The sequence below is a fragment of the Columba livia genome, chromosome 4, assembly GCF_036013475.1.
Source record: "Columba livia isolate bColLiv1 breed racing homer chromosome 4, bColLiv1.pat.W.v2, whole genome shotgun sequence".
Lineage (NCBI taxonomy): Eukaryota > Metazoa > Chordata > Aves > Columbiformes > Columbidae > Columba > Columba livia.
Genome location: NC_088605.1, coordinates 11816044 through 12955368, shown reverse-complemented (window position 1 = coordinate 12955368; position 1139325 = coordinate 11816044). Strand labels below are relative to the sequence as shown.

The following is a 1139325-nucleotide window of genomic DNA, read 5'->3' as shown; positions in this document are numbered from 1 at the left end:
GAGGGAGGCTGCAGCCTAAACCCAGGCGTGTGCCCCCAGGGCTGGAGGACACGGGTCTCACCCGGGCTGCCTGTGTGCCTGTTTGGTACCCCAGATGACGGTTGTTGCAGGGCTGCCATGTAGGCTCCTTCTTGGTTAAACAAAACAAACAAACAAACACAAACAAACAAACAAAAAAACATTAACCCAAACACTTTTTATTTCCCCCAAAACATGATAAGGCTTTTGCATCAATATAATATTACTATACCATTGGCAATGTAGGTAGGGTTGCACACTATAAGCATTTTATTTTAAATAAATGTAAATACCCCCACAAATAGCATGCCATAATATTTCTGCATGGAGCAACACTAATGACAGCAGTTCTTGGTTTTTACCTGAAAAAGTCTGTACAGAGAAGTGGGAGTTTGCTTTCAGCAGACATCAGCTGTGACTCTGCAGCTGGAGCAAGACTGAATCGTATTTCAGAGCACTTTGCAGGTGAGCATCACAGTGCAAACTGCAAAAAAAATAAATCAATTGTAGGTCCATTATCTGCAGAACAGCCCTGTTTGTTGCTATTCCCATCTTACGCCAAGAGTCAGGTCATTCCCTGCCCTGCTGCATGTGCAGAGGTGCTGTGCAGGTACAGATGCTGCCACTCCATGTGCAGCTGCACGTTCCGTCTCCAGCTGGAGACCACACTGCACAGCACACATAGGAACAGGATGCTGCTTTAACTGCAAAAACATTTTCTTCTTCCTGCTGAAGCCTGGTACAATGAGCTAACTGGTCAAGTTGCGTATGTGGAGCTGGACCAAGAACTTGGTTTTGCTGCATTCCCCAAGTTTGAAGTTAAGCCACAGGTTCAACCCATTCATAACCATGTATAAGCATACATAGGTTTAAGTGTATTTATCTTTTTCAAGATAAGTTTTCATCTTTTGGGGCCTATTTGATTATTTCATCCTGTTTTAACCACTACAGCTGTCCTTTCAACTAGCTGCATTTTGTTCCTCAACTTGGCTGTACTGACCAAATGGACTAAACACCACATAAATCCTAATAGCCAGGGTGCAGTGTCCCAAAACCCCTTAACAGATGTGACTTCCCACCAGAGCCTCATGTCCCCCCCACACCAGACGTGGCTGCTGTGCAGACCAGCACTGTACCCGGCACAGATACCCGCAGAGGGGTCCCCAAACCCAGGCACTGTTACAGCTGTGACTGGAAGAAGTTTGCTGGTGCATCTGCAAATGGTGCTGCAACGGGTGCTGTTAGCCTATGGTCGTGGTTAAATCAGACAGAGAACATACTTACTATGCAACCAAAAACTACCGAGTGGTGCCCACATTCACACCTTCTCCCCGGCACCTTGCTGAGAACAGATACCCAGCTTAGCATAGACATACAGCAAAAAGCTAATGAGCAGTTATTCTGCATTCTCCAACAGACTTCATGACGAGTATCTGCATGCAAGAGGGTGCTCGAGAAAGCGTATGCCTGTGTGTCTGCCTCTGTGTGTGTGTCCGTCCCCTGCTGAAAGGGACAGCAATGGTGTGTCCCCGCTCCAGCGCTGCTACAGACTGAGCTCCTGTAACAGACCATTCTGAGCACGGGTCTGCCTTCTGTCCCCAAATTCTTGTGACACCACAGTGTGGCACAAAATCATGCTGAACAACATTCAGAGGGTTGCTGAGTTCCTGGATGGCTGGAAATTCATTGTGTCACATATATGACACGTGCAGAAATAACATTACTTGCTTTATTGGCAACAGTAATACTTCTCTGTGCTACCTGAGCAAGAAAACTACTAACTACAAAAAATGTGCAAAAATCTCTCCAATCCAGGCATCCCAAATTAGCCTTTCTTTTTTTTTTTTTTTATTCCAGATAATACTCCATATAATTTCAGTCATTTGATTTATCTTTACAGCTCTAATCCCAGGTGTCCCTGCCTGTGATTGCTATGCAGCTCCTCACCTGCAAGGGCTGTCAGATTCCAGTATCACATCCCTCACTGTTTTGTCAAGATTATAAATGAGCGAAGCACTCTCCTTATTGTGAAGGAAGATGATTATAAATTGCAGAAGTAAATTTCATGTATTGCATATCTAGCTAGCTAGTGGTATAAACCATCCTCGGGTGAGGAAACTTAGGTGATACCTGTCACTAATTAATTGGTGTATCCTGATTTTTTTAAAATGTATATTTCCAAGTTTAGCATTACCATCCAAAAGGTTTCCTCTATGTTGCTGCATTATATCCATTCTCCTTGAATTATTTTTTTTACCACTGGGTGGCACTAAATGCAACCTTTTTATTACCCGCTGAGCCCAAGATTCTAGGTCTCATTGAGACAGAATGTGAAGAATTTTTGTTAAGATTAAAAAACCACACACACGCACACAAAACCACCACACGAAAGTGTTCTTAACATCCTGGTAATTTTTTCTAAACAAACATTGCGTGTTCCACCCAGAGTAGGGATCGCAAGGGAAGGAGCAGGAGCTGAGAGCCACACAAAGACTCCATCTCTTGGGCTTTCAGTGTGGCTTAGCTGCAGCATCCCGGTTTCATCCTTATGAAAGTTCTTTCCCCTTGTTTGCAAATTGAAAATCTCTTGTGCAATTTATTACAGTTTTGTTCTACATCCCATTGAGATCGCTTTTAAAACACGTATTTTAAAGAGAGTATTGGTGAAAAACTCCTGTCTTATCAGCCCAGAGATTCACCTTACTGGTCTATTTTATCTATCGGATGTTTAAACCACGCTGTTGAGCAGTGAGAGCTGTATATCATTGTGAGCGATACTGTGATTTATCTCGTATTTCACTCTTTTTTTCTGAAGTTCCTGGTCCTGGTGTCCAATATCCACACAATTTCACTCACTCCCTAATGCCATTTTGCCCGTTTCCCTGATTTTGTGCAGCTTTCATCTGTGCTCGCAGGGCATTTGAACACTTGGTTTACTCTGCTTATCTGCACTTCTGCTCGCAGCATCGTGAAGACACTTTGTAGCTGCTCCACCTCCACCTGCCATGAGCTCCAGCACCGTCACTTCTGCAAAGGATAACCTGAGCTATCCCTCAACCAGCTCAAGTGCGCTGTGAAACGAGCGGGATATTATTTTTCTCATTGCTCCCGCAAACTCTTACCCTTGTGTTTAACTCTCCTTAGGCCCCCTGGTCCCACCAGTACCCACAAGGGCACCCAAAGTCCATGCCCAGGGGCACAGGGATGCTGTGTGCTGCTTTGCTAACCAGAGGGAGCTCTGCATGCTCAGAGCTGCAGAAAGAGGGGGAAGAAGAGGAGTTCGGGTTTGGTTTTCTTTGTAAATTTTTCCCTGCAGATCTTTCAAAAGCTGTAACTCAGTGATAAATATTCATTTCAATGTAGTACTGAAAATTCAAATAATGACACCTCAGAGAGAAAACGATCCAGGAATAAAAGAAATTAACATACAGCTCCCACCTTATCATAGAAAAAAAGTGATATTTCAGAATGTATTATTTAACTTAAAAGCATCTCAGCAGAATCCCTTTAATATCTTCCAATCCAGTAATTTTCTTCCCCAGTATTATTTATTTTTGCTATGAGCCCACAGTTTCCCCTGAACATACTGTGTATTTCCTTCCCTGAGTAAACTTTTGTCATTCAAGGTTCAAGTTGCCGAGATGCTAGGCCTGGTTTTATACCAGCTCTTAGACCTAAGAGTATTGAGCTGAATTAGATAGTTTAAGAAACAGTATAAGGCAGATGTAAGTGAAAGGAAAAGACAACAAGAGCAGCTCAGCAAATTTGAGCAGGACATGTTTGACTTAGGTTAACAGAAAATAAGGCATGGGAAAAGATGACAACATGGGAAATCATCATCTGTGAAGAGTTTCAAATTAGGCAAGGCTGAAAGGAAGAGGTCAAAAAGTCAGCTAAGCAGCAAGCCAGCCAATAGGTATTTTTATTATCTTACACAGAAAAAATATAAATTTATATTAACAGCAGATACCTCCTATAGATGAAGATACTCCAGTATATATAGTTGCCATTTTAAAATTTGGTGGGGTACTGTCAAGGCTCTTCAGTGCTTAAAATGACATATTGAAATATTTTCTCTGAGTGTATATACAGGCATAACGTTACCTAACCCTAAAGCCACATGTAGTCACGCTGTGTGTTAACCTAGGAAGGTTCCTCATTATTTTACCTTCAAGTTCACTGGGGCTCACGCAAAAAATAATTCACCCAGTCAAGCATCATATTTGTCTCCCCAGTAAACCCAGTTCAGGGGCAGAAATTGAACATTTCCCTCCCCAGGCCCTTTGGCTATCCCACACTAGCAACATGCACCTTCAACACTTGACGTACAGTGTCAAGATCAAGCTCTTCACAAAATACATTTTAGCTGCTGGTTTCCTTATAAAAGGTGGGTAGAGGAGGAGGAGGAGATGCTACCTGCCTTTTATGCGGCAGTCTCACAGTGAAATGCTCCCGTAGGAGCTGGGAATTTGCATTCAAACCTTTCCTCAGCTGAAACCCACACACGCCAGCTGAGCGCATTAAATAGCAGGACCAGGGTGGCAGGAGGCCCAGGGTACCTGCCACCTGCTCCCTCCATCACATCAGAGACCAGCGAGGACAAGGAGGCCTGAAAAAGGGAGCAGGAGAAGCAGCACACCTCTGTAGCCTGGTAAATGCAGTCTGTAGCCAGCAGTGCAGGTGTCTGTGTCCCAGATACTTTATACAGGCAAATTCTGTATTTTAATCCATATGTACTCAATTCAAAATGCACAGCCAGCATGACTGAAAAGACACTCTTTGCTAGGTAAATTCCCAAGCTATCGAGCAATTGAGCTGTGGTTGTTGCTCTGGTGCTTTCGCATGGACTATGTTCTCCACAACAGGCTGAAAAGTTCACAACAGAAGGGAGGAAGCATCTCAACCTCCTCCTCCTTATCCTCATCTTCATCCCGCTTCAGGAAAACAGTGAACCCTGTAAAACAGTATAAAACAGCGGGTGACTCCCAGCCCACCACCAGCAGAGTGAAAGTCCTTCTGGCCTGTCCCCCATACGAGCCACTCAGCAGCACTTGGGGAAGTTCTGAAATGAAAAAAACCCAGCTGACTCCTGCTCAGTCACCTGGAAGGAAGAGGACAGACCAAGATACCTGCTTTGCTAAAGGGGGTTCATGACTGCAGCGTTTGGAGGCAAGGTTTGGATCCTGCCCGGTGTCCTCTGGGACACGACCTGCTGCTGTCTGTGTGCACGCAGCTCCCCCACAGATGTGCTTTCGGGTCCCTTTCTGCAATACCTTTCTCACATGCTGGGGGCAGAGCCTCGGGGTTTAACACAGGTTTCTGTAGTCTGCTCAGATCCACCCACCTGGAAATTAGTCATTCCAGCAGCTAATTGACTATGCTTTTGTACAGCTTTTTCAGGCCATCTTCTTCCCCAGACTCATTCCTTTTATTTTCCCCTAGTCAATAATTTTTTTACTCCTGTACTAACCTGAAAACCTCTGGGTGACAGCTCCATTCTGGAAACTGCTCGTTGTCTAAAAGAAGAGAAAACTTTCAATTTTTTTAAAGGCACAGTTCTGCCACTCTCCAGCAGGTGATCAGTAGGTGCATACACGACATTATTCTTCAGGACTGGGCATCAGAATATTATATAAATAGGTTTGGTTTTGCCTAGTAAACCTCTCCATTATATCCAAATAAATGCACTGATTTTTTTTCTCCTTGTGCTTTTATAGCTTCCTATTTAGATGTAACTGCCAATAACATTTTCTTTAGTCTTATGACAGGCAGAAGTAGGTCTCTAAAGTATTAGGTAGTGTTGCATTCAGAAAGAACAAAATGTTCCTGAAAAGAAATGGATAAGAACGCTGAGCAGAGATGTGCTGCAAGAGCCAGGAATTTCCTCTCCAGGATGTAAGTACAAGCACAGAGAGACCGAACGGACATTCAGGCCACTGCCACAGTTTTAGCCTTGCTACTTGAAAGGGTTTCAGTCTGATGAAGGCTTGAAATCCCAGGACTGTGGGTTTGCTTTGGAAGCAGTTTAATGTTCAAATATTTCTTTTCCCTTACTGCCTCTAAATTCTTGTTATCGTGATTATAGCTCCCTTCTTCCTCCTCATTTCCAAGTGCTACTCTGTAATTTAAGTCTGTGACACTTTGACCAAGTAGTTTCAAATGAAGATGTTCTGAAAGCCACTGATACACCACGAAAGTCAATTTTGTGTTTCTGAATTAACTTCCTCACCTGCTTTGACCTCAGATAGTTGTCTCCCCATACTTTTGTGTAAGTTAATAGGTTTAAAAGGCTGAACAGTAAAACCTGCAGACCAAGTAAAAGGCCGAAGACCCTGTGACCTCTGTTGCTCTTTCTGCGGGTACTAAGAGGACTGTCTGAAATAAATATTCAATCTCCCATGACAAAAATAACTTCTTCTTCCCTATCACCGACTTTCCAGATGAAATAGCGGGGAGAAAGAGAAAGCCCAGAGCTGCAGCTGTAGGGGAGCTGGAAAGGATCTGAAGTAAGTAATAAATCTCAAGTAAATCAGGGATGATGCTAGGTTTGTGCTCTGAGGGCTCTGTAGTTGGAGGCAAAGACACGTGCCTTGCCTGGAGCTCAACCTGGGGGTAGAGCTGGGAGAAAGGGAAAGCCCAAAGCTGCAGTTTTGGAGTGCTGGAAAGCATATTGCAGAGCGAACTCAAGGCTGCTGCTTGATTTCACTACTGCAGAATACGTGGCCTGAACACAGAGCTGGGTGCCCAGCCACATGCCACCGTACTGAAAGCCCCATGCCTTAGGCTGGGATCATTCTCAGGCATCATTTCCGAGGCAGGAGGATTTTAGTCTGGTTCTGGCAGGGACAAGTGCAATTCCTGCAAATGCAGCTACTGCCCTACCAGGCTTTTGATAGGGAAACTGTCGTCTTTCTCACATCTAAAGGCAGCAGCAGCTCCTCGCTGACGGCTTGCCCTTGCTCATAGACTCTGCAGGCACATCACCTTGTGAGAAGATAACAGAGAAGATGACAAAGGGCAGGATGAAGCCAAGGCAGTGGGGTGAGGCAGACCTGCAGGAAAGGACACTTTTCTCCAGCTGAATTTGAGCTCTACCCTTGTTTTCCCCTACTCCCCACGTTTTCCTCCTTCTTTTCCTTCCTGTTTTTTTCCTACCCAAATATGAACGAGCTTTTCAGCAGAAAGCCGCTCTGTGGTTTATTTTGTAAATAACAAACTGAAGCATTTGTCTCCTGCTAAGTCCCCAAAAATCAAGCAAAAGAACTGCCCTCCCCTTGACAGAGGCGGCTGCTATTTTGGCTCGCAGTTCAGCCAGCACAACGTCGTCCTTTCTAGTGAGACTCAAACTGCTGCATGGCAGCTCAGTCCTTCAGCCCTCAGAGAATGAGCACATTAGGAGCTGAATATAAGCAATGTTTGCTTCCAATTTGCTCGGGCTATATCCAATTACTTTATTAATGGACTGATTTGCAGCAGGGTTCAGATAAAACAAAGCTGTGCTTCAGATTCGGTTTTGCAGTTCTCCCAGTTTTAGAGCAATGAAAACGAATAAATGTTCATGTGGGATATAGTCTAGAGAAGCATGAGCTAAGGATCTCTCTATGGGCAGCCTGTACTCTGCAGAGCCCAGTGCTAAGGAAAGCAGAGAGACAAATAATGTTATTTTCCTGATACCTTTGATTAGGACAGGATGGCTGTTCAAGAGACAGTTCAACAGCTTTAAATATCTGTTTAATAGTTCTTTTTGGAATAAGGAGCATGGTGCTTCCCTCTACCAAGCAAGTCCGGGTTCTTCCTGCAATCCCACTTCTGGATAAAATTCTCCTCCATAGGAATCTTTCATGCACTCAGGAAAGGTGCGAGAGGGCTTTTTAAAGAGATCCAGGAGACCTCCAGACCAGCTTTCTGGGGGATCAAGAATGCAGCTGCTGACAGCAGCGTTCAGGTAGCAATAACTCTGCTTCAGAAAATAGAGAGTGAGGCTTCTAACCCCTTAATGGGAAGGGGAGACAAGTATCACTCCCACCACCCACCTCGCAGACGAGGCTTTGAGACTCTGGACAAGATGACAGAGAGAGGAGATAGCTTTATATAGGTTTCTACTATTGCAAAGCATAATTTTGATGACATCAATACTTTGTCTCTCCGAGATGAAAACATCCAATATATGTGCTTGGAAATGCTTTCTGTAAAAGCACAGGCAGAACCATCTCCCCAGTGCAGTGCAAAACATGTTGGAAGGCGGCTGTCTTGTGAGATGATGTTTGGAGCCTGCTATGACCTGACCCCACGCCTGGGCTGAGACCCAGCAGTGCTGCATGCTCTGCCATCCACAGGCTTCTCTGTAACTCGAGGAGGTCAGCTTTAAACCAAAGGGTTTAGCGGTAGCTATTTGCTGCTGGGCTTTTCACTGCTGGTGTGACCTCTGCCATTTTTCAAATCTACCTGTTCTTTGAAAGAGTCTTCTTCAAAGAAATGGAAATAAATCTTTAGTATATTTACTCTTCTGTGGTACCTATTACTGTATTTGGCTTTTTTTTTTTAAAAAAAAAGACTTGGGCTTCATTTAGCATTCTAAAAATAAACCAGAAAATTGTTTTTTATACTGCCCAAGGAAGGCTAATAGGTTTAGAAGTTTTGCAATAAATACCCATCTCCCCTTGAAATTTTTATTTCAGTCTTTGAAAAGGTACATAGTACTGAAGCACAGCTGGAAAATAATATAAGAAGAAAAGGAAAATGTACAGACCTGGGGAGCATCACACTTTAAAACCACACAATCTCTTCAAATGTCATCATATGCCAGCTATACTTGGGACCAGAAGCAGTCTCCCTCCTCCTGCCAGGCTACAAGAATGCTAATACATTGTCATCAGACAAGATGTGGACCTTGACAGAAAGATATGGAGATTAAGATTCTTGCCTGGAAAAGCCCTCAAAGAGATTTGGAAAAAGTGCTGGGTCCTCAATTGCAGTTGATAGCAAAGAGTACTAAGTTTCACAACTGGTCAACAATATGGGGTGATAGAAGATGATTCATGATAACACACAAAAGAGCCTCAGATGCTTTGCTATAGGGTATCATTTGTTCTCTATTTACATAGTGCCTTTGTTTCAAAGTACAAGTGAAGGATCACAGCAGTGAAACGGAAAGCAATACTTGACAATGAAAGCAAACAAGCCACCAGCCCTGGATCACAAGTGAGAACAATAGATGCGGCTTACAGAGGAAAAGAAAATATCAAGACAGTGGGAGAAGCAGCATAAAAGAAAGAAAATAGATTCCTGTGGCTATATTTAGAGCTGAAATTGTGAATGATAAGGAACTACTTTTTTTGCTGCATTACTTTGAGGTAAGATGCTGGAACCATGTCCACTTTTGGTTTAGACCCTTTCTCATGTTCTCCTTTGCTGGTGATGGTGCCTCAGTCTGCAATAAGCCATCGCAATGGACACCGCAAGTTTTAAATCAACAGAGTGTGTCTACATTGCACTGATAAGCCTGACCTTATGAGAAGCACTGCAGTACCTAGCAAAATAATTTTAGCTTTGGTTCTGTCCCTCAGATATCTGCATCACACATGCCCTTTGCCCCCTTTCTCCCCAAAGAGATTCTGCCTCAGCCTTGTCATCATCTACTCTCCACCAGCAGAAATAGCACCCCTTCTCTCCCCTTCTTACTCTCCTATGTGCTCTCTGCCCCTGCTCCGGGAGCACTCTGCATCTGGGCTAGGAATCACTGCAGCACCCTGCAAGACAGAAGATGACTTTTTTTTAAAAAAAAAAAAGAACTCTTCTAGACATCATGGAGATGAGATGGACATGGCGAGGATCACCTTTCAGGGCATTGAACCAAGACAGCAGTTACCCTTTCTGCAGAGGAAGAATCAAACCCCTTCATTGTTGGCCAAATAAAGCCAAATGTATTCATTTCCATAGGCGAAGAAGTGTTATGCACAACCAGCAGCTGAAGGACTGAAGGTGGTGGCCTTGTTGTCCTGCAATCAGTTCCAGCCTGACACACCAGACAGGAATAGACTCTGTCTTCCCAGTCCACCCTGGAAAATCCTGAAAGCAAACGCCTCAGGACATGTGGTAAGGTGGAGCATCAAGATAAGTGAGAGATTCTGTAAAAGTCAGGCAAAGTTAGCAGACACATCCCCAGCTTTAGCCCTCTAAAAGCGCAGGAATTAAAATTATAATTAATAGCTATGCCAACAGGTTTTAGTTCCACTTAACAAAAGCCCTCCCACAAAGTTCTCGAGCCTTTGTTTTCTTTCCAGGCTGGCTTCTGCAAGATCAAGGACTGTTTGCTCCAACAGGCTGGCCACTGACCTACATAGAGCGGCAAAGCTCAATGCAATAAAGGGCAAAGCTGAACTGCCTTTTTAAAAATAATCTAAGTTTAGAAACAATTTAGATGCTGGTGTAGCCGTGTGACTCCAGAAGCTGCAGAGCCTAAAGCCAGTGGTTTAATCTGTACCTGACTCTTGGCAGACCATGTGCTGATGATGATTTTGCATCTGAAAAATCACTGTTTAAGTTGTTACTAGTTCTGAATGGCAGAGGCATGGATGGAGGCACAAAGAAACCATACTTCTTGACATGGAACGGTCTCTAAACACAGTATATTTTATTAATTTAAAGAGGTCTGCTCTAATTTATGCATACTGCCCAAATGAGGTTCATATTACTGACCTAAGCCTCCAGGCAGTATGGCAAGATAAGTAAAAAATGTTAATAATATCTCTCATTATATGTCTCTAGTTGCTCACACGTCTTTTAAAAGTTTTCAGGGCTGGGATTTTCCAAACTGTTCAGTGTTGGTCTAACTCTGACTTTGTTGCTTACAGTGACTGAGGCATTCATTCAAAAGAGATCCCAACATGAATATACAATTTCTTTTCTACTCTTATGGATTAATATTTGGCTTGTTATATCACATTAACTCAGTCTTCTGCCAGCCCTGAAATCATTTATCCCAGCAGATCCTATATTCATCTTGCTGTTATTCAAAGTGGTTGATGTTTGGTGACCAGAGTACATAATCAACCTTACAATTTCTTGATTTCTATCAGAAGATGTTAGAAGTGCAACTTACGTCATATCTAAGCAAAAACCCCTTACATGTGAGAAATTACTGGCCATCCATTTTGTGATCGAACACATACAGCAAGATTAGTGATCATCTGTAGCTCAGCTGTTATTTTTACTGGGTTATCAAAGCCCTGAGGAGGATTTTGTAAAGCTATTTAGCCTGAAGGAAGGGATTAAAGAGGTTTCTCCCCATGAAACATCTGTTGCAAATGTACACTCTAATATTCGGAGCAGAATGTTAAAAATAATCAGAAAGGAGAAGAGTCTCTTCCCTGTTTAGCAGCCGCACTCTCTGCTCAGCCACCCCGCGGAACAACCCACTGGTTCTTGCCCAGCCCAATCCAGAAGCTGCCCCCACCACTAGAGAACAGAGGACTCCTTTGGATGCTCCGCCCCTCAGCACCCTGATGGGACACTTCAACTTTTTCCTCAGCCATCTTCCCTTTTGTCAATGAATGAGAAACTAGGACTTGAATTGACTGTTAGAGACAGGAAGGCCAACCGTCCATGATCTCCTTCTCTTCTTGCCCTGATTCCCAGACCCTAAACTCATGCTTTTCTGGTGTATGCACTTGCACACTTTTATTTTTTCCCAAACAGGTACTTGCTGGAATAGTGCATAATCGTGCCTACTTAGAGCAATAAGTGATTATTTTCCCAAATGGAGCCCATTACCTACAATCCCTCTATTTGTGCAATGTGAAAAAAAAAAAATTCCATGCTCACCCAAAAAAAAAACCAAACCAAACCAACAAAACAGACAAAAAAAACCACATCACCACAAATAACCAAAAAATAATAATATAACATTAAAGAAACTTGGATACCAGCAGTTCTGATACTGATGCGGCCCAAGAGCTGTTTTCTGTTCCTTTCTCCTCCTCTCACAGGGCTCTCTCAAGCCCACTTATCCCAGCCCTAAGATAAAGCTTATATTCTAGGGGCAAGGATAACTTTTTTCCTCCAGTAGCAGACAGGACTAGCTTGTGCTATGCTTTTACTGCTTACAGTATTGCATTCGATAGTATTTGGGGAGAAAGGAGATAACTAGTAATAACCAAGTACATCCACTACAGAGTAATATATATACCAAGCAAATTTAAGGGCTAGAAGAAGTTGGATAAAAAAATAATTCTCAGTTTATTCTCTTGCTTCATGCATGGGAGATTTTCAGAGAAACTGAGGAGACTAGACTTGATGTTCCTCATTCTCAGTGCTTTTTTAAATTACTGAGTTTTTTAAAAAGTCAGATTTTTTTTTTTTTTCAAAGCAAAAGGAGAAGTTATTGAATTCTTCTTCTCTATATGAGAAGGGGAAGAATTATACACTCACACTTATATATGCTGGCCTTAGGAAACTGAAGCTTCAGGAGGATGGAGGAACAGCTTACCAGTAGCATGACAGTAGTATCCTAATAAAAGCCATAAGTGACACTGAGCACACTGCATTTCTGTCCTCAGCTCAGCCACGGGCAAGTGACAGATCCCTTAAAAACACATCATCGTCGCTGCTGCTAGTGAGATCCCATCAAACACAAGAAGAGAGGTAGCACAACTAGTGCCTGCTGAGGGCTTAGTAGGACATACCTGTCCTTGTCACTCTGTGCTCCCAACTCAGAGGAAAGGGACTGATGTGTCTCACTCCTTTGGGCCAAATTCACCTTCTCTAGGTGAGCACAGAAGCAGTGGCACAGCAACTATGCACCTACTATGCACATGTTAAGAAATGAAAGTCAAAAACCCCTAAAGCTGGATATTTGGGGAGGTCTCAGAAGGCCCGGGACTTACACCCTGTAGTCATCCAGGAATAGAAGAGGTTTCTTCTTGCAGACCCAAGTTCTGGTAACAGAAAGTAGAACAGAAAGTTTTAAAAGACTGTTTCAGGCTGATATATAGAAGAGTTCAAGATTCAATTTCTAGTGCTGAGTATGAGGACAAGGTCATAAATAAGAAGGCAGACAGTAAAACAGCAGCAAATGCCTGTGCTTGCTGCTGTAATCTCAAAGATTAACTGTTAGAGGCATACCAGCCAAGCTTGTCCACTATGGCATGAGCATTAAAAAGTCCTCAAGCACTTCACTTGGTTAGAGTTGTACCAGAATTCCTGGGGAATACATCCTAAAACCTGACAGTGGATACAGTGGCCAAATGACCAAGACTTCTTTCCAAGGCAATGAGAAAGGGGAGACGAGGCTTCTCCCATCACTGGTATGCACAGGCTACGCCGCAGTGATCTGGGAGTCCACCCCCAGTGCCTTTCCAGACCTTTTGGTTGAGAACAACAAAACAGTGAAGCATGTGAGCTCTTGTCTACTAAAACTGGAGTAAATCCAGAGTAATGTCACCAGGGTCACAAAACAGCCTCTAAATAACCACTGAAAACCTGGCTACATTAAAACTGGTGATATGTGATTAAAAAAAACTATAATTCCTCTCAGCCTCTGTGCCCACATCCAGGTGACAGGCTGCCCCCTCCGTGGGGATGGCTGGGACACAGCGGTTGGCTTGGCAACTGCTGCTGTAATAAAATATTTTCCCTCCAAATCAGAAAGTATTAAAAACATACTGACAAACTGCACCCTGCATTTTTCTCATGTAATAAATCTGCTTTTATATTTAAAGACCATACTTCTTCCCCTGGCAGGACATAACTGTGGAATATTTCTTTCCTCAGAAGACACTATACCAGCCTGATTTCTGGAGGGCTTGTGAAGGCGTGACGCAGAAGCTCAGAAGAGGAGCCTTGTGCAGGTTGCTGCTGGTAGAGGCACAGGGGAAGTTCAAGGGACATCCAGAGGCCTTGTTGAAGACACTGCAAGGAGCAAGTCATTATACAGCTCGCAGACTCAGGTGGCTAATGAGGAACAGAGGTCTGCCAAAGCCCTCCCTATCCTGGGAAAAGGATTGTCACTTGGTCACATCAAAAATTTCCTGCATTCCCCACAGTGCATGAACTCCCACTCCAATGCACTTCTGAGCACGGCCCAAGGCAAGTGGAAGCATTTACTCATGCTGTAAGACCCCAACAGAATATGTACAGGTTGTTGTGACCTGTTCTTAAAGCCATTTTCACTCAAGCTATTCAGATAATAACTTCTGTTGAGGGGTGGGTGTATGAGAAAGAAGCTAAGACTATTTCCAAGTACACTCTGCCTTTAGGGGCTGCTGCCTGGCTTTAGAGGACACAGAGCTGTTCCCTGAAAGGAGTAACCAGAAATAACTGCAGCCTTACATGACCTCTCAAACACAGGTGACAAATATATTGCCTTGAATATAATCTTGGCCATTCTATTTGATAAAGGCAGCTAGTAACTAATTATTGGCTGGTGGTTATAGAGCACTCCCAAGTACAGGAGATTTGGGATTCATGGTGTGAATAGTAGTTGCCTTTTTTTCCTACATTTTTTGCAAAATAACTCTGAGGAGGCACACAGAGAAGCAAAGCCTCTGAAACACATTTAATTAGATAAGCTAAATCTGCAATGTAGAATTTGGAAACTGTCCAGGTTTGGATGGATAATTCATTAATCTTGCTGGGTGATAGTGGACTCTGCTGATTTATGTGCGAATCAACTGCTGCTCTTCTGGGTTCCCCTTTCACCTCCAGCCCAGTAATTCATTTGTCTACCCCTTCTCTTATCTGAAGCTTCTGAGGTTTTTCACATTGCCATCCCTGAAACACACACGAATGATTGCTTTTTCAGGACCGGTTTTGCAGGGGTAGCGAAATGGAGGTGCACAGATTAGCACTCAATGGGTAATGGGGCCGTGGAGGAGGTGACTTCCCAGGTACCCAGTCCTGTGGGATTTCTGATGTATCTTCTTATTAACCAAGAGACTCCCTCTTTAAGGGAGGGAAGAGGGCTCTGTATATCTCCTGCTGTGGCCCTCACTGATATTTATTTCCCTGGAAGCAGGCTGTAGAAATAAAGAAATCAAAAGGATTTCAAACTTGCACAAGGGTTGAGAAGCTTCTCAAAGAAGCTCCAGGGCCAACCACAGTAATTGAGATCTTCTGAATTAGCAGTGCTGTGTGTGTGTCAAAGGGTACACTGATGAAGAAACACAGATTATCCTTCATATTGGCAAAGTACTATCTGGGACAAGCTTGCACAATATTATAATCTAGAACTCACGGTGTCTTTGGCACTTGCCCAGGTAACTGCACCCAAACCATAGACTGCTCACAGGTTGAGGTTAATTCACTAGAATCAGTCACCACCTTTTACTATTGTCTGAAAAGTGCTGGAAGTGTGTCCCAGCGCCTGCACGCTCATATGTGGAGGCCAGGGACAAAACCCAAGCTGGTCCATTGAGCTGCAGCCAGCAGGGAAGGGGCAGGGCTCTTGGTGAGCACAGGGATGGCTTCTGCTGCTGGAGGAAAAAGGGAGATGGGAAGCTGGGGGTGATGTCTTCAGTGGAGGACAGAAACAGAGAGTCCTCAATTCTTGAAGCTGCACAGCAGATTAAAAGGAGGAGTCGCTGCCTGGCATTCTCCCTCTCAACAGCAAACTGCTGGCCAGCTGCTGTGGAAGGAAGCTCATCAGTTTGCTTACAGTGTCACTTGGAACTCCAAAACAATTCTTCTGTAGCTAGAAAATATTTGGGCTTAACTGACACTGATAGCGCTGCGACCCCAGGGAAAGATATGATGAGGGAGGGGAAGACAGGGCTGGAAATGCCAGAGACGTGCTGTGTTTGCAGAGCAGGTGCCGGTCCCCGAGCAGCCTCCCATCACAGAGCAGGTACTCGACGTGTGCGTGCAGAACACGGCTGGTAACACATCTGTGCTCCAGAGATCACTTCGACTTCATCAGCCTGTAAGCAAGAATCAAGGCATGTCTTCCAAATAAATAATTCTTGACTGACAGCACATGTGAAGGCTGATTCCAGAAGGCTTTGTGTGCTGGGCTGGCTTATTCTGTGTGTAATAAGGTGCAGGCAGTGACTGAAGCATTTTCTGCCGCTCTCTCCTCCTTTGTGCGAGTTCCCTGCTACTCGCTTACACATTTGCTTTCACAGTGTCATCTGCCTTTCTGCAAGGGGGGCTTGTTTTTGTCTGTCCTCCCGCCTAAGTTTTGCAAACCTGTGAAAGCAGACTATCTTTGAGATCTAACACTCGATTCCTTTCGGTTGAAAACCGTGTTTCCATTTTGGTAAAACAGTTGTGGTGTAGCTCCATTGCAGAAACACTCTTCCAAAGCCTGATGTCTCTTCAATTAATCATACTTTCAAAAGAAAATTATTTGATATGTCAGAGCTGAACAAAAGTGCAAATAAGTCATGCACATGCAATATCAATTACCCATTCAACACTAAAATCATTCAAGCCTCATAAAATTCCTTTGCTGGTAGCTGGACCTATTAGCTGAGAAAGTTCTGCCTGAATCTATTCTCTTCAAATCAGAACTGAAACAATTTATTTTGTGTGTGTGTGACAGAGCAGGGAAGGGTGCCAGTGCTTTTATTTTTAATAACGGAACAAGAAATAAGAGTTTTATTTTTTCCAGGATTCTCCAGTAAGTTTTCTTTCACAATCAATATATATTTTTTTCAAGGTAAATATATTGCTCTCTTGCTGGTTGAAATATCCCATAATTTTAAGCTGAAAAAACCACCTGTTCTCTAAGAAGCTAACAGGCACAGATAGCTGACCAGCATCTACGTTTCCAATGTGGTTCGGGTCTTGCTGTCCAGACAATTCTTTGAATACAAAGGCCAGAGTGAAAGTGTTGTGTTTATACTGTATATGTGCACTTCAGCTCAAGTGAATTTAGCTGTGGACACATACTGCCTTCATTTCTTCTAACAAATATCTCACTATTGGTCTCAACAGCACATACCAGCATCTTTTCTGCAGAATAGTCACTACCATTGCTTGTTCCGCTTGCCATGTGTGCATGCATACAACCCAAAAAAATCAGCACCCCAAAGGAAAAAACTGATGAATTAGTAAGCAAAACCAAATGGCATAAAACCAGGTACTGCAGGAATATGGTGAGATTAGAATAATCTAATTTACAGTTAACAAGCCAGTTTTCCATGAGAGCAAGAAGCTGTGCTGGAACCACACCAACAACTTTTATTCTTTCTAACAAGTCTATTGCCACCTCAATTGTACATCAGAGGATTGTCCTGGCCACAGATGCAACCCAGATGTAAAGGTCAGCCTAGAAGAGGTCCAACAACAACCATAGCAAAATCAAAGAGGTATATGGACTTCAGAGGAGTGAAGAACTTTGTTAATATAAAAAAATAAGGCAAATTCTATCCTGATACCATGAATAAAAGTATATTAAGAAAATCAAAAGTTCTCTGTTAAGAAGTACAAAGTCACCTTAGTCTAAGGAGCCCCAAACCAATATATGTTAATAGTAGTTGAATGGTTACTATGTGCTTCCACAACAGGATAAAATGAAGCTGAAAAGTTTCCAACACTGTTTACTGATGTACTAGGATGTGTTTTAGAAAGAGTCATTAATTTTTTAAAGTAAGCAATGGAGAGGCAGAACTGCAAGACAAGTTGACAATCAGCCATCACCTGTCTCATTCTTTTGGTACCCTACCAATACAGTCTTAAGATTACAGCCTTTCCTCTCTGCTTAAAGATGGACTGATGGACTGTCAGATTAGTCCTACCCTTGAGAAGATTTTGCTTTTCCCTTTTATCTCCCAGCTTTCACTGCCTTCTGCCTTTTTCCATCTGATTAGGTGAACTATCAAGGCATATTTTTGTGATGAGCAGAATACCCTATCCCAGTGAAACATGGATGGATTTTCAAAAGAACCTCATCTTGGTTTCGGTCAGGTTTTTGATGAACAGAGAAGCAGCAGCCTGTTAGTCCCTGCAATGAATCTACCAGGCACTCCTGGAGGTTAACCGATGGGTGCTCATGGCTCCAAAAGGCCTCAAAAAATGTTGCTTTCTAAACCCAGGCTCCATTGCTATCAGCTCTCTGTCTTCACTATATCTTCTGCACCTTCCTGCTGCACCCTCACCCTGAGCCTCCCTCCACCTGTCACCACCACCCTGCTCCACATCTCTCCTGCTCCTGCCTGGATCTCCTGCACTCAGGGTTGGAGCCATGCCAAGTGGCCTTGGTGGGGTTTATCAGCTCAAGATCTGCCAGCAATAAGTCTTGGTTTCCGCCAGGACCAGCGTAACTTGCCACCTAGGTGTGCCTCTGCTGTTTGAGGCCATGTGGGCATTGAGGAGCCTCCATGTCAACCAAAGCCAACAGGGACCTGTGCTGCCATTCCTTCCAGCAGGCCATGCTGCGTCAGGAGCCTCTGCACAAATTACTATGTCTACATATCACTGTGACCTCCCTGTCAAAAATAGTAGCTTTGGTTTTGAAGTCGGTATGAGGATGATGCTGCACCCAGATTAATGAGCACACTTGCTCTCAGCAGGGCCAATTAGCCAGGGTAGGCAGCTGGGTTAATTCAGTTCCAGAGCTGGCTTGTTTTCTACTTGTGACCTTGTTTGCCTCTAATTTGGGTATCTTTACACGCTGTCACACTACATCTTGAGACCTGGCAGCATCTATGCCACTTCTGAAACGCCGCTTAGTCATTTAGCTCATATAAGCCTTGTTACACTCAGCAGAGCTATACATGAATATGTTTTAAATATCTAAGCACCAGCACACTTCTCAGGTGGTTTCTGGAATGCAGCCCACACAGTCATTTAATGCCAACCTGAGAGTGGCTGATTGCTGCTTCATGCAAAACCAGGACTGACACAGTGATTGATACATCTATCACAAAAGTAAATCAAATTGAAGCAAAAAATACAAGAATCAACTTAAAAAACTAGTCATCACCATACTATTAGTTCACATGAAAAGGGGATCGCTGGAATGGGCATGTAGAAGACTGAAAATGTAAGTTCAGTAATAAGCCCTGATAACTGCTTACATTTATTTGAAGAATAAAATCCTGCCTGTCTCCCTTGTTCCCTCTTGGGGGAAGAAACACATAAAAGATGTACATAAAGTCTTCAATAAACAGTTTAAATAAGGTGATTTTCTTCAGATTTAGTTACAAAATAAATTCCTTTACACTGGTCTCATAGTCACAAGGCTCAAGGCAGTGGTAGCAAAAAATCGAGTAGGCCTTTACCATAAAACATAGCTTTAGCAAATAAAAAAAGTCAAAATTTTTAAAAGTCAGGAGAAAATTGTTCATTATATCAGCAATAATCTGAATTACTGTTCCATATCCATATTTTAGTATTACCTAGTCATCAAGGTAAAAATATTGTGTTATTGTCATAATTCCCCAAAAAGCAAATACTAAAAATATTATGAAAAAAAATGAATTTTACTGATTAGTAGGAACAATGTAGCAGATCCAAAATAAATGTTTCTACTCAGTATATTTGAGGGATAGACAGAACCAAATTTCTGAAAAATTGTCTCTTTCATCTCTCAGAATATCTTGGTAGAGACTTAGTATCTACATCGTTATGCACTTCTTTATATGTACGTTAACGTGCCATTTTTTAAGTTTTCATATTTTTATGCATACATGATTCACTTTGAGCAGCAGTAATCTTGAAAATTTTTATCCTTTTTTCCACACGTTTTCACAAATACGGTCACAGCTTTGCAGAGATGTGAGCTCATAACTGAGCCTCTTCAGTCTATGTATTTACAGAAACAGTGCTGAGTTAATGAGAAACGACCACGGAAAGCTGCCACAGCCTTCCTACTCCAGCAGAACTGTAAGGAGACACTGAAGATGAGCTGCTTTTAGGAACAACTGCGTCAAATAGCAAATGCAGATGTCGCGGTGGCGCAGGGCAGGTTTGGTGGCTGTGGGACACGGGGGCAGGGTGGGGAGGCGCGATTAGCCGGGGCCCAGGGCTGGGACGGGGTTATCGCCAGCAGGGACTCCTGCCAGGTCACAGGGCTGTATTTCTCTGAAGCGGACAATCTGCAGGAGTTTAGTCACAATAAAACAGGATAAAGTGTGTTTTCGTAAACACAGAAAGGACGCGGGCCCACGCTGCGAAAACAGCTGTGAAAACTGTCGGTGTTTTGGAGTCTCAGCTTCTCAGCTTCAGCTCTACAGATATTTAATTCCACGTAGAATATTTAAACAGGAAACAGTGATTATAAGTACAAATTTAAGTGGGGTAAAAAAAGTATTTTCAAGGGCATATAGTGTTTGGGATTTTGCTTTTGCAAAACCTCGTAAAAACAGAGGGAAGAAGTGAGGCGGGGAAAAAAGGAAGGAAACTTTTTAATCAGACATATAATATTTTCCCACAAAATGATCAGTGTAGCAGAGACACTCAGTTCAATTTGTGCAAATCTCCAGTTTAGGGAAGTAAGTGAACATCACGGGGGGAGTTCCAGAAGTGAATGCCTGGATCTCTCAGACACAGATTCTGCACACAGAAACCAAAAATAAAACCTCAGGCACTGCGGGTGCTTCCAGGATTACACCAATAACTGCACTGCTTCGCTCACCTTATACTCACTGTAGGGTGGCTGGTTTTGTCTGCAGTTATAACGCCACAGCACAGTGATAACTCACTATGAAAGTGTGTGGGGCTTCACTGTGCAGTTTCATTTATGCTTGGACTAATCGTTCAGCCCGAGTCCCACAGCTGCCTTGGCAGGACTCCGGGTAGCAATGCGGCACATTCACTTTCAAAGCTTTTTTGGGAGAAGCACGGGTTTTCTTTGTGACCGCATTATAATACAGCTGTATTTCATACTGTGTCGATGACTTATTTTTTCCTTATAGAAGCATTTCCATTTTTAATGCCTTAATTCTTTCTCAGATTTTAAAGATTTGTCAACAGATAAAAAAATGCAGGGCTTCTAAACGCTTAACACAGCTCCATGCCTGCTATTAGATGACTTAGTCATTACTCCTGCACTCTTGTAGAGATGAGGAAGCTTGCGCTTGCAGATCCCTTGCAGGACTAGGACCACACTTCATGAGTTAAGAACAGCTCTCCAAGCTCAGCCGTGTTTGGCTTTGGCATGTCGCATATGACAAGGCCAGCTGTACTAGCAGGGGCCTGGGTGCCTAATCAACCAGGAAGAGCGAGCAGCTATCTCTGGCATCCTCCCCCGTCCCCCAGCAGAGCACATTTTTCCGGAGCCACTGATATTCTTGCAGCACAGACCTGATTTATGACTGCTGCCTTCAGGAGCTACTGCAATGCACACACTTAATTCGATAGTTACAGTAGCCCAAACTGATAAAATTTACAGAGGATCTTTCTGTAAATGACTTGTATTTACAGAAATAAATGCCATTAGTATTTCCTATTTTCAAATAGTCATATCTGTGAATATGAATGTTCCTGCATTTGTATAAAAATTTCCTCAAGGTGCTTAAACTAATACATTATCGACACATGCACAAATATATATAGAGAGATATATGAGTGAAACACAGTATGAGAATTAAAGAAAATAAACACACTAAGTATAATATATCAGAGAAACACACTAAATACCAGGTTTTAAATCACCAGTTCAGCCCATATAACAGTTCAACAACTATGTTGCTCAGGCAAATGGTCCCCTCCGCTACTTTCAGCTGGGGCAGGCAAAGCTGAACTTAGCAATTAGATAACAAAGTTGAACTACTTTCTAATTTCTCCACGTTCAAGTACATTAAGCAATTAGCAGGCACACTTTGTGGATTAACTTTTGCAAGCCCTGCTAGAGGGGCCTCCTGTCCTCAGCCTGGCTGGAGCTCCACACCGACAAGCTAATAAACAGGTTAAACCTGCACAGCCCCATGCAATTCACTGCAAAACACTTTGCATGTGGTAACAGGGTCGCTTCTATTACCTCTGAATGTTTTTAACATCTATAAGTTATTTGTTTTGATAGGGAACAATAAATAAAGGTGAAAAGGGCTGTCCCTTTGACCCACAGTGTGGAGTTCTGCAGCAGCACACAGTAGCCTCGGGTGGTTTTTATGCCCAGGATTAACAGGGATTGGGAATGATGCAAAAGCAGCAGCTGAATCAAGGGTCGGAAATCACTTTGTGAGGCAATTTCTACAGAAAGATTCAAAACCAACGTGATTTCCAAGTATAAACAAACACCCTAATGTCCTATATTCAGAATTTGTTTATTTAATCTCAATTTTTTTTCAGTAAATGGTGCAGCTCAAAGCTTGTTTGGATGAGCTGACAACACTGTGTTTCATGGCATGAAGGTTTGGCTGCAAGTGACAAAGCTATCAGAAAATTTGGGAGAAGTGAAGGCAAGTAAGTTTGTTGAACTTCCACAGCAAACGAGAAAAAGGAGAACTTGTTTTCAATCAGACATCGTGTGATGCCCTTTTTCCCTTACTAGGGAAGGCAATCAAGCATTTCTATTCATGCTGAACTTACTTGTGGTAGTTGTGGATACAAATAGTTTCAAATATGTATCATTTTAAAAAATCTTTATCTCCCAACTACATATTGAACTTTGATGAAAAAAGGATTATCTTGTGTCCATTTCCAATCAGATGGATTTCTACCTCTGGATTTATTTTTTGCCTCATGTTCATTTAGGCCTTATGAAGAATTCAGTGTTAAGGAAAGTGAAACATTTATTTTCCTGCTAAGTCTTCTCCTTATAAAAGCAGCATGCCTCTTTTTTCCCCTCATGCTTGATTTTCTGTCCCCTGGGTCCATTTCTTCTCTGTGGTCTCCAAGTATCACAAAAGCTGCAATTCTCTTTTCCCTAGGTTTCTAATAATTATCTCTTACTTGTTTCTACAGTGTCTCTCCTATACCCTTTAAGAAAATTGCAAACACTCTACAAACTGTATAATGAATAATAATGAAGTATTTCATTGCATACTTAGCTGTAAGTACACTCATGACTTATCTAAGTTTGATTGTCAATGAAGACTTATACTTAACCTTGCCTCAGATACATAGGTGCATTAAGAATATCAGTAGTATCTGTGACAGACAGAAATGTCTTCAAGTCTTCTGCAATAAGCAAGAAAATCCTGCCTCAGTTTGCTCGTCAGCAGTCTCAAGAATAAGTCTGTGGCATAAAAGTTTCTCTTCTCTCAGCTGAAGGACAGAGCTGCATAGTTCATCATGCCCAGCTAATGTATTTATGGTCCAAAGGGCTCGCCTCACCCCCAGACTTCAGGCTTACATTGGAATCCAAGGTATGTAATGATGATATGAACATGATATACTTTACTGTAACCTGTGCTTCAGGCAGCTGTTAATGCCAGTCTAGCTTTCTGCAGTCTGCAGCCAAAGGAAAGTTGTCTACAGCGTATGTATATCTTCAGTCCCCAGCGTACTTACTGTGAGGTCAATGGCGTGCTGAAGTGGATGCCACAGAAGCAAAGAGCCATTTGTTAAAATTCAAGTCTCAGATGTTAATGTATATTTGGGATCAATTCTCTGCCTAAGAATGAAATTAATTTCTTCCCTGCTAAATTACTATTGCGGTAGCATCTAAGTCTCTCTCTAAGATCGAGAGACACATTGTACTGAACTTTACAGAAATAGTGGGAAAGATGGTCTGGCTCCAAAGAGATAAAAGTCAAAGGTATAAAAAGGTCAAAATACATAAAGGAGAAACCAAGAAGTACAGTGGGAAGGGAAACAAGAGAGATACGCTGGCCTCCCACAACGGCTGAGCAGATCAAGAACTCAGCCTGTTGGCTCCTAATCTAATCTTCTATTGTATGCTGCTGCTTCGCACAATCTTGCCCAGGAGAGAGATGCCTTACTATTTCAATATTGCCCCAAATCCTCTCTTGTAAAGTTGCTCTTGTTATGCAGATCCTTCCATTTTCAGTCCCAGTTTATGCAAGTTATGCTTTGTTAACCAGTAGATCAGTACACTTTTCACCAAGTGTAAATCCTTTTAGTGGTATGCCTACTCCTTGCTCAGTTGATGAACATGCAACACTTACACACAATGTAGATGCAAAAATCTGCACAGTGAGTTTCTCTGCAGCATCTCAGTTAAGGGTTCTGGTCATGAACAGTCAGGGAAGGGAATCAATCAGTTGTATTGCTTTTCCTTGGACTCTTGCTCTCATTGATCTGCAAAAAATAACATGAGTAATTTTTAAGTTCAGACCTTGAAAAAGCTATGTAGTGTGGAAAGATTGCTTGGTTTTATTTATGTGCAGCACTCCTCCTAAGACATCCCACAGGATGTTTACTTTTGTGCAGCAGCATGAAATTGTTGATTCACATGTGCTTTTTTTCTTCTATAATCTTCAAATATTTTTCTACTCAACTGCTGCTGGTAAACAGATCCAACTTTAAAATTATTAATTTTAATTTGTTAACATTAAATGATGTTCATCGGTACCTAAATGTCCCTCAACTATGAAAATACCAAGTGAAGTATTGTCAAAGGCTTCATTAACCTCATCACATATAGTTATAGCTTCTCCCTATACTCATGTTTATGTGCATACATTAGTGAAAACAATAGCAACATGTATTGATCGTACTGTGGATTAGATGATTACAGGATGTAGAACAAAGAACAATAAGTTCATGCAATATAGAACTGCTGCAGGATAAATGTACCTTATTTGCAACATCTTCTAGAAAACCAGTTCTGGTTTTAATCACACTGACTAAATATGAAACTGCATTCATAATTCAGGTGCTATGCATCAAGTAAATCTTCAGCATGGAGGTCTTAAGACCTTTTTGGAGTGCAGGGGCATCAGCCAGGCTTACAGAGGTGGAGCTCAGGTATGGACCCAGCTATCAGCTACAACTGAATTCCTCATCTGCAGAGCCAGCTATCAGGTGCCAGGCTGAACGTGCAAGTGCACAGTGGCAGGCAGGCTTTGTGGACGAGGGAAGATAAGAAGCAGGTGCAAAGTATGCAGCAGATCAATGTGGACAGCACAGACATGCTATTTATCTTCCCAGAGCTCCCTGGAAAGGGCTCAAGACACCTTCAAGGGCATTTCCTCTCACAAGAAAGAAAGTGAGAACCTCCGTGGCTTAACTCCTTAGCGATCTATAAAGGATTAAGCATTAGAGGGAAACAAGAAGAGCCAAAGTTCTGTAATCCATTTTTGGCAGAGAGGAGCACTCAACAAACCCCACAGATTTGGTAGCAGCAGGCAAAACTGACTTCATGCATCTAGTGCTGCACACAAGTATGAGAAGGGTGTAGACAGGAAAAGATGACAGCAAGACCGCAGGGCAAACACAGAGAGTAGGAGCTGTCTGCATGTTAAGAGGAGAGGGAAAAGGAAAAAAAAAAAAAAAAAAAAAGAAGAATACTAACATCAATTTTCTTTCCATAAAAGCCCTATTTTCTCCTCAATTTTTTTCCCATTTTACCTTAGCCTTTGACGTCAGTGAACAGCATCTCCTCATTCTAGCAATAAATCTAACCCACAGTTTCTAGATCTCACTATTTAACAAGATTTTGGAACTTTGTCATTTGATTATTTGCTCATTTCTATCTGATTATTTCTACCTTTCTACTGAAGTATTTTTCTGTGTGACATTCTGACAATGTCACAAATACCCCTGGAGTAAGTTTAACAGTGGGGTTTGCTTGCATGAGCTGTTTTAAAATCGAAATGCAATTCCAAAAGAGGAGCTAACCTGCACACGTAGAATCACGAGACTACTTTAGCATCCTGCAAACATGTTTGGAGAGAGTAAAATGAAACATTTAAGCATGCTGATTAAGGCATTGATTCTGCAAGTACTTACTACAAGGCATAATCCCTTTGAAATCAGGGGGACTATTCATGGTCAGAAAAGCTGTGCCTGTGAGTAAACATTTGCCTCCCTCAGCCCTTGAAAGCGATTGCAGGCAATATTCTTCTTCTAAATGGACAGTGCTCACTCATTGGCAGTCCACAGCTATGAAATCACATATAGTGTAATCGTGAAAATCACATAGGACTGCCCCTAATAACAGCTTGTAGTCAGTAATTGGCTCGGTGGTGAGATGAGAAGCGCTTAGTCATTCCGCGAGAGGCACACAGGAAATGCCGAGATGAACTGTCGTAATTAGACACATATTATTAGTATTTATTAAAACACAACTAGTTACACTGGTTGTGCATATTCTGTAGGCAGACCTTCTGAAAAACTGAGTAAGCTAGCCTCAGCCTTGCAATATAGGCCTTGTTTACAATAGAAAGTTGTGCTGACCTAACTACATTACTATAGTTAAAGCTATATTACTAAATATATTACTATACATATATTGCTATATATATATTACTATAGACAAATCTCCCATTTAGGAGTAGCTGTGTCAGAATATCTTCTTTTTCCTTAGCAGAAGGAAAAACAGTGGCAGTATAAGACACCTTCATATCAGTACAAGCATGCACCTACTGAAAGTGTACAATTAAACGGGTTGTAAAAATTCACAGAGCTCAGATAACACAGTTAAATTGGTATGTGATGTATGAAGAGACCAGACTCTTTTATTTCACAGATAAATGTGCATCCGTGAATCTCACCCCTCTTGCATGCGAGGAGAAGAGAGAAGTGAAAACGCCCAGTGTTTAGGATAGAGCCTTTTATGCCTGAGCATCTTGTGACTTAACCAGCATTTGCAATTCAGTGAAATGCAATGTATTCATTTGGCGGCTGCCTGTAAAAGTACTTGAATCAGTCTGAAAAAAAGGAGAGAAGCTGCCCATTTAAGAAAACAATAAAAGGTCACAGAGGGATAAATGTTTCTGCCAGCATTAATGTCACTATAATGTTCCAGTTTCTCATCTTGAAAATTGAAGGGATTTTTCCTTGTTCTTCCAGTCAGAGAAAGTAATGCATATATATAAATAAGAAACACGCTGCGTTATGGTGGAAGCTGGTTAATACTCTCTGAAGAATGTTTTTGTTTCCCAGTGATCACTGATGAGCACCACGGGGCGGGCGGACAGACGGCAGGACCAGGTGGCAGAGACTGGGCTTCCGCCTGGGACCTGCCTCTGGCCCACTGCAAAACCGCTGGCAAATCACCTTCTCTCTTTGCATCTTAATTTCCTCCTTTACAAAATCAGAGGAGGTCAATTTGCAAAGTACTTTGAGCAGTAACAATGATGAACAAGTTGGGTGGAATTGCTACCAGCTCCTATACCTTCTTTTCTTGTGCTATAGCCACCATTAAAGGCAGAAATTTCAGCTTTGGTTGCTTATTAGATAATTTACTAATTTTGGATCCAAATCTGAATTCAGATACCAAATGAAGTTCAAAGCTTCAAATTACTGAATGTGACTTTCCAGTTTGAGGTATTAATTTCTTAAAAATCCATGTTATAGAAAATGAAAATTTTCATATGGAATACTTCCATAAAACACATTTTGTTCCTATTTTATCCAAATGGACACAATCAATCTCCTTAGTAAAGTTACCTGGTTTTGAAGAGTCCCTCATAATGTATTTACAGAGCAATCGCTACAAGCAATTCCATTACCAGTTGCTACCATTAGGCTGAATCACCAAGTAACCTTGTTTCTGACACTATAACCAGATATATCACATGAAGTAATGGATGAATGCATCATGTGCTGGGTGGCTGATGAGAAGGATATACCAAAAGTTAGGAAATGAGAAAATAGTACACAGATGTGGGATTGAACAAATCAAGCCACAATTTGGAACCCATTATTCCTTGCTGTCCCTTACTAGTAAATTTACTACGATTAAACTGCAAAAAGAAAAACAGAAATAAAAGTTTTGATTTGCCTAGTTACTTGACATGTGGCTTGTCTTTTATGAAAGGTCTCAACTACAGAAATAGAACTATTCACATGTGAAAATATTTTCAAGATCAGAATTGATATTTTGAGACGTTCCCATATGCAAGTTCCAGACAGTGTGTTCTGTCACTGCAAGGTCACATTTGGTCTCAGTTTTACTGCTTTAGTTCTGTAAAGGATCAAATATAAGTAGAGTTGAACCGGAGTAAAGGAAACATAAGCTAGTCCCAGCCGTTTGTATACTAGGTGTAGGAGAATAGCTACTCTTGCTTAATTCAAATTGTCTCTGTTTCTGTTTTACAGTTGCCTCTATTTTGTAGACACTAACTGAATTTATGCATATTAATTAGACATATACATTTTATATTTGAAATGTTTACATTATGGTATTTTTGTTGATATAGCACATATTTCAATAATATTATGTGTCAAATTATTTAATCTATTTCATAATTAATTACTCCTTTACTTTTTTGGTAATTCCTGCATTCTTGGTATACATAAGAAATTATCTTTATATGGTACTGAATATTTGATTTATAATAATACATTATTTTCTGTGAGACAGAAACTTCCTAGGTATGAAAATGGTTCAGTCCACAAGTCCTGATAAATTTTTCCAATATTTAAAGGTATAGTCTTGAATACTGGTGACCCAGGCCCCACTGGCGTTATCAATATCAATTTTACTGAGCTGTTTGCCAAGATGCATGTAATGAAATACATGAATAGCTTTTGTTTTATTAACTGTCTTTTGGATATCATCCCGGCATCTTCTGGCCATTCCAAATTATGTTTGCTGTAGAGATGGGTTTGAATTAATTCTCCAAATTCAATGACTTCTCAGTTCAAGGAAGTTCAGAGGGAGGCTCTGATGTACTCCTTTCTCTTACAAATTTTCTGCCTGTGTCCGTCCTTAGTCTTGTCCCATGCTGTTATTTGAAAACCTTATGCAAATTATGAATGCTTGTTAAAAAGCTCTAATTTTTCCCAGACTTAAATGAAAATGATTTTGTAAACGTGTATATATGGATGAGGAGCACAGACTGGGATCTTAACAGGCTGGGTTCTTTCTGGTCAATTAGTTGTAAATTGTATATCTTTCTGGCCTTAATTTAGGAAACCACTTTAACCTGTTATTAAATCCTAGTGAAATCAAGGAGATCTCAGCACATATTTAAGGCTTAGCCTACACTTCAGTGTTTAAAGGAGAAACTTAACAACATGCATTCCTGAGGAATATTTACCATGGTAAACAAGTATTTCCCTGTGACTGGTACACAGTCTCCAGGCAATCCACCAACAGAGACATAAGTAACCATGAGATGCTGAAAAACTTACTAAGCAACACTGAGACAACTCAAATATTCAACTTTTGTGAAGTCTGACATAGTAAGTTTGGTAGCTCCACCCTTTCCGTACCCTGCAGGTGACTCTTGGCATTATCTCCGTGCTCCACAACCCACACTCCCTTATCATTCACCTTCAAGAATTCAGTCAATCTCTTGAAACACGCACGGAAAAGAGGTACTCTTGTACTGAGAAATGCAGAGACGTACTATTCAGCACTCCTATCTGAAAAAAACAGTATAATTTGAAGACATGAATATATATTATCTTACACATGTCCATTTTTGGGTTGCTGCTTTTATTTTTAGGGACCTGTGCAACAAACTTTGCAACACCAGTATTTTTTTTTCCCAGGGGAGTAAGAGGTTTTTGTATATTAACCAGGTAAACACAGATTCATCTCTGTATAGTGTTTTCTCTGACATTTTTCTAAACTGAAAAATCAGCTGCATCATTGTTATTCTGTGCTTTCTAGAAGTCCACAACTGAAATGTCGGCATGCTGGAGGTGGGAAATTATTAGAACTTTATATAGCTGCTATACCCTGGCAAAGTGCGGCAAAGCTTGTATGGTCCTTCCAGACGTTGGGGCTTACAGGGTATTTTCCCTTCTGGAAGACTAAATGTACCCCATATTTTTTGCCAAACACTTTATCTTCAGAAGCAGGTTTTCCAATACAGTATAAATGTTCTGCTGTGACTTCTTGTGGACTCAGTTATACTGTAGTGTACAAATGTCTTTTTTTATTATCTGATGTCACATGGAAAAGGGATCTAAAGTGAAAGAAACAACCCTTACGCAAGACGAAAAGAGTATTCACAGTGGTAAAACTTTCCCAAAGACATTACTTAAATTATGAAGCTTATTTCTTTCATTGGCATTAATCTCTTACTGAGACATTTGGCCACCGTAAACAGTAACTGATATTGTCTGCAAATATGATATACTACTGTGGGTGTTATGCAAGCCAAATTCAGCCCACAGGACAATTCTTCTCGTACCATCATTACCATCTTGTACAATCTTGGAGTGGAGAAGAAAGGAAATTACTAACTGAAGAAGTGCATGAATCTCAGCAGAAGTTGCTGGTTCCACGTGAGGGAGCGGTTTGCCATTGCTTGGCAAGCAAAGGCTGGCGTTATTTGTACAGCAGCTGCTCCGAGGTTAAAAAAAGTGGAGAATGCAGGTGTGTGAACCTCTGATAAACCTTCTCAGCAATTTCGGAGGATGGGTTGCTGCTGCAGTAATATGATCACAAGAGCCTGTCTGTAGAGAGTTCTTCCGCTGCTGTGAGTGCAGAAATGTGTGGGTACAACCTCTCTACTCAGCCCTGGGAAGGCTGAAAGCCTGGTGAGACCAGTGGAAAGACTGAGCTTCCACTCAACGAAGCAGCACCATGCTGTCCACTATGCCTATGATCATGTACTCTTGACAGGTGATAAATCATCTCAACCTCCCTGGCTGCCACAACGCTTCCATTGCAATTATATCTATGTATCTACTTATTGTGATGTTTTATCTTGCAGATTTTAAATATGATGTATTAAAACACGGTGCAGTGTAATCCAAATGCAATGAGGCAAGTAACTGTAAAAGCCAAAATTAGGATTCAGAGAACAATGTGTTTCAAATCCAGTGGGAACAAGATTACTTGTTATCTGAAAATAATGAGCACCTTCAGTGCCTTATGTGCATGCAAATGATAGGTGTGCCAAAGGAATATAATATCAGCTGACATTACAAAGCCTACCACCATGGAAAATAAGAGAAGTGCACTGAAGAACCTAATCATTACAGAATTAGCAGAAAATTGCCCCAAAATCAACATCACAAGCAAACAAGTATGCTGATTTAATCTGCCACTGCATAAACAAAAAACCTGTCTGAATCCGATGAGATATGCCTCAGGCAAACACCTGAAGTGGGATGGTGAGCCAGAACAAGGCATGCAGTTAAAATGTTCTCTGCATCTATGGCTAAAATAAATAAATAAATCAATCAATCATGAAATCGTGGAAGGTTGTTATCATCTCACATAACTAAAGAAAGCAGAATAGTTGATGCAAACAATCACATGCTCAAAATCTGAGACCAGTCACAGAAAAATGTAAGCACTTGTCATTGGCTTTGGATGAGAGCACTAACAGCAGTGAAACCAGGCAGATATCAAATTTCAGCTGAGCTATTGCTAAGGTTTTCTTTGTAAAACAAATGGAGCAGTACTTTTAATGTACTTTGGAAGTACTTCTTTCTACCACTAGCTCGTGTAACAGTTTTGAAAAACTCCCTTGTCACAAATAATGACAAGCAGTGATTGTCTAGAAAAGTCAGCTAATGAGTTGGCTGAAAAGAAGGTGCAGTTGAATGCCTCACCTTCTCTGCACGATACATTACCAGACAGTTGGTGGTAAATCTATGAAGCAAGGAACACGAAGACTAAAAGAGCTAAATCCAAACCATGAGAATCCAAACTCCCTCATTCAGAAGTTGGGTGGCTGTAAGCAGGGAAGCTGCCTTCTTTACTTTTCCAAATGGGCATGTCTTTCAGTTCTAAGAGCCTATTCGCACTCATTGGTCTTCCTACCAGCTTTATACTATCGCCAGTCTGCATGGTGCCTAAAATCCGGGGGCGCTATTCAGGTCACCTATTATCCATGCATGGAAAAGCTTAAAATTTACTAGAGTTTCCGTGTCGGATTGCAAAATTTTCTACAAAGACTGCCCCACGTGTTTAAAAGTATCTCAAACTGAACTCTTTAAGCTGTAATTGAGAAAGAAGTGCCTAAACTCAACCCCAGAGAGCCCATTCCCACACCTAGCACCCACGAATAGCACAGAATTTACCTCAAAATCCATTTAGTACTCCCAGCTGACATCAGCACTCTTATCCCGCCTGTGGAGCAAGCTCTTCCAGAAGACCGCTCTAACCAGCAGCCTAGGGAACAGTTTAGGATGAGGTCCATATCCTCCCCACTCTTAACTCTTAGTAACTCACTCATGAGATCTAGTGTTTACATTTTGCATTACAGAGTTGGCTAAACTGCAGACATATAAATGGAAATAGAGTCTGAATTCCAAGACTTTTAGACTTTTCATTTCAAAGGGGTATCTTCAGCAATAAGAGATAGGAAGTTTGGGTCTGGTTTTATTTCTTTCTGGTTCTGCCTTTCCTTTCTGACCAATAACCTAGTTCCAACAAGAGGGATGGAGAGTGGCCTGTACCCTAGGGCACTCTGCCATTTGCTCATTCATTTGGAAAATCAGAATCAGTGGCTTCAGCTTACTCAAGACTGAAAAGGTCCTAGAATAAATGTTTTTGTCTTCCAAGACAGATGCACAAATCAACAGATTACTGTGCATGGAGCCACCACAGCTACATCCTCCGCTGCCTGCTCTGAACACACAGAATGCTATGTTAAACTTTGAAGTTATGTTCACAGTGGCATATAAAGCAAGACCAGGGTATGGACTTGAACACAGGACTCTGTAGTACTTGACCGTTAGCACAGTTGGCCAATAACCACTGCCTATCATCACCTGGAGATAGCACATGCCAAAAACCATCCCTGATAGGAAACCTGGGTGCAGCCCCACTGGTTTTGGGGAGTGAGGAGAAAGTGCAGTCACATGGATGTGAAGCAGGGAGCCACTATGGGGCCTGCTTACTTGTAAAAATGTCTTGGTGGCTGGAAATACTGCTGGCAAAGCCAAACCTGCTGACTCTTCAGATGGTTTTCAGCAGTGTTATCCACTGCTGAGCTCTAAGTGCTTCTCCATCACAGCATACAGGAGTCCTGGACCAGCTGGCAGCCCCAGGCAGTCGGGGCAGAGAAGCTGATGCCTTATAGAGGTGCCCTGATACCCTTTTACAGGGCCTAAGAGCTTTTCATTGACTGCGGAACAAATATTGCCATGATATTTTTTGGCACAGCAATGCTTCAATTTCAGATATGGAAATCACTTCTATACGCTACAGTGAAGGATGGAGTTTTCAGCTTGTTTCTTACAGATTTCATTTCCCACCTGAAAAACTTTGCAGTGAAGTACTGCTCAATGTACAGAAGCACATGTGCCTGGGAAAGTGCACTCTCAGGTATAAAAATCTGTAAAATCAAAATATTGCCACAACCCAGAAAGCAATGCCCTTAGCTGCCGATTCTTATTCATGGCTGTGTAAACTGACATTGGCATTTAGGAAGATAATGTTTGTTCCGTGAAATAAACTATTATTTAATTATACTGTTTTCATTTTACCCCTTTAACAAATGAAGTCCAAGCGATCCATCTCATAGGATGATACTCCCATCTGTGATCTGTAGCTGTGGCTCAAAGCTGGCATCCAATATTCTCCTCTGATACACCATCGCTGCATTAGCTCGGTCTTTAGTGCCTTCACCTTGTGTCATCAGATCACAGTAGGTTCTGATTTAGCTCAATCTGGGCCTACAATCAGCCTCAGAAAAAAAAAATATACATTGCTTTCTTAGGGGAAATTACCTCTGTCTTCCCTACACCTTAAAAAGCTGGCTGGGTCTAAAAATGTAACCATTCCTTTATTTCATGACCTCTTCAACTGCTGAAATATGCGGTGTTTTTAACATCAAGACAGCAATTTTCACCCAGCCTATTAAAACTATGCCTGCTTTTTTGTCTCTTGTGAGTTGATACTGAAATAATATCAAACACAAAAGATGCCAATTTCGACACAAAATTCCAATGAAACTAGAAAACAAGCAGTTTTCATCTCAATAGTGACAGCTTTCTGGTACCAAACACCTTTATAATGTATATATATAAACTGTCCATGTAAAGTCAAATACTCTTGTTCCCATTAACAAGTTCCTATGAGTAACTCTTTAAATGAGTGTCTAGATAACATTTAGTTAGAATTACAAGACAAAATATCATGAAAGATACTTCAGAGAGCATGTTGGCATAGTTGCAAAATATTGAAATGTTAGCTACCTCCTGACAGAAAAATACCCTTTCCTTCTCTTGTGCTGCTCAATTTTTTCTCTTTCAGGCTGACAGACCTGTAGTCAGTCACACCAGCTAGAAATCTCAGTGCAGTGACAGCTTTAGAAAGGCAGGTACTAGGTCCCAGAGTTTATTTCAAAACAATATTTTTTTAAGATGAAAATGGTAATATTCTTGTTGGAATTCAATACCCTTTTTCAAATGCTGCATTTGTCACACTTAACTTTTTTTCCTGTTCTATATGAACTCCTTATAATGGCTACTGGCATTAATCAGCCACTCTTAATGGTTCTTTAATATCTGTGGAATCACTTATTTTTAATGGCACCACGTCCTCAGTTATCAGCTCTATCAGAAAGCATCGATGGCCATTTTCTCTTCTGTTTCCACACAGATAAAACAGTTAGTTCACAAACTAAAAAATACACTGAATAAACACAAGTTTATTATAGCCTATAAGTTATGCATACAGATTCACTTACATGCCAGTTTTCAACACACGCATTTCTTTTAAGCATCTGTAAACATGCACTACTTTTGATTTGCAGTTTTTACAATGGGATCAGATAAGAAAGCTTTTTGATCAGTCAAAACCTAATGTCAAAGTGCCAGGACAATAAGCCATTAATACACAAAAGATCTTTCCTTTTACTAGGATATGCAGCAGAATATCATGTTAAGAAAATGCTGATGCATTGTACAAAAATACCTTTGATGCAATTACTTTAAGAACTTGATACATTTTCATGTGTTTCTTTTACTTTTCATTTCATATAGATCATTAATAAACGTCGAATTACTCTTTTAGTAGGTTCATTCCAAAATCTGTGGCCAGATCATCAGCTCGTATAATGCGATCCACTCTGTTTTCAGCATTTTCACATGGCTGCGAATATGGTCAATATCTGAAAAAAAAAATGTTTGCTGGAATTAGTGTGGAACAATAACTGTATTTCTGACAAGCAAGGCAAGGATTTGATGCTGATGCTGCAGGCTACTCAAGGATGGTTAATTGTATTCATGAACTATTTGTAAGACAGCAAGCTGCCAAAACCTCAGACATTTCCAACATGGTAATTCTGGAATGCTGCAGTAAATAGGAAAAAACAGATGTCATAATGTGTTTCATCTACTTTAAATCTTAACATGTAATTAACTTAATGGCTTGACAATAGCTGATGTAGCAACAAATATAATGCAATTAAATTAGTACCTCATTATGATATCAAATTCTTCTCTATATGCATTACCAAAAAAAGTATCAGATTTTGAGACCATGGTGTATTTTACAGTGACTAAGTGCCCTTAGAGTGCAATCACATGTAATACTTGCTTTGTATTTCAACACTTGTGGAAATAATTTCATTTTTAGAATGCTGTATTTTCTGTAGTCTTTTCATTACACCAGTAGTGAAAGCTGTTCCTTGGTTTATTGTTTCAAATGCTATATCTAGGTACCTGGACTTTTTGCGTTCATTATGCAGTGTAAGTCTTTCATTTTCTTTATCTTTTGTACTGTTTGTCTGTTTGTCCAAAGTGGTGTAGGCAATTATTGCGGTTCTTTCACATAATATCTGAATATTTCTAACAGTAGGCTTCAGGTGGTCTGTGTTATACACACAGCAGCATGTTGAGGCACAGTCCTCTTCATGCATTATTTTTGGCTTCCCAGAGGTTTCTCAAGGTATTATTAGAGTTTCCCAATTGTTAGTGCTTCAGGATGAAACAGAGCAAGACCACACTGAAGCAGATTCATTTTAAATAAAATTTAAGGTCCCAAAGGAATGCCAACCCCATGCCCAGACATTCTTGTTACAGAACAGCACTGCCTGACCTGCAATTTCTCTGACAGTTTCCTATGTGCAGTTTGTGTTCAAATAAAGCAAAAACACATTTTGAGGTTATGGTGATATAGTTGTATTAAACAGAAAATCATTTCACTTTGAATTAGGTAATTGATTTTTCAAGTAACTCAGATCTTCCAAACTCACCATGCCAGTGAGTTCCTATTGACGACACTAAAACCTGTTACAGAACAGTCTGAAAGGAAAAAGGTCAAACTGTGGCCTAATGCAGACCCTACTAAAATTTAATGTTACTTGCCATCCACTGTGGTAGAGGAGGTCCTCAATGCTGACAACACAGTGGCTCTCTGATGCTGTGGGTATCTCCAGCTCGCTCTTCACCGTGCAGGGGTATTATTAGGAAAGAGGGGTCAGTAAAAAGGAATCTGAAACCTGATTTAGCGCTGAGGAATGCCTTTTGAATGTGTCACTTGAACCTAGTTATTACTTCTGGGAGGTGTGAATGTTTTGCATGAGTCTTTGCTCAAAACCTGAAATGGACCGTGAAAAGTAGTAAAAAAGCTGCACAAGCTTTCATGCAATTAAGCAAAGTAGTTTCAAACAGATAATTATATACTTCTGCAGCTATACATCAAGATATCCAATAAAATGCATCATGTATCTGTTGTATATTCCTTGTTTCACCTTGCACTAAGGCCTATCCATTTTCTGAATTGAAAAAAAAAAAATCCATGAAGTTATGTATATATTTAGATTCTGCACACTTAGACGATTTTTTTGTTCCTAAACTACATTTATTCCCTCATGAATGTCGGTCTATCTCCATTTCTAAACCACTGAATGGGCAGATTGTTACTATCTAGCATTTCATACGAACAGTTTATGAAGTGCGAACAATAAAGGACGGTCTAATGATTGGTTATCATGACTTTCGAAGTTAACAGATACAGAAGCCCTCTCCGGCAAAAATCAGTTGTTTGTTGTTTTTTTTCTTCTTCTTTTATTGCACCCACCAGGAAATTTTAGGGAATATTATAAACCGCCCAGTTTTCAGGAAGTAAGATGGATGGCTGACAGTAAAACGCTTACAAGGTGTGACTATGTGAAACTCAACTGCTGTGCAATTCCTCCTTCAGTGTGCTCCCTAATAGGAAAAAACATTATATGGTGAAATTGATACATTTTTTAGAACTTTATTGGAGACCCTTTCCAGCAGGGGTCAGAATGAAAGAGGGAAATAGCAGTACTTGCTGAGGCTGACAGCTAAAAGCACAAATCCATCAGTCACTCAGATGTGGTTTCGCATTCTTTTCAACGCAGATCATTTAGCCTTGATTTTTCAAACAAGTGCTGTCACCTACGATCCACACCCACCTACTTGTTCTTGCTGTGTGTAGGTTGTCACACAGGGGCAACAAACAGAGCTCCCAGAGAGAACGCCCGTCTTTGATAGCAGTTCAGAAAGGAAAAGCCACTGATCCGAGTTAGCCTGTGCTATCCCTATGGCTTTTTGGAGGAAAAGTTCATTAGCTGCTTTGCATGCCAAGGGACCAGCTGTCCTTCAGCACATGGAGCAGCTCTGATTGACCAGGAGGACAAGTGGGAAATAAGCTCACAGCAGCGCCAGCGCGGCATATGGTTATGGACCAGCTGTTTCCGAAATGCTTGCCAAAGAGAGACCAGAATTGGCTTGGCTGTTAGGGAAACAAAACCCAACAAAAACCAACAAGCAAACAAAAAATTCCGCTGTCAGGATTCCTGAGATCTGACCACAAAACCAGAACTGTCAATTTGAAATGTCACACAGCAACTACGTGAATATTCAGAATAATGCGCCGTTGGCTTGCACGCTCTGACTTGCTCCATTCGGAGAACACCTATGTTCTGAGCATCTGTCCCATCTACAGAGAGGAGAAAAAAACCCCAAAACCAAAACATAGAAAGGGTCATATAAGGTAAGTGGATTCATATTAGTGATGTACATTGCTAATACACTGCGAATACATTCAGAAGACTGAATGGAGATTGATTTAAATTGGTACCTATTGTTATCAGAGACAAATCCCAGGTGTCCTGCATTTTACTGTATTTTATTTCTACCTTGAAAAGAGGAATTCAGATTCTGAACTCTCGAACAAAAGGAGATTTGATTGCAATTGGCGCAAGTCGTATTACAGTGTTGGTGAAATGTTTCTGATAAACCAGTGGAATGACTCAGCAGTAAACAGTCAGCAAGATTTTCCCTCCAAAGCTTTCAGTTTCAGCTTTTCGTAACAAGAAAATAACTTGAACGGTAATTAAATGGTTGAGAGAACAACGCTGTCCTTCTGTCACGGGGTTTAAAGCACCACTTTCTCTTTAGAGCTTTCCCATAATACTCCTTCAAGGCTTGAAGAAAGCCAAACTGATTAACTGCACGTTCATATGACACCAATTACTGCCTTGGCAGCGTTTAAGCGAACATTGGTAGCTCACGTAGCTACAAAATCCTGCGTACTTAACATGAAAAACTTAGGCTTTTTGTCCAGTCTACATCAAATTTATGACGAAATAAGGTGCTAAGGATAATCAAAAAAGGCGAACTCTAGCTAAAACAAAGATAAGAGCAGTGCTGCTCCTGTATCAGGAAATGACTATACAGGCTGGGAAGCAGTGGTTACTCCCTCGGTTTCTTATGGGATGTATTTTTATACACAGGTTTAACTCGTCAAAGGCCTAAACAGGACCACCTCCAGGGTGGGGGATCATTTTGTCAAAGATGAGACTGATTCCAGTGACTGAAGATGTTTGCACAAAAGGAACAGCATTAGCCAACCCAGATGACATACCCTGTTTTGGAACTCTAGGAGCCACACATACAGCAATGAAAGGAAGAAAACCCTTGTGATTACACGCAGACGGAAGACTGACTTTGACATCTTACATAATATTGACTTTCCTTACACCACAGTGTGTTCATACATTTGAGAAATGTGAGGTCCTACTGTACACCTGAAAAGGGCATTATTATTTTCCCAATTAAGAAGCTTAACTAGCACTTTGGTGTGTCGTCTTTGTCATATTTTCAGTCTTACCGTGGCCCATTTTCACCCATCTACTATGCTAAAAATGTTGCTCTTTCATTACGCTTGTGTAAACAGTTGTGATTAAGCTGGTATTTAATCAATTGGAATGAAATTTCCCTGGCTTCTGAGGAGCTCACCTACTAAAACCGACTTTCAACGGCATCAGTCTTCTAAAAGACAACTTCATTTCCAGACGGACCCTCATTTAGCAGCGAAATAAACTTTTATTTGCTAACCTTGCCCTCAAAAGTCGCCAAGGATTTCAAAACGACCTCGCATTACAAACACCGCCACGCTCCGTCATTATCCCCTATTTCCTCCTTCGCATTCCCGCCCCGGCCCTGGGTGTTTCCCTCTCCATCGTTACAGCGCAGCCAGCGCTCCCGGGGGGGCAGGCACCGCCGCCCGCCTCACGGCCGCCCGAGGCCCGAGCGCCGGCGCAGCTTCTCCCTCCGCGCCAGCCCGTGACTTTCAAACGCCTCGCCCGCCCCCGTCTCCTCAGGCGCCCGGCGGACAGCGCGGCGTTCCGGCGGCGGGCGGGGCCGGGCCGAGGCTGTACAACCAGGGCAAAGGGACACTTCCCCTCCTCCCCCACGCCCTTCCTGCGCGGCGGCCCCGCCATGGAGCCGGCTGCCTGGCGCCCCGGCGCTACCAGACGGGGACGGAGGGGCCCGGCTCCCCTCGCCGGCGCGGCGGGGAGCTCAGCGCGGCGCTCGCTGCACAGTCACCCGCGCGCGGGCCCACAGCCCAGCCCGCTCGCCTGGGCGGCGGGATCCGGGCCGCCCTCTGGGCGGAAGGATACGGGGAGGAGCCTGCGGCGCGGTCCGCCGGGGCGCTGAGTCCTGTTGCCGGGTGACGGAGCGGCCGGCCCCCTCCCTCCCCGTGGCGCTGGGAGCCGCCGCTGCCGCCGCCGGTTTACGTAACGCCTCCCAGGGCAGGTCCCGGCTCCGTCCCGCCCGCCTCACTCGGGGACGGCAGCAGCGGGACGGGGTCCGCCGCCTCCTCCGGCTGCCAGAGGCCCCAGGGCCCCGCTCTACGCCGCCACGGCAGGTAAATACCCGCCGCGGGTCCGGGGAGCAGAGGGAGGGGCAGGGCTGGAGGGAGGGCGGCTGCCGCCCTCCCCGTGGCAACGGGAGGACGGAGCCGGGAGGCGGCTGCGGGCGCCCTCCCCCCGCTCCTTCCTTCCCGCCGCTGCACTGAGGGACGGGCGGGCTCGGCCCCCGGCGAACGCCGGGCCGGCGGCTTGAGGCCCGCCGAGGAGGCCCGCGCCGGCCCGCTCTCCCCTCCCCTCTCCGCTAAGAGCCCTAGAAGAGGAGGAGTTGCAGGGCCGGGTCTGGCCGGCGCTGGGAGGACGCTTTTTGAGAACGGCGCGTCCCGCTTACCGCTGTGCCTGCCGCAGCGCGGCGGGAACGTGCCGGGGAGGCCGGGGGGAAAGGGGAGGAAGCGCGGCCACGGGAGGAGAGGGGCCGGGGAGGGGGTGACAGGAGCGCGAGGGGCCGGGCGGGGGGCGGCTGCGGGGCTGGCTGCGGGCCGGCGGAGAGGCAGCGCTGGGGGCGGGGCCGGGGGCCCGGCCGGGGTGCCCCGGTCCGAGCGCCTGCCGGGAGTGGAGCCCTTCCTGCCCCCCCGCGCTCTTGCATCCCAGCCTGGCCCCTGGGGTCCCAGCGGCAGGTGAGCGGCTTGCGCTGGGGGCCCGGGGGGAGGCGCCGGCTTCGAGCGGGAGTGGGGGCTCCTCTGCCTTAGAGCCGGGGTCGTGCTCGGGAGGAGGGAGAGGAAGGCGGCACCCAGCGCCCACCCCCCGTGGGTGCCGGCCTGCGCCGATGTCACCCTGCGCAGTGGACGGGGAAGCCGGAGGATGCGGCGCTTCGGGTCCGGGTAGCAAGACCCTGAACCGAGCAGTCCCTTCCCTGCCCGGCCTGACCGTGGAGTTGCGGTGACCGGGCTTTCCGCACCGGCCCCGGGCTGCTGCCGAGCCCGGCCGGTGCGCGGAGATGGCTCCCGCCGTGACCTTTCATCCTGCGCGTAATTGTACAAAGCGCAGGCAGCGGCCGCTGACCGGCTGGGAGGAGCCGGGTCTAAACGCCCCGGGTTGGGGTAGAGGGAAACCACCGCTGGCCCAGCTGCGGCGTTACAGGGTTACCCCCGGGGCCGAGCTGGTGGGGCGCCGTCCCCTCCTTTTAATTTTTTTTTCGTTCCGAGAGCATTGTCCTTTAGGGGCCTATTGAAGGCAAAGGCGGATAGCAGGGCTAGGGCTGCTGCTGTTGAGGAGGAGGAGCTGGGCTGATCGGAGACTGATGGGAGCCGCGTCCTATGGCCGCTCGGAGCTCCGCGCCGCCGGGGCGGGCCCGGCAGGGCCGCAGCCGCTCGCAGGCAGTGGGCGGGGTGGGGGGGGACAAGGTTTGGCGAAGGTTACAGCTGAATGCAGAAGTGACATGAACTGGCGCTTCATTCCTGCAAACTCATTTCCATCTTCGCGGCGTGTCGTCTCGATTAAAAGTGTGCGTGTATTAAGTCGTGTTACGAAACTTTGGGAAAAGCGAAAAACCCCAAACAAACAGTTAGTTTTTTTTTTTTTTCCTGTTTTGTCTTTGTTTTAATTACTCATTGCAGTACCTGATACTGATCCGAAGGGTGAAAACAGTACGATTTGCTTGTCCTTTCAAAGAAAAGACATTCCTATCTTCCGATGTTTTCCGTATATAAGTAATTTGTGTTGTAATTCATAGGTCTGGGATCAGAGGACACTGTGATACGGGTTGTTGATTTTCCTTATGCAAATCCTTTTAAATGTTTAGGCTTTTACCCGTCTGTGGCACACCATATATTACCTCTGTGTTCCTGGGATGAGGTCAGAATTGCAGATCAAATTTAGTTTCTTAGCTGTCAAAAGCGAGCTCGTGATGATTCAGTAGATAATTGTGTAAAACAAACTACTTCACTGCAGTGCCTAAAACCCAAGTATTGCAGACTTCTCACAATCCATGGGAGTCTGAAATTGACAGTTTTCTTTATTGTTTAAGACAAAAATATGCTTTATAAAAGTAAATGACATGGAACTTGATTGTTACTTGACATGTAACTATACAGATTTTATTTTGTACTAATCCTCCATCTGCTGTTTCTTGTCAGTATGGATATACTAAAATGGTACTTTATAACCCTTCTCAATCAATAAAGCATATCACATAGGTATCAAAACCTTCTATTTTGATCATTGAGATATAAGAAGGGATGTAGGTAACTTGAATAAAATGAGTAGCACACTATGTATAATCTTAGTTTTCAAAGTCTAAGAATTACAGGGGAAATCCTGATTTGTACACTCCACTGAAAGCATCAGCAGTTTATAACCCCACCATATTCTACTAGCAGATATTCCCACATGTACAGTCACAGAACTTGATCAGTTCATTTATTTTGTGCACCGTGGGGGTAACGATTTCTTGAGACCATAGATTCTGCAAATTGAGATTGGATACGTGACCCTCTAGCTTTTCTGCTCATCGGCAAGGGAATCAGAAGGAAAGGAAGGAACAGATAGATTTATATGTGACTCAAGAGAAAAAAATAGAGGCCTTGAACTTCTCTTGCTAGCTTAATATGTGCATATCATAGACTGCATTCCCCACTGCATTTGTTGTTACTGCTATTCGTTATTTTTCCAAGTAAGAGAAATTCCATAGGGGTAAAATGATGTCAGCATTTTCTTTTGCTTGTTTGCTGTGCATTCTAGCAGGAATAGGGACAGGGGAACATCTAGATGCTCATAACTTCATTATTTGTCTTTCTTGAGCATCTTGTTTCTAGATGAATAGGAGGAATGAAGGAAGCCAAGAGGCTGGTTGTATACTTAGTATGGGTGAATTTTCTGTGGAATTTTATTGTTTTTTTTTAGCCATAGTGCTGTAGAGTCAGAATAGACTTTCTACCTACTTAGCTAGAATCCTAGCAAAATCTATTAGTTTCCATGTTCTTTAAGCTTTGCCTAAAGAAGCATACAAAAGTCATAATGATGGATGTTGGAAGCAGTATGTGTGAAATATTTCCTTTAAAACCATCTAAATGTGTTCAAAATAAGAAATTTGAGATTTTATCTTTTTTTCATCTGGAGTTTTCTGTAGTTTTTGAGAATAAAAGACCCTCATTCCTTTATAGTCAATTGCAGCTTGTTTTCCTTCTCTTCCTTCTTAAGACATGCATTCGTAGCGTAGGTATCATACGTATCTGATGGACCCGTAATGTGAAGCCACGAAAATTGTATAATGGTAATAACAACTGATAGCAGATAACTAAAAATAATAACTTATTACTATAATAAGATGAGTAACAGTGTCTGACAATGTCTGGTAAAGCAGAATGTAAGGAAGACAGCAAGGCTTAGAATTCCTGCAGGCTAAGAGAGGTAATAGGGAACGATTCTAGTTGTCTGCACTGCTAGTGGAGCTTGGAATACAAATGATCTTCTAGAAGCTATTTAATATGCTCTGTTTATTGGAATAGGTTCTTCTGTGTTGTGGAACAGAGATTGGAATCCTTCAATTTAGTCCAAGAACAGTAACAGGCTGGTTAGGTAATTTGTAAATGTGATCATAGAAACAAGTTGTGTCTGTCCCTCCCAACCCCACCCTAAGAATTTTTTCTGAGTAAAGTCAATTTCATGATACAAAATAAAAATGTTCAAATGAATGTTTGAATGTTCAGTTGCATTTCAATGTACAGACACAAATAAAATTGGCTGATAGGAGGGAAATGTGTGTATTTTCAGAATTTTGAAATAATTTACCAACTTTTTCTAGGCAAATACCAGGACTGCCAGAGTGTTTTAGTAGAAAAAGATCTCGATGAGCTAGCTATAATATTTTTACTAAAAAGCATCTTGTTCTACTTTCCTGAAAGTTGCTTTGGTATGTTTATAATGCATGCTGGGGGATTGAATGTGTATTTTATTCAGCCATGGTGGTGGTTGTGGGGTGGCAGGAAAGGTTGAGTAGTTTGAACATTTGGTACAACAATTATTCTTTCACAGACTTCTTACCAGAAGTTATTTCACTAGCTTTATATTTTTTAATTTGCTATTTCCTTTATAATTTCACATGCAAATGTTTGGATTTACCTGCATAAAACTATTCATGGATTATTTCTGCACCATCTAGATTCTGTTCATAACTTAGCTTCTGTATGTCTGCTTTGGTATCTGTCTTTCCAAGAGATTTATTTCTAGGGCAGTAATGTGGAAATTTCAATTACAAAGGATTTAAATTAATGTTTCACTCTTGTGATATGTATATATGTAATAGAGAAATTGTATCCTGTAAAGTTTGTGCATAGTCTGTGCTCAAGCTTGCTGTAACAATTTTAATTTTTAATATAATTTGGGGAATGTTTAAGTTTATCTTTTTTACTGTATTGAGGAGGAAGTTTCAAATATGTGGGCCATGCTAATTTTACTTTTCTCTGTAACTTTCTAGGACTTGTTCAAGAAAGTATAGCATGTGAAAATTTATACTCTGTGCAAAAAGCTTGTCATCCCTGTTACAGTTCATGTATTCACATCTGAAGAGTATTGTGATCTTCTTGTAACTTTTAAAAATCTTCCCAGGGTTACTATTAAATTTATATAAGGAACGAGGTCTGCTGGATAGAGCTCTGGACTAGGATTGAAGAGACCTGCAGTTTTCTGTCAGCTCTGCCACTGAGTGAATTAAAGCAAATTGTTTCATCATAATGTGCCTGTGTTTAACATGCTGTATGGAAAGGAGGAGCTGTCACACGTTTTACATGTTATTAGATTGTGTGAGTGTGGGGTTTTTGTTGTTTTTATGGTTTGGCTAGATGAACTAGAAGAATTCCGAAGGGAGCTGTAGTTGCATTGCAGAAGAGGTTTTGCATATATAGACTGTGGAAGAAAGTAGAGAGAGAGATTTAAGAGACTATAGGTAGCTGAAGGTCAGAAAAAATAAAGCCCATTTTCACAAGACTGTAGTTTTAACATCAGAACAGCAGACCTGAATTGCAAGGTATAGTCTGCAAGTTTATTCCAGGTAGTATTAGTTTAATCAGGACTAAGATTAAGACAGTCTTCAACAGCGAAGTGGGAAACTGCTAAGACACACACAGAGTGATTAAGGAAATTATTTGGTTATTTAGCATGTGTCATATGTGCTTTTTAAGAAAATAAAGTGTTCTATTAGCCTAAAGAAAAAAGGTTGCTTGAAGCATCACTAATGAAGAAATCGGTAATGCGTTTTTCTGCATTGGACAGGTAATTAATTCTCACTAAGTCCTTGTGACACTGTAATCTGTTATTACAAATGTGAAGCAAGTTTGAAGACTCTGCGGCTGACTGGGAGTGCAACATTAAAACACTGCATTTAATTTAGGACACTGGAGTGTCTTGAAAGAAACAGCCAGCTTCCAGTGATTTCTCTGAGTGATAAGTTTACTTACAAAACTTTAGGAAAAACTGACTGTTTCATGATATTTAAATTCTGCTGGCGGAAGATTTTGAGCTCATGACTGTTACTAATTAGCTGAAGGTTGCTGTTGAGTGACTTCCCATTCTCCTGGTTCTGTGTTCTCCGGTAGAAGTTCACTCTTCTGCTTATTTGACTGTTGCACTTAACAGTGAAACTAAACTACCTGTAGGATTTTTTTTTTTAACTCTTTATAGCTAGTTTGCTGGAAGTCATATTGAATTGTGTGAGGTGACACAAGTTTTCAAGTGTTTCTGTAAGTCCAGATTTAGTGTAATTTTCATATTTATGTAGATGATTTTTTTCACCAGCTTCTCTGAACAGGGTATCTTATCAGCTTGAGAGAAACCTCAGAGTTCTAGTTTTTAGTAACTTTGTTCTTGAGTTGTGAAAGAAGTGCCTTGGTTAGCAGTACAGTAATTTCCTTGAAGAGAAGTAATGTAATGCCGACCTGCTGGTTTTGTAAGAGGTTTTCTGGTGGTGATAGTTAAATATTTCGTATTTTTAATAAAATAAGATTTCCAGCTGTCAGCTGAAGTAGCAAACAGCAAATTTACTATTTTTAAGAGCAGTATTAACCTGTTCTACCTGTTTGGTGTCTAAACTCATCTTTTTTTTAAAGTAAGCAATACCATTTTAAGCAACATACTTTAACATAAAAATGCACACAAGATATGACAACAAATATCATCACTGTTTTTATAGAAAAGGAAGAAAAAGTTGTTTTCCTGACAGTCTTACAACATAAACTGAACAAAAAAAATGCCTACACAAATGCTCTCAAATGCCAAAATACAGATTCTTTCACGCGAATTGTTGCTCTGTTCAAAGTTGCAGAGTCTTCTACCTCTGATTTCAATTTCAGGAATATATAGAATTTAATTTACTAACATGTTGGATTAAAATTAGAGGTAGTAGAAGTGCAGGAGAAAAGCATTTGAAATAATTTACTTTGTAGATCTGCCATATTTTCATTGCTGCAAAGTCGATATCTTCTCCACTGGTTAAGTCATAGAGCTTGAAAACTCAACTGGTCATAACAATCTGCAATTACTGAACCTCTCGTGGCTGACACATGTTGTACACTTTTACACAGTTATTATAGAAAACATGGTCTATATGTGATTTCCAACTTAATTTATGATAACATCTTTTTAATGAAAAGAACTGTTGAAAAGACTGTATAGTTAGGCAATAGTTATTAGATTTTAAACCCTTCATGAGGCTATTTTAAGCTTTTCAGAATGCGGTAATTAACTCAGAGAATACCTTCACACAAATTAAATAAGCTAATAAAGCAAAATGTGTAGTGTGGTCATTAACTAGTTAAATGTTTACATACAGCTGGATTTTTAACTTTGGAATTATAAACAACTGGAGAAATACCATAGCTTTTAAATGAGCAGGGGTAATTGGATCATTGAAATTCATAATTCATTCTCCTTTTCCCTCCCCAACTGAAAGATGCAGTGTATGCCTTAGAATAAATTGCGTATTAATTGAAATAAATCCTATGTGGTTGCACTGAAAGAGCGGCCCCTGGGCTGCTTGGTGCTGCAGTAGTGCTTCAGATGGCAGGAAGAGCACTGAATATTTTGTCGGGTAGCCCCACTGGTGGCTGGGGGGTCATTCCTTCTGGTGGCTGCTTGTGCCCAGGAGGCAGCTGGCAACGGCTCTCGGGCACACTGGGGCTGTGTCTGGGCACCCAGATGGTAGGAAACTGGAGGCAGGTCTGGTTTAATGGATGCACACTAGCGTGGTGCTCAGGCCTCCAAGCCATTACTGTCCCACTTGGGAAGGGAGTTCAAACACAGGCAATAACTATTAGTAACAGTTTGAACTGTTCTACAAGTTGAGTAAATTTAAGACATCAGGAAAGTAGGAAGCAGAGTGATCAAAATAGTCAAGAGCATGTGTCAGATCTTTCCATTACTTGACTACATCCTCAATTGTGTTGTTAAGCCCCACATATATTCTAGTTGATGGGTAGGCCAGTAAATATAGTGAGACACAAGAAGTAGAAAGCTTACAGATTTTACATGCTGAAAGTCCTGAAGATAAGTGTCTCAGTGATCTTAAAATGTGTGCATCCTTTGTGATCTTAGTTATTTTGGGGGTTGTTTTTTATTAACCCCATTTATGTTTCCTTAAATCCAATAAGCAGTTAGTGAGGTATGATGATGGTAATCAGTGCAGTGATGTGTGGTCTGTTGCTTGTGTACACAGTAAAAGCCGCAGTGTTTCGTAAATAGCATCCCTGTGAAGATTTGCATGGGACTGAACAAAAAAGAGTGTCTCCTCCTTGAAGTTACAGCTAGACAGGTATTTCTCCCCAGGACCTCCCAGGCCCTGTGGCAGTCCAACCAGGCAGTCCCGCTGTGTGACGGAATTGAGGTGAATAGGAGAGAGCGAGATATTTGTCACTGGCTTTGCTCTGGTATGCCGATAAGATCTGCAATTTTAAATCGAAAAATTGAAATTATACCAGTGACTTCAGTGGTAAAAAGAAAGGTAATAGAACAGTCTGAGACCTGATGTCAGTGGTACTGAAATTACACTGATGGTTGGAGAATACTGAGTATGAACTGAGGCAGCGTCTACGTTCCTGAGGTGAACACTTGCCGCCCTCTGCATTTGCACTTACACTTTCTCTTGGGTTCTTCAAACTCTGGTGATCCATAGTATTCTAGGCTGGTTACAGCACCTGCCTCTCTCTTAACAAACTTAGAAGCAAGCAGAAATTTCTTTATTACCAGGCTGCTGTGGGATTCTGTTTGTTTTGAGGCTGAATCTGCTGAATGATGTAAGTACAGGATACAATTGCATGGGTCTGTAAGGAATCTCTGTAAAAATATTGGAAGTACATCTCATATCTATTGAAGTACCTGGATTGGCTTCTATGCTTCATGCTCCAAAGAGTAGTAGTGGTCTGAAAGACTCGCATCTGAATTGGCTAAAATGTAGTTTCTGAACTCTGCCTTCCTGATGTTTTCCTGTTATACTTCAGTGGATCCAACAGTGGGCTGCTGCTGAAGGGGGCGGCCCCGCTTCCTCTCTTATGCCAGATGTAGAAATTTTCTGTCGATGGGAAGACTTAATTGCTTATTTGTATTTTTTGAAGACTGGCCCACCAAAAACTATTTCTTTCTATTTAGAAGAAACTGATCCAGTTCGTCCCTGCAGCTACGCAGTGGATGAGTTAAATACAAGGACAAAAGGTGGAGAAGGCCAGGAAGGGACCACGGGAGAAACAGCAGAACATCCTCTTGGTGGCAGCATGTGGTTGTGGTGCAGTTTGTGTTACACTGACTGGTCTTTGAGTCAGCCACACAGCGTTCTCTGTCAAGATGCTGCTGCTGGTGTTCTCTTGGAAGTCAGTTAATGCTGGTTTAAAAAACAGCACTTCTGGTTTTTACACACTGGTACTTGTGCTGGCAATAGTAGTAATTACTTCAAATATTCTCAGTCACATGCAGCATTGTTTTAAGTTCATTTTTAACATGAAAAATATTTACTTAAATTCCGTGTCATTAGATACCAATCTATATTTTTTAACTTGTAAATATTATCATATTTCTAGGTTATGCAATATTTGTACTTTTTTCTTTCTTTCAGATACAATTTTAAAAAGTAGTCTTATTTAAACAAAGGAGTAAAATTTAGTTCAAACATCCGTTTTAAGCAAGCTTGAAATTTAGTTCAAAGTCCAGACTGGACAGTAACAAACTAAACTAGAAAAAAATTTTCTTGTGGCAGTTTATGTTCATAGTTTTTAAATAATTGAATGGAATTATTAGGACTGTATTGGTAGCTGGATAACATTGTTTGGACAAATCCTTACTAAAATAGTGTAGATGTTGCCATTGTTAGTGACAGCTAGGCATTTGAAATTTGTGAAGCAGTATTTTATTCCTTTGGATTCAGGCAGTCTATAAATACATTTCAGTATATTAAATCTGTTTGAAGGTGTTTTTAACAGTTGTAAGCCTTTCTTAAAATGAATACTGAAATTTTTAGAGACATAATGCCTTGGGTTGGGGGGGAAGGGCACAAGCTGCAGATACATGGTACTTATACTTATGTGGTACAACTGCACAGTAAACTGTGGTACTAGAAACTGCTTGATTTGTCACATTTTATTTTGTCAGAAATGCTCGGGGCTCACCTGTGTTTATTGAAATGGAAGCAGTAGCTGTGTGCTGCGTAGTGAAGTCCCTGGTTTGGACTTTTTTTTAAAATGCATCTTTAATTTTGAGTCTTGACCTCTTGAAACAGTTTCCTGTGTGTTGCTATGAAATAACAATACTTCCCTCTTGAAGATAAAATTTCCTGCCTAAATTATCAAGACACCTATTGACCCATGATTGCAAAATTTGTCAACTATTAGGGCTTATTAATTAAATTTTTAAGTCGTATTACATGTAGTGGAGAACCACTTCCTCAGTCTTCACTATGTAGAGATGCTCCTTACAAGTCTGTTGTATGTAATAGGAACCCTTTCAAAAGACTGTTCATGAAGCCACTTTCAGACCATCTTACTATTTTCTAAAGTAATGAAGTTTTGGTATACGGTGGGCATAGTGTGCTGTGACTGTTTTTCACAGTGTTTGTAGGTTTTACTGCTAGGTCATACTTTTTCCTCTTTCCATCTTGTTTGTTTGGTTTTGTTTTTTGGTTCCCCTCCGCCCCCCCTGCTTACAAATTGTACATTTTCCAGCTTATATTACATGCTTGTTTTGAGAAAGTGGAGAATATTTAGATTACCAAGAATTCGGGGTCTTGAAAATGTAGCTGAACCCCTATTGCAGGTGCCTCACCTGATAATTCAGTCCAGTGACAGCTGTTTCCCATAGCTCAGTTTTTGCTCTCTGGCAGGACTGATACTTTGACATCTTGTAGAAGAGTACATATATGTTAATAATGTGCAGCCCTGTGAATGGAACAGCTAATTGAACTGCTCCAGCTACTTTTTTGGAAGTATAATATTATGGTGAACATGAATGTTTTATAAGAACAGCTGTACTGGTTCAAACAGAGGCTTTGTCAAATCCAGTACTTGTCTGCAACAGCATCTATAAGTGAGCCTGTTAGGGATGAGAAAGAGCAGGGACAGTATATGTGATACCTCTCCTGAAAACTCCCTTAGACTCACACTGTTCTCAGTCTAGGAAATTTCCTGAGCCTGATGCGGTTTGTCTAGTTGGGAGCTTGCAAGTAATCTCCCTTGTTCAATTTCCTTTGAAGCCATCTAGATTTTTTTTTTTTTTTGAGTCCTCAGTATCTTTTGTCAAGGGATTCCCAACACCTGTTGGGTGAAGTTTTGTACATAGTTCTTACTAACTTGTTGTTAAAAAAATACATTGAGCAGTCAATCTCTATCTATGGAGGGCCATGTCGTCTTTGATATTACAGGACCGAGGTTGTATGTTATGTATAATATGTGTGCAAAACGCTGATTTGGTTACACAAATATGACTTCTGTTTTGTTTTGTGATTTGCTCTTCTGGCTACTGCTGGGTTTGAGCTTATGGTTATATGAAATAAACATACTACCTAGGAAACAGATCCTGGGGTTTATAGTCAGCTCACAACTCATTGTTTTACGTATTAACAGCATGAGGATATTATTCCTTCTCTTTTTCATTTTGAGTTTATCTATGCTTAATTTTGTTTGCCTTTCTACTGCCCAGTCCGGTTTCATAATGTCCTTCTGCATTTTTCTAGTTATCTTGCATTTGCTATCCCGGATAGCTTGCTTTTGTTAAGTAGCTGGTTAACTGTATCACTCACCAGGTCACTCTTTCAGGTCGCTTATGAGTTTGTTAAGCAATGCAGGTCCCAGTGCAGAATCCTACAGAACGCTGCTGGTGACTCTCCTGGTGTCATCTTGGTCATATCTCTGTTCTGTGCTAACCCAAGTAAATGAGGCTTACATGGTAGCTCTTGAATCCTTTGAGTAATTCCATTAAGCTTTTATACGGGATTAACGGCTTCAGATTTTAATTTGGATAAGTGTTATGAAAATAAGCTTGCAGATTTACAAGAAAAAAGAATCCCATGGTAACACACAGGCTCCTTTCTGTCCCCTGTGTGGGTTTTCTGACTTGACTGAGTTACGCTATAAGCACAGCATAAGCCCATCCTCGTTAGCCTTCAGTCAACTGTCAAACATATATCCATTACAAATGAGACTGTACTCTTGCACTTGCTCATACTACTTCTTAAAAAAGGAAACACTTTAAGTGTTCCTTGCTTTGATTCCAGCCAGGTGTTTCTCATGACATGACAATGCTTCTGAAGCTTTATGGCAGAAATAGTCTGAACTGGGATGGAGGGAGAGCTTGTTTATAACACAGGCATTATCAGTTTTTTTGGTTTATTACAGTGTTTCAGTGACAGTCATGAATCAAGTCCCTGCTTTGCTGTTTATTGTACAAAAGCACCAAACATCACTAGTGCATAAAAAAGCTGTCCTTGCTCTGAAGGCCATGCAGCCAAATTTTGTAGACTATCGAGGAATGTGATTAAAAAATAACAACAACTTTTAGTTCCTAATTCACATGTCTTTTAAATGCCATGTGAAATTTATTAAGGACACAAATTCTATTGTTTAGTAGATTTTAAATAGGCTTTTTTTCTGGCCTTTGACAGTGCCCTTCCAGTGTGTGGCTGTTTGGTTTGTATGTTAAGGGTTTATATGGATTTTTCACTGAAAGTAACAAAATACATTATGGTGAAGTTACTGAGTCCTCTGTAATATGTAAGAACAATTTTGGACTTCTGTTACCATTGTATGATATGACTGTACTTTTGATAATCAGTCTTCTGGAGGGGACTGAAATTTACTGAAGTGAATATGTGGTTTTAGTATCTTATTGACCAAACTTGCTGAAATTTTCACTTTGATTTATACTAATTAGGATTTGCATTTTTGCAATGTGTAGTTGTCAGGGAGAACGATTGTTTAACCATTCCAGGAAAAAATGCTACTAAAAAAAATGTGTCTTGGTTAGAAAATATGGACGCTTACATCCACATTAAAAAAAAAAGAAAAGGAATTCTATACTATTTTCTTTTCCTCTGTGCATTGGAGAATTGTTTTAAATTGTCAAAAACTATAGCGGGGAAAAAACACTTTTGACAATGAGGGCTGTTGATTGTAAACTATGTAATGTACTGGCATATTTCACAGAATAATAGAGGAAACTGTAAAACAGCATTTCTGACTTAACTGTTGTGTGAGAATGCGTTTGGTCTGATTGTTAACATACAACGGGGGCAGAATGAAGCACTGGAAACACAGGTGCTACCCCTTTTGGGAGTGGAAGGAAAAGGATGACATCTGTGGCTTTATCTAAGAGATCACTTATCTGTAGTAGATGTATCAAAAATGTGTAAAAAGTAACTTCGAGGCTTGAGACTTTTTTTGCAGATTATATAAATAAATGTGAGTTTTCAACTTTCCTCAGTGTGTAGCTTCTGTAATTTTTCTTTTTCCACTGAGAGTGTAGAGCCCAGTGTAGTGAATTTGAGCCTGCAGACAATTGGCTTCCTTTTTAAGTTACCTTTTCATGATCTCCAAGAGATAGTCTATGGACCTTTAGTTTACCTGAAAGGTCAGTAATAAGGTGTACATTTTTTACTATCCTGTTCCAAAATTTTCTGTTACTGTAGGAGTTGATGGTAGGTATATCTTTAAGAAAGCTTGTTAAAGCATTATGTCTATATATTTTTTTCATTGACAAAAACTGTTTGACCAGAACCTTGCTATGTGGATATGTTATTTTCAGAGACCTCTTGGTGCTGTTAAAATACATTTAGGTTACTTTAGATTCATTCATTGGGTTTGTGATTTGACTTTTGTCACTGTTTTCTGAGATGAGAAACAATTGGAAAAAAAGGGCCTTTTAAGCCCCTTAAAATAACCTGGTTTTTTGTTTGTTGTAGTGTTTTTTTGTTTTATTTTGTTTTATTTTTTGTATGTAAGGGAATTATAGAGAAAAAAAAAGCTGCTGAAGACATGGGCATGTCTTGCCTGGCGTGCGCTTTTAGCCAATCAACTCCTCCTGCTGGTAGTCTGATAAGGGCAGTTATATATGCCAGCACGTTCTTGGTGGGCTTGTATCAAGCTTCATTGAAGAGCGATTTCATTACACCTTTCTTTTACTGCACTCTTTGATAACCTTAGTGTAATTTTACGTTACCATGCTATATTCCTATAGATACAACTATCGGAAGAAGGTGTTTGTGTGGCTCTCATTATTGTGGTACCATGACAATTTTAATTTTTTTTAATTATTATTTTACGCTTTTGTTATGACAATACCTATATGCTCTTTCACTTAAGGGGTAGACTAAGATTATTTAGTTGTCAAAAAAGGTTATTGACCGTGCAAGAACAACTCTGTTCTAGGGAATGGACCTGGAGTGTTCCAGCTTCAGTTTCTGTAGCATTGATCCTCCTTCCTGTCTCTTGCTACAGATTATTTAAAGGTGTTGCTTTTCATAACTAGATTTCAGGACACTAAAACTCGGTTATTGTCTTCTGCTGTCTTTTTTAGGTTTAAAGAATGTTTAGTGACTATCACACTGACTGAGTAGAATTTTGAGAAAGAGTATCTATTCCAAGATGGTGTACATTTTAAAATCCAAGTGTTTACACAATATTGTATTCTCATTCCTTTACAAGACACCTCATAAATTGACTCTAGTGCCCATAGTTGTGTGAGCTGGTGACAGCTTATCTAACAGTGACCTTGCTAAGGTCGTTGATTATTATTACAAAAACTGAAGATTACTTAAGAGGAAATATTCAACTAGGAAGTGGAGTAAGTAGAAATTCTTTTGAAAGAATTTCATAATATATTTTTGACTTTAGGATTTGTAAGTAATCAGTAGTTTTCAAAAACTGTTATAGAGATGTGTAAATTTTTATTTGGTGATTCTTGTTATACGACATCTCCCTCCATCACATTCTGTAGCTGGAAATGGGGAGTTCTTTCCAACTTGATAGTTAAAATAACTAGCCTTGCACTAATTACTTAGACGATATTGTCGTCTCCCTGTTCACATTAGCTGTGGTCATTGGTAGGATGGAGAAAGTTATTTTTAACCAGACAGTGTGAAAAATATTAAAGAGGGAAGATAACTTCTTTGTCAGAAAATGCTATATCTAAAATCTATTAGCAGAAATGTTGGCTCTTTGAATGACTTGTATTAATTTGATATAGAAAGCTTCTTTTTAGTACTGGGATGGGAAAATACTTGGTTTGCATGAAAATTTATTAATTCTAAACCACAATGGAAATATGTTTAAGAGTTTCTGTAAAACAAAGTACTTGAGACAGTTGTAAAATGAGAACTGTCAAAATGATTTCAGAATTTTATTCAGATTTACAGTTTTTATATCATGTATATATTTTAAAACTTAATTTCAAAATATGTGATTGAATATGATATTCAAAAAAAGTCGACTAAAGTATTTGAACATCATAGAAATCTTGTTGTCTCATTTCTTAATTCCCGTGATAACCTGTCTCTCTCTTGCTGTCTCTGCCTTTTCCTTCCCATCTAAAAAAAGCCAAGATATGCTTTAACTGGTCAGCCAAAGTAGATCAGATTTTGTTAACCTGAATCTCAAGAACTGAATATCTCAAATGTCTCATGAAAATAAATGCATGCTATCATATGATATGGATTATCCCTTGGGTCAGTTGGGTCACCTGTCCTGGCCTTGTCCCCTCCCAATGCCTTGTGCATCCCCGGCCTGCTCATCAGTGGGGTGGGATGAGAAGCAGAAAAGGCCTTGAGTCTGTCTAAGCACTGCTCAGCAGTAGCTAAAACATAACACGTGTTGTGTTATCAACATTATTCTCATCTTAAATCCAAACCACAGCACTATACCAGCAGCCAAGAGGGCCAACCATGTCCTGGGGTGCATCTAGCATAGCATGGCCAGCCAGGCGAGGGGAGTGATTGTCCCGCTCTGCTCTGCACTGGTGCGGCCTCACCTGGAGCACTGTGTGCAGTGCTGGGCACCACAGGATAAAAAAGATATTAAGCTACTGGTAAGTGTCCAGAAGATGGCTATGAAGTTGCTGAAGGGTTTAGAGGGAAAGCTGTATGAGGAGCATCTGAAGTAACTGGGTTTGTTCAGCCTGGAGAAGAGGAGACCTCATTGCCATCTACAGCTTCCTCACAAAGAGAGGAGGAAGGGTAGGTCCTGATTTCTTCTCTCTGATCACCAATGGCAGAACCTGAGGGAATGGCAGGAAGATGTGCCAGGGGAGGTTTAGGTTGGACATGAGGAAAAGGTTCTTCACCCACAGGGTGCTGGACACTGGAACAGGCTCCCCAGGGAGGTGTCACGGCCCCAAGCCTGACAGTGTTCAAGAAGAGACTGGACAGTGTCCTCAGACACATGGTCTGAATTTGAGAGTTGTCATATGCAGGGACAGGAGTTGGACTCAATGATCCTTGTGGGTTCCTTCCAACTGAGGACATTCTGTGATTCTATACTAGGAAGAAAATTAACTCTATCCCAGATGAAACCAGTACAACAGAAAAGAAAGGCCATATAATCACCTCATGTAGAGAAAAGCTGAAGCATAAATTCAGTCCTTACTCGGTGCTGAGGATCTAAACCATGTGTCTAAGTAAGTCTTGATTGAAGTGCCTCAGTACCCAGAAGCCCTTTGCTTTGTCATAAAATCATAGAATGGTTTGGTTTGGAATGAAACTTTAAAGATCATCTAGTCCAACCCCTACTGTGGGCAGGGACATCTTTCATTAGATCAGGTTGCTCAAATTCCTGTCCAGCCTGACCTTGAACATTTCAAAAAGGTCATCCATAACTTCTCTGAACAAGCTGTTCCAGTGTCTCATTGCCCTCATCATAAAAAATGTCTTCCTTATGTCCAATCTAAATCTATCCTCTTTCGGTTTAAAAAAATTGCCCCTTGCCGTGTCACTACAGGCCCTCCCAGAAAGTCTGTCCCCAGCTTTCTTATAAGCCCCCTTTAAGTACTGAAAGGCTGCAATAAACTGTCCCTGGAGCTTTCTCATCTCCAGGCTGAACAATCCAATCCCTCTGAAGATTTTCATGGCCCTCTTCTGAATCTGCTCAAACAAGTCCATGTCTTTCTTGTACTGGGGACCCCAGAGCTGGATACAGTGCTCCAGGTAGGATCTCACAAGAGTGGAGTAAAAGGGGAAGATCTCCTCTCTCAACCTGCTAGATGTGCTTCTTTTTATGCGGCCCAGGATATGGTTGGCTTTCTGGTCTGCAAGCACTGGCTCATGTCCAATTTTTCAACTACCAGTATTCCCAAGTCCTCTACTGGGCTGCTCTCAATCCATTCACCCCTCAATCTGAATTGACACTGGGGATTGCTCTGATCCAGGTGCAGGACCTTGCACTTGGCCTCATTGAATTTAATGATGTTCGCATAGGCCCACTCCTCAAGCCTGTCAAGGTCCCCTGGGATGACATCCCTGCCCTCCAGCATGTCAACCCCACCACACAACTTCGTGTCACCTCCTGTGAACTTGCTGAGTGTGCACTCAGTCCCACTGTGTCTCTGTCACTGATGAAGATACGAAATAGTGTTGTTCTCAGTATGGACTTTAGAGGGACACCACTCGTTACTGGTTTCCAATTGGACATTGAGCCATTGACTGTAACTTGTTGGACGTGACCATCCAGCTGATTCTTTATCCATCCGTGGAATCCATTTCTCCCAATTGAGCAGCAAGGATGTTGTGCGGGACTGTGTCAGAGGCCTTAAAGAAGTCTATGTAGGTGACATTTATAGCTCTTCTGTTGCCCACTGATGCAGTTGCTTTTGATTGAAGTAACTCAATTTCCAGAAGGCTGTTGCTTTGCTAAATGGATATTCAAAACCTTCAATGAAAAATGTGATCACCTTAACCGAGCCCTCTCCATCCCATCTCTCTTGACTGATTTTGACAGTATCTTGACAGTATCTTTGCAAATGAAAGACTACTTGGAACGTGTGTTTGCTGTCCCTCTCCATTCCCTGTACATTTGGTAAAAGAAAAGATTACTGGTAGATACCTGGGTAGAGACCTGCTGAATTAGAATAAATGAATTTATTTGGTCACTTTCTCACTTTCTTTTTCTGGTTTTTCTCCCCATCCACCCTTTCATAATTCCCCTTTCCAGTGGAACTTTCTGTCAACTCTATCAAAAAGTTGATTTCTTGAACACTCAGGTAGTTCTGCTCCGTGTCTCAAAAAAGACAAATCAAGAGCATCGGTTTTCCCAGATCTTTGAAACATGGGATTTGGGGGGCTCACTGGGATTGTGGCATTGACTTAGGGAGAGTGTTAATCACATGCTGTGATGTGGAACACCAACAGAAGGATGAAAGAGCTTGGACTTGCTGCTCTTGATTTGGGGTATCTTGGTTACAATGTTAGACTTTTCTCATACTGTCCATTCTCTGATTATGTGATGAAGCAGTAACTCCAGGCTCTATGAAGAGCATTTCTTCCTACTGTTATTTGTGCTTACTTGTGAAATTCTGACCAATACAAACATGTTACTGACAAAGACTGAATACTCTTGGGTTACCTGCTTTCTCAAAATGAACATTGCCATCAGAGAATTAAGGGGATTTTAGTGTAGTGACTGCAGCAACTGATTATAATGGATTTCTTTTTGATGATGTCTCCATTGACTCAGTAAAGATCTGGAATATACAGTTGTCCCTGGGTGGTGATGCGAAGAAACCTCCTAAAAACTATGATCTTTTGTTGTTTGAACATAAGTATCAACTCTAAGGTCACCCTTCAATTTTATTTGGCCACAAAACAACTGCTGCCTGCATGAAATGCTGCACACAGTATATAGTTTAGATAGTTTAGATGATGTCTGTTTTGAGTGTGTTGGTTATCTTGCAGTGGGGTTGAAACAAACCAGTAGATTTTGCTTAGATCTTTTAGTATTTGTTTCCTTTCAGTGAAGGGATATTTCCTGCTAGGATTTGAGCTTTGTTTTCTCTTGCTGAAAAGCTGGAGAGAGAAGGTCTACACAAATGACTGATTGGCATGTGGTTGATTGGCAGACTGGTCCAAAAATGCCTTTTTTGGACTGGATTCTTCAGGGTTAGAGGTCAGGATGCCTTTGTGTGTGATGCTCGCACCTTCTGCTCCTTACTTACCAAGACTATTTGGGATTGTGAGTGGTCTTAAGTCTTAGGCTGGTTTGTCTGCTTTAGGATATGGTTTAAAGTTTAAGCTCTCAGGTAAGACTGGTGTATGCTTTCTGTACAGAAGAGAGTTCTGCATTAATTCTGGCACTGGTAAATGATGTTTTGCTTGAATTTTTTAAGTTATTCTAGAAATTTTTATTTTTATGGGGGCAGATTTTGGATGATAAAATGTGTAGCTGTACTGATGCAATGCAAATATTGAAACTAAAAGAAAAAAAAACACCAAAAATATGCAAGCCTGAAGATAGCATCTATTTAGTGGTAGGATTGATGAAACTCCTGGCCAGATGAATTTAATGAATTTAGTATTTTATGAACAAGGCATTTTTTTCTATTCCAGAAATGGAAATCAGTGCAAACCAATAGGATGGTATTGTCTTCTAGTGATGCAAAATATACAGTCAGTCTTCATGCAAGCTAGCGTAGGTTTTTTTTTAATCAAAGTGGTGGTTTTTTAGCTGATAGTGAAAGTAATAAAATCTCAACTTTCCCATACAGCTAGGTCAAACTTGTATTTGAGTCAGCAGATTAGTTGTGAAGTCTTTTATCAGGGTCTCCCTTCTTGCCTTAAAAAGTACTTTTTCTAAAAGTCACCTTTAAACTCGGAATGCTTCCTGTTGCTCTTCAAAATGACACTGCATAGGTGTACTGTATACGTGGATTAAGCAGCATGTAAATGACTGCTTTCTAAATTGGGTGGTTTTTTTCATTGTTTACTATAATTCATGTATGGATACATATTATCACAACTTATCATTTTTTCCTCTTTATAGGTCCTGCTGGGGACTTGCATCTGGCCTCAATGTGAAATTAAGGTAGAAAAACACATCTACATATGTGTTTGCTATTAGGAGTTAGTTTATTCATACCTGAAGAGTGATGTTCGTCTCTAGACGGCTAACTGCCAGGAAATATAAATGATTGTCCTAGAAGTCAAGCCTCTCTCCTATTTACTGGAGTGAAAATCACCTCCAGATACCGACGGAATATCAACTACAGAAAATGCTTCACGTTATAAGGATGCCAACCACCTAGATTCATGCGCCCTATCTGTACAGTTGTTGTGGATGGTTTGCCATCTGAAAGCTCCTCAAGCTCTTATCCAGGCCCTGAATCTGTTTCTGAAATGTCTCTGCTACATGCTTTGGGTCCAGTGCAGACCTGGCTGGGACAAGAGCTAGAGAAGTGTGGCATTGATGCCATGATTTATACTCGGTATGTCCTCAGTCTTCTGCTGCATGATAGCTATGACTACGACCTGCAGGAACAGGTATTTACATATTTTAGATGTTGTCCAGTGAAAGTGAGTTTTTGTATCAGTTATGTTTTGTGTATCATACATGGGCATGGCTCAGATGGGGGGACGGTTGTCTTTCCGTGTGTGGGTGGAAGGGGGGCTTTAAACCACACGGGAATCAAATCTGATGGGTGAAGTGAGATTAACGTAGCTAGTTTGCTGTATGAAAAATTACATTAAACAAAATTTTCACATTGCAACAATTGATATCAGAATGGTTGTATCATAAATGCAGATCTGCAATACTCATGATTATGAGGTTAATGTAATATTGGAACATTAGCAGCTAATAAAATTACTGTAAATTGTGTGTCAAATTGGCCTGCCTCACAGTAGTTTGTAGACTCTCCATCACTTCTCCTCATGGATTTAATCTTGTGCTATTTTCAGTAAAGGACAAAAAAACCCACCCCTTTTTATCATTCAAGTATTCAAGATACATTATTGCACATACATTATTAATGTCTTTTTAAAAAAGAATGTTAATGCTGAATCCTGATAAAAGGCATGCAAAAGAGTTGTGGAACTGAGTTGCTACACATGGCTGTAATACAGAAAAGGTGAGGGAAGAAAAGTGAAGCTGTGTATCACATAGGCACAACTCTATTACTGTTCCCATGTGCCTTTATTGCTATGGATTTTATGTGTTCCTAGAACATATTTTTCAGTCCTGATTTCACCTCTTTTTTTCTTTCTTTCTTTCTTTTTTTTTTTTTTTTAAATAAATTTTAATTTCTTTGCATTGTCAGTGTATATCAAAATACTTTTAATGGTGGAGTTTTCTGGGTGTAGGACTTGGGGAAGTCCCGGTGTTTTCAAGAAGGAATGAGGATGCTGTTGATCATAAGGTGGCTGTGATTACAGTGGGAAAGAAAGGAAGCAAATCCATTTTATTTGGTGGTTTAATTATTAGTTCTTTTTGTTGCTGTTGGTTTTGGTTATACTTCACACAGTGCTACCTAACTGCTTCAGAACTTTCATTGTTTTCCAGTTTGCCTTTTAAAATTCATCAAGAGCATGGCAGGGTATTACGGAATAGATGTAGATGTAGCTGAAGCAGAAAAAAAGTCATGTCAGATGTTGCCAGTTTCTAAACTCTTACCAGCCATTACTGTGCATAAAGCCTTCATGTTTCTCTTCTGCAAAACAGAAAACTTCATGTGCAAAAGTAATTTTTATTCAAAAGTTTATTTGGCAGCAGTGGAAGTCACCACAAACAACCTCATGACTAATAATAGTAATAATACCACTGTAAACACTCTTTGTAATGTACCTTAACAGTGAAGTTGTTTAGGACTTGGTCAGGTGTGAATAGCTGTATTTTAGAAGGGGACAGAATAAATTTCCAAAACCTGTTTGACAGGAGGATGTGGGGTGAGGACAGAAAGAAGAAGCCAAGTGAAACTGCCGCGATTGAGAGACGGGGACGCAGCTTGATGCAAGCAAGGTGTCCGCTTTATTGTATGGCAAACATACATTTATATAGTCTAAGGCACACATGTTTCATGCTGATTGGCTAATCACTTTAACAGACATTAAGCTAGCTAAGGCGGGAATCTTAGTCAGGCAGTGTTCGCATGGTAACAAGATCGTTATCTCGTAGTCACAAGCTGTCCCCCGCTCCAGGGCTCCAGGGCGCAGGCACCCCCACCGACCACAAGCTCCCCGCCTCCAAGTCGCCTCACAACTACCGCAACACTTAACTTTATTCACACAACAAACTAGCCTATTAACTCCAAATACAGAAAACTAACTCATCAACTCTAAATTCAGACAACCCACATCTCCCCCTTTTTGTTTTAATTAACTGACCCTCCCAAGGTCGGCAAACGACCAACTCGAGGACATCTTACTAACAGCTCCGTACTGGGGGTTTTCGTAATTTCTTTCTGATCTTGGTCCGCTCCTTGCTGCACGAGGAAAATCTTGTTCATTGAAGCAGTTATTGATTTTGGAAGCATTGTAACACACATGGGATTACTATTAATAATGCTCATTTGAATGTCTTTGGCGCATTCAATCTTAGAATATAAAATGTCCACAGACCTTTGTGCTACAATTTTCCCCCAATCGTCAGAATAATAATCATACCGGGGAGAATATTCTGTCTCTCTACCTGTTATCAATAACACCTGAACTGTATTCCACTCAATTGTTAGGCAGTTATCACACCAGCGTCCTACTGTATGGCGATTTAGCCACTGTGATTTTCCACAATTAGCACAAATTCTACAAATCCACGGATTACATTTTTCACATTGGGGACACTTAAGCTCCCATTTGTTAACCTCTGGAACAGAGTTCATTCAATTATTGATCGGTAGTGTCTTCTATGTCAGTCGCAGGATCAGGACCAGGAATGTCTTCAGGAGGCTGCTGCAGTGTCTCTCGAAAAGGTCTCACATTTTTAGCTGGGATCCAGCGGGGACCTCTTTCTGTGGAAACACAAGCATAGCCTCTTCCCCACGTGACAAGGGGATAGGGTCCCATTATCTTACCTGTTTCGGGGTCCCGGATCAATACTGGCGGCTTAATCTTGGGTTCAAAAAGGGTGTTTGTGCTAAAATGACGAACTACTGGAGGATTGCTGTCTAACAGGGAACAATTCAAAAAATTAAAAACATACAAGGCTTTCTGTATTCGCTCCTCTGGTGTAGCAGCCCCTATTCCCCCTTTTTGTTTTAATAACAGGCGTTTTAAGGTTTGGTGAGATCGTTCTATCAAAGCTTGTCCCGTAGGAGAATGAGGGATACCTGTAATGTGTGATATACCCCAAGAGGCAAAAAAGGTAGTTAAGGTTTTAGATACATATGCGGGGCCATTGTCAGTTTTAATTTGAGAGGGTACCCCTAAAGTAGCAAAAGCGCGCATTAGATGTTTTTGCACATCACGTGCTTTTTCTCCTATATGACAGGAAGCAAATAACATTCCTGAAAATGTATCAATAGAGCAATGAACAAACTTTAAGCGACCAAATTCAGCAAAATGAGTGACATCTGTTTGCCAGAGTTGAAGGCTCTGTAGCCCTCTGGGGTTGACTCCTTCTGCTATAGAAGGGAAAGAGTGCCTTTGACAATCAGGACACACCGCAATGATATTATGGGCTTGTTGTATAGTGAGGTCAAATTGACGCTTAAGGCCTGCAGCATTTTGATGAAAAAAGGAGTGGCTGAGTCTAGCTTGCGCTAATCGATCTGGTAACACCTGCACCGGTAGCGTAAGCAAATCCGCTTGTCGGTTCCCTTCTGCAATAAAACCAGGTAGAGAAGTGTGAGATCGAACATGCATAATAAAATAAGGGTGAAGACGGGAATTTAACAGAAAGATGAGTTCTTGTAACAAATTAAACAGTGCCGTATGAGAAACATCTCGTAGCACAGAAGCTTCTGCTCGGCTAACAATTCCTGCAACATAAGCAGAATCAGTGATTATATTGAGAGGAATAGACCATTTTCGAAACACTCGAACAACTGCAGACAATTCTACTATTTGAGGAGAACCCTGCACAGTCTCAACATCTGAGCTCCACCGTTCCCGATGGTCATCCCACCAAAGGATAACAGATTTGTGAGATTTGCCAGACCCATCCGTGAATACAGTGAGGGCTTGTAAAGGCCAGTATCAATTGAGCGATACGACTTCCCTCTGGTACTGTACAAGGAGGAAACGGGGTCCAGGCCATAATTTTGATTTCTGAATTACTGTCAGGATCAATTACTCCGGGCAATACAAAAAGTCCTGACAGAGTGGTGGACGATCTTCCTAATAATAAAGCTTGCGTTCGGGGGGGCAAAGGACCTGCAATTTTGGTAGGCAGTAAGTGAACAGAGGAATCAAGTAGCGTTACTGTGTGGGCGGTTGCCAGGTCCAGGCCGGTGCTCCCTGCTGTTGCTGGGCGGAGACTGGAAACACTCCTGTTTCCCCCCCCGGCGTTTGTGGGGGCGCCGGTCGCGGAACTTGTGTCTGTGCGCGCCGCGGTCCCGCGCTCTGCGATCGGTTTCCCTGTATGGGGCGCCCTTGAGAGTCGTATTTAGATCGACACTGGTTAGCATAGTGGCGCCCTTTTTGGCACTTAGGACAAACTCCAGGTATTTGGGGTCGTTTCCCAGCATTGGCACTAAAGCAATCTTTTTTAAGGTGTCCCGGTTTTCCACACCCATAGCAGTTTCGCTGTGGGTCGGCGCCCATCGGGCTGTGCATGGCCGCAAAAGCAGCAGCCATGGCCTCATATTTATGATCCATAGTGCCAATTCTATTACAGGCTTCCACCATTTCAATTAAGGTAGGGTTTTGATTTGGGAGAGACTTCAAGAGCTTTTTACAATCGGCGTTAGCGTTTTCCACAGCCAGTTTAAGGAGTAGAATCTCCCGAGCCTGTACGTTATCAACTTGCCGCTCTAAGGCTTGTTTTAATCTATCTATAAACTGCATATACGGCTCACGGGGTTCCTGAGTGATACTAGTGAATGCTTTTTGGGGTCTGCCAGAGTCAGGAACTCTCAACAAGGCCCTTTTCGCTTCTTCTCTGCCTGCTTCCAAAGCCTCCCGAGGAATGTCCCTAGCTTGGGCCGCGGGATCCGAAAACTGCCCTGTTCCTGTGAGGTGCTCTATAGTCAATGCAGCTAAGGCGGCATTAGCATGTCCTGCATAACCCAGCAAAACTGTCTGCAATCCCGTTCTCCATTGAGACTCCCACATTGTATATTGTGTTGGGGTTAATAACAATCGCGCGAGAGATTTTAAATCATGTGGGGTCATGACATATGTATCGAATACAGAAGATAAAAGGCTTGCAAAATAAGGGGAAGACAACCCATGCTCGGTAACTGTACGGCGCAACTCCTTAATTACCGAAAAAGAAAGAGCTTCCCACTGAGCTTGAGCCCTCCCCCGTCCTTGGTATATAACGGGGGCTACTATAGTTCTGGCTATTTCCAACTCCCCCTCGTTTATCGCTTGGCGCTTAATCTTTCCCCAAACCTCATGAGGATCAGGGGGAAAAAGATCAGGTTCCTTTTCAGGGTCAATCGGACCCGGGTCAAAGGGATCACCCTCCGGGGGATATCCAGCAGCACAAGCTAACGGTGGCGCAGAGGGTTCCGCCCCACCAGCGATTTTAGAAGGGCAGGAGGGAGGTGACTGAGCTCCCTCCTCGGAGCCTCGCTGATTTTGCTCTTGTGCCTTTATGGTTTCAAAGATTTTTCTCCAACTGGGGAGCATATACTGCGCTTCCTCATCTCCTGAGGTAGCTGCGTCCCATAACTTTACCCCCACATCGTCCCAAAGTTCACGCGTAAAAATAGAAGAAGCAGTCACCGCGGGGATCTTAACCTGCACCCATTTAAGGATTAACTTAAGATCTTGTTCCGAAAGAGTCTTTTTCCCATGCTTCTTAAGTAGAGCTTTCATAAGCTCATAAACGTCTCTCTCAGGGGAAGACTCCTGATTCCCCATTTTGCTAGTTTCCCGCAGCTCACCTCTCGTTCCAGACGGAGGGATTGTTTGGCCGGCCGGCTTATCCTGCTTCCTTTCAGCAGCTCATTCCACGTTCTGCGGGACTCGCGACATGCCACCAGGTAGGCGGTTTTTCAATCCTCGGCGGTTTCGTCGCTGACGATCACGTCGGAGGTCACCAATTTGCCGCGATTGAGAGACGGGGACGCAGCTTGATGCAAGCAAGGTGTCCGCTTTATTGTATGGCAAACATACATTTATATAGTCTAAGGCACACATGTTTCATGCTGATTGGCTAATCACTTTAACAGACATTAAGCTAGCTAAGGCGGGAATCTTAGTCAGGCAGTGTTCGCATGGTAACAAGATCGTTATCTCGTAGTCACAAGCTGTCCCCCGCTCCAGGGCTCCAGGGCGCAGGCACCCCCACCGACCACAAGCTCCCCGCCTCCAAGTCGCCTCACAACTACCGCAACACTTAACTTTATTCACACAACAAACTAGCCTATTAACTCCAAATACAGAAAACTAACTCATCAACTCTAAATTCAGACAACCCACATGAAACCACACCAGAATTTGAGGAGCTTTATAGATACCCTGTGGTGTTGCGGAAAAATGAAGGCCTGTTTCTTTTTAGTCCGTTTTAGAACGTAGTCGTAACTGTGTAGTCACTACTGTGATAATTTGAAATGACTGAAGTGCCAAAACTAGTTTTCTTTTTATCAGGCTTTGTAAGAAGCAGCGTAACTATATTATGAAAAGCTCATTCACTTCATTTCTTGTTTCAATACCTTAACTGTGTGATTTGTGGGTTGATAGCAGAGCTTTAAGAGTGTGTCTTCTTTATCCAAGTTGATTATCTGAACCTAATGAGCCAAAGAGGGAAGGATGCCCCATGCTGACAGCGTAGCCAGAACCTGTGTTGCTGAGCAGGTGCTGTAGTACAAATGTACAGGATGTCTTCCGAATGACATCAAGACGTGAAGAAGCTGGAAGTTTCTTTTTCCACCTCCTGCAATTAGATCCTACTTATAACGTACTTTTATTGCATATGTTCCCTCTACTTCAGGTAACAGTTTTCTAAGTTTTGAGACCTCATACTAACTTAGTTTTGGGATGCTATTCTGTAATAATGATTGGATGCATATGTTGTGAACTGTACTGCTACCTAATTCCTTTCTCAAATACCTTAGTCTTTGAAGATTGCAAACACAAATTTCTTATGTGGAGAACTGAGGAAATCTTGAAACACACATGCTTGTTCTTTTATTTGTTTATTTTACTTATTGCCTACTTATTATTTGTATGACTTGGCATTTTAAAATTAATTTTAGTTAAGTCATTCAGAAACAAGAAAATCTGTGCAGTTTTAATCCAGTTTTGGCAATGGGTACAACACTGAGACAAAGGGCAAAAATAAATACTAGTGTTGTATACAAATAGAAATTGGGGATGACTGCAACAATTAAACATTTAAATGAGAAACAATTTAGGAGTAAAATATTGAGAGTTGCTGAGCTCTTTTAATTCTGATAAATTCCAAAGAAGAGTTGGTTCTTGACATCTCAGGAATTTTTTCTCCCATGCAATACTTTTGATTTTTGAGAAAGATGACAGAATTTCCACAGAAAGAACTGTTCTCAGTAGTAGATTTATTGCAGTGATTTCTCACCAACTTAGGGGGCAGCTACAAAGAGGACAGAGGCTCTCTCTTCACAAGGAGCTACATGGAGAAGACAAGGGACGATGGGTTCACGTTGTGCTGGGTGAGGTTTCATCCTGAGAAATAATTTTTTTTAATGGTGATAACTGTCATTCACTGCAACAACCTCCTGAGGAACGTGAGTCCACGTTGCTGGAGGTTTTCAAGATGCAATAGAACAGGGTGCTGGATAATCTTATCTAGGCTCTCTTTCCCTCAAAAGGTTGGACCATGATCTTTTGAGGCCCCTTCCAACCTTGGCTGTTCCATGATTCAGTGATTGTTTGCATAGAAGCACAGAATAATTTTGGTTGGAAGAGACCCTTAAGATCACTGAGTCCAACCATAACCTAGATCTAACACTAAACCATGTCCCTAAGAAACTCAACTGTATGTCTTTTGAACAGCTCCAGGGTTGGTGACTCCACCACTTCTCTGGGCAGCCTGTTCCAATGCCTGACAACCCTTTCCATGAAGAAATGTTTCCTAATATCCAATCTGAACCTTCCCTGGTGGAACTTAGGGCCATTTCCTCTCATCCTATCACTTGCTACTTGGGAGAAGAGACCAACACCCCCCATGCTCCAGCCTCCTTTCAGGTAGTTGCAGACAGCTATAAGGTCTCCCCTCAGCCTCCTTTTCTCCAGGATAAACAGCCCCAGCTCACTCAGACGCTCCTCATCACACTTGTGCTCCAGACCCCTCACCAGCTTTGTTGCCTCATCTGCATTCTCTCCAGCACCCCAGTGTCTTTCTTATGATGAGGGACCCAAAACTGAACACAGGATTCAAGGTGGGACCTTACCAGCACTGAGTACAGTGGCATGATTTCTGCCCTTATCTTGCTGGCCACACTATTTCTGATACAAGCCAGGATGCTGTTGGCCTTTTTGGCCACCTGGGCACACTGCTGGCTCATGTTCAGCCGGTTGTCAGTCAACACCTCCAGATCCCTCTCTGCCAGGCACTTTCCAGCCACTCTTCCCCAAGCCTTTAGCGCTGCCTGGGGTTGTTGTGACCCAAGTGCAGGACTTCACTGTGTTGAAGCTCATACAGCTGGCATCAGCCCAACAATCCAGCTGCTCCAGATCCCTCTGTAGAGTCTTCCTACCCTTGAGCAGATCAACACTGCCACTCAACTTGGTGTCATCTGCAGATTTACTAAGGATGCACTCAATCCCCTTGCCCAGATCGTTGACAGAGAGATTAAACAGAACAAGCCCCAGTACTGATAGAGCAATGGCTTCTTTTTTGAACAGGTTAAAAGGAATGTGTGGTCTCTGAACCTGTAGGATGGGACTACACTTATAAACAGTCCATCACAATGTGCTTTGTGGGGGTGTGGTGGGGAGGACAAATTTATGAAGTCTTAATCTTACAGATACTCTATAGATCATCTTCATTAGAAATGTTGCCAACTGATGGTCGTTAAGATCTTTCCAGCTCAGAATGTTGATGACATCATTAGCACTGTTTTAGTCGCTTCAGGGAGCCTCCTCCCATGCTTGCTGTATAGTGTTTTGGTGTCACCAGCTGTAGCAGGGAGATGGAACTCTGAGTCCTGGACAGAAGTTCTGTCAGGTAAATACAGAAAGATTTAAAATAAAAAATAAATGAAAAAACATCTCCAACCTTACTAGGCATACCCAGCTGTTTAAGATACCAGTGTTATTGTATTCTCAGTCACTTCTGCTTATATTTAAAATAGGTATTTCAAAAGAATGTGGGAGTCTTGATTGACTAGGTCGTCAGGGTTATTTTGGAGAATAAACAGGATGTTCCCTTCTGGTTTGTTAGTAATATAGAGTATGTGGTTTCTAGTGTTGATTCTGCTACAAACTTCTGTAGCTTTGGTCATTTGACCTCTTTTCCTGCAATATTGTCTGTCTCTGTATGGTGGGGTAGTTTGAAATGTGGATAGAAGATAAGATGTGTTTAAGGGTTTGGTGTGTGGGGTTAGTTTTTGGATTGGGTTCTTTTTTTTTGAGGGGTGAATGTGAGTCTGGTTTGGGGAGTGCTTTGTTTTGGTTTTGTTTGGTTGGTTTTGTTTGTTTGTTTTTATTATTACAGTTTATTTCATACCTTGCCCAATTAGAGTGGTCTCTGTGAGTATCATTATATGGCCACAGGCTCAGTATCGCAACACAATAATAGGTCGTGAGTTTTGAGAGAGTTGATGGGGGCTTTTTACAGGTACTTGTGTGTGGGGCTGTGGACGGAGGCACAGTACGAAAAATGGGTGAAAGTGAAACCCTAAACAACTGCAACCAAATTTTACTAGAATGTTTGCAATTTTTATTCTGACTCACTGGCTTGAACTGAAATAGCTATTAAAATATTGTGAAAATCGATAAGCAGGTATTATGTTTTGCGCAGCTGTGTTGCAAAGCACTAGAAAGCTTTTAAGAAAGGAATCTTGGTTATGGTAAATTACACTATGGTAGCAAGATCTTCCAGAGCTGCCGTGGTTATACATATGTTATACATACCTATGAAGAATTACGGTAACACCTCCTAAATACACACCTTTATATATATTTTTTTTAAATCTGTTTGGAAACCACTGGTATTAAGGAAAACCTCATAAATTGTTATGAATTTAAAGCCCCTGATGATAGCTAAAGTGCAGAGTGTTTCTGTTAAGTATATATGCTTTCATCATTTGCATTTTATTACTGATTTTTCTCATTTGGAAATAAAGGATAAATTAAGGAGGGTCCTTTGGGGACCCAGAAAATTGCTGTTGGGGAGATCCGGATATTGTGAGACAGCATCTTGACTTCAGACTACACTGATTTTTAATCAGAATGGCTTGCTCTTATGTTAAACCAACCAGGTGCCTTAAAGATTTCTGATTGTTATTTAAAGTATATTTGTAGATATGTGTGTTCTCAAAGCAGTTTGTGATACAGTAAATATTGCATTAAGATAGTATAATCTCTGTGAAGTGGAAGGCATTGCCTTAAAATAGATTTTTGTGTGAAACATTATTACATTTATCTTTATTTGTACAATATTAAAATCAGTGCTCTGTGTTGTATCCTTTATATACTATTTGTAAGTGTAGCTGTTTCCAAATATAACAAGTTCATGGGGTTTTTTTGCCTGCAGACTGTTCTCCCTTTTGAAGGGATGGAGCATTTATTAAAAATGACCCACAACCCCAAAACCCAAACCCAACAGCCAGACAGTCTGAGAGATAAAGGCTTTGTTTAGAAGCCTTTAGTCATGCAGCATGAAGGTATAAATGCATTTGTTATGCGTATTTTCTGAATCAAGTGGCTTCTGTTGCTTTTGATCTGCTCCTTTCAACTCATTTTTGGAAAATGACTTTTTTTCTGACCCTGAAAAGTAAAAATCCTAAAAAAGTTTCATTTTTTTTTTTTTTTAAGATAATGTTTTATGAACTCACAAAATTAAGTAGCTGTTGTGTTGGAAACTCTGCTCTTCTGTGACCAGCATGAGGCTTTTTCTTTTTGTTTTTTCGCCCTGTAAAAGAGAGGATTTAATTCTGGAAACCTAATTACTTGTAGACCGATTTGAAATAATTCCATTCAGGTAATCTTTTATGTGGACAGATAGAAAAAGGCTGCAGAATGGTAGCTACACTTCTGCTGACTGTCTGATCATAGTTTTTATTCTTGCTTCTTCATCATTAGTGGATACATATTTGAAGTCCAAAATATGGTTTTCTTTTTTGTATTAAGAACAGAGCAGTAGAAAAGAGATCTTAGCCCACATATGATAATTTTTAGGTCTTTATTCTGTGGTTGTATCTCTGCTTCTGGCCTGTCACTCTGAACTGGGCTGGGGATGTCATTGCCAACCCCTCTGCATTTGGCGAGCGTGTGCTGGTGACAGGGGACACTTCGCTTGCTGCTCACAGCACTCGGTGCACCTGCTGGCTTCCAAGATCCAGCTGAACGCTGGCCACTTGCTCTCCCTGCCATCCCATGCTAACCCAGTAGAGGGACCTGATGTCTGATTTATATTCTGGTAATGGATATTTCATTTTTCACATGTATATTTTAGAGGGAAGAGGATGTGTTTTGCAACTGCTTTTTTATCATCCCAGAGAAATGACTGTGGGTCATGTAAACCCTGGTTTTTGTTTTAAAAGCATTAAACTATGCAGAGTATAGTTCAGTTGTAGCAGGGTAATGCTGCGTGACTGCTGCACACAAGTGTCATTAAGTTTCAAAGTTCACCAGCAACATGTAGAAGTAAATTTCTTGAATACAAAACATTTTCCGTTTAGTTTGTATTTGTGGTACTGGTTATTCTATTAAGCTATGCAACATTCTGGTAGGAACCTTTTTTTAAAAATTTTCTGACATTAGTTTTTTAGTCATTATCCAAACTAAGTACATAAAATTCAAGTTGTGGAAATTTCCCCTTTTCCCACCTTTTCCCACTTTGTTAATTTTTAGTTAGCTTTATCTTGTTAATTATGAGAACTGCTCTGTTCTGTATTTCTGTCTTGGTGACTGTCAGGTGTGGGGTAAATCTGAGGTATCATGGGCTATGCCTTTGTATTCTTTATTCTGTTTTGGGGATAAGAATCACAGTGGCAGTGGTTGAAGTTCAGTTCTAGGTTTTCGGGGTCATTTTATTTGTGCAAGCTGTACAGTTTTCAGAGTGCTCAGCTTCAGCTGATCTGTTGGTGGAAAAGAAAAACATTTGGTCTCAAGGTCTCTGGTTATCTGAGGAATTTTTCTTTCATACTCTCTTCTGCCTTTTGTACTCGTGTGAGTGATCATGTTGAAATGCTGATTCCTTTGCAAACACGTCTGTTCCAATATGTGAAACATCCATTTCAAGACAACAAACTTACATAGTGTCTGTGGTGCCTATCTCATGTGCTGTCCCGTTGAAATAGACACCTCTGTGTAATATAGTTACATGTTATCATTAGCTTCTGCTCTGAGTAATCAAAGCTGTCCTTTAAAACAGTTCTACATTACCTCTTGTGATTTTCTAAGTAGCATCTAGTGCTTAGTTATGATGTGTCTCTCACAGCTACACAAAAAGAATAGCAGAATCACTTTTTTATTGTTATGACTACTAACGAATTCTCACAAAGGCTCACATAATGCAAAGCAGAGATACAAGGTCAAGTGCCAAGTTGGTTAGCTGCCCTAACAGTCAGGATTTATTTGCAGCCGTCTCTGTGCTGATACAATTGTATTGTTTCAGATTCCAGGAGTAGCTGAGATACCTCCTTAGTGTTATTGGCATGGTAGATCATTGCATGATGGTACATTCAACACAGGTCTCCAAGAATAGGTGTGCTCTGCCTATATTCTCTGAAATCAGATAATAACAGTGGTCTGTGATGCTTACCACACAACTTTTTCCCCAAAGGCCAAGAGGTCTACCATAAAGAATGTGAAATAGCTTCTCCAGTCATAACATGTCCCTTTCAGGTCTCTGGAGCCTGTAGTAGCAGTTTCTGTTGAGTTCTTGTCTTTCTTTTCTGCCATGTAGGCAAGATGTACAAGTAAAATGATGTTGCCGTAGCTATGGTCTTGCTAAATTTTCTTCTTTTCTGCTTTTACTTTAATGGAAAAAAACTCTGAAGGCAGCCTGCTCAACATAGGATTTCAACAGATGCAGCATTTGCATGTTCTCTTGCTCTTGGGAGTGGGTGTGATCAAATTTCTTCTGCTTGGTTTCAGCCTAGAGTAACTTCTAATTAGTGAGCAACACATAGACTGCCCTTTCAAGTTGGTAGGGTTATAAACAAGAGTTTATAATTGACAGAAACTTGGATTACAGGATTCTATACTCAGATGGATTGGTTTTGATAGGTAGAGTTCTTCCCTGCCTGCAGATAGTGGAATTATCAGTCCCGAATGCCTGGAGGACCTGGACGTTGTAGCAGTGCTTGATGTAGTCTGATATATTGTCAGCTCTTCTGTTGCAGTCCAGCTGCCTGGGATTGTCATGTCCCAGTTACAGCAACTGGGAAGGAGGTGACTGTAGCAGCCAGATGGTTCTCTGGCTTTTCACAAAAAGTCTAAGATTATTTTTTCTTCCTCTGCTAATACCTGGATTTGGAGTAATCATCTAACATTAAATAACATTTTCCAGTCTTCTCCATTCATGGTAGCATAGTTTTTGACATGGAGGAGACTTGTGCTGCTCTCTGAAAGTGTATTTATCTGGTGGTTGACTGCAGAACCTCTTGTTGAGTGTCTTTTGGAGAATATAAGCTGAGCTTGTGCCACCGTTCTTGTGCTTGCTTCTGAATTGTCTTGCATATGTATTATCTCATTATCTTTGTCTCAGTCTGAGGCAGCCCGTGAGGAATGTCTGAGCCGATCCTGGCCCTTTATAGACCTTTCTCATTAATTATAATGAGATGCAATGTTTAGGGGAAGTATGTTTTCAGGGGAGATCATTAAAGATATTTACACAATCTTCTTCTGTATAATCTTAAAGGTGAAATAGATGTGATCTGTTGCAGTTTTCTCCAGTTCTCCATTGTGAGATCCTCCTAGAGGTAGTGAAGACCTATTCCATTTTGGCTAAACTTATGGCTATTTTTTTCCCATTCCCTATTTATCGAAATATCTGAAGAGTTGGTTTTTCGAGTTCTTTGAATAACTTTTTGGAAAAACTTTCTTGTAGTGCACAGTGGTTCATACTTGTCGATGTGAACACTGCATTTAATCAAGCATCAATGCTGTAAACTGCTCTTGCCAGAAGAGACCAGGACTGCTGGACTCCTTATGGCAGATTATAGAGTCTTCGTTTTCTTTTATTCATTAAAAACCTAGATAGCTGACACGTAAGGTAACTGATGATAGACTTCAGCAGGGAAATTTTCTGGAGTGTGTGTTGGTATTCAGGGATTATTTGGGGTGTGTTTGTGGAGAGAATGTGAATGCCTTTGGAGAATGCTGCTGTCTTGAGTTGAGACTATTCTGCCTCCTAGGCAAAGATCTGCAAATTCTGTAGTTCTAGAAAACATTTTGGGGTTTTTGGTGTATTCCGCAATCCATGACCATGGTATAGCAGTTGGCTTGGGTGATCTGTCTTTCTGGTTTTGAGCTTTTTTCTAAGAAATGACAGCATATTCATTCACTGTTCACTCTGTCTGTATGAACATTCATGCTGTTTCCCCCTTTGGCCTGTCCCGTAATTTTATGATCTCTTTTAATGGCATTTGAGCATCTTCAAAAAAGTTTTGTAAGAAAGGTTTCTCATACAGCTTGGTAGAAGAGTCTGCAGACTAATGCCCAGTTTGGAGCAAACAGACAAAACTTAATCTTTATGTTCTGCACTGGGCAGGAACTGGTCTATAAACTGGCAGGAACTATTGTCTGTAGACATACAGCTCCAAGCTGTTAATGGCAAAAATACTGATCAACTGCTCTACTGAGTCTTTGGCAAATATTTATTCTCTTTTAAAAAAAACTGTGGGTAAATTTTATGCCCTTCCTTGGAGATATCTCTTAATCTGTTGACTGAGGATTATAAGAAGGAAAAATTGTTAGTGTTTGTTACTGATTCTTGCAGGACTTGCATACCTTAATTTTGGGGAATTCTTTTTCATTGTAGGTTATAGTGTCTGGATGTTTGGGTTGCTTATTGCGATGGCATTCCTTGAGTTGGATTCTTAAAGGTAGAGACTCTGTGTGGGTGATTATTTTGTATTTGAGAAATTATGACATGGAATACTTATTTTTTTTGTATGAACTTGTTACTAGAACTTGCTTTTTGAAGCAGCACATTTTGGCTGGCCAGCAATGACTTACTTGAGAGCAAGAAATGTCAAGATGGCAATACGCTTGAATGGCAACTGGTTTATGCTGAAATTGAAATGCACAAAAAAGAGGAGTTTTTCAAAATTCTCTGATTCAGAATTCTTTTTAACTCATTTTTTTTAATTATCTTCTTTGAGAGAATGGAAATTCTTGCCCTAAAGTCTCTTGTATATAATTTTTAATAGAAATGTTGACCGCGTAGGTAATTAAGGCTGTTCAATACATTATCTGAAAACTTGATATATGTTTGTTCATCATTCCAGTGTGTAACTAATTCAGTCTGTAGTGCATTTACACAGGTAGAATCTTAGATAATTAGTTTTCATGAACTTACTTTAAGGGAAAACAAACAAACAAAAAATAAAACGTTTTTCTGTGGATTTGATTTCCTACTTGGGGAGTTTTTTGATTGGGTTATTAAGTCTGATTACTTTCCTGTGTGTTCTGCGAATAAGGCAAAATTGAAGCCTGTTTGCTTACCTGGGTCGAAACTGGGACCTTGAGTCATCAAGTGTTTTTGCATCAGTGAACTTGACTCCAGCTTTTATGAAACATGGGTAGTTCCTGGAAGATTCTTGAAGTAGGTTTTAACACTGATTTTCTATCTATTTAGACTGTGAGCTTCAAAACAATTTTCGCTCTTATCACAAGGTACCATATTTGTTCCCTTACTGATAGTAGATATTTCTCTATTTCTAGCAAATCAGTACCAAACTTGCTTTTCTTTCGCTTCTCCAATTTCTTGGTAGTGTGGAGAGAAGTGGTGGAATTGCTGGTTTTGCATAGTTAAGCAGAAGAAACAACTTAGAAATCTCTTTTAAAAATTTACACCGATATATTAATTCAGGATTGAATTAAGCACTCCAAATACTGGATTTCTTGAGGCAGCATTAGCATGAAGAGTACAGATACCTCATCAACATTTTTTAGCCACATTTTTGGTTCTGAAGTTTTTCTTGTCGCGAAACTTTGAATTTCAGTGTTCTTACAGTTAATTTCTAATATGAAATTATCTAGTTACATAGTAGGTAGGTACAGTTTGACTCTGAAGAGTAGATGTTGAAATAGCGGTTTAGGTATTCAAACTCAAATTTTTCCAGTATTCAGATGGCCTAGGCTTCCTATTGATGTTTATGTAATATTGGGTGGTCATCTCTTAAAAAATTAACTACTGGTAGTTTGGTTTAAATATAAGAATCTTGTAAGCCAAATTCCATCTTTTTTTTCCATGCTTTTAAAATCGGTACATTTGGAATGACATCGCTTTTATGAAATATTAAATGACCACGGAACAGAATTGTGAAAATTCAAAGTTATCATAGAGCTCTTGTACTAAAATGAGCGTTATCATACAATCTCCAGTTCTGTTAGGTAACAAAGATAAACAAAGGCATCTAGCAGCTGAAGAGAACAGAAGTCCCTAGTGGTTCTTTCCATGTGAAGTAACTAGTTTACTTACCTTTGTGCATACTGGATGTTTTGTTGAACCACTTTCATGTTTGGCATGGAATTAATATTTTACAGTCTACGGAGTAAACCTATTAACAAGCTCCTGACCACTGGAGACAAAGGAAAAAAAAAGTGTGACAGAAAGGAAGAGATTAATTTAAACCATTTAAAGCCACTGGATTGACTTTTTTATTATCAATTTAGTCATCATAAAAGCAGAATTCCACTTGGTTTGTGTGTCACATCAAGTTCTACGAATTCACTTTTTAGGGTATATGACATTTTCTTTTTTCTTGGCTGTTTACTGTGGTGTGTTTTTTAGTGGGGTGGGGTGTGTTTGGTTTTGTGTTTCTTTTTTTTTGTTCCTTCTAATTGATTTGGTGTGGTTCTGATGAAATGCTTTATACATTTCTCTAAGTGCGAAGGTTCTCACTGCTCTGCTGCCAGACTGCCAGCTTATGAGGCCGGTGAAGCTCCTCTTGCAGAGATTAGCTTCAGCGTACCAGTGCAAATCAAGGCTTTGTTGGCTGAGATAAAACAAAGTACTGTAATATATAGCATCTTGGTAACGTTATTTTATAGTATAGATGTTGTCTGAGTCAACTTTCCACCTGAGAGTAGAATACATGAGATTAACCTGGTGCGCATTTGCTGGTGTGCCTGGATTCTCATTTTGAGTAACATATTGCAATTGGGTCTGGATTTCTTCATTTATAATTGTGCCATGTGGGTGAGCAGGACGGGCTTTGGAAACTGCTGGGCCATAGGTGGGTCTCATCAGTTTGTAAACTTTCATATGGATATTGGGAAGAGTTAGAGTGCTCTACAGCCTTGTTGTATATAAAGAAAGATATAAACTACAATTTTAGAAAATACTTACAGATTTTTTTAAAAACTGAGTGTAGATGTGCACTGTCCATTGATCAATTTTTCTGTGTTTTTTTTTTTTTTCCTATTTTTTTCTTTCTGTTAGTCCTTGAATTAGCAGAACCAGTACCATGTTCAAATGTCTTGTTTTAAATGAACCGCTGGCATCTTGCACACACGTAAGGAAAAACAGAGTGACTGGTAGCTTTTTGTTCTTCCGGAACCAAATCAATTTCTTCAGTTTTGGTGATCAAATAAGACTTTTAGAAATAAAGAGATTTCTCTACTCTTTCCTGAAGGACTTGGTCATGTAAAATCATGAACAGAAGCCATTTCAGTGGCTACTTCTGAAGGCTGATTAGTCCATCTCCACCCTCTTTTTTTCCATCATCTTTGATTGCAGAGACAACTTCTTTCTCTGACTACTTGTTTTTACTTCGTTTTGAAGCTATGAGGAATCAGGAGTTGTTTTAAAGGAGGGCGGGCCTTAGCCTGCGTTTCATTAGAAGCAGTAACAGATCTATTGAAAAGGCTGAAAGGGTTATGTTGAAAAACTGATTTAGATTAGTGTACATTAAAACATGTTAAAGATTATTTTCCTGGTAGCTAAAATATTTATTTGAGATGAAGACAGGAAATAGTGTATATATGTGAACAGATAGCAAAGAATAAGCAAGTTGGATAAAAAGTTTGTAAGTTCTGAAAAGCCATATAAAACAGATGTGATGTATCTTTAGATGATTATACATAATACAATAGCGTTCTGCTTTGATTTTATTTTTCTTAATTAAATGTTCTTACATGTATGGGAACACAGCACCCCCCACCCCCCAATGTTTAATTTTCTTTTGAAATTAGTTCAGATTCTTTTTAAAATAGGCACTGCTGTCTCTAATTGTAATGATGTTCCTAGTTAGACTGAGTTGAAGACTTTGGGGTTTAACATTGCATTTTCTTCTTTTTGCTTGCTTAGCTTTCTCTCTAGTTTGATCCTAGCTCTGACTTACTTGGTTCTCATCATTAATTCAGAGATCAATGAAACTGACATATTTTGTGTAAATTATAGTAATACATTTAATCATAAATTTGCCCTAAGATTGTGTTTAAGGACATGCTTTGCGATTGGAAAATAGTGCAGTGAAGTGTGAGTAGCCTCTGTGTCCCGTGAAAAATATGTGTCCTTTTCTGAATAGTAAGTGCAAGTTTTCAGTAATCACATTGATCTTTAATTTGGCAAAAAGTAGTTTTTAGTAGATAGGATGAGGTTGTTTTTATTTTGAGCAGTGTGGTATTTGTCATCCTGTCTGTTCTGCTCTACTATGGAGATATTAACGTATTTTAAGTAATGTAATTTCTTTATTTTGATTTTAGGAGAATGACATCTTCCTGGGCTGGGAAAAGGGAGCTTACAAGAAATGGGGAAAGAGTAAGAAAAAGTGCTCTGATCTAACACTAGAGGAAATGAAAAAACAGGCTGCTGTCCAGTGTCTTCGCTCTGCTTCTGATGAAGTAAGTTTGGACTATTTAATAGATTCTTAAGACTGTATGCCCTTCTTTGTGTTAGATATATTTAGCTTGTGATGCTTATAATTTAATTTAATGGCTTCTTAAAATGCAAGTTCCACAAGAGTTCTCTGAGAGTTCTTTATTTTTCTTTAGGAAATTATGAAATCTGTGTATGGCAGCAGGATTTCACAAAAGAAATGTACTGCGTAGTGTCATGCTTTCCTTTCTGTAACCCCTTACCTGTTCTTGTCAGGGACAGTTGCAATGCACCACTTAGTGTTGAAATTACCACAAAGCTTTGCCTAAACATATGTCTTAAAATTTACTTTGCATTGTGTATGAGCAGCAAGGTATGGAATGTTTGGGCAGAAAACCATCTTGCTTTGTGCCTGCTCTATGTGCAATCCAGAATTGCTAAATAAAATGCAATGTGTAGTAGTAGCCAGTGTTCACTTTGCACGTTATATCATTGAGTGGAAGTGGAGTTGGAAGTGCATTGAGTGGAGAAGGTGAGGAGAGGTGAAGGCAGCAGGCTGAAGGGAAAGTGCCAGAGGCAGCAGATACCAGGTAGCTCAAAAGAAAAGTGGAGAAAGGGAGAGGCCATCCAAGGAAATATTTAAGAAGAAAAAATAATCTGTAGCACAGGTCAATGAAAGTTTTCCAAAGAGATTATTCAGGCTGCAGAAATGAAAGTCTGTCTTCTAGTTTACAGAACTACAGAGACTCTGATCTGTCACTAGTGTAAGAAGAAACTCTACCCCGCCTGTGCAGTCTGGTTGTGTTATTGCTCCATATGGCTTCCTAGCCACAGTTTGTGCTTGCGCAAACAGTCGTGTGGTTGTGTGGAAAACTGGATTGGGAAAGTGAATCAGTTTGTGAGATGAACCTGGCTGAGGTGCAGGAAATGTTAACACAGAGAGGTTTCCTGGTCAGATTTGTAGCAGAGGCACTAGTACCAGCCAGAGCAAGGAAGGGATTTGGCCACCAATAACGAAGGAAGCGGGGCTGATTTGTGTGCTTGTTGCCACCACCACCACCTGCCACGGCATTGCCACCCTACACTGCCTGACTGTGAAGCTACTTGACCATTCGTTCAGTTACTAAAGTGCTAATTGACTAATAGGGAGATTTCTGAAGTCCCATTTTCCCATTACTTATCCTAACAACGTGATGCAAAATATAATTTTGTTGGTCATTTGCTCTGTTCTCCTAGTTACAGAACATTGAAGTCAGCACTCTGACTACTGTAAAAGTTAATTTAAATATGAAGAAAATATGAAGAAATAATTGTAAGAAGTAATGTCTTTTTTGAGGAAATGGCAATCTTTGTATGCTCATTTTATGAACAACAGAAAGTAGTAGTCTAGTGCATAAACCACAGTAATACTGATGATTGATTTTTTTAGCTTTAGAAATCACTCTATTGGTGCATCTTCACGTAGCTGAAAATCAAGGAGGCATCACTTAGAGCTAAATTTATATTCTATAGAAAAATTGTTTAGAATTCTATAGAAAGAATTGTTTAGATTTTACAGAGCTTGTTAATACTGACCTTGAGTAGAGATTTTATCTTAGTTCTTATCCCACTGAATTGTAGAAGAAATTTTAAAACATTGATGTGCAATTAACTCATAAAGTAGGAGTATCCTTTCTAATGAAATGTTGGGTAAAAAAACCCAAAACTGTTTATGTCTGGGGAGTACTTATATAAAGTCCTTTGAAGAAAATAGGAAATTTTATCCTGAAATTACTGCCTCAAGTTTTAAGTAAAAACAGCTGTTTCTGTCATCATTAAATGTTTTTTTTTTTCAGTTAGTTTTTGTTGTTTTCTAATTCCTGTCTGGTACACCTAAAATTGAGAAGGTCAGTTTGTTCGTGTATAGTTTCTGAGATTTTTTTTTTCCTTAAAGCCTCTTAATTTTGAAAGTCTGTAAAATACTTTGGATTTGCATATTGAAACTTGTCAGTAACATGACAGCAATATCTTTGAGACTCAGAAGTTTAGTAAAAAAGTAAGAGTTGAGAAATTCGCCTGTGTTGTGTTTTTACAAGGTGGATACTCTTTGTGCAAGACTGGAATTAGAGGTTACTTGTTGAGCCTGATAAGTGTGAAACTTTTCGGTAGGTATATTTCATAGTAGTATTGAAATTACTCATGTTGCCTGCCTACTACTTAATGCAGACTTAGGTACCTTTTAACTGACTAGTTTTCAGCTAAAAGTTGCATTGCTCGATAGAGTAAGCAGGTTTTCAGCTGTGTTGTTGCATTTCCTGTATTATTTAGTTCACTCGTGGAACACTTGTAGTACTACATGTGAAATTCTACCCCAAGATGGTGCTAGAGTCTCAGTTAAAGCAGTTGATGTCTGTCTATTCTGCTGAACCGTATGAGGGCATTTTAAGAATGAGCAAAGGAGACTCCTTTGTGTGTATAATATCTTATTTTATGCACTGATGAAAACACATCTCCCAGACTTTTCCCAAAATTCTCTGCTTATAGGTGGACACTTCATGTAAACCGTTCCGCAGCACATCAGTGACCTCGTGCCCGTGTCTGATGCTGCTGACCTCTCAGGCATGTCCTAAGGTCCCTTTCTGAGCTAACCAGGCTCTCAAAATCTGCCGACTGCCATATGAAACAGCGTACAACGTGTTAAAGTTAGAATTAGTGTTGGTTAATAGACTCCATAATGAATTTTGAAAGAGCACTGCTGTAATGTATTGACAGAAGCAAACAGTGCCTTCCATCCCGCTGTTCTAAGAAGTTACTGCTTGGAGGCAACACTGAAACATAATTGGTGAAACTTCATGACAGTAATTTCTTTGAAATGTAATCGTGTGTGGGCATGCTGTTATCTGGAGCATTGGCTTTGCTTACTTTGAATTATGAGGGGGAAATGTGGCTCTTCTGATATCAAATGGGAGTGCTTAGGGGAACCAGTGTGGCCCTACTGAAACAGTAATCTTAATCTCAAATGTACCTTACTTTCAGCACAAATATGAGATGTGTCTAAGCTAAGATTCTGTTGAAGTTTTCTTAGCATTTGTCATCTTTCTTTAAGTACAGAACTGTCAATCTTTCCATGCAGCTACTACAGCTCTGCACATAAATCTTACTTGAATAAATAAGCTCCTAATCAGGCCAGATTAATCAATTAGTTATGATTCTTCGTATAACTAGAAGCGACATGAACAAAAGATTTGGAAAGACAGTGCCCAATATTCTTTTGACTTGTAAAAATGAGTGAAGAATGTTAGTGAAAAGCGCTGTTAGGAGGGTAACCAAGTGCTGGGATGAACACGGCTGATGTGAAGGTAAAGGACAGTACAAGAGTGAAGCAAGTTTTGTAAAAGTTGTCTTAACAAATCAGAAAGATGAAATGCTGAAGTTCTGTTGAAAGGTCTGAATTTATTAAAGCAAAAACATGAAAAAAAAAAACAGTTCACAAAACCAGTGAATATTCTCTTTCTTCTAGGCTGCACCCAACTGACCTTCTTCAAAGGGGTGTACTAGCTGTTCCTACAACACACGGCATTATTTAGGAAAGGATTTTAAAATTTTTCAGGAGCTGAGAAGAATTTTAGACAAGATGTATGTTTTGCAAAATAGAATCAAGCCAGGACTGCTGGCACTTGTCTGCCTCTGTGAGAAGGCACCATCAGGTTTGATTATTTCCAACCAGTCATGGCTTTTCTGTGCTAATTTAATTTGTAATGGTTTGAGAGAATTTGTATTGGCTCTGTATTATCCAGTCCATTGGCTTCAAAGGTTTTCCTTCTTTCTCTATTCATATACTAAGTAAGCTATGTGGTATTGAATTTGGCAAACTGTATTAGCCTGTGTTTTATAACTTCAGATACCATATAGAAAGCTGAAGTGAATTCGTCTTGCCAAGGTAACCATCATAGAATAAAATAATTACAATAAATCAATTCATTTTTCCTTATGACTTTGGCATTTAAATAGATATTCATAGTGCCACATATCCGTTTTGTCAGGTCACTGAAGCTGCTACCCTGAGCATAATAGTCACTTTAATGGACGTTGACAAAAGTTTTATTTTTTTTCAAATTTTTATATGAGTTTTCTTGCTATAGAAGTATATATCAAACTGGAGAAGTTCTTTTTGAGACCTTAATCTACACAAAAGTTGCTTCCTAAATTTATATCAAGCCAGCAAAAGTAAATTAATGTCTATCTTGTATTTCAATATCTCCTATAGTATAGATTGTTTTGTCTTGGAGGCTGAAAGTCGGTGTTCGGTGTGACTGAAAGTTATTTCACCCTGCATGGGCTCCCAGAGGTACTGGGAGCAAACAGGGGCCAGGCAGTTCTCTTGGCAGCAGCTTGTCTGGTGAGTCTGGGGCACAAAGTCAGTTTGCATGTACACGTCTTGGAGGAAGAAGGAGGCCCGGTTTTTCAGACAGATAAACAACCATGGCCATGAAAAGGGCAGAGAAGTTAGTTACAGAGGTCTCCTAAATAATGCCTTGTGTTTCATCATGGAAAAATGTTATTTGATTATAATTTTCCTTAATGTACTACAATCATTTTCATCAAAAATTTGAATTGGGATCCATTATGAATTCTGACCATAAGCACCAGCAGATTTCAGTGAACATGTCAACCTACCTACTGAGGAAATTTCAAGCATCCTTTCTGCGTTTCACTTGATGCAGAACATAAATTTTGCATAATTGGTTGGAACACACTTTAAAAAGTTTCTGCTCTTTTGTTGGCAATACAGATATGAACATTTCATCATCCTCAAGCTGAAATACTGTGATTAAGTGGAATCTTGCAGCAGCCTTGCTTACAAGGATAGTAAAGTCGTTTCTGGCTTTGAAGTCAGGGTGTTTGTTTATAAGCGATGAATAATAATCAAGAAGGATAGTTTCTAGAGAGGAATTATCCTTTCTTGGGGGGATAACTTTTTACTCAGTGTAGCCTGCTATGGGAGCTACAAGAATGAAGTTTTTAATAACAGAAATCAGATTAGCTGCTCTAGTAACCTACATTTAGGGACAGGTGTTTGTTTTAAGTTAATTTGAGCTAGTAGTTGACCTTTTTTATCTACAATTAGTAAATAATGTGCTTTTATCTCTCTCTGTGAGAATGTGTGGTGTGAAGCAGTAAAGAACAGCTCTGAAATCTGAGCCTTATCCTAGATAAGTGATTTACCTTTCCTAATGCTGCTTTAGTACAGAACACAGGACTAAGAGAGTTGCAAGAAGTATTTTAATTCCTTATGGGAAAGCTAGTGCTCTTGTATTGCTTGAAATTTTTTTGAAATTACATCGGTTTGTCTGCTTGGATATCGGTATTCTGAGGTCACCCATCTCTTGAAGATTACATGGATCAAGCACTCGTGAACTCCAAAGGAGAAGTTAGTAGATAGAATTTGTTTTTCTGACTGGTCCAATGCCTTTGTTGTAAATCATTATATATTCAAGTCAAAAGAGAGAGATTTAATTGTGTTCTCACTACTGAAGGGTCAAAAAGGTGTTGTACAATTACATACTCTTAAATGGTTTGTAGCGTCACAGTATCACAGTATGTTTGGGATTGGAAGGGACCTCAAAAGATCATCCAGTCCAATCCCCCTGCTGGAGCAGGAACGCCTAGGTGAGGTCGCACAGGAACATGTCCAGGCGGGTTTTGAATGTCTCCAGAGATGGAGACTCCACAACCTCCCTGGGCAGCCTGTTCCAGTGTCTGTCACCCTTACTGAGAAGAAGTTTTTTCTCAAATTTAAGCAGAACCTCTTGTGTTCCAGCTTGGTCCCATTACCCCTTGTCCTATCATTGTTTGCTACCGAGAAGAGCCTGGCTTCATCCTCATGGCACTCACCCTTTATATATTTGTAAACATTAATAAGGTCCCCCCTTAGTCTCCTCTTCTCCAAACTAAAGAGACCCAGCTCCCTCAGCCTTTCTTCATAAGGGAGATGCTCCACTCCCTTCATCATCTTCGTTGCCCTGTGCTGGACTCTCTCCAGCAGTTCCCTGTCCTTCTTGAACTGAGGGGCCCAGAACTGGACACAATATTCCAGGTGTGGTCTCACCAGGGCAGAGCAGAGGGGAAGGAGAACCTCTCTCGATCTACTAGCCACCCCCCTTCTAATACACCCCAGGATGCCATTGGCCTTCCTGGCCACAAGGGCACAGTGCTGGCTCATGGTCATCCTGTTGTCCACCAGGACCCCCAGGTCCCTTTCCCCTACACCGCTCTCTAATATGTAATTTCCCAACCTATACTGGAACCTGGGGTTGTTCCTGCCCAGATGCAGGACTCTACACTTTCCCTTGTTAAATTTCATTAGGTTATTCCCCGCCCAACTCTCCAGCCTGTCCAGGTCTCACTGGATGGCAGCACAGCCTTCTGGCGTGTCAGCCACTCCTCCCAGCTTAGTGTCATCAGCAAACTTGCTGATAGTACACTCAATTTCCTCGTCCAAATCGTTAATGAATATATTGAATAATATTGGCCCCAGTACTGACCCCTGAGGCACTCCACTAGATACTGGTCACCACCTTATTATACTGGAGGAAAACCCCATAATGCGAACTGGAACCTTGTTTTATTCCTTTGAACTTGACCTTGATTGAACATCCCAAGGAGGCTGCTGTTTTCATTGATTTGTTTATTTATGCATTATGTAGTCATCTTGGGGTTAGGGATTTATGGTTTTTTTAGTCCCTCTCTTGAGCACTTCTTCTGTGAGTACTTGTAATCAGATGAGTTATACTGCATCACAATGTTAGAAAAGGAAAACCTAGACTTTTATCTAGCTCTCATCATCCTACAAAGTACAGAAATAGACGTGTGGTTGCAATGAATCACATTTTGTGCCTTATTCAGTTAATGTGGTTTAACAGCTGATTCATGTAGAACAGCTACCTGATCCTGCTCTTGGTGACGGGCTCCGGGCCAAGAAAACAGGCCTGGTACACTGCAGCCAGGTTGCCATCTCTGTCAGAGAGTCCTGTGACCTGTTAAAAGAGTGAGTTGAAACTATGAATATATTGATTTATTTTAAGTTCTTTATTGTTTAAACTCGTATTCTGCAAAAAGAGTGTCTGTATTCTGCTCTAGCTGATCCTGCTTCAGCAGGTGTCTGGACTGGATGATCTCCGGATGTTCTTTCCAGTCGAAACAATTCTGTGCATCTGGGAAAGTGAAATGAGGATTTGTTTTAAAAGTGCAAGCTAAAAAGCTCTCAAAACCCAAAAAGCAAATGAGTTGTTATTTTAATTGTTGAAGTAAAATGAAGTATAATGCTTGTGTCTTCTCAAAATGCTGAAAAGAGGAACAAGGGACTTTCCTCATACCTTACAGGCCTGAAGTAACAAGCCATATTTAATAAATATTTACAGTACACAGTTCAAAGCTTCTGGAGGAAGCTGTTGGCTAGAAGAAAAAAGAAAAAAAACAAACCCCTCAAAACAAAACACCAAAAAACAGCCCTTCCCTTTAAGGTGTATAATCTGATGGAATTTTTCGGTTTCTGTATATATATTTTTGGTAGGTCAGATGTGGAAAGCTCATTCTTAAATACTGGCTATCACAACTTTGTTTTCCTTTTTTTGGTCCAGAATTTTTGGCTATTGCATATGTGCAGATCTGCAGAACAAAGTACACATTTGCATGGCGGTTCTTGGATGGAATACAAGAGCCATAACCAGACATCATTGCTGGGTGACAGGAAGGGGTAAAAGCTCTGAAAATGAAAAATTGTGCTGACTAATGATGTCCTGAGTTCCATAGAATAAGTACGTGAGATAATAGTGCTGCATGAATGTTTGTGACCAAACTCAGGAAAAACTTGTTGAATCTCCTGGGTGGTGGCTGCGCAGTGCTTGTTTCCAGCGTTCAGAAGTAAAGTGCTAGCAGAGGTGAATGTCAACGAGAATTAAAGTGGTTGGTCAAAAATCTGAGGGCAGCTGATGTTCCACAGCTGCTCGCTGAAAACTCTCAGAACATGCAAGTCAGTGCCCACTGTTAACATAAGCAACGGCTTTTAGTGGATTTGAATTTGATGTATGTCACATTTTGTTTCCATGGTTAACGATTAATTAAACTGATTATTTTAAATTTATAAAAATATTTCAGAAGTAGTTAAATTTATAGATTTAGTATACTCTGAGAACATTTTCTGCAGCTATACAGGGGTGTGAACATACAGCAAAAGCAATCGCATTGCTTTAAGCTAATGAGTTACCACTTGTCATCTCTGAGTGCTCTGCTTCCAAAGAAGAGCATGTTAAAGATCTTTTATTTAACATTTTACACTACATATATATGTGTGTAAAAAAATTTACATATATATATATATATATACACACAAATGTGCATGACGTTTGCTAGTTTTTAGTTTTTTTTAATTGCCCTCATTCCTCGTTATGCAAAACTACATTAATTTGGCTCTGAATGGAGTCGTGTTGGTCAGTAAGCCAGACACCGGCTGTTAGAGTCCTGTAACTCCAGCAGTCAGATTGGCTGTTCTGTTCATGCTGGGTGACTTCAGGAGCTTAATTTATCTGTTAGCACCATCACTCCTGTGCCAGTAACATAACACCTATCCTTTATGTAATCCTTCCCTTGCTTCAGCCAGCTGATGAAAAGCCAAAAAGAACGACTTTTGATGGAACTGGTTGTAAGTTAAAGCAGGAGAAGGCAACAGAAATACGTTGGCAACAGTAGAACAGAATAAAACGTGGTTGGTATAGAGGAAGTTTTGTTGTGCAAAATAAAGAATATAAATTAAAACAATGATGTGCTGCCCTTTGTAGTTTGAACAAGAGAAAAGGGTTAGTAGAAATCTGGGTCAGTAGTTTAAATGGCCTTACAGATAATCATGAGATATAAGCCTTTTGTGTTGGAATTACAAAAGCAATCATAATTAGGCACTTCCATGTGGAAAAATGTTTTTAAGGTACTCCAGTATTTGTACTATTTGGTTACTGTTTTTAAATTTGAACATAAGCAAAGAGGGTCAGGCAGATCACCTCATTTTGTTAACCGTCTGTGTCCTAGTGAACCAAGCCAGCGCCTGCAATATCTTACTTTCTGGCAATGGGGTTGCTGCGACTACAACACATTAACTAAAACAACGAAAAAACACAGTAACTGAATCTCGTCGAGGCGTTAAGTCTGCAGCTTGTTTTTATATACTGCAGTAAGAGGTTGAGCAAGTGGTCCCTGGAGACTTGGCATTCTGAACAGTGCCCCCCCAGCCCTTTTATTTGTTTTTCATTTTTTCTGAAGCCAGTGCCAGGGCGATGAGCGGGCCGGGCCGGCCAGCGTGCAGCCCGTCAGCTGACTCCAGTATTAGTTTCATGGTACGGGAGGAAATGAAGCCTTAGTTTCCAAAAGTTTTCACTTCTTCGGTGTAATGGTGAGCATATTGTTCCTGGTTTGGGGGATGATTTTTATATTTTTACATCATGTTATAATTAAGTTAAGGAAGTGGATCTATATTGAGCGTTTGCTGCAGGTGTCGGTTGGATTAGACAGTTGGGAGAGCGAGGCAAAAACAAGGCCAGCTCCTCCTCTGCTGCCCTTTTGGGAGGAGGAGGAGGAGGGGGAGTCAGGAGCCCTATAGGCATAAAGTGACAATTGTTACAACTACATAGCTTTGTCTATATTGCTGTGATGCTCGGTTCTTTCCAAACAATTTAATTTCTGTTGGTAAGTTTGCTGATAGAGAAGATGCCTTCTAAAGTTTAATATTGCTAAGTCATCCTCCGTTAAGTATGTGCATAAAGGTTTATATTTAGCACGTCAGTGCAGCAATGCAGATAGGAGTAGAAAACTGCTTTCTCACTTGACTGCAGGTAATTAAAATTTAGAAGTTAGCATGTAAGTCATTGCTTCAGTATATTATTTTTCAAGTGTATGTTTGTGACAGAGTTAAACAAGCTGGTTTTGCTGTATAAATTAGTATTCCCTTTTCCATAATATTTTCTTGTGCTTTAGCAACACATATTAACATTTTTCTGCAATTTCTATTCAGTAGTGAAGAGACAGGAGAAACACTTAGATCTTGGAAAAATTAAATCTTTATACCACCATGTCACACAGCAAATCAAACTTCTCTTTTATACATTTCTGTAACTTGATACTTGGTCCGCGTTATCTTTGGAGAGAATGCATATTCCATTACTATATGCACACAAGATCATGTCAAATTCCGGTGAGACAATTTTTTGGGAGGTTTATACAAGTCTCAGAATCTCCCAAGTGTGATAGGATCAAGGTGTTGGTGTCGATATTGAGGAAAGCAGGATACAAGAAGCCGCGCAGTTCTCCCCGTCACTGGTCCCAGCTGTATGGTAATGTGCAGGGACTTGGTGCACCCTCCCTTGTTTGGGATCGCTGCCTTGTGTTTGTACTTACGGAAATTGCAAAGTCTTATCTCCAAACATGATCCCTGAGCATCGAAATACTAAGAACACAAATATCTACACAGTACTCACCTCACCTAGTTTTCCTTCCAACAGGAATGGTCATTTCAGGCTGTAGGTTGGTATGTAGTATTTTGCTGACTGGAATTCAACTTCTACTCCATTAGAACAGCACAGGGTTTTCTCCTATGGAATGGCTGGTCGTATATTGTATCACTTTATTTGTATCTTTATTTTTCAGTAATTTGCTGTTCTGCTGCTGTTGCTTTGTCCAGAATTGCTTGCAGGTCTAGGCAGATGGTAAAAGCAGCAGCATGTGAGAATAACACTGAAATGGGATTTAAAAGGAAGCTTGAGTGTACGGAAAGTTTATGTGGAAGAATAAAGAAGGGAAATAAAGACTTACAGATGAATAAGCTGTTTATTTCCCCCTCTGCTCTCCTGAGCAAACAGTACAATGTTTAGAAAATAAAAATCTGGGCACTGTAAACTTGCAAAACTATGGGATAAGTTTTGCATGAAGATGCGGTGGAAGCTTTTCCTCTCCCTCCGTGCCACCCCTGTGTATATGACTCCATTCTGTTCTCTTCACCTTCACTCCTGATTTTCAGAACCCTTTTAATGGTCCTGTTACCAGAGGCATAAACTGCGACGGAAAGGGTCAGGCTTAGCTTTTTAAAATGCATCTTAGTGATCCCTTGATTCTTGAACTTTTCTCATGAGGCTCTTGGCTAAATTCTAAGTGATATACTGCAGTAAATGTGACAGTTTTTGCAGAGTTTGCGAAATCTTGAATATACAATAATGCAACAATGTGACTCGTCGTTTGAAACCTCTGGGTGAATGAATGTATCTACATGTTTCATGGAATCATTTTGACCTCTAATTAATGTATTTATAGGAATGGATTTATACCTAGTAATATTTTTTGCTGCTTTTTAACCTGTAGTTACCATACAAAAAAAAAATACATCTCTGACAAGATATGTTTACAGTATTGATTTTTGCTTTTTCTTTCCTCCCCACCCGCTCTTTGTTTTTGTTGTGCAGAGCTCTGGGATTGAAACGCTAGTGGAGGAGCTTTGCTCCAGACTGAAAGACCTTCAGAGTAAGCAAGGTGAGGAAATCATCTTAAACTCTCAGGCCATATATTGTATATTTCAGCGGTGTAACATTCTGAGACGTAGGAGTGGGGGAGCAGGCTGTTAATTCATTAGCTTTTAATACACACCATGCAATTTTGAATAATTTCATTCAAGTAGCTGAAGCAATTCTGTACTAGTATGCTTTGTTTACCTAAGAAATAGCTGTTCACAAATGGAATTTCCCTCATGGAAAGCTGTAACTGTTCATATCCAGCTGTGTCTGCCTTTTTAGTGAATATTCCATATTCAGCATCCCCCCTCCCCACCAAAATAAATCAAAATAAAGTATTTATTCCGTTCCTTTTCTGTACTGATATTTGCAAAGAGTAGATGGGCCTCGAAACTGTTATATGGTATTAACAACTATTCCTGTGAGAAGCATCTAGGTAGCCACCATGGAGTGCTGTGCTTAAAATTTGCAGGCTTTAGGGGAATGATAATTAGGACGTTATGTTGTCAAGTTTAGGGCGGGGAGCATAAGATAAAATTGTGATGTCTCCAGTGACAGTTCATTCGCACATAAATGTTCAAGCACATAGCAGCCACCTTTGACAATAGCAATAAAATTAATATGCTTATTATGTGATATAAATAGCAATAAATAAGGGATAAATATTTACATGCTTAAAACATGTTTGTTTCCATTATCTTTTTCTGTTTTTAAACAGTAATTCTAGTTGTCTCTTAATATTGCATAGTGATATGCTTTGACACTTACTTACTGAGCCAAGGTGATGCTGACTATTTATTATGAAAAAAAGTAAAATGAATGTGTATCTCACTGCATTTTTTTTAATATATTTTACAGATTTTAATATAAAGAATTAGGAATCCTTAGAGTCACCTTTCATGCAGGAAATTTGCCTTTACCTCCACACAAAGCACAGCAGCTACTGCAGGGTTACTTCCTTTCAGTGGGCAACTGTTCCTCAAAATATTTAGTTAAATAGTTGCTTTTGGTTTAAATCTTTTCTTGTATGTAGCAATGCAAGGAGATTAGAATTTGGGTGTGAAGTAAGTAAAAATTTAATAGGAAGTCTCCTATTGGAGGAATTGCCAACCGTGAAATTGCACGCAGCTGCTGGCCAGTCACATTTGGTGACATTTGCAGGGCTTAACAAGACAACTGTGAAAAACTTGAATCTTGGGTGATAACTTGTAATTTCTTTATGTATAATAACCAGACTATAAATTGTTCTGTTATTTACAGTTTTTATGGAAATTTATTACTATTACAGGTATACATCCTTGTGCTTTTTGTTAAACACTGTTATAAAGTACACCGGCTTTCTGAATTTTTCTATTAAGTATTTGGAATTTTCTTCCAAAACAGAGGAGAAGATTCACAAAAAGTTAGAAGGCTCTTTGTCTCCTGAGACTGATTTATCTCCTACAGCAAAGGATCAAGTAGAAATGTATGCATTTTTTTTATTATTATTACTATCTAAGATGCTTTTCTCCTTTTATTCCTGTATTCTAACACAGTGAAGTTAACCTGGGGGGAATCTGGAGTTTTCTGGGTATTAAGGATTACATTTTTTTCCTGCTGTCTTCTTTTGTTAATCTTGTATGTTCAAATACAGATATTTGGTACCACGGGCTAGTTTAATTTCTGGCAAAGTCCTGACTGCTTTGTTTTGACTGTTGCAGAACTTAAACCATACTGTATTTTAGTTTCCTTCAGATGAAGTCAACGAGACAAATGAAAAGCCTTTAAAACAGCATTAATTGACACATTAGACTTGCAGGGAGAGAATCAGTTTCCTGGGTTCATAGAATAGTTTGTGTTGGAAGGGACCTTCAAAGGTCATCTAGTCCAACCCCCCTGTCATAAGCAGGGACATCTGCAACCAGATCAGGTTGCTCAGAGCCTCTTCTAACCTGGCCTGGAATGTCTCCAGGGGTGTAGCATCCACCACCTCTCTGGGCAACCTGGGCCGAGGATTCACCACCCTCACTGTAAAAGAATTTCTTCTTCATCTCTAGGCTCAATCTCCCCTCATTTAGTTTAAAACCATCACCCCTTGTTCTGTCTTGTTCAGAACTTTTTGTCTTCTGTTCCAGAAATGGGAGACTGAAACTTATAACCTTTAAACTCTTTATAACCAGAGTAGTCTACTAGTTACCAAGAACCAGAGTCCGGTGTTACTGAAGTACCCAGGAGTTTTATCACTGACTTTTCTTGGAGATATGACTGCTTCTGTATCTCTTAATAATAACCATGGGTAGCAACAGTCTGGTAGATGTGTTGCTAAATGGATGATACTTACTCAGGGAGCTGTTTGTGCTAATGTGCATTTAACTTAATTTACTTCTGAATGCTTTTTAATAGATTTTCATTGACATATATGTGATTCAGTATAAATCTCTTTATTCTTAAACACCTACTATTTCAGACGTTGCCGAATGTATTTTAATCTTGTCCCTGTTGCACGAAGCTGTTAAGGATGACTCTTTTTTTGCAATAGCTTTTTTTTAAAACAACTGGACAATCAAACTGTGTAGAACTTAACAGGTAGTGTCCCATTTCACAAAGGAGAGTTTAAAAAACTGAACGGACTGAACTGACTGCAATTCAGATCTTCCTCATTTTTACTCTAAATCAAACATGTTTAAGATGACCGTAGTGAATTGCTACAATATCTACTAAATCTGGAGTCAGGCCTTCACTGCTTTAAGCATCCATAATTTCTGTCTACAGTGAAGTTTAGTGCTCCTTAAAAATGGAATTATTTTACATAGCAGTATGTTTTTAAACATATATTAATATAAGCACTTTTAAATATTATCTTAATCTGCCCTTTTTATCATTCACATAAACTGGCATGTGCATGTGTAGAACAAACTAGATTTTTTTTTTTACGATTGGTAGTATTTTGATGTGCTTTAATAATACTTCTTAACGCCTGTCTGAAGTTCTACCAACTGAGTGTGACCTTTTTGTTTTGCTTTCAGGTACTATGAAGCATTTCCTCCTCTTTCTGAAAAGCCAGTTTGCCTGCAGGAAATTATGACTGTATGGAATAAATCCAAAGTATGCTCTTACTCTAGCTCCTCATCTTCATCCACTGCTCCACCAACTAGCACGGATACATCTTCTCCAAAGGACTGCAATAGTGAAAGTGAAGTAACTAAAGACAGAAGTAATAAAGCATCTGCCACTGTACAGGAAAGAACCCAGCAGAAGAAAAGTAAAATTGAGAAAGAAAACAAGTTTAGTAACAACACTGTTGAAGAGAAGCCTGTTCTGTACAAAAAGCAAGTCCGACATAAGTCTGAGGGAAAGATGCGTCCTCGCTCCTGGTCATCTGGATCCAGTGAGGCTGGCTCAAGTTCTAGTGGTAATCAAGGTGAATACAAGGCATCAATGAAATGCATTAAAGTAAGGCACAAAACAAGAGAGGTTCGAAACAAAAAAGGGCGTAATGGGCAAAGCAGGCTTGCAGTGAAATCTGGTGAAAAGGCCGATAGAAAAGTCCACAGCGGAAGCAGTAGCAGCAGTAGCAGCGGGTCCGTCAAACAGCTGTGCAAAAGAGGTAAAAGGCCATTAAAAGAAATCGGAAGAAAAGAAGCTGGTGGTAGCGATGGAAAAGATTTGTATTTAGACAGCAGAAATGAAAAGGAATATAAAGAAGAACCCTTGTGGTACACTGAGCCGATCACAGAGTACTTCGTTCCTCTTAGCAGGAAAAGCAAGCTGGAGACTACGTACCGCAACAGAGAAGATATATGTGGCGTAACATCAGAGGCTGTAGAAGAGCTGTCTGAATCAGTGCATGGTCTTTGTATTAGCAACAATAATATTCATAAAACATACCTCGCAGCAGGTACTTTCATCGATGGTCACTTTGTAGAAATGCCTGCAGTTCTAAATGAGGATATTGACCTCGCTGGGACCTCAATATGTTCTCAACCAGAGGACGACAAATATTTAGATGATGTTCATCTGTCAGAACTAACACACTTCTATGAAGTGGATATTGATCAATCCATGTTGGATCCTGGTGCCTCAGAAACGATGCAAGGGGAGAGTCGGATTTTAAATATGATTCGACAAAAGAGTAAAGAAAAAACTGATTTTGAGGCAGAATGTTGCATAGTGTTAGATGGAATGGAGTTGCAAGGGGAAAGTGCAATATGGACAGATTCGACCAGCTCTGTTGGTGCTGAAGGGTGGTTCTTGCAAGACCTTAGTAATTTAGCTCAATTTTGGGAGTGCTGTTCATCTTCTAGTTCTGGTGATGCAGATGGGGAAAGTTTTGGAGGAGATTCTCCGATCAGATTCTCCCCCATCCTAGACAGCACAATGCTTAATTCACACATGCTTGCTGGCAATCAAGAGCTCTTTTCAGATATTAATGAAGGGTCTGGTATAAACTCTTGTTTTTCAGTGTTTGAAGTGCAATGCAGTAACTCTGTTTTACCATTTTCTTTTGAAACACTCAACTTGGGAAATGAAAATGCAGATTCTAGTAGCACTGCTAATATTCTTGGGAAAACACAGTCTAGATTGCTAATATGGACCAAAAATAGTGCCTTTGATGAAAATGAACACTGTTCCAATCTTTCAACGAGAACCTGTAGTCCATGGTCACACTCAGAAGAAACACGTTCAGACAATGAGACTTTAAATATTCCATATGAAGAATCCACGCAATTTAATGCAGAAGATATGAATTATGTAGTTCCTAGAGTGTCTTCAAGTTATATAGATGAAGAAATTCTAGATTTTTTGCCAGAAGAAACCTGCCAGCAACAAGCTAGAACATTAGGAGAAATGCCCACTTTGATTTTCAAAAAGAAATCTAAGCTAGAATCTGTCTGTGGTATTCAGCTAGAACAAAAAGCAGAAAGTAAAGACTATGAAACTACACAAGGGTGTAGTGAAAGCAGTCCACATGGAGATGGCTACAGCTCAGGGGTTATTAAAGATATTTGGACAAATATGACAGACAGAAATTCTGCAGCCATGGTAGAAATAGAAGGAATAGAAGATGAATTGTTTTCAACTGATGTAAATAACTATTGCTGCTGTTTGGATACAGAAGCAAAAGTTGAAACCCTGCAGGAGCCCAATAAAGCAGTGCAGAGATCAGAATATCACCTTTGGGAAGGTCAAAAGGAGAATTTAGAGAAGAGAGCGTTTGTCTCCAATGATTTGTCGAAAGTAGATGGTGGTGACTATACCACACCATCAAAACCATGGGATGTTAACCAGGATAAAGAAAACTCCTTTATACTTGGTGGTGTTTATGGGGAGCTCAAAACATTTAACAGTGATGGAGAATGGGCAGTGGTGCCACCTGGTCACTCAAAAGGGAGCTTATTACAATGTGCAGCTTCTGATGTAGTGACAATAGCTGGTACAGATGTTTTTATGACTCCAGGTAATAGCTTTGCCCCTGGTCATAGGCAATTATGGAGGCCATTTGTATCATTTGAACAGAATGAGCAATCAAAGAGTGGAGATAACGGATTAAATAAGGGGTTTTCTTTTATCTTCCATGAAGACTTACTGGGAGCTTGTGGTAACTTTCAAGTTGAAGAACCAGGGCTTGAATACTCATTCTCTTCCTTTGACCTGAACAATCCATTTTCACAAGTTCTTCATGTAGAGTGTTCGTTTGAGCCAGAAGGAATTGCGTCTTTCAGCCCTAGTTTTAAACCTAAGTCAATTCTGTGCTCTGATTCAGACAGTGAGGTTTTACACCCCAGGATATGTGGTGTTGATCGAACGCAGTACAGGGCTATACGGATTTCTCCAAGGACTCACTTTCGCCCCATTTCTGCATCTGAACTTTCTCCAGGTGGTGGAAGCGAGTCAGAATTTGAGTCAGAAAAAGATGAGGGAGGTATTGCTGTGTCTTCTCAAGTAGATGTATTTGAGGATCCACAAGCAGATCTCAAACCTCTGGAAGAAGATGCAGAAAAAGAAGGGCATTATTATGGAAAATCAGAGCTCGAATCTGGAAAATTTCTTCCCAGATTAAAAAAGTCTGGAATGGAGAAGAGTGCGCAAACATCACTGGATTCCCAAGAAGAGTCGGCGGGGATGTTGCCAGTAGGAAACCAAGATCCCTGTTTAGAATGCAGTATGAAAGAATCTCTAGATGGGAGGGCGATGGAGAGCTCTAAAGTCAACTGCAGAATAGTGGAGCCACGTGAGGAGACTGCCAGGTTTTGCAGTTGTAAAGCAGGGTGCCATTTCCCCACGTACGAGGATAATCCTGTTTCTTCAGGAGAGCTTGAAGAGGTATGTGGATATATAAAATTACAGAATTTGCAGCTGGTGGCTGATAACCAGCAATTTGTCATGTGACAGTTCAATTTAAACATTTGTAATTGTATAGTTCTCTAGAAAAATAGAGTTTTGTAGAAACACTGGAGGTACCATCTGAACATAAGGAAAAATTTTTTCACTGTAAGGGTGACCTAGCTCTGGCACAGGTTGCTCAGGAGGCTTGTGGAGTCTCCATCCATGGAGGTACTCAAAAGACATCTGGGCAAGATCCTGGGCAACATGCTCTAGGTGGCCCAGCTTGAGCAGGAGGAGCTGGACATGATGACCTCCAGAGGTACTTTTGAACCTCAGTCATTCTGTGATTCTGTGAAAAATTAACCATCTTTAGGCGTTACAGTGTCATCTTGCATACCTTTAAAAATATATGCATGTGTACACTCATGTGGCTTTAAAATCTGTTTATCTTAGGTTTTTGGCTTATCTGATTTACCTTCAATATGTTAAAATGTGCATAAAGTTTGAGTAATAAGATATTACTGATTTTGATTCCAACCTATTTTAAAATTTTGAAGAGGAAGATCTGAAGTCAGTCTTTGCAATATGAGTTATAGTTACTTCAAAGTAGAAGAGTTTGAATTGTTGGATGTAAACTTCAGGAAAGAAAGATTTGTAGAAAGGCTTAATTGTCTGGAAACTAAAATGTTCCTTGTCAGCATAGAAACAAAAAGAAATAAAACATGAATGTAAAATATCCATCGCTACCACAGTACTGTAAGGAGGCCTCGCTACAACTACGCGTTAAGCTCTAAGTTTTCTTCCAGGTCATTGTAGCCATAGACTAAATAATGTTGAATAGCAAAAATCCCTTCCAACCAAATATATCCAAGTTCTTCTTGCTGTGAGCTCCCTCTGCTCTTGACAAGAAATATTTGACCAGCACAATGAAGGTCCTTGAATGCTTCCGGGGGAGGGCACCAAAACTGGTGGCAGGGCTGGAAGGAATGCCCCATGAGGGGTGGCTGAGGTCTCTGGGTTTGTGTGGAGAAAAGGAGGCTGAGGGGTGACCGCATTGCTCTCTACAACCTCCTGAGGAGGGACTGTGGGGAGGGACGTGCTGAGCTTTTCCATCTGGCATCCAGTGGACATGAGGAAGCATTTCTTTACCAAGAGGGTGGTCAGACTCTGGAACAGGCTTCCCAGGGAGGTGGTTGATGCCCCAAGCCTGTCAGTGTTTCAGAGGCATTTGGACAATGCCCTTAACATGCTTGAACTTTTTCTCAGCCCTGAAGTGGTCAAGCAGTTGGACTAGATGGTTGTTCTTGGTCTCTATTCTAAAATTATTTCTGCAGCCAGCCCAGAGATGATGTCTGGATAGTTAATAAGTTGCATCTTATATTTTCTTTTCCTCATCAGCCTCTGCTTCCACATACTCAGCAGTGTGGTATCTACATTAGGAGGAATTTTTTCTGTTTTCAACTGAAGAGTTGTACCCAGCTTGCGTTGGGTAACTGTATGCTCCTCAGTTACAAGTTTGAAACGCTAATGCGTGTATGGGAAAGCTAACCTTTTTCTTGCTGAAACTAAAGCTACCTGCCTTTTTGTTGAAGGGAATCAGAGTTCCTCATTTTCCTTCTTCTTCATTTATCCTCTGATCCTCCTTTAAATTAGTTGCTATTGCAGCTTCTTTTCCCAATGTCAATAAGTTGATGTCTCCTGCTTGCACAGGAGAATCAAATTGGACTTTTTCAGGCCTTTTCTAGCCATCTTTTGACTCCTGCTGCTCTGTTAAGTTAATGGTGATGAAGTGGCTCAGAATAATTTCTGAAGTTTGGGAGTTTCTGGGTTTGTGCCAGGCCTTGACAAAACAGCCACCAAAAAATGAATAAACTTAGTCTGTAAGTCAGAATAGATTTGGGAATTGCCTTTTACCCAGAGTAAGCAGAACTGAAGTTCATCATGCAGTAGGGCATAACAAATGAACAAATGGTATAATACAGTTATTTGTGATAGCATGGGTCCAAAGTTCCTTCCAGCCCTTTTCAGATCTCCTTTCTGGATGTTTAGTTCTCCATGAGGATGTTTATTCTCATCATCAACCAGTTACCCATTCAAGAAAGTACCAAATGTCTAGTATAAGTTTACAGTCGTTCCATAGTTTGTTTTAGCTATGAGGCTTGAAAAAAACCTTTGGTACTGAATAGTGCTCATAAAGCTCTGGTGTTTTATTGCTTTAAGTTCCTTAGTACAGCTAACGGCTTCACTTGCTCAGGTTACGTGATCTTGTAGGCATTTTCACAAGTTCAGAATTATAAGCCAGTAAGAAGTACAAAGGGCCAACAACCATCTCCACAGTCTAGACTCCAATTTGGTTTGCAATTAAGCTCTTCCTAGGGGGCTTCAGGAGCCTGATTACAACCTGAAATCCGAAAACGGGGTTAACTGGCCTCCTGTGTCTGGTGTGTCTCAAGATGATGTGGGCACACTAACAGGCTTTTTGGCTTGAGAACAGTTACCTTAATTTGTTATTGTAGTTAAGACTGTCTGTAAAATAAGAGGTTTTTTATGCATTAAAACAATTTTAATACGTTGATTGTGAAGTAAACTTTAATCAGTAAAGATTACTATACTGTGTGCAGGAAGGAGTGCAAATGTCATGCAAATATGCCTTCTGTATATGAACTTTTTTCTTTTTAGGAGTTATATTAATTATTTTCATGAGCATAAACAACATCGATATAAAATACCTGTTCTAGAATGGTTTAGGAGAAACATTCTTCCCAGATACTCCACATATACCTGCATGGGAAAAAGAGTTTTAACTTGAGCAGAGGCTGTGGAATTGACTGATCAGTATAGATCAATATTTGTAAAGGATTTTTTAAATGAAACTTCTGTGCTTGCTTCTGTTGACTTAGCATAAAAATTACTGTTTAACTCACTGTTACCTGACATAAAGTTTGAGCTGTGTTCTGAGGTACCTCTGGCATTTTTGCTTGAGTAATGGATGTGAAAATACTAATGTAGACCACAGTATAATAGTAAAACATTCTGTTTTGCGTCACATAAGCTTGAATTATATTTGTGCCGTGCAAACATCTTTGAATAACTCTAGTTTATAAGACTGTAGAAGAATCTGGTTCAGTTTCTTCCCACTTAGCTTCTATATGAGCACACTTCTTTTGGAATTATAGCGTATTTCGCAACAGGAATTTGCCAATAACTCCTTCAAAAGTGAATGCTAACTGTATACCTAGCTTTAAGAATAAAAACAAACAAAAACCAAAAAGCCACCACTAGAACAAAACCCAACACACCCACTCCCAACAACAACAACATAACCTACAAAAAATACTTGCTGAAGTACAGTCCTTTTTCTTCCAAGTAGATGTTCTTACCATTTAGCTGTGAAGTCGTGGGTAAGTACAGTCTGGTCCAGGTAATGGTCTCTCAATATAAGAACACTCAGTCTCTGACCAACAAATTTTAAATGGGCTCTGATCTAGTAGGTGTGCCCTAAGAATGCCTATATTCTTGAGTCCTTGACATGGATAAAGAGGCTCGTGGGTTTTGTTGGGATTGGTATCACACTTTTGAGGTCTGAACATGCCTAGGATAAACTTCACTGGTAAAAACCTTAAGTGTTTATGATCTCATTACTTATTTGGCCTGTTAGATTTGTTGAAGTACTTTGCCTGACTGGAGTAGTGCCATGTAAGTGTATAAATCCTTCAGGAGAGGCTGGCAAGAGAGGAAGGGAAGAGAGGTGATCGATGTACATTGATGCTGAGGTCAGTAGTGTAGGAGGTACCTGCCATAAACCAGGGTAGTGATAAGAGACAAAATTCAGAGGGGTCTGCTTTATGCTTTAAAATGAGGAGAATCAAGTGGGAAAAACATTCAAGAGCACGTGAAGTTGTCCACATACAAAGCAAAGGACTTGACTGTAAAAGACAGAGTCATTTGGGGCTGAGAAGGGATTGGTCCAGGTACTTCTTGCTAAGTGCTGATCACGGCAGATGATAAAAACACCTACAAAGACTTTGAGCTCTTTCTGATTAATAAGACATTAATTTGCTGAGATTTTAAAGGGTGAAAGTATCTTGTAGAGTTCACAATAACAGCATAAAAATAATGAGGAAAAAAAACAAGGTTTAAAATAAGCCAGTAAAATAAAAATCTGGTACAACTGAAAGTCCTAGAAGTAAGTCAGAAACAGGAAAATGACTAAAGGATATTTCTGAGACAGAACTAACAAACTTGAAAAGCCGTGAAAAGATTATGTCAAAAAGGTATTGTGTAGTGCATTTTTTGTCACTGTTTGAATTGTTGGTGGAGAGACAACTAAGCAAAGGAGTAGTATAGATAAATTACACTGCTTCAGCTAGTCACAGGAATATTTAGCTGAATATCATGAGCTGCAACTAATTTGAAAAAAGCTTAGTAGAATACTTGTTTGAAAGCACACAGGAGATAGAAAACATAGAAAAGGCAAACACATTTCCATCTTAAAAAGGAGAGTGGAACTTGGGGTATTATGGATGGCTCTCTTAATTCCCTAAATAAGTGTTTTAAACTGTACATGGCACAGATGCCTGAGAAACGGAGAAAGTTTTTAAGTATCGGTTTGGCAGAGAGATTGCACTCTCAAAATAACAGTCAGTGGCTTATTAGAGGACAAGGGAGATGATTAATTTTTTCTGGTCTGGGGTGTAAAATACATGTTTATGAAAATCCCTGATGATGTCAAACTGGAAAGTTCTGCAGTTACACTGGAAGACAGGATTAGAATCAAAAGGCCGTTACATTGGAGAAATGGTCTGAAAAATAAAATGCAATCCAGGTGGAAAATCGTGTGAAACACGAAAGCATCTTCCAGTAAATCATGAGCTGAGCATGAATTAGCAATTACACACCGTAAAAGCCAGCATTGTGGTATATAAATAGGAAAGCCCTTCTGTAAAGAGGAGCAGTAATCATTCCTCTGAAGCTGGAGAGTCTTCTGCTGGAGTATTGGGCTGAGCTCTGATCACCCTATATCAGGAAAGGTGTCCTGAGGAGAGCAGCACAGAGATCACTAGTTTTGAAAACAGAGACCTGAAGAAGGACCCAACATTTTTACAGAAGCCATGTTCACAGTTACAGGAGATATAGAAAAAGCTGCATTGTGGTGTAGGCTCCGGTAAACTCAAAGAAAGTGCATGTGATGACCTTAAATCACAGCAAGGGAAATGGAAGAAAACTAATTCTAACCAGAAGATGAGCTTACTGTAAGGCTCAATAATTGTTAGGGAAGCAGTGGGAAGTGTCTTGAAGAGATGCAGGGTGTAGGAATAGTGCATTGCAGGTGATTCTGACTGTGTGCAAGAGTAGAGACTAGATGATCTGGTGGGGTCCCTTACACATTATTTTCAGTTAAATTTGAGAATTAGGTGACTGCCAAATCGGTTTGAAGAACGAGAAGTCTAGACCAGGCTCCCTTCATTCATTTGTGACTAGCTTCTTGAGCCAGATGTAACTTCCCTGGGTAGCTGATGAACTAAAATTAGGATCTGATCTTTTGGAATGGGACTCAAGGGTTTAATTGCTGCTTTGACTTCTAAATTATTCATGTGTTTCCTGTATTCTTTCTGATAGTGAGGGGAGGCAGAGGAAGTTCAAGGAAATTGGTATTTACAGATTAATAGGACTTCTGTGGTTGGTCATGAATCTGTCAGTCCTAACTCTTCAGATAATATTCAGATCATGAGGCTTTAGTGCTTATTCTGTTCAGATTCTGCAAAACTCTTGTCACTGCTCAGTCGCTGTCAGTGTGCATTCTGAAAGAGCAGAAATATTTAATGTGGGTGGTTGCAAATGAGCATCTAAAGCCCAAGTAGTCTCTCCTGAAAGGCATATCAATTTAGATGAAAAATAATAGCTATTTAGATGGGTGGCTGGAAAGTTTGATGAAACTGTTTGTAAAATACTGGAAGTGTGCTTTTTTCAAGACCTGCAGGCAGGTGGTCCTTCAGACTGTAGACTCCAGCTCTGAGAAGATGAAGTTCTGACCAATGTAACTTTTCTAACTAGCAAGTGATTGATCTGCCATCTGATTTTGCTGTAGGCTTTTATCTGCGACTGTAGGGAAAAACTTGTGATGGAAGCAAGGAAATCAACAAAAATGTTTGCTACTTCATACAAAATTGTTAGTTAAGGAACAGCCAAAACCATCATACTAAGATTTCCCCCTATGCAGATTGTTGATAAAATAAGATTTAAGTTGTTAAGTACATCCTATATCTGTTCTTGTTGGAGAAGAAAAAATGTGTTGCATATTCATAAATGCTCTCTAAGAAACATATCTGAGGTTGCGAAAAAAGATCTGTTTTATTCTGCCTAGAAGAAAGAATAAAGTAAATTCCTAATGAACTACTTGTATGAACAATCAAGCTCTTACCCAAGGAGAAATAGATTTATATTTATATTTATATATATATCTTATATATATATATGTATGTATGTATAACAAAATACATATATTTTTTAAAATGTAATAACATGAACTTCCCTTTGAATACATGTGTATGCATAAGGAGAATGGGAAGGAACCTCACCTCTCTGCCCCCTCCACATTTCTCCTGCCTTTTGTTTTGTGATTTTTCCAGCTGCAACTCAGGCAATAAAACCTCATACCGCAGATGTGACAGTACCAGGTTTATAATTTTATCATGTTATTTGGTCTTTTTACCTTGAATTCTGCTTTCATACCTCTATACGTGGTCTTTCCCAGCTTTGGTACTCGTTATTTCCTTGCCTGCCTAAATGCCTTTGTCAGAGATATTCCTAACAGTTGGCTTAGTGTCCTGTTGTACAGAACGTCATGTTAAATTTCAGCTCCGTCAGCAACACAACAGCACCATGCAAATGTGCTGTTCATCAGGCTGCTTGCTGGTCACAGCCGAAAACCCTGGTGCTGGGTACGGCCCTTGCTGTAGTGAGTATGGAACAGTTCACATGAGCAAACTGAGCAGAAGCGTGAAACGCTCCTCCTGGGCACTGGCTCTGGCAGGCCCAGCTTCGCAGGCTCAAGTGTCCTCACCAGAGCAGCTTGTTATTTTCCCCAGATCAATATAACATGATATTTTGCTGCATACTCACGATACAACTTCATCAGCTAATGAATTACATACTGCTTTCCGTAGTAGTCCTGTGGGTAAAGCAGCAATACAATAAAGCTGTGTAGAACTGTAGTCTTCATGAGCTGCTTTATTTCAAACATGCATGTGAGTGAAGAGGTGAAGAAAAATCCCACGGATTGCAGGGAGCGGCTCATGCTGCAGGAAACAATCTTTGACTTCTCTGCTTGTTTTCCATTTTATTCAATTGTATCCTTAAAATACTGAATTGCTTTTCCATTGTGATGCTGGAGCTCAAAGTGGGGGTTGGTCTAGATGACCTTTGAAGGTCCCTTCCAACCCAAACTATTCAATGATTCTATGAAATACAAGTAGTTGTTACCAACTTTAACTTAGAAAATCTCTCCTGCGTTATCTGCTTTACACCAGCTAGATTACAGTCATTTCACTCTGGTTTGATCTTTGAAGCAGCACTAGGTTTTGGGGTTTTTTAGTTGAAAAAAATGTAATACTTGCTTTTATTCCTTGGGAAAATATGTGTTGATGTTTGTGAAGAATGGTTGTTCTTTTGTCTACCAGAGGTTTCATTTGAAATTTTGGATGAAAGACCTAAGTGGACAGTCCTGCAGTTACATGAAGTTCTTAGGAAGGTTCATTTGAGAAAAAAAGACATAAAATGAGGTTGGAAGGAACAAATGCAAGCTAGATGCCAATGGAAGTCTTACAAGTGCTTTTTAAAGTTTTGAAACTTATTTTTCTCTTTCAAACTCTTGTACAAGCATTAGCAAAGCAAACATTAAAATTATTTTTTCTGCTGTTGGCTTAACTCTCGGTATGGGAGAGGTAACAGGGGCACAGAAGCAGAATTGGACTTGTAGTTTCTGCATGTAACCATACAATTCTGACCCAAATCTATTTCAAATTCATAGACCATTGTGGCTGAAATCCAGGACTCGGGGCAGGAGGATCTTGTGTAACTGTAACTTTACAGTAGTGTTTGTGCTTGGGAATGCTGACGTCCTCGAGTGATTTTTACCTCACATCAGGCTCTAAGAGAAGCCTCTGTTACCCTATGTCCGGCTGTGAAAAAAGAAAGAAACCCCATCAGCCTTCTGTCAGACCTGCAGCAAGACAGAGTGCAGCAGCATTGCGGTTGGGTTTGCCTTATTGTCTTTGAGCTCTGCTTAAGAATAAAGCAAAACAATTATGAGTGGTTTGAGAGAGGAAGGGCTTCCGCTGGCTCTTTCTAATACCAGTATCATTGAGAAGAATAGCTATTTGGATGGGTAGCTGGAAAATTCAGTAAAACTTTTCATATATGAAAATTTAGTAAAACTTTTCATATTTCATACTGAAAGTGTATGTGAGTATGTGTGAGAGAGGAGGAGGGGGCATAAATTGAAAATGCCATTTTAGAAGGGGAAGAATGCCAATGAAGGAAGGTAGAGTCACGGTACTACACAGGAGTTGGCATTTTGTATATACTAATTGGGAATATTTCTTTAATTCACAGAAATTTCCATGATGATAGACCATGCAATTGTAGTAAACATTGAATGTATAAAATTGACATCAGCTCGTGCCCCCCATCACCTCCCAAACAAAACTCCCAAATAGCGGGTCTGTCTACCTCTGTCCGTTTGCTTTGTACGCCTGATCTTAATGCTGGTTTAGAAATGAAGCCAAGTCATTCCACGAGGGTCAGTGTGGGGGCAAGAGGGCCAGGTCTGAGCTCAAACTGAAGTCTTGCTGGGCTGCTGCTGCGCTCAGCTCAGTGTCTGGCTGTCACTGCTCTGGTCCCCGGGCAGGGCTGGGAGGACACAGGGGCTGAAGCAGCTGCAGTCGACACCAGCTCAGTCCCTGGCCCAGCATGAAGCAGGCGCGCAGGCTCTGATGGTGACTTAGCCCTGGAATCAGGGCTGCTGGAGCTTCTTACACCTGCCCGACTTGAGATGGCTTTGCTTGTGACCCACAGTGGTTCATCCAGCTTCTCACGACACCAGCGATGGGGGAAACTTGGAACTTAATAAAGCTTTGTGCCTGTGGAGCTGGGCTCCCTCTGTCTATAGTCAGCAGCAGAGTGAAGCTTCCATGATTGAATTTATTTGCAAATGCACGTATTTCTTACTAAATCCTGCTTCAAATACCCTAGAGCTTTTTTTAAACTATGATTTAATTTTCTAAGAACTCCCTTTTCTGGAGTTGGGGTTTGAGCTTTTGGAGGGTCGTTCCAAAAGGACCGTTCTTCAGTGTTATGAGAAGAAAACAGCATGGATAATTTCAGTATTCGTTATAGCAGAATTTTACAGAGAAAAGGGTTTAATCTGGCACGCATTTCAGAATAGAGTATTCTTGAGTTGCTTATTTGAGTTGAGAGGGATTTCTCTTATATTAAATCAGAGGTGTTTTTGAGTTTAGGTTCTACAGGTTTGTAGGTCTGGAGTAGCTTTAGGAGGAACAAAAGGAGATTCATTCAATTTCCATGCTTAAATGTTCTCAGATTTACAGAAAAGGAAGCTGGATAGAAACTTAGTGTTGAAGCTCCTTTGTTACTGTTTGTAGTAGCTAGTTGTGCTATAGTTTTTGAATCATTCTGTTTAATATCTATAAGGGATGTTACAAGCCGGCATCATCTTTTCCGAGCTGATGAGGTTACCACAGATGCAGTTACAAAGCAGGGACATGTCTGTTGTGACAAGCCTTTGGTATTTTAGCCATGTCCATTAATTTCCTAAGGACAGGGCTCTGGTAAACTTAAAGTAGCATTAAAAGATGGGGAAAGAGTATGTAGGCATTTTTAGTGAGTAGATTTAGATTATTTTTAGCATAAAGTCAAATTATTAATCAACCTCATAACCAGTTTTCCCTCATGTTGACACATTCTCTAATTTTATGTTACCCCATTGATGGTAATACTTTAAACATTAAATTTTGCTGCATTTTGTTTGCTTTTCTGTTTTGTTTTAAACTGAACCATTTGTCATGTTGACTGATGTTGCTTCATTGTATTTTCATCTCTTGGGTAGCTCATCTGTTTTGTCTTTTTGTACTTAGATTATGAAGCATAGGGCTGGCATTCATCTTTTTGTTCTGGTTTTGTACAACTCTGTATCAATGAAGTCTGAGCCCCTGCATGGAGTTCATATTGATTATAGGAGCTCAGATAATGGATGTTCTACTGTAGTTTGACAGTCCTTTCCTGTTAGTGTTAGAAATCAGTGTGACCTTTAAGACCTAGCAAATTGGTTGTAATACCAGAGTTTCCTCTTATACATGTAAGTATATTATTTATGGCATAATGAAGTGTGATTATTGTCTAAACACTTTCCTGTATTGAATACTAATCTGCAGAGAATGAGTGGCAGCCAGGAAAAGCAATGTTGGTGGGAAAAGGCGCTCTATTCTCCCCTTTTTCCTGCATCACAGTGTGAAGGTAAGAAGCTGTGCCTGTTTGACCTAACTTGCTCTTGCACCTGTGTTAGAATGAAATGCTCTTTCTTACGGATTGCAATTGCTGCAGATGAATTGGAACTTCCATCTGTATTGAAAACAAACAAAACCTTTCATAATAAATTCTCGTATCTGAGAGAGAACTGGGATGGTTCAGTTGCATTTGCAATAAGTCTCTAGCATGTTTCTAAATAGTTTTGAAATTGAAGTACTTTAAAAATATTTTTAAATTTTGCAAACTTATTCTATTCCAGAGCCAGAATATTAATCTCTGACTCTGAAAATACTTTATTCCATTTCTTGAATGTTTCAACCTGAATAATCCTTATTAGGTAGCTAATTTTTTAAGGATGTGAAAACACGGTAATTACCTTTCATGGGTTCACGTAAATGACATGCCAGTTATTCAGTGAATGTGTGGTATTTCCATCCAGCTGGGAAGGAGAGGGATTTGCCTCTTGGCGACTGGTTTCACAGTGGCAATCTGGGAATGTTTCTGTCCCGCACAGAGCAAGCGCAGCCCCGCAGGGCGGCTGCTCACCCGCCTCCCAAGAATTCATAGCATCTGACAGCTGGCCCAAGCCCAGCCCGTCAGTGGACAGGCAAGAATCCAGACAGTTTTAGTTTTGGGGTTCTTTTGCCTTCAAACCAATTTACCTTTTCTGGAGAGAAGGCAAGAAGCTAAATAAGAACATTTTGTATACCAAATGGACAGACTTTCTGCTAGTAGAGGCTCAGTGCAAAAGAGTTTTGACCAGAAACCTGCCTCCTTAATAATCTGGAAGTAGATTAGCTGGTAATTATTACTGAACTATTTTTGGAGTGCACCTTAAAGTGCAACCAACTAAAAGGCGTTCTCGGTGCCACAGTAAATGCTCTTTACTATGGTGTTTAGAACAGTTTGGGTTACTTTCAAGAGCATCTTCACATACTTCACTCCCAACTATAGAAGTGTGTTTGCACAGTGAAAGAGAATAGATTGAGGCCTGCAGGACTTTGATTTCCCTCTGGGACTGGTCACAGAACCTCCCATATTAGAAAAAGCCCTCAGTATTTACAAAGTAGAGATATTTAGTGTCCTTTTGTAAAGTTTCATTTTTTCCCCACAGTGATAACTGCAGAGGCGTTATTGGTGTATTAGCAAATGTAGCGACTCACATTCTTTGAGGATGTATTTAACACGGTAATCCTTGCATTCCTGTGAGTGAATTGTGTCATCCTTTTGCTGACATCCACTGGTGATCCTGCAGAACTGTCTCAGTGTTCACCACCTTATTTCATCAGAGGAAGACAGAATGTACAGTACGGAATACTGTGAACTCCAGAACCTGCTCAGTCCAGTGGCAGAATTTCTGTGAAGTACAATAGTTGCACAATTTCCTCTTTCAGACTAAGTTTAAGAAAACAGAGCTTTATCCTCAGAACTAATGTTATTCTTTCACAAATCTTTAGCTGTATCCAGTTTTCTGTAGGGGTATTTTTATATGTGGATGTTGATGCATGTGATCCATATATATTTCTGTGATATATGTTGGTATTATCTCTGGAAATTTACTCTGGTAAGTAGAAACCACAGCCATTCATGTTAACGTTTTTTGAGCTGAAGTCAGGATCAGGCTGCTGTTGCAGTGTATTTTGTGTGGGTATAAAACCAGGAATGATCTGGAAAACTGTGCAGTATCAGAATTAAAAAATACACTGAACCATTTATAATAAAAAGGTAATTATTGGTCTTTGTACCTTACTATTTTAGATGTTTCCATTAACTAAGTAGCTGCTTTTTTTTTTCTTTCAAATTTGGTTATCTAGGTAAGATTTGATGATGCTTCATTAAGATATTAAGCTCTTCTCTTTAAGGATATCAAACTAAAACACTCATGTTTACATGACTTAGAGTGTGAATTTCAACAATACTTCTCTAGATGATTTCATTTTGGCTAAATGTAAATAACAATGTTCCTCAATTGTTTTTTCTTCCTTTTTCCTCTGAAACACCCCCACAAACACAATCTAAGAGTGTTACACAAATGCCAAGGGAGAGAATGGTGTAGGAGAATTTGCAGATGCAAAGGAAATATCCAATGATGATGAACATCTTTTAGATTTTAATATGGTAAGTTTGTCATTGGTTTGGGGGAGGAGGTTTTTGGTTTATTCTCTGGGGGTGTGCTATCACACCTTTCCTTTCATCGCAGTTTCCAGTCTGGCCTCAAATGCAATTTCCGCAAGAACCTTCTAAAGCTTTGCTTCCCTTCCTTTGTATTTTTTTCCTTGCCTCTGTGTCCTGAGCGTTCTTCTGAAAACTCCTCGGTGTTGTATTAGTACTTGGGGGAATTACAGCCCCAGTTGTACTTCTAGTAGTTAAGCAAATTCAGTTTCCTTTGGGAACATTTGACTTTAGGTTGTTGTCTATGTTAAACATGAGTCTTTTTTCCCTCAGCTTCTAATTTCAGTAGGCATAGAGTGGGCTGATGTGCACTACGAAGGCAGAAAGGACTGGTAACTATAGGAGTAAACATAATGTATGCTGAAATCTGTCTTATTTACAAGCAAAAAAACACCTTTTTTTTTTTCCATAGAGAATTTTTTTGGTTTCTCTGTGAACTTACTGATGTACTTTTAAACTTTATAGTGATGGTAGCAGGTAAATTTACACCATGACATGCTTGCTATAGCTTTACTGATTCAGCTGAAAAGATACTGGGTTTGCATTGTTAGTCAGATCTGTGCTGTGTTTTCTTCATATTTAACACTTACTACCACATTTTGGAGGTAACTTTTACAGTCGTTTTCTAACATGAACTGTGATAATGGTGCATTCTAAGTTCACTTTTGATTCTCTTGCTGTTTTGTGCAAATCCTAAAATTAAGGAGTAGGAAAAACTAATAAGAGCCCCACCTCTTCCCCCGATGTTCAGCATTCCTTCCTACACAGTGGACTAAGTCAGGAAAGAGGACTTGCCCTGTAATTGTGACATCTCTCTTGAACAGCTACACAATTCTAAAGCCTCCCAGCCCAGACAAAAGCAAGCATGTTCTTTATTGTTCCCCATCAACACTGTCAGTTTAAATCCTTAGGTTTCTTCTGTTTATGAAGCGAGATGTGCAGATGATATAAATGCTGAGGCAAAACCAAATGGCTTCAGGAAGAAGATCTACTCCAGCGATAGCTCCGGCTCTGCAGACACAGCTTCAGAAGGTGGAAGCGAATGGGCTGATCCGTGTGAGGAGGAGCTTTTTTCTCGAACTCAACTATAAAAACTGCAGAGTAGAAAAGATGATTTAAAAGGAACATGAGATGGAAAACTATCTTTCTTGAGGGTCTGTAGCTCTAAAACAACAACTTGAGTTTCCTCTTCAGTTAATGGATTCAGATGTGTATTTATCTTTCTCTTCTTGCTGATTTTATAGATGAGGACACAGCTGTCCTATTGAAGATTTTTTTTTCTCCAAAAAAACTGTTAAATTCTTGGCTATTTGAACTAGACTAGATTGTGTTGTCAAATCAAGAATGGATGTGCATGTGCTTGTCTTAGTAGTACCACTGCTTTTTTGCATCTTAATTGCAGTTATTTTCATTCGTAACTGTAGCCCTACCACTATTACAACCTTCTTAGCATCGCAGTGTCTACAACTACTTCTGCTATTCTGAGACTTCAGCTTTCTGCACATTAGGCTTTGTTCTTTAAGAACTGGGAGATAAATACTTAACACTGTAATCTATCAGTGCCTTTCTGAGCGCAGGAGAAAAGCATGAATGACTTGTCCAGTCTTCATTCAGTAAATCTCATAATTTTGAAGTAGGAACAACAGGGTTGTGCTTTAGAGACTTACAGAAACTGTGTTTTCTATCCTATGATTCCCCCCTCCCGCAAACCAACACTGAGGATACCATGGTTTGTATTTTTGCTAACTGGAGAAGCCAAGGATTTTTTTTGTAGGTATGGAGGCAATGTGGGTGATTTTTTTCCTTTTTTTTTTCTTTTTTTTTTTCTTTTTTGTCCTTTTTAGCAACTTGCCAATGTGGGGCAGACATTTAAAAAGTAACACCAAAAATAAGAAACCACTGGGGTGGTGAGTGGATTGTTGTGCATTTTGTACCGAGTAATGAGAGTGTTGTCTTGTTGCAGATGATGGCATTCATGTAACCTGCAAAAGCATCCTGTACTGAACTTGAGCCTGAATGACTGAAACTCTCTAAAATGCTCAGAGTGTTCAATGTTTGAAATGCAAAGGGTCAGTGCTTCACTTGAAAGAAATCCTGTGGCTGCTGCAGTTAGCTGCTGTTGTGGCTGTAATTTAGTAAATCTCGTAGTTCATTTTGTGTTCCTGAGAGAATGTGTGGGGCAAGTTATGTGTGTGGTGGGTGGGGGCAGGGAAAGCGACGACTTACAACATACATGTGTGATTGCAGTAGTGATTGTTGCTTTATGTGACTTGCTTTTAAATTTTATTTTCTTAACTTAGAAAGTCAATACATTGTCAAGTTGCATCTGTACAAGACTATCAACTCCTTGTGCTTGTAAGACATTATGCAAAATGTATAAGCCAGGAGGAGCAATATTTGCAAAACGAAACATTCTAAGTTTTCACCAACTCATAGTTTAAAAAACAACAACAACTAACTAGTCTATACAATAGCAGCATGTCTATAACATCAGGAAGTGCAGGAAGTCCAATACCAACTTGAAAAGCTTAACCATTAATTTTGACAGGCAATAAACCTCCTGAAAACTATAGCTGTGTGAAATGTGAGCTGAACTGCCTTTGAAATATGTTCTGTGCTGGTAAGGGTTTCTGAGTAACTGGGTTTTGTTGCCTTTATTCAGTTGACAATGTAAGAATTGAAATCCGTGGTTGGAGAACCATGCCGCTCTTTGCGCATCGCTTACGTTGAGATCCTTACTGAAAACTGGCTTGGTTTGTCCTTACCTGGGGACTTTCTTTTGGTCCTCCTCTTAGACTATGTTTTAGGGTTTGTATTCATACAACAGATCTTTTGACACGTTACACTTTCTTTCCTTAATTTATTTGCAGACTTTGGGTAGATTTTTATATATTTTACTCTCTTCTGGAGCTTCCTTGAGAGGTTGTTTAGCACCTGCACTGAGAACTAGTTAACTGTAACATGAAAGTAAAAAAGAACTTAACACACAAATTCTTCAAATCACTGCAGTGAAGAATGGAATAGAACTTCATTCGAGAACAAGAAATGACCAAATGGACATATTTCAAACACAAACTTCAGCTCAGTTAATTTTGGCTAGAGCTGCTTCTTTGGTAAGAAAGGGCTCAAAAATGACAAAGGTGTTGCTTATAATTACATTGTGGCATGTAATAATTCCAGCACCTTTGGGGAAAATAAAATCGTATCTTGAGCTTGGGCAATAACAAATTGTCTTTACTTGTTTTCATAGTTTAATGGCTAAAGCTCTAAAGCTTTCAGTGAGAGTTGAAGTGTGGTTTTTAGTTTTTCTGTATGGATAGAAACACACACAACAACAACCAACAAAACACCAACAACAGAAGCATTACAGGTTGGCATACGCTGAACCGCACTGTGGTATGAAGCGCATTGCATATCCATAGCACTGAAGTATCAGTTTTCCATTCCTGGGCTGAAATTTGTTTCTACTTTTTGCTTCAAGTGGTTGTATTGTTCTGATTTCACGTACACCAGAGTAACTGATTTTGTTTTCTTGTGGAGTTACTTAACACCGAATAAAAATATAAAAAGGACAATTGGATGGTGTGTGTGCGTGCGTGTGTTCATTTTCTTTGGCTAATGTATATAACTTAGATACAAGATGGTTAACTAAGCATTAAACATTCTGGAGAGAGAGCTTGAGGTATCTGATTTGGGAGTCCTTTTCATTGCTGTATTTTTTTAAACTTTTTTTTTTCAGCACAATGCAGGATAATGAAAAACACTGCATATGTTCTTTAAATATATATATATATATATATATATATAAACAGACATAATAAGCTTAGTTCCCAGGTCCTTTCTCACATAACAGTCGAAGAACTTTTATAAAATAGCGGACTTCATTTCTGCTCTCAACTTGTGTTCAGCCATCAATGGTCAGTATCTCACTGTATCTTTAGAAGAACTGCACCCGTACACAAGAACATGCTCACTCTTAACCCCACGGCCAGACCTCTTTTTCTAAAAAGGAAAAAAGAAAGACCCTGTTTTGAACAGCTCACATGCAGCTTGGTGGAGACAAGTACATGATCTCGCTGTAAGTTCACAGCAACAGTGACCTGGTATTGTATGCAGAATGATTTGCCATTCCCCTGAACTAGAGTGCAGTGAAAATACCACATAAATACACACAGGAAATAATGGAAAATAGTTGTTCTGCATGGTTCTTGGGTAAATACTTTTGTTCATTAACATCGAACATGCTTTAAATTTTGTAGTTAAAACTTTGAAAGGCATAAATTATTTTTAGTTATTTCTTAAATACAGCAGGAGTATATTTTCACTGCGTTTACAGAAGATGCTTGATAAAAGAATTACATCTGATCAGCCAGGCCTTTCAGTTGTGAATTATTAACTGAATTATTAACTCCGCATATGCTAAAGAATTAGTTTCCAATGTAAAGAATGCTGCTGTCATGCAAGCCCCTCTGCGTTGTCCTTGGCAGCATTTGCGCCGGTCAGTGGCAGCACCGGCGGTAGGTGCGCGTGGAGCTGTGACTTAGGGGAGTGCCGTGCGCAGTGAGCACACACAGAAAGGTACCGCAGCTCCTGCACAGCCAGTCTGCCCGGGATTCCTGGCTGGTAACTCATTCTTTCCCTGCCAGGACCAGCATATTTAAGCATTATCCCCAACAAATTTGTCATCTGCCTTTCATACGTTATTTTATCACCTGTGAAACTAGTAGCAATGAGAGTCCAGAGGTTTAAGACAAATTAAATTTAACGGATACGTTTTAGGCTTATGCAATATCCCTTTTCCCGTTATTCAAGCTGCTCTTATAATATGCAAGTGCTTGTAAGTTTTATGAGCTACCTCTGTGTTCTAATACGATGATAATGGGATTAAAAGGAAAAGCAAAGCCAACAGAGCTGGCAGTGGGTCAGCACGCTGCCCAGACAAAGGGACTGGGTGGCAAAACAGGGGTTTCCCTGCCCTCCTTCCCTGGTGTGCGGAGCTTCACCTGTAAAGAATGCACCGAGGACAGGGACTGAGACGAGAGACTTCCACGTACGCTGCCTTCTTGTACCCGACTGCCGACCCGCAGGGCAAGTGCTTCTGGAAGAACCGCGTCTGTTACTATAATGGATTTGCAGCTGTAGAACCCAGTTAATCCAAGACCATGAGACGGTGCAAAAGCAGCAGTGAGTCCCTGTCCCCACAAGGCATGGTTGCTTTTATGAACAGCAGTAACAACTATATAATATTGTTGCAATTGCTTTGCACATAGAGATTTTATAAATTGTTACTGAAGAAGGCCTAAATGCCCATCATTTCTTATTTTACTGACCACAAGGCAATGGAGCACAGTGAGATGTAGCAACTCTCCTTGTATCATGGAACTAGGCAGTCTCAAATTCTTTAATTTCTTCTACAATCAATCTAAACATTCAAGCCTGTTAAAAAGTGTCAATGAGGGTGTGTTCATTTCAGTGTTTTTCTTGTTCATAGCCATGGAAGTCCCTGAGGAAATGGCACCATGGTACAGGAGCAGTTCTGAACGCAAATACGTAAGCACTAGAATAGACTGCCTAAAAAAGGGATGCCACCTCCACCATGGGACATTTTTAGGAACACATTAGACAAATGTGTTTTTTCCTCGGGGGGAAAAAAGAGGAATTAAGTGATCTCCAGGTTTCTCTGAATCCTGTTTTCCATACAGGAACAGCTTACATCCAGAAGGGCTATTAAATTGATTCACAGTTTACAAAGGAAAAAAAGAACTATTAGATTGCCTATGGGACATTAAAACGTGCAGTTTTTCCTTTATTGATCCCAAACTTGTGTTTGAAAGGAGTACAGCTTGTGTGAGGTTTAAGCCCATTATCCAAAGGATAATTTGCCTCATCAATCCCTACCTGCCATTAACATCTGCCATCCTGATCCCTCCCAGATACAGGACAGAAACTGGTATTGAATTTTTCTTTTTTTGCACAGTTGCTTCACGCAATAATGAACGTTACGGACTGTGAGCATCCTCTTTCCACATACCCTTTCGGTAGGATTTTTTCCCCCTTTTCTCTTACAATTTTGTAATATTATGTAACTTCTAATTTTTATATTCATGTTTGGCTTTTAATTGTCTTCACTTTGAGATGGCGTTTTAGCCCATAGTCTTTTGACCCTGGAACATTTATTCATTTGACAACAAAGTCTCCTTCAAGAAGTTTCAATTGTGATTCATGCTTTTAAGATGTTTCCTATAATTTTATTCAAGACAAAAATATTTTTTGAATCACTGCAGATCCATAGAGACATAATAATTGGATCTGTTATCTGCCCAAGTTGAATGCTACCTGGTTTCATTCATTATTACTAGTTCTAGACAACAAATAATTTTTAGTCTAGTACTTTTTTCCTAGCAAGTCCCAACAGAAAGTTACCACATTGGGTGCAATGCCTCTTGTGTTACAGAATGAATGTTTGCTTTTGGAAATGTAATTTAAATTGTGCTCGCTTAAGAGAATCTGCTGCAGCATTCCAACTTCTCGTTATTCAGTTGTGCATTAAAAAACAACACCCTGTTTTCTTCTCTGGTGTGATAGAGTGATGAATTAAGATTCAAAAAAGAAGTACCATGGAGGCTTTGTTAGCAGTTATTTATGGGCACTTAAGATTCTGCAATTCTGAGATATTTAAAAGTAGCAATATTTTTAGTTTGTACAGTCTTACTCCTTTAAGCCTTATTACTCACATTGTCTTTCGTAAACAGCTTGTAGACAGCAATAGAAACATTCCAGTCACACGCATCACGGTTCAGTAAAATCAATTTGATGTGCTGGAAAGTCTCGCACCACCTTCCCTGCCTTTGCTGCTCTTTATTTTCTTGCTGTCTCATGGAGGGGAACTTTAAACCATATAAGTGTATTCTTACCCAGTGGTTACAGAAGGGTTAACAGTAATGATAGTTACACACCTGGCTTCGTTTTCCTCCTCCTTTATCAGGTTTAAACTCTATAGGAGGCGGCAGGCTTTTCTCCAGCTGTTCCTGACTCAGACCAAACCTATTAAAACGGTTCGGTGCGCAGACCTTCCCCTGCTCGCGGGAACGCCCGCGCAGGCGGCGGCTGCACTGGAAATGAACTACTATCCAACACGGACGTGCAAAAGACAGATGTTAGTTTTGTGTGAGCACAATTAATTTGAGATGAATTTGAAGAGCGTGGTATTCTCCATTTGTCAAAAACATCACCATCTTCTTGTGAGGTATTGATATTTTTGATCAAATCATCCTGCTCATTGCTACAAGTCAGTAGAAACCTGAATTTATTCATTGTTCCCTTTCCTGTGTCATAAAACATGCATTAGTTACTTTACCATGCATACACAGATCAATACCTCATCACTGTTCTACCACCTTCAGGAGTGAACTTTTCTGTCTCTTAGCAGGCTGGACGATAACAGATTATCCATCACCTGCTACACTGCACTCCTGCTTGCGTGAGCTAAAACTGCCTTAAATGACCGCGATGGGAAATGGAGCCAAGAGCTGCTGACCAGCTATTATTCAATGATGTGCAATTTTTTTATCTTCTCAATATGCAAATCTCTGGTTAGAGAAAAAAGATATTGAGATGTCTTCTACTTTATGACAGAATTACTGACCTTGAGGTAGGCAAGGAGCTGCACAGCCACGCTGCACAGCTCAGTTTGGCTGTCTCTGAAAGCTGCTTGTGTCACACTTGGCTTCTGATGAATGGAAATTCAATCTAGATGTTCCCATCTAGTTCTTAAAAAAATTAAAAGTTGTATCAATTGCAAAACTGCTGAAGCTTAGCCTAAGCAGAGAATGATTTCCTACACCTACAGGCATAAGATGCATGAGGGAAGCTTGTGTTTCTGCTCCTGAACTCAACCTTGTCCCACAGGAACAAAGGAAGGACTGTTACTCTGCATTCCTTTGTCATATGTAGTATATTTTGGACAAATCTGCGAGACAGAACAGAGCACAAACCCTTCAAGCTTTTTTTACAGAGTAACCATAAAATTGGCCTATATAATTCTGCTGGTATGAGTTTGTATGACAAGGCTTTTGAATTGGAAGTTTTCAGAAAATTAAAATCTCTAGCACTGATCTGTTCTTAGACCACTTCCATGTTTTTGTCCACTAGGTGAACACTGGTTGCCAATTTGAGGCCACTCTGTGTGGTGCTTCATTTCTGCACAACAGCCACGGGCAAGACACTGCTGAGCAAAACATCAGGATTTTCTCCCAAGAATTTTTAGGAAATTAAGTATTTTACAGGTTTAGCTGACTCTGAATCGGTGGCAGAGCACTGATGATAACCATGCTCAGCAAGTGCCACAACTAACTTCTTATGCTTTTGAAGATTTACTTACAAGACGACTTGGTTTTTCAGCGTGCCCTCCCGGATGAACTTTGTATTTTGCACAGCTGAAAAACAAAGGCGCCGAAGGTCCCCCTTGCACTTAGTTACACATTTATACTTCCTGTGCCTGGTAGTACCTGTTCTGTTTCCTTTCAGTAATTGGGACATGCCACGCTTCCCTGAGAGCTAATGGTGTGATGCTGCACTTAGTCACATAATGTCAGCCCTTCAGCTTTTCCCAGTCTGGAGGAACAGTAATACACAATACTTGCAGACAGGAACTATGTTATCTTGGATGGAGGTGGCTTTCACTGACCTAACACTAACTGTTAATGCAAAAAGTCAGATTTTGCTAATACCTCGCAACAAGCAGAAGTGCTATGTACCCTTTTCCACGAGTTATAGAGTCATTTACATGCAATAAAAAGTATTTTTTTTAATATTACTAGGCTGGGACCCTGGTTGTTCTGTGTTTGTTCAGTGCAAAGAACAGTAAGAATTTTGTTGTGAGGGGCTATCAAGAAATCTACCAGATGAATAGGAAGAGTCATCTGTGGGTTGGAAATGGAAAATATCCACTAAAATAAATCACTTGGAAGGGGATCTCAAAGGTATTCTGGTTGTTAGGCAAAATTCTGTCCTTAAATAAGTACTGACTCAAAAAGTATTTGAGCACCTAAGTCCTTGCGTGATTTGAAACTTCCAGCTGTGCTCTACACTCTGCCGCTGCTGAAAGATTTCCTGCGGCAGATTTTTCTAACAGTTCCTTCAGCCTAAATAATATTATGAAGATGAGATTATAATTGTTGCCTTTGGAGTCAATCTGCAGACTTACAGGATACATGACCGTCTATTTTTGTTCTGCTCTTTACCCTGGGAACTCAACAACTTTGACCCAGGTTTGAGGATACCATTATGACAATACACTGTTCTGGTTGCTCCAATAGAAGAATTGATCCCCTCTCAAAATCAGAAGGAAAATGTTAATACTGAAAAAGGAATTAGTGACAGCATATGCTTCAAAATAGTATACCTCTTGCATATAAGTAAGTTTATAGTGCTTCAAAGCTGTTTTGCTTTTATTTACCTTCTATTGGTAGTAATATGCAAGCTGCCTCGAAAAGGCAGCACTGGTTTTCAAATAAAGAGATGGAGAAATTAGTGCCAATCTTGTGTTGATACCCATCTTAGAAAATAAGCACTGAAGTTCATCAGTCTCCGACCCAGTCACAGAGAGTATCTGCAGAGGTATCATTCTGGGTTCACCATAGGTTTTCTTTGCCTACTTCTCATGTTGATAACATGAAACTGGGGTCACGGCGGCAAGTACTTCTGTACAAGTTCACCTCAGCCTCTCACAGTTTATCCAGGTGCAACCTGCACACATCAAAGCTTGAACAATTACAGCTTTCTCTTGTTGATATTGAGCTCATTACATTAACAGAAGTTCAGATATTTCTGCATTTGCTGCACTCAGTTCCAGCTTCAGGGCAGACATAAAAGGAGTGAGGTGATGAGAGCCTGGTACTTACATCCTTATTTAAGATAGGAGACAAGTTTATCTTACTACCATTGTAGAGATACAATCATCAGATGCACAATGTACATGAGCTTCGCAACAAAACAACACACACACATACAAACAAACAAAAACAACAAAACCCACCCAACCAACGAAAACCCAAACAACAAAAAGAACCCCAACCACAAGAAGACAGAGTTCAAAGATGTCAGGGACACATGAGGTCTCTGCTCCCAACCCTGTCAGTGTGGGGGCGGAGGGGTGTGCACAACAGGCTGACTCCGCCGACATCCAAAGGGACGGAGGGTGAAGAAAACGGGAAGATAAATCAAACATGTTGGAATAGCAATTACCATCCTGAAGCCTTCACTTTTGGCATTACAGTTCAGTTTCACAGAGCTATGGATACACCTCCACGTATGCCCCCGACTAAAACGTCCCACAGCCCAAACCTGCAAAACCGACCAGATTTTGCTTTATTACTAAATGCAGCCGGGAGCACAAGAAGACCCTTGTGCAGCCCGAACCGGCCCGTGCCCCCGCCGCCGGTACCGGCGGGGCGGCCCCGCTCCCGCGCGGGCGGAACCGCTCTGAGCAAGGGGCCTCAGTTACAGCCCCCGCTGCTCAATCCGCTCCGCTCCGCTCCCGGTACCCGCCTCCGAGCTGGGGCTCGCAACGCACCCCCGCATTAACCCCTAACCTGGGACGCGCTGAGGCGAGTCAAAATGGCGGCCGCGCCCAACGGCCGCCTCCCCGCCCCCCACCGCGCAGGCGTTTCGCTCCTCGGCGGGCGGTGCTTCTCCGCGCCGCGCTGGGGAGGGGGAGCGGCGGCGGGGCGGGAGGAGCTCGGGCCGCGGGGAGCGGAGCGGAGCGTCCCGGGCAGAGCCCGGCACCTGTCCCGCCGGCAGAGCCCGCAGCCAGGTGCGCGCCGCACCGCCCGTGCCCGCCGCGGGGGCGGGCGCTATGGGAGGCTCCGCGCCGTGCGGGGAGAGCGCCCGGCGGGCGGGGGCTGCGCCCCCTCACCTGCGCTGAACCCGCCGTTCCTCCGCGGCGACCGCACAGTGACATGGACCGTCCGCCGCAGCCGCCGGCCGCCTCCTAGTCCCGCAGCAGCTGTGAGGCGGGTCGGGCATGGCCCAGCATGAGGAGAGCGGCGGAGGGCAGCGCTACCCCGGTGAGGCGTCAAAGTTTCTGCGCGGCTGTTCCTCCGCGGGCGGCGGCGGGCAGCGCCGCTCGGGGCCCGGGGCGTGCGGGGCACCTGTTGGGGTGAGGGGCAGAGCCCGGGGGGGAGCGGGCCAGGGCTGGGCCGGGCCGTGCGGAGCCGCCGCCACCTGCGCGCCGGGCGGACGGGAGCAGGAGCAGCCCGGCGGTGCGGGGTCCGTGGGCCGGGCGGGAGCAGGAGCAGCCCGGCGGTGCGGGGTCTCTGGGCCGGGCGGGAGCAGGAGCAGCCCGGCGGTGCGGGGTCCGTGGGCTGGGCGGGAGCAGGAGCAGCCCGGCGGTGCGGGGTCCGTGGGCCGGGCGGGAGCAGGAGCAGCCCGGCGGTGCGGGGTCCGTGGGCTGGACGGGAGCAGGAGCAGCCCGGCGGTGCGGGGTCTCTGGGCCGGGCGGGAGCAGGAGCAGCCCGGCGGTGCGGGGTCTCTGGGCCGGGCGGGAGCGGGAGCAGGAGCAGCCCGGCGGTGCGGGGTCTCTGGGCCGGGCGGGCCACGGTCGGTCTCTCCGCGGCCACCTTAAAAAGTTGGAGGAGCTGCTCGGCACCGCCGGAGTCTTCGCCGAGTGGTTTAAAGACCGAAAGACCGCAGGGGAGGGTGAGCGTTGCTTCCTCAAGTCTTTGGGGAAACGCATCGACTGGGTGCTTTTTTTGTCTTCTTTTTTTTTTTTTTAAATTTTTTTTTAAGGCCACCAGCCAGGAAACCTTCGCGGTGTCAGGTCAGCGCCGTGTAAAGGAAGCGACTTTAATCTGTTTCGCTTTCTAATCGAAGTCTTTAGGTGATTCCCAGACACCAAACAAAACTACTGACATCAGCTGAAGTTCTTACGACGCCGCTGATAGTTTAATGTTGCCTCAGATTTTTTTCTTCAGTGATATTGATGTGGGGAGGAAAAAAAAATCCCGGTAAACTGCTTCTGGAACACAGGCTTTAGAAGAACACTGTGACTCATTTATGTTACCTGCCTGACATAGCAAAAAAGTGGAAAAGCGGTGAATGGTTTACTTATAATCATTCTCCAAGCAATTCGCTCGGAAGCCAGGTTTATAAAGCTCACACTCTGTGAAGGACGCCAGCTGGGAGTTACATAAAAGACTTCTTAATAAAAAAAAAAAATCCCATTTCTTTTTGCCATTAAAGTTTTGGCAGTGCTTGCACATGTAGCCTCAGTCACTGTATTTCATGCTCGTGCTTTGTCAAAAGCTGTTTTGTAGGCTCAGGAATTCTTCAGCAATGCTGTGGCTGTTAGAACATGAACAATCTGAACCAAGGTTTAATAAACAAAACTGGTTCTGATGCTCTTGTGCACTGAGGTCACCTGCTGTTGGTAGCAGCAATGTGTTGTTACATTCAACAAATGTGGTTACATTCAACAAATATACCGTCAAATGCATGGAGATTTGAAACCTTTCACTTTTAAAAATGTTTTTTCTTTGAGAAGGAAAAAAACAAAACAAACAAAACAACCAGTTGAAACTTTGTAATTGAAACAATTCCTTGCTCTTAAAACCTTGTTTTAAAAGCTGCCACAGATAAGTGTTGAAGAAACGAGGTGATAAAAACTGAGATGTTAACTCTTTGAGAACTGAGCAGTATTCATAGGCTACTCTTGTCATTCCTGTGAGGCAAGAAGATAAAAAGCCTGTTCTGTAGATAGTTTTCTTACCCATATCTCTAAGCAAGTTCATTGCCTAAATTCCATTGCAAGTCACAGCAAACTTGGAACAACATGTCTCAAGCTGGCATCTTTCTGATCTTTGTTTTACCCTAATGGTTTGGCATTGCTATTAACTTTCTTTAAATTTTACATCAAAGTGAATTAAAAAGCCATTTTACACTAGATCTTAGAAATTATAAACAGATATGACTTGTTCCCTCTGTGTTGTTAGGCGATATGTAAAGTCAAAGTCTGGTTTAAAGCCTCTGGTTATTGTCAGAGCCTTCTTACATGTTGCCATCAGAATCTGGGGAATGTAAGAGGAATGTATGGACAGCCATACTGGGACAGACCAGAACTCTACCTGCCAGACAGAAGAATTCACCTGGGAGAGAGCCTAAAAGCAGCACTCATGTATACTGGTATTTCCCTGAAGTTCTGACACTTACAGTTCAGAGATCTCCTGAGTTTCTCTTTGTTCAGGAATCCTCAGTGATTTTTTTTCTTCCCTGAGCCTACATGTGAACTTCCAGCATCCTCAGTGTCCTGTGGCAAGGAGTTATGCAGTTCAGCTACTTTTGCATGAATAGCTATGTCCTGTTGGTTAATTCTGAACGTGGCTACAAAACTATGTTTATTTGGTGCCCCTTAGCATTTATGTTGAAAGAGTTACCCCATCTGGAGTATTGTGTCCAGTTCTGGGCCCCTCAGTTCCAGAAGGACAGGGAGCTGCTGGAGAGGGTCCAGCACAGGGCAACAAAGATGATTAAGGGAGTGGAGCATCTCCCTTATGAGGAAAGGCTGAGGGAGCTGGGTCTCTTTAGTTTGGAGAAGAGGAGACTGAGGGGTGACCTTATTAATGTTTATAAATATATAAAGGGTGAGTGCCATGAGGGTGGAGCCAGGCTCTTCTCGGTGGCAAACAATGATAGGACAAGGGGTAATGGGATCAACCTGGAACACAAGAGGTTCCACTTAAATTTGAGAAGAAACTTCTTCTCAGTGAGGGTGACAGACACTGGAACAGGCTGCCCAGGGAGGTTGTGGAGTCTCCTTCTCTGGAGACATTCAAAACCCACCTGGACACCTTCCTGTGTAACCTCATCTGGGTGTTCCTGCTCCGGCAGGGGGATTGGACTGGATGATCTTTTGAGGTCCCTTCCAATCCCAAACATTCTGTGATACTGTGTGATACTGTGAAGAGTTAATGAGTAAATAATGCCTTCCTTCCCTCTCCTTGCCACTTGTGACCTCTGCTGTGTTTTCCTATCTCCCTTTCCCTCTTCAGCTCTCTTATGGGACACTCACACTCATAAGGTCATGGTTCCTGTAAGACATAGGTTATTTACAAATACAAGTTTTATTTAAATATATGAGCATCTAAATAAACCATGGGAATTATGAATGTTATGCAGAAAAAAATTCCTTATTCTTTCTCAATAGTTTATTACACTGCTAATACTTTAATAACGTTATGTTTATTGTTGCCATAATGTTATGTTATTAAATTATTTATGGAAAGAAGTTAGCGTTGGAGCACAGAACACTTAAAATGTTTGAAATCAGTTGTTAGATTTTGCACTTACCAGTGAGGCAACTAAAATACAGACTGTAAATATCACTTCACTACATCCTTAAAAACAATCCTACAACAACCTAATGCAAAATTAATCAAGGAGTTCTCATGTATGTTTTTGACAGCTGATTACATCTCAAGTTTCCATTTAAAGCCCTTGATGGGTATACTTCAAAGCTTCCAACAGTTTCGCTGAACTATGTAAAACCTTTGGAGCTTGTTATTGCATAATTTGCTCCAGCAAGCTGTAGCTGTTATATATTTCTGTTTTTGCTGGTTGCCTGTTTAAAGGATCTCTTCCTGTTAAATTTCTTGCTTAAAAAAAATACCAAGACACGTTAAAATAGCTTCAGTACCCCACATGGAAATTTATTTTCACTTCTCTTTGAACTCTCTCCTTTAAAGAATTGTTTGGTCTCTTGAGGTGCTGTGTTTACTGGCTCTTCCAAGGCCACTTGAGCACTTTCCATTTGTAAGCTTAGTCGAGAAGAGCTGTGCAATTAAACCAAGGACTGACTCTTACTTGGGAAAGTCATTGGGCAGAAGAGAAGGCGGTCACTCACAGTCTTTGTTATTGGAACATGCTGGTGCTGTTTACCCAAACAGCATCAAAGTTGTCCCTGGCTGAATACATTTCTGAACTACATTGTCTGGATGCATTAATAAGTACAAATTGTGGTAAAGCAAACACCTGTACCCTTGCAGACACAGTTCTGCAGCGTGTGTGATACGCTTTGGAGAAACAGTGGGGCTGGGTAAGCTGTTGAGTTAAAGAGCAATTTGATGTATATGAAAGGGTGGGTGAGCATGGACAAGAGAAAATAGCCAGACTTATATCAGAAAAATGAAAGAATCCAAGCAAGAAGGCCTGAGAGCAGGAGATCCAAGTGCATGCAACAGTAGTTATATCTAATGCTCCATGTTACATTATATTTGTACACTTTGATTATCACAGTTGACTTCATGAAGTGGAACAGTTTGTTGACTGTATTCGCGGATTGTTGTTCAGGGTTTTCTGTGTGTGTGTTTGTTTTGTTTTGTTTTGCTTTCTCTTCTATGGCTGTTGCAGTTTAATTTAGTGAGCAGAGAGGTTTGTAATGTACACAGTTGGTATGCTAGCTATCTCAAGACATCACTTCTTTAATTTGCAGGGGATGTAAACTTTTCAAACTGTGGTAATGTGCAAAAAAGTTGCTATAGCAACTCTATATGAAAAGTGTGTATCTTTCACAAGCTTTTTGGTCAAAACAGTAATTGGAAGCCTTGCTTATCCAAAGGATTAGGCAATTGATGCATTGATTGATTGATTTGCATGGGTAGTACATAGCTGGCAGTTAGAAAGTTCTGAAAAGGTCTAAAAGATGAAATGTCCAAAGTTGTTTCTACTTGACTTTTCCCTGCACGAAGGAGTGCATTGAACTGGAGTGTTGTGTCAGCGAGTGAATAGCATTTGTGCCCTTCCTAAGCTAAGGAGTCGGTATAGCACATGAAGTACATTTGGATTCATGAACTTTTCATGTGACTGAAAGCTTGTGGCAAAAACTGTTACCATTTGGACCAGCAGAATATGTTTGAAATGTGTTTTCTGTCACTTACTCCCTGTCAGTATCGCAAAGTCAAAATATTGATGGGTTCAGAACTAAGAATGAAGTGTGTCAAACCCTGGTGTTTGTCTGGGCTTGGGTGCCAGTAGCCAGTGGTTTGGAACTGCTGGGAGGAACCAGTTTTCCTAAATCAGATTTTTGATTTTTTTTTTTTAATTTTGATTTTGTTGTTGTTGTTGTTGTTTTTTAATGGTGTTTTTGTTTTTTTTTTTTGGGGGGGGGAAGTCTTGTTTGTTTTTTAAAAGCTGAATGCGGGGAGTACCCTTTAGGGGCCAACTGGCACCTTTAATTAAGTGCTACACTTGAGAGAGCGTAGAAGGCCAGAAGCAGGAGACTCAGCTTCAGGAACCAGAGAAAAATCTGTCTAGAAAGCAAGCTGTTTGCGAGATGGGAAGAGTATTCTTCACTCCTTCACACTTAGCCCAGAGTGTTTCAGAGTGAAGAAACTGATGCAATACGTGCATATTTGTTCTGCCAGCTGCTGCAGAATAATTACATTGCAAACTTCAGCAGAGCTGCAGATAATTTAACTATTCATATAGAAAGAGAATATCATGGTGTAGTGTGTTCAAGGGTCAGCAGCAGTTCTGGGAGCCAGGGCAGTGTCCTGATGGTGTCCAGGCTTTATGAAAGGCTGCAGTTGCCCATGAGGACAGTGCATCTAACCTGCAGCTCATGCTGGGCTGCCCTCTCTTTGAGCCACTTGGATTTAGGCTGGAAGTGGGGCACTGACTGGATTAACTGCCCCGCTGGCAGCTCCTAGGGAGACAGTGTGCGTGTGTATCACAGATATGAAGAACAGCAGTCTCGGAGTGCGAGAAATACTATATATTCACAAATGTCAATTTTGTTGGACGTGCGCTGATGAAGTGCATCGTGTGTGTTGTCCAAACGTTGACTACAAGGATAGCTTTATAGCTGTTCAGATTTTGCATCTCTTGATTAATGCAAAACTGATATATTATGCATTCTGTTTCAGTGACAAATTTATTACTATTTTTGTGTTTTCCAGAAGAATGCTAAGAAATTCTGTTCAAATGAACACTTCAGAATTTTGGTTGAAGTGTATGAAAATAAGTTTTGTAGCCCCCCAACATCAGTAAATATGCATTTATGACTGTATAAAATTTTTTTTAAATATTTGTCTCAATACTGACATGAAATGTTAAAGTACTGCAGCTTTTATAATATGTAATTTCACTCTCAGGAGATGTATATGAAACAAACACTGGCACACAAACTGCTTATGCAAAACTTTTCATGCTTGACATTTTCTAGAAGCCTAATTTAAGTTGCCATTGTCCTGCTTGTTCAAGCAGGGAGAAGGAACAGTAATCATGTGCAAGAGAAGATTAATAACTTTTAATTAAAAGCCTAAATTATGACAGGACTGAGTGTGTATGTATATATATATATACATATATACATATATACATATATACATATATATATATATAAACAACCAAGCAAACCACAACCTTCCTGCAAACTCATAATCTTGTCTTTTCTTTCTTTTTAACCAGTTACCAGTTGGGCCAAGACAACTGATGTGAATTTATCCAACTCCTTAAATGGTTTGAGCTTCATGGGAATTCTGGACGCAAGAGTGGGTGGTATCCAGGGCCTTCAAAACTTGAACTCCGGGACCCCAAGATCTCTCTCATTGCCTGAGTATGGGCCTGACCAGCTGTCCGGTGCTTTAGAAGATTGTCATAGCCTTAAATCAGTGGATTCTGGTATTCCAACTCTAGAAATAGGAAATCCAGAGCCTGTTCACTGCAATGTGTTAAATGTGAAGAGAAAGCAGTCAGAAGCTGAAGTTGTGCCTGACAAGGCTTTTCAGAGTGCGTGCACGCTGCCGTCCTATGTGCCTCCACATTCTCTGACTTCTGAACATGACCATGCTGTGCGAAAATCCTCTACTTTCCCCAGAACTGGGTATGACACTGTCAAACTTTATAGTCCAACTTCAAAAACTCTGAATCGAAGTGATGATATCTCTGTCTGTAGCGTTTCTAGTCTTAGCACAGAACTGTCAACAACTTTATCAGTTAGCAATGAAGACATTTTGGACTTTGTGGTCACAAGCAGTTCAAGTGCAATTGTTAATCTGGAGACTGATGAGACACACTTCTCGGATGTTACCCTGAATTCCACTAAAGAGACCAATGATGAGAGCCAGCAAGAGATCAATGATGAGTGTTGTCAAGAGACAGATGTGGACAGTAAACGAAAAATATTGGGACCTTTTACGAACTTCTTTGCCAGGTAGTATTTCCATATAGTATATTTGTATTTTAACAGGGAGATTAGGTAAGATCATAGGACAAAGTTCTTTTGTGATATTTTACTTTGAAAGAGATAATAGCTTGCTATTTGAATTTAAATTGGTGTTAACAACATATTTTTTCTGTTCTGACTAAGTTGACAAATATTGCTAGGGACCAAGGCTCTGAATCCTACTCTGTATTATCTTTATGGTATATGGAAGCATCTTAAATCTACTTAAAATATACCTTCTATATTACAGTGAAAGGAGTTCTGAACAAGGCTTTTTTCCTCTGAACACGGGTTTTTCTTTCTGGCTTCTCTAGTGATGCCTTTTGTGATTTTGGCCATAGTTCTTAACCTCACGTTCTGTAATTAGGTTAATATTGGTAGAGTCCATACCTGTATTGAAGAGCTTTGACATTTAAGGATTCATAAGTGGTCTAGTAGTAATGGAATATTTTATTGATCGATACAAGTGTATGTAGCTTAAAATACAAATAATGACTACTATGATTTTCCCAAATCTGAATTATAGTTTTGTTAATACATTTTTTTCCTTCATTTTTGTATGGAATGAGAACATCCAACATTTTGTCACTCAGTTGTTGAAATGAAAGCATTTGCTACTTAAAGCAGTTACGTGACCTCTTTTAAACACGGCCCTTGTATGAATGATAAGGTGTTCTAAATGCAGATACCCAGTTAAAGCAGTGAATGAGGAAGAGGACTAGTCTACTTTTTGGTGTTTGGGTTGTTTGGTATTTTTTTATTTATTTAAGGCCTTAATAATGTCTCTCATTTTTTGTCGTATAATGTCTGAAGTATGATATATTTTGAATAAATGGTTCTAGAAGTAAACCAGACATCAAGCAGAGTTGGCTGTATCTAACATGTTTTGAACACATGATAGCTTCAGCTAATCTTTCTCCTCATGTAAACTTATTTTTTTGCATGAGATGAATAGGGTGATAAAATACTTAAATAATTATATAGATACATAGATAATAATAACATCATTCTTTGAAAGCCTGCTGCTTTTTGAAGCAGTTTCTTTAGATTTACTAATTTGGCTGAAACCTTCATTGATTTTTGCTCTTAGGTTAAAGTTAACGTAGAGTACAGTGCAGCAGAACTGCAGTCATCAGTCATGTTTGAGGTGCTGAAGCTTTTGTGGACCTCTGTTTGTTGCCATGGGACCAGACTTAATTCTGAAGCAGGAGGCTTCTCAGCACTTCAAAGCGTGAACTTTTGTTACCCATTCTGGTAGCACAACTGCTGCCTCAAACAAATGCTGTCCTTCTGCCCAGAGGAAGCACAGTGGAACGGGCACATTTAGACCCTGCTCAAAGTATATTTAACTGCTGCTCAGCTTTTCTCATCCAACAAAATAGAGCCATCTGTCCAAATTCTGTTCTAGTGTAGCCTCTAGTGGTTTTGCCAGTGTTACAGAATTGGTGATACTCAGTAAACTGAGTTTTTTAACCTGAATCTTTTCAAGTACGTTGAATTCCAGAGAGCAAAGGCTGTCCTTACTACCTTTTAAAGGAGGAACATGTAATCTTGGTCACCATGCGATGACATCATGAGCATCTGAGGATTAAGTTCAAAGAGGCTTTGAAGTTCCAGGTGCTCTGTCTGTAACCTGGCCTTTAATATCCTTCCCTTTAGCATCCACTTCTGCTTGGTTTTGAAAACAAGAGCTGCTCACTTTTTGTTTGTACTTGCACTCCACACACCAATATTTTATGCGTCTGTTCTTTTCTGTCCTGCGACCTGTTGGTGAATTTCACAGGTATTGAACAAGCAGGGAGCTTCTGAGGGTCCTTTTGTCCCACGGGGAATGCTGTCTACATTTATGCTGTCCACATTGTTAAGGATCAAAATATGCTGTTGCTAGTTTTTGTTAATATTTGCAGTCTGCTGTCCATGTGGTTGTAATTGCTTCCTCTAATGATCCCATACAGTGTCTGTTCCCTGGGATTCCTTTGTGCTTCTTGGATTCCCAGGGCTTAAACAAGTACTTCAGCAAATGAACGGGGGCCCTGCAGTGTTTGGTTTGGAGTGACTGACTTGTGTGCACCTGGCTGCCTGCTAGTGCTGTGTGCCGGGGTTTGTGTGCAGGGTTAGACAAGGAGGAGACATTTGGAATAGGATCTTTGAAGACCAGCTTGCAGAGAAGGGAGCTTCTTAAAGACGTTTGTAAAAAATATTGCTGTGATAGTTATAAACAAAGTCCCGAGAGGAGCGTGTTCTTAGTACTCCACTCTGTGCTGAAAGAGTTTTCACTTGATATTCACGGTCTTGCAGGTTAGAATGTTCTGAGTTGGAAGGTACCCACAAGGATCATTGAGTCCAACTCCTGTCCCTGCACAGGACAACCCCACAGTTCACACCATGTGTCTGAGGGCATTGTCCAGTCTCTTCTTGAACACTGTCAGGCTTGGGGCCGTGACACCTCCCCGGGGAGCCTGTTCCAGTGTCCAGCACCCTCTGGGTGAAGAACCTTTTCCTAATGTCCAACCTAAACCTCTCCTGGCACATCTCCCTGACATTCCCTCAGGTTCTGTCACTGGTCACTAAAGAGAAGAGTTTGGCACCTCCTCCTCCTCCCCTTGTGAGGAAGCTGTAGCTGTGATGAGGTCTCCCCTCAGTCTCCTCCAAGCTGAACAAAGTGACTTCAGCTGCTCCTCATATGGCTTCCTCTCCAAACCCTTCACCAACTTCATAGTCTCTTCTGGACGCTTTCTAGTAGCTTAATATCTTTCTTATCCTGTGATGCCCAGAACTGCACACAGTGCTCCAGGTGAGGCCGCACCAGTGCAGAGCGGGAGGTTGAGTGCATAAACCTTACTTTGAAAACAAAGGATGAGCTATGGCAAGAGAAAGCCAAATTGTTTTGGCTTTGGTCAGTGGCTGACACACTTGTATACAATGTGGAAGAACAGGCACCTGAGTGGTTTGTACGTGGCCTTTGTGCCTTCAGCAGCCTGACGGTCCGGGAAGGCTGCAGTGGGGCTCTCAGCCTGTGCCTGCAGGTCTTGCTCTTTGAGGGCTCCTCTAGGTAGCAGGATTGAACCACTGAGAGCAAAGATGAATCACCTTAGTTTTTCTTCAAGTTGTGGACATTTGGTAAAAGAACCCTTGCTTCTTGAAACGGCAGCTGTACTTGCATTGAAACCCATTTGTTATCTGAGAAGGTGTTAGTTTTGCTGAACTTGTCAAGATGGAGTTTGCTCTGGTTATGTCAATTAAGATTTACAGATGTCTGTAGGCATAATACTGACAAAACTTAGATGTATCCAGTGCTTGATCACATGCACCTAAGCAGCTTATGTATCAATTAATGGTAAATCTTATATAGTATCAAGAAGATGCTTAGAGAAGCACCTGCTTTGGAAAGTAAAATTATTTCTTAGCACTCTGACAATTTCTTTTTCTTTGCAAGACTGTGTGCATGTGTGCACATGCACTGTGCATGAGGTTGTGTGTTACATATCAGTTGTGGCAATATCTGTGGTGTGTTATGAAGTGTTGGTTTTGGCTTGGGGTTGCAGTTGAAAATTGTGTTACAGAGGAGATGAAAGGAGAACTCGTTGGCTCATTATCTGTCAGTCCTGGCACCTTCCAGGGCACCTGAGCATGGAGTGCGCCTGCCCTGCCCTTCCGAGAACTGTGGTGAAAAAAGTTTCCTGAACTGCTCCTGTCTCAGTTGTTGCCTTTTCAGTGGTTTGAGACTATGAAAGATCTGGTTGTTTCCTCAAGCTCTTCATTGCCTTTTGGGTGTGGCAGGAAGATCCAAAGTGAGAAAGAGAGGCTGCTTTCCTGCTTGTTTGCACATGGCTTTCCCCTTGAAAGAGCTTGAGGCATCGCAGGGACCGTGCTAGGTGGAGTACTGGTGCTCTCATTAGGCTCCAGGTTAGCACATGAAAATGCTGCTGGCAAACAAACTTGGCATGTTGGTTGTTTTCTAGTGTCACACATATCAGCTCTAAAAGGCTGGAGGTGTTTCATATAAAGCATGAGTTTGAATTGTTTTTCTTTGTTTGAATATGTGCAGGAACTTGGTTTGAGAAATAGTGTGAGCAAATAATTGGCTTTGAGACTAAGGAGTTGGTGACTTGTTTGTCCCTTTGCCCTAGTGACCCAGAGTAGTGCAGGATAATGAGTGTTACCTTTGGACTTCGCTTCTGTACAGTACTGCTGAAGCACACAGACTTTTTAAATGCTCAGGTTTTTAAACAGCTTTGCTGAATCAGGACAGTTGTGATCTTACTGTAGAAGTTGTACTTTTCATTTATTGTTTTCATTTATCATTTTGGAGAGTGAGGCTGAGGCTTTTAATGTTTACACACAGAGTGACGTAAAAAGCACTAGGACTTTGTTCACTTAAATAATAAGCAATGCAGTTCCCTCCCTTTTGAGTGGACTGCAAAAATCCTGTTTTTACTTAGTCCACTGCTGTGGATTTTGTCCATATCTCCAGGAATCTGGATCTTCTTTCTCTTCAGGCTGCTCCTAGAAGTTTTTGATTTGAATGTTCTAAGTAGCGGGATCTTGGGAAACCTCTACAGAGAATAGGGACTAAACATGAAATAAAGGGCTTTAAGAAGAATGTTATGTTTTACTGTGTCCAAAGAATCTCTGTGTTTTTGAGAGAAAGCTTCTGAAGCGGGGTTGGCATCCTACACCATCCACAGAAGCGCAGACTTAGGCCGGGCTGTGGTCTTATTGTAGCCTGAGAAGAAAAAGGGGTTAAGTTTCACAGTAATAACTACTGATTTCAGCAGTAAGTCTGAAATAATGTAACTTGTGCATCTATATCACACACACACTCATACACTGGTCACACTTACTTTGGAGTTCTGAACTTGGAATTATGTCCATGAATACTGTAGATAAAGCACCTGTGTGAATGAATAGGATCCTTTCATAATGCTGTTTGTTGCTTTTAATGAGAGAGCAGCTTATTGTACTTCTCTAATTTTGGTGTTAAAAGGAAGGTAGAATAACAAAGAGCATTTTACCGTTGATTTCCCACTTTCCTCTCTCCAAAAAGTGAATTCACTGACCAGAGAGTGGAAGAGCAAGGGTTAAAATGATTATGATTGAGTAATCTGAGATATTAAACTTTAGATATGATGTTGTTTCCTCTTCTGTGCATGTTTGATATTAAATGAAGCCTATTATGGGTTGTTAAGGAGGAAACAGACTGAGAACAGGACTGAAGTGCATTTTGAGCTAATTGTTGTCAATAACAGGCATTTGAAAGGGTTGTAGAGAGGAAGGCAGACAAGCTGATGTTTGAGTGGTGTGAGAAGCTGCATGGGCACTGACTATCTGTATCAACAGATGATGCTGGAAACAATATTTGAGCAGCACCAGAGGCATTCCGGTATACTCATCTGACAGCTGCTTTCATCTTCACAGTATGGTTTTGAATAGTACTTATTTGAAAGCCACTTTCTGTCTACTTGAAACAAGACTAGTGGTCTCCCTTTATCTATATTTAATATCATGTCTCTGTGTGGAATAAAAGAAAAGTTGCGGAATTTTTCTGAAATAAACGTTATCTATCAAAGCAAATCTTCCATAGGTGTGAAGTTGGAATTCTACAAAGACAACAGCCTTTTCTTTTGAAAAAGGTTGAAAATTGAATGATACAATTTTCGGAATTCTTTATCCTCTAATTCAGTGTGTCAAGTTTTGAACTTTGTCATGTGGCTTGTTCTCCACTAGGTGTTGAACTGAAACTGTCTACATTTGTTTTAATCCCTATTTTCCCTTTATGTGTGGAATAATATAACTTCTGCTTAGAATTATTATTTTATTAGTTCTTCCTTAAATTTTGCACTTAATCTTACTTGATATGCAGCTCTTTAAAATAAAGGGAAGTTGCTTTTGCAGATAAAACTGGCTTTATTTAAACTCCTGTTTGCGCAAAACTGTTTTAAGTTGCTCAACAGCAAAACTAAGAGGCTTGTTGAAGTTATTTGTTCATCATGGAAGTTAAATGAAAATCTGCTCAGCAGTGCTTTGAATTCTGGGATTTTGTTTCAGTAATGCTACAGAACTATGCAGTAAATGAGGACTTAATGTGATCCTGTTATTATTTCAAATAGAATTAAATGTGTATGTTTCTTTTCTAGTGGCTGTTGGGAAGCATTACAAGGTCTCCCGCTGGCTAGTGAAGGAGATTTGTAGCGTACGTGGGTGTTGTGCGTGACTTGCAGCATTCAGCTGTAATGCTTTTTCACCCCACTCCTTCTCGTTCGTCCCCCATGTGAGGCTGCCTTTTGGAGAGCTTGTGGTGGTTTGGTTCTGCATGCTTGTTTTTGCATAGGAAGAGTGTGAATTACATATATTTTGATAGACGTACACAAGACTTGAGAAACTAATTCAGATGAATGAAATGGAAGTCTGTTTTAATTCTGATTCATTGTCTATATGAAGGGTTAGTGAATTAATGGGTTAGATGTACCTTGTATCTTTAGTTAACTCCCAAGGACTTTCCTGATGTCTCCCTGTGTTGAAAGGAACTGTGAGAAGTGAACAGGCACTGGGGAACAGGGAGAATATCAACACCATCACTGCCATGTGGCACTCTGTCTCTCTCTCTCTCATCAAAATACCATTTAATGTTCAGCTGACCTTTTGTTTGCTCCCTTCCTTATCAGCAATATCAACTATTTTAAGTTTTTGCAAGTACAGAAATTATTAAAAAACACCCACTTCTGACTGTAAAGAATACCTAATTCAGGGTCAACTTTGTGAGGGTATGTTATATATGGTGAGAGATTCTGAAAAATGAAGTAGGCAAGGTGAAATTAGACAGAATAAATCTGCTCATTGATTATTATTGTTTTTAATAGTGTCTCCCTTCTTTTCCCAGTTTTACATAATCTGTGGGGAACTTGGCGTCAACGCTAACTTTTGTTTTTAAATATCTTTATGAAGGCTCAAACAAGAAATGATCTGTTGATAGAATTCTATGTATGGATGAATACTTGTTCAACAGAAATAGTGTATGGAGACCACAGGTGTTGTGGAGCAAGAATATGTGGTTTTATGCATTTCCCTGGGTATTCGGAGTTCTGTTAAATACTGAGTTTGCTTTAAGGAAAAAATCGAACTTCTTTTTTATGAACTGTTAATCTCAATTTGAGCATTATTTACGTTGCTGTTTTGAGGAGCTATCCACTCTTCATAGCCTTTAAGTGCCTCAGAGGTTTTTGAACCATACTGTCAGAATAATAAAGAAAAAAACCCCTACAGTAAATGAGGAGTCATTCACACCTTACACTGACAACTGACAGAATAAGCGCAAGAATTTGGTTACAATTATGAGATAAGATTTTTACTTAGGGCTTGGACTCCCCTTTTGTGAGTATATCCCAGGACAGAGTCCCCACGACCTCTCCAGGCTACACAGGCCAGGATTTAGCCACTACTACTGGGATTTTTTTTTTCTCCTCCGTTTTTTCCAGGTGGGATTTACCTTGCAGCGGCTTGCTGCTTTGCCTCTTGGTTTTTTTCTGTTTGCTTCTCTGAGAATGGTCGCACAGGCTAAATGAAACCCCCTCTCAGCATCCCCAGTTCTGTGTTGTGGGCCTCAGCACCCAGCCACCGTTGTGGCCAGACACTGCACTGCCTTCAGGTTTTGATCTCTCTTCATTTTAGTCCAGGGCACCCAAATTGGATGCAGATATATTTTAATCATTTTTTCCTCTTGATCTTGCTAATACAACCCTGTCCATGTTTAATCTTTCTTGCTGCAAGGTCTTCACTGCTGACACAGGTTCAGCTTTTTGCTTAGGATGACATTTCATGTATTCATTCAGTTTTTTATTTGTGTGATAATAGTGCTTCAGATCAATGAAGAAATCTGCTTTCCGACTCTGGGAAGAGAATTTTGGGTTATTCTGATAGCATTGGGATAACTAGGAATTTTGCCAGCTAGAAAAGAACCATTATGTATAGTTGGTGACTCTAATCCTTTAAACTTGGATACAGATGTTGATTTTGTGTGAGAGCCCTAACTTGCTGAAACTCCCGTTTCTGAGAATTCTGCAGCATTAGCGTGGTGGGCTAGTGCTCGGCATCACCAACATGCAAAATAGTTCTTGGTTTGCTCCAACTGGTCCTAACTGCTAAACATGCAGGATTAGTGTCTGACTTATCTTTTCGCGTCTTTGACACTTCACTGTAGGCAGCTCTGCTTTGTTCTCCTCTGAAATGAGGGCTACCCTCTAGGAAAAAAGGCAGAACATTGTAGTTTTGATAAGTAGTTTATCGAACCCTGCTTTTTTGTTTTGTTTTGTTTTTTTTCCCTCAGAAATCTAAGGAGAGATTTCAAAGTTACCCAATTGCAAGCCGTTAGAAATCCTGTGCTGCTAACTTCTATTGTATTACTGTCTCCTGCAACTGTGAAAATCTTTTTTCAGACAGAATCTGTTACATTGTAAAGTGTCGTTATTCTTTATTCTTACTGAACACACTGGAATGCCAGTGGTCGGAAAACTTTGTTTATGAAGTGCGATGGGGATTTATAAAACACTGTTTGTCATTCGTTAACCTCTTTCATAGGTAGGTCAACTTCTTGGCTCTCTGGCTGTACCTCTGTTGGGTTTGTTTATCCATAAACCAAGCATTGTTCTTCCTTTACCTTGACCTTTGGCAATCTCTCAGAGGTAAAACTCTGCAAACCCTGCCTTTGTATGTGATTTTGGAATCTTGTTCAAAGCATAACTTTTGACTTGTTGAGGAAGGTTCTTCACCGGAGCCAAAGCACTTGGACTTTTGTGTGTGTGTGGAGAGGGGTTGTTTGGGGTGTTGTGGTTGGTGATTGTTTCTTGGTTTTGTTTTTAATAAAGGTGTAGGTTGACTGAGAGGTGATCTGGAGTTGGGAGAGGGAACTGGCAATCACTGCATCTAGAAACCAATGTTATCTGGTCCTGGGTACCAGCTGTTGGCTTTCATCTGTGGAGAATGTAGATTTAAGGCTTTTCACAGATTTTTGGTAGGTCTTCTGACAAGTATTTCTTCTCAAGTCTTGTCAGTTCCCTAGCCATCATGATTATGTGTCAATGTTGTTTCCTCCACAGGTAACCAAAGTTCTGTGACAGAATACATTGCTGATTTTTCAGGGTTTATTTTCTGTTCCTCTGGAAATTGTTTAGGTGGCCAGCATGCAAATTTGGAACATCTACGGTGAGATCTTTCTTCTGTTTGTTGAGGGTAAGTTGTGAAGGTTATGGTTAGTACAGAATACAAAAGGTCATTGAAGGATGAAGATTAAATGGTGGTGTTATACCTTTTGCCTGAATTCCATAATAGCTTGAGAATGTTTCCTAGATAGTGTTAATTGAACTTGTACCATGCCGGCTAAGGTGTGGCTGGACACTTTTGTGCACAATACAGCAAACGCTTAATGTAATTTCTCTTTTCTTTTTTCTCTATATGTGCAATATGTTACTTAAAATGGTCCTTCTTCAATGTAGGTTTCTGCATGGCTGTCTTTGCATAGGCCAAGGGGCTCAAGACCCGAGTGCTCTCTCCACATGTAGAATTATCAGAGAATTTCAGGATCTTCTCCCAGAAGCTGCTAAAATGAACTTTAACTTGACTTGTTTCTTTCCTGCTTCTTAAGAATACATGTGAGCCTGATACTCATTTAAAATTTCAATATAATTTTGTTCTGCAAAAATTGAATCTTTTGAGCTTTCCCCACTGTCCTTATTTTTTGCCTGCTCTACTTATGAGACTGGTGAGTCCTTCCAGTTGTTAAATTGTATGACTATTCCAACTGTTTTATGTTCTGAAAATAACCTTCTTAATAGAAAGAGTAATTAAAATTTGAATGTAAGCATGCATCTTGAGAGCTGGAAATGTTGTACGTGATTTTAATGCTTGCAATGAAAATCTACTTGCAATTGCAAATTTGTTTTGGGTAAATGCAGATGAAAAATTGCATCAGTCTGCACATGGGTCAGTTCTTAGTTAATTCTCATGCGTGTTTCTTTACAGCAATTGTTTTTCTTAAGACTTTTTAAGTCAAGGAACCCATTTATTTTGCAAATATAATCTCCTTGCGAAGTTGGTGTTAAAGTAGTCTATGACAGAGCAGCATATGCCATCTCCCTTTTGCTCATGACTCTCATTCTGTGCTTCATGCCAGTAGCTCATGTAATGTTGAAATTCATCTAAGGAGCCATGGCAAAATAGTTAAAAATAATGAACTTCAGAATTTCTGAAGAACCCAAATACTCTGATGATGAAAACTTCTAAGTCCTGAGCTCCTGTACCCTTTATTTCAGGCAGCTGGTGTGTGTTGAGAGTTGTGGGGAAACCCCAGGCTTTGTGTTGCGTGCAGCCCGGGTGCAGCCCCTGGCAGCGGCTCTGTGGGAGCCCAGCTGGCTCCTGCTGTTCCGTGACGTGGGCCCGAGAAACGGTTCTTGACTCGCCTGGTGCCGAACTTCAGAGGTATCTCAAGGGGCGCAGCGCTGAGCCTGCCTGGCTGGAGAGGACTTTTGAGAGCTTTCAGGGGAGAGGTTCACCTCTGACTTTTAAGATCCGGACTAAATTGGCAGCAGAAGCCCTGGCAGCACTGTCTCTGCTCCCTGTAGTGGACAGGGTTGTGTGCTGAACCAGGGGGTGGTGGGGAGGGGTGACCCTTTGAGAGGTGACTTCATGTAGGTGGGTGACCTTGTGTGGGACAAGCCACAGCTGAAATGTGGGAGAAGTGAATACTTGAAAGCTTGTGGAGCGGTGCAATGAGCATGTCGTGTGGCAATAGCTGCCAGTAGTTGTATTACAGACTTGTTGGCTTTTTAGAAAGAGAATTGGACTGAACTAGATAAGCTTTCTGTTTAAAAGCATAAACTGGAAAAAACTGTAATAGGTGCTATATGGATAGGTTTGGCTTGATTACTTCTAGGTGATGTGATTCCAATATATATATATATTATTTTTTTTTTATTTGATCAAGGCTACAGCCTGGCCGTGGCAGCCCACAGGGCTACATAAATACTGGCAATATATGAATGTGTAGTATGTGTATACGGCAACTATTCAGTAAGTTTATCTTAGCAATGCTTATAGAACTAAAATGAAGTGGTTCTTAAGTTTCATAAAAGGATAAGGTTTTCTTGACACTGCTGAATTTACCTGTTAGTCTTAACTTCTCCCCTTCCCACTAAGAGGCAGTTGAACAGGTCAGTACAGGGTCATGGTGCAGCATGTGTGTGTTCAAGCAAAAGATTGTTTGGTCTCTCTCCTGTATCACAGGATGCTATTTGTACATGTATGAACATTAACTCTGGAGTTAGAATTAAATTCTATTCATGCAGGTAATTCCTTTCCATAGCTCAATTAAAATAACAAAGTTAAACAGCTGTTCGGTGCTAAATACTATTTTAGGGGACTGTGCAAAAGTAATTATCTGTGGAAACGTGATCTCAATTTAACTTCTGTGCTTGGTTTTCCTAAAAAAAAGCAGCTTCATACACTTAGTGTAAAACAGTTAACATGTTCAATAGGAATGCAAGTGTAACCCATGACACTTTTAATGGCTCCACATTAAGAATACTGCAGACATGATGTATCATGTCAGATATTCCTGTTAATATCTCTGTTATAAATCAGCATGGTTGTGAAGAGGACAATGAGACTGAGCTAATGATCAGCATGTGATCTTTTCTTTCCAGGCATGTCAACCCTTTTTAGGTTCAAGATCTCTAATTAATTTTTTGTAATTTAGAACATTTGGAAGTAAACTTTGAGATCTTTTACTCTAGGATTTCTGAGTTCATATTTGGATGGAAATCTGGTTGTTTTTTCAAATAGCGAACTCTTGCTCCTTGTTAACCTGCATTTTTTATTAGGTAAGATCTCCTTAAGTTACCTTTAGAGTGGAATATTTTGGTGGATTATATTTGCTCAGAAGCGAGACTGCTTAGTACTGGTTTTGAAAATCCTGGGAGCTGTGTAAGCATGGCAAAAAAGGAATGCCTTTTTGTGCTGCGGCAGCAGAAAAATGAAAAGCTTGTGCTATGAATTATTTGCTCTGATATACACGGCAGAAATCATTACTTGCCTCTAAGGGAGCTCTAAGGGAGCTGCATATTTTAAGGGTCTGCTTTCAGTCCAGAAGTCTCAAGTAGCAGTTTTATCAGGACCCTGCGGTGTTGTCCTGATTTATTGCAAAGCTCTGCAGAAATTGGACCAGAGGACATTCCACAGTTTGTGGGTTTTTTTTCCTTAAGTTTTCTAAAATTAGGTGCAAAAGCTGCTCCTCCCACGCCAGCCCAGCTGTCATGTGCTTTACCTTTGGCTTGTTCCAGCCTGGGGCAGGTCAGGGTTTAATGGTGTTGTGTGTCCTCAGTCAAAGCCAGAACAGGTTGTGTTTTGTGGTTCTACATCTGATTGTGCCAATTTGCGGCCTCAGATGATGTTATGCCTTTTGGGACATTTGAGACTTTCTGGTGTGCATAAGGAGTGCAGACACCAGCAAAACACCAGGAGTTAGGCCTAGACAGAGGGCATGGAAAAAGAGGAAAGGAGAGTAAGTTGCTCTGTACAGAATGGGAATTGTAAATGCCTGGTGCTTTCAGTTCAATATTTTAAGTTAAAAAAAAAGTCCCTGACATAGCACAAAGAGAGGAAGAGATGCCTGGTGCCCTAGAACATACAGTGGAAATCACAGAGAGAGCGAAAAGTGAGCTGAGCAAGTCCTGTGCCATCTGCTAGATAAGCTGTACAACAGATTACTTATTATGACGCTCCCCCTAAAGGGAAAACAGTTAGGATTGCAGAATTGAATTGAAAGCGAGTATGTGAGGTTGACTTTTCAGATTTAGTTCATTTTGTGCAGGCACTTACAGCAGAGAGCTTTAATGCTTTATCATTCCAATTCATCTGTGTTTTGCTCTGAGGATAAAGACCTGCTGCTCTTAAAATCCCTCGGAGGAGGTGAGGGCGTTTGTTGCTTGTATATACCTGTGCTAGCAACCTCTGATGTGGATGGACAGGGAGAGAATATCACCTGATAGTCCTTCAGTTTTCATGCTTTTGCAGCGCTAATGATCTGTGACGAAAGCCCTTGACTTGCAGGAGAGGACTGGAATGCACAGGGGTCTGTCACACAGCTGTGCCACCTCGTGGGGCTCCTCCAGGTGACCCTGCTGCTACAAGTTCTTGTTTCTCTGAAGACAGTGTGTAGTCCGGAATTGCGTTTGCTTGCATCTGAAGCACTAACAACCTGAAAGAAAACGTTTTGCAAGAACAGGCAGCCTGTCTTGCATTGTGTATTCTATTTACCTGCAGTGACTTTGATGTTTCTGTCATGTTTCACTTTTTATTCTTAGACATATTTTAGAACTTGCTTGATATTTCTCCATTTAAAATTAACACACACACACATATATATAAAAAACATAATCTCATGTCTGTCTCTTTTTACATTTTATTTCCCTGTTAGCTGTCTCAATTGACCCTATAAATCCATCATTTCAGGCTCCCTTACATACATGTATGAACCTGGGCAGAGGTAAGGAGATAATTACATGTATAATCCCTTCAGGTTACCGAACGCTCAAGCAGAACGGATTCTTTACATTGCCAAGGTGAAGGAATTGCTGGTGAAAATAAAGCAAATTCAGCTGAGTTACCTTTATTGGAAGTTGGTTTTGATGGTCTCTTTTTCCCAGCACTAGCAGGTGTAGTGGTAACGGGGTGTTCAAACTTGTTGATTAATTCTCTACTTAGCTTATAAATCTCTAAGTACCATTACAACTGTAATGATGAACTACAAGAGAGTCTCATAACACTGAAATGGAGTATGCTAATTAAGACAAAGCAAATATTTGGGTTTGATCCAGTGGTTTACCTGTATAATATAATTTCATTGTTTGAAAAAAGTGGAAAGAGGCAAACCATGGCAGTGTATTTCCATGTTTTCCATGGTGTTCTTCTTTAGTGCTTTCCCCACAGTTGTTTCCCCTATACCTTGATACTATTTTTTGTGTGGGGTGGAGTAGGGGAAAGCTGAAAGGGGTTTGATAGAATTACAGTAACTGCTTAGCTTTGATATCAGTTGTTAGTCTCTTGTGTGATTTCTGTACCTAAACACTTTGTTCTTATCTTTTCATATGATAATCTGTTCCTGGTTTGGGTTTCAAGGTAACTGTACCCTTGTGATGTAGAAGCATGTGATCATTTGTGTAAATGTATGCATATTTAAGGATGGCAGTGCATCCTATTAACTTTGTAATACATTCCAGCACACTGATGTTTGTGCGATTGTTTTGCTTATGTGAAACATTTCTCCTGTATTCCAAGCAATATTATTTCTGTTGGTGTATTTATGATATTGTTCATGTTAGCTGATGTGGAGTGGCCAAGAAGACCTTTTTAGCATCCAGGTTGTATTCAGCCCTTTTAGAACATGAAGCTCAATGTAATTTTATTTCCCAAACTGCCACGCTTTATGAATAAGAAACAATCTGGGCATTAAGGTAGTAACTGAAGATAAGGAAAAGCAGTAATGCCAGACTGGAAGTGTCTGTGGTAACAAGCTGCTATAGCTGCCTGCTCATTGAGGTAGCAGAAGTGCTTTAGTCTCAGTGTAATTGTGGGGTTTTGTGTGTGTGTGTGTTTGTTTGTTTGAATTTCCTCTGTTAAATGAGAGAGCAAAAGCCACTAGTCAAGTTCCCAGAAAAACCTATCAGAATGTGTGTAAAATAACTGAGCTAACCTGGACATACTTGAGTACTAGGTGAACTAGACAGCAGGACGAAAGAAGATCTGTTATTGTAATAATCCAGACATGCTGTGGGTGTAGAATGTATGTTGTGCTCTTGGTGGAGCTGAGAGCTACCAAAAGCATGAACACTGATCTTCAGTCCAGTTTTAGAAGAAACTGTTCACATAGTTGTGCTGAGAAGACACAAAATAAGTTGACTCAGTAGCTTTATATCTAGCTTTATGACTTACTACAGTGTTTAAACTGATTAATTTGAGATGGTTTAGAGCGACCTCAGAATTAATGTGTTTTGATAGCTGCTTTTAAGGTTATTCAGGAAAAATAATCTTTTATGAAAGCATATCGATTACAGTAAAAGGCTGCTATGTCTGCAACTTTTCGTGATTTTTGGTAGCAGTGTGTTGTAAGAGGTGGGTGAACAATGTTTATGCAGCAAGAGATTTCAGTGTCTTAGTCTTATTTTAAAAGAGTGAGGCTGAATGATCTAAAAAAGAAGGCTGCTTTTTTAGAAAGTTACAGATGATTTTTTTTTTATCTACTAAAAATTCTTATTTAACCAAGTCCATTGCCTAGTATGGTGATATTGCTGCATAATGTACCTCTGGAGGATGGGAAACAGTGGCTACCAGCACAACCACAAAAAGGAGTTGGAATGTGTGAATGGGGCACATAAGGTTAGCAAATTGTCTGTCCCCCTGTTTTTTGTGATGAATCAACTCTCTTAATCAGACCTTGTTGTTTGTGGTTTTTTTTGTAGGAATTTGTTTACCAGAAAGCAAAGTGCAAGATTTGAAAAACAAAATGATGTGGGATGGAAGTTGTTTGGAAAAGTGCCTCTCAGAGAAAACTCACAGAAAGATCCAAAGAAAACACAAAAGGTATTTGTTTAACTCTGTGTTAGGATTAGTGGTGAAAGTTAAGTTTATGATCTGTGTAATGACTGTGAAGCTTGTTTCTTTGATGAGTTGTGCACAATTTCTTGGGCAGTATCAAAGAAGGTTCTTCATTGAAGTTCTACTTCCATTATAGTAGTGCCTTTCAAAAGAATATGTTCTACGTGGTCATTACATTGAGTACTCCATGAAAATGCCACTTTGATATAAAGCTTTGCATGTGAAGATTCGAAGTATATTAATGTGTCTTTGTGTTTTTTAATAAAGCTTAGCAGAGATTTTGAAAATCTTTCAATTGTCTTTATCTCATTGTAGTTTTCACTGTTTTGTGGCCTTTGTGTCATAGACCCATCTATAACATGCTGTTGAAAGGGAAATGGTGTTCTGCTGGGCATTGGCTTATCTGTGCTTAAATAGTAATTAAAAAATGCATAAATTCAAGATAGAGCGAATGTGATGGAGTGCCTGAAACTTATGCAGGAACACTGGTTTCACCCATTCCTTGTTTTCTGAAGTATTTGCTGTTTGGAGTTGAAATTTTCCATGTGTGGTCCTTGATGAAAATTTGGTTACTGACTTGAAATGTTGGAACAACAGAGTACAGTTCAGAATAAGTACACGGAATAAAATTGTGTGGGTTTTTTTGTTGGTGGTGGTTTTGTTGTTGTTGTTTTTCCTTGTACAGTGTAGTTCAAAAGGGAATTGAAAGGGTTTACTGAGGTGGTTCCTTGAATTAAGAAAAAATTTAAAAGCATCAGAAACATGAAAGAATTTGGGTTTCTCCCTGTCTTCATTGCTGCTTAACTAGTTTTGACATTGGTTTTTATGTGTGTGTCTCTTGCTTACATTTGCTGGTAGTTAGATCCATGATTTGTCAAATTTTAGCAGCTGTTTTTTGGGATGCAGGGGAAGGGGCTGAAGAGGCTATACAAAATCCTCTTCAGGCCTTACCTTACTGTGTCATAAGGTAATAAAAACACAGTGAAAACCCTTTTTCTCCTTCTTTGCATATTTCTTCAGAACCTATAGCATTATAAGTTTATTGAAAAACGTAACATTTCAGAGTACTGGTTCTACTGCAGATAAATCCAAGTACATTGCTAGTGAATCAAAGAACCTGCCTTCCCTAGGGGGAAAAAAATCTTGTGAAATCCAAATATGTGGCCAGTAGTTTATGAGCTGCTCTTTCAGTGAGAAGGGAACAACCTCTTTCAATCTGTCTTGCTTGATCTGGGATTTTTGCGTTGCATTATATAGGCATTTTATGTGTTTGACCCTTTTGTTGTATTTCATTCAGTTCTTACTTAGTTGGGACTGTGGGACTAGTAAGGTTTGTATGGAAAGAGACCGTGCAGTTAGAACTTCAAAACCAGTCTCTGTGTGTGAAATGAGATTGCTGATTTGAAGGACTGAGCTGCTTAATTTAGGGTAAAGTGCTCTGCAAATCCAGGTATCTCATGTGACTGTTCTTAGCTGTAGCTAGGCTGTGAATGTAAGTGAACTTCAAGCAGCTTTTTGCAGTTGTCGTTATGATCAACTGTTCAGACTTTATCTACAGCTTATCTTGATACAATTAACAGTTCTGAAGTGCTCACTGAAGATTTTTGATGACACAATTGAAGGGGCTTAATCATCGCAGTACTCTGACAGTGTATTTTATTGTAGTTATCTGTTGTATTATAAGTGTGTAAGTAATTTATTAACATGTTGTGTTTGTTACTGGTACTGTGAAGATTTGTCCTTTAGATCCAAACATTGTGAGTATTCAGTATTTCTAGAACATTACAACTTTGAATGGTTATATTAAATTTGTTAGAAAAAAAGTAGCTATTAAAAAATTACGTGGTATGGCATCCAACCATTAGTGAGTTTCTGGCAAGATTGCAAGTCTGAAACAATTGTCTCCAATGCCTCTTGTATAACAATAATTAGAGCTTCCTAATTTATTTGGTGCCTTCCTGAAGTTATTTTTGACATGTAAAATTTCTGAGACGGGGCTGTAAATAACTAATCCAGTCTCACCAGCACGCAAAGGCACATCCCAATTTAGGCCACCCCTCACGGGTTGTTTTGACAATGACAGGGTAGCACTTGTGTTGCAGAGTTTTTAGCTTTTAGCCCTTTGATTTGTGCCTAAAGAGCTTGCATATGTTTAAGTGGAGAAGTTGACAGTACATGGCTATTGGGTGATGCCTGTTGGCCAGCACCAGTTCCTTCTGCTTTCTGGAGAAAAAAACAAAGGCGGGGGGGAGGTAATAGGCCAGAAGAATGGATGTTCTGTCTCTTTGTACCAGGAGGTATTTGATTTCCAAGACCAAGAGAGTCTGTGATCAAGGTAAATAGTCAGTGTCCTAGTAGGTGATTTCAGTGTGTGCACTTTTTCCTGTGGGGCATGAAACAAGGTGGCTGTTAATTGTCTGTGCTTTGTGTATGCTTTACTGACAATCAGGCTTTTTTTTTTTTCTTCCAGAATTGCTGGGGCCTTCCTTAAAGCTCAGTGCAATGGGAGTTACACTTGCATTATATGAAATCAACTATAAATGTTAGGTGCCTGAGAAGCCAATTGTTTGGGGATACAGAGTTGGTGACTGTTTTGGAGCTCAAGACTCCATATCCTGGTCACCAGTGTTTTATGACTTGACTTCCACACTGTCTTATGCAAAGAGATGTGGAAAATATCGTGGAACACTCTTACCTGAATTTGTTAGTTATGGGATCTGGGTCTTGAAGACAGTGTGGGAGCTCTGAGGCTTTGAGCAGTGGTGGCAACATGGTGGTTGCTAATTGAACCTATGGAGAGAAGTGGGTAGGACACACAGTCTGAGTGGAAAGTACCACCTGGACACAAGGGACTAATTCAAACTCTAAGGATTCTCTTAACATAGCATTGTGTGTAACTTCCTATACACTTCAAGAAAATCAAACTGGAGGGAGAAAAGGGAGAGTCCGTTTTTCTGATGTCAGGAGGGTTTTGAACCCTGCTGTCTCATCTCTTGAGCTAATGTCATGATTTGTAGCAGCAGTCACCTGTCACTCCATGCTGTGATTTTCTGATTATATTACACAACTCAGCTTGTGCAGACTTGATGAGAAATAGTTAGGCATTGCCCATGTGCTGCTGGCCACAGTTTCATGGGTGTTGCTTCCTTCCCATAGTACATTTTATTCCTTCCGTCTTGTGTATGTGCAGGATTATCTGACTTCATTCATAGGATTCAGTGCTCTGACAGGCTTAGTCCTAATGTTTTGTGCTGCTGACAAGATGAACAAAAGAATTGTGCGTTGGCGTGCCCTTGTAACTAACTTTTCATCACTCTGCCTCTTGGGTGTTCATCTGGATTTGTTCTGGAGAGACACTGGTAAAGGGTTTCATGCCTGTTTGCTGGTGACACAAAACTGACAAGCTTCTGAGAGTCTCTTACTTGAGATGCCTCAGGTTTGGGAAAGGGTGGATGTACAGGCTGTGCTGCCTGCTTGAGCTCGACACTGCCCTTCCTCTTCCAGTTCCCACCTCTTGCTGATGCTGGACATTACTGGGGTACTTGAAACAGGGCTTGTTTATTGAGCAAGAGCCTTTCCATTCTCTGGCTGCTTAGGCTTGGCTTACTGATCCTTTTCAAGTCAAAAAAACCCAAACGTATTCCTACCTTTCTTCCTGCAAATTGTCTGTTCGCAGTGATGTTACTGTCTACCTGGTAAAATGCTCATTAGCCCACAGGTAGTAGACTCGGTCTGCCTGGCTACAGAGGCTCTTGAGTCGTGTTTCTGTTAGCAAAATCTTGGTCTAAGTTAATTCGGGAAGGCAACTTAGAGGAGAGGTGATCAATTCTTTGTCATGATTTTTACTTGACCGTGGTTTCCCATCTTGGGCAATGTAACTTGTTTAGACTGTTAAAAATCCTTTGGATTTTCTAAGATGCTACAAAATAGCCTGACTGTAGTACTAGCTACCGTTATCAATTTCTGTTTGTATCTGTCCTCAAGTTTCACATCTGACCATTAGTGCTTGTTATGAAGCTCTTGGTGCACAGGAATAAGGTGACTGAGCCACCAAGTAATCCTTTCTCAAGTCAACTTCTTTGACTTCTGGACAGACATCAAAGAAATCTATTGTGCAGGTCGCTAATTAGAGCCCTGTGACTATGCAGTTAATTTGGCTGTAGACTCCCATAGTGAGTTAATTGGTATATTCGTGGTTCCATATTTTGATACCTTTATATTTTTTTTCACAGAATGAGATGAACAAAGTTAAATGCAAACTTAATATTCTAAAAAATAAGGATGTTTGTGTGCAGAATTAAAAAAAAAAAAAGAAGTAGGGAATTAAAACTATATGAAGGGAAAAATCTTTAAATACATTCACATTCTATATTATTCTGGTACTTCCCCTGTTATAAAATTTGTAAGAAATAATGCAATAGTAAGGTGTGTGTTTATGTAAAGCACAAAAGAGAGGGGGGAGGAAAAGTAATTGAACTCTGAACTGGTTTAAGATTGTTCATATAAATACCAGTTCTTATTTCCTTCTGGCTGCCTACTTAATAAATAAATGCTGAAAACTGCAGACCCTCAGACTTCAGTTGCCATTAACAAACTGAATATAATTATAGCCCAGCTGAAGATGGTTGTACATACACAGCTGAGGCCAGACGCACTATGTAAGGAGCAGTTGCATTGTTTTCTGTCTGACCTCCCACCAAAAGAATGGTCAAACAGGTTTTTGAGCGCATAAACCTTTTCTCAAGTCCCATAAAAACTTCTAAATAGCTCTCACTTGTTCAACTGGTATGTGTAAGACATGGCATCATACTCTGTTTTAACAATATGGGATTAAAGTCACTCCGGCTAAGTTGGTGTTTGGCCGGCTTTTACTGCTGACAGGATACGTGATAAAGAATCAGTATTGGCATACGCTAAGGCTGGGCTGCTTGTGTGATCACCAAGAGATTTTATACGGTTTTTATCCAGTTGAATGTTTTAAAGCTTAAAAGCTGTCAGCAGAAGTAACTCCTCTGAGAAGCTACAAGTGCATTTGCAGTGGAGGTTTGCATGGTTACTTTTTTGTATCAATTATCTTCAGGAATCCTGCTTAAATAGAACTGGTTACGCCAGTTGCTTTTGTAATTGATGTGTGAAAATGCATTAGAAGTCAGATGATAGTACCTCACTGAGAGCAGTAACTGAAGTTAGATTATCTTCCTTTCTCGATAGACTGTAGAGCTGAGCTGGGTTCTGCAGCCGCTGTTGCTTTCAGGAAGTCTTTCCAGGATTGCCAGGAACAGCAGGTGTAAATACCATGTGTTTGCAACTTCTTTTTTATTCCTTTCAGTGGTTTTGTTAGTGAATGCCCTTGAAAAAGAAATTCCTTTAAAAATTCAAGAAGAGTTACTATTGTTCTCAGGACATCCTTTGGTTGTCTCCTCTCATGTGATCAGTCTTCACAGAACTTATTTGCAGCTGCCCAGTCAAGATCTTGTGTACTAAGAGACTAATGTGTATAGAGGAAAGTCACATTTTAGGTATATCCTGCAGATGCATTACAGCTATCTTCCCTAAAGGAGCAGCTTAAATTAAAATACTTTATGGTGTATTTATCTTCCTTTTTTTTTCTGTAATGTGAAAATCCATTTTTTAAAAACATTGCATATTTTTTTCCCTTCCAAATGCTCTATGACCCTATGAAGACTGCTCAATTTAACTTCAACTGTATAAATTCCATTAAGAGCACAATGGGATATGTTCATTTTCCTTGAGTTTCAATACCAGTAAAATTCAGCATATATAACAGTTGAGGCCTTTCAATAACAATCTTAACTCAAAAATTCTAAACTCTAAAACTCTAAAAAAAAAACTCTAAATATTATATTATTTTGTTTGCTGACATTCCATATCAGAATATTTAGAATTCCTAATGGTGGTTCCTTAATAATAAAAAGTAACTATGAGTTTTAACCTAGGGCTTTTCACTTTTCCAAACTTAAAAAGATCTCAGACTGTTTTAGGGTTTATTTGATCCTTTCCCCCCCAGTCATTCCTGTATTTGTTTCCTTTGAGGAGGGAGGGAGGTGGAATAGTCTAATTTCTTTTTTGGTACCAATGATAACATTTCCCAGCTGGGCTGTCTTCAGATGGAGACACAACAGGCTTGCTTTTAGGAAATGAATCAATATGATTTACCAGTTATGTTTTTCTGTAATAATTAGATCATGACAATATGTGGGTTCAGTTAAATTCAATTGTACTTAAGCTTACTTTGTAGCATGCGATATGGTGAAAATGAGCCCTTGAAAGAGCTAAATACATTGCTTGGCTCATAGGTAATCCTTTTTTGTGGGATGAATGGTTAAGTTTTTAATAGCACTCAATGAAAAACCTGTGTAAGTTGATTTGGATCAGTTATCATTCAAGTCAATCTTCACTTGATTTTGTTTTCCATTAAGCTATTACCCCAGTTGATTAAAAAAAAAATCACTTTACTCAACACCTAGTGTTTGGTTCAAATCTATTATGTGGAAAAGAGTTGCAGAGCAGCAGCACCCAGCAAGAATTACTGAAAGAAATTACTACAACTCATGCTTCAGGCAGACAGTGATAAGTGCTGAGAGCAGTGTGTTCTATCCAGTTAAAAAACAAAGAGAGAAGTCCAGCGTCTGCTGCCGTGTGGAGGTTCTGGTGCAGGCCCATGAGCAGCAGCACGGCTGTGCCGCCACGTGTGCTGCTTCCCCTGGCCCTCTGCTGAGGGGCGGCCGGTGTCTGGAAACACCCAGCTTTGGTGAGCATTTGCGTTGAGCACACGCTGTGCTGTGTTCAGATGGTCCGTTCGGGGCCTCGTGAAGGGGAAGTGCTTGGTTCAAGCTGGCTGCAGATTCTGAAAGGAGCTAGATCTCTCCAATTTTGGATAGAGCATTGTCTTCTGCTCATACTGACTTTGCTTCGGATAGATCACTGGTAAAATTGTTGTGTCTAATAATGTAGCTGATAATGGCGAGGGGGCTGTTTACGTGTAGAGTTCATTCACAGTTTAAAGCATTCTAGGTATTAAACTGTCTAGTGCATTTTTTCTGTTCTGCAGTAGAAGTCCAGGGGTGTTAATGAGTAATTTCCTGGTTTTTTCCTCCTCTGGGTTCCTTTCTACTTGTCGGCCATCAAAAACACAGGATTTCAATCTGTTGTGCTGTGCCCGAGTTCCTTTTTCTTCCCAAGAATAAAGAAACAAAAGCTCATTTGCAGTGCAAGAAGACATAGTTACTGTGGTTACTCTAAAACTAACCTATGCTTATTCTTGTTGCGGTCTCTAGAAATAAAGGTGTAACTCTTATTTTGCCACTTAAGAGTTATAACCCTAAACTTGCAAGTTGCCTTAATGCACTGCTATCTCACGTCTTTCCTTCTCATCCAGTTATAAATATTTTATCATAATAATTTGTAAAAGGCATCTATTTTTTCATAAATAAAAACAAGTAAAGAAAAGAAATGTTTTGCAACTGAAGTCCTAAAACATCTCTTGTTCTCCAATATCCAGAAATGTACTAAACAGATTATTCAGCAATTCCAGTTGGCTGTATTACTCTACAGAGCGTGTGTTGCAGTTGTCCTGACTTGAAAATTACCTGCCTCAAACAAATCTGCTATCATATTTAAAGAGATAAAGCAAGCTTCTATCCACAGTAAATGAAAGGGTAATTGAATACTATGGCAAAAGGATTGTTCTTGAGTATTTTAATAATAAAAGAATGTAATGAGACCCACCCTGGTGTTATAATCTAGCAGAGTCTAGCTGTCAAAGTGCTGCTTTTGATGCTCTTGGAACTTCTTCCCTTATGTTATGAACATGTGAAAGCACAGAATATGTTACGAACATTAAGGTAATAGGAAATAATAGGCTTTGAGTATCAGTTTTAACAGTTATGGCAAGCTACGAAGTATTTTTTTAAAGTGAGAGGGTTCCCCCCAACCCTTTCCAGTTTTAAAGCTTTTATTTGAGTTTTATCACTCTTTAACACTCCTCATAAATTGTCTTGGTCAAAAGCCCTGGAAGCTGGAGGGATCCTAAATAGGTATAACAGGCAGGTTTTAAGGATGAGTATCTCCTTTCTGGAATAAAGATACTAAATAGTTATAAGTATAAGCTTTGTTAGTTGTTATTGAAGTTAAGATGTCAGCTGCTGGTCTCTACTGAAGGGTCTGTTTCAGTGCTAGTAGTATGTTTTAGAGGAGATGCAGTAAGTTTAAAGTTGTCCATTGAGATGGTAAAATTTCTCTGTCTTAATTGAATTAGTTACTTTGTAGCCCTAGTTGATGCTTACCATTAGAAGGAGTATAAATTGGCATGGCACAAGATTATTTTTAAATGCAGGAAAGCACAAATTCATTGAAAAATACTTGACTTGTTAGAATGACATAAACAGCTCTTCCTGCCCCACAGTTTCAAGGCCAGGGAAGGCAACTTTTCAGAAGACCTGACACATCGGTTTAAGTTCCTTCTCATTTGCTGTTAAATGAGGATCCAAGATGCAGGTGGGATCTATGTGTCTGATAGTCCTTTTAGGTAGATACTGGAACACTCACATCTTGGTGTCAGTGTAGAAACCTTCCACCATGCGTGCTGAACAGCAACACACAGAAGGCGTTTGGATTTTTTGTTTCCACATGTGTTTTAAAATGAAAATAGAAGTCTGTAGAGAGCAAGCCTGGAAGTACTGGCGCGTAATTTTGAACACTTAGAAAAACATTGCTGTGAAGCAAAGCTGGAGAGAAATCATTAAAGGCAGGTGTGTTAGTTTCTGAATACTGTGGTGGAACTGTCTATCCTAACAGGAGACTAGAACTTGCATCAGTAAATGTAAAATTGATGAAGTTTTGCTAGACTTCAGTATGTTATTTCTGTGTTAAACAGCAGTAAGCTCACAAGAAACCTGACCCAGAGGTTTTCTTTGTCTGTCTTCCAGTTTATACATCTCCATCTAAATTAAAGAATAGGGAGGAGGTGGAGGTTTTGAAAGGCCAACTCTTACCATGCTCACTAGCAACAACAAACAAAGCTGATGTTCTTTGGCTCTGCAAAATGAATGGAGTTACCATATGTGTGTTAGTGGAAAGCCTGAGGATCTGGATGTATGGATTTTAAAACACCCAGACTGGTACTTTTTCATTAAATATCTTTCTGAAAAAAAAAACTGGGAAAATATTTCTTCAAATTTAATATTCTCATTCTCACTCTCTGTCTCTTAGAGGACACTCGATCTCATTTTTCACATGATTTTATTACACATTTTTTGTGCCTATTAGTAATTTTCACATAATGCTGCACCTTATATTGTAAAGAAGGTTGTATTCTGGAAGATTTCCATGTTGATACAATTTTTTGTAAAATACAGAATGCACACCACCAAATGATGAGAGATAATATGAAGCACAGCATCAGTGTGAGTACAAAAGAAACTTTTATTTGGATGTCTAAGAAATTGGCTTCAGTAACTGCTTCAAGGGTAATTTCAGGGATCAGAGAAGCAAACATGGATGTAGGAAAACACTGAGTGGCTTTAGTGCAATAGACTGGTCACGTTGTTTTTCCGTAATTTCTAAGGGCAGACAAGTGTCCACCTTGGAAAAGTCAGAGATCCTTAGAAATGCACGAATTTTGATGAGGAAGCAGATTAGAAATTGGCAGAGGGGTCTGAAAAGGGGGGGGGGAAGTGAATTGTGGTTAAAAGTATCATGTGAAGTACCTTTTCTCACACTAGTTTGATGTACGTACTGAAGTCATGTAGCTAAATACAAGCCTGCACATACTTATCTATAAGACAGCTGTTTGCAAACAAAAATAGTAACTGTGTGCTGCTGTGAGTGTAAACGGCATAATGCTACGAGTTGCTGTGCATTGCAAAGTAGATGGCATTCCTGGGTGGCTTGTACGCTGTCTTGAAGACTGCGAGTATTCTACATCATATTTGCAACTGATTTGAGAACTTGGAAGATAAAATGCCTTACTTCTGTGACTCCTTTTCTCTATCCCAGAGTTTACCTGGTGCATTGGCCATTTCAGCAGCTGATGTGACATGGAGAGTGCTTGTATTTCTGTGTCAGGTGAGCGGGACAGCTCTGACACGCTCTTCAGCCAGACTGAAGAGCGTGTTATTTGAGAATAGATCAGAAAGATAAGTTTTCTTTTGCAACATCAGCACTGATGTGAAATGTCAGAAGAAAAAGTTGCTGAGAGACGATTTGGAAGGGTATGGTGCTGAAGCTATATAGAAGACTGAGGTGGACAGATCAGTGACCAGACATGTAGTTTATGTGAAATTGTTTATATGTGAAGCTCACATCCAGTGCTACCTTGGTCTCTGAAAGTGACATTTAAGGGGTATGCTGAAACCAGATGTTGATAGTATTTTATTCTGGCAGATATTAAAAAAAAAAAAAACACAAACAAAAAACAACAACAAAAAAAAAAAAAACAAAAAAAAAAAAAAAACAACAAAAAACCCACAGCATTTAGCTCGTATTCTCTTGCTCAAGCACTTATCAGATGCTTGCTGTGCTGGAAGACTTTCTTACAGATGTTTCCACTTGTTTGATACTGCAGTGTATCAGATACTATCAGTATATAGGGAAACTGTGCACATGTTTGTATATGCAGATTAAATTACATCCTTTTCAGTGTTCTAAGCAGCAGGGAGGTTTTTTTGTGACTGTGACTCATGCTGGAGTCACTGGTAGCAGTATGCTGGTTACAATAAAGAGCTGTTTGTAAGCCACACAGTTCATAGGTATGCTTTGTCTCGGAGTACTTCCAATATAGGGAACTATTCTAGCTTCCTTTTTAAAAAATAAAGCGTGCCACTCTACATGAACCAAAAAGCACTTAAATTATTAACATATAGCACAAATGAAACATGAACCCTGAGGGTGAGAACCATCTGATACGTAGCGTGTTACGTGACAGACTCCGAAACGGCAAACTGTTATTCTTTCTTGGAAGACCTACCTTGGCCTTACCTAGTGTTAGGTTTTAAGTGTTTCTTAATTTGATGCCTCCATTGCTCAAAATACAATTGTATAAAATACAAATATGTGCTTTTTTAAAAATAATCCAGTGGCTGGAGCACAGGGCTTCAAAGCAGAGGATGTGGCTTCTACATCTTTCTCTGCTGTTACCCTTTTTGAAGATGTGTGTGTTGTTTTATTCTTTTTGCTTCAGTGCAATTGTGTGGGACCAAAGTTGCAAGCCCAAGTTCTGTCTCACCTCTAATCAGAAGAGAAAAGTAGATACTTTTCAGGGCAAAAGAGGGAAATTTCAGAGCACTAGATGCCTAGAAGCAGGTAGTGTGGGGTTTTCCTCGTCTGAACTGGATGTAGTCTTTTACCCTTAATTGCTTAAGCATTCCTAATTTGTTAAGTATGGAACAGAAGAATACTGTGCTACTACAGACAAGAAGGTTGTCCTGGTGGAAGATAAAACTTTACGTCCATAACATTACGTCAGTCAAGTTGTGTCATCATGTTGCTATTTTCTGCTCTAGTGTCCTTTCTATAGCATAAGAGGTTTACATATATATATATATATGTGTGTGTGTGTGTGTATGTATATATATATGTATGTGTATATTGTGTGTATATATATGTATGTATGTGTGTATGTATGTATGTGTGCATGTATATATATGGGTAAAGCAAGTAGGGGCGATGGATCTTGAACCATTAATTAACTATGGAACTTGTCAGATCACTTTGGCAAAGCGTGCAGGTTGAGTGCACAACTCTGATTTCTCAGGTTGTCAGATCACTAACTAATAAACTAAACACATTTCAGAATAGTTCTGTATTGGTTTTGGAGTTTAAAAAAGCCTCCATATATGTTTGCAAGTTTAATATCTGAGCTCAGCAGTTTGTATTCTCTTTCTGTTGAGTTTTGAAGGATATTTTCGTAATTCAACAGTTGCCAGTTTCAATTAAGCTTCTGAAAGAACAGTCCTGCTGCTTACTCCTTTTCCTTCCATTTACTTCCACATTCACGTTGCCCCGCAGCAGGCATTGCCAGAGTAACCGCACTAATCCAACAAAACCAAAGGTACTACTTTTAGCAGTATCATTTCCCCAATCTAGTGTGTTGTGCAGTCACACAACTACGTATGGTAATACAAAAAACTGGTGTGAGGGGCCAGAAAGGCAGGGGAGGGCACTGAAGTGCTGAGTGTGTACCAACCTAAGTTTATCTGGTAAACCACTTTATAAAGAAAAGGCAAGAGGTTGCAGATGGACATGCAGTTAGAAAACTATGAAGCAAGAGAAGGGAACGTTGAAGCAAAATTTAGGTAGCAGTGAGACTCAAAAAAACAGGAAAAACCAATTTTCAGTTTGCTTGTGCAATCCTGGTCCAGTTCCTATCTTGTATGCTGAATTGAGGCGAGGATTCCAGTGGAAAAAATATGTAATTAAAGCATGTGCGCAGATTGTTCAGGTAGCCTCAGGTGCTCTTATAATTGAAGCAGCCTAAAAATAGTGACTGTTACTGTCTGTGTAACGTGTGGCTGGGTACGGCTTGAGTTGCAGATCTTCCCATGTCACCAGAAATCACTCTCCAAATCAGTGTTTTGCAGAGTTAGTTGTTTGAGCTCCTCTTAATGTGAATTGATACACGACTATTTCCTACATCCAGAAGAGCTGCAGTTTCCTTCTGTTTTCATCATGTGAAACCAGAGAGATTTACCACAGGATTACTATTGTCCACCTAAGGTTGCTCTTCCTCATGATCTGAAGGGGGTTTTTGTGTTAGTAGCGATAATTTTACATAAATGTATTTTAATATGTGCGATAATTTACTGCTTCAGATAAGTTATGAGGAAAAGTGTTATCAGTGGAGGCTGGAGTGCTTTCCATTAACTATATTGACTTGCCATCATGGTAATTATTAGTGCTCTGACACTAGATGCTTGGATGGCAGATGTCTGTAATTAATTGGTGATGGCGGGAATGAAGCCAAAATACTTTTAAACAGTGAGCTCTTCCTCATTTGGTATAATAGCGCTCCATCTGTGAATTAGATGAGAAGTTGTGAGTTGAACACATTAGCTAACTCAACAGTTAGAAATTTTGAGAAAATAAGTTATCTCAGCTCTTGCAAAGCCACCTCTTGAGAGCAGAATGCTGAGGTGACTTTGGTTGTTTTCGAGTCCATCTTTGCTGCTCGTCTTGTGGTTCACGATCAGGCCTCGAGCAGGGCAGCCTGGCAGCTGCAAACTGCAGTCAGTGAGACGAAGGACTGTGAAATCCTGAGGAAGGGACAACTGACGGCTGCAGGTTAACGGTGAACAGCTTAAAAAGTGGGTCTGCCAACGATGGTGCCACTGCAAGTTGGCTACCTCCCCGGAGTTAGATATTGGGGTTCTGGACGAAGGAAAAGTCGCAAACCTAATTCGTCTAGATTGGGGCAAACTATTTAACGAGATGTGATGTGGAATTTGTCCGAACTGTGGAAGAAAGATTTGTATCTCTTATATTTTAGCGCTGTCTGGAGAGGACAGGGTGGGAGTTGTGGTGATAAGATGCTTGTGCTGTAGGGGTATTTCAGCGTGACACCGCTGCTGTTCCCTCTGGACGGGTTTGAGCGCGGGTGAGCTGTGGCTGCCCCTGCCCGCAGAGCCGGGCCGGGCTGTCCGGGGGTCGGTACCGCTGCCCTTGGCCGCAGGGTTGTGACGGGCCAGCCGGGGGTCGGTACCGCTGCCCGTGCCCGCAGGGTTGACGGGCCAGCCGGGGGTCGGTACCGCTGCCCGTGCCCGCAGGGTTGACGGGCCAGCCGGGGGTCGGTACCGCTGCCCTTGGCTGCAGGGCCGGGCCGGGCTGTCCGGGGGTCGGTACCGCTGCCCGTGCCCGCAGGGTTGACGGGCCAGCCGGGGGTCGGTACCGCTGCCCTTGGCCGCCGGGCCGGGCTGTCCGGAGGTCGGTACCGCCGCCACCGGGCGCGCCGTGCGTGCTCAGGCAGCGCTGGCCGAGGCGGAGAGAACCGATCGGCTGCGCCGGCTCCGCGGGTGATTACGGAGGCTGGCGGGGCGGGGCGGGCGGAGGCGCCGCGGTGGGCGGCCCGGGCAGGGCAGGGTCGGGGCGGGCGGCCCGCGAGGCCGTGCGGGCCCGGGCGGCGCCGCGGCGGGAGCCAGGCCCGCGGTGCGGGGCGGGCATGGGGCTCCGGGGCCGCCGCCTGTGACAGGCCGCAGCTTTCATGGTGAGTGAGGGGCAGCTGGGTGCGCGCAGCCGTGCCGCCGGGCAGGGCAGGGCAGGACGGGCGGCTGCTGGGCGCTTGGGTTCGGGGAGACGGGATGGGTGGGCGCGGACTCTAAAGCTTATCGGTAAAACCGGCCTTGTCTTCTCCTAACTCGCCTTGCCGGGTCCGGTAGCAAATCCCTTCCCGGGAAGGGGCTCCCTTTGTGTGAGGCGTCAGGGCGGCGGGACCCTACTGTGGGAGGCGGTGGCTCGGAGCGGCCCCCTGGGCTGGGGCCGCTCCCGCCGGGGCCGCTGGCGGAACCGAGAGCTGTGCCGGCCCCGCCGCCTCCGTCCCGAGCGGCGCTGCCGGCGCTGGAGCGCTCTGGCGCCTGCCGCTCTGTCCCCGGGCAGGAATATTTCATCTTCGGCTGCCTCGGAGGGTGGTTACCTCCAAATACACAGGGCCAAGGCGAGATGACCTTGGTAGAGCAGTCGGTGTGTTGCAGGTTCGGTTGTTCCCGGTCCCCGGAGGCTCGGTGGGTGTGTGGAGGCACACAGCCGCCTCCCGCCCGGTGCCCTGGGTCCTGTGGCACTTGCCCTGCTTTCTGGTGGGTTATTTGTGTTTCTCCTTAAAGATGGCTTAGGATCCCTTTGCAGATTAGCGTCTCTTTAAGAACTACAGGGGGTCACCACAGCTTGAGCTTTTTGCATCTCAACTGCAAAGCTGTCAGGTTCCACCTACAGTTAAACTTGGTTTCGGGGGTGTGTGCTTCTGTGGAGTTTTTTGTTTGTTTGCTTTGGGTTTTTTAAATCCGTGCTTTGATCTACAGCACACTATCATAGAACATCTTCAAACCCTAGTTCAGCTGTTGTGCCTGAATGCTGAATAGCTTAAGACAGAAACCTGGAAGACAGCCTAAGTGATCTCAGTGATAACAATGTATTTTAAATTGTAAACGATCAGCTCATCCTAAATTGATCCTAAAATTAATTTGCAACCATATCAGGTTGGTAACCCCTAATCACAGTATAGAATTATTTGTACCCGTGAGAGATTTGAGTGTGAATTAAAAAAAAAGAAAGCTTAAAATGAGCTATTGTGTGGCTCAGCCTATCGCAGTGTGCCTGGATGTGCAAATACTTCCACTTGCTCAGTCAGCACATACTCTTTAACATGAGTTTGTGGAGGCTTCATTGTCCTTCACTGCTGTATCATACGTTGTTCTCGGTTCAAACTGCATTCTTTTCTTACTGGAATAAAATATCATTTTCATGAGCTTTTGTCATCTGTGAATTTTGGTGGCTTTTTGTTAGGGTTTTTTTGGCGGTGGAGTGTGGTTTTATTGTTGTCAGGTTTTTCTGTTTGTTTGTTTTTTCCCTAATTAAAACCAGCCTTGTGGATAACAACTGTCACCAACAGACATTTTTATTCTGTTTTTTTGGCTACTGGTGAAAAGGATGATATTGCTACAAAAGACTCATACTTGTAATCGGATAAAATGTGCCACTCCCATTTTTGTGCTGCTCTGGCTTCTTTACCATAGGTAGTGCTGAGTGGAACACGTCAGTGAATACTTGCTGAGGTACAGGGTGGGCTTTTGCTCTTTAAGAGGTCTCAATAACTGTACTAATCTGCCAGTACTGTAACTAGCCATCCGTATTTGAAAATGAAGCATTCCTTAACCAAGAAATTCTTGGAAGAATGATATCCATCTGTAGTGCTGGTCTGGAAAACATTGTGCTTGGCCGAATGAGCTATCCAAGATAATCCTACTGTAAGGAATAACATCCCCATTGCAGCCGGGTGTGTACAGTTTTTCTCGTCTTCCAAAAGCAATTTTGCTCACTAGTTGGCTTTCAGTGAAAGAAGGCCCAGAAAAGAATTTTCATAAGCAAAATTAAGCAGCTTTTCTGGAACTTCTACTGTAATAGGCATTGGGTACATGTCTTTTAATGTCAAGTTCTGTGATGCTTCAGGGAGATCGATATATGAGGATTTCTGCATATTGGCAGTTGGATGCTGGATGGTTTTTCATTCACCAGCAGTCTCTCAAAGGAGTAAAAACGTTAGATTTAGGGACAAAGTTCACTTTGTCCGTTGAAGCAGCAATGGAGGTTAATATTTGACTGTGTTAATTTGTGAAAAATAGCTAATAAAAAAGTCAGTCTCCTCATTGAAACTGGGAAAAAGAAAAACCATTAGCCTCATTCCTGCCCACACTGTATTTCTTTCCTTATTTTCTCAATAGAGGTTTTTTTAGTGAACATCTTTGTCAGCACGAGCACTAGCCCTTCATTAAACAAAGCTAAGTATTATTCAGTAGTCGCAATGCGTTTTTCTTGGTTCTTTTCCTTGTTTTCAAACTGATGTCATGCATAGCAGCATTAACTGGTATTAATGAGCCAGACATTCCCAATTTGTGACAGTGTTTCCTGTCACAGCAATGCAGGCATCACAGGATTGATTATTGAGGCAGTGCCCAGTTAACACACAAGGAGAAGGAGGGTTTTTCTGTGTCCCAGGAGCTTTGCAGACCTGCCCCTGTGAGTCCCACAAAACCTAGCGTGAACTAGAATTGAATTGTATGACTTAGAGTAGAAAACCACGGCTGTGTTGCTTGGCATTTGTATGTATTTTTCACCTATCCCCTTTTTTCTAAGGTGGGGTTGGAGGAGAAGACCTTTCTGGAAGTGGTAGGGAGCCTGTTTTAGTTTCTGAATGATCCAGGCTGTTCTGACTGTGTTGGAAAGGCTGGATCTGTTGCCCAAGGAAGTTTTGACCTGATTGACAGGTTAGGTCGAGAGAAAGAGATCAGAACCATTTGAGGAGCTGTTTGTGCTAATGGGACACCGTCCATGGCTGGAACACTGTTCGTAGGGCTCATTTATAATGATTAGTTCTCACAGTATTGTTTCTTTTATTTTAATAGAAATTGCATAAACAAGCTACACATGAGAACAGGTGGGTCTGGGAAGTGGCAAAATTCATTATGAAGTAGGTTGTAGAAGTATATATAATATGGATTTTTTTTCCTGTATTACTGTTTGACTGTGCTGTTTTTTTATACATCACACTTTGAATACTTTATGTTTGCTCTAGTATTTCAAGCATTGGAGTAGATGGTAGTTGTGTAAAGTTGTTTTGTCCTGCTAGGCTATGTTTTTGATACATTTTGTTCCAAAATGATGTTTGTAGGAAAAATAATAATAGCATGGTACATGTAACGCCAAGTCCTCTAATGTAGATTGTGGTGATACAGTAACTAAGGGTGAAAGGACCTCTGAGTCTCAGGGTTCATCCACTTGGATTTTGAATGCCTTCGAGGTCAGAGGTTCCACCACTTCTCAGAAACTTGTCCCAGTGTTTGACTACCTTCCTAGTGTTTGTTGTTTTGTTGTCTTTTTGGTTTTTTTCCCTAAGAGCAGAATTCTCCTTGTAGCAGTTTGTGCCTGTTGTCTTCACGTTCTTTACGCAAGCTCCTCAGAGACTCATGCTCAGCCTTCACTGTCCCATTCCTGCTGCCTACCAAAGATCCTGCGCAGCCTCGTCCTCCGAAGGCTGAACAAGCCCAGTTCTCTCAGCCTCTCCTCGTGTGTCACTTGCCCCAGACCCCAGTCATCTTGGTGCCTCTTCACTCATCCTGCTCTGCTGTGTCAGCATCTGTATTACAAACACAGTACCTTGTGCTCTGTTAGGCTTTGGGATTGTCGTACTTCAAGACGTCATAACAAGTGTGGGGTTTGTGTCTAACTGTGATTTTAACCTCCCCCTCCAGTCCTTGAAAGGTTGCATCCTAAAATAGCTCAAGTTGGAGAAATCTTACCATGAGATTTTAAGATAAGGAGCTTATGGCTGGTTTTGGCTTCAATTTCAAAATCATGTAAATGAAAACAATAATATTTTAAATAGGTCTCAGTTTATACCTCAGATAGTATGTGCTGTTTGTAAGCTCATTCAGTACTGCTAAGTCAGAGGAACTTTAGATGTTGCTACAAACAGAAGGAATGGAAAAAAACATCAAATCTCACTCCTGAACATAAACTGAAAAGCTTTAAGTGGACTGCAGTTGGGAAGAGATGTGAAAGCACTATCTTGAAGAATTTTGTAGGCCCTGTTTAAATTTTTATGTGCATTATATTGGTGTTCTCCACTCTTGTAACCTGCCCTGTCTTTTGCTTCTCTAGGAATATGAAGAAAAAACTGGACGAGCTCACAGACCACTCTCTCCTAAACAGAATGTGAGGAAGAATCTTGATTTTGAACCCCTCTCCACTACAGCACTCATTCTAGAGGACAGACCAGCGTAAGTTTTGGGAAATACCACAGTGAAGGTGCCTTTAAAACTAGACGAGCAAAGCTTTTCTTACCGTGTGTATTTACTTAGCTTAAACAGATGATTTAAAATTTAAAATAGATTTTTTCTTTTTCAGGCTAGTGAATATGAAAGTGTGCTGATTATGAGAAAAAAATATTCCAACAAAAGTACCCTTATTTTATAATAAAAGCATCAGATTTGTATGAAAGGAGGAAATTAGGAGAGCAGAGCTCTAGATTTGAGTAATTCTAACTTCTAAACATGAATAAGGGGTTTTTATTTTCTCTGAGAGAACATAAGCATAGACGCGAAGCTGGTATATGCTAAAGAAATTGAGAAGCCAGGGTACAGTGTCCTGTTTACACAGAGAAAGACCACACTTCCATAAATAATGAAACAACATAATGATTGTTCTGCAGTGGGTTCAGCATTGCATTTTAGAGGTTGTCCAGTACTTGCTAAGTTGTTTCATGCTGTTACTGTAAGGAGATTCTTGCAAACACAGATGAACTCCATAGCGATTTACTGGCAGCTGTTCTACCACGGTTTGCTGCTGAAGCACACAAAGTCATGTTTAGTCCATTTATGAATGGTACCCAGCCTTAAAGGCATGGCATCTGCGTTTTTAATAGAGCTGTGCATTGCTGTAAAGAACTGACATAAGTCTGTATTTTCATCAACAAGCTGGATGAAGAATGCTCATCAAAGTAGGGTCATTTAGAACAGTTTTTTACTTGACTGGTGGCTGTGACAAGAGTTCTTGGTATATCTAGAGCAATATAAGAGTCATTATTTGTTATAGCAGGTTTTATTGTATGCAGCTGCAAGCAATACGTACTAGCTTATTTGTTGTATTTAAAACGTGTCTGTTAAAAATAATTTTTTATGTGAGATGGTCTGAGAAGTACAGTGCTCGGGTTGAGTTAGTGATACATTAGAGGATAACATTCAGATTTTGCTTTCTTATTTTTCTACTGTTGATAGACTGAGGAACTCCCAGCACAAAAAGTACTTTTTAAGATTCTGTAAAATTGAATTTTCATTTCTTCTGTCTAGTAGGGAAAAGTGCTCTGGACAACAGTGCTGTCCTTTGACCTATCTTTCTAAATAATCTTTTTTAATTGTTTACTTACAGTTACTGTACACTTTTTTAACATATTAGGCTTTAATTATTTTTTTTTTTAAATTTCCTATGGCAAAAATATTTAAAACTTCTGTATGAAAAATGTAGTGAGATTTTTTTCACTTGTAGGGTTTGGGTAAAACTGTATAGAAAAAAAATCAATAGATACTCCATAATCACTCTAGCTTTAACTGGAAAAAGTGTTAGGTGAATCTTAATAGATAGTAAACACCATCTCGTGTGTATGGTGTTGTCTGTAAGAGACAGGACAAATCATTGAAGTGGTGGGATTTAATTTAGCAGAACTTGCGTTGTTTCATCTGTTTTTCCTTTCCAAAGTTTCCCTAACTTACACCACTTCTAAAGACTTGGATTTAAATAAGATGTTGGTCAATTTACATAAATGAAACTGCGAAAGAATAGGTTGTTCTCCATGGTTGACAATGACGCTCATGTGAAAATCCACTTGTTCTTGTCACAATCTTGATACATGCCTACGAATATTTTTAAAAATCGCCTGGCTATGCATACTTTACTGATAATATGATTATGTAAATAGTGAAGGATGCTACCACTAGTGGTGACTTATGTTGATGGGTAGCAGCTGCCTGATGTGTGACACCTTACAGGAATGTGACAGTGAATTTTTGCATAGCTTTGTTATTAACCAAAGATATAAACTGTCCCAGGAATACAATACAGTGTTCTGTCATACAGAAGGGCAGAATACTTAGTTGTTTCCTGTGTTGATGTTTTGGTGATCCTGTAGTTGTGTGAGATACATAGCGGTTATGTTAATTACAGATATGATTAGTTTAAAGTTAATGTGGTCTGAGATATGAGCATGTGTATTTGTATGGCAGATACGTTACCGGTTCAGGCTTTAATCACAGATCAAAAAGGCTGTGCTAGTGTTGAGAAATGGAGAATATAGAGGATGACTCCAGTGCCACTTGTTGCTGTAGAAGCGAGGGGGAGGAGATAAGCCTTTAAAATAGAAATGGGATCTCAGAGGGTGGAGGAGAAAAGGAAGCTGGTGTATGGGGTCCTTACTGTGTGGGGAAATATTGTGAATGTAACTCTTAAATGAGGTACGTGGTAAAAGAGAATATGTTCTTGCATCTTATCTGTACAAATCAGTTTAAATAAAAAACTACCAGCTCGGTATATACCAGTATACTCTCTTTATTTATGAAGATCAGCCTGTGGGTTCAGTTGGTTTAATAATAAAAATGCTGAAATTGCCAAGCATAAGGAAATTACTCAGCATATTTTGTATATAAACGTAGTCGTAGCTGGTCAGTGTTCTTTCCGTCTCTTCTGCTGACTCTGGGGAAAAAAATCTTTCCAAGGATCCATTGCTCTACTCTTTGATCATGTATTTTGACAAGAAGCAGTATATGCTTTTCTTTTAGAAGCGTGCAGAAATTTCTTTAGACAGGCTTGCCAACTTCTAAGACTGATTATTATTATTTTTTATATTTAAGGAACCTCCCTGCAAAACCAGCTGAAGAAGCTCAGAAACACAGGCAACAGTACGAAGAAATGGTGGTTCAAGCAAAAAAAAGAGGTGATGGAATTTCTTGTCTTCAGAGGAGAAAAGTAAAGTTTAAGGGGTGTTTCTAAACCTGAAATATACTTGTGTCAGTCTGCTGCTCTGTGCCATGAGGGACCTGTACCTCCCCTCGAGAAGAATCAATCCAGAGAAGAGAGAGGGATGGTGGCAGTTTAATTTAAAAGCCCTATGCCAAGCTAAAAAAGGAAACAATCCAAGAATCCAGCAGGAATGCTGGAATACTTAAACAATTGAGTGGCATCTGTTTGTGTGTTTGAAAAGTTATTAATATATTGAAATAGATTATCAGTCAAATCAGTGAAGACTAGACTTACGTAGATAACTACAGCGTATTTGATAGTTTCATGTGGGGAACAACCTGCTGAGGCTGTAGTACATAAATACATAATTTTCCACATAGGAAAATTAATGTAGTTATGTTCACTTGATAATCTGTCTCCCACTTAAAATTTACAGCTTTCCCAAGGTTTTGCTAATCACTTCTGTCTGACGTTGTTCACAGAAGGCTCTCAGCAGCACTGTCCTGTGCACATCAGGTGGAGCTGAGAGTTGTGGTTTCCTTCTGCTGACATTTTTGACCATCTGGCTTTTCTAATAAAAAGCGTTGCAATAATAGGAAATCTGGACTCATAGAAGTTTCGTGTCCAGTGAGAGCTACTGGAAATTCTTCTTTTTCCAGATGGCCAGACCTCTGAGCCATATGAAACAGTGGAAAGGTGATACGAACACAACACTTGCTTTCTGCAGTTGACATATTAATAAACCTGTCCTCTCGTGGTTTGAACATCATGCAGCTACCAGTGAAGTTCTAATTTCATGCGACTCCTGTGTTAGCACCGCACTTAATGTGTAGTAGTCCAAAGGGGCTTCTCTGTTCTTTCTTTGAACATAGGGTAGATGGTTTGGGAGAAATGGGCTGATGCTGAGTTTAGGCAGTGGGCCAGCCCCTTGTGCTGTCTTCACTGGACTGGAGTATGTCATTCAGTCTGGATAAATATCTTGAGAAAGTCCCTTTTCCCAAAAGCCACTCCAGAACAACAGCTTTGCAGAGTGATGTGTAGAGGTCAGGAACTCAGAGTATAAACACCCAGTTTTTTGTTTAGAGAATAATTCAAAGCCTGTATTTAGGCAGACTTACAATGAGCTCCTATCACAGCTGAAACTATTAGCAGGCAGTTGGTACAGTTCTGCTCAGGCACAGCTTCTGTTGGGCTTTGAAGTGGACCCATCAGGTTGTGTGTGTTCCTTCCAAAGACCTTGTTCACGGTACTGCTGTCCTTCAGTTAATTTCCTCACCAGGTCAGAACCTTCACACGTCCTGTATTTCCACATTGCTGCTCTAAAGAGCGTCTGCCTGCATTTGTTAAATTGCATGTCTAGCAAATTTGCCTGTAGAAAAAAGAATAGTTGATGATTCAAGAAGAAATACTGAGTGGTGATGCAAAAGTGTAAAATATGTTTAAACTAATCTTGAAAACTTTTCTTTTTAAGGGACTGGAGGTTTCTGGTATATATATATATATATACTTGTGATGTATGACATGTAGATTAAGCATGTGCTAAGTAGTATCAAAAATGTGGCTTTTTTGATTTCCTGACAGTATATATAATTCATGATTTACAAAGACTGACACGTAAGAGTGATGAAAACAAAATGCAAAATCTGTATTATTTTGGCCAGTCTTTTTGAGTGCCATAAAACAAGGGGTGGGGCTTTACTGGGAAGCGCTCTGACCTGTCCTACCAGGTGGGGCTGTTGGCTGTCAGAGATGTTAATTCAAAGGTACTTCCGTGGTTAGATTTGAAGGGTGAAGGGAGCAGTATATTATCCGACTCCCTTTGCCCCATCCATCAGAAATGAGCCTTATGCATAGTTCCACTTTTTTCTTTATTCGCATTTGGCCTCATTGCTCAGCTTGCTGTATGACTGGGAAATCTTTAGAATTTGAACAGTCCACTGTATATTTAGGTGAATATAGTGTGCTTTTATATGGCCATATAGCCATGAATAGCTAACTGTGAATACTTGGTTTCTGTTTTTATTAACTTAAAGTGGAAATTGGTTTTCTGCAGAGCTTAAAGAAGCCCAGAGGAGAAAGAAGCAACTGGAAGAACGGTGTAAACTGGAAGACAGCATCGGCAATGCTGTTTTAACTTGGAATAATGAAATCTTGCCCAACTGGGAAACTATGTAAGACAGTATGTTATACTGAGTTTTAATTACAATTGCCGAGTCTGTGTCCTGAAAATAAGTTACAAAGTTAGCAAGTATAATTTTAAGTGGTCTTGGAAGCTTTTGTTTGAAAGTCGCTTTTGGACAGCTGCAGAAAAAATGAGCGACATGTTATTTCTACAAGGTTGCTGGAAGTTATGCTCTTGTTATTTGTCTTTAATGGAGGTTCAGAATATTTAGAACCTGTGAAACACTTGAGAAGTAATCTGTGGTAAAGAATGTAAAAGCGCAAAACGTAATATTGTTGATGTTATAGTATCAGATGCAGACTGAAGTGTGTCTATGGTATCATGTAGGTTCTTTAATGACAGAGTGCTTTACCTGCTGGGATAATCAAGTGATGGAAAAGAGAAGTAGGGAAAAAGTTATTTTTTAAAAATATGCCAAGTGCTAAAAGATTTCCTGCAAAGATACAGCACAGGCAATTGGTAAGCTGCTTTCACTGTCTAGTTTTTCATGGACTTCACTAGTAATCTTAAAAAAAACCAGCCTCCCCTCAGCGAATATAACCACCACAGCAACCAGCCTCCACAGCGCTACAATTGCAATTTGCCCGATCATGGAATTCGGTTGTCATGAGAATATATGTTAAAAATATGGATGGAATTTGTTGGAAAATGCATTTCTGGAGAACTGAAGTAATAAATTCAGTATATGGAATCACAGTTTTACCTGTCTGCTTTTAGCATTTGAAGGTGCATTTGTTATAGCTGCTATTAAAACAAGGACACCTTTTCCTATATTGGTTTATAAATCCAGAAGTCCCCAATGTATTCACTATTCTACATTTAATTCAGAATCTGCTTTTAGATAAGTACATTGTTGTGGTTTTTGTCACCACCACAAACTTTCATTGGTGCTTGGGTGGTATTTGGTTCCTCCTCCTGAGCTCTCAAGTCGCTGAACATCAGCTGCAGCCATTTCAAAGCCTGTCTTTTGTTAAAATGTTTTTCATGCTCCCACCTGAAAGTTGGTACTTTTTACATCTTCATGCATTTTTCTGGAGGGTTAGAGCTGCACAGCTGGGTGGGAAATGGCCTATCACACTTGCACAGCAGGGTGATGACAGAGCAGGGAGGGTAGGCTTCTGTAAATTGGTCCTGTGTTTAATTTTACCTGGAGATTTAAGTCTGTTCAGTCTTCAGCATAGGCAGTGGCATAGATGTGAATTTCAGTTCCATTTGTTTATTTCTGTTCCTGTGACTTTTGCCCGGTTAAGTGTGGTTGCAGATTACAGATATTGTGATTGCAGAGTTGCTGTCAGAAGAAACCATTATCTTGGAAGAAAGTTAGGCTTTCCTTACAGTTCAAAGCAAAGGTAGTACTGAAGGATGGGTATACACAAACCATGTTTCACTTCTGGCCTGTTGATGTTCCCTTTGGTTTGGATCCCTTCAGCAGTGGTAGGAGGACACATTCGCAATTCAACTGGCAATGAAATGTTTCTTAGAAGAATCTGTTTTATTTTGAACAGGTGCTGTTCCCGTAAAGTTCGAGAGCTCTGGTGGCAGGGCATCCCTCCGAGTGTGAGAGGCAAAGTCTGGAGCTTGGCAATTGGCAACGAATTAAACATCACCCACGGTGAGACTGTTTTGTCTTCATTGTCTTACAAAGACAAAGAGCAAGGGGACAGTCCTGTATTTATTATGATGTATCAGAATGTGAGGTGTGAGTGTTGAGAAGATGTTATCTAGCTACGCTTGGTGGTGCTTTGACGTGTTTTGTTCAAAAATAGTGTCTTTTAATCTTGTAACTGCTCTAGGACTGCTGCTGTGAATTGTTTCTGATGATTGCTGTCACTGTCTTGCCTTGTTAGATGGAGATGGTCAGAATTTTTTAAACTAAGAGTTGTTAATATTGGAATGCCTATGAGGATGCATACAGCATGCTTCCTTTGGTTTCGAGCAAGACATTAGGTTTGTGAGAGCTTGAAAGACTCTGGGAAAACTTGTACTTTTGTGCGTGTTTGTGAAAGTAGAAATAGTGTGCTCCTTCAGAGTACAGAAAAACACAGCTCCAAAAGGCTAATGTGTGATTCATTCCAACAAGGGAGTGTGGTAGGCTGGCTGTATTCCTGCTGTATTATGCTGCATTTCTGTGCTGGGCTTAGTTACCTTGGGTGTAGTTCTTACATGGAATTTTCTAGACTTCTACCCATTCAGACTATAATTTTGAACCCCAGTCCTCTGTAAGAAGAGCAAATCCTTGAACATGAAATGCAACTTGTGCCTAGATTGCCTTTCCTTATCACTTAATCTTCAGTTATAGGTCAGTGGAACAAGTCTTTCAGAACCATAACCTACTTAGAAATTCAGCCACTGTGGTAGAGATACTGTACTTGTAATGACTGGAACAGCATTTCTCAAGTGGTTGGTAGGTAGTACCTGACAGTGGGAACAAGTGTGTACAAATAGTGGTCTTGATGTTCTGTGTTTTTTGTTTTCCAGAACTGTACGATATTTGCCTGGCTCGTGCCAAAGAGAAGTGGCGATCACTTAGCACAGGAGGGTCTGAAGTAGAATGTGAAGGTACGTTGTTCATGAAGCATTTATGCTGTATTATAAAACGAGAGATTTTGGAAAATCATTCCTTAAAATGAAATCACAGATTTAAAAGAAAAAAAATCAGCTATGAAGATGCCACTGGTAAAAAGAAAGCTGCTTTTTGCGGAAGCAAGAAATAGCTGTGTTCTTTCTCTCAATGAAACTATAGTCTGTTATAAAACACACTTGTTCATTTTTCTTTAGAAACTATGTGTAGGTACACTTCTTCTTGATGCTGATTTGCAGAAAAACTAGGAAAGTTTGGGGGTTATAATTTGAATGGCAACACAAAAATACTTTTCTGCATCTGTAGTTTTGGAATTGAAACTCAAATTATAGCAGAAAATAGCTTTTTAGTCCCTTATTACAGCTTTGAGCTCGTCTCTCGGGTGGATTTCAGAGAGCAGCAATTTATTTTTGCAGATGAAGTGGTTTGAAATTTACTAATTGATTGGAAGAGTTGTCTGGTTTTGAGAAGGTATAAAACTACATGCAGATACTTGAAATTGCCTTTGGTAAGGAGTTACGCTGAGCAAAAAATGGTGACATACATACTGGCATTTATCAACAGAAAAATACATTTAATTGGAAATTCCATACTTAGTTTTCTCATGATTGTCTGCACCTTACCTAAGTTGACATTTAGTACACTTCCAGCTTCCTTTTCTGGAGCGTATATGTTCATGTGGTTAGTGGGAGCATTGATTAGTGACAACGCTTGTTTTTTGATTACTCAATAAGTAGCAGTAGGTAATTCCCAACTGTACTTAGCAGAGCAGACAAAATACAAGTAAAACTTCTTCATATCGGAAAGAAAACTAATTCTTCAGGAATGTACTTTGGATGAGATCTGTTTCAGTTACACAGAGTATATTGCAATGTCCATTTTGATGTGTTTGACAACACATACAAAGAGTAAATAAACAGAATTTTGGAAGGGGAGCTGACAGTAGTAGAGGTAGGTGGCATCCATCGAATGCTTCTGCTTTGGGACTTATCCCTTCCACCACAACCTTTCAAGAGAGGCAGCTACTTCAGGAGCCACTAGGAAGCCTTGTTGAGAGCGAGGGGTCACAGGTTACCAGGCTTGTGTGTCTGTCTGATGTTTGGTCAGCAGATACCAGCAAAGTGCCTGGCCTGCCTTGCCTGGCATCTTTTCCCTGTCGCTTTGAAACATATTGAGGGTCATTGTGCACTGTAGAGTTGCTGTGAGTCACGACATATTTGCTGCTTAGCTTGTGTGCTGAATTCAGGGAATTGTCCTGTCTGTACCCTTATTCCTTAGCATTCACATTGAAATACATGAACTATGCAAAAGCTAACCCTTACCAGGGGAAAACAAACAACAGAAACTTACTTGTGTAATAAATGCAGTAACTTTGGCTTTTTAGATGCTGGATTTTCTGCAGCTGACAGAGAAGCAAGCTTGGAGTTAATAAAACTGGATATCTCAAGGACGTTTCCTAACCTCTGTATATTCCAGCAAGTAAGCAATGATAACTTTTGTCTTGACTTCTCAGAGAAATTAACTTTATGTAATCTTGTCTGTCCCCTGGTTGAAACAGCCTGTTGAGTTCAAATATGAAGGACTAGACATCTTGAGAGTAAGAAGTTCCTAAAGATTTTGGAAAACTATAACTAATCTAGAAGAAGAGTAACTTCAAGGTACTATACATTTGTGAGAGGAAAAAAACAAAACCAACCAAACAAAAATCTGTTGACTAATAGATGTGATTGATCCAATCCAGTTCATGCTGGCTTCTGTCTGATGAAGTGATGCTGGTGAGTGTTTCTGGGTCAGTGAATCAACACTGGTGGGTTACAAATACATGGTAAGTGAGAGAGAGCACAGCTCAAGCAGGGTTTGGTGGCCTTTTTTTGGTTCCATGCAAGACCAATTTAACTTGTATGTTTTAGGTGCACTTTAATGACTCGTTTAACCAGATATTTTGTCCTTCTATACAAAATTTCAGAAGCCATGTAAAAAGTTGAGATAGTGATAAATCAACATCTTTGCTTGAAAAACTTCCCTTTGGAAATTCTCGGCCAGTTACAGTACTTAGTGTAAGATATGGCAGCTACTAATAGTCAACAATGCGGAATTCTTTCTAGCTGTACCTGTCATACTTGATATGCTTCCTGTGTGTTACAGCATATCATTGTTTTAACTATTTTCATTGTGGCTGAATTCAGCCTCTAGTCTAACAGCCAATTAAGTAGTTCTCATTAGTGTTCTGCTTTCTTGGCACCATTGTCTAAGTGTTGCTAAGCTATAAGGTATCTCTTGGGCTGACATTCCTCTTGTATAAGGATTTAAAATGTAATCGATGTATTGAATGAACTGTATGCGTTTGTAATAAATGTGGTATGAAGGGCTGTTTCATACTTTCAAAATCAAAATTATTTTGAAAGACTTGGGGCTGTCAAAGCTGCACAGAGAAATAATGTCATCGGAAGCCATAGATACTGTCTGTGGCACTGAAGGGTTTTTAGCATTTGTTATATACTCAGATGTCTCATTTTTGTTTAATTACAGGGTGGTCCCTACCATGACACATTGCACAGTATTTTAGGAGCCTATACTTGTTACAGACCTGATGTAGGCTATGTAAGTGAAGAATTTTTTTGGGGGGGTGGGGGCAGAGGGGGAGAATTGTGTTAATCAGTCCTTTGTAAACCAGTATTAAGTGTTTTTTTGGTGAATATTTGTGAGATTTCTGTTTGCTCTCTTCTATTCCAGTACAAGCTTGAGAAGTGTATCTAATGGTTTTCTAGATTTAAGCTTTTTAACAGGTTAAGTAATTGGAAAACTGAAAAGTACATATTTGTGGTGCTTGAAAAAGAGAAGATGGAGTGAAGTTGGTCGTTTGAAGTACGTAGTGTTCTTAGTGGCAGTCTTATTGAGACTGTTGTGTAGAGTATCTTACTCCTGGTTATATATTTCTGTGCCTCAGCACTGTGAGCTTCTGGAACAGTCTTTAAAGCAATGCCCATCAGGGCTACGTGCGCTCCTCAAGGTATTTGAAGCAGTGATTTGGAGAGGACTGAGTGGGTTTCAGATACTCCGTTTAGTCTTTTTTCCCCTGAGCAGGGATATATATAGGAGCTTATTCTTTATTCAGGAGCAGTGGTTTTAGAGAAGACAAATGTAGAAAGATAACATTCCTATTCTGTGAGAAGCATGTGATGCTTGGCAAAAACTGCTGGATGTGTCTGCCGGGAAACCAGAAGAGAGGAGATGAGGTGGTGTACTCTGCTTGGCACGGAACCTGCTGTTGTGTTGGGAAGCAGCTTGTTCCTCAGGCTTGCAGGAAGGATTGTCACACATTGGTCTGTGCGAGTGCACAGCAACGCTGCACCCCCTGAGTGAGCTTTGCCTAGATCCAGCATCGATCCTGTAGCATACTGTGTAGAAAAATGCAACAACATTGTGAGCTTATGGTAAATGAAACATGAGCTTAATCTCAAAATGGTGCTGCTTGTCAAATGACTCATTGCAGTTGTCTGTAACTGCTGGTAATTGATTGAAAAAGAACAATCATTGTCCCTAGTGTCCAGCTTTCTAGAAATAAGGGTATATATGATCCTTTCCTAGGAGAGGAGTGATTACTTAGAAACAGATTGTTCTTCAAAAAAATCTTTATTCTGCATATTTGAAAGTGCTGTCATCCTAACCTGCCTTTGGAATCCTACTTAGCCCTTGAAAGGAGGCAGTGTGGGGATCATTAGCGTCCGTGCTTGGAACATGCAATTCCAAAGGGTCAAGCGGGTTAAAACCCTGCCTTTCTGAATGTTGCGCAGAAGCTCCGCAAGCGCTTTAATTCAGCAGCTCAGCAAGTACATTAAACATGAGTGATTGCAAGGACAAAACGAAGCAACGTTCTTGGAAGGATACAGTTATTACTGAATGGTAACTCTTCTCCTTTCTTCAGGTACAGGGCATGTCATTCATAGCAGCAGTATTGATCTTGAACTTGGATACTGCAGATGCCTTCATTGCTTTTTCTAACCTTTTAAATAAACCCTGTCAGATGGCGTTTTTCCGTGTGGACCATGGCCTTGTAAGTATGCAAAAAAACAGTGATCTACATGTGGTAGATATGTGTAGGGAAAGTTTAAAAAATAGCTTTCAAAATAAGTCAGAATTTATTTTAAAGCAACGTGGTTGATAAAAAAAACCCAACACATGCACCTGCACCCCCTGAAAAACACAAACAAAACCAAAGCAAAACCACCCCACTAACCTTTTTGAATAAGCAGGTGAATTAAATTGTTCAGCTGCTATTTTATGATGCTTGGAGAATAGTTATGAGACTATTACTGTAGGTGTTTTTCAGTTGAGCATTGTAGTTGAAGGCTGAAAACACCTTAATATTAGAAGAAGTGTCTTGAAGGTGCTTTTTACCCTGAACTAATAAGTTGCTAAAAATAGACTGTTGCAGCGAGAACGAGGTTTCCCAGCTCTTGCTGTAGCTGCTGTGTTTGAAAATGTGCCCAGGCGAAGCAGATAATGAGATCACTTCAGTTTTCAGTGGGAGCCGGTCACCTGGTTCTCTCTGGAGGATCTAAAAGTCCTTGTTAGCATGTACACTGGCCTACTTGTGTACCGTAGCAAAATAAGACATATCTCCTGAAATGTGTTCTTAATTTACTTCAGAAGTTTGGGGTTTTTTTGTAAAATGTATGGCATTCTGCATTTCTTACTCACTTATTTACTTTTTTTAACACTATGAAGATAGGATCTGTTTCTCGAGAGTTCACATGGAAGAGAGTTCAGAAGCAAAGGAGTGGATGACGTCAACAACAATCACTTTTGTTGCCTGAACAGCGGGGCACTGGGGATGCTGTAGGAGCAGCGTGAAATTCCCTATTGCAGCCCCTGAATCTCCTCAGTTGTAAATGCCCATGGGGCGATGTACCACAGCACAGACAGCATTGCTGGAAGCAGTGTCAGTCACCTCCATTAATGTACTTGGAAGAACAGGGCATGTTCATCCATTCAGTGTGTGAATATGATCCTTGCGAATAATGTTTTGGAATTAAACTTGCTAGAATAAGATTTTTTGCTCTTTTTAGCTGAAATAGTGGGGGTTTGGTATATTCTTGGATAGTGCATTTAGTTCTGTAAGCCTGGCTAAATAGAGGCTACGTGATAAATGAATGCTTATGGAGAGTAGAGGTGGTGATACATGAAGAATATTAACATATGAAATTACAAAGCCATGATTCACAGCACAAGGAAAACTTTGTACCTAATATTTCAAACAGAGAAGCGAGACAATTTTGGCTTCCTGTGGTTAATATACTGATCTCCTGTCTACCCTTATCTTTTTTGTGTCAGTTTTACAGTTTAATAAGTAAACTAAATGCTTATTTGTCTTAATGTGTAATAAAATAAAAAACCAAAACAAAACCACAAGCGAACAAACAAACCACATAAGTTAGTTGTGGAAATAAGGTAATCTATGCTGATTGATCTTGATTTCTTTTGTTGGTTGCAGCTTTATTAAACTAGGATGTTTTTAATTACTACTGAGTAGCTGTCTTGTTTAATGTTTTTGATTAAGATACCTAAAACTGCTATTGCATTTCTAACAGAGCTGCCTGCATTACTATCAGTAGATGTGACTGTAGCAGTTGTGTGTGAGATCTCTTCTCTAAAGTACCTTTGAAAAGCGTTAGTAGATAGATCTCTCTTGCTGTGGTGCTAGCAGGTAAACACATAATTTTGGAAGTAGGAATATCTGCTGTGTTGCCTGCCTCCTTCTTTATACTCAGATCTCACCTGATGCTTGGATTTCATGCATTTAAAAGTCTATACTAGGAAGCTGGTTTAGTTGTACAATTCCCTTAAGTGGGTTTCTAAATTTCTGGCTTCATATTTGCCATGAAACTGCTTCTCTGTAGCTGATGGTTCAGAGATTTTATGTGACTGCTTTATGCTCTTACTGACTACCTGGCCAATTTTTCACTTGCCGCTGTTACTGAAGGTAGTCCACCATCTGCCAGTTCATGCAGATGAAACAGGAAAATTTCCTGTAAGAACATCAAAAGACCCTGGGAAACAAACCTGTCATCTTTTAAAAGGTTTTCAGACAAAAGGGTCTGGAAGGCTCCTCTTTTTCTTTATTGTTGTGGTGTTTTGAGGGGAAGCATGCTGATACAACTCAAACTTGGAAGAAATCACAGCCATTCTTTATTGCTTTTATTGGGATATTGTAATTAAAATGACTGAAACATTCAAGGACTTTGCTTAACTTTTCTCCCTCTAGTATTGAGAGGAGAGGGTAGGGGGAGGAGGAGGGAGCTAAGAAGCTCCTGTTAGGAAATTTGACTTAAATATTCAAATTTTAAAATAACATGGAAGTCTTTGTATTAAAAGCAGTACAATTCAGGAGTTAGGATATCAGATGGGAGTTATCTGTTTCTCTTGCATAGTTATTTTATCTTGATCTTTGGCTTTTACGTGTGAACTTTGTCTGTCCCTCTTTGCAATAGAAATGCTCTTATTTTACAATGTATGATACAGAAGCAGCTTTGGGATTAGAATATGATTTATGACTGGAGTCAACTGGACACTTCACTCATGCATTGAACTATTAAATTATTTTAGTTGCGTATTTCATTTTATAATCTATTGGGCCTTGGATTTTATTCAGTGTAATATTAAATTACTGCCTCAAGCATAAAGCACCATTCTATTATCATAATAATTTTGAGAAATCAGCAAATAACTTCTCTCCTGCTGGTATTTTTATTTCCAAAGGAAACTGGCCAAGACGCAAAAAAAATAATTACATTGTTTAGAATGAGAACAGTATATAGGGTGGATCTTAAACTCTCTGTGCTTGCAAATGCTGTCCTTTATGTAAATGTTTAGCTCCTTATTGTATCATGTAATTCATATGATCCTGGCTTTGAAGAGCATTAATCCAACAACAGACAATACATCTAAGCCTATTAATACAGCTAACTGCTTTTTTTTCCCCATTGTATTTTCCCAGATGTTGACTTACTTTGCTGCGTTTGAGGTGTTCTTTGAAGAAAATCTGCCAAAGTTATTTGCTCACTTCAAAAAAAATAACTTAACTCCAGACATCTACCTTATTGATTGGTAAGACACTGAAGGCATAATTGATGTGCATACTAGCGTTTAGCTCCGTGTCAGTATTCAAGACAGAAGCTGGAGTGCTCTTACCTGATTTATAGTGTTCTTTTAAGATAAAGACTTTATCTTTTGTTCAATACTTGAGTTTGTCAATCCAAATAGTTCACACTTAGTTCTGTGGTGTTTAACCTTTGCCTAACCATCGTTGTACTTCCATTGAGTTTGAAGCTTGTTTTGAAGTTCAGCTTTTCTACTTCGTGTGCCAGGGTGTATATCCAGACAGTATTGCTAGTCTTGCATTTGAAATTTATAGTTTGTCCTCTTGCACAGAACAGGGAAAGAGTAGTTAAAACATAGTCTTTCTGTCCATACAACAAAAAGCTAGAAGCTACAGAAAAGCGAACACCTGGGCTTTTGGCAGGGTGAACTGAGACTCTGAGGCAGTATCCCACTCAATGTAAGGTGGTCCCAGATCCTATTTGGCGGATCCCAGTACAGGTTGTTTAAAAACCATACTGGCATCTCCCAATCACCTTCTTGCCCATCATATGTTTTGAAATGATCTCCAGGAGTCTTTCTTCCATTACTTTCCCAGGGACAGCGGTGAGGCTGACCAGCCTGTAGTTCCCTGGATCCTACTTCTTGAAGACAGGAGTGACATTTGTTTCTTCAAGTTTTCAGGAACCTCCCCTGATTACTGGGACCTTTCAGAGATGATTGAGAGTGGCCTCACAGTGACACCAGACAGTCTCCTCAGCACTCATATGTGTATCTCACCAGGTCCCGTGCACTTGCATGTACTTATTTGTATAAATGTTCCCTCATGTGATCCTCCTCCACCTCAGGCAGCCTTGCACTAGGCTTTCACAATGGTCTGGAGGACCTGGGATTTCTGAAGGCAAGTCTTCTCAGTAAAGGCTGAGATAAAGAGGGCAGTGAGTACCACGGTCTTCTGCCTGTGCTTTGTCACCAGGTTCCCTGCCCTGTTCAGCAGTGGGCTCGTGTCTTCTCAAGTCTTTTTTTCTGCTGATGTGTCTTTAAACAGCCCTTCTCATTGACCTTAACATCCACTGCCAGATTCAACTCCAGGTGGGCTTTGGCTTTCTTAGCCCCTTCCCTGCATACTCAGTGTCTCCTGTTTATCCAGGGTCATCTGTCCCTCCTTCAGCCTCTTTTTTGCTTCCTTTTTAGGAGGTCCTTGTTCATCCATACAGGCCTCATGCTGGTTTTGTTTGAGTTCCTTGATTTTCATATGCCTCTTGCACAGAGGACAGTATAATGTGGGCTTTGTTTGACTTGGCTTTTGCACTGGGATTAAATTTTAATGCAACATGAGCAAGAGAATGAAGAGATGTGTAATGGATAGGCTCATTTCTCCCAGCATTTGGTGGGAGAAATACTATCGGAAAGGTTTTTGTCACTGAAGGCTGAGAATATATTAAACTGAACTAGATCTACTCACAGAGCAAGAAGATGCTAAAAATAATACTGGAATAGGATAGAAGGGAAGCAAGAGGGCAGAGGCTGGTATGTTCAGTGGTAAGAGGAAAGATTTTGAAATTGTATAGCCTCAGACAATGTTGTGAAAAGCCTGTGTGTGGAAGAAGCAATTGAATAAAAGGGATGTCAGGGTAGGAAGTCTGTAGACATGATGGAGAATAACGGAATAAACAGCATTAAAATCACCAGGTTATAATCTTTTTTATGGATTACTAGTTTAACATGATGTTGTCATGTCATGTTGATCTTTTTGTGTAGGAGAGTCTAAAAATGTGTGTCTTCATGCTGCAGTCATGTTAATATCACTCCTTTGTCTAACCTTGAGCTTCATGTTGTAAAGAAGAAATCCTGAGGAACAGCACCACAAATTGGAGATGTAGGAAAAGACTTTTGATGAAAGGTTGAAGGTTTACATCCCCCTCAGCAATTGTGCTTTGATAGATTAGTCTTTGCTGTATTTCCTTGGGTAAACATTTATGTGATCAGTTGCTCTGATTTATAGGTTTAAAAAACCAGACTTACCAGCAGAGAACTGAAGTGCTGAGGTGTGAGCGTGTGGGGCACACCAGACCCCCTTTCGTTCCTTCTGTGGGTGTTGTTAAAAGCACTTGAAAGACACTTCTCTCAGGAGTGCTTGTGGATGGTACTTCTCAAGGTCTTTGTATGAGTGGACTGACAAACGTTAGCATTTCTTGCTGCCTACCTGCATCCATGTTAAAGCTGTTTGTTTTAATCCCAAGGACAATTTATTGTGTTCCTCCCCATCCGTAGAGAGTCACACGCTGGTTTTGCACAGGAATGCAGGCTAGTTGAGGCTGTCTTGCCCAATCCTGTATTAGACTTTTTTCACACTTGTCTTGAGCTAGACAGCTTGTCCCGCTCTGTCTTTAATTTTGTTAGACAGCAGAGTTGGTGTTTAACTGTTTAAGAGTTAGGTATGATAATTAAATATGTGTTTATGTGTATATAAGTATATATATATATACCATGTGCACACGTATACTTTCTACTTTAAGGTACTTCGATCATGTAGGAAGCAGATTTAGATTTTTTAATCTTATTTATTCTGAATGGCCACTGGAAACTGAACGAATTGGACTTTATATGTGCTGTCCTTCCATTACTTCCAGGAATTAGTATAGAGAAGTTGTAAGGAAAAATCAGGTGGGTCTGTGTTCACACAAGTGAGTAACTATTAAAGGACTTTGGAAAATGTTTATAAGGGTACCAGTGGCTCATGGCTGACAAGGAATTTGCTGTAGTACAGATATTGCTCCATTAAAAACAGAACCACTTCTGCAGAGATAAGGATGTGGTTTCCGTGTGTTAAAGTCAGGGAAGAACATGGTACAGTGTCGCTCTGAATAGGGAGGCAGGTAAAAATCTTTGTGAAACAGCCTTGCTCTGACAAGGTGACTTGTATGTCAATGTGCGTTAGTTCCGAGCTCCGCGGGGATGCCGGCTGCTGCGGCGGTGGCCGGCGCGGTTGCTCTGTAGCCGTGTGTGCCGCCCGTGTCCCTGGTGCCTGCGCTGCACAGGCCAGTTGCTGGGAAACCCTTCTGCTCCTGCCGCAATCACAGCGCGATCAGCGCGTCTCCTTTGTGCTGCAGGGAACGGCAGTAAAATGTATATGCTTAAATCATTTTTGGAAGAGATATGTTCCAAGAAGAAGAAATGCTGTGCATGTAGGTGGCTCAGCTAGGCGGGTGATGCAATGCAGCTTTGGGTTTTCTTGGGGCCGGTAGAGGATTTAGGGAGGGGAACCCCCCTGCCAGTTCAGTTCCACCACTGCCTTCTGTGCTTGGAAAACACCAAGGACTTAGGAATTTAATGAAAAGGTACAGTGGCATGATTATCAATGGATACTTGCCAGAAATAAGGCATCTCTTAAAAAAGACCAGCGTGTCCCAACCCCAAACTCCAGCTGATAAATCTCATGGAAAGAAGTCAAAAGCTAGACAGGTTTTTACTTTTTTTGAAGAATATAAAGGGAATCCAGTGTGAGTGGGTGTAAAGAGCAACATGCAGTCAGGTTCCCCTAGATGGGAAATAGCATGTCTGAACAGCCCAGCTTTGGCCTCCCAGCTCTGTCAGCTGATGAACCACAGGCTCTTCCGAGCAGAGCAGAATGCGGATTTGCGAAGGACACGTGCTGTCTATTTCTGGCCTGCTGCTGCTGCACAAACACCTCTTTATCCCTACCCAGAAAAATGATTTGGGCAATTATTATAGCCAGGGGCTTTGTTTGTACTGATGGATTGATCAGTGGTTCTTTAGTATTGCATTGACTGTGATTGTGCCCTGTGAACACTGACTTTCTGTTGACAACGTTTACTCGTTGTGAGAAAGTTCTGAAGCACTTTGGATGTTTGAAATGGGCACTTCCAGTGAAGTATTATAAGCTGGCTATCTGTTTCATTAAGAAAAACATAGTCCATATCATGCCAGTAACTCTCCACCCCCCCAAAAAAATGAAGCTTAAGGTGGTGCTTTGAGTGCATGCCTCCTTTGCAAGGGAAAAATGGACTGTAATTCTGTCCAAAGGTTTCTTGTGACTTTCTGATTTTTTTGAATTTGAGTTGTTACTGGAGTCCAAAAGATCAGAGTCTTCAGTGCAGTTTACAGTGTGCTCATCCTTATGTCACTGCAGGTTAGGGTGAAATCAAGTGAAATACTGCATTGATGTGTAGTACTTCTGGGTGAGAGAACAGGGCTTTTGCGATGCTTCTGACTGGTTGGAAATTTCTCAGAAACTCACATTGTATTGTAATATATTGATACATTTTACAATGCAGTCAGATTTGCTGAGTGCTAAGAACTAGCTCTGTTGCAGTCAGTATTGTGTAGTACTTAATATGTAAGATTTTGTCTTCCTAATGAAAATACTTCCACTTTCTTTTTCAACTGTGATGATTTAAAATTGTACTAAATAAACTGTTACCAACAAGCTTATTGCAATAACTCTGAAAGTGCTAATGAGATGCCACTATACAATGAGGTGATACGCAAACACTTAGATGCAGTCTTTGTATCAAAGGAGATATAGTTGAAATTGATGCAAAATGTAACAACTGAAAATTAGTACTAGGATTAAGGGGGGAGGATGCAAGAATAAGTTTAAAAGGTAGTTTGGTTCATCCGTTCCCACAACTGAACTCTGACATTGCAGAAATATTTTTTTGCTGTTACTGGTGTGGGAAATGTATAGTGCAAGAATTGATCTGAACCAAGGTCTGAAGTGCAAGATCTGATTTGCATCAGTCGATTTGTATGAGTTGTCAATCCAAACTCTGGCATACCTGTCTTCATTGCTGTTGCTAACAGTATCTTGTGAAGACATTTTAATTAGAAAGGAAAGAGCGGGGGGAAAAGGAAAAACAAAGCAAAGACAACACTAGGCCTATGGTTATCATGGTAACAGTGCTTTGCTTTCTTGGTAACATTATGGTCACACGACTTCCCTGCGAGCCAGGATTTCATGCCTCCACCTCAGAGTCCACTTGCATCATGAGCAGGAGCAGGTACTTTTTCTTCTCTTCCCCTGCTTCCAAGCAGATAGTGGCCGGCAGCCACTGCCATCTCTGTGCTAGTTGACCTGCAATCTGTGCCGGGGACTTGTAGCGTGCTGGGAGCGAGCTGCAGACACATCATCCCGCGGCACAGCAGCCTGAGCAGGTCCTGAGCAAGTAGTGCTGGTGCTCCCTAGAGCCAATGCTGCTGCTGTTCTCCAGCAGCGGCTTTATTACTATAACCGATTTCAGCTGGGTTTCAGACCACTAGCTCAGATGTCTGCTAAAATATGTCTTTCAGTAGGAAACGTTTGAAGAGAGCAAGTTCTGTATCAGTTCTTAGCAGTAACGGTTACTGCTGTTGTTCCATTGCTTATTCTAGGGGACCCCTTCATTCTTAGGGCTTGATGCATTTAATTCCATGCTAGTGTTAATGAAAGTTAATTGCCTTACGAATTTCCTGCAAATTGCACTTCATTCCAAATTATGAAGAGATCAGTATCAATTACCTTATTTGATATGACAGCTTTTTTGCTGCAAGTAAATCTTTTCCTGCAAAAAGTAGTGTTCTAATAAATAGCTCTGTCTATTTCTTCTGACAGTTAATTTTCTGCATAGTTGCAGATTTAATACATGTGGGTTATTCAGGTTAGGTCTGAATCATGACAGAATAATAGCTTTTGTGAGTAAAAACAGATTAAAAAAATAGACATTATTACTTATCCTTAACCAGGACTAGTTTCAGGCTGTTTGCTTGCTACTTGGTGACCAGGAAAGGACTCACTGAATTGCTTCCTATTACACTGTTATTTTTAAATGGAAAAGCTGTTGCTGTTTCCATTGCGTGTGTCCATATAGACAAAAAGCCTTAGTTCTGCTGTGTCAGTGTTCTGTAGCAAGACGTTTTTACATGGCGTGTGACTGTACAAAAATGCTGGAAGAGTACACAAAGTCTGCCAGGCAGGATAAGCCAATAACCCAGAGAAGGGGTTTGTATTGTGCTATTCTTGTACAGTCATGTATGTATGTAAAAGACATATATGAACAATAGTGTTTTTTTTCATCCCAGACTCTCCCTCACATTTGCTTATTTTAATACTTCTAATTTAGCTTTTTGGAGAACAGAATGTAAAGGATTTCTACTTGTTATAAAGACATTGCAATGAGAATTAAAAATAGAAAATCCTATAAATCCTAAACCTGCAATTTACTTGTCACCTGTATTTGTGCAAATGGTTTAGTTTCATGTTGCTGCTTGTAAAATGAACGTATTTTCCCATTTTCCTGAAGTGTGCTGATTCACAGAGAAGTCAGATACTTGATGACACATCATTCAAATAATCTTACATAGTAAAAAGCAGATACTGCAGAAAACCTTCGTTAGAATTTGCTATGAAAATCATTCATATTCTATACCACTCTATATGTGTGTGTATATCCTGTTCCATTGTAGTATTTTAATGCAACCCAAATTTCCTAAGTAAGAAATTGGAGGGGATGAGGGGAGTCTTAAACACAAGAGAACTACTGCTCAATTCAGCATATTTAAGAAGAGATTTTGTGTTAAAAGATGTGGAAAGCTTGTATATAAGTGTGGGCCTTTGCTGACCTCTGCCGGACAAAGAATTGTTTGCAGTTTTAGAGAGCTCTTGTGCAGTGCATCTCTGGAGAAGTGTTCTCTCTCTAAATTCTGAAGGAAAAAATCACTGAAACTCTTTTTCCTTAAATACTATAACCTGATTCCAGGTAACTCAATTCTTTTCACTTGCTGTTATGACGTTATCAGTGAAAAAGAAAACTGCTCTGCCTGATAGCAAGGTGTTGGGTCAGGTGAGAGTAGGGAGCATTTTGCGTTTCTGGCTGCAAGGCATTTTGATGAAGGAAGAAATGTGCTCTTGGCAGTTAACGAAAATGCGGCTTTAGCACCTGGGAGGAAGTTCTTGTTCTGCTGTTGTCTTTACTCGTTGGGGATCATACCTGCTGAAGCACTCTGAGCATATTGCAGCTGTCCCAGCGTTCTCTCTGGACGTCTTACATGTTTTTCTCAACAAATTTCCACAAATTTCCACAATCTCCACAAATTTCCCTTGGCAGTATGTCTTAAGATGCATCTTTTTGTGTTCTCACAGCTAAAACTGCATCAATCCTCAACTTCGAAGTGATAAGTTTAAGTATGCCTTTGATTATACTTGTGGCCAGTACATGTCTGTCATTAAACCATATATATTGATTCTCCTGGTGTGATCTGAGAAAATTGAACTTGGAGACCCAGATTGATAGCAAGATGCTGTAACTGTTGTACAATTTGATGTTGTTTCATTTATTGCTTTGCAACAACTCATAGAAGCACTTTCGAAATGAGAAAGTATTCAGGTGCAAATATTTGAGAAGCCTCAAACTTAACTAAAAACCAGTTTGTGTACTTCTGAGAGTATCCAAAATGTTTTTTCTTGTGCTGTAACTCTGAAAATTTTAATCTGTTTTTCAGGATATTCACATTGTACAGCAAATCTTTGCCACTAGACTTGGCATGTCGTGTCTGGGATGTGTTTTGCCGTGATGGAGAAGAGTTCTTATTCCGTACAGCTCTGGGAATATTAAAACTTTTTGAAGATATTTTGACCAAAATGGACTTCATTCATATAGCTCAGTTTTTAACAAAGCTACCAGAGGACTTGCCTTCGGAAGAATTCTTCACGTCTATCGCGGCCATTCAGATGCAAAGTAGAAACAAAAAGTGGGCTCAGGTAAGGAGGATGTTGACTCTTTGATAACACGTGACTACTGTCCTAATGGAAACGAGGTTTGGCAACATCTGGAAGAAAGCTTTAACAGAGCTAGTGTTTGATTTTACGGGTAGGTAGGACTATATAGCACACTCAGTGGTTTTAGTATACATTCAGATGAGTGGGTTCCTTGAGCTTTTCTGGAAGTAGAGACATCAGGCAACATTCAAAATTGAAACGTTTGGTGGAGTTGATGATAGGACTTTTAAAATTTATTAATTACAAAGGCTACTAGCAGCGTTACAAATTTATATTTAAAAGCATAAATTCAGTCTTTGGGAGATGCTGACAATTCGTCAGGACACATCATCATACAGTCATTGTCTTAATATCCTTGAGGATCCAGTCTGCCTGATTTCGGGCTGTAGAGAATTGACTACTCTGATTTCTTCCTTGGATTTTTGCACTGAAGCCTTTACTTCAAAAATTGTAGTTTCATCACTGTAAGTTGAACGAAATCCCAGCTTTAAAGAACTTACCTTCTGGTTTTGGTCATAAGTTGCTAGTACCGATTCAGCTTTGTTTCTGTCCCTAAGAACATTTTTCAGCCAGCAGTGTCTCTACAAGTAATCTCCTAGTCTTGTTCCTCATTCAGGTGGCTCACTTGCTTTGAACATGTCTTGTGTGGACGAGGATCACATACCAAATTAATTCTCAGTCTACCGCTGCTTCCTTTGCAGAGAAGGGGAGACAGTGGTCCTGTTCTGCCAGGTACCCCAAGTAATGGTCTTGCTTAGCCAGTGGTTTTCAGTCTGTGACACCTGTGGAGGTTTAGTGGTAATTATCGTACCAGGAGGACTCCTTCAAAGTACTCTAGCCCAAATCGTCTTCCGCAATATCATCAGCTTCATTCAGACTGCTCTGGAAGGTCTGATTGTTTTCACTTGTGGTGAAATGAAGAAAAAAATGCGGTTGAACTATGGTGCAGATAGATTTGGTCACATTCAGCTGCACATCTCAGCAGTAGGTGCATTTGGTACTCAGGAAAACACCTGCTTACTGAACCTTTCATCTTGCTGTACCATGGTAATTATGGCCTTGGTATCCTGTGAGTCACATTCTGGCATCATGAGTATATAGGTAGGGCCTGGTCTAAAATGTTACGGGCTCCTTATGAATCTGAATCCCATGGTCCTGGTTCCCTCCTCAGGCAGGCTGGTGTATATTTTCCATCTTACTCCATTTTGCATCATTGACAATGTGATCAGGAAACTAAAGACTGAAGGGAGTCCTAGTAAATCACAGACATGGCACTTCTGATAAGAATTACTCTGGTTATCAGTAGGAAACCTGCAAGCCCTATTTTCCATCTGGAATTACCTTCAAAGAACTCCAGGGTACTGTGCCAATACAGCCTTAGTCTGAAATGTGAGTGGCTGTCATTACACTTTGTCATCAACAGCAGAGAAATAGAGATGGTAGAACAGACCGGACTGTGAGCTTAGCGTTTCTGTCATCTGCGCACTCCAAATCTTAGCTCCATAAAGTTTTCCAAATAACTAAAGAATCTGAGCTCTATTAGTTGGCTTAATGTCTATGCTTTTCTGCATCCGTATTTTTGTGTAATTGTCCGAATCTTTAAAGAGGTTAATTTTATTTCTACCAAGGACATTGTTATTATGGCACTTGAAACTCTCATAACCCCATGTGATTGAGTGGCTGCTGATTTACCCTGAATCTCTGTGAACAGGACCTTACTGAAATCTCTGCAGTTCTAGAAACTGTGAGCTGTGGCTCTGTTCAGAGCCATGGTGGACTCTTTCATTGCAACAGCCATGGATGCTTTTGCATTAAAGCAATTAAAGCATAGTCAGTGTTGTGTGATTGCCCTGTGAGTGATGTAGCCCCAGCTGCTGTTAACTCAGATGGCACAGAGGTTGCTTTGAAATCAGAGAGAATCCAGCAGGCTTACTTGTAACTGCAGTTATTTGAGATGGAGTGGCCCTCAGTATGTTCCATTCCAGCGTGATTCTTGCGGATGCTGCTGGACTTCTTCAGCAAACTATAGGGCAGGGAGCGTGTTAAGCAGCACGAGAAATTGGCGATCATTGTGCCCTCTACATGAGGGCTAATGAAACGAAATTGTGCGTTGGATAATAGGAAATAAAAATTTTCAGTGTGGATGCAAATGCGGACTTTTTGCTTCAGAAAAGGATCTAAGCAGATCTGGAGACAGTGATGTGCTCTAGACAAGCACCAGTCAGTGCTAAGGTACTTCTGGCCTGAACTCTTAGATGATATCACACAGCTCAGGCTGCTCACTTGCTGTGTTTTCAGACAGACCATTTATCTTGAGAATTATACCTTCTCCTCAGGCACCATCACTTAATAGTACTAGACTTGTGTAATCTGGGTAAGAATCTCATCTCCGGGCTTCATAAGTGTGTGTTGGGGGAGAGTGAGTTTAAACCTTTGTTAAATCCATTTATATCCATGCCACAAGGACTCACGGGAATGGTCTCCATCAGTGGAGAGATTTTGTAAATTAATAATAATAAATTTAATATTTAACAGTTAAAATAGTGCTGCTCAGAGATAATTAAATTAAAAACTCTTCAGACAATGACTTATTGAATAGCTTTTTAAATCTAATACTTTTTTTCTTTCTCATTCCTTGAAATGTCTAGATACTGGCTGCTCTGCAGAAAGATAACCGGGAAATGGAAAAAGGAAGTCCTTCGCTTAAACGTTAAATTATGGTTGCCTCCAGTGACTCGCGGACAAAGAGCTAAAGTGGCAGAAGTATTGAGTACGGTTTGACATGTAGGAGCCTACAAATCAAAGTGTGATTTCAGAGTTTGTTTGGTAGTAGGATAGCCTTAAAGGGGAGAGAGGAAAAAAGAGGAGGGGGCAAATCGGGGGATAAAACCCTTGTAAGTGAAACCTAGGCTTAGCCTTAAACTTTTAGTGGAATGAGCATTTGCTGTGGACAGTGTTACACATTCTGTACTTCTGATGAGGGCAGTGAAACTAAACAATATTAAGGTGGTTTTTTAAGGTTTTTCTTTGATCTTTTGAAATACTGGACAGACATTCAGCAATGTCAGTTGCTTTGAGAGCTATTGCCCAGTTTTGTTCTTAGACAGGATCTACTTTCCATACCCGTAACAGAACCTGGGTTTTAGATACCTGGTGCTGGAATTTGTGGTTAAATGATGTAAGGACCATTTCTTTAGAAATGCTTCTTGTTTTATAGGTTGTGGGTCCCATTTGCCAAAGAAATCATGTAGACATAGAATCACATTCCATTCTTTCAAAAATTAAGTAGAAAGTAAACGCAGAAGTCACGCTAGCAGTACAAAACCAGTTCTTCTTCAAGATGCCTTGAAGATCTGTGTTTCCAATCTGGATGCATGTGGAAGACATTCCATTAATCAGATTAGATTTCAAACTCACTGGGGGGTTTCTAGTGTTGAGCTGGCATCATTTCTCAATTGTACTCTCTTTCCTTTGTTAAAAGCCAGGGTGACATACCGCTAAAAGTATGTTTCCATGCCTCCCTCTTCTGGGCCAGTGCTGTTTTGCTTACCAGCTACTTACTCCTGTGCCGTCTCTCCAGTCATGCTGACAAAACTGTGGGCTGAGCGGATGAATTGAGAAATGGTTAAAAGCATTTTTTATAGTTACTTTAAACCCAGCTCTGCTCACTGGCAAAACTAAGGAGGAAGGGTGTAGGGGAGAAGTTTGGTGAGCCAGCCTTGCTGCTGAAAATAAAAGGTTGTGTGGGATCTCATGAAGCCGCTGCTGCCACAGCGGGAAAGCATGACGTGGAGCTGATCTGTACGTAGTGACAAGTGAAAGAAGTTTATTGGGAAATGCACCAGATAAATACTACCAAAGCTGTTGTTTCCTAGTGTTTTATCCAGCCTCTAATACGTGGGAGCAAGTTACAGAGGGGGCAAACTGTGGCTCTGTAATTCTGTTATACAGCTTAGATCCCCTCTGTGCTCAGATCAATGTTGAACTGTAAATCATGAGTGCCTCTGATTTACAAGAATGTTTATTGCATAATGTATAGTGTAAAATCTATTTTATAAATAATGAGGATCATTGAAAAGGGAAACTAACTGAAGCAATATTTGTGTTAACTGTAAAGAGGCGTTACTAAATCCTCTAGCTGTATGGTCAGCTGTTGCCCAATGCTCTTCAGTCTGGTTTATGCTGATTAATTTGGCATTGTCTGAATTTAAAAAATGAGAAGAATAGTTGTACACTGCTCAACTCAACATACAATATAAAGGACTGTAGGACTCAATCAAAATGCTGTCCTTCAGTACAAACACTGTTTCTGCGAGGGGCAGTTTGACTGTACTGTTAAAAGAGTGAGATCAAGATTCCCTGCTGAGGACTCGTGATCACTTTGGAAGATGAGTACTGCAGATGCAGCGTGCAGGTCTGATACCTCCTTGGCCTCTTTTCCTGTCCGCTTTGTCTGCCTGGCGTAGTGGATGGGCTTTTTTGGTGGCCGTCTTAATTCCTCCGTATGACTTCTAGGTCATCACTTACTGAAAACAGACATCAAGATGCTGATATGAAACAAATGTTAGTTCTCCCAGAACTTGTAAATCTTTGTTCCTTCAATGACCGGTACTTGTATTGCTACACTGCTGTGAGGTGCAATAGAAAGCTGGAAGGTCAGTAAGTGTTTTTTAATATTACCTTTTCTATTACTACAACAAATATGCCTTTCCATGAAGGTTATGAGAGGCCTACAATCTGAAACATTTGCACTATGCTTTTAAATGATTTATTAAACACATAGACAGCTTTCCCTCAGTACAGTTTCATGTGGTACTGTAACTGGCTTTGTGATTTAAGTCTTCATTGCACCGAGATCTGTATTTCCTTTTAAACCAAGTCTGCAAGTGTGGCTCATTTGTCTGGCTAAAATGCATTATTTTGCTACTAGGTATCTTTGCAGCCATCCACAGCCTCTTCTCCTTTCTCTCTGCTCAATAAGATGTTGAATGTAACAGTGAAAATGGGCATAGCTGGGGGAAGAAGGCCTGCTGCAACACTTGTGCACTGTTTGTTACTTGCAAATGTAATTATTTTGTTCTGTGATTTGATCTTTCTGTTCTTAGAAGATGTATATATTTTCTAAATGATTTCTTTGTGTATATAAGGTATGTTCTTTAATGACGAAAAGCAATGCAATAAGGAGCTTTGCACAGTTTGTTTTCAAACTAAATACATTTGAAAAAAAAAAAATCACCTGCCTAAAGATGCAATTGTTCCAACTTCTCTGTAACTGGATTTGAAGGTAACGCTTGAATTCTGATAAAAAGAGAGATGAGTTGTAAGGGCATAGAATTACTTGGCACTGAGCTTTTTAAGTTTGTTGCAGCATACCAAATCTCTTAATTAGCCATTAAGGAAGATTTCTGTAAAAAATTCAGGGATTGCATAAAAATTTCGACAATTTTATTGTTCAGGTGCTTGAGAGTATCTGTAACAAGATGCATGAGATTTTCTTTTATTGAGCAAGTGTCCCCATCAAACAAACTTTATTTTCTTCATGGGTTTAAGGAAAAATAAACACGCTGCAATACATCTTAAGTCTGCAACTACCTACCCGTGTACATCCAGCAGATCAGAGAAGCCAGGAAACTTCAGCCAGGTTTGGAATTCTGTACGACCTGCACTTTATAATAAAGCCGTTTTGCAACTTCAATCAGCAATCAGTCATTAACGTTATTTCATTTAGTAAAGAATTTCATCTGGGAAAAAAAAAGGTACCTTGTAACAGCTTATTTTCCAAAAAAATTAGAGTGACATACAGACAACTGTCGATACATCCCCAGTACATCATGTTTAAATTGGTTTTATGTAGGTATCAAGTTTGTTTTGTTTAGATATGTGTATCAAACTGGAACTTTTTTCGACTGTAAATATATGGTTTTGTTAAATAAAGTCATGTAAAGTTATCTTAATCACGTATCATCAGTGTGTTTCGGAAATTAAAAACTCAAGTACCTGTCTGTCTCTTCACAGGCTTCTGTAGCAGTTTTTGTCTGTCCGAAATCTGGACTTCAGGACATTTAAATATTGCGGGTGGAAGATTTTTTCATGCTGCTTTCCAGGTTCTCATGGTAAAATACTTGTTATAGTACACATGACATTTAGAAGTTTCGCTACTTAATGGTGTCCATGGTTTAATCGATTTCATACGCCTTTCTCAGAACTAGGTCTAAGATCTGATAAATTTCTTATTAAAAACAGACGTGAATACATCTTTGTGAGATGCACAGAACTTGGAAATGCTTGACTATCTTATCCTTTCTATGTTTTTATGTAAGAAATCTTGGTTTATTGCAGGTTTCATAGTCACAAGGCATTTTTGTGCTCAACTTAAGGCAGTATTTTTTTAATTCTTACATAGGCATAACTTCTGAGAGTAAAGTGGAGAAGTTTCTAGTTGCTTACTTAACTGACAAAAGGTTAAAGCACCAAGTAAAGGATAAATAAAAGCAGAGAGAAGACAGCACCTGTGCAACAGGACTACGTGGGGAACGTAGTCAAAGGCTTGGCTGCCACGGTTCTAGTTCCTCTGGTAAACATGTCTCTCCCTTCCTTGCACCAAAGTATTTTACTTTTTGATTTGCTGGATTAGAATGTAAAATCAGAATTGCTTTCAATAAGCCTATACCAATTTGATACCGATAGAGTTTTATATTGTATACATTACAGGAGTTGCATGAAATTGTTCAAAACTAGATTTGCTTTTCCTTACCTGTTTTCCCAGTGCTAATTCCGATCTGTTGGAAGAGAAGTGAAATACTTTCCTGCCTGCAGGCACATGCGATTAGGAAATAAAGAGACTTTTGTCTTTACTGCTTCCTGACATAATGTCTGCCTATATTTATAGGACAAAACCAGAATAATCTTTGACCTTCATCCCCATGGTGCTTTGGAAAGCCAGGGTAGCAGTGGGCAGTGTCAACAGCTCAGCGCTGTCCTGGAGACAGTGTGTGAAGTTTAAGCAAATACATTAGTAGTATTTGTTTCCAGTAGAAATCATTCAGTTCAGGGAATACATGATCACATATCCTTATTTGCTGTCTAAATTCTTGCCTTTTCCAGATGTCAAACATGCATCAATCAAAAGCATCTGAGACTTGGTTTCCCTCCTCCTCCTCCCTTTGCCTGTATTTGTTGCTTGATGGTATTGAAGAAGCTAAAGGAAGGTTTATTTGCCTTAAGCCAAAAGCAGCAAGAAGTGTAAGAATTTTCCTGGCAGGAATTTGCAAGAAGTTAAAACAGGTAAAAGTAACTGCTCTTAGGGAGATGATTGCTGATCAGCCTTAATTATTTACTGAAAACAGTTTGGTGGAGCACCAGGAGGCTACTCAGCTTGTGCGATAGCTACTCTTGCAGCAGGAGAAGAGCTTGCGTTTGGTAACGGCTTACGATGAAAGGTACTGATTTTGGTGTCTTTTTAAAGAAAGTGGTTGGCAGTTACGCTTGTAACTGCAAAAAGTCTTTGAGTGTTAGTTGTGTAATGTCTCTTCATGAGTAGAGCGTGTGAGCTGCTGGAGATACAGAGTACTCGAGCTGTGGGCAGAACAAGAGCCTGCGCTGTTCCACTGTGTTTATGCAATAGTTCCGCAGAACTGGAAGGACCTTAGAGAATATACCCAAACTGCTCCTGCGTGACTGCAGAGAGAAATTACTCTGCTCTCGTTTCCCTGTCACACAAGAACAAGATTTAAACCTTCAGTAGTGTAATAACCACTTCAAGTATGTTTGTCTTTTAAACATCCAGGCAATTCAGAAAACCTAGTTCAGAGATGATTTAAAAGATGCAGCAAATTCCTAGAGATGCCTTTTTGTAAGTTTATCTACTTTTTATCCCTATATAAGTGTATTCAGTGACTTGCATACTTCATTTAAATGCATGTGCAACTTAGTTTGGAACTAGAACCAGCAGCTCAGATAAATACTGGTCCCACGGGGTGTAATTCCAGCCTGTTGTAGAAAACTACAGATGCCACTCGTGCTCTTTCCCACGGGGATGTGACTTCTTTCCTGAAAAATTCACAGCCTTTGAACACTTAAGTCTGAGCTTTTAAAACCCAGCTCTGACTACCAAAAATGGGACTAAAGGTTGCTGGTCTCTAGGCAAAGTAGCGGTATGACAGACAGAGGTTAACAATTAACTGAAGTAGGGCTGATTAAATGACTGGGTCCATCAGCTGGTGGTGGTCTGTAAGGCACCTATGAAGGCTGCGATTCCTTCAGTGATGAGAACATACCCTATGGTGAGCTCCAAAATTTTACTGGCCTAAAATGTTTCTATATTCTTGACATCCATCCCACCTTTGAGGGAATAGAGTGCACTGTCAGCAAGTTTGCTGATGACACCAAGCTGGAAGGGGTGGCTGACACACCAGAAGGCTGTGCTGCCATCCAGAGACCTGGACAGGCTGGAGAGTTGGGCGGGGAATAACCTAATGAGATATAACAAGGGAAAGTGTAGAGTCTCGCATCTAGGCAAGAACAACCCCGGGTTTCAGTATAATATGGGGAATGACCTGTTAGAGAGCCGTGTAGGGAAAAGGGACCTGGGGGTCCTGGTGGACAGCAGGATGACCATGAGCCAGCACTGTGCCCTTGTGGCCAGGAAGGCCAATGGCATCCTGGGGTGTATTAGAAGGGGGGTGGTTAGTAGGTCCAGAGAGGTTCTCCTGCCCCTCTACTCTGCCCTGGTGAGACCACACCTGGAATATTGTGTCCAGTTCTGGGCCCCTCAGTTCCAGAAGGACAGGGAACTGCTGGAGAGAGTCCAGCGCAGCCACCAAGATGATTAAGGGAGTGGAGCATTTCCCTTATGAGGAAAGGCTGAGGGAGCTGGGTCTCTTTAGTTTGGAGGAGACTGAGGGGTGACCTCATTAATGTTTATAAATATGTAAAGGGTGAGTGTCACGAGGACAGAGCCAGGCTCTTCTCGGTGACAACCAACGGTAGGATAAGAAGCAATGGGTACAAACTGGAACATAGGAGGTTCCACTTAAATATGAGAAGAAACTTCTTCTCAGTGAGGGTGACAGACACTGGAACAGGCTGCCCAGGGGGGTTGTGGAGTCTCCTACTCTGGAGACATTCAAAACCCACCTGGACACCCTCCTGTGTAACCTCATCTGGGTGTTCCTGCTCCAGCAGGGGGATTGGACTGGATGATCTTTAGAGGTCCCTTCCGATCCCTGACATTCTGTGATTCTTTGACCTTAAAAATAGTGCTACAATAGCAACAACAAGAGCTGCAGGGTATGGATCAGTCACACAGTTGCTGGTTGCCATGGGGAATGGGAGTTTAAAGAATGTATCATTTTGAAAGGGGAATCTGATTCCTGGAAGTAAAGCTCTGTGAGCAAGGGGTAATGATTTTAAACTAAAATAGGATAGGTTTAGACTAGACACAAGAAATAAATTTTTTTATGGTAAGAGTGGAGAAACACTGTCCCAGGTTGCCCAGGGAGGTGGTAGATGCCCCATCTCTGGAAGCATTCAAGGCCAGGCTGGATGGGGCTCTAAGCAACCTGATCTGGTTGCAGATGTCCCTACTCATTGCAGGGGGGCTGGACTAGATGAACTTTGAAGGTCCCTTCCAACCCAAACTATTCCCTCCCTTTTCTCTTCAACTTTTTTTTTCTGAAATTCTGATACACTATGGTAGAGCAGTGCAGAGGGGGCCGAAAGAGTGATGGGCTCGCACTGGTCTTTACATCATCACACACCATGAATACAGAGGACAAGGAAGAGCGCCCTCTAGAACTGTAGAAGCTGAAAGACCAAAAAGCTTAAAACTATAGTTTTGAGTAATAAGATTTATATATATATTTATATTATGAAAATAGTTCTTTAAGTAATTAACCTTTCTTCTTGTGCACCACCAAGGCAAACTTGGGCGAGTGGTTCCGTGCTTCTGTAGCAGTGGCTGTGAGTCATGTCAGGTGTTGACACTAAGCTGCTCTCCACTTCTCATCCACATCTCTGAAAATCCCCCTCCCTGTGTACCCAGAGGCAGGTGTCTTTATTGTATACATGAAGTTGATATATTCTGAAATTCGCAGAGAGGGTGGACTTAGGGTGTGGTGAGTGCTCTGCTTAAACAGTATTGCCATGATCTTAAGGAACTGAATGCTAAGATGGTTTTCTAACAGGGTAGGCTTTTGGCTGTAGCTTTTTGTTTGTTTAAGTTAGGCATATGTATATGGCTTCATCCAAAATAAGTAACTACTGTAATCTCTTCATTGAATGCATTGAATACCGACACATCATGTAGAAAAGGTTTTTTCAGGAGTGTGGTGTAGTATATTCCCCAGGTGTTACCAAAGAGAAGCATGTTAAAAATGGGAATGATAGAAAACTCCTTTGTTTATTTCTTTTCCATATGTTCTTCAGTTGTCCTCAGCAAGAACAGAGTAATTGGCTTTCTTAATCTTTTTCTGAATTCCCCTACAAGTAACAATTAGCCCAGCATGGTGACGTTTCAGTGTTTCTAATTGCTGACGTAGCAGCTCTTCAGCATCCACCTTCTCCTCAAAGTCCCGAAGCAATATCTCATTTCCAAGCAACCCACATTGCTGCTGCAATTTCAAATTGAGTTTCCGCAGTCTGTCTCTGGCCTGTTTGCTTTTGGTCAGAACGTCTCTCTTCTGTGCCAAGTCGGTCTCGATGTCCATCAGTTCAGCCTTTCTGCCTGCATTATCGGCTTCCACAAACTGTAGTTTTTCCCTGAACTGGCTGAGAATATGTACTGCATTTGCTACCTTCTTTTTGAGCTTCAGGATTTCATCACTGAGGTCATCAACCCTTTTGCTGTGTTTCTGATTCTCTTTCTTCATTTGCTCTAAGTCCACAAAAGGCTGACCCTCCGCCTCTTCTGCCTGAGCTTTCAAGGTGGCTTCAAGGTTTTGGATTTCATGCTTCAGCTTGATGTTTTCCACACGGGCCTAGAGGAGTAGAAATAAAGGATTAATTACTCTATTTCTTTAATATTTGCCTTGCCAGAGAAGAAGTGCCTCCATTTCAAATAAGCCATGACAATAATAAAACTGCAAGGGGAGAAAAGCATCACACATCTTCTGTTGTTTAATACTGAAAAGGTGCTTTTCGTGGAAGAAATTACCCTGTCTTTAACAAGAGGAAAATGCCGGACTTGCAGCAATCCTTTTGACAAGAGAAGGCAGAGAAGGGACAGACACGCCTGCAGCCACAGCTCCACCGGGGTCGGGCCCTCACCTCCCGCACTCGCTGTTCCTTGTCCCACTCCCTGTCCTGGATGTGTGCCGCTGCCTTCGCCGCCGCCTCGCCGCCCAGCTGCCGGCAGAGGCTGGACACGGTCACCGCCTTCTTGCGGGCCTGGAAGACGGTCCACTCGGCCTGGGCCCGGGTCTGCCGCTCTTCGCCGGCCCTCTCCCGGATCTCCAGCCGGCCTCGGCACTCAGCGGCCACCAGCTCCCGCTGCTGCCGCAGCTCCTGCAGCCGTCGCAGGAGCTGCCCGTACAGCTGCGCCGAGCCCCGCTCCGCCCGGGGCCGCCGCGCTCCCTGCCGCAGCCGCAGCAGCTGCGCCAGCCGCATCTGCAGGCGGGAGCTGGCCTGCCGCAGCCGGTCCCGCTCGCCCGACAGCTGCCCGTACTGCTCCAGCAGCTCGTCCCGCTCCTGCCGCTCCTCCTCGTTCTCCTCCGCGGAGTCCTCCTGACCGCCCCCCTGCTCGGCTCCGCCGGGGACGGCCGGGGCCGGGGGAGCCAGGGGTTCCTCAGCCGGCGCGGCGGGAGGCGCTGCGCCCGCCGACTCGTCCTCGCTGCTCGACTCCTCCGCCCCGACACCGCCGGCTGATGGCTCGGCCACCGACAGCCCCGGCGGTCCCGCCGCGACCTCTGGCTCTGACGGTTCCGAGGGCCCCGACGGCTCCTTCTCCTCCAGCCCCAGCTTCTCTGGCTCGCAGGGCTGCGGTTCCGCGGGCTCCCCGGGCCCGTCGAGCACCTCGGGCCCTGGCGGCTCCCCTGGGGCACCCGGGCTCAGCTCCTCCGGCTTTGCCGCTGCCTCCATGGCCGGGCTCCTCCCCGCTTCCCCCGTTGCCCGGGCAACGGGACTCGGCTCTGGCGGGTGGCCCCGCCCTTCTCCCCGGGCATCGGCTCGGCCCCGCCCCCTCTCCTCTGACCACCACTCAGCAGCGGGGTCGCTTGGGGTTCCCTGTCCGATTGGCTGCAGGAAAGCGCAGAGGGATACGTGTCGGCCAATCGTAGCTTTTCATTTGTTTCAATACCCCCCGCGCCCAGGCGCCTTGGCCCCATTGGCCAGGGATGGGAGAGGAGGGCCGAGCCCTCCACGTCCATTGGCTGTCCGTCGCGGGGCTCCGCCCGCCGGGCGCGCAGCCATTGGCGCTGCCCGTGCCTGGGCGTGCCGGCGCGTGCGCGCGGGCGGCGGGCGGGCGGGGTAAGATGGCGGAACTGGGGAAGAAGTACTGCGTGTACTGCCTGGCCGAGGTGAGCTCCCTGCGCTTCCGCTGCACCGACTGCGCCGACATCGAGCTCTGCCCCGACTGCTTCTCGGCGGGCGCCGAGATCGGCCCGCACCGCCGATGGCACGGCTACCAGCTCGTCGACGGCGGCCGCTTCACCCTGTGGGGCGCCGAGGCCGAGGGCGGCTGGAGCAGCCGGGAGGAGCAGCTGCTGCTGGACGCCATCGAGCAGTTCGGCTTCGGCAACTGGGTAAGGGCCGCCGGGGCGGCGGGCGGGGGAGCGGCCCGTCGGGGAGCGTCCGGCCTTCACCTGTCCCCTCAGCCCCGGCTGCGCCGCCCTCCGGCCTGGCTGCGTGACGGGGCTGGTGCCCCTTGTGCTTCGTGCTCCTCCTTTCCCGGCGGCGTGTCACCGCTCCGGACCGGCCGCCTGCCTTCCGTGTCAGTGTACGGCAGGCTCGCTTGAAAACATAGCAGCGGAGACCGTCATCACTTGAGTCATTAGTTGTTACTTGATTAAGTTTTGCTTCATTAAATGTAAAGAACGAAATTCTTTACGGAGAGGGTGGTCAGGCGTTGGAATGGCTGCCCAGGGAGGTGGTGGACTCGCCGTCCCTGCAGGTTTCTAAACTGGGATTGGATTGATCTAGTCAGTGGAGCTGGAGCTGGACCAGGGGTTGGACTCGATGACCCCTGAGGGCTTTTCCAACCCAGTCCATTCTGTGATTCTGTGACTTTTTCAAAATCTTAAGGCTTATGATAATCGCAGCTTGGTTTAGTTCTTAAATAACTAGAAAAGCATAAATACCATATTTCATACTGTAAATACTACCTTTATTTCTATATTGCTTTAAAAGTACTTCAGCGATGCAGTGAAAGCGAGCAAAATCCAAACAGCGTGGTGATCTCAGTGCTGGCGTGGGACTTAGGAAGCTTTCTGGTGATGCTAAGTGGACATTTTGAGCAAGCGATGGATGCTCAGGGGTCCCCACGTGTATCCTGTGTCTCAGTGGCGTTCCTGTACCAGAGGATCTGACACGGCTCACCTCAGTGGGGTTTCTGGTGCTGTGTTCATGGCTTACATGACCCTGTGCACCTGTCAGTACTTATCTGGACCTAAAAATGCAGATCTGGTGGAAAGCTGGCTCATTGCAGTATTGCCAGAAAAGTTTAGGTATTGCAAGGGTTGGCTTTTGAGGGGCAGGGAACAAGACCGTGCTCTTACCTGAGTGAACGTTATGCGGGAGGTGTAACGGGGATCACTTCATGACTCGCCCTTATTTTCCATTTAGGAGGACATGGCTGCTCACGTGGGGGCATCCCGGACGCCTCAGGAGGTGATGGAACATTACGTGAGCATGTACATCCACGGCAACCTGGGCAAAGCCTGCATCCCTGACACCATTCCCAACAGAGTGACGGACCACACGTGTCCCAGCGGCGGCCCGCTTTCCCCCAGCCTCACCACGCCGCTCCCGCCCTTGGACATCTCGGTGGCCGAGCAGCAGCAGCTGGGTTACATGCCGCTGCGGGACGACTACGAGATCGAATACGATCAAGACGCGGAGACTCTGATCAGCGGCCTTTCGGTGAACTATGACGATGATGACGTGGAAATAGAGTTAAAAAGGGCTCACGTGGACATGTACGTCAGGAAACTCAAGGAGAGGCAACGGCGGAAGAACATTGCACGAGACTATAACTTGGTGCCAGCCTTTCTGGGGAAGGATAAAAAGGACAAGGAGAAAGCTCCCAAACGAAAGATCACAAAAGAAGAGAAGGAGCTGAGGCTGAAACTGAGGCCTCTCTACCAGTTCATGTCTTGTAAGGAGTTTGAAGACTTCTTTGAGAACATGCACAAGGAGAGGATACTTCGAGCAAAGATTCGGGAGCTGCAGCGGTATCGTCGAAACGGAATCACCAAAATGGAAGAGTCGGCAGAATACGAGGCAGCCAGGCACAAACGGGAAAAGAGGAAGGAGAACAAAAACATTGCTAGTTCCAAGAGGGGGAAGGAAGATGGTAAAGAAGGTGAATTTGCTGCCATTGAAAACCTGCCAGGCTTTGAACTCTTATCGGACAGGGAAAAGGTGCTGTGCAGCTCTCTAAATTTGAGTCCTGCACGTTACGTGACTGTAAAAACTATAATCATTAAAGACCATCTCCAAAAAAGACAAGGAATTCCTTCCAAGAGTCGCCTTCCCAGTTACTTAGATAAGGTACTGAAGAAAAGGATTTTAAACTTTCTAACAGAAAGTGGTTGGATATCCAGGGATGCTTCATGAAGCAGCTGATCTGAAAAAAACACAGCAGAGGCACATTATGGCCTCAAGGACTCCGTTATTTTTTCCTTCCCTCCCCAAAGATACGGAAATTATGTCACTTAAAAACAACAACAACAACAAGCAAATACATAAACCCCCACAGTATTCATGATCCATGGTTCAAATAGACTTTAGCTTTGGATCATGGAAAATACTTAATTTGTGAAACTTCTGCATTGGATTTCACTGCTTTTGGTACATAATCAGAACAGATTTCTTTCATGTGAACTTAATCAATCCAGTAGTCTCGGAGTAGTTACTTTACTCTGTGCTATTGGACAAATGAATATCAGCGTAATCCTTGCTTTTCTTTGAAGGTGGGAGATAGTTTCATTTCTTGGAAACTTTCCTCACCCTTTGTGTTTTGGCATAATACTGGCAGCAAAGTGAAGCTTACAGAAGTCCTGAGCTCAGGAGCACGGTGAGCGGGGGTTTTCGTGACCGTTGCTAAGCTTTCAGAACATTCTCCTTAGTAAGTACAGCCAAGGCGCTGGGACAGTGGGGTGAGAGCTTCTGCCGAGCGTCCAGCGCGGCGAGCCGTGGCAGGGAGTGGAGGGAAAGAAGTGCGGCAGGTGAGATGTCTTCGGGTACTTGTGCTGCGGAAAGGGCTCTTGAAGAGCTGCCCTTGCATCCAGCTGATCCAGACATAGCTTTGACTTGAGTTTGTGCGGAAACAGACCCACTGAAGCTTTGGTGTTAACTGTTAGTAGTGAAGTTGCAGGAGTACGGGGGAGCTGTGGCGCTGTGTGCCAGAGGAGGGGCCAGCACTACTGTGAAGTGGCTGATTTGGGCCAGAAATGGGGTTTGGGTGAGTAGGCAGCGAGTTGTCTTGTAGCGGTTCAGAGCCTCAGGCAGCAAAATTGTCATTTCTTCTTGCTGGGGCAACCTGCTGCTCCTTTGGTATGTACTGCTGAGCTTGTGTGGGCTGCCTCCTTCTGAATTTAGTTGGGAGGGACAGGGAAAGGCAGCGAGATTCTCAGATGGGGAGTGATTGCTGAGATTGGTTTTTAAAAACAAAAATGAGAAGTGATATGCATTAGGTCAAAACGCACAGCTAATGTGCTCCTCAGTACGGAGCTGTGAATCAAACCATTACGGGGTTCTAATTGCACGTTCCTTGAAACATGCCGGACTAAATGTGCTGCATTGTGGATGCGGCCCAGGGCGGTGAGCAGAGCGCAGCTCCGAGTCCAGCCCGAGCGGGGTGCTCGTGACGGGCGGCAGCTGGTGACATAATGCAGCACTGACAGGAGTGCCTGATCCACAGTCCTCTTTTAGTACGATCTGCTGATTAAGGGAAAGACATCGAGGGAGGACTAGAAAAGGATTTTTATACTTATTTCATCCTTAAATTCTTGTGCTGGTATTTAACCAAATGAATGAGTGGTGGTTGGCATGCAGAAGACGGCACAGCGTTACTGTGCCTGAGCCTCTCTCCGGTTCGTGTCCAGAGCAGGAAGCTGTGAGTGGAGCCAGCTGGGCAGGTCTGGTGTGCCAAAGCAGGGAACCCCACTGGCTGCGGAACAAGTGTGAGCACTGGAAATGTCATCTTGGTTTGATGCTTTGGGCTGTAGTCAGTGAGGATACCACAAAATCTTAGAACAGTATTAATTCTGCAACTTGGCAGAGATAAACTGCTCAGAACTGGGTTCTAGTTAACGTATCCAGAGTTACCAAAAGAGTGTTACCGGTGAGTTTAGAATAAACGGGGTACAATTGCAAAGCCAGCATTTCTAAGGAAGAAGAAACCAAAACTCTAGTGCCTTTTTCTTTTGAGCTTGTGATGTTATGTCCCTTCAGAAAAGGTAAGGGCTATGTCCTCTCGGAGGCAATACTTTGGTTGGCTTACCTGTAAGTGGCTTGTTGTGGAATTCCGTGAGACAAAACTGTCTCTCCTTGGCAGCAGTGGAACTAACTGCGATGTGCTGAGTAGCTTTAAGAACCACATCCACCCCATGTGCGTGTACAAATGGCACACGAGTTCATCAGGTGTAACCCCTTGGTTATTTTCTCTGTCCTGCTCCTGTGGGAAGGAAGCTCAGCCTTTCTTTCTAGTATTCTAGTTATGCAATTTGGTTCTTCCTGTACCTTCCTACCTACCTGCCATAATGCACCATTACTGAGAGTGTTCTGGAGCTCAGCTCTGCATGGAGCTGGGAGTTTAAAAGAATTTATTTTTTATTATTTTCTTTCTCAAAATTTTTTTTTATATATATTTCTACCTGTTTTAGCACATCTAAGTCTAACTGAAGCAATAGTCTAAAGCCCATTGGAACAATAACTTAAAAAAAATCTAGGCACCAATGAGTCATTTAAATGTTGAAGTGAATTCTGCATTTATACTTCGTAGTTTCTTAATTCCTCAGCCCCTCCAAAATGTTTCTTTGGTGCTAGACGTAACTTATTGAACATCAAAATGAATGTAAAATAAAGTATTTTTAATGTATGAAATATGGATATCAATATTTATTTTATACTTTCAAGCACATTCAAGGTGGTAAATGTTTGCTTTAGCAAATACTAGTCCCTTGGAAAGGGCTTCCCTAGAAGCAATGTCTCACTGTCAGCTGTGCTTTTGATTTCAACGTGACTTGCACTAGAGGATGCTGTTGTTCCGTATTTTCCCATGGAACTGATTTAGTCCAAGCATTCCTTTGTTATGAGCTGCTGTTTGTTTGTTTGTTTTAAAGTTGAGATGCAGTTATGTTAATGCAGCAACTTACTAGAGCTACACTGCTTCTCTTTGGTGGTGAAGGGGCTGAGAAAAAACATGGCAAAGAGCTCTTCAACTTGTATCTTGTGTTGATCTGAAGTGCTTCCTGTGCTGTACCAATAAGCTAGCCTTCATGTTGCTAATGAAAGTGTTTTATATGCTTAATGCTCTTTTCTAATTAAAGACATTACTAATGATAGTATCTGTTCTAACAGCATTGATGTAAGCCTATGAAAAAGTGACACTCTCTAAGCTGTTCAAAATACTGACCTTCTGCTACTGATAGAGGCAGCAATGTCTGTTTTAATGCTGTATCAGTCCAGTCCCAGTGATGTTCTACAGTAATATTTGCCCGCTAGGAAACACGGGAGCATTCATCTCCATTCTGCGTGTACCACCCAGTGCAGCAGGGCTTTGTAACAGAGCGTTCTGGATACACACCCTCCCGCTTTACATTCCATTGCGGTCCCAGCACGCATCAAGAACAGCATTAGTAGGTTTGCACGAGTCTTTGACCATAAGCTGCCTTTTAAGTCACACGAGCTAAGCACTCTGCCATTATTCTCTTGTGCAGCGGCTGCATCAAATTTCTTTGCAACTGTAACGGACTTCTTTAGCCTTTCAGTTTACTATTTCTTCTTGCAAAATGTTTTTGCATGTGCCCCAGTTGCTCTTAAGTGATGACACATTGAAATACTGTGAAGGAAGGTACCTGCTGAGCGCATTCAGCTCATCAGCTTCTTCCTTAAAGGGAATGTTGCACTCATTTGAGCCGTGTACTGGTGTAGTGGTGCCAGACACACAAATGCCTGTGCTGAAATAATGGAAAACCTAACTGATGTTGTGCACACTCAGTATTTTACTAGGTTTTTGCATTGTACAGTGGTAAATAAACTTGTATTAAAGTTTCTTTCCATTACTGACTTAGTGGTAATGTAGCTTGTGTAATGAGGAACACGGTTTAAGCCTTTCCATTAACAAATGGAGATGCATTTTAGTTACATGACGATGGGTGGAGAAGTGGTTTCTATGAAACAGCTAAACCAGAGGTACTGCTGGAGGCTGCTTTGCCTGCTCTTACGCATCAATTTCAGGACCACCTTCCTCTGCTTTCTTCCGCGTGTCTTATTGTTGTATCGCAGAGGGCACAGGTGGTTTGGCTCTCAGCAGACACGTTCTCCAAGCTGAAAGCCTCTCTATTCAGAGGGCAAGCTGAGGAAAAGGAACCGCTTAAATGAGATGCTCAGTGTTAAAGATACTAGTTTGAATCTTGTGCTGAAACTTTAACAATAACTTGTGTTTACAACCACCCTCAATGAAGTCATGTAGTCCAAAAAAGACAGTTTATGTGAGGTGCTGGGAAGCTCATTAACAAAATCTTGATCTGCTTGGGAAGATGATGTCCCTTTGTTTAGTGCCCTACTGGAAAAACTTCTATACTAGTGAAGTTATTAGATTTAGATCCAGGTGGGCTGGGGGGAGTGGGCAGAATGACACATGACAGTTCAACAAAAGAGGTATATAAATTGACCCTGGTCCCTTTATGGCATCAGTTCAGTGTGGGTTCCAATAAAAAAAAAAACAGAAAAAACAAACCCCTTTCTTCAGCCATACTTCACACAGCTCCAGTGTGCTCCAACCCAGATGGGAAGATGTTACCTTCAAATTCACAGAATCACAGAATCGACTGGGTTGGAAAAGACCTCAGAGATCATCGAGTCCAACCCTTGGTCCAACTCTAGTCCGTTTACTAGATCATGGCACTAAGTGCCATGTCCAATCTCAGTTTAAAAACCTCTAGGGACGGCGAGTCCATCACCTCCCTCGGCAGCCATTCCAACACCTGACCACTCTCTCTGTAAAGAATTTCTTTCTAATATCCAGCCTAAATTTCCCCTGGCAGAGTTTAAGCCCATGCCCCCTTGTCCTATTGCTGACTGCCTGGGAGAAGAGACCAATCCCCACCTGGCTAGAACTTCCCTTCAGGTAGTTATAGAGAGTGATGAGCTCACCTCTAAGCCTCCTCTTCTCCAGACTAAACAACCCCAGCTCCCTCAGCCTCTCCCCATAGGTCTTATGTTCAAGTTACCTAAGTATATGTAATGTGCCCCTCCTTATTTTTCTCCTGTAGTTTTACACTCAGTGTTTGCATTTTGATCCCTGTACTTGTTTAGTTTAAAATAAATTCATTCTGTAGTTATCTTCCCTCACACACTGAAGATTATTCTCCCTCTCCTACTCAGTTAAGGCACTGATTTTCTTTCTTAAAGAAAGAATGAATCCTTAGACAGGATTAACCCCCAAGCAGCAGTATGCCCTTCCGTTGTTCCTTGTTAACTGTCTGATTGCCATGTGGGAAAAGAAGTCTTAAAGAACAAGTAATCACTTTCCAGCATGAGTGAGTCTAGTGTTCAGCAAGCTGTTGGCAACTCTGCACATGAACCGAACCAAACCAAATCAGTAGCTCACCTTAAAGTAAAAAGGCCGGTAATCCAAGACAACCAGAAACAAGGGTGAAAAATTCACAAGTGCTTACTGTTTACCAGATGCTAACAACACACATAGGTTTGAAGTTTCTGTCCTGTGTGTTAAATGTGTGGCCTTTAAGGATGTGAGAGGACAGATGCTGTGTCAGTTGTGTAATTTGCCAAGTTCCATCCACTCCCATCCCAGTGGCCAGAAAAATGTAGGACAAAACATTCGGTTAATCACGTATTTTAGCCTGATTCTGCAGGACTGAGAGCAGCAGGTGGGGTTTGACAAGGCAATAGCTACACAGGGAAAAAGTTCTGTTGCAACTCAAGATTCAAGCTGAGTAAATGCAAGAAATGGAGATAAAAACTAAGTTCACAGGGGTTTTTTGAGCCACTTATACGCAATTATTTATGTAATTTAAAAGACAGTATTTACCAAACTCTCAGCTTCTCACTTCTTTGGGTATTGTGGCTTTCAGCAGGGTTGTAACTACAGTTTGCATAAGAAACTGATTGTAAAGCTTGGAAATTACAAGACTATCAAAATTGTTTAAACCAATTTATACAATATTAAATTAAAAATCCAGAGATAGGATAAATTCCATTGGTTCTTCAATGCCATACAAGTATTAGATGGTTTTCTTGCAGCAACATTACTATAGAACACAAAGGGTTGAACAATTACAAAATATATCTACTCTCCATTGCCTTTTATTTACAGGTCAGAATTCACAAAGGTTTTAATTTCAGTTGTTGAGACTGTTTCTGAAGAGACAGAGGGCATTTACCACGAGTGTGTAAAAGCTGATGGACACTTGCAGAAAATGGGTTATTTCTATTACTTCACCCACTTCTGCAATGTTAGATTCTAAAAAACAAAAGGACATGTTTGAACCACTATTTGGATTTTCAATCTACACACAGTGATAAACGGAGGATTGCAAAATTCTTGTGAGCATTTCATTCCTTTCAATTTTGCGCACCTTCAGTAGCAATAGTTGTAAAAACTGTTATCTAAGCTGGAGCATGAGAGGGCGTAATAGCTTTTGTATTTCACACTTAGGAAGGGAACTTACAGAACAGTGATGGTGAAGGCCACTAAGCAGGAGAATTTCACCAACTGCATCATTTTCACTGGGAGACCTCAACCAGTTCATTTAAACCTCTCAGGCAGGGGGCAGAGGAATGAGGAAAGCACGGTGTATGAGGAAAACCATCCAGCTGTTTAATAGTTGTATGGCATTTTCAACTCTGGGATTAAGCAGCTAAGCTTCCTTCACAACACCCACCAGGGCAGGCCGCAGCGTACGCCCGTGCAGCTTATAGCCGATCTTGGATACTAATGCAATAGTGCCCGGCTCCTGCCCTTCCACAGGGGCGTGGAACAACGCCTCGTGTTCATAGGGATCAAACTTGGCTCCGACAGGATTCAGTCTGAGCAGGCCATGTTTTTTGAACACTTTTTGAATCTGTACTTCTGTCATAACGAGACCTTCGTATAAGCTCTTCAGGTGAGGATTTTCATCCTTAATTTCTTCTTTTGGAACACTTTCTGTTGCTTTCTCCAAAATGTCTGCGACTTCTAGTAAGTCCTTACAGAAGCTTTGAATCCCTAAAAATAAACAAAAGAGAAGGGACTGGAATTAGTCTACTGAGTGGAAGAAACATTAAAACAAAACAACCCCAAAACCTACGGCAATAATCTGTACCCTGTTAGATTTTTAACAAGATATGTGATACTGTCAATCTTTGGGCTAAAATGTTCTTCCGCATTTTACTTGATGATAGAGAACTATTACAGATACCTTGAAATACACACCACCCCCTCTAGTTTTATGGAAAAAATGTATTTAAACTTCATACTTGAAAGAGTCAACGCTATGCTGATGACCTGACATTAACAGTTAGAATTCTAACCAAAGGTACCAAAACCTTCAGATGATTTAATGTCATTTCCTCACGTGTCTCTCATCCTGGGATTCACCTAAAGTTCAAAGCATTATGTTGCCCTATTCCGACCCTTTCATCTGATGTGCTAAAAATACTTGCAAAAGAAAAAGCATCTAGTCAGACTGATGAGGAGTCCAAGAGATGAACAGGGATTCTTCCATGAATGACAAGAACTCTCACCTCTCCCTCCCACTGCAAATCACTTTTACACAGCACAGAAGCTGTGCCTTGTAAACACCAAGCAATTCTGAAGCTCACAATAGTCTGTGTCCTGAAGCTGTTTGCTGGTCCACACTAAAAGAATCTGCACTAATATCGCTGAAGGCAAACTGTCTCTAGAAATCATGAAAAACTCACAATGATTCAGTAGAATAACACATTTCTACATAGAGGTGAGGCAGTGACAAACTGCACTGCATTTTGGTACCCTGGGGTTCTTTTTGAGGGGAAGGGCGCTCTTGGTGGTTGTTTTGTTTTGTAGCCACAGACAGTCTTTTTAATTCTAGCTCACATTTTAGATGGGTTTTTTGTTTTTATTTTTTCTTACCAAGAAGGAATATGAACATCAGCAGAGGCCAAGGCTTTGGTTTGAACAAAAAGAGCTATGAAAGCACCTTGCAGGATCTACAGGGATCAGCTAGTTGTCAGGAAAGGGTCACTGTAACAACTGCACAACTTCAAGGAGACTCGAGCTCTTTACAGAACAACAACTAACCATGTCTAAGTAGTTCCAAAAATAGGAACAAATGAATTCAAGTTTTAAATTCAAACTAAATCTGGTGTTAGGGCTGAAGTGTCCCAAATATAGATTTGTTGTCTTGTGATCTGGATCAAACCAAATAACCAAGCTCTTCAGAAGGTGGTTTATTTTGGCTTGTGGAGGTATATATATGTATATATTTTTTTTCTTTTTTTGTTTATGTTTCCTCTGTGGGTGTCTGACCGCATCTTTCTGAATTTACGCACGTACCAGAAATAAGTTCCTCTTCCTTCAACAGAAAAAGTAGTCATATACAGATGATAAAACTTACAATCATGCAGATTATCTGTAATTTAGTTTTCACGAGAAATTTTATTTGCATATTTATTTCTGTTGTAGCATCTCTGAGCTCAGACACGACTCAAAGTCCTTCTGCAATAAGCAGCATATTAGTGAAACAATGCTTATTGCAAATCACCTTCAGGATGAAGCATTCAAACATCCATGAAAATTATACAAGAACAGTATATAACGGAGAAATGCTTTTTCTGACAGTATGCAATAACTGAAGATCCTGTGTTAAAAATTCGGTATTCAGAATTAAACTTTACAGCTATCTATAGTGTGTGGCAAAAAGGGCAACTCGTGTTTCAAGCTGGAGTGACAAACCCTAAGATGATCGAGCACTCTTCTGCTGCAATATCTGCATACCATTTCTGTTTGACAGATCTGTGTTTTACTTGTAAATCAGATGTCAGCAGCCTGGCTCCTGAAGAAGGGTGTGTTTTCTAGCACGCCTCATAACCAGTGATTGTGCCTTCCTACCACTGAAAAGAAACCACTCACCTAAACGTATTACTTCTACTTAAAAGCTATGGCCTTCAACAGACCAGAAAAGTTATTCAAATATAAAAGGCTAAGAAAGTAAAAAACATCCCTAAAAACCCAACCCCATAATAAACAACAAGAACAAAAAAAACCCAAACCAGAAGAAAAGCTAGTATGCCATACTCTTGGTTCTGTTTTTGCAGTCAGTTTTGAGATCGAAGTGGGTGAAAAACGCAAACTTCAGGCTGCAGACCTTATTGAAAAATCTACTAGTGCAGTACATATTGTACGAAATCAGATACCAAAGTTAAAGAAAATTCCAAGTTGTTGACTTTAGCAGTTTAAGTCTTGCCCTTGTCTAGCGAGATGATTACAGTTCTGATGCAAAGCGAGGAACTGTTCAAACCTCTCTGCCTCAAATACATTTTCTAACCAAGTAAACCAAGTCAGAATCACTGTAAAGTACAGCTTGTCAAAACTGCAGGCCAGGCAGCTCTGTTGTTCAGGCTTTGCATTTCACGCTGGTATTCCTGGGTCTTATGAGTACACACAAAAAAGAGCCTCCACTGACCGTATAACTTTGCCTCTTCTACCAGTTTCTGGCTTCTTTGCCTCACGTTTTCTGCATCTGCCAAGGCACGCTTGTACTTCTCCTAAAGAAGAAAAACCAGCAACAGATTTCATTCCTGGTGGTTGGGTAGTTGACAATAATTCAAATCAGTACATTCAGTATAAAACAGCATTTTAAAGAGCTACATAACCTAAACCTACCATCTAAAGAGTAAGCTAAAGACAACATGCCAATTATCACAGCATCCTTCCTACCAAGGGAGATATTTGCTCCACTTCAGTGCAGACGGAAGAGAGGGAAAGGAAATAAGGTGGATTTCCAGATACTCGCTATTTGTCAACAGATTAGCTGGAAGAAATTTTTAACTCTATGCATATATAATGCTTTATAAATCAAAGATTTCTGCTTTTTTTCTGGTGTGTGTTCACAGAAAGCCTTCATCAGTCAAAAGGTATTTTGAGACTATGAAAAATGAGACTTAACCAGCCATGACTTTCAAACCGTCCCTTCCCTCTCCATACACAGCACGGAGTGTCCTGCAGTTTTTTCAAACTTCACTAACTATGAAGTCTAACTCCTCTATTGATCAGGTTAAGTTTTGGACCGTTCCTAGCAAAACAGCTATCTAGCAGATGTACGAAGAATGAAATTCAATAAATTTAGGCACTTCAGGTTGAGCCCTTCACATCCAGCCCCAAACTCTACATTGGGCTTCCACTCTCAGTATGTTTGATCTTCACATTCTAGTGAACAATCTCAAACCAGCGTAAAAATAGTTAACAAGTTGACTGAAAAGCCACATTTGGTAGCCAACAGCAAATGCTTTCAACAGAGATGTTAAATGATGTCTCAGTTTTGTCCTTCAGGGCTTTGGGAAGGGCAGCAGAAACAAAACGCAATCCACTTATGAGCCATAGGTGCTGCTTCTACAAAAGTTTCTGGGCTACCTCTCAAAGTCCCAGATGCTCTAGAAAGACATTTTATATAAAACATTCATCCAGAACAGCAACACCTTTGCTTAATCCTCATCTCCCACCTCTCAGGGCATTCTTCACCCTCTGCTGAAGTCACGCAAGGGAATGTGATGTTTCAGCCTTGTGTTGGAAGGGCTCTCCAACAGAGAAGGTTTGAAACTCCCACTTCCTCAGCACGCAATAAGTACAGTATTATATAAAAGCTAACCATCATTAACCTCGACCTTTGGAAAAGTCAGCAGCTGTTTTCAGAAAGCCTACTCTCAGCACACACAAACACGCACAAAGACACACACAAACTTCAATGGGCTTCCAAAAATTTCTCCACTAAGCAACACCTAAGTGAACTGAAGCGAGCAAAACCAAGAAACAAATTTTCAGGCTGGAAGAGAAACAATTCTATGCAGAAACTGGAATTAAAACTATCAAAAAAATCTTAATTTTGGACCAGGACTACATCTCAGGTCTTCTAGCACATCTACTCTTAAGTTTAAAGAAATTATCACATCACAGGTTTTTATTCAGCAGCTAAACAGGAGTGACAGAAACCCATCCAGATTGTGTGTTGCAAACCCGTAATGTATGCTCTTAGGAATGCAGTTTGTAAGATATTTAACCTGATGACCAAAAGATACTTACAGTAACTTCTTTTAGTTGTTCTTCCAGTTTAGTCTTTTCTTCATGTAACATCTTTTCAGCAGAGCTGGGTTCAACCTTCTGCTCATTTTGGCTCTGACTCTGGTCCTCTTCCAAGTTCTGGCCAGTATTTTTCTGTTGTGTTGCTACACAAAGCAGTCGCGGAGAAGTCCTACAGCAAAAACATGTGGACGATATTAATCAGTGGCTTATTTTGTATGCTGCATTTTCTGGATATACTGGACACTTTGACATATCAATGTCTATAAAATCCTCACATTGAAGCTCAAATTAATACAACAACTTTAGGTCTATGAAACTGCAGAATGTCTCACCAGAAGTAACTGATCTTGGCTTATTTAAACTGTTGCAAAAAAATAACTCTGCTGCAAGGTACCAACCTTACAAGGCAGCAGCTTCTAAGTGCCTGTTATATTCATTTTATAAAGTCGCAGCAACTTTAAGGAGAATATGAGCTTGTTTTCAGCGTAGAACTCCATGAGGAAGCAAACCTAGCGTATGTGATGCAATCACCTGCAACAGTCCCCAGCAGGCACACTGTCGACAGCAGCGGTTGCCGCCGCTGCCGAAGAGCAGTGAAAGGCGCCTTCAGTGCCCCCGCTGTACCGCTAATGTCACGACAAGAACTGACCAGTCTCCACGAAGGGGCCTACTGATCCTTTCCTCACGTTCCTCAGGCTGAACCGCCGGACCTGCCTGAGCAAACCTGTCCACGACGAGGCGGGCGGGTCGGGGCCACACGGACTGAAGGCCTGCCCGCCACCTCCACCCTCGGGCCCGGCGGCGTTCGGGCTCCAGACCGGGCCGCTGCCCCGGGGGAAGGGAAGGGGCAACCTGGCACACGGCGGCAGGGGTTGAGAGGCCGGCACCAGCCCGCCCCGGCTGTAGGAAGGAGCTCCCCGGCGCGGAGCCGGAGGGCCGGGGCTCGGGGGGTGAAGCATCGCGGCGGGGCTGGGCCCCGCTCTGCTCCCGGCTCGGCCGGGCGAGGCGGTGAGTGACTGCGGACCCGGACCCGTCCCGCCGCGCCCGATCCAGCCCAGGCGGCGCGACCCTCACCTCAGGGAGAAGCTCAGCAGCGGGTACCGCGGGCGCAGCGCGGCCCGCACGCACTGGGCTACCGCCGCCATAGCGCCTGCCTGCCCACCGACCGCCTCGGCCCGGGCTCCGCGGGACCGCCGCCAATCAGTCAGCGGGGCTGCTAGGAGTGACGCGGCCGACGACCAATCCACAAGGCGGATGCACACCTCAGGCCAAACAGGCGAGGCAGGAGGCGGAGCCCGCAGCTCTTCCGGGGCGCTCCTGTGAGGAGCGCTCTGCCCGACTCCTTTCGCACCCCTCGTGGCGGAAGGTGACGCGCGGATGGGCGTGGCCGCGGGCGGGGCGGGGCTCGCGCTGGGGCTCGTGAGCCGCGTGAGGGCGGGACGGGTCGAGTGGAGTCGAGGGTGTCGCTGTCCTGAGCTGCGGTGTCGTTGTGTCCCGCCGGGTCCAGTCGCCCCTCCCGCCCCTCCGCGGGGTGGTGGAGCGTCATGCGGGGAGCGAGAGGCTGCGGGAGTTGGCAGGGCACGGGCTGAGGCCGAGCGGCGGGATTTTCCTGTCACAGCTGGCCAACGCAAGCAGTGAGCAGTTTGGTGGCTGCGGGTGGAACTGTCCCTAATGGTTCACATCTTTCCTGTGCAAATTGTGACTGGAAAAGCTTGAAGATTGCAGCTCATTTCAACTGCTGAGTAACCCCGTTATCAGTAATACCTCATAGCATCTGTCAGTAGTTTGTCTGCAAAGCTCCACGTAGATGTTTTCATCACTATAGCTGCTGTACAGACTCCCCCTGGATAACCGTGATCTAAAATCTTGAGCTTTCTTTAAAAGGGATAATGTTGCTCATCCGCTGCTTCCACACATGGCCACCTGCTTGTGCAGTGTCCTGTGTACCTGATGCTCTGGGAACCCAGGGGACGCCTGGGTGACTTCTCAACTTCTAACAGCAGTGGTGTTGATTAGTTTGTCGTTATCCTGTTAAAAAGGGGGAAAAAAACAAGGTCATGAGTTTATCGTACAGTCCCAAAGTGAGTTCTAGATTATCCATGAATGCCTGAACACCAGCTGTTAACCTGATTTTTGCATGCATTTATGCACTTTGCAAACAAAATGTGAAGGATGCAGGAGATGCAGATTCCATAATGCAAATTAAGTAAATGTTATATTCAAGGGTATAATTAAAGTATTACTAGAAAAAGCTGCAGAAGATGTTTCTGGCTGGCCACATGGGAATCTTGCAGAAGTTAGGACTGTGCTAAGTTCAATCAAACTTCAGCAGAGTGCACTAAGTTTTCAGCATGGCCTTTATTTGGCAGGTTTGCTTGTCTGGGTGTGTTATTTCACAGCCTCTGCAGAAATCAGGATAAATGGTATAACGAGCCCAGTGGCCTCATACTATGACAACTGCTAGATGCCAAGCAGTCTTGCTGTCTCTTACTGTTGCATAGATGTGGATTACTCCTCTCATAAGAAGGTTTGGAAGTGCTAGAAGCGTACCAGTAAATGCTCTTGGGTGACAACAGACAATAGCTCTAAAATAAGAACCAAATGATTTTGCAGTCCATGGTTTTTATATTTTGATGATTGCTGCTTTGTGATGTAACACTGGTACAGTCCAACTGCTTGCCTGTACAGAACACAGCAAAGAAAAAGGGGGGTTGCCATGTGCCGTCCGTACACCGAGTGGCTGTAGTGCTGTCAGTATCTGCTTTCTGGAACATAGGTAAGCCACAAATTCGAAACTGCATCCTCAGAAATACTGAAATAGGAAGTCGAAATCTGTTAAAGATGCTGATAATTCTGAGGAAGGATCAGAGAGACCAAGGAGAAAAATAGGAAAAGCCACCAAGGATGATACCTGTGGAAGCCATGAAGAAATGAGACAGAAGATAAGTGGATCTTTAGGTCTGATGTTTTTAAATGTTTCCTGGAAAGATTATTGGTTCCTTACAAAACCCAGACAACCAGTTGGCTCGTCTCGTCTGTTGTTTTTCCCTGACACACTCGGCATACAGCTTCCTACTTCAGCCATTCTTCATTCTCTGCTGCCTACCATTTGTGGAAGTTGAGCTTGGTTAATGATTGATCACCAAATCACAGATTTGATAACAAAAGGTCGAGAAAGGCCCATTGCCAGCATGTCTCGTTAATAACCAATTAAAGTATATTGGACTCGAGATTTCTGAAACAAATTCCTTCTTGTATATAGGACCCATTTACCCCAAATGATGGTTCATAGGCTTTTTGCAAGTAAATTTTCAAGCTTCTCTGCAATGAAAATTAGTTTTGTTGTGATTTTCTGAACTTGAACAGTAGTGAAGAAAAACCACAGCTAGTACAAATAGTGATGGCTCAAGACTAAACAGCATATGCAGCATAAAAGAAGAGGATGCAAGTTTATGTGGAGCCTGTTTGGATAATGAATGATGTTGGCTGTAAGTACTGTCTCACTTTGACAAGTTTTTCATGCTTTGTTCTGACTTACAATATTGCAGTCTGTTCTGTTCTAATTGTAGTGCCACCTAGTGGGTTGGGTTTTTGTTTTTAGCTAATGAGTTTTCAGCGTCCGTTGCTTGACCTGGTTGGCAGTCACAGATGTTCAGTAACAAGCACAGTTTTGTTCTTGAGCAGTTCTATCCATATCAAATAGTCTTTTGCTCTTCACATAAATACCAGGTTTGAATATGATTTGATGATAAATAATGCTTATCCTGAATTCTGAAACATTAAGGAGCTGCTGCATTTCAGCTTGTGGTTAAAGGTGACTCTGTCCTTTAATTTCGGTGGACTAGTGATAGAACCACTAGTCTGGATATAATTCGGGGTTCCTCTAGTGATGCACTTTGTGGTCTTGTGTAGTTATTTAACTTCATTTCCACATTTCTACAACTACAAATTAAGGGCAGTAATCTTTCAGTACCTTACAAGAAAGTCGTTTAGAGAGCACAAGGGAATTTCTGCGATATTTTGAAAATTCAGAATGTCAACTGAAAGATAAGTCTTTTTATTATTATTAACATGGCACTTGAAGTAACGAGACTTGTAATCCTTTGAGATGAAAAATGCCATAAATGCAAGATTTGTGCTTCAAAAGTTTCATTTGTATCTCTTAAAAAAGAAAAAAAGTCTAGTTCTGTCTCTTAGTGCTAAGATGTAGTCTATTGATATTCAACCAGCAAATAGAATGTCATTACATTTGTGCTTCAAATATGAATGGTATTATTAATGATTTGAAGGTAAAAGCAAAAGGATATTGTACCTCTCCAATCAGATGTGTTATATGTCATCCTAATCAGAACCAAATATTGAGCTATGATGGGAGTAAGTAGAAAAAATATAATAAAAAAAAAATCTTTGTAAATATTGTAGCAGTGACCTTTCAGGCCAGTTGCCAGGAAATACCTAAATGAAATTTAAAAATGTTAATTTAGCTGTAAGACTATTACTAAACTATATAGCAGTGAGGACAAACTTGTTATTTGTACCTGTGCCCTTTAGAAAAGATCACAGATAAGGCCACCTAACCATGGAATTCCCTAGTCCATTGTGGGAAGATGTCTAGTGTAAAATTGAGGGAGTGATCCTCATGTATAAAATACTGAAAAAGGAATGTTGACGCTGAGGATCAGCTACACCTGAATCCATTTCAGACAGAGGACAATAGAGATTAGATCATTACTTGAATCCAGAAACTTTAAATCCTGAAATGCAGGTTTGGGTGGTGGGGCAGAGATGACCTTACTTTCTTTTAATTAGAGCAGTACTAAAATGGTTAATTTGTACATTTAGAATTTATAATTTTTAATGCAAACACTTAAAAAAATCTTTCCCAAGAGAAAATGTGTAATACCTAGTTTCTGCCTAGTTTCTCCTCGGGCTGAAAATGCAGAATCATACGTCTTTCTCTGATTATAAGAGTACTCTTTGAGTTCCCATAGCTTTTTGCTAACTAGTTTGAAAGGTACATTTTGGAAGTATCTTATTGCCTGCAGAATGTTGTCCCTGTGTTGGAAATGTAATAGCTATAGCCACAGGGCTCTGAAGAGAGCTAATTAGAGCAATTTAGAATAACAAAAGTTCCGTTCCTGGGAGGACACAGAAGAGATCCTTCCCTAAAGCAGCCTGCCGCAATTTCAGAGACAATTTATTGTAATATTCCTGCATAAGTCATCTGGTATCCCAAGGATTTACAAATCTGGCTCTCTATTGCAGTTTGTTCTCTTAGGCCTCACATTATCAGGGCCACTCGTGTATGTCTTGTAACATTCCTGGAGATATAAAAATGGAAAAACTGTCAATCAAGCGTTGTCTGTCTTACTTTTGCACCACAGTGGGAAGGGAGGGAGAATGGAAAAAAAAAAAAAAGTAAAACTCCTGGACTGAGATAAAGGCAGTTTAATAGGACAACAAAGGAAGAGAAAGCAATAAAAATAATAATGATAAAAGAATATACAAAACTAGTGAGGCACAACGCAATTGCTCAGCACCCGGTGATCAATGCTCTGCTGGTTTCCCTGGTCAGCTTCCCACAAAATATACACTGAGCATGACGTGTGGAATATCTATTTGGCCAGCTGGGGTCAGCTGTCCTGGCCCTGTCCCCTTCCAGCTCCTTGTGTACTTGGCACAGAGTGAGAAGCTGAAAAGTCCTTGACTGCTTAAGAACAACAAAAACATCAGTGTTTTATCACCATTATTCTAAATCCAAAACACAGCACCATACCAGCTACTAGGAAGGAAATTAACTCCATTCCAGCCAAAACCAGGACTTCTAGTTACCAGTCAGAACCAAACTGTTCAAATGCACAGAAACAGTCTTCTGTCATGCTGGTGTGGCTTTCCACCTTGGGAAAAATTCATTGAGCTTTGGGAGAAGAGTTTCGAAATAAATTGTGATTCTTTTTAGTGTGGTGTCATGGATATTTTTAATATTCTTAAAAATAAATTGTTGACTTTCAACTTGCCAGAACAAGTCGATAGAAGAGGAGGTGAGCTCTCTTCTGTCACATTCAGATTTGCCAGGAAGAAAGCAGTTGTTGGCATCCGTTTCTGTACAAAGCTAACAATGGAAGTGCTGTTATTGGAATGGTATTTTGACATTTCGATCTATTTATTTTTTTCTTTCTTAATTTTATTTTAAGATTTGATTAATTAGTTGCTGTGGGGCTGTTTCCACTGCCCTTGTGTCCAAGTGATTTGTTTTAGTCAAAGGGAATGTTCTACGTGAAGGACTGCCCAGGCAAGCTTGAGGCAAATAGCCTGCTAGTAGTGCTGTAAAAGCCAGAGGTCTGGCTACTTATTGCTAAACTGTGACTTGTGCAGATGTTTCTCCCTTGCTTTTTACATATTTTTGCTGATGACTGACAGCATGTTGAACCACGTGGTTGATTGGGTTGGTGCACAGAGCTCTGTTTCAGCATGATGTTTTGGTGCCATGGTTCACAGTCCAGTCTCAGGCAGGCTGTTCTTCGTGCACCCAGGTGGCTGACAAAGGAGTGATGCTCATTCTGCTGACATTGTGCAAGTGTATTGAAAAGCTATGGATACAAGAAGCATAAAGCAAAATTTAAAAGGATCATCATCTGCTTTTATTCAACTCCTGTAGAATGCCAGAGCTTTTAGTTGTGTTCCTGTGTGTAATTAATGAGTGCGTGAACGCTCCCATGGGACCATTGCTGTCCTTCATTCTATCCTACTGTGGCTAAATGAGTCTGGCCAGAATGGGGACAAAGAGTTCAGCTAAAAATAGCTGAAGTGAGAGGGAATAAAAAGCTTCAAAAAATCTGATTGCCACATAAATAAGATCTACCTAACAACTTTTTGTTTTTTTATGTAGAGGTCACAATCTCTGAACCTGGACTTAAACCTGTCCCTAAAATGAGTGCTTCACACTTTGTTCCGTTTCCACAAGCATCTGTAAAGGCACAACTTCAACCCTGTTACAGGAGTTCATAATATCATTAAATTTAGACTGCTGAAATTGTTTGTCAGATCTTCCTCAAAATCAGTTTGGTTCTGCTGCTGATATCTGTGGTGTGTGTAACTCCAGGTTTTGGAGTTTATTTGAATGTAAAACCTGTGCCAGGCAGAACTGAATGAAAGCTCTTGTTTTGCATCCACAGCACCTGCAGCTTGTTCAGAAAGCAAGAGCATGTCTGCCTTCACATTTTCTAACGGTTGTCACCCAAGGTACTTTCACTGCTGTTTTAAAGGTCACTGTAGATTCATGAATCACCTCAGGTTAATGTTATTAATCAATCAGAAACCAGTTGAAAATTATTGGTTCAGCACTGTCAATGCTCTTACACTAGATATTTATCGAATAAAATCCAGGAAGGAAATCTGTGCTTCCATACAATGTGTTAAATAGGATTTCTGCTGCTGTAGCTGAAACCAAGTTGCCTTTCCCTCTGAGTTCATTAGCAGCTCCTGGTCTCTGTACTGTTCCCTGGTCTGACTAGGCAAGCTGCTTCTCTTCACCTTTACAGCCTGTGTTGGTCCTTTGATTTTGCCAAGGCTTATGCTGTCCGTTCTCCTTTTTCCACTTTTACCTTCTGCTCTGCACTTTCCATCACCATGTCTGCAGTGTTTGAAGTGGAAGAGCCTCCATCTCTGCTTACTCACTTGATCATAGGTTTTGCTAAAGCTATCCTTGCCCAAGATTTCATAATGATTTGTGATCAAGAACACTTTCACCTTTTTGATATTAAAGACTACTTCAACAGCACTGTGTTCATTTCTAGACATATGTGATCGATATCCCCTGCTCCTGTTCATGATACAAGTGGTGCTTGATGATTATGCTTGTGCTAAGGTAAAACATCAGGGTGGGGAAGCCCTGCCCCCTGTGGCTTCTCTTTTAATTCATCTTTATTACTGAACAAAGCAGACTCTTCCATTTCAAAGAGCTTATAGTTTTTTTATGACTAATGCTGTCTTTACTTTATTAGACCACCTTTTTCTGCTGGCTTAATAAGTCTGTTTTCAAAATGGTATTTCTATTGTGTCTTTTTAAATATGTGTTTATTACTTTTATATTGCTCCCCAAGTGCCATGCCTGGCAAAGTCTTAATGAATAAAATTACTGTCATGTTATAGCTATAAAAATCTGCTCCCTCCTTGGAGTGGGGTGTGCAAGTTTGAAGAAGTCGAGGAAAATGAGAAGTATAATTATCTTTGAGTTATTTTAAGTAAAATGGGATAAATACAGAAGAAAAATCTTTGTTAAATTATTTTGCAGTTATGAAGAGTTAATGTGTCTATCCTTCTAATTCTACGTTATGTACGTAAATTAAAGGGTCCGTCTGTGCTATTATTACAATCATGTTTGTGGACAGATCCACTCTGGCTAACTTTGTAGATGTCGAATGCTGACAGTCATCTGGAAGAACCAAAGAATTCTGGATGTGCTTGAAAACATGCTTGAATGTCACAGTACGTCATCAGGCTAATCAGCTCTGAGCTGGCTGTGCTTCTGGAAAGCAACTAGTATCTGAGGCAGCTGGTATCTCATACAGCTCTGTACTATTCTCCAGACATATTAGCAACTGTCTACATGGTGATTTCACAGCTTTCCTGTTATTTGGAACAGAAGGAGCAGCTTTGGACTGCTGGCTTGTGTTTCTCAATACCTTAGTACAACACTAAGTGCATAAAAGATTTACAAACAAGAAGCTGAGGCTTCAGAAATAACTCTGAGAGCTGTAAAGTAGATGCTGTACTCTTCTGCCAGAAGACGGCATGACAGAGGGTCTGTTCTCATGATTCTCCATGTTGCAAATAACCGTGTTTCAGAGCCAGCTTTTTAGTAAACTCCAGCCAAACTATGTAGATGATGTAAGCAGTTGGCCAGCGCAGCTACAAGCAGGGTCAAGCAGGAGCATAACACAGGAAATATTTATGAATTAATGGCAGTTTCATTGGTACAGCTCATGGTTTGTAGGCAATAAATTCCCAGTTGGGGGCAATCCTGGGGTGGCAAGCAAATTGCCCAGCTTTTTGCCTTTCAGCTATTACCTGCTTTTGTAAGGGCTCTACAGATCACTAGGTAAGTGCAAAATGCTGATAAAGTAGGTGATGACTTAAGGCAGTCTCAGCTTTTCAGGCAGAGTCACGGAATGGGCAACACAGGATACATTTGTCTTCCCCTATTTGCTCAATGTGAAGGGTTGACCCTGGTCAGCAACAAAGCACCACCAGCTACTTGCTTAAGTCCCACCCCCAGCAGCAAGGGGGGAAGAGAATCAGAAGGGCAGAAGCAAGAAGGACTCTTGGGCTGAGATAAAGACAGTTTGAAGGAAAACATGAAAAAACCCCAACAAGTGATGCAAAGGCAATCACCACCCTCACCAACAGACTCATGCCCATTCAGCCTCTGAGGAATGACTGCTTGGGAAAGACTCCTTCCCTGTTTGTATTGCTGAACATGACACAGGGCATAGAGTGACCCTTTGGTCAGTTTGGGTCAGCTGTCCCAGCCGTGTCCCCTCCCAACCTCCTGTTCACCCCCAGGCTCTTTGCTGGGGCAGGGGGGGCAGAGTGAAAACCAGAGAAAGCTTTGGTGCTCTGCAAGAACTGTTCAGCAATAGCTGAAACACTGGTGTGTTAATAACACAGTTTTAGTCATAAATTGAAAACACAGCATCATACAGGTTGCTGTAAATAAAATTAACTCCATCCCAGCCAGACCCAGTACATGCAATAACAGATGGGTCTGACTCTATGGTGGGATGAACACTGTGCTAACCATAGATACAACTTGACTGCATTTGCATCTTCTCATTTTCTGTAGTTAGTGTTAAGGACATATATCCAGTTGACATAGAGAAATACCTGTATCTTAAACTCCAAATAAATTTTATGGAAGCTATAAGCAAAAATTTTGAAATGGAATGGCTGAAATTATGGATCTGATCTCTGTTCATGCACATAAATATTGTGGTCTTCAGACACATACTTCCCTTGCAGTTGCAGAAAATTTGTAGTAGTCTGATCAGTCTAAAACTGCATTTTATAGAGGTTGTATATGAATCATTTTTTGCTTGCATTTCATGATATATTTTCACTGTATATTTAGGTGTAATTCTAGTTTAGATAAATCTGCAATCTAGATAAATCTAAGCCTCTGGTTTAGAGAAACTTATTCCTGTAGAAACCTCTCTGGTTTCTTCTAGAAAAGTCTGTGCTCTGTGGGGCTTTCCAAATTTCTCCCTTTGTCCTGTAAGTGCTCCTACTTTAACTGTTTTGATGTGAAATTTGTTACATTTCTTTTTGGAAGAGAAGATCATTTGGAGCAGAGAACCTGAGATGGCCTGTGACGTGGGGTGGAAACAGTAATACGTTGTTAAAACCAAGGGGTGTTTTGGCCTACAAAGGCTCAAGGGATAAGCTGAATATCACACTTCATTTTGTGTGACCAGTGATACCACTGTGGAACTTTTGCATCTGTCGTTTGTGCTGTCAGAGGAGTCCTCTGTTTTTTCCACTGTGTAAGTTAGAAAGCGAGTGTTCAGGTGTTAAGTATGTGTAGTCCCATTGTAGGTACCCCATGTACCCCACCTGGCCCCCATCAGCTGTTCCAGAAGTGCACAAGACCAGCACCATGCTGATGTCTCATTTAAAACATTTTAAAATATCTATTTTAGGTGCCTTAATCACTTTTCAGACACTGGTTCTAGCAAACAGGTCTACAAAAATCCTGGAAGCCACGGTCCTACACCTAGTTCATCAGCTGTACCATTGCAGCTGATGTTGCAGCATGGGAGCTGGTGCTCTTCTGTGCATGTCAAAACAAGGTCATATGACAGATATTTAAGGCCCAGCAAGTTGTTCTCTATTTTGCAGTTAGTGGGCAGCTTTATATCATTGGGGCTTGTCTGCCTGTGCATCCCCATGTTTGTGTTGTCTGCTTGGCTCTTGGCAAAATTATTTATGCCCTTTCCAGTCTGCCTTCCGGAATCATCCTGAGGCCTTTGTTTGGCTCAGTTGTCTGGCCATCAGTCTGTTTCCCCTGCCTCCGCTCTCCTCTGCTTCACCCAGTGTTTCTTATAACTGTGACTTTTGCCAGTGGTTTACCCAGCTATTTCAGGAGATACCCTGTCTTTTGGCTTTTGTGTTTTCTGCTGTCTTGTGAGCTGGTCAGAAATGTGAAGGTCACCATAACTTTGATTTGAGTCATCTGAATGCATCCCAATGTCTCCTGTTGATTTCCTAACTATGTGTTGAATTCCTAACTATTTACCAGCATGTTCTTCTTGCTTTGAACCCAAAAGCAACCTCAGGAGACAGGCTTATAAACCAAACCCTTGGCCTAAGAACACTTGGACTTCTCCTTAAGAGCCTCCTTCTGTAGCTTTGGATAACTAGGTCCTTCTAAGTGAACCGGAAGGAAGGTCAAATGTTTGGGGTGAGTGAGAAAGTAGTTTAACCTCACAAAGGACTTCATAAACCTTAGTGAAAGCCGAGTTTACTGTTTCCATATCAGATCTTCGTTCTTCAGCAAGATTTGTGATGAACCAAATGTTCATTGCTTATCCTTGATGTTTCTTAGTTTCTCTGACACACGCTGGTGCCAGGGACGAAGTGTGCATATAGTACATACAGAAATGTGTGTAATGGTCAGGTTAACATAGTGTCAGAATACTACCATGTCTGTTTGATGGGCATGTTGATGTGTATCACAGACTGAACCAAACACTTAAAATGTGTTTCCTTGTTTAGAAAGCAAGCAGTACTAATAATGACATTACAAAGATCTCTTTTCATTCATGTCAAGTTGGTGGATTTGTTCTTACTTGTTAAAAAAAGATGTTGATTTATATGATTTAACCATAAATACTTACCTGGTGTTTGGATCATATTGAAAATAAACCCCAGTGTGTTTAACAAGAAATGCTGCCCCGTATGCCACACGGAAGTGGCAGGGAGCATTCAGCAGATTGGAAAGATCTGTTATTTTTCTAAAGTTCTGAAGTGAAAAGAACATACCTGTGAAAATATTTAAGTAATATATTCTTCTTACACTGTACCTTGTGTTCTGTAAATGCCTCTGAAAGTCAATACAAACAAATTGTACCTAGTGTAGTCTGTGTTTTGCAAGGATGGCAAGGCTTTCCCCCTGATTTATTAATGTTTGGAAAAAAGTAATTGCACATAAAAATCCTATATTATAAATAGTGATTCATGATGTTTTAATATGTTTTTCCCCTAGTTAAACAAACATAGGAAGTATAGGAGTGATTTTATTTACTATGAAAATATTTCTATTTTTGACAGTAACTGGCATCAAGAATAACAATAAAAAAAATTTAAGCCATACTGAATATTCCTCCTCTGATGTTTTATGTCTACTCAGAGAAGATACAGTACAGACAATTGTTCAGCCGCAATAAAGTTCTCATTTTTATTGTGCAGAGCTAAATTTATCCCTGCTGCAGTATTTCTGAAATCATCAGAGTTACTTCTGCGAGGCATGAGACTGACCTGCTCTGATCGTATTGCTGTTCTAAAGAGACTACACTTGAGTGGAGTTTCCTCCCTTCACTTGAATACACTCATACACATAAATGATGTTCACCGTGCAACTGTTTGTATGATTCCAGCCAGCACAGATAGAAAAGCGCTGTAACTTCAATCTGTGGCTTTCAGGGGGATGTGATAAGCTTCTGTCATTTCAGAGGAAGGATGCTGTTCCATATCACGTACTTCATCTGAAATGCTTCACCACATACCTGATTAGGTAGAAGCCTTCTTTAAAAACAAATTTGGGTTAGTACCCATGAGATGTTCAGGCTCGATATTTTCTACAGAGTATCCAGAAATCAAGGTGGAAGGGAAGGCAGGGCAAGGGCAAGAGTTTGATTTTTTTACTAAATAAGTTTCTAATGTTATATCAGAATATTTTGTGGTTATAAAAGAAACAGGTGGTGCAAAAGAAAATGGGCTGATGAGAGGTTTTTTCCAAAGCTTCTATTTTAATGAAACAAATGTGTCACAAAGGTATTAAGAAATACAAGGTTTATACAGAAGTAGGACCAAACTGAGATTTGACATACAGTTTCTATTTTGAGATTGCTCATTTTCTCTGTATTAGGCTGTACAGACCCAAATTGAGCAAGTTCTCTGTAAACTGAACATTAATAATTCACTCCCAACATTTAATGTTCCAGACTTCTTTGTATTGATGTGAAAATATGGATTTTTAGTAGAGCTGATTCATTTTTTTTCTTCTCCTTTGGAACTATTATGTGTCCAGAAAAGTTTATGGCTTATTTCCATGCTTGCTTATTTTTATGTTTTTTTTAAATGGATTCACTCTCATCAGTAGCATATGTATGATACATGTTGCGATGGTAAATATTAATTTATTAACATTATAAATAATAACTGAAGATATGAGAAGCTAGTAACTGAGATGTTAACACTTCTTTGGAGATTTTCCTGCTCCTGAGGTGATAGAAATTATATATGGGGTTAAAAATATGGAAAGCAACATGTCTTGAGAAGGAGGTTCTATAGTGACAGTACAGCAGCCTCAGGGCACAGCAATGTAGGCTGTTGGACTGTGATGCAAAGACAATAGGTGGTCAGACATAAGCTGCTGAAAGTTAATAGTAGAGATGACATGGAACCAAGGTTCGTGTTTTAAACTTCTTCCTTGCATTTCTGGACCATTTGTAGCCAGGCCTGTGCATCAGAGTATGACCAGTGGGCTCAGCTGAATCCAGTGTAAGAGAGAGTCCATGAAGGTACAGGCTCAGCTCTGAGGCAGGGGGTGACACAGGGCAGGCCTCCTGCACCTTCATTTCTGACTTCACATCTAAATGTGATAAGCAAGTAACTTCAGGCAGATTTTTGTCAACTCCCAGTTATCCAAATTTAATTGAGCTCAATGGAAGTTACCTGCCAGGAAGTTCTTGAACGTTCACCTTTCTAGACATATCACATATCTAAAAGTAATGTCATTCAGTCTCTGTTAGGTTGTGGAATGAGTCTGATGCTGCTTTCTTTCTTGGGAGATGAGGAAACAGAAGTATTTTGAGTGGTAGTTTTGTCCAATGGATTTTTGTTTTTTTTCTACATAACCTGTGATTTCTGATAAATTTCTATTCATGAAGTCCTGGGTGTTATGACCAAGAGTTCATTTTTCACTGTGGATTCACTTCTGGAGCAGAAAGTTATGAGGTTCTGGTCTGGCCCTGGGACTTTGACTCTTATTTGATGCTGTCACTGAAGAGTGATTTTAGAAGAAACTACATGATGAGACGTACTATCTTTCAGCTGATAGGTTAAATTGAGGTTGCTTCTGTCAATGGCCCTCTTAAAAATCACCTCTGTGTCTTGTCAGACATTCCATTTCCCTGTGAAATTAATTCTAAAAATCAAGGACTGTGTCTGAGATATTACAGTGCCCATAATGGCAGCTCTGTTTGCCCTGTCTTTATGGCACTCTAGTATTTCACTTGCTATTTTCGTCAGGACTTATATTATAAAACTCAATTTTACTCCGTTCTATATCACAAAGCAGCATGTGTCACACCAACTCTATTGAGCAGAGTAAGATTACTACATGAAATCTTATATCATCTTGTGATATATATACACAAAAGATTACTCAGGAAATAACTTGTCACCACTGTAGACACTTCATGGTTGCTGGAAAAAACACTCCATACTGAAGGTCACATGTATATATACATAGATTTAACAGCTCTATTCCCCCCTTGCTGGAACAGTGCTGCTAAGAATGACAGGAGACTGGTAAGGCTTCATACTTCCAAGGAAAGGTTTCTGATCCCTTCTGTTTAAAGGACTGAAGTTCTTTGTGTTAAAAGGAAACAGATCTTTGTAACTAAATTATTTTGTGAAAATAAAAGCCCTCTCAACTCCATTTCACATTGGACACTATCAAGATTCCAAATGTGTCACAAATGCTGCCTTATAGCACACACCATAGTGACTGCAGCATTAAATTTGACTTTCAGATTGTTAATTCCTTGGTTTGAATCATGATCATGGTGTGTTGGTGGTTTTGTTTGTGTGTTTGTTTGTTTTCATAAAGATAAACATGTCAAATAGTTGTGTCTCCGTTTCTTCCAGCTGAGATGTTAAAAACTGTAGTCCTCTTGCATTCTTTGCCAACTGAAATCTTTAAATTCATTCAGAAGAGGAGGACTTGGGAAAGCTCATTTTGGTTGCATGTCTCTCCTCCATTATCCTGTTCACTGTACTGTCCTGTTTTCTGCTTGACACGTTTCAGTAGTGATCTCAAAGGCAGGAAGGCTTCCTTTCCTCATGAAAAACCACTTAGATTTTGCCGCTCTGTAACCTACTGAAGTATAATCTTGACTATTAGTGTCCTGTGCCTTTGAGGTGGCTCCCAGAAGCCCGGGTCTTTGTGTTGGTTCTGTGCGTTCCCAACTGAGATGGTTACTTTTGCAGACTCACCTTTTATGTGTTCTGACTGTATATCTAGAACTAAAGTTTGTTTTGGCTGTGTGACCCTGGCGGATGTCTTGTCTTAAAAAACATTTCAGAAAACAAGTAAGTTTCCTTTCTTTCCATGGGATGTATTTGATAAGAAGTGACAGCATTGCACATTCTTCTTTTGTCAGTACACAAAAATGATGCCCTAAGTTCTAACAGACCCACATTCAGTTTTTCACAAGGTTCTGATCTGGCTTTTTGTTAATTGATTTCTTTAATGGTTCCAGCGATATCTTAGAACAGAACAATGTTATGTGTGACCCAGTAGTGTTGTGCTCTTCGTAGTCCACAAATCAATAGATGCACTTAAAAAACTAAACTCTAAAAACATTAATTATGGATATCAGCAAAGGTCACTCTCTCTGTCAAATTCCTCTCCCTATCCCATTTCTAAACAAAGAAATTATAAAGCAGCATGCAATTTGTGAAGTGTAGTCACAATGCTTATTTTATATATAAATTAGATGGTAAGGGTTCCATTTTGGAGATGGAATGGAAAAATTGAAGTGATTTCAGAATTCCCTACACGCTCAATAAAAATGGAGGTCTCTCCTAGCGTATCCTGTAACAACAATGACAACAAAATCCAGAAACATTGTTGTGCTCACTGTCATGTCTCCATGCAGAATTACTTCTTGATTGTAAAACGGCAGCAGAGTCTCTCAGCACTTTTACAGGAACCAATTTGGGACCTAAATTGGTATTCAACCACTTTCATTTAAATTCTAGCAATTATATAAAATAAATAGATAGACACCCTTTGATATTTTTTCAAGCCCTGAATGTTGAATTAAAATGTGGAACTTCCTAATTATGTCAAATGCTGTCATGAAGAGTTCACTTGAAAGCAATTCAAACATTACAAAGAAGGGTACGGCTTAGTCAGCTTATTATTTCTTTCACTTAACCTGAGTTCTAATGTGAAATTGCTTTAATAGCTTTGTTGCTGTTTTAAATGTTTTATGGGCTTTCCTTCTCCACACATATGGTTTAGTCACCATGTTTAATTTAAGAATATTTCCTTAATGAAATTGGTATTTGTAAAAGTTTGCAACCTTGGAGGCAAAATTCTGTGTTTATTCTCAGGACAGCTCCGGCATAGACAAGAATGTAGTGCTGCTGCTAGACAACAATTGTCGTCTGGATCAGCCTCCATCAATTGCCATCATGGCCACAGCCCCTGGCAATGGCCACGCTGTGTCCTGTGCTCTGCACAGTGCAGATGCTCTCAAACCACGTCCAGGCGAAGTCAGTGGAGACAGCAGCTTTGCATTGGAGGGGAGCGGAGGCATTTACTCATTTCTCCTACTAGCAAAGGTTCAGTGGCAGTCACCTATGGCAAGGGATAGTAACAAGCCACTGTAAATTATCAATACCTGTCCTGGCATGCTTCCTTGCAACATGAATGTGAATGATGATGTGAATTTCCATGTCACTTGTTTAGTTATACTTTGGTCTTATTTTGGAATAGAACAACTGCTAGCATTAAAAATATGCTCGTTTTTCCTGCTGGTTTGTACGTTGATGAAATGTGGGCAGAGCTGCTATCCAGAAGGTGAGTAGGGGGACAGATCTACTCTTCAGCTAGAGGTTAACACGCCTGATGCAGAGTATCAGATTGGTAAATGTGTGACGTGGTGCAGAATCAGGCAGTGTATCTCCAGCCATGACTGGCATGGTTTAAGGTGAGCTTTGACCTTGCCCTGAAGAAACAAGAAGGACTTAGACATTCTGGCTTGTTGGTTCTGATGCAAGGGAGTACCTTCCAGCTGAGAAAGAGCAACATGCAGCTTTAGGGCAGTGGCACTGCCTAAGGCAATGTTGGGGCAGTAACTGCTCCAGACAGCTGCTAAAAATCTAGTCAATATTTTTTAGTTTTATACCATGAAAATGTAGGTGTAAACTCAAAAACCTCAAAGAAGCAGATGCAAATCACACAGGTGTAGGCCAGATTAGATGTAACACAAGAATGTCATAATATTCAGGCATAATACTTCAAAATATTGTTCATTAAGCCCATGCAAGTCAGAGAGAGAGCTGGGGGGGAGAAGAGGTTCTATGTTAAAAAATTGCCAAGCTCCACTGTCTAAATCAGCTCAGGCACTGGAAAGAATAAATGTCATGGAAAGTCAATAAGACTTGGCTCCTGGGTAACCCATGTTATTTTAAATGCCATGCTCTGTACTGAATAGTGACTTATTTTGCACATGTTACTGAGTCTTCTTGGGAAATGATGTAGATTAAACTAAAGCCTGTAAAAGGAGCAGTTACTCCCTGGCCATCCACTTCTAATTTTTTGTTTCTTTAAATATTGATACCCCTGCAAAGCATCTAAGAGAAAAAATGGCTCATAAACTAAAGTTGACCCAAATGCCTAGTAAATATCCATGGCAAGGAAACCACAGGTGTCAAATGCTGTATGAATTCTGAGGCAGGAATGTTACATACAGAGGCAGATGCACTTGCAGCTCTTAAGTATAGTTTGGGTCTGAAAGAGGGCTTCGTATGTTTTACAGTTTTCCAGGAAATATTTCACAGAAGTTGTATTTATGCTAAAATAAGCATATTTAATTTGTTGAGCTGAATACTTAGCATTTTCCAGTTTTTCCTGTCTGCAAACTGATTAAGTGTCCTCAAAGTAACACAGATAGTTTTGATTGTCAAATATTTAGTTGTTAACTTTGAATTCCAGGTTGTTGTCTAGAAGAAAGTTGTTTTCCTGGTTCTATCAGAACAAACAACATCAGATTGTATATGTGCTGGTCTCTTCCTTCATGTTGGTCTTGTACTCAGTGCAATCAGTGGCTCAGTCTAACACTTATTGAAAGCAGTAGGAGGTATTCTATTAATTAACAGAAGCTGGAGTTCTCAAAGAAAAAAAAATCCTTTGAGATCAGAATTTGGGATTCAGTTTCCTTTCTACAATTTTAAGTATCTTTCCTGACTTCTTTTGTGAACATGAGAGACATTTTAGAGAGAACCATCTCTAAGTCTACAACAGGAGTTGAAGCAGAAATATTTTGTCTTGTTTCTGTTCTAACCAGATATGTGCTTGATTATAGTGTTCTCTGTGTGACACCATAGAAAAGATCTGGCAGTTAATAACTCTGTTTTGAAAGCTGTGTACTTTGGCTGTAAATAGCATTCCACGTGGAAAATTGGCATAGCAGGTGTCAGCTCAGGATACTCAGAATTCTTCCTCCCTCTGCTACTGAATCAGGCACAGGAAACATTGTAAGGATTTTGCGATTTCCTGTTCCACTATGCTGTTTTTCATTCTCGTTACTCCTGTTTTACCTCCTATCCAGCCTTCTGCAAGTTTCTTAAATTAATGAGGTTCTACAAAAATGCAAGAAGGAGGACTATATGAACTGCAGGCTTGTTAGCATCACCTCAGTCCCTGAAGAGATTATGAGCAAGTAATGTTGGAAGCTACTTCCCAGACATTTGAAGAGTGAGAAGATAATTGAGAACAGCACAGATTTCTCAGGATAAATGATGCCTGACCAATTCATTACATTCTAGAATGAAATTAGTTATCTGTAGTTGAAGGAGTACCTGTGGATTTTGTTTACCTTCGTAAAGGTTCTAACATGGTCTCCCATACCATCTTTGTAGCTAAACTGGTGAGGCATGGATCAGGTAGTGGATGAAAAATTGGACTGCTGGCTCAAAGAGGAGCGGTCAGTGGTTTGGAATAAAACTGGCAGGTAACTACAAGTGATCTTCCTCAGGGATCAGTACTGGGGCTGGTACTGCTGAACACCTTCATCAGCATGAAAGGGCAACATGCGCCCTCAGCAAATTCATGAATGATGCCAAATTGTGCGTGTGGGGGGAGCAGTTGATATGCTAGACTGGAGCAGAGCTTCCACACAGAAAGACCTCAGCAAGTGGGAGGAATGAACTGCTAGAAGCCTCATAATGTTCACAATGCAAACACACTGTTCTGCCAAGACAGATTAGTACAGGCTGGGGGCCAACTGGCTAGAAAGCAACTCTGCAGAAAGACCTGAGGGGTCCTGGTGGGCAAGGGGATAGTCATGAGACATCAGGAACACCCTCAGAGCAATGAAAGCCAATTGCATACTGGGCTGCCCTGTCAAGATTGTGGCCAGCAGGTCAAGTGGTTATTCCTCTCTATTCATTGCTTACAAGACCCCATGTAGAGAAGTGTGTTCAGTTTTGACCTCCTGTGCAAGAAAGAGATGAATAAACTGGAGCAAGTCCAGCAGGGAGTGAATAAGATTATTAAGGAGCTGCAGCATAGGAAAATTAAGGAAAGTTAAGGCAGTGCAAGGAAAAGTTGAGAGTGCTGTGCTTTGTTTACCCTGGATGAGTTAAAGCTAAGGGAGGATCTAACTGCAGCCTTCCACTACCTCGAGGAGGGATGTAGTGAGGATGGAACCAGAACTGCACAGCAAAAGGACAAGGCACAGGGAATACACATTGCTGCAGAGAAAATTCAGAAAGCTTCTTAGATATAAGGTAGTTTAATTTCACAGGGAGGGTGCTTAAACACTGGAATAGGTTGCCCAGAGAGGCTGTGGAGTCTTCATCCTTGTGCAACTGATTTTACTTTGGAACTGACCATGTTTTGAAGAGGAGATTGGGCTTGACAATCTTCAGAGGTCTTTTCCAACCTAAACTATTCTATAATTACCCTATTCTATAATGAGTCATCACCTCTGGACATGGCATCCTTCTGAAATGTAGGAGAGGTATAGCAAGGAGATGGGAAAGAAGCATGAAGTTTGGGAGTTATTCTGTGGGCTTTCATAGAAGATTTTTTAGACCTTATATAAGTCCTTGAGTCAGCTCTCCGGATTTCCATGGGTGTATTGATTCTTTATGGCAGAGCCCTGTCCAATGTGTGGGACACAAGACTGCCACCCTGAGCTTGGCTTCTGGACTTGACCATCCTGCTGAGCTGATAATGATGCTGAGTCACCAGTTTGTTTTCCCCTCCTATTCCTTCCCTATTTAGACCGCAAATTTTTTGGATCAGGAAGTGAATTTTTAGGACGTGTTTAGCATACAGCATACTGGGACCTCATGTTGGGTAGGTTTGTATGTGCTAATTTTTGTAGAACACCATCTGAGGTGAACAATGCTGTAAAAATGCGAAGTGCTACAGGTGGAATTTTCCTCAGACTACATTTGTCATGTAACACTGAGAGAAAATGAAAGTCCTCAATGCTGTACTGCTCCCAGTAAGAGACTTTAAAACCCTCATATTATGAATGGAAATATTAGCGACAGTGACTGGAGATGGGGATGGAATTAGATTACTGGGAGGAGAGAGGCTGAAGATGCTTCTTGCAGTTAATGGGGCAAGACACGGGAGAAGATTCTACATTTGCTTGTAAGACACTGCTTGTCCCCTGGCTCCCTTCCCTTCCCTCCTCCCAAAATAAAAATAAAGCCACAGGGCTTTATCTGGGGCTGAAATCCATATGTGACTTGGTGGAAGACTTTGTGTTGATTCTGTAGTGTTAATTCCTGCAGGGTACTGTGAACCCTTGGTTTCCAATTAATGTTGATGTAAAGTGCTCACAGGACTTATGAGCTAGAATGAAGAAAAATAATTCATGTGGACTGTTGCCAAAGGCTCTTGAAGGTCTCTTGTAGCCAGCTTTGCTGCCACTAGACCTGTTTCTGGCAAAGCATTGCACCTTCCTTTCTTTCCTTTTCCAAAATGGAAGGAAATGTCCGGTCATGCCATGTGCACGTGTTCCATGTAGCTTCTTACAAAGACAACTGGGACAACTGTTGAAATGAAAAGTTCAGAGACCCGGTGAATAGCTCTAGTTACGTTGCCACCCATGAGGCTACAGAAGAGTAACTGTAAAGCCCACTCCATGGCCAGGGGCAGATTAACTCACTTTTGGAAGAGAATCTCCAGCTGCCACACAGCTGATTTAGTAGCTCTATTATTACTTGCTCATGGGCTATGCAGCTGTGGGTACAACCGGGACATGATGCAGTGCTTCAGCAGTGGCAAATGCTTGAATAGCCCCCTTGGCTCCTACGCACAATGGCTGCTGAGCGAATTCCTGAACGCTGGGTAATGGAATTATGAACCATGTTTACTGATTTCCTTACCTTTCCCAAACTGAAGCTTTTAAAAGTATTTGTTCCTAGTAATTCTTTGCCAGAATTCACCTTTTCTTTACCGAAAAAAAAAAAAAAAAAAAGCAAAAGGATTCTTACCTACTGGGAGTATAAAGCTGTGATTTTAATTACTCTGGAGATAGTATTTCTAAAAAAATTACTAGTCGCAGGTTTATATTAACTTGTCCTCTGCTCGGTTTTGCTCTGAGTTACTATGAACATAGAGCAGGTGACTCAGAAGCTTTGAATTTTGTTACTGCCTCTGCTTGTCTCGTTATTCCACGTGAAATTCCAGGACGTGGTCTATGAGTAATTTGTAATTATATGCAACTGGAAAGGTAATGTTGGTCTTGCAGATAAATCACTTGGACGGCAGGAGGACTTGATAGCAGGAGGTGTAGATTTTTTCAGCTTCATTACCTTTGTGGCCTCCAGCAAGTCACTGGATTTTGGTGTCTCACAGTATCTGTCTGCTTAAGCGGGCTCAGAAACCCTGTCAAGCACAGCAGAGACTCAATATTTATACAGATTTGGTGGACTTTTAATGGACCATTATGTGAAAGTTAATGATATGATTTTGTGAGTTTAAACCCAAAATTTAGAGCTTACCCAGGTAGCATGTTTCTGGCGAAAACATGATTCTGTACGGCATAATGCAGCTTCTGCCTTTATGATGTAGCAACATTGCTACCTGTAGTAACAATAACTGTTTCTACGATGGTCGGTATTATAGTGTGGCTTCAGAAGAGGAACTTAATCCTTCTGAAATTAATAGGCTATAATCTGAGTACCTTGACTAAATGCATAGTTGAGGTCATTTCCAGTGGCAAATTTTCTGATAGAAAATGCTTGACCTGTGATAATCCTGGGAAAACTGACCTACAGCTTAATCCCACACACAAAATAGATTGATAGATGGCCAGAAGTAACCTGATGTCTTTATCCAAGACAGCATGCCTATTGATTAAGGATTTTTTTGGTTGCTTCATCTGTTTTACACTATGATAACTGTTGTGCATGGTGACACCTGGGAAGCAGCTAAGTAAAGAGAGACTTTTATAAAGCCTAATCTATCATTTTTCCTTTTTTGTTGAAACACTTTTGTGGTAACATAACTTATTGTTATGTTGGCTAAAAAAGAAATATCTGTGCACATAGTTCTGTAAAATGTAGTTGGACTTTTATGAGTAGTATATTTTACGTGATAAAGGGAGATAAAGAGAGCCAGAAAGATCAGTTGAACTACACTGATCTCAAACTCCATGCTGGAATCACAAGTCCATTTAACCACAGTATGGAGAATTCTGATTCCTGAATACATTTTGTTTGGTATAATGATTTCTAAATAAGCCTTTAAAGCTTTTGTATTTTTAAAGATTTTGTAGTGTCACAGAGGCACCCCGAGGTTAGTTTAAGGGACAACAGGGTCCAAAACAACTTTTATTAAACCGGTGAGAAACAGTGTTTTAGCACTCCAAAAGTGACTTAAATACAGGTTTGGATATCAGTTGAGGAAGATTATTAAGGGGCAGCAACTAATACAACAGGCGGTCCACAGAGTGCATGCACATGGCCTCACCAAAACAATGCCGGAGCCGTCTCTGAGTCCCGGAGGAGCACACGCTTGCCTAAACACGGTGTGGGATTGTTTTTAAAGAGATACACGTACTCACAGTGAGTACAGAAAGTGTACACTCGTGATTGTGCGAGGGTAAATTTATAATACACTCGCAATCCTGCGAGGGTTAATTTACTTACACGTGCAAATGTGCACGGAATATTACATGTGCTTATATGGAAGCACGGGAGGAAAATACACTCGCGATTATGCGAGGAAATAATTTATACACGTGCTCATATTGAGCACGGAAAGTTACACGTGCAAACGTGCATGGAAAGTACATGTGCTTGTATTAAGCACGGAAAGTATGCGTGCAAATGTGCATGGAAAGTTACACGTGCTTATGTGGAAGCACGGGAGGAAAACACACGCGCGGTTATGCAAGGATTAATTTTACATGTGCTCATATTGAGCACGGAAAGTTACACGTGCATATGTGCACAGAAAGTATAAATATACTCACAATCCTGCGAGAGTTTTACTCACACCTGTGGTGGCAAGGCAAGCGGAGTCCCCATCCCAGCGAGGGCTTTTGGTGGCAGCATCTCGCTCGTGCTCCGAGAGACCCGCAACAATGGGCAAAGTCTCGACGAGAGTCCCGTTTTTTATATTGGCTGATCAGATCTGACTGTAGGCACTCTAGAAGCTTCTGTGCACTCCCACACTGGCTGTGGGTGCCCCTGAAGCCTCCAAACATCCCCCACACTGGCCTCAGGTGCTCAGCGGCTCACTGGCACCTCAGCACTCCCTTCTCCTAATGGCCCTGGAGCCAGGGTGCTCTGGGGCCAAACAAAAGAAGCTGTTAGCCTCAAACAGCAGAGAGAGAGGGAGATGTGCCCACTCCTTCCATGCTGAAGGAGAGAGGGGGGGTTTGCATCCTGCCACATGTAGTTTTCTTAAAAGTATATACCTCCACGTGTCTGCTTGTGATTCCTGTGTCTCACTTTAATTGTTCAATTAACTAATGGGAGGTGTTATTGGTGTTTGTCAAGTGCTTTGAAATCCACATATGAATGGTGTCGTAGAAGTGAAAAACTGTTCTTTGGCAATGCCAGGAAAAACAGGCATTGCTTTGAATGTGGCCCACGGAGTTGTCCTCAGTCACTCCCTTATCATTACTTGGCCTTATGAAAAATATAAATGAAACAGCGGGGTATGACTGGGCTCATTAAAAACATATTTTTTTATTAAGCATCATATAAAGAACATATTATAATATCAATTACTGGTTTCAGCAGTTTTGGGAAATGGGAATATCAAAGTACATGAAAGCCAACATGCACCAATGGCAGAGTCATTGATTTTTCATAGGACTATGAGAGTCAAAAATGGAAATTGATATTGCAGTAATGTCCTGGGTAACTGAGCATTTAAGTGATGCAGTATTAGTCCTGTAGGTAAGCAAAGAGGTGCCCTTATTTGGTACCTGTTCCATATTAATGAGTTTTGTACTTAGTCTTTTATGCTTGTTTTGTTTAAAGTGGAGCTCTAAATACCTGATCTTGACTTGAGAGCTGGACTTGGCATCTTGCAGGATCAGGAATTGTGCCTGCCCAAGCTTGCTGCATTTGATTTCATTGTATTCTTTTATTCACTGTTACTCACTCCATCTGTCCCAAGGGGAACATAAAGGAAAAGAGAAGGGAGAGAGTGCCAGTAAACTATAATAGCAGAAAGAAGGAACTAATTCTGAACCACTTTGAAACATGCTTTCTGTAAGCAGTGTTGTCCACCCAAGTAGCAAAGAGCTTATCTATTGAGAAGAACTACAATAATCCTAGGTTTATTTCCAATGGCATAACAGTGTATTGAATACACCTACTTACAAGCACAGTCTAAAATGGGTTTTCTAACCTGGTCAAATTGTCAAGTGGACAGGACCCAAAAAAGCAGAAATCCTTATGATCAGAATTTATAATGAGGGTTGTACAGAGGGTTAATAAAAGACTTAATAGGTATTTGAGTAGAAGGCAAATTAGCAATTACAGTCCAATAGGTTGCTTATGATTATTGCCTGTAACTATCCATTAAGCCTTCTAATATTGTCAGCTGTAGTATGTAAATCTTATAACTATACCATCTTTACAACATGTTATAGTAATTTAACCTTTATAAAATATTTATAAATAGAATCTTATAAGTGTAGTCCATATTTTGTCTTTGGCTTCTACTCTGCAGCGTGCTGCTTATTGTGCAGATCAATATTGTCTTATTGCTTCCTTGTATTCCCCCATCTGCCTGTATGTAAGAAAAGATGATTTTCTTTAGATTAGTATCCCCGTGCTACTGTGGAATTGTGCAAATGTGTTTAATTACACACACAAATATTATGGATGGCTTCCAAAAGATCTGTTCAGGAAATGCCAGAATGAATGTTGCGTGTCCCAAAAGAGGCACGTGCAAACCCTGATGTGAAGGGCTCCCATCTCCTAGCATAGGAATGTGGGAGTCAAGCCCTTCTGTGATGTTGTACATGAAGTAGTGTTTCTCCAGCATGACGGTAGCGGTGGAAGGAAGATCCAGGCTCAGTTTTGTGCCATTTGGTGGACTCCCTGTCAGCCCATATCACAGCAGGAGAGGCTTTTCAAAGCAGATCTCCCAGTTATCAACACTTACAGTGCATTTTTTTGCATCATAGAGCAGTTGCAGTTTGGGTGAGCTAGATTCCTTTCAGAGGAAACTAAACCAGCAGATCCACTGTGGGTGTGTACCAAATATGCCTCAATCCCTGATAATGAGGACTGAAACCATGAATTGCCCTCAGCACCATGAAGTTCTCCAGCATGAACTGAATATACACCAAAAAAAGGCTCTTGGACATTTGAGAGTTTGTGCAGCACCCAGAAAGTACTTCTAGTGCTATATAAAGGCCCATATGGCAACTATGCCTTGATATTTGCTGCTGTTGGCCACCTTGAAATATGCTCCTTTTTTCTTTTCTGGGACAAATACTACCTCAATATTATCTACTTTCTTTAGAATCCCTATCTTGTATTGCAGTCTGTCTTTGCTGAAACTAGTTCTGAATAGACACTTTTTTTTTTGTTCCCCAGCTGGTTATTATTTCAGCCCACTCCCCATGTCTTCCCAGGTGGAAATGTCTTGCTGCTTCAGTCTGCCAGAAGATCCAACAAGGCACATGCTGCAGCCCCAGGACTATAATAAGGTTTATTATCTTGTACTGTGATGAAGCTGAAAACTTCTCTGGTGGCAGAATAAACCAGTGGCAGAACAAAAAGCTCGGTAACCTCGGGAGAGCTACTGGGTGCAAGAGGGCTGGCAGTCAGTGGTGTACAAAGCACTGAGTGATGATGTCTTGATAACAATAACTACACTTTTGGGGAGACACAGTGGATGTACTGCTGCTAAGGGGATCTGAACAGCTTGTCAGGTGGGACCACACCTCTGAGGCTGCTATCCACTTGGATGTTCATGTCCTGCATCATGGGACCATCATGCAGGGGTCATGGAGGAGAACTCAAACTCTAATACCACTCCAGGAAAAGCTGAACTGGACAAATTACTTCCACAAAAAACTGTCACTTTCAAGGGATATTTCTTTTATCCAATCTCTGCTATGGCCAGTATCAACAGACCTCTGTGTCAGATTTAGTGTTTTCATTTTAGGTGCGCACAGGTCTAAGATCCCACCTTCTCCCCACAAAAACAAGGCTGAGTGCAGGTGGGGTTTGTTTCAGAAATCAAGCCAAAGGTTTATCTTGATCTGCTGTTACATTAAAAAACTGCAAAGTTTACCGTGTCAATATTTTACCCTTAATTTCAATTCATTCTAATGAAGGCAAACCATGAGAACAGTATGAACCTTAAAGTTAGTTCATAAGCTATGTGTGTATTTTAGGTGACTAGCCATAATTAAGACTTTGCTTGTTGTCTTTCTCTTTCTTGGCCTGTGTGATAAAGAACAAACAATTCTGATAAAACGTATTTGTCAAACTTTCTTGTAATAATAAATTAGAATAAAACCAGGTAATTTAAAATTATCTTTGAAATGAAACATATTTTCTTTAGAAAATACATTGTTAAAAAAAAATTAAAACATGAGCATATGCTAAGCTCTAACTTTAGTAAAAAACCCTTTTCGTTATTTTCATCCAATAAAAGTTTATTATTTTATCATCAATATTTTTAATAGTCAAACCACTACAGTCACTGAGTGTTTGAAACAATAGGTTACTGAGGCTGTAATACAGGATTGTTTTTTCTGCAGACACAAAAAAACGCTCCCTTATTTTGGCCTTTTCAAATAGTTCAGTTCAATCATTATTTAACTCCAAGCTGAGAAACTGAGCTGTGCTGAAAAAGCAGAAAAGCTTGTTTTTCTCTCCTAAAGTGTTGATAGGATTAGATCTACTAATTACACACTTGGAGACAAGAGCTATAAGAGACAATCAGATTAGTTTGCTAATTTTAGATTAGTAAAGCCTTCTTTATCAATTAGAAAATTTTGAAAAGAAAATGTGAGTTGACAAACATTTTTCTTCAGATATACAGCAGACTGAAGGTTTTTACTTACAAAATAGCTTCAAATGGTGTGTTATGCATTTGGGGTGAATTAGAATTTTTAATCTTAATTCAGTTTGACAGAAGTTACACAGAAGCAGACATTTAATAAGCAGGACAGATGCTATTCACAGGAGTCTAACTGTTAAGACCCTGAAGAGTCAAAATAATTGTGTATTACCCAAATAAGGTCTTAATTTATTTTTGTTAGCAAAGAGAAAATAACAATGCGTGCCGTCCATGAAAATTAACTATGTGAAGAATACAGTTGCAAACAAAAGTAATGATTATTTAAGGTTTTTTTACTTGGTAATTCAAATGATCATTAAAATCTGTGAGTCTCAGCATAGCTACAAATTATCAGTCATTCAAAGGCAGCAGCAGAACTTTCTTTACTCTTCAGACTCTCAGTATTTGAAGAGAGAAATTTCTGTGGCAAGATGGGAAATAGAAGAAAGATTCCATGCAAGGAGACTGACGATTATGTTTTCAGTAATTCCTTAGTGGTAAAATGCTTACTCAGGAGTTAAAGCTGAATTGAAATATTCTTACATATATTGAAATATTAACTTACTCTACAGGAAATCACATTCATTGCAGCAACTTGCTCAGTAACGTGGTGGTCAGTCAGTCTGAGAGTACGGATGTTCTTTTGCTTTTTTAGTTTATTTGTTCTTACTCCTGGTAACACTTTCTCTGTATTTTTAACTATAAGTAGATAAAAATAAACTAACCACCATAAGGAAACTGAGCCAACAAAAGCAGGTTACCTTTGGATGTGAACTTAACGGAGAAACAACACCAAAAGCCCTCAGAAGGCCGTTAATTTGAACAGAAAAAGAAGAGCTATATTTGTAATTGTAACACTTCTACATTCTGTGCTGTTACTTCAGGTTGTTTCTCAATGGATTTAAATAGCATGTGATGAATAAAATATTGATTGGTGGTTTTTGGATGACAGATGCTTCTAAATCTGAACAAACATAACTAATATGAAATTCAAATTCTGATCAAACAAAAAATTAATATGAATTTCATATTTTCTTGCTTTTAATAAGCACAGATGTCTTGCCAGTGGCTCAGGCTCTGTCAAGCATCACTGCATCACTTTTTGTGGGCTCAGACATAAAGGTATCTCGTTCTTTCTATGTATGTGCCTTGCATGCAGAAGCAAACTGGTTGATATTCAGGCACAACTGATGTTGATTTTCTTGAATGGTGATCGTGGTTCTAATGTAAAAATCCTGAAACTCTTTTCTCATCCAGCAAAATATGCATTTAGTAAATCAGGACCTAATTAGGATCCCAGCTTGTCAGTGAATCATGTCCCCAGGTCTTGCAGGCAATTTGATCATATCATCCCTTTAAGAGGCTGATGCAGTTCTGTGCCTCTTACTGCTTGTCAATGGGTAAAAAAGATAAAATTGCTGATAATTATTTCATCTTCTACCAGGTTACTGAAGGTAAATAATGCCCTAGCCTAAATAATGTATCCGTTCAGTGAACAATGGAGTATATGAACATAAGAATTGCCGTGTAAATCAAAATACTGTGTGTCTAGTCCTGTATCCTGGGTTTGACAATGTCCTGTCCAGAGTGAGGTTTAAGAAACTCTTTTCTGAATCATCACGCAGTGACTTTCTTCTGGGAAGGACTTTTGTAATGACTGTCAGTGAGAAATCCAACCAAACATGAGGTTTAATTTTTCTTCACTCCTGCTATGTAACATGTGTGTTCATCCTGTTTATATAAATATTTAGGGTTTGCTTTTAATGCCTTATAGCGATGAATTTCAGAAGTTAGCCTGACAATTTTTATATTTTAATTACTTCTGCCTTTTACCTTCACTATTTAGCTGAGCGAAGGTATATACCAAATCCCGACTGACTGTGACCATACCATTGATTATTTTATATATCTCCATCTTATAGCTTCTTGTTGGCATCTTGCTGAAGCACTTAGTTTCCTCCATTATCTTTGAAAATAAGTTGCCCAGAACTAAATGCACTATTTTGGCTGAATGACTAGAATAAAATGGCATGCTAATATTATTTTTATTCTTTTCTGTATCACTCCATTACAGAAAATAAGGCTGCGAATCTCAAGAAATAGTCTTTTCCTCTCCTCCCATCATGCTAACACATTGTTTGCCTCTTTATTTGCAGTTGTGTGTGGATTAGAAGCTTTTGTATTCAATCTGTTTACAGTAGTGCTCCTGTCTCCTTCCTGAAAGGTTGTAATTAATTTAGAATTTTTCAGTGTTTAGGTTATTCAGACAGGATAATGTATAGTCAACCGTGTCTGGATTAAAATCCTCATGTGTTGGATTGCTGAGTGGACTGGTGAAAGCATGCAATGCCTTGCAGTTCTATAGCAGTTTGATACGGTAATGACAAAAAATTTTCACCAATGGGAATGGAGTTTGTGGTGGTTTCATTTTGGCACTTTTCTCATAATTGGTGTGTTTTCAGGAAATTTTCACTGGGAGGCCAGGGCTGGCATGAAGTAGAGCATGCACAGGTGTCTCTGAGAGCTGGGCTGGGGTGAAGAAGGCGACACTGCTGCTTGCTCTGCATTATTAATTCTAAAAAGGCCCTGGGGAAGGGCAGGGAGGTGTGTGGGTTTTTTTGTCAAGTTGAGGACTTAAACGATATTTCTGCCCTCCCCACAGTGATGTTCTGAGTGTCTTTTGGTCCTTGGCTCAATGGGTCAGACAACTGTATTATATCATTCCTTTAATAACCTAACCAAACTCAGCCTAAAGCTGTGCTGGTGACTGAGGCCATGGCCAAATGATCCAGCAGTAATAATACATTCTGATTAGGAGGCGCCTATGCCTGAGGATTGTAGATTCATTAGCTGCAATTAGCATGAATATGCCCCAGGCTGAAATATGCCCAAGAGTGCAGGATGAGAAAAATCTGAAGAAAATTACCATTTACATCCCATTGCCTCAAAACACTTAGAATGGACAATAAATATATGTCTCTACGGGAGCAATACAGTGTATGGCCTGTTATCTGGTTGAGTCCTGACATGCATATAAATAATATGAAAAACTCACGCAAGAATGTAAACAGTGATTTCAGAGAGTGGAACAGACACAACACACTGGGTACATGAAATATCAATATATGAGTAGATTTATATATATATGAAAAAAATATATATTTAGATTGATATATATAGTAGATTGATATATCTAGTATGTGTACATATGTATTAGATGCAAGAATAAAATAAAAAATATCTTTGCCTGGTATTTGTCTGAAATCTTAGTAATTGCAGAAATTTTCTCCAGACAGCACTATGTGTGATGGAAAAAATAATTTGTTCCTTCCGGAAGTTACAAGTGCAAAGCAATAAAAAATTCTGGGGGTTTATTACATACTTTCTGTGATTATAAAAGAATCCTCACCCATTGCATGGGTCAACCTGTCATGAGATCAGCAACTGTTACAAGTTGAGCATTCATCCCCAGGGTTCCCTCCTCATGGTAACAGTCCATTCAGCAGTCAAAAGACATTTCTCTGTCTGGGTACTGGAGTTGTTCAGATCTCAGCCACTGATCACCGTCATTAATAATGTCTGTCTCATTCAGAGGACCTGAAGAGGACCAGGGTTTTTCTGTGATTAATGTGGTGTAAGACTTATAGGAAAGTACCTGGTTCCTATGGTCTAAGGTTGAAGTTGCCAAGTGAGAAATGGAGAAGCATATAAATATTCAAAACAAACGACCATTAGATGTGTAGAGTACACACACGCATGTATAAGCGCACACGTTTTTGCTAGTTTAAGCAGAGAAACCAAACATTTAGTTTAGTTATGTGTTAGCTCATTTCTTGTAAGCATCATGGCAGAGGTGGGTGGTGATAAAAAAGGGATGATCCATTTGCTGTTGCTCCAACCTGATGGGAGTTTAAATCTCTGTGCCAGATAGGCAGATCCTAGAATCAAAACCACTCACGTTGAAACAGACCTCCAGAGGTTATCGGTGTCATTCCCTTCTCCCAGTCTTCTCTGGGTTTGAATCCACAGAGGAACCTGGCTATACTGACAGTCCTCATACAAATTGACATTCATTCTTTCATTGCTCTTAACTTCATGTACTCTGTTCATCTTAATTATGTGAAGCGTAGGTGCCCAAACTGGTAATTTTTCATTCTGCTGAAAGATTGATTTAGCATACTGAATAAGAAAAATGCAGCTTGCTCTCCGTTTCTTCTGCTCCTTGCATTGCTTCTGTAGCTAATGTTCTATCAGCCAGCTATTGCGGTTTTGTTTGTCTTGGTTTTTATTAATTCATTGTCAGATTGGCTCACTACACAGCAAATGCTGTAGCCACAGTTCCTAGTGATATATTTAAAAACTCTAATTCAGTCTTGCTACTGCTCAATGTGTCTGCAAACTGTCAAATTGATCAGAGCATTGTCATCACTCAGGGTCTTCTGTGTAAGGCCAACATGTTGCAGCACTTGAGCAGCTTTCATCTTTTCAAACTACTTGTTTCTGCTTATATACATTCTGCATGAAACTCGGGATTTATCAATGTTTTTATAAGAAGGAAATAAAATCTCAGGAGAAATCTATTTTTATTTCTATTTTGTTTGTTATGTCTTCTGTTGTGATTATAAAACACAGAATCTACTATTCCTTATATTGTTGGAAGTTTATAGGAGAAGTTTTTAATGACTTTTCCTTTTCAAATGCATTTTCAATTTTTCTATGGGGTATGAGTTATTTATTACGCTCCTCTTTTCCTTATCGTGGAGTGTGAGGTTCTCAAGGTGTTGCAGACCTGCATTTCCATTTTTTTTCCTACATGGACCTATTGAATGTCCAATTAAGTTGCTTTTGATTTCAGTAGGTACCATTGCAATGAGAATTGTCTCTCTGATTTTGAAGCTGCTGAATACACTTTTTTTTTCCCCTGAGATATGAAAGGACAACAGAATGTTGTAAATAGATCTAAGAAGAAGGCCAGTACCAGATGCAACCATAATGTGAAGGAAGGGATGTTGCTGGATGAGTGCTGGTGTGTCAGCTGACTGATGCATATGCTCCTCTTGGTCCACCTCTTTTCCCATACCCACAGTAGAAGATCTATGGAATCTTTGTGAAGTGTAGGGAGAGAGAAAGGATTCAAGGACCATGCCTTGACTTTTCCCCACAATCAGTCTCACATTGACAAGAAGCTCCTTACTTCAGGATCAGATGCTGAGGAATATATAACAACGGCAAGTGTAGAGTCTTACATCTGGGTAGAAACAATCCCAGGTTCCAGTATAAGTTGGGGAATGACCTGTTAGAGAGCAGCGTAGGGAAAAGGGACCTGGGGGTCCTGGTGGACAGCAGGATGACCATGAGCCAGCACTGTGCCCTTGTGGCCAGGAAGGCCAATGGCATCCTGGGGTGTATTAGAAGGGGGGTGGTTAGTAGGTCAAGAGAGGTTCTCCTTCCCCTCTACTCTGCCCTGGTGAGACCACACCTGGAATATTGTGTCCAGTTCTGGGCCCCTCAGTTCAAGAAGGACAGGGAACTGCTGGAGAGAGTCCAGCGTAGGGCAACAAAGATGATTAAGGGAGCGGAGCATCTCCCTTATAAGGAGAGGCTGAGGGAGCTGGGTCTCTTTAGTTTGGAGGAGACTGAGGAGTGACCTCATTAGTGTTTATAAATACGTAAAGGGTGAGCGTCATGAGGATGGAGCCAGGCTCTTCTCAGTGACAATCAACAGTAGAACAAGGAGCAATGGGTACAAACTGGAACACAGGAGGTTCCACTTAAATTTGAGAAGAAACTTCTCAGTGAGGGTGACAGACACTGGAACAGGCTGCCCAGGGAGGTTGTGGAGTCTCCTACTCTGCAGACATTCAAAACCCGCCTGGACATGTTCCTGTGTAACCTCATCTGGGTGTTCCTGCTCCAGCAGGGGGATTGGACTGGATGATCTTTAGAGGTCCCTTCCGATCCCTGACATTCTGTGATTCTGTGTGAATCTGTGATTCTACCCTCTCCCCCTTTTTTTGTTCTGCAGCTATGTCTATTCTATTTTTTCTAAAGAATGATTTTTTTTTCTTTTTTTGCAGATGGATGTACCACTTGTGGTTTAAGCTTCCTGTGTTCTCAGAGCGGCATCAAGAAATTTGTTGGAGTCATTAGTGACAATAATAATAACAGCCTGCTTTCCTAGGGAAATGACACAGCAAGGTCTGCTTTCATCAATAGTAATGTTTAAATCACCTGAAAAGGGAATAAAGCAATCAGAGGTATTACATGCCTGCACGTTTTGTGAGAACAGGTTGGCTGGTGAAGGAGGAGTAACCTGTTAGTGTTGGAATACCTCTGATTCAAATGTGTTCAGGCATCAGTGTCAATCAGTCTTGAGTAATCAGGTTTTCTTAATGCTAGTAATTGTAGAAGTGCATATGTTAAAACAGGGAGACTCACTAAATGGTGGTTTATTTTCATTGTAATTTATCATTGGAAGGCTGTGTCTGCAAATAACTGGGTTCTCTGTCACTTTTTCCTTAATTACTTCTGGACAGCAATTTGAATATAGCTTCTAAATACAGCACAAAAAATAATTGGTGAAATTGTAGAGGACCTTAATGGCCTTAATAACTATTGAAAATTATAATTCTGATTTATTTATTTGTAAAGAAGAATTTCTATTTCAGGAGCTCAAAGCATTTATCTCAGGCTCTCTAGGAATCCTGTGCTTATCACCTCTCATACTTTAAGAGCAGATGTAGCACTCAGATCCTTACGTTTGATCCATTTTTCAAACTCACAGAAATCAGGTACATCATAATGCTTTCAGAATGTAAATACTTAATACAGACTTCTTCCAGGAGATGGAACCATATTGATCTAGTGTTCTTAATCTTTACAACTTTATCATTTGTTTGACTGAAATTTGAAAGCTATCCGTTGTGTTTTTTGGAGTTCTCTTGGCATTTGTGCTGAACAACTTGACTAAACTCCAGACCACTAGGACTGTGATTTATGTAACTCAGTTTCTCAGCCTCTTTCTGTGTCCTCATTGAAACCCTGTGTGGTTTGTTTCATTTCTGAACCAGACTGCACTCTGTAACTTGCTGCTCAGTCTTTCATTAGGTGAGCTCAGGGTCTAAGTGTGAATGAAGGGAAAAATTCATACACAGAAGCTTTAATTCAAACAACAAAGCAGAACATTTTCAGAACATTTAATAAGGACTAGTCATTAAATAGAGTAAAAGCAAAGCTTCCAACACTTTCTCTGTGTTGAGATTGTAAGTTAGGATAATAAAAGCCTCAGTAATGAGGATCAATTAAATGAAGTGATATGCAGACCATAAGTAACAGAACATTCACCACCACTCTAATGAGGGAGCATTTGATTTTAGTAGGATATGCTTTCTTTCTGTGAAATGAATTATACATGTTTTTCATGTTTTAGATCTAGGATTTTTAACAAGTAGCAACTACACCTTACTTCTCTTCAGGCGGCTATTAATTATATGGCAGAGACAATAATTTCTGGTATTAGCAGTTGGTGATAAGACTTTGCCCAAATCAATCTGGAACAGACTTTGCACCCTGTTATAAAGCAAAGGACCAGGTAGGGCCATGTTATAGAACAGGAGGTAATGTAGAGAAGATTGGTGTATAGCAAAAACTCTAAAACTGAAGTTATCACCCAGCATGGGGCTGGGACTGATTGTTCAGAAAGGTAAAAATTTGCAGGTCCTTTTCCCGGTGAGCATTACTAGAAGTTTACCATCACTGCACTAGGAAGAGTTCAATACATTTTAACCAAAACTGTTACTGAAAATGTCCAGTAACTAATAGTAATCTATCCAACAGATACAGACTTTCTTTCTGCACTTCTGTTTTTGCCATTATGTCTTTAATCCTGTTTGTTCAGAACACATACTCCACTCCACCCTCGCAATTTCTGAGACACTGAATCATTTCATTTCCCTAAATCCCTCTGTGACTAGATGATGAATTCTTGCAACTCAGTAATCTTGCACCGGTTCCCTCACTGAAGCAACATATTCAATAAGAGGGAGAGTTTCACGAAGTGGGTGACTTGCTTAATGTCTTGCAAAAGTGAATTCTATTTCATGAAATTAATGGGACTAAGACATAATTCTGGTAGTTGTCTGGGTGGTTTGATAATGCCATCTGAAAGTAGTGGAAAATTACATGTAAAAAATTGAATTTCACATGCCTGTGTTATTATTTTGTTACTGCTCCATATCTTCATGTAGCTTCATAGAGACAGGAAGGTGCAGCTTGCTGCTGCTTTCTCCTTTCATAGATAAGTTGCTTTGCATTGAAAAAGTTAAAATGGTGATACAAACAGAGCAAAGAGACAAAGCACTGTCTCTCAATATGAAGTAACAGGTGTTTGGGGAAAAATAGCATGAACAGGGCAAATACTGAATAATCTTTCCCTGGTGCCATCCAGCCTTTCTGTAAATGGCAACTTAGGAACTTTCAGACCTGGATATTTCATCTGTACCATGATACTTTTGCTGGTTTTGGCTGGAATAGAATTAAATTTCTTCATAGTAGCTAGTATGGGACTATGTTTTGGATTTGTGCTGGAAACAGTGTGGATAAAACAGGGATGTTTTAGTTACTGCTGACCATTTCTTGCACATCAAGGCCTTTTTGGCTCCTCTCACCACCCCACCAGAGAGTAGGCTGGGGGTGCACAAGGAGCTGGGAGGGGACACAGCCAGGACAGCTGACCCCAACTGACCAAAGGGATGTTCCACACCATATGATGTCATGCTCTGTATATAATGCTGGGGAAAGCAGAAGGAACAGGGGGATGTTCAGAGTGATGTCATTTGTCTTCCCAAGTAACTGTTCCACGTGACAGAGCCCTGCTGTCCTGGACATGGCTGAACAGCCGCCTGTCTATGGGATGCAGGGAATGAATTCCTTGTTTTGCCTTGCTTATGTGTGCAGCTTTGGCTTTACCTATTAAGCTGTCTTTATCTCAACACTCGAGTTTTCTCACTTTTACCTTTCAAATTCTCTCCCCCATCCCACCACGGGGGAGTGAGCGAGTGGCTGTGGGGCTTAGTTGCTGGCTGGGATTGAACCATGACAATGCTCAAAAGCCTTGATGTGCCACAACCTCTCTCTAATGTCTCTTTATACTTCTGGCCTACATGACATCTCATGTAGAATTTAATTATGTTAAGAAGAGTTTCATTTTGTATGTTTTAGACCTGCTGAATGTTGAATTCACAAGCTACTTTCCCCCTACCAATTATTTCATAGAACTATACTGTACTCCTCTTCAGTCATCCCTCATCCAAGCCCCAGTCTGACTAGCCTCTTCTCATATAGATGTTGCTCATACTTCCAGTCATCATTGTTGCACATTTCCTTCTGAGATGGGATGATCAGCACTCCACACGGTATTTAAAGTGCGTGTATACCATATACATAAATATAATAATGAAAACTGTCTTTGCATCTGTTCTCAATTTCATTTTAAAAAATGTGGCCTTCCTAGGGGAAAGAGAATGTTCAAATACCTCATCATGCCATTTACAAGGTCTTTACAGGGCATTTACATTACAATGAGCTGTGCAGCTCATCCAGGAGGATGAGACCTTACCCCTTTGGTCTCTTCTAATGCACCCTTTTTTGGTCTTTCAGAGTTTGAGAGCTCCCAAATGGCCAGATCCTCTTCACTGGCCATGAGTGGCTCTGGAGCAGATACCTCTTTGCCCAGTACTTCCTTTAGCCCTTTAACTTCTGAGTCTCACAAACAATTCTTTCTCGCTGCTTGCCTGGTGAAACCGCTGCTCCTCATGTTAAGTGTGCAAAGGTGCTTCCCAGCCCATACATGCCAGTAGTCTCTCCTTCTCCGTTGCTTTGTTTGCCTGGCTTCTCCTTCTGCTTTCACACGCTTGGAGTGCCACGTTCATGCTTCACTATCTGCTCCCCTTTCAGGGTCTTCTACATTTCTTTGCTTCTATTATTTTTCCTCTTCACATCTTTTTTAGAAATGAATAGTGAAACATTTAATGTGATGGGAAACTGGAGGTGTGTGGCCCGTTTTGTCAAGCAGCATACAAACTCGATAGAAAAGGTAATCTTATTTCACACGAGCTTACTATATAAGTTAAAGGTAATGGGGGGCTATGACAAAGGAAATGAAGCAGAGGAGTGAACTGTAAAAAGTAGAGGTAGTCACAATGGCACTAAAAGTAGACATAGGTCCAAGTCTAACCCGGAGACCTATAGTACTGAAATGTGGTGTGGAAGATATAGTCTTTATGTTTATAATAGGCAGAATTAAATCTGTGATACAGATACTACTAAACACTATAGTAAAAGAGTACTAAAATTGAGACAGTATTTTCTTGTGCTTGAAACCCCTGTTCAAGTGAAGACTTAAAAAAACCTCTCTGCAGCTACAGCAATAATAATACTAAATAGAAACACTAAATAAAAACACTAAATACACTGTAAGGTTAATAACAAGCACTCCCTATCATAGCCTTGTATTCATGGTTTTATGCACAGGAGTTCTTTTGTACCCATGACAAGATAAGAAGTTATCATTGAAAGATGAATCATCTGCTTAACAAAAGCTATAAAATATTCCACTACTAACAAACTTCTACCTAAAATATACTTTTCTCCTCATAATTTTTTATGGTGTCTTAACATAAGGTGCTATCTGGAACCTGTATGTACAATGCGTAAGGGGTTTTGAGAATAATAAATGAAAGTTGCTATAGAAAGAATAGAAGAGTGCTTAAGAATGACTTTTAAATGGTTCGGTGAAGTAGATACTGGAACAGCAATCTAAATTCTATCAGACAAGGTAATGGAGGGTAAAGAAGCTGGCAAGCAGAGTGACTGGAAAACTAAATGATAATATAAGCCTGAAGTGCAGAAGAGCTCTGAAAAACTCTACACAAATGGGCCAGGAAACTAACATATACATGAAGGACTGTAGCTTGAATGGAGTAGAAGGGATATCTGGTTGAAAAGGGGTGAAGCAAGAGTGGAGCCAAAGGTGCTACTGAGTGCTTTTGCTCTGGATGCAGGGCATCCATGCAGCTGAGGACTAAACTCCCATCTGTGATGTTTTGATTTAAAATAAGGCCCATACACATTAAAAATATGGCTGGTAATAGTCATCTAGTAAGGCTCCAAACCACAATCAGCCTTTCTTACAAAGCCTGGTTCTTAAACACGTGCATGGGGATCTGCAGTCACCAGACGCATTCTCGTCCAAGCATTGGCAATTCACCTTAGGGGACTTTGCCTGATACCTCACCTTAATGTTTCTTTCTGCACTCTGGACCCTTTACTTCTAGCCATAGCCTCAGCTCACAAGAATAAGATCTTGCTGCTGTAATAGCTTGAGTCTCAGGCTTCACTGCTCTGCTCCCACAGTCATTCCTAGTGTCTGTGTGATACCCTGGGGCTCTAGTCTGCAGTGACGCCCTCACCTCTGTAGACAGGGAGCTCAGGTCATCGACAGAATGGCACAGGTGCCATATTTCTCTCAAAGGTATTTTACACAGAAATATTTGCACACTGGCCTGATAGCTACTAGTAGCTACTGATTTGGCTGATACCCTGGGTACCTAGCAGTCAGTCATAAATGTATGAATCCTCCATATTAAGCCTGGAAGAAAATACTGACTTGAAAAGGAGAATGCATCGTAAGAGAAATCCATGGGAATACAACCTGGGGGGAAACATTGATAGCTAGGGAATTCTAGTTTGAATGTGTTTAGTCTAAAGTGTTCTGACAACAGAGTGCTTACTAGTTATTTGAGAAATACATAATAAAAAGAGCAGAGAGGCAATTTCAGTTCTCATATGGAACAATCACTGAGAAAGTTATTCTCAGTGCTTTTCTAGAAACAGGCGAGTGTTCACAGGTTTCTTTAGCAATAAAAAGTGCTCTAAAAAGAAAGCACCACAGTCCAGACATGTGACAAAATATCCTGAGTGCATCAGGATATCACATGCATATCACAGAGGAATCCTGTGGTGGTTTTATAGATTTGGTGTGTATTGATGTTGTGGCTGCTGTTGAATACAATAAACAGCAGATGCTATGCTGAAATTTTGACTGAGGAGGAGAATTTTTAAGTACCTCATCCAATATGGTTCCTTGAAGATCGGGAAGGATGTTCAGACACTGTGGCAGATGAATGCCTTTTCTGTACTGGTCAGGGCTGCAGCTGGTCTTGGTCTATAACCAAGCCTAAGCTTCTCAACACATGCGGTGTTTGGAACAATTAACTCTGTTGACTTCAAAAGGGATAAGAATTTGATATAATTTGCTGATTTTAGCCAGTTGGACAGTGCTGCACATTATTTAGTTTTGATTAGCTTAGTCAATGCAGAGGGCTAGTAAATGTTAAACATTAATATCAATCATACAGCAGTGCCACTTACAGGCTCTCAGCATTCTGATCTTTAGCCAGAAGTGCAGGTGTGAGGAGTGTTTTGGCTTTAAGAGACAAACCTTTCTGCCTCTCACACCTGCACATTTGCAAAATAAATATAGCCAACAAAAGCTCTTCTAAAATATTGTTGTCCAAGGATTCCCTACCCAAACACTTGCCAGACATGCACCCATATATAAAAGAAGCAGATGCTATTCAGAGAAGTGTAAAGCATACAAATTTTACAGAAGTTGATGTGATCTACTCATGCTGTTCAGAACAGCAACTTGTAGGAGGTATTTGATTACCTGTGGAGTCTGGCCCTGGCTCAGTAGAATGGTATATGATGACTGACAAAGCCTCATCTTGCTCCAGCTGAAGTCAACAACAATGTTCTCATCTTGTTGTCTTTGATGGGTCATCCCTTGGCCATATTTTGTTAGTTCACATAAATGAACTTCCAGTTAAAATATTTGCAAATATTTCCTTTGTTGTGTTTGTGTGAAGGGAGACATTTAATAATTTCTACCTTTCTTCTGCATTTTTTTGTTATCTTATTGTAGGTTCGTGTTCTTTTTAACACTAAAAATTACTACAGGAAATGACTACAGGAGTAAGTGGTATGTTACTGTACTGATTTCAGTGAAGTTACAAATGCATAGTTTCCAATCTGCATGGCTTTGTGTCTTCAAATGCAAAATCTGGCATTAATAATCTCAGGTCTTGTAGGAGAACCTACTTTGAACGCAGCTTGTTGCACTATATTTTTGAAGATGTCAGTTCAGAATGAAATAGGAATTTTGTAAAGTGTGTTTTTGCAAAGTATCAGTCACATGGGGTTAACAGTCCCTGAAAGTTGCACAGACCCTCGTGAAAGCTCTGCTGGTGAAAAGCAAGGTCCTCTTTTAGTGCAGGAGACACAGATGCCTAGTATGTATCTTCTGGAGGTCAGGGAGGAGATAAGAAGAACAAAAGTGGTACTGAACTTTCGTAATCAATAAAGCTTTTATGAAGAGAAGTCTTGTGCCTGCAGGGAGCTCCCAAAGGAATAAGTGTGGGTGTGAATCTCTTGTGGTGCACAGTGAGAAAAATGATTCAGGGAGGAGTTAGTGCAGTTACTCTTAGAGTTCCAGCTGTGTAAGTCGGCATAAGCATGACAACCTTGGTAACATAACTGGGGAAGGCACGACTGAATTTGTTTAGAGCTACTTAGGTTATCTCTTCTAACAATAGATATCAATCTGACTTAATGTGTAAAACTGAGGGAAAACACAATTAGAAAATTATGATGGGGAATATTGGCAGAACTAATTAAAGTGTGTATACATCACAGTGAGAGAGAATTAAACTTTTTGGAGAGATTCAAAGGATATTGAACTAACTGGAAATAATGGATCAGAGCCAAAGCAAAACTGTTAGGAAACCATTCATTTGCATTGTGGCTCTAATGGATTTGCATTTTCTTACACCTGAACTGATTTAAGGTGTACATCCACCTGCAAAGATCACTGCAGGCTTGTTTTGTATGCTAGTAAGTCTATCCAAGGTTCAGAAACAACATTTACAGTAGGAGAAGAAGTAAGTTGTCGAGGGTTAAGATTGCGGGGTGACAATAAAACCCTGGCAGATGTATCGTTAACCCCCTCTCCCCCCCCACTTCCCCTTTTTGCCCCTCCCTCTCCACCCTTCCCACTCAGGACAGGCGATCGGGAGGGAAAGAAGGACAGAGAGAAGAGAGTTGGAAAAATTAACAATGTTTTACTAATGCTACTAATAAGAATAGAGAAAATAATACAAAATATACAAAACCAATCTTGAAAGTCTCAGCAACTGCAGAGCCGGCAACCAAAGTCCTGGATTAGACTCTGCAGCCAACCGGAGCTGGATTCAGTCTCTCACTAGGCCTCAGTTCGCAGGGATGACTAGCAAGGTCCTCTCCTAATATCGGCCATAAGGGAAAAGGGACGAGATCCTCGTGATCTCGCACTTTTATATGAAGTATTCACATGAATGGAATGTTATGCACAGTTGGTCAGTTTCTTGGTCACTTGTTTCTCGTCGCCCCTCTCGCGAGATGTCCATCCATGCTTATCAATAAGTTTGCATTCCATTGCTAGGTTTACCAAAACTTGTGTCTGGTTCTCCAGGCAAATGCAGTTAATATGAAGGCTTTAGCTGACAGGCAAATTCACTAAAAGAGAAACTTGTTTTTAGCAAAACCAGGACATAAGTGAATGGCAGTAGCTGTTAAGACATTATTAAATTTGACGTACGTGTCAGAGGTGGTTAACTTCTGAATGGCTAGAGGTGTTTGGTGGCATAAACTAGCAGCCATATTTCTGTGGCTTTGCATGACCTGTCCTAGATTAGCATCCTCTGTATAACCCCCACACAGAAATGCCCTTTAATTTGGCTGGCCTGTTGCCCTGATGGCATTCCTGGAAGCCAGTTATCTCTAAGGTTTCAGCCCTGCAAGACCTACAAGCCTCAAATGACTAAGTGCCTACCCCTCTCAACTGTGCTGCAAATGGGTTTCCAACCTGGGTTAGGGTCACAGCATGAATAAGGCTTTAGGGTAAGATGGAAATAAAAAGACCAGATGACAAATATGACAACTTATATTGGAGCATCATTAGTAGGGGAAATAATTCTATGAAGTCAGTCCTTCTCCGTTGAAATGCTAATGCTTAGTGAATGCAATGGACACGCTTACCTTTAGTGACCAATGACAGAACCCAAGGGAATGGCAGGGAGATGTGCCAGGGGAGGTTTAGGTTTGACATGAGGAAAAGGTTCTTCACCCAGAGGGTGCTGGACACTGGAACAGGCTCCCCGGGGAGGTGTCACGGCCCCAAGCCTGACAGTGTTCAAGAAGAGACTGGACAGTGTCCTCAGACACATGGTGTGAACTGTGGGGTTGTCCTGTGCAGGGACAGGAGTTGGACTCAATGATCCTTGTGGGTCCCTTGCAACCCAGGACGGTCTATGAAAGTCAGGATTTTCTCCATATTTAACCCTTTTTAAAAACAAACAAAATGTTTTCTTTCAAGGGATGTAAAGGAAGATTCCTGGTGAAATCAGTGGATCCAGTTGCACGACTGAAGTTAAATGTGAGCTCAAAGTCTCTGCTGATTTGTGCACCTTTTTTTTTTTTTTTTTGGTCATTGCAAAGTCAGTAATGTATTCAACATATTTTCCATAATTTATAACCCAACAGTGACAAGCACTGTATCAAATGCTGTTGTGGTGACTGATTGAACTAATGAAGTCCAGAGGCCATGTGCAATATACCACAGCTTGACAAAGAATTAGACTGGTCTTGGAGATATATGCAGCCAATATAAGAAAGAGATAAAGCCTGCACCCTATTCACAATAATACATATATCCCTGGGCATAACTACTAAAGCAGCTAAGTTGGAAAACCTAGAAAATGAAGGTGCTTTGAAAATAAAGTGGTGGAAATAAACTGAGGATGAGAAAAATTCTGCATCAAGCCAGCTACAGCCGAGTATCTTTACTGTTCTTTTTTTCTGCTGACAACAGAGACCTCATGAAAAGTATTTTTTTTCTTCCCAAAACAGAAGATTTGTGTCCTCTGATGCAGTTCTGTGCAGGCTAGAACTACAACAGCACTGCTGGAAAATTGCAGGAACAATGATTTATTCCTGGGTTGAAAGCTGAACAAGGGAAAACACATAAACACTGCACTATGGGCACAAAGGGTGATTATTTTTGCCACATGAAACAGTTTTAAAATTCATGGGAAAAAGTAATTTTTGACAGTATGGTGTAGGTGGTTGAGGTCTTATAAAAATAGCAATGGATGGTATGTTTGCTTTTCAGACTGCTGTCTTTGCTCTACCATTCAGGTATTTTTAATGGCTTTTCTTGAATAAGGCTTAGAGTGGTTATGTTTATTGATGGATGAATTTATGTGATTACAGCAGACTAAAATTGCAGAATCTTTACAATAGCAGAAACAATTCTGCAGCCTTACTGGATTTTTCCTGAGTAAGTTGTCTTGGGAGAAAAGCTCCGATCATTGTATTTGATTGATTTTTTTTCCAGTTATATTTATTTTAAATATTTTGGTGGATAAATGTGCTACTTTTCTGGGTGCTACACTCTGAATGAAGTATGGGAATTTAGCAGCAGGTTTGTGACTAAAATGTATCTAAAAGTCATTCTCTGTTTCTTTGTCAATTTTTACAGTTTAGGTGATGTGAATTCAGATTTCATATTCTCTTTCATGAGCCCTGAGCAGATTTGTGTTGTTAGGTGTGTCCAATGTCAATCTTTCCCAGATTTCTGGTTCCATCTTATGTAGATCAGGGGTACAGAATTACCACCTAAAGATGAAAAACCAAATCCTAGTTAAGGCCCTTTTTTCTTAAAAATTATTTCCAAAGTATCATTTCAAAAGCAGAAGAAAACAGCTCATGTCGTGTAATGTAATAACCAGTAAAAGCTTTTGCAATTTTAGTCAGGCAGAAGAAGAAGATGGTGAGAAAATCACGCTAGACCTTTCTGCCACTGCACTGCAAAAAAACCCACCTAAAATGCTGAGAAATCATGAGAATTTCTCAAGGAATGTGACATTAAAATGAAATTGTTCTCTTCACTTTCTTTGTTTTCCAATATCTTGAGTCGAAGGGATAAATTTATTCTGTGTTTTCAGTCTTTCTTTGAAAACATGAGGACTATCACACTCCTAAATGCCAACACTGAGATTTTTATGCCGTCTCCTGATTCAAACAGCTGGACCTTTAAGAAATATACTGTGAATCTATAAGGTGCTGTATAAGCTTTACATATTGTTTCCTACGGATACACATTTGCTCTTACTTACCTCTGACACAGTACTTATTCCCAGTTGCCAGGTGAATGATACAGCAGGCATATGGAAAAACATGCAAGTTTCTCAGGCTTCCCTGCTTCTTGTCAATCCCAAAGAAAACTGAAACGCCTCTCATGCCACATTTCTAAAGGCAAATTTGCTTTCTAAAGCATTTGGGCTCTTAGCTCCCATTGATCTTTGTACAAGTTAGGAGCCAAAAGCATTGAAAACGCCTACCTGCATCTTTAGAGATTTAGGCTCTTTCAAGATTCTGGATCAAAGGGAACTTCAGGGTAGGCTGCAATTGCTTGGGAATGCAGAGAAAATATTGCATAGGAAAGAAAAAATTATAGAGAAATGCTTTTATTTTGTGGTTATGAGAGGTACTGATACTGGAATTTAGAGAGGGCTGTTCAAAACAGTTTTATATTTATTTTCCAGTTTGTTTTTTTTTTCCGATCATTTAGGTCATCCTGTTTCCATAGGACAATATTAAAAGATACCTTTTATTTGGGAAAAGTAGTATATTGTCTTGATATAAGTAATGTGGCTTGGTACATAAAACAAGACTTTAAGGTGTTACAAAATTTGCGCAAGACTTCTCTTCATAAAAGGTTTTGTTGTTTTACTAGCTCAAATGCAGAAATTAATGTTTAAATGTAGAAATAGAACCGATAAGGGGAGCCTTGGAAAGTGTAAAGTCCTTTTATTTTCCTCCAGCTTGTGATTCCAGTGCCCTCCAGCCTTTTACTTAGACAAAACATCTGCCTTCAGCTGTTCCATTTTTCAGGAAAAATAGCTGGCATTGGTGCCAGTTGTCTTTTATATTTCTATTACTTTAATTTTCACTATTGCCCATATGGCCTTTTGAACATGGTTTTCTCCAAAATGTGCGATAGTCAGGTTTCCTGGCATCTGATAGTACACATTTTTCACAGTGCTACCTTACTTTCAGTAACTTGCTTTTTTGGCCAAAGGGGAGGAAGACTTATATTTATATATATATCTAGACCATGCAAATCTATATTGCCAAAAAAACACACAAAAAAAAAAAGACATGAAAAAGAATAACCCAGTTCAGAAAAAAAAGTACCAACTAAACAAAATTCATGTACTATTCTGTTAATTATTTAAAGCATCTATTCCTGAAGACTGTTACTTTAAGTAAATCTCTTTCACAGATTGAAACTAGTGTGGTCTTCTATGATTTTTTTAATTGCGCATGTCTTCTACACAAAACGTTCATTTTTGTTGGTTTGGCTTTGAACCAGCCGCTGCTCTATGTGCTATATGTGCAGATCTCAGCCGTGAGACAAAATATACCAAACTCCCTGGGAAACTTATAGAAAAATCCTTCCCCACCCCTTCAAACAGGCACACAGACCACACAGTACCTGGTCCCACACCAACGTAAATTTGTGTGCTTGCAATAGAAAGGATTTGCTCTGTTGGTCAAACCCTATTAACTATAAATTGGAGCCTACTCACATCTGTGTTCCTCGCTAAGCTCTCTCCATGAAGAGTTCGAAAGGATCGAGGTAGCTGTAAACACGTCAATCTGACTTCCCACTGAACGTTCACCAGATGGGAAGATCTCCTATTAGAAAAATGGTGCCTCAGGAATCCTCTGCTAAAGACCAGAAGACAGATTTAGAATGGATTTGGTTTAGCTGATCTTTTTCTGATACCATTTTCTCAGAAATGCATTCATATTAGCATCTGTTTAACAAAATGACACTAGTAAAAATGCTGGTAATATTAGTTCAGAATGTGTTGTAAGACATTAACAGTATTTTTCAAATAAAAGGAACTGCGTATCTGTACCTATATGAAGCTGAATGTAAACCTGAGAATTACATCCTTCATACCACTTTACTTACTGAAATACCCAAGTCTTTCCCAGCTTTACATGTTTTCTCAAATAAGCTTCATGAAATTTTAGGACAGAAGCAGCATGAATGCAAAGCTATTCTGTGAAAAACAAACTCCCACGGTCTGGCTAGCCACATAAAAGAAAAAGCTCTTCTTGTTCTTTTGCGAGCTCTTAAGGTGTAGACAATTAATCCAACTCTCTCATGTTTGCAGAACTCTCCCCATTAATTGCTGGGGAGAAATTATGAAGGCTGAAGACAGATAAACTTACAATAGCCACCGCAATATTATGCTTCAGCACATATTTTCTATTTCGGACTAAGCCACTGTTTCAGGCTCTGTGGCATAATAAATTTATGCAGGCTAGGTGGTTTTGTTTGTTTGTTTTCTTATTGATCGAAGATAAAACTTTAGGGTTTCCAGGCAGCTTGTATTCACTGTCAGCCTGTTTGGTAAATGACAGTAATTTTACAACTTTTTTCCCTTTTATTTTATGAGCCAGAACAGGAAAAAATTATAGTGTATATTTACCTACATACTAGTAAAAATCCGGCCAGGTGCTGAGCTCTTCAGTTACTTTAATTGAATTAGATGAGAGCTGAAGATGCTCAAAGGATGAGGTTTCTAGACAACTGCAGTGACTTCTTGTTTATGGGCTCCTGGCCTATATAAAGGTGGGTGGTTGTGTCAGTTTTCTCTGTATACCTGCTGTTTGCTAACTTGATAAAATTAGAAGCTAATTAGCTTTCCCTCAAATAATTTACAACTCTTCCAATTTTTTCTCATAGGTATATATCAGTTAGTGTGCTTATACATGAGCATAGCTCTCCATAATAATTAGAGATAATACACTATACTGAAATCCATTCTCTTTCATATTGTTCAAATTTGAATAGGATAATGGAACGTGTACCTTGTAGCTTAGTCAGTCCTCTACAGAACAAAGGCAGAATTTCATTTTTTAAACTTCAGAACTGCCCAAAGAAGTAGAATTTTGTTTTTCCAGTGACAAGTATTGCTTCCTATTAATTAGGCTTTCTTCTGTGGGCATCTGGGCCAGCTGCTGACAGCAACGTAACGGTCCATTAGCGTGAACAAAACAATCTGACATCTGCTTGATTTTTTATTCTGTCAAATGGAACAACTATTGAGAAAAGTGTTATGAAACCTAGAAATTTTGACTATGGAAAGATATACTTTTTTGTAACTGTACTAATACAAATAGAAAATATTTTGGATCCCGAGAGGCCTGGCTAAATAAAAACTCTGCTGTTTGGCGTAAGGGAAATCAGGGTATGGCATTATGTGTTATAATTTGCATTTAGCACAGAAGAAAGCATTTGTTTTTTGTTAATTGGGTAACAAGGCAATAAAGCTTTGCCATTTATTAATTTGTTAGCTTAGAATGTGGTCAGAGTGAGTAATAAGGCTATTTTGGAGTCAGGCGTTTTGATAAGACGTGTGAGATTAAGCTGTTTTCATGCACAAGCGTTTTGTCTAAAACCCTGCAGGTCACTGTGTTCTTAATGATGTTGTTAACATAAATGCAATGTAAATGGAAATTTTTTTTGATCTAATGAATAGAATAAGGTATCCTAAATGCAACTTGATATACTAATTTAAATCAACCTTTTGAAGAGCTAAACAATCTATAAGAAACATGCTTAAATGGCTAATTCTTTTGTGATTTGCTACAATGTTGTGCATCTGTGGTCATCTCCCATTATCGGCCTAAGAAGGCTGTGAGTATGAAACACATAACAAACTGTTATCAATATTTTTATTTGCAAAAGTACTTCTTAGGTCCAGTAATATTAGCATTGCACCTTAGTTTCTGCTCACGCAGAACTTGAGGGTTTCTGTAATACTTTCAGTATTTGATCAGAAATGAACCTGGTAAAAATAAAATGGGTTAATTGAAACCTTTTTAATCTTAATCTAATCCGACAGTCCGTAAAAATGTGAGTAGACTTTATTAGTATAGCACTAATAATTCTGCCATTAACAGGAAGAAACTTGCCTTGGATTTACAACGCACTAATTCTTTTTCAAGCTTTTTCTATTTCTATTCTGGGACTAGAGGAGCCCAGAGGTGTTTGATATGAGGTTATTTGTCTTTTTATCTGCCTGTGTGTATGTGCTGAGCCAGAGTTTATAGGAGACATAAAAGGTGCTAGAAATTTAGGGAAGCCTCTTTGTTTTAGGAATCCTTGAGCTCACTCTAAACTAGCTCTTTGGCAATCCTTAAGAAGTTCCAGTTAAACAAGCTTTGAAACTGGGAAAGCTCTTCACCTCTCAGACTTGGTCGCTTATATTGCTTCGCTTGTTTGGGCTTTCTAGACAAAATGATACTCACTGGTCTGTAAATTAGCTTCCCTCCTTCGTTAACATACTTGATGTTAACAAACCTAGAAAAATCAGTAGCAATTATTTTCTCTTCTGTTTGCATTTCAGCTGGAATAGTGACAACAGAGTAAGAAATAATTAAATATTTTGCTCATGCTTTGGACTAGAAGTATGTTATTTTTATCATCCTTTGCATAACTGAACATTTCTGTGAAGCCAGATCAACCTTTGTTTTCTCTATTTGTGCAGTACCTACCTAATGCAATTGGACCTTGATCTGTGATGTGATCCCCTGACTCTGGACAAAACAAACGTATGGTTTTACTTCTTAGGTGATTTAGCTACAGGACTTCGAATGACATTATTGAGAGTTACACAATGAAACTTCCATTCCAGTTTTGCAGACCTCAGCCTTCTCATCCAATCTTCTTGATACTCTGTCCTGGTCTTGTTAAAAACAAGTTTCTCTTTTAGTGAATATGCCTGTTAGCTGCATTTTCCTGGAACACCAGATACATGTTTTGGTAAACATAGCAATGGAATGTGAGATTATTGATAAGGATTTATGCACATCTCATGAGAGGAGCAACAAGAAACAGGTGACCAAGAAACCAACCAACGGAGTATAACATTCCATTCACGTGAATACTTCATATAAAAGTGGGAGATCATGAGGATCTCGTCCCTTTTCCTTATGGCCGACATTAGGAGAGGACCTTGCTAGTCATCCCTGTGAACTGAGGCCTAGTGAGAGACTGAATCCAACTCCGATTGGCTGCAGAGTCCAATCCAGGACTTCAGGTGCCAGCTCTGCAGTTGCTGGGACTTTCAAGATTGGTTTTGTATATTTTGTATTATTTTCTCTATTCTTATCAGTAGCATCAGTAAAACATTTTTAATTTTTCCAAGTCTCTTTTCTCTGTCCTTTCCCTCCGGATTGCCTGTCCTGAGTGGGAAGGGGGGAGAGGGAGGGGCTGAAAGGGGAAGCGGGGGGAGAGGGGGCTAACAGTACATCTGCCATGGTTTTATTGTCACCCCACAATCAAACCTCGACATACTCATATTTTGAAACTATACTGTCATTAAGTGCACACAGTTGTGATGTAAAGCAATACAGGTCTTATTGCTACTATATCCCTAGTCTAGAGATACAACATTTCATTATTATGAATTACTGATATATTAAATATGCACTATTTATTAGATTGGAAGATTCAGTAAGTGCGTATTAATCTGCTTCAACAACCATTGAAGAAGTCACCAGGTAAAAGCCTTTCACTTAGTGGCAGAAGGTCTCTTTATCTACCCTGAGAATGTCTATTGCAGTGACTTGAGATGGTGCAAATACTTCATAGCATTGCCCACATATCTGTCTTGGTTATGATAATCTCTAAAGCAGGAAAACAGGGAAGTTTGTTTCCATTTAATCCTTGACCTCTTAAGAGCCTGATACTAAGGCATTCAATCAGCGACAAGTTCAGTGGTAGGTTGAGCGATTCATCTCCATGTACTCCAGTCTCACAATTCATACAGAGAAATAAGAATTACATCATTTTCTCTCTGCTTTAGCATCCTTCAGGTGAGATTTTTAATGCACTTCCCCAGGAAGAAAAGGCCTGTGCAATTATTCTTTGTCAGTGACTAATCAGTTGGGCTGTGTGTCTGTCCATCCACATTGGTCAATACCTTCAGAACCTATAGGACAATTTCAACAAAATTGGCAAACAGGAGGAGGTCACAAAAATAATGTTGAGTTTTGTGACTGGGCAGACAAGGAGGACTTTAATAGTGGATTTGTTAGGTTCCCATGAAGATACATGGGAAAGAATTCTGACAGTGTGAAAAGATTCAAGCAGACCCTGCAGTTGTCTGTAAGATGCAAGGCTGGAGGAAACCAGGCTTCATTAGTTCTAGAACTACGGCTTGGTTTTCTTTCACTTTTTGAGTCTCTTTGTGGGAAATGTCAGTTCCTGGCAGATATAAAGAGCCTGACTCGTAAGAATGTGGGTGTTATCATCTCTTATGTGCTGCTCCCTGGGAGCCCAACCTATGGAACACAGTGGTGAATGCAAAATGGATAAACATGACAAAGTCCAACTATATTAATTCAGATGAAGTATTAACTATATTCATTCAGATGAAGTATTAGGTTTGGTGTGCCAGTTTTAACATGTAGGGACTCAGGTTCTTCCATCTATTCTGAGTATTTTTAGGTTATTCTACCAATGTTGAGTAATCTTCATGATTTCACACGAGATAGGCCATGATGTCAGAATCAAAGTTACTGAATTCATACGAATGGACAAATCACCCCTTCATGTTGGTTGATACGATTGTGGTCTTTAACAATTCAGTGTTGCATTTTTTCCAGTGTTCCTTCTGTGCAGAGGTGCAAAAAATGGAAGGTGACACACTCAACATGCAAGTGTTACCCCAGCAGAAATGATCTTCCCACTTGTGTGTTTTCTGTAAGCGGTTGAATTACTGCCTAATTCCTGTGTCCCCAAAGAACATGTCCAAACAGCAATGATTCAAACAAGTGTTTGACCACCAGCTGTCACTGAGACGAGTTTGCAAGAGTCAAAGGGGTTTTTACTGGAAAACTAACTTTCTGCCCACCTAAATCCAGATTTTGCCACCCCCCACCCCACCCCTTACAAAGGCAGTACTTCAGAGGGATAACACACAGTGAGGAAACGAACTGCATTCAAAGATCATTCTCATGCTCATGTTTCATTTCCTTTAGACAGCTTCTATAGCTTCTCCTAGGCTGCCTGAGCTTCCAGTATTGTCTCCAGAAATCAAGATTTGGGAAAAAAAAGAAAAAAAATGACTTGTTTTTTATACAAGATGAAAAGTGCTTCAGGAATGAATCCAATATACAGCTCTTGAAGTGTCCCAAGCCAGGTGGTGCTGCCTCCCTGAGCTCCTGCCAGCTGCCCCGGCTCCTGCTGGCAGGGAGTTCGGGGCAGAACCACAGAAACTGGCAGCTGGAGGTTTCCACGGGAGGCGCAATTTCGTCTGGTAATTCAGACATCGTGCCGGAGGAATGAGGGGAAGGGCTGCGCAGAGGCTGTTCTGAGGCTGTGGGGCTGCACTTGGGACTCTGAAAAAGGACTTTATTTGGAATTGTGAAAAAATGGAATTTTTAAAATATAATTATTTTTATTTTTAATCTTTGTTCCTTTTGAAATGTGACTGTCATCCTGAATTTGAAGCTGCCTGATAGTTTGAGCCACTACAGTAATAACAGGGCATGTTATTATACGTTTCCTAGGACTGAAGGCATACAGCCAATGTGTTACCATATAGCTTGCTGAAAGTCATTTCCATGTGAATTTGGGGTGACCAGGTTACTTTAGGTCATTATGGTAGTCATCCCAGGCCTGCAAACAGTGTAGCTGAACCAGTGGATACTATTTTTTCTATTAATCTTCCTAGAAAAACCTTTGTAATCCTAATTTTCTAGGCCATTAGGGTAAAGGCAGATTACAACTAAAGCTGGTTTACTAACTTTACTCACCTTGCTTTTACCCAGCCCCAGAGCTCTTCTATGCAGTGTCATCTAATGGAGTCATTACTTCCTCCCGTGGTCTTTCAAACATTTTCTGCCTCTTAAGCCTGAGCAACCTTATCTTACCGTGAAGTTACATTCAGCTTCAGAGCTGGTCCTGGACTGTGCAGCAGGTTGGACCAGGAATCCTCCAGAGGTCCCTGCCAACCTCAGTTACCCCGTGATTCTAACCTGCTCCCTCTTATGGCATCAGACTACTTCACAAGCACTGATATATTCACAGATACACATCACACTGCAGGGGAGCAGGAAGAGCATCCAATCTGTGATGCCCAAATCTTCTTCACCTGTTTTGAGTTGGGCCGCACTGCACAGACCAGCCAAAGCCCCGCCTGGCCCTGACCACAATGCCCTGGGCTTCCCTGGTGGTTCCATGGACCAGTCCCAAGTCATATGTCCCCACAGCAGGAAATACTGGATCAGTGATAGGCTCTGGGTAATGCAGATGACCAGCCTTGAGCCTCCCAGGAGCTGAGGGGCTGAAGACAGGATGGGGTCCCATTCTCCACAGACGCACTTCTTGTCTTAATCACAAGAATCATACTTTTTGCACCTGCTTCATGTGTTCCTCAGCATCTGGCTGCTGACAACAGCCCCCTTCTGACTTCTTCCCTGCAGCCGCTGGGGACTCATGGCCAAACCAGGGCCATGCCCTGTGCCGGCAGCGCCGGGGTTGTGTACTCGCCTCCTGCGCCCCTTCCCCAGTAGCGCACCCGTCCCAAGGGGCTGCGTGAATTTTGCTCAGGGCGCTCTCGAAAAGCGTCTGTCCCTGGAGCTCACCATAAAACTTCACCAGCGGCGGGCTCTGCCGGTGCCGGCTCGTTCCTGCCTCGTCGGGAGAGCCCTGTGGCCGCCGCTGCTCACCTGCGCGCAAGCGGGTGCGCCCCTGACCCCGCCTGTGTCCGTCTGTCCGTCTGTGCCAGATCCGCCCCCCCCCCGCCCGGCGTTTCGGCGCGGGCCAGCAGATGGCGGCGCCGCCCCGGCTGGGCGCGCAGCCCCGCGCACGCCGCTGAACGCGAGCCCCGCTCCGGTTACAACCCTCCCCCGCCCCCGCCCTCCGCGGCGGTGTCTCCCTCCCCGCCACCTCCCCGCCTGTCACTACCACGCCAGAGAGCCACCATGGCGCACGGCGGGACACGCGTGTCCGCCGCTGCCGCTCCGCGCGGGGCCGCCCGCCTGCCACTGCTGCTGCTACTGCTGCTGCTGCCGCTGCTGCCGGGCGCCGCCACCGCGCTGCGCTGCGCGGAGCCCTGCGGCCGCCCGCGCCCCGGAGCGCTGACCCGCGGAGCGCGCAGCCCGCTGGAGCCACGGCGCGTTGGCGGAACGGCGGCGGGGGACAGCCGCCCCAGGAGAGCATCCTCAGCAGCGGGCCGGGAGCAGGTCTCCCTTATCAGCACCTCCTTCGTGCTCAAAGGGGACGCGTCTCACAACCAGGCGATGGTGCACTGGACGGGCGAAAACAGCAGCGTGAGTGCGAGGGGCAGTGCGGGCGGGATGGGGGGGTCCTTGCCGTTACCCCTGCCCTCACCTTTGCTTTGCTCCCCCAACTTGCGGGGCGCACATTGCCGCTGCCGCCTGCACTCCGCCGGGCTCGGTGCGGACGGAACGCACCGCTCCCGCTGCCGGGCCAGGGGGTCCCCGCGGGCCGCGCTCAGGGCAAGCAGCGCCCCGACGGCCGGGGAGGTGAAGCCGGGAGAAGAAGCGCTGCCGGGGTCGGGCGGCCCCGCTCAGCCTCCGCTACTTCCCCAGAAGTTTGGAAAGTTTGCGAGCGCGCATCTTGCAAAGGGGCCGGGGGCGCGGGGTGCGCCGCGCTGCGTGGAGGAGGGGAGGGATTGGCCCCGGGGCGGCGAGGAGGTGTCCGTGTGCGATCGGCGTGTCTCCGGGTAAAGGAGAGGCAAGGGGCGAGGTGCGGCGCGGGGATTATCTCCTTCAGCCCCGCATAAAGTCCCAGATTAAATTGTCGAGGCTTAATCGATTCTCCTCGATTCAATCATCCCCGTGTAATCTTCCCCGCGCCGCGCTCTGCCTCCTCAAGCGCCGGAGAAAGAAAAATAACCCAAACCAAAAATAAAATAAAACCCAGCCCCGGGTTTGAAGTGGATGTGACCGGCAGGAGCTGGCGAGCGGAGCGGCCCGCGGGGGATCGGCCGGGCGGGCGCGGAGCTTCCGCCACGGCGCGGGCGGTGCGTGGGGAGAGCCGCGGCTTCCCTCCCGCACGGCTCCGGGCTTCCCCCCAGCACGGCCCGGGGCTTCCCTCCCCGCACGGCTCCGGGCTTCGCTGTATTTTCGCAAAGGTCCGGAACCCGCAAAGGTCCGGGATTAGCAGCAACTCTCCGAAAATCTTTACGGCTTCGTTAATAGATAAAAAACGTGCGCTGGGACCAATGTTACTGCATTAAAGCATCATGGTTCGGAACTTTCCACGGTTAAAGCGTTGTGCCTTAGCTTTACTATTTAATTATCTGTTCTGGACAGCAGCTCTCACAGTGAGCACCCATAATCTGTTTTAAACTAATTTTCAGTTTCAGCTAGTCTTAATTTCTTTGTGTATCGGCGCATTAATGGTTATGTATTTGCATGGGTGGTTTCAGGGATTTGCTGCTTCTAATTTATCCTTGACTGAAACATTATAGCATAACAGTGGTCGTCATAGGTAAATATTACACAGCACCTTGCACTGTCTGTGTAACTTCATGGGCAGGAAAATATTGTTATGAAGGCTCAAGATCAACTTTCTCCTAGAGGATTTTAGTGTTTCTGGAAAACTCTTGAGTGTTTTTATTACAGTTCAGCTAAGCTCCGACTCTGCTTGAACTTTGTGAATTTAGCATAAAGTTTTCTTAAACTTGGCTCAGTTCAGAGCGCTTGTGTTGTACTTCTCATGCGTATGTGAATTATCATCCTTTCTCTAGGATCTCAAGTACTGGTTTTTGCCTGTTTTGCTGGGGAGTTACCCAGGATGTGGAGCTGCTGAGACTCTGTGCGTGAGGATGCAGCAATTTCCCTGAGCGCTGAGCGCTTGTATTAATGCTCTTGTATAATCAGGTGTCAGAGTTGGAGTCAGCATCACAAGGCTTGACATTGTCAAATACAGTTTTTGATTTGCTCAGGAAGGAAGCATAAGATGATGGCCATTTTCTCTGAAAAGAAAACGTTGCAAATCAGCAGCATCAGCTCTTCTGATTCTGTCCTTCCTCCATTTCTCTGCTGTTAAACTGCTGCTGTTTTTTTGTGGGCAGTGCTTGCAGGCTGTTAGGACTACTTCCTTGAATTCAGTATTACAAAGTTGGCATAAGTTCATTTTTTGACATAAAAGGCAAGTAACAGCTTTCATGCAAAGCACTCTGCACTTTAAAATGAATATAGTAGAACCCTGCTAATCCGCATTTATGACTAGTGGTCTCTCCTCGACTCTCTGTAAAGATTTAATAACAGATGCTGCAGTGAGGGTTTGTATTGCTGAAATGCTATTATTTTTTCACAGTATGCTACTGTTCACTTACTAGAATACTACCAAGTAGTCTTTTCAAGAGCAAAGATAAATGGCAACTGTCAGAATAAATGAAAGTGGTTACAGTGTTGACTGCAACTTAGGGTTTTTTTTTTGTTTGCCTAGTTACTATCTACTAATTCAGTCTCACAGGATGGTGCTCTCATCATGAATTCCTGCAGACATTCTCTACAATATTTACACATTCAATAAAAATACTTCTGCAGAGTTACTTTAAAAGTATGTTGCTTACTCTGCCTGCCATGAGGTGATTACCATCAAGCAGGACTGGATCTGAATGAGTGACCAGGTAATGAAAGACTCTTTGCTGCCTTAGCCCAAATGAGAGCAGCTGGTCTTTTTGCACTGGATGTTTTACAGTATGACTGTCAGCATTTTTTTGCAGCTTATTCTCTTGTTAGCATTGTTTTATTGCATGCTTCCAGTAGAAGAGCTGATTTTAACAAAGGCTTCCAGAGAAAATGATTTGTAAAGACAGTTTGTAGAATCTTTTTCTTTTTTTTTTTTTTTTAAGAACTAGAAGAAATACATGAAGGCAAATAGAAGCAGGATGGGCTTGAGGGTTTGGTGAGAATGTTGCTACCTATGTGAGATAAAACCAGTTGAATATAAGTACCTGAATCAAAACATATTTAAAGTTGTCTTGAATGTTTGTTTATATGGGTATGTATGTATGCCTGTATTTATTGATGTTACCCTGGCTTGTTTTGGAGGTAGGAATGCTAACATCCAGTGCTTCTCAAACCTGGCACCTTACCCTGTGTTCTTAAATCTGTGGCAAGTCTTGCCTTGCCTGTGAAGCAGAGGCTTGAGCCGTCAAGCGCTTTCTGTCCCGAGTGCATTGCAGTCACTGGGAGGACTGTCATTCATAACAGTGGGGTTTTGGATCAGGCCCTGCGAACCTCGGGAGACGCTAAGCAATCTTTAAGTGTCACCACGCACATTTGGCACCTCATTGGAGGCACTCAGCACTTTGTAAACCAAGGAGCTTAACTAGTCCCTTTACCCTTTACAGCTGCGTGGATTAAAGTTTGACAGTGATGAGCTCCAGATGACCATATATCCTCTTAAACACCTCACCTAGTAAAATAAATGAAGAAGAAATACACAGTAGGGTTATTCCTTTGAGCTCTGTGATGGAGAGACAAATAACCATAAAATCAGAGGGGGTGGCTGTTTTTCTGAAGGATGTTCACCTGCATGAATAGTTCATTGGATGTGCTACCATGGAGTACTCATGTGTGTGGATCAAGGGCAGATAAATAAATTTGAAAGGGCCAGAGGTTGGGTTGATGTACACAGCTTTAAAAAAATAATTTGCATCTTGTAAATCCTCCTGTGCCACAATAACAGAAGCATGTGATTTTTGTTTGCATGAGATGTCTTGAAAGAAACTAGGGAGGCTATAAATTAAATTGGTCCTCTCTTCTCCCCCTTATTTTCTGTACTGTAGAAGTCTGACGTGCGCTTTATTATCCTCTTGTAATGCTGTTAATTTTGTGAATGAGGGTAACGGTGGATTTGATAGCACAGCAGCGTATATAGTTGCGCTGATTGTAAAGTGAGCTTGTGTGACTGGGAAGATCCCTGTACGCTTCCTTGCCTTGTCAAGAGAGAGCTGTGCGGGGAGGTATGCAAATTGCTCCGTTTTCTGTCCTCATTACCTTTATTTTGTACTCTAATAATTAATTATTTATTAATGCCAGAAATGATAAGCCTGTCCCTGACCTTTCTTGACAGTGTGATAGATAAAACCATCACTAGTGATGCAAGTCTTGCAAAGCCAGTCCTTGTGGTATCAAGCGTGTATCTAGTTAGTGAATTCCTGCAATTAGTATTTCTGCTCTCTGTCCCCTATGCCCGCAGAAATCTGTTGTGCACTATAACTTTCAAACAAAGGCTCATGCAAGTGGAACTAATTTTCTTTCCAGTCTTAAAATACCATAAACTGAAGACACGACAGGTGGGTAGTGCAGCGCATCATTTGCTCTGGTAAGGGCTGGTGACTGACATTTGTGTAACTGATAAATAACACGGAGTCGTGCATCGGAAATATATATACTGGTAGTGTGCTTACAGAATAGCCTCTTACTGTGTTAAGCTGAATGTGTATGTTCCCAGATTTACTAAAAATACACAACCCTTTCTGATTTTGTGAAAAACAGTCAATTAATGACAGCTTTTAAAAATCCTGCTTTTCTTTAGAAGGGACCTTATAGTCATCTCAGGAGCTTATTTGGTGCTAGGTAAACAACTTTCTTCGCAAAACCATATTCTTTTTGACCCTCCTGCAGAATTCCCATTGTGCAGTAGTATGAGCTGATCTAAAAAAATCAAAGCCAAACCAGAAATACGGTGAGAATGAGACTCGTATTCACAATTGATTTTGATTCATGGGCTGCTCTTCATGCTGTGTACAGACTGCTAAAGTGCTACGAACAGGACTTCGGCCAACTAGTTCTAAGTCTGCAGTTTAGTGGTGCCAGTGTTTCCTTTTCTTGTTTGTTGTCAAAATATTAAGTCCATGCAGGCACTTATTTGTCCAGTAAGTTGATGTCGTGATCCCTCGTAAACATGTAACTCTTTGTTATGGAAAATAAACATAAATATACACATTTCTTTTCTCAGACCTAATATTTAGCAGCACCTTATCAGAAAGGAAGGTTTATTGCGCATCTACAGAAATTGCTACATAAAACTTCAGCTGATGGAGACTTTTCTGTATTTGGTCTACAGATACTTTGTTTAATTTAAAAAATATTACTTTGCGATACGGTTTCACCATATATGATTTATACAGTTCAGTGATCGCTGAATGTATTCTTCTGGCAGATATTTTATATAATTGGTTTTCTGTTTTGTTCAGTTTGAAATAAATTTTACCAAGGGGATCTATAAAAAGCATTGACTTCAGTATTACTGTAGCAGTATCTGTAACAGTAAATGTAATCATCTATCCACACTGGGCAAAAGTCCATTCGTGGTAAGGTTTTGGTGCTGTTTCTCCAGCATAGCCAGGCTACTTTTTATGAAACTAAAGGGAGCATGAGGTCAAAAATCCTGACGACTCAGACTTTTGATAAATGGCAGATACATTGCAAAGTGAAAGGCAGATTTCCCATAGGGAGTTATTTAAAAAAAAATATCCTTGAATGATAGTGTGATTAAAAACCAAACAGAAACCAAACCAAGTAATAGTATTTGAATGGAACAGCAGAATCCCACACAGAAAGCAGAATGATTTTAAACTGACATAAGTTACTTTTTTTTAATGATGTAAAGTTTATGGATTAAGTCATTTATTTGCTTCTACCAGCCTCTGTTTTCCTCTCTTCCAGCCCTAGAGCTTGCTTGTCATGTCGCTGCCTGCTGAGCTCTCTCCACATTTCAGCGAATTCCAGCTGCTAAAGAAAAGAGAAAAAGCACCTCTTCTCATCCCCTAAGTAGACACTTAAAATTGATACATACTTTAATTAGTAAGTGTGTATTTCAAACATGCTTGAAAGTCCTCCATGCACAGCCCTCCATGCCTGCAGCCATACCTGGTTTTACCTGGTTCGCTGGTTTAACTGGCGTTGCCTGATTTGCTTAGGAGCAAGTTACTGACAGCTTTAGTGCGAGTAGGTACTCCTGTGCCATCATTGGGAGAGTTTAAATCCAGGAGGGAAATTTAGCAATGAACACTAAAGACAGTCACTGGATTGAAATCCTATCTTTGGTACTGCTCATGTATTACACACGCACAACAAACCAAATTTGGCTTAACACTAGTCATTAGATATGTGTTTAAGCTGTTGGTAGCAGGTTCACATATCACAGTGGGAATGTAATGCATTCTTCCCAAGCCTGACAGTGCTAGGAATCTACTGGTACAGATCTTTGGAGAAAGAAATGAGGACTTTCCTTTTGATTTTATTAAAATTCAACGACTAATAGATTCTATGTGGAAGAACAGAAAGGGAAAATGATGAGCTTTTCAGAAAAGGAGTAATTGTTCTGCTAAAATGGGAGGTTCTGTAAGGTGTGTACTGATTTATGAATTGAAAACATGAAACTGCCCAGATTATAGGAGTTTTTATGCTAAGCTCTTTGTATGTTCAAATAAAATATTTTATGGTCAGTCAATTAAGACCAAAGGATGCTAGCATAAGGAGAGAGAATCTGCAGTACAATGCAAGTGAGATCCTTCTAGTTCCTGAAAGCACAAATTAATTTAAGCGAAGCTGAAAGTGTGGGTTGAAAGTAGTCTGCAGTATATGACTGTTCACCGTAGCTCAGGATGAAACTTGATGACCTGCAACATTCCTTCAGCATTTTTATTCCCATAGTCTCACATTCTTTACCAAATATTCCCATTCCCAACCCCCTGCTCCAGTAATAATGATTTAAAACCCTAACAAATCATCAATGACAAAACCACTTTTGAAATAAATAATGGATGGGGTCCTGTGTCGTGCCTTCAGCCTTCGAGTCTAAGCTTGGACTTCTGCAGCTGGAACGAAGTGGAGATGGTCTCTGGACTGATCCCTTCCCTGACGATGTTAGCATCTGTACTTGAGAAAGCCTGGATTAGTTGACTTCTGAAGGCATGTATCTCTCTTGCCTTACTGTAGAGTGGCCTAAATGACAAACTTCAATGAAACACAGAATTTATTTAGTGTTATCCCTAACTCAGATATCTGGAGTTTATTTCTGATGCAAGTATTTCCTTCTTTACTTATTGTAGCTTGGCTGTTGGAGTTTCAGTTATGGATTAAGGCCGTCTCAGGATGGGTATTGCACAATGCCAATGTAAAAATACAGGTGCAGTTCTAAAGATTTTATAATTACAGTTTTACCAACATACAACCCGGAGAAGCAGAATTATATGTTTAAAGGTTGTACATTGACAGCGATTACAAAAAGGTCAAAGTTTCAGTCCAGTGGCTGCTCCAACAGCTGTTTAAGTATTTTTTTCCTAGTGAGTTGGAATATTCGTACAGAAGCAGTCATTGAATCTCACAGAATCACAGAGTGTCAGGGATTGGAAGGGACCTCGAAAGCTCATCCAGTCCAATCCCCCTGCTGGAGCAGGAACACCCAGATGAGGTTACACAGGAAGGCGTCCAGGCGGGTTTTGAATGTCTCCAGACATGGGGCAAAGCCTAAAATTCCCCCTCTGAGTTGACAGTTAATCAGGCGTTCAGAAACGTGCCCGCTCTGTGTGTATGTATGTAGGTATGTTTTTCTGTTTCTCTTTTCCAAACCAGTAGATCTGCAGTGAGCCAAGAAAAAGTGGAACAGTTTCAGCAATAAGGGTTGTGAATCTCCGTTCTGGCAGGAGATGTGGATTTCAACTCTTCATGCGGAAGGGGAATTCTCCCACAAGAAGCCGTCTCTCGAAGGGAGTTGCCGCTCTGAGATGCTCAGTGTCGTAGGTGTGTGCTGGCACATCTGCTGGACTCCCTGGCTTTGGTAAGAGGAGTGGAGAAGTGCTGTGCTTATGGATCTGATTGAGTTTTGTCAGCCTTGGGTGACAGCGCTGTGGAAAGAGGAGCGATGCCGAGGTGCTGCTGTCTTAGGGGACTGAGAGCGCACGTGCCGTGCTGGGCAGAGCCGGTGCTGCTCCACACGCACCGTCAGCGCGTCTGCGAGCTCTGGAGCAGTTCTGCAGTGTTCACGGGGATACCGTGGGGAAATCGGAGACCTGGCCAGAGATAGAGCACGAGGTTCCTAATGAATGGCTATTGGGTTAGACTGAAGCTGAACAGCAGTACGCAGGAACTTTGCCAGTTACCTCATCAGTATCCTGTGAGACAGCACTTGCATTACACAGCTGATTTTGTGCCTCATTTCCTACCTGCAATGTGAGAATAACGGTACTTGTCTATCTCTTGGGGTTGCTGTTGTTCTAAATAAGCTGGGCACTTTTATATTACAGTAATGGTTATCATATAAACACCTAAAAGAGGGAGGACCACAGAGAATCAAATCTGTGGTTTCAATTTTCCTTTGATTGTTTCACAGTACAGTGTAGGAATTAGAGAACAAAAGGCTTTCACAGGTCATGCAAACGTCTCTGCTCTGATGTTTGCTTGGATCCAGGCTCCTTTTAATTTGGAGTCCAGTTTAATTTAAGTACCTAGACTTTGGCGCTTCAAGATCTTTGAACCGACTTAAGATTATGTGGCCAGAACATTTTCAGTGAAACTTAACCTGTATTTAACATAATTTTTTTTCTGCCCTCATTTACTGGTATACTGAAATACTAATAACTGTGCTTCTTTCTTGCTGTTTGTACCTTTGCTCCTCTTGTAGACTAGTAATTATTTATCTGAATACTTTTATTTTGTCTTTTAAAATTTTCTTTTACAAGTTACTTTTGATAGCACTTTAATTGCACCATCTGGATAGGACAGTACCTACATATAATAGTACCTACCTAATGTGTTTTTGACAGGCACATTTTTTAGAAATGTACATACACACAGACATTATTGTTCATTTCTGATTTACCTATAATCTCTCTAATGTCCTTATGATTATCTGTGTTTTCTAAAAAGAAAACCACAAAACAGTAAGTTTTTTTCTTTTTTTTTTTTTTCCCCCCAAAATCATAAAACCACTTAAATAATTTGGTCATTAGGGAAAAAGCTAATTTCTGTGGTATCTGTGCAGTAACACTGTTAAAAGTTTGTTTCAGTAGATGAAGTAAATGTATTTAATGTTTGTTTTTTCCCCATTCACTTTATGAAATCCATTTCTTTCACAGTCTTTGGAAGCTCATTGGAGCAACAGTGAAACTGCATGAAGTGTTGTAGAAGAGTATTTACAAGCACCAACTACCGGGATATGTCCTTATTCCTACTGAGCAGCAGGCCCGTGTTTACTGGCCAGTGTGTTCAGTGTTAGCAGATGGCAAGCTACACTCTGTGAAAACACATTTTTTATTACTGTCTCTGCTCCCCAGCCTGCGAGTGCCCCAGGAACAGAGCGGCCTCCCCCCCACACGTATAGGAGCAAAACATGGTGCACTGGGGCTCTGCTCTGAGTTGGTGGCAATTAAGTGCTTCTCTAATACCAATAAATGATCATGATGATGACTGAGGGTTGAGCTGTTCCACCTGTAAATTGTAGCAGTGCGTAGCCTGACCTCCCTAATTCAAGAGCTACAGTAAAGTTGCTTTTTTCAGGCTTTGAAGAACAGCCTGTTTGTGGTTAATGCATTCCCACGCTTGCCTCCCCCAGCAATTGTCACTGCAAGACAGATGCCCAAGGGGATGGGGCTGGAGGGTGACTGGAATATGTTGGAATCACTCTGTGAGCTTTGGGCAGTGTTTCCAGTGTTAAATGTGACTGATTCTGAAGAAATAGTTGTTTCTTCATTGAAAACACAATTGTATCAGGGGATAGTAGTTGCTATAAAATCCTCTGGGGTCTAAGTTCAATAAGATATTTTTCTTGTGTTTGCTAGCAGAAAAATACCTTGTGACTTGCTCTTTTCAGAGAACTGGAACCACCTGTGAGTCTAAGGCATCTAAATTTGCAGCAGTACTCATTAAATCTTCCCATTTATGGAAAGCATTGTATTAATTTATTGGTTCTTCATTTATGCTCCTAGATATTATGTTGGGTGTTCAGCATAAGCAGGCATCACTGTTAGCATAGACAGAGATAAGAGTATAACCCTGAGGGAACTCGTGAACCCCTTCTGTATGGACACCTCTTATTTATGCATGGTTTTTGAGGGGCTCCATGGATAATGCATAAAAACAAATAAAACAAAAGCAACACATGCCAACGACAGGTGGATTACCTTCTGTGAGCACAGAGCTACGTTTGCCTATCAGTTACTGCCAGGAGGCAGCGGGGGCCTATGGTGATGTAGTGAACATACACATCGTTCCAGCATTCAGCCTGTTAAAGAGCTCAGGGGCTGAACTCTGGGCAGATCTGTAGCAATAAATGCCTGGAGACGCCCCAGGAGACAGGTGCTGGAGATCCGTAACCACGTGCAGCTGGGTGGCACAGGAACACTGAGGCTCTTCTGCCCAACTCTCCTTGACCTGCAGTGATCTTCCGAGTGGGAAGCCAGAATTGAATTATTTGGATGCTCTGTGTATGTGTTTGTACTTACAGGCCCTACTCTTGATGATTCTTAAGCCCAGTATCCCATTCCACGGCAGGCTGGTATTAACCTACCTCTGTATCTGGGTTCCCAGGTGGTTCTGAGAGTGATCCCACTCTGCTCTTTCAGAGCACTTTATGGATCCCTGTTGAGGCTTATAGGGTTCACATTAGATTTGACTGCTGCGTGTTGGTTTGTGGCCATGCTACGTGAACATCCTTCCTTCTGGCCTCTTTCATTTCAGTCTTGTAAACCGCACAAGTTTAATTGACGTGTATAGGACTCTGGAGTCTTAGGTATTGTAGAATTTCATGTGGTTAGAGCACAGAAGCAAACAGGCTCATGAACTAAAAGCTTTCCTCTCGTAGGCTGAGATGCCCCCACACAGGCAGTTCATCAGAACTGCAGCTTTTGATTTAGAGGGCCATTTCTTATTTTGTTAATTTGTTTAGCTTTTAATCAGTGGTTTTCCATGCTTCCCTGCCCATTATCCAGCCACATAATGGCAAGCATGTCAAAAGCTCTCAGCTGCCTTGAGAGCAGTCTTGAAACACGTTCTTTGCCCTGAATGAGAAGTACAAAATAAACAGAAACTATGCAAAACATCCATATTGGGAGTCCAGTGGCTTTGGAGTGGGAGCTGTGTCCTGACTGCAGAGGCTGAGTGAGCTCCCTGGTTGCCCTTGGCTGTGCCGCTGCTGGGGGCAGAGAGTTGGGAAGCTGTTACTATTGGTGCTTCTGAGCTTTTCTTTCCCCCTGGATGAGGGAGGGAAATACTGGCAGAGTCAGCTGAGACCCAATTCTGTTCTTTTTGAGGTTTCACAGCCTGATAGGAAAAACAAATGTGAAAGAATGCAGAGTTATTTTTCCTCTCTTGTATGTGACATCCAGCGAGGTGCTGCTGAGCACATGCAGGAGGGAGGAGGATGTGTGAATGGAGCAGAAGTGCCCATATTTTTGGAGAAAGCAGCCCACTCTAAATGCTTGGGTCACAGATATTATTATTAAACTCTGTCTAAAACTGCTGTAAAGAAGTAAGAAAGTATCTTGCTCATAAGCCAAACAGCATTTTTGTAGCTCCGTGAAACCCACTTAGTGATTCACTGATTAAGCTGTTGGCTCCTACCAGCTTCTGTGAAGGAAGATGTAGAAGGAATGCACTCCCCTGCACCCAGGCTCAGTCAGGCACCTCTGCTTAAAAACTGCAAGATGTAGCTCTGCAAACACATTTTCAGTTCACAATGAAATACATATGTTCATCTTCATGCAGCGTCTCTGCGTGTCTCAAGGGCTACTATGCAGAGAACTGAAGACTACTAATAAGGTATTTTCCTTTCCCTTTTCCTTTCCTTTCCTTTCCTTTCCTTTCCTTTCCTTTCCTTTCCTTTCCTTTCCTTTCCTTTCCTTTCCTTTCCTTTCCTTTCCTTTCCTTTCCTTTCCTTTCCTTTCCTTTCCTTTCCTTTCCTTTCCTTTCCTTTCCTTTCCTTTCCTTTCCTTTCCTTTCCATTCCTTTCCATTCCTTTCCATTCCTTTCCTCTGCTTTACAACATGGTTTTTGTAAGGTGGGCTACATTTAGAGGGCATTGAATCTTGGTATTCCTTTTAACAATCTCATTGCTCCTGAAGACGTCTAAAAGGCTGTATTTCCTAAATTCATTGTATAAGCACGTTGTGCCCTATGTTACATTTCTTTATTTAAAAAAACCCGTGGGGTGAGGATGGTGATGATTGATATCAGGCTACCATATAATCGGTATGAGAGTTAGGTTGTTAGCTGATAACTTATCAACTTATTTTTTTGTTTTTTAGTTTAGCTAACTGCAGAAAAGCCACTTTTAAACTGGCACGAACTGGCGTAACATACGAGCTGAGTGGAAGGCAAGCTTCTTCATCAGTGGGTGGACTTGGTTCGGCCTGGTCAGTCTGTAAGCACGCAGGAATGTTTGAACTGCTTTTGTGTGTGCTACTGAGGCAAGAGATGTTTCACCACCACTGCAGCTGCATGAAAATAAGACCTTCTGCTTTCTGTTGGAATCACAATAATAATTATTGTGAGGAATTACATCTTGTCTCTAATGTTCGTGACTGCAAAGAGAGTGCTCCTGAAGATGGGAATGTGAAGGTAGAGAAGGATATGATGATATGATCTTTATCTTGGTTGCATAAAGTGCCAGCAAGCCTGGTTCTTGCATTGCTGTATTTTGTGAAGTACAGGGGGGCTCCCTGAGGGAGCAGGATTCAGTCCAGCCTGATGTTTCACAGGGTCGGCAGCTCAGAAGTCAAGCCCATTGAGATGAGAGCACTGAAATTCACATTTAGGCATAGACTGCGTGCCAGGAAATAATATAAAGACTTCATAGTCTTTGATCCACAGTCTGTTGTATGTGGATGGTTTGCACAAAATATGCTTTTTATTTTTTGTAGCAACTAAATAGACTTGTATTAATTAACTGAACCTGATTGTCACAGTCACTGTCACTCAGTGAGAAACTCTGCTCCCCTTTAGGCAACTTTGGCAGCTGTCCTTTGTTTCTGTTACTTTTCTGTCTGCTTTTTTGTATGTATCTCATTCCTCCTCTTGTCCTTTCTTTTTTCTGTCTCTGTGTGTCTCCTTTGTTATTTTCCCTTCATTTCCTTCTCTGTATTAAATCACCTTTCTCACCCCTGAGGGCTTAAATAGCATCATCTTCCCAGTTCCATCTGGAAAAAACGATCTTCAAAGGCATGGTTAGTAATGACACAGACATGTCATCAGTTTGGGAGCTGCCATTCCAGTGAATATAGATGTTCACACTCGGTCACATGTTGTCTGCAGGCTGGGACAGACATTGCTTGAGGAAATCTTGCGTTCATGGCCGTATCTGTAGCTCTAGAGGATAGCAATAGCAGATGTTTTAAAAAAAACATTGTCCCCAAAATACATCATCTACATTGAAACTAGCCCAGGAGCAGTGTATTTCACCTCATGCCCCCAGCCTAAAGCTGTGAAGTGATCTCTTAAACTCACCTAAGGTTAGTTTTGGACTGGGGACATGAAGTGAAATACACTGCTGCTGTGTCAAGCTTCTGGGTGAATTTAATTGAGCATAATTAGAAATGAAAGACTCAAACCCCCATTTCCAGTCATCCAGTTCTGTAATCTGCACATGCCATCTGATAAGAATTTGTACACTACCCATCACTGGAACGACTCTGCTTCACATCCAGGCTTAATTGAAAAATAATCATAATCTATTCAGTGTTAGATTTAATGCATAAATGAGGTATTGTGAGCAAAACACAACTTCTGAAATGTCTATTACACTGAATTTTATTGTCTGGCTTAAGTTCAGTTATTGTCTGTCATTCTGATATTTGGGTGATGTCATTTTCATATGTGACTTTGCCAAGTATGCCTCATTATTACTTTTTGCAACCTATAGGCAATGAATTCTTTTACCTTTAAATGAAATGAAATATTTACAAGCTGTTACTTATTGCAGGAATTTAAATGAATGAAGCTTCTTTTGAAAACAAACGCAAGCTGAGGAAAGCGAAGACAGTGGATGAGCCTGAAGCTGTTGTAGGAGGGAACCTCTGCAGCTCATACATCCAAGCTCTGTGGCTTTAGCTGAGCTTTGAAAACATGGGAGTCAAAAGCAAGAAAGTGCTGAGGTCTTGGTTTCTGGCATAGGTTGTTTCTCTGATGCAAGTGCACTTGCTGTGCAGTCACTACAGTTCCTGGACTGAAAGAATAGGAACAGATTTAGAGTGCTTTTATCTAACATGAAATTGATACCGTCTTATGGGAATGACTTCTCAGAAGAACACAGGAATGTCTGTACTAGGCTAGACCCGTGGAGATCTAGGGAAGAGCATCAGACTCAGGTAAATATTTTGTGATCCTTCACCAGACAGCTTTTCTGGCCAACAGCGATTTGTAGCTCAGGGGCAACTGTAAGAGCTTTTCAGGTGCAAGTAACACACCTTGTTTATAAACATGAAAATGAGAGGGAAGATGAGCTTGTGTACTTATTGCAGCAGCTTGCCAAAATTGCTAGTACTGACTTTCTGTTGTTTACATCATCCTTTCCCCAATGCATTCAAATTTTGGGGTATGTTCTCTGAGGGATTTAAATTTTGTGGCTCTGCAGCTACATTTTAGAATTTCAAAAGCATTTTTATTATATTGATTTAAATAGTATTTAAAATCCAACAAATTATTTAAGATAACGAGTAGACCTATCAACACATGATTTACAAAGTACTTATTTTCTGCTCTAAGTTTCTAACCAATCTGAGAAGTATAAAGGATACTATTTCTCTTGAGTGAATGTTTCTAGAAAGAAAGATGCATGACAACAGTAGTTTTTAGATGTCTGTTGTTTTATGGAATATTTATTAAAACATCTTTTTAGAAGTGTTGGATGATGGTACTATGATATGGAAAAAGTGCTAAGTATCCTGAATGTTTTCCTTGGTTATTTAAAATCGAATAAATGTTCAGTAAATGGACAACCTCATCTGAACCAGGATTAACTTTAAATTCAAGCCATTATTCTCTTGGTACATAACCAATACAGTGTGTGTTCTTATCAACAAGTGCGTCTCATTTTTAATTTATGAGAGTTTACCTGAGAGTATTCAAATGTCTCGCCCTTTCCAAGTATTAAAAAATGCCTTTGATGTCTCAGCGTTTGACTTTAAAACAGCTGATCTTCTGGTGTGCTGCATAATAAAGTTGTTTTGATACATACAAGAAATGCTGCTAGTTCGTTCCAAGTTTGCATGGCATAATTAAGCGAGGGTTTTGTTCAGTCAAAATTGGTGATACTGTGAAAACAAAAATCAATCCATTCCTCTTAAGTTACTTTAAGACAAATTATTAAACAGGCGTGATCAAGTCTCTTGTATTTTAAGAAGTGCTGAAGCTGAATTTTGAAAATCTTCGTGCTCATTCTTATTTACAAATAGTTCATGATTTTTAAATAAGGATTTCCAGTACTCTCTTTTCATTTTTAATATTGGATTGAGGGATATCAATAAAAACATTCAATTATACTGGGCTGTGTGTAGGCTCCACAGGAACCCGAGCTGTGATTAGATTTCTCAGCTAGAGTAGAACAGCACCATTTCATTGATTTAAATTTCCCCCATTATGGAAGGATTCTTTGCTTTGATTAGTCTCACAGTTAGTGGGGCGTTCACAGTAATGGAAGAGGTGCAGGAGCCTACAAATTGGGGAAAAGCAAACAGAAACAGGTAATATCACAAGAATTATATTTTAAATGTTGAATTCCACATTGTCCTTTCTTACCGTTTTTCCTTTTCATTTTTTTTCCCTAAACATTTCTGTATTATTGAGTTTATCTAGAAAAAACAAACTTGTTAGCTTGAGCAGAGGTTTGTGGTTTTTTTGCCTTTCTTTGTCTCTTAGTCCTCTACCTTCCTTTCTGTGGGCTGGTTAATTTAATCTTTCTAGCTGCTGTATTGGTTTGTTCAGCATCGCTTGCGTCAGCGTGTTACATATGAAAGGCACATCAGCTGAAGGGAACTAATATCCCGATCAACTTACCATTGCTGCAGATAGAGGGAAACCAGCTGGCACGAGTGAATTGATTTCTGCATCAATCTCCTTGCACAGGCAATCAATTCACTGGAGAGAAACGAGACCTGAGTCCTCATCACTTTCCTGTTGCCGAAGGCTCCTTGTGTCGGAGTTGCATTCTTCCGAATTTACTGGTGCACCCTGCTAACCAGCTCTGAGCCCTGGGAACCCAGAGCCTGTAAAAGGCAACAGCAGGTGTCAGTGTGCTGTGGGTCACATCCTTGGGCTGGTGCTGCAACCACACTGGTCACCATGTTAGTCAAGAGATATTTAAGCCCCAAAAGCATTATAGGAGGCATCTCTCGTTGCCAACATCATGAGGGTCATCCTGATAACAAAGCAGAATGAATTTTGTAATTTTTTAGTAAAACCGGCTGCTTTTTGTAGTTTCTGAACCACATGCATGCTAAGAATTCTGAGGAATGACACATAGTTTCAGTAGGCATCATTGTTATATCTTTGTGTGGAAAAAAACATGGTGCTTTCGCTCTTCTCCCTCACTTTTTTTTGGCAAAGAAGCAGTAGTGCAGCAAAGCGGGTCTGCTCTATAATAAAATTTTTTCAGGGCACTATAATGTGTAACTTAGGTAATGGCTTAAATAGTTGAGTTAAAGAGAAAATAATTAGAAGGCTAATTTGGATTCACCCTTCCCTATTACCGCTTAAATATGTTGACTGTAGACTTCTGTTGCTGCTTCATTTAGCTTGACTATTGCAATGACCCAACTCCTTGCGCCTCAGACTGTTCTTGTTCAGATATGAAGGAGTTTTTGTGTCACTGGACCACAGCACCTTGCACTTGTGGCTTTTCTGGTGCTGAAGAGTTAGAAGCAAATAAGCTGACATGGGCTTATGTAAGGGAACTGACTTGCCCTAATTTGATCCCCAAAGTGTCATTGATCCTATTTGCATTACACAGTCAAATATTTGTATATGGTATCATTGAGGCTAACAAAACATTGTTATAGGGCAGTGTTTATGTCACAAATTATGACATTTACTTGTTGATGGGATAGTATAATGTCAGCACATAATGGCACAAATGTCATCATTCTGTGATATGACAAATTGTCCCTAAGGACAGATTTTTAAAGAGACCTTAACGGATGTTGAAAAGATGAATTGATTTAGACTGATTTTATTTGTGTCATATTTAGGAACAATCAGAAGTTTAGAAAGCAAAGCTTGTGGCAATTTGTATCACTTTTCATTCTTGAAGGGTCCTTGCTAATGTCACAAACTTTAGTCATTATACACATGATGCTTCCTTAGCAGACAAATTTGTTGACTCATGGTGCTTCAAGGCAACTCCAGAGATGACAATTCTTGAGCAGCTAACATGTTTAATTGGACTGTTCTCCATGTGTAGCAGCCTGGATTTTCCTATTTTAACCACAAAATAGTAGGAGAATTTGGAAAGTTTCCAGTCTATCAAAACTCAAGTGCAATAGGAAGTAAGATAATTTTGTTTGTGTTTGTTCTGTCCTTCATTCAAACCTTGTTAGAGGCAGTTGTGAAGCAGACTGAGCAGTGCTGCTTATACCGTATCTACAAGGCAAATTCAGCTGGGATGGCTGTGCTTTGGTAACACAACTAAACCACTAAACCGCAGAAGTATATTTGGTATTGCCATGTGTTCCTGGGCGGTTCCCTGTGTATGCCTGAGATACACTGTAAGAAATCAAAGGAGAGATTGTCTCCAGAAGACATTTTTAATAAAATTAAGACATGCAACTTGCGCTGAAATCAGAGCCTTTGAGAATATTGATCAGATTTCTTAAATATGAAGGGAATATTCTGGTGAGAACTGAAGGCTGCAGCTTTTTTTGTGGCAATAGTAGATTGCTGTAGAAACAGACTCAATGGAAAATTTGTTTGTCCAAGCAGAGAATAATTAAATTATGGATTTGCTCTTCAGGTGAGGTGTTTCTGGATTTAATGATGAAATTTGGTCTTAGACAGGCCTAGTCGTACTTCAGGTGGAGGTGGCGTGCAGGCTTGTTCTGTCACACGTGGGTCCGTTCACACATAAATTTGGTTTTGTGTATGTGCTGTATGTGAGACTATATATGCAGATGGTTTCAGGCACTTATTCTGCTTGTATAGTTTATAGATTTAATGCAGAAGTTTGAGCTGCTCTTCTTTGCAAACACAGGTAAATATTAATAAAATACAGTGTGTTCGTTTGTCCAGTTTTCTAAGTGAGGCTGGATGGACAGTCCCAGGACAGCTGCCCCTGGGAGCCGGGGGAACCCGTCCACGTGTGTGAGCTGTGCCTGCGGCTGAGAACCCTGCCCGTGTGGACTCTGCTTGCTGTACTTGGCCAGTGTTGAGTTGATGCTCCGTGATTACACCAGGCTGTAACTCGCTGTTAAGGAAGAGAAACTGAATAAAGAAAAAACATAGTGTTTGATGGAAATGAACAGTGTTGAACAAACTTTTAACAGCTTTCTAATCAAGATATTTGGACATGGGATACTTTTTTCAAAACATTTGGTCTGGAACTGATCCAAAGCCAGTCTTCCTCCGAGCAAATTCCTCAAGCAGGACATTCTTCCTCAGGTTGCCAGCAGAGTAAGCCTCCATTTCCGTAATTTCTGTGTCAGTTCAAAGACAGATTCCAGGTGAGTTGTTATTTTTCTACAGAGAACTGTCAGTGGTTCCTGCAGAAATGGAAAATGAGGCAGGTCCGGTTGTTTTTGCATCTCTTGGGTTTCAGGAGAACCACTTCTGGATTGTGGGGCTGCCAGAGACTCTCTGTTCGACCTTGAGCAGGTAACTTGAATCTTTCTATATCTAAATGGCACGTACAGAAGTCTCGTTCTGCCTCTTCGGTTATAAGGGCAACTTCAAAGATCATGAAGTGTTTGGATACTTTGGAAGTTAGTGTGATCATGTTACCATAAGTAAACAGAAGGGAAAGGAAAGGCAGGCTACACAGGAAAGTTATTTTTCTGATGTTAGTCTGATATAAGGGAATCTCATTTTACAGTCACTTATTCAGAGCTTTCATGTGGCCTTACATCCTACATGATATTGCTCTTTAAATGCTGTCATGTACAAACAGTAGAGCATTGTGAATGATTTTTCATTTACATATATTTTTAATGCTTGATACTTACATTAGTGAAATATGCTCTTACCAAGCCACTTTTTATTTTGATATATGTTATTTTCTTTCCTAACAACATCTACTTAAAAAATCACTTGGAAATTTTACCCTTAAAAATGTTTGAGATTTTAAAAATTATTTTTCTGAACTATATGTGTTTTTGTTTTGTTTAATTTTAATTTGGTAAGAGTTATAAATTTCTTAGAATCATTGCATACATAGTAATTTGAAATGTGTCTGGCATTAGGTCTGTAAAAACAATCTGGATGTTCTCTGATCTGGATCTACAGAGCCATAAAATATATATGGCACTGTATTAAGTTTTATAATGCTCATTACTTCAATGTTGTACCTGTTGAGTAGAAAATCACTGAAGCGGATGAAGAGTATTGCTCTTTGAGCAGCAGAAATATTAGAAGTGCTTTTACATGGCCCCTTCCAGAGATGAGTTTCACTGCAGGGTTCAGCAAAGAAATAATTAGTATTTAAACTGTTTGCGAAGGAATAGGACTATTCCTCCGGAGCAGAAGGATTACAAACCAGTGGAGCGCTGCAGAATTTTTCTTTGGGCTAAAATAATTGCCATATGAAGTCTTCAGGATATAATGAGGGATATCTGTGGTCTAGCAAAGTGAGCTTAAAACTCGATATAGTAGGACCCTGTTTTAATTCCTGTATCTTTCACATGACTGTCATTGCAATTTGGGGCAATGCTGTTTGTTCCTGTTCCAGTTGTTAGAGCAGTATTAGCAATGTAATCTGTGTGTCTTTAAAATTAACTGTGCCTTCATATTTAGTTACTTTCAGGGTCAATTGCTAAGCTACTTAGACAACAGATTTAACCTACCTGCTTTGTAATCTCTGTAATCAGTCCTCTGGAAGGCCTGGGATCTACATGCATGTTGAACAACATCAACCATTGTACTCCAGCAATGAGCTCCAAATGGTTCAATATTTAGATAGTGTTAGCTGACCTTCTTCTTATAATTATAGCCCTAATGAGCCTCAGTATTTGTCTTGATGTCTTTGTATTTTTGAAAGGGATTTTTATTTATGATCTCTAGAAAATGCCTTTATTTAATGGGCGTTGCATTAGCATTGCTAATGGTAATAATGTGTTTAGTTTCAAAGGCTGCCTGCTTTGAAATTTACTGCAGAATAGTGGAAGTGCCACGATTCACTTGGGAGCGTCTGGGAGAAAGTCATGTTGATGTTTTACTTTTAGAATATGTCATTGTAGCGTTCCACTTCCATTACCGAAGTGCCAGTTGTTTGGTCTCAGTAGAGATGTACAGGAGATGAAACAGCCCTGGAAGTGTCATGGTATAAAGCCATAAGAAAACATGGAAGTTTGCAGTGGATGTATAATCCCCAGCTCAGTTTTGCATGATGAGAGCTTGTTGTCTACATGTTGGATGTAAGCAACTCCTGAGTGTAAAAAGTGGTATGTGTGCCCCATTTATGTTCACCTGTCTATTGGGTGGGTTTAGATGCTTTGCGGTGCTAATTTTGCATTCTCCCAGGCTCTAGCCCTCTCAGAACAAATCCTCCAAAACCAGGGTTGTTTTCAATTTGACTCGTGTCACTGTGCTACTGCATGGTGCAGCTCTGCAACCATGGCACTGACACAACTGAAAGGGCATTGGACACGGGCAGCGGTGGGAGAACAAGTGGCCGGAGCAGTAGGCAATGGGAACTTTGAGAAGTAGCTTCAGTGCTGAATCAGTGCATTGTGAAACAGGTTCCTTACCGTGTAGTTTCTCTGGGTAGCAGTGCTGTCTTAAGCAGCCACAGAGTATTTCCAGGCCCGTACAAACCCTCTCAGTTGGCATCAGGGTATTGTTTGTATTGATCATGAGAAGAAGAACCTGATCAGCTGGGTTACAATATTTTCTTTAATGTTTGGTTTCAATCTGCCCTGCTTCAGTTTACTTTTTTCCCTATCCACTAGGGATACGGAGGAGAGTTTATTCCCCGTCTCTTTTCATCAAACTTCAATATTTCTGAAAGCCTTTATTTTTCTTCTCCTATGTCTTGCTTTCTTTGGATTTAATCACCTCAGCTGTGTCATCCTTTCCACATTGCTCACTTGGTGCTGCTTTTCTAGACCTCTCATCATTTTTATTGCATTCTTCCAGGCTCTCTCCAATTAATCCACATTAGTCCTGTGATGCTTTGGCATGAACACACTCTTCCAACTGAGGTCTTCAGGCTTTCTTACAGTCTGCATGTGTCTTGTAGCCTCGTTATGCATTACCTTACAGTGCCATGGTGCTATGGAAAAGGCAGACAGTGCTGCCTTATGGTTCATTAACGCTCCTGGCTCTTCTTTAGCCGAGTGTACTTTGCTCTTGCCTATTCTGATTATGTGCACTTTACTATTTATGCTCATTGACTGCCATCATTCTTGCTGAATGGCACTCAGCCATTTTTTGATAATTTTTCCAATTTGTGAAGATCACTTTGAAGTTCTTATCTTGTACCACAGTCTGTACGTTTCAGATGGTGTCATCTTCAGATTTTATAAGCATAACCACTTCACGCAGATGTTAAATAATACCAGAGTAAGGATGTGTTCCCTTGCAATCTCACTTGATGGAGCAGGTATCTGTTATCTCACTGTTATCCCTAAGACCTGTTAGTCTGCTGTATGAGAGAATTAGGAAATTTTGATAGTATTTGCTTTTGAAAATTTCAAATTGGACTTCACTCATTGCTTGTACACAGTTTATTTGGTGATATCTTCTAGAATTTTTCTGGGAATTTAAGCTACATTGACTACTTGGTGCTTTCCAGACTCTTCCTACCTCTTCTTGTCTTTTTATTAAAATAAGTTCTGTGTGGTCATCTGATATGCACTGTAATTTCCGTTAGTTCTTTAAAAAGCAAGTGAAATGATCTAAAAACTTACGACAGTGTTCGACAATCTGAGGATGATGTTCATCCCCACCTCATCTACTAGTATGCTTTTGTTGCCTCATTCTTTGTTAAAATACCACCTAAGTTCTTCTTTCACCTTTCTCTGTGTCCAGGTACCTGTTACTTTTCAATGCATTTCAGTTGGCTTTGCCACCATAGCTCTTTGTGCGACCTCGTGGTAAAGCAGATGAGTGAACTGATTGGGGTAAAAATAACTCTGGAGACATTCTCCACAATGTTGTTCCTTCCCGTGTTTTGCATGACACCCCTTTCCCCCCATCCCTTAACCCCCACTCCCACATTGAGGGAATCACATGTGGAGAAATCCGTATCCAGAAGTGGTGAGCAGGAAATTCTGGCAGAGACTGCATCTTGCTGTGTTATTTTCCAAAACATGTCTTCTGGGTAGCTTTGTTCACTTTATTGCTAAACTCTATGAGTTGTATTATTTTTCTTCCTGATCAAAATAGTGTACAAAGACAGGAATCTTTTAGGAAAATATTAATTTCTATAGATCTGTGGCTTTTACTTTCCATGGCAAACGCTGCTTTGAATTAATGCATCTGGTTCAAGGCCTTCATAGTGTCTTGGCTTTTGCATACCGTTGCCAGGGTGTTCTTCCACGCTGGCATATGGGCACACAGTGAATGTCCTCCCACCTCTGCTGCACCACACTTGTACTGCTGGCAATCTCTTAGTTTTCTGTAATTCGTTTTTCTTTATTTCTTCTTTTTATTCTTCTGACACTGCTGGCATTCTCTTTCTCTCTCCCTCTGCATCCTTAATTCTTCAACCTGCATGAGCTTCTTAACACATTGCTGGATTGTAGACATTTATAGGTAAATTTTTTATGAGCAAAATACATAGCTGGTAAAAATAAGTTCTGTTAAAATCAGAAAAGGATCAGAAGCTCTGCGTGCATGGATATACACTTAGTTAAGTCTCACTTGAAGTACTTTGTAGGTTAACCTCTATTTTCTTCCCAGAAAATCTTTGAAATGTTTAAAAATAACGACCTCTGTTGCCTTGATTGTCTGTTTACTTTTCCCTGTCCCTTTGCCCATGTGGCCAATGTGAAACTTATGCTTCTGGAACAGTCAGTGTAATTCTGATTTCGATCTTGGAGTAGGGCATATAGGTGCAGTGGTACAGCAGGTAATAATATTCAGCAGATGTTAATGCATTAAGCATGGGAATTCAGAGGCAGGCTTCTCACTTTTATTATTATTACCACACAGTTTTTAAGTGTCCCTGCGTTTTCCTAGGCAGTTATCTGGAATTTATTGAGTGGAGTAAATTCATTTTGGGTGTTTACAGGCAGAAGTGACAAATGTGATCTGGTGCCATTGACAATTACTTGATTTCCTTCCTGCTGATGAATCCAAAACAACTTTTGAGAGCAATATGAAATTAAGTTATGACCAAGGCCAGCCACTGTGAGTTACACTAAAACCAAGCATTTGCTTAAACCCTCAGAGCTGCAGAATTTCTTACAGAGACATTCTGACAACAGAAAAAAACCCCACCAGAATGTTACTGAGCTTTATGCCTGCAAGAACTTAAATGATTTTTCAGATAAGCAGAAGTGCATAGCTTGCTGAACAGAACAAAGAAGAAACGTGGCTGGTGCTCATATTGAGATGTCGCTTCTTAGCATACCAGAAAAGAGAGTTCTTGGGTCATCCTAAAATATTTGGCATAAGGGGGTTTCACTGAATATTAAAGAAGGCTCTGGATTTGACATTGGTATTGCTTGGACTGTTTTTTTTTAATATGGTCAGTGAGTTTGTGGAGCTCGTTGTGTTCTTGCTGTAGGAAGAAGGAAGGTGAAGTTTGTAAATATGTAACAAAGGCTCTGAAAACAATTTTGGAGGACTTTGGAGACAAAGAACAGAGGAGGTTGTGCCAGCGGGAGTTGCAATTGCAGCTTTAAGCCTGTCACCTCCCTGAGAGCCAGGAAGTTGCGCTCTGAGATAGTGTGGGGTCATGTTGAAAGTGTGAGTATATTCAGAGATACGGGAATTTTGAGATGGGGAAAAGTGATACTGTGTTATGGCCATCAGGCTCATTTTTTCACTTTGCTTCACTGGAGCCAGATTTGACGTTTGAACAACTCCTGTAATCTGTCACTTTATTGACCTTAATAATCAAACTTTTATTTTCTTTTTGATCCTTTTTGTCTATTCAGATAAAACTTCAGGGAAAAGGCAGTTTTGCCATGCATTGCTACAGCACGAAGCACAGAGGAATCCTAAATTTGAACACAGTTTGGAAGTTCTGTATTGAAAGAGAGGAGTTCACCAAAAATAGAGTTGATGCAAATTATTTTGCCTGCTGAGCTGTAGCAGATCTTTAGGAAAAGTTTACAGAGAGAGCATTGGCTCTACTTGTGTAATATTCTGTGCTTCAGTAGTTTGTGACCCCACATATGTTCTGCTTCAGGCTTGATAATTAGTGTTGCCAGTGGCTATCACTTTCTGGGTAATAACTCACGTCTGTCATGGACTAGAGGATGACAAGCTTTTGTTCCATCTGAGGGCTGCTGTGCATCCTCATACCACTGTATATATGCTACTTAAATAATAATCATCTCTCCCTGGTTTTCTTGCTTTTACTTTTCCATGCCAGCGAGTGTCTTTCAGGGTTTAAGAGAGTGAGTGGGTGATACACTTCACTGGGGAATGAGGACTGTTAAGAGGAGGTCATGCTGTATTGTGCTACAGTATTTCTTTATCTAACTTGGGCAGACAAGACTTCCTGTCACCTAGGGAACATATTTTGAACTCCTGGAGTGGGAAAAAAATGCCTCTGTGCCTTCAGAGTCATGTCATCTGGCACAATGCAACATGTAGAGCTTAACGGGAGTATTGGCCATTGGTCCACGTCAGCACACAGACCAGCCTGTAGAGTTTCGGGTACCTTGCAGGGAGCTTGTTTGCAGATGGTGCTCTCTGCGTTTGTGCAGCACCAGTGGCTGGGAGTGGGCACACAGGTGGCTCCACGCTCCTGGTTTTCTTGGGGGAAATATTTACTGTCACCAAATCCAGTTGTGACTGGCTAAAGAGTAGAGGGCATAAAATGGAGAGGAGGAGGATGCCATTATCATAAACTCTAATTGTAAATACTCCGTCAGCTTGTGTTTACCCTTTTCTGAAGCCCAGTCAATAAGGAACAAGCAATGAAGAATAAGCAGAAGTTATGAGTAAGACGTACAGTGTAACCGAGCCCTAAAGTGTTTACAAGATCACACTTTGATTCTTAAACAACTGCTTAAACAGATCGTTTGTTGATATAAGGACATTTCTTGAGTTTGAAAATGATTTACAATTTGTACAGTAATTGAAGTGGCAGTTGCTTCATCACACTTAAATTTATTGATTCCATCAGTACATTGACCTCCTTTCTGCTGAACCACCAGTTTGAATGTCTGTGCTGTGTGGGATAAATTAAAATATGCCATTTACCTAACTGTGCAGGACCCAGTTTTCTGCAATAAATAAATAAATGAAAGCAAACAAACTAGTGGAAAAAGAGAAATCACAGGATAAGTGATGCTTTGGGTCTCTTTAAATTTGATGGATTTTTCAAGCACCTTTGTGTTTATCAGAGGATGCTTTTTCTGCAGGTCAGTGATAGGTGCTGAGTTTACTTGCTCTGTAACAGTGGTCACCATCCGTATTCCAGCAGTTTGAATAAGCAGAAATCCAGAAGAATATGAAAACTATTATATGAATGAGAGAACAAGTCCAGCTGGAAAGTTATTTCTGTATGATTCCACTTTCTATATTCTGCATTTTAAATAATAGTTTCTGCACTTTTATTTCCCCTCAGAAAGATCGCTTATAGTTGGGTGATGCTCAAAGCTGCAAAATAAAAATGTGAAGCATTGGCACGTAAACTCAGTGGAACTGAAGGAGAGAAATGGCAGAAAACCAGAAATCTCCCTTTGCTTCTGTTCTGCTGGGCCAGCAGCTCCCTCTTTCTGTGGCCTCTCCAGTGCGAGCTGTGCTCTACTGCAGTTTGCTCAGGCTTGTCTCACCTCGGGGAAGTTAGTGGCTTTCTGCACCAAACTGCCTGGAAGAGCAGGAGCTGCTGCCTTGCCAGGAGCAAGAGATCCTCCGTCTCTGTCTGCTCCCTGGATTCCTGGCGCGGTTCAGCTGGTGGCAGTTCCCCTGGACAGTGCGGGATGAGAGCTGGTGATCTGCCATGGCACAGGGCGCTCTTCTGGCTTGAGCATGGCACTAAGGAACGAACATTTTGGCTTTTGCTGCGTGTCCCTTAGATTTGATAGGTTTTCTGCTTTCTCTCCTTAATCACTGATGAAAGTCAGCCAAACTGAAAGGACATGTTTTGCTCTTTGTAGCTGGGAAACAGAACAAAACAAAGTAAAGATTTGGCCCTTGGGATGACTGAAATGAGAATAACCTATCATTTTGTGTCTGGTGGCAGGATAGTTAATATTTTTACCATTGATAGCATATCCTGGGCTAATGGATGTAAAGCTTCAGCAGCACCTGTAGGATATTCTGACCATTTAATCATACAGTTATGAAAAATAAAGGTCTTCGATTACAACCAAGGCTCCATTTAATGGTACTGAGCTAACATTCAAGGTCTCTTAGCAGTACTTAGATACTAGTAGGTGAAGTATTTTAAAAAGTCATCTTAGGAGCACCATATTTTTTACAGCATGATTTGTGCCTGGATTAGCACAAAGTGAGTTTTGACATGATTCCAGGAGCACCTTTTCATGGGCTTTGGCCCAGGCATGCCGTGCTTTCACTGGAGTGAGCCTGGACGAGCTGAATGGGAGAAATAGAGGTTGGGAACCGTCATGCTCTTTCCAAAAGGTTTTTCAAGCAGGTTTATTTTCATCCTATTGCAAGATGGAAACTTTTGGACACAGAACCTGATTCAGAGACCAAAGGGATCGCCTAGCTCTCATTTATTAAACTGTGATGTGAGTTGGGCCATATGGCACAGAAGCAGAACAGGGGGGTTGTGAAGGTTTTTCTCTGGGGATCCAGCTCCTGTTCTGTGATTACGGTGGAGTTATTACCATTTTATAGTGCAGACATGCTCAGATGCTGTACTGAGAAGTGCGCTATAGTATTCTGAAGTGGACTGCATTAATTTCTTCTATAGGACAACAAAGTCTTTGGCCATAGTATAAGCTTGGCCTCTTGTCATCTTTTTTGATTGTGCTACTCTAAATTTGGACCATCTGTGTGGCGTTCTATTAGTGTTGTTGCTCAGAAGTTTACAAGCTTTCTAACAGCCAAGTGGAAAGGGCATTTCTCATTATTGTACCGATGGTTGAGACATTACATGCTTGTTGTTATGTTCACAAATGAGTGTACAGATTTTTGGCAAAACCAAGGAGTCAGATTCACTCATGCAGATTAAGGTCTTATTACAATATGTCCAAGGGGGTTGTGTACACCCAGGCTGAACCACTGGGTCTTTCATGTGAAACGAGGAGTAGGTTTTAGTTAAATTATAGAATTGGCATAATATTTTATCAGCCCTTTCTTCTTTTCATGTTTTCATCGGTTTGATTAAAGAAGAAAACAGGATCTAATTTAATTTCCCTTCCTCCTCCCTGTAAAAATCTGTTTTACTGGCAAATTAGAGTGATGAGAATTTCTGAAAATTTTATCAAGCAAATACTTTCCATCTGACAAGGCTGAAACTCCAAAGTTGCCAGGAAACTAGGAAGCCAGTGTGACGTTAATTAGAGGAGATGGTCTGGCTCTTGCTTTTGCCATCTAACTCCATTTTTCTATCCTTGCATCATTTCACAGAGAAAGCCCAATAACTATTTCAGGTTCAGTAGCTAGCTGATTGTCTTGTCTTTTATATTGCATAGCATGGATTAAAAAAGAGTTTATTTTTAGAAGTATAATGAAATATTTGTCTGTGCTACCTATGAAAATGCAATAAACTTTCTAGATTTTCTGTGGCCTAAGCTTAAATGAGAGAAGGGGGAATGGTGACCAGAAGAGTGGCTGAGCACATAAAAACTGCAAGAAATACCTTCCATAAGCTCATTGTTATAATTTTATTAGAACGATGATTAGGAACCAGTATGAATACTTTGAATACAGTAAAGGCTATCCTTCCCACCTCTTTAATCCTTACGCATCTCCTTAAATCAAGTAAATATGCCTGTAATTTACTGTATTGAGTGCATTCAGCATAGTTGCTCTTTGACAAGTATCCAGCTCCATTCAGTGCCAGCTACTTCCTAACCAAGTAATAGATGAGGCTGGAAGGAGGCTGCTCAGCATCCTCTGCTTGACGTTTTGCTGCTGGGTAAAGAGGTGTAAGGGGGACAGATGCAGAATAAGCAAGAGGAGGAAGGATGCTATAGGAGTGTGGATGCTGGGAGGTTGAAGGGCACTTCAGCCGCTTGGTGTAGGTGTTATTTATACCTTTTTCCTTAAAGGATCATTGCTTACAGTGCATAAATGGTGATTAAAGCAGTGGATTTAGTGTCGGCAGTTGCAGTGTTGATACTTGTTTCAGATAAAGTGATCCACTATCTCCCTGGTTACTGATTGTAGGACAGAATTTTTAAAAGAGGTGGTTTTGGATGCATCCATGTTGTCTTTGTTACTAGCCTGAATATTAGTTACTTTTTTTTTTGACATTTAGCTGTCATTGCAGTGACCTTGTGAGGTTTATAAACACCTGCTCTCAAAAAAACCCAAACAATGAATTAAGTATGAATTTAAGCTGAAGCTTCTTTAGTCTTGGGATCACAGGGAGCAACTACATTCATTGATCCACAATGTGGGTGTATTAGGACTGCATCTTCTACAAGGAGAATTAAACCGGATATTAGGGATGAGTTTAACCATCCTGTAGAAAAACTGCAAAATAGTCTAAGTTTAGACTGTGCCATGAAGTGTATCCATTTTTCCTGAAGTATTTTTATGGAATGTCTTGAGAATTTTGGTTAGAAATTTGACTTAAATGGAATCCTTTAAGTCATAGTAATAGCGATCCTTTGTGTTTAATGATAGATGGTTTAGTTTTAGATCAACAGAAGCCAGATCAAAATGGTCAATCTCTGGAATCTTGAGCTTCTGCTTTGAATCTGTAAAATGGGAGTAACGATGGTTCCTTACGCTCATATAGTTAACCTGAAAATAAATTCATCAACATCCAGTTGCTGGTGATGAGAGGCCTACAGGTAGGTGGTGGGAGTGTTGGTATTTGGTAGGGTTACATACATACTATATCCAATTGGATTCCCCGGAGTACATAGTGGTATTTTTGAGGTTTTCTAAAGTTTGGTACTATGGACTACACTGAGGTGAAGGCAAAAGTGAGATCTGAAGTTCCTGTTTTTCTTCAAGACTATCAGTTCATGTGACTCTTCCTTTGGAACTTGAGACTTTTTCTTTCCAACCACAGTCCAAGTTTAAACAAAAGTGAAATAATGTTTTCCGTTGTCTCCCAGTAGGCACTGGGCATGCATTAGATATGTGCCTGCACCTTGATTATGTTGTATGTAATGGCAATAGCTCTGATTTGTGTTAGCGAGCTCAGCTGTGCAGCGTGCAGCACACTCCCGCTGTTCGCAGTGCCCTGACCACAGCTCAGAGCATTCCGTGTGGCCTTAGGATTGTGTGACAAAGCTGAAATGCATTGCTGTGCTCAATACTTAACTTTTCATTATACTGTTTTTTTCTTTCCATCTCTCTTCTTGGTTAACTTTTTGTCTGGCTTTGGACTCTGAATATTATCAGGTCCATAACTAATTCTACGTTGCTAATGAAGTTTTCCATTACCTGTCTACTGTGTATTCCCTAATGGGAAGCCTTCTAGGAGTAGAAAGTTTCAATCTCTGAAGATCTGGTGGGACAAGAAGACTTTTTGCAGCCAAATTAATTTTTAATGGCGCATTGATTCAGTGTCTAGAAGCTCACATGTCAGACTGTGAGACTTACCCTTTGACCCATCCCTAATGCATTTCTCTTTAATTTCTCTTTAGCAGTCACTGATTTTTATTTTTATTTTTATTTTTATTTTTATTTTTATTTTTATTTTTATTTTTGTTTTTGTTTTTGTTTTTTTCTTATTTATTTATAGCCTTGAATGTTGCTGCTTTGCTAAGTTTTGTTTAGTGAGAGTGGATGTTGTTGCTGATCAGTAAAACTGGTGAATGCTGACAGTTCAGTGAAACTCCATCCGTCCCTGGTGTGCCCTCACATGCATGATGCTGCTGTTGTGTCTGCTGACATACTCCAAAGCAGAACTGGTTTTAAGAAAGTGCCATACCTAATTTAACTTCCACATTTAGTGTGGAATAGCATAAAGCGCTCTACTACGGAGCAGGAGCTGGCACTGGTTTGGTTTTCCAGGCAGGCTTAAAAGATGCTGGGAGTGCAGACTTTGGGATGCTGGTGCTGGCTGACCTGCTGAGTTGTTGTTGCTGTTTCTTATTGTGCTACCACAGTGTCTGAGCATCCCAGGAAGGGAACAGAACATCTTTGTTCTATGTGCTCTGTACACACAACAAAAACATGGTTTGAGGCAACACTTTACAAACTTGTATGAATCAAATTAATTTTCTAAAATTTATGTGTATTTAGATGAACCTGGCTGCCTTTTTCTTTTTTTTTTTGATGCCCCAAATTGATATGCTGCTTTTTCACCCTTTCATAGACCAAGGGCCTCATAAATTAAGATAGCAAACCAAAGAGTTAATTATAATAATATATCAACACCTATTTAATTATTACAAATATTTAATATTTTTGGATACCCACTTTGAGGGTCTTTTAAAACGGATCATTTGAAAGGACTAAGAACACAGTACTTTCTAAAAATTAGGTCTAGTTAAAATTGCTTCAAATGGAAATAAGTACAAGTCAGCTTATCAGCCATGGCTAACGAGATGTATCTCATCATGTTGCTGTCAAAGTTAATACTTTTGAAAGAATCCCAATAGTTTACAAATTACACCCCTAAAGCATTAATTTATTTATTATTGTGGCCCCTGGTAGAGACATACTTTGCCTTTCTGCAGCTTTATCTCTCTAAAATGAGCACAATGGTATTATTTGGTATTAAACTATATGTTTCCTGTGGGGAATGGAAACCAGTCGATTGGTGGTAGGAAATTCTGATGGGCTCCCCCTTTGCACGTTCTGTGTCTTAAAAGAGTCCCTCTGCCACATTGCTTTTCCCATAAGCTGAAATGTTAAGCTGTTTCCCTGTCTCGTTTTGATGCCTACTTTGTAAAATATTCCTGTTAACATCACATTTGTGTCCTGGATTGTATCTAGGGCTGCTGTGTAGCTGAGAGGTACAGGCATTTCAACCCAGAGTGAGTTTGTGGCTTGTATTCATATTCAAATTTTAGTATCATCTATCTATGAAATTATTCATCAGATTTCTCTGTGAATGCTTTTAATGGTTTAATGTGTTCAGCTGATAACAAACTGCATGCCGAAACGCAATGTTGCTCTTTTTAGACTTGATTAGACTCTATCCTTGATTGTGATTTAATGGCTGTTCACAAGCTTGTTCGCTCTTGCTGTTGCATATTAAGTACCAAAGTATCCAACCAGGTCTGCCAAAGTCTTTCAAGAGACCATGGTTTCTCAAGGGAGATGAAAAGCCCTAAGTAGGCTAGCGTTTTGATTCAGGACTTGGATTGTATTTGATTGTTCTTGGTCATGAAAGATTTTGTCTGTAAATCCCTCTGGAAATATGTAAGTGCTCAAAGACCTGTCTCAGTGCTGGATTTTACTCTGCTAAAATGCTATCATCTAAACAATCAAACAAAAGCAATTAGCACAAGCAACAGCAGTCAAAACAATTCCAAATATGTTTTATTCACCTTCACCTTTTCATTTCCCAAACGCCTGTCTGAGCTATTGTGCCAGAAAGAGCAATGTGTGATTAGAAGTCAGCTATTTCTCATATGCTTTGTGCATCATCTCTAACATCTTGTATTTGTGTATGATGGGTGCTTGCATGGCCCATATTACTATAATCTCTGCTTTTTAGCACAGGCTGTTTTTCACTGTGCCCTCACAGAAGTACTGATAGACCCAGCTCTCTAACAGGCAGATGTGGGGATTTCCACAAGAAGTCTACAGAGCAAGGGCTTGATCTGAGGTCCTACGCTAATGCCATTGCCAAAGAATCACTTTTCCCATACGTCTCTAGTCTCCTCTGTTTAAATTAGGAGAGGATTAATAAAAGTGTGATAGTGATACACTAGTTAGAGGATTGTTTAAGCTAGGCTTGAAGTTATACCATATGCTTGAAGAGCACAGTGAAGGATGAAATGTCTTCAGTGGTTTTCTAGGCAAAGGGTCAGATGAGGGGAGATTCCAACTGGGCAGTGGGAATGTGGGACCACAGAAGTATGTTGATGTCTTCTACTGATGTCCTTCTCTCCTTTGGCTAATGTGTCTTTTATGAGCCATAGTGAACCTATGTTTTCTAAGGAAATATCTGTAAGAATAAATTAGCTTTTAAGCTGTGGTTGATGGCACCTGAACCTCAGGTGCCATTGAGAGCAGCCTGTCAGCAGTGGCATGTTTTAAACCAGAGCTGATGTCCACATTCTGCGTTAACTGTTGCTTTTCTAAAGAAAGAACTAGTCCAAGGGTTTGCCAGTGCTTTTTTATACCAGTGAGTCTGTATTGGCTTTGGTGGAATTATTTCTGCTTTACTCTTGCTAGCTGAGAGTTTAGTTGCCTGTGCTTCTCTTTTCTGTTCTCATGTCTGGCTGTAGTTAATGTATCTGCCATGAGATTATTGCAAGATGATGGTTTCTTTTTACTTGAAATATGAACATCAAGTGAGTGCTTTTGAACTGCATTTTATGTGTTTATTAAGCAAAATATGCTTATTATTTAAAAAAGAGCAAAAGAGACATAACACCTAGAATAGAATTAACTATTTCAGCTGGAAGGGACCTACAATGACCATCTAGTCCAACTGCCTGACCAATTCAGTGCTGACCAGGTTAAATCATGCTATTAAGGGTGTTGTCCAAATACCTTTTAAACACTGACAGGCTTGGGGCATTAATCACCTCTCTGGGAAGCCCATTCCAGTGTCTGACCACCCTCTTGGTAAGTAAATGCTTCCTGATGTCCAGTCTGAACGTCCCCTGGCGCATCTTTGAACCATTCCCTTGCATCCTGTCACTAGATCCCAGGGAGAAGAGCTCAGCACCTCCCTCTCCGCATCCCCCCTTCAGGAGGCTGTAGAAAGCAATGGGGTCACCCATTAGCCTCCTTTTCTCCGAACTAGGCAAGACCAAAGTCCCCAGCCTCTCCTCATAGGACATTCCCACCAGCTCTGTCACCAGCTTTGTTGCGCTGCTCTGGACACATCCAAGGACCTGAATATCCTTCTTAAATTGTGGGGCTCAGAACAGCACACAATACTCGGGGTGAGGTCGCACCAATGCAGAATACAGCGGGACAATCACCTCCTTTGACTGGCTGGTCATGCTGTGGTTGATGCACCCCAGGATGTGATTTGCCCCCATATTGAGCTGCTGGCCACCAGCGCCCCAGATCCCTTTCTGCAGGGCTGCTCTCCCAATTTATACTTGTGCCCAGAGTTACTCCATCCTAGGTGCAGAATCCAGCATTTGGACTTGTTAAATTTCATCCCATTAATCATAGCCTGATGTTCCAATCTATCTAGACCTCTCCATAAAGCATCTTGTCCCGCAAGAGAGTCAACAGCGTCTCCCAGTTTGATATGGTCAGCAAACTTACGAATGGTGCCTTAAAGTCCTGCATCTGAATAATTGATAAATATATTGAACAGGAAACAGGACTGGCCCTAGAGCTGAACTCAGAGGAGCATCGCTGCTGACTGCCTGCTAGCCACGTGTAGTCCCATTCACTACAATTTTTCTTTTTTTCTTTTCATATATCAGAAACTTTATTTTGAGGTAAGTTTCAGCCAGAGAAGCTGGGTGTCATAGAGCTCCCCTTGGCCATGGCTGTGGGGAGCTTCCAGCTGTCTGTGAGAGCGTGGTGTGATGCAGGCTGGGGCTGTCTGCTTCCTTGGCATCAGGCCAAGGGCTTTGCAGAAAACTGCAGAAATCTCCAGCTGAGGGGCTGAGGAGGGAGGGGACCAGAGTGCGCCAGGACTAGTTGTGTCCTTGTCTGGGCCTGAGGCTGCGAGAAACAGGACAACATGTACAAATAATGGGACCAGCCACCCTTGGTCACTATGGGCAATGCCTGTCCAGGGTCTCCTAGACTCAGGCCAACATGACAGCCCACTGTTCCTCTTGGCTGTGTGGGGGACAGGCTCTCTCCTGGGGCTGTGGTCACATCACAGCCCCTCATTGTCCCATCCCATCATAGAATCACAGAATAGTTTGGGTTGGAAGGGACCTGCAAAGGTCAGCTACTCCAGCCCCCTGCCATGAGCAGGGTCATCTTCACCCAGATCAGGTTGCTCAGAGCCCCATCCAGCCTGGCCTTGAATGTCTACAGGGATGGGGCATCTACCACCTGCCCAGGCAACCTGTGCCAGTGTTTTAGCACCCTTATTGTAAAAAATTTCTTCCTCATGTCTAGCCTGAATCTCTCCTCTTTTAGCTTAAAACCATTACCCCTTGTCTTCTTGTAACAGACCCTGCTAAAAAGTCCATCCCCATCTTTCTTCTAGGCCCCTTTTAAGTACTGAAAGGCCACAGTAAGGTCTCCCTGGGGCCTTCTCCAGGCTGAACAACCCCAACTCTCTCCCATCCCATCCCATCCCATCCCATCCCATCCCACCCCACCTCATCTCACCTCCCCTTGGGCTCCTCCTTGCTGTTGGGGCTGGGGCAGAGGGAGGCAGAGCCCAGCATGAGGGTGCAGACAAATAAATATGGTGTCTAAACATTGGGGAGCAATTCAGGTGTTTAACTTAGTGACCCAGTGCCACTTCGGCTGTCTGAAAGCCCAATGTCCTATGAATATACATGAAATTGACAGAATAAAGTAAATGCCTTTTTTAGATCAGCCAGGTGGGGCACACTAAGGCATCTGAAATTGCACTGAATACTTTAATTCCAGTTGTAATGCCTGGAACTCCGCTGGCTCCATCTATGGACAGTTAGCTCGCACCTGGCTGCACACCTGTGCTTGGGAAAGGTACCAAGCTAACCAGCCTTTTATTAAGCATATTTAGAGATTAAATACAGAAAGTTGTGCATGAAGGAATGATTTTGTTGTAATAAGTAATATGATAAATACCAGTTATCAGGGAAAAGCCATAGGAAAGATGCAATTTCGACCCCTGCTGAGGAGGTGCAATTGACTTGTTTTGAAAGTAGTCTTACAAGGAGGCAGGTTCTTGTACCCTGATTTGAAACACTTGCAAAGATTAAGATCTCCAACATACGCTTTTCCATCCAAGTGGCTCTTCTGTGCTTGTATTCAACCCCATGCCTTCATCACTGCCTGCTAAAAGTCCTTCATTTTTCCATGGGGAAATAATCACCAGCTGAAGTGGATCAAGAATTACTTTTACGTGGATCGTACTCAGCAACAAGTTTAATTACAGCTGAAGTGGCAGATATTCCCCTTGTGACACATCCTCCCTTTATTGGCACCAGAAGAAACGTTTAGCAGTGGAGCAACTCTCCACTTCCAGAAGAATATTCTGCTTTTCTGCTGCTCTGACCAGGTGACTTACGTTAGCCCAGCTGCACCTTTCATCTGCCTTTCAGGAGAGGAGCAATAAATATCTTGTGATTTAATGCATACCCAGCACAAGGACTGGGTGTGGGATTTTAAAATCACCAAAATATTCTGCAAGCTTACATTACGTGATAGTATTTTATTAAGGCAGCAACTCTGGATTTTGTTAAGATTGAATGTAGACATTTTTATTACTTATTAATCAAATTCCAGATATGTCAAGAACATGATTTAATTCCTACTTAATAATCCTCTAAATGCAAATATTGGAACTCTTTAAAACAAGCTAAATATTTTTTCACTTGAGCTTGATGAAGCTGATTAAGAATTACCTGCAGTAAGTTGTTTTAGTTCCAGAGTAGACTATCTGTTTAGTAAAATAAATTACCGCCTCAGGGGAGTATGAAGAGAAACACTGGAACATACTAAGGGCAAGATTTTCAGAAGCATTTTGCAGTGGCTTAACTCTGCCCTGAATTTTACCCTTCACTTCAAATGGAGGAAGGTGAGGCAAACAGCCAGTGTCCATCTTGGATCAATGGTGCACAGAGAATGCAGAAATATTTATTCTGGATGTTCTCTATACAATGCTTGTTCAGCATTGCTATGAATTCCTAGCTGTCTTCTGCCAAAGGTAAGGACAGGTTAAACTAAGTGAGCTGAAAAACAGCTGTTACACTCACTGGCGGTACTTTATTGTCTGTGTCTTGTTAGCTTTTTGTTGGATTTGGCTTAGCTCCTTGAGAAACAATCCCATCTCTAGAAGAAATAAACCTCATGTTACCACCTTAAAATAATATGAGAAGTACTTGATTCTTCTTGCTACATTCTTCTCATCATCTTCTCTCTTTAAGCTGTGTTGTTTGGCCCTTTCTATGTCAGCTGCTTTCTATACTGAACCTGATACCTGCAATATTTTTCATTGCCATATCCCCCTAATAACTCGAGCATATCACAGTGCTTGCCAGAAGCCATTCAAGCAAAACATTACCAGTTTATGAAATATCTTTAATTAATAAACTCATGAGGAACAAGCAGTGTTAAAGACTGTTCAGCCAAACTAAGCATTGTGCCGCTGTTTTTATCCACAGAACTCCCCTCCTTCGTTTGCCCGAATCTCTGTTGAATCATAACATCAAGCTGCGAGTCCTTCTGAGGGTGGGAGATTCGGGTAGTTTGCCAGGGGGCTTGGCCCCACCCCGCCTTCTGGAGCCTGGGAAATAATAAACCATGCTGGGGAAACAATGTGGATCCAATTTGAAGTCCGAGAAGCGAGGACGTTGTGTGGCGTATCAGAAATGCATGGCTTTTTAACCCACTTTCTCATGCCTTGCTGTTGCTGATGTCCTTGAGAGCTCAGTGATCAAACATGACACACAACACGCACTACCTCAGCTAAGCACGATGTTGCAGGCCTTAAATTTGAATTTTCCACGGTTTTGTGATAGACAGAGCGTAACTGTGTTGGTCCTGCCTCACATGTGCATATTGTGTGTCCGGGAAGGGAAGGCACTGGGGCTTCCCCAATGTCCCGCGGCTCCAGCCTCCCAGAGAGCAGTGCAGGGCTGGCAAACAGCCACGCTTTGCAAGCTTGTGTTCCAGCAGCTATTCACGGCCACCTCTTCTGCAGAGTGCCCAGACCGCAGATTTATTAGTTTTTGTTAACTGTCTTTCTGGATATTGATAAAATACAGAGTGAAAAATATACTGAACAGTAACTGTGGTTTCTTTTCTTTTGGGTGCTGGAGTTGGGTGCATCTCCTAATATGTTGCTGCTGTGGAGGCTTGGAGCAAGTAAAGCGTTCTCTGGAAGCTCACTGCTGGAGAAACTAATTGTCATTACCTTGAGAAGTGAATATATTCATTTCAGGACCCTGCTTATTCAGTGTCCATATGGAAGAAAAGAGAGCTTTCCATGCAAGATCTTTTTCATGCAGATCGAAAAACCTCTCTCCACAGCTGTCTTTTCTGACTCTTAGTTCTGTGCTAGAAGCTCACAGATAACTCTGCATTTGCACGCTGAGAAGGCTTTCGTTAGGCAGAGGCACGATAAGTGAGGTCATCTGGTTTCGTGTCCAGTCCTTAACCCTGAATGTCTTTGCAGCCTTAAATAAATCACTAAGGCCAACATTTTTTGAATGTCAATGTCTGAAGTTAGACATCCAATTTTGTAGTTAAGCACGTAAGTAGGACTGCTCTGATTTATATAGACAGTGACTCCCACGGTGTCTTGATGTGTTATATTGTGTGGGGGTTTGTAGCATTACTGAAAACTAAATGTGGATTTAGGAGTATAATGTAAGACAGCCAAGTTTGAGAATGACAGCCTTGACCTACACAAACTTGATTTATTGCCCGTCTGTTAAGCGAACTGAATAAGGTTTAACTGGCTGAAGAGGATGCTGAGAGGACTGATGGACAGTGAGTTTTCTGATCACTGAAGTGTTTTGATCAACCAGTAGCTGGTATTTTCTGGTTTATGAATAAAGACAGTTATTGTTACAATAGAAGGAGGAAGATTGCTTCAGATGTGTTGCCCAAACGCAGTGCAGTTGACATGTGCAAATGTAGCAATCTAATACATTTCTGACTATCAAGCCTGTGCTGTTAAAAACAGCCTGGTTTGATCCACTCTCCACCAAAAGAGATGAACTGCAGTTTCTTAATGAGCAGTTAGATAGCTTCTTAGAGACTTGCGCAATATCATACTGATGAGATAAGGGCTCCTTTGTGGTATGCTGGAGTCATAAGCCTGCTGGCTCCATGGGCTGGAGCAGAATGTTTGAGCATTTTATTAAAAAAAACCCTACTGTTTTCATAAAGTTTTGGGGACAGATTCCAATCTTATTTTCATCACATTTTTCTGGCATAGAGAACAGAGGAGCTTACAGCTATGCTGGGGCTAACTTCCTTTTCATCACATAGGGACCAAAGCCTAGAGCTCTCCTTTTAAATTCCTCTGCTCCAGGTTTACAGTGGCAAGGACACGTTAATCTTGCTTCATAATATAAAGGGAGTAGGTTCCACGACGTACTTCAAAGGACTAGATTTGATGGCAGTAAGTACAATTGCAGCTTTCAGCTTGTTACAGAGTTAAGCTCCAGAGCGTACGTGTTAAAAAGGAAGTTCCCACTGAATGTAATATTGTTTGTAGGGAGAAGCGTCTTCGAGTCTAGTGTCCCGCTCCCTTCCGTTTCGTGAGTGCTGTGACAACTCTGCCCCTTTTGGGGCAGACCAAAGTCTGCTGCAACTTTGTGCGGAACATGTATCAAAGCCTACTTTTGTCTTGCTGAATTCAATGGCAATTTAGTCTTTGGATGCAGCAGCAGCCCCACTGGATTCCTTGTTATAATTTATTCTTTAAGGGGTTTATGTCCAGAAGTACTGACTGCCCCTTGCTTTCAATGACTTAAACATGAGCTGCCTGCTTATCACCCTTGGAAGGTGGGGTGCTTCCCTGCAGAAGATTCCAGTTTAAACAGACAGACATAATTGCTCAGAAAAAAAGTGTCCCTTGGCTTCTGATGAGACTGGGTTAAGTCAGGCTTGGTTTGGTTTGGTGTGCTTTGATACAGGGGTGTGACAGTGCTTTTCACATAATTGGGTTAACACTGAAAGCGTCTATTTTGATTAAGATGGTGCAGTTTAACAGGTAGAAAACCAGGACAGACAAGGAATCAGTCTGACGGCCAGAAAAACATTCTTCAAGCAAATGGGTTTATCAGGTACTTGATCAATCTTTCAAAGTCCAGCTCTTGAGCAGAATCAGCGCAGGCAATTGTATTTTCTGAGGTTTTAAATAATGTATCAGAAAGAATCTTGACTTTTAAGAAATGCACTGCTTGTGTTGTTTTCCCCTCTGAAGCCACGAAGCTGCTTTGCTCCAGTTTGGATTTAGGCATCTTGTGCAGCACAGGGCTGTGTGCGGTACACAACTGCTGGAATTGTTTCTTTTTTTAACTAAGAGATTGGCAGCCACTTGGATGAGTCACAATCACGAGCCTAATTTTAGCTGGTATGTATGTATTGGGAGAATCTACCAGAGACAGTTGCATCTCAAGTGTTGAGAGACGTAAAGTGAGTTTAGTTTTGGGGCTTCTTAGAAATTGGCTTTTGTGTCTGAATTCTGTGTCTTCTCTTGTGGTTTTGTACAGTCATATTATGTGACCTTTCAGTTGGAATTCAAGTAATTCCTTCACCTTCAAAGAGTTTATCAGGAGACGATCTAGAGTGACAACATCAATACCTTGATTGATGCTTGTTGGGTATGTGCTTGACTTATGTTTGTGTTTTGACCATAATGAAGTTCAGAGTTTAAGCTGTCTGAAGTGTCCCAGTTCATTTGTTGATTTATCCAGGAGCCTCTGCTGGTTTCTTGTAGCTGACATGGGAAAGAGTGTCCAGGAAGATGTGTGAGTGTGTAGTTTGAGAGGAGCAGAGTATATGCTGTGAGAGCCCTATGGTTATTCAGGCTGTGTAACCTGGCTGCCAGCGCTCATGCCCCTATTTAGTGGCTGTTGCTGTTATTTTAGGGCAGTAAAGGTTGAATGCTGCATTTTGCTGCGTTGGTCCACCTGTATCAATGTAATGCAACCTCTGGCAGGAGCTGGTTCCTACTTCTGGCAGCCCCTTAGGAAAGCAGCGTGAGCAGCGGTGCCTGCCTTTAAATGCTGTGTATATGAGAAAGAAAAGGTGTACGCTTTTTATGGCATCTTGCTGTTCCCTAATGCATTATTCCTCTTTCCTCTGAGGCGAAGGTGTCAGACTGGATTGTGCAAGGAGATGGAGGCCAAGCTGTCATTTACTGCTCGTGTTCAGAAAACAGCCATTAGCAGTACCCGAGTCCCTCCTCTGCTTTGTGTTCTGCTCAGCCTCTGTGTGCACCTAGGTAGTAAACTACCATATGTTGTTTATAGAGAATGCAAAGGCAGTGTATCATTTTCCACTTAATCAGGATGTTCCTAATCGGGAAATTGCCCAGAGAACTAATTAAAGCCAAATGTACTCAATAACTACTGTTTAAGAGACACAGTAATTCTGCTTAGCACAAACATCCTCAAGTGATTTACAGGTACCTGGGCCATGTCCCATTTTTAAACTGAACGTGGCCTGGTTTCTCCTAGGAGAGCTCTTACTTTTGTCTGAGTTATGGTGCTGGGAATGTCTGTACAAACTTCTCTCCCTGTCTGATCTGTGTCGAAGCTCTGTGTTTTCTAGACCAGGTAGGCAGTGTCCTCCCTGTCCCAGCAAGCCCTACTCCGGGCAGAGCCGCTTCTTCCATTACCCCGAGGAGTCTCAGGCTGTGGGCTGGTGGTGGTGATGGTGACAATCCCACTTAAACTTTGCTTATGCTGAGCATAAACACCTCCTGGCCCTGGACACGTGTTCCTGATTTGTGCTGTTTCTTGTGTTGTCCTGGCAAACTATTTGTTCAGCTGTGCAGCAGCTAAATCTGGATACTGATCTGGCTGAAAAATAACCCAGAGAAAGGGGGGGAAAAAGAAAAGAAGAGAGGTGTCTCATCCAAATCGGTTTTGTAGCCTGGTTCACGATGTGGCTACAGAAACAGCTGTACAAGCACAAAGGAGGGAGTGGTGGGAATAAATGGGTGAGGTCAGGGAGAAGGGAGGCTATTGAAGCCAGCACTGCTGCCAAAACGTTACTTGCCGATTACTTCTCAGCTCCTCTGTTTTCTTGAACATTTCCTCACATCTGCTCTGTCACAGCAAACTCTTATGGATGTTACCACTTCTGCATCATAACATAACAGCTGTACTGGTTCAGACAAAGACTTCAGTATCTTGAAATATCCTGTCTCCAACAGTGGCCATAATAAGCAGACCCAGGGGGTAAGGAGGGGACAAGCATGTCTGATACTTCCTCGACTGTTCTCTCAGCCTCAAACAATGTTTAGCTCAGGGGATTTCCTGAACCCAATATGGTTCATTTACACAGTAACTCTCATTGGATCTCTTAAGTACTTGTCCAAGTCAAGTACTCCCCTGAAGACCATGTAAAGTCATGGTGTTCATGACATCTTTTGGCAAGGTGTCTCACATGTGGTTTTCCTACTTGGGATAACCACAAAGTTCATAGGCAGGACAGACCTATAGTACCAACCTGGACAGGCCTGGGACCGTGCTGGCTTGGAGGGTGACATTTGTGGGAACAGCCCAGGATTGTCACACCTCTGCCCAACCAGTGCGCCCTTCAAACCAGGGCAGCTCCAACTGCTTCTCCAGTTGGGACTGGTCATGGCTCACAATGGCTCTCGGGCCGTGTCTAGGGATTGTTGGCTGTGTTGGCGTGAGCCAAATAAGTGTGGGGCCCCTCAATGGCTCCCAGCTCAGGCAGATGAGTTCCAGTGCTCCGTTCCCTGGTACTCTTTAATTCACAGAAGGAGGTGCAGCCATGATGTCTTCCATGAAACGCGTGGACTAATATAATTGGGATATTCCTAGATCAGCATTTTTAACGTCGGAGGGTTTCAGGAAGATAGTAATTACCTAGAGGAGAAGATAGCGCTTATTTAGTGTGCTTAAATGGATAATTGCATGGAGCCAGGTTCACTGCCCAGTCCAGTCATCTGTGACCTATTGTCATTATTTTTACTATTATATCTTTTCACCTAATGTTGACTCACAGACAACAATATTGGATAAAAGGTTTCTCTAAAGAATTGGAAGTATCATGGACTTGGCAACACCTGCTGACTACTGCTCAGCAAAAACAAAATGTTTTGGTTGTCTTAGTCCAGTGTAAGAAAGAAAGATGTGAAAGGACCTTTTCCATAAGGCAGTTAAGTTCTCAGTTGGTGTGCTCAGCTGAAGCGACCAGGGAGGAGCATGAGGCTACACATTACGTGTTCTCCTCAGATGTGGATGGGTTGAGTTTATATCTGAAAGCACACCAGCCAATTGAAAAGCTTGCAGCCTGCATCAGTTTTGTGGGCAAATGAAAGTTTTTTACATCCTAATGCTTGTCTAATTCCATTGGGATTCACGCTCGATTATAAACTGTGTAACTCTGAATACTGTCATTTTCTGTGTTCTTCTGTGCTGTGTGACCAAGTCATTGAGTCGCAGTTCTGCTTCAGAAAGGTGAATCTGCTGAGATAAGGCCAAGAGGACAAACTAGGGCAAATGTTACATGTTTGTTTATTGGTGTGTTTGGTGGAGTTTATAGTTGTTGCTAGAATGCACATACCTGCTTACTGGGATGAGAGGGAAAACTCTCAGTCTCTTTTCATCTGATGTTCATCATGTTTCTTACGATAATCCGTGCTTAGGCCCGTGAGACAGTCCTGGTTCGTGTGGTGCTGCCAGAGCCACCTGAGTTGCTTCGTCAATGAGAAACACAAAGGGAGAAAATAAAATTACCTGGTATTTATTTGCACATGAAAACCTTTGTATGAATAGGCTGTACATCCCTTTCTCCTGCCCCCTTGGGATGTGATTCCCCCTTTGTAAGATATGAACAATTTATGTAAATGATTGTGATTGCCAAACTAATCAAACCAAGGACAAAAGCAATCACAGGCACTCATCTGGCATCCAGCTTCCTGACTTCAGCCCCCGCATTAACTTCTACTTCATTAAAATATATATGACCCAATTCAAGAGCTAATTTGGACAAAACCATTAGGCTTCTGTCCTCATCACTGGTAGAAGTTTGAGGTTCATTTTCACACACGAGTGAGCAGTTGCAGCTTTAAGATGCATGAAGGTTATTGCTGTGTATGTGCATATGAAAGGGAGAGGGAAAGTGGCAGTGGACCTACTATTTCTGTAACGGCATCCTTTTATAACATCTTATTTGTGCTCCACCTGTGGAATGCTGGGCAGGATGTGAAAATATGTGGGCAAGTTAAACACATGAAAGGAAAACTGAGCCTGTGAGAAGGGAGAGTGGCAGGATGCTGGTGTTGCATTATAACTGTTGAGTGGCTAATACAAAAGCTGGTGGTGGTCTCAGTGGAGTCCCACTGAGTGGAGGATGTCTTGTCAGATCTCCAGAGGTGTTTGGATCAAGCCCAGAGAATCTCTTATTGGGTAGCTATTTTAAATGCCTTAACTTCAAAAGAAGCCCTTAGCAGGCAGAGTTTGCAAAAATACTCAGAAGATCTACAGGTTCAGAATCTCAAGATATTTTTTAATTCAGCAAATCCCGGTAATTTATCCCAGTAACTCCCCGGTCTCAGGAAGGATGCCACAGCTAGATTGTGTCAGTAATATCTACCAGCATGTGTGGCTGGCAGGGGTTTGTCCCCTGGAGCCACTATCTGGGGTATCAAGTCAGTCTCTGGACTGATGGATGAGTCGCTAGAATCTCTGTTTTGTTTGTGCGTTTTATCAGAGATCATCAGGCAGCCGTCAGTGTGATTGACTAACTCCGCGCCAAATGTCAGGCAAAAGGAGCTCAAGAGAAGTAGCACAAGTGACAGCTAAAGAATAAGCAACAATCTGTCTTTTCAAATGAGTTGTTCTGCTGGCAATTTGACAAATTGTATGGTGTAACTGAAAGTTCTAGTTAATGTGTTACATTACTTTATTTCAAAATATTCTGTTATGAATTGCTTACATTTAAATTCTGCCAGATAGAATGCTTAATGATATCGGTACAAATACAATAAAATTGACATAGAAATGCTGAGACAGTGCAAGTCTTCTGAGATTTATTCCTAAATATTCTTGCAAAGTCCTGTTTCAGCATTTTTAAAAATAATTGGACATCTTTGTTTTCTACAAAATAGAATGTAATAGGAGAGTTCTTCATATAAATGGACAAGAAGGAGAAAGGGTGGGATTGGAGACAATTTGTTTGCCCATAGAAAACCCCCTGCAAACTTTTGCTCAGCATATTTATTTGGGTGCCATACCACCTGATTGATCTGATTTGTCTGCCTTGCATGGGTAATTCATGTTTTTCCCATCCTAAGAAAATGTGACTTCTTTTTTCTTTGAGTTTGATCAAAATGACTCTGGTTCCATGATATAAGGATGACATTTTAATGGGACACGTGAATAAAGAGAATTTCCATGAACTCCAGGTTTGTTGCACAAACATACACCAGGAATATGGGAAGAATTTTCTTCCAAACTTTTGTTTTTCCTGGCTGGTTAATGCCTTGGAAGTGCTCACAGCTCTTAGGATTGCCAGTGTTTCCCCATGTTTTCTGAAATTACTCTAATTATATAAGAAAATGTGAATCGTGGTTAATTGAGCAGTGGCTGTATTAATTCATTATGACCATATTTCAAGGTCTTGTAATTTGTTTCTCACAGTCTGGCCAGTCAGTGACTTGTCCATGGCTAGCTAATGATAATAGCTTGTAAAAAGCTTTACTGGAAAAATCAAAGTGTGGTTTTAAGCATTTTAAGCAATTGCAGTTTTACTGGTATATGTCCCTATGGGGATATCCTTATTCTACAATGATTTTTTTTTTTTTCCCCCAAACTGACAAATCAAATTTGTGACTAATTTGAAATACCGGGTGTTTCAAAAATATGGACCCTATCAAGGACTCAGACTTGCTTCAAATTGGGTCCTTCTTTTTGAAACACCCTGTATTCTCTGATTCCAGAGTAAGTGTCCCCAATTGAAGAGCTCTTTCCAAGCACTCAAGTGGTCATATTTTTAAAACCTGCTCTGAAGGTGCTTTAAATGTCCTTGTTTTATTCTGCATTGCAAAGGACTAGGAGCTTACATTGTCAGCTACTGCGCTCGACTGAGAGTGCTACGTCAATCACATGTGATCGTTAAAAATGTCCATTGTCCATTAAATTGCTAATATTCTACCCTGGGCTAAGATTGTTTGGATGTTTGCAGCAGCTTACAGTATCTTCATGGTTTTGGTTTCCTGTCATGCTTGTTAGTCTGATACAGTGTGAAGACACACTGTGTTGGCAGATACCGATGGCAGTGCATCTCCTGTTTGTCCTCGTCACTGCTTCCTGCTCATGCTGGGGGGAAGGTTTGTCCAGGTGTCTCTGTGAGAACAAGAGCAGACAGCAGGAACAAATTTTCCTATCACTTCTAAAAGAGACCTTGCAGACAGCAAAGGTCTTTTTTTGCACATGACATTCCTCAAGTTTTAATCTCATCCCCCATCATGATAACTGCATGGTTGTTGGGAAGAAGCACAAACTGCAGTTATCATCCTTATGTTGAGGCTTGGGGCCAACACAGAAGATAGGGAAAGCTCCTTGCTAGTTGCTCTGCTGAAAGCAATGCAGCATCTTCTGAGCGTCACTCTGCTGGGGCTGGAACGCTTCCTGCTGTCACAAAGGCTCTCCCTCATGTTTTGTTCTGATTTAAGCATCATTGGCACAAAGACATGTGATTTCCTTCAATAGCGCAACTGATGTGACCAAGTTTCTTCCTCAAAATGACTGATACTGGAGTTCAGATGGGCCTAGGTGACTATGGCCTAATATAGGTGAAAACGAGCAGAGACCATTTAAATAGAAGATTACCAGCAAGTTATTGCAGAGAATATAACCACTGCTTGCCCGGGAGGTATTTATCTGTTCTCTAATAGCTGGATTTGCAATGACATCTTAGTGCCTGTGGCAACTAGCGCCATATGAACGTTTTCTTTCAGGTGCAGGCTTTATATGTAAACCTCTGAAAGGCTGCGGTTCCCGCAGAAGCTCGCGTGTGCGTGCTGGAGGTGATGGGGCTGTGCTGGCTTCAGCAGCCACAGCTGCAGCGGGGCCGGTCAGACCCTGCACGGCCAGTGGCCCCTCGTGCATCGGCCACCTGGGGACAACCTGCTCTGCTGCTGGGGAGGCATCTTCAGAGGGGAGGGGAAGGGAAGAGAGGGCTCCAAAACCCTTCCCTCCTCCCTGCCCTCCAGTCAACCCATTTCTGTGTGGGGTTCTCCACTGATGAGAAGCTGGCGTGTTTTTTGGAGGACGTAGCTGCTGGCATAATTCCAGAAAGTGTTAGACCTGTCAGTGCTTTTGAGATCCGTCGTGGAGAGCTGTAGGTGGAATCTCATGGCAAATGTTTAAAAAAGGAAGAAAAAGACAACTGCACTGACCTTGCTTCTCCTCCTCAATTTAAACAATTTGGATGTTGACATTTTCTGTTCCATTTTCAGAAGGAGGGACACTAATCCAGAGGTGGTGATGATAACAGTTGATGTGTTTACTTTTGTTATGTAGTGAGTGTTGTATTGTCCTTTTGTTCTGTGATTGATGGTTAAAAATAAAACTGTAGATAGTTCTGAGAATGCAGGGGAGTCTTGGCTAACATACATGTTGAAATAAAAATATAGATAGGCAAAAAAATTACATTCTTTTTTAGTGACTATGTTTCTTTCAGGCTAATTTTTCTAAGGCAGATGATAAAATTATGTTATCTAAATTCAAAGAACTATATTTAAAATATTTTATTACTTTGTTGGTTACTCCCGTGTTACTATGTGTCCCCAGACTTTTGAAACACAGAGGTCATCTTAATCCCACCATTGCCTTAGTTTGCAAATTAGCTCCTTGAAATATCAGCTGTATGTGTTTTGCATTTAATAAATTAATTTATTAAGGAACAAGAAATTGATTATTCAATTACTGTGGATCAGGCACCAAACATCCTAGTATGTTAGATGAAGCATGAAGCTGATCAATAAAAATCTATTCCATCAGCATTTCTTAGCGGCGAACTAGCTGCTTGGGAACAAACAAAAGCACACACATGCAAACCCCTCTCTCATCTAAATGTTTTCAGATGCTGTGACTGAAACACAAATGTCCTGTGTGATAGATCTGTGTATAATCAGGGAATTTGTTATGTATGAAATGCAACTTGAATTTCATTCCTGGGAAAAAAGTTATATACATCTTTGTTTGTATTATGTATATCTGAGTGAGATATATGGATCCCATGGGTAAGAAACACATTATAAAATCTACATGTAGAAAATTTTTTTGTCTTAACATTAAAGCTGTTTTGAACACTGGCAACAGTCCAGAATCAAAACTGTCATGGTTTGTATGTGTCTGCCTGTTTCCTTCTTCGTAAAGATCCTTTAAATCTTTGCTTGAGAGCAGGCTCTTGCAGATAGTTTATAGGGAGTGCTGCCAAGCTCTTCTCATAGTGGACATCCTAGAGGCCACGAAAAACAAAACAAGTCTGTTAAGTTGGAATTTATGTGTGGGGTGGTTGCTCAACACTTTGCCCACTTTTCCGAGGGAAAGTGTCAAAAATGTTCCAGTTGCAGTTGATGGAATGGATTATGTCTGACTATGTACTGCCTAAGAATGACAACATATATCTGTTTTGGGATGCAGGCAATAGAATATAATGACCCTGTCACCTTAACATTCATTTTCTTAACGTTGGTCCATTTGGATTCTAAACGTGAAGACATCAGGCCATTGCTCACTGTTGTGACTGTCTACAAAATAATGATTGTGCTGAGCGGTAGTGTAATGATTGCACTTTTGTTTGCATATTTGTTCAGTAATCTTCATTTTGCATTCTCCAGGCCAGGTTCTGCACTCTTCAAGATAAATCTCAGACCTTGGTTCTTTGAAAAATATTGAATATGGTTTGCATAGTGTATTAAGGAGATGACAGTGCTCTTATTCTAGTGGCTTCAGTGGAGTTCCTTTCCGTTTACACCTGAAAACTAAGATCAGAGTCAAATCATTGGTGTTTGGAGCCCTATTTTTATTTTTTTCTTTACTAGAATCTACCTAATGATATTCAGCTGCTTGAAAACTTTGACGGCAGCCAAAGTAAGTATTGCTTGGTGGTTTGGGAGTCTTTCCTATCTTCCATCAGTTTTATTTTGAAAATAAAATTGTGCAAGCTAATTTTAATGCATTTTGCAAAACTCTGCTGATGATTTATGGTTTGTGTTACTGGTACAATCTCTTCCAGCCTCAGAGCTCCCAGCTAGTCCTGGGAGATGTTATAACAGTAGAAGACTCTTTATCCCTCTGTCTATGAACCTGTAAAAACTACTACCACCACAAATCTACACAGATGGAAGAAGTAAAGCATGTTAAACTCAAGGCAGATTTATGTTCCTGTTCAGCCAAACACTTCAGCATACATTTGTCTACAGACATGGGTTTAATCCATTTTTAGTCAACAAGTCACTTAAGCGCATGACTAAGTCCCGCTGCATTACCACGGGAGGTGAGCGTGGGCTGACTTGGAGTGCTTCGCTGAATTGGAGTCTGTTCCACACAGAAGTGCAAGAGTCTGATGGTGTCATGTGTGTGACGTTTGTGCCACTGTAGCTAGGTATAAAGCCACAGACTACGGGTGAATCATCAACATCACCACAGCAACAAATTTCTTAACACTCCAAACCTTTTTCTCTTGTGAGACAGAATCGCTCATTACATGACCTTGGTGGAGCAGTAAGGCTGTTTTTATTGGAATGAACCAAGCAGGGAGGCTCACAGGTAGAATCACAGAATGGCTGGGATTGGAAGGGGCCTCTGGAGATTATCTAGTCCAACCCACCAGCTAAAGCAGGTTCACCTCAAATAGATTGCACAGGAATGTGTCCAGGCGGGTTTTGAATGTCTCCAGAGAAGACCTCCATAACCTCTCTGGGCAGCCTGTTCCAGGGCTCTGGCACCTCAAAGTAAAGAAGTTTCTCCTCATATTCACATGAAACCTCCTACACTTCAGCCTCTGCCCATTGCCCCTCATCCTATCTTTGGGCACCACTGAAAGGAGTCTGGTCCCATCCTCTTGACCTCCAACCTTGGATGTTGAAGTTCAACTAGCAACTCTTCTTTGCACAGGAGATCTTGGTTTGAACTTCGCATCCTGTAGTTGCCTCCTGGCCATTGCCCTGGTGCTCTCCCACACTTGCGGGCAGCCACAGCCGTCCCCATGTGATGGACGCGCGAGGAGAGGGGCACCGAGCTCCCTGCTGCTCCCGGGCACTCGCCTGCCATCCAGAAAGGAGCAGACTTCATTAAACCCACAAACAGCTGTTTATCAGCGGCAGCTACATCTAACTGCAGCATGTAGGGCCAGCCATGAAATTAAATTATTTGATATACCAGATTCTCAACTGGTGAGATTCAGAACCTGAATTAATTACAACAATGTAAACCAGCCAAGGGGAGGACCCATCTTCCTGTGAGTGTTTTCCATTTGGAGAGTTTGCTCACTGAAGCAGACATTTGAAGTGCCTTTTTTTTTTTTTTTTTTATTAATAGCGACATAAATTGATTATTTTGAGAGAATGCAAATGTTCAGAAGGAACCCTTTTTTACCTATTTTGGGATGTGAATGATTGTACCAGAAACCAAGGCTGTTACTCCTTCCAGTCTCCTGCAGGGTGATGAACTCTCTGGAATGACTCTTGTGTTGTCCCATTCTCCTCACCAGCATGAGGGAACACTAGCATGTTTCTGTGAGGACTCTAAAAAGAAAAGATACTTTTTGATTCTTTGTGCAGTGATCCTTAGTCAATATGAGATTCCTTATGGGCTATAGTTTGTTAAACACCTGTCAGACATGTAATATTCTCTGCTTTGTTGAATTCTCAAAAAAGGCATAAGATTCTGTTTTCAAATTGGTCCTTTGATATTATTTAATAACCATGATGAGTCAAAGGTTTTATGAGGCTTTTTGGCTTCAATACGCGTTTCTTGATGTGGATGAAGGCACTTGAAGCTGAACTCAGAGCAAGGGTCAGAAGAGGGGTTGCGATGAGTCGACCATCATGGGAGGCCTTTTTTCCCCCCTAGTATTTATTTTGGTAATAGAGTTCTTGGCAGCGGCAGAGAAGAGATTCATGGCTGCTTGTGAGCATGAAGGCATCACAGGCGTGGCAAGGTGGGCTCCCATATGAAGAGTTGGCCAATATTATTTCATTTGCTGTGATAATGATGGTTTAAGGTTTTTTCTATTCTCGAAAAACAGCAGGAGGAAGAGAATATTAATAATTCCACTGAGAAGGTACTGCAGTGATTATTTCTCAGTTGATGGCTCTTGCAACTGTACACCTTATGTTATTCTCCACCTCAACAATTTTATTTGGAAGTAGTAGAGACACCTCTAAATTAAAAAACAAAAAACAAACAAACCAACCCCCCCAAAAAACAAACCAAACAACAAACCAACCCTGAAATAATTTGTTCTTGAATGGGAGAGAGAGACCACAAATGTCTGGCCACCTCATATTTGTCTTTGCTTAATGACAGTCTTTGTCCTGGTGGTTATCTTGTGGATCTGACTAGGCTCATTTCCCCAAATTTATATGCATCTATAATTGGAAATTAATGTGGTAGAGTAATTCTAGTCCTGTTTCTGTGCTCTCTCTCTTAATTAAATTACTTGAGACGGTTTGAGGTGAGTAGGGGCAGTGCTATCCAGAAGTTGTAACCTTCTGTCCATCTTGCAGGAAATAAGTGCTGTTCTGTGGGTATCCCCATAAAGAGTAAGAAGCTTCCTTCAGTTTAATGGTTTATGTTTACATCAGTCTCTGTTAAACTCAGATTCTGTGCCAGAAGAACGCCAGCTAGTACTGAGAAGCCTTTTCAAATGCTCTGCCCAGCTCCTCCAAAATACACATTTTCTACTATGATACAGTCTTTGGTGTTTACTGACTTAACAGGCTTCAGCTGGCTTTGGCCTGCCAGTACTTCTGCAATAGAAGTGTTAAGCACATTGGCTCTGCATTTTAGTTCTGGGAATGAGATTTTATCCAACTTGCAAATTCTTCGGTTTTGCATACCGACTATATTTATTGTTGATATTTTGAATTTTTAAGTGCTGGATATGTTATACAATGACTAAATATTTGTAAAATTTGCTATCTGTCATACCTATTTTTTAATTGGTTAAAAAAAGAGACCACTTTCATTCCTGAGAACACTCTCTTCTTTGTTAATGGATGTGAAATAAAGAGTGGAAAAAGCTGTATGGTACAAATCTCTCAATACAAAAATGCACAGGAGAATTAGAGTACCTGTAAGAGGACGTTTTCCCCAGGTAATATAGCCCGTAGCTTGTTACTCTGCAAATCTGTTAACTGTACAGCTCCAGGGACACAGTTCCATTGTAGTTTTTGATCATTTGAAACAGTCAAGGCCTTTATGACTGCTGGGTCTTGAAGAATTAGAAGACTTTTTTTGTCTTGAATTAGCCATTACATATGTAGTTCAGCAATATTTAAATACTACATAAACTCTCAGAGCTTTCATTCCCCTTTTCATGTACACATTATAGTCATTTTTTGAAGCAGAGTAGGCCTTTCCAGTCAGAATATAAAGGTTTCTCAATAGTTCATGTTTAATTCCTGGAACGTAGATTTCTAGGTATATTCCTGGAGATAAGCCAAATGTAATATAACATTAAGGTTTTATTTTCACTCCATATGATTAATTTTTTCTCATGATATGGATACAACTCAAAATTTACCAGTTTCAATTCATCAGGTTGATAGTGGCCTTTTCTCCAGATGTGATATATTGAGCTCTACATGCAGCCGCCTTTTAACATTTCTGTCTTCTAAATTGCTATTTATGTGGAGACGACGAGTCAGTAGAATCAGCTGGATTCACATTTTCCCAGGTCTTCAGCATGGAAGACACTGGAGGGAAATAAACTTGTGAGTGTCTTCTGGGTCTAACCAGCAGAAGTCGGTTATTCTCTGCCTACACTAATATATCATAAGATATTCTTTGCTGTCCACAAGCTAATAAATTGTACTGTGTGCTATCAGGGGAGTGTAAAATATGACCTCGCGAATTTGATATCCTTTTATACTGAAGGCTAGATAAGACATGGGTTCTTTATTTACCATGAGGATTCAGAAATAGTTTAATATTTAATGGCAGCTATTGATTTACTAGGGCTTTTATTCTATCCTCAGGGGTTGGAAAGAGGAGTGCTTTTGCTCATACATGAAGTAACAGCAAACAAAATTTTCAAATCCCAGGCACATCTAAAAAGTACATCCCTAAATCAGCATAATCTGATTGGTAGTCTTTGGACTACTTCTGCTGCTTGCTCTTGGTTTTCCCAAGAGGAATCAAGGGAGATGGGATTAGCTCCTTCTGCACATGGAAAAGCACTAAGATGTGTCACTCCTGAGTCATCCTGGCCCATGAGAAGACCCCCCCCCCCCCCCACCAAATCTGGGACATGTAGGACCTCTTAGATAGGAGGTTTTATCACTCCCTCTTAAATAGCCAAGTGGCCCGATCTGTGCTGGTGCTAAACACCTGTAGCCTCTTTCGTAAGTTTCACCATGTTCATAGCTGGGAAACAAGTTACTCAAGATAAATGTTTTCCTGCTTTAGGAGGAAGGTTTCAGTATTTAGCCTTTTTTTCAATGACTTGATCATAGGCTTCAGTGCGGTTTTCTGGAATAGTCTTTTAGATGTGTAATCTCTTCAGCTGCTCTTATTAATAATAATTATTATAATACCTTCCTTCCCTCCTTCTCATATCCCTCTCATTTGCAATCCCCTGAGCAGTTAGGGCTGCTGTTTCCTGCACACTTCTGAGTCAGCCATAGCCAGTCCTGCCGAATGAACACGATTCCCCTCCACGCTGGTACTTTACTCTGTTGTCCAGAGCTGCCTCGAAGCGCAGGGATGACCTGACCAGCCGTGTGCAGGCGCAGTTCGAAGCACGTATCACTGTTCGGGTCCCAGAGTCTCAGCAGCTCCACGCTGTTGTGTCTCTGCCTGTCTTTAGGGTCCAAGGCTGTTCCATTGAAGCAGGGTTCATTTTTAAGCTTCGGAATACGGTGATGTTGCTGTTGTGTGGTTTTGCTCCTTAGTACGAAGATGGCTCGTGTGACTAACAGTACTTTTGATAATATGGGAATTTCTGTTTGCAGGGACACCTTTCCATAGACAACCTAGCAGGTTCAGTTTTTTAAAGCAGAGAGCACCTTTTTTGTATGCAAGTTTGCTAATGCAGCATTTGTGTTGTAAAAGCAATAGTGCAGGCCTGGCCCAATTCATTGAAGTAGCAGATTTCATGTATTCTTTGTATGTGCTAATGCTAAATATTGTCTACTTCTTTATCTTCTTATATGTCTATACAAAAGGTGACAACGTAAGTTTAAAAAATTGAACTGATATAAAATGTTAATTATTTGAACAAATAATTTAGAGGACTAACTCTTCCATGCTCATTACCAAAAGAGGAATATTTAAAATATATTCATCAAATGCTTTGTAAACTTTGCAAAACAAATAGTTGTATTTCTTTCATGGTGTGGTGATGGTTTTCTGTAGCTTGACTTAGCTCATTGGGAGGATCTGCTTTGTGATGTACACAAACTCTATAAGCCTCACTGGGAATTTGGTCCATTCATGGAAGATGCTTTTAATTTATTAGGCAGCCTGGTGTATTCTTAGAAAGAAAACTTCAAGATGTCTGTGAAGGATTTGGTGTGTATTGAATGAGCACGTGATTTGTGTACTGCAGAAAGAGAGGAACTGATTTGTCTTGAGATCTTTTGCCTATACAAAAGCTTGCAATATGTTAACAAATGTGAGATATTGTTGCTGCCACGTATTGGAGGAAAGACAAACTCTGCACATATTTGGCTTCAATTCTAGTAAGTGATTTTTATTATTTCAATTAAATTATTTGGTTTATGTAATTCCATAATGGTTTGATAATGCAGAGGCCTGTGCTGCACACCTGCAATGTCAGCTTCATGTAATAGCTATTATTTGGGAGGAATATAATAGAAAATAGTAGAATAAAAAAGAGAATATAAACTTGCTAGTTTCACCTGGTTGTTACACTGAGAGTTTTACAGTGTGCCTGTTCTCTAATACATTCCTGTCTTATGCGTTTTGCCAACGCATTCAAATAAACATCATTTTGGAAGAAAAAATGATCAGTTTCTACCAAAATAGCTTTTCAGGGCACCTCATGTTGCTCGGTCCCATGCTGGGAGTGCTGGCTGCACTTGAGGCAAACCTGCAGCTGTTCCCCACACCTTTTCAGGTCTGTGCTTTGTGGCATTTGTGATCTGCTGCCATCCAGATGCAAAGGTGTATGGATGAACGTGAAGCAATATTTAAAATACCAGTTTTAGAGCATGAGTGTGAGTTCCCTCTTTTCATTTTTTTTTTTTTGTAACATTAAGGTATTTCAGTGGTGCCTGTCCATTCAAAATAGCCGTTCTCTTCTTCAAGGGACAGAATTACACAACTGCCACAGTGCTCGTGCTGGGTTTGCTGACGGGGCACTGATGTGTCTGTGAGGATTGTGGCTGGAAATGCAGGTTCTTCTGTCTTGGGTGGAGAAGCAAGAAATTGTGCTTCTTAGTGGAGATACTGCATAGCTGTCCAGAATGGAAATTTTTAAAGAGGGGAATTTTCTAGTGAGTCATAGATATTAATGTAGATACTGATTTTTTTTTATTTATTTATTATTTTTTTTCTGCCTGTCTCTACTAATTATCTGATAGAGAACTACCCAACCAGAAGGCCAGGCTGTTGCTTTCTAAGCTTAAGATGCTTGCATTGTTGGAATCTAAATATAAAGCTGCAATCAATAGGACGATCAGTTTTCTGCGAGCAAAGGGAGCACAGTGTAAGTAATAATCACTTTGTGTATATGTAGCTTGTTGAAGTGATTAGAAAAATGATGGCATCAGCCTTTTTGTTATAGTAGTTGAATTAGTTAGGGCTTCAGCTTGCAATGTTATCTCAGAGACAGCAGATAAAGCAGCTGTTAGGGAAGCTTTGCTTGTTCTTATTTACAAGGAGCAGGCACCTGTACTTGTTTATTTTCCAGTGTGGGGAAAAGGCTGAGAGCATAAAGCCACTAACTGCCCAGAAGTGATATTGGTCCGTTACAGTTTTCACGGTTCATATTTTTTTTTAACGTGCTATAAGTAGTTAATCTGAGCCATCCATGGAAACGCAAACAAACCGTGTGCTACAGTGGATGCTACTGTTTGCCTTCATCTTCCCCCAGTGATACACTGGTCCTGATCCCCTGCCCTTCTGCCATGCAGAACAGACCTTCCTGGTGTGTAATCCTGGCTCAGCAGGACCCTCTCTGGAAGGACAGCTTTAGGGCGGGGAGACCTGAAGGGTCAGGTTGTGATTTCTGTTTTAACTTTCCAGGTGCATGGATTTCTGCTGCGTATTGATCAAAGGCAGTAGAAATAAATACGCACATGCCAGGATTAAGACACATAGACACCATGTGACTCTTCTTTTCTTTGGACATATATGATTTGAAGGGTAGATTTTCAGGTTTCTTTGGCTTTTGGAGTGGGTATTGTGTACCCCCCCTCTCCCCTCCCTTGCCTTCTTAAATTGTCTTTGGGCTTTGAAATATACATAGTTTCATTTTCAAATGCACTGAATAGTGGATGTCCTGACATCAGGCACTGAATATTTTCACAGATTTATAGGTAGAGATCTAGAAACTCAATTTAGTTTCCAAATAAGTATGAAGCTCAAGGTGTTGATTAATTTTGCTTTAAAAAAAGGTAAGAATATCGGTGTGTATTCTCATCAAGATCATTATTTCTTTGCATTCATAAGCACGTGAATGGAACATTCATTTTTCCGCTTGTGGTGATGAGTTTTGATGCTTCACCTAGAAAAACTTGTCCTCAAAATGTAGTTTGTGTTTGGAGTTAAACCGCAGGCTTTGGCAAATTTCTTTTGACAAGGACTTTAATATTTGGCATCCAGCCATTGAAAATACACAATCCTTGCTGCTCCACTCCAAACTGCATTGTTCCTCGAGAGCAGAGCTATCAGGCAGCATCATGGAAAATGAGGGGACTGTAGTGGCAGCTTGGTTAAAGGCTTTGCAAATCTAAGACGAAGCTTTAAAATATTTCTGAATCTAAAAAGAAGCATTCGTGTACTGGTGCGATATGTTTGTGTAGACTCCTGTTTGCCATATGTATCTTCATAGTCATATACATTGTGCTACATGTAGATAGATAGGGCTGTATCAGATCTGTGTGGGAGCAGGAGTCCACTGACAAATTTGCTTCAATAAAAATGTCCTGCTGTTTGCATTATTAATTAAAACTAGGAGGCTTCCCTTAACAGTTATGGCATTTGGAAGAAGAAAGGTGATCTTAAAAATAGCTTGGACATAACCCATAGAAAGACTTTCACAGCTCAGCATCAACATCTTGAGCTGTATTAGGGCTAACAGGGCAGTCATATGGTCTGAAAAATTGTGTTCCTTGTGGATAGCTGCTTTCTCCATTGCTTGCAACTCCTAAGTGATCCACAGCTGCTCCGTGGGAAAATCAATACAGTAATCCAGTCCGAAGGTCCTAAGGTGTAGCAGCAGTGGCAATTATGTTTTGACAATAGACTTCTAAAGCGTGTGGTATGGCTTCATTACAGTGAATAACTTCAAACATCCTGCCAGTTTTCTCAGGCTCCTCTGATCAGGGCTGAGCTGGAGCGGAGATCTTAAATCAAGGCAGCTGCTCTATCTGAGCAGTCCACGCAAATGGGTCTTAATAGCGGCAGCTAGTGTGGTAATGAAAATCTGTTACACCCATTGCTTGGTGTAACAGAGCTTTGGGTACCACAAAAGGTTGTCCTCAGATGAGATAGGGGATTAGGATTAGTGTAAAGGGGACAGAGCAGATGGTTAAAGAAAATTAGCCACTCTGGATTTCAGGGCAATAGCAAAGATTTCAGATGTATTTGTGCTGCCTTTGTTGCCTTTTTTTTTTTTAATTGCATAAATTTGCAAAGATTGCCTTGGATGTGTGCATACCAAAACAGAAACTTGTGGTTTATGCATACAGGGAGTCTATCTTGCACATTTATTTGAGATTAAAAAAATATTTAAGCTGTTAAGGAAATGAAAACATAATGATAGAAATAAGCCCATATAGATATGGCATTATAGTGTTTGGTCTTCTGTCAGATACAGCTCTTGGAGTTGTAGTATTTTGCTGTCTTTAATATAGAGATGTGGCCACTGAGACAGAGTTGGAAGTTACCTAAATCAGAATGCAGTATTGCCTGTTGAGGCTTGCAGTAGTAGGGGACTCTACCCTGATCGATCAGATCAAGACAGATGGCTGTGAAATTGGTTCTCCAGCCTCGCTGAGCCACACTGGGGTGTAAGGGATGCAGGCAGAGGAATTATGCTCTGGTTTGGCCATACGGCTCCAGCTGTAGCCCCAGGGCCGCTGCCGCCATCCCAGCAGTTTCTCTTTTGGCCTGACTGCCTCGCCCTTGAAGAATCGAAGATAAAGGAATGTGTGTTCCAGGCTGAAGAAAAAAGCTTCTAGCTGGTGATGCAGTGTGTATAGCCGTCCTTTTCTGGTCTGAATTAGCTGCAGGTTCTTATGGGAATTGAAAAGGTCAGTCTCTTGCAAAGTAACCGAGAAGATGACGATAAGTTGCTCAAACAGACATCCCTCTGTTTCTCTGAAGCGTAATCTATCAATCATTTCTCAGCCTTTTTCTTTGCTGTCATGAGATGATAGCAAATTAATTGTAGGTCTGTACATCAAACTTTTAAGTGCATGTGTGTGCTCCTCTGCAAAATAGGTTTCAAATGGCTTGGAAATTGTAATCTTAGTGAGCGCTCTCCTTCACCCATAATGATTTGTGTCTTTCTAAAGTCATGAACACGAATTAAACTTGCTATTAAAAACTGTTTTAAAAAATGAATGATTATTAACAGATAAGGATGGCTCTTAAGTGGGCTTCTCTGCAAAAAATGTGACCACCCCATTAAGACCCCAAACCTCTTTGCTGCCCAGGTTTTTCTAGCAAACTGTCCTTATCAATCGGAATAAAGTTTCTGTGGAATTGATTCACTCCGCAGTGTCGCAGAGGTGTCCAAGAGAGGTCAAAACACACTATTGTTTGCCATTTTTGAAAGGGCAATGGGCTCCTGTGAGTTTGTGTGTTGCTGCAGCAAACCGAGATCTTGCCTGCCTGTGCGCTTGCTGTAGGATTGACCTACAGAGCCACATAAAAGGGCATGATTGTAGTGTCCTGGCAAAGTGAGCCTTAAAAATCCCATTTTTTTATTGCTTAAACTGATTAGAAGACCAGCACCTTTTGCGGGGATTTTTATAAATCCGGTTCTGTAAAGATAATCATCTGGGTCAGAAGCTGGAGGTGCTGTCACCTATTTTTTTCAAAGCTACAGTATGTTTGGAAACTCTTTAATAAGGTTGGATTGCTATAAGGAATCCAGTGGATTTCTGAAACACTCATTGAATTTAACCTATAAAACTCAAGTTCCCACAGGTAAACTGAGGCTTGTCAGCCGGTGCCTTCATCTCGATGTAAGCTGACATGAACATTTTGAGAAAAAGCAAAGAAAAAATTCTGTGTTCTCTTTATCCCATTCACTTGCCTTCTGAGCTCTTCTCATTTAACTCACTTCCTTTGTGACATTGCAAAATCGAGGTTGACCGTCTGTCATTTAGCAGTGCAGGGCACCCGGCTGCGTGGCCTCGTTCTGCTGCTAATGAGGGTAACGACTACGGGGCTGATGAGACTGGGGCTGGTTCTGCATTGCCCACGTTGGACCTGTCCAGCTGTGCAGGAGCTGCCAGGAGCGAGGGATGGAGCGAGGTGGTGGGGCCAGAAGTGAGGTTACCTCCAGGTGTGGTTAACTCCAGGTGTGGTTAACAACTCCAGGTGTGGTTAACAACTCCAGGTGTGGTTAACTCCAGGTGTGGTTAACTCCATGGAGCTGAGCCCTGGGCACTGTGGCTTTGCCCAGGTTGTGCAGAAACAAAAGAGTAAGTACATGCTTGCCAGGACAGAAAACCTGTCCCCCTGGCAGGGGCACCTTTGCACAGAAAGGCTCTCTGGGTGTACATACGCTTTGCTGCTGACAGTAGCTCCTTTTTCTGTCATGAAGTGATAACTTGTTGCTCTGGAAGTCAGTTAATGGAATCGGCTGTCTCTAGGACTCTTCGGAAGATGCATCCTGCTGATATCAAAACACATGAATTCTCGTTCTTGTTCAGATATTTTTTCTCTCACTTCAAGAAAATAAGGTTTTTAAAGGGTGTGTAGGTACTTAAATATTCAAACAGAGACTTTGTGAAATTTTAAAAAGCAACCTGCTGTGAACTTGCAGTTACTGTGGGTGCCTAAATGCCTTTAAAATCTGCCCTACTGCTTCTCTACTCTAGATATTCCTCCAGGAAAATGAAAAGGTAATCAAGATTAATCCACTAATGGAAAATGTGTGCTCATTGGGCAGTGGACAGTGTGCTGAGGACAAAAAGTAACTTTTGAGAAGTCTAAGAACTGTGAAATTCTCCTAATGCCTTTGTAAGAGCAATATGAAATATGTAGGTCTGACATGATGCAGGTAGTAACGAAGAAGAGAGAAACAACATCCCGTTAATGGCAGAACTCTGGAGTCCTTCTTTGCAGAAAGCGGACTGACAGCATTTGTACGTTAAATGAAATGAATTAGCAAACAAGTAATTAAATTTGCATGTAACCTTGTTAAGATAATATCCTGTCCATCTTAAACCTGCCATATTAGACATATTTAATCTTTGTGACGCATGGAGCGGTATATTGTGTTTGACAGCTTCTAAAGGAAGAAGGATGAGAGACTGTAATTGGAATGCTGCTGTTGGATAATAATGATGAGCACTTCTCATCTTCAAAGGGTTTTCAGCCTCTCTAGCTAATCCACACATCTGCTGAGTGGGAAAGGTAAGGTTTATCCCTGTTTTACAGGTGGGAAAACTGAGATGGAAGAAGAATCACCAGGTTAGAACTTGAAGTGCCTAGATGCTACTAGTGCTGTGTAAACACAAAATTAAATTAATTTGCTCACACAAAATGAAGTAAATGTATTGTTTTGGTTTAGATTACACACATTACATCATTTGTCCTGGTGCTTGACCCTTCAAATACAAAGTCTAAGCGCTACCAATATAACAAGTGTTCTCTAGTAATCATGTTACTGTTGAGTTCAAGAATCTTTGCAAGTAAAATGTGCAGAGTTTCTGAATTTTTGCACTTGGAAGTGAAGATCTGATCCTGAAAGCCTTCTGGGTATAGAATCTGTTTTGTAATTAGTGGAACTTCAGACTCAGAAACTGGGAGAGTATCACCCATTGCTCTGGCAAAACTCTCTGGAGTGTGCAGCGTTGCTTGCTGGATTGGCATGTTAAGGCAATTAGAGTTTATTGGTTAATAAAATGGTAAAACTAAATTAGTTGCTGAAGTGGACATCTTTCTCTCCCATTCTTCACCCGCCATTTTATTAGAAGTGATTGCTTAAACAGATTCAAGATGGTTTAAAAATAAGATTTTCTTTTGTTTTGAAGTGTTTAACTTATGCTATTAAACTGGAAAATGTTTTAAAATTTAAGTTTGCCTACTACTGATCATACGTCAGACTAGAATTCCTTGTATATAAACAGCAATTGTGGGTCAATTATTGCACATATTATTCATCCTTGTGTGTTTCTATTGTCCTAATGGTTAGTGAACAGCAAATACATTAGAGATTTTTACAAAAAGTCTTTATTTCAGGAATAAATAAATACTAAATTATTTTATCCTCATTTTAGATTTAGTAAAGCTTTGCTGATGTCACTAAATTTTAGTGTACAGATGAGCCATAAACCGAACCATTCTATAACCCCTATTGGAAGCCAGTGGATGAACATTATGCAGCTGGCGGACAGACCTGATAATATTCTGACTGATGACATTTCGGATTACTATCTGAAGAATGCTTCATATAATTAAAAAAACAGAAGCAAAATTAGCAACATTTAAAACCCTCATTAATAATAAAAAAATATTAGTTTTTCACTGATAATCTTGCTCCTTCACTTATGTTTTCATTGCAGCGCTGCCCAGTCATTTTGCAAGTAGACACCCCTTTTGTGTTTTTTTCCCTTTTGTATTTTCTGGGGGAATTCCTACATGCACTTGTTAGTTTTCCAATAAAAGAAAATGTTTTCACTTAGTCTTTACCTGAGTTCTATTGGCTGAAATGACAATGCTGTTAAAAATCAATGTGCAGAAAGCCAGATCATTACTGAGTTTTTCCCTTGAACAGTTCATAGAGACAGCAAGCTCAGGAAAACAGCCTGAGTAAACTGCGTCGTGATTGATTTAAAGTGCATCTGATGGAGTATAATTGTCTACTCATTCTTTTCTTTTCATTCTCCTCTCTATATGCTTCCTCTTTTGGGATCAGATAATCAGGAGTAATAATCAAAAGCATCAAGAATAAAAAAAGAAAATACACAGAAATGATCCCTCCTCAGTTTTGGCATCAAAGCCAAACAGCAGTAACTTTATATTTCATTTATGAATTCCTATATTCCACTGTAGTATCAGCAGAATCTTTGGCAGAGCCCTGACTCCACTTTATATTAGCTTAATAAAAATGCACACTTTGGTGGATATTGGCGGTTTTGCTGTTAGTGGCACTGAGACTAGATTTTCAAGTGTGTCAACATCATCATCATCAATATCTTAATCTCTTTTAAAATGTGGCAAAAGGATCAATACTGTGAGGACGCAGGTTCCCAACATTTCTAGTTTGTGTGGTGTGGGTTGCCCCCCGCCACACCTTGGTTTTTTAATTGACATTTATGGCACTCAAAATAGAGACTTTCCAGTTCAGAAAATATGTCTCTAACTGGTCTTGTAGAACAGAGCATTAATTGGGGAATGTGGTCTGATACCTACTCCATATAAATGCAGACTATTAAATTGATCTTAAAAAATTCCTTCAATAGGAGTTCCAATTAAAATAAATCTAGATTTTGCTCATATCCTTTACCTTGTAAATTTACATCAATGCAAACTCTGCTGCAAACTCTTAATATGAGAAGAAATTGTTCTTCTGTGATTATCTGCCGCGGGACATAAACCTGTTTTATCTAAAATCATACTCTGCTTAAAATATTATCCAAACAACTATTTAATACATCGGTGTTTTTGTTTTCAGGCATGAACAAGTAGCATAAGGCTACCTAAGCAAATGGTTTTGGAATGGTTTTTGGAAAAGCGTATACAATAATACTATCATGTTACCAATGTGTAATTGTAGGGTGCCTGTGAACTGCTGTTACTGTGCTGAAAGGAACGGTTGTCATGCATGCAGCCTTTTTTTTAGGTTTATTGTATGCTCCTTGCTGTAAGTGTTTTCATACCATTGAGGATATTATCCAAGCACTGTTATTTCTTAGGAATGTTTGCTCTGACATGGTAAGTTACTGTTGAGTTTTGTTTAGTCCTAAATTCCTCTCTCCAGTAAGCCTTTATCGGTACGTCCTGGGGTTCTATACTTGCAACTTCTCGATGTTTTAAGTATTAAATTTACTAGTGAAAAAGTCTGGCTTTTTTTTTTTTTTCTGCTGGACACATAAACTCAAGTTGAAATATGAGAATTAAGTTATCTTCCTTCTTTTTCTCTCACTGTGTGTGTGCATAAATCAATCTCCAGTCAGAGAGAACTTCTCCAGGCAGAAGGTTCATTGACTGCCATCAGCATAAAAAACCAAAACCAACAGATTATGCCTTCAGTGACTTTACCCGCTGAAGGCAGTGGGAGTGTGCAGTGAGAACAAGGCTCTGAGGAAAGAAAGCAGCGATATTTTGTTTTGTTCAGGTATGTCTGCAAGGAGCAGAAGTCATGGAAAAGAAGATGTCATTTTATTTTGAAGCTCTTCAGAACAGAACAATACTTTTGAGTATCATGTCTGCTGTCAGTTTTATAGGGGCATCATTAAACACGTTCTAGCCATTCAGTTTCTCCTTTTGCACTCAATTTTAGGTGAACTAAATCGTTCCCTTCTTTCCTTTTTACTTTTCACATAGTTAATCATCAGCTACATTCATGTTTCCATCTCTTCAGCTCAACCCTCATAGGTTTAGCTTCCTCTATTATTTCGCTGTAGGCAAGTCACTCCAGCTCTGATCATGTTTCATAACCCTCTGTTGGAGCTCTCCAGTTTATCTACATCTTTCAAATAATGCTATGCATAGAAGTGCTGCTTTGCCAGATACATCTGTGTTCACAGTGCCTGTTAGTATGTGATTTAAATGTGTTTATTTGTGTTACTCTATTAATACAGATAAATTTGGCCAGTAGTATATTGGCAGATCCATTTATGTATTACACAAATGTTTGTATATTCTCTTCCTATTTCAGCTGTGACTTTGCAGGAGTGCTATTTACCTCTGCCATTCTGCATGAATTCTTGTATCTGTTTCAAAAGAGCGTAGTGGGACTTCATTGTAGAGAAGGCTCTATCTGCATTGAGACCTTCACAGATAGTGAAGTTTCCCGTAGTTGCTGATGGGAGTAATACTTGCGTTAATTTCTTAATTGTATTAATTTTTTAATGCAAACTGGTATTGTGGGTCTTTTCATTGTCTCAAAATGTGTTTTCATTAATTAAGCAAGATGGCATAGGGCATAACTCATCTCTGGCTTAAAACAAAGGAAAACACTTGAATCCAATGTGTGGACCGGAGACTGATATATACAGTCTCCTTGTATTCCCTCTTGTATTTCATGGAAGTTCAGATGTTTTGGTATAGTCCATGAAACTGTACAGCAAGGAAATACTGTGCAATTTGACTCTGATTTAATAATAAAATTCCACAAACATTTCTATCTCTATACTTAGTGAGCCTGCAGCCATTTTTTTTCTTATATTTTATTCATTATTACTAAAGTATTTCTACAAGTAAGTCTCCCAGGATTAACTTCTTGGTTTTTTTAAAAGCTGTCAGTATGTCAGAAATAAACCTTCTGGCATTGGAGAAGCGGAGGCTTTGAGGTGTGATTCTCAAAGTCAAGATTTTGGGCTATGATAAAGCCCTTTAGTTACATATCCATAATCAAATAGCCAGTTAAATTCCTGAGAGAAAAGCTAGATAAATGTAACAGCTGATGTTGTACTGTGTGTGACTAACTCATAGGTCTGTTCCAATTGCACGTTAAAGCACAGAGACACACTTCTGATTTCATCTGCTTCCAAGCACAAAATTACATGTTGTTCCTCATTAATAACATTCTTTTAAAAATAGTACAAGGATGAAAACGAAGCCTGGACTTTCTCTCATAATGATACCCTGGAGCATCAGAGATACTGAAAGCTTCTGATCTCTGTGTGAAAATAGCAAATGGAAGATGTCTGTGTATCAAGAAGGCAGTGAAGTCTTCCTGAATATTCTCATGCACACTTCATTTTGGTAGATTTGGGTTTATATCACTGTGTTTTAACTCCTGTCCAACATAATACATTAATTTCTATTATAATTACAGTGCTCTTCAAACCAATGAAGGTCTCCAGGCTGTTTTTAGGGGTGATGGCTTAATGTACTAACACAGACTATCAATCACAGTATTTGTTTGTTGCTGAAAATACAGAAGCAGAGGGCAGGCTTTGGCTGTTTAGGGGCCTGGTTGACAGAGTCCCTTGGGCTGCAGTCCTGAGGGACCAAGGGGTCCAGGAAGGCTGGACATTCTTCAAGAAGGAAATCCGAGAGACACAGGAGCAGGTTGTCTCTGTGTGCCAAAAGATGAGCCAACAGGGAAGAAAACCAGCCTCACTGAACTGGGTGCTTTGGCTGGAACTCAGGAATAAAAGGAGAGTTTATAACCTTTGGAAGAAGGAGCAGGCAACTCAGGAGGACTACAAGGATGCTGTGAAGTTATGTAGGGAGAAAATTCAAAGGGCCAAGGCCCAGCTAGAGCTGAATCTGGCTACTGCTGTAAAAGGCAATAAGAAATGTTTCTATAAATACATTAACAACAAAAGGAGGACTAAGGAGAATCTCTGTCGTTTGTTGGATGTGGGGGGGAACATAGTGGCAGACAACACCAAACTGAGTGGGAGTGTTGATCTGCTGGAGGGCAGGAAGGCCACACAGAGGGATATAGAGCAGCTGGATCGTTGGGCTGAGGCCAGTTGTATGAGGTTCAACAAGGCCAAGTGACGGGTCCTGCACTTGGGTCACAACAACCCCAGGCAGCGCTACAGGCATGGGGAAGAGTGGCTGGAAAGTGCCTGGCAGAGAGGGATCTGGAGGTGCTGATTGACAGCCGGCTGAATTATGAGCTAGTAGTGTGCCCAGGTGGCCAAAAAGGCCAACAGCATCCTGACTTGTATCAGGAATAGTGTGGCCAGCAGGGCTAGGGAAGCGATTGTGCCTCTCTACTGGGTGCTGGTGAGGCCCCACTTTGAATCCTGTGTTCAGTTTTGGGCCCCTCACTACAAGGAACACATTGAGGTGCTGGAGTGAGTTCAGATGAGGGCAACAAAGCGGGTGAGGGGTCTGGAGCACAAGTGTGATGAGAAGCAGCTGAGAGAGCTGGGGCTGTTCAGTCTGGAGAAAAGGAGGCTGAGGGGAGACCTTATAACTGTCTGCAACTACCTGAAAGGTTGTAGCATGGGGGGTGTTGGTCTCTTCTCTGAAGTAGCAAGTGATAGGACAAGAGGTAATGGCCTCAAGTTGTGCCAAGGGGTGGTTTAGATTGGATATTGGAGAAAAACTTCACAGAAAGGTTTGCCAAGCATTGGAACAGGCTGCCCAGGGAAGTGGTTGAGTCACCATCCCTGGGGGTGTTTAAAAGATGTGTAGATGAGGTGCTTAGGGACGTGGTTTAGTGGTGGACTGTGCAGTGTGAGTTTTACGGTTGAACTCAATGATCTGAAGGGTCTTTTCCAACCTAAATGATTCTATGCCTCTAAGCTGTGCTGTTTGTAGAAAGGGAAGACTGTGCCTATGAAACCTGCGACATTAAGGATGTCTTTCTCTTACATATGTTTTCTTTGTAACTGTGGGCAAGTCTTCTAAGCTCATAAAAGGACTTGGATCCTAGTACTTGTGCCATTTATTCCCTCCCCCCCCTTAATATTTTTTTTCAAATTGTAAAATACCTAAATAGTCCTTTTCATGGGCAGTAGAAGTGTTGGAGAATATCTCTGTTCCATACCTATTAATGACCTGGTGGTTAGAGGACCTTCTACCAAAGGAAGATGTCGGGGATTGGCTCAAGGAGCACGGACATGAGTCCACCAAGCAACTGTACGAGCAGAGCCCATTTTAGTTGACATAAGTAGGCCTTAGTTAGCTTGTCTATTAGGCCATGGGAAAGGGGGGAACGGAAAAGTACTAACTAAGGCAGGGTCAGGATATTTTTGAAGAGATAAGAGTCAGAAGAATGTGGGATGCGCATAGCTAGCTAAACCCAAGTAGGTGGAGTAAGTAAATGTGCTTAGCCTATTAGATAGAGACAAGTATGCATAATTATGGTATTTGGTATAAATGCACGCTATCTCGGGCAATAAAGTTGAAGTATGCTTTATCACTCACATTGAGTCGGCTGCATTTCTTCCTCCGTCCGCTCGGGTCTGGAACTCTGATGGGACTTTTCTCTGCAGGAAGAGATGCAGATTTGACTGTGGGACCAGTATGTACCAGATAAATGTTTTCTCCATTGTATTAATACACAGAATTGTGAATGATTGAGAGCAATAATTGACAAAAAAGATGAGAATAATGAGTATTAGTGCGTAACTGAATGAAGAATTAAATGTTCTGCCAGGAAGGTTTGCATTTTCCTTGTTGCTTTCAGGGATTTAAGTTTTAAATAAAACTTCTTCTGTACAACTTCTAGTGAACTGTTCTGAATGGGATCATTTCCCATTGGGATGGAGTGCTCTCCAGAGAGTCCTTTGGAAAATGCTTTTGGGAGATCTTCCTATTGATAGAGCCAAAAAGAAACCACAGAGGGGCCATAACAACACCAGTAATGTTGGATGCAAACAGAAAGACATTTCCAAGGTAATGCAGGAGGACCGATGCACAAAATACTGGGGCAACCTGTCAGAAGAATTGTTCTCCCGTTGGGCTGGGACCGGCAGGAGAGATCTTTGCAGGGGGAGTATGTGTGTTCTTCATACTTGGGAAACTACCGCTTTGAAAACTGCCTCCAAAAAAGAGGCATCCCCACTCCAAAGCCACCATCCTTGTCGCCAGTTTTGAAGACTCTACTCAGAACTCGCAGATTTCCTCTTCAGTTCCTTTTTCGGTGCTTTGTTTTTTTCCCTTCTCTGCCAAGGCTGCTTACATTTCATTGCTGTGCATTGCTTGTAGGCTATTTAGTCTCTATAAAGGATCTGTAGCAGAAAAAGCTCTAATAATGTGAGATGCTCAGTTCTTGTTAGTGCACCTGCCATCTGTGGGAAGGGAATTCTGCATGGGTGGCTGTAGGTGCAAATTGAAAAAAGTGGGGAGGTGATGAAGAAATCGAAGAATGTGAATGTGAATGGAGGAATTGGGTTGTTGAACATTTCTTGCCCTGCAGCATAAAATAATTATTGATGAAAGTTTTACTCCTGAAAAAATCTGTTTTGAGCTTGGTGCACATGGGCTTTTCCATTTGGCATGTAGATTTAACGGCTGTGGAGAAATGCAGCCTCTTTTAGAAAGGGGCCATTGACAATAATGGTGCTAATCTGGAATTTATTTCTATTTCCTGTGAGTTTGGCAGAATAGGCTAGAAAAGCACTGAGCATCCTTTGCTTTTCTCATGATGAGGAGGACTGATGTACACTGCACTTTGGGTTCCTTTGACTCCGCAGAATGGATTATCTGTTGCATTTTCAGGGAGAAGTTACAATAATTGTATTGATTGTCTTTCATTTGACTCTTGATTGAGAGGAATAAAAAGCTTCAGGATTATTGATTTAGTTTTGCACTCAAGTATTTTACTTTTGTTTTCACTTCCCATAGGACCTAATCCCAGGGCCATTTAGGCAGTTATGTGAGGCCTTAATGCAGTCGAGATAATGCAGTTTTGCTCTACAGAAGCCTGAGTCAGCAGAGTCCATGCACCTGTCTCCTTGCTCAGGCATTGATAACTATATCATCTGAGAATAAACCTAAAATGAATTAAGAAAAGTTTAAGCAAATGGATTTGTTTATTCTGCCTTTTTAGGAACTATTATCTTATGCACCTAGATGAATCCTACATAGATCCTTGCTGTATCAATCCCTGTCAGTGACCAGCACCAGAGGGGCAGAAATTTAGGAGATTTTCAAGTGCCAAGCACACCTTGATCTTGTTGCTACTGAAATACCGTATCTCGTGTAGCAGAAATAGTCAGTGCATTGTGCTTTGGAACATCCATGAGTAGGAATTAAACAAAGTTGTCATATTCAGAACTTAAATTTCAGTGTTTAAATGTTATTTTTCTCATCCTTACGCCCTGTTCTGCATGCCTAAATAAAGTGAAGCTTAGACAACACTGACCCAAGCAATTCTGTAGGACAGGCGGTTGAATTGCAGGCTAACTACAGAGGTGATGCCCAGCTTAGAGGATGGAACCAAGAATCCTTTTTCAGTGTCTCAGTGCTTCAGTGTTTGTGTAAAATAGTCTCCTGTAAATGCCAGATTTTATGTTTAATACTGATTTCTCCAATTCCTTTACTCGAAAAAATAATTAAATTAACCTGCAAATATAAACAAAATTTGATTGGGCAGAAATATTTAGGCACAAAACACAGTAAAGCAAACATGTGGTACAAGATAAGCACAGAAATGTGCCATTAAATAAAGCAAGTAAAACTTATTTCATAGATTAGGGTCTGTTGAGCTTATAGACCCCACATAGTATCAATACTACTTCTATATCTGGCAGCTTATGCACTGTGCCTATGTATTAATATGTAATGCTGGTGTGTGCAGGAGGAAAGGAGCAGAGCACATGGATCGTTCGTTTGTATAACACAGTTCCTATGTTTGCTGTAGCATTATTAAAATCACACAATCCTCTAATAATGTAAGTTTGTCTTAGACTTCTTGGCTACATTTTTTCCATCACTTTCAAACATTTTTTGCAGGAGTTACATGGTGCTATTTCCCTTTGCCACCTCATTTTCTTGATGTTGTAGGTAAGGTGTATTCAAAATTATAACAGGAGATTCTTTGGGATAAAGAAGAGACATGTGCATTTAGAATTGTTTTCCGATATTAAATTCAGCTTCCCCTCCACTCTGAAATAGCGCCTTATGCACACCAGAATTTTAGGAAGGCAATTAAATATACTTAAGTCCAGGTCAGGTTTGTTTTCTCAGACAAAGTTGTTTCTCCTGGGATGGTTGGTAGCTAATAACTGAGTCTGGTTCTCCAGTCTTGGCTTTGACTTACTGGATGACCTTGGCAAATCTTTTCTGTATCTTGTCCTCATTTGTAAGATAAAGATAGAGGCAGAGATCCATTGCACAGTGCTTTGACATCTCTTGCTGAAAAATGCTGTGCCATTTCCAAGGTTTTGTTATCATCCAAGTGTGGTCTCGCCAGTGTACTGTTTCCTTGAAAACAATATGCCCTTCTTCAACCTGTTCTCCTTTATTTCCTCCAAAAAAATATTAAGTATATATGCCTTACATCGAGGAACCTTCTAGCACTTTATAAAGATCAGGGGGTTAACATTCTCTCAGTTTTACAGATGTAGCAGTGGAGAATCTGTAAAGACTAAGATCCTTTTTGAAGGTTGTACATCTTCCTCAGTGGTCCAGGTTCCTGTCTCCCAGCAGCTTTAAGCGCCAGACAACTTTGCTACCCTTTGTAAGAGAGAGACAGATGAAAAAGCCATCTGCTGCTTGTGTTTGCTGGGGAGTCGCACGCTGCCCTCAGGTTAGGCTGGATCCACTTTCTCTCACGTTTTCATTTGTTTGGACCACTGCTCTGTGCTGAGCTCAAGTTGATTTAGCTCTTGCTTTTTTGCTCCCCCTCCCAGCAGTATGGCAACCGGACAATTCCAGGTGGGCTGCATGAATTTAAACATATAATCTCTTAATACATACATGCAGAAAGGGAGAGTAAATGTAGATTTTGTAAAGCGTTACTCTTCTACTTGCTTGTTGTCTAAAGCTTGCAACATAGATGAGGAAGAAAACTGCTTTTAGTGAAGAGTACTCACACCTGAGCCACTGGCAGAATGCTGAGGTTTATATAAATCTGTTCATTATGACTCTGTGGGGAATTTCCAAATGTATTAGCATTTTTAGGTCCTCTTATCAGCACTTCAAAGATAAAGCGGTGTGCGAGGAATGCTTCTCCCTTAGCGCGCAGGGTTTTACATACGCTGCGCACCCAAAATAGGTAGGAAAGTCTAAAAGGGGATTTGTAAGCAGATGTTAAAAAATGCAGAGAATGATTTTTCGTATGGTTTTTAATTATGGTTTGTCAGGTGGCTTCTCATAGGAGCGTAATCACAAGCCAGGTAATCACCGATGGTTTATTTAAAGAAAAAAGGAAAGAAGAAAAGGCAGGCTGGGAGGTGTTTTTGTGAGGTGCTGCCGGTGGGGGCTCAGTGTGTCTCTGTCATGTTTATCTCCCTGCTCACCGTCGTCATGGAAGCTTGGAGCCAACTGGGAGATCCTGCTCTGCACGGGACTGGATTACTGACCCTAATGCATGGAAAATTGAATGTATTAAGTGGCAGCCGCATTTTCAACCCTGCGGATTTCACAAGGAATTTGAAACAAAAGGCCAGAGCCCTCTGAGGAGATTTTCATCCCAGGGGGGAGTCTCATTTTTAGAAAACAAATTAGCATCACCATAGAGAAGCAACTTCCAATGACCAAAAATTAGAATATAAAATGAAAGATTTTTTCATTCTCCTGGGTGCTGCTTTCCATCTCTTTTTGCTAGTCGAAGGAGCGCTCTTGTCTTAGATGTAGCTGAGGTGAGCTAAGCTCTGACCTCAATGCACTCGGTTGCACTCGCATTGGAAGTGGGAAAACTAGTGCCAGCAGAATGTCTTGCCAGTCCATGGGTGAGAGATGAAAGAGACTCATTCTTTTATACAGGGCTAACAACAGCAGTCTCTTGATTTATATGTATATAAATTCATTAAAGATCCATGAAAGGAGAAATCTGCAGGAGTTTATCTAGCAGGGACAGATTTTTTTTCCCCCCCTCCTTTTCCTCCTGGTGGTAGATAAAGTATTTCACAGACTTCTAATAAAAGACCTGTGAAAGAAAGCTCAACACCTAAAAAAGCTTGGCTTGCATGTACTTACATGTGGAAAACATGGAAGTCGTGTCCCTCAGAAGCCAGCCAGGAGCTGCGGGGAGAGGGCTCAAAGCTTTGCATTTGGAAATGTAAAGGATGGAACTGCCAGATGTAAGGCATGGACAACCTGCACTGCTCTTCCTAACGCCAGCTCGTGGCCTTTGTCCCACAGACTGGGGTTGCAGCAACGGAGCGTTGTCGCAGGGTGAGGTTGGTGGCAGGTGTGTGTCTGCGGGAGGGATGCACAGGACAAGCCCGGGAGGCTCGTTTTGCCGTTTTGCCCCCAGGGGCGATGGCAGAATAGCTCCTGCCAGGGAATTCTGTGGGGACTGTGTGCTGAATTCATGCAAAATGTCTTTCCCCTACCTTTTCCTGTGATAGATGCTGTCCCCTGAGTTCAGTGTACATCTTTTGAACTTCTCTAAGGAGCTGTTTTAGCCTCGTTGCAAACGGTAGCAGATTTATAAACTAACAAACCTATACTGATGAGTGTGTTCTCCTTAAGCCTAGCTATCCAAACATAATAATACTCTGCAGATTTTTCCCTGAAGGACGCCTGTATAGCCTGTCACTTCAGAAGATATGCACTAAGACTGAAGCAACACTTCATTATAAAGAATAAGCAGATTTTAATGATAGCTGTTGTCTTACGAGCTTTTGCAAGTGAAGCATGCATTTTGATGCAACCAAACCAAGAACGGACCCAGTACTGTCACTGCTTTTTGAATTTTTGGTGTGGAAAAATACAAAAAATATGTACAGTTACGGGGTTTTATACACAAATCACTTTATAAATATTAAATAATTAGTCTTTATGAAATCTATACTCAAAGCTAAACTTGTCCCAGGGCCTCTCCTCACCGTTCAGATTGTTTCTTAGTTTCTGTCATACCAAAGTAAATAATGCAGTGCTCTATATTGATTTATTTTTGATGGTATAGTACCTGGTAAGATTACAGTATGGGAATCAAATAGGTAACTACTTAATTTATTTTAGAGGATTAAATGCTACAGGATCATTCAGTACATTTTTGTGTAAGTCTATGTGTGGGCATGTGTCTCTTTGTACAATTTACAATACTGACACAGCAGTTTACCCACCAAAAGCTCTAGTTTTGGATACTCTGTAGGACATAATAGGAATCTTTTATTGCAAAGGTGGTGGAAAAATACCCTTTTTGTGCTCTGTAGACTGTACACTCAAAGGTCACGCTTGTCAAGAACAGCAGCTTTATTTTTGCAGCACAAGTGAAGTGTTTCATCCTGGTTTATGCATTTTACTCTGAGGAGTGAGTTGTGATGTGACTTTGCACCGTTTCAATTTGGGAAGCGTTGGGTGACACACGCTGCAGCCCACGGGGGCGCAGGCAGAGGGGAACAAAACACCCTGGCGTGGTTTTGGTAAAGAAAGATGCTGAATCACTGTCTGCCCTGACTAAATCTCCTCCAGCAACACAGTTATGATTAAGAGATGGTAACTTCTCAACTGCTCACTAGCATGAGCTTACACTAATAATGGAAAGTAGGATAGGCAAAACACTGCACATGGTAAGATAATAATGGGAAATTATGACAGGAGAGAAAATGAAACAGAGCTCTTTTCTCCAGTGCCAAAGCTATAAGGGAACATTGGAGAAAAAAAGAAACAAAAAGCGCCAACAAAAATGTGCACTGTGATTACCATGGCAAAAAAGCAGAGATGCTGGCGCTCCTGTGTGTGGACCGGGAGAAGACAGTGGTGACAAATGGACTCGCGACAGCCCCCCAGACATTTGCAGCTGATTAGAACCACCACAGATGAGCAGCTGTCATGCCGATGAAATATCACAGAACTGAAATGAATTTACAGCTGGTTGGGGTGCCACCCCTCCTACTTCACTTTTATCACTGCTGCTCCAGGCTCCTTCTCTTTACCTAGTCAATGAGTCTCTCTATCTCCCTGCATGCATCCCATTTAATTAGGTTCGCTTTAAACCGAAACAGGGCTCAGATTCTGTAAGCCTGTGTTTTGTATGGTGGCGAGGTGTGGAGCAGACTCAAACTGTTCTTCCCCAAGCACAGCTGGGTAGGTTATCACTGATACAAATGAGATGATCAGCTAATAGCTACAAAAGTTTGGAGAACACTAGCTTTCAAAAAATTGTGGTATCTCTCTGCTTTCTGCTTTTCATTTGTCTCACCCTTCTTTTCCACGCTCTTTTTCCTCTTGTCCTGTATAGGAAGCTTGTTAATATTTTGTTCAGCTACCAGAATGAGGTTGCAAATAAGGGATATACTTCTCCTGAAGTAGCTGTATACTTAAAAAATATATACCTATGTACACAAAATTCCGAGCCTTGGTATAACATGTGTAAAATATATTTGCAGATCATTTAGCTCAAGCCGTGGTGTGAAAGGTAATTCTAGTTGACTGCTGGTAAATAGGAAGCGTAGTCTCTCATTTTCTGCTTTCAATGCTGAGCTATTAATGGAATCTGCAACTTCTTTTTTTTTTTTCCTTTCCGGTCTCTATTTTTTCCATTATTCTCTAGTTTTAGCTGCTTCTAAATCCAAACCAATACTCTGGATTTAAAATATTGCCTCCAGGAGCAGAAAGTCTTTTCCTGTAGGATGGATGTTTTGCTCTTGAGTCTATTAATTATGGCCTTTTCTTTCAACGGGAATAATTGTGTTATTAATAGTCTTTTCATGAACAGAAGAAAGGCCTCTTTGGAAGGAGAATGCTCTTGCTTCACAAAAGGTTTCTGATAGCCTTAAGGTGGATTTATCTGTTGGAGCCTTGGCTAACCTTCATATTAAACAGACAGAAACAGTTTAGGGAATTTGGGGATGTGAAGCAAATTAGAAAATAAATTAAAAGCATTATAGCTCAATAGTACAAATTAATGCAGCTGCCGTAAGCTTCATCCTGAGAGAGTTGTCAATATCTGCAAAGCTCCTGCTACGGGGAAGAAAATTAATGTGTATTTTAACATTTGTGTTTTGCCCCACAAGAAGCAATTTGGAGGAGTCCCCTGTAGCTTTGATGGCTTTCCTTATCTTAACTCCTTCCACACCAGTGCCCTGGGTGTCCCCTGGGGGCTGCAGAGCCAAGGGGCCGACAGCCCATCCTGGGCAAAGCCTGTTGTGAGGCAGCCTGCTGGAACAGCTGCTGGTGACAGTGCTCATGTCCTGGCTTCCCTCTGCAGCCACTTCCCCGGCTCCCGGCTGTGCAGGTTGTGGCAGGCTCGGTCCAGCGATTTCTCTGTCTTGCAGATGAATAGTTTGGGGATACAGGCAGCAGCTGAGTCTGCGTCTACAGAACAAAAGTCTCTTCTGTTCTGCTGTGGTTTTGTTAGTGTTGGTGGGAGAAGAGCACTAACCTGCTCCCCTCTGCGGGGCCCTTCCCGCGGCTGCAGCGCTTGGTGCCAGCTCCTGTCAGCGGAGGTTTTGGTGTTGGCTCTCTCCTGCCTGACACCTGGCTGGAGGCTCTACCCAGAGATCAGAGAAGGCACTGGCAGGTCTCTTCTTAGTTACAGAACAGAGAGAGGAGTGCTGCTCATCCTCAACCAAGAGGAGACAAACCTTCCAAAGCAGAAAAGAGTAATGCAGCAGGAATTCTGTCTTTGGCATGAACAGAGTCATGTGGAGTGGTTACATGAGAATTGAGGATAATAGAAAAAAACATATTAAATTGCTGATTAAAATTAGATTCTGTGTTCTCTGGTACTCTTTAATATAAACAGGAATTGAAAACTCTTGTTGCTGTTGTATTTATATTCTAGTTGCAGTGGGCACTCTTAGTCAGATCTAGTCCATGGTGTTCTGAGAACTGTGCGAACACATGGTAAATGAGGAATTATCTTCTGTGGAGTTTGTGATTTTGATCAAAATAAGATGTTTCAAAGCGTATGAAGGGATGGAAAGTGGTGAGGGCAACCATGATATGGCCCATAGCTGGCTAGGCAGAAATTGGTCCCTGCAACAGTACGCAGGAGATGGTGTCTGGCCACAGTTAAGTGTTAACCTCTAAAAATATAGATTTTATAGAGGAACCTTTTCAGCTACTCCTGAGACAGCGTTCCTAGGGCTACATGTGTGAGAGGAGAGCCTGAGGTGCCAGAGGACAAATGGCTATTTGAGGTTGCCCTTATTGGTAGGCTGGAGCACACAAGACAAGTAGTGGAAACACAGGCTATGCAGATGTCCTTGAATGAGAGACAATGGAGAGCCTTCAAGGATAAGAGTGATGTGTCATGGCTTTATGATGGTCCTCATGGAGATGAGCTGGGTGTTATGACAATGGCAAGAATGCGTGCTGGGTGCGTGCTCCTCCTCCCTGAGGAGGAGGATGCATTCTGTGGCAGAGTATGGCAGCAGAAGATCTGGAGAAAATTTGGTAAGTTTAACTCATTTTCTGAAATCTATGAGGAGACGTCTCAGAGACCTTGTTCCACGGTTGTACATAAGATGGATGCTTTTCTAAATTTTAGCTTTCTGGCTCTTTTTAGGGATTTTTGTGTGGTAATTTTTAATAAATATAACTACTTCCTGTCTTTAATGCATTCTGCTACTCTTTAAACCTGAGTTCTAGTTCTCACACTGTGAAACAGATGACAGGATGCTTCTGGCAGAACATGACTTGCCTCCAGAGCGAACAAGGAAACTCACAATCTTGAAAATCTTCCCTTTGCCTAATTTGTTCTTCCTTGTTCTCAGTACATGTTTCTCCTGTAGTCTTCTCTTTATCCAAACCATGAGAGAGGAAGAACGTTAGCTTTGTCTTTCTGCCTTCTTCAAGGTACTCAGTGAACTTTGGATGCCTTGTAATTTGGATGCCTGTGTGAGGAGTAGCGTATGGGCAAGGAAGATGAGGAATTGCATGTATGGGGAGAAAGATGGAACAGAGGATCTGCAACAAAGTTGGACTGAAAAATTCTTATCAAGTGAAAGCTCATTTAGGCATAACTCTGCACCTGGTATGTGACCTAAACTTCTTGCAACCTCTGCTACAAAACTAGAAAAATACCATCTGGGCAATATGTTTGAGCTCCAAACATATTAATGGAGTAAGGATGCCTAACATGTGACAGCGGGTGCTAATATCTTTATTCTGCTGCACCTGAGACCCTGACATTCCCCTTCTAGGGCTGCTGAAAATGCAGGTCAATTAAAAGGAGCAGAGTTCTCATTTTTGATCCTGTATTTAATTCCCTGCAGCTATTATTGCCTTGAGGGAGTGGGGGAAAAGTGGAGAAGATAATTAGACTTGACCTTGTGCTGTGGACTTGTGCAAACTGTTGAATTACCGATGAACACTGTCAAAGCTTGGTTAGAAAGTGGGGGGAGGTGGGGTGGGATGACACAACCCATTGTAAAGCATGTTGCTGAATATGCAAGAGAAGAAAAATTGAAATGGAAAGGACAAGAGGGAAGCTGAAAACAAATACTGAGGCCAGCTCTGTAAGTGCGATGCTGTCAGGAGTTAATGCCTTTTTCTTTTTTGTTGTCAGAACATCAGCGATAATAGGACAAAATGGTACTTACTGCAGAGAAACAATTAAGTTGGGCCTTCACAGACTAAATGAATAAAAAAAAGAGGGAAAAAGATAGGAATTACAGTAAGGGAACATGTTATAACAGAACTTGTGGTGGCTGAGCAGCAGCCGTACATCAAATAGACGGAGCAGAGCAACTGATTCTGATCAGCTTTGCTGTTTCTTTCCCGTTTCTCACTGCACATTCTCTCACATTATCCCACTATTAGCATTACCGGCTTCCATTTTGGTGTGGATTACAATGGCTTGAATAAGTCTTTTTTGGAAACCATCTGGCCTTAGACATCAAAGAACAGCTGAGGATAGAGCTGGCTTTTAGTGTAGCTAAAGTTCACGTCTGTATAAAATAAAATGGAGCAATGCCCACATTGATGCTGACACGGCGACACTGAGCCTTGGGGAATTCAATTTCTCATTTTTGGTTTCTTTGCCTTCAGCCTCTCCCCCTATTAGGGATTCTGGGCCAAATGCTGTTCACCTTGCTTGTGTGAAAGTAGTTTTTGATATCAGGAGGATTCTTTGCTTGCATCGTTAGACCATGCAGTCTGTGTCCTAAATGTACGCATTGTTCAGCAACTAGGGGTGAAAGGAAAAGAAGACGATATGAAACCCACTATAATTAGAAATTTTGCTATGATGTAATTGTTACTAGATGTTTTTTGTTGTTGTTGTTTGTCTGAGTCTTTGTGGCACTGGAAATCCAAAATCAAAAGCAGTTCAGCAAAAGGAAACATTCCAGAAAACACTTCAAAGGCTGAAACCACAGAGCTGGATTCTGCTTTTGATTCTAGAGGTGTAAATCTAGAGCACTGTGGGCATCTTCCAGATTTATGTGGCTGACACAAACAACTGTACTCAACCTGTGAAATGGTACTGATCATTGTTTTCAAGACCAGGCTGTGTGCAAGAGGGAGAATTTGAAAACCTGACATGATTTATGAAAATGTATTAATTTCCTGAATTCCTAGGACTTAGCAGTAGCATTACAGCTCAGCTGGAGCTGTAACGTGAAGTTATAAAATTTCAAAGGCGGCATTAACAGGCAGAGTGCTTCCAAGAACCAACATACGGTGGTTGTATTCCCTGTGCATTGGTCCATGGAAAGAGCAGTGCCATGACTCCTTTCCCCTTCCCCTTCCCCTTGCCCTTCCCCTTCCCCTTCCCCTTCCCCTTCCCCTTCCCCTTCCCCTTCCCCTTCCCCTTCCCCTTCCCCTTCCCCTTCCCCTTCCCCTTCCCCTTCTCCTTCCCCTTCCCCTTCCCCTTCTTTCCTGCTCTCCTCTCCTGGGATTTTGGTGCGCTAGGCATTGCTGGTCTGGCCCAGCCCTGCTGTGCAGAGGACATAGAAAGATCTGTCATGGTCATACCCTCTTCTGGCTTTGGAAGATGCAAACAGAAGCTGGGAATGCCCTGGCTTGCTGATCATCCCTTTCTGCTTCAGTTTCTGGAAGTGCGAGTAGCTGTGGCCTCTGTGTACTGTGAAGCAAACAGAATTGTATTTGTGTTTCTGCTTTAGTAACGAGCTGTGCTGTCAAAACAGAGCAAATGGGGAGTGAGCAATGAGAGAGGAAACTAATCCCCTGTTTATACCAAATCAACTTCCATAGCTCTCTCAGAGGACAAAGTGAAGGCAAGGGAAGAGGGTCCTGCAAAAACGTTTCAATTACTTTATGAAGTAACTGTAAACGTTCCTCTTTAAAATTTGCTAAGCTTCATTGATTTAACATTGCGCTCAACATGGGAATTTTCCTCCTGAGCAGCTAGGTTACATTACACCTGACCTCTTTCGTCTCTTTCCTTTATTTTTCAAGAGTGACTTTTTAATAATGATATGCAAAACAAAATGAGATTCACTTTTGTAAGTGCTCTCTCTACATTCCTGTATTCTTTGGCCATTGAAGTAATTGCTTGTAGGAGACAAATATGTTAAAGTTATTAAAAAAAACCCTTTAAGTACAGTGTATTCAAACTCATGTCCTTATCCTGAACAAATCTATTTTTAAGATAAAGTGCTGTTGCATACAGTCTCACATTTAACAAAATGCCATGACCTATAAATATTCCAGTGAATATTAAATGAAATAGGGATCGGGTTGGATGAGCTCTAGTATTTTGTACTTCCTCCATGGACTCTCTGAAAGTTAATCCAAACCCTGCTTCCCTTGGGCTGCCAAGGTAATGAGGAGCAGGAAAAAGACAAAAAAGGAAAAAAATAAGAAAAAAATCTGCAGCAAACTGCATGGTGAAAGATTATTACAGAAGGGAACGAAGTGCTAAAAGGAGAGGTTAAAGTCACTGCCCAGCTACAATGCAGGTTTATATTAACACCTGGATTATCTAATGAAAGTGGGATGAGAGAAATATGTGTGAGACATGTAAGTGTGATGTAAATATAAATCGTATGAATATCATCCTACATCTAAGGAGGTAGCAGTGCTTTAGATACATTAAAGATTATATACAAGATATATTGTGGTATTAGAAGTATTGCATGGGTGAATTATCTAAATCCCAGATGTGCCGTGGCTACTGGGCCAGTGGTGGAGCTGGGATCGACTGCCAGTAACCTCAGCATGAGGGGCCGGAGGGTCTGTCTGTGCTGAGGGCAGAGCTGGCAATGGGCTCCCTGCACGCAACCTTCACCAGGGTGAAGTTGCAGATTGTATACAATCAATTAAGATAGAAAATAACCTTCTGAATGCTGAAGATTTTTTCACTCTCTTGTGTTTGAGTTGTTCTGGCATGTGTCTGGAGTGTGCGCTGCCTGAAGGGGGAATTTTCTCTGATCTCCTGGCTGGGAGTGACACTGTTGCTGTGACATTTCTCTGCATGTCTGTGGCCCTGTGGTTAGATGGCTGTCAGCAAATGGTATGAAAGGGGTATTCATCAGCTTGGCGCTGAGGAACCAGATTTCATACTTGTCTACCTCTTTCAAAAAGAAACAGGTTGTGATTCTGAATCAGCTTGTGGAGGCTTCGTTTCTTTTCTGGAGACTTCACCACCTGTGGATGTGTTCAAAGTTGACTTGTCTCCCCAGGCCATAATTTACTTTCTGAATGCTCCCCGGGAGTTGTGCCTCTGAAGGTGAGGGAAGGATAGATACCTGCTCTAGTTATTCCAGACTGTTTTGCTGTTGTTTAATGGATGACCTTCCAGATTTGGCCTTTCTGGGAACTGACTCCCATTTTTCCTTGCACCTTGAGCCCTTCAGAGCACTCCAACACACCATAGATACTGTTGCTTGACCTGTTACTGTAAATCAGCTGGGCCCTGGTGACTTTCTGTGAGTGCTTCATCATGAGTCTCAGCCCTCAAGTTATCCCCTAATTGCATCACAGACATCTCCAGGCAGATCTCTGATTCAACTGACTGCACCAGCTTGCTATCTGCTTTGTTTTTCAATGATGCATTAGTATGCCCAAACCAGAAATACGCTTGAAGTTTTAAATTGGTTGCTAGTCCTGGAGAAAGCTTGGGTTTTGTTCATCTTAAGATGTCATTTACTGTCTGTCTTTTTTTTTTTTTTTTCAAATCAGAATATATTTTACTTGATAATTTGATCAACGCTGCAGCAGCAAAGGCCAGCCAGTGCCTCATTGCCTGTTGTGCCCTCTGGTTTGAATAGTAACAGCACATTTTCATGCTGAGTTTAGATGAATTGGCTCCTGCCTGTGTGCGCTGGGTAATGTCCTTTCATATTCTTGGCAGTGGTAATGAATACGATTTTGAACACAGCTTGCAGATGTTAAGGCTTATTGTAGGAAAAACCCTCACAAAAACTTTAAGCTCCTAATATGTGCCTAAAAGCCAAAGAGGGTATCAGAATTAAGGTACTAATTCAGTTGCTATTGGTTGCTCGGTAGATCTGTAATTGCCTGTACAAGCACTTAAATGTGTTTGGTGATAGGTGACTTAACTTTATAGTTCCCAGATTGCTATTTTCCTGGCCTTTTGTCCATACATAAGAGAACTTTGTCAGTCTGCTTGCTTTTAGACCTGCATTCATCTTCTAAATCCTGCATATCTTCTTGAACTTTGGTGGTGTTCTTGCATCTTAATTAAGGGAAAGTTTGACCTGGTTGGGTTTTTTTTTTCCTTTTTTCCCTGAAGTAGCAAAACAGTTGTTCCTGATACCATGATTTACTCTACAGGAAATCCTAAAAAAACATACCAAACAACCCAAACAACAAAAAAATCCAAGTCCCCAGGACCCTACTAAAATGTCTGTTGCCGAAAGACAAAGTATTTTCCGCCTTGTGATTTATTATTTGTTTGCAAAACCAGAAACTGAAAAACCCTTTGCAGTGTAAAAACTGTCGACTTCTTATTTTAGCAGATGTATTTCTGAAGAGTAACACAAATTACAAACAAATAACAAGTCTCCCTTTTTGAGGAATTACTGCGATTTGCAGATCCTGTTTGATTTTACAGCAGAGTAATGCTATTGAAAAGCCGGATTTAACACAGACATTTAAGAGGGATTCTGTGTGTTGGGTTTTTTTGGCCTTTTTTTTTTTTTCTTCAAGAGAGATGTTTATTTCAGCTGTGGATTTAATCCTTCCTTCAAAGAGATCTGGGGGATAAAGTAAACGCCAGAGCAGCACAGCGGGTTTCTACTGTACTTTACTCTTTGTTGCTGCAGCGCTAAACAAGGTTCTGTTAATGTGGTGGTGCAGGTGAAAATGCTGGGACTTCATTAACAGTCCTGCTGATGAAGTGTGAACCAGAATAAAATCCAGTTCCTCCTCTGTTTGCTGAGTTGGATTTGCAGGACCAGCAGAAGCAGAAAGCAGCATGCCCTGCTCATGTTATTCCACTGAACAGATTTCATTCACTGAGCAGATTTCACTCAGGCTCTACAAGGGCAGTAGAATACAAGAAAAATAGCAATAAAATGTGAAATCTTTATGTAGTCACATTTCTGAGCAAAACCAAACATCTGAGACCTTCAAAGTGAGACTTCACAGGCAAATTACAATGGGTCATCTGTGCTGTAGCCAAAATATACGGAGAAAAATAACTTGAGAACGACACATTAACAAGGAAAAGGCAAGGAAATGAACACATGGTTTTACCTTGTAGCCTGTGTAATTTAGCACAGTGTCAGAGAAGGGGGTCAGACCCTGACACAGGTGTGTGTGCTTGTGCTGGTGCCTGGTTTGCTGCCTCCTTAACGCCAGCATGTGTAAGACGGATGGTCTTGTGGCCAAAGACCTCATCACAGTATCACACAGTATGCTTGGGATTGGAAGGGACCTCAGAAGATCATCCAGTCCAATCCCCCTGCCAGAGCATGATCGCCTAGATGAGGTTGCACAGGAACATGTCCAGGCAGGTTTTGAATGTCTCTAGGGAAGGAGACTCCACAACCTCCCTGGGCAGCCTGTTCCAGTGTCTGTCACCCTCACTGAGAAGAAGTTTCTTCTTATTTAGGTGGAACCTCTTGTTTTCCAGCTTGAACCCATTACCCCTTGTCCTGTCATTGTTTGCCACCGAGAAGAGCCTGGCTCCATCCTCATGGCATTCACCTTTTATATACTTATAGACATTAATAAGGTCCTTCCTTAGCCTCCTCTTCTCCAAACTAAAGAGACCCAGCTCCCTCAGCCTTTCCTCATAAGGGAGATGCTCCATTCCCTTCATCATCTTTGTTGCCCTACGCTGGACTCTCTCCAGCGGTTCCCTGTCCTTCTGGAACTGAGGGGCCCAGAACTGGACACAATATTCCAGATGTGGTCTCACCAGGGCAGAGTAGAGGGGAAGGAGAACCTCTCTTGACCTATTAACCACCCCCCTTCTAATACACCCCAGGATGCCATTGGCCTTCCTGGCCACAAGGGCACAGTGCTGGCTCATCTAGGTCTTACGAGTAAATCTGAGTGAATAATAATGATTTTTCCAATTTCCTGGCTAAAATGAATTTTAAAAAATGGAGACCAAAGAAAATGTTTTAAACCAGGTTAAAGCCATTGATTTTTTTTCCTGCCCCTTGGTCCCTGCTCTTACTGAGAGTGAATTACGTGATGTGTGGGTGCTGTTGCAGTGGGATGGTATAGACAGGCAGTGACAAGAAAGTCCCATCTGATTAAAATAGTAGCCAGCTCACTGAAGAATTACAGTAGATGCCAAAGAAAATCCTGATTTTGTTCTGCCTTTCAGAATATCTCTGGTATAACTCTTTTCTAAACAGTGTTTTACGTAAAACAATTTAACACATGTTAAAAAGGGTGCTGCAATATGTTTTTTAAGAGAGATGAAGAAATAAAACCCTTTTTAGCAACGGGAAGTACATCTAACACTTCACTGTTGTTAAGTATCACAACACATAAGAAAATGAAAACCAGAAGAAAATCAGAGTCAGACGAAGATGATAACAAAAGAAGCTCTTTAAAAGCTGGTGTTCCTTGTCTCTTGGTAATGCAATCAATATGTTCTCTAAAATCTTTAAGGCAAAAAGAGTTTCTTTAAACAGTGGTGTAGCTTTGAAATTCCCTTTCATACCTGAGTAGAGCCAACATTAAATCAAGAAGCAGCAGCATCAAACTTCCTTTGACCGATGACAGAAAAGGGCCAGTTGGCTATGCCCAATCCTTTTTTTTCTCCAAGAGACTTGCTAGCTGCAAATCATTTGAAAAAAAAAATCAGTTTCTGCATCCCTATTACCTTCCTAGAGTGGTCTTTGCAGATCTGACCAGCTCTTTCCCTTTTTCTCCACGAGTTACCCAAATCCTTACTGTTTTTCACTCAATCGTGTGTACTGGAAGCTTTACTTATTTCCCAGGGCTGACTTCAGATGATGCATAAAACTTAGATTTTGAATGCTGGTGGTAATTAAAGATCCATGATATGTATGTTCTAGGTTGTTAACTTGGGTATCTGGGCAAAATTCCAGCTTGGCTAATTATGTGCTGTCTCACTGACTTGTGTCGGCAGCTTCCGCTGGGTAAGGTGCTGTATTCGTCTTCTCCTACATGAGTGTGTAATGTTAGTTGCTCGGTCTCCTGGGCCTGTGATTCTAGGAGCTGATTGCTGATTTATCCTTTGAAAAATCACTGATGATTTTACATGTCTATCTTGTCACCTGATGAAAACATCCAGTTCTGAGAGAGTAGATCCTCAAGTCCTTTCAGTATTTCTTGCTAAATTAAGCATGTGAATTCACAATCTGTTTTGGAAAATCTAAGCTTTCAGCAGAAATTCAATGATTTCTGAGTAGGTTTTGTTCAATGGTAAGTTTCAATGCATTTACCAAAAAAAAAACCCTAAAAAGAAAAAAAAAATACTCTCTTTTTTACAAAATACACCACCCCACCCCCCCCCCAGTAATGCTGAATTTGCCTGAGAATACATGTATCTCTCTGTCAGAGAAGAATCAGGGAGAACTGTAATTCATGCAAAGTCTTTATTGGAAAGGAGTCAATTAGTAGGAGAGAATTCTCTTTGCTATTATCTTAATGTATTCATATATTTATAAATATTGACATGATGTTCCACTGTGTTGCCTGAGTGTTAGTTGAAAGCTTTTGAATATCTAAATCATTAATACTGTGACATATTCTAGTTTGAGTGAAGTGGTGCTACTTTTTATTCCATCACATGCTTTGTGAGAACTGTGTTTTGTCATGTGCATGCTCCGCTCTGTGTTACCTGAAGACACTGGAGACGCAGTTCTAACAGCCTCTTCAGCTGGAACGAAAGACTAAATATAGCTCTGGTCATTTTTATTTTAAAAACTGAATTTTATAGTAAGAAGAACCTCCAGTAATGTATCCCAAGGGACTACCATGATGAAGTTAATATAGCTGAGATTTTATGCCTTATAACATCACCTGCAGCAAACTGTGTTACCACCAAAACCATGCTGCCGTTGTGGAAATAACCTCCTCAGGCATGATTTCTGTGGTTTCTTGAATAACAGGAGTGGAACTTCAGAATGAAAATGTCCCAGAACATAGGATAGATATTAATGGAATCAGATATATATATATATATATATCTCGTGCCTCTGAGAAGAGGATACCTAGGGACAGCTTCACCATCTGTAAAACTGATGCTGGTACCGTTGACTGCTCACACAGACTTTGTTTTCTGGTGTAGGGAAGAATCACAGCAGTTAATGTCATGGATTCTGAGGTGCCAAATAAGCAGATTTCCACCCCCCCCCCCCCCCCCCCCTTCACCCTTTCAGCTGCATTTTTTCTTGTTAAAGAGGAAAAAAAAGAGGAGAGGATGCAGTATATCATCAGATCTGATTGGGAAACCTCTGTGCTATCAGGGTGGGACTAGCAACAATTCAGGGACATGCTTGATCTGTTGCCACTAACAAGAACATAAACATTTTGTTAGACATTAGTAAAAACTTTTTCGACCATGAAAACCATTGGTGGTTAGATTAGTACAGGTGCCCCCACACAAGCTGTAGGATCCCCATCCTTGGAGATACTCAGAGTTTGGGTACAACCCTCCATAGCCTGCTCTAACTTGGAAGCTGACCCTGCTTCCATGAGGGCGCTGGAGCAGATGACCTCCAGAATACTTTCCCTTGTATTCCATGATTCTAAACACTCACCCAGATAATTGGAAATGAATTTATCACTGTTATTCCACTACCTTCACTAAATTCTCACTTGTTATTCCACTAACTTGACTAAATTCTATCTAAAAGATCTGTCCTCAAGCCATTACAGCAGGTGATCTTAATTTTTGCTTTGTTGGCATTAGTACAAGTTCTGAGTCTCTGTAGTCCTGTTCCAGTGCCCATTAAATCAGACCTTTTATGACTCTAATTCATTTCTCTAATTTCCCTAATCCATTTATACATCTGACATCTGTAACAGTGTGTGGGAGGCAGTTACACAGTATCACTGTATGAAAAAAATACTATTCCGTAGCCTTAAAGTTTATCTACTTTTAAATTTGCATTCCTTGCCATTGCCTTTCCTCTGTGGTTTGACACGAGTTTGTCAGACCATTTATATGAAGCAAAAACAGTAAAAACCCCATCTTGAATAAAAGAGCTTAGTAGTAACACTGGATTTGGAACCATCAACCGTGACAGAAGATGAAAGTTGAAATTTAAATGAGCATCCTGGGCAGTGCATTTCTACCTCATCCTCAACACTAATATGCCTCAGTTGTAACTGCAAGGCATTCTGCCTGCAGAACTTACAGCCCCTTCCTAGAGCAGGACTGGCGAGCAAGGGATTATTTCTCAAACTTGCTGACAGGCAGCAGGCCCTGGGCTGGTTTAAGAGCATCCTTGTACCCCAGCTGAGGAGCCTGCCCGGCAGCCTCATCGCTCTCAGAGAAGCCAGATTTGAGCCAGTGACCCGGGGGTGAAAAGCTCTGTATCCTATTAGCTTTTCTTTGGGGGATGTTCAGTCCTTCCAGTTTTAACTGTTTAAGAATTGCTGCATTTTCTGATGGCTGCACTTGGCAGAAGTGAACCGCTGACAAGAAATGAGATCAGACGCATTCCCCCAAGGTTTCCTCTCTCGCCTTCTCCACTTGCAGCTCAACAGTTTGGATAGTGAAGATATCAGTTATTTACTAACATTTTACAGTAATTGAGCAGAAAAATGTCACAACATCTCTCTAACATGGTCTTTAGCTCCAAATCATGCAAGACAGTGCTTTGAAAAGGCTGGCAGTATGCATGACTGCAGCAAGCAGAAATATTGTAGCCAACAGCTTTGCAATGAAGTCGAGGTGACTAGATATGAATATTGCCCCGTATTTGCACCTCCTCTATTTTGAGAACAGTATCTTTGCTACTTGTCCGCTGGATTCTTCTTGTAGATTTCATTAGTGTGAAGAAGAAAATGTGGCCATTCAGGTCTACCCTTTGTGGTTGCCACCATTTTACAATCTCTAGTTGTAAACTATATTACTGGCAGGTGCTGCTGAGGTTTGTTAGTGCAGAGCTGAGCCGTACTAACCTCTGAACTGTCTGTAACACCTAGAAACCCAATCAGTTATGGAAAGCAGAGTAATTCTCTTTATCTTAGCACTTTTTGCTCCCAGCCAGTGTTTATGGTCCCAGTGCATCGCTAGAGACATCCCAGACGCTGCCTTTAAAACCAACTGTGTAGGCAGGACCAGCAGTGAGGTGGCCTGTGGAAGTACCGCTCTCATCAGAGCAGATCTTCTTGAGCCTGTTGGGCTATGGAGCCTGCGCTGACTTTCTGCAAGGCAGTTTGCAAGTGGAAACGGGGTGCGTTGTGTTTGTAGCTACTTCTCAGCCTGCTCTTCAGAGGACCTGGCCAATGACATGACCTCCCTGGGAGATGGGGAGTGTGGCATCTCTAAGTCTATGCAAGAGACAATTTGTTTCGATAAAAGTAATGTTGGCTGTAATAAGCAAACAGTTGACTTTCCCATAAGCTTAATTGTTTTTCCCTGGAGGGTATATAGTATAGGAAATTACTTTTATTCCAGGCGTTTCTGCCTTAAATGAGTGAGAATGGGTGATTCTACTTGAAAGAGCATAAGATAAAACATGAACAGTGGTATTGAGATAGATATATATATATATATATAAACAAACCAGCTGAATTAATTCTGTTCAGGTGCGCCTAAGTATGGCCATATACAGCAGCCTGTTAGAAGGAAACGAAGCGAGACATCTCTTACTATGTATGGAGAATTGATTTGAGCCGATAGCCTGGAATGTGGGGTCTGCCCCTGCCGCCGTGATGCCCCCAGCGGCGCCGGGTGCCGCTCCACACAGAGCCCGGCAGGACGCCTCGGCGCGGCTCTGCCAGCTGCCTCCCTTCCGTGCACTGTAACACACTCCATTTAGATTCAATTTTGGTTTTATTCTTTGATGAGTGTTTAATAACCATTTCCAAATCTCTGCACAGTTGGAAAGTGACATTGTCAAGAACAGGTGCAGCCGGCTGAAATTATGCGGCAATGCTTGTTGTAACAGCACTGGGAAGAAGTAAAGCGGAAAAGTTTTATTTCCTTCGGGGCAGAGTTGGCTAAATGGAATAATTGCCCTCTTGGTTTTGACTCGCTTTCCATCATGAGAGAAATGGGATGGCCTATTCGGCTAGGAATAAAAAGTCATGTATTCTTATCCTAGCCTTGATATCAGCTTACTGCCTGATATTTGAAAAGTCACATGGACAAAATTTTGAGTTTACTTGTTCTACAACCAGATGCTTATAGAAGCCATCTAGTTTGTTAAGGTAAACCCACAACTCTGCTTTTCATTCTGGACACCCAACATTCCCAGCACTTGCTATTTAGGTAATTAACTGTATATTGATACAGGTGTTCTGGACTGAATGTTTCAGCTTTATTTTTGCCATATTCTCTGGATTGCAAGGAAGATTAGTGGAAATTGGAGGCATGCAGCATCTTCTGAAATAATTTCTTTTATTTTGTAGCTTCTTCCTGGTTAAATTGGAGGCCATAATTCATATCTCATCATGTTGTTTTGAGGCTTTTAATCAATTAGAGTTGGGTACTGTGAGATATTGAACATCACCAACTCTGATGGATATTAATAATGAGCATGCAAAGCACCTGGTACAAGCAGGGATCTTCATATCTGTGATTGCTTTGAGATCTTTGCTTTGAGATGCTGTTCAAGTGCTAAGGCTTATTAAGCTCTGTCTTACTGCTAGCAAGCCACTGCACTGCCAGTGGGGACCAGCTGTTTGTGGCAATGCTTTTTTATTCATGATAGGTTTTACTGCTTTTTCTCTGATGTTTTCCACTGGCTTCTGCATATAAATGTTTTGATGAACTCTGTTCTTGCAAGTCTCCACTCTCGTTTTCTGATTTCTTTTTCTGATACTCCACCTTTTTGCTTCGCTTCTTTGGTGCGGCAAAACAGCAGGCACAGCCCTTGCTGTATTTCCGAGCAAAAGGATTACAGGGGTTAGATGTTGTAAAAGTATATATTGAATGAATATTTCCCATTAGAAAACCAGTTTGTTGACTAAGGGAAAGTAGCTGGGGAGGAGGGAAGAGAAGAAAATAGCTTGATTAGGATTGTTGTTCCCCGTTGAATCCCTGTTAGTGGGAACAGCTGATGTATGTGGAAACTCTCTCACCTCTTTGCCTGAACCATGAAGCTCTTCTTCATTGCTTGTGCTCCGTTTTTGCCGGTAGAGCGGTTAACTCAGCAGATGGCAGTCTCTTTCCTCCCAGGCAGGTGCAGACAGGCAGCGGCTCTGCAGGTCCCTCCTTGAAGAGCTGGAGCCCAGAGCCTGGTGAGCTGGGGCACTCAGGGCTGCTGCGTGGGTGTCATGAAAGTAGGTGTGCTCCACCCCAGCAGGCTACATCTCTCATAATTACATCTTGTCTTTCTAAGTTAACAGTTGTTATTTTTATCATACCATAAAGTCTGGAAACAATAAAGACGTGAGATTGAAGCTTTGTCTCGCTGAAGGTGGCTTTACATGCCCGTTGAGCAGCGGAGCTGCTCTGCAGTCGCGTATGGAAGTGGAATGGGGGTCAATCCCAACATCTTGTCTTTAGCTAGGTGTTTGGCCAAAAATATGAGGAAAGGCCCATGAGGGTCAGTAGTATGGGTAAAATCCTAGTGATAATGTATGAGTAGGTATGCTACTCCTGAGTGCAGCTTCTCACACAGGCACAGATGTCGTCATGGAAGAGAAACTCATTTTGTTTTCATTCATATTGCAATAGTTGCAGGAAAAACCTGCACTGTGTTTAGTATAACTCCAAAAATAATTTACTGCATATTTTGTTACTAATATTTAATTTAATGGCTAATACTTTATTAAAATATTTTAGGAAGAAATGAAATGTGGTGTGCATTGCTAGATTTCTTTTTAAAATATTGAAAACTTTCAGTCCTAAATTCATGAATTAGACTTAAAAAGTCATTCATGAGACTTAAAAAGAATCCAAAAAATACTTTGAAGCTGGGTTTTTTTGGCTTCTGAGTGAGATTCTGCATGGTTTGACTTCCTCCAAGAGGAACCGGGGTGCCTTTAAACACTGCTTTGTGTTGTCTGCATGTTAGCTTGAGGGGGCAAGTCAACTTCCAGCCCCAGACACCATCATACAATGGCAGAAACTCAATGCTGGAGTTCCCACTTAAGGGTCAAATAATAGGCTACATTTGAAGATAATATAGTAGCCAATATAGTGACCAGAGCATCAATGTGTCTGTGGGACAGGGAATCCATTACTAATTGGGTGGCTGCCTGTTACACCAGCTGGAGTTTGTTTAGAGCTCTGGCTGTCAGTCCCACGCACTGTGCGCTGCAGCAGTCAGGCTTGCAGGTCATATATAAATGGATGAACCTTGTCTCTCTTCCAGTAGTGCAGAAGAACATACAGGCCTGAATGGATTAGTTATCAAGTTCACTCTAAAGTGTCCTTGCTTATTGTAATTTTTGACCTCTGAGCTTACGTAATAATAATAATACTAATAAAGCTATTAATACCTCTCATTTTAGAGCCTCTGAATACATTTTGGTTAAGTATTATGCATGCTGGATTTTGACATACTGTACGCTGCCGTAGTATTACTACAACATCTGCTTTGAATTCTTCTCTCTCCTACCTGTCAGGGCATCATTTCATGCTCCACTAAGTGGTGCGAATAGCAAAACCATCTGTTCATTACTCATTTAGCCATTGTGTGAAATATGAATGAAACATCTCATGTCTGAAAGAGTCATTGTCAGCTGAGTCCAGCTGGCATGGCCGTATTCTGCCCAGAACCCGGAGTCCGGTTGCTTCCTTCAGTTGTTGTGCTCAGTCTCAGCTCAGTACTTGTTCAAGCAAATGGCTGATCTGTGATTTGAAATCTTCTGTTCATTCACTTTCTCCCCCTTGAAGTGCACTCTGGGGTTGAGATCCTTACTAGGACATTAACTGTGCCATGAGGTCATTCTTTGATTTTTATCCCTGTAGGCAGAGATGAGTAAATAGTGTATGCCTGTATACCTACAAATGAGGGAGATGTATGATTTTTTTATGTATTACAGGAACTTAATGAATGTTTTAAAGAGCTCTATTTTTTTTTTTTCCCAAATACTGTCTTTACTAAAATAACTTCCATCAAAAGTTTTCTTTACCAGGTCTAGAGTTCCATGTCTGTCAAAGCTATTTGCACCATTTTTTCTTTTGGCAGAAAGAATTGTTCCTTGGGAAGCCATCGTTGTCACTACTGCACCGATCAGATGGCAATGGCTTCTAAAATAGCAGGTTAATATCCCTGTCTGACAGGATTAACTGCTTAACAGTGATTCTTGCTTTTACAGCTATCAGGGTAAGTGATGCCATATGCAATGATAAAGATGTGACATTGTTCAGCTTGCCTTTTGGAGAATGATTAAATGACATGCTTAAATCCTCTGTGGCCTCACAAGTTTGATGGTACTGAGTGATACAGTGGAACAGAACAGCTATACCTAAAGTGAGGAACGATGCTTAAGTTATGTATCTATAATTTAGTTTATACTTATAAGTTGCAGGCAGAAGAAACAGCACACACTATTTTATTCATAAATAACAAACTGATACATTGTAAAATCTGTATCTGGTATAAACTTTCCCACACTCCTTGTCAAAGCACTCGTTGTTTTGGGGTGCAAAAGACTGGATGAGAACACATTCAGTAAAACCTGAACCTGCACCATCTCTTTAGACTTCAGGGTAAGATTCTGTGTGTGAATTTAAATATCTGAATAGAGTTGTCTACCTGTGAAACTGGAGTCTAAGCTTCTATTATAAAGTCAGTACAGGTCTTTTTATAAGGGTCTAAAGCTATTAATTTTCTAAAGCGACGCAGTCTAGGGCTGTTGAGCTAACCAAATGTAAGTGCCTGTGTTAGGATGAGCTGAGCAGCTGTATTGGACTCCATTGATTGTAAGGAGTGCTCAGGTGAATTCTCACAGTGTCTGCACCTGTGTGTGGCACCTACACTTAGGTGTCCATCTCTGAGCTGGACGCAAGCCTCTCTTCGTGCAGTTTACAGCGAGATGACCATTCCTTCTCATAATCCATGGCATGGAGTGGAACATTGCAGCACAACAGATGAGAAAGGTTTGGCTTGTTGGGGTAGACCCATTGACATCTGGTGGGCCCAGGGCTGAAGGTGAGTTGTTTTCTGTGTACAGACTTGCGTAGGCTTTAATGTATGTATACCTGAGGGACTGAAGGAACAGCTGAGTTGTAGGATTTTGAGGCTGTCACAGGACCTCAACAATAAATGTAGGTACTGAAACAGAGGTTGATGTCTATATATCTTTGAGGATTTGGGCCTTGGCATTGTTCACTGGTTGCTGACATATTTAAAAATAGTGTTTGGTGAGGTGGTTTGGTCTTCTTCCATATTCTTTATTACTAGCATAGAATTTAATAGTTATTTTGTATGACATTAACCATCCATACCAGGGATACAACAGAAGGTGGTGCTGGGGGAGATCTTAAGTGCTAGAATGGCCACCCCATCTCCAAAGTCTGGATCAGCTGTACCAGTATATTTGGAGAAAGCCTTGGAAGGGTGAGCTTGGCTGGCAGGCACTTGGGGGCCTCATCCAACACTGTCATGCTGATAGTCCCATTGATCTGGGTTCTGTTACAGGTGTTAAAGGAGCTTCTTTTCATGCTTAAGTTTTTCTCCACTATTGAGGTAGAAAAAGAGTGCTTACTCTAACTTGGGTATTTGCAGTCTTTTGGCTATCTTTAGTCCCTTAGTGTTTTTCTTTTGAGTATCATGTTTTATTTCACATATAGAAATGACCTCATTAACAAAAATATTAGGAATATGAGAATTCTTAGGCTAGATTTTAATATAAGATCATATGTTACTTTTAAATGAGAAGATGTAGCTGTCTGGCAAAAGTCTTGTGCCATCAAGTGCAAAACCCGTGGTTCTTTAGTCTCTCTGTTGTGTAGGTTTAAGAGATCCCCATAATGGGAAATTAACCCTTGTATAATCAGACGTCTAACACTTTACAGTAGGATAAAATATAACCTGCAGGTTTTGTACTATGTGCAGTTTCCAGGCTTGTAGGATGTGAACAGGTTTGGGTTAGCCCTAATGCTAAAAAGTGACGCAAAGTTCAGAAATCTGGAAAGCTGCCGGTGTTTGCTTTGCTTAATAAAGCAAACTGTAAGTCAAACATTTAATCACAGCATTCTGGTAACAGGGGACCTGTTTTAATACAGCTCTTTTATTGGCCTCTTTGTAGTTCAGAAATAATAAAGGCGATCTTGGTGGATAAGGTGTTTTCAATGCAGGTCTCATGTGGAACCTTTATTTTCAGACACAGGCCTTGTATAACAATATGAATCACCAACATGAGAGCCGTTCTGATCTACGGTGGTTTTTCCAGTAGGGAAATAACCTGCTGAGTTTATTAATGTTTGTCTAATTTACATCATTAGGGTCATTTTTTAAATAGCCCTGTCTGTTTGCTTTATTGCCTGGGTGGGTGTTGGGAGGAGGGACGCAGGAGTGTGAGGGCCGCTCGGTTCTGAGCGGAGCCTGAGGAAAGCTGAGCCTTGTGTCCTCCCAGGTGCTCCCTGAGCAGAGGAGAAAAGCTTCAAGGCCTCGAGCTCTGGAGGCCTGTGCACCACCGCAGCTGGGTGTGCGCCAGCGTGGCTCTTCTGGCTCCTCAAAAGCCCTTTGTGACAGCAGGAGCAGAGCGGGGCAAGGGAGGCGGGAGAACACGGCACCCATTTTAAGATGTTAAAGATCTGTGCTGTCCCTCTTCTACAGGTGTTGCACATACCAATTAGTGAAGGGGGTTTTTGCAGCTGTGTGCTGGCCATTCAGCAGCACCTGCAGAATTTGGTGGGGTTGTCTTTGTGCTCCTCACGGCGGGAGGAAGCTCAGCAGTGGTGCTGGGAATGTGATGGTGTTTCTGAAAGGCTTGTCCAGCTCCTCTGAAGCACTCTCTCCTCGGAGGACTGGCAGGTGTTTTTCCATTGCAGGAGACAGTATCGTGTCTGTTAGTACCACTGCTAGCAGAAATACAGGTGAGGCTGGTTAGTTGAAAAGGCCTGTCTGCAGGTCAGACCAAAATTCTTTTTTGTTTTTTCTCCTTTTTTTTTTCTTTTTTTTTCTTCTTGTTCATTCTTGAAGGGAAATAGATGAAAGGAAGAAGTAATACTGCAGTTGAAATCTAGCAGACCAAGTTCTGATATTTGTCTTCCAGTGAAAACGTGGAATCTCTCTTTGTGTTGCTATTTATTCTGGGTTTGCTATGACAGCTGCTATAATTTTTGTGAACTGTTTTCAGTTGATATCTGTCTACACATACATAAGCGATATGTAGACAGTTGCTTGTACTTGATTAAAATTATCCTTCATTGTAGTAGTGGCAGAACTAATTTAGTTCCACAGTTGCCATGACTAAATCCTTTTTAGCTGAGTGGGAAAAATTTAAGGAGTTGTCTAGTCTGATCCATGGTGCCTGTTGAGTTTGCCAGCAAGAAGCTGGGAAGTGCTCTGTCCTGTAGTGCTTCCAAGGCAGGTAAAGCAGCAGCACAGATTTGGAAAAATCCCGATCTTTGTTGTTTCTGCTTATAATATTTAAACTTAAGTCTCTCACTAGTAGAGCATTATACAGCTTCCTTGGAAAAGAGTGTTTGAATGACTGATTTTCCATGTGTAAATGTATTGCAGAATTTAAGATTTTGAGATTATTTGGATTTTGGATAGAAGGGAACTCTGAAAGAGTTGTTTAACCTGGTACACCAACTGTACTTGGTTCTGTGTTAGACAGTAAGGAAGACGTTACATGCAACACATTTTCTTCTTTTTCCTGGGTAGGAATGTTTTTTTATTTTCTTTGTGTGGACAGCTGCTCGGCTTCAGGTAGAAAACCTTGTAGTTTATGGGACTGCCAGCTGGAGCCAATTAAAATCTAATGGACCAGAAATGACACTAAAATATCTTTTTCTGCTCCAGCAATGTAGAGTTTTTGTTCTGCTGCTTATATGTGATTTAAAAGGTTTACGTTGTTGTTAAGAAACTGTTTTGTAAACCAAGACATGTTTGAATTTAAAATCTCATGCAGAAATATCATGCTTTGGGTCCTGTAATGAAGTCCCAGTTCCACCGAAAGTGAACAGTTGTGGTGCAGGGTCTTTCCCTGCCTGATGTTCTCCTCTAAATAAATGAAACAGAAACAGAGTGCTAAATGACTTGCTTTGGTCACTCCAAGGATCTGCTTTATCTCTAGGAAAAAGTGTGGGTCTTAAACCAGATGATCTATCTTTTAGTTCCAACTGCCTTGAGCAAAAGAAACTGAAGACAAGACTAGGAGCTTGAGATGCAGTATTGGAGAGCGAAAATCATTATTGAGAGTAACATGGGCAGAGGGAGATATGGATGAGGTGCGCTAGAAGGACAGATCGGAGAGTAAGAGCTCAGCAGAAAGAATTGATTTTTGGAAAAAGAGTTCAGTTCATTTGAACTGGAAGGAGCTGTTGTTTGTTCTTGAGAGATATGATTCAGACTGGTCTCTTCGTGTAATCCCAAAGGCTTAAAAGATGTTTTTTGCCTCTCCAAAATGATGTATATTCAAAGATTGAATTGAGACTTTTGGCCTTAGTTTTGAAGGTTGGGAGAAGTTTTTTTTTCCAAAACATACAAATTTCACCAACACTGCATGAAGCGTGGGTGGTTCAGGCAATCTTTCTCTCTAGGAAACCTTTCTATTTCTTTACTTCTTGGTAGTTTAAGTGCATTTCACTTCCTGCTCTCAGTTAAAAAAAAAAAAAGAAAAAAGTTTGATCGCTTAGCGACCAAGGTTTATCTGATAAACAGGAACTCAACTGCTTGTGATTGTTTCTCCACATTCTTAAAGGTTGCTAAGGGTACACAAGATACTCCGATAACAAGTAGAAAAGTCATCCTGTAGATGGATGAAAAAGGAAAGAGATTATTCTAAAGGCATAAACCTGGAGTGTATTATCCTGTGGTTTTCACAAACAAGCAGGCTGTACATTTGGGAGAGTGAGAAATGGGAATAGTGGGCATCTGAAAGTGTGATAAACTTAGGCCTGATTGAGAATCATAGAATCCTAGAATGGTTTGGGTTGGAAGGGACCTCAAAGATCATCTAGTTCCAACCCCCCTGCCATGGGCAGGGACACCTTCCACTGGACCAGGTTGCTCAAAGTTCTTTCCAACCTGACCTTCAAAAGTTCCAGGGATGAGGCATCCACAGCTTCTCTGGGCAGCCTGTTCCAGGGCCTCGCCACCCTCCTGGTGAAGAATTTCTTCCTTATATCTAATCTAAATCTACCCTCTTTCAGTTTAAAGCTGTTACTGCATGGCCTTGTAAAAAGTCCCTCTGCAGCTTTCCTGTAGGTCACTGCCTTTGCCTTTTGTGACTTGGGCCTGGGTGACCAGTCTTCTTGTGAGTGAAGATCAGTTTGTGTTGAGGAGCATTTACTGTTAGACCATTCAGAGGTGAAGATGCAGAACTTGGAGAGAACTGTCCTTATAGAAAGACTGGGCCCAGGCCTAATTTTCATTTTTCCATAATTTTCCTTTTCTGAAGCCTTTGGGAACCATTTCTATCTGTTTTTGTGAAAATAAGTTAATGAAACAGCAAGTAATTTCTTAGAGCTTTACACATTTAAAACTATGTTATTCCCTTTCTTATGGCATATTCATCTCCTCTATATACTGAAACCAAGGATTCAAACAGAACTGGAGATCATACAGCTGTAGGGTGGTCCTCAGGTGTAGGACTGAGATACATTCCAAGGAGACGATTTGAAATACCATGTAGGTGGTGTTATTATGCCTGTATCACAGCTGGAGCGGTTCCCTTCTGAACTTGTCACTTATAATGGGCATTAAATTTAGTATTTGGAGAGACACACAACTTCATAATATTAATGACAACTTCATGATGTTAAAGAGAAAGATGTAACCTAATTGGAGAATGAATGTAGACTTTTTGGCTGCTCTTCAGACAGGAGATTTATTAGAAGCACTGTAGTACTCTAATTCCTAATCTATCTGCTTTCCCCCAGTTTACAGTAAGTTACTTCATTTGCCTCTCTCTTAGGAGTACTCTTGAAATGGCATCTTTTTATGTACCTGGTTTTTAGAGAACATTGTGGAGGAAAAGGGAAAAGAAACCAATGCAAACCAGAACATGGATGATTCATAGTAAGAATGACTGAGGTTGTAAAAACCTGTGGTAGTGATTCTGACGAGTTGGCATATCTCCTTCCACATCGATAAATTCATCACTAGTGCAAGTGTTTATTCCTTCACAATTGTATGATGGATGCTGGACCTTTTGTATTGCATATGTGGACCTATAGCTCATCCTCAAACAGCAGAAGATGAACACTGACTAATAGATCTCAGTGACTATCCTGCAATTTATGCAGGATTAGTATTTTAAAAGAGTAGTGTGCATGATTTAAGTAGGATTTGAGTATATAGCTATGGTTTGTCCTTTGCTGTCAGCAAAGGCATCCTAAGTTCATTTCTTTAAAGAAGCTCCAGGCCAAACGTCAGGAAAAATTAAATCAAGCAGTCATGTAGTCCTGTAGGGAAAATGTACTTCAATTGTGAGGTATTCATGGATATAATATGTCATCCTGTAGCCTGTGACTGTTGGCTGTACTTACAGGCAACATGGCTTGGTAATTGCTACTTGTTAAGAAATTTGGCTATGATAAAAAATGACCTGCCAGGGAGAGAGGCAGTTTTGTTAATTTTATTTATGAGACTTTCATCAAAATTGGATGTGTGTATGTGGTGGCAAATCCTCCATGATACAGCATCTTTAGTAAACCAATATTGGTTTTGTCTTCCAGCAAGGAGATAACATAATCTTTTAGAGCTTTGGCTTCTGTGATCTGAGAAACGAGTTGGACACAAGCCCCTTATTTTGCTTAGCCACCAAAATTTTGCTACCCAAGTCGCCCTTCCTGAGGGCAACTGCAAGCAAATTTTCCGTCTTTCCAACAGTTGAGGGCCGAATCCAGGCTTGTCAGATCAGCCTGGATCCAAACCTGGAAAGAATGAACTCCACCCTCTGTAGTTTTGTTTTCAGAAAGAGTTTCTCATCTTTTTTTTTCATGGCATGTTCTAAATAAAGCCAACTAGACCCTTACAGTTCAGATTATTCTTTAGTGTGGACACCTGACCCAGGAGCAAGATTGTGTAGTTCATGCTTAGAGGCAAGCTGAGATGGAACCACAAACTGCCTTTCTATGAGACACCTCCCTGCCCATGCTTTTGTATGAAGTTATTCTCTAAGCTTTTCTGGGGGCATAGAGGCTTGCAGTGGTTTTCTTTATTGTCCTTAACCACAGATGGGTTAACTTTGTGGTATCAGTAGCCATAAGCACTGATGTATAGAATTCAAACATCCATGTCATTCATAGCCCTGTTCTTTGATTACTGTGAAGCATGACATGTGGAGCACACACAGAATACAGGAAGAATATATTTTCAGATGCAAATGGATGTTTAAATCAGAAGAAGCCGATGCACTTTTGATAGCAGCATCCTTCCAGAGTGAAAAGGTTTATCACCTATTGAATCATTAAGGTACAATAGACCTGCTCCCACAGCTGGCCAAAATCATTGTATTGCTTTGGGCTTTAGCGACCCTCTGACATTAATGATCTAACCCATTATTATTCCTATATCTGAGGAAGAGAGCAATGAAGCCACATTTCATGGATTTATTTTAACGACATGAGAAATAGGAGGGGCCAGATTCTTCTTCAGCTTGTGCCACGCTAAGTCTGGAAGAGATGAATTAAAAACCCCAGCTAATTTTAAGCGGAGCTCTTGTGTTATTCCACAGTAACACTTCCCTAGCCAGAAGCTTAAAACCAATGACAGAAAAGACTGAATCATAAGAATTTCTGAATAGTTTCATTGTGTGCTAGCACAATGCACAAGATGTTCTGGGTAAGGAAATAGGTTGCACGGAGTTTTGAATAGGAAAAACCCCTCATGTGGTTAACCCTTTGGAGTCTGCAGACACGGGAAGTGTCGCACCAGCTGTAGGCAGGAAAATGAAGGATGGGCTGTCACCAGACGGGTTCATCTGGCCCTTGCACATCTGGCAAGCCAGTCGTTTTGCAGAATGTTTTATTGTTGATGGTCTATCTGCAAAACAGTTATTTTCACATCAGATTCACCTTTATAATTTTTTGTGTGGATTTGTTGACTTAAAAGACCCATCTAAAGGAATATAAAGTATTTGTTGTATCCTTTAGTATTCATTCTTCTTGCCTGTCTTAGACAAATAATGAATTACTTGGGGTCTGTTGGAACTAAAGTACTTTGGGAGACAGTTAACCAATGCCTCTTCACTGGAAAGGAGCCTGTTTGACAGATGGAAGTGTGTATTTCCCATAATAGTGAGCAAAGGATTTTAATCGAGCTGCCCCTATGACCACAAAGAAATGATCTCTTTTCCTGGGGAGTCAAGGCTGATTTTAGAATTGATTGAATCTTTCCACAGTGCATTTCATTATGGTGGTTTTCCTTTGTTGTATTGCTCAAACACTTTGCTTGGTTTTAGTAGTTCTCCTCAGGTTCCTAAATGATACTGTGTCACCCATGGCATTTATTTTAACTAGTTAGATTTCTAATGAAGATGTTACCTATACCCAAAGTTAGGAAGAGCATGGAAGCATGTCTGTTGATTAATTTCTTACAGAAATGCTTTATATATTTCTTATAAATGCTTTTCCAAACATCAGTACTCTCTGTTTAGACCACTACCTAGGGTTCACAGCTCTTGGGTGAACAAACACCTATTGCTATCCCTTCTTCCACAGGTTCTCCTTTGTTTCCTACCAGTTTTTCTGTCTTTGATATTACTGCCTGCAATATTTTTCTCTTTTGGCTTGTCTCCTTTCCAGTGATTTCCTCCTTCCTTCATTAGAACCAGGAATTACTGAGACTTTCCTAGACAGATAGTTAGTTTCCTTAGCTTTTTACCTTGTTCCTTGTGTGTGCTCTCTCTCTTTTTGCTTATTGAGACATTCTTTCCTCCATCTCAGTTATATTTTATGCCAGTAGTTCAAAAATATATTTCCCCATACCTGCTTGATTATATTTGACCTCTTGTGCAGTTATTTGGCAATACCTGCAGGTATTTCCTTACTTTTCAGGGACTCATTCATTGCCTCTTGGCCCTGGCTGAGGCTCTGAGAGATGGGAACTCTCACTGAAGCTGTTAAAAAAGGTTTGTTAAGAGGCAAAGAAAAGAGTATTGTACAATTGGTAAATGACGCAATCTTTGCTGAAGAAGACCCAAGACAGTACAGTCGCTGGCAGTTGTGATTCCCACCCACTCTTCTTTGGCAAAGCAATTTATATAGATGTTATGAAATGGTGTTCTAGGTACTCTGGTCTTTGTGGAGTGATGGAGATCTCCCGTGCACGTACCGGCTGCTCCTGGCCTGGATGTGCTTGTGGGAGGTGGAGGGAGGCCAGAGCCGCCCTGTGCCATGGGAACTGAACCAGCTCTCCTTGGATCAGGCAGACCTGGCTGTCCAGGCCTGCAGCATCCCATTTCTTTGCATTTGTCCTTTGAAAAGTGTGGTGAAGGTTTTCACACTCGTTTATGTAGTTTGGTGCATAATGATAAATACGCTTTTTTACAGAAGCCATTTGTAGCACAATGGTTATGTTGCACTTTTATTTCTGAAGACTTCAGGAATTCTTTCCGGGCCATATGACTCACAACTTCGAAGTCACTGAACAAAGGGTCATGCCCTTCTTCGCTCAATAGATGCTTTCAGCTCCAAGTGCTACTAGTACATTCAGGGCTAGAAATCTTGTCTATTGAAACAGCTGTAGCTTCAAAATGTCGTGAAGCTGCATTAACGCTTCATTTCCTGCAGTGAATCGTTTGCTTAAGAGCTGGGGACATTTGGAAAAAAAAAAAATGGAGAAATAGGAAGAAATAAACGCTCTGTGCTCTGGAATGGATTTATTTTTCTCCTCTTCCCCATTGGATAACTTTATCCCATCACAGCAGTAAGAAGCAATGATATGGAATAATTATGTGTTCCTAAGCCTTTCCAATTGATCTACTGTTATGAAAATATATTCAGTAAATTCACCTGAGTGACTTTGGACAGCAGAACACAAGGACATTATGAATAAAAGAAATATTTATTTGCCCGACATAACAGTGTGTTGTGACCACAGGAACATCATTGTCAACCTCTATTCTAGATTAGAGTAGGTTTGTTGTCAGGAAAATGGGTGTGTGGTTCAGAGGTGACTGAAAAAAATGATGTGTGGGACTTCATATTTATTCCCTCCTTCTACTCTCTGCTCTTAAAACTGATTTTTGTATTGGAAAATAAAACTCTTTTCTTCCTTTTACTGTAAACAGGCAGCCAATTTTTTTTTTTTCCTGAGAGAAACCAAATGGCGGTTTTGCTGGGTGAGGAAACAGGAAAAATAAAGCCTAGATGTCTTTTCTTAATTGGCTTTCTGGTACCACTCTTATTTAAAATATAATTTAGTTTTTAAAATATTCTGATTTAAGGGAGCAGATACTTGCAAAAAAGTAGGTGCCATTATTAATGATTATCTTCTATCAGTAGCTGCATTTTGAAGCAGGACTGTCTTCCCTGGGCTGTGTTAGTACTGCAAACAATGGAAACAGAAAAATGTAGTGTCATAGATAAAAAGTATACTCATTAGTAGTCCCCTATTTTCCTGCAAGTATTCATCTTCTGCATTTGTCAGCCATACTTCAAAAAATACAAGGTAAAAATTGTTTAAATGTTTGTCAGATAGGGATGTAGGAGTTAGGAAATGCTGTAATGAGGAGTTATTTCAATAGAAGGGATAATATATATGCTATGTATTACACTATTTGATATTATTACGACATTGCGGAATTAACAGATTTCAGAAAGACACTATGTAACAGCCAACCAATATGATTTACTGCAAATAAGGTCATCTGATTATACAGCTAGAAGTAATAAATTTATAGTGCTCATGATTGTTCTTCTATATACATTTATCCTTCAGAGGCATTTGAATTTTTTCTTTGTGTCTTAAAACAACAAAAGAACTTACTGTGCAAGCTCAGAAACAATGAAAATGGAAGAAAAGAGAGGAGGCAAAGAGCATTGTTGAGGACAGGTGGCAGAGGAGAATGCTGCTTCAAAAATACGCTTTCATGTATTTTAATGTCAACAATATATTTTTAATGGGAGACTGTAACCCGACAAGATACAAAGATGCTTAAACATAGAGAGAAAGAAACCATTTGGGCTTTCAGTTTCTACACAATTTGAAAATTTCAACAGAAATGTTTAAATTTTCTGGATTTACAATTGTTTGCATTTTAAATGTCATTTCCATCTAGCTGCCTCCCTCTTTTTGATTTCACTACTGGGAAATGAGAGGATGGGGAAAGATTGGGAAAAGGAGGGGAAAAAACACAACTGTGGAGAAAGTCATAGTAATTGAACAAAATCTCCAAACCTCTCTTTCAATATCATTTTTTTTTTTGCCCCCTCCATGTTTTATATTACAGAGAAGTCATTTTTTTTTCTCCAGACACCTACTTGGAAAAAAAATGACTAGTTCTACTTGTTGAATTATTATGGTAGAAGTGAGAACATCTATCATGTTTCTGAATGGCACAACAACTATATTTACTCACACAGGGAATAATTTTTGAGAGTAGAGGGATCTTCAGGTGTAAAAGACAAGGTGGGAACAAGTGGCTGGAAACCAAAGCAAGACAAATTCCAGCAGAGGTAAAAGCACAGGTTTTTAACAGAGGAGTGTGTTGTCTATAGGAACGTCTCGCCAGGGATGCTGCTCTATCTCCATCACTTGGTGTCCAGGTTCATAGGATGGCTTTCTAAAAGATGTACTGGAAGGAACTGGAAGATTTCTGGGATTTAGACACTCCATTCTGTCGGAGGCAAAGTCAGATGAGATGTTGCAGCAGTCCTTCTGGTCTTAAATTCAGAGTATATGAAACATATTTTGGGGCAGCTTTGTGAGTCTCTCCTCTGTGGCTGTGAGATTCATCCTACGTGCTGAGCTGGAGGAACCAGAAGCGTTGCAGAGAAAGGCTCATCTGTCCACTTCAAGGGGACAGTTCAGAAGAGCCGCATGATCCGGTACAGCATGTGGTACAGTCAGGGCTGCCATGTCATCTTCTGCAAACCATTTGACAGCTGCATGTGTTGGCTGGTAAATGCATCCAGCTGGGACAGCCTCATTGCTCCTCTGCATGTGCTTCTCTCCTCTCTGTTCTGATTCCTGCCTCGTCCCCGACCAGCCGGCAAATGCGCAGCAGTGTCTTGATGCCCCCTCTGTTGCTCGAAGAACATATTGCTCATACTGCTGCAACCCACTTCTTGACAAAACCTTCATTTGGGAAAATGAATTTTTGAGCCCAAGGGTACTTGCTTTCTTCTGTAGCTTTTACCAAGGATGCTAATTGCAAACCCAGGGAGAGGAGAAGACTCATTTTAGTGAGGCAGGCAGCTCTTTTCTGATGAATGAAGGGTGTCCTGCTCAGTCCTGAGGTCAGCACTGGAGGAGGTACATTTTTCACCTGGTTTTAATGTTATGTGGAGTTAATGTGGTGTTGCTGGCATTTCTGTCCCTGCAGAAATGTGATGTGCAGGCCACATCCTTGAGTGGCAGGCAAAGAATAGGTGGAAGAGTCACATGTAGCTGCTGTAACTCATTAGTTAATGAGTTGTCAGCAGCATGAAAATAAAAGGTACTGAGAGGGTGAACATCCTCTAAGCAGAAGAGGCTGTTGTGTGTGAGCAGGAAGGTTTCACTTCAATCATATGCAGATGACTGAAGAGTTGGAATAAAGTTATTTAGGGATATGCACAGCTAATATTCATAGTAGCTGAAGGAATGCAAAGGGGAGAAGAATTTTGCTCATTTTTTCTTAGTTCTCTGTCGCTTTGAATACAGTGACAAGAACCAGGGTAGTATTACAGATTTGTTGGCTAGGATATGCAGTTCCCATTCGTTAAATAACACGGCTTCGTAGTTGTCCAGTGGATAAAGAAAAGTAATTTAAGGTTCACATTGTAAAAGGGGGAGATTGAGACAACTGAAATATATCTGAGTTTTTCTCAGTACAATGTTTGACCAAGAATAGCAGCCTGGCTTATGCTAGGGTCAGCTGCAGATGGCTTCAGCTCCTGGTTTGCCCAAACTTGTGCCCATGTGGAGCAGCAGCGTGATGGAGCAGCCAGGGTGATGTGCTGTCTGCCAGGGTCCGGGTCTTCCCAAGGACAGGGGAAGGGACGTTGGGTAGAGCTGAGATGGTGACACTGGGCCTGCTCAAGGCTCCCTCCTGGCAGGAGACAGGACACCTTTTAGTGGCTGATATTTGCTGTTGCAGTGGACGAGAGGAAGGTAGCATCACGTTAAATTGCATGCTACAAAAGAGCTCATTAATTAAATCTTGCTATATCAGAGGGTTTGTGCAGGGTTAGTCAGCATTAATACTGGCCCATAAGGAGTTAAATGATTTTCCCAGAGTCTCAGAAAGGAGTGTAATCATAGCCAGGATTCAAAGCCAGGTCCTGCGGCTGGATGATGAGGCTCAGCTCTCTTTTCATGGGGTACGGAGCGACTGGGAGAAAATATATTATTTTTGTAATATTCATATTCAGAATATCTGCACATTTAAATTGGAGCACTGATCTTTGAGCAGGTGCATTTGAGACTTCTGTGGACTAGAGGATTCAGACCATAGTAGATTTTATGTTGCCTAAATTGGTTTTGTAATTATGTTTTCACTATTTCAAATTTTCCCCCTGAAATGCCAACATTTGATATACTTTCTCCATCTGTCTCTGTCCAGATTTGAATGGTTTCTGAGGTAAATTTAATCTCTCTATTGCATTGTTAGATTCAACAGCTTGTCAGCATTTCCGTCCTGAACCATGTTATGGTGGTCTTTGTAACTCATCTGTGTACTAGTGAAATTTGGGCTTAAATGACTAAGATGTGAGTGGTTTTCTCCCCGTTGCTTATGCGTAATTAAAATAAATTGGTATGGAATGCATTTTTAACTTTGAGAAAGACCTAATGTTTAGACAGGGAATTGCTTAGGAGGTTGTTTTTTGCTGCTTACGTTAGATGAAGCCCGCTTCATTAGTGCGGTTTGCAGTTATTGTTAATTAGTCCATGCAAAACAAAGCAAGGAGATTGTTTGCCTAATTCTCTTCTAAATCTTACCTTTTCTAAACTGGTGTTATTCCAGCATCTCTAGTAGAATTACTCTAGGTTTACACGTAATGAGTACTATGACATGCTGAATAACACTGTCCAAGTCAATGTGTTCCTTGCTTGGGGAAAGTGGAACTCTGTGATCTTCAGTTGCACTGAGTAGTGTCTCAGGTCAAACACGGGTATAGCTCATTCCTCATGTGTACTTCGGTCACGTGTATTTTATTCCAGGTGTTTACTGCTGTAAGCACTGTATGCCCAGAGGATGCAGACTTACACAGCTGTGTGTCCTCTTACATGCAGTTCATTTAACTGTTCGGTCCATCAACACATAGTGAGGCAAAGTGTTGCCCCCGGGCTTGTGGCAGCCTGAGGTCTGAACCTTGCACTTGCACCTAACTCAAAATATCCCGACTTGGAATAATTCCCGGTTTTTGCTATGATTGACCTTATTTGTGCCATCTCATTCCTCTTTTCAAATCTAGGTTTGTGCACTGTGCGTGTGTGAGTTAAGGAAATTAAATCAGCTGTTGAAGTCACAGCTTAACAACCTTGCCTTGTGTGTGTAGTTCCATGCGTGCCCAAAGAATCAGGCATATGGTTACTCAGTGTGAGATTAATTCGCCAGGAATGAGTAGGACAGAGGTAAAGGTCATGAAGACAAACAAGCAAATCATCACTTAACTCGTTTTGAAATAAATTGCTGCCCCCACTATGTATGTCTGTGAGAGATCTGTGCTGTGCTGAGTTGGGCAGAGCCTTGGCACCTTACGCAGATTGCATGTTACCTTTTACTAAGACTGACATGCAACTGGCAATGTAGAACCATTAGAAATTAAAAGTATAAGTAAAACTTTTTATATGCTTCCATTCACAGTGCAGAAGGTGGAGACCTACAGGGAAATCTACTTCTTTTTCCCAGAGGGATTTTAAGTGAGAATAGCATGGATGAGGATTAAAACCCCAAACATTTGCTGTCTAGGAAGCGGTGGCCAGCCTGTAACATTCGCACCGTTCTGCTGCAGCCAGAGCCTTTGTTTTCCCACTGCTGTGCATTGTGCAGCAGGTTATACTGGTGTAGCTGATAACAGTCTTAACTCTGCTGGCTGATGGTGCCCAACTTAGAATCCCTTTTTGGTTGGCTCTGACTGTTGAGTTTATAGTGCTTCTGGCAATTAACTGGGCCGTTTCTCACTGAGAAGTGACCTGTGTTACACCAGTGCTCTATGTAGGGCAGTCTAGCCCTCCTCTAGGCATTAGGCGCTGGATGATCTAGGCCAATGAAGCACCTTTGGACCCTGGAGAGTCATCCAGACTCACGAGGTTGAATGTCAGCAACCACATTCTGAAACTGCTTTTCTTGACTTGCTTTGCCCTGGCCCTTCCTAATGTTTGCTTATAAAAGAAATCTTCCATATTCAGTGCCAGACAGATGAAATGTCGGCTCATTCGAAATCATAGGGGCCGGGATTTGACTTCACATCTTTTTGGTCCTCATGCTTTCCTCTGCCCTGGGAAGGATTAGGGACAGCTACTACCCTCTGTACAAGAGCTGACTATGAACTCTCTTTTCTACTCCAATTCCATGAGATGCTTGTTCAGGAATAGTCCTGATCTTGTCAGAAATGTTTACTGTATACAATTTTGGTCTTACTCAAGCATAAATAATACCTTTTTTTTCCTCCCCGTAGTTGTCAGCGTCAGTTGCATGCACATAGCATAATCCAGTATTCAGAAGAGCAGGAACACTCTCCAAAGTGCTCTTGGCTTGTCAAGAATCTTAAGCTTTGAAAATTAACTTTTGGCAGAAGCCCTAGTATGAAGAGTCTGAGTAGAAAATAACAATTATTGCATATCTACTGTCATTTTTCCTGTGTTTGTTCAGTGTTAGTTTGGCAGTAAATAACATCCTTGGGTTTTCTTAGTGTTTTTAAAATTGTGGTACACAGAACAGTTGCAAAAGTACACTTGTTAGTTTTCCATTTTAGAGGAGAATTTCTTGTGTTATTGCTAAGATGGGGTACTTGTCAAAACAAAGAACTAAAAATGTGTACAGGCTGGGACTGTGACCACAATCCTCATCTTGCTTACAGCCATCCAGCCACTGCCTTGTGTCGCTCTTAAGCTTATGCACATCAATGGCATTGCACTTACGTACGAAACTGGTGAAGAAAAGGGGGTGCTGGCTTCAGTGGTGCTCTTCCAGATTTGCTGAGGTATCGGTAGGTTGGATTGCCGCAGTCTTTTTATCGAATTCACAGAGTTTACAGATAATAATACATGAAGAGCACAGGGTGCTTTGTGCTTGACTCTTTCACTCCCTCATGAAACAGAATACTAGTGGCTAAATTAAACCAACCAAATCTCTGAAGAGATCTTCCGTAACTGAAACTGAAATTAGTAAACCAGTAGCACAGGTCTGCCTTATGCAGCGTATTTTTTCAGTCAAATGAGTGGTATCTTCACATGATATTTAACATGTAAACTGTGTGAAAGATGATGCCTCCTTAAAGTATGAAAGAGAGAAGCAGAAAACTGTGTTGGTGCTGTTGTCTCAGTTCAGCTGCAGTCTCTCCCTATGGACTGAGAAACGTTATTGCATGACCTCCTGGTAAAGGCACTTACCATTAAAGTAGCTAAATTCAGTATGGCTCAAATAAAGATAGCTATTATATCCAATAATCAGACAAAGGGTCTCTGGTGCTGCTATAAGTATTTATGACTAAATACCTTTATGTTTCAGATTATGACAAATCCAACTATTCTGACCAAACAAGCTTCTAGAAATACAAAAACTATAGATATGACATATTAAAAGTGACTGATGTCTTGTATTTAAGTAACTAAAAGACAACTTGTAGGTGTGTGGAACAGACTGGTGCCAAAAAAAACCCAAAGCTGCACAAACCTTGTCCTAGATTCTTAATGTGAATTGTTTTCCTTTTTTATCTTGAAAGCTGCCATATTTTTGTCATTAATACCCATGTAATACTGAATTCACTGTTTTCTTTTTGACCCCCTCCATTAGGTTTTTTTTAGTGGTTTGAGTGCTGTCCTTGCCATTTTTCAGTGTGCATATGGGGTGAGTGATGCTGAGAGGTGAGAATGAACTTTTCCATCCTCCCTCCTGCACACTTTATTCTATCTCTATATTCTTTCTTATCTATTTTACTTCTATTAATTCATCTATTTTCCTTTTACTAATTCTCATTTCATTGCTGTATGACACCAACAAATGGCATTTACATTCAAGGCATTTGGGAATTCGGTTAAAGAGGCAGGGAGTCTGACATGGTGAATATGCAGACAGAAGATGCGTGTGGCAGATATTTCTTCTTCGGCTGTTGACCCCAGCTCCTGAGCTTTTGTATAGATCAGAAATCCAAACTGCGATTGACTTGGCAGAGAGCCCCTGTCTCTGGAGTAGCCTGACTTCAAACCTCAGGACAGAAATCTTCCTGGTTTCCTACCAGCTACAGCTTTGAAATATCAATAAAAAGTGTTGATTTTGTGCGTGTATGTGATTGTGTGCGTACCTCCATGCTTCTTTCCCCCACCAACCAAATATTTTCGAGTTCTCTTTCCTGTAATTTTTCTTTCCTCCTATTTTGTCCAAGGCCTTTCTGCCATTTCCAACACATACAGGATGCTGGAATAAAAATTAATGGAATAAAAATCCGTGTAGAGGTAAGAACCTTAAACCAGTGGTCTGCTCTTTCCCTGCTGTGTAGTCAGGCACACAGAACATTTGAAGGCACTCTAGTTTGAGGAGAAAGGCACCTTCAGAGGAAAGACGGTATTTGAGAAATAAAACACTTTCAAGGATTGGGGCAGAGGTTGGATGCCATTTGGATTTTTCTTCAGCTTGTCCTTTCTGAAATTTCAAAATTTAGGTCAAAACCATGTTTCTCATAGATCTCCCGCTACTTCAAAGTCATTCTGTCTGCAAAAGTTTCACAGCTTGGGCTGAAGTTACTGATGTGATGGAAAAGCTGCTGTGGGCTTTGAGATCTAGTGGGGTGTTCAAGCCAACAGGCTCTTGTTCATTAAAAATTGAAGAGGACAGTTAAAAGCAAGTCATGGGAAAGAATGTGCAATGTTTTTTAAAAGTCTGGGCATTTCACGCTTCCTAAATTTAGAATTAGTGCATCTCATTGTGTTTTTGCAATGTTAGAAAATGCCAACCAGCATTCAGAAGAACCTGTTTTACTGTTTTTGTGATTAGTTATTTTTATACTGGTGGCATCTACCTATTCCCCCATAAATTAGTGCCTTGCCTGTTACAGATACTGTTGTGATTGAATAGGTTTGCAGCCTAAATATACACAGATTAGCAGTAGGCGAAGGAACTGTTAGTATCTCCCTTTGCAAATAGGGGATATAGGCATGGGGAAATTCATTGATTTGGACTTATATATTCTGTATTTGCTAAAGATCTTGATCCCCAGGAGCAGAACCCACCTTTTGCAACATTTCTGAAAATATGAGTCTTTTGTACGACTGGGTCTGCAATTGAACAGGTTGGAGTTATTTAAAAATCATGCAGAAGTTGGTCTCCCCAAATACCTGCAATGTGAGTTAACCATTGGTATTCTGACCCCCATTTTACTCGAAGAAGACCTGATAGGGAAGTGGATCAGGCTTTCTGTGGCATTCCCAAGCCAGACATCCCAAAGAGGGTAGTCCAAGGCTACTTGTTTATGCAGCAGTTCCCTGTTCAGTTTACACCACTGGGGTACAATCAGAATCACAGTCTTCAGTATTTAATGTCACTGCTTAGTTAGATGGCAGGCATGTGAAAGGCTGCAAGCTGCTGTATGCTTATACATGCTAAAAGCAGCTATAGTATTCCACCACTATTCTAAATAAAAGAATTAAGTTTTATCTGTTAGTGTTGAGTTTGTCCAGGTACAGACTGTAAAAACATTGGAGTTTAGGTCCTGCTTAGCCTTAGAACTAAACCGCATAGTGTTGTAATCTGATAAATAGTATGTTTTTTTATTACAGTTTTTCTTTCTGTTTTATTGTTTGTATTTATTCCTATCCATATGTAAAAATCAATCCATTTTTATTGTTAGCTTTGCTAATACTTTAATTGATCTCAAAGTCAGATTTTTGTGCTTGATTGTTAAGATTTCCCTGAGTTGGTTTTAAGGCAAATTAAATCTACTTTGAGAGAGGTTCTCCTTGTTAGTTAATCACCTTTTACTGCATACCAGGAATTGTGTGAATGCTGCTTCTTGCACTAAACATTTAGTTGATTTCCTTCCTTATTATAAAACCACTTTCTGTAACAGGATTGCCATTTATTTCAGCAGTACCAAAATGCTCTATGTCATTATCAAAGTAACCACCTGGAGTGCTATAAGTAATGCACATGCATGGAATAAAACTCTTCTCTTTATTACAGAATTTCAAATGAAAGTAGCTGCATATCAATTTAAAATAACTATTGACTTCAGTAGAGTTGCTCAAGATTTACACTTGTGTAATCATTTAGTACAGCTTCATGCGTACATCTCCTGATAATGCAGCAGTATTGCATGAGAAGTAGTTCTAAACTTTATTGCTGTCTAATAAATTATCTGGTAAGCACTATAATTAAACTACAAACCAGTTCATTAGATGCAGGCAGTATGACTAGATTCATTCTAATACAAGCCAGGTAGTTGCAGAATGTGAGTGGCTGATTGTGAATATTATTGCTGTGACAGCAACAGTTAATTCAAATAATGGTGGAAGTGTAATAAATGAGGTTGTGTGACAGAATTAGCGAAAGCAGATTTGCGGAATGATTGGTTCTTTCTTGGTACACTAAGTCATTGATTTCTGTTCTCTTCCTTCTCCTCGGTCCTCTTGCAGTTGTAATCAATAATCTGATTGTAAGTGCTTAGTGCCCTGAGACTTCAACTACAGCTGTAGCAAAAGTTCAGTGCCTATCAGAACAGCACAAGTGTGGTGAAGAAATGTCAAACCAAGTCCACCCCAAGGCCACAGGCGTTTGGCCCAGGAGGTGCAGATTGTGAAATGAAGGAGGGAAATTGCAACCTAATGTAGTGCTTTCCTAGTGTAAATTGTTGTGCCTGCACTGGGGATTTGATGTAGTTCTTCGTTCACTTTTCCTTGACTTGATCTGTTGCTAAAATAATCATAGTCAAGCTGTTTTACTCACAGATCAAACGCTGTTTCGTGCTGTCCTTTGCTCTTACAGTGTGAATACATTATTACATACATGTGCCATTGCAAAGTGCATGCATATGCTCATGAATGTCTGTGTCTGAAAATGCATGTGCTACAGTGTTTTCAAAGTTATAAGGCCATAGTTCCTCAGGGTGTATAGAGTGATATAGTATATAATCCTGTTTAATGTATTTTTTTTAATAGCACCAGACTATGGGTTGTGCTGCCAGATTCAAATTGACAGTAGTTGTTGTAATAGCCATTTTAAGGAGAAATGAAAGACATGAACTAAAACACTGGAGGCAATTGGTTAAAATGTGGCCAAAGATGTAGCTCCACACTCTGTATTAGGATAAATCAATTTTCTCATACAGTTACATTTCTCAGAAAGTTTAGAGTTAGAGCTATATTTAGTACCCCAAGGGCCCTGCTTTGATTTTGTTTTTGCATGCTGAAAGCTTTGATTGGACCCGTGTGTTAACTTGCCATCACTTCAAGGAAGTGTTACATAGATTCATCAATACTCATTTTCCTGTGCCTTGACTACCTGACGTGTTCTGCAGCAGACGGAGGAAATAGCAGCTCCCTGCTGCTGATGCCACTGCAGTGTCTACACTCCTCTAACACGCAGGTTCTGTATTTTTAACTGGTTTTTTTATGACTGCATTTAGGAGTTCAGTAATTTGGGGCATCCACTTTGCAAACTCTGACAGTGCTGAAACCAGGCTCCTGAATAATTCTTAAAAATAACGTTTTTCATAGGTCTCCATACACTGAAGAGACAGATACAGACTGTGCAGTTACAAAGAAAACTGTTCCTTTTCTACGTGCTGTGTGTAATATCCTTGCCATTATAATATCTTCTGGATTCAGGCGTGATTCCACCTGGATTCCTGAATTCCTCTAATTATGGTTTAACCTTTTGGGTTCTAATTTAGTGGAGTAATGAAGTATTGTCACAAACTATGGACTTAAATGTCCACACAGCTTGAGGAAAGATAGAAATTATTTAGATAACATGTACATTTTGGTTCTTCTTTTATTTGCATGCAATTTTTTATTGGATTCTGGAGAGGTGAGAAAGTCAGGCTTTTAAATGTGCAGTCTCTAGGATTCTTGCGGTCGCTTTGCAAATAGTTTTATACTCCAAGAACTCTGGATTGATCTCCTGCCAAAAGCCAGGAGATTTTCTTCTGCTTTTTCTGATAAAGCAGGCAGTCTTTGCTTGGTATCCTGTCAACCAGGATCTAGGCTAGCATAATGGAATATGTGCTGCTATAATCTTTAGTGATTAGATAACATTTAAAATACTTTGCACATGGTAAGCTCAGTTCCTGTTCATCCTTATGGTCCTGGTTTTACAGAGAGACAAGATTAGGTACAAAAGATTAACAGCTCAAAACCTTGTTTAAATATTATAAAATCTGAATATTTTCTAAATTTGTAACTTTATGCCTTGAGCCTGAAAAGAATTAGGCATATATTAGTTCTATTGTGTGCAGGCTTCTGTCATTCTTCCTTTCCACCTGAGGAGGGTTTTTAAATGACAATGATTTGTTTCTAAATAGTTTGTAATATACCTAAGACAATATGATATATAGACTTTGGTAGCGTTTGGATGCTACTAGATAAATTCAGCTTAGACTCTGGACATTTGTGTTGCAAAATAACAAACATTTCACTTTCCAGCTTCTTCCTCTGGACCTTTTCTTAGCAGAGCTGACTGCAGCATCCAGTTTTGAAGTGCTGCTGGGTACCACTGGCACAGCATTTTGATGGTTTACACAGAAGCCTTAGAGAGTTCTCGGTTCCAAATTCTCTTCATGTTTCCAGTTCTGCAGCTGATAAAAGCTGTTCTAGAAAAGAGCTGATGTTCATGTTTCTTGTGAAAGTGTTTGATTTGCCTACACTTTCTCTGGGTTTAGTCTTCTCCTTCTGGAAGAACAACAAATGTGAGTTGATGGACAAGTAGCTCTGACACCAGTCACTTTATACTGTATCTTCAGTACTTGTGGAGCAGAAATCCACAGACTCTTGTAAAAATATGTAGCTTTCCTGGTTTGCTTGCAGGTGTACCAATTTAAAATTGTACATTTGCTGCTTTACTGTTGAAATCATGCAATGGCATGGTATTTACAAACCTTACAGCAAATCCCTAACAGGCAGTTCCTAAAGAATTTTAAAATTCAATTCAACATCTCCTGGCTGGATTAGCTTTCATCTCCTATGTTAGTATAATGAAGGTTCCCCTATAAAGTTGTATGTAAAATAATATAATTTAAAGACTAATGCGGATAGTTGGTGTTTGACTCTTTGATAATTATTATAGCTGTTAATCCTTAAAGATCCAAGAAGCTATGTGAAACTAATTGGGTATTTAGAGCTCTGCTGTGTTTATCTAGCAGTTTAAGTACTTCTAAATTTAGTTTGAAATTTGCTTTTATTTAAGAATGGGTAAAATACATTGATGTGTTTAAATGGATGCATATTCTTCCATGCACAACTGTATGTTGTTTTAAAACCGCCAGTCACATCAATTTAATTTGCATTTGAATGTTTGCTTATTGAAATTAAACCTACGTGAATCAGATTTATTTTTAAGGGCAGCCACATGGGGTTCAGTAACGCAGTTTGAAATTACGTTGTTTATGGTATGGACGCAACTGAGTATACAATGGCTGTAATTGGAAGGTAAAGCAAATAGATTTAAACCGCCTGTAGTGATGTTTAATGTAAGTACCTACACAGTACGGTTGGTAAGGGATCACTTCTTAAGTGATTGTAGCTCTGTGACTCTCGGTGAAGTGCCCATTCCTTCAGGAGAAACTTAGGGCTCAGACTTGTAATCAGTTTATTACAGCTTAATAAATTACCCTGCATCATCTGAGGCACAGCAGTGAAAGCCCAGCAACATAATCTACCTTAAATCTCAGAGTAAGAGGTTTTGAGCTACATGGGATTACCTGGCTGTGGGCTAAGAGCGTGTTGTGGTAATGTGAACTTGAGACAATAATGAATAGTGCCTGGGGTAAGTGTTTCTGTGCTTTAACTAGTGCGTTAAAAAGCCTCCATGGATTACAGCCACCAGTTTGTAAATGAAGGATCTGTAGTAGAATTCTTCCTGTGGTACTCTCCAAATCCCATAAATTAATTACATAGGTATTTGTTTGAATTTTCTTTGCAAATGCCATTAGGCCTGTGTTTAGAAGTGTAAGTTATGTACCGTGATGTTTTTCAAAAATGTTGAACCTTCTAGAGCTCCATTCATTATAATGAAATAATTGGAAATTGCTACAGGTTGGGCACTTTTTTGAAAAAGCTGTGTGTTTAGGCTTTTATTAAAATTTCTGAGTCTTGTTTTAGCACCCTCAGGATATGGCCCAAAGTCTATTACATTAATAAGATACCTTCCATTTATCTTAAAGATATTAATTCAATGCGTAAATGATTCTGAGCTATTACTGCATATTTAAAAATACCTCATACTGCAGTGTAAGGGCTTCTGGAAAGGTATTCACATACAGTCATCACCTCTGTAGCTGTACAAAACAAACCAGTGACTCGGGTTAGAAAAAATTGTTCAGGGACTGAAGTCTGTACAGCACAGGTCAGCAGGTGAAAATACAGCCTCTGTGTAATTGGTAGCATTTCTGTTATTTACAAATGTAACGTCTCCTCTGAATTCTTCTAAAAGATAAAATGTTGGTTTTAACATCTTTTGACTAGGGCTCCTCTCTGTGAGGTGAGGCAGAGCTCCCAGCTCACCTTCTGTTTCCCAGCAGTGTCAAAAAGGGGTCTGAAGTACCTCTGTTCACATGGTGCTTCGTTTGAAAAAGAAATTGGGACATCAGGAGTGGAGGAATCCTCTCATTGACTAGAATCATATCATTCTAGTTACACACAGCCCAAGCTGGTGTATTGTTATTTTCCCAGTGGGCTGGCAGAGTTAAGTAGGCATTGAGACCTGCGTATAACTCCTCCTGTATGTGCGTTTATCTTGCATTAAAAAGCTGTGGCCATCTGGTGGTCCCATGCCAGCTGTGGGAGACAAACCAAGCTGGGTCCTGTTGGAAACCCTTTGTGGAGCCGGACGGCTGTGGTTGGGCACACTGGCCCCGTGGTAAGTGGCCTGGGGCTGGTGGGCTTCACGCTTGCACCATCACCTCTGTCCGTCTGTCTCTGGTGTCCTGTCTTGCAGAGTGCATGGGGAAACAAGTAGAAATCTATAGCACTCTTTTCAGACTCCAACAATTCAGGGCAATGCCCAGGTTTCCTTTTATTTTATTTTATTTTATTTTATTTTATTTTATTTTATTTATTTTATTTTTTAAATTAAATTTCTTTCCAAATCCAAGTACTATGTGTTTAAAATTAAGATATATAAAATCAAGATGAAGTAGTAAGCTAGAATGCTATTTTCTTAGGAAATTAACCAAGATAGGATCTTTAATGCTGTGAAATAGAGTATTTTTTTCTATTAATGCATTTAAATAGTCGACCTTGGATATGATGAGGCAATTAATGAGGTTATATTTGGTGTAAATTTCAATTCATTATTACTGTCACCTTGTTCATAGACTCTGTAATAATGTTTGTATACGGTGCTCATTCAAAAGGAGAGCTCTGCTATGGAACTCCATGGAGTGAGCACACACAGTCGGGAGGTGCCTTGAAATGAGTCAGAATTGTGTATTTAATATTGAAAGATTTCTCTGATACTGTAGTGATGTGTAAATATTAAGTTAAGGCGAGCCTCTCTGTCTTATGAACAACAGTTTAGGTAGTGACCCCAGCCTGGGTGAAGGAGATTGTGTGTTGTGGGGTTTTTGGTGTGTGTGGTTGGTTGTGGTTGTTGTTGTTGTTGTTTGGTTTTTTATTCCCCTCCCGCCCTCCGATTTCAGTTGCTTCCATTAATTATTGAGCAGAAATGCCAGACTGACCAAGCTTCATTTCATCTTTTCCAGAGGTGAATATCGTATCAGGAAAAAAAATCCACATCAACAATGTAACAGATTTTTTTTTTTTTTAATAGATTAACAAGTAAGAAAGAGATGATAGAAGATTAAAGAACTAATAGTTGCTAATCGATCCTTTTACTCCTCTTGTCACTATAAGAGTAATTTTGCCTTGAGTAACCTCCATATGTATTTCACTTTCAGCTCAGGTCTTCTCTGGCCCTATTTTAAGAGATAGAAATGTGCTTGCATTTTCCTTTTGGTGGTGTCTGTTTTCCTCCTCTTCCAAGGGATGTGTTTTATATCAGCCTTACAATCTACAGGAGAAAGGGTATAAGACATTACCTGAAAGCAGAGGTTTACGAGTGTGTGCTGTGAATGCCATTACATGATTCTGTTTGTTGGTAGACAGTCTCCGTCATCTTCCCAGAGGCTGATGGGCTTATTTTTATATTATTTGAAACTAAGTTATGGTAGGAGAATGGTTATAGAAACCCCTGTGAGTGTTGGAGTTGGAAGGGTAGAAGAGCCCTTCCAGAATGGTGTCAGCAAAGTAAAGAGAAATATGACTGTACCTGACTTGTTTCCTTTCACCGTTTCTTGTCCTGGTTTTCGCACAGCAAACTAGAGGCTGGAAGGTGCTCAGTGGCACCACACGGTGCTGCTGCTCTCCTGACAAGCCTGTTGCTGTGTTATCCGGATATGAAAAAGCCTTTGAACCCTTTTATAGATGTGGTTGAGTGTGACTTTTTCTGGTAATTATTTTTCATGTTTTTTTATTCAGAAAGGGTGACAACTACCTCTTTCCTAGAAGCTGCGATATGAAATTGAGTAGCTTTAGTAGCTGTCTTTCATCATTCTGCTAGGAGGAAGAGGTCAGGCCACTTAAAGATGATGAAGACTGATGTATCACAGATGGGGCCAGAAGCAGAATTTACTTCGTTCTCATAGAATTCTATTAACTCTTGAAGAGCTGGATTTCACTCCAACTTCTACTCTGTAGGCAGTATCTTCAGAGGTGACTTTCATGGAGCAGTTCACAGAAAGTGTCTGCTGTCAAGCTGAATACATTATATAAATCAGGTTGTGTGGTTTTTGTTTATTTGTTGTTTTCCTTCCCCACCTTTGTGAACAACTATCTTACATTTCCTTTCTTTAGCATTTTAGTTTTCCTTTTGGTTCACTTTAGTTACTCAATTCCATAAAAACTCTTTGTTGTAGCCAAAGTAGGAGTTATCATAAAGTTCCGGTGCGTAAACTTTCCTACAGCACATCATGTGTCCACTGATATCAGCAAATTCAGCTGTGTGAAGTACATGGTGCAGAGTCTGTTCTCAAATCTTTACTGTTGTGAGGTTTGTCAACAGGCTTTTCTCAAATCCTGGTTGGCAAGGTCGGGGTTGGGTAGTGACCATGGACCTGGTGCATGGCTGAACCCGGCTTTTGCTGAGAATAGTCAAATTTTCAGAAGGTTGCTGCCGTATGATAACTGAGCATTGACCTGTATTATTGCTTAGTCTTTGCATGCCCAGTCTTTTGAAGGCAATGCCTTGAAAATGTATGTCCTGTAATGTCCATATGCAAGATCAGGTTGAAACATTGCAGCTCTGATACAGAAAGACTGACATTGCTACAGCTTTTTCTACCAATTCCATGGCTGTTGAGGCATTGTTGGTCTTTAGTGTCCCATGTGTTAATTAATGTGCCATGTTTAATAAAAATAACTACTTCTGTTCCAGTTTAATACCTTGATGCAGATTTGAAAATCTTGGAATCATCTATCACACTGGAGTTTCCCATCTTCTCCTGTTCACGGGTCCTGCACCTTTGTTCCAATCAGAGTTGCTCCATCCTCTGATGCCAAAGTGCAGCCACTTCCCAGATAGTATCTCTATCCCATAAAAAAGATTTATTAATTCCAGAACTCCCTTTCCATATTTAATTAATGACTCTCTTAAGCAATTTTGTACTGGCACCATGTTCCTTATCCATTTCCTTCTAAAAATGTTCATAAACAGTGCAGCCGACAGTGAATTGACAGCAAATGCATAGAAAGATGAGTTGATGCACGTCTGCAAGGTCCTAATAGCGGCACAGTGGTCTTGTCACAAAGGTTTAGTTATTGTTGAGATCAGGAAATGAAACTGGAGCTTTCAAACTGAATGTGGCTGATAGCTAGAATGTTTTAATCCTTTGGTTCCTCTAATATATTAGGGAAAGACTATAGAAAGCTAATTTGTCCTGTTCATATTTAGTGGTTCATAATGAACCATAGTGCAACAAATTTTGGTATTCCAGATGAGGTGGTAATTTTCATGACTTGTGGTTATCAGAGATTAAGGGACATGGAAACCATGGTTAATTGTATGCATGTAGGATGGAGTTCTCCAAACCGTCTGGTGTACACTGCTTCCCCTTGGGACATCAAAGGTAGTTTTACTTCTGACTTCTGTGGGAATAGAAATACATGCCTACTCTACATGCTTTCAACATTCCAGTTCCCTAGTTGTTTTAAATTTGGATATGCTTAGCTCTGGCAAATGGACTTTGCTTCATGAAGTTCCTTCTGGACTTGGTTCTTGCCTATATCACATGACGAGGATGCCCTTGCTAATAAGGACTTAAAAACTTGTGATTTCATCTGACCTAACTTGCCATGGCAGTGCCTTTATACTCTCACTTTTACTATTTGATAACTTTCTTGCCTTACTTGAGCAAAGACTCTTTTAAAACATTTCAAGTCTTAAAGGAAATTCAGTGTAAAGAGATTTGAAAAAGGTTTCTTTTTGAACATCCCATTAAACAATGAATAGATAGAGGGAATAGTTATTGTACCATGAGGCTTCATATAAGAGTGATTGAATGGAAGGCAGTATTCTAATGGTAATATTAAATTATAAAAGACTTGACTGAGTATTGCCTTGCATTGCATAAACCAGTAGGTGAGATCACAATTTCGGTAGTCACAGAAATGAGTGGACGTATCTGTATCCATCTGTCTCCTGGTGATTCTCTCCTTCATTCTCTGCTATTCTTTTCCTCTAGGTCTTCCTATTCAGATTCACCGTGCAGAACAGCTGCCCTGCACCAGCTCCTGCTGAGCCGGGCTGAAGGGAGAGCGCAGGATTTTGTTGCTTTGCTGTGATCGGTTGTGAGTGGATGTTGGACATAATGAACCCAGTCAAAAAAAACCAATGTACTAAAACCAAAACAGAGCCTGAGCACTTTTGGGGAGGGTGGGACAGTGTTCTGGGAAAATGCAATTGCCGTGTATTCCATCTGTGCCGGCATCTGAGAGGAACGGTTATTAGAGCGGGACCCAGAGCATCACACCTGCAGTCCAGTCTCTGTGGGATCAGTAATTACGTGTTAATTAATAAGTCTGGAATGAGTGAGAGTTTACATGTCAGCAGATAATCTGTATAGTGACTAATAAGCTGCAGAATGTTTTCAATTAGCAGGCTTGAAAAGGAAATCCCAGAGAGTGTTTTGCTTGGTTGGGAAAGGACTGAATGAATGTGCTCTGTTGTTAGGACCCTCAAAATAGGAAAGTGGCAGATCTAGAAACTACGTTGTAAAGGTTAAGATCTGTGAAACACATATACTTAAGTAACTTGCTGCTGCTGTGCATTGATGAAATCATACGGAGTAAACTGCAGTGAAATGAAATTTTTCACTTGATTAAATAAGAGCAAACATGGAAAAATTCCACTCTTGCATAGATTTGTTAAGGCATCTCAGTGGTCTAAAATGTATTTTTATTACAAGTTTTTTTAATGGATTGAAATAGCGACAACTCCAGAATCTGTTTACTTGGGATAGAAACAAGTGTTGCATTTTCTCTTTGGCACAGATTCTGGGAATCATTGACTCTACTCCTCCTCTGTCAGGTTTTTCACTGTGATCTCCAGGTTTTAGTTTCTCTCTGGTATATGTTTACATAGTAATGTAAGGAGAAAAGTTATTTCCCAGTGACCTGGCTTGTCTATTTTGATTTGACTTTATTTCTGTTCTGTCCATATTTGCACTCAGGGACAACATTTGGAGAAGTAATTTCCAGCAGTGTTTGAGCAGTTTTTTAGGTTTGGGGTTTTTTAATTTTCTTTTTTTTTCCTCAGGTGGTATTACATGGGCAGGGAATCTGGGACCCTGTGTTTTAAACAGCTACAAGTAAAGAGCTCGTACAAGGGAAGAATGTTTAAAATTTGTTTGGGATGTTGCAATTTACAAAAGTGGACTATAAAACTTTTCCATTAGGTTGGACAGGTTAAGAGCTTCAAGATATATAGTGTGTGATTTTGAACAACTTTCAGGAACTGCAGATGGATTAGAACAGGTCAACTAAACCTAAAGGCATGGTTTTCAAGTTAATTCTTGATAAGTGACCTGTACTCAAAATTATGATCAGACAGAAGACATACACTGTGACGGCCTTGGTGTGTTGAGAATTCCTGTTCTAGAGATACACTCAAAATATGAGTGATTTTCAGACTTGTGTGTACCCAGAACTACCTGACCCCATGTTGCGGAGCTGCTTTAAACATTTTTTCCTAGTGTGGGTGTGTTTTGGGAAAGGCTGACAGAGACTTGCTTTGTCCATTGCTCATCTGCAGCTTCTCCCAAGCAGAACTGGAGCCGTGCGGAGCCCCCCTGCCCGGGCTGAGCTCCAGGAGCAGGAGCCCAAACTGTACTCCTGTGCTATTGCTGCATCATATATCTCTGATAATGAATGTTTTGCTGCAAGTGAGAGCTTATGATCTTGGAACAAGTGCAGCGTGGATATGAATAATGTCAACAGTTGTAGCTTTTCTTCTTAATAATCGTTGATCTCCAGGTTGGCAGGGAGCTGTTGGTGTGCCTAAAGTGCAGAACACAGAATCCCTCCTTTTCATCCTGGATGGTACCTCTTACTCTGTGGAAACAGCTGAACTTTTACTTGCAGTGTTGAAGGCTTGTGTTGTCCTCTGCAGACCTTCTGTCAGCTTCAGAGGCACTGCGATTCGCCCCCTTCATCCCTCAGATTGCTGCTGCCGTGTTTTGGGAAGCAAGGCAAGGGCACATGGAGAGGTGCTGGGTCATTTCCCGGGGGTGAGATGTAGCTGGTCACTTTAAAAGTCCGGATGCTGCAGGAAGTTTTCCCCAGTTTCTCTTCTGTGTTTGCCTGCAGATCTCTTCCTGGTTGCTACATTGAACTGATGCTGGATGTAAGAGATCTTGATACCACATCAGGCATCATCTCCTTTATGAAGCTAAAATTTTGATGATATTTGTAATTAATTTGTAAGATTCTCTGTAGTACCAGGTAGGAAATTGAATTGGTTGCACAGATTTGGCCAAGCTCCTCCTAGAGCAGGCGGGCAAGCGCTCTGCCATGTCAGTTAAACTGTGTTCCTTGATTTCAAGCCTTCTTAATTCTCTCTAAGGGCTTATTAGTGCTCACCTCCATCAACTACATACTAGCACGTTATTTTTAATTAAATTAATTTTCCTCCCACTAATTTCTGAAGGATACCTGTGCTTGTATCTCACTCTGATCAGCTTGCAGAGTTTTTCATTTTTTTAGCCTTCTCTTGTAATTATAAACCCAGGATTGGTTGGAGCCTAAGAAATGACATATGTTTTTTCACTCAGAAGGCAGCGTGCATCTTGAATTATGTCCTCACAGGTAACTAAAGTTGTGGCTGTTGTACCAGCTGCCTCTTTTTACACTGTCAGGGAAAAGAGACACTGTGAAAGACTACTAGCATCTCAAATCAACAGATATGTTTCTGACACATTATGTTTATAAATGTGAAGAGTTTTAAATACTTAGAGTGGCTGTAAATTGGTTGACATCAGAGGTTTCTTGGGATAGTAAACATCATTGTGGTCATCTCGTTAATCCTTTTGTTTTTCCATCAGCATGACAGCTGTCCTTAGCTTATTGTTGAGAATGTTTGTAAAGTGATGACAAGTCATATTATTCCTCCCTTGCATGACTTGTTCCAGATTGAATTAACCTGATATAATTATTTAGAAGGTAATATTCCCTCCTGCTTTTGGGTACGTGTAGAAATAATTTAATTACTTGTGATTCCTCTTATGAAGTACTGGGTGCATTCCTGCCTCCCCTGCAGTTTGACAGGTTATGCTATACAAAACGCTGACATAAAAAGGCCGGTGAAACAACAGCAGCAGTTCTCAGCACGTTGTGTCTAACACTGCCGTACCACTGAATGAATGGACAGGACTTTTAAATTGCTATGAAATAAAAGCACGTGGAAGTGAACTGTGAGGGACTTGCCTTAAACTTTTCAGATGTTCAACCAGCCTCATGGAAGTTATTTGACTTCTGTGTATCTGTTTGTCTCTGTTTGCCATCCGCCATGTGATTTACAGGTTCTAGAAGTACCTCTTAAGAATGGCTCTTAAATGCTGTGAAACACCTGGATGCCAAAGAACTATAAATATTAGTAAATACTATTTAATTCTTAGAGCATTTCTACCACTGTTTGGACTGGGGCCACCACTGCAGCTTTAAAAACAGGCTCTCAAACTGTGCAATCTCAAATGAGAAGTAGTTTTAAAAAGCTGATGCTTTTCCCAAGATCTATAAAACCATATGATACCAAACAAAAGCTGATGTCCTTAATTGATCTCACTGTAATTTCTGCATGGTTAGTGCCTCATGTCCTGGCTGTCAGCGTGGCTCCACGATGGGTCTGGCTGATGTGCCGTGGGATTCCTGAGCTGAGGTGTTTGGCCCAAACCCCACTGGGATGTCTGTGCCCAGAGTCTCTGGGATGCTCAGCCTGCTGGGTTTTTGACTAAGCATCATGAGTCAGACGCTTTACTGTTAACAGTGCGGAGTTTGGGCTGTTTAATTATTTGTTAGCCATAAGAATCTGAGGATTCATGAACTGTCTCTTTTGAGGAATGAAATGGTTTCATCAGATAAATGTTTAACGCAGGGCTAAGGTAGTAGCCAACCACAGCAGAAAAATATTTTTTTCCTTTGAGAGATAACCTCTTAAATATATACATATTTAAAATCATTTTATCTTCTCTAATTCTAAGCACCCCTTCTGTGAGAAGCAGACAGAAATGGAGGGTGGAAAAGACCCTTAGTGGATGCCTTTATTTTTTTTGTGAAATGTGTCAGATGATAAGCAAAATGTAACTGGGTATTTATTTTACGTTTCATGTGCCCTGCAAACTGTGGAAGGCAGCAAGAGATAGAGCAGCAACAGCCTGATAAGTGTGGCTTTTCCCTTCTTGCTCGCTTTCTGTTTATACTGCCTTTAAGCGAATGCTGGGCTGGAGACCAAATGTCTTCACTCATCTCGGAGATTTCAGAGCTGCTGGGAATAAAGTGGTGCAAAAAGCAACTCCTTGATTAGAAGATCTGTAGGTAAATGTTGCTCCTGCAATGATCGCCATTTCCCTTCCAACTACTCCGCAGCACATTCTGTTCTAGCAGTGCCTGACAAACAATAATAGCAAAAATAAGGTGTATTTTTTTACACTGGTTATTTTCTTTCTCCTTACTGAAAAGGACACATAATGGAATGAATCTGGCTTCCCATCTGTTGCTAGGTGCAATTCAAAGTGGCAGTTTTGACCTATAAAGATTTGGCTGTTTTGCATCATGCTTACCCTAGAGACAGCCTCTCCCCTTTAATTTCTCTGTGTCTCCATTTTCCATCTGTGAAAAATCAGGATAACACATCTTTTCTGCTTCACAGGGATTTTACAAGGACACATTTATAGCAGGCACAAAGCATAGGGCTCTGCATTAGCCATCACACAAATACTTGTGCCTAAAAACTTGTTGCCACCCTCAATCCCACAGAACCCAAGTCAGTTGACCTTCATTATGTGATAGGTGATTCATTTTTAAACATATGTAGAATGTGATGTTTGCAAGTTGTCCGGCTGAATTTGGAGTTTCCCATTAAATAGATCGGGACATCCCAGGGATATGAAGTTACAAGTAATGTTTACATGCTGTAGTTTTGGGTCCCAAATAAAATAAGGGGCAGTGGGGACCACAAGCTGTTGGGTTGGAGGAGGTGTATGTGAGATGCTTATTTACTTGAGAATGGTTTCCTCAGAGCCATGTATATATCTAGAGTTGTGGTTACCTGTTGTATTAGAAGTGAAGTAGTTCTTCAGTTAGCTTCATAAATCAGTAGTTCTCAGGTGCATTTTTGCAGTCACATGCAGGTCAGGTTTAAGCAGTCCAACACGCCTATTTGAGAGAAGACATCTCCAGGGTATGCTGGCTGATCAAAGTAGTATTTTAGACCTGCACTAAATTATGGACTTAGTCCTGCAAGAGTTTGGGAGATGGATGGGGCATTTTAAAGAGCCCTGGTTTTACAGCAGCAGCCCTTCAGTCCAGGCTTCTATAATGTTTCATACCTGTCCTATTTCCAACGTGATTGTTGGAATGACAAAGTTCAAGCTCAGAAGTGGTAGTAGTTCTGCAGCTGAATGACAAAGCAGATGATTACACAAGACATGGTCCATTAAGCTAATATGGATTAACTTCCTCATCTGTATGGCTTTTATAATGTGAAAAGTGGGGTGCATCCCTACCAGGCCTTTATAACCCTTGGTAAAATCTTTGATTCTTATTTCCCTTCCGTGCTAAGCATGGATAGCACATGTATTACCATGATGCCAGCCCTTGTTGGGGATTTTGGTGGCTATTCTCAGACTCGCAGACAGGATGCAGGTTGTGCCAAAGTAGCATGTGGGGAACTGTTATAAGATCTGTTAAAGATCGTTTCTATATTTTATGTTTTCCAGCATATTAAATCTAACTATTGTATTTTTTTTCATAACATCAATGAGAATGGACCTTGTTTGGTATGATACTGGTATTTATATATGCATACACATGCTTTGCAGAACTGTCAAAGTCTTCTGCAGAGAGCTCCACTAGCTAAAAAAAAATTAGAGCTGCCACTCTACCGAACTGAGTAGCCCCCCTTAATTCTATGATTTCTGTTTTGATAAATGTAGGATTTTATCTTTTTCAGGTGTATTCTTTTGAGAGAATTTAAAAAAAAAAAAAATCAAACTTCAGTGGAGTTTTTTTTTCAACATGTGTTTAGGAACATGTTAAAAAACTGCAAATAAGTGACACTTTAAAATTTAGCCTGAAGTGTATTCATTTCAGTTAACTAAAAAAAAAAAACATGAGCCCCTTCATTTGAATGTCAGTGATGTGGAAGCTGCAGTTTTGAGGTTTGGCTGTGACACAGCTTTTGAGGACTGGAAATAAGAATATCAGGGAAAGACAGACACAGGGCCTCATCCTGCAAAGCTTTGCTCATTTGAATAGCTCTTCTCATTTCCTTAGGGCATGTTTGCCTGTAGTGCTGCATTCCCGTGGAAAGTCTCTTAATTTTGCCCAAAGACCAGGGTCAGGAGGAGGTGAGCGGGCAGGTTGAGCTGTGCCGGGGACCAGGGTCAGGAGGAGGTGAGCGGGCAGGTTGAGCTGTGCTGGGCCGCCTCCTGCTCAGCCCGGGAGCAGCGCGGCCGCTGCACCATCTGAGCCGTCTCACAGCACCTCGTTAGCATGGGATGATGGCTTTATTGGGGGAGCAAGTCATAAAAGAGCTTCCTTTGGTTAAAAACGAGCAGTTTCATTTTAGTGCGATGACAGCCCGATACTGAGGATTGAATTTTTGCGTTAAAGCTGATTTTATGTGTGTGCGGGCAAGAAAAGAGAACTGTGGACATACATGCCTAGAAAGCAGCCACTACAGGGAATGAAATCAAATGAAGAAAAACCTGCTGTGATTTTTTTTTTATTTTAAATTTTATTTTTTAAACTTCTGAGTTTTTTTTCTCCTGCCAGCTCTGTGGGCATCTCTTTAAGTAGCAAACCCCTTTTGTGGAAGTCGTGTCCCTGAATCTCACCTCTAAGACGGATCATTTGCAGACAGGGATGAGCAAAGTGCCTAGGATAGAGGTATCAGATGTGGTTTTTACTGCTAGCTGTAAAGCAAACATTTAATTAATGCATTGCACAGTCCTGTATCTTGTCATTGTAGAAACACAGTCTATGAAAAGTTTCCATCTTACCTGTTCCATTGGAAAAAACAACAGTGTGGGAATATGTGTCAAAACCACCCCACCACGTAATGTAATACCAGTGTGTAAAAGTCCATGTTCACCTTTGAAGTGAACGTCCCAAAGTGTTTTTCAGATGAGGAAACTGGAACACAGATAAACGATGTGGAAGTTCAGGCTCTCTATTAGAATATATTTATTTAATCTTTCTTTTGTGTCTTGTTACCTAGGAAGGCCAAGCTTGTTTCTCGTTATGGTTCATACCACAGTATTGACCCAACCCTCCCCTAGTCCTGAGGTCTCTAGATGCTACTGTGATGTAAATAATGTATAACAGCAGGTCACCTGCTGAGCTGGGGGCAGAGGGAACAGAACCCAGGCTCCAGGGCATGTTTTCCTGGCCACTGGAGCGTACAGCCTCCCCAGTGTTGGTTTCCATCATTGACATTATATTGATTTCCAGGGAAAATGCCACGGAGAAGCAGCCATACATTTGCTGAAAACAGGGCCAGCATAATAGTTATTAGATTTGGAAGCATAGTGGGGCATAGCTCACCCAAAAAAGTACATGGTTATCAACGGTCAGTCACAGGCTAATATGACTGTCACTGGATAACAATGAAGAACAATATCTAGATTCTTCAATACTAAAATGATGGTCTTCTACCCAGCAAGTCTGCATAAACTAATATATGTGAGAAGCGGTCTGACTCAACCTCTCCTTAATTGCAGTTTATTTTTTGTGATGACAGCCAGTAGAGGGCACTGGTAGATGTCTATATATTAGAGAGCTGTACATTCCCATTCCCTAAGAGCCCAAATAAACCCCCACAACCTGACGTGACTCACTGCCAAACGTATGTTTCTCACCAGAGTTCTTTATCCACCAATAGTACAATTCTACCTAAGCTACTAGCAAGTGGATTTAGTTATTCAGCATTTGTTGTAGACCTCATGCTTTAGGTCAGGACATCTTCATCAAACTCCATTGGCAACCAGAACTATAGCTCTTCTGGTAGACTATTTTCTGCTGAAATAACAGATAATATTTGCAGGTAATGCATGGGGGATATCCATGCATCCATAATTGGGATATCCCTATTTATAGGTTAGGCAGAGAAAGGGAAACGTGTTGCATATTTTATATAGTTTAGCCACCTTGATTGGAGATGGACCTAAATTGAGATACTGTACTTCTGTCCTCAGATATTAATTTTTTAGGTGCAGCTCTTCTTTGTGATGTCCCTACTAGCTAAGATGCTGTCATGTACATCTAACACACAGGCTGCATCCAAGGGAGGAACTAATTTAAAATGGGAGTTTGGTGTTGTGGGCAGGTCAGTAAATGGATTGACTGTATGGTCCCAAATTTTCATATAAGACACTGAGGCCCTGGCTCATTCTTTCCTATCAATATATATTTTTTTTGATGGCATCATTGTATGTCCTGTTCTTTTGAAAATAATCAGCACAGTGGTACCCAGTTTGTGATTGGAGCCCCTGGGCATTACCAGGTAGTGAATAACAATGTAATTTCCACCTTTAAAGCCTGCTATGACCTCATTGTGTTCTTCTATGAAATATTTGTCTTTTAAATGGTGTTCCTTGTTATTCCTTATAAAGACTGCAGGAGGAACATTGACTTACCACTGAGAATATTGAATCTTAGAGCGAACAGGTCGGTTGTGGCTGATTTGGGGTGTTTTGGTGCCTTTGTATTCTTCAGGTTAAAGTGCTATTTATTCTTAGTGCTGTTGACCCGATTTTAATCCTAGCTAATGCCTTGTAGCCATTGAATTGAATATATTGAGTAGAAAAATAAATTCAGTCTTACAGAATGATGCTATAAGAGCAGTTTAAAAAGGTCAAAGATGGAATTTATTTTCTCTGTGTTGCTGGAACTCTTGTGTTTGAGTGCTTAGAAACTTGATATGCCTTTATAGCAAGTGAATAAATCAGAAAAAAGCTAGAGCCTTATACTGGCAGTTCCTGAATACCTCACTGAGTAGCTTCTCCTTGGAGGTAAATCAGTGAGAGGTAAAAGGTGTTGAATGTCTTCAGCTATTTGTGGATGTAAAACAGATCGGAGCAGCGTTGGAACAGAATCCATACGCGAATTAAGTCTCCACAACTGTTCTTCAGTCAATGCACAGTTTCTGCACATACTAGAATAATAAAGAATGGGGGTGGCCTAATCAGAGGTCATAAGTAAAAACTGAAGTGTGTTAAATGTTCACATCTGTCAATCCTGCTCTTTTTGGAGTAGATGGAAGATAGTTGAAGAAATCATGATACGTGTCCCAAATGACCCTGCACACAATCTGGGAAGTCTCCAGGGATGGCGCTTGATTCTGAACACACACTGTTTCTTCTTGTCAGTCATCAAATTGGCTTTGCATGCTGTTATTAAGCTGTTACCCAGCTTTTGTGAATAGCACAGAATCATCGCAACAAGATAAAGCCCTAAGTGAAAATCTCAGTGGCTTGCAACAAACACTTTCAAGCCACTTTCATGCCTCTGTTTTCTTCTGATGATGTTCAAGGGCATGTACATTTAATACAGTAACATATCAGCAACTCTAATCAAACTGGGAGTAATAGAGAGTCTAAAGACTTGAAAATATTTCATGAAACGTACTAATGAAAGTCAGGGTTTTATAGATTGCTCTCTGGAACAGTGAGATCTGTCGAGCACTTCCATGGGATTCCTGTAACTTGATCAGGGCACGTGAAGCTGCTCTTACAGGGGAGGGAAACAGGCTTCCCAGTTGATACACTACAGTTTGTTAAAAGGGTAATTGGTGATTATATTAATTTCTTGATAAATGCTTTCAACTATACCAAAGTACCAATTAACTTGTGGATTTGAACAAAATGTTGATGACTGATTATAAGTATTTTTATTGTTTTGGAAACTTTCAAGTCTGTAGGTTTAGCATAATCTGTGACTTACTTTGACTTGGGTAGAATAGACCCAGAAAATGTTTCCCTTTTTTTTCTCTGGTGATTATGTTGTTTAAGTTACTAGAAATATCATTGCTTTCCACTTCTTAAATGTATATTTTTCATCTTGTGCTGGTTTTTGCTCAGACTAAATGGAGTTTTAGTTTCATCCACTCTTTGCTTGAAGGCAATGCAGAAGCTTGTTTTAAATATGATACTTTTCACTGAATTGTAAAAAAAAAATAAATAAAATATTAGAACTACTTAATTTACACGATCTTTTAGAAAATATTTTTCTTTATTTCTTGAATTCTGTGTCTGCATTTCAGATTCATGGTACTCATCCATTTTGAAAATGGGAAATGCAGCCTAGGAAGACAGGATAATGATTCCAAGTATTCATTTAGTTTTTACACTGAAAGACATGAAAGATTCTTTTGGTGTTAAATTTTCTACAGATGACTTTGGGCATGTATTAATCAACAATGGGGGCATGTGTATGTAAACGCTCAACATTTGGAAACAAAATGCACCTTCTTATAATCTGTACAGAGTTTTTTTAAAAAGACCAAATTGTCTTCCATAGTATCCAACAGAAAGGGCTGTGTTTGCAACAGGACAACAGCGGTTCTAGAAGAATTTTGCCAAATGTGTAGTAATGCGTCTGTTTTGCTTTGGTAAGGTGACTGTTTTAAAATGTCTTTTCAAATTAATGATCTTTTGATATTCAATAAATAATTAAAAAAGTCTGGGTTGGAATGAATGCCTTCGAATGTATTTTAAATTAAAGAGGATTAAAATATTAATTTATTTTTTACTGCCTAGCTCCAAGTTGCCCATCAAATAGGTTTTTTTGTTAGCTCCAATTTCTTCCTTGTGTAAGGTCATTGGGGTCCACAGAGATAATCCATGAGAATATTTTTGCCTAGTGTCATTTTTGGTAACTTAATTTATGGTTAATTGTTCTATATAATTACAAGAGAACTTTAGTGATAGTTTATGAGAAATAGTCTAAATGAACCATGGCTTCACAAATGAGATGTTCCATCACAGTCAGCTGGTTCTCTCGTCTGTTTTTTGTTAGGTAAACAAGAGGTGATGAGACTACAGGGTGTTTCAAAAAGATGGACCCAGTTTCAAAGCAGTATATTTCATGATGGCAACATGTTACATTTACACAAAAATTTGCCAATGATTTAATGCATTATTAACTTCTAGTTTTTGAAACTCTGTGCCCTTTCAAGTGGCAAGAGTTTCATTCACGAGTGGTTCATGGTTGCAGGGATAGAGTGATTTCAAATTGAGTCCATCTTTTTGAAACACCCTGTAGACTGGGTGCTGAGCTCAGCCTGCAAAAACCGGTAATTTCCCATGTACCACATCAAGATTTCTTGCTCTTTATATCATTTCCCTGCACTGAGTGTGATGGGATTCTGTAGAAACCATCTCCACAAGAGAAAGAGTAGCTGGTCAAATAGGCTGGTGTATTCCTGCTTGGTATCTGTGGACTGTGGATGGGCTATAATGATCACATAGCTCTGGGCACTGTTGTTATAATCATATTGGAGAGTCTGCTGCTTAAGGGAAGCACATTTGTCCTGCCTGTGTTGCAGGGGGGGGGCTCTGATGTAACTGGGGCACCAGCATCTCTTACAAAAGGCCAGGCTGGCTTAAATGGATGGTGCCACTCAAAACACTGAGGAGAATGACACCAGCAGCACACGTGGAGCTTCATAAAAACTGACCTTCATGCTATTGTTAAAAATAACAAAACAAAAGCTCAACACTGAATCTTAATGAATGAGATCTTTGTGTTAATGCAGAGAATGGAATATGATTCTGCAGACGTTTTCAGGTGGCTAGAGTAACTTTCCACTGCAGCTGTGAAAGGACAAGTCCAATTACTGGTGTAAAACTCCTTTTCTGAAGTGCCTCATAGCCATTCAGTCCCTTGATCAAGGCCATTGTTAACCCTTTGTTGTATGGTGAAAATGATATGAAAAAGTATGAAAAATATTTCTATGTAAATGGCAGTATTTATTAATATAAAAACAACAGAAAAAACTCATACCTGCTCTGTAGGTTATGTGGAAATACACCTGTCTATTAGGATGCAAGCTTGCAGTAGATTTGTATTCTCTTGTCAGCCGGTCACAATATTTTCCTTTTCTTTGTATTGCATACGGATTTCTGAGGTTTCTTTCAAGCCATTTCATGAAGTATTTGATCTAGCTAGTCTTCTGTAAATACTAGCAATCTAGGGCAAGATTCTCATATATTTTCATTTGCCGAAGTCTGGAGTAACTGTGCTCAGCTGAATTATTCTAGACTTGTGTGGCAAAGGAGATGACAGTCTGGTCCCTACCAGTGAATGGGAACTGCAGCCTCCCGTTTGATTCATGTCTGTTGTTCTCATTACCCTTAATGGATGTTGCACACATATATTAGGAGAACAGACCCTATTAGGAACTGTCTAAGAAGTGAAATGAAAATGATAATCACTTTGTCTTGGATGAGGTATTGTATTTATTCTATGGGATTTTAAGGGATATTTCAGTGCTTAAATTATCTGGTGCATTAGAGAATGGTTTAGATAGGCTTTGCTTGATTGACAGCGTGGGTATATTTTAGCAAATTATTATACGCACTGGGACTTTAATTTTTCTGTGAATTATATTATTTTTGGAGATGGAAATTGCCATCTCTCCCAGGAGACAGAAAAAGTGTGCTGCTTATTTGATTTTTAGCAATAATTAAAATGATGTGTTAAATTAGGCTCAGGTAGTGTCATGAAACAGGACCTACCTACTTGTGTGTGGGAGCTCAGAGTCCTTCACAAAGCCACATTTATTTGCAGAGAACACCCTTCTGCACGGGTATCATCACATAAGGAGGCAGAGCAGTCTGGCAGACAAAGAGGCAGAGCTGCTCACTGAGGGCGAGGGTGGGTGCTCTCCAAATGAGAATCGAACTAATTGAAGCACAGATGAGTGGACTGAGCTATTACCTTGCCTTACACTTAGCTGACACAGAAGACCGTAATTTTAAATGCTGTCAATCCTTTAATTTTCATCCTTTGCCATTCAGATCAGACGAGGCTGTGACTGAAGCAGTTACGTACCTACATAAGGTCCTTGAGGGAGAATTCGCTGCCAGCTGAATACTGCGGAGATGTGCAGGTTATGTCTCACTTTGCAGGTCACTGGGCTTTGTGGTAGGGCTGTAAGAGGGAATAAGGTTAAAGGGAAGACCATTGGGTCTCCTTGCTGTTTGGACTCGTGACTGCCTACCAGCAGCCCAAATTTAGTTAAGGTTGTAATTTTCTCCCCTTGAGAAGAGAAATCATGAGAAAAGTGATGTTTGTTCCAGGTGATGGGAGGCAGACAGAGTGCAGCAGACTGCAGGATCTTTATTGAGGACTGGGTGGCAATGTCACACATCACTCCGTGCAGAACCTGACAAGTGTAAAGATCCTCTTTCCTTCCTAACCGGAGCAGAGGATGGTTGTCATGCTAGATGGATGGAGTGTGTGTTGAGAGGACTCGGGGAGTTCTTTTATACCTGTAATTGAGGAGAATCTGAGATAACCTGTTAATCTTCAAGGGACAGCAAAGAAAGTTTTACCAGTCAGTCAGTTGACAGCTTCGTTCAGAGGAAGTGGGTACTGTCAGAACAGAGTGACTTGTTTCTAAATAGGAGTAGGTCTGTTTGGGTGTGTGCAACATTAAATGCTTCAATCACAAGGTGTTTGTCTGAGATTTGGAAAAGTATTCAAATAATTCCTTACATTCCAGCAAAGACAAATATAAATCTACCATATCAGGGAACTACAGAATTAAGACTTAAATTAGTCTCTGTTATACTACATTGTCTGCAGATACTTTATGTATAGTGTCGTAAAAATGGAACTGCTCTGCAGTCTGACTCTGCCACTTTCTACTGAGGTCATCAGAGGGACGAGCATTGTGAATGGATTCTTAGCATTGATTTGGAATTTCTTTCCATTTCTGTGATGGGCCTTACAGGTATGATCTTATCTCAAAAAGCTTGTATTGAACTTTAATTACAAATGGCTTATGTGTTTTTTAATCCTATAGGTGACAGTATGTAGTCATAACTTAGGATGCTATGATAAAATTCAACGATGCTATGAAACTACAATCTCTGGGCCTCAGATTATAATTCTCAGTGTTTTGGGAGTGTCAACAGAAGTTAGAAATGTAATATTCAAATACTGTGGAATTAGGGACTGTCCACTTGGGCATCTCTTTAGGCACAACTCTGAACGTGACTGTAAAGCAGACACTGACAGGGAGAAAGCAAAACTCACAGTGCTGCATCAGAACAACTGTGTGATTCCTTTAGTCTCTGTTGCCGGCTAGTACTTGATTTTTTCCAAAGGTAGGGACAGAAAATGGCAAATACTGGTTGACTGTCAAATAAACATAAATTTCAGCATTACTGGGGCTTATCATATGCAAACCAAAAAAAGTAAAATAGTATGCTCCCCAAAACATTATTTATAACATCAGCTGGTATATTGATTGGATATCCTCTCAACCAGTGTTTTTATTGACTTTATGTTCTTCGCTGTTCATCATAGTACTTACTCCTTTCCTTATTCCTTTTTCATATTTTGAGGTGAAAATGTCATTTCATCTCAATAACAATAGGTCTCGATGATTTCACATTTGTGAAAAATAAAAAAAAGATGGAGACCTTCACCAAATCCTCCATGTTCTCCATTCATTTTTTTTTGGTATCATTTTCCTCAGTGTCTTGTGCCTGCATTTTGATGATCACTTCCTTGGCAAATCAAAGTCTTCCTGCTGTCAGAGAAACTCCTTATTTCTAGCTTCTGTTATTTGGAACAATTTCTTCACATTTCTCCACCTCATCAACTCACCTTATTGACTGTCTCTTGAGCTTCACATTTCATGTAAGAGCAAATTTTTCTCACTTGTCTGTATTTTCATTCCTTTGTCATTCTGCTCTCTCTTGGTATTGCAGTCTTTAATTGTCTAATTTCAAGGTAAAAAACATTAAAGTCACAGTTTGTTTGAAAAGTCAATATAAGAAGTAGTGTAATATTTTCTTTACTCTATTAATTCCCCAGGCTGATTCGCCCCATGCAAAAATGAGGCTCAGTTTCTGGAACTGCTCCATATCAGCTCCCAGCTCTGTTGTGCTACACTTCATCTTGATGATATGTTGATTATGGTTTATGGTTATGTAGAAAGGGAGGGTGAGCAGCCTTATTTTTCTGGTATTTCTGTTAGACAAAATGAGAATCATTCCTTCTCAAAACCGTAAGCAAGTATTATGCAGCCATTTGTTGTGTGGCACATGTAAGGAAAAGCCATCACAGGAAAACATCTTGATCAGGAAATTCTGATAGTATTTTTCTAGAGCTGAAGCTTTAATACAGTCCGTTACTGATCTCTCTGGCACCAAGACAGTGCTGTTGAATCCTGTTCTTTTCCAGTTTGATTGAAGTATTTGGAAACACTTAGAGAAGTGAATGCGAGCCGGAGGAATTGAAGTCTTTCTTGTGATTATTCCCTGTTTCCACGTATGTGCACTGTATCATCAGGTGCATGGTAGGTTTACATCTCCTTTGGGCATCTGTCCACAGCCATGGACAGCATGTGGGCAGGCAGTGTCTCTGGGATGCAGCGCTGCCTGGCCGAGGTGAGGTTGGTGGCTGTGCCACTAACAACCTGGGTCAAGAGCAAAAAGTATTTTTGCCAAAAGAGGAAATACAGAGCTGAAGGGGAATTTTATCTGGAATAACCCCTCTTGACAAAAACACTCAAGCTGGTCCTTTTGAACCATGTCTTCACCATGAGCAATTTTTTGCTGTAATACAGCAAAGCTGGCAAAACTGTCCCTGCCCTAGCCCCACTTGAGCTTCCTCCGCCTGTTGGCACCTGTGCCTGTCCTCGCTGCTCTGTAAACAAGAGCATTACTTTTCTGTCATGTGAAATGGCTTCGTGGTAAGGAATTGTGCTGTCCTGCAGGCAAGCTGCGTGTCAGACAGCGTCCTGGCACAGAGAAGCTGTCTGGTCTCAGGGACTGATGTTTTCCTCTGCTTTTGAGTGCATCATATGTTTTTCACAAATGCATTTCTTAGTCCGAATGTGATGCCATGGTGTGTGGATCAATACTGTTCCTCTGTGGCAAGATGCAGAGAATGCCAAATGTGTTCAGTAGTCTGTTATTATAAGGTGACTTAGCAGAGCCAAGAAGCCTGCAACTACCACTTTCATTAAGGGTAATTATCCTTGAGCAGCTGGGATAGGAGCAGGAGCCTGAATGGTAATTAGCTGTGATTGTTAGGAGATGTATTTTCAGGTTCCTGTACCATTTTTCTCTCTGTTTAAAGCACAGATTGAGGGAATTGTGATAAATCCTGCATCCTCACTGTTGGAGAAGAGCTCGTTGCTTACTGATCAGCTCAAACTGGGATGTTCTTTGCATGCCCATGTGGTCTTGCTGCAGTGAGAAATCACCCCGCACTTGGATGGTTTGGGTCTTTGCGACAACTTTAATGTTTTCCTATCTGTTTTCTCAACAGATGTTTTGCTTTATTGTTGAGGTTCATGTTGTAATAAATTAAAGTGGGAACTGCCGCAGATCTGTCTCAATTCAGTTTTGTTATTCAAGTAGAGAGGTAGGTATGTGTGTTACCAGTGAACAGAATTACCAGACTGGTAGAAGTACCATAGGTACAGCCTCAGTCACAGTTAGATTGAAGTGTTTCTGTCCATCAACATTTTCAAAAGGTACATTTTGGTAGAAGTTTGATGCTAGATTTAAATGGAAGAATAACTTTTTATTTTTTAAACACATTTTCTCCCACAACCTTCTTTGGTGTTGTGCTTTGCTGTCAGTGAAGAGCATTAGAAGAGCTTGACAAGTAGCATATCCTTGCTGCAATGGCTTTTCATGAAATAAGAGAATTTGCAAAGAGGGGAAAAAGAATATACTGAAGCTCTTATGCAGCACAAATCTGTTAAACACGTGATCACCTCTGCTCTGTCCTTGGATAATAACAGCCATCCTTATCTAGTAATGTTGATCTCTAAAACTGTTTACAAGCATTAGTTAATGAACTCTTAGAGAGCTGTTTAACCATTAAAAAGAAGTGCATGATGGAAAACTGAAATAAAGATGCTAGGTCATGCTTGTTTTTTTCTGTGTTGTATTTCTGTGTAGGAAATACTTTTTTGTTAGGAAGACAAAATAGAGGTTGAAGACTTGCTTCTGTGCTTTGCAAAGGACCCCTGAGGAATTGTATCAGTGAGAACCAAGAGCTTTCAGCAGGTCTGTGGATGCTGGGCCCTGGTAGGATTTGTCCTGGATGTACAAGTTGTCTTTTCTGGTAGCCCAGTTAATTTTTGCCATGACATTATAGTGTACTATGTTGAGTAATTATTGGCTTATTTTCAAATTGTGTGTGAGAATAAATGATAACAATCTCTGCCTGTAAAGCGGGTGTAGGTTTCATAATATTACAGATAAGACTGTGTATCCTTAGAAATGCCTTTTTTACCTGCTGCTTCAGACTTCTTCAAGGTTTTTCTGTTTTCTGCTGGAAATCTAAAACAATGGTTTCATCCCCTCCTCCAGTTCTAGCAGAATTTCAGCAGAAGCTCTTTATGGCAGTATTAAGAATCACTGAAGCGTTGCATTGGTGGGTGTGGAGAGGGCTCCAGCAGAGACTGAAGCATTTGAGGAGCCAGGCACAGGTCTGATTTTTGCTGTGTGCCTTGAGGTGAATTTTCCAGCTTTCTTAAAGCCTTTTTGGAAGTCTCTACTCATCTCTAGAGAGAGGAGTCCGTGCTGATCTACGGGTTAACCAGTAGCCGAATTTTTCATGGCCAGGTACATTTCTTTGACACTTTTCCTCTGCAGACCACAAAGTCCAGCAATTCATGTTCTGTTGTACGTGTGCTTTTTGGTGCTGGTACTGCCGTTGGCTGCTGCTTCTTCATATAGAAATGAACATGGTGCGAAGGCTTGGTTCTAGTGAAGCCTGACACGAAAGAGTTCAGAGGATGGAGCAGAGGTGTCCTGAGCTTAAAATAATGACCCACTTATAAATAACAAAATCTGTCCACATACCTTTCTTTGCAGCATCTCTTCTTCCTTCCCTCTTCTTTTTTTTTTCTGGCTGATCTTCCTGTCCAGAAGCTATTTGCTTATAGGTTGCGTGAAGTTACAACTTAATAATTAGAATTGCCCCATTTGTTGGCTACATATAGGCCCCCTGGTGCCTTGTTAAGTGCTCTGTTACCAGTGAATGTTCTTAATTATGTTCTGAAAGACGTTGTTCAAGTCACAAGTCATTTACTCAAGGTTTGGGCCCAGCAGGTAAACATTTTCAAATTAATTTAGGTTGTTAAACAGAAACCACTTAGATCTCTTGAATACTGATAACTTGTACTTCATACCAAATTCAGTGGGAGAACAAATAAATAATCTCCCCTCTTTGAAATCAGGCTGATTGCTGGTTAATTATCAGGATAGGCTTTTACTAGTCTCCCACTTTGGAATGTGTTGAATATGATTTGGATATAGAGGGAGGTGTCTATAAAGTGTCTGACTTACATATTTAGAAGGGACATTGGGCATGTGCTAATGAAAACAGTCACCTGTAAATTACTTAGCAACAACATCTGATCATAAATGACTAAACATGAAGATTTGTTGTTCTCTGTTTTACCAGTTTTACATAAAGTAAAAACAATAAAACTGTCCAAAGAAACCTCTATTATTCCTTTGTGCATGCAGATATTTACTATAGCAAATGCTCTAAATGTTATAGATACTGAAGGTGTTTATAGATGAATGATTTTTCTTTTATATAAGGACATAACTTTGTTTCTATGGACCTTTACTTAATGTAAATCTGTGTGGGGTTTTTTCCTTTCCTTTCATTGAAAGCCATAGAATCTTTCTAATATCTTTGCTGTCATTATCATCAGCAGCTTTGTCCTTGTGCCCTTACTAGTGAATGACAGTCAATAGAAACCCAGAGTCAGCAAAATTTATACAAGACCATATGCAGCATGAAGGGCAGGGTGCCAGGGCTGGACTGGTTGTGGACCTGGAGCTTTACAGCAGCCGACTTGTGTCTTGACCAAAACCAGACGCTGACAAATACTAGGGGAAAGTGTTCCCCCCCGCTCCATATCTAGTTGGAAATCAATCAATAAATAAAGCGAGCAAACCAGCAAACTAAAAAGCCTCTGAACAGATATAAATCTCCTTTAGCCTGGTTTAAATAATTATGTGAATTTTTAGTGAGAAGAGCATGGCCATGTCCTGCTGACCAATAAAGAAGTGGAAGGCTGGGAGTTTGACATGAGCATGGCCTCAGTTTTCATGCAAACACACATCAGTTATGATGATACCTGAATTTCCAGAATCTTAATTTCAACGGGGTCTATTGGTGGAAGCATCGCTTGTATTAGAAGTGGTCATGGTGGTTTATGTAGCAAACTTCAACCTGGACTGCCCTTTTTCTTTTTTACGTGGAGTTGTGGATTCTTGCTATTGTATTTTGAAGTATAAATACATGCAGTTTATTTTTTATTTACTCCCACTGCTGATCACCTCTCCATCTTTGGGAAAACTTGTTAGCTGTTTTAATTGGAGCTAATAGTGGTGAATATCAATACTTTTTAGTGCTATACTTTGGTTTCCGCCTGTGACTTTGTTAGTATAGAACTTCTGAATTCAGCATAGCGATCTTAATCATAGAAGACATTCAGCTTGCAGAAAAAACTGTCAACAACTGAATTTAATTTTATAAATAGCTGTAATGCTCTACTGGCTAAGATTTCTTTGAGAAAATATCACTTCAACACACATCGACATCCACCCACAGTAAAAAAACTATGTTTTTAGCTAAGCCAAAAATTACCAGCAAATGTCATGCAGGTTGTTCTATCAGGGTTTATGAAGCAAAATCTGTCCATTTGTAAATTGAATTTACAATAAAAATGCAGATTTGCATCAGTGAATCTTGCTCAAAATATTGTACATATAAAGGAGGGACTCAAGGCACCAGACCCTGTGGAAGTGTACAAGAAATCCAAGCCCTGATTGAAATCCTGTCCAAGCGGGGGGTGCCTGAGGCATCTGACAGGAAAGCTGTGTGTGGTTGGACTACTTAGTCACCAGGGGGTGGGTGGCACTCAAGATGGGTTTGTGAGACTGGTTGTGTATATTGAGGTCATACAGGTTGTGTGGGTATGTGACAACTGGGTGTTCATAGAAACTGGGAGGCTTCCATTGGAAGAACACATAAATAATGGGGATTTGGGCTACTTTGGATAGAAAAGCAAGCAAGTGCTTAAAAAAAAGGTTCCTGGGTGCTTGAGGGATGTGTGTTACAGCTGGATTTGGAAAAACATGAGACTGCCAAGTCAGCACAGTAGACCCTCAACCTGCTGGTGGTGCTTCCACATCCCTGTGGCCTTCACTAGCAGGCACAAGGCAGCTGGAGAGGAGGTCCCTGACTGCCCTTTCTGCAGTGGTGACTGTGGCTTGAAGTTCTTGCTGTGCACTTGATGTGCTCACTGAGACTTGAACCCCGTCTGCGGTGGGGGATGGTGGAGGACTTAACTTCTGACAAGTGACCAGCCCACCAGGTTTCTCCAGGTTAAGTGGGCCACAAAGACAGGGGTCCTGTGTAAGTACCTGTAAGTGCTTGGATACATGATTAAAATGAAAAAAATACCTTAGTAGAGATCACAAGAAAGACAAAAACTTCAGACATTGTGGATGTAGTGGTTGAAACGGTTATCAAAGTGGAAACTGATTGCTCTGTCTTGGTAATAGAGAATTCAGCCTCTTCATTTTTAACATCTTGGATGGTCTCTTTAGTTCCCTTTCTACTGAGAATGAAGAGATGATGGTACTTCAGTCAGGTTCTTCTGCCCTGCTGGCCTTCCAGGCCAACAGAGATATGAATTTCTTTCTGCTTTCCCAGCGACTGCTGAAATCTGTTTCAGAAATAGTTCCCAAATTTTTCCGCTGCATATGAAGTTCCATTTGCTTCTAGCCATGATGCAGCTACCTCCATATGCACCAGATGACTTCCTCAGTTGTTTTTCCCTCAAAGAATTCCCACTCTTTCCCCCGACTTGCTGGGGAAGTGAGGATGTGACTCTGCATTTCCTAAGTGACCTAGATCAAAAGGGACAGAGTTGACAAGAGTTACGGTGGTTTCCTCTGCAGCCTATTCATCTCGCCTGCTGATCTCCACATGCTTTCCTCTTTTACCAGTCTTTTTAGTAATTTCAATGGGACAATGTTTCCTCTAATATTCATACATTGATATCAAAGCTTTTATGGGAACTGAAGAAGCAGCAATTGCTGCTATGTATCAGTGATTATTAACATTCTTTAAATCCTTGATCTTCATCCATAACAGTATAACATCAAAGACCCTGAAATAAAGGAGCAGTAGCGTCTAATGGTGCAGAGTCTGTTTTAACCAGGTCATATATCTATATTTGTTTAGTAAGAGTTTGAAAGCAAAACTAGAAGTTCTATTATTTTTATTACATATAGGAATTCAACTGTTTTAGTCTATCAGGTATGCAGAAGGTGTGTACACCTGCACACTAGTACGAGGAAGAGCAAAGAGAACGTGGTTGGGTAGCAAAAAGGGTTTTTTGAAGATTTTGATGCATCGAGGCTCTGAGTTTATTCTGCCAGTTGTTCAGAACTGATACCCCACTGCTGTGTAGCGAAGCGTGCCGGGGTGTTACCAGCTTTCCTCTCTGCTCCTCTGTGGGATGGTGCATCTTCCTCTTCCTTTCAGAGATGGTTTTTGATGTGTGAATGCCTCCCTGTTTTTAATCACCAAGAATACTCTAACTAGCTTCTTACTAACTATGTGAAAACTTTCTTCCCAAGAAAGAGGAGAGTGTATTCTGCTTTTTTCCGCTCTGGTTATTTACTTTTCCAGTTGCAGGGCCACTTCTTCTCCCTGGTATGTTCTCTAATGCTTCTGGTTTTTCATATTCAGAAATACTGTCTTTAAGCCACAAGGCACTGTTGACATTACTTGCCTGTGAGCAGAAAGGACTTTTCCTTTCCTTGTGGAAAAACAGTTGCCTGCATAGCTAAATCGTAGTGGAATATGTATTTACAGATGCCAAAAATAATCTAGGAGGTGGAGGGGCAGCTGGTGCTGTGCTGGCACATGTCTGGAAGATACAGCAGAAGTCTCTGTGTTAGAATCTTGTTGGTGTCATCGAGACTCAACACCTGGAATAAACAACTTGTCATCTCCCATCCCAAGCTACTTGCACTGAGGGCTGTTCTAGTGCTGACCCTGGTTATTTGACAGGCGCACCTCAAATAATATATGAAATTGTGCTTTATTCTATGAAGTTTAGTGGACTAGTCTGAAGTATTATGTACTTCGCTGCTGTAATCTGTAATTGTTTTAGCCAATTTGTTCTTCTGCAGCTATTCCACTGCAAACTTGGAGAAGGCAGGCCTTTCCAACAGGCTTGTATGAACTGACAGCACCTCAAAAAAGGTATTTTACTTAAAACAACCATCAAAAAACAACCACCACCAAAAAGCCCAAAACAGCAAACCCACCTGGTAGCCATATTGAATAGCTGCGGATACTGACATATGTACTGAATATCTGCATGTTACTCTCCCCCAAAAAACCTCCTCTGTATTATTGAAACTTCCCTGTACTGTTTTGGGTGACCTTACTGAGAGCACAGTCCTGTAAAACCTGCAAACAGAAGGAAATTGTTAGCTAGATGAGTAGACTGATCTGCTTTTGAACTACTCCACCTCAGCAGCCTTAGTTTTCTTTGGTAGATATATTGATGAGCCAACATGAATTCCTCAAGCTGTTTATGCTTCATCTTTCCAGAAGACCAGCCTAATGCTTTTTCACCCTCTTCAGATGGCTGAGGGAATACTAAACTGCATTTATCTTTCCAGGTAAGCATTATACTAGAAAATGTGTATTCAACTAGTTTCAGCTGCTGCCCTAGTTTTTCAATTCCCACCCCCCAGCTGTACCTACTGATCATCTCCCCTTATGCAGCCTGTAGCTTTGTCCACCTGGCATCAAGAATTGGTAGAAGCAGCAGTTTCAGCTAGAGCTTTTTAGCTTAAAGATGCTCTTCCAGGTTCATTGCAACAGTATCTTTAGGGACATGGCAGGAGTACACTACTTGGAGCTTGTCTGAACCACCAAAGAGAGCAATTATCACTTCGTCAGCATGCTAGAAATGTTTGAGAATGGAAGAGGACTGCTTTGGAGGGGCATCTGGTGGGGCTGTCTGAGACAACATCCAAAAGTAGGTTGTTCTGGTAATATGATAGGAATTCTTATGATGCTGTCATTAAGGTGTGAACTTCCTTTTTGGTACAGCAGCATTCAAAATATTGATTGTAAATTGTGTATGTGTATATATATGTATGCACAGTGAGCAGAGATTTCTCATTCCACTGGAAGCAAATTTTTCTTCTTTATTGCAGAGGTCGGTGGTGAGTTATGACTAATTTTTAGCTTCTGAAAAAGTAAAGGAAAAAACTGTCTTCATTCCTCCCTGGTTCAGGAGTTTTACCCATCATAGACTTGTTTCAGGGCCTCGTATCAGACCACATTGTGGTTTTGCGGCCCTCAGTGTCTCCCTGTGTCTGGCAACAGGTATCTGGGCAACTCCTCATGTGGGCTGCTCTGTTAATTGCTGCTGCTTTACCCTTCTGTGTCAGCCACTTCTTGGTTCCCTGGCATGCTGTGCGTCTGCAGTTCAGTCGCCGGTGTTCTTTGACTTCACATTATCCCTAAATGTTGTCTGGTTGGGGACTTGCCTTGTAAATTATCTTTCTCATCTGATTGTCAGGTTACCAGTGACTAGCTCTCACATGGACCTTTTCCAGTTTTTTTTATGCACTCCCCTGGCAGTCATTTCTTGAATTGTTACATCTGTTGTGAAGTAGATGCCTGAGGTGAGATTTAGAGTTGATATCCTGAAGAAAACCCCAGCTTTGGTGTCTACTTTATAAGTCTGCATACAGTTTGGTCTGTAGGTTTGTACCATGTGTTTGCCCTGCTCACCATTGCATTAGGAAGCTCCCTTGCTAATTGTTTGCAAACTGACCTTTCCCAGCCAGTCTCTTATGTCTTACATCTGGGCACAGAACTCTGGCTGGGATGCTCTTGCCAGGTCCGGCACAGCTGGCTTGGCTTCACTTGAGTTGTTTCTTAAGACAACTGGTATGAGGAAAACTGCATGAAAGTATTTGCAGTGCATACAAATAGGCACACAGAATTACTCCTCCTGTCTGCCTTCTGGCTTGCCATCTCTTTCCGTGTTTCAGAAAGCTGGTCTTTCCTGCCTCCTCCCCTGCTTGGAAGTGCTGTAAGCTTACAGAGCTGTCTCTGAGGCACACTGAGAAACTGCAAGCAGGAGATTTTGGTATCACTATTGAAAATTCTGGTAAATACAATACAGCTTGCTCTTTGGCATTTTCATATACAGAAAGTGATAACTCCAAAATTCAAGTAGAGAGATGCTTGGTTTGATCAACATGATCAGTAATATGATCTCATGTGGAAATGCTTTTGCTGTCTGAATCTGCTGGCAGCACTTACTATTATTTTGAAATACCAGAATTTTTTAAACACAAAACTTTACAGTTTCAGCAGACATAGGTAGGATCCAACTATTTATAATCTAGTGTAATAGTAGATAAGTACTGTCTCATTACTCAGCTTTAATACTAAGATAGAGGTCCACTGGGATTTTTGGCTGGGTAGGTATGGTTTTACTTGGCAAAGGCAGCAGACTTGTTTTAGTTCACCCAGAAGTGACACAGCAGATTATACAGGTAATCACAGACAATGGGACATGGGAAAAATGAAGAATTTCAGAATGTAAACAGAGTAATAGGGAAGAAAAGTAATTTTTAGAAAAGGTTACTGTTTACTCAAAACTGTGGTCTGTCTGTGCTTTGTATTGCAAAGGTGAAAAAGTAGAGGGCCAAGTCAGCTTGGGGCTCACATTAGTATAATTCTGAGGCAGAATAACAGTATTTTTCCATTATATGAAAAGCATGTAATTAAGTTGCATCTATATTATACTAGATATGTATAACCATGTAGCATTGGAAAACCTGCACTTCAGAAAACTCTATTCAGCAGATGAATGAAATAAATGAGGACAGAAATCTAGATATTTGTGGTAGTTTCATCATTAGCATTAATCCCAATTGCCCAGTCGTTAGGACAGAGCTCTTGTGTCAGGCACATTAGGTGCATAAAGCAGTTTTGTTACAAGAGAGGCAGCACCATTTATGCTCCTAAGAACAAACTAGCCAAGGGTGGCGTGTAGTCTGGGAAAACAGCACCGCATGCCTGTGGGTTGTTCTGAACGCCACTGCGGAAAACCTGAAAGCCGGCCGGGTGTGTGTGCCTGGGCAGAGTTGGTGTTTGGAGAGTGGGCTGATGGTGGTAACAGCATCGCTGCAATGTTCCGCCAGGTGCCATCCTAATGCGGCACAGGGACGAGCCTGAACAAGTGTCCTGGCCCCATATTCCCCATGTAACTGTGGCTCCTGCTGCCTTAAGGATGTGGCTTGTCTGCACAGCCTGCCAGCATCTCCTCTTCTCACCACGTTGGAGCCAGCCCTGTCTGCCACAGCCCACCCTGGGCTGGTGGAGACGGGGGGTCAAGGCAGGTACTGACTGTGAGAGTGGGGGTTCCTCTGCTGCCGTGGCTCAATGCACTTTAGTTGATGCATCCCAGAAGCTGAAACACGACCCAGCTCTTCCAAAACAATTTAGCTTTGAAAAGCCACACATCTGCCTGTGGTCCTTCAGCTTCAGAGAGCAGAAGGTCTTGTTGGTTCAGGATGCTCTGGTACTGGATATGGCCTCAAACTTAGCTTAGTTTTCCTGTTTGAAACAGGGGTGCTGTGTGTGTGCCGCTTATAATATACAGAGAAAAATACCTAAACATAAGCATGGTTTCAACACTGTGTTTCTTGATGAAATTCGTCTTCTCTCAAGCTCAGAAGCTGGCTCCTGCTTACGGGTTATAACTGGGGAAAAGACAAGCGGCAGGAATTAGCAGAAACCGAATTCCCATGACTTAGATCTAAGAAGCTCTCTCTTGACATGGTTTGCCAACATCTTTACAAGGGGATTTGGTTCATACCTTAAAACAATGCCCTTGTTGTCCATGCCCGCTTATATACCAATCATTTGAAGTGTCCTCTTTAAACTGGTGGATTTTGGTGCACGCAGAGGCTGGTGACTGAAATCTGTCGCATGGTAGAGGAGCACAGGATGGTGGCCTGAATAGTCTGAATAGTCTGCATGCTTACAGACCTGCAGGAGCTGTTCAGCTTTTTTTTTGTTTTACTCATCACATGATGTAGGTCCTAATTATATTTTTATTCATTAAAACAACACATTTAAACACGTTTCTTAGCATTGCCTTGCCTGGAGCTGTTAGATACTATTACAGAGTAATTAGGTAGTTCAGACACTGTTAAAGCATGTGTGGAATTTGAAAGACTTTTTTACTTGTAAAGCTTTATATGTATGTGTATATCTATATATATATATATAGATATACACGCACTGCTGAAGGAGAAAACAAAAACAAACCAACAACAACAACAAAAGGAAATTCCACAAAGGAACATAAACCAACATTTAAGTAATAGTGAGGAGTCTGGCTTAAACTCAAAAATTCAAGGACGTTTGGAGTTAAGGCTGAAAATCCGTGCTGTTAATCAGCCCTGATTTTTTTTGTTTCTTTCGTTCTACAGTGATGAGAACAGAGGCTGGAGTTGTCAGCCCTTCAGCTTTACCTTGGAGTCTGATTCTAAGTTAGACAATTAATATGGAAGAAAAAAATAATCACATTCTTGTAAATCAGTTTTTCTTTTAATAACACAGCACACTGCTATAGAGAGGAACAGGAAGAGGTCTTAAAGAAAACTGTTCTTCCAGGTAACAGTGTCTCCAGCCTGGTGTGCTAAGAGGGCAGTATGAATGTGGTCTCTCAACAGCAGCGAATGTTCATAGGCAGCATGACAGGATCACCCCGTAGGCAGAGAAGTAACGTGAAAGTAGAGAGGTTGCAGCATTGCAACTTTTATTTGAGCTTAAATACTATGACACAAAATGATAGAATTTAAAAAAAGAAATACTTTTCTGCAAGTGTTTAATTGCAATGAAATTCTAAAACAGTAGTAATGTTATTGATGCTGAATTCCTTTCCATTTGGAAAGGTCACTTAAAACTTCTCTCTTGACTTTTATTGAGGTGGAACTCTAATATTTACAAGAACTTAGATGAAAAGATGAAATGGGATGTAGAGATGAGAAAGTGCTTTTTTTTTCTCCTCTCTTTTGGAAGTCTAAAGAGAAGTCTCTTCTGTCTCGCTGCTTGGCTGAACAGTGTTTCCTGCAGATGCGATGAGACCTCCTCCTACTGTTTCATTTTATTTGCACTCAGTGTCTACACAGGGGATGAAAATCTCAGACTCTTTGAATGAGAAGTACTTGAAATCGTACAAAACAGCTAGTGCACACTGATCACTCATCTCGTCCCAAATGGCCACGATCAAACCCTTTTCCCCAGGAGATGTGGCTTTTCCTGCTGAGCTCCAGTGCTTCCCGTTTCAGCTGTGAAGTCAGATGCTCTGATGGGAACATCTTTAATTCAAGTTCCTCTCAAGTGCTCATTGACTGGAGTCAAGGTTATCGGCATCCGCTGCCTTTGAGATGGAAAAATAAATCTCATGGTCTAGAACTCAAAGAAAATGTTTCTTGGATTTCCCTTGAGAGCACTAATCCCCATTTTTAATTGGGAGGCAGAACTTTAAAAAGAGGATTTTACTAGGCCTCATGTTCCATGAAGCAAAAGAGCAATTTGCACAGCAGCAATATATTCCAGTGGTGATAAAAGAAATGCTTGAAATGGGCATAAGGGTTGAGCACAGATGCATTTCAGCTGGGTTAAACATTCTTTAGGAAAATGTTGCTGGCATGCTGTGTTATTGGTTGTTTTGGTGTTGTGTGTGTGTTTTTTTTGTTTCTTTTTAAAAAATGTACATATCACTATAAAGAAAGAATCAGTACAAGGGCTGTCACCCATTGCTGGCTTCTTCCCAGTTTTGTTCAAAGCCACAGAGCCTTCATATTCTGAGCCTATCTAGGGAAATCACTGTGCAGCTCAGGGCCATTCAGGATGTTTGGAGTTTAAATTTGCTTTGTGCTCCAGCATTTTTATTTTTGACAAACAATGAGAGAGAAGTGTCAGAATTGAAGCTAATGTCCCTGCGTGATGCCATAAACAAACCGATACCTGCAGTTCATTTGCGGTACTGAGTTGCCTTGTGTGATGTTCTTCCCTTCGCCCTCAGTCCCGCTCCAGCATCACGGGCTCGGGAGCCCCTGTGTGTGCACGGCTGCCGGGGGCTGGATGCAGGCAGAGGCTGGACCGCAACCGCAGACATGCTCTGCTATTCTTGTACACAGAAGACGTGCCTCTCGAGGATTTTTGTGGGCAAAGAAGTTCAGCCACTGGAAAATGAAAGATGCCAGGGACAAACTAAAGTAGCTTGGTCAGCTTGCAACATGGAGCTTTCTATTTGCAGAGGAAACTACTATATTGTGGTTTGGGTTAGTCTGGATCTGTGGGTTGGGAGGTCAGCCTGAACTTCTCAGAGTCCCTGTTGTCAATAACTATCCTGCTAAGTCTGCTCTTTTCTCCTAATTCCCTTTTTTAAAATGCAGTTGTAGTGGATTCTTAACTTTGGAGCTTGTAATCTTTCCGCCAAACTTGTTGTATGGGTGATGAACTTTCAACTGTGAAATTCTGAATGAAGAGCATTGCAGAGACACAGAAACCAGAGCTAATTTCCCCTCATTTTTCTCCTTCCCCTGAAAAAAAGGATGAAAGGCTTTTCTTACAGCATCTCTAATGAGTTGTTAGGATTCTACATCTGCCTCTGCTCCTCACAGTACAGAGTAAGCAGTCAGGACTGGTTTCACCTAGAGAGGAAATACCTGTATTTTCAAGGGAAAGAACAATCCTGAATGTACTTAAATTCTCTAGCAGCTCTAAGTAATTCAAGACAGCACATCCCATGTAGATCTGATAGCTGAACTGTGTATCAGAGAAACATAATTAAATGTAATAAAGTGTAGATTTGAATCACAGTTTGACCTGAATGTAACCCTGAAGTCTGATATTAATATTTACAATTGATATCAATCACTGCAACTAGTAATAACACTAATGAGACAGAAGCAAAATACTAACCTTATTCAAATTCTCATTTCAATAATGTAATGTGACTCAGGAATTTGAAGTGAAAATGGATGCCTGTTGATTAAATTTGAAAAAACAATTTTTTTGAGTCTTTTTCTTAAAAAAAAGCCTCCATGTAGCTTGATTTGTCGCTAAGGTTTACAGTTACCTGTAGTGGAAATGCGGAGCTCCATTCGAATAAATGGAGATCAGGAGAATGAATAGCTGGAGGATTGAGTCTCGTAGCAGGTTCCTGCTGGAGCAGGTTTGGTTACTGTTTCTCTCAGGAGTTGTGTCTTGCAATTTAAATACCATTGTGCATAACCTAAAGTCATTAGGAATTAGGAATATTTATGGTAGCCATAAAATACGTGATGATAGTATCAGATGTAGTATTCATAGCATCAGATGTGGTAAATATGTATTGATCAAAATACTGAGTTTTCAGGTACATCCCCTATTTTTCTAATCAAAACAGTGCTATAAAATAGAAGCACTTAATTTAGTGTAGCAGTTAGGATCTTTCTGCTAACTCAGATAGTAAAAGACTACATATACTTCTCATCACATCTTAGCCAAGAAATGTAAATTTTAAAATGGGTTCCTAGTAGTTTCTACAGCATTCTGTATTCTCCTGCCAGGAATACTCTGTTCTGATCCTGATTATTTTCAAGCTGTAATCATGTAAGCCAGAATGATAAGGAAAGATATTTGGTGCTCCAAGAAAATATCATAAGCAAGAGAGTAGAAAATGATTTCAGTGCTGTCTTGGGCTTTGCAAGCTTAACAGTGTGACCCGTCTCATGACTGAAATATTTGCAAAAACACTTCATCTCACAGATTCTTTCCCAGCTTTTTGTCTTAGACAGTCTCTCCATCTTGTTTTTTCTTTCCTGTCTGTTTCAGACTTTCTAATTGATATAAGTCCTAATGCACAGAAGTGTCATATGAATGTATCATGCAGAATCTTCCTGACTGTATCAGAAACATCTGCCCTGGTTTTTCTGTTTTCGTTTTAAACCTCTACTATAGTAATTAAGGGTTCTCTGCTGTTTATATGGTAGGGCTTGCACACAGAGAAATTAAACAGCTTGTTTGTCTGTTGTAAAGCTGTCTTTTCTGTTACTAAAAGCATGTTTTCTGTAGCAGTGAATGCTGCAGTTCCCTGATCGTGCTGGCCGTCTACACTTGGTAAATGTGGAAAAGTATGGTTTGCAAAATTCTAGGTAAACTGGGATTTTTGAGCCACTGCCTTTGGTACCTTGCTGTCAAGAATCTCCATTACTCCTTGGTGTTGGCGAGATTTCCCCTCCAGCTCCTCAATCTGGTGTTTACAGTATTGACAACTTACAGACTTAGAGCAGTTTCTTTCTCTTTCTTGTTTGTTTTCTTTCTGTCATTATATACTTTCTTTGGCTGGTCGAACTCCTGAGAAAGCCTGGTGAATGCTGCTTTTCCATCTCACCACTGGGCACAATATTTGATCTTCAGGTTACCATTCCAGAGGAGTGTTGTGTTCGCTCAGGCCATGAGAATGCTGAAATAATTCCTTATGGAATGAGAAAGGATCCTGTACTCGGTTTTTGGGAGTTTCCGACTCATTTTTCCAGTCGGATCCATACAGGTAGAACTGTCTCCTGGAAGAGGAATCATTTCCCTTATCTTCCATGTGGATGTTCAGGTTTGGTGGCTTCCCTGGGCCCATGAAGGTGCCTGATGAGAGCTCCTGTCCCTTGGGTGCCTGTTTCATAGCCAGTATGAAAAGGCTGCCTTGGCTTTTCAGCTGGAGGTGATGCTGTGTCTGGAGAAGAACATTTTTTGACTAAGTAAAGACTGAACAACCAAAGTTATTTCTGTATGTATGAAATGAATTTTTTCTCTTTTTATAACCTCATTTTATGTATTGGGCACAGTGGTGTTAGGGTCCTGCAATATTGTTAAATGTGCTGCATGTACACTTTATATTGGCTTATTTAGAATTGTAAGTTCTTTGGGGCAGGGACCATTTGGGTTTGGTGTTTGTGCAGCGTCTAGCACAGTGGGTTTAGTTAGACACCTATATGTTCAGTACCATTGTGAAAACTCCTGGTATGTTAAAGTTTGGGGACAGCTTAAGCTTAAAAAGAAGAAAAAGTAGATCTTTCTCTTTACCTATTTTGTACCAAACCTTTCATTTTCTTCTCAGAAGATCTTTGCATTTAAATAGCTCCAGATAAATCAAAAGCAGAATACCCAGAACAATTGCAGGGGAGAGACAGGGCTCTGTACTACTTGTCAGACTAACCGTCCTGTCTTTCCTGTCATTTCTATTTATTTTCACATGCTTTCACATTCACTTTCATCCTTTCCTATCAATTTAAATATCAGTTATTTCTTTTTTTTTTTTTTTTTTTTTCATTACAACACTTATGAACTCCCAACCTGTTGTTATAGGCCTATCATTGTTTTCTTGAGTTTAGAACAATTTTCCTTACCCTGGGTTGGACTTTGATCGCTAACTGGGAATTTGACTGACAGGATAAATTGTAATTGTTTTCTTGCCTCTCTTGCCTGTTGTTTGGAAGAGAAATTTCCAACCCATTGCTCAAGGCTAATACCTGTACGTACCTCATACTGGGGTTCCGTATGAATTTGTCTTATGACTGTAAACTTTCCTGGCAGCTTCTGCAAGTCATTTCTTCACTGGAGATGTTCTGGCACCTTAAACTTTATTTACATCTGGACATCATGCCTGCAGACTTACTAAAGTAAGATGCTGCCTGATCCAAAGGAGTTTTTTTGTATTCCAGTTGAAGAATTCACCATCTGTGATCTGTAATTAGACTTCTCACTAATTAGATATAACAAAGCTGCATAATGACAAGTTTTAGGAAAAAAATATTAGAAACACAATGTAATATGTGGCTGATTGTTTTTTATTGCTTAACTGTAAATAAAATGTTCCTCTCATGTCCTGGGCATCCATAGTTTCCTACCTCTGTAGGTTTAAAAAAGTACTTTCAGTCATTCATGGCACTGCATTGGTTGCTATAGTGATATCAATTTCCTATCTCAAATTATTATACTTCTGAGGTACATGAGGCCTTTTAATCTCCCCCCTTTAGCCCCCACCCCATTTCATTCTTTGATTTTACAGATGCTCTTACTCAAGGACTGGAATTTCTATATTGTTGGTCTATTTTTTTCCCCGCTATCTGATGGAAAGCAGAATAAATATATACCTTTCCCCCATAGGACTAATGAGGATTCCTGCTGCTTTATTGGTTTGCTCGCTGAACGTGGTGCTATATCAAAGCCTTACAGAACTTATGTTTAGCTTTGTTATGGGTCACTAACCTGGAGAAGCACAGGCTGTTCACCTTGGCCAAATCAAGAGCAGCTGCAACCAACTAAATAGCATTTACATCCTTATGAAAAGCAGCTTGTCACGTGTGATAGATGTTACGTAGAGTGAGATGCTACTGAAATCCCATATGAGAAGTCCAGTTGGGCCAAGCCACCGTAACGTCACTTAGTAGGGACTGAACGTTGACTGAGACAGTTCGCTGTTGCTGTGATACATGTAACAGAAAGAAACCTTAAAGCCGTATTAGCTGATCAATGTTCCCTTTGTTTCTCTACACGTGACGAAGTTCATGTGGTGGGTGAATTTTCTGTAAGGATCAAGCTGTTTCTTTGGGGTTGTCACTGTGCTGGGCTTCTCTATATTGCTCCCTGCTCTCTCTATACATCCCTTTGAGGGCTGCTCTCCTCAGAGATGGGTGTGTGGTTGGCCTGTTAGTCTTTTGATGGAATATTTCTGTTGATTATGCGGTCTAATTCCCGCTGCGTTGTGTTCACCTTCCTGCAGTATGACATTGCCACTGTAGCCTTGATCATCAGCATGTGTGGAATTTGGTGTGTTTTGTGAGGTGTGTAGCCCGAAGCAGCCTCAGTTTGATGGTCTGTATTGCCAAATGCCTTTCTGTTCAGGAATCATTTGTACACATGTGTGATGCCATTTCTGATACAGATCACATCCTGAAAACTCTGTGGAACCAGACAAACTGCTTAGAGTTTCTAAGCAGCAGGAAAAAAATCCTTGCTGAGTAAGGTAAAAAGGAAAAGATTCCAGATGGGATTACTGGAATTCCAAATGGGCAAAAACCGTGTGGGGGAAGGTGCATATAGAAAACATTCTGGCAAGTTAGGAAAAGGAAGGAATCTGTGTGGCTGGAAGCAAGTGATGAGTTTGTATTTTAGTGGGTAATACATGTTAAAACTGAAGGAGAAATGAGAAATGAAGACAGATTTGTGTGGGTCCTGGGATGAATTAGTATCCCATGGAATTATACGCTAATTAAGCAGGGTGGCAACGATGTTTTTGTAACTGAGAAAGAATGCACAATGTGATCTTCTTTCTTTCTTATCTATATATGCTATTCTACCCCATTTTCTTTCTAATTTATGCTCTCTTCTTATTTCTGTCCCTTGAGTAGCTGTCTAGTGTGGTGGATTTATGCTGTTTGTTCAGCAACATTCCTACTTTTCTGAATTCTGTCCCACATGAATTTAGCATAATCTTCGTTTGCACTTCTACTTGCTGCCTGCTTGTTTAGCTTTTTCTCCCAGGCCATTAATTCATTTCTGTGTTCTTGTGGGCGAAAAAACCCTTCTTTCTGTGGCAGAAGTAATTAAGTCTCCTATGCTAAAATCCTCTTCTCCAGGATACTCCAGATTTCCTCTGCTGCTATTCCCTAAAAATCCATATGTGATACTATGGATTGGTGATACAAAAAACTTGGCTTGTCCTGCTCCTTTTGCAGACGATGGAAGTTTCTGTGGTTGAACTGGTTGGCAGCAGGTGGGTCCTGAAGCGGTACCTGCACCACACCATTAGCAGCTATTTGCTCTGCAGCCAGAAACTTGCCCTGTGGTGTCATCTGCTTTAATTTTTACTACTGTTCTTGGGTAGCAGCTGCTCGTTTCATGATCTGTTTTTAGCTGGCTGTGTGTGGTTAGAAAACCCATGTGAGGATCACTCTGCTGTGGTTGTAATAGCAGAAAATAGATGTATTTTCATCTCTCAAAGATCTTTAGATCTTTTCAGAGAGAAGTGAACTGTGATTGTGCAGGGTGAAAAGGGTCTTGTGCTTTTTAACTTGTATGTGATGACACAAGGGACAACTGCATTTCTTTCTTCTTTTTTCTGTTCCTCTTATTGATGCTGGAAATTCAAGGCTTATCTGGCTCAGGGGAACCCACAGGATGTATCTTTTCTCTTTTTCTTTTGTGCTTATTTAACTTCATACCAAACGTTGGTTTAAAAGTATGTTTTATCAGCTTTTTAACATTAATTGAATTGTGGTGCTATCTCTCCACCTCAGCTGCCAGCGTATGCTGTAACAACCTCTCAGAACCCAGAAGAACATTGTAGAACAAGCTAGGGTGACCTGGTCAACCAGTGTCTGAATATTTTTAAACTGATAATTTTGTCTAGTGGTGTGTGTGTGTGTTGTGGTGGATGTGTTTGTTGTTTGCATCTATTTATTTTTTTTTTTTTTTTTTTTAAATTTGATGTGGTAATAGCAAACTTAGATCTAAAATGATGTAAAATGATTCTTTCCCTAGTTGCAGGCAAGGTAACAAGTCAGGTTCAAGATCAAGATAGGAGATCATAGCTAATGTTTGAGAAACATCAAGGAAAGGGGTGGAAACAGACGCACCGATAACGTACCTCAGGCCAGTACCTTGTGCCTGAGCTGAAGTGGGGATCCCAGGGCTGTGGGCAAGAGGGTGCATGGGTTGGGGTCCAAGGTGAGACTGCCCAGGACAAATAAGGCCTGTTGATGTTGTCCAGATCCTGACAAATGTAACTTCCTTGAAGCTTTTACTGGGAGAACTGTGCGGCCAAAGTGACTGTGACCAGTTAGAAGTGCCCAATAGAGCTGAAGGGTGGATGGTGCTGACTATGTTGAGGATGAGCATGAGGTGCTGGTGATGAGCAGATGCTGGCTTTCAAGTGGAGTAATTCTGAGGAAAAATGGAGAGGAGATTATATAATTGCAACAGTGGGTTGTGATTCAGGTCGTGTCCTGTTTTACCTAAGACTCCTTGTATGCTAGAGGAGCCTGGTTAGCGAATAGAACATTTTTTTTAGAAGAGCTAAAAAAGATGATAGTTGTAACTGATTTACTCTTAAAATAAGCAGTGGACTTACATCACACTTGCTATAAAAGCCTGGATTTCCAAAATCGTCTTATGCTTTTGATCTGTGAAAGGAACTCCAGGTGATACTCAGATCATATTAATATCAAAATACCAATTTTCAGAAAGAAATCAAAACTTTAATTAGTAAACAGTTTTAAAATGAAGTATTATAATTTCCATTAAAAATATGGATGCAAAATGAGATGACAGTGAGGAACCAAGGTCAAAATTCAGATGCTTAGTAATATCTGACTAATAGTAAAAATATTTGGTTTCCTGAGCCATTTGTCTTTCAAGTAGAAGACTCTTGTGGTAGGGGCATTTTTTACACAATGCACTTGGCCTTCTGCCAACAGATGAGCGCTCCAGATTGATGCTAATGAAAGAAATATTAATGCACCGTAGCATGTCAATTATCTTGAAAAGGTCTCCAGCAACCATTTATCACTTAAATTTCACATCTTATAGCTGGGGACCAAATTGTGTTACATGTTAGAATAGTTCTGCCAAATTTGATTCATCATTAACTTTCATTTGTTGTTAATTTGAATATGAATTTTTATTTGAGTTGTGCTTCTTTGTCAACTTGATGGAAATGTCCTGAATTGTCATGTTGTCATAGATGAGTTATGCTGTGTTCCAGTTGAGACTCAATGGTATTCTGAAACATCTTTAAGAATGTATCCCCCAGGAAAGAATCCTCAGGCCAGGGACATTATTGTTACATTTGGAGGATTAAAAACAACAACAAAAAAATGGGGTGGGGGTGGGGGGAAGGCTTTTATGACCCAAATTGGATTATCTTTTCCTGAGTCATTCACAGATACTTAGGTGGTTTTCTTGGTTGTTGTTTTGGGTGTTTGTGGTTTTTGTTTTAACTGTATCAGTATGATGGCTTTTATTGCTTGGGTTATCAAGCTTCCAAGCAAAACAGAGTAGCTATATAAGGGAAAGATAACACCAGAGTCTATATCTGCTGGGTGGATTTTGGTGGATTTGGTGACATATCTGAGGTGCAAGAAGGCAAATGAATCCATTGTAGAGGATGTGATGCAGTTATGGGTCTGGGCACTAAGCACTGTTGACGTTAATTGCATCGGACTTCAGATAAAGGCAACTCCTGGAGGGGTTTCACCAAAGAGGGTCAGCACAGAAGCATCCCCCATCATAATATTAGGGGAAATCCTTTAGCTAAAGTAGTTAGTTGGGCTTGCATAGAGTGGAATGGCCACTCCTGTTGACAAGTAAGGGATAACATGTGGTAGGCTGTGGAAATATAGATATTTCTGTGTAATATTGGACCACTGCAAAGCTCATCAACTTTTCCCTGTACAAAGCATCATTTTTCTCCTTGCATTTTTTAGAGAGCAAACACAAAGCAGCTTGGACTTGTGTTATTTTTTTAAAGCTCTAAAATAAACTTCTTGTTGGTGTGCAGAATTCTGGCTGGAGGAGGCTCGGAGGGGGCACATACATAGCAGGTTTTAATCACTGTTTAATGCACTTCTGTAATGTACTCAGATACTGTTTTGAGGAGTGTGGTATAAGAGGCCTGTGTTTATTCAACACAATGAGAATCAAATAGAATGTACTTAAGCAGCCAGTAGATAATTTAAGAAGCTCGGGTGATGCCTCCAGATATTATAAATGAAAACCAGAGCAAAAGAGACAATAGAGGGTTAAACACTGATTGTAGCTGTATGAAGTCCCTTGAAAATGAAAGTGAAGCCTAGGAAGAAATGGATTTGTTTCCTTTCTGGAAAAGCTATGTCTGATCTGTATTCTCACTGATATTTAAATGGACAGTGCAAATGGATTCTTCATCCAAAGCTCAGGATAGCTGCATGTGTGCCTGCATTTGATTTAATTTATTCTTCTGAGGATCAGTAGTGCTATAAAGGCCTTAGGTAGCCTTCCTCCTCACTTGGTATAGTGATTAGATCCTTCCATTTAAGTCAAAAGATCATGGTTGTAGTCATTTCACCTTTATCCAGGGTATTGGGAGACTGGTGTCGGCTTTGGATGATGTACCTTATCCAGGGAATGCTTGGATTGCAATTTGGAGGTCCTTGATTCACTGTACTGAGATCCCCAGGTTTTTGGAAAGGCTAATTAGCTCAGGTTGTGACCATAAAATACCTCTGTTCTGCTTCCAGACAAAACCTGGGCAAGAAGCAGCAAAAATGAGTTGTTGCTGCACCTCAGCAAATAAACCTTAGCATCCTCTGCAGAGAGCTGCATCCATAACTCCGTACAGTTAATTGGCAGCTTGAGTAATTTGACCATGTCTGAGTATTATTGACAGAGCTGCCAGCATTTTGCACTTCTGTCATGTTGTCCCAGCCCTACAGTAGCTGGTAGTTGGTTGTCACAATGTCTGTGAACTGCCCTGACCCCACTGCAGCAGCGCTTGGGCGCACGGTGATTTCTTGCCATGGTGTGTAAAATCCTGGGCTCTGTCAAAAGGCTGTTGTGCTGGGAACAAAGTGGAGATGTTTGTGTTTCTCAAGTGCCATGCTAAACAAAAACCTGGCGGTGAGGTTTGGTGGTGGTATCTCTTTAGTGAATCATGGTAGTTTGTGAGGGACCCCTTTTCTCCTTCCCTTGGCTTTCAAACCAGAGGGGCAGGGATGTTATGGCTTGCTGTGTTTAGAGCCCTGCTGAGATGTTGGTTCATGTGGTGCTGTCACAAATGCATAAATGTCAACTCACCTACATGACCTGGTGTTAACATCCCTGGACACTTAATGTATCTGTTCCTAATTTTGTATTGCTTTAAAAGCACAATGATTCATTAGTGGTACAAGGACAATCACAGAATGTCAGGGATTCGAAGGGACCTCAAAAGATCATCTCGTCCAATCCCCCCACCGGAGCAGGAACACTTAGATGAGGTTACACAGGAACATGTCCAGGTGGGTTTTGAATGTCTCCAGAGAAGGAGACTACACAACCCCCCTGGGCAGCCTGTTCCAGTGTCTGTCACCCTCACTGAGAAGAAGTTTCCTCTCATATTTAAGTGGAACCTCCTGTGTTCCAGTTTGTACCCATTACCCCTTGTCCTATCATTGGTTGTCACTGAGAAGAGCCTGGCTCCATCCTCGTGACACTCACCCTTTATATATTTATAAATATTAATGAGGTCACCCCTCAGTTTCCTCTTCTGCAAACCCAGCTCCCTCACCCTTTCCTCATAAGGGAGATGCTCCACTCCCTTCATCATCTTGGTTGCCCTGCGCTGGACTCTCTCCAGCAGTTCCCTGTCCTTCTGGAACTGAGACTCGGAGTGTTGACGTTTCTGCCTTTGGAGGTTTTAAGAAAAGTATTTAAATGCTGGGGTTCTTTGTTATCAGCTTATAACACCGTTAAACTGGATCCGGTGATAGGGTCCCAGATTGACAGTGTGTCTCAACGTTTTCCACCAAACGTCAAATAACCTGGATGGCATCTAAAATATGTGGCTGGATTTTGCATGGTCCAGACTGGTCTGGTCAGAATTGCACCTGTACAGCTCTCCTCAATCGAGGATGACAGGGGAGTGAATTCGCCTATGCTTGTGGCTCTGCAGCGTGAGCTGATGGCTGTGAAGCTGCTACTCTGTCCTTTTGCCCACCTCAGGTAAGACAAATTCGACTGCTGGAGCCGCATAGCAGCGAAAAAGCTCTGGTTGCCCTCAGGTGCCCATGCCCAGGGTCACCTCGACACACAGGCTTGGGGGAAGTTTTCCTGCAGTTCTGGGCACCCACGTGCTCTTTTCCCCATAGTCCCTGGGCTGTGCCATCCCACGGGACAGGATCACATCGGCCTACGCTCTGTTGCTCTGTCCTCTCAGGCTGGTGCTTCTCCCAGGTCAGTGTGAACCAAAAATGAGAGTTCAACTCCATGATCATTAGGCCCAGACCAGGTGCTCCTTCATCATCCAGCAGCTCAAGTGTGATCTGGAGCAGCGCTGTCAAATTAGCCGGGCAGCGCAGCGTGAAATCTGCGCTGGCTCCGTGCCTGGTGCTGGAAGACAGATGTTACCTGATCCATAGGGGTGATTAGAATGGTGCAGGCGGGTAATACCTGAGCCAACAGAAAGCTTGACAATAGAAAACTAACTTCCTAGCATTTTCTTGTCAGGCTTGAGCTGTCAGGGTGAGTTAATACTGAAGTAGTGCTTTGGTGTTTTTTTAGGAGCCCTCGGGGTAGCTCTGCTCTAGCATCAAACTACAGCTCAACTCCCGTTCAGCGGCTGTTTATGTAAAGCCAGTGGTGAAACTTAGAAAGAAAATGAGTGGTTAAATGTCTTCGACTGCTTTTAAATCTTACCGTGAGAGGGGCTGGCAGGCAGTGAGCACCGTATCTCTTCCTAAGCAGCACTCAGGTTCAGCTCATCCTAATTTTAGATTTAAAGTAAGCAGTTTTGGTCTGGCTACTGATGTGCTGCTGCTGGTATGTGATGCTATTAAATGAAACCAACTGCAGAAGCAGCACAACTAGATACATTACTGAATATTTAGCTTTAAATGTGGGGGGATTTTTTATTCTTACCTTTAGCTTTTTTTTTTCCCTCTCTTTTCTGTCTCCCACAGTGGGGGAAGGGGAAGTGTGTTTTTTCCTTCATATCTGCCAGCAACACAATTTGCCATTTTAAGGGTAATGTTTGTAGTCTAGCAATGTGTTAGATGTGTTCAGAAAAGAAAGGAATGTTTGGAAATATGTCTTTCCATCAAAAGACAAAATAGCAGAAGCGCCAATTGTACTGACTTTTGCGAGGAAAATCTGGTTGTAAATTGGTGCAAATTATATGCACAATTTTAAGAGCAGTTTAACAGTTTACAGCTAGTTAATACTGTCGCTTCCAAATCCTGACCAGCTGCAGTGAAGTATCATTTGAACAGATGATAATTTTGCAGTCTGCAGAAGATGCTAGAAAATCATCTCTGTGAGATAGATGTCCATAGCAGGATCTCACTGGTGCAGATGTTTTTTGTAAATTTTAAAGCTTATTCTTTACAAAATTAGTTCACTTTCTAGGCCGAAACTGCAGTGCCTATCAGAACATTGTCTTAAGGGTATAAATTGGCCTTAAAGGATGAGCTGAGGAAGGACTCCTCTTCACGGCGCAGTGTACTATTGCAAGGTTATAACCATTAAAGGGAAACTTCTTGCTTTAATGTATCTGGCATTATCCTCTTGGAGACAAGCTATTGTTACCTTCTTCCTAGTGTGACTTGCAGTGCTTTGCAGTTACCAGATGTCACAGCAGCAGAATATATCATATTCTTTGAGATTCCTTTCAAACATGATCTATAGGTATGTTGAATGGCTTGTGGACAGATGACTTTTAAAAGCTTTTTTTTTTCAAGCCACTAATGATTTGGTTCAGAAAAGGAGATACAGCTTTAACAAGGTATAGGGGGCTTGATATATTCATATACAATCTAATGGGACTTACTCTGCATCACAATGGACTGTGTGAGTGATCACATTCATGTGACAGGAGATATTCATATAACACTGAGTCTGTAGAGAAGAAAAAAGAAATCAGACCAGGGAATTTTGGTTTTGTGGGAAGTATTTTCTCCTAACTGGAACTGCCAGTCTTATTGTTTCACACTGAGACATTCTTAAAAGCAGAAATTCATTGCTATGATGAACATGCAGTCATCCTTGTGGGGGTGAGAAGTAGATGCTGAAATGAAGTGTCTGGTGTGTGGGGTGTTTGTTTGTTTTTCTTTTTGTTTTGTTTTTAAATAGCCCCTGACACCTCTGATATTTACGGGAGCATGACAGAAACAAACTCACAGCTTATCCAATTACATTTTATTAGTATAATAGATTTGAAATATTGGGTGCTTCCAAGGTGCTACAGGCAGGTGGGGGACCATTTACAAAATTCTTGTGTGTGTTATAAAGGAAATCTTAGTTGGGCATCAATTAAATGGCACTCTTCTTTATTACATTAAAATTCAGTCACGTTTGAAGAATTGGCTCCTACAGTAGGAATATCAGAATTAAAAAAAACAGACTAATAAAAAAAAATAGTTGCAATGCATTTTTTTCTTTAACTCTAAATTGCTGCTGATTGATGAGGTTTGCTGACCCATGGTATGAATGGAATAAAAGCTGGTTTGGGATGAATTGCTGCTGTCTAGGTCAGCAACACAGTTGTCCTTTAGAAAGTGAGCTTTAGGACTTAAGACCTAATTTGATGAATACTTGGAATGTGGCTGGGTGCTTTGCTGAATCATGGTCCCTGTGCTGGAAGTGCAGGGTTGGCTTCTCCTAACTCACTCCCCTGTGGGCTGATCAGAGTGCTGGCTGGATGAGATTCCAGTTCTGGGAATCCTGCACACTGAGACTGAGCTTTTTTTGTTGAGGGAACGTCTTGTGCAGTAGGGAACAATGTGAACTCGCCTGTCCCTTCTGTGCCACAACTAATACATTAAATTCCTTTTGTTAAATAGAAGCCTGTGTTTCCGTGTTTCTGTCCTCTTTGAGCACCCTGCACAGGGTGGTAGGGAAGGGTCATTTTAAGTTTATGATGAGTATTTGAGAAAGTCACCATTCAGGCTTGGAAAATGTTGTGCACACAGCTGAACAAGTCCATGCTTGTTGCAGTGAGCTGTGACCACTTGCTGCAGCTGCGTTGCTTTTCTTTAGTGTTGTTTTTTTTTAAGCTATGGGTCCTTCTGCTCCGAAAGGTTCTGAGGTCTTCTCTGTGTGTTTGTGTGCAGTTTAACAATAAAAATACTTTGTCAGTGGCTGATTTTTTTAATTTTTTTTTTTTTAATTAGCAGCATTGATTAAGACATTGATTCAGGACACTTTTGGCCACCAGCCTCCATTGTGGTTTTCACAATACACCATTATTTTCTTTCCTCCTCTTAGTGGGCTAGTAGCCCAGACTCCTTCCAGTCCTGCTGCAGTAACGGGATAGATTGAACAGAAATCTGTCTCTGGGCTCAAAAAGAAAAATGACTCATCTCCCCTTGCTCATCCATTCATGTACATCTTAACAAAAAGGAGTTTATTTAATTATTTTGTTATGAATATAGGGTATAGATTCAGTTTTTGCAGGCTGCTATATTTTTCATTTGAGTGAATGTGTTTCAAAGAGTTAATGTTACCTTAGAGCCGAGCGAGTGCTTGGGGCAGGTCCTGCTGGCTCACCGGGCTGTGGCAGCCCCAGTGCCCGCTCTGGCTGCTCCACCTCCCTGCGGTAGATGTGAAAGATGTGCTGTGCAGAGATAGCCCTGGTCGCTCTGGGAAACCAGGCACCCTGGCTAAAAATAGTCTCCTGTAAGTTAGCAGCTTTGCCAGTGGATACACAGGCATGAGAAGTTGATTTGGGTAAGAAGAGATTCCCAGGGTAGACTGGGAACTGGGGCTGTCTGGGAGGACACAGACAGATGACAAACATGGAGCAGTTTTAATGCTGATGTTGCCAGTCTATGGAGAGCTCGTTGTTGCATCCTTTAATTTTGCTAACCGCTGCATGTGTCCTTACGATCTCAGTCAAGGTCAGAATTTCATCCCACTAAATGCTTTACACGTGTATGAGGAAAAGCGTTTGTCTCAAACACCATTAAGTTTTAGCAAGCCAAGGACTAGGCGAGGAAAACAAAGAATGTTTGTGTCTTTACTCTGCTTGTGGGGAGTTAAGGTGAAGGAGGCTTCCTTGAGAGGATGAAAAATTACCATCAGAGGAACTCAGTAAATTTTCTGTGTTCAGGATATGAGCCTCCAGAGCAGTCCCCTGCTCCCCCTGTTCCCTTTGACCTGGCTTCCTCCCTGCCCTCTGCAAAGCTTTCTCTATCCCTCCTTCTTTCCACTTGTGCCCCTGAACCGAACTCATCCTGCTGCCAGGGTGAAGCTGTGCTCACCGGCGTTTTATGTGCTGGTACAGCCAGCTCTTTTTGTCAGCTGTGGAAGATATTCAGCTCGATCATCTGTGGTACAAGGACGAAAATAAAGACGGGGCTTGGGAAATGCAATAGATAAAGGCTTAAGTGGTCAGAATTTAAATCTTAAATTGCCAATTGCATGGCTGGCTAGAAAAAGGAGGCAGTAAACATGATGATTAAGTGGATCTTACTCAGAGTAAATTATAGCATTACTGAATGAAAGTCTTCTCTTTAACAGAGAAATCATTAAATGTTAAACTCAAACTATTATTTGCGTTTCATTGGGTAGACTTGCATGTGCAGAAATATCCATTTTAATTAGTTTTGAAAAGAAGTCTCGTGTACAGAGCCCTGCTTGGTAGGTATTTTTGTACTCTCTCTCAGTGAAGTCATTTTATACGATGATGATTTCCTCTAATTTTTAATTAACATGTCTAAGTTAGAGTTGGGGAAAATGATCAGTGTTTCATTAACTGCCTTACACTTGGAGATCTATGCAAACCTAATTGATATGGTTGCTACAGGGTACTTTGTCAAAATGAGCCATCCTGCCACTGCCTTTCTCCTCTCTTCAGTGAGGTGAATTTGAGTGAAAGGCATACTGCAACAGCATATTGTTTTATCGCTAAAAGGACAGACTATGGTGTGGTGTTATATATCTATGCAATGTTTCATCCAGAATATTTAAAAATATTTTATAGACTATGTATGGGAAGATCATTTCTTTATCACTGTTAGATAGTGCCCCCCCTTTGCAAAGAGCATATATAACAGTGCTTAGGAAAAGAAGTGAGAATATTTCTTGCTCCTTCTCTGGGAAGAGTTATTCGCTCAACTCTAAGCATCACAATTAAACGTATACTTGCTAGTCTGTAACAAATACCCCTGAATTCATAATGTTTAGTATCACAAATTATTAAAGCCTGTTGTTGACATTTAATGATTTATTTAACCGTATAAACAAATTAATTACAGTATCTCACTGGAAAAAATGGTTGAGATGTGTGGAGGCAGGATTCCCTGGTGCTAAAGGTGCTTTGTTTGTGAGGCCTCGGCCCTGGGCCTAGCTCTGCCACTATCCAGATTAATGACTGGGACTAAATCACTGGGTGCAACTGTTCATCTACTAAAGTAAGTTGGTTTGGGGGAGGAAGGGACCATTATTAGTCATAGTCATTAGTAAGTGAGTAATTCATACTAAAATTCACATTTCTTCACAGAAAGAATTGTCAGGCATTGGAACAGGCTGCCCAGGGAAGTGGTTGAGTTGCCATCCCTGGAGGCAAATTTAAAAGACGTGGAGACGTGGTGGTGAGGGATGTGGTTTAGTGGTGGACTTGGCAGTGTTAGGTTTACAGTTGGACTTGATGATCTTAAAGGTCTTTTCCAACTTAAATAATTCTGTAATTCTAAATGTTTTTTTGAGGGGTCTAGGTTAAGCTCTAGTTATTGTAGCTATAGAGTTTCTGTTGCCATACTGTGATAATGAGAAAGGATTTGAGAATAGCAAAGGTAAAAAAGAGTGGAAACCTAGCAACGTACTCAGTACTCTGCCCACAAATTATGCCACGAAACTGAGGTAGGGATTGTGAAGTCCAAGTAGAAATGCTGTCTCTGAACTTGCTTTATTTCAGGAAAAATAAGGTATTTTTATTGTTGTCTTATCATTGTGAGAAGAGCCAACTGCAATAGCAGCAATAGAGTTGATAGGTTATAAATAATTCAAATGTTTTTTTATGAAGCCATTATGAAAAGGAGAAAAAAACCTTAGTTTTCTTTACAAAGCGGTGAAAGTGGTTATAGTAATAAAATATACCTGGTTTCCTCTAAAGTTTTGGACTTAAATTTCTTGATCAAATTTCATCTTAAAATATGACATTCACATGAGATATTAAGGCACATGAGATTAATTTAAAAGTGGTTCATATGATATAGAATAGCAGAGTAATTGAGGTCGGAAGGGACATCTGGAGGTCATCTGGTCCAGCTTCCTGCTCCAAACAGGGCTTATGTCAAAAGTGAGATTAAGTTGTTAAGGGCCTGGTCCAGGCGTGTTTTGAGATCTCCAAGGACAGAAATTCCTCAGCCTTGCTGGGTGACCTGTCCTGGTACTTAACTACGCTCATGGTGAAAATATTTTTCCTTTCATATCCTACTGGAATTTACCCTCCAGCTTGTGGTTTTTCTTTGCTTATTCTCAGACTCCGGGAAGAGCCTGTCTCTGTTGTCTCTTTAGGCAGTGGAAGATGCTGCCCTTGGTCTTCTTTTCTCCTGTAGACAAATGGAGCTCCCTTAGCTTTCCTGCTCCTTCATGTGGTTCAGCTCTCTAACTGCGATCCTCTGCTGGACTCACTCCAGTTTGTCAATCTTTGTTGCAGCAGGATCCTAAAATGGATACAGTAATCTAGGTTTTTTTTTAATGTAGTTGTTGATAGGGACTTGCTGAACAACTATCGGGATGTTAGAGGTCTTAGTTTTTATGCCGAACTTGCTATGAGAAGCTGAATGTAACCTGGAAGGATGAGTTACATAAAACTTTGCAGCTTGTATTCCAGTTCTGAGGGAATCCCAGTTTGAAAGCAGAAAAGAGAATAGAAAACGCTTGGTTGTAATGGCAATATTAAGTACAAATTCTGAAGCTTCATTTTCCTGGCAAGGTGACAAAGCAGCGAGATAAGTGCGAGTATGTCTCTTGATTAGAGCCAGCACATTGCAAGCCCTCAAGCTGACGCCAACACTGGAGCCGTGTTAGTGCTGAGCGTGATGTAATGCAGGGAAAACTTCTCTTTTTTTAACCATTTCCAGTTCTGCAATTAGGAATGTAACCCATTGTGTTATGAGAAGAAAGTTTATTTTGCCTGGTAGGCTTTTAATGTTGGGTAACTATGGCAGTCGGAACACATGGTGTTTCCTTAAAAGCTGTGAATTCAAATGTTAGCACAGATATTCAAGGCTTACTGTAGAAAAAAGGATCTTGGGTGTTTACAACCCAAGGCAGGTCTGTCAGCTACAGAAGTTGGAGCATGTTTTCCACCAACTCGAATAGTCTGTTTGGGTCAAGTTCTGGAAAAAAACCCATCTTCCTCTGGGAAGCACTGGAGACTTAGTTCACAATTTTGTGAAAACTCATGACCTTTGTTTCTAGACTCTACTTCTAAATCCACTGCTAGTCAGTATTTCTGTATATTCAATCCCCGATGTGGGCACTGATGTGAGTTTTGCTGTTAAGTTTGTAGGTGACATGAAAACTGCTAAAATAATGAAGGTTGTTGCAAGGATAATCTGAAATCAGTGATTAGATGACAAAGTTTCAGCAAAATTCATTTTAATACAGCCAGATGAAGAGCAGTACATCAGGAAATCAATTTTAAAAAATTAAAATGTATGACTCTCAGGGTAGAAGGTTGCTTTGGGAAGTAGCAGTCCAGAAGTCAATGTGAAGTTATTGGGGGTAACTTGCTTAACATGTACTTAAACTGAATTGGTATTGCCAAGAGGGCTCACGAGGTTTGTTCTTGATGCTGAAATTCCTATATGTGTTTGTGAACCAAACTTGCTCTTTCTTCTGCAGAAAATAAGTTGGATTCTAATGGCAATTAGCCCAGGGAAGCAGAGACTAGTTAGAATAATTATTGCTGGAGGTGTAGGTGTAGGTTTATGAAGCCTAAGGCTAAACAAGAGGAGACAGATTAGAAACAGCTCTTTGGAGTCTGAGATGTGAATAATGTCTGGGCTTGAAAAGTTCTTGTATTCTTGGGGAGAACTTAATCAGCATTTTTTCATCCACACCATCATTTTTGTATGTATCTGCATTCATTGAATCCCCTCTCTACATTCTCTAATTTTATTAGGTGTGTTTGCCAAATGATCTTTTCCTTTTGGGAAAAGAAGAACAAAATGTTTAACCTAGCTCTCCAAGAGTAGCACTATGCTGGCTTATCCCAGAATCGCTGCTTTTGGAAACCTGGGATGGGGCTTCTGTCAGCTGGTTGTGGGTTGCCTGTAAAGGGAAGATCGAGTACAAGATGGGAAATTAACTTACCTCTGCCCCTGGAAGCTGTTGTGGAGTTCTGGTGCCCTCACCTCAGAAGTGTCCTCACTTCTAGAGGACATACTCGGAAGACAGAGGGTGAAGAGTGGAGGGGGTACTCACAAAAATGACCCAGATGCTGGAAAATAAGCTTTATGATGTGAGTTGTAGGGAGGCCAGTCATTAATCTTATACAAGAGAAGAGGTCAAGAGGTAATGTGATTGCTGTGTAGAAGTACTTAGATATGGTGAATATATTTGTCAGTAGGGGCCTTTTAATCTCCTATGCAAGGAAATGACATGATCCTATAGCTAAAGATTGAAGGTAGACAAGTTTAATCTAGAAATAAGTCATTATTACCTGGCTGTTCACATAAATAAATACTGGGACTCTTTACTAGAGGAAGATGTAGGAGCTGTATGTTCTTTGAAATGCAGGTAGCTGTTGAGTGATGTGCTTTAAGCATGTTTCTGAATTATATGTATTTGAGTCTGGAAGGGAAGGAGGGGAGGAAGCTGGACAGGAGGACCAGGTGATCCCCTCTAGCTTTGGACTCTGCATCCGAGATGCCTTCGTTTTATTCCCTTCATTTGAGGGCCATTTGAGTGGTGCTGTTTGAGTGTTCATAATGGCCGTAGATCTCAATCAAGATGATAATTGTCTGATACCTCAGAGCACTGACCTGCAAGAGATCAGGAGAAGATCCGTTTCCTCCTGGACACATGCTGGGCTGCAGTTGCTGTCCCACCTCAACCCCCCAACAAGTGTATGGTCGTTCAGGGAGCTGTTGGGAGCCACAGCCTGGGGTGGCACAGTGCCTGAGATAGTGGATGCAAAGAACCTAGATCTTTGGCTTACCACCTCTTTATGAAGAAAGCCTTTTTAAGAAATATGATTGTGTTTTTTGCTTTATGAGGGCTGTTTCATTGCGCCATTGAGGGACCATCTTCTCCTTACCACTGTGTCACAGGGAAGCATAATGACTGTGGGCATTTTGTCCCCATCCCTTCTTCCCAATAAAATAGTAAAATATCAAATTAATAATTTGGAATAAATCAGAACTTCATGTCTGTTTATGACACATAGACCTCCAGGAACAATCATAGGATCTTACACGAAATACAAATAATGTTAGGGTAAGTCAGGCTGCAAATACATTATAGGAGCAAGAACCTACCAACATTTTTGTGAATCTAAAAGCTAGACTACAAAATGCCCTAGAAGCTGTCTGAGGTGCCGATGTATAGAAATCTTTCACCTCATGATCATTCACTTCACAGTAAAAAGGAACCAGCACTGGGAAGCAAAACCATGTTTGTTTGTTTGTTCCCCCCCCCGCCCTGTTTTCTTTAGTTTCTTTTAGTTCAGGAAAGAATTACCTTGTCTGTGACCCTAGTAAATATTTATCTTGTAGCCTTTATTCACTGGAGTTCATTATGAATTTAGGCAGAAAACATTAAGCTTTTCTGATGGTTCTGTGATTCTATGATTTTGTGATCATTACCTGCTGTGAGGACTGCTATATCTTACTGTATTGAACATTACTGAAATTGTGGTTGTAGTTGCAATTTCTTCAAGAAATATCAATTTCCATGGATTTGCAGCTCAATTCTAAGCATTTTGGATAAGAAGCATTTAGCTATAGGCTGTTATTTAATTTTTAATTTCTGTCCTTTTCCTTTGGTGTTGAAAATAAAACTTTAAACAGCATCATCTTCTGCAAGTGTAAAATAAACAGATTGTCTTGGAGGCTTACTGATTTCTCCCCCTTTTTTTGCTCTTACCCATCCCCTTACCCCTCTTGTAGCTGAAGTGGGATGGACCATTTTCTCTAGTCTGTCAGTGTGAAATAACCACACGAGTCACTGCAAAGCCGAATGGTAATTAATAATTAAAGACAGACCCAGAGGAATATATCTATAATGCATTGATTTGTGGAGGAGGAGTATGTTAGTTGCTTTTTCTTTTATTTTAAAGAAAAGAAAGACTCAGCAGCTAGTCTTGATTTTTAGACACAAATCCATTTTTACAAACTTTGGACTAGATTTGTTTTTAGTCATAATGCCCATTCTGGGTATGTTGAATTTGTTATTCAGCCTGCAGATCTCTCAGTCCTTGTTCATATTGGCTGGTCATGCAGAGCCATAGCCTGTTAGTACCAGGATACCAGGATACTAAAACCAAAACAAAGGCTTGCCTAAGCTGTGATCAGAGATCCTGCACTTTTCCCTAAGCTATTTCTCTTAAGGCTCTGAGGAGTAAATATTTCTTAGGGACTAGCACTTCTCCACGTAGATTAACCTCCTGAGAAAATGGATGCTGCTTGAGTTGGATTGGAACCAAAGAACTGACCTGATGTGTTTGAGCACCTGTGTTCCCCCTCCTGGCTGATGCATTTCTCTGGTAGCACATTTAATGCCTTTTTATTTTATTCATGGGGAATTCACATTATTTCCAGGTCTCTGATGATTCTTGTTTATGCACTGTAGTCTTTCTCCTTTACATCCATACTCTGGACCTTTCTTTTATTCAAAAATTATTTGATTATCTCCCTGTTAATTAGCACAACTGATTAAGAGCAGTATGCGTTATGTTTCCTCCTTGCAAAAAGCACTTTAGGCTGCTTGTGTTGTGACTTGGGCAAGGGAGAGGGAAACCACAAAAAATGATTACATTAGGTAAAACGCTGCCTATTTGTTGTCACAGACATCAAGTTTTCCCCTTTTCTGGCCAAAGGAATATGGAGGGAACTTGATTTCTTTCCCTGCTGATAGGGAATCAATGCCCTTGAAATTGCACAGGTTTCTGTGGATAGAGCTCTGAGCTGGGCAGTTTGTGAATAAAGGCAGGAAATCTGTAGACTGAGTTCTAGTCATTACTGATGTTCTTTCATTAACGTCTCCCAGCACTGAACTTTAACGCTTATAATTTCTTCTTTCATATAGTAGTAATAACAATGCTGTATTAATTAACTGATACCGTAATGTGTTATGCTTGCTGGCTTTAAGTCTCTGAATGAAAGCTTGAGCTATTTTGATAAGTTTTTTTTCTTACATTTGTCACAAGAGTTTTTGTTGGCATACTATCCACACGTTTGACTGGTGAAAGTCAAATTTTAGCTAAAATAAACTTTTGTTTGGTTATTTTTGACACTGCTCTCCCTGAAGAATTGTCACTGTTCTCCCACTGGGAAAAAGATTGTTCATTGAAAAATTGGCAGGGAGGAACCTTGATCAGCTTTTGACATGCTTCTTTCTTTAGGAGATGGCTGAGTAATCTTGCATGAATGTTTTATTCATTTTATTGTGTCTAGAAAATAAACTGTGGCTTGGGCTGGACTGAAAGCAGCTTTTCCCTTCTATTTGCTGTTGAAAAATATGGGCCTACTGCCCTATGTAAGAAGATAATGGGATTGCTAGCAGTTGGAATATTCTTTCTGTGCTGTTTCAAAGTAGGGAAATAGGAGTTGAATGTTGTGTTAGATACAGGGATGGTATATTTTCCTGTGACCTTTAATCTGGAAATTTGTTGCAATATGTGTATTTATTTATTTTAAACAAATATAAATAGGTTATAATGGAGTGACATAATAGGTCTGGTGTTATTTACAGTAGTCTACCTCTGCTCACTTTCTTTTCTGCATTATAAGTGAACTTTTACTTCAATTAAGAAGTGTATACTTAGAGAGATCTTCAGGTGTGTAAGTTCCCATTACTGGGTTAAAAAAGTTTACATCATTAGGTATAACCATACCTGTTCTCATTCAGTAGTCTCATCCATTATAACTTGACATTTGAAGCCACAAATTTGTAAAGCTATGTGCATTTTGTGGAAAATATAGGTTGTTTGCTTTTCCTTTGCACAGAATGTGTGAGACTTTTGCAAGTACTGGTTTTATCAAGATCCTTCCTTTCATGAAAGAAATTTCAAGATCTGATTGACTTTTAATATGTTTAGAATGGGCGTAATACAGATTTCCATTGGTTGAAATAGGCTTTGGATCAGACTCAAACCAAAGGCATGGGTATGGAGGGTGGGGAGGGAGGAAGGAAACCACCTGTTTGCTAACAACATTGAGTTGAAAAATTGCCATTGGGTCTGGGCTGTATCCTCTGCACTCTGGTTATTGGTGCCTTTCTGTCATGGCATCAGTTAAGACTCAAACTCCAAACTCAAGAAAAACAATTTGCAAGAATTAAAAGGTTCAGATTATTTTTTTCTTTTTTTTTTTTCTTTTTTTTTTCTTTTTTTTTGGTGAGGGTGGGGGGATAAGGTTAATTCCATAAGAAAGACTACTGACTTGTAAACAGAGGAGGCTTTGCTGTAAGTTTCAGAAATAGAATATAAATAGAGATAGGCATTTACAATACAAATATAGAACAATCTGAAAAAAAAAGATTGGAAAATAAATAGCAGTTCCAGAGAGATGCTCGATATAATGAAGGACAACAGTAAACGTCATGTACCTGTACAGAAGTTTAAACTGTTTAACACTTTTAAGTTCTGTAATAACGTACCTTGATATGAAACACATCATAGTTACATGTGCCATTTTGAAGAAACAAAATTTGTTTGTAGTAGTTACAAAAACTAGTCTGCTGTACCTTCAGAGATGACATATAGTTGCATAAATTTCTTTGAACTCTTTCCTTGTATTTCTGGTCTTTTTTTTTAATGTAGAGGCAAGTGCAGGGGAAAAATGAATTTTTGGCCTACAGAAAATGTATACTTTTGGGGCAGAGTTTATGTTACATGTCAGACCAGAGATCTGTGATACAGAAGCACATAACTGTATCTCTGCAAAGGGGGATGCGTTGCTCTAAGTCTTGAGTACCGTGTGGTGCTAAGTGGTCTTGAACAGATGGAAGACTTGGGCCTTGGAGCATCATGGATTGGAAAAGATCTTTGAAGTTAGTGACACACAATTTATGTTTTGTCTGCTGATTCTGCTTCTGTTTGTCCTCTTTTTCTATGTTGTATTTATATGTTGTTTTCTGGACTTCATCTGCAACTCATTTAAGCATGAATTCATCTAGTCTTTCTGAGAGGCTCAAGCTGGAAGTGCAGGTCCTCTGTGTCATAAATCACTAGAAGTAGTACTTCCAAAGGACTAATCAGATCTAGATGGGCAAAACTGATCTCCAGAGGTATCTGTCCCTAGGGGCTGGTACATCCTAACATTAAATGGGATAAATCAGAGTGATACATCTTATTCTCCATTTCCCAACTGTAAAATACACAGTACTACTACCTTATGTTAAGGGGATGCAAGAAGCCTGAAATTACTGCATTTCTACAGAAAAGTGGGATGAGAAAGCTCAAGTGTTAGAGATAACTGCTCAGAAGTGTTCTAGGCATGAATTAAAAATATTTTTCTTCCAAGTCTTGTGCTGTTTAACTGTTGTGGCTCTTATATCTATGAAGACAGAAAAGAGTCGTTCTAGCATGAAGAAAGAAGTTCTTAAGCTATTTCTAAAACAATCTGGGATCACTGGAGGAGAGACCAAGCATGAAAAACATCAGTCCCTAAGGGGGAGAATTTTGTATTAAGAGTTTTTTACTGAAGCTGCTTTTCAGCCCTAGCTATAGCCTCCTAATGCTGACATATAAAAACTGTCTCCAAAGAATCTGTGGCAAGCCGAAGTCTCTGCTGGAGTAAAATAAAGAAATATAGGCCTCATTTATCAGGACCTACAATCTTTTCCTGCTTGTATCTGCTTGATCTGAAGGTCATTTAAAATGTATTAGAGGGTTAAGATTGGAATGCGAGGCTAATTTGAAACCTGGCTCTGAGATGATCAATTGTGTTAATATTCTTCATACTTGTTAAACTAAAGTGTAGTGTCTGTGTGACAGGACAGGATTAGTTAAGGATCCAAAATGATGTGGCATTGCCTGGCAAAGTAGCTGTTTCTTTCCACAGATAATGCTGTATAATTCCACTTAGCTTTGATGGCTCCATAGCTCTAAAAGTAATGAACACCTAGGGCAGAGCTGGGTGAGGAAACACAAAAAGCTGGCGAAAATTCAGTGCTCACAGATTGGAAACCTCCTTGTTTGGCTTTGGACTGAATGTGGAGAACTCTCCAGCGCTCCCCTGGCCCCTTCCAATGTTTTCTCTGACATATTTGGCGCCTGACCCATTTTCCCAACTGCTCCCAAGCCCTTTCTAATAGTCTCCTAACCCAGTTGGATGTTCCCTCAACTCTTTTACACCCTTTCCTTTGGCACGGATATGAAGTTCTGCCGCTTCAGGGAAAATGCTGAAGATGAATGTGCTTTCATCCTTCTTCCTTGCAAAGGGGGGGTCATTCCCAGTATTTTACAGTAGCTGAATTCTGTTAATGTCATTTGAGGTGTTCCAAATTTACTCTTAATGTGCCCTCAGGGGGCAGACGAGCTTGGCCTTGGAGTGGGAATGCTCCCCTTTCATAACACTCTGGGGTCAGTGTGTTGGTACTTTTGCTGAAATCAGTTATTTTAGCAAGGTAAGTAGGGATGAAACAGTTAAAATGTAAAGAGACCAACTTCCACCCAGTAAAATGTTGGTGAGGGGTTGGTATTGGGCCTAGTCTGTCCCTGTGCGAAGCTGCAGAGCAAATGGTCCTTGCTTGAGAGGCACTGGCACCCACCCGCCTTGGGAAATAGAGGACTTTTTTGAGACAGCACTTTAATAACATGCCCAGAACTGTTTTGTATTATTCCTGATTTACTAGGCAACCCCAGTCTTTAGTCTTTTGACTAAAATATTAATCATCACCGCTCTGTCACTATAATATAACTGCCTTGGTCTTTAGTGTGTTTGTCCTGGCGGTACTGGTTTCAGGTAGAGTGTGACATTATCCCTTTCTGTAGATCATGTGGGCATGTTTAAATTTCTCATTTATAAAGAAAAAACTCAGGTACCTACAGTATTCAGGAAATATAAAGTGCAGTCCTAATTCATTACAAGAATGGTATTAAACACTGTGACTCTTTTGCTGATCTTGATGCAGTGTCAAAGTCTTTGCTTCCATATACAGTGTTATAAAACCTCTTTGTGATAGGCAGTTAGGTCTTATTTGAACACCATAAGCCATTCTCAGAGATAATTAAATGTAATTTTGACGTCAGTGTAGGTTGATGCAACCTCTGATAAATACGATGTTATCTGGTAAAATGATATTTGATCCTGTGGTTCTGGTGAAGACAGAGCAGCTGTGAGGGAGAGTAACTGGTATGAACATATCTGCCAACAGCCCTGCGTCAGATGAACAGTCTTCCCAGCTTGTGGTATCCTCTACAGATGTTTCCATATGACTTGCATAATAATTTATTTTTTGAAATGAAGGGTGTAATTATTTTTGTATGGTAATGTTTTAACACAAACAAACAAAAAAACCCCTCTGGCTTTGAAAGAGGATTTAGTGATGCAGATTGGAAGCTCAATTGGAATTTTTATATTTTACTATTGGGCCGTAACAATGCATGACAGACTGGGAATATTTCACAAACAGCGCTTAAAATTTGATCTTTCTTTTCTGGTAGCAAATAGTTATATAATGTTGATGAGTAAGGTGAACTGCCTATCCATAATATTGCACTCATGAAAAGAGTAGTAGTTTATGCCGGAAGAGAGTAAGATGTTTTACTTATGTCTTCTCTGCATGTCAGCTCTGCTGCCTCTTGAATTTTTGTGGGAATGGAAAAGAATATTCAGACTATGGGTTTGCTTCTGCAGGAAGGATTGTTAATTCAATTTAGAATACGTTATTAGAGGAGATAAGTAAAACTAGTCTATATTTCAAAAAAAAAAACCTTACAATTATGAGTCAAGCCAGACTGGGGAAAAACAAATTTCTTGCTTCATGCTTTAGAAATGTATTCTCTTGGCATGTTTGTGGATGTGGTTTTAAGAGCTTATCAAATGCTATGTTAAATATTTAAAGCTAAAAAATACCATGGCTGTGTAGAAAAAGGCAGTGCTGGAGGTTTTTGTGTCAAAGGTGACATTCATTCAGGCTCTTAGAAAAAGAACAGAAAGTTTAATTGAACAACTAGCTAAAATGTTACATACTTTTTCCTGAGCTGCAGATATAATCTAGAATTTTGGGTCCTGTAATTCTGTGGCCTTAAAATTGAGTTCCCATTTGCTTGAGTGAGTTCTGCAGGATACTCAGAAATCTAAGAGCTGCATCTAATGATTATAGAAATGAGCAGCAACATGAATATGTTACAGTACCAGCAGTCCAGGCTGGTTGACCGGTTTTACACATACTTTGATTTTCGAGGTCTGACCATTAATTTTTTAAAACACAATGGTCTCTGTCATTGTGCTGATGGGTCAGGCAGTACCACCTAGAAGCCTGTGCTTATCCAGGCAGCCAGCTGCTAAAAACTGAAGTAACAGCCCAACTGCCTGAGATGCTAAATGCTGAAAGCTGGAAAATAGATTTGGAAGACTCTTTATTGATATGTTTCCACCATAATTTTCTTAGGAGCTTGCATTGAAAATGTGACATCAGTTGTTGATAATGTGAAGAATTCCCTCTTTCTGAACTTGGACTGTAGGTTCCCAAAGGCAGTAGTTTGTCTTTCTGTTCTGTGTTTGTACAGTGCTAACAGAATATAATTCTGTTTTGTGCTAGATAGTGGATTAAATGTATTAGGTATCTTAAAGTTACTCCTCTGTATAAATGTTTGCAGGATCAATGTGTAAAGTGCTGTCGTTAACGTGGTTTTGAATCTGGAAGCTATCGCAGCCGCCACTTTCAAGAGTCAACTCCTATGGATAGAAATACTTCTTGTGGAATAGGAGTTCAGCCATTGTGTCTTGCTGTGAGTTATGAATAAATTCACTGTATGGAATTATTACTAATGCTTAAGACAAGTGCACTGGTCCAGTCAGTGACTTCATACACAGTAAGTTCTCGTTTCTCCCAATACAATTTAGTTGGGGGAAGTATAAATCTAATTCTTTGTCTTTTATGTTAAGTCATGGGTTGCTTTTATGAACTCTATTACCAGAGAGGAGTAGCAGCTTATACAGTGAATTCTTAATAGCTTTAGTAATGGTCTAAATGTCTTCTTTTTCACCTTTCATCATAACGCTGCAACAGAGTATATCTAAACACTCTCTTTCCATTTACAGTTCTCCCAGCATAATCAAATTATTATGAAGTTGTTAATAGTATTATGGCAGTTGGTCCATATAATAGACTTGTGGCAATATGACTTCAAATGAATAATCCCTTGGTTTTTACTGTTCTTGTAAGACCTTAGCATGGTGATTGAAGAGCCTGCTGCTGCAGAAGTGAAAATGGCTTGAGGGATTGGAGAAGTAGGTGGTTGCCTATAATTTGTTAGGGAGTTTTTTGATTATTAGTTGTCAAGAAAGTTTTGGAAGTACAGGGGGCGGTGGTGATGAATTAATAGTCTGTGCCTAGAACATCTTGATCTCTCTGAAATAGTTACAGTTTACAGTGAAATAGTTTAATAGCTGAAAAGGTGAGTTTAGCTGTGCTCCTGAACAAAACAGCAGCTTATGTTCCAGTCATACAGAGTATTAACTGCCTGTGTTCAAGTGACTCTCAGGAACGCTACTCTTGATTTCGGTGGGTTCATTCACATGAATTAAATTAAGCAGATGCAAAGAAATTTGCAGGAACTCGAGTCTGAGCAGGATGCTTTCCTGGTAGCTCTGGTGGCCCTGAAGTATTTACAGCATGCTCTCACCTTCTAATAAACTTAGGAAAACACACAAACTTGCAATCATACTTGCAATTATACATTTGAAAGTATGAGTTTTTTGCTCATCTGAATAGATACCAAAAGAAATTTACTTCAAATAAAAAATGGCAGGGGTCAAATAAAGCCTGATCATTAAGAATCTCCATGTAGATAGAAAGAGAGAGAGCTCTGTTAAGAATGGACCATGAAAGAAAACATCAGAGAGGGAGCATGGGAAAAAAAAGAAAAAAGAAAATATTTTTTCCATAAGTCAGTGTTTATCAAAAAGAGAAAGATCTTAGCAAGTCCTTCGCAATAAAGGAAAATAAAGATAAAACATAAACACCATGGAAAGTGATTGATCTAGAATTTATTCCTTTTTCCTTTCTCTCCTCTCTTAGCTGACATGGTGATGAAAAGAGAGGATTAAAATGGGCTTCTTTAAAGCCAAAACTTTATTAGGAAATGATTAAAAGCACATTGTATCTCTTAAAGTGAAGTTTTGCTCTTTTTGGTCCAGCCTTGCTGCAAAGCATTTTCAGAAGAAAGCAAAAGAAAAGGAGAGGGGAAAACCAGATCATCCTAACTTTAATTATTCATGGATAATAATATCTGTGGAGTTTTCAGTTTGTTTTCCCTGTCTGTCATTCACTGAAAACCCAGTGCACTCCTGCAGACAGGTCCACATCTAGAAAGGATTTTTGGTCAGATACGACTACACCCCAGAGAACAATTTGGAGCTGTAAGTACCATAACAGTGAGAATCCACCCACGCAGGAACGCAGTTGTGGAAGCAGGTGAATGGCATGGGCTTGGGAGAATCAAAATTCTCTCTGTGTCCCCTGTCCCCCATCTTAAAAACAAATAAACAGCCTCCTCAAAAACCCAAACAAAAAAACAACCAACCCCCTAAAAACAACCAACCCAAACCAAACAACAAAAAACCCCAAACCTGACATTCACAGTCTACCAGCCTAGACAAGTTGACCAGAATTAGAGTTTTTACTGCCACTGAAAAGTTACTTCCAGTGCACATTGCATATGAATTTTGGAATCCTAAGGAATTTGTCTCCCATACTTTGGCTGATATAGACAAATACTGGCCAACTCTGGCTTTATGAAGAGATTAGTGGCTTTGGTAAAGCAGCATGTAACAAAGCACTTATTTTGTGACAAAAGCTAAAAGCTTTCATTTTCCTTTTTCTCTTTTATTTTATATCTGTATGGTGTGACACAGCTGGCATGTGCCTATCGTGTAGTATCAAAATAAAACAATTTATTGGAAAGAAAAGGGTGAAAATATTGTCTTCTGAATTCTATGCAGGGAGCCTGACAAGGAACTAGAAGTATGAGGCTCTGTTTATTCGAATGTTTCTGAAGGGAGGTGAAACTGCAGTGCTGGGATCAAAGCAAGCTGTAGAAGGGCTATCAGAAAGCTGTGAGGTGCAGCAAGGGCTGCTCCAAAGAGAAGTCTGTCATGCCCAAATACTGAGCCAAGGGGTCTGTACCAGACTTCTGTGTCTTTGCTTTGGGCCAAAATATGTATGAATTTTTACTTATATTTACTTAAAACCCCCAAATAAGCAAAATTCTTGTAATAGAATCGTTTCAGTTGGAAGAGACCCTTGGGATCAGAGAGTCCAACCATAACCTAACCTAACTCTAGCACTAAGCCATGTCCCTAAGAACCTCGCCTAAATGCCTTTTAAACTCCTCCAGGGATGGTGACTCCACTACTTCCCTGGGCAGCCTGTTCCAGTGCCCAACAAACCTTTCCGTATTTCCTAACATCCAATCTAAACCTCCCCTGGTGCAACTTGAGGCCATTTCCCCTTGTCCTATCACTTGCTACTTGGGAGAAGAGACCAACACCCTCCATGCTACAACCTCCTTTCAGGTAGTTGCAGACAGTGATAAGGTCTCCCCTCAGCCTCCTTTTCTCCAGACTGAACAGCCCCAGTTCCCTCAGCCGCTCCTCATCACACTTGTGCTCCAGACCCCTCACCAGCTTCGTTGCCTCCTCTGCACTCTCTCTAGTACCTCAGTGTGCTTATGATGAGTGACCAAAAAACGAACACAGGATTCAAGGTGGGGCCTCACAGGATTGCAGGTAGAATGGACTTGGTAGTAAACACAGTTTGAGGAAATCTGGGAAGAAGGAATGCCTAAGGACTCTTGTTTCAGGGCTGTGAAAGCAGAAGGGATACATACCTGAGTTGTATTTGACCAGAAGCACTGTCAGGTGTTCCTAGATCCCTTGCACACGATGGTGAATTACTGTTGCCACCTCCATTGATGTACCCTGGGGACTAACTCAAAGAACTGTGACTGAATTTGGGACGTAATGGTTTAAAATGGTTTCACAAGTCTCATAAAACAAGAGATTGGATGGACTAGGAGATTTCTAGGTAACCCTGTAAATCCATTTTTAATAAATAATCTGGGAAATCTAATTCTCCTCCATTGCCTGCATTTATTTTAGCTATAAAATAATAACATGAAAAAACCTATATTTATTTTAGGTGGCCATGACTGATGGTAGTATGAGCTGGTTAAGAACCATCCCCTTGCTCATTGCTCAGTAGCTGTTGTGCTTCAGGCGTCTCCCCATCTATGGGCCACCCAAGCGCTTTCACTGGGACAGCAGTGTGTGCGAACCATTGGCTTCTGTCCAACCCGTAAAGTGCTTGTAATTATGGAGACCCATTGAAATGAAATCAGTGAAACAGGGCTCTGCTCTTACAAATGACGCACAGAATCCAGAGATCCTGAAGACCTTTGCATTTTTATTGTGAAATAACTCCTCCTGTTCTTTGGATCTGCTTATTAATTGGGAAAAAAACCACTGTTCTGGTTAGCAGGATCACTGTTTAGACTGAAAGGATACCCACAAACCAGAGGACAATACTGTAACATCTGTTAAATAGCTGACCTACATTTTCTGGATATTGGGAGGAGATCCGCTGGCATAGCTGAAATAGTGGTCAGCCTCCTGGCAGCCTCATACTTCTTAGGTTGTGACAGGAATCTGCTAATAGGGCTTAGGAATTCAAAGATGGCTCATTATGGCTTTGTTTTTCCTAAGTCATTGTCCATACTCTTGAAATACAAAATAAGGTATTTTAATTTTTAAATAAATTTACCAGTCAGGTTGGGAAATACTGATATCTGTTTCTCAGAGCTATGGCTCGGATTAAGGCACCAATCCTGCAGCATAAATAAGATGTTTTGCTGCCTATAGCTGCTCCCCAGTGCAGTTTGCGATTACCTGGAAACCATTCATTTGACATGTGTGAACCAGCAGTAGCTTTCTGAGTTGGTGTGGGCATCCCCTAGATGAGCTATGGCCAGCAAGTGGCACAGTGAGCCCACCCGCGTTCCTGATAGTCTTTAACTCTGAGGACAGATGCTGTGGTACAGAAATGGCTTATCTGGAAGGTGCGTTGTTGATGCTTCCATACAGGTAAAGTCCAAAGCAGGTGAACTGAGAGTAACCCAGTAGCACCTTCTGTGTGCGATAATAACCAGTTTAATTCAGGAATGAAACATCGGGCTTGCTCTATGGCAACGTGGCTCCAACATACATTACTGAAAATCATCTGAATTTTAAAAGTTGTGGTTGTATGATGTGCAAGGATGAGAAAAGTTGGCTTACTAAGTTCAGGACTCAATCTCTGGTTCTGCATGAATGTAAGGAAACAAAGGGTAATCTTTTATGCCTTTTGATGTTTATTTTTGTGCACCAAATATGCGTTCTTGTATCTCTTTTAAAAACCTCCCAGGTCAAGTTTTGTGGCCTAAGAGGGATTTCAGTTGTTAGAAAAGCACAGTCTGAAACATTTCCCTAAATAATTGGAGCCAATAGGTGCTCCCAGTAGTGAAGTTTCTTTCTTTTTCTGCTTAATTGCAAGCACCAGCAGAAAGCTGTAGTTAAGACACTGACAACAGAATAAATAGCTGACCCGATGAAGCGTGCTTGAGCTGTAGCCAGGAATCTCATCAGTAGATACTTTCCCCTTTTGGAAATGGTTCTTTCTCTTGGCTTTGTAAGCCTTGTGGTAACACATTTAAAAGTAAAAGGTGGTTTTGTTTTTTTTCTTGCTTTATTTTAAACCAAGCTTTGATTTTTATAAAATCATAAAATTCTAATGAAGTGGTCTGGTAGATTGTGCCTCTTTTGAGAATAGTAAAGAATAATACTATTTGTAAATTATGGGTTGGTTCTGCTTTTACTTATATCAGTATACATCCAGGAATACTTGTTGTGAATTTATTAGGCTTAGATAACCCTGAGACTGGTATTATAGGTCAGTTCTGCAGAACGTTGTGTTATTTCCAAAGCACCACGTATGTAACACCCATGGTCTGGAATTCTCTTCTCTCACAAGCTCCAGTGCACAGAGACTGCAGCATAAATGGTCTGAATAATCAAAGTGAATGCCCACAGTTGCTGTTTGCTGGAGACTTCACCTGGTGGTCAGGAGCAGAGCAAGTGGCAGCTAAATAAGAGCATGCTCCCAACTTTTGGGGGCTGCTGTTGACCCTGCATTAAAGGAGGACAACAGTGGTGCAAGGAACCCCAAGTTCCTCCCATTTTGCCTCTGTGGGGTTGCTATGGGGACCTGGGTATAACAACCACTAATACGGACTGGCAGCAAGTGAAGGAAATCTGTTTTAAATGATCTCAGTATAAACCATGGCATTCAGCTTGATACACCAGTCATGGACCAGAGCTTTCTGTTGTTTGACTGGTGAATTTGTTGGACATTGAGTGCGTGGAACGTGTTTCTTGCTGACTCGTCTCATAGGCTGAAGATGGTTTGTGGCTAAAATTGTTTGTCTATTTTGTTGGCTGTTGGTGTTATAGATGAGTAATTACAGAGCACAGAGCTGATTCTTGAAGGCAAAAAAAGAAAAGTGATACTTCTGGGAATGAAAAATAACATGAAAGCTCCATTTCTGATCTTGTAGGAAAGACAAGAGCTCATTTTCTGCCTGAATTTGGTATCTGGAAAATCAAAGTTAATCACCATTGTTTAGCACTTGGAATTAAAAAAGAAAAAAGTGCCTGTCCAAGACAGTTGCCTCCTAAATTTCAGCAGGCAACCAGATTGGTTCATCCTGCTGAGATAGTCATACAAATTACTTGGGGGCTGTCATGCGGTGGGGGGATTTCTGTGACAGTTCCAACTCCACCGCTCATGTGCAAAGGGCAATCTTTCACTAAGTCACCAGGTTGGCAGAAAGCTTTGAGTGCTGAAATCGCTCTTCTCAGAAAGAGAAAGGAAAAAGCTGAGTCTAAAAGCAAAACTGCTATTAAGTAAAAATAAAGTGAAATACATTTCAGATTTTCAGGAGGCTCACTTTAGTGTTCACCAGAATAATGCCGCCCATGATCTACTTCTGTTTGTTATATCAGTTTACATATATAAATATATTTATTCTCGTTTTCATTTAGGTGATCCTGATCCTTACCAAGTATTATCACACTGACATGGGGAAAGTGCTGGAGAGCTCTTTGTGGAGGTAAGTCCTTTACTTTTTTTTCCTATAATCTCTTCCACCACCTTGTCCTTCAGAACAGATCTGTCTCTTTTCCGTTTCCTAACTGTTGCTGAGATGAGTTGGTATGATGCTAACAGAGGAAGATTATCCAGATTATCAGCTCTTACTCCCGTTTTCCTTAAATGCAGTTCCTGCATTTCAATAATAGAGAGTTTGAAATGACTTTTAGCAGTAGAGACAAACAATGATAGAGATTATAAAGTATCTTTTTGATGCCACTTTGCAAGATGCCATTCTTTTAATTTTCTCAGAAATTTCACATCAAAACTACTTTAAAACTTTGAAATACTTATTATGTTGGGATATGTATATTGTGAGTTCTTATTGCTCTTGAGTTCTGTATTGAGGTTAGTAAATCCTGGTTTGGAAGCAGTTACAATTGGATTAAATATAATACCAGTGAAGATTTTATTGTGTCTTAGACAACTGGGAATGTGTAGTAATCTAAATAAACTTTTGAATTGATTCTCATTTTCTTAACATTCATGAACTACGATATCGCTGTGGTTGTTGCCTGTGTCTGTACAAATTGCACACTTGGGTGTATATCAGCACAAACCCAGGTCTGGGGTAAGCCTATGTTATACTGGTCATACTGGTTATCTTCTCAAGAGCTGATTTTGTTTTGCTAAGTGGGATTTTTGTGTTCTAGTTTTCTGTATATCTGTATAAATCTTCCACCACAAATTTTTGCTAGGCCTACACTTCAAAAGTGGAAGTATTTCACTGTTACCAATAAATACAATATTGTTCCAGTGTTTGCTATGCTAGTTTTCTTGGATTATCTGTATCAGTAGAAATATTCTTGAAATATTCTACTGGGATACCTAAATAATTGTTACAAATGAGAGGGGACTTACTTGAGGAGACTTACGTGATATTTTTATGTAGCCTATAAGCTTCACGTCTAGAAACAAATTGGTTATCCAATACCTTGTGGCTTTGGTACCTGTAAACTTCATATTGTCCCAAGAGCTTATATGGGGACTCACCCTTCATCTGTGTGAGCAAAGAGCTTTATAGAGACAATCCCAGGAAAGGAATGGGCAAGGGAATAGGGAGTGGGAACAGTCTGTGACCAGGCCATGCTGTATACCAACCTCGTTACTTGTTTTGAATGAGGCTGCATTCACAGAATCACAGAATGTTAGGGACTGGAAGGGACCTCTAAAGATCATCTAGCCCAGTCCCCCTGCAGGAGCAGGAACACCTAGATTGGGTTACACAAGAAGGTGTTCAGGTGGGTTTTGAATGTCTCCAGAGAAGGAGACTCCACAACCTCCCTGGGCAGCCTGTTCCAGTGTCTGTCACCCTCACTGAGAAGAAGTTTCTTCTCAAATTTAAGTGGAACCTCCTGTGTTCCAGTTTGTGCCCATTACCCCTTGTCTTACCATTGGTTGTCACTGAGAAGAGCCTGGCTCCATCCTTGTGACACTCACCCTTTATATATATTTATAAACATTAATGAGGTCACCCCTCAGTCTCCTCCAAGCTGTAGAGACCCAGCTCCCTCAGCCTTTCCTCATAAGGGAGATGCTCCACTCCCTTAATCATCTTTGTTGCCCTGTGCTGGACTCTCTCCAGCAGTTCCCTGTCCTTCTGGAACTGAGGGGCCCAGAACTGGACACAATATTCCAGGTGTGGTCTCACCAGGGCAGAGTAGAGGGAAAGGAGAACCTCTCTGGACCTACTAACCACCCCCCTTCTAACACACCCCAGGATGCCATTGGCCTTCCTGGCCACAAGGGCACAGTGCTGGCTCATGGTCATCCTGCTGTCCACCAGGACCCCCAAGTTCCCTTTCCCCTACACTGCTCCCTAACAGCTCATTCCCCAACTTATACTGGAACCTGGGGTTGTTCCTACCCAGATGCAATACTCTACACTTGCCCTTGTTATATTTCTTTAAATTTTTCCCTGCCCAACTCTCCAGCCTGTTCAGGTCTTGTTGGATGGTAGTGAGAGCGTTGTTTTGGCCTTGTGGGATTTCTCATAGTGACAATATATCTTTGCAACTCCTTGTTGTCAGACTAGTAGCTGAGTAGTGCCATCTGGCCAGGGACGGTGGTCCAGGCAGCACAAGGATATTTTCAAGTAAATAAAAGAAGTCTAGTCATGAAAAGGGAGTGTTCAGGAAAGAGAGTAAGATCAAATGAAAAGGAAGACTATTTAGTATTGGCTCAGGACTGGCTTTTTTAGGGCTATGATGGTTCATTTGTAGTTATCCTTTAAACTTAGAAGATGTGAAATTAATTGCACATTTGTTTCTGTTTTAATTTTTGTCCAACATCTTGTACAAAGAAGGCAACCAAATGGCAATTTGGATTCTCCCGTAATTGCGTAAGCACACGTTGCTTTCCCGTTGTGTGCCCCTGGCCTATACACCATGTGCAATTTGTTCCAAGTTTTGCTATCCATGCTTCAGTATCATCTGTCATGGAAGTCTGTTAAACTTATTCAGTCAGACTCTTCAAAATAAACTCTCTATTCTTTCAAAATAAACATAAACCAGGCTTCAGATAATGTTGCTTTCTTTTGAGAACATAAACACTTTAAACAAGGTCATTCAGACTTTGCTGCCAGCTGGTGTAAAGAAGAACTGGTGTGAACTGCATTCAAATAAAATTTATGCTAGTGTGCATCATAGGGAAATCAGGCCCTTTCACTTACAAGTAATAGATGTACCAGATGCTTTGGTTGTTTATAAAACTAGGATGGAGAAGCTGAAAGGAAGCAAGTGTTTAAGATTAGCACTTGGGCCAGGGGTGGTAGCTACTCCACCCCTGTATCTGTCCTGGGCTCAGCTCCCCTTGCTGCCTCTGCCCGCTGAGGTGTGAAACGGGACACGGGCCGTCAGACTGCGGGAGCTGCAGCGCCTGCTTCTGGAAAAGCACAAATGAGACTTACTGGTGCAAAAATACCGAACAGTGCCCCTCTCTGTTGAGATGGAGCTTGTTGTTTGTACTGAATAAAATAAAATTAAATACTGAATGAAGCTGTCCCTGTTTTCCTCTGTGTAAAATAGTTGGGTGTAAATTGGTGAGACTCCATGTTTGCCGATGGAGCCAGGGTGTTGTACTTGCGTTGGGAGCCTGCCCAGAAGGCACAATGTATATATATTTTTTAAACTTTTTTGTTTGATTTTCTTTTCCATTCCTCTCATTTGCATCAGAACAAATATACAGCAAAACAGGTGTGAAAAATATAGTGTTTTGGCTTTTTTTAGGAATGGATGCTGTCTGTTATTTTCCTGAGTCAGTCCAGTGTTTTCAGTGTTTTTCTTCTTCCTGGCTAGATCATACCAGACATTTGATGTTCTCTAAATGAAAATAAATTTGTTTTATAACCTGAGCAGTCCCCACCAGGTTAATTTTTTTTAATGTTGTTAATCTCCCACTTTTATCTTGCTAATCAGTAAATATTGTCCCAGCTTGACATTTATCAGTTCTTTTGTTTCTTGCAACTGCGCCTTTTGATCTAAAACATCTATCCTCTTCACCTCTCTCTTCTTTTTCTCCCATCACTCAAAATAATTGTGGTGTGTGGGTTTTTTTCAGTTGATTTGGTTTTTTTTTCTTCCTCCTCCTTACTTAGTGGAACGGAGGATGAGATGGGAAGAATGACTCAGTAGTCCAGTGATGCTCATTTGTTCTCAGTGACCTTGGAATTGCAGTAAGACTTACGGGATTGGGAGGCATGACTTTTAATTACCTTGGAATATTTTCATTGTTGAATAAATAGGGAAAATGGTGCTGGAAAATGAAAGTTTTAACAACTTTTTACTAGTAGCAGCCATGCCTGGTTACACTGAAGAGGTGGAGGCGTAAATCTCAGTGGAAGCATGCAGTTAGAAAACACCAGGGGGTGCTTCTCTAGTCAGCTGTTTCTGATACTTTGCTAATTTGCTTATTAAGTAATTGTTAAGATTGGGGTAAATTGTATAGTGATTTGACTCACTACAAGGAAGGTAAATAAACAGAGATGACATTGTTCCCTCTTGAAAGCAAATTAGAATAACTTATTGGGAAGGAACAGAGGATTGTTTTTAGGTTTATTTTTAAAGTTTCTAAGCTGCGGTACATATTGGGAATATGGGTGTTTGCCATGTTAGGCCCCATTAGCATAAGGAAAAACTGATGCTGTGACTAAAACTTAAAATTCAGGTGCTAAATTTATCTTCACAAATTGTGTGTATATTGAAGATACTTTGCATGCTAGCGCTGTTCCTGTCAGAGTCCACACACAGTCTTTATCCAGCATGTTTACAGTAGGTAGGACCTGAATCAAACCGACCATGTAGTATAAAAGATACTAGAGTATGTGTTTTTATGTTTTGTGGATCAGTTTGTGCATAAATGTATAGATGCAAATGTATTACAGCCACAGGTACCCACTTGCATATGTTGCATACCTGCAGCTTTAGATGTTTGTACTTGAATCTTAAAATCAAATATTTTAACTGTGAATCAGTAGTCACTAAGGAATTATTGCTAATACTTATCTGCACAGCTGAGTTAATTAATCCTAATAATGTCTCTTGGAAAAATATGTCTATTATTATTCCATTTGTTACACGGGGCAACTGAGATGGTAGCCAATGGCTGAAGGTTATGCAGTGACTCACTGGTGTATGGCCATGGAATTGGCTTCCAAGCCTGTGCTTAGGTTGGTTCAGAGTCCTGTTTCTCGTACACACAGTGTCTTCCCCTTCTTAACTTGATCTAAGCAATGAATAATAGGTGCTAATGATGATACCTAATAAAGTTTTGATTGCATATCATTGAGCTGTAATGATGCGGTCGCACTGAAGCAACTTGCTGTATAATTGCCATTGTTCCAGTGGCATCACCATATCGTTATTGCTTCACCACAGCAAAACAAACGACATTATTTGACATTAATGGCACTGTTAACTCCTCTTAGCATTGCATGGTGATCCCTAGGTAGGCCTGTTTTCAGAAATGTAGGGATATTTTGCCCCATGTTGTCCATTGGCTGTCAGGAACGGTCAATGAACGGTGACCATATGGCGCTTTGGGCATTTACACGAAGGTGTGTGCCTACACTGATACCACAAAGGGCAGGAGATGCTTCTAAGGTAGGTGCAGTGAACAACACATCACTCTGGAAAGTAAGATTTCCAGACCCTGCTTGGCTCACAGAGTGTGAGAAAATGAGTATAGGCATTTCTTTCCAAACTCTTTGAACTTGTAGGTGAAACTCATTTCACCTGTTTCCTGAAATTAATTTAAAAAGCAAACAAAAAAAAACCCCAATATAGAGTCTGGTGCCCCAGTGAAATTCTTTCTTGATATGAAGTGCTGCTTGATAAGTGAGCAACTGAATTCTGCAGCAACTTCCAGATGGTCTTACGCTGTGGTTCTGCTTTGAAAAGTGACTTTGTAGCAGTGGCCCCAAGGGATAGAGTTATTGAGTCTGTGATTTCCATATCAAATTTGCTCTATTTGCAAGCAAAAACAAAGGAGAAATAGCTTTCTAATTATTAGCCCAGCAAACTCAGCTTGTGATCTGATGTCTGACTGTGCTCTCTCTGGCTAATGCATCATCCTGAGTAATGCAGGTTCTGCAATCAAATTAGACTGCCTTCAGTTACACCTGTGTAACTCTTTTGTCCTCCCATTATATCCTTATTTACACTGGTTCCACTGTGGAAAAATTTTGGACAGTATTGTTGAGAAGGTAGTCCTGCAATTAGAATTTTATTTCATTATTGAACAACAGATTTTTATGCTCTCTTTGATCATATTTCCATATACACCTAATAGCATTACAAAGACTTTCATTATCTTTGCTGCAATTTCTGTCTTGCTAATATTCTACAGTGTATCATTATGAGTCAAATTGTGCAGGAGAGTCTCTATTTTAAATTTATTTTGAGCATTTGAAATGGGCTGTAAAACCACAGTTAGAAAGTGAATGTAGTGGATTCCAGCACATGACACACATAATAAAACATTGCTCAAGTAAGAAAAATACGTAAAAGACAAGGAAATTAAAGGAATGTCTTGACAACCTTTGAAAGTGTAAGATATTGCAGAGATAGTTATTGATATTTTTAATGAGCAGTGGTATTGATTTAGGGACCTAAAGGGTGCCGATGTTGCAATGTGCTATAATGGACACATGACACACCATAGTCTTTCTGAAGACCAAGACCTATCCTATTGGCAATAACCTTGCTGTTACCTTGGTGCTGCCTTCATCCTGACACATTTTGGCTGTAGCTTTTGGCTATTCAGTAAAGGAGGGAATGTTGGTCAGGGATGCTGGCAACTGTTCTTTGAGAAAGTTGTGATGTGTAGGCCCCTCTGAATAAGGTGTTTCTTAAATGTCTGTCTATGGGAACAAGACTGAATGAGGTCATTTTATGTCTCTGTTACCATAAGGGCGTTTTTTGTATATTGAGATGTCTAGTACGTGTGAAGGTTTGAACTGAAAAAAAATAGATCCACAAGCAAGTAAAAGCTACCAGAGAAATCTATCCAAATACTGAATATTGTTGTGCATAGACGAGAGTACTCTGTCATAAGTTCTCTTCCAAGTCTTTGGAATCTTGGATTGGTGATGATGATTTTGAGTGTTTATATGTTTTTAAACTAGTTTGTGAATACACAAAGAATATATGACATATGGATTAAGATCCAGTTGGAAAGCTGTGATTTAAATGGTTAGGAAAAGGCTCTTGCTTGCAGTATGCTTGTCTATTGGAGCTGGTTGCAACATGGCTGCTGAGCATGTTAAATACGTCTTGGAGTGCAGGGATTTTGTTCTTGACAGGTTGGTTCTCTTTGGTGGTGGGTGGTGTGTTGATGTCTTTGTTTGTTTGTTTTTAATTTGTTTCGTTTTGTATTCCTTTTTCCCCCCTTTCTTTAATCCTTCTTCTGGAATAGGAATTAAATAATTATGAGATGCAACTCATAGAAAGAACGAAGAAAGAATAACCATTTATTTAAAATGGTTTAAGAGTCTTGTACCATCATTTGAGTAACCTGAACCTAAGTCAAAGAATTTCTGATTGCTTTAACTGGAACTGGTATCCTAAATATTTTTTGTAGGCACAAGATGCATGGGAATTGTACTGTAACACTGCATACAGGTTGGCATTTGAAGTTAATTCCTTTTGGCTGGGACTGATGGTGATAGAATAAACAATCTTTCCTACTCAAAACCCATCCAGGGCGGTAGCAGCAGGAAGTTCAGAAAAGCTACTTTGCTGGTGTTTCCTCAGGTCTTACTGTGTAAGCACCCCCACAAGAAATGATCATTTATCTTGCTAGCCTCAGCAGACAGGTTTAAGATGAGGAATCGAGAAACAACGTCCTTCTATGCATTAATCCTCTGTGGGCTTTGTAATTTTGTGTTTGTGTTGTTTCTGCCCTCTCTCCCATCATAGAAGAGGGAAGCTTGCATTGGTACAGCCCATCATCCACTTCTATATGATCTAACAGAGAACTGCAGTCTTGGAGCTTGGACTGCGTCGTGATTCCTCTGTACTAAATTCATATAAAAACAGCTGAGCCATCAGTTTTTAGCTAATCAGAAGTACTTTGCTGCATTGTCATCCATTAACTCCTGCTGTCAGCAGGCCAGCACAGCAGGGGGGTGTGGGGCCCGTAACCTGGGGGCAAATGGAATGACACTTTATAAATATTAAGAAATGTTTCCTTTGCCACTTTGCAAAATGGAATAAATAAGAAACCACAATCAAAGCAGCTAGTTTCATTTCTCCTCACATTTTATGACGATGAATGAGGTATAAAAAACTGAATAGGATATTTAAAAAAAATGGAGGGGGAGTCATGGTGTAGCAGAGCATCTGGTAGAGATGACATTGCAACTAGTGACGCTACTGGTTCCAACTTCAGCCTGGTGTGTGACCTTGTTTTGAAAAGCCTGCTGTTCCTGTGCTTTCGGCCGCTTGGTCTTTGCCTCATGTGTTTCTTTGGAATGGAAGTGATCTGGAGAACTGAGTGTACAAGCTCAGTGGGACTCCAATTAGTGTTGGGGTTGTAATGCTGCAGCAATATGAAAGAGCTGTAAGGTTTTAGGGGTGTTTTGTTTCCTTAAAGTTTACAGCTTGAGCCTGAGTACAGGAGACCATCAGAGAGCATCAACATACCATAAGACCTATCGGAAAACACCTGTAGTCTTAGTCTACAACGCAACTAATGATGAAGTGACTTTTCTCAGCTGCTATTTTGAAAGTGCTGTTTTGAAACCCCCCCTATTGCTTCTCTTCACGTGGGGCACCGTGTGTCACTGGTATGGTATATGGCGTGCAAACAGCTTTGCTTATTTCTGTAGTGTGTGCACTCTGCTCTGTTGCATCCCTCGTGAACTGATGGCAAATTAGTTCGGTTGTTGGGTCTGGATGAATGAACAGCTGTATAGTTAATTATGCAGAATGGTATAGAAAAATGTAGTGTTAATGTTTTATACTCTCATTATCCCTGCAGTATGGAATACGTTTTTCAGTGTGAAAATAACAAAGGCAATATTTCCCACATAATTTATTTATTAGGAACTGTGTATTGTTAGGCAGCTTTCTCTGTTTGAATTTGGAAGGGATTAGGACAATTAAAAACGCAATACAGGGTATTTTTTGAAATGCAAATACAATCCCATGTGCTGAAGAACTTAGGAACTTGGGTAGTTAACAAAAATTAAACCCATTTTACAGTAAGATTGAAATGCCTTGATTCTTTTTGATGTACTGAAAAACTGAAGGTTAGTTGCAAGTTTTTCCTTCTTTTCCCTGCAGCCTCTCATTGAAGAGATGACAGATAATTAGTCAATTAGTCAATTGAAGTTTTGTCCCAGCTAAGTGTGTGGATGTTTGTGTTGTGTGTGTTTTGTTTGTGTTTTGTTTTGTTTTAATTATATTTGGTTATGTCCCTTCCTACTTCTGCTTCCCCTTTTTCCTCTTTGGCATAATTTCCTTTTATTGCATATAGAGCAGGGATAGCAATGTATTTCACTGCAACAAATGGCCATTCTTGAGCTAACCTTCAAAAAAGATATTTCACTTTCGCACCTTTTTCTTTTCTCTTGCTAGCCGTTGCCTTCCCTCTTTCATATGACTGGGTTTCTGTCTCTACCAGGCCTGACTTGTACAGTCCCGACTGGAGAAGCTGCTTTTTGGATGAACTGTTAAGTGCCTACCAGGCCTAACATCTCAGCTCCAAGGCTGCATTTTGGAGCTTCTCGAGGGCTTTTCCATAGTAGTTGCTTTGACAGACTGGAGATACTTCCATGACCTGTGACCATATTTGATCCCAGTTTTCTATCATAGGATCTGGGGTGGGAAATACCTGTTATCACCTATTTGTGGAAAAACACCTGTCTGTTAATTTCTTTTGAATCTGGGATGTCCTTTCTTCACCAAATGGATATTGTTTTTCTTGAAGAGGGTGTGTGCAGTTCAAGTTATGCCCCTTGATGAAAAGACATTGCAGTATCTGTGAAATACAGTCACCTCTGGGCAATAGCCAGGGAAACAAGAAAAGCAGACATGGAGTAAAGTGTGCGTTCTTAACATCAAAAAGATTAACAATTCAGCTCAAAATTATCTACATTGTTCAACCTTCTGATATCCAGTCTTTCAAGTTTTCCTTTCTGGCAGGAAGGGGATGTATGGCTGTGCTTTCTGCATGATTCATATAGTTTTCTGTAACTCTAATCCATCCTCAGGATCGCTGGCTGTTCTGAAGAGTTCAACAAAAAATGTTAACTCATGGGAGAGAAGATTATTTTAAATTTTACTCTCTTCCAAGAATTTGAGGCTTATCAGTGGTTTATCTTAATTCTTACCATATGCTGTCCACTCCTTAATTTTGTAATATCTCTTTGGGTTAGAGTGTATATGGAAAAATCATTGTGCTGTTCTGAACTACACTGGCTAGAGTTTGAGATTTTTCTGCTTTTACCCTACCCCAGGCAGTGTCTGTGCTAAAAACTGGTCTCTCAGGTTTCAGTAGTTTTTAATTTGCTTTTTCTTCAGCCTGATAAGTAAAATTAGAAGCACAGTAATATTTCCTTTTTTAGCTTCATTTAAAAATAATTGGAAGCAATATATACATGTGATGGAGTTTTGTATGTGTGATGATTTCAGGTGCTTAATGCTTACGCTCTAGGTGCTATTTTGCTGAAATATTCAGCTTAGTTCACACCGCTCTGTGCTAATGGGAAGGATACATTGGGAAAATATGATTTCCCTGCACTGTAAGAAGGCAGCACTTTCTGGCAAAGTGCAGAAGGCCAGAGTGAAAACTCTCATGCCTCGACTTTGCATATGGCCTCAGGTAAATATATTAATCTGTCAGTGTTGCGGAGTTAAATGCATCCAAGAAGTGCATTTAAATAAAATTAAAGGGGGAAAGAAAGTTAATTATTTAAAGATCAGAAAAGTATGTTATGAGTATGCTGCATAAAGTACCCTGACTTTGTACCTATCAGAGTGTTACGTTAACAGGTCACAGATAGAAGAGACCTTGACTCCTTGCTTAAACGTCCGTCAGGCACCACATCTCTTCATGTGCACTTGTAGGTGAGATGCAGAGTTGTTTTCCAAAAATTTCCCAACGATGTTTGAACTTAGCTTCTTAAAAGGCACGGTAACATTTGTGAAGTGCTTAAATAAGCAAATTTAGGTAAATATCTTTATCCTGATTTCCATGTTAACTGGAAGTCTTGGTCTTCATGCTTCCGAATGGTTGAGTTTTTATAAAACTTTTTGAGATTTCATCTTAGGAATTGATACATGTTGATATTACAGTACACATTATTATTTCTTTTTTTTTTTTCTTTAATATATTTGGTCAGGCTGGGAGTAGGATATAAGTTTTCTCATTCTCAGTTGACCACTTCAATGTGTGCTTTACTGGGAAGTTTCTTCTGTGTTGCTTTCATTCAGAGAATAATTTTGGTTGCAAGGCTGCTCTGGTGGCCACAAAGTACAGAAGTCAGTTGGGTTGCTCATGACCTTGTCCTGTCCAGTTCTGAAAACCTCCCAGGATGGAGATCCCACAGCTTGGCTGGGCAACCTCTGCGCATGCTTTGCTGCTGTCATTGCGAGAGGTTACAGCAAATGGAATTTTCCATCTCGCAGCTTGTGCTTTGTCGTCTATCATCTTTTTACTGTGTACCCTGGCCCTGTCTTGCTTTTAACCTCCCTTTTGGTACTGGAAGACTGAAATTGAATTCCCTGTTAGCCTCTCTTCCCAGACTAACCAAGCCCAGCTCCCTCAGCCGTTCCTTGTCCATTATGTGCTCCAGTTCCCTTGCCGTGTTAGTGACCCTCCATTGGACTCACACCAGATTGCTGATCTCTCTCTTCTATGAAGTGACACAAAATTATTTTATCCTGCTTGTAGAAGTGGGATGATCTGTCCTCTGGAGATCATTCTCTGCTGCTCTCCCCACATAAAATAGGCTATGCAAATGGTTTGGAGTAGTTACCTTATTTACCTGATTATAAAAATAAGTGTGAAAATCCCTAAATGCCAAAATCATTGACAGTGGAAATTCAATTCTTTAAAAATTACTTAGACAAACAAGTCAGTTTGTTACATTTTGAAAAATATAACCTTGGCCTTTAAAAACATCACATTGGGTTTGCCTCTCAGTGTAAGAACACTGGGGATGCCAGCATTAACTTTTTGTCCTCGCTTTTGTTGTGCAGTATGAATTCTTCATGGGTTTTGATTTACTTGCTGGTACATTATTTATGACATCTCCTGGCTGCAGCCACTATAATCCACAAACCAAAGCCAAGCCTATTGTTTTCTAGTCATAGAATTGTAGTTTGTTGTGGAGCAACTCCCAGGTAATTAGGCAAGATGTGCTGTAATTGGCTGTAACATGGGCTCCTCTAAATAAAGCATTAATCAGACTGAATGACAGGTTAAAGTTTTTGGTTTTTTTCTTTTGAAGATTTGTCTATCACTGGTGAACATTATCGTGGCCAGAAATGTTAAGCAGATTGATCTTGCCAGGAGAGAAAGGAAAATTAGAAGAGTTTTTGATGGCAAGAATTCATGTACTAATCTTAGTATGTGTGTAAAGCTAAAGTCTTCTTCAAAGAGTGCACTTCATACAACAGTTTTATTGCTATTGTATTTATGCAGTTTTGGACAATTTTGAGTCCTCTTTAGTCTGACCTATACTTCTGTAGATACATATTATTGATTGACAGAGTTTCAATGGTCAAGCATAGATACCTGAAATCACTGGAGTAAAAACTGCTGATTGCTTTAAAAAGTGATTATGAACTGAGAAAAAGTTCTAAGAGACTATAAATCTACTATATTTTGCCTTTTGGCATCTTCCTATCAAAGCTGGATTCTTTTATGCAGTATGTGATGGATACTGGTTAACTGGAAACCATGCAAAGGGAATGGCATGAAATTCAGTGTTAGCTCTGAAAACCAGAATATACAGTTGCCACCCCAAAATCTTTGAGAAGCTAATGGATTTGCCTCAGTTCATGCACCAAACTTGTGAAACAGTCCTTGCCACAAGAACCTTTAGGACTGGGGAAGTGTCCCATTGAAGGCTGGTCCCTTGAACGCACAATTTTGCTGTAGTGTTTTGTTAGGAGAGAAATTAAAGAATAAAAGGCAGAAAGTGGGTGATCTCACTTTGGGGTGGGAGGAAAGCAGTGTCAGTTATATACAGGTTAGATTATTCTGAGTAAAAACTGTGGGCTTGAAAGACCTTGGGCTTCCTCCATGCATCTGATGTTGGTTTGGAGAAGCAAGTGGAGAGAACTGATGTTTTAGAACAAAGTCTTCTCAGTATCCTGACCTATTCTGTGCTCTGTTCCAAGGAAGGATCTTTGAGTTTCATCCGTCATCACTCGTTTTGTCACTTACTGTTGTGGGCAGAAGATTTTGAGGAAGCACACTGGAGACCAAGTGGCTCTGGAGCAGATTTTTGGCCCCTGCTTTCTTTCTGTGTTTGACAGCAAATCACAAGAGTCCCAGTGTTGAACTGAGTCCTTCTCCCCCTGCCAGCCTTAACTCAATCCTGCACTCACAGCTGAATGGCAGCAAGATGGCTGGTTGCAGAAAGGCTGTAGTTTCTACGTGTTACAGTTTGCTTACAACACCTGGCTTAGCTGTGTGTCGAAAACAAGCAAGTGGATCAGTCCCACCTCTGCTTAAGTATGTGCATACAAAAAAATAAGAGATCAATTGTCACCAGCTGTCTGGGGCCATAGCTCAGAATTTGGCCAGTGGTTGGGTGCACACTTGGCATGGCATCTGGCACTCTCATACTTTATTTTAAATCAGCATGTGGCTCACCCAGCCTAAGGAGCTGCTAAAATTGGACTGTGCTGTTAAGGTGTCTTGTAAGGCTGACCAAAGCCATCAGCAGTGCTTCCTTCATTGTAAATGCACTTTAACTGTATTTGTTCATGTGCTGAATAAATTAACCCAATACTTCCATAAATGATAAGTAATTGCAGATAACCAACGTAGTTTACAGAAAGCGGGTCTTCAAACCTTGCTACTTACTTGGCACTCCTTGAAGTTTTTCCATCTGAATACTCAGACTGGGGGGTATCCAAAATTATTATAGTCTTTGAAATTAAATGGTGACACGTCCATGAAAAAACACACTTGATAAACAAAGAAAAATATATTATTCACCAAGTTTTTTGTTTTAGTTACTGAGCACCCAGAATTCTTGGGATCAGGTAAGGATGACAACTATTTTGTTTATGCAATAGAACTAGAAGTATTACCAAAAATAAATTTAGAAGTTGAACTGGTTTGGTTGATCTGTATCTTTTTTCCCCATATCTTTACCAAAGTTCTCTTTAAGCCTTTTTCTTTAGAAATTAGCCCAGGAGTTTTTGAACGGATATATTCTGCTTCACTGATTCTACACAAATTATTGCTGATTATGGTAATGTGTGGCAAAAAAGAACTGAGAGAATTATGAGGACTGGATTAACGGAAAAGCTTGAAGTTGGCCCATTAAAACCAAGTTCATCTTAAGGGAATGTTATTTGTCTGAGAACAAGAAAAGTGAGATATGATGTAGAGAATAATGTTGATATATGGTGGAAAATTGGAACCACAGAAAAGAGATCAGAGTGGTGACCTCCGTGGTTGTGAGCAGGGAGAAGAGCAGTATCTTGCTTTTTGTGCACATTGCTGTGAATGTGATGCTGAAATACATCAGACTCCTGTCCATACATTCAAACGCATGAGGGAAGGTTGAAGGGAGTCACAGGGAGCTTTTGAAATCTGGTACAAGTGGCCTGCTGTGAGACGTGCAGAGTCTGGTCTTTTAGCTTATCAAAAGGAAGTCAAGGGCTCTTTAATCTAATGGTTAAGTTGACAAGAGGGCTTGATATTTACTCTGCTTGACTGTAGGTGACCCCGGCTGCAGCCAGTGGGCTGCTGGGAAATGATAACCATGGCTATTAATGTGTTTTATCTTTCCAAAATCACCTGTCTTATCTACTTTGACCAAAACCACCTTTCTGCCTCTTTGCTCCTTAGCCAAGCAGATTGCACTATAAACTATTTTCTAGTAGTTTTCCTTAAAAAGGAAAGGGAGACAGTAACTGGATGGCATGTTGGATGGGCATGTTTGTTCTCAGAGAGTTTCTGTGGAGGTGAAACAAAGGGAAGGACAAAGAGTAGTAAGAGGCAAGGAAGAAAATAACTACATGGAAGGAGTATTCACTGTCCTTTACAAAAGCCTTCTGACACTTTGACATGCCAAAGATGCTTTTTAAACAACATTAACCTAGTTTATAAATTTAATTTAGTTTAAAAATTAGCATTACATAGCACCAGTTGTGTGTAGGAAGAGTTGGTAATCTTGGTCTGATTGCTCACAGCAAAGTTGTTAAAATGATCAGAAGAGCCACCAGAGTTGATGCTGATTTATTTTCCCATAGGCAGCCGCAGCAGAAGGAGCGTGGAACTGATTCAAATGTGGCTGTGGAATATGTTGCTCTCTTTTGATGTGGACAATTTGGTCAGAGCTTTGGCCATTAGGATGATAGTAGGTTTTATTTTCTTGGCTGTTTAGTTTCATCGGTATTAGGTTTTGAAACTCTGAAACCTCATTAGTCGATCTTTTTAAAGACCATGTGAAGTAAGAAAGTATCATCACCTCTGCGCAACAGGGAGAGGGGAAGGAATCCAGACTCGAGTGCGGGTGATGTTCAGCAGGAGCCCAAGTAGCGAAGGTGTCTTAGCAAAGTGCCACATGTACAGACCATTTCTGCGTGCCTTCAGGTGCACGTGCGCTCTCAGGCTTCGGGATTTCATTCTGAGAGCAGAGAAAAGGATATTATTCCTGTTCTGTTTGCTTGTTATCTACATACTCTGTCCCTTTGAATGTGAGTGCTTTTTCGAGGGAGCCTTAATTAGAAGGGAACCAGGTATTTCAAATGGAAAGGTTATCAGCAAATGCTGCGTGAATGAAAATGTTAAATGAATGAATCTCCTCCTTGTCTTCTGTGTCACTGCTGCTTATGGAAACAATGCCAAAAAGAGATTAAACGCCCAATGGCTTAGACTGGTAGCATTTAACAATTTGAGGTACTCTTAATTACCCACATATTTGTTAGGAGAAGGGGTTGGTAATTGGAGGTAGAACAGATAACACATATGATTCAGAAACACTATAAGTAAATAGGGATTTTGTTTAGATTTAAATAGAGATGTTATGAAATTATGTCGGACAGATTGCATGTGTGGCATTTCTCTGAGTGGAGATTGTATGTTTTCGGTAGATTTTAATGGTCAGTTTGAGCAGCATCCCTGCTGGGTAAGCAGTCTTCTCTAATTTAAAAAATTACTCAAGTTTTGTTCCAACTTGCACTTTTAGATTAAAAATTATTGTAATTTAAATGGGCAGGAAGGAAAAAAAATAAATCAAGATGAATTCTCTATTGGAAGCTATGGTTTTGAAAACTCCTGCTATAAATTCCCTCCAAAACACCTTGAGCATGCAGAGAAAGCTATAGAGGAGATTACTTTTTTAGGAAAATATATTTCCCCCCCCTTTCTTGCCATTCTTTTTTTTTTTTTTGTCTTTTTTCTGCTATGAGATGAAGAATGAAGGAAGTTGGGAATGAACTCATTGAGTGTGGTAAGAGCCAGAGTGATGTAGTGCAAAGCAATATTTGAGTCCTTCTCAGCTATACATTCCTCATTTTCAGCCCTGTACTCTTTGAGTCAGGATGGGGAGCCGTTGGGTCTTTTTGAGTCAGCTCAGAGCAACTTCTCCTTTCGGAGGAAGATAAGGAGGAAAAATAGATTCTTCAAATAGTATAAACTCCATTTAAATCCCATGGAAATGATATTAAAAGGAGAATCACTCCCTGGAAAGCTTTTGCAATGTGAGAATTGAATTTAACAAGCTCAGCTTTCAGTGGTAATAATTGCACAGCTAAGGATGATGCAAATTTAATGGCTCTAATCAGATGAGGTGAAAGAAAGCAAACATTAGGTTTATGCTTTAATTTGTGATTTGCTCTATTGTTGCTTCTTCTGTGCAAGAAGAAAGGTGTGTTGTGAGTGTGTGTTTGTTTGTTTTTTAACCTAGAAAGATTTGGAAAATACTAAGCCAATTGAGTCCTCTTGATTAACATAAACTAATTTCAGCTTTAAATTATATCTTTTACAACATCTATATTTAAATAATGTATGGTAAATTGTCTGCTAGAAATTGAGAATGACCATAGTAGGTCACAACGAAGGACTGTCCAGCTCAGCACTCCGTCACTGCCAGTGGCTCATATCAAATACTTATGAACTGTAAGAAAAGGGCACAAGTCTGTAGGGGAGTTTCACAGAATCAAAGAATTTCTTTCAGATATCTATACACATCGTTATGGTTCCCCTGAGTCTTCTGTTCACCAGATTAAGCAATCCCTGTTCTCTCAGCCTGCCTCATGTCAGATGCTCCAGTCCCTTAACCAGCCTCATGGCCCTTAGGTGACACTGGGTGCACTGCTGGCTCACGTTCAATGTGTCATCCACCCATGTTGAGTTTCATGAGATTTCTTTTAGTCTGTTTCTGAAGCTTTTTGAGGTCCCTTTGGATGGCAGCACGGCCATCCAACATATCAGTCACTCCTTCCAGTTTTGTATCATTTACAAACTTGATGAAGATACAGATGCACATCAGTATTGGCTCCAGTGTCAGTCCATGGGGTACATTACTAGTGCCTCACCTCTGGCTGGACTTCATGCTGCTGAGCCCTGGATTTCAGCTGGTTTTCAGTCTACCTCACTGTCCACTTATCTAGCCCATACTTCATCAATTTGTCAGAATGTTCTGGGAGATGGTGTCAGAAGACTCGGTGAAGTCAAAATAAATAATATATACCGCTCTCTCCTCATCCTCTGCGGTAGTTATCTTATCCTAGAAGGTTATCAGTTTGGTTCAGCATGATTTTTCCCTTTCTAAATCCATGCTGACTACTCCCAAACTTGTTCTTCTACATAAAAATGGTTTTCAGGATTATTTGCTCCATCCTTCTCAGAGATGAGAGTGAGGTGAATGTGCCTGTAGTTCCCTGGATTCTCCTCTTTGCCCTTCTTGAAGACAGGAGGGACATTCGTTCTGTGAACACTCTCCCAGCCTCCAACAGTTTCAGACGTAGGAGGTTACTGAGCCTGGGGTGTACTCCCTTTGTTTAATCTTTGTTTAGCATCCCTTCAGAGATTCCTCACCCCCTTCCATCTGGGGTGGTGTTGGTGTGTTTGTTTGTTTCTTTGTTTTTTCCCAACCCCTCCTTCACTTTAATTCTGTTTGCATTTGATTTTTATGAACACTATAATTTTTGGCCCTTGAAGAGAAGTAGTTTCATTCCTTTGCTTGCCCTTGTCTGTCCTACATGCATTTATTGTGCTTTCCTTGTGTCCTGTTTGAGAGAAGAAGAGCACTATCGAGCACAGTGTTAAAGGTAAGGGCACAACGAAGGAACTAATACAATGTCATATTGGCATTTTCTATTTTGCTCTCTGTCACCTTGCTAAAATTTTCTGAATTTACTTGCTTTCTGAATTGCTGTTGAATGGCTGATTGATCCTTTCATGGAACTCTGTATCATACTGCTCGGGCACCCTTACTGAGTGGTAGTAGTTTGTGCAAAACTCCTCATTTTGTATGTAACAATAGAGCTTCCCTTTCAATTTCTCTACTATTAATTTATTTTATCATTTTAATGACTAGTTGCTCAGTAGCATGAGGTTCATCTGCAACTTCTCATATTTACTATCTTGATATTTACTTACCTTTGTTTTACTACTTGGAATGATGTGGTAGATATGGCAGACTTTTGTCACTTGTCTATAATTATGAACATGTTAAATAGGACCAACTGTAGTACCTCGTGGGACTCCTTTCATGACTCTTCTCAATAGCAAAAATACATCAAACTTCGTTTCTCATTTTTAGAATAATTATTCCTCCAAATGAAGACCTGTCCTCTCATCCTGTTATCCTCTGGCAATATAGTTTCTTGAGTGCTTTTTGTGTGGATCTTTCTTAAAGATTTTTAGAGTGGGCTATTTGGTTGAATTGCCTCTTTTATATATTCATTGATTATGTCAAAAACTGAGGTCATTGATGTTGTCATAAAAGGAGGATGTTAATGAGTCATGGGTTGCCTCTCCAAAGTCATGTGGACTCTCACTCAGTACCTCTTAGTTCTCAATGTGTCAAATTGCAGGATTGGAATAGTTTTTACTAATTTGTCTTGTGCTGAAATCAGTATTTACTGCCCTGAAGTACCTCTCTAAATTGCTCTTGGAGACATTTCAAAAATTGGAATCCTTATTTGCTATGTCCATTTCTCTTATACAAACATTATTTTAAATGAGAAAGTACTGTTTGCAATTAATAGCTTAGTGATTTCATCATTGAGTTTCTTTAGAACATGTGGATGAATACCATCTGTTTTGGGCAGATGAGTAGTGTTGATCTGTGTAAAATGTTTCTGACACTTTTATATGAGACTTATCTTAATACAGCAACAGGAAAGAGTTCTGACGTAGGAACTTTTCAAAGCATCTCCAGGGTGAATAAAGATGCAAAACATTGCTTTGTGTGGGCTCATCTCTGGATGCTCTGTTCTCACCTTGCTCATGTGGTGGCGCCACAGATTTCTGTGGCAGGCTCCACATCTTTTGTTAGGTTTACAGAAGGTATTTATTATTAGAGTGTAAACTTTTCAAGTTGTTTTCAAAAGGTTGTGGGTTTTTTTTTTGGCCTATTGCATTATAGTGTTGTCTTTCTCAGGATTTTTTTCTGCTGTTCTCTTCAGCTGGACAAAAATAAGCTTGTTAAAGTTTTCCTTCCTTTTTCAAGTAAGCTGTCTTTTTAATCATGCCTTTTGTTGGTTATTCTTTGGTCTATGTAAGGTGTATGCACTTGCACTGGAATCCAACCTCATGCCTTTAAAAAGATGTTTCTGGTATTTTACCTATATCACTGCTTCTTTCAGCTTTCTTTTTTTAATCAAGCTTCCTCCTTTTTATATGCAAGAATCCTGTTGAACCCCCTCCCATCGTGGATGTTTTGGCTTCCTTGGCTATGCACAGCTGTTGAATGTACGTCGGCGCTGGTCGGGGTTGCACTGACTCGCTGACAGCCCTGCGGAGACCCGGGGAAGAGCTGCTTCCCCTCCGAGTTTCCTGGCTGGCTGCTCACGAAGCAGGGGCTGAACATTTCCTCTTGGCATCGTGCCCAAATTTAACATTTAAGTAATCTGTGCGGGGTCATTGAAATCTCCTATTACTGCTGCGTTTCCTGATCTTTCAGTCGCTGAGTTCACGGAGCAAATTGGAGTCAGTGCTCCCATCTGGGCCACCCCGTTGGTGGTACGGTAAATACTACGTACTGAACTGCCAGTCCACAGGGATTGCATGTTACTTTGTACAGTTAACTTATTTATTGGATTTAGCTTTAAGCTTTTCCTGATGGATAGCACCCTTGCTAGCTACTCTGGTTTTTCTGTTGTTGTGGGTTTTTTTTCCCTAGAATTTAAGCAAACTACTCATTACTTAGATATCTAACATTTATGTAGAAGGACGTGTACTTTATCCGCTGGTCTGATTTTCTATTTGTGCTTGTTTAAATTGGATATTCTTTTATCTGACTGTGTTTAATCATCTGCTATTTCAGATTTGCCAATGTCTCTCCTGTTCTTTGCTTAAGAATAGAATGTTTAACTCCCTTCCCCAAAAGATGCATTGGCCCAAAGTGCGTGTCCTCCTGTGCACTTAGCATTTAAAAAAAACCACAACAAAAAACAAGGTGTGCTAAATATTATTAAATGCTTTGTTCCCAAGCATTCCTGCCTTTCTCCCTTAAGCCAGCAGCTTCCCTGGGAGAATTCTCACTAAGAGCGAGGAAGCCTTTGTAAAATCCTTGGCCATGTGTTTTGTGTACATTTGTCATATGGCTTTTTTTTTTTTTAACCTTTCTTTTTTTCTTTTAGTTATACAAATTTGGTATAGAAGCAAGTTGAAACTAACCAGAATTCAAAGGCCTTGACTTTTCTGGTGAATGAAAACAAAGAGAGTGCACACGAATAAAACAGACTTCGCGTGTCTGCAGCAGCTTCCCACATTCCTTCCATGTAGCAGCCAACACTTTCCATTGGCATTTCAATTAAAGCTCTATGCATAGAGACGGATTTGCATCATTTAAAATAAAACTGCTGTTTAATGCCTCATAGACATTCCCTCCACAACATTATTATTCGTTAATTTTGATGGCTAGAAACAGCTTAGTTATCTGGATTGTAGTTTATCTCTCTGCCACTTGTGCCTGTAATAGATGCTGCCTGTCTGTGACTTGAGCAGCAAAGTTTGGGAGTCCCTTCCTCACCATCTGTGCCTCTTGCTTCTGCCTTCGCCTTTACAGAGAGACATCTCTTATATTCCTTCACCCAAGAGGAGATCTCTCCCCATCTTCCCCCCACCCATTTCCTTAAAATTTCTTAAGGTTTCCATGCATTTCCAAACATGATTTCATGTATTTTTAAGAAAATTACTTGTGTTTGTTTTTGCGGTAGTAAATATCCGTCCATGACCTTCCCGTACAGCAGAAGATCCTTTTATTGCTAGGAGTCCATTATAAGAACAAGTTGTTGTATCAGACCTGTCAGGAAGGCTTGTCCCCTCATCCCTGCCTATCTGTCATCAGGTGTTCTCTGTGTTTGAGGAAGAGGAGAGAATAGTAGGAGGTGGAAACTTGGGGAAAAGAAGAGCTGTAGGAGGAACTCCTAGGAGTCTATTTCACATTTTCTCTCCTCTTCAGAAAATACTAATATATAAAACATAAATAAATGCTGCATGTCAGCTACACCATGTATTAAGGCTTATATAATCGTTAGATTGTCAGCTTGCGTATGTCAACTCAACTGGGTGTATTTAGTTGGGTATAATGGTTGCACAAAGAGGCTCCTTGGGAATGTGAAGTGCTTTGTAAGCGGGAACTAATTGTTCTTCTTTGGGATTTTGCACTGTTCCTTATCATCAGGACTTAAAAAGCACTCCTTGGTGCTTAGACTTTGTTTAATTGGCTTTTACTGCTGGTTTCAGTGATTTAGGATGGGACTTCAGGATGTGTCAGGTACGTACAGAAAAAGACCTTGTCAGCCATGAGGTGGAAATCTGTTCCGTCATTCAGCAGTGGAGCTGTAATCGCTTCAAGCTGTGATGTTGTCAGATCCCATCACCAGATGAGCAGGGCTGGGTCAGGCTTCTCTGCTGCTCTATCAAACCTGGAGCTACCTGCTCAGTGTAGTGCGGAGAAGAGGTGGCCACCAAGTAATGATACTACTATGAGTAATGAAAAATTGATGACAGTGCTTTCTCTTTGATAAAATGCTAAGCGAAAGCATTACCTTTAGTTCTTAGCAACCTGGTCTTTATAAAAGGAGAGGATTTAACCCTGTCATCCTGGCCACAATTCAACTACCACTTGCACATTTTTCCGACTCTGTGGAGGAGTTGATCAGAGGTAATGGTGATGTGATACTCTGTGTGTTTGCACACGTGTGTTTCTGTATTCATGTATACCATTTAGAAGACATTAATTGTACCCTCAAAACAGAGGAAATACCAAGTACTGCAGAGCTCAATGCTCTAATAAAAAAAGGCATGACTAGCAGCAATGTCTGGGAATTGAAGCAAGACAAATTAAAATTAGAAATCAGGCACACGTTTTTAATTGGAAGCATAATTGTATCCTGAAACAAACCAACCAGAGTAAGTGATAGAGTCCTGTAGTCGAGACTGGGTGGCTTTTATAAAGACACACGTTGGTCAGACAAGAGTTAACTGTTCTCTTGGGTAGCTGTACTTGAGCAAAGTGCTCTGGCCTGTTTTCTGCAGCAGGTCAGGCTGGAGGCTCTGATGCTTCTTTTCAGATGAAAATCAGTGAATCTAAGTGCATTGCTGTGAGACAGTTGTATCTAAAGCTAGAAAACAATAACTGTGTTAAAATGTAGAGGGGCGTTGAAGGAACGTGCTTGTTAAATTCCTCATTTCTAACTCTCTTTGTGATATGTGTTGTTCTGATTTTGGTTTGTTTTCCCCTTTTCTTTTTCATGGGCATGTTCTTTACCTGTATTGGTAAAGAATTTGAATGTGGAACAGCTTTGCAAGTTTGGATCTGGCTGCATTTCGTAATGTACTTTTGTCAGTTGGAGTGGGGGATGCTAAGATGCTTTAGTTTTTCCAATTAAGAGGAGGGAGCAACAGTTGAAAAAATAATTTATTTTCTTTCCATTTTTGGCACATTTGACCGTTTTCACATGCGGGCATGGGAATATTTTTTCTTAGTGCTTTTTCTTTTGTGTTGTGGGGGCTGTGTCCTTCTATCTGTCATTAATTTGTAGCTTCTGTGCCATCAGAAGCTTGGAGTAGAAGATTGAAGAATGTGTGTGAGAAATTTCCAGGGGTCTCACACTGGAGGAGGCAGTTTATCAATTTCCTACCCTGGCTGCTCCATCAGCCGTAACCCCAGAAGGAAGAAACCATGTGCCAGCAAACGGGATGGGGAATGCTGCAAGAACTGAACTGTGCCAGCCTCCAGGGGAACTGTAATGATTGTCCTTGTATTCTAGAAAAATCTGACTCTGTTTTTATGTCTTGGGGCAGCGAAAGGAGATAAAGTTTAAACAGGCATTTTTAACTGTGTTTCTGTTCCTTCTTGTAACGCTCACTGTTCTGTCTGGCAGTATATTGGCAGCCAGGGACCATTGGCATCCCCTGGAGCAGTAGGAGGAATCCTGTTTGGAGACTACATGGGCATGATCAACTTTCAGCAGTTGTAGGATCTCAGCCACCCAAAACTGCTGTTGCCATCCATCTTGTTTAAAAATTAGATTTTTCAATGCATTTCCTTAAAGCTACAGGAAGACATCATAGAGCTCTTAGTACAAGAATAAGCAAGATTTTATGCACATGGTACTCTGGGAGACTATGAAATGTATACAATCTCTTGGAGGAGTTTCTGTTTCTCTTTTTCCTTCTATTCTCTATGGTATACAGATTACACAGGAAGTAAAAATACCTTTCCAGCTGTTTTCCCAAATTTTAAATAAGTTTGGAAGTTCCTATGAAGTAATCGGTCACCTAGTTACTGCACATAAATGTGTTCGTAAATGTAACAGGTTTCAGAGTTCTGGCTGAATTCCTCTTTGCCTGTGTCAGAAAAACCCCACAAACTACAGACAGCTGGAGCTAAACAGAAAGAATCATTCTCTGAACGTGCCTCTACTGTGTATGAATGGCAAATAGACCACAGTTACTTAATTGCCTTTTTAGGTTTTCCTGTGTGTTTTTGTAAAGACTGTACACAATATTAAGGAAGCTATACATATTGAATTTCACTATTTGCTGCTTTTCTTACAGTCAAAGAGTAAATTAGATGTGGAAACTTATTAGTAGGGGCTTGAATCCATTTGTTCTCCCCAGCAGAAACTGTCTAAAATATTTAGCAGTGCTACTAGAAACAAAGAGGAAAGCAAGGAACATAAGCATACCTAAGCTTTAATGAGCAGAGTTGTAACTAACTCCATTTCCCATTTTTTCTTGCCACGTAGGGTTTGTTTTTTTAAAGAAAGAGCTCTCCTCTAAAGGTGGCTGTGAGCCCCAGACATTCCTATTAACTTAAATGCCTTAATTAGGTAGGTAGTTGCCTGAGGTCATATGTATAGCTAACGGAGATGAGTAGAGGCCTCCAGAGGACGACTGGGAAGCTGGGAGTGATGACCATGGTAGTTGCATTTCTCTGTCCACTGATTTCGACATTTGAATAGTAAGCGGGATGTATCTGGATTGTAAGAGTTCCATTGGGAAAGGAGGAGTCCACAGGTACCAGCTCTCCCATTCTCTTGTTTTGGAATCAGAGGTGATGATCCAAGATACCTTCAGGGGGAAGAAGGAAACAAAAATATAACAGAAACAATTCTGGGGAGGTGGGATTGGTGAAGTTCAGCTTGGTGCATTGTTGAGCAAGAAACGGTAAAGAAGGTGGAAGGGATACAACAGGAGAATGACTCAGTCAGCAGAATGAGAAAGAAAGAAAAACAGTTATAGATAAGTTAATATTTTCGGAATACCTTACAGATCATGCTCATGCCTGGTTCACTCCCATTGCCTAGTCCATGCAAGAAGACATTTCTGGAGCAGGGAAAGGTTTGCTGATTGTATATTGTATATACCCAGAGGTCTTGCAGGGTAGGTGATGATAACCATGATTGTAGTCTTGATGCAACATAAGTGTTGCTGCCATCTCTTCCTGCCTTGTTGACTGAATTGGTAGATTTTTCCTTGCAAGAAGTAGTAGTATCCAAAGTAAATGAACACTGCTGTCCACCACAACAAATTCCTGGCTGTCTGGGTAGGGAAACTTCCTTTTCCTATGGAAAAACAGTTTAGCGTGCCACCTTCATGTGCTGCTTGAGCAGACTGGCAACAGAAGTATCTGAACTGATTTCATAAGAAAAAGAATTAACACATAGGAAAATATGAGTAGGAAATTAGACAATGTAATATACACTTTAACCCTTACTGAGAAATGGAATGTAATCAACAAGACATTAAAAATTACAGCCTTCCCTCAGATGATTTAAATAATCTTTTATATTTTCCTGGCAGGAATACAATTATATGTTGTTGGATTAATTGCATAAGATATTACTGTGGATTATAACTTGATTGGTATAGACAATGAGTTTATCTGTACTGCTGAAAATGTGGCAAAATAGGCATCTTTACTTGGAGGAAGTATCCTGGTTTGTCTTTAAAACTCAACCACGTGTGAGGCAATTATATAAATTGTATATTTTACAAACTCTGTGTGTTTAGTTACTGACAGTGTGTTTGATAATTTCATTGTTATCCTTAGAGTGTAAAATTACTTAATTGCTAATGAAAATGTTCAGCCCACGTGAAGAAATGTATCACCTAAGTAATTCTATTAAATATTTTCTGTGCAGAGCAGAGGACGTTCTCATTTTTAAGCTGGCTGTCATTGAAGTATTCACTTGCTGTTGCTACACTTCGTCATTTGAAATGTGCTTAGGGGAGGAACTTAGGAAATGTATTTTCCTTTTCAGACTTCAGTACATGAAATATTCTGTGTGGCATGCTGATAACCTTCAGGGCAAAGGGATTTCTTCTGTGCCCAAATAATGGAGGTGCACATACAAGGCTTTCCTGGAGCAAACTTTAAAAAGGTAGAGGTGAGCTTTGCTAGCTGGCAAGTTTTCTTGGTTGACTTCACTAAAATAATGTATTAATGAAGTCATGATCTCTAACTTTGGAGTTGAATCATTAAATGGTGCCCATTCCTGAAGTTAGTATTAGGATCTTCAGCATAACATTATATCAATGTAGTTTCCTGGCTGTTGTTTTAAACTATATTCAAACAAACAAAAATGTTAAGCTTCTACAAGCACTATCCTTTTGTCAGGGATTGGCTCAAGGAGTGTGGACGTGAGTCCACTGAGCAACTGTACGAGCAGAGCCCATTTTAGTTGACATAAGTAGGCCTTAGTTAGCTTGTCTATTAGGCCATGGGAAAGGGGGGAACGGAAAAGTACTAACTAAGGCACGGTCAGGATATCCTTGAAGAGATAAGAGTCAGAAGAATGCAGGATGCGCATAGCTAGCTAAACCCAAGTAGGTGGAGTAAGTAAATGTAACCTTTTAGTGCTTAGCCTATTAGATAGAGACAAGTATGCATAATTATGGTATTTGGTATAAATGCACGCTATCTCGGGCAATAAAGTTGAATCATGCTTTATCACTCACATTGAGTCGGCCTGCATGTTTTCCTCAGTCGCGTACTCGCATCCTTTATTTATTTCCAGGAAATACAATTACCTGGATATTGATCTATCCCTTTATTCAAATACGTTTTTTAGTATGCATGTGTATATGAAACTACATAGGGAGGTAGAGAGAGGAGTGAATTTCTTAGTGGCTCTTTTCAATGAAAAGAAAACCAAATTTATACAAGAGCAATTACTGTCATCATCTGCTGTCTCTGTTTAAGGTGATGCTTTTGCACTGGGTATCACAGCGACTTTTTGATGGAAAAACAGTGTGGCTTCATCTTTACTGAGCCCATTGATTTGAAAACAGTGAGAGTCCAGTGGGTTTCAAGTGGATGCAGTGACACAATTGAGGACAGAATTAATATAATCATACTTTTTTTTCTAATTAGAGTACTAAATTTAAAAAAAAATCAAACCAATCCAAACCAGTACAAGTGTTTTAGTGCTTTGGAAAATGTTAGAGGTATAGGCCAAACTGTTGCTCACTGTAAGTAAGGAGCAAATTAAAAAGTTTTTGTGGGTAGGTATAAGTTGAAAACAAACCTTGTGCTTTGCCTTATGTTCCTCCGCTTCCAGAGTGGCAGACAATGTAGTTAATATTATGCAGTTGCAAAATTAATAGTTCAGTATAGCTAGAATACAAAAACTGCGTGCCATAGGGAAATATTAAGTATTTAGACTCAAAGTCACAGATACTTAGTTTTCAGTGTATTTCAGAGTTTCAGAGTAGTCCTTCTACAAGCAGCAGGACACAGGAAGGAATTGGTATAAACCTGCTCAGCTATTAATTCCTTAAGAGCTGATTATCCATCAGTAAGCTCCTCTGTCCAATCTTTGCCAGTTTGTAAACTCTGCCTGGCAAGAATATCTATCTGTCTGTCTGTCTGTCTATCTATCTATCTATCTATCTATCTATCTATCTATCTATCTATCTATCTCCAGTATCAAAAGGAATGGCATTTGTCATGAAGCCTCCTGTGGGTGGTTGTCCAATATACATCCTTCTGCCCCATTCGAGTTTCTCTCCCGTGAGAGGAGACAGTTTTGCCTTCATGACAAATATTTTATCTCAGCACACCTTTGTTCGAGTCAATTTCTATCTTTAAAAAAATCAGCCCAAATAGAGTTTGAATAGCCAGCAGCAGCTGTGCATCATTTCCATTTCATCCTATTAGAACAGGCAATACGGACCCCGGTACTGCAAGCAGAAGAGTAGAATACATAAGTGCACTTTGAAGCGTAATAGCAGTCAGCCTTTTCATACAGCAGTTGATTGTATATTCTCTGATAACATATCACTGCTGAGAACTTAAAATCTTGTTATTTCTTGCTGCCTGGATTGGTGGAAAATATTTTAGCAATGATAAAGGTTGTGAATGTTGGGTCAATGGGCTATTAGCGGGGCTCTGTTCTAGCTTCCACTTCAGAGGCATTCACTGATATTCCTTCTTCAACCTTGCTTGCCTACAGGAAACTTAAAAAATGAGCACTTCTTTTATTGCTCCAAGATTTCAAATCCAAAGAACAGAAAAAAATAATGAAAGGGATCTGAAAGGATGTGCTGGTATGTCTGCCACAGAAATGTCTGGTTTTGATGTTTTCGTGGAAGGTAAAATTCATTCTTGCGATACCCCTCAGGCTTTTGAACTCTTAAGCCATTCTTCAAGCTGTTGATTCTTTGAACAAATGACCTTTATCTCTGTAGCAGGTCCTTCCTACAGGGTTGATAGTACTGAAGATTTTTTTCCTTTGTCTTGAGTTTATTTCAGCTGAGGATATAGACTTCTGGTCATGTCTAAAAGAGGCTAACCATATTTCATATACCAAAGAAAAACTATATTTCATATACCGTATGCCAGGTGTTTTTAGTGAAGTACTCTGAAGAGGAAGATTTTCCCCAAATCAGGATTGCAGCTGGAATTGCCCACTTGCATGATATCTGGTGTCATCTTGGCTGAGGAAGCCAGAGGTAGGATTCCCATCTTTAGAAATGGTGACTAGAATGAAGCCTCAGCTCTGAGAATGAGAAGTCACCAGAGGATAACTGTGTTACGTGGCTAAGTGGTGGAGCTTATGTCAATGGAGAAGTGATGGGGAAGGAAAGGAGCTTTCCTAAGGGTCCTTTTTGCTGCTGAATTTCTTCCTCCATTCAGTGCCAGAACTGAGCATACAATGCTCAAGTTTCTCTTCTTATTGCTGTCTCTGCTTGCAGGAAGTATGTTTTAAACTATTGTTATTATATCTCTAGCCTGGGGATTTTGGGGACCTGGACCTCCTACCAGATGAGAAAGACTTTTATATGTCCACAAGTTACAGAATGCAATGGGGAGAGCAGGTGTCAGGATGAAGCTGTACTAAAGGCTTCCCCAAGGACCTCTCCAAACTGCCCCTAGCCCAGTGTTGGTGGTGTAAGGAGAGATGGCATGGTACAGAGGGAGAGCAAGAAATCTCTTGATGTCAGATGAACACAAATTCCCTTTGTAGGGAGTGGAAATGGATTTGTGTGTGGTCTAGTCTCTGAGACTTTATTAACCACAGTTTAAAGCTCATGGGAAGTGGTAAGTGAACTGTAGAAGCAAGATCATAGAATCACAGGCGTGTTGGCTGGAAGTGACTTTTGGCGATTATGTAGTGCAGCCTCCTGAGATCTTTGCATTGGGCAATTTTACCATCAGCAGCTGTGCAAAATGACATGAGGGATTGTTGCTGACATATCTATGGGGCTGAATACTTAGCTTATACATATGCGTGTGTTTTACCATTTTCTTATTTTAGTACCATTTATTTTCCTTGTAATAAAGGTGCCTTATAAAGGATTTACAAAAGGGACCAAGCCACTGAGGTGTACTCACATAAGTAAGACCCCTTGCATGTTTGCATCCTTCCACCTTTGCTGCTAACAACACTGCTCTAAAGAAGAATTGCAGGACATTTGACTTGGAGTGAATATTGGAGTTTTGGAGCGTTTTTTTTGGAAGGGACAATGGCAGTGTTTCTCCAATACGTTAGTTGAAGAGAGACTGTTTTCAGTCTGCCCATATGAGCAGTAGAAGTACATATTTGAAGTGATAAGGGAAATAATATCAAAGGGGAAATTGGGCTTTTGTACTCTTGGGGCACTCCAGGATTTGTTACGTATAATATAGATTTATCCCTTAATGTTAGTTTGAAGGCAGATGATAGCTAAGAACTCCCTCTTGCCCTGTTTCTGAAATATCTTACAATATCTGAAGGACAAATATTTAAGAAACACCCAATGGTTTTGAAATAAGAGAGAATTGTAGTGTTGGGAAGTAAAGGCCACCTTTTATCTGCAGAACTGGTTCAGCAAACATGGTAGGAACCATTTCTCAGCTAAACGCTCTTGGAAGACAATCTCTAGCAGAGGGAAGGTGCAGCCTTTGGTGTTGCCCATTGAACCAGTAGCATCTGGTGTGTGATTGCCAACAAGCTGTCAATTAGTGCTAGTTGTGTCGATAGTTTTTGTGAGTCTAATTAATTTTTAAACCATTCATATTGTTTTCCTTGGTTCTGCTGGATTATTTAATGTTACCCATGGTCTGTAAGAAGCCATATACGTTTAGGTTGCCTTGGTGCCATATTAGACAGTTAAATGGCTGTACCTTGTTGAAAACTGATGCCTGTGGTTTGGGGGTGCCTGGATGGAAATAAACACTGACAACATCTAGGAATAATAATTTAGCTTTCTCATTTTCACGTGTAGGCTTTTGCACTCAGATGGTACTTGCAGGTATTAATAAGCCCAATAAGCCCACTCCTCTTCCAGCATTTGTCCAGCAACTTGAACCAGTATTATAAGCAACTAGAGGTAGATGATGGGCTATGTCTTCGAAGATGTGAGTTTGCCTCCATCAGCTCTGATGAGTGTTACTTTAATTTCTGTTATCTAAGGATGTATCTGGGAGTGGTGTAAGGGGGTGTTTGTGTTTCTGTATATACTGGAGTAGGGACTAAGGCTCAGGATTTCCAGGACATAAAAGTGAGATCTCAGGGCAGGAGGGAGGGTGCAAGCTGTTAGTCTTCCACTTCTTAATATAGTTCAGGATTTTCCTTGGTTGTTGGAGGGTTCTCCACATTGTCTGGAGCGCTTAGCTGGGTGCTCTGGTGTATTGCCATTTTGTAATTTTGATTTGAGCCTAATCTGCAAAGTAATACTAATTTTTCAAATAAATGTTCCAAAGCTGCAGGATGTTCCCACACTGAAAGGAACCCTAGGGGGTCATCTGTTTCCTCTTTCCTGCTACAGCAGGGGAGATTATTTCTACCTCTTTATTTCCATACTATTTTTTCCAACAGTACCTATTATCCCAAGCCACCCAGTAACGTAGGAACACAGCACTGCCTGTCACAAGTAATCCAGGAACTCAGCATTGTAAGTCATGAGCAGAATGAAATATTTCCCACTCTTTATTTGGTTATACAGTGCTGGATGGAAAGAAAAATGTTATTTTGCTTTAGGAAGTGGTGAACCTTTGTGCTCTACAGATTAACTTGCTGTTGATTCAGAACTCAATATATTCTGGCTTTATGTCCTTTATAGAACCAAGTGTAAAATTCTTGTTCCATACGTATAATGTTGTTACAGTAAGAGTCAAAAAGCCCATTTAGTTGATATTTGAGGAGAGATATAACAGAAATACAAATATCCATTTGTGTTTTACTTATGCACAATTTAAAAATGAATAAAGGAACTGGAAAGCATATGAAGCTTCTTGTATTTTAGATGAATTAAAGTTCCCATTACACTTGTTCTTTCTAAGTAGTGATCAATCCAAGATGAAAAATTTAGCCCTGGATCCTAATGCAGTTTGTGAGCATCCTTTCTAAAGGCCATAGACTTGATGTTGTGTCCTTAAAGAGGTGGTGTTTAAGGGCTGAGGGCACATTCAGAATGTGGGCTTGAGCCCAGAGATCTGTCTTCTCTGTTGTCAGATTTGAGAAACTTGGAAAATTCTGGGGTTTTGCTTTAGTCTTGGCAATTCTTTTATTCCTTAGACTTATTTTGTGGAAATGAGTCAAGTGGGGAGATTTTAAAGTTATTATTATTTAATGAATACTGCTTTTGCGGTCAGGCACAAGAGTTTCCTTAGGTAAATTTATTGCTGAAATAAGGGAAGAAAATGAAATTCTGCTGGCTGATGCTTAGGACTTATGGACAAAAGAACATACGGACAATAATTACTTTTAAAGCCTCCCTGGAAAATATAAATTCTCTTGCTATTAACTAAACTGCCTTTAAAACTAAAGAAGGCATGTGCAGGACCTGCACATTTTTTTCGTGTGTGTCGTCTGTGTAATAGTCTGTACATTTTTCATTTCAAGTCTGCATTTCCAATAGTCTCCGTTTCTTTCCTCTTATTCCTTTAAAGAGCTTCTAATGCTTCTTTAGACACAGAGAATCCAAAATTTCACTGATTAATGTACAGTTGGAGCATGTGTCAATATAGGCAGTTCTTCATAATGACTTTTCTGGTAGCTTGCAGTCTGTTTGTACTTTCCTTGGTTATATTTCCCAGAGGTGGGATTTAGGGAAGGAAATGGAGCAAATCTAGATTCAGACTTCGCTTTTAGATCTCTTCTCTCTAGAGGATCAAAACAAATCCCTGAATTTAATGATGCTCTTGAATGTAATGAAAATTTGAATATTAATCATCGCTGGGAACCTGTGTTTTGTGCTTATTAAACCACAAATTTTGGTGAGTGTTTCCCAGTCCATTATGATAATGCCAGGACAGCAGGTAGATGCCAAGCAACACCAGGTCTTAATGCGAATTTTCTTTGAGGTAGAGCAGTGCATATTGCATTAGTTTTCAATGAAACCTCGTATTCCACTTTTACTAATGTAACATAAATATGCAAACTAGCTTTATCATATGCAATACAGGATGCCTGGCACTTTTGTTAGTGAAAGTTTGTGCCATATAGGAAGACCAGTTATTTCAGCCAACATGTGAATCAGATTCAGGAACAGGTTTCAGGGGTGAGGAAGAATAATTCAAGTGGCTTTACAAATAAGTGACTGCTGAAATCTTTCCTGGCTTACTGGAGCAGTGTATCTTTTCAAATTAATTCTATTTGCATACAAGGATGCAACATGACATAAATCTTTGGGGTCATACAGGACTCTCAGCAGTGCTGTCAATCTGATGCGATCAGAAGTCAGAAACAAGCTTGACTTAATTCCGAATTATTTTTGCTTGTCTTAAGACATTTTTGCCTTTAGCACCTGTATTTTGAAGAATTGTTCTACATTCACAAAGAACAGAAATTTTGTTTTGCAGTGCTTTAAAAGAAGGAAAAAAAAAGGGATTTTTGAGTGGGTATGTGTCTCTCTGAATGGAAAGAGGTTATTTAAAGGAAAAAAAAAAACAGTCTTGAGGCTCAGGATGATACTCAGATTTGTCCTGAGATTTCACAGCATTGGCAGAAGATAATTTCCACAGGTAGATCTGTGTCTTGCCTGTTCCCAGGACAGGGTTCCCTTCTCTCTCCAGAATGCCCCACACCTGGTGCAGCCAAGGTACATCAAGTCAAGGTGCAGGTGTTTCCTGCTCCAATGGGCTCTTACGCAGCAGGACTGAAGGAAGAAATTCAGAATCCAGCTACAGCTTGTGCTCCAGGTCACCTCACCTGCTGCCGTCCTCCCTCCTGACCCCAAATAGCTGTGGGCTTGCAACTTGTTGTGGTGCAGAGCTGTCACCCACATGGGGACAGCAAGGGATTGCAAGTTTTAAATAGCGGGGCTGGATCATGCCACTGAAGGTTTCTGCAGAAATGCAGTGTCAGTGGGATGTCTCTTCTACCATGCAATAAGTCTGTTCTTATATTCTGTGTGGGCATGTGGAGCTTCACCTGAGTATTTTTTGGTTCACGCTATAGGAAGCAAATGAGTGATTGAAAAAAGATTCAGGATCTGTATGTTGCAACAGAAAGGAGAAAAAAAAAAAAAGTTGTGTTTGTTTGTTTTGTTTTAGGGTTTTTTTTTTGAGTAATCAATATAGGGCACTTAGGAGGAAAGCAAAGACCACAGTGAACTGAAATTGTGTCTTTCCAAACTGCTTTAAAGTTGGAATAACAATATCTAGGCTAATCTGTAAGAAAGCATCAGAAACTATAACACCTGAGATTTTACTGAGTGCTGGAGTAAACCTGTGTTTTTACAGTACACATACAAATTCACAAATGCCTATATATTTTTAAACATGCAGGAGCAAACAATTGGATTCATGCTGTTGAATTCCATGTAAACTCTGTTAAGTGTCACAAGGGTAGGGTTTTGCTCAGGTGGATCTGGGGCGAGATCTTGTTTTCCTTCACTCACCTGGCAGATGTGATGTTCTCGGTCCAGAAGGCTGCAGTTCCCTACAGCAGCTGGTGAGTTGTGTGTGCACAGGGCTCGCAATCCCAAATCCACAACTCAGCAAAGAGGTAAAGGACGGTATTTTTAGATGCATTCTTATATACAGTATAATATTGTATATGTTTAGGTTTGTTTATAAAGATAGATTATTCCAAATGTTTAAAAATGCAAATTGGAATAGAATGTCATTTTTAATACAAATTCTTTACCAGCTAATGTTATTTTAAAATAGACTTCATGTATATGCATTATGTGTATGCCCTTTTCATAGAACAAAAATGAAGTTTTAAATTAACTCATTTTTAAAGGCAAATTACAATGTTTATATTAAATTGCGTATTAGAACAACATGTTTAATACATTGTGTGTTGTTTATTAAAAATGAAGCCTCTGAAGAAGATTTTAGCTAACTTCTCATTGTTTGTGTCTGATCTTGTGCAGTGGTACTTGAATATTCTTACTTCTGAATGCTGAATGGGAAGTGGTGGAATGGGATAGTGTTAATTCACTATTGGCACTTTCTAATTGTTTGCATATTTTGGCTCTTTTGACTTAAGAAGTAATATTTGTTATGGAAATATTAGCTATGTTCTTATGTTTGTCATGGGTGCCAAGCAGCTCTCCTTCCAAGGCTGGACTAAGCTTGCAAAACTATCTATGCACTCTTATACTAATGAACTTACTAGTAGATTTTATTCAAGTTGGGTAACAAAATCCAAATGGGAGTAGACTATTGATAATTTCCTTCTAAATCCTCTTCTCTTGTGCAGTTCCACACTGGTCTATGTAATTTATAGTAAATGAGTATCTGCAGTTATTTGCTCAGTTTGCGTTCATTCCTAAATGCCATCTTCTTGTTGCCTTGGTTTATATGCAGGCGAGGATGTGGAGACACAGTTGCCTTGTTTATTCTAATGTTATAATAACACATGTTAATTTACTTGTGTACATCAGCAAATGTATATTCCATGCAGTAAAAAGAAAAAAATGAGAACTCTCTAGCATTTGGCATGAGTTGCATTAGTTGAGTCTAGGTTTTAAAAACTGAAATCTTTTGCCCTGTAAACCCATTTGCCTGTAATTTACTGACTATGAAAACCTGTTATTTGCTTGTCCTTCCCATTCTGTGCTCACTGACTAGTTTGAATTTCAGGATTAAATGAATTTGTGAGCAATAGTTTGTTCCATTCTGGCTTTAAGGTTTAATGAGACTGTAATGTATGCAGGCTGAGGTTTCCGTTTGATCTGGTAATAGTAGGAAACATCCAAGCAGGTTGCACTAATCATGAATGATTGCTGAGACATTTGTTTCTCTCTGTTCTGACAGAACAACTGTCTAATTCATGGGTTGGAGTTGGGCACATGGTAAAATCAGAAGGGTTATATTATCTGATGTAATGTCACTGTCAAGAAATGCATAGTTGGTTATGGAGAAGTCTCCCTCCATAGGAGCTGAAGATGGAAGGGCCAGTGCTGTTCAGAATAGCAGGATGTTTTTAGTGGGAACCTTCTCCTGTGAGCTCCACTGCACAGGGGAACAGAGCTGATCTAATGGCAGTGGAGGAAGCTCGATGCTTCCAGTCATGCCCCATCGGAATTAATAATCCTGATCATTGTGTTGGAACTGCTGGCACATTCATCCTGTGAAAGAAAGAGATCACCTTTAATGTAGTGACTCTGGTGCTCTCTGATTTCTTTCCTGAGACTCAGTCTTTTTGTTCTCTCGTAGGCGTTGGAGTGAATTATCTGTCCTGCCAGAACAGTCTGAAATGAATATATTTCCTTTAGGAAAATGGCAAAATTAAATTAAACTTTAAAGAAACCACAGAATCCCTTTTGAATATTTGACTTAAACCTTGACTTTTTTTTTCCCTCTCACTTGGCTTGATATGGGACAGGATCGGAACTGAGGAATGGAAACCAGAGGTAGGAGGGCAGTTGGGTTTTTGGATGGTGGCCAATGACAGGAGAAAGCCAACCTGGAAAACTTGTAGGAGGTGTTAAAGGCTCAGAGCCCACAGACCTGTGACTCACTCATCTGAGGTAGAAAAAACTGCTGAGCTGAAAAGGTAATATGAAATGTATCATAAAACACAAGATGATGAAATAATCTATGCAGTGAAACGGGAAACAATCTTGGACTTCTTGAAAACATCTGGATGTTCTGGGGTGTTTTTTGTTGTTGTTTCTTTAAAGTTAAATGGGACTTGAGAAATCTGCAGCATATGGGAGCTGCAAATTCCCACCATGTGTTGCTGCCAAGTGTAAGGATGAATGATTTGTACAGCAACTTTTATTGTTTTTTTAAGTGTCCATGTGATTTAGCTGCTTGCCATGCGTTCCCCCCCACCCCGGTGAGTGAAGGCTGTCAGCTTGTGGCAGGAGAGAGCATTAGAGCCTTTGGAGATGACGTCTTCATGGTCTGGAGGTGGACACAGATCCTGGCAAAACAGACCATGGGAGCCTGGAAGTTTCCAGCATAACTTGACTGCCCAGTTCGCTTTCCACAGACCCCGTCAGCAACACTTAAGCTGTGCTGCTGATAAGTACTAGAACGTCTAGAGCCAAATCCTGATGGTGATGCATTAGATTTGATCATGGGAATATGCATTCTCTTAGAAACAGTTCTGATATTAGAAATAATATTTTGTTGTGCCAACATTTGGCTGGCAGCTATGTAGAAACTTCCCAGTAACAACACAGACGGCTTTATTTGCTTTTGGGAGGTTTTGTTGCCTGAGTTCATGCTCCTTCCTTGCTTTTCTCTGCCCATTTTTTTTCTCCCTAAAGCAGGGCTAGTTCAAGGCATAGTGGGTTTTGCGAGAAACCTTATGCTTTTTGGTGTCTCAGTGACAAAACAGATAAGGAAGTCAAGTGTCTTTTCCTGATGTACAAACATTTACTGACTGGAAAACACAGTGTGTGGGGAGTATCCAAACATTTACAGACTGAAGAATGGCTATGGCAGCTGTGCTGCATTTTATAACTGTGATAAGGATAAAATCATTCTGGGGCTTTTTTGAACCTAAGGAAGTGATTTAGTTGAGGAAAAAAAGACATTTTCCGGTGTATTTGAAGAAACCCACATGGACGCTGTACTTAAGTTCTAGTGCTCTTAAGTTTAAGTGCTGAGACTGTTGTCCTTGCGAAACAATGTTCCTGGGGAACACAGGGAGCCCAGACAGGGTGTAGCAGGTTTGCAGGCATCCTCATGCCTTGTGATGTCCTTTTTTGTTCTAACACTAAAAGAAGAGAGTACTTGGCAATAGGCAAGCTCTTTTCTTTGAAACTTTGTTGGTGTTTGAAACACTTGGAAAACTTCACAGTTTGGAATGTGTTACGCACATCTTGGTGGCCTGGTGAAAACATTGGAAGGCGCCAGATGGATGATATGAAATTTTGGGCAGAAAACAGGGACTATAACTCAGACTTGTGGGGGTCCAGCCTTATTAGAGACCTTCCATAACAGATGCTGTATAATTTTCTACTGAAAATTCAATGAAGAGTATCTCCCTGCAACTCAGAGCATTAGCATCCCATTGAGTAGGCAGATGGTTCTGGAAACCACCTAATGAAGTATATACCTGTTGCATATACTAGTCTTTGCTAGTAATGATGGTTTAATAGTCTTAGAAACAAGGCACTTCCTCCCCCCCCCCGCTTTTAAAGACACTAAACATCTCTAAATAGCCTGCAAAAGGTGTCTGATAAGTTAAGTGATGTATCACAGGATTGTGTCTGGCCCTGAATAGTGAAGACTAATCAGATGAGAACAAAATGTAGTCTGTTTTTTGCCTTGTATTCTGGGAGATAGAATAGATGGATAATCTTCCAGTTGAGGCATAAATCCTGGGCTTGGCTCTGCTGTAAATTTCACATGTGCTGTTCTTAGAGACTATTCAACGAGCTTTCTCTAGGCATCTAGAGAGGATTGCAATGGCCAATTTTGTGCATTTAGGAAACACAAGGCTTGAAGGTCAATTGTGGCTCTAGGAAGGTGATTCCCTGAGCTGGGTACACAACTCCTGTCATTGACATTTCTCAAAGCCCATGCAAAGTGCTCACTTTTGTGCAATTCTATCTTTTTAGACACTATTCTGTGTTTGAAATTGTCATAGTCTCAGTACCATTATCTCCACTAGGGCCACTTATCTTTCACGTTATATTTTGACATGCTGAAACGTGATACAAAAACCACGGAAGCAGCAGATTTGCTATGAAGATATAAGTTATACTTGACAGGGTTTCAGGCCTGAAGGAACCACTATAGGATTTAGAGAAAATCACTGAAAAAAATAACTTTTTGTTATACCCAAATACTCCTTTCTTCAAATTAAGTAATTTTTGTCTGGAGACTAAATCCTTTGTGCCAGAGAGATCACAAAACCTCCAATACTTGATACCATTGCATAACAGGTCATTTTTAAAGTGTCATTACATGAGTCCATTGGAAACAAAAAAAAACCAGTTAATAACACAATTTTTCTGGTTTTGTCTTTTGTTGTGCCTGTTCTCTAATGTTGTGGAATAAGCTAAACAGAGTTATTTCCTTTTCTGCCTTTGCAGTAAGTCTAGATGGCTGCATGGGAGGGAGAAGGTGGTGTTTCTGACCTCAACAGGTGATTTTGGATGCCCTGAAATACAAGATTTCAATTAAATGTCTTTTTTTGAGGGAGAACAGAACTCATTGTGATTCTTTCAGGAGAAAGGCAAGAAATTCTGTTCTCCTATGACCTGTGAAGGAAGAGAGATGAACAAGTAGAGGTTTTGGAGTCTGTTTATAGTCTTTCTTCATCTGAAAGTTAAAACATGATCTCTCCTGTCCAGTCCAACAAAGTGAATGTTAACTGCAGAGAATTTCTTCAAGAATCTGCAGGAAAAAATGAAAAAGATCAGGAGAAATAGATTCTAGAAGGGTAGCATAATTTTCTTTTAAAGACTTCAAGCAATGCAGAGCTCCCTGGTAAAATATTTCAATTTGATTTTCCCAGCTGCAGAAGTAATCAAAAGCTTCTTTCAAGGTTTAACTTGCTAATGAGAACCAGTGATGGGAAGTTAGTTATGCCATTGTTTGCATGATTAACTATTTCCATCCTGTTATCAGATAGCTTTTATGTGTGAAAATACCTGGGCTTGATGATGAAGTCAGCCTGTAACATTCTCTTTGATGATATGAATATGTTGCGCTTCTTAAATCTCACATCATAAATCATGTTTTCTAGGCTGGACTCATTTTTGTGGCCCTCCTTTGGATGTCTTCCAGTATTTCCACGTGTTTCTTAAATTGTGGACACTATACTGGTATTCTGTCAGAGCTCTCACGAGTAATGTAAAAAGAAAAGTAAGATTTGCCTGACTTCCCACTTCATACACACACACACACACACAATGTCATGGACACTCTTCACTAAGAAGATCTTTCAGGAGTTTATGCTGAAGTTCTCATCCTTCTCTTTCCTCCAGCTTCATGGCAGTGACCAACTAACAGTCTTTAGGCATCCAGCTCTGGAAGTATCTGTTTCTTTTTCCATAATTCTGTAGGAAACATAGGCTCTTATTTTAAAAACTTTGACTAACATCTAAACTAAATTCCTTAAGGAGTCAAGTACTATCCTGAAGTTCCCATTAGGCATGTAAAACTTCCATTCTTAATTCCCCTTGTGTTGCCTTGCATTTGGCTCTATTAAAATGAGTTTTGTTAGATTCTCCTTGTAGGCAGCAACTCGGCTTTCTTCTGAGAGACCACATTTTCTTCCCTAACCTTTGAGAAGCTGTCTCTCCTACTGCTCTTACCACAGGAAATCTTATCTTTTTGATAAAAATAACTTTGGTGAAAGAAAAGTCTCTTACAGCTCCACTAAATGAGGAGCTGTCGGTATCAAGAACACGTTGAGACCAGTGAGTGCACTACAATCAAATCCAACTGAAGTACACTGTGTTAATTCCACATCATCATTTTTTAATTGAGATGTCATGTTGTGCTAAGTCAAATGCCATGGAGAAATCAAGTGCACTATAGCATACAATTGCCTTTGTCAACTAGACCTGTTATCTCTTCACGAAAAGACAATAGGTTTGTTTTACAAGACCAACCTTCCATTAAACTAATTGATTGACATTAATTAGATTTTTAGCCTCTAATTCTTTGATGATGAAATTAATCACTTCTTTTACTGAATGCTAAATAACTGTTCTAGAGAGGTCTGTGGCCCATCTCTTCTATCCTTGTTTAAATATTGCATCTCCTTTGGCAGTCCTTTACTTCTTTGGAATTTTCCCAGTTTTCAAAGGTTTATTTAAAAATTAGTATTAGCAATTCAGGGAAGCTCCTCAGCATGTCCTTTTGACACTCAGGACTATGTGTTATCCAGTCTGCTGATTTGAACATTGTTTAATTTTTGCAGATGTTGCCTAACATCCTTCTTTATTGCAAATGGAAAACTTCCTCTTCCATCCCCAACTTTGCATGAGATGAATGCATCCTTCAGCTTCGTTCTGCATACAGAACAGAAAAGCCCATTTGAGCATCTCTCTCTACCCTACATCACCCTGTAGTTTTACTGCTCACCTCTTGCAGATCTCCTATGTATTTTCTTCCCGCTATTATCTTTAATTCATTGTCGTTCACTTTCTTCAGCCTTATACACCCATACGCTCTCTTTTTCCCTATGTGTGCTCTCTGTGTTCTAGTTTCTTTTCTGTTTTCGTTGCCAATTCTATGTCTCGTTTTACACAAGATACCTTCTTGGCCTTTTTTATCTGCATCTGAGTAATGATGACTACTTGGGAATTTAGAAGGATTTTTGTAAAGGCACCATCATATTTTGTTAAAACTTATAAGTTGATTTTGTTGGATTTTAGTTTTTATGCCAACTGCTGCTTTTAATTTTGGAAAAATGATCCTCCCATGTCTTTAAACTTTCTGTGAAACCTGTGCTTTTGCTTTTAGATAGAATTTGTTTTTCTGTGTGGATGTGTTTTGCACAAAGTAAACTCAGGATCATGCATATCACAGTCTGATGCTGAGCATATTTTTTTCAAGGAGTGTTTGGCGTGCAGATATCTGAAACAGATCATGGGTGATAAACCTGGAGGTTTTGGAGTTCTGACATTCTGATTTTGTCAATGGATGAAGGCAAATATTCATCTTTGGTAGAATTTCCTTCACTTTTCTCAACAGAACTGAGCAAATCAGCTGGTGCAGAGCCTGCAGAGAGCTGTGCCGGTGTGGAGGTTTGGTGCCATAAATGAATTCCAGCAGCTGGTATCTGCAAATATGACACCATTTTAATGATACTCAGTGGTATTTACACAAAATTACAATGAAAATTGTTCATTCAGGCCTTCTTGTGTGTGAGCTCTTAATGTAACGTGCTAGATCTCCTGCTTGTTGTTCCTTCTGTGTTACAACTGCTGTGGTATTAATATTGCTTCCAGCTCTCCCGGTGTTTGAGGAGGGTTGGTTTTGGGTCTTATTAAGATGTATTGTCTCCTTCTGGCATCTTCCATGTGCTGCTCTGGGGTTCACTCCTGCCCTCAGCAGCATCCAGTCTGTTTGGCAGCAAAGAGCACTGCAGCCCTGCAGTTTTAGATTTACATTTAGGAAATGCTAGAGAGGGAAAGCAATTGATGCCTGGTGTGAACCCAAGACAGGTGGCACAGCCACCCCACAACAGGATCTGTTAATGATGGGTCTCCAGTCACTCTTCTTTCCATCTCCTTCATTGTTCATTGAGCCCAGGTAGGCTCAAGATGCTACCATGGTGAAGAAAGGGCAGGGATGTGTCGTGGGTCTGATAAGGAAATTTGTTCCTTGGAGAAAAGATGTCTATTGACATTTTTTTATTTTTAGTTTTAAGAAGCAAAATGGAGCAGAAGAGGAACTGATAGTTGAGGGTAGAAGACACATATGAACTGGGGAGGCTCACACACACACAGCAGTTCAGTCTCACAGTTCTTCCTGTAACTCCAGCTGGATTGCTTCCAACATCTGAGTTGTGGGTACATATTTTTAATGCCTTTATCATATAGAAATGGCTCACATAGCTGTATGTTGCTCTCAGCCCCAGAAGAATGGTTAGGGATAAAACCTGGAGTTTGAAATGTACATCAAGACAGTGTGGACTTGATGTCTTAAGTGTAATTGACACTTTCAAAATCTGACATGTTCACCGCAATATTTTCTATAGATCTCATCCACCTCTTCAGATTTTTGGCTCCAAGTCGTGTGCTTTCTTCCTTTGTTTGTTAGTACTTCTGCAGATAGAGCAGTTGAGGATGCACTGATGAGTGCTATGATGAAGATGACTTTATTATGAATACAATTACAAACATTCTTTATGGCTTGTTTGACCTTGTTTAATCCCTCTCATCACTTCGCTGAGTTGCTGGCTGCTGACAGATGGACTTTGTTTTCTAGCTGTCACTGAGTGTGTGGAGACTAAACCTTGTACTTCAACCACATCTTCAATGCTTGTGCCTCTAATAGAAAATTGATTGATCAACTGATAAAAGCCAGGCAAGAATTCACTGAAGAGCTTGTGGGCACCGAAGACGTGAGGAAAAAATGGAAAACCTATTTATGCTAATTAAATCAGTAAAAAAACAATTTTAGGAAGCAATGCTTGCCTCGATGCTGTAGAAACCTACAGATATAGGCAAAATAGCTTCATATTATGTTTCTTATCTTATTAAGAGGGAGTTTCTGGTTTGCCGGAGGGGCTTACTTTGCAGTGTTTTTGCTGTACAAGTAAGGTTGAAGAAGAAAATTGAAACTAGTCTTTGCTCTTCTTGCAGCCCCAAGCACAGAAAACCTCCTGTGCTGTTTCGTTTTTTTGCCTCAATGCATGTATTTAAAGTGAGGCTGAGAGACGGTGTCTGTGGTAAAATTCGATACCTGAGCCATTGGAGTGAAGTGGAAAGGAGCTGCAAGACAACAGCTGCACGGTTCTAAATCTTGTTGATTTTTATCTCCTCCTCTGTATGCTGGAGTTCAGGAGAAGCTTTTGCCGTCGCCTCCCACTTCCTCCCCAGGAATGGCAAAAAGGTTGTTTTGACCTATAAATGCTTTGCAGTTAGAGCATGTGTGCATGCATGGATCATTCAGGTGCTTTCTACAACTCTTTGTGCAGCACAATAATGTACTGGAGTTGATTCCTTAAGTTAAATCTGGTCCAGAAGCTAAGCTTTTATTTAAAACAAAAACAGCCATGAACCACAACCATCAACAAACAAAATATCCCAAACCAAAACAATGACTTCAGTAATTCCTTTCAGTTTTTAGAAGTGTAAACCAACAACTCTTTGCTTGTTTGATTTTTAAAGCCTGACTGTAAGAACAGCCTTTAAGGGGTGTAAACATTTATTTCACTGAGATGCCAAACTTGGAAAAAGTCAAATGATACCAGTGTGAGTAGCAGTTCTTTCAAGTTTACTTAATGATTTAGTTGCCTAGATTGGGCAGTGGAATAATTATCTAAATAACATGCTTGATTTCCAAACTGAGATGGCTTCCTCAGGTGTCTAAACCTTCCAGTATTTACCCTCTGTCAAATTTTCTGCTTTGCCTATAGCCTTTCCTGACAGGATTTATAATGTCCTTGTGTGTTTTCAGTGCCAAATTTTATCCATGTTGCCGTTTAAGTCTTTAAAGCCACCCAAGTTAATCAACTGTAGTATAAAATTAGTGCTAGAGTTAGGTTAGGTTATGGATGGAGTCGATGATTCTGACAGTCTCTTCCAACTAAAATGATTGCATGATTCTAAAATTAAATATAGGAGTAAATGCAGACCTGATAATTTAATATTTATTTCACTTTAAAATTTTATTTTTCAGTGTGCTTCAAGATTTTCCCGTACATCGCGATAAATGCTAAACTCTTATTTTTGAATTGAGGCATTTTCCCCACAGTACGTGACGCTTGTGTGCAGGGCTGGGAGGGGAGCAGTGGACACTCACTAACGATTTGTGTTTCACTTCTAGCCCTAAACTGGGTTTTTATTGTGTCACTTCGGCATCTTTAGCAGATGTATGTTATAGATCAGATATAAAGGAAATGTCTTTGAGGGGGGTATGGGACATTTTCTTCCTAAAATCTTTGATTCCTCCTTTCCTTTGTGAATAGCACAGGGCTACTGCTGTTACTGAAATGCTGCATTGAGTGGCAAAGGAGCTCTTACAATGCAGCTGCTTCCCATCCAAAAATGCCTTCCTGGCCCTGCTGGCTCCTTCGGATATGCCTGGCTATTGGAGAATCAGGAGCGATGCTGTGCTGCTTTGACTAACCTTAATTAAAAAAAAAAGAAGGAAATATTTTTGAAATTAAAGAAAGATTGTATTTCTACCAAACTGCCTTGGATTTTCTAAAAGCAGCATTACTGTATTTTGTAGCTATATTACAAGTATGAAACAGGATTAGATTTAATACCGAGAGACGGTGATCTCTTCAAAGAGAGTGCTCTCATTATGCTTCTGTGTACCATAAGCTATACATTGTCAAGTAAGTATATTGTGTCACGGAAGTTACAAGTTCAGTTCAGGATGACTTAGCTTGGATTGCAGCAAACGGAATAGTTCTGGTTCAAAGCTCTTATAAGCTTCTCAAGTCTGAATGTTTGAACTCAAGATATAAATATCTCCTGCCTGTGAAGGCCGGGGCAGTTTGTTTGTTCTGCAAGAAGAACAGCTTGAGACTTCTTTTCTCCTTTTCTGTTTATTTCATAATGTGTTTGCTTGTGGGTTTTTTTATTATTTCATTTTTTATTTTCTGCAGGTTTTTTGTCACTTCTGAGCACTCATGCTACTGTTAAGTAACAAGTCACACACTCCTGACTCTTGTTCAGTAGAGTGAACATACACTAACATCAAACTGAAACCAAAACTTGAATATTCAACCCTTATTCAACCCAGGTTCTATCTGCAGTAAGATGTGTCACTTTGTAGCATTGACTGCTTTTTATATGATAAAATCAATCATGCTCCTTAAAAAGTTGATTGTCAGATATGCCATACATTAATTGCAAGCATTAAGGAAAATATGAAATTTCATTCATAGACAATAGAAAACCAGTCAGTGTGTGAAATGTTTACTTTTTTTTAAGTTACATTCTGCTGACTTGGGGCCTTCAAAACAGCATTGGTTTTTTACAATTAAAAACATAACTGATATGAATATTTAGTATAGGAAATTATATTTAATGTTTGGTATGCATTAGTAATTACTTTTAACATGAAAATTTGCAGTGATTTTCAGATTAACCTTGGGGAATTGTACAATGTGAGTCAGGTGAAAGCCAGTACTCAGGGGATGCGAGACCCCCTGGGAGGCTGTGTAGCGGGAGGCTGCGGATGGGCTCTATAGGCACCACATCTGCGGTACTCACAGCTGGCACGTGGTGCCGGAGCGTGACAGAAACCCCGCACCGAGAGCAAGAGTGCCCTGTGCCAGGGCAGGGCAGTCACAATCCCCAGCTAATTTTGCGCAAACTGCTGCTTACTCTGACTTGCCTTTAGAGATCTTCTGCTGGTCAGACCAATAAGATATATTGTGACTTAACTGCGACTACATGTGGAGACTGAGCAAGCATAAGAAAACACCTTTTGCAGGTTCCCCAGGAAAGGAGCTGTAGGAGGGAGATGGGGGGGTTGCAGATTGTGCTAATGCCAGGGATGCTCTGGCACACAGATTTAGTGGGAGGGCTTCCCCTAAAACCTAGTGGTTTCCTGCCGTGTAGGTCAGGCTTCTGCCTGTCTTTGGCTTCCTGGAAAAGAATATCTGGCTTTTCTGTTTCAAATGTTAATCTTTTTGGAGTTTCTTAGTTCAGTTCATCTGAGATTCCCACTTTACAGGCGGTGCAGACACGAGCCCCTGCCCTGAGCTCAGAGCAATTGCAATTCAGAGAAATGAGCTGCTCCACCTTTAGCTCCTGGTGCAGAAACTGTTGTCCAGATATCGCATCCAAAATACATCATGATTGTGGGAGCCTGACCTGTCTTTGTACGAATGAGACAAGGAAAAGAGGGAGGGTTAGGAAGTCAGTGAGCTTCCTTTTTTTGAAAGCCCTATGTAAGGCAGCAGCAATACTGAAAAAGCAAAATGGTCTTCTACATATATACTTTTGCCCTAAGCAAATCCTTGTCAAAAATACGTCTTCCATAGCTTAGCAATTTTTGCCTTATTGGGGCATTATTGTAGACCATGTAGACATGTTTATGTAACTAAATTTGCTGCTAAAGCTGAAAAATTTTATTTCCTTTTAGTTTTCTGATTAATAAAGGGAAATTCATGTTCCTGAAATTCAGACCTTAAAGGATGAAGATAGTATCATACTCTTGCACATTATCATTATGTATATCCATATGTGGATATAGATTTTTTTGAGTAAATCTTTCTGATGTTCCGGAATCGTCACTGAGAGCTTTTGGTGAAAAAGGAAATAAAAGGAAAGATGAAAATGTTAAGACAAAAGCTGGGTTTTGTCCTTTGATATCTTACAAACAGGAGGTATGTATCTGGAAGATGACTGCCTTCTGAGGCTTCCCTCTGACTCAACTAATATTTTAAAATTGCTGCTGATACTCACTTTTGCTCAAGTCTGGGAATAAAACATGTTGGAACGGTGACCTGTGATCTGCTTCTGTTTTCTGCTGCTCTTTTCTCTGCCTCCTCACCTTCACATAGAATCTGCTTGTGATGGAAAAAAATGGCAACTGTGCTATATACAGCTAGTTTTGAAAAAGTGTAACAATGTAAAAATGTGTTCACTTTAAGCAAACTTACCCTGTTTTTCTGTTAATGTCATGCCAGCAACTTATATGCAAGCCTCCTGTCTAGCTGAGGGTCATCCATTCATTTATTTGATTTTTAGGTTTCTGGGTTGGAAAGACATGAAAGATGTAGTAAATGCACATGTATTCTCTGTAATCAAATGTGAACTGGACACAGACTAAGCAGAAAGATATGTATCTGAATTCTGAGCAGAATTGCACACGCTTGTGTGCAAACATGGGTCCTAAATGGTATTTCCCATTTATTTTGATTCCTTTGAGGTCTGGTTATATGGTTTTGGAATACTTTATGTGACAAAATTAGTTGGTGTTTTGTTCGGTTGAGAAAGGGATCAGCATTATTCTTTCAGTAAGCGTCCCAGTCAAGGTAAATGGACTAATCAAGGACTACAAATACCCTCCAGTGTTTTCCAGAACCTGCACATCAGTGCTGATGAATAATTCCCTTTTACTGGTTTAAGTCTAACCAAACTTATGTTGAAGTGTGCCCGACATTTAATGCAACAACTTTGGGTTTTAATGCATAGCCAAGACACAAATGATGCTTTCTATTTGATAGAATTTAACACCACCCATTGTCCAAATGTTCTGCTTATTTAACTCTTGTTGTATTGCTCCTCTTAGAGCAGGGAGGATGGAAGGAGGCCCATGCATAGTGGTAACATTGTGGCCCACCAAGCTGATGTATGGAAACTTGCAGAGTTGCTTTCCTTTCCCCTACAGTTACAAATACCGTGGGTGCTCTAACAAGGCAGACAGACTGTGCGGATCCGTAATGGATCAGTCTGGGAGGCAGTGCTTAAGATAACTCATGGTCTGTAAAATCCCTTTTGATGAAGCACAAATGTTGAAGTGGTTTGGTGTCGGAGGCTGATTGCATCTCTGGGAGGGAAAGATGAAATGCTTTGGTGTAGTATGCGCATTGAAGTAGGCTGGTGCTCAGTTTAAACTTACACAAAAATAATAATAAAAGAAAAAATATGCATGTTTTGCTCAGAAATGGCAGCCTGTGGTAGCATCTGCTGAAGCAAGCAGAGCACAAGGAAGATGAGAGGATGGTGGCACTGTGTGCCTGAATTGCAGGGTGGGCTTGCCTATGAGTGGAGCTGAGCATCTGAGAGCACAGGATTGTCTGGGTAGTGAACAGATGCTGGTAACACTTCGGACATTGGTACAAATGGTTTTGCTTCAGTGGTATCGACATCTGGCTGGGAGCTCTGCCGTGCTGTGGGAAGGCACTGTGTTCATACCATCGCTTAGAAAATTCGCCCAGCTGTTAAGTTGAACAGGTGTCAGATGACGATCTCGAACAGTTGTTTTGAGATGGGGGTTTTAGCCTGTTATTTAGTGTCTTCCTACAAACACATAGCACTTAGCATCCTATAACTTACATCTCCCAACTGTTAAGACTTTTTATATGCCACAGTCTTGATAATGCAAATAATAAAACCCGTGGAACATATACTTTCTGTGCTGCAGCAATCACTGTTACATCTCAAGATAACCTTTTGCCAGGAAAAAAGAAACTTCATAATCAGGAGATGTGTAATTCTCAGAGTCAGGTAGCTATATTTCTAGTGTTACTCTTGCAGAAGGTAATATTGAATAACTGCAGATGTGATTACAGCCCTGTCAATTTTGATATGAAGAAGTGTCTTAAGTTCTTCTTGACATTTTTTCTAGATCATACTCTTATTCCTTATAATAGGATTTTTATCCTCATGATGCTGTCTCTAGATGGTCTTGATACCCAAATGGGATTATATAGCAGAAGCTGATACGGGTGTACATTTGTGACAACAACATGAAAGAGAATTACAATATTTGCATTGTGCCCAATTTCATAAGAATGTTTTTACCAAGCTAAGGAAACAGAAGTGTAAATGATTAAAGAAACCTAAATTGTTGTAAAAATTGTGAAATGTTCAGCATAAGGGTTTTTGAAGCCCAGTGTCCCTCTCACTAACAGTGACTGACAGTAGATGCTTAGGAAACAGGATGAAAACCATCAGAAGTTACTCATTCAGAGATACCTCCTGCCTCTGCCAACTGTTCAGACTTGCTGAACATCAGGGTTACTGCAGCCACTGCAGCTGTTGGTGAATCCTGCTTTGCTGGTGCAGTACAAAGGAACAAGACCTACAAAAGAACCAGTAAGTTTGACACCTGTCCTGTGCACTTCCAGGGCTACTCATGGGTGTAGGAATCTGCTGCCTCTGCTATGAGTGCATCTTTTGGAAAGCTGTCCACCTTTTTGTATAACCTACTTGGTTATCATCCCTCTTTTACGTATACAAATTTTGCTATGCTACCTCTGTGAAGTCTTATCTTCCACATCACATTTTTCAAGAGGATTTATCTTGTCTTTAAAGACAAAGGTTTGGCTTCTGCAGTGTGTATCTGAAATACTTCATTCCCAGCTCTGCCAATGATTAGCTTTGATTTTGGACAAGACTGTGTATCCACTTTGTGGAAGTAGAAGTAATATTATTTTTCTATAGAGATGAGCTCAAAGTTCTTTGATGTTTAAAGATACTGCACTGCTAGGTCCGCACTATCATAATGTTTTATTCATGAACTGGACAGTGAATAAAGCTTATAGTACAGTGAGATCATGAGATACTTCTTGAGAACCAGCTGAAATTTACCTAGCGGATAAAATTCAGTACACAGCTGATTAACTGTCTGGCATTTCAGAAATATACATCTGAAATACATTGAGCTTTTTCCTGAAACAACATTTCATTGCATATTTTTTTGAGTAGGAGTAAGTAGAAGTTTTTTACATCATATCTGTACTTGCAAAGAACCTGACTCCTGCGGCATGATGGTTAAATATGCTCTAAATTTTCTTATGAGGTGTTAAACCCCCTTTCTTTCAGGCTTTGCTGTCATTCTTAAAATGTAAAAAGCCCTTTGGTTCCACCGGCTTGCACTGTTTATATTTGCCTGTCTATCCAGCCTGGTGTGCCAAAGTCAGTTTGCCGATTCTAGCTCTTCTAGAAACTGTTGAAAGAGCCAAGCTATATTTTTGCCTCATAGCATGTTAGAGAAACAGTGATTTATTGCATTTATTTCCAAGTTGAAGTATGATGCAAGAGGCTGGTTCTCACTGGTTCTCATCATGTTTTCTTGTGGTCTTGTGCATACTAAAATGGGTGTGTGTTTGCAATGCATGGAGAAAATTATTCCCATTACTGGCATAAGTGGCAGCTTGCATGTGGACAATGCTGAGCAAATGCTTCTAAAATTAACTGCTGAAAAGTAATAAGAAGAAAACCCTCTATCATATTGTAAGGTTCCTGTAGGAATCCATTCTCCCTGATGGGAGATGTGGAAAGGCTGTTATCTCCTTATACCCGCTACCCACGGCTGCTTGCACTGCCTGCCTCACAGGATGATTCTTTTTTATGATGGTAACATGGTTTAGAAGATTTGGAAAATGTAGAACAGTACATCAGAAAGAAAGATCACTTGCTTGTCTGGCTATTTGAAAATGGATTTTTATTCTCTGTCATGGTGTAAACTGAAAAACAACCGTACTAAAAATAAATGTACTGTTGTAGTAAATTAGTCAAAATTGTATTGTTTCTCCTTGCATTATTCTAAATGATGCTTGCTATCCAATCCTATCTTGTCCTCTTCTATCCTGTTGTTTTTGTTTGTTTTTTATTTATTTGCTTATTTATTTATTTTTAAATGATACCGCATTCCTTAAACGATTAAACTGAGTTTCAGTGAAGCAAACAATGTAGTGAGGAATAGTGCAAAGCTGCTGCTGTGCCGGTTTCTCTGTGCCGGCTCAGGACTGAACTCCACTGAACTGAACAGCCTCTGTTTCCAAGTTCTCCATGAACAAAACTGAGAAACGTTTTAATTATTGACCTTCAGAGAGAAACAGTTGGTGCATTAACGTATAACGTCTCCTACTGTACTGTGTTTATTGATTCATGGTGCCAGAAGTGTAGGTAATAGCAACCTGACGTGCTTTTATAGCAATCTATTATAATAGGTAGTCATAATTGTTTGATGGCACCTCTTCTCCTCCTTTTCTTCTGAAATACTGTCTTCTGTATTTTTCCTTCCTTTCCCTAAGTTCGTTGGTTCATCTGACCTCCTTATTAGTGTCTGTTTAATGACAAGTGCATGGATTTTTTTAATCCCTCATTAGATAATCAAAGAATTTCATAAGCACCAGGACAAAACACAGATTTTCATAATAACATCTTTGCAGTTCTTCTCTGGGTCCAGTCCAATAAGAAAATAAAATATTTACTGGGGACCTAATTTTAAAAGTTGGTTTGTATCTTCAGAATAACGCAAATACTGTTTTGCTAAAAAAGGAAGAGTTGTTTTAGATTCACTTGTACGTGTGCTAAACTACGTGTCTTATTTTTTGCATCTTTGGTTGTGGTCTTGGCAGGTTGAGAGCTTTGCAGGGAAATCTTCAAAAATGCTCTACAAATCTTTAGTAGATTAGGCTGTAAATCACATCAAAGTAACACTTGCTCTCATTATCTAGAAAAAAGCATGGCCTGCTGCAGAATTTTGTGATGATTGGTGAATTAGATAATGGGTTTTATGCTGGTTCCGATAATCCCTGGTGATGTAGATGGATAAGCCATTATCCAACAGGACATGCAACTTATGGAGATATACAGTAGAGAACTCAAACTTGGATAGAAAAATGCTGCAGAAGTTTGGGGAAAAAAAGCAGTGAATGTCTATTTTTGATGCATTTAATCATTCTCATAATGCACATGGTATTAAATGGATCTGGCAGATTTTATTTTGCATATATGTTTAAAGAGAAGAATGCTTGATTGATTGAAGTGTGAGTGGCATGAACAGGATGTACAAATGCTCATGTCTGCTGAGAACGAAAACCTTGAAAACACAGACACTGTGCAGCTGCTGTAGGTGACTAAGCCATGGTAGGGAGCTGCTATAAGAGTTTATTTTCATAATTTCTATTAATTTTGAGTCTTTCCAACTGATGATCAGTGTGGACAGATGTTTTCTTGCCTGGATTTGAAGTCAAGGCAGTGGAGTGTTCTCTTTATTAATAAAATGAAAAACATATTCTCTTCATTCTCTTTCTTCAAGGAAAAAAGATAAGGCAAAATCTTGTAGAGACATGATAGATTAGAGGAGACTTGTAAAGTATTTTGAAAGGTTGGTGAATGACACGTAGTTTCATGAATTACGTGTCTTTCTGTATGTGTGGCCTGTAGGCAAAATTTGGTATGTGATTTTGATAACTGGACATCAGAGTGTAGTGATAGGTCAAAGCACTATTTAATCCAGATACTAAAGAATGCATTAGGCTGTGAATTGTCAAATTGCTGACAGTTTTTATTCCAGCATTACACACTAGATTTCTCTGAAGCTCTGCAATGAAGAGAATAAAACCAGCATGTCTTATTTAAGTATGACTATTCATCACTTCTGTTGCATGTGGTTGAGGTCAGGCTCTGGAACCTGTAATGACCATTGCATATCAGCAGAGATGAGTAATAAAGGTCTCCAGAGGTGAAATATATTCCATCACCTGCAAGGGGTCTAGTGACATCTTCCCAGCACTATATGGTTTATGTTTCTAGTGCTTCTGAATTGATTTATCATGGTCCTGTCTCACTCGTTGGGTTTCATTACAGACAGAGATAGTCTGATATGGCTTCCAAATAATTCATTTTCCAGTTATTTTATTGGCTTTTGAGGTGCGGAATGTATTGATTGAAGCACCTTCAGAAGAACTTCGTTTTCCATACATAACTTCAAGGGAAGGTAACGTTTTAGTGCGCTGTGCTGCCTACTAAGTAACTTGATGGAAGATGTAAAATAGTTTTTCAGAGAGCAGATAAGAAAGTTCTAGTAATGGTTGCAGTGCATTTATATTCCAGTTCCTCCTTCCAAGACTTATTCTACAAAGGCTGTAATTGTCTGTGCTTGGTCTCTGCCCAAGAGCGAGGGTTTTGTTGGTTTGAGGTGGGGGGAGGGTCTGTCTGGTTTTGTTTTTAAACTCAAGCCAAAATGGTTTAGTCATTATGCAGAGACATGAGAAAACTAAATAAAACAATTGTCCCAGCTGTCACTAAGCAGAAGTAGAAAAAATTGAAAAGCCTAAATAAAAAATGAGGGCTAAAATTTTGGGTTGAAAAATACTTTCCTTGAGAGGATAGTGGAGTGTTTTGACGAGGTTTAGCAGTGAGAAAATGTTCGTTTTTGTCTTGACTAATATAGTGCTTTTTACACTCATATGTCAACGTTCCTCGTGAAATCTGGCTCAAATACCCATGCTTAAGTATCTTTCTCCGCAAGTCATGAACTGTGCCTGTTTTGTGATGTACTTACTCCTGGTTGTGTTGTTTGTTATGCATTTAGAAGGAGTTTTTCTCAGGCCGGGAGAACAAAAAAGAAAAAGTCCTTTGCTTGTCTGTTTGCGCGAGCACAGGGCAGCCTGTCCACTGTGTGGCCATTTCTCCAGCCACACCTTCTGCTCAGAACATGGGTGCATTTCTGCTTAGAATCGTTCTTCTGAGCCAGTCCCGTGGCAGTGGGGCCCATCAGTCTAAGGGTCGTCCTTGAAGAACAAGGGAGAAAATGGGCTCTGAAACATCTGTGTTCCTGGGAACACTGAAGAAGTGCCTGGCCAGGGAGGTTCAAACAACCTCTGTAGGACAGGAACACATTAGGTCTAAAGACTGTGACTCAAGGATGGCAGCTTTCCTAGATTTTGTTTCCTGAACTTTGCAAAATTTCCAAAATGTGGTGAATTTTTACAGTCCACTAAGAGCAATCCCCTTCTGGTCTCCTCAGTAATTTGCCTATTGGACAAAATTGATACAAAACAAATGCCCAAAGGAAGATGAAAATAAAAGTGTGCTTGGCATTGGCCCAGTATTTGTTTTCCTAATGCAGAGCTTTGATTTTTAGTTGGCATTGGCAGGAGGGTGCAATGGTGTTTGCCTTGATTCTGTGGTTTTAGAACAGTCAATTATTGACTAATTGTTTGAGGCAATTTGTTCTTAAAGCAGCCTAGGAAGCCAGATGATCATAAACGATAGTTGCCTAGTTTCTTTAATATAGCTATTCACAAAGCTCTTTTGAAGATGTAATTTACGTCTTCATGATATTATGCTTGTTAGTCCTCAAAATAATAATAATTGCCATTTATAATGCTAGTGTGCAGTTGTTGCACTATAGCACTATGCTCTGGATAGTATTTATTCAATGTTTTTAATTGGAAGAGCATAGAGCATTTCACAAAGCATTAATAATCCTTGCAATTGCCCTTGTAAAGAAAGTATTCACAGCCCCAGTTTCCATATAAAAGCAGACAGATATTGAGTCATTTGGCCCTAGGTTACATGACAAAGCAGTGGCAGAGTGAAAATACAACCTGTGTGTCCTGATCTCCAAGAAGTGAAATAAATCTTCTAACACAGGCAAATGTTTTTCACTGCATGTAAATTCCTTTATATGAACAGGGGGAATAGGGCAGTTTTATGAGTGAGTGCTTATGGAATTATACACTAATTTTCTTGAAATCTTTCTCATACCTTTTTTTAATTTTTGGTTCTTTTTGGACGAGTAGAAGTGAAATTTGCTAATAGGGCTGTATAAGAATGGCTATCTTCTGTATTATTTTTTTTTCACTATAGTATTATAAAAAAAATAATAGAATGTGCAGTGCTTTTGTAAGCATTTGAATTGTAGATTAGTATTTAACTGTTCAGCTGCACTGATATCAAGCGCTACCAACCAGGGCTGACACAAGTGATATGGAAATATAGAACAATGCAACTTCTGCATCTCTGAGGAGATTCAAATCATTAGCCTTTGTAAAGTAACGTAGAGTTGAACAGATATCAGCCATATGAGAATAGACACTTTTAATGGAGCCAAGCTTAGTCCTTGAATATAAAAATACTTTATTTCCAAAACCAAAATTATGCTACTGTAGCTTTTTTTTTTCCTTCTTTCTGTATGCGAGGAGTTTTCTGTATTTAGACCTATAAAAATCTGAACATTCAAATCAGTGTTATGGTTTCAGTAATTAATATTCTGCTATAAGTCGTCATCTGTATAGCTTAGTTTGATGTCTTTATATCAGTTTCTCAAGAAGCATAACTGCTTAAAATGAAGCTCTGTATCACTGAAAAAAGCATTTCTATATTAAAAAGGAAACAACTATCATTATGAGATTATGTGTCTGAAGTTTCCTTTCTTCATGTAGTACAGAGTGTTTTATTCTCGATTTCTACTCAGCAAAGAGAGATTATTCCAATCCTTCCCATGGTCTGTACTATATTGAAATAATATTGATGGTTTTGCATTTTGGAAGATAGGAAAAGTGCAACCCAGCTGCACTTAGGATCTGACGTTGCTGTTGAAGGAAAGGTGGCTGGTGCTGTATTGGTTTCTAATGTGAACCTTGCCCAAGTTCATTGCGCTACATTGCTGTAGTGACATAGACTGTTTGACAGCCCCTGTGCAGAAAACAGCCTGGAAGGGTGCTCTGCATCTCAGGTCCTCAGATCCATGCTGACAATAGTATTTTTTTTTTCTGCTGTTAATGATTTTGGAAAAAATACTGTTGCTTTGCCCTACTGACTGGATTTTAAAAAGAAATAGAAAAATAAAAATTTACTCGTTGATGGCTTTGGTCTCTCTCTGTGGGGTTGGGCACTTCACTGAAGAGAAACTCTGTGAAACGCACTAAACTGTTTCTGTGCTGACTACCTAATGAGAAATGAGGAGTTGGTATTCAGATTTTCAACATCAGTATTCAGTCAGCAGTGCTGCATGAAAAGTTGCAGATTGAATATGTTATGAGTAAAGGTGTCAGATCTACTTCAGGAGAAATAATTAACGCTAGTCACAAACCATGCTGTTGTCATGACGAAATCCAAATGTTAAATTGCATACACCTGATCCAGTGACCACTGATCTTTGTAAGCATCTGGTTTGGAGACTGTTGCATGTTTGTGGCCCATGTCTGAATAGCAGCTGTTCTTCCATAGTCAGAAGAACAAAACAACAACAAAATATTTTCCATTTTTGAGATACATACCCTGTAAGAAAAGTCAGGTACTTAAGAGCAACAGCTACAAGGTTGCAGATAAGCATAAGAAGAGAAAGGAAGAACTCTGCAGCAGTGCAGTTACACTTTCAAGTAACCAAATTACTTACTGATAGAAGAAAATCTGTGTGTTGATCCCGATCGCTAGGTGACCAATAATCTGGCTAGTCCAGTACATAACATCTGAGTACCAAATGCTCAAGAAGAAGTGCAGAACATGTTAAGAGGTTTCTTTGATTTCTAAACTGGTAGAGACCATGAGGAATTGTTTTCAATAAGGTTTCCAAAATGTGCTGCAACACTTGCCAGGAACTCTAGAAATTGTTTTTTCTTCAAATATCATGCCATGACCTAAATATTCTCATTCTTTGTCTGCTTGATTGCTTTGCTATGGAACAGGGAAATCCATGGATTGGTGGCTTGAGAAAGATTGTTTTGCTTGATCAGGTTTGATTTGATATGTTCTTTGTTTTGCTCACTATACCTTTGTCATGGTGCTGTATTAAAAAAAGTGTCAGACCAGCCCTCCGTAGCCTGTGCTTTTGTTATACAGCACGCTTATCATGATTCCTCTGATTTTTATCTATGTAAAATAATCTCTCAGTCTTTTAAGTCACTCTTTTTGAAGAAGTACTGCTATCACTCTATAATTAATCTTATACCCCTCCTCCCCCAACCCCCTTCAGCTCTTTAATAAATTGATTTAGCAATTTGGATTAAGCATAAAGCAGACTAATTCTGCAGCTAGAAATGGATTTAAACTTGTACTTTAATGTTTTGCTGAACCTTGGCCTAAATGAATACATTGGTTAAATCCGAAGTGTTTCTTAATTAGTATGCAGACACTGGTGAATGAATGTTATTAATTTCTTATTAGCTATTTTTGGATTAAGTTAATAAAATTACTGAGCATTTCGTAAAGTCCTATTTATAATGTTTTTACTCTCTTGTGCTGCCATCTAAGTATGTGAATATTTTTTTCAGGTCTTAAGTTTTCCTTTGTTCCTTAATGGATCAACACCACATTTCAGAAACAAGTTTGTGTTTACTGTAAGACCCAAATCACACAATGCTAAACTTCAGCATATAAGGGGTTTGAGAAATTCTTCACTTATCGAAGGCTATAAAAGAAACCTTGACTGGCCTTTAACTGTAACCTAATAATCTTGCCTGTATATCTTAGAACACCATATAGGATTTCAGGTGAAATAATTTATGTTCACACAGTTTAGGACACGGGAACAAATCTGTTCCCTTTGGTTCCAACAAGCCGCATGCTGTAGCAGCTTTGTTAATCTTCCAATATATGTAAGGCACACCACATTTCAGATCTTTGTGAGGAATAGGTACATGTAGTCAAATAATAAAATGATTGTATGAATTACGTGGAGAAAGTTTTATAATGTGGAATGGTTAGGATTACCTACTTTCAAGACCTGAGCTGCGAGTGCAGTGGGAAACGTAACACAGTTTGGCTGGTGGGTCTCGTTCTCTCCCCTGCTCCCTTCCCTTTTTTCCTTAGTTCCCAGCCCGAAACGTGAAGCTTTCCCACATCTACATCCAGTCCCCAAGGACAGGCTGCTGGGGGTCGTTCAGCCTTCCAGGGAAAGGTGCCTGGGCTGGGGCACCAACATCTGTGGCCGTGACCTTCCTGTGAACCCCCAAACAAACTTGTTACTGTTTTTCTGCATTTCATGTGATGTACATGGCGAAGATTCACTAATAGCATTTGCCGGGCTATGCTACCTTTAAAACATTGCTTTTACAATGTCCTTTTTTCTCCTGCATGTTTTTTTTCCCCTTTTCTGCAGTATCTGGAGAGTATCAAACTGATAGCTGTGAACTGAGTACAAGCTTTTGAAGTCCAGACATTTGGAATATTGCTCGGCTTCAATGGTGGGAATAAGTGTGCTATTGAGAGATACTAAAGACAACTGGACTCCTAATGACGTCAGGCCTGAAAAAATGATTATTCTTTCAGTAGAACATTTAATTTCTGAAAATTAAATTATGCATCATTTCCAGATTTGTAATAAAGTAATTAGTGCCTGCACTTTCTCATTATCGACTGGTTTGCTCCAATTTCTTTATATGAAAGAGGCTTTGTCGTTTAGTGAGGAGTCATATTATAGTCAAGTTTTACACATTTTATTGTCTCTACTTCGGCTCCAAGAATTACATGTCTACTTGGGAAATGAATTCACAGTACCACAGAGGCTGGCAAGCTTCCAGATTTTAATTGCTTACCAGTGAGATTCAGGGCAGACTGCTCTTCCTAGAGTGGGAAGACGAAAAAGAAACAAATCAACTTCTTGAAAAGAGTATTCACTGATATGAGAAACAAATAACTGCATCATAGTTATTATTGCATAGTGGGCTCTGTGGCTGAATTAATAAAATCGAGAAACTAAGCAAAGTTGGAGCTGTCATGGTATTTAGCCAAGTCTTATGGCCTTTTGTAACTAACTTCTTTCAGGCAGACTGAGGTAGCTGCTGGGAAAAAGGGACTTAAGGTCAAAATTCATGGGAAAAGTTGAGAGGGAGGAGAGGCTGAGAAAGCTCTGTAGTAGCAAACCAGAGAATTAGTCCTGAACACGTCAGCTGTGATGTAAAGGGACTGTGCAAGGAAATCAAGTGATGAGATCCTGTTCATGAAAGCTGAAAAATCTGGATTTTGATCACTGGCTCCAGCAGCAGCTCCTCTCAGGGCCTGTCATGCCTTGTTTCTGGTGTGCTCTGTCTGCAAAGGGGGAATATATTATTTCCACCTTATGCCTAAAGATGTCTTCCTCTCTCTCTTTTAAAGTATTTTCCATTGTATAACTTCATATCGTTGCATTCCTGTCTCCGTCTTGTAGTGTGCAACCACCATGATACCAAAAAAGCAGTGAGAATAACAGACAGTAAAGGACTCATGAAGGGTAAATATCTGAAGTGAAATAGTAACTGTAAGTGTAGGAAGTTCTTTGCAATTTATTGCCATCAAGCTGTCTAGAAAACATGTTATTTACTTGATGCAGCTTCAAAGGGGATCATTGGCACTTTGAGGAGGAGGGTGATGTGTTTTACCTGCCGGCACTACTGCAGCAGCTACATGAGACTGCAAAATGGAGAAAGAGGGACAGTGTTGAACAGGATCAAGTTTGACAAAGAGTCCACAAAGTGAAACAGTTATTTGGTGATAAAAAGTGCATTTTGTTTTGGCCACGAAAGTGGGTAGAGAACTAGTGGAGCTCTACTAGGAACAATATTGCACTGTGCCGGAATAGATGAATAATAACATGCCTGAATTTGGATATGAGCAGCTTGGGAGATTGTGGAAGAGGTGAGATGTGGTAATCAACAGCTGTAGGCGAGTGTGGCAGCTGGAAGGGTGGCTGGATTGGTGCGGGGGGTCTGTGTTCCAGGGCTTGTTTACCTGGAGCATGGACAGCCTGACATCTGGTTGTCTTCTAATGCAACTCCAAGCCTTTACGTCATTACCTCTCCTGAGCTTTCCTTTCATACCTGTTAATTGGCTTGCACTAACATTTGAGCAACCCCTGTATTTTTCATTCTTTTCATTGCCAGCCTGGTAAATGACAGGAAGGAGATCAGTATGGTTTAGCTGAGGGAAAAATATCGCAGTGCAGTGCAACATGGGCACTAAAATACATTCACAAAAAACCAGGAAACATACTGCTTACATGACTTAGGATCTCTTCATCTGTCAACAATTACGTGCTCCAATAGGTTCTGTTTACTCCCAAGATACTAATAATACACATGCTAAAAAGACCTCTGGTTAGATTTGTCAGATCCAGAACGTTATAAGCCTTGCTATTCATTCACTGATGTTCACACTCACCGATGTTCATGCTTGTTAAATGTAACACTCATTAAAAATGTATAATCCATATTCATCATTTTAGTTATCCATCACTAAATCGGATTAATACATCACTGTACAATTTTACATTCTTTTTACAACTTAATGGAAATGATCCATTATTCAAATACTAAGCATTGCCCATCTGCGCCTTTTTTTTTGTCATCAGCTGTGTCACCCATTAATGAGTGACAAAAAGAGTAATGCTGGCAAATGTATTTGGAGATCTTCAAGATGTTGTTGCCAAGCCCCCCTGTAGGGCTTGATCAGCCTTCTGAGTCACTGCCGTTCTTTTGGCTTCTTTTCCATCCTCGGGTGGGGTGCTCCTGTTTTGGCAATGCCTCTGGAGGACAGAATCTCTGTGACTGGATTAATGGATTCCCTTATTATGTCTGATGACTTTTCATATTTCTCTTTTTAATCCATTTTTTAAAAATGGCCTCCTGTCTTCGCAGCTTCTCTACCACGAGAGGAGATCTGTTGTAATCAAAACACTTCATTAAAGGGATTTTTTTTGTTAATATCTCATTCTTTTGGCCAATACTGCCATATAAGTACCATGTAGCATTGTCACATATTTTAAAATTCTCTGTATCTGGGATAGGCGGGACATTGTATGTGTTTCTATTCCAGTTCATGGTTTCTGAGTACACTAAGGGGGCAACAGACAACGTGGAATCATACTTCAATATTAAAAATAACTATAAGCATAAACCTTACTGATTTTGTTGTTGTTGTTGTTAAATCTGCATTTAACTTAAGCAAAACCTTCACTCTGAGATTTGTCCCTCGGGATTTCCCTACCTCTGTTATTGATTCAAATTTTTTTTTGTCTTGAACAACATCTCCAGAGGAGGTGGTTGCTGAAAACCAATGTGTAGCAGGCAGTGCTCAGAGGACAGCCCTGTGCCCCAAACCTGTCACTGTGGGGCTTGGGAATAGGATCTGAAACCTTCTAAGAGTGTTAGCAGCTTCTCAGCCACTGTCCATGCTAAATGGTGCAATTGTAGGAGAAACTCTTAGCAACCTCTTCTCCCATTAATAGTCAGCAGTTCCCTAGCAGGTGTGCAGGGTGCCTCGATTTCTGGACAGTTCATGTCACTCAGTGCACAGGGCTGAGCAATACTAACCAGACTTAAGAGTTTTGCAAGAAATGCTGAGGGAGAGGGATGGAAAAAGGGTTGGGGAGAGGTAGCTGGGTCTGGTCATCAGAGAAAAAAAATTACAGCAGCTGTGAAGATTTGTACAGCTTATGATGTATTCTCTCTCTCTATATATATAGTGTTCGCATGTGTGTGTAGTTCCTTTGGCCAAGGTCTGCTGGGTTGTACGCATAATGTATTCTTTTAGAAATGCCTTCTAGTAAACGCAGCATACTCCCTTTTATTCTTTTGTTTTCCTTTACCCTTCGTTTTGCCCCTGCACTTCATTCTGTTTAGACATACCAAAGAGTTGGTTGTCAAGGCTGCTGTCAGTAGGGATGCTGGGCAGGTGACGTGCTGTGGGGACAGCAGAGACACCTTCTGCTTCTGTCCTTCCCTCTCTCAGCCAGTGCCCGGGAGCACTCCCAGGAGTGGCGCAGGGCACTCCTGAACCTTTTTCCAGCTGTTGATGGTCTCAATTGGCCATGTGTGGAGTCAGGTCTTCAGTTTTTTGAACCTGCTGCTTTCCTCCCTCTTTTCCTTTTTCTTTCTACCTTGTTTCCCGTGTCTGCCCTCTGCTTTCTCTCCCGAGAGCTGCTGTTACGGGGCACGGGTGCAAGCTGGGCTTGCGGGCTGTGAAAGGTTTTCACAGAGGAACCTTGTCGGAGGCTGAAAGGTGAGAATTGTTTTCTGTTTCCTCAGTAAACACTCGAAAACAAGAAGCTTTGACAATGAAATAAACCTTCAGAAGTGATGCTAGAAGTAAAAGTGAAAATTTTCCAGTGTGGAAAATGTCTCAGGCAATGTGTGTTTTAATTACAATTACAGGAAAGCAATCAAAGAAACCCATGAAGTCTACAGTTTTGTTTTTTTCTTTGATAATGGTAGCTTTATGAATTGCTGAGAGAGAAGAGTTGCCATGCTGGGAAATCATCAGATTCACCCCATGCTTGCCCTATATCTGTAAGGCAAAACCAACTCCACTCTATGAATTTATCTAAAGCTTATTTGCAGCTGCTGTAAGCTTTTTCACAAACTGAGAGGGAATCTGAGTTACTGATCACTCTAAAGTAAGGTACTTTAATAACAGAAAAATAAAGAAAACAACAGTAAATCCTACATCAATATTTTAAACATTAAGCAAACATATTTCATGCACTATCAGACAGTCCTTTCCTAATCATGCATTTAACAGTGGATTTTTCCTATGCACCTCCAGTGATGCTGTGAGTTTGTTCGTGTGTTCTGCAACATTTGATTCCACCTGTGTGTTTCCAGCTCAGGAGAAAGTGATCAGATAACCTATACAGAGAGGATGTGAGGTTTGTCCTATAGCTAAAAAATGATGACCCAATTTGTATTGACCTTTTGAAGTGTTTGGACATGATGAACATTTTGTTTTAAGGTTTAGTGGTTTGCTGAGATTACTATTTCCATTTCCTATTCTCATCTCCCTGTCTGCCCAGCCTTCATATTTCCTTCCCAGATATGTATTTTCTGTATGTCCTTGTGTCTTTTTCTATGTGTTTTTCTCTGTCCTTTCTAATTCAAATTCCTTTGTTCTCTTTCATCATCAAATAACCTCACCCGCATCCTTGCCCTGACTCTGTAAAGCCTTTCAGCAGCAATCCCCCTCTGAGATCCCCTAATGTCAGAAAAAAACCCAAAATAACAGAAGAAAAAGCCAGATTTAATGATTAATGCATCTTTCTCAGCTTCAGTATTTAGCCTGCATTGTTTCGCTGGGGCTGTGCACTTTGTTCTTACGGTAGAGACACTTCCTTGGAGAACTTGCAGGCTGAAAAGCACCATTGGAGAAAGGAATTGGTTGAAGAGGTCACCATCTATGTTGTTGGACAAAAAAAGCCTGTACTAGTAAAGAAAGTTGGGGTTGCTTGTAAACGGTGATAGTGGGTCTTTAGTAGGGATATAAGCTGCCGAGGAATCATTTGCTCGGGAGAGCTTCTCATGTGTAAGGGGCATGGGAAGGAGGGAAGGCGTGGTGTTGGAGAAGGGAGGCAGGAGAGTAACTTCATGAGAGATCAGGACAATTTCCTGGACTTTCTGCTCCAAGTTCAGTAGAGCTTCAAACTGGAACGAAGAACTTTGGATGATAGTCTGGCCTTTTCAAAAGATGAAGGCATTTGTATCCTGCTTAAATATTTAAAGAACACAAGGAGCACTTTGAAAAGACTGAAGCATTGAACGAGGCAATTAAAAGAGAGAAGTTCCTGCTGAGACCTTGTTTTTGATGATGTGTACTGGAGAGCTATGAAGCAGGCTGGTCCAAATGCTTAGTACACGGAAGACAGCAGATAGTAATTGCTTAAGGAAATGTGTGTTGTAAAAAAAGTGAGCAATGCAGAAAAGGTCAGTGTCCCCAATTTACTCTTGAGAGCCACAATACAGTTCTGCATGTTTGTGTTAGAAAACCGTGTACTTGCATGGCAGCGTGTAATACCCCTCCGTACTACTGAAATTAGGAGGCTTCCAGCATTGTTTTACTTGGTTAAAATTACTTCATTCAGCCTCTGCCCATCTTGTCATTGACAAATGATGGGACATCCCAAGATTTGCTGTGCTCTCTAGATTTTTGAAAATTCACAGATTTTTCATGGCCAAAAAACTCTCCAGAGGAGTTAATGGTAAGATTTATCAGTCAGCCACCCCCACCTCCAACCCTGCTACCACAAGGATTTTTGTCCTGAATGAGGGTATCTTTGATACAGCTAGGGGTACCCGTCATGTGCTTCAGAGAAGTATAAAGGGGAAAGGCTGAGGTCATTCAGTATCAGGTACTCACAGCTGAAAGAATCCTGGGAAAATAATTGGCTTCAGAAGACTTTTGATTTGTGATTAATTATTCACAGCACAATTTCTCTAGCCCATCTTGGTCTTATACTTTAATCTCTTCAATTTGTCTGGCCTTCGTTGGTTTTATTTGTAAGTTCATTAAAATTAATCTTTCTGAAAAACAAGTCTGACTTTGAATATGATCTTGTGCGATGAATGTGGACATTTTGCTTTGTTACACGCATATGTATCTGGGGGAGCTGCATATGAGAGGGTAGTCATGCGGATTAGATGAATGTGCAATCAGCTGTCTCCAATTGTAATATGTTACACAGCTGCCCTTCTACAAGACAATGGAGCGTCTGCGTGGGCATGTTCCACACAGCGGCACTACCTTTACATAGCTGTCCATTTTTTGAAAAAGATAAAAAGCGCCACTATGACTGGCTTAAAATTATTTGTAAGTGGTCTGCAAGTGCACAGCTGAGGTATGCTTTAGGTGCTGTGTTTGCTTTTGTAGACCTCATTACGTCCCAGGTGCTCACTGCTGGTACCTTAGGGCTGGGCTTGCATGGGCACTTCGATGATCAGACGTTCCCTGGCACAGAAAGGGGCAGCGCGTTTCCTTCTCCCTTCCCAGCTTCGGGGAGATCACACCCACATCGTCCCCTCGGTGGACACTCGTGTCCGTGCAGCTGTGGGCGAGCAGGGCAGAGCATGGGGCTGGCCGACCATGCTGGGAAGGGGAGCGGTTTGCAGCCGGACTTTCTCGCAGCAGCCTTTGCTTCTAGCTCCCTTCTCCCGCTGGGAGAAAGGTGGTAGGAAGGTGGGAGCAGCGGCCTGTGACAGGGGAGCAGGGCACGGGGCAGCCTATGTATCTACTTCCAAAAGCCTCTGCACGCAGTACTTTGTTTAGAGCAGCAGGTTAGCGTTGTGGTTTGTCAAAAGCAGCTGAAAGGTTGGGTAGCATAGGATGTTGAGGACAGTATTGGTGCTAACAAATTTAGCTGTTAATCAGGGTTGATGTATGGTTTGTTAGACTGGTATTTTAATATATTTGTTTACAGAAAAAAGTTAAATATTGCTTGGGCAACTTAGATATTCTCATTACTACATCTCCTCTGGTGTATTTGACTGGAAAGTGGTGTAGAATCCCCTCTTATTTGGGATTCACCGGGTACTCTTTTATATAGTTATTTCCTTGACTTTCATATGCCCTCTTTTGATCTCCTTAGAAGTATTTCTGTATCTATCAGCAGGTACATTCTTTATCAGGTACCAGTGTTTAATCTCAGCCTTTTTCAAAGTTATAATGATGCTCTGCTAGTTCATATTCCAGGAGGAATAAGTATCACCTTGTTTTAGTTGCTATGAAATCATTACTTTGTTTTTGTCCTCTATATAGATTTTAAACATGGTTTAGGGCTCAGCTGAACATAGCTGAATTCGCTTAGACCTTTTTTTGTGAACAAAATAATAAGCTTGAATTATTATTTCTTAATTAGCAGTCCCCAGTCTTTGCTGATAAAAGTCTCTTTGAAAATGGATCCAACCAAGGTTGCTATAGTGCTAGAGAATACTCATTAGTTATTTCTGTCCATGAGACCGTTTCAGATGTTTCCCCAGATCCTAGTGCTGACACTTGGAATGACTGGCAGTGGATGGGGAGGAGTTTGGGGCATAAGTCATCAAAACAGGAGGTCTGCAATTTTACAGTTGGCCAGTGTGGACCAGAAGCAAGGGAAAACAGGGTGGAAGTGTGTAACCAGCATGGAGGGAGATGTAGCACACCGGTGGTCATGCTGTTGTTTAGGTATGCTGCAGTCAACCTAGCTGAGAATCAGTTTGCTTTTTTCTTGTGTTTCAAAACTTTACTTGGTATGAGGGAAGAAGGGAAAACGTAGTACTTTCAGGGTCCTGTGGTAATGAACCTCACTGCAGAGTGTCCTGCTTCAACTCACAGCGCATCCTAGTAGAGCATTTTGGAATTACACAAAGACTGACTTTTGGTATCATGTCCTAAAATCTGAAAGCACCAGTGAAAGCTTCAGCACTCTGGGGTGATGAAACATCCCATGGAGGTCAGGGGATGTGTTGCACATGAAAGGGAGAAGCTGGAACTGAGAGCTTCTAGTGCTTGGCTGGATCTGGATAGGGGACAAGCGAGGAATCGCAAGGTAATATGGGTGGTATGAGAGGTTTACTTGCAAGATGCAAGACAGTGCTGTGCTACGTGGTCAGCTTGCTTGTTCCTCTGTTCTGGAAATTTTAGAAGTAGTTTACCAGAGACAAAGCAACTGGACCTGAGGTGAAGTGAATTAATGTCATTAACCTTCCTTTTGTGTAAAACCTCAGGGATCCTGGAGAGAAGCCTGTAATATCCCACAGATAAATACCAGCCACTATTGGATGGCCGTATTGAATGCTTTATGGAAGGACAGCATGATTTAAAATGCATACAAAAAAGGTAGTGGGTGTTTACATGTGCTCACATTTATCGATGCCAGTTTTGATGATCTTACAGAGTCTCCTCCCATGAGACACAAACACTACCTAGTAAGAATCTGAAATACTAATTTTGCCTGTCGGGGATAGGCACCATTTAAATCTGCGCTGAGATTTGAAATTTCTTCCCAGAAGAGCTGTTGATTTGTTTTTGCTGATAAATAGCACTTGGAGATTTACATGTAGGACCTGGTACATACATTTTTCTTCTTCCCAATGTTAATATTAAGGTCTGTACTGGGTTGGGGGGGCAAGGGAGCAGGGGGAGAATCCAAACTTTAAACTCTCTTGAATTAGCCCGATGTCTATCTCATTGTTTATTTCTTGGGTGTTACAGATACCACCACAATCATATGGGACACAGTTTAATCCTAGTATCTTTTTAATTTTGGAGCTTGATTTGATAAGATGCGGTACTTGGTGATTGGTTAAATACTGAATGCATCACTCAGCTGAGTGCGGAGCAGAATTTAACTTTTCAGAGGTTTGCCTTAACTCCTAGCTTTTAGCTTTCAGAAGCGTTGCTGAATTTGAGGTTCAGAAAAGAAACATGATATCATCAGGCAATGAATCATTTTGCTACAAAATATTGTTATCAGCTCAGCCATTTGTGTATCACCAACATGGTTACGCAAATACTTAACATCAACTGCATTTGCTTTGCCAGTTGCCTTCAAGGAGAAAATATTCAGCTGACAAATTCAGAATTTCACAAATTTAAGGACTTGCTAACAGCTTATTGAAGGCGTTTTTCTACTGGTGATGGTGGATTTTGTTTTGTTGTTGTTGTGGTTGTTTTGTTGTTGTTGTTTTTTAATTGTGTTGCTTCTGTGGTTGGATTTCAGGTGCATACACACTGGACCGTGCTTTAGAAGTCTGCAGTAGCCTGTGTCTAGACTTGACCCAGGCTGGACACCAGGTGCCCACCAAAGCTGCTCTGTAACTCCCCTCCTCAGCTGGACAGGAGAGAGGAAATACAAAGATAGGCTCATGGGTTGAGATAAGGACAGGGAGATCCCTCAGCAATTACTGTCATGGGCAAAACACACTTGACTTGGAGAAAATTAATTCAATTTATTACCAATCAAATTGTAGTAGGATAATGAGAAAATAAAAACTAAATCTTAAAACATCATCCACCCACCTCTTCCTTTTTCCCAGGCTTAACTTCACTTCCAAATTCTCTGCCCCCTCCCCCAAGTGGCTCGGGAATGGGGGTTTTGGTCAGTTCATCATGCGTATCTGCCACTCCTTCCTCATTCCTCACACTCTTCTCCTACTCCAGTGTGGGGTCCCTCCCACGGGAGACTTCATGTACTTCTCCAACATAAGTCCCTCCTACAGGCTGCAGATCTTTGTGAACTTCTCCAGCGTGGGTCCTGAGGGGTCACAGCTCCTGCCAGCAAAAGTGCTCCAAGCCTGAGCTTCTCTCTGCACATGTCCACAGGTCCCGCTGGGAGCCTGCTCCAGCACAGGCTTCCCATGGGGTCACAGCATCCTTCAGCTGCATCCACCTGCTCTGGTGTGCAGTCCTTCATGGGCTGCAGGTGGATCTCTGTTCCACCATGGATGTCCATGGGCTGCAGGTGGATCTCTGCTCCACTGTGGATGTCCATGGGCTGCAGAGGGGCAGCTGACTTCACCGTGGTTTGTACCACGGGCTGCGGGTGAATCTCTGCTCCGGCAGCTGGAGCACCTCCTGCCCATCCTTCCTCACTGACCTTAGTGTCTGCAGGGCTGTTGCTCTCGCATATTCTCACTCTTCCAGTTGCTGTTGTGCAACCAAGTTTCCCCCATCTTAACTTGGTTATCCCAGAGGTGCTACCACTTTTGCTGATGGGCTTGAACTTGGCCAGTGGTGGGTCTGTCTTGGAGCCAGCTGGCATTGGGTCTGTCAGACACAGGGAAAGCTTCTAGCAGCTTCTCACAGAAGTCACCCCTGTAGCCCCCCTGCTACCAAAACTTTTCTGTGCTTTGTGTGTGAAAACCAGCATTTTCTTATGATGGCGTATTTGAAAAAATGGAAAACTAAAATACTTGACTAGCCATATGTTGGTATTCTCCATGGAAATTCTGCCACTTTGGCCTACAAGTAGTGTGTGGTAGAAGGATGGTGGTTGTTATTCATCTGGTCAATGGTTTCATCTTGATTCATTGGATTTCTCTCACCACAAGTATATTGCATGTGAATTGCTACTCACCGTGTGTCCCAACTGATCTACCCGGTATTGTCTCCTTTCTCCAAAGGGGCTGAAATTGGGCAGTCAACTCCTGCTCACAGTTTGCAATGGAAAAACTAATTAAATGCTCCAATAATCATGTAGTTTGACCTTTATTCCCACAGTAATGAAGACTGAGAGGCAACAGTAGTCCATCTGAAAGATTTAAGCATTTGGGATTGATCTTGAATTGGGATAAGGCCATCAGTGATATGACAAAGAATTACTGAAGGCTTTAAGAAATAACTCACTTCTTATAGTTGTGTTAACAATCAGTCACAGATAGTACTTCCGTGTACTGTATTTAAATTTCATTATTGCAATGCCTCTCACTGCTGGGAGTTTTGTCTGTTTGCTGAGGAACTTGGGAAGGCAGTTTCTTTTGCCGATCCAGTATTTTATTGCACTTCTTGTAGTTCTGTATATGTTAGCAATGCCAAGTGAAGGAGGAATTATGTTTTAATACCCGTAAAATAAGAATACTACTGCTTTGTGCAGTTTTCATCAGTCTTGTCAGCAGCATTCCTCTCCTTGTGCCAGGTGATCCCAGGTACAAATACAGCTTGGAGACATGGACAAACTCGATCAATTACCTCAATATCTCAACATGGTATATAGAGTTTTGGGTGAGATGTTGAGCTATATCCATGCTTGAAGTATGAATCCTGAAATTATAGGCGCAGTCTATGAAAAGTGTAGAGTAATTTAGGATATGATGTAATGTGTATTTTTCTTTTGTAATACTTTTTTCACAACCTTTATTATTTGGATGCAGCCTCTACAGAAACAAGCATTGGTATTCAAAAGGTTTTCCATTATAAGTGTCTCCATTAAGTAAATAGATGTAGGAGTCATAGCAAAGCAATTTGTTGTTTAGCTGTATAAAACAGCAGTGATTTGTGCTCATTGCATTTTAAAACAGCGCAGAAAAGTTAGAGCAGAATTTAGGAAATCACTATGCAGTTCTTGTTCACTGTTACAAAAAGTTGAGTGATGCATACAAATAGCACTAATTAATTTTTCAGTAGGAAACATACACTTCGTGCATACTGATTCTTCCAACACTAGCATGAAACTGGTTACACTATTGCTATCCTAGGAGCAAGAGGCATTCCTGCAGGGAATTGTAATGTGTGTAGAAAGGTGTTACACAATCAGCACTTGTCGGATCTACAGTCTCGTTGACTGGAAGCATTAGAAATTGAAAAATGTGTCATTCTGTTTTTACCTGTTATTTTATTTGAAAATGTATGAAATTGAAATGTAATTTTCAGATTTTTTACTTTAGGTGAATGAGACTATGATCAGGCTGTAACAAATGGGAGGATTACTGTGGTGCTTGAGTCAGGGTTGATGGCAAGCTCTAGGCAATGACAGTCTTTAAATGAGCTGAACTTGTTGCTTGTCGAATGATATTTGTCAGTAGAGCAAGTTTAATGTCATATTTTTAATAACAGTGAGGCTTTGCGGGCTTGTACAATTCTATTTAAACATGTGTAGAGTTCCCTTCTTCCTTTTAATGAATGAAGACTCAGAATACTTTATTTTTCTAGTATCAGACTGCAGTATTCAAGATAATCCTGTAGAAAAAAAGACTAAGTGGTAGGTAAGGGCTGCAACTGTTAAAGCTGCTTCTTTGCTTGTAGCTTTTTTTTTCAAATGCAGTGAAGAGTGGAAATGTATATGAAATTTCTGTACAACAGGAAGCTGAATTGATTGTTCTGACAATATGGAGAATAAATTTTCTGAAATGTTTTTTCAACAGAAAAACGTGTTAAAGCAATACGTGACTCATGATAGCTAAAGCTTCAGATAATTGAAGCAATGCCTCTGCACATCCACTATGGATTTGGCCCATTAATTAGTTTTCATCTTAGATGATAAAGCATGAGAAGCTGGAAAAGTTATCACCAAAGGACAGAGTTTGAAAATGTCGGTACATGGGTTTTCATAATCACCGTCACTTTGCACTTCCCTTTGATATGGCCCTACATAGTTTTCCTGGAACAAAAGTGCAGTCCGCAAAATTAGCAGTTGATAAAACCTTGCACCAGAGAAAATCTTTCTGCAGCTCTTGCGTTGAATAACTTGGAACTAATTAAGGATGGGCTTGTTTGTGGCTTTATGAGTTGACCAAATTGTGTTTATGCCTTTGCAAAATGTCTAAATTACAGTCCATGGCGTGGCTGAAGCCTCTGGGCTTATTTATCCAGACATGGAACAATTAGAAACTCTTTTTCTTCCCCTGCCCGTGTCAGGGTACTTAGTCTGCAAACTGCTGCTGTAATCTCTTGTTTCCTGAGGAAAGGATGACTTGCTATTGATATATAGCACAGCAGACATTTGGCTCAAAGAACTGAGGATGTTGAACAGTCTGACCACAGAATGCAACAACAGAATTGTAAAATTTTGGGTGTTAGTGAAATAATTGCTATTGACTCCACTGGATGCCAAGTCAGCTGTTAGAAATGTAGAGCACTACACAAATTCCAGTGTTAACATTGTCAGCACCCTCAGGGAGTGTGATTTCTAGCTCACTCCCAGCCTTTCTTTATGTTTATAGAAAATTCTCCTGTTGCTTAATCAGCTGATACAGAATGGTTTGGAATATTTCTGAGATTTCTTTTGTCATTCTCTCTGGCAATAGCGATTCATCCTGCCAGGCAAAGGGCTTGAACAGTTTTTACAAAACTGATGTATCAAACCATTCTTAGGTACCACCTTACATTGCTGCTGTGAAGCTCTGGGAGCAGCAGGGAACTTGATTTCACAGCTCTGGTGCTCTAATGCATAGCCAGAGCCTTTTTAATAGAGCAAGACCTTTCCACAACTGAAAGATTTGAGCCAAACTGAGAATTAGCTAAGTGTTTCTAATGATTTTTCATCCCTACCTACTTTGTAACAAAACACCCAGATGAACAGCCTTGCTGCTTAAAATTACATTTCTTTATCCGCTCTATTGAATTTTGGGTGCGTTAAATGACTCATTCATTCTTTGTACTACTCAGAGTGTAAACTGCTCCATGGTGGGGGGACAGAGTTTCTCCTGGTGTAAACAGAGTTGGTGGGAAGAACAAGTTTCAAGCCCCCTTCTTTGAAGAGACAGCAGAGTGTTGTTTTTGATTTTTGATCAGACTGTGTTAATATTAGAACAGTACAAACAATTTCTATCTGAAAGAGGAAAAGGAAAGCACTCTGGCTAACCCAAACAAAGATTTGTTGTCAGATGGTAAGGATGGGGTAAGGTAATACTGTTGAAAGTGATATTTTACTGTTAATGCTAGAGCATTAATAGAGGTATTGAACTTGCACTAAAAAAATAGTCTGAATTCACATCTATTTTATAAATACAATTTTATTTGCATCCCTAAACTTTTGATGAAAGTAAGTATTTCTAGTAAAGTAAAAGAGGGGTAGAGTTTGTAAGAGAGAGAAGGGTTTTGTGATCTCTCTAGGTCGCAGACCCACAGGGAAAGTGTGCAGAACAGAAGATTTCTTAGGAAGGCAGTGAGCCTGTAACATGGCTGGGGGTTTACTCTCCCTAATTGAGCTGTATGACTAGTTTTATGCCCCAGTATATTTTTTGATATTGCGTTTCAAAGCCCCCTTATGAGATCCTGTAGCTATCTGACAGCCTGCTCTGTATGTTGTACAGACAAGTCTATGTGTAGAATGAATCCCTCTGATGCCTTTTGTGGACAGCTTTCCCCCTCCTTTCACAACATGTCTCCTTTTATTGAGTGTAGCACTGATTGGACTGTCTGATCTGTTCCTTTTAGATGTTTCTCACTCAGATTCTTCTCCCCAGAGTCTTGTGGCAGATGATTATTGAGGTTATTCTTCTTCCATTTTTTTTTAATTGTAAACTGGGCTTTGTGGCTTGCATTTATATATACGGTACAGTAGAATATCTGAAGTACATATCTCACCATGTCTCTCTATTTCTAAGTCATTAACAATTTTATTACTGTTTCTGTATCTATTAACTGTAGGTTTATATTATCAGTAATTTTTTGACCTTTTTAGCCTCCTTCTGAGTCTTTGATTTACTTTAATATTGACCACTTTTGGATTCAAGCTATTACGCCTTTTAGTTCTCTCGTCTACCATCCCTTAGCAGAATAGATTATTCTTAAAAGATTATTCTCACTTTTCCTGCCAGCCATAAATGAAGCATTCTCATTCCCTCTCCGGGCTTTGTCTTTACAACTCTTTCTTTGTTTTGCTTGCCTACTTTAGATTCTCTCTACTTTATTAACGCCCTTTTGTAATGAGTGCCCAAAATGGCATGCAGTACTTTAAAGCACAGGTGCTAAATAATTTATTTTCTATGAATAATTCAGTCCATACACTGTTAATGAGCTGATCCTGCCTCCTCAGAAGCATCCATTGTTCATAAGTGTGTGTGAAATTGTTTGTGCAAACACATTTCAGGTGATGTGATCTTGACTAGTTCAGCTGTTTGCTTTTGGTGGTGTATGACTGTTAACGTAAGGCTTTGTCTTACCATGGGCTTCCTTAGTTAAACTGGTGCAAAGGGCTTATGTGTTAAGAGGACTTAAACATGCTCTTGAGTTTTCGTAGTGTTACAAGTTCAGCTCATCAGCGGATTTTCATAAATAGGATCTATGCTTTTAGTCCATCACAGATAGAAGATTTTTGCCTCTCTTTTAGATAAATGAGTCTAAGACGCCAAGTACAGCTATTGCTGCTCGTGAGTTTTCAGCCCATACATCTGTATTCTTGGTTACATGTCTAAACTTAATTTACCCTAAATGTGTTCCTAAGTAGCTTCAGCTAAATGGAAATAAATACATGGCTTAAGCTGAAATGAGAGCAGGTGCAAACACCTTGCAGCAGTGCAATGCAATTCTGCAATCCAGTCCTGTCTGTCTGCCAGGATTGCAAGAGTGGAATCTGTCAGCACAAGAAAGTAGGATTATAGAGTGACATTCAGTGACAAGAAACCAAGGCTGGCCTGCTAAAACAGGCAAATATGTCGGTTATCACCAGAATCCTTTATCTGTTCCAATAATTGTAATCTGAATCCTATTCCAAGTATTAAAGCAGAAGCAACATCTAACATCATAAGCATGGTCTTTCACAGATTAAGTGTCAAGAGTAACATTTGGAGTGGTTTCATTCATGATTAGATCATTTTTCAAATACAAGAGTTAAAAAAAGCATGTAGCTAAAACCTCATAATTTGTCAGTGAGTCAATGAAGGATAACAGTACATTACATTTTCTGTTATTAATCTGCTTGCCACAGTCTGTGGCACTGGAGACATTGAATTTTGACAAGGACATTGAATTTTGTAACATGCTGTTACAAAAATGTTCTAAGGAAAATATCACTTAAAATTATTTAACAAGCAATTTGTTATTTTGACGTCATATTCAATGGCTTAATTGCCTAGACTGTAAGATGTTGTGTCAAGACCATCTTTCTCTTCCATGCTTTGCTGTCTACCTCAGATTGGGTAATACAGATAATGCAGTGATACAGACACACAGTGGTACTGAAATTTTGGATTAGTTGAGCTCTGTAGTTAATTTGCATTTTTTATTCAGCCCTTTTTTTTTTTTAAAAAAAAGAAATCAAAATATCAAGCTACAGATTTAAAACAGTCTTGCAGCATGTAATGTATCTGAATTTAAGGAGAAGGTATCCCTGATAATATATTCTGAAGGGAAAATTCAATAGTCTTCGGTCCTGAACATTAGATCTCAACTAGACAAATCAGTTGTAATTCCTCTTTCCTGTCTGTTATTTATCCTCAAAGTGAAAGATCATTCTGGTCTTGGTTACTACCTCTGCTTTTAAGATTTCTCAATTAAGGAAGCCGTTTTATAATGCACTTCAAAAGTAGCAGAAAAATTCTGTCCTGTCCCTCATGTGCAGTTATAGGAGATGGTATTTTTTGACTGATGGGCTGATTTTGACTTCTAGTAAAAAAATGAATTGCGGCCATAACTATGAATGCTCTATTTCCAATTCCCAGAAGTGCTCTTCTGTTTTATATTAAAGACCTGAGATTTGAAAGAAGATTTAGTAAGGACTATAATTCAGAATTAATGGAATATCTGGAGTTATATCAAGGTATTTCATTGGCTAGTGTAGAGGTTATTACTTCTTCTTTAGAGTTCATTTGAAACACATTGCTTCAAAATAGCCATATGTCTATTGCGTTGAATTTTTTTTTTATGACAGCAATATAGTGAGGCCAAGTCATTTCTGTGGAATCAATTGTCAACAAAGGCTAAATGTCCCAAGAAGTACCTTTTGTCTCAGTCATTATGCCTGAAACAGGTGTGGATACCTTAAAAACTTTAAAAAGTGTTGGCAAGTACACAAAAGTCTCCTGTGAGGGATGAAGATTATCAGCTGCATCAAAAGGAAGATGTGGGATGGAGCATAAAGAGGTATTCATATTCGGACCAAAAGGAATTAAATAACTGAGAGCTGTTCTACAAATAGTTTCCTGAGAAACTTCAGGTTGGTATAATGAAACCCAAGCATGTCACACAGAATTTTAGTACAATAGCGTAGCTTGGCTTTTTTTTGATCTGACAAATAGTAAAAAGATGAAACTTTAAATTATTCAGAAATTGCAGAAGTAAATCAGAAAGCAGCATTTGAATCCTTCCATAGTTATTTGAGATATAAAAGAAACGCTTCAAAGATTTGCTGTAGCATATCTGCGGCGGCATGCAGCTACCAGCCCACTACAAGTCAGCTTTTTAAAATTGTTTTTCTATTTTATGATGATAAAAATACTTACTATTAATGCATATATTTGTGAGCGAGATAATTTGGCAAACTGGTATAAGTAGGTGATAGAAAATCGGCTAATTTATTTGTGGCAAAGTAATTTTCCACTTTTTGCCCACTGGGCCTAATTCTGTGGTCCCTGTAGAGTATTACTGATTCAGTGTCACTTGGAGAATCTTTTAATTACAGTTAAACAATGACTTTCAAATGTGGAATGGCAAAAATGTAAGACTTTTCCTGATTAAAGATGATATTTAGTTAATACCCTATGATTATCTTTTAAAGACCTGATGGTTTTGTACTGATTATGTTATGTAATCATGAATTGAGAATAACAAATAGTAGCAGCTTTTGTAGGAAAACACATATATCTTTCTCTCATTTCTAAAATATAATATATTCTAAAAGCAAAGCAAATTGAATCCTCCGGATTAGATGGATGTTAAGAACTCAGTTTAGTAAACCACTCAGGAGAGCTTAAGCATGATCACCTCAGCTTCCAGTGTTTTAAAAATCAAAATCAACAACAAACAAAAACATAAAAAATTCAATCCTCCTAGAATTGTGTCCCTGACCAGCCTGCCATGGGGCCTCTCCCATCCCCTGGGCCTGGGAGCCCCGTTTCAGTTCATCCTGGGATCATCAGCCCCTGCCTGAGCCCCACCAAGGGGATGCCCATCCCCAGCTCTCCACTGCGTCCCCCTGCCCAGCCCTGGGTAGACCCCAACATGTGAACTGATTTGTTGGTGGGGCCTTAGACCTGCCTCATCACCATGTCCTTTCCATATGATGTGGACTCATGGTTGGACCTGGCCACTATCTGCAGCCTGTCCAACTTGCTTCACTTGATGTGGTAGTTTGGGGCCCTGATCACAGAATCACACAGAATCACAGAATGTTAGGGATTGGAAGGGACCTCGAAAGATCATCCAGTCCAATCCCCCTGCTGGAGCAGGAACACCCAGATGAGGTTACACAGGAAGGTGTCCAGGCAGGTCTTGAATGCTTCCAGAGTAGGAGACTCCACAACCTCCCTGGTCATTCAGGTTCTTGCCCTGCTGACCTTGTCCTTATAGGATCAGTCACCCCTTGTTGCTGCTTGACAAATTAAGGATAATTCCATGTGTTTTACAACAGTAAGAATTACCTCTGCATGAATTCAAATACTGCAATCCAGTGTTTCAATAGTTACTTTATGTTCATTCTATTATAATCCTGATGAGGGAGGAAGGGAGATGAGATATGCAAACTACACGCTCTGTTGCCTGCTTTTGCAAAACAATTTAAAGGGAATGTCCTATCTGAAAATGGAAGTCTGAAAAATCACTTTTCCTTATACTGGTAATTAACTTCCTGCTGGGAAAAGTGCTGTGTATCCTGTTGGTTTCTGAAACACAACTCCAAGAACAAAAAGAGATCATGCCATCTCAGGAGAGAGTACACTGGGCTGAAGAGTTTCAGAAGATCACAGTCAAAAACTTGTTTTCCAATATTGAAACTGCAGTAAGTACAAAATTGCATCTTTTACGTAAATACAATGCAAGGGATGTCTGAGCTTTTGTCTTTACAAGGTATTTTCCCTCTATCATTTTTCTGCTATTTTGTTCTGAGGCTCTAAACCCATTGAGATATTGGTCTTGACTGTGTTTCTGAAAAAGAAACAAACAAGCCCCACAAAAACCAATCAACCAACCAAACAAAAGCCCAAATACAACCCCCCCAACCAAACTCAAAGGGGTTTCTGTTGTGAAAGTAAAGTAAATAATTAAACAGTTTTTCAAAGAGAGACTGTACATTGATGATGCTAATTTAGGTTGATTTATGGTAGAAGACACAGCATGCTTTCTAATCCAGGTAAATACTGATAAATCCTGAGCCTAATCCATGGAGATTTTGGTAGGTTAATATGTAAAGATCAATATATTGAGCTGCAGGCATGTTCAGTGTGCTACTTGTGTTTACACTTATATTCCTGTTAAAACAAGAATGGGAAATCAGGCATCCAGGATGCTGGCACATGATCATAGAAACATAGAATAGTTTGGGTTGGAAGGGACTTTCAAAGGTCATCTAGTCCAACCCCCCTGCAATGAGCAGGGACATCTGCAACCAGATCATGTTGCTCAGAGCCCCGTCCAGCCTGGCATTGAATATTTGCACGGATGGGGCATCTACCACAACTCTGGGCAATCTGGGCCAGTGTTTTAGCATCCTTATTGTAAAAAAAATTCTTCCTCATGTCTAGCCTGAATCTCCTCTCCTCTAGTTTAAAACCGCTACCCTTTGTCCTGTCATAACACGCCCTTCTAAAAAGTCTGTCCCCATCCTTCTTAGAGACTCTTTTTATGTACTGAAAGGCGGCAGTAAGGTCTCCCCGAAGCCTTCTCTTCTCCAGGCTGAACAACCCCAACTCTCTCAGCCTGTTCTCACAGCAGAGCTGTTCCATCCGTCTGATCATTTTCGTGGCCTCATGTGGACCTTCTCCAACAGGTCCATGACTTTCCTGTACTGAGGGCTCCACAGCTGGACACGGGACTCCAGGTGGGATCTCACCAGAGCAGAGCAGAGGGGCAGAATCACCTCCCTTGACCTCCTGGTTGTGCTCTGTTTGATGCAACCCAAGATACAATTGGCCATGATGTGGTTGAGGTTTTCAGAGAGATGCAGTAGCTCTTGTTCAATGGATGTAGCTGCTAAATGATGCTGTGGTAGCAGCACAACTTAATCAGTTCCTTCTCTGGGCTCCTTGATTCTCTCTGTGTGCTGCCACTGCCCTCATAATAACAATCACTGTTATTTTTCTAATGGAGTTGTTTTGAAGATTGACCAGCTTCCCCATTCTAGTTGTCAGACAGACACGCAAACTCCTCCTAGAGCACAGCGCTGTGTGCCTGCTGTGCAAGGGCAGGAGTAAGTGGCTGGGGCTGAGGAGGTGATTACTTAAGCTGCTGTAAGCAGTACTGCTGGCGAATGTGTAATTGCAGCCTTGTTCCCATTGACTTTCAGTCTCTGTCACTTGTGCTTATGGAAATCTGAATCATTGCATGGCCCAGCAATAATTCCTGTTGTAAACATCCAGCATATTTGATCTGCCTACTTGGTGTTTTCAAACAGAAATACCTGACCTCTTTTTGGTTTATCTGTTTTTATGTGACTCCCTGAGTCGACAATGACTTATTTCCTCTACAATGTGAAGACTGAGAAGCAGCTGTAATTACTGACTCACTCAAACGTTTTGGAGGATCTGAGCTGTTGTAAACAACTGCGTTAGGTGAGCACTTCCACTGCAAGCAAAACCACGTGCAGGCACTTACCGCAGACCGCTCTTGTTTCTCTACCTTGGAAGAACTGAGTTTTTGCAGATAACTGCTGCTTAACAATTTTCAGTCTTCTTTCAGCTCCTTTTCCTGCCTCCAGAGGGGCCATGAACTGTATCATAAGAGTGTAGGACCACATTTGTGTTCATAAATTGAACATATGAAGTGTGTAACTTGAAGTAAAATTGAAAATAGGAATATGAATTTTGAAAGAGGGAAAAAAAGCCTTTCAGAATCACTTAATCTCTTTTTGAGCTTCATCATTATAAGAGAATGCCCAGAAGAATGTCTTTTATTAACCTGAAGACCATACTGCTTGCACCTTATATTAAGTCATCCTGTTGCTTTCACTTGGGGCTCTTTAAGAGAGTAAGACACAAGTCAGTATAATATTGTTTGAATCTTGCTGTGTGTAGTGCTTGAAATTAAATTTTCAAGGTGTTTTTCATCTGACTTGGGCTGCCTTATGAACACATTTTTTAAAAATTAGAAATGACCATTTAACATGGTTTTCTGAATCAGCTGCAGAAGCTTGCCACGTTCCTGTGACCAATACATGAGCAGGCTTGAGACCACAATCTGAGAGCCCTCAGAGTCTGAGAATAACTTTCCATGGTTTGTTCTGAAACTCAAGGTGGGATTGGTTATAGTAAAGATAACAGTGTTCTTGTTCTTTGGTTTGCTGTATGATCTGGGAAGGCTAAGAAGCAATATCTCAGTTCTCTGAGCCAAAGACAAAATGCATTTGTAGTCTTTAAACTAGTTCAGAGTTTGTTAATGTATAGAAGGTTTCTCCCTTTCTTTCTCTCTGCCCAAGGTGATGATTAGCTCATTATCAGCCACTACCAATTAGCTTTTGGCTCCTGCCAATTCAGTGTGTTTATATGTTGAGGTGTGTAATACTTTGGTTCTTCTCTCCCCGATTTATTTTTTTTTATTGTAAAAATCAGATGGAATAAACTTATTCTAGAGATGTCTGGACTTCGAGAGATCCAGATGGTTTTTCATTATGACGTGCTCTTACATTACACTTCATGCCAACGATGATGTATTCATCATCTGTCAAGGCTTACCTTTCATCCTCTTTTCTTTTAAATATACAGTTACAGTTTGGAACATAGCACGGGGAGTTTCTTATGATTGAAGTGTGATGGTTCCCCATTGACTTCTGCAGGAGATGGTAATGGAAATCTTCACACTTTTGTCTTCAGCTTGAGCCAGGGTCTTCAGCCATACCAGCCATGGGCTGGGCCAGCACATGCTGCCCAGTGGGTTTGATGAGCACTGTAAAACTAGATAAGAATCTTTCCAAGGCTTCCTAAGGTCTGGACTTTTTGCAAAATAAACATTAAAAAGTCTGAAAGGGACATAATCCCAAAATGTGCGTTACTTTTATGAGCCATGGGTTTTCCCATGGGCCAGAAAGAAGTTTTGATTAGTGAAATGGCAGTAGTTCAGTTGGCGGTGATAAGAAATACATTGACTGCATGTGAGCAAACAGAGATTTGACTCGTGTAGTTTAGTGGCCACGCAGGGTCCTTCCAGGCTTACCTGAGTTATTGATAATTAAATGTTTCATGCCTCCAGTACATTTTACCCTTCAATTGGAAGTGTTTGTGATATAGTAATTAGCTATACTGAAGGTAGCACGTTTTCTTCCATTTTGAGGGGATGTAAAGTGTGTGCAAAGCAAACAACTTGTTACATTGTAGTAGAGAGGTAGATGAGTGTTTTAATTTTTATTTCTATAAGAAATATTTTATGGGGCTTATAGCTGAAAGCCAGTCTCACTGCTATTGTGGAGTGATAGTTGCTCTATAATAAACTTACGATGCTGTCATAAGGTGAAATATACAGATGTAAGCACACAGTTGCCTTAAAAATACTTGATTCTGTTTTCTTTTTCAAAGACTCACAGCTTGAATCATGGGCTTTTGTTGGTTTTCTTTACAGATTATGTGACGGTAAGTTGATTCCACATTGTACAAAAAAATACCTTTGGAGGGGAAAAGAGAGATATTGAATATCAGGCACAAAAAGGTTTATAACAAACAGTAAAAGGAAGACAAGCAGGAAAAAAGAAAAATTAAGATACAGAGAGCTTGTGAGAGTCACTCTATCAAGCACTGGAATAGACTTGTTCTTCTCCAGCGTGCCTGCTCAGTCTATACAGTTTCAGGCTGCTGAATCCTGTACTCTGTCATGCTTCTCAGGTCTTTGGCTCATCTATTCATTTCTTTGTTGTTGTTCACAGCAAAGAAGTCTTCTCCAGAGAACTGTAGTGATAAATGAATAGAAACCAGGACATCTGTCTTAGTTATAATTATGACCTTGCAACTTTTAAGGAGTATTGAAGGCATTTCTTGCTCAAAAGTTCCCCAGAAACTGATTGTTCATAGTAGTGACATTCCAAATGAAGCTGGCAGTGAACTGTTCATAATACAGGGCCAGTGAATCATCTAGTGCTGGTTAGATGTAGAAAAAAGTATTCTTTAATGTAGATGGTGTTAATATCTTAATAGTTTGTATCTGTAAACATGGCATTGAATGCCCAATATCCTCTGTGAATTACCATTTAGCTTAGATAACGTGGGAAAAAAAAGTCTTCTATCTAAGTCATATTTCTGTCTTCACGTTAGTTGTGGTTAACACTGTTTGTCATTCGACATGGAGGCTGACTGAGCTGTGCAATGTTGAAAGATAATGCATCCCTTAAAAATGCCTGGGGTTGCAAAAAACTTGCTTTAGAAATATGTGGTACCATTTCTACAGCGGGAGGCATTTGTACACGCAGGTGGCATCTTCCTGGAGGCCAGACTTGAAGCCGAATTCATCACCTACATACTTCGCTTTCTTGAATGCCTCCAGGGTTGCCTCTGAGGTAACCCCATGGTGTTTCTGGGACCTCCCAGGTTTTAGCACATACTCAAGTGTGTATTTATTTGTATGCAGCCTGGCAGTCTCCCGTGACTCTGGCACATGTATGACAGACACTCATGCAGGACGTGGCCACCTGTGCCAGAAATGTAGATGGATTTCTGTGGGTAGCAGGAGTTCAGGCTGTCTGCAAAGAAAATGTGGACTGAAGACTCAAGCCTAAGTACAAGCATGGCCAGAGCATGTCTAGTGGGGCCAGAATCTTTGATGAAACAGGAACAGCAATAATAAAGAAGGAATTGGTGGCGAGAAGCTGTTTGCCATCCAGGCCTTGGAGTATAGAGGAAATACAAAAAGGTTCAAGCTAGTCTATTGCTTCTTGCTCCTCTTCTCTAATTTTTTCATTTTCAGTGTGATGTCTCCTGTGGATTTCCACATCCACCATCTCTCTGCCTTTGTAGAGCCTCCCCAGGTGTATTGTCTCCAATAGTTTTACTCTGTATTCTTTTGTGTAGCTTTCCTTGCTCTTCTATCATTTGAGCTACTTCTGGCCAAATATATCAGTCCAGATAAGGGAATTACTTCATGCCTCAAACCCTAAAATAGTAATAAAAAGGATTCCTGGAGAGGCAAGTCAATCTTTTCCCTTAATCATGTCTCTTAACTCTTTTCCAAACCATTTTTGCTTTGTAGGCATAGCCCTACATTGGAATTACTACCAGCAGGGAAAAAAACCCCAAACATGCCAAACACTTCAATTAAAAACAAACTAACAAAAATACTCTTATTTTTTTCTTTCTGATGGAATTACCTCCAAGTAAATGGCATTTGTTTGCCTAAACAGTACGCTATAAACAGTAGCACAAGAGCTAGCAAAATGTTGCAGTAGCGGCATCTTTCAGTGAAGGAACCACAAGTTGTTACCTTGCCCACGATTATTACGGTAACAGTAGGACTGGCTTGGTTAGTCAGGCAGCTTGTCCATAAGTGTGTGAAATGAGATATGGGGAGAGAGAGGAAAACTGTGTGAAGAAAACACATTTCTTAATTGAGCTGGGACTGGAAGTGAAGGAGCCTTTATGAGAACACCTTTTATTCTCTCTCTGTATCATGTACAAGAAGTGACCTGGAGCACTTTGTGTTAGAAATATTTTCCACTGTTAGCATAAGCAGAGCAAACAACATAGCAGAGCAGTCAAGACACTAATGTACATTGCAGTATATGCAAATGCTCTGAAAAGAAGTTTTCATTTATTTATATACACTGCTATCAGTGTGGTGGGAATTGAAACTAATAATGTCTGAATTGTTTAGTTGTTTCCTGGATAAATAAAAAGTGTCAAATGTAGGAACCTTGATAGTATATACATCAATTTTTTAGATAGGATCATTTAAAAATGTTTTTATATATTGTATTCTAGAAAGTGCTCTGTTACTGAAGAGACTTGGTTTGTTCTCTGAAGAATTGCCATGCTAAATGAGGCTCTATTTATTGAGGTGTTATCATTTTTCTACTAGAAAATGGGGTGTTCCTTTTCTAACTACTTGGAAGCTTATTCTCTAAGGAAGAGTGTCCATTACTCAGGCTAGCTGTCCTGATTCCAGCGCCGTTTTCTTAATCCGAGAACAAGTCTTGAATTTGCAGGACAGAAAAAAAAAGGAGGAGGATTGATGTAGTTCAAGCTAGACAAGAAGAAATTAAAGCTTGACTGCTTTGAAAGATGGATGCCTCCCAGCAGGAGCTCAGAGAAGAATGGTGTGTAAGAATAGAAAGTTGGGACAGGTTGCTGGGAAACGGATTAATGAGCTGGAAGATAAATTGAGAGGAAAAATTAAACAGCAGATAGACCCTGCCTTTAGTGTCACAAAGACTGATGTCCAGTTCCCTGTGAGGAAGCTGTGAGCAAAACTTCCATCTTAAATTCTCATGATCATGGTTTCCAGACCAGAATGTGTTCTGTGGTCATGTCTGGTGGTGGGGCATTTGGGGTTTCAAGATGTGCCATAGGGCATGGATAATGACACTCTGATGGGAGAAAGACAGATTTGGGCCCTAATATGAGATGAGTTACCGATAATGTGCTCTGTTAAATTATGTTTGGATCCACCTACCTTAGTTATCTGACACGTTTTTAAGGGAAAAATGCTTCTTGAATTGATTTCAAAGTTTATCTGTAAAAATGAACAGAAGGCCTAAGTGATTGCTTTCGAAAACAGGCTGTGAAGATGCTATGCATGATGTACGTGCATTGGTACAGAATCAATCTGTCATCATTTTAGAATCTGCACATTTGGGACTAAGGTTAAGTCAGCCTTAGATCACTAGGGAAACCTTTGACTGTCACTAAAGTCCTTTGGTTTGTCAGATTAATGGCGCTGTTACATCATTATGAATGAGCCGGTGATGAAACTTGTAAGCAAGAATAATATTTTGGATATGCAGGGGAGAACTACTGCGGATTCGCAGTTGAAAGGAGCACATGTCCCATTTGGAGAGACAATGGTGGGAAAAGCAGATTATGGAAAGAGGTCATGCGCTGCAACAGTATGTAATGCCCAAGGGAGTATCCAAGAAGCGTCTAAGAGCTGGAAATGTAATGACGCAGTTATGGATGTAGTGGCTCTGCTCATCCATTGGAGCAGAAAGCAAATACATCACTTTTCAGGAGCAAGAGGAGAGAGTTGCAACAAGAACTGAAGGGAATTAGGAGTTACATACTGTGTAAAGCTTTCCTGTGCTAAGTATGTGGCTTTTAGTCCTTTTGTACATATTTTCCAAAATACAAGTTGTTGTCTTTGTTCGGTAAAATCTTATAGGCCTCAATTATACTTTCAGTTAGTTAACTGGGTGGAAATTCAGTGTCAGTCTGAGTTTGATAGAGTTACCTGCCATTTCTACTAAGGTGACTAAGGCAAAGTCTGGCCTCTATGGATGCTATACATTTGAATGCAGAAGAGGGCAGTTGCGTGAAATGATGCTCTTGTCAGAGCATGAGAAAAAGAATGTTAACAGGAAAGAGGTCATCCTTCTAAATTTATAATATTGCATTAGATAAAGTTTTCTAAAATTCTGGCCTTCAACCCAAGCGAAGGCTGGCATAGGACTGAATTTTATAGGTTGAGTAGTAGGAAGATGAAGAAAGCAACCCAGCTGAAAAACGGGCTGAGGTGGCTGCATACAGCCATATTGCTGGTTTTTGGCCTAAATCTGATCACATTGATCTCGGTGATTCAGTCTCTAGGCTATAGGGGACCAGAGATGGAAATATTATGAAAAGTTTGGGCAAAACCTAGGTGGCACACCAGTTAGATTGGAAACTATTTAGACTATATGAATGTAGCAGGTGAAGAAAAAGCAAAAGAAAGAGGCAAGGGAACACCTGCAGAGTAGTATTTTTAGGCAACCCTGAATGTTTTACTGCTGTGTTTTCTCATCTTCCAGGTGAGAGGAGGGAACACATGGGGACTTTATTTTGTTTAATCATGCTACATGTAAAGATAACTTGACTAATTTTATGTATTGTGCTACTTGTCAAAACATGCAGATGTGCCCTATTTGTCCGGTAGTTGATGTACTGCACAAATTGCAGTCAGGGTTTGGTGATGCTCAAAAGGTTGGCTTTGAAAATACAAAGGATTTCTTTGCTGTTTTAGCTCCCCTGGCCTCTTTCTGTAATCTGGCAAAAGGATGGAGACAGCATCAGCTTTTACTGGGTGCTCTCAGATTTCTTCCTCTTACTATCTGCTAAGTTATGAACAGTCATATGGCTGGTGGAGCTTCTGGTTAATCTTTAATTCTGTAGTGAATAAATTTTCCTGCCTTTAGCACTGATGTGAAATAATGGGTCTGACCTTTAATTTCAGATCTTAGTCTTGTGGGATAAAGTAAAGCATAATGCTTTTTTTCACAGCTCCAGGAGGTTCCCTGTTTAATATTGGCAAGCATACAATGGGATCTCATGTCTCATTATCACTGGGCAGTTTTAGGGATTTTATTAGAAGTATTTAGAACAATAACAAGAGATGCTCTTTTTAGAAGCTTGTGTATAGTATCCTGATGAAGCTTTTCAACAGAGGCTCCCTATGAAGTATCTCAGGGCCTGTCATTAGGAAGGCGCCTGTCTCTAGGTGGGGAATCGCACCACTTTTTCCACACTCTATCAAATGTAAAAGTCCTAAGAACTGTCTTTCAGCTGCATGTGTGTTGTTTTTTTTTTCCTTCTTCCTCTACCCAGTGTTGTCCTATGATTTATAAGATATTCTCCTTGAATCATATCTAAAAGAGAAGTTAAGATGAAGATAAATTTGCAGGCATGATTCAGAGCTCTGAATGCTCTGATCTCTCATTCTGAAAATGAAATTCCCCCAATGCAGACATTGGAAATGGGGTATTAGAAATAACTTTACTTGAAGTATCTGAGAAATGCTTAAAGGAAATGCTATTGTATTAGGATACTATGAGGGAATGCTATCAAAGGATCAGAAACATGCACTAGAAACTTCCTTTTGAACCCATCATTATCCTAACAAGTTTTGAAAATGTGAGATGTTTACAGAGGGCTTCTTTGAAAAATGGTCTCAAAATCGAAATTGCAGAGCATTTAAATATGAACTCATTGTGTTTTCATTGTAGTCCTAGGCAGAAACTTTCCAGTCCTACTAATGTGAACAGACAGTATTTTTTTCCTGATTTTCTCTTCACACTGATTTACTTCTCCTTCATATTTTTGCTAATGTGTAGCTTTTGCCTGTTAAAATTGCAGTTATTTTCATCAGTGCTGATACCAGTAAAGTAAATCTCAGCAATGTAAGCTAATATAGAGATAAAATATCTTCATCTCTGCATCTCTGCTGTTAAGAAATCACATTATAGTTATGTCAGTACCTAATAATGTTTGTGGAGGTTTGTTTTGTTTTGTGACATGCACAATTAGACCTCAAATCAAAGAAGAAATGACAATGCCCAGTCCTGATGGCTGTGCACTCTGCATTCCAAGTATTGTGATTATGGGAAAAGGGTAACTTCACTTATTTTTATGTTTTAAAATATACCCTTCAACCAGTTTTAATTTTAGTTGGTGGTGTTAGTTACATTTTTTTAGGTGTATATCAGACTAAGATGTATATCTCCTCTTCAGCTTGGAGTTTGCTGTAGGAGATGATGGCAATTGCAAATGCCCCACTGCTTTTAGGGAGGCCAAAATTGCAAGTTTGTGGAAGCTTATTGAAGCCAACAGAGACAGTTGTCATAAATTTTATTTTTCCTTTCTTCTGATTTAAATGGCTGTTAAATAGAATTTTACAGAGTTTCAACTTTAAGAAAAAATGGGAGAAGTAGAAATTTGAGAAGAAAAAGAAGCAGTAGAGGCTTTCTGCCCTGCAAAACAGTTCCAGTATCTGTAATCCCTGAGCATGGATAGAGGTGTACAGCCCTTATTCATGATCCCCCAAATGGTCCGTTATGAATGAAAGTTATAAGGACATTATAATTTAGCGGGAAACATTAATATTCCCCATTAATTTGGCTGGAATTTCAAGAGAGAATTTCCATCAGTTGGTGTGTTTCTAAGACATTGATAATTTAATTTATTTCCAATTAGACTTGTTCTCATTTGTGGATGTTTCCATTTGTTTGACTGCCAAAACTCTGGTGAGATGCAATTTGTTCCTAAAATGCCTTGAAGTCTATAGCATGTCTGTCATCTTTAGAAGTCAGTGGAGAGATTCCTCAATAATTTCAATAGGGATTGGGTTGATGCAAAGATTATTTGGCTTTAAGACTTATTTCTACATTCTTTTTACCAGCACATATTGTGTGTTGTACATTCTTTCCCATACTTCTCTCTTATTAAAAAAAAGATTATTTGGAGAGAGAAGCTGTAAGAATCGTGCAGCTGGGGGACAGGAATTCTTTTCAGCTCTTAGAAGGAATTTCTGTCTGAGGAGACTTGTTTGTTACCTGTGAAGACATTTCAACTTTGTCGCAATCAACAGTTGTAGTTAATATCGATTATTCTATTTAAATTTTATTTCTTTTCAAGAAAGGAAAAACAATGATGAGATTCCTAAAATTATGAGATACAAAGCAAAGAACTGAGAATGCAGATGTAGAGTGTGGGGGGGTTGGGGTGGTTATTTAGAATTTTAGATCATTTTTAAAATGTGTAAACAGGTTACTGACTTCTGCCTTTATACTTTCTGAATGGAAAAAAAATGTGCTCTACAGGAGTCTGCTTGCTGTAATTTAATCTATACATGATCTTATAGTCATAGCACTCCAGTTTCACGTTAATCCATAAATTGAACTAAAATCATATCTATCTTTTAAACAATGAAAGTATAAATTACATTCATTCTGTCTTGGAGAGAAAGGAGAAGCCCGTGAAATGTGGGTGGCCTAAGATCTGTGCAACAGACGAAAGCTCTAATTTATACAGGGGTCATGATTTTAGGGGATAAATGTTTATAATCCCAGATGAGAAAAAGGTCTTAGAAAATAATTTTACGGTCATGGGTTTGCCACTCAGAGAAGAGTTACATTCTTCTGGACATACCTTCAGCTGTAATTCAGTTAAATATGTGTATGTACACCAGTAATGATTTAACACTTTCCTTCTGTTGTGTCTCACTATGTTGAAGAAAGCCTTTAATTTTTCAATGAACTCTCTGTCTCTCTGTTTTTCCACCTCCATTGGTTCTTCCCGATGTCTGTAATGGATGCCATGAAATGATAAAAGGATTAAGGTTTTACGCCACCTTGTGATGTAAGCCTTCCTAGCATTAAAACTTCTAATTGCACATCTCAGCATAGTACACATTTTCAATACTACCTTTATTTCATTTTCAATGCCTTCCTGGCAAGGACTTTTAAGGCATAAATTTACTTTTTTACCCATTTTAGAGATCAAACAGATATTCAGTACCTTGATTATTTGGCAGCCTTCTCTTAGTTTTTTCACTTACTCAAATGTGCTTACAAATATTGGAATATTTCTCCTATCTTTTTGTTACATAATTCTAGTTGTGAAGCATATCAAATTTAGTTTATTCCATATTCTGTGTTCATTAACAGCTTTTAAAGTAATCTGCCTTTTACTAAAACATCTAAGGTCCAAATTTCTTAACAGCATCCCTTTGAGGATCTGAGCATGATTCACTGCCGGGTCCATAGAGTTTACACAATACATTGTGATGGAAACGAAATGAGAGTTAAGCTTCTTACACCTTGATACAGTTACTTTAATAAGCAAAATGCTCTCAGTGTAACTGAAGGAGGCAGCTCACAAATGGGTGAGAATTGTACTTATAAAATGATTCAGTCCTTCAGAGTGGATCTTTTCTGCCGGTGCTTCCGAGAAAAAGAAACGCCTGTGGATTGGCTCTGGAGAGCCTGTGAATGGGTACCACCCTTCTAGGGCTCACTAAAAACACCCAGGCAATAGCTCCCGCTCGCTTTTTGGATTAGGAAAATTATCTCATGGGTGGTTGTGATGCAGGAAAGCATTGCAAGCACAGGAAGTTTCTAGACATAAAATGGTCAAAATTATTCAAGGCCATGTTTTGCTATTTTTTTCTCCAACTAAGTAATAACAAGTTGATAGTATTGGCCAAAACCTACTTTTTAGTTTAAGGGTATTGCCGTTGGATACTCCATGACCTAATCTAAGTGTCAATGATGTAGATGTCCACATTTGTTGTCTGGATTTCTGGTTTATATGTGTTTGTATAAAGATTGTCTGTGTGCTATTAACATAATCCTAAGGCAGTTTTCCAAACCAGAGCCTTCATCTCGCCTGTTTCTCCTCAATGGTGATAAAGTGAGCCCAGATGACTGTTTCTAATGTTGGCATTTACATTGCAGAGGTAAAACAGTTGGCAAAACGAGTCCGCCCATTGGTGTGACAAAGTTGGAAACCCCCAAACCATACTTGATTGCTGATTTTAATATGCAAGCTGAGAAGGCTACATAAAGGCTGTGTAAAGGCCATAAACTGCAAAGTAATTTGTTGTAGTGACGCATTAGGCTTCTGTTGAAATGTGCTGCACCTCATAACATGTTTTACAGAAGAGTAACTTCGAGTTCAGTTATTAAGGCCCTAAACCAGTGGGGAATCATGTCTGTGTGAGCAGTCATCAAAGCAGCTACAATGCGAGAACCACTGACCGCAGTGCCATGCGAGTAAAAGCTTCTTAAACTCATATCCACAAGGACCATTACCTGCAGCAAATGAAGGAGCGCTGTCAAAAATCGAAGTAACGGGAAGACTTGAACAATTGAAGTCTCCTTTTGGAAATGTTGGTAATGCCCATTCAGAACAGAAATGGGATTCCACTGCACGAAATTCAGCTGCAGGTGGAATTTCTGAAGTGAGGAACGATGTTGTAGGTAAAACCCAGATGCAGAGGAGGTTCTGGCTGACCTTTACAAAATAAATTGCTGATAGATTTTCCGTGCTTTACTACAGCCAGTTAGTCATGTAATATCAGTTGCGGTGTTCTATACCTGGACTCCATCTTTTTCTTAAAACTGATAAAGTCCTGACCTGAGGCATCTCTAGTCAGCCAACAGTAAATTTTCCTCCCTCTTTTAAAAATTTCAAATGAAACAACTAGCCTGTTGGATACATTAAATTCTTTCTACCTTTATTCATGAGCTTCAGCCACGTTTTGGGAAGGTTGATTTTTTTTCTAATCTGACTGTTCAATATATTTTTCTACCTTTAGGATTTTAATCAGAAGGCTGTATTTTCATTTTAGGCTTCAGGATACCATTCATTCTGCAAGATATTAGGAAAACGGGGCCTTGGGTGACTGTCAAAACCAATCCGTTGCTTTTGTAATCCCTTTCCTTTGGGAAGGGGAAAAATGTTTAAAGCACCCCTGCTCAGTACTTCTGTTAGGCACTTCAGTAGTTTCCCTAGGCTTAACATGAAACAGTCATCCCAAAAAAGAAGGCGTAGACCTGGATAGGGCTTGTTACCAGTCTGAATTTGATATAGCACTGAAATATTGGAAACATGTTTTAGAAAACTACATTGAAAATATGAATGACTTGTGTTTTCTTTATGATTTCTCTTTTGGATGATTCTCTGGCATATATTGTTTGTTTTCTCGAGCTCCCTTTTATAGGCAGAGAATTTGTGTGCAATTGTTAGCAGTAAACTGGGATAGGATTGGTATCTACTTCTCTTGGCCTCAGGTTTGATTTTCTTTGGAGTAACTACTTTTTAATGGTTTATAAATATCCCGACCCATTTCAGTAATACTGCAAGATCACTAACAAGGGCATTGGCCGGTTCCTTCTTCCTGTTCTTATAAATCTGAGGTTTAACAGCCTCTAAGCAGCCTGTTTTCTCCAGAATGTTTCATCTATTTTTTTTGCTCAGGATGTTCTAATTTTGCTTAGGAAAGAACACAGAAACATCTGCCCTGGACAGGGCAGGGCTCCTGCCTGCCCGATGTCCTTTCTCTGGGAAAGATCAGTACCTTATGGAGGAACAGAAAAAAATTAGGCATTGAAAAGAAGCTTTAAAATACATTAATTTGTTGAATTTATGCTAGTCATTGACCCAAAACAACATAATTCTCCCTTAGCCAGTAGCACTCTCATACATAACATAGCCTTTTTCATGTTTTTAGCAGTCTTACACAGTTATTAGTTCTATTTTATGCTAAAGCATAATAGGTACTTACTAATTTTCTCTCTAGACTCATATAAGTTGCTATATGAAATATAAAATTTTGATAAAAGTGCAAATATAGCACCTACACACTCTTTTGTTCATTGTATAAAGTTTCTAACTTCTTAGGCCCATGTACAATAAATCTTAATCTACTTTGTTACATACAGAAAATATTCTCCAGCTGTTGGAAACAAGTGTAAATAATGTTGGAGAAAGCAGAAGCTGACATAGATTAAGTGACCTTTCTAATAAAAGGATCAATAATTGTAAATTAAAGTTTCAATTATGCAACATACCTATGGATCGATACCTACAGATGATTCTCTTGTGGCAGCAATAAATACTAAGGAGAAGAGGTCCTATATACAAGAGGATTTTCTTTTTAATTTCCTTCAGCCTCCGGGATTTTTTTTTTTGCGTTTTTTCAACTGTCATTTCGTCCATGAAATAGTGTTTCTGTCCCCAAAACTAGAACTTATTTTCCTTATCTTCATTTCTGTTGATGTGCCCTTGTCCTCTCTCCATCCCTCCGCCTGCCCCACCACTACTTTCTTTTTCCGTGGATGTCTGCTAGCAAAACTAATGTCATCCATTTATATTCTGCTCTCTGCTGCTGTTTACGTTTCTGATTTTCTCACTTTCTATTTCCACAGCAGGCTCTTCATATTAAATCATTTTTCTTTGTTTTATTTCTCCACTCTGAACTTTGATCTCTTATTCACACTTGAAAGGTTTTCCCCATTCAGTGGGGACATAAGCTCTCTTCATTCATAGCCTTCTGAGAACTTGTCTCCTATGTATGATTGATATTGATAAGCCATGCAAATGATTTTAGGTATTCTTAAAATGATTTACAGTTTGAGATAAAGTTGTCTTCAGCTCTGTGACATCGTATGTGTCTGTTTTGTATGTGATTATAGCTGCCTTGGGGCAGGGTTCCTGTCTTCATTTCTCTCGTATGCAGCTCTGAGCATGTTAACGTCACTAAATAAATCGTGTTGTTATTGACTAATAGATAGGTAATTTTACTTCTCTGTTTTCTTAATTTGAACCTATGTGAAAGGTGATTATATTTTTAAACTATTTAAAATTATCTTACAGCTACTTTTATTTTCAGCCCAATGAGAAAAAACAAGGTATTTTGTCAGCAGAAGCATTTTAGATAAAATGTACTGTTGGTACAACTCTTGAATCTTGCTGTAGAGGATTTTAGAAGAGACATTTTGAAAGATTTCTAAATGAAATGCAGTGAATGATATGCTGTGTTTGGTGCAGAGAATGACTGACATGCAATCTAGAATTTATTCGCAGTTGTATAGTTACTGCTTTTGATTTTAATGTGAAATTCAAGCCGCTGCTATCAATTTGATTAATGGAGTAATACAACCTGTGACATTAAAAAAGTTAAATGTTGATAAAGATAGCATGTGCCTAGGAAGCTGAAAATATATTCCAATTATTGCCAAAGAGTTATGAAGTCTGGTCTCTTGAAAATGTTAGCATGATTCTTAATGTTGCAACTTTAAATAATACTTGTCATCTGAATATTTGTGCAGTTCTCTATTCTGTAAGACTTTGTTCTGAAATCTTAATCTCTACAGGGGCAAAGAACTTCGTTGCATAAACTAATTGGTTGTGAAGAAAGGAAAAGGGCATACAGTTGACACAAGAATAAGCAGAAATGCCACTCTCGTTGAAATCCACTGATTAGAATAGTTCTGAAAAAATTACATGTGCAATAAGAATATGCAAAACCCATGTTGACCTTTTTATTTTTTTTTTTTTTCTTATATTTAACTATCGTGGTAGAACAAAATATTGTCCATTTATAAGCAAACACACCATTTTCTGTATGGGTAAAGTAAAATAATTCAATTATAGAGGGAGATGGCTGTTGTCCGTACAAAGTATAGTTTAACACACTGTTCCAAGAGGTGATGTTCTTTCAACTGTAAGGTGAAACAGGGAAAAAGAAGGAAGATTTAGAAGGAGTTTAGTGTATAAGGGTAGATTAAAGTAGATTAAAGTAGGATATGTAACAGGGGGAATGGTAGAACTGTGATCCCCTCTGTGTCTGTCACGTTTATAAATCCATTTTTCTAGAGCTAGTGATAATAATACCAAAGGAGAGACCTTCTCAGTAATACAGTCTTTACATGGTCCTTCTTTTCTGTAATATCCTCTTAACTACTCCAGTAGCGTTCCTTCAAAATACAGCAACATCATCCTCAGCGTTGTTGTTTTGCCTTCTGTCTCTTCCATGATTTGATTAATCTAAACTTTTCTTTAATATGAGACTGGTACTCCTTATGGATTTTGTATTTTTAATTACCCTTGGTTTAGCAAAGACTGGCTTGTTTTTTCAGTACTCATGTGAATTCTTTATGAAAACAAGGCGCCTCAAATGGCATAAATTGCATATTTTATCATCAGTTTTCTCCAAATAAATTGACAGTTTCAGAGATTTAAATACTACTAGTCCTGGTCTCACTTGAGGCTGTGAGCAGACCCAATGGGACTCCTGACCATGTTTGAATAGTAAAAGATTGCACAGAATGAATGAAAATGGCAAATGCCAGCCTTATGCTGTTACTAAAATGTTGATGCACTGGAAGCACATAAAGCTACGCCTGGAAAAAACAAAAACAAAAAACCAACATTGAAAGGAAAGCAGACTATAAAGAACTATGAATGAAGTTCTAAAGGAACCAAGTAGATGACCTGAAAGCAGAGCAGATTTAATGTACATTTTGTAGAATGAAAATTGCATCCCTCCCCTTCTCCCCACTGATGTTTTGCACATGTGCTCTTAGAAAACAGCAGTGACAAGTTAATGCTTTGCACCAATTAACGTTTTCTCTCGTTAGACTTCAAATTTTCTGCATTCTTGACAAAATCATAATTGCATGTTAAATGTAAAAACAATATTGTTTAAGTTCTGCCATCTTCTTATGCTTGTGAAAAATGGGAACCCGTTTGCTTCTGTATTTTTACTGATTTCATTCAGTAGTTGCTACAATATTGACTGTTGGTTCCCATGCCCAGCAGGCTGGAGGGCTTTTGTATGATGTTTGAATATGGACTGGCAGTATCAGGCCCTAAATTCAAGATATTTTTAAAGGCTGAAGCACAGGTGTTTCATTAATTTAACTGAATTTTTATCTCCTCAGTACAAATACAATTCAAAGTCCATGGGGTGTGTGTCCATCTTCTTGGTGCTGTATAAGAATTTCTGTGAAACTGTTGAATCCAGTATCTGTGTCCAGACAAATTCTGTTCTTCAGCGAAGCTGTTGATGTGCTGGCTCGGAATTGACTGATGCCATCTGAATCTTGATTTTCACATGCTCTTTGTGTTTATGCTCTGAAATATTAAAGTTTTCTTTATGATATAGATAAAATCAGGAGCACAGATATGTGGAATTATATTGCTTTTCTTGGTGTCTAGTATTCAAATGTAATGAATCTTTATTTTTTGCTTTTTGATCAGTAGCTACAGTTACAGCCGACTCAAAAATAAAGTTGAGCACCAATGTGTTTTAATGCAGCGGTGCATCAGGTTTTATTATTGTGTCTTTATATCCAAATGATTTCTTCTTCCTATTTCTGTCCTTGGTGTTCTACATTTTTATGTCCAGATGAAGCAGTGTTATGGTTGAGAGGGTTTTTTTTTCTGAAGCAAATGATGAATGTAGTTTTACACAAGAATTTTAATGCAACAGAGGCATTCACTTATAGTAGAACTTCAAAGACTCTGACAGCAAAATGAAAATATATGAGTTTGTCATTAAAGGAATTTTGAATTTCTTACTAACTTAGATAAATGCAACGAAGTATATTTTTGACGTCTCATTAATTAAGTTGATTCCAATTGAGTTGTACGTTGTTAAATATGATAAAACATAACATTAGATCCTTGACTGAAAAATACAGTACAGAACAAACTGGAATTGATTGTTTCTACACCCACATTTTTACATACGATCAGCACGATTTAATATGAGTTAACTTAAAATCTTACAGGCATATTACAAAAATATGAATTTTGCCTGTTTTTTTAAAGTGCAGATAAAACTGATAAATCAGTGGTCATACTGAGCTTGCTACAAGCACATGGTGTAGCCTGCAGACAGACACCAAGTGCATCGTAGTCAATAAGATTTTGTTAAAAGTATTTGTTTTTATTACTTTGTTGTCTTGTACCCTGTTTTGTTTTCATCATCCTGCCTTCTTTTAGTTCATCAGTCATCCTTAGTTCATGATCTTGGTTTTGGAGTTTATTTTCTATCAAACATTTCCCAATACTCTCCACTTTTACACTGTGTTATTAGCAATCAGAGTCTTAACGAATTGGTAGGCATTGTGGTTATGATGGGGAAAGCTCGAAAAGATGAAAAGCTTCAAGTGCAACAAAAAATAAAGTAAGGATTAAACAAAATAGGCCCCAAATTCATTATTAAAAACAGTTGTGTAAAGTCCTACTTTACAGAAACCTGACCTGGTAATTTTACATACTTGAGATTCCCAGTTCAGTGTCACAGGAGTAATGTTACATGTTGTCATTGATTTTAATCTATATCAACAGTATATTTAGCATTGCGATTGTTATGTCTCACTTAAGGAAATTCTTACCTCTGGATCAGCTTCACTCAGGTTCAGCCTTTGCCAGACAGCTGCCTCGCTTACATTTCTGCAGTGTCATTTACTTGGATTTGTTACTGGTTGAATGTGTCCTATTCAGAAACAACTGGGAATATAGAAGTAACAAGTGATACCAGAGTGTCCTTCTTTATAATGTCTTTGCAGGAAACTCAAGGGAAAAAGAGTGGTGAAGTGAATTAATTGTATGTTCTGTGCAGCGAGGCCTTCTAATGGTCATTAGTGGTCTCTTCATCAAGGTTGTAACAGTATCCCCGAGAAACAGGGTATCTGAGCATTGATTTTGTGGAGATGGTATGTTAATAAGGATGGTAATAATAGTAAAATATTGTTTGACAGTCAAGAAATAGTAACATAAGAGATGGTGGAGCACTTTTGGCAGGAAGAGCAGTGGGAAAGACATGGCAGTCCCAGAACCCCATTTATTCACATACTGCGTTTTTGAATGTATAAATTTGACTAAAATTTATTTTACCTTCACCTGTTGTTATGTTTTACCATTTTACATCTCTTCAGGTGCTTTGGTCTTAGATCCTTCTGTAGCAGTGTCCAGCCATTCCCTGTATACGAAGTAGGTTGAACAGAAAGATTTAAGAGGAATTAGGGTTTCTTGAGAGCTTCTTGCAAAAGATGTGCAATGTTTATTTTGAAACTGGTATGTTTATACATTTTATGCCAATTTCTGGTTTTAAATACAACAATCTACACTTTAGATTGTCCTGTGTGAACATCCAAACACATTGGCAATATCTAGCTATTAATATTTTACATTTTAGCATTTTGCCAAAGACAGATTGAGAATAGGCCCAGTTCCAGACAATACTGCTTGTTCTACTCAAAATACTCTGTTGATCATCTGATGATTAGACATCCCCAGGTACTTTTTGGTTTTAAATCAGAAGACACTCACTGTCTTTTACTAATTTGTCAACCCTAATCAATAATTGCTCATAACATTGTCCCTGAACATCTTTTCCCTCTTTCATTAAACATAGTTAGGGAAGTGATCGGTACATGCTCTGTTCCCAGGCTGCCTGCGCCACTTGGGACAATTGATGGAATATACAGTTCTCTGAAGTCTGCCTGGTGATTGGTGTCACCTCCTGGGAACTGCCTTTATGCAGAGGCAGCTCAGAGCAATCAACTTTAGGACTTCAGGAGCACATTGCACAAATGCATCTATACTTTTTGGGGGTGTGTGTGGGGGGGTTCACTTGGCTTCATTCTTACTCTTTGTAGTCTATCACCAGTTTGGGTCAAAGATAGGTTGTGAACACCATCTCCATCTTGACCACACTGACCAGATGAAGCCCTGGCCTCCACCCCGCACCTCTGATCTGGGGGCCTTTGGCTTCTTTTTGTAGTTCATAAGCGCTCCTTTTGCAATGCATAAGTCAAATGCCATGGAGCTGGTACTTACCCAGGTCCTGCTGGGGTGGCCCTGTGTAAATTCCCATCCTTCCCATTCCAAGGAGGGTTTTTGTTTGCTCTCTCATGATACTGTGCCTGTGGTAACAGCCGGTTGTATTTAGGAACAAGTCAAACCTCCTACAGTGTCTGATTATTTGGGGCTTTGCCCTTCTTGGGAGTGTGGCAGCCCTGTTCCTTGCCTGAGAAGATAATGAGCTCATTTAAAGGGTCGACTAAAATGACAGACTAGGGACTATCTCTAGGTGAACCTGCTTTAGACCTCTCCAGGGGTCCCTTCCAGCTCCAACCGTTCTCTGATTTTGTGACTCTTTCGTGGGTGATAAAAACAATTATTGGTGCTGGTAGTTACTCTCTTTTGTCCTATTTTCTTTTACAACCTTGAGAGGTGTGGAACAGGGCCTAAGAAAGATCTTTTCATGTGCATGTACAGTGACATACTACAAAACATGAGACATCATTTGACAGGATTTAGTCTTTCCAATGCAAACAAGATTAGATTGTGCTTCGGGTATGTCATTGAATCTTCCAAAATGATGTAATGTTCAACTAGTCTCGTTCTTTATATAAAATCAGAAAATGTGCAGTATTACTGGAAAGTTCATTGGCGAAACATAAAGCGTAATTCAGGCACATTAATAAAATGCAGACCAGTCCAAACTATGTAGAAGTACTAAATTTATTTCTTTTCTTCTGCAGTGAACCCACAGTATAGTTAACAATGTGTGCAGGAGCATGGATGCAATTCTCTATATGCGTCTATAGCTTGGTTTTATCATATATTTCTAGAAATAAGAAAAATGAAGAAATTCAAAATGGCTCAGTGAACAAATTGGCTAAAAGAAAGGAGGAAATTGAGCAAAGCAAAGATACACAGTATTTTCACAATGCTGCAGGAAGAACAGGGTGGACAGCATTACAGGAGTCACCAGTTTATAGCAAGAGAGGTAATGAGCAGGAAATGAGGCAGCAAAACAGTAAGGTGGAAAAGAGTAGATGTGGAAAGAATGATGCAAAAAGAGGTATGCTGTTTGGTGAGAGAGAAATTACATGATGATCTATGAAATTAGGAAAGAAAGATGATAAAGTGAAATTGGATTTAATGAGGTAGAAGAAAGGTGATTAGGGACAGAAGAAAAATAGAATTTAGTGATGAGAAAATCCTATTAAATTATCCAATGAATCTTCTTGTCACTCAAGGATTTCCCTTCTTTCTCTTCCTTCTCCCCAGGATATTTTCCAGGGTAGTTGTGTCAATATCTAACCGTATAGGAATGCCATTTTCTGTGTGAAGCACTTCACCATCTCTCCATAGGACCAGGCAAATGGCAGAGATGTAATCCTGGCACATAGTCACAGCCTTCAGGCTTGTAGTCTATGTAGCATGTTAGTGCTTTGTCAAGACCATGTTTAAGAGACTGGGATAACATTTGTAAGGCATCTTTTGTTTAGGGTATTTTTTGAGGTGGATTATATCTGCTCATTATATCAGATATTATGTTTGAAATGACAGTCTTTCAATTTCTCCAATAATCTCCATTGGATAAGTTAAATCTCTGGACTTTGTACTGTTTGCTTGCTTTTAGCATCATTCAGTTCTGTATTACGGCTGTTTAAAATTTAGGCAAAGTAGACAGGAACAGCAATATAGTGGCATAGCAGATGGCTTTCCATTAGGAAATGATCAGTTTATCTAAATTATACTCAGAAGGTAAAGTTCACAGTATTTGTGCAGTCTCTTTCCTTTTTTTAATGAATAAACAGGAAAATTCAACGCTTCGTGCCCTAACAAAAACACTCCGAAGACAATCCATCAAAACAACAATTAAAATGCAGCCGCTACTGCATTCTCAGTGTGTGACCTTTCTGCATTGATATAATGTCATTTAGACCTTGTTTGGTGAGAATTTGCCTATAGGTTAAAATCTGATATGTTTGGACAGTAGGGTGGAAATGCCAGCAAAATTACATATTTTCCACAGAAAATGGTTTAGCAAAACAAGCCTGGAAAGGCTTCAAGTGCAGTTCATGGTCCACTGGTCTAAAACAGGGCTCTCCAAGTCAGTGAGCTAGTAGAGATGGGGGGGTGTCCTGAAAAAGCAGTACAAGTAAGCTGCAAAGTAATTAAACTGTAGTTTAATTTGCATATAGAAAGCTTTCCTGTGAAGTTACAGTAGGTCTAATGCATCAGCTAAAGCATAAGTCTTAAATGGTGTGTTTTACAGAGTGGGAGACAGCTGAATTGACCAGCATTTCCACAGGTCTCCTGATCTTTTAGTGATGACCAGTTTTTAAGTTATTTTGATTTTTATTTTGGCAATAATTTTAGATCTTCTCAAAGGCCTTTCTGAAGGCTATTTTGCATGACAAAAAGAAATCCAGGAACTAAAGTTAATGCAGTTGTCATAAAAGAAATATGTTGTCTCATCATAAAACTTTTTGGAATGTATTGTTATGCTTATCCTACAAACTGGGAATACTGAGCAGAAATAAATGTGTGCCAACCAAGTGTTCTACCTCTGTGTCCTTCATGGAAAAATGCTTGGAGTGCTGCAGTTCCACAAGTTTATTTGTTCAGCTTGAAATACATTTTGAAACTCTTCTGGTCAGTTAGATAAGCCCGATGTTGTTCAGCAAAGTTTTTAACTTTTAGTGCCATGAAGTTGTAGGAAAGTTCCCTTAAGCAGTAGTGCCAATCGCATGGAAGCTGCTGAAATCAAAACTAAGCAAGCTGCTTTCCTTTCCTATAGTCTCTGGCTGATAATCCTGTCACCATGATTTCATATCACTCACCCATTCTCATGCTGAAGATGCAACTGGCAGCATTTTAGAGAAATAGAATTGTTGACTTATTTTAACAGGAGAACCAATATCCAAATAAAGCCTGTATACCATGATTTTGGAAATGTCTGAGTATGAAGTAAGAGCATTCCTAATGACTAAAAAAAGAAAAAATGAAGTAATGGCACAATTCAAAGAGAGAAATAAATGTATCCTTTTGGCTCTGTGCTGTATTTGTTTCTTAAATATTTGCTATTAACAGTAAGGTCTCTGCATATTCACACTAAAAGCTCTCTTTACTGGGAAGATGATGCACACTGAGGTTGTTTTGCCAGCTGTTTTTCCAGCCACATGAGTACAGTCTGCTTTTTTAGTAATGAACCAAACCCCCATTCTTTTACCAGTGATTCTTGCATTGGGTTCTGGGCAGATGTGTATTGTGAGTGTGTACCAAAGAGTCACGTTGTATGTGAAGTGAAATTTGAAAAGACGACAGAAATTTTTAAGGAATATCAAATAAAACATGATAGCTGTTGAAAGCCAAAGAAAGCTTGAAGTGGCAGGAAGAGAGGAAGTATTCTAAATTTATAATGAAAATTAATTATGCATTTTTTGTATTTGAAGAGGTCAGACATGATGAATTTAAATAGTACATGAGAATGAAGGCCATCTTTTATATTAAAGGCATTACAACAGGGTGATGTGAGGAGAAGCAGAGAAATAAAGGAAGCAAAGGGGGAAAATTGCAACACTGGGGCATTAAGTAACAAGAACATTAAATTGAACAGATCTGCTTTGTGACTAAATTGATTCATGATTTTCAGGCAATTCAAAATAATGATAATTTATTAGCCATAAAATTATACTTTTAAAATGCTTGAAGCTGCTGAGAAAGTTCATAAAAGAAGGAATTTCAAAGTGGATTTTCCCCATCTTGCAGCAACCTTTACAACTTCTGTACAGTGCAGTAATTTTTTTCTTAACATTTTGTTCCTTACTTAGATATAGTTTCTATTTATGCTGCTTCTATGAGGAACATACTTTTCTTTTTCCTGATTTTTGCCATCTCCTGTGACATCTGTCCTGCTTTCACTGCCTCATTTCATTTGTAAATTTAGTATGTGAGCAAAGAGATTGAACGCAAGCCTGGGTAAATGCTGTATGGGATAACTCGCTGTAGGGCTAAAGCAGAGTATCTTGCTCCACTTTCTGAGTTACTGGAGCAGAGAGTTACTCTTAGCAGGGACAGACTATACTGAATAATATTGGCAGAAATACGGCGTAACCTTTCCGCTTAACACAGTTTTAATAGGCATATTATGGGTTGTATGAAGATGTCTCATTACTCAGCCACCTTTCTGTTTAGCAGCTCAGATCTGGGAACCCTATGCCTTCCATATGGAGTTGTACGATACTTGTACTGATATCTAAACACTGCTGTCAGACCCAAGAGGCAGTTTTCGACTCAACATACTGCTATAGAGCTTGAGGAGATGCAATTACTACATGTGTAGTAGTGTGACTAGGAGGTGAGCAACTCGCACCAACTTTCCCAGCATACCTTTAATTACAGAAATTGCAGCTGAAGAGAGTCCTTCAAGAATTTCATTTCTGTGGCCCTGAGCTAAACATCATCAATGGCAGGTGAAATCAGAGAGGCTTGGTGCTTAAAAAGGAGGAAAAAAAGGTAGAACAGCAAGTAGTAAATTGTCACCTCAGGCTTTTACAAAATGGCACATAAGAGAAATAAAGAGTATTTTTTCCTAGAGGGTGGCTTCATGTACATAATTGTCCATGGGGTGCAAGGCTACCAGAACAGGATACTGTACCAGGTAACTCCCCTGTGGCAGCTGTTACGATTCATTGGTTTCAATATTATTCTCAGCTTCACTTGGGAGGATTCTCCAGGCAAGCTTCTAAAGCATTGTGTGTAACCTAATAGCATTATTGTTCTTCATTTACTTACAACAGTCAATCTCTATACAGAAAATGGCACTGTAATTCCTATACCCACAATTAGATAACCACATTTAGATTGAATCAATGCCCGTTCTTCTGAAGGATATTATACTGAAATTGTGGAGTATGGTTTCTTCTTTGTCCTGACAAATACAGTTACCACTAGAACTCTGGTCTAAAGTCCACCTATTTAATGTAATAAATTATTTACTAATTAAATAATGTATTAATAATGGATAAGTTAGCATTTAACACATATATGCTGTCCTTGTATTTTAGAATCCAAAGTATTCAGCGTGGTTATCTATTGGTGACTAGTTATTGCACTATTTGGTGAAAACCCTGACAAGTTTAGCAGCCAAGAACGGTGTTGTTGGTCATTTAGCACATTGGATTTTTGATGTCTGGTAAGGAGTGCCGGGTTATCATGTTATATTTCCTTTTCCATTTACTTTCCTTATTCTTCACCCTAGAAATCATGGTAATTGTTATTCTGAGGGTAAAAAAATCTTTATAATTTGTCCCATTACCCCTGAAGTGCTTGGTGTTACTTTCCTTTCAAGCTTTGCAATGCATTTTGAACTGACAATGGTTGAGATGACAGAATTCTATTAAAATCGTTAGTGGTGAAACCACCCATCTTAACTTATCATTTTTCCTTAAGGACCTCACAGTTCACTTCCCTAAGACTGAAAAACTTATTTACATTGATTTGCCACTAAGAAGTTTTCCTTTGCAAGGCATTTCTGCACAACTCTGCTAGCCTGCTAGCACCTATGGATGTTCCTAATCTACAGTTGATCTTATGGAGCCCAGATATAGAACCAGGTGTAGGAATTGGTGGGTTACTTTTGATCAAGTCTGAGCCTTCACTATGATTATGCATTAGTTTTAAATCAGGTTCCTTTGTGCCGCAATTGGTGCAGTATATAAACTGAGATTATATAGAGGGAGCTGTGCCAAAGGTAGGCTTACCATGGCAAACAAGCAAGTCAAGCACAAGGTTACAAAACACACTGACACTTTTTGATTAAGTTGTGTGAGTTAGTGCCTTTGCAATATCAGTCAGGTCTCTCAGCTTTTCCTTTGCCCCATGAGCAAAGTTCTGGACACTGGGTAGCAAAATAGAGATAATACTGTCCCTTCTCCATGGAAGTCATAGATGGACGTTAGGTAGTTCTGGGAAAAGCAACTATAGGTGTCCAGGAGAAGGAAATACTAACAAGAATATGATGGGCGATCAGCAGACCGGATCAGGCAGAAGGTTGTTTCTTGGAGAGGCATACCTAAAAATGGACCATCATTTCTTGTTTTCAACTTGCCATTTTAATACTGTCCAAGAGCATAATTCAGTTCCAATCATTACTTAAATTTTAGCTGAAGTTTGGCTTCAAAATTAAAATCTTGTCCTTTTTCAATGTCTTTGGGGTTTTAAAATGTTTCTACATATTTTGTCTCATTTAAATATCTCTGTCTTGAACCAGAATTAGAGTTAAAAATAACTCTAATTTATTTTAGTTTTTTAAAAAAAGGTACAACGAGGAAAAATCCTTCCCTGCTGGGACCCAGTCAAATCTTCCTCATCAGTTAAGTTCACAGCAGGTTTAGCACATTTATTAATTATGAGTGCAATTTGTTAGAATAAACAGGATTCCAAACCTTTAGGAGGCCTGGCATGATTATAAATAAATAAAAAAACCTGAAAAATGCTTCAAGGCAAAGGCTCAGCAAACAAAAAGGAGATTATCGTAGTGAAATGGAGAGTACCTTACCTTTTCAAAAAATTATCCAGGTTATGTTAACAGTACATTAATGGTCTGCAAGTATAGACACATTTTTTGCTTGCTAGAGGTTCATCAAAAAAGAAAATGTTATGAAGTTGGGTATGAATCTCCTTATGAACTTCATCTACCTTCAGGACTGGCAGTAGCTCTGTTGTCTTTCTTACGTGTCTGTATTTCCAGCTTTGGAGCACCTGTCTGTGCTGCTCAGCACATTAGATTCTGCAACAGTGGGGATGACTCCGGGAAGCTGGTTGTAGGCTGTCTTGTGTTCTTCTCCAGATGATGGATGCTCTCCAGGCCCTTGCAGGGATCTCTGGAGGTCATGTATGTAACCCAACTCCCTACTCAAAAAATGCAACCACCTTCTTCAAAATTGCCGTCCATCATCATTAGCCAAAAGGGAGCAGTTCATTTTGAGACATCATTTTCCATGTTGCATTTGTTACTTGTCGGCTACTTATTTAACAGAGCCAAAATACTATTGCTGGGGACATCAGTTGTCATAGGTTACTAAAGTGAGCCTTTTCGTGGGCCAACAGACATGGGAGATTTAGGTGCTGTGTTAGAGGCAGGCAGTGAGGTGATTTAGTTGGATAGTATTATTGATTTCAGATCTTGAGAGACTTATTAAATATATCATGAAGGCCAGTATTGATTTATTATTTTTTTTTATGAACAGATATCAGCACTGAAACAACGAAAGTGGAGTGTACAGTGGTGATATGAATAAACCTCATGTTAATGTCTTCAGAAGAGGTGAATACCTGCATCTAGCAAGCACAGTTGTATTTCCTGATCTGCCCTGTGTCTCAATATTTACAAATATTTATGATTTCCATGAGTTTCCTTTTTATATACCTCACTCTGTGAACATATGCTTCCCAGTGCTGTAGCCTCTCCATTGCTTCTTACAAAACCAGTATGAAGAGTGTGTCTTGTCCTACTGTCTTAGGAATAGTTATAATATCTGTATTTTCTTCTACAGCAGGGAGTTTGCATCCAATAGTTGCCTGACCTCTCTCCATTGCTATGCATTCTTCTATGACGAGCAGAAAATAATATAATGCAACCAAATAATCTGCTCATCATTGGCAGAAGAACTTCAGAAATGAATACAGTATTTCCATATCCAGTCTGAATACCCTTTTCTCAAGCAAATGTAAGAGCACTTGGGTAGTGAACTGGACTCACCTTTGTGTTACACTGATGTTTAAAAGGGTTCTGTGGTTGCATTTCTGGGGCAGTTACAGTGAAATTCAGGGAGCTTGTCCAGCTATACAGCTTTGTAAAACAGAGCTGAATTTGACTCATGAACCTGTTTTTCTTCAGATTTAAGGTTCGATCTCACCGATATGCCGCTTCCATGTGCTGCTTTTGTAACTGCATTAGTTTCTTCAAAGTTGCATATACGACAATGATGTACTATCAAGGCAGGTCAGACCCACAGATGTGTGAGATAGTCAAGAGAACATTGTGGGTTCTGAGAGTGTCTGTGACCCAGAAAGTGGCACAGAAGTGCATCTACTCTGTGTGCTGATGACATACTTTGTTTTTTCAAGAACTCGGTTATTCATTTCCCTACTCTATTATGTTTATTGGACAAGTTCCATGTAGCTCACAATCAGCAGAAAACTGAGATAATAACATTATTTTTGGTATTCATAGCTAGACACTGTTTTTCCTCATTTTAACAGAAAATGTATTTGAAATAAATAAATTAAAAAACCCTAAAGCCAGTTTGTAGTACCTTGTAGGTCAGCAACTTGGTTTTTAAAAAAATGCTGGTGTCTGACAATACCTGTTGGCAGTTGCTCAGCCATTCTGAAAATCAAGGCATCTGCTTAGGTACATAAGTATAAATGCCATCATCTGATTCTGTGATTCTGTGTCATTTTTGGTTTTTTTTCCATGTAATTTTTTATGACTTGAGTGGTCTTTTCCCTGACACTGAAGTTAACAACCAGGAAATACAGACTGATTGTCTAAGTATAAACTGCCGAAAAATGAAGGAGACTCAGATTTTGAACATTTGCTATCTGAGCTGTTCATCTTTGTGAAGCTGCTGCATTGACCCAAAGGTCTGTGGGATATCAGTTGAAAGGCTGATATTTATGTCACAGTTTTAAAAAAAGCCCTGAATGCTTTGTTCACAGAGCCTGATGTTCGGTAAGATGTATATTATCTTTCTGAATTTTTATACTGAGGTTCCCGAAGGACTAGAAAGTAGAGGATTTACTCAATGACTGACTGTCAGGCTGCCCTGGACTTCATGATTCGTGATTTCAGTTCTGTTTTAACTGTGACCATTTATGAGTGTATTAACAAAGGAGGTTAGTTTAAGTATGTTTCAGATTTGAGGTCTACGTCATTCTTTAGAGTTTTAAGACACCAAGTAGATACATAGTAAACATAGCTACAAACATAATTGCTAGTACTTGAAAAACTTCTCAAAATAAGTTGAGGTTAGTTGGTTAGTGTTTTAAAATATATGTGTATTTTTATTATTATTATTTTTAAAGTTCTCATGTACTCAGAGACACTTCCTATTAACTGAGTACTCTTGAGGTTGCATTGTTTTATATTGTGTTAAGTGTATATATAAGCATTTTTATAAAGATAACTGTATTATGGCTAACATCTGATGAGGGAGATGGTGTTGGAATTTTGAGATTAACTCAATATTCAGAAGGTTGGTCCTTTATCTTACAGCTCTGTGCTCTACCTGTGGAGTCCTCTTCCCCTGCAGTCCTTCCCTGCCTGTCACCATCCTCAGGGATGCTGTCCTGCCCTGGCTTTCTCTTAGGGCCTCTTCTTGCTCTCCCAGTCACTTGTAAAGTCACTTGTGTAGCCTGGAGTTGGGAAGGAGACTGTTCTGCATTTGGGTTATTACTGCTTTGATGTGGGGTGTGCAGACCAGACACAACACAGTTGTAGATAATTTCTGCCCCGTGTCACCCACTCCACACGTGGGCTGTGCTGCGGGATGGCTGCTCTCTCTGCACCAGGGGCTGCTCCTTGTGCCTTGAAGCCAGAAAGGCACCATTTCAGCTGCTGGCTGCTCCTGTGACTCAGGCAGTACAGAACCAAGAAGGTTTCACAGGACTTGTCTGTGGACAGTTGTGTTTAATGATGCTTTTCTGTGGAATTTGGAAGATCCCGTAGTTATAATGATCACAAGTGAATCTTTACAAATGCTTTTGTGAACATTTCATAGCCATGCCCAAGCCGTTCTCCATGTTTTGTGCAGACAAGGCAAGGTGAATTCAAAGGAAACATTCTGTGCCTTTCTGGATGACATCCTGCTGCTTCCTAACCATTTTTTGTTTGCCTTTTTTTTTTTTTTCTTTCCCTCCATCATCTATTAATTCTGTCTCTTCCTCCTTCAGAGACAGATGGTGAGCTGGTGATACTAATGAGCTCCCTGCTGCCCAGGGAAGGCAGACTGAAATGCTTTGTGTTCTGAGAACTAACAGGATGAGCACCCTCACTAAGGATGTAACACATGCGATGAAAGGTTTGGTGCACAAACACTGTAGCAGACTTTCTTCACATGCACCTATGAACCATGTTTCCCCAAGAGAACAACTTCCCCAAACAGTCTACCTAATCGTCCGATCCTTACTGTCTTTATTGGGGTATTGCTCTGAATGGTACAATCATTTCTCTTTTTTATGGAGATGGAGAGAGCATTAGGTTGTGGACACATGGCAATTGAATGCCCGGCTTCTCTGGCATTAGCACACTGAGAAATAAAAACAAAGAGCACCTGCTGTTCCTCAGAGTGAGTCTTTGAACATTATAAAAACTTTCTTGGCAGAAAGCCATTCTTTTCTGGGCTGACTTTAAAAAGAATGCAATTAATTATAGGAGATGCAGACCTCTAAGGTAACAAAATGCAATTATCCAGGGATTTATCATGGATTCAGTTATGTCTTGTTTAAAATGTAACAGGATTGTCAAAACTGACTTAGGTACTAAGTACACAATTAAAGACAGATCCGGTTATCCTGGAAGTCTAATGGTTGCAGTCATGTGAGCAGTTCAGGGCTGACTGGAGTTCCCAAGTGGTGATAGTTATGTGGATTCAGCACGATTATAAGGAGTTTTTCAAAAGCTAATGAATTGGTTACGATTCTGAGAACTTTCATACTGGATTCATTAAATGTTCTCTCTCCAGCAGAGATCACAAAGAGAGATGTGCCCCTGTCTCCACAGTCAGCAGAAAAACTGCAGTGACACAAGATTTCTAATTGAGTGAATGTGAAACGTTCGGGTTTTTTGTGTGTTTAAAAAACAAAGAAATAGTACTAACAGAGTATCTGTCTTTTAATGTGAGAGATTTTTTTCTCAAGAAACAGCATTTTGCCACTGGAATGGAGAACATTAAAAAACCCAGACTTTTCTTTCAGTTGGTACATGGAGATACATCACATAAGTTTAGGGGATGGATAGTAAATGTAACTCGAGCCAGACCAACTGTTATAGCTGATAAAGAGGTGTTGGTCTCTTATCAAAGCAGGTGCTTTGATATCTGTTTATGCAGAATACTACTCAGTCCACATTTAAGTTAATTACTGTATACTAGCAAGTAACAGATGTGCTGCAGATGGCTAGGGTGATTAAAATAAAGCTCACAAATAAAGATTTTACAGGTTTGGAATATAACAATAAATAAATGAGTTTAAAAGTACTATATTAAAACTCAAATATTTTAGTAATTGAACTTAAACCTTATGTGTTTTCTTATCAGTCAGTTGCTGTGTATTAAATTCAAAATAAAATAATGAGTTACAGACTTAAACAGACATTTTTCCCATTTGAATTTATTAGTACTATGCCAAAAGTTACTCTGGGAAAATATGTGTCTATTCTCTTCTTGGTGCTTTCATCAGCTTTTAGTAAGAACACAAGATGAGGGTCAGTCTGAAAGTGCCTGATGATGAGCTTTTAACAGGAATGTACTGGTGTCACCATTACAAGCATTTCTAGTTTCTGACTGGAAATTCCACCCTGAAAGCAGAGGGAGCCATGTAGAGATAGGCGAACAGTTCCAAAAAAGCAAGGTGGGCCTGTGGGCAGTGGCATCAAGAAGTTGAACCAGAGGTTCCCACAAGACTAGTGGGCATCTTCACCATAAGTCTTTTTTGTCTTCTGGGCTGTCGTTCCTTCTTTGTTTTCTGTTGGTTTGGGAACTTTTTTTTTGAGGAAAACCTTGACAAGTCTTATTTCATCCTTGTGTTCGTCCTAATTCAAACTGGGGCAATTTATGGAGTCTCAAAACTTTCAAATGACAGGAAAATGGTTTCCTGCCTAGCCATGAGAGGTGTCATTGTAAGGTGAGAAAGATTATGAAATGTTAGTAAAGGAAATCATATAATCTCAGTAAATATGTATGGGTAGGTTGACCTAATTTTCAAATTAATAATAAAAATGTAAACCACCTTGCGGTGAGACCTGATCAAGAAGAAACACTTAGGTAGATATGCGATGTAACATTGAATTAGCATAAAGGAACTTAATATATTTTATGTACTACACTAAGTAACGTACAGAAGACCTATGATACTGTGGTACTCTGGACTGGATTAAAAAAAGAAAAAGAAAATTAATCTTTTAGAAATTGTTCATAAGTAAGCATTTTTTTTTCCCTCATGGGATTAGAGTAGTCCATAATCAACAAAACAGCATATGAATACTTAGTTTTAAGTGAGTATTTTAAATATTAGATGAAATAACTACTTTTTGAAAGAAATGACTAAACAAAGATGAACTGCTTATTTCTGGATTTTGCTGTAGCTATTTTTGGAATTACTTATTAAGGGGGAGGTCATAAACAAATAAGAAGAGAATATTCAGCTTCCGCTGTTTGTGGTTACAGACGTCTGTGTGCAAGGCGGACACTGGGTAGCCCCACTCGCTGCACAGAAAGGCCGTGGAAGTTTCTCCCCATATCTTAAGGCATTCTGCTTTTTATTCTAGTAAACCTCTGCACTGTATTGTCATTTACACTGTATTTACTTGGAAGTGATTGTGGTAGTAGAACCACAGAACACTGTGCTTATGTTTTTTTCTTCTCTCCATTGTAATACTAAACTTCCTTGCTGACCTTTCTCTTTGACTCCTGTGATATCCCATGGCCTTTTCCTTTTGCCTTTCCCTCAGTGGACATGCTAATTGGGTCTGGATCCTTTATCTAGCTGTTGCTATTCATAAAACTTGTAGGAGTTCAGGATTTTTGAGGTCTCTCTTCCTCCAAAATCTCCATCCAAAAGCCAATTTTGGATTGGGAAAGGAACTGGAGGAGAAAACAAAAGATCCTGTAGGTCTTGTTTCCTTAGGGAGCCAGACTAAAGATGTATATCTGAGTCTCATCTTGCACATTATAGATCAAGCAGAATGCATCCACTGGTGTATAAGTATAGTGGGGAAGCTTAATTACAGGGCTGATCAAGAATCTAAAACTGTGCCTTTATTGCCATGTGATAGCTCTGGGTTTATAGTATTTCAGAAATGCGGTTGCCATTGTTCAGTCATTTGCTCATGTGTTCTAGGCAGTTGTTTTCTGTTTGCAACTGTTTCCTCTCAGGTCATACTCAGAGACGGCATAATTACATGCATTAATATATATATAATTTTATTTGCCAAAGTGTTGTACTGTGCAGTGTTCTGTCTATGAGAAAGTAAGCGTGAGATGTGCTACTTTAAAATATTTCCTTGTACTGTTATCTCGCTTATTAAATGTAGTTTCTATTAATACTTTCTATTAGTTTGGATATCTGGATATGGTAAAACATTATCAAGTATAACACAATTGTGTTGTTCAGACAAGATTTAGGTTTGCTTAGTCACAGACATGTCCTTAAAGAATTAGACAGGAAGGAAAATAACAAAGTTGCCTTTTCCTGAATTTGTATCATGAAGCACCTTCTTAGAAATAACTTAAATTTCCTTCATGTCATATGAAAAGTCCTTCCTTTCCCTTTAGTTGTGAAGAAAAATACCCTACCCCTGCCCAGTTATTCAGAAAGATGTAGGCTGAAGTATTTAGAATTGTTTAAGCCTTCTAGTTTGAGCATATGCTGGTGGCACTGTGGAAACCTGGGAAACTCTCCCAGTAAAGTGAGAGGAGATGCCTTTTCAATGCTGAATGAAGCGCTTTTGCTTTAAATATGAAGAAGCTTTGGTATTTTGGATTTAATGAGGCCAAAATATGTCAACATTGGAGGCTGTTTGCTTTTGTGAAATAGTTGGCATGCTGTACTGGCTGGCAATGTTGTATTTGCACTGTCCAATCCTCTGCAACTCATTGTTTCCCAGACTATATGGATTCAGCTCTTCAGGCCTACATTTATATTAGGTTATTCTGTTAGGTTATTTTATCAGCATCTAGGGGTTGATAATCAAATGAAGCTACTACAGAGAAGGTGGAGAGCTGGTCTGAAGACACTCTCAGAAAGTGTCAGTGCTACTTCACTGGGAAAACAGAGAAGTGAAATGAATGGGATTCTCTAGACATTTGCGGGCTTGAGGTCAATCAATTTTTATTAGTTATCTTGTTGATGGCATAGGCAGTGTATATATTAGATTTGTGGATGCCATGGAGTCTGAAGGGGTTGTAAGCATGTTGGAGACAGAATTGGAATTCAAAATGATTTTGGCAAACTGACAAAATTATCAGAAAAAGAGAGGAAATTAATTAGTAGGTATAAAGTTTCAACGTGAATTCATAGCTTCACAGCTATTTAAGTGGAAATTATACAGAAATAACTTCAGAAATAACTACAGAAACAACTACAGAAAAAACTTCGGTCCTGTCCTGTCTTGGTGATGCAGAAAAGCCGAACTTCACACTGGAATATAAGTATATCTGAATTTACATGCAGAAGATATAAATTAGTTCTGCTGGTCAATTCAACTTCATAAGGCATCAAAGAAGTAGGAAGGTCTTAACATGTGACCTATGACAGAGACGGGAAGAATGTGGGTTATTTATCATAGAGAAGAGTAGTCCATGGCCATGTGTTCAATATATGCCTTCAAATATATTTAAAAATGTCAGCAAAGATGATACAGCCTCCAAATGCATAGTGCTAGGTGATGAATAACAACAGAGAAAACACAAGTTAGAAATTAGGGAAAACATTATAAAATGATATGCCATTTGGAGTATTTGCTTGAGGAGGTTATAAAATCTACATTACTGGAGGTTAATAAATATATCAACGAACATCTGATAGGGATGACAGAGGTATAATTCATCTGCCTTGGACCTGGTGGAAATGAAGTAGGCTTCTTTCGAAGAAACTTGCAGCCCTGTTTTCTGATTTCTGTCTGGTTTTGTTTTTTTGTTTTGATTCCAATGGCAAGTTGATATTATCAGAAAATAAATTTGGGGGCTTAGGGTTTCTTACTGCTTTATGTATTTAAAGCCTGAAAAATGTCACATCTACAGGTAATATTGCTTGCTTATGTTTAAGTGATAAGAGGATTTCTTAAATTTGGCAGATCAATACTGGTATGTTTGAAGAATATTTAATATATCAGTGATAGATTAAAATCAGATGTTATTATTCTTCCACTGTGTGGTAAATTGTATGTTCCTTCTGGAGAATGTCCATTTATGACCATGCCTAAAATAAACACTTAATCTGCTCTGACATCTTGATGGTAAATAAAGTATATTGTTAGTATTATGGTCCTTTTATAAATGCCAGATTTATCCTGATTACTATTATGACCTCCTGGAAAACACAGTAAGCATGTTAATAGGCTTTACAGGCACATTGGCCTGCATGGTGTTAGAGTTTCTCTCTAACTTCCATAGGAGTTTGTACAATAAAACGGAACTTGCCTTTGTGCCTTTGGTCTCATTCATACTGATGTGTTGTTCTATGTGGCACGATACTGCTGTGCAAAGTAGTATGAACACAGATCGTAGTGTGTACAGTATAAACACAGTAGTGTGACATCTTTATCACAGAGAGGGGTAATTTACAGCAGGATTTGATGGGAATTTGGGAGAGGCAAAGGATTCAGTTTCTTTGGTCCCTGTAAAACTACTTTGCCCATGGTGAGATGGGCGCAATTGGGCAGGCAGGGCACCCTGTGAGGTGCATGGGACATGTGAATTAATCCTTTGTAGAAGTGAGCAGATCACCAGTAATCCAGCAGTTGACAGCCATTCTGCCTGCCCCCAGGACCTTTCGTTTTGCATAGAGAAAGCAACTTTTTGATCCTGTGAGGTGCTTCTTTCATTGTGGATTACAGGTATGCTGGAAACGTATGGTTAGATCCACAGTTCAGTAATGGAAGGATCAAGAACTGAAACGCTTTTGCTGATAAGAAAGTTATTTTTACAGTAGTTAAATACAAGCGATAAATATTTATAGGCACTGTGACAATAAATTGGAATCTTGAGTGCTAATTGTGATTTATGCTCAAATCAGGAAGTGTCCTTTAGACTTCTTATGCTTTGCATATGTTACATTTCTGCCTTAATGCATTTTCAATTCCTTTTGTTAGCTTAAATATCCTACATCTTTTAAATATGGAAGAATGGATGATTTCTACCAGGCTCGTTTGTTCCAAGTTGCAGCATTACCTCATGGTTTTATCCCATCAAATATAGTAAACACTTAGTTGGCTCTGTTAGCTCTCCTGGATCCCCATGCTCAGATGTAAATGAATTTGATATTGTACACAGATGTCAGCTCCATTATAAAAGTAGAACACTTGAAATCAGATCCTGTTATTGCTGAGCTCACCATTTACTATCATTTTCAAACAAGAAAAGCAGTCGGTGGCTTTAGTATTAACAGTAGCCTAACGCAGTTACTGGAGGTGGTGATCATCGTGCATGGCAATACTTGTAGGACCAGAGCTGGAGCTTGGTTTACGTGACTGTTACGTTGTACAACCGTTACCACTTGAAAACATTTTCAGGCAAATATGAACGCTTTCCAAATGTATGTGTAGAAGAGGAGCCAAGAAGTATTTGTGGTACTGACTGATGACATTTTTAATTTTCTGTATTAAAATCAAATTTTTATGAAAGGTGGAGTCTTCCAAAACACATTAGAACAAGTAATTCCAAGATTAAGATTGAATTCATGATGTTTCCAAGTGGCAAAACATTGCCAAAAAGGTACAAATGTAGACCAGATGAAGAAGCACTGGTTCCATGATTAAACTTGTTGGGACAGGTATGGTGACAGTTTTGCATCTCCAATAAATGCACATATATCACTCACGTGTCTCACAGTTCTGTTGAGTCATATTATCGTGCATAGTCCTCTTAGTCACTGTTAGTTTCAGAGAGAGGAGCGGAGTGTTTGGAGAGTAGTTAGGCAAAAGGACATGCATTATTTAGTGCATATGCAGTGTGTGAGAATTAATTGAGGGGCCTTGTTAAATGGTAGAAAGCTCTGTCGCAAATGGTTCATAAACCAACAAAGTGGTTTTGAACTGCTCCCCCTGCACACTTCTGTTGAGTAAGACTCAAGTTGTTGGGGAGAAGAAACAATGTTTTCTGATGATGGAAAGAACTTTTGCTTTGAATGCAAGTATGTTCTCAATTGAAATGATTCTTAACCACTTGGATAAGCAGATTTCAGGATGAAATCATATGTTTATAAATATCTCTACATGTTGACTGATAATAGGAAAATAACATTTACATTTTGAAGCAGTGTTCAGAGAATGAATTATTAAATTGAAAAGTATTGTTGTTCTGTATCAGCAGGGATAGTGGTAGCTGGTGGAGATTTTCCCTTAGAAGTCTTCGCTGTATTTGAGTGTGTTTGAGGTTGCAGTTGAGTTTGCTTTCAGACAAGAAGTGAATGCACTGGGCTGGGGAGCCGAGACTTTGCTGCGACACAGAAACCTCAAAGAAGCTTCATGAGTAATTGAATCTTTCGTCCTGCTTGAGCTGAGCAACATAATATTGCAAGTTTTCTGTGAATATTAGCTCATAGTTGAGAATTAATTTCTTTCAATCCTGTCTAGACCTGTCCTGTGTTTATTTTCTACAAATAGACCCCAACAAATGACAAAATTTGCCAAATCAACACATTTTAGCTATGCATTACAGAATACTTAAGGATAACAATTGGAATTTATAGTCACAAATGCTTAGAACACAAGCCTGATTTTACAAGTTGCAAGCTGATCAGGCAAAAACTGACTTAACGTGTTACCTTCTGCCCTGTCAGAGCTCAGATATTTTATAGCTAACAACCTACAGGTCAAGAATGACTTAACAAATAATCTGAGACAACTATTGTTGATTTTTCAGATAATTTACAAACAGAACAGTAATTTGTCTGAAAAAATAATACAGTGCAACATTCTGTGGTATTCTTGGGTATTGAGATGAGTTTAGTGCTCATATACATGGACAGCATAGAGCTTGATTCCAAGTGATTTACTTAGGTGCGTTTTTATTGGGGACTTAGAGGATGGACTGTTCTCTTTCTCAGCAGCTCTTTTTCCTGTGTACATCTTTGCAGAATATTTACCCTTCTCAGGAAATGCTGTTTGTCTACCATTCTCAGAGCTCCACATTTTCTTTTTAATAATGGAAACTAGGGTGGTGAGGGCGGAAAGTGAAGTCAGAGAAGACAGCCGAAATCCAGAGTTATGGACATGGAGATGACATGGTTAAATAAGCAGAGTACTGCAGGTTTAGACGATCAATTTTCCAGCCATCTGTCCTATTTTTCTCTCCAGAATTGATGGCAGAGTATCAAAACTGTTGAATACTTAGTGATAGCTGTCAGAGGTATCTGTAAGCTCCCTATGTAATGGCTCACAAATAGTGGCTATGGACCACTGGTGGTCTGGAAGTTCGTTGGCCAGTGTTTCACAGCTGAGCTGTGGAACTACATTACAGGTATGTTGTGATATTTGAAATATTCTGACAGAGGTCCAATTATCCAAAATTTTAGGGACCAGTATGGTAAAAGAGAGCAAAATACAAAATTTCAAAGCAAATACAAATAGGCCTTCTCATGCCAAGGATGCCTGATATTGCTATCAGTACTGTTAGTGATGCTCTGCCTGCAATTTAGATGAAATCTGTGCCTGGCATGTTCAGCTTTCAAAATAAGGAATAATGCATTTCTCTCTCCTTGCTGATGCTACATACAGAGTCTTGTGTAATCATTGCCAAAAGATAAGAATGAAATGGGAAGAAAAAGTATCAAAAAACAATGCTGCTCTGATGGGGAAGACAAAGAAAAGATAGGTATAAAAGAGAGACTGTGTGTGCAATTGGTGCTGTGATAATAATTTGAAATGCAATTACTAAAGGTCAGCTATCTCCAAAGGCAAAGTTTCCTCTGCTGCTCATGAACTCATAAGCTGAGGGGAAGGGCTTGTGAGAAGTGACAAGTGGGGATGGGGTGGGCAGCAGAGGATAACAGGTCATCTTTTCCTCCTCAGGACCTTAGATCTTCTAATGATGACATCACATACATCTCTAGTTATTGTATACCCGACACTTGCTTATTCAGTACAGCTTCAAGGCATGGATGACCCTGCTCCATTCCTGTTTCATTATACCTCTGTGTGTCTGCTGCTCGAGGTATGAGGGGACAGCAGAACTAATTCCCTCCCACATTCTTCTATGTCATTTGACACATTTACTAACAAAGCTTATTTTTTTCCCCAAAATCTATTAATAAAGATTTGAAGAGACAACTGCAGAGCAAAAAAATCGAAGCCTGAAAATCTGCCTACAGTGTGCATAACCCAAGCTGTATTTTCTATAAGATGCTTCACTGAAAATATGACATATGTTCTTTTATTCCCTCTTACCCTTGACAGCATGTGTGTAAAGATAGGAGAGTTTGAGTGTGGTGTTATTTATTATTGTTGTTGTTGTTATTTAGTAAAGCCATAAAGCTGAAGTGATAAGTAACCAAAACCTCATAATAATCAGTAGGCATGACTCATGGGTTACTCATAAAGTGTTTTTTCCATTAAACCAACTCTATTGTATGGTTTGAAAGTAATTAGATTTTGAATACCAGTGTGAATAACTTAATGGTTTGGAATCACTTGAAATTTCTTATCAATCCATCAGCTAATATCCCGTACTTATAATTTGCATTCTTAACAGAATAAGTGACTCAAAGCGACTTCTTATTTTACTACTTCTTTTTATAATAATATACAGCTTCCTTTGATCATATGGTAATATCCTTCACTTGTACATTCTTCAGTGACTTAGAGGCAACAGGTATCAACTTTCTTCTATTTTTATGCTTTATTGAGGCTAAACCAGAAGTTTCTCTGACCTCTTGTAACATCTGAGGAATCTGAGGCTCATTTGGGCTGAATGCATGTTTATTTATCTATGTAAAATAGGCAAAACGTTAGGAGAATCTGAGATAGATCCAAAAGCCATAACAACAAAAAAAAATAATAGAAATTTGAAGTGCTGATCAAAATGCTGTCCACACATAGCTGCCAAATAGGCCATATGTGGCCAATGCAAATACAGGTGTGACGTGACTGTTCGTTGTTCTGCTGGATTAGTCAGTTCCTGGAGACACAGCGCTAATGTTGGAGGACAATTTCTCTGGGATTTGATGGGTCATCTAATTATCATATTTTGTATTATTCTTACTAATCTGGTGTAGAATAGATGCATTTGTGAGCAGGTAAATAAGGTGAGTGCAACTATACTGGAAGGAGTTGGAACAGAAGGTCACTTTTACTCCTGAGACAGTTACGCAGCAAAGCAAAGAGTCTTTGGCAAACACAAGAGAAAATTACTGCCATCTGTAATTTTTTATGTAACATTGCTAATGAAGGAATGAAAGTAATACCACCAGAAAATATTTCCTTCCTCCAACCCCCTCCTTAAATCTAAATGTCTCATTTTCATGAATCTGAACTGCAGGAATGCACGCCCCATGTTAGTGACAGAGGGACAAACAGCACTTTTCTGTACATCATACATAATTACAAAAAGGTAAACCAGCTTTGAGTCGTGTAGGCTGCTTCTTAAATTTGCTCAGAGCTTGCTCGAGAAGAGATGACTAAGCTTTTTAGGTTCTGTAGCTGTTTCTGGAAGGAGTGTTGCATCAGTCAAGCCCTTTATTTGACGGTATAGCTTTTTCTTGTTCTCTCATAATGTGGCCTATATTGGTCTCAGAAAAATAATGGTTGTTCGTCAATAAAAAAAGCCACCAAAGAATAAAAAATGATTGAAGAATTGTTTGACTCGTCTTTAATCATAAGGTGGAAAAATGAAATTTGTCTCTCTTTCTTAGAGTACATTACAGATGACCCTACTGTCCAAACTCATTTACTATTATTAGATCTTTTCAAACCTGAGAAGGGCTGACATCCTGTCATTAATACTCTTGTAAATTCTGAAGTAAACAGATTTCAAAGACACTCGACTGTTAGTGTGAAGACAAGGTCAAAGAGTTGAATGACAAGTCCTCCTGGTACAATAAGACTACCCATCAATCAGTTTTACTAGCAACTTCTTAATAAAGAAAAGAGATCAGAACATGACAAAGTAGTATATTGGAAAATATATGTGCGTGACATCCATTTTGGTATCCTTAGACTAGTAGTTAATGATGAAAAACTATTATGTATTGTCTGGAAATATGGTAGATGCCTGTAGGAGAGCATCTTCTGCAGTTTAACACTTCTGAAATTCAGAAATTGAAAAAATCTACTATGCCAAAACTTTTGGAACAAGATATGTTCAAATAACTAAAATAAGGAAGATGGTTAAGTTTCATTTAAAAATTATCAGCTTTTAATATTTGACAACTCAAGGATGGTAATTTACAGCCCTTGAAAACAATGTCATTTCAGTGCAGGCTTCACTGTCAAGGCATTTGGCAAATACACAACTCAGAAGCCAGGTCATTTTCCTCGGACTTTCTGCTGAGTGGTTTTGGAACTTTTTAGCATGTTCTGTGGTGCCACTGTGTTTCATTTCCTTAAATCTTCTGTGGCGTTCATTCTACAGGGTCAGATGTTACAGACACGTCAATCGGTTGTCATGTTAAATACGACCAGTCTATGAGTTTAATAGTAGGCTAAAGTAAGTAATACAGATGGCTCTGGAAGAAAGCATTCCTCTTGTCTACTAAGTAAATGTATAAGAACAACATTATGACTCAGATATCTCATTTTTGTTAACACAGGATAATAAAAATCAGACAAATTATAAAATGCCTACATGTGAAAGGGCATCAGATGCATTGAATAGTCAAGATATTACGTGTGTCTTTAAGATGTATTGTGAGGCTTTTTCACTTGGTTGTTGTCTCATGATGATAATGAGAATTTGTAGAAAGAAAACAAGAGTTAGCTCATATCTGGAGGTCAAGTCTGATCCAGCCTGAACACAAGATAAATCTACATGTAGATTTACTTTATGAAGCTGAGAGAAGGGCAGACTGAAGTCTGCTGTGTTCCATGGGGTTACCCTCAAATGTGGGGCAATAGGCATTGCATTGAGTGACTCCCTTTTGTTTTCTCCAATGGTAGCTGGAGTCTTGATTTCTTAGAAAAAGACTGCCTTGGAGTGGGTGTGCTCTGGAAGTAAGAACAGCAAATGTATCTTAGTCTCTCCCCGAACACTGACATGTTGGTTTAAGATCAAACTGGTTTCTGAGTCATGTATAAAAGGTACTTAACAAAATATACCTGGTGGGACTAGTGGCTGGCATTTGGGATCTGTACTTTTATTTATGGAGTAGTGGTGTTTTGCTGAACTTTCACAGTGAACCTGAGGCTTGACCACATATACCGAAAGGTTTGCTAAAGCTTCCTTAGGTCGAATTCCCCAAAGTGGTGGTTTTGAGTGGAATCAACAACATCAGAAAAGAAAAAAAAAAAAAAGAAAGAAAGGAAGGAGGAAAGAAAGAAAAAAATATTTCATTGGGCAAAACAACTTTTTTTTTTTTTTTTTTTTCCATGCAAGTTTGACTGCTTTGGGCAGTTGTTTAAGGCGTAGTTATATCACTGCAAAAAGAAACGTAGATAAAATGCTTCTGTGCCATTTTTCAAACTGCAAATGCAGAGTTTGGGATACGACTGTAATTTCAGATTTCACATCCAAAGATTGTATAGGCCCTATGTTGTAGGTACTTTCCTTATCAGTAAATGTTAAGAGTATCTTTTGTTGGCTTAACCAACGCTGCTGCGCTATTGGGCTCTTCTCTGGCACAAGCAGGCTCCAGGCAGAGTTTTGATTCCACTGAACTTAAAGACAAAACAAAATGACAAAACTTTTGGCTTTAGAATGGTCAAGACTTTACGTTAAGTTGTGGATTACCTAGAAAGTATTCAGATAAGTTCCTTTTGTGACTTGGTGATGCTCTGATTGTGTTCATTGCCTAAGATTATTTTTCTTATATAGTATCTTTGACAAAGACAAATCATGTTAATGTAATTTTCAGTAACTGCAGAATCATGAATTGATTGAGGTTGGAAGGGAGCACTTGATATCATTGAATCCAGCCCCTTTGCTCTAAGCACATTGCTTTAGACCTTGTCCAGTTGAGTTTTGAGTATCTCTGAAGATGGAGATTCCACAGCCTCTCCAGGCAACCTGTTCCAGTGTTCAACCACCCTCATGATAATTATATATTTTTTTATTATGTTTAAATGAAGTTATGAAGTTTAATGTATTTCAGTTTGTGTCCATTGCCTCTTGTCACTGGGAACTTGAAAGAAGAGTCTGACTCCCTCTTTACCCCTTCCCATCAGGTATTTGTACACGTTGATAAGGTTTCCCCTGATCCTTCTCTTCTCCTGGCTGAACAGTCCCAGCTCTCTCAGCCTTGCACTAGGTGTTCCAGTCTCTCATCACCTTGCTGGCTCTTTGTTGGGCTTGCTCCAGTATGTCCATGCCTCCCTCGTGCTGAGGGACCACAGTACTGCAGATGTGTTTCACTAGTGCTGAGTGGGAAGTTTCACCTCCCGTGGCCTGCTGGCAATGCTCTTCTGGTGCAGCCTCTGAGACTGTTGGCCTTCTTTGCTGCAAGGGCAGAATGCTGGCTTATGTTCAACTTGATGTCCACCAGGACCCCCAGGGTCTTTTCTGCAAAGATACTTTCCAGCCTGTATGTATTGGTGCATGGGGTTATTCCTCTCCTGGTGCAGGATTTTGAACCGCATTTTGTTGGCCTTCATGAGATTCCTATTTTCCCATATTTCCACAAGATGTAAGACTAATTTATCAGCTACTCCTCGCAGTTCTGTGTCATCTGCAAATTATCTGTCATGATCCCATGGATCTCTTTCCCATTATCTTGGAAGCTGTGAAGTCTGCTGACCTTCATCTGTAGCTCTGCACTTGGTGACCCTGGGTGACCACCACCACAAGGCTCCTGCAGGGAAGAAGCCCATCTCCTGCTGTCCCAGCCTCAGTGAGAGACCCCAGACACTCCGGCAGCCCCAGACCTGCAGAGCTGTATCCTCTGCTGGCAGCTCCATCTGAGCGTGAATGGTAGATATTAGGGGAAGCAGGAGAACATGTAATAACCTTCACTCCTGCAAAAAGAACTCATTTTTAGATGCTGTATCACTTTTTTTGTTCCTCTTTGTAGTCTCCCTTAATGCCAGATTTTTGGCTTCTTGAGCACTTTGTGTTATTTTGAATGTACAGAACTATTCTTATTCTGTGGGCGTTGTTTTCACTTGCATTTGAAATTAGATGGCAACAATTTAGAATGGCCCGAGCTTCTGTTAAGAGCAGTTAGTCATCATCGAGTGAATGAATGTGTTAGCATGTCACCTTGGCATATATCAGCCCTCTCTCCTGTAAAGCACAATGTCAGCTGTGAGCACGCCTTAATGCAACTTTCATTTTGCAAAACAGATCCAGCATGGCGTGTATTCTGCAGATTACTTTTGCCAAGGATCACCTCCTTGCTGCTTTATTTTTAGAATGTTAATTGCCATGGTGTGGAAGCACTGCAGATCCATGTGCAAGCGTTAATGGATATAAAACCACCTGCTTCCTGCACTTGTTGCTATGAAGTGTGATCTTCTCAGTTTGGAAACTCATATGTAAATGTGTCTATTTGTCTAGGGATTCTGTTTCCTAGCAAACTGGGATGCAGTGCAAAATGTGCTGCATTTGCTGTGTCTGGCCTTCGTAATCTGTCTGCATAATTTATGGGAACACTTCATGAAGCCTTCTGCTGCTAATGGTCTCTCAGAGTCCTGCAGGAAAGGCTGGTTCTGCCTTCTAATTTTAAGAGCTGTGATGGTGGCACTGTTTGTCTCTTTTCTGGATCTATTTTGGATTTATGTCTAGCCAAGGGTTTGGAAGAGCTGCTATAAAAGCAGAAACATCTGCTGGGGCTTTATGTGCTGCTGGCTTGCCAAGTTCAACAGCAGGCCAAAGTACAGCTGATGGGCTTGGCCCTCCCCAGGTGTCACTGCAGTTACAGGAGAATGACTGCAAGAGAGATTTGGCTGCTGAAAGCTCTAAACAAAATAAATGAAAAAAAAAAAAAAAAGCTTCAGCAACTGTAGAAGGCTATTAGGAGATTATGATTGGGGTCATTAGTGAGTAACAGAAACAAATTCTGCTGAAGTGGTTGTGAGCATCTGAATTCTCCCAGTGGAAGCATCCTCAGGTTTGCCTCCTCCCATCACTAATGCAGGCTTTCCCACTGTGTTCTGCAAACTGCCCATTCAGGTGGCACAGACACACAGTGATTTTAAAGGCTGTTAAGAAAACTTGGCCTTACTTAACCAAGTTTTCATGATTTCAGACACATCATGGCAACCTAATTTATGTGCAGATGTGGGTGAGGCGGACAGTGTTTTTGACATGGGCAGTGAACTTCTGTTGCCGCAGAGGAACTAAAAATGATGCCTTAAAATTCCTTTTAAAGGTTTTGTTCCTGATGCGATTGTAATAACCTGGAACAGTCACTCCTTTGACACAGGTGACATGGGAACTGATATCCTCGATGAACTTGTGCTGCATCTGGTCGCTGCCCAGGCTTCATCTGTGATGTGTACTAGTAGTTTTGGAGAAGCATGCCAGGAAAAAACAGACAGCTGTGGGGCAGTTGATAGTTCCCTAATATGCTCAGTGTAAGGCTTGATATCTTCCAGAGTCTATTTATCTGCATTTGCTTACTGTTTTGGGATCTTTTCATTCTTTATAAAAATGTTCGGTTACTCCCTTAGTTCTGCCAACCATTTGGTTCAGGTGCAGAGTAGCACAGTCAAATTACTGACAAAACATTGACTTCATTTACCTTTTTATAAAGTGCTACAACCTGGCCGTATAAATCACTTCCCGTTACAACTCCCCCAGAGCAATCATAAAGTTGAGGTCAGCGCTTCAACAGCAAAAGCAAAAACTTGTACAAATGGAGTTAAGGACGAGGTCCGCTTACTGAAGAGCAAGTAGCCGGCTATTATAGTTGTTGGCAGAGCTCATTACTAGAGAAATTCATAATTGCATGTGAATGTGCACATATAAAATATTAAATTATTATCAGGGTTTTTTTGTTTATTTTTTTTTTAGTTTCCTAAATGTTCTTGTTGTAGCTGGACTGATCTATCCAACAATTACAAGAAAACTTGCTGTTCTGGTCAGAAAGTACAAGGCCAAATTCTCTTTTCTCATACATCCCAACATCCTTCTGCCTTCCAAGGAGCTGCCTGACTGAGAATAAAGTTATTTCAGAAATATTTCAGCTGTATGTAGTGGTTTAAACAAAAAAGCCTGGGCTGTGGGAAATACCTCACATTTTTCTATGGTGGAGAATTTTAATGTTCCTTACAAACCTCAAGAAAATGTTCTTAAACCATCCCGTTTCCCCAAAGAACACAAGTATGTGAGATGAGAAATTTTCCTTTGTGATTACTCATTTCCAGTCACAGCACTCACAAAAGAGGAATCGTACTGGAAGTACTTCTGGCAATATAGTTAGTAATCATAATTTTGGAAAATTGCATTTTAGAACCAAAGGCTTTTCTTTCTTATTTCTTTTCCCTACATTTTTGACAAACACACTTTTTTTTCCCAAAGGTTGGTTATTCAAATTGGTGCAAGGAAAATATGTAGGAAGTATTCATTTATTTTGGAGGTAGTAATTATATAGTTAAGTTATGCCACTGTTTTTTTTCCAACACAGTACTTCCAGAAATAATACATTGAGCTTGTGAAGGAAAGTGTTTCTATTAAAAAATATAGACCTAACTGTAAAATTCTTCCTGTGCTCTAGTCCAGCTAGCATTTTTATGGTACAAGAAACCCCAGATTAATATTAATCATTTTTGTAGCACTGTGTGAATTATCAGTTCTGGTATTTATTTATATTTTTAATATGCCAGAGCTGTCTCTCAGTAGCAAACCCCTCAAATGCTCCATGATATACTCCAGTCCTTGCTGAGACTTACTAGTGAATTGCTGGATTTGCAGCTTCTGAAACTAAATCTACACAGGACTGATTCTTAGGATAAATGCTTGCACAGTGATGGTTAGTTACATGATACATTGAATTCAGTCAAGAAAGTGTGGTAAGAAATTGATCTCTCCCTATTTCCCACAATTATTTTCTCTTTTTTTACGCCCTTATTTAGGTCACTGCAACTCTTTGTGGGACCGAGCTGTAAACAGGGTTGCTGAAATGATCCAGCAAGTCTTCAAAACCATTAATTTCATCGTGGATAACCTCAGTCTTTTTGTTTTTTACCAGGAGCGAGTGTCTGGGGTAGGACGATGGTGGGGGATTCTTAAGGTGCCCCCGGAGGGACTGTTTCTGAGGGCTGTGTGCCTCACTGCCCCCTCACTGCTCCCAGGCTGCACAGCTGGAAAGGCAGAAATAACACAGAGCTTTTCCTTTTTACAAAAGTAAGACATAACCCTGTCTTCCTGGCTGTGTCTTGTCTGCTCTGTCACCGTGACACTGCTTGTTTCATGGTTGAGCAGATTCATCACAAATATCTGTGTACTGCAAGTGTGGCTACAGGCTGCACCTCCCAAGACGCGCCGTCAGCGAGTGCTGTGTGGTGGTGATGGAATTAATGCACCAAGGCAGTAGTTTCAAGATGGGTGTCCTACCTAAACTAACAGTTTCTGGGAGAAAAGGTGATGGCTACAGCTAATAGAAGCTAAAGCAATGTGTTGCAGGCCTGTACGATATAAAACCTAACTGTTGGAGCTGTGCAGCAAAGTAATGAGGAGCTTGAAAATGTAACTGATAAGCAGCATGATTATAGGCTAATGAGCAGGTTGGTTGTAGTATATTGAAGGACTAATGAAGGGCTGCAAAAGATAACTCTGGTGGTGAACAGTGAGACTATGCAGAGTAGGAATGTTTAAATACAGCACTAAAAGATATGTACTATATACTAAAGACACAGTGCAGCTAACGATTGTGTGTGTGTGTATTCTATGGAGTAAATAATTAACCAAAAGCAGTACACGGTAAATGCATGACAGAAGATACCAGTAAGGGAAAACATGATACGGTACATAAGTACATATTTTATAACTTGAATTTCTGCACCAAGTGACCCCCCCATCCATACACAGGCCTCTGCTTATCGCCTTCCATGTTCCCTCATAAGAAAACATGAATGGTTCCTTTACTGTGCAATGCTTTGTGTCTGGACAGCTCTGAGACAGGGTGATTCCTGGAAAATATGAGCTTCGTAACACTTTCTGCACAGGTAATTGCAACATCACGATAGAAAGTTGTAGCCTGGCATGCCAGAATGGGGCACAGTCAGCCCAGGTAGCGAGTAGAGTCAGGGGAGCACTTGTCAGACCCTTGGGGAGCAGCCAACGTGTAGCATCGTTTAGCATTTGTCTTCTGGCACTTTAAGTATGTTAGAAAAATAAGGCTATGTCCTTTTCCTTAGTGTGAAGTTAGTAAGTTCCTGAGGAAGGATCTGACACTCTGAAGTCACCTAGCAGCGTAATCCTTGGTTTTATTATCAGCTAAAGAGGACTGTTTTTGCCCTTCAGTGCAGCCAGTTAAGTAGAGTGTATTTAGTGTATTGACCCAACATCCGGTTCTAGAATTTGTCATGTTTTGATCCTCCTTGAGTACTCATTTGATAGGAATGCAGATGTTCAGTGTTTCGGTTTCCTTTGGGGATTTTTTCTGTGGATTTTCTTGAGTCAGTATTTTACAATCAAATATATATTTACAGCTCACTAAAAAGCCACTACAAACGGCCACTTCTCCTTTATTTTGCTCCCATGTAGTGAGAGAGACTGTAGGGCTCTTCATGTGAACATGAGATCTGTAAAACAGGAATGAATAACTGTATAAATGCAGAGTTGCACCATGTTCTGTACTCATCTGGGCATTACAGAGCAGGTCACTTCAGCTGAAAAGGCTGTTGTGACAATCTGCAGTTCTTAAAACTATCTATGTTATCAACATATGTGATCAATAAATGTTATCAGTAATGGATTTATAATTAAAAACAGGATGTGCTCATCTTTGTACTGCTTTTGGAAAAAAGAGAAACTCTGTATTGCCTAAATGTGACGCTACTAAAGTGTTTATCTGTTGCTGTTGCCTATGCCATTGATTCTTTAGTGTAAAACTGGATTAAGGTAGAAACATTTCTATATGTCTGTTTTTGAGAAGAAAACTATGTAACTTCAAAAAGGCTCAACTTTTCTGGAAAGCAGAGAGAGGTGTTTTCAGAAAGTACTCAGCAGAGCTGATAACTGATGAGTGATCTGTTAACTGGATTGCTAGGAGTCGTACTCTGCAGCCTTTGAAGAGACTTTCATCTGCATGAATTCCTAAATACATGAGTCAGGTCTTGGAACCCAACATTACAGTGTGTTTCTACTCTGAAGGAAGGCTCTGGGGTTTTGAAGGCTTTTTGTTACTGTTTAAAAAGATTTTATGAGGCTAACCGAAATCTCTGCAAATTTCACGTTGTATGTGTAAGAGCCCTTGAAGTCTTCTATGCTGTTTAAGTAAAGAAGATGCATTAGCGTACCACTTCTTTAGTGGTATTTCTCTGGTTACTTCTCTTTCAGTATGTTTGTCCTGGTGTTTGTTGTTGTAACTTCTGATGTATAGGTTTTAGATTCTCTATCAGCCAGTTCTTCATTACTATCCTGTAGATATCTCTTTTTCTTACAGTCATTTAAGGTATAGCAGGTACTGTTGTCTCTATTTTTCAGATGAGGGACCAAAACACAAAAGAAATCCTGCTGGTAGACATAAGTCTGTGATAGAGCAAGAACCTGTGTTAATGTCTCTTGCTCTTTAAAGTTCATGGTGTAAATACTGGGTTGTTCCTCTGATCAAAAGGAGGGGAAGGCGAGAAGACAACATTTGCAATACAGTTTGGAGAAAATTAAGTAGGAAGAAGTGAGTGTTAGAGTGTTATGAGCAGACCCACTCTTCCTTGATTCTGTAATGTGCGTCTCAGTTTATTTCTTTCTTTTTCAACAACTTGTCAATAATATAAACCAGCAGATCTTTTAACTTTTTCTTTTCTTTTTTTTTTTTTTTTCCTAAAGGCTTTCTTTTTGCCGCTAGTTAAGTAATCTATTACTCATTTGAAATCTCTTCATTGTTGTCTTCTGGGATTTTCAGCTAATAGAGCCTGTACAGTATGGCTCATTTGGCTAGAATGGAGCTCGAGTTAATCTTCAAGAAGCAAAAGCAGAGGAAATCCCATGAATGTGTGTTAAGTGTTCCAACAACTCTCTTCCCAGTGCATCTCTTCAATTCATTAAAAAATAAAAGAAAACAGGGAAGGAAGTATTTGTGGCTGAAATTTTCTCTGAGTCTTAGATTTGACTTGGGAATGCAATTTTCATCTCTCTAAAAAATTTCTGTAACATCTCACTATATACATTTTAATGATTCTTATTTATATGTTAATATAAACTTTAAGTATAATCTGGAAAGCAAACTAACAGTGAGGAATACTGAATAATTGGTGTGAGTTGTCAGTGGAGAGCTGTATAATGACGGTGAAGTTTAGACAGGCAAGCATTTGCTTTGTGTCTCTTTTGGTATCTGTTAAATTTCTTCTTTTTCAATATTCCTTTTGGAAGTTGTCCAGACTCAGTGTTTAGGTACAGTTTCAAATTATGCCAAGCATAGATTTATTGTAGCTCAAATATTAAAAAGTTACGTTTTTAAGGATGACACCCAAATTTTCTCAGAGTTTAGGGGCTTTGGAAGTTTTGTTTCATCCGAGTGCATTTCTGTACCACGGGGACGTTTTCCCAGCTATCGTTTGAGCTCACAGTGTCAGAACAAGCTAAAAACACATAATTCTGTCTGTGCTGTAATATCATTGTTTGATTTTGATAATTCTTATTTCAACACGCAGTTGTTACAGTGACAAGTGATTTTCCCTTGAAGAAAAGAAAATAAATGAAAGAATGGCACATATTTCAGTAGGTGTACACGCTCTCAAAGAAGCCCTGTCAGAAACAGATTGTGTGATGTCTGCATCAGTACATGAATAATCATGTTGTTGCAGCATCTGGTGGTCCTACTTCCCTTGAATGGCCCATCACCTGAATACTGAACAATGTGTTTCCTGAGTCCTCCAGTGGGTTTTGCTGTACTAAGAAACATCCCTACAATCTGTAGCCTTTAATGCACAGGTGGATAAGCAGCAGCAACAAGCAGCCCATGGATACCAGCAGCTTGCTGTGTCCCCTGGATTGTCCCACAGAAAGCCAGAATGGTCACTAACTGCAGCCAGGTCACTTAGTACCACAGACCATCTTAGGAGATCAACCTTTAAGCTCCTTGCTCTGGTTAATGGAGTTGTGCTACTTCTGCAAATAAACCATGCTATCGAAGGGTGTTTTATTCTTCCTGTTGGGTGTTACATTCTTATGTATCCTCTTTCCATTACACCTTAAAATATCTTTTCATGACTTTTTAGGGAGGAAATAGAATGTATTTATCCTGATAAACACAGATGGCTATTTATTTATTAATTTATTTTGTTCTGCTTTTCCCTCTTAACACTTCTGACACAGCAGAAGTTTGTTTTTTAACACACACAAAAAATCTCTTTATGACTGGAAGAGCATCAAGGACTCTCTCCTGAATTTGGTACAAAAAGGCATGCTCTGAGATTCCAGAATTCATCCTCCTCAGCTCTGTCTATACCGCAGTTACAGGGAATTTTGTTATAGCTGTGCGCTACACAATGTTCGTTCTTCGTATATGCAGAGTCAGGAACTTGGAATTTGTATCTCAAGTTAAAGTTGTGGTGGATTATCGTAGATTTGGCAAACCAGTTTTTGGACAGTGCTTCTCTTGAATGTTGTCCCTGAACTATGTCGCAGTTTTCATAGCTTGCTGTAAGTCCACTAAAATAAAGGAAATTACCTGAAATTACCTGGAAATTACCTGAAATTACCAGGAAATTACCTGTCCTCTTGTTAGTAAATCTCTCAAAGAGCAGCTGGCATTCCTGGGCTCCCTTAAGACTGGATTGTAGTAAAAAAGGTTTGGGAGTCTGAATAAATGTTTCCATAGATCCCCAGATCTCCTGCGGATCTCCGTCTTTGTGTTTAGGCATGCTGTAACTTTATGGATATACATTAACCTGTTGTCTCAGGTTGGAATGTTTTTTTGTTTGTTGGTTTGGTTTGGTTTGTTTTTTTCCTTGAGACAGCTAATTTCTACCAGAAAATAAAAATTTTTAACTGTGTAGTTTTTCTGCCTTTGTCTGAAAATACCATAGTTACCTTAGCATACTCTTTTTGTTACAACTTTATTCTTTTCTTTGTAGTACTTTTTATAAGTAATGAGAATTAGGAGAGGAAGTTTTAGGCTGGAACTTTTTATCTTTGAAATGTCTTGTCCTCTTTGGGTTTACTGCCTGCTCCTTGATACAGTTGTCACTGCCGTCCCTCCTGCAGTGTCACCCTCCAGTGGTCCCATTGTATTAATCCTGGAACTGCCTCTTCAGAGTAAATTGGATCATCTTTAAGGTTCAGAGAATTGTTTCAGGATGTTATTACTGGGCAAGCCACTCGACCTGATATTCTTCCCTCAAAGAGAACAGACTATATTCTGCTTCCATCATACATACTTGTTCTGCATGATTTCAGTACATCTGGCTGAAGTCAGTATTTTAGTCTTTGCTTTAATTTCTTTTCTGTCAAAGTCCTCCGGCAAATTGGTTTTAGCACTGTCCATCCTATTCCTCTTAGAATTTTAATTAGCTCAGTACTGAATATCCAGTGCAATGCAATTGTATGTATTTGATTTCTACATAATTATTTGTCAAAACTGAATTGCTGTGATTCCATTAACTTTTCCTGTATATCTGCAGGCAAAGCAACATAATAGGGGAAAAAAAACGAATAAAATCTATTCAGATGTCACTATAAAATAGATAAACTCTCAACTTCAGGCTATGTGGTCTGTGTGTCATAGGCTTTTGCCCAGTCATTTTTTGACTGATAGAGAGGGAACAAAAGCAAGGTAGATGTGAACCCTTCTTTATTGATGTCCCTCAGGGACCTGATCCAGGCATATAGTTCTGTGCCTGAGATGCTATATAGATCCTATATAGAACAAAATGAAGCTTCATCCAAAGTGATTTAATTTTGGTTGTGAATTGCTCTTTCACTAACATTTTCCCATACTAGCATTTTATTTGTGCATTCTTTTTATACTAGTCATTGCAGATGCGGGTTTAAGGCACAGACACCATTCATCATTGTACGTTTTTCTGGAATATGAAACAATTTCTGCAGAGTGCCTACATTTTAAATATTTATAGCTTTGTGTGTATGATATACTGCTGGCCAAGTAATGACTTTGTTTTTATTCATTCAAAGCACTGGAGGAGTAGATGGACACCTTTATTAAGTATGAATTCAGGTAGAGATCCATTGCGAGTCTTCTAGATCTCAGGCCAAATTGTTCTCTTCTGCAATGCCGGGCTCTGAACTCAGCTCTTCTTTTCCTGCCTAGGTGAGGAGGTGCTGTCAGCACTTGCAGATGAGCTTTTGCTCTGCTTAGCAGCTCTTTCCTTCCCACCTTGTAGGTGGTGATGGAAAGGTAGACGAGTTGTGCTTCTCTTGCTGCACAGTGCAGTGTCAGAATGAAAACCAGCACCACACAGAACTGCGAAATACAGAAAGAACTAGCCATATATTTTGAAACCTTGGGAAATATTCTTAACACTGGCAGGTTTCTTTTAATTTCTTAGCTAATGAGCACTGAAAAGAACAAAAGGATGGCAGAGAAGCATTGAAAATGGATAGTTATTGCTACAAAGTGTTTGTTTCTTAGAATTTCAATGTTGAAGCCTTTAGAAGAGAGCACTTACAGATGTTTGATTTCTTTCAGGTCCTCAGATTTTGGGACGTTATACACAAAGTTGAATCTACAGCCTGGGATTGCCACTGTTATTGACAATTTCTACATTTGTCCCACCAACAAAAAAAAGGTACGTGGCAAAAGAAACAGATGTTTTGTAGTGCAGCTGAGATGCCGCAACTTTGTGAAGTGTGTTTTGCAGGGTTTCAAAATACAGGGAAGCGGTTTTCACAGTGTTGCAGGTCACCTTAGGAGAATTTGTGACACATGGAAGTGAGATATTTATTGTTACTGAATAATATAGAAAAGAAGAAATGCCTTGAGGGACTAGGAAGACTTTTGAGGCCATCGACTCCTGGAAATGGAGTTTCCATGGAGCTTTCCTCAGAAATGGAAAATCAACTCCTGCATGTTTTCACATATCCCCATAAATTCTGAAACTAGCAGTCGACCTCTTCATCCTTTATGCACATTTTTCAAGTCCTTTACACATTTCCTTATATAAAACATAGGGATTGGGTTGGCTATCATTGAGAATTATTTTTAGCTTGTGTAAAACCTTAATTAAAAAAAAACCAAAACAACCTCTCCTTGAAACTCTTAAAAAGTGGCCCTGCATCATTAATGAACCAAAAAGCTTTTCTTGGAGCACAGGAACATTAAGTGGACTTTATAAGCAAGAGCAAAATCGACCCATCGAGTGTATTTACAATGGATGTTATGTTAGAAGCAACAAGAAGACAGATTATGAGGTAAAAAAAACCCCCACAACAACAAAAACCTCCAAAAAACCCCAGCCTCAAAACAATAACAACCCCTCTATGTCTGGAAAATGCCCGTGATTTAAATGGCAAGAATCGTGGAATACATTGTGAATAACACAAGCACAGTAGGTCTTTCATGAAATCAGGATTTTCTCTTGATAAGGGCTTTTAAACTCCATTGTGATACAGAAGCATTGATTTCATGCAGAGGCCACTGATTGGAAGGTCAATGTTGGTTGTGCTTATCTGTCTGTTCTGCTTAATCAGAAATCAGTGGAACGCGGTGAGGCTGGCTGGATGATTAAGTACATATTTTATTTCTCTTGCAATTGTCACTGGAGTTTTTGTACCCAAGCTATGCTATGCCTGAGCTCGGTAATATATTTTTAATCTGCTGCAAAGTCAGAAGTGATTTTTTTAGTTTCTTGAAGTGGAACTACCACTAAGCACAAAGTTTCTGTAGATTGTGTGTGTCAGAGATAAGAGCTACAGGTGATTTCAAGTCCAAAAGAATGAAAAAATAATATTTACAAACCTTAGTTTCTGGAATAAAGGCTGAAAGTATGAGATGGGTGAGAGCTCTGTGGAGGATTATTCCCAGCTCTCCCACGTGAACACGTGCACAAGCGCAGAGGGGTCAGTAACAATGTGGTTATACCAGTTGCCTGGCAAAAGAAATGGCAGTAAGATCATTGCTGAATTTCAAGCCTGAAGGACAAACCAGTGTTAACAAAAATTTCATGTTAACTCTATCTTAGAAAAATCTGCATTCTTCTTAAGACAGCTTGAAGTTCTTAGAGATACAAACCCTGCTTAGTAAACCAATATAATATTGGAATCCGTTTGTTACAGAAAGTCCATTTGCGTAGTCATTAAATACACTATATGTTGAATTTTGCTTCTACAAAGATTTTTGTTTACTAATATGAAAACAACAAAAACAGCAGAGCAGACAGGATTTCTATGACCTGTAAATGATGCCAAAGAGAGATATTAATACATTAAAATATACACACATATACACATACATGGTACCAGAAAGGTGAAAGCATTGGAGTTAAATTCTGTAGCCAACAACATTAAACTGGTCTCGGAGATGTTGCAGTCACATGTGGCTGGTAAGGACAAAGACTCCATGTCATAAGAACTTCATCAGTCCTTATGGCAACTTTTCTCATTCTGGACATTTGATTAGGACACTAAATAAGACTACCAACTGATTTCACAGAAGTTATTTAGAAAGATGGAAGAAAATGTCTCCTTATCCATCCATTTCAGCCTGCTTGAAGTAAGGTAGGATAAAACATTTAGAGCTCTGACTCCCTTTTCTGAGCTGAGCAAAAGCCTCAGGGTTTCACTGATTCCTGCTCCTATTAGAATTCTGATCATTATGATATGGGTTTTTGTCAACCCATTCACATCTTTTGAATTGTGCTGAAAATGGAGAGTGTGCTGGAATGCTGACCGTGCATACTAGAACTGAGCATGCACTTCAAATTTAAAGCATAAGTCCCATGCTACCACTTTTTTTAAAGTAGTTTTTTAAAGACTGGGAATAGGCATGAAAGCAGGGATAAAAAATATTGATGGAGATTTTTGAATGCTTTGTATAATAACCATTTGTGTTGGTTTGACTGAAAATGGGTTAATTTTTTTTGTGCAGTTAGAAACCATTATTTTTCATAGCTATCATCACAGAATCACAGAATTCTAGGGACTGGAAGGGATCTCAAAAGATCCTCTAGTCCAATCCCCCTGCAGGAGCAGGAACACCTAGATGAGGTTACACAAGAATGTGTCCAGGCGAGTTTTGAATGTCTTCAGAGTAGGAGACTCCACAACCCTCCTGGGCAGCCTGTTCCAGTGTTTGTTACCCTCACTGTGAAGGAGTTTCTTCTCATATTTAAGTGGAACCTCCTGTGTTACAGTTTTTACCCATTGCCCTTTGTCCTATCGTTGGTTGTCACTGAGAAGAGCCTGGCTCCATCCTCGTGACACTCACCCTTTACATATTTGTAAACATTAATAAGGTCACCCCTCAGTCTCCTCTTCTCCAAGCTAAAGAGCCCCAGCTCCCTCAGTCTTTCCTCATAAGGGAGATGCTCCACTCCCTTAATCATCTTTGTTGCCCTACACTGGACTCTCTCCAGCAGTTCCCTGTCCTTCTGGAACTGAGGGGCCCAGAACTGGACACAATATTCCAGGTGTGGTCTCACCAGGGCAGAGTAGAGGGGAAGGAGAACCTCTCTCGACCTACTAACCACCCCCCTTCTAATACACCCCAGGATGCCATTGGCCTTCCTGGCCACAAGGGCACAGTGCTGGCTCATGGTCATCCTGTTGTCCACCAGGACACCCAGGTCCCTTTCCCCTGCACTGCTCTCTAATAGGTCATTCCCAACTTATACTGGAACCTGGGGTTGTTCCTACCCAAATGCAAGACTCTACACTTGCCCTTGTTATATTTCATTAATTTTTTCCCTGCCCAGCTCTCCAGCCTGTCCAGGTCTCACTGGATGGCAGCACAGCCTTCTGGTGTGTCAGCCACTCCTCCCAGCTTGGTGTCATCAGCAGACTTGCTGATAGTGCACTCTATTCCGTCATTCAAATCATTGATGAATATATTGAATAATACCGGCTATGCCATCAAGCTCATTATTTGGACTTGAAAACAAGCCGGTAACACCCCAGCACAGAGCTAATGTTTTTAATTGCTCTGGTCTGAGAGCCAATGACATTCTGAGCACTCTGCCCACAGGTGTGAGGTATCAAGGAAGGGGGGCAGAGATGGGGTAGCTTTTGACTGACATCCAGATTGATAAGAGTATTCCATCCCATTAGTGTCGTGCTTCATATTTAAGGAGAGTTGGGACCTTCCAGTTGGCTCTTCTGCTCTCTCTCTCTAGGGTGCATCCTGGGGGGAGTTTTTTGGTGCAGGTCATTTAGTTCAGCTTTTGCCATTTTGCAGAGGCCTCTGAACCTTTCTGCCTTTTTCCTCTTTTTTTTCGCTGTTGGGGACCAGGTGCTGTTTCCTAGGACTGGCTGCTCAGCGTGTTTGTGAGGAATTGTCTTGAGTATCTTTAATTTGTTTTTTATACACATTTACTAACAGTCTATTAGTATTTTTTTTTTTTAATTTCACTAAACTGTGTTTATCTCAATCCAATTTTCTCCCTTCCCTTTTGATTCTCTCCCCTATTAGGGGTGTGGGGGGTGAGTGGGTGGGTAATGTGGTTGTATTGCTAGGTCGTGTTAAACCACAACACCATTATTCTATGCATTCATTCCATTTACCCATTGTAGACCTCAACTGTGGAAGAACTGATACTGCAAATTTAATGCTTACTATTTCGACCTCAGTGTCATCAGAGCATTAACATCACCTGGTTTTAGCTCTGTAGAATTTAGGTGTCTACTCAAGCTCTCTCCCTCCACAGTAAATGGAGAAACGTGGGTAACTCCAGGCAGTTCATCCTGTTAAAGTTATAATTCTTTGTAATTGTGAGAGTAAGACTGAGTGATCTTGTGGAGGTTCCTATAAATGACTTTGTGACAATTGTGGGTCCGATCAGAGTCTCACTGCAGCTTCCTACAAAGAAAAAGAGATGGAAGACAGTTTTTGTTTTGGAATACTGTTAGATAAAATATTTGCTAGAAGGCTCTAGTCTACATCTTGGACTGAGATTATTTCTTCAGTTTATCTCTGCCAGTATATCACCTCCTGGAGTGACTTAGAGTTTCACTCAGTGTGCCTCCACTCTGTAAGCTGCAATTATACCATTCAGACCAATGGACTTATAAGTGAGGTTTATAGAACAAGTGTGAAATTGCACTGGAAATTTCAATCCCTATGAATTGCTCTAGTTTGCATTCTCTTAAGATGGATTGAAAAGTAAAAGGAAGTTTATATATCTTATCTTCCCTATCTCATTGTTTAAGACGTTAAAATTCCACAGAATTATAATGCTGTTCATGAAGAAGTGCATTAGCAGATGTGGAGGATACACATATTCCTTTTCACATAGTGCTCCATGGAAAAGAGATTGCATAAAAAAAGAACAAAATTACAGGGTAAACTACAGGAATGTTGGGGACTTTGAACTAGCAGGTGGAAGGAATTTTTAAACCCTGCTAAATCCATGCAAAGAAACGGCACTTTCTTTCTTACCTTTCTGTGAACATATTGCAACGAGTACTGTTCATGGTTCTAAGAGATTAATCTGGAAGGAGTTGTATCAAGGTCGTGTCTACACAATCTTCTGACAATTGAGGTAAATTCACTCAATCTGGGTCTTTTTTTGGCTGAACGCAGCAGAACTCTGAGGCAGAAATTGCGTTTCTGCAGTTATTACAGGACTGAAGCTGTGAAACCCAGTTTTGAGAAGAAACTCCTGAGAGTCGAGCTTTAGAGGGCTTTGTGTATTGCTCTGAATGGGCCTTTCTGATGAAATCATGGGATGGAGGCATGAACTGTGGCTGTACTCTTTGTGACTCAGAGCTCAGTTGTAGTCAGCCAGCAGCACAAGTAGAAGACATTTGCTCCTACCTGTGAAATATGTAGGCTCACCCTAAATGCTGTGAAACAATAGAGTAATAGGGAAGGCAACACTGTAATTAATTCATGCTTCAAAAGGATGCCATTCGTATTTGCTTTGCATTTTGGCTGCTTTTAGTGTAGAATAAACCTGCAGCCGAAGACACTGGAACTTATTCTGATGTGGTATTGGAAAGTTGTGGTGTAATGAAGATAAGCTTTCTGATGCAAACTTCTCCATTTGAAGCACTTTTTCATAGGTCTGTGACATAAAATAACCTTACTCTATGCAGGCCTTGAAGTGATGTGTGTTGATAAGGGATGTTCCTGCACTTAAAACAATGAAACTTATGTAATTATCTTATTTTCATTAATTACTTTGTGCCAATAGAGTCAGATAGTGCAGGCACCCCATAATGTACCATGTGGGGGAAAAAACTTGATCTGTATTGTCTATTTTCAAAAAAAGCATTATAATTGTGTTTTAAAAGTGATGCACATGATTCATGGAGCATGGGACTATGCTTTCCATAGTTTCAATCTCGAGTCAGCTGAACATAGTAAATTCTTTCTACAGAAGACAAAAGTTTGCCAAATTCAGCTTCACTAAGCTAAATTAGCAACAAAATAGTTATTGTTTTTTTTTTAGGGTATATATGCTGTTGGGTTTAGAAATTAAACATTTGCTGTAATTCTCTTTGTATAATGTTGCTGGGGAGATGAATGAACACACTTTTTTCCCACATTCAGTGCATATTTTATTTTTCATTGGTGCTAATGCAACAGATGCATCCATCCTTCTATTTATACACTCTGGAAAAGAGGCAGCTAAGCAGCATATATTCAGGCTTTCCATATTAAAAGAAAATAAATGTTGATTGTACCTACACCGACTTATTAGTTAAATGGGTTGAACATTTCTCAGCTGTCTAACTAACCAATAGCTGCGTGTTTTTTCCAGACTAAAAGGCAAGATGACAAATGTGTATTCTTGCTTGACAAACCATGCAGAACACTTAAGATAGTAATAAGGATATAGGCTATCCTGTACTATATTTTAACTCCTGATACTTTAAAATAGTATAAATTACACACGATCGCAAAAGGGTATTTGCCACAGCTATAAAAGCATTTCCCGAGATGCACCTGGGTTGAGCAATGTGTGTAATCACTTACAGGAAAGTGCAGTCCTACAGCATTTTGACATTTGTCTTTCAGTGCAAAACAATTGGTAGTGGAAGTTGTCAGAACGCAGTATGACTACATTTACTTGTAAGAAATAATTCTGCTCAAGTATCAATTTCCTTGGAGACCATTCCAGAGCCTTTGCAAACACACAGGGCAGTATTATATTACACATTTATTAGTAGAAGTTGTCACCCATGGAATATTCCTTTAAATAACTCAAGTAGTTACTTCAGGAAGGTTTCACTGTGAAACTGCAGAATACGAGTCTGTATATTGTGATGCACCATCTCTCTACCGTGATGCCTTCTTGCCTTATAAGCAGTGTCACCATTCAGTTTTATTCTAGTGATGCACCACCAGAGCACTGATGTAACCTGACTGCATCATTTTGCTTAAGACTTCTGGCCAGGACTGTTCAGTTCATTTTCAGATTTTCCAGATGCTTCCAGAAGTACACCTAGTAATGAAAAATTTTTGCCACCCATAGTTCGTAGTAAGTGGATTGCTGTGAGACGCACTCTTGTGCAGAAATCCCAGATTTTACTCTCACATGCTTGATGAGCAGTTGCCAAGTTGATGGTCAATCTAGGAGTCTATTGAGTGCAAGTGGAACTAAATAGGTTAAAACAGTCAGAGCTTTCCTTGAGCCATTAGGTAGGAATCAGTGGTTCATGCAGCACTGCTGAAACCAAGTCATACATGGAGAAGATCAATCTAAGAATCTGTCAGAGAAGTGTTTGAGCTAAATACTGGCTAAATGGAGGCTGGGAACTACAGCTTTCCCTGTCAGATTCCTGCTATGTTTGAGAAACCAGTTCTTTTTTTTCACACTTCATACATAAGCAGGGCTGCATCAGTAATACATAATTCATAGGTGATTTTCATATTCTAACTCCTTGTAATACCTCCAATAAGTTAAATATATTAATAGTAGCAGTGTTACTGTTCTGTTTAAGTACGCACTTTCTCCGAAACAATAGACCAGGGATGAATTTTTCTAGAGAGTGTGATGGAGAAAGGTTTGGCTTCCTTAAACAATTTTGCACACACACACAACATTGCATTTCACCATCCTGGTCTTCTATGTATGGAGCTCAAAAGGACTCCCCAGTTCCTGTTGAGTAAATATATTGTTTTCTCTGAATACTTTTCTGTATGTGTGTCTACCAAAACAACCATGCAGTCTGAAGCTGCCCCTAGAACTTTTCGTTTCAGTTCTGTGCCCTTTGACCTATAAATGGTTTATAGTTTATAGTCCAGCATGTGAAGTTGAGTGTGGTCAAAGGCTGAAACTCATTTTAAAAACGGAAAGAATAAAAACTAACCCACAAAAAATCCCAAAGCTACAAACCTGGCTAACAGTACGAGTGAACAGCAGACTGCCATGACTAATGTGTAGGTTTGCCGTAGTATGTAGGATAATTACCTATCAAGGTAGAGGTTGTGTGGGCTAAATGGGTGCACACTTGAACAGACATTCTATGTTATTATTCCATCCTATAATTTATTTGATGGTTAACGTAGAAATCTCAATTGAAGTTTTTGAGGTTGACCTTCCACTGAGATTTTGTAGCCTAATGTGCAACTTTTGCATTCATTTGTGCTCAGCCATACAATTATTCTAAGGAAAAATAGTCCTGTCTTTACTGCATGCTTATTATAGATTCTTTTGTTCTGTTTTTATGAATTTCCTATCTAAAACTCATTAATCGTAAAAGCAGACCAACAACTACCAAAAAGCCATAATGTTAAATTAAGTTTACTGTAGTGAAGCCAAAAATAAAAAGACTAGTTGGTGGGAGTACAACACAAAAAAGATTGATGTGAAAATGGAAAAGACCCATGAGCAAGTGTTAAGAGACCATTGTGCATAGGATTCTGCACTTGAGAGATTTTCCTCCCGATAATTCTGGGAAGAGAAGGAATCTAAGCATCATATTTTCAGAAAGGTTTTATTTTGTATTATGATGAGCAAGGGTCAGTGCTTTGAGAAATAAGAATAGTTAATCAAGAGTATATAGTAGAAAGTAGGTGTGAGGCTGCACTCAGCACCTGTGGCAACAAGTGCTGCTGTGCTCAGAGTGCCTGGTCAGAGAGGAGCTGCAAGGGGAAAGGCACGATGTTCCACACCAGAGGGATTTCAAGATCTGGGATTTTGATTTGGTATGTCTGAAAATAAGGGCTATTTTGCAAAATTTAGACCAGGCTGTTGTTTCAAAGCTCTTAGATTCTTAGGTCTAAATGAGTAATACACCAGAGAAAAATCTAGGGGGTGATGTTAGAAGTGCTGTGTGGGACACTTGGCAAGTTGTGTGTTTCCCTTGCCCTGAAGGTACTTCTTGATTTCTCCTCTACTTGAGATACTTAGGTGGAAAACCAAAATCAGCAAATGTGTCTTTGGTACATATCTAAACCTGAGTGAGATCTAGATTTTTCTCCAGCATGGCAGAGGCTTTGTTGTGTCCTAGCCAGAGCTAAAACTGCCTTCTAATCAATTGCTATGAGGATCATGTACATCTTTTTTAAGGCTATACATTCGTGTGAGAATGTCATCTTGGAAGATTTTCTGATGCAGTATGGAGCTTGCAGAATTAAATATAACAAGGAGGCAAATTATAATATATGGGATAGTGTCTAAAGGAGAGGATATCTGTAGGAAGAGTGAATAGGGAGTTACCCCTTCAGGGTTGTGTGAAATCTTTGACAGGCAAAACCAGAAAGGAGGAGGTGGTTATATTAGCAATGCTGAATCTTTGCAAAAGGAAAGAGGAGCGATGATTGAGAAGCTAACTGTAAAGAGGAAGTGGTAAAAGATTAGTAGCAAGCATCCTACAGTACTAATTACAGTAAGTGTTTAATTGGTTGCTCTGTCCTAGAATGATATGGGTACAGTTAAGTCTATAGAACAGACTCAGGTTTCTGCCAATACAGGCAGACACAAGATGAAGGTTTATGTGATTAGGTTAGATTATTTGTATCTATTGCAATTACCCTGTGTTCAGATTACTTTAATCTAATTATTTACTGGGTGTCACAACATGCATAGAGGCTTGTATCAGGGTTCGCTTGTTACAGAAGGGAGGAAATTGGAAACTTTTTCATCCTAACTCATGGACTAACTGCAGCAAAAACTAACCACAAGGTCAATGTCAAGGAGGTTATATGAAAACTTCTAAACAGTATTTGAAGAAAGATGAGTAATACCATTCAGAAGGCCTGCAAGGACAACGTATAGTAGGCATATTCCCCAGACAGCCCAAAAATAATGGTGTAGTGTGTTGGAAACATATTCATCATGCTTGCTGATGGATCTTCTTCATCTCCTGGAGACCTGTGTGTTTCCTCCTCATTTCCCCAATGATGGAACGGCAGCAAAAGTCCCAGCTTCCATGCTTCATGCTCTGGTAGCCTTTTCCAATCTACTGATGTGTCAAATTCTGCTTCTCTTCACTGCAGCTGTTTGACTTCCCTCCACTCCTGCTGACTACACAGGCTCCTGTGGCTCCATCAGGAGCGGGGATGCAGCGGGATTTTTTCCCCCAGGGTTGTTGTGGAAGCACAGTGTAAGTGAGCAGGGCTTCCTTTGCTGCTATGGCCGTTTTGTCCCACGGAGAACCCCCACGGCTGCTGCCCCCCTTCACTGCTGGGGAGAAACTGCTGCTCCAGTGCAGCTGCTGCAGCCCTGCTGTCGCAGCACAAATATTTGTACAGGACTCCTAAACCACTGTGAAAGCTAAATATTCCAGTGATTTGGTTTATTCCACCCTCTAAAACAATGCTTTGTGGCATTTATTAGATGGGATGAATCAAAACCGTTTGCTTACCTGTTTCTAATTCTGAAGTGAGCTCTGATTCCCAGTAGCCCCATCACTTGGCAGCAGCAATCTTCTACTGAAAAGGCAGGACCTGTGTGATAAATATGTTTTAATCATGTCTTTCTCATGCAGCCTGAGCCCATTTATTTGAATATAGTTATAAAAAATTAATGCAAACATAAACCAGGATTTTTTTTTTTTTTTTTTTTTTTTTTTTTTTTTTTTTTTTCCCATTTCACACATTGTGTTTCTGTCAGGCAGAGAAAGATTCTTACTCCTGGAAATGAAAATCTGTTGTGTGTAACAAAGCCACTTCTGCTGCCTTCTTGACAGTGGCCTCTTTGGGGCTCGTGCTAGAGACAGGTTTTTTCCATCTGTGGGAGCAATGCACTAGGTACTGTCACCCCTTTTTGCCACAAGATTGCTGCCAGATGAATGGTGGATTCTTCATAATTCCTGATTTGGTTTTGAGTTGGGATCTTCTGCAGACTGTTTTTTTTGAGTCTAACCAGTATTTTTCTCTCCCCATTTTTTTCATGATGATTTTTTTTTTGACTTTTCATCACCTCTTTCTATCCTTCCTTCTCTTAATCTCTTTCCAATGCCTTCTTGTTTTCCTACTTTTCTCTCTTCCGTTGCTAAGCACTGCTCCATTTTACACCTCACAAGTAGTTTCTGAACCGAATTAAATGTTTTTCTTTCACAGTTACTAAAGAAAAACATTATTTAGGAAAAATACAGCTAATGGTCTGTGTTTATATTCAAAATCATAACTTTGTTGCGATAATAATAAAACTGCTGACACATCCTTAACTGTAATTCATAAAATTAATCTCTTCAACAGCAATAGTAGGATGATTCAATCAGGGAGCTGTTGGCCAGGAGACCTGACTTTGGTTTCTATGACCGTGAGCAGGGCTGAGCCTCCCAGAAGCCTGACTTCCCATTGCCTTGCACCTTGTAATATCATTTGCCTTGTGCAAAGACACTGTGACGTGACATGATTTGACAGGCTACCTTGAGGCTAGATTATCAGGTTTTGCAAAAAGTACAGAGTTAGTCTGGTTTAGTTTCCTAATTTATGAACTTAAGACAATAATACTGAAGTCTACAAAGCACCTGTAATACCTAAATATATGCTGAATATTCTTATCATCTCATTTTGAGAAGAATGCTTTTTTGTAAGGTGATTTTTCTGCCACATCCCTGCACTACTGAGCACCATATAAGATTTGCAGCGTGCTGAAGGTAATTGGTATAAATAGATGCCTGTGTTTTTCAAGATTGTTTAGCATTTATCAGGCATGGCTGGTTCAGGACATAGGTAATAATATTAATATGATGGTAGTACTTCTATTATCACTTAAATAGGGAAATTAAGCTAGTTGCCCCAAATGGAACAGGATTAATTTCTGCTGCAGTTGCTGGATCTACAGTTTGCAGGTTTACAATCATATCCTCAATCCTCCAAACAATATTACCAGTCTGGACATTGGAATAGCATTCAGATTTGAATTTTAAATGCTCTCGTTCTCTTCTAGAAGACATCAAGTCTATGCAAGCAGGTCTCTGGAAAGGTCTGCCAAGGGAAGTGCCTCAGGTAGCACTGAGGAATTGTGGAGTGTTTATCTTGCAAAGGTTGGTGCCAAAATTGGACGACTGCTAGTTGCATAAAAAGCTGTGCTTTCAGCATAACTATGACTACAGGAATTGGACTGGGATCGCTGGGAATAAGCAAACATCTCCTGTCAATTTAAGACATTAAATGCACAGGAGTAGTTATTCTTTAGTGCTAATATATGTCCTGCTTGCTTCATTCAGCCATACCCATGAAGTAATTTTTTTCCATATTGCATCACTTTGTAGGGTTTTCCGTGTTTAATTGCTTTTACAGTGTGTGATGCAGCACAGACATAAATTACTGTGCGTTTGGCTAAAGGCTGAAGTGTGTCTGGGAGAATAATAGTGTCTCGCACTTGGTTCTCTCTGTGGGGTCCAGCAAAGCTGAAGGTTCTTTACTTCCTGCAGCTGAAGGGTTGAGAAATGCTTTTCTGCTCTGCAAGGTGCTCTAACATGAAGGCAGGCGATCTGGACATCCATTTTTTACATCTTTGCTACACAGAGCTCAGGGATACAGGGTTTTGCTGTGCTTTGGGATGGTGAAGCCCAAAGGCTCCTCTGAAACTCTCCCATGCTGTACGTTATTTCAAGGTCCAACTGTAACTTTTCACTTGACTTAGGCAGACAAAGTCTATAAAACTGTCCTTTCTGGAATAAAATGCTGTTCAGGAGGTAGTAATGTTCCATTCTAATATTGCTTGGTATATTGTAAGACCATATTAAAACCACTTGTGAGTTGTACTCTGCCATAAGATCTCAAAATTTTATATGCGTGTAGATGATTTGGTGTCTCCTGTTAATAGCTTTGGGAATTCTGAAAAGGTTATAGGATTTCCCTTTTAAAGATGTGGAAAAAGAAAGATGTAAATGACTTGCGTGGGAAAGAAATGAGAGAAATTTAGTAATATGCCATGTGTCTAAGGCCAACCTCTTACTTTCCAGCACAAAATCACCCATTTGCTTCTCGACAAAATAACAGATTAATTAAATCCAATGCATTTTTACCAGTTCAGTGGAGAGTATAGGCATGTGGAAGGTCTACTGATGCTGTAAATATTATGAGCAGTCATGTATGAAAAGCTTATTTTTGAAAAAAATCACAATGGTTAATATTTCCAGAATGAAGGGCTGAACTACGGGAAATATTTTCAATCGTAAGATCATAATTAGCTTTAAGCAAGGACCGAGTAGATTTTCATACTTTTTTGTGTTATCATTTTGGAAGACTGAATAGATAAATACACAGAATTTGAAGATGCAAATCCTGAGCCGAATTTCCTAGTAACTTTATAGAAAACTAATTTGTGATGATAATGAAAAAGGTTTTAAAGCTTTTGTAAAATGTTAGAGGCAATTTGAACTGCATCTTTGAAACTGATACTCTGGAATGAAGAAGGAAGCTAAATTACATCTAGGATCTTAATTTTAGATGCTCTGTTGGAACACATTGCCTCTGTGTTTCTGAACTATTCATAGAATTCACTTTTTATTAACACTTATCTGCTATAAACCACTTACCCTGTAAAACATGCTGTGTTAGGATAAGGTCAGACATGCTTATGAGTACTCTGAAATTTTCTGAAAAAACTGTATCCCAAATAACAAATGAAAAGAAAAAACTTGGAAGACAGTTGATGGAGCCAAGAAAAGCAAAAATAAAAATAGATGAGATTGTGACTCTCTTAAATGTAGTGTATGTCAAGGTTTACTTACAAAAATAATAAACACTCCAAATTAAAATTAATATTTGAATTGGGAAACTTGTCAAAATTAAAATGTGTATTGGAAAACATTGTCTTTGCTACTTCAGCATTTTCTGACCAAAATTTATTTTTTCTGAAAGTGCCTTGGCATTTTAATAGCCAGTAAAGTACCAGAATTATATATATAGTTTTTTCTCCGTGGGATTCTTGGATTCATTAATAAGGGGATAATCCCTTCCCCTTTTTTTTTAACTAAGATTGTAAGAGGCAAATTCATTAGGCTGATGCTCAAAGTCAGCAAGTGACATGGCTATGTTTTTCTTTTTCCCTGTGTTCAGTAGTCCTAATTTTGGTAATTGCAAGTTATTTTTTTGAACAGTTTGATAGAAGGCTGAGTTTTGTTTGAGGTGTTTTTTTTACCCTCTCTCTTGTCTACTCTCTTTGATTGGAGCAACAACTGCAGCTGGTCAGTGGCTGAGGTTGGATGCTTTGCTGTTCCTTAATACAGTTGTATCACCTGCCACTCCATTTAAGCCGTGTTCACAAATGTAAACTAAATATCACCCAGTTAAATCCAGAGAGAGGCTAAATCTCTAAATGTTCATGCTAGCAAATAAGTTTATTTAAAAATCACCAAGTCATGCGGTGGCAGAACCCGGAAGTCCACCTTTCTGCCTTCTTTGCAGGTCAATTTATGAGCCTCTGTTAACAAAATTATCCCCAGAGAACACTGCGGTTGTGAACTGTGGTAAGGGCTACAGGCTTTTACCAGGAATCTCAAAAAAAGGTCTCTTCTCGAGGCTGTAGCCATTTTTTAGTAGATCTTAGAGTGGTGAAGAATAACACATTAATTCACAATAAATTTTCAGTTCACTTTTTAATCCAGTAAATATACATTGATGGCTGCACAGTAAGATGTTATTGTGATTTTTTCCCTGCAGAGTTTGAGTTTCCAGCTTATTTTGTCTTCTTAAAGAAGTACAGAATCAGGAGGAAACCTCCAATTTAGGCTCTGTTGTAGTATATTATATGGTAATCAGGGGATACTCCAGTTTGATGATCTAGGGCTGTTCTGTAACAATGTGCAGTGCTGCAGTCCAGGGTTTCATGTGTTTTGAGTATTGATTTTCCGGATAGGGAGAACTGCAATAATGACCTGGGGAGGTCTGGCATCACTGTGACCTGATTTACTCTTATTCCGTGTGGCTCTAGGCAAAGCAGTCAGTTCCTGGGAGCAGTGGGCTGCTGGAAAAACCATGTGTAGCTCCCCACTTTGCTTGTGTGAAAGTCCTGGAAAAGTGTTTCCCTGGTAGTAACTGGACCTCCCTCCAGCTTTCCTTTCCAGCTTAATTCCATTCTAATTCTCTTTTACTCCTCCCACCCTTCCAGTTGCAGATGTGTCTGGAGGGGGCACTTCCCAGCACGCTCACCCCAGGGGCAGCAGCGTTCGGCTCAGCCTGTGTTGCTGGGCAGCCTGGCACAGGCACTGCTGGTTGCTGCAGCATCAGAAGCTGAGGGAGTTGCATGGTGGCTGGAAAATTGCAAAACAGATGCATTTTTTGGTCAAGAATCACTTCAAAATGCTGCTCTGCTTTCATAACATATTGTTTCTTTTCCTTTGGACAAAGAAATATTCTGGTATTCTGTTGTTTAAATCTCTACGTAAATTCACTTCTTCCCTTTCTAAGCTCTACAGTATGAATCCCATTCACACTGGGGTACCATGGTGATGGGTGGCTTCCAAAGACAAAAAGTGTGGTAATGGTTGCTGTGGTGTTCTTAATCCGCTTATGATCCTCTTTAAATTAGAGTAGTTCTATGTGAAGAACCTTCAATCCAGCAAATGCATGACAATTCGGGGAGCAGTGATGCCTCTTGGGGTTGAGTTGGAGACCACTGTCAGTACTTAAAGGTTTCTAAAGCTGTGTCACCAGATGTCTTTGTAATATTTGATACCCTTACTTGATCTAAAGGACTCTGTAAATAGGATTCTCTCATGTGAATGAGGTTACTTACCGACTATACCAGAATACACTGTATTGTCAATATTTGTTCATCACACGGTGGGTGTGCAATATTTATAGTCTTTCCGTAAGGATTACTGTTGGGAATAGCGGAGTCACAACCAATTGCCTCAGCTGCTGCTTCCAACAGCCAGCTCAGTTGCTGTACCTTGGTTGGAATAATCTAGCCCTGCCTTAGAAGTATATTACCCAGTAAACACAATGCAGTTGATGCCTATTTGAAGAGACCTCATTAATTTCAAAAGTCTCAGGAGACAATATAAGTTATTTGTGTGGCTGAATTGCTGAACGATATAGAAGTGTTTGTTATCTGAGGTAACAGGACAGCATATGTTTCGCTGCAGTATGGCTGACAGCCTACAGCCTTGAAAAATATGTTCTTGTCTTCAGGGGAGGATAGACATCAACTTTGTGCATCTCAAGAAGTGTTAAAACAACATCTGATGAGTCAAGTTGCAGTCAAATGAGCCTTACTAGGGAAGAGCAAGCAACATATTCAAAATTTTGGCAACTTTCATTTTACCTTTGCCTTTTCTAATCAGAAAACATTTGCTGTGATTTCTCCCAAGTTTTCTTGAGCTTTAAAATCAAGATGCCCTGAGCCATTCTCTCTCTCACCCAACCATCTTGAAATTTTAACCTTAAAAGTGAAAATAAAACACAAATTTACAATACAGTTTGTATTTTAGTTTCTATTCTGTCACCTATTAAAAATTACTGAGTTTGTCACCAAAGATTTACTGAGTTAGTCACAAGAGAGGAGACCTGTGGAACCTGTGGAAATAAGTTGTCAATTTTTATTTTTATTATTTTGAAGAACGCTTTCACTGCAGAACAAATATCCTGAAGGGTCAATTCTGCAGATGTATGTAGTCCTAAGCGTGCCGTGTTTCTGTTCAGATATGCCATGCCACCTGTCCTCATGACTGTAAGAAGCCTATTACCTGTAACTGTTTGGGTAGTTTAGAGTTTGCATTTTTTGGTAGAAGTTATCGGTGATGACCGCATTTTTAGCACCTTCACACTGGCAAAGAGATGGTAACTATTAGAGACCTTTTATGCTCAGCAGCTTGCAAGCACTGTGGAAATAGTCAATCCTTGTACAAGATAAAGATGAAAAGTGTATTAAAAGTTTTTCAAAGACTATATGTTTTCTAGAAGGTTGAGAAAATTCATCACCAGCTCTAGGCAAGGATGAGGGACTTCATTTGCTTTGCATGGAAACAGCCTGGTCAAAAGAGGCAACAGTCAAGTACTCAGAGGGGTTACATGCTTTGGTCGGATCTGTAATTCCATCATGCTGTCTGAGTGAAAGGTGTGTGGTGAAGGAGTTTCACAGCAGAGCCTGAACTGCCACTTCTGTGGAGAAAAGATGTTCTGTCCAGGTTTGTCTGGGTGAGGCTGGAAGCAAAGGTTGGTTCCACAACACTTGGCTGTGAGTGTTTCACTGGAAGAGCTTCAACTGGGACTGTGACACAGTCATTACCCAAGAAATCTGTAACCATGTTGATATCAAAAGCTCAGACTGTTCCGGTCTTCTGTTGTAATTAGCACCTTAATTGCAGGAACAGGTCCACCTGATGCTATTGTGAACCAACCAGCTCTTATCATGGTGTCATGCAGGACTCTTGCGCATCTGTTTAGAAGCAATTGCAGCATCAGGTGAAAAGGTAGATAACTTAGAGACCTGATCCTGTTACATTTTTCCTGATCTCAATCAAACCTGCTGTGCTTAGTTTCCTACCTTATCCTTTGCATTAATTTATCAGGACTAGTGCTTGCTGAACAGGGTGTAAGCAAATGGGAGGAGATGCCTTAGATGTGAGGCTTCTCATTTCTGATGATTTTTCACCTCAGAATTCCTTTTTCCTCACAGAAGTCATGTTTATAATGGCAATTAAGAAGGTTTTAAGGAAACCCTTTAATCTTTTGTCTTCTTGCCATGTTGATGAATTATCACCAAAAGTGGAAAGACTGACCTTTTCTTCATTCAGAAAAAATACGGAAAATTAAGTCAGTCAGTATAGATTATTTCTATATATGTTGGCTAAAACTGCTTAGTTATGCCATAGCTATTATGTCATGGGCAAATTGTTACATTAGGATGGCTAATAATTACCTCAATCAATAATAGCCTATTTTGTTAGCATACTGTTGCATGTTTCTTGCCATTTTCAAGGTAAACGAGTGTTTGCGTTCTGTTGACATCTTTATATCAATACTTGGTCACCTTCTCAGTGCCAGTGTTTTGACAGTTCCATGAGTTACAGAAAATAGTAGATAACACAGCATAGACAAATCTTTTAAATATTTTGAGTTTTTTTTTTTTCTTTGTTAACTTTTCCGTGGCTGCAGACAACATGAAGAGGTTCACGGGCAGCATGTTGTTCACAGCGTTGCCTTGCGAGCTGACGTAGAGATAGGTACTGTAAAATTAAAAAAAGTAAATTAGGTGGATTTACTCTTCAGTGAAGTGACATTTATCAAGATATTGTACGAAAGTTCTGCTGTGTTTACTTGTGTCACTTTATTCACATGTCATCACCCTTCTTGGAGCCTGAACCTTCTGTCGGCTACTGGAACTTGAGTGTTGAAAATAGTTTCTTAATTGTTCTATGCCCTATGAGTATCTTTATTTGTCAGATTATGTCCTTATGACACAGAATATAGCTGGAGATGTATGATATGCAATATGAACATAATAAGAAGTGTCACTAGAGCTCATCCTTGATTAAGAATTTATTTTACTCTCCTCTTAACAAAGATTGACTGGATCACAGGCCATTTCATTTAGGAGGCTGTATGTGAGAGCTTTGTTGATTTTTAATTTTCTTCCATTGATTTTCAGCATCCAGAGAGCACTTGTTCTCTAATGGCTCTCTGCGTTGGTGTTTGCTTGCAAATTGAAGTAAAAGATAAATGGCTTTCAGGATAATACCTCTCCAAGGGCTTCCACTTGAGGGCTGGTGGCTGTTAACAGAGCTGCAGTGTGTTTAGAAAGTTCTGTGCTCGAACAAAAGCATTCCTGAGCCTCTAAGTGTGGTAGAATTGTTTTAGCCCCGATGTGACAACAATATCTAGCTGATTTATAAATCTTTAAAAGGAATAGCACAATTTGTCCACATTTTTCTATGAAAGTGAAATGCTCTGCACTTTTCTTAATAGGGGTTCAAATGTTTTCCTTCCACATGTTTTTCTTCAGCAAACAATTGATCTTTCAGTGAAAGAAGGGGAGAATTGCTGCTGGTATTTGCTTAGTTATGAACACATATTTTTACTGAAATGCAGTAATCTTTTGCTTGTGCTAAGCTTGAAAGTTTTGGCCTCTGTGCTGGAAAACAATATTTTGAAATGGCTATAAATTTAGTTTTCAAAATCTTTGCTTGCTTGGGAATATTTAAGCTCATCTATAGTGAAAACTTGCTTTGTATATGGATATTCCAACCATTCTTTTACACTGTTTCTGTGATATCTCATTGCATTGTGTAACTATATTCTGTCTTATAATCACCACCAGTCAAAGGGTCTGGCTTAGCACTCCTTACCCATTGCCTTCTAAGAGCAGGCTTTGCTGTTTAGAAAAGACATTTGAGTTAGAAAGCCCTGGAAAAAGGGGTGTGTGGCTCTTGTAGGTCCAGGGGAATGATCCCATGGATCTCATGTCCCACAGGTGCTTGGCACTATCTCTTCTCATCAGCTCCTCTGGAAATAATTCCTCTTCATTGGCTCAGAAAGTTGTATTTGTGTGTCAGATAGCTTTATACAGCACATACACACAGACTGCAGTATGTATTTTCGTACATTTCAACTGCAAAATTGGGCTAATACAGATTTTTTAGAGAGTTCAGTTATTAAACATACACTGCTTATATAGAATCCATGTATGTCATGTCTTAATTAGGTTTTCAGCTTTTCAAGAGTGTCCTGTAAAATGAGTAAGAACTTGGCTTAAGGAACCTCCGATCCATTTTTGTTACTCTCTGCTTCTCATGCCACTTACATTGAGTTTAATTCAAGTAGCTTCAGCAAAGGTCTGAAGTAAGATATGCATTCATGTCTAAATCAGTACTGAAACAGCTTAAAAATCTATTCCATTAGCATGTAGGTCTGAGAAGTTAAAGACTCAGTCTGAAATGAAAAGGAGCTGCAAATCCTGCCTTCCTTTCTCTGTTCGACTCCTATATAATATTGTAACTGCAAGGTGAGTATTATGGACCGTCTCCTTAACTGTCCCCTCAGCCTTCAGTGTCCAACAACAGTCTGAGTTTCATCAAAACTGAAGAATGGAGACCTGAATTTCAGGTTGGTTTCTGTATTCTGCTTTGGTAGAAATTTAAACTGTTCATGTTTGGCATTAAGCGCGTGGATGATGCCGTTGTCTTAAGTTCAGTGCATAAGGTTAAGCATTTGCCCAATTGCTTTTGGGAACTGGGGAATAAAATGGAATACACAGAAATTATTCTTTACCGGGGAGTAGGACCGGAACCTCTCCATATCTTAATTTATAAATGAGAAAAGCAGCTATTTTCCAAGCAAAGAAAGTCACCATTTTATAACAAAATGCAGTTTAACTGAAGCCTCCCCTTAACTCGTTTTGTGAAGTCCTAAATTGCTGATGGCTACTTGTGCCACAGAGCACACAGAAATCTTTTTCTGGAGACTTTGTTTTGAGCTTGTGAGTCTTTTCCTTCTCAGTAGTTTGGCTTATTACATCAGATGTGCTTTTGTTTTGTTTCTTCAGCGCAGCTTTCAGGGTGACCTCTGCTGAGATAAAAGGACTAAAACCACTGTAGATTTTCCTGAAGCAACATCTTCAGCTGTGATGGGCAAGTCATTGCTCTAAAAGCAACTGCACACTCCAGAAAAGAAGCCAAAGCAGACCAGAGCAGACCTGGCAGAGCCTTTGCTTTTTCTCTGTCCATCCTGTAATGCTTGTGAAGCAGGGCAGTGTTTAATCCTCAAATATAATAGTATATGTAACGCCCATAGAAATGACTGAGAAAAAGTGTTGTCTAATTTTTTCTTTAGCAATTTAAGGAGTATTGTATTGTGGTTGCATTCCTGGTTGGCTGTTCAGTGGGGCTCTTCTGGAAGAGCTTGAATTTTGGGCTATTTCTTCATCACTGTGTGGCTCAGTGTTGTTTAAACTTAGGCAAGCCTAATGTGAAGTGATTTAAAATGCTGCCAGTAGTAAGGGCTGGCTTTAAGCTACTGTTAGGAGAAGCACCGCTGAAACAGGGAAGATGACTGGATTTGGACCATGCACAGGTACCACAGCTACTTTGTAATGAGAGGACATGTATATGCTGGGGATGCATCCCAGGGCCTCATTTCCCAGTTGGTAAGTTTAAATATAGTTTTAGGCCAACACAGAGCCCCAGAAAAGGATCTGTCTTCTCTCTCTCCCCGCAAAAAAAAAGGGGAGTCAGCAGGTTGGGCTTGAAGAAGCTCTTCTCACAAAGAGAAAGATATATCCCCAAAATGATTGAAAGGCAAAATTGCAGATCCAAGAGACAATAAATGGGGCAAATCCTAGTGTTTCTTCTGTTTGGCTTTAAAATAAAGCCTGATGCAGCAGCCTTCCTCCAAGAGAGGTGGCAGTGCCTGTCACCTGGAATAGTGCTGATGAGGCTGCTCTGCTTGTGCTGTAGAGGGATCCAGCAGTTCTTGGTGAAAGGGTCAGTTGCTGTGTGTTTAGCTTTGTGTAGCTGTGAGTGCCTAAATTGAAAGTCAGGCGGTAGAGAAATAAAACCTGATACTCTTGTGGAAGTGGCAAATAATAGACGGTAATGTGAAGGTGACTCTTTGTTTACTTTCATTGCAATAGAAGGCAGGAGATTTTGTAAGCAATATTAGACCATTTCACAATCCATAAATCAACCCATGTTCTTTGAAATGGGGGCCGAGTCAGGGCTGCATGGGTCTTTTTATCAGCAATGGATGCCCTAGAGTATTTCCTTGGAAACAGGTAAGGCTGATACCAGGGAATATTCCTGAAATAAGACTCAAATGAATAAATTAGTGAAAGTTTTTAATAAGATGCCTAACAAGGGATTTGAGGGAGGGCACTGTAGTGGTTTGAAGCTGAAAATCAAGCATTTTTATGGAAATAGACTCATTAAAGCTGCCTGTTACAGCAGTGCAACTGTTTTTTTCCATGAACATGATATTTGTTCAATAATTGAAATACATTTCTTTAAAAGATATATACCGTCAGTTTTGGTTTTTTTGGTCATGTAATTCATAAATGCCATTTACAAGTAGACTAGATACCTTGGCCCACAAAGCCTGGAACACATCTGCCTGCTTTTTACTGGTCTGCTAATATAACCCACCTGCAAGCTAAAGGTTTATTTTATTACCTTTGAGTAAATTACTAATGTGAATCAGTAAGTAGAGAGGTGGTTCTGCTCCACAGCATGTATTGCTTAATGTTGATGAACCACACTCATGTTGCTTGAAGTTCTTTGCCTTATTCAAAAGACCTTATATGAACTAGCAACTTATTTTATGCTATATTTTAAAACTTATTATTAAAACGCCATTCTTTCACTTTGAAACTTTTCATAGACCTTGAACAAAGACCTTGCTAAACGCCTTTGCACACAGGTTTGAGAAAGCCACTAGATCACTTACTGTAGTTATGCTGTCATCTTTTTAACCCTCTTATTAATATTTAAGTTCCACAGAGTGCTACTTAGTCCTTATTTCCACCACACAGAGTGACAGTCTTGGCTTAAGGAGGTTTTAGAAATTTATTCTGGCTTCAATGCTCATTGTCAGGGCACATCCTGCAGCCGGAGGGGCAGGAACGTGTTTCATCAGGTATGTCCATAGTGATGATGCCACAGTCAAGGGGATTGGCCCTGTCTGTGGCCTCCGCACAGGGCATCTGGGAGCCTCTTCCTCAGTTTTCACACACATTTTCAACCCCTTCTAATCTTGGCTCTCTGGCTGGTCTGCTCAAGCAGGAGGCCCGACCAGAGACCTTCTGAGGTCTGCTGGTCTTCTGGGCTTGCTGAGTGCCACACACATTCAGAATTCAGTTTCATGGTTCCCACAGTCAAGAGGTTATGATTTACTTGATGTGTTTTTATTTTACATGTGCATTTTTTTTAACTTAAATTCAAAATTACTTAAGATTCTTGTTTTTTGGATAAGATAAGCGGTATGAATTCTGCCACTTATGTATACAGTCTGATTATATAATATAAAGACATCAGGAGAAATACTGCATGCTTCATAGCATTTTGCTAAATCCTTAAAATAGATGCTTTGAATCTTGAAGCCACCAGTTTCTCACTGCTCACTGTACAAAAATGTGTTGGTTCAATCCTACAGTTTGCCACAGATCCCATTTAAAAAATTTATTTCTCATCTCCTTGGTATATTTTCCTCTTTGCATGTATCTCAACTAGACTTTTCAAGATTTTCTTCTTCCCCTTCTCCTGATGGGACAAAAGATTCCTCCTGTTGTGCCCCCCAGAGCCCAAGTGAGACAAGAATCAGTGCCTTGCTAGACTGAGAGCATCCTGAATTCTCCAGGGATGGAAAACAGTGCTGTTGTAAGCAAGATGACCCAAGTTCACATGGTTTTGTTGCATTATGCATATTGGTATTGGTTCTTATGTGACTTGGCTGACTTGTCACTTAACAACCTCCCTGTCTTGAAGTTGAAATGGCACATTGGAGACCAGTTGAACCCAAGAGGCACTGGTGATCTGTCGTGTGGGAGTTAAGGGTGTCTGAAGCTGTGGTTTGCAATTCGGTGAGTGATGCTGAGGTCCTGTGGCAGATGCTATTAGTTACGGTTTCCCTTCAGGCAAAGGGTTTGCAAGCACCTTTCTACCAAGTTCGCTGGCAACGCAGAAAGCCATAGTGCACATGGAGTGTTCACCCCCTTCCAGAGTGATCTCTTCTGCATTTTTTTTCTATACATTTATTTTTCTATACATACTTTGCTGTTTATTAATGGATTTTTTTCATGTCTTCCACCTAATTTTGTTTAGAATGTGTTTATCTGGGTAAACTCATTTGTACTTTTCACTTCAGGTTGTTCATACAAAAACATCAAAGTGTACGAGAGATTTATATCTAGCCCTTGGCAAAACTGGGAGTGAGATGCTGGAATGCAATTTTTCATGAAAAAAGAAAGAAAGAGTTAGTTGAGGTGGGTCACACCCATGTGTGTCAGCATCAGGGATTGCTTACGAGTGCTGATTGCAAATCAATTAATAGACCATGTTCTCAACCATTAGTTTCTTAGGTGTATATCCTCATTGTTGGTGCATGAACTGCAGGGTCGTTGGCTGTTCACACAGGGTATTGAAGGTAGACTTGTATAGGACTTCTTTCTTTTTTTTTTCCCTTTCAGAAGTCTTTTCAAAGCAGGCAGGCTGGGAGACTCTGTGGTGTACCTATAGGCAAAGTACATTCTGTACAGCATATTGGGTGACCCCTTTCAGCTCTTCCTATAAACAGCAGAACACCTGCTGGTGGACTTTGTGTTGGCATTTTCATCAGGTTTCTGAAGAGGCAACATTGCTAACTTGATCGATAAAACTCACATTTACTGATTACACAAATCTCTTTTCCCAAGACAAACAGCGAATTTGTAATTGCTTAGTGTACTATATTTTCTAGCAGCTATATCCAACCACACCATTCAGTTTGCATGTATTGCAAGACAGGATTCGGATCACTTCAAATCTCTTTCTTCTCCCACACGGCTGTGAGCTGATGGACTTTCTTCAGCTGAAAAGCAGAAACATGCTTTTTACAATCTGAGCCTGTCACTGCATTCTTCAGAGCAGCGACCATAACATGAAACAAATGTTTTCACGTTTTAAAAGGGTAGATTGTGACAGCTGAGGGTGCTACTTTAAAAAAGAGATAGACTGCCTCAATATAGCATACTAAACCTACAGATTAATAATAACAAACGAAGTTATTATAGTATGTCCAACTGACCTACAGTATCACCAATTTTAATTGTATTTCTGAATACGAATCTAATTTTTGTTGTTTCCAAGACAATGCTAGGAACTGTGAGATGCAGTATGTGTTGTTACCTCTGCAGCTGTGTACCTGCTCTTTTCTTGCACACTGGCAGACACATCAGTCTTAGGTTCTGGGAATCTCAATTCTCCAATACACGTAAAAACTCTGGGCTTAGTGTAAGTGTTGGGCCTCTTGTGCAAACTGAATGTCAGTCAAGAAAAACTGATAGTTAAATCTTGGAGCTGAGGGTAATTAATTCATTTAACTAAGCCTGTCTGGATATCTGCAAACCACTGTGCTACATGGTAATGGGCAAGCCTCTCAGACTGCCTTTTTCTCCCCGGGTTTGGTAAAGCAGTTATTCTCCTTTTTGAAAATGCAGGTCATGTACAACTTGGAAAATACATGCTAAATAACACAAAACAGTTAGATGAGAACTTCCATTCCCGTAATCACATTTTCCCTAGAATTGCTGTTGCTTTTTAGTAATCTATTTACTGCTGTAAGAATGCTGCAATTACTGGACTAAAGTGTACTTACTGAAGTACTTCATAAGTAGCTCTGTTAGAGGTACGTCCTGCCTGAGAATTACAGCCATTCCTTCCCTGTTTCCTTTTTTTCTGGAGCTTAGATTATCTGTTGACATGAGTAGACAAAGTTTAATTGAGAACAACACTCAGTTGTTTGAGTCCTGTCTTTGCTGTCTCCTCTCCTGCCCTTCGGTTGTTAACACTGCAAGAAACTCCTCTCATCAGCTTACATAATTTATTTTGTAAATGTAATAGCTTTACCCTCCCTCTTTCTGGGTCTGCAAACCTGATATCCCTGGAAAATCCATGGAAAAAGAAGGGAAGGATTCAGTGGTGCTGAATGGCTGGAATTGACTTTCCCCAGGGGAAAATTTTTCTAAATAATTTTGATACTCTTGGGGGTTGATTCTCCACTGTCCTGGAACTTGCTTAGTCACTTTAGAACCGTGAGGAGGTTCAAGCACACAGGTCCTCCCTTAAACGCCACGACAATATAAAATGAGGCAGCAGAGAAACAGGATTGGTTTTACACAGAAAACAGAAAGGATTTGAGTATCCTAATACAAGGGTTAATAAATGTTCCCAAGGGTAGAAACAGCCTGAGATTCCTAATGAGTATTTTATTGCATTTCAGGCAACCATTTCACCAGAATTATCAGCTTTGCTTTCTTTGAAGCAGACTGACCTGCAGCTGAACTGTGCTAAGACACAATTTTAACAGAATTATACCAGCTGTTAATAGAGAGTTAGAAAAATCCATGTGCTAGATTCACAGCTGGTATAAATTGATGCAATTACATTGTGTTCAGGGGAGCTCTGCTTGTTATGTGAACCTGAGGGTCTGGTGTTTGGAGCCTTTCTGAGGCTGATGTGCAACATGTAGCTTCTGTTTTCCCATGTGCTGTTTTCCTTCCTGTGAGATGGTGAAAATATCTAGTTTTAGTCTTAGAGATTCCTCTTTTGGAGTTTGAGTCTCCTGATTTTGACCTTTTGCTGCCTCTAATGCTTCCCTGCTCTGGACGAGCGCAGCGTGCCTGGGTGGGAGTGCACTGGCTGGTTGCAAGTATCGAACCTCCCCGAGGTAGGAATAAGTGTAATACATGGGATATGTTTTTTCACTTAATTGCTTAGAAGCACTTACTAGGAGGTTCCATTTTCAAGGAGAAGCTGCACTGTAATATGTTGAAGATACTTAAATGTGAGCAGTATCTATTGTGGTCTGAGCCACTGGTTTGCAGGTAGGTGAAGATAAGAGAACAAAATTGGTGGGCTCATCTTTTCCAGGTTGCTCAATGGTTAGAAGAACTACTCCTGCAGCTTACTTCTTTAAACAGATTTGTCTCCTCTAGAACTTAGTTGTTTGTTTTTAATATCAGATAAAGTTCTTAATGAATAGTATAATCACTTTAAGTAATTCTGTTGTAGTACTCTTAGACTATAAAATTCCTAGAAGATAAGCACTAAGTCCACAGCAACCTGAAAAAAATGCTAAACTGCTTCTGTCCAGAACTGCATTTTTTGGTATCTGTCTACAGTTGTGCAACGTCTGAGGTTTTCCCCTTGTTATTTTGGAACTATGAATTAATAGCTCTGTGCCGTAGGTGCCATTTAGTAGCCCTTGTTTCTATAGGTAGACATAAAAGCCTTCAAAAGAAATGAAGGTAAATAAATTTATGCTAAAAACATTTTGAACATCTTTGCTTTTTTTGATGTCTAAACCGAGACATTTTTTAGATGATTACTGCTTGCTATTTTGTAAAGTAGGGCTTTGTCTCCAAGTGGATGCGCTGGAATGAGATATCAAATCCATTTTGTCTTTGCTTTTAGGCAGCCTATTACAGCTAGAGGGAAGGGAAGCAAAATGTTAAATGATGTGTCTTGGGCCATACATACTGGTTTCAGAGGAGCATTAAAATCCATAAGCAATTAGTATCCTTCCTTGGACTGATAGCTTTCAGTGAAAAAAATCTTGCTGTTTGTATGTTGTTGTTGTTGTGGTTTTGTTTGTTTGCTTGTTTTTCCCATTGCAATAGTTTTATATTTTTCTCTAAAGATTTCCTTTCATATTTATGGGTGCCTAAGTTACTTCCCTCTTCCAATATGCGGCACCCCTCATGACCACGGGGTGCTATTCCTCAAGTGTGAGATAGGAGTATGTATTTCTAGCCTATTTTAATATTGGTTTAGCAGGTGGAAGAGGGAGCAGAATTATTTTCAGGTGGCTAGGTATTCTGTGGTGCAGCAGCAGCAGGTGAACTGCTGGCCTCTAGTGGTAAATAGGGAGCAATCAGAGAGTCTGAGTACCTCTTGCTAAGAGGTGGTCACTCCTGATGTTATTTCATGTAGATTACACCAAAATTTGAAGTATGAACAAAACCATTACTATGATTTTGTTCAGTTACATGAATTATTTTCAGTGTGATTCAGATAAACTTGGAATGAAATAGTCTTCACTTTTACTTGTGTAAATAATGCTCAGGCTGTGAGTACCAGAATAATAAAATTCTTGTCATGATAGTCTAGGGTAGAGTTATTTTAAGGGACTATACTATCAGTATTTTATAAGTTCTGGAAAGAAGAAAATTGTCTGACAGGTTGTTTGTGATGGAGAAATAGAAGTCATTATAAACCATGTAATCCTCTAAAGATACTTGTTTTTTTTCAAGTGAATCTATAAAGAGATGTGACTCTCCCTGGGCTATATGGGCAGCTCTCTCTTTCTACAGTTAATGAGGAAAAGAATATAGAGGCAAGTTTGGTGTCCTACAGGTAAGTGCTGTGTTACAGGCCTGATCTCTACCCTTCTGAGACAGCAGAAGCCACAGGGGGGATGAGCCGCAACATTCCCATTTTTAACACATCACTGGACTGTGATCCAGCCCAGCAAGTGTTCCCCTCATTCAGCCCACCAGTTGCACTGGTGCTCACCTGAGCTCTCTTAATGACATTTAGTAGCTGTCACATGGAATTGGTAGCCCAAACATGCTGGATCTGTCCAGCAGCCTTTAGGACAAATGTTCATTATAGCCATACCATAGAGGGATTCAAAGAAGGGAGGAAAATGCAGATCTTTCAGGACAGTTGAAAGGAGAGAAAGCTCCTTCAATAACCCCAGAAGCAATTAGTGTGAAAAGCGAGACATTTAGTCTTACTAATTTGTGTATTGTCAGATGTTTTTACATTGCTTTAATTTTCTTCAGTAAATATATCAGAGTTAAAATTTACCCGTTGCTCAACTTGTATTAGTACTAGATATAGTTACTCTCAGCTTAGTTCAGTCATTTTTTTTAAAGGGCACAAATAATGGCCCTGAGTCCCAATAACAGCATATGGTATAATTCAGAGGTTGAACCAAAGAATCTGTGGCAGGGTAAAACCAGAATGGAATTTGATTCACTCACTCTGAATGGTGAGTTAGCCTTTGGCTTTGAGTTTGAGCTAGCATTTTCTGGTTAGCCCAGACTCACAGCCACTTCTGCAAGGATCTTACCTTCTGTAAAACCTCCTTCATCCCCTTTTTCCTTCCTCTCTTCAGTCACTGAAGTGACAGAAAGGATCTGCTTACGCTTACATGCACCTCAATAACAGTATTTGCCAAATGTTCCCTGGCAGGACATTTTGTGGTGACTGAAAGTTTCTCTTTGTGTTTCCATTCACTCTTTTTTTTTTTTTTTGGTCTATTTGGAGACATGTGAGGCATTTGCTGGATTTCCGGATGTGTTCCATCCAGTAGAAGAAGGCATTGCAGATGGAGAACCCCCAGAAATGCAAGTTACTTTTCTTTATAAAAGATAACTTGCAGTGCAGGTGGTTCAGCTGCAGCCCAAGGGCTGGAGAGCCCAGCCTCTCCCCGCCTGCGCGGCCATGGGCTGGCTGATTGCGCTGGGGTTGTTAGGACCTGAAGAGAGAAAATGGTGAAAGAAAATTTAAAAAGCCAAAAACTGCTAGAAGGTTGAACAGCCAGGTGTTCTTTACTCAGTATAGTCTCTGTGAAGTTTCTATTACTGTCAATATTTTAATGTTTAAGTTTTACTTCTGAAACTGTCAGAATTTCAGCAACTACTGAGTCTTTTGGAGCTTTTCCCTGGTTATCCCCACTTTGGAAGAATGTGTGGCTTTACTGTAGCTGTTGGAGATCAGGCTTTGTGTTTGGTTCTTAGTGCTGTTCTCCTCATTCACAGGGAGCAGTGGCTTGGAAGAAAAGACTGATGCTCCTCCTGGCATTCATAATAGGATTTCCTTCCATTTAGAGGCCCTTAACATTACTTACTCAGCTGTGCAGGGGTTGATGTCAGTGAATAGCTGGCTGAGTCATTTTTGAGTTATTTAACATGTTGAGAATAAGCCTGAAGTGTCAGATGAGTAACGTCTACATAGGCTTTTTCTAGCTGCAGCCATTCTTAATTTCTGTGCTATATTAAAGTTAAGCTAATAATAGTACTTTGGGTGATACTTTGATGGGAAGCTTTGCTAACGCATTTGTGAGGACTGAAGAGGCTGGTTAATTTACTGCTACAAATGGTAGAGGCAATGATGGTAAACTGGAGATTGAATGAATAGATGGAGCTGCTAGTTGTTTTGCTAAAGATAAAATATCTGTTTGTAGGTCTTTGAAGCACATTAACTGGTAAATGGGCACAATAGCTGCATTGTCACAGTAGGAGTTGCTGCTTTTCTTCTTTAAGAATGGATGCTTAGTGTTTCAAGCAGAAACTGATTGTTAAAAGTCAGACTAATTTTAAGAATATGGGTACAGATACTCAGTTCCTTATTACATGTTAGTAGTTGTTCCCATACTGAATCTTCTTTTCCAAAGTAGACTCGTTTAGCCCAAGTTAATTATGCGGCAGGAGGGTGGTACAGCTCTGTGTAGCTGTCAACAAATGATATACAAAAGGCACCCATGTCTGCTTTACTGTGCAACAACATAAAGCAGGGCCATCTCTGAGCTGATTTTGGTGACTTGAGAAGGTTAAGAGAGGAGTGGTGGCAATGAAAGCTGCATCTGACAAGAGAAGGTGAGGATGGGGAGGCATACTGGGGAGCCAATAAGGCCACTGTTGTAGCGGAGTTGTCTCAAATACATCTGTGTACATCTGAAGAACCAGACCCCTTTTTGGTGTCATTGATGGAGTCAATGGAGCTATGGTGACTCAACACATTTGAGATATTTGTCTCAAGTGGTCATCTGCTTTATTGAGACTTCATGGGCTCAGAGATGTGGAGTAGCTGATGTCCACCGTTGACTAATCTGAGAGGCATCATGGTTAGGGAAGTAAGATCAGAATATCTAATAATAAATGCTGCAAGACTTTAACCCTCTAGAAATAATTGATTTTCCTGTTAAAATTAAGTTTGGTTAGATGTTAACTGGTCATAAAAGCAAAACTTACAGATATATGCTTTCTTAAAATGAATAGTGTTATATTTATATCAATAAGCTGATAATAAATATTGGATAGTATATGTTGGCTTCTGTGGCTGTGGGTTTTTTGTGTGTGGGTGGAGATGCAGGGTGAGGGCTAAATGTATCCTGCCTAGGTTATTTTGTTTACTTTCTTGCTTTTCCGTACCCTTTGGTGTCTCTCAATGGGGTAGTTGTACCGTATTAGATAAATTATATTCCTTATATGAAATTGTATAGATAAGCTTGAAAACTGTTTTGAAAGAAAGTACTCTACTAAATTCTGTGGACTGGGTTTTATTTCACTTGTTCATACTGAATTAGGCTATAGAGGAAGAATTATATGTTATATGGTATTGTTTAGTATCAGTAACAGTGGCAGAAAACAGCTTTATATATTTGAGTAATATTTCCTTGGCTAAGTCTGTGAAAGCATCAAGGGCAGCACAAAGGAGCAGGCCAAGGTAAGAGTAGGAGACAGAAATACTGAAAAAGTGAATATACATCACTGCAAATAAACTAAGTTTGGGACAGCCTTTTGTTGCCTTCTCCCTAAATCACCACATTTGAGGGATAAGCTGGTGTGTGAAACACAATGTGTGTGTGCTTGTTTCTGACTGCTGCTCTCAGCTTCTCGGTGACACTTTCCATCCAAGCATTTCAATACAATTTTTGTACAACTTCAAAGCATTTAGTCGAGAGAGGTTCTCCTCCCCCTCTACTCTGCCCTCGTGAGACCACACCTGGATTATGTGTTCTGGGCCCCTCAGTTCCAGGACAGATAACTGCTGGAGAGAGTCCAGTGTAGGGCAACAAAGATGATGAAGGGAGTGGAGCATCTCCCTTATGAGGAAAGACTGAGGGAGCTGGGGCTCTTTACTTTGGAGAAGAGGAGACTGAGGTGCGACCTTATTAATGTTTACGAATATATAAAGGGTGAGTGTCACGAGGATGGAGCCAGGCTCTTCTTGGTGACAGCCAATGGTAAGACGAGGGGTAATGGGTTCAAACTGGAACACAAGAGGTTCCACTTAAATTTGAGAAGGAACTTCTTTACAGTGAGGGTGACAGACACTGGAACAGGCTGCCCAGGGAGGTTGTGGAGTCTCCTACTCTGGATACATTCAAACCCACCTGGACACCTTCCTCTGTAACCTCATCTGGGTGTTCCTGTTCCGGCAGGTGGATTGGACTAGGTGATCTTTCGAAGTCCCTTCCAATCCCTGACATTCTGTGATTCTGTGATTATGTAGTGAAACTGTAACCCAGACAAGTTAAGACACTTGTCTGGGGCTGTCCCAGGATGCGAGACAGATGCAGAACGCAACTGCAGGAGGCTTGCTTCTGTCGTCCCCTGCATTGCTTGACCTGGCAGCCTTGCAGTGGGAGCCACAGCACCTCTGCCTGTGGGCTGCAATTGTGTTCATTGCAGAAGATTGTTGGGGTAAAGTCACAGTGTGTCTTGTAAGTACTTTCACAGGGGTGTTCTGGAGACCACTGCTGCATGTTACACTGTGGGAGACACTGTCTGTAATCTATAGGCAGTAAACAAAGGGAGCAGGGACAGATCTTCAGCCCATCTAGCACACATCTAGCAGTGGCCATTTTCTGTCCAGATCAGCTCCCACTTTAGATGTGAGGAAGGCAACGGGGTCAATGCCCCATATTGTCTCTGCATCCCCCTTTGCTCCAATTGTACAGTTTTCTCACAGCATACATGAGTGGATAAACTTCTCTTTTGTTATTCTCTTTGTGATTCCCTTGCATGTTTTTCTTTTCCTCCCCTTTGTACATAGACCAAGTGATAAACTTGGAAAGCAAACATGCAAGAATAAACAGATCATCCACTCTCAGTATCCCTTACAGACAATACAGACTTCAAAATGTTTTTTCTTTCAGCTAGAAATGTCAAAAGTGTCAGTGACCGGAAAGCCACTGCTTTGTATTTAGGGAAAATGTTGACACAATTTTCACGAGCATCAAGGCTCTTAATGAGCAACTGTTAAGGAAGAGAAGACCAACACAAGTAATTGTACTGATCATTGGTGTTACCCTGTCAGCTGAAGTTCTCCTTTTCAGAAAAGAAAAAGAATATTTTAATGATAATTAGAAATGTAAGAAATAGTGAGGACCAAGAGTCTCTTTTTACAGCTGGAATACGAAGCTTCCAATCAGCCTGAAAATTGAATAACCATTTCTGCCACTGCATATTGAGAGCAGGCCTGCAGATGTGGTGCAGGGCCATTAATGAGCTGATGGTAGATCATTGTCCTAACCTTGGCTTGGCCTCCGTGTCATTCACAGGTAAAGTGTGAATATCTTCAGGTGATGTAACTGAATAGGATGCTGCCTCTTGAGATTTCTAAAACTCAGTCTCTTGCCTAGCACGGTTATTCTTGCAGGTGCAGTGGAACAGGGACATTCTTAGCAGTTAAAGCATTGAATAATGGAAGCTGAGGGAAATGCTTCTCTTTGTGGGATTTAAGCATGCAAAGTGTATTAATACCAATGAGGGTAAGCTTTTAAATTCTGTTAGTGCTGAAATGTAAAAATATGAAAACTGATCTAAGATATGTATCTTTTTGGCCAGGATTGTCTGAAAACTGAAATATTGCTGTTCTACCATTTACTGAAATGGCTTGGGGGGCACAGGAGGGCGGGAAGAGCAGCATCACTCACTGGTCTGTGTACTGTGTAGGTGTGATGCTTTCTCTGCTGATTCAAATGTCACTATCCAAGGTATAAAAGCTGTTCACACGGGATCTTTACGTAGTGTGAAGGTTGGTTGGTGGTTTTTTTAATACATAGACCTTTTTAAGATAGGTCTGTGCAAGAATTGTTTTAATACTGGGAAATTCACCTTCTCCGAAGACTGAAAAACTTGATACGTGAACTAACTTAGATGTCCTTAGACATTATTTCCCTGAGGAAAAATTTGTGGCCCATGTATCTAGAAATAATTTGTTGTTGTTGGAGGTGTTGTTATAGAAGCAGATTTTTGTATGGCAAGTAGTGCTGATAATATTTTAATCAACACACAGAAAAAAAAAAATACCATGTCAATAGCCTGGATTAAAAAAAAATCAAACATTACTTTCCCTCTGCTCTCTTTCATTACTCTTCCTCTGCTTCCTGAATGATACCTCCTATTTAAGTTCCTGATTTTATGATGATTTTAAAGAACTGTCAACTTGACAAAGCTCGGAAATTTGATTTGTTTATAAACATTCAGAATATTTAGATACTTTTTGTTAAAGCTTTTGTATTTTTTTGATTTTGTGATTATATAATTGCTAAGGGCTTAATTCTCCCAGCTACCAGTTTTATTGGGTTTATATTTTCATTAGATCCTTACCTGCAGAAATTAGATTTAACCTTCATAGCAGTAATAAGGACTGATTTGTTTGCTCCTGAATGCTTTGGTTGTACACCCTCATCTTTCAAGGTCACATGTTCTGGCTGTCCCTCAGATTTCAAACAAAATGAGGTCCTTTAGATGCATTTTGTATTTCAGCCTAACAAATAATATTTGGTTATGTACTTAATGAAAAAGATTGCTGGTAGATGCTCTCGCTCTACTTTCAGTTGTTATCTGTGCTCATTGATCCATGAGAGCAGTTTAATTATACTGAGAATGAATGTCAACGGATGTAGAAAGAAATAAATCTTTTAAATCTGTATAGCATACTTCGCTGAAATAACCGAGTTTACTGCCCTGCCCAATACTACCTTTAAGAAAGGTTAAAATGGAGATATAATGGGCTGTGTGTCTGCATCCTTCAGCACTCACATTTAACCTGTCTGTCACTACTTTTAAAATCAAGGGTTGGGACAATTAGTGTATTTGTAGACGAGAGCTTTGTAGACTGCAGGTGATCTGTCTTTATGGGATATCTCATGTTTATACTAGGTTGATTTGCTGTGGATTTATTTTAGCCACACTTAAAATGGCAAGAATTAGCTATGAAAGGGTAGGAAGTGGGCTGCACCGTTATCCACATAGCATATCAAAGAGAGTTATTGGCTGGGCTGAGCTTTGTCTCTTAGGTATTGGTGTGGCAACATTTTGGTTGAGTGGGAAATGTAGACTTTATTGTGTTTTGCTGCAAGGAAGTGAATTCTGGAGTTTTTTCTTGAGCATTAAGTATTGTTCAACCATCAGAATCACCAGCTGTGTTTTCCAAATCATGGGATTCAAGACACTTATTTGTATGCATGTGAGGCAGGAAGGTAGTTGATGTTTAGGTCAGTACCTTGAATGGCCTCTCAGAATAACGTAGTAGTGTGACCTGATTGTTGCTAATCTCATTTCCTGGGCTAAAATGTGTTTGAAATTTTTGGCTGCATTTTCTGGCAGTCAGCTGAATTGCTGGGTGAAAATACAGTAATTTGGAACAACTCACATTTCTTTAACTCTATTTGTAAGTGAATTTCTCAAAGGGCTTGATAAAACCTTTAATTATAGAGTAGCTGTAGAATAAGTATCTGTAGGACGATGCAGGTATCATTTAAAGCTCAGCTATGTCTTCTTTATGGCAATCACGCTTAATGTCAACTAATGAGCATGGTGTTCATGAGAGAGTAGATATTGGCAGGATAACACAGACGTTGATGCAACTATAAAAGGTCATTGGATTTTTAAGCTTTCAGTCAGCAAACAGCTACTTAAATGGACAGGAACCAGGACTGATGCTTCAGCCATTATCACTGTAAGGTCACTTAAATGCATATGTACAACCAGTGAAAAATCTAACTCTGACAACTTCCACCTTCATGGCAATCAGGGGAAAGCAGGCCTGACCTTGGTGGCTCTTAGCTTACCTGCATTAAGTGCAAGGCAAGCACTCCTCGAAGGCTTCATGTTTGTCACCCTCCCATGCACTCACCCGCTGCAGACGTTGACTAACAGATTAAACTGTCCCTTCATTTAAAATAAAACCCCAAACCTTTCTATTAAACACTAATGAAACCATTTTAGAGATGATTTTTGTCTCCCTCTCTAAATGTTACGGTATTTACTTTTGAAGCTTAGACTGAAATGATTTCCCTGAAGTCAGACAGGAGCGGGGTTCTGGAGGTAGGAATTATGGCTTGAGTCTTCTGGCAGTTGTTTGATGTCTTGTTGATTGGGTTGCACTGTCCACACCAGTGGTGTGTGTTCAGTGTTTCCAGCTTGCTCCTCTAATTGGTTATATAGTCACAGGAATGAGCATTGCTCATCTTGTTTCTTGGTAGACCATTTATTATATTAAAATCTGTGTGCTGTGTAATCCTCCAGTTGAACTCAAGGGTTGGTATATAAAAGTCCAGCGTCTCTGGCTCATTTAACTTTGCAGTTTTTAAACATGGTTATTGATACTCCTCTGTCCTTTATTTGTAATCGCTGTAAGGACCTGGTGATCCTGTCTGATTAAGTGTGTTGTACACAGAAGTAGCTTTCAACATACTAAAGAAATTATGAATGGAAAGGAGAAAAAATTGCTTGTTAAACTTCACTTCTAGTTACTTGTGATTTAGGAAAAGGATAAATTCTTCAACTATATATGTCATTTGGTTTTTTTTGTTGTTGTTGTTTTGTTTTGTTTTTAATTTAAGAATGGCATTTTCCCCATAATTTTGTCATTCAGTGACTTGTAAAAAGGAAAAAAAAAATATTGCTACTGTAGTTCTGCAATGTACACAGTAGGCCAGGCCCAGAAGCGGTACAAATGTTGATATAAATGAAGGACTCGCATCTTTCAACTGCAGCAATCTAAAAATTAGGTATTTAGCACATTTTAGTTGTCAAAATTAATGAAAAGGCAATGGCATCTCAACATGACACACCATAGAACTGAAGTGATAGTTAAAATATATCATTCAATATGGAAGGTACAAAGGTGATGAGTTTTGTCTAGAGACTGAAGATATATTCATTGGGAGACTGGTTTTTAGAAATAACCAGTGAAGAAGATTTAGAAATTGGCCTTTCATTGTCATTATTGACTAATTCTTTGTGTGTGTGTGTGTGTGTGTGTTCGCTGTTAAAACCTTAAGTTTCTAATCCTGTGTTAAGTTTGCATTTCTAAATCAATACTACCAAAGGAGAATTTTGCTTGCAGAGTTCATTCCATGTCCTACAAATGGAAACTATTAATGAAGAATTCCTGTTTCCATTGGTGTATCTACTGTGCATCATAAACTGGCTTGAAATGATAGATCAATGCTGTTGGTTGCTCAGTTGTTCACGTCTTCTGATATAAATTACCATTATTATTACTCTTAAGAATATGTTAGGTAGGCATTTGGGTGTCTGTTGGTACTTCTTGCACCAAGAGGCTTGTTGAACACCTCTCAAAGCAGTGAAATACGACTTCTGAACCTGAGGAACTGTGATAGAGATTGTAGTTTGTGTAAAGAAGGTGTGGCAGTAAAGATAGTTAAACTAGAAGGGCTCCTTTATTTGGCAAGATTATGGCATGCCTGGAGATGAACCAAGTGACTTGGGGATATCTGTTCTAACTTTTAGTTTGTTAGTATCTGATCTCCCTGCAATCCAGGTCTCTCGTCTTTTATAAAGCTGTGTTCTTTCTCATTTGTGTGTGCACTGCTAGCCTTCAGGCAGAAATTACCTGAAAACAACAACAAAAAAGTCAATTATGTACCCATGAGCTCCATCTGTACTAAAGTGACTTTTCACTCCTGCTGTCAGTAGTAACAATAATTTGGTTGTTGCTGTTTTGTGGTGTGTTTTGGGTTTGTTTGGTTGGTTTTTATGCAATGGAAAATACACAACGAGATATGACACCGTTTAAAATGGTCTTCATTCTCCATGGTCATTTGCTATTGATTACAAAGGCATAAAAGTGTTTGCTGCATGTTCCCCTCCGAAGGGCTGTACTGAACTACAATCTGTCTCTTTTACAAGACCACTGTGGTATTAATATTAAGCAGGTTTTCCTGCAGACATTGCAAATAGAGGGCAAGTTGTGTCTAATGCCAATCAAATAGATATGTTAAAAATGGACAGGCAGGTGGCCTCTTGATAAAGAGACCAGATCCAGATCATTTGCACGTCGTTCTGAGCTGAGTAAGAATTTGTTGTGGACGTTGTTTTAATAGACCACAGCAGTCCATTGCCTGAGAAAGGTGGTTCCAATAAGTTCTAATAAGAACCTATGGTCAATAAGGTATGACTGAGATAATTACTTTCCTTTAGAATTAACCTTTAATGAAAATCTCAATGTGATTAAGGAAGAAAGAAGATAAAGGTTATACGTTGATAGTTTTAACACTTGAGAGATACTGAAAAATAATGAAATATATTTGTAGAACTTAAGTGTCCTCCTCAGTTTCATACCAATACATGCTTTCTGAAATACATAATCAGTGGACTGCTTTAGTGTGGTACATGTCAGATTTGGCAGCAGGTGTGATTATAATCTCCTTTCTGAAGAAAGTTAATTGTCAGTCATTCAGTTCAACACAGTATTTTCTGCTGAAGGTGAAATACCAGTACTACCTGCTTGATGAGGATATTTAGATTCCATGGCTCTTTTAGCAAAGGTGGATCTTTTTTCTGTCATTAGGAATTGTAATCTGCTGAAGTCTGTAGTTGTTAGGCACATTCTTTAGCTGTCAGCTGTCACTGTTGCAAAAGTTGGAGCTTTTCATTGGCACTGTATGTGACTTTGAAGTCTTCTGGGCTGAGCAGAACTGCTGTGTTAAAGTATTGCTCATAAAAATGTAAATACCAAAAGAGATATTATCTAGGGAAAATCAGATTTGCAGAATGTGCAGATCTACATGGTAAAACTTTGTGAGGAGCAGCAGCAGCAAGAGAGATTTGGGTATTGAGATGAGTAACGTTGGCTTTTGACTCTTGAAAGATGGCAGGGAGGCAGATCACCAGTTCTTGGAGAAAACAGTTGTGTGTGCTACCAGGCTTTTGACAGATGGGTGTCTGCAGTAAGGCGTGCAAGCTATAGTTTCTGCTGCTGCTGTTGACTTATGAATTCAGGAGGGTTAGTGCTGGATCAATAGGGATTTCAGAAGGCTTCAAGGCTTATACTGGGAGGTGAGTGAGTGATATCCTTGGACATTCAAGAGGTTACTCAGTAATAAAGCAGGCATAGCTGTGAATTTCTAATACAATAGTTATATGAAAGAATGAACTTCATAGCTTGAAAGATGTTAATTTTTCTCTCTTCAACAAATGCACATATAACTGAGATTCAGTTAATTCAGTTTGGTAATTGGATCAGCAGTTTCCGTGGTAAAGCCTGACTAAGGGTAGTGGTGACAACAGAAACACAAACCTGTTATTCCTTCTGAGAGCTGAAAGAGTAATCCTTTTGGTGCTGTTTTCCATGAGGTGGCTGTCTGTCCTGTGATGCATGTGTTGAACCACCCAAGCTCCTGGGGAGGAGGAAGGAGAAAAAGCTTTCAGGAGAAGACAGGTACCACAAATTGGTTTTGGCTGGTTATGAAAGAAATTGGAAGGGATCTAAATCTAAAGACTTGATGAAAAATTAGAGAGAGGGACCAGAACAGGATCTTTCCTGTATGCATGTGTGCACACCAGCTCATCTTACAGGAAAAGGAGAAAACAACAGTGCTATATTGCTATTCTGATGTCTTTACATCAAGCTGCTTTTTCCAGATGTATTCAGGTATCTGATAAAGAAAAAAAAAAAGGCTGGATTGAGCTGACCTCAGAGCTGCTACACAATGTCACATCCATTGTAGAGGGAGAGTACCTCTTAAGAGAATTATGGGTGTTTATCTGAATATCTATAGAAATTCTTTTTATGTTAGGTAAAAGCTGATGTGCAGAAATGGAGAATTAGGAAGCAAGGAAAAAGCCTAATGTAAATAAGAGCACTAGGATTTATTGGTGTCAGATGTTAGTAAAAGGCTTGTGTCACTTCAGGGAGCAAGGTGGGATATTTGGTGCGCATTTCCTCTTAGATTAAAAGTTGTAGGCAGAATATAAGCCAGCCTACTTATGTTTCCTGAGGGGGTGGGGAATCCTTTTACGGAGGCGAGAAGAGCAAATGGGGCACAGCAAAGTGCACCACGTACCACCCTTGCTGTCTCTGTTCTGCAGCAGGTAACCCACTGTGTCCCTTTCCTAGACTGCCTGTAAGTGACCAGAACCTCTCACTTCTCAAAGAAGTAACCCAGTGTCACCCTTGAGAAAATCCTCCTTAGAGCCTCAGGCACACAAGTTGGGAAAGCAAATCTATTGGAAAGCAGTGATTTCTCATATTAATGCGTGACTGTGTTGGATTTGTTGGGTCTACAGTGTCAAATTTTGACTGAATGCCTGGCAGAGGGAAACCCTCGATTACATCTGAAAACCTATACAAATCTGTACCAAAATGCAAATGTATTAATTATAATCTTAATAAAAGCAGCAGGTGCAGATGGCATTGACACCTTTAGAGAAAATTCTAAAGGATTACTGTAGCTGAATTTTCATATTCTAAAATTACTCAATTTTTAAGTAATTCAGTTTCCAAACATTTATAATTCTTTTTATTGCAGCTGATCAATCATCAGTATGCCTAGTGCCAGGGAAGGAGTGTTTCACACTGACAGGCTAAAGGTGAGAAGGGAAACTTAAAATTCTTTCGGAGTAAGAAGGAAGACAATTCATTGCTGATGGTACTTTAGGAAATGCTAGAAGCACCCTGTCAGGTGCGTTGGTGAGTGCATCTTCTGGGCATATTGATAGACAAGGTTAATAAAGCCAGAGCTCAAGAACATGAAAGAAAGAGTGCTTGGCAGGAAGCCATAGGCAAAATGTTCATCTCTGTATTTAGAAATGAGTAAAATTGCAGTTGAAAGGAGATGGAAAAAAGCAAGACTAGATGTGTAAGGAGAACAAAAGCAGTGATGGTGTTAGCAGAGGAAGCACAGGGCTGCTTATTGCACAGGGACTGACTGTAGACTTACCCTTATTTCACAGTGTCTTAGACCAGAAAGGGAAGAATGCAATCATGCAAGGTTCAGACTGGCTATTAAATTTTGTTGAATAGTGTTGTACTGAGCCCAAGAGATTTGCTGAAACCAGTTCTGCCCCAGCAATGCACACTACAAGGAAACCCGGGAGGCTCAGTCTTGGCCAGTGCCTAAGGCCTCAGCAGGGACAGAAGATGGTTCTTGCTTTGCACATCCTGGCTGAACCATTCTCAGTCAGCATTGTCTGGAGCAAGATTCCTTCTCAATCCTAAATTTCCTGTAAACGTGGAGGATATGGAATAGAATGAAACCATGGACTTAAAAAATGGTTCATTTTCACTGCCAGAGCGTCATGTCTTTTTATTTCTGCTTTCAGCTACCATATCCTAACATACATACATCATTGAAACTGAGCATTTCTCTTCCATTACATCTTTTCCCTGTGTTAAGTACCAACAGTTTGCTCTTGCTGAACAGATTGAGCTCTGGAGGCCTTACATGGTAAAGCTGACTTTTCAGCACTCAGAGAATTTCTGTGGCTTTTTTGTTTTCCTTACAGTTCTGTGGCATTATCACATTTTACATTTGAACAAATTATTTGCTAACTGTGCCCTACCAACCTAATACTGTGTGGGTTTTCTTGTGTCACCTACAAATGGTACCAGCAAAGAATCTGTATGACTAGTGATGGTGACTAGTTACTGGGAGATAAAGAGCCCTGAATGCTGCTTAACTATATATGCTACAACTGGAGCAGCTGAGTATTTTGTTCCTTACAAAATATGTAATTGTAATTGTGGGGCTGACTTTTCAAAGACTTTTTTGCTGGCCTCGTTCTGCTCCTCCTGGAGACCATAGTAAATGTCTCTTCCTAGCCAGTGGGAACAAAGTTAGGCAGGCAATGAGAGCTTTAGAAAATCCCACCCTACAATTACAACCAAAAATAATTTTATAGCAAATGGTTGTCTCTGGTTTCTCTTTTAAAGCTAAGCCACCCACTGGGATTTTGATTTTCCTAGGGCTCTGAAGATTATTTGATGGGGAAAGGGGTGGGGGATTCAACCTAAAAATAACTTAGAGGATCGCTCTTATGCTTCAACAAAGTCACAGTTGTAGGTCTGTCATTTCTGGACTTCTAGGACTGAGAAATAAGTGGTGGATGATCTGGAAAGAGAATGTGTGTGTATAAACATGTGCCTGTGTGCTCTGGATGTATTCACAGAAATTTTGTCCATTTTTGCCCTCCTTGGGATGAATTAGAAATATTTATTCAAGAATCTGGAATAGTCTCCTCTTCAGCATCCTTATTATTATTATTTTTTTTCAATAGGGAATACCCCAGGTACTGGAATTCTTTAAGACTATTGTTAGCTAAGTTGTTGGAAATCTTTTAGTTACAGTTTATAAAATAGTGAGACTGTTGATACCAGCAAGCGAGTAATTGTCACCAGAACTGCAGAAAAAGCTGGATTTTCAGAAGGAATCTGGGGTGCTGCTTTGTAACTAGGGCGATAGACACAGCACCATGTTGTGCTCAGCAGTCACACTGGAGCCGATCCCAATCAGCTCCACTAACTTTAGCAAGTCTGTGCTAACTTCGTGGTGTGTTTATGTGAGAGCAAAATACAATCCATGTTGTCCTACTGCTTGCTTTACCCAGGAATGGGTTAAAAAGGTCCAGCACTCTATTTTTTGCTGACTTGTGACCCTCAGTAGTGCATCTCCCCTTTGCTGCACCTCTAGCTGCAGCATTGCAGGAGGCTGATGAAAATGTCACTTGGGAATGAGGTGGCCAAGGTATTTAATTGTTCTCCTCCTAGGAGATGGAGTGTGTCACCTGTTTGTTGCTCTCAGTTTTCAGAGTCTGTCTGGCAGGCCTGCGGAAGAGTTTTTCTCTTGTGCTTTTGCGTTGAAAGACTTGGGAATACAGTCTTTGGGCTTTCAGGGTGGGTATCGTTGGCCTTGCAGCATAAATGTACAGGGATGTGTGCAGTGCTCTGCTGGAAAAACTGGTGTAATCTAAATCCCAGCCAGAAATACAGCTGCTTCTGCTTGAACTCTTCCACAAAGAGTTAATATTTGCTTTAAAGTATGATTTTTGTATTTATTTTACTTTGAGCTTCCAGTAACACCCATCAAGCCTGATTATATGAAGGCTTTGCAGTCAAATGCTACTTGAGGAGAAGGAAGGATGTAAACATTGCTGCTTGCTTCATAAAGAAGCATATTAATCTCACTCTGCCAGGCCTTTGTAAACCTTTGCAGTGGATAAATGATATTACAATTCTTCAAGCTTGTAGAGAAGGGAAAGCTGGTTACTTCACTTGTGCTGTCAGCTATCATTGGCAGCATAAAGTCTGTATTCCTACAGCTGCTGACAGGTTGTAGAAGTCATGAATAAAAATATGCATTTTTAGTCAAATTGTGCTGCCTAACTCCAGTACGCTGTTAGCATGATATCCTATTTCTGGGCGGAATATAATAGATTTGATTGAATAATTCTGTTTTGAGTTTAGTATTTCATCTCTCTGCCTGTATTTTCAAGGCTATAAATAAATTCATGTGATCATTTAGACATTATCTTACAATAAAAATCTGTGGAAATTCCTCGATGAGAGTTAAGAATTCATTTGTAATTTTTATCAAATGTTAAATCCATGCTTATGTGTACTCATCATTATGCAATATAATATATCTATCACAACATTACAAAAACCTATAATTTCTCTCTAAGACTGTAATTTCAAGAAATATTCTTTGTGGTAGTAAGTGTTGACTGGTGCTGTAAAAGGTAGGTTATGGGAAGGATTCCATTCTTGCTTTTTGGGGGTCATAAAAATAAGTATAAATATACCACAATAATACAAATTCTAGTTCATGTTTCTGTGTAATTGTAGAAAACATAGGTGGTTATTTGTCCCCTGTAATTTTCTAGCAGCGTTTCCTGTAAATGCCAGCTGTACCATCTTACTATATATTTTCATTTTTTTAGCTGAAGGAAAATGTCATTTCCCACTAGACAGAGTCCTCTATAAATAAAGTAAAAACAAAACCGTAAAATGTCAGCAACTGCTTTCTTTTAAAGAAGGCCATTTTGCTTGTGTGTTTGCATGTGGTGAGTAGGGAAAAGGAGTTGCCTTTTTTTTCCCCCCAGTATTGCTGATAAGGATGATATTTCAAGCAGCATTTTTAATTTGATCTTCTCCAGGGGCTGAATGGTATAAAATGGTGATAATGAATTATTAACAGTTTTTAACAGAGATGCTGCCAGTTCACAGTGTGCCTGTAATCCACGGTTGGGTCCTGTCCTTTGAGAAACGGGACTTTGTTCTGTGAAATCAGTGGGATTTTACCTGTGGTCAGATGACCTTTGAGAAATAGCTGTAGTGGTTTGAGGTGTTATCATCCCTGAATTGTTCATGGTGGGGCTAGAAGACAGTTGAAGTAGAAGAACATATCGTCCAAGAGCTGTTCAGCAGCTTTCATGCAAAAACAATGATCTTTGTTTAGTCAGGTCTCGCTGGTTATCCAGCTCAAGCCATCTGAGTCTCTGCTGAAGAAAAGGAGGAATGTTTACACAATCAGCTCTTCAGTCAACAGCAGGAGAGGTGTTCTCCAACTGAAGAGTTAGAAAACAGCTTAGAGAAGGGAAGGTCTTACACCTTGTAGAAACAGGTAGCCATCAGAAATGACAGCCTTCAGTTTTTCTTGGTTTATTTTAATCTTGGTGAGACTTATATGTTGGAGTCAGATTAATTAAGAAAAAATACTTATCTATCTTAGATGACAGGTTAGGAAGGTAAATCATAGTCTTCCCTTGCAGAGAAGATAAGGCATTTTGAGAGTCTATTTCCTTCCATCTAGGACATGAATAATCCTGTGCTTGGTCTTTTCACTCTCTGTAGAAGGACTACATGCCATTTTGTACACATAGACTAAGTATTACCCTTGGTTGCCTACAATTAAGATGGGATGAATTTGGTGTTCACAGCTCAAACACATGATGAAGCTATTGTTCTAACAAATTGCTTCCAACAAAGTCATGCAAGTTATCTTTAACCACCTTTCACTGCATATTAAGTTGGAATGTATTGATTTGCATTTATTATGGTCTAAGACTATGCACACTGGTGATTGCCATGGGTCAGCTGATATTTGGTAGCTGAATAAACTATAATAACTGGAGTTGGAATCTAATTCCAAATTCAGTGTGTGCATGAAGAGTATTGTTGTTATCGAACATATTTATTAGAGTATCTGTGCGCTAAAAAATGAAGTGTTATATTAATAGATGTGATCTGAAGTAGATAGATGTGATTTGCTTAATTTAATATCCTGTCCCCAAGAGAAATTTGTTTGGGAAAAACACCAGTATCTCACAACAAGAAGTGAAGGGGAAAGAGTAAATGTTACCTATCCTTTTTATTTTTTTTTAATTATTTTTTTTTAATATTTTAATTAATAATATACCACTGATCAGTTTTGTTGAATGACCTGTTCTTTTCTGTCATAAGATAGAGAACTAAAGCTTCTCTCAATATAACTCATTTTTTTTTGGATACATTAATTATACATCTTCTTTTTTATTTCCCTTCTGGGATAAACACTATCAATGTTTTCAAATCCTACTTCAAAGGAAGAAGCTCTGTTTACAAAGAATTCCTAAAAATATGGAGAATCTTAAAAGTATGCCCCAGACAGAAACTCTTTGATAAATGTAACATTAGTGGTATAACAAAGTATCATGGAAAAAGATGGAATCAGAAAATAATGCCCTATCTGTTCATTGACCTAATGCTGCTACCTTTAGACTGCGGATAGATGGAGTTAGTATCAGAAAATATATCTTGTTATGTTTTGGGGGATAGGGAAAGAGCAACATACTTCCTATGAATTCTGCAATTTGTGTATTTGCGTTTTTGAATGGAGATGCTGGACCAGCCGGTTCCTCAGCGGTGTGTTAGAATCTGATAACAAAGGGAAGCATACACTAGGCAACGCAGTCACTGAAGGAACAAAGATAATCTACATATTTATGAGAATAAATAAGGACAACATTTAGACTACTTCTTTTTGCCATCTCAGTTGCTTCTTCCAATTATAGCATCTCTTTTTATCTGTCTTCAGGTTTTTCTCAATTAATACTGGTGAAGTCATCCTCATCCATGTTGTCTAGACATATTTTTCATACTTTAACATTTTAATTTTTTAAAAAAATTATGTTGCTGAATGATTGCATCTTACTCTGAGATGGTGTGAATATCCCTAGTAATGTTTGCCTTTGGCTTCTTTTTGGTGTATTGAGGACCTCTAAAATGGGTACAAATCAGAACCTGGAGTTTGAACCCGAGCCTCCTGTGTAGTGAGAGCTGTGTGACCTTGATGGCGGATGAGGAATACATCAGGAATTCGAACAGAGAAGCAGCTCCTCTGTAAAATATCTGGACTTTTACACATCTCAAAGCTTTAATATTTCAATTAGAAGCCTCATTATGCCAATTGGGGGTCTTTTAGATAAGTAGTTTTGTTGTTTTTTTTACTTGATGCTGGCATTCAATTTATTATTGCAGATGAGAAAGAGCATTGAAGCATTAGAATGCGTGTCAGGATGTTCTTCAAGTCACAAGATTTGTTTAGTTTGCTGTTGCACAGGCACAATGATGTTCTGAAAGGACCAAGGCATTAGAGTAATTTTAAATTAGATTTTACAGCTTTAATATATTTCTTGCATAGTGATAGATGATTTGTTTTACAATACAAAAAAGTCATTGGAATTAATTATGGGGTATAGAATTAAACAGAAGCTTGCTGAATCCTCGCGGAATTGTGGCCTAACAGTTATTAAAACCTGGAAAATTGTTACACTGAAGTACTTCTCAAAACTTAGCTTTCAATTTGGGAGACAGATCTGAGCTGTCTGACTGTTTGATGAAACACATGTTATATCAAAATTGAAAAGTAAGTTTGATAGGAGCAGTTGTTTCCATATGTCAGTGTTCATTAAAAAAAATTTGCTTCTGATTGTCAGATTCAGTGCAATTAAGTCTTAGTCAAAACCTGGTAACTAGGTCAGAAAGAGGAAACTCATGACCAGCCCGGGGAAAGTAAAAACTTGTGGGTACCTCTGCCTATATATATATACATATGTGTACTGCTTTTTTTACTGTTTATCAAGGTGTCAGAGGATGCTACGAGGGTGATAAGTATCTTCTCTAACTAGTGTCTGTGCTGCCAGACTATGGCTGTGTGCAGCAGGGACTGCATGTACCTTGATTGAGACGTCTGTACAGAGTAAAGAAGAGAGCAATGAAGGACCAAATCTTTACTAACTTTGTCTACTACTCTTTGTTCACTAACATTGTCTTTGAGCGTACATTCCCACCTTAATCTGCAATGGTTTGGTGTTTCTGCTGTAGAACAACAGCAGAGGTTGCTTGAATTTTGTATTATTATAGATAAGGGAAATTTAGGTTAAATGGGTGCAAATTAGAGCATGTTCAGACTTGTGTTCTGTAAATGTAATTGAACTTTTAAGATGTATTTTGTAGACTTTTCGTTGTGGTTGTATTAGTATTAATTTGCTGCAAGAAAATAATTATTGAAGCATTACTAGAAGATTTTATTTTCTGTTAGTGGGAATAAAAACAATGAAAGTTAATTTTATGGGAAAATACAAAATGAGTATCCTCCATTTTCTATATAAATGCTAAAAAAATTGCCCATTTTGTGTGTTCTCCAACTTAAATCTTGCAAAGATTTCTTCACCAGATCTTGTAGTTCCTTGCTCATTCATGTTATATGAGGTGAAACACAGGCTTTATTCAGTACACACAAGTTTACAGATAAATTAATCCATAATCATAGTGCAACTGTCTTTTATTAGGGAAAGAAACCACGGCAGTCTGCTGCAGTATTGGTTCACATATTTGGCCCAGGACTTAGGATGGTGTAGCTGATGTTTGAGTACCATTTAAATTGAAGGATCAATGTTCCATTTCTGCTATCTAAATATATGAGCATTAATTGCTATAAAGATCCCAAGGATAACACTAGAGCTTCTCAGGGGTAGTATCTCCTTTTAGTGTTGGAGAAATCATTGCCAGTTCAAATGTTTCCCAAGATAGTCTGAGATTCCGAACATTTCTTCTGGCAATTACTCAGTTACTTAATGATATAAAAGATACTAAAGCTGTATGGCAATGCTCAAGAAATAAAGTAACAATGGTAGTAGGAGATTTTTAGAATAGTTTTTATTCCATTATATATATTTTATATTAAAGTATATTCTTCAGTATGATAGTTAAGACATGTAAGAATGTACTTCTAAAATATTTTTCTTCTTTTCTAAGACTTCTCCAATGGTAACTAACAGCTGCAAAAACTGAAACTTTGGTAATAATTTTTTGAATTCTCAACGAGAAAATAGAGAACTCTCTTAAAAAGAAAAAGTGGAAAGACAGCAGCAATTAGTTCAGATTGGAGCACTTTCTTCCATGGCTGGACAGTTTTGAAGTGACCGAATCAGTTTCTCTTAGCAGAGTCCACATGAGGAGAGACCAGTTCACAGTTAGTACAATTTGAGTAACAAAAGCCTAAACCTTGGGTTTAAAATGGATATTTCCTAACTTCACAACAGATTGCTCTTGTGCTTTACTTTACTAATGTATCTTCTGTTTATATGAAGTCTTGTTATGATAACATTTGTCAATTTGCTCTTCTCTGTTTATGAAATTCCTGCTTGGTTTCATTGCCATATACATCTGATGGTCAAGCTGATGTACTTGAAGGCTCTCCCGCCACTGAACTTGGTCAAAAAACTCTTCATGATTGCAACCGATGTTTGTTGTCTTTGAGTGCATTTTACTGAACGTGTTTTCCTATTTCTTATACTCCAGAAGTAGATGCAGGCACAGTTCCTTGAAATCATCATTTGGCAGCAAGGGCTAATTGCAGAACCAGCCTCTTGATGTCCAAACCAAATCTTCCAGCCATCTCCTTGCTGGTGGCTGATGCAGACCGCAGTTACAAAAGAGCTGTGTCTGTTGTGGGCAGTGTTTGACTGAAGGCTGCCTTTTAGAAATAGAAACTGGAATGGGCAGTGTGGTGCCTGATGCTTTCGTGTATCTAAAGGTGTTGCATCACAGACCGTAAATCTGACCATTGACTGCACATCACAATTATGTCATATGAGTGCAGCTGGAAGAACATTTGTCTGGCATTAAACCAAACAGCTCAACTCTTTCAGAGGCACACATATAACATCTTCAGATCATTCATCCATCTAGATTTTGATCTACTGTGAAAAGAAATGCCAGAATTTATGCACTTGGTCACACTACTGACAGATTCTTCAGGATGCTTTGAAGAAATCTGACAGCTCCAATTTGAATTTACTAATGTGATAAAGTATTTTTTAAAGAGAGTAAACGTTTTATGAGGGGAGCTGCAGTCTTGCCAGGGAAGGTGTTTGACTTTACAAAAACATAAAGCAAATAAACTCCCCATTGCAGGAATTTATATAGTTAAATATGCTGAAGAACTAAAGAACTCCATAGACCATTGGATTTCTGGGGCAAAATCCTGAAAGACCAGTAATATTCTAAGAGAAGAAAGATTAAATTTTGTGATTAAAAAACAAAACCAAAACAACGCACAAAAAAAAAACAATCAGAAGCACATTCTGGTTTTTCAAATTTTTTTTCACTAAATTAAACAAGAATTATTGGCTTAAATGAAATTATTTTTGGAAATGCCTTTACAAAGGTTAAATCCAAGTTGGTGTTGGTTGGTTGGTTGTTTTATTTAAGCCCTTAAAGCTACCAATGTGTCCAAACAAAGCTACTCAGTTCAGGACTGTCTCCAGTTTTACACCATAGTAACTGGTTTCGTATCTTTCTTCAGTCCTTTTGAATTAATGGAGCAGAAGTGCAGTTAGTGTAACTGCTTTATCCAAACATGCAGAGCAAGCAGTAGGTCAGGAGAGAAAGAAGCTACAAGTTGTCTGTGGGTGTTGTAGTGTCCCCTGTACTCTTTGACAGCAAGGAACAAGAATACTTATCTCTCTTCTCCCAATGTCCTTAATGCTTTTAACATAGCATGGATGAAATAGATTTTAACCTGAGATTGTTGAAGAACTTAATTGCTGTTCGGGACAATTACTTGCTTTCTGCTCTACTATAATACATTATGCACTTTTTGCAGTAAAATAACATCTTAGAGTGAAAATACTTAATCGCAACTATGCTGATTTTAAATTACAAACATTAATGGGAAGGTAAGCATGTTGTTCCCCATTTCACAGACGTACAATGAAGATTATAAATTGTTTTGATTGTGACTGTTGTGTCAGCAATAAACTTTGAAATAATCAAGAGAACGGAGGAAACTTGTATCGCCTGGAATGAATCAAGAGGTCTTCCCACGGCACCCTTGTTCACAGTGAACGTCCAAGAGGATGCAAATGAAGTACCAGGAGAAGAGATTTTAAAATAAATTGCCAGGAGCTGATGGCATTCACACAGGAGGGAAAGAAAACTAAGGGATGAAATAGCTCTGCCTTGTAACCTGTTGCTGAAATCTGATGTGCCACCAGAGGAGCAGAAGGTATTAAATTCACCTCAGAATAGGAGGGGGAAGAAAAGGAGGGATCTGGGATCTGTGGAAGTACCCAGTAAACCTAGCACCCATAACTAATTTGTTAGAAACACTTTTAAATAATTTTTTAAAAAATCGAATTCTTTATGAATCTGAATGCCTTAAAAATATGTTAGGTTTTATCTTGAGGAACCAACCAATATTTGAACAAGAGATTTGATCGGTGATCTACTTGAAACAGTCCTACTTTCCTACTTCTGCAGCTGCTTTGTGTATTTCAGTACTTGCACAGGAGTCTGTGGATGCTAGAAATTTGCCTTCTTTTCAAAAGGGATTAAGAAATTTATGGAAGAAAAGTATATCTAGATTGTTACACACAAAGCTGCCACTGTTGTCTTGGAAACTACTGAACCATGAGTTGTGGGAGGATGGCAGTGTAGAAAAACTGTAGGGCAAAAAGTGTTGGGCAAAGATTTACTTTCCTATAATAGCTTTTCTCAGAAATCTATTCTTCTCCAGTCCTGGAGAAAAGACATTGATGTGCACCCTGTCAGCAGCAGAGTGGCTAATCTTATGAATATTTGAAGAGTATAAAACTACAAAAGCCCCTGTGTAGCATCTGCGCCTTCCACTGGCTAGTGCTGCCTGTGGCTACGTGTAAATTTTTTAATATGAGATGATAAATGCACTCAATATATTTTTTAAGCTAAATATAATAGTTGTTCTCTGAATAGATTATTATTGAATATTTACTCTCCTATAACTGAAAATATTTAATTTAAAGCTGTTCCAGTAGTATGAAAGATGTGTATCACAGTATATGATTCTGTTCAGAAGGAGATATACCAGAATACACCTGAATGCTCCTGAAATGATTCAACATACTTTTTCTCAACATTCTGAATGGAATTCCCTTATAGCTTTGTCATGTGCTCTTTTCTATATATTGTCTTTGTTAAGTGATGGATTCACTGGATGAACATGATATTGGGTGCTAAAATTCCTCATAGCTTTCTAAATCTTCTCATTTCTTTCAGCAGATAGATATGGGTACAGTCTTCAATGTGAACATGATACACATCTGCCCAGTTTTTCATTTCGTTCTTGTTTCTTGTAGCACACTCATCATCTTTATCTTAAGCCTAGCTCAAAATTTAGCATCTAAATACAATTATGATGGAATCAAAGTGCAGGAGAATAATCCTGATGCCACTGGGTGAGTTAGAATTCCTGGAAGTCTGGCTTTTTTCACCACTAAAGTTATGAAAGTACCAAGGCTTTTATTGCCACACAAGCCTAGAGGTGCCTCCATCTCAGCTAAGCTGGATGTCTTGGCACCTACCTGGTGCCTGATGCAGTGTGTGACTGACACAGCCAGCACCTCACTGCTTAGTCCTCCAAGAAAATCTAGTTAGCTATATTCAGCATATGTCTAATCTATAGTGAAAGTGTTGCAAAGCTATGGTTATCGTAATTGCTGCGAGTGATAGTTATACCTTGTCCTGGTTTTGTTAAAAACAAGACCAGTTTCTCTTTTAGTGAATTTTCTTCTAGGTAACCGCACTTTTCTGAGTTTGGCTGCATGTTTTTGCAGACGGTAGCAATAGAATGCAATTCTGCTTTGGCAAGTAGGTTTCTCACTTCCCCTGCAGATATGACCAAAGGACCGTGTTGATATCTCTGCTGGAAGTTGACACGTTTTCATCCTCTTCTGCATTTCTAAAGTATTCCTTAGCCTTTTTCCATAAGGAAGGTTACTTAAGCTGTGGAAGTTTTAGAAGTAATTATGTTGAAAATGCCATATAATGTGAAGATTTGAAGACATGGTTCAATATTTTGTTTTAAATGGGTTTATAATTACATATGAGGATTCTTTGCTTCCACAGTCCTGAATGGGAGAGAGGAGAAGAATGACAGCATGTGTGGGAGTATTGATTTTATATAACTAGATTATTAAATGATAGCAAAAAATGCATCACTCTGTAGATACCACTAAGGACAATATCACATTCATTTGTCACTGTGAAATGAAAAGAAGTTTCAGACTAATACCTCAGCTCTTGATATAGATTTTTATGGAGTTTTTTTTCCTTTTGTAATTGGATTAGAATTGTTGCACTTGTAACCTTTTTAGTAACTACTCATTCAAGTATTGACACGTGTGCATGTTTTATTAGTATCACTCTTGTTGCGCAAGGGCCTGCACAACAAACAGATGGATATCTGGCTCCCTAGAAATGTCTCTCAATGACTACAAATTCCAAGAAAACATATAATTTATAGCAATATTGATTTTAATTTTTTTCCCTTTACTTAAACTTAGCAACATCTCTTCAGGTTGACAGTGCTGCCTATTAAAACCCTCTGTTCAGGTTCAGATGGAACTATAGTTCAAAGAGTCTCCCTGTATGGTGCTTAAATCACGTCAGCCCCTCTGCAAGGCCTTTTCTGACTGTTTGGTAGAGTTGGGAGGCATTATGTTACTTCTAATAGTTGCATCCAGTGAAAAATGCAGAGTTTTCACCATAAAACTATTTTTGTGTTGTATTAATGTCATTATTAAAGAGGTTGAAAAAAGTGGTTATGAAATCGTGAGGTACTGGTTTATTTTTTTAAATTGAATTTCATTTATAAGTTGTCCTAACTGAAAAAAACCACTGCATTAAGGTAGGTGATTATATCATGCACTATCTTTTAATACTTTTTTTACTTTAAATATTTGGGAATAAAGGAAATGTGTCTTGGAGGCTTTTTTTTTTTTTTAATAGCAATTTCTAAATATAGAGATTTAGTAATTCATGATCAGGAATTAGGAATTAATACTGCCATGTAAATACAAAGCACATTGGAACTGGAGAGCAGACATATTCTCATGTTTCATCCAGAAATATAATGACAGAGAGGCAGCAGAATTTTCATGTAGATAGAGCATGTATTAGCTGGTAAAAAGATAATTCTCAAAAGCAAATGCAAACCTTTTATCCAAAATTAATAACTGATATAAGAGTAATGTTGATCCAAAGATGGCCTTTGTCATCTCAGAGTAACTTGTTTACTATGAATGCACAAGCTGTTAACACTTTGATTATTTTTTGTTTCTGATGTGCAGAAAACCATATAGATGTCCTATATTATAACATCCTGAGGGAAGAAGTTTAATGTGGCTTAGTCCTGGTAACATTGCTGGGAGTTTCATGTGAGAAGGTGATATAACACCTTCCTAATGTGGTATTAAGGCCTAATCCTGTACTTAACTCATGAGGTGTGTCTCAAATAGTACTATCTGTATAGGCAAGGCTAATAATTTTCAATTTGGTCCTTCCCCAAATGCAAGCATCAGGACTTGGGATATATGCAATGCCAACAATACGAAAGCACTCACTTAAACTTATTTTTGTTTAAATAATTTCACGTTCTTCCCAACCTTATTTTTTTCTGTACGTTTTGCTGAAAATACCAGAGCTCAGCTGTGGAAACCATACCTATGTAAACAGTCCTATTAACATCCAGGTTTGTGGCTAATTATGCTACACAGTAACTGAACAGTGGCACAGGCCATGTCCTCAGGGGGTTTCTTTAAGGTTAGGAAATTCTTTCTGATTTTCCCCCTTCCACTCCATCCTCTGTCTTTTCCAGCTCTGGATATCTGTTCTCCTTAATATAAATCATAACTTTACATGTATGAATAACCTTTTTGAATTCAGTGGGGACTACTTGTGAGCTTAAGATTGCATATCACCCTCCTTCTCTGGGGCAGGGATTACTGCTCATCCGTTACAGTGCAGAACCTACTGTCAGCTCTCTAAACAAACAATAAGTGGCAGCTACACATAAAATATCAGGCTCACATTCATCAGTGTGCAGGAAAGTACAGAAAAGGGTTTTTTTTTAAAAAAAATAAAAACACACCTACTTTCCCCTGTGCTTAAATAACACAAAACTGGCAAAGTGATCTTGCGTTAACCTTTCCAAAGTATTTTCTTTTGGAACCAAGACCAGGCGAAAGAAAGATCATCCCAGACATATGCTTTTCGAGGAGGTATATATGATGCAAAATACCAAGTTAGAAGTGAAAAATGCTATTTCAACTTGACCTTTAACATCCATCCTCAGGTGATGCTTTGTGAATAGCTCTTGTGGTTTTCACTTCAGAAACTCTTGTTTTAACCTAATGCCCGGTATGCCGATTTTCTCTGCATCCTCATTACAACTGTGGCCTGATAATACAGGCTTTGAGTTGAAACATCCTGGCAGAAGCTGTGTTGGTGATGGTAATGATCTTTGTGGTGGTGAGAGTCAGATTGCGGTTGTTTAGTGGGGAGAGCAGAGGTCACTCACCTGGGAAACATGGTCAAGGTGTTACTGTATTTGCCCCTTTTTGTTTTTTTCTGAATGCATTGCAAGCATCTTTGCATTAGCATTTCTAAGACATGCATCTCTCTCACAAGACTCTATACTCGCTACACACAAAACTGAAAAGACCTTTCACTGAATCGAAGGCAGACTATCTAAAGAATAATCACAGTCTTTATAACCTAAATATACCTTTAAGCAAGTCAAGTAGGCCAGATCTTTTTTCTGGATTGTTTTGTGGTCTTTTTCCTGCTCTTCACACTGCTCGATGCAGTGTGCATCATCAGGTGCAAGTTAGTGATGTGAATTTACAGCTGCTGTTTTGGGACCTTGCTGATACAAACTCACTTGCATTTCATACAGTGTGTGGTGGCAGTGGGAATGAGCAGCACCGTGATGACCTGACCTCACTGTTCCTTCCTGGCAGCATTTCTAAATTACAGCAGCGGACTTGGCAACACTGGTTGAAGCGACTCAGGATAATAATTTAGGTCATTCATGTATTCTTTTTATTTTTCTGTTAAATGTATTTTCAAATTACAGCAGGCTGCATCAGGAAGCAGATGTGGAGTCCAGCAGCAGATGCTGCCAAAGAGGGCTGGAAGGGAGTTTTAGGACACTAAATGGGGATAAAGAGAAAACTAAGCTGCAAGTCCATTTTGAAAGCTTTTGAAGCCATAATGCATCTCTACCATAGTATTTTGTGGTGTTTAGAAAACCATGTTAGGGCGGCTTTTTCAGCTTCAGTAACTGGTGATGGCATAAGGTTAAATTAAAAAAAAATGTTGTGAAGTTGAAGTAACTCCAGTAGCAGAAAAAAGTTGAAGCTACAGGGTGAACAACAGCTGACATATCAAAGTGTACAGTATGTTTTATCTCAGTTCTCATTCCTTTTGTAAGATATTAATGGTTTATTTGAAATGCAAATGAGAAAGGACAAAATTTTACTGCAAAACCATATTCCACATCAAACTTTGATGTCTGATTATACAGCAGGACCTTCTAAAATTTTTCTTTGGTTTTTAAAATCAGCTCAACTTATTCTTAAAGGGCCTGCATTTAAGATTAAAGGCTTGATAATCAAACAGCAGTTACTGTTTTAAGTTTAGTTTCCTATTCTCTAAAGCATCAAGCAGGAGAATCATTAAGTCTCCCTTGTTTAAGTGGTGTGGAAGGAGAGGGCAGGAGGTGAGTAAAGACACTGTGGTTTTTTCCACAGAGTCTATTTTATACAGCCCTTTTGTACCACCTGACTGGGAATCAATAGTACTTTATTGGAAAACAAACAAGTAAAATGAAAACTCAGGAAAGCTCCTGAACACAGCTGCCTGCATTGCTCTTGGGAAGTGAAATCTTCCTTCAACTTCCCACATTTGCACAAAAGGGCAGCAATGCCATTGGAGTTTTACATTGAATTAGACTTCTTTTCAATTTTTTTTCTTTTTTGTACCTTGTTTTTTTTTTCCTTAATTATTATTACTTTCAGTATGCAGTTCAATTCATAGAACAGATATCTGAATTTGTACCTTTAAAAGTGCCAATTTCTCTTCGTTGCCTAGAGAAGCTTGGATAGCTAACTTAGGTCTAGGTATTTATGTAGATGTAAATTTATGTCTAAATTTAGAAATTACTTTTATGCTCTAACTTGGCAACATTCTGTCAAAAATAGACCTTGGCATCAGTGGTGATGAATTCAGGCTTCTGTCTATTGTGAAACAGCTGCCAAAGAATAAACATAAGATTCAAAAGTTTTAAGAAGAAGAGGGAGAAAAGTACTGAGAACACTATGGCTATGGTTTTATTAAAAAAAAAAAAGGAAAGCCAGTGCTGTGCCCTCACCTGGAATATTTTTTGGTTCCGATACATTGGAGAAACAGAGTAGTTAAGAGAGGAGATGAGAATGATGGGTATGGAGAGAATGTTCTCGTATGAAAAGAGATTGAAAAGACTTGGACTATTTAGGGGAGAGATTAATAAGTGGAAAACAGTAAAACTAGCCAAAGTCATGATTACAGTAAAGAAAAGCAGGATGGGAATTTGTATTTTATTTTTAAAGCTTGAATAGAAGAACAAGGGAACTCTGATTGAAACTGGATGGGGGAAATTGAAAACTGATGAAAGAAAATATTTTATTCACACATTGCATAATTAACCCATGGCTTTCATTTCCCTAAGATGACATTGAGACTAGTGTTTTACCAGGATTGGAAAAAGGGACAGGGAAATAAATATATGGGAACAAGCAGAACATCTACAACAAAGATAATATGCAACATCCCCCCTCAAAAAACAAGGGAGGAGCTTTGAGTGTTTTCAAAGCAATTTCAGGGCTCCTAGAACAGCATGACTTTGCGATGGTTTCAGATTTCACCACTTCTGAAACAAGTAGAAAGTAAATGGTTTTGAGGATTTTTTTCCCAATAGTTAATTTGTTTATGCAAAATAAATGTACTGTTTGAAGCCATGAGATTGGATATTGCTTGGTTATCATCTGCTCTCATTTATTCAACTTTATGCAAAATCCATTGTGGCCCTCTATCAGAATAAAGGCATATTTTTGTTTGTGGTATATTAAGGGCAAAATAGCAGCTATATTTCAAAAAGAGTGGGCTAAATCAGGTTTGGTATATTGTCTGGCTGGGAAATGAGCTCAAAGGAACCTCAAAGCAATTCAAGCAGGTTGCAGCCTTTAAATGCTAATTGGGTTTGTCTGCAATGTTATTGATAGAGCCTCTAAGGAAGAGAATGAGAATTCATTATTCTTTATACGAGCAACTCAAGGAAGAGAAAGTGAATTAAAGGAAGATTTACTTTTTTTTTCTCAACGTCTAGATTTATCAAACCTATGTCACTCCTTTCAATCTTGTGTCTAGTCAATGTAATGTTTTAGATTTGGTTCTGTTTGAAGGTCATTAAATACCTGTTGCAAATATAGTTTTGTTTTTTTTTAACTTAAGCAGCTAGCAAAAATGTGATCTCTTTTGGATTGCTCCACTTGTGGGCTGAAACATAGCGATGCAGTCCGTTTCCATGTCCCCTTTGGTCTGTTCCGTAAGGATTACATGAAGTTACCCTTCTCTGCATAAAGAAGAACTAAGCTTTCTGAAAGCCTGAAGATTGTTTTAACCAGGACCTGCCACCAAAGTGCTCCTTGTACCCTCTCTTAAGTGCCACTGTGTCTTTTTTGGCCGAGGAGATCTGGAATTTCTGTCCTTGTCTCATCTGCGTGTTCCCTTGGTGTCATTGCATTGTGCTCTGCAGTTCGCTGATTCTCCCCTCGAGCTGGGCTGGGGCTGTAACAGAGTTGGCATGAGAAGGCAACGCAGCAGCTTGCGGTGGTCATGTTGTGGTCCATGGAAATAAGTATGGGGAGACCACTTCCAGAAGAGCATGACGAAGTTGTATGATGCAGCACATTGATTAAAGGTGGTGGGAAGCAACAAGAGATGCTTGGGACTAAACTATGGACTTTTTTGCTCCCTAATGTGGAATGTCATGCTGGTTGTATGCACTTCTTTCCCTTTTCTCAGGGTAGTTTGCTGTGGTCCAACCCTTAATGTTACTAACTAAAAATTTCCATGGAGCTGCTGCTACTGTGAGTGTCAGCTTGGGTTAGAATGTGACTTGGAATGAGCTACAAGGGGTTTAAAGCTGGGAGCGATGGGCTGTATTCATTAGTGCATACCAGCTGCTCTGTTTTGATCGGTAGGATATGAAAACATCATCAAAATAGAGAGATTAAACTAGGGTTACGACTGCTTTCTGTTACTTGTATCGGAGAACCCCTGTAATTTTGAGACCGATGTGAAAAAGGAAGGCTGTTCATCTTGTAGATTTATTTTGTTAAATCCAGGGGAAATGGGTGTCATTGAGAGAACTGTTATTTTTCAAAGACTTGCAGTAAAAACTGGAGAGCACCTCTAAGGATTTTGCTGGATGCTGTATGGACATACTGCAGATCGTTCCTAAGATGTTTGTGGCACAACTATTTGCTGAAATAATTTTTTTTTTTTTCAGTTTCACTTATGATCTTTCACATCCTTTTTCATAAAACAGGTTTAAAACAAAGAGCTTGCAAGCTATCAGATATTCACTGATGAGGTGTGCTAATTTTTCTTAGCATTCTTTTTTGTTGTGGCACTGGAATAAGTGATATAATTATGCTCTCTTAAACCAACCCCAAAAGCATTTCCATGTGGCTGGGCAAAAGTTAGTACCCTTCTCCACTGCACTGTGGACCGGAGCCCATAAGTGTTTCTTGGCATTCTCTCTTAATCTTAAATTTGAAACAGAAAACCAAAAAAAGTCATGCTAATAAATAATTTGGCCTCCGTGATTCTGGTTTCCTCCTTGTCACAGCCCCTTCCAGCTGCTTTTATAGGGTATCTCCATCCTTTCTGACTATATATATATTTTTTTTTCCTCATGTCTTCATACTGTTGATACAGGTATAATGGCACCTGCCAGGGCAAAATGATACAGGACAGCAGCTCTTTATCTTTGTGCATCGCAAACATGTCTTGGGTCCTTATGTGAAATAAGGCTTAAATCCTTTTGGGATGTGGATGCACAGCAAATAATGCCTGGATTTGCAGGGGTCCTGAAGAGGTCTTGTTTGTTAGGTATCTCCTGTGAAAATCAGTCCTTATGTTTCCAGGCCTTAATGCAAATGTGTTAGACTTGGTGGGAGCCTCTGCTTGAAGTTTCTTAACTGTCTTGCTGCCAGGAGCATCATTTCTAAAGTAATAATAACAATTTCCTCTGAAATATTTTATTCTGACAGCAAAATATATTTTACCTACATTTGTCTATTATGTTCCATTATTAAGTAAAGAATGATAATAAATGTAAGTAAACAAAATGCAAAGATTGTAAATATTCCTGCATTCAAGTCCTAAGTGATGGGGATTTAAATATAATCACTATGTAAGATGTTATATTTTATTTGGTAGTGGCCAAATGAAAAAAGAGTGGATGCATATTTAAATTGAACTTGATTTGAATTCTGCAAGCACCGAACATCGACAGCTGGGTTCATTGCAGCTCTTTGTATTATAGTTCTTGAGGAGAAAGTGCATTGAGATGAAGGAAGGGGAGAGAGTTTGTAGGATTATAACTCTGTATGAAACCCCAACTCTGAAACTAATGAGGATACATGGCAAAGTTTTTCCATGCTTTAGTATATGCATATATTAATCTTGATAAATCTGTACTGCATAGTAGCAGCCAGAAGCTGTCTATAAACAGTATGTGTATATAGGTACATATATATATATATGTATAAATGAGCGCTTTACATCTGTAACAGAAGAAAAGTTTCAGAATGAAGATTTAGGAAGCATACATTTAAAAAAGAGAGTTGAGTTAGAGCAGAAGAAAAGAATGACCCTGTGTAATAACCTGTGCTTTGCTGCAGGTAGGCTGTGTGTGTCATGGCAAGCGTTAAGTGTTAGTAGCTGGTGAGTACTATGGTTATGTTAAATTGTTAGTGCTCCTCAGCATATCACAGTGAGTGTAAGGCCACACAGCATGTCCACTTGGTCCATGGAGTCAGCAAAGCATCTGTTTGTCTTTTTCAAATGACACTTGTTTCTAATTGCTGTTAAACTGAACTTGGCATAGAGTTTTTCAGAGGGTTTTCTGAACCACTTAATATTGAAGTTTTTGATGCTGTCTGTATCCCTGCTTCAGGGTTGTGTTTGGGTCTTTCTTTGATGCCAGTTCACCTATGATCAGATTTACAGATTTACACACAAAGTGGCCACAGCCAATGTGGAGAAAAACATGAAAAATGTCCGTGTGACTTCAGTAGGGACAGTGGGAGCAATAAAAATATATGGCTGGTGCAGAATGAAGGTTCATTTCCAAGTAGGTGGATTTAATTCTTTTCTTTTGACACAAATGATACTGATGTAAATTTGATGAGAAAGCAGAATATCACTATATTTTTTTAGTGCTTCGTATGCTTCAGTGATGAAAACTGAATGAAGGTCTGGTTTAAGGAGAGTTTAAAATAAAACGAAACCTATTCCTTTGTCATCGTTGTCACCAATGGACTATCCGTGACTAAAGCCCTAAATGTGTATTAATTTCTTTTTTTAAAAAAAGTAAATAAAAATAATTTGGTGTCAAAAAATTTGCTTTCTTTAATGGCTGTCTTGAGAATCAGCAGAAATAGTCATAGGTATGTTCATGGTGGCACTAACAAAGATTTCAACATTATTGTTCACTCTCTTTGAAATGGTGACCAAAGCTTTCCTTTATTATATTTCTCTTTGCCTGCAAGGGAGATGATTCTTTTTTTCATCACTTTCCAAAGGGAGACACTGGAAACTGGCAACATTAGGAAAGAGGTTCATTGAATGAGAATATGGTGGTGTTTCAAGGCATTCAAAATTAGGTGTACATGCTTAAAGTGACTGTCTGCTCTCCATTATGAACCATATACTGCTGTTAATTGGATGGCCTTTGAGAATATTTCCAGCCATCTGGATATCTACAAAAATGGTGGAAAAGCTTTATCTCCTCAGGTTAAAAAGGAAAAAAAAAAGAGGCAAGCTTGAGTTTAATATCAATTAGAGAAGTAACATCTGTTACTAGAACTAATAGTCTGTAAACATCAGAATTCTCAACATCAAACGTTGAAGGCTGGAACATGTCTGACTTAGCATTGGCAGTGTAAATGTTATGCATGTAGCTAGAGCTGATTTTCTAGTGTTTCTGTCTATTCAATGGACAAAAGCGCCTATGGAGGATGATTTGTTGTGCCCTAAAATGGATACCTAAGATGACTAGCAGAAGTTGCCCTTTCAAGATGCCTACCTCTCTGCTGTGGCATTAGAGAGAAACTATGTGTTTATTTTTTAAGAATGCTAGGATGAAATCATTTTAGTTCCAGTCTAAGTACCAAATTGCAGCTTTTTTTAATAAAAGAAAAAAAAAGTAGTGTGAAGTGGTGATGTATATCTCATAGCAGCTATAAGTCAAGTAGCATATTGGGAACATTTTAAATTGGCTTGGCCTTGGAATTAGTATTTTGTAGGGAAGGGGCAGGGGAAAGGGCTGTTTGGAAGTGGTTAAAAAAGACATGCTGGTATAACTGGAATACTATACTCTTATGTTTGTTTGCTTTCACCTGTTCCACTTAGGTCTTAACCCCAAAGGGAGCTGTACAGTAGATATTGTTTTAGCTGTTTAAATCCACCTACTTTTTAGACTTATTTTTTTACGGCTACTGAAGTGTAGATGCTGATGATCCTGTGCTGTAAGGGTAATTACCATTTTCTCACCTTAATAGAACTTCTTCTAAAGGAATTAGAGTATTCCTATCTCCGTGCTTCTTTCTCAGTGATTTAGCATGTCCCTGGTGTATTTGAATTGTTCATTAACCAGATGCTACCTAGATTAGAAGGGAAAAGGTAATCTACCATGCAGCATGACCCGATACTTGCTTAAAAATGGACTAAATTCATTCCAGACCTTAACAAATAACATGGGCTTCTCCCTTGGGTTTTCCACTAAAAACTTCATGCAGAGCTTATAAATGTCATCTCCATATCTATATGCAGTTTATACACGTGCTGTTTTGTATAATGAGGTGTCTTGTCAGTCTTGGACAAAGCTAGGATAATGTTGTAAGGACAAACCAGAGATTCTGGAATTAGATCTGGCTCCCTTCTGCATGTATCCATTGATCTTTTTAGGAGTTTGTGAAGCTTTAAGGCCATATGAATAGAACTGGAAACTGGTTAAGTTTTATATAGAGATTAAGGGGCTGTAGGAAGCAGACAGACTTCTTGCAGAATTTGCTTAAATGCTTAAACTGTTGGATGATTGAAACTAAAGTTTAGCTAAACCATTGTGGGCACTGCTGTAGATCAGTCTAAGCACATATTTATATTTGGGTGCTTTCAATATCTTCATAAATCTGACTACAGGAGCTAAAACCTCCACTAAATGTATACTTTGGGGGATTTTTTATTATTATTACTATTCTCATTTATAGTCCATAGCTGCACGCAGATCACGGGAAATGCTGAGAGAAGAATGAGTGCTGGGGAGGAGCCAAGACTCTGTTCTCTCCACATGCTCACTTGTATTAAAGTTTTAAATTCTTATGGTACCATTCAGTGTTTTTACACCTTGTGCCACATAAGCCACAGGAAAAGACATGTTCCTTACCCGAGGAACCTGCAACCACTAAAAAAATGTGAGTTAATTACATTGGGTTTTGTGTGATGACAGTAATAATAGTAACATAGTAGCAACATAATACAGACCTGAGATACCTTGTCATCTATTTGCCATTAAAAAAAGGTGTCTAGCTGCTGTGCCTGTGCTGCTGTTAAAGCTAGCTAGAAGAGTGACACTGAACTTAGGTTTTGTTCTTTTATATTATTGCTCAGTGCTACTCCTAATGTTTCAGATATTTCCTTTCATCTTTCCTCCTCTGTCTCACGGAACAGGCAAGTGCTGCAGTGTTCAAGATCAAACCATCATGTTGGAGGGGCTTCAAGTTTGGTGAAATGAGTTCACTCATTTTACGTAATGACATAAAATATATTGGTAGTTACGGTTTTTGAAACCACTATTTGTATATATCAGAAAGGCTGAATTACTCCGTGATCTCCTGAATATTAAGTATTATAAAGCAATGCTTTTCTTCCTGGTGAAGTTCTAATGTCAGCATGCTGTGACAGTGTTATAAGCACTTTTTTTTTTCTGTAGAAATTCCAACAAAGGGGTGTATTTTCAATGTTTTTATTCATAAAGGTGTTTAATAATTTATTTGCTACTTTGCATCCAATTGTAAAACTGCTCTGTGAGCAAAGCTTAATAAGGCTGTTGGGTTTGTAGTTTTATCTCAAGCCTCTCTCCTTCCACATCTCCTTACTGCTACTGCCTCTCAAGTATGGTGCCTGTATCTTTCTGACCATCAGCTTCCATCCTCCTCTGTTTGTCCTCTTTTCTGTCCACAGAATTTCCATTTCTGTAAAACATCCTAACTTTCCACAGCCCTACTCACAGTTTTCACGTTCTGTTTGAAGTAATGAATTTACAGAAAAATTGCAAATTTTCACCAACTACAATAGAGGGAGGCAGAGTAAAATTCCTGTTCTCCATTTAAGTTATTGATAGATATTAAATCCAGTTAGTAGCGGATCACAAGTGGTGTTCCCCAGGGCTCAGTATTGGGGCCAGTTCTGTTTAATCTCTTTATCAACAATCTGGACAAGGTGATTGAGTGCACCCTCAGTAAGTTTGCAGATGAGGACAAGCTGAGTGGGAGTGTTGATCTGCTGGAGGGCAGGAAGGCCACACAGAGGGATATGGAGCAGCTGGATCGTTGGGCTGAGGCCAGTTGTATGAGGGTCAACAAGGCCAAGTGCTGGGTTCTGCACTTGGGTCACAACAGCCCCAGGCAGCGCTACAGGCTTGGGGAAGAGTGGCTGGAAAGTGCCTGGCAGAGAGGGATCTGGGGGTGTTGATTGAAAGCCGGCTGAACATGAGCCAGCGGTGTGCCCAGGTGGCCAAAAAGGCCAACAACATCCTGACTTGTATCAGGAATAGTGTGGCCAGCAGGACTAGAGAAGTGATTTTGCCACTGGATTCAGCCCTGGTGAGGCCCCACCTTGAATCCTGTGTTCAGTTTTGAGCCCCTCACGACAAAAAAGACACTGAGGTGCTGGACAGAGTTCAGAGAAGGGCAATGAAGCTGTTGAGGGGTGTGTAGCACAAGTCTGACGAGGAGCTGCTGAGGGAACTGGGGCTGTTCAGTCTGGAGAAAAGGAGGCTGAGGGGAGACTTTATCGCTGTCTGCAACTACCTGAAAGGAGGTTGTAGCATGGGAGGTGTTGGCCTCTTCTCCCAAGTGACAAGAAATAGGACAAGAGGAAGTGGCCTCAAGTTGCACCAGAGTGTTTAGATTGGATATTAAGAAAATTATTCACGGAAATGGCTGTCAGGCATTGGAACAGGCTGCCCAGGGAAGTGGTTGTGTTGCCATTCCTGGAGGTGTTTAAAAGACATGTAGATGTGTTGCTTAGGGATGTGGTCTAGAGGTAGATTTGGCAGTGTGAGGTTAACATTTGGACTTGTTGATCTTAGAGTTCTTTTCCAGCCTAAATGTTTCTATGGTTCTATGTTCCCTCTTGACCTGTCTGCTGAGTATTCAGACATTCAGCCCTGTAATTTTTCTTTATAAATAGTGTTTCTTTGTTGTTTGTAATTTTAGGCAAAATTTCTTTACCCTGTTTGCATGAATGTCCAGCATGAAATATTTCCATTAGGGTCAGAATGGTAAATGGTCTCTATATTTCTGTAATTTTTTTTATCTGTTTTGCAGTTTGACAAACTGACTCTCATGAGTTCAGAGTGCAGGAATTAAGTGTCTTGGAAGGCTCTGCTGACCTCAGAATTAATGAAGTAAAGGCCATCGATTTTTACTGGAGATAGTGCCATGTCAATTAACAAACAAATTACTTTGTTATATGTATGTTATAAGGACAGTGAGAAGATCTGAAAGGAATCTAGAAAAATTCAAGTTGGTAATTTCTTTCTCAAGTCAGGGTCTGTAGTGATACCCTGTGCTTTCCGTGCATGAACTACACCCAACTGCCTACATTGCAAGGCGAGAGGAAGCCATTCTGCTGCAGACAATCTTTCACTGTGTTGAAATATTAATGAATGTGACTTAATTTTGGTTGAACTGTGAAAATCAGGAAGGTTCAATTTATTAATAATTTGATGCTAAAATATATAGACTCATTAATGGTAATTTCCTTTTAAGTATGTTAAGCACAAAAGGCACTCTGTCACATAGAGTGGGTAGGGATAATTTCAATAATGTGCCATTGATATTCTGTAGGGTTTTACTAGTGATCAATAGAAGAGGTTGGCAGCAACATCACTTATATTAGCACATTATTTAACTTTGTTTTTCCATTTGTTGAGAAAACTAATAGTTCAAATTTTCATCTAAAATCTAAAAACTGTAAGTTGTTGACAGTTCCTGCTAGTTTTATGACTGACAGTAAATTAATCAAGAGAAGTCCTGTCAGACCACTGTTACCATTTAGAATCTTTTCTGGGTGTGGCAGTTTGATTTTTTTCCCAAAGAAAAAAGCTAGTTGGAATTTGGAGAAGACTTCTCAGCAGCCATTGAATTGTCAAAGTTGAGCTAAAGGTAGTTAAAAGTCTTGAAAGCAAAGCCAGGAATGCTGTGCTTCATGGGTGTAAGGAAAAAGGAGCCAGAGGGAGAACCAAAGAGGAGGAAAAAGTTCTATGGATGAGTGTCAGTGGGAAAAGAATGCATTTGCAAAGGCCAGGAAAAAGGAATCCACAGTAATAGTTTAAAAATGTAATATATTGAACAAGACTGAATAATATTAAAGGAATATAATATCTTAGATTTGACACACAGTGCCTGCAGAATGCAGATGAAAGGCAAAAAGGTGTGTGAGTGGAAAGTTGGGTCTGAACCAGGATAAAACAGTGCCATCTCCTATTCCAGAAGCTCTCAGATTGCTGAACTTTGCTGATTTTTGTTTAGTAAGACATATATTTTACTAAATAAGCCTAAGTGTTACTTAAGTGAGAGTTTAGTTGGTTTAAGCACGCATAAAGTTGAGATTTATAACCAATTAATGAGATCAATTTAAAATTGTTTGAGTTAAACCAGTTCAATTTCTCACTAAGACTGAACTTCAGATGGGTCAAATACTATAACAAGAGATTATGGCAAATTTTTTCCACAAGGAGAATTTCTAGTTAGTTGGCAGTTATGAAAATCAAACTTCTTATCGAGTGGATTGAATCAACTCTGTTCTCTTTTCGTCTCTTGGCCTTATTGACTTCCTGGGGGTCACGCTGAGTCAATGGCAGAGCTGGAAATAAAACTGAAGAATTATTACTCCCAGTCACAGGCACTAACCACAAGACAATCTTTCTCCTCATTTCCTTTTTAATGGACTACACTTGCATTTAGCATTCCACACCAGCCAACGGGGTAAAATTATAGGCTATAGCTAGACAAGCGTACTAAAGAGTACCTCAGAGTTTATGGATGAAAACAGCTATAAAAATGCTCAGTTTTATTATTATTATTTATTGTTTGCAAACATGGAGATTCAATAAAAGTTTACAGATAAAGGAGGCCCAGCACAGGACTTAAGTTTCCCATTGTTTCTTTTCTGTTCCAAAAGCAATATGCATTACTTAAATTATTTAGCTGAAAGTTGTTGCCAACATTTTTCTGATATTTATTCTCGGAAAAATGTATTAAAATATGGAAGAATTCATTATGAAAAATTATCTCAATTTATCTTATTCCCATTCTTAGCTTGTCCTTTTCACCTAGTGATTGTTACATGGTTCTCTGCTATGACTATAAAATAGGACCTATTAGTGAAATCAGGAGCACCTCTAGTCCTGCATAATCTGTGAAGGGTTTTCTTTCATTACCAGATCATTTTCACTAGTCTGAATGCAGGCTCAGTTCTCCACGCTGAGGTCAGTTCCCAAATTTTTTAGTTGATTTGTCTTCCTGTCATTGCCAATCAGTATGAGTGAGTGGTTGGAATAAGTTGTATTATCAAGTACCACTCAACATGAACAACCCATAAAAACTGATGGCTACATTTTTCTTTTGGGGATTCAGTTAATTTGAGCGTGAACCGTATTTGACAGCAAACGTTTACGCCATGAATTGAAATAATTGAGACAAAAAAGGTAAGATTAGCAGGTTATGAAACTTCCGACAGTCTGACTGTACAAGTTCATCAAAGACATTGCAGCATACCCAGCAACAGACACAAGATGAAGACTCTGTCTTCTTGGAGACATAGTCACAAAATAAAACAAATGGATCTGCATACCTAACAGAACCTTCAGGATGTGTGCAATAGCAAGACTTGAGGGCGACACTTCATCATGTTCAAGAATTGCAAATTACTTCCAGGAGGAGAGGACCTCCCCACATACGTTCAGGGTTCTGTAAGGGTGCTGTATCTGTGTAGTTGCAGAAAAAGGAAGTGGTGGTGTGAAATATTTAATGATGCTTTCAAGGGCCACAAGGCCCTGCAGGACCCAGCGTGTATATCCTTAAATTCAGAAACTCTAGTACTTTTTGCTTGTGGAATGAGCATCAATGAGTGAGCCCAGGGTACTGTAATGGGGAAGTGGTGCTGATAATGGATAAGATGCTGGTACTGCTAAGAAAGGCTGAATAAATTAGCATGAGCAAGTAGTCCAGTAGTGCCACTGCAGGAATGAGACAGGTACTCTTGAATGCTGTGCTTGGGCAAGGAGAGTCATATGCAGAAGCATAACATATAACATATGTCTTGTATTGCTACCTGTGCTAAACTTGAAAAATGTGACAAAATTCCAGGTTTTTGAGAAACTGCAGACAAATACAAGTATGTTGCTGTGCCTGGAACTATGCAGAGCCTCTTGTCGTTCATCATGTCCATCCTGTGCTTTTTTTATTTAAGGGCCTCACTGTTTTCTCTTTCTGTTTATTTATTTATTACTAAAGGATTGAGAGTATAATCAATGGCAGATGGCTAAGAAACAGCAATTTTAAAGCCTCCTGCTCCTTGGTCATTTGTGTGACTCATATACTTAAGTTTTGTTTCTTCTTAATGCTAAATCCCAGTAGAGCAAAGAAGAAAGCAAGCAAGCCTTAGGACGTAGCTCAAACCACAGTCAACAAGTAGCAGAATTCAATAGCAAATTTCAGGCTTCACTTGACTACAAATTAATTCTGCATTCTAACTGTGCTCTCTGGTTCATTAACATTCCAGTTTCTTTTGTGTTTCTGAGCACTGCATTTAACTCTTAACACATCCCAGTTTATTTCTGCATACCCTCATTCCACCACAACATTCCAGTGGCAGGCACTGAGTGTAGAGAAATGCAGCTCTTTTTCTTCCCCTTCAACATATTTCTCATCAAAGGATTTTTGCCATCAGCTTCTCTAAGGCAATATTTCACCAAGTGCACATTAAAAATTGAGATAAAGTAAATGTGTGTGTCTACATCAGTAAAACCACCTTTTTTTTGCCTTCCTCACTCCCTCCTCCTTCCCCGTTTTTGTTATTTGCAAGCCATTTGGATCTTTCAGAACTCTCTCAAAAGTTGTCAATATTGTTATGGTACTCTCAGTAATGAGACTTAACCTATTAAATAGACTCAAGGATCAGGGGAAGCCTTCCGTGATAGTAACAATACCAGGCTTGTTTTACAAGATTCTTCTCACCCTCTCCACCCCTTAGAAAGATATAATTTGTAAGTAGTGATCAAAAATAACATGAAGAATTGTTTTTAATGTGAAAACGAGTACAGTCAAATTTACTGAATGTGAAATCATCTTGTATGCTTGTTATATAAAGTTCAAATGACGTAAACTGTCAAGCTTTGTGTTTGCAAGCTGATTAACTGGAGTAAGAGAAATCTCCTAATCTCCAGGTGCATGGGGTTTTATGCATTCCTCTAAAGCATTAAACCACAGCTGGAAACAGATGAGGATGATCTGTGGCACTTAGTTTAACAATTCCCAGAAAAATATGCGTTTAGCATTTGCAGCCATGAAATGAGTACATTTATTTAATGGATTTCTGTTTTGTTTTTTTTTTTTTTCTTGGACAAATGGCATTCCAAAAGTGAAATGTCTGGCAGACTGCAATACCAAGTGTGAGACAGATATTTTTGTTGTTTTGGTTTGTTATCCTCTAATAAAAGGTGAGGGATGCAATTTAATTCTTTCACGCTGTTCTGCTTCATGCACCTCAGTCACAAATAACGTAATGGAAATGTGGTGCAACTTGTCACAGTTGCGAGCTGCTCCATAGTCAAATGTCCAGGGACTCAGATCTGACTTCAGAGCCCTGCTCCAGGGGTTATTTCTGTTTCTCACATAGTGGCTGTGTAATGTACAATGCATAACTAAGCAGGAAGTATAACCTAGTGTCTCCCACTGAGTACCTGGAGTACGAGGCCACAGTAACAACCCACTCTGCCTTCACTCCTCCAATGTGCAGCCATGAAACACATCTTTGGCAGACTCTCCTGTAGCCTGGTGGACAGGCACTCTGGCTTGTGCTCGTCTCACTAAATTCTAGACACTTAATTGAAATGTTAAGAGGAGATCAAGATCTTACCTCAATAATGAATGGAAAGAAACAGTTCTCCCTCAAACAAATTTACAGGTAAATTGCCTATGGGATGTGCACATACACACGCACACGTATATTCCCTCTCAACCCAGAGAGATCCACAACAAATTCTTTCTTAAATTTAGGAAATTAGGTGGGGTTAGATGGAGGAAGACTTGACTCTGAGATGCGTGACAGGTGGATTTGATTTTCTTGTAACCAAGGGAAGACTACAAATCTCACCTCTTCTATTCTTGGTTATTAATGCCAACCTGCAGGGTTTTGGGTTGGTGCTTATTGTCACCCACCGTTGGACGTGGCTTATAGATGTGAGTCCTGCCTGCAGGTGTGGCAGCTGGATCTTGAGGGAGGCACTAAGCCCTTATTCAGATACGTTTGCTTCAGAGCATGGCAGGAATTTGAAGACATTACTAGCTGTAGGTTCCTTCTTGCAGACTTGGGGCTTTCTAGGTCATTCTTTGGAAGCTTTTGCTGCTGTTTTGTTTTGTTTTGGTTGGTTGTTTGTTTTTTTTTTTTTTTTTTTTTTTTTGTTGTTTGTGGGTTTTTTTGGTTTTGTTTTGGTTTTGTTTTGTTTTGTTTTGTTTTAATTTCATTTTAAGGGTATACAGAGTCCTTGGTTAAAAGCAAAACAAGAACATGTGTGTATTACTGCCTCTCTGTGAACATTCACAGTCACAGACTTGGCAGGTTTCAGACACATCCCAACCAGACCCCTTGAGGTCTTCAGCTCCTCCACTAAAGCTGTTCTCTCTACTGCTCCCAGGTTAAAGGTTAATACTCTTTTCACTCCTCCTTCCTGTTCTGGATGAAGTGAGCATGAGAAGGGGTGATTGCACCCACAGAAGATTACTAATCATTTCTGACAGCTTGGTATTACCATCCCCATCAAATCCTGGTGCTGTGAAAAGAATGTGCATCTTAAAGCTCTTAGCTTGGAAGACACAATTGAGTTGCAAATAGGGATATTTCTGCTAGAAATATAATCTCTTTTCCTCAGTTTTGCACTGGAGACAGTCACCTAGCTGATTTATTTGCTGTTGTAAGTCTGTAGTAAACTGTGACTTAAACGTGTTACATATCAATGCAATACATAAGTCATGATCATCTGAAAATAAACCAGATTTTTGCATATGTGAAAACATTACTTAAGTGAATGGAAAGCTCATGTTTCCATGATCTTTCTTTCCTTTTACGCATGGAAGAGTAACTGAAATGCCAGTTGTTGATATGCAGTTACGCCATTTAATACTGTTATAACTTCCTGGATTTGTGAACAAACTAATAGTACAGGTTCTCCAGAATTATTTTTTTCTTCACCTGTTGAAGTTGTGATATATCAGATGATGTTACAGTAGCATTTTGGCCAATGCAGTATGAAGTTTTTTCTGTAAATTGAAGTAGAGTGCATGTTAAAGATTCTCTGTCAAGCATGCAGTTAGGTGGCTTGCTGAGGAAGGAGGTCCTAAAGTAGGAAGTGAAAACCTGTCTGTTCTTTCTTGTGTTGTCCCTAGTTTAATATCTCAAACTTCTAAGGAAATGGGTATTTTGAGGATTTTGGTGTTTTGTTATGTTTTTAAATAATGGAGAAGAAGTCATCTGTCTCACTGTATTTTAATGTAGTTCTACTGACATCTGCTTTGTACAGCTCTTTTATAGATCTTGTAAATAAAGCAAGGTGAGCATTGTCTGTCTCATGAAAGACAAGGGGTTACAACTGGTGCAAAACCCATCATCTGAGCTGCTACTTGTGCTAATTACAGCTCTGTTCAAAGCCATGGTGTGATAACAGCTGCTTGGTCTGCTGTAGGGCAGAAAACAAGCATGTGATCTCACATGTCTTTAGTACTAGTACTTTAAAAGACTGTCTTGAGTTTGGTAAAAACCGTAATAATTTAGAACTTAGTAAAACCGACTCAGTAATGAAGTTCAACAAATAATTGGGTGCAGGATGCTGAAACCTGTATCACTGTAAATTGAGTACGTTTTTGAGTGTTAAGTTTTTATTATGCTCAAATAAATGAAATATTTGAATAAGGTCATTTTCTCCAGCTCTTCAAATGTCACAACTGTATTTCTAAGAAGAAAATAGTTAGGGATTAAGGAGCCAAGGTATTTTAGGTTGCATGAAAATTCAATCAACTAAGCATTTAAAAATGTTCTTAATTTTAAATTAATGGCTGGTATATCCATTCTACACAGGACTTCGGCAATTCAGTGAGATTTATTACATGGTTGACTTCAATTCCCAGAAAAATACTGGAAGAAGTCAGTAAAAGTATCTGTAAGCACTTAGAAAAATAAAGATGAGGGATGGTAAACATACATTTTCCAAGAACAAAATGTGTCAAACCAATTTAATTTTCATCTTTCGTAGAATAACAGGTCTTGTGGGTAAAGGACAGGCAGTAGATGTCATGTATTTTGACTTCAGCAGAAGAAATTATTGTAGGTGAATAGAAAACTGTTGAAAAAGCTGTAACAGGGGAGTGTTATTAATATTTCACTGTCAAAAAGAAGCGTGTGTCAAGAATGTGCTTATTAAATCTGTAGATGACACCAACCTGAGAATTACTGTAAGTATTTGGAAAATAGCAAAGCAGAAGATCGGGGAAAAAAGTTATGATGTGATAATACAGGGACAGATACCTGGAAAATGTAATGATGTTGCAATAAATGGGGAATGCCTCAGTTTTGCTGAAGTTTAAAATAAATTGTGGCTTGATAAAAAACATGGCAAATCATTATGTTTGCTATTTTTCTTGATTGCAACTGAAAAATATTTGATTTTCAGTAGTCATGCTAGCACTTAAAGTGTGCTAACTAATGTGCAAATCTAATGATTTGGGTGAGAGTCTATGCAAATGAAAAGGGACATAATATCTGTTTGAGAAAAGTACAAATCTCTGAGGTAAAACTTGAAAGCTATTTTAAATCACAACTGGCAACAACTTCACTTGCAGCATTGCAACAGATACCTCCACCCTACCCAGCTATAAGCTTTTATTTTATTAACTTCTGTTTTATAATTTAAGAGGGAAAAATGAAATTTATTTGATCTTTTTAAAATGTCAGAGTAGAAATTCTGCCATGAGGTAATTTTTGTCTCTTTGTAACAACGAGAAAGCAAATATTCTTCGTAAAAATAGTTTAGCATTTTGTTTGAATATTGCTAAATTACTTTATTCACCTTGTTACTTTGTCTTTATATCACATATTGCTTCTGATAGAAGTATATTAACATCTGTATATACACTTTTTAAAGCTGTCTGTACAAGGTATCTATATGTGTGTGTTAATTATAGCTGAGTGCCTAACTTGCAAAACTCTACCCTTAAACTCTCCTTTAGGAAGCTACTATTATTTTAAAAAAATTATTTACTCAGATTCATACAAAAAAATGGGAGGCCTGGAATTCAAATCCCAGTTCTCTTAATAACATTGTGTTAACCTCATTAAAGAAATTCTATTAAGTGTAGGAGCAGTGTGGGGTTAAGTAAAGGATCTTTTCATTGTATCAAAATGATTTGGCTTAAGCAATCAAGTCTCAGCAAAATAAACTCCTCTAAAATTTGTTTAACTTTAAAATAACTGTTGAGAGTATATTTTTAATATAAAACTGCTGTTTAGTTAATATGTTAACATTTCATTTGTTGTGTTTCTAGGCAATACATTTTAATGTTAATCCCATTAATATGTTTTACCATCTTTTTCCGAGTGCAATTGTTTTATCTTCACTGAAATAATTATATTTTCTCTAATAAGATGAACATTTAATGTGCTCTTGGCATGAATTAATTTTTAATAAATCATTAATAAGTCAGATCTCTATGAAATCCTTTCCCTTAAAAATCAAACCTCTTCACTCAAGGAGTTTTTGATAGATCCTGACATTTGAATTTATTATAGCATTTTCAACATTATTCATAAGAAGAAGAAAGAAAAATTTCCAGTTAGTCAGACTGTAGATGATTTTTTTTCCCTTTGATACATTTATGAGACAGTGTAAAATCAGTATTGCTAGAGAAGCTGATTCTTTTAAGCTTTGTTGAAGCCTGTGTTATTATATCATATGTTCTGATTTCCTTCCAGAAATTAGTAAGATTGCAAATTTTATCGATTTATCAACCTGTCAGAGTATTTGTGTTGTACTCAAGCACTGATTCACTCTTCAACTGGTTGGTGAGCTGCTGTGATGTTTTTGCATTGATGTTTCAAAGATATGAATTGCAGAACTAACATGGTCCAAATATAGAAACAGGGATTCTACATAGAACTTAAAAACCTATCTTGGTAAACTACAGACCAAGGCTTCTGTCTGCTCTTCCCAAGACTTACAAAGGAGGTAGCGTGTATATATTGCTGGTTGGTTTAATGTTGTCAGCAATCACTCTTCGAATGATAAATTAAACATGCTCTGAATTTACATACGAACTCCATGAAAAAGCTTATGTTCCAGTTCTCATGGGGCGTGCATGAGAGAGCAGCAGGCTGAGAGAGTTGGGGTTGTTCAGCCTGGAGAAGTCTCCAGGGAGACCTTCTTGCAGCCTTTCAGTACTTAAAAAGAGCCTCTAAGAAGGATGGGAACAGACTTTTTAGCAGGGCATGTTATGACATGACAAAGGGTAATGGTTTTAAACTAAAAGGGGGGAGATTCAGGCTGGACATGAAGAAGAAATTGTTTGCAATGAGTATAGTAAAACACTGGCCCATGTTGCCCAGAGAGGTGGTAGATGCCCCATCCCTGGAAACATTCAAGGCCAGGCTGGACGGGGCTCTGAGCAACCTGGTCTGGGTGAAGATGTCCCTGCTCACTGCCGGGGGGTTGGACTAGATGGCCTTTGAAATTTTCTTCCAACCCAAACTGTTGTATGATTTTAAGACTGTAGAAATATAAATGAACCTTTTAAAAGGAAGGGAATTCTGTGCTAATTGCTCTTTGTAAATTTAGGAAATGTGACAGTGGTTTTATATGCCCAGCAGTATTTAATGTTTGTACCAGAGACTTCTGTTAACCTCCAGTGGGTTATTGTATTTAACTGAAGTCAGTGACTTTTCCCATTCAGTGAAAGTTGGAGTTGGAGCTGTGTAACCTCTTGCATGTAGCCTGTTGTTTCATGGACAGTATTTCTGTTAGCGGAGAACATAAAGTCCTTGAGTAGAGGGTTTCTCTTGGATCATTTTGTGCAGGTGGAGTTCTGATCAGTAGAGTGGATGCAAGTCATGTTTGCTTAAAACTTACAGAAAAATAACTTTGCTTTGAATTTGAGACTGTTGTATTATAGACTGCAAGGAAATAAGTGGGTAGAAAGCCGCTTGGTTGGGATCTACCCTGAGGCAAAAGCCAGGTTCTACTTATACCTGGTTGACTTCAATGAGGTTTTGTGGAGACTAAGGCCTCACTCCAGCATAACACCTGGTCACCAGCTCAACTCCAGCTGTGCTATCAGTTCCCTTAAATTAAAGTCAACTACTGCCAGCCTTCCATTTGGAGCACTGATTGCATTGTGTGGGAGCAAGTTGTACATAAACTGGGATTTGCTGACTTTTACTGCTCCCAAGGTATCTTTTTTTTTTTCCTCCATCCTAAAGATCTGCATGTTATTAATGAAATGGTGGTCAATCTAAGTTAACATAAGCGTTTTAAAGCAACTGCACCAAAGCAGAAGATCTAATGTGTATATATTGTAGTAGACACTGTTGTATTTTCTGCAAAACAAACGTGGTTGTCTCTTCTTCCATTGTGTTATGGAGGCGATGTTTTTTTCTCAGGTTTGGGCCTTTCTCTCTGTTCTCAGCAGTGTTGCTTTGTGTGTGGAATTCAGAAACAAGAATGTTCCTGTGCCTTTGCTCACATTGGTTGTGTGGTGAACGTACTCTCAGTATAAGCCATTAATTTAAGAAGAAACTTTATTTTTCTTAAATTGAACCTAAAAGTTTTTAGAGTAGACTTCAAAGTGGAATGGATTAAACAGCTGAAAGAATTTATAACTTGCCTGGATTTGTAACCTATGTAGCTATATATATATATATATCTTGTGGTTACTTCCAAAAAGCTTGTCAGCTTCTTGCTTCAAAAGTGCTGACAGTTTCTACTGTGGTACAGTTTGAATAAGCCTGCAAACATGCAAATGCAATCCCATGTAACCTTTTACTAATGCCAACAGCCGATTGATCAGGTCAAGTCACAGAGTCGGCCATGCAGGGCTAAGCCAAAGTCTGAACAGTATTCTTATTCCTTTATTTGTATTCATTTTCATTGCTGCTAAATCACAGAGATATAAGGGGAGCACCCACTTGCATTCCCCAGTAATGTGGTTCTATGACTACCAGGATCGTGCCTTTTGCAAGCATCTTTTTAAAGCAGTTACTGATGCTTTGTACCTTACAATATAGCCATTTTTCTTATTTTTTAACTTAATTACAGTGTATTTTAATGCTTATGTTACTTGCTTTCCATGCTCTGCCTATACTAATTCTGTCCACCCCGAAGTAAGGAATCTTGAATAGTTTACACATACTTTTGTTTCGAGAGGTGCAATCTTCTGGTTTTGATTGGGTTTTTTCCAAGATTTAAAGCATAGAGTATGACTATGGTGTTCAGAAAATTGCCATATTATGTTAAATGCAGAGTTATTTTGTAACTGTTATGAAGCAAATTAAAATTATAATTGGCAAATACCATTAAAATGTGTTTTTGTTAGGAGTAGAGGTTGTGAGGTTTTCTTTATCATTTACCTACTTTTCAGGCTATGCTAGTTGAACGTGATCACTGCTTGGTGTGTATGGGTGCATTGAACTAGATATTTTTATGTATTAGGAAATTAATATAGTCTTTGTTCTTGCAGTTTACCTAAGGAGTCAGCATTCTTGCAGCGACAGCTTTAGGTACACGGAGCCTTTACTTTTAAATGTATGGCCTCACTTGATGTTTTTCTGGCAAGGTGATTCCAGTTCTGCTGACATAAATACATCTAATAGACTGGGGTGAAATTGAAAATACTGTTCTAATAGGATTTGCTAAATATTAGCATTAACTTTAGAATAGATGTGTATAATTATTCATGGTTTTGAATATTGTCAATTATAAAAACTCAGACCACAGAATGTGTGAAACCTTATTAGATAGCCACACTACAGGAAAAAACTCTTCAACATTCAGGACTTTTAAGTGTTTGGTCTCCATAACTGTAAAATAAGGAATTATTGTGAATCGTGGCAAGAACCTATACCAGTGTTGCTAAGAAAGTACTAAAACAGGCTACCATTCATTGCAGTATTTGCACTTCTTGAATTTGGCCAGTGCAATAACCACATGCCTGGATTTTTTGCCTAGGCTGAAATAACACTGCAGTAGTTGCTGCAGCAGCCTGCTCCATGGAAATGGGGCCGAATGCAGAAAGCTCGAGGATGAGAGCTGTGCTCTGTACCTGGCATTCAATCTCCTTGTCTCTGGCACAGAAGCCCTACTGCTTGGGTCCACCAGAGGAAGACTAAGGAAATAGGAAGAGTTAAATGTCCCAAATGAAATATCAAGCATGTTGGGCAGGAGGAGTTTCTTAAATAAATGTTCTCTTGACAGTTTCTTTGCATAATGTAGTAGGAAAAAAGTGAGGAAAATAAGTCTTAAATCAGACAGTGGTCTTCTAACTGTAGTTTGAAGGATCTTCTGAAGCTACTCATATCTTATGTTCTTAGTAGAATATTTGCTGTAGGAGATGAAAGACACTGGTTCAGTGCTGTGACTCTTCACTCCTGCTGAACTGCCGTTGTGCAGAGTGTGAGGCACAAGAAGAGAGAGACAAAGCAAGTGAGGAGGAAGTAAAAAAACCACAGGAATTATATAAATCCTTGTGACTCAGCTTCTGTATTAAGCAGAGACAGTTTAATATAAAATATACAAGTGGTTTTGTAAGCAGGGATGCAGGGTTTCATAATTCCAATGTAAGATGTAAGGCCAATGTAAGGCTTCAATCTTCTACCCTGTCACAACTGTGTTTTATGCAGGCTTTTACACTGGTGGTGAATGTTACTATTACTTTGAGGAAACTACCAGGCTGAGTGTCCAAAGGCATCTAGACAAGAAAAAAATCTAGATTTTCTGGATACTGGCTGATCTTCATTGCCACGATACTTTTTCAGCAGAAGCTGGGTGGAAATGGCAAACATAATGCCATCTCTAGAAGGAGGAATAATCTTGGCATTACAAGGTTGTCAGTTTAACTCATTTTTTTAGCAAAGCATTGGAAAAAATAAATTATTTGTAAGCAACTAGAAGATTACAGTGATGTGTAATAACCGTAATCAAGAAAAAAGATGTGTCATGTGAATTCAATTCCTTATTCTGACAGCTTAACACTTCTGGTAGGTAGATGAGAAAGCGTAGATGTCTGTATCTGTATACATTAGAAAATCCTTCAGAATGGACAGATATAACAAACGGTATTTTTCAGGTACTTTTGGGTACTTCAGCCTAATTATTATTCTGTATTTTGATTAAATACTTTGAATGAAGGATGGAGACTGCTTATTTAGTCTTCAGGTGACAATGGCATTAGAAAATGTACAAGGGTGTTTGGGAAGCAAGAGCTGAATTCTATTAATATGAAATAATTTTGTTGCTGAAACACGATGGGAAAAATAAAATAAACTTAGCTGGGTTGCTATGTAGAAAAGACAGATTTAAACTTCTATATTTAGATATGAATAATTAACTCTACAAACACAGGGTGGGTAATGACTCCTTAGGCATCAGCAATACATGAAAAAATGTGGGTTAATAGTCAATTTTAACATGAAGTTAGGTAAATAACATCTTGTCAATGATATCAAACACTATCTGGAGTGTGTGACAGGAACATTGTGTTGGACCACAGAATAAATTCTTTAGCGCTCCTTGAACCTCCTAAGGTCAAAAGGATATGCACCAACTTAAGAGACTTCAGAGAAAAATGATGACTGTCCTCAGAAGTCTGTTAAGCCTAAAAAGTAAAGGTTGAAGGAACTGGATTTTTTTAATACAGATAAGACTAAAGTGTCATGATAACAGCTTTCAAATATATGAAAGGCTGTTGCAAGGAGGAAGAGAATACCTTCACACACACACTTTCACAGGGAGATCAGTGAGAAACAGACTTGAATTGCAGCAAGGAACATTTAGGTTATCCATCCGAAAAAAAACTACTAACCATAAGGATGGTGAAGCTTTGAAACATGTAGCCTAGACAGAATGTGAGGTTTCCATTATCTGAGGTTTCAAGAACAAGTATCTGTACTTGGTATTGGAGGAATATAACAGGAGCATGGGGAGCTCTTTGACCTGTGGTAGGAGATGCGTATGAACCTGATGCATCGAGTAGCATCTGTTATCTTTGTGTTTGGATTTGTGGAAACAATTTGTTTACAACTGAATGTTTGTTGTATAAGTTGTGCTCGTTCTACAGGGATCAGGTTTATCTTCTTCATAGTAGTTAGAATCTTTTCTTTTTAGTAGCTAGTCTTTTGGTTTGGATTTAGTAGGAGAATAATGTGTTAACACTGAATTTCCCATGCTTTGTCTGGGAAGAGTAAACTTTTTCCTACCAGTGGCTAAGCTGTGTTTTGGAATTGATATGAAGAGAACTCACTGATGTTTTGGTGGCTGCCAAGGAGACCAAGGATTTTCTCAGTTTTCCAGCTGCAGGTGCAGGGAGGGAACCTAACAGGACAGCACCTGAACTTAGAGCTAGGCTGGCCAATGAGCTATTCCCTACCATTAGCGTCATGCTCCTTCTATAGCTGGAGCTTGCTTTTCCAGCTTATTAGTTCAGTTTTTGGCCTTTTGGCTTTTTGTTCTCTTTTTGGAGTTGGCTGTTCAGGACTGGGGTGTTCTCATTTCCAGGACTGGTTGTTTGGTGCAATCATGCTTGAGTATGAAGAGTTCTCTGGATCTCTGCTCTTTTGGGATTGGCCGTATGGGACCAGTGTTTGTGAACAATTGCCTTGTGCATCACTTTTTATATATATAGTTATTATTAGGTTTGATGTAGTGGTTTTTGTTACTGTTTTTTGGTTTTTATGTCTTATGAAACTGTTCCTATCTCAGCCTTCAAGTTTGTCCCTTTTCAATTGTTTCACTTGTGGAAGGGGAGAAGGGGCAAGTGAGCGCCTCTCTGGTGCTTGATTGCCTGCTGAGGTTAAACCACAATATATGTGAAAATACTAGGATATATTGCAGTTAAATGTGTGTTAAACCTGAAAAGAGAAGCATAACTTATTCCCTTGCTCTCTCATTCTTTTGTGCAAAGGCATTTCTACCTGTCAGTCTTTCAAAGATTAAGTAGAAAATGAATCTGAACTGCTTTTCTTACAGAGTTTTTCCTCCTAAAATGCTAGTTCAGCATTTGGCAGCTCAGAGCAAGACATTTCCACTGGAGAGCTGTAGTTCGTCCTAACCTTGTCCTAATGGCACCACTGAGCCCAGTGCTTCTTGTGCAGTGCTTGTTACTGACTTTGATTTTGCAGAACTTGACAGCCAAGGTCCTGCAAATTCTAGCCTTGTTATAGTCTTTTTTTCTATGTCTCATAACTTCTTTAGTGGGTATTCAGCTGCCTTTTCTTTTCTTTTTTTCCTTCTTCTTGCTTGTGTAACCCTTGTTGGAATCGTATCAAATGGTGTTCTTAAACATCAGGTCCAAAGCCACCTCTCTGCTTGGTCCTGCTTTTGTTGGGAAAATAAATCTCTTCTGGTTTTGATTTTAAACAGCAAAGGGCTTCACTTCGGGTCAGACTGTTTATCTGAAAGGCACTTCAGAGATAAAAAGAAGAATGCTGTATTTATCTTGCAGTAGCAGCAACATCCAGCAAATAATGCAGCTGTCTCCCTGGGCTCCTGTGCCTGAGACACAAACAAACCAGCTATAGAAAGCAGTTCATGTTGCTATAGACTCTCGATTTAAGCACTCCCTATTAAAGAACATCTACATCACCAATTTTTTCTTGTTTTCCTCCCTCAGGAGGAAAAAAGACCTAGCTGTTTTTCAGTCACAAAGGTTCTCAGTCTCAGCAGATGGAAGAGCTGTCATCTCTCTTCTCCTTAAGTGGAAAAAGGACATTCATCAGCTCTTGGAATTGGGTGCAAAAATCAATAGCTCCAATGTTGTTAAAGCCACTCAAAGTGGTAGTTTCAGCATGTTTGTAAAACAGCTTAATGCAGTGAATAATAAAAAAAAGGCATTGAAATAGGAAAACCTCACTAATTTCAGTATTTAGCCAGAATATTCATTATTAGCCTACTTAAATATTAGTATAGATTCAAAATACAAGTTTTTTCTTTTTCTAATCCAAAATGGGCTTAATGTTAAAACCCAGAGTGAATTTCTCACATTTCTTATCTTCCTAAATACTGACTTACATCAAAATTCAATTTATCACTAGCTTAGCTTGTACTGTATGCATTGTAAGCTGTGACAGAATTGCTCAGTACAACCTGGGCTGTTGGGGAGTGACTCAGAGGAAAGGAGGTGGCGGATGAGTGATGCTTCACTGAGTTTCTGATTTTGAACTGATCTGTAGTGTGCAGCTCTGCCTCTGCTGCAATATCCTCTAGTCGTGACATTTCAAGGTACTAGAATTAGTTTAGGATAAATATGTCGGGTCTTTTGGCAAATATAAACTTTCTTTGCTCTGATAAGGTGAGAGCAGTACTGGGGAATATTTTCTCTTTAATTAACATTGGGTCTTTCACCGCAATTGGCCTGTATTGGTTTTGTTTTGATTTGTTTTGTTTTGTTTGTGTGTGTGTGCGTGCATGTGTGTTTTGTTTGTTGGCTTTGTCTTTTGTGTTTGTTTGTTTTTTTGTTTTGTTGTTAGGTTTTGTTTTTCCAGAATGCATGACATACATTGATTCTTTGCTGAGACTGTTCATATGAGACTTCATGACAATCTGCAAGTCTATTTACTTTTTCTAAATTCCAGAATAAACTTTGGTTTTAAAGATACTTAGGGCATTTAATCATTATGCAAGGTGCTGTTTAATCTCTGAATTAAGAGCTCCTGTTCACTGGATGAGAAAATCTGGAATTATGTTTTTCAGCCAGGCTATTGGCAATAGTCTTCAACAGAAATATATTCCACATTTCACATAAGATGAAGCACATGTAAAAAAACTAAGTTGGAATTTATGTAATCTGAGAGACCGAGATCCGAGTGTTTTTTCTGGACGCAGAATTGTGATATGAATGTTTACTTCCCAGACAGCAGATGAGTGCCCTGACCTCTGGGTATTGGGAGGTCTGCCCTGATAAGGCTTTAACTTTGGGAAGATCTTGGGTAGTCGGATGTGTAATGAAGTTTCATGTCTAGTACTAGTTCAGTGTCATAGCTACTCTTGGTAGTGATCACAGGATGATTGAGGTTGGACAGAACCTCCAGAGGTCATACGATCCAAATCACCCTGCTCAAGCAGGACCACCTAGAACTGGTTGCCCAGGACTATGTCCAGATGGTTTTTGAATATCTCCAAGGATGGAGACTCCATAACATCTGTGGGCAGCCTGTGCCAGCATTTGTTCACCCTCACAGTGAGAAAATGTTTCCTGATGTTCAGAGGGAACCTCCTGTGTTTCAGTTTGTGCCCCTTGCCTCTGGTCTTGTCGCTGGACACCACAGAAAATAGCCTGGCTCCATCTTCTTTGCACTCTCCCTTCAGGTATTTATACACGTTGATAAGATCCCTCTGGCCCTTCTCTTTTCCAGGCCAAACAGTCCTATTTATAACATCACTTTTATACTGTACCATACTAAATTTTACTATCTTCATGAAAACTCATTCGTGTTCCTGTGTATATGTCAGATTATTTACTGACCTGGAAGCAGTTGCACCTATAAAAATCCATTGAAAGCAATTGGTTTGATGTATTTGTAGAGTCAGAATTGAGTACTGTGTGTTTGAATAAATATAATAATAATTTACCACATGAAGATGTGTTTCTGGTGATGATAAATTTCTGAGCAATTCAGCTTGACTTTGAGATCCCAGGTTGGGTCTGGTGTGGAGTAACAGTAAGTAGCTGTGACAATTTCCAGAAGAGAATGTCTTCAGTGACAAAATTTTGCAGTCATATTTATAATGCAAATTTCACTAAATATGTGTACTTCAGGATAAGCAGGAGTGTTCTTTCCTTGTTCAGACAGGTTTATCCTACGCTACAGGGAATTACTGTTCTCTTATCACAGGTTTTCTTCTGTGATAACAAGCTATTATCAATCACATTACAGTGACATCAGATTTTGTTTTCTTCCGGAGAACAAATGCACTTGCAGTAGCAGATCTTATTCAGTGTATTGTTTTCAAGGTGAAGCCTTGAGATATTCTTCTCTTAATGAGAAAGCTTGAATTCTTAGATCTCATTACTTAGGTTTAGAGAAAGTTGTGTTAAAATTCAATTGTATTGGTAAAGATGGTCAACTGGTTAAAGAGTTCTCTCTTTTACCTGCAATGTCTCTAAAACGGCACCTTTTTTGGCTCTGACTTTAAAGACTAAAGGTGACTTAAGGGGTTGTTAGAAGTGGATTTCATGGAAAGCTTTGAAGAAAATCCTGGCGTACTAGTCAAAGAAGACACAGGGCTGTAATTCTTTCTTTGATGAAGTCCACCACTGTGAGGCTTGACACTTGAGCCCCCATTGTATCCTGTACACGCATGATTGTGTTTCTGATAAAAGTATGTGCTGTTCTCTCATCTGGCTTTGTGTTTGTTTACGTGTGGTTATTTTAGAGGATATATGACATATCTATCCATTCTTGCGCTCAGTGTTCTCAGGGTAAATAATAGAAGATCTTCTGAAAGTTGTATTATCTAAATTAGATTGTAGCTAAGGAAGTGCTTAGTGGCTCATTACTACAGAAGAAATAGAATTCATTTTAATTGGCGGTAACATTGAGAAATATCTATGCATAGTCTTTTGAGAATTTTCTAAAGTTATCCTTAATGTAGTGTTTCCTCTCTGATTAAAACTTTTTAATAAAGATTCAGAATTCTTTTTTGAGTACTTGATATGTGGCTATTAAGCATAAAAATTAACTAAATGTAGCTTGGTCACATTCTTCATAAGAACATTGAGGAAAGTTTTCTGCAGACTGAATAAACATGAATGAATGCTTTATCCTGTCTTTGCTATCCATGAGCAATGTTACTAGTGAGAAGATACAGTCTCTTCATCCTGAAGAATATTTTACTGAGGCTTCTGTGTTTTGTTCCTCTTAAAAAATGGATAAGTAGGGATAAAAGCCAGTTCCTGAGACCAGTGTAAACAATCATTTTGTGGTATGTACTCAACAGAAGTGCCAGAGTGGAGACTTGTGCTTATGGCTTATCTTAATGTTTTCTTCTCTTAGACATATTGGAGGTATTCTATTTCTTCTCCTCTCTTAACAGCTCTGCTACTGGCCTAAGGTACAGCTTTAATTAAAAGGAGTATGTTGGAGAGAAATCAAAGGAGCTACAATTCCTTATGGGCATGGGCGTATCAAGGCTTGTATGACATCACATCTGCAAAATATATGCAGGAATTTGGATGCTATGGGATTGTTTTTTGGGGATCTGGGTGCATGAGGATAGGATATTAACCCCTAGATCTTCAGCTGGGTTCCAAGGCACATCATACTGAATGCTGACCATCTTTACAGCTGGATTAGAAGAATGGAAAAAAATATCACTATGCTGAAGGGAAATTTTTGCACTTGGCAGTTGGTGCAAATTAGGTGACTTTTACTGCTAGAAAGCTGCATGTTTTTACACGATTTTCAAGTAGTGCATTCTCATTCGTTCATTAAAAGAAATATCAAGATATGACTTGACAATGATTTATGAGTAGAGTAACAGGAGATATTTTTCAAAAACCACTAACTCGGACAATTTAAACTTCATGCTGCATGCAAATTTTAATGGGTTGTGACTTTCACCTCTTGAGGTTCCTAGCTTGAAACAACTGCCTTTTTCTATAATATAAAATAGAGTGTAGGCAAATACTAATTGAACTTAAGAATAGTAAGAGGTATTATATAGTCGTTACTGCACTGATTTCAGTCTAGGAGTTCTCATGATCCCTTCCCTTAGAAATTTGTGAATCAATAATTCCCAAGTAGCAAAAAAGCCCTGGCAAAACTCAACTAACATTGACCTCTCAAATTCTTATTAAAAACAAATTGGGAAAGTGAGGCCAAAAACCAAAACAGCTTCATTTGCAGAATGAAAGTGTTTCTTCAGTAAATCTGGAAAAACAGGACTTGAAAATCATAAACTTTACGTGACATCTTGGCAGTAAAACCTGTCTTGTTCTACACTCCTACATCCCAAACAGAGTAAGAAGTTGGCACATAATCTTAGCAACAGTAAGCGGAGCCGTCTCTGTCGCTGTTGTGAACTCTATCTCAAACTTTGTGTCCAGTTCCTTAGAATTAACTGAACATTTTATTTTCAGCTTTTAATTTTCCAAGTCTAACAGTGAGCTGTCTCTTACTCTACATTTGTTTTCTATCAGATTTGACCAACTCTGGCTTAAATGGATAGCTGCAAATTTGTCCAAATTATCTCCTTTAGAAATTATGTTCTGAGTCTTTTCTGAGCTAATGACCGTGTTAAGACTTAATCCTGTAATAGCATGGGTGTCACTCTCATCACTAGATACTGGACCTGATCTCTTTCTCAGGGTTTAATTTTCTCTTTTTGATTGTTTGTTTGTTTATTTGGAGTTTTTTGTGTGTTTTGTTTGTTTGTTTAATTGTTTTTTTGTGTGTTTTTTTTCCCTTCCTTATTCATGAAGGTGTTATCAGCTTTACAAGGTAAAAATTGCTGGAGTTGCAGCTGCTAGAATAGACCTGTCAATCCATCACTTTCTGCCAGTCATTGGTGTTTTTTCATGTTGATCTCCCTAAACAGGCATATTTCTCCTGCAAACTATTGCAATAATGTTGTGATTTATTAATTGTCTGCTAATTTGTGAATGCTATTGAGCGCCAGTCTTTTCTCTCATCCCCATCCACTGCTCTTTATACCACTGGGAGGGGTTTTTTTGCATTTGTAAAGGTTGAGGAAAGTAATGAAAGAGCAGAATATCCCAGGAAATAACAGACAGAGGACATTCCATAAGAAAATACTTGTGTCTAACAGAAAAAACTGTCCAAGAAATGAAATTGAAGTGATGCTCATTCAGTAAAGACAGGAAGAGAAGGAGAGGAGGGTTCTCCACCATTCTCATTCTGTGTATTAAAAATGTTGGTGACGTGTGTCAGAGCTATCTCTACTTTTTTCAGAGGAAGGTGGCTTTTGACCACTAGAAATCACCAAGTTACAAGGTCAAACTCAGACCTTTGGGAGTAGAGGGTGTTAGTTATGATCAGTGAATACTAGACTATTAAATCAGAAAAGTCTTACTAAAATATTCTGATCCATGAGGCGTGTATTACCTAAAATGTAGATGTACTTTGGATAATATACATAAGGATTATAAAATATCTGCTATAGCATGAGAGAGTAATAATAATAGCTGTTCTTCAATTAAAGACATTTCCTGCACATTGCAGGTATTTGTTCAGGTTTTAAAATAATTTATTTTTATGTTTAAATATAATCTATTAGAGAGGTTTCTGTAACTCAGAATGTGTATGGTTTCAACAGAAAACATGTAAACAAAGGAAAACCCAGTAATAACCAAACAAGAAAGGGTGGTTTCCCAGTATGACTAGGCTGTTATATCTGCAAATTGTCTATTTTGGGACAAAATCTAGCACTAAGCTATACATCTGTACAAAGGCATTTTCTTTTGTATTTTATTTGTTTGCTTTTTAAATTCATACTGAATCTCTGCTGCTCACTCTCAGTCCCTGACAACTTCTCTATTTTTCCTTTCTCCAACTTGCCCTTTGCAGAGTGCAGTATTGGCTCCTATTTAGAGCAAAGGGATGCAGTCTGTGATTTTTATCCATAAGCTTTCTTTCCAACTGCTTGTAATTCTCAACAAGGCTGACGAGTCTGTTGCTACCTTACTGCAGTTGGTTTTGGACATGGGCCCTGTCATTTTTACACAGCCCAGAATGCCTTCGTCTCATGGATTTTCCTGGTAAATTAAGGCAAACAGGTAATTGTGAAGGTATATTGCTGTGTACTTGTCAGTGAGATATTCTAAAACACAATTCAGAAGTACTCCTCTTGCAACCCTGTTGTGCTTCAAGGGGAAAAATTTCTTTGAGAAGCACTCTGAGTCAGTTTGCTAAAGTATGCCATCCATGATTCCTAAATTCCTAGTTCTCATTATTCATCGTGGCTCGCTTGGGAGGTTTATAATAATCTGTCATCATCTCCCTTTCCTCCTCACCTGTCCTGTCTGACCCTTTTCTCCTGCTAATCAGTGACTGAGATGTTTTTATTTCCTTGAGTTTTGTCATCTTGGTGACTCCTCTGGAGGTGGTGCTGAGTTCAGATAATTCATTTCAACGAGGAGAGCTCCAGACAAGTGCAGAGGAAGACAGCAGGGAGTGATAGAAAATGGCATCTGGAGGAACAGAGGATAAGCCATAAATTTTTAAAAGCTAAGTGATGAAGAAGCAGGGATGCACAGGGAAAGAAGTGGCAAAAATATTTCCAGGAATAGAACATCTTTTTAAGTCATGTATTGGAAATGATGGGACATATTATGGTGTCCCAAATCCTTGCTGCACCTTTTAAAGAGACATTGCACACATGGCTTAACAAAAAGGCATTGCAGTGTTAACTGAGTAAATTCTTTATTAGGTTGGTTTCTCTTTAATAAGCATCTACAGCTATTACTACAACATTATTTGTGTTTCACTGGTAAGCTCATGAATTTCTTACATCAAAATTGTGAATTAGAAGGATGTTTACTTGTACTCAGCTTTATAGTACACCATGGTTTGCACTAATTGAAATACAATGATTTTCAAGTTCAGAACGTAAGTTTAAGGAAACATAGTTATTTGGCAAGCTGGCACTGCTGACTTCTCAGGATTGCACTTACATATTCTTGCAGTTTACAGCACACATAATTTATAAAATTGAAATCCCAGGAATGTGCTTAGCCCCACAATAGGATGGTGTTAGAAGGTGACCTCAGCTGACATGTCACCTCCAATTTTCTGCAAGACCTGAGATATTTTTTACACAGATTTTTTTTTTTCTTCAGATAAATTGGATGAATCACAAGGAAAAGTTGTCTGAGGTCACCCAGGAAAGTTCATGGTTCAGTGTATAGTTTTCCCAAGACTTTTTATCCTTTGATTTAAGTACCTGATTGCATGGTCTCATTAAAAATGAACTGTGAGCAAGTACATACAGAAATCCTATCAGAAATAACTGCTGCAATTTGGAAAGTTATGCTAGGCAGATAGCAAGCTTTAATATTAAATAGAGATGCAGTGGCTTTCCAACACCTTTGTTTCAGGAAGGTGTGACTGGTAATCCAAAAAAATGATTACTCATTACTCAAAAGTGATAGAAACTATTGTATGATGGAGGTAGGTGCCTTTCAAGTAGCGACGTAGTGGAGGGTATGTGAAGTATGTTTACGCTGCCTCCCTTCTTGGATTATCGTTGTAACAGTGCCTTGAATAAGGCAAAAACTTATTATCATGTTTTGATCCTGAACTTGAAGAAGTTATGTATTGGTAGAGAACATCAACTGTGCTTAATATGTAGACATGGTAAATATTTATAAATCCTTTCAACTGTGAAAAATACAACTATGACAGCCATTGGTTGCCTTTGTACTCAAGCCTTTAAGAAAGCATGAAAATAATTAAATGTGAAGGATATATTTTAGTAATTGAGATGGTGGGACTGCTTTGATACCTGTTCTGTAGTAACTACTTAAGCATGAACAGTGTGCTGGACTCTCTGCAAAGCTTTTGGTCTGAACCAGGCAGCCATTGAGAAGAGTGGACTTCAGAAAGCCTAGAGAGTGATTGATTGTTGCTGATTTGCTTCTCAAGAGTTAATAATCCAGATTGTCAGACATTAAATTCTGCTAATATGCAAACGAATCAGTTTCTTCTTTTCAGATGTCAGAATAATTTTGTGTATTTGTGAAGTAGTGAAGACAATAGCAGTGATTCCTTTCAGTTTCATTTTGGCACAGAGAACAACTTAAGCTCTTTGGCGTGGCTGGTTTTTTTAATTGTACTGTGAGGGAGAAAAACGGGGGCAGCAGGGAAAGGCCTGATCTCACCACTGGTGAGGTCAGTAGCAAATAGCCTGCTCAAAGAAACTGTTGTCACTACAGATCTTTCTATTGACCCCTGTGAATTTGGAACCAACCGTATGAGAATGGGAGCAGGTCCCTAGCAGGGGGTGAAAAAAAGCACTTTTCATCTTGACTTAAAGAAGTTTGAAATAAGGACATTAAAGTGTTGAATCCCCTGAAGGAACAGTGAGATATCCTCACCTTCATTTCTTCAAAGCATGTTGTATCATAGGGAGATGACCTGGAACATTGATTAACATCATCACAGTTGTTTTTTGAATATTCAGCTCCAGGAATGGAACCCACAAACCCATCTTCCAGCACCTTCTCTTTATAAAGCACGTGGAGACTGTCATGTGTCCAAGCAAGTGATCTGTGCAGGACTGTCTAAGCCTGCTCAAAGCCGGAGCCAGTTGCCCGGGACTGCAGGAGTTAATGCAAACGCGTGTCAGCAGCAACTGCAGGCGGTCAGCTGGATCGTAAAGTGAGGGGAGAGAGTGAGATCCCATTAGGGACGTGGTTTGGTAGACAAGAAAGAAAGATCTGCAGCTTGAATAATTGTGATCCCTGGTCCCACAAACCCTGTTTCTCCAAATCAGGCAGATGCCAGTACTCTGACTGCATCCTGCCATCAGTCTTTGGATGCCAGACAGCTTTTTATTTTTTTTCCCCTAAATAGGGACAGATAAAGTGTCTTGGGGAAAACTGAGGCGCATATAAATAATACGTTTACAATGCTATAGAATGTTTTATGGCAGAAATTAATTCTCAAATCTACAGACTTTTTTTTTTAACTTCCCTTTTTAATAAAAGTGTATTAGGATCCAGTAGGAGCTAATGATCTAAAACTGTAATAGGCACTGAATTTTGCAAATTACTATACAAATTCATTTTTTTCAAGAAATAATAAGATAATACGACTCAAAACATATTTTAGTTCTTTATTTGACAAATGTAGATTAATATTGAATTATAGCCTTCCTAGAATGCTAATAAATATTATTCGATAAATTTCAGTAAAGCTTGAGAGTCTTGCAGAAATGTACAGTAAATTGCAAATCTCATTATGTTAGACTTTAGAAATCCTTTCTGAGAAAAAAAAGTAGATGGTGATTATAATGCAAATTGTAGAGTGCAAACTAAATATTAGCTAGTAAGGTGCCATTCTGTTTAGATTTTATGATTCTTATTTTCTTGGATAAGCCTACTACATTCATTTTAAAAATAAATAGTGTTATCGAGTTTCTGTGCCTATTGTACCTTAGGTTAGAGATCTATTTTTTTTTTTTTTTTTTTTTTTTTTTTTTCAGTGTGTGGGATTGTTTAGTATGATTCCATTTATACGTGGAGGTACAGAAGACTAGACTGTTCTCCTTCACCATTTCCTCCTGCTCTGAAATGTTTATTTTCTGCAGTGGCTGTTTACTCTGGTGAAGTGGAAGGAAAGGTGATTTGAACTGGTGTGACATGGTTTTCTGGGTTCCCTGGCACCTCTTGTGGCCTTAATTTCTCTAGATTGGTCATGACTTTCCTATTGAGCTGTCATCGCTTTGCTCCCCAAAGTGATGATGCTCACAACTGCTTTGACACCCTTTTGTGATAACGCGGTTGTCAGAAGCGTAACTTTTCCTTGGCGTATGCAGTACCTAATGAAACTGTCTTTATGTCCAGGGTGGGTTCCCATGGCAACAGCAATGTGTTGTTCACTGAAAGGTTAATTACTGTCATGTTGGTAAATGAAGTGCTCCAGAGAGCTGGAGCTGTGTGGTGACTTATCCTGTCTACCTGTGCCTGCCACTGAGGTGATGCTTGGTTTTGGAGGGAGCATCCTTCCCTACTTTTTTGAATTACACAGCCCACAAAGCAACACCTTTTATAACAATCAGGGCAGAGCAAATTTAATCAGTCTCAATCAGATTAGAACTAAAGACACAGTCCAGGGGGCTGCCCTGCTGACGTCTGGTTCTGTGGGGCTGGGGGCAGCTGTTGCCCCTGAAGCACCTTACGGGGTATTTCCCTTGGCCAGCTTGGGAACCTGACAGCAAAGGCTTTCACTTCTAATAGGATATTTTGTGAAGGCTTTTTCTGGTTTCAGTAGTGCAGAAATGTAACGTCAAAATTCATAACTACTCTTGAAAACAGATGAACAAGGCGGGGGTTTGTGAGCAGTTGGTACATTATCCCTTCCTCCTTGTTTGACCGCATCACCAAGAGGCTGTAAGGAACTGGTACACAGAGGGAAAAGTTTCAAACCAAATCCTTAAAGACTTACTAGAATCCATTTTATTGGCATCTGACAACAGATATGAGAAAGTGTAATCTCTGCATTAGCCCTACAAAGGTATCAATGCATAATGAATGAACTCCTCTGAAACACTGTGGAGGGAAATCTACAGGTGTCATCTTTAAGCTGTAACTAAACTTTTCAAGGACAAAAGGGGTTGAATTGTCAGGTGAAGTTTAATAAATATATCTCATATTTCAGTTAGTTACTTTTTCCAGTTTCACTTGTTGAGTATCATAATATCATAGGATATCTCATTGAAACGGACCCATAAGGACCATCAGGTCCAACTCCCTGCTCCTTGCAAGGCTACCTGTATCCTTCAAATTACCTGTACCCAAAAGTACCTAGTATCTTTGTTACACTGGTCACCATATTTAATTTCTACAAAGCCCGTTTGAAATCAAAGACTGATTCAGTGATTTTTTTTTTTTTTTCTTTTGTAATGTAAAATGTAGCTAAAATCCTTTGTAATGTAGCTTGAGCGAAACACAAGGCTTTTGCGGCAATAGGCAGCCTGGGAATGTATTCAGGTGAGGCATACTATTCTGCTATTTAGTCTAAGCATGGATGATACCAGAGGAGTGTATATTGCAGGATTTGTACATATTGTTGCCTTTTATCAGGCAATGACTTTATGAAGAAATGTGTGCACATGTGGAAGTAAAAGCAAATATAGTTGAGCCAACCAAATGTGTAGTGAGCTTAGCCATGCTTTTATCCATTCTCTTTTTCTTTCTTTACCTAGTTTGATTTTATGGCACTCAGAATAGTGTCTGTCTGTAAGAAGTACATTACTGTTTCTTTTTTACACTGTGCAAGTGATAAATACTAAGAAAATTTCACCTGACCTGCAATGAGAAGTCAGGGACACTTGGTCAGAGAAGTTTATTCAGCAAAGTAGAAAGAAACCCATATAATATGGTTGGAATTCTAGACTTTGGAAAACTATAATTACAATTTGCAAATGAATTTGCAAGTTTCCATGTGGAAATAATCAAGAAGAGGCAGAATGTTTAAACCTGATGCATAGAAATGTTTGATTTTCTTTTTTTGTGTGTGTGTACAAGGAGATCTGTTTTGTAGAGGTCAGTCTTTTAAATATATCTACTATGAAATGAGATGGCTTCATGCTTATTTCTTAGTATAAGATTAGATCATTCCAGTGATGGATGCAGAATAGTTAGATATCCTGTTTCTAGTGTGATTGAAGCCTTGTGAGACATGATAGCTGTTCATCAGCAGGGATAGCGAGCAATATGTTTGAAGGGCATGACAGAGGTCACTTAAAAAAAAAAAGAATCTAAGTTCTGTCTACACTTTTGTGTAGCCATTCAGTTTGTACTGCAGCATTTGGGTTTGTTTAGTCTTGAGAAAAAGAAAGAAAAAAAACCAAAACCAATTAATAAGAGAGGTATTGTTTTGTTTTTAGCAGTTGCTATTATCAGTGATTGTTACTGAAATAATCTATTAATGCAGTAGTCACACTACAGATAATCATCCTGGCAGAGTGCTCTTATCCCTTGAAAATGGAGTCAGTCTGATATTTTGGTGGACAACAAGGTCAATAGTAATAACTATGTCATCCACTTGTGAAAAGCACATGTGAATGAAATAATGCCATTCCCCAGTTTTGGTTTGGTGTCTGGAAAACAAATGTAAAAGTTTTGTTGAAACAGTGTGGGGAAGGCACACCATGGGTTACTGCTTTGCGTGGATAATGTAGATGCAGTGTTGAAGTAATGCTTTTGGACAGCTAAACAAGCACGTAAAGAATTGTGTATGGTCTGTCTAACAAGAATTTTATTCCCAAAAACTTTCCAAAGTTTCCTTGAGGGGACAGGACATGTCCAACAGAGGAAAAAAAAAGCACTATAGTTGCATGTGGTTGTGATGATAGGGAGTAACTTCAAAGGCAGGGACCCTTGTCAATTGATTTTGGCTCAAAGCTCCACTTGCCCTTCATAAGGTTTAGTCTCCAGACTTGTATGTAAAGGCTATGAAAGACCTAAAAAAGTACATATGTTTGTGAAAAAGACATGAGCATTGGCTGCTAAGTAAGTGGCTGGACTGCTGCCATCTTTGGGTAATCTTCTACAATAGCATATGTTGGTGAGAAAACATGTTTATGTAAATGACCAATTTGTAGACAAGTAATGCTGAGTGGGATTTGTCTCGTCTGAGCATGCCTGTTGTTAGAAGACTGGAAGATTAGGCTTATCAATAGTAATTACTCCCTCTACCTCCAGCCCTTGCATTGGGGAAATGATACCCTGAGCACTTCACTATTTACTACCTGCCGCCGTGTGATAATTGCTTTGGCTCAATCAAACCTTAATTAAAATGTTATTGATAATTTATCTGCAAAGAAACACTTGCTCGCATTTCTTAATGAGAGGGTAAATCGTGTCATCGCTTACCTTAATCAGCTAAAACTCGAATAGAAAATCACTAAAATTTACCTTGCTCTTTTTGCTTTATTGTGGAAGCATTGGTCAGTAAGTTTTCAACCCACTGACTTCTATATGCAAAACTGACTGGTGAAAGCAAAGCGTATGGGATGATAAGCAAGGACATCCAGGGATGGCATGCAAAAAGGATGTATATGTAAAGATAACACTTTACAAGTGAGATAATCTATCAATTGCTTAGCAACTATAGCTGAGCAAAGCTCAGTGATTTTATTTCTTCTACATGTGTTTAAAGAATTTCTCTTAAGTTTTGTATCTGAAGTGTAACAATACACAATTTCCATGTAAAGTTTGGTAGGAAAAAAACCAAATCCTTATAATAAAACTCAAAGCTGCCCAATTTACTTGAGTTCACACAGAAATGCATATTTCAATGATTTTAAAGAAAAAAAAAACACCAAGGTTGACTCCACTCAGGTTACTTCAGAAACAAAGATTTTCTAAATCTTAGCATGTTTTTGTAATACATCATCTTCTATTTGGAATCTGTAATGCATAGGGATAATTGCATAATGTGTTTCAGGTTCATTTGATTTGCTGAAAATAATAGATAAATGTTGTGCTTCCAAATTCAGTAGATTTTATATAATTTCGAATTTGATTGCCAGGTTAGACACTTTAACACAGCTATTTGAATGTTTTTTAATCAGTAGTAGATGCATGGAGATGTCGTAGATGCAAATAGTAGTAGCAGATGTGTTATTAGATGCAAGCAAGCGCTTTTAAATCATCTAGATGTATGTAATGAGTCGACTTCTGTGCACCAGGTATGAACTTAAAATGCTGTTCTTTTCATTAATTTGCCTAACCAGCACTGATGTTGATAGCATAAATGTCAGTAAATACTATTGACATGTTATGTGTGTGTGTCTGAATATGTATATACCCACATATATATTTGTATACATATGAATCTCAAGTTTATAGTGGGGTCATATAAGAGAATAAGTTTGTTAATCTCTGAGAGTGATCAGATTTTTGGCCAAGAAATTCTGCAGCTTTGCTCCCTGCCAATTCCCTGGTCCCACTGCAGAGAACATCGCCATTAGGTATGTACCTGAAGGGAAAATACAGAATGTTAGGGATTGGAAGGGACATCGAAAGATCCTTGAAAGATCATCTAGTCCTTACCTTAGCAGTGGTGTCAGTGAAGAACAAGGTTTTGTATTGGCTATTATCATTATATGTGCTAGTTTTGATTTCCGGTTGGAAAAATCCTGTGGAGAAAGCCTGTCATTGACTATACCCAGTCTGACGTTGGCTTAGTCTTTTAACAAATATGTGATCAGCTATCTTTGCTGGGTATATTTTGGTAAACTCTGAATAGTTTTTATCTAGTATTTACTGGTCTGTCTTTGAATACACATCCTACAACTGTATAGGATGTTCTCTCCACTTGCTTTTTCAGTTGTTGTTTTTTTTTTTTTTAGCATTACATTGTAGCTACTCTGTGAATTTCTGTGTTTTAGTATATTTGCTAAAGAGCAATTTTTGCTTTTAAGCCACCAGATAAGAGCAGTAGCTTGATGATGAGCTTGATGGAGCTAGTGAGTTCCATTCTATAAAAAATGAGTAAAATGGTTATTAAGTAAAATCTGACCAAGAAAATACTGATGCTGCAAGAGAATATTTTGTAGCACACTATTGAATTTCTTCCCATATGTGCACATGAAGGAGAGATTTGCTTAACTGCAGTTGTCAATATCCAACCTCATGTGTGTGATTTTTTCGGGGGAAAAAAAAAAAGGACAAACTAGTTTGTTAACTTCCAGTGACATTTATTGTGAGCATATAAGTGCATTCAAAAGCAAAACAGTTGTGCCCAGGAAAAGTGTTGGCTAGTTTGTGGTCTGGGACATCATTACCAATCATCCGTGCCATGTTGATTATAGAAAATTTTCTAACTGTTATTTTGGAAGGCACAGTTTTTAATTTGTAGTGATTTTCCTCTTTGGCCTCCATCTGCACATCAAAGTCTAAACATTCTGATTGCTTCCATGATTGAGGCAAATCTCTGTAGGAGGAGACTTATTCCAGTGTACATCTAGCAGATAGGATGGGGATTTTCTTTGCTCTCATAAGTAGATTATGTAAAAGCAGGCATAAATTGAGTCTCATTAGTGCTGGATATAGGAAGGCCAGTTTCTTCATTCCCTCTCCACCAATAATTAACATAAAATGTTAGTCCGTGCTCCAATATTATTTTCTGATCTCTTTTTCATAGCTAACATAACTCAAATACACTTTACGCTTAAATGGTGCTCCACATTATCAGTGTTGTACAAATCATTAACAGTCCTTGTCATTCCCCTTTCATTTTTGTGATGAGAAAGGTATTATCATCATCTTTACAGAAAAGTCTTAACAGACACAAAAGTGAAGATGCTTCTTCATTTTGATTCACTGGCAGAGAGTCAGCCCCAGGTAATGACAATGCCTGGAGTAGAGTGGGTGGTCACTAGGGTGCACTTCTGACTGCTGAACCGTGCTGCCTTGCTGGAAGGAGAAGTAAAAAAGGATTTAATAAGAGCTGCTAGGTGGCTGGAGGCAGCTACATTAGGAAATGAGGCACTAGTTATTGCAAGATGCATATAGCTGTTGTATTTCCTTGTAAGGGGAGTGAAAGCATAAATATTCAGCCAGATTTCTAATTATTCCTATCCAGTTAAGGGTACTATGCAATCTGTTGAGAGCTAAATCTCTGTGAACAGAATGGCCATTTTTAGTTGCAAGACAGCTTCCCTCTCATATTCTTTTGTCTGATACAGGATATGCATCAAGCATAGCCATCAGGTTTCTGTAATTCCTCACCACTCTAGTCCTATTTTTCTGCTTTGAATCCACCCAGTAGGTGAACAGTTTCCAGTTAGACGTTTCAGAACTGGTTTTGTTTCACTTGCACTGTGAATCACTTTTTAAAGTAAGAAATCTGTTTGCACACTGAACATAGAAGAGAATATTTCAGTAGGAAGGGACATTCAATGACCATCTAGTCCAACAGCCTGACCACTTCAGATCTGACCAAGTTAAAGCATGTTATTAAGGGTGTGTTTTCAGAATGCCTCTTAAACACTGACAGGCTTGGGCCATCGATTGCCTCTCTGGGAAGCCTGTTCCAGTGTCTGACCACCCTCTTGGTAAGTAAATGCTTCCTGATGTCCAGCCTAAATCTCCTCTGTTGCAGCTTTAAACCATTCCCGTGTGTCCTGTCACTGGATCCTACGGAGAAGAGCTCAACACCTCTCTCCGCATCCCTTCCTCAGGAAGCTGTAGAGAGCAATGCGGTCACCCCTCAGCCTCCTTTTCTCCAAACTAGACAAGCCCAGAGTCCTTGGCCACTTGTCACAAGAAATTCCTTACAGCCCTTTCACCACCTTTGTTGCCCTCCTCTGGGCACATCCAAGGACCTGTATTTTCTGACTCCAATTAAGATGAAGTCTGGCTTGAGGAGATTTCTTCCAATTCACAGTAGCCTTTGATTTGTTGTTGTGTTACAGTGAACATTTTTGTCACTGATATGTGAAGAAATGAAGAACTGAAGACTAATGACACATGGAAATCAAGCACTAGCAGTTAGGTTAAAAAGTTTGTTTTGGCTCTTCCTGTCTTCTGCGTTTTGAGTATGGCACATTGGTTATCTTTTCATGTGTGAAAGGGAGGGGTAGGTGAAAACAAGCGTGACTTTAGGGGTTGTACAGTTGTGGATTTTGGACTACAGAAGTATGAAATTCTTTTATTCAAGACACGGGTTGTGAAATGGACTCATTTCCCTTTACTGTATGCGGATCTCTTTCTCTTTAAATTTTTGCTAAGTTTGTTCTGAAGAAGTCTTACCTCATCCCAGCTGTAGAAGTGATTAAGTTTTTTCTCACTAATCTGAAACAATTACTTTTCTCTGAAAGTAGCACTGTCCCATCTTCTCCTTGTCTTGTTTGCTTTCAGATCATACCCACTTAAGCCCACCTATCCAGTTTACAAAATCTTTTCCTCCTTAGTTTTGTTATCTAAATTCTTTAACATGGGAAGCACACGTACTGGTCCTTGGGTTCATTTGGCGTAATTTATATTTCTTTTTGATTTCATATTTCCAGCTAAAGCCAGATGAGGAAAAACCTCAATGATGTGTGCAGAAGTAGTAGTGCAACATGAAAGCAAAAATGGAATCTGGAACTGATGCCCTCTTTGTAGTCTAAGCACAAATCATGCCCAGGCTAAGGAAAAGACGGCTAACCCCAAAGGATCTTTTTGCGTTTTCAATCATTGTGACAAAAGAATCATAAATAATAGTAGTATCAGAAACCAGTAATCTTTCGATTTTTTTCCTTAGGAAATCCCACTGTTTTGTTATTAATGTAGTATCTTATTTTGCATCAACTGCAATACTTATAAAGAAAAACTGTATTAAGTATAGTGATAGCTTAACATAAATGCTTCCCATTGAGCCTATTAATTAGAGATCCTGTATTATTAGTGTCTGACACATTTATGTCTCATGCTAGTTTGATCAATATGACATAAAAGTATTAGCAAATTTTTGAAGCTGCCTAATGCACCTTTCTGTAAAAGATAAGCCTCTGAAGTGTGTGACATTAGAAGAGAAAAGCTGAAGAGCAATATAAAGTTGTGCACAGTGTTTTGGATTCCTATAGATGAAAAGTCCTAAGAACTTTGTATAGTGAAATTTTGTCATTAAAAAATTTACCCAACTGATATTATTCCCAATCCCCATATACCATTAATCTGTAGTTGTTAGATAATACAGCATCCAACTGGTTCAGTCCTTGAGAAGCTTGGATGTGTGTGAAAAGTGATGAAATAAAGTGAATGATAAACCAGCCCATGGCGGTTCCATAGTTCCGTAGTTTTAGGTCAAAACAGTGTTGCCAAAAATTGTGACCATGGGTTTGTCCCAGGATACCGTATTATGCTGTGGGTCAAGGACATCCAATCTGCCAAATTTCTGTGACATTCTCATGAATAATTTGTTTCATGACTAGTTGTGAGAATAAAATCTTAAACCAGGATCTGCAGGGGAGCACCAGTATATTTATTCGAGTACTGATTGTATTTGTTTTTACCCAGGGTTGGAACTTGCCTTTATCTATGTTTGTGATGATGTGTTTAACTTGTAGATGACGTATAGAAGTTTTTCAATAACTCTTTATTATACTTTATATGCAACCTTGTGTTCATGTTCTAAGAGACAGATTCTTTCCCCGTGGATCAAAAATAGAGATCTTCCAAAAGAAGGATTTTTACAGCAGTATTTTCCTTCCTGAGCCACTTATCTATTGCTCTTCTTGCAAAGGTGTTTTGCTTTCCTCCAAATGTTTGTTTCCTTTTCAAATCTGGCTTCTAGTTGAAAGTTTGTTTTACATAATTAATTTTTTGGCAGACAAACCCTAGATGACGTGTCTAATGTATACTGCAGGCATCTGTTCTTCTCTCATACTAAGTTCTGCTAGAACATTTTAAAGCCTTTGAACTACCAGATGGCTGTATGAGTTTTCAAGAGAACTTTCTCATTTTGAACCTGGGCTCATGTTATCTCAGTCCAATCACTCTGGTTTGTGAATTCTGAATAAAGCATTAGGGAAATAAATGAGTAAAAAGCTACTTAGTTTAATGATACATACTCATTATAGTTTTCCTTTTTCTATGTACTAACATTTAAAGACAGTCACAGTGGCCTGGTTTACTTAGTGTTACATGATTTTTGAGGTTCACGGCAGTTGTTTGGTCATTTGTCAAATAAATGCTGAATTTTCATGTGGAACCTGATGAATTTAACAATGTTGGGCACAAAGTGATTTGCCTTACTGAGCATTGTGTCTCTGTCTTCTAAGATAAAGTGGTGGTTTAGCTGGATTTTTAATTTAATGATATGCTTTTTAGTTTAACAGTTACTACCATTGGTTATTTGGAAGAAGAAAAACAATAACAACCACAAAACAACCAAAAAATAACAACAGCAAACCACAAAGCAATAAAATGAGAAATGGCCTTAATATTAGGACTTGATTACTTTAAATATTAGATTCATTTTGAATTTTTAAAACTTCACTAAATAATCACAGTAGATATAGCACTGCGTCACCATGTTTGACTTTTCTATTGCTCATCTTAATTAACCATAACAAGGATAATTTTGTTAAGCGACTAAATGCCTTACAGGAACATGTAGCAGTGAAAATGGTGTGCATAGATACCTCTGAAAATATTGTATCCTGTGTTTACTGTAGTCTGTGATAAAGATGAACTTTACAAATGCATAGGGCAAAACGTTCTACAATCAAATCAAGCGCTTTGCATTCAGTAATGATTTTGATAAAATCTTCATTTGCAGAGCATAAACATTGCTTTAAATAACATTAGACATATTAAAAATGAGTTGATGAAACCACACAGAGCCTTGAATATTTTGTCCTTTTTGTGAGATTTGCTGTAACACTTGGTGTCTGTTGTAAGCAGAACCAAAAATAACAGGAATGTTTTATGCAGCCAGAGGAGTTGGAACATCCATAAATAATCGAGAGAATGGTATTGACCTTGATTGAAGTTTGATTTGCTATATGCTCTTTAAGTTAAACAGAATCTTATGTTTTGTTTTACTTATCTGTTAGATGAGAGCCTGATTCAAAGCTGAATCTTCCCATATCCTTCACTGCATTTTGAATAGGTGTCACATTAATCTCCCATGCTTATAATGAAGGTTAATAAGTTAATGTTTGTGCAGTGCATAGAAAATGTAAGGTAATCCCTACCCAATGAATATGTTGAATTTAGAAGAGGCTGTAGTCCAGGTATAGATGGAAAGAAGGGAGGGTGAAAGGTTGAGGCAAGCTACATATCTCTGTGACCGTGACCATGTTGTGTGATTCAGGAATATGTACTGCTGTGTCTAGTGATAATTGAGGAGCTATAGCCTCTTTCATCTTCCTTATCCGATAAATCTGTTCTACCTGAAATAAGCCTTCTGAAAAATTCCATGAGCAGCAACCTCGAGAAGACAACTATTTCATACTCCTTATACTGCCTGATTATGGTGTTATTGTTCTTTAATAAGAATAAACTATTTCTCTGGGGGAGTGGAGATAGACTCTGAGCAAATGTATAGGTAAGATGTTGTTGGACTATGCTAAATATTAGGGATTCAAGGTGAATGCCTCTATCTGCCTCTGGGCTATCTAGTGATGCTAGCATGTGGATTTTGTCTTACTAAGCTATTCTAGACAGGCAGGAGATTTGACTATTTGCAAGCATGTCCGAAGACCAGCTGTAAAAGTAAAGTGGCATCATGGAGTGACATACTTTCAGGTTGGCCCTTGTAAAATACAGTTTATTCCCTATGTTAAATAAATACAGCCCTGTTACAGCTTTGGAGTTGTAATATGCCATCTTTGAAACGGAAAGATTGCCTTCGGATGCGGAAGCCAATAAGGGATGATGCTGAAGATGGAAAAGGGCTGGACTTGAAGACTGTTCGGAGGAAAATGGTACTTTCACAATTGCATTGTGTTTGGTATAGTGAAACCAGTTAGCGGTATTCTGGACTTGTGGAGCAGTCCCTGTGGGCATGTTAAGAGAGAAAAAAAGTGACATATTAATTTTGACTTCCTAGTGAGTACTTTTAAAGATGGTTGGCTTCCTACTCTCTCTGCCCATTCCATGTAGAGATTGCCTTCAGAGCCTGTAGCATCAGAAGAATTAATTGCTTAAACTACATTTTAATGTGCTTTTGCTTGGAAGCAGATATACTGTTAAACTCTGCACAAAGCCATGAAATCCTTCCTTTTTGTTGTAGATATTTTTAAAAAACAAAATATTGTTGCCAAAATGATGTTCTCTTGTTGCAGTACCTGACACTTTGCCTCACTTTTTCAGTAAAGTACAATTGAGATCAAGGATGATAGTGAACTTTTGAGGTAGAAATCAGTGTCAGCTGAAAGGTGTGTTATACAGCAAAACAGGATCACTTATCATCTGTGCTACTAAGAGCCACGGGGTAGCTTCTGTCCCTATACATGTCTTTGCAGAAAAATTTAAAGATAACCAAAGATGCTGAGAAGTATTCTTTTAATCCTGCCTCTTACACCAGAAATGCCTGAGAACTGAAGAGAAAAGCTTAGAGAACACACTGGAGTGCTGTAATAAATAAACATATTTGGCTGTGGATAAAGTCAGCTGGACACATCTCCCTCCAGAGATGAATAATGCAGCCTTGTGTGGCAGCCAGAGAAGCTGGTTAAGAGTGATCTGAGCTGCTTGCAGCCCCCAGGAGATATTAACAATTTCATCTAATGCTTATGTAGCACTTTCACAATGTTCAACTGGATTACTGGAGGCTTGTGACTTAGAGGCTTTTGGTGACTTAAAACAGAAAAACAGCTGAAATTCATTAAAATAAAAAATGCCCACAAAAAACCTATGCCTTAAACCTCCAGCTCTGCAACACAAGCATGATAAAGAACAAACACAACTGGAGGGCAGAAACATCCTCCTCCTTACAGACAGACCCTAAGAAGGAGCATTCAAACAAGAACAAAAGAAGACCTGAGTCCTCTCAAACTTGAGCTTCACCCAATGTAGATTGTTACATATGGACTATGCACCAGGTCATATACACAGCAATAAAACAAAATCCAGAGATGACATCATACTGATAGCAATGGTAGATAAAGGGGTTTTTTAAGCATGATAGTAATAAATTAAACTGTGTTCTCGGTAGCCAAAGTGATCTTGTCCTAACATGTCTGTAAAAGGGACAGTGAGGACATAAAATAAGGCTGAAATAAAGCTAGCCCATGTGAAAGGAGATACGTTACAGTCCGTAAAGTGAGGAAGAACAGCTAAAAATATACTTTTTCTTAAGTGGAAGTGAAGCAATTGGTAAAGGATTCTGGTGGTGTGAAGTAAGAGTCCTCTCCCTGGGTTCCCTCTAAGCTGATGGAGCTAGGACTTATAAAAAAAACATTGAGCAACAGCATCCCAAGCAAATCTCCCACTAATACTGGATACAGACTAGATTGTAAAGGTTTGAAGCAAATCATACCAGACATCTTTCATAACCAATTAATGGCAGTGCATTAGCACCAGCAGATACTGTGGCCTTAGAAAATAAAATGCACAGATACCAAAAACATTGGGAGCATGTTGTCAACAAGATGATTCAAGTATTTTTGGGTGTCCTGAAAGTTGTCTAGTATTTCCTAATACTGGACTTACTTTTCAGTAGCTTATAACTCTGCCTGGCGTTTGTTTGGTGAAGTTTAGACTGATTTTATTTATTTATTTATTTTTCTTCTTTTACATATCTACTATGTGGTTGTTTTAATTTGCTGTGACAGTCCTATCATTTTTTTTTTTTTTTGTAATATTAGGCAGTAAATGACCTTCAAAGATTAGGTAAACATCTTTTGCCAGTGAATGAAGGAGGTATGTGGGACTACGTGGAAGAAAGGATTATCTGCTCAAAAATCCATTTGTAATATGTGCCCAAGAAGCTGAGCCAAGGTTGTGCAAGCAATGTCAGCCAAGTTTGGGTGATTAAAGCTTCAATGCTTCTGGTCCCTATCTCTGGGATAGGAGTGCTGTAGTATTAAGAGCTCAGAATAAGCCCACCTGTGTGATCCCATGCGAACTCAGCTCTGGCTTTTTCCCATGGGAACAACTGGATATTTCTGTGCCTTGTTCCCTGAACATGTGAATCATGGAGGCCTCTGTCAGCTCAAGTGCAACGCTGTGCCTGAGATGACCAAGAGACGTTCCCTGTTCCTTGGAGTGCCAGAGAAGGCAGCGCTGAGTCCTGTGCGTCTCTTCCTCGTGTGTTGTATGTGTTTTACCCTCCTGTGCACGTGTGGAATAGCAATGTTATGTGGTTTTCCTTCCCCCTCCTTCCTCCCACTCCCTAAATTGGAGATTTTAATGTTCGGCTGTTTTCTGAAGAACCCGACCCTTGCTGAACCATTTATCCTTCTGACATAGAAGGGCAATTATGTGGTAGAAATGTTACCTCTTTAATCTTTCCCATGAAATATAAGTGAAAACAAGTGTGGTTTTATTGCCAACAAATAACGTGTTGGAGCCCAATTCTGATGACTTGAGTCATGTACATTAGCACGTAGCTCCAGAAGTTGCACTACTGGATTTATTGGTTCTGCTCATAGGGCAAGAAGTCTCTCACCATGAGTAAACATAGAGAGGTGGTTCTCCAGCACTAGAACAGACAGATGATCTGGAAAAATAAAAAAATTGAGATCTTAATAATCTCTTTTTAATTTTGACTTCTAGCAAGTTGTGTTCAAGCTACTAGGAACTTCTAGGAATGCAGAGGGAATAAATACTGAGGTAGCATATCAAGATTTGGCTTCACTTGATAAGGTGAAAAAGAGACAATCTGATGCTAACAGCTCAGCAGAGCAACACACAAGCCATGTGAGCCACATGTGCATGCTTGACCAAACAAATATAATTGTGCTCGATCAACCCGATGCAGTGGTGACACATGACGTGTTCCTCTCCAGCAAGGCATGGTGTGCAGTTTTGTTGTGGCACATTTCACGGGCCAGTAATCAACCTAGACATGCTTTTCGCATAGGAAATCAAGTGATTCTCTTGTAAATACTAAAGAAAATATATTGTAGGTATAATTCTGCTTGAGGTTTGTGCATCCGTTTTTCTGTCAGGTGAAATATGTTTTACTTTTATAAACCTCAAATCACTATCCAGTCCAATATGCATTGTAATTTAATTATTAGCATTTTCTGTTCTTTGTTCTTGAGTTTTTGTGTGTGCATGTGTGTGTGTCTTCCAGACATATATGAAACCAGAAGACTATATTTGGTCTTTGGTAACATTCTTCAGTGACTTTATTCCTGGTTTTGGAACATATAGGTCTCTGGGAACACAAAACTGTAACCTATGTTTGCAGTGATGACAAAAATTCAGTAGTTGCTCCTATAAACATCCAGTTATATATCTGCATCTACTTGCATGCATAATTATACGTGTGACTTTTTAATAATTAGGTCATTCACAATTTTGCGCACTCTGCCACCGACAAAATGGTCATTCATCTTAATTTGTCAAGAGGATGCCTGACAGTGTGCCCATTTGTCTAATATAGTTAGTGAGTTTCTGATTACAGAAACAGCTCTGTCCTCAGATGGCTGGGGAAGCTGATTACTTGTAGATGGTGCAGGAAGCCCTTTGAAACTGTGAGCACCTACATCTTTCTATGCTGAACTCAAGTGCTGGAAGTGTATCTGTCCTTTGGAGAAGGCTAGAATCCTCTTGGATATCATGTCTGCAACAGGTCAAGCTCCAAGACTTGCAATTTGCTTAGTTTTCCAAGCAAAGCATTATAATTTGGCTCAAACATCACACAAAGATATTTTCAAAATGCTAAGAGAAGCTTATAATATGATTTTCAATATTTGAATCATACTATATGTAGCTTCAAGACACGAATATCATTCTTATACTAAAAAGGTTTCTATTGTATAAAGGGTACTGAGTTTAGTGTTAAAGTTTCTAATATTGCAAATGTTCATAACAGTGTTACTGTGCTTATTTGAGTTGCATATAATCAGATATTTTAGTCTATTCTTTGTGTTGCTGCTGCTGTGTATCAGGATAATAGATTGCAGGATTATTTTTCCTTCAGTAATTTTCCACCCCGTTTATGAATATGCTGAAGCATTTTGCACATTATGCAGCCTAATGCCTTACTTCTGAACTAATTATTATACAATTCCAAAATGAAGTTCACTATCTGTGAGATTTTAGAATTGGTGCTATTTCTCTACTTGTTTGATGTCAGATATTTTACCCAGGTATTAATGAGTGTGGTCTTTGCAGGAAGTTGTTTTTACAGCAGGATTAAAAATGAAGAAGAGCAACAAAAATGATAATGTGGTGGAGGCTGTGCATAGATGTGCTTTTCATGAGGTTTCCTAACAAGTGTTTCCCAACAACTGTTTCTATTCCATGGTGGCTTCTCATAGCAGAGCTCATTAGGAAGAGCTTGGAATCTTAATTTTGATCATTCACTCAAGTTCTTCGTGTCTTACTGTGAGTCTGAGGGGACGATCCTGCATGCTGCCCATTTTTTTTCTAAAATGGTGTTAAAGTTAGGGATGTGCTCAGTGGATTGCTGTTTTATTTCAGGCCCTGTGTGTAGCTTCTGTGTATGAAACAATTAATTTTTCTCTGGGTTTTTTTTTTTTTTTAAGTTAGGTTTAAATGTTTTAAATCTATTCCAAAAACACACTTCAGCCAAACTTCATGCTTCTCTTCCATCTTTCTTTTATGAATACCTACTGAGATGGAATCTCATTTTTATTTTGTCAGGTTTTTTTTCTTTTCTTCCTGCCACGTTGATTAAAAACATGAAATGGCAACAAATGCTTCTCTCAGGATGTGTCTGCATGATATTTGGTAGTAATCATGTAATCTGTCTGATTGCATAGGCTGATTACAAAAGCAGGTGTTCAGATTGATTATAGAAAACAGCTTCCCGTTTGCAAATAACTGCCATTAAGGGGCGAATTGTGCTCTTAAGCTAGTTTAATTCCAAAGCCACTCCATTAAAAATAATGGTAAGTCTTTGGATTTCAACCAAGATATGGTGTTTAGTGAACAGTTCAGATGGCAAACTCACAGCCATATGTACGTGGCATGTTACCGTATACACTTTTTTCTCAGGTGTTCTGCTAAAGCTGGAGAGAATGTTTTGGGGTGGTTGTGCAGAGGTCATTATCTGAGATACAGATTAAAGAAAGGAGCTATATAAAGTGGAATATTTTTTTGTCTGTTTTATAGAGTGGGAATTTTGGGTCTGGGTGGTATAAACAAAGTAATTTTTTTTCTATTGATGTAATTAATGGCACTGAAAAATTACTTGGAAACAGGTCCCAAGAAAAATGATAGTGTACTTCAGGAGCACTATTTATTTGCCATGGCTACTTCTGCAATTCCTAGTGTGGGTAATGGTCTTCCTTGACAGCTGTAAACCTTTCTTCAGTTGAAATATGATTCCATTAATGTAGAGATGCATTGAGGTTACTTGGATATTAATAGTGTCCCAATATCTCCTGATAAGACCTGAAGTATGCCTGTATTTCCCCACAGGAGATTCATTTGCTGTGATATTGAGTAGGACGGGGTGAGTATGACTCTCACCAGACCCCTCTTGATCTTTGGATTTTTCTACTTCATGACATGAACTATGTTTTACAGCAAAAGCAGAACACATGCAGTTAATTGTAATCTAGGAAATAAAGTTGCATTGTTTTGAAGTTTTACTCTACATAACAATTGTTTTTGTGTAACAAGTATAGGCGGCATAGTATTAAGGAGACAATTAGTACACATATGTGGAAATTCCAGCAAGCCAGTAAAATTATGACAGCATAAAAGCAATGTTTGATATCTACAGTACAATCACACACAGCTTCAGCAGTGTTGCATTCATAAGAGACTATTGTAGTGGCCTTTTCTAGCCTTAAAATGTATGAACATGTGAGGTTTTCCTAAAGTTAGGGAAAATACAGCAATTGCTCCGTTTTTTTATGGTAAATAAATACTTCTAAAAATTGTTTGTTGTCAAGAATTTAATGCATAACTGACTCAGCTGTTTACATATGGGTTGCAGTCTGCCTTTTAGATCAATTCCTCCAACAAATAGAAGCCTCATAATAGACATACTTGAGCACCATGCGGTGCTCAGAGTCAATATCAAGGCACACAGCAAAACGTTTTATGCTTTTCTTACAGAGTTTCATTGTCTTTTTTTTATACAATGCAATGAGAGAGAAAGGGTTTTATCCTTCGGATTTTTCAGTTACTTTCTCAAGCATGCCCTGCATTTGAACAGGAACATTGCTTAATGCCATCATAGCAATTCAGGTTCATTGCAATAAAACCAACACTGTCATGATTTGAGCACAGCTGAGTTGATTCTGTTGTCTAATCTGTAAATTCACAACCTGCTGTACAAGCGATAGCTTATCAAAACTTGATTAAGAGGTATAAACTGGGGAGGCAGGATAGGAATCTCAAATGCTGTACCTTTTGAACTCTCACTTGAAAAGCCCAGCGGCAAATAGCTGATAGCTGTAGGTTGCTATCGCAAAGGCTTGAACAGGTCCAGTAAAGGGTAGTGGTGCACATCTGTGTCAGCTGTGTATCGGCAGCGATACCTGCCTCTCAATTACACTTATCTGTGAAGTTTCATGGGTACATACAGCTTTCATAAAACATACTAAAAAAGGATATTCCATGCGTAGAGCTCAGTAAAATTTGACTGTCTTGTATGATGCTGAATTGGAAAGTTGCTGATGGAGGATCTGTAAAGGGGGAGGGAAATTCAGAAGAGAAAAATACTTTAATAAATCCTAACTCTTGACTCTAATGAATGTTGATTGACTGTGTAACTTTTAGGTAGGTTTGAGTTGGAATAAATGTCAAATATAATTCGGTTCACACAGCGGTGTGAAGAGAACTGTTACTTCCCTCGGAGAAAACCTGACAGCCCAACTTTCTTAAAGGGCTTTTCTGTCTTGCTTGTTTGTTCTATCTTTTTAATGAAGCCTTTCACAATTGACACTTCCTTAACAAAAGGTAACACAGGTCATTCTATTAAACAGAATATTCTTCCATCAGCAACATCACAGCTGTAATCTGAGATCAGAAACTATTCTTTGCTTTCATCTGATGGAAAGGATGAGCTGTTGCACATAATGATAGTGTGGTGTTCTGAAATAATGTCTCGAAACTGTGGCTGCTTGGTATTATACTAAGGCACACGTTGAGAAACAGGTATTTAATTGCCATAAATATACATTAAAAATATATATGAAACTAAGAAATGTGTGGTATTAAGTTTTTGAGTAAAGCAGAAAATTCACTGCATGAATTCCCATCTCTGCAACAGACTTCACATCTACAGAATCTTTTGGGGAGTGGATTTGCGGGGTGGTGGCAGAGCACAGAAAGGATCAAAATTGCTCAGTGTCTATGATTAAGATCAGATTTTCAAGATCTTTCAGTACTGAGTTCTGACATTGGAAAAATGTACTCATGGGATTGCAACAGGAGTTGCTGTCTGCTCAGCAGTTTTGAAAACCAGGTCCTTATTTACATGCTTCAAGAGAAGATAAGGCTTTTTGAGAGCTGGTCTTTCTTTTTCTCTAACAATTTAGTGCATGTAGAACAATGGTGATATTTTTTCTTTGTACTTCAGTCTATTTTGGTTTTATATTACAAATGAAGGGTAGGATTTGTCCCTCCTTCTCTGTGCTCACATTTCTAATCTGTGCTTGGTACAGAGTCATCTCGGTATTCAGAAGTCCTTCAGATTTGTCTGTTTCATTTTAGTCTTCGGGGGGCAGGATCACACTGCTTTAAATTGTTGGGCTTTTTTGAGAAGACAACCAGCATGTGTGCCCGTCAGAGCCAGGAGGAGCAGGAGTGGTAGGTTTCCTTCTAACAGGGAAAGGATCAATCCAGAGTGGACTGAAAAAGGAAGAGTTTCCATCCAAGGGCGATCAAGAAAGGTGAAGGAGCAAGGAGAGAAAGGAACAGCAGGAACATAAAGTTGTAGGAGCTGGAGATTGCTTTTGACAAGTGATTCAGGAAGCCAAAGCCATGTCAGTAATACAGCCATGTCAAACTGAGCCACTTACTGTGCCGCCCCTTGTTGAATGGTGGGATATGTGTTAATTTAGCATAGTAATGAAAATAAACAAATAGATGTGTATGAATAGCAGGGGGCTGGGTCAAACTACTAAGAGCCACTGTGGAAAGAAAAAATATTTGTCTCTGTAAAATGTAGCACATTCTGTTCTAGATGTAATTAAATAAGCAAGACTTATAGATAGTAAAGAGGTGATGGGAGAGGAAAAAAGCACCTGTATTGTTCTCAGGCTGAGATTCTGCTATATATCAGTTATATCTGAGTTTGTTACAGAAAGGTAGGCAAATAGAAATCCAGTTTGGTGGAAATTGAATTATTTATGTATAGAGTAGGAATTGTGAAGAAAAATCTTTTCTATTACTGGCAGTGGTTTTTTTTATACTTCTCTTGGGACAGTTAAGAAAATCATGTTGCTAGACCAATCTGAACATAAATTTTGACACTTTCCAATCATTCCTTAATGACAGTTGTTTATGTCTTGGGAGAAGCTGGCTATGTGGTGTGAGTAATGATGATATCCTCCATGATTACTCGGAAGGCAGTAGGACTTACAAGGTTTCCTGCAATTTTTGTCTATGCAAATTGTGCAAAAGTCACTCTAGGATATAATATTTCTCAAGCAGTCAAATGCTGTTCTTCAAATGTTCTTAAAGTTAGTTTAGTAAATACATTTTCTATGTAAATACAAACAAATTAAATCTTAGAATGATTTGCACCGCTGTATTTCTCTGCCATATTTTGCTGACATGTTCCCACTAGCATCAGAACACACTAGCACTGCTTTGAAGTAAGAATCACACTTGATTTTCCTTCATTTTAGCCACTTGTCTTTTCACAAGATGGCCCTTTCAAGGCAGAAGGTTATCATACATACACTTAATGCTTTCAAAAATGGCTATTCAGAATTGAATGGATTGAATTCAGGATGGGAAGTGAGGGAGATGGATATTTTGATAATTCAGCAGTAACTGCAAATTGTGTATTTATTTATTTGCAGTGGTACTCCATGAGTATTGCAGTCCTACTTTTCATATTACTCTCTAGCCCAACAGGTATCTGTGTCTTTCTTGGGACTTGATCTGAGGGAAGGCTGAGAACCACCAGAAACATCTGTGTCTTCTCCTCCATCTGCAAGGGGCACTCTTGATTTTGTGTTCTCCAGAGTGCAGAAGTGTTTCTATTTTATAAAGCTCCAGACAGATACTGTGCACAAATACCTCCTTGAGAAGTATTTTTAAGGATCTCTCTGTGATCAGACTGTGTCATTCCATTAATTCAAATAAAACAATACAGAACTCAGCATCCAGAAACACCAATAACTTGTGATGCTGATGGAGTGAGTTTTTTTTCCCTCAGTTTATACTGACTTGTAGTCAGCAAGATTTGACATGATGTGACTTTTGATTCATTTTAATGGGTAATTCAAGCATGCTCCATTCAGAATTTGTAATGGTGAATGCTGTGATTCTGCTTTTTCTTCAGAGTGGTGAGACTGCTAGTGGTAATTACTAAACCCAAAAATAGATGTATTATCTAACTTTCAGATCAGGAATAGGTGGGAAAATATAGAATGTTAATAGAAGTGTTAACTTTTCACACTGAATTGAGTACATCTTGATAATATGAAAGTCACAGAATATTGGTGTGCTGTAGAGGATAAACCAGCTCTAAGACCTGAATTCTTACACTTGTGAAAGTAAAGGCACTCACCACAAATTGTTTTACTTTGACAGATGGTCGCAGCAAACCTGATTCTGCAGCCTTGTCTTACATAAAGGATTTTTTGTTTCACTAAAACACCTCTTCTATTAAAGTGAAGAGGGACTGTATAGACTCTTAGTTCCAACTCTGTTTTTCTTGAAAGTTTGAAATAGTTCTGGACTTCATACCTTTAGCACGATTTTTATACTGGCAAGTGTGATCGAACCAGATTTTTAGCATTTTTTAGCAAGGGATTCTGTTTCTCTGGGTAAAGATTTGTATCTGTTAGATTGAGCTTTGACAGATTTAATGGTCTTCATATTTGGCTCTGTCAGTTCTAGAAGGAACTATGAAGTTGAAAGAGTGGAGGTTACACTTAATTTATGGAAAAACTGCCTTTGATACTTATTTTGACAGCACGGATGATGTTTGGTTTTGTTTGTTTTCTAAACGGGTCTGTTTGTTTCCTTGTCAAGTGACCACTAATTTGATCTACATTATGCCCACTACAACAACACTTTCACATTAAATGGTCAAAATGCCAGCATGGAAAATGAAAAAAAAACACACACAGGATGAAACCTCTGTGCTTTTTTTGAGAAGTATAAAGAGGGATATTCTGAAGTACTTGCACCAAAGAACAGTTTAATATGAAGTAATATTTTAATTCCATCATCTTAGTCCTACAATGCACCTAAGTATTATCTACATTACGTTGATGGGAATTGTAAACACCCACTCACTGCTGAGAAAATCTGAAATAGAGCTTGGGAACTTTGAGTCGTCTTTGGGTGAATCTTGTTTGAACTGCCGGTGTGGCAGTTTGTCATCATTCACTGGTCTGTGACCAGAGCAGGCATTTTTGCTGTTCTTTTCCTAGAGTATAAACTTCAGCAGAGAGCTTGCAGACACCCATCTCAAAACACAGCAGAGTTGGCATAGCTTTAGGCTCTTGTCTTGAGGGGGAAGGCTTTGAGAGCAGGTAATTTTATTACAAATCTTCTGTTGAGAGAAGGTTGCGTGCTTTTTTGCAGCCATGATCTGTGTTTGTGAACTACACTGTGCTTTGGGAAATGGTTACTCTACCTTGTCAACTTGCATTATGTTACAGCATTCACAGCAAATTGTTTTGTTACCATCAGTCTCTTGCGAAAAGTACTCTTCAGTGAATGAAATTTTTGAAGGTGTTTTTTTACCCCTCTGTTTAACAAAGTGAGTATTGATTACTAAAAGTCACAGCTGATTATTTTGCCTAAAAATACAGTAGCTGAATTTAGGAATAGATATGAAATATGCAATGCATTCCCAAGTTCTGGAGGGAAATTTGGACAGAATCCTAACATGAAACCAAACCACTTTTTCATCCAATGAGAACAAGGATCAGCCATTGCTATTGTGCTACACAATGGGAACTACAGACCATCAAATGCTTTCCTGAAGTGTGGCAGATCTGGTAGAGCAGAGATATCGGGCAGCAACTTCTTCATCTGCAACTTTTGGTGGAGGTTGCTTATGTGAATGTTTAAATTGCATATAACCTACACTGCTCATTCTCCTTCTCCTTCTGTGATAGTTTGTCATCTTGCAGTTTGACTTAGATTTGAATAATGAGGGAAGTCAAAAGATGTACCTGGGGTTTGGAGGAACAAATACATAAATTCCTAGCCTGAGCATGGTAAATCTGGGACGCTAATGACAGTACAGACTTGCAATGCATATTGTAATGTGATCTGTGCCCCATGAATGATTCCAAAGCCTTGCAGGCATGTAAAGACTTTGTCCATACTGATTTTACTGGTGAAAAACAGAGATAGCATCTGTTTAATATGTTATTGTGTGAGCATTATGGGTAGACTGCAAAATTTAGCTGGTTTATGTCTTTCTGAGAAATGTCTCAATATGAGGCAGAAGTTTTAAAGTGGGATTAAGGAATTACTGTAGAACTGATTTTAGTTGAAAACCAAATCTGCAGTATATTGAGCAACATGGCCCCAGTTCTCTAAAAAGTGTATGGACTTTAGCAGATATAGATTCCATACTTCATAAGAAGTTTTGTGGCTTAAATCTGAATTTACAAATTCTCCCAAAACCAAAGATGAAACATATTCAGTAACTGTGAATTTGAATGTGGATAAGAAAGATACCAACAATTGTTTTTTATTAGAAAAATACTGGCATTGCGCTGCAGCTGCCCTGCATGGTTGGGCTTCTGTAAAAACTTGTGCTGGTGACCTGTGCCCTCTTCAGCAGAGGAACCTGAGAGCCCCCTGATGTCATGGAGAGGAAGAGATGGGGAGCAGATGAGCAAGCCTTACCTGAGGTTTGATGGGTTGAATATGTTATTGTTGAGAGTTTGCAGGGATTTACCACTCCCCAGAACTGATATATGCCACTGAAAAAAACCCTCAACTTCTTGTTTCATCCTGTTTCAACTAGCTGTTGGCAATCTGATGTTTCTTAGTCAGAGCTTGTTTTCCAGGTGAACAGTTCAGCTTCCTAATGGCTTGCAGTGATTACTGTCAGTTAGCATAGTACCACAACAGGTTGTTCAGGCATGAACTGGCATTGTTCTCTTTTACTCTCTTTCTCCCTGGTTGCACCAGTTATAACAGCCTGAATCACATCTAACCTTTCATTAATACCACTGCCATGATTGTTTGCAAAGTCACATTCTTACCTCCAGGATACTGAAAACTCTTCCTAGTGATAAACCTTGAAAAAGATGCTCAAAATAGGAGGTTTAGCAGACTTGGGCTTCTCTGTAGGCATATATTTAACATCCCTGACAATTGTGGAAAACATGAAAGATGGTGATACATATGGGAATTTCCAGTGCTCAGCAGTTTGCACATCACACCACTGGTATATCAGCAGCAGTACAACAAATGAAATTAATCGTCTTGCTTTCTGTATATGATGGTGGAAATGAGGGTAGTGTGTAGCTCATTTGAATTAATTTGCCATGAATATTTGATGCCTGTGTAAAAATTGCCAACTTCTCATTTAGAGGCTAAAAAAATAGAATTGAGTTCTAAAAACACTCAGCAGCTCTCAGAACACAGTGTGACCAGTCTGGTTTTCGCAGCTGTATTTATTTACTTTTATCATGGTTGCATCTACAGGCAAAGGTATGATTGAGCTCGGCACTGTCCAGATGTGAAGCAGAGAGACAGTCTTGCCCTGGGCAACTTGTAATCAGGCTGACAGAGAAATGGATGTGTTGAAGCTGTTTGAAAACTTAGCTAGGACTATAGGCATGCAGACTGTGTTGCAGATGGTGAGATCCTGTTGCTGCTTTGTTTATGAATCCGAACTTCAATAGTATTTCTGCAACCCCAGTCACCACCTTGATTTATGCAGCTAAAACTGACAGAAAATTTGGTTATTACTTTCTGAACCATTTTGATTTAGGATCTTTTGGTTCTGTATAAGCATGCAATATTGTCTAGTTATCAAAGAAAATATATTTCCCAGAACACAGAGGTCTGTTTGGAGGCAATTTGGGAAGATGAGCCATTCACCTGGGCAATCTTTCTTCTTTGATGAGGCTTGATTTTTGTCTTTGTTGGTTTTTTGTTGTTTTTGTTTGGTTGGTTGGTTTGGTTTTTTGGGTGGGAGGGGTGGTTGTGGGTTTTTTTTTGTTGTTTGTTTGGGTTTTGTTTCGTTTGAGTTTTTTGTGGAGTTTTTTGTTTGGTTGGTTTCTAAATGGAGTATCTTTGATGTCTTTGAGTTGCATAGGTTCTTTTGTTTTCAGTAGCAATAAATGAGTTACACTCTATTCCTCTACAAACATTTTCTTGTCTATTAATTCTCTCAAAGAAATGCCTAAGAGCAAGCTGGTGGAGCAAGGTAGATTTGATTGTGAGACACCGTTAGGCAAAAAAATAACTCTCTATTTTTTAATTTGTTTTTCCTCTGCCTGTCACTGAACTATTTAACTTGCAATAAATTATCAAGAACTGTTAGTAAATCAGTGTGCCACCTGGGATGGGCTGTTGATTATTGTGTGATTTCTATTTACTTTTCTGGAATGGGCTGCAGTCTCATGTGAGTGCTTCTTTCAGGAAACTCACCTGTAGAAGTGACAAAAGGCCATTTTTTCTTGATATGGATTATACTGAGAATTTTTAATTAAGTTTTAATTATGTGAAAGAGGCTCTTCATAACTCCTAGTCTTTATTTTTTTATGTCTCATCCTTTATGGCTAACCCATACCACCCAGCCTCCACCCAGTTAGTTGTGTTGTAGTGAATTTGATGGTGCTTACCCATTTTTAGGAGCATTACATCAAACACACTTGATATAAAAGATTGTAAATCTTCTTATGCTCTTTATCAGTGGCCGGCTATGGTCCAGGGCTGCAGTGGATTAAAACATAAGAGGTGAAGGACAAGGTATCCTGGAAAGTTATCCTGGAAAGGATTTTGTAAACATAACAAGATGCACTATGTTGTTTGCAGGGCTAACCCCCAAAGGGAAAAGGGGGAGAGTGGGTGAAAGGCAAATTTTGAAGAAAATCTGAAGAGCAGAAAAGGTCTTTGGAATGTATTCTAGAGCTGAGATGAGCAATGAAACATTCCTAATTATTATAACTGATGCTAGAAAATGCAAGGGTAGAATCTCATCCATGTGATTTAGGAATCTGAGATCCTGCTTCATCAAAATGTTAGGGGATTGGACTGCTCAGGGCAATGGACCCCACTTTACCTGGGCACCTAGCTTTTTCCAATACAATAGATAGAAACCTCTGAAAATCCAGAGGGCAATCTAGTCTTCCCAGCTTCAGAACTTGCACTGTGGGTTGTACAGGGAGCAGCGTTTGGGGAGACAATGAGGTGGCCATTGTTGATAACAACAATTCTTAGGTGCCTCTGTCTACATACTTCAGAATGGTAATTTAAGAGTCACATTCACTGTGCAGGCTGGAGAAATGACCTGGTAAGAAACATGTGAAGTTCAAAAAAAGCAAATACTTAATAAAAAAAAGTCCTCCATAAAGTCCTCCATCTGGGATGGAATAACTCCAGCAACTGTATGAAGGAAGCTGTAAGCTAGAGAGCAGCTTTGCAGGAATGATCTGGGGTTCCTCCTGGGACTCCCAAGGGCAGAGCAGTTGCCTTTGCAACAAAGAGCAGCATGCTCTGGGAAGAGTGCAGCCAGCAGGCCCAGGGAGGTGATCCTTCCCCTCTGTTCTGGAATTTGGTGATGGCATCTGGAATAGGTCCTCCAGTTTTGTGCCCCCAGGTCAAGAAAGGCATTGACATACCAGAGGGAGCCCAATGGAGGGGCAGCTGGATCCAGAGCTGGGGCACACGAGGCACATGGAGAGGATGAGCGAGCTGGGTTTGTTCAGCCTGAGCAAGGCTCTGGGGAGATCTTTTTGATGTCTACAACCAGCTGCATGAAGCTGGATTCAGACTCTTCTCAGTGGTGTGGACTGGAGGTAGAGCCAATGACACCGGCTGGAACACAGGATACTCCAGTGGCTTACAAGGAAACCAGGTTTTATGATGAAGGTGGTTGAACACTGAAATAGGCCATCCAGACTGTGAGATTTCCATCCCTAGAGATGTTCAGAACTGAAGGGAACGTGGTCCTGAAGTATCTGCTCTATTTGGCCTTGCCTGGTGGAGGTTAGACTACATGACCTCTGAAAGACTCTTCCTACCTATATGTTTGTATTATTCCCTTCTCTTCAACATTCTGGGAGTTACACTGGACAACTAACTCCTAGTAGATGTGTAGCCTGTCCCTTGGCACAACAGGTGATCTGAGGAGCATATGAAAAGGAGAGGAAAAAACAGCGAGATGAGCTGAAGTTCTTACCTAGGAATAAGAACATGTTCATTTAAAAGGAAAGAAAGAAAAGAAAACGCTGTAAAAATATGCAACTTCTAAGTCAAAGAGCTATATTCTGATGCAATATTCACCTGAATCTATCAAACACTGGAATGACATCTCCAAGAACGATGCCTAATTACCAACTGAGATTGTTTTTATCCTGTCTGTCTAACCCAGGTTGTTTAAGATTTCCTATTCAGATGCAAAGACATGCAGGTGTGTGTTCTCTTTGCTGTGTATGTGCTTGCCAGCTGACCAGCAGATTTAATCAAAAACACACACATCTGCACAGCTGAGATTAGAAATTGACTCTGGAGAAGTAAGGTTTTCTTCGCTTGTGAAAGTTAACTCTAAGGTTCTGAGGCCACTGGAAACATCAGTATAGTGTGGTTTTTAACCTATGGTAAATGGATGAGATTTATTATTCAGCCATTGGAAGTGGATGGTAATTCAAACTGAAAGTTTGGAGTTACACTGCAATAGGTAACTGTTCATAAGAACAGCTCCTATTACCAATATGAACATTTTTTCATTAATACTTATATCATGAGCGTCATTAAGGTGTGGGATTTGAGAGGGGGGAGTTGCTTTTTTATGTACTAGTAAAATTCATTTTGTTGATGTGGGGCTGCTTCTGGTAGACCCATATATACTTCTAATATGCTTGAGACAATGCAGTGACTTGTATGGTATCTGATACCTTCTTCTAATGAAATCAAAATATGAACAATATGGAGATTTTAAGGAGAATGGTAGAGAGGTTTTTTTCTCCTTTCTTTGTTGAAATGCAATTATTCTTGCCAGTATATCTTCTTTAATATTTTGTTCCCATTCCTGAATTTCTCTGGTTTTGTAGTTCCTTCATTTCCTTTTTAACACCACCTATAAGCACGTAAGTATTTTTATTCCCATCCTGTTGTTATTGATGTGAAACATAAAAAAACTGTAATATATGTAAAGTCTCAGAGGACATTTGTGTTACGGTCTCAAGAACTACTGCAAAATCTTGTAAGCGCCAACGTGGTGGTAGGACCAATGTTTCATGTGGATTGTGTTGTAGATGGGGTCAGCCCCAGAGTCTGCAAAATGGTCAGTTTGCAAAGTTCTTGCTGACAGAGAACAGAATTGGTACCCCAAGACTAACCTCAGCCTGATGTTTTTAGAGCTCTGTGTAGCTGTCTGCCTTAGCAGAAAAAATGACTGTATTATCTGGGTTTTCTTTTTCAGGATCAGCCATAATTCATAGCTGAATCTCTAGCCATATTCTTGCCAAGAGAGAAAACTCCTGAAATCTTCCTAGCTATCGTCTATGTCTGTAAACACACTGCCAGAATCTGAGTTCTCCAACTTCTCATTTTCAGTAAAATGTTAAAAGAGAGAAGTAATCCCCTGGATTAATTACAACCTTTTTGTGAGGATTAATTGTTAGTAAAAGTGAGAGAAAGGGGATTAGTAGAAATGTTTGTGCATTTATTTCATTTACTTTGATATTCACTCTTCAGCTTTTCATCAAAATGTACTGAAAAAGATCCAAAATAACATGCTTGGGAACAAACAGAAACAACAACCTTCACCCCTCAAATCTACAAATCTAGTGAATGAGCAAGAGTACATAGTTTCTATTTCTGTCTTGGTTTTAATGATGTGCAGCCTTTTCTCTCTATTATATATGGGAAAATGTACCGAAGCTTATGGCTTAGTAATCACAGCATTCAGCTGGGAAGGTACCAAGCCTTGTTCCTGCAAGGGCACACACAAGTGTTCTAACAACTGATCCACAAAGTCGGTGCCTCCATCCCAACAAATATTTTCTATTTACATGAATAAGTTGGAACAGCCCCAGAAGGAATACCCTCTCCGTCTAATTCTCTCTTGGGCCCTAGGAATCATGCTGGTAAGTCTTCTGACAGAAGTTTTCAGCAATACATTTCAGTTATGGCAAAATGATCCTTTTCAATAGAGAAAAAAATATTAAAAGTTATCTACATCATCGTTCCCAATCTCCAAACAACACTCATCCCAAGTACAGCTGGAGAAAGCTAGCACAATGAGTGCCAGGTATGTGCATTTACTAAAACCCTACCTCAATATAAAATGGGTGCTTTACAACTGCAAAAATCGGAGCCCTGATGGAGGAAGGTTTATCATCTATAGTGCTGCTAGAATCAGGCACAGCAGTACTGTGTGCTTCTGAATATAAAAGCTCTATTCTTCACTGAAGTCCTTTTTCTATTAATGAGATTTGCCCTAATGGGACCAAAAATTACGTTAAAAGACATTTCATTTCTGCTTTTCAAGGGCTTTTTTCCAGTCCATTTGGACTGGATATCAAAGATAAGGAGAAATATTTCAATAGCAAGAGCTTTTATAATTAAGCTTTGTAGCCTACATAATAGAGATATGGCCAAATTCAAGTGAAAAATAATTACTGTTTTTTCCAGGGCTTACTTCTGCTGCTCTGCCTCCCTTTCTTCTCCCCCTTCCATTTTCCCCTTTAAAACCACATAATCAGTTGTGCCTTACATATGACACACTTGCTCAACGCAGCATTATCCCCTGGGTTTGTATTTTCCCCTGTGGTCTAGGAGAGAAGAGCTGTTCAATCTGTAACTATACCCAGTCCTCCATTAAGGAGAGTGCCTACAGTTCTCAAAGGAAGCAGGTGCTTCCTGAAGGGTAAGGACTTAAATAAGTTACTTCGTAGTGCCAGCCACCCCTTTAGATGTGGGAATGGACATATTCAAAATACAGTGAGAGACACATCTGAGAGACTTTGTAGATGATGCTAAGATGGGCATGGTCTTTATTGGCTTCCAGTCTTTAGGAACCTCTCCCGGTCACTAGAGCCTTTCAAAGCTCTCAGTGATTTCAGATAACTGCTTCTGCAACTTTGGACATAGCCCATCTGGTTGCATCAACCTGTGTCTATTTGCAGATGTATCTACATACACATATGCATGTTTACACACACATCTTCAAGTTTGGAAAATGCTGCTTATTCCTTATGACTTGTAACAGTGTTGTTAAGTATATTGATCTCTGTAAGGAAGTGCTCTATAGAATTGGAAGAAAGAGGAATAGAAGTGCTTGAAGTTGATGCCTCAACTGGCATTAAGGATCTCTTTGGAATGTCATGGGATGACCTTTTGCTGCGAGCAGACTGGGAACCTGTTGAGTATTTGGGATTTGAGGGGACAATTTGTGCAAAAGGAGATTCCCCAGAGCAGTGTTTTGAGAGGTTTGTTTTCCAGTCTTCCTAGAAAATTCTTATGTAGCCTTATAATATATCTGAGTTTCATAATAAGAGACCGTAAGTCATGCTTGTGATATTTTTAAGGCAGACGAGTGCTTTGCTTTACCTATTACACAAGACCATGAGGTGCTGATCAATCCCATATGACTGGTATTTTTAAGCACAATGACTGCCTTTCATATTTTCTTCCCATCCACTAATTACCATGCATGTAATTTCTATTTGAGCCTAGTGCAGTTTTTCCTGCCAACAAATTAATGGCTAGTGACTAGGAACTGTTGTACCTGTTTCTTCATTAAATTAGATCAAAACATATATGCAGTCATTTGCTGTGCCTCCATTATCCTGTTTGGGAGCCATTGTTTTATGGTTTTGCTGTGAGATGTCTTCAGACAGAAAATATTTGCAGGTTTATTGGAGGTCTACAAAATAACTTCTTGAATTAGATTAGTCTGTGAATGTCCAAGCTAAAAAGATCAGTCTATGCCTGTTCTGTCTGGGACATACTAATATTTGTGTAGATGTTGGGAGAAAGAGTGAAACCATTTCTCTATGCAATCCAACCTTATTGTTTTTTTTTTTTTCCTTTTTTTCCATCCAAGTCACGCAAAATGCCCTTATTTTATGGGCAATATAAAACGTGGTTAGGGAACGTTCCCCTGCTGTGACAAGAATTGGCGCTATGCTTCCCCGACTGCTGTTCCCTGCTCAAACTGCTGATTTTGAACATACTGGGAAAGACTATCTATCTGATTTGGTTCCTGGTGTTCTGGACTGCGTAGTTTTAAATGAAACCATTTGAATATGTAAAGATATCAATATGAACATCCCACAAAATGTCTCAGCAGTAAGTTTTGCTCTTTTTAGGTGTAGGAACTCTACAAAGGGTACATTAAATGGTCACTTTTGTTGAAGAATTAGCAAAAGCCAGGCTAATACTGGACCTTGCAGGAAGAACAAAAAACTTTCCTGTTTGCACTTTAAACAGAGCCAAAAATAGTAGCATCCATAACAAATACTATTCGCTTGCTTTATGTAAGCCTTAGGTATCTAAAAACGTTTTTGTTGTTTTCAGTGTAAGTTCAGCCTATGCAAGAGATCCACTAGATAAATTAAAGGTATTCCTTATTAATTACTTGCTCAGAACAGCATCGATGTATTTTTCAGAAGACAAACAGTGTATGTGTATCTTAGCTCTGCAAGATAGGTGCAAATAACACCAGAAAAAATAGCTATTAAAGAAAGGGCTGTCTATGAAGATGTTGAGCACTGTTTCTCCTCTCCCTCTGTTGTGACCTTTGGTGTATTCACACCTCTCAGTATATTGCAGGAATACCAGATATGTGTAATATGTGCCAGTTTTTTAGAATTCTTGGGCTGGTGGCACTAGTTACTGCTCTGAAATATTTTTGAGCAGAGCATTCCTCAAGAAAATGTGGCCTGTCATGCTAGTTAAATGGCAACAATTTTTTTGGTTCCAGCAGGTTATAGATGGATGAGATTTGTTCCTGTGGAGGAAGAGGTAATGATCAGCTTGCTTATCCTACCTGACACTTCTCTAAATAAAAAGGCTGAAGAATTGAGCTGTAATTGGTATCCCCTAGAGAGCTGGCATGGTCAGCAACTTTGAGGTGTTCACTTATAGAGATCTGGCAGATTCAGATATATACAGGTTGCCCGTAAATGCAGCAGGGCAGAATTTTCAGGCTGGTCATCATCATTGGTCAGAACTTTTGTGACTTTTTCTCTGTTGGCATTCATTATTATGATCATAGAATCATAGAATGTCCTGACTTGGAAGGGACTGACAATTATAATCAATTCCAACTCTTGTCCCTGCACAGGACAACCCCCACAGTTCACACCATGTGCCTGAGGGTGTTGTCCAGTGTCATCTTGAACGCTGTCAGGCTTGGGGCCATGACACCTCCCTGGGGAGCCTGTTCCAGTGTCCAGCACCCCCTGGGTGAAGAACCTTTTCCTAATGTCCAACCTAAACTTCCCCTGGCACATATTCCTGCCATTCCCTCGGGTTCTGCCATTGGTTGCCAAAGAGAAGAGATCAATGCCTGCTCTTCCTATTCCCCTTGTAAGGAAGCTGTAACTGTGATGAGGTCTCCTCTTTGTCTCCTCTTCTCCAGGCTGAACAAACCAAGTGACTTTAGCCGCTCCTCATACGGCTTCCTCTCCAAACCCTTCACCAACTTCATATCCCTCTTCTGGACACTCTCCAGTAGCTTTATATCCTTTTTATTCTCTGTTGCCCAGACCTGCACACAGTGCTCCAGGTGAGGCCTCACCAGTGCAGAGCAGAGTGGGACAATCACCTCCCTACTCGGCTGGCAATGCTGTGCTTTATGCACCCAGGACATGGTTGGTCCTCTTGGCTGCCAGGGCACACTGTTGACTCATGTTCAACTTGCTGTTGACCAGAACCCCCAGATCCTTCTCCGTGGAGCTGCTTTCTGGCATCTCGTCCCCCAGTCTGTATGTAGAGCCAGAGTTTCCATGTCCCAGGCGCCAAATCCAGCACTTGCCCCTGTTGAACTTCATGTGGTTGGTGATTGCCCAGTTCTCCAATTTGTTCAGATCCCTCTGCAGGGCCTCTCTGCCTTCGAGAGTGTCAACAGCTCCTCCCAATTTTGTGTCATCAGCAAACTTACTAAGTAATCCCTCAAGTCCTAAGTCTAAGTCATTTATAAAGACATTGAAGAGTGCTGGCCCTAAGATAGTTCCCTGCACAACCCCGCTAGTGACTGGTCGCCAGCCCAACATTACCCCATTTACTAGAACCCTTTGATCCTGACCCGTCAGCCAATTGCTCACCCACTGCACTGTGTGTTTACCCAGCTGTGTGCTGGACATTTTGTCCAAGAGGATACTCTAAGAGACAGTACCAAAGGCTTTACTGAAGTCCAAAAAGATCACTTTGACAGGCTTCCTTTGGTCAGCTAGGTGGGTAACCTTGTTGTAGAATGAAATTATGTTTGTTATGCAGGACTTTCCCCTCATGAACCCATGCTGGCTGGGACCAATGACTGCATTGTTGTTCAGGTGTTTTTTGATAACTCCCAGAACAATCTTCTCCGTGATTTTGCCAGGAACAGAAGTGAGGCTGACAGGCCTATAGTTGCTGGGGTCATCCCTGTTTCCAGGCTGTCTCTCTGTCCATCTGCAGATTTACCTGGTGATGGGTGTGTCTCTCTTGTCTCCTTGATCCGTCCTCTACAGCAGAACTTACCATCACTGCGGCTGTGCTCCTCACTCGCTCGTCACTGACTCTTGCTCTCGGTTGTTCTGTGTTTAAGTTTCCTCTGGTTGCCCATGGCAATGCCCCCGCCGCATCAACCTCTTGATGATGACCCTCTCTACGATGATGTGTAACGTGCTTCCACTATAGTGAATGCCCTAGAGAAGAGCCAGACATTTCAAAACTATTACCTTTTATGATCAGTTTATGTCGTTTCAGGCTTGCCTGGTTTCAGTGTGAGCCAGTTGTTCTCCGTCCAGTTGCTCTGAACTCATTTTTCTGTTGAAGTGCTAACTCAGATGTTCATTCCCTCTTCAACATGTCTTATCTGTTAGAAACTGCTCCAATTGGTAACCAGCTCATTTTAAGATCCTGACTTCTTAATATTCACTCCACATCCTCAAGTGCCTCATATGATGCTGGTACTAGATAAATAATACTACAGCTTCAAGTTGTGATATTCCAAATGATTAATAAGCTGACCACAACACTGGGGAGAAAAACTATACTACATGCTTTCTATTAGTCTCACCAGGATTGCTTCATATGGCCTTTGGTTCTGTCCTGAGATCAGGAGATCAGTGTAGTGGATATTTCTCAGGGGCCGTCCTTAACATTCCCACCTTCCCTTCCCTTATGGCAGTTCTCATAGAGACTGGTTATTGCTTTGAAATACATCTGTGTGACAGCTTGAAAGGGACTCTTCAAGGGTAAGTAAATACAAATTCTAGAGGAAACTGTGAATGCTTTCTATGAAAAGTGATATATTTTTCTGGGATATATGTACATGCATGCATATACGTATTCCGTTATTGTGCATTTACACAATTCAGTTGCACACATAAGCTGATTTTCTCATTCTCATTAATTTTCAGTGATATATTAGTGATCTGATTCACTAATAACTAACATATGTGAAGAATGATTTTGGGTGCAACTTCCAGGAAAAATCTGCAAGATTAAACTGCTATCTGAAGGGCATTTTATTTTACTCTCTGCTTGGAATTATGCTGGGTTGATTCTTTAGATATTGTTTTTACCACTGTGAGAGTAAAGGAACTCTATTTTTCACTTCGCAGCTTTGCTGCTCTTGAGTTATCAGGTTTTTATACCACCCAAGATAAAAATCATAACCTTGGCAGTACACTTTCTGTGTATGAATGCCTTCTGAGAAGCAGCATCTCATTTACAATTGGGACCAGGAGCTAGAGTAATTTCTGTACGAACCAAGCATATCTAATAAAACATAAATGTTGCAAATTGCAAAAGCAAGAAAAATAGATTAGTTAGTTACTTAATCTGAAAAAATGTTGAGGGTATGACTGCTCTGTGCTGTGAAGTTCTATGACTATTGCCCTGAGACTGGCAGTATTGCCACAAAGAATGTTTACTCTCAAAACTCCTGTAGACATGCAGGTTTGTGTGATGGCATCACTAGGAGTTTGATGCTGCTCTGTGCCCAGCAGCCTCGTGTCCAGTTTAGCCAAGAACCTTCTTCTAGGTGTTAACATTACATGTTCTTAATGGAAGTTAATGGACCTTAGTGGGGATGGCTCGTAAGTTTGCATTGTTGAGATTTTTGCTGGAGTGAGTCCAGCGCTCCTTAGGATGGAATCCTCACAGTCAAATGCTCTATGTCTGATGGCAATTCAGTCTACTGCAGAGGAATGAAGAGGTGTACGTGCTTCTTGGACATGGCTGCTGTGTGCTTAAATAAGAAGTTTTCCTGTATTTTGACCTCTTACTTGGCTCAAAGGAGGTTTTTTTCCCTTCAAGATCAGTTTAGAGAGGTCAGGAATATGAGGTGTCTTTATTTCTGACAATATGCAGGATAATGGAATTTAAAAATGGTGTGCCTCATCTCTCTTGCCACTTGCTGCAGAAATCTTCTGTGGCAAGTCAGATGTCATTCTGGACATTTTTACTTTTTTTTTTTCCTATTTTAATACTAGAAAAGTTGAAATGAAAATAAAAGCTAGAATTATAATTAAGATCAGTTGCTGAAGCCAAAAGAGACAGCACAATTGTAATATGTTAGAAGACTGGCTTGTTTCAGAGAAAGTGCTGATTAAGATAAAATTTATCTTGAGCTTACATTTTGATTGGACCTAAATGGATGGGAGGGGGTTATATTTCAGACACAGTGCAAATGATGCATGTTAATATCCTGTGTTTATTGCCACTTGAAATTACAGCATAGCTTTGAATTGCTGCCAAATCTACAGTTAAGACTCCCTGGTAATCACTATGATTATTCGAAGTCTTCATGGTAGTAGTGGAAAAAGTATGATACGTAAGCTACTGTAGCCTGAGCTGTCAGAGTATTTTTATCCTTTGGGGGTCAGATAGTGATTCCACCCAGCAGAGGGAATGGTTAGACATGCTCATTGCCCAATGAATCCTGAAAGAGAGATTAAATAAATGGATTTAATTACGTTATTTTCAGATTTATTTGGCTTTTATATTACCTCCTGCCTCACTAGCTCTTCCTGAACTGAGGAAAAGTGAAGCTTTTCTTTGCATTTGGAATGCTTTAATTCATTTGGCATGGTGTGGTATTTTTCATTTTTATTAAAAATCTTTTTTGCTTTCCTCCCTGTTGGTCTATACCATATCATATTTCTGCTCATTTTCTTTACAGTCCATGGGATAGTTCATCTATTTGAAATATTCTTTTACCTCTGCTTAGTGATTGGAAGTTGTAGATTTACGTCTAATCTGAATGTATACACATGTGTTATTGTGGTTTATTTAGCTGATGAGAGATTAGGAAGTGAGGTCAGGGATAAACAGTGTAATCTAAAGTTACTATTTACTAAAAAAAAGTTAGAAGAGTCTCACAAGAGGGAGAGTTGCTCTGTAAAAAGTTGTTTAAAAGAAGCTTAAGTGAAATTTAGATGTGATTGGAATCTGTTCTGTCTTTCGGATACACAATTATTCAAGCAAGTAGTTGTTCATTTTGAGTTAAAACCCTCAGCTATCACTGTTAGCTCTTCGGACACTATGTCCCAGTTGCATCCCTTCATCAGTTGCTAGCAGGAAGGTTTTGCTATTTGTTCCACTTACAAAGTAAATAGAACTTGTTATGGAAACCATTTAATGTGACTACAACATTTACTCTGGAATATTTTCCTCAATAAGTAGTGTTAGCCAGCAGGCAAGTCTGAGCACCCAGTGTGTTAGCTATGGGAAGCAAATCTGTATGTGTGGCACATAATGATCATTTTAAACTATTGAAATATAAATCAGAAACTGAGTGAAAATAAAAAATATTTCATTAAATGAATTCTGATGTGTGTGTGGATAAAAGTATAGTTAGGGACTCTGCCGTATGTGATTAGATGTCTGCAGTCTTGAGGCTATTTTTTCCTGATAGATTTAACTCTGAAAGATGCATAATATTTTTTAAGGACAGCATTAGCAAATCTCTCAGCATGTTTGCATTTCATTATATTAATAGCTAGCATTTTTCTTGTGCCTTCAGTTTCCAGAACGATGTTCTCCGCAAGCTGCTCTTGAGTCCTCATGATGAAACTTAGATGTGCCTATGCTCAAGGTTCATTAACAGTAAAAAAACACTCCCAAATTTATAAGACTAATTCATTTATTATTTTGAAGGCAATATTTTGGTATTTTTGGAAGCATAAGATTTCTTGGGCCAGAAAAAGACAGCAAGGTGGTGTAGTCCAGAGAATACCATGCTTTACAAGTGTGGTTTATGCCTTTTCTGGAGTATATGCCATACTGATTTGTTGTCTTAGTTGTGGAAATTTTAAAAACCATTTACAGGAGAGTAACAGAGAGCTACTGCTGTGCTGCTTCTAGTGATACAGCATGGACAGACTTGTAGGCACTGCAAGCTACGCATGGTTCTCAGGACCAGCCTTGTGCATGTGTGAAAATGTGAGGATGTTCCTGGACACAAGGTTCAGCAGGAATTGTGGAGCTCACTCTGCAGCCTTTCTTGTGGAGTTTACTTTAGCACAGGACTGGGTTCTTCTTTTTGTCATCTGATCAGGAACCAGCAGGAATTAGTACTGTATAGCTCATTTCGTTTGAATTCATTTCTTTCCAAGAAAAACTACATGTTTTGAGCCTGAGCTGCAGATGGTGGAGTGGCAAGGGAAGTACAGATCTCCATCCTGGGCATAAATACTGTGACAGCACGTTCAACTTTATGTTGGTGTCATGACCTCTGCAGAAAATTTGCCAAATGAGAGTGTTACAAGAATCTTTGAACACTGTATCTAGGCCACCAGCAGCATACTTGGAGTATATATAGTAATACATTAAACAGATACTGTTTGAAGAGTTTTCCAAGAGACAGGCAGCCATTGGATACAGTAGGAATAAGAGATGGCATTTGTGAAGGTGTCACTTATAGAGGCTTTCTAATAAAAATGACACACTTTCCTAGGCTTGGGTATTGTATATCATTAAAAAAAATACAAGATCATAGCAAGGTTATGGGCTATTATCTTGCTCTTCTAACTGACGTAACCGCACAAGTAATAGAAGTAGGTTTGGCTTAATATATACTTTAATATGAGGTTTCAGCCATGAAGCAAGTATGTGCAATTCTCTCTCTTGTTCAACAATGTACATCAATATGTGCCCCATTTTAGGTATATGAAAGCTATGTTGAAATTAGCACAACAGTGTATGTGCTTCATGTATAAGTGCACATGCTTAAGTAACCTGTCAAATTAGAACATCTATAAATGTTGTGTTTATGGTTTTTCCCCCAAGACCAATTGCAGTAAAAGCTCAGTCCAGCTATCATATTTGTCTAATTCATTAGAAATTTCAATTTTTTAACTTCAGCTTTGCTCTTAAAAAGTGACAACATAAAAACTGTACTGTTTTGTCTAATGTATTTCTTTCTCTCTATTCACACGATTGCAATTCTGTTTGCATATCTCAGTGCCATTTCTCTCTGTAAGCAATTTACAGTCACCGTATCACAGTGATCAGGATTGTGTAGTGTCTGCTGCATCATTTGCTGAATATTATAAACACATTTTGAATTCATAACTTTTTAAAATGTTTTTTTAAGTTTGAGCCAAATAGAGCCCAGTTAGGCTTTGAAAATACATGTTTTGTTTGTAGGGTGTCAGTTGATAAAAGCACATTTTGAATGCAAACTGGGCCTGTTTGATCTGGACTGACAATGAAAATGGATCCTCACATTGGAACTTTTAGAACCATGCTATAACATTCTGGCCAACTGCAAAAGCTGAAGAACTTAAAGAGAGTGAAATTCTGATTAAATTATGTGAGGATCATTTCTTTGTTGCTGAAAACCTGACATGATGTTCACACAAGGAGACAGCTCGGGCTATTACTTTGTCTGAGTCAGGGTATTACCTGGACCTGAGAAGGAAATGCAAATAATTGGCGTATTTTTCTGCATCAAAGTGAATTGCTGTTTTATCAAAAATGTGTCAGCAGGAGGAGAATGGTGAAGCAGTGGAGAGATGTTATGTACTTGTTCTTTCTCCTGGGTCATTCTTCTGATATAACAGTGATTATTTTTACATTTAGTATTTACAAAGACAGCCTCACTAGATAAAGTGATGTATTTATATGGGCATGCTAAAATGAGTCATTACTAGCGTTAATTCTTTTTTGGTTAGTCTGAAGATTTTCTCATATAGCTTTATGAATCTTGCATGCAGACCAAAATCCAAGGCAGTCATTTTGAGTAGAGATGAGGAGCGTTATCAATTCGTGTTATTAACATTCACAGATTTGGTCAAGGAAAATGAATAGGATCTTGTGGTCCTTAGATGCTTTTCAGTTTCTCGTCCACAAAGTTTTGATGTGTAATGTGTGTACAAAATCTGACATTTACACAAGAAAAATAAGGCTGTTGTCTGTTAGAAAACTGTTTTATGAATATATGTTGTTGGTCTTGTCTTTTAGATAATTCTTGTGAGCTCTTCCCATAATGACCGTGACCAAAGTCTTTTCATAAGCACGGATGAAGGAGCCACTTTCCAGAAACAACCTATTACTTTCTTTGTGGAAACTCTCCTTTTTCATCCAAAAGAAGAAGATAAAGTACTTGCTTATACCAAGGAAGGCAAGGTAAAGTGCAAAAATACTGCATTTGCTTGAAATTTAGGAATTCCTCTGTTAAGGAGAAATAAAACAGTTCTGATATGCTGATCGGTGTTGGGTTTTATGAAATATCAATTGTCCAGAAGGAAACTATGTTTGTTTCTTGAGGCACTTATTTAAATATTTATTATATGCAACTCAAAATCTTTGTTTTTACAGTAATTTCAATCCTGTCATTTTCAATTGATATGTATATGGGTAATATTTATACTCTTGTGTAATATAGTTCCATACTGTCTCTGAACTGTGTTCCTCCCTAGAAAGTGACCATAAGCAATTGCTCTGTAATTTATAGTGTAGTATAAAGTTAATGAAGCTGAAACGGTGCCTCCAAAGGCCATTCATGGCATGTAAAATAAAGTAATATAAAATAAACTGCACAGTTGTGCAGCAGAAGATTTTGGGAATCGCTGAATCTGTAGAAATATAAAATAATTCTCTCTCTCATACTGTATTTATACCACTTTCAGATTTGGGAGTTGTATCACGTGGTTTGTAAGTTTTGACCATTTTTCAGATTTCTTCTGGTTAATTTATAAAGTCATTTTTCTGGAAGGGTTACACTAAACACTGATGAGTGAGCACACACTCTGTAAGTGTGCAGTTCATCTCCTTTTCACAGTGCCAAAATTGCACCTGTAATGTCACTGTGATTCTGGTCTTGGTAGTGGCCTTGACTTACCTCCATCATTAGTCCTGTTACAAACTGAAATTAGATAAATTCTAGTCTGTGTTAATCCTTGTCAGACTTCCTGGAAGGTTTATATTTGGGTGGTCAGAGTAGTCAGAGCAAGTTTTTCATGCTGCAACCAAATCCTGCCCTGATTGCAGTGCTGTTATATCAAGTCATTGTCTTCTGGGGTATATAAATTAACAGCTGATCTCAAACCAATGCAAGTTTACAGGCATTTGAAAATAACGATAGAACTAGAATAAAAAAAGTATAGCAAACCAAACTCAGTCAGAGATTACATGAAATATTTTAGTTAGTAGCTTCAATTTGAAATCCTAACACAATTACAAGTGTGTTGAATGCATGTTAAGTAAAGAAAATACTTCCGGGAAGCCTGAAGTTATGAAAAGGTCTTTTTATCACTTGGACTTTTGTTTCTGATGATAGATATAATTCCTGAATTTTTTATAGTTGGAAGATCAGTTGTCTTGAAAAACTACATGGCAGAAACTTTCACTGTAAGAGTCCAAGGAAGTGCATTGATGAAGTTGTCCAGCCACAGCAAGTGGCTAGAAATATTTGCCAGGAAAAGAGGAGGAGACGGGAGCACCAAGTGAAGCATTTGCTTTGTGTGAATTATGCATGATAAGGAAGTTTTTCAGACGATTTATACTTGGATCATCTTCCAAACAGAGTAATACTATAATTTGCCACTTTTAAAATGTGACTGGTCAAAAAAAAATACAAAATATTCAGTAAAGAATAGCCCTGCATTAGTAGCAGGAAGGGTTAGGCAATCTGATAGACTTTCCTCACACTTGCAATGTGATCCCAAAAGAGTGACTGGACAAGTCCTACATCTTTGCCTAAAATGTGTAGGAATGAAGGATGCTTTTCACTATAACTGGGTCAGTAACCTGCTTACATTTTGTATGGGTTCCGATATATTTGGCCTAGCGGGGAGGAACAGGTGGAGTGGTGTTGGTAAAGGAGGTGCTGAAAATCAAAATTATAATTTGACGTAAAAAGAAGTCACTGTATTAAAATCAGTGGTCTTGAGAGACAGTGTTGAACTGAATTTGGCCTAGGGAGGTGGTATTTGAGTTAAGTAACTTAACCTTCACTGAAAGGAAGTAGTATCAGGATGTAACATAACCTAGAGCCCAGGAGAAGCCGTTACCTGCTGTAACTCGAATTATTTTTTAAAAAGGCAGTTTTGAGAATACAAGGAGTACAAGATCACATCCTTCATAAATAGCAATCAGATTTCTTTGTCTACTGGAGCATCACAGCCTTTCTCACAACTTCTGATTTGATTTAGGGCTTATTTTATATTGCAAAATATGCGTTGTTCTTCCATTCAGAACCCTAGATTTTGTTTAAATAAAGCTCTTGCCTCTGGCTGACACTATAAATCAATGCAAATCCAGTCAATGTGGTTGGATTAATCCATTTACTGCCTTGAATCTATACTTTCTTTTTCTGGCTGCTTCAGTTATAATAAATAACAATCAGCTATTCACTGAGCCTATATACATGCTTCTAGATATTTTTTTTTTTTTAAACTCAACAGGAATGCAGTAGATTTTAATTGTTCCTTTGGAAGCTGAAAGGATGAAAAATGGCCAAACCGAGAAAAACATTTTCAAGTGTTTTAAAAAAGTGATTCTACATATTTATTACATGCGTGGCAATAAACATTATAACAACCATTAGATGTGTTTGCTGAAGCCAGAGATTTTAGCTGTCCACTAATACAACTGTTTTCACCTCATATCTTATCTCATGTGGTGGTTTTATTACATGTACCTGTTAAAAACCAAAACACACATGGTTCATGGGGGTTTTTTATTACGGGAAGTTGAATGTGTGCATGTGTATTTAGATCTGAGGTTGGAGACTTTTTGGTCACCGATCATTTCTGTCTGTGCATTGAGTGGGTGAAGGCCTGAAGTAAGCAACATGAGTCTTGATTGTAGTTTCTTACCCAAACTGCGGTCTACCTGCTTTGATTGAGCATGCAGTGGAACAAAGCTCAGACATTGTGAAAAGCAGAGTAACTGGGAAATACTGTTTTATCTCTAATTCAGATTTTAGTAAATTTACCCATAGAGTTTATGCTGAGATAAATTTTCTCAGCCTTTACATATTAATAGTGCTGGTTTTCTGTAGATCTTAATATATAATAGTGTTGTGTGGTTTGTGGTGGTCGTGGTGGTTTTGGAGTTTTTGTGATTTTTTTTTTTTTTTGTCTGCCTTTTTTTTTTTTTTCTCCATTTGTCATTGAACCTGTCATTTTAAAACAAAAACATTTCTAGTCCTCATAAGATACTTCCCCCCAGAACAATCAGCAACTGAACTGGTGACTTATTCTGAAATCAGAGAATAACAATTTTACTTGTCTTTCTTTCTCTATTAGAAATATTTAGAGAGAAATGATTATATGTAAATTGGATCAAATAAGAAATGCATACAGACAGCAGGGGGTCTTAAATCTGTCTTTTTAGAAGTCCAGTAGATATTTCCTATTTTAACTAAAAGAAACACATTATAAAGGCAAATGTTGAAGGAGGGAGATTTTCTAATAGCTATTTTATATCCCATGTTCTTCTGGGGAAAACAGCTTTCATCTGCACTCTTGATATCTATCTGTCTTATTAGCATTTTCTTTCATACCGGGGTGAACTGTTCAGAGGGAAAGTGGAGCTGGAGCTCTCTTCCTCATAGAAAGATAGAATCATTTCAGTTGGAAGAGACCCTCAGGATCATCGAGTCCAAGCATAACCTAACTCTAGCACTAAACCATGTCCTAAGTACCTCGTCTAAACTCCTTTTAAACACCTCCAGGGATGGTGACTCCACCACTTCCCTGGGCAGCCTGTTCCAATGCCCAACAACCCTTTCCAGGAAGAATTTTCTCCTGATAACCAATCTAAACCTCCCCTGGTGCAACCTTAGGCCATTTCCTCTTGTCCTATCACTTCTTACTTGGGAGAAGAGAACAACCCCCTCTATGCTACAACCTCCTTTCAGGTAGTTGCAGACAGTGATAAGGTCTCCCCTCAGCCTCCTTTTCTCCAGGCTGAACAGCCCCCGTCAACTGCTCCTCATCACACTTGTGCTCCAGACCTCTCACCAGCTTTGTTGCCTCATCTGCACTCTCTCTAGTATTTCATTGTCCTTCTTATGAGGCGACCTTCTGCCTCTGCTGGGTGACCATTTCTGACAGGTCACAAACTGGTATCCATGAAGCAAGCCCTAACGTACATTTCTCCTCATCAAATCCCTTAGGCATTTCTGTAATATCTTTGGTGCTGTTTTAGCAGAGTTTAAAATCCATTGATTGTCTGTCTTAAGTGTTTTTGAAGGAATTAAGGCTTGAAGCACAAGGGGAACATTTGTGCTTGTTTGGTGAATGAATGAGAAGAAGAAAAGTGTCCTTTTGCCATCTGAGGTAGAAAAGAACTGTGAATTGTTTTCATGATTCACGAGAAGACATTGTAATTGAGTTTTGGTCATTATAGATTATGTTTTAACAGATTTTGTCTATGGAAGGTTATTACTCTGAAAAACATCATAGGGAGTTCCTGATAAAGATTTTTTTTTATTTTTAATTGGTGTACAATCCGTCATTTTAATAGTGACATAGGACCTGTCTATGAAGATGTGCATCATTAACAATTTCCTATAATCTAATTTTACTTTGTTATTTTTTTGTAGGTTTATGTATCCATTGACTTGGGGAAAAAATGGATCCTTCTGCAGGAACGGGTTTCGAAAGATCATATTTTTTGGTAAGTAGCCTGTTATTTTCCAAATACAAAATGATCAGCAAAAGAATCTCATTATAATCAAGAAAGATGTTTTCAGAGGTACTGATGGGGACAGTACAAGCCTTTGGTGTCTTTTGCAGCTTGAGTATGTCAGTGTTGCTGCGTCCACTATTGCAAATTCATTCGCCAGTGATTATACCGGGTGTCAGCACTTAAAAGGGTTATAGGTTTGTATCTGTGGAGCCCAAGATTTAAAGACAGCTGTAATGTCCAATGAAATTGCTTTTTGTTTTACTGGTGAAATTGATCTTTGGAAAGGAAAGAAGTCTTTTTGCAGAGAAAAATCTATAACAATTTTTTAAGAGAGGTTGAATCAGACTTATTAACTGAAGTCATATATAAACTTAGACTATTAAGGAAACTGGTGAAAAATATGACGCTGTTGAGTACACATATATCAAATTATTTCATTTTCAGCCCAAATATTTTGCAGTCTATCAAAATGTTTAACAAGTGATTTAAGCAGGTTGACAAAATAAGTCAACACCTGTTTTTTATACAAATGAAATTAATTTGAAAAGTATAGAACTTCTTTTACACGAAATGTAGCTTTTTGGTAGTGTTTTTAATTGATTTTGCATTTTTAAATGGTCATTTGTACACTCAGCATTTATCTGATCTCTACTGAAAAAGCCAGAGAATTCCCCCTTGCACATTTTACTTCAGTGTGTAAGTATAGACTCTGCATAACTGTATCTTTGCCAATAATTGGTACTTTTTCTTACAGGATTAGTCATAGCATGGTAGACATTTCTGTTCCCTAAATGTCCTTTGATTTTAGTTGTTGAAGGACTGTGATCTCTGTCAATTACATAAAGTACAATTAGCCATGTGTCTATGGAGCAATGTATGGCTTTAAGCAATATTTTGTGGTTTGCTGGTAGCGTTGCCAGTATTGAAATGGATTTACCTGATCTTGGTTGCAAGATTTGAGGTGTGTTTGGCATACATGCTGTCATCCTTGTTTCTCAGGTAGTTGCTTTTCTCTTAAGTTGAAATATATACTTATCCTGGCCATACTTGGAGAAAAACAAACCAAACAAACCCCCAACCTGCTTAAATGAGGCTACAAAGCACACAGAGCTGTTACCATACCTACAGATAAATTGGCCCAAAGTGTAACTCTACGAGTTCCGAGGTGTGCTGGTGTGTGTGCTGGTGCTGAGCCTGACCTGGGGGGATGTTGTCCATCCACCGATCAAAGCCTGCTTGAAAGATCTGGGAGCACAAGACCTAACCCGCCTCGCTGCCCTCTTGGTATGATTATCTCTGGCCATATCAAGGGAGCTTTTTCACACTTCCAAATGCATAATTTTCAATCTGCAACCTACTTACAGTCCATACTTTAAAAAAAACAGCCTGCAGTTGGTTTGTAGCACCCATCTGATTTACTTCAGTTTGTCTCAGCCTTTTCTGCTGAAATACTTGAATCAGCCTGACACTTTCTGCGTACTTGCTCCTGCAAAATGTAGCCTTATTGAAGAACTTACTTCTGCACAGCAGCTGGAGTTTCATGGACAATACACTTTACAGGTCTTAACTACCACATGAAAGAGAATAATAATTTAAAAGTAACACAGTGGGTCAGAAATGTCACGTCTGCCTTATGACTGATTTTTCTTTAGCAAGATTATACAGGGTATAAATCAGGAGGGCATGTGGCTCTGTCATTAATCAAAGGAGTTATTCAAATGTATTAGGTCTGAAAACCATCAAAGCCACTAACAGGTAAGAAAGGACAGAAAGCCCCTCCCTTGCAGACTTGTTTAGTGATGTTTTTCTTATCTGAGTCTAGGTATATTTAGCACATTTACGTTATGAAAAAGGTAGCATACTACTGAAATATATGTCAGTTTTGGTCTGACCCAAACAATCTGTCAATGGTTTCTTTTTGCTTGTTTGTTTGATGGTTTGTTTTGTGTGTGGGCTTTTTTGTTTTTGGTTGTTTGTTTGTTTTAATGTAAGAATTAAAGCCAGCAAGTGTATGTTTAATATTAAGTCTGTATTTTGCTGTGTTTCATGAATCCTTATGTTTCCTTATATCATTCAGACACAATCAGGGAAGTGTCCTGGAGCTTTGATAGGAATAACTCCCTTGCAGTACCTCAGAGTCATGGTTGTTCATAAACGTCACACTCCTCTCAGATAAGAATAATAAATTTTACCAGTCTGTACATTCATAACAGAAATACTTTCTAGGCTTTTGTTTCCCCTTTTCTGCATATCGACCATTCTGGCTTCTCTCAAGAACTGTATCAACCAGCAACAGCAAGAATTTGGGAGCAGAATTTTAGTGCCTCATGAGTACCAAATGATCCTTCTCTTAAACTTCCACATACATAAAGATCTATAAATGTCTTTTACTTCCAATATCATATGGGACATCGCATTTTATAAAGAATCTGCTGCGAGTGGAGGGTTGGACGTGTTGGATTCCCAGTGGGAGTTTCTCTGTCATTGTTATCCAAATGCTGGATAGAAAATGTATTTGTGTAGTAATTTTCAACAGATGTTAGAATATGGGCTTTGTCATACCTTGACTATTAGGACATTAAATCCAGTACTGTTTTCTTGGCAATATATAATATCTGCGGTGTTAAAGATAGGTGAAATTAATTCAAACTAGTTGTACATCTTATAAATGAGGGCATGTGTCTTACTGATACTGGCTGGTTGTGTCAGGAACATTTGACTGGCCAGATCTTTAGCAGATGTTTCTTTTTTTATTTCAGTTGAGCACTATCACTGAAGTTGATAATATAGCCTAATTTTTATTTCAGCCTGATAATTACAAATATTGTCAGTCATAATATTTTCCTATGCTTTGTAAAAACAATTTCTTTTCTGTGCCTGCAGCACCAACCAGATTTTTGTGCATTTCCTGAAGAAGCTTTTTTTTTACTGAATGAAAATCTGAATGCAATTAATTTAATGGCATATCTTATGTATTTGTATTAAGGGAAGGTCAGTAGGGACTTAGTATTTTAAATTATTTTTGCGCCGATATATTACTATAGGTTTATAAGCAATATATTAAAATAACATTCTAGGCTTTGTTTTCTTTTTCAAGTGTTTTGGACCATCCTTTAAGTCTCTTTGCAGATTTAATATATGAAATTGGTCTTTCATGATAGTGGAACTAATGGAAAGATGATTCATGTCAGTAGAGTGTGTATGCTATGATCTCTATTTTAGGAACACAAGAATATTTTCTTCCCATCTGTGATATAGTGTGTCATTTTCTTACCCCCTCATAGCTGTTTTCCCAAGTTGTTTAATTTATTCTTTTGGAAAGAAAAGTTGACTAATCTTTCATAGCTATTTTTCTTCCGTTAGCATCTTAGGAGACAACACAGGCTTCCTAGAGATGATCCAAATCTGTCAGTGTTTAAGAGGCATTTGGACAATGCCCTTAATAACATACTTGAACTTTTGGTCAGTCCTAAAGTGGCCAGGCAGTTGGCCTAAATGATTGGTTTAGGTCCCTTCCAACTTAAAATATTTTAGTCTAGTCTGTTCTAAAATCATAACAGCTCTAAGACTACAGAGAGATATAAAGATAGTTGCAAAACAGATGTATTCTAGAAATATCTTTGTTTTTCTTTGATTGTTTTCTCATCCAAGTTGAAGCAAAAAAATCAAAATATAGAAAAAAAACAACAACCAAAAATCCCTGTTTATAAAAAATGGAAATACTGAAAATAAATGTTCTGACATTGTTGATTTAAAAACTTTTTATAATTATTTAAAGGAAAATAATGAAATGTGGATTTGAAATTAACTTAATAAAATTAATACTAAGTCCCGTTGCAGTTCAAAACAAAGCTCTTATGTTTTTCTCAACATTTAGATTATTTTTCTCTATAAACTTTAGCTAGGAAGGTTCAAATCCTTTTTTTATTTAGTGTGAAAACTTTTAATTTTGAGCAAATTCTTGTGCTGTAAAATTAAGAAATTTTGTGATCAGTTTTACTGCTGCATATAAACTGTAACTGGCCATGCAGTATTGCCCCAGTGTGATGATTTCTGTTTAAGGGGTGTCAGTACTCAACCTGTATAGGTAATTTTTCTGGTTCTTGGTGTATTGGTAGGAGGGAATGCAAAGACATTGCTTTAGAGAATTATATGACCTATCCCAGTGAAACATTAAGCACCCACATGTCACGTAATTGGTGTGTTATGTGGTAATCCTTGAGAAGAAGAGAGTAGTGCAGTTTGGGATTCCTCTGGCTCTGCTGCTATTCTCTCAGTCCCCAAGGCTTATGCACCAGTTAAGTTCCTTTTGATTTCTCAAAATAGAGCTTAGTAATACATAAGCAAATAATAGATTGTGAATCAGCTGTCTACACCAGCACAAACTGACCCCAGGAAAGTAAGTTGTGAATTGGTAATTACCAGAGAATTAGGCTCAGCACATTTCCTTTATGACTGTGTCTTGGAGACTCAAAAATGCTTCACCCTCAACTCACTAGGACATGCGAATCCTATGCTGTGGGTATCTGTTGCTCTTATTTTTAGCTGTAAGTTCTCCATCTTTATGAGAGGTGAGAACATAAAAATAAAAAATGACGAGTTTATTTGGGTGGAGCAGTTGTTCTCGGGGGCTTTGAAGTTCTATTCTCATCATGAAGTCCCACACCAATAATCCATCACAGCCATACCCATTAACGTCAAGTGTAGCAGGTTCCTGGCTATTCAAGTGTCAGGTGAAAGGGGGAATTGAGGGATGTTATGCCCTGAGGAGAAAGAAATGCAAAGAGGATTTTACTGAGTCTTTAACATGGAATTTTGTGTGAATGGCTCTTGTGTGGGAAGCCAAGAATCCGTGTGGGCAGTCATTCTTACATTTGATGTAATCACTTGTGATGGTATTTGTTTCTATTTCAATCTGTGTGGTGATGTGTATGACTGTATTGTCTTTATGTGGCAAGGTTTGCTAGCCTGGACATTCAGGGCTTCTGTGAGAAGAGACCAGGAACTGCCCCCGTGTTGCACAGAGCTCTTTCCAGCCGGCTCCAAGACAGACCCACCGCTGGCCAAAGCTGGGCCTGTGGGTGATGCTGGTGGCACCTCTGCAATAGCATATTTAAGAAAGGGGGAGAAAGCTGTGCAACAACAGCTGTGAGAGAGGAGAAAACATGAGAGCAACAGACCTGCAGACACCAAGGTCAGTGAAGAAGGATGGGCAGGAGATGCTCCAGATGCTGGAGCAGAGATTCCCCTGCAGCCCATGGTACAGAGAGTGGTGAGGCTGACTGTCCTCCTGCAGCCCATGGACATCAATGTTGGAGCAGATCTCCACCTGCAGCACATGGAGGACCACACACCAGAGCAGGGGGATGCACCCAAAGGAGGCTGTGACCTCGTGGAGACCCCACACTGGAGCAGGCTCGTGGCAGGACCTGTGGTCCCATGGAGAGAGGAGCTCATGCTGTAGCAGGTTTGCTGACAGGACTTGTGACCCCATGGGGGACCCACACTGGAGCAGTCTGTTCCTGAAGGACTGCAGCCCGTGGGAAGGACCCACATTGGAGAAGTTTGTGGGAGGGAGCACATACTGGAGCAGGGAAGAGTGAGAGGAGGAAGGAGAAGTAGAGACAACGTGTGATGAACTGACCCCAACACCCATTCCCTGTGCCCCTGTGCTGCTGAGGGGGAGAAGGTAGAAGAGTCAAGGAATGAAGCTGAGTCTGAGAAGAAGGTTTTTTTCTTTAGTTTGGGGTTTTGTTTCTCACTCTTATATTCTGTTATTAATTGGCAATAAATTAAATTAATCTTTTGCAAGTCAAGTCTGTTTTGCCTGTGACAGTAATTGGTGAACAATCTTTCTCTCCTTATCTCAACCCACAAGCTTTTAATCTTATTTTTCCCCCCTGCCCTGTTAAGAAGGGGGAGCGATAAAGCAGCTTGCTGGGAACCTGGTGGCCAGCCAAGGTCAACCTATGCCAATGACAAACCACTCCAGCTCTGCTGTGTGGATTAGTGTTTGCAGACAACTGCTTCCCTACAAAATGAGCCCAGACTACTGGAAACAAGAGTTTCCTGCTTGAAGTAAAATATGAATCGTAACTACCATGTGAAGGATTCATGCTTATGATTCACTTTTTGAGATGCGTAGTGTTACACACTTGTGGTCATTTTTGTTTATGTATATTATATAAATATAATATGTCAGGTGTCTGTCGGTGTTTTTCTAATAGTGCATACAACTAGAGTAAGAAAATACTGGAGCAGTTTGTGAAGAAGAGAGGTAGCTGAATAAAAGAAAAATTATTATTAAAATAATGCTGAAGTTCTCATGACTGGACTTCTTAACAGAAAGTTCTAAATTCTTAGAATCTAAGTTATTTATCATGGATATTTAAGAGTATAAAATACCTAGTGGTTATATCATGGAGCATACATTTATACAGAGACCAAGGCAGATGCAGAGGGCTTGTTAGTCCCTTTCATTACCCCATTTTCATGCTGATGTAATGCCGTTAAGGTCAGTGGAATTACCTGGCAGAGCACTAATGCAGAGACGTGAAGAATTAGGTCATACAACAGCTAATCTTTCAGGTGAACTTTCCTAAATTCTAAAAAAGTGTATGCATAAGAAAGAGCTCTAGTGTCCCTCAGGAGGCCAAATTCAGGCCTGAATGGAAACAAAAGTGCCCTGATTTCCCTCTGCTTCTCATCTTGTTTTATTAGATGCAGCTTCATGATGTAAATCATAGAATCCTTTCAGTTGGATGAGGCCCTCAGGATCATCAAGTGCAAATACAACCTAACCTAACTCGAGCACTAAACCGTGTCCCTGAGAACCTCATCTACATGCCTTTTAAACACCTCCAGGGAATGAGGTTAGACATGCACAAAGGCTGCACTGGGGCTGGGGCAATTTTACCTCTGCACCACCGGAAGGAGGAGTATTTTGCTATTTTTCTTCCACAGGATTGATGCTTAACTGCCAGCGTGATCTTATGATTTAAGAAACAGAAAAGTAGTCCCTCAAAAAAGTTCTAAAATGACACTCTACATAACTAGTTTTCCCGAGAGGCTCAGCATGGTGTCAGACAAGTACAAGGGAGATGGTGGGAACTTGAGTTCACAGGAAAGGGGAGATGCATGTTGAGGCTGCCTGTATTCATGCCACTTTACAATCAAGTCAGGCTATTTTAATTCTGAAGTGTTGTAACCACATTGTTATGTGATCTGAAGTGCTGACGTGTTGCACTTATTTTAGTTTATCTAGCATGGTATAGATGGTCAAGGAGATACTTCTTTTCCTAGAGGAAGACTTGTCTGATCTAAAATTAGTCTGCATTTCCAGTGGAATTTTAACAGTTGAATGTAGAATGCTAAAACAACTCAAACCGGAAAACCATACAGTCAGTGGTGAGTCCTTTTTTACCCAAGTAAAACAAATAAACAAAGAAATAATCCCAAATTGCTGAGATATTAACATTTTCATTGCATATTACTGTGAGAAGAAAAGTAGGGGAATTCTAACCAAGCTGCTTTGTAAGACAGAAGAGATCCTATCCTAAAGCCAGCTGAGAAACAGTAAGCTGTGCTGGTGAATGGATGTGTAGACACAATCCTTTACACTGGTACAACACATTTATGTTGTGGTAGCAGTAAGTTTGTAAATGAAAATGAAAAAAAAGTCTCGCATTTCTCCCTCAATATGGAAAAAGATATAATTGAGAGTTCCTTTAAAGTGGATCATTTACTGTATGTGTTCTGTATGTACATTGTTTGCCCATCATTTCAAGAAAGTTATATTGCATGGGCAGAGGGACCTAGAATGTGTTTAGCCTCCATAGGGTCATACGATTTTTCCTTTGGTTCATGATTTAAGCACAAGTGGAATAACAGTATTGCTTTTTAAAGTACTGTTGGCAGAGGAGTCCACTGAAATGAGTAAATTAGTTTGTTCCTCAGGGATATAGCTTCAAGTTCTCTGCATTAGTTGTACTATGTGCTGAAGATTAGCAGCCATAATAGATAAGGTCTTTTTTTCAATAAAAGAGGAAAGGACTGTTACTAAGCATTCGTAAAGCTGGGTAAAGGAACTTCAGAGCTGGGAAGCTGTGCTCTATAGCTGACGTTCGGAAGTAGACTTCGAGGGTGTAAAGTCTTCCATGAGTAAACAGAGTCTCTGCTGTTACAGCTCATCTGTACAATGAGACTAATGAAATACACAACCCATGTTTTTGAAATGTTCTGCTTGCTTAATTTGTGCCAGAATGGGTAAACTCTGTACTTAAAAGATGCATCTCACCTGTCAGACTTGTCTAAAGCTAGAGATCTAGAGGTGTAGCTTGATGGTAGTTTCTTTTGACAGCCTTGTGGCTTAGACCTTTGTAAGGTCACCTTTAAATTAAGCAATTCCCAATACTGGTACGTGGCAAGTTCAGTGGAAGGTCTGAGGTGATGGAGGAAAGGCAAGACTGGGGACGCAGAATAGAGTAGTTTCAATTGGCAGAGCAATGAGAAGAAATGCTTGTCAAACTGCAGTATGGAGCTGTCATCCTAAACCGTCTTTGTAGTCAGTGGACACTGTGAGGGGTGATCCAGCTGATTTAGGAACAGAGGACTTACCTTTTGGAAGTAACTGTTCTCCTCGTTAATAAGGGTAATTTTAAAAGGAGGGGTAGGGGAAGTGTCAGAACTTCAGGGGGAAAGATGTACTACATTTTCCTGACTGGGTTAAAAACAAACAAACAAACAAAAACCTTCGCTGTGATTTATTCACATCTACTCAAAAGTCTAAAGTAGAAAAGTAATCTCGGTTGGAAACTTTTATTTTCTATGTCCATGCATTGTTCATTAAAACAGATCAACTAAAATCACTAGAAACAAGATTAGAGGCTGCTTATGCCAGCTGTTAGGAGCAAGGTGGTGGACATGAGATCATTGTCACTTCTGAAGTGTTGAAAGAAATACAAGAAGGTAAAGATATTTAAAAATATTTCAAACCGTGCTTATGAAATTGTGTGTGATAAATTAGGTACAGAAGAGGTTGTTTCAAAAGTATTTTAAAACTAAATTTGTGGTTTTGATGTTGATCATCATGTCAGGCTGAGCTTCAGAAAATTTCAACCCTAAAGTTTGTTAGTTTGTGGTTCAGCTGCGTGAGGTCCAGCACAAAAGAAAAGTAAAATATTCAGTAAACATTTTTTCTTTCTTTCTTTCAAAAAGCTGACTGCAGAGTTGATAGCAGGTTCTATTTGATATTATGAATATATAAAAAAATAGATACAGCATACACAGCAAAAAAGTTCACAGATCACTTCCCTCCATTCATATATGTTCTTATCACATATCAGTGAATATAGCATCTTCTCTGACTTGGTGTGTTGCCTTCAAAATGCTAGAGTAGTTTGTGTTTCAGAGACCAGTTTCTTTCACATCTCATGGCTTGGTGAAGACTCATGCCTCCCCCCACCCCTTTCTTCTTTGGACTGATCATTTATCTTGTTAGGGAAAAACATCATATGTGATTATTTCTGGTTATTACACAGCAGTGGAAATCATCCAGTCTCTTCCCCTGGCCTGTGTTCCCAAGGAGCCACCAATTACAGAGTCTGAGTTTTAACTGCTCCTCATAAATCAATGCTATTAAAATCATTAAACAATGATGTAATTTCAATCCAAAGTATAGCTTTATTGCATTTGATTATTAATAATTGTATTAAAATTATAATTTTCTCTGAAGTATTTTTGTGGGGTTTTTTAATATCTGCATCCAGCTGCTCTTTATCACTCAATGTATATTCTTTGAGTGTCTTCGGCTCACATCTGCTGACTTGATGGACTCTTACCGTGCCAGTGAAGAGCCTTGTGAAGAGCAATGTGGCTCTGGGACTGGGACTGGATTCTGCTTCACTTAGTGACAGCACAACTATCAGTTCAAAGCTTTCTCTGCGGAATCTGACAGAGTAATGACAATGGAAGGTCCAGAAAAAAGAACAGCTGCGGCTGCCAATCCCAGACTGGGATGGAAGCCCTGAGGGCAGAAAACTCATCTTTTGTCTGAGCACATTAGATGTGGGAGATATTAAGAGAAAATCAGCCTGTATTTCCATTACACCTTTTCAAAGTTAAAGTACACCTTGATCAATTCTGACTGAATTTCTGTCTCAGGATGTTCTTCTCAAAATTATTTTCCACTTGCTTCCTTTGTGAAAGTGGAATTTCTTTTTTTCTTGAATATACTAGCCAAAGATATATTAATATTAATGGATTATGGAAGCCATGTGTCAGGTTTCAGATACTTCTAATAAGAATGGAATCTAAGTCTTTATTTAGCACTAAATCTACCTTGTAGTCTCAAACATCAAACGTTAATTGTAAAAAGGTGCTCTAGCATTTCCCAGTGCATGTGAGCATGTCCATATCTGTGTGTTGATGTATATATATCAACTTACGATTATGAAGTTTTGTTTCCAATTTCATACCTATTTGTGTTCTGTCCTCTAGTTGATCTAATTTGTATGCATATTTTAGTAAAAGAGATTCTAAAGGAATTTAAGAAAAACATTATGTCAAGTACAGAAAAGGTAGTTTCGAGATAGAGGTTAGTAACAGGACATTATAAATGGGTTTTATTTTAATTTCCAAGATATAATGTTAAAGCTGGTTAGTATGAAATCCTCTCTTTTCTTCCATCCACACACTTATTATTCTGTAGCTGGCTCTGCATAACTGGATTATGTTATGTTTTCAGGGCTGTTGCTGGAGTTGACGGAGACCCTGATTTAGTTCATATGGAAATCCAGGACCCCAGTGGAGGTATGCAAATGAAATGTGATCAATTGATACCCTAGTGTATAGACATTTCTCTTTGTTTTAAAGAGTACTTTTTGATTATTTTTAAAACTAGGCAGAAGAGAAACTGTGCGCGTCAAATTCTCTGTTTATCTGTAGTCAGCAAAGCTGTCCTGTTATGTAAAAATACAGTATAATTTAAAATTTACTTGTTTTCCACTCTAAAATGAATTGATGTCAAGATGCTATGCTCCATTGAAAATGTCCGTTAATAGTGCAATTTATTCTGGCAGTTAAACATTGAACATTTTTTCCTGATTTGCAAATAAAACTGGCAATGTAATGTTAGGGCTGGGTAAGTGTCTGTTAAAGTGAACCGTTCCATATGTCAGTCCTGCTGCACTAAGCACCCTCTCTCAGAATTTCATCATGTTAGGATATCCAGTATACTTTGTGACTTCAAAAGGAAAATAAATGAAAAAGCAGATTAGCAGTCAAGATGTGCTGTACTAAAGAGTCACCATGATTCTGAAAGCTGGTATAGTTTCTTATTACAAATTACACTCTTGAAATATAATATAATTCCTTGAATTGGATCATCTAAGTTCCTCTGCAGTCTTTAGAAATGAGTTATAAAGAATGCACAGTTCGGCTTTCCCTTATCAAGAAGCTTTTCTTCATTTCAGCCCTATTAAAAAATGAAAGTTGCCATGTTAAAACCTGGGTGACGAAGTTTCTAAATCTTTTAGCAATGAGATTTCTGAGACTTGGTGAGCCCTACACAGCCCCATCAACTGCTCTGTTTAGAGACAGGATAAGAAAATTCTTCAGGAGCTGGATGAAAAGAATTTATTTTTTTATTTATTTAACAGAAACAGCAGAAAAAGTAAAACTCTCATTAAATAGCTCCTGGCTGGGTTCTCAAAACACTTTTTGCACTTAAGGTCAGTACAAGCATTGCCATTGAGTGGAAACAGCACCTCTGTACTACCTGTCTGATAAAGAACTATAATACTAGTTATGTGAATGATGAATAGCTGCAAGACATTTCCATGGCCCATTGCTGTGCATACTCAAATATCCTTCTGGTGGTGATTTGGACATCAGCAGGAGAACTTGGATTGACTCTGACTGCCTCTTAAACAGATCCAGATTTTAAAACAAATATTTGTATCTACTATACTGGTTTGACCTTTTCTAATTGAAATCCGTAAAGTGTGAAGTGCATTTTCTATCACACTGTAATGTGAAGGACTTCCCTGTAATGTGAAGTAATGAAGGACGTGCATGAGGTGTGTTGTTCAGATTTTCATACTGTATCTGGAGCGTGTTGAGAATTGATGATCTGAACGCTGGATTGTGCGTGTAACATTTTTCTCCCTGCACTTGGGACAGTCACTCAAATACTTTGTGCTCAAAAGCTTTGAAGCCAGGAGAGGGTCTTTGGGCCACAGTTGGTGTAAGGTATTATCATCATCTCACTGATCAAGCAGATTGCATCAAAACTGCAGTGATGCTGTTCTAACAATCCAGGCATAGAGAATTTTCCTTGCCCGTTGTTCACAGGAGAGGAAGAGAAAGGCCGTAGCCTCCGCTAATGTAAATCAGTCCAGGCTTTTTCAGCAGGGTATTAACTCTGAATATAGAAGTCCTGCCCCAACAGAGCAGTTCCAATAGTGTGTTAATAGCATGTCTTAACTTTCCTATAGAGCTTTGAAAATAGCCTTTAAAATTCTGCATGCTGTCTATTAAACGGAGTCTGATTCTGTTCTCACCCAGCACAATTTTATACCAGGGCTGATCTATTGATTTCAGTTATGTTGTGTCAGGCTGCCATTTCTCCATGTGAATAATTCGGCTCTGTGCATAGGTTAAGTGAGAAAGGAGGCTCATTCTATTATCCCCACCCATGAATGTCTCATTCATCTAACCCCTAATCTCTCTGGACCAGCAGAATTTGGATAATAACAGGCTGCCTCCCAGGAATGATGTGAACTGTAAGCAGTTAATATATTCTGAGTACATTGGAGACTGAAAAACTCTTGTGTGAGAGTTTAATATAATAATTTTACAACTAACTCACCTGGCAAAGGCAGCACTTTCACTACATGAATAACATTTTATACCACTTTCTCTTTTTGTCTTGATAGCCCTGTCATATGTTTCTGTCTCTCTTCCCTCAGGTTATCGCTACATCACTTGCCAGATTCAAAATTGCTCTGATAAGACAATGACAGTCCAGTTTGCTGGTGGCACTGATCGGGATTCTCTGACTGTGCAGGATGACTACATATTTCTTCAGGTATTGCCACTTTCTGGAGGGACAGCCCATTTTCATATTCAAAAGTAAAATCTTAAAGAGTGCAGCAACACTGTAATTTGGATGTATGGAAAAACCTGTTCCAGAGCATGAATGATGATTTATGATTTTTTACATGGAACAAAGCATTACCTTATCCGTCTGACCAAGCTTAAATTATATGACAATTTTCAAGTGGATTGCATGGTTCCAGGTAACTTTTTATAAAACTTGTATGTTAGGTAGAATGCAACCCTTCTGTTCTTATGCTTACAACCTCTTCTGGGTTCTTTCCAGTACCTCCATAGCACAAAAAGATTCCCTGAGAAGAGCAGCCAAAGAAAGCCACTGACAGAGTAGTGGCTCAGCTTTTTCGTATGGATTCTCCTTTGAAGAGTTTTTGCTGGGAAAGAACTTATATGGCTGTGCTTGGGAAGCAAAAGGGCTGAAATGACCATAGCTGGGGAGCTTCAGCAATTTAGAATAGACTTATAGAATCGTTTGGGTTGGAAAAGACCCTTAAAATCACCAAGTTCAACTGTAAACCTAACACTGCGAGGTCCACCTCTAAACCATGTCCATAAACACTTTTCTGCAACTTCTGATGGTCCAAATTATATTGGGATTATTTCATTCACAAACTACAAGACCTGTGTGCAGAAACCTGGGCTAGAACTCCATCAGCCTTATGGCAGCAATGCAGTTCAGGCACACCTGAAAATTTCAGTTTATGTGCTTGGGACAGGTTGTGATTTGAATCTATCAGTTACAAACTTCTCAAAGAACAGTTATGTCTTCCCTGTTCTTTAAGATTTTACTAGGGACATTGCTTATACTTTCTTCAGTGGCTGGCTATCATTTTTCTTTTACTTTGTGTCGTGGTTTAACCCGAGCTATCATTACAACCATGATAGCCGCTCACTTGGCCCCTCTCTTACCCTCCTCCCCCACTGTCCCAATAGGGCAGAGAATCAAAGGGTAGGGAGAAACTTGGATTGAGATAAACATAGTTTAATAAAATAACAAAATATTAATACTCTACCAGTATATATATATAAAACAGAAATAAAAGATACTCAAGACAATTCCTCACAAACACGTTGAGCAGCCAGTCCTAGGAAACAGCCCAATCCCAGCAGCTGATCCCAAAGAGAGAAAAAATGCAGAAAAGCCCAGAGGCCTCTGCAAAACAGCAAACGTCCTGCACAGACCTCCCCCGGCTGCACCGCAGAGAGAGCAAGACTGAGAACAGCAGAAGAGCAGAACCAGAAGGTTCCAACTCTCCTTAAATAATTAGCATGATGCTAATGGAATGGAATACTCTTATTGATCAATCTGGATGTCAGTCAAGCTCTGCCCCATCTCTGCCCGGCCCCCTGCCCCGCTTCCTCGCTGTCTCGAGCACTCAGAGTGTCCTTGGCTCTCAGACCATGGCAATTAAAAATATTAACTCTGTGCTGGGGTGTTACCTGCTTGTTCTCAATCTAAGTCCAAATAATGAGCATGCTATCTATGAAAAAGAAAGGTTTCTAACTGCACAAAGAAAATTAACCCATTTTCAGTCAAACCAGCACACTTCGATATGATTTGTTTGTTGCAAGGCTTGTCTATTTATTGACTTTTGCAGGAAAAGCAATATCATGCCAATGGACAGGTCTCTGAACCACTGCATTGGTGTACAGCAGATTGGCATCTTTGCAGCTTTCTACCCTTGTGGCTGTTTCTTCCAGAAGGATTTGTAGATTAATAACAACACAAAATATCTGTCCTTCTCTTTTTTGACACAGCGGTTTCAAGGGCCTACATACCTTAGAACATTTAGCACCACAAAGAAACAGCAAGATAGATTTGTGAAAGAAGTTTTGAATTAAAATAGGCATTTTTCAGCTCAGGTCTAGCACTCATAGCACTCATTTTGCTCAAAGGTATTATTATCTGTAGCTCCCCCCCAGGCAAACTGTAAAATCCATTTTATGGTGTGTAGATGGTGAGAAGTGCTTCTCACCATGTGAACTTCCAGACTGCTGTGTTCAGCAAAATACTGGCTGCTTCCTCTTCAGGAGTTTTGTTTAGACAATCATCTTGTATAATTGCATCTTGAGCTGTTGTTCTATCTCATGCCAGGCATGGGCAGACATAAAATCAAAGTGCAACCTAGAAATGGACACATAAAGTAATAGACAGTTGCTACTACTAAAATGATGCCATTGTTAATGTAGCCTCTGTAGATGTGAGACATGTCAATGCCAGTAGATGAGATGTGCTTGTATTCCATAAAAAGGGTAAACATCTCCTCCTCCTTCAGGCTTATCTGCAGTAAATCACAGTATGTAGTACAAACCCCTGTTATTGCTAAATTAGTTTACAGGTAGCCATGTTGATATTAGTGGACGATAGAAGGTAACTTGGAGATTCTGTAGTCACATCTGAAGTGCAGCCGCCCCTGAGGTGTGATGCAGGACACTGCGTACCTGTTCCAGAGAAACCACACAGCAGCTGCACATCTGAGCAACAGCCTATTTCGGAAACAACGTGGAAATTCTTTTATCACTAGACTAAAATATTGCTATATAACTTAGAATATTACTATATAAGTTAGAATCAGACCAGGGGCTCCTCTTAATATCACAGCAATATCTGTCAGAAGGAAGATGGGGCAGAATTATCTGTGCAAAAAGAGGGGACAGTTTGAGACTGTCTTATTGCCCCTGGCATCACTCATATTCCCATAGGTGTGCAGCTGTGAATCGAAGCATTGCAGGTCCCTGCTGCTAATACTGGCCTAAATCTCTTATCATCATAATGGAAGATCTCAACTCCATTGGATATGTGGATATATATGTGGATATATGTCTATATCCACAAAGATCAGGAACTTTCTGATACTTATTTCTTTACCAGTTTGCACTGACAGTCAGGTTCAGAGGTGATTTTAGTAGGAGGATTAAAGTTTGAACACTGTTTTTAAGCATAGACCGATCAATGTCAGTGAGGCTTGCTGCTTCAATTCCGATTCTCTGCCGCCTTGCATCAACTTCAGTCATTTAACATGAGTGACATAAAAGAAATGCATAATGAACAAGAAGGCTATGAAAAGATGGATAAGACTGCTATTTAACACTAATTAAATAAATGGTGAGGTTTTTGGTTTAATCCGTCATTTAACAAATCACATTCCTAAAGGGCATCACATTCTTTCAACCACAAAAAAGCAAATTGATTTAAAGGAAGTGTGGAAATTATTATAATGTTAAATGCTTTGATATCTTTAAAATATTCAGGCAGGTGGACCTGTGGACCTGCTGTCATGCATCAACTCTATTTTTACGAAGCCAAGTTTGCATGCTTCAGGAGAGGCTGTTTTCCACATCAGGTTCCCTTTTTAAGCACAATAGTTGAGGAGAAAAACAGTGAGATAGGGGCAGGATTTTCAATGGTTTTCCTCAGTCAAAGAAAGAAGATGAGTCTGTCTGTGCGTCTGTTCCACAATTGAATTTGTTATGGACAACCAGAGAAACATTTTCCACATTTCATTTCACTTCCTCCATTTTCTTTTCTGACCTCTCCATTCCTGCAAAGCAGCCACCCTTTATAAACTTAGTTAAAATAACTGAATAGCCATTGCCTTGCTGATCTTCTGGGGGGAAAAAACATGGAAAAAATGTGAAATATTATTTACCAAAGGCTAAAACCTTTGCTAATCTAATTCAATGGTTCTCAAGAGGCTTAGTTGGAAATGTGCTGATTTATATATCAGCACAGATTTTGGTGTTACATTACTGATTGGAAAAAAACTAGGCTGGCTGTTAGTTGAGTATTTTAATTGATGTTTATTTGAGATCTTCCTTTTGGTATTTTAGAGCAATGTTTGCATTGGGTTATTTTTTTGCAAATATGGTAAAAGTCTTAAAATTACCAGTGTACCTGCTGTTACAAAGAGGCAAAAGTGGCTGCTGGGTAATAGTCATACTGCAGTGTTCCTTTCAATGCATGTTTTCGTTTGCTTTCTTTGGTGAAAATCTTCATGAGCTCCTGAGGATTTTACATAAAACCTAATCCTGGGGACAGTGTCGCTGTCTCAGATATCACCCAAGACAGATGAAATGCTAATAAGAAGGAACTAAGTAACGTTTTTTCTTCCTAAAGAAGGGAAGAACATAAGAGTTTGAGTCTATTTTCTCACATGCAGTAGAAGTAATAGCTACATATTTCAGTTGCAGCTTAAAAAGAATAGTCTTCTATTTTAGACTGTTTAGATTTAAGAGAAACTATCACAGGGTTCTATTTTGCCTTTGTATAGACAACAGCAGCAAATCGAACGAAGTATTACGTGTCTTACCGTCGCAATGGCTTTGTACAGATGAAGTTGCCAAAATATGCATTGCCAAAAGTAAGTACACAATTATTTTCTTTCTATTTATATATGTATTTTTATGTATGTGTTTTTTGTTCTTCTCCTTCTACCTAAACTTGCTTTGTTCTTTTTTAACCTCATCATTCTGAGATCATAGTTTCTTCTTGCAAAGATTTCTGAATCTTATTTGTGGTATATTCTTACCCTACCATTTTTATTCCAGGAAAGTAATAGCTCATAAACCATGGAGGGCAAGAACATAGGATAGCTTATTTGTCATCAGTTACCACAAGAGTTTTTGAGCAGTGCTACACACCCAATGGCAATATAATGATGTTGAACAAGTGTTCTTTCAAGAATCAATTACAGTTTAATTCCACATGGTGCTTTCTAGTCTAAGCATGAATAGTAATATAAGGGAATTTTACCAGTTGATTGTGCTCTATTTCATTAAACAATCCCAATATGGACTTTAATTACTTAACAGAATGGCAGGGCTTGTTGAGAGGTTCCTTCAGTCAAGCATATTTTTGTAGTGACAGGGTTTCTATATTTGCATAGTAAATTAGCAGTAAAGCACAGACAGATATTTACATGTGGTCTAACTGATGCAGCTGAAGTTTTGTGCTGCATTTAATGTGTTCCATAAATTTATGTATACTTACAAGGCTTCTGCAATCCTGACGAAGAGTGACTTGGAGGTTTTAAACAGCCGACTAGATAAAGCCCCGTGGAACCTGGTCTGGCCTCTCAGCTCACCCTGATCCCAGCAGTCAGTCTAGAGACCTCCTGAGGTTCCTACCTTTTCATGTAATTCTCTGTGATTCCATCACTTAGTAGAGAACTAAGACATACTGTGATACTGTGATACATGCCTTGAAATGCATAGGTTTAATTTATTACTCATCTAATGAGGGACAGCGGAGTACAATGTGTTTCCTCCATATGTTGTTATTGGTCTAAAACAAATAAAGTGTTTAGTTGATTTTTCATTTTTTATTTAAAAAATGTTGCGGTCTGTAGTTTCCTTGTTTATTTAAATATACAGCATATTAACAAAACTCTCAAATAAAATTATCAGATATTATGTGGGATATGCTTCCGGTAGCACAATGGAAATAACTATTTATTTATTTCTCTTTGACAAGAGGTGTATAGCCAAGGACAGTAAGTATATCAACCCTTCCACATAATCTTTGCAGTGTTCTTAAGGCCTTCAGTGTAGCCTGCTTTCCTGTGAAAATGTGTAGTTGGGAAGACAACAGGAGAATATCCAGTTCTAAATGTTAAAACGTGCCAGATGTGCACACCTGGAGGGAGCGCAGCCCTTGGGTAGCTCCTGATGGGGCAGGGACACCCCAAGGAGCTGTACCCCATGGATGACTTATGCTGGGGCAGAAGAAAATTAAGGAGCAATGGAGGAAAGCAAAGAATAAGCAAGGAGAGCAGAAAGAAACCCTTCTGCACGTGACTCCAACCTCCTGCACAGCCCATTGCCTCACTGAAGTAATTGTGAGGAACCATATTAAAACAAGGTAGAAACAAGGGACTTGAAAGTAAGAAGCAGAGAGAAGTAGTATTTGATTCTGATACTGGAGAAGTGGGAGGGAGGATGTTTCTCTAAATGTTTAATTATTTTTTCTAATATCCTAATTAGTGATTGAAAGTGTGTGTTAGCCGGTAATAAATTAAATCACGTAAAGATTGCCAAGTTGCAAATATTTTGCCCGTAGCATATTTCTTAAAGAGGTGTCAGCACATTAGTGCCAGTGTTGACTATGCTAACTTGTGTGGAAAAAGCTTGTCTGTTGGGAAATCGAAGGGCAGAAATCTTGTGAGGGAGACCTGGACATTTCTTCCTTCTGCTTCAGGGTGGCCTCTGCAGGAATCTGTACCTTTCCATTGCAGTTTCCTTCTCATGCCCAGTGATCTACCGCAGTTGGCCAATGCAGCACTGTTTGTCCTTCCTGATACTGCCACCACGTAGAAGATGGACACACTAACTCAAATTTTTAGGAGTTGCACAAAGTGTTATGATTATAGGCAGTAGTCCATATTCCATGTGTGGTTGATTACTTCAAGATTCAGGAAAGTGATTTATTTTTTATAAAAGTTGATGCTTACTATAGCTCCTTAATAATATGTGCCTCTGTTTTAAATATCAATATTGCAGTACACTATATTAATAAGAGGCATGTTATTTGGCTTCAAATCTAGCTATCTGACACATCCCAGTAAATGGGTGGAGGTTGTCAGAACTGAAGAACTATATGAGATGCTTGTCCAGTTCTTGTAGGCATCCATGTTTATAATAGGTAAGCTTGCATCAGTTGTGAACAATACCAGCAAATCAAATGTTATGGGAGTGCCGAAGACACAGCACACAGTGGAGGACCTAGATCTCTGTCTTATGGAGCTTAGTGTGGCAGCAAAACACATTTAAGAAGTCCTCCCTAAGTCGTTCATTTCTACTACTCTTCTGCAATCCATTGTGACCTGTGTTGTGTTTGCAGGGCTGCAGTATAACCAAGAGCAGTGCAGCAATCTCGGTGAAAAATAACCATGAAAAAAACAATTTGTTTTTCAAAAAGGCAGATCAAGAGCCAATTTCATTGTAATGAAGAAGCGTCCTTCTGGGGTGAAAATACTGAGTCTTAAATCGCTTTAGTAGAGGAAGACCCACCATATCTGCGAGCTGAATCCAAATTAGAAACTGATCTCAACTTCTTGATGGTGTTGGTGATTATGTATTTCAAGAAGTGCCAAGGAAAGTGACAGATATGCTAGGTTTTGCAGGTTTCATATGAAAACTGAGTGCCTTTCTGAGTGCCTTCTAGAATTTATTTGCTCCCCTTGCATCTTATAAAATATGTATAAATAATTGTTGGAAATTCTCTGGTTGGAAAGATAGCAGATAGTGAACTAAGGGATCTAATAATCACTTCCATCCTTAAAATCCATTAATCTGTAAACAGTGCTTAGTTTACTGGGCATATGCTCTTACTCAGTACATTTCTGATATACTTGAAAAACTTAAGTCATAATTCACAGAATCACGGAATGGTTGTGTTTGGAAGGGACCTCTGGAGATCATCTAGTCCAACCCACCTGCTAGAGCAGGTTCACCAGAGCAGATTGCACAGAATTGCATCCAGGTGGGTTTGAGTGTCTCCAGAGAAGGAGACTCCACAACCTCCTTGGGCAGCCTGTTCCAAGGCTCTGGCACCCTCAAAGTAGAGAAGTTTCTCATACTCAGATGGAACCAGTCTGTGCCCATTGCCCCTCATCCTATTGTTGGGCACCACTGAAAGGAGTCTGGTCCCGTCCTCTTGACACCCACCCTTGAGATATTTATAACCTTTGATAAGATCCCCTCTCCTTCTTCTCTTCTCCAGGCTGAGCAGACCCAGCTCTCTCAGTCTCTCCTCATAAGAAAGATGCTCCACACCCCTAATCATCTTGGTAGCCCACTGCTGGACTCCATCCAGTCATTCCTTGTCCTCCTTAAACTGGGGAGCCCAGAACTGGACACAGAACTCCAGATGTGGCTATTTTGGCTTTTGTGTTAGCAAGAGTTAGCATTCTTTACTCCTAAGTACACAGAGACATCACGTAGAGTTACTGGAGCTAAAAGTAAGGTTGAAGTTCAGGAAGTTTACCTACAGAGTGCTTCTGGTCAATATTCTCTCCAGTTTTTTAACAAGCTGAGCAACTGGAGATGCCAATTGAGCACGTGATTTTCATTAGTTTGTCAGAAAAAAAAAAAAAAAAAAACAAAAAAAAAAAAACCACAAACCACCAACCAAAACCTAAATATTTCACACGTTTAAAAATATACCAATATACTGGTGTTTCTGTCATATGTAGTCTGGATTGTTTGAAATAGTGCTGCGTGCTGAATTCTTTGTCTTGGAAAAGATTTTTTTGTTTATTTGTCTTTTTTCTTTTCTTGCTAAGCAGATTAACCCCAGGCTTGACTGAATAAATAAATTAGAAGTTAATGGTTCATTTTGGATAGAATGAACAGCAAGCTAGGAACAGGATGACTGTGTCATTTGGAAAAGGATGGTTTGGTGTTCTTCCTAGTTCAGACAGTACCCAATGAGTGGAACAAAATAAACTGTATCTCTTTAGCATTTTGATGATGCCCCCAAGAGAGGTTTCTTGAGTATCTGCGCACAAAAGAACTAGAAATTTCACTAAGAGTGCTGGGAAGCCAGGCATCCATTACAGCAGTGGTGAAAGTGAGAGATTTTAACCTCTTCTGTAGAAGATACATTTTTTTGAAGTGATTTAATACCTTCACATTACAGCAGAATTTTTAGACACTGATGTAAATAAGGACACAGCTCTGAAATTTTTCATCACTCCATTTTTCAGTGAGAGTCATTGGAGTGCAGTAGAAGTGTATTTTCCAATCCAGTTTGAACAGCAGGGAATAGATTCATATGAACAAATTACTGATGAAATTTTGCAAAAAAAGCATGATATCAGCAAAGACGCTGGTACATTAAGAGTACATCTGGAACACATGGCTGGGGAGTTGCTACTTTTATGGTGGTAAGAGATAAACAGAATGAAAGAATTTATAAAGAATTTGGGTTTTAATTTTGATTAAAAGCAATAGTTTCTGAAGGAACTGCATTTCAGAGTACTAGATGCTGCCTAACCAGGAGATGAAGTGGGTCCTGAAGTAGGCTATATTTAATTTTTCTCAAAAGAACTGAATGAGGCTTCAAAAAAATCTCTTTCCAAGTGGTCTTTTAAAGTGCTTTGTGCGACTGGGCAGAGTTTTTGAGCAGTGATTGTGTACAGGAAAGGAAAACTGTAGCCAAGTCAGAAGATGTTACAGACTGATGAAGGATTTGTCTAACAACATTCAGAGGGCTGTGCTAGAAAACCAGGCTCCAGCCTCAGGGAACAGTGCTGGGCTCCCGAGATAGTATGCTGTTGTGGCACAGATGCATTTCACGGTGATTTTATATATGGAGATAGAATGAATTTTCAGACTGAGTAATTACAAAATGTTATTGATGTCTCATTTCCCTTTCAATATGAAGAGGTTGAAAATCTGCCAAAAAATGATTCAGTTGCTTTATATTGTTTGTATTTGCATTTGTGCTTTTATTTGTCCAAATGTACCCCAGGGAGAAACACAGAAAAAGGATAAATGTTTGTGTTTGGACATATCTCAAGACCTCCTTACTTGTGAATCAAAGGCTGCTAAAAGCAGCTTCCAGCCCAGCTTTACATGTGCTAAGCTTCTAGGCTCCAGCTCCACAGTGCCACTTAGATCATCTTTGTGTAACACATCATAGCTCCATATCTGTGTGGAGAACAGAGCTGTTGGGGACCATCTAATGATCAGAATTCGGATTTTTTGTTTAGCTTTTTTCCATGCTGTTGAGATTTTTAGCAGCATGTTAGATGTGGACACTACATTGAATCACACAGCTGTCTCCGGTGTTTCACAGGAGCCAAGTGCTGGCAGCTGCCAGGCAGGCTGGGAGGAAAGGCTGGGGAGACCAAAGTAAAGGCTGCCTGCATGCTCCCCAAAACAGAAGGGGAAATTTGGAGGTGTTGTTTTAAAAATGAAATGGTTTTTAGACAATATTCCATTTAACCAAGATTGCTTGTTTTCTGGTGCTAAAACTCCATCAGAAGTTAATAACTTGTAGGAAGGGAATACCAAAGTCAAGCCAAGAGCTGCAGGATTGCACTTATGTGTTGAGATGGCTGGCTAGGCTTGCAGGGCTGTTCCAGGGAGATCCAGCGATCTTCCTTGGGCTGTTTTCAGCCTGGAGCAGATCGAGCAGTTCTGCTGAGGGGCACGGGCTGCAGCCCCATCCTGAGGGTTGTGATGCTTGAACTGCACAAAAGCTCCTGCAGCTCTGACTGCCCTCGCCTAGAGAAGTGTGGTGTGGAGAAGGAGGAGTACGTTGGGTTCTGGTCCTCATTTGGCATTTTGAGTCATGCTCTAATGTGACTAACAATAGAACTGGCAAAAAAATTCATTCTGAGAGTTTAAGGAAAAGTTTGTTAACAAAATTGCAGGCCAGACCTAGGACTCTGCTACAAATCATGCTAGTTTGACTGTTGCAATTTGGAAGAATTTAATTATTCTGAGTCCCCTTTCCATCTTTGTTAAATCAACTTTGTTAATGATCTTTTATAAACTGCATTTGTTCATGCCAGCTGCAAAACCTTAATAATCTGAGAGCTCTGTTGTCTGTTATATCCTCCTCCAATTCTGACAGTTTAGTTCTGAAAATATATGGTGTGGAGAAAGTTTATTTCATCTATTTTGATCTCTGTCTGTCTTTTCAACCTCATGAAATAGGTAATAACGTGAATTTATTCAGGTAAACAAGATAAAAGAGAGCACAGGGGAATAATAAACAAAAATAAAAGAGTCTTATTGCCTTAGAAATAAGTTGAAGTCTATAATGTATTCATGGTACGATGAGTCTCCTATACGTGTTTTTTTATCAACTGCATATATTATTTTTATTTAATGATCCTCTAGTGTCCTTCTGAGGGGCTTGAAACATGCTCACCTCTACCTTGCCTCAGTCTGAGATACGCATCACTATTTTAAACACAGGTTTTCTTTCAAACTTGTCTGTATCATTCAATAATAGATATAACACTATCAAGACTAAAATATTTTGAGCAGTTTTACTCTTTCTCCCTAAATAGCCATCAGTCTTTTGATGTATGCATTTTCTTTTCTAGCAAGCTCCCTCTTACCATAACTTTTTTTTAAGATGCCTTAAATGGGTCCATTCATTAACAGCAGAAATGGCAGGAAGGATTCCTGCAGCCCTTTTGTCAGCAGAGTTCTCCGGAGGCTCTGGCAGCTGCATGATGGTTGGATCACAAAGTACCGAGGCTAGGAGAGCTCATTTAACAAAGCTCCTGGTCTCCCAAGATTTGCTTCTCTGCTTGGGTAGCCCCTTCACCACCTGTGCCATCTGCCACCCAGGGAGAATTCAGTTGATGCTGTTTCTCTGTGCCACGCAGAAGAACATTTTGCAGCTGTAGCTGGACTACTTCTTCATCCTTCTGAAAGTCCATTGGAGTGACTGTTGAACAAAGAATAAAGGGAAATAAAGTAGAAATACAGGTAGCAGTGCGACTTGGTGGAGTCGAAGCATCCCTTTCTTGGGCAATGTCACAGCAGCAGTGAGTGAACCTGAACTCTAGCAGCTGTCTGGCTCCCCAGTTGTACAAATCCGTACGAGGGGTATTCAAGGAACTATTCTTTTCTTCACAGTGTAACTTGTTATTGATTTCTCTCTTTGCACCATTTTATTCAGCCAGGCAAGGAAGATTAGGGAGATTATCTTTGGGATATGTGCCATCCAGTTACCTTGATTTTGCTTAAGAGATTACAGGGGTATAAATGTGGTGCATCCGGAGGTCAGGGCTGAGAGTACACAACCTTGAGTACTTACATCTGTTGTGCTTCTGACACATTTGCTCCTCTTGATTCTCTGTTTATCACTTGCTTCAGGTTAACATGTTGCCAAACTAAAGCACTGAAAGATGGTAGAGGGGCAAAATTCTGACACTGGACTGAAAATTGTACGATTTGCAAAATAGGAATTTTGAGGTTCTTTTGTATTTGCCTTATTGACTAAAGTGCTACAGTCCTGCCTGCATAGCATTATTCCAGCTAAGCTGAACCTTGCCTACAGTGTTTTCACTTAATGATATTTCCTGTGTTATCAGCACATTTTACTACACAAAGGAGCACTGGCTTGCTGTATGATCCTTGTCGTCTTTTATATCCTTCTGTCTTCAGGGTGTAATTGTGTTTATTTGTGTCATAGAGTTTCTTATCACACTTAGTAATATAGTAAACCTTATTAAGCATTTCTTGAATATAAAACTCTGTAAAGTATTAGCAGATTTATAGGCTGGTGAGTTACTAAAGGTAGATGGTGTGAGGCTGTAAACATTGAAAACAATGTATTTCTCTTTTCTTTCTCTTCCTAACCTCTTTCCTTTCTCCCTTCTATCCTCAGCTCCCCCAAAACCCAACTGTTAATTGTTTAATACTTTTGAACTTCTTGGCAGATTCTTGATTTGGTGTTTGTTCAGCCTTCTGTGAAAACACTCAACTACACGAAAAGCAGATGATTTTGGAAAAAATTTTAGACTGATCATGTTGATATCTCTGTGTTAAAAGTTTAAGAAATAATTCTCAAACAGTGTGCATGTGTTTAAGAAGTAATATTTGATCATTACTCTGTACTTGCTGGAAGAGTCATTTGGTGCTTGCTCTACCTTGCATGGTTGAACACACACAGTTCTTTCAATGTCGTGTGCACACCCTCTGATGCATTTATTTTGTTTAACAGACCAGATCTGTCTATGTGATATGGGGTTTCTTTGAAGTAATGCTCATCTTTTGATACAATTTGGTCCTCTATACACGTCTTAATTATTTTTAGTATATCTTTGAAACTGTCTTTGTGTTTATTTGAACAACTGTGTCCTCTGCTACTGATGTAAGGTACAAACATAGCAGCCTACAAGTCCCTGAGAGAGCAAGAGTGGTATATGACCTGTCACTGGATGCCTTGGTTAACCATACCAGTGTTTAATACGCAGTCTTTCATCACTTTCAGGATCCATTTAGCATTTCTGTATGAAAGTGATTTTGATGCAACAGATTTCCAGCTCCCCTTAATTCTAATTCCATGGTCAAATTGAAATTCATATTTCTATGGAAAATGTAGCTCTTGAATTAAGACCAGAACAAAATCACAGAAAATCCCACCCTACAACACCAAACATCATCTTTTAAATGATATTTCTATTTGTGTAAAATCTCAAGTGATTTCAATAACATGTGGTTTTATTTTTCCCATCCTCAGTGTGTATGACCAGGCCATACTATAGAAGGATATTCTGATGTCTAACCTAAATCTCCTTAGCTATGATTTATAGTCAGTACTTAACTCCAAGTAGACATAAAAGACAGTTTATTCCATTTTCTTGATTGCAAAGTGCATTTTAGAGCTTTTTTAGAGCAAAGTGGATTTTAGGCTTTGTTACAGATTTTTTAGACTTTGTTACAGATTTAGACTTTGTTACAGATTTTTTAGGGCCTCTGTTGGTCCACTGTTTTGGGCATATGAGTAGTTACACAGATTTTTAGTGCTGAACATTCAGACATCTGTGCTTAGCGTGGTGTAACATTACCCAGCAAAGAGTGAAGGATGAAGAATGCATTGTAAAAAATGATTTACAGAAGGAAGCACCTTAGCAAGCACAACATAGAAATCTCATGAGGCTTTAGAGGTTAAAAAAATGAGTTTTGGACAATAGAGCTAGTACTGTCTCACAACTATACAAAAGCTTACAACCTAAGAAGATGAGACAAAGCAAATGGAGAATACTGGCTGGCTGATCTTAGGATGTTGTATTTGGTAATCCCAGCCTACTGCTGATACAAAGTGCCATTGGTGACCTTTGCAAAAACAAAAAAGAGAAAGAAGTGAGAATGACAAGAGCGTGGACGCTTGGGTCAGCAAGACATGGAATGGAGTAGACATGGCAGATGGGACAGACCAACAGTAAAGTAGTAGAGGTGAGAGAAAGGACATCCATGGAGAAATGGGCATGTCGTAGAGGAAACTACGGGGTGGTTATGTCAAACCTGGAGAAAGATTCTGCCTTGGGCTTCTTAACGAACCTGTTAAGATCACTTGCTGTGTTTTTCTGGCATTTCTGTCTCAGAACAGTTACTAATTCATACTCGGATGGAAATAGTTGAAGTTCTGCCAGACTCTCTGCTTCTTAGTAACTTTGGAGTGTAAGAGAAAATAAATGTATTAATAGGATGCTAAACAAAAATCTACTTTAGTACACAGTTCAACAAGAAAGCCCTTGAAAACAGCATTAAGCTGTCATTGATAGGAAACCTCACTTAGGTTCTTTTGTGTAGAGATGTGTCAGATATGTAAAAATACTTTAAATTTAAGTATGTGATTAGTTATTTAATAACCATCTTTTATTCATATTATAAATCTTTGCATTGTATTATTTTATTTGTATTCATGTCTTTTTTGTTTAATCTAAGTGACTGAATTGAATCATGCCTGTTGCCTAAAGTGTGACTGCTATGCTTTGCCAAGTATTCAGTGTTTCTCAGTGTTACTCGCATTTTCTTGTCTTAACTGGATTCCTACAGAATTTGGTTTATTTATCTCTTAGAGTTCTACAAAGTTGTTTTCTTGATATATGTGTATATTTTTAGGCCAATTTTCCCCAACTCATATTCTCTTGACATTTTGGTAGCTTTATTTCATATTGACTTCATCACCTTGGTTATTATTTCAGTAATAAGGTGACCAGAACTGTATACACTTTCTCAGTTAAATACCAAGGTCATGAAGAGTTTACAAGTCTTCCAGTTTCGTTACTAGTTGTAATTTTGTATGCAGTCCCAGCATCTGCCTTTATGCTACCATATCTTATTGCAAACTCATGTCGTGGGGTTTTTTTGTGTGTTTGCTAAGCTTAGTTTAGTGTCACTAGTTCCTGATTGATTTCTTCTGTTTAATATTAGTGTTAAATTATTTTCCCCAGCTGTGAATTTTTTGTCTGAGAAGTCTGGAGTGAAGAAGCTGGGAAAATGGAAAGAAAACTGTTGCAATATCCACATCTGAATATCTTGAGAAATGAATGCAGAACATTGACTCTCATGTTACTACTACTGAATATTTGGGTGGAACTGTCTACATAGATAATTTAGCATTATGTATGATAATATACGTGAGCTGCATGCATGATATGTACTGTTTCCGAAGTGTAACTTCTGGAAAGTATATCTGATCCTCTTTGTTCTATGTTATGCTTTACCCTGGACAAAACAGTTATTAATTATCTAGGTACCTGAGTATTATTTTCTAGATTAGCTTTGTTAATGTTGTTTCAGTCTTTCATTTATTATCACCCAAATCTTGGAAAAGCATTTACTTGTTTTTCCTTGTTTTTCCCTTCTTTTAATGAAGTCATTTCCTACAGAAGTCAAAGCAGATCAAAGCTTTTGCACATCACAATTTTTGGTCTTCACTAAACTAGTTTGCACTGTGATAACCTGTAGCCAAAAGGCTACGGGTGACTGACCAGCTCAGTGCAGTGAGATGCAGCATGTTGATCAGTATCATGTTGAGAGATTACTGTCACTGAACTTTCAGATACATCCCCACCTGCCTCTGGTATTAAACTCTCATGGCCAACTTAAGGTTTCTAAAATAGAAATGATGGAAAAAATAGTCATTTTTGTATCTTATTTTTCTACAGGATTTACAGATAATCAGTACAGATGAAAACCAGGTGTTTGTGGCTGTTCAGGAGTGGTACCAGACAGACACGTACAACCTGTACCAGTCTGACCCGCAAGGTGTTTATTACTCTCTCCTGCTGGAGAACGTCCGGAGCACAAAGCAGCCAGAAGAGAACGTCCTGATAGATATTCTGGAGGTACGTCTTGGTCTCTTCCAATGTATGTAGTCTGTGTGGAGTTTCATTTTTTTGTTGTTACTATGATTGAGTACAACCGATATTGTATTAATATATTTTCACAGTTGTCTTAAATGCAAGAAGACTCGGTTTTCTTTCTTAGTGCATGGTTGCTACTTACATGTTTCCCTCCTGCCCTGCTGACATGCTGTGTGCTCTGAGAACTCGACTCTTGGTATGGGGTTCCATGGATCTGCAAAACCAGAATTGGCTGGGTGGGTTTTTTTAAGATACTGAGCAGTGGAGCTGGCAGCACAATTTAGTATTGAAGTTATGCAGCTGCCTATGTACAACTTTTTTCTGCTATTAATACCTGATTCAGTGATAGATTTCCTGACTTAGAGCAGGACATCCTCGAGACAGTAGGGTCTTAAATAGTAATCCTGCAAGCCTTGTGCTAGGTTGTGTCAGCTCTGACAAGTGAAGAACCAAAAAAATGAGATATTGGACAGGAAATCCACTTGCTTTCAGTAGGTGTCTTGTGCCAGTGACATTTGCTGTGAGACAAACTCTCCTGTAAACAAATCTGTCTTAGATTTTAATATCGGTGTACTTGGCAAAATAAAAGACTGAAGAATATAGCATTTTGGAAGAGTAGCACAAACTGTTACCAATTCTGTTCCTGTTGATGATGATGACATTTAAATGTAATAAGGTGTACACTTGCTCTGGTTCTCTTCTTTCTTGTAGCACGTAGGACTGGCCATTACTGAGATACTAAACTAATGGATCTTTAGTCTGACAGAGTTCGGCCACTGTTATTATCTAATCTGCCTGGTATTAGGTAAAAAAAAAGTAAGTGCATCAGACTTCTCTGAAAAGATTTGTAGTAATCAGGGTACAAGTAATATACTAGCAGAGCTGATACATGGCTGTAATTAGACTCTTCTTGGTGGGGAAAAATAATAGCTTTTTTTCCCCCTTCTGCATTTTTGTTTAGCTTTTTCTTTCCAAGGGGCTTTAGTAAAACAAAAAAGTGTATCATTGCCAGTGATAATTTTCCAGAATTTACCTTTTTAGAAGTGAGGCTTCTTAATGAGAGAAGCTGTACAATGTGCGTAGCTACATTCTCACAGAGTAATTTATTGAGAGCTTTAGTTTGTGACTCTTCGCTCCTGGTGACTCCTGCTGGATGCAAAGCTAAAAGGGAATCAGGTGCAATATCTTCTCCCTGTGTCACCTAGAGTGTGTAATTTCAGATAAGTTGTACAGAGATGCCACCCCTGGCCATCCTTTTGTCTACAAGAGTTATTTACTTAAGTCACTTTCACTTACCATTTCAGAATTTTACCATGTTACTAAGGGCATATTTAATAATGTGCAAAATTGAGAGATCCTAGATTACTGTGTGCACTGGATTAATTTGCAGGGTTGCACATGATAATGAGTAATTGAAAGACAAAGCACATGGAGCCATATAAATCAATTTTTAGAGCTATTTTTTGAATAGAGTTGCATTATAGAACACTTTTATTTGCTTACAATAAGAAAGCCTACAGCTTCCAGATAGCTTGTACGATAAATAATTAATGTTCATCGTCTTTACTAGAATGTGATCAAGTACTCATATCTACAAGTAATGTATGGATTACGCAGTACAAAATAGGTACTAAATATGATACATCTTGCAGTCCTTGAGGATGGGATTTTTTTTGTCTAGCCTGGGTTTTCTCTCTGGGCATTTTAATGCAAGTATCCCATCTTGGGAAGAGGAATCTTCAGTGCAACACAGATAAAGTCCTTAATGGTTGACAATTTTTCTTTCAACCAGTGCATAATTCTCCTTAAAAGTTGTGCTGTTCATCTTCATTATCTTCTGCTGACCTCACTCCACCTTTTACTTGTACATCTGCTATTAAGTCTTTTATAGGTGTCTACTTCTCTGCATTCATTTTCTTCTATGTGCTTTATCTTTCTTTTGGACTGTGTTTCTTTTCATGTGTGTGTGAAAGGGGAATAATTCCCAAATACTTGGTCAAAGCAGGAAAGAAAAAGAAAGGTAAAATATTAAGTGATGTGTCCTTGAAATTGCATCAAGTACTGCCAATGTGAACCAGTCACGAATTCGATGCAAGCATATTTGCAAAATGGGCACAGTAATGTACTACTTTCCAGTCGTGTTATGACTCCTCATAGAAGCTACATAAGTTGCAGTACGCATTTTTCATACTTTTTTTTTCCAAACGACAATTTATTTATGTGTATATATATATATATATATATATAAATTTTAATCACAATCTTCTGTTCTATAAATGTATTTTTTGTGTTTTAGTAACTGCTGCAAACAGACACCTGAACTGTGCTTCTTGCTACCAGCTAGTGTAGAATATTACTTGTCTGTAAAATCAGTAATGTAACAATGCAGTAATTAATGTCACAGAATACATAGTCATAGCAGAAAACCAGTTTATTAAATAGTTTTGTAAGGTACAAAGTGCTTTTCTAAGAGTACTGGGGAATCATCAAGCCCTGAACTGTTATGGAAAATAGGTGCCTCAAGAATTAATACAAAAATCCGAACAAAATCAAAGGAAAGGTACTTGTGAATTTCCTTGTGTTCACCTGTCTTGGGTAGCAGCTGGACTGCTCATCGGAGTAACTGAACTCCAAGATGTTTAAATGTCCTTTTTTCCATAGCACCTTGTTATTCATGTGAATCTTCTCCATTCTTGGTAAAAAGATACTAATGTCCCCATTTTAGATTAGGGAACCCATTCAAGGAGTAGAAAGTATGTAAGAATTTGGGTGCCTTGGCGTCCCAGTTTAATGCAGGAAGTAGATTTGACATAGAGCATTTACAGTATTTACAGAAAGACTCGGGCATGTATTTACATAGGTCACAGGGTAAATAAAATAGAAAAGACTACAGGGGGGTGGGGTGTTTTAAAGCTGCCATGTTTAACACACCATAATTTTCTATTAGTTATTATTTTTTAGGCTAATGTGTACCACTCCAAACATCATACTTCAGAACTTACTCTTGAGATAGATGCCTGAAAATTATTTATTTCAAGCAGAGCTTATGCCTTTGATCCCAAATAGAACTGCTGAAGTGCTGGTCAGTTTTTATCTTTTAGAGCTACAATGAGAAAAGTTAACTGAGGCAGTGGAAGGAATTTTTCCATAACCTTTCTGTGTCTGATTCAAACACTTATGTCCCATATTGTAGAGAGGAGACATTCAGCCCAAGCTAGCAATATAACCATGATAGTCAATTGAAAGGGAAGGGAGAAACTTGGATCGAGATAAACGCAGTTCAACAAAATAACAAAATACTAATATACTACTGGTAAATACATATATATCTATAATGAAAATAGAATATAAAATAAAAGATACTCAGTGGACTTCCTCACAAATTCTGTCTGCACTGAGCAGCCAGACCCAGGAAGCAGCACCTGGTCCTGAACAGCTGATCCTGGAGAGAGGGGAAAAGAACAAAAGGCAGAAAGGCCCAGAGGCCTCTGCAAAAGGCCGAACTAAAGAAAATCCCAAACAGAACTCCCCCAAACAGCTCTCCATCCTGACTCTGAAAAGAACTAACTGTAAGATTCCTACTCTCCTTAAATATGAAGCATGACGCTAATGGGATGGAATATTGTTACTGATCAGTCTGGGTGTCAGTCAAGCTCTGCCCCATCCATGCCCCTCTTCCCAGCTGCCTCAGACATGTGGGCGCAGCACTCAGAACATCCTTGGCTCTCAGACCAGGGCAATTAAAAACATTAACTCTGTCCCATGTTCTCAAACTAAGTCCAAACAATGACTGTGATAGCTACAAAAAAGAAAGGTTTCTAACTGCATTAAGAAAATTAACTCATTTTCGGTCAAACCAGCACAATTATTTTTAAAATATTTAGTATTGTGTTCACTGGAAGAAACACATACACAGAAATTGAACCCCAAGTCTCTACCTTCACACGTAAATGAACTACCAGACTTTTCAGTTGTATTCACAGCTGTGCTGACTCTGGAAGACAGAATACGTAATAAAGCCCCAGCAAGATGAAAATGCTTTGAAAGTAAAGAAAGCGGATTTCTCTTTTCTTCCCTCCTCTTCCTTTCCTCACTTGTGCTGCAAAGCAGTGGCTTTTCTAGTGTCTTGGAGTTGATTCATCTTCCAGCATCCTGGATAAATAAGCCAACCACACATGCATGGCGTTTAAGGAAGAAGGAACTCATGAGTGAGCTATTAAAATGTCTATATGGAATTTGGTTTTCTAAATGTAAATATATTCCCAAGTTCTAGGGTGTTACCATAACCAACAGAGCATTCTCTTTCTCTGTAGATCTGGGTCAGTTCCTTCGAAAAAAGCATACATTTAAAAACAGTAGGTGTCAAATCTGTAACCTGCTGGAAGGAATGCTGTCAGCAATGCTGACTTTTGTTAAATGAATGTCAAAGGGAGATCATAACTGGTAGCTGGAAAAAAGAAGGGAAGAATAACTATTTCAGATACAAAATAAATAGTAAATCCAGGAATGAATCATGTCAGCAAGTGGCAAATATTCCTGGTTATGCAAATCGCTGGCTATCTTGAGCATTTCGTTGTAATGAATGCTTTGCTTTTGCACATAAGCAGATTGCAGAGTTGTACTATGCTGGAAATGAGTTGATATGTATTTTCCAGATTTTTTCAAAAATTCAAGAGGCCTTATAAATAATCACAGGGGAAATGAGCACTCTTAAGGAAACCTTCGAATTTAATACAAGATCTTATCTCATGCCATCGAGTGGCATTTTAATACATAACATAAACGCTAGGGCTAGAACTGAACATATTAAGGTGCGATTACAGTTGTGTTGCTTCTAAAATGATCCCCATTAACTTTGACACTCTGAGTGGTAATAATTTTCTAATACAGATTATTTTGAAATAAAATAACTAAGTTTGCCCAAGAGAAGAGAAAGCCTGTAAACTTTTTCTTTCCTTTTTCCCCAGAGGTTAAACACGTGAAGGGAGGCTAAATGTGTGGAGGTAGGGTGGGTGTGGAAGTGTTTCAGGTGCTTGAGAGGTGGATTCAGGCCTCGTTGTATTTTCCCTGGATGACCTGTCTGCATTTATTTTCTACAAAAGACAATTTTGCTTCCTAATTCAGTGTTCTTTTAAAGGATTTATATTTTATTTTGTTATTGTATCCTACTTGTGTACTATTTATATGATATGGATCGCATGACTTTAGTGCAGAAGTCAGGTTGCTGTTACAAATGGCTTACAGCATTGGTAGAATAACATTTTAGAGATGTCCATATTAAAAAAAAAATAAAAATGCAGACCTGTAATTCTAATAGTTGTGTATAGCAAAGCCATGCTATCATAATTTTTATATTTTGCTCTATAAACTGCCTGTAATTTGATTAGCCTTCTGACACTGAGAGAACTGAATATCCTTTTTAATGACATTTGGAAATACAAATCAGTTAGTAATTACCCTCCCCTTCCTCTATTCTCATTTCCTCTTATCCTTTTTTTTTTCTTTTTTTGAAGGTATCATTCACTTTCCTAGTGGAGAATGTACCTGAGGTACACAGTTCAGAGCCACAAAAGAGCAGCTAATCAGGGATAATCCTTGTTGAAAAAGCTGTATGTGCTGGTCATTAACTCTCTCTCCTGTATGCTACAGGTCAGAGGTGTAAAAGGAGTCTTTTTGGCCAACCAGAAAATTGATGGGAAAGTTACCACTCTGATAACCTACAACAAAGGTCGTGACTGGGATTTTCTAAACCCTCCAGACATTGATATGAATGGAAAACCAACAAACTGCAAACCTGTAAGTGGTTCTTTTTAGCCTGTACTTTCTCTGAAGTACCCAAGAATTATTTGTATGACAGGATGTGCAGTATTACCACCACTTCAAGAGCTTTGTGCCAAGTTTACCAGCCAAGCTAGTGTGCAAATCTACTTGTGTTGCATAACCAGTGGTTTCACATGCTGTTAGTCCAGGCATCTTTTTGAGTGAGTAGTCACGACTCTCTGTTAGACTGCATTTCTTATTGTAGAGCTGACTTTGACACAAAGAGGACATTCTTTCTGGTGTGACAGCCACACAACCCACTTCAGAATAATCATGACAACAGTCATTTGTGTCTGGATGTGAGGGGCACATCATCAGTCAAATAGATCTTATCAATATCTCTTTCCATCTTTCATATTTTTGTTTCATCTTAAACTGAGGTAACCTTTGGTTCCCTGGTTTAGGGAATTTTTTCACAGTTGCTTGGAAATAAACACCACAGTTAACTGCATGAAAAAGTCCTTTTTTTTTCAAAGTTGATGTTGCTTCAGCTTGTTTAGATGTCCCAGCTACCCATAATATTTTGTTATTTGCAAGGTTGTACTTGAAAACCTTGTATTTTTCTCACTTACTCTCTGGTCCTGCGCAAAAGAAATTCTTTCAGTCCTGACACTTCCAGGGATTTGATCTTTCTCCATGTAACAGAAATGGAGGGCTGGAGCAGCTGGCTGCCTTTTCAAGTGTTTCAGACCGTGCTGTACGTTTCAGGGTCCGATCTGCAGCTCTCAGACGAGTGCAGGGGTGGCGATGGCAGCAGCTCCCAGGCGTGCTTGGAAGCCACTCCTGATAAAGCTCATGGCCAGATTGCTATGAGCAATGTGTCCTTTGAGTGCTTGAAGAGCAAGAAGCAGTAAGTTGCTTAGCAAGGAAAGTTGATCAGATGTGTCCAAAAGTCATTATACTATTTTTCATACTACTTTTTTTTGTTGTTGTTGTTAAAAAGACATTTCAGTACAAACAGTTGTTTTCAATCATTTTTTACCAGTTACCTGGGACCAAAAAAACATGCAATACTTGTTGCTATTAGTTACATTTTTTAAGCAATTGTTCTGTCACAAGGGTTTTTTATACAGTAATTCCATCCTGACTTTTTTGAGTTTGGAAATCTTTGTCCCGAGACAGTGGCAGACTATGCAAACACCACTAGAGATTCTTGTTAGTTAGATAGCTGCAGTTAATATTTCAGACTGGATGTTGGCTCCATGGAAAATGGCCATTCTCTTTCTCTACAAAGACATAGATTGCTGAAGCTTCTCTCTAACTGGGCTTTCGTTAATGTAGAAGCATAACTGTTACCAGTTGGTTTTGTGTTCTGTTTGTTTGGTTTTTAAAACCTGTCATCTTCTTCCCCCACAGCCTGATTGCTACCTTCACCTCCATCTCCGCTGGGCAGACAATCCCTATGTGTCAGGAACAGTCCATACGAAGGACACTGCACCAGGACTCATAATGGGGGCAGGTAAATGCATAAAATTATTTTTTAAGACCTGAAATGCGTGTTCAGCTTTACCTGATATCCTTGTAAACTTACACTTGTTATCAGAAATACTTTACATACAGTAAAGCTTGAATTTCTTCCGGCCTGATCCTTGAAACTGATAATTCTATGCAAATCAGCAGAAATACTAGAACTATAGAAGTCAGATTATTTGGGCCACATCACACACTGTTGGAATTTTACTGTTAGATTTAGGGAGAGCACATCTTTCAGAAATGATCGGAGATGATCTGTGAATGTCAGTTGATCAGAGTGTGTCTGGGAGCCATCAGTGCCTTGTCCTGTGGAAAGGCTAAATGTATTCTGAGGGTGAAGCAGGTAAATGATTGCCAATGGAGAGAAGGAAGTAAGTATGAATACTCTGACAAAATACTGTACAGCAAACTTATTAATAAGGATGTGTACAAGTCCGATCATCAATTTTCAGGACCAACGAGCAGGTGCTAAGAAGGACTACTTGGCAGTTGATGGAAACAGAGAGTATTTGCAAGAGGAACCTCCTTAGCTGGAAAAAATAAAGGACAATAAGGAATATTATTTTGTTTTTTTCCTGAAAGTGGGGTAGAAACAAGTGATGTAAACAAGAGGATAAGAACTAAAAACTAGAAACCAGTTTTTAACCATAAGAGCCTTGAAGTTCATCCTCTCAATAAGAACAGTGTGGCTGCCAATCATGAAGGCAAAAGAAACAAAAATCCCTTTTACATGGAGTTTGGCTACTTTACAGAAATCTTATACAGCACAGCTGCTTGTGGTAATGAAAAATCTAACCTGTGACTTAAGGATAGTTTTGATTCTGTGCTTGAAAATAAAAGCACAGAGACTACTGAACATTGTTTTAATTTAAAAAATAATTAAACAGAGAACAGCTTTAATGCCTAGAGCATTTGGGAAAAGGCAATAACAGGATGTTAAAATTGCATCTTTTTAAACTCATATTTATGAATAAAAATTCCACTCTATTAAAGTTGCATAAATAGTTCTGAAGAATGCATATTTTTAACTTATGTATACGTATAAATTGTGCAGACATAATATTAAATTTTATAGCTGCATATTAAAGTGTTCTTTATAATAACTGCTTTACTCCCTTTAAGAAATGTAATAGGATTTTGCATTTACATTTGATTTTCGTGCATTTTAATCTTGGCAACAGCTTCTATTTCTCACAGCATCAACTATGAAATGTGTGTCAATTGATGTGTAAATTTTTACTATAAACTTGTGAAGAACTTTTCTATGAAAAATGTTTAGAGAAGTATAGATTTTTCAGGTGCTAGTTTACAATAATTGCCTGCTTAGCTTCCAATCCAGATGGCAAATCAAGCAAGCAGTAAATTCTGCACATTCACATGCATTGAGGCAGTGCTGGAAAGTTCAGTTTACTTTTTGTCATGTCAGGCCTAAATACACTGCATACATTGTGATAAATTTATATCAGTTTTCACAAAAGTAGCATACCAGGGTGCTATTAGAAGAAGGATGAGGGAACAGGGAGATGATTGAGCATTTCCAAGTGTGTTTGGGAGCGAAGAAGCTGCAATTCGCTCGGATTTTTCTCATGTCAACGTGTTCCCCCATTTTGATGGTGTGAATCACTCCCTTGGCTAAACACATCTTCTGCTTGCCAGGCAAAAACTGTCTATCTGGGATATTTAAACACAAATTGGTTGTATGTTTGTTCTACACTATGACTACATGTTTACAAACCATGAAATTTTAGCTTATTGTGCATTGACTGAAGAGATGTTACAACTGTATTAATTACCAGTAGTCTAGGCACGGTGCATCTCGCTTTTTGGATTAGGCATCTACATGTATGCTAAATTTAGGTGACTAGAAATGATTTTCCATATTAGAAGAATTATGAAAGTGTTGCACATGGGGATTATTTCTTTTCACTGTGAGAATGTCTAAAATCACATGTGAAATATGGGTAAATGCAGTGATAAGTAGTGCTTAGAACATATAAATTAATAGTAAATTGTAAATGAAAGTAAACTTCCATATTTGTTTGACCTGGTAGGTACTTGCCAAAATACCTGAGCGAAGACGAACTTTTAATTACGCTCTTGACATCTGTGTTTTTCACAGCTAAACCACCTTTCCAGAGAGCTTGGCTGGCCGCAGGTCATCACTAAAATACATTGCTTTCTTTCACATCCTTGTGCTATCAACAGCTGACCTGGCGTGTGCAAAGTTATGAATATCTGGGAGAAATACGTTGAAGGGTAGTTTGCAGCCCTGTATTCTAGTTTTCAAGACTGCCACCCCTGCCGGGATAGAACATATGTTTTTATCCAGTTACTTTAAAGTTGGTCTTTACTCAGGACAAGTGAAAAGCAAGAGAGGATTTCCTGTATCCCAAAGCAATTTGGAAATGCTTATAAGAATGCAATTAATAGAAATGAAAGTCGACTGCACTTAATTAAAAAATGCAAAATGCAGACCGAAATGTTTACTAAATTGAAGAAACAAGGTGTCAGAACATGACAACAGCAGAGTCGTACTGACTCAGGCCGAGTCCATCTAGCACAGTATCCTGGCTCTGCCAGTGACAAAAGCCTTTGGGGAAGTGTGTATAAAGAATTTGGGTGTATATAGGTCCCCAGGCCATGTTTTGGGAGAAAGCATATACATGGGACTGTTTCTGATAAGTTCTATGGTCAAAACACAGCACCAGGTTTACCTCTCCTGACTGACGCCACTTGTACCTTGGCCTTCTGCCCTCAGACACAACTCTCATGGCTGGGGACATGCCACATGCCTCAGTTTCAGCACATCAGACACCATTTTCATGGCCTATAATATAACCCTCATGTTACTTCAGGTAATTTGAACTGAAAACAAAAACCAACCAACCACACCTCCCAACACTCCTCCCCCAACACACAAACCACACTCCAAAACCAAACCCAAACCATGGCCATGGCCATGGTAGCACCACCTGGGGAGGTCTAGGGCTGAGTGTTTAGTGGTGTGATCATGGTTGGGTCATGCCAACTGGCCTCAAGCCTGCAGGACAGTCTCTGGCCTTCCTTTATTTAATGTATACGTGGTGCTTGCAATAATGTCCTTATTAGGGACAAAATATGAATCTTTAACAATGTCTTTATCAACAGTATGTTTAAAATTGGATGAGAAATGGAGAAAGCAAAGATGAAGCAAATGCTCTTGGTAATTTGAATAACTTTCTTTCCTGTTCCTGTCATTTAGCTACAAAAAGGATATAAACTTGAGAAGCTTCTACAAGGTGTTTCAAAAAGATGGACCTAATTTCAAAGCAGTAGGGATTTTGAATTGAGTCTGTCTTTTTGAAACACCCTGCATATTACAGACAAAACTTCTTGAAGCTAGATGGCAAACTGCTCAGTATCATGTGTTGGAGGAATTTTCAGGCCATTTAGATCAAAAAGTGATGTTAAAATGATACCATTTGTAGCTCTGGCTTATATAGCATTCAATGATTACCCATTCCAGATGCAGTAACTTTTTCAGTATGAACATGAATTGCCTTCAGTGTATTATATTACCTTTACTTGTTACCACAGATGGATTTTGAAATCTAACACAGACCCACTGAAATGATAGAAAACTTTCCGTGTTGTATTTGCACACCTGAGGAGTTACTGCAGACATTTTCAGCTGCAATAAGGGTACAGGTTTTGGGGTGATTCAGCAGGCAAACAGCACAGGGTGTGCAGTACAGTCTGTACACTTCAGGACATGCCGGGAATGGTACTTACAAACTGTAACTATTGGATTCTATTTGGCTGTTTCTCACCTTCTGTATCATTTGGTCATGACGTCACTTTTGCGCATGTGTTATTGGTTGTCACACTTACAAATAAAGTTCATAATTCCACTCATATATAGCATGGAAACTTTCAGGATTCTTTGGTTGTACTTTCTGAGTGCTGCTATGCCTCTGTAGTCATTTGTTTGCAATGTTATTAATGTCAGGGTTTTTTGCATTTCATTTGATATAAATTGGAGCTGTTGTAAAGGGGTTTATGGGGTGCTACTATGCTTAGTCCAGTAACATGACACACTGCGAGGTAGCTTGAGCCTTGAAGTAAAATTATGTGATTTACTTTACATCTCAAAAATAACAGAATGTCCCAAATCTTTGAAGTTATGTTTTATTAGCATATAAAACAAAATTAAAAAAATGTAACTCTTTAAACAGAGAAAACTCGTAACTCTTGTGAAACACACGTTAAATAGAAAGGTTTGCAAGTAAAACTGCAGTGAGTCCACTAAGTTCTTTGAAGGACTTAGTTTTATTCCAGTTCTACTTTTTTCAGGCTGACAGCTTTCAAAGATGCCCTTGGCTTAAACTAATCACACACCCCTTTGTTTTCCTATGGAAGTTTCCTTCTGCCTGTCACTCCTGAGATGTGGCTGCTTCCCCCTGCAGATAACCCCCTGTGCTTTGCAGGAGCCTCCCTCTCTCCATTGGTGATGCAGGTTTCTTGCTTGCTGCCTCACCTGCTTTTTCTTTCTGAATTCACTGATTCTGTTTTTCCACAAGACATTGTCTGCAGTGGCAAACTGCATTGTCTGCACATAGCAAACTGCGATTAAATTGAAAAGTTTTATCCTCAGCTACAGAAAGGGTTTTCTTATGTGCTCAAAGACTTCACTTTATAAAGTTTGCAAAATTATGTAATATAACTGTGTCGCCTAAAAAATCTGGAGATATTGGAAACTGCAGCCTTCATTAATGCACAGAACATTATGTCAGCAATCAGAAGTTCCTGCATGCACCTTCTCTGGGTTTTTACCCTGGGCCTGGGGATGGGCTACTCTCAGAGGTCAAAGAGCAGTGAAGTCCTTTTTCCCAAAGCAGTGCACCCATCTTAATGCCAAGTCTGTCACCACTTGTGTTTTTTGACAGAATGGCATTTCTCTTTAATGATAATTGAGTTCACCAACTCCTTTTGCTCTTTTACCAAGAAAAGGCAATAAAGGTAAACCCACAGCTGGGTAGAAGTCCTGTCTGTCTTGTTACAGAGCTGCAATTGCAAAGCTGTTGCTAATATCTTTCAGTCATTACCATATCAGCTGGGTATAAAAGACTTTCTAATGAAGCACAAGTTGATGCTGTTTAGTTTACAGACTAATTTTCCATTAGCTAAAGCAATTTACCACTTCACTCTTTAAAGTGCAAATCCATAGCAATTCTCAAAATGAAGACCTACTCATCCAAGTAAATTTCAGGAAGTGGTGAAAAGAGAGAGAATGAACAGCATTTGTGTGGAATCAAAACTAGCAGTGCCTTCATTGAAGGTATCTGTGCAAAGAAGGGTGTGGACTGACAGCAATAATTTAGATTCTAGCAAGCAAATAAATACTTCTGTCCTCAGATATCCCAAAGAAAAAGTTCTGCAAGTAATTGCAGAAGCACAAGAATATACTCATTTGCAGAAACTACATATACCAATGAAAACTATGTAGAGGAAAGTATGAATAGCAAAAGAAATATGTTTTGTATAAACAGCAAATCAAACTTTCCTTCCCTTCCTTCAGTCCTGAGAAGGTGATTTCTCATTCATACCTCCTCCTAGTGACCAGGTTAATCTTAGTTACACGAAGCTGATGGGATCTGGTCCTACTTCCTGATGAGATCTGAGATGTGCGAAAATAAGATCATTTTTCTTCATCTTTGCTTATATGGGTTTTTAGGATTCTAAGTGATGGTAAGTTCAAAATGGCCATTAACCAAATAGATGTAAATAAACCTGTGTTTGGGAAGAAAATACAACTAATAATTTTCCATTAGCTAAAGCAATTTACCACTTCGCTTTTTAAAGTGCAAATCCATAGCAATTCTCAAAATGAAGACCTACTCAGGTGTTTTCATTTTGGAACTGTCTCATTAGGCAATATTCACGTCGTAATCATGTTTAATTGTTGGAGGTTTTTCTCTTATACTGGAAGACCTGCCTAACTGAATGCAACATGACTGTATCAAAAAGATGTAATTTTCCAAGGACTACTGGACAGAATAAACCCAAAAGTTGAATCTGTTAAAAAAAAAAAAAAAAAAAAAATATCAAAAACCACCAAAGAAGCCAAAAACCTTTTCATTAGACCTATGGTCCTTCATTTTGAACACTGATGGTGTGGTTATATTAATAATTTTCTGTCATTTCCATCACGGAGGCTTCATTTTGACTGCTGGTATCACCAGAGCCTTTGTTTCTTAAAGCTAGGCAGCATTGTGGAGAAATGATAACCCCGTTGTAAAGCCATGTGGTGGCCCTCACTACAGGTACCAAGCCAGCGGTGGGAAGGTGAGACCATGGACCTCCCAGGCAAGTGCCCCCAGCCTTGGTGCTGGCTTTGTGGTTGGCTGCTTCATGAAGGTGTTTTCGGGGAAAGAATAGCGGCTGTTCACTACACAGTTACCCATTTATCTTTCCTTCCCACTTGCCACAACTGCTGTCATATCCAATGGCAGTCATGAGGGTCATCGCTGCACTATGAGCCTGTGCTGATGTTGGCATATTTTTAATCTTATAGGTTTTACATGAACTCCATCCATATGAGCCTGGTTCTTAAGTATGTGTTCAGTTTGCATCACCTTCATGCACTGACTTTATCTAATCTCCTCATTGCCTACAGGACTATGATGTTATTTTCAAAATGACATGGCCAACTAAATCAGTGCTGGATTACTTGGTAAATGAGAGAAGATGGAGTAGTTTGGAAAGATTGAAACCCAAGAAGGGGCAGGGGCATCTTCTGAAATGTTAGCTGCAGTTGAAAGAAATGAACTAACTGCTATAAATTCCCTGAGTCAGCATAAGGAATATCCTAATACAATCTAGGCTATATTTAGGGTTAAATACCATGGAGTTATACCGTTAAACAGTGGAGGACATGCAGTCTTGATAGTCCAAGTAGAGCATGTATTTTGGGCAGTGAACACTGTCATTCCTCTCAGAAACCTTTCAGCACTAATGAGCACACTCTGCATAAACAGACCTGTTTTGATGGTAAAAAAACCAGCTACTTATGTAACACAGAAGTGCGATTTCACACTGCTAACCTAATCTCAAGTGTTTTCTTTCCTCATCTCTCCTGCTTAAGAGGATCTGATAACTTTTATCTTATTTTTACTGTAAAAACATGCAAACCATATATTTAAGTCAAAGTCCCCTGGAGGATATAATTTAGAAGGAATTTATCTATGATTGCTTCTCCCCTAGAATACTGCAAACTGCCTGGTGGTTTAATAGTTTGCTATTTGAAATATTGCTTGTTAAAAGATGGAGGTCTTGGTGTTTGGAATTGCATTTGCTAAGATCTTCTTCCATAAGTTTGTTTTAATACTTCTGTTTGCTTTGCAGCAATCTGAATGCTAGCTGCTGCTCCTCAGTGCTTTTCTCAAAATATTCAGTAGCTTCCAGGTTAATACTTAGGTAAATCAAGTAATTCTGTTTTAGACTCTTTTAAATTTACACATTTTTTCAAAGCCCCTTCCCCGTCTTTTCAGTGTTACATATTTCTCCACGTTCTAGATTTTGTCACAACTTCATAAAATCTTACAAATAAAACATTTTTTATTTTAACAATTCAAGTTCTAGATGAATATTTTCACAGAATGTGATTAAGTTTAAGATATGGCTTCTGATTTTGTGTGTGTTTCAGACTTGCATCTTAAATACGTGTTCTTTTCCAATAACTTTTCATCATGAAGCAACAAAGCTAAAATGTTGGTTTGACCTCCCTTTCAGTATTAGAATTAAGCCTCGTTGGTCCCATCTATAAACAGTTAGCAATGTAAAGAAAGAATTTGTGAGTGTACAGACATGTTTTTAAGAGGATTTTTCTGGCGCAACCAGAAATGAAGCCTGCTGATCATCTGGGTTGGTTTCTTGCTCTGACCTAGAAGCTTCTCACTCTGACTGGTGTCAGGACTAGATCCAACCTCTCTTGCTCATGTGGATGCAACCCTTGTTTCCTCCTGTTTTCTGACAGGTAACCTGGGGTCCCAGCTGGTTGAGTATAAAGAAGAGATGTACATAACGTCGGACTGTGGGAACACGTGGCGTCAGGTAGGAAACGGAAGCCATCAAAGGCACCTGGAAATAATATTAATGTACCAAAAATGATTACTTTTGTAATGCTTAACTGATCTTTTTACACCCACTATCTTGAGGGAGATGGCTGGTATTATCCCCATCTTGCTTGGAAACTGGAAGAGATTAAGATGGTGATTTGCAAAGACTCAAATTTGTTGGGCTGTCAGGTTTTGCTGGAACTCAAATATTTTGGTCTCTTTAAAGATCTTATAGGTATCTTGTATAAAAACATAGAGTCTGTTTAGGTTTTTGATAATTTTAGCAATCTTCCTGTGCTAAGGATAAAGTCGACTTGGGCTGCATATTGCAGTACAAATAGTCCAAGCTAAAAGACATGATTTAGGTAGAAAGACAGAAATTTTCCTGCTTTGTAGTCTGAAAACTGGTATCTAAGCTTAAACTTTGTTCTTCATTAAAACTGAGAAAGCAAAAAGGGTTTAAAAAAAAAAAAACACACAAACTTTGAATGTGTTTTAATATGATTTAATAAATTCTGTGACTATAAACAACAAATTATTAAAAAAAAAAGAACAGTAATGTAGTAGCTGTAATACCATTTGAATTCTAAATGTCTTTTGCTTCAATTTAAGCATTGCACCTTTATTATGTATTTTTTTTTCCTAAATTTCTCTATCTCAGCAATGCTTAATCACAGGAATATATTCTTTCTGTGTGTATATGATCTGGAATGTATTTATAACATATATCCAGGAGGAGGAAAAAAAACAAACAAAACCCACAAACCAACCAACAACAACAAACACACAGAAAAACCCCACAAAAAACACAAAACAACAAAACACCTCAAAGGACAGAAATGTATCAAAAAGTCATTTAATTTCAGTTAAAATAGTGTTTTAGTGTACGACTGAAATAAAATAAAGCAATATTGTTTTCTGAGAACAAGTAAGTGTTACTAACCTTGAGGACTTCAAGATGAAAAGACGAAAATACAGTCAGTTTCTTATATTGTTATTGTAGACTGCCATTAATACTCAACAGAAGGATGTTTTTAAAGAAATACGTTATTTCTGTCATGATAATTTTCTTTGAGTTTAAAAGATAAAATTTTATGGAAAATTCCTTATTGAAATCTAGCAGATGATAAATAGGTGTTTAAATGCAAACACTTCCCAGGATTTACAGTGGGTATTTAGTCGTTTAATATTTTCTAGAGGCTTCTCTAATAATTTATTGTCACCATTTGCCGAAGTTCTATCATTTTTCTGGGGTGAAAAATAAGAATGCAAGAGTGAAGGGGATCATATTCATATTTTTGCTGATTTTAATTTGTGACACATTCAGGCGAATGTTCTGTGATGAAAAGTGACCTTAAAATGACTATTCATGCCGTAAAATCTGACAAAACCTGATCTGTCATTATGACAGTCAAAATGAAAACCACCATTGTTACCTTTTTTTAATTAAAACTGCTGCAAAGCCTTTGAAAGAGCTTACTTAATCTTAGTATTTGTGATTAGAATGAAAATGTAGATTATTGTACGTATTTTATGGCCTCACTGTTCCTGATCAAACACTACTTCCAGAGGACAGCGGTACATTTCCTTTCTCTGTTGGAGTCCGTGCAACAAAACATAAGGCTTCAGTCAGATGATATGGGAATTATTTAGACAGTATATTACAGATTTCCTGAGCTGGCAAAAGCAGAACAAAGCTGATATTTTGGCAGAACTCTTTTAGTGGGTTTAAGTCACAGACTTGGAGCCTTTGTGGTTGTCATTAGCAAGTGCGTGTCACCTTTCTCACATCCACAAGTGATGTTGCAAGAGCTGTCTGCAGACCCTAAGAGGATCAGTCTGTGCTTGAGTAAGGGACAGACCAACACAGAAAAGTAAATATAAAAGACCTTGAAGGAATTAATTAAAAGCTTTCTTGAAATAATACCAATATTGGTTCATAAGAATGTGAGACTAGGAGGAAGGTCAAAGATCACCTAATTCAACTATATGCCCCAAGACAACATCAAACGAACTAGGAACATCTCTAACAAAAGTTTGTCAGACCTGTTTGTTAGTCCTTCAGTGTAGGAGATTCTGCAGTTTGGCTACGTGGTGTTTCACCGTTCTTCATAGATTTTTCTGACTATTTAACATAAGCTGGACGTGCTTTTTGCTGTTGTTCTTGCTGTTTCACACATTTTGTAAGGTAAGTTGATTTCTTCATGTCTTTGGAGAGGAGTAGTTTCCTGTCACCTCTGAATAACTTTTCAGATGTTGAAAGGTGATAATCATGTCTACCCAGAGTATGGGGATTTTTCCCTTGGAAAACAGCAAACTCAAATTCACTGGTTTTCCTAATGGATCAAACTTCTACAGTGCTTTTCCTTTTTGTTGCTTATTGACTGTCATGGACTATCTAATATGGCAGCCCTCTCCTGAAGTGAGGTAAAACTGGATGCAAAATTAAAAATTTTACCAGTACTAAGCAGAATGAAATTACTGCCCTTGGTGTCTTGACATTACTGGTACCTCGTTTTGGAAGATTTCTCCTCTTTGCACTAGCATCATGTTGTTGACTCAGATTCAGTTTGTGATTTATAACTGGGTCCAGTCCCTGAGTTCCTGAATTTTTAATACATTCTCAGTTTAACAGTGATCTACTGATCATTTTCCTTCAATAATTTCTTAACCAGCTGTTTACATTTAAAATTATTTCAACCGAACCTGTGTTTCCCTAGTTTGCATATGGTAAGGTCATATGAAAGTTCAGGAAGACTTGCTATGGTAGGATATACAGCTGGTGTTCATAAGTAGAAATAAAAACGCCCAAATGAGAGTTTTGTGAATTTAAGTAAATAGTGGTGATAAATGGAAAAGTAAACACAAGGATTCTGACTATATGGAGCTGGCACCAGTTGTGCTCCTGCTGTTCTTTTGCATGATGCCTGATCTGCTTGTTTGTCCCTTGAAACCATTGCTCTTGGTGCCTACCATTTTAAGGCAAACTGAAATTTGTGTCTCTGTATGGTACAACATTGCACTGTGAACAGCAGTAGTTTAGGAGCTGATGGACAAGTAGTTTAACCGTCCGTGCAGCAGCAGTGATCTGGCCTGCATGAGAAGGGTATCTCACCGTGACATTATAATGAACTACATGGGCTTCGATGTGAACCATGCGGATGTAATCTAAGGTGAACTTGTGGGACAGATATGTCTATTTGGAAGATTTTTCTATTATACCAGGAAAAAAACAATATCATAAAATGTGTTAATGAACATGATACTGAGTCAGATAAATGAATGTTGCATTCTGGGAGAAATGTGATACCTTTGAACATGATTTCAGACCACGCAGGTTTGGAAAACTTTTATGTTTTTCCCCCTGTGGGGCCTGTTTTCAGTACTGATTTTAAAAATATTAGGATACTCTGTCAGATGCTAAGGGTGACCTTGTTTATACATATGAGTGTTTTAGTTAAAAAAAAATCTGTTCACAGTTATGGTTGCCATTGCTATTTCAACAGCATCTGTTGCAGCACTGTGTTTGAAGTAGGGCAGAGTAAGAGAAAGGTCCAGCTTTCAAAAGAAATTACTTAAAAAAGAAAAAATCGGCAACAGAAAACTTTTCATATTTGATCTGCTACTAAAGTAGGTAGTGTTGCAACAAAATGCTCAATTAAGCTAGTAAAGTTACACAGAAATTCTGTTGTATCTCTAGGAACTGAATATAGATCTCTAGATCTACAGTCCAGTTTCTTGGAATATTATTTCTCTGTGTCAAATTATTTTGTATTGAAGCAATTTGTAAAAGCTTTGTTCAAGCGAGAATACATGTTTTTCTGCAGACATCTTAAGAGATGGATGTTAACACCTTTAAGCACAATAGGAAAGGCTGCAATCTCAGGCTCTGTCTCCTGGGGAGGTCCAGCTGGCTCATTCTGTGACAGAAAACTTCCGTTTCCAGATTTGAATTTTAAATGGCTGTCACTTGGTGAGAGAAGCAAGTGACTCTGGGCGTTTCTAGTTACTTTTGAAATGTCTGTATCTCAGAGTAAAATTATGTGGAATATATTTCTCTAGAATAATTTTAAAATGTTTTTGTTGACTTCATGGAGCTCTCCTAATTGCTCCCAGCAAATATTCCTGCCTGAAATAGCTGCTGAAGTTGTTAGGACAGACACAGGGAAAAAACATTTAGAGCAGAGGGAGAACAGGGAGAGAAAAGAAGTTGACATTATGATTATGAAGCACAGAACATGCTCAAAAAATTACAGAAAGAAAAAACATAGAAATAGGCTATAACCATCTAGTTCTGTAGTGGCTGGTTACTAGTAAGGATCATAATAAATTTATTACCTGGCTTTAGTTAGCAGAGCCATATACATCAGAATTAGTGGCTGACTGAACATACATATCTCATGTTCCTGGGTTTGAAGTTCAGCTCTGATGCTGGGACCACCTTTGCCTAAATCTTTGCAAACTGTTTGTCTTGTTTTATTTTCTAGAAAGTACAGGTAAATATTTACTTTTGTGCTGAACTCCACAGTCATGGATTCATTTATTCTTTTCAATATACTGAAGATACAGAGTTACTTTCATCAGGAATGTAATAAATTTTGGTTATTAAATGTTTGAAATGTGTGCAAGAAGAACATGATATAAAGATGGCATTAATGTATCTGTAGTGTGTCTGCTATTCTTTACAGTGTGCTATGTGGCTGCAGGGTAAAGCTGGGGTGCTAAAATGGTGCCCTGGGATGTGCCACAGTGCTTTTCTTGGAAAACTCATTTGGATAAAGTGATGCAGATAGTGGCTTCCTTTATCTTCAGTGTGATGGGGAAGCTCTTGGACACTTCATGCCCCTATTTCATTTTGATTTCAGCAGAAGTTGAAAGTTTAGAGGAGGATCAAAACTGTGCTTGCTTATCTGACTCCAGCTGATCTCATCCTTTTGAAGTGCATCTAAAATTAATGTCTGTCCTTTACCGAATTCTATTCTAAAATGTGCAGCTGTGTGGAACAAGTAGATAGGACTGTAAATGCCTCATATCAGGGTTTTACCTCTAAATTGGCAGCATTGGAAAACTGATGAGACACTTGAAGCCCTTGGATTCCCATAAAATATGCTCTTACTAGATGAGAGGAAGACTGAATTCTGAACTCAAATTAAATGCTTACTATTTTTGAAGTAATTGTGAATGTGCTGTAAGATATTTCCCCCCCCACCCCGCCTCTGTTTCAGTCTTGCTGATAAATCCTCTATATGTAGCATTTAGTATTGCCAGAAAATAGAAGCATTTATTATTGTCAGTATTTTTTCATTCACCAGTAAAGCTAATCTTTATATTTTTCATCTTTGCTTTGTCAAAGCATGTAGGAAGCTGCATTGCCGTCTGTTGACTGCTAAGTGTGTGTAGTAGCCCTCGCTTCATCACCTGCTCTTATGTGAAATGAACTTTCACAGGCTAATAACATGACTAAACCCTGTCTTAAAACAGATTTCAAGGGTAAAAAGGTACTGCTGATGACCTCTAGAAAATTAGTTAAAAGTAACTAGGAAATTTTGAATCCTTTCTACCATTAAATCAATATTACATGTATTTTGATTCAGAACTCGGGCCAGGCTCTATATGAGATCACATGAAGTTTGAATTTAAATAAATCATTGACACTGGACATGCAGAAAACGTGCTTGCAACAATTATTTCAAGTTCTGTAGAGTCTGGACAACATGGAAAAAGTCACGGAAGCAATACTTTTCCTATTTTTTCTTAGAATTAAACTACAAAGCATTTTATTCTGCAAGATACACAGAATATGGCAAGTACCAAAGTAAGGTGATAGGTCACTTGGTGATATATAATAGGAAGGAATGCAGAATGCATAACTGTGAGAAATAAAAGCTTGAGCTAAAATCATTTTAGACAGTTTAATCTGACTGTGATTTGAACCTGAACGTTTTCTGATTCACCTGCTTAACTTTCTTTTCTTTTACAGCTGGGAGAAATGTAAGAGTTAAACTGACTTTTATGTCCTTTCCAGTTTGAACTGTGGACATTGTAAAATGGATAAGTCTTTTAATCCCGGTTTGCTTGTACATTTTAGTTCTGCTGTTTTGTACAGTTGCTTAGCTGGCCTTCTTTTGTCCACCTTGTAGGTCTTCGAAGAAGAGCATCACATCTTGTACCTCGACCATGGTGGAGTTATTGTGGCCATCAAAGACACCTCTATTCCTCTGAAAATACTCAAGTAATCCTACAGTCAATTAGAGTAGAGCTGTTGTGTATTTGAGACCTCAGGCAAAGTTCAGAATTTAAAATGAGCATTTTGTTATGATCATGTGTCAAATATAGGTGGAGTCAGCTTAATTTAACATTCATTAAGTCAACAAAATGCAGGTGCATGTTTTCTCAAAGATTTTACTTCATGTTGCTGAAGGTACCATGGCATAATGCATTAATCACAATAAACTTTTCTTGCCTCAGTGTAGATGTTCTTGCTTAAAAGGCTATCCTGGAACTCAACAGTACAAGCCATGTTCAGCGTGATTTTTATCTGCTACAGATTTGCAAAAGCAGTATATGGCAATGATGCTCGACTTATGATGCACATAAGGCTTATGTATCCAGTCAGGACAGTTTATTCATACTGTAATAAAGCTCTGTCCCCTCAAAGGGCAACAGTGAATGGAGATGTTGGAGAATAGCCCTGAATTACAGAATCACAGAATCACAGAATCGACTGGGTTGGAAAAGACCTCAGAGATCATTGACTCCAACCCTTGAATTGCTCTGGCAAGAGCAATTTAATGTAGACTTTGGGAGCCAATGGATAAAGGACTTGTGTGTTTTCGTGCTGTGCAATACAGTATGCAAAAAGCCCAGTTCTTTTGAGATACAAACAAATTAACTGTAGTATGTGCAGACCCTGCCATATAGTGATGATGCAGCAAAGCCATCATTAACCTATTGTCAAATAGACCTGGAGGAAACATACAGAAGAGACTTTGAATCATAAATTTTGGGTGCACAGAGTATTTTAAATATATTTTGCTGATTCATCAGCATCTTTTGCAATTTTTTAAATGTTTTATAGCAGCTGTGAAGGTCCGTCATCTTGGTGCCTGAAGTTACTGCACCTCCCACATGTTTTAGCAATTGAGCTGTTTTGGCTCTCACATTTCACTGACCTCTGCATAACAGGTCTCTAGCTCCAAGACAACTAGAAAGAATGAAGTGTAAATTAACTTTCTCCTAAACCTACAAGGTAGTGAGATAGTTTGTTGACAGAGCTTGGTTTTTATGTGCCTGAGAATTTCCGTTGTTGTGGCAAATCTGTTATATACCTTCTAATAAAGATATGAGCCCCTGAATACATTGCTGAGGAAAAGATCACATTAATATGATATATTGTTCAGGCATATTGTATTTTGGTGATTGTAAATCCTGGGCTTTAGAAGTGAGGGGATTTTTTTTTTTGGTCTTTAATGAATTAATTCTGTTTTGTATAATAATAGTTGTAAATGAAAACCATTTCTGCTTTTTTACAGGTTCAGCATAGATGAAGGCCAGACTTGGAGTACACATAATTTTACCAGCACTTCAGTCTTTGTAGATGGATTACTTAGTGAACCTGGAGATGAGACACTGGTCATGACGTAAGTTTCTGATTTAATCTTTTATTTTTTTCAGATGTCTCTCTGCTTATGCACTTCACCATATTTTTACTTGTGGGTGTTTGATATAGTCCTTGAGTCAGTGGCTTTTGCTTCTTGCAGTCACGAAGGCTCTTACACTGATCATGTCCAAACAGCCTGAAATTATCTGTGTGCAGTATTTCAGATTGTAAAGATGAAATGTTATGTTCATGTGAAATATTGCAGTTACCACCAGGGAGAGTGGAATAAATATGAATAAATACAAATCAGACAAACATAGGTAAAAAAATAACTACTTCCTGCATTTTTTCTGTTTGCTGCAGATTCTTAGACTTCAAAAATGTTAAATATCTGTTCTTTCTTCTTACGAAAATTGTCTTTACAGTGTAAACAACTGTGTTGTTGTACTGGTAACTAGCACTGCAGTACCTTGTGTAACCAAATGCTGTGCTAACAAATACACATTTCAGTTCTGTGCAGTGCCTGAGGCAGATTCTGAGGGTAGAGTTAAAAATAACTGAATTCTGCAACTTAGGCCCCTGTTTATCTGTCTTTTCCCAAAGGGCCAGGGACATCTGGATCTAAACTGCAGTGTTTGCTCTCTCTACAGTATAAATGCTAATATTTTAGAATTGTCTGAGAGTGAAAAACACTGGTGTAATTAGGGAAAAGGCGCACGCTGTCTGCAGCAGGGAAGAGGAAGGTCCTCAGATGTGCAGGTTGTTAGATGTGCTCCTATCAGAACAGCTTCTGTGGTCCTTTATATTGGACCTCAGTATGTTCATGACAAGCTTTTTGTCATAGGAATTACAAATAGAGCTGCCTTTGATGTGTTCCAGTAGCGTTTTCTCCAGGAAAAAAAAGCCAACAACCCAGCATGGAGTTGTGTAAACGATCTTCAGGAAAACAGAAATCCTACCCAATGTTCTTAAAACCACTGTGCCCAGTTCACAGTGGCAAATTTGGGCTGTTCTTTCTCCACTGTCCCATTTGTTCTCCATTATACATATATGACCTGAGAAGATCAGTATTTTCCTAGCATCTTCTGGTTCTCTCAAGTATAGTTGTTGGAGTTTTTTTATTATATAATATATGCCAAGTGGCAGTACTTAGGCCTCTGAATGAAGGATTTCCATTTATTTCAGTGGAAGCAAAGGGATCAAAAGCTTATCCTAAACTGTACTTACTGGTAGATAAAAAGATGCATGAGAGCTGTATGCTCTAGGTTTGGGGTTTTTTGTGTTTTGTTTGTTTGTTCATTTTCCTATTCAGTATCATTTAAAGCAGTGATTTTGAGAAGATGTATTCAAATTTCTGGCTGAATGAACTAAATAGCTCCTGTAAAATACGATACCTTTTGAAAACATCGATCTGAAATATATGAAACTGTAGCTAGATTTGGTACCTAAGCCCACATTGATAAAAAGGCATAATATGACTTACTGTTTCTAAGGGCAGAACAAGAGCCTGTCTCCAGTATCTCAATGCCAGGCTTGTAGAATCTCACTCTGCAGCTGGTTCTACTGAACATAAAGGACATCAAACACTTACTATCACAGATTGGCACTGCAAAGACTCACAGTTTTCCTACCAGACTGTAAAGATAATGGGAAGAATAAACTTGCAGTATGTGTTTCCTTGTTGCTGTTGTATTAGTTTCCTGACCTCTCCTACTGCTTTTGATTAAGTTTTACCTTCAGGGTGATGTTGTCTGCCCAGTGGTGCTCTGTCTGACTTGGCGTCAAGATCTTGTGTCATTCTGTCTGTCTTGGGTCATTTTTCTCGCAAAATTTCACAATTGTACTGAGTTACTGCATATGACTTAATCTAAAATGATTTGCTGCTTTTGAGAAATGTCATCCACTGATACACTCTCACTAGAAAAACAAACAAAAAAACCCATTATGCTATCTTTTCCATTTTATTAGATAAAAAGTGTTTCTCTTCTGGGTAGGACATGATAAGATGAACTTTATATGGTAATGGAAATAAAATAGTACTGTCTTTAACCCTGAGGATTCCCCAAATCCGTTACGAAGGACCTAGTCAGACATATATTACTTGTACAGGAATTTTGTTTTCTTGCTTTAGCAGGGAGTTTGTTTGCATAAGGACTTTGATTAAAGAATTCAATGTCAAAATCTGCATAAATTAGGAGAGATACCATAATTCTGAAGTGGGAAGGTAATAACTGAAAAAGCGTACAGGAAAATTGTGGAACAGACACTATTTCATCGAAAACTTATAGAATAAACTCACAAAAGAGTCAAAGAATATTTTGCTTGTACGGAAAGTGGCTACTACTGTAGGTAAAATCCTGGTTCCACTGCAGTCAGCTTAGGGATTTCCTTCAAGGTTTTTAATTTGTATTAAAAAAAATAAAATAAAAAATAAAAATTATCTGGGAAAGACATTAAGGGGCCTGGTAACACTGTGTGTGAGAGAGACTTCTCATTCTCCAACATGATGATGGGATGTTGACCTAACTTGTAAAGAACTTCCATTTGAATTCCTGTTTTGTCCTAACTTATCCAAAATGAAATGATCTGGAAAATTATACTGAAGAAACAGGGGAATGTGAACCTGGTTGCTTCAGGTCTTCATTTCAGAAAGTTTTGTGTTTTCTCCAAAACAACAAATGTTGACTTGTCAAAAGTTTTCAGAAAACTGAGTTGTCATTTGCCAGTCGACATTAAATCATTCATCCAAATCCCCTGCAGTATTCAAAGTATGTACACTGCCAAGGAAAATATATTCTATTCTGTTGTGCTCTGCAGTAGGCCTAATTAAAATTTGAAGTAGTTTTAAGCAGTGACATAATCAAAAATTTTAGGAAACTCATTCTGTGTAGAAATCAATTTCTAAATAGACGTAGTTAAGAGTTTTAGGGCAAATAAGAATATTCATAAAGTTTAGATCTGTGGAAAAAATCAATGTTTAAATGAGAAGCTCAAATTCACTGTGTATTGCTGAGTGAATAAGTAAGGTTTGCTAAGAAATTTTCTCAACTAATTGACATATATTCATCAAAATAGTGCACAGTCTGGTAGGCTTTATTTTGTTCTAAGTTCTGTAAGAATGAAAGTTACTGCAACCCGGTGTTATCCTTAACAGCATATTATATTGGGGGAAAATTACTTAATAATGCTGGATTGACTAATGGCCCAACTCGGCGGAAAAAGAATTTTTGTGTGTCTGAAATATTGATGTTCCTCTGAAAAGGAAGCAGTTCATATAAAGAAAGTTTCAAACCTGTTAAAATGACTCTGAATCGCAATTCAGCTTCTGGGAGTGTTTCCCAAACCGGGTTATTTCGATTGCAGTGTAAACCCAGTAGGCACAATAACTGTGGTACTGCAGACCATGGACCCTTTCAAAGGCCAATAAGAGGTTACATAAAAGGACTTTTTTTCTTTGTGTCAGGTAGAATCAAACTCTTCCTTATGGCTAATTTTATTTTTTTCCAGAGGGATTTTTCTTTCCAAGGTATTGTAGAGTAACGACTTAAGATGCTGCTGGGAACTTTATGTCATCTCTGAACTGCAGAACTGCTACATGTGCACTTTGCTCTCTTGAAAGGCTGTTGCATTCTTTTTGGGTTCTTAGGTGATAGTGGAAGCAAGAAAATAGTCAAGTTTAAACTTAGTCAAAACAAAGTGGACATGGTATTAACAGGTGATAGATATTCGGGAGAACCATCTGGATTTTTGCAAATTTCTCTTCCACTAGGAATGTCAGCCTCAACTTTAACACCATCAATAACAGTAAATATTACATGTAGTTTGTGGGGCTTATTGCTGTACCACACATGACAGCACACTGCTTTTCCTGCTGTCTCTAAGCATCTTACTAGGTGCAGATACTTCCCTTTGTTGTGTATTCTTCACTAGTAACTCTCTCATACTGCAGCCCTCAAAAAAGGTAGATAGATGGTAGATAAAGCCTCATTTCGTAAGATAATAGCTGATTTCCCAAGGCAAACTCTAGGTTTTCTTTGCAGCTAGGTGATCTCTTCTTTGAGGGGAATTGCTCAGTCATGAAATAGTTGTTCCACTCTGCATAATGAGGAACATATCTGTCTGTTGACAGATGGAGAAAACATACAGAAAGACAGGAAGAGAAGGGTGACCTTAATAAAAGAGCAGTCTAAAAGCAAACTGGTTGCTCTATTTCGATCGAGAAACAGCTGATTCAGATGTAGAGATACCTGTTTACTGGCAGGTCTAATGATTTTGCTGGCATATCTGTGGACACAAATGTTTGCAGAGCAAGTCAATGCGTTGTAGTATCACTACCAACCTGTGGTCTTGGAGCCAAGACCGTGGTTCTGTCCCATCCCTCCCTCTGCTCAGAAGTCCAGTGTTTAAAGCCTTGTTTTTCCTCTCCTTTTCATAGTTTTCCTAACATACTCAGAAGTATGTGAACATGATACTCTCAGTGTCTTGCTAAAGCCAATGTTCAGTATATTTTGAAGGCAGATCTGGAAACATATTTGAATAAGAGGAATGGAAAGTTTATGAATCCATGTCCTATAAGAATCTTTTATTGCTTTATCCCTTTTTAAAGGAGGACAGAAAAAGGGTAACACATGACTTTTTTATTCAGATACAGTCTTTATGTCATTTTGAGTTGGTGTCACTGAGTGCCTATAGCTACGGTGCTCTAACTTCTCTTTCAGGGAGACAATTCCATTTTAGTGTCTAGTTCTAATAAATGGTGATGATGAGGTAGGCATTGGAAACTTTGGCCAACAATAAAATTGTTTAAATATTTTACTTAAATTTTGGTGAAGCCTTGTACTCCAGTTTGCTGTATTTTGCTCTCAGGAGCTACAGTTTAGGTGACTATACACTATTTATTCTGGCTTTGCCAGGTGTAGTGTGAATGAAGAATTTCCTACCTGTGACAAAAGAGATCTTATTTTTAAGTATGTGAGTAGAAAAAAAAATAGCTAAAGACTTAATCATAACATTTTATAAGTATCCCAAATTAACTTGATGCTTAAGTAAGATAACAATAGAGAGCTGACTGATGGAAAGCTATCCTTTATAATGTCATATGTTTCTCTTTAAATCAATTAATTTTGTTCACTGTCCACCTTGTATTTGCTTCTGCATAAAGTGTCAGGCTAGGCACTAAATCTGCAATTTTTTCCAAGCAGCTTACTTGTTAAAAGGTTGTTCTTGGACAGGAATTTACCAAATAGATGGAAAAAATGTTGGAGGTAATTCACAAACATCATGGAACCACTGAGCTTCTGGATAAAATGCGAACATGCTCATCCTGCTCCTCCCCAGCACTTCTCAGAACTTCTCATTTCTACTCTTTTTCCCCAAATGAGCTGAAACCAAGATGTTTTGGCATATAAGGATGATTGGCAGTTATTATGTTTTGGAGGCAGGAAACAATGGAAAAACATAGTTTGGTTCAATTTCAACTAAATTGTTTCCGCCCTTCATTTTTCACTTTGGCAGCCAAACCAAACCAAGGAGAAAAAAAAAACACCCAAGCCACAAAACACTGCTCTTCAGTGCTATAAGTATATGCATGTGTTTGTAGTTTAAGGCACTTAAATCATAAGTGTCTCAGCATATTTGCCCATGATCTGTTGTGTACACAAGCACTGTTTATGTGAAGTTGCTTTATGTAGGCAGGTGTCTCCTTTTGCACGTGGAAGCATTCATCATTTCTGTAGTTGCAATTTAGAAATGACTGAAAATGTGACCTTTGTTGCATTCTTTTGGGGAATTAGAAAAATATGCAGAATTATTATCTTGATGTATAATAGACTGCAGCTTGAATGTTACATTACTTTCATCCACTTTACTAATATGAACCCTTTGACTTATTTGATTTTTGTTGATTTTACAATTGTGTAAAGGGAGCAAAGACAACTGTTAGGAGGAAAGCATGTCTATCATAGGATTTGTCTGTCATTTTCTTTTTGAAAATGGTAGGCTTTAAATAGCACTGTAGGCATAGTCGTGGCCAACCTGCTTTTCCAACTCACATCCACTTGAAAATCTTTCCTAAATAATGTTACTGTTTCTGTGAGTTAAGGAGAACACTACCTGATGTCTGTGGTTGCACTAGAAGTAGATCACATCTTTCCATGCCATGACCTTATCACTTTACTCCTTCAACTTGGTAATTTCTTTACAGATTTTGGCATGGAGAGGTCTTGTGTCTTGCTGTATGTTCAAAGGCACTGTAATAATTATTAACTACAACAGGCAAAAGAAAAAGATTGTCACATTTATTTGCTTTTTCAGTTATCTCGTCATCATTTGTAGTAAAGGTCTAAGTGAAGCAAAGGACTCAGCTCTTTGAGTTCAGCATAAATTGACAAGAAACTTCTAACACACTGTTCCTTTTAGACAAAAGGCAGCTTAGAAAGTTGCTCCTGTTTCAATATGTGACCTCTGATATCTAGTGAACTATGATGGGCATTAAGTGTTCAATCTGAAATTGTAATTGTGTTATAAAATAATCAAGGTGTGACAGTTTAAAAAATATTTTAACAGTACAGTAAGTTCAATGACAATTATGATTGGTACTAATATGATTTACTACAGGAGAGGAAGTCTTATAGGGAGAACAAGATCTAAGTACCACCTTTTAGTATAGCTCTGTAACAGCTTCCATTTAGATGACTACTTTCCATGAGACAGACTGAAAGTTGTTAAAATAATTAACTAGCATTTCATAGAATCACAGAATGCTAGGGATTGGAAGGGACCTCGAAAGATCATCCAGTCCAATCCTCCTGCCGGAGCAGGAACACCCAGATGAGGTTACACAGGAATGTGTCCAGGCGGGTTTTGAATGTATCCAGAGTAGGAGACTCCACAACCTCCCTGGGCAGCCTGTTCCAGTGCTCTGTTACCCTCACTGAGAAGAAGTTTCTTCTCGTATTTAAGTGGAACCTCTTATGTTCCAGTTTAAACCCATTACCCCTTGTCCTACCATTGTTTGTCACAGAGAAGAGCCTGGCTCCATCCTCATGACAGGATGTATATTTATAAACATTTGTATATTTATAAATATTAATAAGGTCACCCCTCAGTCTCCTCTTCTGCAAACTAAAGAGCCCCAGCTCCCTCAGTCTTTCCTCATAAGGGAGATGCTCCACTCCCTTAATCATCTTTGTTGCCCTGCGCTGGACTCTCTCCAGCAGTTCCCTGTCCTTCTTGAACTGAGGAGCCCAGAACTGGACACAATATTCCAGGTGTGGTCTCACCAGGGCAGAATAGAGAGGAAGGAGAACCCTGGACAGTACTCAATACATTGTAGTTGCTCTCTTATGTAAAGAGCAACTCCACCACCTCGGCCTGGCTGTCCTGTCTTTCCTGAAGAGGACATAGCCATCCATGACCATGTTCCAGTCATGTGAGCTGTCCCACCATGTCTCCGTTTCTGAGAGGCTGGTTTCCTTTCCGAGCTTGATTAGGTGCTCACTGTTGGGTGTTCGAGGTTTAGATCCACAAAGAGTGTAATTTTTGCACATAGTTGGACATCTTTGCTTAGGTGCTGTCCAGAAGAAATTAGACATGTTATCCAAGATAGAGCCACTGACGCCCTCAACACCTGATTATGGTTCAAACCCTAGGCTTTACTTTTGGTACCTGTTCCACCCCCAACTGGCATGACAAGGTAGCAGAGTGCATCAACAGGGCAGTACAGGACTGTGCAGACAAATTCTGCTACCTGGGCAGCAAACTGTTTCAAACATCATGGTTGATGACAAAGTCGCATAGAGGAGAGCAAAAACCAATGCAGCACTTGGGAGATTAAAGCAGCACGTCTAGAATGAAAGAGGCATCCGGTTTCAAACAAAAGTAGCTACGCGTCTCACAGTTGTCATCACTAGTCTTCAGTACGACTGCAAAACTTGTACAATTTAAGTTACTGTGTTAAACATCTGAATAAATTCCACCTGTGCTGTCTTCATGACCTTAGTGGGTTAGTATAGTGGGATCAGTTCCACCACTCTGAAGTCTTTGAGTGTTCTCACATATTCAGCAGTAAAGCAAAACTGTTACAGGTTCAGCTGTGCTGCTCTGGGTATCTGGTGGGGACATCAGGCTGCTCAAAGCCATTTTGTTTGTCCAGAGACAGCAAGGCTAACAGCTCAAAGGTGAACCATCACAATTTTATTATACAAGAAGTTGCCCAAGGAGCGTCTTAATATATATCTACCATGATATGGGACACTATGCCTGAAATCCATCTGCTTGACAAAGAATGTTTTAAGGCTGTTAAACCCTATGAACAAAGTCCTGAAGAACACAGCAGAAAATCCAAAGAGGAAGGGAAGTGTAATGGCTATAGAAAGATGTCCATGACGTCCAAAATGAGTAGTGTGTTGTCAAAATTGGGCTTCCTTCTCCTGAATGAAGCTGTGGAAGCTGAATGTTTACCTGGTAAGTCTTTGGGTGTCTCCAGCACCATCACAGCTTCAGTCAGATGGTCTGCAAGTGCCACAGCCAGCAGGCAACACAGTTGTTACTGCTCATCTGAACTGAGAACATCTATTGAATAGGTCCTCTTTTCTATTGAATGGAAACGTGAATTTACTGGAAGAGGTTATCATTGCATATAATTTCTGTTAAATTAGCTCCGCCTGATTATGAGCCTTATCAGGAACAGAAATAACCAGCAATCCTCCAGCAAATAGTTTAAATGAGTTAGCTTAAAAACTGCATTAAACTGTCTTAGCTATCAAATGATGCAATCAAATTAAAAAATGATGTGCCCATAAATGAACTGGGAACAAATGTACAAAGTTGTTATGGCAACTGAAGTAGTGAAGTTACAATGATGGGTCCTGAATTCTTGCAAATAAAAGTAAATGAATTTCCAAGGTAATTGGAATTTCTTTCAAAAATTATTTATCACAGCATCATCTTTCATAGTTTCAACAGAATTGATTTGATGGCTTTCTAATGAAATATAATTAATCAAGAGGAAGGTTTTAGTAGCTTATGAATTACTATCATCTTGGTATTTAAATTCTGATAATCAGTTACACTTGCTGCACCATTCCAGCTTTTTCAATTCATACGATTTTATTGGACATATATCTTTTGCACCTGAGCAATCAGATTGTTATTTCTGTTATGTATTGCTTTATAGTAGCTAATATTTTTGTCTAATCCATTGAATCCTACTTAGTACATTACTTTATTTCTTACTTTGGAAAAATACTTTTTATGCTAGTGATATTTGGCAGTACACTTAAATGGGCTCTTTTGATGTGTCTGCAAGACCCTGGCCTTAATAGGGCAACAAGTGTCTCTGCAGCAACAGCATTTATTATCATTAAGCCTTTTTTTCAAACAGTTTGCTAAGGTGGGTGTATGTTGGGTGCTGGATTCCTTAGGAAATTTGCTCTAGGAATTACAAAGCTCTATGGCTGCATTTGTCGTGGGGTTTGTGGCTGTGCTGGGACACTTCCTCAAATCTCAGAATTTTTACTTAAGCTGAAGAATGGTGAAATCAGTGTTGCAGTTACTATGCTCTGTCAGAACATGGTTTTCAGTCTGGAGAATCAGAACAAACATAACGGAAATTTGTCTTTTTTTGCGAGAGGCTGCACCAACAGGCAGAAAAGTTATTAGTGTATTTTTCTAAAAATCCACAGGGGGAGAGGCTTATAGTTCACCCATTGAAGCAGTGCCCTAACACAGAATCACAGAATGGTTGGTATTGGAAGTGGTGTCTGGAGATAATCTCTCCAACCACCTGATAAAGCAGATTCGCCTAGAGTAGATTGCACAGGATCACGTCCAGGCGAGTTTGAATGTCTCCAGAGAAACAGACTCCACAACCTCTCTGGGCAGCCTGTTCCAGGGCTCTGGCACCCTCAAAATGAAGAAGTTTTTCCACATAGTCAGATGGAACCTCCTGTGCTTCAGTCTGTGCCAGCTGCTCCTCATCCTGTCATTGGGCACCAGTGGAAGGAATCTGGTCCCATCTTAACATCCACCCTTGAGATATTGATAAACACTGATGAGATTCCCATCTCAGCCATCTCTACTCCAGGTTGAACAGACCCAGCTCTCAGTCTTTCCTCCTATGAGAGATGCTCCAGACCCCTAATCATTTTTGTAGCTCTGCACTAGACTCTCTACAGTAATTCTTTGTCTTTCCTTAACTGGAGGCCCAGAACTAGACATGGTATTCCAGATGTGGCCTCACCAGTGCTGAGGAGGAGAGAATTATGCAACTATATCTTATAAGTTTATTGATCATTTTCTTTCCTATCTTTTTGCCTGCTTTCCAGGTCCTTTTGAAGACAACTCTTCAATCTATAAAAAGACTGAAGACATTTCATTGTACTTCTCATGTGTATCTTTACCAGAGAAAAACCCAATTCTTTCAATCTTACTTCATTGGTTCTGTTCTGCATTGAGCAGCCTATGAGTCATCCTTGCCCCTCTTCCTTTCTAGTGGGTGTGTAAATGTGCATATAGCATCCAAAATTAGACACCATAGGCTTCCAGAGGCTCCACCAGTGCTGAGTTTCTCAAAACACTTACCTCCATGGCTTCTGTTTTCCAGTTGAGAAAACAACCTAGAATTAGTCTTTCTTCTTTTACAACATGTCACGGAGGCACCCCGTAGGTTAATTTAAGGGACAACAAGGTCCAAAAACAACTTTTATTAAACCGGTGAGAAACAGGGTTTTAACACTCCAAAAGTGACTTAAATAAAGGTTCGGATATCAGTTGAGGAAAATTATTGAGGCAGCAACTAATACAACAGGCGGTCCACAGTGTGCATGCACGTGGCTTCACCCAATACAATGCCGGAGCCGTCCCTGAGTCCCGGAGAAATACACACTTGCCTAAACACGGTGCGGGATTATTTTTAAAGAGATACACGCACTCGCAGTGAGTACGGGAAGTGTACACTCGCGATTCCACAAGGGTAAATTTATAATACACCCACAATCCTGCGAGAGTTAATTTACTTACACGTGCAAGTGTGCACGGAATCCTACACGTGCTTATGTGGAAGCACGGGAGGAAAATACACTCGCGATTGTGCGAGGGGCTCTTGGTGGCCACTCACGATTGTGCGAGGAAATAATTTATACATGTGCTCGTATTGGGCACGGAAAGTTACGCGTGCAAGTGTGCACGGAAGGAAAATACACTCGTGATTGTGCGAGGAAATAAATTACTTGTGCAAATGTTCACGGAAAGTTACACGTGCATATGTGCACGGGAGGAAAATACACCCGCGATTCTGTGAGGATTAATTTTACATGCGCTCATATGGAGCACGGAAAGTTATACAAGCATATGTGCACAAAAAGTATAAATATACTCACAATCCTGCGAGCAGTTTTACTTACACATGTGGCGGCGACGCAAGCGGAGTCCCCATCCCGGGGAGCGGGGCTCTCGGCGGCAGCATCTTGCTCGTGCTCCGAGAGACCCGCGACAATGGGCAGAGTCTCAACGAGAATCCCGTTTTTATCTGATCAGATCTGACTGTAGGCACTCTAGAAGCTTCTCTGCACCCCCACACTGAGTGTGGGTGCCCCTGAAGCCTCCAAACATCCCCCACGCTGGGCGCGGCTCAGTGTGCCTCAGCACTCCCTTCTCTTAGTGACCCAGGAGCCAGGGTGCTCTGGGGTCAAACAAAAGAAGCTGTTAGCCTCAAGTAGCAGAGAGAGAGGGAGATGTGCCCACTCCTTTCATACTGAAGGAGGGAGGGGGAGAGAGGGGGTTGCATTCTGCCACACAACAACATTGCATTCGTATTTTAATTACCCAGAATTCCCCAAGACTTTTCTTCAATATTTGAAAGTCATTCACCATTTTGGTCTAGCACCTTTGTTGTGTGTTTTTGTTTTCTGGTTTCCCCTGCTACCTTCCCCTGCCCAGGAGTACTTTTGGTTTTGGAGTCATGTTGATTTGAAATCATGTTGATTTCTGACCATTGTTTCCATCAGTCAGTGTCTGCTCCCTTCCGTGTTCTCTGCAGAATTTTGTGTGTAGGTTTTTTTGACCACATCAATGTTAATGAAATTATTGACTGTGGACCCGTCATATCTTTGTGATATGTATCTCAAGATATTTTCCCATTTGATAACTACTTTTTGAAAATGGATTCTTCTAATTGGAGATGTACTCCCATTCTTCATTACAATGATTGTATCAGCACTGCTGTTTTCCTTTTTTTCTTGAAACAGTATCAGCTGGAATTGTGTAGCAGTTTTAACAAAGGTCAAAATATGCTACATTTTCTCCCTTCCTTTATCCACTAAGCCAGTTACCCCTTAAAAGAAGTAAATTACATTAGTTTGACATTATTTGGTTTTGACAAATCCATGGTGGCTGTTAGTTATCATTTTAATTATCTCCAAAGTGATTAAAAGTGGATAGCTTAAAAATTTGTTTGGTATCTTTGTGGATATCAGAATTAATTTTGTAACTCCCTGGGTCCTGTTTTGTTGGTTTATATATGTGTGTTTATATATATACACATATATATGTGTGTGTATATAAATATAGGTGAAATATTTCCCTTTCTATAGTTATCTGGAATCAGCATCATCTTCTGTGAGGTCTCAAAGATGATTATTACGTTAAGAGATCTTGTTTTATACTTTCAGGAGAATTTCGTTATTCTGTTCTGCATTGAACTCAAACCACCATCTCATTTCTTCTTTCCTGACTAAGCTGCCTGAGACAGCTAACACAAGTGAAGAAAATTTCATTTGTTCCATAGAAAATACTTTCCTTGAGTCAGGAGTGAAGCTTTGACAGGACTTGGCTCCTTGCACTTGGACATATTTGTTGATAAATGGTTAATAAAAGAAACATAACCAAATTTTACAGTTTTGTGGTGTCTGTAGAAGCATTCGCTGAGGTAGGTAGCTGCATAAGCACATGGGCAAGTCTGCCTTATGTTAATATGGAGAAAAAATATATATATATAAAAAAAAAAAAAGTACAGGTATTTAGCATGCAAAAGACACTTCATACCTGTCAGCAAAGCCAGTCATATAGGAGCACACATTGTGGAAAAAGCATGAGACCACCTAAGTAGTCACTTTATTGCATATGTAACTACAAGTGAATAAAGCGTATATGGTGACAGCAACTCTCAGGATCCAGATGAACCAGAAAAAGGAACCAAACCTATAGGTCTCAGTGGGAAAAGTGGGACCACACACCTATGTGCGCATACAGCTAGTGGAACGAGCCACATTTTTTAATTTTTGTGTATTGTTTCTGCTTCTGAGCCATGAGTAGATATAAAAACAAAGAAAATAGATGATCCAAGTTCTCTAATCTCAGAGCTTTACACGAGTAAGATGTGTAAACTAAAGGTGCATGTTTCTGTTTAATTAAGTGCACTTCTGATGGTGAAGTTTCCTTAAGCATGGATTGTTCAGTCATTATAATGTGAGCGAGATGGACCATAATATACAGATATCTCTGTGCTATGGCTGAGAAGCAAAGACACCAGAAAAGAAAGGGAGAAATCACTGTGCATCTTTAGTCTTTGTGACTAATTTTCAGCCTCTTTGGTAGACTTCAGAGCTCTATATCCATCTGCCAGGGAAGATGATTAGTGTGATGATGTTGCCTCTGTGCTGCAGAGAATCCAGCATTTCCTCGCTTCTGGTCTACCACAGTTCCACTTTGAACCTGGTATTTGGGACAAGAGGAATGACTGTGCACAGCAGAGTGCTTTTAGCAAAACTGTACCATTCCTGCTCTGTCTGGATTTGGACAAAAGTGAAGGGAAAACAAAAGGAATTAATTAGTTTGGAGAATGCTGCTTAAGCTTGGAATATGAAATCTGTGCAGTATGAATTGCACAAAAACTATTGGCTTCAGAATCAACCTTCAATTCTTTGGCAAGTGAGCCACATAAGCCTGATACAAACCACAAATACATTTGACTTTTGCCTAAATAAAGTCTTTATTTTTTCTAATTTGTTGCTGGATGTCATACTTACCCATTTTGTTTTGGAAATAAATATTCTGACTTTGAAAATGTTGGCTGCTTTCAAAGTGCAGCTTGGTTTTGAAAGCAATGAGATTTCTTTTTTCTTTTTTTTCTTTTTTCCAAAAAGAAATTTACAGTTTGTGGCTGGTTTTTGTTTTACATTGGACTATCTGAAATGGAGACTCACATTTCTTCAGCACAATGTGTAGATGAAGTGTATTCCTTAGAAATGAATAAAATTTCATGATACTGCTGTGAGTTTAAACAGTAGCAAATTGCTGTCTGAAATCTGTAGAACTTTGAAAATCAAACGAATCAACCAACAAAAGAACTGAGGAAGTTGCACCACAATCATAAGTGATCAGTGAAAGAGCTGGAAATTAAGTCCGATGATCCTGGGTTTGCTCCCTGATCTGAGCTCACTGACAAAATCTGAGAGCTCTGTATGTGTCATATAACAAGATAATAGACAAAAATATTGGGTTCCAAATTAGAAAAAGTAGTATATTTCCAATTAAATTTCTGGATAGTTTTCTGGGGAAAAAATTTCTAATCTATGAGCTATATTTTTAAATTGTAAAGTTTCACAGAAAAATTACAGATGTTTTCTAATTAGATATGTTTTACATGAAGAGGAATAAAAGTGGAAGAAAAATTAACCAGGGAATTTTTAGTATGGAACCATGACCAAAGAAAAAAATAGAACTGAAAACTGGAATCTCAGATGTATGGTATTTCTTTCCAGTAAGATTTTACTTTCGATCTTTTTGTTCAGAGTCTTCGGACATATTAGCTACCGTTCGGACTGGGAACTGGTGAAGGTGGACTTCAGACCATCCTTCCCGAGGGAATGCACTGATGATGACTATGAATCTTGGGACCTCACAAATCTACAGGTATTCATGGTCTTATGTTACCTGCTGCAACTTTTCCATAGCTTTCAGATTCACGTAAAACTGTGTGCTAGGAAAATGTTTTCAAACAGAATTTGGATGCTACATCTCCAACTTTCATCTCCTTATGTTGGTATTTGCTGATGTTACAGTAGTTTAAAATGAAGGAGGGGTTTGTGTCCCTGTGGTTGTGTGATCCATGCTCTTGGAAAAGCAGAAGTGTATCTGGTGGTCTGCTGTAATAATAGGTGGTCTTCCTGTCTTATGAAGCATATACCATAATCTACAATGTGTAATATTGATTGAAACAATTTCAACATGCAGTCATATGTTCTGCCAACTTCCTGACCACATACTCATATATAAATTGCCATAAGTAAAGCCCATCCCAGAAGTAATTTAGCATCTCAGTGGACTGATCATGTAATGGAGTCCAGTTGTTTTGGGCAATACGATTTTTGCAGTAATGCATTAAGGCTGTGCTGATCCTGGTGCTCTGGCCAAATCCAATTTTGGGAAGCTACATTCTCCATACAATGTATTGATTAAAGAGACCAATGTGAGTGGAATGTTTTACATTATATGTAATGTATCATATTTATTCACAATCATTCTGATTATTATGCTTGTGCTTCTTTGCTACGTTTGTTCTCTTGCTCTCTGCAGAGCTGTTTGGTTTTGGGTTTTTTTGTGTACTGTTCTGTGTTATTCCAGATTTCCAGCTCTTGTTTGCTGGTTCTCATACCTAATTTTACCACTTCTTGCTTGGGAATGCGGTGTTCAGATAGTCTTCATTCTACCTGTGTCCACATGCTTGGTAATTTGTGCTGAATGCTGACATGAGGCATAGTGATTTAGACAGAACTTCAGCCATCTGCATCCACACCGAATTTTTAAATGGTCAGTTACAGGGTTGTGCCTAGATTGTGCACACATGACATGGGTTAAATTCCACTTGAAATTTTCATATACATTTTTGGATTTGTGCCCTGAGATATAGTGTACGTTACAACTTCATAATGGCCCATTATTGGATGGCGGTGACTATGTGAGCTTTGTATACCCAAACATTTGAATATGAAAGAGTTGATACAACTTTATAGTCTTGGCAGCAAGACCAGCCTTTTTCATGACAACACGAGGTCGTGTCTGTGTAGTGTAGGTTACAGTGTGCAATAGATCTGGTGCTTTGATTTTCAGGGTGATCGTTGCATCATGGGCCAGCAGAGGAGCTTTCGGAAGAGGAAGATTTCATCATGGTGCATTAAAGGGAGAAGTTTCACATCAGCTCTCACATCCAAAGTTTGTGAATGTGTGAACTCTGATTTCTTATGGTGAGTCTGTCTGGGGAGCTTTTGAGGTATTTCTAGTGAAGGATTTCAGCTCCTCCTCTTGCCTGTCTCACACATAGCCATGTATAAACGAAGAGGCAACAGGTAATTGGAATAAGAGGTTGTTTTTGTATTAGACTTTGTTTAAAAACATTATCATGTTTTAAGCGTTTGTTCCACCTGACTGAACAAATCCTGATATTTTTCCCTATTGATCAAGACTTGAAAAATGACCATTGGATTGATTCATAAGACAAGCAAACCCTTTCTATTTGTGAATGAAGAAAAAAGAAGAAAACAAACAAAAGCCAAATCAAAAAACAAAACACACACACAAAAGAAGAAGAAACATGTTGGTCTGAGTAGCAAAGGAAACCTTTTAAAAATCCATGCTCCTAAGAGAGTTAATTTTGCAAAACTGTCAAAGTAATTACAACTAATTTTTCCCTTAGGTGTACACAACTCCCATTGAAATTAGAACAGAACTCGCTTAATGAACTTGTATGTTCAGCTGCTAGAATAATAAAAAACTTCATACTCTTAAAAACGTAGCCTCATCCACCACAAATTATACTGCTGAATGAAGTGGGAATAGTAACACCCTTGGTGTTGATGTCTTGCAGTGATTATGGGTTTGAGCGCTCTGCACCTCTGAAGTCAGAATCTAGCAAATGCTTTGCTGACTTCTGGTTTAACCCAGAAGCACCTCCTGAAGACTGTGTGCTGGGGCAGGCGTACACCAGCAGCACTGGGTAAGCTGATCTTGTGTTTAACTGGTTTGCAGTGACTTACAGAGCAGGGGAGAACAGCCCAACCAAGGGCAACAAAAGTGTAAATAAGGCAAACTGTAAAAAAAATGGAGCATGTGCAAAAGCTTCCTACAGAGTAATAAAAGAGAAGTGTTACTTCACATGTTTGCAGTAGTTCAAAATCTAACCCATTTGAGAAGAGGGAGAGCTGTCTTGTGCCCAGTATTTTTTATTTTTTGTTTTATAAATGCATTTTATAAATATCGCTACACTTCCGATAGGAATGTCCTTTCAAAGGCTTTCTGGATTTTGGTTTTTTTTAGCCCATTCATGAGTTCAGACCAATTTTCAGTTTGAATCCAAAGAATTACTTTGAGAAGTCAGTAACATCTCACAGAACTTCCCAGTCTCTCACTTCTATGGGGGTAAAGAGTTCTGTGAAGAATAGATTCTTTTCCTGACCAGATGGGATACTCAGAATCAAAGGAAAGCTTTACTAACTGTAAACAATACCACATAGAATGTACACTACAATGTAGTCTGATGTCTGTGCTGAAAATAACTTGCAGCTGGCATCTATTCTGGCTTATCATAACATCATCTCTGTTGGTTGTAGAGATGAGAACCAAATGATGAAATGTCAAATCTAGCAATAGAATTGCAGTCTCTATGTATATTTGCCTTACCAAGGAAAATGATGCCTTTTGGGTTGTGGCTGACAGCTGTGATATACAGAATAGGAATGCAAAAGGGTGAAATCCGACTCCAATTTTAAAGGATGTTTAAAAATAACATACCTGAGTGAAACTGATCCATAAACAATTACTGTACACATCCAAGTATTTAATTATTCTTTAAAAGTGTTAGGCTTGTCACTCTTTGTACTGTTATGTTAAATAAATGCTTTAAGTGTTTTAAGAAGTGCATAGCTTTGAGACCAGTTGATAAGCAACTGGTTCTGGGTTAATGCAGAAGCTGCTTGATCTGTTTTCTTCCTGATCTTTGGGTTTTGAACCAAGACATGTAGATCATAGAAGACCATTTAATGCTAGGAAATGGTATGGCAGAGAGTTTGGCAGACTGTCTAGCTCCTGGAGGGCTGGTCAGGCATGTTTCTAAATTTGAAAAGGCAGACTCTTCCAATGCATACAAGTGAAATCTTCATCATGCTCCAAACCGTCTTTCTTCAACAGGTTTTACTCAGTAAAAGCAATGTCTCTCATCAAAGTATTTGCATCATAAGTAGGTTTTGATCAGCTATCTTGTCTGTTTGTGAACCCAAGGAATATTCATCAGCGACCATCAAGCTCACATTCATTGTCTCTGATGGCATTCTCCTGCTCTCCTCTGATTCATTGTGCTCACTGCTTACTGGTTTTTGCAGGTACAGGAAAGTCGTTTCTAATGTGTGTGAAGGTGGCGTAGACCTGCAGCAGAACTTAGCACAGCATATGTGCCCATTGACTGCTCCCAAGGGACTTCAGATCAGCATCAGAGAAGAAAGCCTGGCTGTTAAGCCTGGAGAAGACATCACTTTCATCGTCAGACAGGAGCAGGTAGTAATGAACATTTGCTTTATGAAAGTTTCCTCACTCTTTTTATGGTTCCTTTCTCTCCTACCTGTTTTGCTGCTGAATGAGATTAAGTTGTGCTTGAAACAAAGACAAATGTCTCTCTAAATATTGAAGCTTTTGTTTTGAAATGAATCAGATAATCCAGTAAGCTCAGTGAGCCGCCAAGTTATTTCCATGAAACAGGATTTGTCTCCTTAGCAGTGTGGTCAGTTGCGATACCTTAAATATATCAACTTTTTTGAAAATCAAAGGAACTAAATTACCAAAGTCTCCTTGGACTGAACATTTCAGCAGCCATATCAGAGAAGAAAAGAAATGCAGAGAACATTTAATCTTCTGTTCTAAGTGTTTTTGAGAATTTGCCTTTCAGAAAGGAATCGAGAAAAGCTTTAGAGAAATCAGTGAATAGCACAGCATAAGAACATTTATTGTGTATTAGTTGTGTTGCCAAACATATGTTTTTTTTCTGTTTCTTGAGAGAGACAATGTCTTAAGGACCTGATAAAAGACAGCAAGTAACTTTTGGATTGTTTGCTATGGGTATGTTTCCTCATGCTTTCTGGTATTAGGCTCTAACTGTTGTACTCAGGTTACAGGAGTATTGTACTTCCTGGCTAACCCCACTGATTTGCAAGGAATTGAACAAAGTTCACACATTTTGGCAAACCTGTGCAATATAAATCAGGCACTTGGGATTTATTTCTGTAATGGAATCAAGAAGGTTACGTGCAGAACACCAGGCTGCTTAATGCTTCACAGGCTCTGCGTCCCAATACTTGTAGTGCCTCAACAGTTGTGTGGCAAGTTATGCTGCCTTCTCTTTTTGTAATCTGTTTGGAAATGTTTATTGTAAGAATAGAACATTTGGTTGCAATTTGGACTCTAATGACTTTGATAGGCAGCTTGACATTTTGTCCTACTATATAGATTCTGAACCTTTCATGAATCTCTGTGGTAATACCTAAAAACTTTGAAACTATTCAAAAATCTTCGGAAGTCAGCGATCTTGACAGGAATCCTGTGTTCTGATAAAGTCTTTGCTCCATACATTGAACTGGAAGGCAGATTTAGAAGAAATGTAGCAGTTTGCTGCCACCTATAGCTAATAATAATGTTTATACTCAAATGCTCTGTGCATTGCTTAGAATTTAATCTATACAAAAAAGTCTAATGAGAATTCTTAACAATACCTGCGTTTAGGAAACAGCCCTATAGGATAAACCAAAACATACCGCTTTCTCTGCTGAACAAAATTAATTTGCTAGTTGATATGAATGCACATGCATTCTTGCAATCTCTAATACTAGGTGCAGGAATGCCAGACATCTGGGAGTAAAGAAAGCAAGCTTTGGGTATGTTTGGACAGTTTCTAAGTGACCTTAGAAATAATAATAAAAATAATTTATAACTATAGTGATTTTTTTTCCCACATTCTGTTGGCTGAATGTATGAATAAATAATATAATAACAATTATCTATTTTGCATGGAAGTGGAAGCGCTGATTCGTTTTAAATTTAGCTGCCTTTTCCCTGTGTGACACTTTTGTCACCTGTCCACTCCTTTCCGTCTTTCCTGGCCAGGAAAAGAGAAGTGCCTTGATGCTTTTTAGATGGCACTCTCATCTTTACACTAGGGAACAATATTAAGAGAAGCTTGCATCTACTGGCTTACAACACTGATTTCTGTCTCACCTGGAAAAAATACACATTTGCTTGTTAGCATAAAAAAGAGCAAACACAAACTGTTTGCAATCTAATGTCATCTGAAGAGATTCCACTTACTGGCACATTGCTGCCATGAAGACATCTCTTCTGCTTTAAACTTAAATAACATATTATCTCCTCTGCTATACTCTACTCATCTGTTGTCAAAAGAAAGGTATTATTTGAAAAAAAAACATACACAGTGGAGAAGCTTTCAAGGTCCTTTATGTGTGTTGAAATATGTTGTTTAGGTATTTGATAACCCTACAGGTTCTTTATTGTGGGTATTCTGTTACATTATTAGCAATGCTCTTTCATCTGATAAAACATAGAAGAAAATCAACCAAACTGCAAAATAATAGAAGGAGGAAATATAGTATGTTTTCCTTCCCTTTGTAGTGCCAGGGTATGTGAGTTCTAGCCTTTCTTGTCTCCTTTGATTTTACATTAGTGCTGCTATTTGGGATTCGATTTTGATATTAACCTATTTCAGAGAGTGGCTTATGGGGAAGTGATTTTTGAACACTTTGATGGGTGTCAATCCTTCTCTGCTCTGATGACCATTCAGGTCACCTGACTAACATATGGAGGTATATGTTCCTTTCCTAGAGGCAATGAAGATCTTTAAACCAACACTGTGTTTTCACAGTACAGAGGATTTTCTGTCCAGCCTGGCCCTGCAACCTGTTTTAATTGCACTGTGATGGCCATGTACTGTGGCAAGTGAGCAGGAACATGTTGCTGAGGACTGAGGGGACAGGGGAGCTTGCTGAAGCAGTGCTGCCAGTAGCATTGAGAAGGTGTTGCTGCTCACAGCTAAAATGAGTTTTCCTTTGACTCCATCCACATCACCAGTCCACGTAGCAGAGGCCTGACTTCTCTCCTGACCAGCCACACTGGGACAACATGAATGATGGGCATATGCTTGTCCTCTGACAGTAGCATCAGTCTTGCAGTATTTTAGGCTTGAGTTTAGAAAAGCAGCGTCATTTAAAGGAGCACTTAGCAGAAATGCAATGAATTATGAATTATGTGAGATGTTTAACATGACAGAATTATTTGGCAGCACTTTTAAACCCTTGCCCAAACTCAGCTCAATAATCTGCTTCATTAAGCATATATCTAATTTTGCAGTAGACTATATTAGTTCTAGACATTCTCGTAGCTCTGTATAATGCAGTAGAACTTTCTGCAAAGATCCTGGCTTGGATCTTGAAGGGTATGTAGTTGATTCCACAGAAGGTGCTGTGTAGATGGTCTAGACTAATTAATTTTACTTTATAATTCTATAGCCTAGAATTTCCCTGGATGAGTGGTAATTCACTAAAATAACAATATTCAGTTGCTTGCAATCATATGAGCATCACTCCAGAACTTAGGCCTGCCCTGCCTGTTAATGTCCAGCTGCATTAAAACCAGAGTGATAGTTTCCATGTCATACAATTTGGTTAGCGGTCTGAGGTGTCTGATCTTAAGATAGCACATTACTGTGGAAAGTTAATCTTAGCCTGATAATGCACACAGCATCTGTTGCACTAAAATCTCTGCCACGAGTGTAGTGGCTTTACTGCAGCTATTGCAATTTAGTCAAACTATGTGGTTGCACCTGAAATAGTGTTGTAATTCAGGAAGTGGTTATAGTCATGTGTCCTGTCTGTTTTGTTTCTGGCCATTTAAAATAGTTTTGGTATATTTTCCTTTCAGGGTGATATATTGAATACCAAATACCAGGTAGATCTTGGAGATGGCTTTAAGGCAATATATGTGAACCTTACGATGACTGGAGAACCCATCCGTCACCGCTATGAGAATCCTGGAATTTACCGTGTCTCGGTGAAGGCGGAGAATGTTGCTGGGCACGATGAGGCTGTGGTGTTCATCCAAGTCAACTGTAAATCAGCTCTCTGGTTTTCTTATTCTTTCTTATGCATAAAAACCTCGTGACAACTATGAAGTAGTAAAGAAAATTATGAATCACAATTAGGAAAAATACATATTTTTTCAATAACCTCAATAACCATCTTTCAGTGCTGTATGTTGTTAATGCAGAGGCTTGTAAACCTCATGTATTAGGAGGTCAAAGTTAGTTTTGTTTGGATTTGGGAGAAGGATGGTCTATTAATCTTTAAAATAGCAAGCATGCATTAGTTCAAATCTCAGGTTTGATCCATCTTTCTGAATCTAGACCCTGCTGGCAGTCTTAGCAGCTAAAATTTAACTCTTCAGACTTTCTTGTCTTAGGAGCTTCTAGGTGATGTGTGAAGCAAGCGAACAGACATGTTGAGAAATGTATGAGCTCTTGCATGATTTTAACAAAGAAAGAAAATCTCAGTGTTTCTAAATGTCAGACTACTCATTAAAGTACTAGAATATAGATTTCAGGTAGGTAATTCTCACAAAGTTTTAAAGTGGTACTGAGTTATAACCTCATGTTGGCAGGCAGTACTAGTTGACTTAGACTTCTCTCCCTCTCCTTAATTAAGACTTAAAAAAAGCCCATCAAATAGTCTTAAAATAAAATAATAGCACAGCACAGGGAATATCATGCACCATCGCAAGCTTAATGTACCTCAGTCATCTCATAATTGAAATGAGGAAGAAAACTCGTAACTGGAACTGAATTTTCCTCTTCCGCTGAGATTCAAGACAGCTATTGCTTTGCCTGTTTTCAGATGTGTCAAAAATTCAGAAAAAAGAAACATCAAAAGAAAAAATACTCATCTCGCATTCTCCATGTGTCTGTTTCCCTCTGTTGTGAGTGGTGTTGTCTTCCACCTTAATCCCAAAGCAGTGGAAATTGCTGGAGCCACTTACAAGGCTGTGCACAGATCCGTGTGCTTTATGTCAGTCTGTCTGGTGACTGCGGATATCTCTGCGTTTTGCTAGTCGGAGTCCTGGAGTGCAGCGTTTCCAATTCTGCTTTGATTAGCAGGTGGACCCCAGCCCACTAATGCTAACTGCCAGTCTTCTAGTAAAATCAAGTGGAAAAGATCAGAATCAAATTCTTCGCCTCAGTTTCATCATCTGTTTCTTCGTTGCATTTGTTTTTTAAGTCATTTGACAACTCCAAAGAGCTCAGATAAATTACTTAGGGCTTCGCTGTTACTTTTTAGGAGCTTCTAGGTGCGGAGAAGTAGATCAAGTACAGGAACACTGATTCTGTACAAGCAACAAACAGCAAAAACTCTGCGTATCATCCTCCATCCAACTTCTTTCCATTCAGAGAATGATGAGCAGTAGCAAGCCCTGACAGAAAGCAGAACGACTGCTTCCTCCAAATGTGCTGCTGCTGTGGCCTATGTCAAGACAAACAGTAAAAAATAAAACATGTCAGTTGTATTTAATGCAGTGGATTTACAAATGGAAGAAGCTGGAGGTATTTTTCACTAATAAAATGACTGGTGCATTAAGAGGACTCTGGTGCTGAAGAGCAGAGGCAGCAGGGTGCCGGAAGCAGATGTGATCCAGTCCTGAGCTTGTCTGTGGATGCTGCACATGGTCTGGGAGGCTCACAGAAGCATGTTACCCAGCCTGCTTGAATAAGTGCTTTCTATGTGATTTACTCTCTTTCATTTTTTAAGTAAATTACAAGATCTGAAGAAATTAGCTGGCACTATTTCAACTGCTATTTCTATGTTCTAGAGAAACAGTAATAGCTGTTCGGGGACATTTTTCACTGTGGAATACCATGAAAGCAGGAATGTCCATAGAATACTGCTTTCACTCTGTCTCCAGCTTTTGTATTCCCAGGGAATCTTCAGAGACAAATGGTAAAGGGAGTATTTTTTTTACTCCTGCCAAGTTCTGTTGCTATGGGATGCCTTGTAATGCAGGACAATTATATGAACTTTGGCCTGTCATCCAGATTATACTTTCTGAGCCAGATCATACAATCTACAACTTGTTAATAAACTGTAAAAGAATTCAGAGTGAGTCTGATAGTGTAAACGTGAGTAGGTAAACCAGAATAAAAAGAAGAACTAGACATACATTTTCTTTTTTATGAAACCATAATCTCTGTAGTGTTGAATAATCAGGGAGCTTTGAAAACTGTACTGAAATTGTAGCTTTGTTAAACAGAAAATAGTATAAGTCAGCTTCATTCCTGATTGCATACATTTAAGGGTTCTATGAAGCTTGTTCAAATGCATTATGGAGTTGTGTGACTGGGACAAGCAGAAGGACTCACTATAGAAACTACACTCAGCATTGAAGTACCAAACAACCTCCCCTCTAAAAATTTTGGAAAAGAAAGTAACCTGCTTCTGGACCAAAACAATATCTCTCAGAATGATCAGTTGCCTCCCGGAAAATGTAAATTTATGGCAAAATCAAAACATCTGGATGCAGATCCCTCCAGACTTCTTTAGTTTGCCTCATTGGAAGGAAAATCTCTTTCTAGGAGGAACAGATCTGATGGGATTCCTGCAATTTCTGAATTATCCTCAAGGCACTAGCAAAAGGAGAAGTGTTTTAATGCCATTTCAGTAAAGAAGCTATTGAAGAAACCATTTGTTTAAGCACTCAATTTGTCTTGAATTCATGTAAGTAGTTAAAGAGTCATCAGATGAAACACAGACTGAAAGCAGAGCCTTATATTTGGATGAAGCAGCACGCAGGCTGCTTGAAGTGAGGAGGAAAAGAAGGAGGGTGTGCACAGCTGGGACGACTTGCTCTCAGATAAGTTCAGGCAGTTTAGTTAAAGTGAATTAGAAGTGAACAGGCAATGAATCAGTTAATTAAAGAGAATAAGAGAAAGCCTTTGGACTGGTGTTAATTACCTTTAAGTTTGAACTGAGATGAAAGACCTTTGACTGAGTTAAAAAAATATGTAGAGTAAAACATAAATGGATGGGTTACTATTCATTCTGTGTAATCCATGCATGTTGGACCATGCTGGGTTTTGGTATCCTGAATAGACGTTGCAGCTGAAGTTAAGAAGTTCTAGTTATCACGTTACACTACTATTATAAAGGTTTTATCTTCAGATATTCTGAAAAAGATATACTTGAAACCTCTGAGGGAAAGTTTTGCTTTCAAGAAAGTTATTGTACTATGAAGCAAAATGCAACATTCAGAAGCAGATAAAATCATTGTAATGATGCATTTCTTTTATACAAATAGTAATGTTTACAGTCTTCATAGGCAAAAGTTTGGAAAGGAACAAACTTATTCTAAATGCGTATTTTGGAGTACAGGGGTTATCTGAGTTGCAAATAAATGCTCCCCTGATACACACATCTATTTTAAAGCTTGCATTAATGAGAGCTTATGTGTGGTGTGATCCTAACAGCTGATATTTTATAATGAAAATGAGTAGTCAGCAACATTCGTTTTCAGTTTTCTGCTTTTTCCCCTTACCGGTTTGAGAGCCGTTAGAGTTCTGTTCATTTGATCTTTCATTGCCTTAAAACCAATAAAAACTGAGATGCCTTTTCTACTTTTGAGATATTTGCTTGTGGTTTCTAGAACTGGACATGCAACCAAAAAATAGTACATCAGAGAGGTGCATTTTGGTGATGTCACGTTATGCTACAATTTTGTCATTTTCTTTGTGTTTGTGGGTTGTTTCTTTCTTTTTTTTCATTTTTATTTTTTATGAGATACTTCCAATTATGCTCATAGCTTTCAACACAGATATAAAGCAGGAGGGGGTGGGAAATACGTTCAGGACCTTATGATGTGCAGGTGGGAGGCTTTTGGGGAAAGAAGCATTAATAAATTGATGTAATTCTTGTTCAATTATATTTTGGGAACTTTGTTCAGCTCCACTGCAGGCTTTAAATTTAGAAGTGGTTCCAGTCATTGGGAGAAACCAGGAGGTCAACCTGACAGCCATCATACTGCCCAAGAACCCTAATTTGACAGTCTTCTACTGGTGGATAGGAAACAATCTCCAGGTACATGACTGGTTTTGACTGAGATTATTTTCAAATAATAAAGGTTGAGTGTCACCTTTTACTTTAATAGAAATACTGTCATGTTGCATGACTTCTTTTAGACCATCTTTCATTCCAAATAGCCAGTTATATCTGATGGCGAGCAGTGTCTAACTTCTCTTGTTTTATCGCATACATTTAAGGTCTTGATTTCCCTTTATTACTACTTATGTGGAAATGGAAATTTGTCTTCTAGAATTGGTTTGAATTTCTAACCTATTTTATTTTGGGGGGGGACAACAATTTATTCTGTTTCATTACCTGTGGAAAAAAACTTGTGCACAGGAATGAATTTGGAATCATAGCATTGGTGAATGATGAAACTTGGATTTATGCACTTCCATATTGATAATGTGAGTACTGTAAATTTAAGTGCTGTACAGAAATATATATGTATTTGTTGTATAGATAAGTATTTTCTGTGAGTCTAAAATCAAATGGCATACCAAAAATAACTGGGATATCTAAAAGGATATCAAAACAGTGAAAACACTCAAACAATCTAGTGATATTCATATGGGAAGAGAAAGTCTAGATAAACATATCCTGGAGCAATATATATCCAAGTACTTCTATTGGGAATATTTATTTTCTAGCTGGCTTAATTTCTTTTAAGGTAATTATTTCAATAACAGATAAGTAAAATATTTTCTTTATGAGGGAGGCTAAGTACGACAGAGGAATGCTTCAGATAAGCACAATGAACTTTCTTCTTGTAAATGTGCTGTCTACCATAATCTCGGCCTGTATCTTTTCATTATTATTGACTTTGCCATTGCTAGAACAGGCACTGCAGATCGATGTCATCTTGTGAAGGGTTTTGTAATTCATACAGATGTGGTCAGGGAACAGAGTATCTCAGTTCTGCCTTGGAGGTTACGGTGGGCTGGTGCACTTCCATGCGTCATGCTCTTAAGTTGACACAATTAATCCTTTTGACCTTGACTGTACCCCACATTTTTTGAGGCAAATGGCTTGATATATATGTTCAGGTAGAGATTTGTGAGCCTGACTCAAAATCAGTTTATTTCAATGGAATCTAAATGAAAACCTAATACTCTAGCAATTATTCTACAAGAAATGTTAGCCCTATGTGGCAGCTATTCTGTTTATAAACATTCAATTTAGGGAAAGAAACATCCTGTCTAGAAAATTGTAATGGAACAATTTTAGAAAATGTTGATTAATTGAATAACTGATGTGAAACATTTTTGTTAATAGTTTTAGTGACTATCTCTTCAGACACTGTTCTTGTGGTTGTTGCTGAAATTCTGTTTTCAACTTACCTTTGTTTTTTAAAGCCACTCCTTACATTGGACAATTTTCTGGTGACAAAGTTTGCTGAGACAGGTGACATCAGAGTTACAGTGCAGGCTTCCTGTGGGAGCTCCATGCTTCAGGATTCAAAAGTTGTCCACGTTTTTGGTGAGATACTACTCTTGTAGTACTTTTTATAAAGTTACATCCAATGCCTTGTTTAATCGTTAACATTAGAGGGATTAACTGTCACTAGGTCACTCAGTGAAGTTGAACAGTGTGTTTGTATGAAAGGGTTTCATCTGAAAAGTTTTGTTTCTTTTGCTTATTTTAAATATTACTGTGGTTCTCAAATGCTATATGTAGCAATAGTGTTTAAGTACTGTTTTGGCCTATGACTCGAGAATTTCTTAGAAATTTTAAATAAAATGGTTTAAATACTGCTGTAAAAAGGAAAATTTAGTTGTGTATATGCTCTCAGCATTAAAATTATGTAAAATAATTGATTTTTATCACAGTATATCACTGTTCCTTTGATGCTTATCTGAGAGTTTGGATCAAATATAGCTCCACTGTAATTATTGAATAACCCTTCAGCTCTTGTTTCACATCGTGCCCTGGTGTGTTTTGTTGTGTCTTATCATGTGGTGACAAATGTAATGCTGATGAATTCTTTACATTTGTATTTGTGCTGTCAAATGTGGGAATTGTGATAAGTGAAAAAGCTTCTTTTTAATGTAGAGCTCAAAGCCTTCAGGTATAATGAATACACAACACAATATATCTCTATTCTGTAAAGAAGTTTCTGTTATTTTTTATTTTAGTATATGTATTAATTAGTAAAAACCATAATTTTGCTAAATGCAGCTTTTATGAACCTTCTCTTTTCCTAAGATAAACGGATTTAACATTTATGCTACCACTTCTAAGTGCATTCATTTTTTTATAAATCTTCACAACTATAACCCAACTTAGTGTGACCAGATCGATGACTCTGGCTTTCCAGCATTGCATGTGCTCTTGTTGTTGGCCAGTCCAAGTGCAAGGAAGTACTAGTCATGGGGGAAATAAAAAACCTCTTGAAAAGGAAAGCAGATTAAAATACAATTCTGTCAGAAGCATTGGGGAGGCCAGGTTTGACTTGTGCATTCCAGACGTTCTCTTTCCTCTGCTTTACGTTAATGTCCCCAGGTGTTCATCCAGTGAGCCTAAATGGAGAAAGGGAAGACTTTAGAGACTTTTTACTGAGGAACAGCCCATTTCTGGTATTTCAGCTATTTTGAACAGTGTCCAGAGAAAAGCTGTAGATGTACCTTGCTTTTTATGTTTTGAAGAGAGCAGTAGTTAGCCTTTGATATATCATTTCTGTTCTTATTTTCATAGCTAGTTAATGGAATACATAAAGCGTTCACTTTACGTGAAGAACAGGAACATGTAACAGGCAAAACCCACATATCTATGATTCAGTGAGAATAAAATCCATTGGCGCATTCCCATTACAAATAAAAGAAAGCAACCACATCTGTGTGATGCATTGTCCTAAGGAAAAATTATTGTGAAGGTTATGACCCCAGAGTAAATCTGGTTTGTTTGTTTGTTTGTTTTTTTCCTTCCTGCTTTTTTATCTTTAGGCACAAATTTGATGATGCTGACAAAAATCCAGAAACAAAGTGAGTGCCTGACAGGAGTGTACCCTTGCTCCATGCGAGAGTACACAACACAGAGCACTGGGGATCCCACATACTGCAGCCCTGCACAGCAAATATTGCCAGATATATGTTTTCAGCTTTCATTTCTGCAGAACTGTTTTTGCTCCATGACTTGTTACTTGTTCAAAAATGTTTATTTGGGGGGGTTTGTTTGTTTGTTTGTTTTCTAGATAATTTTCATGTTCTTCCTCTGAAGTTTACTAAGCACCTGGACATGTACAACCCAGACATAGCGGAGTGGAGGGAAGACATAGGACGGGTGGTAACACGACTTCTTGCAAAGGTGCTCTTTCAGACTGCTTGTAAAATGTTCCCTCTCCAGTTATAAAGCTTGAAGGTTAAATTAATGCCTTCTCATTTAGAAAAAAGGAGGCAGAGAAGAATAATAAACTGAACCTCATGAGCCACATTTCACACAAGTTTGAGCCTTGTGTTGCTTCTATGTGAAGGCTGTAGATGATGATACTGTAACATAGAAAGTTTAGGTCTAACACAGCCTCATTGGGATTTAATGCTAAATATTGCTCTCTAGGATTAGGGATAGATGTGTTAGCAAATACTGCTGACTCCAAAACAGGAAGAATAGCTTAAATGTGATAATGTTGATACTGTTTAGTGTTAAGCAAAGGATCCTGTGTAATATAAAAAGACATAGACTTTGTGTAAAAACAAAGCAGAAGTTTAAAAAAATTACAACATCAGTTGTGTAACTTTGAAAATTACGTATAATATATAGGTGAACAGTTCATACATCTGTTTTTTTTGGCTCACATTTGCAAAAGAAATGTGAGTTGGAAGCAGTTGAATCCTGGACGTTAAATCAAGTGCAAAGCCATGCAGCAGTTCTGTGAGACAAGGAAAAGCCACCCCATAAAACGGTGAGCTCTAGAGCAGTGGCCCACAGGAACGCACACTGCCAGCAGCTGAGTGTGCACACACTGACTTCTTGTGAGGAAAGGAGCACTGAGGTGCAGGTTGATAATGTTTTAAAATTGCTTCTGTCAGAAATCACTTGACATTTCCTGGATCTACTGTAGTGCAAATGGGGTTCTGGGACTTTGACTTTTATACTTTTTCCTGCCTTTTTTAATGGTTCACATCAAATGTCCAAGTAAACTCCCACTTTTCTCAACTTAAACCCATTCTATAACCAATGTCAGTCAAACAAATGTTTTAATCCATTATAAAAATTGTCCTTGCATTTTGTAACTACTAAATCATTTGCAAAAGAATATGAACGATTTAATGGAATTTCAGAATCTGTTTGAGAAATGAAGGCTACAGAAAGTGCCCGGGGTGTTGTCATTAACATTGTGTGGCTATATTGTACAACACATAGAGGAATTTGTGACTAGAAGATAAATTTGTACAGACTACTTTGAGAAGGAATGCACTTGACTTTCAGTGAGGGCTGCAGATATTCATAACAATTTCAGGAACTGAACTTGGTGCTGTTAGTCTCACCCTGGAAGACTCTTCTCCATCCATTAAACACAGATGGAAAAGTAGCCTCCCTAAGCTAAAGTTAGCTGAAATGAATATGCCCTTCTAAGTCTACTAAGTGTCTGAATGGCCCACAAAGGATTCTAAATCACTTAGGATTTTTTTTTTATGTTATCCTAGAAATGCAAAGCCGTTGCAGAGTTTTGCTAAAACTGCCTACCACTTCAGTTTGCTTCTTTCCATGATGCCACTAAATCTCTTTAATGCGATAACAATGCTTAGCTCTTCCAATCTTCAAAGAGCAGCTCACATTTCAGTTAATTTATGCTTGGCTTTGTTCATGTTTTAGCTTCTGGTGGAATCGCCTCTAAATATTAAGGATCTGAACACCAAAGACTAAAAGACACATGTGGAGTTACTTGTGTATTTTCTGTGAAATAAAAAGCACACTGTCCTCTAATTTGCCATATGCCTTTCTCTTCACAGGAAACTAATATACCTGAAGAAACACTCATGACAGTCGTGAAACCAGGTCTGCCCACAACTGCTGACTTGCATGTGCTGCTACCAGCAAACCAACCAAAAAGGAAGAGAAGCGTGACTAGTGATAAGGTAACCAGAGCAATGGCTGTCTGGTTCGGACAGTCTCCATCCTGTTTTGCAATCCATGACTGTACTCTCATTGTCTTTATGTGAAATTAAAAGGTGCTCCCTAACTATGTGAAGGTTTCACTCCCACCTGACAAGAGACATGTAAAAGCTAGAAACACTGTGACTGCTGTGTTTTGACAGTGTATAGAGCAGCTGATATTAGTGTATTTCTCAAGAATAATATCAATCAGTTTTTTAAACAGAAGCAACAGGGGTGGCATGTCAGTCTGTGAGGATCCAGTAGAGCAAAGAGTATATTTAGAACACTGGTATTTCTAAAGAGTGACAAACCATCTCTGCATTGTCTTCAGAAACAAATTAGATTTCAGGTCAAACAGAAACAGAATCTTAATAGTTGACCTATAATGTAAAGAGCATCAAGCAGGTAGTTTCTGCCTTTATGAGCAAATGTCATTTTCAATTGACAAAAAACAAATATAGTGAACACAGGAGTAAAATCAGTTTCTCCCTGCTTATTTCCAAACCATATTTCTTCCATAATAAAAGACCTTATGCCAGTTAAAAATCAGAAGACTGGCACTTATAATTAATTATAATTGCCATTTTGCTGTGATAGAGAAGGAACAGATACCAACGCTGTGCCAGTATCTTGCAGTTCAAGTCCTGCCAATTACAAAGAATCCCAGTGTAAGGTTTTGTTAATCTGAAGGGCATTTTACAGCTTTTTGAGACAAGGTCACAGTATCCAAAGAGCTGTAGAAGCAGGTAAAACGAACCTCCTCATATGAACACAAAACCAGTAGATTATGTTTGGAATTGATGGGATACACTTCGGAAATTCCAAAAGAGTATGTTGATGCTGTCTAAAACTTGTCTGAAAACCATTTAGATTTGGGATGTTATGTAATTTCAGGAGGATTGTTAAAGGCAATAATTTCTTGGTGAAGCAGCTAACACCTACTTGGTGGAGTCTCTATTGTTGTTTTACATGAAGTGCTGAGATGTGATGCGATGCAGTTTATTAAGTTAGTGATCTAGAACTGGAGTCATTACTGGTCAAAGTAGCCAGCAATTTCAAAGATCATAAGTTGGTGGTGTAATAGTAGGACCCCTTTGGATAACTCTGAAGTTTGATTCCATTCTGACAAAAAGTCTTTTTCTTTCAAATTTATGCATGCAGAAATATAAGTTGACTGTGATTTAACCTGGTTTTAAGAAAACAGTTTCAAAAGTATTTCATTCTAAGACTCCGTCGCTTAATTTATGCATATCTGTTACATGTCTAATGTAAGGTGGGATGAGGCCAGTTGAAAGAGTCAATTAAAGTTCATTTAAACTAGAGTTTGGGAACTAAAGTGCATTTAAACTATACCTTGGAAAGCAGAGGCTCTGAGGAAGATTTGGAGTTCTGCTTAGACAAACTACTAAATGAAAATTCCCAATGAGTTGGTTTGGCAAAAGGGGCAAGTCAGACCCCAAGGTGTGTAAGTGGGTAAGAGTTTGAATAGTGTCATTATTTTTGTACCACAGTGAAGGAGCCATTGTGTTCACATGTTCAAATATTCTCATTGAAAAGGATGTAGATAAGGAATATAGAAAACTGAAATGCTAGTATAAGAACCTTAACTCAGAGAGTCTAGAGTGGAGCTCCAAACACTAGATTTGTTTTTTAAAAAGTTGGAGAGGTGGCAGCACGGTGCTCAATAAACACCCTGGGGCAGGAAAAAGAAATACCAACAAATGAACAAAAAAACATGAGTACTGAAAAAGACATCAGTCTAACAGTGAAATAAATAAGCCACAAACTTTCACTGGATTCACAGGAGATTCAGATTTTTGATTTGTGGAAGTGTAGTTCGTATAGGCTTGGGTGGGAAAGCAGGGACATGGAGAGAAATAACGAACAAGTGTTAGTTGCTTCAGCAAAAACCAGAGCAAATGTTGGTTTCCTCAAACACCGGCCAGGAAAATATGATATATCCAAAGTTATGAGGCTCAGTAATTTCATTTACTGGCTGAAAGTCAGATTAGCCTGAAGTACTGGTCCCTCTTGCATTGTATATCATCAACGCATGAATGAACCTGGACTGAGACTAGTTAACTATTTAAATGGTGCCAGTATCACTTTAAAGGCTGCTAATCAATATAGTTGTCATATCCATTCTCTTTTCAGACTTTGTGCAAAAGGAAAATACTTAGGAGCTATCTGGAGTAATTGTCTTGTAAAATAACTGAGGCCATGCTCACATCACCCTTATGCTGAGTCATTCCCTCACAAAAAAATGTAATAAAGTCAGTGGAATAGCTTTAGAAGTTGGATATTTCTCTTTATGAGTGAGGATATTTGAATTTGAACTTCTGTGTAGTCTCTGTCCATAACATGAGTGAGGCCACAAGGATTTCTATCTATTATACTGCAAAGTCTTGTCAAAAATGAGCACCATAATTGATAATATCATAAAAGGGGTTACTTGTGAAGGTTTCATGGATATAAAATATGTTTCTCATTTGGCATCCTATGGGTACTTGTATGTTAAATTATAAGGCATAGAGTATAAAAGTAGCTTTGATCTTTTAGAAAATTAGCCATTTTGAAGACACAAGCAAGTAGAAGGGAAAATTCACACAATTTGTCAGCTAGGGTTAGGATATGATGGTATATTTAAGGGTTCTGCTCCATAAAAATGTGAGAGACCATATTTTATTGTTCTCTATCCACTGGAGAAAAATAGTAGGAATCCTGATTTTTTCCACATGGATGGATGTATATATTTCTACAGAGTATTGTTAAAAATTAGGTATAGAAGGAATCCATGCCATTATAGGTAAGGAGATGAGGTAAATTATGATGTGCAGTTCATTATCAAATAGCAGTTACTTTTCATAGCAAGAAATCTGAAGTGACATTGCAGGTTTTCTTCTGACAGGTTAGAAGAATGGAGAGTTTTTAATATGGATTATGCATTCTGTGAGTTATGACCGAAGTAAACTCAATAGTATGTGCAAATGACATGCTATCTGTCACACACAGGGCAAGCGTAAAGGCTTTGGCAAGCAGAGAGGAGGATTTGGCTATGAAAATTGGACTTCTTCAGCTTTTATGGATTTTGGAGTTTTGCATCATTTTTAAATATGGAATTCCTTTAAGATTTCAGCTCATCATTGACAAATACTTTCTGAGTTTCTCACCATTTAATGAAGCAGAGGTTTCCTTCTTAGAGCATTGAGTCTCTCAAAGTGTGAGATGTCTGACATTCTCTTTGTTGTATTTTCAGAGAATAGCGGCTATAAAGCAGGCCTTGAATGCACACGACATCAGATTTTTTCTGAGGGGAGGATACTGGGTCTTAGTGACTTTAGCTGACTCCGATTCAGGTAAATTTATAAACAAAGCTCCCAAAAGACCAACCTTCGTGTACCTGTCTGAGTTCTGATAAGATAAGGAGAAAAATCTTTCTACCAATTGTTCATGTGTACATCTCTGCCTTGTATCTCTCATCCTGTCCTGAGATAAATGATATGCTTTTTCTCTGTTTAAAACAAATGAAAACGGGTGTTTTGTATGCAATCTCTGGATTCACTGTGTACTTGTAAGCTTGTTGAAGAAGAGTATATGTGCGTACATGTATGTGTGTTTTGAACAGAGATACAGAGATACATTCAAACTAGAAAGTTCAGCTTTGACTTGAACCTTGTGTTAGAATGTCCTGTAATTTTTGTCTGTGCATCACATCCCATAATATATCCTTCTTTCTTATTTCAGTGTTTTGTGGGAGAACAACTTAGCTGACTGCAATCAATTTATGTAAATACTGATGTTATATTTTATCTGTTAGCTCTCTGTAGAAGACAGAGCTCTTTAATCTCATCCCTAATGCAGGATGGTGCTACAGTCTTGCTGTGGTACCTCATTGGGTTTAACGGACTAACGTTCATTAGCCAGCACAACAGGTTGGGCTTGAAAGAAGCCCATGTTGAGTCCAACCTTCACCAAATTACGTCCTTGATGAGTGCTCAGAGCCTTAGTTTCTCCATCTGTGAAATTAATAGAGCCCTGCTCTTGCAACACACGTACTTAGGATATGCCATTATTTCCTATGATAACTTTAGATACCCAGAAAAAGCCCTACTGAGAATGCAAATAATTAAATGTTCAGGGGGTTGTTTGTTTTTAATTGGTCCACTGTCTCCTAGTTACAAGTCACCAATTAATTTTGTGTTGTTGTCTTTTTAAAGAAGCTACAGATGGAGTGAAGTTACACAAATAACAAATGTTTTTGACATGACAATTAAATGGAAAAGAAAGCCTAAGAATGTAACTGATCTGAAAGAGGGCATGCTAAACTCTTACTTTATTTCATATTTCAGACTCTCAGAGGATTGGAGGAGGCAGTGGCTACTGGGCTATTGTGGTTCTCTTTGTTATCTGTCTAGTCGCAGTTGGGGCTTTCATCCTCTATAAATTCAAAAGGCAAGTAAACCTTAATCGACAACATACACATTTTAAGAATTAGATTTATCCACAGATCAGCAAAGCAGATTTTGTCCTTTGAAAAGGAGGTTTCTTGAAGAATTGCAAAAAGTCCATCACTTCGAAAATTGTATTTTTCTGAACTTTACAGACATCAAGGTACTGCACCGATGCTTGCTTTCACTTGTTGTGTTCCAAGGTAAATAGCAGCAATATGGGAACTATGGAGAGTTTGTTCAGCTTGTCTAAATAATATCATCAAGAAAGAGAGCTGAACTAAAATATTATTCGTAATAAATTCATACCTCATTACTCCTAGCAGTTATGAATAAACAAAAGCTATTGGAACAACAAGTGCATCTGCAATGCTTGTTTGCTTAAAAAAAAAAGAAGTAGTTTTATCGAAACACATAGCACTCTGGAGTTTCTCTTTGCACACACTATCTTTTAATTGCTGGGGCAATGCCATGTAGAATGAGTGATGGAAACAGATTAGCATTAATTTGACACTGGAGTTTGTTGAGTGGAGAAATAATGCTGAAAGTGGCCTTTGTGAGAGGCAGGTTCTCAAAATGGACAGGGGATACCATGCCAGCCTTTGACGGTCTGATAGGTCTTTAGTCTGCGATTTATTCTGATTATAGCTACTAGGATGCTGTGCAATCTGAAGAATTTTGTTCTTCTTAACAAGTTTTTGTAGTCATTGGCTGTGCTTTTCTTATTTTTGTATCTCTGGAGCATTTAGAAGCTATTGGGTTTGATCATACTGGAAACAAGCCTTCATCATCATGTCCTGACTCAGTGAGGGTTCCTATTGATTTGTTTCATTCTTTAAAGATTGATTTTTATTTGAAATAAACATAAACTTATAGAAATGGGTATGGCACTGAGTCTGTGATAGCGATAAGTGTAGGTAACATTTAAGTAAGTTTGTTTAGTGAAGATTTTTTAAGTCAGTAGAGAAAAACCCCTTTTTCCAAGAATCTCTTCATTTTCTCACCATAGCACCTACATTTCTTAGAGGTCATAGTGGCTGATTGCTCTAAAGGACAAAGCACAGAATGTTGTATCACGCTGTCTACAATGCAATAAAAACCCAGTTTGCTATTTTAGGTGCCTGCAGCAAGGAAAAACATAAAAATGGTTGATGTGATGTAATTATATTATTTCAGTAGCGATACATGGAGGATTTGCTGTTTGTAGTGTGGATCATAAAACTTGCGATTTCTTTTGAAAGCTGTACAATTTATATCTTTTATTAGCTCTTAAATGAGAGCAATTAAATAACAGACACAGTTACTGGAAGGCAAAAGAAGTATAAAATATTCAAGCAAGGAAGAAGTTCTTTCTAAAATGCCCAGTGAACTATTGCTTTATAAATAGAGCTTTTATTAATGAGGAAACTATAGCAAATTGTGAGCTTTAATGTCTCTCGTGCTTCTGTATATATTTGTGAAAATCATTTGCATTTAAATTTTATTGGGGTTTAATTTTGGTGTGAGGAGAATTGTGAGATATATTCAAATGTTTCTCGGTAGCCTGAAAACTGCTGTTGGCATTGATGAATGACCATGCAGTAATATTCAATTTTAGTCTGTATCATATCTTTTTCTGAGATGTCTGACAGAACTTTTTTTAAATATTCCTGCTAAGCGTTTCAAGATGACAATTTTTTTTTGGTTGAATACTTCACTTGCATTTCATCTTCAAATAATATTGAGTGCCTAATTGGTGCTATGTTTGAAAAATCACTTTTTCCCTGTGTGTGCCCTGTGAACTCCTCTCCCACCCCAATCTTTAATCCCTTAAAAAGAGCCTTTCCCGGGTATAAAGATGGATGGTGAACTGCTGGATCCCCATGGAGTACTTGCTTGCAAGTATAGTCCTTTTAAAGTCAGTACAGTGAGTATGTAAGTTTACAAACTGGTCTATGGGGACTGAGACTGTGAAGCTGAGTGTCCTTTATAGATATAAAGGTTACAGGTTGTAATGCACAAAGGCAGCTTGTCAATATTATGTGCCTGTATATTAAAAAATAATTTGCTGAAAGAATGACATAGGCAACAAAAATTGTTCAATTTTAGGAGATAATTTCAGCAGAAGAATACTTTCTGCATCCTATGGTAACTCAGGAAAAACATGCAAATATAAATATAGGGTTTTTTTCACATGGAAATTGCAGACACCTGTAAAGTGTTGAAATGTTAATACTGTCCATAATTTTTATATGATTCACAAAATTAAGGAGGAGGCGAAAGACGTTTGATGATGCTTTCATTTCATTTATGTAAGTTGATAGTCAGATATTCCCTTCAGAAGAAGTTTAAAACTCCTTCTCCCTCCCCCTCATGTCAGACAAAGGTTTATATGTCTTTGTTTTATCACTGTGCTAATTGGCTCTGTAGGACTTGCAGTTAGAATTGGGGCACAAGCACTGCAGGTGGTCTGCAAAAGATTGCAGGGACATGCCTTGGCCAAAGGACAGTCTTTTACTGGTAAACTTTGATACCTGGAAAGATGCAAGATGAAGAGCCTGGCTTGCAGATAAGATGGTGACTGGACTGGCAGGGACATACATGACAGCTTCATACATGAGAGCATTTCATCCATTTGCAATGAGCAGAGACACTGTTCAGGACTTGTGAGGAAAAGTGAAGAGAAAATAGTGAAGTTCTGTGTAGATCATAGTACGGCTTCCATGGAAAATGGAGAAACCTGCCCAAACTGCCTCATGGTTCCTGCATGCTGAGGTCCCTTGTCGCCAAGTGTAGTCACTGCCCTGCCGGCCCAGATTTTCTCTGAAGTTCATGTTGTAAGAACCCGGGTCTTAATTGATACTGATTTTTGTCAGGCAGAATTAGAAGATGAAAGACTGTGTTGACAAGACATGAGGGACTAATCTAATACCTCTTTGTAATGATTCTTTCAGGGCAATCAGGACAGCTATGATGAAACCTGCTGCTCCTGTTTGATCTGCCAGTTTTGTAAAACTGCAATACCCAGCGCTAAGAATTGGTGTCCCTTGCAAGAAGTAAATGTCATGAGATTAGTTTGAGGGAGAACAGTAATCTAAAAATAACAGTCCTGCGTAACATTCTGTGTCAGATGCCTCTTATGCAGAAAACCAAGAGAGTATTTTATCTAATTAAGTAGGGGGTAGGGGAAAAACAGAGGCTGAATCATATAAAGGTAGTGGGATTTTGGCTGATTAGTTTTATGCATAGTAAAAACCAACACTGTCTCATTGCTCCTGAAGTAATGCCCATTAAAAGAAAATTTTAAAATTGTATTATTTCCCACTACTCTAATCAAAACTAAAATTGTAGGGTCAGCTGGATAATCAGAGTTGTCATTGCTGTCTAGTTAATGATTAGGTGCCTGTGGGTTACATCGTTTTCAATGTACTCTAATCCCAAATACCTAAACACTGACTAAGATGACTGCTGCCCTCTGTTCTTACATACAGTAAAATTACAAGCATTTATCATTACATCTCCCCACTCCCCTCCTGCTTCTTTATCTAATGGCCTATTTGTGCATGAAGCCACTTCTCTCCAGGAACATGTGCTTGGAAATCTGGTACTGGAGTCCCCAGGGCTCGTGGAGCAACTCCTAGCAATGGCAAGGGTGCTTGGGTTGATTTGGACAAAAAATAATAGAAAGCCAAAAAGTCTTGAGACACACAGGGTTTTGATCCTTTGTGATCAGCAATTCAGATTAGGGCTATTTTTACCCAGTAAATGAAAAGTAAATTGTAAGTAATAAATGCTGATAGTTTAAAAAAAATAATTCTAGTCGTATCCCACTAATAAACAAAGATTGGTTTTAGAGGAAATTTTCAGGATGGCAGTAAGGAGCGAGAGGTTATATCCCAGCTGCTAAATCTGACTGCAGCTGTGGCACAAGCAGCAGTGTAGACAACAAACACGGATGATGGGCAAGCTGAGAATAAGTCGCCTTTTCTTTGCTCTTGGTTTCTGAGTATGGAAATCGCCGATGTGATGCCTCAGGCAAACAGTATGTTACAATGCTCAGTAGTACGCTTCAGTGGTTTAAGCATCCAGGTACAATGAACTACAGATGCTTCTTTTGACCAGAACAATATGAAACAGCTGGAAAATATTTTTGAGAAATCAGGTTTATTTTTTAATGCAGATCTGGGACCTGCATATATTTGTTTCTATACCACACCATCTTTACTAAATTTGGTACAGTAATAACATACTTCTTCCATTCCCTTAGAAAATATGTTTATTTTTTTTGTGGGTTTCAAGTTGGCATCCAGAAAAGATTTCTTCATCTTTTCAGAGCAAGCTTCTTTGGTGTGAGGTCCTGGACAACAGCATTGAGAAGGCAAATAGCACTGTCTGCACTAGGCAAAGTGGAGGAAAGGAAAGTTATATTTTAAGCACATCAAAGCTGCCATGAAATCATCAGGTTACTAGTGGAAGATCTGAAATCATCCTTTCTTATTTTTTACTTCTGTAAAACAACAGGATATTAGAGTAGCCAAACCAGAGCAAATAGTTGGCTTTTCTGCTTAGGTATTTTACCTGTTTAATAGTAGCAAATTTTATTCTGTAAAAGAGTATGAAAATCTTCATCTTTTAATTTGCATGCAAAGTACTGCTAGTGTCCTTAAAGCTGTATACATTGTTTTCATAAGTCACCATGAATCTACTTCAGCTGTTTTGACAAATCACCATGAATCTACTTCAGCCAAATTTATACCATTTTCTGTGTATTCCTTTATTCTTTTTTCTGCTACTATCAAGTGCCACTTTTGGTAAATGAACCCCTTCCTGGGTCATTTCCACAATCTGGAGCAGAACTGTGTTATCTTTCTGCCTCATTGACTTACTATCTCATTTTCACTCTCTGAAGAAAACCCATTTTTTTCCCCACCTTGCTTATACTACTTTTATGTTCCATGAGAGCAACTTTAGTCCCAATCCATGTCATTTGGTTAAAAAAAAAAACAAAACAAAACAGGCACTAATGTAACGGCCCATAATATTTCATCAAAACTTCCTCAGAAATCAAAGTAATAGCATGTAGAAAAGATTTCTGAAATGAAAGAAGCAAGTAAATCAGGAGTGCCTTAAAGCACAAAGAAGTCAGTCATCTGAACCTTAATCCAAACATAATAAAGCCGACACCACAATAAAGTATTCTATTTAATGGATTATTATTGTTGTTAGTTTTATTTAAGTTCCAAGAGAATGCTGCATTATTCCATATCCTTTGCCATGTGAATATGTTCCTATTTTTTATACTAAACAGAATCTCAATCAAGGCTCTGGAAAATGAATGAAGTCGTATAAAGGCCAGTGAATACTGGCTCCACAAGGAAGGAATTGAAAGCCAAATAAGCTAGGGAGTTTAAATGAGTGGGAATCAATATCTCATCCCTCTCCTGCTGTTTCTTACTGGTGAACATTTTTAAGTGCAAACAGTTCCAGCTATGAACTGATTAGAATTTGTGAGTATAGGAAGGAAAAAAAAAAGGTTTTTGGTATATTTTCTAAAAGGTGTGGGACCTAGAGAGCTTGGTGAAAGCCATAGTCTGTCCAGAATTAAGTTTCCAGTTCATATTTTTATGGTCCTCAAAGCAGGCATGAATATTTATTCTTCTTTATGATTGAAATAAAATGTTACAGAGAAAACAAACGGAACTAAAAATGTAAACCATGGAGTGCTGGCTCAGCAGAGGTAATTGTCTCCAGTGATGGATGTGAAGCACATGCATTTTGCAGCTGAAGAGTAAACCCCCAAAAGAAACTATTGCATAATCTTTTCCGCTGTTCCTAAAAATGTGCTTTCAATTTTTATATTGCTGATACAAATCTCTTGGGTCAAATTTCATGTCTTGTCATGTTTTCACAGTAGTCTTTTATGTAGACCAAGCATTTCAGCTCTGCCTGCTTCAGTTACATTGGACTCAACATAAATTGCTTGCTCGAGAAGAGCAAAACACATCAAGGTACACAAGGGTTTTTCTCTGCGTAATTAGGGGTAGCAACTTCTTTCCTACCTGCTAGAGCAGTGAGGAACATCTGGAAAATAACCAGAATTGGGCCCATCTTGAGCAAGGATTCAGTATCCACATCCTGTTTCATCCCACAGTGCGTTGTCCCTTATAAACAGAACATCTGGCACATGTTAAAAATGCCATTGAAAAGGCTCGGACTATCATTTTCTTCAGTCTGGTTGAGTCTCTGCCTTGTAAAACTAAACCAATATGAAACACGTAGAGATCTTTATAATGTATAAAAGGTCAAATGCCTGCTGTGTATGCCTTCACAAGACTTGGAATATTCTCCTTCCTCCCATCCATACTCTCTTACAATCTAAGATGCTTTCCTTCTGTAAGTGTGAGGAGCGAAGGAAAGTACAGAAGAGTCACTGTGTACCTCAGCTTTATACCTTCCGGAAAGGATCTGTACTTAGCAGGATTGGGCTCATGAGGTTTAGGTGAGTGAGAAATAACAGCTTACACCTTTTCTCCTTTCATCTGTAACCTGTAAAGAAGTGTTCTTCACAACAGTATGTTTAATGGTTATTTATGAATTTGAGAGGTTTTTTTATTCAGGAACCCATTAATATGTTTAATAGTATGTGTTGTGAATGTGGTAATTTCTAACCAGAGATGTGTGTAGAAGCCTCAGGATTTACACCGAAGGACACACCTTGTAGATCTGGTTTCAGAGAGGACCTTCGGCCACAGCAGACAACAGTTAGACTGGCAGCTCTGCTCCCTTTCCTTAGCCGCAAAGGTCCAATGTTCCATATGGGTTTGAGATGGATAACATTTTTGTGTCAAAAATATTTTGATAATGCCATTGATATTTCTACAGTCTGTCAGAAATACAGTTTTGAGAAGGTCTCCTAATTATTGCAGAAACATATGTGCTAATTCTGCAGATGTGTTGCGAAGACATTCTTCTGGGCTTTGTTTCCCCTGGGCATTTGGTGGTGGACTGATAGTGAGCAGTTTGACAGGTTTGATGCAGGTCTGATTGAGAGGGATATTGTTTTCCACATGACCAGTTTCATTAGCAGATGCATTAAAAATAGTCTGGAGTTACTGGCCCTAGAGAAAAAAAATCAAAATTAATTACCTAATTTATTTATTTTGGTAATGAGGAGTATCCTTCCTCTTTTCCGTGTGGCTCTTCTCATCAAGTTAATGGGAGGAGAGTGATGCAGGGCTTGGCTTCATGTGATGTTTGTGTTGGAGGAGCCCTCAGACTTGTTGAAGTGATCATAACAGCACAGCATTGTGCTATCAAACCTTCTTCCCATCCTTGTCTTTAGCATTTGCTTAGTCCTGTGCTTTATCTGCTCCATGCTCACCGAGAGAAAAGAGCAATCAGATTTCTTAATTTATGCTGCTTATAAGTGATGGGATAAAATACGTGATTTCTATATGTATATAATTTTCTGTGTGTGTATACACATACCTATACAGATGTGTGTGTGTACATATATAGGCATATAGGATGCAATTCATCTCTTGGATAGCTGAAATTAGAGGGAGGAGATCCTCTTCAGTCATCTTGCATTGTTCAGCAATTTCTATTAATTAATTTGATGCAGGGAAAGGTACTGTTTGAAATAGTTTGCTGCAGTAACTTTTATCTCAAACTAAGATGGTGCCACCTGGTAAAGAACCTTTCTTCTGAAATGACACTTAAAGACAGGTCATTTTCAAAAGCCTAGAGAGAGCAGCCTATGTATTTTTCCAGCTTTCATACTGCTGCCAGAATATGGAGCAGAAAATGCTTGGTTTTGGAGAGGTGCCTAAATATTAGTGTCACTTTTTCTCTTTTCACTTTCTAAAGGAGCTCAGCAGAAACCACAGCTTAGCCTCAGCAGTTCAACCCCATTTTCTCTTTTCTTCTTATTGTCTGCCCATTGCAATAATCTGTGTTTAAGCACAGACTTTGACAGCCATGATCTGCTGTCATGCTGATCAAGCTGTCAAGCTGCTTCTTGCAGTGTAGGAAATGGAACTCACAGCTTGCAACTCCCTAATGAGAAGTGTCTGCCTGGTGCATAGGAAAAGATGTCCTTATATGCCCAGGCAGATTGCAGGTGAGTGCAGCTACAACAAAGGGTATAGCTGTCTAGAAGTGTTTAAGCCATAAATTCAGTTGCAGAGTTAGAAGTTTCTGATTATTGCATTTGATTTTACAAAATCTAAGTTACTCTAGTTAAGAACTCTCTATCAATTCTTAGTCTTAACCTCCCAGGCTCAATCATGGTGTCAATTGTCCATGAGAGCTGATAGAGCCATTTAATTGTATGGTTTTGTTTTTCTACATGTAAATCAGAATGAAAGAATTATGATGTCTGGTATAGAAAGTTTTGTCTAATTCAATAGTTCCTGGTGGTCCCAGGTCAAGCTTTACACTGTCTCCTTTAGCACTACCTGCTTAGCTTTACCAACCTCCCCTATCTCCATATATGCCATTGTCAATGCCTGTTATTACTCCTTACCCCTTGCTCCCAGATTTCTTCTGCTCTTTATTCTCAACTCTGATGGTGTATGAGAGTGTTATTCGGTGCCACCACTTACCTTCAGTGCCACCACTTACCTTAAGTGTCAGTCCACCTCCACAGGGAGATGTGATGATGATTGTGACCCAGCTTAATGTTTGTGAAGACACCTGGAACCAGCAATGAATTCCCATTGGGCCTTTTTATTGCTTGAATCCTTAAAAATAACTTTTTTGTTGCTTCAGGTGTTGAGTTTTTTGTATTCTTCATTGTCTGTCAATCTTAGTCAAGACGTTGATGCTTAATAATTATGTTAATATGGACATCATGGTGAGGCAGTTACATAAATCTGTGACTTAGAATAAGGAGTTGATAACTTTGCTTGTCAATGCAAAATTAAAGAAGGGTGGTATTGGTGCTGTTTTGTGACTCTGGTGTGACTTTGCTTTTCTGGAGCTCTGCTCTAATGCCATTACGTGTGCAACACGAAGTTTATCACAAGACTTTTTCTCCTTGTCTAATTTAGGAAACTGCCAGGCAGAAATGTCTATGCCCAGATGCACAATGAAAAAGAGCAGGAGATGACAAGCCCTGTTAATCATAGTGAGGACACCCAGAACATCATCCAGGGTGAGGAGTTTATTGATGATGATCTGGACTCTCAAACACTAGGTAACGCAAGAGGTAACTTCATTTTTAGTTTATAAATTCTTGTAAGTAATTGATTTTTAATTGATGTTTGTTTTTATTTTAGCCTTTTTTTTTTTTTCCATTTTCTGCTCAGGCTCAGGAAGAAGCAAATAGTGCACCACTTGCAGAGGATTATCTCAATTATCTTATTTCTGCTTGCTTGTGATACAGGGTGACATATGGGTGACATGCTCTGTACAGTATAGCAATAGTACAGTTTAATGTCAGCAGACTTAGACAATTTAAGAGATGAATTATATTTGGTAGAACAGGATATAGTAGGTAACATTTGAATTAACTCAGTAATCCCCCAAATTAGTGGAAAACGGAGTTTAGGCTGGGAGGATTTGTAGAGACAATGTTTCCACGATTTCAGAGGGATTGTATCTAGATCTATTGTTATATTTGCCATCATATTCCAGTGGCATTTGAAGTTTTCATTGTTAGAAACCTTAAATTTATTCCAATATAAAAACTATCATGAGTCTTCCCTGTTTTAGCTGGTAACTTACTAGTATTCATGGGATGGTAATAAAGAACCCATGAGGGAAACTTTAATTGAATATCTCTCAGTGCAAATGATTCCAGTGTCAGAGAGAAGTGTATATCTTGGCACCCTGTGGTTATTTTTAATGTAATGTAGAGTCCTCATCTATAAAGTTCATTTCTTGTCAAATTTACCATTGTGTTCAGACTGCTTTCAGGTCACAGGCTGAAAAGTGTAAGACAATGGAAAAAGCTCCGCATTTCCAGTTCTGTACATTTTGAGAAAATAAATCAGATAACCCAGAGCCTTTGGGATTTGTAGCTATAGGTTCATGGTGTAACAGGCAACTATAATGTCTTCATGAACCCACAGAAGACGATGTGTGTTAGCTGCACCAGAGGTAGCCTGGGGAAGGACAGAATTTTGGCAGAGGAGAGATTGCTTTATCTTGGGTTTCACCTTTATTGTTTGTTGTCAATGTCTTTATTTTCATTTGCTGAACTGCCTGCCGCTTCTAGGTTCTTGGAGGTGTTAGCTTTGAGCTCAGGGGAAGAATCCAACCTCCTGCTTTGCTTTGTGTATTTCTGTCTTTTCTTTGACAAGCTTTATGTATGAGTATCACTGTGTTCTCATGCGGATTTTGTAAGATGATCTTGATCGCACTCCTGACTCTACCAGAGTTAGTTCCAAAAACAACCCTGGAAAAACAAAGCGTATCTTAAAATTGTTTGCTCAACTCATCTCCAGGGTCTTTAGAGGAGAAGGCTGAATACTAACAAAGTCCTTGCAGACATACCTATTAAAGAGGAGCATTCATATACCTCTAGTAATATACAAAACCATAACTTCTTTTAATGGTAGAAAATCCCTTCTGGCCTATTTATATAAAGCAGCTTGGCATACTGGAATAAGTAAATGCTACCTGATTTGTAACGCATTCAGAAATTATCTCTACTTGCCCAGCACTCCTTACACAGAGGAAAAAAGTATCTTACATCTGGGTAGAGTATTATTCGGGTTAAAGAGTGCAAGATCATGAAGTTTTGATGTGAAACTTAAGACAGTTAGTAAATGCAGATCTCAAGCTGATTTGTGCTTCTCCCAGGTTGTCAACACCAGCAGCATTTCCAGTGGAGCATAAAGAGTTCATTTCTGTGGATCATAATCATCCATATTCGTCAGCTACTGTACAGCTTTTAGACACAAGGCTTTATTTAAGACATAAAACTATACTTCTGCTCGCTGTACTGTTTTGTTACTTGCAATACTTTCCACTAGCTCCAGTATCGCTCAGTACTGCCAAGAAAATATTCCTGTTGATGATACTCCTCTATTTTATCTGGCTAGAGTACGAAACATGTTATAATCCCTGTTTTACAACATTATTTGCAGAAGGTTCCTATGCTATGGACATCCCTTCTAGTTCTGGTGAGCTTTCTCCCTCCCTGTTGGGAGACATCAGTAGCAGCCTCCACTTGATGCACAGCAGGGAGTGACAGGCTTGGGTTTCTGTTTGTTCTCTCTCTTCTCATAACTTTTGAATTTCCACAGTACAATGTTTCCAGACTCACCCATCCACTTCTTTTGTTTTCTATATATTTTATGTTGCCTACTTTATCGCAACCCCCACCTTGGGACTCCTCAACACCATTACCTTGCAGTGACTCCTTCTGGGAGAAGTGGCAGCTTGAACAGCTACAGAGTTCCCCTATTGCTGATGCCGGTCAGTGTCCAGTCCCAGGTCAGTGGCATGTTGAATGGACGCCTCAGGTTCCATTCTCCTCCCTCACCTGCACCCCTAGAGACAACTACACCTTTTAGAGCCACAAAGAGAACCAACTTATGCTGTCACTGAGATAGAAATTCTAGGAATTTGCCACAAATCCACCACTATAAGTAAAAACTTTGTGCGAAAGTACACTGTAGGTACATGGAGCTGTTGCACAAACCTTCACCTGACCTGTTGTTTGATAAAGCCACTGTCTTTATGTGATTTACATGTCCCTGCAATAAAAGGGGGATATATTGTGAAGTGCCTGAAGTACGCTAATGTTGCCCTTTGTTTCTGTATTTTCATAGGCAATCACTCAGGCGTGGTTTTGAGCATCAACTCCAGAGAGATGCACAGTTACCTGGTTAGCTGATATTTACAGCTGAACACAAAACCCGAAAGACTCTTCTCTGTATCGTTTTATTTTTCTCTGGTGATGTCACAGAATTGCAAATATGGCTGTAAATGCTGGTGGAGAGGAGATTCCTTATTGGTCCTGTGGAAAAAAGCATCCATCATCAGTTACTGGAGGAGAAGGATGATACGTCTTGTGTTCACTCTATGGCCTGGGAACGAACGTGTTACAATTGAAACTCCAACTGTGGTAGCATATTTGTAGCCCTAGGCACCTTCAATGCCACCTTCTTTCTTGTCTGTATATGCTCTAGTTCTTTATGTTTATTTTTAGAAGGATTGACTGTAACTTTTTAATTGTATTTTTAATTGAGATATTCAGCAGAAGTCTGGGACTCTTCAGCTCAAAAAGGTAATTTTTACACAAGCGACTAGACCAGAACAGATGGTTGGTTGATCACAATGACATTATTTTAGGAGGCTGAGTGTTTCTGTACTGGGAGAGGACTGAGTGAGGAGACAAATGCACTCCTAGTCAATACAAGCTCTTAACTTAAAATGTGTGAGACAATCTAATGAATTTAGGCTTAGGCTTTTCTATGGATTAAAGGAAGTGTTAATTAAGATATCTCATAATATAGGACAATACTCTTGTAAGTGTAGGAGGTCCTGACAAACCATCAACACCAGTATCTCCCCCTAGTCCCACTCATGTGAAAAACAAAACCACCAGCTTGATGCTATTTCCAGACCAGGTGCCTTCACTTGTGGACAGTCATTTCAGTTGTTCTTTTCTTGTCTCCTGAGCGAGCACCTCTAGGACGATTGCAGCTGTCTGATGAGTTATCCTGCAAAACCCCATGCTGGTGGCCTGTCTCTTTTTAAATTTCCAGAGAGCGTAAATACCTCTTTTACGTTGCTTTCTTTGTATGGTTATTTTTTAAAACTTCCTCTTTGGGCAGAGGTGCCATGTAGGTCAGAGCTCTCCTCCAGGCAGGACTGAGTAGCTCATTGCCATCCCCTTCTCACACACATCTTCTTTGGGATTTTCCCTGCCTGTTTGCCCTTGCAGGCAAGGGTGGGCAAACTCTGACCTGACCTTTTCTGCTTGGGTTGGTTTGACAATCCAGAAGGCCAAGGGGTGCATGGGTTGTCATTCAGGGGTTCATATTTCCTTTCCATCACCACAGGGTGTCCCCCAGTCCCCACCACCACGCTGGCCCCTATTTCTGCAGGGGGAGCGGTGGAGCTTCTGAAGGAGCTGCCTGCAGAAGCGCTTGTGAGTCAGGTCAGAGTTTCCTAATCCCAGTTTTGTGAGTTGGGTCAGTGTTTCCCAGTCCCAGCCTCTGCATCCACAGGGAGTTGGCAGTGAGGTAAATCCACACCCCGCTGGTCCTTCCCCTGTGGTTTATGGAGCTGTGCAGAAAAGAGACGGTGATGTGATGAGTTTAAACATGTGGTATCCTGTGTGTCACAGCTGCCTGGAATTAGGATGCTTCTCTCAGAAACCTTTATAATCTCTTCACTTTTTGCCTTCGATAGGGACTAAATAGCTCTTTACTCACTGAATGTCATACTGCTGCTAGTGGCAAGCTCGCACACCACCTTGCTTAAGGAGGATATGGATAGCTAACCACATCTTTCTGAATAAACAAACAGAGAATAATGAATACTGGCTGACAAGACAGTAAAGAACAGTCTTAGAATTATTGTATGCATTGGAGTCATTCTTCCATGTAGCTGCAGCTATCCTAGAGCATATTGTCATCAAGGGCAACAGACTGGGATGTAATAATTCAGTGTAGTACTGTAGGCTCTCACAAACCCCATGGGATATATGCATAAAGCACAAGAAAATCTAGATTATAAGGAGCTGGGTGGAAAAATTCAAGTGAAGATTCTGAAAAGTGCTTGCAAACTGCTCAGGAAAATAATTTCAAAAATAGTTATAAAATTTCTGCATATTTAGTTGTAGAGTGGCATGCAAACTGATTTACAGAGAAGCAATGCTCTGGCTGACTGCTGCATGCCAGACTCTGTAGAAATCCAAGGTGTTACATGTATCTGAGTCTAGATTGCTTGAAGAGAAGTGCAAATACAAAATGTGCTGTGCATTGGAAACTCTCTGGACTGTTGCACCAGATGCTTTCCCTTCTCACCAGCTCTTGATGCTTTTTCTACTGGAAATGAGCTGGAGCAGAGAATAAAATAGTATTGCAAAGAGCTTACTCGTTCCTGAGAAATACACATGAAATGGGCTATTTGTATGGGACAGGTGAGTAGCAGGTTAGTCTCGTCAACAAGGGATGGGTTGGAAGTTCTAGCTTGGAGTTGTTCTCTCGTGGTTAGTTTGATTGGCAAAGGACACTTGGAACCAGATCACACATGTAATTTATGCTTTAAAAGCTACTTTTACACATTTAATACAGGGTCAGTTGTCTGTCTGATAAGAGGAGTCTTTTGGAACACAGTAGAATATTTAACCACTCAGTACTCTAATTAACAGCACAATATAGTGCCTGTAATAATGTTTTTCAGTGCTTATTAATTTGATTCATGCAGCACTCCTGTGAGGTTGGTTTGTCGTGTCTTAAAAACACAGTTTTCGAAAGAGGGTTTAGTATTGCCATAACTGTATTAATAATACCCAGCAGATAATAAAGGCAGCTTTTGATTCCTTCACAAGAATAACTTCAAAATCAATTATTTTAAAACTCAGAAAAATACTATTCCCAGTTTCCCATTCATAGTGTCTTGGTTTATCTTTGAATGAAGACTCTCACTAGTGCTAGGTTTTTTGAATGTCTTGAACTCCATCTGTGACATCTTAGCATTTATCCTTTATGTATACCTAAAATCCCGAGGCATGCTTATACAGAAACACAGAGTTGTTTCTATGCACAAATGCTAGTCACACATGCATGCACACACACATGCAATATTTGTATGTGTCCCAGTCAAATTTGTTAATGAGGAAGGGTGATTTGATGGCTGTGAAACAGAAGATTGCTGTCAGGTACTTGGGTTTTGTACCCAGACTTTGTGCAAGTTACTTAACCTGTATGTGCCTCAGTTTCCCCACCTGTAAATGGGGCTGATAGTAATTACCTACCTCGCAGTGGTATTGTGAGGCTAAATTAATTACTGTTTGTTCAGGATCTTCAGAGTGAAAGAATTTTGTGAGCATAAATTATTAATAGTTTTGTTTTCTTTGTTTTACTTGTAATTATCACTGTTATTAAGAATGGTGAACTGAAACCAGCTGCAGTTACGTATAAATGTAACAAATGCATAATCCAAAAAAGTACATCCCTGTTAAAAAAAAAAAAAAGGTAATATTATTGGAACATATTATTACGTGGTAGGATCGCAACATTGACTGTGATTTTGCTAAGTTACACACTAGTATCTTAAGCTTTTCTGCAGTGTTATTTGGTCAAAACCCTTCTAATAATGGTAGCAGTGATACTTATCAACATTGATATTGAACTGTACTGAAACCAACAAAACTGGTGGTGTATTTGCCTCATTTGCATCTTTTGGCTTTTTTAAACTCTTATGTATTTGCAGCTTTACAAACACCCTGTACTTTTCAGCGTGCTCCGAGCAGCACTGGTTTGAAGCATTTGAACAGAGTCATCAAGATTTACAGCGGCTATCTTTGCTTTCCCTTTTGCCACTGAATGTGTGATATGGTTTTGGAGTGATCCATCCATATAAAGTGTTCAGAAGACATTTAGGGAAAATGAATGCACAGTATAAATTAATTTAAAAAAAAAAAAAGGAGGACAATATAAACCAATGTATGTTTTTATACCCTTTAGAAAAGGGTGGTGGAAATAACTGTGAAGAAATAGAAGGTGCCAGCCTGAGGCAAGATGTTGTTATTATCTCCAGGTAACATCCAATTTCTTTTAACTGTTTTAGGATATACTCATTGAATTATATCTTCCTGATGGATTTTCTGCGTTCAGTGACCAGTGTAGAGAGGAAAGTGTTTATTCATATAAAGTATATTATTTGTTAAATTACTGTCCTCTGGACAGAGGCAAATCAGCGCTTTGCCATTAGTACATCCTAGCACAAAGCAGTTTTCATCTGACATGATTGTGACCTTAGCTGTGTTTCAGGCCTAATAAGACATCCCTTTAGTGGGAATACTCTACTACTATGTGCTGTCTCTTTAATAGAGGTCGGCAAAATGGAACTGCTGTGGTTCCCATCCTCCTTACACAAACATATGCTCAAAGAAACCTTAGAGTTGTTTATTATTTTTAAGAAATTACATACAAGTATTTGTTTGAAGTAACCTTTTGATGATGAACCAGTGGTTCTGATATGCTTTGAATTTCTAGTGCTATTTCAACTTGAATACCATGTTGCTAAGCTGATAGAGTTGAAGACAATTTCAGTTGTAGATTTTTCCTGTGTTTCCTATAAAACAATGTTTTGTATTTTTTTATTAATGAGGCTTTGGGGGAAAAAGAGAGACTAACATTTTTATTTCATTGCACAGTCCTTGACAGTTGGAGTTGTTATTGTGTATACCACTGTATTGTTTGCATCTTCATTTTTATTTCAGCGTTTTAGAGGAAAGTAAGTGCATATTTCTCTCAAATTATTGGCATTCCTCCAGGAAGAAATTTATTATCATTTACCTTCATAAATACTGATTTTTGAGATGCAAAATTTTGTTGTGTCTTCTAAATCCATCAAAAAACCTGCTTCCTAGCTCATTTTCTCTGTTCTAGTCCCAGTTGCATGTTGCTTCTACAGCTTTCTTTATGAGACTGGCATGTAGCCTAATCATACTTGTCTAAGAAAGTTTTTCTAAAACTTCCATTTGAATAGCGTTTAATTGCCTAGAAGTTACAGGATCTGCTCAGAGCCTTTTCACAACATTAAGTCCATGTTTTCATGTACTTATTTGCTTTGGTGCAAAAGTAATTGTGGTTTTGGACCGTGAATTTTAAATCATTATAACTGAGCTCAAATACATCTTTAATAATAAAAATAGGAACCATTACAATCAACATAGTTTGGCCAACAAGAAGTAAGTTTGATTTTTCCTGTAGCCTAAATATCTGTGCTTTGGGATTCGGTGAACTCTTGGAAAACATTTTTGTATCCTGCTGGTTGTGGAAGTGTTTTCCCTGCAAAAAGTTGTCAAGATGCTTGAAGAAGTGGTAACTGGTTGGCGAGAGGTCCGGTGAATATGGTGGATGAGGCAAAATTTTGTATCCCAATTAGTTCAACTTCTGAAGCGTTGGTTGTGCAACATGTGATTGGGTGTTGTCATGGAGAAGAATTGGGACCTTTCTGTTGACCAATGGTGGCTGCAGGCATTGCAGTTTTTGGTGCATCTCATCGATTTGCTGAGCACACTTCTCAGATGTAATAGTTGCACCGAGGTTCAGAAAGCTGTAGTGGATCAGACAGGCAGCAGACCACCCAGCAGTGACCATGACCTTTTTTTGGTGCAAGTTTGGCTTTGGGAAGTGCTTTGGAGGTGATTCTTGGTCCAACCACTGAGCTGGTTGTCACCAGTTGTCGTACAAATCCATTTTTTGTCACACATCACAATTCAATCGAGAAATGGTTCATTATTGTTGCATGGAATAAGAGAAGACAACACTTCAAAATAATGATTTTTTAAATTTTCGGTCAGTTCCTGAGGCACTCCCTTATCAAGCTTTTTCACGTTTCTGATTTGCATCAAATGCTGAATGACTGTAGAATGGCCGACATTGAGTTCTTCAGCAACTTCTCGGGTAGTTGTTAGAGGATCAGCTTCAATGATTGCTCCCAATTGGTCGTTGTCACCTTCCAATGGCCAGCCACTATGCTTCTCATCTCCTTTGTGAAACTTTGTGTGACCCACCGCTGCACTGTGTGTTCCTTAGGAGTTCCTGGGCCAAATGTGTTGTTGATGTTACAAGTTGTCTCTGCTGCTTTACAACCCATTTTGAACTTGAGTAAGAAAATGACTTGAATTTGCTTTTTGTCTGACATCATTTCTGTAGTCTAAAATAAATATAAAATAAACAGCAAGTAATAAGGCAATAGCAAAAAAACCCATAAAGTCAGAAAAACACATTAAAATTATGTATAACATAACCACATTTATGTATTCCAATAGCAAACAGCAAATTTCAACAATGCAACAGACGCAGTTTCTTTTGCACCAACCTAATAGCTCTCTTGGTACCATTTAAATGCATGTTTATTCCTTTAATGGAAATATAGATAATGTTTTTCCTTATTTTTGGACTATGATCATCAAAGTGACAAATTTTGAAATAACTCAGACCTCCAGTTAGCTTTTGCAATTAAAAGCCTGGCCCTGCAGTCTTTTGGAAGTGTCAAGCTGTGCACTCTTAATTTTTTAATCTTCTTTCCTAAATCAGCCATTCTGCCCGACTGATCACCTTGGCACTTTTTCTTCCAATTCTTTTTGTAACCTCAAGCTGGAGGGAATGCAGAAGGATTTTTCAATGTCAAGATGGACAAACGCTTTCCCAATCTGAACAGCAATGTCGTGTGGACAAAGCTTTTATTTTCCCTTTCTTTCAAAGTTTGTTGCATAGAGCAGAGAGGTTAGACTAAAGGTTAGGGAAATAAGAACTTGCAATGGTACTTCAGGATGGTATGAAGAATAAACAATGCATTCCTATTAGAATTTTTTTTCCTGAAATTGATACGTACAGCAAATTACTTTCATGACTTTTAATATGTGAGTTCTTATTTCATTAAGTCTTCAGTCCTGACCTTTTCCCTCCTGTTAAGTGGAGGAGCAGATTATGTAAAATACGAATTGTGGAGCTGTGTATGACCAAATAAAGGATTTTCGTTCTTTTAATCCCTTTTTTTTCCTTATGTGAAGCTTGTCAGGATTACAGTTTTCAGCTAGTTTATGTACTGGTAGCTGAGATGATCTTCTGGAAGACAGTGTGTGAGACAAGAAGTACTGGAAGGTTTAGAAATGCATACTCTGAAGTGCAATGATATAGCTGTGTGAACAGTGCTAGGCTATGAATATGCTGGACAAAACAAAATCTTTATCAAAGAGCTGTTATGCTTTCTATTAAAGTACTTTTTAAATAATATATCTAAAAATACATGTTCTTAATTGCATACTCTTTGTCTCTGTCTCTCTCTCCCCTTCCAGATTGATTTTTCTTTTAGGAGTGACATTTACTAGCCCTGAAAAAAATGGATTCTTTCCCGTACACAAGTAATTCTGTTTAAAATTATTTCCTTGCAAATGCTGAAAACATTACACAGACTTGAGCTTTATTGATCAGACTTGATTTCTGAGTTTCTGTAGAATTTGCATCTTTACACTAATTTGTTCAAATACAGTGGGCATAAATCCTCTTTGGGCAGCAATAATACATACAGTAGTACATGGTGCTACTTAAATATTAATAATATGCCTTTGTTGCACATATTTTTAATGATACGATAAGGCTATTAACCACCAGGAAGGCCAGGTGTTCCAAATCATTTGCTTAGCATGTCTTATATTTCTATGCTATCGGTTGCTGATTTTAGCCAGCTTTTGATACTTTAGTTCTTTCTGACAGTGTCTGCTCTCAAAGATCAAAGGGCAAGAATTGGCTTATTCTCTTTTTTTAAAAAAAAAAAAGGTATTAATTAATGCCATTTGCTTATTAATTCAAACACTTTAAAAAGGAAATTTTTCTGAAATGGTGAAAGAGATGCTTTTTAATGAGAACAGCTCATATGGGAAAACAGCAGACTTGTATCCACACATAATCTGTAATTCTTGTGGATTATAGGGCTATGAAGCTGGTGAAGGGTTTGGAGAGGAAGCTGTATGAGGAGCAGCTAAAGTCACTTGGTTTGTTCAGCCTGGAGCAGAGGAGACTGAGGGGAGATGTCATGGTGGGAGGAGGAGGGGCAGGCATTGATCTCTTCTTTCTGGCGACCAATGACAGAACCCAAGGGAATGGCAGGGAGATGTGCCAGGAGAGGTTTAGGTTGGACATTAGGAAAAGGTTCTTCACCCAGAGGGTGCTGGACACTGGAACAGGCTCCCCAGGGAGATGTCATGGCCCCAAGCCTGACAGTGTTCAATAAGAGACTGGACAATGCCCTCAAACACATGGTGTGAACTGGGGGGTTGTCACAGGCAGGGACAGGAGTTGGACTCAATGATCCTTGTGGGTCTCTTCCAACTCTGGTCATTCTATGATTCTGTGACTACACAGAACTCTGTAGAAGCAGCAGCATACACCCCAAACATCAGTAACATGCACGTAGGTGGTTTGCAGATGATAAAATTAGTCTAAAGGAGAATATTTAATACACCACTTATATGTCCCAGATTTACAGAAGGGCTTTTAAATGGTTAAGATTACAGTGTCATCACAAACTTGGAAGATGCTCCATTTGCTTGTAAATACGCTCCCTTCTTTGTTTGGGGTTCATCTTCTGAGATGCAGAACCCCTCAGAGAAGTGACTTTCTTGTTTAATGCTTCCAACTTTTTCCTAAGTCGTTAGTGAAACTTTATAGAAAAAATGTCTGAATTGCCATTCTCCTCTGTTTCTCTTCATTTCTTCCCCCTTCCTTTTTTTTTGTTTTCATGCATTTGTTCTGTTTCATTATTGCTGCTGTTTTTTGTTCTGCCTTGCCTGCCTCCTCCTTCTGATGACAGTTCTCTGCAGTCCACTTTTTCTTCTTTGCTTTTCGTTTTGCTTTATGTTCTGTTTCTATCTGTGGTGTTGTTGTAGTTCCCCTGTGCTTTGCAGCCCGATGTTCCTGCTTCTTTCCCACTTTCAGGATTTTTTTAATCCTTTCACTTTTAATTTTGCTTCATATTTTCTCTAGATCTTGCTGGAACTCTTCCCTTTTGCCTGTCTAGGACTTCTCTCAGCTGCTTGTCCCAGAGAGCATGTACTTCCATTCTGAGATGTGGATGAGTGTTGTACTCCCTGGAAAAACAAATAACTTGCGTTTTCCACTCTCATCCATGTATATATTGAGTTTGCTGTCAGTCTGTAGTGGAAAATATGTATTTCATTGACAGACAGCTATATCCATTATCTCCCAAATGCCTCCTTCTGCCTTATTTTGGGTTGTGGGCATGAGACATGGTGTTTGCATGAGCTTTGTGGGTCACAGAAAGGGGGCTGGCTTGCTTTGCCAGGCCTTCCAGCTGGCAGGTACAGAATTGCAGCGAGGCTGGGCAGAGACATCTTGCCAATAGTTGGGCTGCGCTTGTGTTTTAATGTGGGAAATACTGAGGCCGAGCTAGTACATAGCCTGTAGGTGAATTGTTACAACCTGATGCTGAAGAATACATGAGGCAAAGAGGGTGCACTGCTAACTGAGGAGCAGGACCAGGGATCATTACTCTTGGGAGCAATTTGACGTGTCAGGTTTGTGTGATGGGTGTGTACACAGACTCTCCTAGAGGCAGAGGCAAATGGCTTGCTTTCAAGTTCCATAAAATGCAAGTTTAAGCAAAGTTACCTTATAGGTTTGACAGAATCTTCTTGTTAGAGGAGCTTGGAGAAATTAATAGGAATAAGATAACTGAAAAACTCAGTGGTATCTTTGAGCCTGTGTTAGAGAGAGAATGTATGTGTGAAAGATGCAGGAGGGAGAGGAGCACAAGACTAAACAGGACAGGGAAAAGCAGGGAGAAAGACAGTGTTACCAGTGTGTCTGATTTTGCCACAAGTTGTTGATTTTGCTTTGCTTAAGGCTTGGAGCTTACTTTAATTCATAATGGCAACTATTTTCAGATGTTTGTTGCATGCAGAGACTTTAAACCTAAGTCTAAGTTGATGCAGCACAGGGAACATGCAAAATTATCAGTATTTCTGCCCATAATTTAAGAGGGATCTGACTCGCAGCAACATCCTGCTTGAGGTGCATGGAAAAGAGATTTCTTCTCAGGAGCCACGATGCATGTATGTGCGCTCCAGAGGTAGCTCCAGTGTAGGTTTCCTTCTGACATGATTGTGGGGCATTTTCACTGAGCTAGGAGGCAGGGGAGAAGAATTATTTTATAGGGTCTGTGTCTTGGATTTATACTGCTTACATGTAACTTGCTAGAATTCCTTTCTGATCTGTAATTTTATCGTGTTTAGAGATGGTGAATGGAGTTGGTATAGTATTCCTGAGGGTAAACACCAGCCACTGGAGTTTACTGAATATGTGTCTAGAAATTTTAATTTTAGGAGCACAGTGTCACCATTTCGTATACACACCAGGCATTTGAGTACAACCCCTTTTTTTTTTTTTTTTTTATTTATCTCTGGCAAGCTCTGATTTATTTCCTCATGGGTGCAGGTCATGGACTGTGCTTGCTGCAGTGCACAAGGCTCTGGAGGGAAAATGTAATCAAATTGAGAAGTACACTTGAATTTTCTCTTGATCCCAGTCTCTTCTGAGTTGCTTTTCTCTGATTATGGTTCTGCCAGTAAACTGGGTTGATGGCATTTTTATCCTCTTCTGTGTGGCTGAGAAAAAAAAATGCCAGCAAAAATTTCCAGAGGAATAGCAGATTGGAAGAGATAGGGAACTTGATCAGCTGGCAGGACACTTTTGTGCTTTATTTACCATTTGTTTTCACAATTATGTACAGCTACTGTGATTTATGTTAACCATAGATACAGTTTCCTTGCAAATGGGGAGGTGGTTCTAAAGACTATGGCACCAGTGCATTGCAGCGTGGCTTTGAGAGACATCAGCTATCACCCTTCCTCACCTAAATGAAATTATCATAGGATCATTGCTCTGTGTTTATGAAGCTGAATATCAGTTCACCCTGGATTAAGTATTGGAGGAAGATTTGGAGAGGTAATAATACTTGGAATGGGAGAATTTTCCATTTTAAGAGTAAAGGATAAATACTGGCATATTTACAGTACAGCTGTGGCTCTTTCAGCATAGGTGGGTCCAGCATGACTCATTCCAGACTTGGACAGCTAGATCATACTGATTTTGCTGGTATTATCCATACTAATAAAAGGAGAAAAAATGGGCTGTTAAACCAACCACAAACAATATTTTCTTGCTCGTTAGTGCTAAAGCTCTTGGTAAAGTTGTAAAAGCCAATAAAATGAAAACTAGACTTGACATACTTCTTGTGAACATTCACAAACATTTCTCTGCCCTGTTGTTCATGTTTATTGTTTATTTGGCATAGCAGGGCCAAATTCTACCCTAATTTATGACCACACAGTTCCATGGATGTTGTGAGTACAGCTTTGTGTTATGGAAGAAAAACACTCACCCACAGCGAATTTGAAATGGAGCTGCAGGTTAAAATCAGTCATCATCTTGCTGCATCTGTATTCACACAGGTGATGGGCTGGTTTTCACCTGTAATTCCTATTCCTGTGGTTAACACGAGAGTACTTCGGATAGATGTAAGCTAATTACAACCAAGGTAGAACTTAGTTTTTGAACTACTTGCAACTGCTTTTCGAGAACGTGATCAGCAACTGCTTAACACTGTATTTCTAACCGGATTTCTGACAAAGGGACGTTTAAATCCTTGTAAAAGCTCTTTTAGCAGTCAGCAGTATGCTATAGTACATACCTTTAACATACATGACAACACTGTCCTCTCGTTTTGCCTTTGCACAACTAGTGTTTGTGAGAACAGTACATGCCTTTTCCTAATTTTGTTTCAGGAGACCTTGACTTTGAGCAGGTTTCTTTGTATACGGTATCAGGGCTCAACGGAAGAATTAAATCAACCTATAATTGGTGCATTGTCATAAAGGGGGAAAAGCGTTATTTGTATATTTTTGTAAATATGTAACATTTAATGGCAGTTTTGTAGTGATGTGCTGTTTTTGAGAAAAAAAAAATAAAATATATGTTTGAATATGCTTAATGTAACACTTAACTGTGATTCAATTGCACAATTAATAGCTTAATCAGAAGTCTTGTGCAATATGTAGTGCACACGCATAACCAATATCTGTTAGCGATCCACAACAAAGTTTTCAGCAACTTCTAACGATGGTGATGAACTGCGCAGTACAGTTTATCACGGTCTCTTTCAGCTTCCAGACATGTAGCAGGCAAACTACTGTATACGTACCTGTGTACTCCACTGCATCCAAAGGTATGCATTTGTCCTGAGAACCTGCACTACAGGTTTTTCTTTAATAAAATTTGGTTCTAAACTATTGGTTGCTTTGTTTTTCTTGTGAAGCATTTAATGGTATTTGCGGAGGGGAAATGGTTTAACTGATCACCAGATTTTTAGTGCGTGTTTTGATTTGTAAGTAATTAGCAGCAAACTATTCATCTTCAGCAACACTGAGCTCAGAGGCTGCAGCAAAGCTTCATCCTCCACTTGAGCCACTTCATCCTCCTACACTCCAGCTCAATTCCACTTCTAGGGAAGAAAGGGCAAAAGGACTTGGTCCAGTTTGCTTATGAGTGGAGCTGCTGCAGTAGAGTTGGTGGAGGGTGACACTCTGTGGTGAGACTGAAGCCATGCAACTGCACTGAAAAAAAACCCATATATATATATATATACATATAGTCCTACAACTCTGCTGAACCAAAGGCTGAAGATCTCTGTCTAGCTAAAGAATTGAAGAATTCAGCAGGTTTTAACCTGGATCTCCCTGTAAGAAACAGTCATAAACTGAAAAAAAGCTATTTGTGTTCTACCCTGTCTTTATTCCAATCTCTTCCTTTCCATTGACTTCTTCACACACTACTTACTCCTTATTTATTCTTTTTTCTTTGTTAACTGTGTTGTCTTTCTTTTATCCCACACTCTTCCTGAAGAGTTGCCAGTGCTGTATAGAAGCTGCATCCTCCTTCCAAAACTGAGGGTTGTGTAAGTGCTATGTGAAGTCTTACGAAACCTCATATTGAAACAAAGCACCAACACAACCTGTATCTAGCAATTTTCAATTAGCCATTGAAGTTTAATAGAACTTTAATAGAATGAAGTTATAATGGGACAATGAATGGATTATTTGTTTGTGGAGCGGGTATATTTTGATGATCAGATGAGCAATCAGAAGGAAATATTTCCACAATATGTTTAATTTTCTCAGTCTGCCCTAGTTCAGCACTTCGCCATAGTCACCGCTGAAAGACTTAGCAGTGAGAGGGACGCTATGGTATGGGCTGTGTGATCCTACCCTGTGGCACATCATGGTAAGTGTGAGGCTGGGTCCAGAAATGAAGCTTCAGGCTTTCTCTGCTTGTGTAACTCAGCTAGAAAACATTTTGATTGTTGTCATTTTAGGTTATCTGATCCTATATTGTGGCTAACTGAGACTTCAAGCTGCAATTTATCACTAAAACAGCTGCCTGTTGAATCTTGAGTGTCTATGTTTCATTTTCCAAATTTAGCTCTGATATATTACAAAAAAAAACAAAACAAAAAGAAACCCTACATCTCTTCTTTTTAATGATGTTCCAATAGTTCTTTCCAAGGAGAGCTGAGTTGGAATGGCAAGAGTGAGAACAGACATGGACAAGCTATTCCCATGAATGTGACACCAAACAAAACTTGCTAATACTTAACCTGAAGAGATACTTTACTTCAGAAACCAATTTCCACCGAAAAAGAAAGATAATCACTTCTGTTTCCTTTGCTGTTCTCATCAAAGCCGTATTAATTACTATGCTATTTGGAAGCCTAACTGCTTTCAACATAATCATAAATTCTGTCTCCACAATAAAACTTCTGAGTCATAAACACCAGCCAATATTTTTTCCTGTTTTCCACTGATTTATTTTCCTATTTTTAAATTTGTTTTTTGTTTTTGTGATTTATGCCTTGCAAGATGCTTTGCTTTCATATGAATCCAGCAGCTGTGGTGAAAATGTTACTGTACTCTGACCCGCATGGTTTTCAAATGCTGAAGCAAAATGCTACAAATGATGTTTAGTGTATATTTGAAATGATAAAAGGATCCATTCTCAGCATTACAGCATCAAACCAAAATCTGGCCTCCAAAAGAAAAAACCCAGAAGGTGCAGAACATGCTAAATAAAAGGTTAAAAAAACGTAATAATTCCAAGGAGTAATTCAGTGACAGCAATTATCAGTCCATATAAAAATTAATAATGAAACCAGGAATGAAGCTTTTCATTTAAGTTCAATTCAGGGCCACGTAGCTGTAATTCTACGGAGCTATAATTCTACAAAATCTAATAGGAAAATTATTTCCTTGTCATGAGGAGACATTATTGAAGAGGAATATCTTTGATGTAATTTAATTGTTTCAGTTACCTAATATTTTGTGAAGGAATGACATTGCATTGTCTTGATTTTAAGATAGATGCTTGGTTTAAAAATCCAATTGAAAAGAATATGATACATTGCTTTATAGGAGATAATGCGTTTGTAGTTGCTGCTGGGAAAAATGAAAGAGTGTTTCATGAAAGAAACCGGCTTAATTAATCAATAGCAATATAGCAGGGAACGGGGGAAGCACGTGAGGACACTTACCCAGTATGTGTTTCCAGCCTCCATCCACTGTGGAGCTGGACCTTTCTGCTTCGGAGCTGGTAGCTTTGTGTTTAATACCACGAAGTAATTATATTCTGCCATGAATTTTCTTCATTGTTTATGGACCTGTATAAGCTTTTAGTATCCATAAAATTCTATGGCAATGAGTTCCGTAGCAGAATTAGGCAATGAGTGAAAGTACCCTCTGTAGTTGTTTTGAACCTGCCCCATTAATTTCTGATACCCTGAGAGTTTGTACCATCGGTGACACTTCATTCCAGTGTCACGTTCTGCTGCTGATTTCTATAAACTTTTAACATATTCTTTCCCCTCCTCAAATGTTTCGGTGTTGGTTGTTTTGTGTCTGGTGGTTGTTTTTTATTTTCGTTTTGCTGGTTTTGTTGGGGTTTTTTTGTTTGTTTGTTTCCCCTCACTGAAAAGCCCTTATCTTTATTTAATGGTAAAATCAGTGTTATTTTTCCCTGTATGGGGAGGTTTCTGTACTTTCGGATTGCTTTCGTACCATCACCTGTTTGAGTTTATCTATCTGTGATGTTCAGCACCCACATTTTGGATAATATTCTATAGCTTTTAAAGCCATATGATAGAGGTATCAGACAGAGATTGTGCGTGGTGTTCTTCTCTTACCACTTGTTTGTGCAAGTTCTTGTGCACAGTAGTTGTTTTAGTGTTATCTTTACCAACACGGACATTTGGTGCTCTGGACAACAGGTATTATTGCAGCCCAGGATGTTTTGTTGCAGAGAGCATATGCTGTAATGTTCTGTGTGTCTTATTTACTGCATTTTAGACCACAGGGGACGTGTTTTGGTTTTCTCCCCCTTTTTTTTATACTATGCAGGACGTATTTTCTTGAATCTAATTATTAAAACTCCATTAGTAGAAGTCAGAGCTCTTTCAGCACGCATAATTGTCTAGATTTTTTTTTTAAATTTTTTGTTTCTTCTTTTCTTACCACAGACAGTTCTTCCTACATTTATCTACATTGAATTTCTCTTCACATTTTAATCACTGGTGAAGTAGTGAAAGGTATTTCTGGAAATCCTTACAGTTGGCCTACTATCCTGAATGAATTAGTAATGGCAAAATGGTCAGCTCTTTTTTTTTAATTATTTCAGTTATTTGGATATGCACAAAGCTCAGATCCCCAGCTCTGTGGGATGCCAAGGACACTGGAAATGGAGCGTTTATGCCCTATTTTTTGTTTGCTTACCAGCCACATGTTTGTCCTATTGTGTTATTTTCCTTTTCTCTGGTAGCTACGTAAACCTCTTTAGTGATGGACCTTGTCAAATGTGTATTGAAGAAATCCAAGCAGAATATGTTATTTTCCTGGATGCTTATTAACAGCCTCACAGACCTCTCAGCACTTCATGAGAAGTCACAACCTCATATAAATCCTGTGTTGACTCAAACCCAGTACAGTAATTTCTGTCTGTTCAATAACTCTTCAGCTTATTATACCAGCTGTCCATTTGCCCAATACAACTGTAGAAGTCTGTGTTTCCTGACTATTTTCCCCTCTCTGTTTGACAAATGGTGTCATATTTGACACTGTTCATTCTCTAGCAAGGAACCCTTTTTTTATAAAGCCCTGTGCTTAAGTACTGTAATGACGGGTCTGATGGTGCTCAACTTATGCAAAAGTTTTAAAAATATATTTTAAAATGAACTTAAAAAGCGCTGAAATGCTTACAGTGTGGGTGCCCACCTGCAAGAATGGATCGCAATGGACTATGTTGGGTTTTGGTGGGGTCTTTCATATTGGATGCCTTTGGGATGCAACTGGCTAGACTAAATATTAAATGTACCTTATAGAAAAACACTTAAGATCCTCTTTAAGGCTTTTTTAGGCTATGAGCCTGAGTACCTTAAGATATTAATTTTCTAATTTTTGCATATATACTGTTATACTATAACATATAGATTATATCAACTGTTCTAAAGATATATTTTATATATAGCATATATAAAAATAAACAATTTCTCGTGTATGTGTCTTTTCCACAGACATTCTTTCTTTCTTTCTCTAGAGAAATACTAATAATTTGCTTTGCTTTTAAAGGCTTTTTAATTGACAAAAGGCAGTGAAGGGTTGTAAGCTTTGATTAAGTGGACAAAAAGCTGCGTCTACTTGAGAGACAATTCTTATTAGTTACACACCATGAGATGTTTTACAAATGCCGACCACCTTTTCCTCCTGTGGTCAAGGAGGCTGTGAGTACAGAAAGGAAACGGATTAGACTACTTTAGAATACTGCTTCTCCGAGTCTGGTAAAATGAAATGTATTTTCTACTTAAGCGTGATGTTTGGTAATAATTTTACTGTAATGGGAGGAGGAGCTAAATCTAAGAAAAGCAACAAGGAGTAATTACAGCTCATCACTTTTCAGTCTCATCTGTCAGTCATCTATAAGGAATTGCTATATTCATCACTAAGCAGCCTGATAATTACCTTGGTTTGATTTTGATCCACTTTAATTTCTTAGAGGTAATTTTAAATGTTTTACATTTTACGTTACTTATTAACGGGGTTAACATCTAAGCAAACTGATACAGTAATCTCAATAAGTTTTAGCTTCTGTTGTCGGCTCTAAATACATGGAACTTCCATTTTCCATTGCCGGGCTCTCCCTTAGACAGACAGTGCTCAAGTTGCAGAAGGTCATCACACAGTTAAATGGCAACAGAAGTGATACCAAAAAAATCCTAATTCTGACCTGTCCAAGCAGTTTTCCACTGACTGGCATGGGAGGACGGTACTTGGTTGAAGAGGATTATGGCAGGTGTCCTGCTGAGGTGCCATCTACTTGTTATACCAAGAAACACCAATGCAAATACTTTTCTTGACAGGTAACTTTATTAATAATGGTCTTGGATCTGTCGCACCTACCAGGTGCCAGTCTTTTTTCACACTCTGCAAGACTTTCTGAAGAATAAACGAGAAAGGCATAAAGATAGTTGAAGCTACTAAGACACACATTTGAAGGTGAGTCTATTTTGCACTTCTTATTTTTTTTACATAAGTTTCCATGAATGTGTGTCCAAAAAAACTTAAATACATTGAGAAATACAGTAGAAAGACTATATTTACAATCAATTATAATGGGCACTGCCAACATATCCAATAACAAAAATAAAACAAAAAACTTTTTCATGTTTCTTTCATGTTTTTTTTTTCCACAGAGATTTTTAAATATGATTTTGTTTTTTTAAAAAATACAATAAGGAAATAATTACATTCTTAATATGAGAACATTATCTTACAACATACAGCCTGGGCCAATTAATTTGAAAGTATCTTTAACAAAAATTGATACTAAATTAAGTATTCTCCATTTGAAAAATCAAATTGCCACAATCATCTCCTCTCATTTTAAAAAAACACCTTTGATCCCCAAAAATTATGATTTTTTTTTTTTTTAATAGCATCACCCATAAAAAAAACCCAAACAAAACACAAGTAAAAAAAGCACCTGGGATAGTAATAGAAGTTTGTTGAGGAAGCACAAGTGTAACGTTTTCTTAAGAGACATAGAAATGCAATGGTTTAAAATACAAGAGTTTTCCTTTGAAGCAAAAGTCATGCTGCTCTATTGCTGACTTTGCCTGTTGATCCTGAAATCTAAAAATGGTGAAAATACAAGCTCTGTTGCAGTTTATAAAAAATTATACAGCAATAGTACTATTCAAGAAAACAGAGTACATTTCACAGCACCAAATGTGTCTATCGAGAGGTTCCTGCCCGAGGTTGGTTTTTTTTTTTCCTCCTTTTCAAACCTTGGCCACTGTATAGAATAGACATGCCACTAATGCAAAGTGTGATGCTACCAAGGTACTTATGCATTAGGGACATACGATTACAGTAGGTGCTGGGTCAGGGGTGAGAGGGCAGGGATGGCTTTATGGAGCCTTTTCTGGAGGAAGAGTGAAAGATGCTTAATTTTGCCAGCAGCCCCTGCTGCAGCGGGTGTCAGTTACCCAATGCCAATATTGGATAAAGACACCAAGTGATTTGGCTTTTGCCTACTCTGTGTTACTTGATGCGGGACCACTTCTTAATGGCAACTGATACATCATTGCAAACCTTGACTAGAAGCCTAATTTGCATCATAAATATGTACAGATATAAATTAAATATTTATTGAAATATACAAATAAATAACTTAATTTGAAATAAAAAGCCTAAATGAACTTTTGCTTCAAATTTGTTTCTGCTAATACTTATGGGAACTTGATACTCTTTAGTCCGTAGTCATACAGCATAGAATGTGCCCTCCACTTACAAAGATAGTAAGTAAGCAGATGACCTAAAATAATATTAAAAAAATCCTGGTTTTAGTGAGTGAAAAACCACACTGACGCTTCCCTACCGTATCTGCATTCCTGCGGAACGTTGTACAAAACATAGTCCCAAGAAGCAACGTGCTTTTTCTCATTTTTGACCCCATTGTAGAAACCGACCCTGCTGAGGTTAATGGGATGCCTTGCACTAACTGCATTTGGGAAGAGGACATGGCCCTGTGTCCTGGCAGCTATCGGGTCTTTCTGATCGCTCTGTGCCTTCAAAGCCCACCAGCTCCAGTGGGAAGTCCTCTGGTATCCAGCTCGGCTGGGAATCCCAGTGTCCCCTTTAGGAGTTAAACACACCTCTTCCACATAAAGGAACTGCTGTCTTGCCAATGTCTGCAGTTTTGATTGCAAGTTTTAAATAATCATCAAGACTGCAGCCCTAACATCTGTGATTATCTCCAAGTATGAGTAATATTTTAATTTTTTAAATTAAAGTAATTTTCTAGTCCTCACAGTTGAGAAGAAAAAAAAAATCTCAAGAATGTGATTGAAGGCTCTCCAAAGGCTTAAAAATAACACAGAGAAAATATTAAAAGAACCCAACTGATTATATGTTTTTTCCCCTCTCTCTCTACCGATTTTTTAAAGCCAATCTTGAGATTTTGAAGGACTTTAGTGGGCAATTTACTGCATGTAAGATCTCAGAAGTGAGATGGATGGAGACAAAGAAGAACAGATTTCTATAATTTTACTGATTAAAATGCAAGATGCTGTTTCCTACTAAACAGAAGTGGACTTCTGTCAGAAAATCCCCAATTCTCTGTAAAAGTGTCTATAAAGAGCCTGGAAACTACCATCTTTTCAATCCGCCTTCAAAAATAATAGCTGAGGTCTGAAAAGATGAAGGGAACTAAGTACAGCAGTGTTCTGTAAGTCAAGTTTAACAACACTATGTTATAAAAAACCAAAACAAGACTGACTGCATAAGCTATTATGAGTTGCCATTTTCTGTTGAGGATTAATTTCAATTAAGTTGTTTCATTTTTTAAAAAAGTGTAGAAAAGAAGCAGTATCTAAAAAATACCTTTTGCCTTTAGAAAAAAACAGGAACAAATCATATTTCGACAACATGACCTTTGAAAACAACTGGTGCTTTGGAACACTAATGAAGAGAACATACTTTTTTTTTCAAAGTATGGCAGCTTTTTATCTCCCAGTGACAAAAGCAGCTGTCTAAATAGTATCCAAAGAATGCTTCACAGCTGAGTCGTGTCATCCCACGGTGTCGCAGCAGTGTTGAGGACAGCAGCACTGAGGAGCTCCAGGGAGCCCTGCCACTGCTGCCAACGCATTTCTTCAGTTTTCTTTTGCCACGTGAACTGCTAACAGCAAGGCGACGGCTAATGAGCAAGACTTTGCTCAGCCACCTCTGTGGAAGATCTCGCTAAGTCAGTTTTAAGCTGTAAGATTTAGTATTTCACATCGGTCGTAATGCACCAGTCGTCAGTGGTGGTTAGGCCATCTGATGGGATATAATTAACATTGCTGGTCTAATGCTGTTTCAGTAAACTTTCAACAGCGACTTTATGCTCCTTTTTACGTAATATGGTTGGTTCGGTTTTTTTTGGTTTTCATTTTCTTCATCAGTGAAGTTGGAAATAAAGAGTTACAGCTAATAAAAAGGGGCACACGTAGTTACACAGCAATACAGTAGAGGGAATACAGGCAAATTAGCGCCAAGCTACCATTAACTTAACAGAGTTATAAAACCTCTTATGTTGTATCGCTAGATACCACCTTTCAGATGAATCTTCTGCAGCCTATGTCTTGGTCCATAACAGGTAAGGCCTTTATGGAAAGTGAGTGGTTTTGTTATGTTTATGTTCCATTTTTCATCTCCCATTCCTGGAAAGGGGAGGGCGGGGGGAAGATACGGAAAATGTTAGAGAAATCAGGATATTTCACTGATGTCATCAGATCTTCTAAGCCAAAGCCAGCTGAGGTCAGTAACAGTTTTTCCATTAGCTTTACTCGATCCAGCCTTCTGCCCACAAATTAGTTAGGGAATGCTAACAAGTATGTCCTGGTAGCGACTGTGTGCAGCTTCCTCCCCTCCACAACTATATATGGCAACTTTTTCTCTAATGCAGTGCAAATAAGCCATGTTTGTGTTTTTGCAAAGGGTACTTATGGAGCAAATTCGCACACAGCAGTCGGTGCAAAGCACTGAGCTGGAGCTGAATAACAGAGCGGGTGATTTAGCGTATAGGGCTTTCTAACTTACTTGCATAAGACATCAGGAAATACTCAATATCTCTCATAGCTGACAAAAAGTGATTGCTTTATTACTCTTCTGTTTTGTTTTTTTTTTTTTTATAAAGCTTGTGGCAGACACACATTTCTATGGCTAAAAAGGCAACTTACTGAGGCTTTCCATATACACAATCCAAGTTGAGCTATTGCTTGGAAAGTTAAAGAAATCAGTTTGCCTTTCTGTGCCTCAGTTTCCCCAGCTGCTAGCTGATCACAATGACACCTATCATCTAAAGCAAAGCACATAACCTATAATGCTTCCATCCACATATCTCAGAGCAAGGTATTGCCATTTCTCCTGCCACGTAAGTGAAAATCATAAGATTGATAAGGCTGAACACCCAGTTTGATAAAACTTGTGGCTACTGAATGATACCTACAGTATTTCTTAACAGTACGTAGGAGCAGAAGAGGGATGGGCTTATCTTAGGACATCCACACTACACCTATTCCCTGAATCACACCCTTGCAGCGATCAGGAACTAATGGAGATACAAAGGAGTTGGCCTCTTGGAAGTAATCCCCATGGAACAACTGTCAGGGTCTACAGGTTCCTCTCCCAGCCCCCTACCCTGCAGAGACACTCTGCAGACAGCCTGCTGACTTGGCTCCTAACCTGAATTCTTGAATTTAACACCCATTCCACAGTATTTAAGAGCTCAGACTCAAACTCATTGCTTATGCATGTAAGTATCTGTTTCTGCTACTGAAAGCAGTATTAGTTTGTCTAAACAGCTGCATGACCAAGCCATCTCTTCAGCCATTGTAAAGAAACAGTAAAGGTCACAGTTGGTGGCTGCTTTAGCAATACTGGAAAAAATCTTGGGTTTAAACCAGGTAGAAGTTAATTTATTTTTTTTTTTAGTCTGGCATTTTTTGTGTGTGTTTTTTTTTTTCCTTCATTGAAATGGTGCTTTTATTAAAATGGAATATATTTTAAATTTTTAGTTCTACACTTTGGATTGTGGTAAACCTAAACTTAAAACAAGGTATTCATAAAAAAGAATTACTTTAAAAATGCTATTAAATGTATATTCCCCATGTATAAGCCATCAAAGCTCTAAATGAAGCCCTTGGCTCAGCAACTGGGAGAGAATTTTTTAATGTGTTAAGCAAGCATTGAAAGCAGTAGCTTCTTTTGCAGGTGCAGAAGGAACTTTTTCTTTGTTTCCATTTCTCCAGCAGGTTCACACCAATGAAAGAATGTTTAAATCAACACTGACAGCCTGACTGGGAGCTGGGAAACTGGGAGAGCTCCGTTTCTTCTCTAGTCCCTGACTGAACATAAGCAAAATGTAAGCTGCTGACATTCAGCAGTTCAGTTTTGAAAACAAATCAGAACAAATCAGAAATAATCACTGCACTTTCCTTTCTACACATACAATTTGGGTTTAGAATGTTTAAATAATTGTTTTTCTTGTACAGCAAGAACATTTGGACCATTTTACTTTGCTAAGAATGCTAATGCAGAATATTGCTTTCTAGCTTTAAATACAGTCTCCTTTTCCAGCCAAGTAGAGATTAATAAAATTGCAATTAAATGCCTTCTGGCTTCTTAAAGATATGCCCTATTGCTTTCTATAATAATTAAAAGCCTATGTTACAAACAAAAAAGTAAAAAAATAAAAATCCAAATATATGTATGCATATATCACAGAATGTTAGGGATTGGAAGGGACCTCAAAAGATCATCTAGTCCAATCCCCCTGCCGGAGCAGGAACACCCAGATGAGGTTACACAGGAAGGTGTCCAGGTGGGTTTTGAATGTCTCCAGAGTAGGAGACTCCACAACCTCCCTGGGCAGCCTGTTCCAGTGCTCTGTTACCCTCACTGAGAAGAAGTTCCTTCTCAAATTTAAGTGGAACCTCTTGTGTTCCAGTTTGAACCCATTACCCCTTGTCCCACCATTGGTTGTCACTGAGAAGAGCCTGGCTCCATCCTCGTGACACTCACCCTTTACGTATTTGTAAACATTAATGAGGTCACTCCTCAGTCTCCTCCAAGGTAAAGAGACCCAGCTCCCTCAGTCTTTCCTCATAAGGGAGATGCTCCACTCCCTTCATCATCTTTGTGTCTCTGCACTGGACTCTCTCCAGCAGTTCCCTGTCCTTCTGGAACTGAGGGGCCCAGAACTGGACACAATATTCCAGGTGTGGTCTCACCAGGGCAGAGTAGAGGGGAAGGAGAACCTCTCTGACCTACTAACCAACCCCCTTCTAATCCACCCCAGGATGCCATTGGCCTTCCTGGCCACAAGGGCACAGTGCTGGCTCATGGTCATCCTGCTGTGTACCAGAATGTGCATATATATAGTATATATAAAATATATATATAGTGAATGTCTTAAACAGTCAATCCCCAAACTGCTGCTATTCTTAGATATAACACTAGTTAGGTCCTCTTGTTTCTCTCTGTATTTCCTTCGCATGTCAGCACATCTGAAAGGAGAGAGGTTCTGGTGGAGCAGCCTCCAGCCTGGCTGTCCCAGTGCCTTGTACCCCGGGGCACAGCTGTGCCACGCCGTGCTACCAGACCCTGCCCAGCAGCAGCAGACCCTGGCAGAGCACGGTGCAGTGCTGTGGGCTCCTTAGCGTGATGGTGACGCCAGGGTGCCTGCAAACACAAGGCTGGCCAGTGAAACACTCAGAATCCTTTGTGCATGGAAAGAGCCAGAAGTGAGGCATTTGGTGCATTCAAATACAATACTAGGGGGAAAAAAAATAAATCTGACATTTTGAAAGCTTATACAGCTCCCTCATAACACTGGGAGATGTGCCAGTTGCCGAGGATGCAAGCACAAGCACAAACGTGAAATCTATTTCACTCCAACGTGTTGCGCTGACATGCATGTGTGGAGAGCCAAGGAAGTTCTGCTCTGGGATACTCACGTGTGACGCCCTTTCCTTAGCCACATCTATAAGGCCTGGGCTCATTTGTAACTGCAAAAGGCCAAAAAGAATTGAGACCCAAATTCCACCCTTGCACATGTGCAGTTAAACTCCTGAAAGTGGGGTATGCTGCAGCTGTGTACCTGATGGCAGACTTTGGCTGCAGCTCCTTGCAAATGGGCTGAGCACAGCCTGGGTTGCACTATCCAGTTCAGCAAAATTTCTCTCTTAATATTTAGTGCATGAGGTTTTAGGAAAAAGCTGTGAAAGCTGAATTGGATACTTTTGAGTTGTTTGGGGTTTTTTTTGTTTTGTTTTTCCCCAGGACAGGAAATATGCTTAGTAGCTCCATATCCTTTCTGATTAGCCTAATCTTATATCCAAGATTTCCCTACAAAAGAGCTTGACCAACCCATCTGAAGCACAGTGATATCAAACAATACAGTAGGGTTTTTCCTGTATGGTATATGTTGAGCATATTCTTCACACCAAAAATGTGTAGGTTTTTATAGTGCCCTGGTTTCTCCAGCCGTGAAGATTAAATGGCTGGCTTTCCTGTGCCTGTCCAGTGTTCAGCACAAATCCACGCTCCCTTTTGTAAGGATTGTGCTTTGCTAGACTATGTTCCCTGAGTAATGCCATACAAATCTAAGATAAAGTGCATGGTTAGAGATTATATCTTTATAAAACAAATTAGTGTATAATTGGAATGCACAGATAAGCTTTAGAGCACATAAATCCTTCTTCAGCTTTGAACCACGAGCAGCAAACTTCAAAGTTAGGCAGAACAGAAACCTTTACACTGAGTTTAATTACTCTTAGTTGAATTTAAATGGATCAGGCTAACTGGCAGAAAAAGCAGTTGATGTCCATGGAAAGGATGAAGGAAATGGTAGTAGAAGGGTGAGAAAGTTCTCCCATAAGGTCTAGCAGGATAGGTAATTCATGGCCTGAACAATGTAGAGAGGTTAAAGAGGCTTGGGGGAGGAAACAGAGAGATTACTATGTGCCAGAAAACCAAATCTTTTGCTGCTATGATGATTTTTCATTATCTACTGCATTTAGGTGCCAGGCTCATGCTCACTCACTGTAAATGTATATAATAAATGAAATGTAAAAAATTACTTTAAAAATTCCCTAAATAGAATATTAATACTTCATTGTTTTGAAAAAATAAATGGACTGCAAGGAAGAAAAAATGTCTGTGATTATTATTGTTTATATTTCCAATTAGCAGTGAACTACTAAACGCAAAAAGCTTGGGCCAATGCTATTACTGTCACCCTTGGTTACATGCTGCCCACATGTTTATGTTGCTAGCAAATTTAGCCCAGAAGAATGGTCATGCCAATCCCATTTAAACTAAAGCACAAAAATAAGAAAGCTGTAACAATACAAGAGGACTGCAAACTTCAGCCTGGTATTTGCAAGACTAAATTAAATTAATTCGGTTTCTAATTTAAGTGGACATTAAGAGCAGATACTTGCACAACACATTGTCACGTATTATAAGATACAACTATTCTATTCTTGCACCAGCTGGCAAAGATCAGATCCAATCTTCTGTTGTTTCAGAACACTTAGTATAACAGTGCTCTTTTAAATACTTGTCTGTTCTACAGATTAGTGTAACTTTATGAATTTTATATGGACTGTTTACACCACAGACCACCTACCTGACAAATTTAATCTATAAAAGAACAGAGAAAACCATGGAATGAGCAAGTCGAATGTGTCTCGCCAACTACTCACCAATTCTTCTGCAAAAGGTTCCCCAAATCAGCAGTATTTATGTAGTAATACAAATAATTTAGATGTGGCACATGCTCCTCTTAATGCTACATTTCACACACAGAAGCAGCAGTAGCCCATCTTTCCCCCTCTCCTTGTCTGTTTCTGGCTCTCCACAAGCAAATAAGACTTTCTTAGAAAATGTGGAAAAGGACAGGACAAGAAAATTAGACATAAGACTTCTCACCTTTGCTTTTCGAAGGACATGACCTCGACAGGGAGAATTGTTTGTCGAGGGAGGTCGCTTCAGAGCTGCTGCGCTGTTCACAGGTATTGAGCATTCGGTATCACTAGTGTCACAACTGGAGATTGGAGAGTTTTCCAAAGTTCGGTGCTTGAAAATTGGAGACTAATGAAGAGAAAAGCCTACATTGAGTTTCCTCCAAGTAGTCTCATGGGCAGTATTTTCTATCTAGACTTAGAATTGCAGTTTTTTTTAAAGAAACCATACTAATAATAATGATGGATAAATGAAAAACAGGTTAGAACAAAAGAAACCAAGGCATAGTGTGTGTGCTGTGATTAAACAACATTGGGTCATCTGGACTAAGTGACCATGCCTCTCTGATCCTTCTGATGGCTGCTTCTGACACAGATCTAGAGCATAAGCCAGGACTGCCATGCTCCATTGTGACCATGCAAGATACAGCCCTTGCAAAGGGTGACAGTGACTGACAGGGTCTGACACAGGTACGTCTCCATCACTGCGTGATGACTCAGTGCATTTAAATCTCCCTGGGATGAAGCAATATTTTAGTTCATGCACTTTTACAGTCACTGAGGACAATGAGGTCCAGCTTTTGCACAATATCCTCACACATACTGCTGTTGATTCCCATACACACCTGCTCCCCATTGCTCTAGCAAATACGCCAGATGTAGGTGAAGAATGCAAACAATGCAGAAAGTCATTTAGTTCTGCTCTTATTTCCTGGGCTTTACAAATCTTTTGAAAACTTTCAGTTCCCACTCATTTTACTGCCGCTGAGAAGGCAGAAGCCACGGTACTAGGATTTGGTGATTAACGGCTTTGCATACCTGTGGGCTTGATGTTCCTGACTTGGGCTCAATAGCCAAGCCCAGTGTGATGCCACCAGCCAAGGCTTTCTTAAGGCTCTCCTTCACCTCGGTCAGTTCCAGCTCCAGGTTTACACGCTCAGCCTCCTTCTGCTTGCACTCCTCTTCCAACTTCTTTAACTTATCTTCAAGAATTACTTGGGTCTTCCTGCCTGTCACCCACAACAATGTTATTATTTCAGTAAGAAGCTTCAATTGACACTTACAGAAATTACTTTATTTCTTAAAAAGGAAAAAGGGCTCTAGAAATCAGTGATATCATAAAAAAGGTAAGTACTTAGAAAAAAACACATTTTTTCACATAAAAAATGTAGCAACAGAAATCAAATGCTTACTTTCAGCTGCCCTCCTAGGTTTCTAGTCTAGTTTCAAGTAAGTATTTATTTTATCATTATTCCATGTCATGAAAATATAATTAGCCAGTCACAATAAAATTATTCCCATGTTCTGCTTGCCTGAAGTGCCCATCCATGTCATTTCATAGGTGTGCATATATTTATATTACATATTTTTTAACTATGCAGAAAGCAAATCTAGACGTTACAGAGTATTGTTTAACATCAAAACCAAACCTCATGTAGTGGCATGTCTTCAGCACAGAATACAAAGCTATTTGGATAACTGAGCCTGCCCAGGATAGAATTCAGCACAAAAAAGCTCCTCATACCTGCATTGACTTCAATGGCAGCACGTAGATCTTTCCTTTCTTTTCGAAGCTGGGCCAGCCTGTTCCGAAGTGCTTCTTTCCTCTTTAGCAGCTCCTCCTCTTTGCTTTGTAGCCTCTTTGCATCTGCCTCCACACGATTCTTGCCATATTTGTACTGCTCGGCATCTGTATGTATTGGATTGTAGTTATTGATGGTTAAAACTAACAGCGAAACTAAACTGTTCCCCGAGACTGAACAGCACACGAACCATGTCATGGTTTGCAAATCCGCTTTTCCATCCCATTTTCACAGTTTTTTTTCTCAAGGTCCATGATTCCCACTTTGTTTTCTATATTTATCCAGGGAAGATGAGCAATACCAGTTACCTTATAGTACATTGGTTTTGAAACATAGCTTTGCCTTTCTATATAGTTCAGAGGAAGGAAAGGAGGCTCCTCTTCAGCTCTGAACTCTTGATTTTTAATTGGAAGGGGTCAAAGGAAAAACTACCTTTTTGCCCGGTTTCCATTACTACTTCAAGTACTTAAAGCACATGTCTTTTCTCACCTGACACAAGAGAATACAAAGATGTTCCCACCTTTTTGATACCTGAGAGCTTGCTTTTTCTTTTTTTTTTTAGTTTCCCATAGAAATGCTTTCATCTCATGGCTCACACGTATCTGTGGTCTAATTTTTTCACAGCCCCCTCTCAACCCCTGTTCCGGTTACAGACTCAAAGGAAATAGGTCAGCTAACAGATCACTTTGTCTGCATATCTGAAAGCAAACTCAGCAGCTCTAAACCATTCCTGACAAATAGTTGTCAAACCAATTCTAGTTGGTCTTTAGTAACTGGGATGCCCCACAACTATCTATTCCCGTACCAATTGACATATATGGTTAGAAAGATACAAACTTTTTTTTCTAAAGCCTAACCCAAATTTGTCTTGTTGCCATTAAATCCATGACTTCTTAAAAATTTATCATGGGATTAAAAAAAAAAAATCACATTAATTCCTTCTCTAGAAGCAGCTGTGCTTTTGACTCCATATTTTAAAAATAACACTATAGCTCTTTTTTTGTCTTTTTTTCTTTATTGGGGATTTTCCAGAGGCAAACCACCAGCCCAGAAGAACCCTCTTTCTGAACGTGCCACTCACCAATTGAAATCACCTCTTCTGAGGAAACTTTTGAGCTGTGTGGTTGTCTTCATTATCTTCTTACACCTTTTTCATTACTGATAAGAGTAAGTTCACTTTTGAGGAACATATTGTTCTCATGTCTTTCCCAGCTCCTCATCCTCCTCTTCCAACAGGAATACAGAATTACTTTCTGCCCCAACTGATGAATCGTTACCCATTTTTTCTCTGGCTGCCCTCATGACTTTGCAGCCACTGCTCCACATTTCACATTTAGCATTCTCCATATGACAACCCTTTATCCCGTGGCATGTCTGGAGTACTAATGAGTCACCAACACACACAATATCTCCTATTCAAAATCTTGGTGGGAATCTCCTGCTCGGCCTCTCAGCCACAGCAGAACCACAGTGGTTCTTTATCTTGTTTGTGAAGAAGACAGCTATTTGGGGTATCCTCATGACTCCGCTCACAAGTGAGGCAGCAGTGAGGACAGGCATACTTACTGGATGCAGTGCGCTTCACACATGACACCGATTCGGGTTTCTTTGGCTGGCTATTTAAAGTTCTCCCTTTTCCGGTGATCCCATTAGCAGTTGCAGGCGGCTTCTTGCCTTTAAACTGTTAGAAAACAAAAGTACAAATGGGCTCCAGCTATTTCTGTGCCGCTGGCGTTACAGTCACCCTTTCATCAAGGGCAAAGCTTGATTAAAAAGCCGTCTGCTCGGAGAGAGCCTTAATAGATGGCATTGACTGAGCTAGAGACGGCGCTTCCTCCAGAGATGTTGGCTCTGCACGCTGCCTGCTCAGCGGGAGCCACACCAGCAGTCACAGGATAACAGGGGATGAGCTCCCCATCTCTGGTGGCGTTACAGTCTTTAAATTACTCAAAACTCTGGCACTTGCTATATTAAGAAAGCCATTGTGAGGCAGAAAAGTTGCACCTTCAATTAATTTTACACACTAAAGATTTTTGAAAAACAGGTTTGGCAGAGTTATTTTCATACAGAAAAAAGCCAACAGGGTTTGCCACACAAAAATCCAACACTTTCTTATATACTATACAGGCTTGCCATATAGTATGGCAGTGCATGGATTATATTTTTTTTTTCCCAAAATATAATTATTTCACATTTTTAAATGTTAGAAGTTAATCAATTTCATCTTATACAGCTTCTGGCTACTATAAAAGCTTCTCTTACTAAAAAACAGGCAACCTCTAATAATGGCCAGTCCCGCTCACAAGATTAACAGAAACAGCACATTTCGTGTCCAAGGGGTTTCCCTTTAGAGGGCTCTCCTGTGCTGAGCTGAACCCTGGGAAGAACAACACTATCCTTGAGGCAGCCCGGTGTTTACATGGGGCTGCCTGAGCCGACACAGGGCACACATGCAGCCTGCGATCGGGGCTATTCAATGCTCGAGCCCACCTCCGATTCTGCAATGTCACTGAATTCTAATATTCTGATATGAAGTTTTTGTAGGGGTTGAGTTAATGCAGAATATGACAAGTACCTTATTCAAGGGAACCGCTTATCTAACTGTTTCATTTCAGATTAAACTGAAAACCACCCATCTTTGTGACACATTCCCAGGCTTATGCCAATGGCCAGCTCTTGGAGACTGGCTACAGGCTCTGGAGAATGTCTCTGGTGTGGCTGTGAGTGAGGTTTGCTCTGCTCCCCAGCTGGGCTCTGCCTGCCTGCTATTGAGGCTGAGCATACAGGATTTCATTTTTCTGTAGCTTCACTGTCATTTCAGCTGAGGTCTAGAAGCCATCCTCAGAGAGCAGCACAGACATAGGCTGAGGTTTTTTTCACAGGAAGAAAACAACAAGCAGTAATTTAAGTACGGTATATACACACTATATGCAATATCATTTAGTACATATATTATCTATTTTATGATATATATGTATATTCACAATATAAATAACCATAGTATATACAATATACAGATCAGTAAAATTCCAGGTCATATTTCACCTTCCATTTTTTTTTTCCAGTCATTGCTGCCTAGAGAGACAGAAGGCAGCTAGATGTGCATTCAGGTTAAGTTTGGAAAGTCACATCTGTTTTTTTCTTTTTCTTATTATCCACAACCTGCAAATCATCAAGAACTTGAGCCAAAAGCCTTTTCCAGGTGTCAATAGTTCTTCATCATAATTTACAACTTAGCAAACCTGTTTCATTTGCAGTGAGCTCGTGACTAAACTCCAAGCATTTCAGTGCTAACACTAATGGACTGGAATAGCCCAAGGCCCTTAAGATAACAACCAGATAAACAGAACAGCCAAAAAATAAAAAGCTTTGTTAAGTATTAAATAGTACGGTACCTGTGAGCCAGATCCCCTCCCCACAGCAGAGGTATTAGTGACAGACTGAGCAGAAGACAGATTGGATGAGACAGGGTATTTGTAATGGTTAGAGGAGAGTTTGTCAGTAGATAACCTATTGGGTTTTCTGTCAGCTGGTGGATAGCGCGCAAAGATTTTTGGAGACGGCAAGTTATCGTACAGGCCTGCGTTATCATAAAGCATTTCTTCTCCAATGTTCCTGCTACGAGAAGAAGGAAAGCCATCTTCTGGTTCCCACTGCAACACATACACTTTGGCAGTTAGTAAACAATATGCCATGCAGAACCTCCTCAGTGAAATTAAAACATTAATTCCTTTGACTGTAGCATGCATATGCTTGTTGCTTACACTTGAATCAAACTATTTAGAAAGGTGGGGAGGACAGAGTGTGGAAAGGAAGCATTGCATGACGTGGCTGATAGCCTCAGTCCTGTGCATGTCCCACACCATCCCAGCACCCTCTCTGTTCCCTAGGCGTCAGCTCGAGCACTGCGGGGGACACAAGCAGGCTGTGTTCACAGGATACTCACAGGCTACACAGATGAATCTTTAGGCTATATGTCTTTCCAGTGAGTACCAGCTGCTGGTATGCTAGTATTACTTTTTTTTTGCTGGAGAACTATTATTCTGAGCTAACCAGCTAGAACTGACACAGACCATTCTTTTTTTTCTTCTTCTTGTTCTTTTCTGTTTCTTATTCTTTTTCCCCAGAAAAAAATGGAAAGCTCAATGACAATACTCCAGTGATTCATTCAATTAATCTTAAAAGAAACCAACCTGGTTGCCAAATATCCTTCCTTAATCCGTCCTGGCAGTGGCAGGACACTACTCATACAAAGGCTTCAGCACATCCAAGAACTACACATACAGACTACTCACCACACATGTGGTCATGTGTTGTTCCCAAGAGGGGCTTACTACCATCTTTCTGACATTACTAAGACATGATGGAGGACTGAACTTGCAGTCCACTTACCCATATCAAACTCTGAATTTTTCTTGAGTTCAGCCTCAGTGGGGGCCTTTATGAAGCAGCCCAAATTGAGCTCTGACATGAGCTGCAACTTCCCTGTAAATCTTTGTGATGACCACATCTATGTGTTAAACCCTATTAGGCATCTGCCTACAATCAATTCTGCAAATTATGAAGATGGAAGTGACCACTGTGGTTCTCTTTTGGGATATGCAGTACCTGCTGTCATGAAAAATGCAGCCCCAGGGCCTCAGAAGTTTTGTTTGTTTGTTTTTGTTTTGTTTTCAAAAGACACCAGAAGGTGCCTGATGTAACTACGTCCTTAATTTTGGCAGGTCCAGAGTGATTTAAAAAACAGCCCCTCAAGTGAGTATTATATTCAAGGACTTGGCAACAAATCGTCAACAGGCAATTGCTTTCTAAATGCACATTGGCTTATGTGCGGGTTAATGTAAACAATATGTCCCACCCCCCTACTGCTCTGTAGGTGTGAGAGAAGTTTGCAGCCCCCCCAATCAAAAACATAGGAGTTCATTGGGAAACTGCCCAGTGGGGCTTTTTAGATAATATAATTTTCAGACATCCATGCGTTCAACACATGCAAACCATTTGTTCTGTGCAAATTCAATTCTTACCGATCCATTTATGCAGGGAACATCATCATAATGAAGTGCCATTCCACTCGGACAGGCGTAGCCATTGGCAGTGCTTCCCCGATACGGATTTGTAGATATAACTCGCCTGTTCATAAAACTGAATAAAGCAAAATAAAAATAATAAAAAACAGCGCTTGAACCCAAGTCTAAGTGATGATTCAGTGGTATGTCCCCTGTATCTGATTATGTAGCCTAGAAGCACATATCTTCTCACTTTCTGCAGGAAAGCTGAGGACAGTTTTCCTTCTGGTGCTACTCACACATTGCTGCTAGCAGCCAATACTACAACATATGTTTCTGTACTCCATTCTTACAGTGGGGATATGACTGTGTGAAAGCCAGGAGGGCAACAGCTGTAACTTCTCAGTGGTGTGTTTACATGGGAACCTGCTGATCTGTGTTATAAACCAGCTTGCCAGTGTCCCATAAAAGTTCCCTTGTTGTCTGCATCAGGGAGAAACAGGTGTTTCTGGGTGCACGTGTGCTCAGGGCGCAGGATGAGAACTTAGGTTTTGGCAAAGTTGCACTGTTTTTACAAATTTTTGCTGAATTTTATTTTTGTTTCTCTCAATTCCTAAGCTTAAATATCTATCACAATTTTCTGAATATTTTCTTCCTCAAAATCTGGAAATTTTTCATTTCCATATCAGAACTTTTGGCTGAGTAGAGTGTGCACAATGGCACTGTGCTTCCCAACTCTCACTCTCTGGGTTATTGTGCATGCAAATAGCCTATATGTTAATTCTTGCTCTGTTTGACACAGTGTGTCTGAGCCCTCTGGACACTTCAAAAGGGCACTATATATTTATGTATATGTTTATTTATTTCCTACCGTCTCCCCACAATCAACATTACAGCTTGTTTTCCCAAAATTCTACAGAACACGTGCAAGATACCACAGACTAGAACAAGGCTTTGTGTTGGGACCAAAGATCTAACAATGCAGAAAATGGCAGAATCAGGCCCAATAGCAATAACGACTCCAAGGGCGAGTTTTCCTTTGTAGCAAACCGCTGAAATTGCACGAGGTATAGAAAGAGATCCCAAATAATTCCTATAGCTTCAGGTGTGCATGAATGGGAAAACAAAGCTTTCTATTCCAAACAATAGAACTATTCAGGCTCCTTGCTGACATTCATAAAATATGATAAAGCCCTACTAAAGCAGAGAGGGTCTTCTGTAGCGCTGGCTGGAGCTCAAGAATGCTGTGGTTTCAACAGTTGCTTTCTTTTGGCTTTGGAATAACATGGAGTACACTGAATTTCTCATTCAGAGGGAGACAGACCTCATCCATCTGGGGCTCACCTGAGCCACGGGAGACCTGGGCTCACAGGAGGGATGAACCTGCCCAGTTCAGTGTGGACCTTGCAGGGCAGGGCAGGGCTGGAATAATCATTAGACAGAAGCTTTTCTTACTTCAAACAAACAAACAAACAACAAACAGCCCAAGATAAATTCCGTTATGAAGATGTTTTTAACTTTATCATATCTCCAACTGTATGAGATATTATTAAAGGGCTGCATTTGTTTACTGTTTCTCTAAATGAAGAACATTACTCAAGCCTTTCTGGTTAGTCTGAAGGACTGCATTTGGAGTCGTTACTGTGTTTCTTTCTATTTAAGTAGTTTCAATGAGAGTGATGCATAACAACCATGTCCGAAAACTGGGATATTCATTAATGACATCCGATGCACCTGTAATAACTATTTCCACCACCAAAGGAAGCTAAGATTTATCTAAGTATCTGTAAGCACTTCATAAGCATTATTTCACTATACCTCATTAATCATGTTTACAGATGCATTCATGTAAGTTAATTGTATTCTGAAACTTATAGATGAGAAAGCAAATAAAGAAAACCTGCTTGGAAGCATTTTTTCTTCAGCCTTTCCCAGATACTTAATGATTTAGACTAAGAAAATGGATGGGACTATTAATGAAGAGCCAACTGTGTTGAAAAGCATCAGTCTCAGGAAATGAAAAACCAATAATCCTGAAGTGATTGTGCGATCATCAAAGCTTTAATGATAACTGCAGCTAATTTAGAAAGCTGATATTCATTCTATAAAGGGCAGAAATGGTATTTTATTAACACTTAAGTATTGTTGTAATTTCTCCTCATTTTCTAGGAGTAGTTGAAAATCAGCAGACAGATACTCTAGCTGCTTATCAGCAAGCTCTTAAGTCTTTTAAACACACCCAATGAATTTTAACTAATTCTTAATAGGGGAATTCTGCTATTTTGCAAGTTGTTTGACATTCCTTTCTAACATGTGGTTTAGTTGCATATGTTTTTTCACTTGGCTGCAATTAATATTGCATTTGTTCAGAAAAGGAAAGCCAAGCAGTATTCAGGGGGGAAGGTTTCCATTCTACTTCTTTCTTAAATGTGGTTATTGCTAGACGCTGACTGAAGCAAAATACATGTCAACACAAGATAAACATTTTGAGCCCTCTTAACATCAAAACAAGTATTAACATAAGTAGGTAAGCTAAATGCATTTTGATTCTACCAAAGTTATATGGTTTTCATGAAACTGGGCTTGTAGTAACGCTGAGTCACTTTGATTTCTATCAGAAGTCATTCAAACCAGATACGGAATGAAACTGCCCGTTTTCCCTCATTAAAGCCCTCCTAACACCTCGCTAAGTGTCTTCTTTTGGAAAACTCTGAGGCTCTTGCTGGGTTTTTCTTTGTTTGTTTGGGCTTTTTTGTTGGTTTTGTGTTTTTTGTTTTTGTTTGGTTGGGGTTTTTTTTTGATTTTTCAGTCTGTTTAAAGCCGAGGTGTGATTCTCTAGTAAATCAAGTCATACAAATTCCAAATTTGTGTGGGTAGCCTCATTTTGCAGCGAGATGAGGGATGATGCCTTTGCCACCTGTCTTCTCAGGCCAGCCAGTGTCTGACCCTGGAAAAGCCCAGGTAGGTCTGCAGCAGGACATCCCACCTGTCCCCACTGTCCCTTCCCTCCCCTTTCTGAACGGTCTCACCTAGCCAAGGAAAACTGCCAGCCTCCTCCCACCAAACACTGCTTTAATAATTAAATTGATTTTAAACATATAAATCACTATATGTGCTAAGTGTGCATTACTTTTCTGAGCACAGGATCTGTAATGGGGAATTCACTGTACTGATTTGTAATGTAAACAGTTTCTGTGCTGCACCCTAGGCACCTTCCCAGTTTCCATCTCCTGAATTAAAATCCAGAAATTAGTTGGACTGGTGTGAGCTTAACACAGTTTTTAATTAAGCAAAAAGTAACTTGAGAAGGAAACACTGAGAATGTGACTTTCCAAGACTTAAATTGCTTAAATTTACTATACATTTTTAGTGTACAGAATATATGCTGGCAATATATGCTGTACATATTGCCTGTATATACAGCAAATAAAGCCAACAGATAAATGTGAACTATGTAGCTGCATATTAATTTTATTTATTTATTTATTTATTTAAAATTATTTATTTAATTTTCAGCATATTTGTCCTTTTCCAGGGACAGTTCTGTCTTCAAGAAAAGGTTAAAATATAGAACTTGATAAGGAGACTTACTGAAAAAATTGAGTAAAGATTTGGGTAAAGTCAGATGGTGTCTGCATCTTTTACAGAACTAGCATGATGCCAACACAATAATCATAAACACATCTAACATGCTGTGATGCTGGAACACTTCACAAGTTCCATATCTGGCAAAGAGGGGTGGATTTTGATAAGCTCTCTTGGCACTGGCGTTAACATATAGATATAAATTCTCAGAGTACTAGAAACACCCGGGTAGCTAAGCGCCCCTCACCAGAAAGTCTGTTTTGCAGCCTGGATGACGCTTGCTGTCATTTCCACATCGATGTAATCGTAGTGCAGAGCTCCAGGGTCTGTTGAAGATCCTGTTTCCGCCAGCAAAATTCCCAACCATCTGCCCATGTCTTCGGAGGAGGATGCCTGCAAGGAAATGGGCAAGAGCATAGGTCATGTCTTTAGTCTGCCACTGAGCTGAGCTTTATTTCAAAATGGCATATTCTTCTTGGCTGACAAATTGCTACCACATTCTATGAGCTGCTCTGGTTTCTCTTTGCTAAACTCCTAAAAACCCCAGGATTTTTTTTTAAAACTGCTTTGCTAGGAGTGCACTTCGAGTAAGATAAGCGCTCATCAGTTACCATGTAGTACAAACTGGGCAATTCCAAAAAGAAGAAAAAATAATCATTTAAGGCTAGTGGATTTAGATTCAAGTAATGCTTATTTTAGACTATAGAAAATTTAAAGCTATGACAGAATTATTCTCCTATGCTAGGCTGGGGGATTTTAGGTAGGATGACTCCCAAGAAGAAAGTCTTAGTCCTAAGTAGAAACAAGGGAAAAAATAATCCAATACTAGAAGAAATTTTAGTGTTCCTTTTTGAAAAAAAATCCAATGCATTCGTCTTGATGATGGCATTTATATTCCTAGCAGACAAGTACAAACATTAATACTGTTAAAATAGTTTTAAATTTTTCATATTTTTCTTCAATTCATCAATTACAAAGTTAAACAGCAGCAAACAGATACAGGGAAGAAGGATATGGGAAAGAAACTATGAGGCTTCCAGTTTCTCATTTGTTTTTAAATATTTCACTGTCTTTCACAGTTCCTTGAGCTCCTTTCTAGTTTTTGGTTTGTTGTTGTGTTTGGTTTTTTTTCCACATTCTCTGAATTACTCAAATAGAACAGACCTGGCTGCAAAGACAGGAGACTAAAGGGATCTGCAGCTGGAAATCCAAGTGGTCAAACTGTCCATCCTGCCACTGAACACAAAAGCTTGCCTCCTCCTATATTATATCTTCATTAGACTTGGCCTTAAGTGTCTTCTCATTTCATTTTTCAAAATATGATTAATAAAGCCCCTCAGAAAATCCTGACACAGCTAGCACAGATGAAAGTATGACCTTGGCAACGTTGAGTGTGACAGTTTCTACATGTACAACATGTCAAGAGACTCCCCAAGATGCTGAGACACTATCTGCTTAATGCAGAATTATCTCAATATGGACACAGACTGAGCAAAAGTGGTTCACATAAATACCAGATAAATGAGAGTTAAAAGCTCTAGAGTTCCCATTAACAGTAACACCTTATTTAATTATCACTAAGTTGTTTACCCAAAGTAATTATATCCCTGATGTAAAAGTGTGTATTGAGAAGGAGCAGGGACACCTTAGTAGCAGGTCAAGGGAAGGTCAGTGTAGAGAAAAGCGTTTTCCTGAGAAAACTTTTAAATCTCAGTTCTCTCTTTGCCTACAACAGTTACTACTTTTTCTCCTTCCAGTCTTTGTTATCGAGCTCTGCAATAACACTATTCCAAAGATCTTTTTGAATGACCAAGTTGTATGAAAGTGCTCCTCTAATTTAGCTTGTGGATGTTCCTACAAGTCATAGCCATTAGCAACCACTGTACCTCGAGCACAGCAACCTCCTGCCCGTTTCGGAGGAGGCGGAAGGTCAGGGGATGCTTTGAATCCAGTCCCGGGATGACTTCACAGCCACGGAGAGGGATAGAAACAATGTGCGTCTTCAGATCTGTCCTGTCCTTGTGGAAAATGAGTTTATTGTCTTTCACTCTGCACCAGCGCTCACGCCAACGGTTATTTGAGAGCACGTTTAGATATCCTGCAATAAAATTAAATGTGAAATCTTTTACTCCTGTCTTTTTATGTAAAGAAGAAACCCAAACCCTTACTTTTCAATGTAACGCTACCACTTAACTTATTCCTCTTATAATAGAAAGTTCAGCTTAATTTTAGGAAGAGAAATAAATGACCCTGTTCCACTTCTTTTAATCAAAACTTTCACTGTGACAATAACCTAGTGAAAAACATATAAAGATGTGATCCTGCTCATGTGTAAATGGCTGTTCAGTAGTCACTGCAGCAGCTGGATGAGCAGGAGCACACTGATCCCCAATACTTTATTAAGAACGGGAGAGGGGCAGTGGTAAAAATGTACATACACAGGCAATGTACTCATGAAGAAGACCCACCTTCTCCGTGTGTAATGGCTTTGATAACTGTGACCAGCCAAAATTGTCTGGGAAAACCACAGCCACATTATATAATTATAATAATATATCATATATCTATAATATTATATAATTAGGTGATGAGCGAGGTTCTGTAACATCCAAAGTCAGTGTTCTGAAGATCTATTAAGCGTTGATGTTATAACTTCTGATTTCATTTAGAAAGAAGGCGGCACACTTGGTTTGCAACACCTTCAAAGCAGAGTTTAGAAGATTGCTACTGATGCCAATAAAAGTAAAAATTCAAAATTAAAGAACTGAATGCAGATGAAACTTAGTTAAACTTTAAGACACAAGTTTAAACAAAGATTATTTTTTCCCTCCCAAGGATAATAAAGTACCCTTACAACAAATCAAAATTTCATTAACAAATTGCCTTTTAAAACATTCACTTTTCTTATCATGTTCTATATCACATAGTGTCTAGGCATATAGTATCATTAAATGGGCAGTGTTTTGTGTTTTTCCTTTTCTGTCACATAGCAACAATCATTCCCAACTCAAATCTTAAAATCAAGACAATGCCCAATTTTCCTGCCTTATTTAGTTTGGGAACGAAAAAAAGATGATCTTTTACTTTTGCTTCCACATTACAAACACTACATGAATTCAGCGTGCTGCTGCTTCCAAACAGGCTGTGAAGAGGGAAACAAATGGTAACTTGCACAGGCCAGAATTTATGTAAAAAAATTGTCTTCTATCTCAGGTCTGATTTTCATTTAATTCTGTTGGATAGCTCTCTTTGGTTTTCATTAAAACTATGACTTATGATTAATTTTTCTGGGTTTCCCTTCCAACATTGTGGTTCCAATGTCAAAGCTTGATCCAACAGGATATAGCAGATCAGACTTGCGCACATCTTGGAAGGTGCCATAAAAAAAGGAGGATGTGCACAGTCCTCTGATTTTGGCTCCTTGTGATGATCACACTCTCCAGCTCTCCTCCCTTCTCCTGTAACAAAACCCCATATAGTTGTGCATTATAATATAATCCCTAGAAATTGAAAACTCTTCACGTACAAGCCAGCTGGCTTGTTTTGGAATGAAAGGCTTTTTTTTTTTTTCAGACAGCACTTTTTTTCCTCCTCTGCTTCTAACACACCTCTCAGAAAAGCTCTTCCAAACCCTCCTATTTCACATGAACTCTGCAGGATTCCACGCTTTTCCTTCCACATATCCCTACTTAAAACTTCAACAGCTGACATGCCCAAAATGCCTTGAGCGCATTCCCAGTTGGGACATTCGCACTTCAGCTTGGCCCAGGTAGCCAAAGACCAGTGATGCTCTAGGGAAGAGCTTTGCCATGATGCTGAGTGCAGGTTGGTTTCCATTTCCACTCTAGCTGGGTGTCCCCTACAGCCGCACCGGGCCTTTCTCTTTGTTCATGGGAGGTAGAGCCTTTTAAAGTGTAAAAGCCTTCAACTATGGAGCAACCTCCCAGAGAGCATTGCACTGAGCCAAATTTCTGGTGGTGAGAAACTCCTTCTGCAAAAACTTCCTGCGATGACCAAAGCCTAGACACGCATATTTTCCTATAAAATCTGCAAGTGGTGTTGTGTAGAGCCAAATGCAGGCAATAGTAATGGCTATACTTATGTCCATATCCGAAATAATGATAGAAATACTAGGACTTAGATTGTACAGCTGTGGTTAATGTCTCACATAATACAGAATAATCAATGGAGCATGAGACCCCGGAAGTCTTGAGTTTGTATGGAAACCAGATGCTTCAGCTTTTCCCAGCTGTTCTTTTGGTTGATAAATCACATCTGTACTTAGCTGATGTATGGACATATATACACACACTTATTTAATCAAAGATTGTTTATGTGAATGATTTCCAAAGTGTGGCTTGAGAGCCACCTCTGATCTATGAAGTTCTCACTGGTGGTCCATGGATCTGCTTCTTTCACATTGGGCAAGCATCTATCACACTTCATGCACCAATGAGTTTTGCCAACTGCTGCCTAATCACAGATTTCTTGGTTTCTGAAGTTTTTCAAGTCAATTAAAGGAGAAAAGACAGATCCAAATTAATAATCTGGTGCAACTCTTTCATAGCTTGCTTTCTCTGGATTTTTTTTTTGGAAGGGACTGGGAGAAGGGTGGGTTCTACCTTATTCACATATGGAAGTGTTACTTAATACTGGAACACCAGAAGGCAAACAGGAGAATGTAAATACATTGCATTGTTTGAAAATACCAGAGCTGTGAGGACATCAGCTAAGTGCATTGCACAAAGTCCTAAACTGTGAGAAAACATTAAGAGCTAAGATACACAACTTAAGCATTTTCTGTATATTACACTTCCTTGGTGCTGCCAAGCACTACAGTTGTCATAAGGAGTGATCATCATTCGGAGGTAAAATAGCTTTCTAGAAATCTGTTATTTCATTCAAGTTTTGCCCAATATGTACCACTTCAGGAACTTACAATTAAACTCAAATCGCTTTGGCTGAGGCCAGTCGACTGCTGTCTTGATTGCTCTCCCATAAAACCTCACCATGATCCATCATAAAAGACTTGATCCTTTCCCAAGAACATTCTTCTAATTCCTAGTCTAAACTCATTTCATAGTGCAGTCTGTAATAATTTTACATCCATTTCCTTGAAAACAGCTCGTTTATTTCTGCTTTTTTTGCCCACACTGCCCCCTTACCTTTGCAAAGAGCAATGATATTACTTCTGAGCCTATGCTACCATTTTATTTTGAAAGTCGAGTCTTTTAGTCTCTTTTCAAATTATAAGCTCTTGATTACTCCTCTTTCAATCTGAGTGCATCCTTCTGATGTTCTGATGGAAGAATTATAGCAGTACAAGCAATTTCAGAGGGATTTCTAGGCTAGAATTTTATGAAGTTTTAGTTGCAATGTGCATTTAAGACTCAAGGAGAAAAAATACCACTTACCACATGTTGGAACATCTTCTTCAGCTGATGAGGTCTGTTCATCTGTTGATGGCTTTTTCTTTCCTAAGCCAATGATCTTTGTTATTTTTTTCCCAGTTACTTTAGTCACAGTGCCCTTGGCTTCTGGTTTTGAACTTTTTTTCCTCTTCACTATTAAGGAAGCAAAAGGATGTATTTTAGTGCGTTTAAATTAACCTAAGAACAGAGAGAATCTGAATAAAAATTGCAGTTCAGACAAACAATTCACTCTAAGGTGAACATTCTTCAAGAAGTTGCAGACTGCAATGAGATAAACATTAGATTCCCTCTGTAATGCAGATGCCTATGAATAACCTCTGTTCTATAAAAAGAATCGCATTCAGAATATACAGGTAAGAAAAATAAAAATCAAGCTTCTAATTTAATTTTATCTAATCAAGCTGAAAGTCTCTTTCCACAGCAGTCATCATCTAATTTATCAGTATGACTGAGCTACCTGCATATAAATTTAGCTAATATAAGTGAGAATAAAATTCCACCCAGACAGTCTTCCATTGTTCCTAAACATCTACCTCAAAATACTTTAACAGTTAAGTACACAGCGAAAACAAAATATACTTGCCTAGCAAAAATACTCCTGCCATGTACAATTAGGTTAAGGTATCTTATGCCAATGAACCTTTTAGAAAGAGAAGACTTATAAATTAACTACTAACAATTAAATTAGTGGGATCAGTATAAACATTCAGTGATTAGAAGCTGGCACTTATTGTTTTTGTGAGGACTTGGAAAGAAAAAGCCCTGCTGAAAAGAGGTATTCTGCTAACATCCAGCCTATGCTTCTATTAACTTAATATGATATTAGTAATATTACAGCTCTGTGCACCAAGGCATGCTGAGCTGCTGAATGTAACATGTCAAGGATATAATTTTTTAAAAGTGCCTACCTGCCGAAAATCCTAGCAAATTAAAAAAAAAAAATAAAAATGCAATCAATCAGAAAAAATACCTTTTATTTGCAAAATAGAACTAACAAAATGAACTTTCAGAAATTGCATTCAGTGGCCTAATTTGGATTCCATCAACAGAGCAAAACTCTCTCTGCTGACAGGGCAGCAAAAATATCCATCAGCTTGCCCTGATACATGATTTTGATGAAAAATACATTTAGGATAGTTACTGATTGAGCTGCTGTAACTTTATCCCTGACATATCAATTCCCTTTGCAACAGGGAACATTTAGTGGTTATGGACTTGTGTAAACTGAGAAAAAAAGGACAAAAGTTCAGATGAGAAATGACTGTATGAATTGATGAACTGGGAAGAAAAATGCATGGAAAATAGAGAAGCAGTTTGGGACTCACAATGGGATAATTTATCAGATTTAGTTTAATTGCTAGGAATCATGGAACACTATTTAGAAATCATATCTGTAGCCAAGACCATACAAATCTGTCACCTGCCGCATGTGGTGCTGGGGAGGAAAAGCAGCTTTTCAGGTACGGGTCACTGTTCCCCAAACTCCAATACAGTGATGCATGTGTGTAAGCAAAGGTCTAATTCTCTCTTCCTAAGGTGAGGGTGTTCAGAACTTATATTGTACTCTCCAAACATGCAACGAGCTCCTGTGTTCAGGGGAGGAAGGCCTTCATGACTTAATCTTTTCAACTCTAAAGAATATACTGATTGCCCGACTGCCAGTGATTTTTGTCACAAAAGCCTCTTCTCATTTTCTTCCCTGCAGCAAAATGAGCAGCTGGTTGAGAGCGGAGCAGAGGCTGGAGACGACTGCTCTCCAGAAGCTCCCTTCCCACAGACTCCCTTAAGTGTTTCCTATCCATTGTTTGAAAAAATAGTGTAACTTCATCCAGAACCACTTAAAATGATGCCAGGGATATTTTAACCTCCTTGCAGTCATTAATGCCTATTCTTTTTACTACTACACATTGAAGGTCACAATTTTCAAAAGCAACTGCTATTTTTAATTGTCCTCCTTGAGACATCTAAGTTGGGCTGGTTTTCCACCAGCGTATGCTCCATCAGCATGCCTCCCGCAAGGCACCTGAGCCACCAGGCACTTTTGGACATCATGGACAACACAGCTTTTGGGGCACAGATGTTTATCAGCAGGTTTCAGAGGCTAAAATGGTACCACATTTTTTAAGGCTTAGTAGAAGATTTTATAGGGTGAAAACTAACCCTATACCACAACTTCTAGAAACCACAAAACCTGACATTGTTCCATACTGTTGCGCATGTCAAAGATCTGTATAGTCAGGAAATGTTGGAAAATGACCCAAGGAGAAGATAAAGCAAATGAGTCAAAAGGCGAGACAGCACTGGCACCAAGGCCAGTATTGACGTTGTGCTCAGTGCAGCTCACATTACCTGACAGCTGCACAAAACCGTCCCATCTAAATGATAGCATCGCTATATGGCAAGTCAACAAACTCACAGAATTTCTTCTGCTTTGAGAAGGAGGGAAGGGGATGAGGAAAAGAACATAGGGGTTGAGGCTTTTTACACATCACTCAGACAAAACTCCCTCTGGATTTGGGATGTGCCTCTGTTACATTATAGGGACTACAAAACACGCATGGCTCCAAAGCAGCATATGTAATATTATATACATATATACTAATAAACCCAGTGACATTACATGATTATGCACATTTTAGTCTGTTAATATAAATAATACATAATAGTTTAGAAGTGATATACCCACTATTTATGTTGCTACTACACAGTTACAGTAACTATTAATATAAGCGACTGTTAGTTGCCTATAGTGATTGCCCAAACTCTGAAAAACTGCACTTTTGAACACAAAAAAGGCTAAGTCAAAATTTCTATGTTCTGTTTCCTTATACTAATTATATCGACTTTTTTTTTTCTGCACAATAATAATATCAAATGCTTTCTCTTACTGAAAAATATCAAGGGTTCCCTCCTGACATAATTCAGCTTTCAAGTTAAACTGAATCCTAATAAAAATATTCAAAAGCATTACTGCCTGTTTTCCAAACACAACCCCCAAACCTATTTCACTACCTGTATCTCCCTATATGCACAAATTATTTACGCCAAGCATCTATGCATGTGAGATGTACCTTGATCTTTTCCATTGCACACAGTAGTGATTCCATTTTCCACAGCACCCTCCCCATCTGAGCTGGGCCTCTCAGATGACAACTTCTGCAGGGACAAAGAGGTTAGTAGACATAGAGCGTTGTCACCTTCACCAAATGAAGTGTCATGAGTCAATTTAAAAATATGCTTACTGTGAAATAAAACACATTACAAGCTCTCATCCACTTGGAAGAAAAATCAAATATAGTAAAAAATTCACTTCTAGAGATTTTTTTTTATGTTGTTGTATAGGCTTTAGAAAACCACAGAAATCACAAAATAGGTCTACATTTGAAAGTACACTCTGAACAGTGAAATAATAATAATTTAATAGCTCTTATTACACAAAATATTTTAAACAAATTTCTAGACTCTCTGCTCCTGTTTAATAATCTGCTGGGCAACCAACAATTACATGGATCAAATAAGAATAATTTTTAATTTTTTTCTCCCTAGGCAACATACTGATCATTCACTGCAAGGCTCTTCTCCTTCCTAATTCTTGCTTTCATATCCTGCTGAGTCAAGGCACCAGAGACAACCACACGTGAATAGCCAAGTTTGAGGCACGAAAGCTTGAAAGGGTCTGCCAAAACAGTGACCTCAGCATGCCCACGGAGCTCTTCAAGAAATAAATTCTCAAAAATAAAAGACTTTCCCTTAAAACTTTTGTATAATCTTCAGCTGTTCTTCCCTGATGGTCACATCCCTGCTGGCTCTTTGCACTTGACAGAGAGCGTCTCTGCATCACCACACGTGTATCAGAACTGCACCCTAAACGGCCAAAGAGAAGCTGCTAATGGACACAAGCCAGTCTGCTGCTTGTTCGTGACTAAATGAATAGATGTGGCAGAAGGCTTAATTCTGTAGGATGTGTGCATATATCCAAACAAACAAAAACAACACAGGGGCTAATAGTCTAAACCAGTAACATGAATCAGACAATAGTTATTGAAGATTGCCCCAAAAATTGGTCTAACATGAAAAATTTAATACACAAAATGAAGAAAGTAAATTCAATTTCAGCGTTGTGGTCTGCACATCCCCTAAACCATGCAGTGTCTAGCAGTGTCTCCGTAATAAGTAATTACAATGAATTTTGCATCCATAATCTTACCTTTTCTAGCTCCGTCTTGTGCACTGGAGAGCTAGACAATGGGCCATCGGAGTCTACTGCTCCCGTACAGTTGCTGCACACTTCTTTTATAACCTTGGGAGACAATGTAAAACTTACTAATTGTTAACAAAATACAAATCAGAGAAATTGTATATGAACGCGAAGGGAAATAGGAAGGAGAATCCCACAGACATTTACTAGGCTGGCAGGTGTCAGGCAGGCTGCCACTACACCAGCTTCTCCATGCTGCCTCCTGAAATAATTTCATGTACAACCTGGAGGAGACATAATGTCTAGAGGTGGACGGTTTCAGTTTCTAGACAAGCTAAGCTCCAAGGCTCTCCTGAATAAAGAAACCAACAGCACTGCTGATTTCCATGTGCTAGTTTTGCAACACGAACTCAGCTGACACCATCAAATTAATTTCATTATGATGACGAAAAAGTGGGATTAGATCCAAGGTCCCATGTGTCAAAGGACAAGAGTTTTGCATAATACACTACCCAGCTGCTCTTTTTTTGCTATTGGAGAATTAATGAAGTGCCGATCGACTTACAGTTAATACCACTGTGCAGTGGTATTCTGTGGTATTTTTGTATTATACTTGCACGTTGACATAAAGGTATAGGTCAAAGTAATTGTAAATGTGTTCTGGGAAATGGAAATAGCATTATGTCTGCTTTAAAAAGTTAAAGAAAAATTCAGAACCTGGAACTCACTGAGATTTTTATAGAATTTGAAGAACTTCAAAAACTGAAACTACATAAATGTAAAAAATATGCAACGAGTAAAGACTTTTGATGATTCTCTATGGACATAACTAATTTTTTTCTCTCTTGGGATGTTATCACCAGCCCGTTATCAGCCTGAAATTGTTCCTGCTGATGAGAACAGGTCCCAGCTCTCCATCCAGACTCATGTCAAGGGAGTGCTGAGCTTTACGCTACTGATTACAGCAGTGCAGCCATGCAAGGACAGCAGAGCCAAGGGAGCTAAGAAAGAAAAGCATCCTACTCTGCTGGAAGCATTACTGCTGGACACACAAACTTTCCCCTTTACATGCACGTGTTTACATATCCAGCTCCTCCCTTCACACTGTTTACAGCAAGCCCGGCCGGCAGGGAGGAGGGTCTGGCCTGAGAACTCCCACTTCCAGGGAAAACAGCAATTAGCTAACCGTCAAAATCCAGATTTCTTTCAAGGACAGGAAAAGCTAAACAACAAAAAATGTCTTTTCAGTTTTGAACTGAACAATGTTGATATAGAAGACATTAAAGAGCTAAAGATGGCCCCAAACAGTTCTTTCACAACACTGAAGTTCCCTTCTAGGGCAAAGCTAAACAAATTGAATGTTTATGGGCTTACAAAAATCCTATTGCTACAACTCATAAGCACATCATAAATTACAGGTACTATATATGCCATAAAGAGAGAAGGAGCACCAGTGCCATTTTACAGATGGAGTACTCAGGAACAAAGAAAGATTAAATCACTCACTCTATGTCACATAAAAGAATCTAGGCAGAGCAGGGAAATGAACCTACACTTTTATTTCTGAGCTAGGATATTAAAGCACTTCAGCAGCCTTTCTTTACTGTCTGAACTTCCCTATATCTTGTCCCAGAAACATAAGCATGGCATTTGATGTCCTTTATAACACAAAATTTAGATGTATCTGTTGCAGAGCACTTGCACCTTAAAGTTAAATGTAGCCCTAAATTCCCCATAATAATAAGAAATGTCTTCTATGTGTGCTGTTTTCCTTTCACTTGCTGGTCTTCAGTTTGGTGTAAATACACCACTGTTTTCTTCCTACAGAAATGTGTCTGTAGAGATTCTGAGAACATTCATTTCTGTCTCCTGCATGACCCTGATTCAATGGCTCATGTTTTCAGCATCTGCTCACACCACACAGTTCATTTTGGCACAGGCAGATAGTAATGGGAGTTACAGACAGAACAGAGGGAAAAGATTTGGCAGCATCAACTGAATAGTATGTGCAAAGTCACACACTCAAGTAAATCCGGTTCTTATCATACCTCACATATTTAAGGAGAAGCTAAAGTGTTTAATTGCATTGTAATTAAATTTTTATTTTAAAAATTGACACATTATCAAGTGGAAGTTCATGGCAGGATCAGAATTAAATGCACATTCAAGGTTCCAACACTTCATTCAGGTTCATGGGGCTCACTGGCAAAGCCTTGCTCATCACCTTCTATGTGCAATATAATTGTGTTCAATGCACAGCATAAAACTCATACTTCTAGAGCTCATCATGACGAAATGTCTTTGATATGTAACGGTTGCCTGGATGCACTCTCTGTAATTACGTTTGCAGACAGCTGCCATTGTAATGTGGTTTTCACATGCTTATAGCTTTAAGTCAAAATTTTAAGGATAAAACTTTCCAACACTGTTGCCAACTTGCATAATTTTAATCACAAGACTCGGCATTTTTGTCAATTTTTTCTGTGTTCCATATCCTGGAATCATACGAAAAGATCACTATTTTCATTAGAAAAAAGTTGTGAGAGTGGGGAAAGGAGGTCAGCGAACTTTTATCCGTTGCAATGAAATGTGTGAGTATATGAATAATTGTACCTCAATGGCTCCAAAAGTAGAAAGCAAATAAAAGGAATTCCCAAATGTGTTATTTTTAACAAAATGGCATAATCTGGAAGGCTGTACTGAGAATACTTTGTAATGGCACATACTCTGTTAATAGTTTAAGTTTTCCCACACATTAGAAAAGGGAAATAATTCTCTTTTTCTTACCACAAATGTCTTTGTACATTACATATACACATACACAGGGTGACCTGCCAGGAAAAATCAAACTGAGATCATAAACAGACTACGTATTCAAATATTTAAAATATATAAGCAAACATAATCAGAAAACTGAAGACCTTTCATTTCTTTGGATAGCCGCAAAACTAAATACGTTCAATGTAATCTTTTGTTATTCCATCACAAGAATTTTAAATACCACAATTACCATTACAGTGTTACAATTAGCAGACTTCAGAACTGCCTCAACTGCAGACCTGCAAAAAGCTTGTGTAGACCTAAGTATGTTATTATCGCTTATTTATGTTACAGAAAAGTCTTGAATCCCCAGCTGGATCAGGATATACACCAGTTTATCACATTGAATGCAGTGACATGAGGAATAGAGGGGAAATATTTGCAGGTACAAAGCTGGAAGGAGTCCCTGCCCTGAGCCATTGATAGTGACGGGTGAAGTCAGTGGAATTTCTGCCACGTGGTGTGTCTGGAATATTCCTCTCTTTAAAACCATCTTATGACAGAAACACTAGCACTCAGTATAAAACCTCCATACCTGCACTCACCTACAAATTTCTATAACTCTTATATCTTATCTTAAATGATGCACCATGACTACTTGCCCTACTTTTATTCTTTTTACCTGCAAAGTCAAATGAATCAAATTAGATTTTTCCAGGTACCTTCAAAGATCCAGGCTTCAGAAAAAAAGAAACCCACAGGCTATGCAGTGAAAGCAGAAAGCCAGCTGCTCGCCAGCCAGACCCTGCCACACAGAGACCAAACAAATTCTAAGTAAAAGTACTAAATTTGTAGAGGGTTCCTTGTGGTTGATCTCCTTGAGGCTCTATAAGGAATAAGACTGAGTCTTCCTGCATTTGAGGAGCTTGCAGACCTCTCCCCTCATTGATTCTGTGGGATGAGTTCAGGCTGCAGGTTGTGCTTACCCCAGGGATGTGATCACAGCATCTCAGCTCATGTTTTCATGAAACTCAGAGGAGATGCTCACACTTTTAACATGATTGAGTTCAAAAGTGATTAGGGAGAAAGCTGACAGCCTGACTGCTCTTTTGCTTCTCTTCTGTACATAACCAGGCTAGAAATCCGTGCAGCCAAGTCACTTCCTGTCACCCATCTACCCACATGTTTTGCAAACATGGGAATTGCTATAAACGGGACAGGCTGGGTCCTCTGTCTCTTGTCTCTGCTGCTTAACTTTGAAGATAGGAGTATGTTAAATCTGTAATCTGCTTATGCACAACACAGCAGAAGGAAAAGGGTTTGGCTCCAGACGTAAGTCAGTGTTTCTCATTCCTGAAACGCTCCTTTTCCAGTGCTGGAGGAGTACTGACTTCTGGGACTTTCATCATTCTGCCATGACTAAATTCTCATTTTCTCTCTCTTTTGGACCCTTACACAAAACACATATTAGTGTCAATCTCTTCCTCCTTAAGAGAACACCAAAACTCTCTTAGCAATTTGCAGAGAAGAAATGCCCTGAGGAGTTTACCTAGATAAATTAAGAGGAAAAGCAGAAATTATTCACATCATAGCCTAAGTCCCAAAAAGAAATGCCTTTTACCCTCTGTACTGGAAAATGTCATTCTCAAGCATGCCCTAGCTTGAAAAGCTTCATCTTTCTGCCTTACTGCTGTTTGAGCAAAGTGGGGATGAGATTCTAGCAGCGTAGCAGCCAGCAAGCCTATCTTTAGTGTGTGTATATCCCCTTAAAAATACTTTTCTGACATATTCAACCAAGACAACCTCTGTATCATTTCTCCTGCGTTATTACCATGTAGACTATTGCCATATATGGCCACTTGATCAGGCAGAGCCCAGAGGAGGAGGCGCAGGGTGGCTGGGGAGGGCGGCTGGAGGCATTGCTGCTGCAAGGGCACTGGTATCTCATGCAAGGAGAGCTGGATCCCCAAGCCCAGGCAATGCAGAAATCCAGACCACACTTATGGCCGTAAATCCGAGCTAGGTATGATCTAAATAGTTTTCCACCAAAGCTGCGAGGAGAGAGGAGGAATACTATCTTGTGGTGAAAGCAGGGGACCGAGTCTCAGTCCTCCTGAGTTCTGCTCTGAGATGTGCTACAGCTTGCATTTGTGATTTTAGTCAGGAACTTAAAGAAAACTTATCCCTGAGAAAACAAGCAAATAGGATGTTTGTGGTTCTGTATTCACTGGTGTTTTCTTTTTTTTTTTAAATTTACATATGCATCTGCTTTTTTAATGTAGCATATTGTTTTCCATGGTGCCAGTCACACACACACGCTCTGGTTCAGAGCCAGGATGGGGTCCTGGGCTCTGCCAGAGCACCCTGGCTGCATTCCCTCAGCCTGGCCAAGCTCTCACATGCAGCTCAGTCTCTTGTGTCTCCAGATCATGCCCTAAATAGCTCCTATGCAAACATACTGACCTTGCTGTGGTTTGTACCGAGATATCTCAAACCATCTCTCTGAGACAATAGGGGTGTAAGTCCTGGGAGGTTTAATTTAGTTTGTAAAGCCTTCACTGCTGGTGATCATGTGCTGTGCCAAGAACCCAGCCTGACCATCTTGGGACACTATGGTCCTGAAGTTACTTACAAACTAAAAAAACACTATATGCAAATCAATGATATTCAGTATGCATCCTCAAATACACTTTTTCCAGTCAGTTTTAAGGCACAGTCATTTAGCACTTGACTCAACAGCTATGAAATGGAGCTAATAACCTCTTTGGGGAACATTACTTGAGCCAAGAAAGTAATGCTTGAAGTGTTTTGAGATCTCCAGCTGGAAATTCCCATAGAAAGTAAAACCAGCCACACAATGTTTACAGTTACAAGCTCAGACTTGTGCTGATTTAAACTGGTAAAAGAAGAGCTCTGTCACTAGTTTATTCTTCAGGAAAATTCAGTCACATTAAGATTGAAGACCAGAAGTTACTTGACTCCCCTCACTAAGCCCAGCACAGTGAAAAAAAAAGATGTTTTTGAAAACTTTTATAAGAGACAACATGCAAATATCAGAGATCGAAACTGAGTAGGACAACCAGATTAACATCCTAACAAGAAGCGTTACAGCCTCTTTGACTGGATAGTCACAACCTTGATTTTCTTCTCTCTTCGGGGAACAAATCCCTCTTATTACAACAAGTTCAGAACTGACTGAACGTTGTCAAAATGACAGATGCAGGTATGTCTGCTTGTGCCTGGAACAGTCACTGCTCAATTACAGACCCTCAACTGAAGAGATTGCTGCAAAATGTCTGCACACCATAAAATGAAGAACAGTTAACAAAGGGTGCATAACATTAGGTAAAAATGAAAATCAAGGCCCGCGCTCCAAAACGATTGATTACCTCTCTTGCATGATAAATCATAAATGTATTTTTTGCAGGAGGCAATGTTAAAAGGAACAGAAAGCCTTGGGTCCAGACACCATGACCATTTCATTCTTCTGCTGGTCTTCTACAAGAAGCTACATCAGAAATTAATTTCCTTGGCATTCATCTATTTTTAATATTAAGAGCAGTTTTCTATGGCCTAGTTTGCAGGTCCTGAACACAGAACACATTCATCTGTATGAATGAAGCCACTAAACAAGCATCTTCTTGTAGTATCATGTTCTTAGCAGTCCTTTTATTTTTAATTTAGCATTTTCCAGGGATGCTGACAAGTAAGTGTGGTTTCAACTAGTCCGTTGGATGTGCTGAGACAAACAGGAAGATTTAAGACCTTACTTGACCACAAATGCACAAAAGTGCACACAGATGCACATACACTCAAGCGTGCATGGAAAAAGCTCATTTTTGGGCCAGAGTGTGTATCTGCATACATTTTTTTCATGTACATTTTTGTGGGAACATTTTAGGACTCAAGTCTGGAAAATTCCACCACTTTATGTTGCCCACCATATTACTGCAATGATCTCAGCTCTAGGCTGGATTTATACTAGTTACGCTTCTTGCTCTGAAATCTTGACAGGCTCTTTGGTGACATCAGCTTTTTTTCATCAAGCATTTGTTAGCTGGTAAACCTGAAACTCCCTCTGTGGTTTCCAGTCTAGACTTCAGTTCGCACTAGGTTTATCAGCTGGCTTTTCTGGTGTCATCTTTAAAAGAAAGGTCTAAAATATTCTGCATTTATTTTGCACTTGTCTTCCAATAGATATTTTAAAATTATTTGCTTAAGTAAGTGTATTTTATAGCATTTACATCTGACTTAAAAATAAAATCATCTGGTTTAGTTTTCATGGGAAAATCTGTCCTCCAAAGCCATTGTGAGTTTTTCACGCTCAAGAGTAAAGCCTTAATTTGACACTTACATATGAATTCATGAGAACCCATTGTTCCTGAGTGATAACCTGTCTTCACTAGTATATATTGGTCCAGTATCTTTGACAGAGAAGGCATGTTATAATTTAAAAGTGTTATTGCAGAGACGTTTCTCATTGTCACTCTCTGAATCTGCCGATTTCATTAACTACAAAAATCACACATAGGTGCCAGAATGCTGCAGAATGCGCCTTTCAATGACAGGCAGGGAAAGCTTAAACCACTTCTTCCAAGACAAAGAGTGATCTCTTTCTCAATATAGGAACTTCCTAAACAAAGCCACACATGACTTTCAGAAGCTCATTTTAAGTAAGGCTTGAACCAGCAAAAATATAATTATTTTCATAATAATTAAAACCCCCTAAATTTTGCTACCTTTTTTTAAAATACAAAAACAAGCGCTTCCTTCTCAAAAAGCTATACTTCTTGTAAATGCTGGAGCTGCTGCAAGAGCTGCACAGACCATTTTTGGTTAGCTGTCTGATAGGCGATTTGTACTACACAGACCAAAGTGCTGCAGCAGTGCTGAGGATTTGGAAGTTGAGTGTATGATAGCATTGCCATGTACTTGAAAGAATTTTATTAATAGAGAGTTTTATTAATAGAGATCTTTGCAGCATGAAGGAACTAAATAAAGTGCTGTCAGACTGTCTCCAAATGCTTTGCAGTAACATGATGTCCAGCCATTCACCCTCAGCACACAGAACTCAACATGCAACTGTACAAAATCTGGGATATGCAAAAATCTAGCACTGCTCTGTCCGCCTGTGTGGGGAATGCTCTACGTACAATTTAAAAAAGAAAAAAACAAAGAAAAAAGAAAACAATTTTTATGAAAGTCTGTGAAATGCCAACAAATTGAGCATTACTAAACCCGAGTTTGGAACAACACAGGAAATCACGGTGCAGTTACCATGATCTAATTATAGTGGAATTCCCTTGGAAAAGAATATGACTTATGAATTTCTTTTCACTCCAATCAGTGTTTTTGAAACTCTAGATGAGTTAATGGGACACTTGGATGGTGCTAGGTTTTAAAACCTAAAACAAGATACTGGTGTTAGAAGAAGCCTAACAAATATGTGGCTAAGATGAGTTTCTATTTAAAAAGACAATAGAGAGAGCATTTTCTAAGCTAAGAACAAACTCACAATCAAAACCAAATACACACAAACTGCAAACTCCCAAAAGGTATATTCAAATATTGCAAAATAGGAAATTACAGATTAATTTTGCATTTAGTAAATTAGCCCACAGCAGAACTCATACCTCCTAAGCTGAATTTTAGGTCTCCCGCTTCTGCAGATAAACTATCTGCCATAATGAAATTCCTGCATGTTTAATTGGATTGTATTTGTAAAAATACAATATCACAGAATCACAGAATCGACTGGGTTGGAAAAGACCTCAGAGATCATCGAGTCCAACCCTTGGTCCAACTCTAGTCCGTTTACTAGATCATGGCACTAAGTGCCATGTCCAATCTCAGTTTAAAAACCTCCAGGGACGGCGAGTCCACCACCTCCCTGGGCAGCCATTCCAATGCCTGACCACTCTCTCCGTAAAGAATTTCTTTCTAATATCCAGCCTAAATTTCCCCTGGTAGAGTTTAAGCCCATTCTTAGAAAAATAAGTACCATATAAAGTTGGATCAGAGCACAGCACGGAGAATGCCTGATGAATCTTATGCAGTCATACTTTTGCATGCACTTAAAAGGCTGGATGTCAAGGTCTTAAAACAAGCTACCGAAACTGTGGTGGTATTTTCCCACCGTACTTCACGATCCTCCACATTTGAGACTGGCAAAGTCCGACATAAATACTACTAATCTGGTTAGGATCTAAAGCTGCAGCTCTTGCAATGGGATTTTCCACATTTGCAGACACTGCGCAGAAAGGAGTGGAAGATGACAAAATCTCATGTCTCAGAAGTCTGCATTCCCAGAACAAACCGTAAAAGATGATCTCCCGCAAAACCAGGATTAGCAAACTTCATTCTACTTCAGGAAGTTGAAGGTTGCTCCATCAAGAGCAATTCAAACAGGTATCTCCTTGGAGATGCTTTAGGTGACTGGGATGGTGATATGCCTGATTTTTGGAGGGTAGCCTATGGCACTTATGCATATATACCACCCCAAAAAGCCACCTGAGTGCCAGCCCCCTCCACCTTAGGGAATTCAAACCTTCAGCTCACTACCAGTGTGCCCTAACCACCAAAGCTTGCTGCAGAATAAGCTGGAAATGAAGATGGAAATGAATTTGCCAGCTCTCCTCTTGGTGCCAGATTGTTGTGCAATTAGCAGTGAAAATCATACACAGCAGCAGCAGCTGTATAGCACTCGGCTGCTGGTAGCCCAAGGAGCCACTTCAAGGCCTGAACATTAAGTCTGTATTTCTGCAGTCCCAAATTAGATGAGATTTAGGTGGCCTGGATTTGCCTGAAAGTCACAGTCTGTATCTCAGTTTTTAACAGCAATTGAGCAGGAAACAGAAGCACTTTGTGGGTGGAAAAGCTCCTGGTCAGAAATTCCCCCTTACCTTTAGCCACTGTTCCGCCTGCTCTTTGCTCTGCACTGCCAGAACCAGGGCATCCGCTCCTTGGTGCGAGATTTTCAGCTCATGCTTCTTCTTTTTGCTGTCTTTGGGAATGTACGTGATACTGCAGTCATTCAGGAGTAGCTCCATCTGGGGCTGCTGGTCCTTGGAACTTTTGTAACACTAAATAAATGTAAGGAAAGTTCAAAAGTTAGATATCACCTTTCTGAACCCTGGGGGAAAGCTGTTATTATCTAGAAATACCATTTTAAAATTTTTAATATTTTTCATGCATCTCTTTACCACATACCACCGAGTTCAGCCAATGCCAACTTTGCATTTCTCCTCCTCATCCCCTCTATAAAGCAAAATTACTTCCAGACTGACATTAATCGACATCTTTTATTGCAAGACAGGTACAACATATGGAGAGCATTAAGCTTCTCTGCGTTATCCTCATGACTCAATCTTGACCTTGATCAGGTAGGAAGAGGGTGATCTAGTTATATCTGTTCCCATGTAGCAGCATAATAAACTTGTACAGTTAACAACTGTAAAGCCCAGATGCTTACCCTGCCCCACAGCAACAGCCCAGCAAATCAAGGCAAACTTATGCCAGTGCTTACAAGCCGCAGCTGCAAAGATGCTGCCAGGTGCCTTACTCAGCTGTTCTTCTTTTTTCAGATAAGTAAAAAAAAGTAGTCACACTGTGGAAAGGGGGCAGAGTAGCAGGATGGTAACTTTTTCAACTAATTCAGTTTAATCAGTCACTGCACAAGACTGCATCAGTCTCCATGTTAATTTACTCTGTGAGCTCCTGGCTAAAATTATATGACCGACAGAATGTTTTTTCCCTCGGTAGCAAGCGCTGTCAGTGAAGAGCTATTTCATGCTAGAACAGGGATGACCTGTTCCGTGTTTGAATTGGTGATCTGAAGAAGAAGGGTTTCATGTTACATCACTTGTCCTACAGACCAAGTCCCTGTCCCTATCTTCAGTACAGCTGTACAACATCAATACAGATGTACAACATCAGTACAGCTGAGGTTCCTAAAGCTGTCGTAGAGTGCCAGACTCCAGAAAAACATTTAATTGTGTATATGAGTATCCAGTTATTTTATATACTTATGTATGTGATCAGAGAAAAGCACATAAAACTTTTGCATGCCAGCATCAGTATTCATGTCATAACACAACTGTCAGGAAGACAGTAGCTGTTAAAATTCTGTTATAAACACTACAATTTAGGCTGAGCAAATATAGCCACTCTAAACTATCCTCTGCAAATCACTCATAATCCTCCTGCCTTCTTCACAGCCCATTAACTCGGCTTCTCTAGGTTGATTACAAATTTTAAGTTTATAACATTAAAAAAAAATTAAGTATTCAAGCTATGAGAGCTTGAAAACATACAACATTAGTCACTTTAAGAAGTACTAAACAGCATATAATTTCCTTTATATTAATTTAAATATTTTATTTATAATTATACCTTACTAAAATTGAAGTATTTATACATTAAAATACTTCAAGTGAAAAATTATTCCCTACTAAAACATCTACTTCTAATTAAAATATGTTGGGTTTATGATGACAGCTGCATTTATAACCCAAGCAATTACTAAACTCTAAGAATATACATATTTGTTTTACTTGCATACCTCATAAGCTAAATGTCTAAGTCCTCCTTCAAACAATAAACCAATCTTGTGTAACTTGGTCGATAGACTCCTATTATGATTTTTATTTTCTTAATCCCCACTACAGAATTACTGAAAGACAATCCCTATAAGGAAAAAAGGCTTTTCAGACCACACATGTGGCTGAAGAAAATAAAATAGAAAAAATAACATATTTCTATACAGAACAAACATAATTGTAGAAGAAATATTGTGTGACTTCAGAGGAAAATCTGCTTCCTTCTTTATTTTCTTGAAGCTGTTTATCAGACAGTCCTGAAATCTGATATGATCCTGACATATGGTAACAAAAAATGAATAAAGAATAATGGCATTATAACAATATAATATAAACTGAATCCGAATCAACGTTCTTTTAAACATTTAAATAGAGGAGGATACAAAAATTATATCTTCAGTGACCACTGGAAACTAGCACATTAATTCCAACTATATTTTCAGAAACCTCTTACCAAGATATCTCTATTTCATACCCTGTTATTTCCCATACCACCGTAAGCACAAATGTACTTGGAAAGGGACATCATAAGCTAAATTGTATCTGTGTAGAATAATGAGGTTCTGTAGAAAATGTTCTGTCACCTGTTAATCAGCTTCTAACATTCAGGATATTGCAGTAATTATTAGTTACATAGTTAGTTAGAAGCACCAGACAGGAAGACAGGGAGTGCCTAAGACCCAAACTTATTTATTATGGTAAGCACTAGTTCGCTTATAATGACACAGAAATCAGTGCTTCCCTCAATTAGGCTTTCTTTTCAGAAAAGACAAAGACATCTATGAGCAGAAAATTTACTGACTTATGGGATCTTTTACTGGCGCCTCCGATCAGAAAGAAATGTAGCAGATTTGTTTAAGGAACAAATACATCCACTTGTTTTTTTCCTTTCTATAATGCAGCTGTGCATCATGTGAATACTGCATCTGTAATTACCGCAGAACAGATGGCAAAGGTTTAGTTTAAAGCGTATACACTGCCACGGCATATGCTGCCAAGTGAATTCTCAGTCTAACAAGGGACTTTTCTCTCCAGCCGCCTGATCCAACAGTTCATACACAAAGCTCCCTATGAGATTTTTGGTCCACAGGGAAAGAAAGATTGGATTTACAGTTTCAGCACTATTTTCTCCAAATGAAATATGTTAGTAGTTAATAGGCCAGACTTTCTTTCCAATATCTTGGAACTGCCTGCGTTTAAGTGCAATAAAAATAAAAGTTCTAGGTGGCTAAATGATACACTTATAATTTCAGTGTAGAACATATTCCAAAAACCATATTCCCATAAAAATAAATACATAATGTGAAAGGTAAAAATAAACCATAGCTAGATAAAAATAAAAATTACCAGTAGTTTGTTTTCTTTGATAACACACAGTAGTTTGGTCCATTGCCCAAATCGTTTCTTTCTAAGAAGGAAGGCACAGATTTTGGCATCCTTCACCAGATCCATAGAGGCCTCCTCGGAAGGCCACTGATGTCTCATTTTCTTCCCCTTTCCATCCTCCTCCTCTTCATCGTAGGATTCATAAGAGCTGCTCATAGCGTCTGAATCATAATCTTTAAGAAAAGCGTAAAAGCATCAAGTTAAAACATTTAGCCACGAAGTGTACTGAAATAACTGAAAATCCCCACAGTGTTCATTTTAAGTTAAGAATTTTGAAAGTCAGCCATGAAAAAACTACTGTTTCAGTGCTCAGTAATATCAATTCATTAAGATAATTGAAGAAGAGATGCTGTTCCATTATAAACCTTTATACAAGACCTGTACTGACACCTTTGGAATTTTAATTGAAAGAATGAGCTGCGCATACACAGCCAGAATTTTAGGTAGCATTTTATTATCTTGAACACATTATTTTGCAGATAACTTCATCTTTTGTAACTATTTTACTGAGACACATTTTCATCTTACCCTATTGCATAATAGAAAATGTAGGCACAGAAATGTCAATATTAGTACAGAATATCAAGAAACAATAATGAATATGACAAAGGTCACAAGAGTAAATTATGAGGCACTATCTACCTATCATAACATTTTATACAATTCTCAAATACAGCACTTGCAATGATATAAATAACACTGAATAGACAATGTTATTCCTTGAAGTACAGATTCTGCTGGAGTTAAAGGCATTGTGCAAAAAATGTATTGTTATGTGCTTCGCCGAAATAGCTTAATCCTGCGCCAAGTTTAGTGATAGAATGGCAAGATTCCTTTTTAATTAAACAATCTTTGTTCAGGCCTTCATTTTCAACAATGCAGTCAGCTCTAGATCTAGTCCTCTCAACTACAAAACTAATTTGCCATTATCTCAAAACCCTCTCTTCTACCATCCATACTTATTTATTTGTTTATGTGGGTATACATCTAGAAAGCCCTTCAAATAAGAACACCTGAAGGCATGCCTGTTGTCCACTGGAACATGTTCTCATGTTGGAGAATTGATTGGGATATTTTGAACAGCTGAAATTTCATCTAAATATTTCAAGTAGACTTTGATATAATTTTAGGCCAAAAGGTGGAAGAAAATCTCTCATTTGCTTTAGCTAGGTAAGAAGGAGACCTGGGACAACTGGGAAGAGGACAAGAGAGTGGATTGCAGGAAAGCTCATTTGAAATCAGCTCCTACCTGTGTGTAGAGTCAGAATGGGAAATACCCAGACCTCACATCTCTGAACCAAGACTAGATATTCAGATCTGATTTGTGTTTTCACAAAAGGCTGCAAAACAGTATATGTTCATTCCAAAGTGGAAGGAAAATAAAATTTGAAGCTCTTGAAACTTTTTTAATTAACTGCTGTCTCCTGGGCAATTCTGCTATGAAGTGTGTGGTTTGGGGCAGCTCCATACACACAAGTAGTAGAAGCCTCAGATGATTATCAGTGGGAAAACACTACAATTTTTCATTTGCTTTACAAAAATCAAGGGAAATACGGAAAAAAATATGGTAGATGTTTAAACGGATAGATTTAGAAATATGTATTCCAGAGTACTTGTTCTTGCATATTTCTTTAAAAGAATGCGTAAGATCTGGTAGAACTTGCCACTTCATCCATCTCTTCCTCCTGGTGAAGCAGGAAAAAGATGTCTGAAAAAAGCCCTGCCAAAACCTGAAACAAACCAAACATTCTCCCCTCCAACCTCCTTTTGGAGTGGCTATCCACAACGTTTCACACAGAAGCGTCAGGAAGTATTTGAGAGATCTTAACCAGTTTCAAACACAAATTAGCATGCCAGCCTGTTTGAAGCAGAGGCAGAATGATTCACGTGCTGTTACCAAACATGAAGATGTAAGGTCCAGTCATTAAACCAGCATCTTCAAGAAGGCCTTCTCCCAAAGGCATGGGCTAAGGGACAAGCTGCCTAAAGTTGCTGTCTCTCTGGGAACTTCATCTTTAAGTCTGCCTTTCCCTTTAAAATAGTAATACTTAGGTGCCTATAACCTCCTCATCCCTTTCTTTGAATTTAGTAGTTGTCCTGGTTTTGTTAAAAACAAGTTTCTCTTTTAGTGAATTTACCTGTCAGCTAAAGCTTCATATTAGCTGCATTTTCCTGGAAAACCAGATACATGTTTTGGTAAACATAGCAATGGAATGCAAAGTTATTGATAAGCATGGATACACCTCTCGCAAGAGGGGCAACGAAAAACAGGTGACCAGGAAACTGACCAATGGAGTATAATGTCCCATTCATGTGAATACTTCATATAAAAGCGGGAGATCACAAGGATCTCATCCCTTTTCCTTATGGCCGACATCAGGAGAGGACCTTGCTAGTCATCCCTGTGAACTGAGGCCTAGTGAGAGACTGAATCCAGCTCTGGTTGGCTGCAGAGTCCAGTCCAGGACTTCAGGTGCCAGCTCTGCAGTTGCTGGGACTTTCAAGATTGGTTTTGTATATTTTGTATTATTTTCTCTATTCTTATCAGTAGCATCAGTAAAACATTTTTAATTTTTCCAACTCTCTTTTCTCTGTCCTTCTTTCCCTCCTGGTCGCCTGTCCTTAGTGGGAAGGGGGAAGAGGGAGGGGCTGAAGAGGGAAGGGGCGGCTGCAGAGGGGCTTAACAATACATCTGCCACAGTTTTATTGTCACCCCGCAATCAAAACCTCGACAGTAGTGATCTCTGTTGCAGCTGTGCCACTGTCACAATATTCTCCTTGATGTTTGCTCCCTTTCTACAATATTCTTTTACCTCATTTGTGATTTTGTTCCAGTTTTGGCAATAATATCATTCTGAAACTTTTTTTTTTCTAAGGTAAGAAGTAGTAAGAAGTCACTACTCTACAGTGAGATATGGAAATATTATTCTAGTAGAATTCTTCTGTCTAATTATGACTAAGATTTAGTTCCTTCAAAATTAAGAAATTACCTGCTCAATGTAAGAGTTTCTGGGGGTTCATTTCCAGCAGACCAACTTGAAACATGAACGTATGGGAGAGACACTCCTTAAATATAATCTTCCCAAGAGAGTGGAACTGTGTCATTTTTCTACATTATGAGTATACACTGAAGAAGGGATGCTTGCATGGCAAAGTCAAACACTTCAGCCAGAGGATGGTCTACCAAATATGCCTTTCCCATCTGCATTTTTAAGTGTACAACTCAAAAGGATGCAAAAACTGAATCTGTTTTAACATGTTGTTTTCTTTCCTCTTTAGGCCATGATTTAAATTCTTCATATTGCAGAAAAGAAGGTTCCACTTTGGATAAAATTATCAGTCATCTCTGTCACACAGCAGAGTGTTGCTTTTGTTTGTACCATAAAGCCCATGCAACTGTCTCACTTTCTTTTCAGCAAAGCTACTGGATTAAATCACTGTTCTTTCCTCACAACATTCAATCTTATGACTTCTTACAGCAAGTTTCACCAGTTTCTAAAAAAATTACTTGTAGGAAGTCCTGACTGAGACTTCATAGTGCAGATTGAAATTCTGCACATGACATGTCCTACAGATACTTCCCATGTAGGCCCACAAGGAGTCCAAGTGCAGATTTCATGTTAGCAATATGGTGTATGATCAGCAGAGGGATTCTGCTGTATGGCAGTTGCAGGTTCATCCAAATCTCTGTTTATAGGAGGATGAAAGCCAACAGGAGCTGCTGAGACTCCCATCCTCACACAGTCTGATTGGATCTCTGGGGACTTGTTGCTATATCCTGCCCATTAAGTACTCCCTGTGTTTCTCTTCTTCATTTGTGGGACTCTTGGCCAGAAGAGTTTGCTGTGTGACTCACACCAGGAAGGGTGACCACCTTGGAGTACTCATGTCATCTGGCTGAAACTTTCCCGCTCCTTGCCACATCCTGCTTCTATTCTTTGTGTCTCCAAACTGCTGTATCACATCCAAAGCAAGGCTTTTAGGCTCTGAGACACAAACTAGCACACATAGAAAAAGTGAAAAACATCTCTCCACAATAAAGCAGTTTTATTAAATCTACTAAAGTCTCAGAGACTTCAGACGCACTGATCCAACATGTTCCAGTGCTGCTAATCTACCTTTTTTTTGTTAATCTTCTGCATTTTCTGATTATTCTAGCTTATTTTGACATTGGATTTTCACCCTTATCTTCACCAAAGTTTTCCACTTTAAGGAGTGAAATTCAAAGCAGACTTTCCCATTATTTGTAATGTTGCATCCCAAAGATTAGTCTGTGATAATTTAGGCATATGGTACAGACCAGTAGCTTTTAAGAAAGAGAAAAAGTGTTATCAGACAAGGCATATACTGTCTTGTTTTCATCTACATGCCAGTGTTTGCTTACAAACAATTACGGGGACTTCAGGAAGTTAAGAGAGATTTCATTTTCATGGTATCTATTCTGCAATTTTCTTCAGTTTCTGTTTGCCTTTACAGATAGGACACATGGTATGTAAGCCTCCTTGCTATTAATGACATTACAAAAATATTCCATAAGCATATTTACTGAAGGTAACAATTCCAACAGTTGTTTAACAGTTTATCCTTGCACTTCATTATTATGGTCTTCTTCATCTCAAGCAGTCTGAACAGCTAAGGTTACATCTTTAGTTAATATGCTGCTTTGATAGCTTATTTTAATTACCACACAACTGGATTTAGTAGAAGTTTTGCTTGACTGAAGATACATTACTAATGGCATATTGAATTTAAAATCAACTTTATTATGAAGAGCAGAATACTTTTAACACAAATTAAAAGAGATGATAAGGATATCAGGACATAAGAAAACATAGCAAAATCACTGTGAGATGATAAGTTACACTAACAGAGTTTTAAATATCTGTATATATATACTTACATTAAGGAATTACTAATGAACTTTTAAGGCTGATAGCCTAAATATTTTTATGGATTTGGATGGTTAAGTACAAGAAGAGATCAGTTTCATATTTTGTCCCTTTTTTTTCCCCTAGGCAATCCTTTAGCAGTGCTATTAATATTTGTACTATTAATATTCTTCTGTCTGACCATGGCTCTTGTTTAATGACAAAACACAAATCAGCAGTTCACCAGATTACAGGGTGTAGCAGGACCACCCTGCAGCATTGCAAGGGAGGAAATGAGGAGTGATTCTGCTGCTCTGCTGAGACTGTATATTCCTTCATTTGCTTTACAGTATATGAAACTCTTTCTTAGCTTGATTTTCTTCGGTAAATTAAGAGCTGCCAGATAACCTCAATTTGTGCAGTGTAGAAATGAATAATTAGTGTTCTAAGGTGACTCCTTTGCATGTGTGTTAAGAACAGAGACATCATTTTATTCATTTGTTCTGGTTCAAATAATAAAAATGACTATAAAATGAGGAAAGACATACCTTTAATTTTTGGGCCATAGAAAATAACAATTTGTTATAAATCAGCCATACACAAGTCATAAATTACCCCAGCCAATAAAAAAGCAGCAAAAAGGAAAATCCTTGCAATTTTTTAGCACATAACGTCCTGCTGACTGACCCTGTGTAAACGCTCACAGCAGTCATTTCAGTGGTTAACCAGCGTGGTCTCTGCACAGCTCCACTTAAGTGCACAGGTCTTTGCATAAGTATTCGGACGTGAGAAAGAGTATTTGTGTGTTGCAGAAGGGCATTCTGGTCACCCATCAGAAGGCAGCCCTCTGCCTTTTGCACTAAAAGATTACTCACAAAAACACTATCATGTGCATCAAACATGACCTGTTTGATCTGCCAGTATGACTGATTTATCCCTACCTACGTCTCATCAGAAATGCTGCAAATCACATATTTTCAATAATTACCTTTTTCTTTTTATTTGTCTACTTTAGCAAGTAATTCAGTGCAATAGAGGCACATATGTAGATCTGTGGATCAGCGCCAGTTTCTGAGACCTCTACATTTCCAGTATTGCCAGTTTAGAGGGATTTACTCTGGATGATACTTAACTCTGGAACTCCAGGTCCAGTGTCCCCACCACCTTCATGGTTCAAAGCTGTCCAAAAGACTAGTGCCTGATTTGGACCCTCTGTTTCCAACAGCAGCTGAAACACGTTTAAGCGCGCCTAACTGGAGCTCCATGTTCAGTTTTCTTTAAAGGGAGTCTGGTTTGTGCATGTCAAAACAGTTCTGCAAACCAAACCAATGCATGGCCCCAACACATCACCACAGCACTAATAGAAATGCAGCTGCCAGATACTAAAAAAGCTGTAAGACACTGAAACTACCAACTGCTCAGAAACTGGACTGGATATATATTACTCACTGGAAGTGATGTACTCGGGAGCCTTCCCAGGACTAAGTGGTACTGCCTCTTCATAATAGCCTTCAGGAAGGGAAGACGTTGGTAATGGTGGAGGCCCATTATCTGGTGGCTAAATGAAGAAAAAAAAGAAAAAGTGATTACAGACCAACGAGGTGATAAAATAAACACGGTTAGAACATCTGCTCATGATCAGTGCTAATGTTGTCAGCCTTATAAACCAATGGCTGTCTTTCTGACCATTTCTTCTGTTAACTGTCTCTAAAAGCAAGACTCTGGACGATGAATTAGATGTGTGTTCTGCAGGGTTGCATCTTTTAAAAGCCAAACAAGCCTAAATCTCAGGATTTCCATATGTTGTTATAATTAATTAAACAGTAAGTAGTATGGATTGAGATTTGAAGCAATAAAGACCATTACACCTAAAATAGTTTGCATTACAGCAGCAAACAACAGTTTGATTGATCAGTTTAGAAAAGTTAAATAGCCAGGGCTGGCAGAGATCAAGGACAGATAATTTAGATCATATTTTCACGATGTATTTGTTTCCTCAATGACAACTCAATTGTAAATATAGATATTAACTTATAAAATGCTATCGCTACATAGTGAAAACTGAGCTACAACCAAGGAAAAATTTGGAACATGAAGAAACAATTATATTTCAAATACCAGGTCAAATTCTAAAATGCTTCTTTTCTGAATATAAACCTGTTTTAAATTTATAAACGACCCACTGCTGGTATGTTGTTATAGTAACAAAGTAAATGTAGTACACTATGACTTCTTCCATGTGACTTTACTGTTCTATTTCCTTAGGAAGTACCAAAACGACTCTTATTTTATAGAATTCATTCATATTTGCCACAGGTTTTAGTTCCATATTTTTATATTGGAGAAAATACCGAAGACTTTTTCCAACAGCAGTAGTTTATTGTACGATTACAATAATATAACTTGTAAGTAAAGTCTCATTTCTGCAGTAACATTTTTACAAGACATCTTTCTCTTTTTTTTCATGTAATGAAAGAGATGTAACGGTGTTTTCTGCATTGGACTGATCCAGTCTAAACTTGGAGAACAAACAGAGATACGAAAGTAAGAAACTGGTCGGGGTGGGCTTTGCTCATGGTCCAATGCAGACACTTCTGGAGTGCAACTCAATGTGCTGACCAGTCTAGTAGACACATAGAGCCTTCTTCCACATAATATAGATGAAGCCACAGTGCCAGGCTCCTCTTTTGCTATAGACCTAAAGTTACGCAGGAGAAACCTGAGCTTTAATATCATGTGGCATTAGCTGTAATGAAATTACTTCTGTGGGCACTTTCAAGGCTGGATTCATCTTTGCTTGTTTCAAAGCCAGACATTTCCAAATCTCATTAGTGATTACACACCTATGCCAGACACCTAATTCTTAACAACATCAGCAAGACAAGTCCCACCCTTACTGTGCTCTGTATTTAAATTCATTTTAAGAAGGTTATTCTACTTTGCAGGTAAGAGCTTGTGAATTCCTGATGTGCACGCAGGTGAGGAGCTAGTGAATAAATCTGCCCTTCACCTCATCCAGCACTGACTTGCCTTCGTGTCAGACACAAAAATTCTCCACCAAGTTGAGATTTACACTAATATTACCTCTACATCAAATGATACAGCCAACTTCGTATGTCACACTCAATTACAGATAAGAAATGGCAATTACTGGTATCTATAACGTGAACCAAATGAGTTTGCCTCACAGACCAGTTTTGTTGAGAAATTATCTGTCAAAGAAAAAAAATAATGAATAAATATGACTTTTAGCATAATATCCCTGTGATTCTGCTGTAAAAATCCCAAACTGCAAATATGCACATCATCACAAAATAAATGAGTCTTTCCCAGGTTAGTTGCTGCTGCACAATAGGCGTAAGGGACATTAAAAAATACTACATGTTATTAATATTGGAAAATCAACAGCACGTTATGTATTTTGCCCTACACACCTGCACACATCAGCTCTACGTGGCCTGAAATGCTAGATACAATAGGGAGAGCTGCCTCCAAAGAGTTTGTATTTTCTCCCTTCATCCAAGTGAGTAGAGCCTTGAGCAAGTGAGCTGGGGTCAAGGTTTTTCCTAGGGCAGTGTAGATTCATACCACCCCTTTCATAAGACAGATATATTAATATCTTGGTCTAGTCTTAAACTGTTTTTCTCATCAGGTGTACATACGATATATGAAATTCTTATAGTTATTAAACCTAATTCACCCAGGAAATACCCATCCTGAGGGTCATTCCAATTTTGACTTGACACAGCACCAAGACTCAAAGCTATCTTTTATCCAGAAACAAATAAGAGGTTCCAATAAAGATCAGGGGGAGGAAAAAATCCTTGTTTTTAGACAAAATGTTATTCAGAAAGAAAGAAAAACGGAAATGAAACACAAATGGTGCTTGTCTGAATTTGACCCTGCTGGAGCACCAGTTACTCCATACAGCTGAGGCGGGCTGGGCTGTGCAGCCAACGTCAACACAGATGGAATCCATTGCTGACTTAACCGGGCCCTCCTTTCTGAAATGCATTTTGCAGTGCTTGCCATAACAAAGTTGAAAACAATTATAAAAAAGACTTTTAAAATAGAGAGAAACAGAGACATCCAACATTAACTACTGATTAAAGCAAGACTGCTTCAATATTGAGAGAAAATCCAATTGATTAAATTCAAAATAAAAATATCTCACTCAAATATGTACCATAAACAGCTACATCTTTTGGGAGTTATGGAACATGTAAGAGTTTGAGCATGAAGAAATGTAAAAAATACATTAGAGCATTTTGATATTACTTACTAATATTTACAGTGCTTTATTTTTTTTTTTTTTATTATTGCTAGTTGCATTGTTTAATTCTTTGAACTTGGCAAGTTTTTAGTGGAAGAATTTTGATGAAGTTATGAATTATGAACTGAAATTCTTCTCAATTCAATAACATCGCATTCGTTACCTGAAAAATAAAACGCCGTAAAACCCGCAAAACTATTTACATATTCTATAAAAGGATTAAATCTCAAAAAATCCTAGAACATGTGTAGTTTGAGTGGTATCAGGAGGAAAGACCTGGCAACCTGCACGGAAGGCATTAGCATGAATTCCTACTTTTACATTTTTTTACAGCAGGCCACAGGGATAAGAACTAGAGAATGCTGCCTTTCAAGACAAATAACCTTGCTCAATCACAGCAATAAGAACTGAGTTTAAAAAAAAAAAAAATCATTATTTTTACCTTATTAGAGGAAAATGGACAAAGATGAGTAAGATTGTTACCCAGAATAATACCAGTAATACTGAAACAACACTGATAAAGCTGTTTGTCAAGTGCTGGGTCTGAGACCGTATGAGAGACATTTTATTTGAAACCAAGAAGCGTACAGAGTGATAATTACACTACTGAATTGAGACCTCTGAAGACACTGGACTGTTTGTGGGATGCTCCACTCCAGTTTACAGGAGGGACTGTTGAGAGAAAGAAACAAATATCTCCAAATAATTTACCTGGACAGTAAAACTCATTATTTTACTGGACACTATGAAACAGACTTATTGGAAATATTAGTTTTATGGCATGTTATGGTCTTCCCCTCCACCTGCTGCTTTGTGTTCCACAGGCCACAAATAATCTCTTTCTTTATCCTGGGAGATAAAGTATTTTATTTCCCCTATTTGTCCAAGGGTACCTACCAAGATAGAGAGTAACATTTTTTTTAGGGATAGTCTAGCTGATATCGGCTAACGATATGAAAGCATATAGTGTGGAAAGTGGTGTGACAGACAGAGGAAAATAAATGTCATCATATAGGCGCCCGAGGATATAAAATCACTTTACACCACAACGAAGACTTACACGCTGTAGGAAATAGAAAAGAACACCTCCTTTTATGCGATGATTTAGGATGTGGAGATTTCCAGAGCAAAGCAGTGACTTTAACAGAGGCAGGGACTGTCAGCACACCCGTGCTGCAGGCACAGGCTGCCAGCAATTCAAGGGCCATACTCACATGTGTGCTATTAGATCAACCACCAATTCGGATCCAGCCAGACTGTGGAGCCAGCTGCTACGTAACCCCTCAACACTGAAAAGCAGCAACGTGAGACTGGAAAAGTGGTCACACACTGGTGATGCATAATAAAGCTATTCAGAAGCCAGCAAGCAAATATGGGCTGTCAAGAAGAAACACTGACACATGCATGTGCCATTTGCTGTGGAGCAAGCTTAGACCTGACCTCTGCACAACCCCACCGCATCCTCAGCCTGGGAGAGGGAACACATTTATGATTCCTTTCCCAACACATGAAAAAATGGAAGTCCAAAAAGGAAAATGAAACAACAAACTGAATACCAATGCAACTGGCAAAACTACTGAGAGAACATTGCAAACAGGCTTCATTATAGCACTGTAAAGACTATTGGGCACTAGTACTTGCCACACTCTTGGTATGAAAGCCTTTCGATAAACTCAAAATTGCTAAAAAGAAATCACTGATTACTGCCAGCAGCTGAGGATCTGGACGGGGACCTTGGATTCATTCATGACAAAAGTGCTGACTATATGGGATGTTAAGATCATATTGAGCTGTGTAGGAGTGAAATACTAGCCTAAGCATAGACAAGCAGAAGCTGAGAAGAATTCTTCATTTGACCTCAGCTCTGTATTCCAAAGTTATAAATTTCTCAGCTTGTCAGCTGGACCCTGCAAAACCAGGAGCCAAACAATGTGAAAGAAGTCTAACAACTTCTTTTTTCAGCTTCTGAGCACATCTGACGAAAGACAGTAGACCAGCCAGACACACCAAATATAAAAAGGAACTGCCTAAGAAATCAACAGCTGAAGTTAGACATGATGGGAGGACCAGCAACCCCCAGCATGCCAACAAAGAGCTGAACTGGTAACCCACAAGCTCCTACTGCAGCGCTGAGCAAACGAGGGCACGGAGGAAACGCCCGTGGAAGTGACTACAAGGTGGAGGATGAGTGTAAACACAAGTGAAGCTTTTCCTTCGGGTGATCCTGAACAACGACTTGAGCAGGTTTAAGACTACGAACAAAACAAGTTACACATTTTGCACGCTGTCCTCCAGGGAGTGGAGGTACATCTGACACAGCCTGAGTGTGTCAGTTGACTCAGGGGTGAATGCCTAATTAAAGGTATCTGAAGAGTGCTTAGTATGCAGAGTATACGGACTGGAAACAGATTGCATCCTCAGAAAACACAGCCTGATGATGGGAAAGGATCTGAACAGACTTGCTCACATTTATAGAATGAATCAGGGTGTACTATGGCTCCACAGTTTGATCTGAAGATTGTCTGGAGCGCATTTACACAGGAACCTCACCAGGAACTGCGTTACCATTTCACAAAACACAGCACATCTGAGTTCTGCTAACATAACATAATAGCCCCTTTACCTAAGCAACAGGAAGGTAAAGATGGTAATGAATAGGAGCAAACGGAAACAGTAAGAAATCAACATGGTATATCAACTGAGAGGAGAACCCAGTTGGTTTTTGCATCTCTGATGGCAATGTCAGCCTGCGGGAGAACCCAGGTATAAGCTTAAGGTTCAGTTCTTGTCATTGTATTTAATTAAGATTTGAGATATTAAATGAAACTGAAAAGACTGGAGCAGACAATGTGCCACTGAAAGGACAGATAGCTGGAAGGAGTTACACCCAAACTCTATGGAAGACAGAAATGGAATAAACTCCAGGATACATGGAACTAACAGAAGATGTAAGGAAATAATTCAAAAGTGAAAAAGAATGAGCCAGAAACAAAACCATAGTATTTCTGTATCATGTATCAGAAAGACCTGGGGAACTGAAGGCCAGGCAGTCTCACCTCTGTGCCCAGTAAGATCATGGAGCAGATCTCCCAGAAACTCCCAGAAACTCTGCTAAGGCACATGAAAAATAAGGAGATGATTGGTGACAGCCAACACTGCTTCACTAAGGGTAAATTTTGCCTGACAAATTTTGTGGCCTTCTACAATGCAGTTACACTGTTGGTAGATATGGGAAGAGCAACCGACATTCATCTACCTGGACTTATGCAAAGCATAGGACACTGTCCCACATGACATCCTTGTCTCTAAATTGGAGAGACATGGATTTGACAGATGGGCAACTTGGTAGATGAGTAATTGGCTGGATGGTCACACTCCAAGAGTTGCGGTCAACAGCTTGATGTTCAAGTGGAGACTAGTGACAAGTGGCATTCCTCAAGGGTCGGTATTGGGACCGGGGCTGCTTAACATCTTAATAACATGGACAGTGAGACTGAGTGACCCCTCAGCAAGTTTGCTGACAACACCAAGCTGTGTGGTGCAGTTGACACGCTGGAGGGAAGGGGTGACATCCAGGGGGACCTGGACAAGTTTGAGAGTTGGGTCCATGTGAACCTCATGAAGTTCAACAAGGCCAAGTGCCATGTCCTGCACATGGATCAGGGCAATCCCAAGCACAAATACAGGCTGGGCAGAGAATGGATCAAGAGCAGCCCTGAGGAGAAGGCCTTGAGCATGTTTGTTGTTGAGAAACTCAACATGAGCCGGCAATAAGCACTTGCAGCCCAGAAAGCCAACCATGTCCTGGGCTGCATCAAAAGAAGCTGGACCAGCAGGTCAAGGGAGGTGATTCTCCCTCTCTGCTCCACTCTCATGAGATGCCATGTGGAGTGCTGCATCCAGCTCAGGGGACCCAACTTAGGAAGGATATGGACCTGTTAGAGTGAGTCCATAGAAAGGTGATGAAGATGATGAAAAGGCTGGAGCCTCTCTCCTTTAAAGACAGGCTGAGAGTTGCGGTTGTTCAGCCTGGAGAAGGCTCAGGGGAAACCTTATAGCAGCCTTCCAGTACCTAAAAGAGACCTACAGGAAAGCTAGAGATGGATTTTTACAAGGGCATGTAGTGATAGAGCAAGGGCTAATTGCTTTAAACTGAAAGAAGGTAGATTTAAATTATATATAAGGAAGAAATTCTTCACCAGGAGGGTGGTGAGGCACCGGAACAGGCTGCCCAGAGAAGCTGTGGATGCCCCATCCCTGGAAGTGTTCAAGGGCAGGCTAGACGGGACTTTGAGCAACCTGGTCTAGTGGAAGGTGTCCCTGCCTGTGACATGGGAGTTGGAACTAGATCCCAACCCAAATCTTCTATGATTCAGATTTTATAATACAGGATTATTACACAGCCAGTTTAAAACATTACTCAGACAAAACAATATAGTTGACTCATATCAAGCCAAGGGTCTGGGTGTACCAAGAAGAGAGATGAGCTTTGATTAATGCTGGGGAATACTTAAATGAATATTACATGAGAAAGATGAATCTGAATTTTAAGCAGCACGAGACCCTCAGTCAGAGGTGGTTATTGAAGCTGTGCTCAAAGAGGTGTCTGTATTCCTCATCAGAGACAAAATCACCTTCCTCTTTCAGGAGTTATTAAGCTTATCCAGGGACATGACATGACAGTGCAGACAAGACGAGGTAGTATAGTAAGAAAAGTGTGTGCAACACCGTTTCAACTGGAACGATATTCTCTATGTGCCTGAGCATCGGTTCAAACAAAAACAATAGGATACTTTGGTACTTACTGGCCTAATTCTTTTCCTGCTTGTTTGTATATAGCACATTAATGAGCATGTTTAGAAAAGCAAATAGTCTGGTTCCTAACTATCTGCACTGGGAGGCTGTTTTATGGGCAGGTATAGCACAAAAACAACAAACCAAAAACCTGAGACCAGAAGTGTGACCTTGTTATGAAAAATGGTGGGACAATCTCCTATCAAATCTGCAGCATTAGTAATTTAATAGCTTTCTTCTGTGGAAGTCAAAGATCATTAGCATCTAGTAAAGACAGAAAAGTGGGTATACAACTTCTCAATGATTATAGAATCAATATGGTAAACCAGTTCAATCCTACTCTAAACCTGACCTTCTCTCATCCAGTTCAAGTGCAAATTCCAGGTACAGGCAGTACAGCTCATTCTAGCAGCTTAGCCATGAAGAAAGCTTTGAAATACGGTGAAATGCATTGTTCTGAAGGTATGTTATGAGTGAACTGAGAAGGAAATTAGTTTAACTAAAACTTTTCTGTGACACCATTTGCAAATGTGAAATAAATCATCAACAATAAGGCACTAACCCCACCAAGGAGAAATGGGAAGGGCAACTACATGACCAACACAAAAAAAAAGGCTGCAAACATTTCTTTATCCTTATTTCTTATGCAACCACATATGAAGACCAAAAGCATTCCACAGAAGACTGCTGTTCTGGTCACCCATAATCAAATTAGAACATGAACTTAGAGCAGTTGCACAGGAGAAACGCTGATACAGGAACTAGTTCAATAGAACTGAACTATAGTTCAAAATGAGACTAACAGGGCCTTTCTTATATGCCATGGAGTGAAATGAAACCTGAGAGGAATGTGGTTGTTCTTTCAAAGGATACCTGAGGCATAGGTACCGAGGTGAGGACAAAAAGCTACTTAAACACAAGGAGAAATGCTGGCAATCAACACTGGGACGCTGGCAAACTGAAATAGTCAGTTAAAGAAACTTCAGTTGTAATAAACAGATTTTGGTAAGTTTTTGAAAGGGTTAATATTTTATAATTATTTGCAGGAAGAGTGACTGCACTGAATAATCAAAAAGGCTCCTTTTATTTTATTTATCCTTCATTACGGAAGAACTTTTTGAGATCTGTTCAAAGTGAAGTTATTAGACAGCTCTGAGTGAAACAACTAAATTTTTGTTGAGTTTATTCTTGTGGCTTTAAAAAATGTTCTGCAAGGAGAAGAACTCCAAAGCTAATACTAGCTTAAGATTATGTTTTAAGAATAACAGAGAATAACAACTACTTTTCAGTGTTAGAAGAAAAAGCAAGAAAAAATAAAGATTCACAGCCATCCACCTGGGACATGAACCCCTTGCTTTTGTATGTCACTGAACTAACTGCACATTTTATAGGACTCCTTAAGACTGATACATCTTTGATTGTCGTTCAAAAAATGATTAATGTAATTGGTGATGTATCACCTTAAAAATCCTTCTGATATCAGGATGATTTTTTTTCTTCTCCAAGGACACCATCTCCTTTCAGCAATTTTTAATAAATATCTGAGAGTATACCTGACAGGCAGTCAGATAAAGGGAGGCTGTCACATTGCTTCTCCACAATAGGAAACACGTTTATATTAAACACTCCTACAGAGTGAGTGTGCACATTGCAAGAAAAGGGTTGGAGGAAGATGACCTATCCTTTTGATTTATATCTACAGGGGTTCTGGCATCTTGCTGGACACTTGTTGTGCTTAAATAATTATTAAACTGTCAATATTCCAAGAAAAATAAAACTTATACTCAATTTTACAGTGAAAATCGTGCAAAAAAGCTAAGTATGCTGTTTGTATTTGATTTTGTTGGACCGCATAGTGCACTGAAATCACCAACTGTCAGATGTGATATGAAAACCAAATGTTTGGAGGCTAGAAGTATTCTGTCACTATCATGCTGTGGATAATTTATGCCAGTAATCCTCAGGCAGATCTGAACAGCAGGACACACCGGATAGTATCCGATTGCCTCAGCGGAAAATGCACTTCAAGGCAACTTGGTGATAGTGCAATGATGGGATCCCAGCTGCTAAACCACCAGCAGCACTTTAAAATATGCAGAGAGCATTGGCTCTGTTATTCGTCCAAGCCCATCATCTAGCACTGTGTCTTGCCTGTCAAGCACAGGGGAATATCATAAAAGTACAGGAAAGACATGGACCTGTTGGAGAGGGGCCAGAGGAGGCCACCAAGATGATCAGAGGGCTGGAACAGCTCTCCTATGAGCACAGGCTGAGAGAGTTGATGTTGTTCAGCCTGGAGAAGAGAAGGCTCTGGGGAGACCTTATTGTGGCCTTTTGGTACTTAAAAGGAGCCAATAGGAAGGATGGGGACAGACTTTTTAGAAGGGGGTGTTATGACAGGACAAGTGGCAATGGTTTTCAACTAAAAGAGGGGAGATTCAGGTTTGACATGAGGGAGACATTTTTTTTACAGTGAGGGGGGTAAAATACTGAAACAGGTTGCACAGAGAGGTGGTGGATGCCCCATCCCTGAAACATCCCAGGCCAGGCTGGACGGGGCTCTGAGCAACATGATCTGGTTAAAGATGTCGCTGCTCATTGCAGGGGGGGTGGACTAGATGACCTTTGAAAGTCCCTTCCAACTCAAACTATGCTATGATTCTATGAAAAGTAGCTGCTAATGTAGAGATAAGAAAGAAGTCTAAAATACAGGAGCCCTTGCAGTAAGCTCATTCAAGAGGGGAAAACCAATAACACTATTTCAAACACAGTGATCTGCTCCTCTGCTGCTGACCCAGGCAAAGCTCCCATAGCTGCTGGCACTGTATGCATCCCAGCAAGCATATACTAATGCACCCAGGTAAGTGGCATTTCAGTTCTGCAGCAGAACTTCGAGTTGCCCTTAAGCTCATATCCTTCTTCTGTAGCTTTTACTTCACTGTCCATCTGAAGAAGCTGTGTGCACAGGGCAGAGCGAGGATTTGTGCTTTCTAAGCTTGACAGAAAGTCTGCTAGACCAGGGGCAGGCAAAGTAATGTATACAGAAAAAGAAAATTACTAGAAGATTGTGTGATTAGGTATTCACTTCACCCAAGTATATGCAAGGTCCAATTTTGTCCCTTGATTTTAAGACCTGATCCAAAGCCCATCGAGTCCAGGAAAACTCTCTGGGCTTTAATGTGTTTTAATAACTGGAGACTTCATTTAAACTGTTAACAGCATGTCTCTAAATAAAATGAATTTTATACTCTTTGCTCATGGGCTGATGAATAACAAAACTGATACAGGATTTGGCCTGAATAAATATGCAGGTCTATTTACAGATTTACAAAGGAAACCTTGCACCGCACCTGCCCACACATAATTCTGGTTCCTGGCACTACTTTAAGGAGTATTGAATTCCTTCCCACCCACACATCTTTACATAGGTAAAAGCTTAAACATCAATTCAGACTAAACATTTTTGAACGCAGAATCCCTTGAGTGCCACAAAAAGAAACAGTGGTGTAAATGAAACTTTAATTTCCATCATGCTCAATAACTGATGTGCTAAAAACATTGATTTTAAAATAGCGCATAGTTTATTTAAAGTTACTGATTCCCACTTCCAGTAAATTGCTGTGTTCCAGCAGCACATTGTGTTTCCAATGGATGCTGAGACCACTGCTAGATGTTATTCATCAAGTGGAAAAAGTTTCTGTCCTGAATATCTGAGAAAAGAGGAGACACACAAGATGATTTCCGACTAGCCATGTGAAGAAGGGCAACCTGGAACAGAATTTCCTGGGCTCTGGGTGGGCCCAGGAGACTACTTCCACTCGACTATGAAAGCACAGTCTCTGAAAAGCAGCTAGGAAAGGTAGCACAGTATTTGTTTCACTGACCAATGTAATTATGTACAGTTTCTACAGAGACTGGCATCATCAGCTACAAATTTTTAGAAGTCCTTTGATTTATGGTAGTTGAAAATCACCATGCAGGAACATTAATGGAAGGGAAAATTAGATCTCAGACACTCTCACTAATGTCCAGCCTGGTGTAAAAAGAAAAATAACACAACAGCCTACATCACATCTAATAATAATGAGAGGCTAACAAAGAGGCATCTAATACAGAAGGGTTTCCAGAAAACAGCTAACGGTCATTTCCATTAGTTAGCACGACTTCTGGAGAGTTTCAAACAGTCAGACTGGGGTCTGAGATTTTCACAGTGCCCAAAGGTCAAAAAGCTGATGATTTTGTCCTTCCCTTCTGACTCCACCTGGTCTTTTGCAGGACGACAATAGTCTGTCATCTTTTTCGCAAATTATGATGTGCTACCATCTTAAAATAGCAAAACTCATAACCAGTACTTGGATAATGCAGGACGAGAGGCCTGGGACATTTCCTGGCTGATCTCAAAGTGGCACCGACATCAGGAAGGGAGGTGAAAACCACCCTTGCCTGACAGCAGGAACAAAATTGCAGAAAAATTGGCAAAAATCAGCTTCCACCACTATGGAAAAACCAACTCAACTTGGTGACTTCACCGAGGTGAAAGCGTCCACAGCATTACAGGCAGGTCAGAGAGGAAGGCCATGTTCAGCCTCCACTTTGCCAGGCTCAGCCTAGGAAGACCGCACTCCAGACCAGCCAGCTCTGTGTCAACTTCCACAGTAATTCCCACTGTATCTCAGACAAATATTTTTGTTACTCCAAAGTCCAAACTGAACTACTGCAAAAACCAGTTTTGACCTCCTGGACCTAATTCATACTTCACACTGTTTCACTTGCTGCAGCTGTACCAACTTTAAGGGAATTTACACATTAGTGTACGAGAAAGGAAAAGAAGAAAAGTAGGTCAGTTGTCTTTAGAAAAACAACTTCAGTCTTCAGAGCAAATTTATTAAACTCGACCTCCATAAATATGAGAGAATGAGGATCTCAGTTGGCTTGAGTTTACGAAGCTAACACCTGAAGTCTACATTTCAAAGGCATGTGCATTTTGCATAAATTTCCTGCCTCTCATCAACCCCTTCCCTTATAATTTATGCTATATGCATCTTGAATTAAAGAAAAATAATCATTTTCAAGCACTGTTAACCATGAAATGGATTCTCTAGGTTTCACTGCATATTAATAGGATGGATTTTGCAGTCATTCAAATCTATGCATAATTATTTTACAGCATCACTTTTAGTTGAGTGGGGGTTGTTCAGCCAGGAAGAGAGAAGGCTCTGGGGAAACCTTGCTGCAGCCTTTCAGTACTTAAAGGGGACCTACAAGAAAGCTGGAGAGGGACTTTCTACAAGGGCATGCAGTGATAGAACAAGGGCTAATGGCTTTAAACTGAAAGAGGGTAGATTTAGATTAGATATATGGAAGAAATTCTTCCCCATGAGGGTGGTGAGGCACTGGAACAGGCTGCCCAGAGAAGCTGTGGATGCCCCATCCCTGGAAGTGTTCAAGGCCAGGTGGAATGGTGCTTTGAGCACCTGGACTAGCGGAAGGTGTCCCTGCCCGTGGCAGGGGAGTTGAAACTAGACCCCAACCCAACCCATTCTATGATTTTATGAATTAAAATAAAAATTAAAAAAACCTTGTTCAGGTCACTAATCAAAAGCTGGTAGCACTCAGGGAGAAACTATGTTTAAGGTGTTCTATGCAACAGAAGTTTGCTGGGTGTTTTTTCTTTGTTCTGCAGTATGTAACATTCTTCACCATCAAATAAAGTTTATGATGAAAGGCTAGTCAACAGTTTGATCTGACAAATTAGTTATTACATTCATACTGCCTTATAAATATCTTATATCTTCGCCTAAATGCGATAACAGAGTAACACAGTAAAATGAAGCAGAACATTAGTCATCCAGTTGCTCTGCCCCTGTAACATCCATCTGTACTTCCTGCTTCAGCCAATGAACGTGTCCTCACAGACTGCCCTTATCACTATGTACAAAATTTTACACAAATGAATAGAAAGATGGAAAACTTATCAGTATTAGGGAAAAGGCAGCGTTCACCTTTCAACAGGTTAAACAAAATGTTTTCTTCAAATCTACTGTAAAAAACAAAGGAGCATTAAAATTTGTTTATAGCTTATTCTGTAACAAGACAGCTGCTGCCAACTGGAGGAACTGACTTACAGATCTCAGTTAGTATCTTTGCTACAAACATCTCTGAGAACACACACTTCTACTTGTTCTACAGGGAATTTCCTACCCAGAGACTCCACACTAAAGGGCACTAAAGGCTTTTTTTAAAAAAAGAAGTATTCTTCCTTCATTTTAAAACTCTGCACCTTCTTTTTGCAGCTACCAAGGGGGAGCCTTCTCATAAGCTCCAGGAGAAGGTGATCCTCAAAATCATAAGAAATTGGCTGGGACCTGTGGACTTGACCAGGCGAACCTCCAATACATGGCAGGTCAACCTTTGAAGTTAAGTTGTGCAGACTTTTACCATTTGAATTTTGGAAATTATCAGAGATTGCAATTCCACAACCTTCACAGGTGACCTGATCCCGGGCTTATTTCATAAGGAATTTTTTGCCTTGTCTTCTGCAAATTAAACCCAGTTCCCTCTCACCAGAGGTGAGAGGAATAATAACTTTCTTGGACCTGCAGGCTCCTGCCCCTTGTAACCATTTCTGTTTATGCTTCTCACAAACATACTCTATCTTCTATATATTTATATATTTAAATTAACACTCACCAGCCACTGCTGAGGTATTTCTGGCAGAGGCATTTGAGGAGGTGCTGGCAAACTGTTGGCAACTTCTTGCTTCTGTACATGTTCTTTTATTTCAAAACCTGTTGAAGAGCAACAGATATCACTTAACACTTTGGTGGACGCAAATGTGACATTATTTTCCACACGTGGATACCATGTCTGACTGCCACACACTGAAATCTGGCACAAAGTGGTGCTCACAGCCTGCCTCCCAAGTGCGGTTGCTGAGGCAGGACTGGAAGAATGCTGGGAATTCAGGAATTTAATCAAGCAGAACAAACACATACTTACTCTATATGATAAAGACATATATGTTATTTGGATCAACAAATACCAGACAGAAAAAATTTACAGGAAATCATTCTGAACTGCCTATCCATCTGGAACTTGAAGGCTTAAGCAGCTACAATTCAAATATGCTGCCGGGCATCTGCCATACAGACAAACCATTTATGGGGGGAAGACATTACACTTGTGAACATCTCAATGGCACCATACAGTGAACAAAACATGGTCATCCCATGACCAGTATGTGGCTGGCTGCCTTTTACCAGTGGAGATGAGCAACACTTGTTCCCATGGAACATTTTGGATGGGCACCACCTTCCTGCAGAAAGGAGTTCAAAACCACCTTTCATGCCAGAAGAGTTGGGAAGAGGGGAGAAGAAAAGGCCCTGCCTCCCTCCCTTCCTGGTAGCGATAATGACAGCTATTTGGCCAAGCCCACAGTGCCCGTGGTCCCTGAGATCCCTGCTGTCCCCACTGCCTCTGATCACCGAGCTGTGGTGCGAGTCTGCACAAGTCCTGGGAGATGCTGGATGCTACAACACTGCAACCTGGAGCACTTTGCTGCTGAGGGCACATTGCCCTAACCAACTCACCATTAGCAGAACCACACACTAATCATGTTTTCCCACCATTTCCTTCTCCCTCTCATTTTTTTAAAATAATCCCACAGTTTTCCAGGCAAATATGAAAAGGGAAAAGGAGCCAAATGCAAAAGCTGCTTTCACAGTCCTTTGTATTGCTTCTTCCTACCAAAGGAAAACAGGAGTGAACCCACTCATTCTGAGTTTTTGACACAACAGTTTAAATCCCAGTTGAACTCGCTTCATAAGAACATGATATTGTTTATTTTTCTAAATATCAAAAGGGAGATTAGGGTGCATCTCCTTGATGTTCTGGCAAAAATTCAGTCAATGGACTGTACCCTGCTTACCCCTAAACTGAATTTAGCTCCTCATGTTTAGTTTAGTTTTTAAAATATATATTTACATAGTCAAATGCATGTCTTTTGGTGAGGATCATATAATTCTTAAAAATGTAATCAATGATGAAATGTTTCTTGTCATAATAACCCAGTCCCACTGGCTGTGAATTCATGGATGGAAAAACAACACTGATAAAATAAACTGGCTCTAAGGGCCACAGATTCTTTTTTCTTCCTACAAATCAAGAGGGGATTAGTTATGGGAAACATTCCAATTTTCTTTTTCTTTCAGTGTAACTTGCACTTGTTCCTCCTTGTGTAGGATGATTCCTGATTATGACTGCTATTCATACCAACGTTTCCCATAACAACCAGAAGTCAAATATGAAGGGCTTTTTACTGGAAAAAAATCAAACCAAATCAAACCAAAACAAAACAAAAAAAAACCCCAACAACAAAACAGAAGAAAAAACCCCCACTATTCCATGTGAATCCTATTGACTCTGTAAAACTAGTTTTTCCCCAGTCTTAAACTGTCCTTAAGCTAGAACCTGCTCTAACATTCATCTTCTTCTACAAAATTGTACAGCAAAGTCAGTATTATAGGTTTACAGCATCGAGTCCTTTTAAGGAAAACAGGCAATATTGACAGTCATATTAAATTACTAAGTCCACCAAGAGTTCTTATTCCAAAATAAACTGTTTGTGTCTTTGTTTTCTAGAAAAAAGTATGAGTTTCAGAAGGAAATGCCAAGTGTTTTGTTCAGCCCTACAATTGATCGGGCATGCCAAGGCTCAGGAAGAAAAATAAAGTTCATAGTTTTGCCAGCTATTCACAGTAACGACTGGTTTGGATGTGGGGCAGATTGGGGCCGAGTAACTATGACCTGAAGAACACATCTGCCTGGCACAGTTCTCTTGGTTGTAGATATTAAACGAAGAAAACATCGTGCATTTGGGAGATGGAACAAAACAAGGCAAAAGGTTTCTGAAGAATTCCCCAAGTAAGAACTTACTGAGTTTAAAGTGTTTTAGTAAAAGCCAACCAGCCCACTACAATAATTTCCACACCTTTACAAAGAAAAACATAATTGTCCACTTCCAGATGTTATAAAGAACTCAGCCAGTTCCCAGTTGCACAGATCCTTCATTATTGTTCCCTGTTGATCTTAAATGGTTTGCTCAGGCAATTGAAATATCCTGTTGGATTCACACAGTTGATTTTTGCAAATGCATTCAAAGAGTCTGAACTCAGCACAGTCCTCAGGCCTCTTAAACTGTGCCAGCGACCCAAGAGCTCTGGTGGAGTTATGTGGGTGGAGTAAAACAACATCTTGAAAAACAGACTCCAAATGACAGTTCAGTTTAGTTACAGAGTACTGTGGGGTTATGCATCTTTTATTGCTTTTAACTTTAATGAAGGGATAAATAGTTTCAAAGGGATGGGAGTACTGAATGTTACAACTGATAAAAAAAGCAGCAGGGTCAACTCCAGTAAAGTACACGACTCCTTGGGTATTTTCACACACACTTGAAGCCAGCACAGGATGGCAGAGCTCCCAAGGAGGCAGCTCCTCTCTCCTCTCCCTCCCTGCCCTGTTCCTGTCCCTGTACCAACCTCTCCTCTGTGCCAGTGTAAGCATCTGTGTGGCCTCAGGTTAAACCAGACCAGGGAACTGACACTGGTTAGGACTAAACCAGCAAAAAAAAAAAAAGCAAATAATGCTTGTGCTAGCAGAAAGAAAGATGCAATACATGATGAGCAAGAATGAGTAGCCTGGGGAGAGAAACGGGATGCTTTTTTTAGAGTCCATGCTGGCTTACACTCTATTAAAACTACAGTTCCATAAACCAGAGTTTATAGACATATCAAGCATAGTGCTGTGACCTCTTGCTTAACTGAACTATGGGATTTCCTTGAATTAATTCTTGTTTGAACTAGAGTACATCTTTTAGCAAAATATTCCATCTTGATAAAATGCCAGCAATGGCATGCAGACCTTACTAAGTTCTTCCACTAGTTCACATCTTCAGTGCTCAAAACATGTGCTTTATTTCCACTTTGAAACAAACATTTAGCCATTGCACACTGTTTTTTTGTTGTGTAAATCTAAGCCCATTTGCAGGCATTCCTTTTTTACATGGAGGTTAACTGTGATACCTCGTTTTGGATAATTTGAAGGCATATTTTTGGATCCTTTAATCACTTTTACAACTTTTATTTGAAATGTGTCCTTGAATATAGGCACTAGAAGTGGACAAAATGTTCCAGTAACAACTGCACTGAACCAGGCCCTACCACTTAACATATGGCTTTCGTATGGATCTTGTTAATGGATGGATCCTCTAATAGGATGTAATGGATCTTGTTATAGATCCTGTAATAGGCTTTAAAACCTAAACAGTAGATGCTGAAAAGCAGAAAGCTATGGTCCTTGGGTCTTTTTATTCTTGGCCACATCTATAGTCATAAATTAAACATGCCTGCGAAGGTGCTGTGGTTATGGAGAAATTTATATCCATACGGTTAGTCTGTCACCCTTCAAAACCTAGGTGGAAGGTGATTATTTTCAACTGTCTGTTTGGAACAGATCTCTGCTTGTGCTCATTCTCAAATCATGCCTAGGAACTGATAGAGGAGACGAGTCAGCTCAGGCCAAACCCATGCCAAGGACTACTCTGTAATTTAACAGCATAAATAATTGAGTTCCAGGAACCAGAAACATACCCGGTACTGTTTAATTTACTAGTAGAGCAGTAGTTTTTGTGTCCTGAAACACCACCCACAATCCAGAAGAAAAAGCTATGACAATCCATCCCTGTGTTTGAAAAGCTGGCAACAGAATGTTGTCTGACTTCTTGAGGAAGTCAAATGTTTTTCATATTAAATCTAGTTTAAAAGGTTAGAATAAGAACACAGTGTCAGATCAGTATTGTTGAGGTTATTTTAAACTCTTGTAAAATACAGCTGTTTCTAAATATATCTATTGGAGGTTCTCACCTATAGATTTTGGTTTTGAGGAGTCTAGTATATTTTGATCAGCTTTTGGAGCATGAATCCCCCTTTCACAACATGTGAAATTGGTACATGCCTCCTTCTCTCTTTAATAAAATAAAACCAGCAATGGGTCTTTAAGAATGTCAAAACTGAAATAAGGACAATCACCATTTTCAATTTCATCTCCCTGGACTTGCATTCTGGGACAAAAATTACTTCTTTACTGAAGAGAGGAAACACTGCATCAAAGAAGAGCATAGTTTTTTAGCACTGGAGAAGAAACAAATCATGAGAACTGCAGCTGCTCACAATGTGGCACTTTTCTTCAACACACTCTGGTATTTTTTAAAAATCTAAACACTGGGAGTTTACACTGACAATATTTCTGGTAAATGTAGGAGAGACAGAGGTCTTACAGCCCAGACGCCTCTTTATACAGAAAGGTGCTGCAAGGAAATACAGGAGTACTCTTCAAAAAAAAATTAGGGTTATTCTTCATATAAGCCCTGTGGAAAGGTTGCTGTACACAGTGAACCACTTATACTGCATTCAGTTCCATAATCTTGATGGAGACAAAAGCAACTGTGCAATCAGAATGGTTTTAGATAGGAAGAAAAGGGGAAAGTGAATATAATTCTAATTGCAAAACGCAAACAAAGTATGTTGACAGCCATTTCCTAGCTCTGGCTTGGCACTCCTGTATCAGTCACACATCCCCTCAATATCAAGACTTTTGATGGATTTGGGTCATTTGACAGAGACACAGCATGCAGTACCCCCACATCTATAAAATGCTGCTGTGCCCAGCACTCCCTGATGCAGTATTATTTTCCCATCAAAACTCATAAATAGCATTGCTGCCACTAATAAAATGAAGTAACCGCTCTATCAGCAGAAGCGAAAACATTCTATCTAGCACGTAATTTTGTGGCTGGGTTCACCCCTGTGCACCCAAGATACTTCCAGTATGCCATTTGCTATATTTTATTGTCGAACATGAAGGAAAGCATTTAGGAAATATACACTTCGGCTTCACCCTGTCTTTCCATGTTCCTTCAATTTAGGGCTTGTCTTTAGCCCTGAAAGCTATTTCACTGAGCACAGACTTATTCTCTGCATTCTGCAAGCAAGGAAACCCACCCATGACACTGACCTTTTGATGACTGTATCCTCAGGAGGATGTTAGTTATTACTGCCTTCTTCTCCCTGACAGTAGAAGTTAGATATTCATGGTCCAGAAGTTCAAGAAACAAACGCAGCTCAACTATTAACTCTTCCATGGCTGAAAGACAAAAAAAATATTACTTTTTCTAAAAAGTTCCCTTAGATAAAGTACAAAGCAAATTCTCATTTATTTACACTCATAGTTATTTTCTAGCATTTCATAAAAAATTATGGTCATCCCTGCAGGAAAGAGACTGTATTCATCAATAAAACCAACTGACTGGCCCACTGCTGAGCCTTACTGGCATTTGTAGCAGTTACCTCAAAACTGATGCAGAAAAGACAGTTCTCACACACCACATCATCAAATCAGCAGTAGACAAAAGTATAATAAGTGCAGGAGTGGTGGCCATCTGCTTTTCTAGCAGTGCCACACTAATTCGCCTCCCTTTAACAAACAATTTCTAACTGCAGAACAAAATTATAGTTTGAAAAAGTTTTGAGACAAATTGACAAGTTCAAAAAACTTTAGGGAAAGTCTTTCTTTCCCTCATCTTATTTCTTCTGTTTGCTGTGGGGAAAAAAAGAAAAAGAAAAAAAAAAGGAAAAAAGGTATTCCTTTTCTACAGTGATTTGTCTTTCTTATAACTTCCAAAGACAAGCTCCAAACCCTGGATTCCCAATTATGCACTTCGTATTTCATCCTATTTCTACTATTCCAGATCTCAAGGCTTTCCAGTTCTTTGACAAAATGGCATTCCTTCTCTGCATACTTTTTGTTTTACCAACAAACTTTATAAGTACATTTCTACTTTTTTCTTTTTCCTTTCATATTAACTCTGAGTCTTGCACTGTCTTAATAACTGCAGTAGCTCAGGCCATACATGTAACTGCATTTGTTACAGCCTAATCATGTAATACGTATTCATTAGGTACATTAGAAGCCCATGGTTTTGAACCTCATTTTCACGCTTTAGTTCTCTCATGATTCTGAGGTTTTCTGGTCTCTTTGTTTAAGTGGACTCTGCTTTTAGTTTAAGCTTCATCTTGGACAGAATAATTCACATTTCCATACTTTCTGTATCTGATGACATTATCCTCGTTAAAAGATGAGAAGAAACATCCATTTCATTCCAGGGCCACACCTAGGATTAATCTTAGTGCTATCCTCATTCAAAATGAGGATACTTAAATTTTTCTCTACTTATTCCACATTTGTTTTTACCATTTTTCGAGGCCTAACGAGGCGACTGCTGCTAGGCCTCTTCAAGTGTCTAAAAAGAACATTCCTTGCTGCTTACTCCCTTACCAGCCCCTCCCTACTCCTAAAACCTTTTCTGATACGGTTGTTTACTCAAGTGAACCTGGAATGGTTTTTTCCATTTCTGAGAACATGTCTGGATATTCAAACAACTTTTGGTCTAGATGCATTTGTTTTATCCAACACTTGAGCACAGCACCGTGCAAGGGAACCTGCAGATGTCGGCTACAGTCCTACAAAGAACTGTTGGCCCCTTCTTGTCTCCAGTGAATCCAGATTCCCCCACTTGTTTGTCGACTGCAACTGCCAGTACACTCTGGCTACTCTGGCAAGTAGCTGCCTAGAAGTCCATCAGAAATCCAATGTATTTCACAATCACCGTATTACTTCCAGTGTTGTTAACATTATGGAACAACTACATACATGCAACACAGCTTTCTGAGGCAAAAAGGTTCAGATTTGCAAAGCGGTGATCACAAGACTCAAGGAGGAAAAAAGAAAGAGTACCTGTGACCCTAAAAAAATGATAGCCAAATAATCAGCTCTTATTTATGTTTTAAATAACACACTTTAGAAATAAGATCTATATTCCACTTAGTGTATAGTGATCTCTTGCCTTTAAGTATGCTTTGAAGATAAGATATATTTTCATTGTTGTTATGAATTTTATTTTAATTGTGGAATACATTAATCTTTTTATATTTACTTACTTATTATAGTACACATATTTCAAAAGCAACCAATACAGTAGAATCTAGACAGTCATTGTGAAATCTGATCAGTATACAGTACAATAAATGTGTATTTTTCAAGTAAGTCTACAGCCATATAAACTACTGTCTGTAATTGCATATATTACCGCATTAATATATATTTGCAATAGCATGTTTTATGGTTTCTTTACTGCAAGGACTGTAAATAAGTTGAAAGGGAGCTTTCCCTTCTCTTCACCATGAGCAGCTTGTGTTACTATAACCCCATTTCTTTGCTGAGAACCTTCACTTCTGGGAAGGGAGAAAAGGATGAAAGCATCAGATATCACTGATGTGCACAGTGTGCATAACTGTTTTCAGTTATTAAAAATGATAAGATCCTTGTACTCAGGAGCTTATAATCTAACATAAACAGATAAAAATGAAAACAGAGCAAGAGGGAGTTATGAGGCAGAGACAGGCAAAGAACAGAAAAGGAGATAGGAAACCGCTGCTGGAGAGACTCCTGGGAGCTGGCATCAGCACAAATCCCTCCTGAGGCCTCCTCACATAAATGTGTGGCCTTCTCCTTTGCCTCTATGTCTTCAGACGAAGCCTGCATTGCAGTCATTGGTGACCACAGCCCATTGATCTACAATGACCAAGCCACTTAAGTTACTGGAAGCAGTTTCACTGCCCCCAGCAGAGGATTAAAAAACAAAAAAAGAAGTACCTTGGTTAGGATGGATAGAGTATGACAAGATGAAGCCGACACCAGTGAGGCAATGCTTAAAAACTCTCGAAGCCACCGCTTTAGTAACGTGTTCATCCTAACCGCATTTACATTTGGCCTGGTGTCCAGCATTGTGGTTCAAATATCTAATAGTGCATCACAAAGGAACAGAAAGCTCAAGAAGACTTGCTCTTCCTGCCTTTGCAAGCTTACAGGTATACGACACTGACTTCAAGTAAACAGTTGTAAAAGCTAGTTTAAAATTTTATTATGACAACAGAAAAAAAGTTAGCAGCGGCTGTAAATTGCTAGGCATAAATACTTAGATATTGCTTTTCTTATTTTTCTAACAGGATCAAATTGGGGTTGTAACCCACCAGTGTGTGAAAGCACAAAGTTCTGAATTTCACCTTGTATATCACAGAATCATAGAATGTTAGGGATTAGAAGGGACCTCTAAAGATCATCCAGTCCAATCCCCCTGCCAGCGCAGGAACACCCAGATGAGGTTACACAGGAAGGTGTCCAGGTGGGTTTTGAATGTCTCCAGAGAAGGAGACTCCACAACCTCCCTGGGCAGCCTGTTCCAGTGTCTGTCACCCTCACTGAGAAGAAGTTTCTTCTCAAATTTAAGTGGAACCTCCTGTGTTCCAGTTTGAACCCACTACCCCTTGTCCTACCATTGGTTGTCACTGAGAAGAGCCTGGCTCCATCCTCGTGACACTCACCCTGTATATAAACATTAATAAGGTCACCCCTCGGTCTCCTCTTCTCCAAACTAAAGAGACCCAGCTCCCTCAGCCTTTCCTCATACAGGAGGAGCTCCACTCCATCATCTTTGTGTCTCTGCACTGGACCCTCTCCAGCAGTTCCCTGTCCTTCTGGAACTGAGGGGCCCAGAACTGGACACAATATTCCAGATGTGGTCTCACCAGGGCAGAGTAGAGGGGAAGGAGGACCTCTCTTGACCTACTGACCACCCCACTTTAACACACCCCAGGATGCCATTGGCCTTCCTGGCCACAAGGGCAGAGTGGTGGCTCATGGTCATCCTGTTGTCCACCAGGACCCCCAGTTTCCTTTCCCCTATACTGCTCTCCAACAGGTAATTCCCCAACTAATCCTGGAACCTGGGGTTGTTCCTACCCAGACGCAATACTCTGCTCTACTCTATATATGCAATGATGTCAAACATCCGAAAAGAAAAAAGGGAAACACTGTTCCCAGTTAGCAAGAAATCCTCTTTCTGTGTATCTTAAAAATACACTTTGCTTTTTTAATACTTTTTCTTCTTAAGCAAAGAACACAAATACTGCCATGGAGTGCATAAAGAATTGAAAACTCCTGTTTTTTAAAGATAGCAATGAATAAACATGTATGTACTTTGAAAAAAAAAATGCCTGTTTTCAATTCTTGGCTTATTTTCTGGATTAAGAATCTTCTCTTCTCCTTCCTAGAAATGTAACTATGTGCTCACAAAAAATAATGGAACTAAATAATAGAAAATCCACATAATACATATTTTCAGTAAGTAATCATTAGTTCTGAAACAGAGACTAAAAATGAGAGGGTTATGCAAGTCCTAAAGAAAAACATACTCCTCCAGTGAGAGATTACCCTTGGAAATCTGACATCACCACAAAATAAGAATAATAATCAGAAGACTCTCAAAAAGGGGCCAATTTATTTGACAGTTTTGGCTGTATTCTCATTGCCAAAGGAATGACTTGTAAGTGGCAGGTGGTGAAAGTCAGGGCGGAACCCAGGGATGCTAATCACAACAGTAAGCAGATTTTAGCTCGACTGAGGAGCAAAATCACATTCCATATTAAATGATGAGAAGTCTTTCTATGCTCAATAGGAATTACAGGCCCCTAAAGGGCTGCTGCAATTGCCACGCACAAATAAAAAACAATGATACATCCAGAAAGGCTTCCAAGACTGGCTCTCAAGAGTTTTAAAGTTTTTCAAGTGACAGCACATAAAAACTATATCCATGAGCCAGCAACAGAATACACCAAGGTAAAAATAATCAGAGGAAGGCAGTTACATCACACTGTAGTTTTTGTTCCAAACCAGAACGAAAACCAACTGGGATTGAAAGTGCATGATGATGTAATTATCCCAAATCTATATTTATGGGTACTAACTAGCCTATAACCATTTTTTAAAGAATACAAAGTTTTCACTTCAAATGATTAAAAAAAATCTTAGGAGTGGTGTACAAACCTATCATAGAAATGTGAATTAAAACTTAGCTTCAAATTCTTAGATGATGCTTTTGATCAGTTCCTTGCACATTTACAGATGTTAAGGGCCAGAACAGACTATGTTGATGAGATCCACTAGAAGAGATCGCATAATCTGGCTTCCTGTACAACACAGCAACTCCTCTGCTAGTATAGGGACTTGCATGTACTGAAAGCACATCTTCTAGGAAAGCCCCAAATATATGCCCGCACTCTCTGCCATACGTCCAGGGGCAGGAAGGGATTTCATTTAACGTCCTAAAAAAATTCTGTTGTATTTATGAGGCCAATCTTCAAGCTATAAGTGAAAATCAGATATTGAGAATAGGTGTACTTCAATCTGAATCCAAATGCAACCCAATACAAGCGCACACATGCACATGCGTATGTACACACACACACGCACTATATTGGGTAACCACTAAGAGGTTTTCAAAGTGGATGACCCAGCCTTAACATTGCCTTTATGGTAATTTATTGCAATGCTATATTAAACGAAACACATAGCTAATTCTATAATGCTGTTTATTCTCTGAAAAATGTTCATGCTGCAGTTTCGGATAACATAAAAAAGATTTAAATGCATCTGTGTTCTCACCTCTTAAAAATCTAAGCCTCGATATTCTGTTAGCAGTACGATACTTTGGGACTTTCTTCAGAAGAAAGTCAAAGCTGATGATGGCTGGCTGGCTGAATGATTAAAAGTTATTCCACTTCACAATCTAATTAAAGCCTACTGAGATCCAATAAGCAAAAACTTCTTGAAACATACAGACTCACCCACTCTTTCCAAAAAAAACCTCATTGGCATTTGGGTACATAAGCAACAGTGGAGAAACCAGACATATGATCTAGTTCTGAATCAAAACCAGAGTGTGAACTGCATGTTTATAGCCATTTCTACTGAAATAGTGTCATCATCCTAAGTTTTGGATGTTGTCATTTAAATATTTTAATAAAATGCTCATAATAGAATACTGCTGGGGAAACCATGTCTGTATTTTATAAAAATATAAATATCAGAGACAGTATTAAAAATATAAAGCCACAAGGAGACAAACATCTTCAAACTGTGAAGAAAAGCACAAAATCACTTCTACTTGCTTCCACTCAATCCGATAATACAGTTACAAAAATCCAATAATTAATGAAAAAGTTCTTTCATGACTACATTATAATTATCTGGGAAAAGAATTTCACAGAGAAATACACAAAATTTGGAAGCAGATAGTGATAGGGTATTTTGCACTGGGGAAATTTTAAATTTTCTTCAATATGCTATCAGAAATGTATTTGAAAACTATATAAATATCCTATCCACCAAGAAATTAAAAGACATGCTGTTTGAAGAACACATAGTGAAGAGACAAGATTTTTCAGTAGGAGAGTTTTCTCTTGCTTGCCCTGTCCCTTCTTTGCTGCCCTATTGACTGTAGGGCATGAGGTGTTGAACTCTACCTGTTAAATGTGCTGAAGACCTGCTTCAAAAAGTAGAAATTATCATCTTGGGGGTCCATGGCATTACAGGAAGAAATGGTAAAAATGTATGGTATGAAAAAGGGGTGAACCATAAAAAGTAGATGAAGTCCTAAAGATGAAGAATTAACACAGAGCAAGTAAAACACATACAAGGATTGTCATCAAACTATATAAGCATAAAAAAATAATTATATTTAAGCCTCTCTAAAACTTCATAACAATCATCTTTTGTTTAAAATTCAGAGCTCCCCACACTGTCACAAACTGTCTTTCCAGACAGCTTGGGGCAAGAGAGGCAAAACACAGCTACTAAAACTCCTCCTGTCTCATGCATATTTATGATCAACCTCAATAAGTGTCAAGGGATCCTTTCAGCCACAATCCCCATGTATTCCTCTTTTTCTTTCTGCCTTCTGCTTCGGTTTTCAAGAAACTGGATTTTACAAAACCAGCCTTCCAAAAAAGTTACCAGAGCTCCAAATGCTACTGTTGCAATACTTGGGTGATAAAACAAGAAAGGGAAAGCACTACGGAATGTTTGGACAAGAAACAAGCTGCCAAAAATCCTACTCAGCCAGCTACAGCCATGCAATGAGTGACAGCAATGCAAGAGTGTAATCTATGAGCATAAGGTAGATGGACAGAGTTTATTTTTTAAAGCCCAGACCACTGTTTAAGCATTGCCACAGACCTTGGAGAGGAATGCTTCCTTTCAAACAAGTTCACGGACTCACAAAACAAAAAAGAAAAGAACGAAGAAAGAAAACAAAGGGAAAAGGCAAAAATTAGTATTACAGGCATTTATTCTTATTAAAGTATTAATTATCTACACCGAACTCATAATATGCTAGCCAAAAAAAAATGCTGGTAACTAACTACAGAAGTGGACTTTATCAAGTTGCTGAAGGCTTTCTCTAAAAGTATATTTTTTCCATATGAGTTTCTGTTTGTTTCCCAAATGAATGTAACATACCTTGTAAAACAAAAGAAAATGGATTTCACTCCAACTGCATACCCAGCAGCCTGGCTGACACCCTCACCCTCCTGTCCCTGTGCTCACTGTGGGCATTCAGGGCATGAGTTTTCTTTTCAGACTCCCATTGCCCCATTAGGGCAAAACACTGACATTTATTCCATTTAACCATCTCCAAATGTATAGGCTGATATCATCTTGTCAGGACAAGACATTCCAGGTCTTGCTCACTAGCTCCTGCATTAGCTCAACTCCTCCACAGCTCCAAACCACAAAAGATAAGCAGGCACTACAGGATTAATAAACAGGCTCTGATTCCACAAAAGAAAAGCAGTTCCCTCATGAGGGAAAAAGGAGGAAGAAAATCTGTGGTAGGAGATGAAAAGCTGCCCCAGACTCTGGGTCCCAGGAGGAGATGAGGCTCAGCTAGCACTGAGACACAAAGCATTGCAGTACATTTTGTGAGTTCTTCTCCCAGGTCCTCAGCTGCACAGAAATCTGTTTTTAGGGTAGGGATTTCTTTCAACGTTGTGAATAATTGCATATCCAGCAAGAATGTGAGACAGTAAGTTAATGAACTTAATGGGATGGAAAAACAGAGTAGTAAAACAATGACAAAGAAATACAAATATGGCAATGGTAGGAACTGCACAGTTGCATTTGGTATTTTTTGTATTCAGCAACACAATTTTTATACATAATACATGTAAAATAGTAAACTTAAAAATGATTCAAGAAGTCCTAAGGCTGCAGCTATACCTGCAGTACAGTCCAAGAACAGTTTGCACTCTGTGAATCTGGTGTTAAAGGCTTCCAAGTGGGCAGAAATGAGATAATATTTCATTTTATAAGAACAAGCCGAGGAGTCCTCTCATTTGTATGCGAAGATGATTATTTTTTGTTGTTGTTGTTGTTTTGGTATCCTAGAAAAATTTTTTATACCACCATTCTCACTGCTTGGTCCATTGCATGGTGAGTAACTGCTACCATACATCGCTTATTGTCTGGTGCCCTTCCTAAGCAGAGAAGCATGTTTGACTTTTCCCATTAAGCTTTTGAAATTTTTTTTAAATAGATGTACAAATGTATAGGACTTTAAGAGAATATCCTGGAGTAACCATCTTCTTACATAACACTGAACTTCCCTCACAAGCAGCCACCCAAACTATAATTTTAACAGCTTTGCACAGTCTGATGCTCAAAAAGGAACAATGTCTTAGACAAGTTGCCCCAGAAAATTATTGGTTTTATGGAAAAATGAAAATCAACCTGTTGAAACCAGCTTATAAACCAAGACACAGTCAAGATGACAACAGCAAATAAAGTGTTCACATATAATGCAGTACTATTAATATTGCATTCTGTATTTAGCCCCTTGCACAGGAATTGTGTGGCATCAATGGAATAAATGGTACTGGATCTGATATCAGTCTGCGGTGGGAGACAGAAAGCAGAGTTCGAGGTGTCAGGCAGGTAATGAAAGTGAGGACTGACTTCGGTGATGCACAAGTAGGGCTGGCAGCAGAGCCTCTATGCTAAGCAAATCTACCAATGGGTGACATGGAACAGCGCTACTCCTCGGCAAGGCCATCAAAGCTTTTTCTCCAGCACGCACATACGCACACACCTTCTATCACTTTGCTGAGCTTCTTTGGTGTACCATTCACTTGGACGTGTCTCTGACACACACAATCTGTAAATGTAACCGTGAAATACATCCCCTATTGAAAACAGCAATATATGCGTTTCAACAGTGCATTCAGCTAGCTGTGATGAAGTAGGAAAGTTGTAATTCTAAAATGGGGAATTTCAATTCCTTTGTCCCTTGCAGCCCTTAAGTTAATTCTCTGAAATACATCAATGTCTCTCTGACCCTTCCTCTTCCTGGTTCTCCTAATTGATCACAATGTAGACAGGAAAATTAAATAAAATCTTAACGTTAATAGTTTCTGACCAAAAAAACCCCAAAAAGTCAAGTTCCTCCACCCAGAGGCATATTGTTCCTTTCAGCTCCCTCACTCAGCACACCTCTACAGCATGCAACATCACACTGACCAAAGGCTCCCCCACATAAACCTCCTGTGCCGACTGACAGGGTGAGTGGATTTGGTCCAGGTGCCTCTGGGCTTGGACACAGACTGCTCCAAAGGATGGTCACAGCGAACACACTAACTAGAGGTAAGGAATCAGCCAGGAGCAGAATTCACACTTGCTAATGGAGCTTGACAGAGCAACCTTCAAGGCTTCTTTTTTGTTTCCATACATAGTTAGAAGCGAAGGTTACACTTTCTCTTGAAAAGCAGATAAGGTTAACAAGTACTTCTTAGAAATCTATGAAAATTTAGGTCCCAAAAACTAAATTATAGTTCCTTAAAACCGTAGAACAGAAGTCAGAAAAAAGTGTGTTTTATATATTTGTTAGAAGACGTGCTAAAGAATACATAAGTGACAAGCTGCTTCAATAAGTCAAGAGATATTTTGCCAGTTGAGCTGAGGACTGTGTTGGAATTCAAAACACCATTTTGTAATAACATCTCATACTGCTTTCTGCCTTCAAAAATATACAGAAACTTCCTCATTTAAATATTCTAGCACAATGCTGGAGGTGCCCATGAGACTTTTAAAGAAATGCAGCTGTATGCAGGTAAGGTTCACTGTCCCGGCAAAACAGGCATTATCACAATGGGGCCTGAGACTGAACGTGCTGTAGAGGAAGGATCATGAATGCTCTGGAACAGATTTCATGACCGGATTTAGTGCCCTCAAATCTGATGTCAGAAGTTGTTACCATGTCACTAACAGTCATCTAGTGAACCATATGAAATACACTAATCATAAAGCCACATATTTTCAATAACCGGAGTACTGATAATATGGTGATTTTTGTCTCCAGCACTGATCAGATAAGAAAACAAGGAATCACACCATTAATTTCAAAAGACTTGAGCATTTCATGGCATGTAACACAAACCATGAACCCTTCCGTTAAAAATCAGTAATATGTCATTTTAATTACTGACTGTATAATGTGTCATAACATGGATGGAACCACTGAAATTAGTGAAGCTATTTCTTCACAGAAGCCTTCAAAATGCACAGTCAGATCCCTGAAAGGTTAAATACTGGATACTGCACAAGCTTTCAAAGAAAACTCTCTTTCTCATAGTACCAACAGTTATTCTGAAGACTTACTATGAGCTGGACCTGCAGAAAGACGAAGTGCAAAGCTGGACACTGAAGTGGACTACAGCAATCTAGTGCTGTTTGCTGGAATGTTTCTTTGGAGTACAAAATTTCGGAAGGAACCTGAACCTTTGTCTGAAATAATACAGATTCTAACAAATTTATTAACTACTGTTTTGTGTTGTGTGGGGGTTTAGATTGTTTAGTTTTGTTTTGTTTTATATACGATCTGTCTAAATACACAAGTTGGACTTAAAATTGCTTTTCCCTCCTCAAACAAAATAAACATTAAACTATCTTCATCTTCTAAAGATACAGAATAAAACAAATAAAGCAGCAAATCCCCCTCACAACAAAACAGAACACAAAATTATTAAAAAATGTGGGTCCTTATCTGGTGTAGTTATGGTTTCAGTAATGCTCAACTAATTCATTGCTACCCAGGATATACAGCTAATACTTGTAAGTTATGGAGATTTCATTTTAATTGTAGATGTGTTTCAAATTTATCATGAAGCCACAAAACATATGTTTAACAAACACTAATGAACAGCTGCCAACACCTTTCTCTCAGACTGCTCCAGCCATCTTTTCCTCTTCTATCCAATCACCCTCACACCTTTTTGGCATACACACTGTGCTAGACAGACTCACCTACAAGATCTTGGGCAAAATTTACCTCCTTGGACTTCACCCCCCTTGGCCGCTTTCAGTTTTCTGCAAAATTATCCAGTTTTTCTACATCTGGTTACGCTGCCCCATATGTTTGGCACAGCCTTCCTTCTCCTGGCCAGACAACCTCCCTCTCTCCCATGAAATCCCTCTTTCTTTCAGCATTCCCTTCAACAATAATCCTCACATTCACCCTCATCTCACAGTTGTACCGTGTCTCGTCATGCAGCTGTTTGGTTTTTTTTTTAATCTACCTTTAGGCCAGACTGCGCAAACATTTTCCCATGGTAAAAAAAAAAATAAGTCCCAATTCTTCTGATCGGTTTCACTAACCACAACAATAGGATGAGTTCAGAGAAAAGAAAATACCCGCGTTTTACTTATTAACATCTAAAAGGCAGTAATTTCATTCCTGTGTATCAGGAGCAAAGTATACAAATAGTCGGGTATCTGTTCCCCTTGCCAGCAGTGGGAGGATGCAGGACGGAGGATGGAGAACAGCGCAGCTGCCGGGACGTACCTGGCACTGGCATGGGCACTGCCTGGCTGTGCCTGCTAACAGCCGGCCCTTTTCAACAGTGAGGTGACATTAAAAAAAAATCCAGAAAGAGTATTTCAAATCTCAGAGGATATATATCTGAAATGTTACCATTACCACAGGCCCTCACTCACCCCAAGTCTGGGTGCATTTTTGTAGAGCAATGAGTTAATTTACTGTTTGTAAAATGAGCTGCCACAGAACAGCACAAATGACATCAGCTTCTCACTGTTAGGACATTGAAAATCTTCATATCTGGACCGATACGAAGAGAAAAAAAATAAAAAAGGAGAAAAAAATGCACTTCACATGTATAGTCAGTGTATTCTCCTCATGACTGCCCGCTTGTGTCAGCTGATAGACACCATAAAGATAAAAATGGACCACTGGATTCAGAACAAAACCTTCTATTCATATTATACAGCTACCTCTGAGCATACTTCAGCCACATTTATGACCAGAAGGATCACTGCAACTCCATTTGTGCCCACCAGACTTCGGTCCCAGCTGAGGGAATATCCTGATCAACATGAGCTCCACCAGGGATTGAGTTTGCCATCGATTTCATGCCTTGTATCACTGGATAAGGCCCTGGATGGATTGTTCAACAATATCTGCCAAAGGGTGCTTCCCAGTTCTTCCTCTGTTCCTGAGTAACAAAGAAGATGCTCTGCCAAATGTCCTCCCACTGAGATCTCAAAGGCAAAAAGCCAGCACCCCCTTTCAAGGGGAAAAAAAAAAAGAAAAACAAAAAACAAAACCCAGCAAGGATTTCAGTTTCTGGAAGTTTGCATATTTTCCTGGGTTTATATGCTTTGTTTTTCACAGACCCATAACCTAACTGGGAAACCACAGACTGCTGCATCTGTTGATCTCAGTTATTATCAAAAATGTGCTGACTCTATATAAAAGCTATCCCATTGCATCATAGCACAAATAATCTGTGTCACGCCTGTATCCGTGCACAGATGAGGCCAGTGCAGCATCCCGCCGTGGCCAGGCTGGGGAAGGACCAGCTGGTGCAGCCGGGCAGTGATTTGGCTCCACCAGCTCAGCCACTGCCATTACACAAAGGTAGAAGCTATCGATGGCAAACATTTGCATCCCTGCCTCATCTCACCATCTGCTTCTGCCGCTGCTCACTTGAAAATTAATACGGCGGTTGCTTGAATCAGAAGCTAATGCTGCATCTGTCTTCCTTGGTGCTACAGATAATTATTAGACCACATGTGCAATTCTCTTTGCAACTCAAATGGGGCAACACTGGCCTTTAATCTGACAGGATCCTTCCTTCATCAAGAGAGACCAAAGTGGTCCATTTGCAACTGTACACCCTGAAACAAACTGGCCTAAATCTTCCTCCTCCTGGTCTGTGCTCCCTTACTTTCCCTTCTTCTTCTTGCCCCATACACTTTCATTTGAGCTAAAAAGTAAATTAATAAAGTGTAAATCTCTTTCAGAGAACATTAAAAGGTCCTTCACAAGCAAATGTACAGAAAACTCAAGGCTGGTCTTGTTTAGATTTCCTAGCTCAAAGTCTAGGGCTGTTCACCAGTCATGGACATTAAGGAAACAACCAAAATTGCATTTTATCCTCTCAATCATTTATTCCTAATAGTTTCTTATTTTATCTGATTTGCACTGCATTGAGTAGAAATGTGAGAAGAATTAAGTATATACTGCCATAAAGTCCCTGACATTAGCATACTCATACAAATCTTAATCCTGTGGCCTTTAATCCAGAGAAAGTCTCAAAAAGGTATTCCCTATATGTAAATTGCAACATATTGATTTTAGAGAAGGGCTAACTTCACAGGCTTCAGAGGAAAAATTCTGAGATGGAAATCTGTTCTTTCCCATGTAAGACATGCTGGAAACTGCTTATAGGAACATTATCAAATTGAATATTTTTAAAAGCCTGCTAGTAAAACTGATTTTACCCTACATGCACTTTTCATCACTCAAGTTAGAAATTAAGAAACAAAGCAGTCAAATCAACTTTGATAGTCTTTAGGGGAATTCTAGAGAAATGTATGTATCTTAAACAAACGAGCAAAACCCCTACCCTGCTGTTCAAAGCAGTTTGAAAAATGCAGTGAAGAAACTTCTAAGAAAGTTTGCAACCCTTTTTTTTTTCATAAGTTATATTTTAAGCACTGCGGTTATAGGCAATAAGCTGCTAAAACTGAAAAGAAATAATATGTAAGACAGGTTAAAATGTTTCATCATGTCCTAGTCCTTCCCAGTTCTGTCCCCCTACTTGCAGCAGCTCACAACATATACACACATTAGCAATAAAATAATGCAAGATGACCTCCTTCACCTCCTGTCAACAAGACAACCACAGACAATTGGCAAAAGGCAGTAAAAGACAGTGGAAAAATCAAAACTATTTAAATAAGTCTTTGTTTTGGAATGCTTGAGAGTGGCAGAAAGGTGATTCAAAAAGGCCAGGCTGTCCTGTGAATGGGAAGGAGCATGAGAAGAAAAACAAGACAGAGATGGATCATTCAGACACCATGAACCTTAAGAGTATTCCTTAAAGAAAAACAAAAAGGTTTATCTCAGTTAAACAGTTTTTTAATAGGAAATATGCAAGCATGCACTTGTGGTAAAGAGGTTTTTTTTTCTCTTCTGTGCTGCTTTAATCGGTTTTGCCGTTACTACACTTTTTTGTCTCCAATTTTTTCTGGAGACATACAAAGAAAGACAAAATCAGATTATGCTTTTTTTTTCATTCCAGATGGCAAACTGATGAAAACTAATAGCCAAATCAAGAAATGAATTATGATGAAGGCATGGATTCTAAAATAACCCTTTGCAATTTTTCAAGTGAGAGAGGTAGGAGAGTAAATATCATCACATAACTTTTAGAAAGTGATTTACATTCTCAAGGTACTGTAGACCCATTAACTATTTCATCTTCCTACCAACCTTTTGGCTTACAAAGCAGCACTGTTTCTGGTTTACGGATGAGAAACTGAGGCAGGCTTAGTACCACATAGACCTTCACGGAGCATCACTCAGTGCTGCCAAAAAAAGGGCAGCTGCGTGTACCCTTCCCAAACCCAGGCTGTCATTCCTGGCTCTTCTCTGGGCTTCCACGTGTGCTTGTACAGCCACAGGATGGACTGGATCAGGGACTGATCAGTTTTTAGGTGCAATACCTAGTACATGTTAGAGTAACTTCATGGTGGAACACCGTCTATTAATGCCCTATGGGGCTCTGTGGGTCTGTAGTCCCAAACTCTGGCTGTTTATAAATCACTTTTATCTTAGTATCAGGCAATAGTGGGGGATCTCAATATGGAAGAATCATGTGGTCTTCACTGTCTGATTTCCTGACGTATCACAAGGAGAAGGATGACACATGACAGAGATGATGGCTCATTCCCATGGCACACAGGGAGAATTTTGTGTACATCCTATGCCAGGAATACCTGATGTTTCCCCCCTGGAATCACCAGCAAAGGACTGGGAAAACTGCATGTTCTGTAGTTCTCTAAATCCACAAATCTGGTGTCAACATAATTTCTGCACTATAACATCAAATTAGCCGTATAGACCAAATATATCCACACTGAATGCACAACATCAGATGTTTGAGACACAATCTCAGATTCAAACAGCATTTGTCTAACAATTCCCATTAATGGCAAAGAAATTGCCCCTCCAAGCGTCAACAGCTGCTGAGATAATCTAACACTTAGAACATTTGAAAATCCAAATCAAGCTGTGGCCCTCTCAAGATTAATCTGACTAATTTTATCCTTTTTTGACAGTGTTATTTTTGTCTTTGGCTTTTGTAATTAAAATGTGGATCTAAATCATGTGACCTGGATTCAGTGGAAAGTCTTTAAGGACTTTCTGAGAAGAGATAAGCTTTCCTTAAACCTTAAAAAAGCCAAAATGCTTATACAATAATTGATTAGATATTTGTATTAGTGAATTAGAAATATGTGTTTGAAACATACAGAATTTACTATTACACTATTAATAACTTTAATAATATTCAATTTTATTAATAAGTTTCAACACCACTTTGCAGGTTTCCTTGCCTCTGCAGGGCTGCTCCAGGGCCACAGTCCCATGAGTGGGGCCAGACCCCAGTGGCAGGAGCAGCCTCTGCATATGCTACAGCGTGGCTGGACCAGATGTGCAGGTGCTGATAAATAACAATAAAAATGATGATGATGGCAGAACCATGTAAGCATTCACGATTTTCTAGTTTCCAGCCTCTCCTCGATCTATAATGCCAAACTGCCTCAGATGGCTGGCAAGAAGTCAGAGGCTGACAGCCATCCTGGCAGGGCTCAGCCCCCAGGGCCCTCACCTCATTAGCCTGACACAGAGCAGAAGGATGCTGAGCCGCTGCCAAACGAGGAGGTGCGGGCTCAGAGGGACACCCAATTTCCGCATACAATGCTCCCCACTGAAGCCAAAGAGTCTGTCCTGGGAGGATAATCACAGGCCATGTTGGGCCCCCAGATCTACATTTTTGGCTTGCACTTGCCTGCAGGAACATGGCTTACCTAAGTCCAGGAGCAGTGAGCAAGAGGACTGGATTTCAAGCCAAGCCACAGATCATTTGCAGTATGGATTAATTAAAACTACTCAGATTTCACTTTTTACCCTCCCATAGTAAGAAGGAATAAATGCTCAACCATGTCAATACATCTCCCTCCCCTCTCACTGACTGCCACACATGCCAGGGTGCAGCCTGGCTGTATGTGGCTAGTGTATATCTCTGCCATGCTGACACTACCAAAAATTATTTCACATGCTATGGTGAAACTGTATTCAACTGTATCAGCTTAGCCTACAAGCCTGAAACAAGAAGAACACAGGAAAGTAAAACAAGAAGTAAAAATTGTCATCATATTCAAGCAAACCACGTGTGCAAGTCTGAAATGTTCATTATAAAATTCCAAGCAATAGTCTCAGTTTTGTTGCACTGAGACTATATTTTGAAATAATGAAAGAGCAAGTGTGGAAGGGGGCTTGGAATAAAAGCCAGCAGGTGTGATTATTATTTGGAGGATTCTTATGCACTTACTCTTCAGAGCACTGCATGAATATTCATTAAGCCTCCCAGCTTAGGAGGTTTCAGATTGGAGTGTTGATATCTTCACTTTATGGAAGAAAAAACAAGGCATAAAAGCCCAACTTCAGACCACTAAGTGGAATTTGAGGACTGTAGTTTCTCCATAGCCTTATCACGTCTTTTACCAATTTTCTTCAAGGAAAACAAGAGCTACAACTAAGTGACTGTGGAGAAAACCAATTGCCTAAGACCACTACAAAAATAAATGGCAATGCCAGAGAGGAATTCAGAGCTCTGAAAATAGTTCAGTACTCTGGTCCTTAGGGAATACTGCTTGAGTACAGCAAATCATGAGCTAATATCACTCTTCCGAGCTCTGGTAGCAGTTTCCCAAAGCGTGCTCACAGTTCAATGATCCATGAAAGTGACCAATGGAGCAGTACTGTCAGCAGAGTTTCAGATTAAAACCAAAAAGCATTCACTGAGCTCTTAACATAAATTTTAGGTTCAGCAACAGTGCCTCAAAAACATTGCTCTTCCGCAATTATCACAGTCAGGTGGCATTTTTCAGAAAATATCTCAAGTTTGGAAAATAAGCTTTTGTCAGGGAGTGTCTTGCAAGCCCTGTGTATTCTGGTTTGCTGTTGAGGACTACCATAGCAAACACCTGTCTGAGTGTAACTTAGAGACGGGCACCTATTCAAGTGTACATTAGAGAATCTGTATCCTTCAGCCAAATACTGAGGCAAACAGTTTTGCTTCAAGAAGCTTCAATAACTTCTCAAAAACTTATTTAGAAAAGAAAAAATCCTGGCTGAAAAGTCTGTGTGGAAAACCTAGGAAGTAGTCAAATGATATGCTGTGCCTCAACACCTTTGTTCCCCAAAAAACAGAAGACTAAAAGGAAGATATGGCTGCCAAGTGGATTTGGCTCCATTCACCACAATTCTCTGGGCCTGGCCCTCCAGCCATCCATCGCAGAGAACACCAATCCAGGCCATGAACTGCCACCTTCTCCAGGAGAATGCTTTGGGATATGGTGTCAAAGGCCTTACTGAAGTACACAACACCCACAGCCTTTCCCTCATCTACTAGTTGGGTCACCTTGTCATAGAATGAGATCAGCTTGATAAACAGGACCTGCCTTTCATACTCATGTTGACTGGGCCTGATCATATGGTTCTCTTATAAGTGCCGTGTGACGCTACTCAAGATCGTCTGCTCCATGACCTTGAGTGGCACCGAGGTTAGACTGACAGGTCTGTAGTTGCCCAGATCATCCTTCTGGCCCTTCTTGCAGATGGGTGTCACGTCAGCCAACTTCTAGTCAACTGGGACCTCCCCAGTTAGCCAAGATTGCTCATAGATAATGGAAAATGGCTCAGTGATCACCTCTGCCAGCTCCCTCAGCACCCTTGGGTGTATCCCATCTGGGCCTATAGACTTATGGGTGTCCAAGTGGTGTAGCAAGTTCTAATTTCTTTTGTTTTGAGCCTTGGTATCTGCTAAAGAAAGACACTACGTTTGAGTTAGGGATCCTTGTATCATATTTTTAGGAGGCATATGAAAGCAAGATATGAATTCTTGCATATGCCATCTAACAGTTTAATTTTTTTGCAAGCATACAAATCTGAAAGCATGACAAGAAGTGCTGCAGATGTAGCTAACCAGAGTATGATCTCAAAGGTCTGCCAACAAGCAGCCAAATGTATCTATCTTTTTGCTTCAGTCATTTCTAACCTTCCCTGAACTAGAAGCAAACAAGTTGCTATTTAGCCTCATTTACAGTATATTCCTTTGAGTGAAGGCCACACAAAGGGTCATAGGTGCACTGGCAGGGTTTAATCTTCTAGGTGGTCTAAGGAATGGTGAGGTTTTTCCAAATGAACAAATAAATATATAGCTTCAAGCCTTTCCCACTTAAAAGTAAACAATGTGAAGCTAAGTAACATAAGAACTTTAAGGAGAGTAAAAACAAACCAAGGAAAAAGACTGAGACAATACAGATGGTAGAAACCTGAAAAATGCAAAGTCTGGCAAGGGGAAAATTGGGAATAAAGTTTAGGAAGAAGCTCTGAAAAGTTGCTCTCTGTATGGCACTTTCACACAGGGTGCCTTAACTCTAGCCTTGCCTGATGCTGCTGGGAAAGGTTGTTCCCATCATTCACACACCAGCTAATGGAAAACCAAGAAATGCCCATTCCCACCAGCTCTGCTGGCTGTGGCCCCCCCTCTCCCATTGTGCCCTCCTGCTCCTCCTTAGCGTAGAGCACTTGGAGGAGGGAGCGCCATGTCCCCATGACACCCCAGCACCTCCCTACATGCCACATGGCACCTCCCCAGTCTCTTTCTGTCCCTGTCATCTTGATTCCGCTCTCCATCCCACATGACAAAAAGGAACATTCAGTGAACACATCTACTTCATGTACCATGACCAGCAACAGAACAGGGAATGTATAAACTGTAGGACAGAAACAACACTAATTTTTATAATGCTACATACTGCTCACAGAGCCCATGTATAGATGATTAAAATGCTCAAAAGATCAGGCAGACTTGCTTCAGAGAAAAACCAAAGACATAATCCATTTGTCTTAGGAAAGGAAAAAGTGTAATAACTATGTAAAACAGGACGCTGGGATTCTATTTACTCTTAACAATGAAACAGCAAGAAAATAGTAAAACTGGAAGACAACAAAGATATAAGCAAACCATACAAAATTTTCACATGAAATATATGAATATGAAATATCAACAAGGATGCAGAGAATATATATTTTTTTGCTAATAACTTTGGATCGCTGGGTATGACAAAGACCAAATAGGGTTATTTATTCTCAGGGGTTAAGAAACTCGCAGAAGGGCAGGTTATGCCAAGATCACCAAACAGATGGGGTGAGGCGTCCTCTCTCTGTGCATTTGTTAGATGAGGTAGATCTCTGGTAACAGTGGACTCAGGCAAGGGCAGATAGGAGGAAAGTTTTGCACTTGCTTAGAGAGCATCGTAGCAATATTTGATTCCATCATCACTAATTGTTCCTACTTCTGCCTTAATTTTTTATGGCACCTGCACTGGGAGAATGCCCTGGTGCCAGTGAATCTGCAGAGAAGACAAGGGGGAAGCTAAGTGGAAGAAATTGTCTGGGTCATAGATTATTTGTTTGTTATTTAGTGTTTTACTGAATTCTAGGTAATTTTTTTCTAATTTGCAGATGTTTTCTAAGGGCATTGATTCTTTGTGTTCTCTAACAGATTCTGCACCTCTTAAAGAGCCTCCTTGCTGCCGCTTGGCTTTGGCCAGGCTGCAGTCTTATATCTCTTTGCAAAACTTTATTTGTTCTCTTTGCAAAACTTCATTTATGATTGGACACCGGTAGTGAGTTCACTCACCTCAGAACACCAGTGTGGATTCAGTCCAAACCCCTATAAAGTTTACAACCCAAACATTCAACTCAGCAGAAAATCCTCATTAGCTCTTTTTCATCCCTGTCTCCTACCCCCTATTTATTTTGGCATTTTAAAATAATATGCTGTGTTCACGAAAACAGAAGTCTCCTCTGTAGTAGGATTTAGGTACATTAAAGCAGGTAAAGTGTCATTTTGACAAACATTTGTGTAGCAGCCTGATGGAGCGCAGCCATTCAGCTATGCCCTTCGCAAAAAAGAGATGCTGAAGCACATGAGACAGCCACCAGATCCACTGTGGCAAGAGTGATGGACGAAAAGGAGCCTCATCCCAGAAATACTGTTTCCCAACTTGCAACAATGCCATTCCTGTTAACTGAGCAGTTGTGAGATCCTCCAGTCAAGACAACTACATATAAACATACAGGTATTAGATCACAGCCAAGGGTCTTTAGGAGCTTCAGAATCATTTGAATTCAGCCTCACACCCCACTCTGATGGCAATGTCTTGGCATACAAGGAGGAGGAGGCTGTGAGGGGTTAGATGACCATTTCCTCAGCAGGAATTGCATGCTTTGATGAGGAGCTAGTGAACTTTTGCTCTTCCTAGACCATCCCTACTTTGTCTCCTCAAGCACACGAGAAGTTGTCACACCAAGACGAGAGATTTGAAACATGCCAAGCATAAAAGGCAGGATCACGTGAGGCAGTGAGAGGCCCCCTCTGAGAACCAAAGACTTGTTCAGAAGTCCCTTATCAAGCTAAAATATAAGGTCTGACCAAGCTGAGGTACCAAGAGAGAGTGAGAAGGCCCCCTCGCTTATAACCAGTGCTCCAGAGTCATTTCTTCATGCTTTCAAGGCCCAAGAACCTATTTCACCTCAGGATGATATAGCATTAAATATTAGTTAAAGATGCTCTGGAAACTTACCATGTAGGTTACCAGCAAATATCCACTTCTTGGCAGCCTTGTGTATTTGGAGAGGTCTTTTATTTAGTTTAAAAAAAAAAAAAAAAAAAAAAAAAAAAAAAAATTACTAAATAATTATACACACTTTATTCCTCACATCCAGAAGGAAATGTGACTTTTCAGGAAAAATGAACTTTCTGCCTAGGCAGCGTCCAGTCGGATCCCAGAAGAATGAGTATGCTATGAGACTGATTCATAATAAGCAAATTAAAAAAATCTGTTGTAAGAAACTTCTTGTGTTCTGAAGCAGAAATCAATGTCAACGGTGCTTCAAAACAAAGTAAATAAAAGATTTTGTAACTTGCACTGCTTCCCTAATTGTAGTGTTTATAGTGAACAGCAGTTAGTTATTTTTGGAGGGTAAAAAAAATGAACATTCTGGTATTATTTTTGGATGGTTTGTGTCTTTTTAACTGGAATGCAATTAATTCTTTACAAATGCCTATTAATTTTTGGCATTACAATATTTTTAGGTAATTTTGTAAATAGAAAGATACTGAAGTCTGTCTATTTACATCACTACTTTATATGTCTTTTTAAAAAATTAATCTCATTGACTCATTTTGAAATTCCTCAAATACTCAAAGTTTTCAGAACTTTTAAGAACTGGCCCCTAATATCAGTTAAAATATCATTAAATATTAACATGTTTGGAAATCAGAGCCTCTCCACTTAATCATAAACACCACAGCTAAAGTCTGACCTAAGTAATCTGCCAAATGCTGCGCAGGAGCTGGTGCCAGTTAGGAAGAAAATCTAATTCTCTTTGTTCCCAGAGCTGGGCTTTGTCCAGGGGACAATTTTTTCTTTTGGTTATATTTTTTAAGCTAATTTGGGCATTTTGCCTTTGACTTGGAATATTTCCTAAATAAAATAAAAGCATTAATTTGGACACCGTATTAGCACCAATGCCATAATGTAATACTTTTATATGGTTTAATGTTAAAAAAAAAAAAAAGGCCCCATCACATCAAAAAGACAACTATAATAAAATACGTAGTCCTAAAAAGTCTTCTCTTTCAGGCATGTGGGAAATGTCACTCTGAACAGATCTGCAGAACCTATAGCAAACCCAAAACTTAAGTCATCTTCCTATGGCACATCTAGCTAGAAATGCAATTCCTTGTTGCTCCTACTCCAGAATGATTGTTCGCTGCTGGGAAAAGGTGGAGCTGCCCTGGTCCCCACTTTCTACTGTGGGTTTCTGCCTTTTCTCTGCATCAAGGACTAGGCTGGGCAGTTGTGGGGTGCCTTGATTAAGTGCAAAAGGAAGGATTCCTTTTCCTTGAGTAAGAGCCATCTCACCCTACAGCTGCACCACTGTCAGATCTGGTGCGTGCATTACGAATCCAACCAAGTCACTGGTAAAGCAATCCAGTCAGGTGCTGTAATCTTCAGGCCTGCTGGCTTTAATTTTACAATGGCTCTGCAGCTACTCAATTTCCAACTTATTTTTCTTCTGCTTGCTAATGTCTTAGCCTGAAGTCAAGAACACAATCTTTCAATAGTCAGGTTTAATCACGAAACCCATTTATATTTAAAAAATGCATTCTTCCAGTCTTTGTTTGATTGTACTGTCCCAAATTTTGTTAGATAATTTACAGCAGAGGGCAGTTAAATCTTGTGCCAGAAGCAGTTCAGCAGGTCACTCTTATTTTAAGAGAATGTTTTGCTAACATGGAGATACAGAAATTAGGAGCTGTCTTCATTGAACTGATTTCTAATTGTTTATTTCCTGCTAGCAGTTTTATATCGGGCCACTGCCTGTTGGAAACTACAAGCCTGCTATAGGTACAGATTGCATCTCATGAAGCACAAACCAACTCTGCCAGGGTCTGAGCCTTCCTCCTACCAACCCCTCTGAGCACTCTGTCCATGTGTCCATAGACAAAACCGTGCCTTCAAACTGCCCTTCATGCCAGCACTTGCTTTTTTCTATTGGTGAAGTAGTTAAGGAAAAACAAACAAACAGATTTCTAGAAGTGAAAAACATGGTTTAAAGTTAGAAAGGTGATTAGACCTTAGATGGTTTTGGGGAGAATTGCTGGTGGGTGGAGAGCAGCTGAGGGACTTTTATTTTACTCTCTGTTAAGGTTTGCTTCTACAAGGACCTAAGCAACATGCATAATTCTCTGAATTTGTGGGACTAATTTTCTGTTTCAGCACATGCTCCTTCTGGACTCAGTTACTCAGAGATTAAATCCTTCTCTCGGGTCCTCAGAGGGCTGGTATCTACTCTGGCAGGAAGGTGGCCTTTCACCCACATGCAGCAGAACACTTAATATACTGCCTCCACATCACTGCTATTGGACTGTGTATGTAAAAATTTCTCTGTAAATTGAATGAAAGACACATCCAGTTTGTAAATCAATTCTTCCCTCTACCATCTATGACTGTAAAAGATCCCATCCTGTTAATTGGTTTAAACTTCAAAAGATGATTGATTCTACATTTTTGCAACTACAATGGCAAATTTGTAGTGCTTTTTTTCTGTTTAATCTGTTTGAGTTCATTTAACTGTGTGCCACTGATGGGCTGTGAGTTACACAGAGCAATCCTTTTCCAGAAGGCTCATGTCCTCAGAACAAACCTTTTGATAAAGAGCCACAGGCCTCAGTAATATTTGCTGACAGTTATAGCATATTGACAATATTTTCCTATTTTTATTACACTGATACAAAAAAAAAAAAAAAAAAAACCAAATGGGGTGAAATTAGCTGCAGTTTTATGACAGTTAAGAAGACAGTACCACTACTTGCATGATTGGGTGCCCAGGTTGGGTTTTCCACCTATAATCTCATCTGCCTGTAGTATTTATTTTAGAGTTAGGAAAGAGTCATTACAGCCTTTCTATTCTGGATCAAGGTTACATTAATCTCAAGGTTACACTCAGACACTGCAATTGCAGGGAGGGTAATTCTACTGTGTCAGAAATACATCTCAGTCTTGAAAACTGAAGTTGTCTTTCTAAAACGCCCAGCAGGTATAGCATGATAACATAATGGAACACTCCAGGGCGTGCTTCACCAACAGGCCTTAAACACAATACAGAGAAAATTTCTTTCTACGTAAAAAACTTTTCACATCCTAGGAAGTTGCATTATTTTGTTATTTATGTATTTAATTATATCCACTAGAAATACATTTGGTGCAGCATTTGCAACAAAAGCATTTTACTATAGATGCCTATCAGCAACTGGATGAGACTTCCAGCTCATTTCACACTAGCTGCAAACGGCCTCAGCCACATTAATGACTTTGAGATTGGCTGGATTTCAACTAATAACCTGAAGACGAACAAGCCTACATATCCAATTACGAGCTGAGTCCCTTTGAATGAACACTAACTGGATATTCTTCTTTGTATTCAGACAATAAAAAATGAAAACATCCTCAGGCTGGCAGAAACCATTTATTTGGCAACTCTCTGAACTAAATAACAGACTTATTGGTTTAAAGATTAGTCTAAAAATTAGAATTGCCATGATGTCAAACACACATCAAATTGCAATGTTATTCCAAATTTTGCCTATAATCTTCAAAATGACATGCCTGACTCAATTTTCAAATCTTAAAAGTACAAGAAAGGCTTGGCTGCCAATCAAAAATATATTCAGTAAAAGCAAGATGTAACACAGGATAATAATTGTAACAGTTCCTAGTGGTGGCTGTGTAGTTCAGCTTTCCTTTCTTGTTCTTGAGCATCTACTGAGAAAGTACACAGACTATTTCACATTCTGTTTTGATACGAGTAAATAATTTATGAGTGCACTGTTTTAACAGAAAAAGTAGTATTTGGTAAATATGAATATCAAGAATGAAAACCTGTAGACATTGTTTTTGATATGAGTGCTAGTTAAAATAACTGCAGGTTATATGACACCAAGAAGGGAGCAATCAAAACTAAAAATACAACAAAGACAAAGAGATTATGTTCTACTATTATATATTTTAAATGATAGGTTTTGAAGTAAATACAGCTTTCTTTAAACACCAAAGTTTACTCTAAGACTGCTTGCTCTTCTCTTTTCCCTAACTCATCTGCTTCAAATTTATGAAAGTCTGTGGCTATTACTGGACCTATTCTCATTTTAATGCTCCAGTGATAACGTGCTTCCTATCCTGCAAATAAATACACTGCGTGAAGACACAGAAGAGTACAAAAAAGTGGTAAATTAATCACTTATCATCATAACTGGACTAAAGGAGTTAACAACTTATGACAAAATATGAATATGCTGAACAAACACTGGTTTTCCCTGAAGTTCTGTTAATTCTAAGCACCATAAAGGAGAAACCACTCATTATTGCACAGTTGTGTTCACGCACAGTTGTTGCTTATGAAACACAACCCCTGTGCCCGCCTTCACTGTCCCCGGCAGAGTGGACATTGCTCTGAGCACCAGAATGCCACAAGAATATTTTAATTATGGTAGAATACAAGGTCTAACAGAGGCAAAAAAGGATCATTTCTCTATTGCTAGCTAAGGGGTGGCCTTCAGGGTGGGTATGAGACAAGAATTCAGTGTAACTCCAGCTCTGCTTAAGCTCATGTGAAGATGGAATAATGCTGTGACGTTCATGGTGGTTTTCAAGATTTATTACCGTATAAATCAGGAACCAGTGGTTTCAGTGACCAGATAGAGGAGGCTGGAAATTTCAATTGCAACATTTTAATCTCAGGTTCTTCACAGTCTCCCAGTACAGCCTATATTTACATTTTTAAGGTCTCTGAAAAAACTAACTCATTTCTTTTCACATGTGTTGCAATACATTGAAGTCCTCTGATTAAAGTGAGAGAAGTGGTCAGACTGCAACATGCCCCTTTGAAGCATCATATCAACATCACTTAACATAGTCTGCGTCTCAGAAAGGAAACCAGACAACCTACTGATAATATAACTTTTACAGATATGAAATTACCCAACAGCTCCTGTACGAACAGACTCATGCACTGCTTGTGCTGGTATCATGGAGTAAATAAAGCAAAGCTTTTAATACATTGAATTTAAACATGTATTTTGTCAACATTGATGCATTTACTCCTGTACATAAGAAGACCCAGCTATACTCCTAAAATCTTTAGCACCATACAGTAGCAGCAAGAAACCAGTTCCTTTGCATTTGTATGTTCTTTCATTCCCCATCTCAGCACTTCCGGAAAAGTGCAGCATCAGTGACAGATTCTGCTTGTCGGAAATTGTTAATACTGCCAAAAAACACACGTACCAAAAAAAAAAAGCTAGGGAGCAAACTTAATAGGAAAAACATCATGTTATTTATGACCAAATCATGCAGGTCACATTAAATGTTTGGGCACGGTGGTTCACAATGACATTTAAATATTTAAGGAAGAGTGGTGAGATTTTTTTTGATGTTATTATACTCCCACAATTTCCAGGGAGCACTATGTACCTTCTTGACCCTATATTAAACATAGAAACTCTATGCTACACTGTCTCTCAGTAACTTCCCTGAAAAATTAAGCTTGGGATTAGAAAACCAGTACATACTTATCATTTTTTCTAATTTTATACGTAAGGAGACCACAATTTTTTTCAATCATTTTTAAACAAACTTTTCTAAACAAAGATATTAACAAAGCACCTCTGCCAAATCAAACCGAATCATCCATCTGCAGATAAATATAAGAAAAAGTAAGAAGTCTTCCTATAGACTCGCTAGCATTACCTTACAGAGCATTTATCATTCAAAAGAGAAGGAAAAACTACAGGAATCTCCTAGAGAGTGAATAGTCTCTAAATATTCAAATAAAAATTAGAAACAATTCTACGTTTTGCAATGCAGAAAGATTTATTACTCTTACCTCATTATTACTAAGACATTAGCAGGGCTTTTGCAAAACATTCCAGTGGCCTTCCAAACTGCAAAACCTGCCAAATTCTTTGACTCAGTTGCCATAAAACATTTCTAAAGTGCTGGAACCAGATCCAAATTTTGTTTTATAAAAGTATAAAAAGGATATGAGTAAAACCGTGGGTTGATTCCCTGTGAATGTAACATATGTTAAAGGGTTTCCGGGTCCTGTTACTCATTATGAGAAAATAGCGATCCAGATACGCAGATATATTATGGTGGCTCCGCAGATTTAGTCTCATCTTATTGTTTTTGGTAGTCTTCCCTTTCATCTAATCATCTGCATCTGGATTTTCCCTAAGTAAATTCAGTCTTCCAAAACCAAGTAAACTGAAGCAGTGCCATCAATAAAAGTGTGTACTTTCTCTAGTAATATTAACCACAAGTTTTCTTCTTCATCAAGAGGGCAAATTAGATCACAGAGAAAATGACCCTTTGGACTTCTCAAACATTCAGCAATATTTCTATGAAATTTGGAGTATTTTTATCCTTTGAGAAAAGAGTAATATAACTTACTGTTGAATTTCTACCCAGGTTGTACAAACAGATAGAAAGGATCCTCAAGTATTTTTTCTTTATTCTTACTCAGAACCTTTCGGTGAAGGTTTCATGATTTTTACAGTTCAAACAAATCTTTAGAGGCTGTTCAGTGGTTAATGCCTGCAATGTAATCAGCCAGTCATTGTGAAACTCATACTTACATATCTGCTAAAGCATGTCTTCTGCTGCAAGAACATCTGCCTTACTGCTCAAGGGACTAACCTGATTTAGGTGTGGGAGGTCTATCAAGTATACATAAGATACCTCTTGCCTTTCCAGATGGGTTTTGCAAGACCTTCTGGGAGCATATCTCTGTAGGTATACAGTGTCTACAAATAGAAAATTCTGGGAATGCACGAGAAGAATAACAACTTGTCTGTAGCTTGGCCCCTATCCTCACTGGGAAGCAGCAAGAGGAGCAGCCCCCATCAACAACCCACTCAGCTATCGGCTTATCTGCTCACACCAGCCTTCTTGCCTGTACTGAAAGCAGTGCCAAGCTCCATTCAGAGGTTTTAAAGCATGTTTGGGAAGTGAACTAGACAACTTCACACCTGGGGAAGTGTAGGAGAGAAATCTGCAGAAGTGAAGTCGGCAGCTAATTCATGTCCACCAGTACTTCCCAGAGTCTGAGCAGTCCCAGAGCTGCAGCTTAATGGGAGGTAACACAAGGCTTAATGTTACTGTTTGGCACAGTTATTTTTTTTTGTCTAAAGGCTGGAATTACAAAGACAGATATAAAGCAAGTTAAATTCTTATTACAGCTTGTGATGTTCATGTAATTTGCATCCGGGTTTTCTGAATTTCAGGAAGCATCTTTTAGAGAGTTCAAGTTTGGGCAGTGCTGGTGGAGTGATGAGGCTCTTTTGACTTCATTTGTAAGGAAAAACATTTCCCTGCTTCTAGTGTCAGTTTCCAAAAAAGTGAAGAGTTGTTGTTTAGTGGGTTTTGTTTTGGGTAATTTTTTAAACTTTCAAACAAAGATGATCCATTGCTTTTCAAAGTTTTAAACAAAGTGATCCATTGCTTTGGGGGACTGTGTGAAAGGGAAGTGTTTTTAACAAATATCCCAAGATTATCTTTAAAAATAAAAACTGTGATCTCTTCTGTCCCATAACTTATGTTTGTGAAGGTTTTCTGCCTGCACACTGCTTTTTTTTTAATTTGTTTTTATTTCTTTTTTCTTATTTCACTCATACCACAGAACAAACATTTACTGTCAAACATCAACATAAAGCAAATGTATTATTTGAATTGGTTTGCTGATGGTGTCCCTTCCATAACATTTTTTGGTTTTAACTCTCACCACTTGTATGAAGCTGTTTTTAGGCAGCAGCGAAAGGAACTTCAGGATTTCACTTAATATTCAGTATTCCTATCCCTCAGGAGTGGTGGTGTCATATTTCAGCTTTTGCTTTTTATTTCCTGTTGTCATATGTCTCCATGTGTTTTTTAACTCTATTCAGGCAGGATCTATTTCTGTGGGATTCAGAGTAGGAAAAACTCGATTTTAGCAAAGACGAAGAGGATGACAAAAGTGACAAGATGCAAGACCTAAAGTACCAAAAAGGGAGAATACTTGTGAGCAGGGTGTGATTGCCACTCCAAATCATTTTCAGCCCAAAAATGTTTATAAGAAGTGTAATCTTAATCTTAGTCATTATCTCTGTTTTTTGTTTTTGTAGCTAAGTGATCATATTTAACACAGCTTGAAATCAGTTATGTTTAGACAAGTGTGTGGGTCTAACATGGAGAAACAAAGTCTGCCAAAAGTAATTGAACCATAAAAGTCACTGAAAGTTTTCATGTTACACCAGAGCAGCAAAACCACAGATATCAGTGCTGTATTCTAACAAGATAGCTGAAGAAGAAAGCTGGGAAATTGCTGATCATGTTTTCTTAGAAATGGTATTTCCACAATACTTCAAATAAAACTTTATTTTTGTACTAAAGCCACTTCTAAAGCATCAGCAATCAGACGAAGCAGCATGAGACAAATGAGGCAGGGGGAAGGAAGGACAGACCACAACATAAGAATGAGACATCCCCTCGGTCAGAGCTTCTCCACCATTCATTCCTTTAAAGGCTCTGGTGGATGTTTTCCTCCTAAAATGTTAAGGCTTTAATAATCATAGATTTCTATGTTACTTTGAGCAGACTGTCGTATATCTCAGAGGCTGCATCTCATAAGGACGAGTGATGGGCTGACTCAGTACAGTGATGTACTCTTATCAGGGGTGAGAAATGCCAGCCGCTAAAAACAGAGAGAAGGGGACAGTGAGTCCCAGCCTGACAGCAGCTTAATCAGGTGTTTTTCTCCAATTTCTGCCTATTTCAGAGGCAAATGGAAGGGGGAGAAAGGCAAGATTGCTGTCAAGAAAAGGTGACAAAGCAACTAATCCTGCAGCTGCTATCAAAGGTGAAAAATCCATCACAGTTTTGCTAAGAATTGCAAAATTTGCTTTCAACACAATAAAAGAAGAAAAAAATAACAGAATAATTCCAAATATAAAATTATATGGAAAAGATTCGGGTGAATATGAAACTGTGATGTGAGAAGACAAAATTAAGGACATGAAGGTGAAGCTTAAAGTCCTCTCCAAGATGTCAAAACCATTTTGCATTAGTTAGTTACTGTATTACCATCGTATACTATTTAAGACGGAGAAACAGAAGGTGGCAGGTCATTGTCTGAAGAGAGTAGTCTGGAAATCCAAGATACTCCCATGAAGAATGTTCTTTACTATGTTTAAGTTTACTTTGTTAAGATATCAATAAACATTAGCCTGAGGAAAGTAATTACTTAAAAAACAGAGCAAAGTTGATCTTTCAGGTGGAAGAGGGTTGCAAAACATGAGAACACACACAACATAAATAGTTCTTGTTCAGTCAAAGACTGTGACTGAAAGAAACAGCGAGGGGATGATGTTGTTCATCATTCTCATCCAAGGTGAGATCAGCTAGACCTGTCTCATTCCTGATGGAAATCAGCCCAACCTTTGACATCTGGGGGCATGAAATCCAATCTGTAGCCATTGTTAACATAACAAAGAGTGTTTATAATGTGCACTATCCATCTCCTTTACTGAGGTTTAAGCCCTTTTTTTCTGGTTCTGTCCACAGAAGACATGGGAAACACATTCCCTTTCTTTTTGTAGCAGCCTTAACCCATTTGAAGATTATTATCATGTCTCTCCTCAATTTTCTCAGCTAATGCCAGTCTTCTATAGGTTGCATCTTCCCTGCCTCTGATTATTCCTGTTGCTTTCTTCTGAAGTATCTCCAATGGCCCATATTGTCCCTCATGTTCAGTGCCACACATTACACACTGCTCCAGCTGAGGCCTTCTCTAGGTTATTTGGGATCGGGGGATTATTTCACAGCTATTCCAAACAACACTCCTAGTAAAATGGCTGCCCATTTTTCTGGCAAAGGCATGATATCAGTCCTCAGACTTGGCCAAGAGGTGGATGTAACATCTACAAAACTTGCAGTGCATACAGCTGTTTTATTCTTGCTATAGCTAATGCAACAAAATAAAAGATACCACTTACTTTTACCTCAAATTGCTTCCATTACTTAAAACATGGAGGGGAGAGGATGACATTTTATAGGGATACTGGCCTTCACCCTCTGCATAAGCAACATGCAAAAAAGCCTCCAGAGTTTCATCACCAAATTCACCATACCAAAGATGAAAAATCAGTGGGGAAAACTCATCCTAATTGCCTAGAATAATAAATCTTTTTGTCATCTGGGCATGAAACAAGACAACAAAAGAGCTATAAACAGACTAGCTCATAGCTATCTGAAGAAACTGCTTTGCTCCAGGCTAAGAGACTCCTTCCCACATGCCAAGATTTTGGAGAAGACCTGCTAAGTCCTCCTCCATGTTATAAAAGTCAGTTTATGAAAAGTAGAATGGAAGAAAGAGGGTGGATTGCAATTGGATTACATAATGAGGTGCTTACAAGTCCAGGAACAGCCTTCAGCCTGGACTTACTACTTTTCTGCTTAAACAATATTTGAGTAATAGTCTCAGCACTGGAGGAAAGAACACAACATAATCTATCACCTCCTAATATTACTGCACATCATTTAAATAAGAGAAACAGCCTGTGTCTGTCTGAAGTATTAACTGTGACAATATATACGTAGCCCGGCCGACCTTATCCTTTCATAATAAAAAAAGGTTATGTTGAGGAAACACTGCTTTGCTAACATGACAAATCAGTAAGTCGTAAAGAAGTAGAAACATGACAAAGCCTAATTACAGAGTGGAGATAATAGGTTGTAGGCTCCCTTCCGTCTGTCCAGAATTGTTACAAAAGTTCAGGCAGGAGGAAAAATATGCAGAATAGTTACACAATGAGACACTATCCAGGCCCTTTGAAATCAGCTCATCTTAGAAGAATGACACGGGTCTCTTAGGGCTTGGATGTACCTTGGCAGAGTGGCCAAGGGTATCACTCCCCCACTTCCCCATGCATGAAAGCTGCACTGGCCTTCTTTCAGCTGATGAGCCACTGTGACTGAAAGAGTCACATTAATGCAAAAGATCCCTATTTTTTGTTAGTATTGAAATGCCACAGCAGTTCAGCAGCTGTATCACAAGTAGTTCGGCCATTCACACATAGTATTAACTTCAGTTGGGCCATGAAGGATATACCAGAGCTCTTCATCAAGTAGGGTTTGAGAGGTTTACCAGTCAAGAAGCCTGTACAGAGCTTCAAGTAAGTGATCTTTTTCTAAGACCCTCCCCTTCTTTCTTGTTAGTTTATAACATGATGTAATTTTCACAGGAAATAAGGCTTTCTCATTCATGATTTAGATCTAATCATGCAGCGTGCTGTTTAAGTAGGAAGAAATCAGTTTCTTAAGGAATACAGCTGACACTTCTTGTCAAGGAGTAGCAGTTATTTAGATGTTAGCAGTAACATATAATCCAAGTAATACACCCAGAAAAGTCAGAAAAAGGTAATTTTGACATTCATAAGAGTATAAATTCAAAATGTATTAATCTACTTCTTTTTAGATTAGTATGTGATAAATAATATACCCTGTGAGAGGATGACATGTGCAACTGAACACAAATAAGAAGCTCGTGTTGATGCTCTCTTCACTTCCCTTCCAAGATGCTCATGGGGTGCTTTCCGCTTAGCTTTTTCCTAATTAAAGAACTTGCAATCCTTAGGCCAGGCTGAATGTTCTCCTTAAAACCAGTTACCAACGCCTTCCCTGCAAGCTGTAATTTTACAAAAAAATAAGTTAACATATGTCCGGACTGCTGCTCTGAGTGATCTTGTCTCTGATCTCTCATTTTCATCCCTTTCTTTGGGCCAACATGAGCATTTCTGGGTCATGGGGTGAACCAGAGGAGGCCAGAGAGCCAGGTCCCGTTGTGCCTGCAGGAGCATCCGCTAGAGCAAGGAACAGGCTCAAGAGTTGCATTGTGTCTTTCAGCAGCACCCGACATTTAAAGGTACCATGAAACTACAGCCTCTAGTGTAGGTGTCACACAGTGGTTAATATCGGAAGAGACCTCTGCTCATGGTCTAGTCCTATATATGTGTATGTGTATATACATGTATGAATATATACGCACACACACAAAATATAAGTGTACATACGTGACTTTCCTCATGTTGCTGTGGGTGGAAGCAGGACAGCTGCTGGGAGGCGAGTGGTGGGAGAAAACATCTGTCTCGCAGGTCAGGCACCCGGGCTGTGGCGGGGAGGCGCAGCTCGCCCCGAGCTCCTCAGAGCAGAGTCCCTGTTCCTGTGGGGTTTCATTTGTTTATGTGCAGCACTCAGTAGCTATGTGAACGCAAGAATAAGGATGTTTTTATTATGCAGTATGAGGCCTACTGAAGCAAGTAGATTCAGCTCCTTGGAGCACGCGTGACTCGGACACAGAAATTTTGGGCTGCACAGATCATATTGTAACAAATGCAATTTATTAAAAACATATGCAAAACACTTCTGCGTGTTAGATGTGAAATACACTCAGGCACTCTGAAATGCTGAAATTACCGGAGGCAATGTCACCGATAGCCTAAATGTTATCGTTATTTTCAAATTAAAGTAATAGCTGCAAGTAGGCTCACATTCAGCTTTGTCCTCCCTGGGGCAGTGCATTCCTAGCAGGGGTGTTATCCTGCGTCTCTGTGAAAAGCATTAGCTGCTCTGATAATAATGGAGCTCTGTGCTTTTAAGGACTACAAAGCAACCATGCAAAGAGTAGCAAAGTTCATTCCAAATATTTCTGTGAGAATTAAATAGCCCAGTAGTATTTAATGTTTTACATTAGGGAGATTGTTTATTTTCCCTTCTGAAATTTGTCTTAAGGTCAATAAATACAACATCAAAAGAGACTTTTTTTTTAAAAAAAAAAAGGCAGCGGGCAACGCACCTACCCTTTATTTTTTATACTTTTTGCTCTGTGCATCTACCTGATAATTAAACAGAAGAGACTGAAACTGGATAAGCAAATGTGATAATGGAGGAATAAACACAGTTATTCATATCGTTCATTTCAAGGGGACTTATTTAATTTTTTGATGTATTTTAACTCTCAGGATATTGTTCTCCAAAAGAAATCAAGTACAATACAGTTCTAGCTACACTCTTTTTTCCTAGAAGTATGCTCCAACTGTATTATTCAGCCCTTTCAGAAGCAGTAATAATAGACAATGCATACATATTCTTACACTGTAAGATGAATGTATTATTATAATAAAACTATTTATTGGCAGAAAAGCTGGCACATATTTTGATTTGTGCTGACATGTAACAACCAAGAGAAGTCAGCAATTTTAAAAGTACTTCCTGTCAAGGTTTTGGAATCCACAAGCAGCATGGAAAATTAATGCAATATATTGAAAAAGGAAAAAAAATATCCCCAAACAAAAGCAACCCATGCCCTTTAAGGAAAGGGTGTACTAGGTGAAAAGCTTTGGTGCTTCCACTACCTGAGAAAATGGACATGTATCTGAACTGATAGGAAGAATTCTCTCCTGAAAGTGGTCAGAATTCCCCTGCAGTGGGTTCCATACAATATTGTATGTCTAGTTGCTCATCTATGAATGCCTGTTACACAGTATAGATGCATGCAGAAATGCTAATGTAAGAGACTATGCACACACACATTCATACATAAGATCAGCTGTTCATAACACAGTTAAAGTAAGTATGTCTTTCCTACCCCACAGCTCAAGCTCTAAAAATTCATCAGCTGGAAACACTATCTAGCTCTGCTTAGAGTTACTCCAGCAAAATCCCACATCTCCATCCTGGGCTCACGAAAAGTGGGCAAGCTTGCCTGAATTAAGGGGAAATGAATCAGGTCCACTGGAAAGACCCAGGGCACATATTTTCCTCAGGAATCTCAGTGCCAGGGTAGACATAGATTTGAGAGTCATTTCACAGCACAGTTTCTCTCAGCCATCCTCCATTGACCCAAGCAGACCCCTGGAATACATATATTTATACACACACATATATATACATATACATATATATATACACACACACATGCTATAAGGCATTGATAGTGGAATAGCGACAGAAGGTCAGGGAGTGATGGGCACCAGCTAGTCATCTAATAAGAATCTGGGGCAAATTCTCCCTAAATATATTCATGGTCAGCAAATGAGGCTGCTCGAAGAAAAAAATTTAGATGTTTCCACCTTTTTGAAACTGAGTGCCTGTGCTCTATTGATAGAGGCTTGTTGAACAGTATATGTTTTTATTCTAGAACTACACTTGCAGTGCACTTTACTACACTTTTCTAAGGCTGCACCTTGAATACTGTGTTCAGTTTTGGGCCCCTCATCATAAAAAGGACATTGAAGTACTAAAGAGAGTGCAGGTAAGGGCAATGAAGCTGGTGAGGGGCCTGGACCACAAGTGTGATGAGGAGCGGCTGAGGGAACTGGGGCTGTTCAGCCTGGAGAAAAGGAGGCTGAGGGGAGACCTTATCACTGTCTGCAACTACCTGAAAGGAGGTTGTAGCATGGAGGGTGTTGGTCTCTTCTCCCTAGTAGCAAGTGATAGGACAAGAGGAAATGGCCTCAAGTTGCACCAGGGGAGGCTTAGATTGGATATTAGGAAAAAATTCTTCATGGAATGGGTTGTCAGGCATTGGAACAGGCTGCCCAGGGAAGTGGTGGAGTCCGTATCCCTGGAGGTGTTTAAAAGGCCTTTAGATGAGGTTCTTATGGACGTGGTTTAGTGCTAGGGTTTGGTTATGCTTGGACTCGATGATCCCGAGGGTCTCTTCCAACTGAAATGATTCTGTGATTATATGATTCTAAATTATTAAGTCAGACTTCACTACTTCCTAGTGGAGAAGACCAGTTGCAAATTAGTTTTAAGACAAGAAATCCTATCCAAAGTAGGATTTATTAATATCCTTATGAAGTGAAGGGGTATAAGCACCTATATACTACATGGTTGCAGGTACAAACCAGTTTCTTCCAAACCAAGGTCAATAGTAAAACGGAGGCATCTCCAGAAGGTTGTTCCTGGCACTTAAATTCTTAATCCCTGCCCAGCCCTTTAAATTTTGCTGCATTTAAGATCTTTAAGAGATATTAGCAGTTCTCTGGACAGTAAGGTAAAGAGGGCTGTGTGAGCATCTACAGCAGATCTCTTCCAACGTGTAGCAACTTGTGATGTTTTGCTAGGGATCTAGATACAGTTTTGGGGGAAGCATAGAAATATCTACCAAGGTATGATGCTTTCAGTTAGCTCTATCTTTGCCTTCGTGGTTAATACAGAATGTTAACGTAAACTCCAGCTGCTCAGCATAACATATGCCCTTTTAAAGAACATGTAAATGCATGTTTGCCTCATCTAAACAGCAACCCTGTGGTGGTCTACACTTGATTGAATGCGATGTGTTTATGAATAGTGCTTTCTAATACATGCTCTACTTCTCCAGCTCTTAAGAATATTTAACTTCTCTTTTTCCTTCAACAAAAAGTATTTAGGCAACACAATACAGCAATAATCATCGCATTTCAAACAATAATGAATCTTTCTGGGAGGTCACCTGCAACAGGTATTATAAGCAAGATGTAGCCAGATAGCAATTATTCAGCCTGAAGCAGTGATGAAGAACTATATTATTTCTAAATATAGCTGAAACTATTTTGAAGTCTTTGAACTATTTTTAAGACTTGAAGAGCAACAAAAAGTCAGACAAAGGCTGACACCAGTAAACACATGTCAACAGGAAAAGGAATACAGAACATGGGTTGTGTACACTGTATGCGTTAGGAATGAAGTTAACCCCAGGACAAAGGAGCTTCACAAGGCGCTCTGCATCTTCTAGGTCTGCAGCTTTATTTGAACTTCTGGTGCTTTAATAGACATATTTAAGTCTCTGAATTTTCCCATTTGCTTCAATGCAAACACACATGTAAAGAACTTTGACTGGGTCTCATGGGCAAAACCCTGTTCTTACGGGTGTTCATTTCCTACTGGAGTCATTTGAGTACTGTTGCATGTTTATAATTTCCAGCCATCTCTACGTAAATCTCCTCACTAAATTCTATGGCAATGATCACTCTACTAAACTACCTGAGAATTATATATATATATATATATATATATATGTAATATAATATAGTACATAATAAAAACTAAAACAAATAAAAGTTTGTTTTAAAATAGCCTTTAAGGAAATCAGTTTGCAATACAATACTTCATGTATGGATTTCTGCTGAAGAAAGCCATATTTCCTAATTACCTATAGCTCTGCTTCCTGTCCAAATCTGAAGTACACTTATGAAAAAAAAAAAAATCACGTTCTGGTAATAAATACAAGCCACTGGTTCTCCCTGGACCTCCTTTCAAAATCCCAAATCCCTGACATTACTTACATGTAGGATTTGTGTTTAAATGGATTAATAAATTATTGGTTAAACCCAGATGCTTCCCCTTCCCAGAAATTATGGCCTCTAAAGTGCACCTTCTCTAAGGACACAAGTAACAAATTTTTCCCAAATTCTAGCTGTAGTTTCCCATGTAGCTCCAACTGATGAGTCCCAAGCCACTACACAACCAGGTTTGGTTTTCTTTGCTTTTTCTGTCTTCAGAACATGTTTTTCTAAGATTTGACAACATACTTTTTTCTTTTTAACTTTAAACAGAGATAATAAAACTAATTATTGTTGGCCTATTTAAGATTAAGAACCTCAGACACTCAAACACATCTTAATTAGTAAGGCAGTGAGCACAGCAGTCTAAATAAAAATCTCACAACTGAATGAACCGATGTTCAGTATACAGGTGGTCTTATACTGCACCAATATGGCAAATTTCCCATAAAAGAGATCTAACATTATACAGCACTTATCAGAAACACACAGCTAACAATTTTATATCATAAAACTTACTCTCCAAGATTCTGTCTCAGTCATCATTCCTGCATGTCCAGCCTCTTTTCAAGGATGTTTTTACTGAGCCTCTTGAGCTTTCAAAGCATTGAAGTAGTCATTCAAAGATGTTGTGACAGACTTTTGTGTAAGCACTGAGTAAACCTAAATTAAGAGCACAAATAATCCACCTATCTATACAAATCCAAAGAATGATCATCTTGTTTTAAGCCTCCTGAATAAATTCTTTTACTTCAGAAGAATTACTCATTTTATAGGGTTGAAAGCAGGGAGGCAGACCACTTGAGATTTAGAGGTGACATTCCTCTGACTAAATGCCAATTCTTACAATGTAGTCATCTGTATTTCAGCTAGTTGCCCTAGGCTCAAGGCACAGTCAATGGAGAAATGTCGGCATCCTAAAATAGACATCTAGAACACATCAGATTAATTACAGCCTAGAGAAGCAGATTTCTATCCCCTGATTGTAAAGGATGTCTACAGGGAATGAGCTCAGCTATGGACCTCCTCTCCCGTGCATGGCTCGAGTCTGGTAGGCTATATCCCACTCTAAGTGCCTATCGGTTTTCACATGCATTTAATTTGGAAATTTGATCCCATGTTTACCCAAACTAAAGTGAAAAAGAGCTTTCTCATTACAGTAAAGCTTTTTAAATACGGTTAGAAATTTGTTTAAATATGGTCGTGTTATACTCACACACATCTTTAATAATAATTGTTACTTATCATTTTTATGTCAACTTTTACCTGTGCGTAACAAGTTTTACTGAGAATAAAAGAGAAATATCTAGACTTACATTTTCTGAAGTGTATATTAACTGGCACCACTGGGAGCTGCCATAGAGTCTCCTCGGTTTCTGACTCGCTCAGCACGCACATGAGGCTGCTGTCAGAAGCACCAGGGACAGGCAGAACTTGTGAACATATGATGACACTTAGCTTCATACTCCCATTCTTTCAATACAGATGGTCCAAGTGAATGCTTTTCTGAGTGCCTTCCAAGCACCAATAGTTGAGTCCTAATTCAGAAGTGAATCGATTAAAACAAACTGTTTCTCAGTTAGAAAGCACATTTCAAAATGCTAATCTTCAGGATTAGTAAATGTAAGATGAAAATGCATTCTGATTTCACTCTAATTTCAGCTTCCTCCTGTCACAGCCTCATCATGGGTCTTTTTCACCCAGCCTCACAACTCTGGTGTGAAAAACATAACAGCTTGATGTACGAATGAAATATTTCATCTCACTGTCCCAAGAGAAAGGAGGAGGAAAAGAAAGCACTTCTGTTTGTAGTTGTCACACTTGTATCAGGAACAACCAATGCAACGAGCCACCACAAACATAACAAAAATCATTTTAACAAAGAGCATGCCTACTCCCTCAGGTCCCACAGATGAGCACGGTAAGGGTTTGCCCTCCATTCGGTACCCTGGCTTCTCCTCACCTATCAATGTAAGTTCAGCCATGTCAATTGAGCTCCAGCTCCTGCAGTACACTGAATAATGCAGTTATATATCCCGTCACTAATCGTCTAAATCCCATTACTACTCTCCTAGACCTGATATAGATAAGCACCAATGCATTTATTTTACAGATCTTGTTACTATTTGAAATCATTATCCTCTTCAATCAATGTCCAGGTTGTTTTCCCTCTGCCTCACTTTGCACATTTTGGGTTACATTCTGTCCTTGAAGGACAGTGACTAAAAATAATCTGAAATGAAATCACCTATGTCATTTCTACCCATGGTCTTTTGATGAGAAGGCAGTCACAAACAATAGTCCATTGGCAAGAATGAACATCACCATGCTGGAGCACCTCAGCCTCATTTCTTACAAGGTGAGACTTTCTCACCATTGTTTTCCAAAGAAATTTGTCAGGATACTGGCTTTACCATAACCTCCTCCCATGAAAATTCACAACAGATGCAGGTACTTAATCAAATACAGCGTTAGGCAAGGCAAAAAGAAAAGGATGGCAGACTATACAGAGGGTAGGGCAAAGTCACATAGGGTATCATTCAGTCCCAAAGGCATGCCGAGTCCAAAAAATCTCTAGTATGGGGCAGGTTTTTGCTTAAGAACAAGCATAAACGTAAATAATAATTAATATTATTATTTTGGGATAGGTTATTTACAAATGCAGTGATTTCACTGTGGAGACGAACCCATTTAAAGTTTTCCAAGTCCAGCAGAAATACTATCTTTGGATGATGCAGTTATATTGAGCTGACCCTACACTGAAAAGTGCCCTGTATGAGTAGATGTTGATAGATGGTCATTTGGAAATATGTTTGGAAAAGCAGCTACCAGTCACAATCAATGCACCATTTTAAATTTTCCCTTCAGAAGTTAAGATTTTTAATCTGGAAATTGATAGCAAACTGACCTAACAAGTATCTTTGCAAAAAATCTACAATAATGATACAGCAAAACAGTAGAGACGCATTAATTATTACGTATTTTACAGAACACACGGGTCTTCCCTTGAAGGATTCTGAAAATGGGTGCACATATGAAGAAGGTAAAAAAAACCCTACGGGAAGATAAAGGAGCTAGGGGGCAATATAAAACTATTCAAAACAATCCCTTTGCAAGTCTTAATATACATTTTAAAGTTGCTTAGCTTGCTTAATAATGCCATTTCTTAGCCCTTGCACTTGGAACAGATAGGATGCAGACCTCTGATCCTTAAATTAAAGAACATGCAACTTGATGCTGACAAAGCTTTTAATCATCCAGGACACACAGTCTACCACAGCCAGAATTTTGATTCAGTGACATAATTCCATGGTGCAATCAGATAAAGAAAAGAGAATAATGGTCTCCTCAAAAGCCAGGTTCAAGTCATCTTTGCTACTAGTCTCAAGCCAGCAGACAAGCTGAATGTGAAACAAGATAATGGCAGCAGACAATGACAATTCTCACTGAAAGGGCTCTCTGCTGGTGTTCAGTGATTTCCCAGCAGCCCTGTTATTAGGGTTCCAAGTCCCTGATCTTCCTCTTACTAGTCAATGACAAAAATTCACTTGCCTACAGACAGAGGAAGACTCATTGTAGGCATGGATGCTATTTCTTAAACACAGGAAGAAAAAGGCAACATTGATTCTAATGCCAAATTAAAAAATTAATAACGTTATTAAATGCTATATTAGGTTTACTGAAGTATAAATAATAATTCCGCAGGAAAATGCACTTTATATGAGAACTCGGCAACCACTGAAAATTTATTTTTCCAGGTGGCTTTTATCATTCTATTTTTAACAGCTTGAAATAGCATTTTCTTCTTCTGCTTTGGACAACTTCCACTGGTGAATGTGGAGTATCTGTTTCCTCCTTACAAAAAACTCTCTGGGGAGAAATTTGCACTTTAATAAAGAAACAATGAGGAAAGGAATTTAACATTTTCTTAGGTAAGCTCACCTCAGAAAATGTCCAATCATTTCAGTTTTGGAGAATTATGCCACTTAGAACAATTTCTCCAATCCAAAGAAAAACCTTCTTGTCATGCCCTGTGTCTGCTGCCATGTAGTTGTACCCTGACAGACTATTATCACACAGGTACAGTTGCTCAATATTATTTTGTGCCTTTCTGAACCATGCAAAAATGCTCTTTATTACTGACTGCAGCAAAACCACCCTGTGAAGTGCTATGGTACATACAGAGCCATGTTTCATTCCACCCCTCCCAGAGCTGCTAAGAGCCTTCTAGAATTATACACATCCTTTTAGTTCCTTCATTGCACTGGGTGCAGCTGAACTCAACAGGGGAAGGATTATTTTGGCAGACTGCTATAATGAAGTGAACTGCTCTGGGATGATCATGACCCCCTATAGCTGACCCTAGTGAATGCAATCAAAGAAAACTGGATGTAGGTGTGGAGAGTCGCTGCACATCTCACACCAGTGAGATAACTTGAGTGGTTCTTTTCCAGTGGCTCGTTAGGAGAAGAGCATAGTCTGTAATTTGAATAGCAAATAGTACAGCATTACGTGACACTGCTCACGTAAGGAGTGCAGGGCTGTCAAACAACAGGTGAGATATTTGCTCCATAGACTGCTTGACAGAAGGGGAAGGTGAGCTAATCCCTGTAAACTGCAGTTCAAAAGTGGTGTGACAAATGGTCCTAGGGATGTAACACCTAGCATTATTCCAACAATTAAGTTTCCCAGGTAAAGCAGATAAATGCTTGTTTATCCCAGATTTTAGGAGTGTTCCTAAACCCGTTGAGTTGCAGGAGTTAAGATGAAAGCTTATAAAAGAGGAGTGACTATAGCAAGAAGAAGATGCTTTGGGATTCTTACGTGCTTCTCATGCTCCTATGTACTTCATTAAAGTGAGGACTGAGGTTTTATACTCAAATCTCGGGAATGTCAAGGTACTAGCAGGGCTGATGAGACAGGTGACCAATGTACCAAAACTCTATCATGCATTTGTTTCAGGCATTCAGGGAGACAAAGTCAGTTTTTCCTTCTGCACCCTGAGCACCTGCCATTTCCACTTCCTACTTCCTCTCCCATCGCATGAGGTCATTAATTTTTTAGCAGTTATTAACATGTAAAGAGCCGCTCTAGGGTACCAAGTGCTCTGTAAGTCACTGATGGCAGCTGTAGCTTGAGCAAGGGCACATTCCTGCTATGTTTTCTCTGGGCAACTTTGGTCCTGGCTTATCCAGGTGACTAGACCATCCAGGCAATGTCCCCAGGCCAAGATTAGCTTCACAGTCACACCTAGGAATGCTGTGTACCTTCTTGTCACCTATCTTTTAGCTATTTGCATTTAGATCTTGCTCTGGGTTGTCCAGATCCTGACTCACCGAGGAGAGCATTTAGACCTCAGTAGTAAGCAGCCCTTCCCTACAGTGATGTACAGGGAAAGGGCTGGACTCTTCCATAAAGATTGCTTCCAAGTCACCTCCCTGAAGGGAAAGAACTTAATTAGTGTAAATGCAGACCAAAACTACTTACAGCACGCTCAAACCAAGCTAAGGTTTGATCCCTATTTGGCAGAGTATTTTTTCTTTATTTGGTTGTTTTTCTTGAAAACTGGCAGAGTGACAACCCCAGAACAGCTGGTTTTTTGTAAGGGCTGGTATGTCAGGAAACCTAGCCCAAATGACCCAGAGTCTCAAAGGCTTATTTCACCCTTTGCTCTCATAAAGTACAATCAACTTCAGGCCAATCTGAGTTTGTACTTACATCTTGGAGCCCACAGATGCGCTGACCAAAAACCAGAAAGGAATCCCCAAGTGCAAGTACAGCATAATGCTTAAAAAGATACTAATATGTGGTAGGAAAAAGAAGATGAAGGAGTTGGAAAGGGTTGAAGAAGTCTAAAAATCCCCAAACATTATACCTCTTTCAAGACAGCTTTTGCTTTCCTTGTAATTTAATCAGTATTTCAGCTGTTTCTTTAGGGGATACAGTCGCGTGGGCCTTCTACACACACCTGTAATTGCCCTTAGGTTGTACGGAAAGCGACTGTTTACAGGGAAGCCTTCAGTATAGCTTATTTTTTACACTCTTATTACTTTTTAAAGCTACATAGTTGGACTATAAGCAAGAAGAAAGAAAAATGAGAGACTGGGAGAAGATGAAGTCAAAGAGGTGACCGCTCTCAGCAAGATTTTCCACACATGCAAAATCCAGACTCTGCATTTTGTAAACAATAATAAAAGAGAAGATCCAAAGGGATGTGAAGGAAATTGCAGCGCTGAGATGCTGCGAGGCTCAGTCACTGCAGACAGACAGACGGGAACAGCAGTCACCAAGAGATTAATTGGGATTTGCGTCAGGTTAAAATTAACTGCTGCATCTTGTTGGCTTGTTGGACATGGTTTGATCCTGATCAGCTCTGGGCTCAGGATGTGGCTGTCACAAGGGGGAAGATGTCTTGGTAGAGGGCATTGGGAGGGCTCAGGGCTCCTCTGGGGACAGAAAGGTTGATTTGGGGGTGGGCACATGCACACACCTCCTGAGCAGACTCCTGTCCCCAGGGGTTCCTGAGAGTAGCCTAAACACACGCACAACCCCAAGCACTAATCTCAGCAACATCAAATAAGATGATTCATTTATTTAAAGCCGAGCACTTGCATAAACACTTCTCTGAGCTCCAGGGAAAGAAGTGCAGGAGACCAAGAAGATGCAAAAAGTGAAGCAAGGACAGCAGAAAGTCCCAGAGAAGATAAAGAGTTCACAAGCCAGAGGAACAGAAAAACTTTCCCAGAGAGGGAACAGTTCTTCTTTTCCCCAGAGGACACTTGTTTTGTTTATCTGAGGTTTTTGGTGTATTCTTTCAGCTGTCTACATGTTTGGGGGGTTGTTTTCATTAATTTCTGAAGTGAGAGACTTTTAGTTTTTTTCGGTTTGTTTTGTGGGGTTTTTTTAAGGTCTCCAACTGTTTTCTTTCATTTTAAAACCTTACTTGAATATCACTTTTTTCAGCAGAACTAACTAACCTTGGAAATAGGATTGTTTTTGTAACCAGGTGGGGTCGCACCCATCTGCACTCAGCATTATTCACACTGGCCCTTGTCCAGAATTTTCCCCAAGACTCTTCAGGGTGGATTTCATTCCTGTTAAGGTCCAAACACAATGCTGTGGCCTGACCTAGCCTCTATCTCCTTTCAGCTCTCCTGGTTCTTCCTGAAGGACCCAATGCACCCATCATCCCCTGTTCAAGGAGACTTGCAGCTTTTCATGGTCCTAATGGCAAACACATGCCGCAGATAGCGGGATCGAGCAAGAAGAGCTCTGTATATTCACAGAAGCTCATGAATATTTTTTTCCACCCCCAAGAAACAGATCTTTTCATTTCCAAAGGGTATTCTTTGATAATGATGTTGTATTTCAACTGAGTTGAAAATCAGTTAGCACCTAGCATTTTCAGGTATTTCTTTTCTTCTGTCTGTATCTCCTACAGCCAGCAACAACATCCCGTAAGTATTTCACTCAATTTCCTAGCATGGATTTGGCTTACAAGAATAAATCCCTCTCTCCACAAGGGCAGTTTATTTCAGTTTGATCTATGTTAAGCTTCGGCAGCAGAACAGCATCAAAGAGTGGCCCCTCTGCAGCTCAGCTCCTGGCCACCGCCGCCCGGTGACACTCAGCAGCCCTGCTTCTCCTTATCTAGCGACTTTGCCTTTTACATTATCTATCTTATTTTCAACTCCTGCCATTTTATCATTTCCCCCTTGTGGCCCACCCTGCTTGCAGGGCTGGAACTATGTCTTTTCGTTCAATCTAAGCCAGCAGCAGGCAGGCAGCTGGTTTGCTGCATGCTCATGAAGCAGGAGCCCTCAAATGACAACACAGGACTCAGCTCTTGAGCCCAATTCATGGTAGCAGCTTCCCCTCACCTCCTCATCGTCCTCCTGGAGCAGGCCCACGTATGTCTTTGGCCTCCTAAAACCACTCTGCTGAGCAGCTGCACAGCTGCAGCACCTGGCTGCTGGAGCTCATGGTCCAGCATTTCAGCCTCTCCTGGCCCCATCCCCTGCTTGGGCAGAGATGCTGAGCTGGGACACAGGGGCTGATGCTGGCTCAACAGTGAGAACAGGCACCACTGGCACACAGAGCCTGACAGCACCATCTGACACCACCCAAGGATGTCTGTCTGTCAAACCCTTCCCCTCGGATGCTAAACTCCTCAGGGACAGCCCCGGCATTTGATGGCAGATGACATGCAGCATCATTTCAGGCAGGATCCTTTCCACTCGGGTTTGCTGGTCTCCAGGGCAGGGTTTGAGAGCAGCAGCCGCTGCCCTGCCTAGGGACAGTTCAGCAGCTGGGGCCATAAAACCTGTCAAACTGACACAGCACACACAGAGGAAAACCACAAAAGTCATTCTTTCCATAGCGAGCTAGCCAATTCACGTGATTTTTTTCCTGACAGAGTAGATAACCATTTTGCTAAATGTATTTCACATTTTATGAGCATTTTCCTTGCACCTGCTATTGCACATTTCTTATGGCATTTCAAGCTTCCTTGCCCAAATGTGGTACCAAGGCTATTTCTGCCAAGAACTGCTTAAAAACCACAAAAATTATAGATCGCACCCTGCTCTAGGCCATGAACATTGCCAGTTTGAAGTTCAGGGCCTTAACCTTTTACTTGATAGTATAACAGGAAATACATATTATTAGTAGTAATTAGCCACTTTTCTCAGAAAACCTATGTGTCAAATGCATCTCTTGTATCTAGTACCTATACATAAACACACTCTATATCTATCTCTATACATCTGCATATATATCTATATTTATCATATATACACACAAACATGTGCCCATGAAGGAAGTTAGAATTACACGTTAGCAATTCTGCCCGTCCCTGCTGCTTCTTGCTCTCCCATTGAACTGCTAGCTGGTACTTTGACTGCAAAAAAGCCTGGCATGAGGTGACAACCTGTCACTGTTCCGAGCCTGGAAAGGAAGGCAAGAAAATTGCACTTAACTGCAGCTGGCAAAAAAAGGAGAGTAAAGGAGTTTGAAAAAAGCAGGGAACTCGGTGTAACAAGGAAAAGAAATCTAAGAATACAAAATCGTGTATATGTCAGTATAACTCTACAACCAGACCAAGGGCAGTAGGGAAAAACAAACACTCACAAAAACAAACGAAATTTCCAGGGTGTTAATAATGTTTTGCATGCTTAGAAGTGGGATGTTGCAGATGATCCACTGACCTTGGCCACAACATTATAAACCTGCCTCCAAAAGAGCCCTAGGGTCTGCGTTCCCATGAAAAATAGTAAACCACTTAATCTGAGAAAGCTGCGTTATTTCCTATAAGAATCAGAGAAGTCTGAAAATCTTTCTTGATTCCCTAATATTAATGTGTGCAGAAAACACCTAAAATAAGCTAACTGCTTGAACTGCCTAGTAAAAATAATGCAGAGGATTAGAATGAGACTGGAAAGTATCGACTGCCAAGCTAGTGAACAATTTGCTAGTGCCATTGAGACTTAGTAGACATCTCTTCCATTGCTTTACAATCACCATGTTTTATTAACCAGCCCAACAGCACACAGTAAAAATTGAAATCTGCTTACAAAGCTGGAACACATGGGAAAACCTCACTCCTGGCTGTTTTATTTTAAACAAAACCTCCCGTAGCTCCCATTGTTTGTTTGTTTTTTCCCCCCAGACTAGACAGCATGTGTCTTATGAGCCACACTGATAGATGCGATAAAGCTCCTGCCAGATCTGATTGATGACCGCAATAGGAAATGCTGTGAAGGTCACACTGTAATTCTCCATTTGCAGCTGCTCCTGGTAAGAAACGCTACAGCAAAACAAAATCTGGATCTGCTAATTGCTAATAATAGGGAAATTCCCTCCTTACCTCTTCTCTTCCAGATTTGAACAGGAATGCCATAAGCACGTGTAACCGATGAGAGACAAGATAGACATCAAAGAGATAGTTAAACATACTTTAAAGGACAAAAAAGATCCACCCACAGCAACCGGCCAAATATTGAGCCTTTATACATTTGAAGACGGTTCATAGTGGTCTCGCATGGAAGCAGCATGTTAAAGAGCTTTTACTGCTTGCTTTTCTGCAAAACTGAGATAACATACCACCACATATTCTCTGCAGAGCATGTCCCTGATAATGCGAATACATGAATTAAGCTCCTTCCCCAAAGTTCGTTCATTTCTGATGAACCAAGCATACTCATTAAAAGTGGCTACCAGCTCAGGATAAATTCAGCCAGCCAGAACATCAGCCAGTCGAGTAAGACACCAAAATCTTGTTTTCCATAAATGTTCAGATGTGATTAGGACAGTGATAAGAGACTTTGGGGAATTCACAAACATGATATAATGACAGTCCCCTAATGAATAATATATATTCAGTGCAACCCACAGCAATTACCTCACATACACAAAGTGCTGTATTTCTTGGGGGCAAAATGCCGTTATCTTTGAGACATCAGCTAAATTAGAGCTTAAATTTGAAACCACCTGTGTACTCTTTTCTGGCACTTACTATTAATAGGTGGAAATATTTTTATTTGGCATCTTGTACTCATAAAGATTTTGGCTGAATAAGGACATCACCAACATCTGTCCTAGAGAAAGAGAGACTTTATCACTCAGCTCAAAAATACATGATGGCAGAGAGACACTGGCAGCAGAAATTCCCCAGACAGACAAAAATCCCACCATGTCACTATGAAAGGAAAAATGCACCAATTTTTTTTTTTTTTTTAATGTTTATTTCTTTTTCAGCTGAGGAAAGAGATTTAAAGAAGACAGACCTATGCAGTTCTGCTTATTTTACTGACAAACATACACCATCAGCTTCTAAGCTACCACTACCTGTAAGGAGCAGTATCTATATAAATTCAAACCTATTAAAAAAAAGTCCTCTTAGGAGTTTCTTTCCTAGGTTTCTTGATGGACACTGGTAAAATATACAACAGGTATTGATTCCTCCTTTTCACAGCCTAGTGTATTCTCCCAGGGCTAGTCTAAGAGAGGTGATCACCATCAGCTCATATGGATGTTGCTATGCATTAACGGTGCTCAGCACCTTGAGCAGTCAAATCCTTCCACATGCCCTTTGTAATAACCGCCTTTCTGTCAAGGTGGAAGAGGGATAATGCAAGGCACACAACTCTACTTCTCTGCCATTCAGGATTTAATTTCTTACCACACCTCTGGAAAATATGACTTTGTCCTAAAATTGTCATTTGTTATCTGCTATGACACCTCCCCTTTCCACAAACCCCAATTATGTTCCTGCAATACCATTTATTAGCATTAATAGCATCAGCACATGCCTCATCACCTGGAGAGTCAAGAATTAACTTTCAGTCAGAAAGTAAGAGCAATTTAATCTATACATAATATTTTACAGTGCTGGTGCATATACAAGACCTTCCCATACAGGCAGATGGGTGGGTGCAGTCTGACACAGCACTCAGGGTCACCCTTATACGATTGCATCTACATGTTTTCTTACCTGCTCATAGTGCTGACAGATGATTCTCAGTATTGCTTTATACAGACACTCCCCCAAAAGAAATCTGGTATATTAAAAATTTGAATTTGCTTTAAAGCCAGCCTAGGATGCTTCATAGTAGAAAAGCCAATTCTTCCTAAATTTCAGTAGATAACCTTAACAGATGTAGAAGAGGAGTGCATACAAGACTGAGCTTTTTAACTCCTGGTTCAGAGTTCACAGTAACTGTACTGCGGTTTACTTCCATTTTTCTCTTATTTTTGTTGGGTTTGAGTATAAGAGTTTAACTGGGAGCCTAAGAACATTTTATATTATCTATATTATACCTAAAAATACCTACAGGATACATATGCTGGAATAACATCTACTGAGTGTGTAACACACTCACCTGACCAGCCCAGACAGACAGTTCATGTGCCAGATGAAACACTGTATTTGTTAATAAACCAATGAATCAGAGGAAATTCAGGGTCATACCAGTAGCTAGGTGTTATTCACATGTAGAACAAGTTGCATTGCGTAACTGGAAGAGGTGCATGATTTTTTTTTAAAGTTGACATGGTAGGCTTTAGTGTGACTAAAACCATAATAACAGAGCAAACTAAACTGTATGGGATTCCAGAAGCATTAAGCCCTTGCATCCCACCCTCCCACTTCAGCAAGAGATCTCTTGCAAATGAATATAAAGCGCATCCATTCCTCCTCCTCACCCCCTCCTCACAAAACAAAGAGCGCAGCTTTGAACAATGCAGTTAACCAGGCAGGCTCCTGGACACCATCCTCCCGCTGACTGACGTATCAGAAACAAAACTTTTGAATATGGCTGGAAAATAAATCAGTCAACTGCAGATTGCATAAACCAGCCCTGAGCGCTGGCTCTTTGTCCTGGGGCAACGTCTCAGGGAATTCTGCAGTGAGCAGTGGGGCAAGACAATTCCTGATCTGCCCTTACAGCACGTTCTCTTTGCACCACTGAAAGGAATAGCACAATTAGTCATTTGTATACCAAATACAGCCCGCCCCATTAAGATTTCAATATTTATATTTTTTTAATGTCTCTGACAGTATCCCTTCAATTTTTGAGAGCTTTGGGAGATGCAAATGAAAAACCTCTCTACTAAGGTTGTAAGGTTTTAAAATACTGTGAATAGCCAACCCACTGAAGTGTCTTTACTTTTTACCCCTCATTGCCACTGCTTCAAGAAACACTGCAATTTCAGTCCCACAGATCTTACAAATCCCTTTGTCTAAAAATCTACCTGAGACCCAGGAACACCACATAACACTTTGAATTTTGCTGACATATTTCCTGGGACACACCAAACAGTGCCACATATCACCAAAGGCAGTGAATAGCTCATTGTTCTGTGGACAGGCTCATCACTGCCATCACTGGGTATCCAGACACACAAAGAAAACTAGATGCTTCTTTTCAGAATCCATTTCAGATTTTTCTTAACACATCCATCTGATGTGCTATAACCACAGAAAGACAGGACTGGTCTCCCTCCCGCTCTAACGCAGGATTCATTTCTCCTCCACCCCAGCTCCAAAAGGAAAAAGGAATTGTTCAAAAGAAAGTAATTGTGCAGCTCTTCCTATGGAAACCACCAGGAGGCGCAAGGGATGACTGAAGGGCACCAAGTGCCCATGTAGCAGAGCACTGATGGATGGATCCATCTGGCTGCCAAGCTGTTCCCTTGTCCCCCTGTACCGACCCTTCCCGGAGAAGCAGAGAAAAAGAAGTTCATAATAGTGCTATTTTCAGGAAAGAAAAAAGTGTCCTTGTAACACTCAGAGCAAGAAGCAACAAAGCACCTGCGAGGGCGAGATACCACAATTACAGAAAACACCTCCGAGAGCTGAACCAAGCTGTGCTGTGACATTTTTTTCCCCATGGAAAAAAACAAAGAAGTGCACAAAGAACAGCAGAATCCATTGGCTTAGAAAGCCCTGGACTGCAGTAATTAGATCTCTCTGGTTTTGAGATGTGTTATTTTATAGCCAGGTGCCAGCTGAAAAGATCAGTCATTGTAAAGATATGATAAATAAAACGGGCACAGACACACCAAGTGTTTGCATTAAACTGATCATACAGGATCCAGAGGGGAGATTAGCTAAATAATTCTCTGTTCCTGACATCTGTCTCATCTTGCCTCTCAGAAGCACGCATTCATTCAGCTACACTGCCTTTCTGGGCAGGTGAACGCCGCAGTTCCCAAGGGATGCCTGCCTGAATCCATTCACCTCCTCTAACTCCAGAGATTGTTGTTTATAAAGCGACATCTGCTTTTGGCTGTTTATCTGGCTCTTTTACCTCCTTTTATTTCCTACCGGCCAAATCTTTGGCAAGTTCCCCCTGTTCCCCCTACACAAGATACATAACGCGCATAGAACCAACGAAGTTAAAATTGAATTTCCAAAAAAAAACCCGCAGTGGAAGAAATCAAAATACGTCGCTGTGAACTGAACCGCCGCCTACCAATCGCAGGCTGCTGGTTCGTGTTAACTCCCTGTTGAACAGGAAATCAAATGGAGGGGTCGGACGGGGAAGTCCATGGGACTGATCCACAAGGATGGTTCGTTTCGCCTTTGCCCCTACTGAATCCAGGACTGTAACATGATGCAATCTCTCCGCTATGATGAAACGGGTTCAAGTGGTAAAGTCTGGAGAGAGACCACCTCTTCCCACCCTAAAAGGCAGAAAATAATGAAACTCTCAGCTGTACAAAGCAGCAGGCTGGTGCCCTTCCCCGGGAGGGGATGCAAGTTTCTGGGTCGCAAACAGAGGGTTTCACTCCGGAGGGTCTCAGCCGGATTTCTGCTTCTTCCACGACCGGGCACGGGCCGCACCGGGCGGCGATGCCGGGGCCCGGCGGGGAGCCGAGGGGGACGGCAGCCGCCGGAGCCGCCGCCGGAGCTGCCGCCGCCTGATGCTCGGGCTCCCTCACAGCTTTTTCCATGTGCTTCTCCGGCCAAGAAAGCGAGCGAGACTTGGTCGGGTTTTTTTTAGGCTTTTTTTCCAGTAACCCCACAGCTTTCCTATCACGGGGCTGCCTGAAGCAGCGGCGGAGCCTGGGTAGAAAAAGCCCTTTTCTGAATCCAGCCCTTCCCCTCCCTCTTTTTTTCCTCCTCTTTTCCCTCCCCGCCGGCGGAGCTGGGAAGGGAGATGCTGCCCGGAGCGGGGAGAGGGAGGCCGCGGGAGCCGTCCTACCTTTCCAGCCGTCCTGCCGCGGCTGCCGGCACAAAGCGGGCTCCACGCAGCTCCGGCCGCGGAGCGCAGCCAGCACCGCGCCGCGCCGCGCCGGGGGCGGGAGAGGCGGGGCCGGGGCGCGGAGGAGGTCCCGGCCCGCCCGGTCCCACCGCCCCCGGGCCGCGCTGCCCCCGCCCCGCGGGGAGGGACAGGGGCGAGGCGGAGCGAGCTGAACAAAGGCGGGGAGGAGGGGGGGTGCGGCCCCGCAGCATCCCTCGGGAGGAGTCGGGGGGGTGCGGCAGTCCCCGGGTATAGGGCTGGAGGGGGGCAGGCGTGTGCGGCATCCCCCGGGCAAGGAGGCACGGGGGGACGCAGCATCCTCCGGGAGGGGGCAGGTGAGCCGAAGTGCCCCCCTGCGAGGCAGATGCTGGCAGTTCAGACATGGGCTTCCTGCCCCCGGGTAGAAAGCATCCTTGGTAGATGGAGGCTTTTTTCCTGGAAAAATGCTGAAATATTGTGATTTCATAACTGGAGCTTCAGCACAGGCCATCCTCTTCCCATTTGTGTGCAGGATGCTGTTACTTTGGCATTCAGCTGTGGGGTATAGCCCAAAGTGTGGAACTGGAGCACAGGGAGCGTGTTGACATTCATGTAAGGTCACAATTTAAACCCTTTTGTTAAATGGTGTAAAATCGTGCACAGACCCAACACTGATTTAAAACTGGATTCCACCACCTTAGTTTAACTTGATACAAGCCAGATTTAAATCAAGAGTGCAAGGTGATACAGTTTATGTTGATTAAAGTTTATAGTGATTAACAATGCCATCCAAGAGCTTAAAGCAGGCTTCAGGTTTTAATAAAATTTCAGGTTGAACCAGTGCAAACTTGCAGATGTAAAAGATGGGTAAGCATGTTCCAGCTTTGGCAAGTTCACGTATTTTCTTCTTTGTCCATAAAGAAACTGGAAAACTGAGGTCACTGCAGAATATTACTAAAGAGAGAGCATTAGTTAAAGCAATAATATTTCTTTATCTTTAGTCCAGCTGGGTCTTCATAATTCCATACAAATTTGTAGCTTATGTTGTTTAACGTCTTAGAATACACGCCTCTTTAAGCATTTTGAATTTTGGTGAATGTGGTCTTCTGTCCTGTTTCATCATCCTCAGTCATTCCAATGGTTTGATACCCAAAGTAACAGGTTCAAACAGGGAAAATGCTATTTATTCAGCATTTACACTGTGTGGCCAGCTAGTAAATGCATGAGGCCTTTGTAGTCTGAACTAGGAGTGCTGAATTCAGAGCCCAACCTTGTCTGGGCAAATTACTTGGCCTAAAAGCTCACTTTCAGCAGCTCTCTTCCTTGTATGCCTTTGGGTATGGGCAGGGAAGCACGTGCATACTGGATCAGCTCTTCTGACAGCAGCAGCCTGCTCCTACCTGCCTTTTTTCATTCCGCCTGTTGGGAGCTGGCAGGAGCGGGATTTGGAGTAGTTAGAAGCAGTGATTTTTCTGGCAGAATTAAAGGGCTTGGTCAGCCTTGAAAAATTAAACCGTAGCTCCTCTTCTCCACAGTTCAATTGCTTTCAGCTATTGCTGTCTTAGAGCTACTTGATTTATATCATGACCTGCAAAACATGATCGCTAGAGAGAACAATCCAAAAGTTTGCTGTAAAAGCACAGCCCTTGGCTGCTCTGGCGTGTGCAGTGTAATCCATGCGTAGTACCACTGATTCTATGCTTGCAGTGAGCACTTGCAGGATTCAGTGGCTTCACTGCCTCTGGTTTGATAGATTTTAATGCACACATTACATTAACACTTTGGTGTAAGCCTGTAAGCAGGCTGCTTGGTCCTAGCAACACTGCAGAGTATTTCTTCGACAGAAAACTCCTGAAGGTATTAGGAAGCTGATCAGCAAAGAAACAAAGATTAGAAATAGTCATCACAAGACCGGCAAGAAAATAAGCACTTTTATGCCCTATGCCAGATAAGAAAATGAGATCACACAGAATCACAGAATGTTAGGGATTAGAAGGGACCTTAAAAGGTCAGCTAGTCCAATCCCCTGCTAATAAGGGGTTTGTCCTGTTGCAGAGATCGGCAAGGACTTCTTGTCTTCTGGTGGTAACTCCATAGGGACTAAAGAATGGGCCAGCCATCACAAACATCAGACAGCACAAACAGCTCCTCTTAAAGACAAACTCTCTCCAAAGCCAAAGAACTCAAAAGAACTTTGCTCTTACTTGAATTCTTAGTTTCCACAATGCTGCACTTTAAAATGGCATTTCCCTCTCCCATTTCTGTGTTTGGCCATATGCATTCCATAAGCTACTTCAGCTGCAAAATAGACCTTAATGATTCAGTGAATTTCTTTCCCATGAGTCTTTAATGACACTATTTAAATACAAATTCTATTTTATAGAATTAAAAGGAACAGCATATAACTCACCTCAAACACAATCTCATCAAAATAAATCAACTGATTACTAAGGAGTTTATTGCATGGAAACTGAAGTCACGTCATTAATAGGAAATCTGTGGTTCACAGTAACTGTACGTCATACTTTGCACCCAATAAACTTCTTAAACTAATCATCTTCTAACACAAAGTAGTAGAAGGCAAATTTGTATAAATCTCCCTATTTGAAACACACGTCCCTCAGGCTTGGAAAAAGTGCCTTCTAGCTTTAAGACCAACCATCCATGCAATGTTCCAAATACTGTCTTTGTTCTCAATAACTCATAATACATTTCCCCTCTATCAAGGGTAACTTCATCGCTGTAGAAACAGTCTTCCCAAAAACAGTCTTCGCAAGCTTTAGGCATGACTTAATGAAGCTTAGTCATAGGGATGCCCTTATCTTCCTGTAATCTTAGCACTGGTTATCACAAAAAAAAGAAAATAACCAGAGCAAAGAAAAAGAAAATAATTGAGTAGTCCCAGCAATAAGGTATCCAAATATAGTTGTTTACAGGATTGAGACTTTAACTATCAGATAATCCCTAGTGTCTTGAAGGAAAAAAATCATGACAATGACAGGCCATATTTATTATCCTTAGGATGTCCTTAGAAGAGTTATTATGCATGTTTTAAGATTATTTTTCCCTTGGAAAATCAACATTGAATGAAATCTGAGATATGCAGGCATGAGAAAAAAAAAATCTCCAACCATTTGTTGTGATTTATGTCTTGTAAGGAACTCCAAGCAATTTGGATTTGGCTCACTTAAATAATGTAAAAAGGCGGGAAAACAGTACTTTAAGCATTTAAAAGTATGCGTCAGTTTTTAAAGATATGTTCAATTTCACTTCCAATCTGCCTTGGACTGAGTCCATAAGCAGACAACTTGCTAGTTTAAGATGCCCTAAAACCTCAGCAACACCCTGGTGAGAAAGCAAGTGTAAGTAAAGCTATTGGATGATGTGATGATGGGTATCCCCCTAAATTCTGGTCGATGCTTTTCAGTAAGAGCTTTCAAGATGCTTCTACAAGAATATATGTGGGGTTTGTTTTTTGTTTATTTATTTATTTATTTATTGTCAGTATCTTAAAGTGAAATCATAACTATAAGAAAGAACCTGTACATTCTTACGATTTGTTATCAGGAAGTCTGTCAAAACAATCTGCCTTGTTTTGCTTGGTTTGGGGTTTGGGGAGGGGTGAGGGATTGAGGGATTTTTGTTGTTTGAGCAGCCATAAAAAACCCTACAACTGGCAAAATGTTGACTTCACGTAGAGACCAGATGCTGCCCTGTGCAGAAGGCACTGGTGTGTCGGGCAGGAGAGACGGGGCCTCCCTGGAGTGAGCCTTGCATCATGTTGGCGTGGAGGAACGTCGAAGAGCAGACACAAGTACTGTGCAGTCTGGACTGTCAAGAGATGGAGTGACATTACAGTAATTGCCACCCTCTTCAGTAAAATGAAATGATGGCAGGATTTTCAAAACAGAAGGCAAGTTGTGTCTTTTTAGAAAAAAAAAATTCTGTTACTGTGATTTTTCTGTAAGTGTTTCTACAGCTGTCTCAGATGCTTGAGGCATTTACAAACTAGGAACAAATGTCTTTTACGCACAGCAGAAAGCTCTTGATAAAGGTGTTGGGTTTTGGTTTTGTGTGTTTGGTTGGTTGGTTTTGGTTTTTTTCCCCTTCTTACACTGTGATGCCATTACAGCAGAATATATTGTTATTAATACTCTAATACTCAGCATCTTTCTGTTTTGTTTTGGTTTTAAGAGTATCTTTTTGAAGTATCTCTTCAACAAGATGTTTTTTCTTGTGTCCCAGAGCTGAGTGTGTATGTGTCCTGAAAAGACTTCTTTTAAAGGTAAAACTTTTATAGAAATGCCATTCACGTTCCTGCAGAAAGCAAATTTGAAAAAGTGTGCATTATAGAAACCTCAAGAAGAGAGATTGTGCAGCTTTTATATAATGCACAGGCCTCTCCTTACTCTACACAAGTAGGTCTTCTCCTGTGTAACAAACTATTTGTGACTATCTTCTTTTCACAGAGATGTAAAATAATCAGGTACAATCAGGTTCTTCATTTCACTAATTGATTTTGGATCAGGATGAAGGAGGGAATACATACAAAAGAATAATATATTTTTTATAGAATTTTTATTTGTACCTTAAAATGATTACTTCCCATTCATATTCTTCTTTTTGAGCGACACATAAGCAAACACTCAGTCTTTCTGATTTCAGTTTTAGAAGCAATTCTATATAACCTGACCTTTGCAGTGTTGTGCAGGTAAGATTGCCAGTGATTTCAGTGGGCTTAGCATTTAGTGCCTGACATTTTCAAAATGCTATGCTAAAATCCTTTTATTAGTTGCATATTAAACCTGCCGCATCACTGAAACTTTCCCTTCATTTGGCTAGTACAAACTTAAAAAAAAAATAAAAAATCCTAGTCTCATTATTTTTATATTAAGATTGGACACACTGGGAGATTTCCTGTAAATCGTGCCTCTGCTCTCTTTGAATTCAAGCATGACTGGGCCAAATCTTAGCCCTTCCCTGTCTCTTTTCCCCTGCATTGTCCAAGCTATGAAACTCTATACCTTCCTTCTCCTTTATCATCAAGATCAGGAAACATCCAGTTCTTAAACTTATCAACTCTCAAAATAATGCCTGTGCCTCTGTTGAAAATCTCAACTATTCAGGTAAAGCCACTGTGTCATTTTATGATACCACTACTTTGTACTTTTTTCCTACAAATGAACATTTTTGTAAGAACTGGAAAAGCTAATTTAAGTTACTCCTTGTTTACACCTTATTTACTCTTTAGTTGACTCACTGTGATACATCTGTTCTTTTTTTTTACATGAATAATTTTCTTATTCCTTCAAGAAAGATTGGCCAGATTTACTTTTAATGATACTTTTAAAAGTAACAAAGCCATACTTTTTCTGCTCCAAAACCCCTTTCCAATTTTTCCATTTAAGCCAATGAATTGGAAGGATTTTGAAAGAAGAGGACCTTATTTATGGTTGAGCTCCTACTACTCTTATGCTTAACTTCTGGAAATCAAGGCTGGTGATGTAGAGTAAGTATCTTTGTACGATTTGTTTTTCAAGTATTAAGCCTCTTTATTTCTTACTGAATTTCTTACAGCAGATGTTTCACCATTTTTTTACTAAGATAAGGTTCAAGAAACTTTTCATATATACTTCTAATTTCAGAATAATAGAAGTGTTGCCAAACTGATATTAGAATAGAAACAATAACTGTAGTCATCTGATGAGTGTAGAAGGCCTGAAGTATGGAATTTATATGTGATCCTGTTTCAGAGGTACAAGTGTTGAGGAAATGTGAAAGCACACAATCTGATATTTATATTTTTATAGCATATTTGCAAAAACATTTATAGACTCTGGAGGAAGCTGTCTGCCTTGAAATTCAGTATCTCATAATAACATACAGAAGCAGAGTCCTCCCACTGATGTCAACAGGAGAACATTCTTCTGTAAAACCCTTTAATTTTAGCCCCTACTCAAAAAACAAGATACATTTCAGCTCCTATTCTGTATTTATATTAGCTTTTGTGTAATTTAAAATGGAATAAAGTATTTCAGTAGCTTTTGATTATTATGTTATTTTTATTGCACTATAAAAATAACCAGTTATTACAGGGAAAAAAAGATTAAGGGGAAAAATGCAATTTGAACTATTTACTCACACAGTGATTCCTAAAGTCCTGCAGGCACTTCCATCATCAAAAACTAGCTGGGAGATGAAAAATGCCCAGTATAAAATTGACAAAAACTAGGAAGCCCAACGTGTCTGTACTGCACATCCTTAACTTGAGAGATTTTTTTTTAAAGTCTGACTAGCGAAAGTGACATGAAGAGTATTAAACCAGTTCCCCAACTGAATTATTCCAGGTCAGTGAACTGTAAGGAAATTCAGACAGACCATTAACAAGCTCAGCTGTTTAATTTGCTATCAGTCATGGTACCTATTTAATTATCAGTTAATGGAAAAAATTTATAGGTAGTAGTGTAAAAAATTATAACGACTCTTATGTCAGAGTTCAGAAGCATGTCCACTCAGGGGGAGAAAACCCAACAACTTGCAGTAGTGAGACTAGCTCAAGCAGGGGGTCAGCATAATGTATCTTTGTAGTAAAATAAGTCATTCTTACTCTGCTTCTTCCCCTGTGAAAAAAAGAGATTTATAATGTTTAACATAACGTGATGAATCTAAAGCAAAACCAGTAATGCCTTTATTCTGTCAGACCACCTCCTGAATACAAGGTACAATGGGCTGAGAGCAGCTTGCAGAAGAATTATCAAGAGCAAGGACATTTTTGAATTTCAAAAGAAATTGAAAACATAGCAATTTTTAGTGGAGACGTGTTAGAGAATGTAATTAAGGAGTGTATCATAGCAAGTGGAGAAAACAGGTCAACAGCAAATCATTCAGGCCAGGTATGTAACAAGAATCAGAGAAATCAAGAATATCCAGATTTGTCCTAACAAATGGTAAATATATCACACCTGAGACAGTAAACCTCTTCCTAAAAGCCGGAATCATTACACATTCAGATACGTGGAAGACATTGCGTTTGTCTGGTTTTGGTTTCCTACCGATCACTCTGGAGCTGCTGCAGTCGGGTAGTCTGGCACGGAAGGACTAGTGGCTGCTCCAAGCTGCTTGAGTGCTGCATAGATTTGTTCAACCATTTTAAAAAAATATGGAACCTACCTACTTACAAATACCTGTGTGCGTAGTAGTCAGAATGTCAAACACTTAGTGGTAGGATGAAAATGTGCTAAATCAAGAAAGTAAGAGCACGCAGAAAAACACAAAATTACTTACTTCTCAGAGAGATGATGGTTGTGAGGAGGGAATAACAACCAGCTGCAATAACCCAACAAACTTCAGTTTGCTGTGTGTGCTTCATTAGCAGAGAAATAAACTACTGAGATCCAATGTTTCAAAGTCACACCTATTTACTGAGTACCACCTTTTCTACCATGGCTTTTCACAGAATAGAGAAAGTGAGAAGGGATACAAAGACTTTAGAGCCTGAGATGGCACCTCCCATGAGGCTTTGAGGATTTGGCTGTAGCTCAGAGGCAGCCTGGACACAAAGAAGAAATGCAAGCATCCAGTATAATTTTACATGTGCAAGAGGGCTGCAGTCTGTCATTGTGATATTAAAAACAGTTGTCTATTTTTTTCAGATCCTCAAGATACCTGAAAAATTGTAGCCATGCCTGTGATCTATCAAGTAATCACAATGGTCAAGGCCCTGTCTAGATATTAGGAAGCTTAGAACATGACCCTTTTCCTCATACACAAGCCAAAGAGGTGGGACAATATAAGGACACCTTGATGCCCATGTGCCATACAGACAGCCGTATCTGAGATCTCACCCAGCATCTGAAAACAGCAGAACAGCAACTTCCTGCAGATCTGTGAAAAGGCTAATAAAGTTAATGGTCTGGCCTGGTCACACTTGGGAAATGTTAAATAGTTCCTCATCAAAACAAGGCATCTCTCTTGATTTGAACTGTATATTTTTTCTGTTGTTGTTCATGTAAATCTAGCCTCACGTCAGTGTTATTAGCTTCCAGGTACCTTCTCACGACTGTGTATTTTCTTGCTTCTGCAATTCCAGTTTTCAGATTTCTCCCCTGAACCACAAGAAAAGAAATAGAAGAAGGTCAGACAAAAATGTCCAGTCTTCTCAGACAGCTATAATGGTGATCTGGCACGCCTGGTTTCCTATCTGGAATTGTTGGTCAGATATTCCTCAGCAACCACAAAAATCCATGTGTTCCTTTGTCTTGAAGACTACTATGATGAAATAATTTGGCTCTTTCATTGCTATGTTTGAGACATGCCTTCTTCAAAATACATGAGGTGAGAATTAGGTCATACATCAGGGCTGTCATGAACAGCTGAGACATACAACTCAGATCCAAGTATGAAAATGAAATCTGTGAGAGAATTCCCTTGCATCTTGGATACATATCAAAATAGGGTCCTTCAAGATCTATATTGATGGCCATATCCGTACTTACCAAAACACTGAAAACCAGCATTTCCTTGAAAACAAGGCTATGGAACAGTATCTTAATAACTCTAAAAAAGCATTATCTAAAAATCAGCCGATGATTTGTTGAGACTTAGTTTGTTGCTGCCAATGCTGGACCACACTATCAGATGGAATATTCTGGCAAAGATTTATCTCATTACTCTGAAATGCATTTTCCATTTCATAATGCCATTTAAGATCAGCATATGGAACTCTAGAAATAAACCAGAACATTGATTATGTATGTTAGTCTGTTCACATTTAATAAGACACCCTAAGTTCCTGCAAGGCAACTACAAGACTAAAATTCCAATTTGCCATTTTTAAATGGGGAAAATATGATAAATTTTAGAAACAGAAATGCTGTGTTCTTTAGTATGCCACGTTCTGGTTTACAGAATTTAGGTGACGCACAAAAAACTCAGCAGTGAATTACAACACTACTCACTTCATGGCCCTTTTACACTGGTGTATTTGGCTGATGCCAAATCCAGCATACAATATCATACTGTAAAAGAGAATTTAGGCTAGAAAGCATAACTAAATAGGTCACTACACCATGTGACAGTAGATGCTTGAAATATAGAGCAATACACCAACATGTATCATCTGAAAAACAGAACAGCTCATTGAGCTATGCCACCTTTGCACAGAACAGACATCTACAGACCATTCCAAACTTTCAGGAAAATGAAATAAGAAGGATACACAAGAGTACTTATTCATCTAATGTCCGCAAAGGTTTTGTGTATGGAAGCCAAAATTCCTTTTTGGTTTTGGCTGGTAGCGAGAACACCAGTTAACAAACTGACTGTCTTCTAAAACATTTTAGCATGTTTGGCATCAAATAGGTGCCTGTTTGGTGAATGCTATAATGAACAAAAAGAATTACTGTATTAAGGTGTTTTGTGAGATCTGTGCAATTCAAAGTACCATGCTGATGGCTTGCAAGTGATTTGATAACACAGTCTAGGAACTGCCAACCATTGTAAGACTGATATTCCAACAACTTGGTAAAATATGTCTTATTTTCACTTATAGACTGTAGGCATAGGATGAATTTCATCTAAGATTAGACAGCTTGCAATGTATTCTTCTGCAGTTGGATTGGCTTTCTTGAAATTCAGTAGACGGAAATATGATAGGTGCAATTCTCATAACTAGTTTTGAACACTAGGATGTGATTGAAGTGTTTTCTTTTTCTCTTCATTGACCATTAAAGAGAGCACAGAATGACAAACTGACTTGTAAACAAATATAGATAGATGAAGAAGTACCACACCTATGTACAGCTTGCATTGAGGCAAGAACTGATGCTCATGAGCTAAAACATTTACATGGGGGTATGCAAAGAAAGAGGTGTATCTGATTTAGCTCATGTAGGACAAGGACCTTTGGGAGATGCTTTTGAAGCTGTTGACATCACAACAGACTAACTGGCTCAAAACAGCATAAAAGGGTCAAACAGAGCTCATGTGCTCTCACTGTCCTCACATCAGCTACACATCTGCATAATACAGTACAGCAGCACGAAGCTGTTATTCACATGTATTGCTTTGTAATGCAGATTTTCCTTGCAGCATAGGTTGGATCCTTCACCGGTACAACAGCTGTTGTGGTTAATTAATTTTCAAATCAAATCAAACTTACTCGTCATCATTCTCCAACAAAGAACTGAACTTAGATTTTCATAGTACCAATGGACCTTGCTGATCACATTTTAGATTGGCCCATTTAAGTGCACTGCCAGTTTTCACATGTAGGCAAAACATCACAAGTTATTCTGAGGTTGAAGAGCATTATGGATGCGGTCTACAGGCCATCAGGAGCTCTCAGTTAGGACTGGCTAATGGTTCTGTACACTGAACACCACCAGTGAAGCAGCTTTTGCTTGGTGAGATGTTCCAGTTGCTAGATGGATTGTTTAAATCATGACCTACCTTACAGTTACTTGACATTCAGAGGTACACAATGCTCTCCTCACTGAACAAATCTAATGCAAGCTACATAATAATTAATAATTAATACCATGGGAGACCCTATCCAGAGCAGCAGTGCAATCTAGAAATTATACACACATTAGCAAAGTAATTCAGTTATGTCTGTCTTTTAATGATTTTTTTAAACATTTGTATCATCAGACAAAACATTTAGGTCATGAGAAAATATTTATTTCCAACAGCATGGACTTTGAAAGTTAGTTGGAAGAAGGCATGTTCAATGCTATGATTTTTCCAACGCTGAGTCAGTTGAAACAGTGTGTTGTAGTGCATATATAACCAGTTACTTTAAGGAAATGCAAAAAGAAATGGTGAAGTAGGAAGTGAGTACAAACATTCAAGGCAGTAAAAATGCAGAATACTGACACGTGGCTGAAAAATGTACTTTTTGAAATGCTCTTTTAGTATCACACAAAACTAGCAACTCACTTTAAAACATTCTTTGTCAGCAACCACACTTCTGACCATATGAAATTATTAAATTTAATACAGTCTTTCAGCTGGAAGAGATAGTACGGTCTAACGCTCATATCAAATGCTTAGATTTTTTAGCTTTGTTTGTTAATTAAGATAGTTTCAAGGTACTGCACCAGTATCACATAGGGTTGTTTATTTTTTTTAATTAATTTGTATAGAAACATGCAAATAGTAATGCATGAGGGTTTATATACTTGATTATAATTGGATGTATTATTGATAGAGCACACCAAGCTTTTTTTGTTACATTTTATGCTGAACTGTTCCATTTCCACACCTACCAATTGCTATCACAGTTCTCATAGCTTACTGTGTAAAGCCAGAAAGTGGAGAAAGTAAGAATGTCTTTACTTAGGACATGTGTTAATTAAAATAATTCTTTTATAGGTGTATCTATCTACATATAATTAAGATTACATGGTATTTTTATCAGCATGAAATGTAAAAAAAAAAAAGTTCTGCAAATACCCCAGACTAGTAGGAAAACAGAGTTAACTGGCACAATACACTCTAAAACCGGTTTTTTATAAGGCTTCAGTTTTCCTGATGGATGTGACTAAATTTTGAAGTAGGTCTGTGTATATTTTAGTCGTTAAAACTGCTTTATGTCACAATATATTCTTAATAAAATAAAAGCTCTTGTGTTGTAATTAAGGATAGTTAACTTCTAGACATACATGACCTTTTAGAAAGTAGGCTGTGTCTAAAGTATAAGAAGTAGAATTAAGGTGCTTCCATATTTTTGCTTTCATTTTTAAAAAGTACCACACATAAATGATTGCAACAATTGCTTGTGGACATGCTTTTCTTTGGCTTTTACCGTATTTTTGATAGCATCTGATCCATCATTTCAGAATTTGATATTCATTACTTACTTGATCTTGTAAAAATTGTGTTGTGAAACTTAATGGGACAAAATGTTGGATGCATTTCCTTTGTCACAGCTACACTTTTTCTCTTCCTTTCGTAATTTCCATTTGCATCAAGCAATAACTGCAAGCAACAATAAAGTTAAAGCTAGATTTTTTGCACGTTGTAAACTGGGTAGGACCAGGAGTTACTGACAAAACCAGCTGGTCATGCAAGATTAGCAAATTCTCTATATTCCAACGCATTGCCATCTAATCTGTCCTGTTTCCCCCGACACATACTAAACACAATGAAGCTGGACAATGGTTCAACAGCAAGTGCATGTGATAGTTCTGGCAAGACTATTTTTGTTTTGATTAAGCACATATTTTTTCCAGGAGGGGCTAGAAAAGCAGGGCCTTTTTCTTCAGGTCATTCCGCTTCCAAAGTGCCAGACGATCGAATTCCTCAATGCTCATTTTGAAGACTTCCTGGAACTCTTCAGGGGACAAATGCCTCTTGAAAACGAAAATACAAAAGGTATCATTAAGCTCTTCTGTACACAGGAAGATTTCTGCCCTTCCTAACTTTTAAAGCACACTGCAAAATAAAGTATTAGGATTTGCATCTAAATGCCCAAATTGCTTCTGGAAAAGGCTGCATCAAAACCAAATGAGCTTAGAGTAACTGGGAAATGAAATTTTTGATGGCAAGAGACTTTTGAAAAAAAAAAAACAACCCACTTTCATTACAGTTCCAACTGAGCGGAAGCTACGGCCTTTGGGAAAAATATGTGTTTATACATGGTGCATAATGACAGAGCACATGAGACAAATTTAAGCTATTCCAGGACTTTAAAGAAATTGATAACAATGTAATTTCAGAGCCGGATTTGTTTTGCCTTGATCTTTAATGAGACCAGTAGATACCACACAGCTACAGTAATAGCAATCTTGTAACAAAGGAGAGAGCACACTGCTAAATTATTAAATCCTAAATGTGCTTAACCACGGGGATAGACTCATATCATAAGTCCAAACTGGATAAAGTTGGGCTTTTTAAATGCCAAGAACTATGCTTCTGTTTCACGTTTTCATGATTCAACCTTAAAAAAAAAATAAGAGTGGGCCAGAGAAAAAGGGAGGAATATCAACACAAAGCATTGGAAGGAGGTAGGATAGCAATTGCCTAACAATTATTAGTATACACACAGAACAGGCAGAAAATATAAATGTGTAAATTAGAAATTAATGTAATATGAAATCCCCTTGATAACTGTGGACTAACTCCTGTTCAAGCATTTCAGCGGTATCAGTGGTGGTTCTCTGTTTTCCAGGTGTTAAGCACACACCACCTGAAACACGCAGATCCAGTGCAATGAGAATTACAAACTGCAATTTTAAAATCTGGACTCTCCTCTTCCACAAAGCTTTCCTTGAAACCTGGGACCAAACCTGCAATCTAACACTCTCCTCCCCAAATGAGTTTTTGACTTGGAGTTCCCCAGGTGCAGCTGTCTGTCCACCTCAGAACCCCAGGGCTTGAGAAAAGAGGTATCCCAAAGCTAAGCACAAAAAACGCTTGGACATGCCTCACACAGCAGAAGCAGGCTCATCACACATTAGACAAGTGCGTTATTTCAAGGGAAGGATATCAGCTCTTCCATCTCACTGCATCCTGGTTGCAGGACTTCCTAGCAGATGAGAAACCTGGGCTTAAAGTCCTCATCACTTGGAGGAGGCTCAAAACTGTCATCTAACTCTCAAGACTTGCAAGCCAGCCAGGAGGGTAATTTTAAAGGAGTTACACTCCTCACGAATGTGAATAATGCTGCCTGCAAATGCTGAGTGCGAGAAGCTGAAGGTAGAGGGGAGCACAGCACTCCCCAGAGGCAGGGGAGCCACTGGGTCCTTCAGACCATAATTTTATTGAAATAAGCTGAGGTTGTCTGCTGCTTGAATCAGTCCCCAGCATCATCTGGAAAAGCACTTGCTGCTATTAGCCAAAATTGTGGCAGGGAGCATGCTAACATGCCCTGGTAAACCCACAATGGCTTACCTGACCAGGAGGGACACAGCCCTATTGAGCCTACCTTACAAAGCTGTTTTTTTGACATATCGGAAAGCAAAATTTTACTTTCTACTTATTAATAACCTGTTTACCTTTGTAAATTACTTGAGGAAAGTTAATGATATTGTTTATAAGAAATCACTACATTTAATTACCTTGAATGGTCATTATGGGCCCTTGTGGTTTCTTAAAAATGGACAGCCTTAATTTTTTTTCTCCCTTGAGGTTCCACATACTTAGAACAACAGTGACTAAGAGTTTGGAGCTGAGCCTCCATTTTTCATTTGACCAATGACAGCAACCCACCATAAGCATTTTGCACAGCACAGAACAAACACGCCACGGATATTTGTCAAAGGAGATCCTGTTTCACATGGAAATGAGCAACACCTGACAATGTATTTTACAAACAATCTCTCACTGACAGAATTTAATTCTACTGAGTTTGGAAAGAAAAAAGTAACTTCTGTCTGCATTGATTTTTTTTTCCCCCATATTTTCCTGGTAACCCAGTGAACAAATGTGAGCAAACTTAACTGCAGCAATTTCTTACAGCAAGGAACTGTCAGTAAGTTGTGGGATTGAAAAAGGAGTCCGGATGAGCAAAGTGTATTATATTTTATCTTGCTAGGTTGTGGATAAGACCTGAGATGTCTCCTCACTCAGGAGAACACAGTGACAAACTAGTTCATACTCAAAAAGAAAATCAGAAAGCCTATACTCTGCAGGTATACCCACTTTGACAATCACCCAAATCCGTAGGAAATATAAGACTTTCAAAAGAATGTTTTCACCATTATTTTTTTCTGGATGTAAGTTACACCATTTCTTCCTAGAAATTGCTGTGGTCTCATCAGATCTGTTTCAATGTTGAAGCTCAATGCAAGGAGGGTCAGTAAGCCCCACATCAGCCCTCAGGCCTTTTCTGCACTGTGTGCAACACTCACTACACTTCACCCCTTGATGAAACTTGCCACCAATCTCAGTAAAAGCTCTGTATTTTCCCCTTTCCTCTCCAAGGCCATGCTTTGCCATCTATCATTTTGCTTTGCTCTCAGGCTTAGCAAGCTTTCAGTCTGCACGCATCTATCCAAGCCAGTATGAATCAGACCTGTGCTCTGGTCCTCTGTTTGTACGCAGATGACATCACCTTAATTCCTTGCATACTCTAATTTCCTAATTACACTGAAGTTTTGTTTTACACCAGCACCATTTTTTGGTCCTCACAGAAGTTCTGAGTTGGTGCCGCCTGGTCCAAAACTAGTTGCAAATTTCCAGCCCAGTGATTCAATAGCAGAGATTGAGATGGGGAAAGCACAAGCTCACTTACTTCCACCTCCCATTCCTTTGCTTTTCAGTCTACTCCACATACTGTCCCTCATCTCAAGGACTAACAACCAGACTGCAATATTAACAAATAAATATCTTACTCCATCAATGCATTATCCACATGTCCTCTCTGAGGACACCAGTCTGTGCCCAGTGTGGCATTATTCCCACTGTTTTCCACGCATCTCAGAAACTTTCACCATCCTGTTCTTAAGTATCATGGGCTCTAGCTTTGGGACTGACCCTAGAAGCAGCAATGATTACACTTCTGTCTGCAAATTTTGGAATAAACCTTGATCCCAGAAAGATGTCATCAAACTGGCAAAGCTTCAGATAAAAGTAACAAAAAGTAATCATGGGTTGCAGAGTTTGATTTATGAGGAAAGACTAAAAGGCCTAAGTATGTATAAGCTTAGCCAAATGATGACTAAGGGAAAATATGGTAAATGTCTACAAGTATTTGAAGGGTCTAAACACCATGGGAATAGGCCAGTGTGGGAAGCTTATGTTCATACTTTTCTTTGCACGTGTGATGTTGAATTTCGTCTGCACTATTGTTGGACTTTCCTAAGTCTTATAGCTTTAAGATCTACAACTCTTCACAAAGACAGAGAAAATGCACAACTAAGGAATTGTAGATTGATTTATTTTTTTTTTTCCCAGCTACTTGAATATTAATTTGTCTTAACTGAATCCTTACCTGTCTAATTAGTCAAACAAAAGAAGGGAAACTAAAAATTATGCATAGGGAATAGGGAGGATATTCAACTTGAAGTATGAGAGAAGTGTGTAAAGCTATGCTTTACAGGGCCAACAACAGGATTGTTTTTTTCTTTTTTCTCACTCTCTTTTTTATTTTATTTTATTTTTTTTTTTACAATTGGATCAGCTTAAAATATCCAGCTATGTTAATAGTGCATCACTGGGCCATTAAAGGAATGGCCAAACATATTGGTAAAAGTAACATTCATTCCTTTTTTTTTTACTAGTGTTGGTCTTGTTTACATAGGAAATCTGGGTGTTTTACAGTGTGCTAGTACTGATTCTTAATTCCCTTTGTAACAGTTTGACCATATTCAGAGAGTTTAACTCAATCTACTTCTCTGCTTTGCGACAACAGCAAAACCTGGCACATTGCAGACACTGAGGAGAGTACAGGGGACCAGATTAAGGTTCCATTCTGCCCACACTCTGAACTCACTGCATTTAAGTGAGCTCAGTTTGGAAGCTGTATAGTGATGTTAACATGACACTACCTGAAAACCTTGGTAAAGGATAAGGTGAGCAGTCTAAATATGGTTCTTCACTAAAAAGACGGCTATACTGGAGCTCGCAGAATCAAAACATCAGCATTCTGTATATATTTAAGTGTGAAATTGCCACACTAGAAAGGACTACTGCATCATATTGTTTTGATAAAATTGTATTTATCTGAGGCTTGTAAAGTCAGTAGTGTTCAGTTTTTTGTTCTGGATAGCATTTTGTGTCAGCTTGCATGGGAAATCAGAAAGAGCCAGTGAAACTCAAGCTGAGGATCCACCAGATGTGTCCATGGGTCACAACAGTCGCTTTGTATGGTAGGGTAATGTCCCCAGAAACTCTGTCTCTTACCTACACTGATGGCATTTGGGATAAGAGATATGGGATCATGGCCTTGGGATCCCACTTTGGGAAGCCCAAAAGTGGCCTGCAGCTTGGGAACCAAATACTGCTGCTGTAATTCCTCCCATGGATGTCACCTATTTGGTAAAGCATTGCATAAAAAACGTCAACACATCTTGCTGTAATTATGTACCTAGCTCTCCTAAAACATACAAATGTAAAATGAAAGAACTGAAATGCAAATAGTTCTTATTAAGATATACAGAAACAAGCAAGGGCTGAGCTAAACCTCTCTACTGCAGTGCAACCACTATAATGGAAAATCCTCATGCTCTGTGAAACATGTTCATTAAAATGAGTGGTACAAACACATGCTCATTTTTGAGTGTCTCAGAAGAAAAGTAATTAATTGCACATTCAGATACTTGCATCACAGTGTTATCTCAGAAAGTGAGGCTTTTCACTGTAAATTAATGAGACTTGTCTCTATTTTTCTGTGGCCTGCTAAAAATCCACTAATCATTCTAAATTGAGTTACAATATTTATTTAATTCAATGAAATTTCTTTTCCTCAAGAATAATTATACTTCTAATGAAATGCGGAGATCTTCGAAACTAATACTTAGAAACATGGCATTGGAGTGAATAAGTCACAGGAAGGGAAAACTGCAATTAACTTTCAGCCACACTGCAGTGAGCTGTGACCAGGTCATGCTCTGCGAGCGTGTTTATTCTGTGTCAGCAATTGGATGGAAGTCCTCATGTGAAAACCTGCTGATGCAGGAAATTCAGAGGATATCATACTTCTTCATGAGTCAATATTGAACCCATGAACCAACACACATGAAGGCAGGAGGAGATGAGCTGAAGACTAGAAAAATCAAAGTCTGAATTCTTAGAGGCTATTTAAATCCTCAGGTTTGTTTATTTCATTATGTTATGGTCATGGAAAATGACAGATGAGCATAACATTGTCCTCTCTTGAATCCATTGTGAATCTTTCAGCTAGTGTCTCTCTGAAGCATTACTGTATACTCCATTTTATAGAGCATAATTTTAAATAGCTCAATTCATTGTTGTTCAGAGCCCTTGTAACACTTCCAACCTCTGATCCACAAAATCCAGAAGTAAAAGTTACAAGATCTTTTCCAGAGTCTTCCAAATGCAAAAGAGTCAAACTAAACTGAGATTTACTGGGAAAGGTTCATCTGCAGGATAGCAAGCATTCATGTAAATAACCAGATCTTTGCTCTTTAGGGTAGATAGCGCAGAGTCTTTGCTGGTGGGACATAGTCTTTTCCTGTATTCTGATTTAGGATGTTAAAAGTATTCCAACTGAATACATTTGGAAGAGTAATAGACACCTCCCTTCTCCAGATTTTCTCCTCTCTCCCCCACCATTTCCTTCTCCCATGCCCTTCAAATTTAGCCCAACTATTATTTTTGGATGCCCAATCATAATTTTCTGGAAAAATCTTCTCTTTGATCTACTGAATTTCAAATCCTCATTTTGCTTTCACAAGGCTTTCAGTTTCCCTCCTTCTTTCTGTTGCACTGCTGTGGCTCAGCAGGCTTTTCAGAGGTTTCTTCTAAGACTACACCATGGCTAATTGCAAAATTGTAATTAGCCATGTGCCATGTTCTCAAGGGAGTATTGAATGTTATGCTCATCTCTGAAGTAATTAAGCTTCACACTCAATAAATATTTCAAACTATTAAGTAATTATGTGATAGGGGAGGCAATGTTAAGAAATGGTGTGATTTGCCACCTAATGAACTTCAAAAGTCATCAAAAGATAATTAGAGCAGCATTGATCAGGGTATGAGGTAGTAGGTGCCACAATTGCAGCTATGCAGGATCAGGGCACTTAATGACAACACTGAACAGTTGGAGCATTTGTGCAACCGAGCTAGCAGGAGGTGTAGGTTCCCGTCTCTCTGCTTCCATGTAGCAATGAGTTCCCAAAAAGGGTCCCAATAAAGCAATGTAACAGAAGCAATGAGGAAGAGATTCTGAAACCCTTCCCTCAGCCAGTGTAACCCCAAGCATCTATACAAGGCTCCTGGACCTGTGAGTGTATCTCGTTTAATATCTCAGGGTAGTGTGAAACTCCACAGGGAAGCGGCATTCCACTCAGCAGTACTACTGCAGGGTACTTACAATCCAACCTCTTGTGAAATATTACAAGACACATGCAAAAATATTCTGTAGTAGCATTGTACATTCAATACTTTCCCCAGCTCCGTAATTGTGCAAGAGGCTGAAAAAGTATTTCACTCGGGGCTATCAGCAGATCACTTATACAGTGATACGCAGCAGACTGTCTCTGAGGATAACCCGTACCATCATTCAGTCATTCAACCTAATGAGCCTTTTCATACCAACACTTACATTTGTCTTCAACAGACTGCTGAATAAGAAAATAATTAATACATAAAACTGAAATTATGAATCCATAATGAATTATGAAAAGACAGAGAGTTTCAAAATTTCATTTGATTTAGGTACAAAATACTTTATTCTTAAAGTAGATCTTTCAGTTTCCCTTGGTTTGGGCTTTAGTGCATCTGTAATATGAATGCTCCGCATATAATCTCTGTTCACAACCACCAGAGTGTTTCCACTCTGATCGGAGTTAGCTTGCATATATCACATAATTTCTAATGCATATTTTTATTTCATGAGAGCTTTTAAAACTGATATAGACATCCAGCACTGATCACAACATAAGCATATGCCTAGAATAAGAAACACCATGCAAATGTTTTCCAGTTAAACAGTATGAAATTCCACTGAAGTGAGTAAACTGCACTTTTCCACTCCAGGTTATGAGCCCTATTGTGAAGGGAGCCCATAACCTCAAATCCAGCCCAAAACTACAAACTGCACTTCTCTGTGTTAAAATGCACAGCACTGCAAGTTTGCACTGATTTTCCCCATCTGAGCTCCAGGGAAGAGGGGACACGCAACACTGCTTGAATGAATGACACCTAGGAGCTGGGGTTGTTATAAATTCAGCCTCAGTTACTAAAAACCAGTTCTAAAATGGTTGCAGCTCAAATGGTTAGAACTCAAGATGATTGTTGAATAAAAAACAGTGGAAAAAATGTCATCCCTAAAACAAATCCAGACAAGCAGTTTCAGGAAGAAAAGCATATTTGAATTAATGTGAGTGCTCTGTTCAAACAAGACCACACCCATGTTTAAATCTCTCATTATTTCTGTTTACAAGAGAACAAGGTGCCAGATGAAGGTTTGCTACTTGACATTCCAGAATATTTTTTTCCCTTAGAAATTGTTTCAATGTATCCTTGTTAAACAAAGAATGAACAGGCTCAAACAGAAGTGGAATAACTTGCTTTCTACTGTATTTGCTAGGCATGAATGAATAATGCTTTTAACTTTCTGACATTCAAAAGAAAAAGCTAACAAACCAAGATACATTAAGATAAGAAAATCAAATGAAAACACTAAAAGATGGTTTCTAAATGAAAAACTCTAACTGTCGGCTTTCAAAACTACCAGCCTGTGACCACAAAGAAATCTTATACTCTGTGATAAAAGCAACTTCAGGGAAAAAAACCCAAACAAAACAACAAAAAACCCAAACCTATGCAGCTGGGCATGAACCATCAATTTGGATGTGCAAGCACTGAATCACATTACAGTGACTCGACAAGCAAACAATATCCAATCTAAGATAAAAATATCAAGTGCACACTTTTAGGAGCCCAAGGCCTAAATCATAAAAGGTACTTAGAAGAGTACTTAAAAGGTACTGAAGTACTTAGAAGAGGCATCAAGATTTTCAGAAGTGTCCATAAGACAAACTTCTTTGGAAAAAACAAACCCCACAAACAAACAAAAAACCCACCACCACAAAACCAAACCAAAACACCACAAAAAACAGACCAAGTGGAACACCACTGGGAAACTAGCAAGTAAGGAATGTACCAATATGTACCATCCAAAGGCGATGTCTTAGTCCCTGGCAACTCAGGACTTAGGTTGTCTAACACAGGGAAGTTTGCTCCAGAACACTAATATTTAAGGCAATGCATAATAAAATAATGCTTTAAATAAAATGTCCCAAGATAGACCAAATTATGTATTTTTTTCAAATGCTACTCCAGCAAGAGCACCAAATAATCCATTTTGCAATATTATGTTAAGGCTTTGTCTTCACAGAATATACCAACCTAAGCACATTTGGGACTTAAGGAGGACTTCAAAGCAGGGCCAACTTTAAAATAAGACTATGTCTCTGAAGGCCTTGTCCAGCTGAGTTTTGCATGCTTCTAGGGATGGAGGCTCCACAGCCTCTTGGGCAACCTGTTCCAGTGCACTATTCTCCCAGTTAGAATTGTAATTTCCCTTCCTGCAGCTTGTGACTGTTGCCTCTTCACCCTCCAGTGCCTGCTTCTGAGAAGGGTATGTTTTCCTGTATAACCCCTTTACTGCAAAGGTGCACTGCTGACTCATGTTCAGCTTGTTTTCCATCAGGACTATTAGGTACTTCTCTGCAGAGCTGTTCCCCCCATTTTGTGCTGTTGAATGGCGTTATTCTGGCGCAAGTGCAGGAATCTGGATTTACTTTCAATTAACTTCATGAAGTTCTCATAGTGTGGCCAGGTCCTTCTGAACAGAGACTCTGCTTACCAGAGTATCAGCTGCTGCCCTCCCCAGTTTGTGTCAGCTGCAGACATGATGAGGCTGAAATTCCTCTTCTTGACCCAGACTATATAACCCAATTCTGTGCTACTGCTTTGTTCTGTTCATGATCTGAATTAACTCATTCTTCACCACCATTTCCCGTTAGAATAGCTCACAGGAATGCTGCTCCGTTCATCTAACACTAGAATAAACAGCACTGTGGTAGAGAGAAATTCCTAAAAAAAAGGTTCTGGGCCAAACCCTTATCTAGTGTAAATTCCTCACAGTTCTAATCAGCTTATATTAACTGAAGATCCAGGCTATTCATTCAAAAGTCAGAATGCCAGCAACATATTTAAAAATCAGCAGGTCATTTATTATAACTAGTGCTCAATGCCACATGTATTACTTCACTGTTGGCATAAACATCTCCTGGAGGAGCACAAGGAATTGGGATACTTCTGTCTCACTGCTGAGTTAGAACAAGCAAACAAAAACATACTGAGTGTTTCTACACTTAGATATATGTGCTTTTGAAAAAGAATTCGTATTATTTGAATGCATTTCTTACCAGTTGAGCCTTCCTAATCTCTAGATACCTCTTGGGCTTAGAAAAATATGCATTTTTACAAGAAAATATTTTTTATAACCCTTAAAATATATTTCTTGCACAACAGCATAATCTAAAAAATACTCACAATGGTAGCAAAGCCAGGAAAACACTACCACCCATTAAAACTCCACCCTCCTGTGGTCTTTGACCATTAGCTGAGGCCTTCATTACAGCCTCCCTTAATTTGACCCAAGCAGCTAATACCATTTACTTGAGTTCACTTTTCGTGATGGGACCATTCAACATAGGAGACTTCCCTTGTATTATAACAGGGAATCAGATAAAAACAACAGTGTCTTTTCCATGACATCTATGCCAGATCACTCAAAGCTGACAAAAAACTGTTTCACAAACGAGATCCTGTTTCAAGTCAACTTGCAAGAGGGCTGTTAAATAAAGCTAGCTCGTGCACATTTATCCAGCTTATTGCTCCGAAGTAGATTAGGAAATCAGAAACATCATGTGAAAGATATTCTAATCATACTGGATACAGTAAGACTGCTTTCAGGTTTGACAGCTGATATAAAACACAGTGGTTCTAGGTCTCTTCACTGACACCACCTGTACCCTGTCCACAGCCATCACAGCCGAGAGCTTATTCTGATTTGCAGCAGCGAGAGCAAAGCGAGGCTTCAGCCCACAAAACTGATCGTAACAAAACTGGAATATTAGAGTGTGTGTGGATTTTTTCTTAAAAGATTTTCCAAGACACATCACTCTACCATTTAGATAATGCATGGACTTAGTAGTGCTATCACCTTCACCATTGCTGTAGGCACAATCCATTCCTTTCAAGAGTAACAATTGTGGTGCAGGATGAAAACAGAAGATCAGCTGGCAACCCATTCTGCTTGGAGAAAGAACTTGGCTCCTAGAGATCTGTGAGCACTGAACCATATCCTCTAGCAATTGTGAAATGAAGTTCAACAAAAGCTGAAATCTAACCTTAATACCTGCTTCCAGTATTCCCAGTATTGCTTCCAAAAGCCTGAAGCTATCAGTGGGTCCTCTGCTAAAGATGGTGTGTGTGTATATGTGTGTGTGTGTGTGTGTCTAATTCTGGTCTGTCACTGTACAAACCTATAAACTCATGTAGTCTTGGTCTCCCTGAGCCCTGGGTCTTTCCCAAGCCTGAAATCTGCTGAATGCACAAGTCAGCAACTAAGTTACAATCATCTTCTCCTGCCATAACAGCAAATAATAATAAACTGTTTTTCTATGCAAAACTACTTATTTCCAGCAACTTTGTAATGCAGAAGGAAGGGACAGGCAGGAGGGGAAGAGGCTGGCAGGGAAGGCAACCGTTTGTGCCTGTCACTCAACTCTGCATAGGGTTTGAATGTGCAGATGAGCTGCTGTCTCTGTTTCTCCAGTAGTTATAATCCTATTAAAACACTGCTAATTTAATTGTTTAAAAACCTATCAATCCCTAATAAACATAAGATGGTCTCCAAAGGAATTTGTCCTGCAGGCACACACGTTTAACATAGTGCAACATTCTGCAGGATACGCCTGGTCTCCTTATCGCTTTCCTGATGCAGGTTTGAAGCAGATCTTGTTTATTGTTCTTTCTGCAAACCTCTGTGAGATCTTTGAAGTGGTTGGGCTCCTTGAGCCACCAGGCACTGGGCTGCCCCTGGTGTGAGGCAGAGTGAGCAGCTCCAGTGTTGAACAAACAGCGATCCCAGCTGAGGACAGTGTGTGAGTTACGGATAATGGCAGCCAGGACAGCCATGATCCATCCAAAGCAAACTATATGTCGTCTTAAAAAAGCAATTTAGAGCTGTATTTGCTATTCAGACCAGCCTGATGTGTTTAAACAAAGACTCTATTTTTTTAACATACACACACACATATATATGTGTGTATATAAAAGAATCCTTTATAGGAACTGTCCAGATGAGTGTTCCTCCAACTTCCTGCTCCCTTTTCTGGACTCATTATGCTTTTTATCATTGCTATCATGCCTTGCTATACAGCAGGCTTAAAACAGCACATATTTGTGGCTCCTTTTTTCTTACAATCAAATCAATAGCAGTTACTGGGCAATCAAGCAACAAGCACATTGAAGTATTTAAGAACATACACCATTTCCAATATATACTATATTTGTAAGAATTTGGTAAACAATTTTTAAAAACCAACCTTGATCTTTAATGAGGAGCTATCTGCTGCTTCATAGGTTTGTTGTTTTTTTTATTGTGCTTTAAGATTAAAGTTTCTTCTTTTCGTGTCACATTATCAAGTAAAAAATACAGTAAATATATATAAATATATAAATATTAAATATTATAATATAAAAATAAATAAAAATAAATCTTCCCAAAGGTCCAACATTGCTAACTACACAATTTATATTGAACTGTCTTCTTCTTAATAGTAATTCACACAAAGATATGTTCGTTTAATAATTTAGCTGAGCCTTTATTCAGTCCTGTCATTACTCAGTCAAAAAAAATCAACCTCATGAATTTTGCCTGAACATCAATTCCAGGATTTGGCCTTTGGAAACTAAGGTGTCATCTGTGATAAACTGTATCTGTATTTCTCCAGCTTATACTATTACTTTGCTAGAGAGGTGGACGCTACAGCAAATCTAGAGCACAGTGACCGTGGATCACACAGCCAAAGGAGAGGCTGAATAAGATAATGGACCAGAAACATAGGTACATATATTTGCAGGATAAATTGAGCTGGTTTATAATACTCAGGTTATTCTAGGAGGGTGTTTTTAACAGGAATTAAAACCCTCAAGTTTCTACCTGCCCCATTCTGAATTTCAATGTTCTGTATAATCATCCAAAGCTAATGGGTTTTATCAGTATTTTTGTAAAACACCATTTGGTCAAACATTTGGCAGGTTTTTTGCTAATTAAATTGCCTACATACTGGTGTTTTGAGATTATATATAATAGATACTGTTATTCCTCTCTTCCCTCTTTTCTTTGCTATTACTTGGGCACAGGAATATCTAAGATGGTAAACAAACAAGACTAGGACTTGCAAAGCCATCAAGCAAATATCATTCCTACCTCCAGTCTGGTCCTGTCCACATCCTTAGGCAATTTCACACGAACTCGGTTTGTTACAATAAGTGTTTCATAAGGATAAATCTGTTAAAAAGACAAGAGCATATGAACTCCAGCCCAATCTGATTCTGATGTGTGGAAGTGACAGTGTGGGGAACTTACTAATTTAAATGGTACATACTTGCATCCTGATTTGACAAATATTTCACTGGGACAAAAAATATCAAAATAAAATAAAAAAGGAACACATGTAACCTTGCTAGGAAGTGCTGAATCTGATTGTTCTTCCAGTGTTGGAAAAGCCCTTCTTACCTTGTATTCTGCAAGAGAATGAGAACAGGTTCACAGTTTAGAATTTATAGGCTTCTTTTGGACTCAACACAATGAACATGTCGGTACATCAGCAATTTGTTATGCTACTACATTTCTCTCTTCTCAATAGTTGTTGGATAACTGCATGCATAGTAAGCATTTGACTCCCATGCTCTCAGTGTCTATAACACTGTTTATTACCAAAGCAATAGCCCTTGAAATTACAGGCTTATCACAGAAAATCCATCTCCTGATGCCATTGGGCTACACAGTGAGTATGTCTGGCAAAATTGGCCATTTCTTTTTACAGGAGGTTTTTGTGTAGAGTTAAGTCAGTCTGTCACCCAAAAGCCCTGCCCTTGTTGTCCTTTACTGAAAATAGTTAAAATATATGGATTACTACAGGCATGTCAGTTTGGGAACATATATGAAAACCATTGAGTTAATACAATATCCGAGATGCCAACATCCTACACATGGGCTGACTATAGTGGGAATAATGATAATGAAGAAATTATTTGGAGGTGCAGGAACAATGATTCCTGGATCTAAACTAGCACAAGAGTATTCTAGTTAGGTCCATATATGACTATGTATTATTTGCCTACAACAAGGGCATCTATTCACATTGACGATTAAACGCAATCAGGATAATCAGTATGTTTCTGTAGACCTTTTTACGGTCTGAAATGAAACCAGAGATAAGTCTACTTTTCAAAATCTGTACTTTAAACTATTCAAATATAGAGACAAAGATGTGTATCAACACGGAGGCACAAAGTGAAGCATTAGAGTAAGATTTTTAAAACAAGATTAACTGTCTTGGAAACAAAATCCTGCTCTTCCTCATGAGTAGATGCATGTTCCTAAATTGATCAGCTCTTTTGAAAATTCCAACCCAAGCTCCATGTTAAGTTCATAGTCCACTTAAACTGTAATAAAAAAAATGAATGCAAATAAATTCTGCTTTTTGAATTCTGTACATTTAACCACACTGTAGCACAAACAAGAAGCACAATGGATTTTTTTATTAGATACATCTTGAAGGAGTGATTATCTTAAATTTCTTCCTCTGTTTGATATGACACCACCACCTGCTAAGCAAAGAGAACCAGAGGCTCTTGCCACGTACTGAGGATACTGGGATTGACTGAACATCGTTGCATCACTGTATGATGCAGGACTTTGGTCAGGCCTTTATGTTTGGTGAGATAAAAAGAAGATTCTTTGTGATACACATGATACTGAGCTGGGTCTCTATCTAGTTATTATTATGAGAACTACGGGAAGATCTCAGAATAGTACCCCTTTATGGCCATATGTTAATGGGCATCCTCAAAGGAAGAAAACAGGAATTGGAATGGAAATGATATTGCAACGTACCTTTCATCCCCCAGCGTGCCTCCTGGTCCGTTTCATATTGGCCCATATTTTCAGGCTGAAAGAGAAAGAAAGAATCAATGTAGCAGCAAAATACACCACAAAACCACTCTGGACCTTGTTGCAAGAAAAAAGAAAACCAGCTGGTACCACACAATCAAAACACAGATCCTTGCAAGAGAGAATGACAATGAAGTTTTGTTCAAACTTCACCCACTTGCTCAAGGCAGGAGTCCCATGTGCTCACAACACGCACTGATCCGTGGCTGCAGAGATGGAGCTCTGCCTGCAGGAGAGGATGGAGCGTGGGGTGCCCGGCTCCTCCGAGGCACTGCAGGGGCAGTTTGCTGCCTGTGCTGTGAACTCCCACAGAGCAGCTAAAGCTGGAGCTTGGGTATCGCTCCCAGATTGCAGTGTCATATCAACCCACCACATCACTAAGATTCCTGGATATTTTCGAGCCCTGATTCCTCGCAGCTTTCAGTACGGCAGAACGGTGTCAGAAAGCCACCAGGCACTCTTGTTTGAAGATCTAGCATTAAAGTTCTAGCTGAAATTACCTTTTCCTGTGATGCAGACATTTTACTGCAGTTGTCACAGCAGACCAGATCACTTATGCTGCACTGAAACTTGCCTCGTTCTACTTTCTACTTCACACTGCTGAAACCACTAAGACCGGGGAGAACTGTGTGTATGTGCCATAGCTTTGTTTGACTCAGTCTTTTTTCTTTGCTGGCAAATTCTACGATGACAAATATTACAGGAGATCAGAAAAGCCTTGTTATATTATTTTTATCCCTGAGTCTCATTTTTGCTTGTTTAGGGTATGAATGGTGTACACAGCTACACTTATGATAACCTCAAAAACTCCCTACTTGCTTTTGGTTTATTTTGTTATGCAGCACTGGGATGGCTGATTAAAAATAAGAAATCACAGAAGTCGGTATGAACCTGCAATCCAAACAGAGGACATCCATTCTGAGAAGAATTTTGGCCTCAAGGATTTGACCATGAGCAACCTTTTCAGCTTTCCTACAGTTATCGCTGTGAGGTTGGACCCTTTAGATGGGACAAATGCTGCCATCTGCTGTGCTCATATCACATTGCAGTCTGCAAGCACAGCAAACTCCAGCGCTGATGGAGTTTGCTTTGGCCTCATCTCTCTGAAGCCTTCTGATGGCTTCAGTCCCTCACCAGTGCAGTGGCTGGGCACAAATCGGTCCCTCACTCAGTTCGGGTTACTGGTAACAGTTATTCTGAAAAGGCAGAAAAAAGCTGTGGACTCCTAAGTATGGGAAGGATGATCTACACCCTTTCAAATTCCCAGATCTCGTTTGATCAAGTTGCAGTGCCACTGGTCCCTTCAGAGGGGAATTCAAGCTGTCAGGTGTCGAAGCAATGCAGGTTCAATGACTTTTGTAATATTATCTCAAAAGGATGGACATTTTGACAGCTGCTGAAAAATCAGTTTAGCTACTTGCTGAAAGTTGTTTTCTTTTAACTCCTTCCAACGACCTGTAGTTTGACTCTTATCATCAGGGAAGTTTAATCACGCTCATGTACATTTGCAGCTTTCACATCTTACTTTGGAGAAAGCAGGGAATTTGAATGAGGTCCTGTCCATGTAATTTAGACACTAATCAATCTTCAAAATCTAAGTGCCTACGCATCTATGTATTGAAAACTCACTGCTATTAACCATCCTGAGTTTGTAGCTGAGAACCCATAGTGCTGGATGCCAGCAAGAAAGAGACACCACAGTGTCAAAGATACCTTTTTCCTGACGACTTGCACAAAATATAATAAAGGATTAGAAGAAGACCCCCTAGGCTGACCTGATCATAATTTTGTTGTGCCCTTTGCTTTCTAGATCGCTGCCTGCCATTCTCTTTGTGTTGCTCCCTACCTTAGAAGTATGATGACTGTGTGTATATACACTTATATATATATATATACATATTTATACATACATAAATATATACATTTATACATACATACATGCACACCAGGAAAAAATAGAACAGATGGTTCAAGAAATGCAATGGATGAGGGCTGCTCCGCCTTTGCCTAATTATAAGCCTAACCCTCTCTTATCATTAATTCAAGCTATACTGTGATCTGTTAATATGTGGAGCCTGTACATTTTGGTCCTTCGTTTGTTTTGGGAGGAGAATCAAGACTCCTAATGCTCATGAGACACACAATTAACAGGAGAAGCCTCAGTCTGTCTTATTCTTGCAGACAGACAAACTGTAACCTGCATAGGTATGAATCTGTCAGACTGGGCTGGCAGTCAAAACACCTTTGAAGTATTATTAATGAGTAGATTTTCAACTAAATACTAAGCTGCTTATTTATGATACACTATTGCCTGGAGAATGCATATAAATTTATACCTACCTGATGTAAGCCATTCTTTCCATAGCCAGGTAGAGAAGCAGATTTAGAATATGGAAATCCTATAAGAGACATAACATACAGCTATATTATTTTTATAAATCATTTACAGGCTACTAAACCACAGAATTCAAGAAAACCACCAGAAACAGCAATTACAAGATCAATATGTACATTCTATTAACCAGATGAAATATAACCGAGCAGTGCTCACCTTTTGTCTGTATTTAATGTACATGAACATGTGTAACAATCTCTATAAATAACAGCATGCCAGGATGCACTCACCTTACCAGGCGTGACATAAAGAGAATTGTGGGACTCATGTTACAGAAGCCTTATGCAGCTATGAGAGGCAAAGCAGATTTGAGAGCTTGCCCTCCAGCTTGGTGTTAAACCATGACTAGAAAACGGGATTAAAGGTACCAGCATCTGAGAGTTACATCACTTCTGATCAAGGTGTATGCCGTCTGGTTTTGCTTTTGTTTCTTAAAAAAAGAAGAGCTGGTATCATACAACTTAAAAAAATTTAAAAATTATTTTGCTTTCTTTAAAACTTCTACTGCTTCAATTAGAAAAAAAGAAGCATAAATGAAGATATGACAGTGGATAAAGCAAATCCATGAGACTATAAACACTCAAGAATGTTTCAAGATAGAGAACTGAATGTACAATATCTCCTTCTGTCAAAAATGTTAGCAATCTGTGTCCAAAGGGGAATGCAGGAAGGGAATCCAGACCCCACTGGATTAATAAATACCCTAAGGAGATGATTAGGAATAAGCATACAGAAAGAAAAAACAAAAGATGGATCAGCAAAGAGTTCACAATGTGCTGAGATAAAGTGAGAACTGCCAGAAGTCAAGCTGAGTTAAATACTGAAAATGATATTAAAACAAATAGCAAAAGGTTCTCCAGCTATCCAAATAAAAAGAGAACAAGGAAAGAAGAAACGGGATCACGGGGAGGGGTGAAAGGTAACCTAGGCAGGGCTCCAATACTGAAGGAGTATTTCACCTCTGTTTTTATGAACAAAAAGCAGAGTACTGAGCAAGCAGGGAAACCAAATGGAATAAGGGTACACCAAGGAGTCACAGTCATAATTCAAAGCACTTCATGTACTTAAACAGGAGTGATAAGGTCACATTGAATTGCAAGGCGAGTACCTCTTACTGTTGGGGAACAGCAACTACAATTTTTATATTTAAGAGTGGGAAAAGATGAGGAACTATCAGCTTGCTTCCAGCAGAAAAATTAAGGAAAGATTGAACAAAATCATCAAAGTAAACAGAAAATCAATTACATTCACATAGATTTTAATTGGTTTGACATAAGTTAAAGACACAGTGCCAGACTTGCTTGCTAGCTTGTTTTGTTAAGAGGAATAGCTTCTGCACAACATAAATTTTATTTGATCTCATCTAATGTGATATCATTAAAGTGTTTGGTATTTGGCTGCACATGAAATTAAATGAAAATCTGAAGAAGATGGAGTTTATCAGAGGAATTATAGGGTCAGAAAGAAAATATTGAAGTGTAAGAAATGGGTAGTAAGAACTGAGCAGAGCTGATACAGAAAAGTGTCAACATGGACCAATGTTGAGTTGGAACTGCCTAATGTTTTGACTAATAATCTGGACACTAAAAATAATAATGGGCTAACATACTTTGCTGTCTACACAAAATTATAAAGCACTACCAATGTCGAAGAGGATCAGGAGATCATAAAGAACTGGGATAACCTTGAACATTTGTGTAATATAAATGGCATATTTAATAATTCATGGGAAAAGTCATGTACTTGGGGACTAAGAAATACCCTAAATTTCTACTATTTAAACTGAGAGCTTATCATTTGTAAATGACGGAGAAGGAGATAGGCTTAGATACACAGCTCAATTATGACCTTGAGCTGCTAATATAAGTGTAAAAATAACCAAAAGTTGGAAATATCTGTCCTGATACACACAAGATATGGGAATAATTGTAGTATTTTCAGGCAGTGACAAGAGATCTTGGAGATATATTTTATATTCAAGGGCTTTAAATTAACTCCACCAGACCAGCGATCTATAGAATAACTGGGGCAATGAAAGCTCATTGCAGGAAAGAATGATGAGCTTGACTTATTTAAGCTAGCAAAATGTAGATGATCTATAAAAGCAAGAGGTGTCTCAGAACTATAGTCAACCACCATCTAAGGGATGCTATAAACTACAGGCATAACTTTTGTTTTCAGTCCTTCAGAGGGTTTCCATGTCTGACACAGAGACATAATGATGAACACCGTATTAGATGGATCCCTTACCTATTCCAGTTTGGAAACCGGAAACTTATCATTGCTTGTTATCTGAATGGTAACAACACCAGAGGGCAAAGAGTATAACATCTTTGAGACAGAGTGAATGTATCTGCAACAAAATTGTCATCTCTAGTCCTGCCTGGAAAAAGATGCCGATGTTAACATCAGTGCAAAGTTCACTTTCTTCACCTCTTGGCTACAGAGAAGATGGGTGGGATGGTTTTGTTGTTATCACCAAATAGTATTACTCAGTTACCAGGGAAAAATGCACCAAGGTAAAGACTACAGTTTGAAAACAAACACAACTGACTTTAGCACCTGTCAGCTGAGGAGCTGCCTTCCAGGCTGCCAGGACTGAGCCACATCTGCGGGCACAAGTGACATCGTGTGGCTGGCTGGAAAAACGTGAAGAGGCGAATAGAAGCTGAAATAGCCCCAAAAAGCTAGCAAGAAAAGAGCCACTAACTCCAGTGAGAACTGTATTTCACTTAGCTTCCACTTCCCATGAATTTAGTTGCAAAATTAACCTTTTTTTTTTTTTTAATATAAGTAAAAAATACAACACTAAAATACAACAACCACATACTGCTCATTATCACATCCAACTGCAGTTGTACTATTCCAGGAAATTTTCTGGAGTAGCTGGCAAAGATAAAGCAATATTTATCTCTAATTAGGCACTATCTGAACATCAGCCAGTCTCTGCGTGGATACAGCTCCTGCTTTTTCCAGTATGACACTCACTCTAACCTGGATACTCTGAGGCTGTTATTCAGCACATTAGGGACGTGTGAACAGCAAGGGTTACAGAGCTCATGAGATGTCTGCTTTCCTGAATATGTGACACTTAAAACTATGAATTATGGTAAAAGATTAACTATTAAACATCTATGCGTACAGAAACAAGACACATTAATACATGAGGATGTGAGGAGATGCAAGTTCCATTCTAGATGCTTGCTAAGTACACAAGCCTCATACCATTGTGCTTTGCTGTCAGATGTATTCTTCTGGGCATATAGCTAACGTAAAGTGGCTAAATATCTTCTTGAGCAGAGTAACCCTTTCATGGTTTGCACAGAAGCTGGACAGATGCATGCAGGACTGTTTGCACAGTATGTTTTGACACATCACCAGAGGTTCACAGTCTGATGCCTGCTAGCCCCTCCACTCTGCATGTAACCACTTGGCGCCAAACCTACAGCTGAAAAGTTTATTTTCTCTGATACTCACTGCCTATGCCACAAGGATAGGGCTGAATGTTAGAGTTCTTAACCATAAGTGCAGAAGGCAGAGAAACTACTCTGCCATGGCCAACAGGGCATGAGACAGACTATACAAATACTCAGAACTAAACAGGGAAATACTGAGTCGAGAAGGAATTACTTAGGATGTTTCTAGTTTTAATAGCTCCACATTCCTAAGATAATAATAAAAAAACCCATAAAATAAATGCTGGTTGGTATAAAAGAGTGACAGGTGTTGCAGTATTCTACTGAAAAAAACTTACACCATATGTTGTTTCTGTATAACACTGTTCTTGGTGTGCTACATACTTCTCCCAACTTAAAATTTGCACAAAAACGCTACTCTCTCAATACATATGTAAAAAAGCATCACATCAACTCTAGGAAGCTTCCAAACATGCTTGATGTGTGCAGTACAATGAAAAGTTTAGGTGTTCATTTCTGGGCAATGACTTAAACCTTGTGAGGTGGCCAGACTTGGTTGCTCCTGCACAAGGAATCCTACAATACACCTCATGTACACGTATGCAATGTCTGGTGAGGACTAAGGAACCAAATCCCTTCAGGTTAGACCAGAAAGACTGATGATCCAGAATAACTTCTCTATCTTGCTACAGCCTTGTGACAGACTTTGTAGCATCTGTTTTTCCTCTTCCTTGCATAGCTAAGCCATAATTTCCTTAATATAAGTTGATGGAGCCAGCTATCATATTACCCAAATACCCACAAGAGTGACATCCAAGCCCTGCTGCCGGACATGCCTCGCATTGGATGCATTCTTTTGGAAAACTGCTTCCCCAACTTGTTTACCCCAGATGACCTGCTACTGTTATATGGTGTAAAGTGAAGGAGACGGGGAGAGGAATGGCCCAGTTATCTGTTAAAATTAATTTAATCTATTTTTTGTCAGTTATGTAATCTAAAAGTAGAATTCAGACTCAATTGTCATGATCATTTCCTTCACTGCCTGACTTGCTGAAATTTGGAGTAAGAGATGCGTACAACGTGCTTTTGGTACTCACAGCAAACACGGATATATGGTCTTCAGACCAGTATCTAGGAACACAATTATCCCATTATTCCACCTGGTTACCTAATGGTTTATATATCTGGAAAGTTTCTGTGAACTTGTAATTGTGAGAAATATTAAAAAATGCTTACTCTAACTTTATCTATGGAGGAAAATGATCTTCATGCTTTATCACGATACAAGAGAAATGACTCTACTAATATTCAAAATACACAGCATGTATCAAGGAGTCATTAGCACTAATCAACCATCTGCCTGGTACTAACATCCGGTCTACTTAACACATGCATCAGTACTCACGGGAGTAGCCAGCAGTCGTGCCCTCCTGTGCCCTCGGGAAGTTTTCTCTGTCAGTTCCGGCAGTAAGAGACAAGGACCGGGTCTCTGAATCAGGGGAATTAGTTCTGGTGTCCATGTCCCCTTTCAGAATAAGCCAACTGGTCTTTAGCTGGAGAGAGTAAAAGCCCATTATAGGATTCAGGATTTAATATCTCAATGTAGCTTTCCTGCTTCACTTGTCTGCGAAGTCTTGTGAATCGATTGTGTATTTGTACTCATTGCAATTTGTACCATCCTTTATCAAATGCTAAAACTTGACTATATCCTGGGACTCCATTAGACGCCACAGCTACCAAAAGCTTTTAACTTTCAGCTGGGCTGAGGACAGTTTCTCTGTTCTTTATGCTGATCACCGCACCACACTTTAGACTCTGCACTCTGTTATTTTCTTATAATTAATCTTCTCTTAATGTTTTTCTTGTATGTTAATATGCATCCTAAGTAAAAGTCCACAGGCTTAGCTGAATCACCAGTGTATATATTGAGACTGAGTGACAAACTTATTCCTCTTAATCTCGATATCCCTATTTCTTTCTTTACTGAAGAATATATATTCTAAACTCTCTGGATTAAGCTTTTCTATATCTTCTTGGAAAAACCTAAGAGTAGTAATGATTATTGCAGTTACATGAAAGTATATCTTTATGTATGAACATGTTTTAAAAAACATCTGCTTCAAGAAAGATCAATAAACTTCTCCTTTTTGTCCTTTCTGATCATTACCTTCTTGCTGTCCTGATCCAAGCTTCCATCCTCTCCTTCTGATCTTCTTGCTGCTGGAAGATTAAGTTAATTTAAAACATTAGAACAGATTACAACTTTTTTGTCTTCTGTTTTCATGGTGGTTATGTTTCAAATATTTTTAAGAGAAAAAAACACAAACAATCTAATAATAAAAGCAAAGAAAACAAACAAAACCAAACAAACAACAAAACAAAGACAATACAAAAATAGAGCTGGGCATAAAATTTGATCTGTAGAGCTATGGTCTCACAAATTATTACAATAATTCTCACTCTTCAGGCATACAGTGAATTTAGACAATCTACTCCTGCTGGATTTTGAACCTATCTTTTTAGGAAGAAACTATTTATGGGAAATGAGTGGAGGGAAAGAACCTACATCATAAGCATAACTTAGGGACAGATTTATATGGTCACTGCACACAGTGCAGTAATTTCTCCATTCTTCTGTGTTACCATGACCATGAAAGTACATATGATTACATATTGTGGCCTGCACACCTGGGCCTCCTGTGTTCCCCTAAAGGATGGGCCATATTATCTCTTCATGAAATCTGCAAGAGAGGTTGTGTCAGACTCAAAAATTCACAGTTCTGTGACCGACCACTTTTCTGACTACACTCACTTCTTAAGAGTCTTTTAAGAAAAAAAAAAAAGCTGATTTTTACTGTTGGTTTATTTTTTTTGTAACTTTCCGACATGCTGAGAAGAAAAACTCCAAAATCCTAAAGTTATTCATTAGATGATTCTCAACCATCAAAAGTGCTTTTCCTCATCTGTTATGTCCTAGAGTATTGTTTCAGACACTGAATTTTACCTCAGAATTTTACAGAACGATTTTGTCCAAAATTTCACACCATTACAGATAGCTTCCCAAAATTTGAGTCCTACTTGCCTTTCTGTAATATCACTCTGTGTTGTTTTGGGGAGAGTTTTATGGTACAAAACTGAAGTAATGCAATGATCTAGCATAATTTTAGGCCCATGACAAATCATCCTAACAACAGGGGTTGTTTGCAATGCTTGAGCACAAGACTAACACAAGCACCCCATGCAACACAATGCAGACAGAAAACATTTATTATTAATAAAAATAGTATGATAATACAAAAGTTAAGGCTCAGATTAGACTCTCAGGGACAGAGCCGAGGAAAAGATCAAGTTGCCCCATTAGAAGTGCTGTAACACTCCCCCAAGTTGGGAACAACTCTGCCCTCTGTGCTTCCCCAACCAGCATGTTTGCAGAGGATCTGCCCTCCATCTAAACAAAATGGACAAAAGGCCATCAGCATTAGCAATTCAGTGCCATTCAGTTTTATTTTCTGGTGCCATTACACAGCTTACATCCTGACCTTAACTGGTTTTGTTGGGGAGGTAATACTTAAAAAATGACAAATTGCAGTAAGGAAAAAAACTATGGGTTAGAGGTGAAAATCTGTAATTGTAGAGTTTTTGGTTGGTTGGTTGGGTTTTTTTCCTCTCAATTTAATGTGGGAAAACAAAACTGGGTCATAAGTTAAAACAGCATTATGAAAAAAACTTGAAGTTTTCACAGTTAGCTAATAGCATTCCGATCAGGGCATTTTCCCAAGGTGGTAACCTGCTTCTCTGAGAAAGAAATATCAGTATCCATATATGACAGATGAAGAATAAAGTACCTACATTCCAAGAAGGACTTATACCTGGTTCACTGGTGTTTTGGGAGCATACCCTAAATCACTAGTCAACGAGTTATTTCAGGTTACAGGTATGGATCTTGCTCTCACTACATCAGAAATCCAGTAGTTTTTCTTTCAGGACACTGACATTTTAAAGGAAAACAAATTTAATCCAAACCATTACTCAGAGATTTCAGATGTTCCACGGGATCTTGAGAGCATCTGACTACAAACTGCAACATCAAGGTTTTATACAGAGATCCAGAAGAGTACAACCAAATCTGATGTGGGACATGAAGACCTGTCCCTCCCGAGTTCCTCAGAGTTCTTTATAGAACACATCGTTGGCAGATAAATCCAAGTAGCCTGAAATTCACCAGTACTGAGCATTAGCTTTACTGCTGCAAGGGATGTTTGGTTCTCCTTTGAACCCAAGTGTGAACAGCTTGTTTCACATGGATGAGTGGTAATATTGCTGAGGAGCAAACCTCTTCAAGTTTTTTTAAACTTTGAATGATGTTCAAATATCTCTGAAACTGGAACACACATACGAGAATGACCATGCAGGCTCCCGCACTCTTCACTTTCTGACCTCGTCTCTCAGCTGGAACTCTTGTGTGTCTCGTTCTTCCACCACCGTTTTTTCATTCTGAAGTTGACTGTTTATAATAGAAACACAGAAGCCGTAGCTACAGCAAATCTGTTGGGCACTGCTGTAACTGAAACCTTTTAAAGCCAAATGTTTTGGAAGAGCTGCTTGCAGTTTTTGTTTTAAAAAACATTTTTGTGCTTGTTTGTTCAAACTTGGTCTCTTTAAAGAAGGAATGTTCTCTGGCTCCTTTTCAGCATTTATCAGTTCAGTGTCCTGTCAGCTTGAGAAGCTGAATCATCAGTTGCTTGTGTTCACGCTTGAACTGGGAGCTCTTCCAGAATAAAGGTAAATTTTTATTTCTTTTTCATTGGAAGGATTTCTTTTTTTGAGTTAGAGTAAATCATGTTTTGTTCTTCAGTAGAAAAACAATGAGCATGTATTTTGAACTCAACCTTTTAGAACACCTATAATCTATGCAAGAAAGTTTAAAAACATATATTCTTGCTAACCTATAGAGATTGCTGACTCGATAATTAAATTCTCCACTCACTCCAGTAATTATGAGGAACACACAGCAGAGCAAAATTGACAAAATTCAGACTTCGACTGCATATCTGATGAATGGAAATTGATATAAAAATGCCTGTTCTGGAAGAAAAAAAAGCTGTTGCTTAGAATCCTCTTTGCAAACAAAAAATATCTATAAAATTAAATGACACAACCAGAATACAGGACATTGGAGCCATATCATCGGCTTCTGAAAAATCAGTGAAGCTATGGTAATTTACACTAGATGACTGGAACTTGGCATTTGCTCATGATCTTTCAAACCTCACTATAGTACTCAACTTTTTCCTTTATCAGTAGAATAGTTGCCTCAAATGATTTGTATATCTAAAGACAAGGAGGAATTAGAGAGCTTGGGAAGACTATAAAGTTGGCAGATTACACTACATCAAGCACTAAAGTAAAGTAAAGATACTATCTTTTTGCCTAAGATGTAACATGGGTTTGTCCAAGATGAGCAGAAAGTGTCTGTCAAAGACCAACATCTGAAGTGCACTGAAATGTCACCAAGTCTGACTTTGCTCAAAACCATACCCAGAAAAAACATAGAGGTTGTCAAAATCTGGATGATCGGAACGTGCAGTTACTTCAGCATGAAGTACCAGTTACAGGGCATGTGCACAGGCTGATTCGCTCAGCTGGGAGATGTCAGCTGACAATTTTCTTTCTTCTATTACTGTATCAGAACCAAACTAGAACTTTATCCAAATAGTGGCAGAACTTTGTCCTCCCACCTGTATCCCCGAAGATATGTACTTTCATCCACCAAGTGCCTTAGCTCACAGTGTGATGAACATAGAATCATTTTGGTTGGAAGAGACCCTCAAGATCGAGTCCAAGCATAACCTAATTCTAGCACTAAACCATGTCCCTAAGAGCCTCATCTACACGTCTTTTAAACATCTCCAGGGATGGTGACTCCACCACTTCCCTGGGCAGCCTGTTCCAATGCCTGGCAAACTTTTCAGTGAAGAAATGTTTCCTAATATCCAATCTGAACCTTTCCGGGTGCAACTTGAGGCCATTTCCTCTTGTCCTGTCACTTGCTACTTGGGAGAAGAGACCAACAGCCCCCATGCTACAACCTCCTTTCAGGTAATTGTAGAGAGCAATAAGGTCTCCCCTCAGCCTTCTTTTCTTCATCTCTCATGTTTATTTTATTCTCTCGCTTGTTCCCAAACAGGGGTACAATCATGATTAAAGGTTTTGGTGTGAGGCAGATTTATATCACATATTTTATTTTTATTTTTGTCCTTTGCTTCTGAGTACTGGAGTATACCACTCACGACTCTTTAAAGCAGAAATGTATTTCTGCATTTTTCAGGCATCCTTATTGCAGCAGAATCCCTATATATTTGTTCACAAATATTAAGAGTGGAATTCAGTTTAGAAAATGAATTTTCTATCGCTAATCTTGTACCATGAATCAAGATCATCGTCAAACATCACTGAGAACACAGTAGGTACTGACACCAACATGGAAATTGTACTAATGTTAATTAGTGAAATATACACCAAAAATAATAATAGAAGAATGCAGACTTTATATTTCTATTTTTCACATTGACTAGGGTCTTACGTCAGAATCTCCATGGCATTAATCTCATTGCTGGGCCTACCAAAGGTTTTCCAACTGTATCTTTCTGACGTTATCAGCTACTGAATTAGTTCCTAATTGCCATGGTGTGACTACATTTGTCCTTGATATTTTACAGATTGAAGAATGTGAACATGAAAAGCAGATATTTCATATACACCGCTTACCAATGAACATTTTTTTCCCAACAATGCAGAAGCCAGAATTATTTACAAAAACTATATATCCCAAGGCATGGTCTGAAAACAGGAAAGCAACCTTCAACATTTACATGTTTTATATCATTCCATAAATAAGAAAACTGCTTTAAAGTCAGTATCAGCTCTGAATTTCCAAGACAAATCAAAATATCATTATTCCAGTTTTAGAGAACTTACTGAATCCTTGGACAGCATGTTATACAAAATGTTATTTAATTTTCATGTTTGTTTGTTTGTTTTTTTTTTCTTTTTCTGTTTGAGATTATAAGGACATAATGTAATGCACAGACTACAGCAAACCGGTTTGGAAGTCAGTATACATACAGACACATAGAGGAAACCGCTAGAGAGAAAAGCAGACTGTACCATGCTGTTTGTAGATAGGAGGTTTCCTATAGATGTTATCTTTTACACCAGTGTCTGAGGAAGAAGGAAGATAAAGGAAAGAATAAAAGAGTAAGTAAGCAGTTCAGACCATGCTGCTCTTGTCTCTTCTCATCAACACTAAAATGCAAACACTTGAGCAAAGACTACGCTTTCATTATTCACTGTTTTCTCATTCACTGGCTATTACAAGAGAATAAAGCCTTACCCATCATCTTTATGTATTTAAAACATGGGCTATACCTACCTATGCAGCATATTCCCTGCTAAGTCCCTCAAAATGCCTTACGACATCTTGAGTGGCATCCATTTGCTGAAATGTAGGTGCTTATATCTGCACTACCAATGTATATTCCAGAGACATCAAAGAGAAATTGGCTACACTTGTCACTACTTAAAATAAAATTAACATAAATGTACAACAGACTACTATAATAGTCACACTTGAAAAGGGATTTTCCCATTAATTACGAAGAAACTGTACATGTTTAGATATAGATGTTTATACTGGAAATGCCCGATATTCTTACAGGGAATTCTATAGTTTGTCTATATTTTGAATTGTATAGCTGACCTGCCCTTCCAGGAATTTTTTGAAAGCCCCAGAGCCATGGTTCATGTTGTACAGACATCCGATTTACTCACTACTATGGACCTGAGTAATTCCCAATTATGTTTTGTTCATAAAAACGTTAAGCCCAGAAGCTAAACATAAATAAACTATTCCAGCTAAACAGTGTGGGCATAAGTTTAATGTGTTTGTAAAATAAACATGAACTTAAACAGTATAGCACATATGCAAAAACACAGCTACAGTGAGTTTCCAGGTGCGGTGGAGTCCTTCAGCTATTTTTGAAGTCTATGTTAATATGACTCTCTAATTCAGAAAGTAAATGGATAAGGAAAGAAACAAAACCAAAACCCCCTGCAGCTGTGGCACTAGAAATTATTGCATCTTTGTAAGCTTAACATTTGTCAACATGTGCCGCCTCTAACACAATTTTTTAAGTGTGCATAAGCACAGAGCTCTCTTACTCCTTTATTTCTGAGACGAAGTTTAACAGTCAACAGATTTTCACGCATCAAACATATTTTCTCTTGCAGTTTGAAGTTCACAAATCATTGTAAAAAAAAAAAAAAAAATTCAGAAGAGAATAACCAGATGCCAGCAATTGAAGATCAAAAGCTAAGCAGCGAATGCCTACCTGGAATATGGAAATGCCTAGGAGCCTGCTGATAGACAGAAGGTGAAGATTTGCTGTCTGAGTACATGGATAAGCTTGGAGTGCTCCGACCACTTTCACTGCCTCCAAGGGGAAGAGCAAAGAAAGCAGATAAAAGGAAAAATGGAAAGCAAAGTAGAGTATTTCAAGCATAAAAGCTTATTCAGAATGACTTGTTAATCCAACAGTTTTAAATACATGTTTTTTTTCTAAAACCTATTATTTTTCATCACAGTGTACTGGACATCTCATCAATAATTAATATCTGACAGATAACATCCAATTAAACTGCAACACTTGGAAACTAAAGCTTCTCCTTTAAAACCACTTTAATGAAGAAAATAAAAGGATAAGAACATCCACAATCTTGTAATTTGTTTTGTGTAGCCTTGACTGAATAGTCTATCGATAACATTTCTGAAAAGTTTAATGCTACGGCTCATAGCCTGACCCTGAAACCAGCAATGAAAACATGCAGTAGCATTTAAAATATTTCAAAGCAGGACTAGGCCAAAACCCAGATGTTTTGGTTAAGTCAAATGTTCCTGCGTATATAAGTGACAAAAACAGATGCTGAAATTTGGTTATTAATTTCAAATTCTCCCACAGGTAACATGCCACAGCATTTTATATTTATGCAAACAAGGTTGGATTATCAAGTCATGGATCTATAATGCCATAGTCACTTCACCAAATTTCAAGATATCCATAGGATTGATCCGTATTCATTTTTCCACTTGTTTTGACAAAAACTCACTAGATGCCTTTAATTTCCTCTTAGCTTATTTCCCCAAAACACACTCTATGGCATTATAGTGTTGCTTGGCAAACAAAAAAGTAAAGCTCTACTTTTTTGGGACTTGTAAAATCCAATTAAATTACAGCACTGTTAAGCAACTGGAAGCCAAACATGACATTTATTCTAACATAATATGGTTGTTAAGTTGCTGTTGTTATTTTAGTGTGGATGGAAAACAAATTCAATGGCTAGTAATGATGAAATTATAGCAAGTTTTTTGGGGGTAAAAGAAGTGCAGCAGCTCAAAGCACTAGATCTGTAAGTTCTGCCTTCAGTGAAAGGAAGTTTTATAACCATAAAATTGCTGGATTACCATAACTGTCCTGGCCGTGCCCATGGAGGTGGTCTCTGCCTCTGTTGACAGGCAGTGGATGCATGGTCATTGGTCCCTCACCAAAGCCAGCCTTGACATGCACCACTGAAGTCAACTGGGTAGTGCCACTGAGTTCCACAGGAGCAGAAGCAGGCCAGACCAGGTCAGAAGAGCATGCTGCGTATCGCATGATGATACACGAACCAATCTGTTCAAAATTTTGTGTCTGTTATTGTCACAGTTGGTGAAAAAATAAAAATCAAAAACTATTCAGCCATTACCACCGTATAGACAATAACAGTGATTTCTCATTGAAGGAAAAGTCAGAGCAGCTGAGAAACCAAAATCACAACTGCATGTGATGATAGCCTACGGTCCTTCCAAAAAGTAAGGGAAGAATTATGGCATCACTGAAAACCTGGTGCATCACCACCAGCTTGCAGTCAAATTGCCCTCAGACATGGAACCAGAAGGTTATTCAGTTTCTTGATTCGTGCTTTGATCTTGGAAGGAAAGAAATGGTGACAGGTTTTCACTGCATATTTATTAATTCCCTCTTTCTTTCCTACTTGCTACCCAGATGCTTGGCCATCCCTACTAAATGGAAGAAGCCTCAATGCCACTACAACTTGGAAGGCAAAGAGACCTTACTTAAGTAAAATCTTTTACAACTCAAATAACCTTAAAAATCTTAATCTCAAAGTTATGTTCCAATTGGATTTTTTAAATTTAAAACAAAAAGGAAAGTTTTCAAGTGATTTTCACAGTTTATTGATTCTGTGTTTACTTAAAATCAGCATATTATTAAAAACTCATATTAATATATGACTTGCATGAATAATTGCTTCATTGAGCAGTGACCCCATGGTGCTGGCATTGCACACACAGAAAGTCACTCTTCAGGAACAGGGTAGGATGTCAGTGGGGAATCAGGAGGAAGCATTGATTAAGAGGCATAAACTTCTAAGAAAACAGGATGCAAGCACAAGTACTAGGAGAGAGCAAATCCACAAACTGTTTGATGCAAGGATCACCTGGGTGGAACAGTTTGCAAAGCCATCACCTCTAACTTGCTCAAAAGGGAAGGATTAAGGATGAAATGAGAGAAAAGGTTCCTGCAGCCCACTCATACAAGCTGATGCACATTTAAATTATATTTATAACTCTGCCACTGATTTGGACAAGCACAAAAAGAGCAGTTGTATTTCACATTTTGCATACAAAAATAAGTATTTAATAATAAAGCAAACTGAAGGCCCATGGAGAAAGTTCATTTGTAGGAACTCCAACTAGTAATTTATATAGCCTGTAATAAAAATCTCTAAAACGAGACTTTGCCAAGAATTTGTGTCTTTCAAGGTTTGCCTGGCATACATTGAAGAACTTCAAATAAAGGTCCCAGAGAAAATTAAACTACCAGACAGAGGGATTTTTCAGACTTTTGGTTTTGTCTTCTGCCACAAGCAGCTGCAGGCCGTGATCTGCTCTACTGGTCAGTGCACACTGAAAAACCAGAATTGCGAACTCTTCCCTGGATTTTATTTAACTTGGAAAGAATCTGGAAAAGTTTACTTTGAACTTGAGCATCAACCACAAAAACTTCCTTGTGTCTCTTGGCTGCTGACAGGGTAGGCAGCTCTTTTAACCTTGTGTGTGTGGAGCCAACTGACCAGAGTTCAGAACGTGCTCCCTTTTCAAGGGATTCTCAGGAAAAGTATCATATTGTTTATATCTCCTTCCTAGTTAGCTTTTATCTTATCTGGGACGATGGGAAATTTGACAACAAGTTACAGTAAGAGCTGTCTAAGTTCGGGATTGAACAACAAACAGATACCAAACTGGATCTTTTAATATCTCTGCACATGGTGCATTAAGCTAGACAGAGTTTTTTTAAGTCTGATGACTAATTATTTTCAAGCTTTCAAAGCCATATAAATGGGCTTTGAAAGCTGTGCTTCTGCACTAGAAAGGCAAGATACTATCTACCACATTTTAAGTAAGAACTTTTTCAGTAGGGCTCAGCACAGCCTGCAAGCTCCTTGACTCCATCACCTCAAGAGGAAGAGTTACACCAAGTGTAGGTACTTGGAATATCACACCCTATGATTCACAAGGGCATGAACTGTGCAGCTTTTTTGAAGAGAGGGTGTCACAGGATTTATTTTGAAGACAGCAATCCTTAAAAGAGCACAATCAAATAATTTGTCTGCATGATAAAGAATAGCTCATCCTACTACACTTCCTGGCAGCTAGACTGCAGTATACTGAAGAAAGAACAGGAACTCAGTAATCATCTTTTTCGCTGGAAAAATTATGAACCAGGTAATTCTCAAGACAAATGATGCAACTCAGTGAAGTCAAAAGGATGATTCTGCCTGTTTTAATTTACCCAGGGTAGTAACATCTCTGTCTCCTGGAAGTGTAAAGAAATATTTTTGTGATGATTGTGAAGTACTGTTTTTACAAAAAGATTACTTTTAGTATTATATTAATCAGTGTAGCATTTTTGGATTTAATAAAAAAAAAATTCTAAAGGAGCATTATTTCACAGTTTTAAAACTCAAGTGGCAACATTAACTTTTGTCTGGTTGCAAAGCAACTATTTCTACAATCCTACTCTTCCCACGCTAAGCACTTCAAAGAGAATAAAATAGCGCATCAACGCCCTCAAAAGGCTTTTCAAGGTAAAGGAAAACTATAGTCTGCAGCTCAGAGAAAATAATTCAGAGAAGTTGAAGAGGATGGGGGCAAATCTCTTGACTCCTTTTGAACTGAGACTTTAATTCCATATAAAACAGCAGATTATCTATACTACCTCTGCAAGACTCAAGATTACCTATATAGGAAAATTATAGGGGCTTGCCTGCCTCACACGAACACTGCAAGGCACTGTAAGCAATAGCTTGCAAAATATTTTAGCTCCTTGATAAAAAAAGTCCTGCAGAATTGCAAAATATTATAATTTTGATCATACTAAAAATAACTGTTTGGGCACAAGGAGCTGCCACTTGCGGATTTTTTCCTCCAAACAGTAGCACAAAATAATTGCTGCTGCTCTGATCAACAGCAGGTAGCACTGAACAGAAACTCATTTTAACAGGGGTGCTGTTAAGCAGCTGCAGGTGGGTTTTTGAATAGGATCCCTCCCCACAGTGAAATTGTGCGCTGCGGCACACTGAAGAGGTTTCTCTTACTCTGTATTTCAGGTTAGATGCTACTGTACACATTTAGAGGACAGATCAAAAAGCTGGCTGAGCAGTGCCTCAGGGAATACCAGGAGGTGTGCCAGCATCCCAAGAAAAGGGTGTCCTCCAAAATTTTCTCTTGGGGATCGCATTTAGGAGACTCGAGCCTGATTCTATTCCTGTTTATACCAGTGAAATTCAACTGACTTTAGATTGAGGTGTTTCTGGGTGCATCAGGGCCCAAAGAAGATGCATTTGTTATTTTTCCAAAGGCAATGAGTGCCTGCTATTCATTTGAGTTTGCATGTCAGACCTGCTCATAAGTCTGGTTCCTGCAGAGGTTCACTGCCTTTTCTGCAATAGTTAGGATGGCAAGAAGAACAGTTTTGCTTTATAAAAACAAACAGTACATGAGAGTCAAGGAACATGCACTGAAAATGTCTGATCAGGGGAAAACATGTGGTAGCTGAATTTCTTCTCTTTATGATGTTTAACTAACTAGTTAAAAAATAATAGCCTTTGCCTCAAAAGATATTGGCATTTCTTGTTACTGTCTCACATCTGCAACACAGAGATCATCAAAGGTTAATATCCACAGCACAAAATACCAAGGAGAATAGATTAAATTAACTCTTTTATAATACACAGCACAGATTATTAGCTAATCAGCGCAGCTGTATTGATTTAACCAGCTTATCTGGCATAATTTTTGGTAATGCTACAAATAATCTAAAGACTGTCTAAAAGTAGGTTAGGTTGAACAAGTGATCATACAGTATTGGATCCAATGTATAAGCTTGTTGCAATATTTAGTGTCATCAAAATAGGGTAAACACCGTATTTTAGAACAAATAGACCTTTAAATTATTTCCGTCCCCCATTTTCATTAGAAAATCTAATCCCTTCCCTCCACCCTTTTGAAAAACACTTAACACCCACTGAAAAAAAGCAAAAATAAACCAACCCATACCCACTCAGTTCTTAAAACTTACACGGTACATCAAGAAAGCACTTGCACAAAATTAAGACAAATTTTATCCAAGTGGAAGCCATGCTTGCACAGACATAAAAGTGAAACACATCTGAATAAATCTACAGTATCACAGCACAGTTTTGCATTCCTGGACCTTACCTTTGAAGAAAGGGATGTAATGATGTCTGAATGTAGATGTAAGGCTTGGGTGTTGGGGCAGGGAGATGCAGCTACTGGTACCAAGACTCTGAGTACCAGCTGGGGGCAACAGAGAGTAAGTGAAAATAAACTATTTAGTTCACTTACTGAAAGCCATGAATTACAATGCCATCCTTTTTTTTCAGGAACATTTTCCTCTTGATGCTTAGAAAACACATAGTTTAAGACTTAATCTTTCTCTGGTTATTGCTAAAAACATCACAGTGGCCATACTATGCAGTTGGCCAAGGGACATGGACTTTCTGCAGATGGAGTATCAAGTAAAATGTTGATAAGGTAATGCATCAGAAAATATTCCAGAAAAGGCACCACAAAAAGCAGAGCTGCACTCAGGGGAAAATCTGCATATTCAAAGATGCAAGAGGGAATGATATATGCTCATAATGGATCTAATGAAATGAAATGGGGAGAGCTTTGTCTATACTGAGAACTGTGCTACGACTGGGCCCAGCTCTCACTGCCGTCAGCGCACACTGGTAGGATTTAGTTCACAACACACCAGGGCACTGAAGTGCATGGCTAATTTAAGCATGTGAAGAAACATCCTGAGGTATTTGAGCTCTAAAAGTTAGACATGTGATTAAGTACTTTGAAAAACATTCTCAGAAGTAATCTTTGTTTGCTTTGTTGTAATAATGTCCTAATAATATATTTTGGAGGACTAATGGCAATTATTAAAAGTGGCTATTATGATGACTATCTTCTTAATTTTCAATGTAGCTTTAAAACCTTAGAAATAAATTCAAATTTCTTTCGTCTTTCTTCCTTGCTTTAACAGTGTGCAGCTAAGCTTACACTTAACACAACTGCCAGACCTTCAGCAAAGACTAATCTTTCCCCTGTTTAATAGATCTTTGATACTCAATCTCATTTCCACTTCATCAAAGACTTTATGTAGTATAAATATTCAGTCGATGAAAAAACTGTTCCTGCTACCCCTCAGATTTTTATTTCCACTGGGAAGATTAAAAGCTCCTAATTTTCCAAATGAGTTTAAAATTATAATATATCCCCATTGAAATTAAAAAACACCAAGACACTAATAAAAATTCTCTGTTTTTTTCACCCAAATGATGGAGTGAAGAAAAATAAGAATGAATTTTGAGCAATTTAGTAGATTGTTTCCAAGGACAAAATTCTGTACAGTACCCAGATTTTAATGGGCTTTGGTAAGGGACCCGCCTGCAAAAATCAAAAGGAGGTCCCTCCTCTGTGTGACAAGAGCACCAACACAGCTACTACTACAGCACAAAGCAGCAATAAACATTGCTGTAAGCTTCTCAACCAAAGCAAGTTGGCCTTCAAAATCTACCCATTAGAACCACTAGTCACTCCTCCAGCTCTTGCACTGTGGAGAGGAGACACAGACCATAACCTTGCAGTAGAAGAAGGGAAAAGAAGCCACTCAATCACCCTCTTGGCTTTGTGTGCATTCATGGCTACCGTGCCACACCGTGAAAGAGCTGTGGATTGAACTTGTAGGTTCAGGCAGGATGGAACCAGGATTAAGTCCTTTAAACTCTTCCATCATCTTTTTACAGACACATAAAATCAGTCTTTCTAGATGCCTATTTTAGTTTTCTTAGATGCTCATTTCTGAACCACTTGTTTCCCTTCTCCCCATGGGATGCTCCACTCATAGTAAATAAATCACAGCAATGAACTGCTACTCCACCTTAAACTCCTACCTAACAGAGTCTACCCTACTTACAACATAAGACAAAGTAGTGGAAAAAATCTAGAGAATACATAAGGCTGCTTTTCTATTACCTGGTCTGCTGTAATGCTGAGGAGAATGGGAGGTTGGAGTGTAGCGACCATAGCCCAGTGAGCCAGCAGAGCTAGGACTTGATGTCCTGTACTGCTTGAAAGATCTGTCATCCTGGTCACCCTGAGAGGAAGAGAGGAAACACATGCCATTGGGGAAGAGAAATAACTTCCAAAACAAGCAAAATATGCCTTTTTTGATGTGCCATGTAGATGGAAGCTGGTATTGTCGTGATGCTCCATGCAATCCCAATAAAATGAGGTGGCTTTCAGCTGTAAGCACCTCCACTGCAGTGTGACCGATAGAGCTCTGCCAAGTATCAGAGAACGGTCATGTTCCCAGGAAAGTCAGCACATACACGAATCTAAAACAAAATATCATTTAAAAAGAACATAAGACTGTAGAATTGTTGTTTCAGGACAGAGTAATTCACTGAACATACACAGATGGGTGGAAGATGCGATCAGGATAGCATGACAGTACTATGGTCACTCTGTGCCTATATGAATGGATGCATAATGGCTACAAGTAACACAAAAATCAGCATTTGTTGGCTTCATCACATCACAGAAAAGACCGTGTCTGCTGTATAAATTGCCTAGCGTACCATATTACAACACCGTGATTCACTAGCTAGGTAACAGATCGAATCACTCCTATATAGCATCAGCATTAATACTGCAGCATTATGCAAAGCAAGTCATACAACCCATTTCCCACTAAATCCTTGGCTTCAACCACTTAAAACTGAGCCCACCCATTCCAAACTTCTCACTCTCTATAGCTAGTTAAATTACAATTGCGATTTGCACGTAATGTCTTCATAACAGTAAAAGCCTAACAAGTGAATTAGATGTGGAAATGACTTTTTGTAAACTAGCCATAAAAACAAATACAAATTTCTTGTTTCTTTTAAGGCAAGTGAGAATTGTCTTGAGTTAACTTCACCCCAGACTTACTGAACGCATTTTCAGAGATGGAAAATCAGTTCTGTACAGTGGTGAGTAGCATTATTGCTTTAACATCAATTTCAGAAGAAATTATACAAAAAATGGAGAACAACTGATACCTTCCAAAGCATCCAGCTTTCTGCAGGCATTCTTCCAACAACTCCCCTATGCCCAGTTTGATGGGTTTTCCTCTTAAAGTAGCTACATTATTTAATACCCACGCTAACCTTGCAAAGAGAGTTACAAGCAGCACAGCAACGTCTCTAGAAAGTCTTGCGATTATATTTAAATATCATATGAGCATCATCTAATGGTCTACGATGTGTTCAATTGCATGATACATTGGAATTTTACTCCATCAAAAATCCCTGCAACAATCCCTGATAAGTTTGCAGATGATGATGCCTGAGCACCCAATCATAGACTCTTTAGAGAAAGACAGCAAGCATGGCAAAGCTGGATAACATGGGCATATTCACTTAAGACAAATCATGGCAGCACTAACCTCCATACCAGCATCCCTTTCAGAATTTAATAGTATTGACAGTTTGATAACTGGTAGCTAATTTAAAGGCAATTATTATAATCTTCCAAAACACCAAGATTTTACATTGATTGTTTCAGACCTTACCTTTTGTGCACTTGGTGTCTCTGTAAGGAATAGTCAATTAAGTTCATGAAATCCAATACTAAATAAAGCATGTTTTTATTTTTAAACTATAAATTAAATACTATCTCTATTGGCTATCTTCACCGGTCACTAGTACTAAAATTTTGCAATAATGGGGAAATTAGCCAGGTCCGTGATACGTAAATTGAGTTACTATTTGGAAAATATGTAAAATGTTATCACTGCTCCAGTGTGATGTTTCTTGAAATAATGACTGGCTTTGATCATTAATGCACATCAAAATACAGAGGCCTAGAAGTTTAGCTTTAACAAAATCTGTGCACAAACTGTGTAAGTTTAACTATTTATGGAATAAAAAAATAAAAAGAAAAAATAAGAGAAAGCTACACCAAGCATTAATTCAGTCAAGTCACGCTGGAAACTTTAAATGTAAACATAAATCATGTTAATATTTCCAAATGTAATTTATTTTGTAGAGCTTGAAGAAGTGGTCACCATACAACCTTTATTTTGGAAAGCAGAAACATGGATGACGGTGGAGATAGATGCATACAGATGACAATCCAGAAGCAGAGCACGTATTCAACACAAGTAACACTGTGAAAAACATAAATTATAAACCACCATGCACTGTAGAGGCAGGAGGCAAACCCCACATTTCAGACGCTGCTGGTTATCAATATGACCAGGTTAATGCATCACAAAATGGGTCAGAAGAGAACAAAGGCACTGGGGATTACCTCAGTAGGTGTTGGAGAGAGCAACTGAGGTGACTGAAACAGCAACACACAACAGATTAGTGATACAAATTCATGCATGATGTTACTTGTGAGAAGAATTACTCTTAAAATATCAATATGCATGTGTAACACATGATACAGTTAAGAAAAACACCTGTCAATTAAGTTAGGGCAATTTTTCTTTATTCATTTGTGAATAATAAGGAATAAGATATTAAAAAAAACCCTTCATATAAAGCTTTTGTTGATTTCTTTACTACAAAAACCTGAAGCCTGGTGAGGTCAGTCCTGTATTGCAGAGAGTGCTGCTAGTAGAGAAACCTCCATTTAAAGCATGCCTGAAATGAGACACAAGCCCTTGTTGAAGCTGCATTGAAACACCTCTGAAATCTGGACTAGAACTTTGTTGCTCGGAGTTGGCTGTTTACAGGGAAAGAAAAATATCTGTACTATTTAATTTTTAATTAAACATCATGTAATTTGACAACTTGCTGTTCACTCATTTTCCTTTCAAAATTAAACACTAAGTTTGGTTAATTGAGCAAATCTACTGGAACTATTGCAGCTGCAGATGGTAGCCAGGATGCTGAAATTTGGAAGACAGGATGTTTTTTTTTTCCTGGCAATATCAAGGATATAAATATTTGGAGCACCATGAAAATGCACAGGTTGAATTGCGAGCCAATGCCATTACTCCTCTTGTCTTTTTCTTTTTTTAAAGATATTATTGAGGTCTTGCTGACACAAATGCTTACATCAGCACAGACCTACCCGAGAAAGAATTAAGCTGGTGGCACAAACACTGAAGCAAAAGCAGATATGGCATGAAAATCGGTGTGTGCTTTAAAACACACCCAACCACCAAAGCAGAAAACTGACCAGTCCATGTCAAGGCTGGTATCTTAATCAGAATTGTTAGGTAACAGACTTAGCTTAAAGCTTGCTTAAATATATCCACATGCCAGCACCAGAAGACACCCATTCCTGGGCCTGTGTAGGTTTTTGGAAGCAAGTGAACAAACAGATGCTTTCCAGGCAGGTTCTGGGCTGCTTCTCCCAAGTGAACCAAGGTGTCTCCTCCAGCCCTAAAGGAAAAGGCCCTCTTTCATGATATGGTCCCTTTTGTCTTCTGTTAAGGCATGTATTTTCTGAAAAAGGCGCTGACTCCAGTTGTCCCAATAAACCCATCCTGTCACAGGATAACCACTGAGCCACTCACTGAAAGCAGGTGACAGCAGCTATACCCTTTTTGCTGGTTTTTGTTTGTTTGTTTGTTTGCTTTTTCTCTTTGGTTAGTTGTGGATTTTTTTAGACCTCAACTGCAACTACCTTCTCTCCCACTCCTGAAAAGTGTGATGCTGAGGTTCCCAGAGGAGAAAGAGACGCCGAGGGCAGGCAGGGGGGAAACTCCCTCCAACAGCAGCACAGACTAATGCTGTGTGCGATGGTTTTATAACCATCAGGGTGGGTGCAATGAGTGAGTCCTCACAGGAGCTGTGCAGAAGGTTGTTTAGTCTATGCAACTCTGCCAAGCCTAGATGTAGACAGGCAGTCAAGGAGGGCCACTAGTATTACCAGCACCTACAAATTTTGATGTAGATAGGAAATGTCTATACTCCATAAGCTCAGGGCTAGCAAGCAGCTTTCAGTTTTGTGAATTCAGAAACCTAAACACCATTTAAACCCCTTACCAGATAGAATCTTAATTCTTTTAGTATGCATTATAATACACCTACTGTTGTTCAGCATTGTACATAGAGGGTTTGGAAGAGAGTCTGCAAGATCTAACATATGTGCCACACTTCACCTGAGAGTAGTAGTGAGACTTCGGTAGTAGATTAAGTGTAAAAGGTGCGACAGCTGGACTTGGGCTATTATAAATAGTATGGCTATTATTTTTTTCTACCTTGCACCTATACAGAACAATGCAGACTTCCACTCTAGACCACATATATAAATTAATACCTTGATAATATACCTAGTACATTTAAGAGGATTGATACGTAAAAAGTATCTAAAATTATAAAAGGAATCAGAAATTCAAGCAAAAGGTAGATATGTTTAGGGAAGAAAAGCTAACTTGCGTGACAGGAGTTATATACAAATACGTTTCACAAAAAGAAAAAAAAACCAAACAGAATTAGTATTAAAAAGGTCATGTAAATTAGATTTCATTAGCACAAACTGCATAATACTAGCTCTGCATATGAGTAATTTGAAATGCATGAGTGACATGAGGATGAACTTTAGTAAGGGATAGTTGATAGAAATTTGTACATAGGAAAGTGATACCATTGTTGTGTTACCAAAATAACATGGCACACTTGAAAAAAATAAAAAAAATAATGAAAGACATTTGGCTTCGCTTCTGATTTTTGCATTATAATTAGCAATGGCTCCTGTTTCCCACCACATGCATGTAGAACTCCTCTCACAGAAACTCATATTTTAATTACATGTCATCTGTTTAAAAAAAAAAAAAATCACGGAAATTAATTCTATAATTTCCACAAACTAAAAAGTGAAATTAATATCTCACTTGTTTTTTGGAAGGCTAAAATGCCTTGTGAATGAATGGATGACATGACTCAATCAACTGAAGTTATAAAAGTTATAAATTATGTATATAGTTAAGAGTGCTCAGCAACATGTTTAATGATGCACATAAAATCTCAAATTCATAGTAAAAAAATACCCATGTTTCAGTACCTCCCCGTAACTATGCCTGTCATCTGAAGAGTAACTGATATATGGAGAATAGGAGATCATATCTGGGCGGTCAATGTTATAGATGGCTTTATTTTTAGGAAGAGCAGCCAAATCCCTGTAGTCAAGAATTTCATCTCCAAGCTTTGCCTAAGAAAAGGAGGAAAGAAAGCAGTGAGAATAAGAAAGAATACAATCAAGATGTGATCAGAAAAGGACAGATAAGTATAGGTAGAAAATCATCATCAACCACTTTTTCTGCTTGCGCACTTTTAAATCTCTTACATTTACTACACAATGCAAAATATTACTGCTCTTTTCTTTTTATATACTGGTGCTTTCTACTTTTTTTTGGTCACTCGTATTTGGCTAGTAGGAGTATCATGACATCATTTCAGTGCCCTAGCTTACTGCTAGCTGCACAGAGACATGTGGGACAGATATTGTGGCCTTTTTCAGGCAAAAAGCCCTTCATTTTAAAGTGGTTGTGGTGTGCAGGGTTCCCCTACCATAAGCAGTAGTGAATAATCAAATATGTCTTTCCAACACATACTCTCCAGATGCTGAAAAACATCAGTCATGTCCTTAATTTTTCCCATTCAGCTGTGTCCCCCAGCTTCACCTCCTTCCCTATGTTTAAGCAGCCCTTTAATTATGGATCACAAACCAGCAGATGATGGATTTGCAGCATGGTAGATTAGTTGGAAGATCACAGATGCCACTTAAGTAAAGTTCAAGTCCTTTCATGAGACTCATGCAGCCAACAGAGGGTAAGGGCTGTGTCGTTGCCCATTCTCCTCTTACTACACTTATTCCAGAAGTATAATTATCAAAATGACACATTTGCACAAGTTATCCTTAGGATAATGGTAACTTGCACCAAAACTGTATACAGCATGCACTGTCTTGTAGATATGATGACAAGTTGGCCACATTGAGAGTGGAGGAATGTGCAGTGCAATTCTCTCATTTTCAGTTCAGGCTTTGCAGAATGATCAGCTCCTCGTTGGTGACAAAATGTTGAGTGAATCTTGCTGTTCTCTGAAAATCTCAGTATGATCAGCTGTAACACTCTAATAATGTTTTCCACATGCAAAAATATGAAAGTATCCAGGATTTACATGTGCAGAGCTTAGCATGAGCTAAGAAAATTTCAACAGATTTTCCAGGGAAGTTTTCTATTAGGTTAATCATATAGTAAAAATTTAGTGTAACAACTTTCAGTTCTCTCTTTTTCTAAAAAAAATGTATGAATTTGTGCAAATGTAAACAATATGGAAAGAAGGAAGATTCCTCTTAACTAAGAAAGTGGAACAAAATGACCATAACCATATCACATTCTCATCCTCAAAACAAATTAAAAAGAGTATATGATTCTTCAGCAATCTACAGGTCTCACCTTCCCTGCAGCTAGTTTAAGAAGTTAAAGAGGAATTAAATAGCTCCTTAATAAAAATAAATCCCTCCCTACTGAGAAGCCAGTGGCAAGTTCTGATGCAGAGAAAGATCATGAAAAGATAAGGAGGAGTCCATCCATCAGGTTTGTTCCAAGAAGACTTGGAGCAGCACTGTACCTACCAGGAAGGTCAAGAAGGCTGTGATAATTTATGTTTTAAGGTATCCAGATGGTGAAGATTATTCCAGTGAACCCAAAGAAGTTCAGAATTGGGAATATTTAAACATGAATTACAGTAATTTTAGTCCCTATCTCTCAACGTAGAAGTGCAGCTTGAAATCCTCCCACCAGACTTCAGAACTGTCAGGAGTAAAAATTATCTAGTTATGTAATTCCTTTCAGTTTAAATATAAAAATGTAGGCAAATTTGGACAAAAAAAACCCCTTAGAGATACAGTTGCTTTCTAAACATTCCACTCTACAAACATTAAGCCTACATTGTTTTGTATTTTATTTGTTTCACCAACTTTCTAATAGGCGAGAGGAATTTAAATACGCTAGGAAAGGCTAAAATTACAACTAAGAGGCTTTACACCATTTCTTCAATAATTTGGTATTTTGGATTTTTGTCAAAACCATGCTCTAAGTTTAGAGTATCTATTTCATTTGGAATATGTAATTTTACAGTTGTATAATTGCAAATATGATCCCGTATAAAGATATAATGTGATTTCTATTCCTAGTATGAGAACATACAACACAGCTACATACCCTAACCTAAAACTTTGCAGGGACCACCTAATTCTCTCTTCATAAAATCTAGCATAATAGCATCATTTAGAAATTAACTGATTCTTAAGTCGTATTTAAAACTTCAAAGGGCATTGGCCTGTGCTCTCTTTCAGTTCAAGAAAGCAACAAAGTCTGATAGCAACAGGAGAAGAAAAAGAAGTACAGCTTTAGTAAACTGTCCATATGAACCACATTGAGGTTCAGTCAAAACATGCTTTCTTTATCTATCCTTAGCTGACCAGTCAACCATGACCCAGAAACACATCTCCCATGAGATGGCACATTGTTCAGAATTATTGTGTTGCTCTGACTTCGAAAGCATGAGCACCATGAATTCATGGTTCCTAAATTTCAAACATTGTCCCTCAATTCTCTTTTGTCCAACATGATACTTCACAGACCTCATGAGTTGTTAAGGTTACAGTTTTACAATTGGTTTTAATGATCTGATTCCATGCTGCTGCTGAAAGCAGCTGTCCTATGTGCACCTTCCCACTGTGCTCTGCCCCCTACGTTAGCACTAGAAGACATGTAGATGGCTGCGTCTTTTTTTTTTTTTGCCTCTTTGGTTGGCTGAAGGTTTTTCCTGGCTTATTTTTTTAGCTGAATCTGGTCTGAAATCTCGTTGATCATACCTCTGTACCCACTAGTACTAGCACCAAAGAGGAGACAGGAAGACATGGCTGGAGAAGGACTGGGACATTAGGTGGGTGGGACCTTCCTTTCGGTGGCAGCATGAAATCTAGGTTTGGTAAAACCAACCACAAAAACACCCCAGACAAATCTTGAGCATGTCTGTATGTCATAACATTCCTGTAATAGAAAACAGATGCAATAGATAGCCAAAGAATTGTTTTGATAATATAGAAGTCCAATAACATGTTTTTAATTCTTTTTAGTTTCCTGTAGGTGAAAGCCAAAACAGGATTTAATCAATCTCACAGCTTGGACAATTAAGCAGTCGGAGATGAAACAGATATAGCAAGAACTGCCATGCCTCTGGGGAATCTTTTTTCATAATTGACTCATATTTGCTGGAGATCTTTATCCTTTCATAGACCCAGCTGTCGCTGAAGTATATTATAGAAACAGACACTAGAGTTGTATGCTGATGTAATTATATCCTCTTTTTTTTTGGGGGGGGGGGGGGGGGGAGGGGGTGGGGAGGGTAGGGGGTGAGGTGGGGAAGAGAATGGAAGTTTGCCCTTGACTTTTAACAGCCTGTGGAGCATATAAAAACATCAAGAAAAATAGTACCATCCAACAGGTAGATAAATGTTACTAAAAACATATAAATCTTAGAAGAATGCTCATGCCTATAAAAACAATGTAGTGGCGCATGAATGGAGAGATAGAAACCATCTGGCCAAAGAACGTGCTTATATGATAAGCGGCTCCTAGCACAATGAATAGTCCTCATAGCACTTGTTGCAATGGCTTTTTTTTTGCTGGGAATATACCATGGTATTCACCAGCACAGTACTCTACTAGGAGAACTCAGAAACAGCAATGAGTATTTAGATAAGGGGCAGTTCCTCCACTTCTAGTTCAGTCTTACTCAGATAAAGGATACGTTGTGTTCAAAATAGTTTTTACTTGAAGAAAAAGACAAGTTTGGCTCCAAGGCACTCTTTTGCTTGTCTTAGCATAGCAGATAAAAGCCCTTCATCTTCATATAACAACCTCTCCAGCAGTCAATCGCATCTCCAGAAATATCCTCTGCATATGGTCCTATCCCATGAGAATGACCTGCCTACCTGAGGAATACTTGGACAGGATAAAGAACAGCCACGGTAATACTGAAGCTCTGCAAGAGATGTCTGAATGTAATGTGCCACACTTGTGGATATTTTTTACCTATTGGCAGTAGCCTTGAGAATCTGACTGTGAACATTAGCTACAGCAATTATGACAAGCAAAGTATACCCAGTATTGAAAAAAAAATACTCAGCATAAGCTTGTATCATACTTGTCATTTCAAATTCTCTCCATGAGCTCTCCAGAGCTACTGCTTCCGAGACCATAAACACATCAAAGGTCCTCTGAGGTTAAGGACTGGCATTTCTCAAGGCCAGAGTCCTGCAATCACACACAAGTGTTTTCATAAGCAAGCAGATGCAGGCTCAAGAGCTCGATTTAGACAATCTGTGTTCAACTCGAGGCTTGTAATCTACCTGTGGGCTGTACTGTTTATTTAAACTTTTCTTTTCAGAAAGTGCTGTGTTATTTTGCACGCTCTAGTATAAGCCAGCTCTAGTGGCAATGTAAGTTCTATAAATACACTACAAAAATAAAAGGAAACTGACAGAATTCTGTTATGGTAAATACAGTACTCAAACATTTTAAACGTGAGAAATTCAATTCAATTTTAGAGGAATTGCCAACTGCAGTGGTTTGGAAACACTAGGTTTCCATACCATGTGCTAAACTGTAGGAGGAAAAACAAGGTTTTCCCCATCCTCCAGAATGAATTCCACTGTGAAATACTCACATAGATCACACGGCTTGGGGAACCCGATGTACTTGAAGCAGGTACAGAAATAATACTCTCAGAGGAAGTCCTTGTTTCCTATGGCAGGAGAAGTGAAACAGATAAGAAATAGAAGAGAGGGAATGAAAATGTGATTGTAACTTCAAAAAGAGCATGCAAGACATTTCATTTAATTTAACCTTTACCATTCAAGAATGTTATATTAGAGTAAGCTCAAAACATACAGGCATACCAATGAGTTAAAAATAAAAGAACACCTTTAGTCAATATAATTGACCTTTTGAAAATGTAGAAATGATTTTACATATGACTTACTTTCCCCCTCACTTCAGAATGGCCAGGACAGCATTTGGGCACTATCAGGGACAAGTCAAGATACAAGATGATATTGTGGCAGCATTTTTACCATCAAACTGATCTACATTGCTTCTGGAATGTGTCATGCTACCATGCCATTCATTCACAGCGAACCACACAATAACCTGCAAAGCATCCTGAATCAGACACCCTACAGGTTTGCTGTCCCCTCTCTGACTGTAAGACTAACAGACTAATTGTAATACTCAACCCATTTTGCTCTGTTTTCAGTCATTCTGGTATTCAGAGTGACAGACCTTTATTGCTTTCTTTTTGGTAGATTCCTTTGTGATGAAAAATAAAACTACACTTAAATAACAAATCGCTGTGAGACACAATGATATTAACCATGAGTCAACAGACCTGACACTCATAATTGAGGTTTAAACAAATCTTACTACGAAATCAATGGTTTTATACCCTCTTTCATCCTGAAACGTTAATTCATCACAAAATATTCTTTCCCATCTATGGAAAAACCCTGTCCCTGATTCCAAAAAGTAAACATTTTTCCATGATCACCATTTACTGCCTCACCAAAGGCTGACACTTCTTACCTGGAGTTTTTGCCTGTTCAAACCCTTAGAAGGATTTTAGTATTATTAAGCTGTCAAGTTGAGGTAGCATCCTTCCTATTGTTCCAGTCCTTGCTTGAAGTATTTGCTACCTTTTAGAAGCAATTTGTGAACATATCTGCATTGTACTGTGTTAAGAAAACAAACAAACTCTGTGCTTACAACTATCCTTTAACTGACCCTCTGTAGCCCAAATAGTCCTATGCATGTCTCTGAGACTGTATGTGAAGATATTTATCCATATAAAAAAGGTCCAGTTCAATTGTTTTGGCATGTATGACTGAGATGTTTTAATTTTTTCTCTCTCATTTTAAGTGGTCAAGCACTGGGGCTCTGGACGAACTTCAAAGGTCTTGGGCGACAAGCCAAACACTGATATGAAATTAGAGTATTCCCTGAGAAATACTTGTGACTGCCATTGAGATTATTCAATAAGGACAGTGTAATTGCACTGCTCTTCTGCATAGTTAAAGCACACTGCTATTTTCTAGAACTTGTGTAAATAACATGAAAGTGTCACCAATGAAGTGATGCCACGTGCAAACCACAGTTCTTTTCATTATGTCCCTACAGGAGGCCCAGTATCGTAGAGAAAAAACCCTGAAGCAAACTGCGACATTCCAATGTTTTAAGCCCTGTTAAATCAAACAGTTTTGGATTAACCTCAGGATTGCCTAGATGAAGCTTCAGAACTTCTTTCTGTGTCATATGCATCAGTGGAGCATATTTTAAAAATCACACAGTGTAGCGTGACCTTAAAATGCATAACATATCTGGCTGAACATGTTCAGTAATTGTTAATAAATTCCTGGAGTTCTTGCAGGGGCTTTCATCAACTTACAGGTGTCACCTTGTTTTTAAGAACTACAATTCAAAGTGTAGAGTCCCATCCTTCTAAGGTACTTCTGCAGATTGCTTCCCTGCTTCCTTACACTATGCAGTTATTCCCACAATTTTTGCCATTTTTCCACCTGGTGATTAAAATCTGCTCATTCCATATCTCACACATGGTCTTCATATGATCCATTACCCCTTTTAGCATCCCCAGTCCATGTCTGCTGCATGTAATTTCCTAGCTTTTGCAATGAAAACTCACATCCCAGTTGATTCTGTTGCTTCAATTATTTTCTCCATACTGTACATTTTTATTCTCCCACCACCTACCTCTTTTCCTTTATGCCTTTTGATAATCCTCATTCTTTCTCTTGCTACTTTGATTTCTTCTGTCTTTTCCAGACTCACCCCTTCTGCTTACAATCTCACTCATCCATCATTTTTCTTTTTCCTGTCACTCCCACAACTTCTTTTTCCCTTCCACTCCATCTCCAAAGTTTTGGAGTGTGTTGTCACTTACTCTTTCTGCCTTTTGTCATGTACTTTAATTACATGTTGTGTATATATCCATATAAATATCTAGTAAGATAACTTTTAAAAACAACAAACTGCAAAGGTTGACCAGAAAATTTCTGGAAAATTTTACCCCATTCCCAACTCCACAAGTTATGTTGAAAAGTCCATTACTAGTCTCTTTGAAACAGCATCCTTTCTTTTTGGTTTATTTTTTCAATAATGAAAGACCTCCCCAAACAAAAAACAAAACAGAACACCAGAGGAAAAACCCAAAGAGAAGAAAAAAATGCATAGTCTTGGAAAATTCTTTCAGCTCCATTTTGGTGGGGTTTTTCGGTTGGTTGGTTGGGTTGGCCTTTACGCAATATCCTACAAGCACAATTTATTTGCTTTTGTGAGAAAAAGGCAGCCAGTAGGAACCCAGTACAACCTTGTCCACTGTCTGTCTTTGAAGGAGGAAAAAAAAAAGCAACAACAAACAAACCTACTACATTTTCAATATATTACATGGGGTTTTAGCCTTGCAATTTCAGTTACTCAGCCAGAATAAAATACTTAGGAAGCCTGAAATACTGCTTAATAGTATTATGCTGAATCAGTAGCACTTATTAAACTATTTAGACAATTTTAAATATAGATGTATTAAACAGTACATTTTTTATTGAAATGCTACTTATTTGATATTCAGTGATTGCCATAAAGCATATCAGAGCAATCGCTTCCCACACACATGGGTACAAAAAATAAAGCCAAGATCTTTCAGGGCAAAGCTCAAAACAAGCCTTTTTCTAAACTGTGGTTTAGTCAAAGTTGCACTTGCTAACACACCAGATTTGTAAACACTCTTTTTATAGCTGCTGCCTGCTGTTCTGACTTGTCCCATGTGCCTTATGTCCAAGCCTCGATGAATCAAAGCAAGGTTTTTCAAATGAGGACACCAGGGATACCACTTGGAGCATCAGAGAACATAAGAACTGAAAAACCCCATACTTGCCCTCCACATTAAATGAGATAGTTGCATTTCAGTCCCACTACTTCAGAGATAATTTCCCCAGCTACAGATTAATTCTTCATTTCCTAAGGGCAGCTTATTCATCTGCCAGCATTGTAATTATTAAAGTTACCAGAACTTCCCCCTTTTCCCCTTGCACACAGACAGATGCATGAATAATCCAACTTAAGGAGGTACTTAAAGCCAGAGATTAAATTAAATTTGAGCTGGCTTGCTAACATTTTACAAACAAATAATAAAAAAGAAATTCCAAGCAGAGATTTTTTTGTAAAAACAAATAAAGTGAAAGTCCTCTGATCTTTTAAGTGCAGAACCACATAAAAAGAGAAGAGGTCATGCACTGATCACATCATAATCAGACAGAAGTTAAAAATGATTAAATGATTTTTTTTTTCTTATTCATATTTTCACATTTTTCGTTATTCAGCTTACACATATAACTCTTAGGTCAGCATTCTCCTGAAGCTGTAGCTTTAATCACTAAGTAGAAGCAGAATATTTATGTTCCATTATTACATTAACGTACCGGATTTCTGTAATTTAAAATTACAGTAGTGAAAAAATTCCAATACTTCCCTCTGTGCCAGCTGCAAAAAAAAGCACAGAGAAGAGAATGACAATGGAATCACACTGAGTAAAAATATGGTCTTTTTACCTTGTTTTTTTCTTCTGCCTTTGCAGCCTGTCTACAAACAGGATGCCAAATGGATGTACCTGGAAAGTAAATTTAAAGCTCTTCTTAATACAGTTGCCCAATAAGAACGTTAAAAGGTTAAAAAAAAAAAAAAAAGAACTTTAAATATTCCTATAAGGTTTCGTAAGACACGACAGCATACTGATTCCCCTGCAGTCCCTATTTCACAGATAATTTCAAAGCTAAAACTGACAACTTTTCAATATGAGTAAGCCTGATCACATACATTTTAAAGGCTAGGTGCACTTCAGAAAGCTACACATACTTCAACATGAGATCAACATCAAAACCCGCATCCCAAGGAGTGTGATGTGGGATCATTGGAGCTGCTCCAGCCCAACGTCCTCCTCAGAGCAGGTCCCACTACAGCTCATGACTGTGCCCAGTTGGGTTCTGCATATCTCCAAAGGTGGAAATCCCACAGCATTTCTGGGCAACCTGTTCCACTCTCATTGTAAATTTGTTTTTCTTTACATGGAGTTAGAATTTTCTATACTCTCATTATACATATTCTTGTAACAGTCTGACCCAGATCATACTAAGTAGTGCACTGTGATGGAATGGAATAGCATTGTGGCATTTAACATCAGCTGAAAAACCAGTCTGCCTTCTCATAAGTCAAATACTAAAGAACTGTATAAATTCAGGGGAATATCCATCCTAGAGGACGCAGAAAATATAGAATGAACCAATTCACTACTGCATGTAAGTACTGAAGGGAGGCTTATGAACTCGAGAGATATAAGTATACATAAGTGTGAGGAAGAAACTTAACAGCTTTGCATCAGTCATTAAGGCAAAAAAAAACCCCACCAAAACTAAAAACAAGACCAACAACTTCTAAAAAGTTGAACACAGTGTTCAATGAAAGTGGAATGTGTGTAATGATATAAAATAAAAGAATTATTTGTAAATTTTAATAATAAAATACAACTTTATGTTTATGCCAGTCTGAGCTGGGACAAGCCACAGATTAAAGCTCCACACAGTCAGCAAATGTGAGTGCACTGAAACTTCTGCCTGACTAAATGGGAAGTTGAGAACTTTTGTTTTATAAATATTTAATGTTTATACTGTGTGGAGAGCACCAAGAAGATTTATTGGAAATGCTTTGTTTTCACAGCAGTTTGATAGTTTTCTAACCAGTGGATTTTGGAAACAAGAGAGAAACAGAAAGTCCATTTCCCAGAAGACAGATGGACATCATTAGTATTTCACAAAAACTAACCCAGGTGAACCCAGACTCAAGCAGTATCAGACTATCTATAAGTAAGCACTGGATAAATCATGTTTACTAAGTTACTGAAGTTTTTTGGGACTGAGCAACTACAAAAAAAATATTTTTAGCACCTTTAAATCCAATGCTAATTTATCTTCCAATTATGAGTGTGTCTGAGCTTGCCCACTGAAAGCATTTATCCCAACTATTGCATAAGTTGATGGAAATCTTCCCAATGGTTTTAAGAAGTATTTAGATCAACTTTTCTTGAATGATGGCTATCTGTGGTCACACAAAACTGGCTAGGAAACTTTTTCACAGGGAAGAAAAAGAGTTGTTTCACCCAAAAGTAATCTGCTGGATAACTGATGACTCAGTTTGTGCTGAGGAACACGCAACACTTAAGAAACTACTGTAAAGTTCCTTTAAAAGGATGAAGAGCAAGTTAAAAACTCTGGGCTCTGACATTTTTTTATTATCTAACACATCAGGTCAGACAGCTGAAATCACAGATATCTTATGAAGTTAACACCAGTTTCTAATGGAAACTGCTCTTCATGTGACAACAAAAAGTGTATGATTATGAGTTGGTATGAATGTGAAAATCAGAAAATAAAAGTGAATATGATGGGTCCAAATTTACAGAATCTGAGCATACTTCTTGATTATTTGAATTAAAAATTGGCACAGAACCTAAGAAATAGACACTTATAACAAACTGAACTGAAAAAAAAGATTAACTGAAACCTAGTTTCAGAGAGTTTGAAATCTAGAAGCAATTACTAGTTTGATATATTTTTTTAAAGCATTGATTTCCCAGGGGATTTCAGGATCAAAGTAGCTGAGCTACTCTGCAATTGGGAGAACCACAGCATTTTCTGGCTCCTGAGGGAGAATCCACGAGCTCAGACAAGGATCATTATGTCCTTTAATGAGCTAGTTCTTATTGTAAACCAAAGTGACAATAAAATTATCATTTTAAATAACATACTCAGCTATAATTAGATCTTACTGAGACCACTGTTGTGTTTTAAATAAAGCCTAACTTTTCCAGCTTAATGAATGATTTCAAAGTATGCTTCTAGAAAACTGTGGACAATTGTAAAGTTGTAATACAGATCTGGGCAAGCATGTGATTTCAGGATAATACACCAGCCTTGCAGTTCCCACATCCTACCGAGTTTGTCTTTCCTGTTTTCCTTTGAAAAGATACTGCCAGTCAAAGACATAGGCAAAAGCCTTCATTTTCTCTTGTGTCTGACCCTGTATTTAACTGTGTAGACAGTTTTATCAGTTTAGTACAGCTAAAAGTTGCTATATATGAAATACAGATCTTAGATCATATCTATGTTAAATAACTTTTTATTTCCATTGAACAAATTATTGTGCAAGTTGTTCTCTATTACCACTGAAATTCCCTGACAAGAAAGACTGAAATTCTCCCTACGTAGCTTTCTCCCAAGTTGTACAAGTTCATGGCTGCGTAAAGTACAGGCACATTGTCTGGTAAGGGCTTCAGCTCCAAGGCATCCTCTTCTCCACCCTCGGCGGGCAGTCAGGTCTGACTGAGAGGGATTCAGATTTTCTCCTCCTACCAAATGGGAACAGCTACTGAACTGGTCTTAGGACTGCTTTAGGGAGCCTGCTGTTCTACATGTGTCTTAACTTTCATCTGGACCACTTATCACTGCACAAAAAAAAAAAAAAAAAAAACATTTTTTCTAGTAAATATAAAATTTTACAATCTTCACTGTAAAGTACTTCCATTTGCAGGAAATAACTGCTGCCACTCATCCTTTCTGTGATTCACGCTTGCCACTGGATTTGAACAGAGACAGAGAAATAGTAAGAAGCAACAAGGGTTTGTTTTTACTTTTCTTTGGCCTACACATTGCATACTTCACGTTATGTGGTGGTTATGAAATGCAAATATGTGTAAAACAGCTGAGCCATGCTAGCAGGTATGGCCAAGAGGGCCATGCTGCCAATTGTAACTGGTTTGGGTTTGGGGTTTTTATTTGTTTGTTTTTACCTTGAAGATACATTTCTTCTCCTTCTGCAAACATCTGACTGCACCTGACACATCGTGCGCAGGTTGGGTGATAATGTTTTTCTCCTGCCTGTTTGGGAAAAAAGGTACAGGTGATTAAGTATACCAATCAATTCAGCAGCTTCACTATGAGGAGTTTTTCTCTCATCTTCTATCATATGACTAATTAGAATAAATTAGTTAATGCCAGTTAGCTCAATAATTTCCTACAACCACAGCATTTATTTTCGATTATAGACAATTCATGATTTAAAATGTAATTATGGTCTTGCTTACACACACACAAAAAAAAAAAAAAGTTAATGTGCAAGAGTTAAGACTCTCAATTTACAGAATGGAAAAAATTCTCTATAATGAACACATTTTCCCTGTAGATGACCATACTGTGCACCAAGCCAAAAGTAGCTTAGGACTCACCTGCAGAAGTTGGGAGGTCATAACCTTGAGCATGCATTTCCAATTCACTGTATGTTCTTCACGACCCCACTAAACACTTGACAGCAAGAACCATCTTGTTCAAGAAATGTTTGTATCTGCTTTGAAAGTGGCTTGCAGCTAACCCTCAAGGGTTTCCATGAGGAATGTGTGTGATGTGCCCATAGGACTGTATAGAGCTGCCACTTTGAGTACTGTGCACTAAATTCCTCACATAGACAAGCCAATTGTTCTGAGATTGTCATGATTTAATACCACCATTTTGATTTATTGGAATGACAATAGGACTGAGCTCTAGATTTGCTCAGAACAGCTTAGTAACTCATCAGTTTTCATAAATTTAAATTTCCAATTTCCTTATAACCCCATTCATTTAAACTGTTTCACCATTGGCCTCAGTGTGTTATTCAAGAGGAGTCATCTGCCTGGTAAAAGGAGGAAGGGCTTGTCTATGTCAGAGCATCAACATGTAACACAGAGAAGGCTGTATTTTCAAATGAAAATATTTTCAAATGAAAATACAGTGAAGATTCTTGTATCATGGGATTTGTGCAAGACTCAGTTTTGGTAGCTTGGCCAAAATTCAGATCTATGGCCAACTGTGGGCAAAATTATTAGCTCTGGTTCCCACAGGCAAGAACGGCAGCACCACAAGGCAACAGTGGCTTGAACCAGTGACAAAAATAGCTTCCAGGGAGTGGTGCTCTTCTGAACAGATGGCACGGGCCAGCCCTCCAAACCGCACCCCTAACCCATCTTTGAGATGACACAAAACACAGTTCAACAGCCCAAAGCCAGCTCTTGTGCATGCTCCCAGCATTCCTCAGTCTTCAAAGCCCTACAGAACTGAAAGCCAAATCTTAGCATCTCGTTCCTCTCTTTGTAAGGTCTTTGTAAGACCTCTTTGTGACCTGATACTCTTCTGTCATAGAAAGAACAGTCCATGGTTTAAGTGGCCTAAGGTCAATGCCACTTCCATTATGAATAAAAGCCAAGAGACCAACTCTAAAGCACAGAACTAAGTTAGCTTAAATTTAAGCTAAGTCTGACTTCAGTAGAAGTTCTGGAGTTAAAAATAAGCAAATTTGGGTCCATGTAGAATGTCTCATAACCTGTCTACCCGGAAAAGCCTGAAAGGGCTTTATGTGTACCTTTAAGAAACTATTATCAAGTATTGCCCCACTGGCTTCAGCATGTAAATATGTTCTCACAGTATTGCACTATTAATCTAGAAATTTAACACTGTTACTACAAGGCTGATTTGTCTCCTTTTTTTTAGTGTCGAAGTCTACAGAGGTTTTTATACTAGAGAACACAATCTGTGTCTGGTGGCTACTTTGCATTCACAATATCAAATACAGGAGGGTGATAAATTTAGGTTAAAGAATCTCTGATTTTACTTCAGTGTTAACTTCTTGCAATATTTTAAATCAGCAATAAGGAAGAGCTATGCATCACATCAGAATTGCCATTTTGAAAACAGCTTTGTTCCAGTTCATTCTTTGTTTTATGGTGTCATTTGTGCAGACTTCTCGGTGATTTCTGCACCTTTAGACACAAAAGATGGTCACTACTATCTGTGTTGACACCTTAAAGCACCAGACCATGAAGGATCAGTACCAGGTTTAAACCTCAGGTTTAAAAGTACTTGACTGAGTGCAGTTATTTAAGCACAAAAGGTTACTTAACTATCATGATATAAATTTAAATTTGAAATATCAAGCTGAAAAGAAACACTATTTCCCTTGGAATATTTGTACTGCACAAGCATTGCTAATACAATGCTTTGCCTCAATAATTCAATTGATTTAGCACAGCTGATACAACTCCCAGGCTAACACTCTCTGAGGGAATTCAGTTACTCCTTTGCTAAAATAAACTGTCAGAACACATTCTCAGAAAACCTGGATGCATCACAGAATAAAATCTATTTCCCTAAATTTAACTGCACAACCAAATATATCATTTTAATTCACTCCGTAGAGTAAGTAGCTGTAAAATGGTAGAGAGAGACCTCTTTGTATAACTTAGATAAAATTATAACAGAAAAATCAGGGAAAGGAGGAGTGATCCTTCTGTTAATGGTCACACCAGCATAACTTCAATGGACTTTGCATTATTTCCTGTGAGTTGCAGTGAACGGAGCCAAATCCAGTTGGTGGCTGGTCACGAGTGGTGTTCCCTAGGGCTCAGTATTGGGGCCAGTTCTGTTTAATCTCTTTATCAATGATCTGGATGAGGGGATTGAGTGCAACCATACTAAGTTTGCAGACAACACCAAATTGGGTGGAAGTGTTGATCTGCTGCAGGGTAGAAAGGCCATACAGAAGGACCTGGACTGGCTGGATCATTGTGCTGAGGCCAATTGGATGAGGTTCAACAAGGCCAAGTGCTGGGTCCTGCACATGGGTCACAACAACCACAGGCAGCACTACAGGCTCGGGGAAGAGTGGCTGGAATGTGCCTGGCAGAGAGGGATCTCGGGGTGTTGACTGACAGGCAGCTGAACATGAACCAGAAGTGTGCCCAGGTGGCCATAAAGGCCAGCAGCATCCTCGCTTGTATCAGGACTGGGGCAGTGATTTTGCCACCGGACTCAGCCCTGGTGAGGCCCCACCTTGAACACTGTGTTCAGTTTTGGACCTCTCATCATAAGAAAGACATTGAGAGTGTGGAGAGGAGAGAATGCAGAGGAGGGCAATGAAGCTGGTGAGGGGTCTGGAGCACAAGTGTGATGGAGAACAATTGAGGGAACTGGGGCTGTTTAGCCTTGAGAAAAGGAAGATGAGGGGAGACCTTATCACTGTATGCAACTACCTGAAAGGAGGTTGTAGCATGGGGGTGTTGGTCTCTTCTCCCAAGTAGCAAGTGATAGGACAAGAGGAAATGGCCTCAAGTTGCACCAGGGGAGGTTTGGATTGGATATTAGGAGCAAAATTCTTCATGGAAAGGGTTGTTGGGCATTGGAACAGGCTGCCCAGGGAAGTGGTGGAGTCACCATCTCTGGAGGTGTCTAAAAGGCACTTAGATGAGGTTCTTAGGGACACAGTTTAATGCTAGAGTTAGGTTATGCTTGGACTCTATGATCCTCAGGGTCTCTTCTAACTGAAATGATTCTATGAATTAAAATGGGACACACTCAAAGTCTGCATAAAAAATTGTATGATGTCCCTCTCCTAAACAAAGCACAGAAGACATGACATGGCAGACTCTTTATCACTTTATTTATAACAGAACACACCGTCTTTCTAAATGAAAGGTGATAGCTAAATCTGAGGTTAGGAACTTGATGTAGGAATCAACTAATAATATTCCCTGATATGTTTATACAGTTCGCCTGATTAGATACTACAAATTATATTATATTCAAACCTAGGACCTGGATGTGTTAGGTCTGAATGCCAACAAAACCTTACTTGGCCACATGCCAAGGAGGCCTTCCGCAGTGCCCCTTTCTCCTCTCTCTTCAGACTGTTCCAAAGGCTTCATCTCATAGATGTACAGTTGGTTTCAGCAGAACCCAGAAATTTTATAAGTTTAGGGCAGCAACTGTTTTATGCTTTCAGTTTAGTTGTAATGATGGCCTTGTTATTTTTCTTTTCCTGGTTATATTGATGTGAGGGAGTTTAATTCAGCAAACAAATTTCTAACCATATGGTTACTTTTTTTGCACAGTTTGAAAGCTTAGTTTGACAGATTGTTGTCTCAGTGCTTAATAAAATATCAACACACACATAGCACAGAAGCGACATTCATCTCAGAGATCTCTCATGGTTCAAGTGGCAGATTATAAGAAACCTTCTCAATAGCCTACATTTGCTTCAAGACTATATCAGGTCTTTGTGCCCAGGCATCCAGATGTGAAGACAGTATTATTATAAAGATTGATTTAAATATTCTTAGCTGAGATTTCCTCAAACCTGAATAGCAAAGCATGTCCTTAACAAGACAGTACACCACCAACAGTTTAATTTCTCCTCAAGTGACCACACCAGCTTTCCACAATAACAGAGTCAAAGTCTTAGTGTGTAATTTAAAAGTGGAATCAAAACAGCCCTTAACACTCTAAGACAATGTATTATGAATTACTTCATTCCCTTTAGGGATGAAAGGTCACTTTAAATGGTAAATCTCCTCTGAGCAGCAAGCAGAGCATTCTGGGCTGGGTCAACATGAGGAACATTCTCCCAGCAGAGCCAATGACCTCCCCTTAATCCCTGCTCTAAGCATGGAGAGCACCAGTGTTCTTGTCTGTCCCACAGCACACAGACACGTAAACCCATGCTTCACTTAAAGCGGAACCAGAAAGCTCTACAACAAAGTGCATACAACCATCTTTTCTCATTTCTCATAACTTCAGGGCTTGAACTAGATAAAAGAAGAATGAACCTGATGTGATGAATGTGAATCACATAATTTAAAGTACTATTTGAAGACAGTGTGGGGTGTTATCCTAAAGTCTGCAGAGCAGTATGAACACCAGGCCTGGGAAACATGCAATGCTAGCAAAATCTGAGTAATTCAAATTGGAAGGAATAACCTTAACTACTTAAAGTTGGGTTCTAAATTAGCTGTCATCACTCAGGAGAAGATATAACATTACTGCAGACAGCTCAGCAAAAAGCTCTGCTCATTCTCTGCCTATGGCTGCCAGAACTGATGAAGTGATAGAATAAATAAAAGATGAGATGTATAATAATTGTAACTCTATCACAATGACACTGCTCATCCGGCCTCTCATGCCATTGCTACGACTGTGATCAATGTCATTTTTTACTGCGGTTGATGAGTGACAACTGCTTATGGATTGACAGAGGAGGGACTGGATCAGAGCAGCCTAAAGCTCAAAGCATAAGCCGAGGTCTGGAAAGAAGACTCAAGATTTCTTATTATGCTCTCACCAGTGAAGCCTAAGTACATCTTATCTCACTGCATTACTTACTTAGTAAAGTAGCTAGTAAAGGGAAGAAAGAAACTAGACAAAATCATTCAATGTCTTAAATAAATTCAGAACTATTTGCTTCCTTTCCTACAAATGAAAAGTTTTCAGTAAACTTTCCTATAAAAAATATAAATTAAAAAAAAAGTCTCTCTTGTTATCAAAAAATGCACATTGGTAACTGACACTTTTTACTGCTGGGACTGAAGAGTGTGGAAGTGAGGAAAGGTCAGACTGCTGCAATGATTCAATCATATCAAAGAATATTTTCCATTGTAAGGGTATAATACAATATAGGTTGATGTAATAGCGCATTATTATCACTGAATGTTATCTATTGAGGTAGGTCCAAATCCTGCCATGTTCATACTCTAAAATCTCCAACTGAAGTCCTAAATGCATCCTATCCTGAACAAAGATAATGGCAGTCAGCCTTCAAAACAGTGAGCCTGCTGGTATGCCAAGGCACGGCACAGTTGCATGACCCAGAAACAAATCCCACAGAAGACTGGTCTAAAGCATTCTTAGTTAAAAGCTTTTCACATGGAATGAATTTGCTGAAGAGTTGGGTCATCACCAGACAACCACCTTGTTCAAGCAAAGCGTAACAGAATAAAGCACAAAACCACTGACAATCAATAAGCTTTTCCATCATGCAGCTTCTCACCCTGAAATGAAGGACTAAAGCTCCTATGAAAGACATATGACTCGACCGACTGCTGCTATCTGGTTTCAAACAAGTTCAAGCATTTCAACATTAAATGCCCCAACCAATCACTGCATTGTTTTATGGAGGCAAATTCATCATTTCTGTAACTAAATGCAGTTCCCTGACTTTGGCTGAGCTAAGGATTTAATTTCTGTTCCCAGAACTAAATTAGTTATTATTTAATAACTCTCTTCGCTAACAGCACAGAACTGGCTCAAAAAAACCCTTCCTATCAAGTTATTCCTCCTACTACACTGAAATCAGGATAGTTCTTTCTTATTCCCCATCTGTTAATATAACCCTTCTGTTCTTGGCCAGAACTTATATATGGGGTTGTGTGACATGGGTTTAATCCTAAAGGCTGTGTAAAGCCTAAGGCCCCAGTGTTTGCCCTTCTGTCTTTATCTAAAGAATACCCTGGAGAAGGGGCACAGCATCACACCATCGAGTGTTGTTCAATGGCTACGTGCTCCTAATTGCTACTGCATCCACACAGTGGCATGTTATGTGGACTATACTGACACCATAAACTGGATTCTATGGGGTATTTTCAAATTAGGGTGATGATATTCAGAAAAATCAGATAACCCTTACTACTTGTAGTAGAATACTGTGCTCAGTTACCACCTTTAAGTGTAGCCACATAAAATCTCAATTCACATTTACAGCAAAGTCAGAGTTTTGCATATACTACAGAAGAACTCAAATAATTGGATAGTAATAGTTGTATACAATAATGGTTAAGTTAATAAACAGCTGTTGTGTCACCTACTGGGTATGAAGGTACAGGCAACCTTACCAAGGCAGAGGTATTTGTTAAATACCTATTGCTTATGTTATACAACAGTGCCGAGGAGAGAAAAGTGTGGGAGCCAGGAGACAAAGAGAATTATGTGGAGGAAAACTCTCATTAATTCTCTTAGTCACAGTGGACCTGACTCACCACTGAGTCACTTCAGCAGTGTGACAGGGCAAATGAACCATTTTCAATGGGGTTTACACCAGCGTAAATGTAGTGTAATGTTTTGAATCAATCCTCCTCATCTTCTTCTTATTGGATTCATTTATCATCCCATCAGATGACAAGGAACAGTCATGTGACATGTTTAATACATGCACCTGCAGCATTACTTACAGCTTTAGCTGTCTCATATATACAGTTATTTCATATTGTCTTGTTTCTGGCTCATCCTGCTGTACTTTGCAGAGCTTTGAGACTTCCCACCCACATTTGAGTCATTTTTACTGCCTCCCACACACTCTTTATTCTTCCAGGTATAAAGCATTAAAGCATAGATCGAATGTACCAACAGGGACATTTATATACCGGACTCACAGAAGGAAAAATTTCTGATATTAAAAAAAAAAAAAAAAAAAAAAAAAAAAGAAAAAATCATTAAGAAAAATCAGCACTATTATAACTGTAATCTCATCCTGCGACATCTGCAAAGAAGCTGTGACTCAGGAGCAAATTCTGCAGCCAGAGAAAAGCTGGAAAAGGCCAACAGTCCATTTTTTCTACAGAATTTGGTACATGGTCTTGTAAATCAAACTGGTCTGTTATGCCTAAAATCACTGATTTTGCACACAGTTGCTTTTGTTATGCAATTAGTGATCTACCCCTTTTGTCTTTTCTTCTCAGCTTTGCAAATTTTTCTTGCCACCCACTGAGACTGGAAGAGGCTTCTGTTTTCTGTTTGCTCAACAACCTCCTTCATTTCTTTTCCACTTTCCCACTCCTTAAATCCCACTTCAGGGCCAGGACAAGCTGCAGCTGGCTCTCACTTCTGACATCCCTTGACAGGGGAGAGGGAGCAAAGGAAGGCAAATATGTCTGCAAGTCATCTTTCTCCTTTTCGACTTTGCAGCTGTAGACTTAGCCCACTCATTTGAAATGGGAAGAATGAAGCTGCAACTGACGCCGAACAACTCTGAAGAGGCAGCACGATTTATCAGATGAAGCCAGCACAGCTCCTTTCACGTTAGTTGTGGTGATCCAGGCTGCAAACATCTGAGAACAGAAGCTGTCTCTCATTCTGTGTCTGACCAAGGGATGATATTTTGGATCCCTAAATTTAGCTGGAACTGAAAATGCCACTCTCATGTGTAGAACTGACATTAATAGTCCCTCCAGGAAGCACGAAGTTGCTACTTTCAGACTCGTCCACACATTTCCAGTTCAAGGTACCACTCAGAAGTTCCTACTTTGGGGGGAAAAAAGAAATCTGAAGAAGCACAAAAATGCTGAAAGCTGGCAGGATGAAAAATCTTAAAGATAGAAGGAATGAGTCACATAGGCTGCTTTTCTGCTATTAGCAGACACACTGAACTGTTGTCACATGGGCCAGAGCATCCTGGAGATACTTTATCAACAAAGCCACTTGTCACTAAGTGCACTTACTGCTGCACCACTGCCATGGTTACGGGAGAGAGCTGGAGGGAGGTGTTTGTGCTGGCGGCTGGATCACAGGTGGGTACAGGGCACTGCAGAGCAGTGGTGGGGTCGACCACAGTGTGGCCCAGCCGTGAGCCAGAACACCACCAGAAATGAATGAAATTACGTAAAGTAATAGGATGAGGAACTGAAGACATCCAAAAGTGAAACGTTTCATGTTATCGAAATATTCAAATGCTGGCACATAGTACTAGATAAGGCATCACCACAGCAACACATCACTTAGAAAGGTTTTGTAACTGCATGCTGTGTGCTGTCTGCAGCTGAGGCTCCGAAGGTATCAAGGTGACTACGGGAATCACTGCTTTGATGCTTTAATAATCAATTAAGTTAGTTTAAGAGAGTTAACTGGTACTACGTTTTTGCGTAATGGGAAAAGGCAGTGGACACCATTCACCTCTCTGTCAGGCTCAAAGAGTCAGACCAGGCACTAACACTACCAGGAATAATCCCATACAGGCACCAATGTACAGCAACACTCTGGGGACGTTTTCCGTACACATGAGAGAAATTCTCAACAGAAAAGCAAAGAAGCAAGTGAAAAAAAAAAACACAAAACCTTCAATAGTCATTCTTTCTCCTTTATCAAATAGTTTCCTTCCAATTCTGAACTTCTCTTTCGTGTTTTTCAGAAATAGTTTGCAGAATCCCTTACTTTGGTAAAAATGTAACAGGCTTTAGCTACTACCAAGTGTTACTCAGTACTCTTCCCCAATAAACCTAAAAACTGATTTACAGGGTAAAAACCTATGCAAACAGTTCATTTTAACATACACTGTTTTTTCCTAACATGCCAAAAATTGTGAATTTTTAACAGTTCCGAAAATGAATCTGGATAAGTGTAGCTCTATATCTTTCTGGAGAGAAGAGGTGGTTGAAAAAGGGAAGGGATGGGAGTAGGAGAAAGATAAGGTGAAAAAAATACAAGTTGGCTACACCAAAGGCTAAAAGCTAAGGTCAAAAACATTTGCATTGCTATTTATATGCTTGTTGATAGAATTTTTAATGATACCTGTTTTAAAGCAGAGAGTCTAAGTCAACTATTAATTAACACTTACCCAGCCAAGTTCAGATATTATGTGCTGATCAACCTACCTCTGCAAACCAGCAGCCCCAGACATATGCAATCGGCACCAAAACAGAGACCATTCTCAAGCTGCAAAATGCCTTGAATCTCAGCAAACACTATGCATTGAAAGTGCTAGTTAATTGTTTCCTACCTTAGATGGTTTCCTTTTGCAACAGCTAATGCTGATTTATTTAGACGTATCTTTTCCAACAGTTTTCCTTCTTCTCTCGTGATGGGAGAAAACTGGCGTAGAGAGCAGTTTCTAACTGAAGATTAGTACTGACACTTGGATCCTTTAACTGCTCTGACAGCCTTCGCAAGGCTGCCCATGCTACAGGAAACCCTTCGTTCATATAGACAGAGCCCCTTTTATTGTATGTTTCAGTATTAATGCCTATACAATAAGCTGCTCAAGTACCTTTCACACATCACTAGGTTTTGCTGTTAGCGAAACAGCAGGGTAACAGACATTTCAGAATGAACCATTCTACACTGCAGGCAGAAATTTGTACACCCTGCTGTAAAGAATTAGTCTCGTCTCTCTGCTATACAGAGACTTTTGCAAAGGGAAAGGCAATTGATTTACAAAGTAGATGTGGTAGCAAACGAAAGCAGCTCAACCCTAGGGCAAAGCAAAAAACAAACTACCGAAAATGTGATTAATGTTTTAATTAATAAGTCACTGAGGTATGAGTGGCATTTAACTGACATATAAATAATCGACATTTCTAGTCTCGTTCCTGTCTAGTGTCTCCTGTATTTGTTCCTTTTTTTTTAATGTAACATAGTTATGATGAATAGATTAAAAAAAAAAAATGATTATGCTTTTCTAGACATCTACATATACATGTAAAACAAAAACGTTAACCATTTCTTCCTCCACATATACTGAGTACCACATGCCAAGTTAGGTTGTCAGATAAAGCAGCTGGACCCATCTTTATGTTTAGTAAATGCTACAGTCATTTTTACCAGCACTTGTAGCACACATTTCTGCCACAGCCATGTAGCTGTAAATCACAGGACAGTTGTAGACAGAAGTCTACTAAAGAGCTGAAAATAACCCTTGGTGCTTACAAAAACAATTGGATTGCATGTAAATAAATTACAAGAGACTTTTCCAAAAGCATAACCTCCAACACTGTCAACTTTCATTCACATGAAATTCAAAATACCAGACAGTAACAGTGGAGATACTGCTTGTTAATCAGCTACCAGTAGAGCTGGTCATGGAGACCTGCGACAAAGCATGGACATCACTGGGCTGCAGAGCAGGTCCAACAGCATCAGCATAAGAGCCTGGAGCTGACTTTGCAAGCAGAGGAGAATTTGGTTCATTCAGTTTTACAAAACGAAAGTTGAGAGGAACTAAGCCCGTTCTCTACAAAATTCTCCTGAAGTTCTTCAGTTGAAGAGGAGAAGACCAAAAAGCTTAAAACCAATTGATATCCAAAGAATTAGGAACTATACACAGACTTCCAGCAACTCTCTATTCATTGAGATAAAGTTTCTAAACATCAGATGTTAAGGAAACCCAGGCATGTACCCCAGGAGGGGACCAGGAGGAGCTGCTACATGGTTCCCCTACGCACCTCAACAGCCTTCCAAGCCCCTGCATGTCTTGTCATGTGGGAGGGACCGGGAGGAAGATGACCCTCCTCTGTCTCCCCTGAGCAAAACACAGCTAGAAGACTGATTAAAAAACTCATAAAACAAACAAAAAGTGTTTTCTCAATTGAAAGGGGTTTGTATCGGGGTCTGAATTATGTAAAATATAGTGCATTTTTAGACAAAAGGCAATTGCACTTATTTAATCTATTTTTATAGCATGGTCATTGCCACAACTTGGGATTTTAATTAATAAATAGCTGCTTGTGACAGAAAAAAAGAGATTACAAATATTTTTTTAGTGCCAAATGCAGAGAAATTGATTGCTACATAACAAAAGGGAAATGGCTGGTTACAAAAATCAACAGCTTCTTATTTTAAAATGTGTTTATTTTCTGTATTATTGCTTAATTTTGGATAATGTTGGGTTGGGAACACAGCTATAGACAGCATAAGCACTGAAATAAACCCTTTTCCTCCCTAAAGGTTTTCAGTCACACTGCATTTTAAGTTGAACTGTCAGGTAAACTCTAGCCACCTCTTGCTCCCCAATTAAGGTGGTAGGTTTATCAATATATAGGGTCAGGGGAAAACCAGCAATTTCTAGGAGAGTGCTGATGCTCCATTAAACAGTGTCCTGTACGCTTCACGACCAAAGCAAACTTTGCCCATAAAAGCACTGCTGAACAGACTTTTTGTAAAAAGAACAGTAAAACTGTTGCCTTTAAAAACAACAGAAGAATTTATGGTTTCTGTAAATCAGCTGCTCAGGCCCCTTTGTAGCTTGTCCAGTACAAGTTCCCTGGGAGACTGGGGACAAGCCAAGGTGGACTGGCGGGGAAGAAAGAAACAAGAAAGGAATTATAAACAGAGCTATCCTGTGTTCAAGCCCATTTACTACATGCAATGATTCTGGCCCTCAGAAAATGGACTGAAGAAAGAATTTAAGTAACCAAATCATCATTGCATTTGGCTGGCAACCTACAAAAACAGCTATATTTTTATAAGTTATCAGTAACTCACACTAGTTGACCCTTCCCTCCTCCTCTGCTGAATAAACACTTAAAGTGAACAAGTGTTGGAAAGGGAGACAATATTCTAAAATCTGGGCACAGATTAACTGTGGAAGCAGCTGTCCTCCTGACATTATCACAGAAATCAGAGATGGAAAAAATCCTATTAGGTCATATAGTCACTCCCTTTGTCATTGCAGGACTGTTCCCTAACGTAGATTTTCCATTGCCTTGTCCAATCTTGTTTTAATAGGATCTAAGTGATAGCTCCCAGCAGCTCCTTTGGGTGACTATTCCTCTGCCTAATAAGTATCGCTGTCAAGGTCTTCCCCCACTTGAAAAGTAACTTGTTCTATTATTTTAGTGCATCTTCAGACTATATTCAAGATGGTAAAAACAAACAAACAAACAAACACCGAAGTTTTGAAAACTGGTTCAGGATTCCAGACAATTCCACAAAAAATACATCCTACAACAAAACGCAGCCATAACTACTACTTATTTTTTCTGTCCTCCTGACCAGGAGATATAAAACATACTAACAAGCTGTTGAGTGGCAAACACACACCGAGTTTGATACCAGACAGACAGGGGAACCAGCCCAAATCTGAAGCCTTATGAACAAATTCCTCTGCTGCAGATGAACAACAAATGACTTAACCATGTTAGCTATGGATACAGTCTCTGCATTCTTTCAAATCTGTTTGCTTAAGTCACGATTTTCAGCATAGCTTCCTAATGAAACAAGGTGTGCTTGATAACTCCTCATCTGACTGCTCTCTGTGGTCAACATTGGAACTCAACAGCCATTTGAAGTCATCTCTTACAGAGGTCCAAAGGCTGCTCACCATAGAAGGAGCCTCAACATTGTGTGTTAATTCTTGACTGTGTAAACAGGCAGCAGAAATGTAAAGAAAACTCTGGAGATATTTCAGGGGGTAATAGGTAGGATGGCAGTAGACGTTTTGGGAGAGGTCATGAGGAATGGGACCTATCGTGGCAGCTGAATGAATGCTAGGACAGAGGACATTCACCTGTATTCAGGCTTCATTAGTTTTGTTGCATATAATACAAGTTGTTTCATACAATCTTTTGGAAAAAAAGGTTATAGGCCATACAGTTTCCATATTGTTGTAACAAACTTCCAGACATTAAATATCATTGTACCTGTTCAAATCCATTGCCTGCTTCATACTAACTTCATCCTATTTTTCCTGTTTGATAGAGACACTATCTGACACTGCTGTACTTTTACAGATTGCATTTCATCATCTGTTCTCTTTTTTAAAAAGTTTTCAGAATCTTTCATCAGGTCACAGACTTCAATCACAGTCACTCCCAGGCTGCATCAGTACCAAAGTAAGAAAAGAATCAGTGCCACAGCACTGTCACCAAAGCAACACTGGGGAAGGGGAGGGGGGACACACACGCACTAACTGAAAACATCACCTAGAACTACAGTGACAGATGTAATCAGTCATGGTAAAATTCCTACAACAGCTTTAAAGAATGCGTTTTATTATTGGTCCATTTATAATGAAACCAAACAACTGTCATAATGCTCAGTACATTCTCATCAAGCAGTTAGATATAGCCACACGTGCCCACCAGGTCCCACAAATCAAACGGAGTACTGTTACTATACCCATCTTCCTAACGATTTTTTTTTGGTCTTTTCTTCATCCACAGAGACAGAAAGGACCTAGTTCTTAATCACATGACACCACATGCTATTGTTTAACCATATTGCTGTTAAAATACTACCAAATAAAAATACTATATTTGCATAGACATTGTAAGGCAAGAACCAGGACAGAAAAACACAATATTGTGAAGCCAAATGTCAGTAGAGAAGCTGAAAATTCTGTTCTTCTACCATTTTAGAACTAATCGCTTTCTGTAACCTGCTATGGGTAACTGCACACCAAATTTAGTGTAAGTATTAAAACGTGCATGTTAACTCATTCACTTACTACTTTTGCTACCTGAACATTCTCCAGTACCACAAATATCCATTTAGGGCGTGTGTGTATTACCAAATGAATAACAGAAGAAACAGAAAAGAACTACAGAAAAAGGTCCTAGTGTGTTATAAAAGTAACGTTGAACTGTTGCATTAACACTCATTTGTGAGCGTATGACTATAACCAAAAGAGCAAGTCTCTTCAGATGAGTTTGAAAGACAGATTTCCCTTACCTCCAGCACTCTTCCTGTGATATACTTTTCACAATTATCACATCTGATACCAAACTTTGCATGATAGTCCGTTTCGCAATATGGAATGCCATCCCTAGGGAAGAACAACAGGACATAGAGATTGTTTTACATAGGCTTAGAGGTTTACTGAGAGTTTATACAGCTAAATTTGCTAAGGCTTCAACACTTCACAGGGTGTTTATGGACTCCCACCTCCCAAATAGCTGTATTTATTAACTTTGTAAAGAACTGAATAGTTAACACACTATTTCAGCCCTTCTGAGTCTACCATGATTCCACTTTCCTGATTTGTCACTGAATTCAGCTGTTGCCTATCCCTGATCCCAACACTCAGTTTCTGAGACTCTCACGTCATTTGTTTTGATAGCGTCACTCATTCAATACTCCAACGTGTTTCCCACTCTTTGTAAAAAGTACTTGTTTCTACATATTATTCTTTCCCTCTTTAATTATTATCTAATTGTACTTAGCTTATACTGCAGAGTAATTTCTCAACTACCTTGATGGTAAACGAAGTTTTCATTAACAGTTAAGTCTATTGACATTCTTGACTGGACTTGCTTAAAGACAGTAATGGATTAACCAACTCAGAAACCTGCTCCATAGAAGCCAGTTATGACTATGAGGCTTCAACCTGAGCAGCAAAAGAGATCTTGCAGGACAGTTGTGCATGCTGTGAACAGTTATTGCACCACCACAAGTGATTTAAGATAGTGTACAATTTAAAAATATGAAGAATAAAACCAGGAGTCTTAGCTTTTTTTTCTAAAAGCTCAGAACATGTGGGCTATTGCTCTGAAGTGAAGCTATTTGTTAATTTTACGTTTAGATCACAATTTTACAAAGTTCTACACTTAGACCATTAAACTGATGAAAATTAATTACTCTACAAGAAACTGGAGACTCTTCTCCTATTTCAAAGTGCAAGTTAAACATAGTTAATATGTTTAGTGTGTTATGTTAAAACAGCAAATGCTCAGACAGATTTATTAGCAGAGGAATAATTTTATTGGACATTTCCCTAGAGAAACATAAAAATGAATTTTGTAGCATAGAAGTTGGATTGCTTAGAGACCAACCTATAAGTTACCACAATAATTAATTTAATTAATTGAAGGCAGGATGTTTCTTCTCTTATTTTGTTTGGCATTTAGCTTTCTAAAAAGAGGATTTAACAATAATTATGTCTTTACAATTTATGGTGTTTTTATTATTTAATAACAAGCAAAAAACCCACTGTACCAAAATACAGCAGAGTAGCACAAGATTTGAAATAATGCAAAACCTTATTTAAGAACACCCTTTTATGAAATACTCTTCTGCCGCTCTCCAATGCAAGCTCTGAAATTAAATATTATACTTGTATTAATCAAAATCCAAAGAATTGTTGAATTGTGGGACATCAGCTCTGAAACTCCATCATCTCTGGGTACTGGTGATTAAGCCAGCTGTTTAAGAAAATATCATCGTAGCAACACACTTCTCTAAAGCAGAAATTAATCCCAGGTGCCTTGGACAGTGGAAGCCCCATATCTCACTGAGCTGATATGAGTGTTGACATGGAACTTTTTCTGTGTGTGTGCTTTGGGCTGACTCTCATCGCTGTCATCACACTGAGTCCAAATCCAATAGCACAAGGGTCTGGAGCAGTGCAAAAGCTTGATAGGTGCCTTCTTAATGAACTTTTTGAGAACATTTTTGCTTACGTGAAACTCATGGAAACGATAATATCTGTTTGTTCATACAACATCTCATAGAGCAAAGTCAAACATAGATAACTAAAGGCGTATCTATGAGGCTTTGAAGCATACTCCACCAATCGCCTTTCTGTAGCTTTGGGAAGTTTCATTCCAGGTAAATGGACAAATTCTACTTTTCTTAATTTGAATTTTTCTGCATTTAATACCATTTATATAATAATTTAGACAATAATCTCTAATCTTTTATATATCTCCAAATACTGATAAACACAAATTAAAAGATATGCAATACTGAATTAATTAAGGATGCTGAAAATGAGCAAAAATGCTCCTTCACTCAACTTACTTGCTGATGTACTCCGCATTCAGTTGCTTGCCGCATGTATTGCACTTAAAACAGCCCAAATGCCAGTGTTTGTCCAAGGCAACCAATGACTGCCCATTTTTTATTTCTGAACCACAGCCACCACAATCTGCAAGACAGAAACCCCATATGAGTGAATCACGCGCTTTAGATGGTCACGCAACAATACTGGTTCATGGAATATGAGGATCCATCGGTGTCCCAGTAAAAGCTCATGCAGGCTCTGAAGATCCCTGCTGGCTGCTCACTGATGGATACCAAGTGCTGCTGCCATAATACTGTCCTAACATTGCTAGAAGATATGAATCATTCAAAGAAAAAACTAATGACTCAGGCTTCCTAGTGACTTGGGTTTTATTTTAGTTCACTTATACTGTGTTTAAAAGACGCAAAGCTGTGCTGAATAAGTTTTCAAGCATCACAAATCAGCCCAATAAAATTAATTTAAAAACACCCAGAAGTCATGTGATTGAAACAAATTGAACTTTCATATTAGACTTTGTTTCTGGGGTTATCTATATATTTATTATTTATAGAAATTCACTTGTATATTTATTATTTATAGACATTCACTTACATAAAGTTCCAAAAAGTTGTAAGGAAAACTAACAGAAAATAAAATGCAAACCATGTCATAACTAGATAACATAAGCTAGGCTATGTTGGTTAAACAGGCTATACGTGCCGTAGCTATACTTCTCAAAAAAGTAATTGAGAATAAGGCTTTTTTTGCTTGTTTGGGAGGGTTTTTTTGTCATTTGTTTGGGTTTGTTGTTGTTTTTGTTTTATTTAGTTTTTTCTTAATGATGAATGCTTTTGATTACAATAGTAAAAGCAAAATCCACTCTTAGCTTCCACGCTGACAGTCCACTGGCAAAGGCCCTGCTACATAGACATAGTATTTGAACCTGATCCTCTATATCCTAAATAAATCCTCTAATATCCTACAGGGTCCAGCTCTCATTCAGTCTTCACTCTTTAGATTCCTGTCTATGTATAATTTTCTTACAAAATGTAAAAATAGTCAGAATATGTGGAAAAATAAAGATGAATATCAGTAATAAATTTATTCTGGTATCAATATCTCAGTAACCCATCTAATTCTCCATATGATCTTATCTTCCATCTTACGTGAAAACATATATTACTTTTTTTTTTTAGGAATTCTTTATATATATAGCAACAAATTGCTGTAGAAGAGACAAACTCTGAATTTGAAGAGGCATTTAGAGATGCCAGAAGAAAACACAACAATGTCTTGTATGGAAGAGAAAGAAACACAAAAGCATTAAAAAGATTTATCAAGTTATTAAGAAAGAACTCCAAACACAGAATCTCATTAAAAGACTTAGACAATCCTCTTCAAAACTTTCTGATTTAAGATTCTATTTAGTTGGTTACGTGACCCTAATGAGACACTCTGTTAGTGCGATTGTAAATGTTTAATTTCTGAGCACACAACAGTAAAGGGCAGTTCTTATTTTCCTTTAGTGGATTTGGAATGGATGAAGGGAGTAATAATGTGTGTCTCTAATATCACCCTGTAGAGCACCAATATGTGGAAAGAAGCCCAGCACAAGTCTGTGTGCACCACAGATCAGACCATTTGAGTTTTGTTAATAAAAGAGAACATTTGGGTGTGTGCCTGGAATTAGTCCCACAGGACAATAAATACTGAAGTATCTATCCTTTAACTGCAATCAGAAATGTTTTTGTGATCTCCCCTGGTCTGGGGGTTCATCCAGTAATCTAATTTAATCACACTGGTTTAAGGTTTATTTCACAGACTAAATACAATATCATGTGCTCAGATGTCATTCACTTTCCATCTGGTTTAACCTTGGGTGGGCAGAAATGCAGCATTTTGTGAGCTACTTTTTTATTCCTAACTGCTGTTTTCTCTGTTGAGTTCCAGATAATTAAAAACAAATACTGTGGTTGCTATGTCAACGGTGCCTACTGATGCAAGGTCCTTGTCTTCCTGTCTTGGATGCAGCACCCTTTGGTGACTCACCTAATTTCAACCAATAACTCTGCAGAACACAGCAATTTGCTGCTACATGTCGACATCATTTCTTGAGTACTCCTTCAACATCAATACTGCCACAAGAGGTTTCCACAGTGAGCATTTTATAAACTAAACAAAGCAGGTAGCTAGGTATTTATGCAATAATAAAAAAATTCAAGGACTCAGGCAAAAAAAAAAAAATATATGACATTCTTAATTTCTTCCAAAGGTAATGCATGAAGGAGGTTAAAAACAAAGTGGGAGGACAAAAGCAATGGTTCTATCCTAAAGATTAGCAAGAGCTTGAAAAACAGTAGTTATTACGCATTGCTCTTTACATATTAATCTGAAAGTTTCCAAAATTCTTTATTATCTTTTTAGATATTTGGTTCATTTTCTGTACACTGTCATTGGTCAGGTTCTGACACATCCTGCTACATATACGTGCACGCACCTCCATGTATTTGTGGCTGCAGTGCTTTCCATTGACCCACCAAAGCTCTACTCCCCACACCAAGAAGGGATTATACTATTACTACCCAGTTTCCCAAAGCTCATGAGCTCTGTAGCTCCTGGGCCAGCTGCATGTCACCATGAAATCAGAGGATGCTGCTGTGCAGCAGCACTGCAAGACACGGGGGAAATGGAGTAAGGAAGATATAAGAAAGGATATCGTCTATACAAGTAAGGATGATATTTATCTGGGAACCTGGCAACACCATGGCACATTCACTTGCAGACCACATAAGGACCTCAGTTGGCCCTTTAACAAGTCATGGTATCTGTCAGCTCATCACCACATTGTTTGAGAAGAAGAATTGGTAAACCTTGGCTGAAGACCAAATTAAATTATTTTAGAAGTCCAATCCACAGTGTGGCAGATGTCCAGGTTTCAAGCAAGACTTATCTGAATCCATTAAAACCTGTAATGAGCAAGATTTCCTCCACTTCTAATGAGTTTTGAAGCAGACCTGTATTTGAGATTTAAATACTTGCACTGGCTTGTGATTTTATTCAGGGAAAAGCTAAACTTTTGTTTTCAAAGGCCAGGTTTTGTCACAAAGATATGTTTTCCAGTGCTGTTTCTCTTTAAAGCAAGTGGTTTGCAGGTACCCGTGCATGAGGCAGGCTCAGTGCAGCAACCTGAGAGAGCTAGGGAAATGCAATACAAGATAAACTCTCCATGGGGGGTGTGTGTGCACAGAGAAAAGGAATGTAAGTACATTAAAGCATTCTGTATCACAGATAATCAAATTAAGTTGTTCTGTCAGTACTCAGCCAGGCAAATAATTTCCATTAAAGTCATAGCCACTTTTCCCATTTGACAAGGAGACAAACAGATGATAGGCCATTAAAGTGTGGATCTGCAAATGCAGCCAGGCAAGATGGCTGAGGATGATCCATCTCTGGAATAAGTGACAAGACAAAGCACCTAAGAGAGAGGGGTCATCCTCTCCCCTAAAGAGAATGGCATTAGCAAGAGAGGAATTAGTACACCATCTCTCACTGTATTCACATGGTAGCTTTTGCTGACAAACTGGAGAAAGGAGATGGTGAAAACTTCTGTAAAAAAAGAGAGACATGGGGAAAAACAAAGAAAAAAGGAAAAAAAAAAAAAAAGAAAAAAAAGAAAGAGGAGAAATTCCTCCCTGAAGTGAGCTGGATTCCTTCTATAAAAAGGTGAGATCCTTCCTTTGTATGGGGTCCTTCCCCAGTCATGCCCAATCCAGCTTGATGCGATATGATAGTAATTAAAAATATTTCTGTCTTTGCTATTTAATTGAATTGCTCTTGGTGTTTAATTACATATAGGTGGTGGATGAATGTTAAAGAATGGCAGCTGCTCATGAACAAATCAGCAGAGGAACAAGAGTTCAGAGGAACAATTCCACTCTATGGTTTGGTGGAAAAAACGTGTTATGAAAAGACCACATGTTGTGTCTGCAGTGTTCCTATCTTCTGATAGTACACAAGAGTACTGAGGTCAAGGCAAATGTCCCTCTGGTCACGTTGCATACACATCCTGTGTAGTATTTAGCCACGCACCCTTGTCACTGTTATTTTCTGAAGCAACCCTGGCACACTCACGAATTATTGAATACCATGTTAGAATTTATTTTAGCTGGAGTCAGACTAAAATATAGTCCTCAAAAATATTAACATCTATATTATGACTTCCTCCAAATAATCTGATTTACTCCATTTTTAATCAAATGCTCTGGGAGGTTCTGTGTATTGTCAACCTTATTAAAAAGAAACACAAATGGTGCCATTATATCAGACTTCTCAGTGAACTGCCATATGACTACATTGCATTTTTTCACACCTTCTAAGCAGCATAGTGGTAAAAACTCCAGTGTAAACATATCAGTGTAAAATCATGTTCTGTGCAGACTAAGAAGCATCAACAGAAAAGAGCAGAAACTCCTACTTACTTCTTAGGTTCTGTACAGGGAAAGAGCTGGTGCTGCTGGAAGGGGGCAGGGAACATTTCTGGCAGATGCACTCCTTCCCGTTAAAAGTTACCCGGTCACCCGCAGGAAAGGGCAGTCTACAACAGAGGGAACAAAAATATACAGGTTACAGCCTTACGGCTTTATAAAAATTAAATACTATTTTCACAAAGGAGCTGATCATTACTCTGTTTTCTTTTTCTCTACTTGCCTAGTTCCCATTCATGATTTTTCAGCCACTCGGAGGTTAAAGTATTGAAGGGACATATCAGACAGACAACTATAAATGCAGAGATTACAGCTACTTAGAAAAAATCATATCTGAAGATGTAAAACCACACTGAGCACTCAAGTCCAAATCCTTGCAAATCTAAGAAATGTAGCATTAGCAAGGGTTGATCACTAACAGGATCAGTTACAGAATGAAAACAAAATTGGCATTACAGGGAGTAAGTACAGACAAATGCAGCTGCTTTTATGTTGTTACAATGCTGCATGAGAGTGATGACTTTTATACATTAAAAAACCAGCACTTGTTCTCCCAACTGTGATCATATCAAAGTCCTTCTCTTAATCTACATGCTCAGAAAGTAAATGTCGGTAAACCCTCGTAGGAGAAAATCTATCCCGGTTATAAAACCCAAAGCGTCTACATTACTTGTTTGCTCTACTCAGCAGCAGCTCTCCTTACACTTAATTAAATCACTTAATTAAATCCTTCCTTTTTATCAATGTCCTTAAAACAAAAAGCTTTCTGCTATGAGATTTCTTGTTTGGGCACAGAAACCACTGAGGTTTTTTCTCTAAGGGGACCGGATGGACAAACCACTTCCCAACGCAGCAAAGGATGGTGAGGATTTAGAAACATATTTCACTCCACCCAGAGCTCATGTCCAACTAAATCCCAAGGAAGCTATCAAAACATGTCTTAAGTAGGGCACAAACATAACACAAGCCTTCTGCCTCATGGTGAAGCCATCTCATCAGATTATTTCATTAACATTTCATTAAAACTCTACATGACATTCCTCCACAAACCTTATCAAATTCATACCAACTGAGAAGTTGTCTTCACTACAAGAGCTGCACAAATACCTCTTGCTAAGGACAAACATTATTTTGGTCCCTAAAACACCCAAAAGTGGCTTATACTAAATTTGTGTTGTGTTTAAAAGAAAATCTGTATGACTTTAAAAGAGAACAAAAGCAATGTTGCCCTTTGTATCTAAGTAATGTAACTAAAATCAATACGAAACAAGATAAATAAGTGTTCAACACTACCATCCATTTCAGATCATAGGCAATACTTTAAAAAAACATGAAGACACATAGAGTTTAAATATTGTTCTCTCTTTGAATATCTGATAATTAATTCTGCTTTTTCACCTTTTCTTTCTTTTGCCCTTAACTAATGACTTTATATTCCAAATACCTGCTAATTTCTTATTTACCTGAAGTTAAACTAAGGAAAACCATTTTATAGAAACAGTCTTTAAAATTGTCTTGCTCTGACACAGTTCAATGTTCCATGTGTGATTTTGATACAAACAGGCCCAAGGACATTTTAGTACAGATCCAGGAGTCCCAGGTCTCCACCAGTTCAAGAGAGGATTTTCTGCCATGAATTTTACTCAATAATCTGATCAGAAAAAGAAAGACAACACTGTCTCTAGTATAATAGACAGGATGTGATGGAGCTGTACTGCTCCAGTGAGCAGCAGCTCTGTCCTGTCTTGCAGGAATCCAGCAGCAGGAAGCTCCTGTGTTATGTGTTATATATATATATTTAAATGTTCCTTTTAGGTCGTAAGTGTATTCACATTGGATTTTTCTACTGCTTAAAGTTCCAGAGCCTTCTAACATATGGAATAATAAGAGTTTAATGAACATCACGGAACAGTTGAGGTTGGAAAGGACCTCTAGAAGTCATCTGGTCCAAACCAAAAATTTATTTAAATGAACACACACACATTGAATAAAAATTAGTTAATGTGATAAACTTCTATACAGATAATAAACATTAATGACTAATTACCAGAAACTGTCTCAAAAATGGAGTGATATAATTCAAATGCTGTCCCAGTTTTCTGCTGCTAATGTGAAAGAAACCATTAAATCATGTTTTCATTTTAACAAAATATTATAAAATCAAGTCTAGAACTTAGCACTATTGACTGACCTGGAAAGGCACAAGCCAAAGAATTTCAACTGTTCCAGAACCGAGAGAAGAACTTGTTATTGATCTCCCATGTGCTTTTAGGACAACATCTCATCTTGATTTACAGACACCCATAAACTTGTTATGACCACTAGTAATCTGCTCCAAATTAAACCCCCACAAAAATGGTTACTTGCTCCACAGGTACAATCACACAACCACACTGCCATAAAACTATCCCAAAATCTTTCATTCTTATGCACAGCTGCCTGCCCTGGGCAGGACATTGCCTTTGAGTATGTTTTGCCATGGTTTTCATGAGGACCAAGACTGGGACTCAGCTAATGACCCAAGGGGACTCTCATGAGATGTCTTAGTAATACGGAAAACTTTGCACCATTAATAATCCTGGAGATGGAAGCCATGAATGATTCACTGCTCTGAAGAAGTACCACAACTACTGAGCATTCCTGTATCTAGTATATTAGGAGCAGTAGCCAGAGGGAAGTAGAATATGTTTTTTTTTTGACTCAATGATTTACCTAACAAAAATCCAGCTGTGCTTCCAGCTGAACACAGAAGCCCATCTCAAACAGCTGGACCAAGCATCAAGTAAAGTAGAAGCAGGGAAAGATCACTTTGAATCATCCGCATTAGGCAAATAGACAAGCAGAAAGAAAATAAGTTAAAACTAGAAGAGATGAATAGGATGATTGACTTCCTATGGCACAAAGCCAGGTAGATGGCATGCACAAAACATGCCAAAGCTCACAGGTACCAGAGCATGTCACCGGCCTTCTTAAAAGGGAGGGCATATGGGGGCTTTCCTAGCCCGTGAACATATCATATGTGGTTTATTTTCTAAGAGTTTAGTAGCTAACCATAGTGCCCTTCTCTCTATTAAGTTTTCCACATCTGCAAGATACCTTGCCCAAAAAAAACCCCAGAGAAATCCTCCTTAGAAGGTGTTTGCTCAAAGGTACCAACAGGTGGTTCCTTCCCTCACTGGTCTTCTAAACCCATAATTAGGTCTTGGAGTTTGTTTCACTGTCTTGTTCGCTGGGAATCCAGAGTTCGTACACAACACATTTGCCAGTATTTCTGTAACATCTGACCTCTTCCTTTCACAAGCAGCCATGCTTGAAGATTTTGACACTGGTACAAGTGAAGATGCAACAGAAGGTGGTAACAGTCAATTAACAAGGTTTCAGTTTCTGAGCTCTTCAACTTGTGAGCACAACTATATATAGCATTGTAAGTTAAGAGTAGCATATCTGTCTTCAAATACAATGACATCTCACCACTAGTCACCCACTGAACATTGCTAGGTATGGGTTTTAATTAGCTACTTATCCTTTTAAAAATATTCAGTGTGATTTTCACAGTTGGATTATCTATTTTTAAAATGAGAATTAAGATCATCTTTAAAAGCAGCTCTCTGAAATTATTTACAGGATTTCAATAAATCTACGATTCGTTTTCCAATTAATTTTGTTTTATCCACCTGCATACAGTATTTGTAAACTTGGAAATTACTGAAGCTGACCAAAAAATTCATATTGTAAAACACCAAACTACCATCAGCCTAATTCAGGGTAACTGTGGGCTGACACTGAAAGGTCTGGTCCTGGTCTTGTCCTTCTCTGCACCATGTATCAACCTCTGCAGCTGTGGGTAAGTCATTCAAGCTTTCTTGGCCAAAACAATTTTTATTTTGTTTTTCAGAGCAAACAGATGGCCTTCTGTTCTTCAAGTTGCTCATCTGAGTCTGTGGCTGAACAGTCAACTAAATTGAATATAAGAAAATTAACAGAAGCATATGGTCAGGGTTGTGGGGAGAGCAAAGCTATTCATTTCAGTAGCAGACTGCAGTTACACTGGGTCAGGTGTAATGTCAGACTGCAACCTAAGGACCTACAGGATCAAATTCTGCTCCAACTTGTACCTGGTACAATCAGAACCCTCAAGGTTGCTCCATAGGGATGAATTTGACCCAGGGTGTTAAACCTGATGATATGAAGTAGACATTACTTGATATCTACCGTCTACATGAATTTCAACAAGGGCAAATGCCAAGTGCTGCACCTAGGGAGGAATAACACCATGTACCATTACCCCTTGGGGGACAATCAGCTGGAAAGCATAGAAAGATGTAGGGGCTCTGGTGGACACCACGTTGAACATGAGTCAGCACAATGCCCTTGTGGCAAAGAAGGTCAGCTGCATTAGTGTATTCAGCAAGTCCAGGGATGTGATCTTCTCCTCTGTTCATCACTTGAGACACTGCATCTGGAGCAGCGGGTACCATTTCGAGCTCCTCAGCACAAGATTCACTGGAGGGAGATCAGTGGAGGTGGCTGGAACAGAGGACGCAGGCGCAGGGGCTGAAGAAGATGGACTTGTTAAGCCTTAAAATGCTAAGGAGAGATGTTATTGCCATCTAAAACTACCTGATGATGTGTATATGAAAATGGAGCCATACTCTTCTCAAAGGTACAGAGTGAAAGGACAAGAGACAGCAGATAGAAGCTGGAATCTGGTAAATGTCAACTCAATATAAGGGAAAAAAATTACCACAAGCCTGCTCAAATACTGGAAAAGTCTGTCCAGGGAGACTGTGGGATCTCCATCCTTGGAAATATTTTAAATCAATGCTGTCAGCAGACTACTTAAACTGGACTTGCTCTGAGCCAGGGTCTGGACCACAGGACCTCCGCAGGTCCCTTCCATCTTACGTGACTCTAGGGCTACAGGGATGCTCCATTGCTCCATGTGTAAACCTGAAGAGCAGGACAGAAAGACTCTTTTTCCCCAGCAAGCATCATATATTATATATAGTTTAGAATCAAAACACTAAGAATAACAGCCTGATTTCAAAACTCTGGCCTCACCATCCAGCTAAAGAAGACTGCTTCATAAGATGCTTTAAGCAGTGCCCAGTACTGCTTAAGTGGGAACCAAATCCTTTCAAAATCCAGCAGCTGAATTCAGTAAGCAATTAAAATGTTTAACATATTCAAAAAGTCTGACCTGATTGCTGTGTTTCAGAACTAACTGAATTTTAAGTTCTGATTTTCAGTATTACCTTAATTTTTGAAGACACAAAAGCCCTCAGCTTCTTTCTAGAAATAGCAGTGTTATATGTAGGACTATAAACCCCTTTGCTGTGGGGAAAAAATATCAGTTTTCTGAATTTTTATATTCAACTGCCTGGTCACAGTGAGTTACCTTATTGAATATAATAGAAATATGAATGGATTAAGAGAAGTTTTAGAGACGGGTTTGGCACAAAACCCCTTGAAGAATACAAAGCTGCCTCTTACCCCTTCCAGAAATTATTCACCTCTATATAGCACATATTGAACTCTGTCAATACGCTGTTTCAAGAAAAAACTTCCCAAATTCAGTCAAAACACAGATATCCAAATTCTGTAAAGTGAACACGAACCTGTCTGATTACTAGTCCAGAATGTAGGTGCTAATTTATCCCCCAGCTAAGAGTCAAATTGTCATTTTCATAATTTACATGCTACAAAAAGCAGTATTTTTCCAACTTAAAATTACCATACAACCTTAAACAGACGATACATCCATCTTACATATGTATGGTCTGCATAGATGTATTAATATATCATGTAACTTATCACACTAAGACTTCTCCTGAACATTCAATTTTCACAAGTATTATCACAGGTATGATTACCCATTTCTTTTTGAAAGACCCAGTTTCCCACCCCTTCCCATCCTCCATAAATTTTTCATGGGACTATACAGTCCTGTCTCTGATAGCCATATAAGAGCTATGTGCACTATTTTAATAAGAATCAGCTTCTAATGCTACAGATGCTATTTTGCTTTTACAGACACACCAACCTTTCAGAGGAAATGTTTTTAGCAGCCCTCTGCAGGGGACAGGCCTGTCCAGCTAATGCAACTGTGAGAATAAAATTGCTCACCCACCTCCCTGGAATTGAGAGTAAGCAGTTAATATGCAACATTTTTAATCTAGATGGTTTTTCTTGTACTCATTCCTAGTTTTAGGCATTATCATCACAAAACACAATAGTAGAAATCAAGTTTCACTGTACTATGAACAGCACTGGAAGTAGAAGGGACCAAGACCTCAATCTTTATGCCTCTCACAGCAAACATGAAATTAAAACCTGATTTTTTTTAAGAGCAATGCCATCAACGCAAGATAGAGAGAAAAAATTACACAGGGAAATATGGTATACTATACTTTTAATAGTTTTTCTGTGACTGCTACTTCATTTGTTTTTTCACACTTTGACTTGTGGCAGCCCTGGGAAATAGCAGCTGAGTGCCAAGGGATGCCCAAGATGAGTCGGGTTGCCGACACCAAAGTTTTTTAACAGAGGAGGGCAGCGGGTTGTGAATGCTGTGCAGAGGGTACCAGGGAACAGCTCTTTTCCATCACACTGGGCCACATGGCACTCAAAAGTAGTAGTATCAGGAGCCCCAGAAAATGACTGGGCTCACACTGCTGGCTTTTTTTCTCACTGCTCCAGCTAGCTGTTTGCACATTAGGTTTTCTCACTCGTTTTGCCATCTGAAGCAATACACGCTTCCCACCAGTTTCTATTCAAGTCTTCTCTGGAAATAAGAAAAAAGGAGTTTCTACTGTCACTGGTTTACTATGAATGTAGGAACAGTTTAAAAGGGTTTCTTCAGCAGTTATAGAAATACAGGTTATAGAAGTGCCCATTTAAAGAGCTTCACGATCCTGCAACATTCTGGAGACCTGTGACATGAGTCAAAGTGTCTTCTGCTGCCAGCGTTTTCCCCCTGAAGTTGGTAAATGTCAAGCTTGGTTTCCACGAGTCCAGAATCAGCCTCACGATCAGGCAGTCACCACCTTTCAAGTTCACATTGTTCTGGAATTCAGATTTCTAACAGAGAGCCCACGTTACAGTCTGTCTGTAAAAGGCAACATCAAATGCAGTTTGCGTGGTCAGCCAACTGCTTCAGACAGTGTGCTCTGGCCCATTATTTATGGTTTCTGCCCATCTATAAGGAACGAGGGCACAAATGCTACTCCTGACTCTTTTCACTGAAGAAAACAGCAAGGTAGAAGGCTTTACAATCCTGTACCTAAAAACAAATGGTTCTGTTTTTTGCCATTTCATATTATTATTTTTTAAACAAACAAACAAACATTCTTTTTCTCCTTAAACCACACATATTTATAGTCTACCTGCCTTATTTTTATTGAGGTTATCACTCAATAAAATAAATGCTGATGATATTTAGATGGGACACTCTTTCCCATAAAAACCATAAATTATGTCTGGCTTGCAAAGACTGGGGTAATTGAAGCAATAGTGATTTAAAGCAGTTGAGGACCGGGTCCAGTGTTTTTACTATAAACAGATGACAGGTTTCTTCTGTTGCTCTGCACCACAAGTCAGTGTTACAACCCCCTTGGGAGACACAAACTGCATCTTGCTGGTCAGCAGGGCATTAGTTGACTGATGAAGGCAACATCCTTCTCAGGAAAACAACAGAAGAAAATATGTGTCTTTCCACTGAAGTTTTAGATAGCAGCAATTAGGAACAGTGAAATAGCTTTTTAGTCCAACAGTTATACAGAACGTTTAGTTATATAGAACGTTAGGGAACATCTCTGATTTTTTTTTTAATATTAAATACTATTTTATTGGAACTTCATTTTTAAACGCTTTAGCATGTCTTCAATACACGTGATATTTTTAGTATGTTCTAGTGAGTATTTTCACTGTATTGCAATTCAGCTCACCCGAATTGTTAGGTATTTAAGAATAAATAGTTTTGTCATACAGAAAAATATTCTAAGTTTCCAGGGAGATGAGACAAATTGTACCACCATCAGGTGAAAGGCCGACTAAATACAGCATGAGGTTAGTATATCCGATGGCCTCACTGGAACCTAAGTTAGGTACCAACCTGCTAAGTATAGTAACACACAGGTAAATAATTCATGCCTGAATGCTAAACCCTAATGGTGTGGCTGAGGATACAAGCACATTTAGCAGGAAAACAGAATCAACCATTTTTTCCTCTTACTCTTAAATAAAGAAGTTCCTCACTTTACAGAAGGTACTAGTGCTAATAAAGGTACCAAGAAGAGCCATAATACTGAGAGGCTGCAGGCCAAGGGCATGTATGGTCAACAGTGAAATTATGAGATCCACAATTAACCAATTAAATAATTTTTCTTCCTATTAAAAAACATAAAAACAACACAACAAACAAAACAAACCAATCAAACCAACCAAACCAAACACCACCACCACCACACTACTCCACAAAGATTTTAAGCACTTTTGTTAACGTTACTGTTCATGTCTGTTTAAAAGTATCTAAAAGGAAAAAAAACTACTAAACAAAGCAAAACTTGAACAGACAGAATTTAATATAATAAAGGCTAGTTAGACTCAGAGTCTTCCCCTTAACATGCTCTGTTAATTATTCCTGCAGTTGCCATATTAAATTGATATCCTGCTGTGAACCACAGCTGTTCTGGAATTTGAAGTCTTGCTTCTGCATCAGCACAGGAGGACATGTGGGTTCACTAGCCCCATGATCTGGGCAGTTTGGCTGGCAGATGGCCACAGTGACACGCTAGTTTTGGACTGCAGTCACCTGAATGTGGCACCAGCACACATAGTATCTACAATGTGGTGCATCTGTGCCCTGTTGTGCTTTCCGTTTGAATGTGTGGTTACTCATCTTGTACTGTTAAAGGCTTGAATTTAGCCAGAAAAATTATTACAGCATTTCCATTTGTTCCAAACTGCTATAACAGTGCATTTCCTGAAGGTTTAGTTGACTTAAATTTTCATTCTGAGGTCCTCAACAGATCAGTTTGTGCTGTTTCCCCAGAACAGGATTAAGGTGCAGGTCAAAGGGACATCAATAGCTTGCACTGCAGAGCCTGCAAACATCCCCACCAGCACTGGGTCGCAATGTCACACGTATCCACGTGGGAAATGATCACACTGAACTACAATAGGCTGCCTGGGGTGGGGAGGAATTCTGTGTGCTGTGTCAGTTGCCACCTCAGTGAAATCCAACACATACAGTAGTGTTTGTGGGTCCAGAACCTTTCTGTCCTGTTTCAAATGACTATTGGAGTTTCTGGGAAGCAGCACTGTGAAACTTTGGTTTAAATCTATTATTACAGTATCCACTCAGCTCGGCCACTGGCATTTGAATCCTTTGTAACTTCAGTCAGCAAAAGACAAATAGCAGACACTGGTGAAATAAAGCAACATTAGTGGCAAAAGGTCTGACAGTAGAGGCAATGGCATTTTCTAAAGTACTTGGAAAATTTCACACATAAGACACCATAAAACAGAAAAAGCATTTGAAAAAAAACAGGCACTCAAAATTTGCATTTTTTTTTTTCAGATTCTACTACTTTTTAAGGAGTGGATAATAGAAAACAGAATCCTTTTTTTTTTTTTCCCCATCTACAGGCTATAAGTTTGAACGCCTGGCATTGGGCTTTCAAAATCTACTTTTTAAATGAAATACAACTTCATGTAGAAAACATACCTGCAGACAGCACACACAAAACAGTCTGGGTGATAGGTTTTGCCCAGAGCCGAGACCACTTCTCCCTCAATGAATTCATCACAACTGAAGCACCGTGTGCCATAGAGTCTCTGGTAGTCCAAAGTACAGATGTAGTCTCCCTGTCTCACAAAGAATCCTCCTTGAGCCAGGTCACATCCACAAGCTGCAGGAAGAGAAAAGGCAGACTCAGAAGGCTGGAAAAGGAAAACTCACTCTCTAAGTGATGATGATTTTTCAACTATGATCAGTGTGATTCCTAGTGGAGTATTTAAGCACTTCAATATATGAGCTTATGATAACAGAACAGTTGTGCATCTGAAAAACATTACTTCTATAGTAAATTACATCAGTGATGCATTCTGTACACTAATAGTTTGGATTTATTCCATGTAAAAATATTAAACTCAATGCAGAGGCTGCAAGCACAAAGTTAAGTCTTTAGGAGTTGAGTTTAGGGCTAGCATATACAATACCCATTACTATATTCAATAGGTTAAAATAAATGCATAAAGGATATAAACCTTCGAAATCTAAAGCACCAATGTTACAGAGAAATGTCTCTGCCAGGTTACTCTACAACTGCCTGATATTCCTCCTGGATACAAAAGTGGTTAAAATACTACTCCATCTAAACAGAGGGTCTGATGCACATGGCAACTGCTGTAATTGTCCACAACAGTTTACAAGATCCTTTCTTTAAATCAGATCTTACATTTACCCGATAAACATCACATGCCAAACATAAATTGGAGGGATCACCAGCACCATCTGCTCTTGGCAAAAGTAGAGTTTTTCATCCTATCTGTCAAGTTATATCTTTAAAGCTAACTCTGTAGGAAAGGGTTAAAGTTGATTAACCCATGGCTTGTAAGACTTTTCAGAGGCTTCCTCCATTGTGCTAGGGCTGGAGCTAGGCTGGCAGTTTGAGAACGTGTAAGATGGGAAAGGAGAGAGACAACAGCCTGGCTGATATGATACAGAAGTAGACAGAGACAGAAGAAGAACCTCATCCATAACAAACTGGATCTTTGAAAACAGATGATTTATAAGGAGAACTGGAACGCAAAATGTTTATTCTGATGCTGTGCTGACTACTACTTTAAGTCACAGCATTACCCTTGTTACTACCTACTTCTGTTCCTGGGGATGTGCATGTAAGGAAGTGCTTCCAGCAGCAAACGGTGCCTACAGAACAAACAATCACAGCAGTGTCATTACTCAAATGCAACACACAGAAGAAAAGTGAGAATGTTGCTTATCAAATTTGGGTCGCATATACAAAACACTTCAGAGCTGTTCAGTGCCTTGGTCCCAGAACAGCAGAGGTACCTCAACATCTCAAGTTCAAGACAGATTTCTGCTTAGGTACCTGAGAGTCCACAGGCACTTTGGTTTTTAAATGTAAAGTCTTCCAGCTCACACCAAAGCCTGTTTGCAATGCCAGAATTGGTCATTTTGCATCTAAGCAATGAGAAACAAATCTCCAGCAGACATGCTCAAGGCACAAAATAGCACACACTCACAGCACAGAAATCCCTTGAACACATAAGATCCTGTCATGTTCATTCAAAAACACATCCAGTCACCTGCCTTTTTAAATCATCTTTCTAGTAGCTAGAGACCGCAGCACAGGCCGCCTGGGCTCAAGGTCCTCTTTAAACCCTGAGTAGACATTTAAATCATGATCCTTTCCCTCCTTGGAGATGGCCCTAACCACTAAGAGGCAGAAAACAACAATCATGCTGGAACTGTATTAGTATATGACCAAGAACTGCAGAACCATGGCTTAATTAACCCTTCTTTTAAGTCAAAATAATTCCAGTTACATAGCATTTGTCATGGACTACATGTATGGACTAGAAGATTTATCTTGCAATACATTGTTCATGTGGTTTATCTCACAGGCTTAACACATTTGCTTTAACATTCTCCTTTCTCACCCTTGCTCTAAGTTTTAGTAAGGACATGTTTTTTTTAACAGATTCTTAAAAAAATTTGCTTGACTTCCTAAATATCAGGGGTTTCTTTCAGCCTATATATTTCACCTACATAAGTACTGTTGTGACAAAAACACAGATCAGTTTTGGATCTAAGATGAGGTTGAGCAGCACATTGCTCTGATACCAACAATGCACTAGAGCAGTTCTGAAGTGTACCATATAGTGTTTAAACTTGCAGAGTGGATCATAAGAGAAAATCATTAAACGACATAATTAGGATTTTTTTACGTGAGCAGGGAGGGTTTACTTCCCTATATAATGTTTCTTTATGGCACATCTTAACTGCAGTGCACCTGAACAAAGCTACCAAGAGCTGCTTTGAGCTACAGGGCAGGCACCGACCTACAGTAGGTTTTGGTCTGTGCCATCCAAGAAGGACCTGGAGCTGGGCTTCCATAACAAGGGGAAGACAAGGAGTTGGAAGTGTACCCATAAATTATCTGTCCCTGCTCTGTCATGCACTCTTGCCACTACTCTCCTGCTAAAACAAGCAGTAAGCAGAAGCAAATCTGTATGTTTTTACTGCTGGCGTGGGTCCTTAAGGGAGGTCATGCAGGCCCTTCCTCAGTGCTGCTAACAGTGCCCTGGTGCTGAGCTTTGGGGTAGATGGGGTTGGTGACAGCCTTGCCATTGGCATTTGATGAAAACCTGCCTCACCCTGAACCTATTTGCCTTCCTCTCTGCTGTCACTAAGGTTTAAATTACTACAGCTCATTGTGTATTACTCCAAAGCAGTTTGCCCTAATGCAGACTTCTCAGGAAACCCTTTGGTAAAACTGTTCAGCCAAAGAGAACCAGAAAACCTAGATATTTGGACTTTGAAACATAAGCTGAGCTTGGCATCCTCTAATCAGGCCCTTTTTTGCATTGCCATCTCTTTATGCAAAGAGCAGCTGAATTCAGTCTGAAGGAACACAAATTGCTCCATGTTCATTTGCACAGCAGACTGAAGATTAAGAATTTTTTACATAAGCTGCTCTTATACCTGTTACTGTACTTTCCAATTAATATTAACAGATGTAGCCTGACAGTGAACTGCAAGCTGAAGTAATGGGTTCTTCTAGAGGCTTTTGCTACACACCACACTAAAGTGACATTCATGTAAGAAATTAATTAAATGGACCACAAGAAGGAAAAACAACTTACCAACCTACTTGTTCCACAATACAGAGTCAATGACTTCCTTCCTGCAAAGAGCTATTTCAAGATACATGACTTTCTCAATAAACAAAGTATTACAAACCTCACTCAGCTGCAGCTCTAGAGCAATAGATAGGAAAGAAAAAATTCGCAGGGTAATATTGCAATTAAAAAGTGGCCAAGGGGAAGATGGCAGTGGTTTGCGAAGAAGAGGGAAGCACAGCCTCAAGAAAGGCTATTAGTACAGCTGATCAATGACTATAGGAAATGCCTATAGGGATAATGCTCTTGGTACGACAAAGCAGACTTGTGACAGCGAAATGTGCTATGACCCAAAGCCCATGGTCTTTACCAGTGCAGAGGAGGATGCAGACAGAAGGGGAACTGGATACCTTGAGATATGGAAAAGAAGTTTACTTTAAATGCACAAGATGAAACGTCATCCATTTAAACACAAGAAAAAAAAAATCCCTTGTGAGTTGCAGAAGGAAAGAAAGATTTGCAAATACTGGTGATCACAGGACAATGACAAATCATTAATATTTTGAAGTAATAAGTAAGGGTGCACGGGGCTAAGTAGGTTCCACACAGCTGGCTAGTACTAAAGACAGCATAGCTTGTGAGCACACAGGGTATATCTTGCTCACTTTTCAAAAAAGACTGCTTCATAGCAGAGCAGGGCTATCAGGATGACCTAAAGAATTAATGCCTATTTTACGAGATAAGCAGAATTTGACTTGTTTAGCTTAGCAGAAACAACAACAAAAAAACCCCTAGGAAACAATATCTCAACATACATTTGAGGTTTAAACAGAGTTAAAGAAAAGAAGAAGAGTTATTTAAACCCAGTAAGGCTGTTGTCACAAGAACAACAGAGGAACCTTGACCATGAATAAATGGAGGCTGCAAATTAATACAAGTGTTTCTAACGATCACAGGAAATAAGTTGTGGAACAGCATCCCAGTAAGAAGGAAGAAAGATGGAAAAAGAGGCCTCAGATCACTATAACTTCAGAATGTTGTCTGAGCAAAATTAAAAAGGGATTATGATCCCTTTCTAAAATTAAAATATTAGCTTAAAGGGACTGTCTTTTAAAGGATAATGAGAGAGATCACAGAACCACAAAAATTATCCAATGTGAAACAAGTTTGGATGAAACTAGAAAAAGAAATGAGGTTTTAAAAAATTTCTTAGGGTTTGAGTACCTTAAACCCAATATCATCCATAAAATACAAATATTAACACTCAAAAATACAATCCTTCCATTTAATGCTTCTGCTTAATTAAGCAGATGAATCTCATACTCCATAAAATCAGCACTTCACAAACACTACAATATAACAAATACCTAACAATTTTATTCAACTGCCCTTGAATTTTAGAGTTACAGTAGAAAATACATGGCAAGTATAGAAAGAAGCCCTTTTTCACTGACAGTACTACCTCCTATGTAATACAGTAGTAGAAATCAACTGACATATAAATAGGTTATGATATAAAGTTATTTGGAACTAATTAGATCCACAAAAAACTTAATTGAGAGTAGTGGCCAACATGCTTATTCTTCTTCAGAGAGTTGATAACCTCTTCTGCTCAATAAGGGTATTAAATCTGATGTACATCACTATGACTACTGATTCAGTTTGGTGCAAGACTATCTTTATGGCAGGACTACAATTGTCTTAAATATTTCTTTTATAAAGCTAGCTGCTTTTATGTCGTTTCAGAAGATTTTTAGCTGAGACAATCTTACATATGCCATACTAAAGAAAAACACTTTTTTCGTTACAGCTTTTAAATGAAAACAGGCTTTTCATATAAAAACATTAGTTACATTGTAAAGTATTTCTTCAGAGGAAAAAGCTGGGATGAAAAGATTTTAAACAGGCTTAGGTATCACACGAGTTTTTATCCATATCAGTGACACAGGTTTTTAGTGTTTTAGCGTTCCAAGACATTTAAAAAAATCATTTGTATCAGACCTTGATGTCGCATTTGGCCCCTTAATCTCAAATCTTGTCAATGGTGACTAGTTCTTCTAGAGTTCTCTCCAAACTCATTAGTTATAAGCAAATCCTCTGAGAAAGAGAACCCATTAATGTATTTTTTGCATAGAAAGATCAGCAGTGTGGGCTTTTGGCCATTTATTTCCATCTCATTTTGGCAAACGCCCATATCGGAAACCATGTACATGACAGTTCACAGAGGTGCTACCCACTCTAAAATCATGTTTACTAATGAATGAAGAAAAATCTAGCTCATGAGTGAATCTGGGGCACAGGAGGGAGTCTTCGTGATTATACCTTCCCTCTTATCCACCAACTCTGCAGGCTTGGGGAAGTCACAGCTTCTCCGCAATCTAAATTGCTCCCCTACTGCTCTTCACACAACTCCACCACCAGTTCCAACCCAAAACCCTCATGTGCTTCTGAACTCTTTGAACCATCTGATATGATTTAACTCAACATCCAGCTGACTAGAAGAGACCACAGGATTCCAGTTAAATATTGGCTTGGATATGAAAATAGTCCAAATATAAAGGTGAGAAGAGTAGGTCTCCCACTAGCCATCCCTTGGGTTAGCTGCTGTGCCCCCTTGCCTGCTGCTTATATGGACAGAGGGACACTTCCCAGCTGAGATGATCCTGCAGAGACAAGAAATCAGGGAAAGGAAAGCTGGAGGAAGACTGGAGAGCACATTTGAAGGTATTATAACTACCAGATCTTACTCTTCTAGGACAGGAAATCAGCATTATGTGACAGATCCACTCCTACCCAACACTTGTCATCCAAAATGAGTATCTGGAGGTAGGGTTATTTAAAACCTAGAAACAGTTATCAACCGTTACTCAAGTTCATCTCAGTGAAACAAGAAAAGCACTGCAAACACAGCACTTATGATAATGAAGAGACTAACACTGAGTAACTCAGCTGCTTGTCTTGCTACTACCCTGTGTATCGAGGCAATGCCCTATCCTGAACAGTTACAAGCTTAAGGAGTAATTTTAAGTAGTGAATAAATGTTTGTCTCCTCCTATGGTATTTGGCAGCAAGCCAGTACCTGGACATGCTGTGGGACTTGAGATGGAAGATATCCACACCATTTATAAGGAGGGTATTTCAGGGTGGCTTCTCTGACAACTCAGTAATTCCACTCATTAAGATGGTTTGCAGTTACCTGACACCAAAATACTTCATGTAGGACTGAGGGTTTCCTCTATTTGCTTAGAAATAGGCTATTTTTCCCCAGCCTGTTGTCTGTAACAGTAGCACTGTCCAGTAGCACTGGAGCACTGTCATTTCTGCAGTGTGATTTCACAGTCAATCTAACTCCATAATTCTTTGTTGCCTATGGCCTATAAAAATAAATAGCAGCAATAGCAATTAATCAATGCACTTGAAGCACATTGCTAGCCCACTGTTGTATGTTATCAGTATTCTATTTACACTGTACAAATATAAAATGCATCCCAATTTTCCTTGCTGGCAAACAAGTCAACTGAAAGTACATTAGTTTTTTGGCTGTGTGCAGGGCCTGAAAATCAGCTTTGTCTGGAGAGGCTCAGAGGATGCTACATTTTCTGTGCTGCTGTACACTACAGCAGACTATAGCAATAAAACATATTGGTCTTCTTGTCATCCAGCCAGAACTGTTTTGCTTTCAGCCTACCAGACAATCAAGCATTTTGCTTATGAATCTGCAACTGCACACAACCAGGTGTGAATCCAAGACAGGAGAGAGGCAGAGACCCTTAAAAGAAAAGGAAGAACAAAGACCCATTCATAAGGTTGTTACAGAGAAAACAAGAACGAGATCTCTGCTTGCCCAGAGCTAAATAAATGTTTTCTTCCTCAGTACTGCAGCTTTATACCCATTTCTAGTATTTCTCCTTCATCCCTGAGATGAAGCCTGGTGGCTGACTAAGATCTCAAGAATGACACATAGTATGATGCTGATATAATTCTCCTTTGGCAGCTAAATTGCATGGTTTCATACACCATTGATGCAGTCTGGGAGCCCATTCTCTAAAAGCCCGTTATTAAATCTGGAACATTTCTCCTGGCTACTCTGACTGTGAGAAGCAACAGCAACCACCTGGCAAACTTCCACCGCTACATCTTTGACTTAAATTCAAACTGAACTGCAATTAATTTGAAGTAGTCTGAGTCCATTTCCAGAAGACAACTGTCACTGTGATACTCCTGTTGCATGCTCTGGTGTGGATGAGTCTAGGTAAGCTTTTCACAAAGGTTTCAGAGAAGTCTTCCCCACCTGGAAGTTTGCTGGCCAAAGTCTGCATGAGAATATCAGCTCACCTGACCTATTGGGCAATTCACATCTGAGACTTTTGTCTATAGGTGAGGCAGCAGCAAGACAGAAGGAACCTTGTGGTGGTATATATATATATATATAATCCATATAATACAATCACTCTTCCTAGGTAGGAGTGATTATATCTAAGTCTTTCCAAGCAGATGTCAGTGAAATCAAGAATACTCAAGTCTGTCAGTCACTGGCAGCATTTTAGCTATAATATCTGAAATACCAGCTATAAGTTTTTTTATTTTATTTTATTTTACAGTCCAAGGTAGAGAAAAATAGGCATATGCAGCACCAGGAACGTCTGGGGCAGACCTGCTGGCCCCTTCCCCAGCTCCTGACCAGGAACTGCAGAAGGCAGACAGGTCTGCCAGAGAAAAACCAGACCAGCTTTCTGCGGTGGGTGAGAACTCTGGACTATATCTTACCCATCTTGCAGTACTTCACCATGCATGTGTAGCATTGATAAAGCTATAAAGGATACAGTGTACAGCAGCACATCTACAGAAGCTTTCAGGCTACAATGACCATGATACCTGTAAATTAATTTGTGGAGTACACACTTCAGTGCAGGAAAACACTTAGAGATTCAGAATGCTCTTTGGAGACTGACAAAGCATTAATGACTCAGGTGTACTAGTAAAAACAAAGAAGAGGTTGGGGAATTTCCTGTGCACTATGTAACTTGACTCCTGTACTTTATGTGAACTACACGTCTAGTAACTTTTGCATTAGAATGTGCATTTCCATCTGCCATTTCCATTCAGGAAAGCAGAATTTCCCAGTAGCTTAAAGACAATGTTACTGCCCTATAAAAGCTCTCCTACAGTGCTGAGGGTGAGAGGGATCCTCACAGCACTATGTACATGGCTGTTTCAAGCTACAAAAACAACTCCTGGGAAAACTGAAAAGTTGCTTGTTTTATATTGATTTATTATTTTAAGGAATCAATCTGGTTATTTAAAATTGACAAGCATGCTGAAGAGATTTAAGAAAGAGAAATGTGCTTTAATGCAGTTTAAATCTAATAGGATCTTAATTGTTTACGATAAAATGCTGCTGTCATTTGCTGGACTAAGTAAAACAGTTTGTCTTTTTTTTTTTTTAACGTGTAAAGTAACAACATTAAATATTTTCTGCTTTTTCATAAAGATGTTTTGGTTGCCAGTTGCAGGTTTGCAAATTAAGTGTTTGCTCTGACTATGCACAGATATGGCAGATGGTCTCGTGTTAATGAGTTGCGGAAAGTGGGAGGTGGAATAACACTACTGTGGCAGTGATGAATTTTATGCGACAGCTCTCTCTGGGTGTCCACGCAGGTTTCACATCACCTTAGCGCATCAAAACACCCAGGAACTACATGCTGGCTGTATCCCTGCTGTATCCCCATGTGAAAAACTGTAACACTGATGGAAAGTCCCCCTGCATAAAGGCAACCTTGTACTGACATTTTTTGTGGGGGGAAAAACACTTTACCCTAAGAAGAGAACTTGAGTAATTAAAAAGAATTACAGGCGTGACATTATCTAATGTGGGCTGAAAATATGTATGCTCAAATTGCTTTATCTGAGTAATAACTCTACTGCCTGCAAAACTTATGTTATCATCCAAAGCTTAATTTAATGAACATCAGGCATAATTTTTAAATGCATTCAGATTTTTTTGTCCCAGTTCTACTTTGATTTAAATCAGGATAAGTTTTACTACTCTTCATTTATTTGGCATCTTTATCTAAATCTACCTCAGCATTCCCCAGCACAGTTAAGCACGTCTCCCAAGTAGCACTTCCCAGAGAGGAACCAGCCCTCCACAATGGAAACATCTTCTGCCCATGGCTTTATTTGTAGTTTGGATCGTCCCCCAGGAATTGCAGTAATTACTTATTTGAAACACCTAGCCATGTTTTCAAAGAGCACTTAACTTTCTACATAACTTCTCATTCTTCGGACTAGAAGGCTATAAATAAGGAGAAAAGCAAGGCAATGAAAAGATTAAAGAAAATTGTATTTGTCTGTTAGTAAGAAAGTAAAGCAGGGCTATTATGTAATATCCTGGGTATAAAGACTAGACTAAGCATGTATAGCTTTGGTATGCCCTAAAAACCTAAAATTTAATGTCTTTCAGTGAGGTAAATCAAGCTGGAAACCAGAAATAACAGAAGCTTGGCTTCCTGTGGTAGAGAGATAGATAACCTTTACTGAAATGCAAGGAAGATATTCCTTTACTGATAGTCTTAACTGTGATTTGTTCCTGTCCCTTTCCAACACTTTACTAATATTACATAAATTAATGAAAGATGCTCTTAAAAAAATCCAGACTCCGGATGCCATGATATAAAGCTCTCGCTAAAGTGCTGATGTGATTGGTGTACAACCAAGACATGAGGGGTTGCAGAATGTTCTTCATGAATCCAAAGAAACGTTGCAACTAACAAGGATGTGATAAAAACAACAGAAAAATTTAAAATTTCTTTGTGATTGGGGGACTTCACTGATGTTTTTCATGCTTTAATCATTGAGCTGCTTTTGGAACGCTAGTGATTAACGATTTTTAAAGTTTAAAAATCTCAAACCCACCACACAGAACCATAGGCCACTGGATGAAATCCCTTTTCCAGGCAGAAGTGATAATTGTCATTATTATTATAATTATTTCAATTAAATGAAACATTAAGCTAACATGCCATTGGTAAGTTAACTCCTTACCCACCATGCTGTCCCAGCCAGACTCTGACAGTATTGCGTCAAAAGCGTAGTTTTTCCTATTCCACTGAGTCAATATGATCTGGGATTACAAACTCCTGAAGTACTCGGGAAGTGATGGGCATCTTGCTGAGATTGCCTGAACAACGAGAGCCTCTATGCTGCATCCCCAGTGCCTCAGATACCTCACATGCCATCAGCGACTACTGCCTGGCCAAAAGTTGGGACTCAGAAATCTTACTAGGGAGCTTCTCGTAAATGACTCCCATTCCGAAACATGAAACCCCGTAGCTATGTTCAAACGCAAGTCCCTCAGATTACACAGTGTGGCTTTTAACATATTTATATCCTGGCAGATGCGTTTGATCTAACAAACAAATCACTCCTCTTACCAAGTTACTTGTCATTTTTAACCTTTTCAATGAAAACTCTGTCTTACTCCTTCCTGTTAATGTGGCTTCAAAATAAGAGATATAACTCTAGGTTGTGTTGTAAGTTCTACTGAAAAAATGGTATAGAAGTGATATAGAAAACCCAGGGCTTTTTCACAATTCCCAGGAATCTGTAATACCACAAAAATCACAAATGCTGACCCACAGAAACGCATAAACCACAAACATAAGGGGCAAAACAAGACATGTACATAGTGAAGCTGCTATAGCGCAATGGCCATGTTTTCACATCTGTTGCTTGGATTGCAAGCTTACGTCATTTCATCAAGACCAAATCAGTAAAGGACAAAGATACGAGTTATGGTTCATTTCACATATGAGTTACATTGTACAAAGAACAACTTTTTGCAGGATTGGGATGATTTTCCCATTTAAGTAGGGTGGAGACTGCAGGATTTTTGTATGCAAATATATTTACAAACACATAATGGACTGTCCATTATTTGGTCTGCTAGAGTGACTATATATAATAAAATCTGTTTTCTGATTTTATATAAAGCTATAGTAACCAAATTATCCAGACCCCTTAGAAACACTGGGCTTTGATTACACACTTCTAATATTTCCTAAATACTGTATTTTACATCAGTTACTGCTACTTTGGAAATGCCAGGATGTTGTCACACCCCAGAAAAAGAAATATTTAACAAATGCTCCTAAAACAAAGTAATTTTTATCTTTATGAAAAATCAAAGAGCCTACCCAGGATAATATAACTGCAGCACCTACATCTCTCTTATCTACATATGATTCTACGTTAGTCACTGTCTCTACCGGCTCACTAATTACACTGTTGTAATCGAGCTCCAAGTGGGTATTTGTCTAATACCACACCCTGTATGAGAAGCAGTTCTGACCTGCCAGACACCCTCAGAATGAACTAGACATCACAATTTGTTTTAATTTGATAGTACGAGTCATCAATATTTTATCACCTTTTGTCGTTTTCCTTGTTGCTTTCACTGCAGCTGTAAGAAGTAACAAGAGAATTCGCAAACATGGCAACCTAAGACCTTGAAGTCTAATGAGTAAAATGTTTGTCTTCTTATTTCAAAGGCATCTACTTCTATTATAACTGTATTTTTATTAAACCTGATTAAAACGGGAGATATTTTAAAGTAAAAAATGAGTAAACATTTGAAATGAGATGAGGTGGCATGTTTTCTATAGCCTCTTACTAGCAGATTAGATGTGCATCTTAAAAAATTTTAAGACATATACGAGTATAAACCTTATTTATAATGCCTGTTTTCCTCCATAAGTCCTATTAAACTTTGATATTGAGCAAAACTAGCAGAAGTTCACATGGATGTTTATCTCAATCTTGAATAATAAAAACTATTCAATTTTTAAAACTTTTCTTAGAATTGCTCAGAATCATTATCTGTGAATGTAAGAAGAACTGGATAAGTGACTTTAAACTAACCTTCCTTGGTTATATAATTTAATTTAAATACAAAAGGCATCTACATATTTGCTGTTACCATTCTGAAACTCTCAGACCCTACAGGAATAATCAGACCACAGTATGTCAATATACAAAACTAGCTTTCTACCCTAAAAAAACCCATAAATGTCTGTCCCTCTGAAACCTCATAAATTATCCAACACTATCCAAAATATGGTTTTACATTTCACATATATTCAAAGGTAAGTGTGACTTCTTCCAGTGTAATATCATCTATCACTGATCAAGTAATTCAAATAGACCTCAACCATCTCCAGACACCCTCTGAAGACATGGTCATTTATAACTGTTCTTCACAGGCTCTTTATAATTTTGTGGTCTCCACCATCGTACATCTGTAAATACTGTGAGAAGGAAGATAATTTTCTGCAGTTTTACAGAGATCTGAGGTTTTTTGATTAAGGCTATGAGGTGGTTTGCTGCAGAAGCAGTCAACCTAAGTAGCCAGTCACAGACAGCTCAGCAGGGACATGCAGCAGCCCACATGTGGGACTATCTATCCTGGGACTGACTTGCAGCTGGGCTGGTCATTGGACATATTGCCTCTTCCAAGATGCTATCTTTGGCAGATGAGGTGAGAGGGGGCAAACTACATCGCTGAGTACCATCCAAACAAATGCACCACAGGGAGGAGTCAACTGTAAGGTTAATATATTCCCAGGATCATCACCCTGCTCATGCACAACAGTCCAGCAGCATGACAAGAAAAGGGGTTCAGAAAAGGGTTGTGTCACAAACCTCTCCTCCAAGGCTGAATGGAGGTAAGTGGTCAACTGACCAGGAGAACTGAGTATCATTTTTGGCTAAATCCTATCACATTAACTATATTTTTTTCATCCACTGTTTTGAGCACATAATTAAAAACCAAATCACGTCTTCCTAACCTGACATTTTTCCTCATTATGTTAGCTAGTGAAATGCATGTTCAGTGCTCTGTTCTGTTCCTAAGCTCTTCTCACATAGCAACATGGTAAATCCACACTAGAAAGCAACTTATGCTTCTTGAATAACAAATAAAACCCAGAAACAAACAAACAAGCAAGCAGATACCAGAAGGATGCCAGCAATTTGATGGAAACCCTTGAAAAGTGATAAAAGTGATTATGGCATTTAACTAATGAGGGAAAAAAAAAACACCATAATTGTGCATACAAACTTAGTAAGATGACTAGTAAGGAGGAATATAAGTATTTCAAGAGCCCTGATACCACAAAGCAGTTTAACCACACGTCTCTGACACTACCTTCTGTGCCAGCTGAGTCTCATGGGTGATGACAGACACTACCCTGCTTGTTAACATAGTGATTTTTTTTTTCTTCTCATTTTATCCAAGATCTGCCTGAAGCGAACAAACTCCTTATCTCTTAGAGACAGGTAGGGGTAATGCAGCTTCTACAGTACATTCGTCATCATCTTCTGCACTCTACACTGCCTAAATTTGGGATCAGTGAAGAGTTTCAGAATCTAGTTGCTGCATTTGCAGGTGACCTGTCAAACCCTAAAAGGAGATGCCCTATGAAAGCAAAATGTGGATGTATAATTCTGTCTCTTTCCTCCCATAAGATTTGTCAATGTTTTCTGCTAGGAGATCTGTATTAAGGGGGGCTTGGATTTCATCACAATAGTTATATGGAGCACATATGAGTATGTTACTGAGATTTAATGCAGGAGACAAAGATCCCTAAATAACAAATTAGCTGCTCTCTTCCCAAGTTAGGTCTGAAAAACTAATTTGATAACAAAATTTGCCATAAGAACAGGTGGCTTTAAGAGAGTTTGAAAGACGTATGTATGGGCTGTGTTCTGCTTTAAATACATGCTGGTTATGAACAGGTGACAAAAATATTTTTGCTGTTTAGGACAGCACACTACACTTATTTTTCTTGCTATGAAATTTTGCAATTAACACAATTATTGAGCTAAACATTTAATCCTGTCTCTCTAGCTCATTAAAGACTGAATTAGGTATTGAATACCATATACTTAGTTCCATGGGATTTGTAAACATATCAGTGTATCTGACAAATAATAACAATTTTCTTTCTAACAGTTTCCTCTGAATAGAAATGGAAATAGTCATATTAACACAGCTGGGACTAGAGCCATGCTCGTGTTTCTAAGCTGTGCTATAAGGATTAAAAAATGTCATTTGAAGTACTCCTTAATGATGAAGTAAGCAGGTTGTCCAGTAAACATCAGCTAACATTCACTCATTTGTGCATTTAAAACAAATAAGATCTTTGTAACTTCTAAATTATCTTTCAAACAACCAAGTATCTACAGAAGGGGTGTCATATCAGTTAACTCCCTGTTTCCTTGACCATCCTTCTGCCATTCACAATCTGCCAATACTGGATCACAAGGCACCAATCTGGAGGAAGCCATATAGTTCCCCTCCAAAAAAAAATGGAAAAGCACAGAGGGTCACACTGGGGGTCAGTCACAGTCCAACATAAAGAGCCTAAACAGACATGGTCACGGACCATGCTCTGGCATGTGCTAGAAAGCTGGGAGAGGGATACTGTCTGAGTATCTTTGCAAATGTTATTCTCTCCTAGCTCCACATCAAGTTTCATTACCAGTTCTCACAGCCTGTACTTCTTTGGATCCCAATTCTATAGTAAACTCCATGGATTTATAACCATTCAAACATACTCCACTTTTAGGATTTAGGATGTTCGTAGTCTTACAGTAAACATAGAGTTTACAGTAAATCCTTTCTGGCATGGATTGCATTATAAATATGTCTGTGAATTTTCCAGGACTATGAAGTCACACACCCAGTGCTTATGCCCTGCTCATCAGAACAGCTGTCACTAGCACTTACCTTTACAAACAAAGCACTTAATATGGAAATACTTGTTCTGAACTCTCAAAACTTCTCCTTTGCATGGATTTCCACAGTTATTGCAGAGAATTGCAGTACTTGATGGCTTCTCCAGTTGGCTATGTACAGCTTGTGGTTGTGAAACTGCAAGGAAAAACAAAAGGCAGAATATTTTAAAGGCCATCAAATGCATATTCTGTAAGACCTACAAATAATGACAATTAACACTTGTGACAAAACAAGGCAAGCAGGCCGAACAGTTTTAACTTCTGGTATTGGCCAGCACAGGAGAAAAGATCTGCTAAAGGAGCTGAGTCAAGCTTCTTATTTCATAACATTCAAAGCTCAGGCCTGCGAGCACTTCAAACATAAATGAGAATTGCTTATATAGGAAAGAATCCATATGATCAAGTCTTGTGAGCCTCCACATGAATTTTAAAAAAAGCTTTGTTGCATTTTCTCTTCAAGAAATCAAGACTAGAGGTAAAAGCTATTGTTTTTATCCATGATACCTTTGATGGGATTTAGTAACTACTGTACTGTGAGCTACTGATCCTTAAAGTTCAAGGTAATCGTCTTTCAAATTTAAATACACTTTTGTAGAAGTATGAACTCAAAACATCTGAAACATTGGCATGTCTGTAAATACCATGTATATCTGATCATTAAACAAAGGTTGCTGTCATTTTGTAAGAAAACCATTATTTCGAGAGATAAGGTTTATCTAGGTTAGTAAAATATTAAGTGAATTAAAAATTTGCTGCCATCTTGTGATTTAAATTAGAAATTGCATTTATTGGGCTGCTGATAATTACAATATAAACTGGCATCCCAGTGTGTTATGTGGAACAGATGAGATGTGACCTTATTCTTGAAATTCTGCTGCAATACTTGCATCAATTTTTATTGTAGTATACTCAGTGAGAGGCTAGAGAGCAAACATCAAGGCAGTTAACTATAAAGGAGCTTGAATATAACTCAAAAGGCTTAGCTTTTTTGCCTACCTGAAGAACCAATAACAAGAAAATATTTCAAGCATCTTAAGTAAATTACATACTCATTGACATTCTTCTTCTTTAATGAGGCATTCATATTCTAAGGCCAGATTACTTATTTCAAAGTGACCGATTTATTTTTTTTAATTTTAGCTTCAAAATAAACTCAACAACTTAACATTCGAGATGGAGCAACCTCTCATAGACCAATATACTAAGTATGAATGGGAATCAGATGTGTTTCCCTTCTGGATTTAGTCAAGGAATAACATCACTGCTGTGCAACCCTTTAGTTTCATCAATATCAAAAAAAAAGGGGGGGAAGTAACTTTTTGTGTGAGACTGCTGTGAAACGATTAATCCAGCTTCATATAAATTTATTAAACTCAGATTGGCCAAGATCTTTAGTTTTTATTCCCATTCTCATATCAGAGTTGCTATTGAACAAAAACAGCTTTTGAAAGGCCAAAAAAAAAAAAACAAAAACAAAAAAACCACCCCCACCACCAAAAAAGCAGGAAGGAAAGAGGGGGAAAAAAACCCATGAGATTGATTTTCATTAAAAAACCACCACCAAAACAACAGTCATGTCTGTATCTTAACCATAGTTAGGGATGAGATGGAGAGGCCATGATAGTACTGCCACTATGAACACATATGATAACAGACGATACCAAAATCAGTAACAACATAATCTGTCTCTTGTTCTCTAATATGCAACCTTGCTGTTCTTCCTCCTGTATTCTCACCCTCATCCCCACCATCACAACAGGCTGGTGATACCTAAATGGTCACCCATGTCCACCACCTTTAAGTAGCTAAGAAGTATTTTAACAAGATGCTGAGCCTCCCACCCAGTCTTCAGGAGTTACTGCAAGTTTTGCCCAAAGTGGCACTTTCTACTTCTGTAAGTAAAGTGCTGATTTTTGTCTTCGTTTTGATGTTGTTTTATTCTGGTTTTCCCCAAAGAGATACACAGGATTGAGCTGCCCATAGCATTTGTGTTCCGCCTTGTCTTCTGAAACCACGTATTCTGGAATTGTCAAAAAGGTCCTGCTCAAGGCAATGTGAACTTTGGAGCTATTACTGAAGCCCTGGCTGTAATTAAGTACATCTCCAACAAAAACAACACAGCATGACAGGCAATTAGAAGTTCACAGAAAGACAGATGTTCAAATTTACACAGAGTAAACAGCACACACAGTCAAGCTAGTAAAACTGTCTGACTGATTCCTCCAAAGTAAATGGAGGAAACTCTGCACTTTGCAATACTTAACTTTTGACATTAGAATTTCTCTTTACTGTAACCTGCCCAAAACAAACTACCCACCCTGAAAAAGAACTAACTCTGTAAGAAACCAGAACAAAGTATTTTTCTGAGCTGCTTAGTATAGCAGTAGCTAAAAGTCTATAACTCTGGATAAAGAAGGTTTGCTCTCTCCAAAATTGCCAACAAGCATTGAATTTGTACCATTTAATTCACAGAAGACTTGACTTAAATAGAACATTTTGGCCTAAAAATTTACATTTGAAATATAAAATTCTAATTAGAACAATTAAACATTTGACTATTTTTTTTTTTCCCCATGGTCAACTCCTCCCATGGCTAAGGCTTTCTGAACAGTATCTTTCCAGCAGCATCAGTGCCTGGATGGTGTGGAGATACACGGTTGGGCACGATCTCCCATTGTGGTGTGTCCCCAGACGCACGGTCAGTGATTCCCGAGGGCAGCCCTCTGCGCCAAACATACCCCCTTTCCCTAAGATGAAAATATTGTCACCTTTCAAAAGAAAAAAGTAATTTTTACATTTGCTTTCTTGCATCTGGGAGTTCAATGCCACACTTGTTGCAAAGTAGCAGAAAACAGAAAGCTTTGCTTTCCATAATGGTAAGTGGTAATCAGTGTCCAGCACTACAGGGCAGGACTTCACACATTTGCTCTTCTTCAGGTCTCCAGATCAAGGCTTTGAACTTAGAAAGAAACAAGCAACTCAGATATACAATAAATTTAAAAAGAAAAATATATATATTATTTCTGTTGGAATTCTTTCATTACTCTGGAGTAACACAGATAATATTTAAAATACGCATGGTAGAGAAATGAATAATTATTTTGGGAAAACAGTGCCTTTGGGCTCATTATACAGCTGCTTCTGAAGACTTATAAATATTTAGTCTTTCACCTAGCACAACAAAATGATATAATTAAAGATATTTTAGCTTAAGGTTGCATATTTTACAATATATTGTGCTTTATGTTGAAATTGCAACTGCTGACAGAATTTTGAGAAACTAATAATATTAGACAACTTACAATTTTAACTTGTGTTTCAAATTATTTTTTAAAGAAATATGTTTATATGGCAATTTTCAGCATTCTTTTTTTATGCCTTTATGTACCAAAATCAGTCTTTGAAGCAGCAGAAGATTCAATCAACACATTCAATGAGTGAAAGAGTGAATTACTGATAGAATGTAATGATCTGAGACAACTCATAACATAACTGAAGAGCTCATTAAAAATTAAATGCTAAATTATATGCTGATCTACAGAATTTAAGAAAACTAGAAATTTCCTTCTTAAGTTTAAATTATACATTTTCTGAACAGAAATACCAATGAATGCCTGATTCTTCAAACTTCCCTTTCTCTCAGACTGCACTTTGCTCTACCAGAGATATCTCCACCAATCCTTAAACCCTAAAATGATCAGACTGTACGTACTTTTTGACAACAACAAAAACTGGCAAGAAAGGAACAAACACACACTTTCCACAGCAGTTGATGGGTGTACGAGACCTGTCGGCTGGGGACATCACTGCCAATAACGTTGCCAAGTATCCAGTGCTCACACATTGCTGATGTCAATATGCAGGCTATGCAGTACACAATTCCACAGTTCTGGATAAAGCAGGACTTATGGAATTAGCAGGGGTTTGTTAAACAACCCATCAAATAAGATACTTATATTTACTTCTATACTGCTTGCTCAAGACGTATGCACTTGCTGTAAGTATCACAGGGAAGAGAGGGCAGTGGTACCACTGAGTATTAAAGCTGCATTAGACACCTCATGCCAACTGTAAATCAATATTTTCAATATACTCATGACTTTGCCAAACTCCAACCGATTACAGACATTCAGCATGTTCGGTGTTCTCAAGGTCATTTATTTAAGGAAAATTTCAGACAAACTATTTAAGCCTTTTATAAAGCTGAAAAACGGGATATGATAACATATATTGCTTTTCAATGTTAAAATGAAAGTGTAGCATTTTGTTTTCAGAAGTTCTTTGGAGTAAAGGCTAAAGCTTGACAGAGATTGACTCTGTGACAGGTACACTGGAGCCATAAAAACCACAATATTTGGTCAAAAAAAAACCAACCCAAACACATTTGAATAAACACAGCTCCTTCAGCATCAATAGACTTAGCGGGATTTAACAGCACTGGGGACTGAGATGACGCGTGAAGGATGAAGACACAATTTGGCTGAGACAGGAATGATTTGGAAGCAGCACAAAAGCAGCTGATGACAGTGGCAGAAGGGAGAAGATTCACAAGTCCCTGGTCATGCTCCACTCCAAATGGAAAATGTCACCGTTCTCATATCATCTTCAATGTGCTGTGAGCAAACTGCTGATCTTTGCTCAAACCCTTGGCAAAACATCCTGTCCAGGACTGGTCCACACAGAGGATGGCAAACCTCTTTGCTATCAGGCTTTGGGCAGCCAAATGATGGAAACATTTATGGTAGGTTACAGACCTGATGCAGGAACACACAGCCAGAAACTATGTAATTCAACACAGTCCTAATGCTTTTCCCAGTTTGGTGCCTTAGATTTTAACCTAGGACAAGGACCCACAGGAATCAATACTGAGCTTAGAAATCAAGTAGTGAAAAGTTAAGAAGTTTTATTCTAAACAACATATATTCAATCTTGGATCAAACATCAAATATGAAGCTTAATAACAAAGACTTTTACCTCCCTTGTTCAACATACGGACACATACAAAGCCACATATCCCATCTACTCCACATAATTTAACCTTGTTCTTTAAAAAAGAGTTCATTGGTTTTACTGCTCCTGGTCAATACAGAAGCCTGAAATGACAAAGGGCCAAATGATGCAACTTAATATTAAGTCTGAGAGGTGCTTTCTATTCTATGAGATGTTGTATGCACATTTTAAAGAGTATTCTGAACAGTAAGGTGTAATTTGAATGGATAGACAACATTTATGTGAATAAATATTTTTATTCCTAAAGAACAAATTTTTGTAATCCCAACAAGTACCTCTCAATCCAGGGAAAGTGCCAGATTGCTGGATGGGTAGAGCAGAACACATTTTAAGAAGAGCCTAAAGGCAATAGTAAATGGAAAACCCAAGAAATGGGAGAGCTTTGCTGTGTTGGAGGGGTTCCCTTCCCCTGTTCTTTTTGTGGGACTTTTTTTTCATTCTGTTATTGAAGTTGGGTTAAAATACATGTATATATATATCTTAAAAAGTGCCATCCTTCCATTCTGAGCTCATACAAACTTAATATCATTTGCCTTTAGAAGCAATCCTGCATCAGCAGAAAAGCCACATCCATTTTCTTTAGCAACTATCAGCACTACTGGCTCTTCTATAAATTCACCAGGAACATCTCTTCTTCACAACCTTCACTTCATGAGGTGGAAGCTTTATTTGAATAAAAAGACACGAATATCTAAAATTACCATTATCAACTGCTTAGTTAATGAAAATATATACCACATTCCAACTCTGAAACAAGAATGCAGAGTTCTGATAACAGACATTTTTCTGCATGAAGGAATTAACAGAAAATTATCTCTGTGTTGACACTGAATCCTTTCGTCTCTATAGCTAGAGGTGGTTGCTGAAAATCAAAATAAATAAATATGACACCCAAATGCCATTTACTCACTGAGTTTTTGAGAAGCAGGACAAAGCACTGATTGCTGAAATGTTTTATCAAGCAATTTGGGGAGGGTGTGGTTCACAGCAGCCTGGAGGGGAATTAAATTCGCAATCTTCTTAAAGCAGGATTAAAGGACAAGTAGATGAGTGCAGCAGCACCCGACTGGAATTAAGAGATTGGAGTTCACATTAGTTTCTTTTTTGTTGAACTCTTCTTGCGTTGCCTCAGTCAAAACACTCAGGGTTATATTTTAAAACACCCAGATGAAAGCAAAGGAAACAAACGTTTAAGTGACTCTAAATATGCTGTGGAGCATTATTCCTGGGGTTAAGTGCCTAAAACTGGCCCCTGCTCCCTCCTTGCCTTGTGTCTATGTGTAAGATACAGCGACTAAGAGTACTTCCTGTGCTGGCCTGGAAGGTAAGGATAATATAACACGGTGATAAGTAATACGGTAATTCATATAAGGTTCAGAGAACTCCGTGGGTGTGTGCTGTAATTTTACTTTAGATAAGGGGTCTGGCTTTGCCCCCCACACAAAGAACTAGTGATTTATTACGGAGCCTTATGTGGCCCTCAGATGGACCTTTCTACAGAAAGAATGAGAAAAAGAGCAATTGTGAAACAGTGACTCCACAACCTTTCCCCATCCAACCTTCCGACCACACCTGGCAGCAGTGAAAAGCAATTCCCTGGTCCCAGCCCTGCCTGGCTCTGCACCCCGGGGGTCCAGCCACTGGGGCAAGATGGAGCACACGTCCTCAAATGGATGGGCACCAAACCTGTCCAAGCAGCAGCTGTGTTATAAATGGATGTTCTCCAACAGCATGCTAAGTATCTAGCAGTAAAACCTGTTTTACCATATTTCTCAACTAGCAGCTTGTGTAAAAAGCCATTTCAAAAGCATTCACATGCTTTACAGTGCCTTGACACTATAACGCAATAATTTTTTCTTCCACATATCTCACAACAAAGCAGAAGATCCAAAAGATAAAGCTAAAGAAGTTTTGCCTTGAAATGTCCACATTACATAGTCCCTTGAGCCCTCCATCTCACCACGTGGAGGCTGGACTGTCCCCACGCCAGCACACATGAGCTCCCTCGCCTCCCCAGTGGGGATTTTCTGCTCTGAGTGGGTCCAGACACCCCCTCAGAAATGCTCACTGCCCTTTTCCAGACCTCTGCTGTGGCTCCTACAGCAAACCACTATTACTGCTCCTCTCTTTAGTTTCTGTACCATAAGACAGGCAATTCAGCAAATTCAATAATTCTGTATGTCAATAGGTCTCTATCTAATTGAATTCATTCACATAGTCCAAAAATACACTATAACATGGTTCAAGAATCACATTCCTTTTTGGAAATGTATACCTGCTTCTACTATTTATAAACAACAGCTTTTACAGTGCCTTTCCCTTGGCACAGAGGAAAGGATCTAATGCCTTCTCTAGCATTTCCTGTGGATCACAATCAAACCAGAAACCTGTAGCTGATACAGGACAGCAGACAAACAACCTGTGCTTTACTGCTAAACACAGAGTTTATGGGACCAGAGATGGATAGGTGTTATCCAGCAGAATGTTAATATAACCATGCATAAGAGATGAAACACAGCACAAGTACCCAGCACGCGGGAGCTCCAGATCTCACCATCTGCTCAGTGCAAAATTCCCATCACATAAACAAGCCTAGCACAAGCTAACCTCCTGCCCTTGTCGTTAAAATAAAAGAGTTACCAACTCCAAAGGTGGTTAGTAAAAATCCCTCCTGAATTTTAGGACCCATTACTGCAGCACTGTAAAGGCTATTTTTGTATGCATTTAGCAAGATTACAATGAGAAAGGATATAGGAACAGCACTTCAATATATCTGCATAAAGAAAATGGTATTTTTTTTCAATGCAAGCTAACAAATTCTAAAGTCAATTTAAATTACATAAAATGAGGAAAGTTAACAAACTGAGCTGTCAGCTAAGTGTCAGTATCATTATAATTTCCAAATCATAATTCATATAATTAAAAGAATATGAAGCATAATTTAGAATCAATGTTTAACCAACTTCCCCACTCTGCTGCATTTCCACATAAACACAGAATAATTATTCTTATGACAGTATCAGTGATTTCATTACCACAGCTGCGGATGAAAAACAAGTCAGTTCAGGTCTAGGCTCTCATCACACTGTACCTGTATCTTCAGGCATTCCCGCATTAATTCCCTTCGAGGGGCAAAGTGCCACCCAAGGCACCACTGCTGTGTGTCCGGTGGGCAGCGAGGAGCCGATTCGGAGCTCCGGGGGAGCAGGAGCTGCGGCACCAACGTGCCGGGGGTCAGATGACTCCTGCAGCACCCACGCACAGGCGGGAGAGGAGCCAACACCTCGCTGTCATGTAAAAATAGCGTCCTGGAGAAGCCTAAATATTGTCACGTCCACGGGGCAGGCCACCGCTGGCAGGGTCCCACAGGGACCAGACGCAGGACATGCCAGTGACGGCCGTCTGTGCATCAGGCACTGCAGAGCGGTGCTGGGGACCTGGGGCAAGAGCTTAAAGAAGGAAAACCTACAAACTGCCTGTCCACAAAATTAAAAATACAGGCTGAGGTAGATGGGAAACCCCTTTAGCCATCCATCCCCCCCCTTGATCCAGGCGGTCCCTGTCCCTCTGGAGCAGGAGGGCACAGCACTGATTTCAGCAGGAGATGCTGTAAGTATATCTCTCTCCTAAAGGCAGTCAGAGAGATACAGCCAAAAATCTGGCAGCCAAAAATCTCTCCCCTGATTTCTCAGATGGAGTTGGAGTGAATATCACTGGAATAACAGCAATGTGTTGAGCTATTTAAAGCAATACTTGATTGCCCAGTTATCATGTGAATACTCCACAGGGATTAAAATCTGTAGCTCTTACTTGCTTTAGACTAAATTTGTACAAAAGTAGTAGCATGGTTTGTGCATTAGAAAGGGGACTGAAGGCTTGGAGAACAAACTGGTTAAACCTGGAGTAAAGTGCTGGGATAGGAATAGGGTTGTAGCTCCCTTTTTCACAATGCAGATCATTTTTTTCCCTGGAGGCTTCAAAGAAGCCAAAACACTCTTCCCCCCTCCATTGTTCACCATCCTTTTTTCAGTCACTGCTTACTTGGCTACAAAGCAGCAAAGAAACAGCTTTCCCTCTGCTTCAGCAAACAGAAATTAGTCAGGGGTATAAATGCGAAAACAGGTCTCCACAGCTTCTGATGCTGCTGAGGGAAGGCTGTGGAAGTAACGCAGCTTGTGTGCACAAAACACACAGTAAGTTCACTCTGCTACACAGGTTGAAGAATCTTTGGCACCGCATCACACGAAAATCTATCAAACTGATCCAATCTGTATGTATGTTGAAGGCTGCATCTCCATCAACTTCAGTGGTTGATGCCAAATCATTTCACATTTCAATGCCTTCCAAGTGCAATCTAAAAACTATTTTTTAAAACGCAAAATAACACTGTCTTTGTTTGAAAGAAAAGTCTTATTTCTATAGAATAAAGTGCAAGTTGGTGAAATTCTTCTGAATTTTTTTAAACGTTACAAGCTCACTACGCATGAATTGTTATAAACCCTATATAAAGAGGGGTAGAGGCTCCTTATTTTTTTTCCCAAAAACAAAAAGCCTAAATGCTTCAAAAACATCTATATGTAATTAAGATCAGGTTTGAAAAGATTTCATTATGAGAAGCCAGAAGCACCTGTTAGTTTATATATCTTACAGAAATGCTCATCAACTAAAGCAGAAATCAAGAATTTCCTGAGTTTAAGAATGTTTCCCTTTGGTTTATTACTTACAGAAAATGTCTTTACATTTTGTAATGGATACAAAATAAAACACTGTCTGTTCAGTGTTGAGTTTTGGAAACAGAACAAGCATTTCTATAAGGACAGCTGAGGAGCTCTGACTTCAAAAGTCCATATAGTGAGTACACTGCTGTCCTGGGCCCCACCAGACATGGTCTGGAACTCTAAATAGCCCCTGGCTGACATGGTCTGAGACCCAGAGAGCAGATCTGAAGATCCCAGGTTCTGCACACTGAATAAAAACTATGAATTACTCTATCTTTAAAATTTTTTGTTTATGCGCTATCTTGTGGCAACTGACTTTTGGCATTAAAACATTACAGCAGTATTTTTGTTCAATGCTCTTGTGCTGTGTCTGAGGCCAAATCCATCCCCGCACTCTTTTGGACCAGTAACAGCCACCCTGGCTGAGCTCTCTAGATATTTGCAGGATTGGCCTATTTAGTTTTTCCCAGTGGCTACTTCAGCTTGGCAGACATGCAAGAAGGCACTTTGTTAAATAGCAACACTCCGAAGGAACAAATAAATAGGCAGGAAAACTGAAAGTGCTTTCACTCTTAACACAGGCTTTACCTCCGCTTGCCAGGCTTTCTCCTTTTCAAGGCTAAATGCTATATAACTTGCATTTTGACATTGTATGATCTTAATGCAGTCGCATGGTATATACTAATTTGTATTTACAATTCTAGGTGTAATCCCTGAGCCTCCCCTATGGTCTCACTGCTTGGTTCCAGTAAAGAAGAAAAAAGATCACACTCAAAGAGCTCAGAGGGTTTTGATGGTGTTGCTGTGAAACTCCAGCACCAGTCACGGGCTTCACAAGCACAAAGTACAAGACCATTGCATTTCATCAGTGTGATGGGCTGACTCGGGGAGCGTGACAAGTGACAGCAGTGACAGCAGCACAGCTCAGACACCGCCTGCTGACACTGCCGCTGTAAATGATCCAGAAAGCACAACAGCTTTAACCTGATTTCTCAAATCAATACAAGCCAAACACCTGTATCTCCCCTGTTTTAGAGGGAATAACAGCACACTGCCCTTGCTGTAAAAAAGGATGAGGCACTTGGCTCATCTTACAACTTCAAGTGAAGTTCTGGTAGCCGCAGCAATGCCCTCACCCATCCTCTGGTTCAGGTTTCCTTTCACCAGGGTTACATTAGCGAGGTCAACGCCTTCACTGATGTCTTCGCAAACAGCAGCCAGACAGCTTAGCAATGAATTTAGGCCACACTGAAATGGATTAGCTGGTTGAAAACTATAGCCCATAGTACCACTGGCTGTAAATGGCATTTTTAAAAGATTTCAGATCTGTTCCTGATTAGCTCATGTTGTTTTCCTGTACTCGTATGTCCACACTAAAAGTGAATGTCAATAATAACTGAAGGAGATGGTGTATGGTCTAATCCTGCTCCTTTCCCCCCTGCTCACAGCAACCCCCTAGATCCATTTTGAGCTTTTTCCATAACCTGTCTTCAAAAATGTTTAGAAACAATTATTTGTTTTATAAAATATGGAAGAATGTAGATGTTTTTCTTCACTATAAAATATGAAGTACTTTCTAATCAATAATTTTTTAAAAAATCAGAGCTAAAAAATACCCAAGATTCAGGGACTTAGCAATATACTACATATATGTACCTGCTTGCTGTAGCAATTCTCACGCTTCTTGGGATCTGCCCAGCCTCCCTCGCAGCAATCCTATCCCTGCTGGGAATTCACTTGCAGAGTCACCCAACTATGCCATTGGTGACCAGCCACACTCAGAAACAGCCCAGTTTTAAACTTCTGGCTCTCAAACACTTCCATTCTCAATTCCATGCATGAGAAAACATTTCTCAACACCTGGACAGCAATGAGCTGTTTACAGGGGCATGTATAATTGAAACACATACACAAGCAAGTCAGAGAAAAATAACAATTTGTGGGTTCTTGTAGTACAAGGCACTGAAGTATAAGACACCGACAACGCTGCATATTTATGAAGCAGGAAAACTTAAAATGTGAGAGCAGGCTGAGAATCCACTCTCAGCTCTGCATAATGGAGAGGAGGCAGCTCTGCTTGCTCCAGAGGTAACTGGGTCATGAGTCCCCTCTGTTCCCTGCTGTGTCTTGGGAATAAAAAGCTTCCTTCAGCCCTGAGATTCATGATGACAACCCCTGTCTGCTGGCCAGAAAGTCAGATGAACAAAACCAGAACTTCTCCTAATCCCAGCTCCTTTCTCCAGGTGGACCTCTCTACAGACAACCTAGATACCTAGATCCAGATCAAAGGGCGCGTTATCCACTTTTACTTCCCCAAATAGAATAAAAGCACCATCTAGTACTCTTCAGAAAACCCTACATGTGAAATAGAGAGCAGAGTCAACCATAAAGCCTGCAAAGCCTTTAACAGAGATTTTATAATGGAAAAAAGTAATATGTCAAACCCTAAAGTGGGTGCAACAAAATCCTTACAGGACCGAAAGAAAAAAAAAAAAAAAAAACAACACAAAACCCCCCCACAACTGCCTCATAATGAGGTGACAGAGTACTGACACATCCAGAAAATGGTTTGCAAAACAATACAGGTCAGAGAGTAAAGGGATACAGTCTCATCAGCAGCAAGGTGACAATGAGAGCCACAGCGATGGCATCACAGGTCACACACCTTCAGAAATGAACCTGCTGCATAGGGAATCTGCTGACCTTAGGAAAGTGATAGGGATGGCCAGTAACAAATGGAGTAGACATCAGATAAGAAAAGACCTGCTTAAGTGGAGGTTGTAGGCTGACATGCACCATTTAGTGCAGAAAAATGGCCATGTAATAAGGATAAGGCAAGCAATTAACAAAAGGTATTAGTTTCTAAAAGGTCAGCCACTACAAGGTACTAATCAGAGAAAAGACTTGAAAGTGTGAGAGTGAAACTTAAACCGTCTGTTGAATACCTGGTGGTAAGCTGGGAAACCAAGCAGGATCATGGATCGTAAAGGAAAGGCATCCTGGCTGCAACAGAAACAGTTCTGTACAAGAACTGCCGGGATAAAACTCAGAATCCAATCCCAGCATTTTATGGGAGGGAAATCGAAGAAGCAGAATGAGGCAATAAATGTCACCTGGGGTGGCCAAAAAATGTATGCATTAGGCATAAACTTAGAAAAGCTAATTTATATCCTTTGAAGAGGGAGGAATTCAACTACAATACAAATTTGACATTTAGGGGATCATGAACAGTGCAAGAGAGATGACAGACATTGAAAAGACACCAAGATCATTTTCGTGTGTTTCTTCCAGGAGTAAATTAATGCATGAAGCATGTTTTTAAAGAGGAATTTTTCTGTGTGGGCTGATGCTACATGCACAAAAAGAGAGAAAGAGCACTAAATATTAATTTCAGATTGTTTTACATACAAAATTACTGTTTAAATTATCTGGATTTCTTGTCAATGGAAATTTAGAGTGCATAACTGGAGAATAAACTGAAGTATTAACTAAATAATTAGGCTTAAAGTATCTTCAATGCTTTGCTCTCTTCTGGAAAGTTAAACAGACATTGCCATAATTCTGCAATCACAAGCTAAATATTGTTCAATATCATCAAATGATAATGTGGGTTGGGTGCTATGTAGGAAAAAAAAAAAAAGATTCATCCTGCTCTCTCGTGTGTTTTAACTGGAATCTAGAAATTTAACTTCAGAGTTGTCTTTTAAAAGAAAAAGAAAAAGCAATGAATGCACACAAAACTACTTAAAAAATGGAAGTTAAAAGGCCTGCAACTAGGTCTAAGGAGAGACTTCTGTGCCTGAAATGTCTTGCAAAGCTGCAAGGTTGAAACCCCCTTCCTCACACCTGCACATCCAAAGGCAGAGCAAACTGATTTTTCGCTTCCCATTTCCCAGCTGTCTACAGAGGACTGGAAGGAAGCACCTTCGGCTTCCCCTCCTTTTCCATATGTAGCGGATGGTAAAGAAACTCCATGTGCTGCAGCTCTACATGATTGTTTGGAGCTTCTATCTTTTGTCCAAGTGTGGGGTACTGACTGCTTTTACTTGATGTCACCCAGCAAATATAAGGATCCTACATTTAAAGAGTCACTTTCCTTTTTTTTCCAAGAAAACATGATTACAGGTACCTTTCCAGGTCATTGGCACATTTGTTGAAGAAAACCCAGAGAGATGTTTCCCCCCGAGCCCAGGCTGCCGCCTTGCTGCAAGGTCATGCAGCTCAGCCCATCTCTGACACATGGCACCACCAGGACAGGCATGCATGGACAAACACACCTACAGAAACCACTCTTCACAAAAAAAAAAAAAAAAAAAAAAAAAGCTATAACCTCCTAATTAGGGCAATCTGAAATCTGCAAAACTGGCAAAATTAGTTTAACCCCATTAGATCCAGCAGTGAACTGAACATTGAGTTCAACTGTAAACCTAACACTGCGAAGTCCACCACTAACCCATGTCCCTAAGTGCCACATCTACACATCTTTTAAACACCTTCAGTGATTCGGCCACTTCCCTGGGCAGCCTGTTCCAATGCCTGACAACCATTTCCATGAAGAAATGTTTCCTAATATCCAATCTGAACCTTCCCTGGTGCAGCTTGGGGCCACTAACATTCTGTGATTTCCTCCCATCCTATATCACTTGTTGCTTGGGAGAAGAGACTAACACCCTCCATGCTACAACCTCCTTTCAGGTAGTTGCAGACAGCGATAAGGTCTCCCCTCAGCCTCCTTTCTCCAGGCTGAACAGCCCCAGTTTCCTCAGCCGCTCCTCATCACACTTGTGCTCCAGACCCCTCATCAGCTTTGTTGCCCTTCTCTGAACTCTCTCCAGCACCTCAACGTCTTTCTTTTAGTGAGGGGCTTAAAACTGAACACAGGATTCAAGGGGCTCGAGATGCTGCCTTGGCCCATACAGCTCTGTTCAGGTTTTCAAAGGCAAGGAGAGACACTGAACTCAAGTTCAGGATCCAGACTGTGAATCCAAAGTGCAAAGAACAAGAAACCTGTCCCAGAGGGCAAGGGGGATTTCAGACACATCCTCCTCATCAGCTCTCTGTGCACCATCCACATGCTCGCAGCACTCAGTGTTTAGTCCTTGCTTTTAGCCCTCAGTGACCATGCCAGAAAATATTTTTCTGCCTACTTTCAAATCCCATTCTCTATAAAGGGATGTAGCTGCAAAGCAGCAGGCCAGATCCAAAGCCTACTTAAATACATTCATTTTGGTTGATGGTCACTGAGGAATTTGTCAACAACATGGAATACTCTTTTGAAAGTAAAAAAGATTAAAAAAAAAAGTCATCATTGGAAATCTGATGTTGTTGGACTTCACCCTGTTCGCAGTAAAGCCCACCAGTAAAACTATTATTGATCTGAGTGGAGGATTTTCAACAGCATCATTTTCTGATCTCAGTTTAGCCAAATTTTGGTCTTAGCAATTTACTCATTGCTACCAGTAAGTTCAGCCTTTCCTCTGTTTGCCTGTGCTTACAATTTCTCATCAGTAACATCTGAAATGAAATTGTGTCTCTGAGGTCACTTTAATACCAAGAAACAAAGCAAAAGCTTGTTTTGCTTTGTTTTTTTTTCCTTGGAATATGTCTAAATTAATTGATACTCTTCACTGGTCAGTTCCAGCACAGGTAGTACCAAATTAAAATAAAATACTGGTCTGTTACTGCTCTGCAGCTCCCTGGCTACCCAATAATCACTTCTAGTGCCTCCACCAGTTACTCAAGCCACATTCCTGCCAGTCCCCTCATCTTTAGGGCATTAAGCTATAGAGAGCTGTGAACCTAGAACAAAACCCAGCATTTTGGTGCTAGTCCCTCCGCAGTCTGTAGCACTGACCAAGCTGCCCCCCTGCTCGTCATCACTCTTCACGCTGATTTTTGCTCCATCTGTGTCATCGAACAGAGGACAGGAACAAGCACATTCCCTGGCTCGGAAATGAGCAAATGTTTGGAACGGGGAAAAAACAGTTTAGAAGAAATTTCCATGGCTCATTTCTCTTTCCATTCGCTGGTACAAACAGAATAATAACAACAATGCCTGATTGTTATAGCAACACCAAAAAGCAAAAGCAAGATAAAATAACGTAGAAAACAATAGTTCATTTTGCTAGCCAAGCCATAATACATCACCTCCAATACTAACTTTCCACTAACACTATATGAAATGGTGTTTCGAAAAGGATAACAAAAATAATTTAAGGATCTTTCCAAAGGTTCTTTCTTTTTATGCTGTATTCTATGACATATAAAAATATCTTAAATATTTAGGCTACCATATAAAACTGAACTCCTGATTTATTTGCTCTACTTAATTTGGTGTTAAGGGAGGATTAGCCACTGTTTTACCGCAATGGTACAGTTACTTCAAATATATATAGATATTGACGTAACTGAAGTACTGGTGCTAAAGTCACACTACTTTAAACAGGTGCAAATTATTTAACTTTGGTGAAGTCGTCACAGCATGAGAATTTCTTCTTACATTCAATTACATCCATACAAATCTAATTGTGCTTCATCCCCATCAGATACATCAGAACACTTCTGCTTTTTTCACATGCAGGCTACACGATTGCTGCACTCAATTAACTTTCAACATCGCATTTGTAGGAGAAACGTGTTAAATTCACACAAACACAACCCCAGAACCTACAGCCACTGTGCTACTTCTCGCACAGTTCTGCAGCTCACAGTTCTACTCCTGATGGGTACATTTTTGAGCCATCTATAGAACACACTTTTTCACTGAGTTTTGGGTTGTTTAATTTGCAACATATTATCTTATTCAGTGAGTCAAACTCAATATTATATTTGCCTTTTGCAGATAGAAGGAGAAGAAGTAATATCATCAGATAAAATTGTGAATTATTTATGAAAGATATCACATACCATTTTTCCCAGGTAACACACAGAAATGCAATTCAGTGAAGGACAGATGAAAATGCGATGCCAAATCCCATGTCAGCCTCACTCCCCTAATTTCAACAAGGTTGAAACACAGACAGATGATGTTTATTGTGCCAAGGGAACAACAGTGGGATATGTGCTCTGTGTGGGCTTGTGCTAGTCCCCATCCAGCCTCTGTATCCAGGTTGCTTTTGCATGGAGACCATAGCGTAGAGAAGTGAAGGACTCTGGTGGCCAAGGTCTGGTCCCAGTGCTACATCAGAGTGAGACTTTGGTGAGCACAAACAGGAACTGCCACAGTCTTCACATTGCTTGTATTTACTTAATGCAACTCACTGGAAAAGTAGAAAGAGCTGCAGGCTCGGGGGGATCTCGTCACAGTATTCTAGCAGTTAAAGGGCAACTACAAAGACAGAGGCTCTCTCTTCACAAGAAGCCACATACCAAAGACAAGGGGCAACAGGTACAAGTCGCACCTGGAGACGTTTCATCTTGATATAAGCATTGCCAGCTGGATGAGGGAGGTGATTGTCCCGCTCTGCTCTGGTGTGGCCTCACCTGGAGCACTGTGTGCAGGTCTGGGCAACACCAGATAAAAAGGATATTAAGATACTGGAGAGTGTCCAGAAGAGGACTATGAAGTTGGTGCAGGGTTTGGAGAGGAAGCTGTATGAGGAGCAGCTAAAGTCACTTGGTTTTTTCAGCCTGGAGGAGACTGAGGGGGGGACCTCATGGTGGCTACCACTTCCTCACAAGGGGAGGAGGAGGGGCAGGCATCAAACTCTTTTCTTTAGTGACCAATGACAGAACCCGAGGGAACGGCAGGAAGATGTGCTAGGAGAGGTTCAGGTTGGACATTTGGAAAAGGTTCTTCACCCAGAGGGTGCTGGACACTGGAACAGGCTCCCCAGGGAGTTGTCACGGCCCCAAGCCTGACAGTGTTCAATAAGAGACTGGACAATGTCCTCAGACACACGGTGTGAACTGTGGGGTTGTCACAGGCAGGGACAGGAGTTGGACTCAATGATCCTTGTGGGTCCCTTCCAACTGAGGACATTCTATTCTATGACATGAAAACTTTTACAGTGAGAGCAATAGATCCCTCGAACAACCTCCCCAGGGATGTGGTGGAATCCCAATCGCTGGAGGTTTTCAAGATATGCTAAGGTGCTAGATAACCTCATCTAGGCTCCCTTTCCCATGACAGGTTGGACCAGGCGATCTTTTGAGGTCCCTTCCAACCTGGGCTTTTCTGTGATCCTATGAATAAATGCAGCCCCGCATGATGAAAAGTGTGATTCAGAAATTCATTGCTGTTCACCAAGGGGGTAAACTGTAAAATATGGTTGGAGGAAAGCACTGAAGAACAATTTTCAAGTCAACCCAAAAGAAAGCCAAAGAAACCATTTTAAGGCACTTTCTTAACCTAAATTGGCTTCTAGTTTCACTGGGACTGAACCTGATAAGTCCCCTAACTCCATGCAAAAAAAACAATTAATCTAAAATTGTAGCCAAGGCCTGGTGAGTACCAGCCACTGTTGTAAGACCACTGGAAAAATCTGTATTTTCCTCTGTCTCAAGAGAAGCCTTTATCTCTGTCCCTAATACAGAAAAGCCTGTGAGGCTGAACATGGAGGTTGGCAGCCCCGTCACACATCCCCCCAGGCAGATGTAGGTCACTCCTCCTCCATGCAGGGAAGGAAACAGGGAATTTCATCTGGCTGCAAGCTGCTCCAATTGCCAATAATCCTACTGATTCAAGTCTTTAATAACAACCTACTGAGATGACAATTACAAAGGATGCTATTCCTTGACCTATATCCTACTGAAGAGAGACTCAGTCTGTTGGGCCACCACCGACATGGCCATCCTGGCTGACAGACGCAGCTGGTGACACCACCTACATGTTTTACTGCATCCCTCTCCTGCTGTATGCATGGCCCTAAGGCTGGCTGCATTCACAGCATTCCTCCTTAACCACTTCAAGCCCCATAGGGGTTGACCACTTCTACCTGTCTGGTTTTGGTCTGTGCATTGATGGCTGCCGTTCAGCCAGCTGATATTATGTACAAGTGGGATAAGGCATATATAATTTACTCGCAAACACCTCTTCCCTGAACCACCTTGATGCCTCCTTTCCCCACTTTCAATACTTCTCCAAGATGTCTCCCATCTCCAGTTTCATCACACTTTCCTCCCACCAGCCCTGGGGCTCCCCACGGAGCAGGAGGAGGCAAGTCTCCCTTACTGTTTTGCAGGGTAGCAAAACATGGGAGTATTTTTTACTCTTCCCCACTGCAGACCATATACCAAAGGAGCACCTGGGCACAATGTGGCCATGCTCTACTCCCAGAGTATCACACAAAAATATTGGTTGCAATATTAGGGAAGCCAAACTTTAGTTTAATGTGACACACAGAAAGAGCAAGTGATCCATACTTACCACAGCACATTTCCAGTGTTTATTTCTAAAATGGAACATAAGCAAAGATAATTCTCATTCCTGTCCAAATACTCATAAAGTACATGATGACTCAGACAGTAAATATCCTCTCTCTGGCATCCCATTTCTCTCTATCATTTATAGTCACAGCTCTGCGCTCACTGAATTAAAAAAGGACAATTCTGCTTTGTAATGAATGAAATCAACATCTGCTCTGGCATGACTAGTTTTTCTGCACTGCTAAGCACTATCAGTATCTGTACTTCAAAACCTTTTGTTTTTAATGGTGTTTCTGTAGGAACAGGCTTGAATTTCAAAGTTATTTTGCTTTTTTGGGTATTCACTTAAAACATGGACATGAATGTAGCACTGAGTGAGCTACCTAGGAAAAACACAGTCTAATAAAGTTAATCTGATCAAGCTGGAAGAAGTTAATATCAATTTCATATTCAAAGCATGATATCCAGCTCCATAAAAAGACTGATGAGGTCCTCAGGGTATGAAAAATGATAGGATGTGATTGAATTATCTCAGCAATACAGTTTCTTACATAAGAGCTAGAAAATTATGTGGATAAGAGCTAAAACATTAAATAAGCAGAGAACTAGGAGCAATTCCTTAATGCAATCAAATCCTTACATTTGTAATAATTTCAGCTACAACTGTCGTTGTGGCTGTGTAAAATGAGACACCTTCTGGAAGTGCTTCTCTCTGGCGATTAACAAACTTGCTTACACAAGCCAGTGAGGAGCTAGGTGCTAAAAGTATAAGTCTCTAAATCAGCCATCGTGACTTGCAGAACCCTCAATTTGACCTAGCTTCCAGACTCAGTCATTCTAACAACATTTTTCATACTGTTAATCACAAATCAGTCCCATCTATTTAAGTTAGATCACTAGTAATACCTTCCTGTATCATTAAGTGTTGGAAATTCCAGTGCTATCTCAATTCTAGTCCTTCTGACACTGAGCTGAAACAGAGCTGAAAAATCAGGTCTGAATTTTCAGTCTGGAAGATGGGAAAGACACGCACTTATGCCCCAAGCCATACAGTTTGCTGACTCCCATCATGTCACAGTTTCACTGTCTGGCACCACACTGACAACCCAAGGCAGACAGACTTTAACAACATGCATTGTACCACTGATTTCATAATGACAATGTTTCTAGACAGCTTTATGTTTTCAAAGAACTGTCTCCGAGGAAGACTAACATGGCATCTTTGCCAACAGCAATTGTAATCGTCAAAGGAACAAGATTTCAGTTCTTCACTCTATGAAGACATAAACTTTATACAAATACAGACGTCGGGTAAAACTTCTGTCTTCCATTGTCTGCTCTGGTGGGAGTCATCTCACCTAACTCCAGGCACCCAAAAATTCAGAAAGTAGTTGAAGTTCCCTCTATCATAAACAGACAGAAACTTCCCACCATGAAGTCCACCACCGCCACTGTAGGCTGGCACAGAATGCCCTCTGAAGTTCCTCCTTCCCACTCAATACTGGACTAGGTCAGGCTAGACACCTAACCTTGAGATATCTAAACTCAGATGAGATAAATCCAAACCTAAGTGCATAAGTGCTAACTCTTTTTTCTGTGATTGTTTAAATTTTTTGTTGGATTGTTTCTTTACTTCCCACGTAAACCATATCTGAATCTTCTAGATCTCACTGTCACTCAGCCGCCAGCTCTCCTGATCCTCCTCATCAATGCTTTTTGTCCTCCCAGCATGGGAGCCGGGCAAACATGTGAAAATCTTACCCTTCATTAGCAGAAGAAAATTATAGCTTTCTAACTCCTCCAAATTATTCAAGAATTGTATATAATAATTTTAAACAAATATCATGTGTTGTGGAAGTTAAATTTTCTAACAATTTGGGAAGGCTGGTAGAAGTTCAGTATCAAATTTTCAATCCATTACTTCAGCAATGCACTGTATCATTTTTTCCTTTTTGTGCCATTTTCCTCCCTTTAAGTATCTCTACATAATTATGAACTTTTAATTGTGAATCATCCCAATTATTGGCTATTTAGTCTTTTTCTACCCTCTTTCTTTGATTTTCCTCTGCAGATGTGAATCCATTAACAGTCTTTCATATTTTTGGATGCTCATACTAGCAGAGCATATACTAATATGAACATCAACAAAGAATGAAAAAATAGCAGCACAGTATTTCATCTGGATTGAAGTCAACCAAAAGTCAAAGATCTTAGTAGATATTTATCTTGATGGGTTTGGTGGGTCACACCACTAGTTCTTTGGAGGAAGGTTCATAATTGCTTTGTATGTCTATATGACGCCAGCTTTTTTTTTTTTTTTTTTCTGAAATGCTACTGCCAATAGTAATACAAGTTTAATCAGAAGAAAGTTAGTAATTTACAAACAAAATCACTTAGCCAGACCATTGTGTATGAAACTATGCACAAATATATTTTACTCAAAGCAAAGATATTTATAAGGATTTAAGCACTGCTCTCAGGCAGGAATTATCAATATGTGGTACTGTATAACTAAAATGAAACATATCTGATCTCCAAGCTTTAAAATTAGGCAATGGAAGAAGAAAACCTCTTTCTGAATAAGTATTCAAACAATGTTACAAACTCTGGTTTCCAGATTCTGAGTATGCAAGTACAGGATATAACTAAATATTAAATACATGTGCAAACCGTGTCTTTAATGTAAACTCATATCAAAACTTTACAGATTAAGTGAAAGCGACCTCTTTTAGAGGAAGGTCTGTGAAACAATAGAAAACCTCTGCATATAAACACCTGGGAAACACAGGTACTACCCTGAGGACAGAGAAGAACCAGGGGAAAGGCAAAACCCACCAATTAATAAATCCCAATGGGAAGAGAAAAGCAACAGATTCTCTGGAGCGGAGAAACAGCTGAAATGGGTGTTTCTGAATCAGGAGATTGCCTCCTGGTCTTTGGTGCTGCTATTCACAACAAAAATGGCCTTTCTTCATGTTCTTAAGTAAATGTAATTTTGCAAGGAATGCCCACATTTGTTGTCTTTTCTTCCTCTTAACCAAAATAATAAAAAGTGCCTAAAATTCTAACTAGCCATTTGCAAAAAAAAAAAGGAGCAATACTTGTGTCATTCTATGATTGCTATCTATTATCTAAAAAACCTAAGATTTTTTTATCGAATATTCTTTGGTCAAGATGGTTTCATGGATGCTTTCTATACACAGAGTAAGAATATTATCTTTATTAATAAATGCATCACTAACACAGTGCCATTCAGTACGACACATAAGAAAGCAGCAGAATCTCTGCACCTCTAGTTCGAGAACATTTTCTGCTGTGCTTTACAATTAGCTTCTATTAAGCCTTCACTTAATTTTCTTTCCAATTGCAGGTCAAATCTATCACCTAATTCACGCCATCAGACCAATTACTGACAGACTGCTAGCACAGTTATACCTTTGTAGATGTAATCAACACTTATTTACAAATTGATTAGGCCAATTCCAGTTGTGAGTTCCACTCAGCAGCAGGGATGGGTACAGCAAAATTGCTGAAACTCATCTCTTTGTCCTCCAGACAGGCAGCTTATGCGCCCAATGCTATTGCACTGTAACAGCAGATCCCCCCAAGGATCGTTCAGCAGCATGGCAGATTTTTCCATTTCCATATTTGGTCTGTTAATAATTATCAGAAACAAATAAAATATAGACAATAAACTTACTATCATCATTCTGATAGCTACTGACATAGTTTTTCATTCATTGTGTATGTTTCATTTTCAACCAGTAAGATTACATTTGTACAAAGGTAGAATTATAACAATGACTTTAAAGTGTATTCTTTTACTCACACAGTAAGATTTAATTATTTTACTTAAACCAGTGATCCAAAACCTTTCAAACACACTCAGACCTACTCAAAGGCTTTAATGCTTATATGCTAATCCTAAACTCTGGTATGTATCAATCCATTTATTAGCTGCATGAAGAGGTATGAACATAATTAGAAAAAGTAATAAAATAAATTTTGCTTTTATTAAATTTGAAATTGCTCTAATCTTAAAAAAAAAAAATCTCATTTTCTTCAACATATTTTACGATCATTTTACAGGCAGTTTTATATGAACGAGATTCTACTTCTCCTGTTTAGGAATTCACTATATATTTTACATTCAGTCCACAAGACACTAACAGTCCCAAGATTCAACTTTAAATCAAGACACTATCTTAAAATTGGCCTAGTTGTAGTAATGACATATTAAATTAAAAATTAGAAACTGAGTACTCTACTATACAGAAAATCTACAGAATATTGGAAATGTATTGTCTTTATTCTCAGGTCAGCTATACAAGAGATTACATCTTTTAATTATCTGTCACAGAATGGGAAATAGAAGCCTTGAATCCATTCAGCTGTTCAGTTTATGACCTGGAGAATTAAATCTGACCCCTTACAAAGTACATCTAAGCATCACACACACCCTGAGACACAGCTATGGTTTGTAAACAGTCATGTAACTCTCAGCTGGAATACCATTATGCTACAGAATAAATGTCTTTCCATTGAAAGTATACGTATGTCTATATTTTTTTGGAAGTGCTGCATGACAGTCACAGAAGCGCTGCCCTGCTGTCCTGCACTAGCTTTAAATATAATTTTAATCACGCCAAAGTCAAGTTTAGCACTCCCACACTCTATATTTAGAACCACAGAATAATTTTGGTTGGAAGGAACCTCTGGAGGTCATCTAGTCCAGCCTTCTGCCCAGCACAGATCCCACTAGATCAGGTTGCTCAGGACCTTGTCCCATCCAGATCTGAAAACCTCCAAGGATGGAAGGCCACCTCTTCCCTGGACAATCTGTACCAGTGCTTTATCACCTTCTTGGGAATTTTTTTTCCCCTAATATCTAATCAGAACTTGCCATGTCACAAGCTGTCACCATTGACTCTTATCCTTTGAGAAAAGTCTGGCTTCATCTTCTGTACAGCCCACCAATAGAGACATGAAGACAGGGATAATTTGCTCCCTCAGCCTCCTGAAGGACCCTGACATCCCACAGCTCCTCCTTGTACATCCAGCATTTTGATCAAACAGGCAGTACACCCATGGACCTGCTCCATTTCATCCCAGGGACAGGACCCTGGCACAACAGCAAAACAGACCTTGTGTCTAAAATCCCACCCTAATAAGAAGGTCATCACAAGTGAGGATACACACTTTAAAGCAGGGCGATTAAAGTTAGCCTTCCAATCTCATATGTAGCACCTATTGAAAAGTGACCTGGCATTCAGTGCTGCTGAACACATTTAACTCACAGCATCTTTGCCCATCTACGTTTTTTGTTTGTTTGTTTGTTTTTGGTTTGTCTTCTTCTTACAAGGCCAACTTCCATCATAGTATCGTACTACACACCATGAGCAATAAAGCAAAACTCTTCTCTCTGGATCTGCCATAAGGAACGTGGAATGTCCTGAGGGATCAACATTTCTGATCTGAACTTGTAGCTTTAGACCACCGGGTTCAAATAGAATAGAAGCTAATTTTAGGCACTCATGTATAAATGGCTAAATGAATGACATTTTTTTTCAGATATAACTGTCGGAATAAATTTCTTGCCCCATAGTGCTATCAATCACAATGAATATGCTGATTTCCATTTACACAGCCTGCCTTCAGATTTGCAGCAGCCTGGCCCCAAGTCTGACCCTGAGAATTCAGGACAAATTTCACTACAAGCCTACAAATCAAACATTAGACATACAATGACCTTGGTGATCCCACCACCAAAAAGTCACAGCAAAGCAGAGAATCCAAGCTGTCTTTTTAAATGCAGGCACACACCAAACAAAGAAACCAACCTGGTTTACAAAGTTACACATTTGACATTGCATTTTGCTGGAGAAGTAGCAAGTTTGTTGTGACAGTAAATACCAGTCCCACTTAACCACATACCTTGGGGGTCACAGGAATCACTGCACAGGTATCCAGTTTCCAGACTCTACACCCTGTGCAGCTCCCATGAAATTTAAATAAAAGACAATGCGATTAACACTGCTACTCTGGCTGCAATTTGGATTTTGGCTGACTCTGACATGGGAGCCCTTGGAGTTTTGACTGCAATATAAGCAGCATTGTTCAGTCTCGCAATTTTATCACAGCCTTGATATACTTGAAATTTTAAATTAAGTACCATTGCCGGGAGATAAGTGATTATGCGGCAATTTTTAATTTTAATTTCTTCTAGCTGTCATAATTGCAGGAAAAGGTTAAAGGTTTTTAAGTCCCCTCATCTCTTTCATGCATGAACATGAATTCCAAATGGTAAAAAAAGAGGCTCCAACTTGTATTCTGTTTTACAAATAAGATGCTATTGCTTGTGATTTCTACCTTAATTTTCTTGTGAGTGTACATGACCTAATTGATAGTTAGATCTCAGGGGTAAGCATGAGGTTTTCACTTCACTTGTACACTATCCAGTAAACTGATAAAACTCTAGTAATTAAAAAAAAAAATAGTATGAGGTCATTCAAAGTCCTTGAGATACACCAGAATAATTTGTTGTGGAGCAAGAACTGCAATCACATGAGTTTTGCTACGAAGCTGCCATCCCAGAGCAGGCAAAGCACTGCAGTTCCACTCACTAGCCCTAATATTACGGAAAAATATTAGGGGAAAGAGATCCTCCCACTGGAATCGATGTTCCTCTTGGAAATACCACAAACGGCCCCTTCATTCCACTGAATGATTTTGCCGCTGTGATGGCAGAAATAGGACAGTAGTCATGGCTGAGCATCTACTCCTAAACCAAGGCAGGGGCCTAAAGCATCTCACCAATATGACTGGTATCAAGGGACTCAAAACTGTCCCCAGCCCTCCACTACTTGGAGCATCAAATCCTGAGCTGCCAGATCTGTTCGTGTATTTTTGTTATGATACTTAATTTTCCAGCCCATAGGCAACTGACAGAGCAGATATCACTGAAATGACTTAACACATTAAGCTGTTATTTGTTTAATTGTGATGTGGAAAAATGTGTCACACACCAAATAGTTCAGTATGTTAATGTACCACTGTAGCAACCTACAGCAATCCTTTATATTTTTATTTTAGACCTATTTACTTATTGATTTTATTTTAAATAATAATTTAAACCCTTCCTGCTTCCTACCTAGTTTTTTAAAATGTACTCTTAACTTCATCTTTAGTTTACTCAAGATGAACAGACAGAGTTATTATCTCAAATCAATGTTAAATATCCTAGCGTATTTTATCTACAATCCATTTGCATTAAATGATATAAAACAGCTGTGAACTTTGAGAATAACATATTTGGTTAATGCTTTGCAGCACAATAGTTCAAACATGAGCGGATCTTTGGGGGTGAACTTTAAGGTATAGTATTTTAGTATCTATAGCTCTACAAGAAAGGTGTAGCAAGCTATGTTTGCAATTGTTCTGTGAGTAATATTTTCAGTAAAAATCTCTGAAATCTAAAGTATTCTAATATGAATCAAAAATTTTTGAGAACAAATTCTTCTAACATCGAAGTCTAAGGTAAATGGCAGCTTTTAATAATTGCAGCATGAAGTTTTATATCTCATCTCATACGAGTATGTAGAATAGAATTTTAGAATAGTTTTTAAAACATTATGAGCACTACAAATGGCAAATGCCAAGCTGTAAACATTAATTATGTCCAATTCAAAATAAAGGCACAATATAAGGCCTACTAAATGTAACTCTGTTGTGGATTTGCAGCAGATGCTGTGGAGCCATATTAGCTTGACGAACTACAAGCATGTATTAGTGAGATTAATCCTCTTGCATGTAGCTGCACTCCTTTGATAAGTCAGCATCCTTAGCATTAGGAATTCTGGTTTCTTGAGATTCTCTGGGCACACGCAAGACAAATTCAACTTGCCGCATCTTCCCCTGATGCTCTGGATGGCACATTTTGACAGGCATTCCCTGTGGGAGCTGTAGGATTCAGGGCTGGCTGCTGTTTCATCAGTGGCTTTTGTCAACAGCTCAGAAAATAACCCTCATGAATTTCTTAAAATAAACTATAAATTTGAACAAACTTTGAAGTAGATTTTTTAAAACACATAGAATCATAGAATCATTTCAGTTGAAGAGACCCTCAGTATCATCAAACCCAACCTAACTCTAGTACTAAACCATGTCCCTAAGAACCTCATCTAAACGCCTTTTAAACCCCTTCAGGGATGGTGACTCCAACACTTCCCTGGGCAGCCTGTTCCAGTGCCTGACGACCCTTTCCATGAAGGATTTGTTCCTAATACGCAATCTGAACCTCACCTGGCACAACTCGAGGCCATTTCCCCTTGTCCTATCACTTGTTCCTTGGGAGAAGAGACCAACACCATCCATGCTACAACCTCCTTTCAGGTAGTTGTACACAGTGATAAGACCTCCCCTCAGCTTCTGAAAAATAGATTCCTGTGGTTCGAAGCCCAGTTAAAGTCCATTATTTTAAGATATTGAGAATTTCCTGAAAAGAAATAGCTGTCTGCATTTTGCTTTACTTCCACTCAGCTCAATGGTGGTCCAACAACCACTCCTCACCAATCACTGCAACAACCCACAACTGTTGTGAGCCGCTTCTGAAGCAAAGACCAAACAACAAGAAGGTTTCAAACAACACAGAAAGATGGAATGAGTTTGTTCAGAACTGGTGAAAGTGACAGAAGTTGAAAAATTGGAAAGTTGCCTCCACCCCCAGCTTGCCTACCCAGCTGGGAAAGGCAGGCGGGCAGCAGAGAGAAGAGCAGGGGCTTTTCCACTTTTCTGCACCTTATCTCTAACAGTGGCCTTAGGGAGATATTAACTTAAGCTTGCCTCTAGAGGAAAGAGCTGCATGTTATCTCTTTGCCACATTACGCCACCTTTAAAGAGCTTTAAACAACTGGCAAGTGACAGTGGCAGCTGCTGGCAGGGCTCTGCTGGGACCGGCAGCACTGTGGGCTGCACAGATTCCTTGGTGGGGCTCACGCTGCAGCTCGGGTGCCAGTATGTGCAGCCTTCTCCTAGCATGTAAAAATAACAACTAGAAAGAAACAAAACAAAGCAAAACACACTCGACAAACCCCAAGCTTCCCCCCTCCCCCCAATATTTGCCAGGGTTAGGTTCTCATGTTTGTTTTTTTGGGTTTGGGGGGGGTTTAATACGTTACTTGTGCAATCTTATCTGGTGGGTGGCATTAGTTGCAATCTTGATTTCTTTATGATCCAATGAGAAACAAAAAGCAAGGGGGGAGAATATTTAGGCTGCCTAGGGCATGGACTTAACAGCAGGAAACTGGTTTTGTTGCAGTTGGATTTTACAAGCCCAGCTCTTCCCTCTGTTTTTCCCTCCTTGAGCTGTTAGACAAACTGAGAAACAGATTTTATTTTTCAGAACCTAGTGGAACAAGGCAAACAAATTACACATTCTTTTCTTACTTCTGTAGACAAAAGTCAGCCACCCATGCCAATGCCAAAACCAACTCAAAATGTATTAATTCTTATACACGTAAAGTCAGAGTGACCTAACGGATGCAACATTTATTTCAGACTTGGGCATTTCAAATCCTTTTCCTCTTGACTAATCCTACCAACAACAAGTCACAAATCTGTTCTCAGTTCCTCTCTGTGTACAAACAAATTCCCTTCTTCCGTGAGAGCTTTGCAGTCAACTGACCAAAAATATTATTAAAAAGCTAAATATACTTATAAAAATATGCTGCACCAATAGTAGGACAGTGAAATTCTACCAAAAGGAAACCCTGATATCAGAGAACATAAATGTAAAGAGTAATATATCCTATCAAAAAAAGGAAGGAGTTCCTACAAAATACAGCATAAGTTTCCTGAAGAGCTGATGTTATCTTTCAGCTGTTTATACAGTACACAAAGCATCTGGTTCCCAGAGTTTACAAACAACATAAAGTGCAGTCAGACAAAATACCGAAATATTAATATAAAAGCTATTACCTTTCTAATTACACTATTTTATATAGGAAGAGTTTTTCAATTTTTAATTGTATCAATTTTTTTTAGGGCAGAACATTTTAGGATGCTTACACAGAAGTATGTAACAAAAAGTCTAAACAAATTGATAAAAAGACACTTCAACACTGACAGCGAGGTGCAAGGGTCATGTCAGATGCAGCAGAAGAGATTCCAGACAAGATAGAAAAAGGGGTGAGGCACACAGTGTGACTTGTTCAGGGGTCAGTACAACAGCTCTCCTGGATGTGTAGCTCTTACCATCCACCACAAATCCTCCCTCCCTGCTGCTCAAGTGCTATACATAGCTGTCAAGCTGAAATGCCAAAAAGCGCATGACTGATACAGGTTCTTTGGTAACTGTTAATTCTTCATAGTACCATAATATCAATGCAGTGGAAATACTTTCCATATAACATTTTTTTCCATTGCATTATTACCATAATTTCCCTAGAAAATTCATAGGGGCTACCTGTTAAACTTCAGTCCTTTGGCTTCCAGCACAAGAGTTCCTTGTGCTTGACCTTCCTCCCAGATGCACAGCACAGAGCCACAGAGCAGGTTAAGAGTAGGGAGTTTGCTTTAACGTGTCAGGGTTTGCTATTTACCCACTGCCAAGGTCTCCGTGAGCAACACGGCATGCACAACTCCTTAAAATACATTCACAGATTCACTTACGGAAAATAGGTTCAAGTAGAGAAAACATAATTTTTTTTTTTTAATTAAATATTATTAAGCATTATTTAACCAAGCAGAGTGATTAGGACAGAAATAGATTATCAAGAGAAGTGACAGCTTCATTATTTTTTATTGTCTTGAGAGAAAACAGCTCTGCTTTTGCAAGCAACTCAGTATTGGGATTTGTGAGTGAAAACAACGAGCTATACAGAGAAGTAGTAGAAGATTAGATGGTTTAACAACTGACTTTGACCTATAACCTAGACAATCTCATAAAAATAGTTTAAACGAATAACTAGAATTAAAGATGAATTTCAGAACTGAAATTGGTGAGTTTTTTGATGTCCACGGTGCTAACAGCTATACTGAATGCATCCATCACTCTATTGTTTACATAATTACTGACCTTAGGAAATACATGTATGAGATCAAAATTACCAGGACTGAAGATGGGACTGCCTCCAATATACAGGTTACCTATATTTTTTAAAAAATATTAAGTACCTTTATATTTAGAAGAGCTCCAAGAAGCTGCCTTTTTCCAGTTCATAACAGGATGAGTAAATCAAACAAGTATCCAACCAACATTATAGCAGTTCCCGACAGCTTTAGCTTAACAGCCAGGCTTCTTCTGCCAACTCAAATTTGCAGCTCGTGCTGTTTTCTGCTTTCTAAAATAGGCGTGACTATGGCACGCTTCTAGACCTATATAGTCTTTCTGTGCTTCAGAGACAAGATGCAGAAAGCTCAGCTGAGCACTTCTTCAGAGCTGGCAGCATCACCCTAATGTGAGTCTCGTATTCTTTACAGGACACAGACTGTGTTGTTCCCACAGAAAAATCAGCCTTGACCTTGGAAAAAAGCTCAGGCATGTCACAAGTTAGAATTATAGATCTAGGCAAAGAAATGCGAAATGGGTGCCTATCGCTTGAGCAGTTTTCCTGAAAATGTAGCATTTCACCTCAGTCCAGAAAGAGTATTTAATCCCAAATTGCAGAAATAATGGGAGTTAAGGGTCCTCAGCACAACCTAGGTTTCAGTCATAGGTGAAATCCAATCAATAATATAGACACAATCAAATCTACAGCTGTGTAACTGGGTAGGTAGCTCTATTAAGATATAAACAGAAGTTTATTGTTATGCTGGTATACTGCAGATCATGAAATTCAGGCGCTCGTACCAAAAAGGAGCTAAAATTTAGCATTTGAGGTGATGCACCACTTGGTACCATCCTGAAAAACATTAATGACCAAGGTGGACACAACTAACCACTGTTAGCAGTGGTTCCCAGGTCAGGATGATGGGCCCAGCTGGACACAATCTACTGGGCCATACAAGATGTTTAATCTGAGCAAACAGGGTTATGACCTTAAATAATGACAATAAATATAGCATACAGCAAACTGAAACATTAGTGCTTATTACTAAAGGTCTTATGGTTTATAAAGACAGAAGCTTTAAAGAAGATGCTGGAAAACTTTGGTTGTTCTCACAGCTGATGACAAAACAGTCTCTGAGACGCTTGTTATCTTAGTTTTGTACCATGAAAAGCCATCGCTATTTGAATAAAAATGTTAAAAAGTTTACGTCTAATTCCGTATTAAGGCATATAAATAAATGCTCTGATTCCAGAGTGATTAAACACTCTGCAGTTCAGAGTGATTTCACCCATGGGTGATGGATGCTTAGCACTTTGAGAAGTCCCAGCAGTGATGGAGAAACCAGATGTTTACCCCAAACTCTCTATCCCAGTCAAGTAGGAGCTCTGTAGCTGCACATACATTACCCACAGGAAAGGTCAGCATCTTTTAGACAACTGTACAAAAGATTTGTGGTACATAAGCCCTGTTTCTCCACAGGGCTTGGAGCAGGAGAGTTTGCAAATGTTCATATGTGAAGCTGAAACTAGTTTTTCTCTGATTTTCTGAGGCAGGAATGAGCCAATGAAGCAAGGCTACAAAGACCGGTTAGTAAAGGGCCATGCAAAACATTCAAGATAAATCTGCCTGTACATCTCTGTAGCAGCTCAACAGGACCTCTGCAGCCACGTTTAGGATAGTTTCAGATACCCATAGAAAATTTTGAACTGAACAGGATGCCCAAAGGTCCAACTCACAGCAAAGAAATTTCAAAGTTAGGTAAGGTTGCTTAGGCCTTTGCCAATTAAATTTTGAAAATCTCTGAGGCTGGAGGTGTCACAGGCTCCCTGGGCACCCTCCTCCAGAGTTCAGGCACTCTCATTGGGGTTTTTCTTTTCCTTACAACCAGTGGGAATTTCCCCTGCTACTCCCCCAGACTGTTGAGTCTTTCCCTTTTTCCATATACCCATGAGAGGAGCTTGGCTCCATCTTCCCTCTGCCCACTCGTGATGGGGTTCAAGACTGTGATTCAATGCCCCTTGGCTTTCCCTTCTCCATGTGGAACAGAAGCAGACCCCTCCACCTCTCCTTGCACACCCCATACTCAAGAGATACACACAGCAGCTCCTCTCACCACACTCGCTGCACGAACCTGCCAGGATTAGGGGCTGGACTCTGCTGACCAAGCAGGTGAGAATGCTGTACACAAGTGTCATGGAGAGGTGCAAGATGGCACACAAACCACTGCTGCTCTTTTCTCACCAATATTTACCCACTGCCTGCACTCAGGCACACTTCTGTCACCACTCCAAAGCCAAAGGCAGAGCACGGGGTTTTATTTAGCCTGAGCAGGGCAGGAACCACCAAGCACGCCGAGGCTCATACCGCAGGCAGAAACCCTAAAACTGGCACTGTTTGAGCCTGAGCTGGAGCCAGGTTAACAGATAGCAGAACAGAGAGCATATGTGCGAGTCACAGGGGTGAGGTGTTGGAGTCGCTTGCCAGACACTCGCTACAACTCGTGGTACAGACATACGCAGCCCCAGCTGTTCCTGATTGCCTCGTACCCCAGTTATGGGATTTGGCTGCAAACCCTTTTCCATTCCTGTCTTCCTGTCATCAAAGGAAATAGTGGCAACACAGCCTGTTTCTATGGTTTCCTTTGGTCTCTGTGCCCAATTAGATATGCAACCTTAAAGATCAGATCCTCTGTATCTGTGTTGCATCTAAATTCGTAACTGAGTGATTACTTTAATGCTGCTGGGATTGCAAAGCCAAAAGAAACACCGGAGCAAGGCAAACCCTGTAAGACTTGATAAAGCCAAACTTGTCAGCTCAACTCTCTGAAAAATCCTCACCGGTCTGCTACAAAGTAAAGATCCCAGCTAAGTTTGCAATACTGCGAACAACAACAGGAAAACAGAGGTAAAGAATTTGTAAACAGAGCAAAGTAAATGAAAGTAACCAAGAAGAAAATAAAGATGAAACTGTGAAAATATTTTTCATTTCTTCTAGAGCATTCACAATATTTTAAACTTCAATATTTGCAGCAATCTGGTATTTATAAATATACCACAAAAAGCTCTCCTGAGAGAGGTAAAAATAGGTCAAGCCAAAACTGAAGTAGTCTGTGATCAAGAACTCTCCAAATTAATCACTGCATATAAGGGTGCCTATTCATTTAGTTCCACTTAATGTTGCTGAGCAGAGAAGATCCCAGTACATACTTAGACATCAACTAGCAAAACCACCTTACGCATATACTGCTGAAATTCCCCGTTATCCGTGAATCCTCAAGTCACATACCTGTGAGGGGAAGCAGGTAGATGACCTATTTTCTAAAGTGACAGAAGCTCTTGCATGACACTCTCGAGCAGAACAGGTTCTGTGGCTGCTTCTGCACGATATGCATCAAACTTTAACTCCTACTTCACCAAGGATTTCACCATATGAACAGTGTCACAGGGATTCAATTTTACTTTGTCATCCTCTGAAAGAGACTTTAAGAAACACAACTGCTGTATGCTTATTGCTCCATATTCATGCTATATCCAGTTATTTCACTCCATAAACCGGTACAGTGAGGATTTTTTGTTTCCTCCCCCTACCCCCTCCCACCTAAGACTAAATGAACTTAGCAAAAGGGAAGAGGAAGAACGTGGGACAATTGCATTTCATCCTCTTCTGAAGTATCAGAGAGTGCCCCATGCTTGGAAGGCCAGAAGAGTTACTTGAAAACTTCCATGGAACTGGATGCTCTATTTGTGAGCAGCTGTTGCACAGTAACAACCACTTTTCCACAGATCCGCCATGAGAAGCAATTGCAGACTGTTATTGCTTTACAATGACAGTATTATATAAATCTAAAAATAACAGTTTCTAAAATATTTTTAAATATCACTAGTGATATCTTACAATTCAGGAATGTTTATTTTTCATGGCCAAATGCATTTAGACTTTGTTTTCCTCCAACTGCAGGTCAAAAAAACCTGTCCTATAGGACCGGGTGAATCTCCAAAATAGAGTTATTGATCAATTTGACTATTGCCAGTAGGAGAATGATTTGCTTCTACAGAGAAAGGGAGAAAAATGGCTCCTAAAGCAGACAAATATTCACTGAAGGGAATTTATATTCCTCTCACATTCCTTTTCTGAAATGAAAAAATAAATAACAGCGCTTTGTACAAAACAATACTCCATCCAGATTTCAGAGCACAAACATCAACTAATAAGCTGTGAAAAAAACGTTCCAACATTTCAGAAGATAACAGTTAAGGACCTTGACATACTGCTAATGGATCTTGACACGGGAAATAATCTAAATTCAGAAATATTTGTCTTAAGGTTATGTTTAAGAATGCAGACCGCGAGCTAGCAAATTGTGCAATAACCTCAAGGGCCCATCAATTTCCCTGCCTGTGCGGAGCCCCAGCTCTGCTGGCTGTGCCCCCTCTCACCCGGGCACTTACCCAGCTCTGCTTCCAAAAGCCCCGAGCAACACAGCCCATTTCCACACAAATATGTTTGATTCATTATTGTGACCGCCGGGTGCTCAATTTGAGAACCCAAGGTCTTAAGGTGAGCTAATGGCACCAGCAATCCTCCAGTGAGACTGGAAATTGCAGCAGTGAGCTTGAAGTTAACAGTCAAGAAAGATGTGTTTCCATTGCTAAAAACCTGGATTTGTAAACCATAAAGGAAGAATGATTTGTCAAATTAGGCAAAACTAAAATCAGGGTTTCCTCACTTCTTCTTGAAGGTTGGCCAGCCCATTGCACAGAAGAAGGTAAGAGAGGGAAAACGTTACCTCAGTAGCCATGCTTTCATTCATTTTTCAATTTTGGTTACCTTTCTTAGCTCTCTATTTTTATGACAAAGCTGATTACTGGGCATTAAGTACATGAGCCATTAACATGCTGAGAAGCCAACCCAAAAGTATGCCAACTTTAATACAGTATTGAAATGGCAGTCAGATGAGTACAGATACCAGCCATGGAGGATGCTCATTGTTGTACAGATGCTGCACTACAAACAGGCAATCTGGCCAGAAACAGACCTTGCTCAGAAAGCCACATATCTGGGTTTTGTAAAGCGGAACTAGCAACCTTTCCAGAGGTCTGTGATAGCCAGGATATCCTGCAGTCAGGAATTACCAGTTGATGTACCATCACCTGATAATTTCTTTTGACATATTTCATCCTCTCATAACTGCACTGTATGTTCTTACAATCCAAGAACATAATGCCATTTAACAGATGTCACGTACTGAGCTGAAATCCTTTTCTAAAGAATTGTAAAGAAGAACCTTCGACCAAAAGCTTAAAGAATCCCAAGATATGTCTTCCTATTTCTTATAGTCTAAGAAATTACATATATTCTACGCAATTCAACTTCAAAGGAAGAAAATACCTCCAGGAAATACGCGTCATTTTTTTTTTTTCAGAGAACCATGGTTAAAATGGCAATGGAATGAAGTAGTTCTAATTCTGTTTAACTACAAACTTGGAGAATTGTGCATTAAAAGCTTCACATATTCATTAGTTGAAGAACTCCAAAGCAAGTCAACCTCTTACTTCTCACAGTTCATAATGCACTGCTCTCTTCTACTAGCGGTCAAAATGAAGAGCTGAAAGTAAAACACTGTATCTAATGATAAAATATACTACAGTCTGAAACAGTCATACTATTGTCTCCAGAGAGGACTTCTATTTGAAAAGGAATTAAGTATCTCACAAGCAGAGCAGGACCTTGCATGACCAACCTGCATAACCTCTTTTGCAACCAGAATCACTATGCTCGTCCTTGATTTGCGCTGTGACACTTCATTAGCTGTTCTCTGATCCATGCAATAAAATTTTCTTTCTCATAAAATAGTTTAGAGACTAAATAGCCATGTGAAACTGTGTCATGACATTTAATTTAATCTAATCTAAGATAATTCACCTAGTATATAATTAGCTCAGTTAATCCTTTTTTTTTTTTTTTTCACTTAAATAATAGGCACCATGTTACCCTAATTCTGGGAATGGATGGGAACCTTATTTTCTCAGTCTAAATTTTTTAACCTACTCTGTTCTTCTTGCCATGACTTCAAGATGACGAAGACTGATAACCATGTTATAAACTCTTTGAAGTACATTTAGAATCCTAAAAGCACAGCCATGCCATGCAAATACAAGTGTAAAGGGCAGTGAATGAGTTTCAGCCAGGTGCAATGATAAGGAAAACTGCATGTGGAAAAATCTAATTACAACATATGTAATAATGCATTTGAGCTGTGCTTACTATGCCACATGACCATACGCTTTCTAGATTTAAAATTATAGCATAAGTCTGCAGTCCATTAATACATAATGATGGTTCAAAGTATGTACTGTTGGGTGACTTTATATTATCTGTATCTATGTATTACAAACTAAATCATGTTTATGAAAAACACATATTTCTATATCTAAAGCCAAAACTTAGAGTTAAAAAGGCAAAGCAGGGTCATAAGGTTGCCTGAAACCCCCTTGATACAGACAGCTCACGATGTGTTGCACAAGAGGGGACACAGACTGAGTGAAGCTTTATGCAGTAACGAGCACAGCTTCACAACAGGTTACTCCATCTCAGGCGTAACAGGAAGAGCAGGGATTTCTCCCAGATTACCAAACAGTGCAGCAATTGCTCAAACCTTATATGTGGCTGATTTTAATACCACATTGCACCCTGTTTTCTTTGCAGAACCAGAAACATCTTTCTGTTACAGTAAATGCCAAACTTTGAATTACAGCCTTTCCTCCCTAATTTTGGTGGGAACCTTTTGGAAACAGTAACTTTAGTTAAACTGTGACATTAAATTTGCTGTATGATACTTGCCCCCTTGATGTTAATGGAAAATTTCCATTGATTTTGCAGAGCAGATGTGGGCTCCTCACATTTAATTTATCATGAAAATTGATTGTAAATGGTTGACATAGTCCACATAGACATGCAAAATCAAAATTTGGAAACATCAAAGCTAAACCTGTACTTAAAACCAATATTCCTAAAACTGACAGTTATACTTTCAAATGAGAGCTAAGAACTCTCAGGGTTTTTTTTCCACTCTCTTTTTTCCCAGGATGTTATTTTTATCTTGGCATTATTCATTTTTGCCATTTCATTTACATCATGTTTGGTGCAATTACTAAGACAGAATTGTGTCAAGTTTCCTCTGCACTAGACTGTTATGCACTAACTTATCTACTGTGTTTATAACTTTACAACCTATTTAATTAGCTTTTTAAATATTATAAAGATACAACTTTGGACTTCATTACTTCCTCTGCCAGCCTCAATTTTACTGCTACAGAATTTAAGTGTTTCACAGTATTTCATATTATTCAGTTCTAAATTATAGACGAGTAACCGAGGACAGGATTCTGTGCTGGAGTCTGATCATTCCCAATGCAGATGTCACCAAGTGTGTTAACCATTTCAATTCCCTTTAGAGACAGCACACAGACTCAGGATTTCTAGCACAGAATTCAGTTCACACTGTAACGCATCGCTGCTCTCACCTGCACCTCTGGACACCTGCCTTGGCCTGTGCACCTCCCCAGAGAGGACCGGCAAGCTGGAAGTGCATGTTTCATCCACAGACTACGTGGAAATGTGGATAATCAGCACACATGGAAATATCTACATTTTCAACAGATATGAGGAAATGCCAAACTATGTTTTTAGCTGCAGCCTCTGGCAGGTGCCTGACCCCAGGTCTCACACTGTTCTAACAGGGAGCTCATTTTTTCTTTGTTTGCACTACATTCTCATTTGGCTCACTGTGAGGATGTGATATGATTAAGCATGTTGACATACAGAGCCACCATGTAATTGTAGCTATTCCACGTGTCCCTGTTGTTATGGCAGAGGGTATATTTAGCAGCTACAGTTACCCTCAGAACCACAATACACAATCAACTCAAAAAGCCTCCCCTTTTCCACTATGCAGAACCCTGTATTTGCCTTAAAGACTGTAATATTTTGCCATCAGCTGTGCTCTGAAGTACCCACCCCCCACTGCCACACAAGGCAGATGAATGCTGAATCGCTGGAAAATACTATTCCAAGTCAGTTCTCAAATTCTGCATATATCACCAGATAAATTATTTTTCTATTGCCCTGGGCAACTGGATACCTCAGGGTGGCAATCCTAGCTAGGCCTCCGTGAAACCTCCGTGATTCTCACCTTCTTTATCACTATAACATCTCGGCCAGCAGAAAAAGCCGAGCTTTTAACCCAAATATCCCTGTCGGAAGAGCCGCGTGTTTCCACTCCCCGAGATGCGGGGCGGGAGGGGGACAGCCCGACAGCTGTGCGGCCGGGGCGAGACACCCCCGAACGGTGCCGCGGGTACCGGCGGCGGCGGGGGGGCGACCCGGGGCGCCTCCCGCTGCGGCCGGGCGAGCCCATCCCGCGGGGCACCCGCGGGGCTGCGGGCTACACCCGGGGCGGAGGCGGCACGGCCGAAGCCCCCGCGCAGGGTCCCACTGCCCCAGCACCGCGGCGGCAGCCGCAGCTCCTCCCGCCCGGCAGCGCCCGCGGCTGCGGCAGCGCCAGCTCCCCTCCGAGATACGCACAGAGACACATAGACGCATTTTCTGCCTTATTTTTTTTGGGGGGGGTTATCAATCTCCAGCCGGTTCCTCCCGGAGAGCAGCCGCAACGCAACGTGACGGACATCAGCGGGGCAACAGCAGCGTCCCCTTCCAAAATACACGACGAGGGGGGATTCGGCTGCCCACCCCCTGCACCCACCTACCTGTGCCGGTGCTCATGGCGCGCAGGAGGGGCCGCGCCCGCCGCCGCTCCCGCCGCCCGTCACCGCACCCCCGCGGGCGACACCATCCCCGCCCGCCGCCGCGCAGCCCGCAGCGGGGCAGCCGCGCTCCGCCCCCCCGGCAGGTGCCGCGCACCCACAGTCGAGGCGCGGAGCGGCGCGGCTCGGCGGGCACCTTGGGAAGTGTAGGCAGCTCCGCACCCGCGGACTACATGCCCCTCTGTGCGTTGCTGCGGCAGGGTGGGGGGGGAAGGCTCGCGCCCCGCCGCTCCTGCGGGCAAGGCGGCTGCAGCCCTCCCCCTCCACCGGCACAAACTTCCCCACCGGCTCGGCAAGACCCACAGCCTGCTCTCACCTGCTTGCCCGCCAGCTCTCCATCCAGCCCCGCTATGCTTTGCGGGGGAGCTCTTCCTCTGCATTTTCCTGCCCTACTCGTGCTCGGTTTGTATGATGCCCGAGCGAAGCAGATTGGCGCACAGGTGCTTTAGCATGCCCCCAAAACGCCCAAGGAATGACGATGGAGATGTTTGCGTTGTTCTTCGGCGCAGCCGAGACTCCAGGCAGCGCTGCATCACACAGATGTTTGGCACTCAGTCTAGTTATTCAGGAGGGGAAGGTAGCCCTTTCTGGAGCAGGTGAACGAACTCTCACTAATCCTTCATATTTAAAAGTACAAGGACATCAACGTTTTATTAAAGCCAGCTTATTCAGTATTGCATCAATCTGGAAATCTACTATAGTTCTGGAAGAAATAACGTGTAAAAAAACCCCAAAACATCTGTTCAAACAAACCCAGAAGAAGCCAGCCGTAGTTATATAAGCATGTTGTATTGCTCAGCTCCTCTGATGCTGACTGCAGACTGGCTTCAGGGCAGCTTGGAGTTACAATAACAGCATGAAAAAATAGGGGTGAGAAGATTTGCTTTGCATTGACATGGGCATGCTTATTATCCTCTTTTCCATCAGGTTATCTAAAAGTTAAAACTTAAACTAGGAGCTGTAACCATAAAAACCTACACAGCTTTCCCATCCTACACCAGCAGTTGAAGTGAGATGAGCTCTGTAGCAGTGCCCATGTGTTGTGATTTGATAGCGAATCGTGATCCTCAGCTCTGTGTACGTTTAGCAGCACTGTACGGCTCTCATATTGTTCAAATGATGCAAACTGAGAGCCTCTGGAGATAATCACTGCCATTGGGAAGAATGTGGACATGCACTCAGAGCAGCCATTCAGGATCAGACAATCCAACCCAGTTTCCCATTTCTGACAGTCACCAGCAGTGGATATCTGCTGAGGGGCCTTCCTGAGACAGATGTGCTTTCTTTGTAATGAAAAAACTTTCATGGATTTTCTTCCATTATCTTGTTTGGCTGTTTGAAGACAGGCACTCTTCAAGCAACTACAGCATCCTGTGCAAGGGATTTCACAGCTGAACTATGTGTGGTGTCAAGAACCACCTGCTTTTGTTTTCAACCTGCTATTTGCTGTCTTTATTTGATGCCCACTCATTCTTGTAATAGAAGAGACAGCAAACATATCATTCCCTATTCATTTTCTCTGTGTCACTCATTAATTTATGCTGCTCTATCAGATTCCACCCTTCACTCCTACTCTACTCAGTCTCAGTCATTCCTTAAAACTGGCAACATGTAACTTCAATACTACATTGCTGTCACTTTCTGTCATTTGTTTAGAAGTTGTACCATTGTTTAACACCATTGTTTTTTAAGCACTTTTATTTATTTACTCATTCATTATACCTGTTTTCCACCTGGCAATCTTCTACCACCCATTTTGCACTGAAAGCTCTCCTGAGCTTCCCAGCTGTAGTGAAGCACAACAGCTGAGTTGCAGTTGCCCTTGCAGAACTTCATTAAGACACAGATGATAAACAAATATCCATGTGTTTACAAACATACGTTCAGGACAATGATTCAATCTGAGAATGGGCACATACACACATCAGGGCACTGTAAGATTCAGACTCATGATAGCAATCCAAATCTCAGACAAGTAGGCAGTCATCTCTTGATTTTCATTTCTCAAAGCAATCAGCTTGTCCAGCCACTGCAAAGAAGGCTGAATAGGCAGCCTCTAACCTGCCAGCACTTTGCACCATTTCTGTCATTACTGGAAATTAAATTGAAACTTGGCAATCGTGATGATCCCGCTTCTTCCTCCACATCCTCAGTGCCATCCTGCATTCTTTTAAGAGCATCTCTGTTTTTTTGGAAGAGCTTAGAAAACTCTATGCAAGGCAAAAAAGGTAACTTTTTAGTATACAATGTTTTCAAACATTTCTTCACTGTTGTTATTTGGAGAGTGTTATGGAAGAGGTTGTATTCCATTTTACTGTTCCTGTGGATTGAAACTGTATGTGTATTTTGAGTACATTCACACATCTTGCTCTATTGCATTAGCTGTATTGGAAAAAAAAATCTTCACTATCTCTTGAATTCCTAGCCATGCCAGTTATCAGAAATGCACCCTCAACAGGTAAGGGCATATATCTCCGTGTATCTGCCCTCAACAAGTAAGGGAATATGGCTTCATGTAAAGGAGAGTAAGCACTTTAAATGTAAACCAAAACAGAACAATCAATATAGTGTAATTCATTAATGGATATTAGCATTACTCTTGACATTATACTGTTATATGTTGAGCATACTGCAGATTTATGGACTGACAAGATAAACATTCTTGCAGAAGCTGGTGTAGCTCAAGCAGACAGAAGTTTTTTTCCTGTATATTTAAGTGAAGTTAACCACATTGCAAAGTATTTCCCTTTCTTCCTCTTCTTTTTTTTTTTTTTTTTCCCTTCTTTTATTACCTTCAAAATTCAATTGGGGTAATGCAATTGGGGTAACATTCAATTAATAATTCTGGTATTTTAAAATTTAGTTTCATAGCAAAGTTTTCACACAATATTTTGATTTAGTGCTTTTCTTGAAAAAGTTCAGCTGAAGCAAGCAAAAAGTATTGTTTCTAATATTTCTGAATTTTCCAAGAATGGGGAGACCCTGGGCTTCCCAGCAGAATAAAATTGTTACTTTTATTAGATTTTTCGTCTGCAAAGTTTTTTAGATCTTTGCCAATTGAGTATGAAAGGAGTTCTATTTTAAAAGCATCGCAGTGATGGAGAGTCCAGCAAGAGGGAGAGGAACAAGAACTTCTGCACTGGGAATGTAGCAGAACCTTTGCTTCTCCAGAAAACAAAACAAAACAACCCCAAAACTTGTAAGGAAAACATCCTCAAGCCAGTTGCCAGAAGTGATTTACACGCTGATCCAGAATACAGAAGTCCACAGGTTCAATAGCTGTTTAACCTGATGAAGGGAAATAAATTGGCCCCTGGCTTCATGTTCAAAGCTGACACAATATCACAGGATATTAATGTCAAATAGCAACTTGGAGTGAAACCTGAAAGAATAATTAGTCATTTTGTGGCAGCTACACTAGTACTTGTTCAAATCCTTCTAAAAGTGCCTTAAATGGGAAAAAAAGTCAGAAAAAACACCACATAAAATGGCTATCCTTTTGTAAATCCTGCTGTGATTCTCAGTGTTTCATGCCTTTAAATTCTATTAGGTAGTACTGAAAACTGAGCTTTAGCTCCTAAGAAACTTTTGTATTTCTTTACTTTTTAACCTGAAATGCAATTATTAGGCTCATATTCACTCCAAGCTGCTTTCTTTTGACAACTATTATATCTCCTGAAAGACAAAAAGTAATCTTACAATTTACAGTAATTTATTTTGAAGTGCTTATGTTTTAAATGACAAATTATCCCTCAAACATGTTCCATGATTTTCCAGAAACGTCATTTTCCTATCACTTCAAAACCAGCAGTTCTTTTGTATCACAGAAGACTACTAACCTGGCATGACATGCCGTCATGACCCTCTTTTGCTTTTTAGTGATTCTCTATTGTGTGAAGAAACCTCCCTAAAAATCTGTATGGTAAAAGTATTTTACTTTTTAATTTTTTAAATCAAATGTCTCTCAGGAATTCAGGGCTGGACTTTGCCTGGGTTACAGTCCTGTAATAGACCTGAAGTAGTCCACTTTTATATCTAATCCCAGATCTAAGTTATTACCTTTTTGGCATTAAAGCCACTATATCAGGGAATTACTAGTTCTGGGACAGTTGCCAAAATAAGCCATGCTTGAGTTTGTAACCCGTTTGTGCTTGTGACAGTAGTTACCTCTCTATCGCCTTTCTGTGATTGTCAGATTGGTGTTGACACTGATAGTAAATAAAATATGAATCAAGTCCGAAGATTAAGCAGAATAACAGGCCGGGATCTTAAAATGAAATTCTGGGTATGAAAATAAATTGCCAACTATTCACTGAGCCAGAAGTACACACGTTTATAAATAATGAATCACCGTGAAGCAGCTGTAATGAAATAATAACGTAGCACTATATTGAGATGTTTGCATCACATTATCAAGATGTCTGTAACAACTTTTTTGCAAAGCTCCTCTTGCACCATAGGCAGAATGTAAATATTACATCAGCAGTTATAACTTAGACATCAATTACCCGTTACAAACCTAAATGCATTATGAGCAGTAGGTCAAATAAAACTCCCAGGCAAACTTTGAAAACAGAAAGAATGAAACAACATCAAAGTGAACAATGGCTGAGGATGAAAGAAACCCTTGTTACAGTGAGACAATCAAAGACTGTTCTCTCATGTCAGCAGTCAGCTTTTGGAAAGTTGGTCTGAACAAATAAATTTTAATATTGCAGACTGCTGCATATGACAGGAAGTCTAAGAGGAAATGATTAGCATCAATATGTAATTTATACACAAGAAGGATGAGCACCCAGGTTACAGCAATGAAATGTGCATCAATACAAATGCAAAAGATGGTTTGGGGAAGAGCCAAGACAAAGCATGAATAATACAAAAGTCACTACACTTTCAAAAACACTGGCAAAAAAGGTAATTTTACTTTGAGAATGGCAGATGAGGCTTGCAAGGACTTCAGTGCAATGTTGCACAGTCTGTGTAGCCAGTGATATCAGTACTCCTGACTGTAAACATGTAAATAATGTTGTGCTTTCTGTAGTAAACAAGTGAGAACTACAATACTGTCCATTTTGTGCCTGTTGCAGAAAGGTTAAAACTTATTAAGCATATTGTGATCTCTTGCAAATGTGACTCCTTGGAAGATTGCTCTTTATGAGAAGCTACAGCTTCTCACCTCAGGTACATGACATTATGATCTGTTGGTCCTGAGTCAATTTAACTCTGTTTTTGCAGTACAGGCTGGTGTATGCTGATTTCCTGTTGCTCATCCTACATTGCATCTCTAACACTGTTCTTATGTAAAAAATATATATATGTATATATAATATACAGTCTTATGCTAGCAGAATTTAGACTGCTCCTGGGTGATAAAATTCTCACACAGCACCATCTGGAAGTAAGGCTTTGCCTGGTAAGATGCATGACAGTTTAGAGAAGCTTTTGACACGCTCTGCCAGGGAACATACCTGGGCTTGCAGACATCAGTCCCTGGCAAATGCAGCTGTGACCGAAGGCTCCTGTGTGTCCCCAGCTGCAACAAAGCTGCTTTGTACTGTCAGTATTGCTTTCCAGGCTCAATGATACAAGGTGAACGTCCCAGTCTATATGTAATGGCCTGCGTCAAGCCTATACATAACTGAAGTGTTTTAGGTGAGGTTTGTGGGTAACATATGCACAGATGTCAACTAGAAAATAAGGAGGAATAGAAACATAATATTTTTTTCCAAACATGGGAAAAATAGAAAAAAATATTACTGGATATAATGAACACACATACTGTGCATTTAATGGAGGGAGCCCAGAATGTATTTATGTTATATTTTTTCTTTTTAGTTGCATAGCATGCCCCTAGACATTCACAACTTACCATCATTATTGTCTGTGCTGGCAAGTAGAAGTATATTTCACCTAATCAAAAGTCCATAAATGGAATTGCAAGATGGCTCAAAGGCCAACATTTAAATTGGAAGCATCTAGAGTTTTGACAATTTTCAGATCCAGATTGGCAAAAGCTCCCCTGTGCCTCAGATCTTCTCTATTAAATAGAAAATCTTTCCTCATGTTTCTCAAGACTGTTGATTACACTATATCTTTTAAGGACTTTATTCTTCTTCTAAGAAATATTGTGTCGAGCATGCCAAGGCTGGATACTGACGAAGCAGAAAATGTTGTGCTAGTTACGTTTATTACCATCTCTTTGTATACTTAGCTGTGGTGTCTGCAGCCAAGTGGTCTAAAAAGATACATGTAAGAGGAAAGATGTTACCAGAAGTTGTAATTTTGATCTACAGATAAAGCTGCAAAAAAAATGGACACGATTTCGCACACGTGAGCCCTTCTTCAGGTCTCAACTAGAGGGCAGCAGTAATTTGGAAAAATCCCAGTCACTTTGTTAGTTCTACACAGATGCAGATTTCTACAGTCGAAGTCAAAATTATCAAGATAGGATTTTCTATACTGTAGACATTTTGGTGGCTGGAGATGTTAATCCCAAACTATAAGAAGACAGTATTTTGGGCTGCATTGATCAAAGGGAAAACCCTCACATGGCAATCCTACCGCTAACATTAATTCCATTTTACACAAGAGCTACTGATACTAAATTGTGTTGTACCTCATGAATGTCATGAAGATTATAGCATGATAAATCACAGCTCTACAGTTGTTTCTAGCCTGGTGGCTATCTACCATTTTGGGTCCTCCAGGTGTTCCTCCAGGCATGTTCTTCCACAGAGCATCAGAAGAGGCAAAAGTGAGACTTTCTTTCCACTGAACCCATATTGAAATATCTTTTCCTTCACTTTGAACGCCTAAGTAACTCAAAATATACTTCTTCAATACCAAAAATAGCTCAGAAGATATCTGTATTCCATGTATATTCAAACTCCCATAAATAAAGCTCCCTTGCCCTGCATTTTCTAGCACTAAGCACAACGACCAAGCAGATGGGTAAAATTTCAGTACTGCAAAATCAGTGTTTCAGTGTACATCTAAGGACTGTAAATGCTTTTCTGTTGAAAGTCTTTTTATCCACCCACCCCCCAGAAAAGAGCACGCATGTTTTTATAGAAATATAAAACTCTATTTCAAATAGTATACATTTATGCAAATCCTTAGAAGTGACAAGGAATTGAAGCAAAGCTAAATATTCATTGCTGCTTCTTTTCTCCCTTCTTTTTTTAAAATTGTGAAGCCATGGCTTTCTACTCCAGTTCTCACATTAAACAGTTTCAGATATACTGACATAGTTTTCTCTGGTTTTAAAGCTTCTATGAAAACTGTGACAGAGATCTTACTCATGAAAAAACCTTGATTAGTGCCCTTTTCTGAATGTCCAATGAGGAAAACAAGAGATTTCTCAAAAGGAAAAGAGATAACAAATTAATTTGAACAACAAAATATATAATCTCAAATAACACCTCATTACATAAGCATTTCCTGGCTAGCTATAAGAAGGTTAAAAATCTTTCCTTAAGAATAAACTCTTATTTCTATCTGCAGTCTTCAAGCAGCTGGAAACAGTTAACCTTTGATGAAAAATCAGTTCACCTGATTATAAAAGGAAGAACCCATTTTCTTTTAAATCATCTGTAATGCTGTAAAAGGTAGGTTTTTAGTCTAAGAAGAGTAAAAAGTAATTTTTTTTTCAAAAAGTGGGGGTTCTATGGGAATTTAAGTATAAGTTGAATTGTGTGTAGACTTTTTTTTTTCCCGTTTTAATGGTTGGAAGTTTGTGCGAAACCAGAATTGTTGCTTTCCTATCAACATGTGTTACTTATATTTTTCAGGCTTTTTCAAATGATTTATAGGCCTTGTTTACCTTGTGGTTTGTTAATCTCAGTATATATCAGAAGATATAAGGAAATCATATTCAATTTCAACATGAAAAGTTAAATATAGAGAAAGCTCATTCACTATACTGGAGTTTGTGAATACAATCCCTGCAAATGTTTTTGGTTTGGGGTCATGGAGAAGTAAAAGCTTTCTGTTCCATGTGCAACACAAAAGCTTCAGCCTAATTAAGGAGGTTGTTATCCTTGTGGGGCAGAAAATAAATCCTGGTGACTCAGAGAGTAAAGGAAGGTGATGATTAATCTTCTAAGTGGTAAGTGCTAATTATCAATTTTTATTCTGAGCTGATGAAACTGTTTTAGAAGGTTTCTCTAATACATGGAGGCCTATGGTCCATGTCATGGCTGAGACAGAACAAGGAATCCTATCACAGCCTTTTTGCCTGCTGGGGTTTGGATATGAGCCCAAATAACTTCCTTGGTAGGAACTTGTTGGGGTTTTGGTCCATGGTCAAAAACATCCTGAAGTGAGTAACAGTGGCTCTTGGGAGCTGCTAAACTTAGGAGAAAGCTTTGTCAGGTGTGCATCATGTTATGGCTTGTGCTGAGGAATAACAAGCTCTGTAACATCTATTATTAACATTTGGTAATTGTAAGTAAACTTGGCTATTATTTAGCAAGCTGGGTAAATAGCTTAGGAACAGTTTAAGCAGTGTAACAGCTGGATGTTTTGACTCAGCATTTTCCTGCAGACTGCAAGGCGACAGCATTTCCGTACAGATGGATAGCAGCATATTTTTCTTTTCATGTTTTCTGTTTTTCCTTTCTGAACCAGGCTGTAGATTTGGGCTGGTTTTTTTTCAAGACTTGGAGGAAGTAAAGCTATCTGGGTTCTAACTGGGGGGGTGGAAAGATGACCACACGCCATGAGCAAACACTTTAACTCTTTAGCTAACTCTATATGCAGTTACTGTGGAGAGATAACATGCTAATCAAAAGGAAACATATGGCTAAACCTTTTTTTGTGGAAGTTCTGTGTACCCATAGTGTGAGAATGATAACACAACTAATATCCATGCATGCTGCTAATCCTGCTAAAATTAACACATTTGGGTAAGTTTGTGAACTAAAAGGTTGCTACTGTAAGTTCACAATTCAAACTGAGTAGATTTTCCATCTAGGGGCTCAACTGATATTTCTCTGTGAACTTAGTGGTTTAGATTTCATAACTTTATATATGTGTATTTTTTAGAGTGAGTACACCTCAGTCACTGGATGAAATAGGAACCAACAGAGACTCATGTAGCTAAGAAAGCAGTATCTTCTGTAATGTTAAGCTTGTCATGACAGCTGTAAATAGTGAAGAATGCTGATTTGAGTGAAACATTAGTAGAAGAGGATATTTTTCAGCAAGGGAAAATAAGCTTTGTGACATTTGCTGGACTTCAGATGAAAGAGATCAGACAGGGATATAAGAAAACAGGTAGGAAGACCCCTTCTTGTCTAAATCTGATATTTGCTAACAGTTACAAGTAAATAGCCAAACGAGTTACATTTCAACGTGATTACGTGTTAAAGTTAGTCCCTTTGGCAGTAGACTATTCCTTCATGGGTGTGCCCCCAGCTGTGATGGAATAATAGTTATATTGGAAGATAGAACTTAGCCTTAGTATTAAAATGTGTTGGTTTTCCTAACACAAGCTGCTGTAGTGAGAAGTGGTCAGACAAACAGGCAGCTGCAGAAGGGCAGACAAACAGGATGATGAAAAGCAACGCCAGAGAGAGACAATTGGAGGAAGCGTCTTGTTTCAACACTCAATGTCCTCCTCAGCCTCCTGGCATCTTCTTTTCAATAATCCTGAAAAGATCAGGGACAACCAAACACAAACAGGGCCACCAGGTCTTCATGTAATTTTAATAGTTAAGGAATTAGTATTCTCAATCCTATTTTTTAGCTTAGGAAAGCTAAACAGCACAATTTCTAGTGATTAAAATGTATTATAAAGGATACAATTACTAAAAAGGAAGCCACTGTGCTGCTTTTGTGTTTTGCCTGTTTGTTACAATACACTGGTCTCTAGAGCTATTTCATGAGAGCAGCTGTTCCTGTTTTCAATAGTTATTCATTTACATTTCTGTAATGCAGATTGGTACTGTTTTAATAAGACAACAGGAAGGTCAGGGCCAACTTCTGATGAAACTGAAAACTTTATTTTCTTTGTTTCCACTTAAACTGCACATCTATAGACACCCCCCAGAATCAAAGTACCATGCATGATGTAATTAAACACACTTTGGAGTAAAATCATAGAGGATAGATGAAGAAGCCTGTATTGAAAAGGGGTTAAGGACCTTGGAGTTCAGTTGGTGCTACTTTGTCACTTGCTTCATTAATCAAGTTTTTTCTCTGAAATAAAAATTGTGGGGTTTTGTTTGTTTGTTTGTTTTTTGTTTGTGTGAGTTTTGGGTTTGTTTTTTAGATTTTTGAGGTCACACTGCTCAATGTTAGATTCTGCAATGATTTGGCCATAGCAAGAGATATTAGAAGATTGGTATTCATTTGGAAGCATATGAAACCTATAGGGTTAGATGATGGAGGGGGTTGGTGTGTTTGTGTGTATGTGTTTGGCTGGGTTTTTAAATTTTTTTTTTACTACCTTGAGTACATATAAAAGAGGTGATAGAAATAGAAGTGAAGAATTGTGGTTATAAAATGTAACTAAATATCATCCTTAAACATACAAATTAAATAAATGAGATGAAAAGATTTAGACACTTCTGAAACTCATGTCACCACTTTAGAAACTGATTAATTTTCTATAAGTGTTGTACTTTGTGATATTAATTAAACCTGAAGCAGCATGCTTTGTATACTGCATTATAGTGCAATATCAAATTAATTCCAGTGGGAGAGAAGCCCTGTGGGATGATTAGTTGGTTGTTACTTATATAATTACTTGAATACCTTCCAACTTCATATTTTCTGGAAAGATGAAGAGTTCCCAAGCATACTGCTGGAACAGATTGGCAGATCTATGTGAAGTAGAACTTATTATTCATGTTAACATGGTGTGACAGGATGCAGTGAGGTAAATTAGTATGATTTTTAATTAATACCTAGCTTATAAAGCCTAAAAGCAACTTAAGTGCATGTTCTTTGAGACAAGTTAGCAGGAGCTATAACTAAGGTTTTAAAGGTATCTGAATGGTCACTTTTTCTACTTGCCCTGGCAAGATCTATGGGAGGGCAGCAGTGCTGTGTGGGACAACCTGTCACCACAAACCATGTTCTCCAGGTGCTGTCCAGTCCCACAAGCTCTGACTGTTTGTGTTTCAGGACAACACCCCACCCCACCAGCACAAATGCACAACTGGGCAGTGAGGATTTTTCTGACTAGATTTTACCTGAGATAATAGGTGTATGGTTGTTGGCCAGGCACTGAATATTTGTTCTCACGTAGTGCTTGCTGCAATGCAGCAATGGCATGCAGGATACTTAATGCTTACTTATAAGATGTGTAACATCTGTAACTATCTGTGCAACTATCTGTATATGACATTTTCAATGTGTTAAGAAGGAAGAGAATGTAAAAACAACTCAAAGTGTCGGGGCAAAAAGCAGATTTGAAATAGCATGGATTATTTTCAGTTTCTCTCATCCTTGCCTTCGTGGGTCATTTAGGATGTGGTATATGAAGTCTTGTGATACAGAAGATAAGCCCTGCAGGTACTCCACAAACAGGTTTGCTGAACTCCCAAACTGATATTTAATACTGCATGGCTGCATAGTTCATGGTAGATCTGCAGAGCTCTGCACTTCTGCAACTTACACCCAAGCATATCGGAGCAAATTCACCATTGAACAATTCTTCTTCAGGCTTTCTGTAGCTGGAATGTTAGGAAGAAATCTAATTCTATGATCAAAAGCAAAGGGGAAGCAAAGCGTGGTACTCCATCAAAAGGACAATTTGTTACTTTGAACAATGCTCACTTAGCACAACGGCCTGGATGTGTCCCACGGAGCCTTTTAGCCACTAATACAAGATGCCAACATGAATTATTGCTTTGAAAAGCAGGAGTGTGTGAATGAACCTGCCAGCACACTTGATACATTTATGCTTTGCATAATGAACTTTAATGGCTTAACTCCATGCTCGTGGAGGTTTATTTAACAAAAAAAAAGTTTTGAGTTAACAGTATTGGTTAATAGACAACTTTCTGTACTTGCCACATCCCAGCCAGGCTGTGCAATCAACAGGAAAGATAAGAAGGTCAAACAGGAAGAGCTGTGCTGGAGTCAGTTTGAGCAGAGCTGAGGAAGGTACGATCTGTCTGCTCTGCACCAGCACGTTATAGCAAACCAGACTTGGAAGCGGAAGGTAGGAGAAACTCCTGTGCTCTGTATCTGTGTGTTCATCTTTCACTCTATTTTAGGTCTGGTATTTGACTGTAGGTTTATTGTCAACATGTAAAAATTGCAGCCAGTTAAACAGTGGTAGTTTCAGTTGCGTTCAATGCGTTGGTGTGCCAATAATGAAATGACTGGAAAATATCTCTAAACATGATGTGCTGTGGCTATGAGAACATGCTGGGAGTTCCTGTGCTGTGCTCTGGTCTCTTTTCTAGGTGCTGTTGTGTAAGCTGAGCTGCTGTTCAGTAACAAATATTCCTCATACTTTATTCCTCTGCATTACCTGTCACAGGCCAAACTCTGTCAAATCTAGAATTCAAAATGAAGTATTGAGATTCACAGATGCCTCTTATAGTTTTTAAGTGACCTGATTTATTATTTTTTTAAAGCACCTCTAAAGTTTAAGCTTATTTTTAATCAGCTATGAAGTTGTAGATTATCTACAATTTTCTGTGTCTAAAGTTGGAGATCTTGGACTTACAGTGCTTTCAGAGCTGGATTGATGGTGGAAAGTATATTTTGGTGCTACTGAGGTATGAAAAACTTAATCATAAGAGAGGATTATAACTTCTAAAGGAATCTATTGCATCTTTGAAGTTTGTTAGGGCTTTCTTGTTTGTAGACCAACCGTGAACAATGATACCGCTTGCAACATAGTTTACCGAGAATTGCTAACTAACCTAAAATTACTTCAGTGATAAAGGAGTCAGTCTTCTGTTTTTTGGAGAGTACTCAGATTCCTAAGTCTGTTTACCCTGATAACAGATTTGCTTTACCTTTCTGTGTAATACATAGCAGCACTGGAGGAGAAGTGTTAAGTGTTGCCTATGCAGTACATAAAATGGATTATTTTTGTTGGTTTTTTTTTTTTTTTTTAATTCATGTCTGTGACTGAATTTCATAGATGTCAAGGCTGTGTTTTACTCTCTCTGAGGACAAAGTTTATAATTAGCTTTGCTGTAAGATGTTTGTAGACTAATACAGAAGATGTGACCCAAATGTGAGTTGAAACTGGGGAGAAGGAATAATAAAATAACTACTTTAGTATCAGTTTGGGAAGATGACTTAGATTAACTTCTGGCAGTATAGTTGCAAGACTGAGGTGGGATGTACAGGTGATGGAGCAGAGCAGAAGATCAAGGGCCTGGACACAGTCAAATGTCCTATAAATGAAGGCAGTGAAGGCTTCACTAGCAGTCTTGTTTGATTTGGAGCCCTGAAAGAGCACAACACACTTCATTAAATGGGTAAACATTTTGGGGCTACCAGAGGTCTGTCCTGGGTACAACAGTAGTGATTAGAAGAGTGTGGAGACTTTAGATTTTAGAGTTGTCCCTGCTTCCCCAGGGGCTCAGATGAGACGAGGAGAGAAACACACACTAGTTGGTGATTTTTGTAGCCTTGGGCCATCCAGGTTTTCAGTATGTGTGAATAATATTCTTGGGGTAAATTACAGAATCACAGAATGTTAGGCATTGGAAGGGACCTCAAAAGATCATCCAGTCCAATCCCCCCACTGGAGCAGGAACACCCAGATGAGGTTACACAGGAAGGCATCCAGGTGGGTTCTGAATGTCTCCAGAAAAGGAGACTCCACAACCTCCCTGGGCAGCCTGTTCCAGTGTCTGTCATCCTCACTGAGAAGAAGTTTCTAATTCAACTTTACATTCACCTCTGGACTCTTTGGCTATTTCTCCAGCACTATAGCACTCCTGTACAACTGCAAATAATCTTTGTCTTCATTTCCATCTCTGTAAAACTAGAATAATTATAGTTGCCACTGGAAACTCAAAGCTAGTCATTAGTAAGTTGCCCTGAGCCTCTGAGAGGGAAGATGAATGAAAGAAATACTGTATTGCATGCAGGTCTAGGGCAACTGGTTCATACAACCCATTTCTACACAATGTGTCATATTCTCAGAAATACACCTTTAAAGACAGAGACAGAACCTGTTCAGTGGATGTTTTTGTTATTTTTTTTTTCTTCAACCTCCTTCAATGGGAAGGAGTTAGTGGTGAGGAAGTGTTCTGGTCATCTACAACCCCTCCTAAAACAGCAACAAAAGGTGGGGAATCAGGGGAAGGTTGGTGGGAACCCTCAACCTGGATAGTTGAGGAAATGGAAAATGTCAAGCTATGTGTTGTTTTTTTTCTTCTGGTTAGCTATGTTTTGAAAACAGATACAAGAATTCAATGAAAAGGAAGCAGCAACAGAGGGGAAAGCGTGATAATGGAAATATTCTATTTAATTTCCAACAGGAAAAACATGTTGTGTTTCCAACCTCATGTTCACCAGCTGTTGAATACAGCCTGCCATGCCCTGTGAGAAGGCAAGGGGATGTTTGAGTGACTTTCTGAGCCTTATAAGCCTAGACAGGTGCTACCAGGAGCTCTGTGTGAGCTCAGATGGAATGATGACACCAGTGAACCCAGTAGCACTTCTATAGGTGTGTTGAGCTGGCCAGCAGCTGCCTCTCTCCCCTCGCTGCTCATCCCCTGTGAGTGCCTGTCCTAGAAAGTGAGGGGAGTGCCACCTCTTGCCCGGTGGCTTTGGAACAGAGGTTGGCTCTGGGTTTGGAAAAATGGAAAGATCATTATGTTTTATGGCCGATGTTCTGTAATGAATATGAACTCGTTGGTCAAACTTCAAAGAGCATGAGACAATCATTTTGTCTAAATTATAAGTAAACTGCTTTGTCGGTGAACTTAACTAGTTCTTATGATCTACATTTAGAGAAGGCAAACTTCCTTTAGAAGGTGAGTGTTAGATCTTTAATCCATTTCTTCATCTTGTATTTGTTACTATCAACAAATGGATATTTGCTAGTAAGTATAATGGTAAGTTAACATTACAGGATCCTGAAAAATCTCTAAGAGTGACCCAAGCACTGAAGTTTAATATTTTCTGAATCTTTTTTATAGTGGATGAATGTTTTCCTCTGGTTTGCCTTCTGAAACTGTTTTAATTTGTACTGGAACAGTTTGAGATGGCATCACCATGATAAGTATGGTGACTATATCATGGCATTTCTTTTGTGTTACAGTTTTGCATCTTGGGGTATTTATGTGATAGTCAAAGGTGAATAGTAAAAGGACAGAGATGTGGTGCGAAGTTCTATGAAATCTTTGACTTGAGACCTAATTTGTATTACTTAGGATACATTTAATGTTAAATAAACATTCAAAAGGGCCTGGGTAAACTAGGTGCCTATGTACAGAAAAGTTATTTACTATTTTGTCCTCAGTGCCTATATGGAGCCTCATTAGTTGACATGTGATAGTGAAGGCAAACATTAAGATGGAAAAGGAATCTGTAGAGTAGAGAATGACTGTTAAAAATGTTTTTGAGATTTCAATTTTCATCCTGTGTATCTTGGAAGAGCCAAGACAGAACATTGATAAGAACATACCATTTTTTGCTTTCACTCATTCTGTGTTTTTGTTTTGTGTTGTTTTTTTCCTTCCCTTGGCTTAAGCTCTGGGATGCTCTGACAACCCTCTTAAACTGATCGTATCTATTTGCATTTATCCAGATGTCTTACTTGGTTTTGCAGCACCAAGCTTTATAGGTTCATTCACAACCCTGTTTACATATGTTACCCTTACCAACATGCACTGATGCAGAAGACATGAAAAGTTAATATCTTTTCTTCAACTCAACTGAATTCAAAGAATTGAAGTCATGGTATATTTATCTTCCTAAATTTTGTTGAGGATGATATTTCTACTTGTAGATATGAGCTGACAGAAAAAAAATTAATATTCTGAACAGTAAATTTCATTTCTGGGATTAAGGATAATCCTCATCTGAAAATAACTGGCTTTGGATTCATAGAACAATGTAATTCAAACAACCACATTTGGAATTAAATTATCCTTACTATCACAATAATTGTCTTCATCAACAAGAGATACCAGTATTTACAAAAGATATGGAAGAGAGTGTTTAATTCTTAAGAGCAAAAATTACAATGCATTACATATAATCCTGGTACAGTACTGAAAACAATGGTGTTAGCTACTGTCATTACATTAAGGCGAAGGTCAGCTATATAAATGGAAAAGCATATCTCTAGCTAAGTGAGTTTGGTCTCTGGCAGGCCTGTATTTTTAATCATTTATAACTAAGTCATCAAGTCTGATAGGCAGTTTTTCAGGGGCATTAGCAAGAGAAATTGGGATCTGAAGTCAGAAATAAAATGTTAGTTAAATGTTAGTAAAAATACTATTTTTCTGAGAAAAGGCACCAAAATCACTTGTATAGCTTTTTCTGGGATGATTTTGGGTGTTACATAAGAGTTCCTCTGAAAGAAATCCAAAGCAAATGCTTTAATGTATACTACAATTAAAAATAACTCCTGCAGGAGAGGGATGGCTCTTGAATATGCGCACGTAGTCTGACATTTTCTAAAAATATATTATTGATTGTTTTTATTTTTCTTCCCACCTGCCTCAGGTTACTGATCATGTCAATTGTGTCCTTGTGAGGAACTGCAAGTTATGGAGAGTTTGGTGGTGGGAGGCAGCACATCTGTGCTCGGAGCTGACACCATCGTCCCGTGTCCAGAGGGAAAGCAAGATGGGAACCTGGAGAGGAAAGGAATGGAACAGGGAAGGTGCGGGTCTGGCTGGAATTGTGTGGAGACCAGTGTTGCCACCAGCACTAACAGCGATGGAGTCAGGATGGGCATGTTGCAAGAACAAATGGGTAAGACCTTGATCAATATATCCTAGTCACTTGTCTCTTGATTTTTCTTTGCATTTAAGTTACTGTGTTCTTTAAACGTTGCTTGCTGTGCACCTGCAGAGAACTGTTATGTATATTTTCAGCCACTTTTTTTTAAAATACATCTACAACTGTTAAATGTAACAAAGCAAACAGCTTTGTTTCCTCCATGGCAATGCTGCACTGATGGGACTATTAAACAATACATTGAAATCCACTTAGGGCAGAGAAACAGATGACCTATTGGCTAAAATAAACTGAGATGAAAATTAGCAAAAACCAAGAGCCAAAATACTGATACATAAATTCTTCATCTAGGACTTTTTTGATATTATCTCTAACATTCAGAAGCAAAGATGAGTGAGACTGCATATTTTTATTTTTATAAAACATTTAGATTTCTGGTTTTCATCAGAAGATGTAATACCATATTTATTTTTCTGCAAATGAAAACATGCTTCATGCAGTAAAAATATGCAAGTCAGGAACACTTTTGGGGTGGAAGGATGGAGTGCTGTGTCTCAAAACCAGTGGCTGGACTTACTTTATAGTAGGCCTGAGAGCTTTCTGTATGTGAAAATACTTCAAGCAATCATGGAAAAACTATTTCATTTTAAATTATATGTCCCATGGCTTAGGCAATGTCTTTCTGTTCACAACTGCAACTCTGCTGACATCAAAGAACATGGGGTATGAGCATCCCAGAGCAGTATAAAGTTTCTCTTCAGCTTGCCAAGAAGTCAGTCATCCCATTAATTAAGAATGGGTTTTGGAGTTCATGTTAAGTCTTTGAATCTAATTATAGCACTTTAAACAGTCTCAGTGTTTAAAAGGCATTTACAGTAACTCTTATGCTTTTGCTCAAATTTAATAGCAAACTATTATTTGTAATTAAACTTTTATGAGTAATAATGCTTGCTCATAGTTATTCCTTTCTCCTAAAAGTCATAGGAATTAGATTATTTTACTTTCTTGATATTCATGTCTCAGTAAACACCTTTCGAGTCAAATTCATATCAGATCAAGTCATATTCATATCGTTGGGAACTTAAATTTATAATGTTCCTTAAATATAGTCAGTATATGCTGCAGTGAGCTTACTTTCTAATTTCTATTTAAAAAACCAAATATCATTGAGTTCAGATTAAACAAACAAACAACACCAAAAACCAAAGCAACAAACAGACAAAACAAACAAACAAAAAAAACCCCAACCCTGTCAAACACCCAGCCAAAACCCAATGAAAAAGTGCTTGGAAACTGAAATTTCTAATTCTAGTATAAACTAAAAGTTGGCCTTAAAGATTTTTTTTTTTTTTTTTTTTTTTTTTTTTTACTGCTTACTGCCTTTTTTTCTGAAGTAAGCAAATGCTGTGTTTATGGATCTTTATTTGTGTGACTTCTTTCATATCACATCAACAGATGTGCTTGAAGGAAGATGCAGAAGACTTAGGAATTACTGTGTAATACTAGAGTACAAGTTTTTTCTTAAAAGCAGAAGTGCAGAGGAAAATGTCTTAGGGTACATGAAAATTGACTGAAAAGTTTTCTTTCAGAAATTAAAGATCTATTTCTCCCACTTTTATTCTTAAATATATCAAGCCTTGTCTTCACTGATTTTTGCCAAGGGAACCTTGAGAAAATGGAATTGGTTGGAGTGGGTGTTTCTTCAGCATGAAAATGCATAATTTCCAGAAGAACTGGAAGAAAAATGGGCCAAAAAACCTAAAAGACTATTATTAACATAAAATATGCTTATTTTGTGTTATTTTTCAAAAATCTTCAAATCCTTTGTTTCTATGTATTAAGCTTGTGACAAATAAAGAGAAGGAGTGTTTTTTCTATTTGCATGAATGAATTGGTACAAGGTACCCAGATCATCATTGGTTTTATACCACTGAAGCTTCAGTGGAGGCCACTTTTTAGTATAGGTGCAAAGGAAGAGAAAACAAGGGTCACTTGCTCCCTCCCTGCTGAGGCTTCAATTTCTCAAGAGGCCCTTTTCACCAATTCTCCATGATCTTGAAGTTTCACATAAAAAATGATGGAAGATTTCTGTCCTACTGGGGAGGAAGTTAAATGATCAAATACTTCTTGTGGGTTTGGGGAAAAAATAGTGATTTTCATAAAGTAGTTATCAAATGCATCAAATACTTTGGAAGTGTGGGGTGTTGCTTTTTTTTTTTTTTCTCTCCAGTGTGATCTATATGGACTTCAAAAATGCACTTGACCATTCCTTTCATTTCTCATTATAGAGTATTCTCAAAGTGAAAAATGCATGGATGTCTGTTCAAGGACCCTTCCCAGTCAAGCAGAGAATTTTCCAACTGGTAAGACGTTTTCTTCCATCATATCTTATTAATATAATGCTTCTCTCGTTTTTGTTTTTTTTTTTTTTTGAGACACCTACATCAACAACATTTGCAGTCACAACTTTACAACATACTTCTTGGTAGCTGTGAAGTGTCTGACTTCTATGTAAGATTTGCTGAGAATGTCTCATCAAAAGAGACAAGTAATTTAACTGCTGTAAAAGCCAGAAATAATTTATGGACTATACTGTAATGACTAATAAAAAGAAAAATAAAATTTCAGTGCTTATTTTATATTGGGGTTTCAGTTCTTAAAATATCTCTTTTTTTTTTTTTTTTTAAAGTTTGTTGCCTTTCCAAGTCTATATTTTTTTAAATGCTGTATTTGCAATGAAGTTGCAGTTGAGTGCAGTTCTTCAGTAAGTAGGCACAGCAGGCTTCCCTTCTGCAGTGCTCATGACCTGCTCTGTGCATTGAGGGTCTGTCTCATCACATTTCCCTTCTCTTCCTTGTGGAAGGAGAGAAGTAACCACCAAAACCCAACACAGGGATGCAATCTCTTTTCTGGCTTGACCTGACACATCACATCAGTGGTGGACAGTCTCCTCCAGGCATATGGTTATTTGTAGTTAAATTATTTGTGCTTATGTACCTGTCTGTCTCACTCTGTACAGCATTTGGGTGGTTTTTAACTGGGGGTGTGGATCAGAGCCTACAGAAGCAGAACAGAAGATTACCATGGGTGCAATGGGTTTTTGGACTGAGTTTCATTTCCATAAGGCATTATTAATAGTTCTTTTGGCAGAAGCAGCCATATTTCAGGTGTTTTGGTTCAATATAACTGTTATTTCAGTAACATTAACTTTATATAAGACTTAAATATAATGTAACTGTAGAAACACAGTTTAACTTGGAATCAGTCTCGTTATGTAACACAAAAATTTAAAGTTTTAAGTCTTTTAAGTTTAAGTCTTTTGTGCCAACACATTTTATGAATTCAGGAAAATGAAAAGGTCAACCATACTGTTACCTAACACCCATCTGAGTAACATTTGAAGACTCCAGCTTGTGTTCTTTGTACTAACAATTTACCATGTGACCACAGCTTAAACAGTGAGATCTAGTAATTCAGTAACACTGCTTTAAGTTTCTGAGACACCCTGCTTGACCTTAAAGTAAGAGTACTTTAGGTGCAAGTCATCATAAAACTCCTGAAGACATACATAGGAAGCCCTCTGAAAACAGTTTAAGATGCAGTGTATTAGACTAGAACGTGAAAAATATCTGTTTTACCTGATTACAAGGTGAAACTCAGAGGAGCTGGAATATTTTAGCATGTACTACAATCCCATTTATTGCTAGAAGTGTGACCTATTTACATACTTGCAACTGTAATTCCTCCTGAGAGGGTGTTATTGATGCTTATGTGCACATCTGGGTGTCTGAAAACTTCTGAGTATGATTTAATGTTATTGAGCTAAATTAACAGACATGTAAAATAAAAGCAGCTTTATTGAAGATCCTATTTATCTGAGAGAAGCTATTATAGCTGAAACTGTACCCTTGGCTGCAGTCAAAGCCTCTAATAAAAAGATGCCAAGATCTGAGAACAGGTACCTAGCTTCTTTCAGATGTGCTGGGGAATCATGTAACTGAGCTTCCAGTCAGACCATTTGTCTTAGTTGGTACTGCTCAACCAGCTTAACTGAGAAACAGCTTTTTCAATATTCAATTTAAAGAAGTCTTCTGAACTGGTGGGGTGACATGTCAGACAACCATGAATTTAAGATTAACAAAGAGAAGTTGTAACACGCTGAACTTAAACTTTTTTCTTTGTGATTCCAGTATCTGTTTGCCTCCAATTTTAAAATACATGCGGGATACTTGGAAATCTGTGCGTGTTCTCAATGTCCGTAGAGCTGTCTAATTTGACACATTACCAATCTGCTTGCTTTATTCCTCATCAATCCATCCCAAGCGTGTTAGTTGTCTCCAAAATTTTCTGCAGACTTTCATATCACTCTCTTTTGTACTTTATTATGCAACTGAAAAAAAAAAAAAATCTTGTGATTCATGCTAGGCTATATTTCTGCTGGATGATAAAGATGGAAAAGAAACACACAGTAGGTCAGTTGTCTGTGTGTCTGTCTCTGAAGCAGAAAAAATATTTCTTAATGTGATTTCTAATATTTTTGAGGGATTTTCTGGTTCTCCAAAGCTGATTCACAAATCTTGTAGCACTGTAAATCGGTATCCTTCTCCAGATATCTCCCTGAAGTTAATGATGGTAAGAGGAAAGAGTGGATGTCCTGATCCCAGACTCCAAAGACAGCTCAGAGGGCAGCTCCGTCTTCTGGAAAGTGACAGCAGGGAGGTGACAGCAGTTTTCAGTGTAAGTCGATTGCCTGGGAATTGTTGTATTTATTTAGAGAATATACCTTGTGCTACTGAAATACTCTGAGACACTTGGGTCCCATTTCCATTTACATGCTGTATGCTTGAACTTGAGTGACCAGAGATTCCCATGGCCCAAAACCATGTGGGGACATTAGAAATATTAGAACACCAAATTGATGTAAAACAAATAAACTCAGCTAAGTAACACATTGAAGGGTTTTTTAATTAAAAAATGTTCTGCTTTGATTTACGTCAAAGGCAATCATGGCTTTCTGATTTTTTTTTCTTTCTTTATTTGCCCTCATATTGACTCTTCACTTTGGTTTCCAGTTGCTTGGGGTCATTTGGCATGCAAGTTACCTGGGAAGCCCCCTGCTAAGCCGAAGAGAAAGTCTGAAGGAGAACAGCATAAATATTGAGTTTCCTAGGGCTAGATGGCTATAGTTTTAAATAGCGTACAAGAGGGCTGGCCAGTTTTTATTACTGTCTTCAATTTCTTTGTATGTAGGAAATCCATCCTCTACAACCAATGAGGTTTGATACAAATACAATTTAAAGTTTCCTGTTTCCTCTTGATGAAAAAGCAGGATGATACCATTTGGCCTTTGTCTTTTTTTTTTTTTTTTTTTTGTCTGAGCCATAAATTCCAGCCCCTTTCGCTAGCAAGCCAAACCCTGAAATCTTAATTAGTTATGGCTTTATGGCTGTCTCAGATGCATGTATTTCTACATGACTTTTTGTTTTCATGTATTGTGAACTCTCCATCAGCAGCCTGCTGATTTTTTTTGTGGCTGTGAAAACAGTTGGTACTCCTGCTGCCCTGCTCTGGCTTTTATTTAGAGGGAGATGGAGAAAGGAGGAGGAAAACAGCATACAAATAGATGAGATTTGTGGCCTTATTAGAAACAGACTGGGAGAAGGACTTTGAAGGAAGCAAGATTTATAATGATAAGTTTCCCTAGAATGCTGTTTTGATATTCAGCAGTGCATGAAGCCCTTGAGGCTGAGATATTTTAGCATGTGTTGGCGATTTATTAATAGATTTCAGGCTCTTGTTAATATTTAAACTGGTGTAGAAAGGGGCATGCAGAAGATCAAAGCAGTGATGAGGCATCTTGTTGGAAGAGACTTAAGTTTGACTTCAGTTTTCAAAAAGGAATTACTATTTTAATCTGTTCATGCTGTATGAACTGAAAATATAGAAAATAAACACAAATCATTGTGATCTTTTAAAATACTGACAAATCATAAAAGTGGTGGATCAGCTTCATCCTGCTCAGATTACGGAAAATGTTTGAGGGACATCTTTTTTTATTACCCACATACCCTTGAATAAGTATCAGTTTCTTGATCAGTCCTTAAACTGTTTTGAGATGCATTTCAAGTTTGATCTGACAGCAGCAAGGGCACAGTACTGGGAAATGACACAGTAACACACCTGTTAGCTTTGCATCTGATTTATTCTCTAAGATACTGGTTCAGATACTTATCTCAGAAATCGGTATGCATTGTGTTTCCCTGACAGATGGTAGCTAGTATCATTGGGAAGTCCTGGTTTTAAGCTTCTAACTGAGGTGCAACCAGACTGTATATTACTGTTCTTTGGCTAGAATCCATCAAAATGTATATTTCTCTCACTTATTTGGAGGGAGGTTTATGTAGTTCTCACCTTCAGCATTGCTGAAGTGTCCTCTAAAATATATCGTTATCATTTAGAATTTTCGTCTTTGTTAAACACACAATTTAATGTGACCCAAGCAATGTGAACCAGTACAAATTAGAAGGAAAGGATCTTAATGCATCTTTAAAAAAAAAATACTCCAGTGTATTTATTTATCTTAACCATGGAAAGAGTGAACTAGAGAAAAAAACCAAATAAACCATCAAACAAAAAGAAACTCTTTCCACTGTTTGATATTAACACCCACATGTCTGGCAAAGGCAGTTCCTAAGCTATAAAATGCTCTGTGCTAGGAGGGTGTTCTTGGAGAGTATCACTAGATGCTTGCCTTGCTTTCACATTCTAAATAGGGAATACTGGCTGCTATACATAGACATATCTGAACCAGCCATGGCTTCAGTCTCACGCAGTGTGGTCATTTCAGAGGTCTTAATTCCTCTGTAAATTAACTGCACTAGAACTGTTGGTATAACTGGTAAGAAGGAAAAAACAGGATTAAATCTTGGCTTGCTGTATGTTGTAGATGTGTTAAAGCACAGAAATCTCATGTAAGTAAAATCCTGGATGACTTTTTAAAATCCTTTGTAATGCATAGGTGTAATGGTTTTGACATAAGAGAGGAGATTCAGGCTAGACATGAGGAGGAAATTTCTTACAATAATGTGGTGAAACCCTGGCCCAGGTTACCCAGAGATGTGGTAGATGCCCCATCCCTGGAGACATCTCAGGCCAGGCTGGACGGGGTTCTGAGCAACCTGAGCTGGGTGAAGATGCCCCTGCTCATTGCAGAGGGGTTGGTCTAGATGACTTTGGAAGGTCCCTTCCAACCCCAAGGGTTCTATGAAGAGTGTTACCTAGTAAGAAACTGTACTTGAGTTTAGTGTAATTGTAATTAAAATATTGTATTTGATTTTTTTTTTTTTTTTAGGAGCTCTCTGCTAGACTGCTGTCTATTCATAGTGATCAAGATCTAATAGTGGTGACATTTAAAACTTTTGAAGAAATATGGAAGTTTCTAACCTACTACTCACTAGGTAAAGGTGTTTTACCATACAGCAGTTCAACATGCGCTTTTTTGCTTTTTTGTTTTTCCACCTATGCATGCAGTTTCTGATTGCCTGGGAACTTGTTGAAAATTATGTTGAGATTATTTCTGTTGAACTCCTAATAGCAGTAAATAATATTCCTGAACTTGATACTAGTAATAGAGCTAGAGACACTCACCTTACCAGCCTTCAGGAGAACCTGCCTTTGTCCCAAAGCAGATAACAGCTATCCTTCCTGGCAGATGTCCAAGTTACATACCCCAGAATCAGATCATGTATCCTTTTTAATGACTCTGTTCCAATCCAAGTGTTTTTGTCCTGAAGTCTAACCTGTGCTGCAACTTCAGTGCTTTTATGGCTTTATCTGCTCACCATGGACAAGAAGAGCTTATTCTTCTTTGCACCAAACTCAGACCTATTTGGAGACTTCTAACCCACACTTCCCCTCAGGCTTTTCTTTAGGAAAACCAACCTCAAGTCCTCTAATCCTTTTTCACAGAGTGTATTTTCTAGATCTCTGAATATTCTTCCAATTGGACTCTTAGTAGTTCCATGTCTTTACTGAACAGTAGTGATTAAACCGGAGAGAGTTAGTAAGGCTACAGATGAAATATCAAGTAAAAAAAGGTTGGTTTGTATGTTCTGCATGCTTCAGTTCTGTTTCTAAATCTGAGTGTGTCTTTTGTATCAATATGATGCCACTGATTTGAGTTCCATTTTTAATAACTCATAACTTCACAGGTCTTTTCTGAAAAATAGCATTTGAATTAGATCTTTGCCTCTTCATTTTGTTCACCTCATCTTTTTTTTTTCCTGTGTGTGGAGAGTTTCTGAGCATCACTATTGAATTTGCCTGTTTCCATCAGATCAGTTTAAAATTGATCTTATTTTTAATTTCATGTCTATTTACTTGCTGGTTTGTATTTTAAAATGCTCCTTAGAGAACTAGAAAAATACTGTTTCAACCAAATTTCACAGAGAAAGCATAAGATGAAGTTTTTTTCTTAGGCAAGGCTGTGGTGAACAGGGAATTGATTCAGCATCTTCTAAACAGCAGAGTAGCACCTTAATCACTGATCTGCCCACCTTTGCTCTTCACCACAACTTTTTGCACAAAGGATTTGCTAATGTATTAGTGTTGGCCCATAAAGTAATAATCTACTATCATACTATGCTGATTATGGTAGGCCAAACCAGATATCCTTGTAACTACCCATATGTCTTTGAAAGCTGAAAGTGCTAATGTCAAGTGTCCCAGTTTCCAAGATCCAAGTACTTCCTCCTTGTGATTTACATGACTCTGGTACACAGCATCATCTCTCTCCCAAAGAAATTCCAGGAATTTGATACCCAGGCATGGTATTTCCATAAATCAGCACAGCTAAATCAGGCAACAGAAATTTATAATTTATTTTTTGAGATTATTCGCAGTCATCTGTTAAGTGGTGCTCAGCACCTGTTTCTCAAAGCTTGTTAGTGACTACCACTTTCAAACTCCAAACCTTTCTAATATAGCTAAACTATGGGGAAACTTCTCAAGGTGATGACATGGTCTGCTTTTTCAGCAGGATTAGGCACAGAGAAGTTGTGTGCTCTGCAGGTGTAGTTTGTGGCAGCAAAGCACTGAAAGTAGCTGTAATGCATGTGACTTAACAGATGTAATTTTGCCGATACTATGTAATAAAACTGCTTAACTCACAGTGTATAACTAATAATCGAGTTATCTGAATGTCTACTCCAGCCTCTGACTTCCTGAAGGGTTATTTTCTTGTGTAATGCTGTAAAGCTGAAAAAAAAAAAAAAAATTATTTTTTTTCTAGGTTTTATAAATCATTGCATGGAGAATTTATTCCTAGATCAATCTTTCTGGCTCTATTCTCAAGAGGAGGAAGAAACAGGCATTAAAGTCTGTATAAATGGAAAATCATTAAATTTGATGTACAGAAGCCTGCTAGTACAGGAAGGTAAGGAAGATTGTACATGCTAAGGCTAAATGTAGACAAGCACCTCTCTTTAAAATCCTAAAATCAAATATTAAGACCCATCCAAATGCTTAAGGAAGTTGCAGCTTAAATCTATTTACTTCAAATGTATCACAAAGAGAACAGAAAGGAATGAACACAGGTTGTGTTCCATAGGATCATGGTGGGATTAGAGAAGTTCATGTGCAACTGGTCCATAAATGGGTACTGAAAGAATTAGGGAGGGATGTACATTCCAAATTGTGTAGTATTATTGCAGATGCTGGAGGTGTATGGGAGAGGGATTACAGATAGTTGCTAGGCTCATGTGCTTCTCCTAAATAGCATCATCTGCTGTTACATCAGAAAGAGTGATGGCCTAGACAGACTGATTTGTTCAATAGGAACATGCAAAATGTTGCAGCAGCAGAAGGTTCTACACACATTTTCAATATCTCACTGAATATTACTGATGCTCTTGAAGCCAGATTTAAAGCTTGTATGACACTAAAACATTACACAAAATGACATCTGCTCTACTCCCTTCTTTTTAGAGTCATTTTTTGTTCTATGTCATGACAACCTGATAAGAAAGATAATTGCTACAGACAATGAAATCAACACTTATTTGGAGACTGGGGCTTTTACTGAAGATGTAACAGTTGAATCTGTGGAAGGTGACACAACTGTGCTGTCTAATGCTTCTCTGGAGCCACTGATCCCTTTTCATCAGTAGGTACCTGACTCTAGCCACCTATTTCATATGCATCTCTTTCATATGTACATGTCTGCTTAGACAAAGGTGTTTCTAAATGGTACCTTGGTATGAAACACCCATCTTTCATTAACACTGAGAACAGATGTTTGATTTCCTTCCATAATATACAACTGAAATTAATCCAGATGCCTTCAGAGTGGTATTTAAAGGTGGCTTACTGTCTTTAAAGTTAGCTATTGTTTGGGGGGGGCCTGTGTGTGTGTGTGTGTTTTTTCCAGAGTCTGAAATAATATCTATTAGCATTTCTAGAATAACATGGAGTGAGAAATTGCATTTTTCAGGCTACTTGGAAATATGGATAGTAACAGGTGGAGTATAGAATGTCTGGAGTTGGAAGGGACCCACAAGCATCATAGAGTCCAACTTCTGTCCCTGCACAGGACAACCCCACAGTTCACACCATGTGTCTGAGGGCATTGTCCAATTGTTTCTCGAACACAGGCTTGGGGCTGTCACACCTCCTTGGGGAGCCTGTTCTGGTGCTCCAGCACCCTCTGGGTGAAGAACCTTTTCCTCATGATAATAATACTCGGAAATGTGGGAAAAATACAGGCCAGCAGTATTTTTACTCAACGCTACTGACAAGAGTCATCCACCTCCTTAATGCAGTTTGTTTCCAGTTCATGTACAAGCTCATAATTGCTATTGCTAAAGCCAAAATTACATCAGTGGACTTATCAATGTACTCACTTCAGGAATGTCTAGAAAACCATTTATTCTTGGTGCTCTTAGTAATTGAAAAGCTTTCTATTGACCTTGGGCAAGGAGCAATAGCATGACTTTTGCAGTTAGTTTTGGTTGACTGAAATAACACTTCTTTTACTACTGATATTACTCAATACAGCTCTGTCTGAAGTGCACACACAGTGCTGAAATGGAAAGATATTTATGGGAGGGGTGCATCCGTTTTCAAACGGATTTAAAATATCATTGTCACAACATTCAATGAAGTCTTTAATACACTAACTTTAACTTCTTCTTCTACTTTCAGATGGTTTCTTAAAGGGTATTCTAATTCTATTGATTTACCATACAAAACTGAATCTAAACCCATCAGGAAAGTTGATGAGAAGATCCATTCAAACATCAGCATGGGTAACTCATGAGTTCCAGGAATATATTTTGCTAAATATGTTATTTAAATGAGCTGCTATTCTATTAGGTGTATTTGTACTGTAAATTATTTTATCTGCAAAGATTATTTATCTCCTTATTATGCAGCAATGGGATCCTGTCTCGCTGTGATGAATTATGAAAGTATTGCATTGGAAGAGATAAGTTTCCAGGAAGGGGACAAAATTGAGATCCTTGGATACTTCATTGAATGCATGGAGTGGTTTCTTGGAAGACATGTGTTTACTGGCCAAATAGGTTTTGTAAAGACAAGTCATGTTAAACTGGATTTATCTAAAAATAAGTAAGTTTAAATGTATTTAACTCATAAAAAAAAAAGACTTAGTGTCTTGAGCTTTAAAATGCTGAATGTTAATCTCAGGGTGTTTTTTGGTTTTGTTTTGTTTTAATGAGAATTGTCATAGTGTGTATCAGTTAAAACAAATGCAAAGAAACTGGACTGTTAAGTCTGCTTAAACATTGGAAAATGTTATCAGTCTGTACCTAAGTTTCTTACTGGGAAAAGGGGTTGCTGTTGTTGTTAAACCTGGTTCAGTCTCTGTTTTTTGGATCACAAGATCAAAGAGGTTTCATTGTTGCAGAAGATTCACTAGTTTCAATTTTCACTGGTCTTTCAAGATTTGTGTCAAAGCATCCAAGTTCTGTTTTTGCTAGTACCCTCAATTATAGGCCTAAACTTGTTTTTCAAATGTGGCTACTCTTAAAAATAATTGCTCTTAATGCAGAAAGAAAGCTGTAAAAAGTGTGCATTTCAGCATGCATTGGCACCACTTTAAATATGCCGCTCCTATTAATATGTCTGGCCTGTTTGCACACTGAAACAAGGAGTTATTAAATGTTTGCAGGTCCACTTGATGTGTAACTTTAAGCTTATATTGGAAAAACAATATCATAATGTCCTTAAAGCATTGTGCTTTTAATAAATTCTCTCAAGTGTTGTACCATGACACAGACATAAAACTTATTCTGATATAACAGAAACTGTTAGCTGCAATCAGAGCTATTATCAGTTTGTATGTGTGTTTCCCAATGACTGATACTAATTTTGAACACAATGAGAACTATAATATAAATAATATAATATTTTCTCTAACAAGCTCCAATTTGACTGATGCAGCAAATTCCTCAAGCCAAATCTGCTTTCAGACACCTTCAAAGTTGCTCCTTTTTATGTTCTTAGACCACAAGACCTGGATTTTCTTGATGCAGAAGAGCTATCTTTTTTTTCAAAAGAAAAAAATTTGGAAGAAGTGATACATATGTTGAAACAAACTGCCATCACAGATATTTGCTCTGTTTATCGAATAGGTAAGGATGAGTTTTATTCCTTTTTACTTTAAAAACTCTGAGCTGAACAGATCTTCATGTCTTCAAATGTCAGAGTATTACATTATGAGAGGCAGTAGGTTCACCCAAATACTGACAGCTTCTCATTCATCTTAGGAAAAGTGGCATAATAATAATTGAGAGCTAATGCAAACATATGCCTCTATATGCTTGATTTAACTTTCAAAGGTGTAGAAAAATAGCAAAATTTATTCATACAAAGAAAAAATACATACTTTGAGCTGCATAATCTCTGATACAGCTGCTGTTTCTTGAAGTGCTCATGCTTTACGTAAACTAATTGGGGTAATTGGAGTTTCATCTTTAAAGACTCAGTATAAGGTAGTACAATGTAATTGTCTTCCTGAACTGAACAGGAGAAGCAATTATTTATCCCACCACAGGCCATTCTGTGGTGATGCATATGCTTGTCAAATATATAACAAAGTTTTATACAAAAACTTTGTTATAGTGCCATCTTAAAAGACAGGCCCATAGGCTCCAATTTGAAAGGAGCTGGTGTGTAGATTTGACTTGGGTGTGTTGGTTTAATTCTGCAAATCGAGGTGTGTGTGTGTGTGTGTGTGTGGACAATAACTAAGGCATGTCAGGCCTGAGCTGCAAAATGCGACTCGTGTCAATGTGCAAAATGACTTCATGTCTCACCTTCCTTGCTCAAGAGAAAAGCCTGGGAACAAAAGCTCAGACCTTGATTAGGTACTAAAACAATCTCACGGGTTTAAAGGACACACTGCTGGTTTTGCCTGTTGCATATTTTTCACCTGTATCTCATTGCCTCCCTAATCTTTACAAGTGCCAACTTACTTCCACACTTCCCCCAGATAATAGCCTAATTGTTACCACTTTTCTCTTAAGCTGCACAATTGATCAATATAACTTGACTTACTCAGAGCAAGTGTTTTCAGTATTCACTTGATGTTTTGTTGTGTGATTGGAGTAAATGGGTTTTAGATTCCTTCCGTCTGCATCAATGTAATGAGAAGTATTTACTTATGAATACTTCCTCAATTAGACATTTAGAGCATTAAGTTACAACTGCTGTAAACATCTGTGGCATTTGTCCACCAAAGTCAGGAAAGCATTTAAAGATGGATATCCAGAAGTAAATAGTCAGTGAGAGATCATTCTCAGAGGCTAGTAAAATAGCTTTTCATCAGCATAAATAGACCTAGTTCTGTGAGCTTCTACTTTTAGATTTCCTTCATACACTCAGTGTCACTTATACTACATCTAGTGTATGAAAGACAGTGAATATAATCCTGAAATGCAGCATGACAACTGAAATACCTTGAGAAATGTCTTCCACACGAAATAGTGAATCTTAAATGTTCTACAGATGTGCTATGTTGAGTGATTAGAACTAGAACCATAGTAGTACTGTCTACAGAATTTAAAGATATGTCATTCAAAAACAAAGATAAATACAGGGATTTTTTTATCTGCATGCTGTTTGAATTGCCACAAAGGTCTGACATCCTTATCTACACAAACTACCCTAAATATTTTTTTTCCTCACCTCCCCAGAAATAGTGCTAAACCTTATTGAAATAATATTAGGGGCTTTTTGGTACCTCATTTTAGGGGCAGGTTGTGGGGAATGGTTGTATCTGCACTGCCTACTTGTATTTTGATGCAGCAGTGATGCATCCCTCATGCACAACAGGCTGTCTCTTATTCTAGCTGCTGTGTGCAGATGTCTCCCCACCTCACTGAGCAGTGGTACATGCATGATAACCATGTAGAAAGTGCTGAATTGTATCAGCAGGAGGATAAGCCCCTAGTATCTGTTAGACTTGGGTCAGACTTAGAAATTTATTCTCTTCTACTTTCCAGGATGCATCCAATTTTTCTGACATAAATAATTCTAAACTAAAAATTAGCCTTATTTTAGGATATTTAAAAGTGAACTAGAACTATATAATTAACATGGCTTTTTTGTTTCTTACAGATCAATTAGAAGAACCAGAACTTCAGAAAGCTCATGAATGTGGTAATACTTCATATGCATACAATTTTTTTTCTACAAAATTAATGTGATATTCTGATATTGTTGGTGTCCTTGCCAGCTTTTCTCTTTCAAATGTCTCTTCACGTTCTATCTTCTCTTATTGTTTGCTGTTCTAGGTTTTGCTGTAACAGTGGGAGGACTAAAGAAATGGTGGCATGTCAGTCTTTTTTGTATTTGTAAGATACAACAGTGCCAGTACTAGGAGAATTTAGATCAATGACCACAAACTTGTTAATTCTGAGAAAGTTCACCTGTGTATACAGAGAATCAGGGCTGGTATTTCAACAAAAAATAAAATCTTATTACACAGCTGTGGCTAGCCGCACAGAGATAACATGGACAGGAGAACAGGACCTTTGCAGGCACCCATTTGAGACTGCAACAATTCCAACAGCTCAGTCTTATGTACCCTCCTGGCTTGTCTGCCTTAGTTTTCTATCAAGGCACAGCCCTACTCAGCTCACATGCATGCTCAAATTGACAGTTCTCTTAGACCTTAGTCCACCCAGTATCCATGCCCTCATCCTGGGCCCTTTATCCAGCCTCCAGTTCAGACCTTGGGTCTTCCCAGATTCTGGACTTCTCCTGCTAGTCTGATTTTTCCAACTAGTCTAATTCTCCTGCTAGTCTGAATTTTATAATTCATTGGTATGCATTGGTTTTGCTCATTTATCTGTTCTCTCTGGGTGTATATGCTCTGTGTGTACTTTAAGTATACACTCAAACACAAACCAGTTTGAATTAATATTGGTCTTCAGTTGGATTAGTGTTGGATCAGGCACAGGGCCTGGCTGGGCAAAGTGTATTGATCAGCAAGCTGCTGACACATGGCAAGTCCCATTTATCACCATTCTGCTAGTTGCCTATGTTTGTTCCTCCCCAATTCTTCTTGATCTATTTCCCACCTTTGGCTTGTCTCTTAGACATACTGTTAAGAAAGCGCAGTGTGTTTGCAGTGTCTTCTACTGATAAATGTTTTTGTTGGTCTAGCAAATATCTTTGTGTGCATTCATGCATGAAGTTGTGATCTGTAATTTATTCTTGAATTTCAGAAATCCCATGTTCACATTCTGGTACAGGATCCACTAACAAGAATGGCAAGATAGAAGAATTCCTGAAGAATTTCAAGAGTTTAGAGGCCACACAGACAGAGGAGCCAGCTACTGAAGGAAAGGATTCTGCTAGCTCTGCAAATATGGAAGTCTTTCCTCCACCTGAAGGACCTTGCTTCCACATTTGCCAAAATGATATTCAAGCATCTGATATCTCTGAGTCATTGTTATTCTTCTTAGATAGGAGAGAGTATGATAGAAACTTCAGAAACCTCTATGAATTCTCTTATCCATTTATCAATAGCATGTTTTATGGGTTTTCAGAAGAAGATGATCTGGTTAGCTTTTTTAGATTAGCAAGGGAAGCTGCAAAGAAAGCAGGTATGTCCTGGGCACTAGCAAGGCTCTGCTTTCTCTTAGGTAGGCTCAGCATTAAAAAGTTGAAACTTTCCCAAGCTCGGGTATATTTTGAGGAAGCGTTGGGAGCAGTAGCTGGAGGGTTTAGTGATTTGTACTTTGTAATTGCTCTTTATACAAATCTGACAGTCATCTACTTGACACAGAAGAACAAAGAAAAATGTGCCCATGTTTTTGACAAGGCTGCATCTCTTCTCATGGGAATTCCCAACTACATTTGCAGTGCTGATCTGGAGTCGGATATTCTAAAGTATGCTCTGCAGAGGGCAATTTTGAGCCAGAACAAACAAGCAGAGGCAAGGGCATGCTTTCTACTGGCAAAACATTACAGTGCACACAAACAGCATGAAGAGGCACTGCCATTCTTGGAAAGGTTTCAACTGTTGCTTGATGACTTGGGTTTACAAAACAACTTACTGAATGAAAGTTATTTCAAACTGGCAGAGTCCTACAATGAAAAGTGTTTGCCGCACATTGTGTTAAGCTGCATAAAGGTTGCCTCTTCCACGAGCTCCAGGACTTTAATGGATTCCTTGAAAAGGATTGATTTAGTCATCAAAAATGCTCCCAAGCTCTATGGTCTGAGAAAACTCAGGAAAATACTACCATGCCAAATTGCACCTTACCTCATACAAGCACTTTCCTCTGTGTTTACTCATGAGCAGCAAGGACTACGCACTACTATCTGCCTTAGCTTAGCAAAACTGTACAGCCACCACAAACAGTATGAAAAAGCCATTGTTTACATGATGAAAGCACTGGACTCTGTTTCTTGTAAGCCAGAGGAAACTATTAATTATTTGGTTTCACTTGCTTGGTTATACGTTCTTTACAGACAATATGACATGGCTTTAGCCATTTTAAATGCTGTTATAGACTCTTCATGGATCAATCCTCAACAACTAGGCATCGCTTATAATATGCTTGCTATTGCTTTGAAAAGAACCAACAATACAAAAGGAGCTGCTGAGAGCTACTACAAAGCGCTGTGTCTTTCAGAAGAGACCAATATGACCCATAACCAAGCGATAGCCTTGGGTAATTTTGGGGCTCTCTGCCTGCATGTAGCAGCCAGCAAGCTGGCAGAACATTATTATATCAGGGCAGTGAAGCTGTTCTCCAAACTTCCAAGTATGGACTGTGGCCAAGACTTTATCCAAGTTCTCCTTCAGCTGGGATGTTACTATGTTGGTGGAAGTCAAAGAGAAAAAGGAAGGTTTTATTATGAATGGGCTTTTTTAGTTGCAATGGAGACAAGCCATCTGGAAAGTAAGTACTTTTTTTCCTCTCTCAAAGTTACAAAATATACCCTGTTTGGTAACATTTGCTATGTAAGTATGTTATTGTCATTCCTAGGTATGTTGCAGTTGTTCCTTGAACAACATTTTATGTCCAGTTACATGATAGTTATTGAAGTGATTGAAATCTTTCATCTGTCCCATAATGGTGGACAAACAATTGACATTGGCTTGCTCTTCTGGTGATACTTAGGTTTGTCAGAAATAGAGAAAATGAAATGTTAAGAAAAACTTCATTTATTTAGTAAAAAGTCTAGAGATTTCTATGTTCACTAATACTTACAGTAGTTAAGATATCATTGGTAGTACAAACAGCACTAGACTCGAGTTTAAAGGTGTGAAAACAACTGGTAATCTAGATTATTTTTGAACAAAATAGCTGTATTCAGAAGACTCATGCTATATTTACTTGTTCTTGCTACCATGATTAAGGCAGTTTATACAGGTAAGGTGACTTCTTATTTTATTTTGGAGGTACAATTTGAAGTAACCTCTGTGTTAACTTTAGGGGGTGAAGAAACTGGCAGAGGGAATCTTATTGTTATGATTTTATAACGTTATTCATTGACTGTGCTGAATTTGTGAAACAATAAGAAAGAATTATTTGAAAAGTAATTTAACTTTGACTTCAAAATAGAGATTAGTGTATTTCCAATGTATTCTCCTAGGTCAACTACAAGCAATTAAACTGCTCTGTCAGTTCTACAGTACAGTTGTTCCCAATGAGGCTCAGTGTGTCATCTACAATGAATACCAACTATCTTTAGCTAGAAAGATGTCCAACAAAGTTCTGGAGGGACAAATTTTGGAAACAATCAGTCAGCTCTATTTGTCTTTAGGAACAGAAAGGTAAGACATGTTGAATGACTTTGCTTTTATTCTGACTGTAACTTTTCTGTCACGCTGAAGAACCTCAGTTTTTGCAACAGCTGAACTACTTTTGTGGTGGTTTTGTTTGTTGTGGTGGTTTTTGTGTAATTTTTTTGCTCCACTCTGCTTTGCCAATACACTTTATTAAAATTGAGGGGTACAGTGCTAGTGAAGACTTCGTTTTTTTTTTTTAAGTAACATCTCTCAAGGGAGACAAGATATTCAGCAGTGATGAGCACCACTCCAAGAGCCGAATTATTTTAAAAATCTATGTAAATGTGTTTAAAAATTATGTTATGCAACTCTTTGACTGCTGCAGCTGGAGGGTTATTGCTCACAGGTGACTTGTTGGTGATGACAGATTTCTTTACAAGACAATTTTTCCATTAGAAACCAAATGGCATATTCCAGTCAGGTCAGAGGTCAGACATTGAAGTGTTTCTATGTGAGTGTTTCTCTTTGAGGAATCATTTGTGGTGTGTGTGGTGTGTTTGTGGTTTTTGTGGTTTTTTTTTCTAAACGTTTTTAAACACAAACTGTGCAAAACTACATAGTTTCAGTCTTGAGTTTCTATGCTGCTCTTATTTTCCTTTTTTATTTTGCTTTGCTTTATTGAAAAAACAGACTGCACCAGTCAATTCATAGTAACAAACAGGTGTTGGGGTAACTTATAGGTTTCTCTAGACAATTTAAAAAACATTTTTTAAGGCAGCTTTGGGTTTTGTTTTTTTGATGTGTGTTGTGTGGGTTTTTTTGTGTGGTGGTGGTGTGTGTTTGTTTTTTCTTACTATATCTCACTTCAAGGAGTCACTTCAGATTGGGGTGTTTTCAGATATGCCTCATTAAGGATGGAAAAAATATCCTCACTTGTGGAGGAGAGTAGATGCTTATTTTAGCTTTAATATGTCACCTAATTTATTTTGCTTTTTTTCTCTGCTGTTAAATGATATAGTTGGTGAAAAATCCCTTGGAGACGCTGAAGACAAAGGGGCTGCTTTAGATTTCAAACTACCTGGAATTTGCGGGATTTAACCAGCTGGAGAAGCTGCTGCTTTGTGTGCATATAGTACATGGAATTTATGTATCCCAGGAGCCTGGCACCCAAATAGTATTGGTTGTGTAACCTTAGGAGACTGACAAACAGTAGCACAGACTCATTATGATATTAGACTATAGTATCACAGTATTCTTTAAGTCCTGACCGACACAGATATGTGTCTATGACAAAGTAACAAAAATAGTGACATCCTTGGTGTCGCTGCCTCCATTGTAAATTACTGTGCCCATACCAGGGGACATGGCCTGACCAGTTGCAGCTGTTGTGCTGGGTTGTGGATTGGTATAGACTTCTGCCTGCTGAAAAAGCAAAATCTCTGTAGGAGGGACAAAAGTGGCATTCAGTAATTGGGCTGAGTTGGACTATAACTGCCTTCTTGCCTTTCCTCATGTTAGAAGCTTGTTAACAAAGAGAATGAAGTGTCAGGCTTGTTTAGTGGATCTTTCTTACTCTCATGGGTATAAGAGGAGTGACAGGTCTCTTCAATTTCTGTAAGAATCATTCAGTGGTAACTTTTTTCCCCTCAGATGAGGTACCTTGTTGAGACAGAACCGAATTCTTGATAGTGTGAAATACAGAGTATATTATTTCCAGATTTTTTTGGATATTTTTGGAGGTTGAAGTAGGCTGTTCTAAAGATGCACTATGTAAGAAATCACTGCAAATGTGCAGTTCATATTATATTTTAATATCTTGGTGTCTTGTGCTTGGAGGAAGATGCACAGGTCAAGGTGATGTGAGTCTATCATGAGACAGAGTAGGATTTGATAAGGAAGTCTGGGGCTTCTATGTTTGGTATAAAGCACCATAAGCTCGATGAATCTGACAGGTCTGATGAAAAGTATGACCACTCTTCTAAGAGCACAGTGCTCTTACATGTCTAGAAAATTGCACTGCCCAGTGATCTGATCATTTAGGTGCTTATAGAACTGATCATGTCTGTCCCCCTCCAAGATTTTCTACAAATGCTGATTAGTTTGAAATGTGCTTAAGTCTGAGGCCCAGGTGATAATTAGGAAAAAAAAATATTTCCATAGAAAATTTCTTTGAGATTTGTAGGAAAAAAAAAAAAAGCATAAAAATCATTAAAGATAGTGATAAAGAGCTAAAGATGAGGAAAGATTTTTTTTTCAACATGTCACTAGTCTGAGGTGTAGGGGAATGATGAATCTAAAATAAACTATCCTGAAATAATATAATGTGATAACAATCTAACAGGAAACATAGATGGAAGAACAAAAGGAAGATGAAGAAGATCAGTTTCATTAGTTATTAATGGAATACAGCTAAGAAATTATAATTGTGCATTGAATAGAGGAAAGAGATTTTTTGTGTTAGGGTTTTTTGTTATGAAGAAAAACATTCCCAATTCTGAAGAACCCTGCAGCGATTAGCAGTTTTCCCCTCTTTCAGGGCCTACAGGTCAGCTCTGGAATATACCAAAAGAAGCCTTGGAATATTTATAGATCTCCAGAAAAAAGAGAAAGAAGCATATGCTTGGCTACGGGCAGGAAAGATATATTATGTGCTGAGGCAGAATGAGCTTGTGGATCTTTATATTCAGGTATGTTGTCAACACTTACTGGCATGCACTTGTTGTCATCATTTTTTTTTCCTACAAACCATGGTGCAGGTGGCATGGTAAGAGAATAAGTAATTCAATACAATGATCCCAGAGATTTTGCTAACTGATGTTCTGAACATCTAGTAACACCATTTATGTAACGCTTAACAGCTGAAAGTCTCAGAATTTTCTAGTGGTGCTCTATTTTAATCTGTTGCTTGACTCTGGAAAGATTTTTAGCAGTGACCTTTCTTAGTGTCTGTAAATTGTGTATTTCTTAATTTTCTACAAGCTCTACAGCACCACAGCAATCAAACCATACATGCTACATGCACAGTCATCTATATAGCTTCTAGTCAATCACTGATGTATCTGGGGAATTAGCTTCTTGCTTTTTAAACAGGTTAAAGATACTTCTCTCCCATTCTAAGGTAAATTGCTCCCTTCTAGTACAGAACCTGACATAGTAAGAACTGAGTCTTGGCTGGTGTCTGAGCTGTACCAAAATATGATCTCTAAATAAAACAGTCAGATACCTGTTAAGATGTTTTGAAAAAAATCCACAGAGCAGGAAAACAGGAATCAAGTTCTTGTTTAAAAATGTACTGAGACACAATACGTGGGGATACTTTAATGAATTATTTTCTCAATTCAGTTGCATTTTTGAATACTTACCAGGAAAACCGAGTAAATGTGTTTACAAGAAAGGATTGTGGTATAGGCCAGGGTTTCTGTGGGGTTTCTGTGTGTGTGTGTGTGTGTGTGTGTTTGTTTGTTTTTTCTGAAGTGATTTTAGCTGATATCCCAAGTTAGTCGCCTTGTCGTACAAAAGCCAAATCAGCATGGGGGATGATTTTTTGCATCTGCCTTATTTCCTCCAAGAGGAGGAGTGGGACAGGGTCATGCATGTGTATTCCATGCTGTGTGTGTATGGAACCTTGTATTTAGAGCAGTCAGTTCCTGTCTATGAGGAAAGTCTCAAAGCAGGAATCTTCCCACTAAGAGATTGACCACTGTACCAGTAATTAGTGCAACTCATAATATCTTAACTTGCATGTAAAATACAGCTTCCATAATGTGAAGCAATAGAGTTTTTAGGTGCTTGAAGCCAAAATAGGTGGACAAGGATCATATTGCCTTTGTGCTTAAGTAGAGAGCTGAAATTGTATTAATTGAATGCAACTTGACAACGAAAATCACAAAGCCAAAGCAAGATTCTTAATCTTGCTTCATGTTAAAGTCCGCTTTCTCACTACTGCTTGTCTTATTGATAACCAAGTATCCTGGTACTCTTGCTTTTGGGGAGGATACATGCTGCCTTTCACAAAAACCTTTTTGTTGATGTAGCATATATCTGTTTCAGAAGATGATGATAGATCTGCATTTATTTACAGAATTGACTTCACAGGCTTTTAAATCAGCACTGTTAGCAATAACTAACCTACAGTTACAAATTATATTTATGATAAGTTCGATCTAATTAAAGTGTAATACTTTTTAGTTTTTAGAGTGCTATGTGCTGACAAAGGTAGCAGGATACTATTGCCAGAAAAAGGGAGACAATAACACTGCATGTGCCCAGGTTCTTGTGTTCCTACTTCAGCAGCTGCCACTGCCCTGCTCAAAAGCAGGGTACCAATAACAGATAGAGCATGGTCTCATCAAATATAGCCTTTCCTATCTTATAATGAGAAGAGAAACATTAAAAAGATATTTTTCAGTTGCTGTTATTTATTTAATTATTTATCTATTTGTTTGTTTGTTTATTTATTACCAAGAAGTTTCCCAGACTCATTTTCTTCTTTCTCCATTCCTTATTTGCTTTTCAGGTTGCTCAGGATGCTGCTCTTTACACAGGAGATCCAAATTTAGGAATGGAGCTGTTTGAAGCTGCTGGAGACATATTTTTCAATGGTACTTGGGAAAAGGAGAAAGCAGTGACTTTCTACAGGGTTTGTGCAGTTTTTCTACTGCATTGATAGTTATGTACTCGCCCATCTTAGCAGGTGTTCCACAAATGCTGAAGCAAAAGCTGATCCTCTCACCACTTTATAACCTATTGTAGCTGAGTACTTTGTCATGGTGTTAACAGATACCACCTGTTGCAACTCTTCTTCTGGCTGTAAAATATGTAATCAGCAAAGTGCAAAATGAAACTATAAGTTGCTTCACATGGCATAAATGGAAGCACCTTGGGGTTCAGTTGTACCTAAGCTGTTATGCATTTCAGGACAGGGCTCTTCCACTTGCTGTTCAGACTGGGAACAGAAACACCGAACTCAGATTATGCAACAAACTGGTGGAATTGCTGGTGAATCTGGAGGCTTATGAGGAAAGTCTGGAATATGCAAGAGCATCTCTCATGCTCAGTGTGAATTTAGGTAAGGGCAATTTCAATTACAGCTGAATATGACTGATATATCTAAAATATATTTTCTTCCTTTGAATTCAGTTAGATTTCTTGCCAGGATTTCATAACAATATAATCATTGTTATTTGTCTCCATTCAAGCATGCACAACTTCATCACTGCCTTTTGTAACTGCAAGTTCCTATGGAAAACCTTTGGTAGAGCACACAATTAAATCTGGGATTCCAAGTCCAAACTGAGTGTGCTTCTAACAGCTAAGATGTAATACTGACAAATAATGTTGTCCTAAGGGGCTTTTGAGTGTTGTAAACTTCTTTCAAATTTGCTCAGAGCCTTGCTGGTGAATGCACCTAGGATAAAGTAATCAAAAATGATAGGGCTAGTTTCAAAAATTACTGTTCTTCAAGTTTGAGAGCTCTTCAATAATTAAGAACTCTTGCCACTCCATACAAGCACAGACAAGTCATTTTCATCAGTTTTAAGATCATCTCTTTGTAATACTTTTTGATGTAAAGTATGTACTGAGAGGGGCAATGGAGGCTTTAATCCCATTAGCTTGCTTTCTTTCATTAGTTTCAAAATAAACCTTTCATATTCCTTGTAAGTAGGCACAGGATGTATATATCTAATCATGAGAGAACAATGTAGTTATGTCTTAAGAAAATCCCAGATGCTGTCAAATCCAACAGTGGGAAATTTAGGAATTGAATTTTTTCTAAAAGGGCGTGTTTTGTCCATGTATCTCTTGAACAAAATTAGTTTTATTTAATAAAAGATCAGGAAATACCATATAGAAATAAAACAAAAAATAGCATAGATGTTTTCTTATTTGAGACAATTTAACTAATTTGTCTGTTTGTTTTTATGATGACTCATGCGTTATCTCATTAGGAAATCAGCTAAATGAACGAATAGCTTACCATCGGCTGGCTGCCATCCATCATCATTTGGGTCACTGTGAACTAGCTGAGCACTTTTATTTAAAGGCCTTGTCCCTCTGTTCCTCTCCCCTGGAGTTTGAGGAGGAAACATTATATTACGTCAAGGTGTACTTGATCTTAGGAGACATTATATTCTATGACCTCAAGGTAAGAAATACCAAAAACTTCTGCAGAATATCATAACATTGAGTAGTATTTCATAGCATCAGATTTTACCACATTGTTCTTTTTCATTTAGAATGAAATAATGTGGGAAAACGTACTGAAGTTCTGAATCTATATTATTTTCCTTTGCTATCTGATAAATTGAGCTTGGATGTCTTCTTACACTGGTTATACTATAGAGGGTACTCTCTGTCTCTTATTTCAGGATCCCTTTGATGCAGCAGGCTACTATCATTTGGCACTTGCTGCTGCCATGGACCTGGGCAATAAAAAAGCTCAACTGAAGATTTACACAAGACTTGCAATAATCTACCATAACTTCCTTGTGGATCGGGAAATGTCTCTCTTCTTCTATCAAAAGGCAAGATCCTTTGCAACAGAGCTGAATGTTAGGAGAATAAATCTAGCTCCTCATCAGTGTTTAAAGAGTTCATAAGCATCTTGGTAAAATGTGGTCTAACTACTACAGAAGTACTTAGAAATATTGCATTGACTTTGTAGGAGGATGCAGAATGTATTCAGTTGTCTCATTATGCATGTGATGTAAGGGAGAGCTCAGCATCCCAGGCTAAATGACCAGTTTATATGACAGTTGAACTACATTTCATTGTCTCCAAGATATACAGTCTCATATTTGTTGTTGAAGGATCAACCTGTGAACTAAACCAAAAACACAATAGTCTTTCTTAAACTAAATTATTCTTTGCTATTTTTGCTTAGTTGGGTAATGAAAAATGATCAATGTATAGATGCAGTGTAAAATATTTAATAAAGTGCTAGAGAAGAAACACTCCATACAATTTCTGGCTTTCTTTGCATGACCTAGTTCTTATGACCTAGCTCTATCATATTTACTTGAGGTCATAAAAAATTTGCACAAGCATGTTGGGTGGGTGTTACGTCAAACCCTTAGGTATGAGTTGGGGGGAGAAGTGACTCAGGTTTGTGGATCCCCCCCGTTGGAAAACAGTACATGCAGTACTTAAGGTCTGCAAACAAAAGGCTTTTATTTTGCAGTTAGGCCCAAGTGGTATATGATTTGGTGGCAGAAAGATTTACATTATTGTAGGTTTAATTGGTAATCATCACAAGTTTGCAGCATATGTGGGGCTGTAAATCTTA

The 1139325-nt window shown here is 39.6% G+C and overlaps 9 protein-coding genes and 2 long non-coding RNA genes across 55 annotated transcripts; 6 read left to right on the top strand and 5 right to left on the bottom strand.

Moving 5' to 3' along the window:
* The first annotated feature begins 39483 nt into the window (after positions 1-39483).
* KIAA0232 (KIAA0232 ortholog) lies at positions 39484-112882 on the top strand. 2 transcript variants are annotated; one of them, XM_065062601.1, is made up of 9 exons: positions 39484-40072; positions 59501-59997; positions 78643-78780; positions 90235-90301; positions 91663-91744; positions 93285-96582; positions 107037-107118; positions 109151-109248; positions 110214-112882. In XM_065062601.1, exons 2-9 carry the CDS (start codon positions 59767-59769, stop codon positions 110391-110393), a joined length of 4176 nt encoding a protein of 1391 aa, XP_064918673.1. In that variant the 5' UTR covers positions 39484-40072; positions 59501-59766; the 3' UTR covers positions 110394-112882. The 2 variants fall into 2 exon arrangements, with proteins under 2 accessions (XP_064918673.1, XP_064918674.1); XM_065062602.1 differs by lacking the exons at positions 39484-40072; positions 59501-59997; positions 78643-78780 and adding an exon at positions 88101-88175.
* On the bottom strand, positions 111061-119995 carry LOC135579443 (uncharacterized). Its single transcript, XR_010472523.1, has 2 exons — positions 116948-119995; positions 111061-114400 (listed from the first exon to the last, which is right to left on the bottom strand). It is a non-coding gene; the product is annotated as an uncharacterized LOC135579443 (long non-coding RNA).
* Positions 119996-120055: 60 nt separating this feature from the next.
* TBC1D14 (TBC1 domain family member 14) lies at positions 120056-189984 on the top strand. 3 transcript variants are annotated; one of them, XM_065062603.1, is made up of 14 exons: positions 120056-120368; positions 126763-127507; positions 143026-143146; positions 161543-161661; positions 164284-164366; positions 166446-166563; positions 168080-168186; positions 169053-169133; positions 170540-170634; positions 171685-171756; positions 173081-173209; positions 176153-176262; positions 183754-184012; positions 186679-189984. In XM_065062603.1, the coding sequence occupies exons 1-14, from the start codon at positions 120326-120328 to the stop codon at positions 186742-186744; spliced, it is 2148 nt and encodes a 715-aa protein (XP_064918675.1). In that variant the 5' UTR covers positions 120056-120325; the 3' UTR covers positions 186745-189984. The 3 variants fall into 3 exon arrangements, with proteins under 3 accessions (XP_064918675.1, XP_064918676.1, XP_064918677.1); XM_065062604.1 differs by lacking the exons at positions 176153-176262; positions 183754-184012; positions 186679-189984 and adding an exon at positions 173884-174677; XM_065062605.1 differs by lacking the exons at positions 120056-120368; positions 126763-127507; positions 143026-143146 and adding an exon at positions 157225-157379.
* A 3933-nt stretch (positions 189985-193917) lies between these two features.
* CFAP184 (cilia and flagella associated protein 184) lies at positions 193918-196116 on the bottom strand. Its single transcript, XM_021288044.2, has 2 exons — positions 195296-196116; positions 193918-195006 (listed from the first exon to the last, which is right to left on the bottom strand). The coding sequence occupies exons 1-2, from the start codon at positions 196103-196105 to the stop codon at positions 194452-194454; spliced, it is 1365 nt and encodes a 454-aa protein (XP_021143719.2). The 5' UTR covers positions 196106-196116; the 3' UTR covers positions 193918-194451.
* Positions 196117-196460: 344 nt separating this feature from the next.
* On the top strand, positions 196461-202474 carry TADA2B (transcriptional adaptor 2B). 2 transcript variants are annotated; one of them, XM_065062607.1, is made up of 2 exons: positions 196461-196767; positions 197807-202474. In XM_065062607.1, exons 1-2 carry the CDS (start codon positions 196498-196500, stop codon positions 198797-198799), a joined length of 1263 nt encoding a protein of 420 aa, XP_064918679.1. In that variant the 5' UTR covers positions 196461-196497; the 3' UTR covers positions 198800-202474. The 2 variants fall into 2 exon arrangements, with proteins under 2 accessions (XP_064918679.1, XP_064918680.1); XM_065062608.1 differs by having other exon boundaries at positions 196466-196542.
* Positions 202475-204571: 2097 nt separating this feature from the next.
* On the bottom strand, positions 204572-211001 carry GRPEL1 (GrpE like 1, mitochondrial). The gene is made up of 4 exons (XM_065062609.1): positions 210762-211001; positions 209688-209856; positions 208075-208156; positions 204572-205637 (listed from the first exon to the last, which is right to left on the bottom strand). The coding sequence occupies exons 1-4, from the start codon at positions 210830-210832 to the stop codon at positions 205291-205293; spliced, it is 669 nt and encodes a 222-aa protein (XP_064918681.1). The 5' UTR covers positions 210833-211001; the 3' UTR covers positions 204572-205290.
* A 52612-nt stretch (positions 211002-263613) lies between these two features.
* SORCS2 (sortilin related VPS10 domain containing receptor 2) lies at positions 263614-822359 on the top strand. Of its 7 annotated transcripts, none has more exons than XM_065062550.1 (28): positions 263614-264006; positions 445951-446018; positions 576787-576886; positions 706061-706225; positions 710652-710725; positions 721482-721546; positions 723706-723824; positions 728122-728211; positions 739495-739674; positions 745342-745488; positions 746869-746971; positions 755000-755076; positions 761222-761313; positions 762614-762721; positions 777471-777591; positions 778789-778922; positions 779543-779671; positions 781053-781224; positions 784651-784837; positions 788713-788846; positions 790187-790310; positions 792022-792134; positions 793781-793906; positions 797182-797281; positions 798275-798377; positions 807406-807551; positions 809718-809779; positions 810136-822359. In XM_065062550.1, exons 1-28 carry the CDS (start codon positions 263659-263661, stop codon positions 810157-810159), a joined length of 3411 nt encoding a protein of 1136 aa, XP_064918622.1. In that variant the 5' UTR covers positions 263614-263658; the 3' UTR covers positions 810160-822359. The 7 variants fall into 7 exon arrangements, with proteins under 7 accessions (XP_064918622.1, XP_064918620.1, XP_064918621.1 ...); XM_065062548.1 differs by having other exon boundaries at positions 809718-809797; XM_065062549.1 differs by having other exon boundaries at positions 807406-807563.
* LOC135579442 (uncharacterized) lies at positions 275491-330763 on the top strand. Its single transcript, XR_010472522.1, has 2 exons — positions 275491-276279; positions 277640-330763. It is a non-coding gene; the product is annotated as an uncharacterized LOC135579442 (long non-coding RNA).
* A 5156-nt stretch (positions 822360-827515) lies between the features above and the next one.
* On the bottom strand, positions 827516-947104 carry AFAP1 (actin filament associated protein 1). 8 transcript variants are annotated; one of them, XM_065062559.1, is made up of 20 exons: positions 946947-947031; positions 915902-915957; positions 894731-894859; positions 889352-889449; positions 875044-875152; positions 868688-868899; positions 865646-865825; positions 855993-856085; positions 854857-854941; positions 851768-851917; positions 848240-848451; positions 846601-846746; positions 842787-842904; positions 841158-841415; positions 839329-839443; positions 837705-837869; positions 836999-837189; positions 836148-836309; positions 834170-834220; positions 827516-830872 (listed from the first exon to the last, which is right to left on the bottom strand). In XM_065062559.1, exons 3-20 carry the CDS (start codon positions 894855-894857, stop codon positions 830846-830848), a joined length of 2499 nt encoding a protein of 832 aa, XP_064918631.1. In that variant the 5' UTR covers positions 894858-894859; positions 915902-915957; positions 946947-947031; the 3' UTR covers positions 827516-830845. The 8 variants fall into 8 exon arrangements, with proteins under 8 accessions (XP_064918631.1, XP_064918625.1, XP_064918629.1 ...); XM_065062553.1 differs by lacking the exon at positions 915902-915957 and having other exon boundaries at positions 946947-947104; XM_065062557.1 differs by lacking the exons at positions 915902-915957; positions 946947-947031 and adding an exon at positions 946215-946424.
* Positions 947105-957564: 10460 nt separating this feature from the next.
* On the bottom strand, positions 957565-1097397 carry ABLIM2 (actin binding LIM protein family member 2). 24 transcript variants are annotated; one of them, XM_065062574.1, is made up of 22 exons: positions 1097193-1097378; positions 1057905-1058048; positions 1042974-1043157; positions 1033241-1033356; positions 1028780-1028906; positions 1026713-1026806; positions 1012270-1012357; positions 1008980-1009038; positions 1005031-1005108; positions 1000355-1000501; positions 997646-997678; positions 995327-995447; positions 993497-993595; positions 988050-988151; positions 986827-986880; positions 981827-981879; positions 981065-981212; positions 976189-976247; positions 973792-973846; positions 972352-972416; positions 972100-972180; positions 957565-959317 (listed from the first exon to the last, which is right to left on the bottom strand). In XM_065062574.1, exons 1-22 carry the CDS (start codon positions 1097254-1097256, stop codon positions 959204-959206), a joined length of 2085 nt encoding a protein of 694 aa, XP_064918646.1. In that variant the 5' UTR covers positions 1097257-1097378; the 3' UTR covers positions 957565-959203. The 24 variants fall into 24 exon arrangements, with proteins under 24 accessions (XP_064918646.1, XP_064918648.1, XP_064918643.1 ...); XM_065062576.1 differs by lacking the exon at positions 1097193-1097378 and adding an exon at positions 1096820-1097054; XM_065062571.1 differs by lacking the exon at positions 1097193-1097378 and adding an exon at positions 1096638-1096662.
* An 11291-nt stretch (positions 1097398-1108688) lies between these two features.
* SH3TC1 (SH3 domain and tetratricopeptide repeats 1) lies at positions 1108689-1138998 on the top strand. 5 transcript variants are annotated; one of them, XM_065060459.1, is made up of 18 exons: positions 1108689-1109048; positions 1113536-1113787; positions 1116061-1116135; positions 1118382-1118509; positions 1121124-1121229; positions 1123062-1123205; positions 1123757-1123934; positions 1124972-1125075; positions 1125202-1125397; positions 1126295-1126422; positions 1128410-1128451; positions 1129522-1131207; positions 1131905-1132085; positions 1134577-1134727; positions 1136557-1136679; positions 1136958-1137108; positions 1137989-1138185; positions 1138409-1138998. In XM_065060459.1, exons 2-18 carry the CDS (start codon positions 1113580-1113582, stop codon positions 1138637-1138639), a joined length of 4029 nt encoding a protein of 1342 aa, XP_064916531.1. In that variant the 5' UTR covers positions 1108689-1109048; positions 1113536-1113579; the 3' UTR covers positions 1138640-1138998. The 5 variants fall into 5 exon arrangements, 3 of the variants coding, with proteins under 3 accessions (XP_064916531.1, XP_064916532.1, XP_064916533.1); XR_010472113.1 differs by having other exon boundaries at positions 1108915-1109048; positions 1136557-1136641; positions 1138409-1138899; XR_010472112.1 differs by having other exon boundaries at positions 1108915-1109048; positions 1136963-1137108; positions 1138409-1138899.
* The last annotated feature ends 327 nt before the right edge of the window (positions 1138999-1139325 follow it).

Bases quoted from the DNA above. Each gene is read 5' to 3' on its own strand.
- CFAP184 (XM_021288044.2), bottom strand. From the start codon at position 196,105: ATGGAGGCAGCGGCAAAGCCGGAGGAGCTGAGCCCGGGTGCCCCAGGG. The intron at 195,007-195,295 runs GTGAGGGCCCGA...CTACTCCTCTAG, and splicing joins AGGAACAGCGAGTGCGGGAG to GCCCGTGTGGAAAACATCAA.
- GRPEL1 (XM_065062609.1), bottom strand. From the start codon at position 210,832: ATGGCGGCGGTAGCCCAGTGCGTGCGGGCCGCGCTGCGCCCGCGGTAC. The intron at 209,857-210,761 runs GTGAGGGTCGCG...TTTTTGCTGTAG, and splicing joins CTGCTGAGCTTCTCCCTGAG to GACTTCTCCGCGACTGCTTT. The intron at 205,638-208,074 runs GTCAGTGGAGGC...GTTTATTTTTAG, and splicing joins AGAAGAGGCAAAGTTATACG to GGATTCAAAGCTTCTGTAAG.
- SH3TC1 (XM_065060459.1), top strand. From the start codon at position 1,113,580: ATGGAGAGTTTGGTGGTGGGAGGCAGCACATCTGTGCTCGGAGCTGAC. The intron at 1,126,423-1,128,409 runs GTAAGGATGAGT...TGTTTCTTACAG, and splicing joins TTGCTCTGTTTATCGAATAG to ATCAATTAGAAGAACCAGAA. The intron at 1,136,680-1,136,957 runs GTTTGTGCAGTT...TATGCATTTCAG, and splicing joins AAGCAGTGACTTTCTACAGG to GACAGGGCTCTTCCACTTGC.
- SORCS2 (XM_065062546.1), top strand. From the start codon at position 263,659: ATGGCGCACGGCGGGACACGCGTGTCCGCCGCTGCCGCTCCGCGCGGG. The intron at 723,825-728,121 runs GTATTGCCACTT...GCCTTTGTATAG, and splicing joins ATGACTACATATTTCTTCAG to ACAACAGCAGCAAATCGAAC. The intron at 779,672-781,052 runs GTAAGCTGATCT...TGGTTTTTGCAG, and splicing joins GCGTACACCAGCAGCACTGG to GTACAGGAAAGTCGTTTCTA.
- ABLIM2 (XM_065062574.1), bottom strand. From the start codon at position 1,097,256: ATGCAGAGGAAGAGCTCCCCCGCAAAGCATAGCGGGGCTGGATGGAGA. The intron at 1,012,358-1,026,712 runs GTAAGGGAAATC...TTTCCCAAACAG, and splicing joins TCACAGGAAGAGTGCTGGAG to GCAGGAGAAAAACATTATCA. The intron at 993,596-995,326 runs GTAATAGAAAAG...TGTTGCCCCCAG, and splicing joins TCAGCATTACAGCAGACCAG to CTGGTACTCAGAGTCTTGGT.
- TADA2B (XM_065062607.1), top strand. From the start codon at position 196,498: ATGGCGGAACTGGGGAAGAAGTACTGCGTGTACTGCCTGGCCGAGGTG. The intron at 196,768-197,806 runs GTAAGGGCCGCC...TTTTCCATTTAG, and splicing joins AGTTCGGCTTCGGCAACTGG to GAGGACATGGCTGCTCACGT.
- AFAP1 (XM_065062553.1), bottom strand. From the start codon at position 894,857: ATGGAAGAGTTAATAGTTGAGCTGCGTTTGTTTCTTGAACTTCTGGAC. The intron at 889,450-894,730 runs GTCAGTGTCATG...GCTCTTCAACAG, and splicing joins GAGGATACAGTCATCAAAAG to GTTTTGAAATAAAAGAACAT. The intron at 842,905-846,600 runs GTGAGGGGCGCT...TGCTTTATTCAG, and splicing joins GCTGCAAAACAGACTTTCTG to TTTTATGAACAGGCGAGTTA.
- KIAA0232 (XM_065062601.1), top strand. From the start codon at position 59,767: ATGCGCCCTATCTGTACAGTTGTTGTGGATGGTTTGCCATCTGAAAGC. The intron at 78,781-90,234 runs GTAAGTTTGGAC...TTTGTTGTGCAG, and splicing joins TTCGCTCTGCTTCTGATGAA to AGCTCTGGGATTGAAACGCT. The intron at 107,119-109,150 runs GTAAGAAGCTGT...ACACAATCTAAG, and splicing joins TCCTGCATCACAGTGTGAAG to AGTGTTACACAAATGCCAAG.
- TBC1D14 (XM_065062603.1), top strand. From the start codon at position 120,326: ATGGCCCAGCATGAGGAGAGCGGCGGAGGGCAGCGCTACCCCG. The intron at 171,757-173,080 runs GTAAGTGAAGAA...TCCTTTCTTCAG, and splicing joins ACAGACCTGATGTAGGCTAT to GTACAGGGCATGTCATTCAT. The intron at 184,013-186,678 runs GTAAGGAGGATG...TGAAATGTCTAG, and splicing joins GAAACAAAAAGTGGGCTCAG to ATACTGGCTGCTCTGCAGAA.